Source organism: Muntiacus reevesi, chromosome X (assembly GCF_963930625.1).
Source record: "Muntiacus reevesi chromosome X, mMunRee1.1, whole genome shotgun sequence".
Lineage (NCBI taxonomy): Eukaryota > Metazoa > Chordata > Mammalia > Artiodactyla > Cervidae > Muntiacus > Muntiacus reevesi.
Window position 1 is genome coordinate 34,643,029 of NC_089271.1, and position 1,153,433 is coordinate 35,796,461.

At 38.3% G+C, this 1,153,433-nt stretch overlaps 6 protein-coding genes, 2 non-coding genes and 3 pseudogenes across 8 annotated transcripts; 6 read left to right on the forward strand and 5 right to left on the reverse strand.

Annotated features, from left to right (window-relative positions):
• Positions 1-56,376: 56,376 nt before the first annotated feature.
• On the forward strand, positions 56,377-57,420 carry LOC136154412 (melanoma-associated antigen B16-like). Its single transcript, XM_065916699.1, has one exon. It carries the CDS (start codon positions 56,377-56,379, stop codon positions 57,418-57,420), a length of 1,044 nt encoding a protein of 347 aa, XP_065772771.1.
• Positions 57,421-61,797: 4,377 nt separating this feature from the next.
• On the reverse strand, positions 61,798-62,761 carry LOC136154234 (protein farnesyltransferase/geranylgeranyltransferase type-1 subunit alpha pseudogene; annotated as a pseudogene).
• Positions 62,762-91,995: 29,234 nt separating this feature from the next.
• LOC136154413 (melanoma-associated antigen B16-like) lies at positions 91,996-92,973 on the forward strand. Its single transcript, XM_065916700.1, has one exon. It carries the CDS (start codon positions 91,996-91,998, stop codon positions 92,971-92,973), a length of 978 nt encoding a protein of 325 aa, XP_065772772.1.
• An 82,418-nt stretch (positions 92,974-175,391) lies between these two features.
• CFAP47 (cilia and flagella associated protein 47) lies at positions 175,392-665,897 on the forward strand. The gene is made up of 64 exons (XM_065916701.1): positions 175,392-175,772; positions 187,719-187,870; positions 191,276-191,391; positions 197,549-197,687; positions 199,881-200,109; positions 200,551-200,711; positions 202,356-202,477; positions 204,667-204,902; positions 217,961-218,150; positions 218,848-219,061; positions 223,058-223,210; positions 223,854-224,040; positions 224,141-224,237; positions 230,515-230,731; positions 231,026-231,267; positions 238,159-238,289; positions 242,637-242,759; positions 244,074-244,205; positions 247,952-248,029; positions 252,119-252,263; positions 257,561-257,655; positions 278,590-278,731; positions 290,895-290,989; positions 295,183-295,342; positions 307,036-307,231; positions 314,775-314,984; positions 339,719-339,819; positions 343,725-343,850; positions 345,424-345,652; positions 351,260-351,481; positions 365,167-365,248; positions 366,325-366,453; positions 373,086-373,278; positions 390,093-390,193; positions 390,724-390,840; positions 397,420-397,554; positions 402,545-402,660; positions 413,886-414,036; positions 417,213-417,301; positions 430,452-430,538; positions 441,348-441,418; positions 442,768-442,913; positions 452,524-452,635; positions 453,979-454,205; positions 458,735-458,909; positions 493,312-493,508; positions 494,393-494,536; positions 495,115-495,288; positions 503,801-503,912; positions 530,908-531,048; positions 537,672-537,769; positions 550,410-550,585; positions 552,148-552,255; positions 553,398-553,506; positions 557,957-558,061; positions 563,911-564,067; positions 567,548-567,646; positions 604,965-605,124; positions 607,066-607,160; positions 610,650-610,802; positions 623,624-623,795; positions 631,714-631,875; positions 657,821-657,980; positions 665,685-665,897. The coding sequence occupies exons 1-64, from the start codon at positions 175,392-175,394 to the stop codon at positions 665,895-665,897; spliced, it is 9,687 nt and encodes a 3,228-aa protein (XP_065772773.1).
• Positions 355,121-357,029, forward strand: LOC136153798 (ras-related protein Rab-11A pseudogene; annotated as a pseudogene).
• Positions 665,898-875,031: 209,134 nt separating the features above from the next.
• LOC136154930 (U6 spliceosomal RNA) lies at positions 875,032-875,139 on the reverse strand. Its single transcript, XR_010660628.1, has one exon. It is a non-coding gene; the product is annotated as a U6 spliceosomal RNA (small nuclear RNA).
• An 83,848-nt stretch (positions 875,140-958,987) lies between these two features.
• LOC136154416 (melanoma-associated antigen B10-like) lies at positions 958,988-963,312 on the reverse strand. Its single transcript, XM_065916702.1, has 2 exons — positions 962,412-963,312; positions 958,988-959,097 (listed from the first exon to the last, which is right to left on the reverse strand). Exons 1-2 carry the CDS (start codon positions 963,310-963,312, stop codon positions 958,988-958,990), a joined length of 1,011 nt encoding a protein of 336 aa, XP_065772774.1.
• Positions 963,313-1,010,677: 47,365 nt separating this feature from the next.
• On the reverse strand, positions 1,010,678-1,011,028 carry LOC136154417 (histone H2A-Bbd type 1-like). Its single transcript, XM_065916703.1, has one exon. The coding sequence runs from the start codon at positions 1,011,026-1,011,028 to the stop codon at positions 1,010,678-1,010,680; it is 351 nt and encodes a 116-aa protein (XP_065772775.1).
• Positions 1,011,029-1,013,080: 2,052 nt separating this feature from the next.
• On the forward strand, positions 1,013,081-1,013,395 carry LOC136153263 (histone H2A-Bbd type 1-like). Its single transcript, XM_065914907.1, has one exon. It carries the CDS (start codon positions 1,013,081-1,013,083, stop codon positions 1,013,393-1,013,395), a length of 315 nt encoding a protein of 104 aa, XP_065770979.1.
• An 82,581-nt stretch (positions 1,013,396-1,095,976) lies between these two features.
• On the reverse strand, positions 1,095,977-1,096,048 carry TRNAC-ACA (transfer RNA cysteine (anticodon ACA)). Its single transcript has one exon. It is a non-coding gene; the product is annotated as a tRNA-Cys (tRNA).
• A 51,175-nt stretch (positions 1,096,049-1,147,223) lies between these two features.
• Positions 1,147,224-1,147,795, forward strand: LOC136154418 (transmembrane protein 126A pseudogene; annotated as a pseudogene).
• Positions 1,147,796-1,153,433: the final 5,638 nt, after the last annotated feature.

The window sequence follows — 1,153,433 nt, forward strand, 5'->3', positions numbered from 1 at the left end:
CGACTTCACTTTCACTTTCATACATGACATTACTTACATTTTGCTGGGTTTTTTTGCAAAAAACATAATGACCAAGTGAAAGTTGCTCAGTTGTGTCCGACTCCTTACGACATGGACTGTATAGTCCATGGAGTTTTCCAGGTCAGAATACTGGAGTGGGTAGCTGTTCCCTTCTCCAGGGGATCTTCCCAACCCAGGAATCAAACCCAGGTCTCCCACAGTGCAGGTGGATTCTTTACCAGCTGAGCCACCAGGGAAGCCCAAGTTATTCTAAATTCAGCAACTCTTTAAAGTAAAAGTTTCACTTGATTACTAATAACTATGAAAGCATACATTATGTTTAAGATCATATTTAAAAACGTGTTAGGCAAATTATTTGTCAGACTGTGTATAAGGCAATACAGAAGTAAAACTGTTTGCTGTGATTCCACTGCCCCTCAGGTTTGTGCAGCCCAGGGATCAGAAACTGTTTTCAAAGATGATAGAAATCTGTTAATAATTTTGCCACTGCAAGTCTGTAATTGATGTTGAGCTGAGATATTTTGGATCCATTTCACTGACCTCTTATTGGAAAGCAACAAAGCAGTGCAATACAAACATAGTTTGTCTATTTTCCTATCATTGGACTTAAAACCAGTGGGAATAGTCTAGGAAAGATTATCTATCTTGAAAAAATTAAATGAGATAAGGCTGCCTTATTCTATACTTGGCACATCATAGTTCCTGTTGATTTTTTTTTTTTTAAATATGTCCCTTCTAAGCCACTCCTATGTGGTCAGGAATCCCTGAGTAATCATGCCATCTACAATCCTAATCCCTCTGAAACTGATGCCAGACCATCTCCTGGCTTCCCAAGCTGCTGGAGTCATTTATTATGACCTAATTGATCTTTAATAACCCTTTCCTCACTTAGATATCAATATTTAACCTTGAAGCTATAAATTTATAATCAAAAAAATCTTTTTTAGCATCACTCTAGTCAATGAGAACACACATTTCATGGTGGGATTTCAGGGGCATTTGACTGAATGGGAAATATATTTTGAATAAATGTTTCTATCTGCAGAAGCTCTATTATGACACAGAATCAGTGACCTCCTTTAATGACTCGTGGGCTTCGCTCGTGGCTCAGCTGGTAAAAATCCATCTGCAATGTGGGAGGCCTGGGTTCAATCCCTGGGTTGGGAAGATCCCCTGGAGGAGGGCATAGCAACCCACTCCAGTATTCTTGCCTGGACAACTCCATGGACAGAGGAGCCTGGTGGGCTACAGTTCATGGAGTTGCAAAGAGTCAGACACAACTGAGGGATTAAGCACACACCATAACTTGTAAGGCCAGTGCTGACCTTAGCCTGTGCCACTATTTGTTTATAAAAGCTTCTTCAATAGAATAACTTGATTCCAGGTATTTTGAGTGTAACTATGATTTCCTTTGTTATGTTCATTAAAAAAAAATCCTAAAATCCAACAAATACAATGGGGATATTCTATAAATATTGGGCTTCCCGGGTGTCATAGTAGTAAAGAATCCACTTGCCAATGTAGGAGATGCAAGAGACGTGGATTCAATCTCTGGGTAGGGAAGATCCCCTGGAGTAGGAAACGGCAACCCACTCCAGTATTCTTGCCTGAATTCCATGAACAGAGAGGCCTGGCTGGCTACCGTCCATGGGGTCACAAAGAGTTGGATATGACTGAACACACACACACACACACACACACACACACACACACACACACACACACACACACACACACACACAATAAATATTACCTAGTCTGTGTTTTAGCTAGATAATAGCTGCCTTAAAATGCATTTAAATATATGAAGGAATGGTATAATGAAAATGAGCTTACTGTGTTCATGAGTTTATGTCATCACGGTGGGAGTTTTAGCCTTTGGTTACCAGCAGGATACTGATAGATTCACATAATATATTTAATGGCTGTTGCCTCTGCTCAGAATTCTTTGGGATTAACCATTAAAGATGTAAGGATGCAAACAGAAGAAAAGCTATTGGATCATATAATTTACAAATAATTCTCAGACAGCTTTATTAGATATCATAAGGCTGATCGTGTTACGAGAGCAATCTACCATACATCACATTTCTACTCTTTGGGCATGAAGGCAATACTATTTAGTACTATGTTAAAGTACTCTGCATAGCTTTCTGAATACTTTAAGTTTTGTCTTTATATCTGTTTGTAATGATAATTATTTAGAGACAAAGAAAAAAGTGTGTAAATTTAAAGTATACATATAAGCTTACATAAAATACATACACATGCATATGAGGTTTTGCCCAAACTTAAATGTTTGTGTGCATGTGTGCATGCTAAGTCACTTCAGTCATGTCCGACTCTTTCCAACCCTAGAGACTGTAGCTTGCCAGGCTCCTCTGTCTGTGGGATTCTCTAGGCAAGAATACTGGAATGCATTGTCATGCCCTCCTCTAGGGGATCTTCCTGACCCAGGGATCAAAAGATTGGCAATTTCTCCTTTTTGTCTCATTTCTTTCCTAGAAACCCTATTTTGAACTTTATACTATATATAATAGTGTTTATGATATTATTATATATAATGTATATAGTATTTTTCTCCAGGAACACTCTCTTTAAAAAAAAGTAGTAGTAGATATTAATCCAAGGTAATGTTTTTAAATACTTAAAATAAGCTCTAAGATATCCAGGTTTCTCAAATGTTTTATAAAATTGCAGTTTATATTTATCTTACTAGATTATTGAGTGACCAGCAACTTAACATGATTCATGTGAAAAATAGCATATAAATTTAAGTTATTGCTAAATGGGTATATATATTTCTATACTTAATGAATATCTATGAAAAAATAGTTCTTTGCCTTTATTCTGCTGTGATACAAATCAATGGAAGACTTTCACATATGCAACATACTTCCGTGGATTTAGGAAATTTTAGGGTAAACCAAAAAGTCTGTGTTGGGACATTGTGTTAGTTAATGTGTTAGCTAGAAGTAGTATTTTTCTTAAATAACGATGACTTTATGGCCTGTAAATATTAATAACATATATTCTGAGCTATTGCAGTACCTAGAAAAGTAGCTATAACTCTACTCTTTCTCCCCTACCCTCCACCAATGTAGGTATATTGAAAGATAAAGTGAAAGTCACATTCTCATCAGGAATATTCAAGCCTGTTTTTATTATTGAAAATAAATGAAAGAAATTAAAACTATGGAACTTCATTCCTCATTAATAACATGACTTGTGATTGAGACATTCTTATGTTTTACAACACTGTGGATGAATGTCATTATAAATATGCATTATTGTAGCAGAAATAAAATTTACTCGTCCCATCAATTGTCCAAACCTAAATATCCTATCTATAGTAAGCATTATGTATTTAAATAAGCAGACTTCTCTGGTAGCTCAGCTGGTAAAGAATCCACCTGCAATACAGGAGACCCCGGTTCGATTCCTGGGTTGGGAAGATCTGCTGGAGAAAGGATAGGCTACCCACTCCAGTATTCTTGGGCTTCCCTGGTGACTCAGTTGGTAAATAATTCACCTGCAATGAGGGAGACCTGGATTCGATCCCTGGGTTGGGAAGAGTCCCTGGAAGAGGACATAGCAACCCCCTCTAGTACTCTTGCCTGGAAAATCCCCATGAACAGAGGAGGCTAATGGGCTACAGTCCATGGGGTTGCAAAGAGATGGACACGACTGAGCGACTAAACACACACACACACACACATTTAAATAAGGATTAATTAACACCTTTTTGTGAAAGTAATTTTGCATTGAATATTTGCTGTGAAGTGAAGTGAAAGTCACTCAGTTGTATCTGACTCTTTGCGACCCCATGGACTGTACAGCCGGTGAAATTCTCCAGGCCAGAATACTGGAGTGGGTAGCCTTTCCCTTCTCCAGGGGATCTTCCCAACCCAGGGATTGAACTGGGGTCTCCTGCATTGCAGGAGGATTCTTTCCCAGCTGAGCTATCAGGGAAGCCCTAGTTATTAAATTGAGAAATATTTTACATAAATGTGAATAGTGCAATCTGCTTTAGAAAGTTTTCTGGAACTTCCCTGGTAGCGTAGTGGATAAGAATCCACCTGCCAGTGCAGGGGACATGGATTCCTGGTCCAGGAAGATTCCACATGCTGAGGGGCAACTAAGTCAGTGTGCCACAACTACTGAGACCGTGCTCCACAACAAGAGAAGCCACCACAATGAGAACCCATGCGGTGCAAAGAAGAGTAGCTCTCGCTCACCACAACTAGAGAAAGCCTACTCACAGCAGCAAGAACCCAGCATAGCCAAAAAAAAAAAAGTTTCTGAAAACAATTTGTTTTCTGTAATAACTTTCTTTGAAGCATGGACAGTCAATCAAAATCATTCCACTAATTGTGCGTTTTTTACTTATATACTAAACAGTAATAAGCATTTGTTTTGGATTGTGATGCTGGTGGTAGTAAATTTCATAATATAAATTTCATTTTCAAAGGACTGACCCAGCATAGTTTCTTTTCCTTCTCCTATTTATATTTTATTTAGCCATATAAAATGATTTCTCTATCAGTGAAGCAGTGTTAGCAGTGAACGCTCTGGTAACCATTCATTGCCACTGCCAGTTTTTAGGCCCTATAATTTTGGTTGAATTGCCTTGCAGAGAAACTTTAGACACACAGTCATTTTGAGACGAGAGATTTGCTCTTCAAAACCACATCCTGGAGCCTTGCCCCTTCTTCTCACTCTGACCTTATTTCTCTGAATTAAAGCCATGTTCAGTTCAATTTCTTTTTGAACACAAACATAAATATGTTTAGGGATGGGGAATATCTCCTTTTTGTCACATTAATATATATGGGAACAGAACATTAGTTAAGAGAAAAAAGAAAAAAAAAGGGCAGAAAGACATAAAGAATATCACAATCTTATGACACATATTTTTGGTAGGATATTACAGTACTTTCTATGCTATTATAAAGCAATAAAATACAGTAACTGCAAAACACTTTAACACAAATATTTACTATAAAGCTTCAAAATCTCAAACATAGCAAACACCCTCTTGCAACAACACAAGAGAAGACTCTACACATGGACATTACAGATGGTCAATACTGAAATCAGATTGATTATATTCTTTGTAGCCAAAGATGGAGAAGCTCTATACAGTCAGCAAAAACAAAGCGAGGAGCTGACTGTGACTGAGATCATAAGCTCCTTATTGCCAAATTCAGACTGAAATTGAGAAAAGTAGGGAAAACCACTAGACCATTCAGATATGATCTAAATGAAATCCCTTACAGTGGAAGTGGCAAATAGATTCAATGGATTAGATCTGATAGAGTGCCTGAAGAACTATGGACAGAGGGTCATGACATAGTACAGAAGGCAGTGTTCAAGACCATCCACAAAAAAAAAAAAGAAATGCAAAATGGTATTCTGAGGAGGCCTTACAAATAGCTGAGAAATGAAGAGAAGCTAAAGGCAAAGGAGAAAACGAAAGATATACCCATTTGAATGCAGAGTTGCAAAGAATACCAAGGAGAGATAAGAAAGCCTTCCTCAGTGATCAATGCAAAGAAATAGAGAAAAACAATAGAATGGAAGAGAAATAGAGATCTCTTCAAGAAAATTAGAGATAGCAAGGGAACATTTCATGCAAAGATGGGCATAATAAAGGACAGAATTGATATGGACCTAATAGAAGCAGATGATATTAAGAAGAGGTGGCAAGAATACACAGAAGAACTATACAAAAAAAGATCTTTGTGACCCAGATTACCATGATGGTGTGATCATTCACCATCCCAGGATGCAAAATCAAGTGGGCCTTAGGAAGCATCACTATGAACAAAGCTAGTGGAGGTGATGGAATTCCAGTGGAGCTATTTCAAATCCTGAAAGATGATACTGTGAAAGTGGTGCACTCAATGTGCCAGCAAATTTGGAAAACTTAGCAGTGACACCAGAACTGGAAAAGGTCAGTTTTCATTCCAATCCCAAAGAAAGGCAATGCCAAAGAATGTTCAAACTGCCACACAATTGCACTCATCTCACACGCTAACAAAGTAATGCTCAAAATTCTCCAAACCAGGCTTCAACAGTATATGAACCGTGAACTTCCAGATGTTCAAGCTGGATTTAGAAAAGGCAGAGGAACCAAAGATCAAATTGCCAACATCCTTTGAATCATCGAAAAAGAATGAGAGTTCCAGAAAAATATCTACTGCTTTATTGACTACGCCAAAGCCTTTGACTGTGTGTATCACAACAAACTGTAGGAAATGTTCTTCAAGAGATGGGAATACCAGACCACCTGACCTGCCTTCTGAGAAATCTATATGCAGATCAAGAAGCAACAGTAAAAACTGGACATGGAACAACAGACTGGTTCCAAATCAGGAAAGGAGTACATCATGACTGTATATTGTCACCCTGCTTATTTAACTTATATTCAGGGTATATCATGTGAAATGCCAGGCTGGATGAAGCACAAGCTGGAATCAAGATTGCCGGGAGAAATATCAATAACCTCAGATAGGCACATGACACCACCCTTATGGCAGAAAGTGAAGAAGAACTAAAGAGCCTCTTGTTGAAAGTGAAAGAGGAGAGTGAGATAGTTGGCCTGAAACTCACCATTCAGAAAACTAAGATCATGGCATCTGGTCCCATCACTTCATAGCAAATAGATGGGGAAATAATGGAAACAGTGAGAGACTTTATTTTCTTGGGCTCCAAAATCATTACAGATGGTGACTGCAGCCATGAAATTAAAAGACGCTTGCTCTTTGAAAGAAAAGCTATGACCAACCTAGATAGCATATTAAAAAGCAGAGACATTACTTTGCCAACAAAAGTCCATCTAGTCAAAGCTTTTCCAGTAGTCATGTATGGATGTGAGAGTTGGACCATAAAGAAAGCTGAGCGTCAATGAATTGATGCTTTTGAACTGTGGTGTTGGAGAAGACTCTTGAGAGTCCCTTGGACTGCACGGAGATCAAATCAGTCCATCCTAAAGGAAATCAGTCTTAAATATTCATTGGAAGGACTGATGCTGAAACTGAAACTCCAGTACTTTGGCCAACTGATATGAAGAACTGACTCATTTGAAAAGACCCTGATGCTGAGAAAGATTGAAGGTGAGAGGAGAAGGGGACAACAGAGTATGAGATGGTTGGATGGCATCACTGATTGATGGATATGAGTTTGAGTAAGCTCTGGGAGTTGGTGATGGACAGGGAAGCCTGGCATTCTACAGTCCGTGGGGTTGCAGAGTCAGTCATGACTGAGCGACTGAACTGAACTGAACATAATTTGGAAAGACAAGGATAAGGGTAGGGTTTCTTCATTAATGATGGGGAAAGACTTACAGATGTAAAATTTGAGTTTTGTTATTTCCCAGTTAATGACTGAGATGATGAATGATGAGACTTTACATGCCTTCTCTTATGTGTTACATATACTCATCATATCTTTCAGCTTTGAAGTCATAATGCTTAAAATCATTATTTGCATTGTATTGATTATTCTCTACTTTGGACCTAATTTTTTTGAGTGATTTGTTTGTTTTTTGCCTGTAAAAGATGTTTTTGTTCGTTTGCTTTTTTTTCATAGATAAGATAGGGCCTTCTTTCCTATAATTTGTTAATGAGGAGAAATGGAAAGTAGAATTAACACAGTAATGTGTGCCTGGACCTGGGGAGAGGGATGTGGTATTTATGTATGCATGCAAGTCTCTGTGTGTGTGTGTGCATTATAATGGGAAGACAAATGTATTAATTGAATCAAATTAAACTGCTATTTATATAATTGGCAATTTTGTATGCTTCAACCCAATATTTAAACATTCGTTTGATGCAAGCAACCTTAGCACTGATGTAATAGTGCCAGTGCAGTTTCAGGGATATTTCATAATTGTAGAGTCCAGGAGTGTCATTTTTTTAGTATGAGGAAATAGAAGCCCCAAATAACATCATGAGGATATTAAAATACGAGTGAGTGCGAGTTACACTATATTGTCAGGAAACTTTTGAGTCTGCTTCAGTTCAATAAAATGAAATACATATTTCAAAACCTCTGATACTTTATTATTGACTAAAAAGAATTTTGATAAAATCACAAAGAATTTGAGATGTGCTTGAATATTATAACAATCAGAAACTACTTATTTGGGATTAAACTGATAACCTCATTGAAAGAAAATTTTAATATCTTTATATATTTTGTTTAAAAATTATACAGACACTGGAACAATATGTTAAATAAAGTATTTACAAATAAAATTGAAGTAATTGTTTCCATAATAGCATTTTAAAATATTTACTAATTTATATAGCTCTTAAATTTCATTCAGAAACTGTTCTAATGAAAGTGTTCTGATCTGAAACAGATCTGAATTGTCATTCTTTAATTGCTTCCTTGATTATTTATATAAAAGAAACAACAAAACACTCTAAGGCAGGGGTCATTAACCACTGGGCTGTAGACCAGTACCTCCTGTCAGATCAGCAGTGACATTAGATTAGAAATAAAGTGCACAATAAATGTAATTTACTTGAATCATCCCAAAACTATCCCCCCTACCCCTGGTCCATGGAAATATCATCCACCACAAAATTGGTTCCTGGTGTCAAAAAGGTTGGGAACTGCTGCTCTAAGTCACGGGAATTACAAAGGCAGTGTCCCATAATCCTAGTTTTCTGTGTTTAGTAGGAGATTGAAAGCATCTATGCTGTGAAAGCGTAGTCATATATTTTACTATCATGATATTTGAACTGTCATTCCAACTATAAATCAATGACATCTATTGTGTACTGATCTATAAACATGATTTTTATCATAGAATCTTTAGCAGAAGTAGCCTCATGATTTTGTTGAATAAACTAACTTAACTCCTATGAAATGAGAACCAACAAGAGATTAATACATTTAGAAATGAAGTTATACAAAAAGGATACATCATATTAAAAATATTAACATAAGAATAATTGGTTTGTACTGAATAAGATGAGTTGTCTTCATAATTCTCAGTTTCATGTGACTCTGAAAGACTGCTGTTCATAATCCCTTGTGTGTGTGTGTACTAAATCACTTCAGATGTGTCCAACTCTTTGCAACCATATGGACTAACCCACCAGCTTCCTCTGTCCATGGGATTCTCTAGGCGAGAATACTGGAGTGGGTTGCCATGCTCTCCTCCAGGGGATCTTCCCAACCCAGGAATCGAACCTGTATCTCTTATGTCTTCTGCATTGGCAAGCAGGTTCTTAACCACTAGCACCACCTGGGAAGCCCCTTGGAGGAGTTGATTTCCAATAGTTCTCAACCAGAGAATTATGTGTGTGACCTGAAATTGTAGAAAAAGGCAATTTCTGGCTGTGTTACTTAAAATCAGATATACTGGTTCTATAAATTTGTATTTATAGGATAGAGAGCAAATTTATACACTCACTTCCTCTTACTGCTGTAAAAAGCATCTAGGTTCTTTTCCATCTTATGATGCTACTGTCCTGCACTGCACTTTTCAGTTTGAGGATATGGTTCAATAGTTTTTAGTCCTGAAAACCACTAAACTGTTTGGAGGAGCCCTTCCAAAGGGCTTTATACAACCCAAACACAGAGTGTATACTTCATATGCAGACCATTAAGGGAGAGGCTGATAAGAAAATGGATATTCACACAATCTCAAAGTCTAATCTACAGGTTAGTTATTAACTACCAAGGGAGAAAGTTAGCTTTAACATGAAGATATCTGGTGGACACCACCATAACAGGTGACCAAATTTAGCATCACAGGTAATTTGGCACTCTGATCTGCTGTGCTGCTGGTACACACTAGAACTATACCACAGTACATATTCACTTTTCTTGCAAAAAAAATTTAAACTCATCTAATCATAAAGAGACAACCAGAGATTTCAGACAACTGGCGTCAGTTCTTTAAAAATGTCATTGCCATGAAGGACCAAACAAGGCTAGGGAGGACTGTCCTAGATTAAAGGAGCCTAAATTCAGTGGGTGGTCCCAGCTGGAACACTGACATTACTGGGACTCTTGAACATGAACTACAATTTAGATAATGTTGTTATATAATTGTTAAATGTGTTGGTTGAAGTGATGTAATAGCTATCATATAGGAGATTTTTTTTCCTTAAAAGATGCATGCTGAATAATTAGGGATGTATATGCCTATGTGTATGTGAGTACATGCACATGCACACAGGCAAATACCTTAATAAAATAAATCGTAAATGAAAGAAGACAAAAGAGAGGAAGGGAGAAAGCAGATATGCCAACATGTTAATTGGTGAGCTAATGGAGGATGTATATGTGTTTCCTGTTCTAGTCTTCCACTCTTACACAAATATGGAATATTTTAAAGTACAAAGTTGGGGTGGGATAGGGAGAATAAATCATTGATAAGATTGGATGGGTCTGAACATGAAAACGATAAATGCTAAATAGTACATTACAGATATGTCTTTCCATGTATTTTGGTATTTGTCATTTGATTTATTAGACTGAAATACCGAGTTTATATAAGAATCATATGTGAATCAGCATCAGACATAAATTAGCCAGAATATCTTTTATATTGTCATATTTTATATATAACATTTGTTAGGATCCAAGAGTACCTTTTTTCTATATAAAACTTCAGACTTTCTGTCTTCGTAAGAATTTATCATCTGCCCTGTAGAAGTACTTGGTCAAGTCAGATTTGAACATGTTGGTTTTTCTTTCCTCTGGGGAACATTTAAATAAAATGTGTTTATTCCTGGGAACCAGAGGAATATTTATAGCTTCCAAAAAGGCTGCTATTTAAACTACTTTTTACTATGAACATATAGAATTACACATGTCTTAGAATAGCTAGAAATTATTTGCTTGGGCTCCAAAATCACTGCAGAATTTGACTGCAGCCATGAAATTAAAAGACAATTGCCCCTTGGAAGAAAAGCTAAGACAAATCTAGATAGCGTATTAAAAAGCAGAGACATTACTTTGCCGACAAAAGTCTATCTAGTCAAGGCTCTGATGTGAGAGTTAGACCATAAAGAAGGCTGAGCACTGAAAAATTGATGCTTTTGAACTGTGGTGTTGGACAAGACTCTTGAGAGTCCCTTGGATTGCAAGGAGATCCAACCAGTCCATCATAAAGGAAATCACTCCTGCATATTCACTGGAAGGACTGATGTTGAAGCTGAAGCTCCAATACTTTGGCCACCTGATGCGAAGAGCTGACTCTTTAGAAAAGATCCTGATACCAGGGAAGATTGAGGGAGGGAGGAGAAGGGGATGACAGAGATGAGATGGTTGAATGGCATCACTGACTCAATGGACATGAGTTTGAGTAAGCTCCAGGAGTTGGTGATGGACAGGGAAGCCTGGCATGCTGCAGTCCATGGGGTCGCAAAGAGTCAGACATGACTGAGCGACTGAACATCAACAAATAAACTAAAATGCATGTTAGTTAATGATAAAATTGAGAAAATAAATTAGTCAAAAAGAGTTATAAGTGTTTCAGTTTATCATTGTCTGTATGGTTTTGTTCAGACTTCCTAAGTTTAAACATCTGTGTAGCCACAGGTCTGAAAACTAACCATTCCCCTGCAGTGACTAAGAGCATACTTTATTTCAGGCAGGTTCAACTCAAACCTGGCCCCACTATTTTTCTAATTGTGGAATTTTAAACAATTAATGACCTTTTCAAAGCCATATTATCATAAACAAAGTCCATGGAAGATATTAACATCTGCCCTCTAAGATTGTTAAAAGAATTGATAGAAATGAGATAATGTACAGTAGGTACTCAATATCTGGCACAAATAGTACAAGCCCATTATCACCACTTTTATCTACATCCACACCAGCTTGCCCCCTCATTGTCACCAGGATTGTCTATCCTGATTTATCCCCAGTGGAAGGAAACATTCTAAATCATTCATGCTAGAAGTATGTTATTTAAATCCCAGAATGGTGTTGAAATTCATGGTGTCATGTATATTTTCATTTTAATGTCATTCTAATATTGAGTAATTTTAAATAATTTTCTCCCTACTAATTGTTTTTATCTTCTACATGGCATATGGAATCCATAAATATTACTATTTGTTCCTGGTGAGGTACCATAAATTGTCCAATATACCAGAAAATATTTTTATTTAAATATTTTGCTTAAATTTAGAGTGTTTTTAATTTAATAGTATTTATTATAATTTATAATGGTATTATTGTGGTATAATATGTAAAATATAAATTTAGTTTTCTTTCAGTCAGTCAGTTCAGTCACTTAGTCGTGTCTGACTCTTTGCAAACCCATGGACTGCTGCACGCCAGGCTTCCCTGTCCATCACCAACTCCCAGAGCTTATTCAAACTTACGTCCATTGAGTTGATGATGCCATACAACCATCTCATCCTCTGTTGTCCCTTCTCTTCCTGCCTTCAATCTTTCCCAGCATCAGGGTCTTTTCTAATGAGTCAGTTCTTCACATCAGGTGGCCAAAGTATTAGAGCTTCAGCATCAGTCCTTCCAGTGAATATTCAGGACTGATTTCCTTTAGGATGCACTGGTTTGATCTCCTTGCAGTTCAAGGGACTCTCAAGAGTCTTGTCCAACACCACAGTTCAAAAGCATCAATTCTTGGCACTCAGCCTTCTTTATGGTCCAACTCTTACATCCATACATGACTACTGGAAAAACCAGAATTTTGACTAGACGGGCCTTTGTCTGCAAAGTAATGTCTCTGCTTTTTAATACGCTGTCTAGGTTTGTTATAGCTTTTCTTCCAAGGGGCAATCATCTTTTAATTTCATGGCTGCAGTCACTATCTGCAGTGATTTTGGAGCCCAAGAAAATAAAGTCTATCACTGTTTCCATTATTTCCCCATCTATTTGACATGAAGTGATGGGACTGAATGCCATGATCTTCGTTTTTTGAATGTTGAGTTTTAATCCAGTTTTTTCCACTCTTCTCTTTCACTTTCATCAAGAGGCTCTTTAATTCCTCTTCACTTTCTGCCATAAGGGTGGTGTCATCTGCATATCTGAGGTTCTTGATATTTCTCCTGGCAGTCTTGATTCCAGCTTGTGCTTTATCCAGTCTAGCCTGGCATTCCGCATGATGTGCTCTGCATATAAGTTAGGTAAGCAGGGTGACAGTATACAACCTTGACGTACTCTTTTCCCAACTTGGAACCAGTCCATTGTTCCATGCCCAGTTCTAACTGTTGCTTCTTGACCTGCATACAGATTTCTCAGGAGGCAGGTAAGGTGGTCTGGTATTCCCATCTCTTTAAGAATTTTCTAGTCTGTTTTGATCCACACAGTCAAAGGCTTTAGTGTAGTCAATAAAGCAGAAATAGATTTTTTTCTGGAACTCTCTTGTTTTTTCTATGATGTTGGCAATTTGATCTTTGGTTCCTCTGCCTTTTCTAAATCCAGCTTGAACATCTGGAAGTTTTTGGTTCATGGACTGTTGAAGCCTCACTTGGCGAATTTTGAGCATTACTTTGCTAGCGTGTGAGATGAGTGCAATTGTGTGGCAGTTTTGAACATTCTTTGGTATTGACTTTCTTTTCGGTTGGAATGAAAACAGACCTTTTGCAGTCCTGTGGCCACTGCTGAGTTTTCCAAATTTTCTGGCATATTGAGTGCAGCACTTTCACAGCATCATCTTTTAGGATTTGAAATAGTCAGCTAGATTTCCATCACCTCCACTAGCTTTGTTAGTAGTGATGCTTCAAAGGCCCACTTGACTTGGCATTCCAGGATGTCTGGCTCTAGGTGAGTGATCACACCAAAGCTGAGCACTGAAGAATTGATGCTTTTGAACTGGGGTGTTGGAGAAGACTCTTGCGATTCCTTGGACTGCAAGGAGATCAAACCAGTCAGTCCTCAAGGAAATCAGTCCTGAATTTTCATTGGACAGAGTGATGCTGAAGCTGAAACTCCAATACTTTGGCCACCTGATGCAAAGAGCTGACTCATTGGAAAAGACCCTGATGCTGGGAAAGATTGAAGGTGGGAGGAGAAGGGGACGACAGAGTATGAGATGGTTGGATGGCATCACTGACTCAATGGATATGAGTCTGAGTAAGCTCTGGGAGTTGGTGATGGACAGGGAGGCCTGGTGTGCTATAGTCCATAGGGTTGCAAAGAATCGGACACGATTTAGTGACTGAACTGAACATCTTTTTTTGTCCAGTTCTTCTGTGTATTCTTGCCACCTCTTCTTAATATCTTCTGCTTATTAGGTCCATACCGTTTGTGTCCTTTATTGTGCCCGTCTTTTCCTGAAATATTGTCTTGTTATCTCTGATTTTCTTGAAGAGATCTCTAGTCTTTCCCATCCTATTGTTTTCTTCTGTTTCTTTGCCTTGATCACTGAGGAAGGCTTTCTTATCTCTCCTTGATATTCTTTGGAACTCTGCATTCAGATGGGTATATCTTTCCTTTTCTCCCTTGTCTTTAGTTTTGTTTAACATAAACTAAAACGCATTTAAAATTAAAATATAATATTAAAACATAGAGTTTTAGTATTACCGTCTGCATGTCCCTTTTATAGCATTTCTTAAATAGTAATCTTACCAATGTATAAAGTGCCCATATGACCATGCAATATAACTTGTTAGATTTCTGTATCATGTGCTCCATGAAAGAATGTCGTCAAGTCAGTTTTGTATATGTTGGTTATGAAACCAAGCAGGATCCTGTGGGGCTTCTGGGCACAGAAACCTTTCTGTGTTCTCCATTCCTTGTTTGTAGGGAACAAACTCCAGCCCCTGTGACCTTTCCAGAGTTCCAAAAGGCAGATTTGAATAACAGCTAATCAGGGAAGGGAAGTAATGCAGAGACAAGGGAGGAGACCCCCTGAGGCCAGATTAAAGGAGTGCAGGTCCTTCTCACACCCTGATCTTTATCAGCAACCTTATCCTTGTACCATTGCTATAAAAGTCCTCACCAAATCCCCCTCGATGGGGACACATTTTTTTCAGGGCTGATCCTGTTGTGTCCTCCTTTGCCTGGCAAAGGAATAAAACTATTCTTTTCTGCTTCACCCAAAATTCAGTCTCTGAAATTTGATTTGGCACTAGTTCACAGAGGCTGAGTTTTCAGCATCAGTTTTTATTACTTTGAGGAACATTTGAAATCATATGCTATCTTAATAAACTGATTTTTTATTCCCATTTTTTCCCTTTAGTCCTTTACCATTTTACATCCATTCAGCAGTGCTTCTTCCATTTGTTCACTTGGTAGTTGTCCTTGGTAGCTGCTTATAGATTGTTCCTAAGTGTTGGCAGACTTATGGGTATGTGGTTTATTAAGGGGGCTTCCCAGGTGGCACTAGGGTAAAGAACCTGCCTGCCAGTACAGTAGATATAAGAGCTGTGAGTTTAATTCCTGGATCAGGAAGATCCCCTGGAGGAGGAAATAGCAGCCCACTCCAGTATTCTTGCCTCAAGAATCCCATGGACAGAGAAGCTTGGCAGGCTGCAGTCCATGGAGTCCCAGAGTCGGACACGAGTGTCCCAAGGGAAAAAACAACAAACAATGGAGTAAGGGAAACAGAGAATCAGTCACCTTAAATAAAAGTGACATTTCAAAGTTCAAGCCTCAACCTTATACTATGGATTCCTAGGAACTGAAATTGCACAGTTTAATTTTTAGACTATCTGAGGCAAGGGAGCTGGACTTTTAAACTCCCATACTACACGGATATCGGCTTTGCCTTGCTGAAGGGCACAAAAACTCCCAGGCACTTCAGGCTTTGAACAGCTACAGAACAAGGGACGTTCTCTGAAGAAGTTTACAGGCATCAGTTTAGGACTGTCGACAAAAATTAACTAGTCAATCTGAGAAAGAAATGAAAATTTTATTAAAGTCAAATTGAGGATTATAAGCCAAGAACAGCCTCTCAGAAAGCCCCAAGAACTGTTCCATTGGTTAAAAGTCAAAGCATTCTTAATATTAGTTTTTTGAGACAGGAGCTGCACATTAAATTACTTACTATTGACAGTTTTTACACAATCTAGGGAGTAGTGGGTCATGTATCATCCTGGCCCCTTTCAAGATTCAAAAGGAATGCTATCTTTTAAGGAGTTGTCTTGTTGATGTTAGGAGAGTGTTGTTTTTTATGGTTGAGCAGGTATTTTTGCTGATGGAGGAGGTTTGGTCAATGCATAATGCAGAACACAATGCACAGTAGAGGGGAGAGTGGCCAGAGGGCAGTGAAATTTTTTTTGTGTTTAAATTTTTCATGTCTTGCCATAAAATATTAATTTTATGTCATGGAACTAAGCTTGTGGAAGCTGGAGGTTAGGAGTATGTCACAGGTGATCTGGGTTGAATATTGATACCATTTGCTAGAGTGGTCTTTTTTTCTTTCTGAAGTTGTTAGAACAAAAAATAATTTTTTTTTTGATTCAGTGACAGCATTGGTGATGATACCATAAATAAAATATTTTATTTGATCTAGATAATTATTGGTTAAAAACAGATGCTTAGGTAGTGGAATATTTGGTCATTATGTTTAACATAAATATACTGTAAGCAATAGTACTAATTTGTGATGTCAAGGAATTTTAAGCTTTATTTGTAAGGAGAAGAACACAGAAAATAATCACACATATTTGTTTTCTATTGCTGCCATACCAAATAAGCATAAGCTCAATGGCTTAAAACAGTATCCACTTACTGCCTCACAGTTATGTATGTCAGAAGTTCAATATAGCATGACTGGGTTTTCTACTCAGGTCTCACAGGTTGAAGTCAAGGGTTTAACCAAAACTACAGTGCTTATCTGAGGCTTGGATAGGTCCTTTTCTAAACACAATGATGGTTGTTAGAATTTGTTTTCTTTTGGTCAGGGGAGTGTAATTTCCTCGGTTCTGTCTCATCACAACAAAGATTTGAAGGGAGGGACATTAAAGCCTTCGGCACGTCACAGTTCTTGGACAGTCCATGTTATAGTTCTCAGATCATTTTTATTTAGAAAATACAGGAAAATACATCCTCGAGGTGTGAGGTCATGCCAACCCAAAAGATGTGAAGAGGAGAGAGAGAGAGAGAGAGAGAGAGCGCGCGCATGCATGCACGTGGGAGAAAGAGAGACCCCTGGCCCTTTGGATCCTCTTTTTATATGTTTTTTCCTCCCCCTGGACCTGCCCTACATTAATTGGGCTAGCCAGGAGTGCTGTTTGTCCCACCTGAAGTCCTCACAATGGACCTCAGAATTTCCTTTGTTCTATTTTTGTGGGCTTTTCCCTTCCTTGTCTTTTAGCCACTGCCATTCTGGACTCCTGTTTCCTATTCTAACTATCTAACATTCCTCCCTCAAGAGATGGGAGGCCCAATTCTTTGGGAATAGGGGCATCAAGGTCTTTCTGGCTACTTCCTGCTGAACTGGGACAGCGAGGGGTATTGGGGCTCCCCATCTTGCTGGTCTCAGGCCTCAGAGTCCTTATAGTGGTGTCCATCTAAGGGTGAGTGATATTTTCCATGGTTGGCTATAGTTTTATATATCCTTGTTGAACTGGCACTGCATGTTGTAACTTGTTGACCTGGACAGAGACAAAACAGGTTAGTCAATTGATAATACATGGACCAATCATAAGCAGCATCAATATAGCATAAAAAGGACTAGTAGGGGCATTAGCCAACTCTAAATTTCCATCACCAGGATGGCTTAAGTCCCTCCTTGTTCAGGGATCAGAAGATCCATCTCCTGTCTGTTTTGTACTACAACCTCTGGCAAGCTGTGTTGGCTCTTTAGGGCTGTCCTGAGAAATCTTATTCCCTGAAACCAGATTTTGGGGGTGTTCATTAGAATGGCACTCATTTGTAGTTCTGAATAGGTATCTGAGATCTCCCAGGGGCTCACAGGTGTATTGAGTGTCCTCTTCTGTTTTCTTCCATGACTTGACTCATGAGTAGTGAATCCAGGAGTCATGTCCTGGTACCTTGACTGCTGTGGGGGTAGAAAATATTACAGGGTAAGGGCCCCTCCATGTGGGCTGGAGTTGAGCCTTTGGGGACCCATCTTTCCAGACTTTAATTAGGGCTTGAGTCCCTGAAGCATTTAGTGGTGACTCCTTAGAATCTTTTGGGTCCTGGTTCACACCCCACAAGTGTATATCCTGTTGGAATTGCCCAATGACCATGGCATAAGACTGGAGGGTCTGGGCCTTTGGATCTAGGAAGAGGTCACTGACATAAACAAAAGATCTCTCAAATAGCCTCTCATAAGGACTAAGACTAACCTGTTCCTTAGGGGCAATACGGGTGTGGAGGAGAGCTACTGGTAAAGCCTCCTTCCATCCCAGGGAGGTCTCCTGGGTAATCTTTTTTATTGCTGAATTTAAGAATTGATTGGCTCTTTCTACTTTACCTGAAGACTGAGGCCTCCAGGCACAATGGAGATAATAAGTAATGCCCAATGCTATAGAGACCCGTTGGGTGACTTTAGAAGTAAATTATGTCCCATTGTCACTTTGTAATGACCTGGGCAGACCAAATGTCGGAATGATTTCATGGAGCAGTTTTTTTACCATCTCCTCAGCCTTCTCAGTCCGAGTGGGAAAGCCTTCACTCTTAAAGAGTGGATAGAAGGAATGTATTCACAGGATACATTCCTATGAATGTATATATTGTGACTACTAGGTATTTATACCATTGAGAAACTGGCATCTGGGTGAAGTCCATCCGCCAGTCCTCTCCTGGGTAGGCTCCATGTCATTAGATGGGCTGGGCCAGCTAGGGTCTTGGAGCTCCTTGGGGGTTGCTTAACTGGCAAGTGGGACAGGAGGAGACCACTTGCCTTATAGGTGTTTGGAGGCCTCTTCCTCTGAAGGACCATTATAGTAATCTTTGGAGGGCTTTTTCCCCTAAATGAGTGGTGGCATGTAAGGAGTTAACCAGCTTCCATTGGTGGTTCCCAGGCAGAGAAAGGAGTCTCTCCTTTTGGAACCACCCCATATGATCTTCTTGAAAGCCCTCACTCTTAGTTCTAAGAACTCCTTCAGTATATGAAAGAGTTTCTGGCAAATTAGTCTGTGGAACTAAGGTGGCAACCCCTGTTAGGTCATTGTTCTGTACTGCTGCTCTCTTAGTGTGCCTGATCAGCTGCTTGGTTCCCTCGTGCCACTTCCGTGCTCCCTTTTTGGTGTCATTACAGTGGGAGACTGAAACCTCGGTGGGCAGATGGACTGCCTCCAAGAGTCTAAGAATTTGATCACCATATTTGATTGGGGACTCTCAGGTGGTCAAGTGGCCCCTTTCTTGCCAAATAGCCACATAGGCATGTAGCACCAGAAAGGCATACTTGGAGTCAGTGTAAATGGCTATTCTTTTTCCTTTTCCCAGCTCTAAAGCTCAAGTCAGGGCTATGAGCTCAGCTAATTGGGCTGAAGTACCTGGTGGCAGAGGTTTAGCCTCTGTGATCTCAAAATTGGAGACTACTGCATATCCGGCTTTTCTTTTTCCACCCATGACAAAGCTGCTTCCATCAGTGTACCAGATTTCCTCAGGATTGGTCAGAGGATCTTCTGACAATCCCTCTCAAGGTTTTGTCCAGTGGCCCAAGGTTTCTAGACAGGAATGAAAGGCGAGAGAGCCCTCAGGGGTAGGCAGGAGGGTGACTGGGTTAAGAACCTCACAAGGGGATATAGTGAGGCCTGGATTTTCCATCAGCACTGCTTGATATCTGAGGATTTGATCAGACATCCATAAATGGCCTCTCCCATTTAGGAGTTGTTTTACTTGGTGGCTGGTAAAAAATAGTTTGTCCCCAAAGAAGAGTTTTAAAGCATCTTCTATCAGGATTGCAATAGCTGCAAGATTTTGAAGGCTGGGGGGCCAGCCTCAGGCGGTTGGGTCGAGCCTCTTGGATAAGTAAGCTACAGGCTGGGGCTCAGATCCCAACCTTTGAGTTAACACTCCCAAGGCTATTCCCTCTCTTTCATGGACATAAAGTTGGAATGTTTTTTCTGGGTCTGGCAACCTCAAGTCAGGTGCCTGAGTTAAGGCTTGTTTTAGTGTAGCCTCTGCCTTCTTTTGAGGAGTTCCCCATATCTGTGGGATTGAATCATCCCGTCCCTTTAAGCTTTCATATAAGGGCTGGGCAATTAGACCATAGTTAGGTATCCAGATTTTACAATACTGAGTTAGCCCCAGGAAAGCGCACACTTGTCTTTGAGTCGTGGAGGAGGGTAACTGGAGGATTCCTTGTACCTGACCAGAGGACAACCTCCTGGACCCATGTGTAATCTGAACTCCCAGGTCAGTGACCTTTGTCTTGACCATCTGTGCCTTAGCACGGAAGACTTTATATCCCCTCTCTGCCAAAAAGTTTAGAACCTGAATTGCATGTTGTTGGGCACTTTTCTCATCTGGAGAGCAGATTAGTAGGTCACCTATGTATTGTAATATTTCCCCATTAGGTCCCAGGTCCAGATCTAGGAGATCCCGGGTAAGGGCCTGTCCAAACAGATGGGGGCTGTCTCTGAACCCCTGAAGTAATACTGTCCAAGTCATCTGTTGGCGTTTTTCTCCTGGGGCCTCCCACTCAAAGGCAAAAAGATATTGGGATTCTTTAGCCAGTGATATGCAAAAAAATGCATCTTTGAGATCTAAGACTGTAAACCACTTGGCACTGGGTGGGATTTCTCCCAAGATTACATAGGGATTGGGTACTATGGGATGGAGGGGGACTACAGCTTCATTTATTATCCAGAGATCTTGAACCATTTGCCAGATTCTGTCCTTTTTCTTCACTGAGAGGATCCAGGAGAGGACTGGCAGATGGACTTCACCCAGATGCCAGTTTCTCAAGGGTATAATACCTATTAGTCATGATATATACATTCACAGCAAATTGGTGGGGACCAATAACTCACAAGCAAGGAATTTATTTACTAAATAAATTTATTTACTAAAGGCTGTAGTCCCTCTTGAGCCTCTCTTCTGAGGGGATATTGTTTCCGGTTAGGAAACCAAGTGGGATCTCAGAGGAAAATGATGACCATTTCAGCTTGGTGGGTTTGTCCAGGAGTCCCCTGGTCCCACATCTGGGGGTTAATTTTGTCCTCCCATAGTTATTGGTCCCTGTTTATTGGAGAGGGTGTAATGGGTTCTTCAGTAGTAACCAGAAGCTATAGGGCTCTGGGGGCTGAAAAGCTTCCCATCACAAGAGTGGTCCCCAGTTTAGTGAGTATATCTCTTCCCAATAAGGGAGTGGGGCACTCAGGGACCACCAGAAATTGGTGGGAAAATACTTGTCCATCCCAAAAACAATGAAGTGCTTGGGTGAATCTTTTAATAGTTGTTTTTCCTGTAGCACTCAAAATGGTACAGGTTTGGGGGGAGAAGGCTCCAGAGTAGAAGATCAAGACAGAGTAGGTAGCCCCTGTGTCAACCAAGAAATTCTCGGACCTACCTGCCACATCCAGTTGCACCCTTATCTCCAACCCTGTGATGGTTATCTGTGACAGGTGGGCTGGCTAGAGCGGGCAGCTTCAGTCTTCTTGAACCATTGTGAGGGAAGGCTTGGCGCTTGACCTTGAGGCTCTTGGGTCCCGAGGGTAGAGTGCTGCCCAGTGTCCCAGTTGATGGCATTTGTGGCAAGCCATTCTAGGAGACTTGTCATGGTTTGGACACTCTTTGGCCCAATGCCCCGCTTGTCTACAGATTAGGCATTTGCTTCGTGCCTTGTCCTTCAAGGACTCGGGGTTTGCCATAGGGCTTCCCTGGAGAGCGGCCAGCATCTGTGCATGCCTTGTCTCTTTCTTTCTCTCCCTCTCCTGGGCCTTGGCCTCCTTCTCCTGTTCTCTGTTATAAAAGATATTGGTGGCTGGCTGGACCGTCTCATCTAAAGAGGTAGCAGTGTCTTGCTGCTGTAGCTGTTATAACTTTATCCTGATATCTGATGCACACTGGGACAGGAATTTGCCCTTTAAAATCACCTGTCCCTCGTAAGAGTCTAAGTCCAGATTGGTAAGCTTTTGGAGGGCCTCTTTTAGCCTTTCCAGAAAGGCAGTGGGGTTCTTGTTGGGCTTCTGAGTTATTGCTGACACTGGGCACAGTCCCACAAGTAATAGGCTTCCTTCTATTTTCATGGGTGGACTTCCTTAGGGATAAGTCTTTTTGAAGCTTATCTTACCCAGTACAGTGGCAACCAGAGAGCCAGGCGTCCCCGGGTCAGGGTGCAGATCCCAGGCAGGCTAAGGCATGACAGCCTCCTGGAGATCAAATCCCCAGGCAGGTCTAGGCATGATGGCCTCCCGAGAATTGGGTCCCTGAGCGGGTCGAGGCATGACAACCTGCTGGGACCCCTAGACTGGTAGATCCCCGAGCAGGTTGAGGTGTGACAACCTTTCGAGGAGCAGATCCCTAGGCCGGTCAAGGAAGGTTGACCTCCTGGGACCCCTGGACTGGAGTTGGGTGTCCCCAAGGTCTCCAGCGTGACCAGTGCTGGGTAGGATTAAGGGGTTGTAATTTTAACTCATTGCTGGTTTGTTCACCACAGATGGGAATAGATCTGGGAAACAGTGAAACAGTCATAAACCTTATCCTCTTATTGCTCTAAGGGATTGTAAGTCACTGATTTCTTCCCCTAGTCCTCCATAAGAGCAGCTTAGGGTGTCTCCACAGGTAAACATTTCATTGTCATAGACCCACTTTAGGTAATAACAACAGAAGTAATGACAAAGGAGTGGGTTATCTGGCCCTGTTAGGAGCATTAAGGTATTTTAATAATAGACTGGGTGGAGCAACACTGCCTACAAGGGGGCAGGGTCCTGATTGTAGGAGTTAGTAATTGGCTTAAGAACAAATTTGTTAAGAGGCAACAGACCAGATGGTCCATAAAAGTGGAGTGGAGATTTGATCCGGGGGTATGTTTGTAACTTTAGGAGAAGGGTGGTAAGGGTTTGGGCCCAAACGGCCTGCAGGGCTAACTCCCAAAGTGGCAAACATTATCCCTGGAAGCCCAATTGCCTTTAAAGGGATGCCAACAGATGGACTTCTAGCAGGCATTGTGTGCCTGGCACCCGCCCTAGCAGGTTCACTGAGAGATGCTGATATTACACATTTTGTAGGAAACATGGAAGATGAAGGCCTGAATATCTAGAGGGATTGGATATTATACAGTATTTCCCTCCCAAGGGCCAGCTATTTTCTAGTTGTCCCTCCAGAAGATTGTAGAGGCAACATTGTGGGCCTGGACGGGGTTCAGGAAAAGAGCATGAGACAGGAAGGAAGGGGACAAGGCACAACCTTTGAAAGAATGACATAGCGCAAGGGCATAAAGTAAACCAGTTAAAATCAATTGGGCCCAAGATGACAAGTCAAATTCAGGTAAACCTTAATCCCCAATCTGTAAGCTAATGGACAAACCCAGAGGTGGCAGGACAGCTCCAAGCCACTGTCCAAAGACAGAGGAGTGAGTGGTTCCCCAATCCTTGGGATGATCCCCCCACTTTATTAGCATATGAATTCACCCAGCTCACAAAACCTGGCCAGGCCACATTCCATGGCCAGAGTCCTTGACCTCTGCAATGGCCCACACCCTACAGAGTGCAATTCTCTCTTGAATCCTAACAAATCCACCTCTTACCTATCACTTTGTCTCTCACTGAATTTTTGCAATGAGACATCAGAGCCTGAGCTTCATTAGGTCCTGAAGTCAGGCATCATGGGTTTTGGCCAGGCTCAAGTCCCGGGGGAGAGAGCCAAAGGACAGGAGGAAAAAGCAGTGGGAAAAATGTGCCAAGGAACCCCCTTCATAGCCTGCCGGAAATCTGCTAAATACCTGACCTGTGTTCACAGTTTTCTTTGACCTGATCCTTGACATAAAGAAGATTAAGGACAGAAGAACCCGCACCAGCTTGGGTAACAGCTACTGGGGCTTAGCAGATACTGCCTTTGGACATACCAAAGAGTAGCCTCTGCAGAGTCCATCAATTGCACCTGCTGCCATTCTCCTGTTCGCGGGGGCTTCGAGGAAACAAGAAATAAGAGATTGTAAAGGAATTAAGATTTTGTTACGCATATATCCCCCTAGCCATAGGAGCAAGGAACTCCTACCTTAACTGGAGGTCTTCTGAAATCTGAGATTGAGCTGCGTGAGCTTTCTGCTCAGTTCGTTTTTCGCTGTCCTGGTTTCCAGCACGATGGACTTCTTGTCACTTTCCCTGCACTGGGTTTTCTTAGCTTTCTGCTTCTACCGAAGGAGCTTGGCTCCTGCTTCTGCTGTGCTTGGCCTCCTCCTTGCAGTGACCTGGCCAAGGTTGTTTCAGCCAGGTTAAATCCAAGTCATGGCACCATAGATGTCAGTTCAGTTCATTTCAGTTGCTCAGTTGTATCCGACTTCGCAACCCCATGGACTGCAGCACTCCAGGCCTCCCTGTCCATCACCAACTCCCAGAGTTTACCCAAACTCATGACCATTGAGTCGGTGATCCTCATCCTCTGTCGTCCCCTTCTCCTCCTGCCCTCAATCTTTCCCAGCATCAGGGTCTTTTCCAATGAGTCAGCTCTTCATATCCGGTGGCCAAAGTATTGGAGTTTCAGCTTCAACGTCAGTCCTTCCAATGAACACCCAGGACTGATTTCCTTTAGGATGGACTGGTTGGATCTCCTTGCAGTCCAAGGGACTCTCAAGAGTCTTCTCCAACACCACAGTTCAAAAGCATCTATTCTTCTACACTCAGCTTTCTTTACAGTCCAACTCTCACATTCATACATGACCACTGGAAAAAACCATACCTTTGACTAGACTGACCTTTGTTGGCAAAGTAATGTCTTTGCTTTTTCATATGCTGTCTAGGTTGGTCATCACTTTCCTTCCAAGGAGTAAGCATCTTTTAATTTCATGGCTGCAGTCAACATCTGTAGTGATTTTGGAGCCCAAAAAAATAAAGTCAGCCACTGTTTCCACTGTTTCCCCATCTATTTGCCTTGAAGTGATGGGACCAGATGTCATGATCTTAGTCTTCTGAATGTTGAGGTTTAAGCCAACTTTTTCACTCTCCTCTTTCACTTTCATCAAGAGGCTTTCTGGTTCTAGTTCTCTTTCTGCCATAAGGGTGATGTCATCTACATATCTGAGATTACTAATATTTCTCCCAGCAATCTTGATTCCAGCTTGTGCTTCATCCAGCCCAGCATTTATCATGATGTACCATGCATATAAGTTAAATAAGGAGGGTGACAATATACAGCCTTCACGTACTCCTTTTCCTATTTGGAACCAGTCTGTTGTTCCATGTCCAGTTTTCACTGTTGCTTCCTAACCTGAATACAGATTTCTCAAGAGGCAAGTCAGCTGGTCTGGTATTCCCATCTCTTTCAGAATTTTCCACAGTTTATTGTGATCCACACAGTCAAAGGCTTTGGCATACTCAATAAAGCAGAAATAGATGTGTTTCTGGAACTCTCTTGCTTTTTCAGTGATCCAAGCGGATGTTGGCAATTTAATCTCTGGTTCCTCTGCCTTTTCTAAAACCAGCTTGAACATCTGGAAGTTCACGGTTCACATACTGCTGAAGCCTGTCTTGGAGAATTTTGAGCGTTACTTTGCTAGCGTGTGAGATGACTGGAATTGTGTAGTAGTTTGAGCATTCTTTGGCATTGCCTTTCTTTGAGATTGGAATGAAAACTGACCTTTTCCAGTCCTGTGGTCACTGCTGAGTTTTCCAAATTTGCTGGCATATTGAGTGCAGCACTTTTGCAGCAGCTTCTTTTAGCATTTGAAATAGCTCAACTGGAATTCCATCACATCCACTAGCTTTGTTCGTAGCGATGCTTTCTGAGGCCCACTTGACTTCACATTCCAGGATGTCTGGCTCTATGTGAGTGATCACACTATTGTGATTATCTGGGTCATGAAGATGTTTTTTCTACAGTTCTTCTGTGTATTCTTGCCACCTCTTCTTAATATCTTTTGCTTCTGTTAGCCCCTACCATTTCTGTCCTTTATTGAGGCTATCTTTGCATGAAATGTTCCCTTGGTATCTCTTAATTTTCTTGAAGAGATCTCTAGTCTTTCCCATTCTGTTGTTTTCCTCTATTTCTTTGCACTGATCGCTGAGGAAGGCTTTCTTATCTCTTCTTGCTATTCTTCGGAATTCTACATTCAAATGGTATATCTTTCTTTTTCTCCTTTGCTTTTCGCTTCTCTTCTTTTCATAGCTATTTGTAAGGCCTCCTCAGACAGCCATTTTGCTTTTTTGCATTTCCTTTTCATGGGGATGGTCTTGATCCCTGTCTCCTGTACAATGTCATGAACCTCTCTCCATGATTGATCAGGTACTCTGTCTATCAGATATAGTCCCTTAAATCTGTTTGTCACTTCCACTGTATAATCATAAGGGATTTGATTTAGGTCATACCTGAATGGTCTGGTGGTTTTCCGCACTTTCTTCAATTTAAGTCTGAATTTGATAATAGATATCAGGGGAGTGTAATCTCCTCAGTTCTGTCTTGTCACAACAAAGATTTGAAGCAAGGGACGTTTAAGCCCTCAGTGCATCACAGCTCTTGTACAGTCCGTGTTATGGTTCTCGGACAGATCATTTCTATTTAGAAAATAAAGGAAAATACATCCTCGAGGCGTGAGGGCATGCTGACCAAAAAGATGTGAAGAGAAGAGAGAGAGAGACAGAGAGCGTGCACACGTGGGGGAGAGAGAGAGAGAGACCCCCGGCCCTTTGGCTCCTCTTTTTATATGTTTTTTCCTCCCTGGGGCCTGCCTTATGTAAATTGGGCTAGCCAGGAGTGCTGTTTTTCCCACCTGAGGTCCTCACTCCGGGCCTCAAATCTTTCTTTGTTCTATTTTCACGGGCTTTTCCCTTCCTTGTCCTTTAGCCACCACCATTCTGGACTCCTGTTTCCTATTCTAACTACCTAACATTTTGTTTGTGGAACTGAGGCCTGTTTTCTTGTTGACAGTCAGGCAGGGGTGGCTGTCTCTTGTTAAAGGCCTCCTACTCACAAGCCATCTTACAAGATGACATTTTATTCCTTCTTCCTTCAGGTTAGCAGGAGCACATCTGTTTCTGACTGTCACACATCCAGAGAAACTCTACTGTTTAGCTTCTCTCCTGATTGAGTTAGGCCCACATAGATAGTCTCCATATCTTAAGATAAACTGACTTGGGACTTCAATTACTTCTGTAAAAATCTTTCCCTAGGGGGACATAAATTACTGTTTGATTGAACAACCAGGGGTCTAAAATCTTGGGGCACCATATTTAGAATGCTCCCTGTCACAGTATACAAATACAAATTAATACTCATAGAAATTTGATGTATGTGCTTAGGATGTAGAGAATAGAATGACTGGTTTGATAAAGGGTTTTAAAAAACTTTTTTCAGTGTGTAAATTTTGCACAAAATTTTGAAGAATGCACTCTGTAAGGAGGAAATAGCATATATAGGAACATTAAAGAAGTAACAGTTTAGTTATATGTAACAAATGTGTAGATTTAATATCCCTGATAACTCCTTGTATTAGAGAAAAGATATTTGTCTTAGTTTTGCGATGAGTGAGTTAAAGTAGTGGTAGGAAGTTGGTGAGATAAATTTAGTTTTTAAATTAATTGATAAAGCAAGTTTACATCACTGTTTCTGCAATATGTATACTGACTTCCTCTTTTCTTTCCTACATATAACAATCATATGTGCATGTGCACACAAATGTGGACAGATGCATACATCTGAACACACATACACATTCACTGGTGTAGTGTAGTGTAGTGTAGTGCATGCTTTGTCTTGTCTGACTCTTTGAAACCCCATGGACTGTAGCCTGCCAGGCTCCTCTGTCCATGGGATTCTCCAGGCAAGAATACTGGAGTGGGTTGCCATTTCCTCCTCCAGGGGATCTTACAAACCCCCAAAGAAGTTTCTTAGTCCATTTATTATACATGAATCACAAGGTATCCAGTTGCACAGTCATTCAGTAAACTATTCCAATAAATAAATTGACTCTTTGCTCAGAAAATTTGTCACTCAGTGGCTGGACTAATCCACAACTGAAAAAATAGATTATGCTCTTGTGAGGAAAAAGAAGAATGATAGGAATCAAAAGACTGTTCTAAAGGAGTAATGTAAACAGAATTTGAAATTTTTATCATGGCAGCAACATTGGAAATATTTGAAACTTGAATTAAGTTTCTGAAGAGTACCAGAATATGCCACCGCAAAATACACCTTTTTGACTTAAGAGTTGTTTTGAGCTGATTGCTTTGAGAAACTGCAGATACAGGAAAAACCCTGAAAACAGAGTAGAATTTACTCTGTAGTGGGAATCTACATTTATAAAGAAATTTGCGTTATAAAGGAGGCCTTACTGGAAAGACAGTTCTTATCAGAGATAGCTTTTTCACCTGAGAGACTTACCTGCCCTGCCAGCAGGGCATCTTTTGCTGACCACACATTTTCTTCTTTTACCTTTTCATGAATTGTCCACCCCCAACAACATTTTTCTTTTGTTTTTAGCTGAAAATGGGATTTAAGGTGGTACCTTGGGCAATTTGAGGTAGCAACTCAGTTTTCCTGATATCTTCTAGGTATACAAGAGGTATAAACATTAATAAACTTTTTTCTCTTGTTAATCCATGTTTTATTACAGGGAGTCTTAGCCAAGAATTCACAAGGATAGGGAGAAAACGATTCAGCATATGTTTCACTCAGCAAAGAATTTATTAGTTGTTGTCCAAGGATTATGAGGACTGGAATAAAGTCTGGCCCCAAATTAAGAACAAGAGAATGGCAGGGGAAGCAACCATCGGTTAATTGGAAGAGGGCAATGAAATCACTAAAATCTCAGTGAATTTGAAACAGGAGGGAAGGGGCCAGGGCACAACTTTTAAAAGAATAGCATAGCCATAGGACATGACAAAAGCTGGTTAGAACCAACTAGATCCAAGATGGGCTTCCCTTGTAGCTCAGTCAGTAAAGAGTCTGCCTGCAGTGCAGGAGACCCAGGTTTGATCCCTGGGTTGGGAAGATCCCCTGGAGAAGGTAATGGTGACCCAGTCTAGTATCCTTGCCTGGAAAATCTCATGGGCAGAGAAGACTGGTGTGCTGCAGTCCGTGGGGGTGCAAAGAGTCGGGCACGTCTGAGTGACTAACACTTAGATCCAAGATGGTGGAAGAATCGACTTCTAGTGGACCTTGAGCTTCATTATATCCTCATTGTTATACATCGACATACCCACAGGTGACATTACAGTTTCATGGATGACCATAAAAGATCAAAAAGTGGGCAGTGGCCTAATTCCTAGAAATCCCCACCCCTTCCCCCACTCATTAGTCTATGAAATTGGTCACCCCTATAAAAACTGATAACCCTCAAACCCTGGGGCCTCTTGCCTTCTGAGATGGCCACACTCTGTGGAGTATGTTTCTATCTAAATAAATCCACTTCTTACCTATCATGTTGTCTCTCACTGAATTCTTTATACTGTGAGACATCAGGAACCTGAGTTTCATTAAGTCCTGAGACCAGATGTGTGTTTTCAATTAAAAGACCATGGGTTAGAGTTTCAATTTGGACTGCAGAGTTTCAAAGTGTTTCAGTCTGGCTAATGTATCTTAGGTCTTAATGTAAATTAGTTAATAGACCAATTACTGTAAAGTTCAATGGACTGATTTGAGGCTATTGGAGGACAATGGTAAATCAAGGATTGTTTTTGCATCCAGGTCCCTGTGCCTGACACACAGTGAGGCCAAAAAGACATAAATGTCTGAGGTTTGAGCAAAGAAAGTATTGCAGGAAGAGAGATCCCTTCCAGGACCCAGAAGTGGGCTCTTGTCTAACACTTGAAAATGAATTGTTCGAGGAGACACATATGCTAACAAAGCAAGAGACTTTATTGGGAAGAGGCTCCTGGGAGGAGGGTAAGAGGATAACAAAACCCAGGAGAACCACTCTGCCATGTGGCTCACAGTTTTGAGTTTTATGGTAATGGGATTAGTTTCTGGGTTGTCTCTGACCAATCATTCTGATTCAGGGTCCTTCCTGGTGGCACATGTATCACTCAGCCAAGATGGATTCCAGACATAAGGATTCTGGGAGGTTGGTAGGACATATGGACTGGTATCTCCTCTCTCTTTTTGCTCTTTCCTGAATTCTTCTGGTTGGTGGTAGCTATTTGTCCTGCATTCCTTACCAGGACCTCCTGTTGTAAGATAACCCATGCAAGTGATTATTATCACATCTGGCCAGGGTGGGTAGTTTTGGTCAGTGGTTCACCTAACAAAAGGTTTGTTGCATGGGGCCAAGCAAGGAGAATGGGCAGCTTGTTCTCAAAAGACCCAAAATCCTTGATGGTTTTCAGGGAAGAGTTTTTAAAGGCAGTATTTGGAGTTGTCACCAAACATAAGTTTTTGTGTGCCCGATGCATGTTGAAGCCAAACAACCCGAAACGTCAAGAGTTTGGAGCAGAGAAAGGTTTATTGCAGGGCCATGCAAGGAGAATGGGTGGCTCAAATCCCCTAAAGCCCAAAACTCCCCAGGGGGTTTCAGGGAGTTGCTTTTAAATGCAATGTGAGAGAGAGGCATTCCCAGGTTTGTGATCAACTAATGCACAATTCTCTGATTAATTGATAGTGAGTTCACAGGATTGTGCCACAGGGTTAACATTATCAATCCTTAGACTCCAGAAGGTCTGAGGAGCTTTGTGCATATGATCATCAAGTAGTTAATTTCTTCTATTTGGTGGTGATTTTTAGTATCTGAAAAACTCAGGAAATATGCATAAAATACTATCTGGGTACTTCAGTGAGGAGCTACAGCAGAGGATGTGGATAGAGGTCTGTCTGTCTAGGGAATGCCTCATAGGGTCCTGCTCAGTTATACCTGCTACAGGGTATATGACTTTTTTCTTACTGGCTGATGGTGAGGTAACAGGGTGATAGTCCAGAAACCTCAATCATCAGTCTTCTGGTTCTGGGGTTTCATCATGTAGTTAACGTTCTCCACCTGGGTGGGGGCCTTCGTTCCTGCAGAACCCAAAGATACACATCCATCTGTTATGTATATCCCTTGAGAAGGCACTAGGATTCTGTTTTATCTCTGAATTATTGTTTCTGGATTGCTTTTCCTTTGTGTCTGCATTCCCTCACATCCCCTAATTAGTAACTGCTTGAATCTGCTCTTTGAAACTCTGGGAAGGTCTAGGAGACTAAAGCTCATTTCTCCAAACAGCAAATGGAGAAACACAGAAAGACTTCCTTACCCAGAAGAGCTGTGCAGTGTCCTGCTTGGTTTCAGGATGTAAGAAAAACTGTTAAAAGTCAGTAAAGCCATAGAAGAGACTTAGAATTGGTTGTTTAAAAAGGAGGTCCCAGAAAAGAAATGACTGATTTTATCTGTTATAATAGAATTGGTTGTTTAAAAAGGAGGTCCCAGAAAAGAAATGACTGATTTTATCTGTTATAATAAGTCTGTTTCTGTGACCATCATATTAGTTACATATTTCTAACTAAATCATATTATCTCATAAAGTAGGCATACATTGTAGCTTCCTTAAGAAATCTGAAGTAAAGGTAAAGCAAGAGCAAATAAATTTTGTTGACTAAAAATAAGCAAAAAAAAGTAGATGTCAGGCATAAGAAAAAAATAGACACTGTGTGATGCAGTTGCATGCAGATGTTATGACAGTAAAGGTCAGGAATAACAAGTTTTCAATTTCTTGGCTAATTCTGTAATAAGTAATGTTGACAAGCACTCAATATCCTGAAGATTATTAAAGCACCGAGATTGAGTTTAAATGAGTAGTTTTCAATGATTAGGCTGTCCCCATATCCATCCCAATGATCATTAAGAAAGAAAAATGTTTTTATGAAGTACCTGAGTTGACTGGTCATGTTTATTATATGATGGATTACTTAGAATATTTAAGTCATCCGAGTCTTTGGAAACTGTAAGTACGCAAAGAAAAATCAATTAGGTTAACCAAAAGATGCAGATAGCTTGTGATTTATTTTGTAATTATAAATGCAAAATGCAATCCAATCCCTATATAATTTAAAAGCTCATATAGACATTGTCCACTTGGATGACATTTATCATATAACTCTACATGGCTAACATTTGTTATGCTCATGGATTCCTTTTGTTACAAGTCCCCGTTGCATGTCCCCAGCTCAGGGCTTCATTCTCAGCTGTGGATACCTTTCCCTCTATATCTATGACACGCCTGTTTGGTTCGTGTAAGTGATCTATTCTCAAAAAACAGCTCTGCAAAGAATGTAAGTTTTGTTTCCATAAATTACTTATCAGGGACCATGGATCTTTAGGAATTCCTGTTTAGTCACTCAGTCATGTCCAACTCTTTGTGACCCCAAGGACTGTAGCCCACCAAGCTTCCCTCTGTCCATGGGATTTTCCAGGCAAGAATACTGGAGTGGCTTACCATTTCCTTCTTCAGGGGTTCTTCCCGACCTAAGGATCAAACCCACATCTCCTGCATTGGCAGGCAGATTCTTTACCACTGAGCCACCAGGGAAAGCCTTAGGAGCTGCTGCTGCTGCTAAGTCGCTTCAGTCGTGTCCGATTCTGTGCGACCCCATAGACGGCAGCCCACCGGGCTCCACCGTCCCTGGGATTCTCCAGGCAAGAACACTGGAGTGGGTTGCCATTTCCTTCTCCAGTGCATGAAAGTGAAAAGTGAAGTCTCTCAGTTGTGTCCAACTCTGCCACCCCATGGACTGCAGCCCACCAGGCTCCTCCACCCATGGGATTTTCCAGGCAAGAGTACTGGAGTGGGTTGCCATTACAGATAGTCAAATCAACAATTTGTTAGATTAATTAGTGCCAAGGTTTTTCTGATCTATTTGTGTGTATATCTGTATGTGTGTGTATTTATATGGTTGTTATATGTCTATTGTATGGTGAACAGGCTAATAAGAACGCCAATCTGAATCTCTACTCCAACACATAATAACTTAATAGCTGTGGGATACCAGGGAAATTTTTAAATGTTTCCGTGCTTCAGTTTTCTTTTAAAATATGTGGATACAAATACGTTTATAATGAGAGTTAATATGCAAGTGTACATAAAGTGCATATTCTTAATATTTGGCATACTGTAAATGTTAAATAATAGATTTTCAGTTCAGTTCAGTCGCTCAGTCGTGTCCGACTCTTTGCGACCCCATGGACCACAGCACACCAGGCTTCCCTGTCCATCACCAACTCCCGGAGTTTACCCAAACTCATGTCCATCGAGTCGGTGATGCCGTCCTACCATCTCATCCTCTGTCATCCCCTTCTTCTGCCCTCAATCTTTCCCAGCATCAGGGTCTTTTCAAATGAGTCAGCTCTTTCCATCAGGTGGCTAAAGTATTGGAGTTTCAGCTTCAACATCAGTCCTTCCAGTGAATACCCAGGACTGACCTCCTTGAGGATGGACTGGTTGAATCTTCTTGCAGTCCAAGGGATTCTCAAGAGTTTTCTCCAACACCATAGTTCAAAAGCATCAGTTCTTTGGTGCTCAGATTTCTTTATAGTCCAACTCTCACATTCATACATGACTACTGGAAAAACCATAGCCTTGACTAGACGGACCTTTGTTGACCTTTGTTTGACTGCAAAAAATATAATCAATCTGATTTCAGTGTTGACCATCCGGTGATGTCCATGTGTAGAGTCTTCTCTTGTGTTGCTGGAAGAGGGTGTTTGCTGTAATCAATGTGTTCTCTTGGCAAAACTCTATTTGCCTTTGCCCTGCTTCATTCTGTACTCCAAGGCCAAATTTGCCTGTTACTCTAGGTGTATTAATGTGTATATAAATATAACATGTTTGTCATGTGTATATATACATACACATGTATGTAATAAACACAAATGTACATATATAAGAGCCAGAAAGGAATTAATATGTTAGTACGACTCTTTATCTCATGGGAATTTTTTTTCTTCTTTATACTTTGCTACAAATTTCAAATTTCCAACAGTGTGCATATATCACATTTATTAAAATTTGATAAATATTTTTTAGATGATAGATATTTACTCACTTGGAAAAAGTAGTCTTAATCTGACACATCAAAAAGTGTGGTTATCAAAATTAATTCTTCATAATGAGACCTTTGAAATACTGAAATAAGCTGCTAGGTTTATGGAATTTTGCTTTTTGGAAACCTTAACACTCTACTTTTTTAATCCTAATTGAAGGAGGAAGAGTACACCTCAGGTTTTCAAAGCCCTGACATCATGACAAATAGTTCTGTGATTACATACAAGTTAACTTCTCTTACAAAAGTTAGGCTTTATCAATCAACACATAAGAAAGCAGAACTACTAAAGTACCTGGGAAGTTGATGTTCTTTCCTTTTTTTTCCCCAAGGAGTTTTACTTAGAATTGATTTTTAATGAGGAAGCAGGAGAGCCTTTTTTTCTTCAGCCTCATATTTAACTCAGAATGGATATACTTATAACTATGAATATTCAGATTTGATCAAATATATGCTCTTTAGCAGGGAGCATTTACAGAAGAAAACAACCACAGTCTAAAGACACAAACAAAAAGACAAATTCAATTGGATTCTGGGTATTTCAAATATAATTTAAACTTGATCCAATCCAATAATTTCTGCACATGATATACTAATAAGTAATAAAGATTGCAGTTTAAAAATAAATACAACTTAATATATACAGACCAAAGAGATAACTAGGAAAAATACTTTTTTCCCATTTGTTCTTTCTGAACTGGTAAAAATGCAAATAAATTCTAAATTTGAATTTTGAATACGAATAAATTCTAAAAATTACAACTTGTTAAAGATCATTAGTGGTTATGAAATTTGTCAACTCTTCTGGTACTGATACTGCTTGTATTATTTAAGAAGAGTATTTGTTATCTTTAGCATCCATTGGTACATCATTTGGGATTTATTGATCCTGAAAGCATCAGATATTTTGCTCATATTTATATAAATATGACTTCTCTGGGATTCTTATACACTTTGTTTTTTAATATATTTTATTTTTATTAGTTGTATGCATTTTGCTTTATTGTTAATTTTCTCTTTTGTTTCAACTTACTATGAAATATTTTAAGACACAAACATTTGGAGAATATTTAATAAGCACCTGTGTAACCAGCACTAAAATAAAATGTAACATTGACAGTACTATTTAAGTACCTTCCATGCCTCTCCCCAGTAATACCCCTCCCCTGGCCACCTGGTCAAAGGAAGATATTTTCCTGAATTTTGTGTTAAATACTCCCATTGTACATTTATACTTTTACTATATATGGAAATGTCCATAAATTTTACATAGTATTTGAATCTTTCTACACTCTATTTTTCTGGGGTTTGATTTCTCCATTGATGTTATGCTACAGCCATTATCTATGTTGTCTGTGGGTGCTCCATGAATTAATTTTTTCTGTATTTAATATCCCATTATATAATTGTAGCACATTCTCCATATAAAAGATATTTACTTTGTTTCCAGTTTTTTTTAACATCACAAAGAGTGCTGCTAGGAACATTCTAATACATTTTTCTATTTGTGCATATGCAATAATTAGCATACATACCTCAAAATGGATTTAATGTGCCATGTGAAATTTGCATTTTCAACAGAACATATTTTTGGCAAGTGTTTATATCAATTTAATCACCATCAACAATATTTTTTACTAATACCTCTAATTATCAGACTTATTAACCACTCAGATTTCTTCGGTAAATGATTCTTCATGTTTTTAGCCTATTTTTTGCTGTGGCTTTTGTTTATCTTTTTCTAAATTTATTTTTAGATCTTTGTATATTCTGGACATCAACCCATTATTAGTTATATGAATTAAAAATAGTTTTTGTTGACCTATGAGTTATCTTTTCACATCATTCATAGTTTTTTTAAATCATTAAAAAAAACACTCAACCTGAAACTACCACAACATTATTAATCGGCTATACCCTAGTACAAAATAAAAAGTTTAAAGTTTGGGGGAAAAGAAAAAGTACAGAGTTGAAGATGGAGGAGAGAAATTAAATCCTGAGAAATCAGAAAAGGAAATGTAGGAAAAGGCATTGTCATACATGACACTAGAGAGTTTTTCTAGCTTTTATTTTATGTAAAATAACATGTAAAAAATAAAATAATCCAATAAATACTTAAAATCACTTGAATGTTAAAAAAAATAAAAACCTCAAGAGATGGTGCAAAAACTTCAAGGAGTATTGCAATCACCAAACTTCATCCATCTTCTAGCCTCCCTCAATGGTGTACAATCACCCAGTTTTCCTAACAGTAACATATTATACAACTTTAGAGCATTAACCTAACCTGGAAATGGACACTACTGTGAGGAAATTAGCTACACTAGAAACAATACACACACTTTGCCAGTTTTTTTGCTTGTAACTCTTGTCTTGGGGATATCTTTTTGTGCAATTCTGCAACATATTCATAGCTTTGCATATGTACACACACACACACACACACACACACATGTGTGTGTGTATTAATTCATGTAGTAATTCCCACCATATTCAAAATACAGAACTGGTCCACTGGTAAAAAAAGCTGCCTCGTATTATCACTTTATAGTCACACACTCCTTCCTACTTTACTAACCCATGGCAACACTGATTTTTTTCATCTCAAACATGTTATATAAATAGAATCATTATTTCTACATATTTATACTGATTCATCATATAGAATTTCTATATAAATAGAAAATTACATATTCACAGGAAACTGCAAATATAGTATAGAGTTTTCATGTAATCTTTCCCAGTTTCCACCAATGGTATTATCTTATATAACTATAGTACTTTGATAAAACGTCCTTTTATCATGTGAGTACATTTATGTGACTACCAGTGCAATCACCATTCAGTACCATTACCTAGTGTTACCCCTTAATAGTGGCACCAACCCCAAATCATGCTTAATACATAGCAACAACTCATTTGCTCTCCATTGCTATAATTTTATCATTTGGGGAATGCTGTGTAAATGGATCATATAGTATGTGACCTTCCTTTTGAGCTTGATTTTATTTTTTCACTCAACAAGTATGGCCTTTAGATCCATTTAAATTGTTGCATGGATCAATAGTTGTTGTTGTTTTTTTTTTCTTGCTCCTTTTCATTCCATTACATAAGTGTCCCACACTTTTATTTTAGAACATTTACCTACTACAGGACATTTTGGTTGTTTCCAGTTTTCAACTATTACAAACAAAGCTGCTGTGAACAATTGTGTGCAGGTTTCTTTGTGAACATAAGATTTCACTTTCTAGGATAAATATCCAATTGTGCTATTTCTGGTTCACATAGTAAGTGTTTGTTTAGTTATTTTCTTTTAACTTTCCAACTATTTTTCAAAGTCACTGTACCTGTTGACAGAAATAATCAATGAACCAATCTATCATGGAATTAAAAAGAGTTTTATCTGAGCCAAACTGAAGCCTAGATAGCCCAGGAGACACGGATTCAAGAAGCACTTAAATTGTGTTCCAATGGAATACAAAATGGGGGAGGTTTATAAAGGCAAAACCCACAAAATTACATAAGTTGTTTGTCATGAGTTATAGTTGGAGCTGCCAAGCAGTAAGAGTGCTTGTTAAGCAAGAATTGTTTGGGGATATGGAATGGTTGTAGAGTAACATGGTTGTAGAGTTACACGAGGAAGCCTTGAGACCATGATGTTGAAGCTAGCAGCTGCAAACATGCAGTATTTTGAGAATAGCTGGTGGTGTCCTTGACTCCAATACAATCCAGAAAATTCAAGTTTTTAGTGATGCAGGAATGTGTCGGAAAGCACGTTCAAAATGGCCACTCAGCTCCATTTTGGATGCCTGAACCACAGTTGCTCCATTTTGATTTTTAAATGCGTTCTTCAAAACAGGCTATTCTAATTAGCTTAATTTAAGTTAAAATCATGTATAAACTAGAACAAGTTCCCCATACCTCAATATATGAACATATGTTCCATCAGTTCCCACCAGCAATGTTGAATGATCCAGTTTCTCTACCATATTGCCAAAATTTGATACTGTTACTTCTTTTTTTATTGATAGCTGTTCTAATAAGTATGTAGTGATATCTCATCATCATCCTTAATTCACATTTACCTGAAACCTAGTGGAGTTGAACTTTTTGTAATGTGCTTATTAACTATCTGTATTTTTCAGTGAAATCATTCTTTAGGTCTATATTAGAAAAAACTCAAAATTTTTCATATTCTTGTGTAAGGAAAACCCCAGTTCATCCCTATTTTGTGTTTCTTTACTAATCACATAGAACATTCACACTTCTGACATTTCTGGTCAGCAAATGTTTGAAGGGTTGGGTTTTTTTTTTCCCCTCAGAAAACAATTCTCTGGGACATCAGCTGGGTGTCCTATAATTTAACTAGGACAGTACCTGGATAGAGCATCATATCTCACAGATTAAAGTCTCAGTCCTACAAGAGTGCCTGCCCCTCAACTTCAGATGCCAGTGGCAAGCCCAGGCTGTCACTTGTGCTTCTGACTAACTGGCTGTAGTTCAGAAGTTCCCAAGATCCCTTCCTTGGATTTGATTAATTTGCTAAAAGAGCTCACAGAACTCAAGGAACCACTTATTTACACTTACTGGAGTATTAAAGGATATAAAGGGTGCAGATAAATAGCCAGGTGAAAAGATACATAGGGCATGGTCTGGAAGGGTCCTGAGTATAGGCACTTCTGTTCCCATGGAGTTGGGACCAATGTGGATGTGCTGTGCAGTCTAGAAGCTCCCTGAACCCTGTACTATTGGGAATTTATGAATTCTTACTCATGGAATCAGGATTATTAACTCTATTTACAGCCCTCCTCCCCTCTCTGGAGGATAAGGGGTGGGACTGAAACTTCCAAGCTTCTAATCATGGTTTAATCTTTCTGGTGGCCAGCCACCATCCAGGAGCCCACCCAGACTCACCCCAATAGAAAAAAAGATGTCTCCAGTACTTTTATTACTTTGAAATTTACAAGAGTTTTAGCAGAAATGTTCTTAATATACTTACCACTTAGGAAATTATATCCGTTTTAGGAACTCTGTGCCAGGAACTGGGGGCAGAGGCCAGTTTATATATTACTTGATAATGCCTTTTGCCCATTTTCTAATTGTTTCCTTTTAAAAATGTTTTTAGATGTCTTTAGATATTCTCCATATGAATCCTTTGTACATATTTGATTTGGCAAATATTTCCATTGGCTTCTATTTTCATTCTCTCTCTTGAGAATATTTTTTATGGATAATGTTTTTTTTTATTTGATGAAGTAAATTTTTAAAATTTTTTGAATTTGACTTTCACTTTCACTTTTAATATGTCCAATAGCCACATAATCAATTCAGTTCAGTAGTTCAGTCATGTCTGACTCTTTGCCACCCCATGAATCGCAGCACACCAGGCCTCCCTGTCCATCACCAACTCCCAAAGTCTACCCAAACCCATGTCCATAGAGTCGATGATGCCATCCACCCATCTTATCCTCTGTTGTCCCCTTCTCCTCCTGCCCTCAGTCTTTCCCAGCATCAGGGTCTTTTCAAATGAGTCAGCTCTTCGCATCAGGTGACCAAAGTATTGGAGTTTCAGCTTCAACATCATTCCTTCCAAAGAACTCCCAGAACATCCTTTAGGATGGACTGGTTGGATCTCCTTGCAGTCCAAGGGACTCTCAAGAGTCTTCTCCAACACCACAGTTCAAAAGCATCAATTCTTTGGCACTCAGCATTCTTTATAGTCCAACTCTCACATCCATACATGACCACTGGAAAAACCATAGCATTGACTAGCGGACCTTTGTTGGCAAAGTAATGTCTCTGCTTTTTAAAATGCTGTCTAGGTTGGTCATAACTTTCCTTCCAAGGAGTAAGTGTCTTTTAATTTCATGGCTGCAGTAACCATCTGAAGTGATTTTGGAGCCCCAAAAAATAAAGCCAACCACTGTGTCCACTGTTTCCCCATCTATTTGCCATGAAGTGATAGGACCGGATGCCATGATTTTAGTTTTCTGAATGTTGAGCTTTAAGCCAACTTTTTCACTCTCCTCTTTCACTTTCATCAAGAGGCTCTTTAGTTCTTCTTTATTTCTGCCATAAGGGTGGTATCATCTGCATATCTGATGTTATTGATATTTGTCCTGGCAATCTTGATTCCAGCTTGTGCTTCATCCAGCCCAGCGTTTCTCATGATGTACTCTGCATATAAATTAAATAAGCAGGGTGACAATATACAGCCTTGATGTACTCCTTTTCCTATTTGGAACCAGTCTGTTGTTCCATGTCCAATTGTAACTGTTGCTTCCTGACCTGCATGCTGGTTTCTCAAGAGGCAGGTCAGGTGGTCTGGTATTCCCATCTCTTTCAGAATTTTCCACAGTTTATTGTGATCCACACAGTCGAAGGCTTTGGCATAGTCAAGAAAGCAGAAATAGATGTTTTTCTGGAACTCTCTTGCTTTTTCGATGATCCAGGGGATGTTGGCAATTTGGTCTCTGGTTCCTCTGCCTTTTCTAAAACCAGCTTGAACAACTGGAAGTTCACAGTTTGTGTACAGTTGAAGCCTGGCTTGGAGAATTTTAATCATTACTTTACTAGCGTGTGAGATGAGTGCAGTTGTGCGATAGTTTGAGCATTCTTTGGCATTGCCTTTCTTTGGGATTGGAATGAAAACTGACCTTTTCCAGTCCTGTGGTCACTGCTGAGTTTTCCAAATTTACTGGCATATTGAGTGCAGCATTTTCACAGCATCATCTTTTAGCATTTGAAGTAGCTCAACTGGAATTCCATCACCTCCACTAGCTTTGTTCATAGTGATGCTCCCTAAGGCCCACTTGACTTCATATTCCAGGATGTCTCGCTCTAGGTGAGTGATCACACCATTGTGATTATCTGGTTCGTGAAGATCTTTTTGGTCAATTCAAAACAAAAGTGTAAAGTTATGTGGGGTCTCATCTAAGGTGTATAGAAGGGGGTGGCCCTGGGAGGCAGAGGAGACTGTTGATGACAAAGTCTATTGCAGAAGTCATATCAGGAATTTAATTTGCTTGTGGCTCTGTGGGATGCTGTCTAGAGTATGCACTTGCCCAAGGGGCTAGAATCAGTTTAAGGTCTCTGCAGGCTACTTGGCTGAAGAAAATGGATGCTGAGGCAGTAATACCATGGAGTAGCTTAGCTAACCTTTAACAACTCCAAACATAATTATAGATTTATCTATTTTTCTTTTCAGTTCTGTTGGTTCTGTTTCACATACTTTTCAGCTCTGTGCTTTGGTGAATCCACAATGAGCATTGCAGTAGCTTATTGGTAGATTGACCCTAAAACTTACAGAAAGTAATGTGGTCCTGTCAACACATAGATTTTTGCCTCATAAGATGTATGTCAGACTTTAGAACTACAGAACCATAAAATAATACACTTGCGTTGTTTTTAACTGCTAAATTTGTGGATATTTGTTAAAGCAGTAAAGTCAAACTAATATGCTAGTATAAGCAATTAGTGCTATAAATTCCTCTAATCACTGTCTTACCTGAATCCCATAGGTTCTGATACATTACATTTTAGTTTTCATTGATTCATTTGAACATACTTAAAAAATTAACCTTACGAAATCCTCTTTGACCTATATATTCTTTATGGGTATGTTGTTTAATTTCCAATAATTTGAAGATTTTCCTGATAAGTTTGTTATTGATTTATATAATAGGTTCATTCCATTACATTCAGAGAACACATTCTGTGTGATTTCATTCTTTTACCTTTTTAATGTTTCTTCCTTTTTTTTTTTTTCACACAGGATATAGTTTAGCTTGTAAATATTCTATGTGTGTCTGAAAGCAAGGTGTGTTCTGTTGTGTTAGATCATGTTCTATAAACATTAATTGGATCTCATTAGATTATAATGCTGTTTAGTTCTATATCCTTTATACTATATTTGTTGTTATTGTTCAGTCACTAAATCATGTCTGACTGTTTGCAACTCCATGGACTGCAGCATGCCAGGCTCCTCTGTCCTCCACAGTCTCCTGGAGTTTGCTCAAACTCAGTCATGCCCATTGAGTCTGTGATGCTATCTAATCCTCTCATCCTCTGTGCTCCCCCCACCTCTTCTCCTTTTGCCTCCAATCTTTCTAAGCATCAGGGTCTTTTCCACTGAGTTGACTCTTTGCAATAGGTGACCAAAGAATTGGAGTTTCAGCTTCAGCATCAGTCCTTCCAATGAATATTCAGGGTTGAATTCCTTTAGGACTGACTGGTTTGATATCCATGCTGTACAAGGGACTCTCAAGAGTCTTCTCCAGCACCACAGTACGAAAGCATCAGTTCTTCAGCACTCAGCCTTCTCTATGGTCCAACTCTCACATCTGTACATAGCTACTGGAAAAACCACAGCTTTGATTATACAGACCTTTGTTGGTAAAGTGATGTCTCTGCTTTTTAATATACTGTCTAGGTTTGTCATAGCTTTTCTTCCAAGGAGCAAGAGTCTAATTTCATGGCTGCAGTCACCATCTGGAGTGATTTTGGAGCCCAAAACCATTAGAGTGGTATCATCTGCATATCTGAGGTTATTGATATTTTTCTTGCCAATCTTGATTCCAGCTTGTGAATCATCGAGCCTGGCATTTCACATGATGTACTCTGCATATAACTTTAATAAGCAGGGTGACAATACACAGCCTTATAACTCCTTTCCCAATTTTGACCCAGTCAGTTGTTTCATGTTCAGATCTAACTGTTGCTTCTTGACTCACATTCAGGTTTCTCAGGAGACAGGTAAGGTGGTCTGGTATTCCCATCTCTTTAAGAATTTTCCACAGTGTGTTCTGATCCACACAGTCAAAGTCTTTAGCGTAGTCAATGAAGCAGAAGTAGATGTTTTTCTGTAATTCCTTTGCTTCCTCTATGATCCAGTGAATGTTGGCAATTTGATCTCTGGTTCCTCTGTCTTTTCTAAACCCTTTGCCTTTCACTTCTTTAGCTTGTACATATGGAATTTCTTGAGTCACATACTGCTGAAGCATAGCTTGAAGGATTTTGAGCATAACTTTACTAACATGTGAAATAGGTGCAAATGTATGGTAGTTTGAACATTCTTTGGCATAGCCCTTCTTTGGGATTGGAATGATATCTGACCTTTGCCAGTCCTGTGGCCACTACTGAGTTTCCCAAATTAGCTGGCATATTGAGTGCAGCACTTTAACAGCATCATCCTTTAGGATTTGAAATAGCTCAGCTGGAATTCCATCATGTCTACCACCTTTCTTTATAGTAATGCTTTCTAAGGCCCACTTGACTTCACATTCCAGGATGTCTGGCTCTAGGTGACTGACCACACCATTGTGGTTACCCAGGTCATTAAAACATTTCTTGTATAGTTCTGTGTATTTTTGCCACCTTTTCTTAATATCTTCTGCCTCTGTTAGGTCCTTACCATTTCTGTCCTTTTTTGTGTCCATGCCTGCATGAAATGTTACCTTGGTATCTCCAGTTTTCTTGAAGATATCTCTAGTCTTTCCCATTCTATTCTTTTCCTCTGTTTCTTTGCATTGTTCATTTAAGAAGCCTTTCTTATCTCTCCTTGCTATTCTTTGGAACTCTGCATTCAGTTAGGTATATCTTTCCCTTTCTCCTTTGCCTTTCACTTCTTTTCTTTCCTCAGCTATTTGTAAAGCTTCCTCAGACAACCACTTTGACTTCTTGCATTTCTTTTTCTTTGGGATGGTTTTGGTCACTGTCTCCTGTACAGTGTTATGAACCTCCATCCATAGTTCTAGCACTCTGTCTACTAGATCTAATCCCTTGAATCTATTAATTACCTCCACTGTATAATCATAAGGGATTTTATTTAGGTCATACCTGAATGGCCTGGTGGTTTTCCATACTTTCTTCAATTTAACCCTGAATTTTGCAACAAGGAGTTCATGATCTGAGCTACAGTCAGCTCCAGGTCTTGTTATTGCTGACCTTATAGAGCTTCTCCATCTTTGGCTGCAAAGAATATAATCGATCTGATTGTGATATTGACCATCTGGTGATGTCCATGTGTAGAGTTGTCTCTTGTGTTGTTGGAAAAGGGTGTTTGCTTTGACCAATTTGTTGTCTTGAGAAAACTCTGTTAGCTTTTGCCCTGCTTCATTCTGTACTCCAAGGCCAAACTTATCAGTTATTCCAGGTATCTCTGAACTTCCTCCTTTTGCATTCCAATCCCCTATGATGAAAAGGACATCTTTTTTGGTGTTAGTTCTAGAAGGTCTTGTAGATCTTCATAGAACTGGTCAACTTCAGCTTCTTCAGCATTTCTTCAGCATCAGTGGTTGGGACATAGACTTGAATTACTGTGATCTTGAATGGTTTGCCCTGGAACAAATCTAGATCAGTCTTTGTTTTTGAGATTGCACCCAAGTACTGCATTTCAGACACTCATGTTGACTCTGAGGGCTACTCCATTTCCTCTAAAGGATTTCTTTCCCACAGTAGTAGATAAAATGGTCATGTGAATTAAATTTGTCCATTCCTGTTCGTTTTAGTTCACTAATGCCTAAGATGTTGATGTTCACTCTCGCCATCTCCTGCTTAACCATGTCCAGTTTACCTTGATTCATGGACCTAACATTCCAGGTTCTTAAGCAATAATGTTCTTTACAGTATGGGACCTTACTTTCACAACTAGCCACATCCGCAACTGAGTGTTGTTTCTGCTTTGGCCCATTGGCTTCATTCTTTCTGGAGCCATTAGTAATTGCCATCTACTCTTCCCCATTAGCATATTGGGCACCTGCCAACTTGGGAGGGCTCATCTTCCAGTGTCATACTTTTCTGGCTTTCATTCTGTTCATGGGGTTCTTGTGTCAAGGATACTGGAGTGGTTTGCCATTCCCTTCTCCAGTGGACAACGTTTTGTCAAAACTCTTCACTATCACCAGTCTGTCTTGGGTGGTTCTACACATCATGGCTCATAGCTTCATTAAGTTACACAAGCCCCTTTGCCACAACAAGGTTATGATCCATGAAAGGTATACTATATTTATATCTTCTAAATCCTTGATGAGTTCCTTTCTGTGGTTGCTGTTGATTCCTTAGAGAAAGGTGTTTTAAAACCGTGACTATCGTGTGAATTTGTCTACAAGTATGTTCGGTTCCCTGAGTTTTTGTTTTATGTTTTTGAAACTCTTCTTTGAGGGCCTACATATTAGGATTGTTGTGTCTTTATAATTTCTGTGGTCAGCCCTTGAAGACCCTGGGCCAGACTGTCACTTCTTTACATCAGGTCTAAGGGGATGATGGTATAGCCATTGGTTACTAAAGGGTACAGCTGCAGGCCCTGCGAGGAGCCAAGGTGAGGACACTTCTTCAATAATTGGCAACCAGGCATATCAGGACTGAGAAAGACCGACAGATTAGTCAATACTAGATATCCCATTGTAGGGTTTGTGGCTGACACACCCCTTCACTTTTTTATTTTCCTGGTGTTCCAGGGAAGCAAGTGCCTTGAACTGGCAACTTCACAGCAAGGGAGGGGGCCAAAGCCTAGTTAATAGTTAAAATGATGATCTTGAATGTGTCCTAAGAGTATGACTCACTCCAGAGCACAGGGAGCCTGAATGCCAGCCCCTTCTGTCAGTCCAGTATACCTTAGGCAGGGATAAAAGGCCTCATCCTAAAACTCCCTGTGACTTCTGCCCTAGGTATATTAGCTTCTAGGACTGCCATAACAAGTACCACAACTTTGGTGGCTATAATAGCTATAAATTTATTCAGTCACAGTTCTGGAGGCCAGAGGTTTGAAATCAAGTTGTTAGCAGTGTTGGTTCCTTCTGGAAGCTCTGAGACAGAACTTATTCTATGCTTTTCTCCTGGCTTCTGGTGGTTTGCCTCTGATGTCAGATGGCCTTTTCCCCCTCTGTGTCTCTTCTGTGTCTCTATGTCCAAATCTCTTTCTCTTTTCTGTTACAAAGATACCAGTCATTGCATTTAAGGCTCACCATATTCCTGGATGACCTCACCTTAATTTGATCACATTTGGAAGGATCCTGTTTCCAGATATGGTCACATTCACAGCTAGTGGAGAATAAGATTTGAACACATCTTTTGGGGGCACACAATTGAGTTTACTATATCAGAGGTCTTAGGGGGCAGAAGGAAGAACAGCCCTGTGGGTACCTAGAATAGTGCCCTCAAGGAAACCTGCAAAGACTGTCTTTATTACAACTAAGGAAGTATCTCCCTACTGAAGATGAGCACACCCTCTATACTTCTTCCAAGTGGATTGGCATTACCTACTCTCCTGCCCACACTTCTGCCTCATGTCCCTGGCCAGTGTCACCATACCTTGGGAGTAGAGGAGTAAGAAGTTTGGTGAGAAACACCATAAATCCCAAAGTCAGACACCTCCCCTCCTATTTGGGGGGATATTCTCCAGGGCCCCCGTGCTGCTGGCATTCCTAGGAACTTCAGAGAGCCACACCCACTACCATAGTTTCTGCAAGTGCTTCAGCATGAGATCAGATGAAGGTGCCAGGAGCCAAGATGAGAAAAGGATAAGCACCTCTCACTTAAGCACTGACCCAGAGACCTTCTAATGAGGAAGCATAGTACAGTTGACAGTGCAGTTCCTGCTGCCCAAGTATAAAATAAGAGACTCACTACAAAAGCAAACATGTTAAAGATTGTCAACAAAAAGCACAAGTCCTACTTCCCTGAAATCTTCACAAGCACTTCAAGCTGATTTTTGGCATGCATGTAGGAAAACCAACCCCAGAAGCCATTCCTATGCCTTTGTCAGCAAGTTGGACATAACCCACAAAGGGACTTTGACTAGTGGCAGGGAAATGCAAAGACTGGACTCCTGATGCCTCTCCTGGGTTCGGTCTCCATGAACGACAGTTATGCCACTGAGGAGGAGATCCTTGGATTCCTGAATAGTATAGGGGAATACATTGGGAGAAGGCATTTAATTTGGGGGGAGCCCAAGAAACTCCCCACCAGAGATTTGATGCAGGGAAAATACCTGGAGTAGGGGCAGATGACCAGAAGTGATCCTCTATGCTGTGATCTTTGGGGTCCAAGAGCCTGATTGAAACCTGCAAGATGAAAATCCTGGAAGTTTTGGCCAAGGTCAACATTGCTGTCCCAGTGCCTTCCAGTCCTGGTATGAAGAGGCTAGGAGAGATGAGAAAGAGAGCTTGAGCAAGAGTTGCAGCTAGGACTGGCACTACTGCCATGGTCAGTTCAAATTCCAGGGCTGTCAGTAGCTTTTCCTGCCTCTGGTGAAGTCTGAGGCAGATTCTTCATGTTGTGGATGAAGAATGAATCTTCTTAGTAAAGGAGGGCCAAAGTGGGGCTGTAGGTATCTCTGTGTTCCTGTTCTGTGTGGAGAACTTTGTGATTTACCTTTTATCTTTGTTTGTTTGTTTTTTAATGCTGTCTTTTTTTATATAAGTTTTATTTAGCATCAGAATCTAAGTTTATGAATGACATAGATCACAGGTTTGTTGCTGTTTATCAGGCTTAAGAGTCTTGGTATTTTCTTGGAAATAAGAAAGAAATCACTTAGTGAAATAATTAGGGTCACAAAATAGAAGGGAAATAAAATAGTTAATTATTGGTTTTTTATATTTTAGTATTTCGTTTAGTAAAAGTAAAGACACAGATGTGCTTAGCTTATTCAAGAATATAGGAGAAATAAAACCATAGTTAATTAACCTTTAGGTCATAAGCCCTTTCATCCTTCAGACATTATTAGGCATCTGTTCTTTGGAAGCCTCCTTATTAGTACAAGGAATGCTAAAATAAAGTTGGTCCAACCCTTGCCCATGGTACTTTAGAGTCTAGGAACAGCTTTCACATGATGAAGATGGTGAAACACTGCACAAATCAAATAGAACAAACAAAAGGAAGGAGTTAAGCAGGATGGGCTGCAGATGAGAAGAGTCAAATATAAATCTGAGAAAGGAAGAATGTTTGAGGTTTTGAACCTGACTGTTTCTTCAGTGGGAGGTATTTTTTAAGTTAAGTTGGATAGTGGGCTAGATGAGGCTGTCAGTGTTGTGAGTAGAAGCCAGACACTCATATGTATCTTAGAGTTGAGAGACTAAGCCTGAAATGAAAAACTGTTCATAACAGTTATTTTGATATTTTAGGTAAGCCAGAGAGAACTTTTACTTGTGACAGTAATGGAAGGTGGCCTGTACTTCGTCCCAGTGCAGCTGAATCTAGTATAAAAACTAGGTGTTTTATGTATATTGTGTATAGAGAGTTTCTGTGGGAAAAAGTCTGTGACTTGATTGAGGTACGATGTGAAAAAGATGCTGGACCTGCAGTCTTTGTGTTTAGGCTGAGAACTAGAGCCTACTCCATTAAAAAGGGTCTTTGAATTGTTATCTTGAATATAATTTGTAAGTCTACAAATTTTCTGCTTGTGGTGGAATGAATGAAAATAGGTGTGGTTTGGATGGAATGGCAGCTGGGAGGAGTAGAAGAAGATGGCCCTTTACACAAATTTTAGGAGCTGTGAATTGTATCCAAATGGAGAAGACTCTTCAGCACTCAAATAATATTTTACTGAATGAAAGTCTATGTGCCCAACAAACAGTGAGGCCAAACAACACCAAAAGGTTGGAGTCTGGAGCAGAGAAAGGCTTATTGCAGGGCCTTGCAAGGAAATGGGTGGCTCATGCCTTAAAAATCCAGAACTCATGGTCTGTCAGATCACACAATCTTCCTGTAAATTCCAACTGCACAAATGTTATTTTCTGGTTAGGTCATGGTCAGGTTATCCTGTATATTTCAAGCTATAGGCAATATTCTTTTAAAGATGGTGCAGAGCCAGCATGACTAAGCACAGGCACCAGAGCACAAAGGTTACAGTAAGGTTAAAGTAAAAGGAACACATCTAATATGGAGTCAGATTTGTTCTTCCCTACTACATTATGTCTTCAAATGGGGGAAGTTGATGATGTTTTACTTGCAAATCAGCATTTTGGTTGATTTACTATTCCAGGTCCTATAGCAATTCATGCTCTCTGAGACATGTATTCACAAACTGTTAATCATCTCAGATATGCCAGGCACTATGATATATGCGTTAGATGTATTACCTATATTCCAGCAATCCAAGAAGACAGGGCTTAGCAAACCCATTTAACAGATGAACAGCCTCAGGCTCATAGAGTTTGGTAATATGCCCATGTTGACAGGGTTAGAATATAACAGAGCTGGGACTAGAAATGTGATCTGAATTCTTCTAGAACCAACTGTTCTGCTGTCATTTCTTCATAAAAATAGTGCTTTTTTCCCCACTTCTCTGCAGAGGCTTTTTTTTTTTTTTTTTTAATAAATCAAGCAACATATACAAGTGGTCTGTTTGGAGACACTCTATTTGGTTACTTTGATCTGTTTGCCCATGCCTGCGCTTATGCCACAAACTCTAAAATATTAAAAATCTAAGTTTCTAATCCACTTGGAATTGGAATTTGTGTTAATCCATTTGGAAATGAAATCTGTGTTGTGTGAGGGGCAGTTTTAGTCACATTTTGTGTTTAATGTGAATATCAAGTTATTGCATTGTAATTTTTTATTAAAACACTGTTCTTCTCCCCTACTTCTCAATAGTAGCTAACTTTCAATAAATCAGGATACATACAATGAGTCTGTTTTGGAACATGCCTGTATCTATACCACAAGCTCTCATTACTGTGATATTTTCACAATTCTTAATGTTGTATCTTTCTTTTTTGCAACTGTATTGGCTATTCATAGACATTTGCAAGTCAGTTTAAATTTTAGAATTACCTTGTCAAGGTTCACACATACACACACACACATACATAAACGTTCACACACAAATTATGTGACTTTATTGAGAAACAGACATTATAGTTACTAGTAGATTAAATTTGGGGAAAATGAACATGTTTATGTTTACCTGGTGGCTCAGATGGTAAAGAACCTGCCTGCAATGCAGGAGACCTGGCTTTGATCCCTGGGTTGGGAAAATCCCCTGGAGAAGGGAATGGCTACCTACTCTAATATTCTTGCCTGGAGAATTCCATGGACAGAGGAGCCTGATGGGCTACAGTCCATGGAGTCACAAAGAGTTGGACACAATTGAGTGACTAACACTAAATAACATGCTTATAATGTTGAATCTTCCATAGAAACACATATATTATTTTTCCATTTAATTAGGATGTAAGCAATTTCAAGAAATATCTGTATAATTTTTCTATGGAGTCCTTATACTTTTTATTATATTTATTTTTAAGAATGAGGTATTTATCATTATAGTTTAAAAGTTATTTTTATTTGAATTCACCTTAATATTGTTTGTTACAGAAAAAGGTGCATTTTTATATATTTATCTTATATCTAGCAATTTTGTTTAAAACCGTTTTATTACTTTAACAGTTTTTCATTAGTAGATTTACCTCCTAGATGCTTTATTGATGTTTAAATATATTAGCATTGTTTTTGTTTTCTGATGCTTATCTCTTTGGTTAGCTCTGTTTCACATTACCTTCCTATATAGTATCTTTGTTAAACAGTAGGCTACCCACTCGTGTTCTTGGGCTTCCCTTGTGACTCAGCTGGTAAAGAATCCGCCTACAATGTGGGAGACCTGGGTTCGATCCCTGGGTTGGGAAGATCCCCTGGAGAAGGGAATGGCTACCTACTCCAGTATTCTGGTCTGGAGAATTTCATGGATTGTATAAGTCCATGGGGTCTATACACCCCATGGTGTATATACGCTATATACGCTCAGTCCGACACCACTGAGCGACATTCACTTTCAGAATAAAAATGATGATAGTGGCTGGTTCATGTCAATGTATGACAAAACCCACTGCAATGTTGTGAAGTGATTGGCCTCCAACTAATAAAAATAAACGAAAAAAAAAAAAATGATGATAGATATTTTTGCCTACTCAATATTAAAAGATTTCAAGGTTCCCACAGCCAAGCAAAAGCTGTTATAAGAACTTCGAGCAAGACGAGCAGTCACGTCTGCTGAAACTGAGGGCATGCGTACAATGCCCAATCCTGCTGGGTGACCCCGGAAGTTCTTGGCTGGAGTCACCGGATGTCACGCCCCCTGACATTCCGTCGTAGACGGCAAGACTGTGAGAGCTTGGATCGGAAGCGCGAAGTCCAGTAGCAGAGCCGCAGGTGCCATTAAGTGTTAGGTGAGTCTGTAAATGAGTACCGAGGGGACCCCCCTGCCCCAGAATGGAGGGTGTCCACCTAATGAGAACACCACCCGAACCCTGCTGGGGTTCCTGCCCAGGCAGGTTCAGGGCCTACCTATCACGCACTTCCTGTTTGGCCGTCTGATCGAGGTGGTGTCTTTTTGTGTGCAGGGCTCAGAGTCCCTGACCTACGGGTCCAAAAGCAAACGCCCCTTAGTAAGTCTAGAGGTGACCCGCCCCCCGCAGAATAGCAGTGACGCACTGATTCTCTGCAGGGCAATAGGCCCGAGGAGCCTCTTACCCCACCCCGCCCCCACCCCCGACGCCCCACCCCCACCCCCGACTCCTCACCCGCCCACCTCATTCCTACCACCCTACCCTCACGTGCCCACCACGACCCCCGACACCCCACCCGCCAATACTACCATATACCATATTCCATTTTATGGAATACTGGAAAAAGTGTAACTGACTATATGGACCTTTGTCAGCAAACTGATGTCTCTGCTTTTTAATATGCTATCTAGGTTTATTACAACTTTCCTTCCAAGGAGCAAACATCTTTTAATTTCATGGCTGCAGTCACTGTCCACAGTGATTTTGGAGCACATGTATAATCAAAGCTATGGTTTTCCCAGTAGTCATGTAGAGATATGAGAGTTGTACCATAAAGAAGGCTGAGTGCTGAAGAATTGATGCTTTAGAACTGCAGTGCTGGAGAACTCTTGAGAGTCCTTTGCACTGCTAGAAGATCAAACCAGCCAGTCCTAAAGGAATTCAACCCTGAATATTCATTGAAAGGACTGATGCTGAAGCTGAAATGCAATACTTTGACCACCTGATGCAAAGAGCTGCCTCCTTGGGAAAGACCCTGATTCTGGGAAAGATTGAGGGCAGGGGGAGAATGGGTATGCAGAGGATGAAATGGTTGGATGGCTCAAGGGACATAAGTTTGAGCAAACTGCAGGAGATAGTGAAGGACAGGGTAGCCTGGTGTGCTGCAGTTCATGGGGTCACAAAGAGTTGGACACAACTGAGTGACTGAACAGCAGCAACAATTCCAGAACAGCCCGTTAACATCAAGCTTGTCTAATGCCCTGTGGCTAAGCATGTGAGATCTCTAGAAAGGTTGAGCATGTATCAGATAACTTCATCAGTTTTAGGAATTTGTGAGCCTTGGTCTAAAGAAGTGAAGTTGGTTCCATGTCCTGGCTATTATAAACAGTGCTGCAATGAACATTGGGGTACACATGTCTCTTTCAGTTTTGGTTCCCTTGGTGTGTATGCCCAGGAGTGGGATTGCTGGGTCATATGGCAGTTCTGTTTCCATTTTTTTTAAGGAATCTCCACACTGTTCTCCATAGTGGCTGTACTAGTTTGCATTCCCACCAACAGTGTAAGAGGGTTCCCTTTTCTCCACACCCTCTCCAGCATTTATTTTTTTTTCTTTTTTTAGCCATTTTATTTTATTTTATTTTTTATTAGTTGGAGGCTAATTACTTCACAACAGACTTTTGGATAGCAGCCATTCTGACTGGCGTGAAATGGTACCTCATTGTGGTTTTGATTTGCATTTCTCTGATAATGAGTGATGTTGAGGATCTTTTCATGTATTTGTTAGCCATCTGTATGTCTTCTTTGGAGAAATGTCTGTTTAGTTCTTTGGCCCATTTTTTGATTGGGTCATTTATTTTTCTGGAGTTGAGCTGCAGGAGTTGCTTGTATATTTTTGAGATTAATTCTTTGTTGCTTCGTTTGCTATTATTTTCACCCATTCACCTTGCTTATAGTTTCCTTTGTTGTACAAAAGCTTTTAAGTTTCATTAGGTCCCATTTGTTTACTTTTGCTTTTATTTCCAATATTCTGGGAGGTGTGTCATAGAGGATCTTGCTGTGATTTATGTCAGAGAGTGTTTTGCCTATGTTCTCCTCTAGGAATTTTATAGTTTCTGGTCTTACATTTAGATCTTTAATCTGGAAGGAGGATTCCCAAGTACTTAAAGTATTCACAGTAAGAGCCCAGAGTTATCAGTGAGGAAACATTCACTCTCAGACACATGTGATCCCACAGTGTCCACAGATACTGTCATCCTAGGAGGTTGTGGACAGGGATATCCAGAGGAAATATTCCCTTGCTTCCTCTTTGGAAGTCATAAAAGAATGGGCATCTGGTCAGAAGAGGAGTCTTATACAGTGCCAAGAGCAATGTAGGAATTGAATGAGGACTAATGGGACACACCATTCCAGTGTAGGTGTGATCTCCATGAACTTCACTCTGCCTCTGCATTTAGCCCTTGTAAGCCTGAGGAAAGAGTGGTCGGAATTCCTACATAACTACTTTAGTCTTCAGAGGGCTCAGGGAAGTGATTTGTGTCTATCTGAGTGGGGTCCTTGGGATTACCAAGGACAGAGTAGAAGGGGTTCCAGAAACTTAAGACACAGAATTAGAACAGAGAGCCTAAGTTACCCTAGGACGGGGTAGAGGAGGGTGGTAACAAGGATACACTCTTAACCATCAGTCCAGGGAAGCAGACAGGATGGCATGCTACTCCTCTTCCTTCTTGGGCTTTCAGTGAGGAGAGTGTTGGGATATACAGGACTTAGCACATGAAGTGAGCAAAGGATGAGTCCCAAGGCCTGTTAAGACCAAGGTAAGGTCCCTAAACGAGGTTTGAGGGGCCTGCCAACCCCGGAACAGAGGGGTCCAAATTATCTTACCCATACTCTCAACACTGGTAACCCTGCTGTGGTGACTGGGTAAGATTCCCCATCCTTTCTTTCTCAGTTGTCTCAGTGAATAGATCTCACTTTTTTGGGGAGGCGGGCAGAGATGGCCTTTGTTATCAGAAGGTGATGACTAAGGCCCTACTAGTTGCCAAAGTAAAGCCCCCGAGAAAGGACTGAGAGAACCTCCCGTCCCAGATGATAGGAGCCAAACATAAGTCATTTTAGATCTGCTGTCAGCTTTGCGAGGCCCCATGCAGGGCTATCAAACTGAAACATCACCACATTTACTGCTTGGTGAATTCAGGGTTATGAAGATTGGTTTGTGAACACAATGTGGGATCCCATTACCTGTTATAAGTCAAGGAAAGTGTCCTAATTGAGGCTTATGGGGATAGCAACTCTAGAACCTTATGATCTGAACAAAGCTGTATTCGTCTGTCATGTTTGGGAACTCTGCATGTCAGATCCTCTTAATACTTCCTCAGAGGTTGCAGGGGCATGACTCTCTAGTGTGAGGAGCAACTTCTGGTCATCAGAGGGAAGGATTCTCATACACTGTCAAGATTCAAAGTAAAGACATTTTTTTGAGCCAAGAGCTGACTATCTACTCGAACATAGATGGGACACTCTCATATACCTGTTGTGATTCTGTACTCATTCCCTGGGATGTCCTAGACAAGGCTAGCCAGAAGTCTCACCAGCTCACTTCTAGGGAGGTGGCAGTCATGGTCTTGTCACGTGAGTGTATGCTCCTCGGTTTTTGTCTTGTCTCAACAAAGATTTGGAGTGATGGACATTAAAGCCCCCTTGGCGTGTCACAGCTCTCAGGTCTTCGACAGACCGTGTTATAGCTCTCAGGTCTCGCATGGACTGTGTTATAGCTCTTAGACAAATCAGTGTTACAGCTCAGTGTTACAGCTCTATTTTATTGAGAAGATAGCAGGAAAATCCATTTTCGAGGTGTGAGGGCACGTCAATCCAAAGACTTGAAGAGAAGAGCGCCCCAGCACGCTGGAGAGAGAGAGAGTGAACTTTGTCTCCTCTTTTTATATGTCCCCCCCCCGCCCCGGGCCTGTCCTATATAAATTGGGCCATGAGTGCTGTTTGTTCTACCCAAGGTCCTTCTTTTGTTCTATTTTCACGGGCTTTTCTCTTCCTTGTCTTTTAACCACTGCCATTCTGGACTCCTTTTCCCTATTCTAACTACCTAACAGTGTGAAGGAGGTGGCTCAAATCAGGAGGCAGTACAATAGTCTGTGTGGAGACACAAGAGAAAGACACAGTGAAATCCAGCCCAGAACATAGGGTTGTCAAAGAGCCCCAGAACTTTACCAGCTTAGGGAACCTGGTCAAAGATCTCATGACAACTTCCCTGCTTTCTTCCTTCTTGAATGTTACAGACAGCTGATGTCCTTGGTCTATGTCCTATATCATATGAGGTCAGCAAAGGAAGGCAGCCAGGGTCTGTCACAGTAAGGATGAAGAATAAGGTCTGAGGAGTCAATCCACCCAAGAAAAGAGGGAGCTCCACATTGTCTAGTTCTTATTATTGGCCTAAGGAAGACCTAGTAGAGGTAGTTAGAAGGTGTACTTCCTCAGTTCATCCTGGGCTGACTCTGAAAGATAGGGAACTCTTGTATGCAGACAGATTGGCACCCGTTTGCAGAGTGATCAAGTCTGAGGCCCTGCCAGTAGTCAAGGCAAAGACTCTGAATACTGAGGGAATACTGACCCTAGTAGAACAGGGATGACAAAGAGTTCAGCCCTGCACTGTTGTCAGTGCTGAGAGTCTGTGGGCAAGGATGTCAAATGGCTGTGTCCTCTAATTACCCTAATTAGATCTCAGTAGGTCAGGGCTTTGTTCTGAGTGGCAGTGTTATGGCAGCAGGCAGAGATCCCCAGACTTATGTAGATTCAAAGTAACATAACCAAGTGAAACTAGGGGGACCACAACACCAACAGAGATAGCATCTACAGTTTTAACTTTGTTGTCATCCCTGGGAAATCACAGAGATTCTGGAGAAGGTAGCTCAGCACATCCTCCTCAGTCATTTTAGGAGATGTGACATTAATTGGTCTTAGGAGAATAGCCTCATATTTAAGCATGGGAGAAGAGATCCTGGCACAGGCCAATGTAATGCAACTGAGTGAGGACCGATGGAACCACCCTTTTCAGAAGGGTAATGGTGCTACAGAGACACGATACACCTGCCTATGTGATCCCTGAGAATTTTTAGCCTGCGTTGACTGCCTGGTCCCTGAGGAACACTGAGATTCCTCCTTCGTGAGGGACACAGCAGCCAGGAGACCTGTGAGACCCTTACAGCCCTGTTAGCAAAAGTCCATTGAAGGCAACTTTTATCTGAGCCACCGCAGTTGAGTATACCAGCTAAGTCCACTCATATCTGCCCATTCTTTCCCTTAGGTGGTGATTTTCCACTGCCCACACTGCTGCCAAATGCCACCCGTAAGAATCAAACTATCTAAGCGTTTTAAGAGTGCACGACGTGCACAGAATCGATCCCTTCAAGCCTTCACTCAGTCCCAGGACCTGGAGATTGCACAGCTCTCGAGGGCTCTAGAGGAGACCCATCTCTTCTCCTACCTTCAAATGCCTGGAAATTTGAAGGAGGCTCCTGGTGGTGATAAACCCAATACTCCTGAGGGTCCTCAGAGTTTCTCCACATCTTCCATTGGCATCACAGCCGCTGCATCCAGCGAGTCAAGTGACGTCTCCATGAGTCAAGGTGAGGAGAATAGTCCAAGCACCTCACAGGCTGTGCCAGGCACCTCAGAGGCTGTGCCAGATTTCATGGATGTGCCTGTGGATGATCTCGATAGTAAAATAGCTATGTTGGTGAATGTCCTGCTGTTCAAGTATCGAATGAAAGAGCCAGTAACAAAAGCAGATATGCTCAAGGTTGTCGTCAGCGATTGTGAAGTCCACTTCCCTGAGATCCTCCTGAGAGCCTCTGAGCGCCTGGAGATGCTCTTTGGCCTTGATCTGAAGGAAGTGGATCCCTTCAACCACCGCTATGGCTTTTTCATTAAATCAGGCCTCACCTATGATGGCATGATGCACGGTGAAGCAGGCGTGCCCAAGACCGGCATCCTGATACTTATCCTGGGTGTGATCTTCATGAAGGGCAACCGTGCCACCGAAGAAGAAGTTTGGGAAGTTCTGAATGTGACCGGGCTATATTCTGGGAAGAAGCACTTCATCTTTGGGGAGCCCAGGCAGCTCATCACCGAAGATTTCGTGAAGGAAGGATACCTAGAGTTCCGTCAAGTGGCCAGCGCTGGTCCTGTGCAGTCTGAGTTCCTGTGGGGCCCCAGAGCTCATGCCGAAACCACCAAGATGAAGGTCCTAAAGTTTATTGCCAAGGTTAATGGGACTGACCCAAGTTCTTTCCCATCTCAGTATGAGGAGGCTTTGCAAGATGAAAAAGAGAATGCTCAGGCCAGAATTTCAGCCAAGGGTCTCCGCCACTGCAAGTTCTAATGTAGAGACTAGCAGCTGCTTCCTCAACTAGGGGAGTCAGGGATAGTTTCTTCATGCATTGTTCAAAATGGCAGTTAGTGTTCGTATAATTTACATTTGAGGTGGGGCTGAAAGGAGAATAGTATATATGACCATGTGTCTCTATTTTGTATGTGTATCTTTATTCTTTTTTGATATATGCATTGTTCAAATGATTGTTTTAATATAGGTTTAATTGCTTTCAAAACTTTATGATTATTGATGATGCATTTCATGCTATAATAAGATTTAATTAAGAGCTCTGTTGTTTTAGAAATTGTGAGTCTATCCATTTTGTCATCTGGAACGAGATAACATGATACTGCTGTAGGCGTGCGTGTATGTGTGCTAAGTCACTTCAGTTGTGTCTGACTATTCGAGACCCTATGGGCTGTAGCCCACTAGGCTTCTTTGTCCATGGAATTCTCCAGATAAGATTACTGGAATGGGTTGCTGTGCCCTCCTCCAGGGGATCTTCCAGACCAAGGATCAAAGCCAAGTCTCCTGCATCTCCTGCATTCCAGATAGATTCTTTATCTGCTGAGCCACCAGGGAAGCCCACTGCTATAGGCATTTCCTTGCAACTGTGAAAGAAATCGACTTTAAGATAGATGAAATCCAAAGAAAAAAAGTTACTGAAATATTAGTTCTCTTATTATCTTTTCAATGTTTATTTCATAAAATTAAATGATAAATACAATGAATTTGCCTCGTTCTTTCAAGAATGTGTATGAAATGTTCTTGTTTAGTTGCTAACTTGTGTCTGACCCTTTTGCAACCCAATGAACAGTAGCCCGCCAGGCTAACTCTGTCCATGGAATTTCCCAGGCAAGAATACTAGAGTGGGTTGTCGTTTCTTTCTCCAGGGAATCTTCCTGACCCAGGGATTGAACCTACTTCTCCTGTGTTGAAGGTGGATTTTTTTATTGCTGAGCCACTGGGGAAGCCCAGTTACCAGTGTTAGGGGGGGTGCAATTAGGGGTGGAGAATTAAGAGACACAAAGTGTTGGCTGTAAGATAGGATCAAGGATGAATTGTACAACATGGGGAATACAGCCAGTACTTTGTAATAACTGAAAATGGAAAGTAGCCTTTAAAATTGTATAAAATTTTTTTCAATTGAAATACAATCTTCCTAAAAAGTTTAAAAATAATAAGACAGTATAATTTTAAAATATACATAAATAAAAAATAAATAATATTGAAGGACAGGGGAAAAAGAAATTTTTAAGTCATTCCGTGGTAATTAATTTTACATGTAACTGAATGGTGGGTCAGATGAAGCTGATGGCTTCATGAGCAGGAACAAAACCCTCAGATGATGTGTTTCAAGTGTTAAAACGACAATGTCAAGAGATGTAATACAAGTGCTGTTAGCTGTTACTTTTTGATCTCAGGTAAACCAGAGAGAAATTCTCACTTGGAACAGGAATGGAATGTGATCTGCATTCTTGTCCCAGTGCATCTGAACTCATGTACAAACTTAAGTTTTTTCTTTGGCTGTTTGTTTCTTTTGTATATGTCACCTCTAAGGAGTTTCTGAGAAATACAGAAGATACTCCCTTGAGATTAGACACAGAAGCCACAGGGCTAACAATAGCCCGCCAGTGGCCATCACCTAGGAGAGCCAGCACTCACTCCATTCAAGGAAGAATTTAATCAAGCTGTCTTCAGTGTAATTTGGCAAGGGATTTGAGAACTAAAGTTTTGGTCAGGTTGAAATTAATGTTAAAGTGGGGGAAGGGTTGCATGGGAGGTATAGAGGAGACAAAAATAACTTTCCCTGTCCCCTTTTAAGTTCTTGGCTGAAACTTCCTTGTAATAAAAGGAGAGATTAATAGGGGGAAAGCAAATTAATTTTATATGTATGGGAACACCACAAAAAATGAGACTCAAAGAAGTGACTCAAGCAGGAAGCTTTTAGACAAATTTGTGAAGCATTGACGTGACAAAGGCGTTTGGACTAAGTGTAGTAAATGGCCAAGTAGTAACAATGTTTGTTTATACAGTCTTTTTGGCTCTCAGTTCTCTGTCTCTACTGATACAGATATCTTCTATTGTCCTGGTACAGGGAGAGTACATTTCATATTGGAGATTTATCTCCTGCTTTCAGGGGGACAAAAGAGGGCCAACTATTTCTCAAGTACCTTCAATTCAAAATAACCAATATGCCAAAGTGGAATTTTGAGGGTGAAATTTGGTAGTGCCCCGTTATCCTGGTTGGTTTTTAAATTTTATTTGTGCCAGATCTTAGTTGCAGCATGTGGGATCTTTAGATTGTGGCATACGGGATCTTTAATTGCAACATGGGAACTCTTCACTGCAGTATGCACAATCTAATTTCATGACCAGGGATCAGACCCAGATTCTCTGCCCTGGGATCGCGGAATCTTAGCCACTGGACCACTAGGGAAGGCCCCTGGTTGTGCTTTTTAATATTTCACTTACCCACAGTCAACTGTGGTCCTAACTATTAAAATATAAATGAAAAATTTCAGAAATACATGATTCACAAAATTTAAATTGCTCACAGTTCTGAGTATTGTGATTAAATCTCATTCTGTCCTGCTCCGTCCTCCTGGGACAGGATCCCCTTTGTGCAGCATATTACTCCTGTTAGTCACATAGTAGACTCGTAGACTCTGTTATCACATTGACTACTGAAGTTTCAGAGAGCTCGTGTTCAATAACCCTTATTTTATTTAGTAGCCCAAAGTACAAGATTAGTGATGCTGGCTGGTTTGTGCCTGGTTTGTGAGTTGAACTTTATTATGGGCATGAATGGGAAGAAACATTATATATATATATATATATATATATATATATATATAGTTTCAGTCATCCACTGTAGGTAACACATAGAGAAGGAAGGACTAATATATTATGAAGCCCTACAAATGGTGACTGGGGGAGAGGGAAGAGGTTCATCCTTGACACAAATTCTAGGAAATTTCAATTACATCTAGCTGGGAAGACAGTCCGACTGATTTGGTCTGATTTGACATACTATATCCCATAGCACTTTATGTTTTCTGAGGAAGCCTATACCTAGACAATGCACACTCATACACACACATGCACAAAGACAGGTAGGGGGTTAGGATTTACAGTCAACTTAGTCACAGCAATAACTCATTCATCAAAGCCCTGTGATACACCAGGCGCTGTGCCATGTGTTTTGTATACTTCATACACATTACAAAAGTCTTATAAAATGGAATTATAAAGCCAAATCCACATATGAAGATTCTCAGGCTCAAAGAGCCTGTGATTTTTTTTCTGACTTCATGTGTCTAGTCTGTGACAGAGCTGCCACTAGACCTCTTATCTGAATTCATCCAGAGCAGACTCTGCTCCACTCTCCCCAGCCTGAAGCAGACCTTCTGCCTCTTACCTCTCTCCTCACTACCCCTTAGTGCCTCTCAGAATAAAGAAAGAAGAATGTAGTAGCCAGAAACTTAAAGCAAATTTAAAGAATAAAGATGGAAACAAGAAACAAAATTTGAGGATTGTCTGCGCGCTTCGTCTACCTAGGATCTTCTATCCCAGCCCTTCAGAGGGTTCCTTGAGAGCTCACTCTGCCCAGAGGCTAGCATTTTATCAGCTCCGGTTCTCTCTGCAATACAGTGTCTGACCCCTGAGTCTTCTCCAGTGCACTTTGTTGTCCAAGCTGAAATCTGACCTGCTGGCCAGTTTTTCAGTCCTCCTCTGTAAGCTATACCTGTTTCCAGTGGAACAAACAGGGCAAAATTCACCAGAACAAATAAAATACAGTTATAATGACTGTTCTGTTCTTGTCTACTCATTCTATCATCCATATCATTTCCAGGTCAGTTTTTCTGTTTGTTTCAGAATACATCTATAATTTTATTACAAAACTGTTCTTTTGGCATTAGTTGGTTACAGTGAGAGCAAGATGCTGTGACTGTGACAGAGAAGCTCTAATGTAACAACTGCATTCTCTGCTTTCTGAACCAGAAGTTAAGTTACTTATATCCTTTACACACCCGCAAACATTAACGCTGCACATCCTGACACATAAACCATTTAGGGAGGAGTTGATGCTAAGCGGTTAGAGTAAATGTTGATAAGACTACAAAAGTTCCTTTATGGGACTTTCTGCTTCCTCTTCCTCCCTAAAATTCTCTGCTTAAGAAAAAAAAAAATGAAGTTACTTGGAACTAGTCTGAATAGCAGCAGCATCCAAGGAGCACACACACAGTTCCTGTTAAAAAGCTGTACCTGTGTACTGTATGTTTTACACCACAGGCAAAAGAAATGATCGCTCTAGTTTTTAACTCCTTCATTAGAGTCTCTTAAAAAAAAAAAAAGCATCCCATCAAGCTGGTCACGATGGTGTTATTGCTGTGCATTTGTAGGTGGGTCACTTTCTGTGCTGTTTGCTTTGAGGGGATCTTCTGAATGTATCTCCAATATTCCTTTCTTACAGTGTCCTTTTCTTTAGCTAGGATTTCACATAACTCTAATGCATTATTAAGAATGTCCTCCTTGTTGTCACATTGGTTTTCTAGCATGTCTTCATAGATACCCACGAGAAAGGCAATTAGGTAGGGGGAGCTGTGACTTGGTTGTAAGTCAAGTAATTGATTTAACAGATTGGGATATTTGAAAAGACCACGATCCTGCAAAATCCTTTTCAAATAATTCCACACACTTTCATTATGTGGGACTAGTTTGATCATTTTTCCAAAGTGTACTGAACTTCTCTCTCCAATATAGCATGATCATTGTGTTAGAAATTACAAAGTATCTTTGGTTCCAGACAGAGTTATTTGAGAAGTTGGTCTACATACTGCAGCTCATTATCCCAAAGTTTAAATTCCTGAATAACCCACTGTCTGGTGTTGCCAGGTGTGGTAATTCTTTGCATGCTCAGTAAGAATACCAGCAATAAATTCAAGCTCCTGTGATGGGTCTCTCAGCCATTCCACCAGCACTCCCCTATGATGCCAAACTTGATAGTTTTGGGGCTGCTTCTCAATTATTGTCGAGAGGTAGTTCATTTCCTCATGTAGATCCTTCTGGAGTGACTTTAAGAGAACTCTCCAGAGGCTGAATTTAACTCAGTAGCATCTCTGGTTAATTTAAAAGCCCATTCACTTCTCTCGTCGCGCTGCAGAACAGCCCGGAAATAATCACTGATGTCCTGAAATTTCTCACTCTAAATGATCTGGACCACTGGATTCGGGCCATCATTCTGCGGCACTGGATCTATATCAGCCCATTCTGCCCTGCCCCTGTGCAGGACATAGGTGGGTGAGTCCAGGCTCAGAAAACCATAGTCCATAGGGGACGCCGCCGCCTCTTCCTGCGGCAGCTGGGAGGCGGAGGATGCGGCTGGGGCAGCGGCAGCTCCGGCGACCCGGCTCCCCCGCCCTGCGCGGCCTCCCCGACCCGTGGGCAGACGCCATTTCTGCTCTGCCCGGAGCGGAGTCCAGGTCAGTTTTGATTGATTAATTTTCTCCTAATATTATATTCTTCCTTCTCCCCAGTCCTAGTAATATTTGATTGAATGCCAGATGTTATGAACTGCAATTTTACCTAATTTACACTTTCCTGTAAGAAATGCAACTTTTAAAAATTTATTTTCTATTGATGTATGGTTGATGTAATATTAGTTTCAGGTTAACTACATACTGATTCAACCTTCACATGCATTATAAAATGATCACCACAGTAAGTCTAGTAACTCTGTCATCCCATAAAAATTTACTATAATAGTGTGAACCAAATTCCTTATGCTATATAATACATCACCAGGGCTTACTTATTTTGTAACTGGGAGTTTGTCTCTCTTAACCCTCTTCACTTATTTTGCCTAACACCCCACCACCTCCACTTTGGCAACCACCCTTTTGTTCTCTGTATTTATGAGTCTATTTTCATTTTGTTTTTTTAGATTACACATATAAGTGGAATCCTATATTTGTCTTTCTCTGTCTCACAATTTCACTTAGCGTTAATACTTTTTAGATCCATCCATGTTGTCCTAAATGGCAAGATTTCATTTTTTAATGGTTGAATAATATTCTCTTGTGTATGCCACTTCATTTTTATCCATTTATCAATTAATGAGCACTTAGGTTGCTCCCATATCTTGGCTATTGTAGATAATTCTGCAGTAAACATTGATGTGACTGTATCTTTTAGAATTACTGGTTTTGTTTTCTTCAGGTAGATAACCAGAAGTGAAATTGTTGAATGATACAATATTTCTGTTTTCAATTTTGGGGGAAATCTTCATACTTTTTCCCATAGTGGTTGTATCAATTTACACTTCCAACAAATGTCTGAAGTTTTCCTTTATTTCACAGACTCAGCAAGATTTGTTGTCTGTTGTCTTTTTGATGATAGGCACTTTGACAGATGGGAGGTGGTTTCTTATTGTGGTTTTTAGTTGCATTTCTCTGATGAATAGCGATATTGAGTGTTTTTCATATGCCTGTTAGCCATCTGCATGTCTTCTTTAGAAAACTGTCTATTTGGATCCACTGCCCGTTTTTTACTTAGATGTTGAGTTGCGTGAGTTCTTTCTCAATCCTGGATAATAACTCCTTATCAGATATATTATTTGCAAACATCTTCTACCATTTAGTAGGTTGCCTTTTCATTTTGTTGATGGTTTCCTTTTTCTATGCAGATGCTTTTTACTTTAGTAGAGGAAAAGAATAGAATGGGAAAGACTAGAGATCTCTTCAAGAAAATTAGAGATACCAAGGGAATATTTCATGCAAAGATGGGCACAATAAAGGACAGAAATGGTATGGACCTAACAGAAGCAGAAGATATTGAGAAGAGGTGGCAAGAATACACAGAAGAACTATACAAAAAAGATCTTCATGACCCAGATAACCAGGATGGTGTGATCACTCACACAGAGCAAGAAATCCTGGAATGTGAAGTCAAGTGGGCCTTAGGAAGCATCACTACAAACAAAGCTAATGGAGGTGATGCAATTCCAGTTGAGCTATTTCAAATCCTAAAAGATGATGATGTGAAAGTGCTGCACTCAGTATGCCAGCAAATTTGGAAAACTCAGCAGTGGCCACGGGACTGGAAAAGGTCAGTTTTCATTCCAATTCCAAAGAATGCTCAAACTACTGCACAATTGCACTCATCTCACACGCTAACAATGTAATATTCAAAATTCTCCAAGCCAGGCTTCAACGGTACATGAACCGTGAACTTCCAGATGTTCAAACTGGATTAGAAAAGGCAGAGGAACCAGAGATCAAATTGCCAACATCCGTTGGATCATCGAAAAAGCAAGAGAGTTCCAGAAAAACATCTGCTTTATTGACTATGCCAAAGCCTTTGACTGTGTGGATCACAACAAACTATGGAAAATTCTGAAAGAGATGGGAATACCAGACCACCTGACCTGCCTCCTAAGAAATCTGTATGCAGATCAAGAAGCAACAGTTAGAACTGGACATGGAACAACAGACTGGTTCCAAATCAGGAAAGGAGTACGTCAAAGCTGTATAATGTCACCCTGCTTATTTAACTTATATGCAGAGTACATCATGTTAAATGCCAAGCTGGATGAAGCACAAGCTGGAATCAAGATTGCTGGGAGAAATATGAATAACCTCAGATATGCAGATGAAACCACCCTTATGGCAGAAAGTGAAGGAGAACTAAAGAGCCTCTTGATAAAAGTGAAAGAGAAGAGTGAAAGAGATGGCTTAAAACTCAACATTCATAAAACTAAGATCTTGGCATCTGGTCCCATCACTTCCTGCCAAATAGATGGAGGAATAATGGAAACTGAGAGACTGTATTTTGGGGGGCTCCAAAATCACTGCAGATGGTGATTGCAGCTATGAAATTAAAAGACACTTGTTCCTTGGAAGAAAAGCTATGACCAACTTAGACAGCATATTAAAAAGCAGAGACATTACTTTGCCAACAAAGGTCCATCTAGCCAAAGCTATGGTTTTTCCAGTAGTCACGTATGGATGTGAGAATTGGACTATAAAGAAAGCTGAGCGCTGAAGAATTGATGCTTTTGAACCGTGGTGTTGGAGAAGACTCTTGAGAGTCCCTTGGACTGCAAGGAGATCCAACCAGTCCATTCTAAAAGAAATCAGTCCTGAATATTCATTGGAAGGACTGATGTTGAAGCTGAAACTCCAATACTTTGGCCACCTGATGTGAAGAACTGACTCATTTGAAAAGACCCTGATGCCGGGAAAGAATGAAGGCAGGAGGAGAAGGAGATGTCAGAGGATGAGATGGTTGGATGGCATTACCAGATCAATGGACATGAGTTTGAGTAAACTCCGGGAGTTGGTGATTGACAGGAAAGCCTGGCGTGCTATAGTCCATGGGGTTGCAAAGAATCAGACATGACTGAGCAACTGAACTGAGTCCCATTTGGGTTTTTTGTTTTTGTTTGTTTTTCTTTTTTTTTCCCCCTTGACTTAAGAGACAGGTCCTAAAAAATATTGGTAAGACTGATGTTGAAGAATATACTATTTCCTTCTAGGAAGTTTATGATTTCAGGTCTTATGTTTAAGTCTTTGGTCCATTTTTTGCTTTTGTCTATGGTATGAGAAAGTTATCCAGTTTCATCCTTTTTCATGTAGCTGTTCATTTTTCCCAACAGCATTCATTGAAGATGCTGTCTTTTCTCCATTGTATACTCTTTCTTCCTTTGCATTGATTAATTGGGCCTAAAAGTTTGGGTTTATTTCTGGGGTCTCTATTTTGTTCTAGTGAACTATGTATCTTGTTTTTTTTGCAATGCTATTCTATTTAGGTTACTGGAACTTTGTAGTTTAGTTTGAAATAGGGCAGCATGATATTCCAGCATTGTCCTTATTTTTGAAGATGATTTTTTAACTATTCAGTGTAATATAGATTTATTTTAAATTTCAATACATCAGTATACTCAAGATTTGTTTTGTAATGCTGTGAAGTCGCTTAGAAACAAAATAATCTTTTTTTTAATTTTAATTAATTTATTTTCGTTAAACAGGCTTTCTCTAGTTGTAGCGAGTGGGGACTATTCTTTGTTATGGTGTACAGCTTTCATTGTGGTGGCTTCTCTTGCTGCAGAGCACAGGTTCTAGGCTCACGGGCTTTAGGAGTTGCAGCATGTAGCCTCAGTCATTGTGTCTCACAAGCTCAGTTGCTCTGTGGCATGTGGAATCTTCCCAGACCAGGGATTGAACCTGTGTCCTCTGCATTGGCAGGCTGGTTTTTATCTTCTATACCACCAGGGAAGTCCCCTTTCTGTTCTTGCTTTCAACTTTTGTTAGTTGGGACCAGAGCAGAATTAGCTATGGCTTAACTCACCACACTACTGAGATAAAACAATTTTCAGTACTCTTGGTGATGCCCCATGAATCCTATTGTTTATCACTCTGAGAGGAAGTACTCCCTGCCCTGTGTGGGCACCACGGTCCTTTCTCTGTGCAGCACTGTCCTCTCTGGTACTCTCTCTTAGGAACTCTACCTGAGTAGTCCTTCCCAGACACTTAGCTTCATCTCATCAACTCATAGAGAACCCAGGTTTCACCTGGGTTCCACCTGGTCCAGGCAGTAAGCTTGGGAAATTACAGGGTCACATCCTTTGTTTTCCTCTCTCAGTGATCACTGCCTTTTATGGGATGATGTCCAATATATATTGACTATTGTTCTCATATATTTTATCTATTTTTCCGTTGTTTCAGACAAGTTCGTAAATCTAGTCACAGTTACTCCATCTTCACCACAAGTTGTATAAGTCATAAGTAATATCTAAATAATTACAGCATGCTAATGTCTTAAAAGAGCAAACCAAACTTTCAAATGCATTAAAATAAAATTAAGATTCAAAGACTGAGTAAACCTGCAAAGGCACATGCCTATGTAATTTTGTCCTTTTGAGAATTGTAAAGAAAATTAGAGAATATAAGTTTTCTTATCTTAGAGAAGGTAAGATACCTTTAAGATTGGCGCTTTTTTTCACTCATCACTATAAGCTCCAGATTGATCCCATTTGTAACATGTACACTTGTCTCTTCTTTCTTATTGTGAGATAATATTCCATGATATGTATCACAGTCTTATCCATTCCTAATAAAAGGGAATTTGATTTGCTTCTAGTATTTGGCTATTACAAATTAAGCAGCTATAAAAATTAGGATGCAGATTTTTTGTGTGTGAGTATAGATTTTTATTTCTCTATGAATATATACAGTTTTGTACCTGTTCAAACATAAGTTTACTGTATTACAAACTTCCGAAAGATTTTCCGGAGAATGTGGACTATTTCACGTTTCCACCAGTCCCTCCACATCCTCACCAGGACAGGGTAGTTTTAGTATTTTTAAAGCCATTTTCATAGATACGTAATGTTATCTCAGTGGTTTAAGTTTACATTTCCTTAAAGGATATGTAATGTGTTTTCAGGTTTTCATCTGCTTATCTGGTATCCACATGTCCTCTTTGGTAAAGCATATATTTAGGTCTTGCGCCAATTTTTAAATTAGACTCTGTTTATTACCATTGGATTTAGAGAGTTCTTTTTTTTTATTTAGGGAACAAGCCCTTTTGCAGATATGTGATTTGCAAATATTATCTCCCACTCTGCGTATTGCAATTTTCTTTTCTTAATGCTGTTCACAGAGCAAAAATATTTCAGGGTTCATTAAGTCTAATACAGAGATACTTGATTTGATGGATTGAAGTCAAGTATGAGTACTTTTCACAATGGAGAGGAGGGGCATGCCATGAAGTTGTAGTGAGACTGAAGTCTACAGTACAAGACAGATGACAAGATAGTTCGGAGCATACATTTTAAGTTCCTCTTCAGCTGTTGCAACTTATCTTAGTACAGTGAATTTCTATTTTTTCACTGCAGGAATATGAGGTGGCAACAGAAATCACAGCTGCCATCAAGTATCAATAGCATCATATGAGGAGATTATAAAATTTGAACTGCTGGAGGAAGTATGAGTGACCCCAGAGGATGCAATAACTACCTGAAGTCTCTTTAATGGGCGAGAACTGACCTTTAATTATTATTATTTCAATAGAATATGAAAGAATGATCTTGAATATAAAGACTAGAATAGGACGGAGAATATCAGAAAGAATCATATATAATAAGCCTAGGTATTTTTATTATTTATATATTCTTATGGATAATGGTAATTTAAAATATTTTTATTTATTTATTTTGACTGCACTGGTTCTTGGTTGCGACATGTGGGATCTTCATTGTTGTGGCATGTGGGTTCTTTAGTTTGCAGCTTGCAGGATCTTTGGTTGTGTCATGTGAACTCTTAGCTGAACAATGCAGGATCTAGTTCCCCGACCAGGGATTGAACCCAAGTCCCCTGCATTGGGAGCACGAAGCCTTAGCCCCTGGACTACCAGTGATGGTAGTCCAGTAATGGTAATTTTAAGTCACTACACTAGACAGTGCAATGCTGTAGAATGCATGTGAAGTCACTTCAATTGTGTCCAGCTCTTTGCAACCCCATGAACTGTAGTCCACCAGGCTTCTCTGTCCATAGGATCTCCTAGGCAGGAATACTGGAGTGGATTGCCATGGCCTTCTCTAGGATATCTTCCCACCCAGGGATCAAAACCAGGTCTCCCGCATCACAGGCGGATTCTTTACCATCTGAGCCACCAGGGAAGCCCATAATATCATATATTAATGCATATATATGGAATCTAGAAAAATGGTAAAGATGAACCAACCTGCAGGGCAGGAATAGAGATGCAGATGTAGAGAACAGACATATGGACACAGGTAGAGAAAGGGAAAGTGAGACGAATTGGAGACTAGGATTGACATACATACACGACCACCAGTGAAATAGCTAGCTAGTGGGAAGCTGCTGTGTAGCACAGGGATCTCAGTTCGGTGCTCTGTGATGCCCTAGAGGGGTAGAGTGGGCAGGAGGCTCACAAGGGAGGGTTTATACACATATGTGTATAGGTATAGTTGTTGCTCTAGAGTCAGCAAGTTGTGTCCAACTCTGCAAACCCATGGACCACAGCGTGCCTGGCTTCCCTGTCCTTTACTGTCTCCCAGAGTTTGCTCACACTCATGTCCATTGAGTCAGTGATGCCATCCAACCATCTCATCCTCTGTCGCCCCCTTCTCTTCCTGCCCTCAATCGTACATACATATAGTTGATTCATGTTGTTGTATAGCAGAAACTAACACGACATTGTAAAGCAATTACACTCCAATGAAAATAAAATAAATTTTACATTAAAAAAATGTACAGCCTCACAAAATCCTGTGTATCTGCCTTTTCTATGTAGCAAATACATCATTGGGTTTCTCAGGTGGTGCAGTAGTAAAGAATCCGCCTGCCAATGCAGAGACAGGGCTCTGATACCTGGGTTGGGAAGATCCCCTGGAGAAGGAAATGGCAACCCACTCCAGTATTCTTGCCTGGGAAATCCCATGGACAGAGGAACTTGGCAGGCTATATAGTCCATGGGGTCACAAAAGAGTTGGACATGACTTGAGGACTAAACAACAACAACAAATACATCTTTAAGAAAGAAGGTCTTTAGGATAGTAATTCTACAGGATAAAAGGAAGGATTAGATCAACATGTTTTTTTCTCTGACAGCCCATCCTTAATCTTAGGGCTTCTGCCTTGTGCTTCAGCTTCTCTACTGTGCTTGGGACCCTGACTCATGCTGTGTAAGAGTTGGGCAAAAATCTCAGCCCATACAGGGAAGGTTATACTATCCACAGAGCTTATCAGCAGTCAGAACTCCAAGTACAGAGATCTGAGTGGACCACATGCTCTAGAACTTGAGTCATGAGGAGCAAAGATCTGCCCATGCTGGTAGTCTGGAGAGGCTGTAGGCTGCTGTGGCTACATACATCTGAGGTGAGAGGCAAGATCTGGGTGGTCTGACGTGCCTTCACAGCTGGAGAAGAGTCCTACTCCTCCTTCTTACTTCTTTACAAGAGTATTCCTCAGACTTGCCTGTTTTAAGGACAGTTAGCACTCGCCAGGGATCTTGGAGGGTCACATCCACCATGACTGCTCCTGCAGCTGTATCATGTACAATAAGTGATTAAGGCACCAACAGAGCCAGGAAGGGAAAACAAGCACTTTATAAGCTCTCTTGTACAAAGTGAAAGTGTTGGTCGCTCAGTTGTGTCCAACTCTTTGCCACCCCATGAACTGTACCCCATCAGGCTCCGCTATCCAGGGGATTTCCCAGACAAGAATACTGGAGTGGGTTGCCATTTCCTTTTCCAGGGGATCTACCTGACCCAGGGATCAAACCCATGTCTCCTGCAGTACAGGCACATTCTTTACTGCCTGAGCCGCCAAGGAAGCCCATTCTTGTAGAGGCACCCTGTAATTAAGAAAGTCTCTTCTTTAGTACCATTTCTATAGCTGAAGTATAAAATGAAAGAGCCTATTATGGAAGTACAGATGCTTTTGAATGTCAACAAAAAGAGCAAGCCAGAATTTCAGGCAGAGCTATCTGTCCTTCCATGGCCACTGCAAGTTCTATGCCAAGGCTAGGAGCTTCTTCCAGAGCTAGGGAAGTCCAAGGGTAGTTTTTTCATGCATTTTTAGAAGAGGAACTTAGTGTTTAATAGAATTTAAGTCTGAGGGGAGAGTGAAAGGAAGACAGTCTTCCTATATTATATGTGTTACTTCAAAATGTATTCTTTTTTTGATGTATATATCATTTAAATATTGTTTATTAAATATATATTACCATCAACATCTTCAAGTTTATAAATTACATTGGTCACACATTTCATGCTATAATGACATTTACAAATAAGAGATTTATTGTTTTGTAAAACAGACTGTGAAACCATCCATCTTATTTTGTTATCTGGAGTAAGATAACATGGCATTGCTATAGGCATTTCCTTGTAAATGTGAAAGAAGTTTAAGATAGTTGAGATGAATAGAGAAAAATAGAGAAGAAAATCTAAAAGATATTGAAATCTTGGCTTTCTTATTCCTTTTAGCTCTTGTTCTCTAAAATTAAATGACATGTACATGAATTTGCTTGGCTGTTTCAAGAATGTAAAAAAAAAACAAATATTAATAAATTATACCTTAAGCTCACTGGGTCATTCATTTCTGAAAGCTTTATTGAATACCTGCTCTTTGGACAGAACAGCCCTAGTAGTGAGAATTTTAGGATTAATGACTCAGGACCTGCCCACAGTGTTTTGATATATAAGAGCGATATTTCGTTAAGGACGATGGCAGGGTCTTCTAATGCCTGAAGGACAAGTAAAATGAAGGAGTGAGTAGGTCCAGGTGGACAGGCCTATGAGACTGCCAAAGTGTTGATGCAGTTAGGTGTGGCAGTTTGGATCTTGAAGAAACTTCAGGTCCTTCAGGAGTTAATTTCACACTAAACTGCATGATGGGCCAGATGAGGCTGAGGGCATCATAAGCAGTGAGCAGACCCTCAGACGATATATCTCCAACTTGAAATCCAGATTTCTAAAGTGGTCAACTCCTGTTAACTGTTACTTTTGAATCATAGTTAACAAGAGAGAGATTCTCACCTGGAACAGGAATGGAAAATGATCTGCACTCTTGTCCACTGCACTTGAACACATGTACAAACTAAGTCTTTTATATATATATTATCATCTCTAAAGAGCTTGTGAAAATATAGATGGTAATCTCTTGAGATAGAATTTGGAATTGACATAATTATAGCAGTAACCGTTAAAAATATTTTTATTTGGCTGCGCCAGGTTTTAGTTTTGACATGCGGGATTTTCAATCTTCATTGCAGCATGTGGGATCTTTAGTGGTGGCTTGTGAATTCTTAGTTGTGGCATGAGGGATCTAGTTCCCTGATCAGGGATGGAACTCAGGCTCCTGCGTTGGGGGTACGGAGTCTTAGCCACTGGCCCATCAGGGACATCCCCATAGCAGTAACTCTTATTCATTAAAGCGTTAAGAAATGTGAGGCACTGTGCCATGTGCTTTATATACTACATGCACATTCTAACAGTCCTAGAAGACAGGACTTATAAAACCAAATTTATATAAAAGAAGAGCCTCAGGCTCAAAGAGCTTGTGATTTTTTCTGATTTCACATGTCTAGTCTGTGACAGAGCTACCGCTAGACCTCTTCTCTTAACTCATCTGAAATCCACTAGGTTCCACTCTTTCCGGCCTGAGGCAGACCTTCTGCCTCTTACGTCTCTTCTCACTGCTCCTTAATGCCTCTCAGGATATATTATAGAAAGAATGTAGCAGCCAATGTCTTAAAGTAGGTTTAAAGCATAAAGCTCAAAACAAGAAACAGAATTGGGAGATTGTGGGTTTTATTAATCTAGGGTCTTCTACCTCGGCCCCAGGGCTTCTTGAGAACTGAGCCTGCCTAGAGGCTGGCATTTTTATCACCTCCTGTTCTCTCTGCAATACAGTGTCCTTCCCCTGGGTCTTCTCCATTGCACCCTCTTGTCCAAACTGAAAGCTGCCCTACTGGCCAGTTCTTCAGTCCTTCTCTTGAAAGTTGCACCTGCTCCCAGTGAAACAAACAGGGCAAAATTCACCTGCCTCCCCCTGACTTGGAGCATTCCAGCTCCCTGGTGGTCCCCTCCCTCACCTGTACCTCTATGACAGTAGCATCCTATATCACATAAAAGGCAGGTTTGACATTGAAGTTTAGACCTGACCACCCACTGGGCATCTCCTCCACATTCTCAAAATGTTTTCCCAAAGAGCTGGTGGATATAGTCTAATTTGTCATAGAATTTATCAATTTGGGGCATAAAACCTTGAAGTTGCAGAAGAGATTTTGAAATCCCCTTGATATTTGCAAGATAGAATAGAATTTTAATTTTTTATTTGTTTTTGACACTGGCCACTGCACACACACACGTATGAGCTTACCTATGTGGTCCATAAGAAAAACTCCCCTCATATGTGATAGTAGAAACAGATTGTTCTGGGACAGAGTAGGCTGCCCCCAATTATACCTCAATGGCATATTGATTATTTTGAATTACAGTTACTTAAGAAATGATCAAACCTTGAGGGACATTCTGACCCTCCTCTCTGAAAGCAGGAAATAAATCTCTCATGTGAAAGATACACTCCTTTTATCTTTTATATAAAGATAAAAGAGCATCCTCATTGCCAGAGATAGGGAATTCTAGGCAGAGGCCTGTGTAAACAACCCTTGTTACTTCTTTAATTTACAACCCATAGCCCCAGTTCTTCACTAATGAAGCACCCAAAGCCTAAAATTCTTGGTCCTGACAGTTACTCACATGTGTATTGTTATGGGTCTAAAAAGTATAAAAGTTGCCTGGCCACTACTTAGGTCTCCATGCACATAAATTAGACTTGCTTCTTTTCTTCCTGTTAATCTGCTTTTGACCAGCCATAAGAACTCAAGAGTCATGGGAGGTGGGAGGGTGAATGGGGTGGTAATTTCCTCTTCCTGGAAGAGATCAAAGACCATGGAAATCATTGCAAAGCAAGCATCTACTGAGGATTAACTTCCTTAAAGCCCTCAGGTCCTTTCAGGAGGTGAAAGATTATTGACAGACACACTGTCTTTGGTTACAGAAATAAAAAATCCTGGTTTTTCTTTGTGCCTCAGGACACCAGTTCAAGTCTTCAGAATTTGATCCGGCACAAACAACAAGAAGAAAATTCACACCCTATTAAGATTTTTAAAGGTTATGGTTTAGGTCAGTGCAGGAAGGTACTACTGAGTGAAGAAGACAAAATCTTCCATCTGATATTTTGCAGGATCCTTTTGAAAAGTTGATGCAAGCTCGTGATTGGAAACAACTGTCACATAGTAGGACCTCAAAAAATTGAGCAATTACAGGGAAATTTGGCCCCTTCAGAAACTCTGCCAGGAAATAAAGAAGGTGTCATTATAAATTCTACTAGTTGTAGTCTGTTGAGGACCTACAATGTAACAGGTCATAGGGGAGAAAGAGTGTTCATCCATTTCTTGTTTTCCTCAACTTCCTAGGCTCAGGGGAAACTGTATGACCAAGGGCACTTATAGTTAGAAAGATCATGACTAGCCCTTGCCATTGATCTATGAACAGAAGCAATATTTATCATTTTGAGGCCAAAGCATTGGCTATCCAGTTTACCATGTATAGTCTATTGTTTTTGCATTCATCTGTAAACATGGAAGTTGTGTGTTTATTTGTGGACCTACAGAAAGCAAACAACCTGGACTCCAGTATCTCGTGTTAGCACAGAATGTCTGCCAGTCCACATGGAAACATAAACTTTTGTTGTATCATGCTATTCATATTTCAGGTTGTGTCTGTTATATCATTTAGCAGTCACTTTTTCTGGCTAAAACATAGCTATTCATTCTTATGTTAGGCTTATTTAAATATTTTAATCATTTAAATATTTTAAGGTAATTGTGCATATATTCTTTTTGTAAGAAATTCTAACAGTACTGGGGAATCCCAAGTGGTACAGTGATAAAGAATCTGCCTGCCAATGCAGGAGATGCAAGAGACATGGGTTCCATCCCTTGGTCAGGAAAATCCACTGGAGAAGGGAATGGTGACCCACTGCAGTATTCTTTCCTGAAAAATTCCATGGACAGAGGAGTCTAGCTAGTTACAGTCCATGGGGTTACAAAGAGTCAGACATGACTGAATGACTTGAGCACACACACAGGCTAACAGTACTGATAAACTATAATTATCTCCCTTTAAAACTCAAAAATTCTTCCACTCCCTCAAAGGTGAATACAAGAAACATCTGGTATATAGAATTGTAAAGCTGATTGTAGTTTTTTTCCTCCCATAATAGATGTACTATAAAAATGTGTTCAGATATTTTTTAATGCATGGGTTCACTAAAGTTTTCACTCTTTCATTATTCCTAACCAATGTATATTTTTATTGCAGATATTGTATTTTTCATCTCTTCAGTTGCATTTTGAATCTTTTTATATCTTCTGTATCACTAACGAGTTTAATCTGTCTTCTTCTTTCTTAAAATACAGTTATAATGAATTTTGTGATGTCCTTATCTACTCTTTCTGTCATCTATATCATTTCCAGGTCAATTTTGACTGATGAAATTTCTCCTAGTTATTGGTTATATATTTCTATTTCTTTCCATGCCTGGTAGTATTAGATTGGATGTCAGACATTGTAAAATTGTGATTTTACCTTCTTCCACCTGTGCAGAGCAAAAAATACATCTTTTCATTTCAGTAAGTCAGTATTCTCAAGCTCTGTTCTGTAATGCTATTAAGTTGATTTAGAAACAAAATAATCTTTTCAGTTCTTGCTTTTAAGCTTTATTAGTTGGGACCAGAGCAGCATGAACTATAGCTTATTTCACCACAGTACTTAGACAGATCTCCCCTTGTAGCTCAGTTGGTAAAGAATCTGCCTGCAAAGGGGGAGACCTGGGTTCGATCCCTGGGTTGGGAAGATCCCCTGGAGAAGGGAAAGGTTTCCCACTCCAGTATTCTGGCCTGGAGAATTCCATGGACTCTATAGTCCATGGGGTCACAAAGAGTCAGACACAACTGAGCTGCTTTCACTTTCACTTCACTTTCACTTAGACAAAACACTTCTGAGTACTCTTGCTAATGCCCAATGAATTATATGGTTTATCACTCTGACAGGAAGTACTGCCAGTCCTGCATGGGCTCCATAGTTCTTTGTGCAGTTCTCTTTTGTCCAGTACTCTCTCTTAGGAACTCTAACTGCTCAATCTACCCCAGATCCTCAGCTTCATCCCATCAACTCAGAGTCTCCATGCTCCACCTATGTCCATGCAGTAAGTTGGAGAACTTACAGGCTCACATCATTTGTTTCTGTCTTTCAGTGATCACTTGTTTTTCTGGTCTAATGTACATTATCATAATTTATCTGATTTTTAAATTGTTTCAGTTATGTGGATAAATCTGATCTCAGCTACTACATCTTCACCAGAATCAGAAATTTCATGAGTCATAAGTAACATCTAGATTTTTGGACAATGCAAATACCTTAAAATAACAAAACAACATTTCAAATGCATTAAAATAACAATTAGGATTGAGAGAGTGAGGCAAACCCACAAACACATATGCCTATATAATTTTGTCCTTTGGAGAAGTTTATACAAATGAAATTATACAGTAGATAAGGCTGACTTTTAACATTGGCTTTTTTTTCCCCCCACTCAGCAATATTTCGTGAGATTGATCCCAGTTGTAATATGTACACTTGTCTCTCTTTTATTGTGATGTAGTATCCCATGGTGTGGATAACTGTCTTTTATTCCTCACTGAAGAACATTTACTTTGTTTCAGGATTTTGGCTATTCACATAAAGCTTCTACAAACATTCGGATGAATTTTTGTGTGTGCTTGAATGTGGGTGGCACTAGTGGTAAAGAACCCGCCTGCCAATGCAGAATACATGAGATGCACATTCGATCCCTGGGTTGGGAAGATCCCCTGGAGAAGGGAACAGCTACACACTCCAGTATTCCGGCCTGGAGAATCCATAGATAGAAGGGCCTGGCAGACTGAAGTCCATAGAGTCACAAAGAGTCAGGCCTGACTGAAGCAACTTAGCATGCATACGCACACAAGTCTAAGCTTTCATTTCTCAATTAAAATACATAGCAGGAGCCTATTCAACATAAGTGCAAGTTAACTTTCTAAGAAACTTCTGATTGATTATTCAGAGATGTTGCTGACCCTTTCAAGTCGGGCCCCCACAAAGGGTCCTCCAGCCTGGTGTCACTTGAGCCAATAGAAGGAAAAATGTTTGGTTCAGAAGCAAAGCTGACAGTCCAGGCCATGGGCAGGGTTGCTTTATGGAGATCAGCAGGGAGGGGTCGGAGTTCTTCCTGGGAGAGGCAGAGTTCTCCTGTGGTGGGCAAATGTGTTCCTCATGCTCCAGATCGAAGTGTAGGTGCAGCGTCTCTGCACACGGCCCTCTGCCGCCACCTTGAATCGAGGCATCAGGTTCAGACTTCTTGCAGTTGGAACTCTGGCCTCAAATGCCAGGTGCAAGGACTCTCCATGAGGCACCATATGAGCCAGGCTGAGTGCAAAGTCTATTTTATGCCAAGGGCACTCATTATCCCCTTTGTCACTTGAGACACAAATACTGGACCATTGTTGCTTTGTAGGGATACTGGGAGCCCAAACATGGGGATTATTTCTTGTGGTAATATCTTAGCCACTGCAGCCACCATTTCAGTTCTAGCAGGGAATGCTTCCCTCCACCCAGAAAACATATCTACTCATACTAGCACCAAGAGATAGCTGAAATTGCCTGGTCCTCTCTGCCTGACTGTGAAATCAACCTTCCAATTATCTCCAGGATATGTCTCTTCAGTTTCAGTGGGCTTTATCTGGGGGCTCCAGGGAGTCTGGGGTTGGAGTTGGTTCTTGTGCAGATGAGGAACATCTCAATTCTCCAACTGAGTATACTTATCATGCGAAGAGTTACCATGACTTCAACTAACGAATTATATAGGGCTTCCCTCCCATAGTGAGTTCCTTGATGGGCCTCCCTGATGGCTTGACAAGTTCCAGCTGGGGAAAGAGGTCTTGCCCATGCTTGTTAACGAGCCGTCCATGACCTCCTATATCTCTAATGAAGCTCCATTTTCAGACTTTGTCTAATTCTCTCTATGTGTGATTTGGGGAATAATTGGATGGATCTGGCCTTCAGAGTATGAGGGGTAATTGTTAAGTTAGTAGTTCTAGAGCCACCCTTGTGGCAACTGCACCTGCCTCGTTTCCCTTTACTACTTCTGCATCCCCCTTTTGGTGAGCTCTACAATGAACCACTGCCATATTTTTTGAAAGCTATACTACTTCTCAGAGCTTCAGTATGCTTAAGCCATGTTTCACCTGTTTATTCTCTGCAGTAAGCAAACTTCTTTCCTTTCAAACAGCCTCATGTGCCTGTAGGAGGGCATGTGCATACTGGAAATCTGCGTAAACATTTAAGATGTCCCTTGTCTTGAGCTCTAAGGCTCAGATGAGGACTCTCTCATAAGACTGCTCCCTTCTGTGAATCATTCCTCTTCAGCATTGAGGAGAGGCTTACTTCCTAGGTCTGGGTGACTGGAATAGATCACGTCTATGGTCTCTATACAGCCATGCACCTGAGCCCCCGTTTCTGTGGGTAGCACTGTGGAAGGATTTAGCATGTAACAGGTTTCTGTGGTAGCCATTGATTTGTCTGAAAGCAGAGTCTGAACTCAAATCAACCTTCCAGGGGATAGCCATTCTGTTCCCTAATAACTTACTAAAGCCTGAAACTGATGTGGAATCCATATAGTGATTGGCTGACTGAACATTAACTTTTCAGCTTCAAGAGGGTTGTAGTAGCTGCTGGTAGGCAAGGAGGCCATCCTTTAGGGTTCGATCTAATTATTTAAAGAAAAAAGCTACCACCAAGTAAAGGGTCCGGAGTTTGAGCTAATGCCCCGAGGGTGATTCCTCTTCTCTCAAGAATGTGAAGGTCAAAGGCTTTAGCTAAATCTGGGAGGGCCGGGGCAGAGCCTGAAGTAAATACATTTTCAGTTCTTGAAAGGCCCCTTCATATTATGACTTCCACTCAAAAGGATCATCATTCTTTCCTTTCAACTTTTCACGTAGAGTCCCAGCTATTAGACCATACCAGATGTACCAAAACCCAGCCATCTCCAGGAAACCCTTAAGTTGTCTTGTAATTTTAGAAGTGAGGCTGCAAATGGCTCCTTTCCTTTCCTGGGGTGGGCTTCTCTGACTTTCTGTGAGAATGAAGTCTAGGTACTTCACCCTAGTTTGTGATATTTGAGTCTTTATCTTGAATACCTTATATTCTTTATCAGCTAGGTGATTCAGGGTGGTTACAGTATTTTTGTCAGAGGACTCCTAAGTAGGGCTGGTGGTCAGAATGTTGTTGACATACTGGAGGAGAGTTCTCTTCTCTAGATGTAAGTCTTTTAGATGTTTAGCTTAATTTTCCCCAAAGATGGTGGGGGATTTCTGAGCTCTTGGAGCAGGACTGTCCAGCAGAATTATTTTCATTGCCTATTTGAATCCTACCACTCAAAAGCAAACATTTCTTGTGAGTTTGACGCTAATGGAATACAGAAGAAGCCATCTTTTAAATCTAATAAAAAATACCAGATCCAGGTGGATAAAAGAGTGGCCAGCAGGGTGCAGGGACTGGGAACTACTAGAGGCATATTCTCAGTGACTTTATTGACTGCTCTGAGGTCCCATACCATCTTACATTCTCCTTTGGATTTTTTTTATGGGAAGAATGGGGTATTACAGGCTGATTGACACACTCTAATAAGGCTCTGGTCAATTAGACCTGTATAACAGGGGCAAAGCCCAATAAGACTTCTCGACAGAGAAGATACTGGTTTTTAATTGGGCCATGTATATTGGGATTTTAGATAGACTATCACAGAACTGGCTCCTACAGTTTATCCCCTGGTCCCTGGGCCCGGACCTTGGGATTTACTCCAGGTAAGTCAACTTGCTGTCAACATTATCATCTTGTACCCTTTGTTTAAGGGGACAACAATCTCCAATTTGTCTTCCATTAGGTGGATAGCAGCCCCCAGTTTATGCAAGATCTCTCTTCCTAGCAGAGGTATAGGGCATTCAGAGACATATAGGAAGGAATGGGTATGTGTGTGTTCATCAAATTTACATTCTAATGGTTCTATGAATGCCTGTTCTTGGGCCTTCCATAATGCCCACATAATTTTACGACTCTTGTGACCTAGTATGCCTGATGTGGTGTTCAGAACTGAGTAAGTGGCATGGATCTCAACTAAGAATTTGACAGACTTTCTCCCCATGTCCACTGTCAGCTGGGGCTCCTCAAGGATCAGTTGGAGTGTCAGCTTAGGAGCTTCCTGGCCCCATCATTCATCTATTCGGATTCATCTACCTTTGAGGGTAGTGGCCAAGATCTGCCATTTCTGTCTCCCCTCGGGGCAGTGAGGGTGGTCTGTCTTCCAGTGTTCCTTGATATATGGTGCACTGATTGGTCCTAGTTTCCTTGGCTTTTGCTATCTTTCAGTGGGGTTCAGGGATCACTAACCAAAGTTAAGAGTCTCTGTGGGTGGTTAGTCCAGATTCTCATGCTGACCAATTGACATTGGAGGGCAACAGCCAGTAGGTGGGCTTCCCTCCAGGCCTTTTTATCCTCTAACATTTTATCCTCTATGTCTCAGTTATTGAATACCCAGTAGGCAACCTCAACCAGGCAAAGTGAAGTGTCCAAGAAATAAAATATCATATGATATCACTTATATGCAGAATCTAAAGAAATTATACAAGTGAACTTATTTACAAAACAGAAATAGACTCACAGACAAAAAACAAACTTCATTGGTAGCTCAAATGGTAAAGAATTCACCTGTAATGCAGGAGTCCCGGGTTCGATCCCTGGGTCAGGAAGATCCCCTGGAGAAGGCAATGGCAACCCATTCTAGTATTCTTGTCTAGAGAATTCCATGGACACAGGAGCCTGGTGGGCTACAGTTCATGGGGTTGCATAGAGTTGGACATGACTGAGTGACTACCACTTTCACTTTCATGGTTACCAAAGGGGATGGGGAAGGGGGATAATTGGGAATATGTGTTTAACAGATACACACTGCTATATATAAAGTGACGTCACTCAGTCGTGTCCGACTCTGCGACCCCATGAACTGGGGCCTACCAGGCTCCTCGGTCCATGGGATTTTCCAGACAAGAGTACTGGAGTGGGTTGCCATTTCCTTCTCCAGGGGATCTTCCTGACCCAGGGATCAAACCCGGGTCTCCTGCATTGTAGGCAGACACTTTACCATCTGAGCCCCCAGGGAAGTCCAACTCTTTTGTGACCCCTTGGACTGTCGCCTACCGGGCTCCTCTTGTCCATGGGATTGCCTAGCCAAGAATACTGGAGTGGGTAGCCACTCCCTTCTCCAGGGGATCTTCCTGACCCATGGATCGAACTTGCATCTTATGCATTGGCAGGTGGCTTCTTTACCACTAGCACCACCTGGGAATTCCTGCTATATATAAAGGGTTAAAATAAATAAGGACCTGCTGTATACCACAGGGAACTGTAGTTAATATCTTATAATAACCCATGATGAAAAAGATTCTGAAAAAGAATATCTTTGCATAACTTAGTTACTTTGCTGTGAAACACAAGACATCAACTATATTTCATTTCTTTAAAAAAAAAAAAGTGGTAAATGGAAAGTATACCTGGATGAGTCCTCCTCTACTGGGGAGCTGCCTCAAAGGGAGTACTTTTCCTGGCAGGCTGTTGGGCCCTGGCTTGTAATTAGTCTCTGTGTACTTGCTGGATTGGGTTCTGGAGAATGGGGCTGGTATGATGGGGGCCCCTCAGGCCTGTGGCCTAAATTGGGATTTATGAGGGAAAGGAGTAGGGAGGGAGCAGTAGGAGGAGTGTTAGGGAAGAGATAAAATGGTCCTCAGGGAAGGACTGGTACTACTTCAGTGGACTATCTACACATCCCTTTCAAAGGCCTTCATTCTGATAAAAGATCATAAAAACCCAGGCATTGGGAAATGCATCTCATTTCTTTTTGTCTTTGACATAGCAGATTCAATTGTAAAATGGTGTTCTAACTAAAAGACCCATTGACAGGCCAACTTTCCCTGTCTCCCAGCTAGTATTGGGGTCAGGTTGTATTTCATAGTAAGATAAAGTGTTTTTGAGTCAGGGAGTGATACCCAGAAAACTTCCAATGATGTGGGATACACCTTAACAGGCTATCCTTATGATGGACATTTGGTTCCCTATACCTTAGATGTTCTATATTTATTTGTTTCTAACTACTGAGGGGACAATTGGAATGATTTGTTGGCATGTAGATGCCACAAGATTTGACCCAAATAAGATTTCATGTTCAGGAAATATGGAACTAGCATCAAACTGTTAGTGGATTCCTCAAAAGACCAAACTAGGAGGCACCCAAAAGTCATAGTCTATGATGTGTTAATAACTGGGGGTTCCACTAAAATCTGTGATGGGCTGTGCTTGATAGTCCCTTCTTGGTCAGAATATCCCAGCGGAGGTCGGACAGGGCTGCCTCCAGGCTCCAGCAGCTTAGCCACCTTAGTTCCTGACCAACTTGGCCCTTAGGGAGTTGCACTGCTGTTGAAAGCGGATGTCTTCTCTCTCCTTTCAGCTAACAAGGAAGAGATTTTGAAATTCCCACCAGTTGGGATCTAAAAGCATGAGAGATTCCCATGGGGTACTCACCAGATCATTGGAGTCGCTGGTATTCTGTGCTGATACCCAGCAGGACAGCCTAGGGAACCTCAGTCAGTAAAGAATCACTCAAGGTTCCCCTCACAAGCAGAGGCAGGGAGGAGAAGTCAGGTGTCGGGTGTCTCCTGCTCTTGCCATCAGCTCACAGGGCTCTCTAGCCCAGTTCAGAGAAACTAGCACTGATTGGAAGAGGTCAAGTCCCTGGTTGCTTATCTACCTTGGGACCATTCATATTTGGGCATCCCTGGTGCCTTTTCCTAAACTCAGATTAAGCATCCTCATTCCCTTTAGTAAAATACTTTTTATTACCTGGGCCTTTTCCCAGTCTCACCCCTTGGCATGAGACTGGCCACTTGCCTTTACCAAACTGAGAGTGACTATAGAGAGTGCTACTTTTGACCCCTGGGGGTTGGCAAGGAGGGCAGAAAGCCTAAGTGTGGTCCCTACTGCCTTCTACTGGGCTCAAGAGGACAGTTACTGGCAGACAGTGGGCAAGACTGCTGTAGCTTCTTGTCCACAGGTCTCCACCATCCCTGGGTGTCCAGTACCGCAGGAAGACCAGCCAGGCAGATATGTATTTTAGTTTCTGATCCCCAGTGATGCAATGGTATGATTTCTTCAAAGGGATCACAGTTCACATTAACCTGGGGACTAGAGTATGTGCACCCCACACCTGGGTATCGAGTTGCTGGGCACAGTTGCTCTGAATTCAACCAAAGGTTGCTGCCATCCTACCCCATCAGAGTGTAGGAAAAGAGCAGAATCAGTCATCTTCATGTGAACCTCCAAAGCCTCCATCGTCCTCCCACTGGAGCCAAGGGGAGCCCAGAGCCTAGTGAACAGGTGTAGGCAAAAAGGCCATGGTCCATCACATCTTGGTTTCCAAAATTTGTTAGCAACGATTTTGAGTCAGGCCCCAGTAAGGGTCCTCCTGCCCAGTGTTCCTCATTCCAATAGAAGGGGTCTACATCTGATTGAGAAGCAAAGGAAAGCCTTATATTGTGATTTAAAGAATGGAGAGGTGTGAGCTCTTGCTCCAGAGTACATGCTCTCCTGAAAGATCATCAGCAGGGCTGCTTTATAGGGTTCTTGTCAGCAGGATAAATTCAGGCCGATTATTTTTAAGACACACAAAAAATCACAAAATATTTCTTTTTATCCCCCTCTTTGCTGCCTAAAGGGTCTTCCCTGGTGGCTCAGAGGTTAAAGCGTCTGCCTGCAATGCAGGAGACCTGGGTTCGATCCCTGGGTCAGGAAGATCCCCTGGAGAAGGAAATGGCAACCCACTCCAGTATTCTTGCCTGGAGAATCCCATGGACGGAGGATCCTGGTGGGCTACAGTCCACGGGGTTGCAAAGAGTCGGACAGGACTGAGCGACTTCACTTTCACTTTCACTTTGCTGCCTAAAGAACTTAGATAAAGAGCCTGTTTCTGGAATAGAGCTATTGCCAAAAGTATCTGCAAAGACTATGGGCTAGATGTAAAGGGAGAAATTCGACAGGGCCTGGAGATCAGCATCGACTGTGTATTGCATTGTTTCTGCATGGTCCATCAAACGTTTATTTATCAAATATATGTTTTCCATCTCCATGTGAATTGCATTCCTTTTCTTTGAAGTTCCCAACCACTGCCCTGAAAATTCTCTTTTGTCTTGAGCTGAAGATGGCACTTAATGTGAGAGTTTCAATCATTTCAGGAAGTTATTCTATTGTCCTGTGTCTATTCCATGTATACATATTCTTGAAATTTGATTTTCTTTTATTAATCTGTCTCATGTCTATTTAATTCTTAGACCAGACTGAAAAACCTTCAAGAGTAGAGGGAAAATTTTTTTCTGCTTAACATAAGGCAGTAGTTCAAGGGAGAACAGTCACCTATGAATGTCCCAAGCCATAATGTTTTGTGGATTCAGTAAGCACCTTGCTCTTCAGTGAGAATGAAGTTTGAATTTAGCTTTGGGGTGGACAAATCATATGTATTTAAGTGTTCAACAGAGAACAGATCCCTCAGATATTATCTCACAGTTGTGAGACTAAAGTCTGAGGTGCAAAATGGGACCTGGCATTCACTCTTGAATCCTAAATAAACTAGAGAGGACCTGTTAACGGACAGAAATAAAGTAGATATTTTGGGCCCTTGTCTTGTTACATTTGATTGCAGTTCGCAAAGTTATTGTTTTGCATACTCAGTTGTAAACACATGCTGCCTTTCATAATAAAGGAAAGGTGACTCCAAAAGAGAAACAAGAACCCCGAGAGTGGCCTTTGAAAAATTATATGAAGGCTGTCAGAGAGGGAGAAACTTTCTTTTACCTTTCTAGGTTCTCTGGCTGATCTAAGAATGAAACTGGTGTAAGACAGATTAAAAAGGGGAACGTTTAATAACATGTTCCAAAATAGACAAAAGAGAACTAAGCAGCTCCCCAATATGGCTGAAACACATACCTTAAATTCCATCTTCAACTAAAGACAAGAAAGGATGTTAGAGGTAGCAGTTAGTCTCTGAAAAGGAAGAAGGCAATTCATATGGATATGCAATAGCAAATATTTGTTAAGCAAATGTTTGCTGGTCCATGAAGAGGCATTTGGATAGAGTCGACTCTGATCTCTAGGGTCTGCTGGGTTTAACCCATCACATCTAGCCCATAGTCTTTATGGATACTCTAGTGATAGCTGTATTTTGGGAGCAAGTCCTTTAGCTGAATTTTAGGCAGCTAAGGGGGAGACAAAAAGGAACACTTCCTGAGTCTTCTGCCTCTTAAAAATAATCTACCTAGATTAATTCTCATGCCAAAAAGAAACATTTTAGGGTGGCAAATTTTGCTCCCCTACAATGCCTGAAAATCTAGTCAAATAATTCATATTTGTCAAATAGGATTTCACAATATTATGGGACAGGGAATGTTTTACACTTGCCATTTTTCCTATTTTTGAACAGAAATGCTTATAGCCATTGTCCTATGCCTTTCCCAGTATTATATATCGGGTGTCTCAGGGCCACATAATTTGTTCCTTTTATTTCAGGGGTCCACAAAGACAGAAGTATTTGCCCCATTTGGTATACTTAACTATGTACTTTCTAAGAGTCTCATCTGCACATGAGTCTTATTTTGATGATACGATTTAGATTTTTAATTACTGTGATAGTGGATTCAGATTTGGGAGGATCTTGGGAAAGGGTGAATGTATTTGGCACGAGGAAGAGATTTGGGTATTTGAGTTCAGAGCATAAGATGTGGTAGACAGTGTAAAGGAGTCACAATGATCCTGATTGTTTGGTGTTCCTACCTCTGTATATTACTTCTCTTGAGTGTGGGTAAGGCCTGTGACTTGCTTCTAACTGATAGAATATGGCACTAATAGATATATCATACCCATGATTACATTTGATGTCCAAGAAGCTGGAATGTTATTCATTTGATTACAGACAACCTGACTTCATTTTGCTGAAAGACTTGCTTACACTCTCCTGCTGGCACTGAAAAAGAAATGTACTATGTCAAAAATAAAGCTATGAAAAGGGTCACATGACCTGGAAATGCAGGTTACCTTTAGAAACCATTAAAACTGATCTATAGAATTAGAAAAAATAAAACAAGCTCTTAGCTGTACAGGTAAAAAGAAATTAATTGTGACACCAAACTGAATGAGTTTGGCAGTTGCTTTTTCTCTAGTCAAGCCTTCCTATTAGAACACAGCTCTGTAAACATCATAATTTCAGCCAGGAAACAACCTGAAGCAAAGAAGGCCGTTTGAGCTATGCTTGGACTACTGATGCACAAAAACTATGAGATAATAAATTTGCATTGTTTTTTTACTGTTATGTTTGCAGTAATTTGTCACATAACAAAACTAAAGCATGATAAATAGTTTACAATATTTTCCCAGAAATTAACTCTTCATTTTTCTCTTTCTTCATTCCTATATTTCGTTTCTAATCTAAAGTGGTTACCTTGTGACAAGCAGTAATAGGTTCATATAACTTTAAAACAAAATTTATGTATTTATTTGGCTTGGTTGGGTCTTAGTTGCTGCATGCGGGCTCTTTTATTATGGCAGGCCAGCTCTATAGTGCATGCTCAGTAGTTGCAGAGTGCTAGCTTAGTTGTCCCACGGGATATGAAATCTTCCCAGACCAGGATCAAACCTGTGTCCCTTGCACTGGAAGTTAGATTCCTAATCACTGGACCACCAGAGAAGTCCCAGGTTCATATAACTTTAGAGTAAGTAGTTGTTGTTCCTTGACTATAAAGGATGAGTGCAGCTGGAATGAAGTATGTGAAGCAGACAGGGGTGGATGCATGACTTGCTCTGGGCTAGTAAATATCTGTGACTGACATGGTGACCAACGTTGTACTGATTCTCTTCAAGTTCTTCCTCAGCTTAGGGCTGTGTGAACCTATTTCTTGGTCGTCTTCTTGCAGTTATTGTTGTTCAGTCCCTCAGTCTGGTCTGATTACTTGCAACCCCATGGACTGTGTCACACCAGGCATCCTTGTCCTTCACTATCTCCTGGAGTTTGCTCACACTCATGTCCATTGAGTCAATGATGCCATCAAACCATCTCATCCTCTGTCACCCCCTTCTCCTCCTGCCCTCAATCTTTCCCAGCATCAGGGTCTTTTCCAATGAGTCAGCTCTTCAATATCAGGGGATCAAAGTAGTGGAGCTTCAGGTTCAGCATCAGGCCTTCCAATGAATATTTGGGTTGATTTCCTTTAGGATGAACTGGTTGGATCTCCTTGCAGCCCAAGGGACTCTCAAGAGTCTTCTCCAGCACCACAGTTCGAAAGCATTGATTCTTCAGTGCTCAGCCTTCTTTATGGTCCACCTCTCACATCCATACAAGACTACTGGAAAAACCATATATTTGACAGTATGGACCTTTGTCAGCAGGGTGATATCTGTGTTTTTAATTTGCTGTCTAGGTTTGTCATAGCTTTTCTTCCAAGGACCAAACATCTTTTAATTTCATGGCTGCAGTCACCATCCACAGTGCCTTTGGAGCCCAAGAAAATAATGTCTGTCACTGTTTACATTGTTTCTCCATCTGTTTGCCATGAAGTGATGGGCCTGGATGCCATGATCTCAGTTTTCTGAATGTTAAGTTTTAAGCCAGCTTTTCCACTCTCCTCTTTCACCTTCAGCAAGAGGCCCTTTCGTTCCTTTTTGCTTTCTGACATTAGGGTGGTGTTATATGAGGTTATTGATATTTCTCCCAGCAATCTTGATTCCAGCTTGTGCTTCATCCAGCCTGGCATTTCGCATGATATACTCTGCATAGAAGTTAAATAAGCAGAGTGACAATATACAGCCTTGACATACACCTTTTCCTATTTGGAACCAGTCTGTTGATCCATGTCCAGTTCTAACTGTTGCTTCCTGACCTGCATACAGGTTTCTCAAGAGGCAGGTCAGGTGGTCTGGTATGCCCATCTCTTTCAGAATTTTCCACAGTTTATTGTGATCCACACAGTCGAAGGCTTTGGCATAGTCAGTAAAGCAGAAATAGATGTTTTTCTGGAACTCTCTTGTTTTCTCAATGATCCAGTGGATGTTGGCAATTTTATCTCTGGTTCCTCTGCCTTTTCTAAAACCAGCTTGAACATCTGGAAGTTCACAGTTCTGAAGCCTGGCTTGGAGAATTTTGAGCATTACTTTACTAGCGTGTGAGATGAGTGCAATTGTGCAGTAGTTTGAGCATTCTTTGGCATTGCCTTTCTTTGGAATTGGAATGAAAACTGACCTTTTCCAGTCCTGTGACCACTGCCGAGTTTTCCAAATTTGCTGGCATATTGAGTGCAGCACTTTCACAGCATCATCTTTTAGGATTTGAAATAGCTCAACTGGAATTCCATCACCTCCACTAGCTTGGTTCATAGTGATGCCTCCTAAGGCCCACTTGACTTCACATTCCAGGATGTCTGGTTCCCTTGCTCATATCACCTCAGTTCTTTCTGTTACTGACCAAATGTGTGTCTCTAGACTTTTCCTTCTTTCTCCACCAGATTTACTGATGCCCTTGATGAATGTTGCTTGCTCTCTAGCTGATAGAATATGTTGTTTCTTTATGCTGTTTCTTCTGTTACATAAGATCTGTATGGCAGATAATTTTACAGGTATTATCAATTACAAAAGAAAAAATAGAAATAAGTAATAATAGTTATATAATATTATGTAAAATATCAGTGCAGAAATTTAGATATTACAAGAGAACACTAGAAATATGTTATAACAATATGTCAGGATAAACTAATGGCAGATAAGGAAAGAGTTCCATCTATAGAAAAATTAATAAAATAAAAACTGAGAGGACAAAAGAATTTTCATTCTACAGCCCATAATGAAGAATGGAAAAATTATCGTTATTATCAGAGTGTGAAGATGACCAAACAGGAGCACACAGACATTGGGTATTTTCTAATAAACATTTGAATCATCACCTCTGGAGTAATCTTGCTAAAGAACAAACATATTGGTCAAAAAAGTACTAATCTGATCAGGCTTCTGCTTTCAACTATTGATGACTGTTATGCTGAATGTTCAGTGAACAGGGTTCCTTGTACTCATTTGTGTACTATAGTATAAGAATTTCCACGAGAAATCATTTATTATAAATGTGGGTGTGTGCTAAGTCATGTCCAACTCTTTGCAACCCCTTGGACTGTAGCCCACTAGGCTGTCCATGGGATTCTCCAGGCAAGAATACTGGAGTGGGTTGCCATTTCCTCCTCCAAGGGATCTTCCCAACCCAGGGATTGAACCTGTGTATCCTGTGTCTCCTTCATTGTAGATAGATTCCTTACCTGTTGAGCTGTCAGTATCGTACCTTTAATTTTGAATATTCAGATGAGATTCTGTTTTTAAGCAAAATATATATTGCAAAGGAGGACGATCAGAAAGAGATAATTGTAATCAATAGAAACTGAAACTCTAGGCCTAGACAACTAGATCAGATTAGATTTAGAGGCCAACTATACCATATAATCAGGGCTTCCCTGGTGGCTCAGACGGTAAAGCATCTGCCTACAATGCGGGAGACTTGGGTTTGATCCCTGGGTGGGGAAGATCCCTTGGAGAAGGAAATGGCAACCCACTCCAGTATACTTGCCTGGAAAATCCCATGGACCGAGGAGCCTAGTATGCTACGGTCTATGGAGTCACAAAGAGTCGGACACGACTGAGTAACTAACACTTACACTTATACCATATAATCAGGGCTTCCCTAGTAGCACAGACAGTAAAGCATCTGCCTGCAATGCAGGAGACCTGGGTTCGATCCCTGGGTCAGGAAGATCCCTTGGAGAAGGAAATGGCAACCCACTGAAGTGATCTTGCCTGGAGAATCCCATGCACAGTAGAGCCTGGTGGGCCACAATCCATGAGGTCTCAAAGAGTCGGACATGACTGAGCGACTAACACACACACACACATACATACATACCATAGAATCAGAGAAAAACTAGTCAGCATGTTATGTAAACTTTTTTTAATCACACACAAAAAAACCTGAAATTCCTCCACATATTATAGCAAACAGGCTCTCTCTGATACAAAAACAAGATATATAAGGAGACCACCCCAAAAGAGTATTTTAGACAAGTCCACTCCATTGTTCCAGAGTTCACTGGAAAACATAAGCAGAGCAATAGCAAAATAAATGAGAAGTAAGAAAAATGCAAAAAGAAAGATAATATTTATCATCTGCATATGATTTCTGATATGCAATGTCCAGTAACCTCAAAAAATCAGGGACTTTCCAAATCATTCATTTCAGTCCCTTCCTAAGAAAGTAAACTTTGTAGAACAGAATGTGTATGGGAGGCTAAGTCAGCCTGGTGAAGAGAAGGAAGACTGTGATTTGTCTCCGATAGCCCACCCCCTGACCTGGTCCCTACCTGCCTCATGCTCCAACTTCCCCATTTCCCATTGAGGATGGAACATGACTCATTCCAAGCACTGCAGGATTGTGGTAAGTGAACTCATCAAGATTTTGCTGGCATTTCTCAGGAGGTCTTAAGTCATGGAAAAAAAAAAAAAAAAAAGCCAAAAAAGAGAATCCCATGAATGGGAACACAGGAGAACAACAACAGAGAATAAAGTGGGATCATACGCAAACGGGCTCGTGGCTGCTTTTCACCCTAAAAGCTCCAGGCAAGGTTGTCTGGCTGAGACACGCCCTCAGTTACTCTATAGAGTTCTCGCGTAGGACGACCTTGGTATGAGGGTCAAGATGTCAGCTCAACAGAGAGAGGCATCCGGGGCTTGGCAGAACCGAATGTGAGGACTGCATACAAGACCCGCAGCCACCTCCGCTCGGAAACTGAGCGCCGCATGAGTGCCCACCCCTGCTGGTTGCCCCAGGTGACCTCAGGGCAGGGGTCACCGGAAGTCACGCCCCCTGACTTCCGCCTGCGGAGGGCAAGGCTGCGAACGCTTCCATCTGAGGTGCGGACTCCACTTAGCAGCCAGAGGAGCCCCAGGTGCCATTCGGTATCAGGTAAGCCTCTAAGTGAGGACTTAGGGGACGCCCCCGTCCCAGAAAGGAGGGCACCCACCTAATGAGACCTTCATCCCAACCCCAGGAAGCACAGGCAAGTTCAGACTGAGCTACCACCACTTCCTGTTTAGCGGTCTGATTAAGATGGCGCATTTTCTGCATCGGCTCAGCGTCTCCACGAGTGTGGAGTGTTGAGGGGATCCACCCCCCACAGAATAGCAGCAACTAAATGAACCTCAGCCAGGCAATCAGCCCTGGGAGGCCCTGGACAGGGGCGGCCAGAAGTACTGCTGATTTGTCTGAGGGAGTAGAAGCCTTAGTCTGGGGCAGGCAGTGTCATGTCGCCACACGAAGGCATCACAGGCCACGCAAGAATTCTGATGAGAACCCCAAGTGAGTTCTTAAGAGATTCCTCTGACCCCAAGGCAAAGGGCATGCACAGTGTCTGCTCCTCTTGTCAGCACTCCATGTCTTGTCATGAAGTTCTCACTTCCATTTTGGAGTCTCACAGACGCCTTGTTTGGAGGCCTCAAGCGGTAGATAGAGCAGGCACATTACCAACCAGAATTCAATTTGAGGAGCAGATGTGAGGATTGTTGGAGCCCTTGCCCTATTGTCAGCCCTGAGAGGCCCAGGGAATTAGGCAGGCAGCCCCTTTACCCCCTCCCAGCCCCCGTGTCTCAGGAAGTAAAAAGCCACCACAGTTAAGTTTAGAAGCTGAGGCCACTCATATACGCCCTGTTTATCTTAGGTGGTGAATCTCATTGCCCATCTTCCTGTCTGCCTACTGCCATCCACAAGAGTCGTCATGCCTTGGCATCAGAAGCGTCCGCAATACTCACGTGGTAAACGCCGCAAGACCTATAAGTCCTCCGGTTGGGAGGTTGCACGGGTCCCTAAGGCACTGAAAGAGACCAACACACCTTCCCAATGTATAATGCCTGGTGATTTTCCTGGTGCTCCTGAGAGTTATCAGAATTTCTACTCATCTTTTGCCACCACTGCCACCTTTTTGATACAGTCAGATGAGTTTTTCACTAGCCAAGATGTCGGTTATAGTCTAACCACCTCACAGGTTATGTCATACCCCGTGAGTATGCCCATAGATCCTCTAAATGAAGAAGTGGCTTTGTTGGTGAATTTCTTGCTGCTCAAGTATCAAATGAAACAGCCAGTAACAAAAACTGATATGATGAATGTTGCCATCTACAAGTGTGAAGTCCATTTCCCTGAGATCCTCCAGAGAGCCTCTGAGTGCATGGGAATGCTCTTTGGCCTTGATCTGAAGGAAGTGGATCCCTTCAACCACTGCTATGCCCTTTTCATTAAATTGGGCCTCACCTATGATGGCATGATGCACGGTGAAGCAGGCGTGCCCAAGACCGGCATCCTGATACTTATCCTGAGTGTGATCTTCATGAAGGGCAACCGTGCCACCGAAGATGAAGTCTGGGAGGTTCTGAATGTGACCAGGATGTGTTCTGGAAGGAAGTACTTCTTCTTTGGGGAGCTCAAGCAACTCATCACCAAAGATTTCGTGAAGGAAGGATACCTAGAGTTCCAGCAGGTGGCCAGCGCAGGTCCTGTGCAGTCTGTGTTCCTGTGGGGCCCTAGAGCTCATGCTGAAACCACCAAGATGAAGATTCTGGAGTTTCTGGCCAAGGTTAATGGGACTGACCCAAGATATTTCCCATTTAAGTATGAGGAGGCTTTGCAAGATGAAAACGCAAAAGCTCAGGCCAGAATTTCAGCCAATTGTGTCTGCTACTGCAAGTTCTTTTATTGAGACTAGCAGCTGCTTCCTCAGCTAGGGGAGTCAGGGATAGTTTCTTCATGCATTGTTCAAAAAAGCAGTTAGTGTTCATAGAATTTAGGTCTGAAGTGGGACTGAAAAGAAGATAGTGTGTATGCCTATGTGTCACCATTTTGTATATGTAACTCAAGAATTGTTTCTGTGTATTATTCAAATGTTGTTTCTTTTAATATATATTTAATTGCCTTCAAAACCTTCAAGTTTATGAATAATGTTGGTTATAGACTTAATCTTGCAATGAGATTTAATAGTAAGAATTTTATAAAACAGATTGTAAAACCATCTTTGTCATCTGGAACAATATAACATGGCATTACTATAGGCATTTACTGGAAATGTGAAGGAAATCAGTATTAAAATAGTTGAGTTCAAGAAACAGAGAACATGTAAAAGAATTTCAGTCCATGGCCCTCATATCTTTTATTAAATTAAATGAAAGATACTTGAATTTGCTAATGTGCTTATGAACATATAAGAAATAAAGTTCAATCAGTTAGATCCCATTCTCACTGTTTGTTTTTATATCTTAACTTTTATTGAATATTTGCTCTTTGAAAATCACCATGTTAGTACTGGAGATTGTAGGATACTAATAAAATAATATTAAAAAAAAAAAAGAGATTGTAGGATAAATAAGATTTAAAACTTGCTCTTATAATTTTGCTTCTAGGATTGACAGTCCAATAATAATAATGGTGGAATGTCTCATAATATCTAACAGGCGAGCAAAAGGAGTTAGCAGGAGTGTGTGGTATTCCATGTGAAGCTGTCAAGTGTAAATGCTTTGGGGCAAGGAAATTTAGGGTTTGGGGAAGATGGGATTCATTCTATGAGAGTTCATTTTAAGTTAAAATTGGATATATAGCAAGATGGACTGATAGAGTGGTAATCAGTGATCAGACCTTCAGATGGTGTGTCTCAGAGTTGAGACTCAAAAGGCAGGAGTGGAAAACTTCCTTGCAGTTACTTTGGGGTTATGGTTTAGAAAGAGAAATCTTTACTGGGGTAGGAATGGAAGGTTTTTTGTAATCTTGTCTTTGTGCCAGTTAACATAATTCACAAAGTAAGTCTTACGCATATTGTCTTTAAGGGAGTTTTAAGAGAGAACAATGAAACTTTCTCTAGGTGAGAAACCAGTGGGTTGGCAAATGTTGCCCTGGACTGGGAGAGCCAGAGGCTACTCTGTTTAAGGGAAATGTAAATAGATTATTTTCAGTGTAAGTTTGCATAGTCTGAGAAATGGTTATGTTTTGATAGATGTGAAATTAATGAAAATAAGGGTGATTTGAATGGGGAAAAAAAAAATAAGGAGATCCACCATCTGTCTCTTGATTCATTTCTGTTCTCACTACTTCCTAATGCCTCTTGGGAGAAAAAGGACCTGGAATGCAAAGCACTAAAAGCACATATAAAGAAGAAAGGTGAAAATGATAATGAAATACAATTTGGAGATTGTCTAAAGGGCATCATTTACCTATGGAGATTGTCTAAAGGGCATCATTTACCTAGAATCTAGCTATCATTAACCCTGGGGTTCCTTGAGAGCTGACTTTACCCAGGGGATAGTATTTCCATCTTTTGTGTGTAGGGGTTCAGAATATATCACCCCAGAATATGCCACTTTGTAATATTGATTATTTTGAATTAAAGGTACTTGAGAAACTGTGCAGGAGGGACACTGTGACCCTCCTTTGTCCCCCTGAAAGTAGGAGATAAGTCTCCACTGTGAAAGGTGCTCTCCCTGTACGAGGAAGGTAGAAGACATTTTTATAAGAAGAGAAAAGGAATTGAGAGCCAAGGAGATGATGTAAAGAAATCTTGTTACTCCTTTACCACTTACTGCCTCTAGCTCAAACCCTTCTGCCTTGTCAGTTCTTTACAAATTTATTGTTTGTGTAAAAGTTACCAAAGTTTCCTGATTTGATCACTCCTTTGAGTCTCATGTCTTTGTGGGGCTCCTGTAACTACATAGATATGTAATTAGATTTGTTTTCTCCTTATTAATCTGTCTTTTTTTTTTTTAAGTTTGAATCTAGTTTTTTTTTTTTAAGTTTGAATCTAGTTTATTTATTTATTTATTTTTTTACTGTCTTTTTATTACAAGGGATTCTCAGCCAAGAAGCTAGAAGGGTAGACGGAAGATTATTTTTATTCCCCTACATGTGCATTATAGCACCCTTCCCCTGGGTCTACTGTAGTGTGCTCTCATGTCCAAATTGGAGCCTCAACCTGCTTACCAGCTCTTCTCTGTATCCTCCTCTGTAGCCTGCACCTTCTCCCAGTGCAACAGCCCAGAATCACCTGCCCTTCCTTTGACTTAAAAGTATTCCAATTCCCTGGCAGTCCCATTCCTCACCATGGAATCCCTGTTAGCAATATACTATTCCATGTGTAAGGTCATTTTGACAGGAACTTTAGACCTGATCATCACCACTGGGCATCTTCATCACATTCTCAAAATGATTTCCAGATAATCTGGTGAGTAAAAACTGATTTGTGGGCTTCTCTGGTGGCTCAGTGTCAAAAAATCTGCCTGCCAACGCAGGAGACACAAGGTTGGATTCGTGTGTCAGGAAGATCCCCTGGAGAGGGAAATGGCAACCCACTCCAGTATTCTTGGCTGGGGAGTCCCATGGACAGAGAAGCCTGATGGGCTACAGTTCATGGGGTTGCAAAGGGCCGGACATGACTTAGCGACTAAACAAACAATAGAGTCTAATTTGGCAAAGAATCCACTAGTTTTGGTACTATGTCTCCAAGGGACGAGATTTTGGTACTTTCAGTAGAATTTGAATGGTTTCTCTTATTTGAGATTAGGGGGAAAAACATTTCTTTGACGAGAGTTAATTTTAAGTTAAATTTGGGTATAAGACAAAATGGGGCTAAGGGAGTGAGGGTTATAAGGCTATTGGACATATAAATTGATAAATGAGCTTACCTTGGTGGTTGAAAACCAAAACCTCTCCTATAAGTGATAAATGGGGAAAGACTCTGAAATAAGTAAGCAAACATCTATAGTAACTAAATTTCTGTAAACTCTGGACTCCTCCTGGGAGGTAGAATATGGTTCCTTAGTATTACATTTGGATGATAGATAAATACGTATATTATGTATTTCTATTACATAGAAAGAAGATGGATAGATAATGTAGAGAGCAAAAGAAAATCTTGGTTTTCAATATGTATAACTGCATCTGTGCAGTTGTCCAGGTATTTTCAGTCACATAGCAAATTGTAGAGAATCACAAGTTTTGTCAATGCACCAGTAGGAAGGAGAAAATTCTCAATATACTATAATCATAGTGGTTATTGAAAAAAACAGTGTAGAATAATACTTTTGAGTGAAGTATAGCAAGCCCTTCCTGCAGAGATTTACAAAGTCTTTTTGAAACGTGTATGTGACCCTTTACTGGAAAACACCTGTTACATAGAAAGATCTCATATAATTGGAGAACTGCAATGGACATTTGGCTTCCCCAGAAACTCCATCAGCAAATGAAGAGGATCATTGACATAAATTCTAGTAGTTGCTCTCTACTACTGCTACTGGGCACCTACTATGTAACAGCGTATGAAATAGACAAGCCGCTCATCCACAACTTGACTTCCTTCCTGGCTTCATGGGAAGGCTGCATTGCCCAGTTTCTTGTTCTTAGAAAGGATCATGTGACTAGCCCCTCTAGCTGAGATATGAGCAAAAGCAATGTTTGTCACTTACAGGGCAAAACACTTGAGAACCAGTATGCCACTAAAATGATTTCTCTTCCATCCACTAGCAAACATGGGGACCTTATATTAAGATGTGGAGGTACAAGATGGAGGCAACCTAAATCTCTGGGTTACCTGGTATCGAAAATTCCTTACCAAACCAATCAGGTATTATGTGCACAAGAAACAAACTCATTATATTAAGACATTCAGATTTCAACTGTTGTCTGTTCCCATCAGCTAGCAGAAATTTTATCTGATTCATGTACAACTACTATTTCTGTTGTTAGACTTATTTAAATATTTTCATAATAAGGCTAGTCATGTATTCTTGGTGCAAAAATTCAAAATATAGACAATCATAATCTCCATCTTTATAATATTCCTTCATAATGCAGCCATATTCTTAGAGGTAGCTACAATTAATAATCTGGTATATTATTTCAAAGCTAGTTCTAAGCTTTCTAATATATAAATGTATTGTAAAAATGTTACTATTTTAAAACATAATGGATAGTGATACACATAATCTGCTATATATCTTTTCCATTTAACATGAATACAGAATTTCTCCATGACAACACATATAGATTGTCTTAATTTTTATAACTGTCCCCATAGCATGTAATTTTTATAACTTTCCCCATAGCATGTATTGAGGAGGGCATGGCAACCCACTCCAGTATTCTTGCCTGGAGAATTCCATGGACAGAGGAGCCTGGTGGGCTATAATCCATAGGGTCGCACAGAGTCGGACACGACTGAGCAACTAAACACAAGCACCATAGCATGTATTGGCATATTTAACCATCTCCCCAGACAGACATATTTCTTTCCTATTTGTTGCTGTGACTTACAGAACTGAAATATTTCGAACATGACTTCTTGTGCTAAAGTCTACTGTTCTGATTAGCAAGGTGGAAATTGGGTTACAGTGGATAGTGTGTGGAGATTGCAAATTTTTATAAATATTGCAGAAATTTCTTCCTCCAAATAATCTAGCAATTCGTAGTCCACCAAATTAATGCATGTGATTATCATGAACACTATACTTAAATAACTTTATAAGTCAAAAGTGCTTAATTTGAAAAACAAAGATTGGATCAAAATAACCAGTTGACAGGGGATAGGGACAGTCAGGACATTTACACTTAGTGAAGGATAAGGATTCAGGGAAAGAGCAATGTCAAGGGTCCATGAAAGAGACAGCATATAGATCCAAGTCCAGAGAGCCCAGAGCAGGCTGATAGTCAAAGTTCTCAATACAGGTGTAGACTAGAGAAAGAACCAGAAGGAGAGGAAGTTGTGAATCTGGGTGAAGAGTCCAGGACAACTCACGTGAATAGACTGGAAAAAATCTCTGAATCATCACTAGCGGCTGGAAATTGTACGACTGAGTGGGGAGTTCTACTGATGAAAGTATCAGAATTATCTACCATCCGGTGGAATTCCCCCACCTTCTGTTATGTCAAACATAGCTGTCTTTCCTGCATCATCCCAGTAGATTCTGGGAAAGCTACCTGTGTTGACTGCTCTGGTGATCCACTGAACCTTTGCCAGTGTATCAAGCTGAGATCTGTCTTGATTCCTGCTGGCAATAGGTATTTTGTTTTCTGTGTACAGTGGACCCTCTCCACTGAGGTTGGGGCTACATAAATGTTAATGAGTGATGACAGACAGTTGAGATAGGCCAGAAGTACCAGTGAGCAGTGGAAGGTACCGTGCAACTGCAAGGAGGAGGAAATTTGAAGGGAGACATCCTAGTACTCGTTTCCTCAATTTCTTTTCAGATAAAGCACAGGTGTGGACATGTCTCCTGAAATAATCTAGATGGTGTCCCTAACACAGACTGCTTCTTATTTCTCTGAGTTTGAGGCACACCAGAGAGTGGGTATCTTCTGACTATAATCAGTGGTCATATTACCAACAGGTGCTGACTGCCTAGGGGACAGGGTTAACCTGAAGTTCAGAGATTTGCAGATTGGATTCAGAGCCTGTGGAAATTGTATTCTTCTATTTTGAACTGACTGTGGGTGATGGGAATGTGAAGAGTCTCATACAAGAAGCATCATACATACTGTTGTAAGCATTCCCGACTCCAAGACAGCATTTGAGCCTCCAGCCATAATAGACTGTTCAAATAACTATAAATATCACTTGTAATGGGAGAATTTTTTTTAGTTAATTTCTAATGTTCATTTTAGATAGCAGATAATTTTAATATTTATCTGCAACATGATTTAAGTTGCTAATTTCCATTTTTAGGAAGAAAATCTTAAAAATCACAGTAGACTCAGAGTGAACTATTATTAGTTGATAGACTTGGAAAAACCATAACCAGCCCTGAGAACTTAAGGAAGCCACCCAGTCTAATTATGTCTAATGGCACAATGGCATGAAGACATGAAACACATCTGTTCCATCAAGTTTAGTATTTCATGCAGTGATAGAGGTGGATGAGAAAAAGGGAAACGATTCATGAGAAGGAGAAAACAATTTAGAGCCCCAATTTCTCTTTGACAATGAAAGATGTTTTTAACTACTGGGCTTCTGTGTAAATTTTGATTTAAAGAGAAAAAAAAATTATAATTGCTCAGTGTTTAGAAAAACAGTATCAGAAAACCACTGAACAATATAATCGCTATTTTTTTAGGGGGCAGCATTTTGTATTTCCGTCACTGGCATATACTTCCTGAAATACTTTTTCATTTATAATAACTGTTTTTTGATGTGTCTCTATATTCTAGAGGGTTGAATGAGTTGGTAAGAATGACATTCTGTGACTTAGGCACTATCATTTCATGGTGTTGGTTCACAGGGACAAACTGTGCCAAACATTTCAGTTGGCAATTTCCAATTAAGCTATTTTTAATAGAATTTGAAATAAATTGATGTTTTATATCAAATTTATTTTTATTTAATTTTGAAAAAAATTTATTGTTGGTTTACAATGTTGTATTAATGTCTTCTGTATATCAAAGTGACTCAGTTTTAAATATATATTCTTTTCCATTATGGGTTGTCACAAGATATTGAATATAGTTCCTTGTTCTATACAGTAGAACCTTGTTGTTTATCCATCCTATATATAATAGTTGGCCTCTGCTAATCCCAAACTCCCAGTCCTTTCTTCCATTAACCCCCCTACCCTGACTCCTTGGGAATCAGCAGTCTGTTCTCTATGTCTGCGAGCCTGTTTTGTAGACATGTTGATTTGTGTCATATTTTAGTTCCATGTATAAGTGAAATCCAAAGAAGGCAATGGCACCCCACCCCAGTACCCTTGCCTGGAAAACCCCATGGACGAAGGAGCCTGGTGGGCTGCAATCCATGGCGTTGCTAAGAGTCGGACACGACTGAGCAACTTCACTTTCACTTTTCACTTTCATGCACTGGAGAAGGAACTGGCAACCCACTCAAGTGTTCTTGCCTGGAGAATCCCAGGGACGGGGGAGCCTGGTGGGCTGCTGTCTAAGGGGTCGCACAGGGTCGGACATGATGGAAGCGACTTAGCAGCAGCAGCGTAAGTGAAATCATATGGTATTTATCTTTCTCTTTCTGACTGACTTTACTTAGTATGATAATCTCTAGGTCTATCCATGTCTCTGCCAATAGAATTATTTCAGTTTTTGATGGATGAGTAATATCCTATTGTATGTATATACCACATCTTCTTTACCTGTTCATCTGTCAGTGGACATTTAGGTTGCTTTCATGTCTTGGCTATTGTAAATAATGCTGCTATGAATTTATGGGTGCATGTATCTTTTCAAATTGGAGTTTTGTCTCTGTATATGACCAGCAGTGGGGTTGCTAGATCATATAGTAACTGTTTTTAGTTTTTTGAGGATTATCCATAATGTTCTCCATAGTGGTTGTACCAATTTACATTCCTACCAACAGTGAAGGAGGGTTCTCTTTTCTCCACATCCTCTCCAGCACTTATTGTTTGTAGATTTTTTGATGATCGGAGGAGGCAATGGCACCCCACTCCAGTACTCTTGCCTGGGAAATCCCATGGACGGAGGAGCCTGGTAGGCTGCAGTCCATGGGGTTGCTAAGAGTCGGACATGACTGAGCGACTTCACTTTGACTTTTCACTTTCATTCATTGGAGAAAGAACTGGCAACCCACTCCAGTGTTCTTGCCTGGAGAATCCCAGGGATGGGGGAGCCTGGTGGGCTGCTGTCTATGGGATTGCACAGAGTCAGACACGACTGAAGCGACTTAGCAGCAGCAGCAGCAGCAGCAGATTTTTTGATGATAGCCATTCTGACTGGTATGAGATAAAACCTAATTGTAGTTTTGATCTGCATGTCTCTATCTGTATGTCTTCTTTGGAGACATGTCTATCTATTAAATTTATTTTAAAATTTTAATTTTTCCTTCAAAGAAACCCTATATTTGTGAAAAATAAAAGCCGTATCTGTCTAATTTCATCTATAATGTCTAAACATTATTTCTAATAAAAAGGTAAATGGGGAAAGAAAGCATGTTTCCATTTAAATATGCTTTAATTTTATTTTAATATCACAGTTGATGTTTAAACATTAGCATTATATTACTTTTTAAATGATAAAAATTAAGTATTAAGAAATACAAATGTGTAGATAGCAATAGAGAAGTTATAATATATAACTTAACTGTAATAATACTTAACAGTTTTCTCTAGTCACCCATAAATTTGAACAGAATACTTCTAAATCTTCAGAAGAATTATCTTGAAGTCAAAGCTTTCTGCAATGTAATTGCAGCTTTAGGTCAGTTACCCTAAGGACGTGAAGTCTTTAAATGGGATTGAATTTAAAGAATTATCCTAGGAAATGCTGCTGAAAAAAATTTCTAGTAAAGTTTACATGTTTTATTCTAATTAAAATGAAAAAACTCAGGATAAGAAAATACATCTTAACATTTGCTAGCAAAAAATCAGATGGTTGCTTTCTTCTCTTAAACAGATGTTTGCATATGTCAAAACTCATCAAAATTTCTTTCACTGGTCTAAACTTTTCACCTAGAAGTGGCAACATATAAGTACTTGTAGTGAATTTGGGCTTATGAAAAAAATCTAAAACCCTACTTAAAAATCTAAAACCCTCCCCCTTCTTGGAGAGATATATGGGCAAACTTTTATATATGGAGACATAAGCATGAGCATCAGGATTGGATTTTGGTTACAGATACCAAGATCCTAGTTTCAAAGATGAAAAATATAAACTAAAAGGATATACAAATGAATTAAAATATATTTCAAGAGTTAAACATAATATAGCAATCACTATATTACTTTTAAAATGTCACTAATTGACCGTGACTGAAATGTAGACACAGCAAACAGTATATTGAGATGAATCACAAGATCTAAGCTTAAGTGTTACAGAGTAAATCAGAAGAGTTAAAACATGAATTAGAGTATTCTAAAATAACACTAACCTCAGAGTCTCCAAGACCCCATAAAAGTCAGTCAGATATCAGAGTGACTTAGACACCATCCCTTGCTTTAAAGAAATATGTAATTAAGAAAAAGAGCAATGACAAGTAGACAGACTATTGTATTACTAAGTTAAAAATGACGAAGTATTCAAGCAGAATCCCAGAGGAGGAATTGGCATTTGAGATGGGCAATGGAGAATGCTAAAATTTTGAATATCTTGTGTTTGGGGCAAGGCAGAAGATACATTCTTTTTTTTTTTTTTCCATTTATTTTTATTAGTTGGAGGCTAATTACTTTACAGTATTGTAGTGGTTTTTGCCATACATTGACATGAATCAACCATGGATTTACATGTGTTCCCCATCCCGATCCCCCTTTCCACCTCCCTCCCCATCCCATCCCTCTGAGTCTTCCCAGGGCACCAGCCCTGAGCACTTGTCTCATGCGTCTAGCCTGGGCTGGTGATCTGTTTCACCCTTGATAGTATACTTGTTTCAGTGCTATTCTCTCAGAACATCCCATTCTTTCAGAATGGAAACCTAGTATAAGGTGAGAGGTAAGCATAGCGTTTGTTCAGGAAAGAAGTACCATTTGGATCATGCATAGGAAAAGAGGAGACAAGAAGTCAGTGATGAAACTAAGGGATGCAGTGGTCCACAAGGGAAGCCCAAGAACACTGGAGTGGGTAGCCTATCCCTTCTCCAGCGGATCTTCCCGACCCAGGAATTGAACCAAGGTCTCCTGCATTGCAGATGGATTCTTTACCAACTGAGCTATCAGGGAAGCCCTGTAAATAGTGCTGCAATGAACATTAGGGTACATGTATCTTTTCAAATTATGGTTTTCTCCAAATATATGCCTAATTAGGAATCAGATTGCTAGATCATATGGTAGCTCTATTTTTAGTTTTTTAAGTAACCTCCATACTGTTCTCCATAGTGGCTGTACCAATTTATATTCCTACCAACAGTGTCAGAGGGTTCCCTTTTCTCCATACTTTCTCCAGCATTTATTGTTTGTAGACATTTTGATGATGGCCATTCTGATCAGTGTGACATGATACGTCACTGTAGTTTTGATTTGCATGTTTCTAATAATTAGTGATGTTGAACATGTTTTTATATGCTTTTTGGTCATCTGTCTACTTCTTGAGAGAAATGTCTATTTAGATCTGCTCATTTTTTGATTGGGTTGTTTTCTTTCTTGATATGGACTACATGAACTATTTCTATATTTTGGAGATTAATCCCTTGTTGGTCATTTCATTTGCAAATATGTTCTCCCATTCTGTGGGCTGTCTTTTCATGTTGTTTATGGTTTCCTTTGCTGTGTAAAAATGTTTATGTTTAATTAGGTCCAATTTTTAAATTTTTTAAAAAATTTTCATTTCTGTAGAAGGTGGATCCAGAAAGACACTGCTGTAATTTATGTCAAAGTATGTTCTGCCTCTTTTCCTCTAATAATTTTATAATTTCCAGCAGTTTATTTTTGTATATGGGATTAAAGAATGTTATAATTTCATTCTTTTTACACATACCTACCCAGTTTTTCCAGCACTGCTGATTGAAGAGATTCTCTTTTCTCTATTGTCAAAGGCTTTAGCATAGTCAGTGAAGCAGAAGTAGATGTTTTTCTGGAATTTTCTTGCTTTTTCTATGATCCAGCTGATGTTGGCAATTTGATCTCTGGTTCCTTTGCCTTTTCTGAATCCAGCTTGTGCATCTGGAAGTTCTTGGTTCACATACTATTGAAGCCTAGCTTGAAGGATTTTGCGCATTACCTTGCTAGCATGTGAAATGAGTGCAATTGTGAAGTAGTTTGAATATTCTTTGGCATTGCTTTTCTTTGGTATTGGAATGAAAACTGACTTCTCCGGTGGCCATTGCCAAGTTTTTCAAATGTCGTCGCATATTGAGAGCACACTTTAACAGTATTGTCTTTTAGGATTTGAAATAGTTCAGCTGGAATTCCATCACTTCCACTAGCTTTGTTCCTACTAATGCTCTCAAAGTCCCACTTGGCTTCACACCCCAGGATGTCTGGCTCTAAGTGAGTGATCACACCATCGTGGTTATCTGGGTCATTAAGATCTTTTTTGTATAGGTCCTCTGTGTATGCTTGCCACCTCTTCTTGTTATCTTTTGCTTCTGTTAGGTCCGTACCGTTTCTGTCTTTTATTTTGCCCATCTTTGCATGAAATGTTCCCTTGGTATCTCTAATTTCCTTGAAGAGATCTCTATTTTTTCCCATTCTGTTGTTTTCCTCTATTTTTTGCATTGATTACTGAGGAAGGCTTACTTATTTCTCCTTGCTACTCTTTAGAACTCTGCATTCAAATGGGTATATCTTTCCTTTTCTCCTTTGCCTTTCACTTCTCTTCTCATCTCAGGTATTTGTAAGGCCTCCTCAGACAACCACTTTGCCTTTTTGCCTTTCTTTTTCTTGGGGATGATCTTGATCACTGCCTCCTTTACAATGTCACAAACCTCCGTCCGTAGTTCTTCAGGAACCCTGTCTATCAGATCTAATCCCTTGAATCTATTTGTCACTTCTACTGTATAATCATAAGGAGGTCATACCTGAATTGCCTAGTAGTTTTCCCTACTTTTTGCAAACATTTGTTTAGCAAATATTTATTTTTCCATCTCCATGTGATTCGCCTGACTCCCTTTTGAAAGGACCCCTACTTCTCCTTCCATCAGATGGCACATAAAGCCTCAATTGCCTAACTTGTGTTGGGTCTCACTTTTCTGATGGGGTCCCTATATATATGTGATTAAATTTTACTTTCTCCTGTTAATCTGTCCCATGTCGATTTAATTCTTAAACTAGCCAAAATAGCTAGTGGACTTTCCTGGTGGCTCAGATGGCAAAGAATCTGCCTGCAATTCAGGAGACCCAAGTTTGATCCCTGGGTCAGGAAAGTCCCCTGGAGAAGGGCATGGCAACCCACTGTAGTATTCTTGCCTGGGAGAATTTTATAGACAGAGGAGCCTGGCCGGCTACAGTCCATGTTTGCAAAGAGTTGGACATGACTGAGCAACTAACACAAACAACCAAAATAACCTAGAAAAGGTAGAGGGACATTTGTTCCTCCCCTAATACTTTTTCAGGCAGTTCTCTTGGGAGGGATCCAAACAGTATCACACTAGCTTCCTTTTGCATTTCCCATATCTAAAGAATACTCGGGTATCCTGGCCTTATCATTAGTGAAATGTTGTTGGCTCTCCAAGTAACCCTTTTTCTCTCTGTTTATTATATCCTTTCAGACCCTGATAACTCAGTTGATAAAGAATCTGCCTGCAATGCAGGAGACCCTGGTTCGATTCCTGGGTTGGGAAGATCCACTGGAGAAGGGATAGGCTACTCACTCCAGTATTCTTGGGCTTCCCTTGTGGCTCAGCTACTAGAGAATCCACCTGCAATGTGGGAGACCTGGGTTCGATCTCTGGGTTGGGAAGATCACCTGGAGAAGGGAACAGCTACCCACTCTAGTATTCTGGCCTGGAGAATTCCATGGACTGTATAGTCCATGGGATCACAAAGAGTCAGAGATGACTGAACGACTTTCACTTTCAGACCTTCTAGCCGTTGTTTCTAATATCAGGATTTATGACCCCCGGATTCTGGGGAATGTCATATGTAGAGTTCCCTAAATAGTTTATTAAAGCTCCTTCTCTCACTTGGCTTCATGAGAGATGGGCATAGACAGCAGCACACAAATAACTCTCTAAACTAGTACCTTTGTATACCTTTGAATTATATGGTACAATTGCTTGGTTCTTGACTTTTGAGCCCTTAAACAAAACTGATTCAGAAAGCATCTCATTTCAATGCCTGGCTATGTTATCATTATATTATTATTCCTATCCCCCACACTGTCCATGGAGAAAGAGTTAAGATACAAGTATAATTATTGGCAAAATTTAATGTGGCTCATTTAATCTTAATAAATAATGCTCATAATGGTTTTTAACAGTAACAGAAGCTCTCATCTATTTGTTTTTTTCCAGACAGTTCAAGATTCACAGAAAAATTAAGAGGAAGATACAGAGATTTCCCATAAAAATTTTGCCATCTCATTTATTTAAAACATTTTAGTATTTATTGATGCAGTTCCTTGTTATTGTTTACACATCCCAATGATTCAGACAAATATAGTCATAGTTCAGATAGAGTCCTTGATTCATTCTATTTGGTGATTATAGGCAGTGTGAATATTAGATAATAGAGTCTGAGAGTTGGTCTGCTTTTACATCCTCCATTTTCCAGGACCCATGATTATTGCCTTGTTAATCAAGACTTATTGAACCATGCTACTAGTCCACTGGAGGTAGTTGGCCCTTTTGTTCTCACATTCATTTTGCCCCTTTGGCACTTCTCTGAATTTAGTGCTGAGTTTTCTACTAGTCACACCATCCAGCTATTAACTAATGGTCACACTACTGAAATAAAAGTATAAACATAATGTAACAATGTCAGATTACCCTATTTCTATTGTCTATGTGCCTTCAAATCTTGCAACATCAATGATAAATATTGAATGCTGAAATTTAAAGAAATTATAATATCTGGAAAAATTATAAACTTATTTGTAAGTAATGATTACTTTTTGGTTCAATGAAATTGAAATTAGACACATTGAAAGAACATGATGCATACAGATTTAAGACTTCAGCACCACCTTAATTTTAAGAATATATAAAATAACTGAAAGACTAGTATCACAAACATTGATTGAATATTCTTTGCTTGAGTAAACTGTTTAAAAATGAACACATATTTCATTCAGAAAGTGGGGGGGACATCTTCAGATAGTACATAAAATTAAACATTGTTTTTTGTTGTTCAGTCTCTAAGTCGTGTCCGAGTCTTTCTGACCCTATGGACTGCTACACACTTCCCCATCCTTCACTACCTCCTGGAGCTTGCTCAAACTCATGTCCATCGAGTCGATGATGCCATCCAACCATCTCATACTCTGTCATACCCTCTCCTCCTGCCCTCAATCTTTCCCAGCATCAGGGTCTCTCCAATGAGTTATTACCAAATATACCTAAAGCTCTGCTCCTCTAAAGAAAATAGCAAAGCAACAGTAGTGTTCATTCATGAGAACTACAGCTATTCAGTTCAGTTCAGTTCAGTCGCTCAGTTGTGTCCGACTCATTGCAACCCCATGAATTGCAGCACGCCAGGTCTCCTTGTCCATCACCAACTCCCAGAGTTTACTCAAACTCATGTCCATCGAGTCAGTGATGTCATCCAGCCATCTCATCCTCTGTTGTCCCCCTCTCCTCCTGCCCCCAATCCCTCCTAGCATCAGGGTCTTTTCCAATGAGTCAACTCTTAGGTTGATGCAAATGTTATTTCAGTTTCAGACTGTGAATTTTAAATCATTATAACTAGGTTCAAACACATCTTTATTAATCAAAACAGGAACCATTGCCACCAACACATTTTTGTCAATGAGAAGTAAGTTTGTTTATTCCTGTAGTGTAAAAATCTGTGCTTTGGGATTCGATGAACTCTTGGAAAGAATTTTCTGCCCCCTGCTAGTTGTGGAAGTTTTTTCCTGCAGAAAGTTGTCAGATGCTTGAAGACGTGGTAGTCAGTTGGCGAGAGGTCAGGTGAATATAATGGATGAGACAAAACTTCATAGCCCAATTCATTCAACTTTTGGAGCGTTGGTTGTATGACATGTGGTCGCATGATGTTGTGGGGAAAAATTGGGCCCTTTCTGTTGACCACTTCTGGCTGCAGGTGTTGCAGTTTTTGGTGCATCCCATCAATTTGCTGAGCTTACTTCTCAGATGTAATGGTTTCGCTGAAATTCAGAAATCTGTAGAGGGTCAGATGGGCAGAGGACCACCAAACAGTGACCATGATTGCTTTTTGGTGCAATTTTGGCTTTGGGAGGTACTTTGGAGCTGCCTCTTCATCCAGCCACTGAGTTGGTCAATGCTGGTTGTCATATAAAACCCACTTTTTGTTGCACATCACAATCTGATCAAGAAACAGTTCATTGTTGTTGCATAGAATAAGAGAAGATGACTCTTCAAAATGACGATTTTTCTTTTGATTTTCGGTCAGCTCATGAGGCACCCACTTATTGAACTTTTTCACCTCTTCAATTTGCTTCAAGTGTTGGATGACCATAGAATGGTAGACACTGAGTTCTTTGGCAACTTCTCATGTAGTTGTAAGGGATCCACTTCCATGAGCCTCTCAGTTGGTTGTTGTCAACTTCTGATGGCTGGCCACTGTGCTTCTCACCTTCAAGGGTCTCATCTCCTTTGCAAAACTTCTTGAACCACCACTGCACTGTATGTTCATTAGCAGTTGTTGCTGTTGTGAGTTGTCTCTGCTTCTTTACAACACATTTTGAAGTGCAGTAAGAAAATCACTTGAATTTGCTTTTTGTCTAACATCATTTCCCTAGTCCAAAGTAAATATAAACTAAACAGCAAGTAATGTTATTAGCAGAAAAACAAAGTGAGAAATGTACATTAAAGTGATGTGTAAAATAACCACATTTATTTATGAATGTATTCCAATATCAAATGGCAAATTTCAGCAATGCAAAACTACAGTTACTTTTGCACTAACCCAATATTATTTCATTAAAAATATTGAAGTAGCATAAGGTAAATAATAATATTTTCTTTTCTTTTGGAACAGTAGTTCTTTGAAAAAACAGTTCAAAATGCCAGATTTTGCTAGGACTGTAGTCAAATGAAAGTACTTAGTCTTGTTAGAAATTCCACTTAATGTTACAAAATGATCCATTGTTGCTTTCAGAACCACTACAAGATTACAGGGTGAAAATATTTCCATTAGCAACCCAATGTAGTAACTGAAGCAAAGGGTCCCAAGAGGACATTATCATAGCCATGATCTATTGAAGAAGAGTCTGTTACTAAGGTGTGAGAAAATGTTAATCAGTGAAAAATGTTAATTATAGTGTTAAAAGGCTTTATGCATATACACAAAAATGAGCTACTGGGAACAGAAGGATTAGGATGTAAGCAAGGACTGGCAAGCATTCCAAAGGCCCCTTATTCACATAAGAAGAGGTCTCTTTATTAAATAGAACATTTTATTTTTTTTTGCCACAGTTAAAACACCACGTTATGAATTTTCAAACACAGACTAGATCTTTGGTGTTTTTTTTTCTTATTGTTATTTTTAATGTGGCTTCTGACAACCATCTTTGTTAGGAATGGAAATTTCTCCAAACAGTAATTGGCTGTCTGGCACCTTATGTTTTTGGGCAAGTCCACAGAAGTCTCAGGCCTAAGACATTTGGGTTGGTTTTCAGTTCTGCAACTCTGATTTTATCACAGTCACCAACTCACTCATCCTCTGTGACCTTTCAGTGCTGGTATTTTGAGAATTGGTTTTCTTTGTTTACAAGAAAATGGTCTGCTTAAACTAACTGTAGGTCTATGAGTTATTCTTTTGACATAGGAACACAACAGTAAGTTTGTTAAAAAGGAGATTGTTGTTGCTGTCTAGTCACTTAGTCATGTCTGACTCTGAGACTCCATGGACTGTAGCCCGCCAGGCTCCTCTGTCTATGGAATTTTCCAAGCAAGAGTACTGAAGTGGGTAGCCATTCAGAAGGATCTTCCCAACCAAAGGATTGAACCCAGGTCTCCCACATTGCAGAGTCTTTACTGTCTGAGCTATCAGGAAGCCACCAGGGAAGCCCCCAAAAGGAGGTTATCAGATGATAAACCCTGAATTTCTAATTTAAGCCATCTTGGGTGAAGCCTCAGCATTGCATCTTAATAAGCATTCTCAAATAATTCTATGCCTGAAGTCCGTGGTGTATATTTTAAGTTAAGTTGTTAAATTACTTTAGGTTCCAGCCCTGCACTAATTCTCACATCAGCACCTCCTAAGTTCTAGAGGCATAGTTCAATAACAGAAACCATTTCATTTACATGAAGATATATCATAGGTTTAATTTTTTAACCTGGACTCCACTGAATATAGTGACAAATTTATTAAAAAGTTCCTCTATTTGTGTGCTGTAAATCTCCTTCAGTAATTTTACTCTAAAATGAGCAAGAGGTACAGCTGGTGTTGGCCACAGACCTGATTTGGGACTTTTCTGTTTATGACATAGGAACTATATTTGGTTTTTGGCCATGGAGAAACATTCAGAAAGAACCAATTTTAATATCATTCCATAACATTTTAAAATGTCCAGTGAACAAAAATTCTGAATCATCTAATATTTTATTTTGTAATGCAGTCCATGATATCTACACTGGCATTTATCCAACACACCTGGGCTCTTTAATTAGTACATAGTTAAATGTATTTTAATGGCATGTATATTGAAACTGTTATTATAAAATGTAACTGCAATAGTTCTGTTATGAACAAATTTTCCCTAATATATACCACGTGGCCTATGTCAAAATAAAGTGACAATGAAGAAGAGAAAAGAGAGACGAAAGAGAGGTTGACTGAGATTTGTTCTGATTCTAGAGAAGAAGTCAGAGAGTTATTTGATCTTGGTTTCCAGATGGGAAACTCCAGATTTATCTCCTATTACTTGCACTTATTTTTCTGCAGAATCTGTGATGAATGAATCTTTGTGAGGGCAGTCACATTTTAAGTGCATAAGAATGCTATCAGTGGCTTCAGTAAAGATAATAATTATACCAATTTTATATCCGTTATCCCTTTTATATATAAATCCACATTTTAACCATCAACTTTTTTTATAGCTAAACTTATTTGTAACTTTATTCTCTATTTCCTGCCATTTGTAGATATTCTTGACAATGATAAGCCATCATTTGACCATAACAGTGCCACCTTCCAAATTTGCCTGTCTGTATATAACATGTCAAATTTTACCCCAGTATCCCCTCATCAAAGATACTGTGCTGTTGCCATACTTCACCAAATAAGATTGACTTATTTAATGTTTATTATCCTCATAGTATTTTTTTTGAAAGGAGGGACACCCAGAAGATATATAATTCTTTGACATTTTTGATCATTTAACTGAGCTAAAATTCACCTCACCTACAGTTCACTATTTTAACTGTTTTAAAGTACACACAGTCCAGTGGCTTTGGGTACATTCAAAATATTGTGTAACCATCACCACCATCCAATTCAAGAATATTTTCATCAGCCTGAAAAGACAACCAACTCAGACAGTAAAGAATCTTCCTGCAATGCAGGAGACCTGGGTTTGATCCCTGGGACAGGAAGACTCCTGGAGAGGGAAATGGCCACCTGCTCCAGTATTCTTGCCTGGAAAATTCCACGGACAGAAGAACCTGGAGGGCTGCAGTCCATGGGATCATGAAGAGTCAGACACGACTGAGTGATTCACACTTTCACTTTCACACTCAATAAATGGTCACTCACTGTTCTTCCCCTCCCCTCAGCTAATTGTGACCAGTAATCTGTATTCTGCATCTGTGAATTTGCCACTTAGGGACATTTCATATAAGCAGAAATATAAATTATGTGTCATTTGGTGTTCTGGATTCTTTTACTTAGCACACTATTTGCAAAGTTGACCCATGCTATAACATGTATCTGTACTTCTTTCCTTGTTATGATTGAATAATATTCCACTGTGGGAATATACCACATTTTGTTTATTCATTTACCAGTTGAGTTGTTTTTACTTTCTGGCTGTTATACATAATGCTGCTATGAACGTTTTTGTTTGAGCTTCTGTTCTTGATTCTCTTGGGTATATACCTAGGAGTGGAGTTTCTGAGTCATATGGAAATTCTCCAGTTAACTTTTTTGAGGAAATTCCAAAATTTGCCAAGCACTTAACCATTTTACATTCCCATCAGCAACGTATTAGTTTTGCAGTTTATCTGCATCCTCACCAACACCCATTATTTTCATTTTGTGTTTTTAATTATTGTAGCCACTCAAATGGGTGTGGAGTGGGATCTCATTGTGCTTTCTCCTCAATGACAAGTACTATTGAGCATTTTTTATGTGTTTTGGGAGGCAATTCGTTCATCTTCTTTGGAGAAATATCTCTTCAAGTCCTTTGTTCATGTTTAATTAGCATTTTTGTCTCTTAAAAAATATTTTATTGGAGTATAGTTGATTTACAATGTTATGTTAGTTTCTGCTAACATAAAATTCACATTATACAGCAACATGAATCAGTTATACATATGCATATACCCACTGTTTTTTTAGATTCTTTTCCCATATAGGTCATTACAGAGTATTGAGAAGAGTTTTATGTGCTATACAGTAGGTCCTTATTAGTTATCTATTTTGTATATAGTACTGTGTATACATCGATCCTGGTCTCCCAATTTATCCCTCTCCTTGTCTTATCCCCTGGTAACCATAAGATTGCTTTCTGCATCTGTAACTCTGTCTTTTTAAAAAATAAATGAAATTTAATTGATATTTTTGTCATTTTAAAATTTGAGGTATAACTAATATACAAAAAACTGCACGTATTTAATGTATACAATTTTATGAGTTTGGATATATGCATACACTTGTGAAACCACCACCACAATCAAAGTAATAGACATACATATCACCTCTAAAAGTTTCCTTGTGTCTCTTTGAATTGTTTTTTATCATAAGAGTATTTAACATGAAATCTACCATTTTAACAGAATGTTAAGTGCACAATACAGTACTGTTGACTATCGCACTATGCCATAAAGAGGATTTCTAGAACAAATTTAACTTAACTGAAATTTTATATAAATTGAAAAACAGCTCCCCATTTCCCTCTTAACAAGTTTAGATACCTCACAGAAGTGGAACCAAGCAATATAGCAATATTTGTCTTTCTGTGACTGGATTTTGTTGAATTGGGAGTGTTTTTTTTTTTTTTTTAATATATCCTGGATGCTAGATCATTATAAAATATATGATTTGCAAATATTTTCTCCCATCCCATGGATTGTTTTTTCACTCTCTTGATAGTATCCCTTAATGCACAAAAATGTGTTATTTTGACTAAATCAGTAGATCCTTTTTTATGTAGTTTTCTTTAAGCAGCTTGTGCTTTTTTTTTTTTTTTTAGTTCTACCAGTTTATTTTTACCAACCCATTTCCCTCCACCCTCATGCACGCATGCTCAGTCATGTAGCGCCGTGGACTACAGCCTGCCAGGCTCCTCTGTCCACAGACTTTTCCACGCAAGAATACTGGAGTGGGTTGCCATTTCCATCTTCAAATAGCTTGTGCTTTTAATGTCATATCTAAGAATCCATTGTCAAATCCATTGGCTTAAGTGTTAACTTTTTTTCTAAGAATTTTATAGTTTTAGCTATTACCTTATTTTATCTATTTTGAGTTAATTTTTATATGTGTAATGAAGGAAGAGTCCAGCTTCATTCTTTTCCATTGGTTAAAAAGATTATTCTTTCCCCATTGAATTGTCTTGTCACTCTTGTGGAAGATCAACCAGCCATAGATGTGTGGCTTTATTTGTGGACTCCTAATTCTATTCCATTGATCTACATGTTTACTGTTTGCCAATAATACATAGTTTTGAACTTGAGAAATATATGTCATCTAATATCATCTTCTTTTCAAGATTATTTTAGCTATTTGGGGTCCCTGGTAATTCCACATAAATTTTAAGACCAGCTTGGCCATTTCTGATAAAGAGGCAGTTGAATTTTTGGCACAGATTATATAGAATCTACAGATCAGTTTTGGAGCATATTACTATTTTAACAATATTAGTCGATGAATATGAGATGTCTTTCTGTTCATTTAGTTCTTTCATTTTTTTCAACACAGTTTGGTAACCAAACTGTACAATCTGTACACCAAGACTGGGTGTACCAGTCTTGCACATTCATTGTAAATTTATTCTCAAGTATCTTGTGATTTTCTTATAAATGGAATAATTTTCTTCTGTTTCATTTCAGATGGTCAATTATTATAGAAATAAAATTTATTTTTGTATGTTCATCTTACATGCTGCAACTATGTTGAATTCATCTATCATCTTTGACAATTTTTTGGTAAACTCTTTCGGTTCAGTTCAGTCACTCAGTCATGTCTGACTCTTTGTGACCCCATGAACTGCAGCACGCCAAGCCTCCCTGTCCATCACCAACTCCCAGAGTTCACCAAACCTATGTCCATTGAGTCAGTGATGCCATCCAACCATCTTATCCCCTGTCGTCCCCTTCTCCTCCTGCCCTCAATCTTTCCCAGCAACAGGGTCTTTTCCAGTGAGTCAGCTCTTCCCATCAGGTGGCCAAATTACTGGAGTTTCAGCTTCAACATCAGTCCTACCAATGAACACCCAGGACTGATCTTTAGGATGGACTGGTTGGATCTCCTTGCAGTCCAAGGGACCCTCAAGAGTCTTCTCCAACACCACAGTTCAAAAGCATCAATTCTTCGGTGCTCAGCTTTCTTTATAGTCCAACTCTCACATCCATACATGGCCACTGGAAAAACTATAGCCTTGACTAGACGGACCTCTGTTTACAAAGTAATGTCTCTGCTTTTTAATATGCTATCTAGGTTGGTCATAACTTTCCTTCCAAGGAGTAAGCGTCTTTTAATTTCATGGCTGCAGTCACCATCGGCAGTGATTTTGGAGCCTAGAAAAGTAAAGTCAGCCACTGTTTCCACTGTTTCCCCATCTATTTGCCATGAAGTGATGGGACCGGATGCCATGATCTTAGTTTTCTGAATGTTGAGCTTTAAGCCAACTTTTTCATCTCCTCTTTCACTTTCATCAAGAGGTTCTTTAGTTTTTCTTCACTTTCTGCCATAAGGGTGGTATCATCTACATATCTGAGGTTATAGATATTTCTCCTGGCAATCTTGATTCCAGCTTGTGCTTCCTCCAGTCCAGCATTTCTCATGATGTATTAAACTCTTTAAGATTCCTCTATATGATATTATGGTCTTCCCTGGTGACTCAGATGGTAAAGAATCTGCCTGCAATGAAGGAGACCTGAGTTCAATCCCTGACTTGCTTAGGAAGATCTCCTGGAGAAAGGAATGATTACCCACTCCAATATCCTTGCCTGAAGAATTCCATGAACAGAGGAGCCTAGTGGGCTACATCAAGTCATTTGCATATAGAAACAGTTTCACTTACTACTTTCCAGTTTGCTAATGACTTCCTTTTGATTGCCTCATTTACCTGCCTGAAATTTCCAGTGTAGTGTTGAATAGAAATAACAAGATGAGCATCCTTATTTTCATTGTGATATGGTGGGGGTGGAGGGATGGAACTTCCCATCTTTCTCCATTTAATATATTGTTAGCTGTGGATTCTTCAGAGATGCCTTTTACCGATCGAGGACGTTGCATTATATTCCTATTTTATTGAGTTATCAATAAAGGGTGTTGGACTTTGTCAAATGTTTCTTCTGCAGCAATTGAAATGCCTTTTTTCTCTTTCATTTTTATTAATAAGGTGTATTAAATTGCTTTTCTTATTAAACCCACCCTTGTATTCCAGGGATAAATTCTACTTGATCATGGTGTATAATCCTTTCAATATGCTGTTAGATTCAGTTTACTAGTATTATGTTGAGGATTTTTGTATCATATACTTAGGGGACATTGGTTTGTAGTTGTTTGTTTCTAATAATATCTTTGTCTGATTTTTGTACCAGAGTAGTGCTGATCTCATAAAATGAGTTAAAAATAATCACTCCACTATTTTGGGGGAGAATTTAAGAAGCACTGATGTTATTTCATCTATTTTGTCCTGGGATTTTCTTTGTTGGAAGTTATTTGAATGCTGATTTAATCTCTTTACTTGTTATAGGTTTATTTATGTTCAATTAATTTATATCTGTTTTGTGAATGGGCAACTGATGGGTTTCAGGGCAGGCTGCCCTAGAATATGGTACTTTGGCATGTAGATTATTTCAAGCTGAAGACTATCAAGGCCCAATAGACTTAAGAAAACCTTTTTAACCTCTCCCTTAACTGCCTAAAAAGAACTCAGAAAAGGAGCTAATACCAGGAAAAAATCTATAACCAGAGGTAATTTTTTACTTTACAAAGACTTATCTGCATTTGCTCTTCTGATCTTCCTGTAAATTGCATTCCTCCCTTTTGAAGTTCTAGATCATTACCCACTTCTCCTTAGCTCAGCATGGTATATACGCCTCAAGTGCCTGTCAGGGAGTTTTATATTTTGGGGGCTCCTTTACATACAAAATTTATTTTGTTTCTCTCCCTTTAATCTGTCTTATGTTGATTTAATTATTAGGCCAGCCAAAAAACCTAGAAGGAAAGAAGAGGAAAGTTTTCCTCCCCTACCCAAAGAAAAAATATGATGATTTTAATCTTTGAATTGTCAATAAAAACCTCTACTTTTACTTAGACTATTTAAATAGTTGACTTGACTTTAGAGCTTTATCTTGAATAGTCTTACTCTGACCAGAAGGAAATGACTAATAGCCAGTTTGTGACCTTTCTTTTAGATTTGGGAATGCCTGAGGGCTTAACCTTTAGTTGGCATCTCTTTATACCATTAACTCCAGGAACTTAGAGGAGTATGCCAGATCTAAGTTATTGAAAACTCATTTGAGGATTGTGTACTGGGCCAACCACCCATACCTCACTGTCAAGATTGTTTATTGAGTAGTGGATAATTATTTTTTTTCTCCAAGGGTGATGCTTGACTATAAAGAATAAAAACTGAAAGGATCACAGACTTGAAGGCATTCCTGAGTTGAAATGCTCCATGCCCCATCTCTTGTGATCATTTGTGACTTGAGAGTGGAATGAATAAGACACTGGAAGCTATGCCTTGAGTCAAGCACACTCCACTTTTCAGTTGTGCATTTTGCGTGATTTCCAAATAGTATCACCAAAGGTCACTTAATAGAGCTCCCCAGTTGGCGCTAGTGGTAAAGAACCTGCCTGCCAATGCAGCAGACCTTAGAGATGTGGGTTCGATCCCTAGGTCAGGAAGATCCCCTAGAGGAGGGTGTGGCAACCCACTCCAGTATTTTTGCCTGGAGATTCCCATGGACAGAGGAGCCTGGCAGGTTACAGTCCATAGTTTTGCAAAGAGTCAGACACAACTGAAGTGACTTAGTGCAGCACAGGACAGGTCACTTAATATGTATTCATCAACCACAAAGACTGTTGATTTCAGTAAAACAGGATTCAATATAATTTTAGATAGTAGGAAAAAGCATTATTACAAAAGTAGTGTTAACAATAATAATGGCTTCATATCAGTGAGAGGAGTGATATTGTTAGAGTCTCCAAAAAAAAGAAAAGCATATTTATTCACCTCAGTGGTGGATGCACTGAGCTTGTAGATCATTCTACATATTCTGTGTTTGCTTTTCCATGCTCTATTTCTGCTAAGTGTGAAAAAATATTGTCTCACAATTATGGGTTAATAAGAATGGTGGTTCTGGAAGATAGTTCTGAATACTTAAATGAAACATGAAGTGAGGCATTCTATAGAAGTATCTCATGGAAATCTACTATCCAGATTCCATTAGATGCTGAGCTGTGATGATAAGCTCAATAACAGAAGGTAAAATAGATCAGGATAGATAAAATAGAGATAGAGTGGCAAAGATAAGAATAATTTTCAGTATTATTCAAAGTCTATTCAGATTCTGTTACCAGAACTTTATTAACCTGTACAAAACCTTTGTGTAAAATTTTGAAATGCAGCCCAGTCCTCTCAGAAAAGACATAGTCCTATATTTACAGTTGAAGCTTGAATAACACAAGTTTGAACTGATGGTTCCATTTATATGTGGATTTTTTTCAATGAATACATACTGTGGTACAGGATTCACTGTTGGTTGAATCTGCAGATGTGGAACCAGGGTTATAAAGGGCTGACGGTAAAGTAATGTGCAGATTTTCCATTGTGCAGAGGGACAGTGTTGCTCAAGGGTCTATTATGCATAGTTTGACCTAGTGGTATCTCTGTGGATGCTTTTGAACAGTAGTGTTAGAGAACACTCTTGAGTCCCTTGGACAGCAAGGAGATCAAACCAGTCAATCCTAAAGGAAATCAGTCCTGAATATTCATTGGAAGGACTGACGCTGAAGCTCCATTTCTTTGGCCACATGATGCGAAGAACTGACTCATTGGAAAAGACCCTGATGCTGGGAAAGATTGAAGGCAGGAGGAGAAGGGGATGACAGAGGATGAGATGGTTGGATGGCATCACCAACTCGATGGACATGAGTTTGGGTAGGCTCCGGGAGTTGGTGATGGACAGGAAAGCCTGGCGTGCTGCAGTCCATGGGGTCACAAAGAATCAGACACGACTGAGTGATTGAACTAAGCTGAACTGATCTTTGTGCAAAGAAAGCTTCATCTCTTCTTCTAAGTCAGGCACATTTTTAAATATGTTTATTGACTTAGCAAGTAGTATGTGGGTTAGATATCAACATTTATCACCTTAGTTGTGACTGAATGACATACTGATCAATAAGTTATGCCCAGTAAGTACTTAGAGTTTATAACCTATGTTTTCACAGAGCAGATGAAAATATATAACTCTATTCACAACTTCACCATTTCATTAACACTGAATAGAGAGAATAAAACTGGTTGCCAACTTTTCCCTGTGAATAAGGTTTCAATTGCAGCCTTATTCACATAAACACCATTTTCCTTTCTATCCTCATGGCTCATGCTCTAGCATACTTATCCCAAAGTCTCTTTTCTGTATTGTGAGTTCATTTTTAACTTAATGACAAAAATTCCTCCTCCTTTATCATGAACTTTCAATAAGAAATAAAACAAAATGTCATCAAATAATTCTCTCACATATGTGTACCACACACATACAAATAGGTGTCAATATATTTCCACTGGCTTCATCCAGTGAAATGACTGGTAGCATATGTGAGTAGTTGTTCTTCTACATTGTATGTTAATAATATTGTGGGGCATCTTACAGAGACATTTAAGAAAATGCTTTAACCAATTTCATCTTCTCTAGAATCATATTTTGGAATTGATATTGCAATATGAGGTCTATATGTTATCATCTTTATTTTATTTTTGCTGCATTTTTATAAACTTCATTATGCCTCTGTGGTTTTTGTCTCATCTCCCTATATTCAGCAACAGAATGCTTCAATTTAACTCTATAAGGCACAATTTAATACAGGTTCTGAGGAAACTTCATTGATTTACCAGAGGAATCCCTTTCCTTTGTTTGAAAGTATCTAACTTTATGATGGAACAATGCCACTATTTGACAAAACTTTGTAACAGACAATACTTGGAAAAAATCAATCAACAATCTACTTAAACCTGCCTTTCAGATATTTATTGCTATATTCCCTGTCACATTTTTCTTTTCTAACTACTTCTGTAAAATCATCATATGTACAGACGCTCTTCTTTAATCACATGCAGATTTCCCTTTCTTTTCATGTTGTAGGTCTATTTAGATTTATATTCTGAATTAGAGTATTTCTATTATCCTTTTTTCATATCTCTTTTGCTTCAGTGAACAATTTTTCAGTTATTAGTGTGTGATTTTTTCTTTTTTTTTTTTTTTTTTGGTGAATGTTAGAATATAATGCAAGACAATAGCTGCAGTTGAACAAGCAAATTTAATAAGCAAAAACAGCCAAATAACACAAAATGAAATTGGGTGAGACAAGCTATATCCTGTTATCTAAACTATTAGTCAAGGAGAACTGCAAAGGCAGTCTTAAAGGGCATGCATGGCCACTAGGAAAGGGACAATTAGAAGCCAAAATGATTTGTGTGAAAATCATAGCATTTCATAGCTTTTTCTTAAAATTACTTATGCAAAAACTTGGATATATTTAATGTATACAGCTTGATCCATGAAATTGTCATTGCAATCTATGCCATAAGCATATCCAACATCTCTAAGAGTTTTCTCCCATCGTCTTTATTTGTAAGTATTTTTGTGTGTGATAAGAAAACATGAGTTCTACCTTCTAGCATAATTTTAAGTATGCAATACTTAAATATACTTATATATATACATATATAATATAGTTAACTACAGGCATTATGTTGTACACAGAATAAGTTTGGTAGAACTTATTCCTCTTGTGTAGCAAATTTTGTACTCTTTGACTAATACCTCCCCATTTTCCCTTTCTCCCAGGCTCTAGTAACCACCATACTCTCTGCTTCTATGAGTTTGACTCTTTTAGATTCCTCCTATAAGTTCCTCATGTGGTATTTATTTGTCCTTCTGTATCTGGCTTATTTTGCTTAGTATAATATCTTCAGGATTCATCCATGTTGCCACAAATGTCAGGATATTCTTTTTTATGACTGAATAGTATTCTTGCATGTGTGTAGCACATCCTTTATCCATTTGTCTGTTGATGGACACTGGGTTGTTTCTGTGTCTTGGCTATTGTAAATAGTGCTACAATGAACATGGGGTACAGATATCTTTTCAAAATAGTGATTTAATTTCCCTTGGATAAATACCTGTAAGTGAGATTGCTTGATCATATGGTAGTTCAATTTTTAGTTTTTTGAGAAACCAACATATTATTTTTCATAATTACTGTACTACTTCACATTCCCACCAATAGTGCCTAAGAGTTCCTTTTTTTCTACATCTTTACCAACACTTAGTATCTCTTATCTTTTTGATAATACTCATTTTAACAGATGTGGAGTGATGTCTTATGGTTCTAATTGAGTATTTTATATGATTCATTTTTTCCCTCCTTTCTTAGTATATCAGCTATACTTCTTTTTTTTCTTTAACTTTTTTACTGTTTGCCTTGAATTTACAATATACGTTTATAATTAATCCAGGTCGACTTTCACATAACACTGTACCACTTCACAGGTAGTGCAGATATATTATAATAATAAAATATTTCTAATTCTTCCCTCTCATCCCCTGTGTTAGGTGAAGAAAAAACAATGTAAAAGTGATTTTTTTTAAATAAGACTATATGTTACAACTGTTGGATAATGAATTCTGACTGCCCAATGAATGATTTCCCCTAAAATGAAAGTATGTTAAAATCTACTTAAAATAGGTAAAAATTTCAATAAATCAAATAGAAAATTGAAGTTAGAATTAATTCTTGGAAAAAAATTCCCAGATTAAGATAATTTTATGATCAAGTCTTCAAATTTTCAAGGTACTTGCTGATTAAATTTCCCACTCCACAGAAGCTTAAAATATTTGCTAATTAAATCTATAGAACTAGATTTGCCTTATTATTAAAAAATAGAAAAGAATAATATATAAGAAACATATGGAACTGGTTTATTAAACTTACTGTTGAATATAGATGTAGAAATTCTAAATATAGCCCTTCTATTTACAGTAATCAAAATTTACCTCTAATGTGTCAGCAGATTACCTTGGTGGTGAAAATTATGGTAGAGACTCTCTGACAACTCATCCCATCAGCCATGATGTAACTATCAATGGAACCTAAATTGTTATTTAACTTAGCAATGTATGTACATGACTTGATGTAACCAATGAACTGTAACTCTTTTTGACATGCTAAATAATAAAAAACACATTAATTCATTATTTAGCTGAGCTAAATATAGTGTCAAAAAGGAGATACTGTCCCCCAAAAGTGACTGGTCCCTATTCATTGATACTTTGACCATATGATAGATTTAAGATTGGTATTTTACTTATATAGAAATGTGTAGCTTCTAAAATTTGTAGGTTTAAATGGACTTTACTTGCTCTAATCCAACTTTCTCTTTTACAAATGAGAAAACTGAAACTCAGTTTTTCATTGCTTGCCTAAGTCACAAGATGTTCAGAAAAAATGAAATGTACATGAGTATTAAGCAATTTATATTTGCAATTTTTTGCTTCCCTTAACAACTCCTTCATAATTTATAGTTTAGCACAGAATAAATATAGAATAATAAAAATTTTAAAAATGTTTAATATATGTAAAAGATGATTCCAAATGATGCACTATATTTTATTATATGACACAAAATAAGGTTTCTTGAATATTGTAAAATATTCTGAGTCGTTACTACTTGAATGTGAGAAATAAACCCCATTATACTTATTTTATTTTCTCTAAGAAGCAATTCTAATTCAATTAACTGTCTCTTAAAAAGAATGTGTCTCTTTTCAAAGATCTAACAGAAATGTCCAGTAAACAGGTTAATTTTAACAAGCCATTTATTTTTTCTTATCATCAAAATAGTATATAGAAACATCTCCTTCAAAATGCTCTACTTTCAATTCAACTAAATTCAACTACTTTCAAAATATCTTGAAACTTTGTAGCATTCCTAATTAGCCCAAATAAGACTTTGACTGCAGACATGATAGAGGAAAAAGCAGCTTCAGTTTCAAAATAACTTTGTGCATGCATGCTAAGTCATTTCAGTCATGTCCAACACTTTGCGACCCTATGGACTGTAGCCCTCCAGGCTCCTCTGTCCATGGGATTCTCCAGGCAAGAATACTGGAGTGGGTTGCCATGCCCTCCTCCTGGGGATCTTCCCGACCCAGGGATCAAACCCGAGTCTCTTATGTGTCCTGCACTGGCAGCGGGTTCTTTACCACTAGCGCCTCCTTTATATCCAAATAAAATAATTGAAACAGAATATTTCTCAGTTAACATTATTTTCTAGCCAAAATATGGTTTAATCACAATGTACACACACACACACACACACACACACACACACGTCCATCTCTTCATAAGACAAACAGTCGCCTATTTAGCTAAATCATAGTCACTATAAACATAAGCTTCTCAACCTCTCTAGGATGCAGTTTCTTAGTCTGTAAAATGGAATCAATAAGGTTATCTAATTTAAAGTTGTTAGGATGGTTAAGTGAACCAATGAATGTAAGGCATATAGCAGAGTACCTCATGCAAGGAAAACACTAAATATATTAATATATTAGTGATTACTATTACATGTATTTCTAAAGTTCTTCTAAAATATTTAAGATTCATGATATCCATCTTCAGAAGTATTTCTCCAAACAGATGCATTATTTAGAGAATTTTTTCCCAGTAATCAAAGGAAAACAAAGATTTTATTCATATAAGAATGTTATTTATTGTATAGTAACTCCTCATTGGTTTTTGTGGAAGAATTTTATAAAAAATTAAAATAATATTAATAATAACAGTTATAACAGCAATAATAATAAAATTATAGTAATAAAACTTTCCAACATTTTACAGTCTATGATTCCTCACAAAAGCCTTCAAATATATAAAACAAACATTACAAATAACCTGTTACCCTCCCTACCAATGCACACATTTTGTTTTAATAACAGATGAGAAATTTGAGGCTCTAAGAGATAAAGATGAAATTACATGGCAAATTGGTAAGGTTAGCACAGAAAATAGAATTTCCATCCAGATTCTGTAACAGTGCTCTTTCACTGTTATCTGAAATCTTCCTTCTAATATATTAGAATACAACATTAGGATTAGTCAGAAAATCCTTTTAATTTTGACAATGTTTATAAAATTGTGATATGTATAGATATATAGATACAGATGAAGGTCCCAACCTGCTAGCAGGATTATTCAATAAATTACTTCAAAATCAATTTCTTATCACTCATAGCACACTATTCCACATAAAATCCACTCCCTGATGAAATTGCATTGCTAATATATGTCTTCCTGGTAGTCCATAATTCAGACTATCCATTCTATAGTATTGATTGAATACCTTTTATATGCTGGACACTGTGCTAAGTACTAGGGATGCAAGGATGAAAGGGGGAGATATGGTTTCTGTCCTCATTATTTAGAATGGATATGGATAATAGGATGGTTAAGTCAGAGTGTGGTCACGGGCCATGACAGAAGAACTGTAGAACTATGAAACATGGTATTACAGAGCTACAGCAGGGAAACATAAAATCCCTACAGGCAAAGGCATGAATCTTCTGTATATGTATAGATTGTGGTAGGGGAAAATACCTCAGTTATAAGAAAGGCCATCAGCAAAAATATAGATGCTAGCAGAACTCAGTGAAGTATAATGTGGCCTCAGCACAGAGGGAAAGAGAACCAGAAACGAGAATGAAGCCATGACACGGGGGCCTTGTAGACTTCATCCTATTAGCAGTGGGGTTCTGCAGACAGATTTTAGGCCTGGTAATGACAAGACTGGAGTTCATTTTAGAAATGCCACTGTGTCCAGAATGTGAAGGATGGTGTGGGAAATGTGAGGAACATTGTAGATGGCTTAAAAAAAACAAAAACAAAAACAGTTTGGAGACTTAGCAGTAATCCTGGAAAGATATCATGGCTGCCTGAATATGGGGAGTTGCAGTGGAGAGGGAGAGAAATGAATGCACCTGATAGAGATTTAGGAGACAGAAGGGATGGGAATTGTGGACTGGAAGCAGAGAGTAAGCGAGAAGACCCTGTTTAGGATAGCACTCAGGTTTCTGGACTGAATACCAGGATGGATAGTACATAGAAACACAGAGTTGGAGTGTTTGAAAGGGGAAGATCATTTTGGAATGGGGAGTTCAGTTTGCACCATGTTGTTGAAATGCCTATGGGAATCCAAGGAAAGACATCCAGACTATAGATTCCTGAATCTCTGGACTGGGGTCTAGGTTGGAGATATAGCCCAGAAATTATAGCTGAAATCATGGAAGGGAGAAGAGAAAAGGAGCTAGGAGACAATACACATTGACACAAAGAATTTAACAGGACAGGTAGAGGACGTGCATCCCATGAGGGATGCTCAGAAAGAATAGTCAGAGGGATGAGAGGAGACCCAAGGAAATAAGATATGTGGAAGCCCAGAGAGCTTTTGAAGCAAGAATAGTCACAGTATCAAATGCTGCTTAGAAGTCCAATTACTAAAGCAGATACTCTAACTGCCTCTTTCCTGTGCTAGTTTCCTCTTTCTTCCTGGGAAATAGAGTGGTTTGTTTGATAAATTTGGAAAGAGTAAATTGGGCATATATGGCCTGAATCGGCCCCCTTTCCTGTCTGGGAATGAGTCTGTCTACTGAAAGAATTTAACGTCTCTCCTTCCTGCTGCCCTATCTGGACACTCTCCCGAAGAAGCCTAGACAGAGGCAGAAGTTGAAGGTTGAGAGTAAGCAAGGATTATTGAAATGAGGCCTTTGGGTAAAGTGATTCATTTTATTAGGGGAAGGATTGGCCTAAGGCAACAGACAGTTCAGCTCCCTGCTTTGTGACAGGAGCCAAAGGGCAGACCATTGGTTTCTATTAGTATTTGGTAGTTAGAAATTCAGAGTATTCCTGCCTAGTATTTTTTTTTTCCCATTTATTTTTATTAGTTGGAGGCCAATCACTTTACAACATTTCAGTGGGTTTAAAGTGAAAGTGAAGTCGCTCAGTTGTGTCCGACTCTTTGCCACCCCATGGACTGTAGCCTGCCAGGCTCCTCCGTCCATGGGATTTTCCAGGCAAGAACACTGGAGTGGGTTGCCATCTCCTTCAGTGGTCTTTAGTTGTTCTAAAATTTAGAGAAAAGGGCATCCTGAGATTGAGGCAGAAGGGTGAAATAAATTTCATAAGAGTGTTAAACATTTGAAGAAACAAGTATAGACAATCAGAGAAAACTGGAAAGCATACAGAGACCTTCTAATCAACAGTGAACATTAAGGCCTAGACAATCTACATTCTCAGCAGCTGGGAGACAGTCTGGATTTTCAAAGATCCATGGGTGGAGTTTTACCAGAAAACTGTGAATACAAACTGAATCAAAGAGATTCAGGTCCATCAAGAGAAATGATAAAGTCATAGTGGCATCTAACTTGACATGAATAGGATTAGAAGCAAGGGATTCATAGGTAAGAGAGCTGGCAAAATAGGAATTGCTCAATGAGTGAGAGGACAAGAGTTGGAGTTACAGGTGTGAAGTATCCATGTATGATGTCAGAAGTAGAGCGGTTCTAGGGAGAGATGTGGTCTATGAAATAGCCATGGAGTTGGTGATGAAGTAGAACATATATAAGAGACATTGACAGTTAAAAAACTGAGGAAATGTGTTTAGTCCTGAACGTTGCAGTCATTCGGAGCACGGCAGAAATCAGCATGAAGACACGGAGAACAAATGTGCAGTTAGTCCTTCCATGAATGGAGTGAAGAGACTGAGTTGAATCCATGAATGAAATTTGTAGAGGCCAGTAGAATCAGATGGCTTAAGAGAAAATGTAATAGGAGACTTTAGATAACAGAGGTATGATAGTCTGAAAGTGGCAATGGAGTTTAAAGGGGAAGCTATAACGACTTCGTGACATAAGGTATCTGAAGTTTGGGAGAAAAACTGCTCACCTCATGAGGAGATGGCATGTGTCTTTGAGGAGCAGGGGAAGGGAGGTGAAAGGGGCTTTCTGTAAAAATTTGAGGAATGAGATGGTTTGCACACACATGTGTATTTATAAGTTGAATAGCTGTGTGTGCCCATAGGCACTGTATAGATAGGTAAGTGTGTATAGATAGGCAGAGATAATCCAAAATACTAAAATATTAACCATGGGTATCTTAGAAAGGTAGTGTTATGGTAACTTTACCTCTATAATTTTCTGTAACTTCCAAATTGTTTACAAGGAATATATACTACTTTTATACCCAGAAAAGAAATGCCAGTTTGTTTGTTTATTTGTTTTCCAGTTTTTTGGTTTTTTTTTTTGAGTTTCTATAGTGATATCATGAACAAGACTGGTTACTTTACCTTCATTCTAACTAAATCAAAAGTATTTGATTCAGCTGTGGTTTATAAGAGTGAAGTGAAAGTGAACGTTGCTCAGTCATGTCTGACTCTGCAACTCCATGGACTGTAGTCCATGGGATTCTCCAGCCCAGAATACTGGAGTGGGTAGCCTTTCCCTTCTCCAGGGGATCTTCCCAACCCAGGGATCAAACCCAGGTCTCCCACATTACAGGCAGATTCTTTACCAGCTGAGCCACAGGGGAAGATTTTGGTTTACAAGAGGGTATATATGATAAAGGGCTTCCCTGATGGCTCAGATGGTAAAAAATCTGTCTGTAATGTGGAAGACCTGGGTTCGATTCCTGTGTTGGGAAGATCCGCTGGAGAAGGGAATGGCAACCCACTCTAGTATTCTTGCCTGAAGAATTCCATGGACAGAGTAGCCTGGCGGGCTATAGTCCTTGGGACTGCAAAGAGTCAGACACAATTGAACGACTAACACTTCAAAAAAGAAAAAAGATAAATGCCATCCAAATAGTACAAATCTATATGTACTTGTAAATTACTTAGGGTATATATTACATTTAGTATTTATAATTGCAAAATAGCTCAAATTATTTATATTTTTTGGTTAACCTATTCTTTCTCTTTGTATACTTCTGGTTTCCAAAGCCCTTAATGATTTAAATATGCTAAGCCATCCATCAGACATAAACATGACCAGTACACTTCAGGTAAAAATTATAAAACTAAATATTTTTAACACTAGAATGAAGATGCAGATGCTCTCTAATTAATGAAAACCATTCATTTAAACTCAACCTAGTTGCTATAATTAACTATCTGTAGAGTATTGAGTGCTAATGAACAACAACAGCAACAAGTGTGCCTAAGTCCCTGCAAGTGAATATCTTCCACTGACTTCATTATAACAGAATAAAATCTTAGAACATATCTTTAGGCCATCTATGATTTCCCATAAATATTCACCATGTATAGAAATATATGTCTACTTATCAAAAACATATATTTACATAAATTATTGTCACATCTATCATCTTACATGTTGTGTGTGCTAAGTTGCTTCAGTCGTGTCTGACTCTTTGTGACCCTATGGACTGTAGCCTGCCAGGCTCCTCTGTCCATAGGATTCTCCAGGCAAGAATACTGGAGTGAGTTGCCATTTCCTCCTCCAGGGGATCTTTCTGACCCAGGGATTGAACCCAGGTCTCCTAAATCTCCTACACTGGCAGGTGGGTTCTTTACCACTGGTGCCACCTGGGATGCCCCAAAGTGAAAGTGAAAGTCGCTCAGTCGTGTCCGACTCTTTGCAACTCCATGGACTGTAGTCCATGGAATTCTCCAGGCCAGAATACTGGAGTGGGTAGCCTTTCCCTTCTTCAGGGTATCTTCCCAACCCAGGGATCAAACCCAGCTCTCCCGCATTGTAAGCACATTTTTTACCAGCTGAGCCACCAGGGGTTGGATACCCAATAATCTGGTAAGTAAGAAAAGACTACAATTTCTTCAACACATTTGAGAAATTGGAAAAATCTCTGTTAGGACCTACTTTCACTATTTCAAACTAATTACCTACAATTAACACCTATCAGTATATATTTTCTTTTTTTTTTTCTTTCTTTTTTTTTTCTTTTTGGCATGGCGGGGGCCATCGCGTCCGTTGGAGCATCCCCCACCTCAGCCCGCCGCCACCGAGCGCCCGCCGCCTAGCCCAACACCTATCAGTATATATTTTCTTTCCAAGGGACTATATCTATGGAAAAATTTTGTAATCTAGTGTTAACACGGTTTAAAATGTTGTTTCCAGAAATGAACTGAGGCAAAAATAATATAAAAAATTTATCATTTCTTAAACATACTTAAGTTTGAGCCAAATCTTGTACATGTGTGTATGTACATGTATACTCTAAATTTATAACACTTTTGGCTTAATATATATAAATAAATATGATTACAAAAAATATACAAGGGCAAAACATAAATATTCGGAAAGAAACACAGATTACTTCAAACAGTAAATAGCATTGCCTTAGCTCCCAAAGAGTAGAACTTCTGTATATGGTAGACTGCTCTGATAATGCAATCAGCCTTATAATACCCAATAAAACTGAGTTGAAAAGTTATTTGTAAACCATAGGAAACCATTAGCTGTTCTTCTGTTTGTATCTTTAATGGTTATTTCCAAAGAATTCTGAGCAGAGGCAACAGCCTTTAAACATATTATGTGAATCAACATCCATACCCTGCTGATAACCAAAAGCTGAAACTTCCACTGTTATGGCATGTATCCACATAAACACAGCAAGCTCATTTTCATTAAGCTATTTTTTAGAAATATGTAACACACTTATTTTAGAAGACAGCCTTGAACTAGCTAAAACATAGACTATCTAGACTTTTTATAGGTTATTTTCATCTTATCTCTTAGAAAGTTTCAGAATGTCTTCAATGAGCACAAAAGATAGTCAATGTATTCTAATGTAGGATTTTTTAGAAACAGATAGTAACACAGACTAATGTCAGAGCTGGCCTTATCAGGAGGCCATCAGCAAGATGTTAAGATGGAATTCTCTCTGATAGAATCCCTTGTTAAGATATATTTCCTCAATCATCTGCACAAATATCTGAAATCTCATCATGAAATGTGTGTTCTCATTAGTTAGAGCAATGCTAAAGATGGATTTTTAGTTGACTATAAATTAATAGCTTGAAGGTTAAATGTGAATATCTAAGCAAGGGAAAAAATGGACCATGATTAGATAAGCACCTGGACTTGAGAAACCAGAAAATTGGCCACTTTCATAATGAGTATGGTTGCAAAGGATTAAGTAGCTCAAAAGGAAAGGGAAAAAGTAAATTAAGCATAAGCTATGATATACCAAGACATTGACATAAGACACAAGCATAAGACATTCTTAGCATATTTAATGCTTAAAGTTGCATGATCTCTTTCAGAATATGCCCATCGTATATAAGTCTAATGTTAGGAAACTAGACAAAGTAATTTGCTTTGTATTGTTTTGTATATATCTAATAAGATGTCAGTGAAATCCATACAAAACATCTCTACTCAATATCAGTAAGTCTTGAAATGGCAAAATTACCAATAGGTTTCCATCATCAATGAGTATGGAGTCCTATCTATAGGCTGCAGACAAAGGAGAGGCAACAGAAACATAGGTACCAGTTGAGGATCTCTACATCCTAAGATAGGCACAACAAACAGAAAAATAGTTTGTCAAATACATGTTTTTAAATACAATGTTACAAAATGTCAATGCCTGCTCTAATAGTTAACACAATGAAAATTTAAAGTGCTGATGAATTTAGAGTAACTTTTGGTCCACGTTTTTTCAAACAGCGCAATAAAATGAAAGCATTCTAATATAGTGAAAGTCACTCAGTTGAGTCTGACTCTTTGTGACCCCATGGACATAGTCCATGGAATTCTCCAGGCCAGAATACTAGAGTGGAAATTCCCTTCTCTAGGGGATCTTCCCAATCCAGGCATCAAACCTAGGTCTCCCGGATTGCAGGCAGATTCTTTACCAGCTGAGCCACAAGGGAAGCCCAAGAATACTGGAGTGGGTAGCCTCTCCCTTCTCCAGCAGACCTTCCCAACCTAGGAATCAAACCAGGGTCTCCTGCATTGCAGGCAGATTCTTTACCAACTGAGCTGTTAGAGAAGCCCATCCTAATTTAGAGGGTCTAGTAAGTGGTTTGAAGTTAAAAGTTCTTATAGAACTTGAAAAACAGGGAACTACTGCTCTTCAATTTGAATAAATAGTCTAAAATAAAGCACAGTAGGATCCCAGTACTTTACGGAAGACAGAGATAAAGATCATTTAGAGTAGAATGAAGACAAATGTCATCAGAAGTATTAACGCATTCCTGAAATACCTTTTGCTTTTTAGTAGGAGAGAGGTGAATTCAGCTTCTTTCCATTGAGGTTTCTTTCTGTAGACATATCTAGTAGTAACATGAAAGCAGTGCTATGTCTAGCAAGGTATTGGGAAAAGTCAGGTTCCAGTATCTCTAAACAACTGTGTGCTTACAGTTGGATACTGATTCCCACAGGTACAAGGGATAAGTTTTTTAAGGTCAGGGATCTAACATTTCCTGAACTTGGATACTGGAGAATAAAACCCTTACAATAAACTCTGAGGTCAACTACCACCACTGTAATTCTATACCTTCTTCTTCCATCATCAATTTTGTTTATTTGCTTCAACCTGGTTTATTCATTTACAGATAGCTGTACTTTCTGTACCCTTTTTCCTTTCTTAGTCAACTTGCACTAAATATCTTATCTCTTCCATCTGCCTGAAAGCTCGTTAAAATCAAAGACCAGCTCAAGATAAATATATTTGCAAACATGTCTCAAAGATAGATGAATGGATAGATAGATGATTGGTTGGAGTCTGACATTGTCATTGAAGATAAATTTAAACTACCAGAAAAGACTGCTTTGTAACCATCCGTGGGTGCATGTGTGTGTGCATGCTCCGTCATGTATGACTCTTGCGACCTCAAGGACTGCAGGCTCCTCTGTCCATGGAAATTCCCAGGCAAGAATACTGGAGTGGGTTGCCATTTCCTACTCCAGGGATCTTCCTAGCCCAGGGATTGAACCTGCGTCCCTTACATCTCTTGCATTGGCAGGCAAATTCTTTACCACTGTGCCACCTGAGAAGCCCTGTAACCATCAGTAAGGACCCCAAAAGTATAACATTTAATTCCTAGTTGTCATTAATTGAGTTTAGTACAAGCAGAGAGAGTCTGGGGTATAAGAGGTTTATTAGAGATCAATATCTGTGTAAAGAATGGAGAGGAAGGAGATTGGGGCAGATGAAGTAATAAAAAACACACAGACCTCATAAGGCCTTGGCCAATATGACAGGGAGCTCTGGATTGCCATGCAGAATATTTGGCACCGATCTGAACTGTCTGAGCTTCTAAACTCTGACTCAATCAGGCAGAGGATGCAGGCTTGTGTGGTGGGGTGTATCCTAGGGCCAGGTGGCTGAGACACCCACTCTTGACAAATGGAGGCAGTCACCTGAAGACATTCCACATGGGCAGCATGTCCTACCTTGGAGGAGCACTAGGAGGTATAGCTCCATGTCTTCCATACTAATAAGCCGATTTTTATCTTGATTTCCAAATCAGAAAAATGGTGAGATGACCATCTACTGTATTATTTTTCCTCTACGTAAGTCAACCCCAGTGATTATGTCCCACATCACTCAGCTGTGCTATGCTTAGTCACTGAGTCATGTCCAACTCTTTGTGGCCCCATGGACTGTAGGCTCCCCATGGACCCCAGGCTCCTCTGTCAGTGGGGATTCTCCAGGCAAGAATATAGGAGTGGGTTGCCATGCCCTCCTCCAAGGGATCTTCCCAACCCAGGGATCAAACCTATGTCTCCTGCATTGCAGACAGATTCTTTCCCATCTAAGTCACAAGGGAAGCCCAAGAATGCTGGAGTGAGTAGCCTCTCCCTTCTCCAGAGGGACTTTGCGACCATCTGAGCGACCCAGGAAGCCCTATCGCTCAGCTACTACAGTATTATTTGAATGCTTAGTGACTGAGATGGTGTAGCATGATATTTTAAACACATAGTTTAAGAGGAGAAAAAAAAATAATGCAAATAGAGAATACTTTTATTCTGAAAGTAAGGGCATGAAGTCCTCTGAGTTTCTTCAAATTGACATTCATCTTTGAGTAAAATCCAAGAATTTAAATAATGAAATTTAAGTAGTCTGCTGGAATTCTGAAACATTTATTGAAGCATTTTTGTATTGATCTCTCTTTGATTTGAATGCTGAAAATGTTCACACGATAGATAAAGGTCAAACTAAATTAAAATATTGCTATTAAATAAAATTAAAGATATTAAAATAAGATAGTTCAATATCCTTAATAAAAGTAATTACATGAAAAATACATTTAGATTTATATTGAATACTTATAAATAGAGTCAGATATTTCTTTCAGTTATATCATATTCTACTTTTATTTTTAATCTGAGAGAAGTAGAAAAATTTTTATTTCCTATAACACACTTAAAAAAAAACCTGAAGTATTGTTGATTTACAATATTGTGTTACTTTTGTGTACTTCGAAGTGATTCAGTTAGGTTGGTGCAAAAGTAATTGTGATTTCAGGCCATGACTTTTAAATCATTATAATTAGGTTCAGACACATCTTTGTTAATGAAAATAGTAACCATTACAATTAGCACATCTTTTCCAAGGAGAAGTTAATTCCTGTAGTGTAAAAAATCTGTGCTTTGGGATTCCACAAATTCCTGGAAAGTGTTTTCTGCCTCCTGCTGGTTGTAGAAGTGTTTTCCCTGCAAAAAGTTGTTGAGATGCTTGAAGAAGTGGACATTGGTTGGCGAGAGGTCAGGCGAATTTGGCAGACGAGGCAAAACTTCATAGCCCACTTTGTTTAACATTTGAAGCACTGGTTACATGATGTACACTCTCAGAAAAGAATTGGGTCCTTTCTGTTGACTAATGCTGGCTGCAGATGTTGCAGTTTTTAGTGGATCTCATCAATTTGCTGAGCATACTTCTCAGATGTGATAGTTTCACTGAATTTCAGAAAGCTGTAGTGGATCACATGGGCAGCAGACCACCAAACAGTGATCATGGTCTTTTTTGGTGCAAATTTGGCTTTGGAAAGTGCTTTGGAGTTTCTTCTTGGTCCAGCCACTGAGCTGGTCATCACTAGTTGTCATATATAATCCACTTTTTGTCGCACATCACAATCCAGTTGAGAAAGGTTCACTGTTGCATAGAATAAGAGAATATGACTCTTCAAAATGCCAATTTTTTTTTTTTTTTAATTTCCAGTCAGCTCATGAGGCACCCACTTACCGAGTTTTTTCACCTTTCCAATTTGCTTCAAATGACAAACAACCATAGAATAGTTGACACTGAGTTCTTGGGCAATTTCTTATGTAGTTGTAAGAGGATCAGCTTCAGTGATTGCTCTCCATTGGTTGTTGTCACCTTCTGATGGCCAGCCACTATGCTCATCTTCATGGCTCTCATCTCCTTTGCAAAACTTCTTGAACCACCACTGCCCTGTACTTTCATTAGCAGTTCCTGGGCCAAATGTGTTGTTGATATTGTGAGTTGTCTCTACTGTTTTACAACCCATTTTGAACTCAAATAAGAAAATTGCTCAAATTAGCTTTTTGTCTAACAGCATTTCCATGGCCTAAAATACATGTAAAATAAGCAGCAAATAATAAGTCATTAACAAAAGATGTAAAGCAAGAGATGTACTTTAAAATGATGTATAACTAAGCCACATTGGTTTAAGAATGTATTCCAACATCAAATGGTGAATTTCAACAATGTAAAACCATAGTTACTTTTGTACCAACCTAAAATATATTTTTTCAGTTTCTTTTCCATTATAGGTTACTGCAAAAGATTGAATATAGTTCCCTGTGCTGTATAGCAGGTCCTTGTTGGTTATCAATTTTATATATAGTAGTGTGAGTCTGTTCCTGCTTTGTAAATAAATTCATTTGTCTTATTTTTTAGATTCCACATATAAGTAATATCATATGTTTGTCTTATTTCACTCAGTATGACAATCTTTAGGTCTATCCATGTTGCTGCAAATGACATTATTTCATTTTCTTTATGACCAAGTGATATTTTATTGTGTGTGTGTACACACATATATTTCACATCTTCTTTATCTCTTCATCTGTTGATAGACACTTAAGTTGCTTCCATGTCTTGGCTATTGAAAGCAGTGCTGCTGTGAAAATTGAGGTGCATATATATTTTTTAATTAGAGTTTTTATATTTTCCAGATATATGTCCAGGGGTGGGAGTGCTAGGTCATATTTCTTTTCCATAGTCTCTGCTCCAATTTACATTCCCATCAAGAGTGTAGAGAATTCTTTTCTCTACACATCTTCTCCAGCATTTATTATTTGCAGACTTTTTGATGATGGCCCTTCTGATGGGTGTGAAATGATACTTCATTGTAGTTTTTATTTGCATTTCTCTAATAATTAATGTTGAGCATGTTTCTTGTACCTATTGACCATCTTTATGTCTCTTCTGGAGAAATGTCTGTTGAGGTCTTCTGTCCATTTTTTGATTGGGTTGTTTTGTTTTTTGGTATTGAGTTGTATGAGTTGTTTGTATATTTTAGAAATTAATCCCTTCTTGGTTGCATTATTTGCAAATATTTTCTCCCAGTTCGTAAGTTATCTTTTTGTTTTGTTTATGGTTTCCTTTGCCTTGCAGAAGTTTATATGCTTGATTAGATCATGTTTGTTTATTTTTGCTTTTATTTCTTTTGCACTGTGAAACTCACTTAAGAAAATATTGCTGCGATTTATGTTTAAGAATGTTCTGCCTAAACTGAACCAGGAAGAAATAGAAGATCTTAACAGAACCATCACAAGCAAGGAAATCGAAACCGTAATCAAAAATCTTCCAGCAAACAAAAGCCCAGGACCAGATGGCTTCACAGCTGAATTCTACCAAAAATTCAGAGAAGAGCTAACACCTATATTACTCAAACTCTTCCAGAAAATTGCAGAAGAAGGTAAACTTCCAAACTCATTCTATGAGGCCACCATCACCCTAATTCCAAAACCAGACAAAGATGCCACAAAAAAAGAAAACTACAGGCCAATATCACTGATGAACATAGATGCAAAAATCCTTAACAAAATTCTAGCAAACAGAATCCAACAACATATTAAAAAAATCATACACCATGACCAAGTGGGCTTTATCCCAGGAATGCAAGGATTCTTTAATATCCGCAAGTCAATCAATGTAATACACCACATTAACAAATTGAAAGATAAAAACCATATGATTATCTCAATAAATGCAGAGAAAGCCTTTGACAAAATTTAACACTCATTTATGATTAAAACTCTCCAGAAAGCAGGAATAGAGGGAACATACCTCAACATAATAAAAGCTATATATGACAAACCCACAGCAAGCATCACCCTCAATGGTGAAACATTGAAAGCATTTCCTCTGAAATCAGGAACAAGACAAGGGTGCCCACTCTCACCACTACTATTCAACATAGTGTTGGAAGTTTTGGCCACAGCAATCAGGGCAGAAAAAGAAGTAAAAGGAATCCAGATAGGAAAAGAAGAAGTGAAACTCTCGCTGTTTGCAGATGACATGATCCTCTACATAGAAAACCCTAAAGACTCTTCCAGAAAATTACTAGAGCTAATCAATGAATATAGTAAAGTTGCAGGATATAAAATTAACACACAGAAATCCCTTGCATTCCTATATACTAACAATGAAAAAACAGAAAGAGAAATTAAGGAAACAATACCATTCACCATTGCAACAAAAAGAATAAAATACTTAGGAGTATATCTACCTAAAGAAACAAAAGACCTATACATAGAAAACTATAAAACACTGATGAAAGAAATCAAAGAGGACACAAACAGATGGAGAAACATACCGTGTTCATGGATTGGAAGAATCAATATTGTCAAAATGGCTATTCTACCCAAAGCAATCTATAGATTCAATGCAATCCCTATCAAGCTACCAACGGTATTTTTCACAGAACTAGAACAAATAATTTCACAATTTGTATGGAAATACAAAAAACCTCGAATAGCCAAAGTAATCTTGAGAAAGAAGAATGGAACTGGAGGAATCAACCTGCCTGACTTCAGACTCTACTACAAAGCCACAGTCATCAAGACAGTATGGTACTGGCACAAAGACAGAAATATAGATCAATGGAACAGAATAGAAAGCCCAGAGATAAATCCACGAACCTATGGACATCTTATCTTTGACAAAGGAGGCAAGGATATACAATGGAAAAAAGACAACCTCTTTAACAAGTGGTGGTGGGAAAACTGGTCAACCACTTGTAAAAGAATGAAACTAGAACACTTTCTAACACCACACACAAAAATAAACTCAAAATGGATTAAAGATCTAAATGTAAGACCAGAAACTATAAAACTCCTAGAAGAGAACATAGGCAAAACACTCTCCGACATAAATCTCAGCGGGGTCCTCTATGACCCAGCTCCCAGAATATTGGAAATAAAAGCAAAACTAAACAAATGGGACCTAATGAAACTTAAAAGCTTCTGCACTACAAAGGAAACTATAAGTAAGGTGAAAAGACAGCCATCAGATTGGGAGAAGATAATAGCAAATGAAGAAACAGACAAAGGATTCATCTCAAAAATATATAAGCAACTCCTGAAGCTCAATTCCAGAAAAATAAATGACCCAATCAAAAAATGGGCCAAAGAACTAAACAGACATTTCTCCAAAGAAGACATACAGATGGCTAACAAACACATGAAAAGATGCTCAACATCACTTATTATTAGAGAAATGCAAATCAAAACCACAATGAGGTACCATTACACGCCAGTCAGGATGGCTGCTATCCAAAAGTCTACAAGCAATAAATGCTGGAGAGGGTGTGGAGTAAAGGGAACCCTCTTACACTGTTGGTGGGAATGCAAACTAGTACAGCCACTATGGAAAACAGTGTGGAGATTTCTTAAAAAACTGGAAATAGAACTGCCATATGACCCAGTAATACCACTTCTGGGCATACACACTGAGGAAACCAGATCTGAAAGAGACACGTGCACCCCAATGTTCATCGCAGCACTGTTTATAATAGCCAGGACATGGAAGCAGCCTAGATGTCCATCAGCAGATGAATGGATAAGGAAGCTGTGGTACATATACACCATGGAATATTACTCAGCCGTTAAAAAGAATTCATTTGAATCAGTTCTAATGAGATGGATGAAACTGGAGCCCATTATACAGAGTGAAGTAAGCCAGAAAGATAAAGAACATTACAGCATACTAACACATATATATGGAATTTAGAAAGATGGTAATGATAACCCTATATGCAAAACAGAAAAAGAGACACAGAAGTACAGAACAGACTTTTGAACTCTGTGGGAGAAGGTGAGGGTGGGATGTTTCAAAAGAATAGCATGTATATTATCTATGGTGAAATAGATCACTAGCCCAGGTGAAATGCATGAGACGAGTGCTCAGGCCTGGTGCACTGGGAGGACCCAGAGGAATCGGGTGGAGAGGGAGGTGGGAGGGGGGATCGGGATGGGGAATACGTGTAACTCTATGGCTGATTCATGTCAATGTATGACAAAACCCACTGAAATGTTGTGAAGTAATTGGCCTCCAACTAATAAAATAAAATTAAAAAAAAATAATAATAAAATAAAATCTAACCCGACCCAGGGGAGTTGGGTGGAGAGGGAGGTGGGAGGGGGGATCGGAATGGGGAATACATGTAAATCCATGGCTGATTCATGTCAATGTATGACAAAACCCACTGAAATGTTGTGAAGTAATTAGCCTCCAACTAATAAAAAAAAATAAATAAATAAATTTTAAATAAAAAGAATGTTTTGCCTATGTTTTCTAGGAGTCTTATGGTGTCATATCTTATATTTAAGTCTTCAAACTGTTTTGAGTTTATTTTTTTTAATAAGCATAAAACTTTAGGGGGGATGATTTTTCCTTTACCCTTCTAGGTTCTTGGCTGAGCACCCCCCACCCAAGACATATTAACAGGAGAAAGACAAGCAGAATTTTAATAACATGTCTGCCTCCTGTATACATGGGAGATACCCAGAAAAGTTGAGTCACTCCCTGAACAACCCAATTCACTGCCTTAAATACCATTTCCAGCTAAAGACAAAGGAAAATGGAAGGAGACAGGGAGACCAGTTATGGGAGGTTACCAAGCAATGCACAGTAAACTAGGGTAAGGTTGTTGTGCAGATCTAAGTTGGTACTTTTTCCACTGATAAGACTTTCTAGAGATAGACTTACCCTCTTCCTGGTGTAGAGCAGGAGTCACCCTTACAAATGGAGATTTGCCTTGAAAATGTAAATGTCCCTTACAAAAGGGTAGCTCCTACTTGGTTTTCAGAGCTCCTCCTTTATCTGCTGTTTCTCAAAGCAATCAGCTCAAGATAATCCTGTGCCAAAGCGAGATATTTGGGGTGGCATAGTCTACCATTCGTCAGATTTTAAAAGACCAATAATGGAAGCATGATGGGTTCAAAGAGTATATGCAAGATATGGTGTTCCAAATATTGCATCATAAGTAAGTCCAACTATGAAGAATAACAAGTTATCATATGACTCTTTCATATAGAAAAAATAGTTTGAAAATGACATTTAATATCCTTATTCTGGTATGGGCTATAAACTGTTAAGGGACTAAGGAAGATGCTTTAAATAAAAGATACATATCAGTATAAACTTCCTTAAAAAGAGAAAGAAAAAAAGCTTAGTGCTTTTCTTAGCTATTTCCTGCTGTCTTACTAGAGCAAAAGAGCAGGAGGAAATAGCTGGGAAAAGCATTGAGGTGAGTTTTTTTAGTAGCCTGGCAGGCTACAGTCCATGAGGTTGTAAGAGTTAGACTCCAGTGAGTGACTACAGCAACAACAAAAAATAGCTAGTTGTCAATGTTCTCAGTGTCTGAGGCTTATTACAGGAGACATTTTGTTTCTTTATGTAGCAGGGTTTCTTAGCTTGAGAATTTTCCAAGCTATATACACCCTAGGTGCTTGGCTTCTGAAGCATTGTAGCTATTTAAAAGAGAAATAAGAAGTTCTGAGAACAAGCTTTCCAAGGGGAGTGAAAGTCTGTCCACACAAATGTGATTCAAGAACAGTATCTCAGCAATGGAAGAGGTTGAAGTTTTGGAAAAAACTAGAGACAGATCATGTAGGGGCTCATAACAAGCCTGCCCGAAATGTGCTATTTTTGCACGGGGGCTATTTTGAGCTAAGGGCTTCCCTGGTGGCTAAGATGATAAAGAATCTGCCTCCAATGCAGGACACCCAGGTTAGATCCCTGGGTCAGGAAGATCCCCTGGAGAAGGGAATGGCAACCCACTCCAGTATTCTTGTCTGGAGAATCCCATGGACAGAGGAGCCTGGTGGGCTACAGTCCCTGGGGGGGTTGCAAAGAGACACGTTTTGAGCTAAAGGCAATTGAGACCTTGTGGGTTCATAAGAAACTACTACCCCTCCCTTGATTACCTAGAATTTAAATTGCTAATATTTTCCAGAAAAGAGTTTTGAACCTGAGATTAATTTCATCTAAGTGACCTCATCTATATGGCAGGACAGACGTCTTATTACCAAACATCTGGTCCGCTTCTTATCACCCTGTGAATGACCCTCCTGTCCTTGGAAGCCCCAGACCCCTACCCCTTTTCTTAGCTCAGAGTGGTGTGTATACCTTATTTTAGCTTTCTGTCTCTGAGCTTCTGTGTATGTGGAATTCCCATACTGCGAGATTAAATTTGACTTTCTCTTGTGACTCGTTGTCATGTCAACTTGATTCTTGGACCAGCCAGAAGAACACAGAAGGGGAGAGTAAAGCTTTTTCCTTCCCGACACTCATAGCATTCTAGCCCCTGTGGGAATCCAATGAAGGGCAAGAAAGAAGGGGTGAAAAATAAAACCTACCATGGTTAAACTCCTCAAAGCCCTGCTTGCTGGCCAGTATAACAGTTTAGTCAAAGTGTAGATGAAATATATCAGACCCCTTTTAAGGTAGTATTAATAGCAAAATTTGTATCTATTAATACAATGAAAAGAAAATAGAGCATTTCCATTTAAAGGGACATCAAGGCTTTGATCATGGCATGAGACAGGAGGTTCACATCACAGCCAGATTAGGAGAGGAGATAATGGCAGAACAGAAGTGTAATCAGTCATCAGTGCATGCCAGAGGGAAATGGCATATGCTATGTGATAGCTTGAAGAAAAAGGATAAGACTCCATCCACCACGTGTAATTGGAAGGAATTTTAGATCAGTTAGAGATTCACAGTTCTCCATCACAAGGGGAAGGAAGAAAACAAACTCTTTTCTGTGCTATTTATAACATTGTTTTTACCTCCAGGCTCTTATGATCTGGGAGTGAAAAGACAAGGTTCTATTCATAATATTGTTGAAATCATGGTTTGAACACAGGTGGGATGTCATGTAAAAGGATTGGGAATGGATATGATTTAGAGGAACTAGAAAACTGGATTTTAATTATCAGAAGCAAGATGGTGCTATTGAATGTTGTTAGGTAGAGAATTGATCTAGTATAAGAATTTTGGTTCTATTTCCCAAAACAAGCATTTGAAACAATTATGCTTCATCTAAAGTGTGCAGATACACAGAAATATTTCTGGCTTCTATGCTTTTTAGAGGAAAATGAATGCTGCAATTTGTAACATGAAAGATAAGGATCCATTTTTCAAACTCCTAAAGTGAGTAATAGTTATATATTAAATAAAAAAGAAATAATGTTCAGGATGTTCATCTATGGCAACAGAACAGAGTTTGGTGAGAAAAGGCAACATACGGGTCACTCTATCCTGAATCTAAGTATGTATCCTTGCCTTGCCATCACCATGGTAACCAAGATAATTCATTGTAACAGCTTCTCCCAGTGCCTCTGCTATCCTATTCTTTGTCCTATTTCTCTAGTACTTCAGCTACCAGACTACTTTTCTGGAAACATACCATAAATCTTTCCGTCTCTTGCTCAAGAACATGAAATGGTTCCTTAGTGCTTACTAACCAATTTTGGCAAATAAATGACTCAATAATTCCTAATTAATTGTATTCCTTATTTCCTAGCCCCTTCCTTATCTTTATTTCCACCAAATCCATTGCAAAGTTGCTTCCACCTATTCCACTTTTAGGGCTGTTTAAAAACTTGTGCAACCTTTTCCCTCTGCCTTCCAAATCTTGTCCATACCTCCCATTTTCATCAAGCCACCTCTGATAAGCGGTGCTCTTGATACTGTACGGAAGTAGTTTGCTATCCCCAAATATGTCTCTTAGGCATACAGATTATTTTGAGCTGAAAAGAAATCAAGGCCCAAAAGATGCAGGAAGAGCCTTTGACCATCCCCCTACTTGCCTAAGAGAATTTATATAGGGGCCTGTTCCCAGAAAAGAGCTATCATCGGAGTATCTGAAAGAACGTGAGTTAAGTGTGGTGGGGAAAGTCAACAGGGCCTAGAGATCAGGGTCCACTCTGTGTCCCATGGTCTCTTCTTGGCCCAGCGAAGATTTGTTTACCAAATATTTGCTTTTCCATCCCCATGTGAATGCCTTTCTCCTCTTTGAATCCCCAAACCACTACTCTCCAACAGCTGCTTAGTTAAAGATGATCTTTAAAGTGAGGATTTCAGCAGTTTTGGTGATTGACTCAGTTTCCCTGGGTCTCTCCTACAAAAAAGCAGATATACATGCTATTCAACTTGTTTATTTTTCTTCTTTTAACTCGTCTTTTACTGCAAGGTGGTCTCAACCAAAAACCTAGAAGGGTAGAGGGAAAATTATTTTCTTCTCTGGTACAAGATGCACGTAGGAAATAATCATTTTTCTGGGCTTTCAGTCCTCACAAGTCTGGCACTTGACTTTTAGCTTCTTCTGTTTTAGTGGTATTGTGTCTCCAAGGTACAGTTTCCTCATAATTAAAATGAGCATAAGAGCTATTCTTATCTGAGGACATAATGTGACACTGTATGCCTGACAAATAATGAGTGGTCAATAAATGTGCTATTAGTAGCCTATAAATACACAGTTGAAAGCATAGTTTTTAAAAGCCTGTTCCAGTAAGTAAGTAAGTCAAGTTGCTCAGTTGTGTCCGACTCTTTGTGACCACATGGACTGTAGCCTACCAGGCTTCTCCCATGGGATTTTCCAGGCAAGAGTACAAGAGTGGGTTGCCATTTCCTTCTTCAGAGGATCTTCCCCACCCAGGGATCAAACCTGGGTCTCCCGCATTGTAGGCAGACGCGTTGCAGTAGTTCGGGTCATTGTTAAGGACTCATGGTCAGATAGTGGTAGCACTAGGATTCAAACCCTGTCAGATTATCACTAAACCTGTACTCTAATACATAGGACAAAAAAAAATTATCTTGTCAGTATTTTATTTTCTTTTTTTGTGGTTTTTAAAATTGAATTTTGCCTTGTTAATTTCAGTCCATTAAAAATCTATCAAGATTTGAATCTTGATTCTCTCATTCATCTATTATGTTAGGTAACCTGCCAAGTTCTCCAGCACCTGCAATGTGAGGTTTAAATTGCAGTTTTTTCCCTTAGCTTTATTGAGATATAACTGACAATTAAAAAGTGTATATATTTAACATATACAACATGATATTTTAAAATACATGTCCTGTATTGTGAAGTACTACCACAATCAGGCAATTGGACACATCCATCACCTCGCATAGTTACCATTTGTTTCTGTGTGTGAATTTAGTAAGAACACTTAAGATTTATTCTGTTAGCAAATTTCAGTTATACAATATAGCACAGTTAGGTATAGTCATCATAGAACCCTAGAACTCATTCATCTTATCACTAAAGGTTTGTACCTTTGACCAACATCTCCCCATTTCCCCTACCCCACTGGCAGCCACGATTCTTGTCTCTGGTTCTATGAGTTTAACTTCTTTCGATTCTACATAGAAGTGAAATCATGCAATATTTGCCCTTCTGTGACTGGCTTTCTTTATAGTCCAACTCTCACATCCATACATGACCACTGGAAAAAACCATAGCTTTGACTAGATGGACCTTTGTCGGCAAAGTAATGTCTCTGCTTTTTAATATGCTGTCTAGGTTAGTCATAGCTTTTCTTCCAAGGAACTGGTGTCATTTGCCATGAGGTGATGGGACCAGATGCCATGAACTTAGTTTTTTGAATGTTGAGTTTAAAGCCAGCTTTTTCACTCTCCTCTTTCACTTTCATCAAGAGGCTCCTCAGTCCCTCTTCACTTTCTGTCATAAGGGTGATGGCATCTGTGTATCTGAGGTTATTGATATTTCTCCCAGCAATCTTGATTCCAGCTTGTGTTTCATCCAGCCTGGCATTTTGTGTGATGTACTCTGCATATAAGTTGAATAAACAGGGTGACAATATACAGCCTTGATGTACTCCTTTCCCAATTTGGAACCAGTCTGTTGTTCCAAGTCCAGTTTTAACTATTGCCTCTTGACCTGAATACAGATCTCTCAGGAGGCAGGTAAGGTGGTCTGGTATCCCCATCTCGAAGAATTTTCCACAGTTTGTTGTGATCCATATAGTCAAAGGCTTTGGCGTAGTCAATAAAGCAGAAATAGATGTTTTTTCTGGAACTCTCTTGCTTTTTCTATTATCCAATGGATGTTGCTAATTGGATCTCTGGTTTCTCTGCCTTTTCTAAATTTAGCTTGAATATCTGGAAGTTATCAGTTCACAATTTTGAGCATTACTTTGCTAGCATGTGAGAGGAGTGCAATTGTTGGACTATATAGTTGGACTATAAGGAAAGCTGAGTGCTGAAGAATTGATGCTTATGAACTGTGGTGTTGGAGAAGACTCTTGAGAGTCCCTTGGACTGCAAGGAGATCAAACCAATCCATCCTAAAGCAGATCAGTCCTGAATATTCATTGGAAGGACTGATGCTGAAGCTGAAGCTCCAATACTTTGGCCACCTGATGCGAAGAACTGACTCATTTGAAAAGAGCCTGATGCCGGGAAAGATTGAGGGCAGGAGGAGAAGGGGACGACAAAGGATGAGATGGTTGAATGGCATCACTGACTCAATGGACATGAGTTTGAGCAGGCTCCGGGAGTTGGTGATGGACAGGGAAGCCTGGCGTGCTACAGTCCATGGGGTTGCAAAGAGTCAGACACGACTGAGTGACTGAACTGAACTGAACTGAACTGAACTGGCTTATTTCAGTTACCATAATGTCTTCCAGGTTCATCCATATTGTCACAATGGCAGGATTTCTTTCTTTTTATGGCTGAATAATATTCCATCATATATCACATTTTCTTTATTCATTCACTCATCGATAGACACTTAGCTTGAATTGCATTTACTCTACTTAGCAGCAGAATTAAACTATGAACATTAATAAACCTCAAATAGAATTCTCTTTTTCTCTCTCTCCAAACACACAGAGACCCCATACTTAGGCACTCATACACATGCATACAGTTAACTAATCACTGAACAATATTTGGTATAAGTGACTAAAATCTTGGGTAATTTATCATTTACAATAATCACAAATTAATTTTATTCTATATTTATGTCTGACAAAATTCTGTTTTAGAATCTAACAGATTGAGTTGCTAATAAGTTCCAAATTATTCAGATATAAAGCTACCACAGCATCTCATTTCCTAAGACTAAGAACATATACTTTATACTTGACTTTTCAGACTTAATGTTTCTTCATTGCATTTCCATATATATCCTTAGGTTATTTGTAACATCTCTGTGATTTAGGCATTTGTTTGAATATCTTAAGATATATGATAGTGTTTACTTTTGAACATACGGTGATGTTCAAGTGACAATTGCTATGGCCTGAATACATGAACAAGCAATACACTTTCATTTTTTAAATTTTTATTTTGAAATAATTATAGACATATAAGAAGTTGCAAGAATACTACAGAGACCTGTGTACCCTTCCTCTCTCCAGCTTCCCATAATGATACTATCTTACATAATTATAACACAGTATCAAAACCACAAAATTGACATTTGTACAATGCAATTAATGACATGACAGGTTTGTTGTTCAGATTTCACTAATTTTTCCATGAGTAGATTTGTGGTGTGTGTATGCATGTATGTATGTATATTTGCAGTGCTATGCATCTTTTCAAATGTGTAGATTCAGGTAACTACTATTACATTCACTGTACAGAAAAACCCATCATGACAAAGAAATTCCCTTTTACCACCCCATTATAGTTATATTCTTGCCTATATCACTACCCTCTGGCAACCGCTAATCAAGTCTTCATCTGTAAAATTTTATCATTTGAAGAATGTTATATAACTGTAATCACAAGCAGTATTTAACTTTTTCTCTGTACCTGTCAGCTTTCCTGGGCTGTGAACTTCTCCAGTCTGCTGTCTAGGGCATACAGGAGGTAAATTGAAAATGAAAACCCAGGAGCTCACTGCCGTACTGTTCTTCAAGTCCCAAGGACTCTAACAAATTTGCCTCAGTTTCCCCAACATTTTGGAAGGTCTTTCTGTGTTTGTTGTATGTATTATGCATAGAGGTTTTAGCTATAGGAAGAACAGAAAGAAGTAAGTCCAGACTTTGAAGTCCAAACATGCTTTTAAAAACAAAATTATATGCTGTTTGATTATAGCTCACACACACACAGGATGGACAAAAGCAGAGCTGTTAACAGTGGTTGTACTAAGATTATTCCTCTTTTGCCAATATTTTACTATGGCACTTATATTACTTCAAAGAAGACAGAATTAAGTTCCTTTTTAAAAAAGCACTTTATTGAAGTATAATTGATGTATAGAAAGTTGCACATATTTTAGTGTATATAGTTTGACGAGTTTGGACATGTTTATAATATGTTTCAAAAATGTGTTTTATGATTTATACTCTTTAGTTAGATTCAGTTTTGCTTACTGTCCTTACCACCTGTGTCAACTTCCCTATTTAGCAGCTCATAGCTGATTTTTCTTTTGAAAATGTAGATATATTTAAAGAAGTAAAATATTCCATCTTTTCTGGAATGTATCAGTCAAGGTCAGATCAGAGAGGCAGGACCAAGAGGAATTAATGTTAAGAGATTTATTGCAAGGAGTTTGCTTACACAGTTGTGGGAGTTGGCTTGGCAAGTTTGAGATCTAAAGGGCTGGCTGTTAGGAAAGGAAGACTGAAACCCTGGAGCCTGAACTGAAGCTGTTGTATGCAGGCAGAATCTATTCTTCTTCAAGGAAGCACCAGCTGTCCGTTCAGATGATTGAATGAGTCTCATCCCAATTATCTTTGACAATCTACCTTATTTACAAGTCATCTGATTATGGACTTAAATCATATCTACAAACTACCTTTATAACAATACCTAGATTAATGTTTAGATAAATGGGGACATTAGCCTAGCCAACTTGATGCATCCAAAAGACAACACACTAAATAATCTAATACAAAATTTGCTAATAAATATTTTATTTAAAATATTTCAAAGCCAAGTATCAAAACTATATCAGAGAACAGATCACGTTGAAAAGGTTAGTTTAAAATGAAGAATGTTATTTAATCATTATGAGTGTACAAGATGGAGCAGAAATTGAATTCTTGGATAGCATTTTCTGGTTTCGAGATTTAAAATAAAACTGGAAAATGATATTGTGAAAAGCGCCTGCAAAATTTTCTTTGTAATCAGTAATATTATCTTAGCTATCTTTTTATCAAAATTAGTTAATGCAGTATATTATGCAATCTGTGAAATTTATTATTTTTTAAATTTAATTTTAAAACAACTAAATGGACCATGATACATTTAGGAAAATTTTTAAATAATAACATGGTTTTCAGTTAAAAATATAGGATGCAAAATTTTATGCATATGTTATAAACTCAATGATAATAATGTTGACTATTACTAAAAATCAGCAATATATTCAAAATTGTATTTTATTTATGCACAATATATCTAATCCTCATAACAACCCTATTAGGTATTATCATCTCCGTATTGGAGATGAGAATTTAAATTCCAGGAGCTTTCTGGGATTAAATCTAATCCTTTCCATGTTATATGTTCTGGTACTGTTTATCAGTTTATTATTCCAAACCCATCATGTTTGGAAAATGAATGTGGTCTCTTTAAGTATTTTTCCTTTGCTGATACAGAATCTTTGTCAACAAAGGGTGCTAGAGATACACTGCCGAGGAACGTTTTGCTTCTGGATCCTAGCGTGCTGAATCCTCTGGGTCCTACAACTGACATGGTGTTCTCCATCATCAGGCTCCTATAGCACAAACACTTTCTCCAGCACCCAGCTCTTGCGGTAGGAGGTGGGCAGCAGCAGCAGCCACCAGTAACTTCCCCAGAACCCTCCTTCAAGCAGTTTTGTACCAAGTGTTTCTCATGAGACACTTAACTCTGAGCTACTTTTCTCCTCAAGAGGGAAGATTTCCAATAAGTGTCTGCTAGTGTCCTACCACAGCAAATTCTCTGCCATTCAGTGACCCATGCCTGCGCCCTCTGGATCCCAGCCCTACAAGGAGTGGCAACTTCCTGGTGTCTTAGCATTGTGGCTGCTCCTTGTACCTGCTCTTTGAATATTCTTTAGTTATCTTTCCTTCTTGCCACTGTATCAACACGCCAATCCCATTATAGTAAATGATTCTTTATATTAATCTTTCCCTGTTCAAATTAGTCTCTTGTTTCCTTCTCTGGATTGAATCTAGACTGATACACATTTGGTACTTGGTAGGGTTTCCCTTGTGGCTCAGATGGTAAAGAGTCTGCCTGCAATGTGGGAGACCCAGGTTTGATCCCTGGGTCAGGAAGATCCCTGAAGAAGGAAATGGCAACACAGTCCAGTATTCTTGCCTGAGCACCGAAGAATTGATGCTTTTGAACTGTGGTGTTGGAGAAGACTCTTGAGGGTCTCTTGGACAGCAAGGATGTTCAACCAGTCAATCCCAAAGGAAATCAGTCCTGAATATTCATTGGAAGGACTGATGCTGAAGCTGAAACTCTGATACTTTGGCCACCTGATGTGAAGAACTGACTCACTGTAAAAGACCCTGATGCTGGGAAAGATTGAAGGTGAGAGAAGGAGACGACAGAGGATGAAATGGTTGGATGGCATCACCGACTCGATAGACATGAGTTTGAATAAGCTCCAGGAGTTGCTGATGGACAGGGAAGCCTGGCATGCTACAGTCCATGGGGTCACAAAGAGTCAGACACGACTGAGTGACTGAACTGACTGATTCTTGCCTGGAGAATTCCATGCAAAGAGGAGCCTGGAGGGCTACAGTCCAAAGGGTTACAAAGAGTCAGACACGACTGAGTGACTAACACACACAGTGATCCCAGGAGGTAGATGTTCAAAGATAGTTTAGTTTGATCATGCCTTTGGCCTTGGGTACAGTGCTGAGCTCCTTGCCAGTGGGAAACAGGATACTAGCAAAATAGCAAGTGTTGACTTCACAGTTTGTCCAGCTTTCACTTGTGTTTGATTGTGATGAAATGCCAAATGAAACTTGTCCTTTCAGGGCCAAAGTAGCTGCTGTATTTGATTATAATGGCAATAATGACAACTGAAGAGGCAGTGATATGAGATAGATTCCTTTGAGTTCACTTGAGTGCTCACAAAGAGAAAATGATTAGAGTTTCCTTGTTAGTCTTAGAAGAAGCTTTTACTTCTGTGATCACAGGGCTGATACTGCTGAAAATCAAGTGCACAATTTCACTGTGTGGGCTACTGAATCACACTGACCATTAAAGTCAGAGGTTTACAAAGTTTCTCATGTGAAAGTTTGGGCACTGATTGACAAAAACTGAGATCCTGAAACTTGGAGTGAGAACAGTTGGCTGGATCTACTTGAAAATGACCCAGCCTTGGACTTTTTCTAAAGCATTCATCACAAAACCTTGGAAGAAAAGCTATGACAAACCTAGACAGCATGTTAAAAAGCAGAGAGATTACTTTGCCAACAAAGGTCCATCTAGTCAAGGCTGTGGTTTTTCCAGTAGTCATATGTGGATGTGAGAGTTGGACCATAAAGAAAACTGAGCACTGAAGACTTGATGCTTTTGACCTGTGGTGTTGGAGAAGACTCTTGAGAGGTCCTTGGACTGCAAGGAGATCAAACCAGTCAATCCTAAAGGAAATCAGTCCTGAATATTCATTGGAAGGACTGATGCTGAAGCTCCATTTCTTTGGCCACCTGATGTGAAGAACTGACTCCTTGGAAAAGACCCTGATGCTGGGAAAGATTGAAGGCAGGAGGTGAAGGGGACGATAGAGGATGAGATGGTTGGATGGCATCACCGACTCGATGGACATGAGTTTGAGCAAGCTCTGGGAGTTGGTTATGGACAGGGAAGCCTGGCATGCTGCAGTCCATGGGGTTGCAAAGAGTCAGACATGACTGAGTGACAAGCTGAACTGATGGGCAGGAGCCAACACGCCAGGCTTGGGGTGTGTGTGATTAAAGGGACCACAGGCTACAGACTTTACCTGTAGTGCTCCTGAGCATCTTCAGAGATGGAAGGTATCACCTATAGGATCAATTCCAGAAATTTGTCCATGGACTGGAAAAGTCTGAGAGAGCCTCTCTCATGAAGAGAAAAGAGATCTGTCCTCTATAGGACATTTGGAGGAAGAGCCCTGAGGTGAGCAGAGAAATAGAATTAATTAGGAAAAAGGGGTCTTGAGGAAGCCCAGGTAGGAGGGTATTTAAAAATCATAGAAGAGATCAGTGGTATCAAATACCACAGTATATTCATTAGCAAAGCAGACTGAAAATGATCCCATGGATTTGCCCTTGGTGACTTTTGCAAGAGTAGTTTGAGAAGAGTGCAGTAGAGGGCAGAATGAGAGATGAGGAGATAGGGATCCAGACTGTAGTGAATTAACCCGCTGTGATAAATTACTCCCTTTGAGTTTGCCACATGTTTATTAAACTGGCATAATAATTCTGAAACACTATTAAGTATTCCCTTTCAGGAAGAAACAAGGTCAGGATGCCTAACATTAACACAAAAATTTGATATAATTCTAAATATTCTAACCATAAAGAAGAAGAAGGGAAAAAAGAAGAAGAAACAGAAGAGGCAGAATGAGAAGAAGCATAACTTCCTACTATATGAGAGCAGTAAACTGTTTACTTAAAAAATCTTGAAGAATAACTGAAAATATGCTAGAACTAATCACTGAAATTCAGTAAGAGAACCAGATGCAAGATGAAATAGAAATAAATCAAGCTGTCTTTGGACTAGGAACAACTAATTAAGAAGAATAATGGAAAAATATTTTCATAACACTTACGGATATAATGTGCATGCTTAATCACTCAGTTGTGTCTTTGCGACCCTTTGGACTGTAGCCTGCCAGTCTCCTCTGTCCATGGGATTTTTCAGGCAAGAATACTGGAGTGGGTTGCCATTTTCTCCTCCAAGGGATCTTTCCAACACAGGAATTATCTCCTGTGTCTCCTGCATTGCAGGTGGATTCTTTACCCTCTGAGCCATAAAGATAAATTTAATGGATGAACATGCTTTCTTGAATGGAAAACTCACTATTTTAATTGTATGTTTCCCAAACTTACACATACATAAGGTTATCCCAATTCAATATCTTAAAGAGCCTTTTTTTCTTGAAATAAGAAAAAAAAATTCTATTGTTTATGTTTCATCCAGACAAGTAAATAGGTGAGAAGAGTCAATAAATCTGTATAATGGATGTCTTTGAGGTAAGAATTTTTGTACCAAGGAGCAAAGAAGAGTCTATAATTGCTGTAATTCAAGACAAAAAAAATAAAATGCCAGAATTTAAATGGACTGATAGATCAAAAGCATATAATTAATTCATATTCTATAAACAGATCTAAGTATATAAAATAATTTAGTATATCATAAAGGAGTCATCTTAAATCATTGTAAACACTGAATGTCATTTAATAAATAGTGCTGGGACATCAGACAAAATTTAAGGAACAAATATTAGTAGATACCCACCCTCACAGCCTCTGTAAGACTAGATTTCAATATTTCTCACCATTATAAATGTGTATGCATATGGGTTTCCTCTAAGGAATTAATCATAAGAAAAACATATGAATAAGTATGAAAACAAACATCAATAAAAAGCAACAGATTATAGTAATAGTATAACACTAAAGAGATGGAAACAGCTTAAATGTCCAAAGAAAGAATCCGTAAAATATATTAGGGTATATCTATAAAATTGAGTACTATAGCACCATTAAAGCGATTAGTTAGTTATGTATGTGTAGTCCAAAGATAACCACTATATAGGTAAAGAAAAAAAAAAGCAGTATTAGAGTATATACTTATTTTTATAAAAGTGTATATATTAGTGTATGTTTGGAAAAAATTCAGAATGCTGATAATGATTACACTTGGGTATGATATATAGTGCCTGTGATATTTGTGCAATTTCTCCCTTATATTTTTTGACATAGATTCCCTGGTAGCTCAGAGGGTAAAGCATCTGCCTGCAATGCGAGAGACCCAGATTTGATCCCTGGGTTGGGAATATCCCTTGGAGAAGGAAATGACAACCTACTCCAGTACTCTTGCCTAAAAAATTCCATGGATGGAGGAGCCTGGTGGGCTACAATCCATGGGGTCACAAAGAGTCGGACACGACTGAGCAACTTCACTTGTTCACTTTCATTTATATGAAGTAACAAATTTATTTTATAAATGACAGTAATATTTATATAGAAACCATTTTTGTCCATTAACAGAAACTGCATTTCAGATTATCTGTAATTAAAATATTTGTATTAGTTAGATACTGCTGCATAGCAAATTATACCAAAATAGACAATTCTATCAATCATAATTACTATGGCTCAGAGATTTGGGAGCAGCCTAGAGTATCACTTATGGGTTTGGGTTCCCTATGTGGTCTCTATCAGGACTCAGATTGCAGAGCTTCAGTCGTGTGAAGGCTTGACCTGAACTGAAAGACTAGATTCCAAGGTGACTCATTCACATGGCTGGGAAGAAGGTGCTGGCTCCTGGGCAAAGACTTTAGTTTCTCTCCTCATGGGGTTTTCCACAGGGCTGCTTGTGTGTCCTCAGTATATACCTGCCAGATTTTCCCACAATGAGTGATCCAAGAGCACAAGGAAGAAGATGCAATGGCTTTTATGATCTAGCTTGGAAGTTACAGCATTGTATCCACAGTATCCCCTAGGTCACAGGTTTGCCCTAGTCAATATTGGAGGGGATTGCATAAAGGTATGAATATTAGGAAAACAGGATCATTGGGGGCCATCTTTGAAGCTAACATAATTATATTAAGAAAAATAAAAATAAAGTACATTTCTAAAAATCATGAGATATAGAATATTTATGTTTTACTAGCATAGCAAACTGATGGACCTTGTGCATCAACTGAAATATTAAAAGTGATAATTATAGAGAAAATTTTGAAAAATTAGTATTAGGTAAATAAACATACTTACAAATAAATAGTCTGTTAACTACTATTTCGAGTGATCTGTAGGCAAAGATTAGGTAATATGAAGAAATTCAAATGATTATAGTAGAGGATAGGATTGTTGTTCAGTCACCCATTTGTGTCCAACTCTTTGCGACCCCATGGACTGCAGAACTCCAGGCCTCTCTGTCCCTCACCATCTCCTGAAGTTTGCCCAAATGCATGTTCATTGCATCAGTGATGCCATCCAGCCATCTCATCTTCTGATGCCCTCTTCTCCTTCTGCCCTCATTCTTTCCCAGCATCAGGGACTTTTCCATTGAGTCAGTTGTTTGCATTGGGTGACCAAAATACTGGAGCTTCAGCTTCATCATCAGTCCTTCCGCTGAGTATTCAGGGTTGATTTCCTTCGAGATTGACTGGTTTGATCTCCTTGCAGTCCAAGGAACTCTCAGGAGTATTCTCTAGCACCACAGTTGCTAGAAGACATCAAGTTTTTGGTGCTTTGCCTTCTTAATGGCCCAGTTCTCACAACTGTACGTGATCACTGGGAAGACCATAGCCTTGACTATACAGACCTTTATCGCAAGAGTAATGTCTCTGCTTTTCAACACACTGTCTAGGTTTGTCACAGCTTTCCTGCCAAGAAGCAAATGCCTTCTGATTTCATGGCTGCAGTCACTATCTGCAGTGATTTTAGAGCCCAAGAAGAGGAACTCTGTCACTACTTCCATCTTTTCCCCTTCTATTTGCCATGAAGTAAAGGGGCCAGATGCCATGATCTTAGTTTTTTTAATATTTGTTTTAAGCCAGCTTTTTCACTTTCCTCCTTCACCCTCATCAAGAGGCTCTTTAGTTCCTCTTCACTTTCTGCCATAAGAGTGGTATCATCTGCATATCTGAGGTTGTTGATGTTTCTCCCTCCTATCTTGATTCCAGCTTGTAACTCATCCAGCCCAGAATTTCTCACAATGTGCTCAGCATATAAGTTAAATAAACAGGGTGACAATAGACAGCCCTGTCATATTCCTTTCTCAGTCCTGAACCAATCAGTTGTTCCATACAGAGTTCTAATTGTTACTTTTTCTCCCACATACAGCTTTTTCAGCAGACAGGTAAGCTGGTCTGGGATTCCCATCTCCTTAAGAGCTTTTCACAGTTTATTATGATCTACACAGTCAAAGGCTTTAGCATAGTCAGTGAAACAGAGGTAGATGTTTTTCTGGAATTCCCTTGTTTTCTCTATAATCCAGTGAGCGATGGCAATTTGATCTGTGGTTTCTCTGCCTAAGGGTAGAATTATGGGTAGATGAAAATTTTTCTAATTTTTTTTAATGGTACACTACGTTTTTGTAGTAAGACATTTAAAACAAAGAAAACTAGTATTACATTAGAGTTTTAAGTCATTGAAAATTAATTCTGTTACTCTATAGTTGAAGTAATGAATTAGTAATTTAAAAACTGCATTAAAATATTTTAAAATGCAAAATCCTAAAAATCAATGACATATATAGTTTAAAAGAAAATCTTACAAACATCAAAGAGCAAACATAACCCAAAGAATGATACATATAAAAAAACCAATATTGAATATGCTTCTACAAAATTTAAGGATTCATTTCTAACAGACTCATAGCTCTTTAAAATATAAGTTGGTCTCAATCCCCAAATTCTCGCTGGAAATTGCCTCCCTCACTCCAGGCTCCTTAGAGGAGAATTAATAATTGAGGAATTAGGCAGTCAGAGGAACAAAGAACTATTAGTCTGCCTTGATGCTGGGGGGAGCATGAAGGTGATTATTCTTTCTCTTTCTGTTTCTCTGTGTGAGGACTAGAGAGGAATTTCATCCCCAAATCTCAACTTTGGAAAGTTATTATCATTTACTAGACCAACTGTTCTAGTGACTGACTTAATTTTCTTATGCATGTGCTAATTTTATTTAAACCTAACACAGATTATGTTAAAATTAAGTTTAAAAAAGTCAACTCTATAACTCTTCCTTTATGGTTTCTCGGTCAGAGTCTAAAAGTAGGAGGAGGAAAATGAGAAAGAATGACACATATTTCAAAAGTGGGAGAAAGAATACAGCCGACACACCTAAGCCTTAAATTTCATAACAAGCTTTTATGGTTTCAGAGATACATATACCTAATGTTGTGCTATACTCATAAATCCCATGCTAACAGCCTAAAAAGTTTTTCTTTTTTTTCCTAATAAAATGAAGAGCTAAATAATATAAAGGGAATATTTTCAGCTCTAGTCAAATGTATTGCCTACTGGGCAAAACACTTGAGTTTTCATTTTTGTTTTTATTTAACATGAACTGGTCAATTTCTTCTCTTGTCATATAATTTTTTGGAAATAGTTTTTTCTCATAACAACTATAGAAACAAAATATCAGAACACTTATTACTAGTTACACAGCTCTTAAAATATGGCTGTTGCAATGGAGGAACTACATTTTTATTTCACTCAGTTGTAATTAATTTAAGCTTTCATTTAAATCATCACATATGACTAGTGGCTACCATATAAGGAAACACAACTCTATACACTGGCCCAGAAGACACGTGAGTGGCCCACAGGGAAAGGCGGGGCTTGAGTGACAAGTCAGTCCAGGCAAGATACCAAATACAACTGCAGTTGTCCACCGCTCCTACCCAAACGTGATGCAGCATAGGAAAGGAAAAGTTACAGCGAGAAATAAATCAAGTCCTTTATTGCTGATTTCACATTTTTCTGCTATTCAGGTCAACAGAGAGAGCACCTACTGGCTATTTACATTTCCACAAGAAAACAACAGACAACTTACAGCTATCTATAAATATAGTGAAGGACATCTGAAATGACTAGAAACCAGGTAATCAATCTGCCTCACTGGCACAAATTTAGTGAGCAAATTCTCACAGGGTGTGCTGTCTCTGCAGGATTTTATATGTTCTTCTCACTGTCTGGCTGAATTACACTCCTATACAAGAAGTAAATCTCCCTTTAAATGCACAACAAAAATCAAATGATTTAGAATTTTGAGTAAAAGTGTGACACTTGCCATACAAAGTAGTGTGAACAAACACATTGAGTTTATTTTGTTTTTAGATTTCATATATACTGTATCCAGATAGCCCAACATTTTGATGTGGGCTAGGGAATTCCATAAAACTTACTTATTTGCATCTATTTAAAATTCTCTTTTATTTAAATTTTCTTTAAAATTTAAATTTTGTATTAAGATAATTGTAGTGTCACATGCAATTGTGAGAAATAATACGGAGATGTCTCCTGTCATATTGTCCTAGTTTTCATCAGTGGTAACATTTTGCAAAACTATATCATAATCAGGATTTTGACATTGATATTATTCAGATTGCCAGTTTTATCCATATTCGTGTGTGTGTGTATTCAGTTCTATATAATTCTCTTACCTGTTTAGGTTCATGTATCTACCACTACAGTAAAGATATTGAACTGTTCCAACATCACAAGGATCCCTTCTCTTGCTTTTTTAGAGCTACCTTCAGCTCTCTCCTGCTTTACCTCATATCTAACCACTGATATGCCCTCCATTTTTAAAATGTTATCACTTTGTTGTTGTTCAGTCACTAAGTCATGTCCAGCTCTTTGCAACCCCATGGACACAGGCACCCCAAGCACGTCCATCACCAACTCCTGGAGCTTACTGAAACTCACGTCCATTTACTCGGTTATGCTATCCAACCATCTCATCCTCTGTCTCCCTCTTTTCCTTTTGTCTTCAATCTTTCCCAGCATTAGGGTCTTTTCCAGTGAGTTGGCTTTTCGCATCAGGTGGCCAAAGTATTGTAGCTTCAGCTTCAGCATCAGTCCTTCCAGTGAGTATTCAGGGTTGATCTCCTTTATGATTGACTGGTTTGATCTTGCTGTTCAAGGGACTCTCAAGACTCCTCCAGCAACACAATTCGAAAGCATCAATTCTTTGGCACTCAGACTTCCTTATGGTCCAGCTCTCACATCCGTACATAACTATTGGAAAGACCATAGTTTTGCCTATATGGACCTTTGTCAGCAAAGTGATGTCTTTGCTTTTTAGTATGCTGTCTAGGTTTGTCATAGCTTTCCTTCCAAGAAACAATCATCTTCTAATTTCATGGCTGCAGTCACCATCTGCAGTGATTTTGGAGCCCAAGAAGAGAAAATCTGTCACTGCTTCTTCTTTTCCCCCTTCTATTTGCCATGAAGTGATGGGACTGGATGCCATGATCTTAGTTTTTTGAATGTTGAGTTTCAAGTCAACTTTTTCACTCTCCTCTTTCACCCTCATCAAGAGGTTCTTTAGTTCCTCTTCGCTTTCTGCCATTAGAGTAGTATCATCTGTGTATCTGAGGTTGTTGATATTTCTCCTGGCAATCTTGATTCCTGCTTGTAACTCATCACTTTAAAACATATTATAAAAAGGAATCATATGCTATGTAACCTTTAGGGATGGACTTATTTCACTCACTGCAAACGTCTGAAGATTTTTCCCAAGTTTGTTGTGTATATCAATAGTTTGTTTTTCCCCCCACTACTGAGTAGCATTCCACTATATGGATATACCAGAGTTTATTTGCCTGTTGAAGGCGTATAGACTGGTTTTAGTTTTTAACTATTATGAATAATGCTAGTATGAGTACTCAGTTATTGTGTAGCATAGTTTGCATTTCTCTAGGACGGATGCCTATGAGTACAATTGGTTGGTCATATTCGGACATGACTGAAGTGACTTAGCGTGCATGCATGCGTGGTAGTTACATATTGAGTTAGTAAGAAAGTGCCAAACTGCTCTCCAGAGTATTTGTACTATTTTTCATTCCCACCAGAAATCTATAATTCAGATGATTCATTTGAATGATTCATTTGATTCAAATGATACAATGATTCATTTGCTCTACATTTTCACCAGCATTTTTGTGTTGCTGTTATTTTTATTTTAGAAGGTAATCTCTTATCAACCAGCCCACCAGCATATACATATAACATCTTCCTGATACAGTTATATTATAATTTTATTTGGATCACTATTCTGCTTTTATTATTATTATATCTCAATAAATAATAATCGCATTTAAGCCAAGTAACATTTTGATTTTCATGCAAAGCTTTACATTTTTACAAGTAATTGAACTTTTAATGTTTTTATTTTGCTTCTATTTGTTCTTCACTAATAATGTATCCTCCCACACCTCCTTCAGTTGTTTAAATAATTTCTCAGCACATTCAAATTCGTCAAACACTCCATTTATTCAGTCTTTTTGGAGACATCTGTTGTCTTCTGGCCTTCAATCTTCATTGGTTGCTTACTAGGTCTGTTGCATAGCTATCATCTCCCTGAGGTGTTCCATCACCACTCTCTTAAGTTGGATGCTCTGTTTCCTGAACACTGTTTTGTTTTTTTTTTTCCCCCTTGGCTTCATTTGAGTAGAACATAATTTCTCAGTTTCCTGGGAAAATGGCCTATGAGGTAAAGTTTTAAGGCCTCAATTTTCAGAAAATACTATCAATTTACCCACACATTTAATCAGTAGTTTAATTTCAGATATAATATCCCTTGTATCTTGAAGCTATTGCTGCAGCATTTTCTAGGAGCCAGTATTCTGCTGAAGAAGACCAAAGCCATTTTGATTTCTTGTTCTTTGCATGCGTACCTCCCCTTCCTCCACACCTTTAGAAACTCTTGGAATTTTCTCCTTAATCCTTTTCTTTGAAATTTCCACATCTTTACCTTGTCATAGATGTATTTGGATCCATGGTAGTGAGAAATAATGAGACCTTTCAATCAGGAAAATCATATCTTTAAATTCCAGAAAACTGTGTTGACTATGCTTTTGATTACAGACTTTTTTTATTTTGCTTTTCCTTTTTTGGAACACCTATTATGTGGCTATTGGACATATTAAAAGTGAAAGTGAAAGTCACTCAGTCGTGTCTGACTCTTTGTGACCTGATGACCTATACAGTCCATAGAATTCTCCAGGCCAGAATACTGGAATGGGTAGCCTATCCCTTCTCCAGGGAATGTTCCTGACCCAGGAATCAACCAGGAAACCAGGGTCTCCTGCATTGCAGGTGGATTCTTTACCAACTGAGCTATCAGGGATGTCTTCTAATCTTTTTTGTGTTTTTTTTTCCTTCCTTTTTTCTCATCCCTTAGGCTTCTAAAAGTATCTTCTAGATTAAGATTAATTAATTAAAGATTAGCAAACTGTGGCCCATAAGATAGCCTCCCATTTTTCTACTTAAAGTTTTATGGGAACCAAGCCACATTGATGGGATTCCCTTGTAGCTCAGTTGGTAAAGAATTTACCTGCAATATAGGTAGACCTGGGTTCAGTTCCTGGGTCAGGAAGATCCCCTGGAGAAGAAAATGGCAACCCACTCCAGTATTCTTGCCTGGGAAATCCCATGGACAGAGGAGCCTGGTGGGCTACAGTCCATAGGGTCGCAAAGAGTTGGACACGACTTAGCGACTAAACCTCCAGCCACATCCATTCTGTTATAACTGCATAGTTGAGTTGCAACAGAGGTAATACACCTCACAGGCCTAAAATATGTAATATCTGATCATTTAATGCAAAGTTTATTGACATCTTTTTTTTTTTTTTTTTTTTTTTAATTTTTTTATTTTTTTAATTTTTTTATTTTTCAGTGGGTTTTGTTATACATTGATGTGAATCAGCCATAGAGTTACATGAATTCCCCATCCCGGTCTCCCATCCCACCTCCCTCTCCACCCGATTCCTCTGGATCTTCCCAGCCCAACAGGCCCGAGCACTTGACTCATGCCTCCCACCTGGGCTGGTGGTCTGTTTCACCACAGAAAATATACATGCTGTTCTTTCGAAACATCCCACCCTCCCCTTCTCCCACAGAGTTCAAAAGTCTGTTCTGTACTTCTGCGTCTCTTCTTCTGCCCTGCATATAGGGCCATTGTTACCATCTTTCTAAATTCCGTATATATGTGTTAGTATACTGTAATGTTCTTTATCTTTCTGGCTCACCTCACTCTGTATAATGGGCTCCAGTTTCATCCATCTCATTAGAACTGATTCAAATGAATTCTTTTTAATGGCTGAGTAATATTCCATGGTGTATATGTACCATAGCTTACTACAAAGCCACAGTCATCAAGACAGTATGGTACTGGCACAAAGACAGAAATATAGATCAATGGAACAGAATAGAAAGCCCAGAGATAAATCCACGAACCTATGGACACCTTATCTTTGACAAAGGAGGCAAGGATATACAATGGAAAAAAGACAATCTCTTTAACAAGTGGTGCTGGGAAAACTGGTCAGCCACTTGTAAAAGAATGAAACTAGAACACTTTCTAACACCATACACAAAAATAAACTCAAAATGGATTAAAGATCTAAACGTAAGACCAGAAACTATAAAACTCCTAGAGGAGAACATAGGCAAAACACTCTCTGACATAAATCACAGCAAGATCTTCTATGACCCACCTCCCAGAATATTGGAAATAAAAGCAAAAATAAACAAATGGGACCTAATGAAATTTAAAAGCTTTTGCACAACAAAGGAAACTATAAGTAAGGTGAAAAGACAGCCCTCAGATTGGGAGAAAATAATAGCAAATGAGGAAACAGACAAAGGATTAATCTCAGAAATATACAAGCAACTCCTGAGGCTCAATTCCAGAAAAATAAATGACCCAATCAAAAAATGGGCCAAAGAACTAAACAGACATTTCTCCAAAGAAGACATACAGATGGCTAACAAACACATGAAAAGATGCTCAACATCACTCATCATCAGAGAAATGCAAATCAAAACCACAATGAGGTACCATTACACGCCAGTCAGGATGGCTGCTATCCAAAAGTCTACAAGCAATAAATGCTGGAGAGGGTGTGGAGAAAAGGGAACCCTCTTACACTGTTGGTGGGAATGCAAACTAGTACAGCCACTATGGAGAACAGTGTGGAGATTTCTTAAAAAACTGGAAATAGAACTGCCATATGACCCAGCAATACCACTTCTGGGCATACACACTGAGGAATCTAGATCTGAAAGAGACACGTGCACCCCAATGTTCATCGCAGCACTGTTTATAATAGCCAGGACATGGAAACAACCTAGATGCCCATCAGCAGATGAATGGATAAGGAAGCTATGGTACATATTGACATCTTTTATAAGAGATTTATTTTTTCAATTTTGTCTTCCACATTTTCTATTGAATTTCTCATATATATGTTCATATTTTCAACTTCCATTAATTCTATTTATAATATCCTGTTATTAATTCATGGCTATAATATTTTCTGTTATCTTTCTAAAGATATTAATATTCTTTTTTCTGTTCTTAAGATTTTATCATCCAGTATGGCCTCTCTTTCCTTTAAGTTGTTTATGCCTTATGTCTTTGGTGTTTGTAACGTCAGCATTTTAAAAATTATGATAGGACAGACTTGACCACTTGCTCATATTTAAGAGTGAGACATTAAAATGCAATTTCTGTACACACAGATGAATTTTGTAAATTGTGGGCTTTCCAGAACCACAAGCTAGTAAGATTATTTTCTTAGGGAAATGCTGTATGCAAAGGCAATGCACAATGGCAGTATTTTCCTTTGGAGTAGTCAGATTCTTTCCATCTTTTATAAGCTTGCTGATACTATATCCAAATGAAGTAAGAGGGCTGAGAGGTTATAACAGTCATTTTAGTACAGTACTCTGCCCTCAACAGTGTCTGGTGTCTCTCAATTGGAAAGTCTCTGTTATATACTCCTCTGGAAATAAATATGCAATCTTATGCCTGAATAGGGGTTATGGTCAATAGATCTAAGTCTTGTAAATCCCTAGATTTAGACAAGTTCATAGATAATATTTTGTTGACCTGTTTTATTTTACCAAAATTTTGTTAAATAATTTTTCTACAATGTTAACATTTTTCAAAGTATGTTATCCAGGTTTTAAAATTATAGTTTGTTAAATTTGAGTGGTGCTACTACCATTACCCTTTTAAACCAGGACACATTCAATTCTAAGTATCAGAAAATTCAATGCAAGCAAAATTCAACTAGTGACATTATTGACTAAAGTCACTAAAAGTCCAGCTACAACGTAGATCTAATTTTTATTTGATTCAGTTGATCATAGATTGCAATAAATATGTGTAACTTATTTCAGTCCCAACTTCATGATGCCAAATGCATCTTTAGAATGCCTTTCTTCTTGGTGGCAAAATAGCTAGAGCAGTCATCACATCCACCCACCACACCATCCAAAAGGGAAGAACAGTGATCCCTTCCGGTAATCCTTTCAAAAAATAGCATAGACATTTTATTTTAAGAGGCCTTCAGCAAACCACTGATTGAAACATAATAAATCAAATAGAGTGCTGAATCAATCTTTTCAACTAGGAGAATATCACAGATTAATTGACTTTCCTTATTAACTATCTTTAACTATCCTTAAATAACTATTTAACTTATTTAACTATTAATTTGGCTTTCCTAATTAACTATTCTTTCCTTTGAAAGGATACCTGAATCAGTCACTTTGGCACGAAAGTGGGATAATCCTGACCGACTTTCACCCGTCACTGCTTGCTCCTAGAGCTTTGGATATGTTCAATCCCTTCCAAACCATGTGATTTTTACACAATGGTACAGTGGGGTAGTAGGAAATGTGCATTTTGGAGAGACAGTATTCAGTTCCCTCCCCATCTTTCTCCAAATCAACAATTATAGGTGAACATTTTAATACCTCTTAGGCAATAATTGATAGGCTAAGTAGTTAGAAAGTTGGTAGGAATAAAGAAGCCCTGAGGAATGCTATCAGCCAATTTGTACTAATTGACATTTATAGAACTCTCTACCCAACAACAGCAAACTGCTCATTTTTTTTCATGTGCACATGATATGTTTACCAAGATATGTCATAGCATGGGTCATAAAACACGTTTTATTCAATTTAAAGGATTCTATTCATACAGAGTATGTCCTCTGATCACAATGAAATTAAATTAGAAATCAAAAACAAAAGTATGAAAAATCTCAAAATATTTGAAAACTAATATACATAATCCATGTATCAAATGAGAAATTAGAAAGTATTTTGACCTTTATGGAAATTAAAAAAAAAATAATGTATTATACTTGTGTGATGCAGTTAAAGTCACGTTTAGTGAGAAAATTATATAAAACATTAAATTCCTATATTAGAAAATGTCTCAAAGCAATGTCTTCAGTTTCTTTTTTAAAAAAAACTAGATAAAGAAAAGCTAATAATCATAAAGTAAGCAGAAGAAAGGAAATAATATCAGAACAGAAAGCAATGATGCTTAAAACAACAAAAAAAAAGAGAAAATCAGTAAAACTAAAAGCTGGTTATTTGAGATGCTCAATAAAAATAATAAATTTGTATTCAGACTGATCACAAAAATAGAAAAGACACAAATTTCCAGTGTCAAGAATGAGAGAGGTAGCACCACTACAAACTTTTCAGATATTAAATTGATAAGGAGTTATGATAAATAACTTTATGTTAATAAACTCAATAACTTATATGAGTCTGTAAGTTGCTGAAAGACAGAAACTACCAAAGTTCACATAAGAAGAACATAGCCTGAATAACCCTATATCTAGTAAATTAATGGAATTTATAAAGTTTTCCACAATGAAAACTGCAGGCTAACTTTACTTTCCTGGTGAATTCTGAAACATTTAAAGAAGAAATAAAATCAATATCAATAATACCAATTATGCAAAATCTTTTTCTACAAATTGAAAAGGAGGGAATATTTCTCAATTCACTGTACATGGTCAGCATTAATCTGATACCACATATTAGAGAAAGGTACCATAAGAAAGAAATTTATAGGCCAGTATCTCTTATGAACTTACTTATTCATTCTTTAACTTTCAGGAAAACATTAATTATCTCTTCAGGGCAGCCTTTGTGATTTCTTTGACTAGTTAAATCTCAATTTATAGTCTTGTAGCAACATATATCTCTTCTTCATTAGACTTATATCAAATATATTTATTTTATGATAACATGTAATTAGAATCTTTCTCCCACACTAGACTGTAAAATTTTGTTAGGATGAGAATGTTCCTAGCAGACATTTTTTTCCACAACTGTTGAGCAGAATATCAGGCACATAGAAAGTGTTCAGTAACATTAAACATTTATTTTTTTAATTAATGAATGACACGTTGTTAATGAGATACTGTCACACTCTATTATGCATAGTGGTGATCTTGGGATGTGTGTAGAAAGGGATGAAGATAGTGAATAAACTAGGGACATAGCTGGTTGATTACCATTTTATTAGTTGGGTAATTAAATTCAGTATATTAAGTGCCTGGGATCTCCTTGGTGATATTGATTGGATATGTTTTCTGACACAAGTAACAGAAATCCATTCCAACAGGGACTTAAACAAGTATGAGTTTTCTCACATAGCATGAACTCTGGAGGTAGTTCATCTGCTATTTCTATTTATGCAATTTCTTTCTGCTCTCCATACTTAGTGTATTTATCTTTTTTCTTTATACTTGCTGATTCAATGGCTGAAACATGACTATTCCATCTTCAGTCACTGTACCCCATCTTAAGGCAAGAAGGATGAGGAAGGGTGACACCACTCAAATTTGGCCCTATCATAAGCAGAACTTTCCCAGAGGCCTCTATTCTTCTTCCAGACTTTTTCTTAAATGGTATTAACACAAAGTGGTCTCATTAGTGAAGCCTAGATACAAGGTAGACTGGAAAATTGATGATCTAAAGAATATGTTTGTCATAGTTACATAGTCTATGACCAATCATCATTTATCTACTAGGGAACTTTATCCAAGCAACTCTTCATCTAATTTTTTTTTCTTTCTTTCAGCAAAAATTTAGCAATGAAGAAGTTTGTTATTAATTAGTAACTATTGGGTAAGCAAATAACAATGTTGGCTACTTTTGCTCAGGTACTGAGTGGGATTAAATTCCAAAAGGTTTCATGACTTTCACATGGTGGGGTCATGGTAAGGGCAGACAAAATTTTATTCAAAAGTGTTGAGAAAAGGGAAGATGAATTCTTAACCAGATCTGTGTGTATAAAATAAATGACTTAGGTTACTCATGTTAAAAAAATCATTTAGTAAGTATATGGTACATGCATACCTTTACTACAATATATTATCTTAGCCAGCATCAAGTAAGCCTATTGTACATCATGAACATTGGTCAAAAATTGCTTGTATTGCATTTTATGACCTCTATCCGACACAATAAGACATGACATATGTAACATGTAGTTCAAGACAGGAAAATGTAGAAAAAGGTCAATGAGATTTGAGCACTATTTCTGACCATAGTTTGGTGAGCCTGAGCTGTAATATATTAAGACCTTAAAATATCTAAGTAGGAACAAAAGCTATTACAATCATATTGTGTGTGAGTGCACGCAGTCAAGTCCAATTCCTTGTGACCCCATGGACCATAACCCACCAGGCTCCTCTGTCCATGGGATTCTCCAGGCAAGAATACTGGGTGGGTTGCCATTCCCTACTATAGGGAATCTTCCCAACCCAGGGATCGAACGCACATCTCCTATATCTTCTGCATTGCAGGCAGATTCTTTACCTGCTGAGCCATGGTGTTAAGTGATTGAATAGTATAATATATATTTTAATGCATAAGAATGTGTATTAAGACTATATGTTGACATGTGTATTAATAATATACTTCCCTGGTGGCTCAGCTGGTAAAGAATCCGCCTGCAATGTGGGAGACCTGGGTTCGATCCCTGGGTTGGGAAGGTCCCCTAGAGAAGGGAAGGGCTACCTACTCCAGTATTCTGGCCTTGAGAATTCCATAGACTGTATAGTCCATGGGGTCAAAGAGTCAGACACAACTGAGCGACTTTCACCTCACTTCACTTAAGAACATATAATATATGCATATCATAGTGTAGTTATTTATAATGTATACGAATATATTGATCTCTCCAACTGGTTTTATTCATAGGCTAAGTGGCTAGCTGCCTACATAGCATGATTTATGAGATTTTAATAGAATGCTCCTTTTCTACTCTGGCATAGTGGTTATCCTGTAGCAAGCAGCATAATGTAATGATTATGGAGAACAAACTCTAGAGCCATACTATCCAGCTACAAATCCTGGCTTTGCTACTTACTAGCATTGTGACCTGGAGCAATGTGTTTAACCCTTTTGTGCCTCAGTTTCTTTTACTGTAATGTAGGGAAAATAACAGTACTTCCATGGGGTTTTATGGGAGAATAAAATAATTATTTTTCATAAAGCCCTTAAATAAATGCCTGATACCCAGTACCATAGAAGTATTTCTTGAATAAAATTTAAAATATCATTAAATAAGTGATAGCAATTATTAAGGTATACAGTCAGTTATTTGGACCTCTTGGTTGAGTGCTTATTCCATTACCTACAAATTGGGGCCAAATTCCAATTGAAAGAGCTGGCTTTCATAGGGTGCTAGCATTAGAAAGAGATATTCTTTCTTTCCCATTTATGTAGATTGCATCTGGAATATATTTATAAGTGACTTCTCAAGAACACTAATTTCCTGAACTGATTGCATCCATCTGCATCATCTCATTAAATAAGAATTAAAAGAATGTAGTGAACTCTTGTCTATGCCCTCCCAGTACAACGGACATTTAAGTGGAATAACTCTTTCAGTCCACTGAAATCAAACTTACTAAACGTTGTATATAATCATCCTACTTATTCCCTAGATGTGAATTTAGGGTCTGAGAAGACCCCATATCTGTAGACCTTTAAGTTTATGTCTATGGCTGAAAAATTCCGTAATGGGACAGAGGAGGTGAAAGGAGGGACATCTGGGAATCTCAACAGAATTATAAGCCAAAGACATATGACATGACATACATACTGTTTTTAAAGAATAATGGAACCAATGAAATCAATGAAAATTTATACCTAAATTATTTTAGCGCATGTGCATACACACACACACACACACACACACACACACACACACACACACACACGAACCCAACTCCCAGAACACAACTATATGTTGCATATGGAGTGGAAACTTAAGCTAGGACAGTTTCCCATAAAAATATCTCTTCTCCAGCTATTTTTCAGAATTGACAAGTATACTGCCTCCTGTGCTCCCAGACAATATCTTAAGTTTCTTTTTCTAAGGTCTTGCTTCCATTCTTTTTGTCATGCTTGAGGATACTCTTCAAGACAGAACAGCTGCTGTGTCCTGTACCTACTCTGAAGACCTTAAGGAGGAACACTGCCATAGGTGATATTGAAAATATTAACTCCTGATACAGAAAGGTTACCGATCAATCAGAATGGATACAAGTTAAAGTGAACTCCCTATGGGTCCATGAAGACTGAAATTTAGTTCCAAATAAATGAATTCCTAACAGCACAAAGGAGATCCAGGCTGTGTTTTTAAACTAGACATATAATAACTAGGCTTATTATTAGGGAAGATTGCTTTCCTATTTTCTTCCTAAAAGAAGCCACTTTTAGGGCCCCAGGAGTCTGACCTGTTCTTTTCTTCCCCCCACATGTTGTTCTTGCACTTTATTAATTTTATTCCCAAGGAATTCTGAGCATAAGAATGGAGCCACTTTTTATGAAAAGTGACTTTTCATAAAAAAGCCACTTTTTTATGTATAGTGATTCCATCAGGCTTTCACATAGGGTGCTGGCTCAGTTTTCACATATGGAATTCTCTAGTCAGCCTTACCCATATGAGAGTCGAAGTCTATCTGTTCTTTGGCCCTACAGAAAGGTGTAAACTTCCCTCTTTGCTATCAGAACTTACCTCTTCCTCTGTATTAAGATTATAAATGTTTAAGGACATCGCACTCTTCCAAGGGATATGGTCTCACCCATTTATAAGTTGACCAGTTGAGTCACACTGATCAAAAACTCATTTCCAAAAATCTGGCTTGTACAGTTTTAAATGAAACCACATGTGGAATATCAGCAGTTCAGAACATAATGTCCTGTGGCAAATGCAGTGAAATAACTTGTCAGAAGATTTCCTTCATCATGAGGAGAGAGAACATAAGGTCTGACAATATCAAATTGCTATTAGTGTGCCTAAACTCTCCCTTTCAATTTCTGTACTCATCATGGACCAGAAACAAAATGTTCTTTGACTGAGGCCCTTCCATGGACCATGCTTTAAAACGTACTAGTCAAATATCTTTAATCAGACACTTGGCTAAGAGCGTACACACACAAACAATTCCCAAGAATGAGCACAATATTTTAGGTAAAGGACTGACTATAGGTGAAAAATTCCATTTTAGGAAGAGGCAGATCCATCTAGTTCCCATCACTAAGTACATAAATTAACATCTCATCTTAAAAAAGGACTATTTCACTGGTTCAGAAATTCCCTGAAAAGAGGCTCTCTAATCTGTTTTCGTAGGGCTTCCCGTGTGGCTCAGACGGTAAAGCATCTGTCTGCAATGCAAAAGACCCCAGTTCGATCCCTGGGTCAGGAAGATCCCCTGGAGAAGGAAAATGGCAGCCCGCTCCAGTATTCTTGCCTGGAAAATCCCATGGACTCAGGAGCCTGGTGGGCTACAGTCCATGAGGTCACAAAGAGTTGGACACGGCTGAGCGACTTCACTTCACTTCAATCTGTTTTCATATTGTGGCACACATAGAAATTACTATTTGTAAGTTACTTGAAGATGTGATAAACATATATTTCTATTGAGCACTGGAGATTGAGTGAGAACTAGATTTTAAAGCTTCTGAACTCTGAAACATTTTCTCTTTTTCCAGCAACTTTTCTCTTTCTTATCAGAAATTTTTAAATTATTCTACTTAACATGTATCATAGCATCCCTTCATATTACATCAAGAAAGTCTTGGTATCCTAATTTCCTTTTTATTGTATTAATATAAAAGAAATGTCTGTCATGTGTGAAAATTGTGTGCAAATTTGGTTGCAAGAGAGATTATTGAAGGTTAAGCTTGAAAACAAATAAGAATAAGGAGGAGAAGGGAGAGTGGGATGGTTGGGGAAATGGGGAAGAAGAGACAAAGTAAGAAAATTTAGAAAAGCTCCTTCATGGAGGGGGGCAGAGGAGAGTTTCTGCTATATGTTTAAAAGGTTGAAAAAGAGAGTTTATCCAACATTTATCCATATGATGGAATTGGATACACTACAAGTTATATTTTTTCCAACTCTTTAACAGGAACAAAACTTTCTTTTCTCATCGCCGTCATCCCATGCCTGTCCCAAAGTTGTAATTGCTGGAATTCCTGGTATACTTTAGTCTCAAAAGTATCCTTTTAAAGACTCGCTCTTTATTATGAAAAATCAGCTATTTATAAATTTATGATAGCTTATGGTGAACGGTGTCAGATCTGTCATCTCTGAAGAAGAGAATTTAGCTTTAGGACCAAAGACAAGGCTTGATCATTCAGAGCTTTTGTGTAGCAGAGTTTTATAAAACTTTGTATAAAAATAAAGTATAAAAAGGGACAGAGAAAGCTTCTGACATAGACATCAGAAGGGGGCAGAGAGTGCCCCACTGGTTAGTCTGATGAAGGCCTTATATACTTTTTCAGCTGGTTACTAACAATAGAAAGGTCTTACCACACTCACTCCCACAACATAACAAGATAACAAGATTAGTTAGAAGATTAGTTCTAACTAGATTGTTCTAATTAGTTTTTACGAATCTAGTTAGCTTCTAACTAGATTAGTTCTAAGATTCTAGTTAGAACTAGTTAGATTCTAGTTAGAACTAGATTAGAAGATTAGTTCTTCCTGTTAAGAAGGAGAAACATGTCCTGGAGCAAGATACATTGTTATTATATAATCATTAGTACAGAGTTTAGGGAAAAACATACCCTTGAGCAAGATGAGTTGTTTTGTTGTGTAATCATTAACTCTGGGCTTAAAGAAAATTTGTCTTAAAGATTGTCCTCTTACAAACTCAGAGTTTAAGACAAAATGTCTTAACTAAGAGAAGGAACGTAGACAAAACAAAAACGTTTCTCCCTTTCTCCTCCTCAAGAGCCCCAGACTCCTTTTCAACCTATCTAAGAATAAGCTCTCTGATTTATAGATAAGGAAATCATACTGAAAATGAATATATCAAATTATATATACATTGACACATATTTCTTGTTGAACCAGTAATTGAAAAGATTTTTTTCATTACCTGTTTTACAGGTTTTTCCTCCCCTTTGGTTACAGAATGGATTTTTAAATTGTCTCATTCATTTCACCAGTCTCATAAGCCCTTTGGAAACAGATTTTTAAATTGTATTTGAAATAAGTAATACCAAAGGGGTTTTGGGATTCACTGGGGTCAAACAGGAAATAAAGTATATATAGAGATATAAATGAGTTGAGGAATGAAGGTATCTTAAATCATTTGATGAACAATACCTTTCATAATTACCACTTGGAGACTTTTTTTCACATTGATTTCAGTCATCAACTAGTCACATTTTTCAGGTCCTGATTGGATGGTGGTTGCATTTTATAGTTCAATAAACATCAGTTTCTTATAGCCCAATAAAATTTGATACAAAGCCTATACTATGAGACTAGCCCTGTCTAAAACCCTGGTGTTATGTGGTTCACCAATCAAATACTGAACTCAAATAAAAGGACAGAAAGAAATGGCAATTTTTACTTCAGCAAAAGCATAAACTTAAAGGAAGAAATGAGGAAAATGGAATTGAAAATGTAGGACAAAGGGAAAGGGCAAAAATGCAAGGTATGTTGAAACTGTGAAAAAGAGTGAAAGATAATTAAAATAATTATTATTAATAAAAATTTCAAGCAGTTTCCTAGATATATTAAGCAATAACAGAAATGCAATTATGAATTACAAATGGAAGAGAAAAATAGGTAAGTCAGTGTATGAAAGTGATAATGTCTTTGACAGAAGTATTGAATTTCAACAAGAAATTCCCAGGGAAAAAAATAAGGGAAAGTGCTATTGAGAGAATTTATGTCCAATTACTAAGTGCAGCTAACGCAGCACTAAATATAACTTTTGAGGGGCCATATTTTGTAATTATTATTAGTAATTATTCATTAAATGATGTTGAGGTTTTCTGGATCAATATATCACTTTTATACCAGGATACATTTCAGCATCAGGACTGATGCTGAAGCTGAAGCTCCAATACTTTGGGCAGCTGATGTGAATAACTGACTCTTTGGAAAAGACCCTGATGCTGGGAAAGATTGAAGGCAAAAGGAGAAGGGGGCAGCAAAAGATGAGATGGTTGGATAGCATCACTGATTCAATGGACATGAACTTGGGTGAATTCTGGGAGACGGTGAGGGCCAGGGAGGCATGGTGTGCTACAGTCCATGGGGTTGCAGAGTCGGATACAACTTAGCAACTGAACAACAACAACAACAATGAACAATGTTATATATCTTTCAGTGTGTGTATTTGTCATTATATCTTCTATAAGGAAGGAAGCACACTACTTGTTGTTCAGTTGTCCGACTTCCCTGTCTTTCACTATTTTCTGGAGTTTGCTCAAATTCATGTCCATTGAGTCAGTGATGCTATCTAACCATCTCATCCTCTGCTATCCATTTTCTCCTTTTGCCTTCAATCTTTCCCAGCATCAGAGTCTTTTCCAATGAGTCAGCACTTTACATTAGGTGGCCAAAGTATTGGAGCTTCAGCATCAGTCCTTCCAATGAATATTCAGGGTTGATTCTGTAAGGTTTGACTGCTTTGGTCTCCTTGCAGTCCAAGGGACTCTCAAGAGCCTTCTCCAGCACCACAGTTTTAAAGCATCAATTCTTTAGCACTCAGCCTTCTTTATGATTCAACTCACATCCGTACATGACTACTAGAAAAACCATACAGATCTTTGATTTCACAGACATTTGTTAGCCAAATAATGTCTCTGCTTTTTAATATACTGTCTAGGTTTATCATAGCTTTCTTTCCAAGGAACAAGCATCTTTTAATTTCAGGCTGCAGTCACCATCTGCAGTGATTTTGGAACCTAAGGAAATACTGTCACTGTTTCCACATTTTCCCCATCTATTTGCCATGAAGTGATGGGACCAGATGTCATGATCTTAATTTTTTAATGTTGAGTTTTAAGCCAGCTTTTTCACTTTCCTCTTTCACCCTCATTAAGAGGCTCTTTAGTTCCTCTTCACTTTCTGTCATTAGAGTGGTATCATCTGCATATCTGAGGTTGTTATTTCTCCCAGCTATATTGATTCCAGCTTGTGATTCATCCAGCCCAGCATTTTGCATGATATACTCTGCATATAAGTTAAATAAGCAGGGTGACAATATACAGCCTTGTCATATTCTTTTCCCAATTTGGAACCAGTCCATTGTATCATGTCCAGTTATAACTACTGCTTCTTGACCTGCATACAGGTTTCTCAGGAGACAGGTAAGGTGGTCTGGCATTCCCATCTCTTTAAGAATTTTCCACAGTAAATGGAAAATTTATGTAAACGGAAAATGTATATAAATGGATACTGAGGCACAATTAGCAATCTCTGCAATGACATTTGGGTGTAGTAAGACACACTTGCTTTTAGCGATAGAGAAACTTGTATCCTTTGACCTGGGTTGGTTAGTGGCTTTCTGTCATTCACTATATGCCCTGTGAAAATGGTAATTTTTCTGTTTATGTTTCTGCCAAGTAATTAATGCTATTCTACTCTATCCAGACATTAGTCTTGTCAATCTATTCTTATTGGCATAGCTTTTCATTATCTTGAAGAACATTTTATATGTTCTTTATATGTAACTTTATATCTTTTATATGTTTTTTTATATGTAACTTTAGTGAATTTCATTGTATACTATTGACTTTTAAATTATTTTATAAACATGATTGTTACCACACTTTTAATACTCTTGTACTTAGTTCTTTTTGCCCTTTCTCAATAACTCCTGTTTTTTAATCAGTATTCTAACCACTGTAATATATTTTCCTGGATTTCAGTCAGACTCTTTTCAAAAAATGATTTGAAACTTTTGAAGATTTTAAATTATCAGTAATATCCAGTGTTTTCCCTTTTTCCCTTTGTCATAAACTTTTTTCAGTCCCTTAAAGGTATATAGAGGCAAACATCCAAAAATTTTACTAGGGATCATTTCACTTACTTCCTCTTGTTATCCCTTCCTTGGTGTTCAGAGCTTCTACCCACCATTAGGAGCTTCCCTGGTGGCTCAGATGGTAAAGAATCCATCTGCAATGCAGGAGACCCTAGTTTGATTGCTGGGTCAGGAAAATCTCCTGGAGGAAGGCATGACAACCCACTCCAGTATTCTTGCCTGGAAAATCCCATGGACAGAGGAATCTGGTGGGCTACAGTCCATGGGGTCACAAAGAGGCAGACACAACTGAGAGACTAACACACACTAATACACACATTTACATTAGAGTTTCCACTAGTTACATATGAAGTAGGACTTCTGATATCTGTTTCACATGGCAAAATTTATAGTTAATTGATAGTTAAATTTATTCTCTTAAACTAATTCAGAGTAGAAGAATGGCAAGTCTGCAGTGGACATTTAGCATGTCCACTTAATCTTCAAGTCCTCATTTTAGTTAGTTCATCATTTATTATAATGAGGAATAAAGTTTAACCTTATTTATAATATATAAAGTGTTCCAGTCAGAGTGCCTACTTTGATTTTTATATAAAAGTCCTGCCAACCATGCTGCCTTGGAAATCTGGCAAAGATGAACACACACATTTCATCCATGATATATAATGAAAATTATTCTCCATGAAGCCTCCATATTAGAAAATTATACACACACACACACATATAGAAAAGGTACTGTTTATCTTTCTTATCACTGTTATGTAAAAATCTCTTGTTATGTTATTTGTCCAGCCTTAAAGTAACTACATAATCATGAATAGTTTAAAATTTTGACTAAAAACAGCCTACAATTCACCCTTCATATGTCTACTATTTGATAATAGAATTTGGAGAAGATACTTTGGAGTTAAACACATGATGCAAGTGTTAAGAGTACTTTATTTAAAGTTTACATTTAGGGTAGGTTAAAAAAAAGGTAAAAAATCAAGAAGGTTTAATTATAGTTACTAAGGGCAACAGATTGAGCTCTAGGCTTGGGGAAGTTGGAGACAGCTATGTGCCATCGTTGATGAGAGTTTGAACAGAATAGGGAAGCATTGTTCTCCATTTGATTTGCATCACCGTATCTTTAGGACCTATACAGAAGTCTAGACTTGAGACAGTCTGCTTGAGAATGGGCAGTAGGCAATTTTGAGACCTGTTTGGAATTTCCGGTTTTGGCAGAAGTTGATGAGAGGGCTTTGTATGGACTGTGGTCTTGATTCTGTCAAGTTCCTTGGGTCACTGTTGTCTTCTCTGTGCTGTGTCCTGCATAGGGGCTACAAGATACACACTGGATTTATACTATGATACCATAGCAGTGATTAGCACAAAAATCCAGGTGTGACTCACATCTCCCACTTGTGAAGTCATAATATAGAGAAATTTGAAAAAATTATGCAGGTGCTTTTACTCAGTTCACAAGAATCTGTAAATCACAATGTTCACCACCACTACTTCCACTATTTTCAACTATTGACAATTCCAAGAAATTTAAAATATTGTCTTTATAGTTTATAGTTAAGTAATAACTTACTGATCATCTTAGAACTGTGAGAATCTTGTAAAAACAATTGTGGGAAAGTTTTCTGCAAGGATATTTAGGTCTTGAAGGATGATGGAAAGGCTAGTCCATTCAGAGTGAAAATCATGTGCCATGGCAGTGAGGAAATGAAAGCACCTAATTATAAATAAATTTTTATGTGAGTGGGAAATTCTATATAGTTTTTAAAACAAGGGGGTGGAGGGGGGAGCCATTTCTACACTGCTTGGCTGCAAATTAATAAAGGTCTGTGGAAGAAACTGTTGTGAAGTTATCAGAGGCAATTGAGGCAGGGAAATAGCATTCACCTAATGTTTTGAAACCAAGGACTACCACAGCAGATGCAAGATGAAGAGAGATTATGGATTGGGCAGTGTGAATTTAGACCTGTTGGAAAGGTGCTTATCTAACATGAAGATGTTTGATCTGAATTTTCTGAGCAGCGCCTTCTTTCACAAATGAAGAAACTTACACCTAGAGGACCTAAAGTTTTTATAGCCTCTCTTCATTGTGTGGTCCTTGAACCTGCACCATTGGAATCACCTGGGACTGTCAGGCCCTGTCCCAGATCTACTGAAAACTGATTATGAATTTTAACAAAAACCCAGAGGATTGCTAGTAGATTTTTAGAAACACTAGCCTAAAGGCAACTGAGCCGGAGTCAGGGGGATCTGGCTGTGTTTCCATTACATTCCTCCGTTTCTGTTACATCTTGCTGCGTACTTGGGCACATACTTTCACTGCTCTTTAAGCTTAACCTTCAGAGAGGTCTAGGAAAATGCCCACCCCGCCAGCGGCCTCTTAAAATCCTGCCAGGCTGGGATTTGGGTGACCAAAGCACGTTTTACAGTTACTCTGATGACACCTGGGATACCGAGTACTTTCTCCAGAATCTGCGAGGTTGCCAGCTCGCGCAGCTTGGGCGGCGCCAAAGCCCGCTGGGCTGGAGGCGAGCGCGTGGCGTCGGGCGGTTGCCTAGCGACGGCGTCCACGCTGGTCCGTGGTCAAGTCCGCGACGGTTTGCGGGCTACAGAGAGCACGGCCATGGAGGCCGAGAAGAGCTCCCCCGTGGTCCGAGACTTGGAGACCCCAAAGAAAGACATACAGATGCGAGTGACCCCGTCGGAAGTGAAATTTCTGGACGCGCTGGCAGGGAGGGTCTACCGCCTCCCAGTTACCGTACACAATCTCGGCCGAAGCAATCAGAAAATCCGTTTTCAGGAGCCTGTCAAGCCACAGGTAACACACCCAGGGGTGTTCAGAGCAGGGCCTGGGGAGTAGTCGGGTGCGGGCAGAATTGAGCTTCCTGTGAAGCGGTGATTTGGTGGGCTGGCCTTTTTGTTTGTTTGTTTCTTTTTTTTTTTTTTCCTTTTTGCTTGGGGCTGGGAGACAGGAGAGAAAAGTTGATCTGGAATCTCCCAGTTCCTTCATTTGGAGTTTGGGGGGAAAAGAGAAGAGGATTTTATGTGTCTCTCCTCTTAACAGCCAAGAAGCTATGCTCCATAATGTAGAATTATGACAACTTATTCTCTATTAACTCCCGTTTGGGTCATAAAGTGCCTGATTACTCCAGCTACTGTAGGATAGCAGGAAGGTTTATTATTTCATACTGTAACAAACATTTGTTTAGCACCTGCTGCAAAATAGAAAGTAGGTGTGAGCCATGTAAAATGGAGACAGTTCTGCCCTCAAAAAACTTAGAAACTAATGAGGGAGGGGACTTCGCTGATGGTCCAATAGTTAAGACTCCATGCTTCTACTGCAGGGGTCACAGGTTTGATCCCTGATGAGACGGCAGCGACCAAAACAAAACTAATGAGGGAGTTAGTACAAGTTGAATAATCAGCAAAATTAATGTTCTAAGAGGCTATCCCTATCTTTTCACCTTTCTTTTGATTTAAAAGTTGACAGAACTTCATCTCTGTCACTGTTATTTTAGACTTTCTGTGTGAACGAATGGATATTAGTTTATTATGATCACATGTTCTCAGGGAGACTTTATATAGGACAGGTGAAAATAATTTTTGATGTGGAAGTGATGCATAACTGCATTTTCTCGTGAAATAGTCCTAATAATGATACTGAATTCAGCTGGACTTCTCTATGCAGATACGGAAAGGTTCACTTAAGATTACATATGTTTCTAACTACTGTAGGTTGCTGTTAGAAAATGAATCCACAGTCCTGTCTTCAGTGTTTTGTTGACTCGTGTGGCCTATGGTTCAGTCAGGCCAGTCTTGTGCTCTACTTTTTACACTTAAAAAACTGATGTACTGTTCACCTACCCTAAAGTGCACAGAAACTTGAAGTAAAGCTTGATGGATTTTTAATATGCATTTATCTCCATGTAGCTACCACTTATATCAAATCATAGAATATTTCCAACACTACAGAAGTTTCTCTGTAGTACCTGGAGTAATTACCCCATGGAGGTAGGTGACCACTATACTGACTTGTAATGAACCAGATTAATAGTCAGTTCTTGGGTTTCATATAAATGGAATCATTCCTTATGGATTTTTGTATTTACATGTTTTGACAGTAGTAATGTGTTTATTTTGTAATGAAATCATACAGAGCCTAACCCTTTAAATCAGGAAGTACCTGATTGCTACAAACACTGTAAAATTAGAGAAATCATTTATTATTTCACTAGTTCACTACAGATGTATTAAACAATTGAATGTACATCTGAATATATTTTCTTTTAAAAGTCAAGTTGGCAGTAAATCCCAGATGTGGGCAAACACTGTTTTATGGATGTCTAGGAGACATTTGTATGAGTGGTTCTTATGCAGTCAGAAGGAAAATAATATATTTCATTTTAGTGTGATTTTTGTGTAGAACACAGGTCTTGACATTAGCAGGAGAATGGCCAGACAGGTTTACTAGTTAGAGGTCAAAGCTATGAGCTCGATATCAGTGTGAACTTACATTTGTTGCAAGATCATGATGTGTACTCCTGGTCCTTCATAGGTGTAAAGGGAATTAAGGAAGGGATAGATTAGTAAAAAATATATTAACTGTCTTGGAGGAAACAAGAAAAAAGCAGAGTGCTATGTAAAGAGCATTGCTGTCGTCACTATTGTAGTTACTTAGGAAACAATTCTCTTAACACACGTCAGTGCTTCTTTTCCCCCTTGTTTTCCAAGGTCCTGCATTCCCTACTATTTGCCATATGCAGTGATGTATGCCACCTACTGTGGGTTGTTGTTAGAAAACTAAGACCCAGTCCTGTCTTCAGTGTTCTGTTGACTCATGTGGCCTCTGGTTCTGTCAGGCCAGTCTTTCTTGCCGTTGTCCTCTTACCCATGTTGGTTCAGGCTTCCTTTTCTTTTGACCCATGTTTTCATTCTCCCCTCCTGTAAGAATCACTGCCTTCCAAATCCTGTCCATCTCGAAACATCAAAAGTGAGTTTTCATTTTTCTCAAACAAATCTTCTCTTATCTCCAAATTCTTTCTCCCCGCTGCTGCTGCTAAGTCGCTTCAGTCGTGTCCAACTCTGTGCGACCCCATAGACGGCAGCCCACCAGGCTCCTCCGTCCCTGGGATTCTCCAGGCAGGAACACTGGAGTGGCCTGCCATTTCCTTCTGCAATGCATGCATGCATGCTAAGTTGCTTCAGTCATGTCTCTTTCTCCTCTACTGGATAGTAATTGCATATACAGACATTCATTAGAGTTGGACTTGTGTCTGGTAAATGTTACTTTCACCTCAGTGGTCACATCATAAGTTCCTAAGAGTAGGGTTGGTGCCTTTGACACCTTTGCAGACCACCAAGAGTGCTAAGAAACTTGTAGTCTGGGTATGTGCTGCTGAATTACTCCTTGCCCTTCTTTTTTAAAGGAAGATGATCAAACCTGCTATGTGGACTTTTGGCACCCAAAGACCTATATTTATCCGTTGTTCTTTTTTTAGTAATTGATGAGAGTTGAAAGTTGGGCTGTGGTAGCTATGAGGTTTAAGAGTCATTTTTTGCTGGAAGGATGACACTTTCAGACCAATTGTATCAACACATCTTTCCAGTACTCTCTTAACCTCATTGCTGGAAAGCACTGCTTGTACTCAGTCTGCCATTAAAAACCCTGAAAAGTTAATTTCAACTTGACCTCCATTGTTACTCATTGAAGCTCTTTGCCCAGCGAGACTAGCTTACTAGCTGCCTGCTGAAAGTTTATTTTGCTTATTCTTTTCTCTGCATGTGCCTGAGATATTCCTGCCTCCACAGGGAGCATCTTTCTTGCTTCTTCTCTACCCTGTACATCCATCCTCTAAACCTGTGTTGAGTGTGCTCATTCCTAGCCCACAGTTATCATGTTTTCTCTTGAATTTTCTTTTCTTTTCTTTTTTTTAAATTTTTTTTATTAGTTGGAGGCTAATTACTTCACAACATTTCAGTGGGTTTTGTCATACATTGACATGAATCAGCCATAGAGTTACACGTATTCCCCATCCCGATCCCCCCTCCCACCTCCCTCTCCACCCGACTCCTCTGGGTCCTCCCAGTGCACCAGGCCCGAGCACTTGTCTCATGCATCCCACCTGGGCTGGTGATCTGTTTCACTATAGATAATATACTTGCTGTTCTTTCGAAACATCCCACCCTCACCTTCTCCCACAGAGTTCAGAAGTCTGTTCTGTACTTCTGTGTCTCTTTTTCTGTTTTTCATATGGGATAATCGTTACCATCTTTCTAAATTCCATATATATGTGTTAGTATGCTGTAATGTTCTTTATCTTTCTGGCTTACTTCACTCTGTATAATGGGCTCCAGTTTCATCCATCTCATTAGAACTGATTCAAATGAATTCTTTTTAACGGCTGAGTAATATTCCATGGTGTATATGTACCACAGCTTCCTTATCCATTCATCTGCTGATGGGCACCTAGGTTGCTTCCATGTCCTAGCTATTATAAACAGTGCTGCGATGAACATTGGGGTGCACGTGTCTCTTTCAGATCTGGTTTCCTCAGTGTGTATGCCCAGAAGTGGTATTGCTTGGTCGTATGGCAGTTCTATTTCCAGTTTTTTAAGAAATCTCCACACTGTTCTCCATAGTGGCTGTACTAGTTTGCATTCCCACCAACAGTGTAAGAGGGTTCCCTTTTCTCCACACCCTCTCCAGCATTTATTGCTTGTAGACTTTTGGATAGCAGCCATCCTGACTGGCGTGTAATGGTACCTCATTGTGGTTTTGATTTGCATTTCTCTGATAATGAGTGATGTTGAGCATCTTTTCATGTGTTTGTTAGCCATCTGTGTGTCTTCTTTGGAGAAATGTCTGTTTAGTTCTTTGGCCCATTTTCTGATTGAGTCATTTATTTTTCTGGAATTGAGCTTCAGGAGTTGCTTGTATATTTTTGAGATTAATCCTTTGTCTGTTTGTTCATTTGCTATTATTTTCTCCCAATCTGAGGGCTGTCTTTTCACCTTACTTATAGTTTCCTTTGTAGTGCAGAAGCTTTTAAGTTTCATTAGGTCCCATTTGTTTAGTTTTGCTTTTATTTCCAATATTCTGGGAGGTGGGTCATAGAAGATCTTGCTGAGATTTATGTCAGAGAGTGTTTTGCCTATGTTCTCCTCTAGGAGTTTTATAGTTTCTGGTCTTACATTTAGATCTTTAATCCACTTTGCGTTTATTTTTGTGTGTGGTGTTAGAAAGTGTTCTAGTTTCATTCTTTTACAAGTGGTTGACCAGTTTTCCCAGCACCACTTGTTAAAGAGGTTGTCTTTTTTCCATTGTATATCCTTGCCTCCTTTGTCAAAGATAAGGTGTCCATAGGTTCGTGGATTTATCTCTGGGCTTTCTATTCTGTTCCATTGATCTATATTTCTGTCTTTGTGCCAGTACCATACTGTCTTGATGACTGTGGCTTTGTAGTAGAGTCTGAAGTCAGGCAGGTTGATTCCTCCAGTTCCATTCTTCTTTCTCAAGATTACTTTGGCTATTCGAGGTTTTTTGTATTTCCATATAAATTGTGAAATTATTTGTTCTAGTTCTGTGAAAAATACCGTTGGTAGCTTGATAGGGATTGCATCGAATCTATAGATTGCTTTGGGTAGAATAGCCATTTTGACAATATTGATTCTTCCAATCCATGAACACGGTATGTTTCTCCATCTGTTTGTGTCCTCTTTGATTTCTTTCATCAGTGTTTTAAAGTTTTCTATGTATAGGTCTTTTGTTTCTTTAGGTAGATGTACTCCTAAGTATTTTATTCTTTTTGTTGCAATGGTGAATGGTATTGTTTCCTTAATTTCTCTTTCTGTTTTTTCATTGTTAGTATATAGGAATGCAAGGGATTTCTGTGTGTTAATTTTATATCCTGCAACTTTACTATATTCATTGATTAGCTCTAGTAATTTTCTGGAAGAGTCTTTAGGGTTTTCTATGTAGAGGATCATGTCATCTGCAAACAGCGAGAGTTTCACTTCTTCTTTTCCTATCTGGATTCCTTTTACGTCTTTTTCTGCTCTGATTGCTGTGGCCAAAACTTCCAACACTATGTTGAATAGTAGTGGTGAGAGTGGGCACCCTTGTCTTGTTCCTGATTTCAGGGGAAATGCTTTCAATTTTTCACCATTGAGGGTGATGCTTGCTGTGGGTTTGTCATATATAGCTTTTATTATGTTGAGGTATGTTCCTTCTATTCCTGCTTTTTGGAGAGTTTTAATCATAAATGAGTGTTGAATTTTGTCAAAGGCTTTCTCTGCATCTATTGAGATAATCATATGGTTTTTATCTTTCAGTTTGTTAATGTGGTGTATTACACTGATTGATTTGAGGATATTAAAGAATCCTTGCATTCCTGGGATAAAGCCCACTTGGTCATGGTGTATGATTTTTTTAATATGTTGTTGGATTCTGTTTGCTAGAATTTTGTTAAGGATTTTTGCATCTATGTTCATCAGTGATATTGGCCTGTAGTTTTCTTTTTTTGTGGCATCTTTGTCTGGTTTTGGAATTAGAGTGATGGTGGCCTCATAGAATGAGTTTGGAAGTTTACCTTCATCTTCAATTTTCTGGAAGAGTTTGAGTAAGATAGGTGTTAGCTCTTCTCTAAATATTTGGTAGAATTCAGCTGTGAAGCCGTCTGGTCCTGGGCTTTTGTTTGCTGGAAGATTTCTGATTACAGTTTCGATTTCCTTGCTTGTGATGGGTCTGTTAAGATCTTCTATTTCTCCCTGGTTCAGTTTTGGAAAGTTATACTTTTCTAAGAATTTGTCCATTTCATCCAAGTTGTCCATTTTATTGGCATAGAGCTGCTGGTAGTAGTCTCTTATGATCCTTTGTGTTTCAGTGTTGTCTGTTGTGATCTCACCCTTTTCGTTTCTAATTTTGTTAATTTGGTTCTTCTCTCTTTGTTTCTTGATGAGTCTTGCTAATGGTTTGTCAATTTTGTTTATTTTTTCAAAAAACCAGCTTTTAGCTTTGTTGATTTTTGCTGTGGTCTCTTTAGTTCCTTTTGCATTTATTTCTGCCCTAATTTTTAAGATTTCTTTCCTTCTGTTAACCCTGGGGTTCTTCATTTCTTCCTTCTCTAATTGCTTTAGGTGTAGAGTTAGGTTATTTATTTGGCTTTTTTCTTGTTTCTTGATGTAAGCCTGTAATGCTATGAACCTTCCCCTTCGCACTGCTTTTACATTGTCCCATATGTTTTGGGTTGTTGTGTTTTCATTTTCATTCATTTCTATACATATTTTGATTTCTTTTTTGATTTCTTCTATGATTTGTTGGTTATTCAGAAATGTGTTATTTAGCCTCCATATGTTTGAATTTTTAACAATTTTTTTGCTGCAATTGAGATCTAATCTTACTTCACTGTGGTCAGAAAAGATGACTGGAATGATTTCAATTTTTTTGAATTTTCCAAGACCAGATTTATGGCCCAGGATGTGATCTATTCTGGAGAAGGTTCCGTGTGCACTTGAGAAAAAGGTGAAGTTGATTGTTTTGGGGTGAAATGTCCTATAGATATCAATTAGGTCTAGCTGGTCCATTGTGTCACTTAAGGTTTGTGTTTCCTTGTTAATTTTCTGTTTAGTTGATCTATCCATAGTTGTGAGTGGGGTATTAAAGTATCCCACTATTATTGTGTTACTATTAATTTCCTCTTTCATACTCGTTAGCGTTTGCCATACATATTGCGGTGCTCCTATGTTGGGTGCATATATATTTATAATTGTTATATCTTCTTCTTGGATTGATCCTTTGATCATTATGTAGTGTCCTTCTTTGTCTCTTTTCACATCCTTTATTTGAAAGTCTATTTTATCTGATATGAGTATTGTGACTCCTGCTTTCTTTTGGTCTCCGTTTGCGTGAAATATTTTTTTCCAGTCCTTCACTATTAGTCTGTATGTGTCTCTTGTTTTGAGGTGGGTCTCTTGTAGACAGCATATATAGGGGTCTTGTTTTTGTATCCATTCAGCCAATCTTTGTCTTTTGGTTGGGGCATTCAACCCATTTACATTTAAGGTAATTATTGATAGGTGTGGACCCGTTGCCATTTACTTTGTTGTTTTGGGTTCACGTTTATACACCCTTTCTGCATTTCCTGTCTAGAGAAGATCCTTTAGCATTTGTTGAAGAGCTGGTTTGGTGGTGCTGAATTCTCTCAGCTTTTGCTTGTCTGTAAAGCTTTTGAATTCTCCTTCATATCTGAATGAGATCCTTGCTGGGTACAGTAATCTAGGTTGTAGGTTGTTCTCTTTCATTACTTTCAGTATGTCCTGCCATTCCCTTCTGGCCTGGAGGGTTTCTATTGATAGATCAGTTGTTATCCTTATGGGAATCCCTTTGTGTGTTATTTGTTGTTTCTCCCTTGCTGCTTTTAGTATTTGTTCTTTGTGTTTGATCTTTGTTAATTTGATTATGTGTCTTGGGGTGTTTCGCCTTGGGTTTATCCTGTTTGGGACTCTCTGGGTTTCTTGGACTTGGGTGGCTATTTCCTTCCCCATTTTAAGGAAGTTTTCAGCTATTATCTCCTTGAGTATTTTCTCATGGCCTTTCTTTTTGTCTTCTTCTTCTGGGTCTCCTATGATTCGAATGTTGGGGCGTTTCACATTGTCCCAGAGGTCCCTGAGGTTGTCCTCATTTCTTTTGATCATTTTTTCTTTTTTCCTCTCTGCTTCATTTATTTCCACCATTTTGTCTTCTACCTCACTTATCCTATCTTCTGTCTCCGTTATTCTACTCCTGGTTCCCTCCAAAGTGTTTTTGATCTCATTCGTTGCGTTATTCATTTTTAATTGACTCTTTTTTATTTCTTCTAGGTCTTTATTAAACATTTTTTGCATCTTTTCAATCTTTGTCTCCAGGCTATTTATCTGTAACTCCATTTTGTTTTCAAGATTTTGGATCATTTTTATTATCATTATTCTAAATTCTTTTTCAGGTAGATTCCCTATCTGCTCCTCTTTTGTTTGACTTGGTGGGCATTTTTCATGTTCCTTTATCTGTTGGGTATTTCTCTGCCTTTTCATCTTGTTTAGATTGCTGTGTCTGGAATGGGCTTTCTGTATTCTGGAGGTCTGTGGTTCCTTTTTATTGTGGAGGTTTTACCCAGTGGGTGGGGTTAGACGATTGGCTTGTCAAGGTTTCCTGGTTAGGGAAGCTTGTGTCGGTGTTCTGGTGAGTGGAACTTGATTTCTTCTCTTTGGAGAGCAATGGAGTGCCCAGTAATGAGTTTTGAGATGGGTCTATGTGTTAAGTGTGACCTTGGGCAGTCTGTATGTTGACATTCAGGGCTATGTTCCTGCGTTGCTGGAGAATTTGCGTGGTATGTCTTGCTCTAAAACTTATTGGCTCTTGGGTGGTGGTTGGTTTCAGTGTAGGTATGGAGGCTTTTGAACGGTCTCTTATTACTTAAAGTTCCATGTAGTCAGGAGTTTTCTGGTGTTCTCAGGTTTGGGGCTTACGTCTCCTGCCTCTGGATTTCAGTTTTATTCTTCCCGTAGTCTCAGGACTTCTCCAACTATACAGCACTGATAATAAAACTTCTAGGTTAATGGTAAAAAGATTCTCCCCCGTTAGGGACTCCCAGAGAGGTTCACAGAGTTACATGAAGAAGAGGAGAGGGAGGAGGGAGATAGAGATGAGCAGGAGGAGAAAAAGGGGGACTCAAGAGGAGAGAGACAGATCTACGCAATTGTCTGTTCCCAGAGTCTTCTCCGTAGCCCAGACATCCACAAAGATTCACAGAATTGGATTGGGAAGAGAAGGGGAAAGGAGGAAATAGAGGTGTTCTGAGGTAGAAAACAGAGAGTCAAGATTGGGAGAGAATAATCAACACACTCCTGAATAAAAATGGGAACTGAATATTAGATTCTTAAATGTTCACAATTTATATCATATACTGGAAAACAAAAATTAAAAATCCAGAATAGAGGTTAGACTCTTAAAAATACTATATTAAAAACAAAAACCAAAACACACACAAAAAAATTTTAGAAATATACATGAAGTTCGGTTTAAAAATAGGGCTTCTCTTGTTTTTTTCTTTTTTTTGTAAGGTTATAGTGTATTGAAAATGAAAATTAAGGAGTAGTAGAGGAGTACTAGAGAACTTTAAAAGAAATCAGAGAGAAAGAAAAATAGAAAATAGAGGAGAACAAGAAAAAAAAAGAAAAAAGAGAAAAAAAATTTTTTTCCCCTAATTAAAAAAATCGTAAAAATCTATGAAAATGAAAGTTAAGGAATAATGGGGGAGTAATAGGGAATTTTAGCGGAATATAAAAGAGAAAAAATAACAAAAAAAATAAAAAAAATTTTTTTTTTCTTACTTAAAAAAAAAAAAAGTAAAAATATATCTAGGAGTTTCTCTGAAACTGTTGCGGTCAGTGTGGGTTCGGCTTTGTTTCAGATAGCTCCTCGTTCCAGCTTAGCACTTCTCGATATCTACAGGCCCCTTTCGGTATAGTCGGTGTTTTCCTCAGGGATTTTAATCTGTTGCACCGGTCCCTTCTGAAGCGGTTCCCTTTGTTTATTTGGCTTCTGTTTGCTGGTCTCTTCAGTGCCTCATTTCCGCCCTGACACAGGGGGGCGGAGGTGGACTCTTATTCAGGTAGCTATTTCCGTCGCGCTGCGTAGAGGGGCCGGCGCTGCGGGGAGGGGCCGGCACTGCGGGGAGGGACTGGCGCTGTTTTCTCCCTCTGCGCTGCTCAGGCTCCGGCTGCTCTATATGGAGCACGCACTGCGCGCGGTTCCAGCCCTCGGGTGTTCCGCAAAAGGTCGGAACAGAAAGCTGCGCCTGCTCTTTGTGCCTTCCCTGTCAGAGCGGTCCAGGCAGCCAGGGGCTTGACGCTTGACGGGCGCACTCTCCCCGGGTGCGCGCGCCCACTCCCTTCCGCGGTCCCAGTCTCAGATTCCGCCGGCGCCAGTCCGGTGCGTGCGCCTTCTGCCCTCCGCGTCCCAGCACCAGTCCCCGCCCGCGCCGGTCGGGGGCCTGCGCCCTGTGTCTCGCGGCGACCCTCCCGGCGGATGCCGAGCATCCAGAATCTCGGTCCCTTTGTTCTGCGAAAGGGCGGCAGTATGTTCCGGCCGATTAATTTTCTCTCTCTTTTGCTCTCCCACAGTTCAAGCTGGGAACTCACAAAAGCGCCCTCCGATTGTCCTCAGGGCACTCAGGCCCGGACCCTGCCCCAAGTAATGCCGCCCGCTCCTCTCCGTTCCGCCCCCACTTGCTGGTGGCGGATGTGGGTGTCTGGGGTACTTTTCTGCTGGGAGTTGCTTTTAGGCTCGTAATCTGTGGGTTTTATTTATTGTTTCTCTCCCAGTCAGGTTGCCCTCCGAGATTCAAACACTTCCCCCAGGCCCGCTAGGGCGAGGGTTTCCCGGTGTCTGGAAAAGTCCTCTATTAAGACTCCCTTCCCGGGAGGGATCTCCGTCCTTAGCGCTTTTGTCTCACTTTTTATCTTTTATATTTTGTCCTACCTCCTTTCGAAGACAATGGACTGCTTTTCTGGGCGCCTGATGACCTCAGCTAGCGATCAGAAGTTGTTTTGTGAAGTTTGCTCTGCCTACAGTTATTCTTTTGATGAATTTGTGGGAGAGAAAGTGGTCTCCCCGTCCTGCTCCTCCCCTCTCTTGAATTTTCATGATACTTAGGTCTGTATCACTCATATGACAACTGATTAATCCCTGACTTAAACATTATGTAATTTTCAAGGGATATATAAAATGCTTCTTTTAAGAGATTTTATATTCAGGAGTTTCTAGTTGTGGGGAGAGAGCTTAAGTTTTAGAGTCAGAGAGATGTATGTTTTAAGTCCTCATTGACACTCTTGAACCTACAGGCACTCTTGAAACCTACAGTTTTTCATCTCTACACTGGGAGCCTTAATGTCGGCCTTACAGGGCTGTAGAGGTATATTAAGTGAGCTAATAGTTGTCGAATGCTTGACCTACCAGAATTACTTAATACATAGAAGTTCTTCTCTTTCCCTCTTCAGGTCTTCCTGGAGTCTAGCAAATGTTTTTCAAGAACAAAAGTTCTTTTTCCTTGGTCTATTCCTTTTTATATTTCCTCCACTTTCTGAAGTCCAAGTCCTCATGCAGAAAGTATATAAAATGCTATATGTATTTATGAATGATGTGTGCTTATACATGTATATTATATATGTATTTAATTGAATAATATTTTTATTAGATTACTATTCCCTTTTCCTGTATTTTAGTACCTCATATTTCTAAAGGTGTATGTTGAGTGGCTCAGATGGTAAAGAATCTGCCTGCAATGTGGGAGACCTGGGTTAGATCCCTGGGTTGCAAAGATACCATGGAGAAGGGCATGGCAAACCACTCCAGTATTCTTGCCTGGAGAATCCCCATGAACAGAAGAGCCTGGCAGGCTGCAGTGCATGGGGTCACAGAGAATCAGACATGACTGAGCAACTCAGCACAGCTCTCTTCCCCCCCACCTTTTTTTTTTTCCTGTTTTTTAGTACCTCATACTTCTAAAGGAGCCCTTGAATATTTACATATTTCTCGACTGACTGCATTTTCAGTTTCAGTTCATTTACCATTAAAACTATATCTGAAGCATGTAGAATCATTAGGGCAGGAATATTGCCTGTATATTAATATATCTCTTGAAATAATGTGCACTCCTTACTACAGCTGCTTATATTATTTTCTTATTAGGAGTTAAGATGTGTAAATTTTTTTTTTCTTCCATTGAAGTTCAAACTGATTTTGACCAATCTGGATAAAACACTTGCTTCTGGCCTTCAGACAACAGCTATGGTGGAATATCATCCTGATAAGAATGAAGACATGTGTGACCAACTTCTTATTTCAGTAGGAAATAAAACAATAGAGATCCCTCTAATTGGGTATGTATTAATTAAGGTTAGCATTTTGAGGATCTTTCAGATGTAAATAAGAGTCATAGTAATACTTTCTATTTTCTCTAATAGGGCTTTTCGTATCTACAGTATCCTTAAACTGAACTTCAAGAACAGATTTTTTTAGCAAATTGTAGTGTTCAAAACAAATGAAAGACTAGCTTTCTGTTTTTTATTAAAATCACTTAGAGATATTCGACAATTGCTTGTATTCTTTTATTTCCCTTGAACTCACATCCTATTTTATTTCTGCCATGTTTTCTGTACCTTTTGATAGCAAGCTTTATTTTTAAAATGCTGTTTTTACTGTCTCCACAATCATAGTTTTCATTCTCATTCCAACAAAATCCATCTGGCTATCGTCCCCAGCTTTCCAGTGAAGTAGCTCTTGCATATTGCCAGTCTGTTGGTACCTCCTTTGTCTTTTACTTGATTTCTCAGCAGCATTAGACACAGTTAATCATTATTGCTTCTGTGGGCTACTTTATTCTCTTGACTTACTCGCTACTATACTTCTTAAATGATTATTCCTTCTAATCCTATTTTACTTAAAAAAAATTGAAATGCAATTGACATAGTAATATAGCACTGTATAAGTTGATGGTGTACATGTTGATATGATATCATCATAGGGTTGACTGACACTTGTATTACATTTACTTGGTCATCATTTCTTTTCTGTGGTGGCAACAATTAAGATCTTGTCTGTCAGCAGCATTGAAGTTTATAATATATTATTGTTGCCTGTGATCACTATATTGTATGTTAGCTCTCTGGAACATATTTTTCTACTAGTTCCCAAATTGTACCCTTAAACAAAATCTCCCTAATTCTCCTACTTTCCAGCCTCTGATAACCAGCACTCTACTTTCTATTCTTATGTTGTATATATTCCTAAATGGATTATTGTTACCTCATAGTCACACTTTAATTTAATTTTAAATTATTGCTGTATTCCTTCACAGATTTTTAAATAATGCAGACGTTTGGTTTCAAGAAAATCAAAACGGTGCTCTTCTGAGATTGGCTAAAGAATATGGACTAGTGTAATGAATATAATATAGAATTAAATAACTGATTTGGAGATTAATTTTAATACAAATAATTTATTTGACCAAGACATTGTGCTTTTCATTTTACATTGAAAAAAGTATTGTTCTGTTCATTATAAAATTACCTGTTAAAGCTATTATAAAATTTTTAGATATTTTTAATATATTTACTTGCACAATCCTTCTTTTTACAGCAAAATATGATTCTATAGGTATTATTTTTTTGTTTCTATTTGCCCACCACCAGCAGAATTAATATTGAAATATTAACATTAGTATTAGATATAAGCCTTTTAATAGTTTCCCTTGTGTTTTCTTTTTTTTTTTTTTTTCATTTTCATGAACTAAATTTAGATGTGCAATTATTTGGGTTCTCCATGTTGAGAAATTCTGCTTTAGCACAGCATCCCATTTTGCATAGGAATCAAACAGTTGACACATTTTAGGCAAGGAATAAGCTATTCCTTTGCACCATTGGAAGGTATTTTTTTTTAAAAAAAAAAAAAAGGAAGGTATTTATTCAGCTTTGAGAGCATTTCCAAGTTTGGAGATAACTGGTACTTGGTATTAATGTGTTGGTCATTTATTCCCTTCTCCAGAATTTCCTTCAAGTGTGACCCTTAGACAAGGTTCAACTGGTAACTCGTTTTGCAGAGAGAATTTGGAGTCAAGAGGCACTTCTGATAGATGGCTTGATTCTTTTCATCCTCAGAGGTCAAATGTCTTGACATGTTGTGGTGCATATGGACCAGAGAATTTTTTTTATACAAGAGGAAGACAAACCAGTAGGAAAGCCAGAGAAACTACTAAATATTACCATATCACCACACCCTTACTCCTTAAACCATATATATGTGTATGCATGTATGTACATTTATATGTATGTATATGTGTGAAAGATTTTCCAGAAATTATTAAGATTCTTTTCCACACCTAGCTAGAGAAAAAGCTTGAAAAAATGTTCAGCTTTTCATCTTATATTGTTTGCATTATTATTCTTCTTTTAGATCTTATAAACTCTTTATTGGCACAATTGTGTATATACATATAAGCATACTGTAAAGAGATGTACAAGGTCATTGATCTTTTTCTGTCACAAAATTTACAGTCTCTTTATGAGAAGAATATGGGTGTTTCTTAGAATATGCAGCATAAACAGGACAGTCCTGGCTGATCTCTGGAATGTCTGTACCTATCCAATAATACAAAAACATGTATAAACACAGATCCCAGAAAGAAGGCCCAGACATCAATGAGTAACACAGTATTTGTGAATGTTTTCTTCAGGTATTTTTATTTGTGAATTTTGGTATGTTTGTATGTATATATGATTGTATGCAGGCATGTATGTATTTATATTTTGGAGGTTATATCCTAAGTGGAGTGAATTAATTCATGTGTCTGGCATATAACCTAAAGATTCAGTAAAGATCTGTTATTACTACATTTATTATTGATGTTGTCATCATTGTTAGGTTTCTAAGGTAAGGTACATGAAATCTAGCAAAATGGATTCAAGGTTAAGTTCCTCAATGTTATATCTAGATAATTCCTTGGATAAATAATTTAGGCTGTTTAAGTCTTTTGTTTTTCATCTGTAGCATAGGAGCCATAGTATTTACCTATCTTTCAGAAAATTTGTTAGTATCAAACAGGATAATATTCTTAACGATGCCTTATAAACTAAATTAGTATCCAGATTAAAAACATATATGTATATATATATCCTTATGAGACATGTATATAGGATTAGAATGGATTTTTTAAATGCTTATGAAAACATGTGCTACAGATATGCACATGAAAAATCAATTGTATCCTTTTGTTCTTAGACCTTTTCTTAGTCTCCAAGTGATATTCTATAGTATCCCCCTTCTTTTATTTCATCAGAAATGGCATATCCAAACGACTTACTTTGTTAAGATAACTGGTACCCTTTTGAGGGAGGGGGCAAAAGAACATATGGTGTATTGTATGCCCCCGCCCCTTCTGTCGGGGTGGGCAAAAGAATATATGGTTTAGGTGGAGATTTCAGAACAGAGTTCCAAGTATGTTTTGAGCTGCAAAAAAAATTGAGATACACGGGTAACCTTTCAAGGTGAGTACTTGGGAGGGTATTCCATGTATTTATGCACAAAATCTAATTTTTTAATTTAAAATGTCTCTCATTATCTTTTTTTGTGTCTTCATTTCACAATTTTGTTTCCTGACAAATGTCCCACCAGCAGACCTGTAAGGAAACTGAAACCTCTTTTAAGGAGTTAAGATAAAAGTCCCTGTGGATTTAACTATGAGGTTATAGTTGTTAAAATTCATCATATGGTCCTCTTTTCTCTTCTAGGTTGATTCCATCATGTCAATTGGAAATTGAGCCCGAAGTTAATTTTGGGACTTTGGTTGCCGGTAGTAAAGTGTATTGTAAAGAGATTAGTATCATTAACCATGGCAGTGTGCCAGGTAAATACTTTCTCTTCTATAAATTAACTTACACTTTTGGAAGAAAATCGGTAATGTTTGAAATATATTATTGTTGTTCTTTCACTCAGTAATGTCTGACTCTTTGTGACCCCATGGACTGCAGCACGCCAGGCTTCCCTGTCCGCTGTCTCCTGGAGTTTGCTCAAACTCATGTCCATTGAGTTGGTGATGCCATCCAACCATCTCATGCTGTGTCATCCCCTTATCCTCCTGCCTTCAATCTTTCTTGTGCAATTAATATATTCTCTGGTTCACCCTGCCCCTCAAAAATTAGGTCTGTCATTTGAAAAAGTTCAAAACTGAAGGTCCTTAAGTAGGATTACTGTTTTAGAAACTGATAGGCAATATCAGGAAAGATGAATCTACATCCTTATGATTCTTATTAATATAACTTGACTCAGATGACTGATGACCTCCTTGAGGATAGACATAGAGTGGTGTCATAGAAGTGACACAGTCCTTAGAGCTTTCCAGAAATAGAATCAGGGCACAGTGCCTTCCAAGCTGTGTGATCTGGGATGAGTATCTTTAAGAACACTGAATTTCAGATTCCTCATTTATAAACTGACTAATAAAATATATTGTGGTTAATTATGTATGTACCGAAGGCTGTAATATGGTACTTGACTTATCACAAGTACTCAGCAAAGATTTGTTCTTTTTCTCTATCATATGCAACTTTGAATTCACATACTGATCCCTTACTTACAGGCTCTTACAAACATTTTGTTGAAAGAAAAAGTGCTTCTCTCTTCTCCATGAGATTATTTCTAGAGATTCTTACTGGGACCTAACAGGTTGCATAAAGGCCTAGGTGTGTGTGTGTGCATGCACACATGTGCCTGTGTCTTCATTGATATATAGTAGGTATACAATCACTTAGCCTTTCATTCTCTTGATTGAATGGTCAGCATCTGGGATGATAAGGCTAACATTTTTCTCAAGCTGAGATGAGGACAAGCTCCAGACAGGCAGGACATTTCTCTCTTGAGATTGCTTGTTGGGTACATGAAACAGGTCTTATATCTAAACCTGTCTTACACTAAGTGAGGGCATTCTCTGGGGCTGCTTGAATGAACAGTGGAAATTATTAAGACAAAGGAAGTCTGATACTTTACTGATTTCTTCCTGGGATATAAACAGGTAAAACGGATAATTGTTCCTCACTGAATGTTACTTATTTCACTTTCCATACTTCGTTTTTTAAATGTTTGAATTTCTGAATTCTGTGAGATTGTGGAATATTAGGCCCATTTGTACCTGACTCCAGTGTTAAGGCTGAACTCTTTTATGGTGAGTTACTCTGGTCTAAATAGTCCTTTAGATCTGATGATGGAGCAGTGATATGTAATTGATAGAATTTTATTTGTATTATTTTACTTTCCAAAATTTCTCATAACTGTTGTCCATTACAAATTCTTTAATGCTTTGATCATATCCTCTCTTTATTTTAAATTTATTCTAAATTGATTCTAAATTCTAGAGTTTATTCTAAAATCTTACCAAATTGTACATTTTATTACATATAAAAACTCTCTATAAGTAAAAAACATACATTTGAATTTTAATTGAATGTTTAATATTACTTTATTTAATAAAAGTACACATATGGACCTGAGTCCATACATTTTAGGAAGAGTAATTCACGTTAACTTTTAGTATGTGTGCATGGTATTGTACTTAATACTATTATTTGTAAATTATAATTGAATATTATGAAATGTTAATTGCCATTACCTTGCAAGCTGAAACAAATCGTTATCAGTGAAACACATTTTCTTTCTGCTGCCTTTGTCCCTCATTTTTGGAGTTGAATATTTTTTTCTACCCTTATCAAAACTGATAGTATGTTTTATATTCACAGTAGCAAGTGCCCATAAAGTGTCATAAAGTCCTCATTACCCATAAGCACAATATATAAATATTCATGAGAATTATGTATTTTCATGAAGAAAAACACTTAAGCAGAAAATAGATTCAGCAACCAAAGATGATTTTAATAAAATTTTCCAAAAGGATTTTATGTGACAAATACTTTATAGTTTTAGAATCAAAGATTAAGTGTTTACAAATACTCAGTGAAAGCGTTAGTTGCTCAGTCATGTCCTACTCTTTGTGACCCCTTGGACTATAGCCAGCCAGGCTCCTCTGTCCATGGAATTCTTCAGGTAAGAATACTGGAGTGGGTTGTCATTCCCTTCTCCAGAGGATCTTCCTGACCCAGGCATTGAACCTGGGTGTCCTGCATTGCAGGCAGATTCTTTACTATTTGAACCATCAGCAAAGCCCTTATGTATACTTAAGAGAACATTAAAAAGCCACACTCGGCAAGTTCATGATTTGTGTAGCTGTGTTTTCTCTCTGTGGTACTCTCACTGACATAGATGCTAGAGTTTATCTGTGTAACAACTTCATGATGTTTTATTTTAATAATCTATTGCTGCTGCTGCTGCTAAGTCACTTCAGTCGTGTCCGACTCTGTGTGACCCCATAGACGGCAGCCCACCAGGCTCCCCCATCCCTGGGATTCTCCCAGCAAGAACACTTGAGTGGGGTTGCCATTTCCTTCTCCAATGCATGAAAGTGAAAAGTGAGTGAAGTCGCTCAGTCATATTGGACTCTTAGCGACCTCTTGGACTGCAGCCTACCAGGCTCCTCTGCCCATGGGATTTTCCAGGCAAGAGTACTGGAGTGGGGTGCCATTGCCTCTCCTTAATAATCTATTATGGAGTAACTATCCATGGATTTAGCTGAATGTTGTCAAATACATTTTGTTGTATTGCCCCTTGTAAGAATGTTTGCCTAACTTACCAAGTAGTGCTTATCTTTTCACTTTGAAAAAAGCATGGTTTAGTCTTTAAGATGTTTCTAATATTAGTGTTTTGTGCTCTGGTAAACTCCATTTCCTCTTTTATGTTTTTATTGTTTCTTAGTTTTTAATCATTGAAGATTGAAAAAAAAAACTTAGCATTTTTTGAATTGCAAACATTTCCCTCTTCCCCTCTTGAATCTTTAGGTACTTCTTCTACTAACGTATTATTATGTGGGATAGTCTTAAAAGTCCATAGAGTGATCTTTACACACCATTTCTGAATTTCAACGGCTACCTTAGGACTCCTTTAGGTTTATTTTACTCCAAATATATGACCTTTCTCTTGCTCTTAATGCCCGCTGCCTCTCTTCCCCTGATCATCGGCATCATCTCTCGACATCACTGTCTAGAAAAGCCTATCATCATCTCTAAAGCAGGAAATTTGCTAAATTGAATCAGGCCCAGAAGTGGTCCTAAGAATCCTTTCTTAGCCAGAGAAGCACACACTACTTATTCTCAGTGTATTTTTTGTTTGCTTGTTTTCTTGGAAATCAATGCCATGAAATCTCAACATACTTTTCATGTGTGACACAGTGTTGGGCATATACTAGGCATTTAGTGAGCATTCATTTATTTGATTTGACCTGGAGTGAGGTCTTCCAGAGTCCAAATCTTGGTTACAGTATTAACTGGCTGGGAGGCCCTGGGCAAACAATTTATACTTCTCAAATATTCATTGCCTCACTTATACATTAGGGATAAACATAATACCATCCTTGTATAATTGTGGTGATGATTAATAAAATGCTTAACATACTCTCTGACATATATTGCATGTTCAATAAATACTGTTGATGTTAGAATTATTCTTTTTTTCCATCTTCCTTAATTTTCTTGTGGACTGCTGTTCCTTTTCTCAGTACATTAGGAGTGTTCCTTAGCATTTGTCACGAACTCTCCTGTTTTCTCAGTCACTCTGCTCTCCCTGGGCAATTACTTCCATTCCTGTTACTTAACTGACATCTACACACAACTTTGCATTTATTTCAGGTTTTTCAGACTTAACACGTCTAAAACTAAACTACTCAACTTCTTCCCCAAAGTTCTCCTTTTCTGTTTTTCATTGAATGTCATCACCATGTAGATGGCCAAGTCAAAAATTTGGCAAAATCCTTGACACCTCCCTCCTTTTCACCCTCTACCCCCTTATTGAGTCAATTATTAAATCATGTCTATCCATATCCTTATCATGTCAGTAACCCTATTTTTCTTTTGTCCCATTGTCACTTTTTTTCTTTTTTTTTTTTTACAACAGGTCATCATCTTTTTTGGCCTTATAGTTATAACAACCTAAATTATTTCTCTGGAGTCTCTTCTTATCTGCTTGTAGTTCATTCTCCACACATTGGCCAATTTCATATCTTTAAAAAATGAAAATTTGATGACAAAAATTATATCTGTAACATCTTTCCTTCAATGACATCCTTCTCCTAGGATGATGTCCTTGCTCCTGTGTTAACATTAAAAAAAAAAAAAAGTCAAATATTTCATTATTACTGATGGCATTAAAGTTACATAAGACAGAGTAATGTTTGTGTACTCACTATTCTAATATATTTAAAAGATTCAACAATGTTCTTTTCTTAGGGGTTGTTCCTGGATAAGCTTTTGCACCATTGACTTTAGGGTCAGCTTAAGCCGAACTTAGTTTTATTTTCTTGGAGAACTGAGTCAGTAATACTTGTTTATTTGTAATGGATATAATTTTACAGATTTTTGCTTTATATTATGACAGAAAAAAATAAATATGTCATTACCATGTCTCTAAAAATGATTGGATTAACACATTTTGTTACTGTGAGTTTGTTGACCTTTTTTCATCAGGTCGTTTCTGGATTTAAAGTTTTATTATCTTTTTATATTTTCAGTACTTTTATTATGCTAATATTTTCATTCTCCTAAGTTAAATGAATAATTTTGGAGAATGTCATCAAATGTGATTTGAAACTGGTAAATTAGGAATCTTCAAAGTTGTTTTTGTGGACAGCATGCTCATTTGTGTTAATATTGTATAGTGATATCAAAGACACTCATGACTGGTTGCTTCCCATTTGTTGGACATTTTGAGCCCTGCTTGGCGCTAGGCACTGTGTGGGGTGCCAGGACTACAGAGATGGAAAGGAGATAGTATCTGATATAGACTGCATGCTCTAATATAGGCACCTGACATTACCATAAACTATGGACCATTTCTGCTTTCAGAATAAGAAATTTTTGTGGCCGCCGCCTCATATGCTTTTTTATTCTAGAAAGTCACACCTTTCACCCTTTTCCTCTGTGAACTACATTAACTCCATAATGAGTAGTAGTGGTGGTTATAAGCCCTGTGGTCAGAAACATCCAGGTGAAAATCCCAGCTCTATTAGTTAATAGCTGTAGTAATCAACTATTGATGTGGAAGGAACCATGCCATGATTCTGTAGCTTAAGAAAGCAATATTCTTGCCTAGAGAACTCCGTGGACAGGGGACCCTGGCAGTCTATAGGCCATGGGGTTGCAAAGAGTTTGACTAACGCTTTTATGCAGATTAGCAGGAACTTGACTAAACTGGGTGACTCTGCTTCAGGTTGAGGCAGCCAGGCTGGTCAGTTATTCACAGCAGGTCTATGAGTCAGTTGGGTGGCTCTCTCTGCTCCACATTTGCTCCTTATGGGGCATAGGCCAAAGGGGCAACAGTTTCTCAAAAGAAACACTTTCAATGGTAGGAGAGCAGGAGAACATCTGGACTTGGAGCTGACATGTAACTTCTAGCTCCATGCTATTGGCCAAAGTGAATCACATGATCAGACCCAGTTAAGAGGTAGGAAAACATACTTAATCCATGGAAGCGTGACAGTAAGCATGTAGAGAATATTGAAGAATTGGAGTTGATCATCTAATCTATCATAATAATTGTGTATTTTTGGACAAGCGACTTGACCTATCTAAGTATGTATTTCCTTATTTATAAAATGGAGGTAATGCTTGAACCTGTATCATAGACTTCATTTTGAGGACTAAGTAGAATAACATATGCATAGCTCTTAGCATGAGTGTCTGAGCACAGTAAGCAGACAGTATATTTTAGCTATTGGTGAGGGTTGAGACTTAACACTAGGCTCAAATTTATTGGATGACCCTAGAGACTGGACTTACAATCAAAGCTATGATTCTTGGTCCACAGTAGACCATATACTCTGTAATGTGTGTCTGACCCCTACTAAGTGAGTGAATGTTAACATTATAAGGATCCAAATGTAAACCATCTGCTCTCATTCTCCTTAGGTATCTTTAAAATAGAATACCAGAGCCAACTACCCATTGTCATTTTTCCAACCAGTGGTGTTGTGCAGCCCAAGTCATCAATGGTTATTAAAGTGGATTTTTGTGCAGACCAGCCCATAGTTGTAAACGAATATGCAAAGTGAGTATATACTATGGTTCTTAATTCTAGTGCAGTGCTTGATAGTTTCCTGTTTCTCTTTTCATATATGCCTCTTGTCTTTGAATGTATGTTAGCTTCTTTGTTCTTGGAGTCAGCATTGATTCATTGAGTATCTACTGTTTGCCAAGTACTAGAGACTGAAAAAATGGGAAGAACTGGAAAATGGCATATGGGCACACCTAATAGGAGCTCCTAGTTTGAATTTTGTGGGCATGAGGGAATGGATCAAGAAAGAGCTCCATTAAGGAGGTAGTAGTTGAATGAAACACCTGTTGTTGAGTAGAAATTGGCCAGCAAAGAGCAGTGGTGTGATTTGGGCTCAGTGTGAGTGTATGTGTGTGTGTGTGTGTAGGAGAGGTGGATATTGGTGATGGGAGTAGGTTAGAGGAATGATTTCAGACAGAGCAAGTAGAAGATAACTTCCTAGAGGTTAATAGACTGTGTTACGCATCTTGAGATCTGAGGCAAAGAGATGGAGGTGAGGAGTGATGAAACCAGAAAAACAGAATGGTGCAGGGTCCAGTTAAGGACCTTACAGGAAAGCTTTTTTTTTTTTTTTTTTTTTTTTGCTATACTTCTCAGTTCATTAGCAGGATATGCAGTCAGTATAATGAGTCACCACTAGTATTAAAACAATGAAATAGAAAACATCAGAATGCATCTCACATACTAAGTTCAAATGGCATTTTGTAAAACTTGTTTCATGTGTGTGTGTGTGTGTGTGTGTGTGTGTGTATTTTGCATTGCAGTGTAAAATGCATTTCTCACTGAAGGCCACAGTTAAAAAAAAAAGTTTGAGAAACAGTTGTGAGCCCTGATTCAAGCTTAGGTTTTATTGTAAAGGCTGTGGAATCTCGGGAAAGTTTTAGGATGGGGTGTCTTAATTACTTTTCATTTTAAAAAGCTCACATTAATACCAGTGTACAAAATCAAGAAGTATAGATGTGGAGTGGATAGCCTGACTAGAAACTATAATAGTAAGGCAGAAGAGAAATAATGAAGGCTTCAGCTAAGGTACAGATTAGAAGTATGGAGAGAAATGTGCAGAATGGAGGTATGTTATGGAGGTAGATTTGACTAGATTTAGTAACTGGTTATAGAAAGACAAAGTAAGAGGAGGTTCAGGTCTGTGGGAGAAGATCTGGACTCCAGTTTTGTAACGTTGGAATTGATTTGCTTTGCAGAATCCTTTGGAGCCTATTAGATTTACTTATATTGAGTCCCATAAAAAATTTCGGTCTAGATGTATTGCTTTGAGAGTTGTCAGTTCATAAGTTGTAGATGAAGCATGAAGTGTTAAAAATAACTTTGAGAAAGAGAGTAGAGTATAAAAGAGTAGGAGAGAAACAGCATTATTCATGGAATTTACAAAATACCCAAGTCTTAGGAGAATAAGAAGGTAGAGTCTAAATAAGTTGAAGGAAAATCGTGAAAGTATGGTGTCAAGAAAGCTAAGTGAGGGGAGATATGTAAAGAGATGGTATCAACCATGCCCAATGTGACAGAGATAGAGTGTAAGTTAAGGACTCTGGTGATGACTGTGGTTTGGTCATTGATTTGTGCTATCTGATGGGGCAAGATTCAAAAGGATTGCATTTATGCCAGAGAGGGATAAATGTAAGGTAAAGGAAGCTTCAACAGTAAATTCAGATTAGTCTAAAAATGAAGTTTTTTGAGGGGGGATAGTCATTTCAGCAAGTAAGTGGAGTTTTGCCTAGATACTTTGCTTCATAGAGAATTGGGTTATTAGGATGAAGATGAAGTTGTTGAGTGGACTTGGGCAAATGGGATGATTAGAAAAGAATCTCAGAATTCTAGAACTAGAGGTGGCCATATATATCTTCCTATCTAACTCTAGTATTTACAGAATAATTGGTGATTTGGAAATATCAATAATTTTTTTCTAGGTCAATTAATGCAGTTATTTTCCATCTTTGTTGTTTCCCAGAGACAATAAATTAGATTGTACATATGCCATTCTACTATGCAGGTTCAGACAGACAGAAGGACATAACAGTCTCTGTCACATAACGTGAAAGGAACTTCTCTTAGGTCTTCAGATTTTAATTATAATGTGATTTTATAAAATTTCTGCTTATATAATAAATATTTAGGAGAAAAAGTGTATAGAATTCTAATTAAAATATATATGTATAATTCATTATCTTGTAGAGTGAGTTTGCAAGATCGTCCAGACATATTCTTGAATATCAGAGCCCATGTGGTTGAGCAGATTATTGAATTGTTAAACATAAATAATGATGAAAAGTTGGAATGCATAAGCTTTGGTTCTGTTTTCTTTGGAACATCAAAGATTGAACGTGCACTTCTGTACAATAATAGCCCAGAACCTATAAATTGGGTAGCCATAATGCAAGATGATTCCGTTGGAGAAGAATTGGTAAGTAAATAATGGAACAGAGGAAGATCAGGTATTATGTTTTGAAACAGATTGTTTTGAACTTACTAATAACCAACAAGCTGTTTAATTACTCTAAAAATGTTTTAACATGAAGATATGATTTCATTTCACATGTTTCCAAGGGTGACCTCAAAAAGTTAGTAAATCAAGCTGACCTTGATAGTAATCTATATCTGAAATAAACTAGATGGGTATTAATATGTCTTAGTGGCTAATTATGGGAGTTTATGTTCTCATCAATTTTTCAATAGTTAAAAGTTTTATGAGGTCCCTTGATCAAATTTATGTATGTTACTTTAAAGACATACATTTTCTCTATATCTAGCCTCTGGAATTTCAATAATTATTTTATGATTGCATTTTAAAATACTTTTTGTATATTTGCCTTAATATTCTTTTATTTCTGATTTTATATTACAGGGTACAAATATTAAACAAAGAACAGATGTTGCTTTAAATAATCTCGCCTACTTAAGGAAAATAAAGAGCATAGATATTACCACAATTATCTCCTGTGTTCCTAATGAAGGGAGGTTACTACCTTATCAAAAGATTTTAATTACATTTTGTTTCAGCCCAAAGTAAGCAAAAATTAATTTCATTATGGTGTTACTGATCAATGGAAAGTATATTAATGATACATTCATCAGATTGATTTTAATAGTGCAACTTGGCAGAAGGCACAAATTGGATTTTTCTTATTATGGTTCTAAATACTTCTAACACGGTTAACATTATTTCCAATATTTAAAAATGTTTCTAAACACTTTATTTTAAATTAAAATTCTCTCCAGACCTTGTGGAAATGAGATGGTGAAAGTTTGGGGTTGCTTTGAATTGTGGCCACAGACCAGTCTGTTCGACCAAGACCTTACTGTCCTTCCAGAAATAGTCACGCAGTGGCTAGGGGCATGGAGTTTGTTATAGATGCCTTCAAAGAGGATGCAGTGCTCCTGCCAGAGCCAGATACTTAGACTGAATATCAGAAATATTAGGCCTTTAGTAGCTGCTGGGGTCAACCACACTTTGTTATGGAAATTCATATAAATGTTTAGAGCTTTTGCCAATGTGTAGTTTTCCCTGTGCTTGGTTTGGTTATTTAGTTTGAAAATATAATTGGTAATGCTATTTTAAATATGCAGTAGCAATTTCAGGTACACTTGAGAGGTTGTAGTGTATGACAATAACTGATCCAGTTGTCAGTGTGTTGACCTTTTAAGAAAGCAGTGTTTAATGTATTTCTCTCTGTGGCAACCGGGTCACTTGGTGATACCAATTGTCTGATGAAGACTGAGTTGTGGTTTAATTTAAGGAGGGTAATAAATCAAGTAATTGTTCTATTTGTACAGTTTGTAATTACCTTATTAATCATCCCTTCATGGAGGAAATTTCTTTGGTGAATCTGTAAGATTCTGTTTAATACACAATCTTTGAAATTCTAAATGTTCTTTGCATGGCAGTATGTTCATTTTATTTGAGAGTCTAGCATGAACTCAGAAATAAATATGACTTGTAGTCTTAAAGGTGTTCTCGATATGCTATTTGAATTCCTATGTAATATTTCACACCAACCTTTTGTGTATATATTTGAGTATCCATTGCTAAAAAGCTGAGCTCTAGGTAAGGCAAGTAAAGTTTGTGAGGGCACGAGCCTGTGATATAACCCATTTGTGTCTTTGGTCCTACTTCCTTTCTTCTCCTCTTTCCTTTGCTTTTCTCCTTTGCCAAGATTTGGCTGTTACCAAATCCTATTCTCCAAATTGCCTTTTCTCCTCTAACAAGAATGTGGCTAGAAATATATGCTTAGTCCATGGGAGGACATAAATATGTACCAGAGATTTGCAGTTACAGCTGGGTGTAGGAAGGACTACTACAGAGAATTGAACAGAGACCTTAGCTAGCAATAAAGTTTGCCTGGAAAGAAAATCCTTTACACAGAACATGGCATTGGAGGCAAGAGTTTGACAGCTTAGTATATTTAAATCCCACTTATCTTGCAAATATCATCATGAATGCAGCTGTTTTGATTTCACGTCTATGAGTGTGGCCTTCTTTTGCAAGTCTCAGTATTGTGTGGTAATTTTGGAAAATGGATCACAGTTATCTTTTTATTGCTGAATTTCATCTGTGTAGATTTAGGTATTGGGGTTGATATTCCCTTTTGAGAGATTGATAAAGTGTGTCATCTTTGCTTTAGAAATAATTGATTGTTAATTTTTTCACAGGTTAATCACTGATGGTCAAAAGAATGATCCTACACATAGGCAAGACTATGCTATTTTCTTGAGATTTGAGTCTGCAGGAACTAAAGATGGATTTTTGAGAAATGATAATCAAATCATCACAAGTAAGTGTGAAATGAATATTATCATCAAGTATGTAGCTGTTTAAATTCTGTGAAAGTTTGATCAGCAATATATGTAGAGGCAATTTAATGAAATGTATAATTATTGATTAGAATGAAAATGGAAACATTCAAGAGACCTTAACATGTCTTCTGTGGAACATTGAGAAAAGTCAACCTCAGAATCATTTATATAATAATTTTCCAATTTAAGTTAAATGACTTAGTTATTTTAAGATGACAGTAGATAAACACGGTGATGTAGAGTTAAAAGAATAAAATAAAAACAGAAAACAACCTTGTTTCTTTTTTTTGTAAGTCTAGATTTTCTCTTAGAGATTAATATGGAAACAAATGATCTATTTCATCTTTACCAAACCTTTAGCTCTCTTAGGATCTACATAAAGTAACAGTCAAAGAATAAGACCTAGAGTTCTAGTATCAATAAATAGGATGCTGTATTTTGTTATAGGAGATTCATAAGTGCATGTGCTTTGTAGGTCACATGTAAAAATGCAGTGAACTCTGTACATTTCAGGTAATGTTGGATGAGTTGGAGTGAGTAAAATGGAATTGAAGTTCAGTTTAGCAAGAAATATCAAAGAGAAAATAAAAATATAGGCAGAGCAGAGATGAAATCCAGAAAGATGACCATGGCAAGATAAGAGTCTAGATTTGAGTGTTGGTATGAGTGATGTCATTGAGCAGAGATGAACAGTGTTCCTAGGGCAGAAATTGATTGCTCTGTTACTATTTATGCCATTGTTGGTGATACTGAGCTCTGTCTGCTGATTGTAGACAGAACATTTATTCTAGGCTTTCAAGTTAATCTAATTTTCGGTGGCTAGAGATAGAGATGCTAGGTTTGCCTTAGAATCTTGGATCGGCTAGTAACAGCATGAGTGAAGAAATATAAACCCTATTTTAGGGATTCTAGTTGTAATATTTTCTCTGCAAAACTATTCTTTCACTCAATCAGAGCCCTCATTTCATACTGACTACCTTCTTTTCTAGTACTGTATCTCCAAAACTTCATATTTACATTATTTCTCAGCTTATATTCCATTGTTCATGATTTTAATCACTTTCCCCCAAGTATATGTAAATCTCTTGGCTCAGCTCCCACTGTGACTGAGTGGAAAACCTCTAATCTGATTCAGTTCAACTCTCAGCCTACTCCAGGGCTGCACCTCAGAAGCTAATTGGGCCAGTGAAGAACACAAAACCATTAATCCCAACTGAGTCCTGGCATTTGCCATCCCTGCTACATTCCTCCACTCATTCACTTTCTCCTGATCTGAGATTAGTATTCTCCCAGCTTCTCTTCTCCCCTGAAAACCCCAATCCTTCCTCCTTTACCTTCACTCTAAGGTGACAAACACAATAAGTGACCTAATAAGACATTTCCACTTGGATTTCTACTAGATGTCTCACACTTAACGTGTCCAAAAAGAGCTATTGGTTTCCCCATAGCCTGTCCCTCCTGAAGTCTTTCCTGCCTCAAGAAATGACTTCATTTCTTCCATCACTTCATTCCATCACTTCAGTTGCTTATGCCAAAAACCTTAGCATCATCACTTATTGTGTTCAATCTCTGATTCTACTGCAGTCAGTTAGCAAATTTTGTTATCTCTACTGTCGAAAGTATATCTTATATTGGATCATTTCTTACCATTCTTCTACTACTCTTCTGCAGCCATACTTCATTCCTGAGGGTTGTTTCTTTTGAGCATGCCAAGTCATTCCTATGTTAGAGTCTCTGTATTTGCTGTTTTCTGTATTTAGAATACACTTAAAATTTTTTTTTCCCATGATTTTCTTCCAGAGTCCTTTATATCTTAGCTCACGTTTTCCTATCGGTTCTTTTTGGAGTTCCCCATATAAATGAGCAGCCCCAAGACATTGTACTCTGTTTCACCTTACTTTACCTATTTATTTTGTTGTCAGTGTCACCTCACTAGAATGTAAAATCCATGAGAGCAAGGACATCGCCTGTTTTATTCACTATTGTACCCCAAAGGCCTAGAAAAATACCGACACAGAGAAGGCATTCAGAAACTTTGTTGAATGAAAGATTGAATTAGATACCCATGTCTCATCAAGTCTTTCAGACGACACTATTTGGACTGAGCAAATATATTCTGGGTTCCCAAAACACTTTTAATATTAACAAACTATTACTGCTTTTACAGGTGACTCATTTCAGAAAGTGGAATTAGCCCTGACAGGCTCAGGACTTCCAGTCTTACTTCAGTTTGATCCTGGAAGGGTTCTTACTTTTGCACCTTGTTTCATGGGTGGACATTCAGAGATTCATTGTGTTATGCAAAATCGATCCAAATCCCTTCCTCTGATGTACCACTTTAAAAAAACTGCACATTTTAAAGTTGATCCTCAAAAGGGCAAGATTGATGAAGGATGTATGCAGGTAAGATTATCATTCTATGCTTTCACATACTTTAAATATTTTAAGGTTGACTAAAAAGCCATGCAGAGGATAAAAGCCTACATTTGTTGCACCAATGTTTAGAAATTTAATCTCTTTTGTGGCCTAGTTATGAACACTTTTGTATCAGTACCTGTACAATATTCGTAATTATTTCTTACGTGCCTTTCATGTGCCAAAATAAAAAACCAACACTGTAGAGAAAGTAAAGAAGTGCAAAACATAGTTACTGCTCCTATGGATTTTTTCTTTTTTCCTGAGAGAGTATTTATCTATGTGCCCAGGAGGTTTACCCCTAAACTTAAATATCCAGCACGGAGCTTTGACCCTCTCTCACAAGGGTGGATCCAGGAATGATCCTGGAGCCCGCGTCTAGGGCAGTGGAACCCCAGGGACCAGAGGCGGGAAGCCTCTGAGCCAGCGGCTGCTGGTAGCAGCAAATGGTGAAACGGCGGTGGGAACCAGGCCTTCTTCCCGATCCCAAGAGCTGAGGATGGTTGGCCAAGCTTGGGCGCACACATGTGGGGGCAGTGGAAGTCCAGTGCCATGTGCAGAAGCTGCAGCCTGGTTCCGACCCAGTGCCAGGAGAGAGGTGGTGGCGGCAGTTTTGCCACCAAGAGGCCCAGGTCTTGCACTCCTGTGAGGCGAGGCGGTAGGGGGAAAGCAGGCCCTAAAGTCTGAGGACTAGCCGAGGGATGCATCCTCCCAGGCCCGCTCTTGAGAGGCTGGTGTGGAAGGCGCCCTGCAACTGCCGGTCAGGGGCACCGTGCATCGGGGGCACAGTGAGGCGTGGGGGGTCGAGGCTGGCGTCAGGAGGCTCGCCGTCACCCGCTCAGTGCAAGAGAAGTCTCGGCACAGGTGCTGGTAGCTCGGGATGGACTCGCACGCGCCTCCTGCTGGACGCGTGCGGCCACCGCAGCCAGGTCGCCACCTGGGGCCGCGCTGCCTGCCGGCGGGGTCCATCCGGGTGGGCGGTGTACCGGGGCCGCTCCCGGACCTCGGCGGCTTGGGTCCCGCTGGCCTCGGCTGCGTGGGCAGTGGATGCGCCCCAGCTCTGGCCATGAGCCCCGGGCGGTGAGCGGACCCAGCCCGCGCCGCCCGGCCCGGTACACCCTGGCCTGGAGCAGCCCCGGGGGATGAACCTGGGACGCCGCCTCCTCCTCTCCAACCCTCTGCTGGGTAAGAAATTTTTTAATGCATTACGGAAGCGTCAGACATACACACAAACAGATAGGGTTCAAGAAGAATGCCAAATGTCTTAAAACAAGATCTGTAGCAAGGTGATATAGAACCTCCAGAAAAAGAGACACAGATGTATAGAACAGACTTTTGGACTCTGTGGGAGAAGGCGAGGGTGGGATGATCTGAGAGAATAGCACTGAAACATGTATATTATCAATTGTGAAGCAGATCGCCAGTCCAGGTTTGACGCATGAGACATGTGCTCAGGGCTGGTGCACTAGGATGACCCAGGGGGCTGGGATGGGGAGGGAGGTGGGAGGGGGGATCGGGATGGGGAACATATGTAAATCCATGGCTGATTCATGTCAATGTATGGCAAAAACCACTACAGTATTGTAAAGCAATTAGCCTCCAACTAATATAAATAAATGGGAAAAAAATAAAAGAACCTCTAGCCAAATAGAAAGGTGTGCCAAGATGGCAACATAAGAGCCAGACCTTGAAGGCTGAGTTGAATTTTCAAATTGGAAACAATGCTTAATTGGCGGAGGCCTTGGAGAGCTTCCCATGCAGAGCACAGAGGTTGAACGCCAAGACATACCTGTGAGCGCTAAGGACACTTTCTAGATGTCCGGTTTGCTTTTCCTCACTACTCAGTTCTTTCCCAGATCGTCTGCCACTTGTTTTGTGTTTGTTTTAAGTAAACTTTTATTGGAATGTAGCCGCTCTTATTTGTTGCCTATTGTCTATAGCTGCTTTCATGCTACAAGGGCAGGTTAAATAGTTGTGAGTTGCATGGTTCATAAAGCCTAAATAGTTACTGTCTGGTAATTAACGGAAAAAGTTTGCTGACTCTTGCTCTAAACACCATTAGACAGGAGTGGTTTATTTCACCTGGGGTTCTTACCTTATCATCTTTCCTCCGATGCGTAGTGGTTTGGTTCAAGAGCTATTGTATACATGTTTAAATGCATGCAGTTAATATGTATAACTCTTCCTGCTTCATTAGAATGACACTCCCTCCCCCCATTTTCAATGGAGCTAATTAGTCTTCAGAGAATAACACATGCTAACCATTATGCAAAACATTTTCTTTTTAATGGCTTCTTAGACTAAGCACAGCACAGCACATAGACTTCCTTTAGTCTGTCTCTTAATCTTACCAGCGTAAGTCATATTCTCCAGTAACCTGCATATCTTTCAAAACATAGCTGATTTTCTCTGATCAGAGAAGCTCGCAAGGATCACAGGAATCTGGTCAATTTCTCTTAGCAGCCAGCTCCACGTGTTAAAGAGTTTGAAGCTGAAAAACCGAGTATCAATTTTCTACAGAAGCGCTTTACACGAGGAAGAGAGAGTGGAGAGGAAGTTGAGAAAGAATGTAGTGAGCGGAACAAAATGAGTGAAAGATTTTAAAATAGTAGTGTTTTAGAAAAGATGAAAAATAATAGCCCAAAGAAAATAAAAGCTCTGATGAATTTATAATGTGGAAGGATATGTCCTACATCCTTTGTGATACTTTACTTTTGCTAGTTGAAATAAGATGTTTCAGAACTTATCGCAGCATCCAACTTCAATTTTGATTAACATTATCTTAAGAATGTGCCAAGTACCCAGGAAACAAGAGAAATATTAAAGGATGAAATATATAGAGGGAAATGATAGTAATAGGCTATTTTTAAATTTGTGGGTGTGTGAGTCACTTCAGTTGTGTCCGACTCTTTGCGACCCTATGGACTGTAGCCCACCAGGCTCCTCTGTCCATGAAATTCTCCAGGCAAGAATGCTGGAGTGGGTTGCCAAGACCTTATCTAGGGGATCTTCCCTACCCAAGTGTTGAACCTGCATCTCTTATGTCTCCTGAATTGGCAGTCATGTTCCTTACCACGAGCACCACCTGTTCAGTTCAGTTCAATCACTCAGTTGTGTCTGACTCTCTGTGACCCCATGGACTGCAGGACACCAGGCCTTCCTGTCCATCACCAACTCCTGGAGTTTACTCAAACTCATGTCCATTGAGTCAGTGATGCCATCCAACCATTAAATCCTGTGCCGTATCCTCCTCCTGCCCTCAATCTCTCCCAGCTTCAGGGTCTTTTCAAATGAGTTAGCTCTTCACATCAGGTGGCCAAAGTATTGGAGTTTCAGCTTTAACATCAGTCCTTCCAATGAATATTCAGGATTGATTTCCTTTAGGATGGACTGGTTGGATCTCCTTGCAGTTCAAGGGACTCTCAAGACTCTTCTCCAACACCACAGCTCAAAAGCATCAATTCTTCCACACTCAGCATTCTTTATAGTCCAGCTCTCACATCCATACATGACTACTGGAAAAACCATAGCCTTGACTGGACGGACCTTTGTTGGCAAAGTAATGTCTCTGCCTTGTAATATGCTGTCTAGGTTGGTCATCACTGTTCTTCCAAGGAGTAAGCATCTTTTAATTTCATGACTGCAGTTACCATCTGCAGTGATTTTGGAGCCCCCCAAAATAAAGTCTGCCACTGTTTCCCCTTCTGTTTGCCATGAAGTGATGGGACCAGATGCCATGATCTTAGTTTTCTGAATATTGAGCTTTAAGTGAACTTTTTCACTCTCCTCTTTCACTTGCATCAAGAGTCTCTTTAGTTCTTCTTCACTTTTTGCCATAAGGGTGGTGTCATCTGCATATATGAGGTTATTGATATTTCTCCTGGCAATCTTGATTCCAGCTTGTACTTCGTATAGCCAAGCATTTCTCATGATGTACTCTACATATAAGTTAAATAAGCAGGGTGACAATATACAGCCTTGACATACTCTTTTTTCCTATTTGGAACCAGTCTGTTGTTCCATGTCCAGTTCTTTTTTTTTTTTTTTTCAATTATTTTTATTAGTTGGAGGCTAATTACTTCACAACATTGCAGTGAGTTTTGTCATACATTGACATGAATCAGCCATGGAGTTACATGTATTCCCCATCCTGATCCCCCCACCCCCCCCCCCCAATTCCCCTGGGTCCTCCCAGTGCACCTGGCCCGAGCACCTGTCTCATGCATCCCACCTGGGCCGGTGATCTGTTTCACCATAGATAATATACATCCTGTTCTCTCAAAACATCCCACCCTCATCTTCTCCCACAGAGTCCAAAAGTCCTTTCTGTACATCTGTGTCTCTTTTTCTGTTTTGCATATAGGGTTATCATTACCATCTTTCTAAATTCCATATATATGTGTTAGTATGCTGTAATGATCTTTATCTTTCTGGCTTACTTCACTCTGTATAATGGGCTCCAGTTTCATCCATCTCATTAAAACGGATTCAAATGAATTCTTTTTAATGGCTGAGTAATATTCCATGGTGTATATGTACCACAGCTTCCTTATCCATTCATCTGCTGATGGGCATCTAGGTTGCTTCCATGTCCTGGCTATTATAAACAATGCTGCGATGAACATTGGGGTGCACCATGTCCAGTTCTAACTGTTGCTTCCTGACCTGCATACAGATTTCTCAAGAGGCAGGTCAGGTGGTCTGGTATTCCATCACTTTCAGAATTTTCCACAGTTTGTGGTGATCCACACAGTCAAAGGCTTTGGCATAGTCAATAAAGCAGAAATAGATGTTTTTATGGAACTCTCTTGCTTTTTTGGTGATCCAACAGAGGTTGGCAATTTGATCTCTGGTTCCTCTGCTTTTTTGAAAACCAGCTTGAACATCCGGAAGTTCACAATTCGCATATTGCTGAAGCCTGGCTTGGAGAATTTTGAGCATTACTTTACTAGCGTGTGAGATGAATGCATTTGTGCGATAGTTTGAGCATTCTTTGGCATTTCCTTTCTTTGGAATTGGAATGAAAACTGACCTTTTTCAGTCCTGTGGCCACTGCTACATTTTCCAGCTTTGCTGGCATATTGAGTGCAGCACTTTCACAGCATCATCTTTTAGGATTTGAAATAGCTCAACTGGAATTCCATCACCTCTACTAGCTTTGTTCATAGTGATGCTTCCTAAGGCCCATTTGACTTCACATTCCAGGATGTCTGGCTCATCGTGATTATCTGGGTTGTGAAGATCTTTTTTGGATAGTTTCTCTCTGTATTCTTGCCATCTCTCAATATCTTCTGGTTCTGTTAGGTCCCTACCATTTCTGTTCTTTATTGAGCCCATCTTTGCATGAAATTTTCACTTGGTATCTCTAATTTTCCTGAAGAAATCTTTACTCTTTCCCATTCTATTGTTTTCTTGTATTTCTTTGCATTGATTGCTGAGGAAGGCTTGCTTATCTCTCCTTGCTATTCTTTGGATCTCTGCATTCAAATGGGCATACCTTGCCTTTTCTCCTTTGCTTTTGGCTTCTCTTCTTTTCACAGCTATTTGTAAAGCCTCCTCAGACAGCCATTTTACTTTTTTGCATTTCTTTTTCTTGGGGATGCTCTTGATCCCTGTCTCCTGTACAGTGTCATGAATCTCTGTCCATAGTTCATCAGGCACTCTATCAGATTTAGTCCCTTAAATCTATTTCTGACTTCCACTGTATAATCATAAGGGATTTGATTTAGGTCATACTTGAATGGTCTAGTAGTTTTCCCTACTTTCTTCAATTTAAGTCTGATTTTGACAATAAGGAGTTCATGATCTGAGCCACAATCAGCTCCCAGTCTTGTTTTTGCTGACTATATAGAGCTTCTCCATCTTTGGCTGCAAAGAATATAATCAGTCTGATTTCAGTATTGACCATCTGGTGGTGTCCATGTGTAGAGTCTTCTCCTGTGTCGTTGGAAGAGGGTGTTTGCTGTGACCAGTGCGTTCTCTTGGCAAAACTCTATTAGCCTTTGTCCTGCTTCATTCTGTACTCCAAGGCCAAATTTGCCTGTTACTCTAGGTGTTTCTTGACTTCCTACTTTTGCATTCCAGTCCCCTATAATGAAAAGGACATCTTTTATGGGTGTTAGTTCTAGAAGGTCTTGTAGGTCTTCATAGAACCATTCAACTTCAACTTCTTCAGCATTAGTGATCAAGGTATAGACTTGGATTACCTTGATATTGAATGGTTTGCCTTGGAGACGAACAGAGATCATTATGTCATTTTGGGGATTGCATCCAAGTACTGCATTTCAGAGTCTTTTGTTGACTATGATGGCTACTCCATTCTTCTAAGGGATTCCTGCCCACAGTAGTAGATATAATGGTCATCTGAATTAAATTCACCCATTCCAGTACATTTTAGTTCACTGTTTTCTAAAATGTCAACATTCACTCTTGCCATCTCCTGTTTGACCACTTCCAATTTGCCTTGAGTCATGGACCTAACATTCCAGGTTCCTATGCAATATTACTCTTTACAGCTTCAGACCTTGCTTCTATCACCAGTCACATCCACAACTGGGTGTTGTTTTTGCTTTGGCTTGGTCTCTTCATTCTTTTTGGAGTTATTTCTCCACTGATCTCCAGTAGCATATTTGGCACCTACTGACCTGCGGAGTTCCTCTTTCAGTGTCCTATCTTTCTGCCTTTTCATACTGCTCATGGGGTTCTCAAGGGAAGAATACTGACGTGGTTTGCCATTCCCTTCTCCAGTGGACCACATTTTCTCAGAACTTCCACCATGACCTGTCCGTCTTGGGTGGCCCTACACGGCATGGCTCATAGTTTCATTAAGTTAGACAAGGCTGTGGTCCATGTGATTAGATTGGCTAGTTGTCTGCGATTGTGGTTTTCAGTCTGTCTGCCCACTGATGGAGAAGGATAAGAGGTTTATGGAAGCTTCCTGATGGGAGAGACTGACTGAGGGGGAAACTGGGTCTTGTTCTGATGGGTGGGGCTATGCTCAGTAAATCTTTAATCCAATTTTCTGTTGTTGGGCGGGGCTGTGTTTCCTCCCTGCTATTTACCTGGGACCAAACTGTGGTGGAGGTAATGAAGATACTGGCGACCTCCTTCAAAAGATCCCATGCATACACGTCTACACTCAGTGCCCCCAACCCTGCAGCAGGCCACCACTGACCCACGCCTCCACTGGAGACTCGTGGACACTCACAGACAAGTCTGGGTCAGTCTCTTGCGGGGTCACTGCTCCTTTCTCTGGGTCCTGGTGCACATAAGCTTCTGTTTGTGCCCTCCAGGTGTCTGTTTCCCAGTCCTCTGTAAGTGCTGGCAGCTCTATGGTGGGGTTAATGGCGACCTCCTCGAAGAGGGCTCATGCCATAGCCAGGTCTGCTGCACCCAGAGCCCCCGCTCTGCGGCAGTCCACTGCTGACCCGCACCCCCACAGGAGACGCCCGACAGAGTTCCGTCTCAGTCTCTGTGGGCTCCCCGGGTCCTGGTGTGCACAGGTTTGCTTGAGCCCTCTGAGGGTCTCTGGCAGGAATGGGGTTTGATTCTAAATGCAGATTCGTCCATCCTGCCATCTTGCTGGGGCTTCTCCTCTGCCCTTACACATGGGCTATCTCCTCACAGCTGCTCCAGCAAAGCACAGCCACCTGGGAAGACGTTTAATTTATGGTAGGAATAAAATTAGTTACAGTTGATTAGGGATGGGCTGTCCCTAATGGTTATATTGAGAAAATATGTAGGATGGCCAACAATTTAAGTGGATGCCATATGAAAATGTTAATTCAGTTTGAGTGAAGAGGGCATATCTGAGTGTTTAGAGAAGATACATGGGTGACAGTTGATAAATATGTGAGTGAAGAGATAATGAATCACTGTTGAGAAAGGAACATTTAAAGAGGGTGTAATAAAGGGTCTTTTCTTTCATATTACATGAATTTTTTTCTGTTCACATAGGTTTTTAATTTCTGTAATGCAAGACAGACCTGAAGTATATTTGCCACTTAAATTTTTGGTCAGCATATAATCTTCTGGGCATAAAAAGGAATATATACTTTTGTACACCTCTGAAATCAATTTGGAAATTTCACATTGAGTGGGGCTCCTGGGAACTCCCAATGCTATATAAAATTTTCAAACTCAAAAAATCCCATACCTGATAGGTAATTTCCTAACATAATTTTTAGCCCTCTACATTTCTAGATTTCTTGAGCAGTTATAAGTTTCAAATTAATAAAAAATGAATGTAAGAAATGTAGAGGACACTAGAGAACTATAACTTCCACAGGCTGGTCAAATAGCCTCTAAGTATTTGGAAGTATGGTAAGATTATTATTTTCCTTTAATACCAACTTTATTGAAGCATCATTCACATACCATAAAATTTACACACTTAAGTATACGATTCAGTGGTAATTAGTGTAGTCACAGAATTGCGTGACTATTAGCACTGTCTAATTTCACAATGTTAGCATCACCCCAAAGAGAAACACCATGTCCTTTAGTGATCACTCCCCCTGCTTCCCACTCCTCAGCCCCTGGTAACCACGAATCTCTTCTATCCGTATAAATTTCCCCTGTTCTTTGCATGTCATATAAATATAGTCATATCGTATGTAGACTTGTTTCTGGTTTCTTTGATTTAGCATATCTTCAAGATTCATCAATGTCGAAGTATCAGTACCCCATTGCTTTTTACGGCCAAATCATATCCCATGGTATGGCTATACTACCTTTTGTTTATCCATTCATCAGTTGATGGCCATTTGAATTGTTTCTACCTTTTGGCGGTTGTGAAGAATGCTGCTATAAACATTCATATGGAAGTTTTTATATGGATATGTTTTCTTATGTATGTAGTTTTCACTATAGAAACAAAGTGTAATAAAACGAAGGGGGAACTTTAAAACTTTGAATACAGATCAAGGTGCTCTGAGGGATATAGCGGTAAATATACAGTTTATAATTGCCCCACACATCCCCAGTTTTATGCTCAATGTTCTTTATTTGTCCTCAGCTTTATTGAGGTATAATTGACAAATAGGACTAAGGTGCACATGAGTTGGAAAGATCCCCTGGAGGAGGGCATGGCAACCCGCTCCAGTATTCTTGCCTGCAGAATCCCCATGGACAGAGGAGCCTGGTGGGCTATAGTCCATAGAGTCACAGAGACAACTGAAGTGACTTAGCATGCATAAGGAAGAAGGCAATGGCACCCCACTCCAGTACTCTTGCCTGGAAAATCCCATGGACAGAGGAGCCTGGTAGGCTGCGGTCCATGAGGTCGCTGGGGGTCAGACATGACTGAGCGACTTCACTTTGACTTTTCACTTTCATGCATTGGAGAAGGAAATGGCAACCCACTCCAGTGTTCTTGCCTGGAGAATCCCAGGGACATGGGAGCCTGGTGGGCTGCTGTCTGTGGGGTCACACAGAGTTGGACACGACTGAAGCGACTTAGCAGCAGCAACATGCATACATGCAAGGTGCACAATTGTTTTGATAAATGTGTACATTGTGAAATGATCAGCACAGTTAATCTAATTAACATATTCATCACCTCACATTTTTACATCTTGTTTTTATGGTGAGAATATATAAGATTTACCCTCTTCGTAAGCTGTAGGTATACAATATAGTATTGTTCACTATAGTCATCATGCTGTACATTAGATCTCCAGAATTTACTCATCTTAAACAACTGAAACTTTGTACTCTTTTGACCAACATCTCCCTATTTCCACCCCCACCCCTCTCCCCTGCCCCAGGTAGCCACCATTCTACTCTGTCCTTCCAAGAATTTGACTATTTTTAACTCACATATATTTCACATGTAAAATTCATGTAATATTTGTCTTTCTGTGTGTGGCTCGCTTCATTCAGAATAATGTTCTTCGAGTTCATCCATGTTGTCAGGAATGGCAGTATTTCCTTCTTTTTTAAGGCTGAACAACATTCCATTGTGTGTGTACTATATCTTCTTTATTCATTCGTTGATGAATTGAGGTTGTTTTTGATTCTTGACTATTGCAAATAATGCTGCAATGAACATGGGAATGCAGATTTTTCTTGGAGATACTGATTTCATTTCCTTTGGATATATACTTAAAAGGGGGGTTCCTGGATCATATGGTAGTTCTATTTCTAATTTTTTTGACATGTCCTCATACTATTTTCCCTGATTGCTGCCTAATTGCTATATCAGTTTACATCCCCACCAACAGCAAACACCAAAAAAGGTTCCTTTTTCTTCATAACCTCAGCAACCTTTGTTATCTGATTTTTTTTGATAAATGACCATTTCAACAGGTGGAATGTAATATAGCTCATTGAGGTTTTGATTTGCATTTCCCTGATGATTTCCCTGATGTTGAGCACCTCATATACCTTTTGCCATTCATATGTCTTCTTTGGAGAAATGTGTATTCAAGTGCTCTGCCCGTTTTTTAACCAGGTTATTGATTTGCTTTTGATTTGTAAGTGTTCCTTATATGTTTTCCATATTAACCCTTTATCACATATATGGTTCACAAGTACTTTTTTCCCTCTACAGGATGTCTCTTTACTATGTGGACTGTTTCTTTTGCTGTGCAAAAGCTTTTTAGTTTGATGCAGTCTTGTCTATTTTTTACTTTTGTTTCCTGTGCTTTGGGAGTCTTATTCAAAAAATTGTTCTCAAGACCAAATATGTGATGTTTTATGGCAAAGGAGTTGTACATAGTTGGACATAGTGATTGAGCCTTTGTGTGTGTTACTGAATTCAATTTGATAGTATTTGGTAGAGTTTTGCACATATATTCATAAAGGACATTAGTCTGTAGTTTTCTTGAATGCCTTTTTACATTAGAGTGAAATTGGTATCATGGAAAGAGAAAGTGTTATCTTTAATTTTTGGAATACTTTGTGAAGAATTGGTGCTCATTCTTCTTTAAATGTCCAGTAAAACTCACCATCAAATCCATCTGATTCTGGACTTCTCTTTGTCAGAAGTTTTCAGATTTCTGTTTCAATCTCTAGTTATCCTGTGGTTATTCAGATATTCTGCTTCTTCTAGAACCATGTTCAGAAGTTTGTGTCTTAGGATTTGTCCCTGTCATCTAGGTTATCTAATTGGTTGGCATGTGATTATTTATTGTTTTATTGTTCTGTCATACTCATTTTTATTGATATAGAGTGGTAGTGATATACCCTCTTTTATTCCTGATCTTAAGAAATTGAGTTTTTGCTGCTGTTGATTTTGACTTGGTGAGTCTAGCTCAAGTTTTTTTCAATATCATTAATAATTAAAAGACATAGTTTCAGGTTTGTTGATTTTCTCTATTGCTTTCTGTTCTCTATTTCATGGTTATTCCTTTCCTTTTGTTTGCTTTGTTTACTTCCTTTTGTTCTTCTTTTTTCTATTTCCTAAGATGGAAGTTAGGTTACTGATGAAAGGCCTTTATCTTTTTTTAATATTGGTGCTTATTGCTATAAATTTACTTCTAATCACTGCTTTTGCTGCATCCCATAAGCTTTGGTATGTTGAGTTTTAGTTTTTTTTATCTCAAAGTTTTCTCTAATTTCTCTTGAAATTTCTTCTTTGACCTATTGAGGTGTATTATTTAATTTCCGCATATTTATGAGTTTCCTGCATTCTCTTGTCTTTATTTGTTCTTTTAAACAATTTCTATATTTATATGCTCTATTTTGTGAGATGTTCTCATACTGCCTTTAAGTTTTTAGACATGCTTTTCTTCAGTCTTTTGAACATATTTATGATAGTTGACTTACTGTCTTTGTTTAATAACTCTAACAGTTGAGTTTCCTCAGGGACAGTTTCTATTTATTAGGTTGGTACAAAAGTAACTGTGGTTTCAGACCATGAATTTTAAATCATTATAACTAGGCAGAAATACATCTTTATAAATCAAAATAGAAACCATTATGATCAACACATTTTGCCAATGAGAAATAAGTTTGTTTATTCCTGTAGCATAAAAATCCATGCTGTGAAATTTGACGAACTCTTGGAAAGCATTTTCTGCCGCCTGCTGGTTGTGGAAGTGTTTTCCCTGCAAAAAGTTTTCAAGATGCTTGAAGAAGTGGTAGTAGATTGGCAATAGATCAAGTGAATGTGGCGAATGAGGCTAAACTTTGTAGCCTGATTCATTGAACTTTTGAAGTGTTCGTTGTGCAATATTTTAGGTAATTTTCAAATCGCTGAGAAGTTAATTTTGACAATTTTCCCAGTGTTCTCTTTCTGTTTGTGAAGGAGTAACTTTTTGGAGGCCCTTATTCTGCCATTCTGGAAGTATTTCAGTACCATTAATCTTAATTTTTTTCTTAGATAGTTTTCTAATAATGTGTATCTTAAAGATTTGTCAGAGCTGTGTATGATGTTTCTAAAGACTTTAATTTCACCATCAATAAGCTAGCTTGCCTTAAAATTTTGTAAGCAACATTTTTTATTTTCTTTTTATTTAATCCTAACAGTTTTCTGTTTTCTTAATCCATTTCAGCTGCTATAAGAATATACCATAGACTGCACAGTTTACAAGCAACTGAAACTTATTTCTAACTGTTCTGGAGGTTGGAAATCCCAGATTGGAGTGCTTGCATGGTCAGGTGTGGGCCCTCTTCCTGGGCACAGACTTCTTCTGATATCCTCACATGGTGGAAGGCTTCAGGAGCTCTGTGGACCCTCTTTTATAAAGGCACTAATCCTATTCAGGCTTCGATCGCCTAATTCTATCTTCTAAAGCATTAGAATTTGACAGAAGAGTTTCAGAACTTCCCTGGTGGTTCAGTGGTTAAGACTCCTTACTTCCACTTCAGGACATGAGTTCAGTCCCTGGTTGTGGGACTAAGATCATGTATGTTGTATGAAATGGCACAAAAAAGAAAAAAAAAACCACAACCCAAAACATGAGTTTTAGGGGTTCACAAATATTACCCAGGGATCGAACCCAAGTCTCCTGCATTGCAGGCAGGTTCTTTACCTGCTGAGTCACAAGGGAAGCCCAAAATATTCAGCCTATAGCAACTGATCACTTTTCTTCTATTTTCAGAATGTGACATGTTCATTCATTCCACATCAAGTTGGAGTCTTTAAAGTGAAGCAGTTTATAGAGATTATTGGCTCAGTGGCAGATGAAAATTTGCAGTCTTCATCACTGAAGCCTTTCCATCAGATATATTTATATTTTAATAGTGTCTGCAAGCCTTCCACCAAGAAAGTTGTGATGAAAATTAATCCTGGTATGCTATTAGGGGCGCTTATCAATTATTTATTTTTGGTTACTCTAGGATTATCTTAACACATTAATGTTTAACTGTGTATATCAAATGTGATCTAATCTAATGCTTCTAAACTTTTGCATGCATCTGGGCCTGTAAAAATACGTCACTGTCTTATATCCCATCATTGATTATTAAGCAGATCTTTGTTGAAGCCCAAATATTTGAATTTCCAGCAGATGCTGATGCTGCCATTTTGAAGATCTCACTTTGACTAGCACTGGTTTGGTGGTATATAAAATTTATTAAATATGTTAATATTTTATTCTTTTACTTTTTTGAGTCTATAATATAAACCATTTTGACCATTCCATAGATTTTCTGATTGCTACTGTTTCAACTAATTCTCAGTTATCTCTTATACATTGAACCATGTGAAATTGCTGATATTCAGTTCTCTTTATAAAAATTTCAGTTTCATGTGGGACAACCCAGTCCTTCAAGTTATCAGGTTTTAGTTTTTTGGCATGCATTTTTATTACTTATGCATACATTATTTTGCTAAATTGTTTTATGTAGATCCATTGATTAATTATTTGTATTTTCTGAATTCGCTTAGGGATTTAGTTTTAAGTTGGAAGCAGCTCTCTAGTGTAATTGTTAATTCATGAAAGTTCAAAAAAAACATGTTTAAACTTAATATTCAATTCTCTAACAGGTCTATCCCCTTTGGTCAGTAATCCTACGGGACAGTTTGTGGTGAAAGACTTGGTGCAGTACAAGGACCATGCACCTGTTGCGATGCTTCAGTCTACCATGACACACATTCACAATCATAAGATAAAGAAGGAGTTAAAAAAGGGTGCACTGATAGCCTTTCCCAACGACCGAGCTGCAAGTATCCGGTCTGGAGAAGACGATAAAAATTTCAGGTAATGTGCTATATTAAAAACCTGAAATTTCATAAGACACAATAACCAGCATGACATGCAGAGATCTTATCAGATCCTGCTGTAATAAATTAATGATGGTAATAATAATAGTAGTAAATTTTTTATTTTCAATTTTTTTTTTTTTTTTTACTTTGGAGGAGTTGTTGTGGAATGCTACTGTATTTCCTTCATCTAACTTTTCATCTCTAATGTGTACTTGCCAGGATTTGTGAATGGTTTACCCAATAGTTCTTAAAATATGCTGTTGACAAGTAGAGAAGAATAATAGAAATAATCATGTTTGGAAATGTATACAGTCCTCAGAATAGTCAAGTTCATTAATTATGGCTGAGAGCTTGAATTTATCTAAGATTAAAAAATATAAATTGTGATAAATCAGTTGTTCTAGTCTTCATTGTCATTATTGTCTTCATCCTTAGCATCATCTTTGTTCAATCTCCTCAAAGTCACATTTCCAACAGCTTTTCCCAAAATGAACTAAAATCTCACTGGTTATAAGAATTATAAGTGATAGTAAACCTTAACTTAAATTTATTGAAACTTGAAAGGAATTACTATCTTGTCAATGCTTAGTGAGAATAAACTCAGTCATCCTGACATCTTTATTTTAGCCATTAGCTCAGGAATGGTTTTTATACATTTGAGACGAACTGGATTTCTTTTTCTGCATGCTTGTATGTTACCAAACAACTGTCTAAACTTGATCATGCCCCATAACATTCTTTACTTGTTTCCTTACCTTTGGTGAATCTTTAAACTCACTTACTTTTACAGTTATTTTCTTAAAATACAATTTGATTTTTTATGCCATGATTGTTTTATTATCCACAATTGGAAAGTTTTAAGGTTTTATTAATATGTAGTCTATTTTAAGATTTTATTTTACAAATTCCATCCATATCAGTTTTTATCTCTCTTTTTGTAGTTGGCAAGTACTATAAAACACACAAGCATGATTTTACAGACTCCACTTTAAATAATTATACAGTATAAGAAAAAGAAAACACTGCACAGATAGCTGTGGAAATAATTTTTAAATGTATTATTTTCAATTATTTCCAATGCTTATATAAATATATCTATATACAGATATAGTGTGTCAATTTAACATTAATATTTTATTGGTAAGGCAATATTAATCAGATGATCTAAAATGCCAGGAATTTTTTTTTTTTTGAGGAAGGCTAACGTAAACATTTTATATTTATCCCATGGCCATAATTATATTTTTTCTCTCAATTTACTCATTTCCATACTAACAGAAATACAAGGTTTAGTTATTTTCTGGCTAGCAATTAGTAGTGAAAATTCAAATAATGACATTTTACAGTGTATTAACTTGGTAATTATAATTGCTATTTTATTTTTAATGCATTTTACCTTTTCAATTTTTGAGAAGAAAATAAGGTAATAATTTTGCCTAGTTTTATTTAATGCAGTATATATCTTATATTTAGAATAGTGTGTTATAATAGGCACTCGGTAAATATTTCTTTAATGAATGAGGGAAAATGTCTTATTTACATAGTAATTTTTTTTTTGCCTGTACTTTGCACACTTTAAAAAAATCACCTACTCAAAGATTCAGAGGTATTTCTTAAAGTTTGTTCTTTAAGGATCTCATAAGCATTTAGATATGTTAGTCACCAGCATTTGTCACTTCAGGCACCTACTCTACTCCTTACTTCTAAGTCCTGCCTTTTCTTCTTGCTACAGACATGGGGACTTCAGATATAGGAATTATTTCTAGATTCTAAAGGTAAAGAATCTACCTGCAATGCAGGAGACCTGAGTTTGATCCCTGAGTTAGGAAGACCCCCTGGAGAATGGCATGGCAACCCACTCCAGTATTCTTGCCTGGAGAATTCCATGGACAGAGGAGCCTGGAAGTCTGCAGTCTGTGGGTTTGCAAAGAGTTGGATATGACTAAGTGACTAACATGTACAAAGGTAGTTCAAGATCCCAGAGCCTGAAGAAAGACTTAAATATATCAACAACTATCCTTGGAGAAATATCAACAACCTCAGATATGAAGATGGTACCACTCCAATGGCAGAAAACAAAGAGGAACTAAAGAGCCTCTTGATGAGGGTGAAGCAGGAGAGTAAAAAAGTTGGCTTGAAACTCAACATTCAAAACACAAAGATCATGGCATCCAGTTCTATCACTTCATGGCAAATAGATGGGGAAACAATGGAAACAGTGATAGCCTTTATTTTCTTGGGCTCCAGCATCACTGAAGACGGTGACTGCAGCCATGAAATTAAAAGATATTTGCTCCTTGGCAGGAAAGCTATGACAAATCTAGACAGTGTATTAAAAATCAGAGATATCACTTTGCCAACAAAGGTCCATATAGTCAAAGCTGTGGTTTTTCCAGTAGTCATGTATGACTGTGAGAGCTGGACCATAAAGAAAGCTGAGCACCAAAGAATTGATGCTTTGAAATTGTGGTGCTGGAGAAGACTCTTAAGAGTCCCTTGGACTGCAAGGAGATCAAACCAGTCAATCCTAAAGGAAATCAACCCTGAGTATTCAATGGGAGGACTGATGCTGAAGCTGAAGCTCCAATACTGTAGCCACCTGATATGACGAGTCAGCTCATTGGAAAAAAACCCTGATGCTGGGGAAAATTGAGGACAGGAGGAGAAGGGGGCAGCAGAGAATGAGATGGTTGGATGTCATCACCAATTCAGTGAGCATGAATTTGAGCAAACTCCAGGAGATAGTGGGCTTCCTTGGTGACTCAGCTGGTAAAGAATCCACCTGCAAAGTGGGAGGCCTGGGTTTGATCCCTGGGTTGGGAAGATCCACTGGAGAAGAGAAAGGCTACCAACTCCAGTATTATTGGGCTTCCCTGGTGACTCAGACGGTAAAAAATGTGCCCACGATTCAGCAGACCTGGGTTCGATTCCTAGATTGGAAAGATCCCCTGGAGAAGGGAACAGCTACCCACTCCAGTATTCTGGCTTGGAGAATTCCATGAACTGTATAGTCCAGGTCACCGAGTCAGACACCACTGAGCAACTTTCACTTTCCAGGAGATAGTGAAGGGCAGGGAAGCTTGGCATGCTGCAGTTCATGGGGTTGCAAAGAGTCAGACAGAACTTAGTGACTGAACAGCAACAGTCCTTGAGTAGGAAAGCATTTGTTTCTCTCTTTTGCTTCACTCTCTTAAAGAGTTTAACTCAGTTAAAAAAGTCTTACTGTAACCACTGAGGAATTATTGAAAACAGGAAGAAATATTAGATTAAATTTCATTTGACTGTGTAAGACTACTAGGTTTATACTTATGATTTAATTACTGAGAGTGAGAATCTCAATAATTAATAATATTTGCTGAAGACTGAGGTAGCCTAAGGCCAAAGGATATGAATAATTGTACTTCTTGTTTTTATGGAAAATGCGTGGTAGGCCAAAGTAAAAGTGTGAACACAGTTGAGTGAATATGAGACATTGAGTAGTTTGTAGTTTTTTTTGGATTTTTTCTTTCTATAGGTTTGTTGCTGATGGTTACTTTATAAACTGAGATATTAAGAAAACAGCATAATTTTAAATAGGATTCCTTATTCTTTCTATATAATTTTTTTCTGGTTTTGAATACAGTGATCTAAAAGTAATTAACTATTAGGAAACACTAATAAGATTCAGATCTAATTCCATCTGTAACCTGGAGCTGCCCAAATTATTACCTCCTTGACTAATACCCCAAGAATAGGTGGTGTTACATCCCAATGACCTTAGAGATTTTCTGTCGTTAGTTTATGAAGAAAATTAGACATCAGTCTAATCCTACATGTAATAAATAATGTCTCCATATATAATAGGATATGAGGACAATATCAGGACAGGACAGTCCTGTTCACCAATCTGTGCCCGACTCCTGGTATAGGAGGCACTCAATAAAAATACTGATTGAATAAATGCACGTGTATCAATATACATAAATATTAACATGACTTCCTCATATTGTAGGACGATTTTCACCAAGATTCCAAGATATAACTATGTGGATCCTGATTTTGCATATACGAAATTTGAAAAGATAGAAAAGAAATCTCATGAAAAATATTACGCAGGATACATTAAATATTTAAGAAATGTGCGCCTGCAGAAAGAAGCACACAGGTAAAGTTCACTTTCTCAAACAATATGAAACAAACAGATCATGGTACCTGTAAAGCCAGAATTTTTTTCTTTAGGTTCTTTTTCGTGATTTAAAGGATGTTTTCATGTATGAAAACAACAAAACATTGAACTACTTAAACTGCACTTATTTCCTTTTTTACTTTTGATTTGGGAATGTCTTAGATGGACTTCCCTAGAAGCAGATTCTGAGACAGGAATTCCAGCACATGTGATTTTTGGAGGATGTTCTTTTGGGAGGAACGTGTACAATGTGAGGAAGCAGGATAGGGCAGGAGAGGGAGCTCAGAAATAATGTGTTTCAAATAAAGTTTACTCTCAGACTGATGCCTGGGGTCTCTTGAGTGTAAATTATACCTTGAGTCAAAGGAACTTTTGTGCTCCATATCAGTCATTGCTTGTGAATTGTCATTGGGTATGGTAGGGTGGGTGTAACTTTCTTGGGGAGGTATTTGAGAATGGGGTCCCCTTAACAGAGGGCAGTTTTATGTGGAAAGTGCTTTTGCCTGCTTCAGTGGATCTCAGTGGGTCAGTAACAGCATCTACTATGGGGAATATTTTAATTTACTGATGTATATATTTTCTAAAAGACAGCCTCAATTAGTTATTATTATGATTTCCCTAGGAAGTGCATATACTCATATAATGACATAGACATAGGATTACATCCTGCATCTGGTCTAAAATCACCCACTGTCTCAGAAGTGGAAATGGAAGAGGAGTTATCTCCAGCACAGTGTTGGATCAAACACAACCAATTGCTATGTACCAGAAATATAGCATTCAAGGAGACAAAGTCTCTGAGAAGAAAGGCATGTGCAATATTTCACATTTGATTATACCATGATAATTCTTAAAATATCTTTTGCTAGTATTGAGCAATTAATTTTAGAATAATGTGATTTCTCACAGGTTCTTAAAGGACTTAAATCACACCCATCCACACCCCATGAAAAACATGATTGCAGCTTAATTTTGACACCAAAGCAAATTTATCAAGTAATTGTTGGTAAGTGTATATAAAAACTTACTGAAATCTTTTTAAAAAATAGATTTATTGGAGTATAGTTCATATTTCATAAAATTCACCAGGTCAAAGCATGCAAATCAGTGAACTTCAGTGAATTTACAGGTTTATTCAGCCATCATCACAATTCAGTTTTTACAATGATGCCATCACCCTCATCACTGCTATGCTGTTACTTCCAGTTCCCACCCCTAGCCCCAGGCAACCATTAATTAGCTTTCTATCGCTATAGATTTGCCTATTCTGAATATTTCATGTAAAAGGAATCACATAATATGTGGTCTTTCTTACATTACTTCTTTTACGTAGCATAATGTTCATAAGCTCCATCCCTGTGGTATTAGGTATGAATATTTTGTTTGTTGTTATGCTTAAATAGTATCTCATTTTATTAGGAATGGGCTTCCCTGGTGGCTCAGCTGGTAAAGAATCTGCCTGCAATGCAGGAGACCTAGATTTAATCCCTGGGTTGGGAATATTCCCTGGAGCAGGGCATGGCAACCCACTCGAGTATTCTTGCCTGGACAATCCCCATGGACAGAGGAGCCTGCAGGCCAAAGAGATGGATACGACTGAGCAACTAAGCACACACACATTTTGTTTACCCATTTACAGTTGATGGACACTGAGCTGTTTCCAGTTTGAGGCTATTGTGAATAATGCTGCTATAAATAGTCACATATAATTCTTTGAGTGAACATATGTTTTTATTTCTTTTGGTTAGATTCCTATGAGTAGAATTGCTGAGTGGTATGGTAAGTGGCTCCAAATTGGGAAAGGAGTACTTCAAGGCTGTATATTGTCACCCTGCTTATTTAAATTATATGTAGAGTACATCATGTGAAATGCTGGGCTGCATGAAGCACAAGCTGGAATCAAGATTGCTGGGAGAAATATCAATAATTTGGGATATGCAGGTGACACCACCCTTATGGCAGAAAGTGAAGAACAACTAAAGAGCTTCTTGATGAAAGTGAAAGAGGAGATGAAAAAGTTGGCTTAAAGCTCAACATTCAGAAAACTAAGATGATGGCATCCAGTCTCATTACTTCATGGCAAAGAGACTGGGAAACAATGGAAACAGTGAGAGACTTTATTTTGGGGGGCTCCAAAATCACTGCAGATGGTGACTCTAGCCATGAAATTAAAAGATGCTTGCTACTTGGAAGAAAAGCTATAATCAACCTAGACCACATATTGAAAAGCAGAGACGTTACTTTGCCAGCTAAGGTTCATCTAGTCAAAGTTATGGTTTTTCCAGTAGTCATATATGAACTGTAAGAGTTGGACTATAATGAGTGCTGAAGAATTGATGCTTTCGAACTGTGGTGTTGGAGAAGATTCTTGAGAATCCCTTGGACTGCAAGGAGATCAAACCAGTCACTCCTAAAGGAAATCAGTCCTGAATATTCATTGGCAGGACTGATGTTGAGGCTGAAACTCCAATACTTTGGCCAGCTGTTGTGAACAACTGACTGATTGGAAAAGACCCTGAGGCTGGGCAAAATTGAGGGCAGGAGGAGAAGAGGACGACAGAGGATGAGATGGTTGGATGGCATCACCGACTTGATGGACATGAGTTTGAGTAGACTCTGGGAGTTGGAGATGGACAGGGAAGTCTGGAGTGCTGCAGTCCATGGGGTCGCAAAAAGTCAGATACAACTGAGAGACTGAACTGAACTGATGGTAACTTTGTGTGTACCTTTTAATGAAATTGCCAAAAATTTTCTGTAGTGACTGCACTAGATTGCAATCCCTCCAACAGTTGTTGTTCAGTCACTAAGTTGTGTCATACTCTAGACTGCAACAAACCAGACTTTTCTGTCATCCACTATCTCACAGTTTGCTCAAATTCATGTCCACCGAATTGGTGATGCTATCTAACCATCTCATCCTCAGCTGTCCCCTTCTCCTGCTTCATTCTTTACCAGCATCAGGGTCTTTTCCAATGAGTTGGTTCTTCCTATCAGGTGCCCAAAGTATTGGCGCTTCAGTAACCATCTTTCTAATGAATGTTCAGGGTTGATTTCCTTTAGGATTCACTGGTTTGATGTCCTTGCAATGCAAGGGACTCTCAAGAGTGTTCTCTAGAACCACAATTCAAAAGCGTCAATTCTTCACCTCTCAGCCTTCCTTATGATCCAACTCTCACATCCGTACATGACTACTGGACGCACCATAGCTTTGACTACATGGACCTTTGTCAACAAAGTGAAATCTCTGATTTTTAATACACTGTCTAGGTTTGTCATAAGTTTTCTTTCAAGGAGCAAGTGTCTTTTAATTTCATGGGTGCAGTGTTTTGGAGCCCAAGAAAATAAAGTTTGTCACTGTTTCCATTGTTTCCCCATCTATTTTCCATGAAGTAATGGGACTGAATGTCATCCATGATCTTAGTTTTTTGAATGTTGAGTTTCAAGCCAGCTTTTTCACTCTCTTCTTTCACTCTCATCAAGAGCCTCTTAGTTCCTCTTCACTTTCTGCCATTAGAGTGGTATCATCGGCATACCAGAGGTTGTTGATATATACATGAGGGTTGCAGTTTCTCCAGGTTTTCACCAACAATTGTTATTTTCTGTCTTTTTGATTACAGTCATGCTAGTGGGTGCAAAATGTTCTCTCATTGTGGTATTGATTTGCATTTTCTTTTTGACAAAGTGTTGAATATATATTGATGTATTTACTTAGAGATACAGCTATTTAAATTGTATATCTTATTTGGAGAAATGTCTTTCTCCGATTTTTAATTTGAATATTTGCCTCCTCATTAGAGAGTTTAAGAATTGTTTATGTATTTTGAATACACATCTTTTTTCAGATATGATTTCCAAATATTTTCCCTAAATCTGTGGCTTGTTTTTTTTTTTTTTTTTTTGGTTTGTTTTCTTAATAATGTTACTTAAAGCACAGCAATTATTTAAACAAAATTGAATTAGCTAAATTTTTTCATTTTATTAATCATGCTTTTGGTTTTTTTAATCATGCTTTTAATATCATGCCCAACAATCTTTAGCTAGCTCAGTTCACAAATATTTTCTCCTAAACATTTTGTATTTTTAGATCTTATGTTTAGGACTACAATTCCTTTTAATGTTTTTTAAATTTTTGTTTATGGTAAGAGTTAAGAGTCTAAATTCATATTGTTATATGTGGATATTCAGTTGTCCCAGCACCATTTGTTGAAAATACTATCATTTCTCATTGAATTGCCTTGGCACCTTTGTCAAAAATCAAATGACCAAATATGTCAAGGCTTGTTTCTGGAGTCTTAATTCTGTTCCATTGATCTGTACATCTATTCTAATGACAGTTCTACACTGTCAGTAAGTAGCTTTCTGATAAGTTTTAAAATCATTAAGTGTAAGTCTTCCAAATTAGCTCATCCTTTGCAGGATTGCTTTGGCAATCCTAAGTATAAATTGAATCTTATTAGACACACTTTGTCTTTCTTGTTCTTGGATCTCTGTCTTAATATTTCTAGCACACCTCTGTATTGTTTGCCTCAACGAGTACTTAAACCTCATGATTCATGGGATGTTGAGGCAGAGTACTAAGGAAGTTCTTGCCTCAGTAGTGGAGGATAATTATTACTAGTTAGAGCAATACTCTGGGCCCAGGTAACATTCATAAAAGAAAGATCTGGAAGCACCAGTCTGTTTTAAGGTAACTTCCCTCCAGAGTAGAGCTTGAGAAAATTACAAGAATATGAAAAATTTTCTAGTACTGAATGAGGTAAAATTTACTATATCTGACATCCAAGTAAATATTACAACACATAAAAAGAAGCAGGGAAATATAAACCATAATAAATAGATTTATTAGCCAGTTAAATCATTAATACTGATACTTATGTTAAAATTATCAGACAATGACACTGAAGCTGTTATTGTAACTGTATTCTGTTTATTCAAAAAGTTATGCAGAGACATAAAGGATATGCAAAAACAATCCAAAGAAGATACAGATTCACCACAATTCCAACCAAAATCCCATCAGGATCTTTTGTAGAAATTGACAGGCTCATTTTAAAATTAACATAGGAATGCAAAGTAGTTAGAATAGTCAAAAATTTTTTGGAAAAGGAAAATGTGTTGAAGATAATACACTGCTTGATTTCTAGATTTATTAATAAGCAAAGCAGTATGTTATTGGCATAAATATAGACCAATAACTGATATGTAAGGTTCAAAAATAGATCTGTGTATATTGGACAACTGAATTTTGACAAAGATGCAAATGCAGTATGGTGCAGAAAACCTAGTCTTTGCAATAAATAGTGCTGGGATGTAGAAGTCACAAGCCAAAAACAACAACAACAACAACAACACCCTGAATTTGTAGCCATACCTAACATGATATGGCAAAAGTAAATCAAACTAGATAGATCATTAAGTCATGTTCTTCCTTCCTTATAGAAGATATAACAACAGATATGCACATGGAAATATATATACCATTATTCATTGCTGCTATTGTTGTTCAGTTGCTAAATCATGTCCAGCTCTTTGTGACCCCATGAACTACAGCATGCCAGGCCTCCCTGTCCCTCACCATCTCCTGTAATTCACCCAAGTTCGTGAATTAGTGATGCCATCCAACCATCTCATCCTCTGCTGCCCTCTTCTCCTTTTGCCTTCAATTTTTCCCAGCATCAGGGTCTTTTCCAATGAGTCAGCTGTTTGCATCTCTGGCCAAAGTATTGGAGCTTCAGCTTTAGCAATAGTCCTTCCAATGAGTATTCAGGGTTAATTTCCCTTATGATTGACTGACTTGATCTCCTTGCAGTCCAAGGGACTCTCAAGCATCTTCTCCAGCACCACAATTCGAAAGCATCTGTTCTTTGGCATTCAGCCTTCTTTATGGTCCAACTCTCACATCCGTATATGACTACTGGAAAACTATGGCTTTGCCTGTATGGACCTTTGTTGGCAAAGTGATGTGTTTGCTTTTTAATACACTGTTTAGGCTTGACATGGCCTTCCTTCCAAGAAGCAAGCATCTTCTAATTTTGTGGCTGAAGTCACCATCCACAGTGATTTTGGAGCCCAGGAATAGAAAATTTGTCACTGCTTCCACTTTTCCCCCTTCTATATTTGTCATGAAGTGATAGGACTGGATGCCATGATCTTTGTTTTTTTAACATTCATTGTTAGGGAAACACAAAATAAAACCAAAATGAGATACTGCTATATAAATCTATTAGAAAGGCTAAAAAACTTACCACTTCAATTGTTGCTGAAGATTTGGGGGAACTGAGACTCTTGTATACTGCTAGTGGGAATGTGAAATTAAATTGGGTTGACAAAAAGTTCTTTTGGGTTTTTCCATAAGATATAGAAAAGTCAGAACAAACTTTTTGGCCAACTCGATACAACCATTTTGAAGAAGTTTAGCAGTTTCTTATACATTTAAACACACATCTACCATATTATCCATTCATTATACTCTTAAATATCTAAAGGAAATGAAGGTATATTTTAAATAAAATGCTTGTTTGCAAATATTTTAGCATCCTTAATTTTAATAGGCCATACCTGGGAAGAATCCAAGGGGTATCAGATGATGTGTAAACATTCACCTATAATGGACTGCTACTTAGTAATATAAAGGAATAGACTATTGACACATGAAGCATCTTAAATAGATCTCCAGAGAACTTGCTAAATGAAAGAAACCAAAGAAAAAAACACATATTCTGTATTATTCCACTCATATTAAAGTCTGGAAAATGCAGCCTGATCTATAGTGACATAAAGCAAATGAGTGGTTGTCTGGAAAGGGGGAATACAGAGGATGGAGGTAGGGAGAAACTATGAAAGGGCACAAGAATGCTTTTTGGAGTTATGTAAAAACTTTGGGCATTTAAAGAGAAAAACAAAATTTAAATAATGAGTCATGGGAAAGTTGCCAATTTCTGTAAATTCTGGATAAGTGAACATAGAGGCCTTCATGAGAGTGGAGAGGGTGTTGGAGTATGCAAATTTGTGTACTGAGAGGAGTTATAATTAGTGCTAGTAATTTTGCCATGTACTTTTCCATATAATCAGAATCTATTTGAATTTTGGCCAATAACCTCTAACCATCAAGTTATGAACATCTTTATGAAACACTCTGTTAATGATTTCTGATATTATAGTAAATATTGTAAGTGCTATTTTTAATGAATTAATTGATCAAAATATAGTGTGAATACTTACAAAAATAAGTCAATGAATACATTTGTCAGCAATTAAACTTAGTAACTTTTTGTTTTTTTCAGGGCCCTCTGTCCTTAACTTTGGTGATGTTTGTGTGAACTCAACAAATACTCATCTACTACATATTATTAATATGCTACCAATTCACATTCTGATCCAATTAGATGTCAGTTTGGAAGAACTTCAGAAAACTAACCAATTTTCATATGTGATCCCACCTACCACTAGTACTTCTATTTCAATGATATTTGAATCTCCCACCATTGGAAAATTTTGGAAGTAGGATTTATTTTCAAATTTCTGTTTGCTAGAATGAAAAATGTCCTTTTGTATATTTGCCCCAATTATTTTTGTATATGTCATATTTGGTTCTAAAAGGTAGAAACTATATGTGCAGCAATTTGTGGATTCATATTTCAGTCTAATTACCTTTCATAATTATTTTGATTTTTTTTTTTTACCAAGAATTGTGGATATCAATCCATAATATATGCATTTTTACATGTACCTGAAGTCCGTCATTCAGTTAAGAGCTGTTATCTATTCAATTTGGATGCTTTTGCTGTGTTACAGGTCTTTCGCGTTCACAGTGAACAATATGCCTGGTGGACACATCCTAGTGATGGCAGTTGTCCTGCCAGTAAGACTTGAGCTATCTTCTAATGAGCTGATACTGAGACCACAAGGCTTCTTGGAGAAATCATGTTTTAGGGGGACGGTGAGGATGTATAATCATCAGAATTACTTTGTCAAGTTTAAATGGCAACCGATAAATACAGGAAAGGGGATGGCATTTTCCATTCGCCCAGCTAAAGGTAATAGTTTATTCTGTTTGTTTGATTTAGACATTCTTTTATTCGTGTGCCCAGGCCTTAGTCATATCTTAAGTGTATACTGTATAAAGGTGCTAAGAATGTATAAGTACATCACATACGATCTTGTGACAATGGGATATTCCTGCCCTCTTGGCTTCCTTGTGTCCTTTCCTCCCCCTCCCTCTCCCTCCCTCTTGATCTCTAATTTAGGAATAGTCTTCATTTGAGATCTAAGTAGACTATACTTCAGATCACAAAGGAGGCCTGGTGTGTAGAATTCTTGTCTTAGGTGATTTTCCTGGGAATATCAGTCGTTTCCAAATCATGACTTTTGTATAACTCTACTGGCACAGTGCTAAAGAATTTGCCTGCAATACAGGAGATACAGGAGACGTGGATTTGATCCCTGGGTTGGGAAGATCCCCTGGAGGAGGAAATGGCAACTCACTCCATTATTCTTGTCTGAAAAATCCCATGGACAGAGGAGCCTGGCAGGCTACAGTTCACAGGGTCACAAAGACTCAGACATGACTGAGTGTGCACCAGTGTTGTGAATGGGGAGTGTTATAAACAAGCTTAAGTGTTAATTTAGGGGCTTCGTTGGTGGCTCAGATGGTAAAGAATCTGCCGGTAATGCAGGAGACCCAGGTTCAATCCCTGGGTTGGGAAGATCCCCCAGAGAAAGAAATGGCAACCCACTCCAGTATTCTTGCCTGTAGAATTCCATGGACAGAGGAGCCTGGCAGGCTACAGTCCATGGGATCACAAAGAGTTGGACACTGAGCAACTGAACACATTAATACTTCACTTAATTTTAGTGCAGATATATGCAGAGATGTTAACAAATTTAACAAATGGAGGAGGAGGACTATTCTTTTATTATGACTGGAGATCATTGATATAACTGTATTTAATCTTTTTATTAATCTGGATAGATTTAGCACAATCCCAGATTATAATTTATTAAGGATTTGAGAAATACTTCCTCTGAATCTTCAGCAGATTCATATGACCAAGCTCTTTTGTTGTTGTTGTTGTTACTAATACTGGAAATATTGGGTCCTGCCCCAATCTAGAGAAAAGCTGAGTAAATGACCAGAGAAGAAAAAGAAATTGTTTCTGTAGATTTCAGAGATTGTAGATAAACCTTCTCCAGTTTTTTTCAGCAGGTGTCAGATGTAGTTATATTATCTGCATTCCAGATATAGGTTTTGATCAAGCATGTGATATGGCACTAAAGGTATCTGAAAAGCCACTGTGCATAGGCACTTTTCCTTGTATTTCTCCATCCTAGCCAGGGTTGAGTTGCTGGGCTTCCCCCCTTACGGCTACCATGAAAATGCTGTGACAAAGATTCGGTTGTCAAAAGTGGAATTACAGTGCAGTTGTAAAAGAATCTGCTTGCCCATGCACAGGTTATAAGAGACACTATTATAGAATTAACAAGTTTTTAACTTAGAGGCTTCCCTGTTGGCTCGGGGTAAAAATTCCACGTGCCAAAGCAAGAGATGCAGGTTTGATCACTGAGTCAGGAAGATTTCCTGGAGGAGGAAATGGCAGCCCATTCCAGTATTCTTGCCTGGAGCCTGGTGGACTATAGTCTGTGGGGTCATGGAGAAGCAGACACGACTGAGCACACACATACACAAACTTCTCGTGGTTTTTAGTACTATGTTTTTACAGAAAAAATTTAATGTTTGCTTTTCTTTGGGTTGCTCATAGCATGTCTTACTTTTTTCTTTTTAAATAGAAGCAAAAACAAAGACATTTAATTCCAAATACAGTATGAGTTGGCCACAATTGAGAATGCAAAGAACAAAAATAACAGACAGTGTTTATGTGAATGATATCATTAGCCTTTAAGTAGTTTTAGTTTTTTTAGAACACAAATGCTACAATACTTAAATGTATTTCATATATTATTGAGGAAAGTATGCATGATTTATACACATAGATTTCTCTTATATCATTTTCTGTTTGATGCTCAGAATTTTCATAAAATAATCAACTTTATTTTTGCCTGTTTGTATAGATCATTTTATTGAGTCACATGTTTCTTGTGTCCCTTTTGTTATATTGTGTTGGGGAAGAAGACATTTTCTTCTACCCTTCAGTCATGTCTGATTCTTCGCAACCCCATGGCCTCCCTGACCATCACCAACTCCCGGAGTCTACTCAAACTCATCTCCATTGAGTTGGTGGTGCCATCCAACCATCTCATCCTCTGTCATCCCCTTCTCCTCCTGCCTTCAAACTTTCCCAGCATCAGGGTCTTTTCCAATGAGTCAGCTCTTCACATCAGGTGGCCAAAGTATTGGAGTTTCAGATTCAGCATCACTCCTTCCAATGAATATTCAGGACTGATCTCCTTTAGGATGGATTGGTTGGATCTCCTTGCAGTCGAATGGACTCTCAAGAGTCTGCTCCAGCACCACAGTTCAAAAGCATCAATTCTCAGCACTCAGCTTTCTTTATAGTCCAAAAGTCACACCCATACATGACCACTGGAAAAACCATAGCCTTGACGAGTTGGACCTTTGTTGGTAATGTGTCTGCTTTTTAATATGGTGTCTAAGTTGGTTATAACTTTCCTTCCAAGGAGTAAGCGTCTTTTAATTTCATGGCTGCAATCACCATCTGCAGTGATTTTGGAGTCCCCAAAATAAAGTCAGCCACTGTTTCCACTGTTTCCCCATCTATTTGCCATAAAGTGATGGGACCAGATGCCATGATCTTAGTTTTTTGAATGTTGAGCTTTAAGCCAACTTTTTCATCTCCTCTTTCACTTTCGTCAAGAGGCTCTTTAGTTCTTCTTCACTTTCTGCCATAAGGGTGGTGTCATCTGCATATCTGAGGTTACTGATATTTTTCCCGGCAATCTTGATTCCAGCCTGAGCTTCCTCCAGCCCAGCGTTTCTCATGATGTACTCTGCATATAAGTTAAATAAGCAGGGTGACAATATACAGCCTTGATGTACTCCTTTCCTGACTTGGAACCAGTCTGTTGTTCCATGTCCAGTTGTAACTGTTGCTTTCTGACCTGCATACAGGTTTCTCAAGAGGCAGGTCAGGTGGTGTGGCATTCCCATCTCTTTCAGAATTTTCCGCAGTTTATTGTGATCCACACAGTCAAAGGCTTTGGCATAGTCAATAAAGCAGAATTAGATGTTTTTCTGGAACTCTCTTGTTTTTTCAATGATCCAGCGGATGTTGGTAATTTGATCTCTGGTTCCTCTGCCTTTTCTAAAACCAGCTTGAACATCTGGAAGTTCAAGGTTCACATACTGTTGAAGCTGGGCTTGGAGAATTTTGAGCATTACTTTACTAGAATGTGAGATGAGTGCAATTAAGAATTAAATTGACAGATTAACATGAGAAAAGCAGAAGTTTAATAACATATATTGATGAAAGAGACCCAGGAAAACCCAATAACTTGACAGAGTGGCCAAAATCCTCACCTTAAATATCATCTTCACCTAAAGGCAAAAGTGGATGTTTGGGATAGTGGCTTGGGGCTTCAAAGGAGAGAAAACGAATTCACATGGAGGTGGGATAGCAAGTGTTTGGGAAACAAATATTTTCTGGGTCATGCAGAGACCATGGTACCCATAGTGGACTTTATCTCCAGGCCCAGCTGAGACTCCTCTATCACATCTAGCCCATATTCTTTGCAGGTATCTCTGGTGGTAGCTCTGTTCTTGGAACTAGCCCTTTATCTAAATTTTTCAGGCACTTAAGGAGGAGGTAACAAGAAAAAAGTTCCCAAGGCTTCTGTTAAAAATAATCAGCTTAAACTAATCCTCACGCCAAAGAGACACATTTTTGAGTGGAAAATTTTGCTCTCCTAGAATTGCTTTTACATTCTACATAATGCATTTAATCATATCTGTCTCTATATTTTTGTAAACTAAAGTGAAGTGTTATAAGTTAAGTTTTGTGTTGTGACTGTCCTTTCTTCCTGAAGCATGACAGTTTGGATTTATTTTATAAGTGGAGAATTTAAGGGTGGATTGATGGTTTCTAAGAATTGGTTTCTAATTTGACTTTTTCATTAAATAGTGTTTATGTTTCTGCTTGTTATGTGTTCATCCTTGTTGTCTTTAACTGTACTGAACCCCTGAGTCCACTCAGTCCTCAAACGTGTCTTTATTCAATTCATTCTCACTGTCTTTCTTTTTTTTTTTTTTAAATATTATTTTATTAGTTGGAGGCCAATCACTTCACAACATTTCAGTGGGTTTTGTCATACATTGACATGAATCAGCCATAGAGTTACACGTATTCCCCATCCCGATCCCCCCTCCCACCTCCCTCTCCACCCGACTCCTCAGGGTCCTCCCAGTGCACCAGGCCCGAGCACTTGACTCATGCATCCCACCTGGGCTGGTGGTCTGTTTCACCATAGATAATATACATGCTGTTCTTTCAAAACATCCCACCCTCACGTTCTCCCCCAGAGTTCAAAAGTCTGTTCTGTACTTCTGTGTCTCTTTTTCTGTTTTGCATATAGGGTTATCGCTACCATCTATCTAAATTCCGTATATATGTGTTAGTATACTGTAATGTTCTTTATCTTTCTGGCTTACTTCACTCTGTATAATGGGCTCCAGTTTCATCCATCTCATTAGAACTGATTCAAATGAATTCTTTTTAATGGCTGAGTAATATTCCATGGTGTATATGTACCACAGCTTCCTTATCCATTCATCTGCTGATGGGCATCTAGGTTGCTTCCATGTCCTGGCTATTATAAACAGTGCTGCAATGAACATTGGGGTGCATGTGTCTCTTTCAGATCTGGATTCCTCAGTGTGTATGCCCAGAAGTGGTATTGCTGGGTCATATGGCAGTTCTATTTCCAGTTTTTTAAGAAATCTCCTCACTGTCTTTCTTAATTCTCTCACTCCTTGGCCATTTGCAGTACCTGCCTTGCCAATATCAGCCTTTCTTAATTCAGTCATCCAGTTTATTTCCCCTGTCCTGCAATGCACATAGTACTCTTGGAGAAATATCTATAGCCATGCTGGTTGAAGGGAGAATATTGACCTCAAGCTAACACTCTTGACATGAATCTGTAATCCCTGTGCTGCTCTCAGTTATTCTCTGAAAGCTCAGGTGTCTTTATAAATAGCACTGACTCTTCTTTGTCAAAGTTTCTTCTCATCACAGTCTTCTTACATCTCTCTCTCCCAGTACCATCACTTAACATCTATTATTCCCCCAGACTTTGTTCTACTGCAGAATTCCTACTCTTCCATGAGTCACAACATAAATGCCATCTCCTTATGAGTTTCTTCCACTTTCTTGGGCTAATTTAGAATTCCCCCACCACCCCTTTCCCACTCCCATTGTGTATTTGTTATGTCATCTACAACTTTTTTGTTTCTGTCCATCTCCTGTTGTGATAGGTGTTACTAAGCCCATATCTGTTAACCATTCCCCTTCCTTACAGGGTCCTCATTTTGTTTGTGGAAGCAGTGTTTTTATTTAGATACCTCTTTTCCCCATCCTTTTTTGCCAATGAGATTTGAACAGAAATTTCTTTTAGTTCCACCCTACTGTTTGAAGTCCTTCTGCTTATATTAGCTTGTTTAATCCCTATAGTGATTCTCTAAGTTAGGTGTAGTTCTCATTTATGCATGAGGACTCCGTGTTAGGTAGGTTAAGTAAATTGTCCAAAGTGTCAGCTTGTAAGCATCAGAGCTGAAATTTGAACCAGGGAGTTTGACCTTAGAATTTGTGCTCTTTTAACCACTATGCTTTGATACCTTTCTACACTGAGGAAGGTCGCATGATAAGGAATGGTAGTGTGGGAAGCTAGGAACATTGCTCCTTGAAAGCACTGTCAAGCTGTTAAGGCAGCCCTGGAACATCTGTCTTGGGACTTCTGATTGCCTGAGATAAATAAACTTGTATCTATGTAATCCATTGGACTAAGGGGAATGGACTTTTTATTACTTGTAGACAAATATAATTCTTATGGATCCCAACTAGACCGTTAGCATGAGCAGTCTCTCTTCTTTTTATGAATTATTGTGCCAACTGTAGTATTAGCATTCAAGGGTAATAATAATAACATTTGACACTGGGTGCTTTCTTGGCATCACATACTATATTAGACCCTTTGTGTGTGTTGTTACCTCCCTATATATGGCCACTGCAAAACTCGGAGGTAGGCACTATATCTTTTTCAGAATTGAGGAAACTACTATCATATATGAGTCAACCTGACTCAAGGCAAAGTTTGCTGTGATTGTCACTCATCTCTCTGTTCAGTGTCCTGTGCCTTTGAATTTCCGATGATCCTACGTTTCTGAGGGAACAGCTTCTAAGTCATTCTTTTCATCAAGTATTTTCCTAGTCCAAAGGAGATGATAATTTAAACAGGTAAAGCAACTCACAGCAAATGTGCCTGATCCTTCCTGGGTTCTAAATCTATTTGAGTTACAGAAATGTGTTAGTAAAAACTACATCAGAAGTTACATCTCTAGGTATGTGAACATTAAAACAAATGAACAAAAGAAGCCTCTTGTTAATGATAATTCCTTCCTCGAAAAAACTGGATGAATGGTGTATTTCAGAGTGTTGAGAAATGTGGAGGGGATGTTTGAATAGGGATCACAAATAATTTTCTACCATATAGATATAAAGTAATTTCTAATCCTAGAGTGTCACTTCATTGATAAATTTTAATTTTTTCTAAATATTAACATATTTTTATCAAATATTGTGATATGCTTGTTAGAGTATAAGGTGTTCCCTGTATTTTGTTTAATTCAAATAGTTTTTAAATATCATTATATTTATATGCCAGTTCTTATTTTAGGTATTAAAAATTAAATATAATATAAATGTGGTATAACTTTCTTATTCTCTCTAAATTCTCTGTAGGCACTGTTGAACCATACTCCTCATTGGAATGTGAAGTAACATGGCAGCCGGGTTTTGATTCTCCAGAAAGGGGAGAATTTATTCTTCATGTCACTGAAGGAAACACGCTGACTCTGAAATGTCTTGCACATGTAATGACTTCCTTTGAATATGATTTTTATTTTGAGGGCTCTAAATTGGTTGGTATGCATATGTGTGTATGAAAGTGAAAGTGTTAGTCGCTCAGTCTTGTCTGACTCTGTGCATCTCCATGGGCTGTAGCCCTCAAGGCTCTGCTGTCCGTGGAATTCTCCAGGCAAGAATAATGTAGTGGGTTGCCATGTCCTTCTCCAGGGAATCTTCCCAACCCAGGGATCGAACCCAGGTCTCCTGCATTGGAGGCAGATTCTTTACTGTTTGAGCTACCCGGGAAGCCAAGCAACTATGTATATATAGTTGGGTATATATACTGTGCTAGTAAAATCTGATGTTGCTTGCAGCACTTAGTTAACTAAATTGTCTTAGTATCTTCTTGGAGCCACTTCTCCACCATAAATGAAGACTCTGCTTTTAAAAAAAAAAGTGTCATCTTATCTAGAATTAACTCAGAAATCCATGGCTTTTATTCCAGTAATACTAGATTCTTATTAGAGACTTGATATGTATTAGAGAGTCTGTAAATATACCATAACACCATGGGAGCTGCTTAAAATTAAATTGTTTCATTAATAAATGCCAATAATAGAGAAAATTATTTTTTTGCCCTATTGTATTGCATTTTTAGTATTCTCAATTCAGTTCAGTCACTTAGTCATGTCCGACTGTTTGTGACCCTGTCCATCCCCGTCCATCACCAACTCCCAGAGCTTTTTCAAACTCATATCCATCAAGTCAGTGATACCATCCAACCCTCTCATCCTCTGTCGTTCACTTCTCCTCCTGCCTTCAGTCTTTCCCAGCATCAGTGTCTTTTCAAATGAGTCACTCCTTCACATCAGGTGGCCAAAGTATTGGAGCTTCAGCTTCAGTATCAGTCCTTCCAATGAATATTCAGGACTGATTTCCTTTAGGATTGACTGGTTTGATCTCCTTGCAGTCCAAGGGACTCTCAAGAGTCTTCTCCATCACCACAGTTCAAAAGCACCAATTCTTTGGCACTCAGGTTTCTTTCAGGTCCATCTCTCACATTCATACATGACTTCTGGAAAAACCATAGCTTTGACTATGCAGACCTTTGTCAGCAAAGTAATGCCTCTGCTTTCCAATATGCTGTCTAGGTTTGTCATAGCTTTTCTTCCAAGAAGCAAGTGTCTTTTAATTTCATGGCTTCAGTCACCATCTGCAGTGATTTTGGAGCCCCCTCAAAATAAAGTCTGTCACTGTTTCCATTGTTTCCCCATCTATTTGCCATGAAGTGATGGGACCGGATGCCATGATCTTAGTTTTCTGAGTGTTGAGTTTTAAGTCAGTTTTTTCATTCTCCTCTTTCACTTTCATTAAGAGGTTCTTTAGTTCCTCTTCACTTTCTGCCATAAGGGTGGTGTCATCTGCATATCTGAGGTTATTGATATTTCTCCTGGCAATCTTGATTCCAGTTTGTGCTTCATCCAGCCCAGCATTTTGCGTGATATACTCTGCATATAAGTTAAATAAGCAGGGTGACAATATACAGCCTTGACATGCTCCTTTTCCAATTTGGAACCATTCTGTTGTTCCATGTCCGGTTCTAACTGTTGTTTCTTGACCTGCATATAAATTTCTTAGGAGGCAGGTCAGGTGGTCTGGTATTCCCATCTCTCGAAGAATTTTCCACAGTTCATTGTGACCCACACAGTCAAAAGCTTTGGCATAGTCAATAAAGCAGAATTAGATGTTTTTCTGGAACTCTCTTGCTTTTTCTAATATCCAGTGGATGTTGTCAATTTGATCTCTGGTTCCTCTGCCTTTTCTAAGTCCAACTTGAGCATCTAGAAGTTCTTTGTTCATGTGCTGTTGAAGCCTGGCTTGGAGAATTTTGAGCATTACTTTTCTAGTGTGAGATGAGGGCAATTGTATGGTAGTGTGAACATTCTTTGGCATTGCCTTTCTTTGGCATTGGAATGAAAACTGACCTTTTCTAGTCCTGTGGCCACTGCTGAATTTTCCAAATTTGCTGGCATATTGAGTGCAGCAGTTAAACAGCATCATCTTTTAGGATTTGAAATAGCTTAGCTGGAATTCCGTCACCTCTACTAGCTTTGTTTGTAGTGATGCTTCCTAAGGCCCACTTCACTTCACATTCCAGCATGTCTGACTCAAGGTGAGTGATCACACCATCGTGGTTATCTGGGTCACAGCAAAGTGAATCAGTTAGACCTATGTATATATCCACTCTTTTTTTGTTTGTTTTACATTCTTTTCCCATATAGGTCATTACAGAGTATTGTGTAGAGTTCCTGGTGCCAGGTGGCGCTAGTGGTAAAGAACATGCCTGCCAATGCAGGTGGTATAAGAGACGTGAGTTCCATCCCTGAGTTGGAAAGATCCCCTGGAGGAAAGCATGGCAACCCACTCCTGTATTCTTGCCTGGAGAAAACCATTGTCAGAGGAGCCTGGCGAATTACAATCCATAGCATTGCAAAGAGTCAGACGTGACTGAAGTGACTTAGCATGCACGCACCCATTTTGGTCATTGCAGAGTGTTGAGTAGAGTTCCTTGTGCTGTACCGTAGGCCCTTATTAGTTATCTATATTATATATTACTAATGTGTATATGGGGCTCCCCTGGTGGCTCAGATGGTGAAGAATCTACCCACAATGTGCGAGACTCAGGTTCGATCCCTGGGTCGGGAAGATCCCCTGGAGAAGGGAATAGCTACCCCCTCCAGTATTCTTGCCTGGGAAATTCCATGAATGGAGAAACCTGGTGGGCTGCAGTCCATGGGGTTGCAAAGAATTGGACATGACTGAGTGGCACAGACACTCACATATAATGTTTATATGTCAATCTCATAATTTATCCCCTTCCTCCCCCCGACCCCCACCAGTAGTCGTAAAGTATCATTTATTAATTATTGTGTCTCAGATGCAATGCACAATGATGTTAATGTATTATTTAATTTAATCCTTGTAACAACTCTATAAGGCATATATTAATTACTCAGTTGCTGGGTGTAGAAATGGAGCAGTAGAATGGTTAACTATCTAGTACAAGTTCACATGTGCAGTAAATGCCCTACTTGAATTTATATCCAAAGTGATCTGCCTACACAGTGTTTGCCTTTACCCTCTTGTAAAATTTGATTTCCACTTTCCCTACAATGGATTGATTAAAAATTAAGCTCTGAGATATCAGAATACTGAATTAAATTATTTTGGCAAATTTTTGAAGCGCTTGAAGTTAAGTGAACTGTGAAGTGTTACTCTTAAGAAAATAAAGATGGAGGAACACCAAATGATTAAATAAAATGTTCATTTAAGGTTTGTCATTGACTGTGAAGGACTTACTTAACCACTTGATCTTTTGTTAGCTTTGTTTAAAATGTTGTTATTCCAGTTACCCAAATCATGTTCTTTAACTATAAGAATATATTAAAATCTCCTTATATAATAAGAAATAATATGTATTACTTACATTAGCATCTAGAGGAATTGGGTTTCCCTGGTGGCTCAGACAATAAAGAATCTGCCTGCAATGCAGGAGACCAGAGGTCAATCCCTGGGTTGGGAAGATCCCCTGCAGAAGGAAATGGCAACCCATTCCAGTATTCTTGCCTAAAAAATCCCAAGGACAGAGGAACCTGGTAGACTACAGTCCATGGGGTCACAAAAGAGTCAGACATGACTTGAGTAACTAACACTTTCACTTTTCACTTTCTAGAGGAGTTAGAAGTTTTGAGTTTTAGTTTGGGTTGGTTATTGTTTGTTTTCCTTTAAAATGGGAGAGGTGGATAATATCAGCATTTCCAAAAAAAACATTTTATGTTCCAGTAGTTCTGTGAAGTGGTTTGTGTAGGACCACATGAGGGACTCCTGTGCTTAAATAATTCTGTGCGTCACAGTGAACTACCTCCCCACTGCCAGATAAGCGAAGTAGGCATTATCAGTATATCAAGCTCTTTGAGAAGACTTCTAGTAGAAACTTGCCTGGATAATATTTTGACACACACATTATATCCCATATTTACATGATTCTTGAGCTTTTTCCTTTTGCATAGCACATAGTAAACTTTGTGCATAGTGGGGTAGGTGATCTCTAATATCCCCTACAGTGACTGTTCTACATGATTCTCAGTCATGGATTTACTTCCTCCTTAGAGTTTTCTTGCTCTCCCTGCCTTCTTCAGTTTAGGATTACATTATAAATATTCAGTTCTTTTCTCTTAAACACACCATAAAATCTGATAACACTTCATATTTTAGAAATTTCTATGAAGCTGAAAAAGCTTAAGTTATCTGATGGGGGATAAAAAACCATGTTTACAATTATTTCAATTTCACATTCTCTTTCTTTTTATTAGCTTGGACACTCCAAGGTAACATTTTTAGAGCCACGGATACTCTTTAGCAATAGCCCTCAAGGGCTAACAACTTGGAGGAAAGCCATTCTTCACAATGTAGGACAAAACCATGCTTATTTCAAGGTAATGTAGAATCTTGGAATCTTACTTGAATCAGATCATATTATAACTTGAAATATGTGTTTACTATGAGTTCTGTGCCATTAATACTTTAGCCTTTTTACATTGGCTAATGTTAATATTTTGGTTTTTCATATGAGATTTATCTGTATACATTTCATCTATTGTAAGACTTTGTCCTTTTAATTTCCCATAAAATTTGCCTCTTTGTCTGTCTCTTCCTTAGTCTCTCCTTTTTTTCTGCTCTTACCCCTCTTTTTTCTTTCTTTCTGTTGTTTTATTGAAAAAAAAAAGATGACGTAGAAAAAAATTGAAAAAATGTACATTTTTTGTTATATTCAGTATATGCTTTTCCTTTTTTCCCCTCATTTTCACTCTGTCATTAAGACTGTTATGGTAGTAAGTGGGACCTAGATCAAGACCATTCTAAAGATACTCTGTTTATAGTTATTACTTCTGATTTAATTTGTGCAGTGTGTGATATTTAAATTGAGCTTCCCTGGTGGCTCAGATAGTTAAGAATCTGACTGCAATGCAGGAGACCTAGGTTCGATCCCTGGGTGGCTCTTGTTGTTGTTGTTTTTTAAACCAACATTAAAATCTCCTAATAGTGACAGTAGAAGTTAGTATTTGAGAGCTTTCTTTCAAGCTTTATATTTACATGTCTTCTGCCCCAACAAGCAAAGGAGAATACCCTTTCTACTCTGTTGCTTCAGAATTAGTTCTGAGATCTTAGGGGATGTTCCATCATCCTAAAAATATCTTAACCAGTTTCCCTTCAAATTATTCTGACTTAAGAAATGATAAATAAACCTAAATTGGCTTCTGACAAACCATACCTTAACTCTTTTGGTAAGTTACTTTTTTGAAGGTTGAAATGATATCTTAGGCACTAGGCTATGAAGTAAATAATAAAGAAGAGGAGGTTACTTTATCATCTTGCCTTCCCACTAACTTTACTTTCAGTTTTTTAGGATCAGGGCAAAGGCAGCTGTCAAAATAGTATCTAGAATTTTGGCATCTCTTCAACAGATACATCTCATTCTTTTGTAAGTTTTTCAAAATCTCGAAGCCACTTCATTATTCTATTTGGATTGGAAGATGTCCCTGGCTGAAAGTTCTGTTTGTGGGTTAGGAGTGCAAATCCTTGTTGAAATTCTAAATGTTTGTCTGCTGTTTGAAAATCTATTTCACATCATCTCATGCCCTGTACCTGCAGGTCATCTCTCTGTGTAGTAGTGTAGAAGTAGCCTATGAAAATTTTGGAATGATAACTTTAAAGGGTAATGTCATATTTCTGCAAATTTTTGATTATAGATTTGTGACCAGAACCTTTTGTCTATGATTAAAATTGTTCCATCACAAGGAATCATCCCACTGGGGGGACTAACTGTTCTCAATATCTCCTGTACTCCTACCGTTAAAGAAAAATTTGACACAAGAGCAAAGGTATGTGTATGCATATGTGTTCTCACTCCTTATATATGTCTCTATGGATTTGTTTGGTTATGATATTTAGAATAGTAGGTATAATTTGTAGAAAATATTTTGGATGAAAGTTGCTAATGGAAGTTTCTACTAAGTTGAAATGGATACCTTTCATCAATTTGAGGCCTTTTTCACATGAACTTGGAATATTTGATATCTCTAACTTGTGACAAGGCCTCACTACTCACAAAGCAAAGGATTGTTTTCTCCATGGTATTAAAAGATGCCTTAGGAAAAAATAATCAATTTTTGGATGCTAATTCTAAATAGCTTTAATAACTATAGGAATTATAGATAAATTGTATATGAGGTTAACATCTCTATTTTATAGCACACATAAAATTTCTTACTATTTTATGTTCTGGGAATTATATGAATACAAAGATACTACCTTGATTTTAAGGACTTCTCCAAGAGTTCATTAAACAGAAAAAAAAATGTAAGATGAGTCTGTAATAAATTTTATTTATTAAATAAACTCATGGAATACTCTTAATTTTCAGTCTGATGATCAACTGTGTGCATTAACACACATTTAAAAAAATAACATGTATGCTATCATCAGATCAAAATGAATGGCCTAAGATGTATCCCCCATTTTATCCTTCAATTTCTCATAACTGTTAATTCTTAAATAACATGTAGCTTAATATAATAAATACCAATTTGCTTGGCCCTGAAATAAATAACCTAATAATTATATCCTACCTTTATAAAGAATTATGTACTGAAAGATGTTTATAAATTATATATTATGATATATGGTCTGATATTTGGACAGAATTTTTTATATACTATTCTGGAAAAAGTAAAAAATATAGTCACTAAAATATAGGTTTTACTGAGAGATTAATTGCCACTGTATTTCAGAGAACTATACTGCTTTTATAAAGTTTATCTTTTTAACATTATAATATAATGAGATTCATTTATTCATCTATTCCCTGGGTATTTATTGGGCATACATTATGTGTTAGGCTCTTCTGTACATGCTAGGAATGTAAAATTGAACAAGATAACTAGAGTCCTTGTTCTCTGAGAGTGTACAATCTGATGGAGGATGCAAACAACTCAAAATTAAAAGATAGTATAGTAAGTATAATGATGGAGAAATGTTGTAGGCTGAGGGAGTACACAGGAGAGGTTTGCAGCCAGGCTTAACATGGTCAAGGGCAGTTTCCTAGGGGAAGATGCATCTAAAAGACACTGAAGTTAAAAATCATCCAGAGAAAAGGGATAGTAGTGGTGTGAAGGAGGAGAAGAGGAAAAAGTACTTAAGGAACCATGATCAGATATAGGAGGAGAGACCGAGCTACAAGGCAGATATGAAAAAACTTAGTTTAACATAGCTTTATAGATTGAATGGATGATAGTGGAGAAAGATGTAAATATTTAGAGACCTATATAAATTTTAGGTCATACAGGTCCTTATCAACAACTTAGAAACTCAAAATTTTTTCTTATGAACTAGGAGTCTTTAAGCATGGAATTTCACAATCAGATTTGCATTTTTCAGACATCACTTGGGTTATAGAGTAGCGTGAAACTGGGACCAGTGCAGTTACTAGTCTGGTAATGATGTCCAGGCAGGAGAAGATTGTGTTCTTTGTTAGGAGACAGGATTCTAGACAAATTCATGTCAAATTTAAGAGATGAACATTTAGGGTTTGATGATTAGAAGGGGTCACATATAAGTAAAATAAGTTAGTCAAGAGTTAGACAGATGAACTACATTCAATGAGAAAGAGATTAGAGGATGAGTAGCAGATTTTAGAGGGAAATCATGAGTTTGAAGCACCTTTTGCATCCCTATGTAGAGATGTCTAATATGTCTAATAGAGAGGCCATTGCTTATGCATATTGGTCTGAAGACTAAGGATTAATTTTAGAGATAATAGAGATTATTTCTGTTACCCATATAAAGACCAAGAATGAGTGTAAGTGGGCTGAATATATTGATGAGAAGTTGAAATGATAAACTTTGTAAGAAGTTAAATAAAAAAGGAAATAGAGACAGGTAAATTGGGGCTGATCTGGAAAGAAATCACACATCACAGACTTAGATGTCCCTGTGACATGTGACATCCTAGAATTCGTGTCTCTGAAAATGGACAAGAAAGCAGGGATGATAGAGGATTGTGAGAAATAGAGGCACAGATGAGTATATGGTTTCTGGGGTCCTGAATTTGTGAGGAGTGGTATCGGTTAGGGTACAGATGAAGTCTTGGGAGATAGAAAGGTCAGCGAGCAATGAGTGAGGGTAGTGAATGTGTTATGGTAGCCTGGAATTTTTCATGACCAACGAATGTAGAGGTAAGTAAAGGCAGCCATAGGGGGTTGAGATTTATATGCAGCATTCATCAGTGAAGCACATACTGATTTGTAATTACTTCTGAAGCATTGACTTATGCTTCTTATGATTTTAGTCAAGTATTTTGTTTATGTACTATATATTCTATAAATAAAATATAGAAATCATGTAGTATTATGAATTAAGCAGTTCAGTTAATAAGACTGTCTAGATGGCACTCTGAAACAATGGTATTTTATGGTTTGTCTATAAACAATGTCACTGATGCTGTTGAAAGAGTGAAATTCATCCATAACTCTTTCGTAATTAGAGTATACATTTAGATTTAAATCTTGAAGTTGATTGCTGCCAATCTCATGTAGATAGGGCTTTCAAGGAATGATATTTTCATGCTTCTGAGATTTTGATTAGACAATTATGTGTTCATGTAATTTTCAGGCCTTGATTTTTGGGAGTTATATGCCTAAATTTTTATTTCACTATATTAATTTTCTTGAAAGAGATTGTTCAGGCAGTTCTTGGTCCACGGTTAGCCACTGCAACTTTCAACTTTTGTGACCTCAAGCCTCAGTTTTCCTCACTTGGAAACTAGGGTATTAAGAAAATACTGAAGATTAAAAAAAAAAAAGATAATGCATTTAGCAGTGTGCTTGGCCTGTATACTCAGCAATTTTTAGCTGCTCTCATTAGAATTATGGTTGTTTTGGATGTTAGTGTCTTTCTATGGAAAGAAGCATGTTGTACTTAGTTTTCTTGTTTTAATTTTGAATGTCCTGTTGAAGTTAGGTCAATACAATAAACTTACATGGAGTTTGAGGCAGTAATGTTAAGGCAAATGGGTAGAACTCTTCAATCAAATTCACAAGCTGTCAGTCCCATTTGTGGTGGAAGCTTTTAAGAGTTTAAAATTCACTTCTCTTTTTTTTTAATTTTAATTTTTAAAATTTTTTTTTCAATTATTTTTATTAGTTGGAGGCTAATTACTTCACAGCATTGCAGTGAGTTTTGTCATACATTGACATGAATCAGTCTTGGAGTTACATGTATTCCCCATCCCGATCCCCCCTCCCACCTTCCCCCCACCCGATTCCCCTGGGTCTTCCCAGTGCACCTGGCCCAAGCACCTGTCCCATGCATCCCACCTGGGCCGGTGATCTGTTTCACCATAGATAATATACATGCTGTTCTCTTGAAACATCCCACCCTCTCTTAGTTTCAAGTCTACATCCTGAGAAATAGGATGACAACTGCCAGAATAAATCTTGTGACATTTATAGTATGTTATGATTATATAAATCATAAAATGTTATATAAATATCAGGTAATATTGTACCTGAGAAGTATATGAGTATATTTTAGTGTGGTTTCTGCAGAATTTTATGTTTCTCCTAAACAGGTTGCTATTCGCCGTGCAAATGACATAGACCTTAGGATTGGTGGATCTGTTGAGGTTGCTGATATTGAAATCCACCCAGTAAGTATGTTGCCTATTGGTAGAATCAGTTTATGAGTGCAGTGATTTTTATTGATGTGTCCCTAGTCAGCCCATGTAAGTAAAAATTTTTTTATTATATAGTAGTGTGATATAGAAATTAATATATGTTATATAGATGTAAGTAATGAAGCAGAGTACTGAGCAGATTAAATGAAGGTTTAAGAATTCACCACTGAATTTAAGTATCAGAATGGTACCAAAACCATTAAATTATCTATAGGCTTCATCCTGATCCTACCCGTCTTAAGAGATAACTACATTCCTGAATTTTGTCATTATTATCTCTTTATTTTTTCTAATTGGGTTGCCACATATATATGAATTCCTTAACTGTTTATTATTTAGTTTAGTTTGTTGATTTCTCAGCTTTATAACAAAGATATATTATCTTTGGTTGGTTACTTTTAATTGAATGTTTTTAAACTTCATCTTGATTATGTGTAGCTGTATGTTATTCATTATCCCTGGTGCTTAATAATCTATTATGTAGACATACTGTAATTTGTAGACTCATTCCATTGTCCATTTAATTAGTATATCTGTTTTTTGTGTGTTTTTTTTTTAATATTACAAATACTATAGCTATGAACTTCCCTCGTAGCTCAGTCGGTAAAGAATGTGTCTGTAATGCAGGAGACCCAGGTTCAATTCCTGAGTTGGGAAAATCCCCTGGAGAAGGAAATGCTAACCCACTCCAGTATTCTTGCCTGGAAAATTGCATGGGGAGAGGAGCCTGGCAGGCTACAGTCCATGGGATCACAAGAGTCAAACACAACTTAGTGACTAAATCACCACCACCACCACAGCTATGAAATTCATGTACATATCTTCTAAGGTACTTATGTAAGAGTTTCTCTAGAGGTAGAGTTTCTGAGATTATATATATATTTGACTGCACAAGATAATTTCCATGTTTTTTCTCAAGTTTCCATTGCTCCATGTTCAGTTGCTCCATAATTTCTTTGTAAGACTTAATGTTTGCCAGTCTATTGAGTGTAAAATGGTACCTCACTGTGGTCTTGATTTGCATTTTTTTAAATTTATTTATTTTAAAATTTTTTGTTGCTCTGGGTCTTTGTTGCTTTGTGCAGGCTTTCTCTAGTTGCTGCAAATGGGGGGCCACTCTAGTTATGGTGCTTGGGCTTCTTGTTGCAGTGGCTTCTCTTGTTGTGAAGTATGGGTTCTAGGGCATTCAGGCTTCAGTAGTTAAAGCTTATGGACTCAATAGTTGTGGCTTGGAGGCTCAGTAGTTGTGACACATGGCCTTAGTTGCTCTGTGACATGTGGAATCTTCCCAGACCAGGGATCAGATCGAACCCGTGTCTCCTGCATTGACAGGTGGATTCTTATTCACTGTGCCACCAGAAAGTCCTGTATTTTCTGAACTATAATCAAATTAATTTTTTGAACTATTGTTCTGTACCCTGTATTGTTCTACAATTGGTAGAGTGCACATGCATGCTATTTTTCTTTCAGGCCAGGCCTTCAGATCTGTTCTCATCTATCCAAAGAAACTTTCCCTGATCCTTCAAAAAGCCCATATGTCCCTCCCTTGTGACATTTATAAGATGTTACAAACATCTTAATTTCTGGGAACATGTCCATTGTAGCCATAGTCATATTATTTTCAGCTTATTTGCCCTTTTATTTTTCTCTCCCCCATGACTGGTACCATTCAGGTTCTGAATTAAATTAAGTAGAAATTGATGAGGCTGCTGGTTGCCTCAGGTAGGACCTTACCACAAGTCTGCACTTTAGCAACATCACCACAATTTTAGGCTTTAAGTTACAATTTTCTAACCTTTCTTTTATTCAGCATTGAAGGCATGGTAAATCCAGACAGACTGACAGATACTAAGCTAGCTTGACTATGATAATGGTGATTTCTGGAGTATCCAGATGGTTTTTGTTTTTTTTTTAATTGCTATGGTGTCCTCCTTTGTACAACATTAGACAAATATGGAGACTTTTAGTACCATATTTCTTTGTGGCAGGCTTTGCATGTTATGGTACAACTGAGGAATTCATAGGACTTTACATTAATGTATATTTATCAATATTCCCTATTTATTTTGGATTTTTAAACATTGCTGCCTAGTTATCATTTAAAACCAGTATTCTAGTGTTTCCAGATACTGTTAGCAATACATCTAATAATTATGAGGAGAAGGAAATGGCAACCCATTCCAGTATTCTTGCCTGGAGAATCCCATGGACGGAGAAGCCTGGCGGGCTGTGGTCCATGGGGTCACAAAGAGTCAGACATGACTGAGTGAGTGGAGAGAGAGAGAGAGAATGTGTGTCTTAATATCAATTAGGGAATTTTATCCAAATGAGCCTATGGGAAAGACCAGAGTGGGATAAGAGGAATGATTTGTTGCATATATGAAGCATCAAACTTTTACTACCTGTTTTGGATTTTACAAATTTCACTTGTAGAACTGAGTTGATATTTTGCATGCTAAGTTGTTTCAGTCATATCTGACTCTTTGTGACCCTATGAACTGTAACCTGCCAGGCTCCTCTCTCCATGGGATTTCCCAGGCAAAAACACTGGAGTGGGTTGCCATGCCCTCCTCCGGAGGATCTTCCTGACCCAGGAATCGAAACTGTGTCTCTTACATCTCCTGCATTGGCAGACAGGTTCTTTACCACTAGCACCAACAACTAAAACAAATAGTGGACAGTTGACTTTAATGCCATGTTTTTCTCAACATCAGGATACTGTTGTCTCTTTCTCTTTTAATGCTGTATATGATTCTTTTACTAAGGAACTATAGGGTATCTATAGTTACTCTACCAGAAGAGGAATCCTACAGAGTTTTTTGGTATAGGCACATGCCTGTCATAAAAGTTAAAGCTAAGATACATTCAGTTAACATTCCTTATATATTTAAGCTAGATGTCAGATAGATATGATGCAAAAATGATTGAGACGTAAGATCCACTAGGAGACATAGATAAATATGCAAATCAACGGACTTGTGATGTCATAATGTAAGTAAACATAAGGAACAGTAGTCTTGAGCAGACTGTAATTAACTGTGGCTTATCCAGCTGGTGTTTTAAGGATGCATAGTATTTTATCAGGCAATTGCAAGTTAGAGTAGGGTCTTCCTAACAGAAGAGATACCTTGATAAAGACACAGAGGGTAGAAATGTCAGTATTGGTTGGAAATGACAGGTCATACAGCTTGCTGAACTATGAAGTGGTAGGGGTAAGAGTCGAGGCTGGAATATGCGGCAGGGGAAGGTCATAGTGTACTTTATGAGCCCTCCTAATGAACTTGACATTGTCCTGTAGATGGAAAAAAATCATCACATTTTAAGACAAGAAATCATGTGGTCAGATTTTCAATTAGTTTACTTGTGACTTAGTTGTAGAACAGAGAATTGGAGAAAGTCAAAATCTAGAAATGAAATGAAAGTTGCTAACTTTATATAATTGCAACAAAGATAAGAGGTGAAGGAGGCAGAATTAATGGGATTTGATAACTGATTACGTGCAGGAGAGAGAAAGAAGAAAAACATAATGAATGTGTATAGAGTTCTCATTTAATTGCTAAATCATGTCAGATTCTTTTGCGACCCCATAGACTCTAGTCTCCCAGGCTCCTCTGTCCATGGAATTTCCCAGGCAAGAATACTGGAATGGGTTGCCATTTCCTGCTCCAGGGGATCTTCCCAACCCAGGGATTGAACCTGTGTCTCCTGCATTGACAGGTAGTTTCTTTACCACTGATCCTCCTGGGAAGCCCAGTTTGTAGAGTGTGCCACCGTTAATGATGTCCTTGAAAAACATTAGAGTGTAATTTTTTATTGAGGTATAATTGAAATATAACATTATGTTAGTTTCAGGTGTACAATATGATTCAATATTTGTATATATTGTGAAATATTCACCATGGTAGGTCTAATTATCATCCGTCACCAAGCATTATCTTTTTCTTTCTAGTGATAAGGGCTTTTAAGATCTTGTGTCTTACAGTATAATTTTTAGTTTACATTGTTTTTATTAACTGTTACTCTCCCTTCTATTTATTATTTCTTTTTTTGTTTGTTTTTTAGAATAGATTTAACTTCTCTGGCACCTATATTGGTGCTACTCACATTATGCCATTTTTAGTAAAAAACAAAGGTATAACACGTGCCAGAGTAGAGTTTAATATGGAAGATGCTGATGACTTTTCACTGGATTTTGAAGGCAAAACAGGTACATATTTTATGCTATGATGATATTATTATAAAAGTAGAAGAATTTTAAGTTGCTCAAAGAAGTAATGTTGAGTACTGTGAAGGGCCATTATTCTTGATATTTTTAATGACTCAGTGCATGTTTTTCTTATATCATGTAACCCATCTTGGTTCTATTTTTATAAATACACCTGTATTAATACCAGAAGACTGGTAATACATGGCAATTAACTGTGCTTACTAATAGATATAATAGGTTAAGTATGTTATATATAAGTATATACTACAAATGAAAAGAAAATTATTAATTGCTAGTTTTAATTGCTCAAGAATTTTAGGTAAATATTTTAGATAGTTCTGTGTGTTTAACTATATATTAGGTATCTTTATGTTAAATTGTTTGAAAAAATATATTTCAGTTGTTTATCTCAGGTGTTGTCAAAGTAAGATCTATGGGCTAAATCTGGCCTGGCCCCTCTTTTTATAAATAAAAATGGGCATACTTATTTGTTTGTATATTATTTATGGATACTTTTATAATGGCAGAGTTGAATAGTTGTGACAGAAACCATATGGCTTGCAAAACCTAAAATATTTACTGTCGAAACCCTTATCGAAAACTGTTTGCCAACCATTGCTTTAGTCATTTTTTATTCAGCATATATTTGTTGAATACCAATTATAGATCAGATACTAGCTTATGAGTCTATAAAGACAATAATACATCTTACTTATTCTCCAACAGTGAATAGTAAGTTTATCAGTCAAGGTCTTAGTAGTGAATAAATGACTGACTTCAAGCATTTAACTGAAGATTATTTAATGAAAGGAATTAGGTATGGACCTGGGAGCCAGGTTTAAAGGAACTGACATGGATAGAAGTTGTTTCTACCTCTACCTAAAGGACCAAGGTGAGGCAGGATGTCGGAGCCCTATGAGTGGTGAAACTGTAAAAGAGAGGCCATCTGATAAAAGCTGTAATTATTTCTAAAAATATTATTTAAATTATTAAAAGTTATTTTTAAAAAATCCTTGGCAGAATTGTAGGGAAAATGTGAGGGCATAAATACCTTCTATCCTCTGATACCTTGCTGGCATCTCCCTGTGGTTGAACCAAATCAGAGGCAGAAGAGCTAGGAGCCTCAATAAATCAGTCTGTAGAAGTTAGGACAGAGGAGAGCAGAGAAAGATGGCTATTGGATCTAAGTAACAAATGGTTACCACCTATATAACACCAGGAGAGAGAGAAATGAAGTATTGGGTAATTACCATATAGTATGGTGGATGCTTCAAGACAAGTCAGTTAATGGCGCTAAGTAACATATGTTAAGGGGAACTAGCTGAAAATCAGCACTAGGAAAAATTTCTTGGAGAAACTGATGCTTCATCTGGATTTAGAAGAATGAGGAGCGATACAGAGAAGGGGATAGAAAAGAATGAAAGTAAAGGTGTAGAAACAAGTCAGTATGACAAGTAGTTGGAAATATCTAGAATATAGGAGTACAGGACTAGAGGAGCAATTGAAACCCAGGTAACTAACATTCTTTTCTGGACATTTATTCTAGGGGCTGTTGTTGTTTAGTCCCTAAGTTGTTTCCCCTTTTGTGACCCATGGACTATAGCTGGCCAGTCTCCTCTGTCCATGAGATTTCCCAGGCAAGAATACTGGAGTGGGTTGCTCTTTCCTTCTCCAGGGGATCTTCCTGACCCAGGGGTCAAACCCACATATCTTGCATTGGCAGGCAAATTCTTTACCACTGAGCCACCAAGGAATCCATTCTAGAGGTTAGGCAGTTTGGTTATAGGATTGATATCTAGGCAATGGTGTGAGTTGGCTTGCCCTTCACTAATTTTCCTTTTGGACTGAAGTTGAAAATAGCCTGGGGGAAAATGTGGGGATGGAAAGGGTAAGACCAGAGACAGGGAGATCAGTTAGGTGTAGTGGCCATACAGGTGGGAAATGATGAGAGCCTGGGCTCAGACTTTGATGTTGGGGAAGGAAAGGAGGAGATTGCCAAAGGTGCTTAGAAATTAGAAATGCTCCGATGTGGTCATCAAGTGGACGTGTGTATTAGGGAAGAGGAAGAAATTTTGGATCATTCCCAGTTTTTGACTGTAAGTGACAGGTGCCTAGATGAACAATTCATAGTTGATATAATGTGGGAGCATTAAAAAAGCAAGAGACATTACTTTGCCAGCAAAAGTCCGTATAGTCAAGGCTATGGTTTTTCCATTAGTCTTGTATGAATGTGAGAGTTGGACTATAAAGAAGGCTGAGTGCCAAAGAATTGATGCTTTCGAACTATGGTGTTGGAGAATACTCTTGAGAGTCCCTTGGACTGGAGGGAGATCAAACCCGCCAATCCTAAAGGAAATCAGTCCTGAATATTCATTGGAAGGACTGATGTTGAAGCTGAAGCTCCAATACTGTGGCCACCTGATGTGAAGAACTGACTCATTGGAAAAGACCCTGATGCTGGGAAAGATTGAAGACAGGAGGAGAAGGGGATGAAAGAGGATTAGATGGTTGTATGTTGTCACCGATTCAATGGACATGAGTTTGAGCAAGCTCTGGGATTTAGTGATGGACAGGGAAGCCTGGCGTGCTGCAGTCCATGGGGTTGCAAAGAGTCAGACAGGACCAAGCAACTGAACTGAATAATATGGGAAAAGGAATAGGTCTAGGCGAGCATGCTGTGTTTGCAGGGACTGTGGAATAGCCCAAGAATGATGACAGTAAACATTAGGAAATCTATATGAATTTTATATTCATTTTTGAAAAATTTGGATGTGAAACTTTAATTGCCTTAACATTTTTGCTCTGATTGCCTCATATGCTTTCATGCATCTTGCTAATGGTTCACAGACTCTTCCTGTTTATTCTGTAGAGCTACTCAACAAGGTGCATTTCTTTCCACAGTTCTGCCTTAGCCCTAGCTCAAATTTCCCTTCTAGGCCACTGCATCTTCTTTTAAAATGCTTTCCCAGCCTCCAAGCCTTTTTCCCTCACACCTATACCAGAGAGTGATCTCTTTCACATAAAGATCTTATCCCATCTGAAAAGCTTTGTTGGTTTCCTATTTCCAGTAGCATTGGGTCTCAACAGCAAACTGTTGACACAGTCTTAGGATGTACATAAGTCGATCTTAATAATAATTATTAATAAAGTTTATAATTGCAATAAAGTTTATACTTAAAATGTCCAGAAAATACATTTTATTAATATGAGTATATTAACACATAAACATCCTTCTGTGACAAAAATTGTAGCTTGTATTAAAAAGAGCCTTGTACTTGTTTGTCGTCTTTACTGTGAGCTCATGAGCTCAATGACTACAGTTCCAAATTTTGCTTTCTGCTAGAGTTGTCTGATGTAACTCTCTGCATGTTGTAGGCACTCAGGAAGTATTTATTAATGCTATGTTGGATTACTGCATTTCACAGTTTATATGTTTATATATACTACAGATATATTTAAGAATATCTGTTTTATTATATTTTATATATTTGAGATATATAGTCATTCTAGGTGGGTATTCTTTGCTGTATAATATGTATTTTTTTCCACACCACAAACATGTTTGTCTTAATTAACACTTAATGGATTTTTTTGGTCCATTAGTCTAATGGTTTTTATATCATACATCAAGTTGAGTGAGATTTTACCTGGATGGAGAAGGGTGGAATGAATTATTTAAGTTTATTTCCAGACAGGAGTAATTGAAATTATCATTCCTTGGATTAATCTGAAAACTTCAGGGAGAAAAAGCGATTTTAGAATTGTTTAGATGAAGATAGATATTCCATTGTAGCTAGCATTCAGTCTTTAAGAACTTATTTTAGAGGTTTATTTAAATGGTTATAATTTTTTACCCTGAAGTTTGTGTTGCTTTTTGACAGTTGTGTGTATTTTCACCCAATGCCTTTGTTTTTGAAGTTATGCCGTTACATTGAAATTTTTCCTTGTACAAAATTGTGTCTATCTTCTTTGTGAATTCTATAAGGCATCAGAGGAGGTCTGGTTCTTCCCCTCTCCATCTTTGCTGGAGAGGGAGTCTCAATTCCTCAGACCTAAGATTCAGTCAGTTATTTGACCTTGACCTTTACAACTTTTTACACTCATCTGAATAAGACTGTGATAGCCTTCTTAAGCTTTGGAAATTTTTAAAATAGGTTTACCCTCTCTTTTTGCTGATTGAGTATATGTCCAACTCTTTGCAACTCCATGGACTGCAGCATGCCAGGCTTCCCTGAACATCACCATCTCCTGGAGTTTGCCCAAGTTTATGTCCATTGAGTCAGTGATGCCATTCAGCCATCTCATCTTCTGTCATCCCCTTCTCCTCCTGCCTTCACTCTTTCCCAGCATCAGGGTTTTTTCCAGTGAGTCAGCTGTTCTCATCAGGTGGCTAAAGTATTGGAGCTTCAGCTTCAACATCAGTCCTTCCAATGAGTATTCAGGGTTGATTTCCTTTAAGATTGACTGGTTTGATCTCCTTTCAGTCCAAGGGACTCAAGAGTCTTCTTCAGCACCACAGTTTGGAATCAATTCTTTGGCACTCAGCCTTCTTTATGGTTCAGCTCTCACATCTGTACATGACTACTGGAAAGACCATAGCCTTGACTATATGGACCTTTGTTGACAACGTGATGTCTTTGCTTTTTAATACACTGTCTAGGTTTGTCATAGCTTTCCTGCCAAGAAGCAATCATCTTCTAATTGCATGGCTGCAATCACCATCTGCAGTGATTTTAGAGTCTAAGAAGAGGAAATCTCTCACTGCTTCTACCTTTTCCCTTTCTATTTGTTGTAAAGTGATGGAACCAGATGCTATGATCTTAGGGTTTTTTTTAATATTGAGTTTTAAGTCATCGTTTTCACTCTCTTCTTTCACCCTTATCAAGAGTCTTTTGTTCCTCTTTGTTTTCTGCCATTAAAGTGGTATCATTTGCATTTCTGAGGTTGCTGATTTCTCTCCCAGAAATCTTGATTCCAGCTTGTAACTCATCCAGCCTGGCATTTTGCATGATGTGTTCTGTGTATATGTGATCTGTTAAATAAATAGAGTGGCAATAAACAGCCTTGTACTCCTTTCTCAATTTTGAACCAGTCAGTTGTTCCATATAAGGTCCTAACTGTTGAGATAGTAACGAAGCAGCCTTATGCGGCCCTACACAGATGATTCAGCAACTACTTTTTAATTGTTATGAATGTTTTGCTGAGGTTTCTCAAAGTTTCATCTCCACATTTAGCAGTAATACTTAGATATATATCTGGCATTTTTTAAAAGTGTCTTTTTTTTTCTGGTCTTACAGGAATATTCACAAACCCTGCATCTCCTAACATATTTTTCTTGGACTTAGAGAAAGAGACATCTGTGGAGTGTGACATAGCATTTTCTCCCAAAGAAGTAAGTTCAGCATTCTATTACTCATATTACTGGAGAGCAGTGGAGTTAAAATAATCCTAACTAAGAAGCTATCAAAGGTGGTTAAGCTCTTTTTGTAGTGGATCATTTTCTACTTGTGAGCATGCCTGCGTTCAGTAAAATGGTTGCCAGTGGAGTCTGGCTTCATGCTTGCAATGTATCTCAGGAGGTACAGAGGACACACATAAGGATTCTATATGGGTTTCTGGTCTCAATTATGCTTTCTGGAAAATTTAAGATATGACATGTTGTGAAGGAGAGCAAAGTTGAGGCTAACCCCCAAATCACTGATATTCGAGCAAGCATGTGCTTTGTGCTTGTCTTTGAGTAGGGTGTGCCTGAGGCTGTTGGAACCATCACCTGAAATCACCAAAGACATGCAGTGAAGATTTAAGAGGGGTAAGGCAATGGCAACCAACTCCAGTACTCTTGCCTGGAGAATCCCATGGGCAGAGGAGCCTGGTGGGCTGCAGTCTATGGGGTCGCACATAGTCACACGACTGAAGCGACTTAGCAGCAGTAGCAGCAGCATCAGCTATGCCACTGGTTATTGGATAGCATTCCTTGATGTTCAGTGATTTAAAAACATCAACAAAAATAACAAAGGAAGAAAATCAAAGGGAAAAAAAAAAAACCTTTCCTAGAATGTCCCATGAGGAAAGGATACCACTGGAAACATTTCAGGGACAATCTGTGATATGCTTTTTCTTTGAAGGCAATAGAAGTGCCAAAGAGAGAACTTCTTGCTACCATTATATGGAAAGGCATGTTGCCGTATCCTTCCAAACAAGAATCAGACTGTTTATATGGCAATTAGAGTACAAGACTCTTATGTCAAAACATTTTTTTATGTCCCAGCATAACTGGCATGATGCCTTGTATAGATAGAATAAGTGAAAGGAATTAATAACACAATAAGAAGATGTAGTGAATGCTAACAAAGTATATCTTTAGTAACACATTTCTAAGTAATGTTACTTAACTACAGAATTTACTGAGATTAAAATCTTATTTTTGAAGCAATAATAGCTGTTATTTAGCTTTCAGGAGGAAAAATGTTAAGAAAATATATTGATACATTAAGATTTGAGAAGATGCTAAAGATTAATTTTGCCTTCTTAGTTGCAATACTTAAATTGGGATATATGCTATGGGTGCACATATGGTTCACATGGAATTATACTGTCTACAGAGTTCACTATGGTCTGTTCTATTTTTTATCAAGATAATTGCTTTACAAAATTTTATTGTTTTCTGTCAAACCTCAACATGTATCAGCTGTAGGTGTGTGTGTATATATATATATATATATATATATATATATATATATATATATAAATCCCCTCCCTTTTGAACCTCCCTCCCATTTCCCGCCCCATGCCACACCTCTAGATTGATACAGAGCCCCTGTTTGAGTTTCCTGAGCCATACAGCAAATTCCCATTGGCTATCTATTTTATATATGGTAATGTAAGTTTCCATGTTACTCTTTCCACACATCTCACCCTCTCCTCCCCTCGCCCCATGTCCATAAGTCTGTTCTACGTGTCTGTTTCTCCACTGCTGCCCTGTAAATAAATTCTTCAGTACGACTTTTCTAGATTCTATATATATGTATTAGAATACGATATTTATCTTTCTCCTTCTGACTCACTTCACTCTGTGTAATAGGTTCTGGGTTCATCCACCTCATCAGAACTGACTCAAATGCATTCCTTTTTATGGCTGAGTAATATTCCCTTGTGTATATGTACCACAACTTCTTTTGCCATTCATCTGTCGATAGACATCTATGTTGCTTCCATGTTCTGGCTATTGTAAATAGTGCTGCAATGAACAATGGGATACATGTGTCTCTTTCAGTTTTGGTTTCCTCAGAACATATGCCAAGGAGTGGGATTGCTGGGTCATGTGGTTTTATTCCTAGTTTTTTAAGGACTCTCCATACGGTCTTCCTTAGAGGTTGTATCAATTTACCTTCCCACCAACAGTGCAAGAGCATTCCCTTTTCTCTACATCCTCTCCAGTATTTATTGTTTGTAGACTTATTGATGATGACCATTCTGACTGGTCTGAGGTGATATCTCATTGTAGTTTTGATTTGTATTTCTCTCATAATGAGCAGTGTTGAGCATCTTTTCATATGTTTGTTAGACATCTGTCTTCTTTGGAGAAATGTCTGTTTAGGTCTTTTTCCCACTTTTTGATTGGGTTGTTTATTTTTTGGCATTGAGTTGTATGAGCTGCTTATATATTTTGGAAATTAATCCTTTATCAATTGTTTCATTTGCTATTATTTTCTCCCATTGTGAGGGTTGTCTTTTCACCTTGCTTATAGTTTCCTTTGTGGTGCAAAAGCTTTTAAGTTTAATCAGGTCCCACTTGTTTACTTTTGTTATTTCTATTACTCTAGGAGGTGGGTCACAGAGGATCTAGCTTTAATTTATGTCATTGAGTGTTCTGCCTATGTTTTCCTCTAAGAGTTTTATAGTTTCTGTCTTACATTTAGGTCTTTAATCCATTTTGAGTTTATGTTTGTGTATGGTGTTAGGAAGTGTTCTAATTTCATTCTTTTACATGTAGCTGTCCAGTTTTCTCATCATCATTTATTGAAGAGACTGTCTTTGCCCCATTGTATATTCTTCCCTCCTTTGTCAAAAATAAGGTACCCATAGGAGCATGGGTTTATTTCTGGCCTTTCTATCTTGTTCCATTGGTCTAGATTTCTGTTTTCATGCCAGTACCATCCTGTCTTGATGACTGTAGCTTTGTAGTCAGGAAGGTTGATTCCTCCAGCTCCATTCTTCTTTCTCAAGACTGCTTTGCCTATTTGGGGTCTTTTGTGTTTCTATATGAATTGTGAAATTTTTGTTCTAGTTCAGTGAAAAATGCCATTGGTAATTTGATAGGGATCACATTGAATCTGTAGATTGCATTTGGTAATATAGTCATTTTCACAATATTGATTGTTCCTACCCAGAAACATGGAATATCTCTCCATCTGTTTATGTCATCTTTGATTTCTTTCATCAGTGTTTTATAATTTTCTGTGTACAGTATTTTTGTCTCCTAAGGTAAGTTTATTCCTTGATATTTAATTCTTTTTGTTGCAGTGGTGTATGGGATTGATTCCTTAATTTCTCTTTCTGATTTTTCATTGTTAGTATATAGAAATGCAAGTGATTTCTGTGTATTGATTTTGTATCCTCCAACTTTGCTAAATTTACTGATTAGCTCAAGTAATTTTCTGATACTATCTTTAGGGCTTTCTATGTACAGTATCGTGTCATCTGCAAACAGTGAGAGATTTGCTTCTTTTCTGACCTGGATTCTTTTTATTTATTTTTCTTCTCTGATTGCTATGGCTGGGACTTCCAGAACTATGTTGAATAGCAGTGATGAAAGTGCATACCTTTGTCTTATTTCTGATCTTAGGGAGAATGCTTTTAATTTTTCACCATTGAGGATAGTCTTTACTGTAGGCTTATCATATATGGCCTTTACTATGTTGAGATAGGTTCCTTCTGTGCCCATTATTTGAAGAGTTTTAATCATAAATGGGTGCTGAATTTTGTCAAAGGTTTTTTCTGCATCTATTGAGATTATCATATGGTTTTTATCTTTCAGTTTGTTAATATGGTGTATCACATTGATTGATTTGCATATATTGAAGAATCCTTGCATCCCTGCAATAAACCCAACTTGATCATGGTGTATGAGCTTTTTTATGTGTTCCTGAATTCTGATTGCTAAAATTTTGTTGAGGATTTTTGCACCTATGTTCATCAGTGATATTGACCTGTAGTTTTCTTTTCTTGTGTTGCCTTTGTCTGGTTTTGGTATCAGGGTGATGGTGGCCTTGTACAATGAGTTTGGAAGTATTCCTTCCTCTGAAATTTTTTGAAAGAGTTTTAGAAGGATAGGTATTGCCTCTTTTCTAAATATTTAATAAAATTCTCCTGTGAAGCCATCTGGTCCTGAGCATTTGTTTTCTGGGAAATTTTTGATCACAGCTTCAATTTCAGTACTTGTAATTGGGTTGTTCATAATTTCTATTTCTTCCTGGTTCAGTCTTGGAAGATTGAACTTTTCTAAGAATCTGTCCATGTCTTCCAGGTTATCCATTTTATTGCCATACAGTTGTTCATAATAGTCTCTTATAATCCTTTGTATTTCTGCATTGTCTGTTGTAACCTCTCCTTTTTCATTTGTAATTTTGTTGATTTGATTCTTCTCCCTTTTTTTCTTGATGAGTCTGGCTAAAGATTTGTCAATTAATCTTCTCAAAGAACCAGCTTTTAGTTTTATTAATCTTCACTACTGTTTCTTTCATTTCTTTTTCATTTATTTCTGCTTGGATCATTATGGTTTCCTTCCTTCTACTAATTTTGGGATGTTTTGTTCTTTTTCCAATTGCTTTAGATGTAAAGTTAGGCTGTCTATTTGATGTTTTTCTTGTTTCTTGAGGTAGGATTGTATTGCTATAAAATTTCCTCTTAGAACTGCTTTTGCTGCATCCCATAAGTTTTGAGTTGTCATGTTTTCATTATCATTTGTTTCTAGAAATATTTTGATTTACCTTTTGATTTCTTCAGTAACCTGTTGGTTATTTAGAAATGTATTGTTTAATCTCCACGTGTTTGTGTTTTTAGTTTTTTTTCTTGTAATTGATATCTAGTCTCATAGCATTTTGGTCAGAGAAGATGCATGATATGATTTCAATTTTCTTAAATTTCCTAAGGTTTGATTTGTGACTCAAGATGTGGTCTATCCTGGAGAATGTTCCATGTGCACTTGAGAAGGTTGCATTTGGATGGAAGGTCCTGAAGATTTCAAGGAGATCCTTCTCATCTAATGTATCATTTAAGACTTGGGTTTCCTTATTAATTTTCTGTTTTTTTCATCTGTCCATTGGTGTGAGTAGGGTGTTAAAGTCTCCTGCTATTATTGTGTTACTGTCAATTACTCTTTTTATGTCTGTTAGTGTTTGTCTTATGTATTGAGGTGCTCCTATGTTGGGTACATAGATATTTACAATTGTTATGTCTTCCTCTTGGATTGATCCCTTGACCATTATGTAGTGTCCTTCCTTTTCTCTTGTATTCTTCTTTACTTTAAGGTCTATTTCATCTGATATGAGGTTTGCTCCTCCAGCTTTCTTTTGCTTCCCATTTACATGGAATATATTTTTCCATCCTCTCACTTTCAGTCTATATGTGTCTTTAGGTCTGAAGTGGGTTTCTTGTAGACAGCATGTATATGGGTCTTGTTTGTGTATCCATTCAACCAGTATTTTTCTTTTGGTTGGAGCATTTAATCTGATTACATTTAAAGTAATTATTGATATACATGTTCCCATTGCCATTTTCTTAATTGTTTTTGGTTAATTGTGTAGATCTTTTCCTTCTCTTCTGTTTCTTGACCATCAGTTCAGTTCAGTCGCTCAGTTGTGTCTGACTTTGTGACCCCATGGAGTGCAGCACACCAGGCTTCCCTGACCATCATCAACTCCCAGAGTTTACTCAAACTCATGTCCATTGAGTCAGTGATGCCGTTTAATCATCTCATCCTCTGTCGTCCCCTTCTCCTCCTACCTTCACTCTTTCCCAGTATCAGGGTATTTTCAAATAAGTCAGTTCTTCGCATCAGGTGGCGAACGAATTGGAGTTTCAGCTTCAGTATCAGTCCTCCCAATGAATATTCAGGACTGACTTCCTCTAGGATGGACTGGTTGGATCTCCTTGCAGTCAAAGGGACTCTCAAGAGTCTTCTCCAACACCACAGTTCAAAAGCATCAATTCTTTGGCACTCAGCTTTCTTCATAGTCCAACTCTCACATCCATATATGACTACTGGGAAAACCATAGCTTTGACTAGACAGACCTTTGTTGACAAAGTAATGTCTCTGTTTTTTAATATGCTGTCTAGTTTGGTCATAGTTTTTCTTCCAAGGAGCAAGCATCTTTTCATTTCATGGCTGCATTCACCATCTGCAGTGACTTTGGTTTCCAAAAAGAATAGTCTGTCATAAAACCTTTTAACATTTGTTGTAAAGCTGGTTTGGTGGTACTGAATTCTTTTAACTTTTGCTTGTCTGAAAAGCTTTTTTTTCCTCCATCAATTTTGAATGAGAACCTTGCTGGGTACAGTAATCTTGGTTGTAGATTTTTCCTTTTCAGTACTTTACATATATCCTGCCATTTCCTTCTGGCCTGAAGTTTCTGCTGAAAGATCAGCTGTTAAATGTGTGGGGTTTCCCTTTTATGTTACTTGTTGCTTTTCCTTTGCTGCTTTTAATATTCTTTCTTTGTGTTCAGTCTTTGTTAGTTTGATTAGTATGTGTCTTGGCATGTTTCTCCTTGGGTTTATCCTGTATGGAACTCTTTGCAGCTCTTGGACTTGATTGACTATTTCCTTTTCCATGTTGGGGAAATTTTCAACTATAATCTCTTCAAAAATTTTGTCATACCCTTTATTTTTCTCTTCTTCTTCTGGGATCTCTATAATTTGAATGTTGGTGCATTTGATATTGTCCCTGAGACCTGTGCAATTATCCTCAGTGGTTTTTATTCTTTTTACTTTATTCTGCCCTTCAGAAATTATTTCCACCATTTTATCTTCCAGCTCACTGATTCATTCTCCTATTTCAGATATTCTGCTATTGATTCCTTCTAGAGTATTTTTAATTTCAGTAACTGTGTTGTTTGTTTGTTTATTCTTTAATTCTTCTAGGTCTTTGTTAATTGATTCTTGCATTTTCTCCATTTTGTTTTCAAGCTTTTTGATCATTATTTTTTACTTTACTATCATTATTCTGAATTATTTTTCCAGTAGTTTGCCTATTTCCTCTTCAGTTATTTGGACTTCTGTATTTCTAGTTTGTTCCTTCATTTGTGTAGTATTTGTCTGTCTTTTCCTTCTTTCTTTTTTTTTTTTTTGAACTTATTGTGTTTGAAGTCTCCTTTTCCCAGGCTTCAGGGTTGAATGCCTTCTTCCTTTTGGTTTCTGCCCTCCTAAGGTTAGTCCAGTGGTTTGTGTAAGCTTCTTATAGGGTGAGATTTGTGCTGAGTTGATGTTCATTTGTTTGTTTTTCCTCTGATGGGCAAGGCTGAGTGAGGTGGTAATCCTGTGCTGATGATTTGGTTTGTATTTTTGTTTTGTTTGTTGTTTAGATGAGGCATCCTGCACAGGGTGCTACTGGTGGTTGGGTGATGCCAAGTGTTGTATTACAGTGGTTTCCTTTGTGTGAGTTCTCACTATTTGATACTCCCTAGGTTTAGTTCTCTGGTAGTCTAGGGTCTTAGAGTCAGTGCTCCCACTCCAAAGGATCAGGGCTGGATCTCTTGTATTAAAAAGTGAATCCATATGTTTCTGACTCCAAGTCACTGGACTGGCAGGAAAGCCACCTGATTTGACAGCAGAACTCTCCCCAGGCAGGAAGCATCAGGTACCTGATCCTGAAGAGGAATATCCTGATGATGGTGAAAGTTTGTTGCTGAACCATGGAAGACACCAGGATTCTTGGCCTCCTGAGGAAAAGAATTCAATCCAGGGCCAGAGACAAGGCTTGATCGCTCAGAGTTTTGGTGTAATAAAATTTTATTAAAGTATAAAAGAGATAGAGAAAGTTCTGACATAGACATCAGAAGGGGGCAGAAAGAGTGCCCCCTCACTAGTGTTAGCAATGGAGTTATATACTTTTAATTAGTTACTACAGTGAATCAAAAGGATGTCTGGAGGTTGTAAAGACCTCACTAGACCCACTCCCTTAATTTGCACCTTAAGATAACAGGATGAGCCAGAAGGGTTTTTCCAGAGACTGTCCTCAAGCAGGATACATTACTGTTATATAATCCTAAGGAATGTAGAGGGACAAAAAAAGTTTGTCCTTTCCTCCTCCTTGAGAATTCCAGACCCCTCTCTCCATGGGGACCCCTGGACTTCTTATCAACCTGCCTAGGAATTGACTCTCTCAATGGGATTTAAGGTGCTAATGCAGGGGAAAAAGCAGCAGCAGCTCACATGGAGTAGGTGCTCTGGTGCAGTCATCACTTGCTTCTTTCCTCCTTCTGGTTCCAGGTATGTGTTTTATTCTGGAACATGATGCCACATCACTGCTCTGTGTTCCCAGCTTCCATTCTAGCTTCGCAAGGTGTCACTGACGTTCTTAAGAGGAAGAATTGATTAGCCTGTCCCTTCTTCATGTTTCATCACAAAGATGGTCCTGGGTAGCCATGAGATGAGTAGCTCTCCATTCCTGCCTGCCAAAATCTTAGAAGTTTCTATAGAGGACTTAACTGGATTCAGTCAGATATACTGTCCAGATGGTCTTAAAAACACCTACTCTCCCAAGACTAGGTGTGAGGCAGCGTCCAGCTCTGGAAAAGACAGAGGAACTCCCATCACAAAGACAGAGGACAGGGTCAGACCCTCGGGTTACGCTGTGGAGCTCTGGTGTCAGCCAGCAGTCCTGTTCTAGTTTTGACTAGTGTAGGCTACTTTTCTGATATTAAAGAAGATGAAAAATTTTGCTTTTATATACATTGTTGCATTATACAACATTATGATGTATACCATGCTATGTTTGGTTTTCACAGGTTTAGTATATAATATTCATCTATTCAATACATCCATGGACCAATGACATTTAGATAGATACTGTTTAGCAAGGTTAACCAGAAGAAAGAGAACATCTTTGCTTTTTTTGAAAAAATCACTTTAGGAATAATTTCCTTTGGCCTAATTTAGGCTGTCAGATAATATCAGAATACTAATGTTATTTAGATTTTCCTTTTATCTTTTCAGCAGAGGATTTTGAAGTGCATGGCATATTGTCAAATTGTTACAATTATTTGTTGAATAACACAATCTGTGACTTTCTTATTTTAAACAAAAGCATAATCAACAAGTTATTTAAAGAGATGCAGAGGATGTTTATCTTCTTAATTTTTGCAGTATTTTAATATCTTTCAAAGCCTGCTCAACTCTCACATTTCCTAACCATTTGCAAATTTTCTCAGCATCAACTTATATTTCAATCTTGCATGTCAATAATATTCTCCTGATTATTTAAGTCTTTTGTCAAAATTAAATGGAAATTTTAGAAGGCAGAAAGAAAACATAAACAATAAATAAATCCTGATAAATAACAATAACCATTGCTTGTATTTTGGAGTGTCTTTGTTTCTTCTATCTCTAATTATAATGAAATAATACTTTATGAGCATTTTTAACCTGTACTTTTTTTAGTGAATGTATTAACTGAAATGTTATGAGTTGCTTTTTGTATCATCAAATATTCTAAATGTAATTTAATTTTTAAGGATGATATTTTATGGCTATACTATGTCAGCATTATTAAGCTAAGAGTTTTTTGCAAACTAAGTTATTATATTTAAGATTTTTCCATTTTTTGACTTTATAAATGAGTCTGTAAGAAATGTCGTTGTAGATAACTTTTCATGTTATATGCTTTCGTTATATTTTCATAGAAGTAAAAAAATTGGATCAAACTCTACGTACATATTTTAGACTGCTGATATATGTTGTCAAATTGCTCTTCAGAAAGGTTATACCAATAGTATTCGCCACTTGTAACAGTAAATGTTGCTTACTTTCTTCTTTCATTGTGCAACTGGGATGCATCAATTATATATATAATTGGTGTATAGTATATATATATATACAATATATATGTAGTGTAGTATATACATCATCAGTGTATATAGTATTCTGCCAGCCCCATAGATGAAAGGTGAATTTTTAAATTGCATTTAATATTCTTTGATTCTTCTTGCATAATAAGACACCATACAATAGTAATGATTTATTTGCTAACAATTTGACCTGCTTGCTGCTATTAATAATGGTAACATTATATTGATTGATTTTTTTATGTTATGGAGTATAATCCTTTTTATCTATTTCTGGATAGCTTCCTAGTATTATCTTGAATTTTGCATCCCTATTCATAAGGAGTATTGATATATAGTTTCCTTTCCTTCAGCTGTCTTTGTCTGGTTTTAGTATCAGGGTAATAGTGACTTCTTAGAATGAGTTGAGAGGAGTTTTCTCCTCTTCTATTTTTGAAACAATTATGAAGGATTATTCAGTTCAGTTGCTCAGTCATGTCCGACTCTGCGACCCCATGAACCGCAGCACGCCAGGCCTCCCTGTCCATCACCAACTCCCAGAGTCCACCCAAACCCATGTCCATTGAGTCGGTGATGCCATCCAACCAGCTCATCCTCTGTCATCCCCTTCTCCTCCTGCCCTCAATCTTTCCCAGTATCAGGGTCTTTTCCAATGAGTCAGCTCTTCATATCAGCTGGCCAAAGTATTGGAGTTTCAGCTTCAACATCAGTCCTTCCAATGAACACCCAGGACTGATTTCCCTTAGGATAGACTGGTTGGATCTCCTTGCAGTCCAAGGGACTCTGAAGAGTCTTGTCCAACACCACAGTTCAGAAGGAAAAACCATAACCTTAACTAGACGGACCTTTATTGACAAAGTAATGCCTCTGCTTTTTAATATGCTGTCTAGGTTGTTCATAACTTTCCTTCCTTTCCTTTTAATTTCATGGCTGTAATCACCATCTGCAGTGATTTTGGAGTCCCCAAAATAAAGTCAGCCACTGTTTCCCCATCTATTTCCCATGAAGTGATGGGACCGGATGCCATGATCTTAATTTTCTGAATGTTGAGCTTTAAGCCAACTTTCCTTTTCTCCTCTTTCACTTTCATCAAGAGGCTCTTTAGTTCTTCTTCACTTTGTGCCATAAGGGTGGTGTCATCTGCATATCTGAGGTTATTGATATTTCTCCTGGCAATCTTGATTCCAGCTTGTGGTTCTTCCAGCCCAGTGTTTCTCATGGTGTACTCTGCATATTAGTTAAATAAGCAGGGAGACAATATACAGCCTTGACATACTCCTTTTCCTATTGGAACCAGTCTGTTGTTCCATGTCCAGTTCTAACTGTTGCTTCTTGACCTGCATTCTCAAGAGGCAGGTTTCTCAAGAGGCAGGTCAAGTGGTCTGATATTCCCATCTCCTTCAGAATTTTCCACAGTTTATTGTGATCCACACAAAGTCTGAAAGGATGTATTCTTCTTTATATTAGTGATATATTTCATCATTGAAGTCATCTGATATTGGACTTTATCTGTCATCAATTCAGTCCTATTCAGTAGCTCAGTTGTGTCTGACTCTTTGCAACTCCATAGACTGCATCGTGTCAGGCCTCCCTGTCTATCACCTATTCCTGGAGCTTACTAAAGCTCATGTCCATTGAGTCGGTGATGCCATCCAACCATCTCATCCTCTGTTGTCCCCTTCTCCTCCTGCCTTCAATCTTTCCTAGCATCAGGGTCTTTTCCAGTGAGTCAGTTCTTCACATCAGGTGGCCAAAGTATTGGAGCCTCAGCTTCAGCATCAGTCCTTCCAATGAACAGTCAGGACTGGTTTCCTTTAGGATGGACTGGTTGGATATCCTTGCAGTCCAAGGGACTCTCGAATCTTCTCCAACACCACATTTCAAAAGCATCAGTTCTTTGACTCTCAGCTTTCTTTATGGTCCAATCCATACATGACTACTGGAAAAACCATGTTTTGTCATATGTTCACTAAATAATTCAATCTATTAGCTATATTAAGGTTTTGTATTTTTTTAATTATAATAATCCTTTAATTGATAATTATATAATACTTAGAGTTTATAAAGTACCCTCCTATCTGATATCAATTTCCATTTGAATCCAATAAGACAAGCATTGAGACCTTAGATTTTTCTCCTTTTTCCCGTTGTAGAAGCTGATGCACAGTGAGGCTAAGGGACTTGTCAAGACTAGGTGTTGGTGAGGTATAGAGCTTAGATGTAAATGTTATATTCTCAGCCTCCTGGCCTGTCATGATACCATGTTAGGAATCCAAATATGATGAAGAATACTATATATTTCTCTAGCCTATAGAAAAAAACTTTTCATATACTTTTCTGAGGCTTATTACTTTCCTCCTAGTTATTAGCATTCAGAATCTTCAATTTCATAAAGTTGCCATCATCAAAATGTCAGTGACTATTTTTATATAATCTCTTTTCTGTTCCATTTTGCATATTCATAGGGAGAAATTTGCAGTCATAGTTTGTTTCTTCGGCTTCCCTGATGGCTCAGACAGTAAAGTGTCTGCCTGCAATGCAGGAGAACTGGGTTCGATCCCTGGGTCAGGAAGATCCCCTGGAGAAGGAAATGGCAACCCACTCCAGTACTCTTGCCTGGAAAATTTCCATAGACTGAGGAGACTGGTTGGCTACAGTCCATGGGGTCGCAAAGAGTCGGACACGACTGAGCAACTTCACTTTGTTTCTTCTGTTATTAAGTGTGGTTGGTGGATAATTATCCTATGCTTAAGCCTTTAATTGTATATACAAGAGTATTTGTAGAAATTAATAAAACCTATAATACAGTGGAAAGAAAGAAAAGTAATTGACAGAAATTATCAGGATTTTGTAGAATATTAGGAAATACTATTGTGAATTAAAAAGATACAAATCTGAACAAGACAACTCAGAAAACCAAATATATGTCATTGAACATGTCATGATTTTGTTAGGCAATACAGTGTATTTGCCATCCCAGGCCTTAAATTGGAATACCATTTCTGTGTCAGATCAAATCATAGATAATCTTTTGCTTTTAACTTTTGCATATATTTCTCTTAGTAAAAATTTATAACATCCACAACAAAAAGAGAGTTCCTCTTCTTTCTCATTTTTCAATTCTTTGTCGGTATTGCCTCTTAGATTTTAGATAGATTTTACATGATTTTCCTCTGTCTAATGCCCTGCTTAGGATGGGGGCCATTGAATGTTGGTTTAATTTGCTATCACTCATTCTGATATGGACGGATGTTCCTTTAGTATTTATATTTTCTCTTTTGAGAACTTTCTGTTCTGCTGAAAATACTCTGACTTCCCTTGATAAACTAAGGCCAATAGTTCTTCCCTACTTTCCCCTGCCCCCAGCTTCATCTTTATTTTAAAAGTTTTCTCTTCTTCTGGGTGAGTTTCCATGTTTGTTTATTGAGATACAATTAACATACAACATGCATTAATTTTCAAGGTATGACATGGTATTTTGATATATGTATATATTATGGAATGATTACCACAATAAGTTTAGCTAACATCCAACACCACAAGTAGTTACAATTTTTTTTTTGTGATGAGAACTTTTTTAAAAATTAGTTAATTTACTTTAATTGGAGGCTAATTACTTTACAATATTGTAGTGATTTTTGTCATACATTGACATGAATCAGCCATAGGTGTACATGTGTCCCCCATCCTGAACCCCCCTCCTACCTCCCTCCCCATCCCATCACTCAGGGTTGTCCTAGTGTACCGGCCCTGAGCACCCTGCCTCATGCATTGAACCTGGACTGGCAATCTATCTCACATATGGTAATATACGTGTTTCAATGCTATTCTCTCAAATCATCCCACCCTCGCCTTCTCCCACAGAGTCCAAATGTCTGTTCTTTACATCTGCGTCTCTTTTGCTGTTTCACATATAGGATCATCTTTCTAAATTCCATATATATGTGTTAATATACTGTATTGGTATTTTTCTTTCTGACTTACTTCACTCTGTATAATAAGCTCCAGTTTCATCCTCCTCATTAGAACTGATTCAAATGCATTCTTTTTAATAGCTGAGTAATATTCCACTGTGTATATATAAACCACAGCTTTCTTATCCATTCTTCTGCTGATGGACATCTAGGTTGCTTCCATGTCCTGGCTATTATAAACAGTGCTGAGACTAACATTGGGGTGCATGTGTCTCTTTCAGATCTGGTTTTCTCGGTGTGTATGCCCAGGAGTGGGATTGCTGGGTCATATGGCAGTTCTATTTCCAGTTTTCTAAGGAATCTACACACTGTTTTCCATAGTGGCTGTACTAGTTTGCATTCCCACCAACAGTGTAAGAGGGTTCCCTTTTCTCCGCACCCTCTCCAGCATTTATTGCTTGTAGACTTTTGGATAGCAGCCATTCTGACCGGCGTGTAATGGTACCTCATTGTGGTTTTGATTTGCATTTCTCTGATAATGAGTGATGTTGAGCATCTTTTCATGTGTTTGTTAGTCATCTGTATGTCTTCTTTGGAGAAATGTCTGTGTAGTTCTTTGGCTCATTTTTTGATTGGGTCGCTTATTTTTCTGGAATTGAGCTGCTTGTATATTTTTGAGATTAATTCTTTGTCAGTTGCTTTGTTTGCTATTATTTTCTCCCATTCTGAAGGCTGTCTTTTCACCTTGCTTATCGTTTCCTTTGTTGTGAAAAAGCTTTTAAGTTTAGTTAGGTCCCATTTGTTTATTTTTGCTTTTATTTTCGTTACTCTGGGAGGTGGGTCATAGAGGATCCTGCTGTGATTTATATCAGAGAGTGTTTTGCCTATGTTTTCCTCTAGGAGTTTTATAGTTTCTGGTCTTACATTTAGATCTTTAGTGATGAGAACTTTTAAGATGTTCTCTATTAGCCAATTTCAAGTATACAATACAGTACCAATAACTATAGTCATGTACTATATGTTATATCCCCAGGACTCATTTATCTTGTAACTGAAAGTTTGTGCCTTTTGACCATCTTCACCCCACTTCAAGGATGAAGGTGATCAAATTTTCTATGTCTTCCTGAGGAATTTTGCCTAAGTTATCTAATTTGGCAGCATGCAGTTATTCATGGTGTTCTCTTGGTATTTTTATTTCAGTAAGGCAAGTAGCAATTTCCCCTATTTCATTTCTGATTTTAATAAATTATCTCACCTTTTGTCTTAGCCTATGTAACGGTTTGTCCATTTTGTCTATATTTTTAAGATTCAGCTTTTGGTTGATTTTCTATACTTTTTTTTATTGTTTATTTTATTTTCACTTTAGCTTTTATTATTTACTTCCTTCTGCTTTGAGTTTAGTTTACTTTTCTTTTTTCTTGTTTTTTTTAAAATTTTTATTGTAGTGTAGTTGATTTACAATGTTGTTAATTATACAGCAAAGTGAATCTGTTATACATATACATGTATCCTCTTTTTTTCAGATTCTTTTCCCATATAGGCTATTACAGAGTATTGAGTAGAGTTCCCTGTGCTTGCTAGTGGTCTGTTAGTTATGTATTTTATGTATAGTAGTGTGTATGTGTTAATTCCAATATTCCAATTAATCCCTTACCCTCTGGTAACCACAAGTTTCTTTTCTACATTCATAACTCTATTTCTGTTTTTGTACATAAGTTTATCTGTTGCCTTTTTTTAGATTCCACATATAAGCAGTATCATATGATACTTGTTTTTCTCTGTCTGACTTGCTTTATTCAGTATGACAGTCTTATTTCTCAAGGTAGAAGGTCAGGGTATTGATTTGAGATTTTTAATTTTTACATAGGTTTTATAGGCTTTAGTTTTCCCTCTAAGCATTGCTTTACCTGTATCTTAAAAGATTTGGTATTTTGTGTTTTCCATTCATCAGAGTTTGTATTTTCTCATATAATTTCTTCATGAACCTGTAGTTATTTAGGATGTTATAAATTTCTACATATTTGTGCATTTACCAAACTTCATTGTGTTACTGATTTTTAACATAATTCCAAGTGATTAGAGAATATCCTTTGTATTATTTAATTAGATGTAAATTTACTGAAGCTTTATTTATTGTTTTATAACACTCTATGTAGGTTATTTAGCTGTGTTGAGGTAAATCCAAAAGAAATAACTCTAAGAGTTGAAAATGATTACATCTGTGTATGTGTGTGTGTGGCGTGAGCATACAATGGTGGAGAGAAGGGAATGCTGATTTTCAAAATAAGCTTTGTAGGATTATTTTTGTTTTATTTTTGCAAGTATCTACCCTTATAATTTTGATAAAAACAGAAATTCAACATTAAAAGAAAATAATCCTATTGTGACAAGTTATTATTTTAAAGTATTCAATTGTATCATTCTCTTACCCAGTTCCTGCATCTGTATCTTTCATGTGTACTGGTGGATGCAGACAGACGTACACATACACACACACACATTGTTCAGTAAAGAAAAGAAATGTAAGTTTGACAGTAATTTACAGGTTTTTAAGTATACTGAGATCGAGTTACATCTTTCTTAATAAGTCAATGTTGTGATTTTATATTTTTATACAGTGGGTGTATATACTATGCTTTTAATGATATCCTTCATCCACAAAAGCATGTAACGTAGTGGTTACTAAAGATTAGAAAAAATGTATAATCTGATTTAAGTCTGTTACATGACTTTTTGGGAGGATGCATATGCTTGTCAAGTGGCTCATTGGTAAAGAATCTGCTTGCCAGTGCAGGAGATGTGGGTTTGATCCTTGGGTCGACAAGATTCCCCTGGAGAAGGAAATGGCAGCCCACTCCAGTATTCTTGCCTGGGAAATCCCATGAACAGAGGAGCCTGGTGGGCTACAGTCCATGGGGGTCACAAAAGAGTCAGACACGACTTAGTGACTAAACAGCAACAATAAAATATGCAATTTGACATTTTTTTAGTCCCATTTACTGTTTAACACATTCAACAATTAAAAACTCAGAAATCTTTCTTAATGTCTGGACCATGACTCTTCAAGGATTTCTAAATTCAGTACGAAATTATACATATTTATAATTTTCTGCAGTGCCACACATTGCTTCACATTTTTAATTGTTCTATGTTTGCTAGGTAGTTTAAAGGAGATTTACCTAGTGTATCGCAGTGTAATTCAGTACAATGAGAAAAATGCTGCAGAGACAGCACACCCTGTGAGATTTTGCTCACTAAATTTGTGCCAGAGGCAGATTGATTAGCTGGTTTCCCAGCATTTCAGATGTCCTTCACTGTATTTATAGCTACTTGTAAGTTATCCGTCTTCATATGTGTGTGTGCAGATATAAATAGCCAATGGTACTTTCTTGGTTGACCTAAGGCAGCAGGAAAATGTGAAATCAGCAGTAAAGGACTTGATTTATTTCTAGTTGTAACCCTTCCTTTCCTACATTGCACCAGGTTTGGATGCAATCAAAACTGCTGATAGACAATTTCTGTTTTATTTGGCATCCTTGATGGACTTTGTTTACACTAAGTCACTCAAGCCCTTCCTTTCCTTATGGGCCACTTATATGTCTTCTGGGCCAGAGTATAGAGTTGTGCTTCCTTACGTGGTAGTCACTAGTCATATATATTTACATGAAAGCTGAAATTAATTAAGATTAATTATTTTCTCAGTTAACATAGCCACATTTCAAGTTCTCAGTATCCATGTGTGGCTGCTGGACAGTACAGAACATTTTCATCATCACAGAAAGTTGTATTTGACTGTGCTGGTATAGATCTTTCCTTCTTTTTTATCCTTCCTGTTCCTGCTCTATATTTTCCTGCTTTATATTTTCCCTAAAGTTCTTGGAAATGAGTGAACATTGTTCACTATTTCCACCAACCGTTTTTTTTTTTTTAAATCCACCATCCTTTTCCTGCCTTTCAAGGATATGTAACCTTTGGGTAAACATTTCATAGTAGTTATTCTGGATTTACAGCCATTTTTACAGGAAGAAAAAAAAATAAACAACCAGAAGTGATAAAATAGAAATGAGACAAAATATAACTGGTTGTTGATAATTAATAGTGAGAAATTCCAGGAGAAATAAGATCAAATGATGTTTTAAGAACTGAAATATGGAAGGGGGTAGTATTTGTACATGAACTCTATCTTTATTCAGTTTAACCCTTGACATCTGTGTGCTGGTATCACTACAGAAATAGATTATCATGGGAGTGAGTTGCATGCTCAAAATAAATGAAATATCCATGAACATAATACATTTTACAGTATTTTTATGCTTTTATAATTCTGTTATAAGAACAGATTATTTACAAAAGATGATGTGATGTGAGATGGTATTGGTAATGAGGTGGTCAGTGTCTTAGTCTGTTCAGACTGCTGTAACACAGTACCACAGACTGGGTGATTTATAAGTGACAAAAATTTATTTCTTACGTTCGGGAGGCTGGATATCTTAAGATTATGGCACCAGCCTATTAGGGTGAGGGCTCCCTTCTGAGTTGCAAACTTCTTGATGTGCCCTCATGGGATGGAAGAGGCTAGGAATCTCTCTGGAGTGTCTTTTATAAGGCACTAATTATAGTTACACGACTCTAATCCCCAGTCATGAGGCCTCATGGCTTAAGCACATCCCAAAGCCCCACCTCCTCATTTTATCATTTTTGGGGCTTAGAATTTCAACATATGAATTTGGGGGAGACATTTTCAGACCATAGCAGCCAGGTAGTGTTAAATAAAAACAAAATGAAAGCCCAAGAGTTTGCCTAGTTGGGTAATATGCATGGCAAGCTCTAAGTATACCCTTTTTATTATTAATATTTAGTTCTTATATTAAAAACATTGTTTTACTTCTCTAGGGTCTTGAGATCATCACGTGATGACTATCTGGGTAATTCCTGGAAGCCACTGATTGATTTGTCCTTCACATATTTTTAAAAATCATAATTTGTTGAGTGGCAATTTCTGTAACGTAAAATTAACCATTTGGAATTAACGCAGTGCCTTCACAGTATGGTATAACCACGCCCTCTATCTCATTTCAAAGCATTTCCATCACTCCAGAGTAAAACCTTTTACCCATTAAGTGGTTTCTCACCATGTCTCTTCCCACCAGCCACTCGCAGCCACCAATCTGCAATCAGTCTCTATGGATTTATCTCTTCTGGATATTTCATGGAAAATCACCTTTCCAAAATTTCCTAAATTTTTCTTGTGTTTATTTGTAGTCACCCTCTCCTCCACTTTCAGTTTAGGGCAAACACTGATCTCATTTTGTTTGTGTAATTTTGTCTTTTCACTTGTATGAATGAAATTATAAAGTACGTTGCCTTATCATTCTGGCTTCTCTCACTTAGAATAATACATTTGAAATCCATCCATATTTTTCTGTTTAACAGCAGTTCATTCCAGTTTATTGTTGAAATGTATTTTATTATATGTCTTTACCAAAATTTGTTACCTATTCAGTATTTGGAAGGGATTTGGCTTGGTTTCAGGTTTTCACAATTATAAATAAGGTTGCGAAAACATTTCCATGCAGTCTTTTGTATGAAAAAAAATTTTGTTTTTCTTTGGTATGCATCTAGGGTTGGGCATCTCTGAGCCTTATGTTAAGCATGTATTTAATTTTCTAAGAATCTGGAAAACTGTCCCCAAATGACGAGAAAATTTTACATTCCTATCAGCTATTCATAAATGTATTAGGTGCTTGCATCTTTATCAGCTCTTGGTGGTATCATTTTTATTTAAGCATTTTGATAGGTGTGAAGTGTTAATCTTCTGTGATTTTAAATTGCATTTTTCTCATGTCTGATGATGTTAAGCATCTTTTTATATGGTAACATGTATGTACATTTTCTTTTCTGAACTCTCTTTTCAAATCTTTTTCATAGTTTATCATTGGTTACTTATTTTTTCTATTAATCTTTGTGTGTTATTTATATATTTAGGATGCAAATTGAATTTTTTCAGAAATAATGTTTTTGACTAGTAATTTTATTTTTTAACATTATCATTAACAGAACAAATATTTAAAATTTAATAAAGTACACTTTAATTATTTTTATAGATGATTATTTTGATATTGCACTTAAGAAATATTTTTCTCCTACATTTTCTTCTGCTAAGTTTATAGTTTTAGGCTTTATATTTAGATCTTTGGTCCATTTTGAATTAATAAGAATTATTTCTAATGTCATTTTTTTTTATTTTTAAGAATTCTATTTGGACTCATGAAAAATAAGCCAAGTCTTATGTTGAAAAAAAATGTACTTTCAGTGTCACAAGACAATTTTTTTTGAAACTGTCTTTTTTAAAAAACTGCTATTTTGCTAAATCCATAATATCTCATCAGATCTCCTAAACTTATTCATCTGGCATAACTAAAACTTTGTACCCTTTGATCAACGTCTCCCCATATCTTCCTTCCCCCAACCCTTGGCAACCACCATTTACTCTCCGCTTCTGAGTTGACTGTCTTAGATTCCACGTGTAAGTTAGATCATAAATTATTAGTGCTTTTATGTGTGGTTTGTTTCATCTAGTATAATGTCCTTCAGCCCCATCCATGTTGTTGCAAATGGCAGGATTTCCTGCTGCTTTTAAAGCTGAGAAATATTCCACTGTATGTGTATATCACCTTTATTTTTTTATCCATTCATCCTTTCATGAATATGTGGGCTATTTCCACATCATGACTATTGTGAATAATGTTGCAGTGAACGTAGGAGTGCAGGTAATTCTCTGAGACCCTGATTCCAGCTCCTTTGGGTAAATACCCAAAAGTGATATTGCTGGATGATATGTTAGTTCTGCTAACAGTATTGTACTTTATACTTGAAATTTGCTTAGAGGGTGGATCCTAAGTGTTCTTTCTCTCTCTTTCATATACACACACACACACACACACACACACAGAGTAACTACGTGAGGTGATGGATATATTAATAGCCTGATTGTGTTATTTCATTATGTATATCAAATTATCAAGTTGTAAACTTTAAATATATACAATAAAAATTGTATAAAATGAAATAGGTAAAGGGAATAAAGAGATACATACCTCCAATTATAAATAAACCACAGGAATGTAATATTCTACGTGAGGAAAATGGTCAATGACATTGTAATAATTTTGTACGGGGACAGTTGATTACTAGACTTATCATGGTGATCATCTCATAATATATGCAAATATCAAATCACTATGTAGTACACCTGAAACAACATAATAATGTACCCTGTTTTTAAATTCTAAAATATCACGATTTTTATACCAAAAATAGGCAGTTATAATGTATTTTTTGTCTAACAGGTGGCAACGTACAACTTTACCATGCAAGTTCGAGTTAATTTCTTTGCAGCTTCAGAACTTGACTCTCAGTGTCGTTTGTCAGACTCTAATGTGATTCCAAATAGACGACCAGATATTCAACTATGTTATATCCAAGCTACTGGTATGTAATGTGAAACATTCAACTGATATGCATATCAACATTCATTCTTACATAGCTGAAAGTTTAAAAAGTTATAGCATGATATTCATTTTTTAAAAATAGAAATGCTAGAAAGTAAATTTATTATATGGTTCTTGTGTATGTTTGTGAGTCTGTGAGACTGAATTTTGATAAATAGCATGGATATACTGTCACATGATTTACCTTTGCTTAAAAAATAGGATGTAATTAAAAACAGAGGTCAGGTTAGTACTTTATTTTTTGTGTGGGCAATTTAAATGATTATTTCAAAATAGAAATTGTTAAAAGAAAATGCATTGGTTATAAAATAAAATGATGAAAATTTTATTTAAGGGAATGTTTTCTCCCAAAGGGATGAGTTACTAAAGAACTAAGTGCAAGTAAAGAAGGATAATTATTTTAAAATTTTGAATTATTTATTGATTATTTATTTATTCATTTTCTTCAGATATTCAAGTGTAAAACTGATGCCCTCTGCAGACTATCTTTTGACTGGCTTAGGCTTGCATTGTATTTTGTGTTTAAGTATTTTTCTTGAAAATCTAAGTCTAGTTTATATTAGGCTGTATTTTTTTTTATTGTTCTGACATTAGTTGTCTTTAATAATAAAATAGTGATCAGTTAATAATTGTACTTGGCACGAAGTTAGAGAAGCCTCATTAAAGCAGCATATACACTATAGGGTTTTATTTCACTCCCATTTAAAATACAGATAGTAATTCCACAACTGGTAGAGAAGTTCCATGAAATTAAAAATTTATCCCTTGTTTTAAGATATCTTTTTAGATTAGGCAAATTACTTTAATGAAAAAGAAAATATAATTCACTTATTTTATAGTTAAAAATTAATGTATCATCATTAAGGAAAATTGGAAAATGTAGAATCACAGAAAGCATCATCTGGAATGTGACTATTTATAATATACCATTATTAATAATTTGGTGTCTCACTCTTCTTTTGTTCCATATTTAGCTTTTATTAGTTTATTTATAGCATATTGGAGATCTTACTGCCTATGTTAGATGAAATCTGATCACCCGATATAAACTTTACCATTGCCCTTAGTTCTTGTGGGTTTTTTCACTCCAGAAAGTAATTGTCTTGAATTTTATAATGTTTCCCTAAATTGCTTCCTCAAAAAACACTTTGCCATTATTTTCCATATTTCTTTTTCTGACTCCTATTGGTTAGATTTTGTACCTCTTTGATTATATTGTATATTTTAATTATCTTATATATTCTCCCTTAGTGTCCTTTTCCTCATCTTTTCATTTTATTTCCCAGGACTTTTTTTTTCTGAATTGACTATTTTATGTCTTAAAAAATTATCTTGGTGATTATAAACTAACAGGATTTTCAAACTTTTTTTCTTATTGTTTCTTTACTTATGGAGTTTTTAAAAATGAAAGCAACACTTTTTGTCTGTAATTATATTATAAATTATTTGAGCTTTTCTTCAGTTGAGTACATTGTCTCAATTTTTGCTGAAGCATTTTTCTTTTATATCTGCCTCCCTCATGTTGAGGAGTTCCTTAAATGTCGATCGAGTCTTGCCTGTTCTCTTATGTTTCTTAGTGAGTCTCACAGTGTTGGCTTCAGCACCAACTATTATATCTTTTTTTTGTGACAAACTGGATGCCAGTGAATGTTTTAATCTAGGGGGGAACCAAAATATTAGTATGTGAGACCTTAATCTTGAGGAACAGTTTCTCCAGAAAATATTTCTCTAATAATCTGTATTGGGTAGAATATAGCTTTGTAAAAGCAAAATTTGTTGTTCAGTCACTCAATCGTGTCCAACATTTTGTGACCCCACGGACTGCAGCATGCCAGACTTCCCTGTCCTTCACCATCTCCTGGAGCTTGCTCAAACTCATGTTTGTTAAGTCGGTGATGCCATCCAACAATCTCGTCCTCTGTAGTCCCCTTCTCTTCCCGCCTTCAATCTTTCCCAGCATCAGGGCCTTTTCTAATGAGTTAGTTCTTTGCATCAAGTGGCCAAAGTATTGAAGTTTAAGCTTCAGCATCAGTCCTTCCAATGAATATCAGGACTGATTTCCTTTAGGATGTGCTTGCATTCCAAGGGACTCTCAAGAGCCTTCTCCGACACCACAGTTCAAAAGCATCAATTCTTTATCTAATTGATAAAATAGAGATAAAATTCTCTTATATCAATTTATCAAATTGATAAGTGAAATAGAGATCACTAAATGGTGTCATAATATGGCCAAAGAATGATTTGTTTTAAAAGATACAACCAGTCTATTATTTTCACTGTTAATCCCCAATTGCCAATTTGAAAATAGGCAGAATATCTTAGCCATTTCTTGTATATGGGCCATAACATTGTCTTTTCCTAAGATTTCTCATGACAAGAGTTTGGGGTAACACAGTGATGGAAATTATCTGTGCCTTTCTCTTATTCTACATATCCTAACTTCCTGCCAAGGCATCTATTAATTCCACTGGTAAAATAAAATTGCTTGTAAGATATGTGAGTTTTTGCATCAGAAATTGGTTTCTTTCCAGGGAATTATATTGACATAAACATGTAAGATTCTTTAGTTTTCATTAAGGATTATAAACATCCTCAAGGTAAGTTTCAAAAAGTATAGATTTTTCAGCTCTGGTTTCTGGTTCAGCGTATAAGAAACTTAGAAGTCACCGCTCCATCCTTACAGCAAGTTAAAAAGCTAAGCAAACTGAAAAATCAACAGATCTTCTTAGATCTGTAAGAAAAGTGAGGTCACAGGGCAAACTCATGCCTCTGAAAATGGAGAGACTCATGGGCAAATACAGAGAATCACAACTTATTGAATGGAACAGAAACTCCAAAGTAGAAGTTCCTTTGGGAATCAATGCCTGGATAAGGAAGCCTGTACTGTAACTGTGAATTGCTGGAAGTTCAGCATGATCAAGTCTGATAGCAACAGTCTCTATGGGGCCCCAGTCATACTCCATGGGGCCCCTTTCATACTTTTGTGAATTTTACCTCTAGGAGCTTGACTTGATTCTCTTAAGTGATTATGAGAGAAAAATACTCGCATATTTCTGGCAAGGGTGAGGAAAAGGAATTTTGAAATATGCCAAAGCATTCTGTTCTGCTTAACAAGGTCTGCCCTCTGGAGAAACTCATTGACCAGATCTTTCTGGGGTTTTATCAGAAACTCCCTGATCTCAGGGAAGGGAAATATCCAACTGCAGTCTCCTCTAACCTTCTCTGTGCGAGAGAAGAAATATTAATAAGCAACTCAGCCCACTCTAACCATTTAGTCCCAAACTGGTAGTAGTGGCGTGCAGATTGAGAAAGACATGTAAAGTTCATATTCTAGAGACATGGACTCACCAAAAGACTGAGATCTAATCATAGGATTGTAGAATGTTTCTGCCCGCCACAACTTACTACTACATTACTAAAGGTCTGTTTACAGCAGTTCCTTTACCCAGTGCATCATATCTAAGCATCAAGGAAAAATGTATCAGACATACTAAAAAGTGAAAAACACAGTTTTCAGAGACAGAACAAGAGTTGAAAACCAGATGCAGTTATGGCATAGATGTTAGAATTATCATATTGGGAATTTAAAGTAACTGATTAATATGCTTGGGCCTCTAATGGATAAAGTAGACACCATGCAGGAACAGATGGGCAATATAAGCAAAGAGATTAAAATTCTCAGAAAGATCCAGAATGGATGCTATGGAGCAAAAACAGTGGAACAAAAATGAAGACTCTCATGAGTAGAATTATTAGTGGACTGGATGTGCCTGGGGAAAGACTGTCTGAGCTTGAGAATATCTCAATAGATATCTCCAAAGGAAAGCAAATGTTAAAAAAAAAAAAAGACTGAAAAAAGGAGAAAAAAGAACAGACTGAGTACTGTGGGACAACTACAAAATATTAATATGTGCATACTTGAAATACCAGAGGGAGAAGAAAAAGAAAGTAACAAGAAATATTTGAAACATAATAACTGAGAATTTCCTCCAAATTAATGTCAGACACCACGCCATAATCCAAGAAGCTCAGAGAATACCATATATGATGAATGGCAAAAAAAAAAAAAAAACACAAAAAACACTTAGGCATATTACTTTCAAACTGCAAAAAAATCAAAGATTGAAAAAATCCTCAGGATGCATGTACCTCAGTGTTCATTGCAGCACTGTTTACAATAGCCAGGACATGGAAGCAACCTCAGTGTTCATCAGCAGAGGAAGGGATATAAAAGATGTGCTATATATATATATATATATATACACACACACAATATGGTATATTACTCAGCCCTAAAAGGAGCAAAAGAATGCCATTTGTAGTGACATGGATGGACCTAGAGATTTTCATACAGAGTGAAGTGAGTCAGAAAGAGAAAGACATATTGTATAATTTTTTTTATATGTAGAGTCTAGAAAAATGGTACAGATGAACTTACTTGTAAAGCAGAAATGAATAGAGTCACAGATGTAGAAAAGAAACTCACAGTTACAAAGGTGGGAAAAGGGGCTAAGATGAATTGGAAGACTGAAATTGACTAAATAGACTAAAATAGACAACTATTGAGAACCTGCTGTGTAGCACAGGGAACCCTGTTCTCTGTTGTATCCGGGATGGGAAGGGAATCTAAAACAGAATGGATATATGTATATAACTCTTTCACTTTGCTGAATAGCAGAAGCTAACACAATACTGTAAAGTAACTATACTCCATAAAAATTAATTTTATAAAATTCGAAAGTAATTCAGAGGAAAAGACACCTTTATATACAGAGGAGCAAAGATAAAAGTCACATGTAACTTCTCCTGAGAAACTATGCAAACAAAAAGAGAATGGAGGGAAATGTATAAAGTGTTGAGAGACAGAAAAATACCAACCTAGAATTCTGTACCTTGAGAAATTATCATTCAAAAGTAAAGGAGAAATAAAGCCTTTTACAAACAAACAACACTTGAGGGGATCTGTTGCCAAAAGACTGGTCTTGAAAGACATTTTTTAAAATTAATAAATTTAGTTTAATTAGAGGCTAGTTACTTTGCAATATTGTGGTTTTTGCCATACATTGACATGAATCAGCCACAGGTGTTAAAAAATTCTTTAGTGGGAAGAAATATGATACAGGTGAAAAACTTGAATCTATAAAAGAAAAGAGCACTGGAAACAAAGGTAAAATAAGAGCTTTTGTTTTTCATATTCTTAATCTAACGTTTAAGTTTATTCAGTATAATAATAGCAGCAGTGTATTATTTCTATATATGCTTCTGTATACTTATACATAAGTGAAATTAATGACAGTAATGAAACACGCGGTGGTAGAGAGGGGTTAGAATTATTTTGTTATTAAAATGTCCTTGTAGATAAAGACAAATGCTCTGATACCACTTGCATATGGAATATAAAAATAAATAAATACATATTTAGAAAAATAGAAACAGACTCACATATAGAGAACGAACTAGTGATTACCAGTGGGGAGGGGCGAGGTAGAGATATAGGGGTATCTCATGTATGCAAGTCTGGTTCACATTCAAAAGTCAATTAACCAGTTTTCTTATCAGTAAAAAAGGACAATTGGTAGCTTCATTATGTACTTGGCAAAGTGGAAACCACTAGTGAAGTAGAAGGTATATTTTAAATTAGCAAACTGTAACTTAAACCAAGGAAATTATAAATATTATAGATACAGCCCCCAACTATCAGTTTTCTCTGTTAGGAATATTCCCTAGGAATTTATTCTAGGAAAGCAAACAAAGGAATATATAAAGGCATTCATCAGAACATTACCAATGATGGTGAAATACTGGGAGTAGCCTAAATGTCCAGCAATAGGGGATTGGTTAATTAGGTTATTCTTTGACTATGTTAAGGAATGTTATACCTCTATGAAAATTCATGGTATCTTGTTAAGTAAGAAAAAAGTGCAGATTAGAAAACCTATGGTTGTATGGCCCTACTTTTGGGTTATGTTAAAATATATATAAGAAAAATTATATGTAGACAAAACATGAACAGTAATGGTTACTGAGTGGATATAGTATAGGTAATTTGGGGGGGGTGATTTTTTATGTTCCTACAGTTTTCTTTATAAAGAACATGCAATTAAGTTATTAGAAAAAAACTCAATGTAATCCATGACATTAATGGATTTCCCCAGTTGCTCAGTGGTAAAGAACAGTTCTATGAAGTCAAATCCCTGTGAAGTCAAATCCCTTATGACTATACAGTGGAAGTGAGAAATAGATTTAAGGGACTAGATCTGATAGACAGAGTGCCTAATGAACTATGGATGCAGATTCATGACATTGTACAGGAGACAGGAAAAGAAATGCAAAAAAGTAAAATGGCTGTCTGAGGAGGCCTTACAAATAGCTGTGAAAGGAAGGGAAGTGAAAAGCAAAGGAGAAAAGGAAAGATATTCTCATTTGAATGCAGAGTTCCAAAGAATAGCAAGGAGAGATAAGAAAGCCTTCCTCAGTGATCAATGCAAAGAAATAGAATAAAACAATAGAAAGGGAAAGACAAGAGACCTCTTCAAGAAAATGAGAGATACCAAGGGAACATTTCATGCAAAGATGGGCTCAATAAAGGACAGAAATGGTAGGGATCTAACAGAAACAGAAGATATTAAGAAGAGGTGGCAAGAATACACAAAAGAACTGTACAAAAAAGATCTTCATGACCCAGATAATAACAATGGTGTGATCACTCACCTAGAGCCAGACATCCTGGAATGTGAAGTTAAATGGGCCTTAGGAAGCATCACTATGAACAAAGCTAGTGGAGGTGATGGAATTCCAGTTGAGCTATTTCAAATCCTAAAAGATGATGCTGTGAAAGTGCTACACTCAATATGTCAGCAAATTTGGAAAACTCAGCAGTGGCCACAGGACTGGAAAAGGTCAGTTTTCATTCCAATCCCAAAGAAAGGCAATGCCAAAGAATGCTCAAAACTGCACAATTGCACTCATCTCACACGCTAGTAAAGTAATGCTTAAAATTCTCCAAGCCAGGCTTCAACGGTACATGAACCGTGAACTTCCAGATGTTCAAGCTGGATTTAGAAAAGGCAGAGGAACCAGAGATCAAATTGCCTACATTTGATGGATCATCAGAAGAGCGAGAGAGTTCCAGAAAAACATCTATTTCTGCTTTATTGACTATGCCAAAGCCGTTGACTGTGTGGATCACAATAAACTGTGGAAAATTCTGAAAGAGATGGAAATACCAGACCATCTGACCTGTCTCTTGAGAAATATATATGCAGGTCAAGAAGCAAGAGTTAGAACTGGACATGGAACAACAGACTGATTCCAAATAGGAAAAGGAGTACATCAAGGCTGTATATTGTCACCCAGCTTATTTAACTTATATGCAGAGTACATCATGAGAAACGCTGGGCTGGAGGAAGCACAGGCTGGGATCAAGATTGCAGGGAGAAATATCAATAACCTCAGATATGCAGATGACATCAACCTTATGGAAGAAAGTGAAGAAGAACTAAAAGAGCCTCTTGATGAAGGTGAAAGAGGAGAATAAAAAGTTGACTTAAAGCTCAACATTCAGAAAACTGAGATCATGGCATCTGGTCCCATCATTCATGGCAAATAGATGGGGAAACAGTGGAAACAGCGGCTAACTTTCTTTTTCTGGGCTCCAAAATCACTGCAGATGGTGACTGCAGCCATGAAATTAAAAGACGCTTACTCCTTGGAAGGCAAGTTATGACCAACCTAGACAGCATATTGAAAAGCAGAGACATTACTTTGTCAACAAAGGTCCATTTAGTCAAGGCTATGGTTTTTCCAGTGGTCATGTATGGATGTGAGAGTTGGACTATAAGAAAGCTGAGTGCTGAATAATTGATGCTTTTGCACTGTGATGTTGGAGAAGACTCTTGAGAGTCCCTTGGACTGCAAGGAGATCCTACCAGTCCATCTTAAGGGAAATCAGTCCTGAATATTCATTGGAAGGACTGATGCTGAAGCTGAAGCTCCAATACTTTGGCCACCTGATGCAAAGAGCTGACTCACTGGAAAAGATCCTGATGCTCGGAAAGATTGAGGGCAGAAGGAGAAGGGGACGACAGAGGATGAGATGGTTGGATGGCATCACTGACTCAATGGACATGGGTTTGGGTGAACTCCAGGAGTTGGTGATGGACAGGGAGGCCTGGCATGCTGTGGTTCATGGGGTCGCAAAGAGTCAGACACGACTGAGTGACTGAACTAAACAGTTTTCTTTATAAAGAACTTACAACTAAGTTATTAGAAAACAACTCAATGTAATCCATCACATTAATGGGTTTTCCTAGTTTCTCAGTGGTAAAGAATCCACCTGCAATGCTGGAGACACAGGAGATGCAGATTTCATCCCTGCGTCAGGAATATCCCCTAGAGGAGAGCATGGTAACCCACTTCAGTATTCTTGCCTGGGAAATCCCATGGACAGAGGAGCCTGGCGGGCTACAGTCCATAGGTTCACAAAGAATCGAATACAGCTGAAGTGACTAAGCATGCATGCATGCATTCACATTAAAAGCCTAAAGAAGAAAACGCCATATGTTCATAACAATAGATGCAGGGAAAAATGCATTTTACAAAATCCATTACCCATATAAAAAGAAAAAAAAGTAAATGAGTGATGGAAGGGAGCTTTCTCAAGTTGATAAAAAATGTCTGCACAAACAACCTCACAAATAACATTCTTTTTTTTAATATTGAAGTATAGTTGGTCAACAGTTGTGTCTTAGCTGCATGTGTATAGCAAAGTGACTCAATTATACATAGACATGTATCTATATTCTTTTTCAAATTCTTTTCCCAATTAGGTTGTTACAGAATATTGAGCAGAGTTCCCTGTACTATACAGTAGGTCCTTGTTTGTTATCTATTTTAAATGTAGCTTGAAGCTTTCTCATTAAGATTGGAAACCAGGCTAGGCTATCCCCTCTCACCCCTCTTTCTCAACATTGTATAAGAAGACCTAGGTAATGTAATAAGACAGAAAAAGGAGTTGAAAGCTATACAGATTGGGAAGGAAGAACTAAAAGTGCCTTTTAGTTCACAGATGACATGATTGTCTGTAGAAAATCTGAGTCAATTAAAAAAAAACCTCATGAAACTAGTAAGCTATTATAATAAGGTTTCAGGATACAGGTTACTAAACAAAAGTAAGTTGCTTTTCTCTATGCATCCCCAGTCACTCAGTCATGTCTAAGTCTTTGCAACCCCATGGACTGTAGCCCACCAGAGTCCTCTGTTCATTTGATTTTTCAGGCAAGAATACTCGAGTGGGTTGTCATTTCCTCCTCCAAGGGATCTTCCTGACTCAGGGATCAAACTGACGTCTCTTGGGTCTCCTGCATGGCAGCCAGATTCTTTACCATTGAGCTACCTGGGAATATAAGTAGTGAGAAATGGAATTTAAAATTAAATACAAAATGCAATTTACATTAGCACCCAACAAAAATGAAGTACTTAGGTATAAATCAAACAATATAGTTACAGATCTATAAGAGAACTGCAAAACTCTGTTGAAAGATATCAAAGGAGAATTAAATGGAGCAATGATTGTGTGTTAATGCATGGGAAGACTCAATATTGTCATGTTGACAGTTCTTCCCAACTTGATCTAGAGATTCAATGCATTCCCAGTCAAAATCTCAGCAAGTTATTTTGTGGATATTGACAGACATATTGATTCAAAGTTTATATGAAAAGAGAAAAGACGCATAATGACCAGTGTGGTATTGAAGGAACAGAACAAAGAAGACAGACACTACCCGACTTCAAGACTTACTACAATGGTGCAATAATCAAGAGAGTTTATTGACAAAGCTAGACAAATAGATCAATGGAACAGGAAAGAGAGCCCAGAAACAGCCCCACATAAATATAGTAAGCTCATCTTTGACAAAGGAATAGAGGCAATACAACTCAGAATAAATAGTCTTTTTTAAAGAATGTAACTGAAAAATTGGACATCCACAAATTAAAAAAAAAAATGAATCTAGATACAGATTTTATATACTTCACAAAAATTAACTCAAAATGATTACAGACCTAAATGTAAAAGGCAAAACTATAAAACTCATAGAAGATAACATAGGAAAACATCCCTAAAGTGACCTTGGGTTTGGCAGTGACCTTTTAGTTACAAGAAAAAAGATATGATCTGTAAAAGAAAGAATTAATAAGCTAGACCTCATAATGATAAAAATGTCTGCTCTGCAAAATATGCTATCAAGATACCAAAATGAAAAGCCACTGACTAGAAGAAAATATTTGCAAAAGACATATCTAATAAAGAACTATTACCCAGAATAAAGAACTCTTTAAATTCAACAGTAAGGAAAACAAACCATTTGAAACCTGGGCCAATGATATGAGCATACAACTTACCAATGGCAATACACTGAAGGTAGATAAGCATGTGAAAAAATGCTCCACATCATATGTTATCAAGGAAATTAAAATTAAAACAACAGTAAGATAGCACTATGCATCTATTAGAATGGCCAAAATCCAGAGCATTGACAATGCTAAATGCTGATGAAGATGTGGACAATAGGAACTGGTGTGAATGCAGTTGCTAGTGAGATTGCATTGCTGATGGAATTGAAAGATGGTACTACTACTTTGGAAAACAGTTGGTCATTTGATGGTCTTTTTTCCAACGCTAAACATTTTCTTACCATACAGTGTGGCAGATGGCTGTCCGTATTTACCCAAATGAGTTGAAAACTCATATTTACACAAAAATGTGCATGTAAGTTTTTATGGCAACTTTGTTCATCATTCCCAAAACTTGGAAGCAACCAAGGTGTTCTTCAGTAGCTGAATGGGTAAACTGTGATATTGAGTTGGCCAAAAAGTTGTTAGAATTTTTCCAGACAATGGAATATTATTTAGCACTAAAAAGAAATGAGCTATATCAGGTCATGAAAAGACATGGACGAACCTTAGATGTATAGTACTGAGTGAAATAATCTAATCTCATAAGACTATATGCTGTATCATTCCAACTATATGACATTCTGGAAAATGTAAAACCATGGAGGCAATAAAAAGATCAGTGGCTTCCAAGGGTTGTGAGTAGAAAGAGACAAATAGGTAGACCGCAGAGGATTTGGGGGGCAGTGAATATCTTCTGTATGAAACAGTAATGCTGGATGTCATTATACATTTGTTCAAACCTATAGAATGTACAACACTATGAATGACCGCTAATGTAAACAGTGAACATTAGGTTATGATAACGTATCATTACAGGTTCCTGTATAATGAATGTACCACTGTGGTAGAGGATGTTGATAATGTAAGAGGCTGTGTGTGTGTGGCAGTGGGGAGGGGGATATAAGGGATATCTCTGTATTTTCTGCACAATTCTGTGAACTAAAATTACTCTAACAATCTATTTAAAAATATAAGATTTTCCAGCAGATAATAATTCCTTCTCTAACGTATTTTTATAGATAATTGTATTTCTGATCTTCCATAGAAGAACCATTTTCTCCCTAAAGCTTTGTGTTTCATGTATAAAATGCTTCATGATATGCCAGATATATATTTTCCCTTTATTACAATAATTTGTATTTCTATATTTCTTTTCACTTCTCTACTTCTGCATTGGTCAAACTTTACTATGGAGATCATTTTAATTTTGTCTACCTTTTACCCTGAGATCAATATTTAGTATATTTTATGTTCTTTTATTGTCTCAAGGGTACATTTTATATTTACTTATAATTAACTACCATTACAAAATTGGAACTTATGATAATCCAAGTTATTCCTGAAATGTCTTTAAAAATAATTTTGTTTCCTGGCTGGAAATATAGCAATAGGTAGAAAATTTAAGGTAAAGTAAGAATTATCTGTGAGCTTATGTCATTAATATTTTAACAGTATGTTCCCTGGTGACTCAGATGGTAAAGCATATGCCTGCCAATGCAGGAGGTGTGGGTTTGATCCCTGAGTCGGGAAGATCCCCTGGAGAAGGGAATGGCTACCTACCCCATTTTTCTTCCCTGGAGAATTCCATGGACAGAGGATCCTGGCAGGATCCAGTCCTTGAGGTTGCAAAGAGTCAGACACGACTGAGCGACTAACACTTTCACTTTACTTTTACTTTCCTTTTGCAGTGTTGCGAGCACCACTGACATTATCCAGCACTTATTTTATCTTTGAAATCCCATTACATACTCTGGATCCTAATGGCGGGGTCACAAAAACTCAGGTATGTATAGAGAATTGATGCCGTTTACAATTTTTTTTTCTGATTATGGTTTTTCGCTTAAGATGATTATTCTGAAGCCTGTGTTGTAAGAATATGTATGTGTGTGTGTGTGTGTATATAGCATATTTCTCATAAGTAATAAACTATATAAACACATATAAAGCCATTTATATATTTATATTTTAATATAAAGCTAAAATATAAATTAAATTGATTGGTTATCTATCTTATACAAATGGAAGCTATGGTTAAAATTCACATGAAATACGTTTCATACAGGTGAGGAAATTAACTGAGAGGCAATAATATAAATTGAAAAAGTCCAGATATATAATACAGTCACTTCTATGATAATCTGCTCTTTTTTTTCTTATTAGATATTTCTGCCTTTCTTCTAATTATGAATCCATCTGAAAAGATAAAGACATGCATAAGAAAGAAGCTCAGGATACATTGTAGAAATTTGTATTTGTAGTGTTCCTTTTTTGTCTTCTCTATCACTTTTCCTGCATTTGTGAATAGAATCCTTTATATTGTAAAAGACACTTTGCCGATGTATAATGTAATTAAGTTGAATGATCCTGAGTATGAGGGGTTATCTGAGATTATGCAGGTGGCCCCAGTCTTATCACATGAGAAGTTATAAACAGAGAACTTCTTGACTGTGGTCAGAAGTTGTGATGACAGAAGAGAAGTCAGAGAGATGTCATGTTGCTGGTGCAAGGAGGCCACCAGCCAAAGAATACATCTGAACTGAGAATGGCAGGAAAACAGATTCTTCTCTAGAGCCTCTGGAAAGTATCATAGTTCCTCCATGATTTTAGTCTTGTGATTTTAGTCTTCTTGATTTTAGTCCAGTGATATTTGCATTGACCTTCTAATCAATAAGACTCTAATGTGAAACATTTGTGTTGTTTTAAACCACTGTGGTAATTTGTTGTGGAAGCAATAAAAAACCTAAAGTAAGCTATATTAGCATCACACAGAATTAGCTATAACTATTAGAGAAAATTGAAATAAGAATTGGTTAAAATTGGTTGCTTCTGGGAAACAGGACTGTTGATGAGGAAGAGTTGAGTGGGCCAACTTTTTGATAAGTATATTTTTGCTGTTTGTATAAACTATGTACATGTATCATTATGATGACTTTATAAAGAAAAATAACACAATACTACATATACTTGGAGAAGGAAATGACAGCCTACTCCGGTGTTCTTGTCTGGTATATCTCATGGACAGAGGAGCCTGGGGGCGTGCAGTCCATGAGAGTCGGACATGACTTAGCGACTAAACCACCACATATACTAAATTATTTAACCAATGTTTCTCCCTTGATGAATGGATCAGTTGTATTATTAGGATAGGATATAGAAAGAAGTGGATCGTATTTTGGAGACACCATTTCCTCAAATTCAGAATGAGAAAAATGAGGCATTCACATAACTAGTATGATACCATGCCCACCTTCTGTGTTAAGAAAAAAAAAAAAAAAAAAAAGACGTTTTCTTTACAAGGTGCAAAGGAACTTCCTTACAGAGTACACAAATATTAGAACTAAATAGATGTCTCAGTATATACAGACATCTGGGAATAAAATTGACTCATTTTAAAAATCCTGATTATTTTAAATCAATCACGCTTTGAAAGAAACAAAGTATGCCATTCTATTGTGGTGATGATTACATGGATCATTCTACACTCTTCAAATTTTGAAGAACAGGGTTTTTAAAACCTGGTTGAAGGTTTTATTTTCATAATGACTAGCACTGGAAAGATGAGTCTGCATACAAGTCATGTACATAGCTCCCAGATTCACAGGAACTTCACAAAGACAGTGCAGAGAGGTTTGGCATACACTTTACACAACTTTCCCTAGTGTTAGCACCTTATACAACCAGAAGACATTTTTTTTAACACTAACAAATTAGCATTAGTAAAATATTACTAGCTAAACAACAGACTCTATTCAAATTTCACCAGTTACTCACTAAGGGTCTTTTACTGCCCAGGGTCCAATCCAGCATACCATGTGGCATTAAGTCTCTTCTATTACATGATGGGTTCTCAGTGTTGCTAATATTTTATGACCTTGTTAATTTTAAAGAATACTGATCTGGTAGTTTTTTTCAGAATGTTCTTTAATTTTGCTTTGTCTTATATTTTTCATCTGACTGGTCTCCGTTCTTATTTTCTAAGGACTTTGGGGAAGAATGTCACATAGGTGAAATGTTCATTTTGTCACATAATGTGAAAGGAGTACATATTATCAGTAAACACACCGTGTTTATTGTAAAGCTGGAGAAGCTATTTTTCCCCTTTGCACACTCTATACTGTGGAAGTGAGTCATCAATTTCAGCCCACACTCAAGGGGTGGGGGTCAAGCTCCACCTTCTGGAGGGGACATTTACATATATTATTTGGAATTTATTTATTTGTCAGTATGAACCCACATATATGTATTTCCTATTCTCAGTTTTAATCCAGTGTTCATTTTTGTTTATGCTGCTAAAATTGTTCCAGCTTTGGCTATTAGGACATCTTTTAGATTGACCCTTTGACCTACTCTTGTTTTTATGATTTTTAAACATTTCTCTTACTTTCTATGACTACAGAATGGTCCAGGGTCACTTTTATTTTAGTTGTTCTAGCTCCTGAGTCAACATTTTCTCCAAGAAACCTCAGTACCTTTTATGGGAGAACAGTATTTAGAAAACAAGGTCTATATACAAGGTGTGCTAGCTGCTTCTGTGGTGTCACATGTTCTAGGTCCTTTTGGCAGATAGTGCCAGGAAATATTTGTATGTGTAAAAATCCATGAATACACATATATCGGTAGCTTTTCTATCTACCTGCCTATCATCTATTTATATATACCTTTTCCTGTCTACCTGTCTATCTAAACATGAGTTTTAACTGATAGCTCTTACTCTAATCCTACACCACAAGGTTCATCCCATCTTTATCCCTTGTTCATTTTTAACTCTTCTCTGACAATGAGAAGTCTAACTCTCTTATTTGTAATATATTTACTTATTTTTTAACCCTGGTGTACTTAGTAAAGAAGTTTCAGGATTTTTAACCTGTACTCTGTTAGAATTATTAACATATTTTCCAACTAGAGTGTTTATAAAGAGTATCTTTTTGTCTTTAGCTTTATATAGTTTCCAGTCAAAACACAGTTTTCCAGAATTACATAAGCCATTCTTTACCCAGTACCTTCAGTGAGGTTATTTCATATGTTTGCGATATAATTTGTCACAGTCTACAATCCATTCTGGGATCCCTAACATCTTGGTTTATTGCTTTTATTTTTCATATCTTTAAGTTCACTCCTTGCAGTATATAATTGCTTGGGTCTTGGAAATGGTATAGAAGGGTTTACCACTTCAGTGCCATATAGAACAGTTTTATTACACTGAAAAATCTCTCTATAACCCCTTGGCAATTAACTACTTCTCCTTCCACCAACATTTGGCAGCAATTGATTTTATTTTTCATCCACAAGATTTTGCATTTCCAGACTGACAGGTAATTTAATTATACAATGTGTACAGATTTGCATTCAGCATCTTTCACTTAAAATTAAGTAAATATGTAATACTCACTTATGTTTTTACTTTAATTAATATTTTGCTTATTTTATCACTGAATTTTATCCTATTTTATGGCTGTACTACAGTTTGTTTATGCATTCATTTGTTGATAGAAATCATGTTTGTTTCGACTTCCAGGAGTTGGTGATTATGAACAAAGCTATTGTAAACATTCACATACAGATTTTTGTATAAACATAAATTTTCAATTTACTTAGGAAAAATAATTAAGACTAGGTTTACTGGATCATTTGATAAGTGTATATTTAACATTATAAGAAGCTGTCAAACTGTCTTCCAACATGACTGTACCAATTTGCATTCTACCATCATGAATGAAGGTTCTTGTTACTCTTCATCTTTTCTAACTAGCATAGCTCCTTAGAGTACTTTCATAGTTGTTAACAGGCTCTGAACATATTCATGTACCTCTTTGTTTGCCTAACGTTCACTTTTAAAACATTTTTTCTGTGACTACCACTCTTAATTGCTTACTTTGTGTGTAGGACCATCAAGTTGCTATGGCAATACAAACTAAATTTTATATTGCATATTGTAATCTTTATAAATTTCTTCTTTTATTTTTTATGTGTGAACAGAATCTGGTCTTACATAATACTTCAAGAAAAGATGTAGAGTGGAAGTTGGATATTAGAAATACTGATAAACTTTTCAAAGATGGTATATTCAAATTTAGCACACTCAGTGGAGCTCTGCAACCAAATGAAGAGTGTAATGTTGCTGTAAATTTCTGTCCAAGTAAGTACTTTTTTCCTGTATTTGTTGTTATTTCTCTATCAGTTTATCATTCATGTATTTTATTTTACTATGTATATGAAACTTTATATTATTATATGTACTTAAAACAGTTTTAAGAAATTTCTTACTAAAATTTTGTAGTAACTCTCATTATAAATGACTCCCTGTGATCCTTTCCTCCTGGTGTTCGTGCTGTTATATACTCCCTTCCTACATCAAATAAGGTTAATATATGGCTTGTGGGATATTATGGATGTGATGGTGTCTGACCTCTAAGGGTTTATCAGAAAAGGCATTGCAACCCCTGACTTACATGGATTGCTCGCTTTGGGGAAAGCTGGCCAGAATGTCTGTTCATCTATATTTCTACTTTCCTGGTTTATTTTTTTAATTGCAAAAATATACTGTACCTTTTAATAATTGGTATGACAATTTTCTCTCATTAAATATATATTTGAAAAAGTTTTGGAAGCTTTACACATTTTAATTTTTAATGAACTACAGATTATTTTTTCTAGTTTCTAGAAAAAGGCATATAATTGAGTTTTTCCCTTCAAAGAATAATATGCTTTTCCAGCAATCAAGGTATTATTTCATATGCATCACTATAGAAAGAACAAAAATATCTTTACCCCCTGAATTATCTTGGTGCCTTGTTGAAAATCAACTAACCATAAACATGATTCTTTATTTCTCTTGGTCTTAGAGAATGGCTTGTGAAGTATTTTATTCCCTTCATTTCTGTTTTTATGAAGATTGATATTAATTATTCATGAAATGTTTGGTAAATTTCACCAATGAAGTTGTTTGGGCTTTGGCTGTTCCATGTGGGAAGTGTTTTGATTCCTACTTCACTCCCTTTAAGTCTATTCATATTTTATATTTCTTCTTTCATCAATTTAGGTAGTTTGTATCTTCCTTGAGATTTATCCATTTCTTCTAGGTTATCTAACTTGTATATAGTTGTACATTGCGTTCATAGTTGTACATAGTTCATTTATTAAATTTCTATAAAGTGAGCATTTTCTCTTTTTTATTCATGATTTTTGAATCTTTTCTTTCTTTTTTCTTGGTCATTCTTGCTAATGATTTTTAAAATTTGTTATTTTCAAATACCAACTTTTGATTGCCTAATTTTTTTCCTGTGCTTAAATTCAAATAATTTCTGTTCTAATATTTAGTATTTTCTCTATTCTGCTTTGTTTGACTGTAATTTTTTTTTCTTATCTCGTAGGGTACAAGGTGTTAGGTATTGATTTGAAACATCTTTTTATATGTAGACATTTACAGCTATAAATTTCACTCTGAGCACTGGTTTAGGTGTATCACATAAATTTTGGCATGTTTTGTTTTCCTTTTAATCTCAAAGTATTTTTTAAAATTGTACCCTACCATTTCTTAACAATTAGTTTTTTTGTGGAGTGTGTTTAATTTTCATGTATTTGAGAATTTCCCATATTTCACTTTATTATTGAGTTGTATTTTTATTACATTCTTGTTGCAGAACATACTTTGTATGGTTTTAGTCTTTTTTTAATGCAGTGAAAGTCGCTCAGTCATATTCAAGTCTTTGTGACTCCACAGACTATACAGTCCATGGAATTCTCCAGGCCAGAATACTGGAGTGGGTAGCCGTTCCCTTCTCCAGGGGATCTTCCCGACCCAGGGATCGAACAGGGGTCTCCTGCATTGCAGGCGGATTCTTTAACAGATCACCTTATACCCTAAAATATGGTCTACCCAAGAGAATGTTCCACATGCACTTGAGAAGTTTATGTATTTGGCTCTTGTTAGGTGAAAAGTTCTATAGATGTGTGTTAGGTCTACTTCATTTATAATGTTGTTTAAGTCTTTTTATTTCTTTAGTGATCTACCCACTTGACTTTCCCACAATTGAGAGTGGTGTATTGAAGTTTTATAGGGTTGTTATTTATTTATTTATTTCTCCTTTCAATTCTATCAGATTTTCCTCATGTTGTTTGTCGCTCTGTTAAGTATGTATATGTTTATAATTGTTTTATATTCTTTATAGGCATTCCTGATAGCTCAGTTGGTAAAAAATCCCCCTGCAATGCAGGAGACCCTGGTTCAATTCCTGGATTGGGAAAATCTGCTGGAGAAGGGATAGGCTACCCACTCCAGTGTTCTTGGGCTTCCCTTATGGCTCAACTGGTAAAGAATCTGCCTGCAATGTGGGAGACCTGGGTTCAATCACAGAGTTGGGAAGATCCCCTGGAGAAGGCAAAGGCTAGCCACTCCAGTATTCTGGCCTGGAGAATTCAGGAGTATACAGTCCATGGGGTCACAAAGAGTTGGGCACAACTGAGCATCTTTCACTTCACTTCACTACTTCACATTTCTTCTTGATAGCTTGTCCTGTTATTAGTACATGTAGCACCCTTATTTATCTATAGTAGCAATTCTTTTCTTAATATTTATTTTCTCTGTTATTGTTATAGTCACTACAGTTCTGTTTTAGTTACTATTTGCATGTATATTATTTCTCTGTCCTTCTACTTTGAACTGAATTGTTTTTTGAATCTAAAAGTGTCTCCTGTAGATGACATGAATTTGGATTGTATTTTTATAATTTATTTATTTATTGGCTATGCTGGGTCTTTGTTGCTCTGTGAGCTTTCTGTAGTTTTGGAGTGAGAGATACTCTCTAGTTGCAGTTACATGGGCTTCTCATTGAGGTGGTTTCAGTAGCTGAGGTGTGAGGGCTCAGTAGTTGTGGTTCCTGGGCTCTAGAGCATAGGCTCAATAGTTGTCAGGGAAACCCTGGATTTTTTTTTAATCTAAATTTTACTTATCTCAGCCTTTTCATTGCTGTATTGAATTACTTTACTTTTACTGATTAATTACTAATGAAGTGAAGGAAAGACTTACATCATTTTGTTATTTGTTTTCTGTATGTCTTTTAGTTTAACATTTAACTTCTCTTGTTTCTTTCACAAATTTCGAGGTATTTTCATGGTGATTTTCCTGAAAAATACAACTAACATCTTAGTTTTTTAAATGTAATTGAAATTAATACCAAATTTTTGTCAATAGTATGCAAAAATTTGCTCCAATATAGTATCCCCACTTAAAGCTCCACATTCAGAAAACTAAGATCATGGCATCTGGTCCCATCACTTCATGGCAAATAGATGGGGAAACAGTGGACACAGTGGCTGTTATTTTGGGGGGCTCTTAAATCACCGCAGATGGTGACTGCAGCCATGAAATTAAAAGACACTTACTCCTTGGAAGGAAAGCTATGACCAACCTAGACAGCATATTAAAAAGCAGAGACATTACTTTGCCAACAAAGGTCCATCTAGTCAAGGCTATGGTTTTTCCAGTGGTCATGTATGGATGTGAGAGTTGGACTATAAAGAAAGCTGAGTGCAGAAGAATTGATGCTTTTGAACTGTGGTGTTGGAGAAGACTCTTGAGAGTCCCTTGGATTGCAAGGAGATCCAACCAGTCCATCCTAAGGAAATCAGTCCTGAATATTCATTGGAAGGACTGATGTTGAAACTGAAACTCCAATACTTTGACCACCTGATGTGAAGAACTGACTCATTGGAAAAGACCCTAATTCTGGAAAAGATTGAAGGCGGGAGGAGAAGGGGATAACAGAGGATGAAATGGTCGGATGGCATCACTGACTCAATGGACATGAGTTTGAGTAAACTTCGGGAGTTGGCGATGGACAGGGAGGCCTGGCGTGCGCAGTCAGTCCATGGGGTCGCAAAGAGTCAGACACGACTGAGCAACTGAACTGAATTGTCATACAAATTATATCTCTGCACAATATAATTCCATCAACACTGATTGATGCTACTTTCTTATATATTTTTATCTGTGTGAGTTTGGGTTTTTTTTTTCCTTTTATTGAAGTATAGTTGTACATTATTATATAAGTTTCAGGCATATAATATTGTGATTCACAATTTTTAAAGGTGTACTTCATTTATAGTTACTCTAAAATATTGGCCATATTCCCCATGTTGTATAGTATATCCTTGTAGCTTATTTTATACCTAATATTTTGAACTTTTTAATTCCCTACTTCTGTATTACACCTCCCCCCTCTCAGTGCTGGTAACCACTAGTTTGTTCTGTATATTCACTACTTTTTTTCATTTATTGTAAATTCCACATGAGAGCGATATCATACAGTATTTATCTTTCTCTGTCTGACTTACTTAACTTAGCATAATGCTCTCCAAGTGCATCCATGTCGTGGCTGTCACTGTGGAAAACAGCATGGAGGTTTGTCAAAAAACTAAAAACAGAACTATCATATGAGCCAGCAATTCTATTCCTGGGTATATATGTAAAAGAAAACAAAACACTAATTCAAAAAGATATATGCACCTGAGTTTTCATAGCAGCATCATTTGTAATCATAAAGATATGGAAGCAACCTAAGTGTTCATCACCAGATGAACAAAGATATATTATATACACATGATTCAATACTACTACTCAGGCGTAAAAAGGAATGAAATTTTGTCATTTGCGGCAACATATATGGACTTGGAGGGTATTATGCTAAGTGAAATAAGTATAAGTTTTAAAAAACAAGATAGTTAAGGAAAATAAAACTATTTTCATATTATCATTTACATTTACTCATGTATTTACTTTTACGTCTTTATTTCTTTCTGATTCAACTTTCTGTCTAGTGTTCTTTTATTTCAGTTTCAAGGGCTTCTTTTAGTATTTCTTCTAGAAAAGTTATGGTAAGGATGAAGTCTGTCAGTTTTTGTTTATCTGGGAATCTCTTAATTTCTTCTTCCTTTTTGAATAAGAATTTAGTTAGATATAGAATTCTTTGTTAACAGTCTTTTTCTTCCAATACTTTAAATATGTCTGTGATGCATTCTGACGTTCATGGTTTTTGATGAGAAGTCAGATGTTCACATTATTGAAGATCCCTTTTATATAGTGAGTCACTTTTCTTTTTCTGGTTTCAATATACACTTTCCTTTGATTTTTGGCCATTTGACAAATGCACCTAAGAGTAGTTCTCTTTGAATTTTTGTTACATGGAGTTCATTGAAAATTCTTACATGTTTGGATTAATAGTTTTCATCAAATTTTGTATGATTTTGGCCATTATTTCTTCAGATAGTCTTTCTTTCCTCTCTTGCTCTGGGATTCTCATTTTGTATATATTGATTCAGTTCATATTCTGTAGATCACTGAGGCTCTGTTCAGTTTTCTGCATTCTGTTTTCTTCTGTTCCTTGGACTGGATACACTCAACTGACTTTTTTTTTGTTTTAATATCAGCTGATCCTTTTTTAGTCAGTTCAGATCTACTGTTGAATCCATGTTAAATGAAATTTTCATTTTAGTTATTATACATTTCAACTCCACCATTTATTTATAATAGATATTTATATATAAATGTATGTGTGTTATGTCCCATGTTTGAATTTTCTCAAGGATAGTTTCTACTGCCAATCTTTTTTGCTGTGTATATATCATTTACTGTTGGTATTTTGTGTGTCTCAAAATTTTATTTTTGAAAATAGGACTTAATAAGTAATATAAAAAAAAAGTAATATAGCATGGCTACCATGGAAATGAGAGATTCACCTCCACTCAGCACTTGTTGTTACTAATTTTTGTTTTATTATTATTACTGTTTGTTTAGTGACATTACAGAACTAATTCTGTGAGATCTGTACTCTTTTTCTTATGTATTCACTGAAGTCTCAATTTAGTGCTATCTAATGGTTAAACAGCAATTCCCTTAGTACTTTAAATCAGTAAGTTGCCCGTACTTTGCTGAGGGATTCTGCACATGCTGGGATATTTCATTAATGGTTAAATGGACAAAGAAGATACGGTATACCCTTACAGTGGTATATTATTAATACTTAGAAAAGAAGGAAATCCTGCAATATATGGCATGATTGTATCTTGAGAACATTTTGCTAAGTCATTATTTGACTTAGCCAGTCACAGAAAGACAAATACTGCACAATTCCACGTATGTGAGATATCTAGAATAGTCAAACTCATAAAAGCAAGGAGTAGAATAGTGGTTTCCAGGGGCTAGGGAAGGGGAAAATGGAGATTTGCTAATCAGTGAGTATAAAATTTGTTATGGAAGGTGAATAAGCTCTAGAGATCGTCTTACAACATTGTGTCTACATATAAAAACATTAATACTGAAACCCTTTACTTCAGATTGGGACTTGAACCCATGTGCTGGGACTCAAATCCACCAAAAACCTCTCTTGGGACTTGAATCCACATGGTTGGGACTCAAACCCAGCCAAAATGCACAGTACCTGGTTTCAGGACCTAGTGGAGCTCAGGTTCTTGATGTTTCATTGCAGAAAGAATTCAGTGAGAGTCAAAGTAATAGGTAAAAAGCGAATTTATTCAGATTCAGAAAGAAGCACATGCCACAGACAGAGTGTGGGCCATCACAGAGGGCAAGTCTGGTGGCCGTGAAATGTGCCATGGTTAGTTTTTATGGGCTGGGTAATTTTGTATGCTAATGAGTGGGAGGATTCAGTTCAGTTCAGTAACTCAGTCATGTCTGACTCTTTGCAGTCCCGTGGACCGCAGCTTGCCAGGCCTCCCAGTCCTTCACTAACTCCCAGAGTTTACTCAAACTCATGCCCATTGAGTCAGTGATGCCATCCAACCATCTCATCCTCTGTCATCCCCTTCTCCTCCTGCCTTCCATCTTTCCCAGCATCAGGTCTTTTCTGATGAGTCAGTTCTTCACATCAGGTGGCCAAAGTATTGGAGTTTCAGCTTTAACATCAGTCCTTCCAATGAATATTCAGGACTGATTTCCTTTAGGATGGACTGGTTGGATCTCCTTGCAATCCAAGGGACTCTCAAGAGTCTTTTCCAACACCAGAATTCAAAAGCATCAATTCTTTGGCACTCAGCTTTCTTTGTAGTCCAACTCTCACATCCATACATGACTACTGGAAAAACCATAGCCTTGACTAGACGGGCCTTTGTTGGCAAAGTAATGTCTCTACTTTTTAATATGCTGTCTAGGTTGGTCATAGCTTCCCTTCCAAGGAGTAAGCATCTTTTAATTTCATGGCTGCAGTCACCATCTGCAGTGATTTTGGAGCCCCCAAAAATAAAGTCTGTCACTGTTTCCGCTGTTTCCCCATCGATTTGCCATGAAGTGATGGGATCAGATGCCATGATCTTAGTTTTCTGAATGTTGAGCTTTAAGCCAACTTTTTCACTCTCCTTTTTCACTTGCATCAAGAGTCTCTCTAGTTCTTCTTCACTTTTTGCCATAAGGGTGGTGTCATCTGCATATATGAGGTTATTGATATTTCTCCTGGCAGTCTTAATTCCAGCTTTTGTTTCATCCAGCCTGGCATTTGGCATGATGTACTCTGCACGTAAGTTAAATAAGCAGGGTGACGATATACAGTCTTGACGTACTCCTTTCCTGATTTGTAACCAGTGTGTTGCTCCATATCCAGTTCTCACTGTTGCTTCCTGACCTTCGTACAGATTTCTCCAGAGGCAGGCCAGGTGGTCTGGTATTCCCATCTCTTTCAGAATTTTCCACAGTTTATTGTGATCCACACAATCAAAGCCTTTGGCATAGTTAACGCAGAAATAAATTTTTTCTGGAACTCTCTTGCTTTTTTGATTATCCAACGGATGTTGGCAGTTTGATCTCTGGTTCCTCTGCCTTTTCTAAAACCAACTTGAACATCTGGAAGTTCACAGTTCACATACTGTTGAAGTCTGGCTTGGGGAATTTTGAGCATTGCTTTTCTAGCGTGTGAGATGAGTGCAGTTATGCGCTAATTTAACGTTCTTTGGCATTGCCTTTCTTTGGGAAGATTATTCTAGTTATTTTGGGGAAGGGGTGGATATTTCCAGGAATTGGGCCACTACCCACTCCTTGGTCTTTGACAGTTCCTTGGAAATATCATAGAGCTTCTGGGTGTGTTACTTAGCTTGCTGATTGAGGATCAAGGTCTAGTCTTGTCTGCCATCTTGGTCCCATTTGATTTTAATCCATTTACGTTGTATCCTTGAGCTATGTCACTCTTTCAGAAGTTGTGCCCTGCCCCTTTGCCTTCTGTTACAATACTATAGTGTATCTTCAAACATCTGCTAAAATGGTAGCTCTCATATTAACCATTCTTACTTTTTTTTTTTAATGTGGGAACAAGAGGTATCTCTCTGCATCCATGTATTTCAAATAATTCAATATTAGTCTAGTCTTTTTTTTCAATTGGAACCAAAATTGTTAGAAGAAAATGGTTTCCTTTTGGACAAGTTACAATAGTATTGATACCATTTCACTTTTTGACTCAAAATCTGTTTTTCTATCCACCTTTGCCCCAGACTGAATCCATTTGTCCTAAATCAGATCCATTCTCTATCTTTTTAACATCACCCCCTTCTTATGTGCAAGCCAAAATTCCAATCATTTTATTAAAGTAACTTCTCACCCCCAGGTCACAGGGCTTTGGGCGGAGGGATTAATAAGCAGCAAAGAAAGCAACTTGTTTGCTTTTCCCGGCCTCTTGAAGGTTGTGAGTCTTTAACTGACTTAGTATTTCTTCTAATTATACCTGGTGACATCTTGTCTTTGTTCTTTGTGCTATCCTATAGTATCTGCTGTTTTATTCTAGTAGGCATTGGTGATTGATTATACTTTTGTTTGGCCATTTTTTCTTTTGTAATCTGACTGTGGTATAAGCCTTTTATTTCAAACCATAATCAGTGCTGTTATGTCTCCTTTAATTTCCTTTGCCTTGTAGATTCAAGCTTTGCCCTTTGCCATCAATATCACTTAAAGAAGGGCAATTATACTTTATCTCTACCTTGGCTAGACTCTGTTATACTGGTCACCAAGCAGGGGGGGTTGCCTTATACTCTCAGGGTTTTCAAGAGTTTGACTGAGGTGATTTTGTTTTTCACTCCCCCTGTATTATTCTTCCTTGGACTTCCACAAAAAATAAAGGTAGAGCTGTGTTGGTATCTCTTGGTGGTTTAATCACTAAGTCGTGTCCAGTTCTTACAACCCCATGGTCTATAGTCCACCAGGCTCCTCAGTCCATGGAATTTTCCAGGCAGAAATACTGGAGTGGGTTGCCATTTCCTTCTCCAGGGGATCTTCCCAACCCAGAGATTGAACATGGGTCTCCTGCATTGCAGGCAGATTCTTTACCATCTGAACCACGGGGAAGCCCTATGATAGTATCTGTTATCCACACTGATATCTAGGCAAATCACCAATCCCTTCTGAGTCTGAACCAATGTTCTTGAATCTAATTTGTATGGCTAGACTCTCACTCCCTATGGATAAGGTTGTTCTTAGTTCTCCTGTAAATACCCTCAATGTTTAGTGAGCCTGACACCCAGGATGCACACATCTTAGAAAATTCTCAACAGGAGAATCCCTGTTACATTACCACCGAATTTTTCAGATAATGAGCTTTAGGAACTGAGGGTATTGACATCTAATTTTTTTTAGCAGACAGGAGCACAGAACAGAAGGAAGGTGTTTGAAAAATATCTATAATGGTTTCTTTCCTCTTTTGCAAGAAGTCTATACTAGTATTTGTCCCTAGTTGGCAGCATCTGCTTAAATACCTTTATAGTTTATATACCACAGTCTGAAGCATACCACATGTTATTTCCATACTATTTTTCTAAGTAAGGGAGTGTTATAGTAACCTATGTTTTTCTTCCTAATCATTCTTACTTATGAAGCAGTGTTAGGATTATAGGCTCTTGTATATGCTGTCTGGGTCTATCCAGATTCCCATTGATGGGCTTTTCCATCCCTCTCTCAGTTGTGAGTGTTTGTCCCCTTCTCCAGGGTATTGCCCTTGGCTAGAGGAAGATGCCTCATGCACAGATACCTAGGAAATTAAGTCTAACCAATACACTAGTGTTGGTTACTATCAGCTTACCCAACCCACTCCCTCCTCCCTGCACCCCATCTGACCCCATGAGATCAGGTTGAGTCTGTATTCTAAAACTACCCCTTCTCATAGCTTCTTGCCCTTCCCTATTCTGCTTCTCTCCATTACCCACAGGTTCCTCCAGAGAGCTCTCCGTCAGTAAATCACTTGCATTGGGATCTCTCAGACACTACCATATTTTACACTACTGGCAGTCTAATACCCATTATTAGCTATGTTAACAGTAGAAAAGGCAGTCTAAGAACCTGTTACCACTTTTAAGGTCTTGAGAATTCATTAAGCTGTGTGTTCGCTCTCAGTAATATTCTGTAAGACAGTGTTGCAGTAAATCTACATCCAACATACCTTTTATCCTGGCCTTGTATATTCAGTGTGGATTTATAGGTGAGAGAGAATACATCAGATACTGTGATTAGTAGACTTTAACGGTCTTTTTATTTTTTATTCCTTCTGCTTAGAATTCTGAAAATATGATAGAAAGCATCAAATATTTCCTGCAATCTAAAGTTTACTTTGTAAAACTTATTAGGTCTTGTTGGATATTTCTGTGAATTTCTTCTTAGTTTCTAATGTGTCTTGATACTAAAAGAAATAGCGTAAAAACTAGTCCAGCCAAAGCTACCATCTGTATTTCTATTCAGAGCTTTTCCTTTATGTCCCTAATGAGCATTTATATCCAGATGAAGTGGTCTGGATCATTTAGATGGAAACAAGAAAAATTGCCATTTGACTTTTTTTTCAGTGTGGGACTGAGTCCATGCAGTCAAACCTGTTGGTTCCCTCCATAAGATACAATCCTAACTCTTAAAAAATTTAAGCATGCCTATAACACTTTTAAATAACTTACCTCTCAAATGAGAGAGAAGGTATACCTGGGCTTAAAAACATGTATTATTGAAGCCACAGTAGTCTTAGATTATATAAGGAGCCTCATTCTCCATTATCCCAGAAACCTTTCAATTTTCTGAAACCCAGAGGTAAGCTCAAAGCAGCTCATTCCAAATTCAGAATTCAGTAAGTTTTGGAATTCTAAAATAGAACATTGAGTTCACACTCACAAGATCATACTTTTCTGCCTATGAGATTTATGTTTGGAGATTTGAATCTTGAAAGACACTGGCACCTTGCAGTGGCGGCACCTGTTGTCTGAGCCCAGCCCGCTGCCTCTGTGCTGAGCCCTCTTCTCCAGCACAAACTGCCTTTCCTCCTGTGAGTTGCCACGTGGTAATTTCCTATCTTTTCCTACCAGATGAGATTAGCCAGTCAACCCTAACAGCCTTTCATAAACCTAAAAATCTGAGAGAAAGCTTGTTCGTTTCCTCTCAGCATATCCTTTTCTCAGTAGTCCTCTAAGATCCTTATGGCAGTTATCTGACCTCATCTTCATACTGCGTTTACTAAGGTGATGGGTAGGTCCTGTTAAGGCACAGAAAGCAATTAAAAAATAGAAGTCCTGTTGTGCTGTGTCCCCAAGGTATATGTATTTTTCCATAATAATGAAAATCTGTTTTAAGGGAACATGCTCTATTTCTACACAGAGTGTTCTTTAAAAAAGTTAAATTTCCGTGATACCTCATTACATGTCTTAAGTTCCTTAGCAGGATAAATTCAGTTTCCAGGCAATCTATTCGGCTCCACTAAACCGTAACTTCATAGTACATCTTAATATTTAGTAAGATTTAAATTATATAAAATTTTTACTGTGTGTGCACTAATCTAAAATACTTTAAAAACATTTTTCTTTCATTAGAACAGCCTGGAGAATACACAGCTGATATCCCTATGCGTTTAAATGATAATCCAATTTGCTATCGAATGTTACATCTGCTTGGAGAGATAAAATCACCTAAGTTATTATTTGTTCCTCCTTTCATATTTTTTAATCCTGTTCCTTTGGATGTACCAGCTGTGATGGATGTCAACATTTTACCTCAGAACTATTTCAGGTAAACACCTAATGTGAATTTACCACATCTTCTTCAAGTACTTTTGTGTTTCTGTCTGTGTTATATGTCATGAGCAATGTCTAACTGTTTCTATAGATGGAGTGAACTTTTAAAATATTTAACTGTACATTTAAATTAAAAATACCCCCAAGAGCTCATTTAGTTATCTCAGTTTTTAAATTTTCTTGCCCACTCTCACCACTACTATTCAACATAGTGTTGGAAGTTTTGGCCACAGCAATCAGAGCAGAAAAAGACATAAAAGGAATCCAGATAGGAAAAGAAGAAGTGAAACTCTCGCTGTTTGCAGATGACATGATCCTCTACATAGAAAACCCTAAAGACTCTTCCAGAAAATTACTAGAGCTAATCAATGAATATAGTAAAGTTGCAGGATATAAAATTAACACACAGAAATCCCTTGCATTCCTATACACTAACAATGAAAAAACAGAAAGAGAAATTAAGGAAACAATACCATTCACCATTGCAACAAAAAGAATAAAATACTTAGGAGTATATCTACCTAAAGAAACAAAAGACCTATACATAGAAAACTATAAAACACTGATGAAAGAAATCAAAGAGGACACAAACAGATGGAGAAACATACCGTGTTCATGGATTGGAAGAATCAATATTGTCAAAATGGCTATTCTACCCAAAGCAATCTATAGATTCAATGCAATCCCTATCAAGCTACCAACGGTATTTTTCACAGAACTAGAACAAATAATTTCACAATTTGTATGGAAATACAAAAAACCTCGAATAGCCAAAGTAATCTTGAGAAAGAAGAAAGGAACTGGAGGAATCAACCTGCCTGACTTCAGACTCTATTATAAAAATTTTTGATATGTCTAATTTTGTGATTTAAGAAGCAAGCTTAAAACTTCAGTGTATTACTTTTCTTTTATTCCATGAAATTACCGATCTAGTGCCTTTTAAAACATGAACTTGTTCTCAAGTTTCATTGGTGGTCCGTAGTCCAGGTTAGTGAAGTGTTCACTGCTCAAGATCTCAGTAGGCAGAAATCAGGATGTGGACTATAGCAGCACATCATCTGTGACTCAGTACTCCTCCAAATTGGCAGAATTAATCCTTGTAGTTGTAGGACTCAGGCATCATTTTTTTTGCTGGCTGTTTGCTTGGGCAACTCTCAGCTCTTATGGGCCACCCTCAAGTCCTAGACATGTGGTTCCCTTCTTACAATGTGGTATTTAACTCATTCAAAGCCAGAAGTACACCATCTCTTTGACTTTTGTCTCTCACGTGATTAAATTTGATTCACCCATGATTGCATCCCTTTTGCTTACTCAAATTCCATTAACTAGGGATCTTCATTACATATGGAAGGTCCCTTTACTATTGCCATATAGCATAAGTTAATCATCAAAGTAGTGTCTCATCATATTTATAGGTTCTGCCACCCAAGGAATGGGAATTATGCAGTTTGTACACCAAGGAACAGGACTCTTGGTGGCCATCACAGAATTCTACCTATCATAGTGCACATGCTATAAAGAAATGTTACCTGTTTGCATTTTTAAAAAATTGATAAGCAGCTCAAGCCCCATTACTCTATTGGACTAGATACATTATGAGTCCTCACATTACAAAACAGATAGAGCCTGTATGTGTGTGTGTATAAAACTGTTGGAATACTGAGAAGCGTGAGAGGTCTCTAAAGGACTGAGAACAAACCAAAACATACATACTTATAAGCTGAAACCAGAGTAGGAGTGGTGAACTGGATCAACATACCAAATACAGGCTTGTTTCTAAATCTTAAGACAATTTCAAGATAGGAAAACTTAATCTCAGATCCCTGGATTAATCCAGGGACACTGGAAGAGGCTAAAATGATTCCATGTCAGTAAGTCCTTCTATCTTTCAGTAGGAACAAGCAAATCTTCTCTAGATCAGTGGTTCTTAAACTTTGAGATGTGTGTGTGTGTGTGTGTGTGTGTGTGTATAAAACCTCTGCTTTTGAAAAATCCATCCGAAAATTCTGAGATATTTATTTTCTAATGGATTTTTCAAAAGCAGAGGTTATTAGATCCTATGTCTAGAATTTATGATTCAGTAAGCCTGGAATGGGATATAATAATTCATATTCTTAATAAGTTTCCAAATGATATTGATACTCCTGTTCATAAAATGAACAGGAATTTCTACTCAAAATGAAGTCATCCTCAATTTTGGCCTATATTTCAGTTTTCATAGATTGCTAACAGCCAGACAGGAGCACAGTGTCACGCATGACAAAACTCACCAGGAGGGAAGACACCATAACTTAGAGTCAGCACAAACAGTCTTAAGATTTAGACTCTTAAATAATTCAAATATTGGATTTATCAGATATAAAGTATAAGTATTTTGTTAAAAAAAGATGACATTATAGAAATTAGTAATTAACATGGGATTGTATAATGTAGATTGGAAAATGAACCAAATATATCTTTTAGAAATTTTAAAATAAAGCATGTAAGGTTAAATTTTAAGGGCATCCATTAAACCTAAACATAGAAACAAACAAAACTTCAGTTAACTTTACAAGAGAAGCACACTTTTTAAATGAAGGGGAAACCAAAACAAAAATGATGGCAAAAACTCAAAATAGTTGAGAATGCAGTGGAATGTAAATAAACTGACCATTTAAAAGACAGAGGCTCTTAGAGTAAAGAAGAAAAAATTCCAACTTCCTATTTTAAAAAGTATGTATGAAATGTAAGGACAAAAAAGATTAAAATAAAGTGGGTCATCTCAACTTCACAGCTGTTGATATTTTGAGGATAATAGTTCCTTTTTTAAATTAAAGTCTATCCTATACTTTGTAGGATATTAAGTAGCCTCCCCCTCTAACCCCGCAGTAGTGAAAGAAAAAAATAATAATAATAAAATGTCTTCACACATTGCTACATTTCTCCTTGGGAGCAAAACCATTCCTAGTTGAGAACTATCAAGTTAAAATATTGATTTACATTACATTAAAATAGTTATTATGATCATTTCCATAGATGCAGAAAAAAAAGCATTTGACAAAATTTAAAAATAGTTTATCATAAAACTCTTAAACAGTAATAAAAGAGAAGTTATTTAAGTTGGCAAAGTTTTCTGTCATAAACCTAGAGGAGACATTATTATGGATACTGGAATATAAATAAATTGCCTTTAAATAAAAAAGGCAAGGATGCCTATTATCACTGTCTCTCTAACATGTTTTACTAGAGAACCTAGTCCATGCCAGAAGTTAAGAGAAATAAAATATGTGAGGATAGAAAAATAAGCTTCAGAACCAGCATTAGCTGTTGATTAGGAGATTTCCATATAGGAAATGAAAAGAATGTATACACAGTTATTTAAAGCTATGAAGATCATTTATCAAGATAAACAAATGTAAATCCAATATTTAAAGTTCAGTAGTATTTCAGCACACAACATTTAGAACATGCAACTGTAAAACTACTATCCTTAAAAACATTAACAATTGAAGTAATAGGAAGAATTGTATGTGACTATATGGAGAAAATTATAAATCTTAAATTGAAGAACTCATAAATAAATGAAGATTTAATATTCAGGATTGTAAAAAGCACAGTTCTCCACAAATCAACTTAGATTTTTCATGCAACTGCAATAAAAATTCAAATAAAAATTTTCATCAAGATTGACAAATTCTAAATCTTATATGGAAAAATCAAGGGTCAGGAATAGCCACACCACCCCTGAAGAAGAAGAAGAAGGTGAGAAAGGTTTGCCTGCCCAAATACCAAGAGTGAATCGATGTGACAGTGGTGCAGTGATAGATTAAATGAGCGAAGGAATCAGTAGACTTGAAAACAGCCCACACATGGACAGATACTGAATATATGACAAAGGCAGTATAGATCTTTGGAGAAAAAAGATTACTATTCAATAAATGGTGCTGAGATAATTAACTGTATGAAATAGTTCAAACTGGATTCCTGTCTACCTAATACATGAAAAGTCACTACACATCAATTAAAAGGCAAAATGTAAAAAAAGAGAAAACACTTTTAATGTCAGTGGGTAGAAAAAGATTTCTTAAACATGACTTAAAATTATGCTAACAGTAAAATAAATAATTGATAAGAATTCATCAGAAAAACATCAAATAGCAGAAATGTTGACAAAAAGTTTCAATAGATATTTCACAGATAAAATAGAAAACACATGAAAAAATATACAGTAATTGACCTCTTTGTAAACTTGAAAGTGAGAATTAGTGACTACAGCAAGATATCATTTTGTTTGTCTTAGATAGGCAATCATTAGGAAGTCAGGCTACCAGTTAAAGTATCAGTGAGTAAGAACACAGTAGATAATACTATGAAAGGTGTAATATCTGCATATTTCACAGCCCAACATTTCCACTTCACAGTATATACAAGAAAAATACATCAGGGAAATGCAAATCAAAACCACAATGAGGTGTCACCTCACACTTATCAGAATGGCTGTTCTCACAAAGGCAATGAATAATCAATGTTGCCAAGGATATATGGAGAAAAGGGAACTCTAGTTCACTGTTGGTGGGAGTGGACATTGCTGCAGCCACTATGGCACACAGCATGGCGGGTCCTCAAAAAATTAAAAATAGAGCTATCATACGATCCAGTAATTCCACATCTGGGTGTATATCCAAAGAAAACAAAAATGCTACACCCCAGTGTTCATAGCAACATTATTTATAATAGCCAAGGTATGGGAGCAACCTGAGTGCCCATCGATAGACTAATGGATAAAGAAGATGTGTATATATTCGACATATTCAATGGAATATTGTTTGGCCCTAAAAAAAAATTAAGTTTTACCATTCACAGCAAACATGGATGGGCCTGGAAGGTATTATGCTTAGTGAAGTAAGTCAGATAAAGACAGGTACTGTGTGTTTTCACTTATGTGTAAAATCTAAAAGATAAAACAAATGAGTATAACAAAAGAGAAACAGATTTATAGATACAGAGGAAAAAATAGTAATGGGGAAGGGACAAGATAAGGGAAGCGGATTAAAAGGTACAAACCACTATGTATAAAATAAATAAGCTACAAAGATATATTTTACAACACAGGGAATATAACTAATATTTTATAATAACATAAGTGTTGAATCAGTATGCTGTACATCTGAAAATAATATAACATTGAAAATCAACTATACTTAAAAACTCTTGCACATGTGTACTACAAGGTATGTTTGAAATTATTCATAGTTGCATTATTCAGAATAGTGAAATCTGGGAACTACACAAATGTCCAGTGACATATGAGGGTATAATTAATTTGTGATATATATGCACGTGAATGAATATTCTATATCTGTGATGTGGAGGAATTTTAATAAGACAATTGTATTAGGAATCTTAGGAAACAAAATACTGAAATTCATTAAAAGAAAGTCAAAAGAAGGCTGCATATATTGATACCCTGTATATAAAATGACAAAAAATGACAATGAAACAAATTTATATTTAAAAATATATGCCTGTCCATAGATAGAAAGAAATAGATGTAAAGAGTGGTCAGTTGACATGTTAAAAATGTATAAATTGTGGGAATTTGTGTACCATTATTTTCGTAAACTACCAAATCTTAGACCCACCTCAGAGCTTCTCTAGTTCAATACTTTATTTTGCAGTTAATCATTCTGAGATCCAAAGAAAACAAGCGAGTGTGACAAAAATTAATGAAAATCATCGAAGTTGAAAAGCATAGAATGGCCATTAGCTTCTAACATTTGGCTTACAAGATATGATGAGTGCTTACTTGTGCCTCAGGGAATTGCTCTAAATACAATTTTGTGAGAGAGTGTAGTTCTTGAACATTAACTTGGCAACTCTGGGATTCACAATTTTTTCAAGATTCGATCTTATAAGTAGATATTAAACTCTGTTGCTTGAATAGGAAATAGAAATGACTTGAATTATATTGTGCTAGAAATTACTTTTTTTGGTCAACAAACATTGTCTCATATATGAATTAATCTTTGCTCTTTCAGCTTTTGAATTAATGTATAATGGTATCAACTTTAAAACTACTTCAAGTTAAAATCAGAATCTTAACATGATATAATGAAATGAACATGTAAAAGGAACTGTAGAAATGATGTAACCTTTTCTTATTATATATGCAATAAAACTAATAGTGTTAATGACTTATCCAAAGACATTTAGTTAATTAGCAACAGAATTGGACTCAAACCTGATTTATAAACTGCTTTCTCATGCTTTATCCCGTGAACCATATGAGTTTAAACTAGTTGAAGTTGAGAACTTGTTTTACTTTTTGTAGTTAATTAGCTGAATAATCCTTCTGATTAAAATACTAGAGAAATAGGATTCACATTTGATAACATGTCTTATTTGCTATAGGAACCTGCATATATAATAAAGCAAAGTAATACGGTGAAATATTTATTGACAGCTAAAAGTTATCAGGTATTAATTAAAATTAGAAGTGAATAATAGGGCTTCCTTGGTGGTCCAGTGGTTAAGAATTCGCCTTGCAATATACAGGACACAGGTTTGATCCCTGGTGCCGGAAGATCCCACATGCCGCAGAGCAGTTAAGCCCATGTGCCACAACTGCTGAGCCAGTGCACTAGAGCCCATGGCTGCAGCTACCGAAGCCTGTACACCCAGAACACATGCTGTGTGCAACAAGAGAAGCCACCACAATGAGAAGCTCACACACCTCATCTGGAGAGGGACTCACACTCTTCACACCTAGAGAAAGCCCACACAGCAACCAAGACCGAGCCTAGCTAAAAATAAATAAATAAATCAACCGTAAAAAAAGAAGTGGATACTATATACTATGCTATTAAAAACCACAAACACTTTTAGACTGGCTAAATTATAGTATATAATGAAATATAGTGTATAGTATACTATATAGTTTATTAGTATATATAGTTTAGTACATATTAGTATCATTAGGATTAGTATATAGTCTTAGTATGGTATATAATACATATAGTATTAATGAAGTGTATATAGTATATCATGAAATATGTGAACATTAAGTATTAATAGAATATTTAAATGGCAATGATTGAAAAATATTCATGTTATATATGTACAGTGCTTAACTGTATGCAGATTAAAAATAGGTTATGTGTATTTGTTATTAGTACTTAGTCTACATCCAATAAAGCTTTAGCTATTAAAGGGATGATTTTTAGTAAATTTTTTTTAGGACATATTTAAGACAATACTGTTTTTATCATGGTTGTGATTAAAAACACATTGTACTTGATCAGGCATTTAAACTCTGTTTTTTAATCCCGAGAGGACAAAAGGAATTTTTCATCATCTCATGCAGATTATCATATTATCAATTTTACTTATATTGTGACCAGAAAATGAGGAATGATATAAAAATATATTTAGGAGTTTGGCATGTTATTGTAAATATTTGTTTTAATTTTTCTGATGATTCAAAAAACAGAGGAAAGCACATTTAAACCCAATTACTTGCACATACTTTGAGCTAATTTTTTTTTTTTAATTTTAAACAGGAATTCAACTTTAAGTGTCCGCATATCCCCAGCAAAGCTTCTTGATGGTAATGAGATTCAGCCTCTTTCTGTGAGTTTTCCAAAAGGCAGAGTCATTGTGGGCTCTTCCTTTGGAATTAATGCTTCACTCCCCTGCCGTCTCAGCTTCAAGTCATCTAAATCTGTATCACTTTTCACTCATGTTCTTTTCTGCGATAGCAGAAATAACTGGTAAGACATTTAAATGTTGATTCCTTTGTATCTGACAGTGAAGAATAATAGGTTTATATTCTACACTATTATAAAATGTTAAAAAGAAAGATATCTAAACTAATGACTTTGGACATAACATTTTTTTTAAGTTCCAAATGCGATGTTGCTTTCATGAGAAACAGTGTGATAGTGGCTGCCAGCATATACTCTGGGGCTAGGCTGCCTGGATTTGAGTACTGGCTCTGTTAACTTTGGTGAAGTTAAGTAATCTTCTGAGTCTCTCGGTTCTCTCATCTCTAAAATGGGGGTCATAGCAGAACCTGTCTATTCTCTGATAATGGGAAACTTGTTGAGTTGATTATTATTGTGTTATTGTACAGGAACTGGCACAAAGGAAATGCCAGGTTAGTATTTAATGAAAATGAGAAACATCAGCGTAACAAGTTTCCAGACAAAGGAACATGTTACATGTTCCTTTGACAGGTTCAAGGAAATTAAAATACATCTAGGTTAAGCCATGTTTCTGGATTTCTTAAGATGTAGGACCAGAAATTTCACTTTTACATTTTACCTTGAGATGATTTGACTTGTCAGATGGCGAACAGTGAATGTATAGAGCAATGAAGTGTGTTTTGAAAAAAAAAAAAAGTTCATGGTGTAGAGTGAATTGTATACTAAAAATGAGTATGTACTCCATGTGATAATTTATTAACTCTTAGTGAGGTGATTATATAGTATATTCATAGTCAAAGGATTGATTCATGCATTAAAAATTAGAAGAGTGAGATACAGATGTACTGAAATGTTGCATCCAAGGAAAAGTGTGGTGGATCCAGGACCCAGCTTGTGGAGTTCTGAGCTCCAGCTTCCATGTCCCTTTCTCACATATGTTGATGGATAAAATTACCTAAAGTATACCTCTCAGACTATTTTTCTCTTTTAATGCTAGCAGTCCATCTTTTGTTGACATTTAAAAAACAACAGCAGCTTCTTTTAATGGCATTGCTTTAGACTTCTATCAAGAACTGAACTCTATGCCTCCATCCTGGGATACTTCTATCTTTTTGTACATTACTGACCTTGTTTATAGAAGTTTAACTTTACTTTGCTCTAGTCCACAAATTTGGATTTTGCCAAAAGCATTAAGTAAGGTGTACCTTTGAGCTCACAAATAAAAATCATGAATAACTTCTCCATGAATGCCTTAAAGGTAATGAAGGCTCAGACCACATTCACAGGGTGAGGAAGGAAAGAGGTTCAGTAAATGCTGTGCGAACTGGATGGCTTCTTGGATGGTGGCGCAGTTGCCTCTAAGAGAGGTATGAATAGGTTTCGCTGTTACACTGTGTTATGTCTAGTCAGCAAACAAGATGTTAGGAGACCTGAAAACAGCCTCTAGAAAGAGGAGAGTCATATATTTGATGATGATGGTTTTCTTGTCTTTTTGTTGTTGTATGTTTCCTTTCAGCCTTGAGACTCATTTATTCTCAACTAGTTTTCCCCACGCTTCTTCCCTTACCTTAAACTCCATTTCAACCTTAAGCGGGTTTGAGATAAGGTAGAGCTTTGAAACTAATTTAGAAACTTCAAAAATTATAAATGGGCTATAAAAGCGTTGTCCACATACAAAGAAATATTCCCTGGAACCTTAATACTGGCAAATCTTTTTACTAATGCCTTGTTAACTCCTTATCTGGTTTCCCATAGTGCATATGATCACCTCTTCTGTAAGAGGGCTAACATGAGTCACTGAAAATGAATAAAAGAAATCTAAGTGACTTATTTATCAAAAAGATATGTGAATGTGCTATTCAGGTATCAGCTGTTTTCTTCTAGAAAGTGGTTCTTTTGTCTGAACACTAGAATCACCTCAGGAGTTTTAAAAACTGCATATGTGTGCATTCTCAGTTGTGTCCAACTCTTCATGACCCCATGGACTGAAGCCTGCCAGGCTCTTCTGTCCATGGGATTCTCCAGGCAGGAATACTGAAGTGGGTTGTCATTTCCTTCTCCAAGGAATCTTCCCCACCCAGAGATGGAACCTGTGTCTTCTGCATTGCAGGCAGATTCTTTACTGCTGAGCCTTTAGCCTCCTTCTAACTCAGAGATAATACAATTTTTCTGGAAGGTGACCTAGGCATTGCAAGTTTTAAAAACTCCTGATAGCTTATGGTGAACCCTGTTGGATTTGTGATCTCTGAAGAAGAAGATTTAGCTTTGGGACAAGGGACCAGGCTTGGTTATTCATAGCTTTCATGTGGCAGAAGTTTTATTATAGTGAAAAAGGACAAAGAAAGCTTCTGAGAAAGAAGAGTGCCCCCCTTGCTAGTCTGATCAAGGCATTATAAACTTTCACCAGACCCACTCCTACAACGTGAGATAACAAGATTAGTCAGAAGGTTTTTGTTAATAAGGAGAAACATGTCCTTCAGCAAGATACATTGTCGTTATATAATCATTAATACAGAGCCTAAGGAAAAACATACCCTTGAGCAAGATGAGTTTTGTTGTGTGATCATTAGCTCTGGGTTTAGAGAAAATAATGTCTGATGTGACTAGGACAAAGCAATGTAGGAAAAAAAGTTTTTCCTTTTCTCCTCCTTGAGAGCCCCAGACCCATTTTTCCTCCTCAGATACCCTGGACTTCTTATCAGCCTTACCTAAGAATTAATTCTCTCACCCCCATGTGGTTCTAATTGGAAGCCAAAATTGAGAACCCTTGCTCTAGGTTGCAGAGAAGGCAATGACAACCCACTCCAGTACTCTTGCCTGGAGAATCCCAGGGACGGGGGAGCCTGGTGGGCTGCCGTCTATGGGGTCGCACAGAGTCGGACACGACTGAAGCGACTTAGCAGCAGCAGCTCTAGATTGTCAAACGTTACCCTGTATTTGACTCACTTGGAGGACTTGTTAAAACAGCTTCTGAATCTCATCCCCAGAGTTACTGATTATTTTCAGTCTCGAATGGGGCTTGCAAGTGGCATGTGTACCAGTTTCCCATTTGATGCTGAGGTTGCTGGTCTGAGGACAGAAACTGAAGTTGTTTGACATCCGGAATTTCAGGTCCACCCTAGATCTAAGAAATCAGTGTGTGTGTGTGTGTGTGTGTGTGTGTGTGTGTGTGTGTGTGTGTGTGTGTGTGTGTGTGTGTGTGTGTGTGTGTGTGTGTGTGTGTGTGTGTGTGTGTGTGTGTGTGTGTGTGTGTGTGTGTGTGTGTGAAAGTTTGTGGAGCACTGGATCTAAAAAGAATGAATAAAGGAAAAACCTATTTAGAAAGATTAAACAGTGGAACACTTAAACATTTGTTAGGAAATAAAATTACCACTAGAAAATGGTATTGCTGTGAGATCTTTAGACAAAATACCCATCTTTCTTTTAGAGTAAGTTTGGTTTAGTTTACTAATACATTATTTAACTTTATCTATTTAAGATACCTATATTGTAAAGTATAATGCGAAATTCATAGTGGAGGAAATTGAAGTGCTACTATGTTTATCTTTTAGACCGTCACCCATTTGTAGAGTGAGAGAACCAACATTTTGAGATCAAGTCTTGTTATCGCTGTCACACAACTTTTCTTCCCTTTAACTTTTCAAGTTCTAGGATTTTATTGCTGTAACATGGTCAGTTTAGTAAGAAATCTGAATAAAATTGAGTTATGATACATCACATAGTGATGTATAATTGATTACATGAATAGGAAGATTTTGATGTTTTAATACAAGTTAGACCACAGGTTTTGTTTTAAATGAGAGGCCATTTAGGAATATTCAATAAGAATGACACAGGGATATTTGGTAGATGAGGTTGAACTGAAATGAAGACTACTAGTCAGCTTGTATATCCTCACCAGTGTATAAAATCTTGAAACAATTTTTGGCTGGTTGGTAACCAGGCACTGTCCTAAGTACTCATGCAGTATACCTGGCCTGCCCTGATAATTCCTACTGGACCTTGGAGCCCGTCAGGACCTAATAACTAAAGAACTAAATGCTGTCGTAGTCAGAGTTCTAAGCATCTGGTAGTATTTTGTTTTGGGTCCGTCTCAGCGTGTCAATGATGATACTATTGGCTAGGAATGCTGGAGGCACTCAACCTGGTCCCTTAGTACTTATGGTAGCCCCCACAGACATTTCCTCTTTCAGAACCAATATTGTGGCTGGACCTGCCTTTTTGGTTCCTATTGTGGTCATAAGATATACCTCAGCAACAGCCATCAGGGAACTTTGAAAAAACAAGGTCTTTTACTCATAGAGTGTACCTGGCTTGCCTAGGGCCGTGCATTGAGGTGGGGGGTGGGTGGAGATGGGGAGCAATTGAGCAAAGGTCTGAGTTCTGCCTTTATTAGGATCTCGGGTGGGATACCTAGGGTTTTGTACATTCACTCTTCATTGGTGACTTTATTTTTTATTTTTTTTTTAAATTTTATTTTATTAGTTGGAGGCTAATTACTTCACAACATTGCAGTGGGTTTTGTCATACATTGACACGAATCAGCCATAGAGTTACACGTATTCCCCATCCCAATCCCCCCTCCCACCTCCCTCTCCACCCGACTCCTCTGGGTCCTCCCAGTGCACCAGGCCCGAGCACTTGACTCATGCATCTCACCTGGGCTAGTGATCTGTTTCACCATAGATAATATACATGCTGTTCTTTCAAAACATCCCACCCTCACCTTCTCCCACAGAGTTCAAAAGTCTGTTCTGTACTTCTGTGTCTCTTTTTCTGTTTTGCATATAGGGTTATCATTACCGTCTTTCTAAATTCCATATATATGTGTTAGTATGCTGTAATGTTCTTTATCTTTCTGGCTTACTTCACTCTGTATAATGGACTCCGGTTTCATCCATCTCATTAGAACTGATTCAAATGAATTCTTTTTAACGGCTGAGTAATATTCCATTGGTGACTTTAAAATGTAAGTGAGTGAATTAAAGCTCAGGAGAGGAAAAGCTAGTGGTCTATCTGGTCGGTTATCTAGGTCAACCAGAACTTTCTAAGAAGAAGAATTCCATGGGTGCAACAGCCTGGCTCTGCATCTCTTGGGAGGCTGGCAGTTTATTTATTTCAAATGGATGTCTTCGAAGGGAATGTCTCAACAATCAACAGTTTAATGTGAGGCATTTACATTACAATCAGGCAAGCTCATTGTCAGTCCCTTAAACAACATATTAACATACATCTCCCTTTTAGAGTGTATGGTTCATTGATATTGAAAAATGAACATTTTGAATATCATCGCCATTTTCATATGAAATGTGATTGTCTTTCCAAAAAACATAGTTAATGTGGTTCTAAGGACAATAAGTGGAGAAGGCAATGGCACCCCACTCCAGTGTTCTTGCCTGGAAAATCCCATGGATGGGGGAGCCTGGTGGGCTGCCGTCTATGGGGTCACACAGAGTCGGACACGACTGAAGCGACTTAGGAGCAGCAGCAGCAACGACAATAGGAGCTGGGTTCCAGCAGACTCCCTGTTGCCTGGTGTTCAGAAGGTTCAGTGGCCTTGGCTCTGAAGCTGCCACAGAAGTGTCTGCTCTATGTATTTCTTGGCAGACAAACTTCTGAGTAGTGCCTGATTTAGTTGCTCACTTGAAACCACCACAAATTTGTTGTTTTCTTAATCATGAACAAGATATGATTTAGCAAAATTCTTGGCCTTTTCTTAAAAAAAGTTAGTCACAATCATTTGTTTCATGATACAGATTTTAAGGTACTGGGTTATATGTATCTTTGACATTAAAACAAGTGAATAAGGATTTGCATATATAGATAAATTAATGCATTAATAAGAGTTTAAATGCTAAACTGGAATTTCTGCCTTATTCATTGATATATGTTAGTCATTTCAGTCTAACTGTAGAGATGAACCACGTAGTGTTAATTCCAAATGTAGTTTACATTTTGCTGGTGAAGAAATATATCTTAAAATGTGCAGACATGTTGTTTAAAACTGAGAGCATACAGTTCTTAATTATATCAACTCTCTCTATGTACAGTAGAATTTCATCAATCTTGTTATGAGTTAAAAAATATTTTTGATGCATAATAAAATTAGTTATGCTTACCTCATTAAAGTAATATGGCATTGACAGTAACTTAAATTGAAATTATGTATTTTTGAAAGCATTCAGTATAATAAAAAGGAAATGAGGAATAATGAGAGTTGATTCTAATTATTGTTTACTCAGTGCATAATTTGGTATTTGTGTAAGATGTATTTGGCAACTTTGGGTTGGTTGCTAGTATTTTTAAAAGTATTATTATCATACCTCTTCCAGAGACATTTCTCTTTTTGAAAGAGTAGGAACCTGCATCACAGAGAGGAGACCAGCAGAGAATGAGTCAGACACAGGAGCATTAAGGCATTCAGGTTGGCAAGGCCACCTTAGTAACCATAGTGTGAATTCATATCTACTATTTCTCTGCTTTTCTGGGATATTTGGATATTTAAAATAAGGATGTAGATGCATATTTAAAATACATATAGAAAGTGATTCACGAACCTTTAAGAGACACTACCAATTAAGTAGAAGCAGCTTTTGAGGTATTCAGTGCTCCCCTTATGGATTAACAAGAGCAGTATTTAGAATGTGTGTGTTCACCTTTTGGAGACTCTATTCTTACCATAAACCTGCTGCCCATGGTCAGTGAACCACCTAGAGTTTTAGCGTTGTGTCTGCTAAAAGGCAGGTAGTTGGAAATTTCAAGAGGATTTCAGTAATCATCTAATAGATGAAGCTGAAGGCAGTGTTGAAATATTGCCCTAAACTTTATTTGTTGTGTTTTTGGGGCTAGGTTATGCATGACACCATGTATTTGTCCACCTTTCTTCATGGTGTGTGTGTAAATAGAATAGGCAAGAAGCAGGGTTGGGGGAGTAAAAATTTATAAGGAGCTATGCTTTATCCTGAGATAATCATCTGTTCCTTATTGCTTGACCTAGTCTTAAGGAAGGCTGTTTGTAATGGCACCTAAATTCTATGAAGAATGTTATTTTCATGATAGATCTATTAAACCAAATCATAGGATTATAACAGAGTCTCAGTGGTAAAGTAGAATGTTTGCTTATATTTAGCCAAAACATAGGTATTAATAGATGGGAAAACAGTGGAAACAGTGGCTAACTTTATTTTTCTGGGCTCCAAAATCACTGCAGATGGTGGTTGCAGACATGAAATTAAAAGACGCTTACTCCTTGGAAGGAAAGTTATGACCTACCTAGACAGAATATTAAAAAGCAGGGACATTACTTTGCCAGCAAAGGTCTGTCTAGTCAAGGCTATGGTTTTTCCAGTGGTCATGTATGGATGTGAGAGTTGGATTATAAAGAAAGCTGAGAGCTGAAGAATTGATGCTTTTGAACTATGGTGTTGGAGAAGACTCTTGAGGGTCCCTTGGACTGCAAGGCTATCCAACCAGTCCATCCTAAAGGAGATCAGTCCTGGGTATTCATTGGAAGGACTGATATTGAAGCTGAAACTCCAATACTTTGGCTACCTGATGCAAAGAGATGACTCATTTGAAAAGACCTTGATACTGGGAAAGATTGAGGGCAGGAGGAGAAGGGGACGACAGAGGAGGAGATGGTTGGATGGCATCACGGACTCAATGGACATGGGTTTGGGTGGACTCTGGGAGTTGGTAATGGACAGGGGGGCCTGGCATGCTGCGGTTCATGGGGTCACAAAGAGTTGGACACAACTTAGCGACTGAATTGATTGATTGATAAATAAACCAGGGTATTATAAATAATACCAGGGTATTATTTATATTTATTATAAAATAAACCAGGGTATTATAATAAACTATAAACACGCTGGGAAATATTGAAGGCAGGAGAAGAAGGGGACGACAGAGGATGAGAGGTTGGATAGCATCACCAACTCGATGGACATGAGTTTGGGTAAACTCCAGGAGTTGGTGATGGACAGGGAAGCCTGGTGTGCTGCAGTCCGTGGGGTCGCAAATACTTGGACAGGACTGAGCGACTGAACTGAACTGATAAACAGGAAAATATTCTTAATTATGATTTGTTTGTCATCCATTTGTGGCAAATGGTGGTATTTAAAATTTGTATAGAAATTGCAAAAGCCCCAAACTTCCCAGGTAATACTTACCATGTTGTCGCAGCTTATTAAAATCATATTGCTTTTAACACTGGGTTGCAGAATAAAAGTTAACCATAGATGATGTGATTTTGCTCTTTTCTTTCTTTTGCTTCTCCACCTCCCCCCTCCCTTCTCTTTGGAGTCAGTTATGGTTGGAGAACCTCTGCCCTGCTTAGAGATTTTTAATTTTGGAAGAAGTTCCAGCATTTGCCCTTTGTCTCTCCCTTAGTGACTGTGAGCACTTACCCAATTGCTGATCTTTTCAGGACTTCTGGAAGTTGGATGCAGTTGACAGAGTCCTCTCCATCTTTTCTTCCTCATACCCTGTCTGACTACTCAGTTCTTCAACTATTTGTAAATATGAATTGATTAATCATGGAACTACCTTAACAAGATTGTAATATTTGATTGCAACATTTAATTTATTCATAGAATATCAGGCATTTAAATAACAAAATGGAATGCCTGCTCATTATAACAATTCACAATACAAAAGTTAAAAATACCATTAATAGGTTAAATTCTCCACCTTTCAATTTTACACAGTCACATCATGTGTTATAATTGTGATTTCTTTTCATGTATTACCTTTGGCTATACAAATATATGCAACTCTTGTCTATGTATATGTGTATGCACAAATATACATATATAGATTACTTTTAAGATAACATAATATTATACATATTAATTGTGGGGTTTTCCCCTGTATATGTCACACAATAGAATGGAGTCAGAAGGCGACCTGGGGCTTATGGACCAACTCTCTCTTTTGACTCTTCATTTCTGAGGTGGCTTTCTGCTGTAGTCATTTCAAGCCTAATGGAGTAGAATGAAGAGAGTATAAGACAAAAACTTCTAAGGAGATGAACCAGAGCTCGTTACCTTTGCTAATCTGTCACTGACACAAGCTTAGTCCCCTGGGCTTGGGTAGGTGCATATGCAGGGACCTGTGTGGCAGTGGGTCCTGCTGACACTTGGGGAGGGGACTCCATTTCTTTGAAGAAGAGGATGGCCTCTGGGTGATAGCAGACTCTACTCCAAGTCATAATGACACTTTCTCCTTTTCAGTACTTTGACTATTTTATTAAATTTTAACTTTTTATGTTTTATAAACCCTTCTTGGTGTTCTAATTGCATTTCATACAGTCAGGCCTTTCAGGCAATCGCATATTTGGCCTTCTTTACCAGAAGTTTCACAAGACCCACAGGACTCTGACTCTGGTGCCCTGTGGAATGGGTAGTTGTTTTAGTAGGGTCTGTGTGGAAGGTGGTGGCAAGAATGCATGTAGGACCCAACTTTCCTGAATTTTCCTTTTGCTTCCCAGATATGTTCATCCTTTTGTGTTGGTATTAAATCCTTGGATTTGTTTTTAAACATACCCTAACTTCTAGGTTTGTCCATTCAACACTTCAGATTCTTTCAAAGAATTATACCAATAATTGTATACTGATCTGTTACTAATAAAAAGAAGTTTGTTCAGATACTTCATGGTATGGCAGTTGGGGAGTTTGTCTCTTGACAGCTAAAGGTTGCTTCTTACTGTCTTTGCCCATTACAATCATATCTTGGGGATAGCGTAGGGAGATATTTGTGCTAACATTCCCAATTCTTAACTGCCAGCATTGATTCTGCATTTGCAAGGAAATTTCCAATCTCTTCAAAATTTGTACTCAGTGGAGGTGATAATTTCTCAGTGATAACTTTCAACTACCCCAGCCGTATCAATTTGAGGGCATTTGGTTTACAAATTGCTTTTTCAATTAATTGACCTGTTTTGAAGTTTGTTTTTTATTTTTTCTTACCTAAATAATACAGATAAAAGTATGTAAAACTAATATTTTAAAAAATCGTTGCAAAGTAAACCTTCTTGTATTTACCACTCCGGTCAGAAATCACATCACTGGTGCCTCAGAGATCTCTTGTATCTGTATCCTTCCAGGTCATGGCAAAGCAAATGTTAGTCCCTCAGCTGTGTCTGACTCTGTGACCACAGGGACTGTAACGTGCCAGGCTCCTCTGTTCATGGAATTCTCCAGGCAAGAACACCAAAGTGGCTTGCCATTCCCTTCTCCAGGGGATCTTTCTGACCCAGGTTTAAAACTTGGGTCTCCTGCATTGCAAGCAGACTCTTTACCATCTGAACCACCAGGGAAAACCATAGCTTTAAATACCATACTGTATCCCCTTGCTTATTAGATATTTGAATAATAGCTATTGCTGAAGTTTTGTGATATGTGATATATACAGAGAGTTCATACCAACAAATAAATGCTAGACATGAGGAAAATTGAATGAGAAGTGCATTTCCCATCTTGGTCAATACAATTCCAATGAAAACCTCAAAGTTCTGTGCTCTCCAGAGGGCTTTAGAGATTGAGGGGATATGAAGTCCTTGACTGATCACTCAGTCTTTCCTTACTTACACAGGGCTGCTTAAATTATGTGTTGACCTACGTGGATCTGTTCTGTCATAAAATACACCAAGAGTTTTAGGTTAGCAATTTGTGCAGCTTGGTATACCTGGTGATTGTCTCACTTGTTGGAGTTTTCTGATTTAGAAATCAAGATCAAACTGCAATGGGAATTCCCTGGTGGTCCAGTAGTTAAGACACTGAGCTTCCAATGCCAGGGGCCTGGGTTCAATGCCTAGTTTAGGAACTAAGATCCTGCAAGCTGCATGGCCAAAAGAAAAGGGAAAAAAAGGGGGGAGCAGGGGGGAAACATGGAACTACACCTCCTAGTGCCCCTTTAAGGAGTCAAGTGAGATTAGCCGGCAGCCTCCATTTGTCAGCTTCTGCAGGATCTGTCTTAAATGCTTGGTACCACTTGGCCTGGGTAGCACCCCACCAGCTGGCATCTACTTACTGATTGATTGAGATGGGTTTAGAGGGCCAGGCATTTCAGCCCAAAATGAGAAACTGTGAAGGGCAGTCCAGAACTCCCTGCCCAGCTGACCAATGCCTCATCAAGCCTGCATAGCTGTTCTACATCACCCTGTTCTCCACACCCTGCAGCCCTGCCACTTCTTACTCTCGTCTCCAGCCTGCCTCCTTCCCCTTTGTTATACATATGCTGATCCTAATAAACCTCTTAAAGCCCAAACTGTCTTCTTCCAGTAACCCCAACCTATGATAATTAGAGATTGGATATTATGCTTGTGGGGTCTTTTAGTTCAGCTAGATCTTAAATACAGATGTCAGTCACTCCATCCATCCATCTGCCCATGTATGCAGGCAAAACTCAAAAGCAAAACTCCCGAGTATTTATGTCCTGTGTGGTGGTCTTTGCCTTTAAGGAGCTTTGATTAGATTAAAGAGATAAGTGTTAGGTGACTATGAAACACATTTAAACCATTTACTGAACTCTCTACATGAGAGTACTTATATTTTACTCTATTTTTGAGAAGGTATAATGCCAAAAGTTACTCTAAATTCAGTAACATTTTGAAGTAAAATTTATTTTCATTTACTATTAGAGCACGTACAGAAATCCCTTGGTTCATTTTTTAAAAACAGATTTGTGAGCATTTGCAGCATAAAAATTGGGAACCATTTTCATCGATTATGGACACCTCTTAATAGTTTTAGTGTTCCAAGTCTGTTAATGAAATTGAAGAGATAACCTTTGGATGAATTTTAGTTACATTTTTGGAAAGGAATAAAGCAGTACAGTTAATATATATTTTCTGTTTTCCTATTATTGGAATTGCATTCAGTCGGTGGGAGTATTGTGAAAGAGATCATACAACTTTAGAATATTAATGAGAGAAGAGTGTTTTATGCTATACTTAGTGGATTGCAGTTCCTCATTACTTTTCCCCTTCCCTCTGGATCACTTCTATAAATGCCAGGAGTCCTTAGCTAATACTACTATCTGTAACCGCATTTCTTTGAAATCAATGTCAGGTCACCTCCTGGTTTCCCAAGCCCTTGTGATCTTTCATCATACCCTAGTTGATCACTAGTGAGTGTTCCCTTGCCTAGGTGTTAATATTTAACCTCCAAGCTACTAATTGATAATCAACAAATATTCTTCTACATTACTTTTATCTAAACAATGAAAAACACATATATCATGGTGGAAATTCAAACCTTTGGCCAGATGGTTGGTAAAAGGAGTTTTCACAAGGAATTCTATGTATCATTTTTTTTTTAATTTTTTTTATTAGTTGGAGGCTAATTACTTCACAACATTTCAGTGGGTTTTGTCATACATTGACATGAATCAGCCATAGAGTTACACATATTCCCCATCCCGATCCCCCCTCCCACCTCCCTCTCCACCCGATTCCTCTGGGTCCTCCCAGTGCACCAGGCCCGAGCCCTTGTCTCATGCATCCCACCTGGGCTGGTGATCTGTTTCACCATAGGTAATATACATGCTGTTCTTTTGAAACATCCCACCCTCACCTTCTCCCACAGAGTTCAAAAGTCTGTTCTGTACTTCTGAGTCTCTTTTTCTGTTTTGCATATAGGGTTATCGTTACCATCTTTCTAAATTCCGTATATATGTGTTAGTATGCTGTAATGTTCTTTATCTTTCTGGCTTACTTCACTCTGTATAATGGGCTCCAGTTTCATCCATCTCATTAGAACTGATTCTTCTAATGAGATGGATGAAACAAGGAATTCTGTTAAAGTTCCATCATGATAGAGATGGCCTTCAATTCTGACCAACTCTGATCTTGGTCTGTGTTACTATTTGTTTATAAAAATACCTTCCTTAAATAAATTAATTCCAGATGTTTCAAATCACAAATATCCATTCTTCTCTGTTCAGTTCAGGCACTCAGTCATCTCCAACTGTCTGCGACCCAATGGACCGTAGCACGCCAGACCTCCCTGTCCATCACGGACTCAAGGAGTTTACCCAAACTCATGTCCATTGAGTCGGTGATGCCATCCAACCATCTCATCCTCTGTCGTCCCCTTCTCCTCCTGCCCTCTATCTTTCCCAACATCAGGGTCTTTTCCAATGAGTCATCTCTTTGCATTAGGTGACCAAAGTATTGGAGTTTCAGCTTCAATATCAGTCCTTCCAATGAACACCCAGGACTGATCTCCTTTAGAATGGACTGGTTGGATCTTCTTGCAGTCCAAGGGACTCTCAAGAGTCTTCTCCCACACCACAGTTCAAAAGCATCAATTCTTGGGCGCTCAGCTTTCTTTATAGTTCAACTCTCATATCCATACATGATTACTGGAAAAACCATAGCTTTGACTAGATGAACCTTTGTTGACAAAGTAATGTCTCTGCTTTTTAATATGCTGTCTAGGTTGGTCATAACTTTCCTTCCAAGGAGTAAGAGTCTTTTAATTTTATGGCTGCAATCACCATCTGCAGTGATTTTGGAGTCCCCAAAAATAAAGCCAGCCACTGTCTCTACTGTTTCCCCATCTATTTCCCATGAAGTGATGGGACCAGATGCCATGATCTTAGTTTTCTGAATGTTGAGCTTTAAGCCAACTTTTGTACTCTCCTCTTTCACTTTAATCAACAGGCTCTTTAGTTCTTCTTCACTTTCTGTCATAAGGGTGGTGTCATCTGCATATCTGAGGTTATTGGTATTTCTCCCAGCAATCTTGATTCCAGCTTGTGCTTCCTCCAGTCCAGCATTTCTCATGATGTACTCCGCATGTAAGTTAAATAAGCAGGGTGACCATATACAGCCTTGACGTACTCCTTTTCTATTTCCATGTCCAGTTCTAGCTGTTGCTTCCTGACCTGCATACAGATTTCTCAAGAGGCAGGTCAGGTGGTCTGGTGTTCCCATCTCTATTAGAATTTTCCACAGTTTATTGTGATCCACATAGTCAACAGCTTTGGCATAGTCAATGAAGCAGAAATAGATGTTTTTCTGTAACTCTCTTGTTTTTTCGATGATCCAGCAGATGTTGGCAATTTAATCTCTGGTTCCTCTGCCTTTTCTAAAACCAGTCTGAACATCTGGAAGTTCACGATTCATGTACTGTTGAAGCCTGGCTTGGAGAATTTTGAGCATTACTTTGCTAGCATATGAAATGAATGCAATTGTGTGGTAGCTTTAACATTCTTTGGCATTGCCTTTCTTTGGGATTGGAATGAAAACGGACCTTTTCCAGTCCTGTGGCCACTGAGTTTTCTAAATTTGCTGGTATATTGAGTGCAGCACTTTCACAGCACCATTTTTTGGATTTGAAATAGCTCAATTGGAATTCCATCACCTCCACTAGCTTTGTTCATAGTGATGCTTCCTAAGGCCCACTTGACTTCACATTCCAGGATATCTGGCTCTAGGTGAGTGATCACACCATCATGATTATCTGGATTGTGAAGATCTTTTTTTGTACAGTTCTTCTGTGTATTCTTGCCACCTCTTCTTAATATCTTCTGCTTCTGTTAGGCCCCTACCGTTTCTGTCCATTATTGAGGCCATCTTTGCATGAAATGTTCCCTTGGTATCTCTAATTTTCTTGAAGAGATCTCTATTCTTTCCCTTTCTATTGTTTTCCTCTATTTCTTTGCCCTGATCCCTGAACAGTAATATCTTTGCACTGATATCTTTTCTGTTAGGTTCATTAAAAAAAAAAACTGTATATACAATATGTGCATATATGTGTGTGTGTATATATGTGTGTACGTGTATATATATATATATATATATGTATTTATATATCCTGAAATATTCTAAGAGCTACAGTGAAAAAAACCTGAAAAATTACCTACTCTATTTTTTAGCCAGGTCATGGCTATCTCCTAAAGTAAAGTGCACTATAGTAGTTTAGGAATTACTTAATGAAAATGAGCTTATTTTTTTATATGAGTTCATGTCATCATGGAGGGAGTTTGCATCAGGTTGCAAGTGTTGACCTATATAACATATCTAATAGCTGGAGCTTCAGCTCTAAGTTTTTTGGAATTAACCATTAATTGTATAAGCATGTAAGCAGAAAAATACCAAATGGTTCACCCAACTTAGAAATAATTTCTCAACTCAGTTTTATTAGGTATTATTGCAGTAATCACATTATAGAGCAGCCACCTTTTTAGCAGTTGTGTTTTTGAGGGGTTACAATACTCGGTTAAAGTAATCTGTATTTCTTTCTGGTTAAAGTTTAAAATGTTTCCTGTGTATTTTTAGAATGTAGTAAATTTACACACTTTTGTGAATGCAGACATGGTTTATACATTAATAGTATATATGTATAACTGAAATATGTCCATATGTGAATATATTTCTTTAATTTTTTCAAACGTATTTCAGTGCTGACGAATTTTGCTTTTTGCCATAATTCTTTCCTGGAAACCCCATTTTAAATTGTATTAACAACTATAGTATTTTCCCATAAGAACCCTGGATTAAAAATTAAACATAATATATATATATTAACCAAAGTTAATGGTCTTGAATTGTAAAAATAGGCCCTAAAGAGAGATTTAAGATTTCCAAAATGGTTTATATCAATTATGAGATTATTTCCACATTATTGGATAGACTAAAAATGAGATGACTCTTGTAAAAAGAATTGATATATATTTAAAATTTTGCTGAATGGACATATATTTCTAGACTTGATGAATATTTATAGAGCTCTTATGTGTCTAAAGAAGAATTTTCTGCCCTTGTCTCATTCTAATGTGATACAAATCAATGGAATACTTTTATATGTGAAACATACCTCGGTGGATTTATGCACATTTAGGTCAAACCTAAAATCTCTTTTAATTCAATAAATTTGTTTATAGCACATATTTGCTAGAATCATTAATACTTATAAATAGCAGTGAATTGATGGACTGCAGATAACATATATTGTGGATTATTGCAATGCCCAGAAGAGTAGCTATAACTTTACTATTTTCCCCTTCCCTTAAGAAAGGATATGGAAAAACAAATAATTGAGAATCACATCACATTATCATCAGGAATCTTTTCAGTATATTTTGATTGATTAAAAATAAATAATTCAAAACTCTGTAAATTTATCACTGATTAACAAAATGGCATATGATGTCATCAGTTGTGGTAGATTCTTCTGTCTGCCAACATCATGAATGACCTAGACAGTTATAAATATACATTACAGCAACAGATGAAGTCCAGTTGACCTAACATAAAAGCACTACCTGTAGTAAGCATTAGATATTTAAATAATTTATCAACCTTTTCTTTGTGTGTTAAGTGAGGTTACATGTGAATTATTTTTCTAGCAATTATGGATTTGAGAAACATTGTGAATAGGTATGGATAAGCTGTTTTGGAAAGGTTGTTCAAGGATCTTTCTTTTGTGTAACCATTTCTGCTAAAGCAAACATGATCATCCAAAGTGAGTCCATCCTTTGAAAGTCTTCATTTAAATATTGTATAAGTAGCAATAAGGACGCGTTTTTGATGATGATGTTGGCAGTAGTGAGTTTTTAAAATGACAAGAATTTTCAAAGGGCTCACCCAGATATTTTCTTCTCCTTCTTCTATTTCTCAGTTTATTCAGTCCCATAAATAGGAATCTAGATCACTGTCCCAAAGCAGCATTAACTGTAAACTCTCCTTTTAACCCTTCATAGCCATTGCTAGTTTTTTCAACATGTTATTTTATAGTTTTCTAGCTGCCTTGTAGAGAAAGATTTGGACAGACAACCAAGACTGAAAATATGTGCTTCCAAAACCCACACCCTGCCACCCTGTCCCTTCTTGCTCTGCTCATCTCTTTGTGAATTAAAACCATGTTCAGTAGGGCTGCTTTTAGAGTGTAAGATCTGCCTATAAATAGTGTGTATATAGGAGCAGATCCTTAGTTAAGATGAGAAATATATAAATTATATCATAATATTTCTCATGGTGTTTGACATATTGTTGACAGACCATCACAGTACTTCATATGCTGTTGGAAAGTGATAAAGTACTATAATTACTAGGAAATTTATCATAGAGATTTAACATGGAACTTCAGTGTTTCATTTCTAGAATGATTTGGGATGACAAGCATAAGAGTCTCTTATCTTCACTGTTGATTGGGACAGATTTAGAGATGTGTAATTAGAGTTTTAATTATCCACCAGCTAACAACCGGAGAGATGAATGATCCAACTTTCCACACCTTATTTAATGAATTAACGTGGTCACCATTCAATTCAATATAAAAATTGTAATTTGTAAAAATATAATCTCTGTCTTACTTTTGTTGTTGTTGTTGGTTTTACGTTTTTTAGCTTGCAGTGACTTCCTTCCTAGAATCCAGTAGTGTAGAAAATAATCAAATGGGACTAAGACAATAATGACTGTTTGAGTATGAGGAAAGGTATATAGTATGTGATGTGTGTATATGCTTGTGTGTATGCATGTACACATGCACTGTATATGTAGATTAGATTAAAGGAGACTGATGTATTAGGCTGATTTTATAAAGATGCCAGTATCATAGATGAAAAATTATGAATAGTGGCACTTTCATTTCAGTCAGTGTAATGTTTAAGGACATTTTTATGATTAGATTTAGTCAAAATCAAATGAATCCAGTGACACTATAGGAATCTCTTATTCTTAAACTTTTAGTATCCAGAGGCATCCTTTTTGTAGTAACAGAAAATAAAGATAAGTCCAAAACAGCATCATAGGAATATTGAAATGAAAGTAAATGAGAATTCCTTTATGATCCTGAAACTTGAGTCAGTTGATATTCCAAAAAAATATATCAATCACAACTCTGGAACTTTATGACTATACTGCAATATATTTATTCTCTTAATTGATTCTTAAAAACACTTGTACAAAACAATATAATGTGGTATAGTGGAACTAATAGTAATTTAGAGATATTTTGTAAGTAGCATTACCAAAGCAGGGCAGTAGAAATAAAGCTATATTGGAAAAAAATATGATACTGTATAGTAAATTGAGTCCACAAGAAGAAAAGATGAGAACAAGAAATCTAATGTTAATGAAATCTAATATAAAAAACTATATAAATCAATTTTTCCTTTTTTCTCTTAACATCTTTAGAAGACATAAGATTATATAAAACAATAATTATAGCACTAGATTGTTGGATTTGTAGCACATAAAGATGTAATTCTATGTGACAATAAAGCAAAGGAATGGAGCTATATTGCAGCAATAGTTCATAACATAGTGAAATTGAGTTAGTTTAAATCTGGAGTAGATGCTAAGTTAAGATGTGTATTATAATCCTGAAAGCAATCAATAAGAAAATAACTTAAAATGCAGTTAAATATGTTTGAGGAATTAACATGGTATACTAGAAAGAATCCACTTAATGTAGAATGAGGCAATAAAGAAGACACAAAAGAAAACACGTATAAATCATACAGAAAACAAAATAGGAGATATAAACCCCAAAATATTGATAATAACTCTACATGTGAATATATTAAACAATCTAATCAAAAGACAGAAATTGTCAGGTTTGATTTAGGGGAAAAAAACTACAACTCTATAGATTCAAAGATATGATAAGGTTGAAATTAAAAGGATGGAAAAAGTTATACCCTGCAATTCACAACTATTAGAGAATTGGAATGGTTATACTAATATTATTAAAAATAGACTGAAAAAGGTTGCTAAAGAAAAAGATGAGTATTTTATAATGATAATTATAGATTCTCAATCCATCAAGGCCATATAAAAACTATAAACATATAAATACCTAACAAGTGATCCTTGAAGTCTATGAAACAAATAGATTTGAAAGGAGAAATAAATAATTTGGAAATAATTGTTGGAGATTTCAAGACCCCAATGTCAATAATGGAGAAAACATCTAGACAAAAAGTCTATAAGGGTATTAAAGACTTGAAAAGCACTGTCAACCTAGTGGTCTTAATAGACATCTTTAGAGCATTACCAAATAACAGCAGCAGAAAACACACTTTATTTCAAGTGCATATGTAACATTCTCTAGGATAGATTAAATGCTAGACTATAAAACAAGTCTCAAGATTTTTTTTTTAATTTTAATTTGTTTTATTTAGTTTTGACTGCATTGGGTCTTTGTTGCTTTTGCATGGGCTTTCTCTAGTTGCGGCAAGCGGGGGCTACTCTCTAGTTGTGGTGCACAGGGCTTCTTACTGTGGTGGCTTCTTTTGTTACGGAGCACAGGCTCTAAGATGTTTGGCCTTCAATAATTCCAGCTCATGGGCTCAGTAGTTGCAGCTCGAGGTTTCTAGAGTGTGGGCTCAGTGGTATGGTACACTGGCTTGATTGTCCTGCGGCATGTGGGATCTTCCTGGACCAGAGATCGAACCCATGTCCTCTGCACTGGCAGGCAGATTCTTAACCACTAGACCACCAGGGAAGTCCACAGTCTCAATATTTTTAAACATGACTGAAGTCATACAAAATATGAACTCCATCACAGTGAAATGAAATTAAAAACACAACAGAAGGAGATGTGGAAATTTCACAAATGTGAGGGAACTAAACTACATACTCCTGAATAAACCAGAGTCAAAGAACAAATCCGAAGGAAACTTAAGAAGTATTCTGAGATAAGAGAAAATGAAAACATATATCAAAATTTATGGGATACAGCTAAAGCAATGTTTAGAGGGAAATTTATAGTTTTAAATACCTATATTAAATACTATGAACGATTTCGTATAATAGTCTCACCTTCTGCCTTGCACAACTCAAAGAAACTAGAAAAAGAGGAGCAAGTTAAATTCAATTAAGTAGAAAGAAAGGAATACTTAATCTATATTCTCACAGATTAGATGATTTAGATGAAACTGACAATTTCCTAGAAAGATGAAGACTATCCATACTGTAGAAGAAATAGAAAATCAGAACATTTTGTAATTCTTATCAAAAGTTGAATAGTTATTTAAAAATCTTCCCACAAAGAAAAATCTAGTCCCAGATGGTTTCATTGCAGAATTCTACTGAACATTTAAAAAATCAAGACTAATTCTTCACAAACTCTCAGGCACTGTGCAGTTTCGAATCCTGGCTCAGTGGTTGTCAACCTTTCGAGCCACTGACCTATCTCCTTGGAGGAGCTCTTCCAGAAGGCTTTATGCAACCCAGACAGAGCATATATACTTTGGATGAAAGGTTGATGAGGATGAGATGTCCACATTGTCTCAACATTTCACCACCAATTACTACTTTTAACTACAAGTAATAATTCTAATTAATTATTTAATATTCAGAATGGGCAAATCCATGGAGACAGAAAGTAGATTAGTGACTTCTAGGGTCTAAGAGAAGGGGCAAATGGGGAATGAATGCCAATGTTTATGGGTTTTATTCACGGATGATGAAAATATTTAAAAATTAGGTAGTGGTGATATTATACAACTCTGTAAATATATTAAAAACTACTGTGTTACACATCTTAAAACTCTAGATTTTATTATATGTAAATTATACATATAATTATATGTAAATTATATTTTTAGAAATACTGCTATAAAAAATGAAGACATCTGATGGGCAACAACATATTAAATGACCATATTCAGCATCACAAATAATGAGGAACACTAACCTTCTGTGCTTCCTGATGCAGTTAAGCTGGAAGCATACCACAACACATAAGGATTTCTTGCTACAAATGTTTAAATCTTTTCCAGTCAGGAGAGGACAGTCAGAGCAATTCAGACAGCTTGTCTTTAAAATGCCAGTGCCGTGAAGGATCAAACAAGGCTCAGGAATTGTCCTAGAATAAAAGAGACAAAATTCAATGACTGATCCCAATTTGGACCCTGGCATTATTGGGACTCTTGAATAAGGACTATAAAGTAGATAGTATTCTTGTACTAATGTCAAACTTAATGGTAATAATGACAGAATTGTGGTTATATGAAAGAACGCTCTTGTTCTTAGGGGTTATATGCCAATATTTAAAGGTAAATTTGTGTACACATACCTTTTAAGAAAATTAATTGCAAATAAAAAGGAAAGAGAGAGATAAATGTAGCAAAATGGTAATTGATGAACTAAGTACAGGGTATATACATGTGTAAGTTCTGTAAGTTTAGAAGAATTTAAAGTACATAATTGGAAACAGAGGAAATAAATAATTAATGAGAATTATTACATGAACCTGAAATAACAGAGAAAAAAAAGTGTACTCCATACATGACTTTCCACATATTATGGTATTTATTGTTTGATTTATCACAGTAAAATATCAGTAGTTTGTTCATAAAAATTCTGTTTAAAAGAGTGACTCAAGTTTTTCCTAACGTATTTTGCATTGTCCCTTAGGGTGCAGAAGCACCTTTTGTTTCTGTATACAACTACAGAATTTCCACCTCTAGAATTTGCATGTGTCCAACAGGAGAATTTGTTTACATCAGTTTTGTAAATGCTGGTTATGGTTTACTTAGAAGCACATCTGAAGTCAAATATTTCTTCCTGAGAACCCAGGAAAATATTTATAGCTTTTAAAAAAGTCTTTTATTTAAACCAATTTTTAATAAGGACTTATGTAATTTAGCATTATTAGACTAGCTAGAAGTATTATAGTGTGTGGTTTTTAATGAAATAATTGATAAAAAAAAACTATTGAAAAACATTTATGTTTATGTTCATCATCACCTATGTGATTTTATGCTGACTTCCCAGCTTTGAACATCTCTGCAAGACAGGTCTGGAAGCTCACCATTCCTATGCAGTGGCTAATATCAGAGCTTTGTTTCAGGCAGATTGAATTTGAACTTGGACCCTCTCTTTTCTCATTGGGTGAACTTAAACAATTATTGACTTTTTCTGGACTTTGCTATTTTAACCAAAAGCTGAGAAAATTAATAATAGCTATCCTCTCGGACTGTTAGAGGATTTAGGTAAATTAAATGTTAGATGTTAGATGCTCAGCACAGTAGCTGCCACATTTCCACCATGTTTGTCAACATCTGCATCATATCAACTCTGTTGTTACCAGGAATGTCCATCCCAATTTTGGTCTAGTGGAACTGTTCTATTTCACTTATACCTGATTTTTCTATTTAAATCCCAGAATGGAATTGAAATCCATAATGTCAGAGTGCCTTTTCATTTCACTGTTACTGTAATATTGAGTATTTTTAGAGTAAATCCTTTACCATACATAGTTCCTGTTTGTGTGGATTGGCATAGAGAATCCATAAATAACACCATTATTCTTTGATAAAATACCATGAAGCACCCAATTTTCTCAGAAATATTTTTATTATAATGTGTTAGTATTACCGACTGAAAGTCCTTTTTCTGTTTAAATGAATTTTTAATAATATCAATGTATAAAGTGTCCATATTCCCATACTGTATAAGTTGTCCAGTTTCTGTATTGCATGTTCCCAAGAAGAATGTGGTCAAATGAATTTTGTGTATGTTGGTTATTCTTTAAGGAGCATCTGAAATCATATCTTATCATCTGACAGACTAGTTTTATAAGAGAAAAATAATTGATATTTATTCCCATTTTATTCTTATAGTGAAATTTTATTTCAAAACATATTTTCCTTAGTTTTGTACCATTTCATAAATATTTCAAGTGATAGTGCTTCTTTCGTTTGTTCATTTGGTTAGTTGTCTTGGGTAGTGTTGTCCGCAAGCTAACTTTTAGATGAGACCTCATGGATACCTTATTTATTAGGGAAGAACACCCAGAGGGAAAAAAAAAAAAGTAAGGAGGTAAGGGAAGCAGAACCAGGAATCAGTCATCCCAAATACATATGAAAATTGAGTCCCAACCTCACTTTGTTCCCTGGAGTTCTTTGCAGATGAGGTTACCATTGTACAGTTTTTGTGCTATTGGAAGCAAGATTGTCAGACTATCAAACTCCCACAGCATACAGGCATGGGCTGCAGGATTACTCTGAGGACCATAAGCTCCTAAGGCAGTTGGAACTTTCAGTAGCTCCAGTAACCCAGTAGTAATTCTCTGAAGAAGGTAACCATTACCCCACCATGCCCACCCAGAGGATGGGAGTCCAGCACAAAGACTACTTCCGGGGATAAGAACTTAAGGACAGAGCACCCACAGGATTTTCTAGAGCTGTCTTTTTTTCTTTCCTTTTTTTTTTTCTCCTTCTATAATCACTGTTAAAACAAAATTAACATTTTTGGTTCTAAGATAGCAATGATGATGGTGTCTGTTGATAAACTATATTATTTAATCTGAAAAATATCCTTAAACATAGTTGGTCAGTTAATGGAGTTTTGATTGGTCGCTACACTTGGCATAAATGCATAGTATGTAGAAGTAATGATTCATGCTATCAAGGAATTTTAAGTTTCATTTTAAGAGGGAAATCATGTGGAAAAAATTACATATAAAAACACAACCTAATCCTGAAGAGGACAATCTAATGCATGTGTTTAGGATGAGGCAAGGGAATGACTAGGGTTGGTTAAACAAGACAATGTTGAATCTGTATATTTTGCATAATATTTTAATACACACTAATTAGTAAAGGTAAAAACAATGCATTTCTTATGGGAAAATATCTTATGCAGAGCTGAGGTGAAAATCAGTTCATTTACATATAGCATGTTTATTTTAATGTCCCTTGACAACTCATTATATTCAGCTACAGATTTTTATTAGTCTCATTCTATTCTGTATTTTACTTGCAGTCTATATTTTACTTGTGTTCTATATTTTACTTGTGTTCTGTATTTAACTTGGATTATAAAATGAGATTTTATCATTCTACCTTGGCCAGTGACCATAATAAGCTAGATAGAAGAGGTAGTTTGATAGCTGGTTCAAGAGTAAAATTATCTTGATATGCTATAATGCAGAACTGAAACCAATAAGGTGATATTACAGTGATATAGATATAAAATATAGTATTTATATTAAAAAATCAGTTGCACAAGGATAGAGTTGTCACCTAAGTTAGGTCCAGTATCATCTAAGAGTGTTTTGTGACTGGTGAAAATGACAATTTCACAATGCTTTCATAAAATAGAGTATGCAGCCTGTGGAAGGTAATATTACTTTGTACTGGTTGAACAGCTTTTACAATATTACTTTCAATCCTCAGACACATTTAAAGGATAAACACAAAACAAAAGATCATCTAAAGAAGTTAGGCGGTATGTGAAATATTTAAAGGCCTTGAAGTTGAAAGAACCCTTGAGCATTCTAAATGTTTTTAATATGGAAAAGAGAGCTTAGAGAAGATATAGTGAACTGTATTTAAATATTTGAAGGAATGTAATGGAGATTCTAGGTTGTAGATATGATTTTGTGTTGCCCTGAAATAGAATTTGTGAGGTTACAGTTCTCTAGATATGAAATGGCTTGTTTCTGAGTCATGAGTGTCATGCTGGTCCTCTGAAGCTAGATACCATTTGTCACAGATTCTATGGAAGAAGGTGAGTGGATTAACTCTGAGGCTCCTTCAACTCTAAAATTTCCTGAATCTGTTTGCGAACCTGCATAATTACAAGCTGTGTTTTAGAGCACACTTGAAAGTGAAATTTACCATCTCTGCTAAAAGCTTTAAAAGTAAATATTTTTACACCATTAAGCTAGATACAATAGGTAGTTAAGAAAACCAAAGTATTGATAGAAGGAAAGAAAAATGATGACTAATTCATGTCTTGATTATTATAGACATCCAGGATAGCTAAAATTTTTTTTCATTGTGTTTACTGCATCTAAAGATTTTAATTTATTGAAATGCAATATTTTCACTTTTAGGTTTTCACTTCCAGTTACTGCAACAGCAGAAAACTGCATGCTTACTATTTATTCATATATGGCAATTCATCTTGATGAGCAAAAAATTATTGTAAAATATGGTAAGTTGTTATAAATTGGATTTTTCATTCCCATTCCATAATAGAATGACTATTATTTCTTTTTTAATTGAAGTATAGTTGATTTACAGTGTTGTGCCAATCTCTGCTGTATAGCAAAGTAACTAATACACATATGTATATATTTTTTATATTCTTTTCCACTCAGACACTCATGACTCAGGCTTATCAGAGGATATTGAATATAGTTCCATGTGCTGTACATTGTTATTTATCCATTCTGAATGTAATAGTTTGCATCACAACCTCAAACTCCTAGTCTGACCCTCTCCCTCCCTGCTTCCTCTCTGAAAATACAGGTCTGATCTCCATGTTTCTTTTTTATAGATATGTTCATTTGTGCCATATTTTAGGTTCCACATATAAGTGATATCATATGGTATTTGTCTTTCTCTGTCTCACTTACTTCACTTAGTATGATAATCTCTAGGTCCATCCATGTTGCTGGAAATGGTATCATTTCATTTTTGATGGCTGAGTAGTATTCCGTTGTCTATGTGTATATATATGCCATATCTTCTTTATCCATTCATCTGTTGATGAACATTTAGGTTATTTCTATGTCTTGGCTATTGTGAGTAATGCCGCTATGAACGTAGGGGTGCATATATCTTTTTGAATTACAGCTTCATCTGGATATATGCCCAGAAGTGGGATTGCTAGATCATATGGTAATCCTATTTTAGATTTTTTAAGAACCTCCACACTGTTTTCCATAGTGATTGTACCAACTTACACTCCTACTGACAGTGTAGAAGGTCTCATTTTCTACACACCCCCTCCAGCACTTTCAACTGTTAAATTGAGAACAATGGATAGTGCAAAAATTTTTTCCTGTGTAGATTGTTAAAGGCTTAAGTTTCAGCGCTGAATTGCAGGTCTTGTCTGTTTTCAAGTTTTCTCATCTTCTCCACTTGCTTCAAAAGTTTACCACTCCTGTGAAACCTATTCAATCCTGTTCTGCCTCATTCTTGGGGGGCTGAGACTTTTCAGAAGAACTGGAGGCCATCTGGCAGGAACACACTGACTTTTCAAGTTCCAAACATGCCTTACCCATCATCTGTCCCATCACAAAGCCAAGGAAAGAAGAGTCTTTCCTGCCTTAGGCTGTCCTTTATCTTAGTCTCATTGTCCAGGGACCTTCCTTAATAAACTAACCTTGCTCACTCTTGCCCTTCAACTTCTGCTTCCCTCTTAGCTACTTTGGGTGAGTGTGCAGGATGACAGTAGGGAGTTAAGAGGAGACTGTATCCCTTCATTGAACAGGCTTGTTCCCAAAGAGGAAAAAGAGTGAATACAAGCTATGCTTGCCTATTTACCAATCCAATAAACCACTCTATTTTCCACAGAGAGGGAGACAAATAGCAGAGGAAATTAGGCAGTTAGAGCCTTTAAACTGTTGTCTCTGCACTACTGAAGAGCAGTTTATACTGTTGACCCACCCCACTCCCCTCATCAAGCTCTAAAGTGAAAGTGAAGTCGCTCAGTCGTGTCCGACTCTTTGCGACCCCATGGACAGTAGCCTGCACCAGGCTTCTCCATCCATGGGATTTTCTAGGCAGGAGTACTGGAATGGGCTGCTATTTCCTTCTCCAGCATCAAGCTCTAGGCTTCCACATACCCTGGGGTCTCTCCTTATTATTGCTGTGATTGTTCCTTCTCTGCACGTGTGTATTATAAATTTTGCACACATTTTCAAAATTTTAAAGATTTTTCTGACAAATTTTGCTGCTATATTCTTCTAATATACTGGACGGATGGGATGTGAGATATCAAATAAGACAATGTAATAGAAAGAGCAGAGGATGAAAAGTTGCAGTACCTGGGTGGAAATTCTATTTTGTGTTCTCACCTCACCATTTTACCATAAGCTTTTATCTTTAGTACTCAGATCCTTAAGCATCTGTTATTAAACAAAATGTGCTTTATGGGGGAGCAGCATGATACTAGCGGTGTGTTTATAAAAAAGAAAGGCTTTTGTGAAGATTCTTAGACTATAAATAACTGGAATGTGTTATTATTGTCATTTTATTATTATTGGTATTAGAACTTATTACTTTACCACTTTTTTCTATTTTTCATAATGCCCCCTCCCCAAAAAATGAGGAATTATTGAACAAAATACTGCTATCTCTTTAGAAGGAAAAAAAAAATGGAGTCTTTGTATTTGTATGATAATTGTTTAAAATAATATATCCATTTGGGTAAGCATTACTATAGAAAGATACCATGATTCTTAAATAAGATATCTTCAGAAATATGCAGGCAATGATTTATAACATATATTTAGTGCCTTCCAGGCATATGATATTTTGTGCTGAGTGCCTTATATTTGTTATTTCATTTAGTCTTCCCAACAACCATGGTTCAATACTCTTATTAATCTCACTTTGCAGATTAAGAAACAGTCATAAATGACCAAAATTTGATAATGTTCATATCCAATAAATTTATTTTCTTAATTAAAAAAATGAGTCATAGGGAGGATGAGCACATTGCTCAGGGAATTCTAACCAAATTTATGAGACCTCAGAGCCTCCATATGTAGTTTCTGTGCTCTAGAGAATGATACGTTCAGTAAAGGTGAAATCTTAAAACATACTAAGTATATCCAAAAGTAAAGAAGTATGACTTATATGTAATAAAAATCATTAAGTTGTTAAACTTAATATGTCAAATAAAAAAGTATCATATGAATCCCTGAGTTTAGTTGAAGTGTACAGATGTGGGTTTGTACCCCACTAGGAACCTTTTGTCATTTGATGTTGACTTGAAAAGGTACTATCTAATGCAGTATCATTCTGGCAAAATGACTCATTCTGTCATTGAATTTTGTAAGGCTTCCTTCTATGGAGTCTGCAGTGACTTAGCATTGTGGAGATGTGCATACCTACTGGGCAAAGGTTCTCTGGCAGATTCTGAATGGCTTTGTACTGAAAGGGTGGAAGAAACTTAGTATATACCAAATTACTTATATGTGTTGCTGCCTATAAAGTAATCCTCAAAACAAACACATGAGTTCAGAGCCCTTGATTTCATTTTATGGATAAAAAACAGATGTTTCAGAGAACTTGTATAATGTACACATGATTTACTAGCTCGGGAGTTGTGGTGCAAAACTTTCATGTTAGATCTTTTTAATTGCACAGGCCATGCTTCTCTGATGGAATAACATTCTGTATATATGTGTTGTATTAAACATTTTATTGTTATATAATATATATTGTATTCTTATATAATATACATACACATATATATGTGCATGCATATGTAGATAGATAAGTAGATATGTAGGTAGATATCTGGCGGTAGGTTATATCTGCTTCCTTTTCTTGTTCAGCATTGCCTGTGGTTGTTTGAATTACCATCGTGGCCAAGTCACAGCAGCTCTAACTGGAATAGAGATCAAAAGCTGGACAAAATGGAATCATAACCAAGCAATGCTTTCATTTCAGAAAATTAACTAGAAAGAAATTACTTTGTTAGTGACAGTCTTTTTATGTATGATTTTGAGCACTATATATAGTAATTCTAAAAATTTGGGTGTAGAAACGTTTAAAAGACTGTATGTACTTGTTTATGCTAAAGTTGAACATTGTTCATTCTCCAGTAACTTTGATATATCATAATAATTGCCTTATAAAGTTCATTCAGTTCAGCTCATGTCACTCTTTATTTTCTTCTTATTATACATCTTATTCATGAGTAAGGGGAACTTAGATTTTTTATTTTGTACTATATGTATGTGTGTATGTATATATATATATATACATATTTACTGTAATGTTTATATATATATATATAATTATGAAATTCAGGTTCAGTAATTTGATAGTGAATTCACAAATGCTTGTTTGACCTACTCTGATCCAATATGTCATTTGTAGAAAAGGATGCCAGTTCTGTGAAGGCTGAAAGCAAGAGTCTGCTTGCCAGTCGAGAAACTGGCTTACCCTCTACTGCTCCTGGTAAATGTAGTGGTGCTGAGCCTGCAAAGAGAAAATTGTTTGTTGGTACGTGGCAAATACATAGTGTACTTCTCCAAGCCAGTCCAAAACATTATCTGTTTAATATTATTTGATTCAAAACTTAGACTTTTTTCAAATAATAAGAAATTCATGAAGAAAGCTGAATTTGTCACTAGTTTTGAGAGGGTCATCTGCTTTGAAGGGCTTCCCTGATGGCCCAGACAGTAAGGAATCTTCCTGCAATGCAGGAAACCTGGGTTCAATGCCTGAGTTGGGAAGATCCTCTGAAGGAGGACATACTCACTCCAGTATTCTTTCCAGGAGAATTCCATGGACAGAGGAGCCTGGCAGATTACAGTTCATGGGATAGCAAAGAGTCAGACACAACTGAGCGACTAACACTTTCACTTTCTGCTTTGGTGCTCTTTCCAATGATTTAGAGTAGAAATTCTCTGTTTTTGGCTCATGATAGGCTTAATATCTTAATATTTTTCTCTTAAGCCAAAAGCTGTACCAAGCAGTTCCATTCATTAGTTTGGTAGAAAAACCTAGAGTAGTAGTATATATGATATGAAGCAGATGGTATAGTGGTATTTAACTAAAATGTTAAATATCTGGTAGAGCCCCTGTGAATTTGCTGAGACTCTCTGTACAGGTACTCTTTGTACATAATTTGCAAACTGCTGAACTCGGGGATCATTTCCTAATTAGCTGGGTCCAATGTTGCTTATCTTAGAAATAGATGTACGTGCTAAGTCGCTTCAGTCGTGTCTGACTCTTTATGACCCTATGACTGTAGCCCTCCAGGCTCCTCTGTCCATGGGATTTTCCAGGCAAGAATACTGGAGTGGGTTGCCATGCCCTCCTCCAGGGGATCTTCCCGGCCCAAGGATTGAACTCACAGCTCCTGTGGCTCCTGCATTGCAAGTAGGTTCCCATTGAGCCACCCGGGAAAAACATGTTGCACACAGATAAATATGTGAACTTGATATTGTTACTTGCAATTAACTTTTCAAATATTCCTTTCTCTGGGTGTGGATAATATTGAAAATTTTCCCTTAATTGAGTGGACCAAGTCAAATTAAATGCTGAGAGGTTTTGAAATGAGTGTGTGCTTGTACAATTACATCGGCAGATATTTTTGAAAACCAAAGGATGATAAAATCATTTTATATTCTTGAAAATTTCTTTGGCTTGAACATGTTTTTTATCGAAGTGCTTCACTTGGACAGAAAGTCATTTTGAATCCAAAACCAATTTTTTGTTTTTATAAGTTATTCAGCTAAAGTTTAATTCTGTCTAATAAGTAAAACTGAAGAATTGTCTAAATATTTTACATATGTAATATAAAATGAAAGCTTCCATTTCGGGGAATGTTACGACATGAAGAAAATTTAATAGTTTTCTTTATTGAAACATATCTTTTTAAAGTATTTCTGTTGGCCATTTGAAAATAAGGTTTAATTTTAAGCTACAGTAAATTGATCAGAGTTTCTTTGAGAACATAGAATAATTTGCAGAATGAGTTCCATTTGTCTGCATACAGATAGAACTAGCTGACAGATTATTTTACCTTATTGTCAAATAATCCTTTTTTATAAACAAATGTGAATTTTAGGAATGGAAATAATACCTGAAAGATTAAAGTCAAGCAAATATGAAATGCCAAACAAAGGCAATAGATTTATGAAAAAGGAGGCAAAAGACAAGGAATTCTTTTCTCCTAAAGAAGGAACAAGGACATATGACTTCTTTCTGAAGACTATAAATGCAGTTCAGACCTGGTTCAGTCTTTTCGGTTGGCCCGAAGGACCTCATTCTCTTCATATTCCAGAGACTGTAAGAAGGTAACAGCTATGTTGCTCTAACATTTCTCTATGTTTGCCTTGTATCATATATCTATTTAGTGAGATTGTTTGAAGTGAAACTCAATGTTAATTTATTCTAAACTGATCAATTATGAGGAGACTATTAGAAAAGCGAAAGGATGCAAATAGAAATTTTTGAGTATGCATGTACTTTTAAATCTCTTCTAAACATCCAATGATTTGGAGCAAGCCCTGAAAGTCTCTGAACCTCAGTTTCCTCATCTGTGAAATGAGAATGGTTGATATGGGCAAGATATCCTTTTAAACTTGAAAAAATTAGAAACTGTATAGAACAGGATTATTTTATTTCTGTATAAATGAAATTCAGCTGTCTATCAAGAGTATCATCAGGGTGATGGATAGTAAATAGTGTTAGTGAAGAGGGAAGACACAATTTCTTTGATACTATCTCCTGTTTGACAGTATCTTTACCTCTTTGTGTTGTTTTATTACTCAGAATGTTTAAAACAGATAACTGCATTGGTCATATCAAGTCACTTAATTATATTGTTAATTTTGACAGGAATTTAGGCACCTCTGTTGTTAATACTGGTGTAGTGGTTCTTAGAGTTTTCCTACCTCCTTTTTCATCACTGGGGTAACTTGCTGACACCATAGGGGCAAGTACTAATCTGTGTAACTAGACAAGCTGTATTAGAAGTTTTGCTTCTATACACAGGTGTGAGCTTGGTTACTCTGTTTAGTTTTCCTGTATCTTTTTCAGTTTTTTAATAAATATTATCAGCGTCATAGACTGAATGACTAATTTATAGACTCAATCATAAACCATCTGACTCTAGGGAATTTTTTAGAGAAATTATTCCCTTTTAATTTTTCAGTTTTCTGTTTTGTTGTTTTTTCCTACTGAAAAGTGTATCTAGTTTTAGTGTATTCTAATTATTTTTTTTTAATTTTCAGAGAAATCATCGAGCATTTACAATTCATTATGTAACACTTGTAACTAGTAGTAGTATGGTTTGTATGTTTAAGATCGCTATAATTTTAATTTTATATTTTCTTGATTTAGATATTTTACTTTTATGTCTCATAATGAATAAGCTGTTAGATTGATTTATTCATCTCTACATTTTCTAAATACTGCTGATTGGTTTTCTTGTGATTTACTTTTCCTTTAAACTTGAATGGTATGCTTAATTATTTTCAGGCCTATAAATTTATTTCTATTCCACATTGAATGCATCCCAGAATTTTTGCTATTAAGCATTCTCATTTTTTGTTGCTTTTGATAGAGCTTATGATTTTAATTTTCAGTTTCTAATATTTTACTATAATATTGATTGCTAATTTGTTGTATGTTATTGCATTCTTGTGTCATTATTTACTTGCCGATTCTCACTAATTGTTGGGCATTTACTTCTGTTACTTTGTTTGGTTATTTTCTTAAAAACAATGCTAAGATTGAATGTGTCTGTTTACAGGTGGTAGCAAACATTTCTAGATGTTATATAGGAAGGTTCTCAGAGGCAGGATCACTTTATCAAATAATAAAAGGTTTGAAAAGCTCTTACAGTTTGGGATGATTTCCTAGTAACTGTTCTGTTTTTTATCCCTACCGGTGACTTTGTGGGTCTCCTTGTTTCCTGATGGAACTGAGAAGTTTGATTTTTTTGATAAATGAGAAGTAGCTCATGCATACAGCCTGGGCAAAGGCAGTTCTAGAGGAGTAGGAGGGCCTCTAGCTCTGGGAAAGAAGCTATTCACAACCAAAAGACTTTGAATTGTTACATTGTCCAAGTAGCAGTGTTACTGAGTGGTAAATCTTTGGAATTTTTGGATCATGGACTCTCAGGCTAAGAAGATAGTTTTACACGGTCATGTAATGTTGCCAATAGTTGACCCCCTCCTCCTACATTATCCCATACAGCTAGAATCATTCAGTATTTCTGATGAGAAATTTGATGTAATATTTTATGAGTGTGTATGTTCAATCGCTCAGTCATGTCCGACTCTTTACGCCCCCATCTTTGCGCTCCCAGGGGTTGTAGAACGCCAGGCTTCCCTGACCTTTACCATCTCCCGGAGCTTGCTCAAACTCATATCCATTGAGTCAGTGATGCCACTGAACCATCCCATTCTCTGTCGTCCCCTTTTCCTCCTGCCTTCAATCTTTCCCAGCACCAGGGTCTTTTCTAATGAGTTGGCTCTTTGCATCAGATGGCCTGATTTTGTGAGTACCACGTTCATTCTCTCAAAGTTATTTTATGGTTTCCATTATTTCTGCTAATCTATTCTGCAAGTTATTGAAGTAAAATCTGAGTGTGGGAACATTTTATATGATATTGATATATTGATATTTATATATATATTGATACATTGATATATCAATCTACTTGGCTTTCAGTAGACCCTCTCACTTAGAAAACTCATTTTTAACTGTTTTTCTCTGCCTCATGTTCTGCTGTTTCCTTCCCTTTGTTGTCTCTATTTTCTCCATTCTCTCTTTCTTAATCTCCTCTTAGAATGATGGTGAACTTCCATGACTGATTCAAATATGCAGCTGTAATATACGTTTGTGGTGCATTGCCAGTGGAATGTCTTTCTTTATACTTAGTAATGCTTTGTGCCTTAAATTCTAAGTTGTATTTTATTAATATAGGCATTTTACTTCTGGTTAATATTTACATAACATTTTGAAGCTTTTACATAGATCTTAATGGTTATGTTCTCTTTGTATACCCTATATTTAGCTTGTTTCATATTCTTTTTCCTTTAATTCAAGTTTTCAGTTTGTATAAATTTAATGCAAATACTATGAATTTAGATTTAGATCTGTGATGTTTTTAAGTTCTTCTGTTTTTCTGTCTACCCTCTCTCTCCTTTTTTGCCTTCTTTTGCACTGATTAACTGTTCTCTTATTTCATGATTTATCCTCTACAAGCTTAGAAGTACACTTCTATAATTCTTTTAATGATTACACATAATGGCATACATATATTATTGAAGTCTTATCATAATTAATAAATTTATTCTCTTCCCTGATGTTACAGGGAATTATATGTTAACTTTATCTTCTTCCTTCCAACATACACTATTGTTGTAGAATTATATACTTTATATATATATATATATATATATATATATATATATATATATATGTAAAATATCTGGAGTGTATGTATACCCTGGATATTGATGCTATTATTATAATCAGTCAACATTTGCTCATATATTTACTGAGTTAATTTTTCTTCATTCTTTTTATATCTTTAATTTCTCACTCAAGATGATTTTCTTCCTCTCAAATAATTATCTTTAGATCTTTGCATTAAAGTCATCAGTAACAAATTCTGTGTTTTGTTTCTGAAAATAGCTGTATTTTTTCCACCTTTATTCTAATTGTATAATTTGGTATAGGATTTAAGGTTGGCAACTATTTTCTTTAAGCTTATTTAAAATATGTTATTTTCTTCTGTATTCCATTTCTGTTAAGTCATCTGAAATTTTAATTTTTACTGCTTTGAAGATATTTTCTTTTTGTGGGTAAGCAGAGCACTTTAAAGAGTTTCTTTTTATATTTGGTTTCAACAGCTTTACTCTGAAGTGCCTAGGTAAGTTTTCTTTGTAGTTATTCTTATTGGGATTCATAGTGATTCTTTCATCTGTAGTTTGATTTTTTTGTTGTTGTTGTCAATTTTGAAAGTTTTCACCCTGTGTCCTTTCAAGTTATGTGACTGCCGCATTCTTTTGGGCTCCTCTTCTTTGCTCAATCTCCTATATTTCCATCCTTTTGTTGTTCTGTATTGCAGTATGGTACTTTACTATAGCCTGTATTTCAGTTCATTAGTTTGCTTTTCACTTGACTTAACCTGCTGTTAAACTCATCCATTGCTCTCTTAATTTTACTTACTGGATTTGCTTATCTGTAAATTTTCCATTTGGTCTTTTTTTTCATATAATTTATAGTTCAGTGACAAGATTCTCAATTTTAAACATCGTATATGCACTGAATTTAAAATCTGTGTCTTATAACTATTATAAATGGGACCTCTGTGAGCTCACTTATTATTTATTATTTCTTTCACTTGCACTTATTTTTCCCCCGTTTCTATTTGTTCATTGATTTGTTTTAATTCTATTTTGGTCTATCATTTATCTTTTTCATAATTTTTTCATAGAAATATTTTAAGGCCCATGATGGTGCTAATTTTGTCCATAAAGTATTTGATTTGTTGGTGATTTCAGGATATACTAGGTTTATTATTTTCAGAAGGTTGAGGAGAGAAAAGTCAAATAACTTTCATAAAGTCACAGAATAAGTGTCAGAGCAAGGCTTTGAGGAACGATACTGAAACCCTTAAAACTTATAGTTTCTTTTGAATTTGCTGTATATCCCTACTAGCTACTAAACTAGAGAACTGCCATTTAAAATGGCCCCTTGGGGACTTTTTATTTGTTAGTCTAAGCTAATGATGCATTTGTGATTTTTATTGCTAGCAACCAAATACGCAGAATAGTATTAGATCTTTCATAAACTGTAGGTAGCAAGAGTTGGTTGGACTTTTTTTTTTTTTTTTTACTCCATTTGAAAATTAACATGCATCACAACTTGGTATGTGAAGTATCAGGAAATAGAGATTGTATCATCTTACATAAGTAGCAGAAAAATCACAACTTGGTATGGGAGGTATCAGGAAATAGAGATTGTATCATCTTACTTAAAGTGCAGAAAAATATATGGAAACAATAGCTCTCTGGACTTTATCTTTAAGGTGAGGATCCCCACTCATGTGGCCAATGTGGAGGATGTGCCCTTCTAAGTATTAAAGTATCAATATTGAGCAAATGTATATAAATGTGTCTTTGTGTGTGTGTGTGTATGTGTGTGTGTTTGATGAATGTTTGAAATGTCTTATAAATTATTGTAGGCATTATTGTCTCCAATTTATACTGTACAAAATTGAGTTGAAAGTGAAAGTCACTCAGTCGTGTCCAATTCTTTGTGACCCCATGGACTGTATCCATGGAATTCTCCAGGCCAAAATACTGGAGTGGTAGCCTTTCCCTTCTCCAGGGGATCTTCCCAACCCAGGGATCGAACCCAGGTCTCCCTCATTGCAGGTGGATTCTTTACCAGCTGAGCCACAAGGGAAGCCCAAGAATACTGGAGGAGGTAGCCTATCCCTTCTCCAGGGAATCTTCCTGACCCAGGAATCAAACCGGCGTTTCCTGCATTGCAGGCGAATTCTTTACCAACTGAGCTATGAGGGAAGCCCACAAAATTGAGTTAAATAAGTTTAAATAACTCATTATACTCACACAATTGTAGGTAGTGGGTCTAGAATTTAACCTTTATTCTGTTTTTCCAAAGCCCTTAACATTTTCTAATCACAGTCCAATCTTTCAAACTTAACAGCAGCACCATTAGATAATGATGTGTGCTTAAAGCAAGTTACTGGAAACCTCTGGGGTTATTAAGAAAATCAAATTTTTACTCACAAAAAATAGGTAAATGAAGTGAATTGTATAATTTCTCATTTGATTTTAAATAGAACTGTATTTAGTCATTGAGAATGGTTTTTTATAACATCTTAAGATGTTTTTAATTTTAATATTATTTTCCAATAGGGATGTGTATAAAATACAAGTGTACTCATCAGCACTATCGGCCAAAAAATTTTCCAGACAGAGTGACTTTTCCAAATATAATAAGACCATTTACGATGTGCTGGTCCACCTGTGTGGAAAAATGCCACCTGGAATTAATTCAAGTCAGTCTTTACCTGTGGATTACCCTGAAAGGGTGATTCAGCTTCACTGCCAACATTCTTTACTTCTTGAGTTTCTCAGGTGAGAGAATGGTTATACTAATTTAAAAATGTAATTATGGCGTGGATGAATAGATAAGTAAGTAGATGGGTGGGTAAATAGATAAACAGACTTTGATATTATTTGTCTTTTTGTAAAATATTTCCTAAATTTCTATAATATATATATATATATTTGTATGAAACCCAGTAATATATACCTTAGAGAAGTCATAGAAAATAAGCATTTTATGACCTATTGAATTTATAATCTAAGGCAATCATTCTCAAACTTTATCATGCATCCAAATCATTGACATAGTGTGTTAAGCAGGTTACTGACTCTTCCTCACAGAGTTTATGATACTAATTTGCATTTATAACAAGTTTCCAAATGATATTAATACTTCTGATCTATGACCTCATCTTGAGAATCTTCATGTAAGGCAACTACAGAAATCTGTTGAACTAAAAATAAAAAAAGGATGAAATCAATAAATGTGTTCCTCCGATTACTGTTATTATAATCTCAAATTCTGGATACTGTTAACTTTTAGTCTGCATGTTAAAGTGTTTTAATATTTAAAAAAGTAAGCATATGAAAGGTTCCATAAATGGTTGATAGAAAATACCAGAAAAATACTTGTCAGCATAATGTCTATGTTCCTCTGCAAAGATTAAATGGCAAGTGGCTTTCATTAAAAGTCTCAGGGGAATGTTGGTGGATTTATAACACTTCCTCTGCCTATATTTGCACTATCTTTGTCCACTGGAACTCTCCCCATCCATAGGCAGTGTTACTACTCCAATTACTATGCTCCTGTAACCACAAAGTTACTAACTACCACTTAGTAACCATTTGTTACTTATAACTACTTATGGGCTTTATGAAATAAATATTTTGAAATAAAATATTGTGTTTATATATGTTGCTACTTTGTATATAGAATCTACTCCAGAGTTGGCCGGAGATATTCATTCACCTTCTTTAGCAGAGATGGGGGTGGAGGGTAAGAAGAGGAAACTTACAATAGGAATGCAAATGAAAGATTTGGTGTTGTTTTTTTTTTTACTTTCCAGATCACAATTTTTCAGTCCCTAGCAATACTATAGTCTTAAAAATTAGATGGTACCATACACAATATTTTTTCTTTGTGTCTTAGGCTCTCACTGTCATGTCAGTAACCAAAACTGGCTTAAGTTTCTTGTCGCTTGAAAGGGATATAGGAGTTTCAAAGTCACTGAAGGTGACTGAGTTAAAAACCCAGGCAATCTGTTATGGAGGCTGACTGAATCAGAGGGACTCACTGAACAGGCAGAAGAGTAGGAGATGGCTGTTTCTGCAGCCACAATATTAATGAAAAACATGTGACCACTGGGAAGTAACTGCGGCAGTTATGAGAGACCCTCTCGGTTCTGGGTGGGACTAAGAGGAGAGGTTCAAGATCCCCATCTCAGGCCTCAGCAGCAGATGGCCACATGTCAACTGGGCTCCAGGTGGAGAGGGAGAGGTCACTGCCAAAGAGACTGAGGATCCAGAAAAGTAATGCCACGTGCATGCAGGTACAAGAGTCCCTCTCCCCTGCCTCATGGAAGCCCACTTCAGGGCTGACCCACATTATGAGAGGCCTTACACAATGTGGGGAAGAAAATAATATCAAATTCAAATTACAAAAATTATATACATAGCTTTAGAAGAAACTCACAAAAGTGAGGCAACCTGAAATTGAAGCTCTATTTGCTCTTCCCAGATGCCATCTTGCTAGGGGGATGGGAAGGTCTGAAATTTTGACTACTTATCCCAAAGAACAGAGTTGCTGTAATGAAACTGTTCAGGGTAGAAGAGACTAAGATATGTGAAGATCCAAGACTACATTCCACCCTGTTCCTCTGCATCCACTCTGGGTGGGAGAATGAGAAAGATGCTGTCAGTTAAGGAAAACAGCACATTTGTGTTTAACTATATAAATTACTTTGAGCACCACTGACTTACTCATGAATCTGTGTATCCCATTAATATGTAAGCATGCTGAGGACAGGAAGCATCTCTGTTTCATCTGGCATCTCTAACACCCAGGGTCATTGATAACATGGAATGGAGCCAAAGTTCCTTAAATATTTATTTATTAATATTGTCTCTCACAGAGATTTGCTTTTTGAACTTATGTAGTGAAAGGAATAAAACCTTGAAATTGGATCTCAGGACAGTCCTATAATGGTATGGAAACTTTTGTAAAATATAAAAATTAGGACTAAAAGGAGAAAAGGTAATGAGTTTGCATTCTAAAAGAAGTATAACCAGTAAGAAAGGGTCAAGTTGGAGAAAGGTAGGGTATATAATACTGTGACTGCCGTACATTGAACATTATGTATAATGTTAAACCATAAAGTCTTAAAAATAACTTTTAAGGCTTTTATTCTGTAATATCTGTTAGTTTGCTAGAGAAACCATAACAAAATACCACAGACTAGAAGCCTTAAACAATAGATATTTGTTTTCTCACAGTTTTGGAACCTTGAAGTACAAGATCAAGATGTCTGCAAATTGATTCTCTTCTGAGGCCTCTGGCTTGGCTTGCAGACAGACGCCTCCTCTCTCTATCCACATGACCTTTTCTCTGTGCAGAAATCTCTGGTGTCTCTCTGTGTGTCTAAACTCCATATTCTTGTAAGGACACCAGTCAGATTGTATTAGGGCCCAGTCTGAGGGCTTCCTTTTACCTTAATTACCTCTTTAAAGGCCTTAACTCCCAATGTAGTCAACATTCTGAAATACTGAGGGTTAGGGTTTTAACATATGACTTTTGGAAGCACATACATTAGACCACAATAATACAGTATGTCTTCTATTTTTTTTAAATATCATGTAAGTGAGTGTTATATTTTACAATAAATTTATATTTCTACATTTGAAATAATATGCTTACGGTTTTCTGTCTTTTGTGTCTGTTATGGAATGAATTATGTCTCCCCAAAGTTCACACTTGTGGAAACCCTAACCCCCAATGTAACTGTGTTTGGAGATAGGGCCTTTTAGATGTAATTATGGTTAATGGTGTCATAAAGGACTCGAAGCTGTCTCCTAAGGAAGAGAGGTCTCACCAGAAACAGAATTGGTTGGCACCTTGCTTATTCTTGGAAATCTTGCCTCTAGAATTGTGAGAAAATAAATTTCTATTGTGCAGGAGACCCAGCCTGTGGTATTCTCTTATGATAGCCTGAGTTGACTAATACAGTGCCTAATATCCTTTGATATAATTTCATTTGTTTATATTCAGTAATCATTTTTATAATGTGATTTTCATTGGAAAAAAAGACTTTTTTATTTGTAATTTCTATAATATAAAAATATAAAAGCAAAATATAAACATCAGGTATCCTACATTGAAACTGTAAAGTAGGATATCACATAAATAAAACTACTATAGCTGTTACTTTCTAACTTCAGTGACTATTTTTTAACTTTGCTTAACATTTTACTGTATTTCCTTCAAGTCAAGTTTATGGTATTTATTTCTTAGTTGAAATTTCCTTCCAAACGTATTTTTTTTTAATTTTTATTTATTTATTTTATTTTTTACTGTATTGGGTCTTCATTGCTGCATGGGCTTTTCTGTAGAGGACTTCTCTCTAGTTGCAGTGTGTGGACTTCTTGTTGAGGTAGCTTCTCTTGTTGCGGAGTATGAGCTTTAGAGCTCATGGGCTTCAGTGGTTGCAGTGCATGGGCTGGGTAGTTGTGGTTCCCAAGCTCTGGAGCATAGACTCAATAGTTGTGACACATGGGCTTAGTTGCTCCGAGGTATGTGGAATATTCCCAGACCAGGGATCGAACCTGTGTCTCCTGCATTGGCAGGTGGATTTGTTAACACTGAGCCACCAAGGAAGCACCCCCCGACCCCCGCCGAACCTTCCAAACATATTGTAATCCTGCTTTTTCTAAACTTAAACCTTTCCCCATGTTGTTAAAAACTCTTCATAAACCTCACTTACAATGAGATACAATTGTTTTCAGAACCATTCCCAGTCTGTTGGACTCATTGATTTTTAAAATAAATTGTTCATATACTAAAAAAATATACTTAGAAAAACTAACCCTCTTCCCTTCATAAGTAAATTAATTTCATTCGTGATTTCACTTCTTTTCTCTTTAAAAATTTATATCAGTATTTCGGAGCAACATCATAAAGAAGTGAGTGATTCTGGAATAGTATACTGAAATAGATTAAAAACATATGACTTTTGAATCAGACAGATGAAGGCTTAAATTGTACCTTTTTTGTACTTTTGTCTACATGTTTAAGATCAAATTTCAGTATCTGTAAAATTGATGCTGATAATTACTAAACTTCTTTGGTTGATAAAAAGTATTAGAAATAGAGACTTCCCTGGTGGTTCAATGCTAAGACTCCATGCTCCCAATGCAGGGGGCCAGGGTTCGATTCCTGGTCATGAAACTAGATCCTACATACTGCAACTAAGAGTTCACATGCCAGAACTAAGACCTGGTAGAGCCAAATAAATAATTGTTTTAAAGTATTAGAAGTAATAAGATGTATATTAGATGACCCATAGTAGATTTTTATTATTAATTTGAATAAATTATGATATATGGCTTTGATATGCTAAAATGTTTTCTTAAATTATTCCAGTATGGTAACCATCCGTGACATACCAAAAACTGACTCTTGTGATATTTCAGGAAATAGAATATTTTAAAAATCTCTTCATCTATTAGAAATAAATGTTTTGTTGATATAAGAATGCCAGAAGGGACTTCCCTGGCTGTCCAGTGGTTAAGACTTCGCTTTCTAGTGCAGAGGTGTGCTGGCTCAGTCCCTGGTTGGGGACCTAAGAACCAAAAGACAAAGCAGAAGCAATATTGTAACAGATTCAGTAAGGACTTGGTGCACAAATGCACATCAAAAAAATGGTGCACATCAAAAAAAGAAATCTTTGAGGGGTTCTTTACTGGGGCCGGCAGCTGAAGCTTGGCGCTCGGGTTACCCCTGCAGCGACGCCCCCTGATCCCACCGGTACCACTGCTGCTCCTACCCCTTCACTTCTAGGCCACACAGTGGGCACCCATGACGACGAGTACAACTACCTCTTCAAAGTTGTCCTTACTGGAGGTTCTGGTGTTGAAAAGAGTAATCTCCTGTCTCGATTTCCTTGAACTGAGTTTAATCTTGAAAGCAAAAGCACCATTGGAGTAGAGTTTGCAACAAGAAGCATCCAGGTTGATGGGAAAACAGAGCAAGAGCAATACCACGGTACAACATCTGCATACTATTGTGGAGCTGTAGTTGCCTTATTGGTTTATGACATTGCTAAACATCTCACATATGAAAATGTAGAGCGATGGCTAAAAGAACTGAGAGATCACGCTGATAGTAGTATCATCATCATGCTTGTGGGCAATAAGAGTGATTTGCGCCATCTCAGGGCAGTTCCTGCAGATGAAGCAAAAGCTTTTGCAGAAGAAAATGGTATGTCATTCATTGAGACCCTACAAATGTGGAAGTTGGTTTTCAGACAATCTTGACAGAGTTACACTGCGTTGTTTCTTAGAAGCGAATGTCAGACAGACGTGACAATGACATGTCTCCAGGCAACAGTGTGGTTCCTATTCATGTTCCACCAACCACTGAAAACAAGCCAAAGGTGCGCTGCTGTCGGAACATATAAGGCGCTTCTCTCCTCTCCTAGAAGGCTGTGTATGGTCCAATTCCCAGGTCTGAGATTTAAATATATTTGTAATTCTTGTGGTCATTTTTGTGCTTATTACTTCCTCATACTTATGAATTTTTCCATGTCTTAAGTCTTTTGATTTTAGCTTTATAAAAACATCCATTTGTTTCGAATGACTGCAGCTTTTTTTCATGCTTTGGCTTCACTAGCCTTAGTTTAATAAGCTGAATGTTTGGATTCCTCAATTATTGTTTACTTTTCATCATGGAAGCTGTCACTGTAGGACATAATAGAACCTGATCACTTGAAGTTCAGACCTATTGGTCTTGATTAAATCAAATTAAGAAGACTGTAGAAATAAGCTATCATTTTGCCACAGAGCAGCTTATAATTAACATACTCTCCTCTCAGTGCAGAGTATATTTCCATAAATCTAAGAATTGCCCTCTAAACATAGCAGAATTTTGAGAGCGTATAAATTTTCCATAATTCTGGAAGTCATTTTCTAAAATGCCTTCATAGGGTTATGTAGTTTAGTAAATTTTGTTCTTTAATTTTTGTAAACATCAACGTTGATTGCAGCGGGGCAAACACTTTTTTCTGGAGAAGAATTATCTTAATAAACACAAAAGACTGTGATGATTTCATTAGTAGCTGGAAACTGGAGAGACTGGTGGAATTCCACCTGAGGTGCCTATGTTACAGTAATCAGGCAGCCCAAGTCATTTAACTTATCTAATTTCCCAGCAGTATATAATGTGGCATTTTATTGCTCAGGCAGTAACTGGTTTAATGCTCTTAGCATCCGAAGGCAAAGTGTTAATTTTGTCTTAAAACCTTCCAGTAAATGCAACCTAGTTTTACCACCATAGCCACCAGCAGGCATGGACAATTATTTTAACAATGCTGATTTTTGAGTTTTGTAGTATATTATGGAATATAGTCCAGTTAAATATCTGGTTTCAGTATGTCTAAAGAATATAAGAGAGGTTAATTTCTTTTAGTACGTAAGATGAAATAGTACCTTGAGTTTAAATAGAATGCATTTAGGCATTGTACAAACCTGAAAGTTTTCTTCCACTACATTATTGAAATCAATGGAGCAGCTCATTCTCATTCCAAAACGTGCACACTAATATTTAGTTTTATTTTTTTGTGGATAATATTAAGCACTTAACTCTGAAGTGTCTGAAAGTTGTAGCAACTAAATGAATACTATTCAGGATGGTGGAATATCCCCAAAATATACATGTGTGTGGGCTTGCCTAGATTGCTATGTTTCATAGTTAATCTTCTGTCTTTTGCGGTGCTCATGACGTGAGGGCTGCACGAAAGGCATTGCTGTCAGTTTTCCTCTGTAGCCGTTTTATTATTTTGGTATATTGGTTATGAAGATACTACTATCTCCTTATAAATCGCTGCTTTGTATTTTATGCATGCTCTGTAACTTGATTTTTTTCTTAAGTTACTGATTTGGAATATATTCACATTCTAATAAACAGTTATAGGGGGACAATTAAAAAATCTTTAAAAAAATAATGCCAGAAAACAAGTATTTGTCAATGATGTCTGCCTTTTTTTTAATTTTGATTTTTTAAAAATGTTATTGAAGTGTAGTTGATTTACAGTGCTGTGTTAATTTCTCCTGTAAAGCAAAGTGACTCATATATATATATGCATATATATGTATATTCCATATTCTTTTCCACTATGGTTTATCACAGGATATTGAATATAGTTCCCTGTGATATATAGTAGAACCTTGTTGCTTATCCATTGTTTATTTAATAGTGTTTATCTACTAATATCAAACTCCCAATCCTTCCCTCCATATCCCTGCTTTGGAAAACACATGTTTATTCTCTATGAGTCTGTTTCTCTTTCATAGATATGTTCATTGTTTTTGTCTTTCTCTTTCTCACTTACTTCACTTAGGATGATAATCTCTATTTCCATTCATGTATGCTGCAAAGGGCATTATTTCGTTCTTTTTAGGGCTTCCCTCATAGCTCAGTTGGTAGAGAATCTGCCTGTGATGCAGGAGACCCTGGTTCGATTCCTGGGTTGAGAAGATCTGCTGGAGAAGGGATAGGCTACCTATTCCCTGGTGGCTCAGATGGTAAAGAGTCTACCTGCAATGCGGGAGACCTGGGTTCAATCCCTGGGTTGGGAAGATCCCCTGGAAAAGGGAAAGGCTACCCACTCCAGTATTCTGGCCTGGAGAATCCCGTCAGGCATGACTGAGCGACTTTCACTTTCATTCTTTTTATGCCTGACTAATATTCCATTGTGTAAATATATACATATATATATATATTCCATGTTTTGTTTATTCATCTTTTAATGGACATTTAGGTTGTTTCCATGTTTTGACTATTGTAAGTAGTGCTACAATAAACACTGGGGCCCATGTACTTTTTTAAATTTAGTTTTGTCTAGATATAGGCTTCCCTCATAGCTCAGTTGGTAACGAATCTGCCTACAATTCAAAAGACCTGGATTCGATTCCTGGATCAGGGAGATCCCCTGGGGAAAGGATAGGCTACCTACTCCAGTATTCTTGGGCTTCCCTTGTGGCTCAGCTGGTAAAGAATCCGCCTGCAATGTGGGAGACCTGGGTTCGATCCCTGGGTTGGGTTGATCCCCTGGAGAAGGAAAAGGCTACCCACTCCAGTATTCTGGCCTGGAGAATTCCATGGACTGTACAGTTCATGGGGTCACAAAGAGTCTGACATAACTGAGTGGCTTTCACTTTCACTTTCAGGTATAGGCCTAGGACTAGGATTGCTGGATCATATGGCAACTTTAGTTTTACTTTTTTAAAAGAGCTGTTTTCCATAGTGGGGCTACCAATTTACATTCCCACCATGAATGTAGGAGGGTTCCCTATTCTCCACTCCCTCTCCAGCATTTATTATTTATAGACTTTTTAGTGATGTCCATTCTGACTGGTATGAGGTGATATCCCATTGTAGTTTTGATTTCCATTTCTCTAATTCTCTAATAATTACTGATGATGAGCATCTTTTCAGGTGTCTGTTGGCCATCTGTATGTCTTCTTTGAAGAATTGTCTATTTAGGTCTTCTACCCATTTTTCAATTGAGTTTTTTTCTTTTTTTTTTAGTGTTGTTGTTGTTATTGAGTTGTAGGAGTCATTTGTATATTTTGGAAATTAAGTTTTTGTTTGCCGCAGCATTTGCACATATTTTCTTCCAGTCTGTAAGATTGTTCAAGTGTGTCTTTATTAGATAAAATGGGAACTTTATTTAAATTTTTATGAGTTTAAAACAGAAAATACATGACTTCTCTTTTAATTTTACCACTTCCTACACTTGGTCCTTGATGATTCATTAAATAAAAATGCTCTAATTCAATAAGGCAAAAATCATAATGCCATTATTTTGGAAATTTAGTTTTGCTTTTAAAATCTAATGGAATGTTAAATATGAACAAAAATGGAAGTCTGGTTATTTAAATAAATCCTTACTGTTTGTGCATTATAAAAATCGAAGTTTTCTGATAGCATCATTAAACTCTATGCACTTGTGATCATCGTGTTATTCTTGGAGCATTGTTATTGGCACAGCTCCCAGTAGGGTTAACATTAACATGAGTGGTTTCTGTTTTGACATTTTATGGTATGAGGATGCAGGTATGGAAGAATAATTTTGGCATTAAAGCCAAGGTATTCAAATTTATTGCTCTTTTATCAGCAAATACATGCCTATCAGTATATGTTTTCTGTGATAAAATTCTGCAACATTTAGAGAGTGACAGTATGAGTAATAAAATTGGGCCATTAATACAAGATATGTGTATATGTTTCATTATGGAAATAAATGTATTAAAGTTCAGAATAATCATAAATGTTATTAGCTTCCCCATGTAAATTGATGTCAGCGAATGAGAACTTTTGTACAAGTAAAATTTTATGTTTTATGTGGTAAATGAGAAAGTATAATTTTGCAGGTTAAGTTTAAATTTTAGTAAATCATTTCAATTAATTTTGTTTTGTTCTACTCAGTGTAAACCCAGACAAAGAGTCACATAGAAAACTGCATAAATGTAATCAAATGTAAAATGTAATCAAATCAATGGAGAGTCAATCCTATAAAAGTACTGACCACACATAAAATCTATTGGCAAAAGATAATTGTAAATATTGTCTTATCAATTGATGAAATTAGGCCTTGAGATATATTAAAAATGAAAAGAATGAAATGAGACTCATACAGAGGAGGAAAACTAATTATCCCTTTACCCCTGTAAATTTTGGGCTGAACTTCAAGAATAAAAGACAGATTAACATGAGGGAAAAAACCCAGGTTTAATTACGTATGTAGGTAGTATGGTAGCCTCACAAAGATATGACTCAGAAGGCAGCCATAATATTGAAGTTTGTATGCAGTCCTGACCTAAGGTGTTTAAGGGTCTAGGGCTTAAAAGGGTAAGGCAGAGGGGTGGGGGTGGGTGGGATTTACTGGAAGATGAGAGGAGGCAATATTTGATAAAGAAAGCTTACTCTGCCATGCATATGGGTCTCATGGGTGAGAAAGTTATCCCTGGTAATAGCTCTCTTCCTGGTACAGTCCCCCTTTCTAATGTAAATTTTGTTTATAAATGTAGATTTCCCTTACAAATGGAGAACATTTCTCTGTTTTCAGATTTTCTCCTGTCTGCAGTTTTTCCAAATAATCAGTATGCAGAGGAGGTATATTTTAGCGTGGCTTATTCTATTACCCCTCACTTCATAACAGCCTTTATAAAGTGCCATTAAAGAGCAAAGTAACCAGTGGGAATTTGCTGCATGGCACAGGGAACCCAAAATCAGTGCCCTGTCGCAACCTAGAGGGGTGGGATGGGGAGGGAGGAGGCAGGGAGGTTTAAGAGAGAGGGGGGCATGTGTACACCTATGGCTGATTCCTGTTGATGTATGGCAGAAACCATTACAATACTGTAAAGTAATTATCCTCCAATTAAAAATAAAGTGAAATTAAAAAAAAGAACAATGTATGGATCATACTTTACTAAATAAATATTTCTATGTTTAAAAAATAAAGCAACAACACAATTCAGCTGAGTAAATTTGAAAGTTCTTACCGCTATGCTAAGTCACGTCAATCTTGTCTGACTCTTTGTGACCTGTGAACCATAGCCCAGCAGGCTCCTGTGTCCATGACCTTCTCCAGGTAAAGAATATTGGAGTGGGTTATCATGCCCTCCTCCAGGGGATCATCCCAACCCAGGGATCAAAGTTGTGTCTCCTGTGTTGGCAGGCATGTTCCTTACCGCTAGTGCCACCTGGGAAGATCTTACTGGCTTTCAGCAATTCATCAGTTAGCATTCGGTCTAGCACAGAGAAAGGAGCTCTGAAGAGGTATATAGGGCGAGAGATGTTTTTAGGCAGAAGGGGGCAAGAACAGGAAGTTGAACTGACGCAATGAGTGGGAACATAATAAGTCACCCCCAAAGTCCCACTTTGGTATGGGAATTGTTTTCAGCAGATGGCAGTTGAGAACCAGCAGACTCATGAACAGCACTCTACCTCTCCCTTAACTGCCTAAAAGAATTTAGGTGGGGGGCCTGTACCGGGAAGGGAGCTATTACCAGCAACCACTTTTTACATCAGAAAGACTGATTTGCATGCCATGGCATGGCACACGTTTGTTTACCAATATTTGTACTTCCTATCTTCCTGTGCATTTTTTTTCCTCCTGCTTGAAGCCCCAGATCCCTACCTCCTTCTCCTTAGCTCAGGATAGTATGTAAGCCTCAACTGCCTGGCTACCTTTGAGTCTTCGTGTCTTTGTGGGATTCCCATAAGGGTTTCCCTTGTGGCTCAGCTGGTAAAGAATCTACCTGCAATGCTGGAGACCTGGGTTCAATCCCTGGGTTGGGAAGATCCCCTGGAGAAGGGAAAGGCTACCCACTCCAGTATTCTGGCCTGGAGAATTCCATGGACCCTATAGCCATCCCAACCCAGGGATGAAAGCTGTGTCTCCTGCATTGGCAGGCGTGTTCTTTACCACTAGTGCCAGCTGGGAAGATCTTGGCTTTGAGCAATTCATCAGCTAGTCAGCATTCAGTCCAGCACAGAGAAAGGAGCTCTGAAGAGGTATACAGGGCATGAGATGTCACAGAGTCAGACACGACTGAGCGACTTTCACTTCACTTCACAGTTATGTAGTTAAATTTGTTTTGTTCCCTGTTAATCTGTCCTGTGTCAGTTTGATTATTAGACAAGCCGACAAATTTAGAAGGGAAGAAAGAAAAAATTGCCTGCCCTTACAGCAAAAAAAAAAAAAAAAAAGGTTAGTTATTCCAAGTTTACTTTCCTTTAGGGGATGGCAGGTCTGTCAGGCAAGTGACCTAACTAGTGCTGATCAGGTGATTCCTGATTGACTGGTTTACGGTTCCATTTCTGGGGGAGCCGAAACTAATTCAGTCTTGATTTGGTGGCATTGGGGTTCAGTATAAGCAGCTCCATTTGGGGCTTGTTGCCTTGCCTTTAACAATGCAAAAATGCATTCTTCAGCCTCAATTTGTTACTGAGGGCCTACTCTCTGATGAGCAGTGTGGAATATTCAAATGAATACCCTTGTGGTCTCCCTCTTCAAGCAACTCTCAGTTTAGTGGTTCCCTGATAGTTTTCCTTAGGCTCTCAGTTGCATTTGATGGAAGTGACTATTTTCTCCTCAGATCCCGTCTTGGCTTTGCATGCAAGGAAATACTACAGTTTCTTCATAAGTCTCTTGAGTTGTTGTCTTTGTTTTACCTCTAGGATTTCAAGTTACTGGGGCATCATCTCACTGAGTTCTTACATAGGCTTTAGTGTGGCTACTTCTGCTTAGTAGTGGGATACCATTAAAATTAGATTTTATTTTAACCTACAGTAATTCCAGTGTAATGAAGATTCACAGGAATAATGTAAATGCAGATGGAAAATGAGAAGAGAAGAAATGACATTTATTTTCCAAACAAAGGAGCTTTATGTTTGTAGCATGATTTCTTCCAATAGCTTTTTCTAGCCCTGGGCCACAGCAAACTTGACAACTCTGGAACCATGCTCTCTGCCTCACCTCCCACAAACAGGCCCTACCTCTTTTCATTCATCTGTGTTATCTTCAAGGTTTGAGCTTTCAGCGTAATCTTTCTGCTTTTTCTTTTTCCCACTTGTCACTAGTTACAGGACTGCAACCTGCCGAGGGTGTTTATAGAGTTAAGTACTAGATCTGGCATTCTCTGTAAAATGCTAATGGTAAATTCTCTGTTAAATGCTTATAGTAAGCAGTGTTCTCTGCTCACTAAATGAGTTAGTGACACCCAAAATCCCACTGAGGAACACTCCTGCTAAAATTATATTAGAGGTCTGTAAAGTGGTTCTTGCAATACTGTACATGCATATAAAGACTTTTGATAAAAGTATTTCAAGAAATGTGACAGTGAAAAAAACATACTATAAAATATGATAAAGTATATACATGTATATGCTTTTAAATGTATAAAATAAGTAGATATTTGCCATTTCAGATACTACAAGTTTATATAATCAAAGAGGCTGCAATTTTTGGATATACTCTGGAAAAATAGGCAGTGGTTTATGTTATTCTAATATATTCAGGTATATGTGGTGATAGGCATTCAATGAACATAGGGTAACTAATGATCTATCTAATAGATGTTTTATAGTGTTCAAACTTTTTGCAAGTATTTTTCAATTTTATAATATTATAAAAACAATAAAATGGTCTTGACAATAGAGTCCAAGTCATATAACTCTCTATGTCCCATTATCATGTAAATGTGTGTGCATATGGTTATAGACACTTAGTAAGTTATTTCTCATTATTAATTCTCTGAAGGAGACATCATATGCACATTTCATTGGTAAGACAAGTTTTAAACTTATATAAATTTTAAAATTAGAATTCAGTACATGTATAAACTATATGACATTGAAATAATTTCATTAAAGTTCAAATGCTAGTGATAGATGGATTGTGAGTATTCTATAATAATTGTTTTTTTTTTAATTTTAGTGCTCAAGGAGCTTGTATTTCTCATGTACTGCCAGAATTTCTGCTTGAACCAGAAGATTATAAGAAATGGATTGAAATTGCAGTAAGGGAACTTAATTTCTGAGAAATTATTGAATTCACTATTATTGAATTTACTGGTTTTTGGTTTAGAATCCTTGATTTTTATTTATGAAATATATGAAATATCCTAAGGATTATGCCTCTCCAGACAGTATGTGTGTGTGCGTACACACACACACACACACACATACATATTTTTATTTGTCTAAAAATCTTTGTGGAGTTCCCACACAAAATAGATTACATGGCTTTCTTAAATATACAGGTGATTGCTTCTTTTAAGGGACTTAGAGAAATGAAGAATGTTCTGTACTTATGTAAATTTTTTCTTAAAATACATGTTTAGAATATATATCTTTCAAAGAAAATATTGGTTTATTTTCCCTGACAATTGCTACTTCCCTTCTTCAGTTTTAGTGGAGAATAGGGAGAAATTAAGCAGTTTTTTTCAAATTATGCAGTTCATCTTCTGGAGACCTATTGAGAAGAGGAATTATCATGAGAAGTCTGTAGGCTTTGAGGAAACTCTGTTAGTTGTAGCACTGTTACTATAGTCACCACATGACGTTAGTGCAAGAGCCAGAGGCCTGTTCTGCTGAGTTCCTGTGACTTCATCCAAAGGGTGTGGCTCTTTGGGGGGGTTCAGAATTCAGAATAATTTCACATCTCATTTGGCATCACTGACTTGATAGACATGAGTTTGAGCAAGCTTCAGGAGTTGGTGATGGACAGGGAAGCCTGGCATGCTGCAGTCCATGGGATTGCAAAGAGTCAGACCTGACTGAGCGACTGAACTGACTGAACTGCCACTTTTGCCACAAAATGGTCTAGCAGGTACAATAAATGAGTAACCCTATGACCTCAAATAGAGGCTGTGAGTTCCAGAAAGTTATCTATATTGATAGTTTCCGTTACTGGCACATGGAGAGTTGGAATTCTGGATGAATGGGTATAAAGGACATGTAAATGTTTTATGAAAAGAATATATATATATATATATATATATATATATATATATATATATGCTAAGTAATTAAAACTTTGGATTTACATTTCCCTTGCATTGTAATTAATATTTTAATATATTATTTCTTATAGTCTTCCACTAGTGCCTCAGCCAAGTTGTCCCACATACCTAAGGGAAAGCACTCTGTTGTTATAGATATGATACACTTTGAAGCCTGGAGTAAACGCTCATGGACTGATGTATTCCTTCAGATATACAAGGTAACTGTTCGGGGGTTTTTTTGGTTGATTTATATGAGTGGTGCATTAGTTAAGGTACAGGTAATGCTACTGTAAAAAAAAAACACAGTGACCCAAATAAGATGGAATAATTATTTTTCTTTCTCATGAAATTGTAGAGAAGTGGTTTAGAAATGGTTTAGAAGTGGTTTAGGAGTGGTTTAGAATGACTCTTCCATCCTCAGTACTGGACTTTCATTTCTGGATCCATTTCTCAGAACAGGGAAGTGCAGATAAAAGAGTAGAAGACAAGTAAATACCTTTTAAGGCTATCATCTGAAAAGTGCCTCATTTCCATTTCATGTTCCACTGGGGATAATTTGGTCATATGGCTGCACCTAACTTCAAGGGAAGTTGAAAAACATAGTCTCAAATTTGATGTGAAGTGAAGTGAAAGTCGCTCAGTTGTTTCCGACTCTTTTCGACCCCATGGACTGTAAAGTCCATGGAATTCTCCGGGCCAGAATATTGGAGTGGGTAGCCTTTCCCTTCTCCAAGGGATCTTTCCAACCCAGGGATCGAACCCAGGTCTCCCGCATTGCAGGCAGATTCTTTTACCAGTTGAGCCACAGTGGAATCCCAAGAATACTGGAGTTGGTAACCTATCCCTTCTCCAGGGGATCTTCCTGACCTAGGAATCGAACCAGGGTCTCCTGCATTGCAGGTGGATTCTTTACCAACTGAGCTATCAGGGAAGCCCCCCTAAATTTGATAAGTACAGGCATTTTCTAGTACCTAAAAAAGGAAAGATTAAAGAATATATATTGATTAAAATTATGGTATCTGCCTCTAATGCTTAGTAGACTATTGCTATTCTGGAGAGAGATTTACTAAGAATCACACAACTGTAGGTGAGACCAGGTAGTATCAATATTCTCCAATTTGCTTCAAATTAAGTTGCATGTGTGGGTAGATTCAGTTTAGTTCAGTTCAGTCGCTTAGTCGTGTCCTACTCTTTGCAATCCTATGGACTACAACACACCAGGCCTCCCTGTCCATCACCAACTCCCGGAGTTTACTCAAACTCATGTCCATTGAGTCGGTGATGCCATCCAACCATCTCATCCTCTGCTGTCCCCTTCTCCTCCCCGCTTCAATCTTTCCCAGCATCAGGGTCTTTTCAAATGAATCAGTTCTTTGCATCAGGTAGCCAAAGTATTGGAGTTTCAACTTCAGCATCAGTCCTCCCAATGAATATTCAGGACTGATTTCCTTTAAGATGGACTGGTTGGATCTCCTTGCCGTCCAAGGGACTCTGAAGAGTTTTCTCCAACACTACAGTTCAAGTGGGTAGATTAACATAGCATAGCATAAATATCGCACCTTCATAAAAACATAGTATAAATATCGCACCTTCACACCCTATGTCTTTATTACTTCAACAAGTACTGGTTTCAGTCTTTGGAATGATTTCCTAGGGTTTGAAATATGGTTCTGTGAATCTTGCCCACTAAGAACAATGGAGACTTTTGCTCTGTCCTCATAGATTGCAACCACAGATAGGGTGAGCTGTAGGGTAGGGAGTTTAAATGAGGAAGAAGTCAAATAGAAGCAGCAGTCACTCAAAGGAAAAGATGCAGTTAAAATCCAAATAATGAGTAGTATATGTAAGACTCTTGTCACAAATGCTTTTTAAATGTTATGATCTTGTTTACTCTTTACAACCAGTAATCCCCAGTTTAGAAATAAGGAAACATCAACATGCATACATACTTTCTTCCAAGATTATCTGATGTAGGTAAAGCTGCTTTCTTCCTTATTGTTCTCTACTGGGGGGCAATAGCCCAGGCCCAAGAGCCCAGGCCCCCCTTGTTGCCCTCTGGCACTCTGAATCCCTCCACTGCAGCCAGCCCCCTAGGCCTACCCTCTGCAGAGTTCGTTGTGCTCTTTGATTCCCAGTTAGTCCCCCATCTCTACCTTTTCTTCCCCCAGCAACCTGCCCTGTCTATCTTGCTGGAGGTCAAGAGGAGAAATCCTGTATTTTTTTTTAGTAATTCCCACAAGAATGTATGGGGGTATTAGTGATTCTCACCCAAAGTTAGATTTGGAGGGAAAAAAGAAAAAAGCTATCTTCTTTACTTTCTTAACTCCAGGCCGCATCATTTGTAATTTTGTCTACTGATAAAAAGGAGCAACTCCAAAACAGAAGAGCCGCATATGTCCTAGTTTATGGACAAACTAGTCCTACTCTTGGTCGTAGGCTTCATTCACTCACCCATTCATTTATTCACTCCCGCATGCATTCCTGTATATGTCTAGTTCATTTAACCCATCTTCCCCAACTAAAAGTCTGTGAATTCAGATACCACGTATCACTTGTGAACTCAAAACTTAATAGTGTGCCTGCTACATAGTAGATGCTCAGCAAATATTTGTTGAATGAATTTATTCAACAGCTATTATGATCCAGGTACTATACTAGACCCTGGGGGTATAAAAGTAAACTTGATATAGTCTGTCTTTTCAAGGATTTTGTGTCCTGGAATGTGTAATCGATTAAATAGATACAATTACAAGAAAGTATGACAAATGTTATGACAAGGTAAACGCAAAGAACTAAGGATGAGTACACAGAGAGGAGCTTAACTTACCTGTGCCTCGGAGAAGGTTTCTAGGAAAAAGATGAATTTAAACTGAGCCCTGAACAATGAGGAGGAGTTGGCAGGCAAGATGAGGCATAGGTTAGAGAGAAAGATAATACAGTTTGTGTGACCGAGGTAATAGATGAGTTTTATTGGAGGATGGGGCAATAACATTTTTCAAGATAACGGAAATTCAAAGTGGAAATGCCTGGGGCTTGATAGAGCTTTGTATAGTCTGAAGAATAAACACAGTATGGCTGGGACTAAGAGGAGTAGACTATGAGCACGGTCAGAAAATAGATTGCGGTTGACTTCATAACTCAAACTAAGGCATCTGAACTTCATGGATTTTAGCACAAGGTCAGAAAAATCTTGAAGGATTTTAAACACAAGATTGACATACTCAGTTGCATTCTATAGAAATCACTCTGGTACAGTATGGAAACTGGGATTTTTTTTTTTAATTATTGAAGTACAGTTGATTGACAATGTTGTGTTAGTTTCAGGTAAACAGCAAAGTGAAATATATATATATATATATATATACACACACACACACACACACACAATTTTCTTTTTCAGGTTCTTTTCCCTTCTAGGTTAGTATAAAATATTGAGTATAGTTTCCTGTGCTATACTATACTTGTTGGTTATCTACCTTATGTATAGTTGCGTGTAAATGTTAATCCTGTCCTCCTAGTTTATCCTTCCCCTCCCTCCCCTTTCCCTCTTGGTAACCATAAGCTTGTTTTCTATGTCTGTGGGTCTATTTCTATTCTGAATATAAGTTCATTTATATTATTTGTTTCTTAGATTCCACATATAAACAATATTATATAATATTCATCTTTCTCTGTCTGACTTCATTGAGCATTATACTCTCTAGATCCATCCATGTTGCTGCAAATAGCATTATTTTGTTCTTTTTCATGCCTGAGTAATATTCCATTATATTCCATATAATATTCCACATCTTCTTTATCTATTCATCTGTTGATGGACATATATGTTTCCATGTTTTGACTATTGTGACTAGTGGTGGTACTGAGAATGCTTGTGGTAGTAGGAAAGATGAGAAAAGAGCAGCTTTCATAAATATTAGGCATAGAAATCAGGAATTGGTGAAGGATAGTATCTTATGGAAGTGAAGGAGTCAGAGGAATCAAAGACCACAGTGAACTTCTGACTTGGATGACTGACTGAGTGGAATTTGTTCCCAGTCACTGAAAAAGAAGACAAGGGCTGTTAACAGGATTTTGTTCAGGGCAGACAGAGGGACATAGCAAGAGGGCATGATAAATTAATTTTGGTCCTGCTATATCTTGGTGTTGTGTGTAATTACCAAATGGGTTGATCCTTTTGTCTGGAAACTGATCTGAATGGCGGCATGTAGTTGAGATTCTTCACTGATTCAGTGATAGACTCATAGGCATGAGTGATTGCCTTATAGACCATCTGCAGAGCAGCGTTTCCCCATAGATTGTGTCTGAAGCATGGGTAGCTCTCAGCACTCTGTTAAATCAGTAGTGGATTGACAGTTTCACTTTAAAAAATCAAGCAGTGTTGTTGAGATGTTTCACAAGTTAGAAATAGAAGACTGATTTTTCACACAAATCCCTTTAGTTTCTAATTGTCTCTTTCCTATAGGTCATATGTGCACTTCAAGAATGCCTTTGTCATTTCTTCTTTGCTAATAGTTTAGATAACAGGATATAGCTTGTCTTAACCAATTTGATTTTATGTCATTTGGTTATTTTTGCTTGTTAAACTTGCATGTTTAGTTGTTGCTATTTCCTTGCATTATATTCCCAATTACAAAAATGTGTTGATAGCTAAAAAATGGGTCACTGAAGCATAAGAGAGTTGAAAACAATAAGAGAAACACTTAAACTCAGAATGCTCTTCTAAATATAAACTATATTACATAAAGAGGGCTTTCATGTAATATAAAGGATGAATCTGTATGTGCTATAAGAATTGAATGTCATATTTCTACAAAAGAACCTGGAAAATAAAAAGGTGATCAGATGTATAACTGAATAATAAGTTTAATTATACTGTTTATTCATTTGTTTCCAGTGTATTACCTGTCAGAAAGGTTTTTTTTTTTAATAGTACACAGTTCTGTCAAATATATTGATATTTTTAAACTAAGAGCATTGATCTTTCTGGTTAATTAAACACATTTTCCCCAAACCAATTTAAAATCTCCCTATAATAAAATAGGAATATTTGTTAGTAAAGGAGGCAAGATACCATTTATACCGAAACATTATTCAGAATTATATACCTCTGTAGAAAACAAACAAAAATGGTACGAGAGATCATATTGCTGAAGAATATTTTAAATGAGCTTCAATAAAATATGATTGGCGTGAAAGCAAAATTGGTGAAATTCTTTCATTAAATAGATTTGCAGGATGGTCCATAATGTCACTGGAATGCAATGTGGAATCACAGTTATTCTCACATGAGGTAACAGATATTGCAGTTTGTTTGGATATAGCCATGTATAGGGAATATATGAATAACTCTCCACATCTGTAATAAGTATATAGTCACCCCTGGATATTGAAGGGTGATTGATTTTAAATCCCCCACAGAAACCAAAATGTGAACATGCTCAAGTCTTCTTTATACAATGGCATGGTATTTGCATAAAACCGAGGCACAGTCTCCCATATACTTTAAATCTCCCATATACCTAAAACTATCTCTAGATTACTTATCATATCTAACACAATATAAATGCTCTATAAATTCTTGTGAATACAGTTTAAATGTTATATAAATAGTTGTCAGCATGGGACAAATTGAATTTTTTGCTTTTTGTATTAAGAATTCTGAATATTTTCTATCTGTGCTTGGTTGAATTTAAGGATGTGGAACCCACAATGGGAAACCAGTGGATATAGAGGGTCGACTATATGTGAAAGAAGTATATGTTGACATTTTCTTCTCTTTTTCAGAGAAAGTCCATGCTTTATGTAGAGTGATCCTTTGTTATTTAAAGATTAATTTGTAAGATTCCTAGAGAAAATCCATCAGTGGTGTATATTAATAGAGAATGAGTCATTGGTCACCAGAAGAAAAGGTGTTGCAAATGAATTCTTATTCATAGGGAAATGTGGGATTAAAAATATGCCTCTGTCATGAATACAGTGTAAAAGGAAATAGAAAAAAAGTTATAAACACTGTCAAAATAGCACTACTGAATTAAATATTTTTATCGTGACCTCTGTGAATTTAACATTCTTCTTTCCAATGTTGAGATGTACTAGTTTTGCAGGGAAGGTCACTCTCATGCATTTTTCCAATAAGAGTGAGATTACAAATAATATTTTCATAGCACTGATGTTTTTCTGTATCTCCATTTCCATTATTTATTTTTTTTTTGTCTTTTATTTTTATTTTTTATTTTTTTTTAAATATTATTTTATTAGTTGGAGGCCAATCACTTTACAACATTTCCATTATTTTTAAATGGCTCAAATGACACATCAAGTTATGCGTTCCATGTCCTGGATACACTATACATATATCTATAGGATTTGAGTTTCATGGTTTTTAATGTGGTACAAATTACTAGGAATTAAGAGTTTGTTTCCAAAGATTTATTTATATATCTCCTCATCTGACTGTTAATTCCTATCTCTTAATATCCTTTGTAGTAAATCAGTTCTGAGTTCTTTGAGCTGCCCTCACAAATTAATTGAACCCAAAGAAGGGGTTGTTGGAACCTCCAACAGATAGCCCATTAGTCAGAAGCATAGGTAGTGACCTGGACTTGTGATTGACATCTGAAGTGGAGGACAGTCTTGTGAGACAGCTCTCTTAACCTGTGGGCTCTGATACACCCTTTGCATAGATGGTGTCAGTATTCAGTTGAACCGTAGGACATCCAGTTGATGCCAGAGAATTGTTGGTGTTGTCTGTTTACTCTCTGCTTGGTAGTATTTACTGTCTAAATACTAATTTTTATTTTGCCATTCCAGTAGTAAAAATTATCTCTCTCTTTTATCCAAATTTCAGGTTCTGGTACTATCCCGAGTTGTACCATATAGCATCAATAATCTCCCCCCTATACATGTGCAAAATTCACCGAAAGTCAATGCTTATTTTGCATCCAGCAACATATATTCTACTCCTGAAAGGATTCTGCTTAGCTGGATGAACACAATTTATGAAAACTACCGGCATGTTATTTGGAAAAACTGTCAAAAAGGTGAGAATTTTTTTCCTTTATTTATCACAGGTTGTAGTCTGAGGATATGGAAGGAGCCATAAAACTGAACCCAGAACCCATGGGTTCTAGACCCGCGCGCAGCATGTATTCTGTTGTACAAGTAGGATGTCCTATTAACATTTTCAAGACCAGTTTCCTTACATGTGTCAGGGAGGGGAAAGTTCTTCTCTACTTGTCTTGAATTCCTATGACTGGACTAATAATAAAATTAACACAAGACAGATTTAACAGGAGAATAACAAAATTTAATCATGTGCATGAAGGTCTCGTAGAAATGGGACTTAAAAAGTGGTCAAACCACAAACCTTTTATACTTTTTAGACAAAGAAACAATAAATTTGTGAGGAATTGACAGGACAAAGAAACTTAGGCTTTGGGTCCTTATTTAGTGAGGAATCTAAACAGAGTATGGATTTGAGGTAGTCAGTTAAAAGAAGTAACGGGGTTTGTCCAAACAGGCTTCCCTACCCAAATTCCCCGTCTCTGGTGATAAGGGTGTCCTGCCTCCAGAGGCAGGGAGAGCACCTTACACGTGAAAGATTTACCTTCTGCTTTCAGGAAGACAAGCGGTGGGGGGATCAAAGTGTCCCTCTTTCACTGGCCATTTCTTAAGTAATTTGAATTCAAAATAATCAGTATGCCTTGAGGCACATTTTGGAACAGCCTGCCCTGGGCCCCAACACATTTAAAATGGAAATAATAAAAGATGTATCTTTAATTTATTTTGAAGAATAAATGATAAAAATTATGTAGAAATGAAAGAGCACTTTAATAATGCTGATGGTATTTTCAGCTCTATAAAGTATTAAATTTACTTGACACTACTGAAACTTTGTATGTTATTAGTTGAGATCAAGTGAAAATTGACTAGGCAGTGTCTTACATCTCATTGTGATGGTCATGTTTGAAATCACTAACTGTGAATTTTGAGGAGGTGTAGGTAATATTAGGTCCATATACCAAGACCAAGGCAAGTAGGTGATCATAGATAGACCTGTTTCAGTGTTCAGGTGGACACTCTCTGGTTCTGCTCTTGAATAATAAGACTTTGTACATTTCTACCCCAAGAGCCTTACATTCTTTGCAATATTTCCAATTGGCTAGTATAGCTGTGCATTCTTTTCTTCATCATAAGCATTGCTTGTCTTGAGAAGACGACATGTGCGCGTTGGTTGTTTCTTTGACTTCCATTCAGCCCCCCTCTTCCAAGTACATACAAACCTGTCATGTTCAGAATGGGTTTTGTTTTATTTTTTATACAGAGCCTTCAGAGTTTAATCTAAACTTTAGATAGGAAAGATTAAAAGTGTGATTTAAATGAGACTTTGAATTACAGTTGCTCCTAACTTAAAGGCATTACTTTGTAAACATAGTGACATCAAGATAGAAAAAAGATATATTGATACATTAGTACTAGAGAACAGTAAACATTAATATTTTATTACCTTCCAATTGATATGCTGATAATATCAAGCAATTTCACTTGAAACTGCAATTCAATAAGATTCACATCTTATAAACATGTATTTGACCTGTTCAAAAATGTAAAAAAAAAAACAAAACAAGGTGTAAATAAATAGTTTGAATACTGAGGAGTAACACTTTAACCATAGTGTTATAAAATATGTACATATATTAGAAATGAATATGTTCTTTTGTTATAAAATTATTATGGTTCTATTTTTACCAACAGAATGGTATACACAAGTTGTTTTCAAGGAGTTTGCTGCATTTTTTAGAATAATGCATTATGGGCACTGGCCTAGTTCCTGCTTTTTAAAACACTGAGTCTCATGCCTTTGCAAAGCCCTTGCGCTTCCTGTTCCCTCTGCTTGGAGCTTTATTTTCTTGGATATCTTCATGATTCCTTTGCCCGCTTCACTCAAGATCCTGCGCAAATATCATGTTATCTGAGAAGCTTTCCCAGTACCCTCTGTAAATTAGTCCCTCCTTCAGTCCTTCTCTTTCTTGCTTCATTCTTCTCAGTGGTGTTGGTCCCCAGTAGTATTTATACCCTGCCTCCTCCTGTAGAATGTGAGCTTCTTAACAGAAACAGTCTCTTCTATTTTGATATTCACTGCTGCTTTCTCTGGAAATTGCATGGAAAATAAAAGATATCAAATACTGTTTGAGAAATTAAATAAATGAATGGAAGAATGAGAGCATAAAGGGACACACTCGGGTTTTATATATTTCTCTGTCCTATTCCAGACAGCTGAGTGTATATTAAGCTACTCGTGTGTACCTTCTAGAACCAATGCAGGGAACAGATTGAATGGTTGAGTTAGAAGGGAACACTTTCCGTGTCCAGTGTGTGCCTGAGTACAGGTCTGCCTGGTTAATAACTGTGGAGGTCCATGAGGAGGATCTCTGTGAAGGACTCCACTTAGGTTAACTTGGACTGAGAAAAAGTCGTATTCAGTATCCCAGATTTTAAATTTTCAACATTGACACCACTCATCCCCACTCCATTGATAAATTCTCACCATGGTTGCAATTTGGTGCAGTGGTATTGTGGCGGGTAGATGGATCAGGCTGCACCTCACACCTTTTGATTAAGAAACTCTGAGGGCAGGACCTAGCAATCTGTGTTTTAAAAAACCTTCCATGTGATTCTGATGCACTCTAAGGGATGAAACAATTAGGCCATAGTAACACAAAAAGGAATTGATGCTTTTAAATTGTTCATAGAACAGTATTTATTTACCAATTATATTTGAAAAATAAATCCCTTCTATAAGCAGCAATTCCTTTGAAGTAAATAATGACTCATTGGAAAAGACCCTATGCTGGGAAAGATTAAAAGCAGGAGGAGAAGGGGATGACAGAGGATGAGATGGTTGGATGGCATCACCAACGCTCTGGACATGAGTTTGAGTAAGCTCCGGGAGTTGGTGATGGATTGGGAAGCCTAGTGTGCTGCAGTCCATGAGGTCGCAAAGAGTCGGACATGACTGAGTGACTGAACTGAACTGAAATAATGACTGAAAGAAAAAAAAGTGAAAGTCTTCTCAGTCATGTCCAACTCTGACTCTTTGTGACCCTGTGGCCTGTAGCTTGCCAGGATCTTCTGTCCATGGAATTCTCTAGGCAAGAATACTGGAATGGATTGCCATTCCCTTCTCCAGGGAATCTTTCCAACCCAGGGAACAAATGCAGGTCTCCTGCATTGTAGGCAGATTCTTTACTTTCTGAGTCACCAGGGAGGCCCCAAAATAATGACTAAAAACTTCCCCATATTAGTGTCAGACATCACACCACAGATCCAGGAAGCTCAGGGTAAATGCCCCAAAACCTTTATACCTAGGCATAGTATATTCAAATTGCAGAAAAATTAAAGAAAAAGTCTTGAAAAGAGCCAAAGGAAAAACACCTTACCTGTAGACAGACAAAGATAGGAATTATATCCAACTTATCAGAAATCATCCTTTCAGGGACAATATGGAGTGAAATATTTAAACTGGAAAGGAGAAACCTTGCAGAGAATAGATAGTGGGCCTTGCTTACACACTTTTTGGGTAAACTGATCAGCTGGCAGCTTGTCGAGTCAACCTTAAGGACAATGTGTCCTTGATCAACCTGATGAGGCAACAAATAAAGAGTATTTTAGTTGATTATGGATTTCTCAGAAACTCTTGAGAGTTTAGCATTGGAACTGACATGACCGGTTGTATGCTTATTATATATCTACTGTGGTCTTTCTTTCAGTATCTTCACCTCAGGACAGGTCTGCTACATTTCTGTCATTAGTATTTAAAAAAAAATTCTGTTTATTTAAACAAAACACAAATCAGTCATTTATTTTATTTCCGTATCCCTCTCTTGTAATCACGTCTGTTTTCTGTGTCCATGAGTTTGTTTTTGTTATTGTTGTTTTAGATTCTACATATAAGGGAGATCATATGGTATTTTTCTTACTCTGACTTATTTTACTTATCATAATGTCCTCAAAGCCCATCTGTGTTGTGACAAATGGAAAGCTTTCTCTCTCTTTTTTTTAGTGGCTGAATAACATTCCAATGTATGTGTATATGTGTGTGTGTATGCCACAGTTTCTTTATTCATTTATCCATTAATGGACACCTAGGTTGTTTCCATGTTTTGGATATGATAAATAATGCTGCAATGAACAGAGGAGTGCATATATCTTTTTAAAGTAGTGTTTTCATTTTTCTAGATAAAAATACCCAGAAGTGAACTTGCTGGACTATATGATAGTTCTATTTTTAGCTTTTTTTGAGGGCCCTCCCCTCTATATGTTTTACATAGAGGTTGCATCAATGTACATTCCTACTAACAGTGCACTATGATTCCCTTTTCTCTACATTCTCACCAACACTTATTTCCTGCCTTTTTGATAGTAGCCATTCTAACAGGTGTGAGGACATATCTCACTGTAATTTTGATTTGCATTTCCCTGATGGTTAGTGATGTTGAGCACATGTACCTGTTGGCCATCTGTATGCCTTCTTTGGAAAAATATCTATTTAGGTCTTCTACCCATTTTTCAGTGGAATTGTTTGTTTTTTGCCAATGACTTATATGGATTTTTTAAAAATATATACATATATACTTTGGATATAAGCCCCTTATCAGATATATGATTTGCAATTATTTTCTCCAATTCAGTAGGTTGTCTTTTCATTTTGTTGATGATTTCCTTTGCTGCACTCTCCCATTAAAATTTCTTTGCCATGATGAAATGGAGAGGGACAAGACAAATAAGGGAATCTTCCTCTTGCTAGAGGAAGGCATGTTGGAGAATAGTGAGTAGTAAAGTTGGAATCAGATGACCTAGAGCCCCAGCCACCTGATAAGCTATGAATATCAGAACAGTGTTTTAGGACTTCATTCTTTTCGCCTTGGAGAGTCATGCGAGATGGCTGAGCTGGTGACTCCTATGATAAAATAGGCATCTGGTCTGGCAGCAGCAACTCCATGGATTGAAGTGCACCATAGTCACATGCTTTTGACCAGCACACCTGAATTCAACACTGAGGGAACACTGAGATATCTTAACCCTGGACTTGCTATGAACTTGTCCAAGAGTACATGGTACCAGGCAGTCAGTTGGAGTTTCGAAAAGTTCATTCTCTAATTACACATGGTTTCTGGGAGCCACTATTTTTAAAAAGGAATAAAAAAAAGTGCCCATTCTGTGTTTGAAAATCCCTAACACATGAGGATTTGTTCTAAGTGTTGTGAAAGTCAAAAAGCATTTTTCGAGTGATAGGTGGACACCTGTCTCATGTATATCAGGGTCCTTTTAGTGCTTGCCAGGAGGAAGTAAATTTGCTTTTATACACTCATCCTTCTGCCTTCTGTTCCCAGTAATGCTTTGTATTATATGTTCTTAAGCCCTTTTATCATTAACACTTTAGTTGAGGTTCTTTCACGGATGAACCATATTTTACACCTTAACGACAGTATCTTCTTTAGTAGATCATGCCTATGATCAAGTATGCCCTAAGTCATCCCTTTGGACCCTTTGCTTCAACTGCTACGATTGATTGCTAATGGGAATTTTATCATCCCGTAATCACCTGGTGATTTTGAGAGCAGCAATGGACCATTTTGTAGCATAAAGTGTAATTTCTAACAGGACTAAGTACTTTCATTTTGCTACAGTTTCAACAAAATCCACAAATTGGAGCATTTTGAATTGTCTCTTCAAAGGAGCTTTGTTCTACAGAATGATGTCTTATTATTTAAGCCATGCTTATTTCAACATTTTTTTTGATGAAGTAACAATTGTAGTTCTTATGAATGAAAAATACAGTTTTTTATTCTATTTACTTTAGTGGAACAGAGTTATAAGTGTGTTTGGCAATAATTATATTTTATGTACTATCTAAAGGTGCCCCTGATCTCTTTATTTTGTACTAGTTAAGTAAACAATGCGTGCATATATGCTAAGTTGCTTCAGTTGTGGCCAACTCTGTGCAACCCTTTGGACTATAGCCCACAAGGCTCCTCTGCCAATGGGATTTTTCCAGACAAGAAAACTGGAGTGAGTTGCCATTTCCTACTCCAGGAGATCTTCCCAACCCAGGGGTTGAACCCACATCTCTTATGTCTCCTGAATTGGCAGGCGGGTTCTTTACCACTAGCACCACCTGGGAAGCCCAAAGTAAACAATATTCAGTACATATTTGAGAGATTGTATTGGTCTTATAATAATGCTCCCTATTCTTAAAGCTAACGTGGTGTTGAGATCTTAAATTTGTATGTATTGATTGTTTCAAATGTGCCAAATGTTCAACTTCGTTAAACCAGAAAACAGTTATTCTTTACAAAGAAGTTTACATTTTCCCCAGACATTTCAAATTAGCCCTTTAATATTTAGCATTAAATATTTATCATCAATGTTGCTAGAATGCACACAGACAATAGAAATGGTATCATATGACATTTTAATGTTTTATCTTGGGAATGTGGCAGTGTATATAAATCATGATTAGTGTAAAGCTCAGCACGAAATTCAGAGAAATATCAAGCAGTCAAAGAGATGTGAGAACAAATAGTTAAACCATTTCCAATGGATTAACAGTGTGATTCAATACATCAGTACAGACTAAGACAATAACCATGTGTCTAGGAAAATGGAGGGTGTAAAAGTTGCCCAATACCTAGACCACATTCTTTCTCTCTTTTTCATATTCATACCTACTCAGGGTGGTTGCCTTTCAGTCAGAGACCACTAGTTGAACAAATCCCTTTTAATGCTCATTGCAATCAGGGAGACCACACGTTATGGAGAATCACGGACTGTCTCACGGTAAAGAATATTATGAAAGAAATTGCAGGATTTGTGCATTAGCTAGGTAAACTGGAAAAGGTTCGAGGGATGCATATGTGCTCAGTTGCTCAGTCGTGTCTGACTCTGCAACCCCATGGACTGTTGACCGTCATGCTCCTCTGTCCATGGAATTTTCCAGGCAAGAATACTGGAGTGGGTTGCCATTTTGTTCCTAAGGGGATCTTCCTAACCCAGGGATTGAACCTGCGTGGCCTGTATCTCCTGCACTGGCAGTTATATTCTTTACTACTGCACCACCCGGAAAGCCAAAATGTGCCTCTTTGGAATATTATTTTATTTTTGAATATTATTTTAAAAGAGTTATCCATTTGTGAGAAACATTTACCTTTGTAAGGGAAATCGGCATTTGTAAGATTGTCTCCATTTCTGTACCAGGAGGTACAGAAGGTGAGGAGGAAGGTGACCAAATCTCTGGAAACCTATCAGTGGAAAAGACTTGTTGTTCAGTCACTCAATCGTGTCCGACTCTTTGCAACCCCATGGGTTGCAGCATGCCAAGTTTCCCTGTCCTTCACTGTTTCCCTGAATTTGCTCAAACTCACCTCCATCGAATTGGTGTTGCCATCCAACCATCTCATCCTCTGTCACCCCCTTCTCCTCCTGCCCTCAGTTTTTCCCAGCATCAGAGTCTTTTCCAGTGAGTGGGCTCTTCACATCAGGTGGCCAAAGTATTGGAGCTTCAGCTTCAGCAGCAGTCCTTCCAGTGAATATTCAGGACCGATTTCCTTTAGGATTGACTGGTTTGATCTCCTTGCTGTCCATGGGACTCTCAAGAGTCTTCTCCAACACCACAGTTCAAAAACATCAATTCTTTGGCACTCAGCCTTCTTTATGGTCCAACTCTCACATCTGTACATGACTACTGGGAAAACCATAGCTCTGCATTAAAACCTTACCCTTGTTTACTGTGGTTTTCCATGTCACCTCCCATAACTGACTCTCGCGCCATCCTCTTTTGTCTTTAGCTGAGGATGCTATTTAAGATGAGGGCTTCAGCCATTCTGGTGAGTTTTTTGGGGGGTCTTTCCCATGTATATATGTAATTTAACTTTTGTTTGATTTTCTGCTATTAATCTGTCATGTCAAATTAATTCTTAACTGAGCCAGGATAATCTATAAGAACAGACAGAAATTTCTACCCCTCCAACAAAAGAAACAGGAATTTGCTTTGACTGTATGTTTTCAGGAACAGTGGAAATCTTATGAATGAGTTACAGTAAATCTCATCCAATTGAAGAAGACTACAGTGGGGGTAATTCTTTAATTGGTAAAGAAGCAGTGTTCGCTCATATTAACCAGGAGAGGGGGATATTGATGTTTCATGGTTTATACCATGAGCTTGTTTTTGTTCTGGGCTTAGGCAGGATTGGAGAAGGAAATGGCAACCCACTCCAGTATTCTTGCCTGGAAAATCCCATGGACGAAGAAGCCTGGTGGGCTACGGTCCATGGAGTCACAAAGAGTCAGACACAACTGAGCGACTTCACTAGGCAGGATTATGAAATGCTTTTGTTTTGTCTCACTTCATCACAGAAGCAGAGTGACCTTGTATGTCAGTGGTGTTAGATTGTTTGTGTCCAATAAGAGGATAACATAACCCAGCTGTGAGTGTCAGCTCTACTCCTACCATTATCAAAGCCCAGCTGATACTGGGCCAGGTCTCATATTTCAGGGACTGTTTTTCATCAAAATCACCAAATAAAATAGATTAAGAACTATGCTTGAAAGATGATTTCATTTGAAATGAACCATTAGGAGTTGTAAGAAATGAAAAGTTATTGCAATAACTGCTACTAATATTTTGTGATATTGTGAATTATAGTAAGAATTATGTTTGGTCTTCCTGCTGGTTTCTAGCACAGAGCTTCTAAAATGCTTGGAATTTCCTAAGTGGAGGGACACAGAAGGGTATCTTTTGTTATGTTAGTGAAGTAACTTCTGGAATGCCCCCTAGATCACCTAAGGGTGGTGCCGGTTGCTTGGGGAACCAGCCTTGTGATTGGAGGGTTGGAACCTTCAGTCCCACCCCCTGCTTTCTAGGACGGGGAGAGGACCTGGAGACTGAATTGATCACCAGAGGCTAAGGATTTAATTAAGCATGCCTATGTAATGAAGCCACCATAAAAACTCATAAGGACAGGGTTCAGAAAGTTTCTGGGTTTCTGCATCAAGAGATGGAGAAAGTAGTGCACTTGGAGAGGGCATGGAAACTCTATCCCTCTTCCCACTTACCTTGCCCTGTGCATCTCTTCCATCTGGATGTTCATACATATTCCTTATCATATCCTTTTGTAATAAACTGATAAACATGAGTAAATGTTTCCCTGATATCTGTGATTGCTCTAGCTAATACATTGAATCCGATGGGGGAAAGGGTCATGAGAACCTCTGATTTATAGCTAGTTGGTTAGAAGTACCGGTAGCAACCTGGTCATGTGACTGGCATCTGAAGTGAAGGGCAGCCCTGTGAGTCTGAGCATTTTATCCATCTCTGAGTAGATAGTGTAGGAATTGAGTTGAATTATAGAACACCCAGCTGGACTCCTGAGCATTGCTTGGTGGTGTGGGAACCCTCCTCCCTAACACACATACACATTCATGTTGGAATTGATCTGAGAACCATGTTACAGTTGTAAATAGCGAAAGCATATATTTTTAAGAGCAGTACTTAACAAGCATCCACCAGGGAAGCCCCATGAATACTGGAGTGGGTTGCCATTCCCTTCTCCAGGGGATCTTCCTGACCCAGGTATCGTTACCATCTGAGCCACCAGGGAAGCCCTCCCTGACATTTACTTAGTTTAAATAATCAATATTAAAATGTATCTGCTAATAATTTACAGCTTAACTCTTTATTGTGGTGGTAGAAACTGTAATCCTGTAATTGAGTACTGACTTGACTGACTCAGTATTGAGTCAATATAGTATCAACTGAGGTCTTAAATATCCAGAACCATGAAATTAGTGTCAAGTTCCTTGAATATGTAAAAGGATTGATAAATGACAGCATAGAGATAGAATTTTTCTTCTTTCTGGAGAGAGGAGAGTTGTTAGTCTTGAATTTGTTGACTTCAGTGAGTGTTCTCTAACTTATTACATAATATATATATTATAATTTCTTTATTCCGTAGCTGAATGATAGACATATGAATTATTTCCATTTTGGCTATTATGCATAAAGCCTCTATGGACATTCATATACTAGTCTTTTACAGACATATGTTTCCATTTCTCTGAAGTAAATATCAGAATTGGAGTTTCTGAATCATATATTGAGTTCATTTTTAATAATTTATTGAGATATAATTCTAATACCATAAAATTCATCCGTTTACAGTGTATGATTCAACAGTTTTCAGTATGTTTATAGATATGTGCAATTGTTGTCACAATCTAATTATAGAACATCTTCATCATCCCCCAGTGCATATGGAATGTTCCTATTAGCAGTCACTTCTCACTCCCCCAGCACCAGGAAAATACCAGGCTACCTCTTATTTCTATGGATTTACCTTTTCTGGATATTCCCTATAGATGGAATCATATGACAAATATCTTTGAAGCTGATTTTTTTTTAACTTATTCCAGGTTCAGACATTTACAGATAATATTCCTATACCACATTTTGTTTATCCAGTTTTCATTTGATGACTAGTTGGACTATCTCCATTTTGGGGGCAGTTATTAATAATGCTGCCATGAACATTCATGGAAAGATTTTTATGGACATACATTTTTATTTTACTTGAGTATGACATAGGAGTGGAATCTCTGGATGATATGATAACTGAATGTTTGCCATTTGAGAAATTTCTAAAGTGCTGGTACCATGTTACTTTCCCACTATCAATATGTGAAGGCTATAGTTTGTACACATCCTCATCAATACTTGTGACTGTCTTTTGGACTATAATCATTAGGTATGTGTGAAGTGGTATTTTATTTGGGGTGTGAATTGCATATCTTAGTGATTAATGGTGTTGTGAAGTCAGTATTTTCAATTTGTAATCTTTTTTCTTTAACTTTTTATTTTACTTTAATATGTGATAAGATCCTCTTACCCCTAGCCCCACAACTATGTTCTACTAAAATTAGATTGTTTATTTGCTTGCTAGCTTTCCAGTATTGACATTGTAATAATAAAATTTGGAAAGAATAATATAGAGAAAAAATTAAGGAAAACATTTGATAAGACATGTGACAAAAATAAATATTCAGTGATTGATATTAATATTAAAATATTTTAAAAGAATCGTGAATATTCATAATTGTATAGCATAATAGCGGACTCAGAACAATGAGAGTATATAATAGAATTTAATATAGATATGACATTCCAAAATCTATAATAAATACATTAATTCATTTGGTAAATAGTGCTGGATCAATTGACTGACGTTTTGTAATTAAGGTAAAGTTAACTTTGTACTATATGCTATATAACATAAATGAATTCCAAATGTATTAAAAGGCATTAAGTGTAAAATCAAAGATTATAAAGTAACTTGAAAAAAATTTATCCAAGTTTGGTATAATCATTTTTTAAAACTGTAACAAGAACAGAAGCATCTAAAAATATTATTTGTTTAGCACATATTTAATAAACACAAATTTATATGCCCAGGACTGTTATGAGGATTAAAAATGCAACAGAGAACAAAAAAGCCCAAATTCCTTCTAACATGTAAGTTATATTCTAGTAAAAATAAGTCAACTGCCTGGGCCTTGAAAATAAATCTAGTCTCTTAGACGGCAGGTGAGAATTTTTTTTCACTCCCAACATCTTCACAAGTTGATTAATTAAAACCCTATTGTCTTTGTGGTTGGAGCTCTTGGTTGCTCACTGAACTAAAAAAGATAGTTTAAGAAATAGAATCGTAAGCAGTATATATATATATACACACAAATATGTTTGTGTGTATATGTATATATAATATATACACATATAATTTAGCATTTTTAAAATGCAGAACAAGTTTGTAAGTAGATATACATCAATTTATCAACTGTTTTTTTACCAGTAGTTCTACTTCAGTGATTTCCCATTCAGTCATCTTTTGTTCCTAGCCCCATGATCAGGACAAACTGTCAGTTACCATATCTGATGGTCCAAGAAGAATCAGTGCTTGTGATATCACTGTAACAAGAAGTTAAGGAATGAGGCAGACAGCCATCCATCCTTTTCTGTAATGCTCAGAGTTATTGTGTAGACAATTCATTTGGGGGAAGTTCTTAATCTTTTTTCTATATTTCATAATTTTGGCTGTAACATTATAGGGGACTTCAGACAGTTCCAGACATTAGGTATCTGATATGAATTCTTCTAATGTTTAGCTTTTTTCAAAATGCTCTAAAAAATTTCACAATTATTATTCATCTCTTTGAAGGAAGGGGGACTCAAGACTATTTATAAAACAGCTAGTAAGGGATTTTCAGCTTTTTGGAAGGAAAACATGTTTAAAATAGGACAAAATGAAAAATTCAGCTATCATCTTCTCCTCAATGTAGTGAGCCACAGTTCTAATTGAATATTTGACAAAGCCATGATTAATAATAATAATAGCCAACATTTGTGGTATGCCAATTAAAGGCCTACATTTATTTGTTCATTTAAACTTCAAAGCAAACACCTTGATCAGGTCACTCTTACTACTATTATTAAAAAACAAAGCAGAGAGATTAGCATGTTTTCCTAGAAGAGGGTGTGGTTGGGATTTGAATCTAAGTGGTTTGACTCCAAGACTCAATCAAGTTAATTGGTAATGCTGTTTCTTCAAAATATTAATTCTTTAGTAACTTAGATCTGTGTAGTTCTTGCTAATTCTTTTCAGCTATTCAGAGAGAGAGATCTTGTTTTCTTTTTCATCCACAGTTTGGATTTTCAAATCTGGATATCCATTGGAATCACCTAGGGAACTGAAAATAAAATAAACTTTAAAAAAACCTGATGTCCCCACCTCTGGCCAGTTGACTTGGAATTTTTGAATTGTTGCCTGCGCATGTGTAGCTTTGCAAAACTCTTAAAGTGGTTCTATTGCACAGCAAAGGTTAAAAACTCTAATGTGTACAAATACAGAAACAGGAAATAAGATTAAATAATACAGAAGTGCCATATAAAATACTTGTCCACCACAAGAAATAATATTTCCCAATATATAGCTCCACTTTAAAAAAAGAAATTTATGAATGAGCTCTGAGGTTTCTCAGTTTTGTTTGGTTGCTACCTGTTTTTATTTTACATAATATTAATAGTCATTGCTCTGACAAGAGAGATCATTATCACTCTCTTTCCTCTCACCTTCCTGCCTTAGTATCATCATTGTGTTAGACTTATTATGCCTACATAGTCAGTGCTTATAACACTCATATCCATTCTGTCAGTGTTAGACTGTGTGTCATTTTAACTGGGTTCTCCATTTTTATTTTTGACTCAGCTGTTGGATGGTTGGATTTCATAATTATTGTGTTTTCTCTAATTATCACTTCAGGGACTCTGATCTCTGAGTTCTTTTGTAAACACTTTCCTTTTCTTTACCTATGGATTGCATCTTGACTGAAAATCAAACATGGGAATCACTGTGTTTCTCTGAACTCAAATTGTGTTATGCCAGCAAAATAGGTTTGGAAAAACTAAGATCAGCTTGCAACTCCTCCCCTATAAGTGAATTGCTTTCTTTGGCTTTAAATTTTTTTTATATTCTCAAAGTGAGTGAGATATTCAAGAGTGTGAAACCTGTTGTACAACATTTCCCTAGTAAATTTGGCATATGATGTATTTTTTGTACTCCTTTTGCTGTGTAAGCTATTGGTTGAAACTGAGACATGAAGTGACTTTTTCTAGCCTTCTATTAGCATAGAGAATCTTACATTATGCCTGATCTTTTTCATATTTAATCTTAGAGTATATTCCACATTTCTTCATTAACTGTGATATTTACTGTAGGATTATTTTTCCAATTATGTTCATTGTGTTCTGGAGTTTACATTCTCTCCTTAGTTTTATAGAATTTTTATGATGAATACTGCAGAACTATTTAGATATGTAGATAGATAAATATATATCTGTGTATTTTAATATGGTAAGTTAAATTGATCGTTAACTGTAAACTACACTTGCAGTCCTGGCTCAAATTCAATTTTGCCATGATAGCTAATATTTTTTTAATACCTTTTCAGAATTAGCTTACTAATATTTTAATTTTTGCTTCAGTTTGCATGAGTGATAATTTGTAAATATTTTCTGTACATTTTAGGATTTTTTTGTTATAATTTTATGCAAATCTCAGTGATTGCTTGAGAAGTCCCACTTTTTTAAGAGTTTCTATGTTAGTGAAATTGCTTAGTTCTTAAATTTTGCAGAATTTACTGGTAAAACCATGTAGGCCTATTAATTCTAAAAGAAATGATTAAAGAACTTGTAATAAGATTATTCTTATTTTCTATCTTCCACTGAATGAGATTTTATAACTCATTTAATGAAATTACTATCTAAAATTTTTAAATGTATTAACATTATTATTTGTGTCTTTTCTCTTATATGTAGCTGCTATAATTACTTTTTCTTACAGTTGATATTGTTTTCTTAGGCCTTCTTTTATTTTTAATCAATCTTCTCCATAGTAAAGAGCCTTCACTTTCTTTCTAGTTTAATGATGCACGTATATGGAGGTTCTCCCAAGTATTGTATTTATTATCTCAACCTCAAATTTCTGATCTGATAATTATTATATGCAACTGATCTTATAATTAGTGAATATCATATTGTTGAGAGGTCAACATGATCTATAGATTCAATGTAACCCCAGTGAAAAATCCTGGCACACTTTTTTTTGGTATATTATCAATAAGTTGACTCTAAAATGCCCATATGAATTTTGGGAGTGATAAAACTTTTCTGTATGGAATGTGGTGGTGAATACATGATAATGTATCTTTCAAAATCCTAAGAGTCTATCTGTCAAAATCCACAAAGAGTGAATGTGTGTGTGTGTATACATATATATATATATATATTTTTTTAATCAACCAAGAGATAAATTAGTAATCCAGGATGGAATGCAGACTGTGAGCAATGAATCTAACTGCCTTACAGATGTTTGACAACCTCACTGAATGTAATGGAGGAGAAAGGAGCTGACTTTACCGTACCATGATTGCATAGTGTAGAATTAAAAGACCAATAGACCTATACATATGCATGTAACTCTGGTTTCTTACAGGGGACAGGTTTGCAATTCTGAAAGTACTTTTTTTCTGTTTACTGTGGCTGAACAAATAAGTGAATTTCTTTTAAATAGTGAGAGATGGGTTTTTCACTGTTGAAAAAAGAAGTTAGAAATAAGCAAAGGGGGATGGTCATAATGAATCCTGTGGTGCTGCATTGTAGTTGGTGGAATTGGAAGGAACAATATAATGCTTAGGTTCTGTTCATTAACTTCTAGTTAGGAAATTTTTAATTAGTTGTTTTCCTCTTGGGGGTGTAATCTTGCATGATAAGATGTTAAGCTCTCTCAGGGAAATTTCTATCCCTTCTCTGATAAGAATGGGATGTTTAGAGGACACAGCCTATATCCATTGCCAACTGACTGTTTCACCATAAGCTAATACATCGTGTTTTTCAGATTAAAGTTAGAATTGTTGTTTTGAGTTTGTAGAAAAATGAATTTTGGCTACAAAAGTGAGACCCTTTGCTTTTGTTAAAAGCTGTGAGTGGCAGATAGAAATGGAGAAGTAGAGTTAGGTTATAATTACTCAGCCAACTAGAGAAGTACATTTACAAATAATTACTTTGGTTGTGTCACATCTTATATCAGACATACAACTATTTATAGCTTTCTGTCAGGAAAAAAAATCATTTGAAAAATACAGTGCAAAATATTGTTTGCTGTATGTTAGTTGAAAATTCCTGGTGACCTTTGTTTGCTAGACTGATTTTGTAATAATATGCTGTAGAAATCCTGAAGAGATGTTCAGTGTTGTATCATCTCAGATGAAAAAGCACTGGGCACTGTTTCTGTGAAGTATCCAGGACACGTGTGGTTCCAGAGAAAGCTAAGTCTTTCAGTTTCAGACGTAAAACAGTCCTACTTTGTGAAGTTATATACATGTCATGAACATATCCCATCATGGTTTATTCTTCACAGAAAATGAGAATCAAGGGATTAGAGGAGATTTATGAAGATCACCAGGTTTTCCCCTAGTTTTCAGTTAATAAATCATCTCAAACCATTAAGAGATGGTTCTACTAGACCGTTTTGGAAACATTTTGCAAAAGGAAATGTCACATTCATCATATCAGTAATTTCTGATGTTTAAATCACCTTTCATTCCTCCCTAGTATAGGGCAGGTTTGGTTGTTGTTGCTTGTTTTTTCTTACTAAATATCCAGATACTTTCACTTCTTTTCCCTTATGTCTGCGTAGTAGTCATCTCTGTAACTGAAAATTCCTTTTATTATTCCTCCATCTTGTATTATCTTTTATAGATTATTTCTAGTTTCTTCAAGCCTTAAATTCCAAAACCCTTTCACATACTTACCCTACATGTGGAGGAATTTCTGCAACAAATAGTCAAACGGGCACTAAAACTTTAGAGTTACTGGAAACCTCATGCCTTCTGAGCCTCTTTACCCAAGTTGATGATCAAACATTTGAACTGCACAGTACTCAACAGAATGAGCAATTTTGAAATGTCATATTTTTCTTCCATTACTTCATGGTAGTACATTATTCAAAGTGATTCCAGTGGAAATAAAGGACAGTCTACAGTTGCCTGTAATACCTTATCAATACATTTCATATTACTAAGCTTCTAAGGTTTAGTTTTGTTTTTTTTTTCTTTTTCCAAAATATGATGCTTTTTCTTTTCTAAGCAAAGGCAGATCTTTCTTTGACTCTTGCTCAAATTTCCATAAGAGGTATTTTTTAAAAAGTAAAACTGTCATTATATTTACTCTCTCTCTTTTTTGGAACAGGTGTTATTATTCCCCCTGAGAAATGGATAGTAAATTTTGACAAAGACCTTTTAGATGGCCTTGTTTTTGCAACAGTGTTGGGAGCCTATTGCCCATTTTTGGTAAGAGTCCTTTTTATGCAGAGTGGTCTTCTTTTATTTAAATAACTTAGAAATTAAAATTTGAAATATTTTCTGCAAACTGATTCTGTTAAATCTTTTAATTTTAAATCGTACAATACTTTGGCCACCTGATGCGAGGAACTGACTCATTTGAACACACCCTGGTGCTGGGAAAGATTGAAGGTGGGAGGAGAAGGGGACAACAGAGGATGAAATGGTTGGATGGTATCACCGACTCAATGGACATGAGTTTGAGTAAACTCCAGGAGTTGGTGATGGACAGCAAAGCCTGGCGTGCTGCAGTCCGTGGAGTCACAAAGAGTTGGACACAACTTAGCGATTGAACTGAACTGAACTGAACCTACATCTGAATGGCTAGCATTCCCTTTTTATTTATTCATTTATTTTGATTATAATAATCTACTGATAAATGTTAGTATTGAAATGATTGTTTACTGAACTACAGAGAACAGTTAAAAAGCAGTTATTTTTATTCTGTTAATGAAAGATTTGATTGTTATCTTTTCCAGATTGAGTCTCATTTCATACACATGTACACACAACCAAAAAGTTCTGAACAGTATCTGCACAATTGCTTGATAGTTGTGAATGTTCTTCGTGAAATTGGCTTTGACATGGCCATACAGGTGGGTGCCTTAAAATTACATATTCTATAAATATTTTATTAATTCCTTATTTTTTCCAACTTTTTAAGGTATAATTGGCAAATAAAACTTGTGTATACTTAACTTGTACAATGTGATTTTTTAGGTTGTACAGGGTGATAATTTAATATATGCTTACAATGTGAAATGATTATCATGATCAAGTGAATTAACACATTAATATCAACCACCTCACATGTGTTGTGTGCTAAATTGCTTCAGTTGTGTCCAACTCTTTGCAACCCTGTAGACTGTAGCCCACCAGGCATAGTTACCTGTTTTTTCTGTGAGGAGAATGCTTAAGATCTACTCTCTTAGCAAATTTCAAGTACACAGTCCAATGTATCACTAACTATAATGACTATACTTTACAGTACATCCCCAGAACTCAGTCATCGTATAAATAATCATTTGTTTGACTGGCATCTCCCCATTTCCCCTATCTCAATCCCCTGGCTACTACCATTTAACTCTGGTTCTTTGAGTATGCCTTTTTTAATTCTACATATAGTTGAAATCATACAATATTTATCTTTCTGTGTCTGGCTTGCTTCAGGTATCATAATGTCCTCCAGGTTCATTCATATTGTCACAAGTGGCAGGATTTCCTTCTTTTTTATGATTAAATACTATTCCATTGTAAGAATATACCACACTTTCTTTATCCATTCATCCATCGACAGATGCTTATGTTGATTGTATTTTTTGGCTTTTGTGGATAATAGTGCAGTTGAATGTAGAATTAGAGATAGCTGTGATGTAACTGATTTTATTGCCTTTGGATATATACCCAGAAGTGGGATTGCCAGACCACATAGTAGTTATATTTTTAATTTTTGGGGGGGGAACCAACATACTATTTTCCGTAGTGGCTGCACCAGTTCACATTCCCTCCAACAGTGTGCACGTGATCCGTTTTCCCCACACTCTTACCAACCTTTGACATCTCTTGTCTTTTCAATAATAGCCATTCTAACAGGTGTGAGGTGATGTCTCCTTGTGATTTTGATTTACATTTCCCTAGTGGTTAGTGATGTTAAACAGGTTTTTACATACCTGTTGACCATTATACATCTTCTTTGGAAAAATGTTAATTGACTCCTTTATAATATTCCTTTGTTCATATATTTTAAATCTAAATTGAAACAGTCTTTTCATGGGATATTGCTAAAATGTGAAAATTGAACTATGACTTCATAGAAATCTACTGGATATTTTTTAATGGGTATAATTATGTACATCTGACTGCATAATAAGTAAGTAGTTCTAGTTTTCAAGTCACAGCAGTGCTTTCTTAATATTATCTGAGCCCTAAGAATTAAAGAACAGATTATTTGAATATGAATATAGATGTTATATTATTTTCCTATTTAGTAGCAAAAGGAAGAATTTTCACCTTAGTCTTAAAATAAATATTAATGTAGAAGTCACAGTGTCAATGTAGCCTTTTATTATGTTTAGACCTCCAAGTTACAATTCCATCTGGCATTTCTCATTGTTCTCTATAGAGACAATAAAAAACATTATCTGCTTATCATTTTCTGAGCCCTTTGTTACTTCAGAGTAATGAAGCAATATAATAAATGATTTGTGACTTCTAAGAATATACAAACTCATTGAATTGTCAAGATATATGCAAGTTCAATCATAAATGACATTCCACTAATTTAACTGACAATATAAGAACATAATAGAATGAGAACTCAGATAAAAGAAGAGATCAGTGTGATCCAGATTAATCCACCAAAGACTGTGAAGAAGGCAAGACTTATTTTGGGTCTTGAGTGGATTTGGGTTGGTAGTGGTAAGAGAGAAAGGTGTTTATTCAGAGGCATAAGCAGACTATACAATGTAGACAAATGACAGACATTAAGGAAATTATGTAAATAGTCTGACTTAGTTGAAGTTTGGGATTGAAAAAATAGATATAGGCATATATTGGGATCTTGGATATCAGCATAACAATTTAGGAGTTTACTGTGTTGGTGTCATGGGAATAAATGTGATTACTCTTACAGCAATGGTGAGGATGAACTGAAAGGAAAGGAACTGGAGACAGAGAACACAGAACCAAAAAAATGCCATTTACCTTGGTCAAGTAGAAAAATATTTTCTCTACTCAGTTCATTTTAATGGAGGCTTAAAATGATAAACTGATAGAGGAGACATTGTGAGGTTTGCCAGACCTGGTGACCAGCCACAAGAGGACCATTACAACAAACTCTGAGTTTTCCATTCTATGACTCAGAGAGATTGATGATAGCAGTGCCCACACGTGGCTTGGTACAAAGCGCTTCCTTGCACCTGCCAGAGAAATTATGCTTCATAATGGCTTGCTTTTTCCTTGTATTAAAGTCATTTACATGTTAAAATCCCTTTGTACCAGGTCTGACATTTATCTTTTATATTGGTAGAGCTATAAGGAGATACTGTAATCAGGCATTTTGGTCAGAGAGTTCTTTTATAAGACTTTTAAGGATTAACTCTAATTAAATGCTTTAGTGTGAAAAAATAAAAATATTATAGTCCCTGTCAGTTTGACTGACTGAATCTCCTCCATTAAATATGCTGGATATACCCTGAAAGTGATACAGATGTGGTAAAACCACACTCTTGCCTTCAAATATATTAATGACTAATAGTGAATTGTATATGAAAAGATCCAGTACAAAGCAGTCAGTACATGCCAGGAAGACATAGAAACTGTGTACTGTGGGAATCAAAGGGAAGAGAAATCATTCTGAAAAGGGAACCAGGAAGAGTTGCATGGGGCATGTGGTGTTTAAGGTGACCTTTGAGAGGTTGATAAGGGTTTACAGGAAACTTAAAATATCTTTGTTTAGAAAATATAATTCATCTTGCATTGTGATTCTCTCCTTTGCTTTTTGACTTCCTCAGATAAATTGACTCAAAATGTTTATTTTATTGTGTAGCAAAAAATAGATCCTAAGATTTGAGTATCTACTACATAAAAATGTAGAGACGATGTCTAAGATTTGATGAATGGAGAAATTAGCAATTAACTTAGCTGATAATTACCAAGATTTTACCAGTCAGTTTCAATTCTCTAATTTTTTGTCAGCCCGAATTTACCTACTGCATCAAATGTCAAAGTTCAAAAAAAATCACCCTTAAATTAACTTAACCATAGTGAATTAATACTAATGATTAGTACTTGTCCACATTTAAATACTGTGAAACTTACCACTGGACTTATTTGTTAATGTTTGGGTTTCCTATTTATTTTTTCATTCTTTCCAACTGTTGAGTCAGTTCAATAAGTTTCTATGCCAATGTTGTATCATGTAGAATCCTAGCATCTGGAATGTAACTATTATTATATATCCTCCCTTTTAAAGCAAAGCTATTGTGCAATTTATTTGAACTCAGCATAAAATGTATTTTTATTCCCTCATGTAGAGACATGGAGATATTTAAATATAGATAGATAGGTATAGCTAATACTTAGATTCTACTACATATAAACTGAGTAATGATAGAAGCTAAGGGTGAATAGATATCTAACTTCTCTGAAAAATTTTGTTTCTTTATGTCAACTTGGATGCTTTCAGTCTTAATAACAATTCATGAATAAAAGTATTTTAAAAATAAATTCTATATTTTATATAAGATGAATCAGGTAGTAAAATATTATAGGGATATTTATTCATTTAATCAACAAAATTATCAAAGATTCATTTTTGCGCAGTTCTTCTCAGCCTATTGGCTTTGTTTTAAGCATGTGCACTAATAACTACAAAGTTGCTACTGAAATTCTTACAGAACACCATTATACAGCTATTCTTGGGTCTGGTTGAATAGTACCACTTCTTGTGCTTCTCATTTTCCTTTGGGTAAACTTTCTCAGTGGTCCCACAGCATACATCCCATGGCATATCACTGACCATAATTGCATCTCATGCTTGTAGTTAAACCAGTGTTTGATAAAGGTAATGGAAGAGCCACAAAAATTGGGATTCTTGGTAAAGAAGGGAGGAAAATGCTGTTGGGAATGCAGTCAGTAGTGTTCTCTGTCAGATTATGGTATGTCTTTGAGTACTACTAGTTTTGATTGGTATATAGTTTGGAAGCTGGAATATCTTAATGTCATAGCAAATTAAACCCACCATGAAGCTCCAGGACCATCTTCTCATCTCTTCTTGTTAATGATGCAGACACTGAAACCTAGGGAAACCAATTGATTTGGTAAAGATCACGGTACTTTGTGGTAGCAGAATGTGAGTTTAGTTTACTAGATTTTTACTGCACCATTTTCCTCTATTATGGCATTAAAAAAATTCCCTGTCTTTTGTTAGTTCAGTAGGAAAATATTATCAGGAGAAAAATGGATGAATAAAAGTAAAGTTCTTCTAGGTTAGAACTGTGTAGCGAAAGTAATGGTTATATCTTTGAAATATATTTCACATGAAAATCTTGTTCTAAACAAACATAACTTTTTTTGACATTTGGCTTTTTAAGCCTAGAATTGACTAAAATGCAATTTCTTTAGATTATTTTCATTGAACTTTATCATAAAGCTAAGAGTGATCTTTTCTCTAGTTTTTCACTCTAATACTCTAATTATCAAATTTTTTCAATTAAGATAAACATTTTTTTTTCATTTCATGTAATACTACCCTATTACATATTTTTTTCAAAGATGGACTTTTGGAATAGTTTTATATTGCTACCTATATATTTTATGCTATAGTCACTAAAATAGTGTTCAGAGGAGTTTTACGGACCTCAAACTTGGGGCCCGGAGTATCCTGCCACTAGTTCTACCCTTTCCCCAATGAATACATTTTCCATCACCATCGAGAGCTCTCTTTGGATCACACCCAGAGGCTGGCCCATCATGCAGGGCTATATCCTTCACTTTGTGGAAATTAAACTCTGTATTCCATTTTTTAGTTTGTTTTTAAGTTGAATAATGATCCTGTATATGTTGACTAACATTGTCGTCAGTGAAGACATGTGAGATGTCACAATATTGATGAGAAACTTTGGGGTCCTGATACATGTCTCAGTTTTCCTCACATCATGCTCACTAGCAGTTTTCTACTCTGCCAAGACTGGCAATTTCTTCCACTTTTTTCCCCTAATAATCCCCTTCCCAGGCACCTTTATTGGTTAGCCTTACTGCTTATTGACAAAACAAGAAAGAATAAACCTTTCTGTTCTTCCAAAGAAAGGAAAGAATATATTTGGGAATGTGTACTAGCAGATGGTCAACGGGGTCTCAGTAGTTTCTTATAACTGCTGCCAGATTTCAGAGTTGGGTGCTTTAGTTCCAGATAGCCATTGGTATCCTGAGTTCTGGCACTATTTGCATTTCCAGGCCAGGCCCAGATCGTTTTCAGTTGCTAACTTGGATGTGCGCCATTAAATCATGGTAGATCTCCAGTTTATGAAAGTGCAGAGAGGTTCCTGTTGACTGACAATGACAGAGACGCTTGTGTGTCAGTTGTGTCTTATATGTCTTTGAGTCTTTGCCTCAGACCAACCCCAATACTTCATTGCTAGGAATAATTCTTCCCCACTACCTCTACCTTTTTCTAGGAGATCACAGGCACAACATATACTGATAGAAATAAGCCTTCCTCCTCTGTTCCTGACTTGACATTTTGGGCTCAGTGCCCATTCTGGCTATGTTGATTGTCCCTGCTGTTATTCCTCTATAATTCTGGATGTTATCTCAAATATATGCCAACAACCATCACTAACTTATCTTGTTTATCAGTGTAATTATGTTTTCTGCCATACTGTGATTTGTTCTAGGATAAGTACTTCTCCAACCACCTCCCCCTGACCCACCTGATCTGCATGAATTGTTGCTCTTGGGTTATTTCTTGTTCCAAAATCAAGTCCCTCTTCCTGGTATCCACACCTTCCTCTATGTGACTGTTGCACTCCTTCGTTTTCTCTTCTACCACTTGTCCCTTCTGATCTTATGCGTGGTTCACATTGTACTTTTTCTTTTCCAAATGAATACTATACTCCCTATATCCTTGTCCGAGATTTCTTTTCTGATAGGATATACCTTTTCCTCACTCCAGACACCAACCTATTTAAAACCCTTCAAGTATTCTTCAAGGCCATCTCATGTGTTACCTCCTCCTCTGGGTTTTTGCTAAAACAAACAAACAAACAAACAAAAAACCTCTTGCCATCTTTTACTTCAGTAGTTTGTCTGCTTCTATAATCTTTTACTGCATTATACACTTTAAGTCATGGATGATATTGTAATCGCATTTGTCTGTATTTCTAGCGCATAGTAGCTATGCGTTCTGACCTCTGACTAGCTTTTATGGAGTCTTTGAGGCTGTGAGGTCATTCTTATATTTATGATACATCTAGTTCATCCTCTAGCACATAGGTCAAGCTATTCTGATTCACAGCAATATTTTGTTTGCTCATAGCAACATTTCAGTGTCATTGTCAATCAATAGCATTTTAAGATGTTTTAAGTAATTCAGCGGTTGATGTACTGGGCTTTAGCTCTTTTAATATATTTTATTTATATATCCTGTAATTTATAATTCTCTTCTTTGGAACCAGGCTGCTGACATCTGTGATCCCAATCCAATCCTGATGCTCATGTTTTGTGTCTACATGTATGAAAGACTTCCTACATATCTCCCCAAGAAAGTGGTGCCCTTTCATTGTACTCTACATGACACAGTGTTTAGAGAGGTAAGGGTATCTTTGAAGTCAAAATATATGTGGAATTAAACACTTAGGAGGGTTTTAGATATTTCTCTCCCAATCCAAAATGAACAAATGTATCAGTATGATAAAATAAGCCTTAACAAATGTTTTTCCTTCTAAACCAAAGGTATAGCAGAGTGAAAGGGAGAATTTTTTCTTAATAGTAATCACTACTTGCAATGAAATAATGATTCTTTTATTCATCTGAAGAATGGGATGGGGAGATAGAAAATGAAAGTTAAGCACTTTGAAGGGCAAATCTTTCAGGAAAGTCGAGATCCATTTCATGTATGAGAGAACTTGATGCTACAAGTAGAAACGTGATCAGAGTATGCTTGGCATTCCTTTAGGGAACTTTCCACATCCAGATGGATTTTGTTCAAGTAAGGATGGGTTTTCTAGGTGGCACAGTAGTAATGAATCCACCTACCAATGCAGGAGACATAAGAGACACAGGGGATCTCCAAGATCCCCTGCAGAAGGAAATGGCAACCCAGTCCAGTATTCTTGCTTGGGAAATCCCATGGACAGAGGAGCCTGGCAGACTATACAGTCCATGGGGTCATAAAGAGTCGGACATAGCTGAGCAACTGAGAACAGCATGCACGTATCCAGATGGATTTTGTTCAAAATGAGGATATGGAAAGGGAAGTAACAATGAAAGCACTCCTGATCAGGGTCACCATTAATGCCCATTAAAAGATTATATATATGCCGGAGCTGCTAAATGCATAACAGTGATTTTTTTAATATGTAGGAAAAGTGGAAAATGAAATTTTGAGTCCTATGACCATAACAAATCTATATAAATGTGTCCATGTTTTGCAAGTGCTTTCTTTGATTGAGAAATATATTGCCAGGGATCATCAACCTAACTTTGGTTTTCAAACAATATGTTTCATATGAATACTTGTGAAATATCTTCTAGCATATAGCTTTATTTCTTATATTTGTCCAAGACTTTTCCTTCTACTAGTTTTATGGTTGAAGATTTCATGAAATCTTCTTTCTCTGGACAGTATAGGCTGTAGACTCTTACTGTGTACAAAAGTTAATTTATCTCTTTAGTCAGATTATTTTTATTCCTTTTTCTCAGGCTGTTTTATGTATTCCTCTTCATATTAAGTTTTTGTTGTTTAGTCACTCAGTCATGTCTGACTGTTGTGACCCCATGGACTATAGCCCTCCAGGCTCCTCTCTCCATAGAATTTTCCAGGCAAGAATACTGGAGTGGATTTCCATTTCTTCCCCCAGGAGATCTTCCTAGTTTGTTGGGGGGGGGTCTTAATTTTATACTTTCAATGCAAAACATGTCCATGTGTGGTCTTCAGAAGTTATGTCCTGGTGATATGTAGATGTATCCTTTTTGAGAAAATAACAATGTGCCTTCTGACTGTATGAGTGATGGTTAATAAGGATTCAGTTAAAAAGCAGAAAAAACTCACAAACTTGTCTCAGTGTAAAGGGCTGAATTTAGGGAAAGGAAAGCCATTCCTCCTGATTTTCTGTTAGCAAACATTGATATATGATATTCTTTTAAAAAAATTACTCCTGCTTTTGTTGGAAAAAGAAATAGAAAACTCTTCAGAGAACTTTTTCAGCACTATTCACTACAGTAATTCACTAAGTGCAATGATATTTAAGGGCCTTGGATACTAACTGGCCTAGAGCTATAATTACAGTGGGCTGGACTTTTGATTTCAGATTCAAATTTCTAAAAAGTTAGAAATGCTTTGCTTAAGCCTGCAGAAGATAGAAGGGGTCTAAAGTAGATTTAAACAGTGATTTAATTCATTTGAGTATTATCACTGGTTTTCTAATTCTGTATACATGTTTGAATTTCTTTATGCCATTTGATTATGTTGAAACAGCTAATTTTTAAACATATATTTTACTTGTGATGTTAAAAATCAGATTAAATCATTAGAATGGAAACAATTTCTTTTCATATTTAACTCCTTATTGGGAATAATATTCTCACTTTAAGCTTATAGGTGAGATTGTACATAGAGCTTGTATTTTTCAGAAATGTAAGGAACATCTTTTGAAGGAAGCAATAAAAATTGAATACAAATGCAAAATAGAACATCAGTTACAACAAGCTTTGATTCTAAATTTCATTCAAGAAAATCACTGATTTGGAAATTACTGAGAATCTATGGCGTAGTTTGCCCATTTGCATCAACACTATAAATGGCAGTGCCTAAGTACTAGAATGTCATTGTTGTCAACTTTTTTGACCCCCCAGTTTAAAGAAAAATCTCAAGAAATGGCTACTATAATTGAAAAATTATATTTTGTAGCTATATGTCACAAATAGAAACAGAATACTGGGACCATGAAACAATACAATGATCAGTGAAAAAATGTTAAGTTCAGTGATTTTCTGAGATACTTTTAAAAGTAATTGAAATTTTTTTTTCCCTTTCTGAAACAAAATTTACACAGGAACACAGTAGTTAAATAATGGCTATCATTGCAAAAGGAGAATTGAGGGTCCAAAGCTTGGTTTCTTCCCTTGACTGTCAGGAAGCATTTAACAAGAGGCTTCCTGTGTGCTGTTTTGGATCTGTCAGGAACCCTCTGGCGCTTATTAATTCCTGAATATTCAAGAATTAAGAGGAGAGGCACGCCTTTCCCGGGGCTGAGGGGTCCAGGCACTTCTCATTACCGTGATAAGTACCCTCTTCCTTTTTATGAGCCATACGCTAAAAGGTGATTGTTTGCAACTCTCTCTTTGATAGGGATCCTCTTATGTTTTCTAAGTCTGGAATTTTAATCTTTATTTTTACTGAGAATAACCACCTTGTAAGACAGTATATATGTCCACGCCATGTTGATTAAACACCTTTGCTCCTTCAGAGCTTGGGTCCCCGTGTCTCTCTCTCTCTCTCTCTCTCTCTCTCTCTCTCTCTCTCTCTCTCTCTCTCTCTCTCTCTCTCACCCACTCGAGAGGGCACCTGGTGCCTACGTGCAGCAGCGCGAGCCCTAAGAATAGGACTCTATTGGCTTTCCGGGTAAACCAGGGGGTATCAGCCTCTTTCTCTCTTTTACTTTCTTATCGTCGACTCCGGACCACCAGGTTCCAGTCCATTAAAGGACCAACACCTGACCAGCTTTTTCTTCTCCCTGCCACTCACATTACCCCTACATGAAATTCTGGAGTTGGGTGGAATAATCTGACCACAGATGGGCCCAATGTTTTTGCATCATTTATTTACTTATTTATTTTTATATAAATGTATTTATACATACATGTTGGTATGTGTATATATGTGTGTGTATGTCATATATGTGATATATATATATATATGTGATTATTATATATATGTTGTATCAGTTCACTTCAGTTACTCAGCTGTGTCCGACTCTTTGCAACCCCAGGGACTACAGCACGCCAGGCCTCCCTGTCCATCACAAACTCCCAGAGCTTACTCAAACTCATGTCCATTGAGTCGGTGATGCCATCTAACCATCTCATCCTCTGCCATCCCCTTCTCCTCCCACCTTCAATCATTCCCAGCTTTAGGGTCTTTTCAGATGAGTCAATCCTTCCCATCAGGTGACCAAAGTATTGGAGTTTCAGCTTCAGCATCAGTCCTTCCAATACATATTCAGGACTGATTTCCTTTAGGATGGACTGGTCTGATCTCCTTGCAGTCCAAGGGAACCTCAAGAGTCTTCTCCAACACCACAGTTCAAAAGCATCAATTCTTGGGCGCTCAGCTTTCTTTGTAGTCCAACTCTCTCATCCATGCATGACCACTGGGAAAACCAAAGCTTTGACTAGACGGACCTTTGTTGGCAAAGTAATGTCTCTGCTTTTTAATACGTTGTCTAGGTTGGTCATAACTTTTCTTCCAAGGAGCTAGTGTCTTTTAATTTCATGGTTGCAAGTCTCTATCTGCAGTGATTTTGGAGCCCCAAAATAATAAAGTCTGACACTGTTTCCATTGTTTCCTCATCTATTTTCCATAAAGTGATGGGACCAGGTGCCGTGATCTTAGTTTTCTGAATGTTGAGCCTTAAGCCAACTTTTCACTTTCCGATCTTTCAGTTTCATCAAGAGGCTTTTTAGTTCTTCTTCACTTTTTGCCATAAGAGTGGTGTCATTTGCATATCTGAGGTTATTAATATTTCTCTCGGCAATCTTGATTCCAGCTCGTGCTGGAATATCTTGACATTAGGAAGGAAGGGGGAGCCAACCCCTAACTCTACTACCACTTCTAGATGAGGCCACCATTGTTTTCAGCCTGGACTTCTGATTCCATTCTTTATAACACTTTCTACACTAACCTTTTTGTAAATTGGAATCTGTTTAAAATTCTTTAAAGGTTTCCCTTTGCAGTGAGATTAAAATCCAAGTTGCTAACTTTGGATTTCAAATCTTTGGTGATCAGGTGTTTTTACATCTGTCATTTCCTTGTCTGATAGTGTCTTTTCTTTGCCTACTTCTGAAGAAAAGAAGACACACACACACACACACACACACTGTCATTTCCTTGTCTGATAGTGTCTTTTCTTTGCCTACTTCTGAAGAAAAGAAGACACACACACACACACACACACACACACACACACACACACACACACACACACACACACACACACACACTGTCATTTCCTTGTCTGATAGTGTCTTTTCTTTGCCTACTTCTGAAGAAAAGAAGACACACACACACACACACACACACACACACACACACACACACACACACACACACACACACACACACACACACACACACTGTCATTTCCTTGTCTGATAGTGTCTTTTCTTTGCCTACTTCTGAAGAAAAGAACACACACACACACACACAGAGTCTTTAAATACAAACTGCTTTCTTCCAGCTACTACACTAGGGTAAGTATTTTCATGCTAAAAATATATGATTCTCTTTGATAAAAATAAGAAATGTTAAGTTGTGTATCTTTAAAATTCATGATCTCATTTATACTCTCTTCCTCAACATAGATTCAACTGAAAAATCCAAGCTTGAAAAGCTTAGTTTATACTGCTACAATTGTCGGAAGAGATGCCTCTGACTTCTCCCTCTCCCAAGCAGGGAACACTGTGACAATTTCTGCAAAGTAAGTGTTTTTCTTTTTTTTTCTTTTAATTTTGCTTCATTGAATACATCAACCCTAGAGATTTAATGTGCATTATAATTACAAAAGAATGGCTTGGATTTATTTTTAATAGCTATGTATATGTAATGAAAAGATCACCATTGCTGGTATAGATAACTTATTTATATGTTAGTGAGATTTCTCAACAATTTTATGAAAACAGTTCTAACAATATAAAGGATCTGCTTTTTATGTATGTGTTTATTTTAGTTTATTTTGCATGCATATGGTCCACAGAAAATAACCCTTTTAAGTTCTTTATGTACTACAATTCTGTTTCCTATAGGAAATTGGAACCAGTGTGTGCTAAATATATATTTAATTGTTTCTAATTATAGAAGCACTATATGCTCACTGTGAAAAATTTAGAAACTATGAAAATATGAAGAAAAATAAAAGTAAAAGCTAGTAATTTTACCTCAAAGATACCCCCAGTGTTGTCATTTTTCTCTATCCCTTTATAATCATTGTATATCAATGTATGTTTTATACATACATACATCCACTCTCCCGCATTGTGGTGACAGTCTGAAAAGTCTCATTTTTACTTGATTCTATTCACGTGATGCTTGTTCAATGTTTCTACTACTAGTCCATTCCCAAAAATAAGGAACAAATGAAACCCTCAGAATAGTCTTAAGAAATTAAATGAGCATAATATATGACTCCTCTTGGATCAACAAATCCTAATTCAATAAGTGTTAATGATGGCAGATACTCTTATTATATTAATATAATACTAGGATGATGTGAGAATAGCTGTATCAGTACCACAGGGGTTGGCAAATATAATGACCACTAATGGACTTTAACCAGTCTTGAATTTTAGTCATTGCCTTTGTAGTCAATTATTTTTTCCTTGTGCAAAGCCACAGATTATAACTACTAATTATCCTTTTGGTTATCTTTTTGCTTTTTGAATATATATTAACCTGAATAATTTTCCCATTATAGTTGTTACTCTAGTGTGTTAAACACAGAAATAATTGGAAGTGGGAGCCAGTTATAATTGTATTAAAATGCAAAGAAATCCAGTTGCTATACTCTTGGCTGATGTCATTAGCCACTGTTAGTTTTCTTCAGTTGTTGCTCCATGCTAAAAGAGTATATAATTTATAAAATATGACTATTCATCATTGGGACACTATAAATCTAATCCCAGAATAAAGCCCCTTGTAAAAACATCCCACTCATCTTCCAAATTATACTTCTTATATATTTGTTATAAAATACAGTGTTAGTAATAGTAGTTCTTTTGGCCAATGTCAGAGTACAATTTGTCTTCCCTCAGTACTTTGATCGTTGAGATCTATTCTCTGCCCTTCAAACAGGATGCTAATAAGGGAACAGTGGTGGTGGTCTAGTCGCTAAGTCATGTCCGACTCTTGCAACCCCGTGGACTGTAGCCTGCCAGGCTCCTCTGTCCATGGGATTCTCCAGGCAAGAATAATGGAGTGGGTTGTCATACCCTTCTTCAAATAAGTGAATAATAAGTGATAATAAGTGGAAAGATTTAAGGTACCCACTCCACTCCACCCTTTGTTCTTTCATAAACCTAATAGCCTGTTCCAGTGTTTCAAAGCTCCCATTATGTGAAAATTCTTCCTAACAACCACACTAGACCTATGATGTTTTAGCTTAAGACCATATTTCTTTCTTTTTTTTTTTTTTGGCTGTGCTGTACAACTTATAGTATCCTCATTCCCTGACCAGGGATCAAACTTAGGTCACAGCAGTGAAATCACCACTGAACTGCTATGGAATTCCCAAGACTATATGTCTTGTTAGCTTAATTAGCTTTTATAGTTTTCATATAAATATGAATATAAATATGAAGCCTGTATGCTTCCATTGCTGAACATTTGTTACAGAAAACTATTAAAAAAAACAAAAATTACCTGGAATTCCATCTGATAAATGCATTTATTAGTTGATTTCTTTCTAGTATTTTTATATGAATATTATAGCATATGCATAATTAAATATTTACAAAATAAATCCATTGTAAATGTAAATGTTGAAGTACTTAATATCTGTTAAATATTTGCTATGTGCAAAACCTATATAATATACACTTTTAGTACCTTTTCATGTCTAATCATCCTGGCAACCATATTAGTATCCTCCTTTTACAAAAGAAGACATTGGGCATAGAGACATTAAATTATTTACCCAATTTTCCCTGTTATTAAATTGTGATTTAGAGATTCAAAACCAGCCAATCTAAACCCAGAGTTGGAAGTGAAGTGAAAGTGAAAGTCGCTCAGTCGTGTCCGACTCTTTGCGACCCCATGGACTATAGAGTCCATGGAATTCTCCAGGCCAGAATACTAGAGTGGGTAGCCTTTCCCTTCTCCAGGGGATCTTCCCAACCCAGGGACTGAATCCAGGTCTCCCGCATTGCAGGTGGATTCTTTACCAGCTAAGTCACAAGGGAAGACCAGAGTTGAGACTTTTTAACCAACACCTGTACATACTGTGTGTGTGTTTGTGTATAGCATATTCACACAAAGCCCTTGGCATTCAAAGAAAATATAACTTTATCTGTTTGTAAGAAATCCTACAGATCCATAACATATAATTGCATCAATATTTTAACCATATTTGACATGTACATATATTCTTGTTGTCAATTTCTTTTATCTTTTTAAATCAAAATTTAACTTGCACCTGCTTTAACAATTCAACTATGCAGGGAAGTTTAACGTGCAAAGAAGTCCTTCTCCCCTGATATTCCCATCTCTAGAGATGCACTTCTTGAGTGCCTACTTTTAAGTCTTTCAACTATGTCTAATTTTAATTCTTCCAATGGTTACCTCCATAAACATAAATAATATATATATTCTGCCAATATTTTTGTTTTATCAACCTCAGAAATAGTGTCTTGACATATGGCATAATATTGACATAATATTTGCTGATGTTGCTTACTTACCCCTCTAGATGTATCACCCTCCCACTAAACATCACTAGTTTTATCTTTTATTCATTACTGTTCCAAGAATAAAAATGTGTTTTGTAACTATTTCCTTTGTATACCATCAGTAGATACAAAGTATCTTTTGACTCCCTTTTAAGTTGAGGAAAATTAATAAATTCTAAAGAAATATGTAAAACCTTTCCATTAAGTGTATCACATTCTAGAACATGTTGCCTTTAGTTCTTATATGGGCTGATTGCTTTCCAGACCTACTGAAAAGTTTTCAGTATTGGACACTCTATATTTCTCTTTGGATATAAGCTAATATATTTCTCTTTCTTAGTGTACTCACTTCTTTACTTCCTTTATGAAACCATCTAAGAGAAAGTATAGGAGAGGTAAATTTGCCAAAATTTTGATTTTTAAGCATGTTTTTTGACTACCCTTACACTTGATTTATATTTTGCATCGTATGTTTTTCTAAGATGAAATCATTTTTCCTTATAGCTTGAGATAATTGTTCCACTTGCCTCATAGTATTCAGTTTTTGTGATACTGTAATTTCTACTATAATTCTGCTTTCCCACACCCCTGGACATTTTTAGGATCTTCCACTGTGTTCTGATATTGTTCCAGAATGAATCAAAAAGGGTCTTTTATTCACTTACTGGGAGCACAGTGAGTCCTTTAATTATGAGGGTTTTTTTTTTTTTAATAAACTTTGGTAAATTCTCTTCAGTTACTTTTCATCATTTTCTCTTCTCCATTTTCTCTGTTCTCATTTTCCAGCCTTTGGTTGTTGGATGCTGTTAACTGGATTCTCTGTATATCCTATCTCACCACTCATTTTTCAGCTCACTGTTATTTTCTCTCTTGATCAACATGCCTTCATTTCTAACTGTTTCCTTTAGGAGATAGATAAATAGGTAGGTAGATAGATAATTCCATATATATATACATATATAATAGATACCCAATGAAAAACAAAGTATTCTTACATATATATATATATATATATATATATAGCATCCCATTGTTAAATTGGAGTTACAATATCTTCATAAATGTCTCTGACTTTTACATTCTGACTTTTATGTTCTCATCTTTTGCCTATATTATTTTTATTTTCTTTGAGATCAGTAGGTATGTTTTTTTTTATCTTGGTCTCAGTGTTTCATGTTGAAGGATTTACTATAATGACTTGTGATACTTGTTTATTCATTTATATATAATAATATAGCAATAGAAAAGTAGATTGTGATTCTGTATATGGACAGGTTTGTCAATTGGCCAACTTCCTTTTAGGGTAAAAACAATTTTGCTTTCATGTCCAGTTGCCTGACATCATACACTGACCTTTGGAAGAATAGGGTTGTCTGAAACTCATTTTGCCCTCCATTTACATAGGTATTTCTGGAAATGGCTTCTCCATGAGTCTATAGGTAGCTTTGTTTCTTTTATTAGCCTCTATGCAGATTCTCATTTATGGTTTACTTCAACTAGTAGCTTAAAAAAAACTTTATTATAATCTTAATGAGATTTATCTTAGCGAGAGAGACACTGAATCTGAGTTTTGGATGCCAGTGTGGCCTAGAACCCTTTTATCATGTCATTTAACAATTAAATACTGGGCTTAAATAGTGACACATACAGATTTTATATCAAGCTTCATTTTTCTTATTTGGAAAATGAAGATCAGAATATTTGCCTATAGTGTTCAGTAATAAATGTAATTATATAAGGACAACACCTAGTACTGTAACTGGGACTTATAGGAAGCAGTCAGTAAGTATTTGCATCCCTCCTCTAAATTTGAAGTACTGTGATTCATAGATGAAAATGTATCAAAACTACTCACAGAGGCTTATAATCTGGCAGAGTGTCCCACAAGCAAATACATAATAAGGATGCAATTTGATAGTTGTTTTATTTGTCATGTATGTATAAAACTAGAGGAAAATGGGGGAAAATGAAGCACCTCCATGTTCTTAGGAAGGATTCCCAGAAAATGTAATGCTCAATTCTCAATGTATGTGAAAAACAGATATTCACTTCTGCAGATGCATTTCAGTTTGTAGGTTTCAATGCCATTTTTAGGTGTTTCTAAAAATAACTATTTAGCTAGATTAATTTCAAAGCTTTGGTTTTTACACAGTGGGTTCAGAAAATATTTTATTTAAAAAATCTGTAGGTTTATCATTATCATATATTACATAATTATCTATGTTGCACCACATCCTATCTTAGAATCTGTCTAAATCATGATTAATAATAGTTTTTTCTGCCAGTTGTGGATTTAAATTCTCTGAGATATGATTTATATAGAAAAGATTAAATGGCTATACCAGCATAGAAGCAAACATTTCTGCATCTAACTTGATGACTTTATTTAGCTATAATCAGAGTGACTGTCATAAAAGTGAAAGTATACTTTTAGAAAACCATTCTGTTTCTTTTTTTCCTCATTATTCTCATTGAGCCATCTGGGCACTGACATTGATGTGTCATATATTTATTCCCCATCTCTTCCAAAAGCCAAGTTGAAGTAGTTGATGAGGTACACGTAATATCAAGGAAATTTTTTTAAATGAGGGGGAGGCAATTGAAGGAAAAAGAAAATAAATGGTAAAACAATTAAGATAAAGTCCATAATTATGATACACATGTCTAGAGACCTAAGACGTATACCTGAAATGGACAACCAACTTGATTCTGAACTTTCTAACACACTTACAAAGGCTCTGGTTATTTACATTCTTAAATATGTCTACAGACTTTATAAAAGGAATATCTATACTCAAGAGAAGCTCAAAATCTTGATGGTTCTAAAACCAGCCATGGGCTTTGCAAAAAGTATACTATATTTTTAAATGTTTCATAAAACTTAAGTATAGTTCCATAAATTTATTTACTAAGTACATGTTATTTTGATTATGATTATTCTTTTATTTATTTATTTATTTTTGACTGTGCTGGGTCTTTGTTCTGGTGCATGAATTTTCTCTACTTATGGCAAGAAGGAGTTATGCTCTAAGTTGTGGTGCATAAACTTCTCATTGTGGTGGCTTCTTTTATTGAGGAGCACAAGCTCTAGGGTACATGGGCTTAGTAGTTGCAGCATGCAGACAGAGTTGCCCTGTGACATGTAGAATCTTAGTTCCCTGACCAGGGATTGAGCCTGCATTCCCTGTATTGCAAGGCGGATTGTTAACCACTGGACCACCATGGAAATCCCATAGATTATGGTCATTCTTGAACTCCTTTTTTTATCGTCTTCCATGGAGAGCCAATCCATTACCTAGTCTTACTGATTTTACACAATATATCTTAAATTTGGAATCCTTCCCTTTACCTACCTCTTTCAAGCTAATCTAATGTATTATCACCTTTAAAGAGTTGAACAGTTGAACAGTTCTATGAAGACCTATAAGACCTTTTAGAACTAACACCCAAAAAAGATGTCCTTTTCATTAGAGGGGACTGGAATGCAAAAGTAGGAAGTCAAGAAACACCTGAAGTAACAGGCAAATTTGGCCTTGGAGTACAGAATGAAGCAGGGCAAAGGCTAATAGAGTTTTGCCAAGAGAATGCACTGGTCACAGCAAACACCCTCTTCCAACAACACAAGAGAAGACTCTACACATGGACATAACTAGATGGCGAACACCAAAATCAGGTTGATTATATTCTTTGCAGCCAAAGATGGAGAAGGTCTATACACAGCAAAAACAAGACTGGGACCTGATTGTGGCTCGGATCATGAACTCCTTATTGCCAAAATCAGACTTAAATTGAAGAAAGTAGGGAAAACCACTAGACCATTCAGGTATGATCTTAATCAAATCCTTTATGATTATACAGTGGAAGTAAGAAATAGATTTAAGGGACTGGATCTCATAGACAAGAGTGCCTGATGAACTACAGACGGAAGTTCGTTACATTATACAGGAGACAGGGAGACAGACCATCCCCAAGAGAAAGAAATGCAAAAAAGTAAAATGGCTGTCTGAGGAGGCCTTGCAAATAGCTGTGAAAGAAATAGAAGCAAAAAGCAAAGGAGAAAAGGAAAGACATACTCATTTGAATGCAGAGTTCCAAAGAATAGCAAGGAGAGATAAGAAAGCTTTCCTCAGCGATCAATACAAAGAAATGGAGGAAAACAATAGAATTGGAAAGACTTGAGATCTCTTTAAGAAAATTAAAGATCCAGGGGAACATTTCATGCAAAGATGGGCTCAATAAAAAAAAAAAAAAAGATGGGCTCAATAAAGGACAGAAATAGTATGGACCTAAAAGAAGCAGAAGATATTAAGAAGAGGTGGCAAGAATGGCTGATTCATGTCAATGTATGACAAAAACCACTACAATATTGTAAAGTAATTAGCCTCCAACTAATAAAAATAAATGGAAAAAAAAGAATACACAGAAAAACTGTACAAAAAAGATCTTCATGACCCAGATGATCACGATGGTGTGATCACTCACCTAGAGCCAGACATTCTGGAATGTGAAGCCTTAGGAAGCATCAAGTGGACCTTAGGAAGCATCACTATGAACAAAGCTAGTGGAGGTGATGGAATTCCAGTTGAGCTATTTCAAATCCTAAAAGATGATGCTGTGAAAATACTGCACTCAATATGTCAGCAAATTTGGAAAACTCAGCAGTGCCCACAGGACTGGAAAAGGTCAGTTTTCATTCCAATCCCAAAGAAAAGCAATGCCAAAGAATGCTCAAACTACCGCACAATTGCACTCATCTCACACACTAGTAAAGTAATGCTCAAAATTCTCCAAGTCAGGCTTCAGCAATACGTGAACTTGAACTTCCAGATGTTCAAGCTAGTTTTAGAAAAGGCAGGGAACCAGAGATCAAATTGCCAACATCTGCTGGATCATTGAAAAAACAAGAGAGTTCCAGAGAAACATCTATTTCTGCTTTATTGATTATGCCAAAGCCTTTGACTGTGTGGCTCACAATAAACTGTGGAAAATTCTTCAAGAGATAGGAATACCAGACCACCTGACCTGCCTCTTGAGAAGCCTGTATGCAGGTCAGGAAGCAACCGTTAGAACTGGACATGGAACAACAGACTGGTTCCAAATAGGAAAAGGAGTATGTCAATGCTGTATATTGTCACCCTGCTTGTTTAACTTATATGCAGAGTACATCATGAGAAATGCTGGGCTGGAAGAAGCACAAGCTGGAATCAAGATTGCCGGGAGAAATATTAATAACCTCAGATATGCAGATAGCACCACCCTTATGGCACAAAGTGAAGAAGAACTAAAGAGCCTCTTGATGAAAGTGAAAGAGGAGAGTGAAAAAGTTGGCTTAAAGCTCAACATTCAGAAAACTAAGATCATGGCATCTGGTCCCATCACTTCATGGCAAATAGATGGGGAAACAGTGGAAACAATGGCTGACTCTGTTTTTGGGGACTCCAAAATCACTGCAGATGGTGATTCAGCCATGAAATTAAAAGGCGCTTACTTCTTGGAAGGAAAGTTATGACCAACCTAGATAGCATATTAAAAAGCAGAGATATTACTTTGCCAACAAAGCTCTGTCAAAGATAGACAGTCAAGGCTATCGTTTTTCCAGTGGTCATGTATGGATGTGAGAGTTGAACTATGAAGAAAGCTGAGCACTGAAGAATTGATGCTTTTGAACTGTGATGTTGGAGAAGACTCTTGAGAGTCCCTTGGATTGCAAGGAGATCCAACCAGTCCACCCTGAAGGAGATTGGTCCTGGGTGTTCATTGGAAGGACTGATGTTGAAGCTGAAACTCTTACTTTGGCCTAACACTTTGAAACTCTAATACTGATGCGAAGTGCTGACTCATTTGAAAAGACTCTGATGCTGGGAAAGATTGAGGGCAGGAGGAGAAGGGGATGACAGAGGATGAGATGGTTGCATGACATCACTGACTCAATGGACATGAGTTTGGGTAAACTCTGGGTGTTGGTGATGGACAGGGAGACCTGGCATGCTGCGGTTCTTGGGGTCGCAAAGAATCATACACGATTGAACAACTGAACTGAAATGATCACCTTTAAACTGGGCTACTACAATCGATTCCTAAAAGGATTATCTGCAGTCCATCCTTTATATTAGACTAGCAATAATGTTTTTAATGTAAGGTTAGTCGTGTTACTCTTTGGCTTAAAATATTCTAATAGCTTCCCGTCACCATAGGATATAGACTGAATATCTCAACATAGCCCATGTGGCCTTTCATGGCTGGCTCTTAACCACATCTTGTATCACTGACACCCTTGCTTTCTAAGCTTCAATACCACTGGTCTTTGATAAATTATTTAAAATCATTAAGAATTCATCATACTAGAGTGCTTGGGTGCCTTCTTTTGTCCCACGCAAATCCTACCTAACTCATTCTCATCCTCCATAGCCTACCTAACATATCACTTCCTCTAACCCTTCAGACTGTATCACACTCTCCATTATATGCCCTTATATCACCTAATAGCACATATATAGTTTGTTTTCACATTTATTTTATGATGATGTAATTAATGTCTGCCATGTTGTATAAAACAAAAGATCCAGGAGTTCAGGAATAGTGTGTTTTTTTTCCTAATTATCCCCCAAATCTAAAACAAAGTCTGGAACATCATATATTTTAATTGAATGTATGACTCTATCTAGTAATGAATTTTTGAATATCTAGAAAACTCCTAAATCACAGGTATCCTAATACAGAGTTTGAAAAACACCCAAAAAAAGATGTCAAGGTCAAGTATTCTTTCTTTTCAGTTAAATTTAAGTACATGAGCTTTTTATAATAGTGAGGAAAATGTCCTTTTCAGTAGTTGAGATTAGTTGTATTATATCTGAATAAAATTCTCCCATTCCTGCTAGTTCTGAGTTGTAATTTTCCCTAAAAATCAATTTTGAGAATATTTCAATTGATTTTGAAAGTCCTCCATTCACTTTACTCTATGCTGCACCCTCAGCTCCCCTATTCGACAAAGACTGGGGAAGTTAAGCCATAGTTTAATGCTGAGAGAAGCTATTGCCATTTCTGTTCCCAACTGTGTGTATCCTAAGGGAAAATGACAGCTGATAGTTTGTGCAAAGAATAACTGTGATATGATGTATAGTGCTAACTATGCTAAAAGTCAGAGAAAAAGCAAAGATAAAAGTCTCCAAGGTTTACCACCTACAGCTGTGGAAAGGTAAGGCGGAAAGATTCAGCCAGTAAAGATACATTGAGCCCATTTTTCATTCAGAGAGCTCATTACTTACATAGACAGTAAAAGCAAAAGTTACTAGAGGCACAGATCTCCATGCCCCTTATGCAGAGTGACGCCAAAACAAAGGGGGCCAGAAGACTGCATCATGCATGGGAGGACACCTGTTGCTGACAGTTTCATGCTGCAATTAAGCAGTTTTCTAGCCTGTAACTCTATGCTGTAGGGGGCTAGGCGGAGTCGATGGGAAACTGTCTGCTGACAGCCTCTCATGGAAGATAGGCAAATAAATGTTCTTGTCGCAGTTTTTCCTGAAACTCCATGCTCTCATGTTATGGGAGGATCACAGAACTTTCTGGCAACACTTATAGCCACTGCAGTTAAACTTTGCATCTGTGTGGCCTGTGTGGTCAATGCAAGATTGCCAGGGCGCCATGGCTTAGTCATTCCCCTAAAAGCTGGGAAATAAAGTTTCCAAGTCCACAGATTCTTCAACTGTTTTGCTATGGTTTAGACTAGAAAGTTGAAGATTAAAGGAGATAGGCATGTTTTCTTTATTCTTCCCTTTAATTAAGCTTGTCTTTCAAATAAAAGTCATGCTACTTATATGCTGTTATTTTGATTTGAGGTTTGAATTTTATTTTCAACCACAGTTTTAAGTATTTTTTTGAATGTCTTTCTCATTTTTTCCTCCATGTAATCAAAAGTCATTGATGTAACTAAAAACGTGCCTAACCAGTAGCCCAGAATGTCTTATAAAATTCACACAAAAAATGCATACATGATTTCCTGTGGCTAACTCTTAGAAAATCAAATACTCGGTAGATTATATATGCATTTGGAAGTTAACTTTAGGTTTTACAGACTGAATCAATATGTTTTGACTGACAGCAATAACTAGATTATAGGCTTTCTAAAATCCGCAACAATCTTTAATTTTACTGTAGAAGTGAGTATTTTGCTGGGTGTGTGTACTAGGTATATGATCTTCACTGAATAGATGCTTGTTGTCTTTTTTCATTACAATATTTTCTTTTATCTTTTGTTAAATAGAAACCAAATTACTATCACTCTGAAATTTACCAGTCGCTTCCTCCATCCTGCTGAAGCTTCACTGCTATTAATTTCAAGACCTAAGAAGGGAATAGGAGGTACTACGATGACTTTTGCTCTCAAGGGTGAAGTCCTCAACTTTAAAGCCATCGTAAGTAAATCTTACCTCTTTTATGATATATTTTTTGCTTCTCTTCTCAAGCCAAAAAGTGTTCCAAGTACAGCTGTTCTTCCAAGTTTTATCTCCTGGCAGCTCTTGTTCTTTGAGATCATGTGCATATGCAGACGCAGATGTGTACTTACTTATATTTGTGTAGTTTTTGGTTTCTGTATCTCTGATATTTTTGCTTTGATACTCTTTCTTTGGAAATAAGTCTCAATTTTATAATAGAAGTTGAAAGGACTTGTACTTTTAAAATTTTGGTTTTGTTTATTAATTTTGTATGCAATGTTTAAACATTGCTTTCCATTTATAGTTATTACAAATATTGGTTATATCCCCTTTATTGTACAATGCATCCCTGGACCCATCTTACACTCAAGAGTTTGTACCCCACCCCTACATTGCCCCTCTCCACTCTCATCACTGGTAACCATTAATTTGTTCTCTGTGAGGCTGTTTCTTTTTTTATTATATTCACTAGTTTGTTGCATTTTTTAGTTCTCACATATAAGTGATATCATGCAGTATTTGTCTCTTTCTGACTTAGTTCACTTAGCATAATGCCCTTAATGCCTTACCATAATACATCCTGCCGCTGCTAAGTTGCTTCAGTTGTGTCCAACTCTTTGCAACCGTATGAACCGTAGCCTGCCAGGTCCTCTTTCCATGGTATTCTCCAGGCAGGAATATTGGAGCGGTTGCCATGCCCTCCTCCATGGGATCTTCCCTACCCAAGGATCAAACTTGCATCTCTTGTATCTTCTGCATTGGCAATTGGGTTCATTACCACTAGCACCACCTGCAAAGCCCAAGTACATCCATGTTGCTGCAAATGGCAAAATATATATATATATATATATATATATGTGGCTTCACAGGTGGTGCTAGTAATAAAGAATCTACCTGCCAATGCAGGAGACACAAGAGACGTGGGTTCGATCTCTGGGTTGGGAAAATCATCTGGAGAAGGAAGTGGCCAGCCACTCCAGTATTTTTGCTTGAAAAATCCCATGGACAGAGGAACCTGCTATGCTACAGTCCATGGGGTCTCAAAGACTTGAACATGACTAAGCAACTGAGCACACATACACTGGCACAGATATAAATAAATAAATGTATATATATATATATATATATATATATATATATATATATATATATGTATACACACACACACACATACACACACACACGGCTATACCCCACGTCTTCATTATCCATTCATCTGTTGATGGACACTTAGGTTGCTTCCATATCTTGGCAATTATAAATAATGCTTCTATGAAAGTTGGGGTGCATGTATTTATTCAAATTAGTATCTTCATTTTCTTTGTATATATACCCAGAGTGGAACAGCTGGATCACATGGTAGTTCTATTTTTAGTTTTTGAGAAACCTCCATACTGTTTTCCACAGTGACTGTGGTAATTTACCTTCCCACCAATAGTAAAAGGGTTCCCTTTCCTCCACATCCTCGCCAGCATTTGTTATTTGTGTTCTTTTTGATAATGGCCATTCTGACAGATGCTAGATGATATCTCATTGTGGTTTTGATATGCGTTTCTCTTATGATTAGCATCTTCTCATGTGCCTGTTGGTCATCTGCATTTTGAAAAGACTTGTATTGAGTACTGTTTTAAGGTTGTCTTTTTAGGATTATATTTGTGCTTTATATTAAGGAGTCATTCACTATGTGTATAGCAATTTACATGACCTTCTGCCATGGAGACTTGTGATTTAAGTTAAAGCACTCCCAGGGCCTATGTCTGTTTTTTGTTTGAATTAAGGTTTGGTGATTTACACAGCAGAGAAAATGTTTCTGTTTCTGATAGGAACATTTATCAATTTATCTTTAGGGTGCTCTGGAGAAAATCCATTACAAAGATAGTGCTAAGACCAACATTTAGTGAGAGGTGATGATGTTCCAGTCTGAGCTCTAAAGTGTTGCTACCTCAAAGGATGGGGGAGAAGGATTTTTAAATCTCTGTGAAATAGTTGTGATATTATGATGATTGACTTGTGTAGCCATTAGTTTGTCTAAATATTATTTTCTACCATGGCTGTATGGCAAAGAAGTAAATTTATGTTGCCAGATTTTCATATGGATTATGAAGAACCATAGGTGTGCAGTGGCTTGAGTGGGAGGTAAAGAGAATGACTCTAGAAGGCCACTTTGTGTGAGGAGAGCATTAAGACGCTCACCTGGACAGAATGTCAATAAGGACACCCGGGACAGAAAGCACATGTTTGACTGTCACTGAGATGCTATTGTGATCTTCTGATTTCCTCCTGAATTCTTACATTTCCCAACCCTCTCACACAAATTCTCTGGAAAAAAAAAAACAAAAACATTGCTTTGCCACGTGTGTTTAAGAGACGTGGATGGATGGTGTTAGCCTGTCGTTATCATGGCTCTGGGGCAGAAAAGCTGACACTTGGACCTTATATGATCTCTGTTTACTTCTCCATTTGGCCACTCATGGTCTTAGACATCAGGAAATAATTGGATAATAATGGAGGAATAAGGTAAGATCCTGATTAGTCTAGAAGTGTGGAATTCCTGAAAACTTTTCTTTCATGGAAGTCTTGAGTAATTTGAGTTTAAGTTTTATATTTGTGCTTTTATTACAGTAAAAATATATCAGTACAGCCACTGCATTAGAAACATAGGCATGCCACAGTCACACACATTCCAACACAGATAACACAGATACTCTTGCACTCACACACCAGTGTGCACATGTGCACACACACCTGCCTCTTCTTTATGTCATGTGTATTCAGTGTGTGTGTGTGTGTGTGTGTGTATATATATATATATGTGTGTATATATATATATATATATATATATATATATGATGGGTTAATTTGCAAATGTAAAATCATGCTCAGTCATGAACAAAATGAATTTTAAGGAAATAAATTTGGGAGACAGTATTGTGACAAATCATTCAGTTGTTAGCATAGTACTATGGATTGGTGATGAGGTAAAAATCTGTTTTTTTTTTCCCACTCAGATTTTGGCAGTATAATGTTTATATAAATTAATATCTCTGAAATGTTTAAATGGACAGATTTTTAGATGCTTTAAGCCTATATTTTATAGTTGAGGATATTCTTTTTTGTTATTATCATATAGTATGTTTTATTTCTTTTTCCCTTAGGCAGCTATAAAATGCAAATCCCCATGTTATACATGGCAAGAAATTACTGTGAAAGTTAAAAATCCCTTCCAAGCTTCTGGGGACTTCAAGTAAGTTATTGTTTTGATGTAAATTTATTGCAATTAGCCATATCCAGTCTTAAGGGAAGTTATGTAGTTGTCTTAAATGTGAACTGTTTTGAGGAGAAATTTTGCATATTTATATTACTGTAAATTTATAAGCATCAGCAGATAAAATAGAACAAATAATGAAGGTAAATCAGTTTTCCTTGAAATGCTGTTTCATCTCTACAATGCTAATGCTGATTGTGTCAAATTTATTAAATTTGCCAATAAGCTTTATCTTCATTGAAATGTATAGTTCTTTCAGTTTCTTAAAATTTATAATTAATAGACTTTTAAACTTATAATTTCTTCCTATCTGTTAATTTCCAAAAGTGAAATGTTGATTCAAGCAGAAAATTTATTTTCACCTAAAGCATCATGATTAATTAAAACTGCACAGCAAATGTTCATTTGTACATCTTTAGATTTAACAACAACAATAACAACAAAATATATTTGGAACAAAAAGACAATAAAATGCTTAAGTTTTATTTAAGGTCCCAAATAGAAAATATCTTTCTATAGATTTACATGTTGAGGGAGGAGACGGATAATTGTACCTTATTGTTGTTCAGTTGCTAATTCATGTCCCACTCTTCTGTGACCCCATAGACTGTAGCCAGCCAGGCTCCCCTGACCATGGGATTTCCCAGGCAAGAATACTGGAATGGGTTGCCATTTCCTTCATCAGGGAATCTTCCCGTCCCAGGGATTAAACCAGTGTTTCATGCATTGGCCGGTGGATTCTTTATCACTGAGCTATCTGGAAAGCCCTTAATGAAACCTTGTGCTGCGCTTGGTCACTCAGTCGTGGTCGACTCTTTGTGACCCCATGGACTGTAGCCCGCCAGGCTCCTCTGTCCATGGGGATTCTCCAGGCAAGAATACTGGAGTGGGTTGCTGTGCCCTCCTCCATACCTTACATACTGCTTAAATTATGAACTCTCTTTCTACCAACTTTAAAAGTCAGATTCTTACAACAATACTTGTGTTGCTTGGAAATTGTATGTATGCTTCTCATATTAGTATTTGGTAATTTTCAGTTTTTAAATTACTATATGTCTGGGCTTTTGGTAATTTCTTATTAGCAATATCATTTATTGTCGACAAAACAAAAATTCTTTTGTTAAAACAGTTATTGGTGAATTTATGATTCCCATATTCAGTGAGGGAGAATTTTATTTACTGTAATTTTATTAAAGTGTTATATCAGAATGTAAGGAACAAAAAATATCAGAATATATGGCATTAATCCAGTATTAAAATATACTCTTAAATGAACCAAATGACTGACTGCAGTTCTTCAGAGAAAATCAAGATCAATATGTTAACTTTTATTCTATTGGTAGAATTGAAAGAAAATCTCAAAGTTCCTGGCATTGGTAGAATATTATAATTGTATGTTTCTCTAAAAATAATAATATGTCATTGTTATTTTATGATTTGCGTGCGTGCATGTGTGCTACATCACTTCAGTCATGTCCTACTCTTTGGGACCCCATGGACTGTAGCCTGCCAGGCTCCTCTGTCCATGTGATTCTCTAGGCAAAACTACTAGGAGTGGGTAGCCATGCCCTCCTCCACGGAATTTTCCTCTCCCAGGGATCAAACCTGTGGCTCCTACATTGTAGGCAGAATGTTTACCACTGAGCCATCAGGGAAGCCAATTTTATGATTTATCTCAGATGTAATTAAAATTGTTACTTCTTGTGAGGAATACATGGTTTGGTAGAGGACAAGATTATTTGTTGGAGACTTTTGACTCCTTCATCTCTTATGTGAATGTGGCCCTCAAACTTAGGTAATAGGCATATAATCATGAAAATTTAAAGCCACTCACGAAATCTGTAAAATCAATATTTTATGGTAAACATATATTACTTTTAAAGATAAAATGCAATAAAAGGGAATGAGAGGAAATTTAATGTCAGATAATTGACATAAACTACTTTAATGTTATAAACAATAAAACAAGTGACAGAGTTTTTCATATTGCTTATAAAAATGATCCGAATTTTATTATGAATACTCTCATATTAAATGTATTTTCAAATAAAATTTAAAATTTCAGAAAATTTTCCAAAAAATTGTATGCAGCACAGTGACCAGATTTGATCCTACTTTATCAAATTTAGCAACACTTTTAACAAAAAAGGTGACCCAGTCTAAATTTAAACATTTATTTTTTATTGACATATGCTTGATATACAATATTATATATTCAGAAATGCAGTATACTGATTCACAATTTTTAAAGGTAATTCTCCATTCATAGTTATTATAAAATATTGGCTCTATTCTCTGTGCTGTAAAACATATACTTATAGCTTACTTATACATGCTAGTTTACATTTCTTAATCCCCTATCCAGTGTAGATTTAACAGAGATAGAATTAGCTCTCACACCTCTGTGTACCAGATTTCAAATTCCTCTTTGGCAGAATACAAGTATTTCACACTGTATAATGCTTTTTTTACATGTTGTAAAGTTTGGTTTACTAGTATTTGGTTAAAGATCTTGCATGTATAACCACAAGATTTACTTTCTTTTCTTGTGATGTGTTTATCTGTTTTTTATATCACCAATAATAGCTTTAGAGAAAGATTTGGGAAGTGGTCCTTTCCATTCTATTTTTGGGGAGAATTTGTGAAGGATTGGTAAATGTTTGCTAGAATTCACAACTGAAGCCATCTGTCTCTGAGCTTTGCTTTGTGGGAACTTCAGTTTATTACTAATTCCATCTCTTTAATTGTTATGGCTTAATCAGATTTTCTGTTTCTTCTTGAATCGGTTTGGTCGTTCGTGCCACTCTAGGAGTTTGTACATTTCTTCTAAATTATCTAAGTTGTTGGCATGGAATTTTACATAGTATTCCCTTATAATCCTTGTTTTTTCTTTTTTTTTTTCTGCAAAAGCAGTTGTGATGGCCCTTCTTCCATACCTTATTTTAGTAATTTGATTTTTCTCTCCTTTATTCTTGATCAGTGTAGGTAAAGATTTGTTCATTTTCTTGATATTTTCAAAGACGCTTCTCTTAGTTTCTTTGATATTTTCTATTATTTTTCTTTATTTGAAGTATTTGTGGTATAATTGATATGCAGAAAACTGCACATTTAAAGTATATAATTTGATGAGTTTGGATGTATGCATGTACCGTGTTGCTACCACAACAATTAAAGCAATAAGCATACCCCTCACTTCCAAAAGTTTCCTTGTATTCCTTTTTTCTTTTCTATGTTAAGAATTCTTAACATGAGAATTGCAGTCTTAACAAATGTTTTAGATAGAGCACAATACCACGTTGTTAGGTCTTCCCTGGTGGCTCAGTGGTAAAGAATCCACCACCTGCCAGTGTAGGAGATGCAGGTTTGGGAAGATCCCCTGGAGGAGGAAATGGCTATTCACTCTAGTATTCTAGCCTGGAAAATCCCATGGACAGAGGAGCCTGGTGGGCTACAGTCCATAGGGTCACAAAGAGCTGGACACAACTGAAGTGACTTAGCACACAGGCATGTGTGATTAATGATGTTAAGCATCTTTTCATGTGCCTTTGGCCATCTGTATGTCTTCTTTGGAAAGTGTGTATCAGGTCTTCTGCCCAGTTTTTAATCAGATTGTTTCTTTGCTACAGAGTTGTGTGAGATTGTTATATTTTGGATATTAGCTCCTTATCAGATAATTGATTTGCAAATATTTTCTCCCATTCAGAAGGTTGCCTTTATATTTTGTTGATGGTTTCCTTTGCTGTGCAGAAGCTTTATATTTTAATGTAGTCCCACTTCTTTATTTTTGCTTTTGTTGCTTTTACTTTTGGTGTCAAGACTCAAAATAGCACTAAGACCTATATCAAGGAGTTTACATAAGCATGTGTTTTCTTCTAGGAGTTCTATGGTTTTAGGTCTTATGTTCTGATATTTAATCTATTTTTGAGTAATTTTTGTGTATGGTATAAAATAGTGGTCTAGTTTCATTCTTTCACATGTGGTTGATTAGTTTTCCAAGCACCACATACTAAAACTGTCCTTACCCTCTTGTATATTTTTGGCTGCTTTGTTGTAAATTAATTCACCATGTATGTGTGGATTTATTTCTCAGCTCTCTATTCTGTTCCATTGATCTAAGTGTCTGTTTTTGTGCAAATATCATACTGTTTTAATTGCTATAGCTTGATATTATTTGAGATCAGAAAGTGTGACACTTCCAGCTGTGTTCACTCATCTCATTTTTCTGATGTTTTTTCTTTTCTTTTTTCCTCACTTTCAGCTTATTTCATTAAACATTTATTGGTGCATTTAATTGTGTACCATATATGTATCTGATTGTTTATTTTTCTTTATTCATTTTTCTCTGTTTTTCAGACTGCATAATCTCTGTCAGTCTTGAAATTTGTTAATTCTTCTTTTTCCTACCAATTCAAATCTCCTGAGCCCCTCTAGTGATTTTTTAAATCTATTATTGTAGTTTAAAAATCCAGAATTTCCGTTTGGTTCTTTTTTATTAATTTCATCATCATGCTTTCCTTTACTTCTTTAGTCATAGTTTCCTTAGCTTTTTAAGACATTTACAATGGGTATTTTGAGTTAGTTTTCTGTTAAATATGATAGCTGATCACTCTATTAAGCAGCTTTTCTTTCATACCTCTTTTATTGTTTCTTTGCTTGTTTCATAATTGTTATGTTGGAAACTGGACATTTTTGAAAATACATTGAATTCTGGTCTCATCTCCCACATGGTTTTTAATGTTGTTTGCTTGTTTAATTTTTTACTACCTGGCTGGCTTATTTTAGAGATGTTTACTCCTCCTTCCACTCAAAAAAATGCCCCACATACATAGTGTGAACCTTCTAATATTGTTTCTAGGGGATACAGTCTTGAATATGGCCACAATCACTCTTGGATAAAGGTGGTTTTGGCATAGCTTTCTTTGACTGTGTCTTTCTGTGTCCACACTTAGCTATTAAGTTTACCTGATTTGCATTCTGTGGAAGGCATAAATTGCTCCTCAGACTAATTCAATCAAAGCCAGCTCCTTTGCAATAATAGTCCCTTAGGTCAGTGTTTGAGATTTATTCTGTCTCCACAAGGGCTCCTCTCGGTTGTCTCTTTCCCCAGTTTTCTCCAACATACTAGCAGGGTTCCTCCTAATTGCCTTTCACCACAACTGTACTAGTTTTAAGAGCACCCTTGGGTTAATCTTCACTTGTTTTCGAAAATGAAATCAGGTCCTTTGTGAAGAGATTAAGAGCTATATGTCTTAAGGTCAGCTTCTCCCTCTAGGTAAAATTTCTGAGCCATGACTGTGTTGGTAGAAAGGGGGGCAATGGTAAACTTTCTTGAAGTAACACCCCCATATTAGGACCTGAATGCTAGGTAGGGTGGGGGAAAGTAGTTTCGGGTCTTACTGGTTTGCTTCTCCCAGCATGGAACCACCACTTTGTAAGCTAGGGCAATGGTGATTTCACACCCATTCACACCCATGCCGAGCTTGTGGTCCATGATTGGGTACTGGGTGGAAGAAGGAAGCCCCTCAGCTCCTCTCAGCTGCATTTGCCTGAACATAGCCTCAGCAACATGTACGTGGGGCAGGATGAGAAATGTTGATGTCATACATCTCTCAGAAAGATGGTTCTCCCCCTGGGAGCTAGGAAACTAATGTGTCCTCTGTTCCTAGTTGTACTAGTCTGGAGTAGTTTCTTTCTTAATTGGGTGGGGAAGAAGCAAGAAGTGAGTAGTCTTGGTTCAAATGCCACAGACTACATCTTCTCTTTTTTGTTGATTGATTTATTAATTTTGGCTGTGCTGGGTCTTCGCTGCTTCGTTGTGTGGGCTTTCTCTAGTTGCGGTGAGTGGGGGCTGCTGTCTTGTTGTGGTATGTGGGCGTCTTATCGTCTTATTGCAGTGGCTTCTCTTGTTGCAGAGCATGGGCTCTAGGGCATGTCAGCTTCAGTAGTTGTGATGCAGGGCCTTAGTTGCCCAGAGGCATGTGGAATCTTCCTGGACAAGGGATTGAACTCTTGTCCCCTGCATTAGTAGGTAGATTCTTTACCACCGGACCACTGGACTTCTTTACCATGTAGGGAAGTCCTACATCTTCTCTTCCTGAATTTAGTAATTACTATTGAATAGATTGTTGGTTTTTTTTTAATTGGCTGTATGCCTTTAAGATCATTTCCAGAGAGTTTAAATAGTTGGTTTTTATATTTGAACTCATTTTGCTGCGAAGTGATCCTTGGAGCTCTCATGCTGTCATGCTGAGAGCAGTGTTTGCTCTAAGTTTGGTTTTGTCTGTTAATAATATAGCCACTCCAATTCTCTTTTTGTTACTGTTTACATAGTATTTTATTCTTCTTCTTTTGTTCCCAATCTGGTTGTGACTTTGAACCAATGTTTGTCTTTTCTCTAGTCTATTTTTTTTCCCATTTTGTCTATCTCTGCCTTTTGATTAGAGTGTTAATCCCATTACATTTAATATAATCTCTGACACAGTACAGTTTAGTGTGCCTTTAAAAATTTCATTTCTCTTACTATATGTTTTCTAAAATTTTTCTCCATAGTCATCCTGAAGATTATAATTAGCATCTTAATTTAAACAGTCTAGTTCATATTGACACCAACTTAATTTTACTGTAACTTAGAAATTTTGCTTCAGTGTAATCTCCTTTTCCTAGCCTCTTGTTAGTGCTATTATTGTTATACTCATTACATCTTTACAGGTCATAAGCCCATAAAACAGTTTTATATTTTTTGTCTGATACTGTTTTATTTTAAATCAGAAAGGACAACAAAAAGGGTACATTGCAAGTGAAGTACATTTAGAATTGGTTTTATAGAGTTGCCTGTGCAGTTAACTTAATGTATGCTTTTTATTTCATCATGTGGTTTAAGTTCATTTCTAGTATCCTTTTACTTTAGCCTAAGGGAATTCTGGTAGTATTTTTTGTAGGGTAGGTCTGTTAGCAATGAATTCTTTCATTTTTTAATTTGGTAATATTTTAATTTCTCCTTAATTTCTGAAGGATAGCTTTTCTGTATATAGTATACCTTATTGATAATCGTTCAGCATGCTGTATACATCATCCCATTGCATTTTGTTCTTTAAGTTTTAAATGGGAATTTAATTCTTAATCTTATTGAGGAGCAGCATAGGTGTCGAGTCAGTTGTCTTCTGCTCCTTATTGTGTCTTGGCCTCTCAATGACTTGACTCTTATTGTCTAGTTATGGATCACCTTGAATTTATCCTGCACAGAATATTTTGTACTTCTTAGATGTCTAAATTAATATTTTCATCAAATTTTGAAAGTTTTCATCATTTACTTCTTCACATTTTCTGTCTGCCTCTTTTTTTTTCTCTTGTCTTTTGGGATTCTGATTAGGCTTAAGTTTGGCTGTGTGATGGTGTCCCATGGTTCTCTGAGGATCTGTTAATTTTCCTTCATTCTTTTTTCTTTCTATTGTTTAAAAGTAATCATTTTACTTGACCTGTCTTCAAGTGTACTGGTTCTTTTGTCACCTCAAACCTGCAGCTGAGTCCCTCTACTGATTTTTTACTTCAGATATTGTACTTTCTAAGTCCAGAATTTATAATTAGTTCTTTTGTATAATTTCTCTGTACTGATATTTTTTACTTGGGGAGACGTAATTATCTCTGTCACTAGAGAAGAGAATGGCAAAAGAACAAACTCTGGAGAATTCTTAAAGAGATGGGAATACCAGACCACCTTACCTGGCTCCTGAGAGATCTGTATGCAAGTCAAGAAGCAAGAGTTAGAACCGGACATGGAACAATGGACTGGTTCCAAATTGGGAAAGGAGTACGTCAAGGCTGTTTAGTGTCACCTTGTTTATTTCACTTACATGCCAGGCTGGATGAATCAGTTGCAATCAAGATTGCGGGGAGTAACATCATCAACTTCAGATATGCAGATAATATCTCTCTGAGGGCAAAAAGTGAAGAAGAACTAAAGAGCCTCTTGATGAGGGTGAAAATGGAAAGTCAAAAAGCTGGCTTAAAACTCAACATTAAAAAAACTAAGATCATGGCATCCAGTCCCATAACTTCATGGCAAATAGATGGGGGAAAATTGAAAACAGTGACAGATTTTATTTTCTTGGGCTCTGAAATCACTGTAGAGAATGACTGCAGCCACAAAATTAAAAGATGCTTGCTCCTTAGAAGGAACGCTATGACAGAACTAGACAGCATAGTAAAAAGCAGAGACATCACTTTGCCAACAAAGGTCTGAATAGTCAAAGCCACAGTTTTTCCAGTAGTCATGTATAGATGTGAGAGTTGAACCATAAAGAAGGCTGAGTGCTGAAGGATTAATGCTTTTGAGTTGTGGTGCCAGAGAAGACTCTTGAGAGTCCCTTGGACAGCAAGCAGATCAAACCTGTGCATCCTAAATGAAATCAACCCTGAATATTCATTGGAAGGAATGATGCTGAAGCTGAAGCTCCAGTACTTTGGCCATCTGATGAGAAGAGGTGACTCATTGGAAAAGACCATGATGCTAGGAAAGATTGAGGGCAAGAGGACAAGGGGGTAGCAAGTTGAGATGGCATCACCAACTCAGTGGATATAATTTTGAGCAAACTCCCAGAGACAGTGAAGGACAGGGAAGCCTGACGTATTGCAGTCTGTGGAGTCGCAAAGAGTGGACATGACTTAGTGACTGAACCACAGGTATCTCTGTAGGTGGGATTGAAGGCCCTTGACATATTTGGGACTCTACTGAGCGACTGCAATTTCTCCTATGGGCATCTTGTCTCCAGATCTTCCTTTTATGTTTTCTCAGGCTCTTACTTGATCCAATCGCTTATGGTATCCGCGGGCATAATTGTTACTGATTGTTTTCAACAAACATCCTAGGGATAGTTATTTTCCTTTGAGTCAGTTGCTTAGATTAAAGCAACACCGTGCATATTGAGTTCTTCTAGGGAGCTTTGAGACAGGTTGCACAGTAACAATGATCAGGGATGGGACTTCTTTTTGAAGAGCTCCAACCTCAGTCTATTCCTACCTGTGGCAGCAAGCCTGAACATTTTGTACGGCTACCTTGGTTGCAAGGCAGTTAGTTTTCAAGGCTACTGCAGAGCTATGGAGAAGAGGAGGGGAGTTAAAACATAAAAATTACAAGGCTGCAAACTCTACTGTTCTTACCAATGTTTGGAAGCTTTTTTTTTTTTTTTTGCTTTGTCTTCATTACTGCATGTGTGTGATGTGTGTGCTTTCTACTTGCAGCAAGTGGAGGCTACTCTCTAGTTGTGGTGCACAGGCTGCTCATTGTGATGGCTTCTCTTGTTGGGGAGCACAGGCTCTAGGCACACAGGCTTCAGTAGTTGAAGCATGTAGGCTCAGTAGTTGTGGCTCTCAGGCTTACTTGTTCCCTGGCATGTGGGATCTTTAAGGACCACGGATTGAATCTGTGTCCTTTGCATTAGCAGGTAGATTCTTACGCACTGGACCACCAGGGAAGTCCCTGGAATCTTTTCTTGTGTAAACACCATTCAGATTACTGCAAGCTTTTCTTTCAGTTCAGTTCAGTTCAGTCGCTCAGTCATGTCCGACTCTTTGCGACCCCATGAACCGCAGCACACCAGGCCTCCCTGTCCATCACCAACTCCCAGAGTTTATTCAAACTCATGTCCATCGAGTCGGTGATGCCATCCAGCCATCTCATCCTCTGTCGTCCCCTTCTCCTCCTGCCCCCAATCCCTCCCAGCATCAGGGTCTTTTCCAATGAGTCAGTTCTTCGCATCAGGTGGCCAAAGTATTGGAGTTTCAGCTTCAGCATCAGTCCTTCCAATGAACACCCAGGACTGATCTTTAGGGTGGACTGTTTGGATCTCCTTACAGTCCAAGGGACTCTCAAGTGTCTTCTCCAACACCACAGTTCAAAAGCATCAATTTTTCGGCACTCAGCTTTCTTCACAGTCCAACTCTCACATCCATACATGACATCCATAAAACTTTTCTTTAGTTAGCTGCAATTCTGAGAAAGTTAATTTGGACAACTTTTCCCAGTGTTTTTATTGGTTTTATATAGGTGTGAAAATGGTTATTCTAAACTATTCCTTGCTTTTGTTTTCCTAGTGGCCTGTTTTTATTATTTAAGATATGTTTTTTGTTTTAATTGATCTTGTCCTTCTCACAATGTGGTCTCTGAGTCAGCAAAATCACCATCACCTGGGAACTTATTAGAAAACCAGAATCTCAGGCCCACTCTAATGCAGTTGAATCAGAATCTGCATTGAACAACATCTCCAGAGTATTTACTTGTACATTAATGTTAAAGCAGTGCTGGTATAATTCAAGAGTGATCAGAGTTTAACCCATAGACGGGCTATTTAAAAAACATCTGAAGAACTCAATGGAGCCCATGCCAGACTTACTAACTTAGAATTCATACAAATAGAAGCTTGGGAATCTGCATTTTGAACAAGCACTCCAGATGATAATAATGCATGTTGAATTGTTAGGACCACTGATTTAGAAACTGCAGTAATCAAACAGGATCTTTTTCTGTGTTAATGGGAGTTTATATTTCATTTTTAAAGTTAATATATCTATTTTGAGGAAAGTATGTTCATTGTAATTAAGCAGGGGCTTTTTAAACAGAAGCATACAGAATGCTATTTTATCTCAAAATGGGACATGTATAGCATGTGAAAAATCTAATATTTCTTATGTGGGTTTAGTATTTTTATTTGTGTGTCAAATACCATTATGCTTGTGATTGTTTTTTAGCCAGAACAAATTATTCCCAAAATAAATTGCCCAATGATTCACCATGGATTTATAGAAATATAAAGAAATGTTATAAATGTTCTCTGCCTCATAATTTTATGAAATTTAAATGAGAATTTAGTGCATGACTTTAAATATAAATTGCTCTCTGGAGAGGATTTATTCCTACATTTGCTTAACTGTAAATTTATATAAGCAGTTCTTCCAGTTTGATACATAACTTTCATCATTCATAGTTTACATTTTTTTACAGTTAATTTTGTCTTATTTAAAACTTTTTGGTATTTAATATTTATAAAATCCTTTACAACCCTTATATGAAGGCATCAGAAATAACAAGTTAAACCAAAAAGACAAAAACTGATACCAACATTCAAACATTAAGATATATAAATGTATTGCATTTTAGTTTGTGTATGCATGTTCATGAATGTGTGTGTATTTTTAGACTAAAACATTTGATTGATTTTATTACTGATCTATTTTCCACTATCAAGCTAGCATTGTGAGATCTTAATAACTGTTACATAATAAAAAAGATTTCTGTTAACAAATTAAGTTTAGATAAATCTGTTCTTAACAATATTGTACAGATTCAGTTCAACTCTGCAAGAGGAATTAGGCATTCCTGACATGACTCTTCATGAAATCTTTACCCTGCCACTAGGGTGTCATTTCCACACTATCCTCCACTACATTGTGGGCAACCTAAGGCTTCAGTCAGCTCAGTCACTTAGTCGTGTCTGACTCTTTGCGACCCCATGGATTGCAGCACGCCAGGTCTCCGTGTCCATCACCAGCTCCCAGAGCCTACTCAAACTCACGTCCATTGCATTCATGATGCCATCCAGCCATCTCATCCTCTGTCGTCCCCTTCTCCTCCTGCCTTCAGTCTTTCCCCATCAGGGTCTTTTCAGTTGAGTCAGTTCTTCACATCAGGTGGCCAAAGTATTGGAGTTTCAGATTCAGCATCAGCCATTCCAATGAATATTCAGGACTGATTTCCTTTAAAATTGACTGGTTTGATCTCCTTGCAGTCCAAGGGACTCTCAAGAGTCTTCTCCAACACCACAGTTCAAAAGCATGTATATTATCTATGGTGAAACAGATCACCAGCCCAGGTGGGATGCATGAGACAAGTGCTCGGGCCTGGGCACTGGGAGGACCCAGAGGAATCGGGTGGAGAGGGAGGTGGGAGGGGGGATCAGGATGGGGAATACGTGTAACTCCATGGCTGATTCATGTCAATGTATGACAAAACGCACTGAAATGTTGTGAAGTAATTAGCCTCCAACTAATAAAAAAAAAAAAAGAAGAAAAAAAAAGCATTAAGTCTTCTGCACTTAGCTTTCTTTGTAGTCTAACTCTCACATCCATACATGACTACTGGAAAAACCATAGCCTTGACTAAACCGACCTTTTTTGGCAAAGTAATATCTCTGCTTTCTAATATGCTGTCTAAGTTGGTCATAGCTTTTCTTCCAAAGAACAAGAGTCTTTTAATTTCATGGCTGCAGTCACCATCTGCAGTAATTTTGGAGCCCCCAAAAATAAAGTCTCTCACTGTTTCCATTGTTTCCCCATCTATTTAACCTAAGGCTTGGAATATAGCATATTCATGTTTGTACTTTCCAGTACTTAGTCCTGCACCTAACATGTAATGGGGTCTCCATAACTGTTTCTTGAAGGAATGACCTTTTTTATATAGGAAGGATTGAATTTCTGCTTGATTCCAGATGATGGCATAATTATCAACGCATTGATTTTACTAAGTACCCAAATTTTGTGTCTGCTTCTAAGAGAAATATTTCTATTTTCTAGACATAAGATTTTTGTTTTTGTTTAGTTGCTAAGTTGTGTTCAACTCTTTTGTGACCATGGACTATAGCCCACCAGGCTCCTCTGTCCAAGGGATTTCCCAGGCAAGAATACCAGAGTGGGTTGCCATTCCCTACTTTAGGGCATCTTCCTGACCCTGGGATCAAACCCACATCTCCTGCATTGACAGGCAGATTCTTTACCGTTGAGTCACGTGGGAAGTCCAGATTAGAAATTATTAAATATGTATAACTCTGACAGTGTATTATGGTCAATGAATAATTTCCTCTTTCTTTTTGGAATATAATTTGGTTGGTCATTTTTGCTCTAAGTTTCCTTGTTATAAGAATTCAGTGTTGACTTTACATATAAAAATATCATTTTTTTACCTATTTCCATTCAACATCTTTTATTTCTAACATGTTTTGAGTTACTAAATGAGAGTACATGAACTGTTTGAACTGTAATTTATTCTAATTCTAATTATATTTTATGATAGATGGAAATGATTTAAAGGAAGAATGTTTTGTGGTCATCTGAGTCATAATCCTTTTTTCATGTATTTTAGTGTCATTCTGGTGGAATCTTCAACATTTATCTCTTTGCCATCCCAATTAACTGAAGTTGAAGAATCTGTTGACTTCTTGAACCGCGGGTAAATTTCTGTATATGAGCTCGATTATCTCAGGAAAAAAATTTGAGAAATTAGCATTCAAGTAAATTTGTTACATAATTACATAGTAGTTTCCATTTACTTGAAATATTTATATTATATTACATATATTATTTATGTTATTCACACTGTTATTCTCTTTATGTATTACTAGGTGTATGGACATGAAAATTGAATACATGTGCACTTCACTTTGTTAAATACAATAGATTCCCATTATTCATGGTATTTATGGTATATAAAATTGCCACAAACAGTTACTGAGTATTGCACTGTTCCTCTGAGGAGAAATATATATAACCATATACATTGTAATTATAAATCCTAAAAACAACCCAACCTGGTAGATTCTACTTTCTTTATTTTACACGGAGAAAATAAAGTTCAGAAATGTTAAATGACTTGCCTGAGGCAGTCCCACTGGCAGGTGCCAGAGAGGGTTTTAAACCCTGTCCTCCTACCTCAGAGCTAGAGCAGCTTGCTCTTCTGTACTTCTGTACTGGCCCCCACTGTCTCCATCCTCTGCTCATCTAAGCTGGAGAGCAGAAACAAAAAAGCCCAGTGTCACCTTGTCTGACCTCAACTGGGAACTTGTGTGATCAGCTACTGGAATTTTCCACCACTCTGCACATGCCCACGAACAGTTGGAAAAGTACCAGGAGTATTGACTTTGGGGTTCCAAATCAGTTTCAGTGAGAAGATGAATTTGCAAATTTGGGATTGGTGGCTCATGAAGATTGACTGTATTTAAGCTTATTTGATTCATGTTATAAAGTCTGTATTTAGTTTAGAAAGGAACTTTGACTTCTCAGTAGAGAAGCAGATATTTTTAAAGTTAGATTGCCTTATACGTCTCATCAGCTTTAAACTATAGGATAACTATTTAAAGTGAAGTAGAATAAAACAATGTTATAAAGGTTGAAGAAACCCAGACAGAAAAAAAAAAATGCAGGTTTCTATTATAGAAGTGCATGTATATATTGACCTTTACTATGGTGTTGTTAGTTTATTTTATACCATTGTCTCTGTGTAGTGCTTAGCAGCATCAGTGTCATCTTTTTAGATGCAAAAACATTCCAACTGGCAAGGATTTGGCAATGTTGATATCATAGGAATTCCAGTGATAAAGTCATCAGAACCATTAAAATGATTGTGCAGATCTTACTCAGATTAAATGAATAGTGTGTTTTCCAAAGTGAATTGTATTACAGCCAATCGTTTTGGAAGATCATAAGCATTGCATTCATTATAAGATATTTGATTTTTTTTTTCCCATTGGTTTATATTCTGTGAGAAAAATTGATAAGGAGAAAACATTTTTGTCTGACAATTTGTTTTTTTGGATGTTAATTTCATAACTTAACTAAGGCATTCAAAGTCATCCTTTCTCATTTTGCTTTGTTGTTGTTTTAGTTGCTCAGTTCTATACAACTCTTTGTGACCCCATGTACTGTAGCTTGCCAGACTTCTCTGCCTATGGGATTTCCCAGGCAAGAACATTGGAATGGGTTGTCATTTCCTTCTCCAGGGGAAATTTTGCTTTAGTGAACAATAAAATATGAATTAATGCATTGATCTCTAAGGCAGCATTATAAATATCATAGGAATGTATTGTAGGCATTTATGTTAATTTCTTTGTAGTATGAGATGCTACTTTTAAATGCTTAAAAAACTTCAGTAAACAGTTCTCCTCCTGAAATTTTTTTCAATCCATTGTTTCTTGATCAAGAAGTTGCTTTATGGTCACAGATTTTGCCTGAATGGCTTTGAAACAATTTCTTCACATTAATTGTGAATAATATCAGTTCAGTTCACTTCAGTTGCTCAGTCGTGTCCAACTCTTTGTGACCCGATGGACTGCAGCACGCCAGGCTTCCCTATCTTTCACCAGCTCCCAGAGCTTGCTCAAACTCATGTCTGTAGAGTTAATGATGCCATCCAACCATCTTATCCTCTGTCGTCCCCTTCTCCTCCGCCTTCAATCTTTCCCAGCATCAGGATCTTTTCAAATGAGTCAGTTCTTTGCATCAGGTGGCCAAAGTATTGAATGTTCAGCTTCAGCATCAGTTCTTCCAGTGAATATTCAGGACTGATTTCCTTTAGGATGGACTGGTTGTATCTCCTTGCAGTCCAAGGGACTCTCAAGAGTCTTTTCCAATGCCACAGTTCAAAAGCATCAATTCTTTGGCACTCAGCTTTCTTTATGGTCCAACTCTCACGTCCATACATGACTACTGGAAAAGCCATAGCTTTGACTACATAGACCTTTGTTGGCAAAGTAATGTCTCTGCTTTTTAATATGCTGTCTAAGTTTGTCATAACTTTTCTTCCAAGGAGCAAGTGTCTTAATTTCATGGCTGCAGTCACCTTCTGCAGTGATTTTGGAGCCCAGGACACTAAAAACAGGACACTGTTTCCATTGTTTCCACATCTATTTGCCATGAAGTGATGGACTGGATGCCATGATCTTCATTTTTTGAAGTATTTATAGTATTCTAATTAAACTAGAGCCAGTTCTCAAAGAAATGCTATAGATATCTGTGAGCAGAAGTAATTCAAAGTTAGATCCTTTTAATGAAAAGCAAAAGTGAGTCCACCTTCATAATTTGGAACACAGTTTGGAAATTCTGTATCCCAATTTTACCATGATTTTTTCATACAATGTTCTGAAATGGTTTTAGTTAGACCTAACATTCCAGAATTATTGAAGTCATAGATTCTCAAGCTTCAGGTAAAGATATCTTTTTTTTTTTAATGTTATGCTTCTCAAATCAAAAGCAAAATTGAACAAGTATGAAAGCATTTATAATTTAATTTTGAAAAGGAAGGAAACTTTGGAAATACTCATCCAAAACAATTCCAGCTCAGCCTGAAATATCACTTAAGAAGTGTGTCTACCACAGTCTCAAACTTTATTGATCATTGTTTCCCATATAGGCTCTTCCATTTGTATTTATAACACTGTACTGTCTTAATTCATCTTTCAAAGCTTCCTGTGAGAAAAGAAACATAAAGATGCCGTGACATTGAGCACTGGATCAGGGAGAGCATAGTCAGGCTTTGGCAGATTAGCTCTCAAAGAAGAAATTAGAGCTGCTAGTTTAGAATACTGCCTATTTACTCCTGTGCATCTCTGTAAAGACTGTCTCCCAGACCAAAAGCAAGGGTGAGACTTACAAAGGCTAAAGACACACAGTTTCTTAAGGAAAAGGGCTGGCCGTTGGTATGTCATTTCAGCACTGATATGGACAGCTGAGCTGCTAATTCATACATTGAGTTGTGATCAAATCGTCTCAAGTTCACCAAAGAGGCTGCTCCTCTGACAATTCAGAACAGATTTATTAGAAGCATTGGTGTAGCTTCTTCTGGGGTCCTGATGGCTTGCTCTGTGGCCTGGTCCCTAGGTCTAATCATCCAATTAGCTTATGGAGATTTTTAAAAACACTTTATTTGTTTTCTTATGTTACTATATGTTACATACGTTAAGAGAACAAAAAAAATGTATTTTAAAATTCTCCATAAGCTAACTGGATTTTTTTTCTTAGAGCTCCTTACAAATATTCTTGTTTTTCCTATTTTAGTGCACACACGGCACTTCCCCACTAATGTTAAAATTCTGCATGAACACATAAATGGCATATGAGAAGTGCTGACTGTTTTTTCAAGTGGTAGCTTTAAGACCCAGTGAGTAATTTTTCCTGTCCCCATTCCCTGCTACAATTATTAGAGAGGCACATTTAGGAATGGAGGCCTCCTTCACCAAGGAACTCTGAGTGTATCCTCTCCACCTAGAATGGACATGTATTGTGAGAAAGAAGTAAACTATTGTGTTAATCCACTGAGATGTGGGGTTGTTAACTATAGCATGACCTAGCACATACTAATGGATGCTTCTCTTCAGAGTCACTTCAGTTAATGTCTCCCCACATGATAAATAATCTCTTCTCAAGTGACACATGAAGTACTGAAATTATCTTTCAGGTGGTGTTAAAAAATGATTTCCTATTAAAAATTTTTAAAAAATGTTTCCATAAACTGCTCTTCTCAAGCAATGTATACAATATAAAACAATACATTTGAAAGCACATGCATGAGGAAACTATATTCATCACATTTTTGCTTTATATTTTACATGATCCATGAGCACAAGTAAGAGCAGTTAAGAAATTTTTATTCTAATTAAATCCCAAGAATTATCAGAAAGAATCAGGACAGGAGACTGATTTTAGTCACACTAAAACTGAGTGATAGATCAGCAGTGCTCAGAAAGGAGCACTTTGTAAATAATTTCCTTCAGTGATATGACTTGCTATTTTTTCCAGCTGCGTTGAATTATTTATCACTCAATAGATTTTTACTAAGTGGCACCTCAAGCATTTTTCTTCGTACTGGAGAAGTATTGGGATAAATAAGTCACAGATCTGGCCCTAAGGTTGCCAGCCATCAAGCAGAGAAGAAGAAAAAAAAAATCTACCCAAATGGAGACAGTTGTATAGGGCAGAGTGCATTCAGTTGTATGTGTTATACTGAGAAAATAATACACACACACACACACACACGTGTGTGTGTGCATGTGTTCTATGAGCTGATTGGCAAGGAATATCACTATGTAGATATTTTTGTGATTTATATGGAAGAGAAGACACTGTTGGAGAAAAATGAGGTCCTGGTAACTTTTTTTCCATGCATACACCATGTTCTCCTTTATCATGTACAGACTGGGATCTGAAATAATAGTACTATCTGATGGCCAGAATCTGGAACGAGGGGAGAACTCTCCTACAAGTGTAGAAGGATCATGGGAAGAGGGAATGGCAGAAGTTTTGGGGGAGTAGGGGACAGTCAGGTGAGAGGAAACCACCAGAGAAGCCCAGAATTACAAGGCATTTGGTTATAAATATGGACTACAGGGTTAGCATAGGAAAGTGTGAGCTCAAGTTGAAGAGGTGTTGAAGTATTTACCATTCTACTTTGTACTCATTTCTTATAGAGTTACTTTGCATGGCAGACCACGCACGTACTCTGTGAACTTAGGGGTTTCATCATTCATCCTTGTTCCTAGAAGAGTTGGGCCCAGAATAGCCAACCCAAATGAAAGTAGGTCCCAGTAGAGATATCTTTCTGAGTCCTGATTCTGGCCTAAAAATCCCCCCCAAAAGCTGGGTTTTGGAGAGCCATGATTTTTTAAATATTTCATTCTACTACACTGAATAATTAGTAACAGACTTCGCCAAGTCTGAAGGAAAGTAGGGTGACTCAAAACCAGATGTATATACTAAGAGTAACAGCCTGCTGTGATCCTCTTGCTCTACATTAGGATTTCATACCTGGTTTTAATGTTTTCATGCTCTTTAGCAGTCTGATGAAGCCTATTCTATTTCAAAAAATAGTGTTTTTACAAACACATAAAATAGATAACAAGGATTACAGAATGCCTTAATCTCCCTGGGCTACCATAACAAAATACCACAGAATGGGTGGCTTAAACAACAGAAATTTATTTCTCACCGTCCTGGAGACTGGAAAGTCCAAGGTGCCAGCAAGTTAAGTTTCACTCTGAGGCCTCTTCTTTTGGTTTATCTCACTGTGTGCTCACATGACCTCTTCTCCGTGCACACATGGAGAGAGAGGGTGAGCTCACTGGTCTCTCTTCTAATAAGGATGCTAGCTCTTTCTTATTAGAGCCCCATCGTTATGGCCTCATTTAACCTTATTTACCTTACAATATGCCCTATCTGGGGCTTCCCTGGTAGCTCAGTGCTTAAGAATCCACCTGCAATGCAGGAGACACAGGAAACATGGGTTTGATCCCTGGGTCAGGAATGTCCCCTGGAGGAGGGCATGGCAACCCACTCTACTCTTCTTGCCTGGAGAATCCCATGGACAGAGGAGCCTGGCGGGCTACAGTCCATAAGGTCGCAAAGAGTTGAACACACCTGAGGTGACTGAGCAGGCACGCATGCCCTATCTCCAAACACAATCATTTTGAAAGTTAAGACTTCAACATAGAATTTAAGGGTGATACAGTTCAGTCCATAGCACAGAGGAAAGTAATAGTCTAGTAGAGTACTGTATCACAATATTTGAAACTTGTAGTATATTAAAATATATACTTCATTAACACAATGCGTAGTAACATCTACTGGTAGAGATAACTACCACACTTTAAAAGTAGCAGTGAAAATAAATAATAGCTAAATATATGTGCAAGAAGTGAAATGTGATGTAAAGATACTTATGTACAGCTAATACTACTGTGATTTGATTTCAATTGCTATTAAGAGTCAGTGGGCGTAATGGTGGAAATCTTTTCCCCATTTAAATTCACAGATCACTCTCTCTTTGTACAACAGGTTAGCACCCCTCATTTTAGAGACTTCTCAGCTATTCAGGAGCCAAAGTTGTACAAAAAGCATCAACCATTCTATTTTAAATGCCCCCCACATGGCCATGGGATCTGATTTTGATCAACTCCAGGACGCATGGAGGATGGGATGAATCTAAAAACTGATTCTCTTATATTCCTTCCTGTGAGTCATAAAAACTAGACTTTAACCAAAGAATTTGCTGCTTGATTTGGATGTAGCCCTGAATGCCAGCCCAGAAGTATGAAAGCTTATAAGAAAGATCTTCCTTCCCTGATGGAGAGACGAGAAGGAAGTCATTCTTGGAGCTGATTTATTCATGCTTTGACTCCCTTGTAGATCAGCTGGTAAAGAATCCGCCTGCAATGTGGGAGACCTGGGTTTGACCTCTGGGTTGGGAATATCCCCTGGAGAAGAGAAAGGCTACCCACTCCAATATTCTGGCCTAGAGAATTCCATGGACTGTTTAATCCATGGAGTCGCAAAGAGTCGGACATGACTGAGTGACTTTCACTGACTAGAAGCAGTTCAATATCATTTTGATTATTTGAGCTTGAAAAGAGCTATATACCACTATTGCAGAGGAAAATAGTGTGCCATCCCTTTCCATCTGATAAATATTAATAGGTTACACACCCTGATTTAACCCATTACTAAATTAGCAGAAAATATCCCATTATTTGACTGACAGTTTCATATGATGTACCCTGTATATAAGTTAAATAAGCAGGGTAATAATGTACAGCCTGACATACTCCTTTCCTGATTTGGAACCAGTCTCTTGTTCCATGTCCAGTTATAACTGTTGCTTCCTGACATGCATACAAATTTCTCAAGAGGCAGGTCAGGTGATCTGATATTCCCATCGGTTTCAGAATTTTCCACAGTTTATTGTGATCCATACTATCATTGATCAGGTAAAATAGAATTTTCCTTAGCCAGATTATTTTATTAAATTGTTTTCTTATGTCTCTGAATTAATCATGATAATTATCAGCTTTACAAGCAAGTCCATCAGATTCTTAGGTCTGTAAAATGTTTTATGTATTTTTATCGTTAAGAAATACAGGTAGCTCAATTTTTCTGGTTTTGAGACTCTTTGTGGATAAGGCAGCTCTTTGATTTGTTCAAAAGGCACCATCATTAGCTATTCTCCAACAAAATAGGTAAAGAAAAGAAAAAGGAGATGAAGCCCAAATTGCTCTGCTTTTCTATTCACAATGGAAAAAAAAAACATGACTGAAGGGCTAGTGATTGCATTTATTGAACAAAATGAGGTTTGTAGATTATCTAAGGATTTTAATCAGACATTCTACCCAGAACTCCATTAGCAAAGAGATGGCATTGTAGTGGTACATTGAGAAATAACCTTTTTTTTTAATTGTTCTTTCCACTCTTTGTATAGTCTCTGTTATAAATGCTGAAATATCTATCTACTATGTCTATCATAGCCTTCAGGTATCTATCAAGTGCTCAACTTACATAAAAGTATTCAATGTTCATGACATTGTACAGGAAACAGGAATCAAGACCATCCCTAAGAAAAAGAAATGCAAAAAAGGAAAATGACTGTCTGAGGAGGCCTTACAAATAGCTCTGAAAAGAAGGGAAGCAAAAAGCAAAGGAGAAAAGGAAAGATATACCCATTTGAATGCAGAGTTCCAAAGAATAGCAAGGAGAGATAAGAAAGCCTTCCTCAGTGATCAGTGCAAAGAAATAGAGGAAAACATTAGAATGGGAAAGACTAGAGATCTCTTCAAGAAAATTAGAGATACCAAGGGAACATTTCATGCAAAATGGGCTGGATAAAGGACAGACATGGTAGGGACCTAACAGAAGCAGAAGATATTAAGAAGAGGTGGCAAGAATACACAGAAGAACTGTACAAAAAAAGATCTTCATGATCCAGATAATCACGATGGTGTGATCACTCACCTAAAGCCAGACATCCTGGAATGTGAAGTCAAGTGGCCTTAGGAAGCATCACTACAAACAAAGCTAGTGGAGGTGATGGAATTCCAGTGGAGCTATTTCAAATCCTGAAAGTTGATGCTGTGAAAGTGCTGCACTCAATATGCCAGCAAATTTAGAAAACTTAGCAGTGGCCACAGGACTGGAAAAGGTCAGTTTTCATTCCAATCCCTAAGAAAGGCAATGCCAAAGAATGCTCAAACTACTGCACAATTGTACTCATCTCACACACTAGTAAAGTAATGCTCAAAATTCTCCAAGCCAGGCTTCAGCAATATGTGAGCTGTGAACTTCCAGATGTTCAAATTGGTTTTAGAAAAGGCAGAGGAGCCAGAGATCAAATTGCCAACATCCACTGGATCATCGAAAAAGCAAGAGAGTTACGGAAAAATATCTATTTCTGCTTTCTTGACTATGCCAAAGCCTTCGACTGTGTGGATCACAATAAACTGTAGAAAATTCTGAAAGAGATGGGAATACCAGACCACCAGACTTGCCTCTTGAGAAACCTGTATGCAGGTCAGGAAGCAACAGTTAGAACTGGACATGGAACAACAGACTGGTTCCAAGTTGGGAAAGGAGTACATCAAGGCTGTATATTGTCACCGTGCTTATTTAACTTATATGCAGAATACATCATCAGAAACGCTGGGCTGGAGTAAGCACAACCTGGAATCAAGATTGCCAGGAGAAATATCAGTAACCTCAGATATCCAGATGACACCACCCTTATGGCAGAAAGTGAAGAAGAACTAAAGAGCCTCTTGATGAAAGTGAAAGAGGAGAGTGAAAAAGTTGGCTTAAAGCTCAACATTCAGAAAACTAAGATCATGGCATCTGGTCCCATCACTTCATGGCAAATAGATGGGGAAACAGTGACTGACTTTATTTTTCTGGGCTCCATAATCACTGCAGATGGTGATTGCAGCCATGAAATTAAAAGACGCTTACTCCCTGGAAGGAAAGTTATGACCAACCTAGACAGCATATTGAAAAACAGAGACATTACTTTGTCAACAGAGGCCTATCTGGTCAAGGCTATGGTTTTTCCAATGGTCATGTATGGATGTGAGAGTTGGACTATAAAGAAAGATGAGCACCAAAAAATTGATGCTTTTGAACTGTGGTGTTGGAGAAGACTCTTGTGGGTCCCTTGGACTGCAAGGAGATCCAACCAGTCCATCCTAATGGAGATTGGTCCTGGGTGTTCATTGGAGGGACTGATGTTGAAGCTGAAACTCCAGTACTTTGGCCACCTGATGCGAAGAGCTGACTCATTTGAGAAGACCCTGATGCTGGGAAAGGTTGAGGGCAGGAGGAGAAGGGGACGACAGAGGATGAGATGGTTGGATGGCATCACCGACTCAATGGACGTGGGTTTGGCTGAACTCTGGGTGTTGGTGATGGACAAGGAGGCCTGGCATGCTGTGGTTTATGGGGTCACAAAGAGTCAGACAAGACTCAGTGACTGAACTGAACTGATTAAATGTTCTTTTAAAAAAAAAAAAAGCATATTGCTAAAACTGCTAGTCAGAATGCCTGTGAGTAGAACAAAGCACAGAATAATGACTAGATGTGGTAAATAACCTTATTAAGAGTCTGGTGTAAAGAAAGAAAATGTTTGTAGAAAAGGAATGGATATGGTTGGAAGAACATTCCTTAAAAATAGTATATTTTTACAGCTTCAAATTCATAGAAATCACCTGGCAAGGTGAGAAAATATAAGATTTTTATATTCTCAGGAAAAAATCAAGCAAGCAATATCTTAGAGCCCAGATACTAATTGACAGCAAAATAATCGTGGATACTAAGAGGAGCAAATCAGAGGAAATTGATGGGTCATGGAAGACATGGAGATTTGCAAGGGAGGCACTTGCTTCAGGCTGTGATTTGCTAATTAATTTGCAGAAATACAACACGAGATTAAACAGCTGTCCAGGTCTCCTCCTACCTGTATGAGAAAGAAGCAAATGTGCAATTAGCTTAGAGAAGATAATTTTTTCAAGTTCTAGAACCATTTTTGGAGAAACTACCTATGTAGTCCTTAGTTGAGACCACCTACTTTGAAGTATCAGGATTTGAGTTTTTATTATTATTATATGTTTACTTCTCTACAGTATTTGTAAGCAAAAAAAAATTTGTTTTTACCTTTTTAAAAAAAAAAAAACAACAGTGGTGAGCTACAATATTGTAATTAGCCTCCAATTAAAATAAATAAATAAATAAATTTTTAAAAGCAGTGGTGAAAATATGGATGATTATTAGTTTCCTTTTCATGTTTTTCTTATTTTTAAAATTTCTAAAACTATATAAACATAAAAATGATCCATGAAGTACATTTGTGATTTTCACCTATCATGTTGTAGGTGGCCATGATTCTTAAGGAAGTTTAAGATTGAATTAAGATATAGAGTATTATTTCCAAGTGTCATTGATGGTATTTTCCTTATGACAGTGTTGCTGTGAATAGCAGTGGATGTGATATTCCTGAGGGCCATCCCCAGGATTCAAATGCCTTAAAAACCTGTGAGTGCTACAATTACAAATATTTGTTTTTGTGTCTTATTTTCATAGAGTGAGCATAATATGAAATGAAATATTCAATAAGTAGTGGTCACAACTATAGACAGAGCAGCAAGCCCTGGGGCTTACTGACCACATGGGAGCTCGAGGTGTTGGTCCTCAGCCTTTTCTGCTCATGACCCTTTGGGAAACTGTTCACGTCTTGCATTTTACTGCTGAGTCTTAGTTTCCTCACCTGTACATTAAATGTATTTCAATAAATGACATTTATGTTTCTTTTGGCTTATTCTGAACTGTTTAAACCAATTGGGGTGACAGGTATCACCATGTTTAAAATGTTTAGGAGATGACAGATTTACTGTGTTTTATGAAATTACTAACCATACATTTAGAAAATGTGGATAGAATAATGGATAGAAAAATGGATATGGGGCTGTTGTGGTGCTCTCTAGCTACAGAACAAACCACCCCAAATGTAGTGATATTAAACAGCAAGAATGCCTTATATTATTATCTCTCACACTTCGGGGGTCACTGGCCTCATCTAGGTGACTCTTGCTTGGGGGTCTCTCAGGCAGTTGTAGTCAGATCAAGAGTGGGACTATTGTTCTGGACGTTGTTCTGATGTGGCCTCTCTATGTGGCCTAAGTTTCTTCACAGAATGACAGCTTGGTTCTGAAAGCAAGTGAACCAGGAAAGAGAGATGATTAAGAAGAAGTTGTATTACATTTTCTGACCTAGCTTGATTTTGCAGCAATCTAGTATACTCTGCGTTGGGATCAAGTCACTAAGACTGGGCCACTATGTCTCCACATTCATAGCAATATTGAGGGCTTTGTGGATATGTTTTAAAAACTAACAACTAATAGATATAAATATATACACATACAGGCCTTTATTTCCAGTTTAAGCTGTTTGTTACACCCTATAATTTGAATCATTACATAGTAGTAATTATTACTACATATATCATTACATAGTCATATACTACATATATCATTACATACATAAAAATCATTACATAGTCCACAAAAAAAGTTGCAGATTCTGGAATGTCCTCTTTGCTGTTTATGTTTCTGTGTATAGCCAGGCTGATTTTAAACACTAGTCAAGTTCCCTTTGTTTTTTAAGGAATCTTTAATAGAAGGTCATAATTACACATTTGTATTACGTTATGCTTGAACTGGGGTCCCCCATACTTACATTAACAAATGTGTCATCTAATTTTGCGTGCTAATGCTTTGAACACTTTTAAAATTCATCCCCAAACTCTAATCACTAGTTGAAACAGCTGCTTTATTTGAACAGCACTTGCAAAATATGTAAACAAGCCCTATTTCATGTTTTGGCAGCAATTAAGTCCAATTTCATCAAAGAGTTCTTTTGCTCTACACATACTCTTCACCTGGCAGCGAGAGGGACTTCAAGCCTGGAGCTCATCTTCCTCCCGTTTGGCATGCACACGCGCTACTGTGTCATCATCCTCAGTAACAGAGAGGTGAGAATGAAGTGGGCTGGGTGCTTTCCTTAAGGGCTGGCACTTTAATGGGATAACCAGTACAGGCAACTTGAGGGCAGCTGAAGACTCTAGGAATGTAGATAACAATGTTAACCCTCTGGTTGCTAAACAAAGAGCTTATCCTCAAGAATAAGCAAAGAGTTTAAACTAGTTGTCTGTAAATTTTGTAAGGGCTGGATCAGGAGGTCCTGTGGGAAGAGAGTGGAGGCACACCTAAGCTGCTGGGCCTTCTCTCTCAGCTGTGTATAACTGCATAACAAGTGACCAGACACTGCTAGGCTTAAAACAACCTGTGTTTGTTGTATCGCATTTTCCAGGGATCAGAGATCCAGATGTAACCTAGATGGGTCCTCTGTTTTAGGTCTGTCAAGTCTTCGATCACGGATCAGCCAGTGCTGTGTTCTCCTTGAAAGCTCAACTGAGGAAGGAGCTGCTTCTAAGCTCTCTCAAATTTTTGGCAGAGTTAATTTCATGGTTCTAGGAACCATGCATCTTGCTTCTCTAAAGCCAAGGAAGGAGAGAGACAGAGGGAGAGGAAGGTGGGAGAAAGGGTGGAAGAAAGGCTTTAGAGGAAAAGTTATATGGCATTATCCCCTTCTGGAAGGATGCTACCATGTGTTGATCTGAGAAGGGAATTGATAACCCAGGAGATAGCCCCAAATGTGGACGGTAAAGAATCTGTCTGCAGTGTGGGAGACCTGGGTTCCATCCCTGGGTCCAGAAGATCCCCTGGAGATGGGAGTGGCAACCCACTCCAGTTCTTGCCTAGAGAATTCCATGGACAGAGGAGTCTGACAGGCTACAGTCCATGGGGTCGCAAAGAGTCAGACACAACTGAGTGACTAACACACACACACACATGCGCTATATTGAATTTATAGGCAATGAAATAATGGTAACTGGAAAGAGGTGTTATATTGACCTGTTCTTTGTAGTATCATTTATACCTGAAAAATAGCATAACCTCTTAAATATGTAAAGAATAGTTTAATTTTACACTGAAAATTACCATTTAGGAAGAAAAAATGCTATTTAATAGTAATGCTAAATTTTGTTTTTCATTTCCTTTAAAGTTTGATTTAACTGAATTCTATATAAAAATTTATTAATAATAAGAACTCTAGTTTAATCAAATATTTCACAATCCCTTTTCAATATCAGTTTATAAAATAGCCCTAGAAAAATGCTAGGTTTGATTCTCAATAGCCTGGTAAGAGTTTGATTTTATTTGTTTTTCTGTTTGTTTTTTTCTTTTTTGACCATACTGTGCAGCTTGTGGGATCTTAGTTCCCTGACCAGGAGTTGAACCTGGGCCTGTTTCCCTGGACTGGTGGGGACCTCCCATTATTCTTTGAATTGGAGTATTTGAATATTAGTATTTGCTTCCATAAATTTTATCTAAATTAATCAAAATATAATTATACCAAACTTGACATCTGTTTAAAACAGTCCTTTGATTATATATATTTTGTTCTTATCAGAAAGAATATTAAGAAAAACAATAATAATAAAGGTATATTGCTATCAGTTGAGAAATAATGCCCCAATGTAAAGTATTGCATTGAATTACAATTGCTTAAGTAGAGAAATACATCTATTAATTTACATGTTCAATTTTATTGCTAATTATATTGAAAAATGTAATTACATGCTTAAATAGATCATCAAACACCCAAGTCCACCTAGTTAGCTCCTTTTCTTATTAAATGTGTGATAACTGCCTTGCCATTAAGAACTACCTGTTGAAAACTATGACATAATTAGGCCCCAATGTGATAGCTTTCCGTGTGTAAAACAGAAATGTTTCTACTAAAACTGCTACCGAGTGTCAGCCATTCGTTCCATTTTGGCTGTTCCTTTTGAACTTTAAAATAAAATGGAATGACTTGTGTAATAGTTTTTTGAACGGAAAAGCAGTTTTACAAAAGTTCCATCAGTGTTCATAGAAATCCCTCAATTAGGAGAAAACCTACAGAAGCCTAAAAATTCATGCTCTTAAGTGCTAGAAATCCAAAGAGACTTCTCTCATGTGTGGACAGGGACAGACTGAATGAGGAAGCTGGAGCAGAATCATGACCCAGTCCCTGAGGAAATGTAGTTTCTGGGAGGAGAGGTGGACAGACCCCCACACAGAGCACACAGAGACTGCACAGAATAAAGCCACGTGCTGCTACACCCATGGCACTCTGCCTGCTGGGTTCCAGCAGTGGAACTGGGTTCCACAGTTGGAAACCACCCAGCATTGCTGGGATCATCCTTATGAGAGAGGCAGGGGAATCAGCCAGGGATCCTTGACACAGTGCCTGGGTTAAAAATGCATTCCTTCTGTAGCTACTTTCTGTGACCTGACCAGCCCTTTTGCACCAACACATGAGCCTTTTTTGTTGAACCACGCCAGAATCCTCCTCCCTCTGGGTATTTATCTCCTAGCCCTTCACTGTCCTTTTTCTATCTGTAAAATTTGGTCAAAACAATCAAAACCAAAATCCTTGCCTTGCTGACTTGAGGAAGTAGCAGTCAGCATCCCTGAACAACTTATGCTGCAGATTGGTCCTGTCCTGCACCAGGGTCCCCACACCCAAGAGAGCATCAGCCCTGCCACATCAGATCAGAAGTTGAGAGGGCAAGGGTGCCTGCTGCCAGGTAGAAGACCCCACAGGGCCTTCTTGTTGACGTGTGGTTTACAGCAGCTTCGTCTCAGGCTGTGCCACACCAGTTGTTAAATGTATTGTATGTCACTCTGGCCATCTCCCTTAGATTTGCATAAATAAGTGGAACCCCTCACATGACTTTTTGCACTGTCACTCGTTTCATTTTTCCTCAGCCTCTCTGTCTCTACTAATGCAGAAATTAAGCTGGCAGTCTCTACTATGTATATGTAATTATTCCAGTGTACAACTTTTTCAATCATAATTAATGCGCAGACTTAAATAATACTGATAATAATATTGATTTTGCTTATTTTGCCTTTGCTAGCAAGGCAAAAACGTTATATTATGCTAAAATCTTTATGTAATTTTACATTTAGGCAAACTAACTTCAGTTTTATGAAAGTTATTTTTATAGCTGGAGGGACTAAGTATCGTTTGCTAATGGTTTTTTCTATTTTCCATGATTTTTAATAGCAAGCTACAATTCATTTGCCCTTTGATTTTTCATTTGATTTGTTACAACCGCATTTTTGTTTTTTCTTTTGGTAACTACACTCCTCCCCACAGGCCAAACCCCTGATTTGTTCCCTGGGAAACAGAGAGAAAGTAAAATCCCAGTTGGCCCATCAACACTTTGAAACATTTATTAACCACAGGATCCCTACTGGCCATATAGGGTCAGGTTAGGTGAACTTTGAAGTCTCCACCAAAGTGGTGAAAATGAAAGTTGCTCAGTCGTGTCTGACTCTTTGCGACCCCATGGACTATACATTCCATGGAATTCTCCAGGCCAGAATACTGGAGTAGGTAGCCTTTCCCTTCTCCAGGGGATCTTCCCAACCCAGGGATTGAACCCAGGTCTCCCGCATTCCAGGTGGATTCTTTACCAGCTGATCCACCAGTGAAGCCCAAGAATACTGGAGTGGGCAGCCTATCCCTTCGCCAGGGCATCTTCCCAACCCAGGAATTGAATTGGGTCTCCTGCATTGCAGGTGGATTCTTCACCAACTGAGCTACCAGGGGAGCCCACCAAAGTGGTAAATGTTCACAAAGATGGACAGAGCTTGAGCCCCTCCATACTACAGGACTTCCTCTGACCTCACCTTATCCTACTTCCCCTGTTACTGTGAAACCATCAGCATACATTAAGCACTGCAACTTTTTTAGAAAAAAATATAAGAAGAAAATCTGAAAATGAGAATTTTGTGCCCAATGGTATTTATTTATTTAGGGGGATTTCCTCTAGGTTCCTTATCAATGATACAACCAGTTATTCTGTAAAGATTCCACATACCTCTGGGGTACCAAAATGTTAGCTCCAGGGGATTGTACTTCAAGTGACATGTAGAATATGAAGAAACAGTAATTCCTGTTTTCCCAAATCCATGTTAATTTTGTAAACCCTCTCATCCTTTTTTTGAGATACTTATTGAGATATAATTGATAGATAATACTGTATAATTTTGAGATGTATACTCTGTTGGTTTGATACACTTGTATGTGGCAATATGATTACTGCTGTCATGTTCTGGTAAAGGACCAATTGTGTCCAATTCTTTGTGACCAGAGGACCCCCCAGACTCCTCTGTCCATGGAATTCTCCAGGAAAGAGCACTGGAGTGGGTTGCCATTTCTTTCTCCAGGGGATCTTCCTGACCCAGGGATTGAACCCAGATCTCCTGCATTGCAAGCAGACTTTTTACCATCTGAACCACCAGGGAAGCCCTGTTACAATCATGTTAGCTAATGCATTTATCAGGTCGTATCGTTTCTTTTTTTCTTGAAAACAATTAAGATCTATTATCTTAGCAACTTGGAAGTTTATCATATACTATTGTTGACTATAATTACTCTGCTGTGCCTTAGATCTCCAGAATTTATCTGCTAGTTACAAATTTCAAACCCTCTCCTTCTTAAAGAAAACCATAGAATATGGAGTATGGCTTATTGTAAATTTAAAAATTTGACACCCTCAAGCCGTATTCTCATTAATCTCATTTTACTATTCAGTTCACTCCTCCCAACAGAGTTTAATTCACCAACTGTATAAAACCAGTTTTCTAGGCATGGAGAGAGTAAATACACAGAAAGAATAGGAATACTGAATCCAAGGGAATCACATTTCAGTGGACAAGACAACTTGCATAAGTCTGGCCCAGCTCACACAAAAACTTGGTGTTAGTTTGAAGTAGGTGCTCCTTCCTGGTTTATGAAAAATGCTTGCTGAACATATGGCACAGCCATGAGAATTAGAAAAATGTATTTCTTCCTTCAATGGATGCAGCCTTATGCTGGGATGACCTTGCCCTCAGTAAGATGCCCCTTGCAAGATGTACTCTTTCCTTGTATGCACGGTGTCCTAGACATGTACACTTGTTTCTATAACACAGATTGTGACCATTTCTGGAGTAGTGGGAAGAATGCATAGCAGAGTCTGGTTTAATTGATTGATATAGGAGTTTGGTTAAGAAGGATGAGTAGAAATTTGCTAGTAAACAGAGTTTGGGCAGAGAAGTATGCTCAGGAGAAGATTCTAAGAACGTGAGGTTGAACTAAGCATGAAACTTCATGAATACTTGGATTGCCAGTTCTGAGAATAGAATGTTGGAAATGACAAACAATGGCTTCAATGGATAAGTCAGACTAAAAATGAAGAGGGCCCTGAATTTTAACTTGAATAAGAAAGCTGAGTGCCGAAGAATTGATGCTGTTGAACTGTGGTGTTGGAGAAGACTCTTGAGAGTCCCTTGGACTGCAAGGATATCAAACCAGTCCATCCTCAAGGAAATTAGTCCTGAATATTCATTGGAAGGATTGATGCTGAAGCTCTGATACTTTGGCCACCTGATGTGAAGAGCTGACTCTTTAGAAAAGACCCTGATGCTGGGAAAGATTGAAGGCAGGAAGAGAAGTGGACAACAGAAGATGAGATAGAAGATGACAATAGAAGATGAGATGGCATTACCGACTCGATGGACATGAGTTTGAGCAAGCCTCAGGAGTTGGTGATAGACAGGGAAGTGAAGTCTGGCGTGCTGCAGTCCGTGGGGTCACAAAGAGTTGGGACACGACTGAGCAACTGAACTGAACTCAATTTATTTTTATTATTGAAAGCAGGAGTTCAATAAAAGATACTGAGCATAGGCATGATCTGATTTTATTTTACTTTGGAAAGCATCTCTGGAGCCAAAACAGAAAGTAGACTAAGAGTTAAAGGCAAACTGGGAGACCAAGAGACTGGCTGGAAGACTTGCAGTCTATTACACTCCTCCACACACATCCATCCTCTACAGCCCTCTGTTTTCCCTTACTATTAATAGCAGTCAAACAGAAGAATGTGAGAAGCAATGGTGAAAGAAGAAGAGATGATGTTGAATCTGGGGAAAAGAAGGGGATGGGAGCACTGTGTATGAAGATCAACCTTACTGGCAGTTTCAGTGATGTTCACATCTGCAGAGAAAGCAAATTTTCATTTACTTGCAGAGCAAATTGGAAAAAAAATGTGAATAGAAACTTCTGAAAAATATGGTGATAAAGGCAAAGAGAGATTGTTAAACTTATTGTCACAGTAGCTTCTGGAGCCCAGCCTAATGTTTATTTGAGAGATGTTTTCTTATAGTATATCATGCGTTTTTATTAAACAATCAATTCATATGTTGTGCCATTTAAATATATGTTGCCTTCTCAAAATGTCTGTGGAATAATCTCTCAGGCATGTAATTAACGTTGTGTTAAAATTATGTTTAAAAAGCTGAACTTTTTAGCGCAAGCATTTAATCTTTTTTTATGCCTTCTCACCTTCACTGAATCTCTTAGCTCAGTCATTCTATGAAAAATAGTACTTTAAAAGAATGGCAATTATTCTTACTGGTCAGTTTCATGTTATAATTATTACAAAGTCAAATAAATAGTCACAGTCAATGCTTGATGATCTCTGTCTAGTGTATGGAATTTAACATTTTAAAATTTTAACTTAGATCTCACCTGCCTGTTGAGTTATCAAAATAATATAGTATTGTACAGCCAATGCAAATACACAAATTAGAAAAATAGTAAGATCTGGGTCGAGTATGAAAGCGTAAGTAGAATTTAAGACCTATAAAACCACATAGGGATTTGACTTTCTGTCTAGAAATGTGTTTTTTCTTTTCATTTTTGATTTTTTTTTAGGGTTGAGGTTATCTGTATCTGGAGGGCATCCATGACTTGGCCAGGGTTATCCAGCTAATTAGTTGCAGAGCTGGAATTAAAACTTTCCTGCCAATTTAGTGTTGTGTTCTTTCCTTCTGGGTCATTAACCACTGGTCTTCTTGTAAAATTGCATGAACTGCATTGTTTGAGAACTGCATTTAACTAGATACACAGGAAGAACAAAATATTTTTTTGAGGGTTTCTTACAATTGACAATGGGCGTTGGCATCTTTCTGGAAAATGCAAATTCAAGTAAATATGCAGACTGGAAAATATGTAATAAGAGCAGAAAGGAAGTTTAACAGATGACTTTTAAGATAGCTTACATTGACAAGTGCCTGTATTTGTTAGATAATTTCATTTCCCTTGTCACTGCCTCTAGATTTGGAATGTGAAGGGCTTCTCTACTTTAAATAGTTCCTTATTGAATTTGTATTATTTGCTGGTCTGATTTTATTTCTAGAAAAGTGGAGGGAAATAATTAAATGATACTATAAATGATTTTTATGAATAATTTGCTGGAACAGGCATCATTTTCAATTACATTGTTTCTTTTTAATAAAAAAGAACTTTGAAAGTGAACAAGTTAGATGAAATATTTTTTTGAGAAGTGATATATTGTCTAAGACCGTAGAGTTAAGTGAAATTGAATGGAGTCATAGTTATTGATATTTCAAGTGGCTAATAATGACTAGGAAGATGTTTATCATTTATATTTTATAAAAATATATTTTCTAAATAATATATTTCTAAATTCTGGGAAATAGCAGTTTACTTCTTTTGTATTAAATCTCGTGAGTTGGTATTCATTTTCAGGAGTAGACAAGCTATATAGATCTGGTTTCATTCAGGTCCACATTGAAAAAAAAAACATACAATTATTATAACTCTATATTCACCAAGTCTAATTTCTTATGAAGACTATGTTGACACAAATCATCAATAAACAGTCTATAACAGGAATAGAAAAAAATTTTGCTTGAGTCTAATTGAGGACTATAGCCTGGGACACAGATTCAAGAGGCACTTGAATGGTGTTCCCTCAGACTATAAAATGTAGGAGGCTAAAATAGGCATAAATCAAAAAGGTACATAAGTTGTTTGTCAAGAATTAGTATTGAATCTGGCAGGAAGTAAGGATCTTGTTAAGCAAGGGTTGGTTTGGGGCCCCAAGTTTTTGCACACTTATGAACTCTATAAGAGAAGACCTTTATTTATTTATTTTTTTCATTTATTTTTATTAGTTGGAGGCTAATTACTTTACAATATTGTAGTGGGTTTTGTCATACATTGACATGAATCAGCCATGGAGTTACATGTATTCCCCATCCCGATCCCCCCTCCCCCTCCCTCTCCACCCGATTCCTCTGGGTCTTCCCAGTGCACCAGGCCCGAGCACTTGATTCATGCATCCAGCCTGGGCTGGTGATCTGTTTCACTATAGATAATATACATGCTGTTCTCTCGAAACATCCCACCCTCGCCTTCTCCCACAGAGTCCAAAAGTCTGTTCTGTACATCTGTGTCTGTCTGTCTATTTTGCATATAGAGAAGACCTTTAAGTCATAAGGTTGCAGCTGTTTTGAGAATGGCTAGTGGTGTTCTTGAGTTTGAAAAGGTTCAGAAGATTCAAGTTCTCAGTGATGCAGGACTGTCTGAAACTATATCAACAGTAGCCACCCACCTGCATTTTGAATGCCTGGACCACAATTACTCCATTTTGATTTTTATTCTTTCTTTAATTATTAAAGCAGATATAAAATTCATGTTTCACAGGCCGTAAGACAGGCTATTCTAGTTAGCATAAAGCTTGAACCAAATCGTATATAAGCCCAAATGACTTCCCCATAACTCAGCACATGAGAATTTCTTCCATTAACTACACTTTAGGTAAAATAACTGATTTTTAGATAAAAATAAACATGAGAAAAAAGTTAAAAGTAAAATATTAATTTTTTTTTTTCCTTTGGTGAACTGATGTGTTTGCACTCCAGTTACTGGAAAAAAATTCTTTGACTGTAAACTGTGGCTTGTGAGATCTCAAAATTTTATATCATTAATATTGATCACTCAGCTGTATGTACTAACACACATACAAAAGAAATTCAGGTTGCTAGCTTGGATTTATGTTTGAAAAGTACATGTCTGCTTAGTAAAAATTACTAGATCTTCTGCATTTACTAAGATCTTCAGGTTATTTACATGCAAATGAAATTTGGCAAGCCTGCTCTCACTCCATTTAAATGGATCTCTTAAGTGCTTGCTAAGTGCCAGGCAAAGGGTTAGAGATTATTCTAAAGATGTGTTTGAGCAAACAACATATACATAAATGATATGCAAGTATATTGATCACATAATAAAAATATACCAAAAATTATAATATCTTAGATAACAAGTGAAATGACAAAAATTGTTGTTACCTCATGTAATCCTCACCACATTCTTTACTGTCATTCTCATTTGCTTGAATTGTTTAATTGTTTTAAGCTAGCAGTCTTCCAAGAATATTTATAACTGTAAGGATCAACTTCTGTCAATGTCGCCTTGGAACCTTCTTAATCCATCTCTGTGTTCTGGTTGCATGCAAAATTTCTCTCATATTATGGTGGGGCTGTATTTAATCCTTACTTTCTCCACCCGTTTAGGGTGTGTGTTGCTTAGTAATACACTGTGCATGTTTTTAAAGATTTATCCTAATTTTTTCATGAGTTTTTAATACTTAATATTATCATGTGGTTGTGTTATAGATTGGAGAATTAATATATATTTTGGAAGGAAGAGGCATTATCCCTTTGCCTTCCAGATTCATTCCAATGGATTCTTCAACTCCGCTTGAGTTTGGCAGTTCTCCAGAAGAAGGTAGAGTATTCATGCATTTTATATAACTTCTAATGTTGAAGGATGGTATTGTTCTTCATAGGGTCGCCTAAGCACTCTCACAGCACATTTTTCTGATATATAATTACAGTTTCAAAAGCTCCCTTTTAACTTGAATATGTCAGCATCCATGGAATAGAGCACCATTTTAACACTTAAGAAAATGTGAAGGGTGCTTCTTTTTAAATCTTTATTTTAGTCTTCAGATAAATATTGAAATTTGGCATTCAAAATATTTACTTAGCAAAGTTTTCCATTTTCCAAATATTTTGGAAGTAGCTACAGTGCCAAATTCTATATATTATAATTTGTTTGTTGTCGTTTTAGTTGCTAAGTCGTGTTTGACTCTAGAGCCTCATGGATAATAGTGCAAAGAATCTACCTGCCAATTCAGGAGATGCAAAGGATGAGGGTTCGATCCCTGGATTGGGAAGATTCCCTGGAGTAGGACATGGCAACTCACGCCAGTATTCTTGCATGGGAAATCCCATGAACAGAGGAACCTGGCGAGCCACAGTCTATGGGATCGTGACCTCCAGGAATCAAACCTGTGTCTCCTGCATTGGCAAGTGGGTTCTTTACCACTGAGCCACCTGGGAAGCCCTATATGATATTAATGATACAACCTGTACTTTCACGCAGTGTTCTAGTTTAAAGTGTAAAGTTGTTACTGAAAGAAAATTGCAGTTCTTGCCAGTCCTTGAGAGATGTCTTTCTTTACATTTTTTTCTGCTTGTATTAATTCCCATCACTGATAGGAGAACAATGGCCAATGACTAGAACTTTTTGGAGAGAAAATTATCTTTAATTCCTGAAAACTTACTCTTAAATTACTGAATTAGAACTACTAGAAATGTGTTCCTGTTGTTGCTTAGTCATTCAGTCGTGCCCAACTTTTGTGACCCCATGGACGGCAGCACACCAGGTTTCCCTGTCCTTCACCATCTCCTGGAGCTTGCTCAAACTCATGTCCATTGAGTCAGTGATGCCATTCAACCATCTCATCCTCTGTCATCCCCTTCTCTTCTTGCCTTCAACCTTTCCCAGCATCAGGGTCTTTTCTAATGAGTCAGCTCTTCACATCAAGTGGCCCAAGTATTGGAGCTTCAGCATCAGTCCTTCCAATGAATATTCAACTGATTTCCTTTAGTGTTGACTTGTTTGATCTCCTTGCAGTCCAGAAATGTGTTACCTGTTTATTTTTACTCTGGTTAATAAAGGCCCCAACTGCAGTGTGATATTTCAGACCTCCCAAGTCCACCCTGGATAACAACATCAAGGGCATATATGATCATTGCAGTCATGATTGTTTTTGCTTCCCCTAGTGCTTACTAAGGATGATCCAGTTCTGTATTTGAAATGTAAGCTCCAACAAATCTTGGATGTGGACCTTAAATTGCCACTGACTAATGAAGCCAAGGAGAAGGCCTTGGCTTTTGCAGCACAGCAACAGATGTCGAAGATAGAGTATGAGAGAAGATTGCTCACAGGCACTCTGGAGAGCAGTAGCATCCGAGTGGCCATTGCCCTCCTGGGACTGACCAAGATCGAGGTAGGAATGGACAAAAGAGGACGTGCTGAAATTAGTCTATCTTTAAAAATGTACAGAGATGTTACACTCAATCATAACGTTTTTACAAAAAAAAAATGATGAAAGCTGATTTTCCCCACAAAGACAGCTCTGTAACTTTTTTTCTTTTTTACCTCAATAAATAATAAATCTGAAACAAACTGTTGTACTAGGTAATTTTAGACATTACACTGTGGTGGTTATTTCACAGGAATTTTCAGTTCTGGCTATACATTAGGGGACCCTGGAGAATTAATGCCAGTGCCCAGACCCCATTCTAGAATATCAAATTGTTCTAGAGAAAGGGGTGAGTGGGAATGTGTTCTAAAAGTTTCCTCGGTCATTCTGTTGTTCATCCAGAGAGGATCAATTCTGGGATCAGATACCAGACTCTAGCACTGTCCAGCTGTGTGACTGTGAGCTGGTAACTTAAAATTCCCAGTTTTGATTCTGGAAAACAAAATTCTAGCTTTGATTTTTTTATATTTGTAATAAGGAAATAATGGTCATTAATAAAAACTGAGATAATTATGTAAAATGCTTAGCATAGTGCCTGGTCTATAGTGCTTTCTAGATGTATGTCTTTGTTGTTGTTGTTACTATTATTGTAGATTCTTATTATCTTAGTTTTACCTTTATTTTATAATTAAAGTAAGGTACAGTCAAATCTCCATAGAGCCACCAAAGCAAATCTTCTGAAATATAAACCTCTACACTTTGCTCCTTTTCTGCCCTGGCTTTTCCAACTCGTGTCAGAATGAAAAGCACCACCCTTACAATAGTTTTCATGACCCTCCTGGTCAGCCCCAGCATCTCCACTGAACCATCCTCTTCCCTGACCTCAGCGTCTGCACTCGAGCCCATTCACTCCCATCCCTCCCTGGGCACAGGCCTCCCTGCTGTTCTTCACGCGCCCAAGGAAGGCTTGCTCCCTGTGGCCCGTGCACATCCATCCTTTGTAACTTTTCACTGGACCTGAGAGACTGTGTCCCTCTTCAGATCTGCTGGAATGCTACCCTGAGGTTCTGCTTTACCCACTTGCATTTTTAATAGAATCCTTTACTTCCACCAGCCACTCTCCAAACCCAAAACTCCCTTCACTTTTCTCTTAGCAATAACTGTCTAAATACAGGAAATAACTAGAGAAGAGCTGAATGTGCAAGTTTAAGAAAATCAGCTACATCAAATCAGAACATATAGACACATCTTTCTCTGCCATTATACGGGTAGTCATAGTTTTCTTTTCAAGCGTAATTATCACTGTACTCTTGAAAGGTGATAATGCTAATGCTTTTTGCAGTAGAACGATAAACAAGATTGATTTTAAAAGTACCATCTCCTTATGTAGTACTTGACACATTTTTTCCCAAATGCTTTTATGTGCACTTTTCAAATTATTTCATTGAATCCATGGAGAAATGGAGAGAAGATAGAATTACACTTGTAATACTCAAAACAGGAAATGACTAAGGCCTAAAAAGATCTAAGTTGTCCTCACTGACAGGACAGAGATTACAGCCTAGATCAGGGCAGAGACAAATTTTAAAGCTGGAAAATAAATAAAGCTGAACACTCAGAGACACATTGTACATAGTAAACATCTTACTTTTACAGACCTGTAAACCAAGAGTCCAAAATAGTAAGATAGTAGCCCAAGGTGACACCACTGATTTGTGACAGATCAGAAATAGGCCTAGGTTTTTACCTCCCAGTCCATGGCTTGTTTTGTTGCCCTGTATAGCCTCCAGATCATATGTTCATTTCTTAGTTTACTGCCATGAAAATGTATAATGGAATAAATGAAAGTCTACAATTCTCTGTGATAGCATAAAATAACTATATAACAAATAAAATCTAAAATTATCCTTGAAATCTGTTTAGAACTAAATCTAAGTGAATAAAGGTAACTACTTTTCTGCCAAAGAAAATGACATGTCTAATTTTTTATGATACAGCCATGTGCAATTTGAATTGTTGAAATATTTATAAGGTAATAGCGTTATGATGTATCTACTTTATAAACTGCGGGAGACAGGATCTTTTGTCAGGAACTTGAATATCTGGCACTTTACATGTAGAACTCATATTGGATTCATATCCTCCTGGCCATTAATAAACCAACTCTAATGATATACTCAGTGGTACTAGAAAGATTCAGAGCTTGCAAAGGAGTTACCTAGTGTTTTCTATTACCTTCCTCAGTTTTGCATTTTAAAACTCATACTTTGTACTCTGGGATAAATGGCAAAGAGATTCATTGAAATTTTGAAATTTTGACATTTTTAAAAAGGAAATCTAAAAGATCCCCTTGGTGAGGATTCAGTAGGGTAAAGAAGAGGTTTTTGTATTTGTCAAATGTAAGTGCACTTCAAATCTTCAAATCGCGAAGTAAGTACCTGTAAGATACTATCAAAGAGAAACAAAGACAGATACTAGGTAAAGCAAGGATGAATTTATTCAGTAACTGTTGCATCAGGGAGAAGGACCCAGCATGAACTGAACTCAGGAGAGAGAGTGTGCTGGAGCCTGAGAAGTGTCAGGGATATACAGAAGTTTACAAGAAGTAGGAAGGAGTTGGTCACAGTGATCTGAACTTGTTAACTGATGCTTATAAAGAGAAACAAACTTCTGGAATCTTTATAACCAGAGATAGGTAGTGATTCAAGTTAGAACTAAGTACCCACCTGGCTGGGTGCATTAGCTCCTTGAATTTTTGTATTTCAAAGAGAGGGTTCTGAGGTCCTGGAGAGGACAGTTCTGGGTGGTAGATTTACGTCTCAAAAGAAGGGATTTATAATTGCCAGCTTTTTTAAGTAACTGTTCTGGGGGGTGAGGGGGGAGCCTATTTTGGCTGGAACAAACAGTAAACTCTCCTGGCCGCATGGCAGCACTGAACTTTCCTAGATAGGCACTTTAAGGGAGACTGGCGTCATCCTTGGGCTATGACTTAAGCTGTTAGAGACGTTATTAGCACTTGTTCTAGTCTCTTTGTGTGTGTGTATGAGGGAGAGGGGTGGACAAAATCTTTTGTGCTCAGAATCTGCATTTTCTATAGGCTAAAGTTGAGGCCTAATTGAGAAGAGGGCTTGGAGGAACCTAACTAGAGTCTGATCAAGAAGAGAGTCTGTATCCGTACATATTATTTTGAATGACTTGCAGATATAGAAGGCAGATGGTACACTTTGGGTTAAAGAACTAGCTACTGATATGAATAGAAAAGTTGTTCATAATGACTAGAAAAATAAACCAAATCAAAATAATAAAAATATAAATGAATTAATTTACCTTTCTGCATATACATTATTTTAATTGTCAAAATAAAGTAGGTAGAAAATGTGGCTTTATGAGAAATAAGCATTTGTGAATTTTATAGATAAAAACTCAGTGAATGAGATAACTGCCAGAGGCACTAAAACTAATTTTTGTTGAGTAATGGTAGCATGATCACAATCATGATGATGGCAAGGACAACAGTGGCAATGATAATGACAGGCAATATTTATTGAATACTTAAAATATGTGTCAAGGACCTGGAATTTGTTTATACTTTAAATATACCAGGGATAGGCAATATGTAATATTATTGTATTAATAATACAATATTACAATATTAATTGTATTACAATACAGTAATACAAATTAATTGTAATTAATACAAATTACCTGTATTACAATATTAATAATATTGTAATAATAATAAAATAATATTATTATTTTGCAAATAAAGACTTTATGGCTTTGATTAATAACCTGGCCAAACTTACTTAGAATCGGGTTATAAATGCATGCAGTCTGGCTTCAAGAAGAGTTAGTCTAACCATTAGACTGTACTACGTGTTTAGCAGTAGAGGGACCAGATAAAAATAAATATTGCTTGGTTCATACTCAGGGAGCTGGATTTTTCTTTGTTGTCCCATTTCAGTAAGGACAATATTGAATGAAATTGTATCTAGAAGAGCATGTTTATAGGGGCAAGTTCTAACCCACATTGTATAAGTAAAGTTTGAATGGACTAAAGATATCAAACCTATTTGAAAGGAATACCGGGAGGTTTGTGGAGGGGTAGGACCTAGTTTTTTATAAGCATATTTTTTTTTCTCCAAACTGTCATTAGCAAAGAGAGGGGACTAACTGTACTGCTAATAAGAACTAGAACTGACAGGTAGATGTTAAGTAACAGAAGGTTCAACTCAAGGATGGAAGTACTTTTTCTAGTGGAATGTTCACTAATGGAATGATCTCTTCCTGAGACAATGAAATCCTCAACACTGAGAAGATTAGAGCAGGGGACATTGAGTATCTCTCAATAAAGGGTGACTCTCTTGAGTCTATGAAACATGTTACTGTTGTCTCATGCCAATTAAACAGTAGTATGTCTAAAGAAATGAACAAATTCAATCACTTGAGGGATTTTTTTCCCCATATTTGGAGTCTAAGTCTAACACTGCTTTTTCGTTTTGGAGGCAACGGGAAAGATAATTACAGTCTAATTTTACTCTGTTTATTTGCAGATGTGTATGCTCCTTAATGTTTCAAAGTTGAAGAAGCCAAAGTCCATTTTATACAAAGCAGAACTGAGCCTTCCGGAACATTTTGATATCCCCAAGACAGTCTGCATTCCTCAGATTCCAGAAACTCAAGTTGATTTGGCTCAGTATCAAGGAAATAAACCTGCAGGAAGAACAGGTAACCAGTAATGTTAATGTGTAGACTGCAATATCTAGCACTGGCTTGGATATTGTGCAATTTTAAAATACAAAGAAGAGATTATCTTAATAGGTTTTTCATAATGTAATTGAAAAGAAGGTGCAGCTACATAAATACAAATTGTTGAATGATACTTTACATTGTAAATAACTGATATACTACATCACAGTAATTTAAATTATGTACTGAATTCAGGTGCCAAATACTGGTACTGAAATTTACTGAAATTTGCCAGCCTGTCTTTATTAAAGAGTGGCTGTCTGATTAAGACCTTAAGTTCTTTTTGAGGAAGGTAATTTCTTGCTGTCACAGTGAACTTGGGTGCAGAAATTGCACTGGAGTTGAGGCTTAGATTGGCTCTAAAGGATAGAAAGGATATTGGTAGCAAGAACATTTCAGAGGAGAAAAGTTTCATTTATGAGTAATTTATCTTTCATCTGGATAAGGTCCTTTTTTAGCATCCATGTTGCTGCAGATGGCATTATGTCATTATTTTTTATGGCTGAGTAGTATTTCATTTTATATATATATCCTCTTTATCACGTTCCTCTGTCGATGGACAATGTTCCCATGTCTTGGCTATTGTGAGCAATGCTGCTATGAACATAGCAGGGCATGTATCTTTTGGAATTATAGTTTTGTCTGGATATATACCCAGTAGTCGGATCACTGGATCATATGGTAATTCTAATTTTAGTTTTTTTTTAAGAACCTGCACACTGTTCTTCATAGTGGCTATACCGACTTACATTCCTACCAGCAGTGTAGGAGAGTTCCCTTTCTCCACACTCTATCCAGCATTTACTGTTTGTAGATTGTTTGATGATGGCCATTCTGACTAGTTTGAGGTGGTACCTCATTGAAGTTTTGATTTGCATTTCTCTAATAATTATTGATGTTGATCATCTTTTCATGTGCCTATTGACTGACTGTATGTCTTCTTTGGAGAAATGCCTGTTAAGGTCTCTTGCCCATTTTTCAATTGGGTTGTTAGGGTTTTTTTTGTTATTGAGTTGTTTGAGTTGTTTATATATTTTGGAGATTAAGCCCTTGCCTGTCACATCATTTATAAATTCTTTCTTTCATTCTGTTGTCTTTTTTTTTTTAATTTTTTTTTATTAGTTGGAGGCTAATTACTTCACAATATTGCAGTGGGTTTTGTCATACATTGACATGAATCAGCCATAGAGTTACACGTATTTTTTATTTTGTTTATAGTTTCTTTGCTGTGCAAAAGTTTGTAAGTTTGATTAGGTCCCATGTGTTTAATTTTCTTTTTATTTCTGTTGTCTTGGGAGACTGATTGTAGGCAAACTGGAGCAGTTTATGTCAAAGGATATTTTGCCTATTCTCTTCTAGGAATTTGATTGTGTCATGTCTTCTACTTAAATCTTTAAACCATTTTGACTTTATTTTTGTGTATACAGAAAGGGTGTGTTCTAACCTCATTGATTTACATGTAACTGTCCAGCTTTCCCAACACTACTTGCTGAAGAGCTGTCTTTTCCTATTGTATATTCTTGCCTACTTTGTCAGAAATTAATTGAATGTAAGTGTGTGGGTTTATTTCTGGGCTCTCTATTCTCTTCCATTGACCCCATGTCTGACCCCATATCATGCTACCTTTGTAGTATTGTCTGAAGTCTGAAAGGGTTGTGCTTCCTGGTTTGTTCTTTTTCCTCAAGATTCCTTTGGCAATTTTGTGGTTCCGTGTAAATTTTAAGATGATTTGTTCTAGCTTTGTGGAAAGGGTTATGAGTAAGTTGACAGGGATCACATTAAATATGTTTATTGTTTTGAGTAGTATGGCCATTTAAAAGTATTTTATTCTTCCAACCCAAGAGCATGGGTTATTTTCCCATTTTTTCGAGTCATTTTCAATTTCCTTTATTAATGTTTTATAGTTCTTAACATATAAATCTTTCACCTGCTTGATCTGGTTTATTCCCAAATATTTTATTTTTGGTGGTGTGATTTTAAAAGGTATTTTTTTTTAACATTCCATTTCTGGAACTTCATTGTTCGTGTAAAAAAATGCAACCAATTTTTGTATGTTAATCTTTGTATCCTGCTACCTTGCTGAATCAGTTTCAGTAGTTTATGGTGTGGAGTCTTCAGGTTTTTTATATTTAGTATCATATCATCTGTATGTAATGATGATTTTACCTTTTCCCCTCCAATTTGGATACCTTATATTTCTTTTTTTCTTTTCCAATTGCTGTGGCTAGGACTTGCAATACTATTTTGAAGAGAAGTGGTCAGAGTGGGCAGGCTTGTCTTATTTCATATTATAGCAGGAACACTTTCATCTTTTCATCATTGAGTATTATCTTGGCTGTGGGTTTGTTATAAATAGCCTTTATTATAATGGTATATGTTCCCTCTATACCCACTTTGGTAAGAGTTTTTTATCATGAGTCAGTATTGAATTTTATCAATTTTTTTTTTCCAATTGAGATGATCATGTGTTTTTTTTTTCTTCTTTCTTTTGTTGATGTGGTATATTACATTGTAATTTGTGTATGTTGAACCATTCATATGTACTTGGGATACATACCATTTGGTCATGGAGTATGATACTTTTTATGTGTTGTTTGCTAATATTTTGTTGAGAGTTTTCACATCTATATCCATGAAAGATATTGACCTGTGATTTTCTTTTTTGATTGTGTCTTTGACTGGTTTTAGTATCAGGGTGATGGTGGCTTTGTAGAATACTTTTGGGAGTGTTCCTTCCTCTTCAGGTTTTTGGAAGAGTTTGAGAAGGATCAGTGTAAGTGTTTCTTTGTATGTTTAGTATAATTTGCCTGTGAAGCCATTTTGTCATGGACTTTGGTTTGTAAGGAGTTTTTTAATTACAAATTCTTTTTCACTTTTAGTGATTGGTCTGTTCAAATGATCTAATTCTTCTTGATTCAATTTTGTTGGCCTAAAGTATTCAAAATTAATTTACATAATTCTTCCACTTTTTTTCCAAGTTAGTGGATAATAATAGAAATATAATTTCTTTACTTGGGCTTTTTATTTTTATTTTCCTATGGTTTTGTTTTAGCTATAAATTTTTTTCTAAATCTGAAACGATGATTACAAATGACGAGGGACAGAGTAATCTGTTCACTTTGCCATCCTAGGAGATCTGAGATCCCAGTTTCAAATGCCAAGTGGTCAGGCAGGTAGCAAGTATTTATGAATTGGGTCTGGTCTGTGGCAATAGGGATGATGAAACCTATGACAAACTGAAGAATAGATGCCCTGTTTACATACTCAAATTTCAAAAGTAAAGATAAGATTCTGAGCTAGACAAAGAAATGTGAGTTCATGTTTGACTGGCCAGCTCTCAGTTTGAGACCTTTCATGTTATGCTGTTGTCTTTTTTCTTAATCTTTAATATGTTCAACTTTTCTATGTGCTATTACATTTTTAAGTGAAGAATTTATTTTCATAAACATTTTATTCCCTTTTGAGATAACTGGATAAAGCTGTGTGCATGATAAACTTGGCTAGTATTGTCTGTTCAGGCTATTCACTTATTCAGCTATTTTTTTAACAACACTATTGAGCATGAATTCCTTTGGGCAAAATAATGAAAGTTGCCATTTTCGTCCCTTTGAAGAACTAACAGATGAGTAGCCCTTGTAATACAATGGGATAAGTATTGATAGAGAGGTACTTACATAGAGTATGCCCACCAATATAGCCAGAATTAATACAGTTGATTATAGAGGATAATTAAAATTTAAAAACAGAATTCATTTTGAGAAAATAAATAACTAGGATACATAGTATAGACTTGCATGAAACTCACAGTATAGTCTTAGGAATACTTTGGCATATTGATTCTGTCTAATTATAAATAAGTATGACTGATTTATATTTAAAAGTCTTTCACTCACATTTTTCTAAAACTAATATTTATCTTTCATATAAACTGTTAACTGTCCATTTTAGTAAGAAGATTTTTGTGAAAATTAAGAAAAAATAGAACTGCAAGCAATTTTAAATAATTGTGCGTAAAACTTTTACAATGTAATTAACCAGTCATGGTTCATGTCTAACTTATTTCTCTATGTGGTTGAGTTTTTAGATGAAGCTTTCAATCCTAGTTTCTGTTTTCATTTCCTTCAGTACACAGTTAAGTAACGTATGTTTACAAAAACAGTATTCTAGCTCAGGATAGTGGCAGGTCAAGTAACATATGTACCCTTAACAATGTACATTCTATTTTGAAGCAGTGGACTTGATTAATGAAAAGGAAAAGAATGTAAGCATTTTCACTTTAATAAATAAGCTTCTATTGGAATTTGAAACAAGGAATATTAGATTTGAGGGTTTAGAAAACTTATTTTTTTCAATAGAACAAACCAGATAATTCTGTTTTTTTTTTTTTTTTTCATTTCTCTTCATTTGAATTTGAAGAGAACAAACCAGAGAATTCCTAGGAATAAATAAATTCAAAAACAAAAGTGTTTTATGGATGGATTAGAGAAAGAAAGTAATGAGACGTGTTTATGTGAAGAGTAGAAATAGCCTAGTGTTCCTGCTAATTTCAGGAAATGGGTGAAAGTAATCTCTTGAAGTTTTACTTTTGATGTATTAAAAATCTCTATCTTCTGCCATCTCATATTAATGTTGCCTGTTACTCTTTACCTTTTTGAAATTTGTAATGAAAATTCCACAGTTCTGATTACATAGCTATCACCAAAATTATTAAAAATTATCTACTTAAATTCATATTATTTCAGCCCCATCATTTAGAGAAGAATTATGTTTTTCCACTCTACCGTATAACATTGTAATACTTTCATCAGAAAGAAATGAAGCTGTAAGGAAAGCGCATGTGCTTATAGTAGGTGCATTAATCTCTGTAGATGTAATAGATATGTATAGATGACAGTAATTTCCCTTGAAAAGAAACATCATTTGTCCCATTTCACAGATCTCAGAGATTCTGTGACTCCTTTATGATAGTGGACTGGGGTAGATCTAAATATTTAGTGAGCACTGACAATATATAAAGCATTGTGAGGGTTGGTTTGTGTACATTTTCTCATTTAATCCTACTGATATATATTTATGTCTCAGACCCTTTTTAGGCATTAATTCTTTTATTTGCTAATCTTTATACTCTTGCATTTCTCACAGCAATCTTTACACACTGTTATTAGTCTTTATAAACACCCTCTTCACTCCAGTCTTTTCTCCATCTCCAGCCTCCACTGGACAAATGACTGCATCTCCTCTCTCGTGGAGAAATAGGAACTACTTACTCTTCCTTAACCCTCTTATTGCTTTCACCCCAGCCTCTGAATAATAGGAATCTATTCTATCAACCTTGCTACAGGTATCTGTTATCACAGAACCTGTTCTTGGGCTCTTTCTTCTCCATCATTTATCATAGCTCTGTCTTCTCTGAGAGTAGCAGTCCCTTCACTTTTGGCTCTCAAGTGTTCTCAAACTTCAAAACCTAGAGAAATGCATGCCTTTCCTTTGGTAAACATACTTCCCAGTAGAGGGATATGCATTTGCAGTTTCTTTTCGTGTGTAACATTCTCAGCTTCTCAGATCTGGCTTGTGCTACCACTGGAGCAAAACAGCTGGTTGCTTTCAATGAACCATTCTCAGTCTACAACTCACAGGATATCTATAGTGTTTAACCTGGATGATTAAGCATCTGTTCTTAGAATTCTAGACACTTGAGATCAAGGTTTTATCCTTGTTTCTTGCATTTCTTCTCCATCCCCTTGACAAGATTTCTTCTTAGTCTCTGTAGATTCTTCTGTTTACGTCATCAATATGGGACGCTTCAAGACTCTTTTTGCCCTAATGGGGCTATTACTGCTTTTTACCCCTCCCCTAGGGGATTTTGTATACACCCATGGTTATAATTACCATTAACATCACCAATATTTATCTATTCCTACCCTTTTCCTTCTGTTTCCAACTTACATATTTTTTCCATTTTTAATTTATTTTTAATTGAAGGATAATTGCTTGATAGTATTGTTCAATTTATAAGTTCAGAGGCAGGCTAGACATGCATACCTAGATATACATGCAAATATATATCCAAGTAGATAGATAAATCTAGAGCTATATTCCCCCAAATTCAAAATGAGTGCATTATTATTTCCATTTGTTTGTTCCTCATTATGTAATTTTTTTCATGTCAGATGGTGGGATTTGATGTGTTTCTTATATTAGAAATCTGGGCACACTACTTGCAGCTTCTTTCTTCTGAGCCCATATATTAAATTCATCTTGTAGTCCTAAAGTTTGTTATTTCCTTTTCTTTACTCCCACTTAACATGCAGGTGTTCATCATCACTTCACAAATAGAGATAATAATCACATGTCTCTCTTCTCTCTTTGGTTCAAATTTAATTAAATAACATGTTAAGAATTTATATGTTTTATGATATACCTAATAAATATTGGCTATTAGTAATATAATATTCTAAGCTCATCACCCTTAAAGCACTTCACCTCTAGGCATACAAATTATTAAATCTGACCATAAAATATTACTGAAACATTTAGTGATGTTAGCTGGTCAGACTTACTCTAACACTAAAAGAGCATAAACCTTATGAGTCTTAACTTTTTCACCCTCCCAGACCCTGTACCTACTTTCATCTTTGTAATTTTGCATTATTTCTCTTGATGAAACCCCCCACCCTGAATTGTGAAAACCTCAGGCTGCAAAAAACCTGAACTTTTCCATGGGTGTAAATATTGACTTAAAATCTCATCTACTTGTGGTTCTGAGGATGTTGAAATTTATGAACACAAAGAATAAAAATGAATCATAAATAGACATAAGGAAGGGGCTTCCCTGGTGGCTCAGTGGTAAAGAATTTACTTGCCAGTGAAGGAGATACAGGTTCAATTGCTGGGTCAAGAAGATCTCCTGGAGAAGGAAATGACAACCCACCCCAGTATTCTTGCCTGGGAAATCCAATGGATGGAGGAGCCTGGTGGGCTAAGTCCGTGAGGTCGCAAAAGAGTCAGACATGACTTAGCAACTAAACAACGCCAATAAGCAGGAAGACACCAGTGGATCTAGGAGCACTAAGTCACCTCCACAATGATGAAGGTCCTATATGTTTTGTGCCACCCGTAAAAACTATGTGCAAGGGCACTCAAACAAAGTGCTCTCAACTGGTTTTGCTGATTGACTTAGAACACAACCCTCATTCCTAAAGGTGATCACTTCAGTTTCTAGCACTTTGTATTGACCCAATTTCTTCTTCTTTCCCAAGGGGTACATGGCAGACATGTTGGAAGTGCATATTGTAGGAACACTGTTTTACTTCTCTCCTTCCCCCATCTAATTCCAGTTTTCCTAATTTTGTAATATTTACCCATTAACAGTCAAGTAGTTGACAAGCATCCACTAAATACTTCCATGGCAGTGATCATATAAAGTGATTGTAAACATATAGTAAACATTTACTAGTAATAACTAACACTATACTATGTAGTTCTACCCATTTTTACAAAGATTAAATGCATTATTGTAATGCCTAAATTATCCTTCAGTATGAGAAAAACTGTAAAATTGTTGCAATAAAAATGGACCTAAAATCCTTCTTAAAATTTATTAAATATACTTTGAAAAATAAACCCTGTATCCATGCATTATATCAAATAACCACAAATATATGTCAGATAGAATAAAAAATAAATTTCAGGGAAGAACAGGATGGCAGAGGAGTAGGTGGATGTGGAGTACATCAGTACATCTCTCTCCACGGATACATCAGGAATACACTTTCAGACAGAAGTGCATGCAGAACACCTGCTGAGAGCAGACAGGAGTACCTGACCAGAGGAAAAGAATATATAGAACCACAGAACTCGGTAGGATGAAGGAACTTGGGGGGATAGCAGGAGTGTTAGTAGGACTGGATCTCCCCTTGGCAGGTGGGAGAACTGAAGCAGGGGTCCGATCCCCACATCAGGGCAATTGTCTGAGTCAGAGGAGAAACATTTAAGGCTTAGAGTGAAACAGCTGATCTGTGACAGTCTAAATGGAATGAGAATCAGACAGTCCTTGCTGAAGCCATACATACCCTGGATAGGGATGAGGGCCCCCTGGAAGGCGCAGCAGCTGGGAGCTAGAGTTTGGGGAGTGTGGAGTGATCCCAGGGCAAGGGCTGCTGTTGAACATGGAGAGATGGATGGAGGGGATATGAGGGAGGAGATTGTGGTGGGAACAGTGGAGGAAAGCTGGGCAGCCATGGAAGCAAGGCGATACTGCTGAGTCATGCATAGGGGGATGGAGCCATCTCCATAGCCTCTCTCTCCCCACAGGGCCAGCAGCCACAGCTGAACAATAGCGAGGCTGGCCCATCAAATGCCTGATGCAGTGAACTACAGAGCCGGGCCCCACCCAGGGTGCTCCTTTAAATGCCCAATGCACTGATCTACAGAGTAGGACCCCAGCCAGGGGGACCCCTCTATGTGCCTGACATGCTGAACAACAGAGAGGGACCCCAGGCAAGGGAGCCTTCTAAGTGCCTGAACGAGTGGAACTACAGAGAAAGACTGGCCAAAGAGGCCTCCTGATCGCCAGCTATAAGAGACTCAAAAAAGACACTGATAGGGCCATAACTTCTACGGCAGAGGCAGTCCTTGTCCCTGCACACTTGGCACCACCAGGGTCCCTGCAAGCCAACCAACTGCACCACCTTCACGCTCAACCTCACTGGGGTAGAGCTGCCACAGGCAAAAAAAGTCTTGCATCTATGCATGAAGGGTCACTTCGGTTGAGTCCTACTCTTTGCGACCCCCCAGAGGGGGATTCTCCAGGCAAGAATACTGGAGTGTATTGGTCAGTACTGCTTGCCATACCCTTCTAGAGCACTATATGTCCTGCTGCGCTAGCCGTCAACTCCCCTGAGTACCTGGTGCTGCCAGAACCCCTGCAACCCAAGCAGCTGCACCACCTCCACATCTGGCCCTCAGAGGGGCAAACCCAAGTTCTCCAGGGCAACCTCAGGAGCAAACCCCAGTGGATGACCCACATGCAGAGGTGGAAATAAAACCACAGTTGAAACCCAGGGGCAGTGTGGCTAAGGAAGAAGACCACAAACCTTCACACCAGCTGTACAAGCTGCAGACTCAATTCACACAATCGACTAGGCAGACTCTGTGTCTATGGAATATATAAAAGGACAATGAGAGCTCCCACAAAAGAAAACACACTAGTTCTGATAGCTGTGGACATTGGAGGCAAGAACACACAGGAGTAAGACCAGATTAGTATCTGAGCTTCCTCTACAGCAAGTCCAGAGATCAGCACAGTGTTGGAGGGGATCCTAAGGAGGTGAAGTGGACTGTGACTCCCAGCAAGGGAAAGGTCTCTGAGAGCAGTGACTCAAGAAAAACATTTATTATTCTTATATTTTGACTTGCTATGTAGATTTTTTTGTATTTTTTTTCTTTTTTCCCTGCCTCTGTTTTAGTTGTCAATTTTATTGGCACTATGAAATCTAATTAAGCTTTTGAGCTTTTTTTCCTTCAGTCACATATTTTATCGCTGTTACAAACCTCTGCCGCTATATTGGGCTTTTGCAGGTCTATGGATGTTTTCCTTTTTTTTTTTCTGTTTTTCTAACTTTAATTTTTTTAAACCTATTATGTTTTTTACATTTATTCCTTTGTTTGCTTTTCCCACTGTTCTTTTTCCCTTGCAGTTGATCTTTAATGTATATAAATCTTCTTTATCTACCTCTGTTTAACTTTGTGTATCTATTCTTTCTTTTCTTTCTTTCCTTTCCTGTCAACATATTTGTTAGTTTTATTTTCATTGCTTTATTCCCCAACTGGCACCTTACTCTAGTTCTGTTTTCCAGTTTGTACTTTAGTTAATTTTGTTCTGGTAGATAAAATTTTTGGTTTCCTTTGTTCCCCAGGTCAGTCTATTGTACTTTATTTTTGTTGGACTGTTTTGATTTTGCTTATGGATGTATATGTATATGTGTATATTCAGTCACACTTTTTATTGTCATTATGAACGTCTGCCTCTACTTTGGGCTTCCGCAGTTCTGTGGAATTTTCCTTCCCACCCACCGCCCCCGCCATTTTCTTTCTTCTTCCATTTTTTTCTTTTCTCTTTTTTATAATTTTAATTTTTAATTTTTTTAAACCTATTACGTTTTTTCTATATTTACTCCTTTGTTTACCTTTCCTACTGTTCTTTTCCCCTTGCAGTTAATCTTAATGTATATAAATCTTCTTCAGCTACCTCTATTTTACTTTGCATGTCTATTTTTTCTTTCTTTTCCTTCCTCTCAACATATTTGTTAGTTTTGTTTTCAATGCTTTGTTCACCACTTGGCACCTTGCTTTAGATTTGTTTTTCAGTTTGTGCTTTACTTAGTTTTGTTCTTCACTGGAAAATATAATTTTTGATTTACTTTGCTTGCCAGGTCAACCTACTGTACTTTATTTTGTTGGACTCTTTTCACTTTGCTCATGGGTGTATATGTGTATATTCTATTATTTTAATTGTTGTTTGCCTGTTTTTGTAATTGCTATTTGTCTGGGGCTCATCTTTGATTTCTCATTTTTGGATATTTGTTTTAATCTCACTTAATGCCATAACAGACAACTTGTGGAATTTTCGTTCCTAACCAGAGATCAAGCCCTGAGCCTTTGGAGTGGGAACACTGACTCCCAACACCCAAGCCTACCAGAGAACTAACTCTAGGGAGTATCAAATAGTGAGAACTCAAGCAAAGGAAACCACTTGAATACAAGACCCTGTATCACCCAACCACCAGTAGCACCCTGTGCAGGATGCCTCTACTAAACAAGAAACAAAAACACAAACCCAATCATCAGCAGACAGGATTACCATCTCACTCAGCCTTGCCCATCAGAGGCAAAACAAACAAACAAACAAAAACTCAGCACAAATTTCACCCTATAGAAAGCTTACACAAACCACTGGACTAACCTTAGGAGGGTAGAAACCAAAAGGAAGAAAGAATTCAACCTTGAAGCCTGGAAAAAAGAGACCTCAAACACAGTAAGTTAAAAAAAATAAATAATGCAGAGGCAGAGAAATACTACACAAATAAAGGAACAAACTAGAAACACAGAAGTCCAAATAAATGAGGAAATAGGCAAACTACCTGAAAAAGAATTCAGAATAACAATAGTAAAGATGATCAAAAACCTTGAAAACAAAATGTAGAAAATGCAAGAATCAATTATCAAAAACCTAGAATTAAAGAATAAACATGCAGAGACAAGCAACACAATTACTGAAATTAAAAATACTCCAGAAGGAATCAAGAGCAGAATATCTGAAGCAGAGGAATGAATCAGTGATCTGGAAGATAAAATGGTGGAAATAACTTCTGAAGACCAGAATAAAGTAAAAAGAATGAAAAGAGCTGAGGGTAGTCTCAGAGACCACTGGGACCATATCAGATGCACCAACATTCAAATTATAGGGGTCCCAGAAGAAGAAGAGAAAAAGAAAGGGTATGAGAAAATTTTTGAAAAGATTAACTTGAAGATTTCCCCAATATGGAAAAGGAAATAGTCAATCAAGTCCAAGAGGCAAAAAGAGTCCCATACAGGATAAACCCAAGGAGAAACACGCCAAGACACATACTAATCAAGCTACTAAAGACTAATCACAAAGAAAGAATTTTAAAATCAGCAAGTAACATAAAAGGGAAACCCCATACGCTTAACAGCTGATCTTTCAGCAGAAACTTCAGGCCAGAAGGGAATGGCAGGATATATTTAAAGTACTGAAAGGGAAAAATCTACAACCAAGATTACTGTATCCAGCAAGGATCTCATTCAAAATTCATGGAGAAATAAAGAGTTTTTCAGACAAGCAAAAGTTAAGAGAATTCAGTACCACCAAACCAGCTTTACAACAAATGTTAAAAGGCTTTATGACAGACTATTTTTTTTGGAAACCAAAGTCACTGCAGATGGTGACTACAGCCATGAAATAAAAAGATACTTGCTCCTTGGAAGAAAAACTATGACCAAACTAGACAGCATATTAAAAAACAGAGACATTGCTTTGTCAACAAAGGTCTGTCTAGTCAAAGCTATGGTTTTTCCAGTAGTCATACATGGGTGTGAGAGTTGGACTATGAAGAAAGCTGAGTGCCGAAGAATTGATGCTTTTGAACTGTGGTGTTGGAGAAGACTCTTGAGAGTCCCTTGAACTGCAAGGAGATCCAACCAGTCCATCCTAGAGGAAGTCAGTTCTGAATATTCATTGGAAGGACTGATACTGAAGCTGAAACTCCAATTCGTTCGCCACCTGATGAAAAGATGACTCATTTGAAAAGATCCTGATACTAGGAAAGAGTGAAGGTAGGAGGAGAAGGGGACGACAGAGGATGAGATGATTAAACGGCATCACCGACTCAATGGACATGAGTTTGAGTAAACTCTGGGAGTTGATGATGGTCAGGGAAGCCTGATGTGCTGCACTCCATGGGGTCACAAAGTCAGACACAACTGAGCGACTGAACTGAACTGATGGTCAAGAAACAGAAGAGAAGGAAAAGATCTACACAATTAACCAAAAACAATTAAGAAAATGGCAATGGGAACATGTATATCAATAATTACTTTAAATGTAATCAGATTAAATGCTCCAACCAAAAGACACAGACTGGCTGAATGGATATACAAACAAGACCCATATACATGTTGTCTACAAGAAACCCACTTCAGACCTAAAGACACATATAGACTGAAAGTGAGAAAATGGAAAAATAGATTCCATGCAAATGGGAAGCAAAAAAAAAAGCTGGAGGAGCAATCCTCATATCAGACAAAATAGACCTTAAAATAAAGAAGATTACAAGAGATAAGGAAGGACATTACATAATGATCAAGGGATCAATCCAAGAGGAAGACATAACAATTTTAAATATCTATGCACCCAACATAGGAACACCTCAATACATAAGACAAAGACTAACAGGTATAAATGGAGAAATTGACAGTAGCACAATAATAGTAGGAGACTTTAACACCCCACTCACACCAATGGACAGATCAACAAAACAGAAAATTAATAAGGAAACCCAAGTCTTAAATGATATATTAGTTGAGATGGATCTCCTTGATATCTTCAGGATATTCCATCCAAATGCAGAATACACCTTCTTCTCAAGTACACATGGAACATTCTCCAGGATAGACCACATCTTGGGTCACAAATCAAACCTCAGGAAATTTAAGAAAATTGAAATCATATCAAGCACCTTCTCTGACCACAACGCTATGAGACTAGATATCAACTACAAAAAAAAAAATTGTAAGAAGCAAAACCACATGGAGATTAAAAAACACATTTCTAAATAACAAACAGGTCACTGAAGAAATCAAAAGGGAAATCAAAAAATTACCAGAAACAAATAACAATGAAAACATGACAGCTCAAAACCTATGGGATACTACAAAAGCAGTTCTAAGAGGGAAGTTTATAGCAATACAATCCTACCTCAAACGACAATAAAAACATCAAGTAGACAACCTAACTTTACACCTAAAACTGGAAAAAGAACACCCCAAAATTAGTAGAAGGAAAGAAATCATAAAGATCCGAGCAGAAATAAATGAGAAAGAAATGAAAGAAATAATAGTAATGATTAATAAAACTAATCTGGTTCTTTGAAAACATAAACAAAATTGACAAGCCTTTAGCCAGACTCATCAAGAAAAAAAAAAAAGAAGAATCAAATCAACAAAATTAGAAATGAAAAAGGAGAGGTTACAACAGACAATGCAGAAATACAAAGGATTTTAAGAGATTATTATGAACAACTATGTGGCAATAAAATGGGTAACCTGGAAGACATGGACAGATTCTTAGAAAAGTTCAACCTTCCAAGACTGAACCAGGAAGAAATAGAAATTATGAACACTCCAATTACAAGTACTGAATTTGAAGCTGTGATCAAAAATCTCCCAAAAAACAAAAGCCCAGGACCAGATGGCTTCACAGGAAAATTCTATCAAACATTTAGAGAAGAGCTGATGCCTATCCTTCTAAAACTCTTTGAAAAAATTGCAGAGGAAGGAACACTTCCAAACTCATTCTACAAGGCCACCATCACCCTGATATCAAAAGCAGACAAAGACAACACACAAAAAGAAGACTATAGGTCAGTATCATGGATGAACATAGATGCAAAAATCCTCAACATAATTTTAGCAAACAGAAATCAGCAACACATCAAAAATTTCATACACCATGATCAATTGGGTTTATTCCAGGAATGCGAGAATGTTTCAATATACACAAATCAATCAATGTGATACACCATATTAACAAATTGAAAGATTGAAACCATATGATCATCGCAATAGATGCAGAAAAAGCCTTTGACAAAATTCGCTACCCATTTATGATTAAAGCTCTTCAAAAAATGGGCATAGAAGGAACCTGCCTCAACATAGTAAAGGCCATATATAATAAGCCCACAGTATACATTATTCTCAGTGGTGAAAAACTGAAAGCATTCCCCTTAAGATCAGGGACAAGACAAGGGTATCCACTTTCACCACTGCTATTCAACATATTTCTGGAAGTCCTAGCTGTAGCAATCAGAGAAGAAAAATAAATAAAGGGAATCCAGATTGGAAAAGAAGTAAAGTTCTCAGTGTTTGCAGATGACATGATACTGTACATAGAAAACCCTAAAGATAGTATCAGAAAATTACTTGAGCTAATCAGTGAATTTAGCAAAGTTGCAGGATACAAAATTAATACACAGAAATCACTTGCATTTCTATGTACTAACAATGAAAAATCAAAAAGAGAAATTAAGGAATCAGTTGCATTCACTATTGCAACAAAAACAATTAAATATCTAGGAATAAACTTACCTAAGGAGACAAAAGAACTGTACTCAGAAAGTTATAAGACCCTGATGAAAGAAATCAAAAACAAGATAAACAGATGGAGAGATACTCCATGTTCCTGGGTAGGAAGAATCAATATTGTGAAAATAACTTTACTACCAAACACAATCTGCAGATTCAGTGCAATCCCTATCAAATTACCAATAGCATTTTTCACAGAGCTAGAACAAAAAATTTCAGAATTCATATGGAAACACAAAAGAGCCCAAATAGCCAAAGCAGTCTTGAGAAAGAAGAATGGAGCTAGTAGAATCAACCTTCCTGACTTCAGATTATACTACAAAGCTACAGTCATCAAGACAGGATGGTCCCAGCACAAAAACAGAAATCTAGACCAAGAAACAAGATAGGAACAAGACAGAAAGCCCAGAAATAAACCCATGCACCTATGGGTACCTTATTTTTGACAAAGGAGGCAAGAATATACAATGGGGCAAAGACAACCTCTTCATTAAATAGTGATGGGAAAACTGGACGGCTACATGTAAAAGAATGAAATTAGAACACTTCCTAACACCATACACAAAGATAAACTCAAAATGGATTAAAGACCTAAATGTAAGACCAGAAACTATAAAACTCTTAGAAGAAAACATAGGCAGAACTCTCGATGACATAAATTAAAGCCAGATCCTCTATGACCCACCTCCTAGAGTAATGGAAATAAAAACAAAAGTAAACAAGAGGGATCTGATTAAACTTAAAAGCTTCTGCACAGCAAAGGAAACTATAAGCAAGGTGAAAAGACAACCCTCAGAATGGGAGAAAATAATAGCAAATGAAGCAACTGGCAAAGGATTAATTTCCAAAATATACAAGCAGCTCATACAACTCAATGCCAGAAAAACAAACAACCCAGTCAAAAAGTGGGAAGCAGATTTAAACAGACATTTCTCCAAAGACATACAAATGGCTAACAAACACATGAAAAGATGCTCAACATCACTCATTATCAGAGAAATGCAAATCAAAACTACAATGAGATATCACCTCACACTAGTCAGAATGGTCATCATCAAAAGTCTACAAACAATAAATACTGGAGAGGATGTGGAGAAAAGGGAATGCTCTTGCGCTGCTGGTGGGAATGTAAATTGATAGAGCCACTATGGAAGATCGTATGGAAATTCCTTAAACTAGGAATAAAACTACCATATGACCCAACAATTCCACTCCTAGACATATACCCTGAAGAAACCAAAATTGAAAAGACACATGTATCCCACTGTTCATTGCAACACTATTTACAATAGCTAGAACATGGAAGCAACCTAGATGTCCATCAACAGGTGAATGGATAAAGTTGTGGTACATAAACATAATAACATATTACTCACCCATAAAGAGGAACACATTTGAATCAATACTAATGAGGTGGATGAACCTCAGAACCTATTATACAGAGTGAAGTGAGTCAGAAAGAGAAAGATAAATATCGTATTTTAATGCATATATATGGAATGTAGAAAAATGGCACTGAAGAATTTATTTACAGGACAGCAGTGGAGAAACAGAGAAAGAAAATAGGCTTATGGAAATGGGGAGAGGGGAGGAGAGGGTGAGATGTATGGAAAAAGTAACATGTAAACATATATTACTATATGTAAAATAGATTGTCAGTGGGAATTTGCTATATGGCTCAGAAAACTCAAACAGGTGCTCTGTATCAATCTGGAGGGGTGGGATAGGGCTGGAGATGGGAGGAAGGTTTGAAAGGGAGGGCATATATGTATACCTATGGCTGATTCATGTTGAGGTTTGACAGAAAACAGCAAAATTCCATAAAGCAATTATCCTTCAAAAAATTTTTTTTAAATAAATTTCATTTAACAGTGTCATTTAGAATGTTAGTTTTAGTGATTAAGCTTAATTGAAACAATCTAATGTATTATCAACGTTGCCAGTGGTCACCTAACTTTAAATGTGTGCTTTAATTAATTTTTATCAAACTGTTTTAAGTTAAACTTGTATTATTATTATTATAGAATATTTGTTTTTTTCAAGAACTTTCTGAAATTTACAAAAGCTTTTTTAAATAAAATTTATTTAATTCACTTAGAAATATAATACAAATCCTATGCATATTTCACATAGGATTACTACAGTTGTAAGTCACAAGTACAATTACAGTCTATAAAAGAATGGGAATACATTTTGGAAGGAGATTAGTAATCCATATACTACATCAAAATCTCTCAGAAAAGGCAAGAGACACAACTCTGTTTGATCTTTAAACGTATCAGTTCAGTTCAGTCACTCAGTCATGTCCAACTCTTTGCGACCCCATAGGCTGCAGCATGCCAGGCCTCCCTGTCCATCACCAACTCCCGGAGTTTACTCAAACTCATGTTCATCGAGTCAGTGATTCCATCCAACTATCTCATCATCTGTTGTCCCCTTCTCCTCCTGCCCTCAGTCTTTCCCAGCATCAGGGTCTTTTCCAATGAGTCAGTTCTTTGCATCAGGTGGCCTAACTACTGGAATTTCAGTTTCAACATCAGTTCTTCCAATGAATATTCAGGACTGATTTCCTTTAGGATGGACTGGTTGGATCTTCTTGGAGTCTAAGGGACTCTCGAGAGTCTTCTCCAACACCACAGTTCAAAAACATCAGTTCTTCAGCACTCAGTTTTCTTTACAGTCCAGTATATTTTCTTTATATGCCAGTACAGCACTTTTCTTAATATTATTTACTTCGCAGTAAGTTTTGAAATCAGAAACTTTGAGTTCTGCTGTATTGTTTTTTTTAAATACCATATTGTTTTGGTTTTTCTGGGATCCTCACAATTCCATACGGATTTTAGAATCAACTTGTCAGTTTCTAGAAACAAGCTGCTGCCATTATGATAGGTATTGCATTGACTCTGTAGATCAATTTAGGAAGGATTGTCATCTTAATAATATTAAATCTCCTGATCCATGGCCATGCAACGTGTTTTCATTTCATTAGATATTCCTTAGTCTTAAGAATGGAAGTTTTGTACTTCTTTTGTTAAACATATCCCTAAGTATTTAATTCTTTTTGATGAAATTGTAAATTGTTTTCTTAATTTCATTTTTGGATTATGTATTGCAAAAGTATAGAAATACAATTGGTTTTTAGATATTGAAATTATGTCATGTGACCTTGTTGAACTGAATTTTTATTCTAATATTTTACTGGATTCCTTAGGATTTTCTGTATGTTGTTAAGATAATGTCATATGCATACAGAGATTGTCTTACATCTCCCCTTCTAAAATGAATTCTTTTTATTTCCTTTCCTTGCCCAATTGGTCTGGTTAATATGTCTAGTGTGTTAAATGTAAGTGATAAGATGGGACGTCCTTGTCTTATCTGAGCTTAGGGAGAAATAATCTAGTCTTTAAAGTCTCACGATAGTGATAGGTTTTTCATAGATGCCCTTTATGAGGCAGAGGAAGTTCCCATCAATTCCTAATTTATATCATTTAAGTTATCTAATTTTTGGCATGCGGTTGTTTTTAGCATTCTCTTACATTCCTTTTTTTTTATAAACCAAAATCAATGCCCCACTTTCATTTCTGATTCTAATAATTTTAATATTTTCTCTTTTTTCCTTGATCCATATAACTAAAGGTTTGTCGATTTTCTTTATCTTTTCAAAGAACTAATGTATGTTTTCAGTGATTTTATTCTGTTTTATCTTTTCTACTTCATTAAGTTCTCCATTAATTTTTACTTTTTCATTCTACTTTTTTAAAGCTTAGGTTGCTCTTCCTTTTCCAATATCCTAAGGTAAATGGTTAGGGTTAGATTTTAGATCTTTCTTTGGATACCTGACGCGAAGAGCTGACTCGTTGGAAAAGACACTGATGCTGGGAAAGATTGAAGGCAGGAGAAGGGGGTGACAGAGGGTGAGATGGTTGAATGACATCACTGACTCAGTGAACATGAATTTGAGCAAACTCTAGGAGATAGTGGAAGACAGAGAAGCCTGGCATGTTGGAACTCATTTTATATTTTCATGAATGGTGATTGGACACATGTACACGCATGGCTGATTCATGTCAATGTATGGCAAAAACCACTACAATATTGTAAAGTAATTAGCTTCCATTTAAAATAAATTAATTAATTTTTAAAAAGGGATTTTAATTAAAATATATTAGATTTCATACATAAGACTTTAGTATAGTGAAATCAGAAAAGTAGTTAAGTAAGTTAACCATATTAACATAGTTTATAAAATCTGATTTTTTTCTTGTCAATGCTATTGTATTATTTTTTGGTGAACAGAGTATAAATTTTTAAAATTTTTTAAAAAATAAAAGTCAGTAGAAAAATAGTGGCTGCAAAGAACTAACATGCTAAAAAGACATATTAATATTTTAAGGTGGCAAAATTCTGCTGCCCTACAGTGCAGACTCAAGACAGTGAGTGCAAGAAAAAAGAGAAGGAAGGGAATAATGGAAAACAAATCAATGAATGATATATGAGCTGCTACCTTAATGTCTACTACTTACCTCTAGGACAAGATGCAACAGGTCACTCAGCAGATGTCAATTTTGAAGAGCTATGTAAAAAGAAAGTGCCTTTGAGCTGTCACTGTGAGAGAGGAAGGGAAGGAATATGTCCTCCCGTTTGCTCCCTTTTGCCACATTTTACTCCATGGGCATTAATGGTCCTAGACTTCAAGCTGACATTCCCTGGCCTCATGGAATGCCAGCTTCTAAGCCTTAGCATGACCAGAGGAGCCCCAAATTCCAAAATTGAGACTGATCTACCTGTGTGTAGAGCAGCAGCTAAGGAGTTGACTCCATTAGTTCTAGTAGTTACAGGTCATCCTCAGGCAAAGGAACATGGAGACAGGACAAGTGGTTGAAGTTGCTGGAGGTGGTGGAACCAAGGGAATCTCAGGAAGCACGTAAAATGTATCCCTTACAGCAATGCTGTCTTATTGTACATATTTTTGATAATTCTACTAGTTACACTGTGTCCAGCTTTCAAGGAAGACACTGTCTAATTTCCTTTCCTTTTCCCTACCATCTCTGTAGACATGCTTCAATTGCAGGCCCAGAGCCAAATCTCATCTCTGACCCAGCATCACAGGACCCATCTATGCTGAACTCCTCCCCTCCAGCTTCCACTGTCATCCATGCTGTCTCATGAGCACTATTCCTATTACTGAACTCAACTTGAGTTTACTCGCCTGTGGCAGTAAAGCCAATCTACTGACACCTGGTTATGGTGAAGGAAGTACAGCATTTATTGCAGGTGCCAAGCAAGGAGTCCGTGGAGCTCCTACTCAAAAGATTCAAACTACTCAATGAGTTTCAGGGAAGGAGTTTTAAAAGCAAAGTGAAGGAGAGGGTCACGTGGTGGATGATCAGCTCATACACAACCCCCTGATTGGTTGATGGTGACATAACACAGCAGTCACAGGGGTTAACATCTTCACTCCTCAGGCTCTAGCTGGTCTGGGGCCTATGTGCTCACGGTCATCATGCAGTTAACCTCTGTCTGCTGGAGGTTTTAGTATCTGCAAAACCACTCAGGAATATGCATCAGACTGTTATCTTTGTCCTTTAGGGAGGAACTAAAGATTTTGTGACTACTCTCTGACTGATTTTTCGTTTAAATTGTTACCAGTTCTCCTAGGCTAAATGCTCTTTTTTTGTTGTTAATATATATTCACATACTTTCAATCACTAATTCTTGAGCTAGCCTTTTGTGACTTGGGGCAGGCTGGGACTAAAGCTTTTGTACAAACAAGAAGCAGGTGGAGGATGTGGTGGGGGTGTGGGGGTCTGTCCTGGGAAGGCCCCATATGGTCTGCTTCGTTCTGTTCTAACATTAGTTCTGGCCTCCCTGGCTCCTCATTATTGTGATACATCTCTCTCTTTCACACCTGTTCCACTCCCCAGGCATAGGTTTCTATTCTATTTCTTGACACCCAGGTATGTCATTGCCCGGAGAAGGCAACGGCACCCCACTCCAGTACTCTTGCCTGGAAAATCCCATGGATGGAGGAGCCTGGTAGGCTGCAGTCCATGGGGTCGCGAAGAGTTGGACATGACTGAGCGACTTCACCTTCACTTTTCACTTTTATGCTTTGGAGGAGGAAATGGCAACCCACTCCAGTGTTCTTGCCTGGAGAATCCCAGGGATGGGGTCGCATAGAGTCGGACACGACTGAAGTGACTTAGCAGCAGCAGCAGCATGTCATTGCCAGACTCCTTCCCTGGGCACTGGTATAATCTTCACGTCATCCACCCTTGTTCTGACTGCCCAAGGCCCCTCAAACCAGAATCTTGCCCCTGAACTTGAGATCGAGGGTCTTTCTTGACTGTGGACTGACGTCTGACATGATCCTGTGCTAGTTCCCGTTTTCCCTGGACCGCTTCAGTTCAGTTCAGTCACTCAGTTGTGTCTGACTCTCTGCGACCCCATGAACCACAGCACACCAGACCTCCCTGTCCATCACCAACTCCCGGAGTCCATGCAAACCCATGTCCATTGTGTCGGTGATGCCATCCAACCATCTCATCCTCTGTTGTCCCCTTCTCCTCCTGCCTTCAATCTTTCCCAGCATCAGGGTCTTTTCAAATGAGTCAGCTGTCCATATCAGGTGGCCAAAGTATAGGAGTTTCAACTTCAACATCAGTCCCTCCAATGAACACCCAGGATTGATCTCCTTTAGGATGGACTGGTTGGATCTCCTTGTTGTCCAAGGAACTCTCAAAGAGTCTTCTCCAACACCACAGTTCAAAAGCATCAATTCTTCAGCACTCAGCTTTCTTTGTAGTCCAACTCTCACATTCATACATGATTACTGGAAAAACCATAGCCTTGACTAGACGGACCTTTGTTGGCAAAGTAATGTCTCTGCTTTGTAACATGCTGTCTAGGTTGGTCATAACTTTCCTTCCAAGGAGCAAGCGTCTTTTAATTTCTTGGCTATAGTCACCATCTGCAGTGATTTTGGAACCCAGAAAAATAAAGTCAGCCACTGTTTCCACTGTTTCCCCATCTATTTCCCATGAAGTGATGGGACCAGATTCCATGATCTTAGTTTTCTGAATATTGAGCTTTAAGCCAACTTTTTCACTCTCCTCTTTCACTTTCATCAAGAGGCTCTTTAGTTCTTCACTTTCTGCCATAAGGGTGGTACTATCTGCATATCTGAGGTTATTGATATTTCTCCTGGCAATCTTGATTCCAGCTCGTGCTTGGTCCAGCCCAGCATTTCTCATGATGAACTCTGCATATAAGTTAAATAAGCATGGTGACGATATACAGCCTTGACGTACTCCTTTTCCTATTTGGAACCAGTCTGTTGTTCCATGTCCAGTTCTAACTGTTGCTTCCTGACCTGCATACAGGTTTCTCAAGAGGCAGGTCAGGTGGTCTGGTATTCCCATCTCTTTCAGAATTTTCCACAATTTATTGTGATCCACACAGTCAAAGGCTTTGGCATAGTCAATAAAGCAGAAATAGATGTTTTTCTGGAACTCTCTTGCTTTTTCGATGATCCAGCGGATATTGGCAATTTGATCTGTGGTTCCTCTGCCTTTTCTAAAACCAGCTTGAACATCTGGAAGTTCACTGGACCACTTACCTGATTATAATTTAGTTTCCCATTTTTGAAAATCTCAGTCATAACTATGGTTTGACTAAAATGCCTTTCTTATCTGGCTGCCTTCCCATACTTGTCCTCGACAGTCAGGCTTTACAGCTTGTTCAGTTATCTGTATGTGTCCTGTCCTAATACTTGAATTTTTGCCAGCTCTAGCTGCTTTCTTTCTACTACGCACCATGCAGTAATGAGATGTGATTGTACCCTATATTATCCAAGAAAATACAGTCTAAGTTAAATAATTTGCATAACCAGTTCAAAATAATTATAATATCCACAACTGTGTATACTTTTTTATTCTTATAATTTTAATATAAGATAGTTTCAGTTTGATAAATGTCCTACAATTTTGCCTTTTACTGTTTTATAGCTGTGGAGGACATAAAGCCTGCAAGTAATGAAAAATGTGAACTTTAAACCATGTCTTATTCTTCCTATTAGCTGTTCAGTAGTGGACATACACTATATGCTATGCAGCAGTACACTTAGGAAAGCATTTAATAAAAAATAGTATAAAACTTTTCCCCTGATCTAAGTCTTAGAAAATGTACTTTGTATTGACTTGCTAACAGTTCATTGAGACTAATTTATACACTTAGTAAATCAATCTATGAGAATTTAAAACTCAACTCTGTTCAAAACATTTTGTTTTAGTACAAGACAATTAAAGAAAGTTTATGGTATTCAGAGTTGAAAATGCAAAACACACAGTTAATTTGCTGCCTGCAATCCCTTACTTCTTTCCCAAAGGAGGGGTTAATTAGAATGTGAAATCTTATTTTAGTTCTTTTCTTTTGGAAATTTTGCCTTCTGAAAAAGTTATATGAAAAAGACTTCCTGGCAAGCTACAATTCCATGATAGGGTCTCTTCTAATTTTCCATTAAATGATCTGTAAAGACATACAGAAATTTAGAAATTCAATATCAATGGAAAGGAAAGATAAGAGCCATCCATTTGCATAAATCATATGAGGAATTCCCAGTAATTACTGAGCTGATGTGGCCTGACTGAGAAACACATTTAATACCTTCCACAGGCTCATGCTCAATTAAAACATAATTTAAGTATAAAGAGGAAACATTTTAGTCCCATGATCTCCCTTTTCCTCAGAAGTTGATTGTCTGCAACCTACCAGAAAACTAGGAAGCTGCCTCCTAATTGCATTCCTCCTGGTACATAGTAGGTGTTTTAAAATATCTTTCTATTGAATGAATATATGTGAAATGCTTTCCAGGGTGATCCTTTATTAACACTTCTTTGTTTGCACTTGTCTTAAGAAAACAAAACCTCTGAACCTAAAATGACTGTAACTGTAGAGGAAAATGTAGAACATCATTATATCATAAGCATGTATAGACCTTAGCATGTAGATATGGTGGTGGTGACAGAGATGGGAAAAGTCCAAGTGATTTTTGGTGCATGTTGTTGGTAGGATTAGAGTTTATTCAATAATAGGAACATTTGTAAACTTTTCTAAGATGTAAATTTTCTCCTAAGTGGTTTGAAAATTGCCAGTGGATATAGGAAAATATTCCTCCCTACATCTAACACACTGATGCTTGTTTAATACAGAAAATTGACCCAAAGGTATGGATTGAGCTACTTCCACATTTAGATGTAAGAGATTGCTATAAAATGAAAGGGGAGTGAGACCCTGTAAGAGTACTTAGACCCTCTCCTATTTATAGAAGCAAACGAAAGAAGAAAAACCACAGTTGTTTTTTAAATGCTAGAAGGTAAAAGAGTGACACCTAAATTCACACTTAAATAGGTTGTCGTGAAACAGTAGAATGGCAAAGACAAGAGAAATTCTGAAAAGTGAAGAGAAAAAGACATATTATTTTCAAAGTAACAAAAATTATACTGAAGGCAAAATTACCAACAGAAACAAGAGAAGATGGAAGACAGTGGTATTGTAGTACTGAAGCAAATTAACTGTCAACCTAGCATTTTAAATCCCAGTAAACTATCACTCAAGAGTAAGAATGAAAAATATTTTCAATTCAACAGTAAAATTGGGATAATTTAAAACTCACAGATAGTTGCTAAAAGAACAAAAGAGGATCTACTTATGAATAAAGGAAATTGAATTCAGAAGAAAAACTTCGAATCAAAGAGCAGTGCTTAATAAAATAATCACAAAATAAGATATTAAAATAAATATATCATTAATCACAATCAATGTAAAAGTTGATATTTTCACAGAGGAAAACAAAATACAGCTTTATGCTCTTTACAAAATTGCCTTATAAAATATCTAAAAATTTATGCCAGATATTTACTAATCACAAAGTAGCTGGCATAAATATAAAATAAGTAGACTTTAGGGAATTCTGTGGTGGTCCAGTGGTTAGGACTCATTGCTTTCCCTGTGGAGATCCAGGTTCCATCCTTGGTAGGTAACTAAGAGCCCACAAGCCACATGGGGCTACCAAAAAAAAGAAGAAAGAAGTTGACTTTAAGAGAAATCATTAATTTAAAAGGGAATACTCCCATGTAGAGAGGGTGTGAAGAAAAGGGAATCCTCTTACACTGTTGGTGGGAATGCAAACTGGTACAGCCGCTATGGAGAACAGTGTGGAGATTTCTTAAAAAACTGGAAATAGAACTGCCATATGACCCAGCAATCCCACTCCTGGGCATGCACACCAAGGAAACCAGATCTGAAAGAGACACGTGCACCCCAATGTTCATCGCAGCACTGTTTATAATAGCCAGGACATGGAAGCAACCTACATGCCCATCCGCAGACGAATGGATAAGGAAGCTGTGGTTCATATACACCATGGAATATTATTCAGCCATTAAAAAGAATTCATTTGAATCAGTTCTAATGAGATGGATGAAACTGGAGCCCATTATACAGAGTGAAGTAAGCCAGAAAGATAAAGACCAATACAGTATACTAACACATATACATGGAATTTAGAAAGATGGTAATGATAACCCTATATGCAAAACAGAAAAAGAGACACAGATGTATAGAACAGACTTTTGGACTCTGTGGGAGAAGGCGAAGGTGGGATGTTTTGAGAGAACAGCATCGAAACATGTATATTATCTAGGGTGAAACAGACCACCAGCCCAGGCTGGATGCATGAGACAAGTGCTCGGGCCTGGTGCACTGGGAAGACCCAGAGGGATCGGGTGGAGAGGGAGGTGGGAGGGGTGATCAGGATGGTGAATACATGTAAATCCGTGACTGATTCATGTCAATGTATGACAAAAATCACTACAATATTATAAAGTAATTAGCCTCCAACTAATAAAAATAAATGGAAAAATAAATAAATAAATAAATAAATTGTTTTTCCCATGTAGGAAAAAAAAATTGAAGTTATTTCCACCTAATCACATAATCTGAAAGTTTACAAAGCAAAAATTAGCTAATATGGACAAAAAAAATGAACAAATCCACATTTAGAGTAGAAAATTTTATTGTACATCTGTCAATAATTGATAGATCAAGCCAACAGACATTAGTAAGCCCCTTCTCGGCTTGACCAACACAATAAGATTAGGTATTCCTCTACCTATTAAACCTATTAATAGCTTGACTGTGCTGGAAATAATGGCCATTCTTGTCATTTACTCATTATAGCAGTTTGATATCCCTCTCTGGTCTTTTTCCTGTGCTTTAGGGCACCTGGGGAAATGGGTACATATTGCCTTTCAGTAAAATCTGACAGAGAACTGCATACCAGTCTTTTCTGCTAACAGATACTTAGAAACTTCATGGGGAGACAAGTCCGACCCTCTCAGCCATTTGTAGTTGACTAGGAAGGAAGATCACATGTCATTCTCTTAGCATCACCCCAAATTTTCCTTCCTCAATTCCAACTTTCTATCCACCTTCCTTTCTTTTTTCCCTTTTTCCCTTTCCTGCTTTCTTCCTATCTCTTTTCTCTCACACTTAAATATTATATTATTTTAGATCTTCCTGGTGATAAAAAAGCAAAAGTAATTCAGCTAGTCTCTTTTGAAGTCATAAAATCCATTTCAATCAATATTTCAAAAATTGAATTTGTCAGTAATTCGTGTGGGTCTGTATCGATTTCCAAGACCCACCATTCACAATTGCCTTGTTCATTTCCAAGGCAAACCATTCGCTATCATGGTAATCCAAGTCTATGTCCTGACCAGTAATGCTAAAGAAGCTGAAGTTGAATGGTTCTATGAAGACCTACAAGACCTTCTAGAACTAACACCCCCCAAAAATATCCTTTTCATTATAGGGGACTGGAATGCAAAAGTAGGAAGTCAAGAAACACCTGGAGTAACAGGCAAATTTGGGCTTGGAGCACAGAATGAAGCAGGGCAAAGGCTAATAGAGTTCTGCCAAGAGAATGCACTGGTCACAGCAAACACCCTCTTCCAACAACACAAGAGAAGACTCTGCACACGAACCTCACCAGATGGTCAACACCGAAATCAGATTGTTTATATTCTTTGCAGCCAAAGATGGAGAAGCTCTATACAGTCAGCAAAAATAAGACCAGGAGCTGACTGTGGCTCAGATCATGAACTCCTTGTTTTCAAATTCAGCCTTAAATTGAAGAAAGTAGGGAAAACCACTAGACCATTCAAGTATGACCTAAATCAAATCCCTTGTGGTTGTACAGTGCAAGTGAGAAATAGTTTTAAGGGACTGGATCTGATAGACAGAGTGCCTGGTGAACTATGGACAGAGGTTCGTGACATTGCATAGGAGAAAGGGATCAAGAACATCCTCAAGAAAACGAAATGCAAAAAAGCAAAATAGCTGTCTGCGGAGGCCTTACAAATAGCTGTGAAAAGAAGAGAAGCCAAAAGGAAAGAGGTTACCCATTTGAATGCAGTGTTCCAATGACTAGCAAGGAGAGATAAGAAAGCCTTCCTCAGTGATCAGTGCAAAGAAATAGAAGAAAAGAATAAAATGGGAAAAACTAGAGATCTCTTCAAGAAAATTAGAGATACCAAAGGAATATCTCATGCAAAGATGGGCTCAATAAAGGACAGAAATGGTATGGACCTAAAAGAAGCAGAAGATACTAAGAAGAGGCAGCAAGAATACACAGAAGAACTGTACAAAAAGGATCTTAACAACCCAGCTAATCATGATGGTGTGATCACTCACCTAGAGCCTGACATCCTGGAATGCGAAGTCAAGTGGGCCTTGGGAAGCATCACTACGAACAAAGCTAGTGGAGGTGATGGAATTCCAGTGGAGCTATTTCAAATCCTGAAAGATGATACTGTGAAAGTGCTGAGCTGTTTCAAATCCTAAAAGATGATGCTGTGAAAGTGCTCCGACACGACTGAGTGACTAAGCATGCATAATTACTCATATATTAATTTGCAACAAATATCTGTTTATTAGAAGTTCATCTTACAAATGAATTCATATCATAAATTTAGTCATTCTCTTGATACCCCATTTTCTGAATTAAGAATTTCTGACTATTGTTTCTTAATAATATACATATATAATTAACTATGTAAATTAATGACCAATTTAGTATATTTTTAGTCTCTTCCACTTTTCTGATGTACTTTCAAATAATCATGGAATATTAAAGCAAAAAGAAACCCAAGAGATCAGCTAATCAAATTATATTCTTTAGAGCCTTAACATTCTTCTAAAGTTCTTTGTTTTGTCTATTTGGAGGTTGTGGAAGTGAATGGGAGCTTCTAGCATCTTATTTCAACCAGATTGACTCTAGGTTAATTTGTCTTACATATTGAGATTCTGTTTTAGGTATTATTCAGACACACTCCCCTCCACCCCACCCAGCCCCAAGCCAAGAAATGAAATGTTTGAAAGCTACTAATTAAATATCATTTTTTAATTTAAATTAGATGAAGAACTTGACTTCAAAAAGATAAATAAATAAATAAAAAATAAAAAAAAGAACTTGACTTCAAAAATACATGTATATAAAGTATATATATATAAAGTATATATATATATTTATAGTGTTGTATGATATTTGTCTTTCTCTGTCTGACTTATTTCACTTGGTATGATAATCTCTAGGTCCATCTATGTTGTTACAAATGGCGTTATTTCATTCTTTGTTATGGCTGAGTAGTATTCCATTGTGTGTGTGTGCGTGTGTGTGTGTGTATACACCACATCTTCTTTATCCATTCAACTGTTGATGGGCACTTAGGTTGCTTCCCTGTCTTGACTACTGTAAGTAGCATGGCTTTCACTGAGGTGCATGTATCTTTTCAAATTAGAGTTTTCTCCAGATACATGCCCACGAGTGGGATTGCTAGATCATATGTGCTAGATGCCCATTTTTATGGGTTATTCTAAAAACTGTAGATTACAATGACTTCTTCAGTACCTCAAGTTATATAAAATTAGATATTTTTTCATTAGAGAGATTCACTCTTTATGTTCCTTTATTTTCTTCAGTAACTATAATCTGATAAATTTAGATACATTTGGTTATGTTTAATTACAGAACCCTGGCAAATCCCGTAGTTACTGGGATCACCTGTAAAGAAAAAGCCCCAGGTGAGCTACATTTAGTAGACTAAGGATGGAAGGGACAGGTCTAGATTGCCCCTGACATTTGTATGCCCAGGTCAAAAGTTCAAATGGAAGCACATGTACCAGATATCAAGATTTTAAAATTGGTAAATCAGGATAACAAAGTTTTAAGTAGAATATAATCTACTATTCCACCTTGAGAAATTAAGCTTTTTACCAAGCTAGAAGACCAAGTTTGATTTTAGAATTCTTGGTCTCCTTAGAGTTTTTTTTTTTTTCCCCATTAGTATGTAGCTTTTATTTATTTTTTTTATTTTTTTTTATTTTTTATTTATTTTTTTAATTTTATTTTATTAGTTGGAGGCCAATTACTTCACAACATTTCAGTGGGTTTTGTCATACATTGACACGAATCAGCCATAGAGTTACACGTATTCCCCATCCCGATCCCCCCTCCCACCTCCCTCTCCACCCGACTCCTCTGGGTCCTCCCAGTGCACCAGGCCCGAGCACTTGTCTCATGCATCCCACCTGGGCTAGTGATCTGTTTCACCATAGATAATATACATGCTGTTCTTTTGAAACATCCCACCCTCACCTTCTCCCACAGAGTTCAAAAGTCTGTTCTGTACTTCTGTGTCTCTTTTTCTGTTTTGCATATAGGGTTATCATTACCATCTTTCTAAATTCCATATATATGTGTTAGTATGCTGTAATGTTCTTTATCTTTCTGGCTTACTTCACTCTGTCTAATGGGCTCCAGTTTCGTCCATCTCATTAGAACTGATTCAAATGCATTCTTTTTAACGGCTGAGTAATATTCCATGGTGTATATGTACCACAGCTTCCTTATCCATTCATCTGCGGATGGGCATCTAGGCTGCTTCCATGTCCTGGCTATTATAAACAGTGCTGCGATGAACATTGGGGTGCACGTGTCTCTTTCAGATCTGGTTTCCTCAGTGTGTATGCCCAGAAGTGGTATTGCTGGGTCATATGGCAGTTCTATTTCCAGTTTTTTAAGAAATCTCCACACTGTTCTCCATAGTGGCTGTACTAGTTTGCATTCCCACCAACAGTGTAAGAGGGTTCCCTCTTCTCCACACCCTCTCCAGCATTTATTGCTTGTAGACTTTTGGATAGCAGCCATCCTGACTGGCGTGTAATGGTACCTCATTGTGGTTTTGATTTGCATTTCTCTAATAATGAGTGATGTTGAGCATCTTTTCATGTGTTTGTTAGCCATCTGTATGTCTTCTTTGGAGAAATGTCTATTTAGTTCTTTGGCCCATTTTTTGAATGGGTCATTTATTTTTCTGGAATTGAGCTTCAGGAGTTGCTTGTATATTTTTGAGATTAATCCTTTGTCTGTTTCTTCATTTGCTATTATTTTCTCCCAATCTGAGGGCTGTCTTTTCACCTTACTTATAGTTTCCTTTGTAGTGCAGAAGCTTTTAAGTTTCATTAGGTCCCATTTGTTTATTTTTGCTTTTATTTCCAATATTCTGGGAGGTGGGTCATAGAGGACCCTGCTGAGATTTATGTCAGAGAGTGTTTTGCCTATGTTCTCCTCTAGGAGTTTTATAGTTTCTGGTCTTACATTTAGATCTTTAATCCATTTTGAGTTTATTTTTGTGTATGGTGTTAGAAAGTGATCTAGTTTCATTCTTTTACAAGTGGTTGACCAGTTTTCCCAGCACCACTTGTTAAAGAGGTTGTCTTTTTTCCATTGTATATCCTTGCCTCCTTTGTCAAAGATAAGGTGTCCATAGGTTCGTGGATTTATCTCTGGGCTTTCTATTCGGTTCCATTGATCTATATTTCTGTCTTTGTTCCTTAGAGTTTTGAGCTAGACATGACAACACAGGATAGCTGGGCCCTGGGCATGTGCCCACCCCATTCTCTTTCTTCAACTCTTACATGTATCATAAGAGGCCTTGTGTACAAATTTGTGGGTACTTTAACCCACATAATTAATCTTGGTCAATATCTTCCCCTTAGTGGCCACCTCTTAGTTATTCTTTAATTCTAGGAGTCTTCCAACAGGAGGATCAACATAGGGAGGAGTCCTGTGTAGGCACTGGAAATGGGATCAAAGCACTTTGAATGGTAAATTGTGACATGCCCTAAACCCAGACCATGGATGGGTCTGGGCTGCACCTAGGCCTGTCCCAGCAGGCCCATGTACTCCATGCACACCCAGAGAGACAGTGCCAGAGGATATTCAGTGTAAGGCCCTAGAAAGCATGAGGCCATGGACAGCAAGCTCTCTTTCCTTGATCTAAGGGTATGTGTTGGGTTGGGGATCCCTAATAGCAGACACCAAGACCAGGTCTTGAGATCTGTAGTTTGAGAAGTGATCCCAGGAACCATAGGTAGGAGTGTGAAAGAGTGAGAGACAGCAGTGAGGAGGAGCCAGTTCAGGGAATGTTCATGAGCAGTTGCCACGGAGAGCAATTTGAGTTTGGTTGTCCCGGGTCTGTCTGAGTTTGTGTAGAATTCCCCTCAGAGTTATTCCAACCAAAGGATAAAGAAGCTGGGTTATGTTGCCACCAGTTTGATACATTATTTGTTGAGGACCACAACTGCAGTCTTGTTAACAGTCACTTCTGGCCTGATGGATGCAAGGATTAAGCATCTTCCTGTGACTAGAGAAAGCCCTCAAGGAGAAAGATCTGTTTTCCATAAAACCATTGGCCTACAGCAACAATTTAAATGCCAAGGAGACATGGCAGGACATGGATGACATCTGCTACAGAGAAGAATTGGAAAGGACTTTGAGAAAACATGTCACTAAAAGAGAATGATGTTGAGATGGCACAGTGTAGCCAGTAAAATTTCCAAATTTCTAAATATGAGAAGTCTCTACCTCTGCTGTTTCACATCTAAGGAGATGTGGATACTGCCTGATAAATACCTTAATCCATAAGTAGCTTCTTTTTGATAATATATGATAATATTCCTACTCTTTTCCTAGCATGAATTAATTAAATTATTTCAGATGTTTAAGGAAAAGAAATATTATTTTATCAATATATCTTCAACAATAAAACCATCATTTCCATAAATTCTTTTATGAATTTCTTTTTGGACTTGTAAGGGAGAGGGGGTTGCATGGCATATTCCTTAGGGTCTTTGTTTATGAACATTTCATGAGTTGGGAAATGTACACTTAAGGATGTCCTTGACTTTCACTTTCTCACTCAGTATCAATAGAAAATGCATATTTTTAGGGAAAAGGAAATAATGTATAGCATAAAGCTTTTGATAGCAGCTTTGTACTTGAACTTGTGCATTGCAATTGTTGTTTACCATGAAAATGGCTAGTTATTCTTTATATTTGATGAAAATAATAATTACTGCTGATTAAATTTCATATTCTAAGCAGTTTAATTTTTTTTTAATTACATAATCTAAATATTTTAATTTCAATCTGTTCATGCAAGAGAAAAGTATGGTTTCTTCCTTTCTGATAATAAAGCAACAAATTTTAATCAAATAATTATCTCACCTAGTTTGTTCTAATGATGTTGCCATAGTTCAAATACTTCTCTCAAAATGAAAGTAATCAGTGAACAACAGATGATATGATGTGCCTGGAGTCCTTTTTGACAAGAAAAAAATTATTCTAAAACTATATTTGTACTTGAATAGGACAGAATAAAAATAGCAACATTCTGACAGCCTTTGTATCCTCCTTAGGCCTGCTGAGTCTCTTGAACTTTGCTTAGATATGATATATATTTCAAGAGTAATCCATTATCAGTTTTTCTTAATATACAACATAAAACTATGACATTTATACATAATATAATATATACCACCAGTCTACTCTGTCCATGGAATTCTCTAGGCAAGAATACTGGGGTGGGTAGCCATTCGTTTGTCCTGGGGATCTTCCCAACCCAGGGATTGAACCTGGGTCTCCTGCATTGCAGGCAGATTCTTGACTATCTGAGCCACTAGGCATATATTGTATATTGCTATATATAACACCTGTAATATATTACATACACACAATGTATTCGATATATACATATATAATGTATTATATACACACAATGTATTCGATATAATATATGATGAGTGCTCATGCTCAGTCACTCAGTTGTGTTCAACTCTTTGTGACCCCATAAACTGTAGCCTACCAGGCTCCTCTGTCCAGGGGGTTTTCCAGGCAAGAATACTGAAGTGGATTGCCATTTCCTACTCCAATATGATGAATATATTTTATAATATGTATAACACATTCATACACATCCTCAATATGTTTTAAAATGATTTAAAGCAACTAATGTTCTTATAGCAGTGACTGGTTTTCTTGGCATATAGACTTCAGTGTATTTGAAAACAAGTTTGCCACTTTTAACATTTGAGGTGTTAAATGTGAGTGAATTAACATTATAGCCAATTAATATAATACGTGACCAGTCCATTGGTTAATAAGTTTGATTTGTTTTCTTGATTTCAGAGAATTTCCTTTCACAGGATTAGGCTTCTAAGCTCTTTTATCACTTGTTTCTTATCTATAAGTTAAATAATTTGAGTTTAGCAGTGAAACTTGTATTATAGGATGCATTTAGTGAATGCAGTAGTATAAATAGAATAAAGTAGTGCATCCTACTTTAGGGTTAAGAGATTTTTATAACTATTTTCTCACTTCATGGAGAATAAGAAAATGGTGACTTTCAGAGAAATAGTAGTGTTGCTTGGAAGAAAAGAACCAGCGTAGATAGCCTGCCCACCAAAAGAAATTATATTAGCTATTCTAGTATATGGTATAACAAGGTGATGTGAGAAGTATTCATTGGTTTTGCCTCTTTTGGCTTCTCTTGGTTATTAAAAATTATTTCTATCTGCTGGTTAAGTTGTAACTAGTTTTGATTGCTGTGGGATAGAGCACTCCTGTGTCATAGAAATGTAGCAGATAATAATGCTTACCAAATGTCCCATATATCTCTCAAGTCTCAGCCCCTGTTGACTGAGATAGAATCATGTGTTTGGTTCTGACCACTCAACTATAATGTGTGTTTAACTTTGGGCTGAACACCAAAAAGCCCTTGAGCAAACTTTCAGTTCCTTTTCACCTGACCTGTACCCAAAGGATGAGCAGTGTACATGGGTCCCTCAGTATCTTTATGGAGCAGACTTTCCTCTGACCTATGCAGGATATATTCTCTCATTAATAAAAAAAGTAAATAAGTAAACTTGCTTGTAATGCCCAGGAGACTGAGGAGTAGTGTGCTACCTTGTTAGGACCTAGTCTCATCTGGATTATGTAATACAATTAAATAGAATACAATAAAACATTCCTTTATCCTAAAATGAATTTTAGGATTTATACCATCAAAATGATTAAACCATTTTTAAATTATTTTGATAGCTGCAGCTAGATCTGTTCCAGTCCCTTTGCGATTTGTTCCTCTCAGTCCTGGACGCTACCCTTGCAAAATTTTGTTGACATCAAGGTACGATGTGCGTCTCTATTGCATTGAAGGTGTGGTGAATGAAGAACGTCCAGAGGCCAGATTTTATTTTGAAACACCAGCATTTGAACCCCTTACCCAGAATATTCCAGTTGTAAGTACATGCTTTCTTTTTTCTCTTTTTAGTACTTTCTCTATTCCCACTGCCACTGTCTCAAAGTTTTCTTCACACCTCTCATCTAAACTGATTCCTGATTGCATTATGTGTGGCCATTTGTTACTCCAATTTGATGTCACAGTTTTATTCCTGAATATAAATGTTATCACGTTGCTCACCTGATTAATCACTTCTGCTGCATCTCTTTGCTTAAAAAGTTAACTCAATGTATGACAAAACCCACTGCAGTGTTGTGAAGTAATTAGCCTCCAACTAATAAAAATTAAAAAAAAAAAAAAAAGTTAACTCCAATATCCTTAACCTATCATCAGACTAAGCAGACTCATGGTCTCTCAGATCCCTCTGCCCCAAATTCAGCTGTGACCTTAACATATGATTAAGATGCGCTCATAAGCGCTAAGACCAGTGATTGGCTATTGTTGTTGCTCTTCAGTCTCTCAGTCCTGTCCGACTCTTAGTGACGCCGTAGACTGCAGCACACCAGGCTTCCCTGTCCTCACCATCTCCTGGAGTTTGCTCACATTCGTGTCCATTGAGTCGGTGATGCCATCCAACCAACCATCTCATCCTCTATTGTCCCCTTCTCCTCCTGCCCTCAATCTTTTCCAGCATCAGGGTCTTTTCTGATGAGTTGGCTCTTCTCATCAGGTGGCCAAAGTATTGGAGCTTCAGCTTCAGCATCAGTCCTTCAATGAATATTCAGAGTTGATTTCCTTTAGGTTGACTGGTTTGATCTCCTTGAAGTCCAGGAGACTGGCTATTACTTGGCTCTAAGTGAGTGATGATAGCATAGACAAAGGTAATTTGTAAGAATTTTTTTTTTACACTGATATGTTTCTATCTTTATTTTCATGCTTTAGAATAATGAAACAATGAATGAATGGAAATGTCAAGCTACTATAGAAGGAGAATGGTTTCATGGACCTCCTATTTTATATGTTGGACCAGGTGAAACTGTGGATTATCCTCTCACATTCAAACCTATTTTGGAATGTGAGATTATGGTATGAACTCATTGATTTTTTTCCCCTAGCACTAACATGTCAATAAACCAATGTGTGATGTTTACCTCTACAATTTATGATAAATTTTCTTGCAGAAAAGTTATATTTTCCATTAATTTGATCATTGGTGTTCACTCTGCTTGAAACTTTAATAAATGTTTTGAGATATAAATATCCTGAACGTCACATTGTCATAGGCTTCAATATTTATATCTAGGTTATTTTTACATAATATGTTTAACATAGGAAAACCATTGTTTTGTTTTTATTCAGTAACGAAGTTTATACTTCAGAAAATATTTCTTAAGTCATATTTCTTTGACAAGTATGTAAACAGCCTGAGAAGGCCTATTAAACTCTGTCACTTAGTGAAAGTGAAAAGAAATAAAGAGCTTTTCACAGGAAATCCGTCTTCATTCATTCAGTAGAAGTATTTATATGTAAACTGGATAAGTCAGTGACTAACACTTTCTAGAAAGCTCACTTCATTAATCAGATTCAAAATTCCTAAGACAGAAGAAATTGTTGACTTCTAACTGTCACTCCTATAGAGCTGAAATTTGGCTGATTTGTCACAGGGCAGGCTTATTCTACAAAATGAAGTAGATGGTATGGAGCATGTCTTTGACATAAAAGGAATCGGAAAAAGACCCCTGGCTTTGGAATACATCACTGTAGACTGTCAAGTGGGGGAAGTAACAAATAAACACATAATAGTGCCCAATTATACACCAAGCGTCCTAACATTTAAGGTAAGTTGTTTTTGTTTTTTTAAATATGAAAGTGTTTTCAGAAAGAGTACATTGAATAGTATGAAATTTAAAAACATTTAATTTTACTTAACTAGGTAAAGCAGTGTGACACAAGGAGATGGTTAGAATTCCTTCTATTAGTCCAACAGGTTTTAAAATGCCATTTCATATAAAGTTGAATTAGTACCAAACGAGTTTTATATCTAAGTATTAATATATAATCATAAAACACATTAAAATTTACTTATTTGAGTCATGTGTATTTTTACTTGAAGATATTGTGTATGATAATGAAAGATCTTTTCAAAAAAACTTTTAAACAGCTTTTGAAATTGTAATGTGATATCTTCAAGCATGAAATTTCAAAAGTGTATCCTGTCACTTACCAGTATGAATAATAGTGGGAATATGAAGAAAGACATAATTATTTATATCTTTATTTATTATGAGGTTTTATTCTTGACCTTCCTCACTTGATATATTTAAGCAAATCTGAAAATTTTTTTTTTACTCCCTACTCCCATATTTATCTACAAATTATGTGTTCAATAGAATCCTCAAAGAAGCTTCAAGTATCTATCCATCATAGATGCCTGTATCTATTTTTAGAGGGTGCTTCAGAAGTTTAGAAATTCACTGGCTTTGTTCTCTGCTATTTTTGGTAATCTTGAAAATGATGCACTTTGATTTTCTTCTTCTTTCCTTACTGGATTACAAATGAAGTGAATATTATGAAGGAAAATTTTATTTTCTTACTCCTCTGCTAAAACTCTTCACTGTCATCTCTTGCCATCAGATCTAGTCCATTCTCCCTGACATGGCCCATGTGCTTCATAAGTGTGTTTGCTCAGCTTCATCTCTAACCACTCCTGCCTCCAGCCACACTTAGGCCACTGTATACAGTATTTCCTTTTGCTACTATCTAGAAATCTTTATCCAACTCCCTATCTTCCACTACTCTGTGCTTAACTCCATTTCATTCTTTAGGGCAAATATTTATTAGATGCCACTTTTCTGAGAAACTTTCTAGATCCCCATAAACCTGGATTATAGATGCCTTTCTTGTGCTTTCACAACATTTTTTTTCTTACCTTTCCCACAATCATGTACATTATATCTTATTGCTATTACCTATTTATTGTTCTCCACCAGATTATTTACTGTGAGGAAAGGTGCATACCCCCTCATATCCACACTTTTATACTCAACACAAATCATAGTGCGTGGGTGCTCAGTCACTCATTCATGTCTGACTCTTTTTGACCCCATGGACTGTAGCCTGCCAGGCTCTCTCTCCATGGAATTTTCTCCACAAGAGTACTGGAGTGAGTTGCCATGCCCTCCTCCAGAGGATCTTCCCCATCCAGAGACTGAACCCAAGTCTCCTTTGTCTCCTGCATTGCAGGTAGATTCTTTACTGCTGAGCTACCTGGGAAGGCCGTAAATCATAGTATCAAGCATGTAATAGTTTTTCCAGGAAGATTTGTTTAATAAACAGATACAAACATAATGGGTGGCATTTCAAATGGAAAGAAAGAAGGAAGGAGATAAAAAAAAAAGAATAAGAAAATCATGACTAGTTAGATTTGCTATAAATAAGGAAAGTCATTTTCCCCCACTCCCTTTCCCTTTCCAGAATTTGCTGATGAGCAAGGATTTCATTTTAAGAGTTTGATGAAAACAGGTTAAAGGAAATATCCTTTAATATCTTACCATTGGTTATTTCATTTTGTTGTTATGGCAGAGGTGATGTCTGTAGGTTTTAAAAATTTCATCCTTCAGAATCAATGCATTTTTTTTTTACTGTAGACTTTTAAAAATAATAAGTATGCTATGTTAACTATGAAAGGTGAATGTATTTTTCTAATTAAATGTAGAAGTGGGATTTTATATAACAATATTATTCTCACAAGAAATAATAATTAAAGTCTATATTTCTGTTGTTTCAATATACAAATAAAACTGAAGAATCTAGTTGCTTTTACCTTTAGAATGTAAATTTTCCCTGAGACCTTTTTCTGTAATTAAAGATGTTACATATTAAATTTTTTAAATATAATTTCACTCAAGTACTAATAATACTGAACATGTATTCTAGTTCTTTTATATTTCTACATTTAAATAACACCAAGAATTACAAAATAGCAGAAACATATTTAAAACCTAAAACACATGTTCTTAGAGATATTAGAATAAAGTATCACCTTTCTTAATTTGAAAATCACCATTATTTTTAACCAGCATGTACTAATGAGCATAAGGGTGGTGTCATCTGCATATCTGAGGTTATTGATATTTCTCCCAGCAATCATGAGTCCAGCTTGTGCTTCTTCCAGCCCAGCGTTTCTCATGATGTACTCTGCATAGAAGTTAAATAAGCAGGGTGACAATATACAGCCTTGACATACTCCTTTTCCTATTTGGAACCAGTCTGTTGTTCCATGCCCAGTTCTAACTTTTGCTTCCAGACCTGCATACAGGTTTCTCAAGAGGCAGGTCAGGTGGTCTGGTATTCCCATCTCTTTCAGAATTTTCCACAATTTATTGTGATCCACACAGTCAAAGGCTTTGGCATAGTCAATAAAGCAGAAATAGATGTTTTTCTGGAACTCTCTTGCTTTTTCGATGATCCAGTGGATGTTGGCAATTTGATCTCTGCTTCCTCTACCTTTTCTAAAACCAGCTTGAACATCTGGAAGTTCATGATTCACGTATTGCTGAAGCCTAGCTTAGAGAATTTTGAGCATTACTTTACTAGCGTGTGAGATGAATGCAATTGTGTGGTAGTTAGAGCATTCTTTGGCATTGCCTTTCTTTGGGATTGGAATGAAAACTGACCTTTTCCAGTCCTGTGGCCACTGGTGAGTTTTCCAAATTTAATGGCATATTGAGTGCAGCACTTTCACAGCATCAACTTTCAGAATTTGAAATAACTCAACTGGAATTCCATCACCTCCACTAGCTTTGTTTATAGTGATGCTTTCTAAGGCCCACTTGACTTCACATTCCAGGGTGCCTGGCTCTAGGTGAGTGATCACACCATCATGATTATCTGGGTCGTGAAGAGGAACTAAAAAGCCTCTTGATAAAAGTGAAAGAGGAGGGTGAAAAAGTTGGCTTAAACCTCAACATTCGGAAAACTAAGATCATGGCATCTGTTCCCATCACTTCATGGGAAATAGATGAGGAAACAGTGGAAACAGTGTCAGACTTTATTTTGGGGGGCTCCAAAATCACTGCGGTTGGTGATTGCAGCCATGAAATTAAAAGATGCTTACTCCTTGGAAGGAAAGTTATGATCAACCTAGATAGCATATTAAAAAGAAGAGACATTACTTTGCCAACAAAGGTCCATCTAGTCAAGACTATGGTTTTTCCAATGGTCATGTATGGATGTGAGAGTTGGACTCACATCCAACTCACATCCAGAAAGAAGAAAGCTGAGTGCTAAAGAATTGATGCTTTTGAACTATGGTGTTGGAAAAGACTCACGAGAGTCCCTTGGACTGCAAGGAGATCCAACCAGTCCATCCTAAAGGAGATCAGTCCTGGGTGTTCTTTGGAAGGACTGATGCTGAAGCTGAAACTCCAGTACTTTGGCCACCTCATGCGAAGAGTTGACCCATTGGAAAAGACCCTGATGCTGGGAGGGATTGGGGGCAGGAGGAGAAGGGGACAACAGAGGATGAGATGGCTGGATGGCATCACCGACTCAGTGGACATGAGTTTGGGTAAACTCCGAGAGTTGGTGATGGACAGGGAGGCCTGGTGTGCTGTGATTCATGGGGTCGCGAAGAGTCAGACACAACTGAGCAACTGAACTGAACTGAACTAATGAGCATTACCAATTTGCCATTTCTATTCATTTATTATATTTGAATCATTGCTGGTATTTCAGTGGAAATTCTATTGAGAAACCATTGAGGTGCTGGTAAGGAGAAAGGCTAGACTGGAAACTTTGATCTATAGTGTCAGGCTTCATCTTGCACTTGCTTTGAAACCAGTGAAATGCTTCTGATTCTCTACACTCAGGGTTGACTCGCACTCTCCCCCTAATCCTTCAATACCTTCCTCACTGTTGGACTATTTTTCTTAATCTATAAGTATTCCCAAAGGTTTTCCATTACAAGACAAAACTTGCCTCTAGCAACACCCCTTCAGCTATTACCTTCTATATTTTTTTGTGATTGCTCAACTTCTTGAAAAAGCATTATTGACATGATGACTTCTTACTTCATGGTGGTCCATTTGTAGCTTCTCTACTCTGTTGAAACTGCTGCCACAAAGGTCACCTGTAACTTTTCTTCAGTTATTTTCCCAAATTATCTGCCCTAAACCTCCTTTAATGTTTGGCATTGTCTGCCTTCTTAACTTCCGAGGTGGTGCTTAGTGGTAAAGGACCCGCCTGCCAATGCAGGAGACGTGAGAGGTGGGGGTTCAATCCCTGGGTCAAGAAGATCCCTGGAGGTGAGTGTGGCAACTCACTTCCAGTATTCCTGCCTCAAGTATCCCATGGACAGAGGAGCCTGGCGGGTTGCAGTCCATAGGGTCACAGAGTCAGACGCAACTGAAGCAACTTAGCAAGCATGCAGCACACTGTCTTAACACTCTTCACCCTTTATTTTATATCTTTCTGTATTCCTCATTTCCATGCTGTTTCTTGATTGTTACTTATCTGGTCCTTTTATTCCTCTAACCTTCTCATTTCTTTTTAAAGTTCTGCCTTCTAAAGCATCCTCATATCTGTACCACACCACACTTGGCAGTTTCTTGGTTTCAGACCACCATTTAGGTACAAGTGGCAAATTCATACTTTTACTCTAGATGTATTAGCTTTAGCCTCTCATTTTTGACTGCTTACTTTATACCTCCACTTTGACAGTCTGCTAACAACTCAAACTCAGTATATTCTTTTAATATCTTTTCCTTTTTCTATTTCTCATCACTGTTAGTATTCTTTTTTATGATGGTTTGATTTTTTTTTTAAAGCCTTTTTACGTATATTTAATCTCATTGCTATAAGAATAGTTTGCAATAGAATGTTGAGACTTCCCCAATAGGAAAAATAGTATAAAAAAATAATGGAATATAATAAGTGATACAGGTAAAATGCTATGGCATTTTATCAAAATGACCAGGTAGTAGGAGATAGTTGTGCAATAAGGAAAATAGGAGACCTGGGACTTCCAGAATAGTGGAGTTTCATAAATCTGTTCCTCCTTAAAAGCAATAAAAACACTGACAAAAACTGTCAAAATGAAATTTTAAATCTTGAAATTAAAGATTTCAAGCAATCTGAGGAGTATTTACTCCAGAAAAACTGAATCCTGGTAACAGTGGAGTAATTTGTCGCATTTTGACTTGACCTATTTCTGTCCCCCTCTCCGCTGCTCTGCAGTCTTACAACCACAGTGACTGTGAAAACTGCAACCTTGCAAACAAAGGAAGAGGCAGATTGAGTATGACTCTGCTCACAATTCCCACTCCAGTACATTGTCACAATTTGACCTTTCTCATAGGTCTCTAGCAACACCCCTCCCCACGAGTGAGGGGTTGTCATCTTTTGACTTGTATCATATCTTGCTCTGATGGAAAGGACCTATTCTTAGGACACTTGCCAAAAATATTCAATAGTTTGGCATTGCAGTTGTCTGAGGCTACAAAACCAGTTGTGACCAACTAGAGTTTGACTAAAAACTTGAAGATTTGGGGATTAAGATATCTGAGGCGAATTTCACAATTCTGACTTGTCCCTGGGTAACATACAGGCCACATGCATATACAGAGTGGTGTGATTTCCCAGGGAAGGCCTGAGAGGGTGCCTGTTTTTTCATCTCTGGCTGATGGAGAGATGCTGTGTGAGCTGGAAGTTAAGGCTAAGGTAGAGTTGTAAACTACCTAAATGCTGAAGGTGTGCAGTGCTCCTTGACAAAGGGTAAAAGGTTTATTATTTCAGGCATGTAAAAAACTTGTGACAAACTATATGCATACCTTGGAGATATTTGGTTTGGATTCCAGACCACCACCACAATAAAGCAAAATAACAATAAAGTAAGTCACACAGACTTTCCTTTCCCACTGCATGTAGAAGTTATGCTTTATGCTGCACTGCATGCAATAGAATTGTCTTAAAAGGATGTACATACCTTCATTAAAAAATACTTTATTGCTGAAAAATGCCAAGACAATTACAATAGTAACATTGAAGATCATTGATAACCATAATAAATATAAAAACAATGAAAATGTTTGAAATATTCCAAAAATTATCAAAGTGTGACAAAGTGAGCAAATATTATTGAAAAAAATGGCACTTACAGACTTGCTCATTACAGAGTTGCCATTTTGCTTCAAGTGATATCTTGAAGAAAGTGAAAAAACAGTCCACGGAATGAGAGAAAATATCCACATGACCAATATCTGATAAGGGCCTTATTTCTAGAATATATAAGCATCTATTACAATTTAATAATGAAACAAGTAGCACAGTTTTTTAAATGTGTAAAGAGTCTTAACAGTTCCCCCAAAAGTACATGCAAATGAACAATAAACACGTGAAAAGATATTGAACATCATCAATCCTTCAGGTCAGTGGCTCAGTCGTGTCCAACTCTTTGCGACCCCATGAACCGCAGCACGCCAGGCCTCCCTGTCCATCACCGACTCCTAGAGTTTACTCAAACCCATGTCCATTGAGTCAGTGATGCCCTCCAACCATCTCATCCTCTGTCATCCCCTTCTCCTCCCACCTGCAATCTTTCCCAGCATAAGGGTCTTTTCTAACAAGTCAGTTCTTCGCATCAGGTGGCCAAAGTATTGGAGTTTCAGCTTTAGCATCAGTCCTTCCAATGAATATTCAGGACTGATTTCCTTTAGGATGGACTGGTTGGATCTCCTTGCAGTCCAAGGAATTCTCAAAGAGTCTTCTCCAACACCACAGTTCAAAAGCATCAATTCTTTGGCACTCAGTTTTCTTTATAGTCCAACTCTCACATCCATACATGATTACTGAAAAAACCACAGCCTTGACTAGATGGACCTTTGTTGGCAAAGTAATGTCTCTGCTTTTTAATATGCTGTCTAGGTTGGTCATAACTTTTCTTCCAAGGAGTAAACATCTTTTAATTTCATGGCTGCAGTCACCATCTTCAGTGATTTTGGAGCCCAAAACAATAAAGTCTGTCACTGTTTCCCCATCTATTTCCCATGCAGTGATGGGATCAGATGCCATGATCTTAGTTTTCCGAATGTTGAGCTTTAAGCCAACGTTTTCATTCTCCTCCTTCACTTTTATCAAGAGAGTCTAGTTCTTCTTCACTTTCTGCCATAGGGTGGTGTCATCAGTATATCTGAGGTTATTGATATTTCTCCCAGCAATCTTGATTCCAGCTTGTGCTTCCTCCAGCACAGTGTTTCTAATGATGTCCTCTGCATATAAGTTAAATAAGCAGAGTGACAATATACAACCTTGACATCCTCCTTAATCACAATGAGAAACCACTTCACACTCACTAGGATGACTATTATAAAAATGATATACAAGAACCTTTGAGAGAAGCTGTAGAGAAAATAGGAACCATCATGCATTGTTGGTGGGAAAGGAAAATTGTGTAGCCATTTTGGAGAAGACTTTTGGAATGCAATAATTTAAAAAATTGGGCATCCTATGTCCCAGCAGTTCCCCTCTAAGATATATGTCCATAAGAAATTAAAATCTGTGTGTACTCAAACACTTCTACATGGTTTCATAGCTGCATTATCCGTAGTAGACAAGAACAGAAGCACCCTACGTTTTCATCAACTTATGAATGGATATATAAAATGTCTTTTTTATATTGATTTAATGCCATTCATCAGTAAAAAGGAAATGATGTGCTGATAAACACCACAACATAGGTGAACCTTGAAAACATTATGCTAAGTGAAAAGGAGCTAGTTACAAAAGACCGTATACTGTATGATTTATTTTTTATAAATTGTTCAGGATAGGCAAATCTATAGAGGGACAAAGTAGATTAGTGTTTGCCTATACAGAATGGTGGAGGGGGGCAAGATGAAAGTACTCACTAAGGTGAAACTTGAATCTAGCCAACAACAGTTGTAGTCAGATGCTGCTTAAATATTATATGCCATATTAATATTGATTATATTAATATTTATATACTGTATTAATATTGATGTAGAAATTCATTGAAGTGGTTTATCTTTTGTATATCAAATTGCATAAATAAACTTCTGCATGGCCTATAAAAGCTACTCTGATTGTATAAACATCAGTGATCTTGCTACCAGTAGCAAAAGAAAATAAACATTTTTATTGTGTTATATGTTTCCATAAGTCTCCGATTTTTCTTCTATTATATGTCTATATTTTATAGCTTGCTTTTCACTTAAAAGTGTACAGTTTCAATGAAAATGTTTAAGTTAAATTTCAGCTTTTTCTATGCTGTTATACTAATTTCATGGAAGTGTCGACATTATGTGATTCCTGTTTTTGTATTCTCTTTTCTAGGTATCTTCAGATCTTCCAATAGTATGGGGAAACCCAGACATCACCATAGACCCTGGTAACACAGTTCCGTATATTCTACATGTGTGCCCTTGGAAGCGTGGTATATTCAAAGGTAAGAAAATAGTTAATAAAATATTATTAACTACCATACTGGAAAACATGCATGATGAAAAGAAATTAAAAAGTAATTTACATTTCTTGTTTCTAATAAATGATCCAGAGGGAAATTTAGTTTTCTATTTAAGTCATTAGCTTTCTAAATAATCAGTGCTTTGGGGCATACATTTCATCTATAGTGCTGTGCTTTCTTGTCCATTTATTTGAATTTGTAGGGCAAATTCCTGGAAGTAGAAATATTTAGTTAAGGCATTAACATTTAAAATTAGGGTGTATTAGTTGCTCAGCCGTGTCTGACTCTTCGCAAACCCGTGGACTGTAGCCCACCAGGCTCCTCTGTCCACGGAATTCTCCAGGCAAGAATACTGGAGTGGGTAGCTATTTCCTTCTCCAGGGGATTTTCTCAACCCAGGGATCGAACCTGTGTCTCCTTCATTGCAGGCAGATTCTTTACCATCTGAGCCATCAGAGAAGCCCCAAAATTGGAATAAATACTTTCAAATAGTTATACCAATTTATGAGCCAGACAGTGTCCTATGAGAATATTTCTTCATAAGACTAGGTATTTTTAAAACATGTACATATAATATACTTAATTGATACATGAAAAATAGGTTAAAGGCTTTGGTAGATGTGAAGTTTTCTTCCTTTTTTTTTTCTAACAAAGCATCCATTTATACGAATTGCCTGATGGTCCCTGAAAAGAGTTGCTTGCTTGGGAATAGAAGTGAGGGATATTTCTACAAAGCTTTTGATGGAAGAGGGGTTGGAGGTATAGAAGAGTAACAGGGAATAACTGAGGAACTGTAATTCATCAAAGGAATAACTGTTCTATTTGGAAGACAATTCGGTGTCCCATGGTAGTTTGATCCTGTTGAGGAAATTAATTAATGTTCGTAAATGGATACAGTTTAAAAGTGTAGAAAGCACATAGAGAGTAGGCTGAATGCCAGTGCTTTTAACAAGCAGAGGGAAATTTCAGAATGGCAACCACTGTGATCCTGTTACTACTGCTGTCATAGAATATTCTGTGAGTGAAGAAGCCAACTCACCCACCCCTCACTCTCTACTTCTAATTGGCTTGACCCCACATGTCACCATCGTCATAGCTGTTAGCATCTTATGAAATCTTTCCATCACTTTTCAGACACTTGACTTTGCAAAACCCGTTATTATTCTCCATGTAATACGTAGATTTTGAGCTAGAGGAGCCTATTTCAAGCATTTCAATAAAATAGCATTTTTTTGCCATTTTTATGATAATTCAGAAGATTTTAATTGATTTTAAGAAATATAAATTTGAGCTTTTATTCTCATCATCAAATGACAGTCTTAATAATAGCTTTTCCTTAGTTTTAGAATTTTGATTAATCTTTCATAAAGGATAAGAGGTCATTCAGAATTGCCATTATTATTTTGGTTATAAGTAATAAATTTGAGTTTCCTGTCCTATAAAAGGCAGTAAGGTCTGCTATGTGTGAGAAGAAACGTAAGAGGAACTTTAAATGGTAGAATGTTGTTGAATTAGGAGTGTTTATGACTCCATTAAGCAAAATAGAGCCACTGATCCATGAATCAGACTCTTAAGTTATAGAAATGGAGCTAAGAAAAATTAAATAATCAGATTTAATATGTCTTTATATAGTCATTTTTGTTGATTTTGGCAGCATTTCAGAAATGCTAAAAATTTTAAAACATATTTTCAAATTTCAAAACATCTTCACTCATCGGATAAGGACTCAGCATGCTGATTTGAAGGACTTTAGAAGAAATTTAGAAACATTAAAGGCAACTCAGGGCATATTGTTAGGTGAGGTGAATTAGTAAATATTGCTGGCTACACAAGAGCCTTTGCAGGCTTCATAATTTTGAAAAATATTTGCAAGACATTTTCATGATTGTGCTTCCCAGGGCAGTCTGTTAGATTTGAATTAATGTTACCATTATGATTTGGACAGGCTGAGCCTGTAAAGAAGGCAAGCTCCATTTTTATTGATATTACTGTTGGAAGGCTTCTACAACATTTTAAGCAGTGGAGATGTAATTGCTTCGGAACAGTTGTTAATCTGTTGTAATATAAAGAAAACTGGACTAAAATTTTCATGCATATATGAGAATGTTCCTATTTTTACTGGTTAAAGAAGTACGTCAGTGTCTGTGTGTATCACTGGTCTTGAAAACTTTGTGCATGTTTTTAGTTCTATACTTAACTATATAAACAGTTGTTTACAAAAGGCCTATAATTTGGAAAGTCTTGATGAGTATAGTAGTTATAAACAAAGCTGACCTTCAACCATTAAAATATTCAGCTGACCTGTTCATTAAAATATTTTCACAGATGCTTTTCCTCATATGTTGGCAATCCTTAATTGTTTGAACTCCACTGTAATGTAACTTTTGAACTCTAGCCACCACAGCCTATCCCTTTGGCCCCTGGCCTCCCTAGTAATTCAGCAAGATATAAAGGGTTAGCACAAGCCTCAGAATTTGGATCCAGCATCCTTTCTGATTGACCCGGGCTGGAATATAGGTTTGTTAATTATTTCAAATATTACTGCTGGATACAAAGATAAATACTGTGTGGCTCCTGCCTCCTGGGAATTCGTATCTGGTGGTGGAACTATATATCCATAAATCATCTAGTACAAGGTACACTTTGATATACCACAAGTTTAAACATGGCACTGATAATGGAAAACATTAACCCTAACAGTGGGAGTCGGAGAGGATTTCTTAGGGGATAATAGTTTTGATCTGGACCTTAAAGCTGGACCTTTGAGCTGGGACTTATCAGCCAATATGGTGAGCAGAGCAGAGGAAACAACCTTATTGGAAGCACAGAAAAGATATTTTCTGTAAATAATGAATAGCAGGGGTATGTCTGGAGTGTGTATCTGTGGCAGCCAATGGCAAGTGACATATGGTTAGAAATATAGGCAGACTTTGTTGTATGGAATTTTTGTTTTACTTCTTATTGCAGTTGCAGCCATTGAAGATTTCTGAGGGGCATGAGTCAACTGAGTTTTAGAAAGAAAAGTCTAGAGATAATATACAAAACAGATAGGGAGTACAAGACAGGGTGGATAGATCTGAGATCATTTGTGGACTTTAGTAATATTCTGGTTGATCAGTTCTCAATATTCGTTTGTGCCTCTTATACTGAAAGGAGACCCTGAGAGAAGAGTTTAATTGCAAGTAGTTTATTTGAGAGGTGATCACAGAAAGCACACTGACTGAATAGAGAAGTAAGATGCTGAAGGGAAAAAGTCAGTAAAAAGTAAGGTATATTTCAAATTACTGCTGAGACCTAGGGAAACTTATTGGTAACTTTCTGAGAGAATTGTCAGGCTGAAGGGCAAGCAAACTGAGGTAAACATCCTCTAACTCCTCTCCATCAATCATTAATGTTTGTTCTTGGGGAAGATGACACAGCAGTGAATCCCCACTGGAAAAAAGTCATAGGAAACCATTGGTGTGTATGGGAGCTGTCTGCAGAGGGGATTTTCATGGGTCACTGAGTTATATGTGACATATACTATACTGGGTGTCATGGCATACTGATTGATAGGCAAGAATTTTGAAAAATGGATGGATTTGAAATTATCACAGCAGCCTGAAGTGAGCTACAATCATGTTTCATATGTGCCCACATGGAGGTTTTAATTCAAATGCCTCTTTCGCCATGGAACAAAAAGATAATATTGACCATTTAAATGAAGATTGAAAGCAGACCAAACAAGTTCAATGATAGTGAGTTAAAAAACAGAAGGAAAATTTCAGGAAAAGTGACATTGGAAAATGATGCTTTTACAGTTTAGGTTTCAAGGGAATCAGATTCTAGGATGGGAGATGAGCATATAGGACATGTATCAGGGAATGTGTTGTCATCAACACTTGTGAAGGCAAAGGTAAGAAAGGATAATACTGAGCAGAGGAAAGAGCTGGGTTTCCGGACAGACCAAGTAAAGGCGTTCAGTCAACTCACTGGGTTCCCTGAAGCTGGGATGGTCCTTTGGAATTGTCCCAAGTTAGGACAAGGGAACTGGGCCTTTATGCTGCTGTGTTGATTAGTCACTGAAAAGTGGACTACATGTGGAAGGAGGTTTGACCTTGGAGGAGGCTTGCTTTTTCCACTCAAGTCAATGTCTGAAGAGGGTTTGACCAGACGGTCATTTACCAGTGTCATTCCTAGTAGCAACAGAAATAAGTCCTTCATTCCTGAACAGGACTATGGTTGATGCAGCATAGCATTTACACACAGTTGTTTTTGAGAAAGAATGAATATGGAGAGAGAAGGGAGAAAAGAGAGTCAAGTGTACTGCTGCTGCTGCTAAGTCACTTCAGTCGTGTCTGACTCTGTGCAACCCCATAGACGGCAGCCCCCCAGGCTCCCCCGTCCCTGGGACTCTCCAGGCAAGAACACTGGAGTGGGTTGCCATTTCCTTCTCCAATGCATGAAAGTGAAAAGTGAAAGTGAAGTTGCTCAGTCATGTCTGACTCTTCGCGACCCCATGGACTGCAGCCTGCCAGGCTCCTCCGGCCATGGGCTTTTCCAGGCAAGAGTACTGGAGTGGGGTGCCGTTGCCTTCTCTGGTACTTTTGATAGTAAGCAACTATAAGGAAAGGTGATAACATTAACTGTGAGAGAGAAGCCATCAGCAGGATGGATCTCCTAGTTAGGGAGGGAAAGCCCAGTTCTATCTTGATTTGAAGGCTATCTTTTTGTGTCAATAAATTTCAGGAAAATGGAAACATATTCAATCAGTCAACTCTAGATATGAAAACATAGACCCTTAAAGGGAAACAAAAGCACAAAATCAAGCAAACAAAACCACCATGTGTAAAGGCAGAAATGTGTTAATGACTAAACACATTAAAATGTAATGGCTTAATTCTCTCCTTAACAACCACAAAATGACCTCTCTGGGCATTAGAATGGGAAAAGCTAATATTACTCTCCATTATTACAGTATTAGAATGTAACAAAATATAGAAATATAGTAATAGACTGTGGCTTATTTGTAGTAGTGAAATATGCAACTAAATTTCCACTTGTCTCAGGTAGAAACTTGATTTTTTTTGTACAAGATCAATATTTACGTGGAGATGATTAGACCTTAGTGATTAGCATATACTTTAGTAGCAGTAATCCTTATATTTATTTTCATTGTAATAGCATAATATGATTCACAAATAAGATTTAAAGATGGCTATAAACATGCATGTTCACAATGTATATGCTCCTAATATAGCAGAAAGAAAATGAACTTGTAAGAATTAAGGTTATACAGTTTTTTTTTTTTTTTATGGTCGCTCTGCTTATTTTTTTTCCATTTATTTTTATTAGTTGGAGGCTAATTACTATACAGTTTGATACATATCAATTTTTCTAAGAGTTCATTCCATTTGCTCTTTACTAATCTACATATAGCATGTATGTCTCTGGCATAACTTTCTGAGTTTGTTATGAGGATGTCACACTAATCAGCTCAGTGCACTCCAGCGTGCAAATATCAGGGTCATAATATAACTTTAGAAAGCAGATTTTACTAACAGACAGGTGACTATCTAAACTTGTAGGGATGCCTCTAGGGCCCCCTTTCTGTGAAGAGAAATGAAGAGTTATAAAGTTAAATAATTAATTTGGGGCTTTTGAAATCTGGGCCCCAAACCATGCAAGCATGAGCTGTGTGGCAATTTGGTTTTCACATTCCCAGTTATCACCCCAAAAGACAAGACTCCAGGCTACCACAGAGTAGTCCATATTCCAGAACAGATAGCATCTTCATTGATGACTCAGTGCAGTGGATTGCTGCTTTCTTAGCTTGTATGTGTGTTTAACTTAAAAATTTCATTTGAGAGATTTTCTCTGGACATCTCTTCCAACATATTATAGAAATGGCAATCCCTGTTTATCTTTAAGCTGCTTTTATCTTATTAATTTGTGCAGTTGATTTATTTAATGTAAGTATAAGACTTCACAGTGATCCCTTATGAATGCCTACTTGTGAGCGACATGCTTTCATTTCCAGGGAAGAAGTCTTTAGAAATCATTACCATAGTTAATGACATTTGTGGTGGTAGTTTAGTTGCTAAGACATGTCCGACTCTTGTGACCCCATGCACTGTAGCCCACCAGGCTCCTCTGTCCATGGGATATCCCAGACAAGAATACTGGAGTGGGTTGCCATTTCCTTCTTTAGGGGATTTTCCCAACCCAGGGATAGAACCTGTGTCTCCTGCCTTATAGGTGGATTCTTTACCCACTGAGCCACCAGGGAAAGCCATTTGTTTGTGACCAAAAAGGAAAAGGGTGAGATGGGGGAAAAATCTGGATACTGAATATCTTCTCTTTGTCTACAGAGTTGTAGAAGTTCACCAGGATTAGTCATTTAAATTTATGAACAAATATTAGGTTGAAATAATTTAGTATGTGAATCATGGCATGGTGACCCAAAATGACCTCTAAATGTTGAACAAGAAGATTTTTACACCTAAAACTAATTTAATATTATATGTAGATTTTATCTCAATTAAAAATACACATTAAAAAAAGACATTTCATAAACCATTCACTTATAGTGTCAAGTATTTAATTGTTTAGCATACTACATGGACACAGTTCAATACTATTCTTTTTTTATTCTACAGTAGAAATACTAAATGCTGAGAATCCACATTTTAAGATGGTTTCCAGTCATGTTAGTAAATTTAGTCTCTACCCTGAGCATTCGTGATAAAGTGGTCTTTGTCTCTCTTATATCCGTGACCCTTGACAGGCCGATTGCTCCAGAAAGTAGGTAATGATAATTTTGAGGTAGCCCACAATTACCCTGTATTTTTTTCAATGGCAGCTGAAGGTGCTTTTTCCCTTGCTGAAAAGTGATTGTATTTATTCAGTTCAACACAACTGTGAATTATAGCTAAGATTTATTTCTGCAAATTTGCAATTCGAAAGTTCTTATGCTGGAATGAGATCTATTATGACATTGGCACAAGAAAGCCTCCTCCAAATGATTGCAAAGAGGTTTTAGCCAGCTTTGCTAAAGACTTTTAAAAATTTCTGTTCAGTGAACTTCTGCTTAATGTCAAAACAAAGTGTTTAATGTGTGCATAACAAAGTTCTTATGTTAGGCCTATGTTTAAACAAGATAGGATTAGTTTTTATAGCTGGCACCCCACTACTCTCTGACTTAATACACTATCTAGAGAGAGATGTATTACCAGTTTGAAATACAAATTCAGCTCAAAATTTGATTTCTAATATTGTATGTGAGAATGTGCTTGTCATGTATTCAGAATGTGACTCTGAGCAAGAGCAGTGCTATTTAAATTTGCATTTTTTATTTAAAGTCTGGGCAGTGTATTCTAGCTAACTGCCACATTGCAATGGCAGAATTGCACATCTTTTACTTTGCTATCTCTTATCTTACTGTTACCGGTCACAAAGGAACATGTTCAAAACGTGCATGTGACTTCAATCTCCAACTTCATCGTTCTCTGGTTGGGCAACCTTGGCAGTATACTTAGCATCTCTGATTATCAGATCTTTTTACACGTAAAATATAGATAATACTTAAACTTTCAGGGTAGTTATGGGCATGAAATGGAGATATATGAAAAGTGCTCACCTGGTAGGTCTTAAACTAATATTTATCACCCTTATTTAATATGCTAACTCCATTTTTGAAAATTCTCTAACATGATATGGATATGTGGGAGGGTTTAGGGCTTCTTTTGTTTCCACTCTCTCCTAGTTGATCTCATTGAAAATGCCAGAGGCGGTTCTATCAAAAGCTTGGCTGAAATAGAATTTGGATCTTGCTGGCTTATTCCCACCAGTGCTGTAGACTGTATACAGTTATAGGAGCATAAAAACCAGTTAGATGCCACTGGTATTTCAAAACAAATGCTGGCTGTTGTAACTGCCATAAAGCATTTTCATGCTCTTTTAGGTGAAGGAAATGGTTTGCAAAAACAGGGCCTTGAGGCAGTGCAGAGAGGATGAATTGAGTTTGTTTGGATCCACTCATGGTCCTCTGGGCTCTCCTCTTAGTTTTCCCTATCTCTGCTTTCCCAGACAGCCTCTGCTCTGATAGTTGATAAAAGCTCTACCTGCCTGAGTGGGATTAACCTGGGTGAGGCTTGTGAACACTAGATGTATCTTCCTGCCCCAACCCCAAAGTCAAAATCAGCATTAACTCTAGTCTCAAGGTCTACTCGTATAATTGGCTCGAGATAAATTCATACATGTTAATAGATCAAAGAAGGAGGCAAATTTAGCATTTTCTGCCTTTGCACAGGATGTTCTGTCCTCTGAGTGCCAGGCTAACACTGGCCTGCAGACCAACACCTGACATGTAGCAGCAGGTATTCGGTTAGTATCAAAGGGAAAAAGTAATACAGTTCAAAATTTATTTCTGAAATTTTAAAAAAATTGCTTAGTAGTACAATAAGAAGAGTGCAGTAAAATATGAGTACAAGGAAGATTTACAAACTTGGAGAAAAGCATAAATTTGGAAACTGCATCTATTCTGTCAAACTAAGACACTCCTGAGATTCCAGTGTTTGCCTGGGAACCCACATTTAATTGGTATAACATTCACTCATAATTGATGATCATGTATCAGAGACATAGTTCTCCCTGGGAATGCAAGGCAGGCTGTAGATGCTTTCTTGAATATAAGTTCAGGTTGGTCTTAGAAGAAGGCTGTAGTGGCTACTGAATCTACCCCATGATATTCTGGTTAAAAATGTCATATTTGAATTTTGAACTTAATACACCTATATATAGTATATATGCATATACATAGACACATATATGCCATTGTTATTAAGAAGATAAAACTTTCTCCCTCTTTTCCCCACCTCTCTCCCTCTTATCCTTTCTCCTGTGTGTGTATGTGTTACGTATGTGTATGTCCTGCTTTACTAGTCAAAAGAATTTGTGTATTTTGTAAGGAGTTATTTACAGTAGAATGAAAATATGATTTAGCAAGTCATGGGCTTTTCTCATGTTAAACTTTTACTGAAGAATCTCAGAGAGGGGTTTATTGTAAATAATTTATTCATACATTTATATGAAAATTTTCAAATTCAAAGCATCCTTCAAAGAGGCTTTCTAGTATATGAGAAATTAAACATAACCTATTGAAATTAAAAGGGTTAAAGTTTCAGAAATTCCAAAACTTTAAGAACATTTTTTGTCTTTTAATTTTTTTTCTCTCTTTTATTGAAGTATACTTGAGATAGATACACACATATTCTTTTTTAATATTATTTTCCATTATGGTTTATCATAGAATATTGACTATAGTTCCATGTGCTATGCAATAGAACCTTGTTTATCCAGTCCATATATAAGAGCTTATATCTGCTAACCACAAATTCCCATTCTATTCTTCCCCCACCCCACCTCCCCACTGGCAACCATGAGTCTGTTCTCTATGTACGTGAGTTTGTTTCTGTTTCACAGGTAGGTTCATTTGTGCCATACTTTGGACTCACATGTAAGTGATATGATATGGGATTTGTCTTTCTCTTTCTGACGTACTTCACTTAATATGATAATCTCTAGTTCTATCCATGTTGCTGCAAATGGCATTGTTCTGCTCTTTTTATGACTGAGTAGTATTCCATTGTGATATACCACAACTTTTTTTATCCATTCATCTGTCAGTGAACTTTTAGGTTCTTTTCATATTTTGGCTATTGTAAATAGTGCTGCAACAAATATTGGGGTGCATGTATCTTGTTGAATTATAGTTTTATCTGGGTATATGCCCAGGAGTGGGATTGCTGGATCATATGGCAACTCTAGTTATTTGAGGAGCCTCCATACTGTTTTTCATAGTGACTGTGCCAACTTATATTCCCACCAACAGAGTAGGAGGGTTCCCTTTTCTCCACACCCTCTCCAGCATTTATTATTTGTAGACTTTTTAATGGTGGCCATTCTAATTGGTGTGAGGTGGTACCTCACTGTAGTTTTGATTTGTAATTCTCTAATTAATGATGTTGAACATTTTTTTCATGTGCCTGTTGGCTATCTGTATTTAAATATTTTTTTCTTAACATGAAACTACTACAAAAAGTTTTGCAAATTGTGTTGAACACTTGCCTATTGACATTTTGCAGTTTTATAAATTGTGACTGCTCTCTTTTTACCCTGTGGATGGGGCCTAAGGATACTTTTAATGCTATAATTCATTTTTATCTCATGTAGGAATTAATCATAGAAATAAAGTGAAAATAAAATAAAAAATAAATGAGGACTTTTCATGGAGGCTTAAGAAGCCACCTTCACAATGCAGTGAATCCACACAAATGAGCAAACATTATATTTGATATCAGTGAAATATACATGACTTTATGGAACAAGAGGAGATGTACATAGAGATTTTAGTTAGATAGATAGGCAGATATATAAAAGTCTTCTAGCTATTTAAATAGGATGCCTTCATTAATTATCCTGTATTAATTACTTTGCACATGACATTGCCTAGTGCTAGAAAGATACTCATTGGGGCTGTGAATTTAACACATCCTGCTTATACAATACTTCGAATTTGGGGTGACAGTTCTCAGTTTCTGTCGATATCCTGCTTAGAAGTGGTGGGTATAATATCTGAAACACGCAGTGTATTTTTAACACCTTTGTTGCAGAATGATTGATATACTATAAGTTGTACATATTCAAAGTACAATTTGAGAAGACAATGTATGTATATGGGCTGCTCTGGTGGCTCAGATGGTAAAGAATCTGCCTGCAGTGTGGGAGACCTGGGTTTGATCCCTGGGTTGGGAAGATCCCCTGGAGGAGGGCATGGCAACCCATTCCAGTATTCTGGCCTGGAGAATCCCCATGGACAGAGAAGACTGGTGCGCTACAGTTCATGGGGTCACAAAGAGTTGGATGCAACTGAGTGACTAAGCACAGCACAGCAACATATATATATATATACACCCATGAATCCATTGATTCAATTCAAATAGTGAATATATTTCACCCCTTAAAGTTTCCTTGTGTCCATTTTTAACCTTTTTTTTTTCCATTTTTAATCTTTTTGCCTCTGCTTTCCTTCTGCCCAATGTCACCCTTGCCCTGGACAACCATTTATCTGTTTTCTGTCGCTTTATATGCATCTTAACAGCACTGTGTGTGCGTGTGTGTGTGTATAAAATCACACATTGAGCACCCTTTTTTGAATTTTTTCTTTTGTGCATCATAATTATTTTGAGATCCATCTATACAGTGTATGTTTCAATAGTTTATTCCTTTTATTGCTGAGTAACAGTTCCTAGAATGGATATATCATAGTTTGTTCATCTGTTTACCTATGGATGGACATTTGGGTTTTGGCATGTTGTGCTAATTACAAGAAAAGCTAATTTGAGCATTCATGTTTATGTCTTTCTATGGGCATATACTTTCATTCCACTTGGGTAAATCACTTATGTATAGAATGACTGGATAACACAGTTACTGAATTTATAACATTTTAAGAAACTGCTAGACAGTTTTTCAAAAACATTGTTCCTTTTTCCATTCCCACCAGCAGTGTATAAATGTACCACTTTGTCTACATACTAAAATAGGGATAATGATTTCAATATTTTCCATTTTAACTTGTGTGTAATGCTATTTTATAGTGTGGCTTTAATCTATATTTTCACAATGAATAATAAATAATTTTGAGCATATCTTCTTGTGCTTGTTTTGTCTTCCATGTGAAAAGTGAAAACAAAAGCAAAAGTGTTAGTCGCTCAGTTGTGTCCAACTCTTTGTGACCCCATGGACTGTAGACTGCCAGGCTCCTCTGTCTATGGAATTTTCCAGGCAAGAATACTGGACTGGATTTCTATTCCCTTCTCCAGGGTTTCTTCCTGCCCCAGGGATTGAACCCAGATCTCCTGCATTGCAGGCAAATTCTTTACCATCTTAACCACCTTGTTATCCATATGCCTTCTTCATTGAAATGCTTTTTCAAGTCTTTTGTTCATGCCCCTATTGAATTGTGTTTTCTTATTGTTGAATCTTTAGACTTTTTAAAAGTGTATTCTAGATATATTCCCTTTATTATATACATGCTTTACAAATTTTTCTCCCAATATGTAGTTTTCCTCTTAATTTGATTAACAGTGTCTATAGAATAGCAGAAGTTTTTATTTTTCCCAGCTATATTGAGATTTCATTGACAAATTAAAATTGTATGTTCTTAAGATGCAAAATGTGACAATTTGATATACATATATTTTATGAAGTGATTATAGAAGTTTTTAATTTTAATGAAATATAATCTATCAGTTTTTTTTTTCTTTTACATTCAGGAAGAAGCATGTGGTTTTAATTGCAGTCTAGACTATCACTGCTTGCTTCAGTAATGAAGTCATAGATTCTTGCTAAAGTTAAAATATAATCCACCATTCTCTACAACAGAAATCTGAATTCTGTAGATTTTGATAATCCTTTATAATCCTTTCCTGTTGTCTTTAGTTTCTTGATATACTCATGTCAAAATGTATTATGGAAAGAGCAAACAGTATAATTCCATGCACAAAGAAGTGGAGCCTATAAGACTACCATCTGGAGCTTAACTATCATAGGTTTAAATTAAGAGTTTAGAAAGAGTGGGAGACAAGAGTTCTTATGGCAGTGCGGCTGCAGCCCTGGGTTTCTTTATCTCTGTTCTTCATCAACCACATGATTTTGTTTTTCCACCTTGCCTCTTGGCTCCCTAAGGAGAAATAAAAGAAAGTGAATCAGAAATAAGGATAAAACAAAGAAAGGAAAAATTGACAGAGAAGGAGGAAGAGGGCGAGTAGAGAATTCCTTAGGCTTTCATCTTTAGTCTCCTTACTCAAATTTTAAAGGGTAGTATTTCCCTGGTGGCTCAGAGGTTAAAGCGTCTGCCTGCAGTGCAGGAGACCTGGGGTCAATCCCTGAGTTGGGAAGATCCCCTGGAGAAGGAAATAGCAACCCACTCCAGTATTCTTGCCTGGAGAATCCCATGGAGGGAGGAGCCTGGTAGGCTACAGTCCATGGAGTCGCAAAGAGTCGGACACGACTGAGTGGATTTCATTTCATTCATGATGTTGGATGGTTTTACCAGTGGTCATGTATGGATGTGAGAATCGGACGGTGAAGAAAGCTGAGCGCTGAAGAATTGATGCTTTTGAACTGTGGTGTTGGAGAAGATTCTTGAGAGTCCCTTGGACTGCAAGGAGATCCAATCAGTCCATCCTACAGGAGATCAGTCCTGGGTGTTCATTGGAAGGACTGATGCTGAAGCTGAAACTCCAGTACTTTGGCCACCTCATGCGAAGAGTTGACTCATTGGAAAAGACCTTGATGCTGGGAGGGATTGGGGGCAGGAGGAGAAGGGGACGACAGAGGATGAGATGGCTGGATGGCATCACCGAATTGATGGACATGAGTTTGAGTAAACTCTGGGAGTTGGTGATGGACAGGGAGGCCTGGCATGCTGTGGTTCATGGGGTCACAAAGAGTCGGACACAAGTGAGGGACTGAACTGAACAGAACTGACTGATGACATTAGAGACCCACTCCAGTATTCTTGCCTGGGAAATCCCATGGACAGAGGAGCCTGGTGGCCTACAGTCCATGGGGTTGCAAGAGTTGGATACAACATAGCAACTAAATAACAGTGATATTTGAGAAACAGCAATTATGATTAATTTGATCATATATAGTATAATGTGCATAGAAAAAATACTTATGAAAAAAACTTCATGACAGTTAATGTACCTGCAAGAAATTCTCAAGTGGATAAAATTCAGACCGTACAGTGATTTTTCCATAACAGTTCTCCTCATTCGTGAGAGGGAGTGGTAAAGGTCCATTGGAAGGAGCGGGAAGTACGTGAGGGAACCAAGTTTAAAGAGTCAACGACCTTGTCAAGTTTAACTGTTGCCATGGAATCTTGCTTTTGCAGGTTTTTTAAGGGATGATATATTTTAAGCGATCAGTGAGCAGTATCTGAGAGTTATCACGTTAGGTCAGAATAAGTGTTTTCGAGGTATGTGAGTGATTTTTCTGTTTTTCTGATCAAATGCCCATTTATTCCGTGATATTTGCACATGGTTTAATGTGCCATATCCCATATTCTATGTTAGGAAAATATATGTGCCTTTGTCACTTACTAACTCTATGACCTGGAGTAAGTTACCCAATCTTCTCTATACCCTCAGTTGCTCAGCTTTAAAATAAATTCAGTGAGTAATTAACTCATATATTTATGAAAGTAGTTAAAGAGATAATGAATGTGAAGCATTTTGCACTTGCCTAATGCAGAATAATCATTCAGTAAATATTTTTTCATTATTTTCAAAAGAAATTAATGTGAAATTACATTCTTCAGTCTATAAATTTGAGTTTGATATTTACATTTTACAAGAGTATGAAATTAGAAAAAAATAATTCCTAATTTTTAAAAATGACTTATATACTAGGGGATTTGTTTTACTTGCTATTCAAACATTTAGACTGTTTACAAAGGGCAAATAATCCATTTCTCAAAATACAAGTTTGTGCTATTAAAAAACGTAATAGCTATATTTATGATTCCTATTAGAATTTTTGTAACACTCATTCAAACTGAAAATCTCCATTAAATGAACGATGTTGTATTTTAGAGAGTTGCTTTTGTTCACTACTATTATTTCTTTTACACCTATAGTTTTTCCAAAGTAGTCTAATAATTTTCCTATCACTCTGATAAACTCAAGCACCAATAATCAAGGCTTTATTTTTGTTCCATTTTGAATTAGTTGGCTTTTGCCAGAAAAGAGGAATACAGGGAGCGAATTAATCACATGTACATATATATTGTGGCAAAATATCATTGTCATTTGAAATACATATTCTTCTTGTAATTATTTACTGCATTTTGTTTGAAGGTTCATTACTACCAGTCATGTTGCTGAGTCAATAGTTATTCTTCGTAATAAAAGTTTATAAGAAGTTGACCACATATCTCTTCTACCATAGTTAATTAATAACTGAAAATAAAATGCCATTTAAAAATGTGATTGTTTAAAAATAAAACCTATATTGCCAATGAAAAAGTTTTTCACTGGAGAAAATGTATATAAATCAGTGGTGTAATTCCAAGATACATTTTTAAAATGTTATTTCAATTAAAACATAAGCTACTAAATAGACCTTTAATTTCTCTTACAGTTCTCTTCATCCATTTCTGTTTTTTTAGTTGAATGTGTAATTTCTCATTTTGGTATATAACATATGGTCTTATACTCATATAGGACTTTTGAGCTGTTTTTCAAACAGTTGTCAAATTTCTATCTGCTATAGGGTAATAAAAATATAATAATGTTTAAATGGGTATGTTAGAGGAAGAAAAAATGTGTCAAATATATAAATAACTGAAATGAGAAAGAATAGAAGAAGTGTACTTTTAATTCTTGAAATTATTTCATAGTATTTGAAGTAGTGATTAGTGAAAAGTGAAAGTGAAGTCACTCAGTCGTGTCCAACTCTTTGCGACCCCATGGACTGTAGCCTGCACCAGGCTCCTCCATCCATGGGATTTTCTAGGTGAGAGTACTGGAGTGGGTTGCCATTTCCTTCTCTAGGGAATCTTCCCGACCCAGGGATTGAACCCAGGTCTCCTGCATTCTAGACAGACACTTTACTGTCTGAGCCACCAGGAAAGTCCGAAGTAGTGATTAGCGTCCCTTATTATTTAGTACACATATTAACATATGTAAGTTTATCCAAATAATGGTTTTATCTAACTGAATTGTTATATTAGTTTTCTTTTCTAATTGTTCATTGCTGGTGTATATAAATTTACCCTTCATTCATTCATTCCTGAAATGAGTCTCATTTGATTCTGATATAAAATTCTTTTGATATGCTGCTGATTTTCTAGTATTTTATTGAAAATTTTTGAATCAATGTTCATTGGGATATTTAATTTTAGTTTTCTTGTACTGTCTTTGTCTAGTTTTTGTATCACGGCAATGCCGGCCTCCTAGAATGAGTTAGAAATTTTTCCCTCCTCCTCACTATTTTGGAAATGCTAATTCTTCTTTAAATGTTTGGTAGAATTAAACAGTGAAGCCATCTTGTGCTGGGCTTTTCTCTGCAGGGAGTTTTTGATTACTGATTTAACTTTCTTCCTAATTTTGTGTCTGTTCAAGTTTTCTATTATTCATACATCAGTGAGTGTTTTAGGAAATTATCCATTTCATTTAAGTTTATCCAATTTTTGGCACATAATTGTTTATAATATTCTCATATATATGCATATATAATGTTTTTTATTTTGGTAAAAATAATAGTAATGTCCTACTTTATTTCCGATTTTATTCATTTGAGTCTTCACTCTTTTTTCCTAGTCCATCTAGCTAATGATCTACCACTTCTGTTGATTTTTTCAAAGAACAAACTTTTGGGGTTTTTTTTTTTGTTTCCTTTATTTTTCTGTTCTGTATATTATTTCCCTCCATTCTAATTCTTTTTTTCTTACTGCTAATTTTGGGTTTAATTTGCTCTTCTTTTTGTAGTTCATATAGTGTACAGTTAGGTTGTTGATTTGAGATTATTCTTTCTTTTAATGAGATCATTTACTGCTATACATTGCCCTCAGCACTGCTCTTATTGCATCCTTTGTTTTATATGCTATGTTTTCATTTTCAATTTTCTCAAGATATTTTCTAATTATTATTGTGATTTCTTCTTTGAAATATTGTTTGAGTATGTTGTTTAATTTCTAAATTTATATACTTCCTTCTGTTATTTATAATTTCATTCCATTGTGATGAGGAAAAATGCTTTGTGCAATTTCAGTATTTTAAAATTTATTAAGATTCACTTCGTGGTTTCACATGTGATCTACCCTAAACATTGTTCCTTATTCATTTGAGAAGAATGTGTCTTCTGCTGCTGTTTTGTGGGACTTTCTATGTAGTCAGTTAGGTTTAGTTGTTTTATAGTTTTATTCACATCCTCTATTTCCATATTTGTCTCTGTCTAGTTGTTCTATCCATTAATGAATGTGGGATATTGAGGTCTCTAGCTATTATTGTAGGATTATCTATTTCTCCTTCTGGTTTTATCAATTTTTTCTTCATTTATTTTGGGCCTCTGTTTTTAGGTGTGTATAGGTCTATAGGCTTTAATCTAATATTGCTAAATTGAATCTTTTTTATTTAATAATTGTTACTATTGCAGAATGATCATGTTAAATCTAAATATCAATCAGTGCACACTTAGAATTTTTTTCTTGTATTGAGAACTTTTAAGATTTACTCTCTTAGCAACTTTCTAATATGCAATACAGTATTATTAGCTGTAGTCATCATGCTGTAAATTACATTCCCATGACTTATTTTATAACAAGAAATTTGTACCTTTTGACTCCCTTCACCCTTTTCGCTAACCCCACCCCCACTCTTTGCCTCTGGCAACCACCAATCTGTACTCTGTATATATAAGCTCATTTTTGTTTGCTTACTGGTTTTTTAGTTAACTGAATCTTTTATTAATGTATAGTGCCTTTTTGTTTCTTGTATATTTTTTTGATATCTAATAAATGAATGGTTTCCAAAATACAGTTTAAAATACTAATAAGAGCAGTAAAATAACCCAATTTTAAAAACTGTCAAAAAATCTGGAGAGACGCCTCACCAAAGAAAATATTCTGATAGGATATAAGCATATGGAATGGTTTCCAACATCATATGTCTTTTTAGGGAACTGCAAAATAAAACAACAATGAGATAACACTACATACCTATTAGGATGACTAAATCCAGAAGCTCTGACAATACCAAATGCTGGTAAAGATGTAGAACAGTTGGAACTCTCACTCATTATGGTGAGAATACAAAATGGTACAGTGGTACAGGTGCTTTCGAAGACAATTTAACAGTCCTTTACAAAACAAAACATACTCATAACATAATCCAGCAATCATCAGCTCGTTTTGTATTTACCCAAATGAGCTCATACTTTAGGTCCACACACAAAAATTTACACATGGATGTTTATAACAACTTTATTCATGATTACCAAAATGTGGAGGCAACCCTGGTGTCCTACAGCAGGTGAATGGATACATAGTGTTATAGCCATACAATTGGATATTTTTCAGTAATATAAACAAATGACGAAAAGACTGAACAAAGCTTAAATGTATGTTGCTTAGTGAAAGAAGCCAATCTGAAAAGGCCATCTATACAACATTCTGAAAAGACCAGTGGTTGCCAGTTCTGGGAAGGAGAGTTTGGGGAAGAGGGATGAATGAGTGGGATACAGGGGATTTGTGGGGGGATATGAAACTATTCTCTGATACTATAATGGTAGATAGATGAAGGGCTTCCCTTGTGGTTCAGCTGGTAAAGAATCGGCCTGCAATGTGGGAGACCTGGGTTCAATCCCTGGCTTAGAAAGATCCCCTGGAGAAGGAAAAGGCTACGCACTCCATTATTCTGGCCTGGAGAATTCCATGGACTGTATATAGTCCATGGGATCACAAAGAGTTGGACATGACTGAGCGACTTTCACTTTCAGGTAGATGAAATTATACATTTGCCAAAGTCATAGGATGTACAACACAAAGAGTGAACCAGAATGTCAGCTATGGACTTTAGTTAATAATGATACATTATTATCAGCTCATCACTTATAAGTAATGTACTATCTAATGTAGGATGTTTATAATGGGGAAACTACCAAAGGTATATGGGAACTATCTGTACTTTACACTCATTTTTTGTAAACATTAAACTCTTTAAAAAAAATCTACTAATTTAAAAAAAGTGTGGACTTTACATCACAGTGCTCATGTTCAAATTCCAGCTGTGTTATTAAACGCTGATTGACCTTGAGCAAGCTACTGAACTTTCTTGTGTCACAGTTTCACTTCTTTAAAATGGGGGTAGTAATAGGACTTATTTCATAGGTATGTTTTGGAAAAAGTTGTCAGCTTTTGTAAATCCCTGGAACAATGCCTGGCATATAGTAAGTCCTACATAAGCATAAACTATGTAGTCATTTAATTCCCCAAACAACTAGCACCATTTTACAAATGAGGCGAGTGACATGTTCAGGGCTAAATTTGCAGTAGTAGAGTCAAGAGTTCGAATCCATATTCTATCAAAAGTCTGATGTTCTTTCTACTGTATACCCTGTCTTTCCACAATCTGCTTGTGAACGTATACCAAGCTCCTATGTAAAATAAGAAAGCCATGTTTCTAATAGGACATGAAGTTTAACTTGTAACTTATGTGCCTTTGTGAAATTTCAAAACAAGGGAATTGAAAGTAATAAGATAGGAGTCATATCAGCAAGATGGCAGAGTAGAAGATCCACCAATTGTATCCCTCTTCAGCACAATCATTTGAAAACCTTCCAAGGACAAAAGTGACATTGTGGGATCCAGGTAGGAGACCACGAAAGCCTGGTGGAGTCCAAAACCAAGGAGGACCATTTTGAAAAGGCAGGCTTATGCTCAGATGACAGTATTGCCACCTGTGATCCTGGCTACAGACCAGAAAACACCCCTGTGGATTGTTACAGTCCCATTTGACTTTGGCCCTGCCATTGGCACTATCTGCCAAGGAGTTTAGCAGGAGTCATGCCTGCCCCTGCCCTGTATAGCAGACCCACAGAATTCAGTCCCATGTGTGGACCCTGCAGTGGTCCATGACACAGCTTCATCCCTCTTAGCTGCCACTTCTGGAGAAGGCAATGGCACACCACTCCGGTACTCTTGCCTGGAAAATCCCATGGACGGAGGAGCCCGATAGGCTGCGGTCCATGGGGCTGTGAAGAGTCAGACACGACTGAGCGACTTCACTTTCACTTTTCACTTTCATGCACTGGAGAAGGAAATGGCAGCCCACTCCAGTGTTCTTGCCTGGAGAATCCCAGGGACGGGGGAGCCTGGTGGGCTGCTGTCTATGGGGTCGCACAGAGTCAGACACGACTGAAGCGACTTAGCAGCAGCAGCAGCTACCTACCTGAGGACCATCTGGGAGACATGCCTGCCTGTGCCCCTGTGGCAGGCCCTCCAACTTTGGTTCACCTGAAGATCCTCAAAAGACCCTGTGACTTGACAACACTGAAATACAAAGGATCATAAGAGACTACTATCAGCAGCTCTATGCCAATAAAATGGACAACTTGGATGAAATGGACAAATTCTTAGAAAAGTATAACTTTCCAAAACTGAACCAGGAAGAAATAGAAGATCTTAACAGAACCATCACAAGCAAGGAAATCGAAACTGTAATCAAAAATCTTCCAGGAAACAAAAGCCCAGGACCAGATGGCTTCACAGCTGAATTCTACCAAAAATTTAGAGAAGAGCTAACACCTATCTTACTCAAACTCTTCCAGGAAATTGCAGAAGAAGGTAAGCTTCCAAACTCATTCTATGAGGCCACCATCACCCTAATTCCAAAACCAGACAAAGATGCCACAAAAAAAGAAAACTACAGGCCAATATCACTGATGAACATAGATGCAAAAATCCTTAACAAAATTCTAGAAAACAGAATCCAACAACATATTACAAAAATCATACACCATGACCAAGTGGGCTTTATCCCAGGAATGCAAGGATTCTTTAATATCCGCAAGTCAATCAATGTAATACACCACATTAAAAAATTGAAAGATAAAAACCATATGATTATCTCAATAGATGCAGAGAAAGCCTTTGACAAAATTCAACACCCATTTATGATCAAAACTCTCCAGAAAGCAGGAATAGAGGGAACATACCTCAACATAATAAAAGCTATATATGACAAACCCACAGCAAGCATCACCCTCAATGGTGAAAAATTGAAAGCATTTCCCCTGAAATCAGGAACAAGACAGGGGTGCCCACTCTCACCACTACTATTCAACATAGTCTTGGAAGTTTGGGCCACAGCAATCAGAGCAGAAAAAGAAGTAAAAGGAATCCAGATAGGAAAAGAAGAAGTGAAACTCTTGCTGTTTGCAGATGACATGATCCTCTACATAGCAAACCCTAAAGACTCTACCAGAAAATTACTAGAGCTAATCAACGAATATAGTAAAGTTGCAGGATATAAAATTAATACACAGAAATCCCTTGCATTTCTATACACTAACAATGAGAAAACAGAAAGAGAAATTAAGGAAACAATACCATTCACCATTGCAACAAAAAGAATAAAATACTTAGGAGTATATCTACCTAAAGAAACAAAAGACCTGTACATAGAAAACTATAAAACACTGATAAAAGAAATCAAAGAGGACACAAACAGATGGAGAAACATACCGTGTTCATGGATTGGAAGAATCAATATTGTCAAAATGGCTATTCTACCCAAAGCAATCTATAGATTCAATGCAATCCCTATCAAGCTACCAACGGTATTTTTCACAGAACTAGAACAAATAATTTCACAATTTGTATGGAAATACAGAAAACCACGAATAGCCAAAGTAATCTTGAGAAAGAAGAATGGAACTGGAGGAATCACCCTCCCTGACTTCAGACTCTACTACAAAGCCACAGTCATCAAGACAGTATGGTACTGGCACAAAGACAGAAATATAGATCAATGGAACAGAATAGAAAGCCCAGAGATAAATCCACGAACCTATGGACACCTTATCTTTGACAAAGGAGGCAAGGATATACAATGGAAAAAAGACAACCTCTTTAACAAGTGGTGCTGGGAAAACTGGTCAACCACTTGTAAAAGAATGAAACTAGAACACTTTCTAACACCATACACAAAAATAAACTCAAAATGGATTAAAGATCTAAATGTAAGACCAGAAACTATAAAACTCCTAGAGGAGAACATAGGCAAAACACTCTCTGACATAAATCTCAGCAGGGTCCTCTATGACCCACCTCCCAGAATATTGGAAATAAAAGCAAAAATAAACAAATGGGACCTAATGAAACTTAAAAGCTTTTGCACTACAAAGGAAACTATAAGTAAGGTGAAAAGACAGCCCTCAGATTGGGAGAAAATAATAGCAAATGAGGAAACAGACAAAGGATTAATCTCAAAAATATACAAGCAACTCCTGAAGCTCAATTCCAGAAAAATAAATGACCCAATCAAAAAATGGGCCAAAGAACTAAACAGACATTTCTCCAAAGAAGACATACAGATGGCTAACAAACACATGAAAAGATGCTCAACATCACTCATTATTAGAGAAATGCAAATCAAAACCACAATGAGATACCATTACACGCCAGTCAGGATGGCTGCTATCCAAAAGTCTACAAGCAATAAATGCTGGAGAGGGTGTGGAGAAAAGGGAACCCTCTTACACTGTTGGTGGGAATGCAAACTAGTACAGCCACTATGGAAAACAGTGTGGAGATTTCTTAAAAAACTGGAAATAGAACTGCCATATGACCCAGCAATACCACTTCTGGGCATACACACTGAGGAAACCAGATCTGAAAGAGACACGTGCACCCCAATGTTCATCGCAGCACTGTTTATAATAGCCAGGACATGGAAGCAGCCTAGATGCCCATCCGCAGATGAATGGATAAGGAAGCTGTGGTACATATACACCATGGAATATTACTCAGCCGTTAAAAAGAATTCATTTGAATCAGTTCTAATGAGATGGACGAAACTGGAGCCCATTATACAGAGTGAAGTAAGCCAGAAAGATAAAGAACATTACAGCATACTAACACATATATACGGAATTTAGAAAGATGGTAACGATAACCCTATATGCAAAACAGAAAAAGAAACACAGAAGTACAGAACAAACTTTTGAACTCCGTGGGAGAAGGTGAGGGTGGGATGTTTCAAAAGAACAGCATGTATATTATCTATGGTGAATCAGATCACTAGCCCAGGTGGGATGCATGAGACGAGTGCTCGGGCCTGGTGCACTGGGAGGACCCAGAGGAGTCGGGTGGAGAGGGAGGTGGGAGGGGGGATCGGGATGGGGAATACGTGTAACTCAATGGCTGATTCGTGTCAATGTATGACAAAACCCACTGAAATGCTGTGAAGTAATTGGCCTCCAACTAATTAAAAAAAAAAAAAAAAAAGATAAAAAAAAAAAAAAAAAAAAACCCTGTGACTCAGCTCCAACTACTCTTAGCCATGATCTGGGAACACTCCTACAAGGAGACATGCTTGTCTATATTCAGAGGTATGTCCCCATACAGTGTTCTGTCTGTGCCGTCAGAACTGCTTGCCCAAGTACCTAGCGTTTTAACCACAGATACCTGTTAAAGTGATCCTATTTAGAATAGGGTCTTTGAAGATATAATCAAATTAAAATGAAGTCATGCTGAATTCGGGTGAGCCCTGACCCAATATGACTGCTGTCCTTATAAGAAGAGGAAAGTAGACACAAGTAGGTACAGGAGAGAACACCATGCAAAGATGAAGGCAGACTGGAATGATACATCTACAAACCGAGGAATGCCAAAAATTGCTGGTAAACAGCAGAAACTAGGAGGGGGGCATGGAACAGACCCTCCTCAGAATCTCCGGAAGGACCCAACCCTGCCGGTACCTGAATTTCAAACATGTAGCCTCCAGAACTGTGAGAAAATAAATATCTGTTCAAATACCAATTCATATCCATATATATCTTTTAAACACAAATACACGCATACAGACCCACCACACATAGCAGGTCATATGAGACATAAAGCTCTGTAAATGGCTGCTTTCACTCAGAGTATCATGGATGTGTTTTCAATTCAGATTTCATAGATTTTTTTCTTTTGATTAGATGAACAATCATCCAAATAAATGTTTATCTTAATTCATGTAACTAGTCATGCATAGATGGAAATTGAGTTCCTCATTTTTTGTAATGACAGATAGTATTGCAGCAGCATCTTTGTAAATAACTCTGCTAGTTTTCTGATGGGGATAATATTTAAGATATAAGCTATTTAGAGGATAAAAATTAAACTTACATATCAAAGGGAATGTACAACAATTTGGTGAATGTTGCAAAATTACCCTCCAAAATATGTAGTACCAATTTTTACTCTTACCAATAGTATCTGAGACAGGTGTTACTCAACACTTATCAATAATTGATATTATCAAAGGTTTTAAAAATTATCAATCTGAAAGAGTAAAGTATTTTTTATTTTTAATTATTGGACTTGTTTTGGGGAACATACAGTTTTTGAATCTATATTCCTATGGATTATCTATAATTTTGATACATGTTATTTTAGCTTTAAATATTAAATTATAGCTTTATCTCCTATTTGCTTTATCTTTAATTCTTTCTAAAGGTTTAAGTACCATGACAATATTTTATTATTTGCCAATTTGAAAGAAGACACTTACTAAACTTGCTTAGAGCAGTGCCAAGATATTGCTTTGATTTTTTCTTAAAAAAATGTATTTATTTTATGCCTTTCATTTTTGTGATTTATATAGTGCATTTCATCCAGATTCTAGTGCTGAGCCTAACATGATATTAGAGCTTATATGTATGTATGTATGTGTGTGTATGTACACATGCATGTGTGCTAAGTCGCTTCAGTCATGTCCAACTCTTTGAGACACCATGTACTATAACCTGCCAGGCTCCTCTGTCCATGGGATTCTCCAGGCAAGAATACTGAAGTGGGTTGCCATGCCCTCCTCCAGGGAGTGTATATGAAAATAAATATTAGAAAGTGCATGCATTTACACACACACATGCACTAGATGGAGAGAAGGCTTTTTGGAAATTGGATGCTATTACAGAATGTTTCAAAGAGGGAGAATTGAAGATGTAGACGAGAGTAGGGATGATTACAGCAGCCAGATCCTGGGGTAGACCAGAGTAGATGGAATCTAGTACACATAGCCAGGAGCTGTCCAGATAGGAATGTATCAGTCATTCTTACTAGAGGAAAGCCAGAGGATAAGGTCACCATTGTGGAAGGGTTTGTCAGTGATGGGGTGGGATTGTGAAGAAATTCTTTATAGAAAGTGTGTATTTTCTTAGTGAAATAGAAATAAGATGATCAGCAAGGAATGAGGAGGGAGATGGAAGTGTGGGAAATTGAAGGGAAAAGAATATTTGAATCATCCTCTAAAGATGAATAAAAAGATATGAATATAGCAAGCTGGTGTTAAGATATCAGGGTCAATTTCTGAATTATTTCCTTATATATTAGCTTCAGTTTAAAAGTTAATACCAGATTAATCCCAGTTAATCCCAGTGGGATTGCTGGGTCATATGGCAGTTCTGTTTCCAGTTTTTTAAGAAATCTCCACACTCTTCTCCATAGTGGCTGTACTAGTTTGCATTCCCACCAACAGTGTAAGAGGGTTCCCTCTTCTCCACACCCTCTCCAGCATTTATTGCTTGTAGACTTTTGGATAGCACCCATCCTGACTGGCGTGTAATGGTACCTCATTGTGGTTTTGATTTGCATTTCTCTGATAATGAGTGATGTTGAGCATCTTTTCATGTATTTGTTAGCCATCTGTGTGTCTTCTTTGGAGAAATGTCTGTTTAGTTCTTTGGCCCATTTTTTGATTGGGTCATTTATTTTTCTGGAGTTGAGCTGCAGGAGTTGCTTGTATATTTTTGAGATTAATCCTTTGTCTGTCGCTTCGTTTGCTATTATTTTCTCCCAATCTGAGGGCTGTCTTTTCACCTTGCTTATAGTTTCCTTTGTTGTGCAAAAGCTTTGAAGTTTCATTACGTCCCGTTTGTTTATTTTTGCTTTTATTTCCAATATTCTGGGAGGTGTGTCATAGAGGATCCTGCTGTGATTTATGGGTGTGGAGAAAAGGGAACCCTCTTACACTGTTGGTGGGAATGCAAACTAGTACAGCCGCTATGGAGAACAGTGTGGAGATTTCTTTAAAAACTGGAAATAGAACTGCCATATGACCCAGCAATCCCACTTCTGGGCATACACACTGAGGAAACCAGATCTGAAAGAGACATGTGCACTCCAATGTTCATCGCAGCACTGTTTATAATAGCCAGGACATGGAAGCAACCTAGATGCCCATCAGCAGACGAATGGATAAGGAAGCTATGGTACATATCCACAATGGAATATTACTCAGCCATTAAAAAGAATTCATTTGAATCAGTTCTAATGAGATGGATGAAACTGGAGCCCATTATACAGAGTGAAGTAAGCCAGAAAGATAAAGACCAATACAGTATACTAACACATATATATGGAATTTAGAAAGATGGTAATGATAACCCTATATGCAAAACAGAAAAAGAGACACAGATGTACAGAACAGACTTTTGGACTCTGTGGGAGAAGGCGAGGGTGGGATGTTTCGAGAGAACAGCATCAAATCATGTATATTATCTAGGGTGAAACAGATCACCAGCCCAGGCTGGATGCATGAGACAAGTGCTCGGGCCTGGTGCACTGGGAAGACCCAGAGGGATCAGGTGGAGAGGGAGGTGGGAGGGGGGATCGGGATGGGGAATACATGTAAATCCATGGCTGATTCATGTCAATGTATGACAAAAACCACTGCAATACTGTAAAGTAATTAGCCTCCAACTAATAAAAATAAATGAAAAAAATAAATACATAAAAGTTAACACCAGTCTTTTATAAGTCAATTTTATTATAAGAAAATTTTCAGGTAAAGAGTATGAATTTTTGACACCATGTTTTTTGAACAAAATTTAGTACTTTGCATATGAAATACTTAAAGGAAAGTTCATGCTTAGGATATTGTATTAAGCAAAATAAACATTTTAATGAGGTAATAAATGAGTGTTACAAATGACTTTAGAAAATATGTAAGAACACTCACTCAAGACCAATATGTTTTCTGAAGGCTGATGCAGTTCTATTATTTACTACATTTCCTTAATTACTATGAGAAAGCTGTTTAAAAATTACCATTTTAATGAATATTTAAAATATTTCCTTGAACTTTCTATTAAGTTCTGTCTAATTGTTAGTTTTGAAAACTAAACCCTGGTTAATCTGACATCTTGCATCTATGTGTTGTAGGTACAATTACATTTTCTGTTAAAAGCAAGCATGATGGTGATTCTCAGGAAGACTCCGATGAAGATCAAGATGGAGATCAAATACCCTTCTATAAGAAATCATTATCAGAACTATCTGACAAGTTTGATGAGGAAAAACCAGGTAAATTTATTATTATGGAGAGTTTCATGATCATCATCCATTTATAAGTCAATAGCTACTTTACACTCAAAATATATATACAGTGTGTATTTCATATATCTGTAAGGATTGTATTATTTCAGGATTAATAGCATGTTGTTAATTTCTGAATTTGTACTACTATTAAAATGAGTAGATTATAATACTTCAGGTTGAAGGCTGCCTACTCTTTCATAAGTGAAGAACTTTACACATATTTCTGTTACTGAACATAAAATTTCAGTCAAATTCTGATAAAATGTTAATGAATATATTATTTTAACGATTTAATGTGTTTCTTTTTTAAATATAGGAAATGATAGCAGTCTTCCTCATATGCAAAAGAAAGTAAATGCTTTTGTTTCCCCTTCCCATATTATAAAGCTTCCTTTGAATGTTGTTAAACATCATATCTTTTCAGTAGAAATTTGAAGGAAAATGGGTTTATGAAGAGTTGGAATAGACAGGGCAGGTTTCTGTGAGACTGGGTGAATGAGTTCTCTTATGGGTGAGTAGCAGGGACGGAAGAGGGAAATAGAGAAAAGTGGGTCGACAAGGGCAAAGTTCTACCAGAGGCATACCAAAATAGAAATCTTTATTAAATGAGTTTGTGTTTAATCAGGATTCTTCAAAGAAAGAGACATATAATATAACATAATATAATACAACATGCAATCCAATATAGTATAGTTAAATATAATATAATAATCTATATCTTTATAGAGAGAGACATTTTAAGGAATTGGCTAACATAACTAAGGAGATTGGCAAGTCCAAAATCTATAGGGCAAGCACATCCTTGCGTGCTAAGTCGCTTCAGTCGTTTCCGACTGTTTGTGACCCCATGGACTGTAGCCCGCCAGGCTCCTCTATCCATGGGATTTTCCTGGCAAAAATACTGGAATGGTTGGCCATGCCCTCCTCCAGGGGATCTTCCCGACCCAGGGATTGAACCCATGTCTCTTACATCTCCTACATTGTAAGTGGATTCTTTGCCACTGAGCCACCAGGGAAGCAGGGTGGAAAATTAGTAAAAGTTGCTGTTGCAGTCTTGAGTCCACAAATTGCTCAGGAAAGACCAGGCAGGCTACAAGCTCTGAGAGGGTTTCCATGTTTCAGGCTTGGCTAAGAATTGCTTCTCTTTCAGGTCACTTCAGTCTTTGCTCTTACGGCCTCCAACTGATTGGAGTTGGCACACTCACAGAAGCAGAGTATTCTGCTTTACTAGAAGTCTACTGATTAAAGTATTCATGTATCTTCCTACCAACATTTAGACTGGTGTGTAATCAAACAACTGGACACCATAGTCCAGCCCAGTTGATATATAAAATCAACCATCACAGAATACATGGATTAAAAGGGATATCCAGGCACTTACTCAGAACAGTTTAGGAAGAGAAGAGCTAGGCCACTGCAACAGTTGACTGGGTTTGAAGTGAAGAGAACAGTGTTTTTTAGGGTGGTGATGGGGATAGAGAAATATCCCTAAAGATGGAAAACATTTCAGAAACTAGCATTAGATGCTTCTCTTGAGAGAATAGATAGTGTTAGTCACTCAGTTGTGTCTGACTCTTTGTGATCCCATGGTCTATAGCACACCAGGCTTCTCTGTCCAAGGAATTCTCCAGGCAAGAAGAGAGCAGATAGGAAGTGAGAATTGATTCCAAAATTTAACAAGGTTTTCTTGTATCTTGTTTGTATCTTGGAGGTCCTATCTAAGGGATGCCCAAGGGAGAGTGTTTATCAAAGTCTATTGTGGGGGATCCTGAGGGAGTCATGTTAGGAAATTACATTTACTTGTGACTGTGTGGGCTATTTAAAAATTTTTAAATTAAGTTTCAATTATTCAACATAAATTATATAAGAAACATTCTTACATTAAAGTATTTGTGCATATCATTCAATTATTTTATTTCAAAAAATATCTTAAAATGAAATCATTGGATCAAAGGGAAAAACAATTCTTAAACATTTTAAACATGTTAAAGCACTCTTCCAATTTTTATCAATTCAAATTTCCATTATAACATATAAGATTGTCTCTTTCAACCTGACCCTCGTTAAAACTGGATGTTACCATTATTTTTCCTATTTCCCTATTTGGAAGCCTAAAAATTTCTTATCTAATTGTTTTCATTTCTTCTTTGTCCCAGCTTTACTGGAGTATAGCTGGCTATTAAAAATTGTACATATTTAAAGTGAACAAATAGATTTGATATACATATACATTGTGAAATGTTTACCAGAATCATCCTAATTAACATATTTATCATCTCACATGAAGTGAAGTGAAGTGAAGTTGCTCAGTCGTGTCTGACTCTTTGCAACCCCATGGACTGTAGCCTACCAGGTTCCTCCATCCATGGGATTTTACAGGTACAAATACTGGAGTGGGTTGCCATTTCCTTCTCCAGGAGATCTTCCCATCCCGGGTCTCCCGCATTGTAGGCAGACGCTTTACCGTCTGAGCCACCAGGGAAGAACATAGTTACCACTTTTTTGCAGAAGAAGGTAAAAACACAATCTACCTTCTAACTGAATACTGTCAAAATATGCATACAATTTAAAGTGATCTATATTCAATATAATAACCTATCAAATCTGAGTGGCATATTTTAGAAATATCTAATATTTAGATAAATTTTAGGTTCACAGCAAAACTGAGAGGAAGATTCAGAGTTTTCCCATATACCTCCTGCCCTCACACATGGATTGTCTACCCCATCATTAACATACCCCACCAAAATAGTACATGTCACAATTAACAAGCCTATACACACACACACACACACACACACACACACACAAGATCTACCTTCTAGCAAATTTAGAGTATACGCTCTACCCTGTTAACTATAATTACCTTGTTGTACATTTTATCTCCAGAACTTACTCACTTTGCATAACTGAAGCTTCTCTAATTGAAAAGAAATGTACTGCTGAGCAATCAGTAAGAAAAAGACCATAGTTATTACAGGGGATGGAAAGGTTAATTCTGTTTGAGTAGGAATATGGAAAGGCCTGTCTGAAGAATTGGGAATAACTGTGCATATATTTTTCCTGGTTCTTAATCTATTTTGCAACCTGTCATCACACAGCTTAGATTTTTAAAATAAAATAATCAATGATATGCACAGATATTTTAATATAAGAATGTTTCCCATATGATTTATTATGTTAAATAAATAAAACTTAATTTTTAATTTGATTTAAAGTGTTTTTGAATAGATATCATCTGCATATATTTTTTTTCCCATTTTTGATGAAAAATAATTGTCATACATCACTGTAGAAGTTCAAGGCCATACAGCTTGATGGTTTGATTTACACGTCTTGTGAAATGATTACCACAGTATGTTCAGCTAACATCCATCTTCTCATACAGATACAATAAAAAGAAGAAAAAGATAAAAGGAAAAACAATTTTCTCCTTTTGAAGAAAACTCTTAGAATTTACTCTCTTATTTTTTATGTATATCATACAGCAGTGTTAATTGTAGTCATCATGCTGTACATGACCTCCCTAGTACTTAATTATTTTGTCTTTTGACCACCATCCTTCATTTCTCCCTACTCCCGTCTTCTGCCTCTGGTAACCACAAGTCTGATTTCTTTTTCTATGAGTTTTGGTTTTTTGTTATTGTTTTGGTTGTTTATTTTAGACTACACATATAACTGAAATCATGAGTATTTTTTCTTCTTTACCTGACTTATTTCGCTTATCATAATGCCTTCATAGTCTGTCCTTGTTGTCACAAATGGTAGGGTTTCCTTGTTCTTTATGGCTGAGTAAGATTCCACTGAACATATATATTACAACTTTTTTATGCATTCATTCATCAATGATACTTAGGTTGCTTCCATGTGTTGGCTGTTATAAATAATATTGCTATGAACATGAAGGTACAGATATCTTTTTGAGTTCATATTTTCATTTTCTTTGGATATATTCCCAGAAGTGAAATTGCTGGATCATATGGCACTTCTGTTTTTAGTCTTATAAGGATCCTCTGTACTACTTTGCCTAGTGGCTATACCAATTTATAATCCCATCAGCAGTGCAGAAGTGTTCCCTTTTCTCCACATCCACAAAAGCATTTGTTATCTCTTGTCTCTTTGATTATGGTCATTCTAACAGGTGTGATATCTCATTGTGGTTTTAATTTGCATTTCCCTATTGACTAGTATTAAATTTAATAGTGAGTATTCTCTGAATGCTATCAAGTGTGTATATACAAAGGCACACATATGTATGGATTTATCAATTATATACAATGTGTATATATATATATATATATATATGCCTATATATGTCTTTATCGATATGTTAAACTTGAAATTTTATACAAAAAATAAATACTTTTGGTCATGGGATTATAAATAATTTTTATTTTCTAAAGTGTTTCAGTAATTTCTTAAATTGCTATAGTGAATGTTGTTCATTTCATAATTAGAAAAGTTTTAATATGTTTAAAGCCTGTAAACATTGTTTAATAATTACTATTTTTGTTGTTCAGTTCATTAATAAATTATCCCTAATCTCACTGTCACTAACAAATTCATATTCATTGTATGTTTTGAGCTCTGTAGAAGTTAAATTAGCTTCATCACAATACTATCTTATATGATAGTCAAAGTAATTACAAATAGTAGGTGTTCTCATCCCCATGATAGTTAATTTTATGTGTCAACTTGGCTGGGTCATGGTGCCCAGATATTAGGTTAAACAGTGTTCTGCATGTTTCTATAAAGGTGATTTTGGATGAGAATTGTATTTACATCTTTATACTTTCAAAAAAGATTTCCCTCCATAATGTGGGTGGGCCTTACCTAACCAGTTGAAGGTCTTCATAACACAAAGACTGACTTCCACAGAGTAAAAAAGGAATTCTACCCTTTGGACTTGAACTCCAACTCTTCCCTGGGTCAACAGTCTGCTGGCCTAACCTGCAGATTTTGGATTTACTGAGCCAATTATTTGAGCCATGCAATACAGTTCAATACATTCAATATAATACAGTGCAATGCATTGCAATGCAATGCAAAATGAAACAGTTTTTCATAAGAAAGAGACTGAGAACTGTACAAATCTTGGCCCCTTATTTCATAGATGAGGAAATTGAGACCCAAAGAGACTTAGTGATTTACCTAAGTTAATCAAACATTGCAGTTCTTGGAATATTTGCAACTTGACAATACAGATGTGATATGCAAACAGTTAACTGAAACTGGAGGTTCTTTTAAACTGTAATCTAGCTCAGCATTGAAGCATAAAGAATATCAAAGTGAGAAGCTGAACAGTTGAGAACGAATAGAAAGAGCCTGGGTTTGATGCCAGTACAAACCCTGCTACACAGGGCTCATGTGGCAGACCGGGGTTTTGGTTTCAGGATTTGGAGGTGTGACTTTGGACATCACTGGCAGCAGAAAGACCTGTATTAATATATATAGGGAACCCAGATGTAACCATTACTCTCTCATCAGTTAATCCTGTTAAAAAACAAAATTCAGCTGAGTAAATTTGAGGATATGATTGATTTTATTCATTTATTAATTAATCAGATGGCATCCCATGTAGCAAATAGAAAGCTGCTCTCAAGTTTTATAGAAGTGTGGAGGGGGAGGGCATGGACAGGGGAGTGAATTAGCAGAAGAAAAGAAAGGATTGTTTCGGGCAAGATTGCCTTGCTAGTGGGCTTCCGTGGTGGGTCCGATGGTTAAGAGTCCACCTGCAGTGTGGGAGACCTGGGTTTGATCCCTGGGTTGGGAAGATCCCCTGGAGAAGGGCATGGCAACCCACTCCAGTATTCTTGCCTGGAGAATCCCATGGACAGAGGAGCCTGGCTGGCTCACTAGCGCTGACCAGAAAATTGTGAAAAGTCCGTTCCTGGGAGAGGTTGAAACTGCAATTAAGTCTTAGTTTACTCTCCCCGAGGCAAGTGGCTCCACCTTGGGCCTGTTATTTCTTTCTTCTAGTTCTTCTTTTTCCTTTTCCCCTCCCCCCTTCACTTCCCCTCACCTTTCGTTTCCCCCTTCTCTTCCTCCTCCTCTCTTTTGTTATTTTTTTTTTAAACCATCCATACCCCATTTCAGCTTTCTTTGAGCTAAATTGCTAGGATCCTGTTTAACACTCCTAAGAAACCAGACGTTTCATGAAGTCTTCCTCATTTTTTCCCCTTAGGCTAGATTTTTATGGTACTAGAAATGTACCTTTGTATATTATAATACCATATTTAGATATGTCTATGTATATTATGTGAATGCTTTGGGAATTAGGGGTTAAAGGGTTAGTTATTTCTTTTGGAATATTAATCCTTAAAAGTAAAACATTCTTATTTTTGTGAAGAACTCAGTGAGTTTACCGGAGCACACATGAGGCAGGAAGCTTTCATAGCCCATTCTCATGGCCATGCAGCCTGGGGCTTCTCTTACTGCTCACAAACTGTGTTGAAATCGACTTTTCACCTTCCCCTCAGCTCTTGACAAGTGAGTCCATCAGAAAGAATTTGAAAATGGTATCTATTTATGTTTCTCAAAAAATATGTAAAATATGGTGTTCTAAAATGCACATATTAAAATGTGCCATGTTTTTTTCTTTTTTTCAGATAATGCTATTAACAATTTGCGAGTCTGGTATCATCTTGAGATCCATAGTGCTCCTGGACCACCCTTAAAGATTATTGACATGCAATGTGTTGCTATGGTAAGAGCCCATTAACTGCTCATAGATTCTTCCTTTTTGTAAACAGTTGGAGCTTTTGTTGTACACCTAAATTGCTATTCCTAAAATAATAGTCATATTAAGTGAGCATATTGGGATAAATTATTCAAATAATATCAATTTTATTTTAAATCCATTAAGATGCAAATTACATGCTTATAGAAAAGATTTCTTTAAATCAAGTATTTAAGCTTTTGATAAATAATGGTTATTTTAAATATGCAGGTGAATTTCTTTATAAAATTGTCACACGAGTGTATGCTCCTCGGTTCTTTGTCTCGTCACACCAAAAATTTGGAGTGACGGACATTAAAGCCCCTTGGCGGGTCACAGCTCTCGGAGGACAGACCGTGTTATAGCTCTCAGGTCTCGAACGGACCGTGTTATAGCTCTTAAATAAATCAGTGTCACAGCTCAGTGTTACAGCTCTATTTATTTAGATAATAGCAGGAAAATCCATCTTCCAGGTGTGAGGGCGCGTCGATCCAAAGACGCGAAGAGAAGATCACCCCATCATGCAGGGGAGAGAGAGAGAGAGGAGAGAAGAGGGCTTTGGCTCCTCTTTTTCTATGTTTCTCCGTCCCTGGGCCTGCCTTATGTAAATTGGGCCGGCCAGGAGTGTTGTTTGTTTTGCGTGAGGTTCTCACTCCGGTCCTCGGACCTTCCTTTGTTCTATTTTCGCGGGCTTTCCCTTCCAGGTCTTTTAGCCACCGCCATTTTGAACTCTTTTTCCCTATTCTAACTACCTAACAAAATGATTATTTAGGGTCTTCAACTTTTGCTCCAACATAGAAAATAAGAAAATACCTAAAATACTTGGTCTATAAATCAGTTATTTGTTCACCTGATCTCTGGGTAAATCTCCATGGAGACCTAGAAAACAGATAGTTAGACTATTGAAACGCACTCAAGTATCACTTGCAAAAGCTTTGGGGAAAAGTATTTGATGCGCTAGAGTGTTCTCTTTGCCCCAAAGGTAGATGTGCTGTTCTAATTAAATGTTCAATTTCAGCTGAAGTTGGTGAAGGAAGGGGAGTCATTTTCAAGTAACTCTACCCAAATAGGCTATCAATGACAGTGATGTGGCCAAATTACTAAGTTTTCTTTCCTTTCTAGTAATAGTAATTTGTTGTTGTTATTTAGTCACTAAGTTGTGTCCAACCCTATTGTGACCCCGTGGACTGTAGCCTGCCAGGCTCCTCTGTCCGTGGGATTTACCAAGCAAGAATACTGCAGTGGGTTGCCATTTCCTTCACCAGGGGGTCTTCCCTACCCAGGGACTGAACCCACATCTCCTGCACTTACAGGCACATTCTTTACCTCTGAGCCACCACGAAAGCCCCTGAGGTAAAAACTTGCTAGCTATATAACTTTTGAACATGAAGATTTAGTCAGCAGAGACCATATGAGTTCTTTTAAATAATCCCATCAAACAAACCTTTGTGAACTTCTTGAAGAACATGCCTGCTGAATACTTTCAAAGTACACTAAAATGACTGTCAATGCCTATAGAGTTTCCTAACATTTTTTACTGCATTTGCTGTTTTTGCTAAACTTTTGAGAAATACTTTACTTAGATCAGCTAGAGATGCCCTCATATACATACATTTAGTGAGTATTTAATAAATGGCATAGCAAAATCTTTTTTTTTTCACACTTACCATATGCAGCTTTAATCAACCAAAAGAAAAAGCCCCAACTGTACAAGTGAAAAAAAAATCCAAAATGTTGACACAGGCTTAACTAATACCAGCTACTTTTATGTACAGCTGTATAATTTCAAAAAAAGCTATCCCTATATGTATGTACAAAAGTTGTTTATACACAGGTCTGTACATAAGGGTCTATACATTTATTCCTCAGAACCCTTAAGGTGCCACCTCTTGGTGAAGGCATCAACACTTCATTCACATATCTTACAAAAAAAGACTTTCTTACAGCATGGAAAAGTAGCTCATCAGTTGTGGCAATGAAGCTCTCAAGACACTCAGCTGCCTCTGATTTTCCATCTGCATTTCATTTTTTTGTTACATTCAACCCAATCTTAACACCTTCCCTGCTGCTGCTGCTAAGTCGCTTCAGTCATGTCCGACTCTGTGCGACCCCATAGATGGCAGCCCACCAGCCTCCGCCGTCCCTAGGATTCTCCAGGCAAGAACACTGGAGTGGGTTGCCATTAACTTCTCTGTAACACCTTCCCTAGAGATGAGTGAATGGTTAGAATTTCTTTCAATAGGGTTTTTGTAAGAAATATTTACAGCCTTCAGGTGCATAAATTTGGTTACTTCTTATAGGAAGTTCCAAAAATCAGGTTATATTTTCAGTCAACAATAATTGGTTGTTAGTAGTCCATTCTCTTTTGTATAAAGTAAATAAATAGGATTTGTTTCTCTTTAAATCTTTTTTTCTTCCAGTTTTACTCAGATGTAATTGACACATAGCACTGATACATTTAAGGTGTAGTATTAATGCATATTGGTTTGACTTACATGCATCAGGAAAATTTAGTGAACATCCATCATCTTATATAGCTATAAAAAAAAAAGAAAACGTCTGTTCTGTACTTCTGCGTCTCTTCTTCTGCCCTGCATATAGGGCCATTGTTACCATCTTTCTAAATTCCGTATATATGTGTTAGTATACTGTAATGTTCTTTATCTTTCTGGCTCACCTCACTCTGTATAATGGGCTCCAGTTTCATCCATCTCATTAGAACTGATTCAAATGAATTCTTTTTAACGGCTGAGTAATATTCCATGGTGTATATGTACCACAGCTTCCTTATCCATTCATCTGCGGATGGGCATCTAGGTTGCTTCCATGTCCTGGCTATTATAAACAGTGCTGCGATGAACATTGGGGTGCACGTGTCTCTTTCAGATCTGGTTTCCTCAGTGTGTATGCCCAGAAGTGGTATTGCTGGATCATATGGTAGTTCTATTTCCAGTTTTTTAAGAAATCTCCACACTGTTCTCCATAGCGGCTGTACTAGTTTGCATTCCCACCAACAGTGTAAGAGGGTTCCCTTTTCTCCACACCCTCTCCAGCATTTATTGCTTGTAGACTTTTGGATAGCAGCCATCCTGACTGGCGTGTAATGGTACCTCATTGTGGTTTTGATTTGCATTTCTCTGATAATGAGTGATGTTGAGCATCTTTTCATGTGTTTGTTAGCCATCTGTATGTCTTCTTTGGAGAAATGTCTGTTTAGTTCTTTGGCCCATTTTTTGATTGGGTCATTTATTTTTCTGGAATTGAGCTTCAGGAGTTGCTTGTATATTTTTGAGATTAATCCTTTGTCTGTTTCCTCATTTGCTATTATTTTCTCCCAATCTGAGGGCTGTCTTTTCACCTTACTTCTAGTTTCCTTTGTTGTGCGGAAGCTTTTTAGTTTCATTAGGTCCCATTTGTTTATTTTTGCTTTTATTTCCAATATTCTTGGAGGTGGGTCATAGAAGATCTTGCTGTGATTTATGTCAGAGAGTGTTTTGCCTATGTTCTCCTCTAGGAGTTTTATAGTTTCTGGTCTTACATTTAGATCTTTAATCCATTTTGAGTTTATTTTTGTGTATGGTGTTAGAAAGTGTTCTAGTTTCATTCTTTTACAAGTGGTTGACCAGTTTTCCCAGCACCACTTGTTAAAGAGATTGTCTTTTTTCCATTGTATATCCTTGCCTCCTTTGTCAAAGATAAGGTGTCCATAGGTTCGTGGATTTATCTCTGGGCTTTCTATTCTGTTCCATTGATCTATATTTCTGTCTTTGTGCCAGTACCATACTGTCTTGATGACTGTGGCTTTGTAGTAGAGTCTGAAGTCAGGCAGGTTGATTCCTCCAGTTCCATTCTTCTTTCTCAAGATTACTTTGGCTATTCGAGGTTTTTTGTATTTCCATACAAATTGTGAAATTATTTGTTCTAGTTCTGTGAAAAATACCGTTGGTAGCTTGATAGGGATTGCATTGAATCTATAGATTGCTTTGGGTAGAATAGCCATTTTGACAATATTGATTCTTCCAATCCATGAACACGGTATGTTTCTCCATCTGTTTGTGTCCTCTTTGATTTCTTTCATCAATGTTTTATAGTTTTCTGTGTATAGGTCTTTTGTTTCTTTAGGTAGATGTACTCCTAAGTATTTTATTCTTTTTGTTGCAATGGTGAATGGTATTGTTTCCTTAATTTCTCTTTCTGTTTTTTCATTGTTAGTATATAGGAATGCAAGGGATTTCTGTGTGTTAATTTTATATCCTGCAACTTTACTATATTCGTTGATTAGCTCTAGTAATTTTCTGGAAGAGTCTTTAGGGTTTGCTATGTAGAGGATCATGTCATCTGCAAACAGCGAGAGTTTCACTTCTTCTTTTCCTATCTGGATTCCTTTTACTTCTTTTTCTGCTCTGATTGCTGTGGCCAAAACTTCCAACACTATGTTGAATAGTAGTGGTGAGAGTGGGCATCCTTGTCTTGTTCCTGATTTCAGAGGAAATGCTTTCAATTTTTCACCATTGAGGGTGATGCTTGCTGTGGGTTTGTCATATATAGCTTTTATTATGTTGAGGTATGTTCCTTCTATTTCTGCTTTCTGGAGAGTTTTAATCATAAATGAGTGTTGAATTTTGTCAAAGGCTTTCTCTGCATCTATTGAGATAATCATATGGTTTTTATCTTCCAATTTGTTAATGTGGTGTATTACGTTGATTGATTTGCGGATATTAAAGAGTCCTTGCATTCCTGGGATAAAGCCCACTTGGTCATGGTGTATGATTTTTTTAATATGTTGTTGGATTCTGTTTGCTAGAATTTTGTTAAGGATTTTTGCATCTATGTTCATCAGTGATATTGGCCTGTAGTTTTCTTTTTTTGTGGCATCTTTGTCTGGTTTTGGAATTAGGGTGATGTTGGCCTCATAGAATGAGTTTGGAAGTTTACCTTCTTCTGCAATTTTCTGGAAGAGTTTGAGTAAGATAGGTGTTAGCTCTTCTCTAAATTTTTGGTAGAATTCAGCTGTGAAGCCATCTGGTCCTGGGCTTTTGTTTCCTGGAAGATTTTTGATTACAGTTTCGATTTCCTTGCTTGTGATGGTTCTGTTAAGATCTTCTATTTCTTCCTGGTTCAGTTTTGGAAAGTTATACTTTTCTAAGAATTTGTCCATTTCATCCAAGTTGTCCATTTTATTGGCATAGAGCTGCTGGTAGTAGTCTCTTATGATCCTTTGGATTTCAGTGTTGTCTGTTGTGATCTCACCCTTTTCATTTCTTATTTTGTTAATTTGGTTCTTCTCTCTTTGTTTCTTAATGAGTCTTGCTAATGGTTTGTCAATTTTGTTTATTTTTTCAAAAAACCAGCTTTTAGCTTTGTTGATTTTTGCTATGGTCTCTTTAGTTTCTTTTGCATTTATTTCTGCCCTAATTTTTAAGATTTCTTTCCTTCTGCTAACCCTGGGGTTCTTCATTTCTTCCTTCTCTAATTGCTTTAGGTGTAGAGTTAGGTTATTTATTTGGCTTTTTTCTTGTTTCTTGATGTAAGCCTCTAATGCTATGAACCTTCCCCTTAGCACTGCTTTTACAGTGTCCCATAGGTTTTGGGTTGTTGTGCTTTCATTTTCATTCGTTTCTATACATATTTTGATTTCTTTTTTGATTTCTTCTATGATTTGTTGGTTATTCAGAAGCGTGTTATTTATTTAGCCTCCATATGTTTGAATTTTTAACAATTTTTTTCCTGTAATTGAGATCTAATCTTACTTCACTGTGGTCAGAAAAGATGACTGGAATGATTTCAATTTTTTTGAATTTTCCAAGACCAGATTTATGGCCCAGGATGTGATCTATTCTGGAGAAGGTTCCGTGTGCGCTTGAGAAAAAGGTGAAGTTGATTGTTTTGGGGTGAAATGTCCTATAGATATCAACTAGGTCTAGCTGGTCCATTGTATCATTTCAGGTTTGTGTTTCCTTGTTTATTTTCTGTTTAGTTGATCTATCCATAGTTGTGAGTGGGGTATTAAAGTCTCCCACTATTATTGTGTTACTATTAATTTCCTCTTTCATACTTGTTAGCGTTTGCCGTACATATTGCGGTGCTCCTATGTTGGGTGCATATATATTTATAATTGTTATATCTTCTTCTTGGATTGATCCTTTGATCATTATGTAGTGTCCTTCTTTGTCTCTTTTCACATCCTTTATTTGAAAGTCTATTTTATCTGATATGAGTATTGCGACTCCTGCTTTCTTTTGGTCTCCGTTTGCGTGAAATATTTTTTTCCAGCCCTTCACTTTTAGTCTGTATGTGTCTCTGGTTTTGAGGTGGGTCTCTTGTAGACAGCATATATAGGGGTCTTGTTTTTGTATCCATTCAGCCAATCTTTGTCTTTTGGTTGGGGCATTCAACCCATTTACATTTAAGGTAATTATTGATAGGTGTGGACCCGTTGCCATTTACTTTGTTGTTTTGGGTTCACGTTTATTCAACCTTTCTGCATTTCCTGTCTAGAGAAGATCCTTTAGCATTTGTTGAAGAGCTGGTTTGGTGGTGAAGGGGAGGGTGGGATGTTTCGAAAGAACAGCATGTATATTATCTGTGGTGAAACAGACCACCAGCCCAGGTGGGAGGCATGAGTCAAGTGCTCGGGCCTGTTGGGCTGGGAAGATCCAGAGGAATCGGGTGGAGAACGAGGTGGGATGGGAGACCGGGATGGGGAATTCGTGTAACTCTATGGCTGATTCACATCAATGTATGACAAAACCCACTGAAAAATAAAAAAAATAAAAATTAAAAAAAAAAAAAAAGAAAACTTTTTTTCCCTTGTGCTGAGAACTCTTAGGATGTACTCTCTTTAATGGTTTGTATATATAACATACAGTAGTGTTAATTATCTTTGTCAGATAGTACATTACAACCCTAATGCTTATTTGTCTTATAACTGAAGTTTGAACCTTTTGATCACCTCCATCCAGTTTCCCTTCCCACTACTTTCTGTCTCTGGTAAACACAAATCTGATCTCTTTTTCTGTGATCCTAGGAAAAGTGATGAACAATACAAACAAAGTCCCTGTTTACATGGCACTAACATTTTAGTGGAGTTAGATAGGAAACAAAACAGAATCGAAATGGGATAATCTATGTGAAGTTTTTCTGTTGTCTTAGATTTTCAAGTGAAATACAAACCTGAAAACTATAGATACTTTTCCATGCTGTAAAAGATTTTGCTATGCCATTTATTAAAGACTCACTAAATGTATGTATATGAGGTCATCTCTAGGTGATATAACAAATTCCATAATTTCAGTGGTTTAACACGATCAAAGTTTTTAGTAATTTAACAGTCTGGTGCCTTTGCTCTGGGTCAGTGTCTAGCATCCTCCATGTTGAGATCCCAAGAGTCAGAGTCAGGTTCCCCCCGTATGGCAAGTCTATCATCCTTTAGAGACTCAAAGATTTCTGTATATAGGTGGAGAAAGAGAAAAGAGAGGAGGGAATTTCCACTAGTGACATCGAAGTCACATGCGTCACTTCCACTCACATAACATTGGAGTGAACTAGTCATACAGCTATGCCTGGGTACAAGAGGATCTAGGAAATGCAACCTCTGGTTGGACAGGCACTCCCAATGATATCTTTATACTATGAAGCACAGCACTTTATACTTTACACTTTATACTCTCCAGCACAGAATTTTGCTGGAGAAATTATATTTCTGCCTTGTCTAAGTAGATGAGAAATATTTAGCCTATAGCCCACATTCTAGACCTTGTATGCCATGGCCAGAACACAAAGGGAGTGGGAGTATTTTCTTTAAGGAGTGGAAACTGACAGTTTAATGGCCATTGGATTTTGGTGAGTTCCTGTCCACAGATTGGACCATATATAAAGGGAAAATGGCTAGAGTGAAAGCAGCTACATTTCCACTGATACATGGTTAAGACCTTGTGGGTCTAAATGGATTTTCCTCTGTGGAAGGAGACTGGGCTTGGGCTGTTTTAAAAGATTCAAGGTATTTTCTGCTTGAGTGAGAAGAACCCAGAAGAGCCTACATGGTGGTAATGTTAGAAAGAGTGAAAGAAAGGGACCTAGAAGTCAACTGGAGAAGTGCAACCAGCATCAGTTAATTTGTTCTTTTACCTCTCATTCCCATCTATATGCTGTGACCTGATGGAGTCATATTAGCGCAGTGATTACAGGAGGAGAGGAAGTCAGAGCAGGCAATTGAAAAAACACATCATGTGTACCTTTTTCTTCACAAGCAGTCTGAAAAATCACCAGAAAGCCCCAGGAGTAGGGACGAGGTGCCAGGTAGAGAAATCAGGAAAAATATTCATTGGATATGGAATGTAAGTGTTGATTGATTTTGTACTTCTTTACATATCTAACAATGAAACTCTCCAGCATTGGGGGCCATCCTAAGATAACAACAAGGATCGGGAAAGGGAACTCCCGCCTGATTTGGAGAGCAGTAACAGGAGAGAGAAACTGTTTTCCAATTATACTCCACTAAGTTTAGCTCATCAGGTGAACCCATTACCATGACAATAAATGAACAAGATGAATTTAGATGGACAAGATGAATTTAGACAGTGATAATTCTCCAAACAAAAATAGCCCAGGGTTTCATTGAGGATGGCACGAAGACTGAAGCAGTGCAACCAGGTAGAGAGATTAACAAATATATAAGCCCTCGGGACAGAATGAGCTTGGTGGAAAGGGGTCTACCAAGGAGGAGCTGAGGCACTCTAGGAACAGGAAAGAGGCTTATAAGGCTGGAGCTTGGACAGAAATGGTGAAGGGATGATTTGTGATTAGAAGCATCTTAAGAAATGTCATTGGGAAATTTGTTGTTGTTCAGTCACTAAGTCGGGTCCGACTCTTTGCGACCCAACTGCAGCACAGCAGGCTTCACTGTCCTTCACCATCTCCCAGAGTCTGCTCAAACCCATGTCCACTAAGTCAGTGATTCCATCCAACCATCTCATCTCCTGTCACTGCTTTCTCCTCCTGCCCTCAATCTTTCCCAGCATCAGGGTCTTTTCCAGTGAGTTGACTCTTCACACCAGGTGGCCAAAGTATTAGAGCTTCATCTTCAGCATCAGTCTTTCCAATGAATATTCAGGTTTATTTTCCTTTAGGATTAACTGGTTTGATCTCCTTGCTGTTCAGGGGGCTTTCAAGACTCTTCTCCAGCACCACAATTTGAAAGCTTCAAGGCTTTAGTGATCAACCTTCTTTATGGTTCAACTCTCCCATCTGTACATGACTACTGGAAAAACCATAGCTTTGACTAGACAGACTTTTGTCAGCAAAGTGATGTCTCTGCTTTTGAATATGCTGTCTAGGTTTATCATAGCTTTTCTTCTAAGGAGCAAGCGCCTTTGAATTTCATGGCTGCAGTCACCATCCACAGTGATTTTGAAGCCCAAGAAAGTAAAATTTGCCACTGTTTCCACTTTTTTCTCATCTATTTGCCATGAAGTGATGGGCCCACATGCCATGATCTTAGTTTTTTGAATGTTGAATTTTAAACCAGCCTTTTCACTCTCCTCTTTCACCTTCCAGATTAATGTTGACAGTATTTTGGCAGATGGATATTTAATAGAAATTATTTATATGATACCATGTATGAAATGTATCATTTGTGCCTCTTTATCTGTTTAAACTTTGAAGAAAATAATATTCAAATCGTAATGAAAATTAGGAAAATTTTTTTTATAGTATTGTTGAATTTGACATATTTTACCTTTACCGTACTTGCAGTAGAGAACAATTACTTGGAAACTTCTGTCGTCTTTTTTTTTTTTTCTTACTATAATGACCTATCTTTTTCTATTGAGTTTGTTGCTGTTTTCAAAACAACAAAGAGTTTGGTTGTGGGGTTCTCCAGAGATTGCAGCGCTACTCAGTGCTGGTGGCTCTAAGCAATTGGTGACTGCTTTCTGCAAGACTCCTCTGTGAAGGATTTTGAGGGGTATCCAGACCTACTGGATAAGAGTGAAATGGTCAAGTGGTGATACTTGCCATGAATGTGTCAAGGAAGAACTGTGACAGACGTGCCACTTAACTGCCATCCATAGCTCAGTTGGTAAAGAATCTGCCTGCAATGCAGGAGACCCCAGTTCAATTCCTGGGTCGGGAAGATCCCCTGGAGAATGGATAGGCTACCCATTCTAATATTCTTGGGCTTCCATTGTGGCTCAGCTGGTAAAGAATCTACCTATAATGCTGGAGACCCGGGTTCGATCCCTGAGTTGGGAAGATCCCCTGGAGAAGTGAAAGGCTACCCATTCCATTATTCTGACCTGCAGAATTCCATGGACTGATAGTCCATAGGATCGCAAAAAGTTGGACACAACAAAGTGACTTTCATTTCACATTTCCTAAGAAGTTTGGCCAACTGTGTAGAATGTCATAACAGATTTCTAACACAAAGTTTCTGTTATATGGCTTGCAATTCAGAGAGACAACAGTAGATTTAAACTGATTTTGCTTTATTTTGTGTTCATAGTTTACATCTGATAAGACATAAAGCAATCACACATCCCAGTACTATATTTTCCTCTTTAGACTGGAGTTTTTCAATGTACAGGTCTCAAAATGTGACTCGGTTAAAATGAGCATTATTAATTTTTTTTAAAAAAAGAAATGACTAGGATAGGATAAGATAAAGTAGGATAGGAAAGAATATATCATAGAAGTCACAAGTAGTAAGAGTAGGGACTGTTTTGTGAAACTTTTTTTTCCCAATGGCATGTGTATACGAGCCAATAGTAATATGAAATGGAGTTCGATCTTAGCATTTTTACTTCTTTGAAGAAGCTGTATCATTGTCTTACAATGACACTTTCTCTGAAAAAGATCTGAGTTAATAGGCCAGGACAAATATCTAGTCCAAAATGCCTTATTTCAATTTTCTGTCTAAAGACCTTAGCAGAGTGTCTAGGCTGTTATATGGTGGTTAGGATTTGTTATCATGACATATTACTTTGGGTTAGTTGTTGATTTGCTTGACCCTCAGAATTTTCTAGGAGGCTGTGTTTTGTAACAGTCTTACAAGTATGTCAGGTTGCCTAGGAAATAGTAAAATTTGTGACATAATGCCATTGTTGAGTTTTTTGCATATTATACTTTATTTCTTCCTTGTTTATAGTTATGAGTATGGATATTTTACTGTAGGAGTTTAATGGCCATTTATTTTAGGAATCCATGATTCTAATATCTCCAGTAACTGTTGTAGATGACCGTTTTCCCTTGCATTTATGATTAAGTCTGATTTCTAGTAAATGATATCTACTCTCATCGAGTAATTATAAACATATATATATATCCTTGATTTCCATCTTTCCTCGACAGATCATGTTTACCACACTAAATGCTACTTCTATTCCCTAAAATATAATATTTATCCACTCATTTATTTATACAGAAATAATCAAGCAAATGCTGTTCCATGGACAAAGCAGTAATGTCTATCTTGAAGATATGTTGTGTGAATAACTCTCTCCCCATCACCACCTGTCCCCACCAGGTTCTATAATGTGACTTGATAAATTTCAAAATAGTTCCATGTCCCAAAGAACACCCATTATTGAGCTTTAAATTATGACTAAAATGTCCAACATTCTCCATTTAATTAGGTTAAATCATTATAGACAATTGGCTTTTTGTTAACATTGAGATATGCCCTGCGTGTTTAATCACCTTTGACACATTTACTTCAATTAATGGCTTTTACTGTAGTGGAGATCACAGCTGTAATGGGATAAGATAAAAGTCCTTACAGAGAGAGCAGACTTGTGGTTGCCAAGTCAGGGGGAGGGGAGACTTGGCAACTATTATATTATATATAGGATGGATAAACAACGAAGTCCTACTGTATAGCACAGGGAACTATATTCAATATCTTGTGTTAAACTATATGGAAAAGAATATGAAGAAGAATATATGTATAACTGACTCACTTTGCCATATAGCAAAAATTAACACAGCATTGTAAATCAACTACGCTTAAATAAAATTTTTAGACAAAGATACGTCATTAGCCAAAATGGATCAGAATGAGAATCAGGAAATGTCTTTGAGAGTAAAGTGTGCCTTCCAGGCATACTTGGGAGCCAGAACCAGAAAAACTAGACAGAAGGAAGGGATCTAAATGGGAAGGTAGTCATGTCATCAGCATAATTTGACTTTTTTTAGCCCCATCCCAGATCTACTGAATTAGGATCTTTGAGGAAGGGGGCCAGTAATCCATATTTCAGCAACTTCTACAGATGATTCTTATGCATGCTAAAGCCTGGTACCACAGCTGGAGGAAACATTGACATACAGACCTCATAGTAATAATTGTACCGATGAAAAATATATTTTAAACGTATATAATTTCGAAGTTTCCTAAGTATTTAGCTAGGTGGATCTCTTTGACTATTTATTTTTGAAAACAATAATTTTACAATTTACCAAGGCTAGGCAAAGAAAATACATAAGAGATTAAAAGAGAGTGAGGTACATTCATTAGTGGACTAAGGAGAAAAAAATAAAACAATGGTCTAATGTAGAAAAATTTCTTGGTTTTTCATAGGACAAAGACTCTGTGCTGAAGCTTAGAGCTAATTACATATTTCTTTTGTAATTCTAGGAGAGTGTTTGTATTGAAGTACCTCTCATTAATCCAAAAGAGAAAATTATTCACTTCGATGTGCTTTTCTCAAGTGCTGCCTTTAGTGGACTCGATGAACTTGAACTATTTCCACGAGGTTCTGTCAACTATATCGTACGGTATTCTCCAGCATGTGCAGGCTTTACAGAAGAAAGGTATGGTTTGAATGTGGCATTATACTTATTGTTTATCCCTTGAAATTAACCTTTCAAATTATTTCTTCGTGTAGTATAATCATTCAGATTACACTTGCTCATAGTTTTAATTTTGTTTAATATCATTCATTGGTAAAATATACTAATTTATAGTGACCATTGTTTTCTTTAGTGCAAGGATATTATTTATTGGCATATCAAGTTTAATAATGCCTAAATTGCCCCCTATATACACTCTTTCACCTCACTTTTTGTTAACCGTATTTTTCTGGGTGTAAAAACTGAGCCAAATGAACATGATTCCATAAGGACTAGGGGTTAAACTTTCAGTATTCTTAATAAAAATTCATTTATATCTTATATTCTCAATTAAATGCAAATCACAAACATACACACACATATTAACAGTGCCATGGCAAGTGTTCTTATGGCATAATTATGAGAAACTTTCTTTGCACTGTTTTCACACACACAAACATGTAGCCTCTATACTCATGATTAACTCAGCTTATGGTAAAATTTCTTTGTTTCAACAGTAACATCCAATTGTTACAGTTTTTTTTTTCCAATTGTTACAGTTTTAAAGATTGTACTTAACTTACTATTGTTGTGTACAATGCATTCCATTACTAGCTCTTTGCTAGTTTATATACTCTTTCAAAAGAGTTAGAATAATTCTTATTTTAATGAATGATGAAGAAATAAATATATTTGCAAAATTGTAAAGAATGAGCATTTTTATAATGTAAAGCATGTAAATTAAAGTTATAATGTATATGGAAGACACTATTTTGCTAGATTATCATTAGAAATGTAGGCCTGTCTCCCCTCCCCATTGTGACTGTAGAGACTTTATGAGCACAGCCTGAATCTTGGAGTTGGTCAGCTAAACTGTCAGTTAAAAGGCATACTTTGGTCTGGTACTTACTGCCTGCTCTCTCTGTTATCATTGCTAGAGCTTATATTTTACATACTGCACACCTAAAATTCTCAGAGTAACCATAAGAGGTAGGAATGAGTGTTCCCATTTTATAAATGGTGAAATTGAAGTTCAGCAAGTTAGGTGACTTGTTCAAGGCTGTACAGATAAAAGATGACAGAGCTGGAATACCAGCCCAGTTTTATTTTTGGACTGTCATATGCTCTTTGTCTCCCCAAAGGAGAGCACATGCTGATGATAAAGGCATCTTTCCAGAGCTGCATGTCACTTGATAGTCTTCATGTGAAAATCAACTACATCTTATTTAATCACAGTTCAAACACAGGACTCTACTTGTTCTAGCTACTGTAAGATAATCAAATCACCTATGTTAAAGCAGTTTTCATTGATTCAACAGGCATTTATTAGACAGATATTCATGATAATACTTTTTCTTGAATAAGAAGTTATTTTTTCACTGAAAATGAAAAAAAATACATCTAAAACAAGAGTAGAATGTCTCACAGAATGATTGTCAGATGTTATATTTGGAACCACCTATTTGGAATTTATTTTCTCTGCCAAATTTGTTTTGCATACAAACTAGATCTGCTGACAAGATTTTTATTTTTCTCTCCACCAGCATTGTTTTTCAGCCTGATTCGGGTCTAGAGTTTTGGTATTTACTGAAAATAACTACCGACCTTCCAGAACCAACCATAATGAAAGAAATATATTGTGACCTTGGAAAGTAAGTTCTTTTTAATAGATATTGTTATACTGCAGTTACTCTTTTTAAATAGGACAAACATATATTTTGTTTTAGTAATTTTTTTTCTTCTCTTGGGAAGTTTGCCACTTAAACTATCCTTGTGGAAAACTTGTGTGAAAAGAAAAGCATGTCAGGACTCAGGAAGGAGAGGCTTTTGTTCAAAGTGATTATTGCAAGGAAGGAAAAGGAATTGTTAAAATAGTTGTCAGGGGACTATTGGAATTCAGAGAATACTTCCCTCTCAGAAATCTACAAGATACTCAGTATCAAACAGAACAAGCTTTTTCTTTTACAGGCTAAAGGAGGAGCAAGCAAAGACAACCAGAATCTTTGGAGAGAAAGCTAGACAAGGAAGGGGAAATGACCAGTAGGGACTGATAGGAAAAAGGGTTTCTCTGTGGTCAGTTAATTCCCAGGAGAAGCTCAGAAGGGAGACAGATTCCACTTTTTTGGTGCTTGCTCAGGCTTGGGGACAAGCAGAGTTCAGTGGCCTATCAAAAAGACAGAAGGCTGACTAGAGTTTGCTCAAGGCAAAGCAAGAGAGTAAACAGTGGGCAACTGAGAACACTCGATCATTGACATATGACCATTGAAATAAGACCAATACTCGTCCTTGAAATATGACCATTTATATTCAGGGGACTGAGTTCCTATTACATGTCTGACGTCAAGTTTAGCGCTGATACATAAGGGTGATCAAGTCACAATTCCTGCTTTTAAAGAGTGTATACCTGTGGGCAAATCAGTACCTTCTAGCTAATGTCGCTCCGCAAGCACACCTAAAGAGCGTTCAATTCTCTCAGTGCCGTGAGTTGAGCCAAAACATCACTGCAAGCGACTTATTAAGGAGGTGTGTTCCCAGTAAGAAAAATTAGTTAGAGAATAGGGGAAACAGAATAAGCAAAGAGAAGAAGCTAAGCAAGGCAGTGATTACAGGTGAAATCCCAGACGCTGTCTGATCCTTTGGAGAGCTTTGGAGTATAAATCACATCTCAGAGTTTGGGTGTTAGAACTTGGATCTTTTTGAGGGATGCACTTCAACCCATAGTAGTCATCGAGTGTGTGAAATTATCATTGAATGAGTTTATGAACAAGTTCACTAGCTTCGTTTTTCCTTCCAGGGCTGCCACTGAGATGATTTCTTTAGATAATCCTACATGTGAAACCTTAGAATTGCATGCAACAAACAGTAATACTGAAAATTTTGTCCTGGAGATTAAGAGATTGCCAGTAAGTATATTCAGAAAGCTGAGTAACCTACCACTACCTGGAACATTTTGCAGTTCTGATTTTGGCACACCATGGGGCATTAGCAATTGAATTGCAGATGCTAGTTTTTAATATAACATTGGTGATATATATATATATATATATATCACCAATTTTAATTTATCAAGAAAATCAGTATCATGTTCATATAAATTTTTGAAATTATAGTGTATAGGCTAGATTCATGCTCATTTTCACTGATCTGTAAATAAATTGGTTGTGCTTTATTTCTGACCATTTTGGTAACCAGTTTTTGTGATAGTTACCTAGTAATATGACTTTCTTTTCCCCTGATTTTAATTAGAGTGCTCTTTTATTCTCTCTCTTTTTTCTTTCTTTTTTTTTAAAGAAACTTAATTTTTTAGAGAAGGTTAGGTCCACAGCAAAATTAGACAGAAGGTACAGAGATTTCCCATACACATCCTGCCTCCACTCATGGTACTCATCATGCATTTTCTCCCCTGCTATTAGCATCCCCACGAAAATTGTGCATTTTACTGATATGATTTTGACTAATATGATTAGTCTATATAAATCCTAGGGGGGCAGTTCTTTTTAGCTTTTCCTTAGTTTCTACCCACCGCCCCCTCCCCACAGACAGTGCTGACAGCTTTGCTCCCCTCTCCTTTCTCTGCCTCATTTTCTCATTCCTTGGTTCATGATAGAGACTGGAGCCATTCATTGGGTCTCCATCCCTCTATCTTCCTCCAAGTAACAAAACAAGAGCTGAAGAATCAGCAGCCCTGTCTGTATTTCCAAAGCATACCATACCAAATATATATAGTGAAAGACAAAACCATGCTTTCAAGTAAATTTCAAAATGATAATTAGGAAGCCCTATTAAGTAGATATGGTATTTAGATAAAGGATTTTATTGTTTGCTGTTTGATAATTATTTAACAAATCTACAATTGTGATTTCTTTGTTTATACTTTAGTACTTGTCTCTTGTCACTCACTGGTTGCTAGCTAATATCACGATATGAAATGAGTTCTTAATTGCCATGGTGTGTCAAATCAGATATTGCTAAGTATTACATTGCTGAAATTGGTGTATATGGTGTGATTTTAGGGAAATTATTTTAAAATGTATGTGTGTGTTTGTATTACTTAACACCATATTGTCCATAAATTAAGCAGAATATGATGGTCAGGCTATATAGTTTACACAGAACTGAAAATACTTATTAGACAGTGTTGCATTCATATCCTTTGTATAACTACTTTTACAGAGAGTGTAAACTATGTTTCAAAGGAAAACAAATGTGTTATATTACAAATACCCCCTTACATTGCATAATGAAAAAGATCATCTCAACTTTAACATGTTCAACTATGGCTTTTTAGTCCATTCATTCTTTCATACAGTTATCAAATATTATTGAGCACTGAATATGCAATTAATCTTAATATTAGGAAATAATTGAAAAATCTACAGATGATTAAAATATTATATGTTATAGAATCAATAGAAGCACACATTAATGGTAATGATAATAAATGGAAAGTATATTATATATCTATATAGTTTTTAATGTATATATAACTTTATATATATATATAGATATGTATATATGATTTTATTCCTGTTTTTGTTGTATAATATTCATAGGTGAGGATTTTTAAATATTGATGATTATCCATAAATGCTTCCATAAGTAAACATAGATTATCAAGTGAAATAATTATATTAAAAACTTACTTTCCTCCATCCACATATTATGAAAAATAGCAAAAAGATGCAGAAGTAGAATAATACAGTGCACAGACTTACACCTTCTATCTTGGTTCTTATATTAACAATTTGTTTAATTTTTTTCCTTTCTTTTCTCTCTTACATTTCTTGCTATTCAATTTAAAAGTAAATTGTAGATACTATTTTAACAGTAAATACTTCAGATTATATTTCTTAAGAGCATTTTAGTCTCCATCATCTAGTATCTGGTCCAAATTTCATTTTACCTAACTGTTGGAAGAATATATTTCCCTCTTGAACTAAGATCTAGTGTAAACTCAAAGATTGGAATTGGTTCTCCTAATGACACTTGTAATAAAATGTTTTTGCTTGTAAGGAAATGTTTTTAAGAGTCAGAAAGCTGCTATATTTAGCATATTATGTATATATGTATCCCATTACACTAAACAAGTAGGTTTGCTACAGTTAAATTCCATCCAACAGTGCTTATCTTTTCTTTGAAACCAGGGGAGATGAATTTTTCAATAAATTTTCTGTGGAAATAAAGGAATTGAGTTATTGGTTTGTTGTATACACAACCTCAATTTTCACCACTTGCCTCTGACATATACAAATGGAATTTGAGGCCAGAGAGGTCAAAGTATTTAAACTACATGATTAGTAAGTAGTAGAACTAGAGTTTAAAATCTCAATTAATGTAGTATTATATACTTTTACAATGAAATTGATGATTTCTTTTATGTATATATAGGGAGGAGGGAGAGAAATCCTTTTGTCACATTTACTAAATTGAAAGAACATGTGAAATGCAACTTTTCTAATATTTTTGCTCAAGTCGATTCTGAAATTAAACTCCTTAAATGTGCATTAACTGATAGCATCAACACATTTGAAATATCAGAGGAAGATCCAGCCTGAAATTAAAAAAATATATATTTGCTGTAAATAAACCACACATATATATAATAAGGAAGTAATTAGCTCTGTTAATTCATGCAGCCATGAAATTAAAAGATGCTTGCTCCTTGGAAGGAGAGCTATGACAAATCAGAAAAGTGAAAGTGAAAGTCACTCAGTCATGTCCGACTCTTTGCAACCCAATGGAATTCTCCAGGCCAGAATACTGGAGTGGGTAGCTGTTCCCTCCTCCAGGGGATCTTCCCAACCCAGGAATCAAACCCAGGTCTCCCATGTTGCAGGCAGATTCTTTACCAGCTGAGTCACAGGGAAGCCCAAGAATACTGGAATGAGTAGCCTATCCCTTCTCCAGTGGATCTTCCCCACCTAGGAATCAAACCAGGGTTTTCCGCATTGCAGGCAGATTCTTTACCAGCTGAGCTACCAGGGTAGCCCTTAATATTGTATTAAAAAACAAAGACATCACTTTTCTCACAAGGGTCTGTCTAGTCAAAGCTGTGGTTTTTCCAGTAGTCATGTGTAGATGTGAGAGTTGGCCTATAAAGAAGGCTAAGTGCCAAAGAATTGGTGCTTTTGAATTGTGGTGCTGGAAAAGACTCTTGAGGGTCCACTGGATAGTAAGGAGATCAAACCAGTCCATCCTAAAGGAAATCAACCCTGAATATTCATTGGAAGGACTCATGCTGAATCTGAAGCTGCAATACTTTGGTCACTTGATGTGAAGAACCAACTCATGGGAAAAGACCCTGAGGCTGGGAAAGATGGAGGGCAAAAGGAGAAGAGGGTGGCAGAGAATGAGATGGTTAGATAGCATCACCACCTCAGTGTGCATGAATTTGAGCAAACTCTGGGAGAAGTGAAGAACAGGGAAGTCTGGCATGCTGCAGTTCATGGAGTTGCAAAGAATCTGACATGACTTAACAACTGAACAACAGCAACAAATTAACTCTGTTCTAAAAGTAAGTTTGTATGTTTGTTCATGGTTATTCTCAGAGTTATTAAACAGTAAATGCTGTATCCTATGAGGATTGAAAGACATTGATAAACTGCAAGTTTCCTTTTTCAAAAGTTATCTGGCAAACTATAATAGTGAAAAAATAAGTTACTTACTTTTCAAACATGTAACATTCATTCCGTCATTCTATAAGTGTTGATAGTAAATGTTACATTATTCACAGTGTAGTTTTTTGATTACTTAAGATCTTCAAGTCCTCATTCTATTAAGATAGAATTTTTAGCTTCTTTTACAATCTCTGAAGCAGTAACTCATACTAATACAATTCAGATTCAAGTTATTCCAGTAGATCACCCCTTGAAGGTCTATGTGATAGGACCAAAAAAAACCTTATTGTGCACTAAAGAAGAATATCTTATCTCTGCATTTAGACTGAGTTCATTTCTTTTGACCTCACCAAGGCTGCAAGTTAGATTCCCAGTGGTTCGACATGGTTCTTGCAATGGACAATAAGCTATGGGTTCTTAAATAAAATGCACATTTCCATTATTGGGAATTCCAACTCAGCTTAAAAGCATAATCTTGATTTCCTTTTACAGATCAATGTAGTCATTGTCTTGGGGAAGAACATGGTGTATGCATTACTGAACACTGTTTAGTATCTTGGGCTGTTTGACCAATATTTGCCAAGCAACCATGCTGAAAATGGTTAATGTGTACAAGGCAACAACATGTTAATCACACAAACACCTACCTGGCATATATCTAGCACATATATCTAGATGCCAACTCAAGCAAAAGTATTCATTTTTGTTTCCCTTTCTTGTTTCTTAATTCACACAGCTGATCATACCACCTAACTCATCCAGAGACATACCTATTCACTTTCGTCCTTCTGCTCTTGGAAGAGCTAGTCATCAGACTTCTGTCACCTTCCACTGTGCTCAGGTATGATAGAGTATTCTTAGACCAAGACAGGTTAATTAAATTTTAAAGTTAATAAACATGTAAATCTAATTTATCCATTTGACATCTTTGCAAGCAAAACAACTTTATTGTAAATTATTATTTAAATGAACTTTGGAAAATATAATATACATTATGTATGCACAGGCATTTGAGAAGGCATCTTTAAATTCTTAGATCACTTGAATGAAAGAGAATATAAACCCAGATTTAAAATGTAGGTACTTTAATGTAAATGCCAAATTGCTAGCATTTATGTTAATTTTCTGACTTGGATTTTATTACTCAAGTTTTCATGAACTTAAATATAAAATTGTATGAAATCTAATCTTGCAAGTAGTGTTTTTTCCCACTCTATTTTCATCTGAATAATAATTTTTAAAAATAGTAGTTTATTTTTTAACCATTTCTAAGCTTGCTACATACCATTCTAAGAATTATTTCAATTCATTGTCACCAGAGTCCTTATGGTAAAAGTATGGTCAACCCCATTTTATGGATCAGTAGGTGGTTGAACCTAGGACATCTTGCTTCAGCCCATCTTCATAACTATTTTTAGAACTACAGGCACACTACCAAGTCATAACTGTTACTGCCAGTAAGAATTTTACATTATTTGTATGTTCATTATTATTTTTTACTTCTTCAGGTGTTGATGGGGGAGTAAAGTAAGTGGAAGAGTTTGCTTTATATCCAAGGAGCTTAGAAAATCCTGTAATCTGGGAGGGAGTGAAATCAAATAGAACACAGAGGTCCCCATGTCAGTGAAAGGCCAGTATGTAACTCAAAAGAAAGTGAAAGGGAAAGTCACTCAGTCGTGTCCAACTCTTTGCGATCCCATGGACTATACAGTCCATAGAATTCTCCAGGCCAGAATACTGGAGTGGGTAGCCTTTCCCTTCTCCACGGGATCTTCCCAACCCAGGGAAACCCAGGTCTCCCGCATTGCAGGTGGATTCTTTACCAGCTGAGCCACAAGTGCCTTCTTTCCCCCCCAAAATGTGTAATTTAGAAAAAAGTTTTTGAGGCTATTAAATTGTTTATATGATTACTGACTAATACATGGCCTGAAGCAATACAGTGGATTATACTTGACTCTCAAAAAATATATATATATGTATATATATATTTTTCATATATATATATATATATTTTTCCTGGGCACCATATGGAATCTTAGTTCCCCAACCAGGGATCAAACCCATGCTCTCTGCATTGGGACCATGGAGTCTTAACCACTGGATTGCCAGGGAAGTCCTATTGAGTCGAAAGTATTAAAGAAAATAAACAGTAATCCTTCTTATACGGAATGGAAGGTATAGTAGAGATATTTTATTTCACAAAGATAATTTGAACATGACTTATCTTTTAGCTCATTGCTTCATAGCAGCGTCAGCCCTTTCATCTTCATTCTTGGAGATAACTTAGTTTCTTGCATTTCTGGTGGAACTTATATCTACTCAAGGTAGTCTGGCACATCAGCAGGGCAATGATGAGTTCCTCATCTTGATAACTTTAGAAAATCCTAGCCTAGAGGTCAAACTCACAATTCTTTATCAAACACAAACGAACTCAAACAAGTTAGTAATCAACTCAAAACTTTTTGTCAGTCACTTTAACACTGGGCCTTGCTTTCAGTTATTCTAAGCCTCTCCTTCCAAACTATCGCAAATCTCCAAGGTTTTATCTCTGGTTAGACTTAAATCTAACTGACTCATTTGAAAAGACCCTGATGCTGGGAGAGATTGAAGGGAAGGAGAAGGGGGCGACAGAGGATGACATGGTTGGATGGCGTCACTGACTCAATGGACATGAGTTAGAGTAAAGTCAAACTTGTTGATGATGGACAGGGAGGCCTGGCGTGCTGCAGTCCATGGGGTCACAGAGTCTGACACGACTGAGCGACTGAACTGAACTGAGACTTAAATCAATGTCATGCTTTTACCTAGCATCCAGATCACATCAACCTTTTCAATGTATTACCCTAACCCTCGTGATTTTTCCTGCCTTTTCTTTTTATTTTTTTGCCTTTATTTATTTATTTATTTTTGGTCCTTTTTCATCTCTGAATCATTGAGGGCTTCCTCTTAATTCATCTAGTTGACATTTTGGGGCTTCCCTGTTGGCTCAGATGGTAAAGAATCTGCCTGCAATACAGGAGACCCAGGTTCAATCCTTGGGTCAGGAAGATCCCCTGGAGGAGGAAATGGCAACCCACTCCAATATTCTTATCTGGAGAATTCCATGGACAAAGGAGCCTGGCAGACTACAGTCCGTGGGGTTGCAAAGAGTCAGACATGACTGAGCAACTAACACTCACTGACAATTGTTTCAGGCTAAACTGTTTCATCCTAAAGTATTGATTGAACAAACTTTCTGAAAATGCAGTATGTATCATGAATGTGTAGACATAGAAATAAAATGTTTTAAAAATAAAATTTGAGGGTTACTTTTCTAAGTCTGTGAGTTTGCAATTACATTAACCACTAGGGAAAAACTCACATAGATTTTTGTTCCTCTCTTGATTTCACTGATGAATATATCTGAACTAACACACACAACTAAATAGCTGATTAATCAAAAAGTCTATTCTGTTAGTACTTGTAACTATTTCTGAAAATGGTTCTTTGCTGAACTTAAGGAAATGGCCATGGATTATAATTTATTTCATTTGCTTCCAGTTTGGATCCATGTGAAGAACTCTGGATTATAAAAAAAAAACAAAAGAAAGAAATCTAACTTTAGGCTAAAGTTGTTTGTGTAGATTTTGAACCCTGAGATTAATTTGGTTAGGGCATCACAACTGTGAATATCATAAACTCAAAATATGCTTCAAAGAGATTGTGTTACTGCATGACAAGATAAGAGGAACAATAGTAAGCAGCAGATATGACAAACAGGCTTTCTCTTTGATATCAAACATTATGTTCTGAGATTTTTCTCTTGGTTTTCAGTCATTTCATTTTTATTTTCAAATAGTTTCCATTACTTATTTATACTTGATTGTGTGACTTTGTGCATCTAAAGGTCAGAATAGTGGAAATGAAGGAAAAAAAGATCAAATCAAAGTGATTTTATTACCCAGCATGAGTCTGTGGTCCTTGCAGCCTGTGTCTATGGAAAACTCTCTTGATTCTTAGCAAGCTCAGATGCCCTTGAGCTCTGCCCAGTGTGTGAGCCAGATCTACTGTCTTTTACCTACACTTGTTTCATTTTTCAGAAACATTGGAATTGAATCTTTGCTTTACTGTGTCTCCTTTCAATGAAGTTTTAGATAAAAGATGAACTAAAAATGTTACACTTTTTAATGCACACATTTGCTAGGGTACTTTTTAATTTCTGTCTGTGAACCTAGGTTGATGATTTAAGCAATGCTAGGGTGATTGTTGGAGAAGGCAATGGCACCCAACTCCAGTACTCTTGCCTGGAAAATCCCATGGACGGGGGAGCCTGGTGGGCTGCAGTCCATGAGGTCGCTAAGAGTCGGACACGACTGAGCGACTTCACTTTCACTTTTCACTTTGATGCATTGGAGAAGGAAATGGCAACCCACTCCAGTGTTCTTGCCTGGAGAATCCCAGGGACCGGGGAGCCTAGTGGGCTGCTGTCTATGGGGTCGCACAGAGTCAGACACGGCTGAAGTGACTTAGCAGCAGGGTGATTGTTGGTTATTAAATGTCCAAGAATGGTGGGACATGGTTTAACTTAAAAGCTCCAGTATTCCAGACTACTTGGTGAAAAATGAAAACATGATCTTCTGTTTTTGTAGTTTAGCTTGTTTCCAGTTGTTTAAAGTAAGCCAATTTCTGTCATCCATGATGTCTTTTATAAAATAGCCAAGAAATAATTTACAAAAAACAGTTGTTAATGTAATTGAACCCTGATATTTGATTCCACTCAATCAATTGTGTATGATCAAGCTCAGGCATCATAAGTGAAAATACAGTGAACCTATGCTCATAGAATCTCTAAATAAAAGTAATGCAGTCATTTGAAGACATATGCAGATAAAACTTGCTTTTAATACTCACTACTAAGACAGCATTTTATGGATTTGCTGTCACCACCCATCCTACTTAGAAAGAATCATAAAGTAAGTTTCCCTTTTTTTATTGGAACTTAAGCTTGAAAACATCTCTGTAGTTTTAGAGGTGATAAACTAGGACATTGTCAGTCAGTTTCAGTTCAGTCACTCAGTCGTGTCCGAGTCTTTGTGACCCCATGAACTGCAGAACGCCAGGCCTCCCTGTCCATCACCAACTCCCAGAGTCCACCCAAACCCATGTCCATCGAGTCAGTGATGCCATTCAACCATCTCATCATCTGTTGTCCCCATCTCCTCCTGCCCTCAATCTTTCCCAGCATCAGGGTCTTTTCAAGTAAGTCAGCTCTTCACATCAGGAGGCCAAAGTATTGGAGTTTCAGCTTCAACATCAGTCCTTCCAATGAACACCCAGGACTGATCTCCTTTAGGATGGACTGGTTGGATCTCCTTGCAGTCAAGGGACTCTCAAGAGTCTTCTCCAGCATCACAGTTCAAAAACATCAATTCTTTGGTGCTCAGCTTTCTTTATAGTCCAACTCTCACGTCCATACATGACCACTGGAAAAACCATAGCCTTGACTAGATGAACCTTTGTTGGCAAAGTAATGTGTCTGCTTTTTAATATGCTGTCTAGGTTGGTCATAACTTTCCTTCCAAGGAGTAAGCATCTTAATTTCATGGCTGCAATCACCATCTGCAGTGATTTTGGAGCCCAGAATAATAAAGCCAGCCACTGTCTCCACTGTTTCCCCATCTATTTGCCATGAAGTGATGGAACCGGATGCCATGATCTTAGTTTTCTGAATGTTGAGCTTTAAGCCAACTTTTTCACTCTCCTCTTTTACTTTCATCAAGAGGCTCTTGAATTCTTCTTGTTAGTCAGTTTTTGTTTAATGACCTCTTCACTCGTCAGTAACATTAGTAAAGTGTTCAGTGCAGAACAGAGTCTTAAGGGACTTTTATTCTAAATGAATACAAGGGTAACATTTTCAAACAGAGTTTTATGAAATGCGCATGAGAACAGTGGCCACATTCAGTCTCCTTCGCATAATTTTTGAGTCATTCTTTCATTTCATGTGATAAGAGAACATAGCCTGTACTAGATAATGGGAATAAATAATATGACAATCGCAGTCATAAAGAATCCACCTGCCAATGCAGGAGATGCAGGTTTGATCCCTAGAGGAGGAAATGGCAACCCACTCCAGTATTCTTGTCTGGAAAATTCCATGAACAGACGAGTTTGGCAGGCTCACAAAGAGTTGGACACGACTGACCAACTGAGAACACAAACACACACACAAGTTGTACACACTTCTTTTTAATGAGACTTCAGTCTATGCCTCACCTGCTTTTCTTTAATGTGATAACTGTTTAAAATTCATTTGAAATTCTAATGTTTTGGAAGGTTCATACAATGTTTAGTACCCAGTTTGTTAGACAAATTGATTTTTTAAAAAGCCTTGAACAGAAATGCATGGCTTTCATTAAGATTTCTCTTATATGTTGTTATCAATAACCTATATGCATTGAAATATGTTTAATACTGGTCTTTGGCCTTTTTTCAGTGTAAAAACATTGATTTTTCAGTAAAATCAAAAGGAATTTGGAACAGGCAGGAAAGATAAAATATTAACATGTTAATAATAAATATTAACATTAAAATGTTAAATATTAACACAATACTTTTTTATCTGCCAAAATTTTTATGTGTTCTATATTAAGTGTCTCAAATGAAAAATAGGTAATTAGGACGTCTCTGTTATGTATTTCTATCTTTAACCAGTTTAAAGAATGGATATTCCTCCTCTCCGGAATAGGACTGTTCCCCCAGCCTCATGAAATACAAAAAGTAACTGCGTCCCTTCATCTTCAGACATCTGTTCCTATACCTTTCCAAAATCCCACCAAAGAAGAGGTTTTCATTGATATCATACTAACTGGTAAGTTGTTTTTCTTTTACCTTACATATGTTATTTTGTAATTATTATTCTATCATAGAATCCAAGCATTTTAGAGGTAGTAGACACGTTGTAGAGATCCATTAGCTCAACAGCATCATTTTTTAAAGAGAAAACATAAATAAGGTGTAAGAAATGAAATATCATGGCCAGAATCACAGCTCTAAAATGATGGAGCCAGAATCAGAAATTAGGAATCTGTGTACCAAGTCAAATTCTCCTAATTTTATCTGGAAACCCAAATATGCAAATTATTCATAGTAAATTTTTATAATTTTTTTGATATTACTCAAATATATCAATGCTTCTTATTCAAAACTTTATAAAAATTCTAGTGTTATAATTTTATTTCCTTTGCCTTTTTTCCATTTAAATAGCATAATCAGATTAAATTTTGGCTCAAATCCAAGCTTGTTCCTCTTTTTATATCATTTTGAAGATGTATTTTTTAATTCAGTTTTGTGAAGTGCTTGATCACTTTGTATTAAATGACCAAATAATATGAGTCTGAAATAAAGATCAACTATTATACTATACGTTTTATGAAACACATTTTAAATCTAATAATGGACATTAATAATTTTAACTTTTCAACTATTATTGCCATGTCTGCTAAAGCTACTACTATTACTATGATCCATTTTTATAAAGTTCAATTTCAGGGCTAATAGAACACAAATGTTAGGGCTTATGATATAAAAACCAGTTTACTCTACAGAATGGTTACACTGTTGGAATTCATGCTGTCATCACAAGTATATTACAGTATATTTTCTTGAACCTTGTAAGCCCTGAGTATCAGCATTCTCCTTAACTTCTGTCAATCTGATTGTGGGAAAACTGTATCTTATCCTCATTGTATATTTACTATTTTTTTTTGTTTTTACAAGTTTACTATTTTTTTTTAAATTCATGCTGAACACTGTCAATTACCTGTTAGAATTCTCATCTTTCCTGATCATCTCTTCCTGCTCTTGGTGTGAAATAATTAAGAAAAATTAAGAACATAATGTCATTTCATGTAAAATGCCCTTATTGATACTTCAACTATAATGAGAGGAGACATGCTGCTTAATAAAACTTGATTGCAGGCTCAAGGAAGTCAGCATTTTAATGCAGAAGAGATGTAAGCATATGTATAAGCCAAAGGAAGAAGCCAGGGTTGAGCAAAAGTTAAAAGATAAAGCCGGTAGGGTTTAACTGATGGGCCAAAGCTCAGAGGGAACTGGGATCAGGGTTGAGGTAGAAGGAAGAGTCTTGAACAGGAAGGGTGTTTCTACCTTTGAACAGATGATGGTACCTTAAAACAAATGTGAATGTAGATAAAATGTAGGTAGTAGAAACACTTTGGGATTAAGAGCAATTAGGTTTATATTTTCATCTGCTGAGGAAAAGAGATAAGAGATTTGAAGAGTGGCACAGTGGGTTGAAATAAATGCCTGGAGGGAAAAGAAGATAGAGCTGACAAAATTCAAATTAAAAAAGGTATTATATTTGGCTGGGATTGGAAACCATAAATTAAGGTAGGCACCAAGAAAATATGTGTTTGTGAACTTTGTACCAGTTGTCAGGCTTACAGTTCCTGGTGTGGGAATACACAAGGCTGATTAATGGAACTTTCCAGGGAATGGAATTTTGAGGGCAGTTGTATCACTATGAGTGTTATAAAAACATATTGGATCAAAATTTTAGCATTAAAATAAAATTAATTTGTTAATTTTATTTCATTGTTCTAAAATTTTTTTCTCCTATATGACAAGAAAAAATAGTAAACTTGATCATAAAAAATGTTTTCTCTTTTTAAAAATTAATTTAAAAGTCTTTAATGTAAACTCACCGTGTCCTGGGAGAATGTTTAGACTTAAAAGGTTCTCCCCCTTCTTCTTTCAACCTGAAGAGACTGGAGACCAAGGAAGATGCTGACCTCTGATATCTTCCTCTCTTCCACTTTCTTCATTACTTTATGAAGAGATTCTTCCTTTGCTTTTCTTAATGATGGGATCTCTCTGTCCTAACTTCCTCACCCTTTCTTTTGTGGACTCTTTTTTTTTTTCTAGCTGCCATGTGCATATCTTCTTGTACTCATATTCCTTGGTGACTTGGCATCATAATATGGCCTGAATTATTGAAGGACCATAAGGAAACATGACTGACAGGAAGAATAAAAATAGTTAACTTATATGACAAAGATCATAAGAGATTTACTACAAGCAACTATATGCCAATGAAATGGCCACAGTATTTAATTCTTTATTCTGTATAGTTGTGTTGTCAATTTATGTAAAGATGAGTCTCTTAATTTCTAATTAGGATATCTTAAATTCTAATTTTAATTCAATTTTAGGTTTGCTTTTTCAAACTTTCTAAATTTATTACTGAATTTGTGAAACATATATTATTCAAAACTCATCTATATAAAAAGTTCTACTTAAAGAAATACCATTCCTGTAATTCAGCCATCTACCAATTTCTCAATCAACCATATAGATGGCCATCATCATTTGATTCTAATTTATCCATACTATGTTTATGTCTGCAAAAATGAGATATTTGGATAAGTGCATATATACACACATGGTTCTGTTTCATCCTCTTACACAAGGGTAGAATACTGTATGATTTCTTTTACACCTTGCTAACTTTACCCATGTCTGAAATCCTAATAAAATGGTTAATGGACATCTTTCTCATAGATTTTTATGACTTTTAGTACTCAGTTTTTTTTTTTGTTATTACACTATTGATTATATACAACTAGTCTCTAGTACATAAATATTTTCATTATTTCAAATAATTTGCTATACAAATGTGCCCCATGCATTTTGCTATACAAATAATGTCTTTGTATATTTAAGATGTATTTCTACAAGTAGTATTGATGGGCAAAATGGTAAATATGTATACAATTTTACTGTATGTCACAAAAATCCCCTTCTTATCAGCTGACATCTAGTTCAATATGTTTATGATTATAAATGTAAGTGCTGACAGAGACTTTTACTTTTTATACATGGTAGCACTAAAAGCAAGTACTTATTATATAACCCATAAGCACATTTTGAATAATTGATTGATTTTTGTAGTGGTTAGTTTAAATTATTAACATTGGAAAAGTGTGTATTTATGCATGTATAGTTATTAACTAACTACTATAATCTGTTTTTAGATGGTGAACTCAAACATGATCTCTTTAGTATCTTTTAATTTTAATAGTTTAAATGAAAATTCTAAGAATTTATGAGTTGATTTTATAAGTTGATTTTTTAATATTATAGAGAAAACCATTAATAGTGATGAATATCTGCTTCAGAAATGTCATTTAAATCTAATCTTAAATATACCTTGAAAAATGATCTGAAGATTTCCCATTAAAAGGAAATTTTGCTTCTATTTCAGTCTCCACTGGTTTTTGTCCTCTTTAATGTGACATTGAAGTCTATTATCTCTTTATATTTTGATTAGGTGAGGAAAAGCCCAAGCGTCTTGTCATGGCTCAAATCTGGGACAGCTTCCTCGAGGAGACTTCTGCCTTCAAGATTAGTGGTGTGACTCACACAAAAGGTACGGGATTTCTGCCTTTATGTTCTGTCATTCTGTATGCTGTCACATTTCAGAGATGATAAATATATGTCTTATTGTCTTAGTAAATATTTAATGAAAATGAAATATACAAGTTAAAAATTTTCACAGATTTTTTTTAGTACGTTGACAGAAAAATATGGATAATATAACCTCTGTGTATAGTCATCACATCTTCACTTTTTCATTCCATGATGCATGAATACAACTTGTAAAAAAATGTTATCTCTGAGATTTTGAATAATTGAATGTCACATCACTTAATACATAAGTGTGTGAGTCAAAGAAGATTTTGGAAAATTAAAAATACCTAGTGTGCTAAAGTTGCTTACACTTATGAAAAATAATTCCATCTTTGCAAAGCTGACAATTCAGTGAAAATGTATTTTAGGGTGTGTATCTTTTAGTCATCCCATTTGCATATTGATGAATAGGAAAAAATTATAAGGCATAAGAAATAATGAAGTTGCTTAAAAATCTAAAGCTCACAAACTATGACTTTGCTTAAAATATCTTTAATTGCAAAAAATAATCTTAATAATTATTGTAAATATAAAATATAGATTATCTTAATTAATTTAAAAATAATGGCTAAAATCAGTAACTACTACTGACATTTAAATATAAGTGGGTTCATGACTTATTTTTACTCTAGTCATTATATCAGCATTCTGAACCTTATTAATTTAGTAATACAATAACTCCATGTTTTAGGTGTTATTCTTATTGAATCAAGGAGATTGCAGTTCAGAAAAATTAACTTACACAACATCAAAACAGTTGTTTGCTAACAAAGCCAGACTACCGTATGTCTGATTTCAACATCTTTGTTTTCTGTTTCTTTGCAATATATTGAAAGAAGTATGAACTGCAGTTCACAAAAGAGAAAGTACAGATGGCCAAACAGTGACTAAAAATAAGTTCAGTCACTAATATTCAAATAGATATTAATTTAAATGGTAGCTAAGTTTTCTTTTCCTTTCTTTTATAAAAAATTTTTCTGTTTCATTGAAATAGGAACAAATACGGATTGTGTGTGTGTGTGTGTGTGTGTGTGTAGTCACTCAGTCATGTCTGACTCTTTGCAACCCGTGGGACAGTAGCCTGCCAGGTTCCTCTCTCCATGAGATTTCCCCTGGCAAGAATGCTGGAATGGGTTACCATTTCCTTCTCCACAAATACTGATTAGGGAAGTATAGAGACACAAGAGATGCGAGTTTGATCCCTGGCTTGAGGAGATCCCCTGGAGCAGGAAATGGCAACCCACTCCAGTGTTTCTTGCCTGGGGAATGCCATGGACAGAGGAGCCTGACGGGCTACAGTCCTTGGGGTCACAAAGCGTTGGACGCAACTGAGCACGGATCACCAAATCATTACATAGTTGTTATAGCTTACAGTGATTGATGTCGGATTCGTGATCTCTTGAAGAGAGTTTAGCTTCAGGATCAGGGACAGGCTTGATCACTCAAGTTTTATTACAGTGGAAAAGGAACAGAGAAAGCTTCTGACATAGACATCAGAAGGGGGACGGAAAGTGCCCCCCTCGCTAGTCTCAGCAAGGGAGCTATATACTTTTTCAGTTGGTTATTACAGTAAATCAAAAGATTGTCTCAAGGTTGTAAAGGGCTTACCAGACCCACCCTCACAACATACAGTTTAAGATGACAAGAAACATGTCCTTGAACAGGATATGTTGTTGTTATATAATCATTGGCGCAGAGATTAAGGCAAAACATATCCTTGAGCAAAATGGGTTGTTTTGTTGTATAATCATTAGCTCTGGGCTTAAAGAAAAAAAAAATTACATGATTAAGATGAGGGAATGTTAAAAAGAAAAAAGTGTGTCCTTTTCTCCTCCCCCTCCCCCTCCTCCCCCTCCCCCTCCTCCTATACAAGAGTATAGGTGAATTGTGATCTCAGAAGACATCCTTCTATAACGCTGAGACATGTATAAGAGTTGCAGTATTTTTTTTTCTCTTTTACTAGTAAGTATTCAAATGTCACTGAAGGAAAATCAAGATTAAACTCTTGAGAAAAAATAAATCTTAGCTGGAACATTTTCATGGATCCTCTGGCTGTGTTAGTTAAGAGAAAGGGAGGGGGGCATAGATTAGCATTATTATATATCATAGTGTAGCACTAGGGAGTAGGCACTGCTTTACAAATCTATATATGTGTAAAGTTAGACCTAGGACTTTAGGAAGGGAGCCACACTACAGGAATAGGATATTAGACTTGCAGTGTGAGAATCTGTGTTCTGTTTTTTTGTTTGTCTTTTTTTTATTTTCCCCCCTTGATCTTTTTTTTTTTTTTAATTGTAATGTGGAAAAGCTGTGTTAGCTTGAGCTGGTTTCTGTACTCTCTAGACCCTGTTTTGGAAATCAGAAAAAGTAGAAATCAATTTTACCTAATAGGATATTTTTTTCCTGAAAAGGTATTTTTTGAACAAATGCAGTTGTGCATGTGATGAAATGTCTAAACATTAAAATTATGTACAGGTATTGGTTATTAATATTATTTGCATAGGTGAAAATAGGTAAATGCAAAGATGAATTCTTGATTTTCTCAGTTTTAGATGAAACAGGATCTAGCACACTGCCAATGCATGCCAGGAAATATATTTCTGAAAAATGAATAAAGCAATAAATAGCAGTTATTTTTCTTCTGAAAACTGCTTTTTAGGTGAAACGGTTAGGAGAGAAATGATTTTAATTTTCATCAACTACTCATTGATGAAAGTCTTGTTGCCTTGGTCAATACCTTTTCTAGAAGAGGATATATTACAGAACAGTAGATATCTATTTTTATATTCATATTTATGTTTTAAGAGTATCCAACTTTATAGATATCTATATTTATATCTAGCTATATTAAAAAATGACTCACCCTTGTATCTCCTTTTGCTATTCCTAATCCTTTATATATTCTGTTCATTCAGCATTTTAATTTAAAAACTCAGCAAATTTCTATTATTCATACCACTTTCACAAACTTTGGCATTTCCTAGTATCCCCTATATAATTTACCTAATAGTATTTTAGTAGAAAGCAGTGTCACTTGTCATGAGCAGTAACAATATACTCTGTTCCAGAAACTAAACACTTTATAAATATCAATTTATTTAGTCTTCACAACAACCCTAGGAGACAGATTCCATTAATAGTGCTGTGTGAGATGAGTATACTGAGATGTGTAACTTATGCTGATAAGTTATATCCAGGATCACACTCACAGTATGTGCTGGAACTTAGGTTCGAATGTAGGGCTTGGACTCTTACCCAATTATGCAATTTTGTTTTAAACAGAAGATCGCTATAAACGTCAGTAAAAATAAAATGAAAACTTTAAATATCTGTCCAAGTTTCACTCAGAAGTATCATAAATGCCACTCTTGCAAAAAAAAAAAAGAAGTCTTCCTGGAAAGCAGTCTCTGAGAAGGAGGTTGGTGTGCAGCAAGTGTCCTCGTGGGCAATATATGAGGGTCTGCAGCGCTGAGAAAGAGAGGCTGAAACAAAACTGAACAGAGGGAGGTGAGGACAGAAGTGTCAGCTCACACCCTGGCAAGCACTGAAACAAGGATAGCGCTTCAGAGTTTCCCCAGTTGGAGATGAGGAGGCCAGGATTTTGCATCTCATTTACTCACGCCCATCCCTCCCACCCCAACCCCATCAATTCATCATGAAATGTAGTCTAATCCTAGAAAGGAGTTTAACTGGGTCAGATGACTCTCTTCTGCTGAAGGCAATTCTCCCAAAAAGTTGGTACCTAGGTACTGTATATTGGCAATAATCTTGATAGCTTGGGGCATAAAGTCATAAAGATAAATCTTCTTTTTAGTAGAAGCATTATTGTTCACTTTTCCTGATACTTAATAATCTTAAATATGATAAGATGTCAGAATCAAGGTTCATTTTATTCATTGTTTTGTTATTATTCAGTCACTAAGTCGTGTCCTGACTCTTTGTGACCCCATGGAGTGCAGCGCGCCAGGCTCCTCCGTCCTTCACTATCTCCTGGAGTTTGCTCAAATTCATGTCCATTAATCAGTGATGCTGTCCAACCATCTCATCCTCTGTTACCCCCTTCTCTTCCTGTCCTCAATCTTTCCCAGCATCGGTGTCTTTTTCAGTGAGTCAGCTCTTCACACCAGGTGGCCAAAGTATTAGAGCTTCAGCTTCAACATCAGTCCTTTCAATGAGTATTCAGTGTTGATTTCCTTTAGGATTGACTGGTTTGATCTCTTTACAGTCCAAGGGATTCTCAAGAGTCTTTGCCAGCACTACAATTTGAAAGCAGTTTTGTTCATTATGTATACATAGTTGTCCTATCACCATCTATAGAAAAAGCCATCCTTTCCTTACTTAAATTGCAATTACACTTTTCTCTTAAATCCATTGACAGAATATGTATGAGTTTTTTTTCTAGATTCTGTTCCTTTCTAGTTGTCTATTCATAGGTTTTTGCACCAATACCGTGTATCTCAACTACCATATGGCAAGTCTTAATATGTACTAACATAAACCCTTCAAATTTTTCCTCTTCTTCAAGATTGTCTTAGTTATTCTAGATGCTTTGAACTTTCATAATAATTTCAGAATCAACTAGTAATTACCAAACACACAGGAGCACAGATATACACATGTTCCCTTGTGAGGACTTTAATTTAAATGTATTGAAACTATATGTTAATTTGTGAGCAACTGGCATCTTAGAAATACTAAGTTATTGAGTTTTTCAATCCAAGAATATGGTGTTTCTCTTCCTCTAATTTATCCAAATGATTGTCTACTGTATTTCTTCAAGATTTATTTAAAAGCCCATCTTATCCCTACTGATTTGACATGCCAACATTATCATAGACTAAACTGCCATATGTACTTCAGTTCTTTCTGAATTATCTCTACTATTCCACTGATCTGTCTTTTAGAGCCCAAATTACATTTTCAATTAGAGAGGCTTTATAATGTGCTTTAGCTTCCCTGGTGGCTCAGAGGATAAAGTGTCTGCCTGCAATGCGGGAGACCCGGGTTCAATCCCTGGGTTGGGAAGATCCCCTGGAGAAGGAAATGGCAACCCACTCCAGTATTCTTGCCTGGAGAATCCCATGGACAGAGGAGCCTGGCGGGCTACAGTCCACGGGGTCGCAAAGAGTTGGACATGACTGAGCGACTTCACTTTCTTTCTTTCTTTAGTATGTATTGAAGATAGCGCTGTCATATTGCTTTTCCTTTCTAAGATTTTTATTGGCTGTTATTCGCTGTTTATTTATCTGTATGAACCTTATAATAAACTTGACTACCTCTAGAGAAAACCTGAGAAAATATTTACTGGGATTATTTTAAAGTTATAATTTAAATTGCAACTTTATATTTGTAGAAAGAAATGACATTTCTGTGAAATTAAATCTTGGTATCAGTGTCATTTTATGTATTTTCACTAGTTCATCAGCTTTGTGCCTTCAAAAACATTTACATTTTATTTTTAAAATATTTTTACAAGTGTTCTAATAGGCAAATCATGCTTAAAACTACTTTTGATCACCTTCTGAAAATAGTGATAGTATTGGCAACATATCTCATTCTTTTTGACAAGTACAATAGAAAATATACAGTTTGTTTTCACATAGTACAAAATACCTTTTGATTATTTATACTTAATAATGTCTTCCTTATTTTAAGCATAAAAGCTCACTATTATATTTTATCTTATTGCTTCTTAGATAACAAAAAGGCTTTACTGAAAGTAACACTTTTCTCTGCTCAAGAATAAAAAACCTTGAATCATTTTAATAAGATGAATATAATTAAAAGTGCTCATATAAGGACTATCATATCACTTTATTACTCATGATATTCCATGATGCAGTGGTAAAAGGATTAGCACACTATTCAAAACATTTTACACAATGTAAATAATTTCTGTAAGGGCTACTTAAATTTTATCTTCGATTTAAAAGAAAAGATTTAGAGCCTCAATTTAGATTGTTGTCTGCAGAGCAATCTCAATGTTAGGGAATCCTACTTCTGGTTAAAGATTCCTGGCAGAAAAGAACATAGAGAAGATACATTTAACCATGTTGCTCTATTTATATCTTTCTTTAAAACATCAGGCCTTTCTTTTTCCACATAATTATGTATATCTAACTGAAACTAATCAAATATAATTTTAGTCATTTTCGTGTAACTTAAATATTCTAATTTAGCTTTATTTAAATGTAGATGTGTAGGTAGACAGATAAATGTTAGGGAGCATCCCCTTTCTTTGAAAATTAATGTCTCTGTTGTCAACATGATACCATTCAGTTGGCCATTGTAAGAAACCTATTGGGTTCCAGGAAGCAGAAGTTTCAGACCTAACATTAGTGTTTACATTTGGCTTCATGTAAATTGTATTTTCACAACTTTTGCCCATTTTAAATGATATTAGGTTGTTTTACATCTGCCATTAATTTGCAACACTTTTTCATGTCATCAGTTGAAAACCTTTTTTTAATTGAAGTACAGTTGATTTACAATATTGTTTCAGTTGGACCTGCAAAGTGATAGTTTATCATAATAATATAGTTCCCTATATAGTATAGTAAATCCTTGTTGCTTATCTATTTTATGTATAATAGTTTGTATCCATTAATCACATACTTCTAATTTATCCCTCCTCTCTTCCCTTTCTTCTTTGGTAACCCAAAATTTGTTTTCTATGTCTATGCGCTTATTTCTGTTCTATATATAGATTCATTTGTATTATTTTTAGATTCCACATGTGATGTCCTTAATATTTTTTTTCTGTCTGACTTACTTCACTAAGTATAATATTCTCTATGTTTATCTATATTGCTACAAATGACAATATTTCTTCTTATGGCTGAGCAGCACTCCATTGTGTGTGTGTGTGCACGTGCGTGTGCATATATGTCACATCTTCTTAAGCCAATCATCTGTTGTTGGACACTTGGGTTGTTTCCATATCCTGGTTATTGTAAATAGTGTTCTGTGAACACTGGGGTGCATATATCTTTTTGAATTCGAGTTTCTATCTTTTCTGGCTATATGCCCAGCAATGGGATTACTAGGTCATATGGAAACTCTATTTTTAGTTTTTTTTTTAAGGAAATTCTATACTGTTTTCCATAGTGGCCATACCAGTTTACGTTCCCACCAGCAGTGTAGGAGAGTTCTCTTTTCTTTACATTCTCTTCAGCATTTATTATTTGTAGGCTTTTGGATGATGGCTATTCTGACCAGTGTGAGGTGATACCTCGCCGTGGTTTTGATTTGCGTTTCTCTAGTAATTAGTGACCTGAACATCTTTACGTGTGCTTGTTGGCCATCTGTCTATCTTCTTTGGAGATACGTCTATTTTCTGCCTCATTTTTGGTAGGGTTTTTTGTTTCTTCAGTATTGAGTTGTTTGTATATTTTAGGGATTAATCCCTTGTCAGTCACATCATTTGCAAATCTTTTCTCCCATTTCATAGGTTGTCCTTTCATTTTGTTAACAGTTTCCCTTGCAGTACAAGTGCTTTTGAGTTTGATCATGTCTCATTAGTTTATTTTGCTTTTATTTCTTTTGCCTTGGGAGACTGACTTAAGAAAATATTGCTGTAATTTATGTCAGAGAATGTTTTGCTTATGTTCTCTTCTAGGAATTTTATGGTGTCACGTCTTATATTTAGGTTTTTAAACCATTTTGGGTTTATTTGTATGTGTGATGCAACTGTGTGTGCTCATTCACAGTTGCTCAGTCGTGTCCAACTCTTTGTGACCCCAGGGGCTACCGGGCTCCTCTGACTATGGAGTTTTCCAGGCAGGAATACTGAAGTGGGTCACTATGGCCTCCTCCAGTGGATCTTCTCAATGCAGGGATTGAACCTGCATCTCTTGTATTTCCTGCAATAGCAGGAAGATTCTTTACCATTGAGCTGCCTGAGAAGCCCATAAAATGTAAGGAGGTATTCTAATTTCATTGATGTATGTGTAGCTTTCCCAATACCACTTGTTGAAGAGACTGTCTTTCCTCCATTATATTTTCTTGCCTCCTTTGTTGTGGATTAATTGATTATAGATGTGTGGATTGGAATTATTTGGGGGCTATCTGCTCTGTTACATTGATCTACATGTCTGTTTTGTGTTGAAACCACATTGTGTTGATTACTGTAGCTTTGTAGTATAGTCTGAAGGACTGTGCTTCCAATTTTGTTCCTTTTCCTCAGAATTGTTTTGGCAATTCTGGGTCTTTTATTGTTCTGTATGAATTTTAGGATTATCTGTTCTACTAGTTCTGTGAAAAATGTCATGGGTGTTTTTATAGGGATTACATTAAATCTATAGATTGTTTTGGGTAGTATGGGCATGTTAATAATACAAAAAGTATGAACATTGTCAACCAGTTTTTTGTCATCTATTGAGATAATCATGTAGTTTTGTTGTTTCTTTTGCTGATATGATATGTAACTTTGATTGATTTGCATATGTCAGACCATCCTTGCAACTCTGAATGAATCCAACTTGATCATGGTGTATGGTCCTTTTATATGTATTGTTGAATTGATTTTGCTAATGTTTTATTGAGTATTTTTATATCTATATTCTTGAAAGATATTGGCCTGTAATTTTTTTCTTCTTTATCTTTATCTGGTTTTGGTATCAGGGTACTGGTGGCTTCATAGAATGGATTTGGAAGTGTTGCTTCCTATTAATCTAGAAAACATTTTTGATATGTCCCTGGGAGATAACTTCTTTCAATCTGTTATTTGTTTATTGTGTTTAATTATAGAATTTCCCCATAGGTTTATTCTTTTTTTTTTTTTTTTTTGCAGTTTTATCATTGGATAGCCCTTTCTTTTCTATTCCCTGAGTCACCTGTCTTGGTTAGAAAGATTTTCTCCTTCAAACATTGTGAAAATAGACTACTAAATTATTTTCTAACCTCTTGTAGAGTTTTTTAAAAATATATTTAAATATGTAATTCATCTAGAACTTATCTTTATATTTAGTGTGCAGGTTTTCCTATTTGTTTTTCCTTTAGCTAGATATCTGTTGTGATTGTGTCACTTACAAAATAATCCAGTGCTTTCCCAATGAATGGAAACAACATTAATATATAAATTGTATATTATATATTAGTTAAATTAATTTAAATCAATAATAATGTGTAAGTTAATTTATATGAAGAAATGTTATCATGATTATAATATACTGATGCATGAGTATATTAACTCTTTAATATATTTAATATTATATAGTATTTAGTTAATAGATGCATGTGTTAATAAGATAACATATTCATAAATACATACTTCAAGATTTCTTTATGGTCATTCTGTATGTTGTTTCAGTAATTTGATTATCACTAGCCAGTACTTTTTTTTAAATTTGTGATATTTATGGTATGTATTTATATCTAATATGACTAGTCACTTTCTCTATTCTCAATATGATATAGAAGAAACCAGAAATTTAGATGTTGCTTAAAAAATAGCCCATCATCAGTGTATTTGGGAAGTAAGAACAAAATTATATCATTGACTTTATTAATCCATCTTAAAACAGTAATTCTTATAATTTATTATGTGCTTATTGATAAGTACTTTATTTTTTCTTCTTATATTACCTGTCTATAACCTTTAAATACTGACACATCATTTACCTTAAATGCTTATTTTCACAAAATGGTTTAACAAAATTCTCAAGAGAATTTCATAGTTCCAACTCAATTATATTGCTGCCAGTGAATGAAAGCCAAAATCCTTCTCCAGAATAAAAATATATGGTTTTCCTTCTTTTTATATTGTTATAGGTTTATATAAAGCATTATGCATAATCCTCAAAATGAGAAAGTTTATCTTTAAGCAATGTGAATTATACCAGTGATGATTTGACAAGACAGTATTCTAATTCAATATTAATCTAGATAATAAATGTAAAGCCAAAACTCTGTCTCAAAGCATTTTATACATGTAGAGGGATATACAGATTTATAGGATAATAATTTTGTTTTCTTGTTGTTGCTCCTACTTTCATTATTAGTATTGATGTTATTCTAATTTGGAAATCCTTGCTATGATCAATAGAAGTTACATACTCAAAGAATTTGTATTTTAGAATGTAATAGTTGTAAAGATAACAACCATGTTTTCTCAATTAACACTCCCTGGATATTTAATGAAGTATAAAGCACCAGTATCTTAAAAGAATATATAAATAATTCATTTCCAGTTAAAATCCATTTTACCTAGAAATAAAACTGCTACATTTAAAACAGATTTTTACTAATGTGACTTTAGAAAATAAAATAAAGATCTCCAGAAGACAAATAGGCCAAAATGGATTAAAAATGAGCTCTTCTTTAGGTGTCACTGTATAAACAAAATTCCATTATCATAAATACTATTAAGAGAAATATGTTTCAGAGAAAGTTTCTTTGTACTAAAATATTTTAATGACCCAGTAAATGGTTCATAGAAATAGTGTTTAGCTGATAACGGTTACAATGAACTCAACTCTGCCACCAATTAATATAACCTTAGGCAAGAAACTTCTCGACCTTTTAAGTTTTCTAATTTTAAAAATCTATCACACGGCATTTCCATGTTCTGCTCAGCGATGTTTAAATGTTTAGCTTTGGGAAAAAAAGCACTGTTCACAGTCAAAAACAACAAAAAGATGAGAAAACTGAAAGGTCATAATTTTTATCCCAAGGGCTTAAGATAGATTGACAGTGACATCCTCTTAGTAGCTTAACCCCCTAATATCCCACTGGCACTCCAGACAAAACTGGAGAAACTTTGAAAAATTATCCTTTGTGGTACAGACTTAGAGGAGGGGCCTGTAGCTTCTCTGAGAAAGATATGAAAATTTTTCCTGGACCCTCTTTCTTATATTGCTATGGAACAAAAACCTTACCCTTCGTGGTGAAGAACAACAAATATTGTTCTTGGAGCATAGGTAAAAGCCATTTCAGCTAGAGTAAGGTCAGAGGGGGGAAAAAAATGAACTTCTAATCTTGGGGGAGAGCAGGGATTTATGTAAGACATAGGGCAACAGCTAGCAGAACAATAAAAGTAAGAAAATCACATCCCTCAAACCAGAGGATATGGTGACTGCATGACAATCAAGTTTAATTAGAACCACAGAGAACACTGGCCTTACCACACTGAACAGTTGCAGGAGGAAAACCCTATGTGAGGTACAGTGTGAAGTGAAGACCGAAAGCTGAGGCTGGAGCAGACATTAAGAAAAACTCTTTGCCAAACTATCCCCACATGAACAAACGTGTATCACTCCCAGCTAAAAAATATATGATACAGACGCATATCCCCTTGTCAAATGACAAGAGGAAAATAACACACGTCTCAAGAAACAAATCAATTATTAGACCTAAAGCGTGACATCATACAGATGGTCAAACTACCTAAGAAGACTTTCAGATTACTATGGCTGAATATGTTTAAGCTTTGAATGGAAAAGATGGACAGGATGACAGATTGAATTAATTTCAGCATCAGAGTGGAAGTTATTTTTAAAAAATAACAAAAATGCTAGAAACTACAGAAGAAGTCATAAACAATGCCTTGATGGATTCATCAGCAGATTTGACACATCCAAAGAGAGAATCTGTGCTTTTCAAGTTAGGTTAACAGAAATTACAGTAACTTAGAGACAAAGGGGAAATATTAATAAAACAGGAAAAAATAAAACATTGAAAAGTTGTAGAGCAATAACTGACAGCCTAACATACTTATAATTGCAATTCAAGAAAGCAGAGAGATTGTAAGAATACCACAAATGAAACGAAGAAATATTTGAAATGAAAATAACATTTTTTCCTACCTTCGCAAATCATATTTAAGCTGCTAAAAACAAGCAACAAAAAGAAAACCTTGAAGGTAGCCAGATTTTCTTTTTTATAAATTTATTTATTTATTTTTGGCTGTGCTGGATCTTCGCTGCTGCACAGGCTTTTCTCTTGTTGCGGTGAGCGGAGGCTACTGTGGTTGCCATGTGCCGGCTTCTCACTGGAGAGGCCTTTCTTGTTGTGGAGCATGGGCTCTAGGCATGCGGGCTTCAATAGCTGCAGTACATGGGCTCAGCAGTTGTGGCTTCCGGGCTCCAGAGCACAGACTCTGTAGCTGTGATTCACGGGCTTAGTTGCTTCATGGCATGTGACATCTTCCCGGACCAAGGCGGAATCGAACACATGTCTCCTGCACTGAATGGCAAATTCTTTACCACTGAGCTACAAGGGAAACCTCAGAATTTCTTTTTTTAAAAAAGACATATTACATAAATTAGAGTAAGGACTTCTGTTCTTAAACCATGCAATCTAGATGATAATGGTATGACATCTTTAGTGATTAAAGAAAAAAAATACTGTCAATCTATAATTTCATATCCAGGAAAATACTTTCTTAAAATGTAGAGTTTATGGCTTCTTCAAGTCAAATATACAAAAGCCAGTTGTATTTTTATATATTAGCAATGGACAATTGGAATTTGACATTAAAAATGTCATTTATAATAACAAAAAGCCCTTACAAGTATTAGATAAAAATATAACAAATTATGTATAAGAACTGTATACTGAATACTGGGAAAATTTGACAAAACAAATCTAATAAAGCTAAAAAATAGGCATGTTCACTGATTGAAGACCAGATATTGTTAAAATATTACTGTTCTCCAGTTTGATATATAGATCCAGTGTATTTCCAATCTATTACTTATCAGAATTTTTTGTAGATATTGACAGGCTCATTGTAAAATGTATATGAAAAGGTAAAAGAACTAGAATTTCCAAAATCATTTAGAAGGAAGAACAAAATTATATACAAACTGATAGATTTTAAGATACACCTAAAAACTAAATTAATTTATATTGACTAAACATAGGCATAGAAGTCAAATGAACAGAAGACAAAGCTCATATTTAGATTCAAGCAAATATAATCAAATGAATGTTTTGGGGTCTGGTCTGAAGAATTACTGAATATATAAATGGTACAAGCCAGGTCCACTGATGGATGAACAGAAGGTTAAAATTCAAAGAGAAAGGGAGTATTTGTACCTTCTTAAAGTAGTTCCACAAAGTATTTATTAAATACAAAAGGGAGATACTAACTCTACATTGGAAAATCTGGAGGATATCACCTTAACTGATTAATAAAGATTAATCTGACCAGTAAAAAAATATATCAACATCATGTATCCCCTGATAATTGGACACTGAGAGGGAAAAATAATTTCTCTGATATTATTCCCCAAAATATATTTCCTTAGTCTCATCACTAGAAAATATCAGAGAAACTCAAGCTGAGGAGTATTTTATAAAATAACTTATCAATACTCTTCAAAATGTCAAGGCCATAAAAGACAAGGAAAGGCTGAGTCACTAACTGAAGGAGACTCAGGGAACACAAGATCTAAATGTAATGTTTTTGTATATTTCACCTACACCCACATGCCATTGTTCAAATTAGCTTATATTTAATATCAGTGGAGGTGGGAGATATAATTTCCCTACCTTAATACAGGAAATATAAAAGTATGACCATGATTATATCATTATAATGAAAAGGAGTGAAGTACCAGGAAAAGTGATCTTTGATCTGTTGACCTCTGTGGCTGCCAACCCATTGTTCTTTTCATATTTGAAGAAGAATTCCTAGGAAGAGCTATTTATACTCATTGCCTCTACTTCCTTGTTTAAGTTGAGGTATAACTGACATATAACATTATATAAGTTTCAGGTGTAACACCATAATAGGTTGATATTTGTATACATTGTGAAAAAACCACCACAATAAGTCTAGTTAACATCTATCATCACACAGTATAATGTTACAAATAAATATTTTCTTGTGATGAGAGCCTCTAAGATATACTCTGTTTGTTTTTGTTCAGTCGCTCAGTTGTGTTCGACTGCAGCTCCATGGACTGCAGCACGACATGCTTCCCTGTCCTTCACTAGCTCCCAAGAGTTTGCTCAAACTCATGTCCATTGAGTCAGTGATGCCATCCAACCATCTCATCCTCTGTTGTCCCCTTCTCCTCCTGCCTTCAATCTTTCCCAGCATCAGGGTCTTTTGCAATGAGTCAGCTCTTTGCATCAGGTGACTCTTAACAACTTTCAAATATACTGTCAGTTATTTTTAACTATAGTCACCATGATGTATGTTACATCCCCATAACTTATTCATTATTGATATTTAGCTGGAAGTTTGTGCCTTTTGACCGCCATCCTCAATTTGCTCCCCCATGTGCCTCCAACAGCCACCAGTCTGTTCTCTGTATCTATGAGCTTGTTTTTGTTTTTGACCTCACGTATGAGATCATATGGAGAAGGAAATGGCAACCCACTCCAGTATTCTCGCCTAGAGAATCCTGTGGACAGAGGAGCCTGGTGGGCTGCTGTCTATAGGGTCGCACAGAGTTGGACACAACTGAAGTGACTTAGCATGCATGCATGCATTGGAGAAGGAAATGGCAACCCACTCCAGTATTCTTGCCTGGAGAATCCCAGGGACGGAGGAGCCTGGTGGGCTACTGTCTATGGGGTCACACAGAGTCAGACACAACTGAAGCGGCTTAGCAGCAGCAGCATAAGATCATATAATATTATCTTTCTCTGTCTCACTTATTTTACCTAGTGTAATACACTTGAGATTACTGCATATTGTCAAATGGCAAGAATTCAGTCCTTATTATGGCCACTCCACATGTCCCACATTTTCTTTATCCACTCATCAATGGGCACTTAGGGCATTGTGCAGGGTTCCCTTTTGTCTGCATTCTCACCAACACTTCTTATCTCTTGTCATTTTTATAATAACCATTCTAACAGGCGTGAGGTTATATCTCATTGTGTTCTTGATTTGCATTTCCCTGATGATTAATGATGTTGAACATCTTTCTATGTACTTGGCTTCTGTATGTATTCTTTGCAAAAATATTTATTCAGATATTCTGACCATTTTGTGATCAGATTGTTTTGGGTTTTGTTTTTTGTAGGTTTTTTGTTTTTTGGGTATTTTTTTGCCAGAGTGTATGGATTCTTTATGTATTTTGGATATTAATCCCTTATCAGATATATGATTTTCAAATATTTTCTCCCGTTCCTTAGGTTGCCATTTCATTTTGTTGATGGTTTCCCTTCCTGTACAGAATATCTCAACTTGTTTTTTCTCCAGTTCTCAAACTCATTTCAGTGAGGATTTAATCATGACAATTTGACTAAAATTGCTTTTATCTCGGAAATCACAACTTGCGTGTTTCTTTATCTGTAGGTCAGTGCTATGTCAGTTTATCTCTCAGTAGCATTTGGCATAGTTGACTTTTTTCTCCTTGAAATATTGCATTCACTTGGCTTTAGTTTCCCTTCCATGTCATTGCTCGGTCTTTCTGAATCTTCTTTTTTGTCTCTGGTCTCCTCCTAGAATTCTAGATGTTGGCTTCATTTAGGGCTTTGTCCAGTCTCTTCCCCAGTTATAGTATCTTCCGGACTTTTTTTTTCAGGCTTGTGTATACCATCTACACATGACCTCTTAATTTATATCTCTAACTCTGTTTCCTCCTGAGTTTCAGCTACCTGTTTTCATCTTCATATGGATCTTTTAAGTATCTCTTACGAAATATTGTTCTTAAATACTTGTCTCATCACCTATGCTAATCTATTCCCCCAATAATTTTTTTTGGCTTAGTCAATGGCACCATTATTTATCCAGTTTATCTTTCCAAAAATCTGGGTATCATCAGTTCAGTTCAGTCACTCAGTCGTGTCTGACTCTTTGCGACCCCATGGACTGCAGCATGCCAGGCTTCCCTGTCCATCACCAACGCCCGGAGCTTGCTCAAATTCATGCCCATCGAGTCGGAGATAACATCCAACCATCTCATCCTCCTTTGTCCCTTTCTCCTCCTGCCTTCAATCTTTCCCAGCATCAGAGTCTTTTCCAGTGAGTCGGTTCTTCACATCAGGTGGCCAAAGTGTTGGAACTTTAGCTTCAACATCAGTCCTTCTAACGCATATTCAGGACTGATTTCCTTTAGGATTGACTGATTGGATCTACTTGCAGTCCAAGGGACTCTCAAGAGTCTTCTCCAACAGCACAGTTCAAAACACCAATTCTTTGGTGCTCAACTTTCTTTATAACCCAGCTCTCACATCCATACATGACTACTGGAAAAACCATAGCTTTGACTGGATGGACCTTTGTCAGCAAAGTAACGTCTCTGCTTTTTAATATGAATATGCTGCCTAGGTTTGTTATAGATGTTCTTCCAAAGAGCAAGTGTCTTTTAATTTCATGGCTGTAGTCACCATCTGCAGTGATTTTGGAACCCCAAAAAATAAAGTCTCTCACTGTTTCCCCATCTATTTTCCATGAACTGATGGGACCGAATACCATGATCTTAGTTTTCTGAATGTTGACTTTTAAGCTAACTTTTTAACTCTCCTCTTTCACTTGCATCAAGAGGCTCTTTAGTTCTTCACTCTGTGCCATAAGGATGGTGTCTTCTATGTATCTGAGGTTACTAACACTTCTCCCAGCAATCTTGATTCCAGCTTGTGCTTCACAAGTTAGGTATCATACTTTATTCCTTTTATTTTCTCATTGCAAATTTCCAGCCCATGAGTAAATACTGATAGCAAAGCCATAAAAATATATCCTATTTCTGATCATGTTTTACCACCTCCACCACTTTCACCCTAGACTACACTACATGGACTATTGCAACTGCTTCCTGTATTTCAGTCTTATACCCTATTCTCTGACCTCCAAAGAGAAGTCAGAGTGATTTCTTATAAAACATAAATTAGGTCATATCACTATGCTATTTAATCCTTCCCATGTTTTCCAGTTCACTATTAGGAAATGAGGTCAGAAACCGCCCCCGCCCCTGCGGCCGCCATTATGCGATCCATGCTTTTCCTTCTGACCTCACCATCTCTACTCTTCCCCACCCTTCACTGAGCTAATGACTGCATCAATGTTCTGAGCCAATTCCTATTTAAGCTTTTACATTGCTCACCGTTCTGCTTGGAACACTCTCACCCAAATTCTTATTTAACTTTCTGTAAATCCTTAAAGCCTCCATTAAATGTCACTCCTTTAGAGACATTTTCTCTGAAAGCACTCTCTGCTAATTCTTTCTCCCTAAATAATTAACTTGAAATGCATTATGTAACAGTTACCTATTTATTCCTCTTCTTTTTCTCCACTAGAATTGAAGTACCATGATGTGAGGGATACTTTCTGTCTCATTTCCTACAGTAACCCCAGCAACCAGAATGGTTCCTTGCTCAGTCCACTTATTTGCTAATATATATTAAGAACTACCATATGCTAAATCCTGTTCTAAGTTCTGTGGCTATTGCAGGGAGCCAAACTGGCAAAACTCTCTGTGTTCCTGGAATTTACATGCTCATGGAGAGAGACAGATAGTGATAAAGTAGGACTGGGAGAGAAAATATGCAGAGGAAGGCAATAAGGACAGTCATAGTGTTGGAAGTGCAAGTTTGAATAGGGTAACTAGAAAAGTCCTTACCAAAGGGATAAAGTGAATGCACAAATTAACCTGCATTAATGGCTATAGTAAATTACTGATAGAGTACTAGTCAAGTCCATATCATCTGTGTCTTATGTAAAACCATAGAATATTTAACAGATTTGTGTATTATGATTAACAGGAAGATAAAGCCAGTATGCTAGAATACCAACTGTATAATTAATCTCAGTATTCTACAATGTTTGTCTGTGGTCTTTAAGACACAGTATTGAGGACATTAGAATGTCTCACGTGGGGTTCAAAGCATCAGCATAAATTGAATAAGGTGCTGTGTGACTTGGAAGCACATTTTTGGGTTTGGCCTACTTCATTCTTGATAACATGTTTTGTAGCAAGATATCTACAAATGCAAACTGATTTTCAGCCATAATAGTAAAGTGCTTTTCTCAAGTATAAGAATATAGGTAGTTGCTGTGAACTATTGTGCAATAATTAAATCATACCTGGATAGTTTGAGTGTATTAAACATGCTGTCTAGTAAGATATTAGAATATAGATTACTTCTTTGTATGAATATTTCTTGATGAAGGATCTTTTGTCATAGCTCAGGGAATGGGTAATAAGTATCTGATAAATAACTAGACAACTTTACTTAAAGCTGAAACCTCTATCTAAACCTAACTGATTGAATTTATACTGGTTCCTCACCATCTTTCTAAATTCCATATATATGTGTTAGTATACTGTATTGATCTTTATCTTTCTGGCTTACTTCACTCTGTATAATGGGCTCCAGTTTTGTCCATCTCATTAGAACTGATTCAAATGTATTCTTTTTAATGGCTGAGTAATATTCCATGGTGTATATGTACCACAGCTTTCTTATCTGTTCGTCTGCTGATGGGCATCTAGGTTGCTTCCATGTCCTGGCTGTTATAAACAGTGCTGCAGAAACCAGACATAGTTATAGCTGTTAGGAAAGAGTGGAATGGGAAATCTGAAATATCTTACATTAAGGAAAAAGCAACAGACAACATGTTATAATCTGGGTATAAATGGTGATGTCCCAAAGAGCAGGTAGTCCATAGAGACAGAAATTTTAAGTAGTATTTAGAAGTCCAGAAAATCCTTTATCATAGGTCAGATATAACACGTAGCTGGCTCTACTGGTTTGGGACTGCCTAGTAAATAACCCAGCAGAGACATGATAGTCAAAATGTTAAGTCCTTGGAAATCTGGCTCTCTAGTAAGACACTGATAAACATATAGAACTGGGTCTAGTGCTTGAGGGGATAAATTATAGTGAACACAGAGTTTAATTTTCTGTTTTATTGCTGAGAGCAGAGCTTCAACCAGAGACGGGTAGTTCTAAGCAGTGGAACAAGGGGCTCACACAAGGAAAAATGATCTAATTTTGTTTCATGAAGGAACTGAGTGCCACAAGAAATAGGAACGCCTCATCAAATAGGGACTCCTCATCAGATGATGGGCTTCCCTGGTAGCTCAGATGGTAAAGCATCTGCCTACAATGCAGGAGATCTGGGTTCAATCCCCGAGTCAGGAAGATGCCCTGGAGAAGGAAATGGCAACCCACCCCAGTACTCTTGCCTGGAAAATTCCATGGATGGAGGAGCCTGGTAGGCTACAGTCCATGGGATCACAAAGAGTTGGACACGACTGAGCAACTTCACTGGCACTTCATCGGCATTAGATGATGGGTCCAAATGATTGGTGAGAGGCCGTCTCCCATAGACTTCTCACATAATGTTGCTACATTCACCAGGAGGTTATAGATGAGAGCCATTGAATTAGAATTCAAAGATTCTATCACTCTGTGTTGGTGACATTAGTAAAAAATGATCTATGTAAGTTTGCTTTTGGAACAATTATGCTAAATTTTATGCTAAGTTTAAAATATCTTCTCTTAAAAAAAAAAAGAACCCTTCTTATCTTACGTGCTAGGAAAGGCGTAGTAAGGGCTTCCCTCATAACTCAATTGGTAAAGGATCTGCCTGCAATGCAGGAGACCTGGGTTTGATTCCTGAGTCGGGGAGATCCCCTGGAGAAGGAAATGGCAACCCACTCTAATATTCTTGCCTGGAGAATCCCATGGACAGAGAGCCTGGCAGTCTACAGTCCATGGGGTCAAAAGAGTAGGACACGACTTAGCGACTAAACAAGAAAAGGCATAAAAAGAAAAATTTAGAGTAAAAGTGCTCAGAAGTAAAACGAAAGTAAAATGAAAATATACATTTCTACTACTTTTGGAAGACAACAGTATATAAGTTAGTGAACTTTTGTAACTGAAATATACTCTTTCACGTTTTAGTAATCTTATAATGCTTTTATTATGTTGGAATCAAGTATCAAGTGCCTGTCTTCGGGGAAACATAATAAAACATGCTTAAAATTGGACACTTATTCACATGCACGAGATAGAGAAGAAATCAAGGTAAGAATATTGAAGATCAGTGGCACAGAATCCATGGGTATGTAAAAACATAGATACGTTAGCTTCTATGCAAGAGCCTCAAGAGATGGAAACTATAAAGAAAGTGTGAAGAGATAGTAACAGTGGTGACAACTTCAGCACATTTGTGTCACTTTTGAGAAGCTATGCAGTTTTGTAGACTTTGTATTTTTTTTTTAATTCTTAGACTCTGATATGTGAGAACATGTCTTAAGCCATATGACCTGTTTATGTGTGCTCAGACATGTCCAACTCTTTGCAACACCATGGACTATAGCCCACCAGGCTTCTCTGTCCATGGGATTCTCCAGGCAAGAGTACTGGAGTGGGTTGCCATGCCCTTCTCCAGGGGATATTCCCGACCCAGGGATTGAACCCGCATCTCTTGAGTCTCCTGCATTGGCAGGTGGATTCTTTATCACTAGAGCCACTGGGGAAGCCATTATAAAAAATAAAATTCCTGCTTTATGCTCCATAAATATGAAATCACACATTATAGTTGTTTGTTTTATATGAAATATAAAATATTTGAAAGATAATATCAGACTCCAGTTGCAGGGTAGACATTACATTGTCAGTGAAGTTAATTAAAATCTTCTATCACTTCAAACCTTAATTTAATTTAAAGCAAAAAATTCCAGAAATAACTAAGTATGTTGAATAAGAAGAGTTTAAAATGAAAATCAATATGCATCTGTCAAACGTAATCAGGACTCTATCTTGATATGTCAAAAATCCAATTACACATGAACTGATATTGTTATCATTTTTTCTTCTTCTTTTAGCTGACACCCCTATTTATCTTTAAGTATAAAAGTAAAATCAAATGGATGTAAGTTGTGATGGTCTCCATGAGTAGGAAAGAAGTACACAATCAAATATCTACTGTCACCAGCTCTGTGGGCAAGTCAAAATTTAATCTTACAAAAGGATTAGATTTCTGTTTTTTCAGTTATCTCATAAAAGGGATATGATGAATACATTTTTAGGAAAACATCCCTTCTAGGATTTCCCCATTTCGACTAGGCACAGCTATTCATTACCTTTTGCCACTTGGATTCTTCCTGAATTCTATAGCTCTAATGGATTGCCTTTCCTGTAGCAAGTGGCATGTTCTAAAATCCCTAACCCCTCAATAACAACAAAGGATGCCATCTTTGGCTTTTATCTTATTATCAAATATAAATGTTTCTGGGATCTTTATCACAACTTCTTATCAGGAAGAAACTGATAGGAGGAAAATACAGATGCTAAGACACTTGTCTTACAGACAAGTGCTTAATTCCTGAGTACATTAACAAACTCAGCATTGGGCATTAGATTATTTGTGAGAGCTGAATTTTGAGAATGCTAAGCATGTATATAGCAAAGTATATGTTTATATACTTCAGTCTAGATATTTAGAGAATGTTGAATAATTAGTGACTTATTTTCAAGCCATTATGAAATCCTTACATGTAATGTGTATTTGCTAAGTTATCCATTCTTTTCTACCTCTAAAGCCTCATCCCCGTAGTCTGAGTATGAGATCTTACCACAACCAACTATCTTTTCTTAATCAGGAAGTATATAAGTATATATTTATCCTTCTTAATATCTGTTACCCTGTGAACACCTGTTCTTCTGGGTCATCCCTCATTCTCAACATTCATAGCTCCAATGACAGTGTATATCTCCCCCCCGCCCTTTTTTTAAACACAACTGTGATTCCTTTCCAAATCCTAAAACTTGGCCACATCATCTTCTAGAATTTGTGGTCTATTGTGAGGAAAATTCTATCCTAAACCTGCTTACCCTGTTTACCCTCCTTGCTCTTTACTCCCTATGATAGCCACAATAAAGACTCTTGGTCATTCCCTCACCCATGACTTATTCTGATGATTCCCCATGTGGCCCTGCCTGGCATGCCATGCTTCCTGTTCCTAGGGATAGGTGACTTTAAGACTCCTTCCTTCATGACAGACATTTCTGTGTCTGCATGTCTCATCATGCCGCTACTGCTGTTCACTCGCTGTCATGTCCGACTCTTTGCAACCCCATGGACTGTAGCCCACCAGGCTTCTCTGTCCATGGGATTTCCCAGGCAAGAGAACTGGAGTGGGTTGCCATTTCCTCCTCCAGGGGATCTTCCCAACTCAGGGATCAAACCTGCATCTTCTGCATTAGCAGGTGGATTCTTTACTACTATGCCACGTTGGAAGCCTGTATGTTTCACCATACCTGAATAAAACAAATCCTGAGTACATTTTAAATATAAGTTATATACATTTCCTTCAAATTAAACATTGATTCCTGTGGAAACTAAGAAGTTGCATATATATATTGAATTGTCATTTTAAACACCTAAGAAAATTATGTGAAGTGATAGACTCAAAAACACTATAAATTAATTAGAATCTAAACTATGTTCAAGTAACCCATGGCAACATCACTACTGATAAGGTATTAGAAAAATAAGGCACCATTGTAAACAACTATAAACACATAAATTCATCAACTTAGGAGAAATCGATCCATTTCTAGTAAATTCCAAACTACCAAATCTACCAAAGATGAAATGGAGTTTCCAAGCTGGTGATAGTAGTAAAGAACCCGCCTGTCAATGCAGGAGACATGAGAGATGCAGGTTCAATCCCTGGGTCAGGAAGATCCCCTGGAGAAGCAAATGATAACCCACTCCAGTATTCTTGCCTGGAGAATCCCATGGAGAGAAGAGCCTGGAAGGCTACAGTCCATGGGATCACAAAGAGTCGGACACAACTGAAGCGGCTTAGCACAGACACACACCAAAAATGAAATAGATAGTATGAGTAGTACTCTATTAAAGAAATTGAATTAATAATTGAGAGACTTCCAGGGTGAAATCTTTAGGCCAGTGGCATCACTGGCAAATTCTACCAAACATTTTACGAGCAATTAACACCCATCTTCCTCAAATTCTTCTAAGATAGAGAAGAGGAAAAAACCACTTTCCAACTTATTCTATGAGGACAGCATTACTCTGATACAAAAACCAGAAACACATCACAGTTAAATAAAGCTACAGACTAATAGTATTCATGAAATTAAACACAAAAATCTTCTACAAAATATTAATAAATTGAACCCATCATTATATAACAAAAATATATCCATGGGCAGATGTCATTTATTCCAAATGTAAAGACTAAAGAGCCTCTTGATGAAAGTGAAAGTGAAAGAGAAGAGTGAAAAGGTTGGTTTAAAGCTCAACATTCAGAAAACTAAGATCATGGCATCAGGTCCCGTCACTTCATGGCAGATAGATGGGGAAAGAGTGGAAACAGTGGCTGACTTTATTTTTGGGGACTCCAAAATCACTCCAGATGGCGATTGCAGCCATGAAATTAAGATGCTTACTCCTTGGAAGGAAAGTTATGACCAACCTAGACAGCATATTAAAAAGCAGAGACATTAATTTGCCAACAAAGGTCCGTCTAGTCAAGGCTACGGTTTTTCCAGTGGTCTTGTATGGATGTGAGAGTTGGACTATAAAGAAAGCTGAGCACAGAAGAATTGATGCTTACAAATGGTGTCGTTGGAGAAGACTCTTGAGAGTCCCTTGAACTGCAAGGAGATCCAACTAGTCCATCGCAAAGGAGATCAGTCCTGAGTGTTCATTGAAAGGACTGTTGTTGAAGCTGAAACTCCAGTGCTTTGGCCACCTGATGCAAAGAGCTGACTCATTTGAAAAGACCCTGATGCTGGGAAAGATTTAAGGCAGGTTGAAAAGGGGACAACAGAGGATGAGATGGTTGGATGCCATCACTGACTCAATGGACATGGGTTTGGGTAAACTCCGGGAGTTGGTGATGGACAGAGAGGCCTGGCGTGCTGCAGTTCATGGAGTCACAAAGAGTCAGACATGACTGAGTGACTGAACTGAACTGAACTGAAAGGCTGGTTCAGCATTTGAAATTTCCCTGCTAAAAAGACTAAAGGAAAAAAGAAATCTCCAGTCTATCAATACAGAAAAAGCTTTAAAGTAAAAATAATATCAATTTCTTATAAAACTCTTTACAACCTAGGATTAAAAGGGAACTTTCTCTACCTGATGAAGAGCTTACATGCTAAAACTACAGCTAATGTCACCCTCAGTTGTGAAACACTGAATAGTTTCTCTCTAGAACAAGCAGCAACACAAAGATGTTACGCTCAGCACTTATTTATTGTGCTGTTGGAAGTCCCAGCCAGTGCAATAAGACAAGCAAAGAAAATGAAAGACAAATAGAATGGAAGAAAGAAATTGAAATGTCCTTATTTTCATACCACATGATTACCAGAAAATCCCAAAGAATCTTTAAAAAAAAAAAACCTTGTTAGAAGTATTAAGTAAATTCAGCAAGGTCATGATAAATAAGAAAAACACAAAAAATCAATCAGTCACTGAAAATATAGAAACTGAAATTTAAATCTAATTTTATTTATAATCTCTCCAAATAAGTAAACTACTTAGAAGTAAATCTAACAAAGTGCATATAGGATTTGTATACTTGAAATGACAAAATCAAGTGACATGTATATAAATGGAGAGATATGCTCTGTTCAGGAATTGGAAGACTCATTATGGTAAAGATGTCAGTTCTGTCCTATGTAATTTATAGGTTTCATGCAATTCCTATCAAGATGCTTACACTTTATGCAAAAATTTACACAGTGCTAAGTAGCTCTTACTTTTACCAATAACAAATTCCATAAGAGGAAAAATTAATAAGTTGAACATCAACCCAATATATTTTGCTCATAAAAGACCATGAGAAGATGATAATCTGGAAAGCTATAAGCTGAAAGAAAATGTTTGTAAACTTCATATGTGACAAAAAGTTAATATCTAGAATATATAAAACATACTGAAAACTCACTAATAAAAACACAATTTTTAGAAAATGAACAGAGAATATGAATAGGCATTACACCAGAGAAAATATATTAATGGTTGTAAGCACATGAAAAGGTGTTCAACATCATTAGTCTTTAGAGAAATGCCAAATCAAAACACAAAGAGATTTCACTACAGACTTATCAGAATGGCTAAAATAAAAAATAAGGACAGCATCAAATGCTAGGAAGGATATCAAGAAACTGGATCACTCGTACATTACTGAGGGGAATGTGAAAGGGTAAGCCATTCTGGAAAATTGTTCGGGTGTTTCTTATCAAAGTAAACATGCAACTACCCTACCATCCAACAGTTATACTCATGAGTATTTATTCCAGAAAAGTCTAAATTTATGTCACACAAAAATATGGGCATGAATGTTTATAGCAGATCTCTTTGTAATACCCCAAATCTTAAAATAACTTAGATGCCCTTCTACAGGTAAATAGTTAAACAAGTGGTGTTTTATCTGTGTGCTCAGTTGCTCGGTCATGTCTGACTCTTTGTGACCCTATGGACTGTGACCCGCCAGGCTCCTCTGTCCATGGGTTTCTCCAGACAAGAATACTAGACTGGGTTGCCATGACCTCCTCCAGGGGATCTTCCCAACTCAGAGATCAAACCCATGTCTCTTATGTCTCCTGCATTGGTGAGTGGGTTCTTTAGCACTTGCGCCACCTGGGACCACCAAGTAGTATTCAGCACCAGAATGGAACAAAGCATTGGTAAGTGCAACAACTTGATTGAATATCCAGGGAATTATTCTGGGTGAAAAAGCCAACCCCTAAATTTATATACTATATGATTTTATTTATCAAATATTCTCAATGTCACAAAATTTTAAAAATGGAGAATAGTGCTATAATGATTCAGGGTTAGAGTAGGAGATGAGGTGGGGGTGTGTATAAAAGGCCAACCAGAAGGATCCTTGTGGTAATTAAACCTCTGTATCTTCACTGTTTCAATGTTAATGTTTTAGATTTTGGATTGTGTTACAGTTTGTTACAAAGTGTTACCATGGTGGTTGGGCTTCCCTAGTAGCTCACACGATAAAGCATCTGCATACAATGCAGGAGACCCGAGTTCGATCCCTGGGTCGGGAAGATCCCCTGGAGAAGGAAATGGCAACCCACTCCAGTATTCATGCTTGGAAAATCCCATGGACCAACGACCCTGGTGGGCTACAGTCCATGGGGTCACAAAGAGTCGGACAGGACTGAGCGACTTCACTCACCATGGTGATAACTGAGTAAAGGATACTTTCATTTCTTACAACCTCATGTTTATAATTATCTCAAATATTTTTGTAATGAATAAGGATTATATCATATTATGAGAGAATAATCAGAAAGATAATGATATACACCGTGCTTGATATCTATAATATCTACTTTTTAAAAGATAAAATATGGATCATTTATGTTTATGTGATTGCTAATAATCAGAGCTAAATAAGCATTTAGAAACAAATACATGTATGTTTGTTTCCTCACAAGAGACAATTGCTATGCCTCATGTTGATTTTAGTTAATATATATCATGTAGTCTTGATAGATGAAAACTTACACTTTGTCTTGGGATCCCAGACAAGCCCCAGGATGATAGCTAACAGTGAAGAGTGCCACCAGATCTGTGGTCTTTGAAGGAGATTAAACTCTGGGACCAAAGACAGCCTCAGTTACTCAAGAACTTTGTGTAGATTTTATTTAAAGTAGAAGTGACAGAAAAAGCTCTGACATAGACATCAAAAGGGGGCAGGAGAGGACCCACCTCACTAGTTTAAGTGAGGCCTTATATACTTCTCAACTAGCTGCTGAGAAGAGATACAAAAATACCTCAAAGCTGTGAGAATTTTGCCCAAGCCGTTTCCCATAACATACATCCTGGGATGACATCAGCACGAGATTAGCCAGAGAGAACAGGTTAACCCAGAGCTCAAGGCTGTGGACGTTTTTACCCAGACCTTCTCCCATAATATACATCCAAAGCTAAAAAGAAAAAAAAAATGCATGTCCTTGAACAAGAGATACTGCTGCCAACAAGGCCTAATTGTCTAAGGCAAAAGAATGTTTAAAAGAAAGAATGTTTACCTCCTCCTTAAACAGGTCTTAGGCTTGGACTCCTTATCAACCTGCCTAAGTCAACTCTCTCAGTTTGGCAGTCAATACTAAAAATGCTATTTGCAGAAATAATATGTATTCAAAATTAATGTTGCTATTTGTGAATTGGAAAATGTCTTTAAGAACTCAGTGTTTAACGGCATTTAATGTGTGCTGCTGCCTGACATAAAGCATGGCCAGGTCTCTGGATAATTGTCATGAATTTTTATTAAATTATGTTAGCAACTGAGAATAATTTTACATTTTTTGTAAAATTTCCCTTCCTATTATGTCAAATGACCAATTTTCCACACAGATGAACTCAGGTTCCAATCACAGAGAATTGTCATTGTGATTTTTAGCATAAAGCAGGTGGATCTCTAAGCTAGTTAATGAAGCTACTGATTTGATTGTAAAACACAAAGGTATAGATTTTGTTATGCAAAGATACCTGGGTGCCTGCCCTTCAGAAAAAAAAAAAAGATCTCTATAACCTGACATTTAGACCTACTTCTACCACTAAAATATTTCTATGAAGAGCATGAAAATTGAACTTATTAAAATACTTTGTAAGTTCTGGTCTTGTAAATGGAGCCCGAGGTATACAGTATCATCCCTTTCTGTCATTTTATATAATTTTCTGGCTTCAGAAATAAAGATAAACATTCTAACAGAGAGAGAACTAATTTCTTCTTAGAATTTATAGAATTTGATGATATAGAGATGGATAGATAGAAATAGAGACAAATAAATCAGTAAATTGTAAGTGAATGATGAACTTTTGATGAGACATTCTTTTCCTTTAGTAAAATTTCCTACAGTGAATCGAAACCTGGTGACTACTACTGACATTCAACATTTCCTTTCCTTTTCTCATCTGATATTCTTTCTATTTCAGTAAGAATATAGAGTCAAATCAGAGTCTAACTGTCTGTTTTTTCCATTACATCGATCAGCCTAATGTTATATTTATCCATGTGCCTTACCTCTCTTACCATTACATTAGAAAAGCTCTTTCTGTTCTTATGGTCAACCTTCTACTTGTTCACTGAATCCCACATCTGGTCAACTATGAAGAGCTCTCCAGCTCTTTCCTTTTTCTTCTCTGTAACACTGCTTGTGGGCTTGTGCCTATCAGCATAGTTCACATGCCACTGGACTCTGCTTGATATTATATGCTAGCCTGGATGGGAGGGAAGTTTGTGGGAGAATACATGTGCATGCATGCTCAGTCGTGTCTGACTCTTTGCGACCCCATGGACTGTAGCCCGCCAGGCTCCTCTGTCCATGGAATTTTCCAGGCAAGAGTACTGGAATGGGTTGCCATTTCCTTCTCCAGCAAATCTCCCTGACCCAGGGATCAAACCCACATCTCCAGCTACTCCTGCATTGGCAGGTGGATTCTCTACCACTGTGCCACCTGGGAAGCCCTTTGAGGGAGAATGCTGCTGCTGCTAAGTCACTTCAGTCGTGTCCGACTCTGTGCGACCCCATAGACGGCAGCCCACCAGGCTCCCCCGTCCCTGGGATTCTCCAGGCAAGAACACTGGAGTGGGTTGCCATTGCCTTCTCCATGAGGGAGAATGGATACGTCTATATGGATGACTGATTTCTTTTGATGTTTCCCTGAAACTTGCACAATGCTGCTTATCAGCTATTCCCCCATACAAAATAAAAGGTTAAAAAAAAAAAGAATGCATAAAATAATCTCTCTTAATATTGAAAGACATGCCTCTCTTTACCCCTTATCCCTGCCAGCTACCATCCCATTTCTCTGATCCTTCTTTATGGCAAAATGACCTGAAAGGTTCTCAGTACTTATGCCCCTCGCTTCTTCTTATCTTTTTAATTGAAGTATAATTGATTTGGTGGCACTAGTGGTAAAATCCCACCTGCCAATGCAAGAGACACAGGAGACATGGGTTCGATCCCTGGGTCAGGAAGATCCCCTGGAGGAGAGCATGGCAATCCACTCCAGTTTTCTTGCCTAGAGAATACCTTGGCCAGAGGAGCTTGGTGAACTGCAGCCCATAGGACAGCAAAGTGATTCAGTTTTATATATATACACACATACATACACATGTATATATATTGTATATTAGCTTCCTTTTTCATATAAAGGAAATCTCACTTAGAAATTTAAATAACTTTCCCTGTTTCACAGAACTATTGAATATCACATCATAGATTTAAACTTGTAAATCTCAAATGCTTTACATTATATCATAGAGTATTCCTGCAGGTGAAGAGAGAGATTTCACACACACACACACACACACACACACACAACTTAACAGTACAGAGAACAAGAAAGGCATGGTAATTGATCAATGAGGGATATTGTTTTAATTGAAATTACTTTCTAAGAAACTATTCAGTTTCCTGATTTTTTTTACAAAAACCTTAGTTATGTTTTCTATTTATAAGGAAAAATGTTATCATAGAACATTAAGACTAGAAGGAGCATTAAGATATTCTAAATACTAATGTAAAGCTCAAAACCCTTCTGTCATCACTTTCAATAGTTATTCAGCATGTTGAAGGCCTCCAATAACAGAAAACTCTTTTTTGCTAATATATTCTTAGATTTTTAAAAAAGAAAACATAAAACTTTAACTTACAGGTGCTTACTTCGTGGTGTAAAACTTACCTTAGCCATCATATTTGTGTTGAATAGCCCCAAAAATCTACTTTAAAAACACTCTATGTTTCATATTGAACATTTTTCTAAGAAGCATGGGTTTGTGTCTATCGTGGCCTATACACATGAATGTAACCTTCTCCTTAGTGTACTTTTGTACACTAGCCCTTTGTAGTGGTGACTTCTTTGGACAAGTTCTTTATTAACTCTCAGATATTAGCTAGCTCTGTAAAAGATGGAGGCGTAAAGCTGCAATATATGGGCTTCCCTGGTGGCGCAGTGGTATAGAACCCACCTCCCTATGCAGGTGATGTGGGCTCGTTCTCTGGGTTGGGAAGATCCCCTGGAGAAAGAAATGGCAACCTACTCCAGTACGCTTGCCTGGGAAATCCCATGGACAGAGGAGCCCGGTGGGCTACAGTCCACAGGGTCACAAAGAGTCAGACACAACAACTAAACAACCACAAAGCTTCAGTATTCCCTAATATCTCAGGAAGAAAGTTCCATTCCTGAAAGGCCCTTCTTGCTGTTCAATACATGTCCCCATCCAATACATGCACCTCAGTCAAAGAGGTACAGGTAGAAAGGGGAGAATGCTTTGTCCCTAGCTTTTTCATGATCATAGCAGTCAGAGTCAGTTTTCTCTTATCTGCCCTATGTTTTGAGAGTCTGGAATTAGAAATTCTCCAAGGAAGTTCAGAGGCATTCTATGCCTCAGCCTCTGAGATAACATAGAAGGAAATGTAATTTCGTGTATTAGTTTGCTAGGGCTATAACAACAAAATCCCATTCTGGGAGGATTAAGCAAAATAAAATCGTTTTTTCACATTTCTGGAGGCTGGGAGTTCAAAATCAAGGGATCAGGATATTTTATCCCTTCTGAGGTATCTCTACCTGGCTTCTCATTGTGTCCTTACACGGTCTTCCCTGTGTGTGTGGAGCATCCATGTTGTGCGTCTGTTTGTCAAAATTCCCTTTTTTTTTTAAAGACACCAGTCAGATTTCATTAGAGCCCACCTTAACAGTCTTATTTTAACTTAACCATCTTTTTAAAGGCCTCATCTTTTAATACAATCACATTTGAGATACTGGCAATTGGGCATTCAAGATATGAGTTGAGGAGGAGGACATAATTCAACCTATACTAACTAAAGAATGAATGAAAGAACTCTTCTCCACATTTATCATTCTCTTCTGTTTTTTAGTGATAATTTTAAGGTTATTCATAAATCAGTTCTTGAAAATATATTCAAGTAAAAAGTACACAGATTTCATGTGTGAAAGTGGTTAATGAAAAGCCATGTTCTTGATGACTTGATATTATAAAAATGAAAAATTACATTCTTCTTTAAAATACATCACTAATAGTAGCAACATGAGTGGGCCTAGAGATTCTCATACTGAGTGAAGTAAATTAGACAAAGATAAATATCATATGATATCACTTACATGTGGAATCTAAAAATACATAGTACAGATGAACTTATTTACAAAACAAAAACAGACTCACAGACATAGAACACAGACTTACGGTTTCCAAAGTGGAAGATGTTGTTGTTGTTGTTGTTGTTGTTGTTGTTGTTTAGTCCCTCAGTTGTGTCTGTCTCTTTGCGACCCCATGGACTGCAGCATGCCAGGCTTCCCTGTCCTTCACTGTCTCCCAGAGCTTGCTCACACTCATGTCCATTGAGTCAGTGATACTATCTCACCATCTCATCCTCTGTCGTCCCCTTCTCCTCCTGTCTTCAGTCTTACCCTGTATCAGGGTCTTTTCTAATGAGTTGACTCTTTGCATCAGGTGACCAAAGTATTGGAGCTTCAGCTTCAGCATCAGTCCTTCCAATGAATATTCAGGATTGATTTCCTTTAGGATTGACTGGTTTGAGCTCCTTGCAGTTCAAGGGATTCTCAAGAGTCTTCTCCAAGACTACAGTTCAAAAGCATCAATTTTCTTCAACACTCAACCTTCTTTATGATTCAACTCTCATATCCATACTTGACTACTGGAAAAACCACAGCCTTGACTAGACAGACCATTGTTGACAAATGTCTCTGCTTTTTAATATGCTGTCTAGGTTGGTTATAGCTTTTCTTCCAAGGGGCAAGAATCTTTTAATTTCATGGCTACAGTCACCATCTGCGGTGATTTTGGAGCCCAAGAAGATAAAGTCTGTCACTGTTTCCATTGTTTCTCCATCTATTTGCCATGAAATGATGGGAACAGATGCCATGATCTTAGTTTTTTGAATGTTGAGTTTTAAGCCCACTTTTTCACTCTTCTCTTTAACTTTCATTAAGAAGCTCTTCATTTCCTCTTCACGTTCTACCATAAGGATGGTGTCATCTGCACATCTGAGGTTATTGATATTTCTCCAGGCAATCTTGATTCCAGCTTATGCTTCATCCAGCCCAGCATTTCACGTGATGTACTTTGCACACAAGTTAAATAAGCAAGGTGACATCTTCCTTGATGTGGAAGATGAAAGTGGAAGATGAGGAAGGGATAAATTCAGTTTAGTTAAGTCGCTCAGTCATGTCTGACTCTTTGCAACCCCAGGGACTGCAGCACACCAGACCTCCCTGTCCATCCTATCTTTTTGCCTTTTCATACTGTTCATGGAGTTCTCAAGACAAGAATACAGAAGTGGTTTGCCATTCCCTTCTCCAGAAGGGATAAATTAGGAGTATAGAATTAACAAACACACACTGCCACATATAAAAGAAACAACAAGATCCTTCTGTATAGCACAGGGAGCTCTATTCAATATCTTGTAATAAACTAGTGGAATAGAACTGGAAAAAAAAGAACATAGATATATATGTGTGTGCTAAGTCACCTCAGTCGTGTCTGACTCTTTGTGACCCTATGACTATAGCCCACCAGCTTCCTCTGTCCATAGGATTCTCTCGGCAAGAATACTAGAGTAGATTGCCATGCCCTCTTCCAGGGGATCTTCACAACCTGGGGATGGAACCTGCATCTCTTACATCATCTGCATTGGCAGGCAGGTTCTTTACCACCAGTGCCACCTGGGAAGTCCCATAGATAGATAAATAGATAGATATACATTTATACATATAACTGAATCACTTTACTGTATACTTGAAATTAACACGATATTGGTTTTTTTCCATTTATTTTTATTAGTTGGAGGTTAATTACTTTACAGTATTGTAGTGGTTTTTGTCATACATTGACATGAATCAACCATGGATTTACATGTATTCCCCATCCCGATCCCCCCTCCCTCCTCCCTCTCCACCCGATTCCTCTGGGTCTTCCCAGTGCACCAGGCCCGAGCACTTGTCTCATGCATCCAGCCTGGGCTGGTGATTAACATGATATTGTAAATCAACTGTACTTCAGTTTAAAAAACTAAATAGGGGACTTCCCTGATGGCCCTGTGGTTAAGACTCTGAGCTCCCAATGCAGGGGGCCCAGGTTCGATACCTGGTCAGGGAACTAGATCCCACATGCTGCAACTGAGACCTGGTGCAGCCAAACAAATGAATAAATAAAAAATAAATAAGATAATAATAATAAAAAAAAAAAAAATAAAAAAAATAAAAAAAAAAAAAATAAAAAACTAAATAGACATTTGACAAAAGTATAAATAAATAAATAAAATAAACCACTGTAACAAAAGTAATAGCTATCATTTAGGATGCTAGTATGTTTAAATACAAACTTCCTTGGTAGCTCAGTGGTCAAGAACCCGCCTGCCAGTGTAGGAGACCCAGGTTCAATCCCTGGATCACGAAGATTCCGTGGAGAAGGAAATGGCAACCCACTCAGTAGTCTTGCCTGGGAAATCCCTTGGACAGAGGAGCCTGGCAGGCTACAGTCCATGGGGTCAGACATGACTTTAGTAACTAAACAACAACATGTTTAAGTGTCTCTGATTTACTGACATGGGCTATTTCTAATTCCATGCTAAATATTAGAAATTATGTTGTAGAGAGTAATAGTGTAATACCACTAAAGTGATTAAAAATTAATCTCCCAAGATGAAATACTTTCATTACTAAAATGAGGATTATGTTCACTTTACACTCTTGAGAAGATTTTCTTCTAAGAAGGCAGGAAACCTCATAGCCATTAAAGCATTATACAGCTTCTATATTTCAAATTGGAGATCAGTGCATAAATATTTCTATTACCTTTAATCTAAAGAGCAGTCAAAATAGCGGTATTAAAATACACTGAATAAAATTTGAATGCTAATTGCAACTAGGCCATAGCAGATTTCAAAAGCAAAACAGTAATAGTGATAATATAATGAATGCCACTCTTTTCAATATTTCTCAGATGCTAAGCATAATATATTATCAGGGTTTCAAAAATTCTATAAATAATATATGCCTCTCTCATAAAGCACATAAAATAAATTGTGTGTAATGAAATGCGAATATTTTCCCCAAAATGATTATTAGGGTTTTGAACCTCTAGAATGGTAACTGTAATAGAAAAAGGTAAATACATCTGTAGTTAGTTTGTGTAGTTACTGTATGGAAATAAAGTAAAACACCAAAAGATCAGCTTAGAAAATGTTTTGAGTGCAGAATACATTTTATTAGATTGTGCAGTCTAATGAATGTAGTGATCATCATGCTAACTAGATTTCCCAGTCAGATGATAGAAACAACTGATGTGGTTTCTCCCAGTTTCCTGCTAAACACATATGTAGATATTGAAATTAGCCTCTAGCAACACCGAAAACTAAGACTGGCTAAAAACCTATTCCAAGAACTTAGAAGCACCTAATATAATGCTCAAATGAAAAAAAATAAAGGCCCTATCATTGATCTTGAATTGATCATGAATGGACAAAAATGGCTATTATCTGTAAAGTGTAAATGTAGGATGATCCTGTTAAAAGTACTGCTTGCCAGGCCATTTCCTTCTTGGAGTTAACTATTCCTTTGAAATTTGAAACAAAAAAATTTTTTTAATGAGCTGAAGGAAGAGACAGTCCTAGCAGAAAATAAAGCATCTATAATTAAAACAACATGGTACTTACACATGATGAGAAATCTAGGGACTGCAGAAAAAGACCAAAATATATATGAAAAGGCCATGACGGTGGCATTTCCAATCATTGAACTTTTTGTTTTAGTTTTTATTGAGATATAGTGGCTTTACAATGTTGTATTAGTTTTGGGTGTACAGCAAAGTGAATCAACTTTACATATATCCCCTCTTTTTTAGATTTCTTTTCTATAAGGTCACCACAGAACATCGAGTAGAATTCCCTGTGCTATACAGTCAGTTCTCCTTAGTTATCTATCTTATACATATTATTGTATATAAGTCACTCCCAGTTTCCCAATTTACCCCAACCCTGTTCTCCTTGATATTCATAAGTTTGTTCTCTACATTTGTGTTTTTATTTCTGCTTTGCAAGTAAGTTCATCCATACCATTTTTCTGGATTCCACCTATAAGAAATAGTATCCAATATTTGGACAACTAGTCTCATATAGAAAATCAACAACCTTGAATGCATTCTTCATTCCTTACACATGGATAAATTACAAATGGATTGACTATTTAACTATAAGGATGAAAACATATAGATATTAGAAGTAAAGATGAGTCAGATTCTTTATAAGATAGAAATGTGGACAGCTTTCCTGTCTCTGCTCCAAGTATTGCAAAAGACAATGGGAAAACCAAAGGAAATAAAAATTATTTATGAGACACGGAATGAATCTGATAAATCCTCAAAGTTCTTACCAATGCTGAGCTTCAGTCATTTCTTGGAAGTTTATTAACATGATAGTGATTCTTACTATTCAAACATGTAATAATAAAGAAATGTATGGTTAATTCAATAAGAAACTGTGGTTCTACCTGTAGACTGGTATTGGTTTTACCTGTAGACTGGTATTAGTTCTTCTTGTAGACTGATGCTCTACTTGTAGACTGGTGGAAAGTTGCAGCCACAAATAGCCTACTAGATTTTTAATTAAATGGGCTTATTATAGGATTATCTTTCATTTCAAATATTTTAAGAAAGCATGATGTTAGCAACCAAGTATCCTTTGTATCGTTGTCTTGACTCCTTACACTCTGTGAATGTCTGAGTTTATTTTTATTTATTTCTGGTTTATTTCTGATGGATAATATACTTTTGTAAGAGTAAATGATCATTTTGAAACTTTTCCTTGGAGTTTCGTGTATGGTTTATTTGACTCAGCTCTGCTGTTTTTATCATATTCCAACTTTTTATCCTAGCCTATTCTGGCTCTTGCTGTTTTTATTTATTTGAATGCAATGATTCATTGAAAATATAGAACTCATAAAGACAAAGTTGACTAGATATTTTTCATATATCTTGTTTACACCATGGTCTTTCATTGGAACTTTGGGCAAGTTGTTTAACCAAATTGTCTCAATATCTCCATCTTAAATGAGAAACATAATACACTTATTTATGGTGATTTTGGAGAATGAAATGTCATGTGAAAAATACTTAGCACAGAGCCTGACATATAGTCAACAATGAATAAATACTAACTAGTAATCATATTGATTACTGGTTATTGTTAAGTGTGATTATACACCTTAGAAAATTTTTATTTCCTGAAGGAATAAAAATAAAAATTTTTAATTTATAAGAATTTTGAGTTGAAATATTTTGTAGAGGAGCCATTTTCCATTTTCTTTTTTGATATTCTTTATAGTTTAGTACACTATTCACAAAATGGCCTTGAATATCTTCAATCTAATAACAAAGAATTAAAAAATATATAGTCAGTAATCCCTCATTTTCTTGTAAAGAAAGAATGCTACTCTTCAGAATAAAAGAAGACACCAATCACTTGGAAACCTTCAGTGTTACAAATGGCCAGAAGCTCACTAGTCTTCTAACCTCTCAATACTTGTCCATTGGTAAAGGGTTTTTTTCTAAGTCTCATGACCATCTGCTTCTGGATCTCTTGAGCTACTACTTAAATATGCAGCTTTGAGACCTCAGGTCAGACTAAACAAATCAGCATCTCTCTAGTTGGGGCTTAGCAAACTCCATGTCTAACAATTTTTTTTGCAGGTAGTACTTATGCAAGGCAAAGGCTAAATTTTTTAAATTCATTATAATGTAAGAAAAGGTTGTCAGTTTTTCTGTCTTCTGATTTTTACAACCTGAGGTGGATGCCCCTTTCTTTCATGAATAAGCTTTAGCTTCCTTCATGGATCAGTTAGAGAAATAAACAGCTTAGTGGTAGCCATTTTGGGGCTCCAGACAGAAACATGGAACTATTATGGTCTAGGAAAAAAAATACACAAAAAATTGAAAGGACAGAATTGCTGTACTATATCTTATGTAAAATACAGTAAGACTTGTAAAGGCTAATAGGTTTTATGGTTCTTTTATCACTCTGGGAAACTTAAGCTAAAACTATCAACAGTTCTTCAGTTCTTCTGTCCTCTTCAGAAGAATCTTCTTGCCTCAGGATAAAATGTTTGTTAAAAAATTGATGACATTTGAGGAAATTTAGTGAAGTAGGAATTAATTCCTACTTAGGAATTTAGGAAATTAGTGAAGTAAAGTACACATATAATTTATCATATTTTTTTGTTCAGAAGTGATTTTGAAAAATTTAGATAATCAGTAAGGAGAGATTACTTTCATTGTTAAAATTATATTCTAAAATGCTTACCACATTTGAACTTTTTTATTTTTTAACAGGAATTGCAGTGCCTCCTAAAGGGACTCTGGATATCCAGGTGTTATTTATGCCCCAGGTTATGAAATTACAAAAAACAATGGTCCTTATTCAAATGAGGAAGGCCAGTGGAAAAAGATGGCTTATTGACAATTTTACGGAATTGCACCCAGAGGTGAAAAGGTAACGTTTAAATAGGACATTGAAGGAATATGATTTCATTTTGACTGGCACTGATTGATCCAGTTTCTTTTATATGTTATGCAATGTAAAGTTCATGAGTTTATTTTCTCTGAAGTATTGATATGTATATAGTTAGAGGAGGAAAATATATTTGTTATAGGGGGGTTGTATATATCATTGCTGATTTGAAGTTCTGAGTGAGGAACAAGTCAATCTTAAGTATCGTATCAATGAATCACAGTCAGATACAGTCAAATGCAAAGACTCCTTTTTGAGTCTATATCTACAGAGCAACCTGGACCAGCCTCTCTGGGCAAAGTATAGGATTTATGCTGATGTACACCCAAGTGATGATACGGTGCCGGGTGTATGACGTCCTAATGAAATACTGCCACGACTAGGGTGTGCGGTGTCTTTGCCAGATTGCATGTTACTTGTCCCCTCTTTGCTTAGCTGAAATGTAAGCAGACTCCAGTACTGATGCAAAATTTAAATGTTTTCTCTTCTTTTATAATTTAATTAAATAATGATCTAGAAGCCTTAATTCAAAGGAAATTCTTACTTTGTCTTATGTGTACATATTTCTTCTTCACATTCAAAACCTTCTTTCCTGTAGGCTCATTAATGTCCATTCTGCCAGGATTTCACCACTCCTGCAGTCAAGACTGCAGACGTGATCTGGGTAAAATGAAAATGAGCAGGCCGTTGTTCAAAAAGTATTAAGAATTTCAAGACAGTAAACAAACATGAGCGATTCCAAGTGTGGAGTTCTTGTGCTGTTGAATGAGTCATCTGCTGGTGAAGCTGGTCCTGCCTGTTGTGTCTTGTGCTCCATCTTTAATAAGAAAAATCTGTTTTCAACAACAGTCAAAACCATGTTCTAGTATCACTGTCCTCCTGATGGTGTCTGATGGACTTTGAATAATTTTACAAATGCCCCTTTTGTTTTAACTGGTAGCCTCCAAAAGTACATTCCCCATTCCTTTCTGAAGTCCTGTACTTAACGGCATTTTTTGTTTTGTGCTTTTCCTATCCAGTTTAGAAACTGCATTACCTCTTATTAATCACAGTTTAGTCACATCAGTAAATATTAATACCAATAGAGTCATCCCTCAGTATCCTTGGGGAATGGATTCCAAGACCCCCATGGATACCAAAATCCTTTGCTGCTCAAGTCCATTACATAAAACGGCATCGAATTTGCATATAAGCTATACACATCCTCCCACATACTTTAAATCACCTCAGATGCCGTGTTGTGCTCAGTCATGTCACTTGTGTGACCCTATGGGCTATAGCCCGCCAGGCTACTCTGTTCATGGAATTTCCCAGGCAAGGATACTGGAGTGGGTTGCCATTTCCTCCTCCAGGGGATTTTCCAGACCCAGGGATCGAACCTGTGTCTCCTGCATCTCCTAAATGGGCAGACGGATTCTTTACCACTAACACCACCTGGGAAGCCCTTAAATCACCTCTGTGTTATTATAATGCCTAATACAATGTAAATGCTATGTAAATAGAAGTTTTGTTTTTGTTGAAACTTTCCAAAATGTCTTTCTTTTCTATTTTTTTTTTTATATATAATACTTTCAGTTCATGGTTGGTTGAATCTGTGGATTCAGAACCCACAGATATGGAGGGCCAGCTGCTGTACCAACCTTTGAATGTAGGGAAAAGAGTTCTTCAGTTGTAACTTGGATCTGGCAGTGATTGTACTACAGTTTTCTTTGTGATGATTTCCCAGGGTTTGGTTTGAAATGTTTATAAAAATCAGCATTTGCAGAAAATGTTTTTTATTTCATACTTATTTCTCTCCACCGAAGTTTAAATTTATGAGCTTTGTTTAAAGTATCATTAGGTCACTAAAAATGTGTTATTTTATACTAATACTTGAAAGTGTTTATGCTTTTGTTCACTCTTAATAATTTGATTTCTAATCAGGGGTTTGGGACTAGACAGTGAAGAAATTCTAGAAATACGCTGGATATACCCTATTATTGGACTCCCACAGGCACCACCTCCTGAAAACTCAGAAAGTAAGTATATCTTACAGTCAGAGAACACTAGGATTTTAAGGGATCTTAGAGACCGTCTAATCACATGTCTTCTTTGTACAAGCAAGAAAATCCAAGTTCAGAGAAAGTAGGTATAAAGTCACCCAGCTCTGCTGGTGGGAACGCTAGGGCTGAATCTGTTCTCTTAACAGTAAGTTCAATGATCTTTTCACAAAACTACCATTTCCTGTTGTTCTTGCTGTTGGTGAAACCTACCAATCAGCTAAGATTAATATAACATCAACTTCAGACCCCTTTATTTCACAGTCTTTGATGCACTCTGAGCCCTGTACTAGATTTGTAAGATTCCTAGGTACTTGGCTTTTTGGATCACATTTAATCACCGTATTCTGGCTTCTGTGTAACTCATGGGGACAATGATTCCTCTGTTAGTTTTCCTAATACAAATCTTTGATTTTGTTCTCCAAAAACTAGTCAGAATATACTACGGAGGTTTCAGGGAGGTTTGCTTTGCTACCACACATGCAACATCAAATCTCTACTTTTAAAATGCCTTTCTTTTTCTCAATGACTCCTTTTTTCCTCCACCTAATCCAGACTTATCTCAAGTTTCTGTATGTTCTCTTTCCTTAACACTCTTCTCACTTCTTCTGCATACTTTGATGTTCCCATTTTCTTCCCAGGGTCAGTGTAAGAATTCCTCTTAGATAACCAGCACAATTCCTCTTAGATAACCATAGGGTGAAATTTAGTATCCCAACCTCTTACCAGGCTCTAGGCATAGTTCTTCATAAGTAAGAATCACTGAATTGGACAACAAAGGGCTATCTGTTTTCAATCTCCACCTTGAACAACACAAATAAGCTGTAAGAAGTCTTGAAATTTTGAATTTTCCTTCTTCCTCCAGTACCAGTCTTTGCTAGTGAAAAAGGGCTTGTCTTTACTGGCATAAATTATGTCACCACACTTAGAAGAGAAAATAGCAAGTTTTGCTTGTGAATAATAGCATTTCCCCAGATACACTGGTTATAAAGGAAGAACAAGATTATATATTTCCTTATGTAGTTTAATTTTAAGTGGAGTGAAAATCCACATACCTAACAATACCTTTGACAATAAATGTCATTTGTTTTACTTGAAGAATTTTTATTTTTGTGCTAAAAAAAACTATCAACACATAAATATTTCACATACACTAAATTATCTACAGAATGCTTCACAAACATGTCAAAATATTTTTTTTATTTCTGTCTAGGACATAGTTGTTTGTATACTTTCCATAGAGCTGAGCAGTGTAAAATTTATAATAGTCTTCTGATCAAAGTGAGGCAATACAGCCTAGACATTACTCTGTTGGAATTCTAACAGCAGTATTGCTCGTGTCTACTCCAGATACAGTTTTTTTTCCCCCTAGATTAAAGATTTAAAGCAGATTTTTAGAAGTCTAAAATAAAGCCTATGAGAAAATAAAAACATAAATTTCTTGCACCGTTGCCTTCAATAAAGATTAAATATGCTTCCAAAACATAGACATTTTCTATCAAGTCACTTCTCTTGGTAATTATTATTTTTTTAAAGTAAATGTGAGTTCTGTAAATAGCCTATGTTATATTAGCACAACCAAGTGAACATCTGTGTTCTGAGCAGATTGTATAGTAGTTATTAAATCATTTTACCAAAAGTCTAAAACCTATTCTAGTAATTCTTTTTCTCTACAAATGCCCTTGAGAAACAAATGGGTACGATTTTATAAATAAATATTATTTATTCTCTGTACAGTCCATTCTTCATTCCTAAGAACACGTCGGAAATAGCCCATTGCTTTCCCTGCTCAGCTGTGTCACCATCAGTGTTTGTTGTTTCTTTTTCTTTTTTTCTATGTTTATCTATAACCCAGGTTATTCTCAAGCCCAGGGTACTTTTGTTGCACTGTGAGCCATCTTTTCTCTTTGTGCATTCTAATCTGCTCCTGTCCATTGAGGTAGATAATTGGAAAAGAGCTGCACTGCCTATCACAGTGTAAAGACAATGGAATGTGAATCCATTGTGATTTAGTAATCCTGGTATTGCTAGGACACTAATTTCCTAAGGACTTTATAGGACAAGACCAGTGACATGATGCTAATTGTAACTTTGATCACACTAATTTCCAATTTAATGCTCTTAAGACTGAAGCTAATTATAACCAGAAAAGCTTGTACATTTTCTTCAGCCATTTCAACCCACTTAATTTACATCTAACTTTGTACCCTGTTGTACTTTTCACATAATTAATTCTAAGTCCAAAATGTTCAGTATCAACCTATAAGTTTAAGAATTAAAATAAAATTTATTTTAATTATTTCTTTACTGTAGATGTGGTACAGATTGCAAAAATACGTAAATCTGCTGAACATTATCCAGTTTTGCAGTTCCGGTGAACATATTATTCTTTTTTTTTCTGTACAGCAGGAGCTAGTACAACATTGTAAAGCAGTATATTCTAATAAAATTATTTTAAAATATGTTATTAGTGATGCCATAAAAGCATAGAGTAATATATTTCAAAAGTTTTTTTTAATATTGTGATTCATTTTTTTATCTCATATTCAGTTTATGTCTTGTGTGCATCTGAACTGATAAAATATAACATTTGATATATTTCGGAGAAATATGGACTCTAGTATACATGGCCTCATAATATTATAGAGATGGTGCCAGCATAGTAATATTCCTTTATAAAATTATTAGCTATATATAGATATAATATTTTGGTTACTCACAAGATCACTAACACGTCTGAAATTTATATAAGAAAATGGTGGAGTTTAATATTGAGAGAGAAATATATAGTTACATTAATTTAATGTTTAATGCTATAAATTAAATTAATATGTAATAATTGTTAATATTATTTTTAAATAAATAATTACAGTTTTATTTTTAACTGCTAAATAGTGTATTTTATAAATTTGAAAGCAATTCACACATGGAAATTAAAATATTTTACTTAAATAATTTAATTTCAAAGTACATGTAATATTATTTTTAGTTAAATTAAATATTAATTAAATTAATATTTTTAGTTTAGGAGATAATAAGACATATTCTAAAAGTATTATAAAATAAATACTATAGGACTTTTAAAAAATTATTTGAAAGTATTTGCTGTAGTATTTTTATTTAAGTAAAATTTGGTATTTACCACAATAAGCTTACAGATAGCTGAAAAATCTAGTCCCTGAATCACATTTCTGCATCTTAATGTAATCTTCTGTACTTTGCTGTGTATCTTCTAGATTTATCTCTTGTCATGCTGTTTTTACATATTATTTAATATTCATGTTGCTTCCAAAATGTCAGTGTATATAGATACTGAATGAATGTATGTGTGTTAATACCAGATGCAATGACATGCCAAAGTCTGCCAAAGGGACTTCTATTTTTCATAGCATAATTCATTTTTTTCTATCTCAAGAACAATCAAATAGCCCATTAGTCAAATTAACTGAAAGTATTTTTCTCCTGTAGTTGTCATAAAGTGTCAGGCCAGGAAGCGGCTAGAAGAGGAAGTGGAAGTCACACTGGATGGAGATTTTGGGGGAAAAAATCCTATCTTATACCTGTCAGACTTTATAGTGATTCCAAAAAGAAAATCATATTCATATTATGAAGATATAGACGGTAAGAGAACAGAGTCATGGGTATAAAAAATTATAATAAATAAAAACGCAATTTCCTTAAATTTCAGGTTGCTGACTACTCAGTTACATGAAAATTCATGCCCATCTATTTCTCATTTACCGTTAGTGCCCAATGAGTGTTCAGTTATTTTTGTCCTCTTCACATAGAAGTTTTTTGCAAATGACAGTAGTTTTGGTTATTGATGGATTTATAAGAATAGATTCAGGTTATGTCATCAGTGAGGAAAGAAAAAATTGTAGTAACTGTAATTTTCATGTCCTTCAATTTTAATTTCTTACTTTATTCTCTTTTTCTGATTTATGGAATGTGACTAAAGCCATGGCTTGTAGCTTTAAATTTTAAAGAATGACCTTGAATAAAATGTTTCTTATTTAAAGAGATAGAAAAATTGACATAAATTAGATGCAATACCCAAATATATTTTGTATAATAATCCCTCTGACATTTGGAGTCTTAAACAAGACATTTCAAAAAGTTAATATGATGGTCTGGCAAAATCAACTCTCAATGATACAAACTTTAGTTTTCAGCCATCTTCCACATGAAATAATGTAGAAAGCTCCTATTCCCATTGAAAGGGAAATTCCCTTAATTTTTTTATTAGTATCAAGGGGAGAAATCTTTATGTATTATTAATAAAGCAATTAACCACAAAATTAAGTATGAAATGCCTTGCAGAATCAAAATATCTTCTCTAGTTTTCTTATTTTGGTCTATTGTTTTTTACTTTGATCTCACTACTACCATCTCTGTGTCTAATCTAATTATTTCAGTGATGAGAGAATGTAAATGAGGTATAACAGAAGGAAGCGTATACAAGAGTGTAGAGAGGATATACAAGCGATAGTAAAATAATTTTTACTTTTTTATAATAACTATTTCTACTAAGTAATAAATGCTCATTTTAAATGATTAAAGACATTTCTGATGAATATGAATATCAGTCCCTCAGCTCAACTTAGTCCCACTCAGATGGTGTTAGAATATAATAAATTTGAAATATACCCTCTCATACCTCCAACCATACTTGAGTGATGGAAGCCTGTTAAGAATGTAACCAGCTTTTTAAGAAATCTCCACACTGTTCTCCATAGTGGCTGTACTAGTTTGCATTCCCACCAACAGTGTTAGAGGGTTCCCTTTTCTCCACACGAACATTACAGCATACTAACACATATATATGGAATTTAGAAAGATAGTAACGATAACCCTATATGCAAAATAGAAAAAGAGACACAGAAGTACAGAACAGACTTTTGAACCCTGTGGGAGAAGGTGAGGGTGGGATGTTTCGAAAGAACACCATGTATACTATCTATAGTGAAACAGATCACCAGCCCAGGTGGGATGCATGAGTCAAGTGCTCGGGCCTGGTGCACTGGGAGGACCCAAAGGAATCCGGTGGAGAGGGAGGTGGGAGGGGGGATCGGGATGGGGAATATGTGTAACTCTATGGCTGATTCATGTCAGTGTATGACAAAACCCACTGAAATATTGTGAAGTAATTAGCCTCCAACTAATAAAAAAAATTTTTTTTAATAAATAAAATAAAATCTTACCAATAGACAAAAAAAAAAAAAGAATGTAACCAGCTTTTAACCAAGACCAGTTAACAGTGACAAATAAGACAGGCATCTTTCTCTTTCACTTGTAAGCCTGAACTTGGGCGTGGTTTAGGGAGTGCAATGCCTGTGCCCCCTGCGATTATCAGGGATTCAGGTCCTTTTGGGACTTCCCTTGTGGCTCAGCTGGTAAGCAATCCACCTGCAATGTGGGAGACCTGGGTTCAGTCCCTGGGTTGGGAAGATCCCCTGGAGAAGGGAAAGGCTACCCACTCCAGTATTCTGGCCTGGAGAATTCCATGGGCTCTATAGTCCGTGGGGTCGCAAAGAGTCAGACACGACTGAGCGACTTTCACTTTCAGGTCCTTTTCTCTTGTTGCTCCACCATCCACCAAGTTGTCCTCATCTGCATCATCAATTCTGCAGTCACATCCTCAGTAAATAACAAGCTGGTTCCTTTTAAAACCATGACCTGAAGATGCATATGTCATTTCTACTTTTATCCCATCAGTGAGATCTCAGTTATATATAGGCACACATAGATGTCCTTGAGACTGGGAAATGTCTCTTGACAGACTGCCAGATAAAATTGGGAGACATTCTAGAACAAAGAGAAGCAAAAAGGGAGAAAGTAAATATTGGGGAGACAATTAGCAGTTTCTGCCATATTTTATTTGCTGTGAACTGATAAAATCTATCATCTTTCCATCCAAAAATACTTAATGAGAACCTATTACACATGGAGTATTTTTCTGGGCCTGGAAATTTACCTACATCCCATCCCTCTCCTACCATCAGACTGGTATCCCCACTCTTTAGGATAGCATTCCAGTTAGATCTCTGGTCAACATCTCAAATCCCCTACTGAGATGAGCATCCAAGTTTAACTGGACCTGCACTGGCCCTGTTGCTGGGGCCTGAGTACCATTTCCCTTTCTCCAGTTCCCTCTGCCATCTATGTGATATCAAGTATTGTCATTCTGTCTCTACCTCCTGCTGCTGCTGCTAAGTCGCTTCAGTCGTGTCCGACTCTGTGCGACCCCATAGACGGCAGCCCACCAGGCTTTCCCGTCCCCGGGATTCTCCAGGCAAGAACACTGGAGTGGGTTGCCATTGCCTTCTCCATCCTACCTCCCCAAACCCAGATTAGAACCTTATTGCTGTCCATGCCAGTTGAGCATTTAGTCTTCCAAGAACTATGCTGTTTTATGTTTTGTATTCATTACATTATTGTAGAACATCAAAGAAACCCTATGAAACACATAGTATCTCTATATCTTTATTTTACAAGTGAGGAAATCTCAGGAAAAAGAAGTTTAATGACTTGTCCAGGGTCCTACAGTGCAGCAGAGGAAGGGATGATACATGAATCCAAGATCAACTGTGTTTTAAAGCTTTTTAAAAAATAATAATAATTTAGATTTAAAACGTAGATATGAAATTGTAGGTTCTGAGCAATTCATATTGAGTTCAGCCCTAACCTAATTGCTTTTTCTTTAAAGCCCTGTAGAAATCAAAAACTTTTATAAGGGCAAAGCTTTCTGAGAGATTCCCTAACTTAAGGTATAATGCCCAGTACAAAGTGGTCAAACAGTATACAAAAAATTGCTTCCACGTTCCCTTTATCATACCCTCTTCTATTATACTTCCTACCCTGTGTTTACCCACTGCTTGCTGAATAAAATATTACTCTGCAACATAGAAAATTAACACTATTCATCCATTTTTCAGCCATAAAACATATAATTCATATGAATGACAGTTGATCATTTTTTACCGACTAAAATATTATTCAATCTATGTAAAATAATCCAGAGTTACATTCACCATTTGTCCCCTACTGTCATTCCAGTCTCTTATTTCTCTAGGACATTAACTTGTTATTAACCTGGGTGGGATCACCTGCCACTTCTCTACACTTACCATCCACTTTCCCAGCATGATCAGCATCTATGAGACAGTCTGCTCTGCCCGGCCTGCCAACCCCCACTCCTTTTTTATGGAAACTACCTCCCAAGCTTGCCACAAGATTCTTATCATAGTTCAGTCATATGCTGTCCTCCTGGCCAGAGTGGGCATATCAGGGAGGTTGGGCTCCCCCTCATCTTCTGTAGTCAGAATGCAGGAAGTCTGTTTATCTTCATTTATTGAAGCTGTAATATGTAGTTCTGCTGCTGCTGCTAAGTCACTTCAGTCGTGTCCGACTGTGCGACCCCATAGACGGCAGCCCACCAGGCTCCCCCGTCCCTGGGATTCTCCAGGCAAGAACACTGGAGTGGGCTGCCATTTCCTTCTCCAATGCATGAGAGTGAAAAGTGAAAGTGAAGTCGCTCAGTCGTGTCCATCTCTTTGCAACCCCCTGGACTGCAGCCTACCAGGCTCCTCCGTCCATGGGATTTTCCAGGCAAGAGTACTGGAGTGGGGTGCCGCTGTCTTCTCCGAATATGTAGTTCTAGGGAGTATTTATTTCTCTACTTTTCTCTAAAGGCCTGCTTTCTTGTCTCTTTGTGGGTCTCCTTTCTCTGTCTACCCATCGATAGACACATGGCTCTGTCATGCTTAATCAACTCTTCCTTTAGTTCATGAAACACTTGGTGTCTTCCAAAAAAGATTATTCAATCGGGGGTTCTGTTATTTGCAAATAGGCATTCTAAGAGTAAATGTAGAAGAGACTCTAGAAATAATAAATATTTCTTAAACGGATTGTAAAAATATCAGAATCATCTTCCCCACATACTCTCATTATAAAATTTGGCAGGCACTATTTTAAAAGCTGGAGATGGAATTATGAAATGAGTATCTATGTTAAAAAAGATTCAAAAAGAATTAGTTCACATTAACTTCTTTTTGGTTTACTGGGCAGTTACTGATAGTATGAAGTATATGAGAGTAAGAGGTAGTAATGCTGTCACTAGGTTGCACAATGAGATATTTAATTTTTAATTATACTAATTTACTGCTTTTTTCTCCTTGGTTGAATTTTCATTTTTAATTGAAAAATGCTAACATAATCACAGCCTGCTTAAATTTATAAAAAGTAAAATAAATTTGTATGAGGACAGGGGAATTTTCCACTGCAACACCTATCCAGTTACTCTCTATTTCAAAGAACTATGTATTAATAATGAAATCAGACTGATGCAAACCATTTCCATTTATATCCCAAAATTATTATGAGTTGGGTACAGATTTTACCTTAGAGAATCATGTAGTAGCATTGGACAAATGTAGAAAAAGTAATTGTTAAGTAAATGCAATTCTATTGGCTTTCTTTTCTTTAACCAGTAGCCAATATAAAAAAAAAAAATTCTGATTGTTTATGCATGTCAGGGATAAAAATATTAGTGTAGATTAACCACAGAATTCAAATGTGTAATACAGTTTCCAATTTCCAGTGATAAATAAATGTGAGTACTTTCTTACTAAAATAGAAAACAATTTTATTATGTAGGCAACCTATAATAAGTGTTCCCCAGTGAATGTCCAGTTTCTGAAGTGAAACCATTGTTTTCTGTGTCATCCTGTAATGCTTCAGTGAAGTTTAATAGTTTAGTCTTCAAGCTTGATTTTTTTTGAAATCTATCCTGTTGAAGGCAAAATGTTGATGCTTCTATGACATGAAGTAAGGAAGGTAAAGAAATGCTTACATTCAGGACTTATTTTAATATGTTCTTGCTACTTAAATTGCTTAAATCGTACCCTTGTCAGGTTGCAAGCTAAAATATATATATATATATATATATATATATATATAATTCTGATAATAGAAATTGATTAGATCTTATTACCTGAAAAAAAAATCCACTCCCTTCTAGATAAGAATGGTCTATAAGGAGGTTGACAACATCATTCTGGGAGATTCGAAAAGCATATGCGGAAAAGAGTCTCTCTCTTAAATAGCTCTTGAAAATACACCTTTTGATATGGCTCATATTTCACTATTTCATTATTTTTCACGATGAAAAATAATGCTTACTACTGAAAGTAACTATTTGGAAGGTTTGCAGTCTTATTGCTTTCCATCATTCTCTAGTAGCTTTTTCTCTGCTCAATACCACCAAACTCAAGAAGATCATCTTTTTTATTTTTATTTTTTTTTTGCAAAAGACATTTTAATTTGTAAACATATGTTTCTGTTCTGAAGCATGTCTTGCTATACAGAAGTAGGTTTCTTCAGTCACTTCCCTGGTGGCTCAGACGGTAAAGAGTTCTCCTGCAATGTGGGAGATCTGGGTTCGATCCCTGGGTTGGGAAGATCCCCTGGAGGAGTAAATGGCAACCTACTCCAGTAGTCTTGCCTGGAGAATCCCATGGATAAAGGAGCCTGGCGGGCTACAGTGCCTGGGGTCGCAAAGAGTCAGACACGACTGAGCGACTAAGCACAGACACTCAATTTTAATGTTTTTAAACATTAAAAATAGTAATGTCTTAATGTCTTTTCTCTGAATATTTGATAAATCAGTTGACCTCTCTCTAGTCTGAGTTCCTTAAAAGCATCTGGTAATTGCTGGATTCCTTTTACTGCCCAATTCCAAAGATGTAACCAACTTGCATGCAGTCTCTGAAAGTCCCCCTGCTTGCTGTTTCCTTCTCATCTATTTCTTTATGAAGGGATGGGGCTGGTCACAAACCTGAATACTATTTTAGCCTTTATATAAAGGCAAACCAGCTCTTTTCACCTATGTGTGTCATTTGGTTATAGTTTACTCAACACATTAAATAGAATCCAAAAGTCATGTTGTTCATGCCATGTTGTACTTCCTATAGTCTCTTAAATCCCTTATGGTGGAAATTAAAGCACTTCACTCTGTGGCTTGAGCTGTGATGGGATTTTAGGTGTGATCATTAATTAACAGCCTGTATTCCTTCATCCAAATTTATAGTCATCTGAAAAGTAGATGTAGAAATAAGGCAGATGGAGGTCAAAAGGTACCTGTATTATAAAGGTGAACTGGAAAATGACTTGGTACTATGGATTCATTTGGGCTTGTCAATACCTTCCACCACAATCGAGCACGTTTACCCCAAACTAGCCAGTTGTACAGGAATAAATAATCGATACACAAAGAAGGAAGAGAAAGTGCGCATGCTGATTGATGATATCAGAAAAGAAAGAAAAGGGTCTGCTTATCTGCTCCGGCTTCACTTCTTTACCCGAATTCACTGATCAGATATGTTGTTTTCTCTCAGAGGGCAGATCATGATGAAGGATTGATTGATGCTGAGATATTTTTCCCTCCTATACCTTTCCCTTCTAGCAAGTGAAAAAGCCTCTCTATGTAAACATGATCAATAGGAAATAAGGATCCCCCACCACTGCCTTCCCATTATTTTCTCTTACTTTTCACCATCTTCTTTCCCTGAGAGTCCAATAAAACCATCAAACCTCATTTAAATGAAAACACTAGGACCTCTCTATTCTCTTTCCACCCTGACTCCTCACATACACCATTGAGTTAATGAGGATTGATCACTTTCATATCTTTTTTATTCAACAACAATCTCGGGAACATCTTTGTTGCCAGGTATTATGCTGAGTCCCAGAGAAGCCAAAATTAACAAAGCACAGACTGTTGTCAAGGAATTCAAGAAATCGTCTATCCAACATGTTAGATTTATGCACCTGTACTACTTAAATCAATTGGTGTTGCCCTACTGGGAGATTATACTGCTTTTATTTTTAGACAGTATTTTGAAATGTGACTTCTATAAGACTACAAATTATACCCTGTGGGCAGTATTTCCCCTATAATTGTATTTATTCTTCCTAAGTAACTGGTCTCTGCCTTCTCTATGCCTCTCTGGAGATTAGTTCAGTGACTTTCTCTCTGTGGGACTTTTTCTGTGAGTAGTTTTGCCATTTAACTGCATAACAAATTCATGCCACTTCCTTTTATATCCCAGGTGTACTGTAGCTTGAGGCTGTCTTTCTTTGATTAATCCATTGTCTTGTGTGTGCCTGATTTGCTGATGTGTTTGTCACACTGGTCTCATTTTACCCAAAGGCCAGTCATCTTGTTGCATGTTGTTTACATGGCGATGCCCATGTTGGATTTGGTCTGTAATCACAACTAGCTCCAGAGAAGCCTGTCATTGGCCCTCCCATGACCCCACATTGGCCTCTAGACTTGATCCTTCCCTCTGCTTCTCTTCATTTTGCTTTCTCTGCTCAACTCACTCCATTAAGTCTTCTGTCCTAACTACTCTAATGAGAATACCCTTGACAAGATTATCAACCCTATCCAGTATGTCTAATCCAGTGGTCAGATTTGTGCTCTGAGCTTGCATCTCCCTGGTTATCCCTTCTCCATCTTTATTGTTGGCTTCTCTTCCTCTGACCAGAATCTCAATGTTTGAGTGCCCCAGGCCTCTACCCTGAGGGCCAGAACACTCCCTTGCACAGATAATGGCCTGCATACTTCCAGAAGCTGCTGCCGATGGCATCTTCTCAGGCCTGCCACTTGCCAGGCCTGGTATCCTCAGCTGTGACATCTGGACTCAGACAACTTGGGTTCTTCCATTTAATTTCTATACAGCCTTGACAAAATTATTTTACTTCTCTATAAACTCTGTTTCTTCAACTGTAGTATGGAGATAGTATCTATTTCATAGGATTTTTTTTAAGATTAAGTGTAAATGCATAGAATTCTTAAAAGTGCCTGGTTCTCAGTAACTGTCTCATAAGTGTTAGATATTACCATTATTATCATTTAAAGCTCTAGTTGGGCATTTTGTGACAGTGATGTACTAGAGGACCCATCTTCAGTCACTGGCAAATGACAGTTTGAGATGGAAACATGATTCTTTCAACGTTGTTTGGTGGGTTTTCTCATTAATACATGAAATAATATTGTATCAGAAAGTACAATAATATTGTACCTAATCTTAAATAGATTCTGAAATTTGGTGCTAAATTGCTAAATGGCTGGATAAAATATTTATGTTACAAAAATTTCCTTTATCTTTTATTTCTGGATTCTTGTTTAAAATGAAATGCGTAAGACAAGCATTAGCTATGTTGCCACTTTCTTCCTTTAATTTTCATTCTGTAGTATACAGTACTTGCAGTTGTAGCAGAAGAATATGCAGTTATTTTAAGTTAATCAAAATGTTTGGTCTATTAAATGACCTTATGAAAGTGAAGTAAAACATGTAAATTAAATAACCCTTCAAAAAGATACTCAATTTTGTAAAAATAATAAGAGTGTGCAGATGGCACATTCTTCATTATCTGTTCAAAGAAAATAGCTTTAGGTGGTTTATCCAGTATCCTCTATTTTCTTTGAATACCTTGTTTTCATTATCCTCTTTCAAATTTGTGTTCAGTACTCCATTCCTTCCTTCTATGATTATTACATCCTGTCAAGCAAATGTAAATGCCTATTATTAATGAAGAGACAACTGTAGAAATTTATGAAAGAACATGAATAACAGTGTTCATTATACTTTGATGTTCACTTCTCATTGAGACATTTTGGTTGGGTTTGCTATGAAGTGTATTTCTTACAGATTAGAATGGTATAAAACACACAGTTTCACAATATAGTTTCCAAATAAATCTGTTACAATTCAGCACTTTTTGACTGTCATGTTTTGTCAAGGGTTTTTTAAAATTACTAATATTCTTCCACATTGAATAAAAGTCAGTTATTGTCCTGAGAAAATTCACCTATGTATCTGGCACCCTTGACCACAATAGTGCCCATTGTATGATTTATTGGCATGATGATACAAGCATTAGGTTGCATAATTACACAAGGATGGAAGCATACCCTTCTTATTCAATATAGTGACCACTTGCCATACCCAAGTGATTATTACCATTATTGTTTTATAAGACAGTAGATGATAAGTAGATTGAGAAATATATCATACTCTATAATTCTCTTAAATATGTTTGATTAAATATTTTGTATGTATGTTAAGGATATGAATACAGCACTGAAATGATAAGCTCATGATTTTGGTTACCAGTCAGGACTGCTGCCATGGTCCCCACTTCATTCTTCACAAGGCATTGCTTGAGGTTAATCTCCATCTTCCTCTCACCCTTGTGCAAGTCACCACCTGCCCTGAACTACTGCAGAAACATCATTACCTTCTCTACTAACCCCCTTTTGCTCACTTTACCATTAAACAGCCACATCACTTCCGTATTTAAAACATTCCATAGGTTCTTGCTATTCTTAGAAGTCCCAAATCGTCACCATAGCCTGCATGGTCTTGCCCATTATGCCCATTTCATCTCTTGGAAATTTCATCCCACTCCCTTTTGCTCCACCTGCTTAAGTTCTTTCCCAAAGAGGCTGAGGAAAATTCCCTCATGCTGCTCTGATGCCTAAGAGGCCTTTTCTTTGTCTACATGCAGGAGGCCCTTATCAACTTTCTTTTTAACTTTGGTATGTTGGTCTCCTCCTCAGGACCTTAGCAGTTAAGTTCCCAGGACCTGAGCAGTCATAGCCTCTTCTGCTTCTCCATAGTAGCCATTCTCACAGTCATCACTGAAAACGTTGCAGTATCATTGGTAGTTTATTGGCAATTCTTTCCTCCCAGTTATAAGTTCCAAAGGGACAAGAACCTTACTTGTCATTTCAAGGAAAGTTTTCAGTTATTATTCACCAAATGAAAAAAGAAATGTAAATATAAATGATAAGAAAAATGTTTTTAAAGTGTGTTTAGATATTTGATAAGTAAACAAAATTATCTGCCTCATATTTATGAATTTTGCCATAGCTAGGAAGTTTAACTGGGGCAAAATCTACAGGTCTTAGTGAGCAGTTCATGAAAACTTTCGCAGAATGGGAAACCATTGAAAATGGGAAGTGCTTTTAAACAAGCATGTGATAGCCATTATATAAGATAGAAAAAAAGAGGTTAGTAAATATTTCAATTTCTATTAAAACACAATTGAAATTAAATATATATTTATCCTGACCCTTAATTTCGTGAGTTCAAATGTCTTTTTAAGGGTTTGTGTTTAAAACAAACAAAAAACAGAATCTTCCATCTGTGTCAAAAAATTTATTACAGTAGTCCTAAGGAGTATGAACTTATAACTTGAAATAGTAATCTATATTAAGATAAACTGCTGCTGCTGCTAAGTCGCTTCAGTCGTGTCCAACTCTGTGCGACCCCATAGACGGCAGCCCACCAGGCTCCCCCGTCCCTGGGATTCTCCAGAACACTGGAGTGGGTTGCCATTTCCTTCTCCAGTGCATGAAAGTGAAAAGTGAAAGTGAAGTCGCTTAGTCGGGTCCGACTCTTAGCGACCCCATGGACTGCAGCCTACCAGGCTCCTCCATCCATGCGATTTTCCAGGCAAGAGTACTGGAGTGGGGTGCCATTGCCTTCTCCGTAAGATAAACTACATTTATTTAAATGTTTTTTAGAAGTGTGCATTTGTTCTCTCAAAGTCACGAGCTGTATTTGTCATGAGTAATTAATGTTATACAACAATCAGATGATAACTAATTTACACTGGTCTCACTGACTTAGCTCTGATCAACCCAATACACATACTATACAGATTCTCTCCAAGTTGGGAACGTTGCAGAAGGTTTGCTTTTACTTGATAATATGACTTTTCAAATAAAATGCAGAGACTCTACTTTGTTAGCTTGAAGACACAATGCAGAATGTCAGTTTGTTAGGATTTTGTACCACCTGATTCTGTTTCTCTTCCTTATGTGTTCATATACTGTTTTCTAGTTAAAACAAGGGAAATATGTAAAGTGTAAAAAGTACTAATATGGTTCCTACTTGCGTGACCCCTGTCCCCTTGCGGATAATCAGGTCTGTGTTTTGTACCAATGGATCTTCTTAGGATTGGAATTATGACATCTATAGTAACAGATTCCCCACAGGGGGTTCAATGGTTCTGAAACTAAATTTAGCTTCTCATTTCCTGTCTTGATTCTGACACAGCCATTCCCATAAAGGCTTCAATAATTAAGCAGAAACAGATGCAGATCTCAATAGTATTTGCTTTGAAAAATATGTTATTTGAATGCAGTGGAAATTTCATCTCCCATTAAACACTCTAAAACTCTTAAATGCTGCTTCTCAGTATGGAGCATGGCTTCCAATGGAACATTTCCATATCCCATCCCCAGAACAAATCAACATATTAAATGTAGACATATTGATTTTGCTACAACAAAGAATGGTTATCGATAGGAACAATTGCCAATTTGGTCAGCAGGATGAAAGCTAGCAATTCAGAAGGTCTGAGATTTATTCTTACACATGAAAAAAAGAAAAAGATCTTGTAAGGTTATAGGTCAGTCCATTATTTTACATTAATAAGATTTACTGAGTAATTATTAAATGTGATTTGGGATTGTTACAGCCAAGCTGTTTTTCAGAGTTCTATGGCAGAAATTATGACCAGCCACTTCTGAAAAGTGGTCTGAATTCTGCTAGGATTAGTGAGAGAGAGGTGGCCATCAGTTGTGTGAATCAAAGGATCACTTTTACCTTTGTACATTAGAGACAGACTTTAGAAGTTATCTCCGCAGTGATGGTTCTCTGGACCTCTCTTTCATGATCTATATGCCACAAACTTCTTGATTTGCAGTCTGGGCTCCTTATATGGACATGGAGCATAAATATTATTGATGATTATGCTTCTGTTATACATGCCAGTCTTGAATATTTTTCACATATACCTAACAAAACCCTGCTATAACTGACTTTCTTCTGGTAAACTACTGGTTAAGAAAACATGGTTAATTAACCATATTGTCTATAATACCTCAAGACTAAAAAATGAAGAATTCTCTCTTTTGTTAAAATATCCCAGAGCTTGAAAGTCCTGCCTTAATAGACTGGGATACTATTTTAATATTGTTTTGTCTTAATTCAAATCTTTCTTTATCAATTATAAGTCTATAAGCTTTTAATATATTTTATATACAGCATATCATATTATTTGCATTTATAGTAAATATTAATTTTTAATTTCCACTTGTCTATTTCTTATTATTCTGAATTTTAAGGATGGTGGGATTAAGGATAGTAGGTGCATTTATTTTTTATATCCATTCATTTATTTAACTCTTAAAAGCATACTGAATACTATTATATACCTGGTAACACACTAGGTATTATGAACACAAAGCTAAATAACATATACCCTCACTCTAAATACCTGTGCATGATTATTGCTGACGTATAATTGATTTTCAACCTATACATATTTAGTTGAATTAAAATGCATTTAAATCTTGATTTTCTTAGATGTACCTATGAAACATGAATTTGAATATGACATTGAATTTGAATCTGAAGTTGAAGACGCTAGTTTGGAATCCTGCGTGGCTATATATTTGATCAAAAAATCTTATAATGCCAAGAATGAACAGATAACATTGGTCTTCAATCTGATATTTACACCAAAGAAACCAGTGAGGTAAACCTGCTTTTACAAACCCTAATTTCTTTAAACAATATTATTACTCTTTTAGACTAAATAATGTGGTCTTTTTCTTTCCATCTTTCTATTTGTCAGTTGCATTACTTCTTTTTTTTTGTGGTCTTCACTTTTTTTTTTTTTTTTCATTTATTTTTATTAGTTGGAGGCTAATTACTTCACAACATTGCAGTGGGTTTTGTCATGCATTGACATGAATCAGCCATGGAGTTACATGTATTCCCCATCCCGATCCCCCTCCCACCTCCCTTTTCACCCGACTCCTCTGGGTCTTCCCAGTGCACCAGGCCCGAGCACTTGTCTCATGCATCCCACCTGGGCTGGTGATCTGTTTCACTATAGATAATATACATGCTGTTCTCTCGAAATATCCCACCCTCGCCTTCTCCCACAGAGTCCAAAAGTCTTTGATGCCATTTAGGTAAATAGATTATTTCTAGCTATTCAGCTGTGAAAAGTATTCTGATGAAAAAGATTAGTCCAAATTATTATAAATCTGAGATATCCTTCAGGAATTGTGACCTCCCCAAGGTCATTAGGATACGCTATTAGCAAAACAGGGCTATCTACTTTGAAAAAAATTTTTAATTGCAGGCTTGGCACTATACATTGGCAACATGGTATTTCTCCATATTGCTTCTCAGAACCAGTTCAAATGATGCAAATGCTGAGTGCCCTCCTTTGCAATTGCTGTCATTACCATTTTACCATTCAAAACCATAGCATTGTACTAAAGGTAAAGTATAAGAGGGTCATACTAGAGTCTGTGAGAATAGTAAGCTTTGAATATCTGTCCTTTGAAAAACCTCATCCAGTGTCTTTATATTTACTTTTTAGGCATCTGATACTTAGCACCTACACATGCTGTATGCTAGGTCACATCTGAAACAGGATTTTATGTCTTGATGCAGAGACACTGATTAGAACCGCAAATAAGCACAAAATACTGCCTGACCATGAAAAAACAATTGACAGTATTACTTGTGCTTTTTACCATTTCTATAATTTAACTATGCATTCAGTGTACCCATGTGTGTATTTAAAGTGGCTTTGAAAATGTAGTCTAATAACTAAAAGATAGCAGGGTCCCCTTCAGGAAACAGTAATAAAATCAGATTGTAAGAAGAAAGTACACATTAAATATTATTTTCATAGTTTTCTATGGGCTTTTTTAAAATTTTCATAGTTTTCTATGGGATTCCTTGGTGGCTCAGTGGTAAAGAATCTGCCTGCCAGTGCAAGAGGCACTGGTTTGATCCCTGCATCAGGAAGATCCCCTGGAGAAGGAAATGGCAACCTACTCTAGTATTCTTGCCTGGAGAATCCCATGGTCAGAGGAGCCTGGCAAGCTACTGTCCATGGAATCACAAAGAGTCAGATACAACTTAGCAATTAAACATTTATTTGTTAGTATTTTTTCACATTTAGCTTAGTATGATGTTGATTCAGTGACAGGGAAATTACCAACAAAAACATTGAAACAAGTATACTATCAAGGGTGAAACAGATCACCAGCCCAGGCTGGATGCATGAGACAAGTGCTCGGGCCTGGTGCACTGGGAAGACCCAGAGGGATGGGATGGGGAGGGAGGTGGGAGGGGGGATCGGGATGGGGAACACATGTAAATCCATGGCTGATTCATGTCAATGTATGGCAAAAACCACTACAATATTGTAAAGCAATTAGCCTCCAACTAATAAAAATAAATGAAAAAAAAAAACAGAAGGGGAAAATGTTATCATTAGTGAGTGTGAACAGAACCAATGTGAATTTATATTTGTTCCACATTTGGTGGGTTTAGAGCTTGTTGGTGAATATTTGAGAAACTGATTTAGGACAACTTATATTCATGATTTATAAATTTGTGTGAGTGTCTTGTGGTGTTCTGATGTAGTTTAATAATTCTGTTTTATGCACACATACTCATTTGTTTTTGTCATTCCTTCCTCCATATGTATTTGGGATGGTTCATTGCAAGACATACCATTAAATGATAAAAAAAACAAAAATAAATAAAACCAATAGCTTTAAATTTTGAAAAAAGAACAAGAAAATAATTATACCCAAATCATACTTTACCTAGATAATCTAAATAAGCATCAAATTTAATTCTTCTCTTCCTGATTGACAAGGTAAAAAAAGACAACAAAATTTTCATGGGTTTGTTAAGGAAAATATAACACTGTTGCACAACAGTAAAAACAAGGTAATTTTTCATGTTTATCCTTTCATAGAAGAGTGCTGAAATAATAAGAGTAATGGTCAGAGCCTTAAATGTGTTTTTACAAAAAATAAAATATAGTGAAAACAAGAATATTATTCCTTAAGACCTTGACCTTTTTTTTCTTTATTTTTTCAATTTTTTTGGAGTATAGTTGATTTAAAATGTTATGTTACTTTCTGCTGTGCAGCAAAGTGAATCAATTATATATACATATATCCACTAATTTTTAGGGCTTCCCTGGTAGCTCAGTCAGTAAAGGATCTGCCTATAATGCAGGAGAGTAAGGTTTGATCCCTGGGTTGAGAAGATCCCCTGGAGAAGAAAATGGCAACCCACTCCAGTATTCTTGCCTGGAAAATCCCATGGACAGAGCAGCCTGGCAGGCTACAGTCCATGGGGTCACAAGAGTCAGACATGACTGAGCAACTAAACCACTACAACCACTCATTTTTAGATAAAAATCAAGGGTCTAATACTAAAACTTAAAGAGATTAGCAGTTGATATTGTCATGAATCAGTCTGATGATTATAAGTTAACACAAGTCTGAACTTTTTTTAATAGAGAAATTACAGATGTCATTTGTCTTAAGGAATGTTTAGAAATAATAATCATATCAGCTCAACATTTTCCTGGAACTTTTTATCTGCTCAAGAGATGAACAGAATGAGAACCCAAAGTTCTCTTTCATAGGATTTGAGACAGACAATTTGACACAGGGAATAGCTTATATGTACATTGTTAGGAACCCACAGTATTGACTATAAAATGATTCACTGTGCCATCCTTGTAACTGAGTGGTCTTCCTCACTGTGGGCCAAAAAGGTTGACTTAGTGGCTTCCTACATGCTCAAAGAATTGGCTGATGAATGAAATCACTCAGTGTTGTCATTTGGCCATGTTTACTCATTTATTTAAAAATTGTTTAGCATCTTCAAAAGAGACAAAATTCCTGCACTTTTAGAATATTTAGTCTAGTGAGAGTGAGAAATAAAAGAGAATTAAGTATATAGGAAACAAGAACATTTCAGATTGTCCTGATAAAGAAATACATAAAGGGAAATATAGATCTAGGAAGGATGTACACTAGGTAAGGTAGACAGGTTTCCAGGAAGAGGTGATGTCTGAAGAAAGACCTTAGAGATGAGAAGAGCTTGGACGGGTATTTGCTGCTGCTTCTGCTGCTAAGTCACTTCAGTCATGTCCAACTCTGTGCAACCCCATGGACTATAGCCCACCAGGCTCCTCCATCCATGGGATTTTCCAGGCAAGAGTACTGGAGTGGGTTGCCATTGCCTTCTCTGGGAAGGGTATTTGAGACAGAGGCATTAGTCGCTCAGTCATGTCTGACTCTTTGCAACCCCATGGACTGTAGCTAGGCTCCTCTGTACGTGGAATTCTCCAAGCGAGAATACTAGAGTGGTAGCCATTCCCTTGCTCCAGGGCATCTTCCTGACCCAAGGATCAAACCCAGGTCTCCTACATTGCTAACAGATTCTTTAGCGTCTACCACCAGGGCAGCCATTTGAGAAAGAGGCAGTAATAAATGCCAAAGTAGTAGGACAGGAAATATTTGGCATGAACAATGAGTTGTAAGGAGGGCAGTGTTTCTCTAACAGTAAGCAAAGGAGAAAGTAACCAACTGGAGGAGAGTTTGACCAGGATCTGATCACAGAAGATCATGAGGCTATGAATTTATCTTTTATGCTGAAAGCAATTGGAAATGACCAAAGGGTACATATTTTAGAGACTGATTTATGACAACTTGTGTATGTGATTCATAAAATTCTATAAGTATTGTATGATAATCTGACATAGTTTAGCAATTCTCTTTTGTGTATAGTTGTACATACTCATTTACTTCTGTGATTATTTATTCCACGTGAATTTGAAGTGGTTACAATGTAGTTAAATAAGAAAAACTAAAATAAACCAACAGCTCAAAGTTGTGCAGTGGCGAGAATAGAAGCGGGTAGACCAGCTATTGAAATAATGCTCTTTAAATAGTGCTAATAGGGGAATATAGTTTCATTCACTAAGACAGGAGAGTGTGAGAGAGGTGTAGCTTTAGGTTTTATATTTTGGACATAAATTTAAGATGATATATCCATTATCATGGGCTTCATTATGTTGAATAATATTTCACTATTTCAGTGTAATACAACTTTATTATTGTTGGTTAGTCGCTCAGTCATGTCTGACTCTGCAACCCCGTTGACTGCAGCACACCAGTCTTCCCTGTCCTTCACCATCTCTCGGAGTTTGCTCAAACTTATGTCCATTGAATTGGTGATGCCATCCAACTACATTGTCCTCTTTCGTCCCCTTTTCCTCCTGCCTTCAATCTTTCCCCGCATCAGAGACTTTACCAGTGAGTCGTCTATTTACATCAGGTGACCAAAATACTGGAGCTTCAGCTTCAACATCAGTTCTTCCAGTGAGTATTCAGGGTTGATTTCCTTTAGGATGGACTGATTTGATCTCCTTGCAGTCTAAGGGACTCTCAAGAGTCTTCTCCAGCACCACAGTTCCAAGGCATCAATTTTTTGACGCTCTGCCGTCTTTACAGTCCAGCTCTCACAACCGTTATGTGACCATTGGGAAAGACTATAGCCTTAACTATACATACTTTGTTGGTAGAGTGATGTCTCTGCTTTTCAACACACTATCTAGGTTTGTCATAGCTTTTCTGCCAAGAAGCAATCGTCTTCTGATTTCATGGCTGTAGTCACCCTCTGCAGTGATCTTAGAACCCAAGAAGAGGAAATCTGTTTCCACCTTTTCCCCTTCTATTTGCCATGAAGTAATGGGGTTGGATGCCATGATCTTAGTTTTTTTTTTTTTTAATATTATTTTTAAATCGACTTTTTCACTCTTCTCGTTCACCCTCATCAAGAGGTTCTTTAGTTCCTCTTCACTTCTGCCATTAGAGTGGTATCATTCACATATCTGAGGTTGTTCATGTTTCTCCCGCCTATCTTGTTTCCAGCCTAGCATTTCTCATAATGTGCTCAGCGCATAAGTTAAATAAACAGAATGACAACAGACAGCCCTATTATACTCCTTTATCAATCCTGAACCAATCAGTTATTCCATACAGGGTTCTAACTGTTGCTTCTTGACCTCCATACAGGTTTCTCAGGAGACAGGTAAGATGGTCTGGTTTTCCCATCTCTTTAAGTGCTTTCCAGTTTGTTAATGATCCACACAGTCAAAGGCTTTAGTGTAGTTGATGAAACAGAGGTAGATGGTTTTCTGGAATTCCCTTGCTTTCTCTGTGATCCAGCGAATGTTGGCAATTTGATCTCTGGTTCCTGTGCCTTTTCTAAACCCTGCTTGAATGTCTGGAAGTTTGTTCACATAATGCTGAAGCCTAGCATGCAAGATTTTAAGTATGACCTTACTAGCATGGGAGATGAGTACAATTGTCCAGTGGTTTAAGCATTCTTTAGTATTACCCTTCTTGGGAATTGGGATGAGGATTGACCTTTTCCAGTCCTGAAGCCACTACTGGGACTTTCAGAATTGCTGACATACTGAGTGCACCACTTTGATAGCATCATTTTTTAGAGTTTTGAATAGCTCTACTGGAATTGCATTGCATCCACAAACTTGACTGACAGCACTCCTTCCTAAGACCCACTTGACTTCACACTCCAGAATGTCTGGCTCTGGGTGACTTACCACACCTTCGTGGCTATCTAGTTCATTGAGATCTTTTTTCTGCAGTTCTTCCATGTTTTCTTTCCATTTCTTCTTGATCTCTTCTACTTCTATTAGGTCTCTACTGTTTTTGTCCATTGTTGTGCACATCTTTGGATGAAGTGTTCCCTTGATATTTCCAATTTTCCTGAAGAGATCTATAGTCTTTCCCCTGCTGTTGTTTGCCTCTATTTTTATGCATTGTTCATCAAAGAAGTCCTTCTTATCTCTCCTTGCTGTGATTTGGAACTCTGCTTTTAGTTGGAACTCTGCTTTTAGTTGGGTGTACCTTTCCCTTTCTCCCTTGCTTTTTACTTCTCTTCTTTCTTCAGCCTCCTCAGATAGCCACTTTGCCTTCTTGCTTTTCTTTTTCTTTGGGGTGGTTTTGCTTCCTCCTGTATAGTATTACTGACCTCCACCCATAGTTCTTCAGGCACACTGTTCACTAAATCTAATGCCTTCAATCTATTTGTCACTCTACTGCATATTCATAGGGGATTTGAAGTTTTACCTGGCTGGCCTAGTGGTTTTCCCTGCTTTCTTTAGCTTAAGCCTGAATTTTGCTATGAGAAGCTGATTATCTGAGCCACAGTCAGCTCCAGGTTTTGTTTTTGCTGACTGTATACAGCTTCTCCATCTTTGGCTACAAAGAATATAATCAGTTTGATTTCGATATTGACCATTTGGTGATGTCTATGTGTAAAATCTTGTGTTGTTGAAAAAAGGTATTTGCTCTGACCAGTGGATTCTCTTGGCAGAATTCAGTTAGCCTTTGCCCTGCTTCATTTTGAACTCCAAGGCCAAATTTGCCTGTTACTCCAGGTATCAATCTGTCATTTATGAGAATTGCACCCAAGTACTGCATTTTGGACTCTTTTGTTGTTTATGAGGGCTACTCCATTTTATTGTTACTAGCACTGTATTGAAGGGATATTTTTTAAATTTTGGTACCAGTTTTTTTATAGTATAAGTAATGCAGCATTGAACATCCTTATACATATTGCTTCTTGAAATCTTTGAAGTATATCTGAGGGAAATTACTAATAGTGAATTAACTGGTTTAGTGTCTCCACCTTTCAAATTTGATAATATATTATCTAACTGTTCCCCAAATTGTTGAATAATTTCACAGTCCAATTTAAAGAGGCTAAGAGTTTGCAGAACTGTTCTGAAAGATTTATGTAAGAAGATTGTGATTTCTTGGTCCATTGTGACATATGATATGGCTTGCAACTACTGAGCTATGTGTTTGAGCTATTTCCACCTGATGCAAGCAAACACATGAGTAACTATTCTTCACCGTCAGCTACTGACCTATGTCTCCACTCTTCTTCAGAGCCAACTGCTTAGAAGGCTATATTTACTGTCTTCATTAATTCAATTGCCATTCAATTACATGTTATTGTAAAGTGTTTGTGATATTTATCAGTTGCAATTTAATTTTTTAAAGCTTCAGTTTAAGTCAGTTTGGGGGGCTTTGTAAGTTTTCACAGAAAATCTAATTTTTCTGTGTGAAGCAAGAGTTCAAAGAACTTTTTCATGTTTCAGTTTGAACAGAAAATCCCCTTATGGAATACCTTTTAGTGTAACACTTGGGTCCATTTGTCAACCTCTCCTCAGATTATTAAGTAATATGATATTCTATGCTGGGTACAGAACATTTGCAGAGTGAATTCTACATATGTTACTAATTCTTAGTAAATAACTAGAGAGTAAATAAGATACCCTATGAAACAATTACCTCAAAGGTAGGATAATAATAGGGACTCTGACCTACAGAATGATTCCTGAGATATAAACAGCCCATCCACATCTTTTCCATCTACATTTTTTAAAGAATTAAAAGTTTCAGTTTTTTTTACTGAAACCACAGGTTTACTTCCATTTTCGTCTTAGACGTTGATCTGCTATACTATATTCCCTTTGCTTGTTTTCCTGCAATATCCTTTATAAATCTCTTTTTCTATTCAAGGTCTCAAGTTACACTGAAAGTAGAGTGCACGACAGATGGGATCTGGACGTTTCCCATTATGTTGATTGCTACTGAGCCTGATGTGGATGAGGTCATCGATATTGAAGGGGTTGGTTTATTTAAGGAATCTACTGTTAACTTCAGGCTGACAAGTCAGGCAAGGTAATACATCAAGCATATGTGTGTAACTGGTTTTGTGAATGTAATTTATGCTGAACTGGGAAACAGAATTTAAGATGGAAAATTCTATTATGTCATCTTTTTCTGGTTAAGTCTGAGCAGTATTGCTTCTAGGAATCAAAGCTTCATATATTTCATATTTGTTATTTAAAACTTGGAAACTAGAATCTACAAAGTGAATACCAAAGAACAATAAGAACAAGTAAATAGATATTGAAATTTAGAATAATATTTCTATTTGTTTTTCAAAGGGTGTTTTAACGTATTTTTTCAAAGATAGATGGGAGGTTTCTCAGTAAATTTTAATGCTTTTGGGCTATTAAGTGATTTAACTAGGTAGAGGTGATTAGTTAACCTACATTGAGGTTCCATTTTCTGTTTTATTCTGCTTAGTCACAGCTATCTTTGTTATACTTGTGATAACATAAGCAGCATGGCAGTAATACTTTTACCTTTCTCAGATGTAAAAAATATTTTTACAGCTTTTCTGAGGTATAACATACCATAAAATTCGTCTCTTGTCAGTGCACATTTCAATATTTTTAAAAAATGTGCAGAATTTGCAATCATAGCCACATTCTAGGTTTCAAACTCAACCTTCAGTTCAGTTCACTTCAGTCACTCAGTCATGTCCAGACTCTTTGCAACCCAATGAACTGCAGCACGCCAGGCCTCCCTGTCCATTAGCAACTCCCAGAATTTACTCAAACTCATGCCCATTGAGTTGGTGATGCCACCCAACCATCGCATCCTCTGTCGTCCCTTTCTTCTCCCGCCTTCAATCTTTTCCAGCATCAGGGTCTTTTCAAATGAGTCAGTTCTTCGCATCAGGTGGCCAAAGTATTGGAGTTTCAGCTTCAACATCAGTCCTTCCAATGAATATTCAGGACTGATTTCTTTTAGGATGGACTGGTTGGAACTCCTTGCAGTCCAGGGGACTCTCAAGAGTCTTCTCCAACACCACGGTTCAAAAGCATCAATTCTTTGGCACTCAGCTTTCTTTATAGTCCAACTTTCACATCCATACATGCCTACTGGAAAAACCATAGCCTTGACTAAATGGGCATTTGTTGGCAAAGTAATGTCTCTGCTTTTTAATATGCTTTCTAGGTTGATCATAACATTTCTTCCAAGGGGGTAAGCGCCTTTTGATTTCATGGCTGCAGTCAACATCTGCAGTGATTTTGGAGCCCAAAAAATTAAAGTCGGTCATAGTTTCCACTGTTTCCCCATCTGCCATGAAATGATGGGACCAGATGCCATGATCTTAGTTTTCTGAATGTTGAGTTTTAAGCCAACTTTTTCACTATCCTCTTTCACTTTCATCAAGAGGCTCTTTAGTTCTTCATTTTCTGCCATAAGGGTGTTGTCATCTGCATGTCTGAGGTTATTGGTATTTCTCCCAGCAGTTTTGATTCCAGCTTGTGCTTCTTCCGGCCTGGCATTTCGCATGATGTGCTCTGCATATAAGCTAAATAAGCAGGGTGACAATATACAGCCTTGACATACTACTTTTCCTATCTGGAACCAGTCTGTTGTTCCATGTCCAGTTGTAACTTGACCTGCATACTGATTTCTCAAGAAGCAGGTTAGGTGGTCTGGTATTCCCATCTCTTGAAGAATTTTCCAGTTTGTTGTGATCCACATAGTCCAAGGCTTTGGCATAGTCAATAAAGCAGAAATATATGTATTACTGGAGCTCTTGCTTTTTCGATGATCCAATGGATGTTGGCAATTTGATCTCTGGTTCCACTGCCTTTTCTAAAACTAGCTTGAGCATCTGGAAGTTCACGGTTCACATACGGTTGAAGCCTATCTTGGAGAATTTTGAGCATTACTTTACTAGTGTGTGAGATGAGTGCAATTGTGCGGTAGTTTGAGCATTCTTTGGCATTACCTTTCTTAGGGACTGGAATGAAAACTGACCTTTTCCAGTCCTGTGGCCACTGCTGAGTTTTCCAAATTTGCTGGCATACTGAGTGCAGCACTTTCGCAGCATCATCTTTCAGGATTTGAAATAGCTCAACTGGAATTCCATCACCTCCACTAACTTTGTTCATAGTGATGCTTCCTAAGGCCCACATAACTTCACATTCCAGGATGTCTGGCTCTAGGTGAGTGATCACACCATCATGATTATCTGGTTCGTGAAGATCTCTTTTGTATAGTTCTTCTTTGTATTCTTGCAACCTCTTCTTAATATCTTCTGCTTCTGTTAGGTCCATACCATTTCTGTCCTTTATTGAGCCCATCTTTGCTTGAAATGTTCCCTTGGTATCTCTCATTTTCTTGAAGAGATCTCTAGTCTTTCCCATTCTATTGCTTTCCTCTATTTCTTTGCACTGATCACTGAGGAAGGCTTTCTTATCTCTCTTTGCTATTCTTTGAAACTCTGCATTCACTTGGGTATATCTTTCCTTTTCTCCTTTGCTTTCTGCTTCTCTTCTTTTCACAGCTATTTGTAAGGCCTCCTCAGACAGCCATTTTGCTTCTTTGCATTTCTTTTTCTTGGGGATGGTCTTGATCCCTGTCTCCTGTAAATGTCACAAACCTCTGTTCATAGTTCATCAGGCACTGTCTATCAGAGCTAATCCCTTGAATCTATTTGTCACTTCCACTGTGTAATCGTAAGGGATTTGATTTAGGTTATACCTGAATGGTCTAGTGGTTTTCCCTACTTTCTTCAGTTTAGGTCTGAATCTGGCAGTAAGGAGTTCATGATCAAAGAGTTGGACAGTACTGAAGCAACTTGCTTCAGTACTGTCCAACTCTTTGTGGCCCTATGGACTGTAGCCCACCAGGCTCCTCTGTCCATGGGATTCTCCAGGCAAGAATACTGGAGTGGGTTGCTATGCCCTCCTCCAGGGGATCTTCCCAACCCAAGGATTGAACCTACATCTCTTATGTCTGCTGCATTGGCAGGTGGGTTCTTTACCACTAGTACTTCCATCTCCCCCCAAATTTCCCTCAAACCCCTTTTCAGTCAACCCCTACTCCCACCCCTCATCTCTGGAAACCACTGATATGCCTTCTTTCTCTGTGACCTTGCCTTTTCTGGATATTTTATATAAATAGAATCATTCATTATGTACTGGATTTTTTAAATGGTTTTTATGCAGTTTTAGGTTTCCAAGAAAAGTGAGAGGAAGGCACAGAGATTTCTCAACCACCCCCTCCCCTCACACATGTGTAACCTCCCCCATTATCAACATCACTCACATAAATGGTACATTTTTTAATAAAGCTAGACCTACATTGACACATCATAACCATCCAAAGTTTGTAGTTTCCAATAAGACTAACTTTTGGTGTTGTACATCCTATGAGTTTGGTCAAAAGTATGATGATATATGGGCTTCTCTAATGGCACAGTGGTAAAGAATCCACCTGCCAATGCAGGAGACTCAGGTTCAGTCCCTGGTTCAGGAAGATCCCTTGGAGAAGGGCATGGCACCCCATTCCAGTATTCTTGCCCAGAAAATTTTGTGGGCATAGGAGCCTGACAGGTTAAGATTCATGGGGTCACAGTGAGTTGGACATGATTGAGTGATAGAGCACACACATGATGATATATATATGTCATTATAGTATCATGCAGAGAATTATCACTGCCCTCAAAATCCTCTTTGCTCTCCCTATTTATCTTTCTTACCCCACCCTTGAAAACCACAGATCTTTCTATTGTCTCCATAGCTTTTTCACATAGTATTTTACAAAATATCGTGTTATTGGAATCATGTAGTATGCCAGTTCAGTTCAGTTCAGTCACTCAGTCGTGTCCGACTCTTTGCTCAACTCCATGGACCGCAGCACACCAGGCTACCCTGTCCATCACCAACTCCCAGAGCTTGCTTAAACTCATGTCTATTGAGTCGGTGATGCCATCCAACCATCTTGTCCTCTGTCATCCCCTTCTCCTCCTGCCTTCAATCTTTCTCAATCAGGGTCTTTTCCAGTGAGTCGGCTCTTCCCATCAGGTGGCCAAAGTATTGGAGTTTCAGCTTCAGTATCAGTCCTTCCAATGAATATTCAGGACTGATTGCCTTTAGGATTGACTGGTTTGATTCCCTGGTCCCTGGACTGAGACTCCAAGGGACTTGCAGTCTGAGAGTCTCAGATTAGCATATAGTATGCAGCCGTTTCAAATTGACTTCTTTTACTTATCAATATGCATTTGAGATTCATCCATGTCTTTTTAAGCCTTGATAGCTCATTTCTTTTGAGCATTGAATAATATTCCGCTATCTGGATGTATCAGTACATTTATCCATTCACCTACTGAAGGACATCTTGATTGCTCCTGAGTTTTGGCAATTATGAATAAAGCTGGTATAAACATCTGAGTGAAGATTTTCTCGTAGATGTAATTTTTCAGTTCTTTCAAGTAAATACCAAGGAGCATGATTGCTGGATCCTATGGTAAGGGTGGGCTTCCCTGAGAGCTCAGTTCTTAAAGAATCTGCCTGCAATGCAAGAGACCTGGGTTCAATCCCTGGGTTGGGAAGATCCCCTGGAGAAGGGAAAGGCTACCCACTTCATTATTCTGACCTGGGGAATTCCATGGACTGTATAGTCCATGGGGTCACAAAGAGTATATTTGGTTTTATCAGAAATGACCAAACTGCCTTCTAAAGTAGTTGTACTATTTTGCATCCCCACCAGTAATAAATGAGAGTTCCTGTTGCTCCACATTCTTCCTGGCACTCAGTGGTATTGGTGTTCTTGATTTCAGCCATTCTAATGAAAGTATAGTGGTACCTCACTGTAGGTAGTTTTACTTTGCATTTCCCTGATGACATATGGTGTGATGCATCTTTTCAAATGCTTACTTGCCATATGTATATCTTCTTTGGTAAGGTGTCTGATAAGATATTTTGCCCATTTTTAATTGGATTATTTGTTTTCTTCTGAGTTTTTAGAGTTCTTTGTATATTTTGTATAATAATTCTTTTTGTGTTATATCTTTTGCAAGTATGTTCCCCCAGTCTGTGCTTGTCTTCTAATTCTGTTGATATTGTTCTTTTAATGAAGTCTAGCTTATTATTTCAGAGAAGGCAATGGGAACCCACTCCAGTATTCTTGCCTGGAAAATCCCATGGACGGAGGAGCTTGGTAGGCTGCAGTCCATGGGGTCGCTAAGAGTCAGACATGACTGAGCAACTTCACTTTCACTTTTCACTTTCATGCATTGGAGAAGGAAATGGCAACCCACTCCAGTGTTCTTGCCTGGAGAATCCCAGGGACAGGGGAGCCTGCCTGGTGGGCTGCCGTCTATGGGGTCGCACAGAGTCGGACACGACTCAAGTGACTTAGCAGCAGCAGCAGCTTATTATTTATTTCATGGAGACTGTGTCTGCTATTATATCCAATAAGGCACCACCATACCCAGGTCGTATAAGTTTTCTCTTATGTTATCTTCTTGGAGTTTTATAGTGTTTTGTTTGTTTTGTTTTACATTTAGGTTTATGGTCCATTTTAAATTAATATTTGTGAGACTTGTAAAGTATGTGTCTTGATTATTATATTTTTTGCATGTGGATGTTGTTATTCCAGCACCATTTCTTGAAAATACTGTCTTTGTTCCATTGTATTGCCTTTGATCCTTCATCAAAGATCAGTTGACTATATTTTTATGAGTTTCTTTCTGGGCTTTCTATTGTGATCTATTGATCTGTGTGTCTATTCTTTAATAAATACCATATTATGTTAATTATGGTAGCTTTATTGTAAGTCTTCAAGTCAGGTAGTATTAGTACTCCAACTTGGTTCTTGTTCTTCAATACTGAGCTGGCTATTCTGAGTCTTTTGCGTCTCTATATAATCCATTTGTTGATATTCATAAGTTAACTTCCTGGGATTTTGTTTGGGATTGCATAGAATCTACAGGTCAAAATGAGAAGGACTGCCATCTTGACAATATTGAATCTTCTTATTCATGAATATAACATATTTCCCCATTTATTTAGTTTTACTTACTTTCATTCATCAGAGTTTTGTAGTTTTTCTCATATACGTCGTGTATTTACTAATAGTAAATTTATACCTAAGTATTTCATTTTGAGAGATGCTAATATAAATGATCTTAGTATTCAATTCCAAATTTCACTTGTTAATGTACAGAAAGCAATTGTATTTTGTACATTAATCTTATATCCTTCAACCTTGCTATAATTGCCAGGGATTTTATTGTAGAGTCTTTGGTAATTTCTACATAGATGATCTATCAACTGCAAATAAAGACAGATTTATGTCTTTCTTCCCAACCTAAATATCTTTTATTTCCTTTTCTGGCTTTACTGCATTAACAAGGATTTGCATATGAGATTGAAAATGAGTGATGGGAGGAGACATATTTGCTTTTATGTGATCTTTGTGGCAAAGTTAGGTTTCTTACCATTAAATATGATGTTGACAGTGGGGTTTTTGTAGCAGTTTTTAGCAACTTGAGGAAGTACACCTCTATTCCTAATTAACTGATAGTTTTTATCACTAATGGCTGTTGGATTTTATCAAATGCTTTTTCTGTATCTATAGATATAATTATGTACTTTTTTTTCTTTTTAAGTCTGTTGACATGATGAATTTCATTAATTGATTTTCAAATGTTGAACCAACCCTGCATATCTGGGATAAATCATGTTTGATCATGGTATATAACTCTTTTTATACTTTTTTGATGCTATTATAATGAAATTGTTTTATTTCTTTTTTCAGATAGTTCACTATTTTCTTATTGTATGGAAGGCCAACTGATTTTTGTATGTGGATTTTGTGTCCTTCAATTTTATTGAATTCAGTTATTCTAACAGTTTTTTGGTGGAGTCTTTCAGATTTTCTATGTATAGTGTTAGTCGCTCAGTCATGTCCAATTCTTTGTGACCCCATGAACTGTAGCCCATCAGGCTCCTCTGTCCATGGGAATCTCCAGGCAAGAATACTGGAGTGGGTTGCCATTTCTTTCTCCAGGGGATCTTCCCAACCCAGGGGTCGAACCCAGGTCTCCTGCGTTGCAGGCAGTTTCTATACTGTTTGAGCTACCTGGGATTATGTCATTAGCAAACAGTTTTACTTCTTCCTTTCTGATTTGGATATCTTTTATTTATTTTTCTTGCTTAATTACTCTGGCTCAGACTTCCAGTACTATGTTGAATAGGAGTGATGAGAATGGGCACCCTTGTCTTGTTCCTGATCTTAGAGGAAAAGTTTTCAGCTTTTCAACATTAAGTATAATGTTAGTTGTGGGCTTGTCAGATATGGCCTTTATTATGTTGAGTCACATTCCTTCTAAGTCAGTTTTGTTGTGAGTTTTTATCATGAAAGGATTTTAAATTTTGCCAAATGGTTTTTCTGTAGCTATTGAAAGTATCATGTGATTTTTATCTTTCACTCTATTAATGTGGTGTATCGCATTTACTAATTTGTATATGTTGAAGTATCTTTGTATCCCAGGGATAAATCCCACTTCATTTTGGTGTGTGAGACTTCTAATGTACTATTGAATTGAGTTTCCTAGTATTTTATCGAGAATTTTCACACCTATATTCATTAGGTCCCTGGAGGAGGAAATGGCAGCCCTCTCCAGTGTTCTTGCCTGGAGAATCCCATGGACAGAAGTGCCTGATGGGCTACAGTCCATAGGGTCACAAAGAGTCAGACACGACTGAAGTAACTTAGCATGCACACACGCACACACTCATCAGGTATATTGGCTTGCGTGTTTCTTTTCTTGAAATGTCTTCATCTGCCTGTGGCATGTGGGTATTGCTGACCTCATAAAATGAGCTTAGGAGTGTCCGCTCCTCTCCAATTTTTTTGAAAAGTTTAAGAAAGATTAGCATTCATTCTTTTAAAAATACTTGGTAGAGTTCACCGATGAAACCATCTTGTCCTGGGGTTTTTTTGTTGGGAGCTAGTTGATTAATGATCCAATCTCCTTACTTATTGTGTTGCTGTCTTCTCATTTGAAGTAGTAGTCACCTCCTCCAGTTTTTGCTGACTGTCTTCAGAAGATAAATACCTTCTTTCTGTCCTACTTGAGATTCCAAGGATTTTTCAGACCTTTTCTCTGTGTATCCCTGTTCCACACCTCTTCCTCTGTCTCATGGCAGAATACAAAAGCTTGTATACCTTCTCTTGATCCTGTCAAGCCAGTTCTAATGCTGACAAGCCTCCCTTTTGCTTTTCCTAGAGCAATGCTAAATGTTCAACTTTGTGGTTTCTTACAACCCCTCAGAGTTGGGCCTGCTTTCTACGGATGCTCACTAGCCATCTCAGCATTGCTGCTCTTGGGAGCTCAGACCAGCCACAGGATGAGGGTGTGTGGGAGCAAGGCACCCAGAGAGCTGGGGATACTTATAGACAAGCTGGGGGAGGTGTAGTAAAGAAGTTTCCATTGTCTCATGGGTGGGCCTTCTTGAGAAGAGTATGTGATATAGTTCGTAGGTGCCATGTCCATTTAGTGACCTCTAAGAGCCCTGTTCTTTGCTCTTCCAGCCACTCCCCAGCGAGGTGCTCATTTACATGTTCTCACTTTCCTCCATGGGAGAAGTCACAAGCTGAGTTCTCTCTGGGCGCTGCGCTGTGGCACTCTGGGGGAGGGCTCACACTCCTAAAGTGAAATCGTTTTGCTTACGCTATGCGGTGTGTCCAGTTTGAATTATTTTGTTTTGTTCCAATGGTGTGCTGGGACCTCTCCCCTGGACTTCTGGACTTCTACAAAGACTCTCTGTCTGTCCACTGGTAATTGTCTAAACCAGTGCTCTCAGGATCATGGCCAAGAAGGGCTGGAATAGGTTCACAGGCTACTTTAGGGTCTACAGCCAGAATTGAGTTCCATATGCCTGTCATCCTACACAGGGATGTGTGACTCCTCCCAGGTCCTTGAGCATATGGCACTGATGACATAATCAAAGCCAAATTGAGCCGTGACTAAGTCCTTCGGGGTGTGGAGCTGTTTGCCATAGCCACAGTTAGCAAGTCAGCCACCTGGTTGTGGGCCTGCTTTATCAAAAGTGCTCCCCTCATTCTTAGACTGCACCAGTTTCACAATCTCCTACCTAGGTACTTTTGTCCATGGATGGATGTGAAATTATTCTTGTTGTGGAGGATATGGGTGAGGAACATCTTAGAATTCAATCATCTTGCTGATTTCACTCCTGTTTTGATCTTTATTTTCTAGTTTCTTGAAGTGGGAGCTTAGATTACTAATTGGAGATTTTCTTTATTCTGTTGTAAATATTTTTTTTGTGATAAATTTCCCTGTGGGTACTGCTTTAGCTGCATTTCACAAACTTTGATCTGTTGTATGTTCATATTCATTTGGTTCTAAATGTTTATTTTTTTTTCCTTTGAGAGTTCTCATTTGACCTCTGGGTTATTTGGTAGAGTACTGTTTTATTTACAACTGTTTTAGAGGATTTCTATTGTCTTTCCATTATTGACTTCTAGTGTGATTCTATTTTGGTCACAGAACATACTCCATAAATTCATTTTATATTTATTGAAAAGAATGGATATTATTCTTTTGTTGGCTGGAGTGTTCTACACATATCTGTTAGAGCCTGTTGGTTGATCATATTTTTTTAATTCCTTTGTTTTCTCACTGATTTTCTGTCCCATTGTTCTCTAAATTGATGAGAGGAGTATTCAAATCCCAGGACATAATTGTGCATTTATTTATTTCTCTTTTAAATTATGTCTTTGCTACATATACTTATGAAGTTCTGATATTTAGTACATGAAAATGTAGGATTCTTATGTCATTTTGTCATATTTACTCTTTGTCATTATATAATATCTCTTTTGTCTGGCACATAAATAAGCTTTGAAGTCTACTTAATCTGATATTTATATAGGCACTCCTGCTTTACTCTTACTTTTTAAAAAAATAAATATTTGTATGGTATAATGCTTTTCATACTTTTGTTTTCAGTCTACCTACATCACTAAAGGTGAAGTGTATTTTTTACAGACAGCATATAATTTGATCATCCTTTTAAATTAACTTGACTTCCATTGGTGTACATTTACATCACTAACATCTAAAGTAATGATTAGTATATTAGTTTTATTTCTACAATTTCATTGTTCATTTTGTTTGTGCATTTTGTTTCTTTCATCTGTTTTCCTTTTCTTGCCTTTGTATTGGTGAACTGAACTGATTTTAAAATCCATTATTATTTATCTATAGTATTTTTAAATACATATCACTGTATAGCTTGTTTTTAATAATTATCTTATTATAATATTCATATGCAACATATCACAGTCTACTGCTATAGACATTTTGCTACAATAAGGGTAGAAACTTCATTTCCATAGGTTCCTTTATTCCTCTCAATTTTTAAATGTAAAGTCATGACATAAATTGAGTACCGTGAATAATGATGTTATAATCTTTGCTTCAGTTGTAAGATATTATAAAAACTCATCAAAAGAAGGATAGTCCATTATGTGCTGTGCTGTGCTTAGTAATTCAGTTGCATCCAACTCTTTGCAACCCCATGGAATTGTAGCCCGCCAGGCTCCTCTGTCCATGGGGATTCTCCAGACAAGAATATTGGAGTGGATTGCCATGCTCTCCTCCAGGGGATCTTCCCAACCCAGGGATCAAACCCAGGTCTCCAGCACTGCAGGCGGATTCTTTACTGTCTGAGCCACTAGGGAAGTCCATACCTACCCCTATTTTTATCCATTCCTTTGTTTTTCTTTCCTCCTGAAGTCTCATCCTCTTCTTGTTCTAATTTCTTTTTTGTTAAGTAACTTCCTTGAGCTCTTTTTAAAGATTAGCTCTGCTGCTGCTGCTGCTGCTAAGTCGCTAGTGACACATTATTTTAGCTTTCCTTATTCTGAGATTATTCATTTATTGTGGAAGAGTACTGATATAGAATTCATGATTCAGAGTTCTTTTCCTTCATCTCTTGAAAAAATGTACCACTTCCTTATGACTTGCTTGGTTTCCAAGGGAAAATGTGCTGTCATTTGAACTTTTGCTCTCCTATAGGTAACATTTTATTTCTTCCTAGTTTCTTTCAGGATGTTTTACTTAATTTTAGTCTTCAGAAGTTTAATTATGATGAGTTTTGTCATGTAATATCTACTGTCATTATTAGTCTGAGTTCAATGAAGAAAGGGACTCAGACTACCGTGGTCAGTCCCAGATATATAAGGGATGCTTGATAAAATGCCCTGAAAGAATGAATATCCCCAGGCACTTTGGTTATTACTGAATGTAAATTTGCTTTGATGTATACTTGGAGATGAAACAGAAGCTTGGTGTATTTCTTAGGTTTCTGGGATTTAACGGCACATAGGTTATATCCTATTTCTTTTGGGTTACCTTTTAAAACTCTTTAAGAACATTTTTAAAAATTCATTCAGAGTTATTTAAAGTTATTTGTACCCTTATGTACTACATAAAACTATCATATCAATATATTTGGCATCTTTTCATAGTAAGTTGTTCATTGTAGTCAAAAATTTTTAATAAGTTGATCAGCTCCAAATAAACACAGTTATGGGCATCATTGGAGCTCTGCTCTTTTAATAACTTATTAATTATCCTTAACTAATTGGCCTATAAAACTTTCTGACTTGGTCAATTTTAAAATATTCCCTGTGCAATCAGAAGTGCAAAAGTGATTATCTGTTTATTGGCAGGCAAGAAATTTTAATATCATACCTGTTTACTTTGAGAAAGCTGCTCTTGAGCAGGAAATCAATATTCGTTCATCCAGGTTTTTTTTTTTTTCTTTTGATATTTGCTTGGCATTTGTCTTTGGTACCTGTGACTCTGATAAAGTTTTAAGTTTAAAGTCAGAATTCCTCCATTCAGTTTTGCATGTGTATTTGCCTACACCTTTGGGCTTTGTCCATGGTCTTTGCTACTACAAATCTGTTTGACATAATCTGAAACACATTTCCCAAATAGGTGAAAATTAAAGGGAGGCAAGGTAGATGCTACCAAAAACATGAGAAAGTGAGCAGATTTCATAACCTGTATGAACCTTTAATGAGTGGAATTATCTTTCTTCTTTCGTGTTTGTTGTTGTCATTGTTGTTCAGTCACTCAGATGTGTCCATCTTTTTGCAACTCCCATGGATGGCAGCACCCGTCTTTCCTGCCTGTCACCATCTCCTGGAGTTTGCTCAGATTCACACCCCTTGAGTCAATGTTGCCATCCAACCATCTCATCTTCTGTCATCACCATCTCCTCCTGCCTTCAATCTTTCCCAGCATCAGGGTCTTTTCCAATGGAGTCAGCTCTTCTCATCAGGTGGCCAAAGTATTGGAGCTTCATCTTCAGCATCAGTCCTTCCAATGAGCATTCAGGGTTGATTTCCTTTAGGATTGACTGGTTTAATCTCCTTGCTGTCCAAGGGATTCTCAAGAATCTTCTCCAGCACCACAGTTCGAAAGCATCAGCTCTTCAACACTTAGCGTTCTTTCTGATCCAACTCTCACATCCACACATGACTACTGGAAAAACCATAGCTTTGACTATACAGACCTTTGTAGTCAAAGTGATGTCTCTTCTTTTTAAAGACAGTCTAGGTTTGTCATAGCTTTGCTTCCAAGGAGCAAGCTTCTTTTAATTTTATTGCTGCAGTCACCATCTGCAGTGATTTCAGAGCCCTAGAAAAGAAAGTCTATCAGTGTTTTTATTTTTTCCCCATCTATTTGCCTTGAAGTGATGGGACCAGATGCCATGGTCTTTGTTTTTTGAATATTAAGGTTTTTTTTTTTTTCAAGATGTTATTTATTTTTTTTCATTTATTTTTATTAGTTGGAGGCTAATTACTTTACAATATTGTAGTGGTTTTTGCCATACATTGACATGAATCAGCCATGGCTTTAGAATATGGAGTTGTAAGCCAGCTTTTTCACTCTCCTCTTTCCCCTTCATCAAGAGGCTCTTTAGTTTCTCTTCACTTTCTACCATCGGTGTGTTGTCTTCTGCATCTCTGAGGTTATTGATATTTCTCCCGGCAGTCTTGATTCCAGCTTGTGCTTCATCCATCCTGGCAATTTGCATGATTTACTCTGCATATGAGTTAAATAAGCAGGGTAACAGTATACACCTTGACATACTCCTTTCCTAATTTTGAACCAGTCCATTTTTCCATGTCTGGTTCTAACTGTTGACCTGAATACAGGTTTCTCAAGAGACAAGTAAGGTGGTCTGGTATTCCCATCTCTTTCAGAATTTTCCAAGTTTGTTTTGATCCACACAGTCAAAGGCTTTTGGATAGTCAGTGAAGCAAAAGTAGATGTTTTTCTGGAATTCCCTTGCTTTTTCTATGATCCAATGGATGTTGGTAATTTGATCTCTGATTCCTCTGCCTTTTCTAAATCCAGCTTGTACATCTGGAAGTTCTCAGTTCACATACTGTTAAAGCCTAGCTTGAAGGATTTTGAGCGATACCTTGCTAGCATGTGAAATGAGTTCAATTGTGTAGTAGTCTGAACATTCTTTGGCATTGCCCTTCTTTGGATTGGAATGAAAACTAACCTTTTCCAGTCCTGTGGCCACTGCTGAGTCTTCCACATTTGCTGGCATATTGAGTGTGACACTTTAACAGCATCATCTTTGAAATAGCTCAGCTGGAATTCCATCACCTCCACTAGCTGTGTTTATAGTAATGCTTCCTAAGGCTCAGTTGACTTCACACTCCTGGATATCTGGCTTTAGGTGAGTTGGTCACACCATCGTGGTTATCTGGGTCATAAAGACCTTTTTGTACAGTTCTTTTGTGTATTCTTGCCACCTCTTCTTAACCTCTTCTGCTTCTGTTAGGTCCTTGCTACTTGAGATCTCTAGTCTTTCCCATTCTGTTGTTTTCCTCTATTTCTTTGCATTGTTCACTTAAGAAGGTTTTCTTATCTCTCCTTGCTATTCTTTGGAACTCTGCATTCAGATGGGTATATCTTTCCTTTTCTCCTTTGTTTTTTGCTTCTCTTCTTTTCCCAGCCATGTGTAAGACCTCCTCAGACAACCATTTTTCCTTGTTGCATTTCTTTTTCTTGGGGAACGTTTTGTTCACCACTTCCTATACAATGTTATGAAACTCTCTCCATAGTTCTTCAGGTATTCTGTCTGTCAGATCTAATCCCTTGACTGTATTTGTCATTTCCACTGTATATCATATCAGATTTGATTTAGGTCATACCTGAGTGGTCTAGTGGTTTTTCCTACTTTCTTCCATTTAAGTCTGAATTTGGTAATAAGGAATTCATGATCTGAGCCACAGTCAGTTCCCAGTCTTGTTTTTGCTGACTATATAGAATTTCTCCATCATTGGCTGCAAAGACTATAATCATATTTTGGTATGGACCATCTGGTGATGTCCTTGTGTAGAGTCTTCTCTTGTGTTATTGGAAGAGGGTGTTTGCTATGACCAGCGTGTTCTCTTGGCAAAACTCTGTTAGCCTTTGCTATGCTTCATTTTGTACTCCAAGGTCAAACTTGCCTGTTACTCTAGGTATCTCTTGACTTCTTACTTTTGCATTCCAGTCCCCTATGATGAAAAGAACATCTTTTGGGGGGCCTTTAAAGAGTAAAATTATGTTTCTTCTTTCTTGTTTGAGGAAAATATATAATCCATAGAGTTCGTAGTATCTGAACCATTATATTGTGTCCTTGTTGATTTTTTATAATATTATCTTGCATTTAATTTAATGAAAGTGTAGAAACTATAGCATTTGAATTCAAGATAACATAAATTCCATCCTTCATTGCCTCATGTGATTACTCTGGACAGATACAATTATATAATTTAGTCATTAGTTATAAGATATTATAATTTAAAAATCAGAAAATTTTGGATGATACTCATAAAGGAAAATACTCAATAAAGATATAAAATGAAATGTGTGAGTTTTCTAAAAGAATTTCATCATGACTATTACTATCTAAATTGAAAGGTAAATCATTTTCATAAATGTAATTTGTCTCTAAATCTAATCAGAAGCTCTGCCTTCATTTAGATAGTTGGAGACATAGGCCAAGGCCCTTCAGAAGAAGGAAGGAAGAACAGGAACATGTTATATCCTATTGAATATCCACTTTAATTCAGAAACCAGTATGATTCATTCTTCCACTGTCTTGGGTAATGTCATCCTAGGTTGTGTATACTATGACCATAATAATGTTAATATTTTACACTTACTTATCTTAGCCTGATATTTTTCCACGATAAAAGGTCAGGGTTATATCTATGTCTCACTTAGCCTTTTCAAAAAAAAATTATGAGGTTAGTTCTTACTTTCTTGGTTCCCCTACATTTATTTAATTCTTCTCCATCCATTTGCAATAGATTTAGATCATTTCCTTATACCCTGACCTGGCCTTTGGAAAATATAAGATAATTGCAAAATCAATTTCTTCAGACTACTTTTCAGTTTATTTTTGTGTCTTTACTGGGTATCTTGATTTCTAAAGGTCTTTGACATAATTTTTTATGAATATAACCAGAAAATATATGACATATGTTTCACTCCCTAACACAATAAAATTTGTTCTCTAATGCCCTTGTATTTTTCTATAAGAAAAAAAGGCAATTATGGCAGTATATTTGTGTAGAAGAAGCAAAAGAGAAACAACCATTCTGCTTCATTACAGTTATCTGCATTCATTTTTAATTAACATTACAAATGTTCTCTTAGATACTTTTTTAAAATTAGAAGTATCCAGTATCTTTCATTCTGATACATTTCTGCAAGCATTAAGTTGTAAGAGAGTCTCAACAGAAATGTGAAATAGACCTGCTTGTTTAGGTTTCAGTATATTTTCCTGGTAGATGAATGCATTTATCATAAGTAATTGTATTTGTCAAGTGCACTCACAATATGAAATAAATTTTGATTCTTATGTCCTGAGGTCTGACAATGTTCTTATATTGAGTAAATGACTTAAAGTTACTGAGAAACCTGAAAATGTCAAAATAATATTTTTTAACGTATAGCTTTTGATTTTGTTCGATTTTGGTTCTGAGGATATAATAATGCACACCTTATAGTATGAACACAGGAGGTTTTCTTTTTTCGAGATTTAACAGAAAAGTCTATAGGTTTAGGGTACATTTCAGTTATAGCTTAATGATTGAGGTTCCCTTAGGAGGCTGCAGTCACATGTTTGCAATATCCACAGCCATCTTAAGGTTTGATTGAGCTAGCTCATCAAGATGGTTAACATGACTAGAAGTTAATGCTAGTTATTATCTAATAATGCAGCTGTTATTGACTAATGATGCCAATGTGTAATGTGTGTCTCAAGTAGTTGAATTTTATACACAGTGACTGGTTTCCCACAATGTGTAGTCCAAAAGAACTGCACAGCATTTTCTGATATAGAACTAGAATTTATGCAGCTTTATTTAGCTACATTCTATTGGCTACAGGAGAATCACTGTGTTGATTTGGATATGTGGAAGGGACTACCAGTCAATCAGTTAAGTCGCTCAGTCGCGTCCGACTCTTTTTGACCTCATGGACTGCAGCACGCCAGGCTTCCCTGTTCATCACCAACTCCCGGAGCTTGCTCATACTCATGTCCATCAAGTCAGTGATGCCATCTAACCATCTCATCCTCTGTTGTCCCCTTCTCCTCCTGCCTTCAATCTTTCCCAGCATTTTGGGGGACAATTGAAAACTAGCCCATGCCAGTTCTGTCTTTAAATTCATTTTAGTTGTCCCAATGCTCTACTATACTCCTGAATATATCCACTCTGTGTTCCATCCCTGGGGCACTATACCTAAGTAGGTATTAGAAATCTCAGGTCATCCAGATGACCCTTGAAACTTGGGGGAGTGTTGTGAGATAGACTGACCTAATCATATTTAGTACTTGACCAGCTTCCCCACAAACCAACTCAATACTCAACATCTCCCTTTTCTCTCTCATCAAGTGTAAACTAAGTTCTGAAGAGAAATGACTCTGTGCCCTAGTGACTACACATTTTTCTTATTTGCTGGGCATGAGGAGAAGGGAAAAGAGAAGAACAAAAAGCATGACAAACAATGAGATGGTAGCTATTCTATCTTCTAAATTAAATGCTCTCTAAAACGTAAGGCCCACAGGAGAGGAGGAAAGAGAAAAAGGCTCAAGGAAGACTATTTTAAGGAGTACATGTCACTTTGTGTTTTCCTTGTTTAAAGGGCCAGAGTTTGTCTAGGATAATTTTAGGTATGATGATTCATACCTAAAATTTGCATTTTAAATACTTTGCATCCTCTAAAGAGTTAGGAGAGACACATGATAGAGTTCAAAGTATCAGAACAGCTTATCTATTATTCTTAATGATATTGTTATCTTAAAAACTAAAAATAATGTGTTTCTAGTAAAAAGCTGTGTTTAGTCTGGGACAGTAATAAGCCCACTTGGGTGATTATTCATGATCATCATATTTTTCTTATTGCTTTGTTTGCCTTGCCAAAGAACAACACAGTAAACACAACAGTAAATACACAATAATAAATATTTGCTTCATTCCTACTAAATGTTTAGCAGAGTAACATTATTTAATTTTTCATACAACTACTTAGATATCACTGTCTCCAATTTACCAAAGACACACACACTGTGTGTGTTTCCAGTTTACCAAAGACACACACACACACACACATCTTTACACAATCACATCAAAGAATGGGTAGTGTGTAGTGGGCACAGTGTCCATTTAGATAAGATACCCCAGCTCCTGTCTTCCCATCTCTGATCCCAACTCAACAGAAAATCTTTGGTCACATACCTGTCCCAGATTGGAGTCCTGTAAACCTCAGATTCAGGCCATTCTGAATGGTGGTAGGCTAAAGAATATGTCAGACCCCTGAGTTATATTTTCAATATTAATAGCCCTGGGAAAGCCGATTAAAATTTTCTATTGCTTTATTTATTATGTATTTATTTTGTGACACTGCATGGCATATGGGATCTTAGTTCCCCAACCAGGGATCAAACCCATGCCTCCTGCATTGGAAGCACAGAGTCTTAACTACTGGACCACCAGGAAGTTCCCCCAAATCTCTGTTCTTTTAGAAGGTTAAACCTAGCATTAACTTTGGTACATATAAGCAGAATAGGTTCCCTACTGGATAGTATAATGTAAGAAATGCCACATACAGAAAGGAATAATTACTGTAATTATCTGTCAACAACGTGATTTGAAATTTTCTGATCAGAGGCTTACCTTTTTGTATATTTAAATTTTTTCCAACTTCACTAAGGTATGATTGACGAATAAATGTTGTATATATTTAAGGTGAGCAATGTGGTGATTAAATACAATATATACTGTGAAATGATTCTTCCAATCAAGTTAACCTGTTCAGCATGTCACATAGTTATCTTTTGGTGTGTGTGGTAAGAACACTAAAGAGCTATCTTAGCAGATTTCAACCGTACAATGCATTATTAGCAACTATAGGCTCCATGCTATACATTTGATGTCTGGGATCTATTTATCTTATTAATATAGCTGAAAATTTGTACCCTTTAACCAATATTCCCTATTTCTTCTAACCCCTAGCCCCTGACAACCATTGTTCTACTCTCTGTTTCTGTGAGTTCAACCTTTTTAGATTCTGTATTTAAGTGATCGTGTAAAATTTATTTTTCTGTATCTGGCTTATTTTACTTAGTGTAATCTCCTCAGGCTTCATCTGTGTTGTCCCAAATAGCAAGAGTTCCATACTTTTTATGGCTAAATATTACTCTATTTTGTATATACACCACATTTTCTTTATTCATCTTTAGGCGGATACTTGGGCTATTTCCATATCTTGGCTATAGTGACTAATGCTATAATAACATGGGGGTGTAAATACATCTTTGAGATACTAATTTCACTTCCTTTAGATATATGCCTGTAAGTAGGATTGCTGGATCATATGGTAATTCAATTTTAGTTTTTTGAGGAAACTGCATCAAGTTTTCCATAATGTCTATACCAAATTTTAAATCCCACCAGCAGTGTTAAGTGGTTTTCTTTATCCACGTTCATGCTAACACTTATTTTTTGACTCTGTGATAGTAACAATCCTAACAGATATAAGGTGATATCCCATTGTGATTTGGATTTGCATTTCCCTGATGAATAGTGATATTGAGCACTTTTCATATACTTGTTGGCCATTTGTGTGTCTTCCTTGGAAAAAGTATCTCTTGAGGTCCTCTGCCATTTTTAATAGGGTTATTTGTGGGTTTTCTTGCTATTGAGTTCTGTGAGTTCCTTATATATTTTAGATAATATCCCCCATTAGATACATGATTTGCAAATATTTTCTCCCTATCCAAAGGTCACCTTTTCATTTGGTTGATTTCTTTTCCTTTGCTGTGCAGAAATTTTTTAGTGTGATATTGAAAGGTTGTTGCTGAACGATAAGATGCCGAGATTCTTGGCCTCCGGAGGAGACAAATTCAATCTGGGGTCAGAGACAAGGCTGGATCGCTCAGAGCTTTTGTGTAATAAAGTTTTATTAAAGTATAAAGGAGATAGAGAAAGCTTCTGATACAGGCATCAGAAGGGGGCAGAAAGAGTAACCCCCGCCCCACACTAGTATTCAGTTGGATGTTATATAGTCACTAGCAGTCTGTTAATGAAAAGAAAGGAATGTCTTAAAACTCAGAATGGCACCAGGCCCCTCATCCATAAACTGCATTTTGTGATAATCCTGGCACCAGGTGATTTATCCCAGGCCAGAAAACAATTGACTTGAATCTTATAGAAGGGCAGATTACCATACAAATAGTTTCATTTACATAGATTAGGGGAACAATATCTGAGTATTACATACTGGTTTGTCAAGTAGGTTCTGAGCCATTTGGTGGAACTGACTTGAAGACAGAGTCTGGGGTAAATGCATAGCACATTAACATAGCTTAAGACAAACATTTCCATAAGAAAAATGTATTGGTTAACTCAAGGTTTGAGACCAGTTAGCTTCAGGTGAAACCAGGTGTCATGGCAACACAGTATTTTAAGAGAAACCTCCTTTTAAATTTGTATAGAGAAGGAAAAAAATATCGAATTTGTTTCCTCCTGCCGCTGAAGAGAGATAAAAATATCTGACACTTGCAGCCCACTTCCTCCATCTGGAGACCCCTGGTCTTCCTGCCTGTCACCCTCTCAATATAGTCCTATTGCTTATTTTTGCTCATGATTCCAGTGCTTTTGCTGTCATATTCGAAAAGTCTTTTTCATGCTATTTTAAATAGGATTGTTTTCTTAATCTCTTTTTCAAATAGTTCATCATTAGTGTATAGTAATGCAACTCATTTTTGTATGTTGATTTTATATCCTGCAACTTTCCTGAATTCACTTATTATAAAGTTTTTTTTCTGGAATCATTGTACAAATAAAATCAAAGATAATGATCTTAGAGGAAAAGCTTTTAGTTTTTCAATGTTGAATATATTAGCTGTGGGCTTTTCATATGTGACCTTTTTTATGTTGAAGCAATTTTTTTCTGTTCCTAGATTGTTGAGTGTTTTTATAACAAAGTGGTGTTGAATTTTGTCAGTTTTTTTCTTGCATATCTTGAGATGATCATGTGTTATTTTATCCTTCACTCTGTTAAAGTGGTTTATCATATTAATTAATTTTCTTATATGGAACTTTCTTCACATCCTATAGTTAAATCCTATTTATACATGGTGTATGATCCTATTAACATGCCATTGAATTCCATTTGATAGCATTTGTTGAGGATTTTTGCATCTATATTCATCAGGGATATTTGCCAGTAGTTTTCTTTTCTTGTAGTGTCTTTTTCAGGCTTTGACATCAGGATAAATTAAGTTTGGAAGTATTTGGAAGAATTCCCTCCTCTTTAATATTTTGGAAGAGTTTGAGATGGATTGATGTTAATTCTTCTTTACATATTTGGTAGAATTCATCATTTGTTTCTGGGCGTTTCTTTGTTGGGAGGATTTTGATTACTGGTTCAATGTTCTTAATATTTATATGTTCAAATTTTCTGTTTATTCATGATTTTGTCTTGGTAAATTCCTTTTTTTCTGGGGATTTATCCATTTCCTCTCGGTTATACAGATTTTATGTATAATTGTTTATACCAGTCTCTTCTGGTCATTTTTTTTTCTGGGGCATCAATTATAATGTGTCCTTGTTTGTATGTGATTTTATACACTTAAGTCTTATGTTTTTTCTTAGTCTAGCTAATTTTATTGATTTTGTTATTTTCAAAAAACTCTGACTCAGTTGATTTTTTTTCTATTTTTCTTCTTTTGTCTCTTTGATTTCTGCTCTACTCTTTATTTCCTTCTTTCTGCTAACTTTGGGTTGGGTTTTTCTTCATTTTCTTGTTTCTTGAGAAATAGATTGCTTGACTTCCTTCTTCTTTCTTCTTAATGTAGGCGTTTATCAGTATAAATTTCCATCTTAGTAGTACTTTTGCTGCATTCCATAAGCAATGTTGTGTTTTCATTTTGTCTCAAGATATTTTATAACATCTTCTTGGTTCACTGGTTCAAGATTTCACTGTTTTTTTAAATTAAAATTTAGTTGTTTAATTTCCATATATTTGTGTATTTTCCAGTTTTCCATCTGCTATTGATATCTAGTTTCATTCCACTATGGAGGAAAAAGACAACTAGTAAAACTTCAATCTTCTTAAATTTGTTCGGACTTGATTTGTGACCTAACATGAAGTCTGTCCTTGAGAATGTTCTATGTGTGCCTGAGAGGAATATGAATGCTGTTGCTATTGAGTGAAATGTTCTGTATATATTCGTTAGAATCATTTGTCTGTAGTGTTGCTCCTGTCTTCTTTTCTCTTATTGATCTTCTGTCTAGGTTTTCATTCCATTCAATATTCCATTATTGAAAATGGGGTATTGAAATCTCCTATTATTATTGTATTGCTGTCTATTCCTCCCTTAAGTTCTGTCAATCTTTGGTCTATATATTCAGGTATTCTATTGTTGGGCATATATATAGCTATAATATGTATAATTGGTTTTTTGTTCTGGCAAGCTGATTGGATATAAAATCCTTCTTTGTCTTCTTGACAGTTTTTTATTAAGTCTACTTTGCCTCATAGAAGTAAGGTTAGGTGTGCTCTTTTGTTTATCATTTTCATGGAATATTCTTTCTTCCTTTTAACTTTCAGACTATGTGTATCTTTAAACCCAAATTTAGTCTCTTGTAGACAGCACATACTTGGATCTTGTTTATTTATCCTATCAGCCACTGTCTCTTTTGAAGAGAGTTTAATTTATTAATATTTAAAGTAGTTAGTGATGCGGAGGAACTTACCATTTTGTCTTTTTCTGTATGTCTTATAGCTCTTTTGTGCATCTTTTATTATCTTGCTATCTTCCTTTGTGTTGTATTGCTTTGTTTATAGTAATATACTTTGGTTCTTTTCTCATTTTCTTTCGGGTATCTTCTGTAAGTGTTTTCTTTGTGGTTACCATGGGACTTACATAAAATATCTTATAAGATTAACAATCAATTTTAAGTTGATAACAACTTCAGTTGCATACACAATCTCTATACTTCTTTAGTGATGAACAAGTTACATGTTTTATATTGTGTTTGTTTTAATATTTTTTATAAATTGTTTTTTAACTTTTATGGCACAACTAAGTGATTTATGCACCACTGCTACAATATTTAGTTTTGTGTATTTTCTTTATATTTATTTTTGCGAGTGAACTTTATACTTTCAAATGCTTTTGTATTTCTATTTACTCTTTTCATTTCAACTTAAAGGACTCCCTTTAGCATGTCTTGTAAAGCAGATCTAATGGCAATTAACTCCCTCAGCTTTTCTTTGTCAGGGAAAGTATCTATTTCATTTTTGAAGGACTTTTTTTGCTAGTTATAGTGTTTTTGGTTGGCAGTTTGTTTTTCACCACTTTAAATATATCATTCCTCTCACTTCAGGCTTGCATGGTTTCTGCTGAGAAATCTGTTGGAAGTCTTAGAAGAATTCCCTTGTATGTGATAAGTTCATTTTCTCTTGCTGTTTTCCAATCCTATTTTTGTCTGTAACTGTTGACATTTTAATTATGTATCTCATTGTAGAGTTCTTTGATTTCATCCTATTTAGAGCCTTTTGTACTTCATTAATCTGATGTTCATTTTCTTCCCCAGATTTGGGAAGTTTGTGACCACTATTTCTAAAAATAAGCTTTCTGCTTCTATTTCTCTCTATTCCTTCTGAGATTCATAATGTGTATATTAGTCCTCTTGATATTATTGTGTAAGTCCCTTAAATTTTCTTCACTCTACTTCATTTACTTTTCTTTTTGCTCCTCTTCACATGACTTTTCTTCCAGTTCTCTCATTATTTCTGCTGGATCAAATTGACCTCAACCCTTAGTAAATTTTTCAATTCAGTTTCTGCATTCTTCAGCTCCAAAATTTGTTTGGTCTTTTTAATATTTTCTGTCTTTTTGTTGAAATTCTCTTTTTGTTTATGCATTGTTTTCCTGATGTTGTTGAACATCTTCATGACAATTATTTTGAATAATTTGCCAAGTAATTTCTATACCTCCACTTCTTTATGGTACATTTCTGGAGATCTATTTTCTTTCTTTAACAGCATATTTTTTGTTTGTTTCTTCATTTTCTTTTTAACTTTGTGTTGGTATCGACACATTTGGAAAGATAGCTGCCTCTTCCATTCTTTACAAACTGGCTTAATGCAGGGAAAGATCTTCACCAATCAGTGCAACTAGAGACTTTGGGAGCCTTTCAAATCTTTTCTGTTGAATATGTCTTTCTTAGCTCAGTTGGTAAAGAATCCACCTGCAATGTAGGAGACCCTGGTTCGATTCTTGCGTCAGGAAGATCCGCTAAAACAGGGATAGGCCACCCACTCCAGTATTCTTGGGCTTCCCCTGTGGCTCAGCTGGTAAACAATCTGCCGTCAGTTTGGGAGACCTGGGTTCGATCCCTGGGTTGGGAAGATCCCCTGGAGAAGGGAACAGTTACCCACTCCAGTATTCTGGCCTGAAGAATTCCATGGACTAGCAGTTGTCCCCGACTGAGTGACTTTCACTTTCACATGTCTTTCTGAACTTGTGTATGAAGATTACTAATTAGAGGAGCTTGCCAGTTTCTTTTTTCAGAAGTTTGTAATCTCTCGCTTCCTCTGGTGTCTGTCTTCTGTACTCTGAGTGCTCTGAAGCAGCAGCACATTACCCAGATTTTTTTTTTCCTCAGCAGCCTCTAGACATGTAGTTTGTCAGGTTCTCTCAATTCCATGAGACAAGCAAAACAAAAAGCAGAACCTTAAGCAGCCCACTAAAAAGCTAGAAATTTGAGTACATGTTCCACTCTCCTTTTTCTGCACTTAGGGAGAGCCTTCTGAGTTATATCAGCTTCTGTCTGCCCTACCATAGGACTTCTGCAGCATCAGTACCCTGCCCAGTACTTTTGTGTTCTCAGAAACTACCATGCATCTAGTGTGTGTGAGGTCTCATCAGTACTTCAAGATAGGCAAGACAGAAGTCAGTCCCCCAGTAGCTCCATTCCCCCAATATCCAAATGTTGGGTGTCTAGTCTACTCTCCTCTTTTCCTTACCTGGGAGAAGTGGGACCTGAGAATCTCCTCCTAATCCTGTGGTACTGTGCTCAGGAGGGAGAAACTGTGGTGACAGCCTGCCACAAATTTTCCTAATAGCTTCAGAGTAGCTGACTTTACACTCATCTGGAGGGCAGAAGCTCTTAATTGGTTTCAGAATTTCTCACAGTGGAAATTGGTCTGCGTCTTTTTGAATCATTGTCTCCATGGAACTGATCCGGGGCTTTCTATTCTGCCATCTTGGTGACATCACCCCTCTGTATAATCTGTTTTATACGTTTCTTATTTGTTGGATCATGCATCATTGCCTAGCATTGGTAATAAAATGTTTCAAAACAGTTACAATCACATTGATCAATATGTTAATATTAATTAGTCCTTATCAGGTACTTTCCATATGCCAGGAAAGATAATAATCTTTATGGGGATTATCAGTTTAATAGAATGAAAACTGAGGTTCCAAAACACTAAATTGGCTGAAGTCATGCTCCTACATACAGCTAGGATTTCGGTCTAGGTCATCTCTGTCTATAATCCACTTTCTCATACCACCTGCTGTAATACTCAATACACATTTACTGAAAGGATCCCGGAGTCCCAACCTGAATCTCCCATGTCCTCTTTGATGTTTCACTGTTGGATCTATTCTAGGAAATTGTTCTTTACCTTCTGCCTGCATCTCCACTGTCAATTTGGATTTTCAGTTCTTCACAGCCTCCCATGTACTTTGTCTCCCTCCTGCTTTCCTCTACCAAGAAGTTCTTCAACTTCTTTCACAGTCTTTATCTCAAATGTAATCTACATTGACTTCAAGATGGTAACTTGAATCTTAAATGTCACTCAGTTCTTTTCAGATCATAGCACCCCATTTCCAGGTCCAAGAATTTTTAATGAACTTATAAAGTACTTACATCTCACTTAGCAAGTAGAAAACTGAAGAGAAGTAAGCAAATATCACATTAGAATAATAGTAAAAACAAGACTTCATGATAGCTGTTGTGGTCAGGCATTTTAGATATTGAGTTATTTACAAATAATTGAATTTCCATTTGGGACATTGAGTTCTTCCAGTTTTTATAGTAATAGCATTCTATTCGTTGTACACTATAGAAATAAGATATGATTTTAAAAATCTTTAAGATTCCATTTTTGTCACCCTGGGAAGAATGACACTCCAGTAATTTTTTAAATGCCCAATCACTGTTATTCTAAGCATTCCATATTGTGACAAGTATCAGACCCATAGCTGCATAGCACCATTAATGTTTAACTGTAGTCCTATGCAGCAGGATATAAGCTAAGCCCTATCCCCAATTTTCATACAGAGAACAGGGTAATGATGAAGTTTTAAATACTGATAATATATTTTCATTCCAGAAATCCTGAGTCATTCACGGCAAACTTCCTACCTGGCAGTGATCCTGAATTTTTTGTAAAACCTCAGATTGGAGAACTTCTTCCTGAAGGAACTCTCATCACTGTGGGTTTTATACCCACAATGTACAGCAGGGAATACAAAGCAACATTAGCAATACAGGTGAGTTCTAGAAAGGTAATAGTCAAGGATATTTGATGTCACAAAAGTCATTAAATGACTTTGAGAAAAAAGTTTCACTCAATGATCAAAGGTAAAGAACAGCAACATTATCTTGCAAAAGTCAACATATTTCAACTCTTGCTTGTTTTAATTTCCTTTTGGTCAAAAAAGAAATTTTAAATGTGAAATATAACCCAAATGTTGTTATCATCAATGGAAATAGGAAATTGTTTCTTTTCCACACCGAGGAATTGTGGAAGAGATAAATAATGACTGTAAAGTGATTTGTATAGACATATTATTTCCTATAATAACCTATTCAAAGGCTTTGGGTTTCCCAAGTGGCTCAGAAGTAAAGAATCTGCCTGCAATGCAGGAGATACAAAAGTTGCAGGTTAAATCCCTGGGTTGGGAAGATCCCGGGAGTAGGAAATGGCAACCCGCTCCAGTATTCTTGCCTGGAAAATTCCCTGGACAAAGAACCTGGCAGGCTACAGTCCATGGAGTTGCAAAGAGTTGGACACGAGTGAGCACAACACCCATTTATTCAAAGACTTTAAGTGATTTCCAATAGAGATTTTGAAACCTTTGATTTCAAAGGATAAAGGATAAGGTGTTAGGAAAATGTTAAGTTCTAAAATGAAGAAAATTAAACAGAAAATAAAATTTATTTTGAATTGAAACAAAATAGTGTGAAATGGGCCATTAATATAAAATAATGTTAAAGTGATCATTTTGTTAAAAGTTAAGGTAAATACAATTCTGAAAATTTATTCAGTAAGTAGAATTTCTCCATAAAATTCCCCATATCTGTCCTACTATGAACTTTTGGCTAAAGGTAACATTCAAGTTATTTTGGAAAAGATGTCTGTTACCACTGTCTTTTTTCAGTAGCATAGGCACAAGGGAATTGTAGTCATATTTCAACAACTACTGATGCCAAAGTGACTACTAGACTTCTGAATCAGACACTAATTAGGCAGCCCCACTGGCAGAAAAATGTGTTGTTACTGTTTTAATGAATAGAGAAAAATATTGAATACTGCTTGAGAAGAGCGTTTATTTTTCATCTTTTTGAGACCCCTTACAACCCAGGTAATAAAAATATAAAGCATCTGGAGCCTTGCTGCACATAACTATTTCCTGAATTAATATTTGATTACAATTATCATGTTAATGTGCTTACTTCTTAAAATGATATTTTAAAGAGAGATTTGTGAATAAAATTATATTCAGTTTATAACATATGGTGGATATTTCTGAAATTAACTATTAACACTTAGGAAGTTTTACCAACAAAATTCTGTTTCTGATTTCCCTGTGCAGACTAGACAATTAAATCACTAGCAGCAGAATTGAAGGGTTTCTGTGAAAGAATAAGTTTATATGGAATCAACTGAGAATATAACATTTTGATTTAGTGTAAGCAGTATGGTTTGATAAAGTATATATGAGGAAAATTGAGAAATCACTGTTTTGATTTAAGAAATCATTGTTGATCCTATTTCTATTATGGAGAATTTAAAATATGTGCCGAAATGGAGAGAATACTTACACTCTGTGCACTCCTCATCCCACATGAACTCTTATCAACTCAAGGCCAGTCCTGTTTCAAGTATGTTTCCACCCACTTCCTCACTTCCCGTATTATTTTGAAGAAAATCCAAGACTTCCTATTACCTACAAATATTCTCTATCGATCTCTAAAAGATAAAAATCTTAACCATGATACCATTATCATAATAATTCCTTAATACCAGTGCATACTAAATATCCATTTGAAAGTGAAAGTCAGTCATGTCTGGCTCTTTGCGATCCCATAGACTATGCAATCTATGGAATTTTCCAGGCCAGAATACTGAAGTGGGTAGCTTTTCCCTTCTCTTTCCAACCCAGGGATCGAACCAGGGTCTCCCACATTGCAAGTAGATTCTTTACCAGCTGAGCCACAAGGGAAGCCCAAAAATACTGATATGGGTAGCCTATCCCTTTTCCAGCAGATCTGCCCAACCCAGGAATTGAACCAGGGTCTCTTGCATTGCAGGCGGATTCTTTACCAACTGAGCTATCAGGGAAGCCCCTAAGTATCCATTTAGTGTTCAAATTTTCCGTTGACTCATACATCTCATATTTTTTCATTTAAATAAATATGTAAAGACATAAAAATCGTAGGTAGAGTCCTATGAATCCTTCTCCCAGCTCTCCCAGTGGTGACATCTTATATAGTTATAGTAAAATATCAAAACAAAGATATTAACAAAATAGTGTTAACTAGAAGAGACACTACTCCATGTTTTGTGCTTTTCACATCCATTTGTGTGTCTGTGTGTGTATCTTTGTATATGTCTGGTTCTAGAAAATTTGAACCCATTTATAGATGTATATACCTATAACCACAAGTGAGGTGGAAACTCTTCCATCACAGCAGAGGAACTATGTCTTGCTAACTCTTTCTAGTCAAGTCCAACACTGTAATTCCCTCTCTACCCCTGGCAACTAGTAATCTTTTCTCCATCCCTATGATTTTGTGATTTCTAAAATAGTATATAAATGGAATCATGTACAAGCTTTTGAGACTGGCATTTTATGCCCAGTATAATGCCCTTGGTGTTCATAAATTTTATTACATGTATCAAATCAATGATTTTGAAATCATGGTTCAAACACTGTCTGACTCCAAAACCCTGCTGTTAATGATAACAACATGATGTCTCACATGATAAATGTGAAGAATTTTAGAAGTTAACTCACTGTCTAAATGAAAATTATTGTTTACATTATTATCATATTTTTAAAACTGTTGTAAACACTAAGTCAATTAATACTTGTAACATATGAAACATATAGTTTTCATTGTGTTTAATTGGAAATTAAAAGTATTTTTAAGAACAGTTTAGCTAAATATTACCCTATACAAACTTCAACAACCATGTTAGCAAGCTTCATAAGTTCCCTTTCAATTAAACCGTATTTAGAATGAGTAAAAAGAATCTTTTCTTCACTATTATACAGAGCATATAGCACTAGCTTTGAGAGACTGAAGTTAACTTAATCAAAGTGTTACAAAAAGCACTGTAACTCAGAGTGGACAGTCCATTCAGCTTCCATGGTGGAGATGATGAATCTTAAATAGTTTATACAAACTTGTGAGAACTCTCAGAATTACCCAAGATAAAACATATAAGGATTGTACAAAAGAAATATGTATATGTAGAGAGGCCTAGGCATAGGCATAAATTACATATATTAGTTTTAAGGGAATTGGCCATTATCATGAAACTGTGGGAAATGGTATTATATACATGTATCTTCGTTTGTATTTTCTCATAAGCAGATCCTAAAATAAGGATTCAAGTCCAAGTAGCATATTTACCATGTGATCACAGGAAACAGATGTAGAGAAGCTAGGATATGAGACTCAGAAGGAATAGAAATCAATAAAGGGTGCATTTACCAAGGCAATTAGCAGAGAGGGCCCTGGGGATTTAACACCGTGGGAGTTCTCTGGGAAATCATGTGGAACCCATACCTTAGAATATTCACACTTGAGGGGGCCAGGAAGTTTGGAATGTTTATATACCACCTGTCACTGTTCAATCATTGATTGAGGAATGTTCCCAAGAATTGTTAACTCCCTGACAGCAGAGAAGCCTTCTGAAGTTTCTAAAAAACTTCAAAGAGAAAAAAAAAAATTTTAATTAAAAAAAATAACAGTAAAAATATATCTAGGAATTTCTCTGGAGCTGTTGTGGGCAGTGTGAGGTCAATTCAGTTTCAGATAGCTTCTTGTTCCAGCTTACACTTCTTAATATCTATAGGCCGCTTCTGGTGTAGTCGGTGTTAACTACAGGGATTTTAATCTGTTACACCTGTCACTTCTAAAATGGTTCCCTTTATTTATTTGGCTTCTGTTTGCAGGTCTCTTCAGTGTCTAATTTTCGCCCCGACACAAGGTGGCGGAGGTGGTCTCTTGTTTAGGTTGGCTTGTTCAGTCGTGCGGTGTGGAGGGAGGGGCACTGCAGACAAATGTCACTGGCGTGTGTGGGGAGTGCTCGCAGTGTTCCAGCCACACTGGGTTTGCCCCCACATAATTGTCAATTTGGCATTCTTATGTAAGAGCACAGTGATTCTTTGACATATTAGTGACACGAAGGTATTCATTTACTTTCATATTATTTTCACTGTCATGCTCAGTCGTGTCCAACTCTTTGTGACCCCATGGACTGTAGCCCTCCAGGTTCCTCTGTCCATGGAATTATCCAGGCAAGAATACTCGAGTGGGTTGCTATTTCCTTCTCCAGGGGATCTTCCCAACCCTGGGATCAAATCTGGGTCACCTACATTGACAGGCAGATTCTTTACCAACTGTGACCCTTGGGGAAACCTAGGTAGAGGAATACCTTATCTATTTTATATATAGCAGTGTGTATATGCCAATCCCAACCTCCCAATTTATCCCTCCTTCCTGCCTTATCCCCTGGTAACCATAAGTTCATTCTGTACATTTGTCACTCTATTTCTGTTTTCTAAAGTTCAGTTGTACCATTTTTTAGATTTCCACATATCATATATTTGTCTTTCTCTTTCTGACTCACTTCACTATGCATGATAGTCTATAGCTGTATCCAGGTTGCTGCAGGTGGCATTATTTCATTCCATTTAATGCTAATCTACCATTGTATATATGTACCATGTCTTCTTTATCTGTTCATCTATTGATGAACATTTACATTGCTTCCATGTTCTGGCTATTGTAAATAGTGCTGCAATGAACATTGGAATGCATGTATCTTTTCAAATTATGGTGTCCTTTGTGCATATGCCCAGGAATGAGATTGCTGGATCATATGATAGCTCTTCTTTTAGTTTTTTAAGAAACCTCCACACTGTTCTCCACAGTGCATGTACCAATTTACATTTCCACCAACAGTATAGAAGGGTTCCCTTGCCTCCACACCCTCTCCAGTATTTATGTTTGTAGATATTTTAACAATGGCCATCCTGACCAGTGTATGGGCTTCCCAGTGGTGCTCATGGTAAAGAACCTGCCTTCCAATGCAGGAGACATAAGAGACTAGGGTTCAATCCCTGGTCTCGGAAAGATCCCTGGAAGAGGAAATGGCAACCCACTCCAGTGTTCCTGCCTGGGAAATTCAGTGGACAGAGGAACCTGGCAGGCTGTAGTCCATGGGGCCACAAAGTGTCAGACACAACTGAAGACTTAGCATTCTGATCAGTGTAAGGTGATACCTCACTGTAGTTTTGATTGGCCTTTCTCTAATTATTAGCAATGTTGAGCATCTTTTCATGTGCTTTTTTCTTCTTTGGAAAAATGTTTATTTAGATCTTCTGCATATTTTTTGATTGGGTTGTTTGGTTTTTGACAGTGAGCTGCGTGAGCTGTTTGTATATTTTGGAGATTAATCCCTTGTGGATTGCTTTGTTTGCAAATATTTTCTCCCATTCTGTGAGTTGTCTTTCATTTTGTTTACAGTTTCCTTTGCTAGGCAAAAGCTTGTAGATTTGATTAGGCCCCATTTGTTTATTTTTGTTTTTATTTTCATTACTCTAGGAGATCAATAAAGATCTTGTTTTGATTTATGTAAAAGTGTTCTGCCTATGTTTTGCTCTAAGAGTTTTATAGTATCTGACCTTACATCTAGATCTGTAATTCATTTTGAGTGTATTTTTGTGTATCATGTTAAAGAATGTTTTATTTCCTTTCTTTTACATCAAGCTATCCAGTTTTCCCAGCACCACTTATTGAAGAGACTATCTTTTCTCCAATGTATACTCTTGCCTCCTTTGTCATAGATTAATTGACCAGAGGTGTGTGGATTTATTTCTGGACTTCCTATTCTGTTCTATTGATCTATATTCCTGTTTTTTGTGCTACTACTGTACTGTTTTGATGACTGTAGCTTTGTTGTATAGTCTGAATTCAGAGAGCATGACTTCTTCAGCTCCATTTTTCTTTCTCAAGATTACTTTTGCTATTTGGAGTCTTTTGTGTGTCTATACAAATTATAAATTTTTTTGTTCTAATTCTGTGAAAAAATGCCCTTGGTAGTTTGATAGGGATTGCATTGAATCTGTAAATTGCTTTGGACAGTATAGTCATTTTCACAATATTGACTCTTCCAATCCAAGAACATGGTATATCTCTCCATCTGTTTGTATCATTTTTTTATTTCTTTCATCAGTATCATATAGTTTTCTGAGTACAGGTCTTTTGCTTCCTTAGGTCGGTTTATTCCTAGGTAGTTTATTCTTTTTGATGTGACGGTAAGTGGGATTTTTTTCCTTAATTTATCTTTCTGATCTTTGGTTGTCAGTGTATAGGAATGCAAGAGATTTTTGTGTATCACTTACTGCAGAATTACTTGAATCTTAATTGAAATGTATACAGTAACATTTAGGATTTAAAAGTGTATTTATAGGTAATTATTTTCAGATGGTCTTGTAGACATATTGGGCAGAAGAACAGATCCTTACCTGTAGTTACCATGTGTATCACTAGGTTCTGAATGGGAGAGTACATCCCTTCACATAGCTCACTCCTGTGTACCCACTAAGCTCGGGCATGGATGCAGGTTCCTTCATGTAGCTTATACATTTGTACCCATAAGTGAGTCTCTTATGAACATTCATAAGTGTTTATAAGTTTATAAGTGAGTCACTTATAAACATTTACAACCACTTATGCACAATCACCAAAATGTAGCTATGTTTTTCAAATTGAACATCCTTATATGAAGTAAAATGTTATTTAACCCAGTTGTAGTATGGTTCTTGGTTCTGCTCAACAACAAAGCCAGACTCATTGATTCTGAATACTTAATTACTATGAACCTGGATAGAAGGGCCAGTTACAATTAAAAATGACTGTTCCAGGTGTGCAAGAAATTCCTGGATTTAACATTCATTGACAGATATCACATTACATCTTAAACCCTGATATGACTACAGTATTTTCTTGACCTGAACTTCTCTTGAGTGAGTTTTCTGAACATACATGATACAATTCTTATGTGAGGCAAAAGTCCTGGATAAACACAGGTAGCATCAGGAAACTCTGTAAGAGCAATGAGATTTAAGTATGAACATAAATGTGCAAAAACTGCTAGACAACCTAATTCAGTATTGTCATTCTGTACAAAAATGCAGAAGAAATGAAGGATTTTTAAGTAAATTCCTGTGTAAGCTGTACTGACTTGGATTTAGATTTAGATTTTCATTAATCAGTTTGCACAATGCTCAGTAATTATAAGTAGTTATATTAATGATGTACTTTCACAATCTTAAAAACAGAAGCTTGACATAATACCAGTTGGTTCTATAGCCATATTGAAACTCCCTTAGATAAATCTTGCAAGGTATTATTTCCATTATATATAGTTCATGTTAAGTGATAGTCTCATGCAAACCAAATAGATGGCTTCACCCACAGGGCAGACCTCTAAGTGTGACTTTTTAGTGAATGTTTTTTAATTCATAAAGCCAAATGCATTCCTGAATTTATTTTCCACACTAATCATTTATTATCAGATTTGTGTCCTTAATGCACAAATGAAGTTTCAGTTTTGTGCCCTTCCCATACCTTACATGGAGAAAAGAGAAGGTGTTAATTTGATAAGTATTTTCTCACATTTTTCTGAGTCCCTGGATATTGCATAAAAAGTCTCTTCCTCTCTTTGTTTCTAGACAGCGGATATGTACTGGTTGTATGAGATCAATGGGTTACCTCAAGTTTCAGTACTGCCAGTGAATGTAAAAGCCAAGGTTGATGCTCATAACAAGGTGTTTGACAAAAAGTCAGCTCATCGGCGTAATTTTCTCTATGAAAATGCTCAACTCACAAGAACAGGGGTATCCTCTACGATCAAGGGGGCTCCTTTGGTGTTGAAGAATAAATAAAAAATTGTTTTTCCCAAAATATCTCTTGGTCTTTAGTAGAGTTAAATATTTTTTAATGATGGTTATTTCATTTTTCGAATATTTCTGAGGAATACTATTTCAAGTATCAATATAATAGGGCTTCTGCATTTTATTTTAAAACTGACTAAATCTATTCTAAATGTTCTATTCTGTTTAACAAAGGATGTTCAAACTATCACATGATTACACTCATCCCACACACTAGTAAAGTAATACTTAAAATTCTCCAAGCCAGGCTAGAACAGTAGTGAACTGTGAACTTCCAGATGTTCAAGCTGGTTTTAGAAAAGGCAGAGGAACCAGAGATCAAATTGCCAGCATCTGCTGGATCATCAAAAAAGCAAGAGAATTCCAGAAAAACATCTACTTCTGCTTAATTGAATACACCAAAGCCTTTGACTGTGTGGATCACAATAAACTGTGGAAAATTCTTAAACAGATGGGATTACCAGGCCACCTGACCTGCCTCTTGAGAAATCTGTATGCAGGTCAAGAAGCAACAGTTAGAACTGGACATGGAACAACAGACTGGTTCTAAATTGGGAAAGGAGTACATCAAGACTGTATATTGTCACCCTGCTTATTTAACTTATATGCAGAGTACATCATGAGAAATGCTGGGCTGGAGGAAGCACAAGCTGGAGTCAGGATTGCTGGGAGAAATATCAATAACCTCAGATATGCAGATGACACCACCCTTATAGCAGAAAGCGAAGAAGAACTAAAGAGCCTCTTGTTGAAAGTGAAAGAGGACAGTGAAAAAGTTGACTTAAAACTCAACATTCAGAAAACTAAGATCACGGCATCTGGTCCCATCACTTCATGGCAAATAGATGGGGAAACAATGGAAATAGTGACAGATTTTATTTTGGGGGGGCTCCAAAATCACTGCAGATTGTGACTGCAGTCATGAAATTAAATGACGCTTGCTCCTTGGAAGAAAAGCTATGACCAACCTAGACAGCATATTAAAAAGCAGAGACATTACTTTGCCAACAAAGGTCCATCTAGTCAAAGCTATGGTTTTTCCAGTGGTCATGTATGGATGTTAAAGTTGAAATATAAAGAAAGCTGAGCACTGAAAAATTGATGCTTTTGAACTGTGGTGTTGGAGGAAACTCTTGAGAGTCCCTTGGAATGCAAGGAGATCAAAACAGTCAATCCTAAGAGAAATCAGTCATGAATATTCATTGGAAGTGCTGATCCTGAAGCTGAAACTCCAATACTTTGACCACCTGATGCAAAGAACTGACTAATTTGAAAAGACCCTGATGCTGGGAAAGATTGAAGGCAGGAAGAGAAGGAGACAACAGAGGATGAGATGGTTGGATGGCCTCAGCAACTCAATATACATGAGTTTTAGCAAGCTCCAGGAGTTTGTGATGGACAGGGAAGCCTGGCATGCTGCAGTCCATGGGGTCGCAAAGAGTCAGACACGACTGAGTGACTGAACTGAACTGAAATCTATTCTCTGGATATTTTATACTTAATTTTTAAGTTATATATGTGTTATAAAATGAACTGGTTGCAAATATTGGAATTAGTTTAAAGTACAGGAGTACATTTGTAGTAAAATTGAAAAATGATTTCACCTTATAAATCCATGCACATAAGCATATGTACTCCATATGATCCTATATTGAGTCTTAAAGTAATAAAGATATATTTCAAAATGATCCAGAGAAAAGGTTATTTTCTTAAAGGAGAATGTGTTGTTTGATTGTTATCACTGAGGGGAAATATAATAATAAAGAACCAACATGGACCATTGTTGGGCTTCCCAGGTGGTTATAGTGGTAAAAAAAAAAAAAAAAAAAACCTGCCTGCCAATGCAGGAGACATAAGAGACATGGTTTCCATCCGTGAGTTGGGAAGATCGCCTGGAGGAGGGCATGGCAGCTCATTCCAGTATTCTTGCCTGGAGAATCTCATGGACAGAGGAGTCTGGCAGGCTACAGTTCATAGAGTCCCAAGGAGTCGGACACGACTGAAGCAACTTAGCACACACACATGCTTGCATGGACCATCTTTAAGACAACTTGACACAAAATGACTGCCTCTACCACAAGTCATTCATGTGATTTTAAACAAGTCACCTTTGTGTGTCCTATTTCCTTTTGTGCAAAATAAAATAATTGTACTAGGAACAAGAGTTGGCACAGTATAGCTAAATCAAGTCTACCACCTGTTTTATGCAAATAATTCTTTTTACATTTTTGATTGGTTGAAAAGATCAATAGAGGAATATTGAATAATACAAGAAGATAACATCAAATTTAAATTTCATTGTCTATAAATAAAATTTGGGGGGAGCCACATTCTTTTTTTTATTTCTTGGCTGCCCTAAGTCTTAATTGCACACATGGGATCTTAGATCTTCTTTGTAGCATGCAAGACCTTTAGTTGTGGCATGTGAGATCTAGTTCCTGACCAGGGATTGAGCCTGGGGCCCCTGCATTGGCAACATGGAGTCTTAGCCATTGAACAATTAGTTAAGTCCCTCGTTTTTTATATATTGTCTGTAACTGCTTTTGTACTATAACAGTGAAGTTAAGGGGAAAGAAGCCATATGCTGCAAAGTTTAAAATACTTACTCTCTGATACTGTAAATAAAAATTTTGGCAATCTCTGTATTCTGCCAGGAATGACCTCCAGGTATCACTGTCAGTGGATTGATCATAATTTCTTTGGATGGTATTAAGTAGAATTCTGGGGACACATCTATGAGATCAGTTAATCTTGTCTGCAGTTATTGAAGTAGAGGAGAGTGGAGGCTCATATACCCAGATTTGCCATCCTGGAAAGGACAAGAACTAAAATTCAATAAATTTCTAAAAGTCCTTCTTGTTCTCTAGCCCTTGGAAGATGTCTCTTTGAGTATAGAGTCATAGATCATTTGTCTGTCCTTACCTCTGCTGTACTGTTGGATTATTTACATACTTAAATGCAGCGAAGGGAGTGCGAATGAGAACCTGGAAGACATGTTATTATTTCATGCTGTGAATATTTAAAAAATGCTTAAAATTGCAATGCTACATTAAATGTTTCAGATTTAATCCTGGATGTTATCTTCTTCAGAAAAGGTATCTGTAGCTGGAAATGTTAGTGCAGACTATTATTTGTCCAAATGAAAATGTGGCAGAAGCAACTCAAGTAGACAAAACTGAATAGTGAATGAAATTCTAAAAATCCAAAGGTGTTAGGGGGATTTATGGGGAGGAAACTGTTGCTTTGTATATTTTAGATCATTTCTTAGTCCAGCGGTTGTAAATACCAGTGGCTTTTAAAATTCAAATGGATTACCCACTCTCACTTCTACTCAACAGTGTTGGAAGTTCTTGCCATGCAATCATACAAGAAAAGAAAAAATAGATATTCAAATTGAAAGAGAAGAGGTCAAGTTGTCACTGTTTGCAAATGGCATGATTATAGAGAATCCTAAAATCTCCACACAAAAACTATTACAACTAACTAATAAATGAATTCAAGAAGGTAGCAGGATACAAGATTAGCCATCTGCTTCTCTAGTTGTTTATTCTTCATTTCATAGGCAATATTCTTCATTTGAAATGAATAGTTCAAATCTTTCAAATAATAAGAAATATTTCAAATATTTCATTTGAAATGAAATATACTTCATTTCTTTCTTTTTTTTAATTTTTTTATTAGTTGGAGGCTAATTACTTCACAATATTTCAGTGGGCCTTGTTCTAATGAGTTCTAATGAGATGGATGAAACTGGAGCCCATTATACAGAGTGAAGTAAGTCAGAAAGTAAGTCAGAAAGATAAAGATCATTACAGCATACTAACACATATATATGGAATTTAGAAAGATGGTAATGATAACCCTATATGCAAAACAGAAAAAGAGACACAGATGTACAGAACAGACTTTTGGACTCTGTGGGAGAAGGCGAGGGTGGGATGTTTCGAGAGAACAGCATCGAAACATGTATATTATCTAGGGTGAAACAGATCACCAGCCCAGGATGGATGCCTGAGACAAGTGCTCGGGCCTGGTGCACTGGGAAGACCCAGAGGAATCGGGTGGAGAGGGAGGTGGGAGTGGGGATCGGGATGGGGAATACATGTAACTCCATGGCTGATTCATGTCAATGTATGACAAAACCCACTACAATATTGTAAAGTAATTAGCCTCCAACTAATAAAAATAAATGAAAAAAAAAAGAATATACAGTGGAGAAAAGACAGTCTCTTCAGCAAGTGATGTTGGGAAAGCTGAACAGCTACTTGTAAATCATTGAAATTAGAACACTTTCTCACACTATACACAAAAACTCAAAATGGTTTAAAGTCCTAAATACAAGACATGTGTGCATTCTCAGTTGTGTCCAACCTTTTGCAACTCCCATGGACTATAGCCTGCCAGGCTCCTCTGTCCATGGAATTTTCCAGGCAAGAATACTGGAGTGGAGTGCCATTTTCTTCTCCTGGGGATCTTCCCAACCCAGGAATCGAACCCATGTCTCCTGCATATCCTGCATTGGTAGGCAGATTCTTTACCACAGAGCCACCTGGGAAGCCCAAATGTAAGACTTGACACCATAGAACTCCTAGAGAGGAACATAGGTCAAACATAAGCAAAATTTTCTCCAAAATAAATTATAGCAGTATTTTCTTAGATCACTCTCCCAAGGCAAATGCAGTAAAAGCAAAAATAAACAAATGAGAAGTATTCAAATTTTAAAGGTTTTAGGCAGCAAAGGAAACCATCAACAAAAGGAAAAGACAAACCATCAACAAAAGGAGAAGTGGACATCAGAGGATGAGATGACTGGATGGCATCACTGATGCAATGGACATGAACTTGGGTGAACTCCGGGAGATGGTGAGGGACAGGGAAGCCTGGCGTGCTGCAGTCCATGGGGTTGCAAAGACTGAACAACAGCAACTATATATGCACATATATGTATATATATATATATACACACACACACACAATGAAATATTACCCAGCCATAAGAATGAATTACATATTGCTATTTGCAGCAACACGGATGTTCCTAGAGAATGTTTTCCTTTGTGAAGTAAGTCAGAGAAAGACATACTATATGATATCACTTATATGTGGAATCTAAAAAAAATAGTACATACAAAGCGGAAACAGACTCATAGACATAGAACACAAACTCAGATGTAGAACACAAATTATGCTCACCAAAGGGGAGAGGGAGGGTGGAAAAATGAGAAGTGTGAAATTAAAGAAAACAAACTACTTTACATAAAATAGATAAGCAACAAGGACCTACCTTGTAGCTCAGAGAACTATATTCAATACTTATAATTACCTATGATGGAATATAATCAGAAAAAAATAATTGAATCACTATGCTGTACACCTAAAACTATCACAGTATTATAAATCAACTATGCTTCAATTTAAAAAAAATCAAAGGGCACCAAATCAATTCAGAGACTAGAACAGTTACATGCGATTTAGGGGGAGTAACCGGATATAGAGCCAACAATGTCCACACATTTCTTTCTTATCTCTAGAGGACACAAAACATGCTGCTGATATTTGTAGCTTCATATTTAAAAATAAATCTTAAAGAAAATTAAAAGGTTTTACTTGGAAGCCTCTTGATCACAGTTTGCTCATTAGTATGTGAATTTTCTGAGGAACAGAATGTAAGAGTTTTCTGAGATTCTGAAAGTTCCATATGAAGTTGACAGTGTACATTTTAAAATATACATATGCTGATTTGAAATTTGTAGGTTCTGTGAACGTTGTCCAAGTTGCTCAGTCACTCAGTCATGTCTAACTCTTTGTGACCCCATGGACTGTAGCCTACAAGGCTCCTCCATCCATGGGATTTTCCAGGCAAGAGTACTGGAGTGGGTGGCCATTTCCTTCTCCAGGGGATCTTCCCAACACAGGGGTCGAACCCCGGTCTCCCGCATTCCAGGCAGACGCCTTACCCTCTGAGCCACCAGGGAAGCCCAAGTATCTACCAGTTCCCTTGTGTGTTTATGCCCTACTTAAGAAACACATGCTCCAAGCTAGATCCTGTACTGAATTCTGAGATATGAAAACAAATGAGCGCTGATCAGAACTTTCTGCACGTTCTCCCTGACTGGTGAGGAAGACAGGTGTAAGCAGGTAGTTTCCAGACCACATGGAAAATGCTGTGATTGAGACCTTGGTATAGAAACAGAGGTGGGGACCTGGCTGGGAAGTAAGAAAAGACTTCACAGAAGACATTGCATTTGACCAGGATATTAATAGAGTTGGAGTCTCCAGATATAGGAGTGTGACCTCTCAGACTAGGAGGAGGGACAAGTGCCAAAGTATAAAAACTGTGACAGTACATAACATGTCCAGGAGTAAGCACTGGTTGGAACTCAGGATTAGTGGGTTGGGGATTGATAGAAAATGTGTGAACAAATGTGAGTGAGAATACATTTGCAGCGCAGGACTACATGGAGTCAAGGGGTAGGAAGGTGGGTTCAAATCTGAATAGACTAGGTAAATAAAGGAGATTTATTTTGAAATGGCCAGGTAGCAGGTAAATATATTTGTATGGAACTTATAACATGGGTTTGATTCTGATATAAATTTTGTGACTTATTGGTATAAGTAAAAAGCAAAGCATGATTATGCTTATAGAAAGCTTATAAAAGCTTTCTGGTGGTTCTTAGTCAATTGTCTCAGTTGATTGCCAAAAATGCAGTTGCAGGGTTCACTCTCCTTAATTTTCTGGGTCATTATTTGAGGCAAAATGCAAGATTCTACACTTTAAGTGTGCTTAGGTGTTTCTGATGTTCACACGTTAAGACAAAATATTCAGTAAGAGAAGAGTGCCATGGATTTGACTCTAAAAAGCAAACATTTAAAGAGTAGCAAGCAGAGAGAAAAGGCAGTGTTATAAACTGAGAAGTTGGTTAAAGAGAGAAATGTCTAGATCTTACTTCTGACGTTGGGGTATACAAGCCATGGATCTTGTCCCCACTGACCCAACCAATCATACAACAAGGACTAGTTCCTGGAGAACAGACTGGACAATATAGGGCATTTATCCTGGGAAGGAAAGGCTTAAGCAGGCATTGTGAGGAACTTGGGGAAGTTTTGAGTCCTATCCAACCATCTTGTAAACAAAACACATCATTGAAACATACAAACAAGGAGAAAAAACAATGTCATTCATTTAGGGTCTTTCTTCTAATCAAAATCAAGGACTGTAAGGGTTAAAGTGAAGTCGCTCAGTGGTGTCCGACTCTTTGCGACCCCATGGACTTGGGCCTACCAGGCTTCTCTGTCCATGGGGTTTTTCCAGGCAACAGTACTGGAGTGGGTTGATATTTCCTTCTCCAGGGGATCTTCCCAACCCAGGGATTGACCCCTGCATTGCAAGCAGACACTTTACCCTCTGAGCCACCAGGGAAGCCCCTCTGTAGGGGTTAGTTTGGTTAGTTGGTGGCAATTTCTTTTAGTCTTTTGATTTCTAGAAATGTCTACATTTTGCCTTAACTTTGGAATTATACTTTCTTTGGGCATAGAATTCTAAGTTCAAAATTATTTTCCCCGCAGCACTTTGAAGCTATTATCCCATGTTTTATGGGCCTTTCTTGTTGATGAAAAATCTGTTGTATGTCAAGTTTACCTAAAAGATAAGCTGACATTTAGATTCTAAAGTTTTTTCCCTTTCGTTCTTTATTTCCCAAAAATTTCCTTATTACATATCTAGCAATGGGTATGTTATTTTATTCTTATTATTCTGCTTGGTACTCAAAGTGTGCTATCATTTTGAATACTTATATCTCTCTTCAATGTTAGAAAATTCTCAACTAATATCAGATATTCCTTCTCTTCCTTGCCTGCATTCTCTATTTTGGAAAGAGATCCTGAGAGCGTAGGGCCTGAAGCATGAATGTAAAGGATCTCAGTAGATCTTGTGGGGATATTTACAGCTTGTGCATTGATTTTACCTCTTTTCATCTCTACTGTGTGGTAGATGAAGTGTTCAGTGCTATCTTCCAAGTCAGTAATAGTCTTTTCAATGGTGTTCTATTTAGAGTTTATCCTGTCTTTTGATTTTATTGTTTATTTTGATGATATTTTGTATTTCCCATATTTCAGTTTTTCTTATATTCACCTTTTAAATACATGTAACTTCTGGTTTAATGTCTTCTTGTTCATTCTTTAATAAGACTTTATCTCTGAGTATCCTAGCCATGCATACTGTATAGCATTTGTCAACATAGTCAATAAAATTAACATCATGAGTATATAGTTCCTGTTCTAGTGTTTGTCTTGTTAGTTGTCTTTCTCAGCATTAGGTCTCTTCAAGAATTTTTATTTTTTTTTAAGTTTTTGGCCATGCCGCATGGCCATGTGAGATCTTAGTTCCCTGACCAGGGATCAAACCTGTGCTCCCTGCATTGGAAGTGCAGATTCTAAACTGGACCACCAGGGAAGCCCCTCTTCATGCATTTTAGAATGGTAGATCACAGACTTATCTAAAGGGAATATATATTTTTTGACTTACTTTGCACTGTTTTCTCTTTCTTTCACTCTCTCAGCTCTTTCCTCGCTGACAAGACCTTATGAGGCTACTTCCAGGAATGGCCTAGGTCTCTCAGTTGACAAGTAGCTCTCATAATGAAGGCTTGGGCCTTCTCCCTGGTGGGATATGAAAGAAATACAGAACTGATTAGTGAGCCTCAGGCAGCTCTGGTTACACTGCCTGCTGCTCTGTGTAAATTGCAGCCTCAGGCAGCAGTTTCCAGCATTTTTTCACCCTAACTTTAGAAATCATAGCCCCTGGATTTAAGCAGTGAAGCCAACTCCTTTTCTCCATTTCACATGAAAAATCTCTAGTCCTTCATATCCTAAAGAGGTAAACTGCCTGATTTGGAATATAGACCATCAGCTCCATTAACTACTCCACCTTTCTATATTGTCTTTTGTATATGAAAACGTCTATCTTGTCTTGTTGTTTAGTAGCTGGTTCCAACTCTTTGCAACCCCGTGGACTGTAACCTGGCAGGCTCCTCTGTCCTTAGAATTTCCCAGGCAATAATACTAGAGTGGGTAGCCATTCCCTTCTCCAGGGGAAGTCTCTTTGATTCTTAATTGTATTTTATATCCATGATTGTGAAATTTTTAGAGCCAAAGTGTATACATCAAAAAAGGAACATAGAGTACCTTTTTCCTAGTGTCTCTGAGTTATTTTTAACTGCACATTTTATTAGAGTGTTGGAAATAGAGTTAATAAAGGAAATCCAATCACTTTAAGTAGAAATAGCTATGGAATTTCTAGACATTTAATTATATAGATTATAATCTGTTACTAAAGTTTTATGTTTTTTTTCCTCTATTTCAGGAAATACTTAGCTTTATAAAGAGTTATGTAAAACTTTGCAATTCAATCAACTAGTGAAGGATATTGGAACTGGTTCTTTCTCATCAGCTATCAGCTGAAAAGAGCCTTGGTCTCTACATTTTAGGATTAGATAAGTAATTTTTATGCTTTTTCTCTGCCAGAGTTAGCATATTCTCAGTGAATACATATCAGATTGTTGGATCTTTATATCTTTACTTATTAATTAACATGTTCCTGAGTAAAACTCTGAAGTACTCTCTGTTGTTAAGCTTTAACACACTGTGTTTTACCCAGTTTTTAAATGAAGGCCATATCTTTTTAAAATTATATCTGCAAGGAAATATTTCTTTCCTCTTACAAGAAACACTTTACTAAAGTGAAACATTAGCCAGTGGTTTCATCTGTCAGGCAGCATTCACTATATTGACAGGTTAACAATTAATTATTCAAGTGAACTAAGATTATATTAGGGGCTTCCCAGGTGGTTCAGTGGATAAAGAATCTGCCTGCAATGCAGGAGTCACAGGAACCATTCAATCCCTAGGTCAGGAAGATCCCCTGCAGGGGGGGTTGGCAACCCACAACAGTGTTCTTGCCTGGAGAACCCCGTGGACAGGGGAGCCTGGCAGGCTACAGTACATGGGGTCCCAAAGGGTCAGACATGACTAAAGCAACTGAGCACGCATGCACACAAGACTATATTAATGAATTGTTAATTCACTCTTCTGGATCGCAGCTGAGAAGCTTCCCTAATACACCTCAGGTCACTGACCACATGAACCCCAAGTCTCCAGGCAGCCAGCAGGGTCCTGCTCCCTTTGTGTTTCCATCTGCTTAGAATCCAAGGGGGGTGAGTCTGAATCAGTCTGTCTGTTGCTGACCTTCCTCCATGATCTGGCTGAGGATATTGCACCATCTTTTCCTATGCTGCTTTTTCTCTTCTCGGCATAAATCAGATCTCCCTCAGTGTTCCAGCCATATTCACACTCTGCAGCCTGACTCAGCCAGGTCCACATCAGACCTGAAGCTTTCTCATGGCTCCTTGTCTCTCTGTCTCTTATTTTTGCCAAACTTTGCCAGCTACTGAGCTCTCCTGAGCTCATCATGCCAGCCCTGAAGATGGGCATTTGCAATTTATGTCCTATGCTTCTGTCTTATGTTGCATCCCCGAGAAGAAAAAATGTATATGGTATTTTAGGACAGGAAGTCTATTTGGGAGTTAGCACCATTAGAGGAGTGAGAAAGTGAGTGAGACCAAATGTGAAAGTGGAGGAAGCAAAAAAAAAGAGAAATGATGAATTACTAGCAGATTTGTTCTGTGTTCAGATGGGGTTCCCTGCAGTCCAGGATCGAAGAATATGCCTCAGAGGTATCCTCCTGATTTCTCAGAGGGTAGTTGGGTCCACGGTTTTCTCCCCAGTTCTCATTTGTCATTGCTAAGGGCTACTCTATGGGCTTCCCAGGTGGCTCAGTGGTTAAAAAAAAAAAAATCCACCTGCCAATTCAAGAAACACAGGATGGTTGATTCAGTCCCTGATTGGGAAGATCTCCTAGAGAAGAAAATGGCAATCCACTCCAGTATTCTTACCTAGGAAATTCCATGGACAGATGAACCTGGTGGATTACAGTCCATGGGGTTGCAAAGAGTCAGACATGACTGAGCAACTGAGTATGCACACACAAGGGCTGCTCCAGAGGAAAATTTACTAAGGGCATTAATTCACATGTGTTTGAAAGAAAGCCCTCAGGCAGAAATTTGCAGTGGATCAGGGCTGTTGTACTAGCCAGTGAGTGCTGGAAGAATATAGGAGAGGTACTACAGGAACCGATGAATCACTCCCGTCCTCTAATACTTATGTAGTAGCTGTTGATATATGTATCACAGAGAGGTGAGGGCATCCCCACTATAGGCAAATGCTGTCCAGTCAGTGGTATTTGTGAGACCCCACCCAAGAAGGGGCTCATCCAAAGTTACCTGCTTCACTCGTGCCTATGGTTCTCTCTTACCAATAGCTTCATCTCTTTCAAAAGACAAATATCACTGGTATCTAGATTTAGGTCCCCAGTATCCATATTCATCCTCCCACATCACCCCACAATCTATTGCAAAAATAGCATGGAATTCACCTGGGAAAAGCCATCAGATTCTTTCCCTAGGAATTTGGCATCGGGACGGGAGAAACTCTTTTGATCTTGATCTTTCAGTTAGGTAAATTTGGGAGCCAAGTATAACAGTGTCTATAGCAGACAAAACATCAGTAAGGCCCAACTTCAGGTAGAAAAATAAAATAAATGTGCAGAGAGAAACAAACTGGAGCTGCTATGATGTATCTTGCTTACTAATACCATTCACTGACTTGTTCATACCACTGGGGAAGTCCGTCTATAAGATTTATCCTTGGGTTATACCTAAATCCTGATGGGGGAAGGCAATGGCACCCCACTCCAGTATTCTTTTGCCTGGAGAGCCCCATGGACAGAGGAGCCTAGTAGGCCTCAGTCCATGGGGTCGCTAGGAGTCGGACACGACCGAGCAACTTCACTTTCTCTTTTCACTTGCATGCACTGGAGAAGGAAATAGCAACCCACTCCAGTGTTCTTGCCTGGAGAATCCCAGGGATGGGGGAGCCTGGTGGGCTGCCGTCTATGGGGTTGCACAGAGTCGGACACAACTGACACGACTTGGCAGCATACCTAAATCCTGATAGATTTCTCCTTTATACTTAAACTTCAGGTGCTAATTCTTTACTCTGAGTGTGTTTGCCAAATGGATTTCCTTCTGGATCTATGAAAAGAGAAAGCACAAGAACAGTGACGTATGGAATAAGGGATATAGAAGGTTGATGTCCTCCACAATTTACCAAGGTCAGACTAAGGTGGGATAAGGGAGATGAGGTATATAACCAGATATAGAGATTAAATAAATCTATGTGAAAGTGTGTTAGTTGTTCAGTTGTGTCCGACTCTTTGTGACCCCATGGACTGTAGCCTGCCAGGCTCCTCTGTTCATGGAATTCTCCAGGCAAGAGTACTGGAGTAGGCAGCCATTCCCTCCTCCAGGGGCTCTTCCCAACCCGGGGATTGAACCTGGGTCTCCTGCATTGCAGACAGACTCTTTACCAACTGACCCATAATTTATTTGCTTATCTGAGTCAAGTACATTTTTTTTTTCATTTTAACATTTTTGTGTAGTAAAAGACACACGGTTTACTATTTTAACCATTAAGTTTACAGTTTAGTGGCATAAACTATATTGACATTGTTCAACTATTAACTCTATCTAGTCCAGAACACTTTTCATCTTTCCAAACTGAAACTATTGAGTGGGCCAAAAAGTTCAATCAGATTCCCAGTACACACCCGTTAAACAATAACTCCCTATTCTCCCCTCCCTTCAGCCCCTGGCAACCATCATTATACTTTCTATCTCTATGAATTTGACTACTTTAGAGACCTCAGATAAGCAGAGTCATACAATATTTGTCCTTTTATGACTAGCTTATTTCACTTAGCCTAGTATCCTCAATGTTCATCCTTATTGTAGCATATGACACAATTTCCTTCTTTTTATAGCTGAATAATATTCCACTGTGTGTGTATGTGTGTATACATATGCCCCATCTCATTTATCCCTTTATCCACTAATGAACACTTGGGTTGCTTCCACCTTTTGACTGTTGTGAATAATGCTGCCATGAAAATGGGTATACACAGTCAGAATGGCCATCATTAAAAGGTCTACAAATAACAAATAAAATGTTGGAGAGGGTGTGGAGAAAAGGGAATCCTCCTACACTGTTGGTGGGAATGTAAATTGGTAGTCAATATAAATGTAAATTGGGCTTCCTAGATGGCTCAGCTGGTAAAGAAACTGCCTGAGATGCAGGAGACATGGGTTCAATCCCTGGGTCAGGAAGATCCCCTGGAGGAGGAAATGGCAACTCACTCCAGTATTCTCACCACAGAAATCCTATGGACAGAGGAGCCTAGTGGGCTACAGTCCATGGGGCTGCGAAGAGTCAGACATGAATGAGCATACATGCATAATCAACACATAGCCAATATGGGAAACAGTATGGAGGATCCTTAAAAAGTTAAAAATAGAGTTGCCATATAATCCAGCAATCCCACTCCTGGGCATATATCCAGACAAAACTATAATTTGAAGCAACCTTACTTTGTCCATCAACAGAGGAATGGATAAAGAATATGTGGTGTATACAATGGAATGCTACTCAACCATAAAAAGAATGAATGATGCCATTTGCAGCAACACGGATGGACCTAGATATTATCATACTAAGTGAACTAAGTCTGACAGAGAAAGACAAGTATCATATGACATCACATATATGGAATCTAAAATACGACACAAATGAACATACCTATGAAAGAGAAACAGACTCATATACATAGGGAATATACCTATAGTTACCCAAGGGAAAAGGGGTGAGGTAAGGATAAATTAGGAGTTTGGGATTAACAAATACACACTACTATATATAAAAATAGATTAACAACAAGGTACTACTGTGTAACACAAGAAACTATATTCAACATTTTGTAATAAACCTTAATGGAAAAAATTCACATGTAACTGAATCACTTTGCTATATACAAGAAACTAATACAACATGGTAAATCAGCTACACTTCAATTTAAAAAAAAAAGAAAAGAAAATGGGTGTACAGATATGTGTTTGAGTCCTTAATTTCCGTTAATGGGTGCATACTTGGCCACAGGAATGGAAAAGGTCAGTTTTCATTCCAGTCCCAAAGAAAGGCAATGCCAAAGAATGCTTAAACTACTGCACAATTACACTCATCTCACACACTAGTAAAGTAATGCTCAAATTTCTCCAAGCCAGGCTTCAACTGTATGTGAACTGTGAACTTCCAGATGTTCAAACTGGTTTTAGAAAGGCAGAGGAACCAGATATTAAATTGCCAACATCCCCTGGATCATTGAAAAAGCAAGTGAGTTCCAGAAAAACATCTATTTCTGCTTTATTGACTATGCCAAAGCCTTTGACTGTGTGGATCAAAATAACTGTGGAAAATTCTTCAAGAGATGGGAATATCAGACCACCTGACCTGCCTCTTGAGAAACCTGTATGCAGGTCAGGAAACAACAGTTAGGACTAGACATGGAACAACAGACTGGTTCCAAATAGGAAAAGGAGTACGTCAAGGCTGTATATTGTCACCCTGCTTATTTAACTTATATTCAGAGTACATCATGAGAAACGCTGGGCTGGATGAAGCACAAGCTGGAATCAAGATTGCTGGGAGAAATATCAATAACCTCAGATATGCAGATGACACCACCCTTATGGCAGAAAGTGAAAAAGAACTAAAGAGCCTCTTGTTGAAAGTGAAAGAGGAGAGCGAAAAAGTTGGCTTAAATCTCAACATTCAGAGAACTAAGATCATGGCATCCGGTCCCATCACTTCATGGCAAATAGATGGGGAAACAGTGGAAACAGTGGCAGGCTTTATTTTTCTGGGCTCCAAAATCACTGCAGATGGTGATTGCAGCCATGAAATTAAAAGACGCTTACTCCTTGGAAGGAAAGTTATGACCAACCTAGACAGCATATTGAAAAGTAGAGACATTACTTTGTCAACAAAGGTCTGTCTAGTCAAGGCTATGGTTTTTTCAGTGGCCATGTATGGATGTGAGAGTTGGACTGTGAAGAAAGCTGAGCACCAAAGAATTGAGGCTTTTGAACTGTGGTGTTGGAGAAGACTCTTGAGAGTCCTTTGGACTGCAAGGAGATCCAACCAGTCCATCCTAAAAGACATCAGTCCTGGGTGTTCATTGGAAGGACTGGTGTTGAAGCTGAAACTCCAATGCTTTGGCCACCTGATGTGAAGAGCTGACTCATTGGAAAAGACCCTGATGCTGGAAAAGATTGAGGGCAGGAGGAGAAGGGGATGACAGAGGATGAGCTGGTTGGATGGCATCACCGACTCAATGGACATGGGTTTGGGTGGACTCTGGGAGGTGGTGATGGACAGGGAGGCCTGGCGTGCTGTGGTTCATGGGGTCGCAAAGAGTCGGACACGACTGAGCGACTGAACTGAACTGAACCTGGAAGTGGAATAGCTGACACATATGGTAATCCTATTTTTAATTTTTTGAGAAACCGCTACACTATTTTCCACAGTGTCTGTACCATTTTACAATTGCAACAGAATTCATAAAGGTTACAGTTTCTGCACATCCTTGCTAATTGAGTTGACAAATGTATGTATGTAGATATCTTTGTTTTATTCCCTTGCTAGCCTTCTGATGCCTACACTGTCTGTAATGATACATGTTTCTCAAAAGAAAAATGCTAATCTTCCTATTTTTCAATTTTATTTTTTTCAATTCATCTTTGTTCAATTCATTTTATGTTCCTCTGTTTATAACCTTGTTTTGCTATGAGTTACTTGTACATTTTTAAGGTGCCATTCTGATTCATCTAAAGGGTTTTTAAGAGTACCTCTTCATGTAATATTTTTATGGTCGCTTTCTTAGTATATTCTCAAAAATTGTTAGTCTACTGGTATCATTTTATCAGTTTAAATGAAATATAGCATGCATACCTCCCTTTACCCTCCCTTGTTTATTATATAGTTAAAAAAAATCTCCTCTACATGTCACATTAGAACCACATCAAAGTTTGTTATAATTTTTTTTCTTCCAACATCAATCATAATTTAGAAAACACCAGAAGAAGAAAAGTCTGTGGCATTTACCCATATGTTTGTTCACTGTATTCTTTCTTCCTTTCTTATGTTCCAACATTCCTGTTTTTATAATGTTTTTTCTGTTTAGAGAAATGTTTCTCATCTTTGGAATTGGTCTCTAGATGACAAATTCCAGTAATTTTCCTTTGTCTAAGAATATCTGTGCTTCCTTTCTGAACAATATTTCCACTGGACATAGGATTCTAGGTTGACATTTCTTTTCTCTCAGCACTAAAAAAAAAGTGTCACTTCCTTTTTGCCTCCATGTTTTCTAATAAGAAATTTGTTGATATTTTATTTGTCGTTTCTCTGAGCTGCTTTCATGATTTTTTACTCTGTGTTCACTTTTCAGAAGCTCGAGTCTCAAGTGTGTTGTTATGCATTTCTTTAGATTTATCCTATTTAGAATTTTATCAGCTTTTAAAAACTGTTGATGTATGTCTTTTGCCAAATTTTGGAAGTTTTCCTCCGTTATTTCTTCAGGTACTTTTTCGGATGTATCCTTTTTCACTTCCCTTTCTGGGTCACTGATGACAGGAATATTAGATTTTTGTTATAATCTCACAGATCCCTAAGGCTCTCTTCATTTTTTTAAATTCCCCATTTCTCTGTTAGGCAGATTAGAATTAGAATTGTTCTTTCAGTTCACTAACCCTTCCATTGTGCTGCTAGTATCCTGATGAGCCAGAGGTGGTGAAGGTCCTATCTCTCCACCACCCTTGTTGCTGCAGGGTGTGGTTAGATATCCAGACTTTCCACTGGCCTCCCCTGAACAGTGTTGAAGGCAGAGCCTTATTACCACCAAGCAGAGATGAGCAAGAAAGTCCTGCCCCCTATTCAGCCTTCTCTGATACCAATCCAGTGGGGGTTTGTGGCACTTTCTTACAGCCTGGCAAATGTGAGTCTGAATATCTAGGCTCCCATCTGGACTGTTAACTGCAAACTGGCACTTTCCAAGAGCGTTGCCAACAACCTAACAACACGGGTATTTGCCGTCTGCTTCTGTGGAGATGGACCCCATGCTGCTGCAGCTGTTGACCTCCTTGCAGTTGAACACCTGAGGGAGTTCAGGGTGGAATGAGACACTCTGTGCTCCAGGGAATCTGGTGGGACCGGTCTTTAGATAGTTGCATATTTTTTAGGAACAGATTTTATGATCCCAAATCCCTGCATCTCCTCATATCTAGAAAAGCACTAAATCCCTTCATGGTAACATCAGATCCTTGTGACTAGGAGAAAACCTCTCGTGAAGTAAATGTTTGTTTGCATTGAACTCCCCCTTCACCAAAACCTGTATATATTGACCTTCCCCCACTACCTCTTTGGAGCAGTCTCTCAGAGTTATCTGGGGTGCTACCTCCTGGGCTGCAGTCCTCATTTTGCCCCAAATAAAACTTAACTCGTAACTCTCAAGTTGTGCATCTGTTTTAGTCAACAGGACTTTACTGGTGAGGGTGAGTTTGAGGTGACAGATTTTTTCCATAGTATTTGGCTGGAGTAGAGAAGCTATTAAGTTTCCTGTCTACTAAGCTGAACTTTTCTGAGTCCTTTCTCTAAAGAGAGCAAACTTTGGGAACCCACACCCATGTTGTGCCTTGAGTTCCAAGGTTATTCTTAGCCCATCTGCCTTCTCTCCATCTTTCACAGTAATATACACATTTATACACATATACATATGGATGTGTTTTAGTTGCACTTACTTGGAGGAAAAGGGGTAAATACATTTACACTATCTTCCCAGAAGAGATCTAACTTCATATTCATGTAAATAGCTCAGAGAAAAAAATAACATGACTACCTCTATTTCTCCAGCATTGTTGTCATTCATTTATTTCAAAAGGGGTTCAGGGCTTTCTATGAGAAGCCAACTTTCAACATGATTCATACACCTCTTTAGGATTTTTCAACTACCTGCTTCCATCTGGTTAATACCAAAAGAGATTCTAAAGTGTAGAAGCTTGAGCTTAGACCCTGTGCTGTCAAGGTAAGGCATGAATAAGCCTCTGAACGCTGGCCTCTCCACAGTTTCCCAGCACTTCAGGCCAGGCATCTCTTCCTGTTTGGAAATGCCCCTGTCCTACAACCCAGGCTTGGGAAACCCCAAATAGCATCTCTCATCCCTTCAAGCAGTAGTTCCAACCATTTGTTCCTGAAACCATTGCTATGAGCTGTGTGAAAATATGTCAACCTTACTGTTCTTTAAGAGAAAATCATTTTATCTTTCCTGATGACAAACTTACAAAAATAGAATAAATGCTTTGATTAAATGAAGCAAAGAGTCAACCATAATATTCGTAGTTCTATAAGAAAAATGACCTAGTTTCGCCTCAGTATTTATTTATTTATTTATTTGCCTTTTAGAGATTCAATAATTGCACTCTTTTTTTTTTTTTCTGAAGTGACTTCTTGTGCTAAAATAAATGACTGAAGAGTGTCTTATTTCTGACACAGATCACAGTTTGTTGCTAATGGAATGTTAACTGCTTTTTAAGTAACTCTGAATAAATCTGCTGATCCATAAAAGATTCATCTAAAAGGAATCCAATTCATTTTCTGGCTCTACCACTTCCACTGATGTGAAAAATCTTCTTCCATATTCCACTTTATTTCAGCCATTGCAATGCTGAGAGCAGCACCTGGCTTATAAAAGGATATTTTAATTGGGAGAGGTGACACATTTAATAATATGTCAAGGTTACCATTTAAGAAACAGTCATTCCCCAAAAGAAAAATGATATTTAAGCGTGTCCTCTGGTGTAAAAATTGTCTGCAGAGTATGAAGGTTTGCTCCATTTCAGAGATCAGAAAGGCAGTACTGAAAAAGAATTCTGAGATTTCCAAAGACAAACAAAACCTGTAACTTCAGCTTCATTCCTGAGATTTAAATCCATTTGATTTTGTATCTGGGGCAACAGAGGATGGTGCAAAACTTCAGCAAAAGCAAAATGTAACATCTCAGCATATGTCTTCGTGGCCTGAATTTTTTCAGTGTCCAGAGCACCTTCCGGCCTTGTGTGCCTTTGTAGAATAGTCCAGTTTGGGTAGAAAATAGTTCCACCCAGAGTATGGTTTGGAAATCAGGGCTGTACCTTTCTTCCAGATCTGCATATTATTTATCATTCTTTGAAACAATCATGTGTCTAAACATAAGGCATATATTTTTTAAAATTATGAAATTAGATATTTATTAGACATTTATTTTTGTAAATTTCAAAAAAAAAAAAAACAAAAAACTTATTAAGCAAAGCTCTCTCTTAGAGTTATACTACCATCTTCCAAGAATAGATACATTTTTGCAGTTACTTAAACAATAGCTTACAAGGAGTTGTCTAAATTGTGCTGACTACATAGATGTATGAAGTCAAAGTGTTAGTCACTCAGTCGTGTCTGACTCTTTGCAACCTCATGGACTGTAGCCCGCCAGGTTCCTCTGTCTGTGGGCATCTCCAGGCAAGACACTGGAGTGGGTAGCATTCCCTTCTCCAAGGGATCTTCCTGACCCAGGGATCGAACCCGGGCCACGTGCACTACAGGCAGATTCTTTACCATCTGATTCTTTACCATCAGGGAAGCCTACATAGATGAATATAGGCTATAAATTGTTTCAAGTTGTTACCTCTGAGTTTAAGAAAAAAGATAATGAGCTCTATGACTGAGTGACATTTCACAATAAAAAGAGATGATACTAAATCTACATTTCAACATTACTTGTTCTAGGCCACTATGAGTTCAAATGCTGTCCTTATGGAAGAACTGTGGTTCTTTTGTACCTCATATAAATAGAATCATATAGTTTGTCCACTTTTCTGTTTGGCTTTCTTTGACATAATATTTTGTCTGTGAGATTCATCCACAGTTTTGCATCTATCAGTAGCTTATTCATTTCTTTGTGAGTCGTATCCTATTATATGACTCACATATATATATATCACATTGTATGAATATATCATTTTCCTTTCACTTGTGGTTGGACATTTGTGTTGTTCCCAAGTTTTAGTCTTAATGTACAAAACTGCCAGGAACATTCCTGTCCATGTTATTTGGTGCACAGGTGTAAACATTTCTATTGTGTATTCAGCTAAATAAGCTACCTGGACCCAATTCCAATGTGTGTGTGTATATGCTTCCCCATACCAACAATTCTCATAATCTATCTAGCAGGGTGTCCAAGAATTCAACTCAATTCTGACACTACCTACCCAGCAATAGAATGTGATTCCATAGATAAAGGACTCAGTCCTACAAGACCACCCTCCAGACACACACACAAGCCCAAGTTTGTTACCTGTACTTCTGACATATCAACTAAAAACTGGAGGACTCAACAACCCTCCAACTGAGAATGCCAATCAGAAGTCCAGGTTGTCATCTGTTACTTCTGACCACCTGGCTACAAATCAGAGGTTCCTATGACCCCCTCCTTGAGTTCAATTAACTTGCTAAAACAGCTCAAAGAACTCAGAGAAACATTTTACTTACTGAATTACTGGTTTATTATAAAATAATAATCTAAAGAAACTGAACTTAAAAAAACAGAGTAGAATAATAGTTACCAAGTGCTGGAGGAAGGGGGAAAATTGGAGAGATACTGTATAAGGGCACAAGCTTGTAAGTACTAGATGCATAAGTCCCGGGGATTGAACCTGTAGCTGCAGCACGCCAGGTTTCCCTGCCCGTCACCATCTCCTGGAGCTTGCTCAAACTCATCTCCATTGAGTCGGTGATGCCATTCAACCATCTCATTCTCTGTCGTCCCCTCTCCTCCTGCCTTCAGTCTTTCCCAACATCAGGGTCTTTTCCAATGAGTCAGTTCTTCACATCTTTGGCCAAAGTACTGAAGTTTCAGCTTCAGCGTCAGTCCTTCCAATGAATATTCAGGACTGATTTCCTTTAGAATTCACTGGTTGGATCTCCTTGCTGTCCAAGGGACTCTCAAGAGTCTTCTCTAACACCACAGTCTAACACTCAGTTATCTTTGTGGTCCAGCTCTCACATCCACACATGACTACTGGAAAGACCATAGCTTTGACTAGATGGACATTTGTCAGCAAAGTAATGTCTCTTCTTCTTAGTATGCTGTCTAGGTTGGTCATAACTTTTCTTCCAAGGAGCAAGTGTCTTAATTTCATGGCTACAGTCATCATCTGCAGTGATTTTAGAGTCCAAGAAAATAAAGTCTCTCACTGTTTCCATTGTTTCCCCATCTATTTGCCATGAAGTGATGGGACTGCATGCCATGATCTTAGTTTTCTGAATGTTGACTTTTAAGCCAGCTTTGTCACTCTCCTCTTTCACTTTCATCAAGAGGTGCTTTAGTTCCTCTTTGCTTTCTGCCATAAGGGTGGTGTTATCTGCATATCTGAGGTTATTGATATTTGTCCCAGCAATCTTGATCCCAGCTTCTGCTTCATCCAGTCCAGCATTTCGCATGATGTACTCTGCATATAAGTTAAATATACAGGGTGCATATAAGTTAACGTACAGAGAATTATCTCAAGACACATGTTACTAATACTATAAATAAGCATTCATATAAAAAGTTCCTTTTTTATATGACAATATACAGCCTTGACATATTCCTTTCCCAATTTGGAACCAGTCCATTGTTCCATTTCAGGTTCTAACTGTTGCTTCTTGACCTGCATACAGATTTCTCAGGAGACAGGTAAGGTGGTCTGGTATTCCCATCTCTTGAAGAATTTTCCACATTTTGTTCTGATCCACACAGTCAAAGGCTTTGGCAGAGTCAATGAAACAGAAATAGATGTATTTCTGGAATTCTCTTGCTTTTTAGATGATCCCACGGATGTTGGCAATTTGATCTCTGGTTCCTCTGCCTTTTCTAAAACCAGCTTGAACATCTGGAAGTTCACGGTTCATGTATTGCTGAAGCCTGGCCTGGAGAATTTTGAGCATTACTTTACTAGTGTGTGAGATGAGTGCAATTGTGCGGTAGTTTGAACATTCTTTGGCATTGCCTTTCTTTGGGACTAGAATGAAAACTGACCTTTTCCAGTCCTGTGGCCACTGCTGAGTTTTCCAATTTTGCTTCCATATTGAGTGCAGCACTTTCACAGCAGCATCTTTTAGCATTTTAAATAGCTCAGCTGGAATTCGATCACCTCCACTAGCTTTGCTGGTAGTGATGCTTCCTAAGGCCCACTTGACTTCACATTCCAGGATGTCTGGCTCTAGGTGAGTGATCACACCATTGTGGTTATCTGGATCATTAAGATCTTTTTTTGTATAGTTTTTCTGTGTATTCTTGCCACCTCTTCTTAATATCTTCTGCTTCTATTAGGTCCATACCGTTTCTGTCCTTTATTGTGCCCATCTTTTCATGAAATGTTCCCTTGGTATTTCTAATTTTCTTGAAGAGATCTCTAGTCCTTCCCATTCTATTGTTTTCCTCTATTTCTTTGCATTGATCACTGAGGATGGCTTTCTTATCTCTCCTTGCTATTCCTTGGAACTCGGCATTCAGATGAATACATCTTTCCTTTTCTTCTTTGCCTTTCACTTCTTGTCTTTTCTCAGCTATTTGTAAGGCCTCCTCAGATAACCATTTTGCCTTTTTGCATTTCTTCTTCTTGGGGATGGATTTGATCACCGCCCCCTGTACAGTGTTACAAACCTCCATCCATAGTTCTTCAGGCACTCTATCAGATCTAATCCCTTGAATCTATTTGTCACTTCCACTGTATAATTGCAAGGGATTTGATTTAGGTCATACCTGAATGACCTGGTGGTTTTCCCTGTTTTCTTCCATTTAATTCTGAATTTGTCAATAAGGAGTTCATGATCTGAGCCACAGTCAGCTCCTGGTCTTGTTTTTGCTGACTGTATAGAGCTTCTCCATCTTCAGCTACAGAGAATATAATCAGTCTGATTTTGGTGCTTCCCTGGTGACTCAGACGGTAAAGAATTCCCCTGCAATGAAGGAGACCTGGGTTTGATCCCTGGGTTGGGAAGATCCCCTAGAGGAGGGCATGGCAACCCACTCCTGTATTCTTGTCTGCAGAATAATAATACAAAACATAACTTTTGTTACAGTTTGGTAATTATGAGAATGTCTATCCCCAGGAGAAAGTGCAGGAAAAAATAAAGTGGTGTGTTAAGAAGTCCTTTGCTTAAAAAAAAAAATGTCCTTTGCGTGCTCAGTCGCTTCAGTCGTGTCTCTTTGTGACCCTATGGACTGTAGCCCACCAGGATCCTCTGTCCACGGAATTCTCCAGGTAAGAATATTGCAGTGAGCTGCCATGCCCTTCTCCAGGGATCTTCCCCACCCAGGGATCGAACCCATGTCTCTTGAGTTTCCTCCATTGGCAGGGGAGTTCTTTACCAGTAGTGCCACCTGGGAAGCCCCCAAAAAATCCTTTAGATGGCCTGTTATCAGATGATTGTCCATACAGGATAAATTTGTGAGAATTCCTCATACATTTTTTTGTCCGTTTTGGTGTCTTTTTAAAATTCTCCAAAATAAGAAGTGTTTAAAAGTCCTTTAAAATTAAAATACTTTGTAAATAGGAAAGGAGACCGCTGTAGAGCTGTGGCTCTCAGAATGGCCCCTGGGACCAGCAGCATCAGCAGCTGTCTGGGATCTTATTTGAAATGCATAGTCTCGGTCCCAACTCTGATAATCTGAGTCAACAACTCTGAGGGGGGGGGGGACCCGACTGCCTGGGGTTTCGCATGCCCCCCAGGTGGTTCTGATACACCACTAAAAGGTGAAAATCATCCATGTCATGTTGGTCGGTGTTGGTGGTGGGTCCCTGATGGAGGCTGGACGCGGGCAATCAGAGCCTCTTTACAAACCCCACCCACTTGGGACGCAGCCTCAGAGCCTACTGTGTTATTGAAGCCCTCTACTTCAATAACGCGAGACGCGAAGGCCCCTCGCTAAAGACTCTTAAGATGGCGGGCGGATGAGGAGACCATCTTGCAGCTGCAGGAGAGAAATTTTACATGTAAGTTCCCTTCTTTTTTTCTTTTTTAAACCTGCCACCTACCTATCAGAAGTGGTCATTTTCTCTCTATGGTTTCTCCTTGCCCTCCCTGTATTTGGACCAGTTTCAAATCTTACCCAGGGAACGCCCAAGCTTTGAAACCGACAGTCCAGGAGTTAAGAAATGGGCATTTGAGTCCAGGATCAACTGGTTTTATAACTGCGGACAAGCCACTTACCTAGAGCATCAGTTTCCTTATCTCCCACTGACGTCTGAGTTTTATGGTATCCTGAGTCCTTTCTAGTTTGGCTTTTAAGGATGACTGGAACACAGAACTTAGGTGAGAAGATGCGGTTTCTGGGAAACTGCTCTCTGGAGCTTGGAACATTATGAACCTTGGTTAACTATGCAAACTGCTAATAATTAAACGGTCGTCTTTAATTAACAAGTTCTTTGTATATAGCTGGGGGAATTCGTTTTCATCTCCAAATACAGTTTGAAAGTGTAAATATTGTTTCACAAGTAGAAAATATTTCATGTTTTTCATTGCAGTAGTCACTAATATTTAGGTATTATTAAGATATATTATAGATGACTTGGGGTAATTTACTTATGCGTTTATAGCTTGTCATTCTGTTTGCAGAGGAGGGGTTTAGACTTCCTAGAACACATTTAAGAAATTAACATGTATGCTCTTAATTATAACTATTTATAGATAAGAACTCATTGTGAATCTAAGAAGTGTTTTGTTAAAGGAATTTTAAGCACCAAACCTTTTCACCTGTTCATCCAATGCAACTATCCTCCTCTGGTGCACGAAAAAAAAAAAAAAAAGATGTTAAATATTCCAAGTCATGAAACTTTTGGCCACTCTGAATTATCTTTAGGAAGGGCAGAGATTACATGAATTGTGGGGTCAGAGGTTAAGAATTATGTCTATGAAGCTCCACAGTTAATTGCCAGGATATTCTTGAAGCTGAGCATTTAAAAATAGCAAAGTAATGAGGGGAATAAGGCATATTGGACTTGAAATTACATAACTAACAGAGGGGTCACCTTGGAAAGCAGGAGAAGCCAGAAGTCCATTTTCTCAGATACCATTGAGCTAAGAGAAAGAAAGCCAGATCTTCCTTTGTTATCCTATCCTGCAACCCCACAGATGATGGTAACATGTCTGGGATCCTTGAGGCACCAGGGCAGCTATTAGTGTTACTGCCTACTCCTTTAAGTCAATGTTAAAGAACAATTTAATGGGAGACCAGGAGACCAGGAAAGCATCAAGGTGCTGGAACCTCCCAGTTCGGAGAATACAGTATCCAGGCCTGACAAAAAGATCCATCTTGCTCCTTAAAAATCCACAGGAAGCAGCTTCCATCCCATCGTGGTCAGTTCTTTATAGATTTAAAGTGTCTTGTGGATGAAGGAGATACTTAAAAAAAAGTGTGTGTGTGTGTGTGTGTGTGTGTGTGTGTGTATATTACTCCTTGCAGATACTGATATCTATAGGCTGAAATTAAACTTCACAGGGGGCAAATGTAAGGCTTGCAGTGTGTCCACTATGGAGGTTTATAACAAAGGCACAGATGAGTGTTGATGTGCCTTAAAGCTGCTTAAATCCTTATGGATACACGAACTAGGAAAGAAGCAAGTCTAGGTGTTTGAACTGGTCGGGGTCTGTAGGTGAGTATTCTTGGAAATTAAAGCAAAAGAGGACAGTGATATAGGGACTTAATCTGATGCATACTTTATTCCCATTCATGCTGAGCATATATCATTAGCAACAGGAGAGTCACAAGAGAAACAGCTAGTCCTGACACATAGCTGACATAGGCCTGTTTCATTTGCTCCCTTACAAATTGGAAACAGTTTACAATCATCCTATAATTCTGCCTGATGACTTCTGTTTTCAGCCACGAGAGAGATGCCCGCTTTCTTCTAGGTCTTCAGTCGTAAAATGAAAAGTCATAAACCTGACACAGTAAAATAGCATAAGAACACTCTGAAAGGCAGAAAGGCGATGAATTGACTAGGAACCCTGGGACTTGAGGAACAACATGGCAATGATTTCCTTGGTGTATTAGTCTATTCAGGCTACCCTAACAAAGGACCAGACCAGGTGGCTTAACCAACAAATTCATTTTCACAGAATTTTGGAGGCTAGCCATCCAAGATTAAGGTGCCTGCAAGATGGTTTCTTTTTATTGCTAGTTTTATTGTAGTTAGAACACTTAACATTTAACATAAGAATTCAAGAACACTTAAAAATTTTATTGTGAAATATAGTATCATTATCCATAGGTACAATATTTTTCAGCAGATCTCTACAAATTATCCATCTTGCAAAACTGATATTTTATAAGTGTTGATTATCAACATTCCATTTACCCCTCTACCTAACCTCTGGAAACCACAATTCTATGGTTTACTTATTTGGGTTTGGCTATTTTCCATATCTCATATAAGTGAAATCATGTAGTATTTGTCCTTCTGTGACTGCCTTATTTTACTTAGCATAATTACCGTCTGGGTTCATGCATGTTGTCGCATATTACAGAATTTCCTCCTTTTTAAAGGCTAAATGGTAGCCTATTGTATATATATACCACGTATATACAATATATGTATGTATATATTGTATGTATACCACATATATATACCACATATATATGGTGTGTGGTATGTGGTATGTATACCACATATATACAATATGTGTATGTATATATTGTATGTATATTGTATGTATGCAATATATTGTATATATATTGCTTTATTCATTAATCTCTCTATGGACATTTAGGTTACTTTTACATATTGGCTATTGTAAATAGGCTAAACATGGGCATGCTAATACCTCTTTAAGACCCTGGTTTCAATTTACTATGGATAAATACCCAGAAATAGGATGGCTGGTTAATATGATTTTTCCAATTTGAACTTTTTGAGGAACCTCCATATTGTTTTCAAAACTCACTGCACCATTTTGCATTCCCATTATCAGTGTAAAAGTGTTCCAATTGATCCATAACCTCACCAACAATTGTGTTTTGTTCTTTTGATAACATCCATACTAAGAGGTGTGGGGTGATATCCACTGTGGTTTTGATTTGCATTTTCCTGATTAGCGAGGTCAAGCATCTTTTCATATACATGATGGCCATTTGTATGTTTCTTTGGAAAAATGTCTATTCAGGTTCTTGCTCCATTATAAAAGTAGGTTAATAGTTTTTTTTTTTTTTTGCTACTGAGTTACAGGAGTTCTTTATATGTTTGGGAAATTAACCCTTTATCAGATACATGGTTTGCAAAAATTTTTTTCCCATTCCTTAAGTTGACTTGTCATTCTCTTGATTGTTTCATTTGTTATACAAAAGCTTTTAGTTTGATGTAGCCTGTCTTGTCTATTTCTGCTTTTGCTGACTGTGCTTCTAGTGTTAGATTTATGATATCGTTAGATTGATCTCATGAATCTTTTCCCCTGTGTTTTCCTTTAAGAGTCTTATAGCTTCACATATTATATTTAAATGTTTAATCCATTTTGAGTTGATTTTACGGTGTAAATGAAGGTCCCAATTTTCCTCATTTGCATGCAGATAGCCACTTTTACCATCACCGTTGGTTAAAGAGACTAGACTTTCCCTGCTGTGTATTTTTGGCACAGATGTCAAAAGATCTGTTGAGCATATATGCGTGGGGTTATTTCTGGGTTCTCTGTATTGTTCCATTCATCGGTATGTCTTTATGCCAGTTCAGTTCAGTCACTCAGTGGTGTCTGACTCTTTGTGACCCCATGAACTGTAGCACGCCAGGCCTCCCTGTCCATCACCAAATCCCGGAGTCCACCAAACCCATGTCCACCGAGTTGATGATGCCATCCAACCATCTCATCCTCTGTCATCCCCTTCTCCTCCTGCCCTCAATCTTTCCCAGCATCAGGGTTTTTCCAATGAATCAGCACTTCCCATGAGGTGGCCAAAGTATTGGAGTTTCAGCTTCAACATCAGTCCTTCCAATGAACACCCAGGACTGATCTCCTTTAGGATGGACTGGTTGGATCTCCTTGCAGTCCAAGGGACTCTCAAGAGTCTACTGCAACACCACAGTTCAAAAGCATCAATTCTTTGGCACTCAGCTTTCTTTATAGTCCAACTCTCACATCCATACATGACCACTGGAAAAACCATAGCCTTGACTAGATGGACCTTTGTTGGCAAAGTAATGTCTCTGCTTTTTAATATGCTATCTAGGTTGGTCATAACTTTCCTTCCAAGGAGCAAGCGTCTTTTAATTTCATGGCTGCAATCACAATCTGCAGTGATTTTGGAGCCCAGAAAAATAAAGTCAGCCACTGTTTCCACCATTTCCCCATCTATCTGCCATGAAGTGATGAGACCGGATGCCATGATCTTGGTTTTCTGAATGTTGAACTTTAAGCCAATTTTTTCACTCTCCTCTTTCACTTTCATCAAGAGGCTCTTTAGTTCCTCTTCACTTTCTGCCATAAGAGTGGTGTCATCTGCATATCTGAGGTTATTGATATTTCTCCCAGCAATCTTGATTCGAGCTTGTGCTTCCTCCAGCCCAGCATTTCTCATGATGTACTCTGCATATAAGTTAAATAAGCAGGGTGACAATAAACAGCTTTGACGTACTCCTTTTCCTATTTGGAACTAGTTTGTTGTTCCATGTCCAGTTGTAACTGTTGCTTCCTAACCTGCATACAGGTTTCTCAAGAGGCAGATCAGGTGGTCTGGTATTCCCATCTCTCAGAATTTTCCACAGTTTATTGTGATCCACACAGTCAAAGGCTTTGGCAGAGTCAATAAAGCAGAAATAGATGTTTTTCTGGAACTCCAGAACTTGCTGTTTCGATGATCCAGCAGATGTTGGCAATTTGATCTCTGGTTCCTCTGCCTTTTCTAAAACCAGCTTGAACATCTGGAAGTTCACAGTTCACGTATTGCTGAATCTGGTTTGGAGAAATTTGAGCATTACTTTACTAGCATGTGAGATGAGTGCAGTTGTGCAGTAGTTTGAGCGTTCTTTGGCATTGCCTTTCTTTGAGATTGGAATGAAAACTGACCTTTTCCAGTCCTGTGGCCACTGCTGAGTTTTCCATATTTGCTGGCATATTGAGTGCAGCACTTTCAGAACATCATTTTTCAGGATTTGAAATAGTTCAACTGGAATTCCGTCACCTCCACTAGCTTTGTTCATAGTGATGCTTCCTAAGGCCCACTTGACTTCACATTCCAGGATGTCTGGCTCTAGGTGAGTGATCACACCATCGTGATTATCTGGGTCGTGAAGATCTTTTTTGTATAGTTCTCTGTGTGTTCTTGCCACCTCTTCTTAATATCTTCTGCTTCTATTAGGTCCCTACCATTTCTGTCCTTTTTTGAGCCCATCTTTGATTGCATGCAGACTAAGTTGCTTCAGTGGTGTCCAACTCTGTGCGACCCTATGGACTGTAGCCCACCAGGCTCCTCTGTGCATGGGATTCTCCAGGCAAAATAATGGAGTGGGTTACCATGTCCTTCCCAACCCAAGGATCGAACCTGGGTCTCATGTCTCCTGCACTGGCAGGTGGGTTCTTTACTACTAGCACCACCTGGGAAGCTTAGAGTATTATAACATATATAGAAATCAGTAATGTAATCCCTCCAGGTTGAGTCATATTTTTCAAGATCTGTTTTGGCTATTCGAGATCTTTTGTGGTTCTGTATGAATTTTTTTTTTCCTGTTTCTGGGGAAAAATGCCATCAAGGATATTGCTAGGAGTTGCATTAAATCTCTAAATCACATTGGATAGTACAGATATTTTAAAATTATTAAGTCATTAAACCCATGAACACAGGATGTATTCATTTCTGTCATTTTAAATTTCTTTTATCAATGTTTTTTGTTTTCAGTGTACAAGCCCTTCCTTAATTTTATTATGAAGTATTGTAATATTGTTATAAATAAGACTGTTTTTCTATCTGCCTTTTCAGACAGTTTATTAGTGTGTTGAAACAAAATTGGCTTTTGTGTTTTTGATTTTTGTATTCTAAAACTTTTCTGAATTCAGTCTTCAGTTCTAACATCTTTTGTATAGTCTTTGGGGTTTTCTTTATCAATCATCTGAAAACAGGAACAGTCTTACTTCTTTCTTTGTAATTTGAATGCCATTTATTTCTCTCCTTACCTAGTTTCTCTGGCTAGGACTTGAAACACTGTGTTGAATAGAAATGACTGAAGTGGGCATCCTTGCCTTGTTTCAGATCTTAGAGGAAAAGCTTTCAGTTTTTCACCACTGAGAATAATGTTGGCTGTGGGCTTTTCACTTAAGGCCTTTGTTATGTTGAGGTAGTATCTTTCTATACCTAATTTGTTATTTTTATCATAAAAAATGTTGAATTTTATTATACGCTTTTTCTGTATCTATTGAGATTATCATGTGAATTTCATCCTTCATTTTGTTAATGTGGTGTATCACATTTACTGATTTTAATATGTTGAATCATATTTTCATTCCAGGGATAAATCCCCCTTGGTTATGGTGTGTAATCCTTTTAATATGCTGTTGAATTCAGTTTGCTGGCATTTTGTTGATAAATTTTGCATCAGTATTCATCAGGGATATTGGCTTATCATTATTTTCTTATGGTTTATTTGTCTAGTTTTGGTGTCAGGGTAATTCTGGCTTCATAAAATGAGTTTGGAAATGTTCCCTCTTCAGTTTTTGGGAAAGTTTGAGAAGGATCAGCATTAATTCTTTATCCAGCTTTATTGAAGTATAATTGGCAAATCATATAAATTGTATATATTTAAGGTGTACAAGAGAATACTTTTATATGTATGTATGTTGTGAAACTTTCCACAATCAAGTTAACTAACACATGCATAGACTCACATAGTTGTTATTTTTCTTATTATTTTTCTTTTTTGGTTTAGTTAGAACACTTAAGACCTACTTTCTTAGCTAATTTCAAGTATACAATACAGTTTTATTAACTGTAGTCATTAATTATTTAAATGTTAAGCAAGCTTTGCCAATGAAACTCATCTGGTCCTGGGTTTTTTTGGTTGGGAAATTTTTAATTTCATTAATTTGAGTCTTCTTTCTTAATCTAGCTAAAAAGTTTTTGTGTTTTTTTTCTCTTTGGGAAATGATGGCAGACATCACTTGGTCCATCCCTTCATGTTTTACAGTGGAGATATGTCAGGGGAGGTTGACTTATTGGATGCCAAACAGAGCAGGGCATAAATTTACATATCTTTACGTGGTGCTGGCTCTGCTACAACAAATTATATCTTTTTTAAATTGAAGTATAGTTGATTTACAATGTTATGCCAGTCTCTGCTGTACAACAAAGTGACTTAGTTATACACCTATATACATTTTTAGTATTTTCCTCCATTATGGTTTCTCACAGGATATTTAATATAGTTCCCTGTGCTATACATTAGGACCATGTTGTTTATCCATTCTAAATATGATAGTTTGCATCTGCCAACCCCAAATTCCCAGTCCATCCCCCTGCCCCCTTGGCAACCACAAGTCTATTCTCTATGTCTGAGTCTATTTCTTTTTTTAAGATAGGTTCATTTGTGCCATATTTTATATTCCACATACAAATGATGTCATATGGCATTTGTCTATTTCTGACTTACTTCACTTAGTATGATAATCTCTAGTTGCATTCATGTTGTTGCAAATGGCATTATTCCATTCTTTTTTATGACCAAGTAGTATTCCATTATACCACATTTTCATTATCCATTCATCTGTCAGTGGACATTTAGATTGTTTCCATGTTTTGGCTGTTGTGAACAATGCTACTGTGAACATAGGGGTTCATGTTCAATCTTTCTGAATTATAGTTTTGTCCAGGTACATGCCCAGGTGTACGGTTGCTAGATCACATGATAATTCTATTTCTAGTTTCCTGAGGAACCTCCATACTGTTTTCCATGTTGGTTTTACCAACTTAGAGCCCCACCAACAGTGTAGAAGGGTTCCCTTTCTCCACATTCATATGATGGCCATTCTGATTGAAGTGGTACCACTTTGCACTTTTGATTTGCACTTCTCTGGTAATTAGTGATGTCAAGCATCTTTTCATGTGCCTATAGACTGTCTGTATGTCTTATTTGGAGAATGTCTGTTAAGGTCTTCTGCCCATTTTTCAATTGGGTTGTTTGGTTTTTTGTTACTGAGTTGTTCGTGTATTTTGTAGATGAAGCCCTTGCCTATTGCATCACTTACTAATACTTTCTTCCATTCTGTGGTGTTTTCATTTGTTTATGATTTTCTTTGCTGAACAAAAGCTTTTAAGTTTGATTAGGTCCCATTCATTTATTTTTGTTTTTATTTCTATTGCCTTGGGAGACCTAAGAAAACATTGGTATAATTTATGTCAGAGAATGTTCTGCCTATGTTCTCTTCTAGGAGTTTTATGGTGCTTGTCTTGTGTTTAAGTCTTTAAGCCACCAAAATTGATATTCTGGAAACAGCTCTGATATCATCAGCAGAGGCTAACAGTCACAGCTCTCCTTGTATTATTTACCCCAGAATCTTTGCATGAAAGTTAATCTGTGGCAGTGTGAAAGGGGATGGAATTCTTCATATGTTTTATGTCAGTTAAATATGACCATGTGTTAGTCCTTAGTCTTGAGATTGACACATAATGGGTGCTCAGTATGTTTTTCTTCTCTGTCATGTATGTTCAGATTTTGCCATTGAATACTCAGCTTGAGGCTGTGCATAATTATTGTTCACACAGATGATGACTGATAAAAGCAAATGCCTTTCGGGTGTTCTCAAGATAGAGTGCCATTTAGCCCTATTTCTCTTGTTTGAACTCCCCCATCCATCTTCATGTCCCTTTTGCTGTCTTAAGTATCAAGCTACTCTTCGTTCTTTCAAACTTTCATGCCATCATATACCACCATGCTTTTGCAAATCCAATTACCAGTGCCAGAAATGTCTTTTATCCTTGTCCTGCTAATGAGTTGCAATTCTAGACTCAACTCGAACTTTACCTTCTCAATGAAAAATTTTCTGATTGTCCTTCTCCAAAGGATTGTCCTGCTCTGTGCCCCTATTTACCTCAACTGTCCCTGTCTCCCTCTGCATTGTAAGATCGCTAGGCCAAAATGTAACATCATTCATCTGTCCCTATCTCTTATCTCCTGTGTCACTGATCATCCTCCATACTCAGCAGATGTATTTAAAAACTTTACATTGACTATATTAATCTGATTCATTAAGAGTCAGCTCTGTCTGGGTGGCTGGAAGAATTGTGATACACATATTTATGATAGAAAAAGTATACATTATATGAAGAATTCATGGATTTCACTGGTACCTCAATGGCTAGGTACTAGTGAAATTTTACTTCTATTTTACCTCAAAAGAAGTAAAATAATCTGAGTGATTCTATATGCAATGCAGTTCAAAGAGAGGTGGGGGAGGTGAATATATCAGTTAGAGTTAAAGTAATACCTGATCATAGCCACCTTTTAATTGTCAGGAGAAGCATAGAGGGAGATACCATTTATCTCCTTTTAGGTAAAGGAAGATGAGGCCCAAAGCTACACTGCTGGAATATGATAGAACCAAGATTTTAATCAAGATCTCTCGACTCTGGAATAACATGCTAAAATAATATACTCGTTTGTCCAATTGGACTTCTGAAACAAAAATACCATGGACTATATGACTTAAGCAATAAACAATTATTTTTCACAGTTCTGAAGACTGGGAAGTCCAAGATTAAATCGCTGACAACTTGGGTATCTGGTAACGTCCTCTTCCTGGTTCATAAACAACCATTTTTTTGTGTTGTCTTCACGTGGTAGATTTTGTGGGGATACATATTCTATCCACAGCACATGCTAACTCCTGAAAAAAAGTGTTCTAAAAAATATTAAAGCAGCATTACAGAAGACAAAGAAGCTAAGTTTGGTCAGAAAAAATCTTTGATAAATTGAAAGTTATTCTAATTACTCACTTAGCTAAACACTTGATTCTTCTTGGGGATAAAATCTAATACTAATTGTATGAATCATTGATAATTTCCCCAAACAAGTGTAAGCTGTCCAGAAAAACTGCTGAGTTCTGGGTGTTCTTCCTGGCACGATTTTCAGTGTCAAGACCTGGACTGAGCTGAGAACTCCAGGGGTCTGGCCTCTCTCTGGTCAGCGTACCTCTCAGGCCTACATTCACTCTGTCACAGTGCAGTGAGGCCAGGCATGATGAGCGAGTCTCACTGCTGTCAGCAGTGATAAATGTAACACCTATTGTCCAAACTCGCCAACCTGAAAATAGAAACTGGCTGGAGGATCCAATTGAAATCCCAATCCCGACTTAACTATGTTGCCAGGAACTTGCTAAAGTTGTTTTGTTTCTTGGTACAGGCAGGCCTTGGTGATAGTGCAGGCTTGACCACAACAATAAAGCAACTAACACAACATTTTTGGGGGGGTGGGGGGAAGTGGTTTCCCGGTGTATATAAAAGTTATGTTTACCCTACACAGTAGTCTATTCATTTGCAAAAGAGCCATGTCTTAAAAATGTACATACCTGAATTTAAAACGTACTTTATTGCTAACCAATGCTAACCATCAATCTGATAATGCAGGGTTGTAACAAACCTTCAGAATGTAGAAAACACGGTGTCTGTGTTGAAGTGCAGTAAAGCAAAGCTCAATGAAATGAGTAATCCTTGTCCAGCTTTAAGCCACTCACCTGTTTAATGTTGGCTTAATATTTAATATTATGATGAAAACCAGGAAGCATAACCAACATATGACTCCAGCGTTAATTCCATCTACTTGAAGTCACACTTTTCAGGGTGTCATCTTTATGGAATGTTCTCCAACAGGGTTTTGGGGAACCTCAGCAGCTATTGTGTTAATGAAGAGCATTGGATGAACCCCATTCATTGCATGGAAATTGCTAAAAAGCTCTTAATGCCCATTTGCCATGTGGATTTGATATCACTGTTTTTGTTTGTTTGTTTTTGTTTTTTTGTCTTGTTTTGTAGTAGTATATGTGTGTGTTGCTGTCTTTTAGCCGAAGAGCCTATATAGGCAGGGAACATCACTCCTTTCCATACTAGGGATGCATGGTATAGAATTAGAGCCTTCCTTTACAGATAGGACTGTGTATTAGTGAAGGAAATAAGTCAGTGTGGCAGCGGCATGACCCCATGTTATCCAGCCCTACCCTTGTCATTTGGCAGTAAGAGTGGGTCACTTTTGTTTGGACATATTAAGTGGTTTTCTATGAAATCTGGTATCTAAGCTAACATTAAAGAGAAGGTGAGGGTGGGATGTTTTGAAAGAACAGCATGTATATTACCTATGGTGAAACAGATCACCAGCCCAGGTGAGATGCATGAGACGAGTGCTCAGGCCTGGTGCACTGGGAGGACCCAGAGGAGTCGGGTGGAGAGGGAGGTGGGAGGGGGGATCAGGATGGGGAATACGTGTAACTCTATGGCTGATTCATGTCAATGTATGACAAAACCCACTGAAATGTTGTGAAGTAATTAGCCTCCAACTAATAAAACAAAAAAAAAAAAAAAAAAAATTAATGAGATATACAAAATTGAATAATTGATTAAATTATTAATTAAAATGGAAAAAAAAAAATAAAGAGAATGAATGGTAGTCTTGCAAACTCTTAAAGCAATGATACAATCAACTAAGGGAGTTAGATCACGTTACAAGTCCTGGGAAAGACACAAGCAGGACAGAGTTCAGTTCAGTCACACACTCGTGTCTGACTCTTTGCATCCGCATGGACTGCAGCACGCCAGGCTTCCCTGTCCATCACCAACACCTGGAGCTTGCTCAGACTCATGTCCATTGAGTCAGTGAGGCCATGCAACCATCTCATCCTCTGTTGTCCCCTTCTCCTCCTGTCTTCAATCTTTCCCAGCATCAAGGTCTTTTCCAGTGAGTTAGTTCTTCACATCAGGTGACCAAAGCATTGGAGCTTCAGCATCAGTCCTTCCAATGAATATTCAGGACTGATTTCCTTTAGGATTGACTGGTTGGATCTCCTTGCTGTCCAAGGGACTGTCAAGAGTCTTCTCCAACACCACAGTTCACAAGCATCAATTCTTCAGTGCTCAGCCTTCTTTATGGTCGAACTCTCACATGCATACATGACTAGTGGAAAAACCATAGCTTTGACTAGATGGACCTTTGTTGGCAAAGTAATGTCTCTGCTTTTTAACATGCTGTCTAATTTTGTCATAGCATTTCTAGCAAAGAGCAAGCATCTCTTAATTTCATGGCTGCAGTCACCATCTGCAGTGATTTTGGAGCCCAAGAAAATAAATTCTGTCACTCTTTCCATTGTTCCCCCAACAATTTGCCATGAAGTGATGGGACCAGATGCCATGATCTTAGTTTTTTGAATGTTGAGTTTTAAGTCAGCTTTTTCACTCTCCTCTTTCACTTTCATCAACAGTCTCTTTAGTTCCTCTTCACTTTCTGCCATAAGGGTCCTGTCATCTGCACATCTAAGGTTATTGATATTTCTCCCTGCAAACTTGATTTCAGCTTGTGTTTCATCCAGCCTGGCATTTTGCATGATGTACTATGCATATAAGTTATAAGCAAGGTGACAATATACGGCCTTGACATACTCCTTTCCCAGTTTGGAACCAATCATTTGTTCCATGTCCGGTTCTAACTGTTGCTTCTAGACCTGCATACAGATTTCTCAGGAGGCAGGTCAGGTGGTCTGGTATTCCCCTCTCTCTAAGAATTTTCCACAGTTTGTTGTGATCCACACAGTCAAAGGCTTTAGCGTAGTCAGTGAAGCAGAAGTAGATATTTTTGAAATTCTCTTGCTTTTTCAATGATCCAACGGTTGTTGGCAATTTGATCTCTGGTTCTTCTGCCTTTCCTAAATCCAGCTTGAGCATCTGGAAGTTCTTAGTTCACATACAGTTGAAGCCTAGCTTGGAGAATTTTGAGCATTACTTTGCTAGCATGGGAAATGAGTGCAATTGTGTGGTAGTTTGAACATGCTTTGGCATTGCCTTTCTTTGGGATTGGAATGAAAACTGACCTTTTCCAGTCCTGTGGCCACTGAGTTTTTCAAATTTGCTGGCATATTGAGTGCAGTACTTTCACAGCATCATTTTTTAGGATTTGAAATAGCTCAGCTGGAATTCCATCACCTCCACTAGCTTTGTTCATAGTGATGCTTCCTAAGGCCCACTTGACTTCGCATTCCAGGACATCTGGCTCTAGGTGAGTAATCACACCATTGTGGTTATCTAAGTCATGAAGATCTTTTTTGTATAGTTCTTCAGTGTATTCTTGCCACCTCTTCTTAATATCTTCTGCTTCTATTAGGTTCATACCATTTCTGTCTTTTATTGTGCCCATCTCTTCATGATAGGTCCCCTTGGTATCTCTAATTGTCTTGAAGAGATCTCTAGTCTTTCCCATTCTATTGTTTACCTGTATTTCTTTGCATTGATCACTTAGGAAGGTTTTCTTATCTCTCCTTGCTATTCTCTGGAACTCAGCATTCAGATAAATATATCTTTCCTTTTCTCCTTTGCCTTTCACTTCTCGTCTTTTCTCAGCTATTCGTAAGGCCTCCTCAGACAACCATTTTGCCTTTTTGCATTTCTTCTTGGGGATGGTTTTGATCACCCAAGAAGAAGCAAAACAGAGGGCTAACTTAATTGATATTTATCACAAATCTTAGGAAAATCACTTGATCATCCATTTACAGCTTCTCCATCAGAAAATAGTTTTCCAAAATAGATTTTGTAAGCAATTATTTGCTTGATTAGGCTGTAACATGTCAAATTTGCTGATGCTATGTCCTTTGATTATGCAGTTGAAATCTTAGAAAATAAATGATTTAAACCTAATATAAGCCATCATCTTAGATTGTAATATCTGCTTTCGTCTTAAGTATGCAGGGTTCATCAATTTCATATTTTACTAGGTATGTGTACCTTGTCGCAGAGTGTGTGTAGCACCATCTTAAACTCACTGCACTGTTTCTTGCATATGTATCTTTTCTCATCCTGCACTTGCCCCTGATGTCCGCCTGTCACTTAAAAGTTGATGAATCCTCAGTGTTACCTGTCGGAGAAGGCAATGGCAACCCCCTCCAGTACCCGTGCCTTGAAAATCCCATGGACGGAGGAGCCTGGTAGGCTGCGGTCCATGGGGTCGCTAAGAGTCGGACACGACTGAGCGACTTCACTTTCACTTTTCACTTTCTTGCATTGGAGAAGGAAATAGCAACCCACTCCAGTGTTCTTGCCCGGAGAATCCCAGGGACGGGGAGCCTGGTGGGCTGCCGTCTATGGGGTCGCACAGAGTTGGACACGACTGAAGCGACTTAGCAGCAGCAGCTGCGTTACCTGTAGCTAATATCTCTCTTCTGATTTTGAAACTCATGTATCCAGTTCTTTAGTTTTACCTCTACCCAGATGTCTACACAGAAACCTGAAATTTCTCATGTTCAAAATTAAAAAGATAGTGTTCATGGACACACACACACTAATACTTTTTTTTCATTTATTTTTATTAGTTGGAGGCTAATTACTTTACAATATTGTAGTGGTTTTTGCCATACATTGACATGAATCAGCCATGGAGTTGCATGTGTTCCTCATCCCGATCCCCCCTCCCGCCTCCCTCCCCAACACTAATACTTAAAAATGCATATGTGTGTGTGTGTGTGTGTGTGTGTGTGTGTGTGTGTGTGTGTGTATACACTAAATGGTTTAACAGAGTCCATGTGTTTTGTAATAGGTCATATGTATTAGAGCAGGCAAGCTACAGAGAACAGAATGGGAGCCCAAATGGGGAAAAGGTAAAAATTAAATACACAGGAGGGATTCCTTTCACAAATGGGGAAAATAAGTGCTTTTTATGACGAGACGTCTAATGAGCTAATCAATTTTCCATACCTGAGATTTGGCCTAGTGGAAAGAGTTGGCGAATACTCTCAGTAAAATGATTAGATGTCTGACTTTGCTTAAGACAACATGCATGTCCACAGGGCTGTCTTATGGGTGCATAACTGATAATGAAATTAAACTGATGATCCAGTAAGTTCTGCAAGGACATCTTGTCTTTGATACAGTAACAGCTAGGGGCTCCCAGTTACTCTCTTGGTCTAGGTCCAGTCAAACCCAAGACTGTACAGTTATATTGTTACAGAGAAATATAGTTACAATTTTGATGTGAACTGTCATCAAGTCTTTGCTATTGGGGTGAATTGAATAGTGATACTTAGTGATACTGGTGTAGGGGCTGGGGCTGTGTGCTCACTCATTGCGGAATATGGTGTCCATGCTGTCCACATTCTCCCAGCTCAGAAGGTGCCTATCTAAATCTTGAACTGGTAGGAATCTTAACCTGGCCTGTTCTCAGTTTTGTTAGCAGAGGGTGGGGGAACTCAAGCAGCTTACTGCCTGTTCTCCACTAAGAATAAACCCAGAACTCTCAAAACATTAAAAAGTATCTTCTTTACATCACATATAATTTACCTTTTTTTTGTTTTACTTTTTTAATATTTATTTTTAATTGATTGATGATTGGTTTACAATATTGGTTTGATTATCTTAGTTTCTTTTTATTAGTTTCTCCCCATATCTCCAAATATGAATGTAAGATGTCTCAAGTACTTTTAGGATCAAATCATGGCAGTTATGCCCAGAGAGCCTTACTATTTGATGTTTTCTGTCTCAGTTGCTACTTTCCTGTCAAACTTGGCTATTCTTTGGTCTGTGTGGAAATAATATTATGAATAAAAGACAGTTAATTTAAATTGATTTTGTTAAGGAAATTTGATACCTCATTTATAGGATCTGAAATTTTAGACTGAGTGAACAAATTGTCCATCAGTTGATGTGCTCTGTCTGAAATCAAATGTTTCTTTCGTGCTCCTCACACCTAGAGACATTTGGGTCAACTTCTTTCATTCAGTAAGCCTAGTGATACAGACTATCTCTGCATGATAAAAGAACTTCCAGCTGTCCTCTGAAGCAGTTATCTATTGTTCCGTGTGAAGTCGTGATGAATGAAGAAAAGGACTTAGAAAACTGAATCCATCCCTGTGGTACAGTTAGCTTACCATTCAAGAAATTTGTGATTGTACCAGCACAAAAATAACAAAATAATAGTGTTGTGGTACCTGTTTATTCACAGAATTATACTTCTAGAAACAATTATACATACATCATATGCATGAATATTTATGCCTATATATAGATATGTGTGTAAATATTAACCTGGGTTTATTCTTTTAACTACAGAACTTAGTATTTGATAATATTCTGAATTATAATTGGGAATATGATTTATGAAAGCTGAATATGATTTATAAAAGAACAACACTGCTCTGATTTATAGATATAGCATCATTTTTCACTCATTTTGGATTGGAGTGTGTCCCCTTTAAGTCCTAACTCTCAGTTCCTCAGACTGTGACCTTATTTGGAAGGAGGACTGTTATTAAAGTAGGATGGGTCCCTAATTTAATGTAGTGAGCATGCTCAGCCATGTCTGACTCTTTGAGACCATTTAGACTGTAGCCTGCCAGGCTCCTCTGTCCAAGGGATTTCCCAGGCAAGAATACTGGAGTGGATTGCCATTTCCTCCTCCAGAGGATCTTCCCAAGCCAAGGATCAAACCCACATCTCCTGCATTGGCAGGCAGATTCTTTACCACTGAGTCACCTGTGAAGCCCAGGTGTCTTTATAAAAGGAAAACCATGTGAACACAGACATGCATACACAGAGAGAGTGCATCGTGGGAAGATTGGAGCTAACCTGCCACAAGCTGAGAAGTGCTAGAAGCCAGGGCGGGGTTAGAGGGAGCATAGCCCTGCTGGTACCTTGATCTCAGACTTACAGCTTCCAGAACCATGAGGCAAGATATTTCTATTATTTAAGTGATTGCATTCTTGACACTTTGTTACAGCAGCCCTAACAAAGTAATCCAACTCATCTCTATTTTCCCATTTTCTTTGCTTTTGAAAGGAATGTTGAAATGAATAATATTGTGCCTAAATGGACATTTTCTTCCAACTATTACACCAAACTTACTAAAGTTCACATACAGTATATGCACCTGTTTTAAGGGTACAATGTAAGAAATTTCCAAAAAAAGTTTATACCATATTGACTAGCACTTTAATCAAAATATAGAACTTTTCCATTCCCCTAGAAAGTTTACCCATCTTCCATACTCAACCCTTCCTATCTCCTGACTCAGTTAATACCTACTGTGATTTCTTTACCTGTAGATTATTTTTGCCCTTTCTAAAGGCATACGAGAAACTAGATAGTCTGCAATTTTGTTTGGGGAGTGTATGTGTGTGCATGTGCACATATACTTACCTTCCTTCAGTAAACCTGTTTTAGAAATCTGTGTTGCTGTGTGTATCAGTAGTTCATTCCTTTTTATTGTTGTGTAATTTTTCATTATGTGGATATATCATAGTGTATATGTATCTGTTGATTGACATGGACTCTTTCCAGATTTGGGATATTAGGAATAGGAATGCTAAGAATATTTATGTTAAAGACTTTATGTGGAAACATGCTTTCCTTTTTCTTGGATGAATAACTAGGAGTGGAATGGCTAGGTTATGTGATAGTGTATTTTTAATGTTATGAGAAACTACCAAATTGTTACTGAAAAGTGGTTGTCTCTAGCAAAGTATGAAAGTTCCAGTTGCTCCACATCCACACCAATGCTTGATCTTCTGGTAGACTGTAATGGTAACACATGTTGGTTTTTATTTGTATTTCTCTAGTGACTGATATTGAGTATTTTCGCATGGCTTACTGGTCTTTCCTATATGTCCTTTTCTGAAGTCTCTTCAAATTTTTCTCCAATTTTGGTTTGTCATCTGCCTTATTGTTTAACTGTAAAATACACAGATGTTTGTTATGTTTATATTATTGAATAATATAAATGATAAGCATATTTCTCTTTAGGATACTAGTCCTTTGTCACGTGAGTGGTTAGGAAATAATTTCCTCTAGGTTGCAGCTTTGTCTATTAATTTTCTCAACACTTTTCATGAATGAACAGAAGTTTGCAATTTTGAAGCAGTTACATTTTTATGCTTTTTGTATCCTATGTAAGTAAGATGTCTTGAAGTTACAAAGCTGTCAGAGATCAGTTTTCCCAGTTTTTTGTTTTTTTTAATGCTGTAGTTATTTTTAGGTCTGATCTTTTATTGATTGCTTTCATTGTTATGAATAATGAGTTAAAATTTTCCCCTTCTATGTATCTAACTCTTCTAGCACCATGGTACCATTTATGAAGAGCATTATCAGGAACCACATTTTGAATAATTCACAAGTCAGTCACAGGAACCACACATTGAATAATCCTGTTTACATAAACTGTCCAGAATAGGCAAACCCATAGGGATAGGAGATTACCATATGATGGGTGGAAAGGGTAATAGTGTATGATTGTTACAAGATTCAGAGAAGGTAATGGCACCCCACTCCAGTACTCTTGCCTGGAAAATCCCATGGATAGAGGAGCCTGGTAGGCTGCAGTCCATGGGGTCGCTAAGAGTTGGACATGACTGAGCGACTTCACTTTCACTTTTCACTTTCATACACTGGAGAAGGAAATGGCAACCGAGTCCAGTGTTCTTGCCTGGAGAATCCCAGGGACGGGGGAGCCTTGGTGGGCTGCCATCTATGGAGTTGCACAAGTCAGACGTGACTGAAGTGACTTCGCAGCAGCAGCAGCAACTACAAGACTTCTTTCTAGGATGAAGAGACTATTCTAAAATTAATTATTCTGATGAGTGACTGAAATAATAATGATGTCCATTCTCACTGAAAAGGAAAGAGAAACCTTTACAAAAGAGAAAGTCTTTTTCCTTTGGAATGGGAAAAAATAAAGGAGACCATATGCCTCTCCAGACAAAATATACAGTAATAAAAAATGTTTAGTGTGATAAGAAAATGAGGGAGTCTGCAGGAGAAAAATAATCAGTATTAGAAACATGTTTATCATCAGGCAATTAGCAGTGTTTGGTAGAGATAGAATTGAATGCTTAAGAATTGAAGTTAGAAATCTGATATAACTTATGAAAGGAACACAAAAAAATCAATAATTAGAAAATGGTAAATATGTTTTAAAATATATATACAATAATAATGAGGGCCTGATTAGGTTCTTGGCCTTGCTTTGATTTGGAGCCAGTTCACTTCTGTGTCTTTATTCATTAATGAGTGATATGAAAGCAGTAGTAGAAGAAATATGTTATGGAGATGAGATAAATTTAGAGGTTTGTCAGCAGAAATTCTAGTGAGTGAGGAATTCCTGGGTCATAGCCACACTGAGATGGATGAACTCAGTGTCTTAAGTTAGTTTTTGTGGTCATTTACTAGATTTGGGCTTCCCTCGTAGCTCAGTCCGGGGAAGGCAATGGCACCCCACTCCAGTACTCTTACCTGGAAAATCCCATGGACAGAGGAGCTTGGTAGGCTGCAGTCCCTGGGGTCTCGAAGAGTCGGACATAACTGAGCGACTTCACTTTCACTTTCCACTTTCATGCACTGGAGAAGGAAATGGCAACCCACTCCAGGGTTCTTGCCTGGATAATCCCAGGGACTGGGAGCCTGGTGGGCTGCCATCTACGGGGTCACACAGAGTCGGACACGACTGAAGTGACTTAGCAGCAGCAGCAACACAGCTCAGTCAGTAAAGAATTCTGCCTGCAGTGCAGGAGACCCGGGTTCAATTACTTGATCGGGAAGATCCCCTGGAGAAGGAAATGACAATACACTCTATTACTCTTGCCTGGAAAGTCCCATTAACAGAGGAGCCTGGTGGGCTACAGTCCATGGGTCACAAGAGTCGGACACGACTGAGTGACTGAACCACCCCTAGATTTGGTGACCAAGGAAAGGAAGGAGAATAAGTTAATAGATGCTGTGTTAGTTTTCTTAGAGTTGCCGTAATGAAATACCACAAGTTGGATGACTTAAGCAATAGAAATTTGTCTTCTCATAGTTGTGGGGCCTAGAATTCCAAAACCAAGACATTGGCACAGCTATGCCCTAGGAAAGAATCCTCTCTTGACTTTTCCTACCTTCTGGTTGTTGGTTGGCAATCCTTGGTGTTCCTTGGCTTGTGGATGTGTGACTATAATCTCAGCCTCTCTCATCAGATGGTCTTCCTCCTGCCTGTGTCTCTGACTCTTAAAAGGGCACCAGGATGCGGAAATAAGGATTTAAGGCCCACCCTCATCCAGTATCCCTATTGGCTTAGTGGTAAAGAATCCATCTGCTAAGCAGGAGACACGTATTTGATTCCTTGATCAGGAAGATCCCCTGGAGAAGGAGATGACAACCCATTCCAGTATTCTTGCCTGGGAAATCCCATAGACGAAGGAGCCTGGCGGGCTACAGTCCATAGGGTCACAAAGAGTCAGATATGAATGTGCGACTAAACAACTCACCAAGTATAAACTCTTCTTCCCTGGATTACAATTGGGAAGATCTCATTCCCAAAAAAGGATCAAGTTCTCAGGTAGTGGAAGTTAGGATTTGAATATATCTTTTTAGAAGACGTAAATCAATCTAGAGTAGGTGCAAGGAAAGTGGGAAATTAAGTTTCTGCTCCTAGACAGAAGAGCAGAAAACAAAGATGAAGAAAGAAATAGGCAAACGAGAGAAGAGGTAGTTGTGTTTTCTGTAGATAAAGGGAACAACCCAGATCAAGTAAGTATCCCACATGAACATTTCATTTTGCCTGATGAGGACGACTTGCATACCACCTCTCCAGCTTGTACTATCTGTCCTTGTGAATGTTTTCTGACTGCAGTGATGATATTTCTTCCTTCTATATGTTGGTCACATTTCCTTCTTTCTTAGTAATAATTTTTAAAATGTCATTGTTAAGTGTGACTATCCCCATGATTAAATGCCAGTGTTCTTCCTTTGAATATTAAGTGTGTGTAGGTGGCTTCTTGGCTGTGGCCATTTAGTTCCATTACGGTTCTTTGTGCTAATTGCGTGGATATTTAAAGAGCTAGTGCATCTGTGTTCACCAGAGATGTACAACGCCTTTGCTTGACTAACAGAAGAGAAGGGCTTGGTCTGTGGTTATGGAATTAAAACAAAATCACCCCAGGATAATTTAGTCCCATGCCTAATTAAAGAATCGTTTAGATTTTGCCCTTAAAATATGGATCCAACTCCATTCCCAGTACTGTTTCCTTCAGACTGTATGGATGCAGGATACTATAAGCAATTTTTAACTAATGGTCTCACTTAATATTGTTAGTGTGGTCTTTACGTTGTAAGTATCTGTAGGCAGGAGTGGAAAATACTGATAAAAATGGGGATGTATTTCTCATGTCTGTTTTTCCTGGTCCTGTGTATTCCATTGAAAGGCTAAGTAACTTCAGAGTAGCAGTCAGGAGGCCGATAGCTACCCCTTGTATTGGGCAAGCATGTGTTTGGCCTCTGTTAATTTTCCCTCCAATTTAATATATCAGGTTGACCCAACACTTGGTATCAAGTGACATATTAACCAGACTATGCTCATATGATGGGTATGGTTGCAAAGCTTTTATTCCATCTTCACCAATTTTCTCAAACCTGATTAGATACACAGGCTCAGATATGAGTCAAAAAATATTTTTTTAAAAAACTCTAATAATGATCAAAACACTAAGCTTATCAATGCCTAAATTCAAAATTTTTGTTAAGATTTAAATTAGGATAAAGATAGAAAATATTATTTCATTCAGCATCTTTTAAACATGAGTTTATAGACTATGTGCTGATATTTTTTTCTCCTAGAGAAATCCAATAGCAAACTACAAGGTAGGTTAATGATGAAAATAATACAAAATGAGGTTACTGAAAAGTGCCAATGTGGGCTGAGTATGAGACACATAACTAAGAGGATAGAACAATGTACTTGGATACCAAAGTGCTTGCTTCTGAACCCCCACTCCTCCAGATTACAGCTTTGTGACTTTTGACAAATACCTTAAACATCTTGCCTTAGTTTTCACATCTGTAAAATGGGTGTAACTTATGCCCCATATCCTAAAGGTGTTATAAGGATTAAATGAGTCATTACATGTAAAGAGTTGACAGTGATTTAAGTGCCTTGGAATTGCTTACTATTATTAAGTTCTTGTGGCAATAACAATATTGTACCCACTAAACTGCAAATATTTTGAAACAAGTTTCTATTTTTTTAACCTTAAGGCAAGTTTTAAGTTTTCTTTATGAAAAAGGTATGTGATCTGGACACTTGAGATGGTATAGAATAATCTGGCTATGCAACTTTAAAGAGGATTTTTGTCTTCAAATTCCATGGGCACAAATGAAGTATAAAATAGGAAAGAAAATGCACACATTTGTTAAGCTTTTTAAAAAAATCCAATGGGGACAGATCTGTATATGAATGATATGAATAGTAATCTAGTTTTGAGAATACCTGAGTATGAGAAAAAGGGCTTGCCCTGATTTTCCTTTTCCTTAGGTGAATCACTGTTTCTTAGTTTTCCAATTGATTCTCCACTTCCATTGCTGAATAACCAGTTTACCAATGCAAAGACAAATGCTGAGCACTCAACATGGTGCCATTGTGAGGGAGAGGGCAATGGCAGGCGGTAGTTTGATTACAGTTAATCCCTTACATAATTGAGAGTTCTGCTGGCTTAGAGTATTAGCTCCCCCAGAGCCACAGTTCTCCTGGTAATGTGAAAACTGAAATTGCCAAATGACCCATTCAGAATTCAGCATACCAGTTAATTAACAGGCAAAATATTACTCTATTTCCTCTACTAATTGATCCTGATTATTAAGAGAAAGTAAGATTGTTACTTCACAGTGAGTTCAAGGTAGCTATGTCTTGAGCATGAAATTCAAGCAATTCTCTGAAGAACTTCTTTGTACTTCCATGTAAGGTGTTCAAAATTGATAATATGTAGCAATCCAGTGTAGACAGGATCTTTAAGGACTCACATCTTTTAGGAATAAAGGTAAACAACCATGATCAGCTGTGAGCAACATAAAAGTTGAGTAGTGAAAGATGTTATGAACACCTACACTGTGACCAAGTTTAGAAATCAAAGCATTAGGTTGTAAGCAGTTTTTCTGCTTGCTTATCATGTATTCATGTACATGAACCAATTTATGTTATCTACCTTCTCATCACATGCCATTTTTACTTCTCTGACTGTTACTTCTGACATTCTCACTTTCCTATTACTTCCCTAGCACTTTTAATGGTTGCTTAATATTCACATTTCTTATATTTTATTTCTTTCTACTTGAGGTGCTGATGGACATAATCATGAATTCATATCTTATGTTGAGAAACAAATAATTTGGATAGTGTTGACTGAAAAAGAAAAAAAAACACAGCCTAAAAGTTGAGAGTTATGTTGTATTTGATGATCTTACTGAGGACTGTAGCCTGGGATTTAGCCTTTCAGACAGCTCTGAGAAACTGCTCCAAAGAGAAAAGGGATGATCGAGGATATAGAGGAATTTTTGTTGGGGATAAATGCATCACACGATTGAACATTAAAAGATTACTGCTAATCACTAGTAAACATTTCAAGTTAATTATTTTAGTCCTTTTGTATGTATGAGAAGAGGCATGAGTCTAGACTCATTAAAATTATTCCTTTGACTTGCATCCTAACTATCTAAAGTCAGTATCCAATTTTTCTCTGTCCTGAATGCTCAGGTAGCAACATTGGGGCAGGTGCAGTGGCTGATGATGTTATGGCTGTGATATCCTTTGTTTACTGAAGTAGCAGGTGACATCCTCTGTGTATAAGAGTTAGGAACAAAAGTCATTACATTAAGTCAAAATGACACTTGAACATTCCTTAGGAAGGCGACACATTAGGGGCTAAAAAACTACCTAAAAAATCCAACCCATGATTTTTTTTCTCAGCATGGCAGTAAGTTTCTGTTTCTTGAGCACCAAATGAAGTGCTGACTGGCTTTTAGATGGTATGTTGTATGAAAATACACATCTTTTAAAGTATTTATTTGTTTTTGGTTGTTCTGGGTCTGTGTTGCTACCTGCAGGCTTTCCCTAGTTGCAGTAAGTGGGGGTTACTCTTTATTGCCGTGTGGGTTTCTCATTGTGGCGGCTTCTGTTGTTGTGGAGCATGGGCCCCAGGGCACATGGGCTTCAGTAGCTGTAGTGTATGGGCTCGGTAGTTGTGACTCGTGAGCTCTAGAGAGCGGGCTCAGTCATTGTGGTGCTCGGGCTTGGTTGCTCCGCAGCATGTGGGTTCTTCCTGGACCAGGGATCGAACCCATGTCCCCTGCATTGGTGGGCAGATTCTTACCTTTGGACCACCAGGGAAGCCCTGAAAACGATACATCTTTAAATACTAAAATCACACTCAAAACTTTATGAAATGAAGGCCTGAACTAGGACTAGCCAGTGTATCAGCATATTCATGCTCCTTACCTTATGCTTCCTCTAAGATATATGTTTACTGGAATGATAGACTAAATTGCCCACATTGTTTGAACTTCTAGTTTCCTTCTCTGCTTTCTCAATCTTTGTCACTCTCTATGACTCTCTCTCCTATAAACATAAAAGTTAGATTGTTGTCGATTTCTCCCTTTGGATCTGGTGTGCGTGTGTGTGTGCGCACAAGCATGCATGCACACACTGTTTCTCAGATGTGTCTGACTCTTTGCAGCCCCATGGATCTGTTACTACTTGCTTAATGTATTTAGCTGTTTCAGTGTCGGTACATTTTTCTGTGATTATTGTGTCTTCTTGTTGAATTAACCCCATTATCAGGATAGAATGATGTAAGTATAGCTACCTCTGCCCTCTTGTGGTATCTGCTTTGATGGAATACCTTTTGCCATCCCTTCAATTTGAGCCTGTATGTGTGCTTAAAGCTGAAATGAGTATAATGAAGGCAACGTAGAGATGAGTCTTAAATTATTTGTTTGTCCATCCAGCAACTCTGTGCCTTTTGATTGGAGAATTCAGTCAATTAAAATTTAGAGTATTGGTTAATAAGTCTTGCTAATGCCATCTTATTGTTTCTTGAATGTTTTTATAGTTCTGGTTTTCTTTTCTTCCTTTCCTGTTGGCTTCCTTTGTAAATTGATGATTATTCTGTAGTGGTATGCTTTGATTCCCTTCTCTGTACATTTTGGGGATCTATTTTAGCTCTCTGCTATTTGTCAATAGTTCCTATGAGGCTTACATAAAACTTACATAGAATAATCTGTTTTATGCTGATAACAATTTAACTTCAAATGCAGACAAAACTCTATCCTTTTGCTCCACCTTTTAAATTTTACTGTCACTGTTTACATTATTTTATGCTATAGCTCTGATAATATTATTGTAGCTGTAGGTAAAGGATAAAGTATTATAAATGACCTTTATACTACAGTTAATTAGTACTTCACCATATTACCGTATTATGGTATTCATTATCTGAGTATCTTCTTAATTTTACCAGTGTATGGCACATTTTCATATGTTTTCATGTTCTAAATAACATTCCTTTGCTTCAACTCCAACTACTTTAACACTTCTTATAAGGCATATTTAGTGTTGAGGAATTCTCAGCTTCTTTCTGTTTATTTGCAAGAGTCTTTATTTGGACTTAAGTCTTGAAGGACAACTTTGCTGAATAAAGTATTATTGGTTGGCATTTTTTTCCTTTCAGAGGTTTGAACATACCATCCCATTCTCTTTTGGTCTTCAAGGTCTCTGTTAGGGAAATCCTCTAATAGCCTATTTGGGGTTCCCTTCTATGAGATTTTTTTCCCCTCCGGCTGCTTTTTAAATTCTTTGTCTTTCAACAGTTTTATTATTGTGTCTTGGAAAAGATCATTTCATATAAAAAATTTGAGGTCACAGGTTCATGAAGTTGGTTGTTCAGATCTCTCTGTGGGTTTGGGAATTTCCTAGCCATTATTTTTTTAAAAGAAACTTTCTACTCCCTTTCCTCCTGCTTCTCCTTTTGGGACTACAATATTCCTTGCAGTTTGTTTTGTTGGTATCTCATAGGTTGTGTAGGCTTTCATCATTCCCTCTCATTGTTTTTCCTTTTTGTACCTCTGATTGGGTAATTTTAATTTCTGTCTTATTCCTCACTAATACTATGTTTTGCTTGTCCAGCTCTACTGTTGAAGCTCTGTATTGGACTTTTCAGTTCAGTCATTGTATTAAGCTCCAAACTTCCTATTTCATTCTTCTTATGTTTTCTATCTCTTTGTGGAACTTTTCTTTTTTTTATTGTATAATTTTCTGAGATCATTAAATTGTTTATCCATATTCTCTTGTCTCTCTCTGAGCATCTGGAGAATAATTACCTTGAACTCTCTGCTGGATTATTCCCAAATGGCCATTTCTTTGGGACCAGTTACTAGAGGTTTACTGTATTCTTTTGGAACACATTTTTAACACATTTCCCTGATTCCTTGTAATCTCTGTAGTCTGTATGGATGTCTGTACATTTGAAGAAGCAGTCACTTCCTCTAGACTTTATAGATTGAATTCAGTAAGAGAAGACTTTCAGCTGTGGCTCACGCTGTCACCTGAGGTCTAATGATGCAGGTCGCCAAGTGGTGACTGACAGCGGTCTGAAGTGGGCCTGAAGTCTCTGTGGCTCAGGCTGCCATAGTCCACAGCATCAACAACTACATGGATCTAGGTGAGCACTGTGGGTGGATTGCAGTTGCTACAAGTGACATTAGGGTCTTAATATGTGCCTCCAGGTCTGGTAGTTAGGGACCAGGGCAAGTAGCAGTGGTGACTTGAGCCAGTGGTTTTCACACACACAGCTGTGGAGGTCATCTGTAGGTAGTTATATTGTGACAGGGGCCAGTTCCAGACACATGAATAGCGATGGTTTGGGAGCAAGGGCCCGGGTCCGCTATCGGCTCACTAGCTGTTGCCGTGCTCTCCGATGAATGCACACCATCACCCTGGGGCTTCCCTGGTAGCTCAGGCGGTAAAGAATCTGCCTGTGATGCAGGAGACCCAGGTTCAATACCTGGGTTGGGAAGATCCTCTGGAGAAGGAAATGGCAACCCACTCCAGCATTCTTGCCTGGGAAATCCCATGGACAGAACAGCCTGGTGGGCTGCAGTCCATGGGGTTGCAAAGGGTCTGACACAACTGAGCAATGAATCTTTTACCACCCTGGGGGTGCACATGGTAGAAGATTGGCTCAGTGGCATGCAAGTGTACCACTGGGCAGGCTAGCTACAGATGGGCATATTGGTGCCAGTCAATGAAAGAATACAGGGCCTGATCTAAACTGAAAAGCAGCTGCCAGGGCCCTGCTTGTCAATGTGTTCCCATATGCTTGTACACTCTCCCTCCAGGCATACACACGAAGTGGAAACCCGTGACTAGCGTCAGGCCATAGTGTGCCAGTGCGTGGCTGACAGTGTTAGCACTGGGGGCAGGCCCAATGGTAGGGTTCAGCCAGGGACCCCAAGGCTGGTGCCTTCACTCTCACAGCTGCTGAAGCCAGATCTGGCTGCCAGTGTGGCTCCTGAGCTCCAATAGGTGTGGGGAGGAATTCAGGCAGTTAACATCTTACACTGGCATGGCCGCAGAGACTCTGAATTTCTGCCAGCAGTTTCTGGTCTCCACTTGGAGGGGGGTGGTGTGGGAAAGGAGCCAGGAGGGACTTGGCACCTGGCATCCACAAACGTGGAAGCCTGTGGAGCAAGAGCTGGAGAGATTTTCAGGCATCTCTGGTGGTTGTGCTGGCCTTCAGCTTTATAAGTGGTGAAATCTGAGACATCCCTGGAGGTCCAGGGTTAAGATTTCGCCTTCCAAGGCAGGGGGTGTGAGTTCGATCCCTGGTCGGGGAGCTAAGATCTCACATGCTTCGCAGTCAAACAAACAAACAAACAAAAAAACAAAACATAAAACAGATGTAGTAGTGTAACAAATTCAATAAAAACTTTTAAAAATTAGTCTACTTTTCTTAAAAAATAAGTGGTGATATCTGAGTTTGTCTGAAGAACAGGTATCTGCAAGTCAGGATCACGCCTGTTGCATGTCAGCTAATGGTGGCTGGCCTCTACTTTTCCTGCTTGTTTTTCGCAGGCTCAGCACCGTCTCAGCAATGCCAGCCTGGGTTGAATGAAACCAGAGCAGGATGTTCATACAGTGTCCTGAGAGGCTGAGCAGTCACCCTGTTCTTCCTGTCCTGGCCGGAGGAACATTTTCTAGCTGGGAAGTTCCTTCCTGACTCTGAACGGTGCCGGCTTGGGGGATGGGATGATACAGGCAAGGTGAAATTGTCCTCTTTTCCTTCTTGGGCAATTCGTCTCAGTTTTTTGGTTCTACTTCGTTGCTCAGACTTCCTAAGTGGACTCTAGAGGTCTCTGAGAGTTGTTTTGGTTTGTGCTTAGCTGTCTGGCCGTTGACACAGGAGGGGAGGTGGAGGGAGCTGGGTTCTCCCATGCTGCCATTTTTTCCCTTGCAATCCTGGAACCACCAAAATTCACACAGCATGAAGTAGAGCTTCTTTCTTTAATCACAGTGTTGGCTAGCAATTGGCATTGATCACTTCATTATTCCTTAAATGTGTTATATGTGGTATATATGCTAGTTTTTAATGTACGATGATGATGATAAAAGAGAACAGTCTTTAAAAAAATAGTCTTATTTTGTAGCAGCTGAATTTTCCATGTTCCTGCCTCAATGCATAGAATGGGAGGCACTGTAAGCTGACCACCATAAGAAATCAATCAGGGTCAATAGCTATGCAATCAAAAAGAGTAGAGAAATACTCTGTTGTCATGTGCTAATCCCTACCAAGCATGAAACAAGCATGAAAGGCTATCACTGATCCACACATGATATGGTCTTGGAGACACAGATTTTACTCGTAATGAATATATATTTCACTTAAATACCAGTTTGAATATAATACAGTTTTAAACATAGAACAGTAGCTCTTTCACTGATGTTCCAAATCAAATCTGTAGCCCTAATTTACATAAACTTTCACTGATTGATGAAAAATAAATCGTTGGGGAATATTTACCTTTCTTCCATAAATTAGAATTGGGCAGACCAACAAAAATTAAATGGGATGGGCAGGATGGAGAAGGGGTTTGAGAACAAATGATACAAATTAATGCAAAAACCAAGAGGTCAATTGCAAGTTTGGGTCTAGATTTTGTGGGATCTGAAGTTTATGCAATTTGGGGGTGCTTCTATAAGGATAATGATACAAGACTATGAATACAAAATTAGGCAGAATGTTGAATCATTATTTATAATGAGGAAAAAAATAACAGCACATGTTGGTTTTCTTGGAAATTCAGATTGCTCTCTCTGAGAAAAAATAGGAAATTTGCCAGCAATGCTTCAAAAGACTGGTTTCCTGTTGGAAAGCTGGCTTCCTCTCCCCATCTAGAACATTCTACAACTTCCCCAAAATGACCAGCACTCCCTAGAGTCAGTGCAGTTGAGAGGCCCTGATAATACTGAAGCCTCATTTGCTTCCTGGGGAATCTACCTCTCGTCAGTAATATATCTTATGTCTGATTATATATTTGCTGCACGACCCCCACCCCAGTGCTTCCCCTCAGGGATCTGTACCCAAGGATCCGGCTTCTAACTCATCTGTCTCTAGGTGATGACAGCGCTGGCATAGGCTACTCCCTGGGAGAACAAAGCAATAGTTTCAAAAGAGCAGGCAGGCTCCTCCCACAGCTCCTCCCCTGACTCAGCACAGAGAGCAGCCAATAAAGCCCAGCTACCGAGTTCTCCTTGAAAGGATTCTGCCTGCACGTTTAGCACCCCAGCATTTCTTTCTGCTACCCCAGAATCTGACTTCTAGCTTGCCTGTCCCTGAGAACAAGAGGGCCTGACAGATGCCAGGCCCTGGAGGCCACTGGCAGCAAAGCAGCAGTTGCAAGGATCTTGAGGGCACACGCTCCTTGCCCAGTGCAGCGCAGAGCAAACAGTGACAAACTCCAGATCCAAGCTTTTCCCCTGAGGATCAAAGGAGTTGGACTGCACTGCCAGAACCATAGCATTCGCTGCTGCTGTTCAAGGGACCGATTTCTGTCTTGCCTGTCTCAGAGCGCTAATGAGACCTCTCAGACTCAAGAGACCAGGGGGCTGCTAAGAACAAGACACTGCTTTGGGAGTAGCACAAAGATTTGAGAAATAGCCCACATCTCTGGCTGAGAGGATTGAGTGTCTTCTCCTGCACAAGACCCATCTGTGAAGACTGGGAGAGATGACTCTTGTCTAATGTGCAGAACTCAACACAGTGAAGGCAAAGAAAGAGGGAAATGTGTTACAAATAAAAGTAAAAGATAGGACTTCCCTGGTGGTACAGTGGATGAAAAGAGTCCACCTGCCAATGCAGGAGACACAGATTTGATCCCTGGTCTGGGAGGATCCCACATGCCATAGAGCAACTAAGCCCATGTGCCACAACTACTGCGTCCACATGCCCTAGAGCCCATGCTCCACAACAAGAGAAACCACTACAATGAGAAGCCCTGCACACCTCAACTAGAGAGTAGCCCCAGCATGCTGCAAGTATAAAGCCTGTGAGAAACAATGAAGAGCCAGTGCAACTAAAATTTAATTAATTTTAAAAAAAAAAGAAAAAGATAGACTTCCAGAAACCAATCCTAATGAAACAGACACATGTAAAACATCTGACTGAGAATTCAAAGTAACATAAAGATGCTCCCTGAAGTCAGGAGACCAATGCCAATGTGTGAACCTCGTGTGTGTGTGCCTGTATATGTATGTTGTGTGTGTAACTCCTACCATGGAATGATTTTTTGTTTGTTTTAGTTGTTTAAACCAAATCCTACATTAGTGCTTTTACAGCTTCCAGAGAGTGAGATACTCAGTAATAAGGAGGACAAACATTGATATTGTCATAATTAGGTGCCAAGCCAAGTTCTTTGTATTTACTTTTGTGATGCTTACAAGAACCTGATAAGGAAAATTCTATCCCCATTTTACACAGGCACAGAGAGCTTTATTAACTTTATGAATATCACAGAGCTAATAAGATAGGGGGTGGTGCTCTGAATACTGTGGGCTTAATTTCAACATTCTACCACCTCACCAGATTGTATCATACATTAATGGGTATGTAATGTTTGTGACATGGGAGTCCTCAGCTGTAAATGGTTGTTCTTTCACCCCCTGTGGAAGACCATTTATTTCACATCTTATCACAATAGATGTAAGAGAATGTGGCTGGAAGTATATTTGCATTTTGATCTCTTGCTAATACATTTTCTTAGGGTTTTTAATTCTTATTTTATATTGGAGTATAGTTGTGTTAGTTTCAGGTGTACAGCTGAGTGATTGAGTTATATGTATATCTATTATTCTTCAAATTCTTTTCCCATTTAGGTTATTACAGAATAGTGAGCAGAGTTCTCTGTGCTATACAGTAGGACCTTGTTGGTTATCTGTTTTAAATATAGCAGTGTGTGTATGTCCATCCCAAACTCTGAATCCACCCACCCCCACCCTTCTCCCTGGGTAACCATCAGTTCATTCTCTAAGTCTGAGTCTATTTCTATAGTATAAATAAGTTCATTTGTAGCAGTCCTTTTTTAGAGTCTGCATATGAGTGATATCATATAGTATTTATCTTTCTCTGTCTGACTTACTTCACTTAGTATGATCATCTCCAGGTCCATCCATGTTGCTACAAATGGCGTTATTTCATTCTTTTTAATGGCTGAGGAGTATTCCATTGTGTGTGTGTGTGTATGTATATAGATATATTTAGATGTCTCTATATATAGATATATAAATGTATATACATACACATAACATACATCCATCTGTTGTATACATATATTTTTTATCCATCCATCTGTTGTTTGATATTTCGGTTGCTTCCTTGTCTTTGCTGTTATAAATAGTGCTGCAATGAATATTGGAGTATATCTATCCTTTTGAACCATGCTTTCCACCAGATATATGCCCAGGAGTGGGATTGCTGGATCATATGGTAGCTCTATGTGCAGTTTTTTAAGGAACCTTCATGGTGTTCTCCATAGTGGCTGTACCAACTTACATTCCAACCTATAGTAGAGGAGGGTTCCCTTTTCTCCACACCCTCTCCAGCATTTATCGTTTGTAGACTGTTGGTTGATTGCCATTCTGCCTGGTGTGAGGTGATATCTTACTATAGTTTTCATTTACATTTATCTAATAATTAGCCATGTTGAGCACCTTTTCATGTGCATGTTGGCAATCTGTATGTTTTCTTTGGAGAAGTGTTTAGTTAGATCCCTCACCCCATTTTTTGATTGGATGGTTGTTGTTGTTGAGTTGTGTGAGCAGTTTGTAAATTTTAGAGATTAATGCGTCGTAGGTCCCATCATTTGCAAATATTTTCTCCCATTCTATAGGTTGTCTTTTTGTCTTATTTATGGTTTCCTTTGCTGTGCAAAAGCTTTTGAGTTTAATTGGGTCCCACTTGCTTATTTTTGTTTTTATTTACATTTCTCTAAGAAAGTTTGAGACATTGCAATGATTTATGTCAAAGTGCTCTGCTTATCCTTTCCTGCAAGAGTTTTTTAGTATCCAGCCTTACACTTAGGTATTTAATCCATTTTGAGTTTTATGTGTGTATGGTGTTAGAGAATGTTCTAATTTTATTTTTTTTGCATATAGCTGTCCAGTTTTTCCAGCATCATTTTTTGAAGAAAGCGTCTGTTTTCCATCATATAGTCTTGCCTCCTTTGTTGTAGATTAGTTGACCATAAGTGCGTGAGTTTATCTCTAGACTTGCTGTTGTATTCCATTGATCTTTATTTCTGTCTTTGTGCCAGTACCATACTGTTTTGATGATTGTAGCTTTGTAGTATAGTCTTAAGTCAGGGGACCTGATTCCTCCAGCTTGAGTTTTCTTTTCAAGATTGCTTGGGCTACTTGAGGTCTTTTGTGTCTCCATACACATTTTAAAATTATTTTGTTCTAGTTCTGTGAAAAATAGCATTAGTAATTTGATAGGGATTGCATTGAATCTGTAGATTGCCTTGGGTAGTATAGTCATTTTGACAATATTGAGTCTTCTAATTCAAGAATGTAATATATCTTTCTGTTTGTGTACTCTTCAGTTTCTTTCATCAGTGTCTTACAGTTTTCTTGCTAATATGTTTTTTAAGAAATTTCTCCAGTTTGTGTGCCAAGACACAGCCCTGTCTTCCTTAGTTTCATTTTTCCTAGTTGCTTTGTGTTTCATGAGGTCAGGAACCACGTCTTCCATTCCCCATCAATGTTCCAGAATCATGGCATGGGCTAGGTTCATAAGAAAGGAATAACAAACATTGGTTGTTTCACTGCTACTTTTTTATCCACAAGCCACTACTGAAGGTTACCTGTAATTTGCATTCCTTCAGACAAGATTTATTGATAGACCATTATGTGATAGAGATACAACAAGAATAAAACAATTCTGCTGCCATTGTGGAATTTACAGTGTAATAGAAGGAAACATATGTGAACAAGTTATGTAGTGATTTGATATATCAACACATACATGATGAGTCACTATATTTAGTATCAGAGGGAATGGAGTGACCTAATACTGATTTGACAAGAGAGGTCTGACTCAGTCGTGGAAGTGAAAGAAACTCTTAGGGATTATTTTTCTGGTCACTCATTTTGTAGATAGCAAATTGGAGTAATGGAGTGTTGAATAGGATTTTGCCTATTAGTCTAGGCTTGGCTATGAAGAAAAATAGTTGGTTAAAAATAAAAAGCTTTGAATAAGCTTAACCTCAAGAGAGGCTTTTTCTAAAACACCATCTTCTTCAAAGGATTTAAGGGCAACAGAATCAGGTCTACTTGTTTCATGTATCCTGTCATCACAGAATTGGCCAAGACCTAGAGACAGGAGGAAAGAGAGTCATGCTGAACCGTTTTTGGAGTATGCAGGGTGTCCAAAGAAAGGCTCCTTCTTTCTCCTTGTCTTTTTGACTCTCCTCCTAAATCTAAATGATGACAGTGATAGTTCTGTTCTAAGAGATTTGCTCGAATTTTGATTGAGTCTACAAGAAGGGGAGGCTGTGCTCTCTTCATATTTTCTCATCCAGATGTCCTGGTACCACAGCCTAAGGGTAGTCATTACAGTCTTTGGAAGTGTAGTTAGATGGGTGTTCTCTGGAGGTTCATGGCTTAGTGAGGAGAAAGATTGATGTTACTTTCTGATCTAGAGATTTCTGAAGATGGAGTCTCACTGTAGTGGTCAAGGTCAGCAAAATTTAAAGAGATCATGGTATAAGGAGGACTTGGGTAAAAATACAGAAGTATCTTCACCCCATCTCAGTTCTCCATAGTCTTTGGAGAAGGAGACAGTATCAGTTCCTGTAGCTCTGAGAAGAGCTCCAGGGTTTCCCAAGTCACTGACTGGCTAAGCATTGGGATATTCAACCCAAAGAAGGGATTCAGAGTATGGTGTATGGGCAGGAGGCCAGCAGGAGATAATGGACTACTGCTCTCTAGGGGCACTTGGTTCTGGAGCCTTCCTGGGTAAATCTGATATCCACCCTGAGTGTTAACCATACCACCTTCATACCCATAACCACAGACAGAATCAGACCAAACTTGAATGAGACACGTGGCTTCAGTTGACAACAGCTGCGTATGAGCTTTTCTGTGCCCTTATTTTTCCTCCCTGTTCCCAGACCTGTAGGAGCTACACATGTAAGAGGAAGGTAGAAGGAAAATTCCAGACCCAGGCCCCACAACACATATACACATACATAAAGTGCTGCACTGATGGAAGGAGGAGTGAGAAGGGGAATAGACCTCAATCTATTTCATCCCATCCCCTGGACACATAAACCCAGTGTTAACTGTAAGAGCATCAAAATAATGTGATATTAGAGTTTTATATAGAATAAAAATTTAATATCCAAAAATAACAGATTTTTGAGGGAGTGGCCCTCACAGTCAACAAAAGAATCTGAAATGCAGATACGTGGGTGCAGTCTCAAAAATGACAGAATGATCTCTGTTCATCTCCAAGGCAAACCATTCAATATCACAGTAATCCAAGTCTATGTCCCATCCAGTATTGCTGAAGAAGCTGAAGTTGAACGGTTCTATGAAGACCTACAAGACCTTCTAGAACTAACACCCAAGAAAGATGTCCTTTTAAATATAGGAGACTGGAATGCAAAAGTAGGAAGTCAGGAGATACCTGGAGTAACAGGCAAATTTGGCCTTGCAGTACAAATTGAAGTAAGGCAAAGGCTAACAGTTTTGCCAAGAGAATGCACTGGTCATAGCAAACACCCTCTTCCAAGAACACAAGAGATGACTCTACACATGGACCTCACCAGATGGTCAATACTGAAATCAAATTGATTATATTCCTTGCAGCCAAAGATGGAGAAGCTCTATACAGTCAGCAAAAACAAGACTGGGAGCTGACTGTGGCTCAGATCACGAACTCCTTATAGTCAAATTCAGACTGAAATTGAAGAAAGTAGGGAAAACCACTAGACCATTCAGGTATGACTTAAATCAAATTCCATACAATTATACAGTGGAAGTGACAAATTGATTCAAGGGATTAGATCTGATAGAGTACAGGAAGAACTATGGACAGAGGTTTCTGACATTGTACAGGGGGCAGTGATCAAGACCATCCCCAAGAATAACAAATGCAAAAAGGGCAAAATGATTATCTGAGGAGGCTTTACAAATAGCTGAGAAAAGAAGAGGAGGAAAAGGAAAGATATATCCCGCTGAATGCAGAGTTCCAAAGAATAGCAAGGAGAGATAAGAAAGCGTTCCTCAATGATCATTGCAAAGAATTAGAAGAAAACAATAGAATGGGAAAGACTAGAGATCTCTTCAAGAAAATTAGAGATACCAAGGGAACGCTTCATGAAAAGATGGGAACAATAAAGAACAGAAATGATATGGACCTAACAGAAGCAGAAGATATTAAGAAGAGGTGGCAAGAATACACTGAAGAACTATACAAAAAAGATCTTCATGACCTAGATAACCACGATGGTGTGATCACTCACCCAGAGTCAGACGTCCTGGAATGCGACATCAAGCGGACCTTAGGAAGCTTCACTATGAACAAAGCTAGTGGAGGTGATGGAATTCCAGTTGAGCTATTTCAAATCCTAAAAGATGATGCTGTGAAAGTGCTGCGCACAATATGGAAGCAAAATTGGAAAACTCAGCAGTGGCCACAGGACTGGAAAAGGTCCATTTTCATTCCAATCCCAAAGAAAGTCAATGCCAAAAAATGTTTAAGCTACCACACAATTTTACTCATCTCACACTCTAGCAAAGTAATGCTCAAAATTCTCCAAGACAGGCTTCAACAGTATGTGAACCATGAAATTCCAGATGTTCAAGCTGGCTTTAGAAAAGCCAGAGGAACCAGAGATCAAATTGCCAACATCAATTGGATCATCGAAAAAGCAAGAGAGTTACAAAAAAACACCTACTTCTGCTTTATTGACTCTGCCAAAGCCTTTGACTGTGTGGATCACAACAAACTGTAGAAAATTCTTAAAGAGGTGGGAATACCAAACCACCTGACCTGCCTCCTGAGAAATCTATGTGCAGATCAAGAAGCAACAGTTAGAACTGGACATGGAACAACAGACTGGTTCCAAATAGGAAAAGGAGTACGTCAAGGCTGTATATTGTCACCCTGCTTATTTAACTTATATGCAGAGTACATCATGCAAAATGCCGGGCTGGCTGAAGCACAAGCTGAAATCAAGATTGCTGGGAGAAGTATCAATAACTTCAGATACGCAGATGACCACCCTTTTGGCAGAAAGTGAAGAACTAAAGAGCCTCTTGTTGAAAATGAAAGAGGAGAGTGAAAAGGTTGGCTTAAAACTCAACATTCAGAAAACTAAGATCATGGCATCCAGTCCCATCCCTTCATAGTAAATAAATGGAGAAACAATGGAAACAGTGACAGACTTCATTTTTTGTGGCTCCAAAATCACTGCAGATGGTGATTGCAGCCATGAAATTAAAAGACGCTTACTCCTTGGAAGAAAAGTTATGACCAACCTAGACAGCATATTAAAAAGCAGAGACATCACTCTGCCGACAAAAGTCTGTCTAGTCAAAGCTATGATTTTTCCAGTAGTCATGTATGGGTGTGAGAGTTGGACTGTAAAGAAAGTTGAGCACCAAAGAATTGATGCTTTGGAAGTGTGGTGTTGGAGAATAGAATACTCTTGAGAGTCCTTTGAACTGCAAGGCGAGCAAACCAGACAATTCTGAAGGAAACCAGTCCTGAATGTTGTTCACTGGAAGGACTGATGCTGAAGCTGAAACTCCAATACTTTGGCCACCTGATACGAACAACTGACTCATTTGAAAAGACCCTGATGCTGGGCAAGATTGAAAGCAGGAGGAAAAGGGAACAACAAAGGATGAGATGGTTGGATGGCATCACCAATTCAATGGACATGAGTTTGAGCAGGCTCAGTGAGTTGGTGACGGACAGGGAAGCCTGGCGTGCTGCAGTCCATTGGGTCACAAAGAGTCGGACACGACTGAGCGACTGAACTGACCTGAACAGGTTTGCCTGTTTTACAATAAGAAACTGAAAAAGGGAGAATTTGAGTTTTCATACTTGAAGGTAATTAAAAGAGAGACTATTTCACTTTTTAGAGTTCACAGTGATATACCATGGTGGGAGGTGGGTGGCATGGAAGCCTTCCACCATGACAGGGAAAACTATTTTATCACTTATATTGTAAAAGAAAAAAAATTCTTGGCATATGCTGATGATAAAAACAAACTTTTAGATTTTATAATTTTTATAATAGTGACTCCAGTGACAATGCACTCCCTGCCCTTAGAACAGTCTCTACCAAACCTCCCTTATGTTACACAGTTGCCAATTGAGACTCCTCAAAAATACATTATGTGGCCTTGGTGATTTGCCCAGAGAAACATGCCTTCTTTTCCTAGGGAAGATAATTTATTTAGGGGTAGATAATTTTGTAGACCTTTTATTAATAGAATCCTTGGCTTTGATTTTTAAGTCTTTTACATTTTTCTTTAAATTAGTTACAGATTTAGGCAGATACAGTGGATCATTGTGGTCCTTTGGGAAGCAGACGTGGAGAGACATCTGTGAGCACAAGAAGATTATTGTGGAATAATGCTGGAGAGATCTATTTAAATAGAGGGAGCAGGATTGGATAGAGAGAGTCTTAGTCCATCGTAGAGATCTGACAGCATCTCAGCCAACCCAGTAGCGAGCTGGACTTGTTAGGAGACCCTTGTAATGGGAGGGAATGATCAGGCTTTGGTAATCCCACTCTGTACAGCCTTTGACTGGGGGCTGCTCAGGAGCACGGCATCAGCTGGAAAGATGTCATAGTCAGTTCAGGCTGCTATAAAAAATATAACCCAGACTGAGTGGCTTAAACACGGACATTTATTTCTCACAACTCTGGAGACTGTTGGAGTCCAAGATCAAGGTTCTGGCAGATCTGTTGTGTGTTGAGGGCCCACTTCCTCACTGTGTTCTCACATGATGGAGAACAGAAAGAGAGGAAATCATCTCTGTGTATTATGTATAACATGGTATATGAGGGCACTATTCCCATTCCCTAACACCTTAATTTGCCACCGGAGGCTGTCGGTCAGGTGTGTCCCTTGTACCTGAACAGCAAGTTCTTTGTTGAAAGGAGATCTAAGGGGTGCGTATCCCTGGCTCCCACACCTCATCACCACGTTAAATTTCTGCATCCCCAGCTTTTGTATTAATTTCATAAGTGTAATAAGTTCCTTGTGATTCCTTATTAAACATTCATCAGTCACATCTATACAGTCAGGTACCATTTGGACACCCAGCATGTGCAAATGTTAAGAGTAAATCTGGTCAACATGGAACTGGAGGCTTTGTGTGACTTGAGTCACTTCTGTGTTTAATTTCAGCTTCTATTTGAGCAAATAAAGGGTGAATTCCCTAACAAAACAGTGTCTTTTTCATCTTCCTACGTTCCCATTCCCTTCTCACCCCACACAAAAAAATTACAGAGCCTGGCAGGGGGTACCTGCAGGGTCATGGTGAACGTTGTATTTAATAGAATGATCGCTTTGAGAATGTTTTGTCTTCTTCCCTTCCCTTACATTTCATTGTGAGTGCAAACCGCCTCTGTGTCACTTGCTGCTGCTAGTACTTCTGACTCTGATTTTGAAATCAATTCGCTTTTTCTGTTTTCTTATTTATGAAAGAGGAAATAAAACCCCCAATAGCACTGGGTAATAAATACTGAGAAGAAGAAATGTATTATTACCAATAATTGAACTGCTTTTTTCTGGACCTGCCACTCCAGAAAGGTAATGTTATTTCCAGCACCACATGGAAATGGCTGGGAGCAAGACATGCTACAGATTGAGGGAGTCAGACACTCAAAACTGTGAACACAAATTTAGGGAGGGAAGAACGGAAAGGAGGGAGGTTAGAGAAAAGAATTGTATACTGAAATTTGAAGCTTGGGAGGCTCCTCAGAGTAACTTTAATGACAGCTTTCACTTTGTCAGCGGACCGAGGATAATTTTATGACTGTGGGATGCTTACAGACAAGATCAGGACATCTAAATACAACAGGGAGGGCCAAGTGGTAGCTGGGATGCAATGTAAATCCCAGGAATCCTTAGTAGCTGCCAAGGAAGGACCTGTCCTTTTCAGGCTTGGAAAAAGGAGCAAATCATCACCATCAGCTTCAAGCAAACCCTGGTGGTCGTCTGCAGGGTAAGTCTGACAAGTATTGAGGCTGCCATTAAACCTAAATGAGTGACTAAGAACCAGTAGCTTCAGGGGATGTGGTTTCATTTGCAAAGGTGTCCATGATGGATGCCTTTCTATGCTAGGAGACAGTCCTTGAGTCCTGACTTCCTGAGAGGACCCAGGGAGAGCTGCAAACAGGGAAGCTGAAACCGAGCCACATGGGGGCTTCCTGGAAGTCTCTTTGATGCAACTGATTATGATGTTCTGCGGGATAATTTACTTGTTTCAAGTGCATGATTAATGGGATTATTATTCATAATTAGGAAATGCCCAGGGAGCAAAGAACACAAACAGTGTTCTGACTAACTGTCAGTAATTGTCAGGCACACACTAATAATGCCCAGGAAATGAAAAGGCTCTGGCATTTAAAAACAAGTTTATTAAGAATGCCATTTTCTAATAGCAGTTGAGTGCTATGGGCAGTGTTATGTCCTGCCAGTTATGTCACCTCAAAGCGCCATTCCTCACGGCACCCCTTGCAGAGTGCACAGAGGAGGCCCGTCAGATAGCATTGCTTAATTATGGCCTTTGTAGTAGGCGCCTTTGTAAACAACATCCCTGTCTCTCTTCTCCTTCCTCATCTTTTGCTAAAATTGCGTGTACTGCGGGTCCCTTAAGGAAACACACCATATTAGAGGCACAGAATCTGTTAGCTACCAGCTTAGCCTCTAATGAGAAAGCTTTATAAGGCAAATGAGCTCAGTTTTAAGGAAATGGCTTCTCTTCTTGTGTGGGTGGGGGAAATTGTAGAGCCGTTTCTATAGCAGAAAGCTATTATCTCTCTCTCTCTCTCTCTTTTTTCCTGTCCTCTTTGCCACAACTGATCAAAACACCGCCATAGTCACCATTGCAAATTACTGCCAACTGCAGTGAGCTGGAGAAAGACTCGGGCCAGAGCAAAGGATCATTTGTAGAAACAGTTAACCAACTTCTCCAGTGGAATGTCTTTAGGACTACAGCAATCAGAAAAATCTGGGCATCCCGTTTGGATGTCCAAAGAAATTAGACAATGGTGAGAGATAGGAGATAACAGGCCTCAAACACATATCACAACTTGCTTCTTCTTGTGAGTGTACTCTGTGGGATTTTCAAAAGAATATATAGGTGCAGTGCTGCATGCACATATTTGAGATTTTGCAGGTCTGGGAGGGAACAAGAAAGGAAGGAGGCAGAGAGTGCGTTGGTGTTGACTAATCCAAAGTAAGCTAAATGCAGAAAGCTAAATGTGGCAATTCAGACTGTAGGAAGAAAGCCCAAATTTTGTGCAAAGTTCGCAAAAAAGGATTATACTTGATTCTACCTCAGAGTATCTAAAACTATAGTTATACTTCATAATTTTATCCCCAAGTGGATCGGTTTTGCTCATGCCATGCTCATGCCAAGCTAAAACAGAAAATTAAGTGGAATAAAAGTGAAGGTAGCTGAGTCCTGCTAGGGCTTCGGGCAGAACAGGTGTCCCTTCAGCATGGCTAGATGGTTGCTGCTCAAAGTATGGGACATGGTCCAGCATCACCTGGAAGCTTGTTAGAAACCCAGAATCAGCCTCCCCTTGGAACCACTAAATCAGAATCTGCATGTTACTAGGGCACTTGCTGAAGTTACCACTGCAGGTTTTTTTTTCTTTGTTTTTTAGCTTTATTTTTTTCTTTGTTTTTTTTTTAATTGAAGGATAATTGCTTTACAATATTGTGTTGGTTTCAGCCATATATCAACATTATATATGCATGTACACACATGTCCCCTTCCTCTTAAACCTCTCTCCCACCTCCCACCCCATCCCATCCCTCTAGGTTGTCACAGAACACTGGCTTTGGGTTCCCTGTGTCATACACCAAAGTCCCACTGGCTGTCTGTTTGACATATTGTACTGTATATGTTTCAGTATTACTCTTCCAATCTATCCCTCCTTCTCCTCCCCAACTGTGTCCACAAGTTGGTTCTCTATGTCTGCATCTCCACTGCTGCCCTGCAAATAGGTTCGTCAGTACCATCTTTCTAGATTCCATATGTATGTGTTAATATACAATATTTGTTTTTCTCTTTTTTACTTACTTCCCTCTATATAATAGACTCTACGTTCATCCACCTTATCATAACTGACTCAAATGCTTTCCTTTTTATGGCTGAGTAATATTCCACAACTTCTTTATGCATTCATCTGTCAGTGGACATCTAGATTGCTTCCAGGTACTATCTATTGTAAATACTGCTGCTTTTTCAATTATGGTTTCCTCAGGCTATATGACCAGTAGTGAGATTATTGGGTCATTTGGGAGTTTTATGCCTTGTTTTTTAAGGAATCTCCATAATGTTCTCCACAGTGGCTGTATCAATTTACATTTCCACCAACAGTGCAAGAGTGTTCCCTTTTCTCCACACCTTCTTGAACATTTACCATTTGTAGATTTTTTGATGATGGCCATTCTGACTGGTGTGAAGTGATACCTCATTATAGTTTTGCTTTGCATTTCTCTCATAATGAGCAATGTCAAGCATCTTTTCATGTGTTTGTTAGCCATCTATATGTCTTCTTTGGAGAAATGTCTGTTTAGGTCTTCTGCCCACTCTGATTGGGTTGTTCGTTTTTCTGGTATTAAGCTGTATGAGCTGCTTGTATATTTTGGAGACTAATCCTTTATCAGTTGTTTCATTTGCTATTAATTTCTCCCATTCTGAGGGGTTGTCTTTACACCTTTTTTCACAGGGATCTGAAAATTACTTTGATCACATTATGGAGAAATGGTTATTAACACACAGCAGGTTTTCTTTAAAACTGAAGATTTGTTGTGAAGGGAAATATAAACATCCTCCAGGAGCCAAATATTAAAGAACATTCTATCCAATAGCAGCAGAATACCCAGTCTTCTCAAACACACAGAGAACATTCTCCAGGATACAACATACGTTAGTCTTCACAAATTTAAGAAGCCTGAAAATCATACCACTTATCTTTTCCAACCACAGTATACTAAACTAAATGTCAATAATAGGAGGAAAACTGGAAAATTCCACAAATATGTGGAAATTAAATAATATACACCTGAATGACCAATGGATCAAAGAAGAAATCAAAAGGGAAATTAAAAAAAAATACCTTGAGAAAAACAAAAATGAAAATAACAGCATACCAAAACTTAAGGGATGTTGCAAAAGCAGTTCTTGAGGCAGGTTTATAGTGATAAATGCCTATATGAAGAAAAAATAAAGATCTCAAATAACCTAAATCTACAACTCAAAGAATTAGAAGGAAAAAAAACCCAAGCTAAAATTTATTAGAAAGAAAGAAATAACAAAGATTAGATCAGAAACAGAGAATAGAAGAATAATAGAAAAGATCAATGCAACTAAGGGCTGTTTTTTGAAAAGGGTAAATAAAATTGATGAACCTTTATTGAGAAAAAAAATTTTAAGTCACAGTCATAAACAGACATTACAACTGATCCTGTAAAGTACAAAGAATCATAAGAGCACTATGGACAATTTTACACTAACAAATTACATAACCTAGAAGAAATTCCTGAAAACATACAACCTACTAACAGTGAATCTTGAAGAAAGAGATAATTTGAGTAGTCTGATAACTAATAAGGAGATCACTTTGTTGGAAGATTTCTGATTACTAATTCAAAATGTAAAATTCAAAATTGTGAATTATGCCAAACATTTGAAGAATTAGCAACAGTCTTCTAAAACTTATCCAAGAATCTGAAGAGAAAAGAACTCTTCAAACCTCATTTTAAAAGGCCAGCATTTCCCTGATACCAAAATCAGACAAAGACACTACAAGAAAAGAAAATTATAGACCAAAATCCCTGACAAGCAGAGATATCAAAATCCTCAACAGAATACACTGGCAAGTATAATTCAACAATATGTTAAGAGGATCATACACCATGATCAAGTAGGATTTATCACTAAGGTATAAGGTTGTTTCAACAAATGGAAATCAATAAATGTGATACACTACAGTAACAGAATACAGGATAAAATTGTATCACCACAATAGATGCAGAGAAGGGATTTGGCAAAACACAACATTCTTTCATGATTAAAAACAGTCAACAAGTTAGGTCTAGAAGGAATGTACCTAAACAAAATAAAAGTCATGTGTAACAAGTTCTCAGATAACAACATTCTCAAGAATGAAAAAAATAAAAACTTTTTCTCTAAGGTCAGGAACAAGACAAGAATGCCTACTCTCACTTCTGTTCAACATTGTACCAGAAGTCCTAGCCAGAGCAATTAGTCAAGCAAATAAAATAAATGTCAGTCAAATAAAAAATGAAGTAAAATTGTCTCTGGCAGATGATGTAATCTATTACATGCAACAAACCCTAAAGACTCCACCAAAAATATTGTTAAAACTGATAAGAAATTGAGTAAACTTAAAGGGTACCAAATCAACATACATACAAAAATCAGTTGCAGGGATTTCCCTGGTGGTGCAGTGGTTAAGACTCCACACTTCCAATGCAGGGGGCGCAGGTTAGATCCCTGATCAGGGAACTAAGATCCCAAACACCCCATAGGTGAAAGAAAGGAGAAAGGATTATTCGCTCAGCTGTCTCTGACTCTTTGCGACCCCATGGACTGTAACCCACCAGGCTCCTCTGCCCAGGGAATTTTCCAGACGAGAATACTGGAGTGGGTAACCATTTCCTTCTCCAGGGTATCTTCCTAACCCAGAAATAGAACCCGGGTCTCCTGTATTGCAGGCAGATTACCATTTGAGCCACCAGGGAAGCCCATGGAATGGCCAAAAATTTTTTTAAAAGATTGAAAACAAAAATCAGTTGCATTTCTATACACTAACAACAAACTATCTGAAAGGGAAATTAAGGAAGCAATTCCATTTACAAGAACATCAAATATAATCAAATATTTAGGGATAAATTTAACCTAGTTGTTGTACAAGATCTGTATGCTATAAGACGCTGATTTAAAAAAAATGAAAAGCACAAACAAATGGAAAGATAGTCTATGTTCTTAGATTAGAAGAATTAATGTTAAAATGACCATACTTTGTAAAGTGAACTAGAGTCAATGCAATCCTTGTCAAAATCCCAATGGCATTTTTCGCAGAAACAGAAAAGAACAATCCTTTAAAAAATATGATTTACATCTATTTTTTTCTAACAGGAATAAATCCTGGACACACTGACACTATTTCTCATTTTTAAGAGCTTTATCTTTAAGTATTAAGACAGCAGCTAGGTGCAGTAAATAATACACCCATGACTAGCATTATTTGAAAAATAGTATGTTCTCATAATCTCATATGTAAGAAAGAATTTCAAGTAACAACCATACAAGCTACAGAATCTCAAAAAAAAAATCTTATTTCTATCTTCTACTTCAGCCTCCAAATTTTTATTTTCAATTGAGTTGAAATTAACTTACCATCAGGCCTCATAAGGTAGAGATGGAGTCAATGCAGCTTTCTCTATTTTCAGTAGAATGGTGTGAGATAGGCATGTGTTACCAGGTTTTCCTATATGCGTTCTCTGAAAACCTACTGGTCCCATTCTGTCCTCTCCCCAAGGGGTCAGGATGCCTTTACACTTGTGATGCTTTTTACTCTTCAGAAAAGCAACATTTGAACCCTCAAATAAAAATGAATTTTAAAAAACAAGAAACAGATGGAAAAAATTAAAGAAATTGTTATCCCTGCAACACTTTTCATTCCCAGTGGTTCATGTAGTCAGATAATAGCAATTGTTTGAACTAAACTTGCAGGTGCAATGGTTTTACTTAAGGTTTATGAAAAAGATAAATTCTATGGAGAAACTGCTGTGGGAAATTCTAGGAATGGTTGGTAAAGCAGCAATTATGAGTTCATCCTTTCTAAGATTCCCCATTCCTATATCCATTAGTCACTTCCTTATATCCAAAATATCATGAATGAGATAGAAAACTTTCTATTAAATGATTAAGGAGAATTCAGATACTCTTAGGAGAGCTTATGCAACTGCTTTATTAATAATTGAAGCCAGACTATCTCCTGACAGTGGGTTTAAGTAAGGGTAAAGTAGAACAGACTGTAGTTGAATGAGAGGATCATGAATTGTCGAAGAGAGGTCATGAATTCCAGCACATACTTTTTGTTTCACAATTTTACCTGGAACTGCCTGGCCACCAAGAAGTACTGAAGACATTTTTGTCAGGGTTATAAAGGCATCATTGTGAAGTAAGCACCGACCCAAATTTACAAGACTTGAAACTCACCAATGGCAATGATATTGAGTGGAGTGGAAGAGAAATGACAGCAAGGCCTGAGGAATTCAAACATTGGGTATGCTGCTCTCTGTAACACATATCTGTATTCATTCCTTTCCTCTTAGCTCATTCATTCTTTTTTCTTGAATATGCTACTCCCAACTTGTGAAGGGAAACCATTCAAAGGTTGTCTCAAGATTTAAGAAATGTCGATTTGTAAATATCTTGCTTTTATCTGTGTCTATATTGATGAATCAGGTGAAGACATGACTCAGGGAATGCAGAGGCAAAGGCCAAGAAAATGGAGGGGGGGGAATTGCTCCTACAAATGATACTTAAGATGCCTAGGTTCAACTATAGAAATATATATTACGTCTAATATGATGTGAAGTTCACACTGCCAGTAGGCCAAAGCAGGTGGAACTTCTTCCTTTCAAATATCTTTTAAGCTGCACATACATCATGTGAGATCTTTTATTCTTAAGTGACAAAATTCACATTTACTCAAAAAAATTAATATGATTTTGTTCTTCAGTCACAAAGTTGTGTCCAATTCTTTGTGACTCCATGGACTATAGCACACCAGGCTTCCCTGTCTTTCACTATCTTCCAGAGTTTGCTCAGATTCATGTCCATTGATTTGGTGATACTATCTAACCGTTACGATTTACTCTGGCCTAATGTCCTAGAAGTATCTTCACATCTAACAGGCTTTAAAAAGTCCACAGTGCAAGACTGTTTTCATGGGGTTTGCTCAAAGCAGAACCTGAGACAAGTTTTTTATTTGAAAAGTGTTCCTTGGAAACCCTTTTGGGATAGTGAAATGAGACAAGAAAGAGGAAGCCACAAATGATATATTGTTAAGATAGTCAGTGGTGCAAACAGTCGGAGCTTAGTCCCACAAGTGACCTCTGGCTTGCCCATCACTCCTGCAAGCTGCTTCTTGGGGGGTACCAACACTGCTGGGCATTTTGGTCAGCCCACTATGGAGGCTGGGCCAGCTCCAGACAGAGTCCTCATGAACCCAGGAGGTGCATGCAGTAAGCAGCCTTTTGCATGCTGAGGTGAATACCAAGGGTAGAGGGTTAGGGACCTAATGGCATCCATTGAGGGGCCCAAAACAAATCATTAACCACCCAAAACAATCCAGACTGCCTTGACAGAAATCACTGAAAGCGTCTCTTGTGCAAGGTCATTGTGCTAGTCGAGTTTCCCTGTGACAAGTATCACATAAAATGGAGGCCAGATACAATCTCATGCAGAAAGTGTTGGCATTTCAACACTCTTTGACACAGACACACCCATTTAGGAAATCCTCTGCTCAATAAGTATCCCATTGACGTCTCAGGGGCTCACTGGGAATTGTCAGTGCGTGACAGTTCTTATCGGCACACTTAGCGCACCGTAGAAGGTTATTGTTCTGTATCGTGGTCCCCTGCTTAACGCAATCTGTCAACAGCCAGAAGGATGATTTTCTCCCCCAGTGAATCTCTCAGACACTTGCCCAACATTATTGTGATTGTCTCTGTAAGTTGATTTTCCCTCAGAATGAAAACAGTGGGGGAAAATAGGTTCTAGCTTTTTCCCTTGAAATAAATCTTACTGGTGATATCAACACATTCTACTCAGATAAAAAATCACTTCGTTCTTATTGCTGCAAATATGAGCCATTTTGCAATATCGACAGACTTATTTTCTCTGCAACATAAAAATTCTTTTTGGAATATTAACAGGTTTGGTAGTATTTCAGTTGCAAAAAATGTGAGTTTTATTTCAGTATTGTTATATGAAGGGAGAAGAGTTAATTTATTTCACCACAGGAGTGGCATGGGTTTTCCTTTATTCATGAATCTTATGAAAGGCTAAACTTTTATGATTTTTGTTGATTTGTGATAATTTCATAACTTTTGAATTGTGACACTCTATATGGCTCATAAAAACAAAATCTCCACTATTGACTTCCTGCCTAAATTTCTTAAGAATAAGGACATTTTATTCTATAAGTATAAAGCAGTTAGCAACTTTATACAAGAACGCCGAGACATACAGATTTTTTTCAAGGTTACAAAGTTTAATCTATAAAAAGAGGATAATGGAACTCTATAAGCTTGTTATGAATTTAAGTTGGGTAATGTTTATGAAGAACTAATAGAGTAAGCTCTGTATAATCTTTATTTTTTTAATTTTTATTTTATGTTTTTGAATGTAGTTGATTAATACTGTTCATGGGGTTCTTGTGGCAAGAATACTGGAGTGGTTTGCCATTCTCTCTTGCAGTAGACCACGTTTTGTCAGAACTCTCTATGACCCGTCTGTCTTGGGTGGTCCTGCATGGCATGACTCATAGCTTCATTGAGTGACATAAGCCCCTTCACCTTGACAAGCCTATAATCCGTGAAGGGGTTGTTGACTAAACTAAAGCCTTTGACTGTGTGGATCACAACAAACTGTGGAAAATTCTTCAAGAGGTGGGAATGCCAGACCACCTTACCTGCCTCCTGTGAACCTGTATGCCGGTTAAGAAGCCACAGTAAGAACCAGACATGGAACAGTGGACTGGTTCCAAATTGGGAAAGGAATATGACAAGGCTGTATACTGTCACCCTGGTTATTTAACTTCTATGCAAAGTACATCATGCAAAATGCCACCCTTGATGAATCATAAGCTGAAATCAACATTGATGGGAGAAATATCAACAATCTCAGATATGCAGATGATACCACTCTAATGGCAGAAAGTGAAGAGAAACTCAAGAACCTCTTGATGCAGGTGAAAGAGGAGAGTGAAAAAGCTGGCTTACAACTCAACATTCAAACAGCTAAGATCATGGCATCCTGTTGCATAACTTCATGGCAAATAGAAGGGGGAAAAGTGGAAACGGTGAGAGATTTCATTTTCTTGGGCTCCAAAATCACTGCGGATGCTGACTGCAGTCATGAAATTAAAAGACGCTTTCTTCTTGAAAGATATGACAGACCTTCAAGTGTGTGTGCTCAGTCATGTCCAACTCTTTGTGACTCCATAGATTGTACCCTGCTAGGCTTCTCTGCCCGTGGAATTTTCTGGACAAGAATACTGGAGTGGTCTGCCGTTTCCTACTCCAGGGCATCTTCCTGACCCATGGATCAAACCTGCGTCTCCTGCACTGGTAGGCGGATTCTTTACCACTGCAACATCTGGGAAGCCCATGGCAAACCTAGACAGCATATTAAAAATCAGAGACATCAGTTTGCCAACAGAGGTCCATATAGTCAAAGCTATGGTTTTTCCAGTAGTCATGTATAGATGTGTGAGTTGGACCATAAAGAAGGCTGAGCACTGAAGAGTTGATGCTTTTGAATTGTGGTGTTGGAGAAGACTCTCAAGAGCCCCTTGGACAAACAAGGAGATCCAACCAGTCAGTCCTAAATGAAATCAGTCCTGAATGTTCATTGGAAGGATTGATGCTGAAGCTCTAATACTTTGGCCACCTAATATGAAGAGCTGACTCCTTGGGAAAGACTGATACTGGGAAATATTGAAGGCAAAAGGAGCAGGGGGTGGCAGAAGATGAGATGGTTAGATAACATCCCCATCTCAGTGGGCATGAATTTGAGCAACCACCACGAGATAGTGAAAGACAGGGAAGCCTGGTGTGCTGCAGTCCACAGGGTCACAGAGTCAGACATGACTTACTGAACAAGTAGTTGATTAACAGTGCTCTGTTAGTCTCAGTGTACAGCAGAGTGATTCAGTTTACATGTATCTATTTTTCAAGGTCTTTTCCCATTTAAGTTGTTACAGAATATTGATCAGAGTTCCCTGTGCTATACAGTAGGTCCTCATTAGTTATCTGTTTTAAATATAGCAGTGTGTACTACATGTCCATCTCAAACTCCCATTCTATCCCTCCTCCCCACCCTCCCCCCAGGTAACTCTAAGTTTATTCTATAAGTCTTCTGCGTCTGTTTCTGTTTTGTAAATGAGTTCATTTGTATCACATTTTTAGATCCTGCAAATTAGCAATATCATGTATTTGGCTGTGTGTCTGACTTACTTTGCATAGTATGGTAATTGCCATCCTATGTTCCATCTATGTTGCTGAAAAGGGCATTATTTCATTCTTTTTAATGGCTGAGTAATATTCCATGATATATATGTACCACATCTTCTTTATCTATTCATTTGTTGATGGACTTTTAGGATGCTTCCATGTCTTAGTTTTTGTAGACAGTGCTACAGTGAACATATATAAGCCAGTTTTCTAACAAATATCATATAGTAATGTAGATATATGTGGAATCTAGAAAGATGGTACTGATGAACCTCTTTGCAGGGCAGCAAAAGAGACACAGACATAAAGAACAGACTTGTGGACACAGTGAGGGAAGGAGAGGGTGGGACAATTTGAGAGGGTAAGTGGAAGCATATATATTACCATATGTTAAAATAGAGAACCAATGGGAATTTTCTGTATGACACAGGCAGCTCAAATCCAGTGCTCTGTGACAACCTAGAGGGGTGGGAGGTAGGAGGGAGGTTCAAGAGGGGAGGGGACATATATATATATATGTATACACATACATACATACATACACCTATAGCTGATTCATGTTGATGTATGGCAGAAGCAAACACAATATTGTAATTATCCTCTAATTAAAAATTTTTAAAATGACATAAAGCAAAACCTAAAAAAAATGAATAGAACTAAAAATAAATCAGTTTTCTTTTTCTTTTTTCTTCTCGTTTTTATTTATGTTTCCCATTAATATTAAATGCAAAAAGGACCTTTGATCTATGTATGAATTAAACAACATTTATTTTTACATAAGTTGTACAGTTTACAACATTGTTAGAACCAGTCCTGAGGTACTAGATGGTATTTAAAATTGACTTTTGAATATTGCCCTTACCTCAATAGCTGGTTTTGTGGAGTGTTCCAGATTGTGATTCACATTATCCATCTTTGTTTTTTTTTTCTTTTTTTAACATTGAAGTATAGTTGATTTACATGTGTTTCGTGTAATACAGTGAAGTGATTTGGTAGTATATTTTCTCAGGTTATATATTCTATTTTAGGTTATTACAAGCTATTAAATATAATCTCCTGTGTTATACAGTAAATCTTGTTGCATATCTATTATGTATAGTGGTTTGTATCTACTAACACCATCCGCATTTGACCCTCCCAGAACGTTCCCTTTGGGATACATAAGTTTATTTTCTATGTCTGTGAGTCTGTTTCTATTTGGTATGTCGATTCATTTGTATTATTTGTTTAGTTGCACATGTAAGTGATATCATATGCTATTCATCTTTGACTTAACAGAGTATAATATTCTCTCTGTCCATCCATGTTACTGCAAATGCTGATATTTCATTCTGCTTGGCAGAGTAATATTCCATTATGAAAGCCTGGCTTGCTATAGTCCATGGGGTCACAAAGAGTAGGCACAACTTCTTGACTGAACAACAACAACAAAAATATACATATACCATATCTTCTTAATCCAGTCTTCTGTTGATCAGTACTTGACTGGTTTCCATGTCTTGACTACTATGAAAAGTGCTACTATGAACATTAGGATGCATCTATCTTGGAGTTTTTGTTTTTTTCCAGTATAAGTTTAAGAGTGAGATTGTATGATCATATGGTAGGTCTCTTTTTAGTTTTTTTAAGGAGCCTCCATCCTGTTCTCCATAGTGACTGCACCAATTGTTCGCACCCACAATATTGGAGTGTTCTCTTTTCTGCATACCCTTTCCAGAATTTATTAATTGTAAACTTTTTGTGATAGACCTTCTGAACTATGTGAGGAGATATCTTACTGTACTTTCAATTTGCATTTCTCTAATAATTGGTGATATTGAATATCTTTTCATATGCTTGTGTCCATCTGTTTGTCTTCATTGGATAAGTGTCTTTTTAGATCTTCTGCCCATTTTTTGATTGAGTTTGTTTTTCATTGAGTCTTATGCACTGTTGTATATTTTTGGATATTAAACTTCCATCAGTCTCATTATTTGCAACTATTTTCTCCTGTTCTGTAGGTTGTGTTTTTGTTTTGTGGATGATTTCCTTTGCTGTGCAAAAGCTTTTAAGTTTGATTTGGTCCCATTTGGTTATTTTTTGCTTTTGCTTCTCTTGCCTTGGGAGAATGATCTAAGAAAATATTGCTACAATTTATGTCAAGGAATATTTTGCTTATGTTCTCTTCTAGGAGTTTTATGATGTCATGTCATATATTTAAGTCTTTATGTCATTTTGAATTTATTTTTGTCCATCATGTCAGGGAGTGTTCTAATTTCATTGATTTATGTGTAGCTGTCCATCTTTCTCAACACTTTGTGAAGAGACTGTCTTTTCTCCCTTCTATATTCTTGCCTCCTTTGTCATAGATTAATTGACCATAGCTGTGTGGATTTATTTCTGGGCTGTCTATTAAGTTCCATTGATCTATACGTCTATTTTTGTGCCAATATCATGCTGTATTGATTACTGTAGCTTTGCAATATAGTCTGAAGTTTGGAAGGGTATGTCTCCAGCTTTTTTACTTTGGCAATTCTGGGTCTTCTTGTGGTTCCATGTAAATTTTAAGATTGTTCTACTACTTCTGTGAAAAACGTCATGGGTATTTTGATAGGGGTTGCATTGAATCTGTAGATTGCTTGGGTTTTATGACCATTTTAAGAATATTAATTCTTCCAATCAAAAAGCACTTTCAAGTGCTTTGATTTATCTTCAGTTTCCTTTATCAATGTTTTATATTGATCATTTTCAACATATAGGTCTTTCACTTCTTTGGTTAAGTTTATTCTTTAAGCATTTTATTTTTTGATGCAATTTTAAATGGAATTTTTTTTTTTGCTTTCTCCAGTATTTTATGATTAGTGTAAAGAAATACAACAGATTTATGTATATTTATCTTGTATCCTGCTACCCTGCAGAATTGATTTATTCTAATAGGCTTTGTGTGGAGACTTTAGGGTTCTCTATATAGCTTGTCATCTGCAAATTATGACATTTTTTTCTTCTTCCCTTCCAATTTGCTTCCAATTTACTTTTTCCTATTTTGTTAATACAACTAGGACTTCAACTACTATACCAAATAGAAATGGTGTGGTGAGTGGGCATCCTTGTTTTACTTCTGAATTTAGTGAGAAGTCTTTCAGCTTTTCACCATCAAGTGTTATGTGGACTGTGGGTTTGTTGTAAATTGCTTTAACTGTTTTGAGATATGTTCCCACTGTGGTGAATTTTTAATCATTAATGGGCATTGAATATTTTCGAATGTTTTTCTGAATATGCTGAAATGATCATGTGGTTTTGTTTTTCCTTTGTTAATGTGGTATATCACATTGATTTTGCTTGTGTTGAGCCATCCTTGTGACCCTGGAATGAATCCAACTTGATCATGGTGTACAACCCTTTTCATGTATTCATGACTTTGGTTTACCAAGGGTTTTGGGTGTAGGCCAGGAAGCAACAGTTAGAACTGGACATGGAACAACAGACTGGTTCCAAATAGGAAAAGGAGTACGTCAAGGCTGTACATTGTCACCTGTTTATTTAACTTATATGCAGACTACATCATGCAAAATGCCAGGCTGGATGAAGCACAAGCTGAAATCAAGATTGTTGGGAGAAATATCAATAACCTCAGATATGCAGATGACACCACCCTTATGACAGAAAGTGAAGAACTAAAGAGCCTCTTAATGAAAGTGAAAGAGGAGAGTGAAAAAGTTGGCTTAAAACTCAGTATTCAGAAAATTAAGATCATGGCATCTGGTCCCATTACTTCATGGGAAATAGATGGGGAAACAGTGAAAACAGTGGCAGACTTTATTTTGGGGGTCTCTGAAATCACTGCAGATGATGACTGCAGCCATGAAATTAAAAGACGCTTGCTCCTTGAAAGGAAAGTTATGACCAACCTAGAAAGCATATTAAAAAGCAGAGACATTACTTGGCCAAAAAAGGTCCGTGTAGTCAAGGCTATGGTTTTTCCAGTAGTCTTGAATGGATGTGAGAGTTGGACTATAAAGAAAGCTGAGCACCGAAGAATTGATGCTTTTGAACTGTGGTGTTGCAGAAGACTCTTGAGAGTCCCTTGGACTGCAAGGAGATCCAACCAGTCCATCCTAAAGGAAATCAGTCCTGAATATTCATTGGAAGGACTGATGCTGAAGCTGAAACTTCAGTACTTTGACCACCTGATGCAAAGAACTGACTCATTGGAAAAGACCCTGATGCTGGGAAAGTTTGAGGGCAGGAGGAGAAGGGGACAACAGAGGATGAGATAGTTGGATGGCATCACCAACTCAATGGTCATGAGTTTGAGTAAACTCCAGGAGTTGGTGATGGACAGGGAGGCCTGGCATGCTGCAGTCCATGGGTTCGCAAAGAATCGGACATGAATGAGTGACTGAACTGAACTGGACTTCGATGTATATACATCAAGGATGTGCATGTGTGCATGCTCAATTGCTTCAGTAGCATCTGACTTTGTGATCCTATGGACTGTAGTCCGCCAGACTCCTCTGTCTATGAGATTCTCCAGGTAAGAGTTGCCATGCCCTCCTGCAGAAGATCTTCCCAACCCAGGGATCAAACCTGCATCTGTCATGTCTCCTGCACTAGAAGGCAGATTCTTTACCACTAGCACCACCTGGGAAGTCCATATATCAAGGATTTTGGCCTGTAATTTTTCCTTTTTTTTTCTACAGTATCCTTGTCTGCTTTTGGTGTCAAGGTGACAGTGGTTTCATAGAGTAATTTTTGGAGTGTTCACTCCTCCAATTTTTGGAATAGTTTGAGAAGGTCACACAGTACTTCTATGTATGTTTGGTAGAATCCTCCAGTGAAGCCATCTGGTGCTGTACTTTGGTTTGCAGGGAGGTTTATATTACAGACTTTATGTCACTTATAGTAACTGGTCTTTTCAAATTATCTGCTACTTGACTCGGTTTTGGGAGCCTCTATGTTTCTAGGAACTTGACTTTTTCTTCTGAGTTATGCATTTTGTTAATATGTAACTGTTTATAATATTCTCATGATTCTTTTGTATTTTTGTGGTGTCAGTATTTTGCCTTTCATTTCTTACTATGTTTATGTGGGTCCTCCTTCTTGTCTATGACCCTGACTAGAGGTTTTTAAATTTTGGTGTGTTTTTTTTTTTTTTTTTCAAGAACCAGCTCTTGGTTTTATTGATCTTTTCTTTTTTCTATCTCTACTTCTTGTCTGATCTTTCTTTCCTTCCTTCTGCTGATTTTGGATTTTGTTTGTTATTTTTCTAATACTCTTAAGTGGTATGTTAAGTTGTTTATTTGAGATTTTTCTTGTCTCTTGAGGAAGGCCTGTATCACTATAACCTTTCCTCTTAGGACTGATTTTGCTGCATCCCATAGATTTTGTAAGGTTGTGCTTTCATTTTCATGTGTCTCATGGTATTTTATGATTTATTCTTTGATTTCATTATTGACTTGTCATTTTGTTTTGTTCTTTTAGTGTCGTGTTGTTTACTCTCCATGTGTTGGTTCTTTTCCTGTTTTTCTTTCTGTGGTTGATTTCTAGTTTCATTCTGTTGTGGTCAGAAAAGATGGTTGAAATCATTTCTGTCCTCTTAAACTTGTTAAGGTTTGTTTTGTGACCCAGTGTGTGGCCTGTCCTGGAGAACATTACACACATGCTTGAAAAGAATGTATGCTCTGTTTTTTTGTTATTTAATATTTTGGAGGTAGTGTACTATAGATATCAATTAAATCCAACTGGCTTATTGTGTCTTTTAGAACCTCTGTGCCTTATTGATTGTCTGGATGGTTTGCCCACTGATAGAAGTGAGGTGTTACTCTTCTATTATTATTGTACTATTGTCAAGTTCTTTCTTTATGTCTGTTAGTATTTATTTTATGTATTTAGGTGCTTCTATATTGGCTGTATATATGTTAATGAGTATAATATCCTCTTACTGTATTGATCCCCTTATCATTATATAATGCACTTTTTTGTCTTTTTTATGACTTTGTTTTTGTTTTAAAGTCTGTTTTGTCTGATATAACTATTGCTATCCCCACTTTATTGTAATTTCCATTTGTATGAAATATCTATCTCCTCACTTTCAGTCTGAGTATATTTTTTGCCCTGAAGTGAGTGTCTCGTAGACAGTATCTTATAGGTTCTTTTTATTTTTTAATCCAGTCTGACACACTGTGCCTTTTGGTCAGAGCATTTAGTCCATTGACAATTAAAGGAATTATTGATAGGTATGTACTTACTGCCATTTAAGTCTTGTTTTCTAGTTGGTTTTGTAGTTCTTGTACATTTCTTTTTGGTTTTTGTAACTTGATTTTCTTTTGTTGTGTGCATGAGTTCCTTTCTTTTTTGTTTTTTGTGAATGTGTTTTATGTTTTGATTTGTCATTATCATGGAGTTCAAGTATGCTGACTGATGACAATATCTACTTGCTTTAAACTGATAGTCATAAAAAATAAAAAATAAAATAAAATAAACTGATAGTCATGCAAGTTTAAACACATTCTAAAAGATCTATATTTTAATACTCCCCTCCCCCACATTTTGTGGTTTTGACATCCTATTTTACATCTTCACACTTATCCCTTTGCTGTTACTTGTAGTTAAAATTGCTTTTACAGTGTCTTAAGTTTTTTAATCTCTGTAATGGCTTATTAAAGTGATCTTCAGTGTTTTTATCGGAGACGGCAATGGCACCCCACTCCACTACTCTTGCCTGGAAAATCCCATGGACAGAGGAGCCTGGTAGGCTGCGGTCCATGGGGCCGCTGAGAGTTGGACACGACTGAGCGACTTCACTTTCACTTTTCACTTTCATGCATTGAAGAAGGAAATGGCAACCCACTCCAGTGTTCTTGCCTGGAGAATCCCAGGGACAGGGGAGCCTGGTGGGCTGCCGTCTGTGGGGTCGCAGAGTCAGACACGACTGAAGCGACTTAACAGCAGCAATGTTTTTATATAGTTTCCTTTCTTACTGTGATTTTTTTTCCATTTTCTTTAGACTCTTGCTTCTTTTCTAGAAGATTCTTCAATATTTCTTTTAGAGTAGGTTTAGTATTGATGAATTCTTTTAATTTTTGCTTGTCTAAGAAATTATCTATCTCTCTTCTATTCTAAATTATAAACTGGCTGAGTGGAATATCTTAGGTTGCAGTTTTCCTTTTTGACACTTTGAATATATCTTACCACTCCCTTCTAGACTGCAAGGATTCTACAGAGAAATCATTTGATAACCTTAGTGGAGTTTCCCTTGTAACTGGCTCTTGGTTTTCCTTTTCTTGCTACCTTTAGAATCCTCTCTTTCACTTTTGTCATTTTAACTATATGTCCTGGTGTGGGTCTCTTTCAGTTCACTTTGTTTGGGACTCTCTCTGCTTCCTGTTCCTCGATTCATTTCCTTCTTTAGTTTAAGAAGTTTTCAGCCATAATTTCTTTAAATACATTTTCAGTCCTCTCTGTGTCTCTTCTTCTGGAACCCCAATAGTGCATAGGTTGGCATGTTTTGTATTATCTCCGTAGGTCTCACATGTTGCTTTCATATTTTAAAATTTGTCTTTCCATGTGCTTTTCTGATTGGGTGATTTCTGTTCTTCTATCTTCCAGATCATTTATTCATTCTTCTGTGTCATTTAATCTGATGTTCATTGCTTCTAGATGCTTCTAGATTGTTTTTTATCTTGAGAGTTAAATTGTCTATTTTTGATTGGTTCTTTATCATTTTGAGTTCCTTGTTACAGTGATCTGCATTTCTATTGATAATCTTTCTGAATACTTTTAACATTTTTTTACTTCCTTTTTGAACCTATTGTCTAGACTGGTGAGGTCTGTTTCTGTTCCTTCTCTTGTTCTTTTAATTGGGAGTAGTCCTTTTCATTTTACTTAACTTGCTCTATCTCTATGACTTGAGGAGAAACAATTATCTACCATGGTCTTGAACAGGTGTTTTTTATGTTGAGGCATCCCTGTGTAGACTGCATGTCCATTTTTTTTGGTGCAAGGGCAGTTTTGATATGGATGCCAGCCATGTCTTTCCTCAGAATGTGCTGGCAGTTATCCCTTTCATAAGGTATGGTTGATGTGTAGTATCCAGAGCCTGTGCTGGATGTTAGGCAGGACTTCCTCTTTGCTCAGTGACCATCACCACCCTGTCAGGAACAGGTTGTGTTGCCCAGTTGTTGGAGTAGAAACCCTTGGGACCAGGTTTTATCAGGCTCCATTGCCCCTGAGTGTGTGTCCTGCCCCAGTGGAGTTGATTGCTGAAGAAAGTGAGGTTTAAGCACTCAGAGAGGAAGTATGTGCCACCTGTACAGGCATTTGCACTTCCTTTCAGAAGCAGCCCAGAGTCACATCCTATTCTCTGGTCTCTTCAGCCCACATATAGTGCAAGGCTGGGAGTATGGAATAGGCTGGGGGTTAAGGCATTGTGTCTGCAGGAATTGAGATGGAAATCCTGCTGCCTGAAATCTGGGCTTGTTCTGTAGCAGACTTCTCCCAGGACCTTTCTGCCCCAATGCTAGTGCTAAGCTGCAATGTAGAGTGGGCAGAGCCAGAATGCATTGCTGCGAAAGCTGTATGCTCTTGCCCGTGGTGTGTCTGCCTGAGATTCAGTGCTTAGCCACTGTGTGTTCTTGTGGTCCTGCCCTGTGCACATGCTTACAATGGCCTCAGGTCACACCTGAAGTGTCCTGATCTGTTTCTCCATAGCTAGACCAAATCTTTGCCCTGATCTCACACCAGGCTATGGAGTACAGTGAGCAACCCCGGGACATTCACTCCTTTGTATTGGGAAGTGCAGTGAGGCACAGTGGCCAATGCAAGGCTGTCTACACTTTGATTGTTAGCAAGCCAGCACACATGCACTCCTTGTAAGTTGAGTCTAGGCTTCTTCAGGCCTTCAGTATATCTCAACAGATTTCCCAGCAGGCAGAGGTACTAGACTCCTCCATGCAGGATCCCAGGATTGGGATGCCCAGACTATGGCTCAACATGCTTACTCCCCATGGCCAGGGTCCTCCCCTGTGGACCTCCTCTTTCTTATACATTCCACTCAAGAGTGTAGGTCCTGACCTGATGCCTTTTTCCGTCCCCTCATCCTACCATCTTTGTTGCACCTTTGCTTTTATAAGTTTGTCAGTTTCCATTTTTCCATCATAATTGTTCCACATGTAGACACATTTTTCATGTGCATGTGCTACCTCATCCTCCAGTTTTGCATCTTGATTCTCTCACACACATACACACAGTCTGTCTTTAAATTGCACTTTAATGGAAAGAATACTAAAATATGACCTTGGTTGAGTCCCATTCAGTCATTAGTTGGCTATGGGAAGTTAGGAATTCTCTCTTTCTCTTATGATCTTGGGTAAATCTGCAAGTTTCCTGTAAAATGATAAATTTACAAAGATCGCTTCTGCTTCTACCATTCTATGTTTTTGTACATGTAAGCTTTTGTATTTTGTTTTGGTCTATTAATCATCTTGGTTTGCCATAATAGACTGAGTTGCTTAAACAGCAGATATTTATTTCTCATGGTTCTGGAGGCTGAAAATTCCAAGGTCAGGGTACCAGCAAGATAGCTTTCAATTTAAGACTTCTCTTGGTTTATAGGTGGCCATTATCTCACTGTGTGCTCACATGATCTATTTTATATTCACACACTGAAAGAGCAAGGTCTGTGGTGTTTCTTCTTAAAAGGGCACTAATCAGGTCATGGGAGCCCCATCATCTTACCTTAATTACCTCCCAAAGGCCCCATTTCAAGCTCCTAATACATTTTGAATTAGGGCTTCAACATGTGAGTTTTTGAGGGGATATAAAGTTTCTGTCCATCACAGTTTCTCACATGATTTATTCTGGATCCAGTTCCTAAGCTGCCTCATTTTCTTACTCTGCTTCAATTTACAACTCAATGAATTTGTAACACCCAGTTTATGATAAGCAGCTCTGATCTCTTAGCCACTTGGTATCAAAGTGCTCAGTCTTTACATGGGTCTGGCAGCATACCAGGAGCGGATTTGAGTTTTTTTTTTTAAAGATGAACAGTTCTTTGTGGTATAAAATATGGCTTATTGTCAGAACTCCAGGGGTCTGTTCTGCAACTCATCTTTTCACAAGTATCATTAACCATATTGAATATCTCTAGTATCATCAGATCTAAGTCGTGTGACCCAAGTGTTAATGCAAATTGTACCTCACACTGGACTTGCTGAAGAACTTTATCTCAAAATACTCCCCACTCAGAACAGTTATGAGTTACCAGATACATGGATAGCAGCAACATCCCTACATGCAGTATGTACACTGAAACAACGAACAATGTATGGTGCTTTGTCCCTAATAGCTTAATATACAGAATGTAGTATTGGTCCATTTCATCATCACTCTCATGGACCTACTCTGAAGTCTTTAGGCCTGCCAGGTAAGAATGCATAGTTCCCAGAGGAGAATAAACTGATGGGGACAGATGAAGAATTCCACTGAATTGGAAGGTGCAATTACCACCTTTCACTTCGGATCTCTAGATATCAGAGGGAAAGCAAGCTAAGGGTTCCTTACCTGGGTGATGGAATATACCTTGATTACTGTAAAGAGCAAAGATGCTACTGCATTATAAGGGCACAGGCAAGTGTACATTGAATCCAGGGGCATCTCTTGATACTTCCATCCCAATAAATTAGTATAAAGGGGCAATTTCAGCAAAACCAGCTCAATAAGCGAAAAGTCAATAATGGCACATACCACTTGGAAATGAAACTCTGGTTCACCCTACTGTTGCAGGAAAGGGGACCCCTGACAGGGCCTGAAAGTGGGTTCTTGTCTAACACTCGGAAATGAATTGTCTGAGGAGACATGTGCTGACAAAGCAAGAGATTTTAATGGGAAGAGGCGTCCAGGCAGAGAGCAGTAGGGTAAGGGAACCCAGGAGAACTGCTCTGCCACATGGCTCACAGTCTCAGGTTTTATGGTGATGGGATTAGTTTCCAGGATGTCTTTAGCCAATCACTCTGACTCAGAGTCCTTCCTGGTGGTGCACACCTTGTTCAGCCAAGATGGATGCCAGTGAGGATTCTGAGAGGTGGTCAGACATGCGGTGTCTCCTTTTGGCCTTTCCTGAACTCTTCCTGGTTGGTGGTGGCTTATTAGTTCTGTGTTCCTTATCAGGACCTCCTGTCATAAAACAACTTATACACATGGTTACTATGGTACCTGGCCAGGGTGGGCAGTTTCAGTCAGTGTGCTTCCCCTAACACTACCAGGCAAGCAACCCAGATGAGACTAAGAACTGGCAGATGATGATGGAAATCTGGAGTAAGGATAGAAGACGATGAATATCTATTGCAGCTTCAAAGCCAGGTGGAGCAGCAGTCATAAAAGTATTTACATTTTCAGGAAATCATAGCTGATAAGGATTGGATTTTCATCTTCACTCTCAGAGTGCCAGTAGATTAGAGGAGTACAATTGGACAACCAGTTTTTGCACTTGGCCAGATTCTCCTGGACCTATATGACCCCACAACCACTACTTAAAGATTCTTCCCACTTGCTTACTGGAGAGCCTCATCTATCACTTTCATGGATACATCTCCTAACACTGCCAGCTGTCTCAGCCTCTCAGGGTGATACTACTAGGCTTCTCCATGGTCTCAGAGCAGGAGCCACCACAGCTAAAACACCCCAAGGCTACAACCCAGAAAAGCTATTGTGCCTCCCACCCCTACTTGGTTTATATACTGTCTTGAATCATGGATGAGCAAATCTCACTTTTCCAGTGGTTACCAGGAGGAGCTCAGTAACACACTTGGAGGCTTGGAAAAATAATATTCTGTTAAACTTGAACCAGTGTGGTACGGTAAACAAGATTTTGTTGGGTAATTTCGACTCATTTTCTTCTTCCCACATATTCTTCATGTAACCTCTTAGAGGATGGTCCATGAGATCAAGAAAACAACTACATTTTCTTATGAAGCTGTGGCCAGCTTGGTGATACAATCTTTTACTTTCATTTTCCTTTCTTTGTATGTGTTTTCTTTTTTTTCCTCAGTTCTTCCCCTGTCTCATCCTTTGCTTCCCTGGGATTTTATTCTCCTCTCACCCCATCCTTAATGAAATGTTAGTCTTTGAGTTTTATAAAAAGCTCCATAATCTAAGTAATATGGATACTTAATGAATCTGTGTATGCATGCAGAGGGTCATATATAAGAGTGAATCCTGGAAAGATGAAAGATTCTTGTTGTGATCAAGAATATGGGGGTAAAATATTTTTTAAAAATCACAAAGAGAAATCAGGGTGATGGGAATTGCATGAAATAGAAAAAAACAGGAACATGAACATCAGGAAGAAGGAAAATTACTCATCAGATTTAAGCATTAAGCGTCCCTTGATGTTTTTCTTAATGGGCAAGGAAGGGTAATGAATCTGGAATATGAAATGAAGCATGATGTTGACAGAGAACAAATACGTACTCCCAGAAGAGACCAGGCTGTCAGGAGTGTCTTCCTTCTTGCTTTTGGCTTTTTAAAAAAAGAATTCCATGCAGATACTAAAACAAAAACAAGGGTGTGGTCTTGGTTATTTACTTGTAAAGTGAGTAAGAAGTAAACAGAATAAAGGAAGTTAAAAATATTTACCATACAATGGTCTTGTGATCTTGGCCCCTTTAAGGTGTTTCTTGTTTATGTGTTTGTTTTTTTAATAAGTCTGTAGGATCCTGGTTTGGGACAATCATAAACTAATTCCCAAAGTTTTCTTTGGCCGAATCAAGTTTAAAAGTTCTCTGGAGTAGAAGTGCAAATATATCAGTGATTTTCCAATTTTAGTGTGTATATCAGTGAAGTTTCAACTTTAGTATGTATCTAAATCATGGGTTTATTAAAACATAGTTGGCTGGGTGCCACATGCCAAGTTTCTAACTCAGTTGTTCTGAGGTTGTAGGAGATACAGATATTTCCAAACTGGGGACCAAATATTGGAGGAATGATATTATACATGAGTCTTAAATATGATCTAAGACATTTTTATGATGTATGACTTCAAGGAAAAATGTAAGGGATTCTCTTCCTTAATATCTGTGAGAGACTATCCGAAGAACACATGTGAAGTTTAGAATCAAGACTTGGTGGAGAGATTGACATTGGAATATTAGAAGTATTTCCCACTTAGCTTCTTTGAACATTTGAAAAAATTTTAAATAGGCATTTCATAAATAGTAGCATTGTAAAGAGTCTCTTGGACTGCAAGGAGATCCAACCAGTCCATCCTAAAGGAGATCAGTCCTGTGTGTTCATTGGAGGGACTGTTGTTGAAGCTGAAACTCCAATACTTTGGTCACCTGATGCAGACAGAGCACTGACTTATTTCAGAAGACCCTGATGCTGGGAAAGATTGAGGGCAGAAGGAGAAGGGGACGACAGAGGATGAGATGGTTGGATGGCATCACCTACACAATGGACATGGGTTTGGGTGGACTCTGGGAGCTGGTGATGGACAGGGAGGCCTGGCGTGCTGCGGTTCATGGGGTTGCAGAGTCAGACACGACTGAGCGACTGAACTGAACTGAATTCTGTATGTAAAATGTCCATCCTACAGCCATTTTTTTCTTGCTACATAGGCATAAAGTAAATCATTCTGGAGAACTCTCTTGGTGCATAAGCTGAGATACATTTTTTAAAAACAGCTTTGAGTATAATTGGTACACAAAACTGCAGATATTTAATGTATACAATTTTAGTTTGGAGACAGGTTGTACTGTGAAATCATCACCAGAAGGTAATAGACTTATCTATCTTTTGACTTCGTTCTGTTCCATGGAGGTGAAGAAATGCTGAAGCTTTTTTTTTTTTTTCCTTAAGGCAAATCTGATGCCCTCAAGCATTTCTCTGAATATCTGTTGTAAGAAATCAAAGAGGCATTGAAAAATTGCTGTTCGGAATTATCGAATCAAAGCAATAACAGCTGTATCATAGGGTAGAATTTGTCTTATAATACAGGCTACATAGGTTACGAGACAGAGGGCTTTTTCATGATTCAAAGGAGTCAGATAAAAATGGAGTAGACCTATGGTATATATCTTGGCTGCATACTCGAGCTTTTAAAAGCCGAAACCCTGGCCTTATTCCAGATCAATTATATCAGTCTGGAGAAGAGACTCAGACATCAGTGTTTTCTAAGATTCCCAGGTGATTCCTATGAGCAGACAGGTTGAGAACCAGTTGTCTAAAAAGAAAACAGGTTGTTATCTCATGGAAAATGTTATACAGTCTGTCTCTAGCAGCACCAGAGTGCCACATTGCATGAAGCAAAACAATCTCTGACTCTTTCTGAAAAGACAAGTTATATTTTCTTAAATTAAAAAAGAACTTCATTAAATTTATTGAGACACTTGATAAATGCCGAGAGTGTATTTTCATTTTCATAATGACCCCTAGTTAGTAAAATGATCTGTCTGGGGGATTAGGACTGGGAAATGGTGAGGCTTCCTGCTTCAGGTTTTAGGAGTTCCTAGGAATTGAGGGATACAAGAAGTTATGGAGGAAAATTCATGAGAAATGAGAGGAGCTTTGGAGGAAGAGATAGGTCCTTAAACAAATTGTCTAGGTGGAGTGAATGATAGTACAGCAAATGGTCAGAACATTGCACAGGAACCCTGTTGAAATTGGTCATCAGCACCCACTGTCAAGCCCCTAATTTCAAGGCACCTTATATTGCCTGGGCTCTGGGGCCCAAGAAGCACCTCTGAGAAGGACTCAGCAGAGCAGCTTTCATTTTACCTGAAGACCTCCAAACAACAGTAATGCTGCCTTTAGCTTTCTTGTGATTCACATCCAAAATCCTTGCTATGGATGCTCCCATCAAAAACTTCAGATTCTATTTCCTAGAATGGGAAAACAGGTCTTTGACTTAACTGAGGACTTGTAATGATGGACGAGAGAGACCCACACCTATACTTCAAGCCATCTGTGATGGATGAGGGCAGCATGAGAATCATGAAATCAGGCAAAATCAAAGCACAGTCATTCTCATTTTCCCTTTGTCACCCCTTTCCCTTCCAAAGAAGAAAGCTCTCATGTAAATGGTTGGTGATAGGGGAGAGTTCCTGAGGGAAAGGATAGAAAATCAATTATCTTAATTTAAGCCAGAAATTAGACTCCAAAAACAATGCCCCCCAAATGGAAGGGGAACAGGAAAACTAGTGCTGGGAGATCCACGATGAGGACATGGCTAGAGCCTGTGTGACTAGTGAGGCTGCCTAGAGGAACTGTGTGGCCCTAGGGTTGGTTGATGTGATGTGGTTGGCTTCCAAAAAGAAATATTGTATGAGAAGAAAGATGTCTACAGGTATAAAAGACACTATTTCCTGGGTGTCCTACGTTTGAGGCAGTGTTGAGTTCTCCCATCTTTTTATTCATAGTGTAACCTGGTACGATAAAGGACTTTTTCAGTCATTATTACAGTAGTCCCCTACATATAAATGAGTTCCTGTTCCACAAGTGCATTTGTAAGTCCAATTTTTTCATAAGTCCAACAAAGTTAGCCTATGAACCCAGCTAAACCAATCATCTATAAAGTACAGTACTTAATAGGTTTATAATACTTCTCACACAGTTCAGTTCAGTCACTCAGTCGTGTCTGACTCTTTGTGACCCCATGGACTGCAGCACGCCAGGCCTCCCTGTCCATCGCTAACTCCCAGAGTTTACTCAAACTCATGTCCATTGAGTCGGTGATGCCTTGTTCCCTCCTCCTCCTGCCTTCAAATCTTTCCCAGCATCAGGGTCTTTTCCAATGAGTCAGTTCTTCACATCAGGTGGCCAAAGTATTGGAGTTTCAGCTTCAGCATCAGTCCTTCCAATGAATATTCAGGACTGATTTCCTTTAGGATGGACTGGTTGAATCTCCTTGCAGTCCAAGGGACTCTCAAGAGTCTTCTGCAGCACCACAGTTCAAAAGCATCAATTCTTTGGCACTCAGCTTTCTTTATAGTCCCACTCTCTCATTCATACATGGCTACTGGAAAAAACATTGCTTTGACTAGACGGACTTGGTTGGCAAAGTAATGTCTCTGCTTTTTAATATGCTGTCTAGGTTGGTTGTAACTTTTCTTCCAAGGAGCAAGCTTCTTTTAATTTCATGGCTATAGTCACCATCTGCAGTGATTTTGGAGCCCCAAAAATAAAGTCTGTCATTGTTTCCACTGTTTCCCCATCTATTTGCCATGAAGTGATGGGACCAGATGCCATGATCTTAGTTTTCTGAATATTGAGTTTTAAACCAACTTTTTCACTCTCCTCTTTCACTTTCATCAAGAGGATCTTTAGTTCTTCTTTGCTTTCTGCCGTAAGGGTGGTGTCATCTGCATATCTGAGGTTATTGATATTTCTCCCAGCAGTCTTGATTCCAGCTTGTGCTTTCTCCAGCCCAGCGTTTCTCATGATGTACTCTGCATATAAGTTAAATAAGCCAGGTGACAATATACAGCCTTTACATACTCCTTTTCCTATTTGGAACCAGTCTGTTGTTCCATGTCCAGTTCTAACTGTTGCTTCTTGACCTTCATACAGATGTCTCAGGAGGCAGGTCAGGCGGTCTGGTATTCCCATCTCTTTAAGAATTTTCCGGGGTTTGTTGTGGTCCACACAGTCAAAGGCTTTGGTATAGTCAATAAAGCAGAAGTAGATGTTTTTCTGGAACTCTCTTGCTTTTTTGATGGTCCAACAGATGTTGGCAATTTAATATCTGGTTCCTCTGCCTTTTCTAAATCCAGCTTGAACATCTGGAAATTCATGATTCATGTACTGTTGAAGCCTGGCTTGGAGAATTTTGAGCACTACTTTACTAGCGTGTGAGATGAGTGCAATTGTGCGGTAGTTTGAGCATTCTATGGCATTCTCTCACACAAATATAATACATAAAAAATGAACACAAAAAAATAAAACATTTTTAATCTTACAGTATAGTACCTTGAAAGGTAGAGTAGTACAGTACAGCAGCTGACATACAGGGGTTGATATCAAGTAGACAAACAAGAAGAGTTACTGAGTGGAGGAGGGAGAGGAGTGGGAAATGGTAGAGCTGGAAGGATCATTGGCAATGGGAGACAGAATGCAGGCTGCAGTGTTACACAGGCCTGACATTAATGGCACAGGTTCTGGTTCCTTGCTGGATTCAATTCTATCTACCCTCTTGTAAAAATGATCCAATGATATCTAGGTAGTAGCTCTTTTTATCTCGTTCATCTTCTCATCCTAGAAAGTTCGCAACTTTCAAAGGTTTGTATGTGCTTACTGTACTCAGTGGGTGTTTCATCTCAAAATGTTGGCTCTTTAAAGATTATATGAATTTCCATGCCTATCCTAAAATTATAGAAGGAAAGCTTCATCTGTTTTAAAGCAATTCTAGCTGCCAAATGTGTTATAAATGAATTTTAAGAGGAAGGAAAGCGTTTCCCAAATGCTTCTTACTACATCACTTAGGAAGTTGTAGCTGTTGATTTTTTTTTAAAGAAACATTATTGTTGTATATAAAGAAGATTCATAGCCTCAAGATTATATGTAGAAAATATAATAGAGCAAATAAAAAGGAGTGAAACCATAAGAAAAGCCTCACGTCAGTTTAAATCTATAGGAAATGGAGGCTTGAGAAAGAAATCTGAAGTCTAAGAATAAATCACTTCTGAATTATATTTGCAGTAAGTAGAATAAGAAAAGAGATGGCTGATGTTATGATAATATATCACAGAATAAAAAAAAATTAAAATACCTCATCTCAGGTTACTTGAGGCTTTATTTTTGCCCACCATGTAGAATGATTTGTAAAACAAAAATTGATGAACAAACATATGAATTAAAGAAAAATTCCAGACCATGAGTTGGTAAAGTGTTTCAAGGAGAATAGTTCCCAGTTAAGGAGGATTATGTTTTTAGAGGACTCGCTGGTTCTTTCCAGATACAGTTTCCTTTTTCTCTCTCATTATTTTATTATTTTTGGCTGTGCTGGTTCTTCGTTGTTGGGCAAGCTTTTCTCTAGTCGGGGTGAGCTAGGGCTACTCTTCGTTGCAGTACGCAGGCTTCTCATTGCAGTGGCTTCTCTTGTTGTGGAGCACAGACTCTAGGCACTCGGGCTTCAGTAGTTGTGGACCCCGGGCTCTCGATCTCAGGCTCAGTAGTTGCGGCACACAGGCTTACTTGCTCCACAGCATGTGGGATCTTCCCCTGATCAAACCTGAATCTCCTGCTTTGGCAGGCAGATCCTTCACCACTGAGCCATAGATGGTAAAGCCTGGGTGGTCAGCCTGCCCTTTCCTCTCCCAGTGTTCTGCACCAACCCATCAGATTAAAGATTAAAAATGCCCCTAAGAACTAAGTGTGAGAATTACTCCAAAAATCAAATTTATCTATAAAAAATTTTGCTTCATAGAGTAATATGTAATGACATTATGAAAAGAGTTTTAAAGTTCTCTGGAGAATTAGAAAGATGTGGAAATTTGCCGAAAGACTAGATATGTATATATACATTTGCAATTTTCATTTTGGGAAAGAGAAGAAATTAAAAATTTCTATAGACCTGTTAGAGTAATGCCAGTAGACAGACAGGCATTATTGTGGATAAATAATAGGATTTTAAATTACTGGGCTTTTAAAAGTGAATCCTAATCACGAGAATCTTGTATTGGTTTACTAAGAATAAATTATGAAAAGTCAAAAGTTTTTGAAAGACTAAGTAGCCAATAAAATGCAGAATATATACTATATTTGGACTTCAAGAAAGTATTAGAATATTTTCTCCTCCTAGGGGAAAAAAGAATAGGAAAACTATAGCTAAATTATGATATATTTAGGTGACTCTATAACTGGCTGGTTTATTGTGGCTAAGACATTGCTAAAAAATGATTTGACCCAGCTGAAACAGAAAAACACCCTGGAGGCATTTCCACAGGCCACCACTGGTGTTCAGTACTTTCCTCTTCATTTATGTCAGTGCTTTGGATAAAATCTTAAAAGGTTTGTTATTTTTGTGTACATGTGACGGTACTTAATGTGAAGCAGGCTTTTATTCCAAGGCAGCATGCGCGTGTGCTAAGTCGCTTTAGTTGTGTCTGATTCTGTGCAGCACAGAAACAAACAAACAAACAAAAAACTTTGAAATCTGAAAAGGTGAAATGGACCCACATATGGTCCTATTTGTATTTATTTATTTGTAATGCCTCAGAGAGGTTACACACATGCTGAGAGCTGTTTAAGGGTGGAATCGATCACTTTGAGAAGCAGAGCTTTCCTCTCACATTTGATGGAGTATTATTGGGCTAAAGTCAGCGAGTGGTTGATAATGAGAAAAATCAAGGGCCAACGACACGGCTTAACTAGAGAGAGGGCTTTAAGGAATCTTCCAACTCTGAGAATATTCAATATTTTTGAAGTGCCTGCCATGAGTGGGTCATTATTTCCAAGCTTGTAGTGGGTTCAGATGAGCATAGAGCCTTGGCCTTTAACCGTCTGTCACTCAGGCTGTTCCATCAGGAAGCCCTGTCAGCTCTGCCTTCACCAAGCACCCTGCACCAGACCACTGCTCAGCATCTCCACTGTCACCAACCTGGTCTGAGCTCATTTCTGATCTGAACTCCTGAGTCTTGTCCCTGAAAGGAGCCCCCCAACTCTTCCCTACCCTCTTCAGTCTGATGTCAACAAGGCAGCTTCCTCGTTTGTCCTCTGACATTCCAGGCAAGCTCCTAAACTCAGGACCTTGGCTTTTGCTTTACCTGAAATGCTCTTCTGCCAGATGCCTGCCTGGCTCCTTGATTCCTTTCTTCCTGTCTCTATTCCAAAGCCCCATCTCATGAGGCCTTCCCTGGCCACCCTAACTACAAAGTCAACTACAAAGCCACACTGTCAAGGCTCCCTCTTTGCTATTTTTTCTTTTTAGTGCTAATTACTACCCCTTAGGGCTTCCCTGACAGCTCAGTTGGTAAAGAATCCTCCTGCAATGCGGGAGACCTGGATTCAATTCCTGGGTTGGGAAGATCCCCTGGAGAAGGGAAAGGCTACCCACTCCAGTATTCTGGCCTGGAAAATGCCATGGACTGTATAGTCTATGGGGTCGCAAAGAGTCGGACACAACTGAGCGCCTTTCACTTTCATACCACCTATATTATTTTAAAATCGTGTTTTTGTGTGTATTCCTACTAAGAAGTGCTGTGATTCTTATGTTCTGTTTCTACTGTATTCCCAGTACCCTGCACAGAGTTGGTAATCAATACATCATTGTCAAAGGAATGGAAGAAATGGTGAAAGCCCATAATGGCCATCATCAAGAAGTCTACAAATAGTAAATGCTGGAAAGGGTGTGGAGAAAAGGAAACCCTCCTACATTGATAAGAATGTAAATTGGTGCCACCACTATGGAAAACAGTTTGGAGGTTCCTTAGAGAAGTTAAAAATAGAGCTACCACATGATCCAGCAATCTCACTCCTAGCCGTATTTTCAGAGAAAAACATGGCTCAAAAGGGTATATGCACCCCAGTGTTCACTGAAGCACTCTTTACAATAGCCAAGACATGGAAGCAACCTAAATGTCCATTGATAGAGGAATGGATAAAGAAGATGTGGGATGTATATTACACAGTGGAATATTACTCAGCCATAAAAATTGAGGTAATGACATTTGCAGCAGCATGGATGGACCTAGAGATTATCATACTAAGTAAAGTAAGTCATACTAAGAAGGACAAATATCATATGATATGATTTATATGTAGAATCAAAAATGATACAAATGAGTTTGTTTATAAAAGAGACAGACTCACAGACATAGAAAACAAACTTATGGTTACCAAAGGGAAAAAGATGGGAGGGATCAATTTGAGCTTAACAGACACACACTCCTATATACAAAGTAGATAAACAAGGATCTACTGTATAGCACAAAGAACTGTAATGGAACCTATGATGGAAAAGAATCTGAAAAAGAACATATTATATACATTTAACTGAATCACTTTGCTATATACCAGAAACTAACACAGCAATATAAGTCAACCATACAAAAAAAAAAAAAAAGTCCATGATGGAACCATTCATATTCATTAAGCACTGGTTTGGGGCCTGGCACAGTGCTAAGCACTTGGCATGCTAATATATTCCTGAGTCCTTGTGACAACTGAGCCCCAGGTAACAGGTGAGCAAATAGAGGTTCAGAGAAGTCAGGTAAGTTGTCCAAGTTCCCCATGCTAGTCAATGCTGGGCCATATGATATTCAAGGGTCCACAGCCCCACCGTCACTCAACTCACCAAGTCAAAAGCATATCCCACCTTACTCTTCTCATTGCCCTCAGCTTGATCAGAGGGTGAGGCACGTGTCTTCAACTGTGATTCTGTTACAAGGGCATGTGAGGGACTGAAGACATTTTCTCAGCATGGATTTGGGAGGTTTTATTGGGTGCTGCATCTCAGGAAAGTCAGGACCTGCAGGTTGCTGTAATAATGAGAACAGCTGCAGGTTGCCATAATAATGAGAACAGCTGCTCACAAACTCATTTCCTGTCTAATAATGATCCCTTCTTTAGTTTGTTGGAAACAAATCTGGTAATTTATGATATGGCTGTTATTAATGCTGCTGATTCTTTTTAGACCTACATCTGATTATTTTTTTCTCTTTTTAATTTTGAGAGTTAGTTAACCACATTAGAGAAAATTTGGAAACAATAAAATTTAGAATCATCAACCCAACACAACCTCATTGTCATTTTTATTCTTGAGATACAATTCATAAGGTATCAAAATTCATCATTTTAAAGTAGACAGTTGAACAATTTCTTGTATGTTCAAAGTATATCTGCAAGGTTCTGCAGTCATCAGAATTATCTAATTCCAGAACATCTTTACCACCTCAATGAGAAACTGTGGTCATTAGCAGTCACTCCACATTCTCCACTTCTCATAGCCCCTGACAGCCACAAGTCTACTTTCTGTATCTATTGATTTGTCTGTTCTGGACATTTGATTGAATGCACTGGCTTCTTTCACTTAGCATAATATTTTAAAGGTTCATTCATATTTTACCATATGTCAGTACTTCATTCCTTTTAATTGTCAAATAATATTCCATTATGTGGATATAACACATATTGTTTATCCATTCATCAGTTGGTAGAAATTTTGGTTCTGTCATTCATTCTGATGTTTGTTTAACATCAGATCTTGTTAACATCAGATGTTAACATCAGATGTTGTTCTGTCTAACATTCTGATGTTAGAGAGCAATTCTAACTCCATCATCTGTTAGCACGTTAGCATTGGAAAAATGTCATAATATTTATGGGATAAAATAAACCTCTTAAACACCCAGGGATGCTAATTATCCTTATTTCATAAGGTTTTCTTTTTAACTTTCTCTTTTTTTGTTTTTATTTTTGAGGATTAAATGAAATAAAGTATGCATATAATCCGGCACATAGGGGCTTCCTCGGAATATTTGTATTTTCCCATAAACTGCATTTTTTTTTAATTATGTTGTTCCTTGCCCTGCTCTCCCACAAGGTAGCACTAATTCCAATAAGGCACTCGGAGAGGTTCATTTGGGGCTTCCCAGGTGGTGCCAGTGGTAAAAAATCCACCTGCCAATGCAGGAGACGCAAGAGATGTAAGTTCAATCCCTGGGTCAGGAAGATCCCCTGGAGTAGGAAGTGGCAACCCACTCCAGTATTCTTACCTGGAGAATCCGATGGACGAAGGAGCCTGGCAGGCTACATTCCATGGGGACACAAAGAGTCAGTCAGACCCGACTGAGCACAGGGGTACATTTAAAATTTTACTTTTTGGAAAATAATGCATAACCAGTAGAAAGATAACACTGGTTACTAACCCAAATGGCAATCTATTATAAACTCTCTGCATTGTTAGGGTTGACACAGGGGGTCTATGTCTCAGTGCCAAAACACCATCTGAATTCACGAGCCAGTCTCCCCCACCTACCCTCCACTCAAGAATCGCCATTCTCAGAACTTACTTATATATACATGTATGTTTTCTACTCTGTGTTCAGTTTCCTCAAAAGCTCTGACAGTTCTGTCCCTTATTAGCTGTGTGAACTTTGATGTCTTTGTTTCCTTAGCTGTCAAATACAGATGATAACAGATGTACGTTCAGAATTGTTAGGATTAATTGAACTAATGCCTGAAGCACTCCACAACACAGCCAGCAGACTGACTATTCCAGGAATGAGCTCCTCAGGCATTAGGATAAACTAGAAATATTTGACCGATTCTTTTTTTTTTAATTGAAGTATAGTTGATTTACGATATTGTGATAGTTTCAGGTGTACACCATAGTGATTCTTCAGTTATTTTTTTAAATTATATTCCATCATAGGTTATTACGAGGTATTAAAAATAGTTCCCTGTGCTATAAGAATGTCCTTGTTGTTTATCTATGCTATGTACAGTAGTTTGTATCTATTAACTGCATACTCCTGACTTATTCCTCCCCCACCTTTCCCCTTTGTTAGCTATTAATTTGTTTTTTGTGTCTGTGAGTCTGTTCTGCTTTGTATATAAATTCAGCTGTATCATTTTTTTTAGATTACACATATAAATGATAGCATACGACATTTGTCTTTCTCTGTCTTACTTCTCTAGGTCCATCCATGTTGCTGCACACAGCATTATTTCATTTTTTTCATGTCTGAGTACTGTTCCATTGTGTGTACACACAGACACACACACATATATACATGTTATATCTTCTTAAGCCAATAATCTGTTGGTGGGCACTTGGCTTATTTCCATGTCTTGGCTATTGTAAATAGTGCTGCTACGAACATTGGATTGCATCTATCTTTTCAAATTAGAGTTTTCATCTTTTCTGGATATATGCCAGGATGGATGGCAGGATCATATGATGGCTCATCTAGTTTTTAGGTTTTTGGGGAACCTCCTACTGTTTGCCACAGTGACTGTACCAATTTACATTCCTATCAACAGCGGTGTACCCTTTTCTGCGCATCATCTCCAGCATTTATTATTTGTAGACCTTTGATGGTAGACGTTCTGACTTGTGTGAGGTGATATCTGATTGTCGTGTTGATTTGCATTTCTGTAATAATTATGTGAGGAGTTGACTCATTGGAAAAGACCTTGATGCTGGGAGGGATTGGGGGCAGGAGGAGAAGGGGATTACAGAGGATGAGATGGTTGGATGGCATCACCAACTCGATGGGCATGAGTTTGAATAAACTCCGGGAGTTGGTGATGGACAGGTCGGCCTGGAGTGCTGTGGTTCATGGGGTCCCAAAGAGTCGGACACGACTGAGCGACTGAACTGAACTGAATAACTACTGATGTTGAGCATGTTTCCATGTGCCTTTTGGCCATCTTTATGTCTTTGGATAAATGTCTGTTTAGGTCTTCTGCCCATTTTTTGATGGGTTTTTTTTTTCAGTATTGAATTGTGTGAGCTCTTTGTACCTTTTGGATATTAATCTTTTATTGGTCATATCATTTGCAGATATTTTCTCTCATTCTGTAGGTTGTCTTTCCATGTTGTTGATAACATATCTATTCTTATTTGTCTTAACAAAAAGGAAATAATTTCCTGCCAAGCCTTTGGACTACTCTCCAATTTTAAATCTCTGTAATAATTTTCCATATTGCCCATCACTACCACTGCACACACACACTATTTGCATTGTATTTGATACTTCTTGATATTTTTCTGTAATACAAGCTAGATTTTTACATTAAGAAAAATGTATTCCTATTTATTCTTATATAGCCTGCTATTTTTAATATTTAATTTATGATGGTTTTAATTTAATAAATGTTATTACAATGAACAAACTTGTAGCTAAAGTTTGTGCGTGTTAATTATTATCCTCTTAAGACTAAATAGCCAGATTTTAAATTTCTTAAAGGGTACATATATTATTTTTTTCAAAGGGAGCATACATTTTTTAGTCTTTTGATAACATATTGTTGAATTCCTTTTGGAGAGTTTGTATCAATGATCAGCAAATGAGACATTTCATCATCTTTCTCATTCATCATCTACCACAGGAGCCATAAAATATTTGCTAATTATATAGGCAAAATAATCTAATCATTATATTATTTTGTCATGCTTTATAATTAAGAGGTAATGTAACTTTATATGCTGATTGAACTTCTTTTGTATTGATTCTGTCAGGAATTGCCTATGTATTTTGAATTTTACTTTTCAACTGGGACATTTTCTTTTTTTTTTTTTTTCTAGTGGATATTAAAGATACTGAATATTGAACTCTTTGTAGGATATCATTCTGACTTTTCTAGAAGCATCGAAGAATAAGCTGGAAACTGATTGGCTGTCTTCTTTCTAGGGATTGTCAATAAACTCTTTTCGGGACAGAGTAGAGCATGTGTAAAGCACTAGTTGGTCAACAATTCTAGATCTGAAAAGAAGATACTTGTTAACAACACAAAGCAAGATAACTTCGATTTCTGGCAAAGTTTTCTGATTGAAGTTGGCCTTTACTCTCTTACACTAAAAATACTAAATGCTTTGTTGGTTGCCATATAGTGTTCTTGGCACTAGTTATCTGTGAGACAGTCAGCCAAGTTGCCTCCCTTTTTTAAGCTTAATTCTGGTAGATGCTCTACTTTCTCTTCCACATGCTTCCCTGCTTTATGACATCCCTCTTCCTTGGGTCCTATCCTTACAGGATATTTCTTTAGAATTTTGAGGTCAACACCTAATCCAAACTAGTAAGCTTAAGAGTATTACCATTTCAAAAACACTCCATTCAGCAAACATTTATTGGACTCCTATTGTATGGCAGTTTCTATATTATCCCCTCTATGTACTAAATATTCATTTTCATATGGCCATCAAGAAAATAGTGCTTTAAGCTCAAAAGATATCAGTTGAATAATTAAGGCAGGCTAGTAAAAGAAACATTCAAATCAGGCAAGGAGACGGGTAGAGGAGGATTGTTGTTTAGTCACTCAGTCATGCGGAACTCTTTGCAACCCCGTCGACTGTAGCATGCCAGGCTTCTCTGTCATTCATTTTCTCCCAGAGTTTGCTCAAAATCATGACCGTTGAGTCAGTGATGCTATCTAACTACCTCATCCTCTGCTGTCCCCTGCTCCTTTTGCCTTCCATCTTTCCAAGCATCAGTGGCTTTCCCGATGAGTCAGCTCTTTGCATTAGGTGGCCAAAGTATTAAAGCTTCAGCTTCAACATCAGTCTTTCCAATGAATATTCAGGGTTGATTTCCTTTAGGATTGATTGGTTTCATCTCCTTGTTGAGGACAAGCTTCTTAAATTATTTTTTAAGTCTCGTTATTTGGCATTACTCTATTTCACAATGGCTTTGAGAGCCCCTGATGCCATATCTTTTTGAACTGTGAGGCATAATGGCTGTGATCAGTAACAGAAAATGGGATGATTGTTTCTAAAGTCACAATCATGTCTTTCCAAAACAAATAGGAGATTCAAGGACTTACCTGGCAGTCCATTGATTAAGACTTAAAACTCCTCATGTCCACTGCAGGGAGTGTGGGTCCTGGTCAGAGAACTAAGATCCTGCATATTGCTCAGTGCAGTCAAAAAAATAAAAGAGAGAGAGAGAAAGACCTCCAAAACAAACAGGAGATCCAAAACATTCAAATGGCATTTGCTTAAACTGTAATGCTTGCCCAGTATACAAAACAGACAGTTGTTGCCATTGGGATTATTAATCCTGCTTGCTTGAGATATTAACTTGTGGAAGCATACTGTTACCAATCAAGTATCTGTCTTGAAAATGTCTCCCCTGTGTTGAAATTGGTTGCATATAACTCTGCAGGCTAAACTAATTCTCTTTCCATTTGAGGTTCTAAAATTTACCATACGTTAAGGATTCTATCCCAGCTTCCAGCCTCATACAAGAGTTGATGAGCCAGGAGCTTTGCTATTAGAGAACAGTACATAAATTGAGTGTTCACTCCGTTAATTTCCAATGTTAATAGGATAAAATCTGTCTCGATAAATAAAAGTAATTGTACTCTCTTATAATTGATGCTCATGAGCTACCAACTTCTTTCATATGGTGAGACTATAATAAGTGTTGCTTTCAACTTGTGTGCGACGCTCTCCTATTTGACATTCAAAGGGTTTTTGTTTGTTTGTTTTGCCATTTAACCTCTATTATTTTCTGTCTAACTAGTTCCATAAGAGAATCAAGCCAGAAGTATTGGTATGCAGTTATCAAACTTAAATCCCATTAATGCTAAAGAAGAATCCCTGGGTTCCTGACTGGTCTCACATACTCATCTCCACTGTGGTGTTTGTATCACAGACATTTATTTTTTTTTTTTGTTTTTCAGTGGATTTTGTCATACATTGACATGAATCAGCCATAGAGTTACACGTATTCCCCATCCCGGTCCCCCATCCCACCTCCCTCTCCACCCGATTCCTCTGGGTCTTCCCAGCCCACCAGGCCCAAGCACTTGACTCATGCATCCCACCTGGGCTGGTGATCTGTTTCACCACAGATAATATACATGCTGTTCTTTCGAAACATCCCACCCTCACCTTCTCCCACAGAGTTCAAAAGTCTGTTCTGTACTTCTGCGTCTCTTCTTCTGCCCTGCATATAGGGCCATCATTACTATCTTTCTAGATTCCATATATATGTGTTAGTATACTGTATTGGTCTTTATCTTTTGGGCCTACTTCACTCTGTATAATGGGCTCCAGTTTCATCCATCTCATTAGAACTGATTCAAATGAATTCTTTTTAACGGCTGAGTAATATTCCATGGTGTATATGTACCACAGCTTCCTTGTCCATTCATCTGCTGATGGGCATCTAGGCTGCTTCCATGTCCTGGCTATTATAAACAGTGCTGCAATGAACATTGGAGTGCACGTGTCTCTTTCAGATCTGGATTCCTCAGTGTGTATGCCCAGAAGTGGTATTGCTGGGTCATATGGCAGTTCTATTTCCAGTTTTTTAAGAAATCACCACACTGTTCTCCATAGTGGCTATACTAGTTTGCATTCCCACCAACAGTGGAAGAGGGTTCCCTTTTCTCCACACCCTCTCCAGCATTTATTGCTTGTAGACTTTTGGATAGCAGCCATCCCGACTGGCGTGTAATGGTACCTCATTGTGGTTTTGATTTGCATTTCTCTGATGATGAGTGATGTTGAGCATCTTTTCATGTGTTTGTTAGCCATCTGTATGTCTTCTTTGGAGAAATGTCTGTTTAGTTCTTTGGCCCATTTTTTGATTGGGTCATTTATTTTTCTGGAATTGAGCTTCAGGAGTTGCTTGTATATTTTTGAGATTAATCCTTTGTCTGTTTCCTCATAAATCACAGCAAGATCTTCTATGACCCACCTCCCAGAATATTGGAAATAAAAGCAAAAGTAAACAAATGGGACCTAATGAAAATTAAAAGCTTTTGCATAACAAAGGAAACTATAAGTAAGGTGAAAAGACAGCCCTCCGATTGGGAGAAAATAATAGCAACTGAGGAAACAGACAAAGGATTATCACAGACATTTAAAAATAGTGCTTTGGAACCTCTTACTGGAGATGAACAGTTGTTAATATTATTAATGATTGATTGAATTTTTAAATTTGATGTGAGCCTATTCAAACTGTTGATTTCATCTTATGTAAGTTTTGGCAGATTGTGTGGGTTCCCCAGGTAGCATTCGTGGTAATGAACCTGCCTGCCAATGCAGGAGACTGAAGAGACATGGGTTCGATCCCTGAGTCAGGAAGATCCCCTGGAGGAGGGTATGGCAGCCCACTGCAGTATTCTTGCCTGAAGAATCCCATGGTCAGAGGAGCCTGGCGGGCTACAATCCATGAGGTCGCAAAGAGTAGAACACAAAATGACTTAGCATCACACACTTGTCTTTCAGTGGATTGGTGCAGTTCATCTATGTTATCATATTCATGGGCATGGTGTGGTTCATTGTATTCTTTCATTGCTCTTTTAAGAGTCATAAGTTCTGTGGTAATGTCCTTTATTTGATCTTTGCTACAGTAATTTGTTTCCTCTCTTGGCAGAGTAACTATCAATTTTATCAATCCTTTAAATGATCAGATTTTCGTTTAGTGAATTTTATATTCTCTTGACTTCTTCTTTAATTGCCATTGATTTCTGCTCTAGGTTTTATTATCTCTTTTCTTCTTACTTTGGGTTTAATTTGCTATTCTTTTCCTAGTGTCTTAAAATGGAAACATAATGATTGCTTTGTTACGTATCTTCTTTCTAACATATGAAGCCAATGCTATAAATTTCCTTCCTGGCATCCCACATAGTTTGATAAGTTGTTTTTTCTTTTAGCTCAAAATATCTTTTATTTCTATTGAGATTTCTTATTCGACCCATGTGCTATTTAGAAATGTATTGGTTAACCCCTAAGTGTTTGGAAATTTTCTTGTTGTCTTTCTGTTTGCTTTCTAGTTTTACTCCTTTGTGGTTTGAGAGTAAACTTTGTTTGATTTCTATTCCTTTGTATGATTCCCATTCCCTCCAGTCACTTGTATAATTGCCGTCAATCAATTTTACTTACACATAAGCATATATAACTATATATACATATATTTAGTGATATATATACATATATAATTGCATCACATATATTGTTGCTATTAACTATTTTTAACAAATCATTTTCTGTTAGATAAATAAAATCTTTAAAAGTTAAATTATCTTGGGGAACTTCCAAACTGTTTTCTATAGTGGTTGCATCATCTTACATTTCTACCATCAACACTTAAGAATTCTAGTTTCTCTACAACCTTACCAATATTTGCAATTTTCATTTTTTGATAATAGGCATCACAATGGGTGTGAGGTGGTACTTCATTGTAGTTTTGATTTGCGTTTCCTTAATGATTATTGATGTTTAACACCTTTTCATGTGCTTATTAAACCTTCATATATATTCTTTGGAGAAATGACTTGTGAAATCCTTTGTCCAGTTGTTAGTTGGTCCTTTTTTGTTGCTGTTGGCGAGTTGTAGGAATTCTTTATATATTCTGGATATTAGTTTCTTATCAGGTATATATAGACTTGCAAGCATTTTATCCCATTCTGTGAGTTATCTTTTCACTCTCTTGATACTATCCTTTGCTTCACAATAGTTGTTAACCGTGACTGAGTCCAATTTACTTCTTTTCTTTTAAGCTTGCTCTGAGTGTCATATTCAAGTTAATCTTTACCAAACCCAATGTCATAAAGATTTCCTCTTGTTTTCTCCTAGGAGTTTTATGACTTTAGCTCTTATATTTACTACTTAGATCCATTTTGAGTTGATTTCTGCATGTCATATGAGTCCCACTTTGTTGTGTTTTTTTTTTTTTTTGCATGTGAATATCCTGTTTTCCCAGCACCATTTGGTTAAAAAGACTGTCTTTTCCCTACTTAATGGTCTTAACAGCCTTATCAAAAATCATTTAATGATATGTGAGAGAATTTATTTCTCAATTTTCTTTTATATTCCGTTAACACACATGTCTGTCTTTATGGCAGTATCATACTATTTTGAATATATAGACTTTTTGTAAGTTTTGAAATTAAGAATTATTGAGTAATCCAAGTTTGTTCTTTCCCAACATTATTTTAGTCTCTTAAGATTTCATATGAATTTTAGTAGGAGTTTTCCTGTTTCTACCAAAAATCATTAGTATTTTGATAATTATGTTAAATCTGTAGATCTCTTTGGGTCATATTGTCATCTTAACAATATTTAGTCTTCCAGTCATAAACAAAAAGTGTCTTTATATACATTTATGTCTTCCTCAGTTTCTTTCAGAAATATTCTGTAGCTTTCAGCAAATAAGTCTTCAGTTTACTAGATTGTTTATTCCCAAGTGTTTCATTATTTTTGATGCTACTGTAAATGGAATTATTTTTCTAATTTTTTCCAAACTAATTGTTGTTAGTATATAGAAACACTACTCATTTTTGTTTCTTCATTTTGTATTTTACAACTTTACTGAACTTATTTATTAGCTTCCATGCCTTTTTATGACATATGTAAGATTTTCTACATATAAGATTATGTCACTTGAAAACGGATAATTTTAGTTCTTTCTTCACACCTTACATGTCTTTTATCATTTCTTGCCCTACTGCTGTTGATAGAACTTCCAACTCTATGTTGAATACAAGTGGCAAAAGTTGGCATATTTGTCTTATTCCTAATCTTAAGTGAAAGTTTTTCAGTGTCTCACCATTAAGTATAATGTTAGCTGTCAATTTTTTGTTTCATATATAACCTTTATCATATTTAAGAAGTTTTTTCTTCTATTGCTAGTCTGGGTGTTTTTTTCTTTTTTAATCATGAAATGATGTTGAATTGCATTGTGTTTTTTTCTCAAACTATTGAGATTACCATGTGATTTTTTTTTTAACTTGTATTACATTGATTGAATTTTGTATGGTGAGCCATCCTTGCATTCTCAGAACAAATACTAATTATTCATGCTTATAATCTTTTTGATAGTACTTGGTTAACTATTTTTGCATCATTATTCTTAAAGGGATGTTGGTCTGTAGTTTTATTTATTATTTTAAATTAATTAATTCATTTATTTGGTTGTCTTTGTTGTTGTGCATGGGCTTTCTCTAGCTGTGATGAGCAGGGAGCTACCCTTCGTTGTGGTACATGGTTTTCTCATTGTGGTGGTTTCTCTTGTTGAAGAGCACGGGCTCTAGGTACACAGGCTCCAGTAGTTGTGGTTCTTAGGTTACAGTTGCTCAGTGGTATGTGGAATCTTCTTGGACCAGGGATCGAACCTATGTCCCCTGCACTGGCAGGCATATTCTTGTCCATTGTACCGCCAGGGAAGTCCTGTAGCTTTATTTTCTTATCTTATCTTTGATTGGCTTTGTTATCAGGGTAATGTTATCTTAATAGAATTAATTAGAAGTATTCCCTCTTCTCCAGTTTTCGGGAGAGTTTGAAAAGAATTGGTGTTGATTCTTCTTTAAATATTTGATAGAACTCATATTGAAGCCTTCTGTTCCATGACTTTTATTTATTGTAAGGTTTTCATTACTGATTCATCCTTTTTTTACTAGCTATTGGTCTGTTCAAATTTTTCTGTTCTTTACGGTTCAACCATGGTAAGTATGTTCCTCAGAATTTTTCCATTTAATCTAGATTATCAGTCTTTGTAAAAAAAAAAAAAGTCTTATAGTGTTGTTTTACAAATATTTTTATCCTGTAAGGGCTTCCCTTGTGGCTCATCTGGTGAAGAATCTGCCTGCAATGCAGGAGACCTGACTTTGATCCCTGGTTTGCGAAGATCCCCTGGAGAAGGATACAGCTACCCACTCCAGTGTCCTGGCCTAGAGAATTCCATGAACTGTATAATCCATGGGGTCGCGAAGAGTCAGACAGGACTGAGTGACTTTCACTTTCACTTTATTCTGTAAAATCAGTGTATCTGCAGTCTCATTTTTGATTTTAGTAATTTGTGTCTTCTCTACCTTTTTGTTACTAAGTCTAGCTAAAATTTTGTTAATTTTGTTGATCTTTTCAAAGAATTAGTTTTTACTTTTATTGATTTTCTCTTTTTTTAAATAATTCATTTTATTTATCATCCTACTAATATTTAATGTTTCTTTTCTGTTGTTACTTTTGGGTTTAGTTTGCTCTGCTTTTTCTAGTTCTTTAAAATATAAGTCTAATTATGGATTTGAGACCTTTCTTCTGTTTACAGCTAGAAATTTCTCTTTTAGCACCACTTTCACTGCATTCCGTAAGTTTTTGTCTATTCAGGTACTTTCCTGTCTCTCATGTTATTTCTTTTTGTCTAATTGATTTTTAAGAGTGCGCTGCTTAATTTCCACTTATGAGTGAATTTTCCAATTTTCCTTCTGTTACTAATTTCTTGTTTAACTTAATTGTGATCAGAAAAGATGTTTTGTATGATTTCAGCATTTTAAAATGTTAGTTTTGTGACCAAACATATTGTGCGTACTAGAGAATGCCCCATGTGTACTTGAGAAAAATATATATTTTGCTGCTGTTGGGTGGCCTGTATATGTCAAAAATAGTATTTTAAACATTCAAACTTCAAAATTTTAGCTCTATTTTTGTCTTGGGGACTGTCCTCTGCTGCCTCTTTATGCTAAATTATTACTTCATGGTTATTCTGAGCCATATTAAACATTTAGGAAATATCTTAATTTAATACTAGAGCATATTTGCTATTACCAAACTAATAACATGATATTTGTGCTGTACAATTTCATGATATCTTGTGGGACCACTTCACAGCAGACGTACATTTTCACTGAGAATTTTCATCAGGGCTGAGTCAATCTGTGTCTGATATGCTGCTTATTTCTTAACAGCCAGATCCTAAAGATTGTAACCTGCAGCATCTGAGCATCATCATTGACAACATAAGCTTTCAGAGAAGCTAGAAATGAGAATTCTCTCTCCCCTGATGGTGTATAAGATCTTGGGGGAAGAATGAGCCTCAGTTTGAGGTGCAGTTAAAGGGAGACAACAAGGATTTTTCAGCTCAGTAGCTCGAGTAGGAAGCTTGATATTCCCAGATCAGGAGCTGGCATCACTGGGTGAACCATGGCATGGTGTTTTCAAGGAGCATCACTGATGTGGTTAGCAGTGCCCTGGCATTTGAGGAATGGGAGAATTCAATGACAAAAGGCCATATCATGACCCTCTGACTTGGAGAAGTAAATATGATTCATACTTCATATTATAAATATGAACCCACTAAGTTACATGTCATCAAATTCAGGTTCAAGTTACTTCAGCCTTTGTAAACAAAGGAACTGTGCTATTCCTATCAAGAGTCAATGCCTAGCTGACAAAGTATCATGATGAATAGATTTTTCAGATGGTTCTCTTTATCCTCTTTCCGGTGACTTCTTAGTGTTGTACTTTTGACTTAGAATGACCAACCACGTCTATTTTTCCAAGAACACAGCTGTTCTTTTCGGGTAGCCAATATATTTCTCAGCCTTAATACAGTCAAGCTACTGTTATTTGACTTAGACTGATGTGCAAAAGGTTCTAGAAGGATGAAAACTAACAAGCACACAAAGGGCTTGAAACAAGTAGGGGAAATCACATGTTTAAAATCAATCATAACTTTGTCAGACCTTGGCAAATTCTTCAGTCTTGCTGAATTTTCAGTATTTTCTAAAAATTCCAGTTGTAGAATGGACCACATACAATTGCCATAAATTTTAAATTAAAGTCAGTAAAAAGTACTTGTTTAACACATTATGGGCTGGGGGATTTTTGCAGAAACTAACACCCATAACCTGAGATTTGTTAAGTAAGTGAATATTAAAAAACTCTGGTCAATAATATTCATGGAAGAAAAGACATATTGATATGTTTCTGGTCAATAATGTGTTAATATTCACTTAGAAAATCTGTTAAAAATTGCAGTTCCTTGTCCTTACCCTGTTATGGGTTGAATGTTTGTGTCTGCACAAGTTCACAAAGATGGGGGTCTTTGAGAGATAATTAGGGTTAGATTACATCATGAGAGTGGGATCCTCATCGTGGAAATAGTGCCCTAATAAGAAAAGGACGAGTGAGATTCAGAGTTACTCTACATGCCAGGAAAAGGCCATGTGAGCACACAGTTAGAGAAGGCGTTTTTCTAAAAGCTAGAAAGCAGGTTTTCACCAAACACCAACTTAGCCAAGAACTTGATCCCCTGGACTTGACAGCGTCCAGAACTATGAAAAATAAACTTCTGTTGTTTAAGCCAACCGGCCTTTGCTAAGTTGTTATAGCAGCTGGAGCTGACTAAAAACCCCCCACCCTTGGTATGTCTGGAACATGATTCCTGGGAAACTTTAGTCTTAAAAAATTAGCACATGTTACTAGTGTGGATAAACATAAATAACAATGATAATTTTTTTAATCATAGAAAAAACAAACATGAGCAGATATTATTTCAGCAGCTTGAAAAAACATAAGAGCTCTAATACATAGCTCTGAATTAGTGTGACTACCACTGGACTTGCTAATGTGCTTTTTCTTGATAATCTATAGATGCCTAACAAAAAAACCTAAAATGTATAAATTGTGCTTTTCTAGACGTAAACTCTGTCCTAAGATTCTCTTAGAGAATCCAAATTATTTAGGATGAGCCATATAAAACCACATATGTTCGAATGATTTTGACTTGGCAAATGCAAATTTCTTATGGATGAATCAAACAGCATTTCATGTGTCTGAAAAACTTTTAAAATATTTCCAACTCTACTGTCTTCATGATTCTTCAGAATTCTTACTGTTTTAAAAAGTATCAAAATGGACTATGCAGGAAATGTGAGACCCCAGGTTGGAAACCAATGAATTAAAGCATTTTGTAGGCATGTGTGTGTTGGAGGTGTGGATCATTTAGTAACACAGGATACTTTTAAAATAAATTTTCCAAATGCTACTTGGTCAATGTTTTATTGCTTTGAGTCATGTGGTACTCAAACATTATCTAAACAGGTACATTTTTATAGTTAGAAAAGGAGTGAGAATCAATTCAGAACAACTTAACTAAAGGGCAGTTTTCAAACTAGGCAGTGGTTAGGCATGGATTTCGTATACCTCTATAAAATATGACATAGTTCTCATCTATACCTTTTCTAACATACAAGTGGATTCCATAAGATAATTTCTTCCTTTTTTTTTTCCTACACAGGAACAGGAAAGCAATCTATCCTCATATGAGTGCCACTTTGAATGTCTGTGGAAGTAATTGAGAACTGATTCCATATGGACTCAGGTAACCACAGCTCCCTCCTGGGAGCTCTTTCTCAACTCCATCTTGTTGAACCCAATAGCACTTTCCTTGCTGACAGAGTTTTGTGAATCCCCGTCCCTGGTGCCAGCTATTGATGTTAAGATCAGCCTCTTTTCAGGTAGAGACATCAGTGTCCTTGATGTACCACCTCCCTTCCAGCCTCTCACATGTGCTCAGCTGTCAGCCAGCACTAGGGCTTCTATCTGTAGTTACCACTACCTGGATAGTTCAAAATGCCCGACTCTCTCCTCTCCCCAAGTAGCTCAGCAGACCTCTTATAGAGCTTACTTGGGAATCTCTATTTCTGGTTATAAGCATGAGAAAAGATTTGACTTACTGAGGGAAAAGAATGGAAAGCCAAAAAGTGTAGAATCAGTCAGAACTTGACAATTCATGAATATTCCCTAAATCAAAGTGGGGGTAAGGATCTAACAGCCATGAAATTAAAAGACACTTACTCCTTGGAAGAAAAGTTATGACCAACCTAGACAGCATATTAAAAAACAGAGACATTGTTTCCTCGGTGTGTATGCCCAGGAGTGGGATTGCTGGGTCATATGGCAGTTCTATTTCCAATTTTTTAAGGAATCTCCACACTGTTCTCCATAGTGGCTGTACTAGTTTGCATTCCCACCAACAGTGTAAGAGGGCTCCCTTTTCTCCACACCCTCTCCAGCATTTATTGCTTGTAGACTTTGGATAGCAGCCATCCTGACTGGTGTGTAGTGGTACCTCATTGTTGGTTTGATTTGCATTTCTCTGATAATGAGTGAACTTGAACATCTTTTCATGTGTTCGTTAGCCATCTGTATGTCTTCTTTGGGGAAATGTCTGTTTAGTTCTTTGGCCCATTTTTTGATTGGGTCATTTATTTTTCTGGAATTGAGCTTCAGGAGTTGCTTGTATATTTTTGAGATTAATCCTTTGTCTGTTTCTTTGTTTGCTATTATTTTCTTTCATTCTGAAGGCTGTCTTTTCATCTTGCTTATAGTTTCCTTTGTTGTGCAAAAGCTTTTAAGTTTAATTAGGTCCCATTTGTTTATTTTTGCTTTTATTTTTTTATTTATTTATTTTTTATTTTTATTTTTCAGTGGGTTTTGTCATACATTGATATGAATCAGCCATAGAGTTACACGTATTCCCCATCCCGGTCCCCCATCCCACCTCCCTCTCCACCCGATTCCTCTGGGTCTTCCCAGCCCACCAGGCCCGAGCACTTGACTCATGCATCCCACCTGGGCTGGTGGTCTGTTTCACCACAGATTTTTATTTCTGATATTCTGGGAGGTGGGTCATAGAGGATCTTGCTGTGATTTATGTCAGAGAGTGTTTTGCCTATGTTCTCCTCTAGGAGTTTTATAGTTTCTGGTCTTACATTTAGATCTTTAGTCCATTTTGAGTTTATTTTTGTGTATGGTGTTAGAAAGTGTTCTAGTTTCATTCTTTTACAAGTGGTTGACCAGTTTTCCCAGCACCACTTGTTAAAGAGGTTGTCTTTTTTCCATTGTATATTCTTGCCTCCTTTGTCGAAGTCAAGGAAACCAGATCTGAAAGAGACACATTTACCCCAATGTTCATCGCAGCACTGTTTATAATAGCCAGGACATGGAAGCAACCTAGATGCCCATCAACAGACGAATGGATAAGAAACTATGGTACATATACACAATGGAATATTAGCCATTAAAAAGAATACATTTGAATCATTTCTGAGATGGATGAAACTGGAGCCCATTATGCAGAGTGAAGTAAGCCAGAAAGATAAACACCAATACAGTGTACTAACGCATATATATGGAATTTTAAAAGATGGTAATGATAACCCTATATGCCAAACAGAAAAAGAGACACAGATGTACAGAACAGACTTTTGAACTCTGTGGGAGAAGGTGAGGGTGGGATGATCTGAGAGAATAACATTGAAACATATATATTATCAAGTGTGTAACAGATCACCAGCCCAGGTTGGATGCATGAAACAAGTGCTCGGGCCTGGTGCACTGGGAAGACCCAGAGGGATGGGATGGGGAGGGAGGCGGGAGGGGGGATCGGGATGAGGAACACATGTAAATCCATGGCTGATTCATGTCAATGTATGGCAAAAACCACTACAATATTGTAAAGTAATTGGCCTCCAACTAATAAAAAGAGATGAAAAAAAAAAGAGAGAGAGACATTACTTGGCCAACAAAGGTCCATCTAGTCAAGGCTATGGTTTTTCCAGTGGTCATGTATGGATGTGAGAGTTGGACTATAAAGAAAGCTGAGCACCAAAGAATGGATGCTTTTGGACTGTGGTGTTGGAGAAGACTCTTGAGAGTCCCTTGGACTGCAAGGAGATCCATCCAGTCCATCCTAAAGGAAATCAGTCCTGAATATTCATTGAAAGGACTGACATTGAAGCTGAAACTACAATACTTTGGCCACCTGATGCGAAGAACTGACTTATTAGAAAAGACCCTGATGCTGGGAAAGGTTGAAGGCAGGAGGAGAAGGGGAGGACAGAGGATGAAATGGTTGGATGGCATCACTGACTCAATGGACATGAACCTGAGCAAACTCTGGGAGTTGGTGATGGACAGGGAAGCCTGGCCTGCTGCAGTCCATGAGGTCGCAAAGACTCAGACGTGACTGAGCAACTGAACAAGAGGATATTAGGACCTCCTCCAGATGTGTAAACCAACTTCAGGAGAAAATGAAGCCCAAACTATGCTGTTTGGATTTCAAGTTGCCAGGTAGATCTGCAGTGTCACTTGTTAGTGGGGTAGAGATGTTGGCAGCCTTGGCCCATTCACCCCCAGGAAGATCTCTTCTCAAAGAGAAGATTCTCCACCACAGCCACAGATCACCTAGTATGGAGGAAGCTGTGAGTCCAAGGAGACTGGGATGACTGTTGACCTTGGAAGAGGGAGAAATAGTGCAATCTCAAAACTGCTGAGCGGTGATCTCTGTTGGGGCTCAGGGTGTAAATATCCCATCACAGTTGTAACCCCTGTCACGTGTGGAGGGTAGTAAATGCTCAATAATTAATTTGAAATAAATGATGTAATGGATCTCCAACTCAAAAAAATTAAATCCTAGTGGCTATTTTGCCATTAGATTTATGTGCAAAAGTACAACACTGTAGATACAGTACTATTTTTATTTTGGGAAAAGTAGAGATGAGTATCTAAAATAAAGTATGAAAATGATCTAAAGATTTCTGTTACCTATGCTTCCCTTCTGAGCTGAAATCATATCATTTACATTATAATGAACTTTTTTCTGCAACTGCTTTTTGCAGTTAACCTCTGGGTTTCACTAGGAACAGGCTGATCAGTATTAACAAAATAACATCACATTAGCGTTTAGCTTGTTCTGCTTGTTTTCCTACAAAATTCAGCTCACCATTTGATATTGTTGTTCAGTGGCCAAGTCATGTCCGACTCTTTGTGACCCCGTGGGCTGCAGAATAGGCCTCCTTCTCTGCCATCATCTCCCGGAGTTTGCCCAAGTTCATGTCCATTTGAATCGGTGATGCTGTCCAGCCATCTCATTCTCTGTCATGCTCTTCTTTTTCTGCCTTCAATCTTTCCCAGCATCAAGGTCTTTTCCAATGAGTCAGTTGTTCTCTCAGGTAGCCAGAGTATTGGAGTTTCAGCTTCAGCATCAGTCCTTCCAATGCATATTTAGGACTGATTTCCTTTAGGATTGACTGGTTGGATCTCCTTGCTGTCCAAGGCACTCTCAAGAGTCTCCTCCAACACCACAGTTCAAAAGCATCAATTCTTCAGCACTCAGCTTTCTTTATATTCTAATTCTCACATTCATACATGACTACTGGAAAGACCATAGCCTTGACTATATGGACCTTTGTCAGCATAGTGATGCCTTTGCTTTTTAATACACTGTCTAGGTTTGTCATAGATTTCTTTCCAAAAAGCAATCATCTTCTAATTTCCTGGTTGCAGTCACCATTCATGGTGATTTTAGAGCCCAAGAAGAGGAAATATGTCACTGCTTCCACCTTTTGCCCTTCTATTTGCCATGAAGTGATGGGACTGGATGCCATGATCTTAGTTTTTTAATGTTGCTTTTTAAGCTGGCGTTTTCACACTCCTCTTTCACCCTTATCAAGAAGCCCTTTAGTTCTTCATTTTCTGCCGTTAGAGTGCCATCTGCATATCTGAGGCTGTTGATATTTCTCCCAGCAATCTTGATTCAAGCTTGTAACTCATCCAGCCCGGCATTTTGCATAATGTGCTTGCTCTGCATATAAGTTTAAATAAACAGGGTGACAATATACAGCCTTGAAGTACTCCTTTCTCAATGTTGAATCAGTCAGTTGTTCCATGTAAGGTCCTTAGTGTTGATGACCATAACTTCTCTAAAGAAACGACACTTCCATTTCTGTAAATGTTCATAATTATATTTCCCTATTTATTATGGGATCACTGAAGTCTTAGTCTAGCTGCATTTCACATTATAGGACAGAAGTCAAGTCAAGCATTAGGTATGTGTACCAGAATAATTTTAAAAATTGTAAAAAAAATTTTTCTACTATCCCATTTTAAAACAGTTTAAATTAAGAGGGCTCATTTTATTCCTTAATAATGGAGACTTGCAGAAATTGAAATGCTACTGAAAACTTGGCAATTAGCCTAAGGTTTCTCCTTGTCAGTTTTGCAGGTCACACCATGTTCGTGGGATGGATAATATGAATTCACTGCATTGGGGGGTCTGAGGCTGTTAGCTTTCAAAACCTCTCTTTAGTAGACAAGTTCAATCAGCATAAACAACACGGTGAGGCACGAAATCGTTATGTTGCATCCAGCAGCAAATTAATTTATTCCTTGACATACCTGAAAATGAACAGTGCATTTCTGAGGCATGAGAACATGTATTCTACATTGTAGGCTAAGATTCATTTAGCCTGACTGATAAAGTTTCAAAGTCACACTGGGAAGAATGCTTGTTTAGATGGCTTGGGTGTAAAGCTTATGATAATAGAAGGGAATAGAGGATCCTAGGCAGAAGGTAGCCACAATGGGACAAAAATCAGGGATTTCACAGTAAAGAAACCATTGCTATGAAATTATCAAGACCCTTTTCTCTTCTGTCCATGCTGGGGAAATTTTGCCATTCCATGAGTTTTTTTGTCTCAAAATGTGCTTTTGATTCTTAAAGAAAAAAAAATAATTGCATTGTAAAAATCCTTCAAATTACCTCTAAAAGTCCTTTGAAGAAAGGCTTAAACTGTTTCCTTTGTGTATTCTCTCTGTTGAAAATGAACAATACTAGGCTTCTTTATTTTTCTCCTTTGCCATTTTCCTGCAGTGAGATTCTTTCCAATTTAATCCTCTCTCATCTGTAATTAGTAGTGGATAACAGCAGTTTGATTTTCTTTCTCTCTCTCTCTTTTCCATAAACAAAATGATGTGATTAGCAATATGCATTTAGTAATCCATTTAGGAAAATGTGGAATGTGGAAGAATTTGGTTTATTGTCCTGCCTGGCTGCCCTCTACTAATCCTCCTAGCCTTTACCAATGGGGGAAGATTAAGGCAAAGATAATTCACTTTTGATACTGCAGGGGCCAGAAGGTGTGCTGAGGAATGCAGTTTTCACCTTAAGTAGATCATATTTGTGTGGACAAGGCCATCACAGTGAGAAGGAAGGGGGGAAAGGCAAGGCAATGGGGAAAAGCCATTTTCCCAGTGTTTAAAGTGATGCCCCGGGAGCTGGGGTCCCAAGGTGCCGCTGGACGATGTGGCGTGGGAAGTGGATTTGCACTGCAGGTGATGCGGCTTAGAGACTAAACTAGCAAAGAGGTAATTACAGCCCAGGATGACAAGTTGACAAGCACAACTGAGAATGTGCAAATGCACAGACAGCAGCCAGTGTTGGCGCTTCCACAAGTTGTGGCCAGAGACTCCGAGGCCGGTCCCAGCACGAGCTTCTCCAGGCTCGTCCTATAGCGTCATCTTAGATCCTAACAACTTGCCACAGCTCCCTCTTTCCCTCTGAAATTCCTGCCACCACACTTAAAAAAAAAAATCACACTTGATAAAGGCTGAGATGAAGCCAGCATCGAGCCTGTCCCTGGACAGCTGACTTGACCTCTCACACACCCCTCTCAGTTGGCAGGTCCAACCAGCCACCAAGTTAAAGACACCTGCCTGTGACACTCACGAGGGAGCCTCGGGGGCTCTGCCCTTTCAGCATCCCAGCACATCACACCTGTCTAGGCTGGTGAGCGCCACAGAAAACTGTGTGTCTGCCGGGTGTGAAGAAATAATGAGGAAAACTCCAGTTAGAGTGAAATGAGCCCTGTTTGTGGCATCAGACGAGTGAGAGGAGAAATCTGTATCCTGCCCCAGGGAGAACTTCCCACACTTACATCACATCACCATCCTCTCTGACACCCTCATTTTACCCACGTCCCCAGGAGGAGGGCTCTGCTGCACACCGCAGTCCTCTCTTATGCTCCCACCCGTGATTTTCACAACATTTGAATATTAGCACTTCTAATAATGTGTTTAAGTTTGCACACAGCTTAGAAATTCATAGCATCGTTAATATTTAAGAGTCTTAACACAGGTCTTTTCAAGATTCCAAATGTTTTCATTTGTCTTTCATTTCCTAGGGCAAAAAATTGTCTGTTAAAAAAGAATCACATCAAGTATAAAAATAATTTAAGATATGTGAACTATAATATATGTATACATTTCTTACATGGTACACAAGATGCACATATGTAAGGTGTATATTACAAAATGCAAAACACATAAATATGATATATTAAGTATGTATGCATGATATAGAGTAAATATATAGTAGATACATGTGACAGATTTAGTATATGTGGGTAATATATGCAAATATTAAAGAGATACATAATATGTATATACATATTATATTACCCAAATTTTGTCTGGCTGTATGAAAATACCTAAGTAGAGAATTATGTGGCGGGGCAGTGTGAATGATAACAATAACTGTTGATTAGAATAATACACATTTTTCTTTATAAATCACCTCTGCTTGCTTATTCACATATACATTGAAATATTGCCAACAGACTACCCTATTCTTAAGATGAATATTTTGCAAATTAATTCTCACTCTATTTAGTAAGAACAAAAAATAAAATAGTCATCTTCTGTCCCTTGGAAATTGGTGTAAAACCTCCTCAGTAGGCCCATCATTCCAGTAAACACAGACAATCTGGTCCTTTAGAGCGGTCCTAACTACTGTCATAAGTTCCAGTCTTCATTTTGAAATGTCAGAACAAATGAAAGACCCTAAAAAGAGAGGGTCTTACATCTTTGTGGGATGATGTAGTGTGTAGATTCCCACAGATTCCTATAAGAAGGTAGTGAGAATAAGGAGAGAGAGGAAACATTCCTCATTGTAGTCATGACAGCCTAGGAAAAGCCCAGAAGCCAAATGACTGGGACCCAGGGCTTAGAAGGAAGGGCCCATCAGAGAGGGGCCAAATCACAGAGAGGGTTCTTACTCAGGTGGCCCTGAGATTGTGCGTCCAACTCGGCTGTCAGAGGAGGGGCAACTTGCTCATGAATCAGGACCCTGATCTGTGGTGCATTAACTCAGGGAAGCTGACATGGAGCCACAAGAGAGACTGCTGCAGCCCTCGTGTGCCTCATCCTCACAGATGGCAGATTAGGCTTCCCAAAGGAAAAGACGATATTGAAACAGAAGGGAATGGATGCAAGGAGTGAGAATGAAAGAGAATGAGAGAATGATACTCCTAAATATATATATACATATATATATATATATATATACACACACATATGTGTATATATATAGATATATGTGTGTGTTTATATATATGTATACATATAGTGCAAAACATGTTTAGGAAGTCTTTTTTTTTTTTCTTCAAATGAAGAGTTATTGTAAGAGCCATTAAACTTATAAAACCAGGGCCTTCACAGGCTTTCTAGAATAAAACCTACTTTTCACTTCAGTAAAGGAGAAAAGTGAGCTCTAAGTGGGGAAGAGATAATGGCCAGGCATAACCTGAAAGGGCATCAAGGGAGAGGAAGGCCGAGTTGACACTGTCCTGAGTCAGCTCGTGGTGACCAAGGCCAAGGACCAGCTGGTGGGAAATGGGGGTGGTTGTGGTCACGTCTCCTAGAGCAACCTTGTCTGCTTTAAAGAGTGACCAAGTTGCCATAAGTAACCATTAGAAGTATGTATTATAGAGGGAGTTTAAGCTACAGGAAAAAAAAAAAGTCCTATTCTTATGTTACTCCAGGTAACCCATTTATGTTTGATATTTAATGAAGATTAGCAGGGCTTCCCAGGTGGCACAGTGGTAGAGAACCTGCCTGCCAATGCAGGAGACATAAGAGGCATAGGTTCGATCCCTGCATTTGGAAGATCCCCTGGAGAAGGGAATGGCTACCCACTCCAGTCTTCTTGCCTAGAGAATCCCATGGACAGAGGAGCCTGACAGGCTACAGTCCATGGGGTCACAGAGAGTCGGACACGACTGAGCAACTGAGCACACATAGAGATTAGTAAGGAATGTTGATCATATTGACACACACACACAAAATTAAGAATTTTAACCATAATACTTATCTTTCTGATAAAATCTGCACATCTGTCCAGTTATTCATAATAGTGCATCAATAGCAAGTTATCCATCCAATATTCTATCATTTAGAATCTCCTTGGTTAAAGAAAACTTGCTGGGTGCAGACTTAATAGACCATAAATTTAGACCTTATGTAACCAAACATAGCTTTTCTTTCTTTCCACAAATTAATTTCTGTCACAGCATATTCTGTATCAGGATTTGGTTCTCTCTGATGCAGTAACAATGACACTGTTGTTTTTATTACTACTATTACTATTATTATTGCTACTATGATCTTCTCAGTTCCAGATAAGCCTAGTTACTTTGGTGTTTTTTCTCAGTCATTTCAACTTTAACTCAGAAAAATTCTGTACTTGGACTCTTTTTTTTTTTTTTCCTTTTGGAAATGATGTTAAATCCTACTCGTTACCAGTGTCACCGGTGAGAAGACAGCATTTTTTTCCATCTTGCTCTATATTCGTCCCATGCTGGCATCTAAAGTGATATAACTCATGCAGTCCAGCCTTTGGATTTGTCTCTGCTCACCCTGCCATCAGCAGAAATTCACAAAATTGGCTGAGCCCCAAAGCCAGTGCAGCATTCCCTTGAACTAGCTTTAAGACATGTATGGATCTGCCAGCAGCTTCTCTCTAAACTAGTATTCTCTTGAGATATCATTGAGCTTTTGGATGGTCTGCTATTTGTTTGAAATCATAGGACCCTTAGGAGGGTAAATGGAAGCTTGTAGGCCATCATCCCTTCCACCTAGAACATGCCGCCCCCCTTTTCTAATCTTGTACTGTATCTCCATGGTCCTTCAGGAGACCTTGTAGACTTCCCGTCTCTCTGATCTGTCAAGGAGACAATTCATATGCTGAAGTCCTAATCCTCAGGGGTTTTATTTGGAAATAGGGCCTTTGTAGATATGATTAGTGAAGATGGAGACATTAAGATGGGCGGTAATCCAATGTGACTGGCATCCTTATAAAAAGGGGGTTTTGGAGACAGACACCTATACAGTAAGAATGCCATGTGAAGATGAAGGCAGAGATCAGGCTGATGCTTTTTAATAAGCTATAATTGCCAGATTGCCCCCATACTACCTGAAGCTAGAGGAGAGGCTGAGAATAGATGGTCCCCTTCCCTGGTGGCTCAGATGGTCAAGAATCTGCCTGCATTGCAGGGAGACCCACGTTCAAACTCGTGAGTCCGAAGGATCCCCTGGAGAAGGGAATGGCAACCCACACCAGTATTCTTGCCTGGAGAATCCCATGCACAAAGGAGCCTGGCGGGCTGCAGTCCATGGGGTCGCAGAGTTGGACACAACTGAACGACTGGAACACACACACAGCCCCTAGAAGGAACTAACCCTGCTGATACCGTGATCTTGGACTTCTAGTTTCTAGAACTGAGACAATACAGCTCTGTTGTTTACGCTACTCAGTTTATGGCACTTAGTTACAGTAGCCCTAGCAGACTTATACAGAGGCCTATACTCCGTCTACCTTTGTAATTCCTAACTAAAAATATCTGTTCCAGTTTCTCACTCATCAAACTCAAAAATGGAGAGAAGGTGGGTTTCATCCAAGGTGTTTTACATGTTTTTTTCCTTTCTAGAACCTCTTGGAGACCAGAGTATTCCTTGTTCAAGAAATATTGAGTGCTTCCTAATGCCAGGCACTCTTTTAGGCAATGTTACAGTGGTAATACAACAGGCAATGTTCATGCTTTGGAGCTCACAGAATATTAGGAGATTATAGTAAGTGAGTGAACAAATAGTAAAAACTGCATTAGAGGAAAGGGAGTGAAAGGGTAAAAGAGTAAAAGGGATGGGAGTTATTTTTATAGGTGATAAAGACAAAGTCTTTCTGATAAACTGTCACTTGAGAATCTGAGTGAAACAAGAAACAAGCTATGCTGTCATCTAGGTGATAAGCAGAGGAGATAGTACATAACCACATCTGGCGCCTGTTCAGTGTATCCTGGGGTGGAGTGTGTGATGGAGTGGCAGATGAGGAATATTGAAAGTACAGTTGCGTAAATACTTGTTGAAATGAATGAGCACACCCAGGAATTGTTTCATTCACTTGTTTGTAACATGTCAGAGTGTTTGTATTTTTTTTTTTTTTTTTTTTTAATATTATTTTATTAGTTGGAGGCCAATCACTTCACAACATTTCAGTGGGTTTTGTCATACATTGACATGAATCAGCCATACAGTTACATGTATTCCCCATCCCGATCCCCCCTCCCACCTCCCTCCCCACCCGACTCCTCAGGGTCCTCCCAGTGCACCAGGCCCGAGCACCTGACTCATTTATCACGTGTAACCACAAAACTTAAAACATAAATTCTGTGAATTAAGAGAAAGAAAACGGCATCAGAGACAACTGGTATTAGTCACTGTCAATATAATATAAAGTATTGGATTTCATCAGTGTTTAGACAAGATGGCAGACATTAACTGGTAGGAGTGGAAGAAATGTGCAAAAATCCACAAAGGTAAAAAGGGAGTAAAGCAGCTGCGATATGGATGAGATGGTGGCATGTCCAATGTATTTTATACATGGAAAAGATAATTTTAACACCCCAGTAATCAAAACAGAAAATATTGTCAGTAATAATTACAAAACAGAAAAAAATATGTAATAGAAAAACAGAGAATGACATGTTTATTATTGAAATTTTTATATATCAGATCATATCCAGAAACATGAGATCAGTTCAGTTAGGGAAGTGATTTTTTTGTTGTTTCAAATCTAAAGAACAAGCCATTTTAGAAGCCTAAATTTGAATAGTAAAGATTCAAGTTCATCAAAATAGTTCCTGTGTAAACCAAAACATTTACTTAACAGAAGAAAACCATTATACTTTGCAGTTCGCACTATTTTTCACTGTTTAAAATAATGAAATACTCGTGAAAATTCAAGCTAGTGGCTTAAAATGACAGGACTGAAGTAACTCAAGTTGTTTCTTTGCTTGGTTACTCACTGTGCCTGCAGTGTTCAGTTTTAATCTCCTGTTCAAATGCAAGAAAAGGCAGTAACACAGAGATGAGTGACATGAGCTCTGAATAAAGCAAGCTCACAGAGCTCAGAACATTAGGAACTCTCTCGAACAACACATGTAGTTGAGTCCCTGTTTGTTGAGGGCTGCATTTGAGGAGCTATGCCTCCATCTTTGAAAACTATATAAAAACCAGTTGACAATATGTATGTATTTTTTTTCTTCATCTGGTAAAAATTTTATAGTCAACTTGGCTTAAATAGTGTCTTGTCTGAAAATCTCTGAGTAGAAGTATAAGGAAGTAATAGCCCATTCTCTCTCTCAGCTTGTGTTTTCGGTGCTGAATATTTCACAGACTCCTTTATCCATCAGCAGCTTTATAGTGACTGTTCGATATCAGGTTCTTCACTACTTTCCTATCTTTCTCTTGAGTGTAGACAGATAAGAGGGAAGATGGAGTGACAGCCTTGTTGAAAGGTGACCCCCTCCAGAGCCCCAGCGTGCCTCTCTAACTTACCTCCTCTCCTACCAAGTTGTTCTTTGTTTTCCCAAACAGAAGTCATATCATTAATGGACTAGCTGTTAACCAGACACTAAATAGAATTTCCTTTTCTTAGGCAGGTATCTTTGATTAGGCTAGTGTTACTGATAGCTCAGTTGATAAAGAATCTGGCTGCAATGCAGGAGACCGTGGTTCGATTGCTGCATTGTGAAGATCCTCTGGAAAAGGAATTGGCTACCCAGTCCATTATTCTTGGGCTTCCCTTGTGGCTCAGCTGGTAAAGAATCCTCCTGCAGTGCGGGAAACCTGGGTTCGATATCTGGGTTGGAAAGATCCCCTGGAGAAGGAAAAGGCTACCCACTCCAGTATTCTTTCCTGGAGAATTCCATGAACTGTATACTCCATGGGGTTGCAAAGAGTTGGACACAACTGGGTGTCTTTCACTTTCACTATTAGATATAATGTCCCTAGACTTTTTGGATTTTTGCCCAGGAAACTTGGCTGATAGAGGTCAATGTTTCTATTTTACTGATGACATCCTCTTTTTAACTTTTAAAAGTCATACACTGTTTATGGAGGTTGATGAAATGTTTAGCATCTCAAAATTATTGAATATTGTATGTAAATGATACTTCATGCTGCCATTTTGGAAAATGACTATATGTGACTAGATAAAGATAGAAATATTACAAAGGAGATCCATTTAGAAATTCAGTGAACTTTAGTAAAATTAAATATAAAGAAAGATATGACAGACCAATGAAGTTCAAGACTGAGGCCTACTACTCACAGAATGACTATTAAATAAAAAGTAATTGTGAGGTATGTAATATAGGAGTAAATAAAGAAAAAAGAAAGAACCAGCTCTGTGAAATCAGTAAAGACATGTTCAGCTGGGGAAAATTTCCCAGAAAACTTTTTTTTTAAACCCCCAGCAGACAGTCTTGTTCATTTTGTCACTAGATGAGTTTTAGATTCATAATAGTATACAAGCTAGTCATTTCTGATATCAAGAGATGTGATTCAAAACGAACTTGCCAACAACTTTACTGACACTTGTTTTTTCCAGCAGAACATATCAAGGGAAAATATCAGAAGTCATGCATCTTCTTTTTTAGAATTTTTTTAAACCATCTTTATTGAGATACAATGACATCCAACGTTGTGTAAGTATAAGATGTACAGTGTGATGCTTTGATAAATGTATATATTGTGAAATAATTGCCACAATAAGGTTGTTTAATACCTCCATCACCTCACATAATTACCACCATTTTGTGGTAAGAATGTTTAAAATGCATTTGCTCAGCATTTCAAGTGTATAATGTAGTAACCTTACTGTGCATCAGATCTCCAGAACTTATTCATCTTACAGCTGCATGTTTGTACCTTTGACCAACATATTCTCATTTCCTACATCCATCAGCCCCCTGTCAACTATATTTTACTCTGTTTCTAAGAGTTCAGCTATTTTAGATTCCTACATGTAAGCGAGATCATAAAGTATTTGTCTTTTTTGTTCTGACTTATTTTATTTAGCATAATGCTCTCCAGGCCCGTACATGTCAGCACAAATGCCAGGGTTTCCTTCATTTTCGTGGCTGCATAATATTGCATGTAATATATAAATATGTGTGTGTGTTGTTTTCTTTATTCATTCATCCATCAGTGGACAGTTAGTGGTCATTTAGGTTATTATCACATCTGGAATATTGTGAGTAATGCTGCACCAAGGCTGGGAGTGCAGCTGTCTCTTCTAGTAGCGATTTCATTTTTTCGGGTGTATGCCCAGATTGTTGGATCAAATGGAAAGGCTATTTTTAGCTTTTTGAGGAATCTCCATACTGTATTCCATAGTGTCTGTTCCAATTAACATTCCTACCAGCTGTTTCTAAAGCTATGAAGACTAGTAAGGAAGGTCACAAAGTTGAAGGAGGAGTTGAAATCCCCAGGACCCCATTTCAGAGAGCAAGAACGAGTATATGCCAGGACATTCCTGCACTTCATCTATCATTTCTCTCTGCTTGTTTTACTTGACCTCTCTTCAAATAGATTTCCTCTCAGAGAGGAAAATGCAAACCCCAGCAGCTGCCGATGTCCACCTTGTCTGCTTTAGGAACTCCAGAGATAAAAGAGCATTTCTTCCCCTATCCTCCTAGCATCTCTCTATCAAACCAGAAAATGTCTTGGATTGACCTGCTTAGGTCATGAAAACACCCCGTGACTAAGTACTGTTTTCGAGAGAGTGTGGTAGAATAGTGAGTCAAGGCAAGGAGGCTAGATGATTTTAAAAAGAAAATGTGTAAAGCATGTATCTACTGTGAGTTAGACAATTGTATTCTGGCACATGTACCACATTACATATTAAAAAATGTTTAAAATAGATTCACTATAGTGATGCTGTAGTGATGTGGTTAAATAAATTCTGTATTACCTGAATACAGTAAAAAAAAAAATGCAACCATTAAAATCCCTTTTACAGAATATTTAAGGATGTGCAAAAAGCTCATGATATTATAATGAAAGCAAAAAGATAAAAAATATTTCTAGAAAACACACCAAAATGATAAAAGTTATCTTTAGAATATAGAACTGTAGTTATTTTATTTTCTTCTTTCCAATTTCAAATTTTCCAAATTTTCTACACTGATCTTTAATTTTATAATAAAAATAATTTTTAAATACATGATAAATATCAGGAAGTAGGACATACTGGCGGATCTTAGGGCTGTCAGATGAGTTTATAGGCCTGGTAGAAAAGCTGTGTGGAAGTACAGTAGTATTGATTTTACTACCATCCTTACTTCTGGGTCCAAAGGAGTGATTGAAACTTGGGGTTATAGGAGTGATATGTTTGTGTTTCTTAATAGAACCTGTTATAGGAGTGTATGGGTGTTGCCAGAGTCTCTTCTGGAATTACCTGTGAGCTAAACCATCTAAGAATTAGTATCCTGTTTGTCACATGTTCAAAAATAAAACCAAATTATCCATGTTTATTGATAATGCATGTTCAAGAAAAATTTTATATTCAAATACATTGCATATCTAGTGACAGTGCAATCCCGGATCTCATTGCCAAATGGGAACATTACAAAGCAATGAACCTGTGTTTTGTTTTATTTTATTCCAGTTTTATTGTGATATATTTGACAAATTAAAATGGTATATATCTAAGGTATACAGCATTGCAATTTGATACATACATACATGTGAAATGATTACCAAAGGAGAGGTAATTAACACATCTATCACCTCACATAGTTGTCACTTTTTGTGTGTGGTGAAAATATTTAAGATCTACTCTTTTAGAGAATTTCAAATACGCAATATAGTGTTATTAACTATAGTCACTATGCTCTAGGTTAGATGCCCAGAACTCATTTATCTCCCAACTGAAAGTTCATACCCTTTGATTGACATCTCTCCATTTCTGTCACCCTCTAGCCTCTGGCAACTCACTTATCTACTCTCTCTTTCCATGAGTTTGACTTTTTTTTTCAGACTCCATATATAAGTGAGATTATTATAGTATTTGCTTTGTCATATGCACCAAGAATATACAATGGGAAGTTTATAACTGGAAGTTTATACATTTGACCACCTTTATCCATTTCTATCTTCACCCATTTTACCCAATTATAATAAATAAATCCTGGAGAAGTAATTGCAGCACAGTGACTGTAGTTAATAATACTGTATAGTATGCTTGTAAGTTGCTAAGAGAGTAATTTTGAAAGTTCTCATTGCAAGAAAAAAATTTTGTAGCTGTATAGTGACAGATGCTAAATAGATTTATTGTAGTGGTCATTTCACAATATGTACAAATATTGAATCATTCTGATGTACACCTAAAATGAATATGATGTATTATGTCAGTTATATCTCAATTTTAATAAAGAACATACAATGGGGAAAGGATAGTCTCTCTAACAAATGTTGTATGGAAAATACATATCAGTATTTCTGATATATACATATCAGAAAATACATAACAATCAGTTCAGTTCAGTCATTCAGTCATGTCAGACTATTTGTGACCCATGGACTGCAGCACACCAGGCTTCCCTGTCCATCACCAACTCCTGGAACTTGCTCAAACTCATGTCCATCAAGTAGGTGATGCCATCCAACCATCTCATCCTCTGTTGTCTCCTTCTCCTCCTGCCTTCAACCTTTCCCAGCATCAGGGTCTTTTCCAGTGAGTCAGTTCTTCCCATCAGGTGGCCAAAGTATTGGAGTTTCAGCTTCAGCATCAGTCCTTCCAAGGAATATTCAGGACTGATTTCCTTTAGGATTGACTGGTTTGATCTCCTTTCAGCCCAAGGGACTCTCAAGAGTCTTCCGCAGCACCACAGTTCAACAGCATCAATTTTTCAGAACTCAGCTTTTTTTATCGTCCAACTCTCACATCAATACATGATTACTGGAAAAACCATGGCTTTGACTAGACAGACCTTTGTTGGCAAAATAATGTCTCTGATTTTTAATATGCTAAGTTTGTCATAGCTTTTCTTCCAAGGAGCAAGTCTCTTAATTTCATGGCTACAGTCAACATCTGCAGAGATCTTGGAGTCCTAGAAAATAAATTCTCTCACTGTTTCCATTGTTTCCCCATCTATTTGCCATAAAGTGATGGGACCAGATGCCAGGATCTTCATTTTCTGAATGTTGACTTTTAAGCCAGCTTTTCAGTCTCCTCTTTCAATTTCATCAAGAGGTTCTTCAGTTCCTCTTTGCTTTCTTCCGTAAGGGTGGTGTCATCTGCATATCTGAGGTTATTGATATTTCTCCTGGAAATCTTGATTCCAACTTGTGCTTCATCCAGTCCAGCATTTAGCATGATATAATCTGCATATAATTTAAATAACCAGGGTGATGATATGCAAGCTTGACATAGTCCTTTCCCAATTTGGAACCAGTCCATATTTCCATGTTGGGTTCTAACTGTTGCTTCTTGACCTGCATACAGATTTCTCAGGAGGCAGGTAAAGTGGTCTGGTATTCCCATCTCTAGGAATTTTCCACAGTTTGTTGTGATCCACACAGTCAAAGGCTTTAGCATAGTCAATGAAGCAGAAGTAAATGTTTTTCTGGAACTCTCTTGCTTTTTCTATGATCCAACGTATGTTGGCAATTTGATCTCTGGTTCCTCTGCCTTTTCGAAATCCAGCTTGAACATCTGGAAGTTCTTGGTTCATGTACTGTTGAAGCCTAGCTTGAAGAATTTTCAGCATTCCTTTGCTAGCATGTGAGATGAGTGCAATTGAGCATTCTTTGGCATTGCCTTTCTTTCGGATTGGAAAACTGGAGAAGTGACCTTTTCCAGTCCTGTGACCACTGCTGAGTTTTCCAAATTTGCTGGCGTATTGAGTGCAGCACTTTCACAGCATCATCTTTTAGCATTTGAAATAGCTCAGCTGGAATTCCATCACCTCCACTAGCTTTGTTCACAGTGATGCTTCCCTCAGGCCCACTTGACTTCACACTCCAAGATGTCTGGCTCTAGATGAATGATCACACCAATGTGGTTATCTGGGTCATTAAGATCTTTTTTGTATTGTTCTTCTTTGTATTCTTGCCACCTCTTAATATTTTCTGCTTCTGTTAAGTCCATACCATTTCTGTTCTTTATTGTGCCCATCTTTTCATGAAGTGTTCCCTTGATATCTCTAATATTCTTGAAGAGATCTCTAGTCTTTCTCATTCTGTCATTCTCCTCTATTTCTTTGCGTTGATCACTGAGGAAAACTTTCTTACCTCTCCCTGCTATTCTTTAGAACTCTGCATTCAGATGGATACATCTTTCCTTTTCTCCTTTGCCTTTTGCTTCTCTTCTTTTCTCAGCTATTTGTAAAGTCTCCTCAGACAACCCAAAATGCAAAAGAATGCAATTGTACCCTTACCATACATCATATAGGCTTCCCCGGGTGGCACTAGTGGTAAAGAACCCGCCTGCTAATGCAGGAAACATAGGAGATGCAGGTTCCATCCCTGGGTCAGGAAGATCCCCTGGGGGAGGGATCCTCCACCCAGTACTGGCAACCCACTCCAGTACTCTTGCCTGGATAATCCCATGGACAGAGGAGGCTGGTGGGCTATAGTCCACAGGGTCACAAAGAGTTGTGCACAACTGAAGCAACTTAGCCCACATGCATACCTAATACACAAAAATCAACTGAAAGTGGATAAAAGACTTTAAGACTCAAAATCATCAAACTCCTAGAAGAAAATGTAGGGGGAAAGCTCTTCGACATTGGTCTTATCAATGAATTTTTGAATAGGACACCAAAAATATAGATAGCAGGAGCAAAAATAAGCAAGTGAGACTCTATTAAGCTCAAAAGCTTCTGCACAGCAAAAGGAACAGCCGATGAAATGAAAAGTCAACCTGCAGAATGGGAGAAAATATTTGCAAATTGTATACCTAATAAGCAATAAACATTTTAGATATCAAGGCCTCATTTATGGAAGTCTTATATTTTCCATTGGGAGAACTAATATAAAACCCCAGGAGCTAATACCATAAGGGGAAAGGTACAAAAGCAGGTCAAAGAAATCAAGTTACTCTTCTATCAACCTCAAGAGAGAATTAAAGATGTTCTTAATCCACTAACTATAAAGTACTGATTGTAAATTTGGCAACAACAAGAAATTCAAATTTGTTCAACATTGTTATATGCATGAATTATAGTGACTTTAGAGGGGGAAGATATTGTTTCTCAGCTATCTAGTTGAAATTTTTTGAAACTGTGAAAGTCTTAGTCATAAATATGTCCTGTTTCACTAGAAGCTTGGCAGAAATCACAGCTATATATGAGCAAATGAATGTCATAAAGATGAGAGAACGTTTAGTGGGAAGGAGTGTGTGTGTGTTTATACTAAAACTGAAGGAGTTTTCTTTTTTATTTTGTGAATATTGAAATAATGTTAATAGCTTGTGAATTTATTTTTACTTAGGTCACTAGTAATAATAAGAGAATGTTCCAAACACAGAAAAATGAGAATTATTTCTTAGAAATCTGTTTTTCACACCTATTACGTCAAAATTGAAGACATATGAGGATTCAAGCTGAGTTATTTACTACCTCAACTTGGTAGACAATTGCCACTCCTTCACAACAGTTTAGGTTTTAAAGATCTAGTTTAAGATAAAAATGAAATACATCTCAACAACTCTGTAGGGAAAATTGGTCTGTTGTGGAACTCGTTTGATTTGATCTCTTGGAGGAGAACTATCCCCTTTAAAGTACAGCTGCCCACCAGTCAATATGATTTTTAATTCATTTATCGTGGTCCTGATTTATTGAACTTTGGCCACAAATTGCAGTGTTTAGGGCCTCGCTATCTCACCTTTAAACTTGGAGCATGTGTCTTGTGTTGTGTTCTGTGTTCAGTCATGTCTGATTCTTTGTAACTCCATGGACTGTAGCCTTCCAGGCTCCTCTGCACATGGAATTTTCCAGGCAAAAATACTGTAGAGGGTTGCCATTTCCTACTCCAGGGATTGGACTCATGTCTCTTATGTCTCATGCATTGCCAGGCAGATTATTTCCCACTGTGTCACCTGGGAAGCCCAGAGTATATGTCTAGAAAAGAACAAAAATGAAACAAGCAAAAAATCAGAGTGACATAAAACCTCAGACTAAAACATTACCCTGCATCTGTTTTTACAGTCTTAATGTCTCTGAATGCTTCCTTACTTTTCTGGTACATGACCTGTCCCACCTCCCAATGTTTGATATATGTTGCCACTTTTTAATCATATTTACCCCATAAATCTTTGATAATTAGGTTGACCAATTTGTTTTCCAAATCTCAGCAATCCCTGTCTTTGATTGAATGGTCCATTGAGAACTAGTTCTTCATATATTTTGGCCATTTTTTTCTACATTTGTTTTATGTGAAAGGGTAAATCTAGTCCTTAATAATATACTTTGACTGGAAATATAAGTGTGTTAGTCACTCAGTCGCGCCTGACTCTTTGCGACCCCATGGACTGCAGCCCACCAGGCTCCTCTGTCCATGAGATTTCCCAGGCAAGGATACTGAAGTGGGTTGCCATTTCCTTCTCCAGGGGATCTTCCCAACCCAGGGATCGAACCCCGGTCTCCTGCACTGCAGGCAGATTCTTTACTGACTGAGCTACAAGGGAACCACATGATCTTTTATGCCTCATATCATTGAAAGACTGGTCAGTTCTCTTTAATGTTCTCTGAGGCTCATCCCTCCTTTCTGAAGCTCTCAATTATTTCTGAGTTCAAACCACCTACAGGACAACAGCATCCTTCTCACCAACTGTTGCACCCTTTACATCTCTCTTTGCCAATCTGCGTTAAAACAGCATGGCCCGGATCAACAATCCTAGCTATCACAAGGAGACAGCAGTGAGTGGTGGCTTGAAGTGAGATTTTAGTTCCCTACCTGGGAAATGAACCTGAGTAGCCTGAGTGAAAACCAGGAATCCTAGCCACCAGTCCACCAGGGGCTAGAGACTAGAAGCAAAGTGGCCCTGGTTCTTGCTTCCATTGTAAAATGAATTTCTCAAGGAAGCAAAAACCGTCAAAACAAGTACAAAGTTTATTATTAGAGATACAACACAAAAAGTGGGAGAGCTCACAGAGAAATGGTTTGTTTATTTTAAGACAATGACACAAAGATCCATGACACAGAGATACATACCGGGAGAGAAAGAGTGTAGGTGTCCTCCCCAGGAGGAGGAGTACACCGGAGAAGGAATTCAAATCACTATTTAGGGCAGTTCTTCCAGGTCTTTCTTTGCCTGGGGCCAATGATCTCACTTCTTTCTCCACACCTCACCTGTCCAAGCTCCCCTTCCCACATGCCAAGGTGGAATCCAGCACAGAGGCCCAGTGTCCTTGGAGGACATGCTTTGGAACATGCATTTTTGGTTGGGTCTGTTGATGCAAAATCAGGTGGAAAAGTGAAAAAAATCCTTTGAATAATTAAGCCAAGAAAACACCATAGCCTCCTTTCGTTGGATGTTTCAGAGCTTGATAAGTGTGGAATTGCTTAAATGCTCCATGCTATAGCTCACTTGTGGTACTATATCAGGCCCTTAAGTTTCCCTGATGTGTGTTTCTTACTGAATGTGGTGTCTTTACTTATTTTTCTTCTTCAGATTTAAATAACATAAGCTTAAGAATGTGGAATGGGGTGGGGAAGAGCCAAACACATAATTTTATGAATAAAAACACTTGAAATTAAACCATCCTGGGGAATTAATTTGCATAGAAAGCTGACATCTACAACTTGATGTGACAAATATATGCCAGTTTTTGATTGACTATGCATTTCTTAAGCATATACATATGCATATGTATTCTTTTTTATATATATAAAAGAAGGTGTTTATAGTATTTGTATTTCTGATATCTAGGGCATTGGGTATCATATTTTAGATGATCAGTGGATGCTAAATGAAAGAAATAAGTGGATCATTGTGGTCCTCTCATTTTTGTGGCCTCCAGAAGACTAAAGGGATTTTTGAGCAGTTTATATACCAATGATCCATGAATTCATTAGTTTATTCTCACAGGAAAATATTAGAACAACCCAGTGAACATTTGATAGATTCAGCCTCTGTTTTTGTTTTTGTCTCATGTGTTCTGTCTTCCACAAACTGTTTAATAACGAAATTACTCAGGTAGAGACCACACATTCTCAGGCTTTAAGTTAATGTTGATTCCTAAGCTTCCTTCAAATCAACTTCGGGTATGTCCTGGAAGATCGAGAGAGCATATGTAGATGCAGATACTGGCAACTCTGATCTCCATGGAAGAGGAGTGAGTTCACTGCAGAGTTTGGTCCATTCTGAACTCCACCAGGAAAAATGAAGGGTTTCTGCCACCCTGCCTGAGAACTGGCCCTCATTCCTTAGTGGAAGAACAGATCATACGGTTAATGCATTTTATACGTGGTGATGTGACAAGGCATAAAGCACTAGAACGACAGGGTTTTCATTTTCAAGGTTACTAAGCCAGTCCCTTTAATAAAGGAAGAGAGAGATAGGTCTCTTTGAAACTTGACAGGTTAAGATTTGTTTTCTCATCTTTAACTGTGTCCAGTGTGCTAATGGATGGAGGGACTGAGCTCAGAGCTGACAGCCTTGAACATAGCCTCTCACAGAGGCTAGCGTCAGGCCCTGTTGTAGCTACACTGGCTGGCCAGGGCTTGCGAGGCAAAGCCAAGGGCTCACCTTGGGAGCCATTCAGGTTTCATGTTGGAGGATTTAGAAAGGGAAAAGCCAGAGGTACGTAGACATTTTAAAGGAAACTTCAGATTTTGAACGTATAGAAGGGAATACAGTGTGCTGAGAACTATAAGTTTTGGTCCTCTCAAATTCTCCACAGCTTTCCTGAGAGGGCCATAAGAAAGGAGGGCAGGAAAGGAACACCACTCACTAGGCTTTGGCATGAACACCGAGTCCAGAACACCACGGCTAGTCTCTGAGCTCTTGTCAGTCATCCACTTGGGTGCATATTTCTGGTCCATGTCTTTGATCTGGCAAAAAAAAAAAAAAAACAAAAAACAAAGGGTGGTCCCTGAAAGATGAAAACTAAGATGTTGTGACTCCAGTTTAAATTATGAAAGCACTTAACAGTATGACCTTTCAAGCTCTAGTCTTCCTTAGCCTTGTAGAGAGTATAAAAATCGAGAGGCACTACTGTTATCAAGAAAAATCAGTATTCCTGGTGTGGTTTGTAAATGAGGCACATGTTGTCTGTGAGGTGAGGGTGTGAGAAAAGGAAAATAAAAATAATAATAGGGAAAAATGACAGTTTTATTAAGTGAGCTGAGAGCTATCTCAGAGTTGTAGCATTTTTATAAACAAGAGGACTATATGTGTTGTCAAAATGCAAAGACACACATACCATTCCATGCTTAGATCTGGAGGACAGTATAAAAGCAAAAGGAAATAAGTGAGTATAACCTTTGACCGCAAATTAAAAATATTTTAAAGAATAATGCAGAGGTCTTCTTCCTTGGGACCGTGGAACCTGCTGACTTAATCAATGCAAATCACAGACGGTTGCTAGGCAATGCCTGTCCTGATGGCAGTCAGGTGATTCTCTTATTCTTTGTAGAAGTCTCTGTTTTCTGAGACTGTGTATCACTTTTTGTTCTTCAAGAATGCAAAAATACTGCTTTTTAAAAAATCATTTAACACTCTGAAACCTCAAATATATATAGTTTTCTAGAGAATTAAATATGTGTATTCCTGTCAAAACCAGATCATACGGTTTTTAGAAAAGAAGATAAAGTAGAGAAATGTCAATATTGGAGATGTCTTTCCATAAGCTGATTAGGGAAATGGGGATTAACACGGATGCTAATGCAATTTGTGTGCAGAACTCCTTTCAACATATGTCCCTGGCACCCTGCAAAGTCTCATGGTCTCTAGGGGACAAGCCCCATTACCCAGTGCATTTTGGAGTGCTGAAAACAGAAATCTAAATGACTATATGAAAACTAATTCTGAAATTGTACTTTCATGTTGAGGATTACCTCATTCTTCCCATAACACCATGCTCATATTTTTTTTATAACATGTCACATTCTTTATTCACTGGTCTATCTCCGACTGAATGTCAGCTCCCTGAGTTTGATAGTTTTATCCTTGTGCTTCCTGTATTGGTGGAGCCCAGCATCATTTCACACACAGTCTGGGGTATATAAATGTTTGCTAGAAACCAAATTCACCCAGATGCAATTATACTAGCATAAATTTAGTGCAAGCTTAGTTTTATCTCAGCTCTGCCATGTATGTTCTCTTTGGATATAAAATGTTCTTCCTAAAAATATTTTAACTTTGAATTTTAATTTTGTGAATAAACTAGAATAAATTATATATTTTATATCTGACTTTGTAGATACAAATAGCCTAATCTATACATAGAAATGTTTGCATTTCTAGTTTTAGCACAAACACATAAAGAGCTTGAAAGTCATCATCCCCGTACTTAGAAGAAGCTGGACAGACTGGAATGCCTTTTCTTGGACCCATCAAAGAACTAAGGTCACAGGCCATCTTGCTACCCCCAAATCTGAAGAGACAAGTACATCTACAGAAAGAGAGCCAAGATTTATTTACCTGGAGAAGCTGATTTTTTAAGAAAAAGGAAGCAGCAGCCACACATCGGCAATATAAGAAAAGGAAGAGAGGTCATCACTACTGATCCAAGATTACAAGTGTACCTTGGAGATATCGCAGGTTTGGTTCCAGATCACTGCCATAATGCAAATATCACAAACTGGGTTGCACAAATTAACTTCTTTTTATTTCCTAGTGCATATAAAAGTTATTCTTACATTATACTGTGGTTCATTAAGTGTGCAATTGCATTATATCTTTTTTAAAAAAGTACATACCTTAATGTACAAATGCTTTATTGTTTAAAAATGTTAATCATCATCTAACAACACAGGGGTGCTTGGGATAGTCAAAGTTCTACACCCTTTTCAGAGAAAAAAAAAAAAAAAGGCTTGATGACACAAGTAAAAGCATAAGTTGAGAGAACTGATGGGCCCTGGTTCAATTTTATTCCCCAGGACCAGAGTATTACATTTCATTGTAAGGAAAGCGACAGGAAGCCTTATCTGTTGGTCATACTTATTGATAGGTTATTTGCAGGGATGTTCTTATGACTTATTATTCATCAACTGCTTCTTAGGAACAAGCAGTTTCCACCCTAACCAGGCACCAGCAGCCTGGAAGTTGGCAGCTGGGTAGCATCACATCTCCTAGACCGAGAAGGCAGCGGGTTTTCTCTGCTTCCCGGTAAGGACCCACAGACATCTGCTGCCGTGGGGGCCGCTGTGGTTGGAGTGCAGTGATCAGTAAGCCAGGCACTGAAGTCTCGAGTTTTAGTCCCCTCACTGCAGCCACAGATGATTCATCTTGTCACGGCCATCTGTAACAAATCAAGAATAAAGTAACAGAACCTCACTGCTAAAACCACTTGTGATTACCAGGGAGCAAATGGGGATTTCTCCTCCACCACAGGAGATCATACTTAGAGAGACGTGAAAACTGTGAGGCATTTGCAGATTCAGCCTATATGCCCTCGTTTCCTTAGCACAAGCTCCTTGAGGATGTTTCTATGATGCAAAAGTCAATCTCTCACCTCCAACTCAGCCCTTTATGACCTGTTCAGACACCTGTCATGTGCAGAGTCGCTCTTTCTGGGTGCAGTATCGTCATCCAAATGCCTCAGCACACTGCTGCTCACCCTTTCGGATTATCCCCCTTTGGTCACGCAAGCCAAAATGCTATTTCTAGGGTTCTTTTCTTCCCACCATCTAGATTTGTTCCTCATTCTGCTACATCTTCCATGGAATTTTTTTTTAATTGCTTTAGAGTTCATGGATAATATTTCTTTTGAAAAGACGCCTGTAAAGCTTCACATTTCACTTTAGCACCAAACTGACATTATACAAGAAGAGAGAGATCTGCAGTCCGTCACATGAAGGAAAATGTAAATGAATGCCATATAAAACATTCTAGAACATGAGATAAAAACCCTCCCACATGCTAGGGTGGGACATGGTTTTTTTTTTCTTCCTTTGGGGAAGTCAGTTAACAGAATTGACCCAAAGAGATGCCCAGACATAAAACATGACAAGCAAAATGTAGCCGTGGATTTGGGAAGAGAAAACTGCAAGATGCCAACAGTAATTTTAAACCAAGAATATACAGATGATTATGTCCAGAAGGAAAAGCAGTTACTTACTCCAAACAGGGCTGCTTTAAACTTTCTCTTTGAAAGGGAATAATAGGTGGGTGAATAATAATTGTGAGAAATGCCTCCCAGGATTTTATTTGGATCCATCCATACCTTTTTGTCTTGCTCAACTAACCTAGGCCAGGGGGAGGAGATTCTCTTCCAAATTGATTTTTGATCTCACAAAATACTTATTAACATTCAGAGCAGACACACAGCTTAGTCATTTGTGCTCTCACCGCAACAAAGGAACCTGGTGGGGGCTGCCAGTCACAAGTGAACATCTTCCTAGACACAGCGACAGGGGCGGACTAGGTACCAGGGAGTCTGGGCGCTTCTCTGGGGTGTGGGCCCCGCTCAGCCCCTCTCTGATGATGGAGCTGTGAGAGCCGGGCTGAAGAACTTGTGGAAGATGGATTACAGAAGATGAAGGAGACCACCACGGAGAAGCAGAGCCTGGCAGAGAGAACACCATGGTGCCCCCTGTCTCAGAGGCCTGGCCGCACCACTGGCTGCTAGAGGAACATTGGTTACCAAAGTGGATCAAGCCCCTTTGTGCCTAAGTTTGTTCAAGTGGAGTTCCGAAGATAATCCCTGACTAGGAACTTTAAGATAAAACTGTGGACTGTATTTTTTTGTTTTGCCTTGTTTTAATCTTTTACTTCTAGTATAGTATTTGGTGTGGAGAGGCAACTCAAGAATAAAAACATAAAAAATGAAATCAATTGCAAAGTGGCCTCAGATATTGACCCGTGCCTGCTCTTTCTTTAACAAGTCATTGTAAAGTGATATGCTAAATACACTGATAAGCCCAGCAAAGTGGAGAGGGAGGTGGGATGGGGAACCGGGATGGGGAATACGTGTAACTCTATGGCTGATTCATATCAATGTATGACAAAACTCACTGAAAAATAAAAAATAAATAAAAATAAATAAAGCTGATTTCTTATAAAAGCAAAAAAAAAAAATGGAAATGGGAAATTCCACTTTACAAAAACAAGGTCAGATTTACATTCTTTGCTGTTTTAGCAACTTTGTACAAAGGATAAGGGAAATCTATAAGACAGGTTTCAACAAGACAGGAGAGACAATTGGCAAAAAGATAAACCATCCAGATGGGAAAATGATGTTAGGGTGTGGACATTCAGTTCATGGTTTGGTTTGATTTTTGTTTTGTGTGATACAGCTTTGCCTTTACTAACTATGTTGTTGATCAATCGCTAAGTCAGGTCTGACTCTTTGCAACCCCATGACCCGCAGCAGGCCAGGATTCCCTTTCCTTCACAATTTCCCTTAGTTTGCTCAAATTCACGTCCACTGAGTATGTGATGCTATCTAACCATCTCATCCTCTGTCACCCCCTTCTCCTCTTGTCCTCAATTTTTCCCAGCATTGGGGTCTTTTCCCATAAGTTGACTCTTTGCATCAGATGGCCAAACTATTGGAGTTTCAGCTTCAGCATCAGTCCTTCCAATGAACATTCAGGACTGATTGCCTTTAGGATGGACTGGTTGGATCTCCTTGCAGTCCAAGGGACTCTCAAGAGTCTTCTCCAACACCACAGTTCAAAAGCATCAACTCTTTGGTGCTCAGCTTTCTTTATGGTCCAGCTCTCGCATCCATACATGATAAATGGAAAAAACCATAGCTTTAACTATACAGACCTTTGCCAGCCAAGTAATGTCTCTGCTTTTTAATATGCTGTCTAGGTTTGTCATAGGTTTTCTTCCAAGGAGCAAGCGTCTTTTAATTTCATGGCTGCAGTCACCATCCACAGTGATTTGGGAGCCCAAGAAAATAAAATCTGTCTCTGTTCCTACATTTTCCCCATCTATTTGCCATGAAGTGATGGGACCGGATGCCATGATTTTAGTTTTTTGAATGTTGTGTTTTAAGCCAGCCTTTTCACTCTCTTCTTTCATCTTCATCAAGAGGCTCTTTAGTCCCTCTTCATTTTCTGCCATAAGGGGGTATCATCTGCATATCTGAGGTTATTGGTATTTCTCCTGGCAATCTTGATTTCAGCTTGTGCTTCATCCAGCCCACCATTTCACATAATATACTCTGTGTGGAAATTAAATAAGCCAGGTAACAGTATACAGCCTTGACATACTCCTTTCCCAATTTGGAACCAGTTCATTGTTCCATGTCTGGTTCTAACTGTTCCTTCTTGTCCTTCATACAGGTTTCTTAGGAGACAGGTAAGGTGATCTGATATTCGCTTCTCTTGAAGAATTTTCCACAGTTTGCTGTGATCCATACAGTCAAAGGCTTTAGCATAGTCAATGAAGCAGGAGTAGATTTTTTTTTTTTACATTCCCTTGTTTTTTTCTATGATCCAGTGGATATTGGCAATTTGATCTCTGGTTTGCCTGCCTTTTCTAAATCCAGGTTGTACATCTTGAAGTTCTCAATTCGGATACTATTGAAACATAGCTTGAAGGATTTTGAGCATTACCTTGCTAGCATGCGAAATGAGCATAGTTGTATGGTAGTTTAAACATTCTTTGGCAATGGAATAAAAACTGACATTTTCCAGTCCTGTGGCCACTGCTGAGTTTTCCAAATTTGCTGGCATATTGAGTGCAGCACTTTAACAGCATCATCTTTTAGGATTTTAAATAGCTCAGCTGAAATTCCATTACCCCACTAGTTTTGTTCCTAGTAATGCTTCCTAAGGCCCACTTAACTTCACACTCCAGGATGTCTTGCTCTAAGTAAGTGACCACACCATCGTGGTTTTCTGGGTCCTTAAGACCTTTATTCTATAGTTCTTCTGTGTATTCATGCCACCTCTTCTTAATCCCTTCTGCTTTTGTTAGGTCCTTTCCATTTCTGTCCTTTATTATGCCCATCTTTGAATGAAATATTCCCTTGGTATCTCCCAGTTTTCTTGAAGAGATTGCTAGTCTTTTCCATTCTTTTGTTTTTCCTCTATTTCTTTGCAATGTTCACTTAAGAAGGCTTTCTTATCTCTCCTTCTGTTCTCTGGAACTCTGCATTCACATGGGTGTATCTTCCATTTCTCCTTTGCCTTTCATTTCTCTTCTTTTCTAAGCCATTTGTAAGGCCTCCTCAGACAACTACTTTGCCTTCTTGCGTTTCCTTTTCTTGGAGATGGTTTTGATAACTGCCTGCTATACAGTGTTAACAAACTTCCATCCATAGTTCTTCAGGCACTCTGTCTACCAGACCTAATCCCTTGAATCCATCCATCACCTCTACTACATAATCAGAAGGAATTTGATTTAGGTCATACGTTAATGGTCTAGTGGTTTTCTTTACTTTTTTCCCCTACATTTACTAACTGTGGATGTACATTTTACTATACCCTCCCTAGTTTTAGAATTGGTTTATACTGAAAGGTAGCAGAGTATCAGTCAGTTCAGTCATGTCCATCTCTTTGTGACCCCATGCACGCCAGGCCTCCCTGTTCATCACCAACTCCCAGAGTTTAGTCAAACTCATGTCCATTGAATCGGTGATACCATCCAACCATCTCATCCTCTGTCGTCCCCTTCTCCTCCCGCCTTCAATCTTTCCCTGCATCAGGGTCTTTTCAAATGAGTCAGTTCTTCGCATCAGGTGGTCAAAGTATTGGAGTTTCAGCTTCAGCATCAGTCCTTCCAATGAACATTCAGGACTGATTGCCTTTAGGATGGACTGATTGGATCTCCTTGCAGTTCAAGGGACTCTCAAGAGTCTTCTCCAACACTGCAGATCAAAAGCATCAATTCTTCGGCACTCAGCTTTCTTTATAGTCCAACTCTCACATCCATACATGACTACTGGAAAAACCATAGCTTTGACTAGATGGACCTTTGTTGGCAAAGTAATGTCTCTGCTTTTTAATATGCTGTCTATGTTGATCATAACTTTTCTTCCAAGGAGTAAGTGTCTTTTAATTTTATGACTGCAGTCACTATCTGCAGTGATTTTGGAGCCTGAGAAAATAAAGTCTGTCACTGTTTCCATTGTTTCCCCATCTATTTGCCATGAAGTTATGAGACCAGATGCCATGATCTTAGTTTTCTGAATGTTGAGCTTTAAGCCAACTTTTTCACTCTCCTCTTTCACTTTCATCAAGAGGCTCTTTAGTTCTTCTTCACTTTCTGCCACAAGGGCGGTGTTATCTGTGTATCTGAGGTTATTGGCAGAGTATGCCACCCCAAATTATGCCTCTTTGGCATGAGGATTATTTTGAGCTGCTTATTTTTGAGGAATAGACACAAGAGAAGCTCTGACATGTGAGTAGAAGTTACCCTCTTGTAAGATAAACTTAAATTTATAAAGCAAATCTCCATTTGCAAGAGTCTCTCTCTCTCTGTACCAGTAAGAGGAGAATGACAAAAACTCTAGACACTCTTATTGATGCAGAAGGCGGTGACTTGAATCTGCAGCATAAACATACCCTGGTTAATGTACTTTGCCTGATATGCTTCTATAACTGGCTCCCCCACCCCCACCATGTTTTGCCTTTAGCTGAAAGTGATATTTAAGGTGGTGGCTTGGGCCATTTCAGGAAGTTACTCAGTTTTTTTGGGTCTTTCCCATGTGTGTGCTCAGTCACGTGTGACTCTTTGCAATGATTTGTACTGTAAGTCCATGGGATTTTTCAGGCAAGAATACTGGAGTGGGTTGCCATTTCCTTCTCCAGGGGATCTTCCCAACCCAGGGATCGAAACTGCATCTCCTGGTCTCCTGCACTGCTGGCAGATTCTTTACTGCTGAGCCATCAGGGAAACACTTTCCCATGTATACAGCAGGTATACGTGTTTTTAAATTTCTGTCTGTTTTTCTCCTATTCATCTTTTATTATAGAAAAGGAACTAGAAAGGAAGAGAGAAAATTATTTTTCCTTCCAAACAATAGATTACTCAGAGCTAATTATCACTCTGGGTTGGTGTAGCATGAAGAAACAGTTGTGGTTTAGACAAACATCTGTTGATTGAATCTTCAGAGTTGTGTAGTTTTCTTATAAATATTTCTTAAAGAAATTTGAAATCTATTATTCTCAATCATTTGGCAGTGAATGAAAAATTCAGACGACAAAGGAAATGGAAGTAGTGGTAAGTTCAAGGAGAAGAGACAATAAGAGAAATTGTGACACTATTCTGGCATAGGAATAAAAGGAAATAGATGAAGTATAAATTTTTTAGAGCTCACTCTAATATGAAAATTTTTTGTTAAGACATAACTAAATTTAAAATATTAGCCATTTTTAAGTGTATAGTGCAGGTGCAACAGTGTTAACTCTAAGCACATTGTGCAACAGATCTGTAGAAAATTTTCACTTTGTAAAACTGAAACCACCCATGGAAAGTATTAAAAAGTGAAGTTCAACAGAGTAAAATTTAAAGATCTTACTGGTTCCATTCAATGATTTGCAAGTCAGGCAGCCTTCAGTCTAGCAGATAGGAAGGAGCTCTGAGAAGCTGTACAAAATGAAAGACTTTTTAGGCAGAAAGGAGTGGGATCAAGGAAGTTATACTAGACCAGGAAAGAAAAAATGGGCTCATTATCCCAAGGTCACTTTCCTTTAGACAATGGCAGGGGTCTATTAGGCACATTATCTAACAAGTACTGATTAGGTGATTCATGAGTGACTGGTTTAAGATTCCTTTTTTGGGAGAGCTGAAACAGCAATTCAGTTAAGTCTTGGTTTGGTAACATGGGGCTTGTGATGAACAACTCCATTTGGGACACGTTGTCTTGATTTTAATGGAAGACAACTCCCTTTTCCCCCATACCCTTAGCTCCTGACAACTGTGATTCTATTGTTTAAGAATTTGACTAATTTGGATATCACATGTAAGTAGAATCATACGGTAATTGTCCTCTTGTGACTGACTTATTTATCTTAGCATAGTATCCACAAGGTTCATCCATATGGTGGCGTAGGATGGGATTTTCACCTTTAAAAAAAAAAATTACTTATTTATGTTTGGCTGTGCTGGATCTTCATTGCTACACAAGGGCTTTCGCTAGTTTTGGAGGGCGGGGGTTATTCTCTAGTTGCAGTGTGCAGGCTTCTCATTGCGTTGGCTTCTCTTGTTGTGGAGCACAGGTTCTAAAGTTCATGGGCTCCCAAAATTGTTTCCTACATTATCACATACCTCAACTTACTAGATCTTACCACTGTCCTTATTTTCTTATTTTTTCTATTCTTTATTCTTTTTGCCAATAAAATTTCAATAAATGGTAAAAAAATAAAAATAAAAAGAAAGTGCATGGGCTCAGTAGTTGTGGCACATGGGCTTAGTTGCTCCACAGCATGTGGGATCTTCCAGGATCAGGAATGAACCCGTGTCCCCTGCATCAGTAGGCAAATTCTTTACTACTGAGCCACCTGAGAAGCCCAATCTTCACCTTTTTTAAGGGAGAACAATGTTTCATTGCATGTATATGCCACATTTTCCTATCTCTTATGGATATCCACCTCTTGGCTATTGAGAATATGCTATAATGAATATGAGTGTGCAGATATCTATTTAAGAACTTGTTTCCAATTCTTTGGCCTGCCAAAAAGTGGGATTTTTACCTAGAAGTGGGATTCCTGGATCACATGATAATTCTGTTGCTAGTTTTTTCAGGAACCTCCATGTTGTTTTCCATACCAACTGCACCATTTTACATTCCAACCAACAGTATACAAGGGCTCTGATTTCTCTACATCCTCACCAACACGTTATTTTCTGTGTTTTTGTTTTTGACAGAAGTTCATTGCGCTTCCAAAATATAATTATTTTGAATTCTTTGTTGATTAATTCATAGATGTCTGTTTCTTTGGAGTCAGTTTCTGGAGATTGATTGATTTACTTATTTTATTTATTTATTTTAGTTGAGCCATGTTTCCCTGTGTCTTCAAATGCCTTGTTGATTTTTGCTGGAGTTTGGGTATTTGAAACAAAAAAACATCAACTTTTCTAGTCTTTATGGACTGGCTTTGTATAAAAAACCTTCACCAGTCAACTTGGCTAGAGATTCTAGGGCCCTCCTCAGCATTTTCTGACATTGTGTCTTCTCTTCTACTTGTTCATGCAATTTCCCAACTATACAGATTTTCCAGTTTGTTTTTTAGGGTCTTATAATGTCATGTTCTCTCCATTGTCTGTTGTGGATCTCTGGGTGCTTTGGTCCTGTAATAAGCCACCAGGCTCTATTTTCTTCTCAGCAGTGCCCAGGCTTCAAAAGTAAGCTAACTCCCCATCAGCACTCCTAGTCAGGGGAGACAGAAGCCAGTCCCTCAGGCAGCCCCTTGAGTGGCTGGAATACTGGCCATACATTCCACTCTTCTCTTACCCTCCAAAGAAGCATTGAATTCAGTGTTTTCTTCCAGTCACCCCAAGCCATTCTGGCTTTGGGGAAGGGCTAGCATGGGTAAAATGCAACAATTTTTCTTACCCATTTCCATGTGACTCTTCTTGGCTTTGCCCTTTCCTGAAGTATTCAGTCATCTTCACTGGTTTCTGGATTTCTCATAAAGGCTTTCTGGACCATATATTGTTGGTAAGTCAGTTGGAACAAGGTCTGAGAGTTCCTATCCTGCCAACTCACTGACATCAGTCCTACATATCCATTTGCGTTTTATGATAAGAATCAAGTCACTCAGAGAAGAGAAATTAGTTTTATATACTGAGTAGTTATTATAATAGTTGACCTTTATTGCTTACTATGAGCTTGACACCTTGAGTACAGACAGTTCCAGTTTATGGTGGTTCAACTTAGGATCTTTTGACTTTATGATGGTGCAAAAGCTATATGCATTTGATAGAAACTATACTTTGAATTTTGAATGTATATATTTTCTCAGACTAGGAATGTGTTGTTGGCATCACATTCTTGTGATGCCAAACAGTGGGAGCAAGCCAGAGCTCCCAGTTAGCCATGCCATCATGAAGGTGAGTCACCAATGCACTCATAATCTTTCTGTACGCATACATCCATTTTCTTTTTTACTTCCAGTATATTATTCAAGAAATTACATGAGTTAGTAACACTTTCTTATGAAATAGGCTTTCTGTTAGATGATTTTGCCTAACTATAGGCTAATGTAAGTGTTCTGGGCATGTTTAAGGTAGGCTAGGGTAAACTCTGATGTTTGGTAGATGAGGCACATTCAATGCATTTTCAGCTTGAGATATTTTCTGCTTTTGATGGGTTTATAGGAGCATAACTCCACTGAATCAAGGAAGATTTGTATGATAAAATTCTCACAACTCTATCAGTGAGGAGTCCACATACTACTTCCCTCTCCCAATTTACCAAATAAGAAAACTGAAAAAGATGGTGGCCTAATGGTGCCTTTAGGTGTAGTAGGTGCCTTAGTCAGTAGTAGGAATGGGGTGTGCATCAAGGCCATCTAAATCCATGGTCTATGGGTTTAACAAGTTGCTGCAAAGTCTTTAGCATTTAAAACTGTAGGATTATATAAAAGCCAAAAACAAACAAAAAAGAAAAAAACAGGAAGTTATTGAGTTAAGATGAGTTTTATTGTTTCGTATCATAGGAAACCCAAAAAGTTACAAGTTAATGAAGCATTAAATACACATACAATGCATGTAACATGCACACACTGCTGTATATAAAATAGATAACTAGTAAGGAACTATTAGGTAGCACAGGGAACTCTACTCAATTCTCTGCAACAACCTATATGGGAATAGAATCTAAAAAAGAGTGGACATATATCCATGTATGTGTATGTGTGTGTGTGTGTATATATATATATATATATATATATATCACTTTGCTATACAGCAGAAAGTAGGACAACATGGTAAATCAACTATACTCCAATAAAAATTAATTTATAAAAGAAAGGCTGCAAACTCATGTTGGGTAAAGAAAAAACAACAACAATAACAAGAAAATGCATTTTCAGAAGTTCTTAGACTTTGGGAGAGGAAGAATGTTTAACCTAAAGTTCATTTAAATCTGATAAGTTTACCGTTCAAAGAGAAGTTGATTTCCATCTATGGAATCATAGTTCAATCTCTGAAGTAATCCCAGATGTCCATTAGAAAAGCCTTAACTGAAATGTATTAACAAGCCCTAAATCTGTTTAGTCAAAGGAAACCTCCATGTATGCTCAGTGGTAATTTTCCAAATCCAATCAGGTACAGGGATTTATGGCACATTAGCTTCCCTCAGGACAACTTTATGTTCAACCCTGGCAAAACCCAGCAAAACCTTACAAGCTGATTCCATTCACCCTCTCACCAATGAAAGTTGAAAGTCTCATTCAACTTTCCCATGGTGCACAGTGGTTTGTGGATTTTTCTCTCTTCCAATGCTCGAGATTCAGCTTTGCTTTGTTCTCTTTATTTCAGGTAATAATTTGTAAGGCAGATGATGTCAGCAAATTGTTTTCAACTACTTACTTTTTCTATAATACTCGTTTTGTTTTCTCTCTCTCTCTTTTTTTTTTTTTTTTTTTTTTTTTGGTTTAGCAGTTTTAGCACTTCCTATCAGATGAGGGAGAAAAGTGGAGGATATTGGGCAGATATTTTCTTTGATAAAGCTTATTCTAAAGTTCCAGTACTTAGAAAAAAATAACCTCATTTATCCTTTTTTTAATGTATTTATTTATTTGTTCTTGGCTGCACTGGGTCTTCATTACAGCACACAGGGTCTTTCATTGCTGCTCATGGGCTTCCCTCTAGTAGTGGCACACAGGCTTAGCTTCCCCACAGCATGTGTGATCTTATTTCCCTGAATAAGGGAAATAAGGGATCGAATAAGGGAATAAGGGATCGAATCCACATCCCCCGCATAGGAAGGTGGATTCTTAACCACTGGACCACCAGGGAAGTCTCCCATATTTTTAAATAGTCAATAAAAATTAAGATAATTCTGTGTCATAACAGTACTGTGTTTCTTGTTTTATTAGTCATGGCTTTCTTGGTTATTACTGTGTTTCTTGTTTATTAGTCATGGCTTTCTTGGTTATTACTCACCAAGGACTTAACTGATTCATGGGCTAGTGGCCCCAAATTAACCCTACCTGTCCATGCCTTTTTCCCTTGCAATCCTTGAAATTAAACTGCATCAAGTAATAATCATTGCTAAAGGTAAAAGAATAAAAAAGCCATTCCCCTGAAACAGAATTTCTAATAAGCAAAGCATAGATGAGAAAGTAAATTTAAATAGAAGATGCAAATAAAATAAAATAGAGTGAAAACTTAAAAAAAATTAATAATAAATAGAAGATGCAAAGGCAAGAGAAAAAAAAATCAACACTAGAGCAGAATCTCAGTAGAACTTCAGGTGCAGTGGGCTCATTAGTTCTGGGGAAAAGTAAGAATATGCATGAGGGCAAGTAAAGTTGATTGATACCTCATAGTACTTCTATGCTCTCGGCAACTATCACCATTTCACTCCCCTTAAAAAATAAAATGAGTGATGTTTTTTGCTGACCCTTGGAAAACTTCCTCTATGCATTGAATGCCATTTAATGTGTTCTCTTACTCCTCCATGAAATAGTGGAAGGGTGTCTATTTTATGGCTAAGTTACTGTTGTTTCCAGGTTATTGAGAGGCTAAGAGAATTCAAGTCTTCTGCCCCCTGAAATATTCAGAGGCAATACAAAAATAAAATTTGAATTGTGGCTATGTCTACACAATACCAAAATAACAGATGGATTTAGCTAGAAAAACAACATGCACATTTATGGAATAGTATACTCAAACAAATATGAACTGGCAGATTTTTCATATTTTCATTTAATTTGGGTGTTGTGAGGATACAGCTGAAGTGTGACAAAGCTCATGATAGTAATTGAAATTCAGAGCAGTCAATTTTAGAAAACATTTATTGTGTAGATCATCTACACGTATTGTACTTTTTGACACATACTTATTAACAAAATTTGTTTCCTATCACTCATGTCTGTCCTCTTAATGGCCATCACTGCCAAACATTTCCTATGCCTGAAATACAGCAGAGTATGAAGTGCCACTAATTTCTGTAGATGTCATAATTTCAGAGTAATGCAGAGAGAGTAATTAGGAGCTTCATTCAGTGTCGTAGTGACAGCTTGGCTCTCTTCAATTGTACATAAATCTAAACTAGAGGGAGTGTATGTGATGTGGAGACAAGAGACCTGGCTTGGGCGATGAGAGGAATTATCTTTGTCCCAGCTCTATCGTCACCTTCATGGAGGAAATTGGAAATGACAACTAGCCCTTTTTAGCCTCAGTTCGCTCAATTTCAGGAGGGAGGAAGGAGGGAAGGAAAGGAAGGAAAGAAATGAAGGAGCAGGGACAGAAAGAAATGTGGAAAGGGAAGGGAATAAATGATAAGGGACAGAAGAAAGAAACAATAAGGGAACAAAGGGATGCAATTTCTAAAATATGAGTGTTATTACTTGTGCCCATAGAATTCATATCTTATCTCCTGCTGTCCTCCACCCTTCCACTTAAACAGAAACATTTTCACTGTGTTCATTCATTCAACAAACACCTACCATTTGTAAACATTACGCCTTGTGCCAGAAATTTCCACAATAAGTACCACATGCTGCCTCCATTCATAGCTTGCAGAGTGCAGTGAGGGGTAAATATGTAAACATGTCACTTCTGTGAATAAAACCTGTCACAAAGGGGATGACATTTTTTCCATTAGAAAGTATTTTTTGTTTTGTTTTGTTTGTTTTTCATGCTTTTTAGCTTTCACTTCTTTTGTGTTTTCGGACTTCTCCATTTTCTTTAGGCTTCTCTGGATCTCGAGCAGACAGCAAAGTGAATCAGGAGGTAGGCTGTTCCTGGCCAAAGTAGAATTCCCTTAGTGTCTTGCCAGGATCACCTTTAATTTTACAGTTTCATCTTCCAGTTCTTTTTCTGCTTTATTTCTCTGACTGTTCCTCCCATCCCCACCCCGGCCCATTCTCTCATGTTTTCCTTTGGCTGGATATCAATCTATTGGAGAGCAGCCTGCCCTAATAATTATCCTGACAGGGCTGTTTCTCCTAGTGGTTCTCACCAGCCTCGTCTGGCAGTGCAGGCTGCAGACCTCACCAACACAGATTTCTGGAATCTTATCTCCATGTTCCCAGGGATTCATGCAAGGAGCCAAGGAAGGATGATTTGAGCCAATACCTAGGCTCATCCTGTGGGTGGACCTAGTGTGCTACATCTGTCCTCTGTTTTACCTGCAAAGTAATTAAACTACAAACAAATTTTCTCAGTCATCAGAGCTGTAAAGGTCCAAATACTCCTGCCATCTGTGTTCCCTGAAAATTATTGAGTGGCAGATTGTGCTTGGCAGGTATGTTCTATTCTCCAAACAGGCAATTATCAATCAGCAAATTCAGCGCCTTCAAACTCAGCACTTAGTAAGTACGCATCACAGCTTAGTTTGTAGATGTGGAAGTGTTGGTTTTTCTCTGAGCAGGCTCAGAAATTCTTCGGGCATTGTTTTTACATGCCATCCTGCCAAAACCCCAACAGATGAGTAATGCTCACTTCCTACTCACTGCCAGACTGTATTCCAAAGCCAGGACCAGAAAACAGACTGTGTGCTGCCTCCAGAGGAAGGCTGTTTCAAGTACTGGAAACAAACACTTGGGTAAGAGCTTACCTAAACCTGACCAACTTGGTCATCAACATCTATTGATTCTTTTTTGATAGATACACAAGAGCAGCTGAAAGATTTGAAATGGGTAAGAGTTGACTAGCCCCCAAAGCCTTACTTCCAGATTATAATAAAAGCAGTCTTCAGATCAGATTCTAGCATATACTTGTTTATTAATTACCCATTATCAAGTGTCCATAAAACAATTCAGTCAACTTGGAAGTGGCACCTGCTAAGTGCATTTTTAACAGGCATCTTAGATGATCCTGAAGCACACAAAACTGTTAAAACCACTGCCTCAAGCTGTGCTTACATCAGATCTGATGTCTACCTAAGTTGCCTCCCATTCGATCTTCCTTTTTTCTTTTTTAAAATTGAAGTGTAGTTAATGTACTACGTTGTGTTAATTTCGAGTGTACAGCAAAGTGATTTGGTTATATGTATATATATTTATATATGTATTAATATTCACATACATGTATTTTTTTTCAGATTCTTTTCCATTATAGGCTATTACAAGATTTTAAGTATAGTTCTCTGTGCTGTGTGGTACTTCCCTGATAGCTCAGTTGGTAAAGAATCTGCCTGAAATGCAGGAGACCCTGGTTCAATTCCTGGATGGGAAAGATCGGCTGGAGAGGGGATAGGCTACCCACGCCAGTATTCTTGGGCTTGCCTTATGGCTCAGCTGGTAAAGAATCCGCCTGCAATGCAGGAGACCTGGGTTTGATCCCTGGGTTGAGAAGATCCCCTGGAGAAGGGAAAGGCTACCCACTCCAGTATTCTGGCCCAGAGAATTCCATGGACTATAGAGTCCATGAGGTCACAAAAAGTTGGACACAACTGAACATCTTTCACTTTCTGTACTGTACAGTGGGTCCTTGTTGTTTACCTACTTTATGTGTGGCAGTGTATATATGTTAATCCCAAACTCCTAATGCATCTCCCTGCCCCTTCCCCCACCTCACCCCATTCCCCTTTTGTAACCATAAGTTTGTTTTCTAAATCTATGAGTCCGCTTCTGTTTTGGAAAAAAGTTCATTTGTATCATTTAGTAACATCTCACATATAAGTGGTATATAATGCGGTATATACCATCGTATAATATGTCTTTATATGGCTTACTTCACTTGGTATAATAATCTCTAGGTTTATCCATGTTGATGCACGTGGCATTATTTCATTCTTATGGCTGAGTAATATTCCATTATGTATGCATGTGTGTGTGTGTGTGTATAGATATAGATATCTGCTTAATCCATTCATCTGACAGTGGACATTTAGGTTGCTCCCATGTCTTGGCTGTTATAAATACTGCTGCTGTAGACATCAAAGTATCTGTATCTTTTTGAATTAGTTTCCTCTGGAGATATGCCTGGGAATGGGACTGCAGGATCATATGGCAACTCTGCTTTTACTTTTCTAAGAAACCTCCCTACTACTCTCCATAGTGGCTGCGCCGATTTACATTCCCACCAGCAGTTGTAGGAGGGTTCCCTTTTCTCCACACCCTCTCCAGCATTTATTATTTGTAGACTTTTTAATGATGGCCATTCTGACTGGTGTGAAGTGATACCTCATTGTAGTTTTCATCTGTATTTCTCCAATAATCAGAAATATATAGCATCATTTGATGTGCCTGTTGGCTATCTGTATGTCTTCTTTGGAGATATGTCTGTATAGGTCTTCTGCCTATTTTTTGATTGGCTTGTTTGTTTTTTGATATTAACCTGTATGAGCTGTTTGCGTATTTTAGAAAGTAATCCCTTGTTGGTAGCATCATTTACAAATATTTTTTCCTAGTCTGTAGACTGTCTTTTCGTTTTGGTTTCCTTTGCTGTGCAAAAGCTTTTAGGTTTAATTAGGTTCCATTTGTTTATTTTTATTTCCATTGCACTAAGAAATGGATCCAAAAATATATTGCTGCAATTTATGTCAAAGAGTGTTTTGCCTATGTTTTCCTCTGAAAGTTTTAGAGTATCTGGTTTTACATTTAGGTCCTTAATCCATTTTGAGTTTCTTTTTGTGTATGGTGTTAGAGAGTGTTCTAATTTCATTCTTTTACATGTAGCTTTAGGAGCTGGAAGAGACCAGGAAAAAGCTCCTGGAAGGAATGTCTGGGGAAGGCAATATTTGAGGCTGATTAGATGCGTATTACACATGCTCTTCAGTTGTGTTTCTTTTACAAAGCATAGAAATTATCTGTGGAGTTTGTTTTTAAATACAGAGGCAGAGAACCTAACCCAGGCCTGGTAAACCTACATGCTTGCTCTGGAAGAGTCATATGTATTTTGCCAAAGCTCTGTGGTTGATTCTAGTGCAAGCCGTGTTTGTGAATCATTGATACTGAGCTAGCTGCATGGACCTAAGGCAAATAGATGGTCAAATCTTTCTCCAGTGAAGATGAATTTATTCAGGATCAGCACAGAATTGCAATTTGGGACCTGCACCCATAGTGAGCCTTGTTCAAGTGCCCACCCAGCAAGGAAAGGTGATGCTTTTATAGAGGGAGAAAGGAAGTTGAGGGAACCACAGTCAACAAATACCCAGGGCTTTTCATTGGCTGAGTCCTTGCCAAGAAAAAACATATCTTTTTCTTTCTACCTCTCAGACTGTATAATTCTCGTAGGGCATGAGAGTTTCCTTTTGGTCTCCTATTTAATTGAAGTATCTGTTTTGTTTTGGTGGTTTTTTTGTTTGTTTGTTTGTTTGTTTTACAGCTAGAAGCCACTTTCTATTTCTCCTGTCCAAGTTTAGAGCTTCCAGCAACAGGAAAACACTGCACATTTCTGTTCCCAGTGTTGCTATTAATTAGCACTGTGATCTCAGACTTGTCACTTAATATATCAGAGCTTTGGTTTTCTTATTAGAAGTCACTTTAAACACAAGCTAATACAGATATTCTGATAAATTGTTACTGATTTCTATCCCAGTCATTCCAAGGTACAAATCTTTGTCACGGGTATGGCAGGAGGCAATATTTTGACAATAACCAAGGTTTTTCTATTTTCTATTATTTTTAACAATCTTCAGCATGCCACCCAGTTGGGTTGCCAGTATTCCAACAGTCAGGAAAAGGTTAGCTTCTCTGGGAATTGAAGAAGTCGAGTAAGTTTCTGAGTAGATTTTATAAACTCATAGAACCCACAGGTTTTGAAAACCTGACATTTTGGAATGCCAGGAAATTCAGCCTTGAAGTAAGCAGACCTAAAGTTTGTGCTATATGCATTTAACTCAAAAGACTGTATGAGGATGTGAGAACAATTTCCTGCCTATGGGCAGATAAAGAACCTATGCATTTGTCAGAGCTGATCAAGGGAGTTAAATTGTGGATTAAATATTCCAGGGTTATGTATCAGGGTTTGGTGCATTTGAGAAAACTAGACAAAGTTAATGGGACCCAAACATAAAGAGGGGTTAGTGAAAGGCCCCTGGAGAAGTCACAAAGCCACTCCACCATCTGAAATCTAGAGTAGCAAGTTGGAAGTGCATGTCCCTCAATGTAGTAGATCAGAGAGCATCTGAAATAGTATCTTCCCTTCAGAGGGATATAAAAACAAATAAGAGTGGCCTGGAGACTTTGAACCCTCAAAATGATAGGAAAATGAAGGCACATATTAGCTTGCAGTAAAATGGGCATTTGAGCCACAGAGGTAATTGATAGATGTCAGTCATTAAAAATTGATTAAGATTATAAATCTCAGCCAAAACCAGCATGGGTTCTTAGTTCTAATATTAAGTTATACATTATCTATCTGCCGATCTACCCATCCATCTATCCATCCATCTATTCATCCATCCCAAATGCCAACTTTTTGATAAATCCCCTTGGAATACAGATCACTTCAGAACAAATAGAAGGAAAGGGGAAACAAGAAATTAACTGAATATATCTTGAATTTGAAAGATTAAATTTTCTACCACTGAGTTGAAATGAAAGATCAAGTTCAAAATTTTGTTCAGTTACAGAGACAAAAAGATAGGGACATGTTTGCCCTCCTGTGGTTGGTGACTATATCCAATAAATATTTCTTTACCCTAGGACAGTATTGCTTTCCTGATTAGAGATAAATTATTTATCTAATATATCTACCCTTTGATGAATATGGTAATTAAGTCTTTGTCCAGAATTTCATATCCTAAAATAGTGACTATCTATATGAACAGCAACAAACAGCTTGTGGTTGGGTGGGTAACAGATTACATCCCCAGCACCCACTGCAATCTGACTTAGACCAATTTGGTTTTTGCCCAGCCCTTAGTTTATTTTTGACAGAGAGTGCCGCCCAAAAGTTGGATAAGAATAATTGCTTCCTCTTAAACTTTTCTGTCAGGATAACTTAAGTCTTAGAACAAATGCTGTTATATAAACAGACATAGAGTAATCAAACCTTCATTATCAAGCAGACATAAACAGTTCATACAGCCTATTATATAGGTTCCGTTAAGTCTAGAATTCTGTTCCTCTAGGTACTTCAGCTACTTCCTAGCATGAAAGTGTCACCCTAGACTGATCCAAAACCATTACAGAGGCTGCAGTCTATAAACATTATAGTAATCATCACTATATATCCTCTCAGACTTGTGGTTCTCAAACTTGGGTGTGCATGGCAATCACCTAGGACTCTTTAAAACCCTGAATGCCTAGACTGCTCCCCCAAGGATTCTGATTTAATTGTTCTGAGGTGTGGCTTGAGCATTTGCAGCTTTTTAAAAGCATTCCAAGTACATCTAATGTGCAGCCAAGTTTATGTTCTTAAATGAGTAGCAAGAGAAATGTTCTTGGGCTCGATTCCAAAGCATAAAGTCTACCAACCTCATTAGATTCTTCAAAACTCTTTGTGCAGAGGTGTACAGTATCTTCCACACTAGATTCAGCCAATCCATAAACCTTAATTACTTTTTATTTCACCTATGCAAGTCCATTTACGAAAACACATCATTCTAGACAGTGTGCTGATTTCACCAATAAAATTCCATTTCTGGCATTTAATATGTTACTTTGCGAAGTCTAGTTTGTTGAGTGAAAAACAGGGAACAAAGGCAGTTTTAGTAGCTGCCTCTTGTGTCTGAATCTCCTCCCTGAGTGCTAGCTGACCACGCTCAAGACTGTGCATTGATATCTGAACCTGAGTTAGTGTTGGAACTAACATTTTAATAATGCATGTAAAATACGTGTGTGTGTTCATCTATATATGTATATAGAATTCTTTTAAGTAAAATTAGTATATTAAATTATGTAATTTTCAGGTATACATTATAATTAGACATCTGTATACTCTATTAAGGGGATGGACACCAAAGGTCTAATTACCATCCATCCAGGATGGGGAACACATGTACACCCGTAGCGGATTCATGTCAGTGTATGGCAAAACCACTACAATATTGTAAAGTAATTAGCCTCCAATTAAAATAAATAAATTTATATTTAAAAAATGATAAAATAAACCATAAAAAAATAAATAATTACCATTCGCCACCACACATTTGATGCCCTTTATCCATTTTGTCACTTCTCAGCTCCCTCCCCTACTAGTAACCAGTCTGTTCTCTGTATCTATGAGTTTGTTCTCTGTGTCTATGAGTTTAAGTGAGTTATATCACTTAACACACAAAAAAATTCATTTATTTTGTATTTTTTTTTGCATTCTGCTTATGAATGGAATCATATGGTATCTCTCTGCATTTGACTTATGTTGCTTAACACAGTATTGTTAAGGTCCACCTGTGTTGTCACAAATGGCAAGATTTCATTCTTTTTTATGGCTGAGTAGTATTCCATTCTCTCTATATATAGCACATCTTCTTTATCCATTCATACATTGATGGGCATTTAGGCCGTTTCCATATCTTGGCTATTGTAAATAAAACTGCAGTGAACATGGGGAGTGGTGCATATATCTATATCTACTTGAATTAGTATTTTCTTATTCTTCATGTAAATATCCAGATGTGAAATATCTGGATCATGTGGTAGTTCTAGTCTTAATTTTTTGAAGATTCTCCATACTGTTTTGCACAATGGCTATACTAATTTACAGTCCCACCAACAATGTACTAGAGTTCCTTTTTTTACATCCTTTCCAACACTTGTTATTTCTTGTCTCTTTTGATGATTACCAGTCTAACAGGAATGAGGTGCTATATCTCATTGTGGCTTTGATTTGCATTTCCCTGGTAGTGATGTTGAACATCTTTTCATGTGCCTGTTGGCCATTTGGATATCTTTTTTGGAAAAATGTCTACTTAGATCCTCAACCCATTTTTTACTCAGGTTGTTTGTCTTTTTGTTGTTGAGTTGTATTAGTTCTTTATATATTTTGAATATTAACTTATAGTCTCACTTGTTTATTTTTGCTTTTGCTTCCCTTGTCTTCGGAGTCAGATCCACAAAAACATTGCTAAGACCAGTGTCACGGCGTTCACTGCCTGTGTTTTCATCCCCAAATTTTATGGTTTCAAATGTTACATTCAAGTTATTTTTTGTGTGTATGATGTAATGTAGTGGTCTAGTTTCATTCTTTGTGTAGCTGTCCAGTTTTCCTAACACTACTTATTAAAGAGGCTATCCTTTCTCCATTATATATCCTTGTCTCCTTTGTCATAAATTAATTGTCCACATATGTTTGAGCTTATTTCTGGGCTCCCCAGTCTGTTCCACTGATCTCTGTGTCTGTTTTTATGCCGATACCGTACTTTTTAATTACTGTCACTTTATATTAAAGTTAGAAATTAGGGAGCGTGATACCTCCAGCTTTGTTCTTTCTCAAGGTTGCTTTGGCTATTCAGGATCTATTGTGATGCCATACAAATTTTAGAATTATTCTAGTTCTGGGAATAATGCCATTGGAATTTTGATAGGAATTGTGCTGAATTTGTAGATGACTTTGGATAATATGAGTATTTTAGGATATTAATTTTTTCAATCCATGATCATGGAATAGCTTTCCTTTTTTTTTTTATCTTCCTCATTTTCTTGTATAAAATTTTAAATAGCCTCTGGATAGTATAACTCAACTAGAGCCAGACATCCTGGAATGTGAAGTCAAGTGGTCCTTAGGAAGCATCACTACAAACAAAGCTAATGGAGGTGATGGAATTCCAGTTGAGCTATTTCAGATCCTAAAAGATGATGCTCTGAAAGTGCTGCACGCAGTATACCAACAAATTTGGAAAACTCAGCAGTGGCCACAGGACTGGAAAAGGTCAGTTTTCATTCCAATCCCAAAGAAAGGCAATGCCAAAGAATGCTCAAACTACTGCCCAATTGTACTCATCTTACACACTAGCAAAGTAATGCTCAAAATTCTCCAAGCCAGGCTTCAATAATATGTGAACCATAGACTTCCAGATATTTAAACTGGTTTTAGAAAAGGCAGAGGAACCAGAGATCAAATTGCCAACATCCACTGGATCATCAAAAAAACAAGAGAGTTCCAGAAAGACATCTGTTTCTGCTTTATTGACTATGCCAAAGCCTTTGACTGTGTGGCTCACAATAAGCTGTGGAAAATTCTTCAAGAAATGGGAACACCAGACCACCTGACCTGAGAAATCTGTATGCAGGTCAGAAAGCAACAGTTAGAACTGGACATGGAACAACAGACTGGTTCCAAATAGGAAAAGGAGTGCATCAAGGCTGTATATTGTCACTCTGCTTATTTAACTTATATGCAGAGTACATCATGAGAAACGCTGGGCTGGATGAAGCACAAGCTGGAATCAAGATTGCCGGGAGAAATATCAATAACCTCAGATATGCAGATGACACCACCCTTATGGCAGAAAGCGAAGAAGAACTAAAGAGCCTGTTGATGAAAGTGAAAGAGGAGAGTGAAAAAGTTGGCTTAAAGCTCATCATTCAGACAGCTAAGATTATGGCATCCGATCCCATTGTTATAGCCACGCGTTCCAGGAAACAAACTCACTCAGAAGGACAGTGCAGATAGTGGAGTGCAGTTTATTACATGGGCGGGCCCAAGTCAGAGTCTCCTCTTAGCCAAGGACCCAGACCAGCATTTGTGAAAATCTTTTATACCCTATGTGTACGTGTCCGAACCCACCACCCCAAATTCCTTGAGACTTACAAAGGAAGGGTAAATACAATCACAATAACCCCATCAGTCATGTGTTATGTGTTCAAACAGTTAATAATCAATAAGCCCACAGTTACATTCCAACCAGTTAATAACTGATAAGCCTGTGGTTACATTCTGATAGATACTGTCCAGAGGCAGGGGTGATTAGAGTATGTTTTCTCTTAGGCAATGAGTAACCTGGATACGATCTTCAAGGTTCCCCTGTCCAGAGGGGGTCTCATCCTTCCATTGTCGTTCCCACAGGCACTAAGGAGAGAGCTCAGAGTCCACTGGAGAGGTGGCTGAGCATGATCACCACAGACAGGCCTAAGATGGAGTCCATGCCCTATGAATTCCTTCTTCACCATCACTTCATGGCAAATAGATGGGAAAACAGTGGAAACCGTGGCAGACTTTCTTTTTGGGGGGCCCAAAATCACTGCAGATGGTGATTGCAGCCATGAAATTAAAAGACGCTTACTCCTTGGAAGAAAAGTTCTGATCAACCTAGACAGCATATTAGAAAGCAGAGACATTACTTTGCCAACAAAGGTCCACTTAGTCAAAGCTCTGGTTTTTCCAGTCATCATGTATGGATGTGAGTTGGACTATAAAGAAAGCTGAGTGCCGAAGAATTGATGCTTTTGAACTGTGATATTGGAGAAGACTCTTGAGAGTCCCTTGGACAGAAAGGAGATCCAACCAGTCCATCCTAAAGGAATTCAGTCCTGACTATTCATTGGAAGGACTGATACTTAAGCTGAAACTCCAATACTTTGGCCTTCTAATGCAAAGAGCTGACTCATTTGAAAAAACCCCGATGCTGGGAAAGATTGAAGGTGAGAGGAGAAGGGGATGACAGAGGATGAGATGGTTGGATGGCATCACCAACTCGATGGACATGAGTTTGAGTAAGCTCTGGGAGTTGGTGATGGACAGGGAGGCCTGGTATGCTGCGATTCATGGGGTTGCAAAGAGTCGGACACGACTGAGCGACTGAACTGACTGACTGAGATAGTATAACACTCTTGCCCACTGTAATCATCTAGGCCACCTAGATCCTGGGTACCATTTACAACTCCTCCTACTGAGAGGAAATATTCTCAACTTCTTCCATTGTAAGTCAACATTTGTTTCTCCCAGAAGACTACACCTTTCAGCGCTTCATCTTCCTCTCACCTCAACAAAGAAATTTTAATTCTGGTAATAGTAATGTTCAATCTTTCTTTTTCTGTTGAAAGATTTTATTTCTACAGTAGTGTTCAATCTTAAATAGGCTTGAGAAAACTGCATAGAGTGTTGTCTTTGGAAAGGTCACTTACAATAGTCTGATTTCAAAACACAAATCACTGGTCATGCTCTCCTCTATGCAAGAGTTGTGGTCTCTCTTGGTGTTAACTGTCTGGCTCAAAAGAAACATAGATAAGGACAATACTCAGACTGTCTCAGTACTATGTTGACCCTATTCCTGAAGTCTCTTAGGGCCTCAGTGACCTCCTAATCCTCACTTTCCATATCACTGACCATGTTTTCTTAATAGTTATAGGTTATTACATAATTTTTGGTTTTTTTCCTTTTTTTAAAGGAATACAGAGAGTAGGATGTTATGGTATTGATAAAATGAGAGCTTCAGCTGTCATGGAAATGCTCTACCATTTCTGTGCTATTGTGATTTATAATAAAAAATGTGTGGTAGTTGTCTCTGTCTGGTACAAGCTCCTAAAACCCTTAGAATTTCCTAAGTGATGAAAGCACTAAAGGTGTCTTCTGTTACATTAATAAGGTAACCTTTGAACTACTTCCCTTGTGGCTCAGCTGGTAAAGATTTTGCCTTCGACATGGGAGACCTGGGTTCAATCCCTGGGTTGGGAAGATCCCCTGGAGAAGGGAAATGCTATACCCACTCCAGTATTCTGGCCTGGAGAATTCCATGGACTATATAGTCCATAGGGCACAAAGAGTTGGACACAACTGAGCAACTTTCACTTTCATTTTGAACTACACCTAAAGATGGGGGCTGGTTGCCAGGGGATCCAGTCATGTGATTAGAACATTGGAACTTGTAGTCTCACCACCCTGACATCTGCCGTGGGAAGAGGGACCAGAGGTTGAATCAATCACCAATGGCTAAGGATTTAATTAATCCTGCCTGTGCAATAAAGCCTCCATAAAACCCCAAAAGGATGGAGTTCAGAGAGCTTCTGGGTTGAAGAAGTCATGGAGGTGCAGGAGAGTGCTGCTTCTGGAGACGGCTTGGAATCTCCCCACCCTTTCTCCATACTTTGCCCTGTGCATCTCTTCCATCTGGCTGTCCTGAGTTACATCCTTTTATAATAAACTAGTGATACAGTAAATGTTTCTCTGAGTTCTATGACCTGCTCTAATAAATTAATGGAGCCCAAAAGGGGGTCGTTGGAACCTCCAATGTATAGCCAGTCAGTCAGAACCACAGATGGTAACCTAGACTTAGCACTGGCATGATTACCAGAAAACTGGTTCACTTCTTAGTGGGTGTCAATCCAAAAGACAAAACCCAGTCAAAGAGCAGGAAAAGGAAGGACTTATTTCTTACAGCAAGTAAAGAGAATACTGTGGATCTTTCCCCAAGCAGTGTCTCCTCCCCCACCAGCAAAATTGGGGAATTTTTAAGGTAAGGTTACGTGCATATTCATGAAGGGGTTTAGGTGGTGCATATGTATTCATGCAGCGGCTTGAGCAGAGAAGAATTTGGCATAGAACCTGGGCAAAGGTTGAAAGGGCCCAAGCTTTTAGGTGATTGAAGTCACAAGGGTCAGTAAGGGTCAATATCATCAGTCTTCAAGTTCTGCCTAGTCCAGACTCTCAGTATGTAGTTAACATCCTCCAAAATCACTGTGGACAGTGACTGCAGCCATGAAATTAAAAGACGCTTGCTCCTTGGAAAGAAAGCTATGACAAAGCTAGACAGTGTGTTAAAAACCAGAGACATCACTTTGCCGACAAAGGTCCATGTAGTCAAAGCTGGCTGAGCACTGAAAAATTAATGCTTTCGAGCTGCGGTGCTGGAAAAGATTCTTGAGAGTCCCTTGGACAGCAAGGAAATCAAACCAGTCTATCCTAAAAGAAATCAACTCTGAATATTCATTGAAAGGAGTAATGCTAAAGTTGAAGCTCCAATACTTTGGCCACCTCATGCAAAGAGCCAACTCTTTGGAAAAGACCCTGATGCTGGGAAAGACTGAAGGCAAGAGAAAGGGACAACACAGGACGAGATGGTTGGATGACATCACCGACTCAATGAACATGATTTTGAACAAACTCCGAGAAATAATGAAGGACAGGGAAGCCTGGCGTGCTGCAATCCATGAGGTTGCAGAGAGTCCGACAGGACTTAGTGAATGAACAACAGCAACTTGGATGGGAGCCTTCCTTCCTGCAGAACTCAAATGTATGTATCAGATTGTTACGTGCATCCCTTGAGAAACTAGAGCTCTGTTTTATCACTGAGCTATGTTTCTTAATTACTTTTCCTTTGTTCCCTTAAGATCTTTAATTATGGGACCTGTTCAAGGGTGAGTACTGTGCCCAAGCTTAGATCACAAAATGACTTAGACCAAAGTGTGTTAGTCCCTCAGTCGTGTCCAACTCTGTGACCCTAAGGACTGTACTTTCCATGGAATTCTCCATGCAAGAATACTGGAGTGGGTAGCCATTTCCTTCTCCAGAGGATCTTCCTGACCCAGGGTTTGAACCTGGGTCTCCTACACTGCAGGCAGATTATTTACTGTCTGAGCCACCAGAGAAGACAGACCAAAAATGACTTCTCTTAGGTCAGGAAAGCCATGCCTGCTTCTCTTTCTCTGGGGACTCGCAACCCTATCTGTGTACAGCATCTGCAGGAGGGCAGGGTGGTGGGGAGGAGTTTTCTAGGACTGACCCCTTAACCTGTGGGTTCTGATACTATCTCCACTTAATGTCAGAGTTGAGTTAAACTATAGGGCACCCAGCTGGTGTTGGAGAATTGCTTATTGGTGTGAGGAATTAGTGACCAGAACCTTTAACTCTTCACCCAGGGATCTACTGGGCTTTTTAGCTCAGATCCACATCTGAAAGTCTGGAAAACCCAGACTTTCAGGTAACACACTTATCCCTTAAGCTGGAACTGTCTTTTCCTTTCTGAGAAGCCGTTTGATACTTGCAGGAGCAACTCAGAGGTCACATAGAGGCGTTCTGGCTATGTTCCCATAGCCATCCTTAGTGTTCTTCCTTAGGCTGAGTTGCTGTGTCAGCCCTGGGGATGTGATGGATTAAGCAGTGCTCTTCCACTCAGCCTCATTACAACCCATTGTTTGCAAGTCAGGAAAGACGTCTGGGGGTCTCCTTGTCTCTCAGAAGGTCCAAGTTTGGCCTCGAGCTAACTCACACCCCTTCCCATCCATTAGTATTAGTCCTTAAGGCAGGCGTATATTGCACAAAAATTCTTTGGAAATGCAAACCAGGCCTCCCTTAGGGCACTACAAATAATAAAATCATCAAGTCTGGTGCATTTTGGCACACTTTATTTTCCATTTCCCGATTTGCAAAGAAAAGAAAACAAGCCTGAACATTTATGATAAACTCGGCTACTTCTTTCTGTCAGTAGTATTTAGAGAGGAAATTATGGATTTTAATCCTCATCGTCTTTTTTCCTCTGGTATACTTATGCTGTGGATGATGGTATAGCGGAGCAGAATTTGCCACCCCCAATATATGTCTCTTTGGTATAAGGACATTTTAAGCTGGTTATTTTCAAGGAAGCAGACACTGGAAAAGTTGGGAAATTTAAGTGTAAGTTATCACTTTTGTAAGAAACATTGACATTTATAAAGAAAGTCTCCATTTGTAAAGATATCTCACTCTGCACCAGAAAGAGATGACTCTAAATCCCTAGAAACTCTTATCAGCGGAGAAGACAATGACTTCCATCTGCAGAACAAGCTTACCCTTCTTCTCTGTGCTTTTCCTGAAAACCTCTCATAAAAGGTTCCCCCAACACTCCTCCACGATGTCTTTCGTTGCCTTTTGCTAGAGATGATATGTAAGGTGCTAGCTTGAAGCTTTTGAGGGAGGTACTATTGCTGGCCAAAATCTTGGCCTTCTCTGGCCACCAAAGCTGAATCAAAGAATATTTAGACAGAGTATGGAGGAACTAGAAAGGTGACTTTAATTCTCAGCCAGCAGAGAGGGGAACACAGTAGGCTCATGCCCCAAGTACGGTGACCCTGCCCTCCCCCACCATGAGCCGTCTAGGGGCTTATATAAGGCAAAGGCTTGCAGTCAGGAATCAGTGATGAGCAACAAAGTTGACGGAATCTTGATTTCTTCCTCCTACATTGTTTCAAATACAGTCATAAACTGGCATCCCTAAGGCAATAATTGAGTCTGGCAGTTGCATGGCTCTTCAGCCTTCTTTCTGATATGTAACTACAAGGGGAACGGTTGTTGTAAGGGTAAACACCAGATAAGGGATGTATTTAGCAGAGTCAAAGGAAAGAATGTGAATTGTAGCTCCTGCACAGTTAGAGGGCAGAAAAGCAAACTTAGTTTCAGACATGCAGTGTTGGGAGCAGTTAAAGTAAAAAAACTAGGAATGTTCAGGCCTGCTCACTGTTCTCTTTACTTCTTCATTCTCAGGAAAGGGAAAGAGAGGAAATCATTCCTCTTTTTTTCCTTTTCACTGCAACAGCATCCAGCTTTCCTGTGCATCTCCCATGTAAAGAAGGTATACATGTCATTAAACTTCTGTTTGTTTTTCTCCTGTTAATCTGTCCTTTATTATAGGGGAGTCTCAGCCAAGAACCTAGAATAGAAGGAAACAATTTTTTTTTCTCTCCTATGATAGGATCCTTTATATCATCATATTAGGTTTTATATTTTGTCCCCATCATTTCCTGCACACTATAACCTCTGCCAAGATGCTTTTGAATTTGTCATCAGTCCCTAAAGACATGTCGATATCTGTTGTCCGATACCAGAGCTACAAGGAGCATACATTATCTTCCTCTTCTAAAACACTGAGTCCCTTCACATCCACTGTGTGTTCCTCAGACTTTTCCATATATCTTTTAGGTTTACCAGAAATCTTTTGTGGTTTAAAACCTTCGACACTCTCAGATAACCATCCTAGACTGCAAGAAGCTTGGGAATGCAAGCACCTTGGGACAGTCTCAGAATTTCTCCAGTTACACATGCTCTATGGCCATTTCTACTCTGAGGCTATAGATGCTGGCATGTTGCACTCTTGGAGTTCTAAGTACCAAACGGAGATCAATCCTGTCTGAGATCCTATTTCATCTCAAATTGGGAACTCTGGCTCCATCTAGTGGCATCCCCTTTTGGACCTACAGCGGTGACACTCCTTTCCCAGTGGTCTGGTCTTCCAAGGAGTTAAATTCCTAGGATAGGAAAGACCAACGCTTTCAACATTATGGATTCTTCCAAACCTACTGTTCAGTGCTTTGGGGTTTACCTGTCTGTGCTCAAAGCAGATATTTTAGAAACCAGGGAAAAAATTCTTTTTTCAAATGTTACAGTAGACACAAACCCAAAATAAGGAAATAATTAATTTTCCATGATATGAAAAAGGAAAGAAACTTTCCAATGCCTTTTCTTAGAATATATCCTTTAGAAAACTTATACATAGATATATATATGTATATATATATATTTTTTCTGCTCTTCAAGATGTATATAAGGTTTTTGAAAGGCTCAATAATCCTCCTGCCCATTTTACAGCCCAGAAAGATATTTTTTAAAAGCCTACAGACATTTCATTGAAATAGAAATGTTGTAGGAAGGGGGACCCCCTTCCAGGGCCCGAAGTTGGGCTCTTGTCTAACACTCGGAAAAGAATTGTCCGAGGAGACACGTGCTGACAAAGCAAGAGATTTTATTGGGAAGGGTACCCGGGTAAGGGAACCCAGGAGAACTGCTCTGCCGCATGGCTCACAGTCTCGGGTTTTATGGTGATGGGATTAGTTTCTGGGTGGTCTTTGGCCAATCATTCTAATTCAGAGTCTTTCCTGGTGGCTCACGCATCACTCAGCCAAGATGGATGCTAGCGAGAGGGATTCTGGGAGGTGGACAGACACACAGTGTCTCCTCTCGACCTTTCCCGAACTCTTCCGGCTGGTGGTGGCTTATTAGTTCCGTATTCCTTATCAGGATCTCCTGTCATAAAACAACTCATGCAAATGGTTACTATGATGCCTGGCCAGGGTGGGCGGTTTCAATCTGTGTGCTTCCCCTAACAGAAACATTAAGAAAGATATCACCCCATCTTCTAGTCTGCCTGAGAGTTTGACCTAGGCGTTTGATACCAAGTTATAACAATACTTACCTGTTACATAGATATGAGTTCTATTATTTCTTTGGATAAAAGCAATCAGTTAACACAGATGGCCACCTCAATTACCAAGTAAATTAAGGATAAATTTTATGTATAACCTGGCACTACATGTCCTATTTCTTGCGGATTAGTTATCATTTGCCCTAAGGACATTTATGTAATGCCTGTATCTGCTGGGCTATATAAAATGGTCAGATTTCTGTCTTTATAATCACTTGAGCTAATCTGTGATGCACAGTACCGTCTGATTTATTGCTTATTTAATAATGAAACTGTTCTCTTTCTCTTGTAGTTTTGTAGAGAGGTTATCTGAGTTGACATGAAATTTTGTTTCTAATTATTTCCTCAGTACAAAGAGCCCACCTCTTATAATCAAAATCTTTGAATGTCTAGAACATTTTTTCTGAGTTCTTAAAATTCCACAGAAAAGCAGGCATTTTTGTTTGTTCCTTGCATGCTGAAATGCTATATCTGTTGAATTTTGGTTTCTGGTAATGGTAGGCAAAATTATTTAGATGAATTCTTCCACTGGAAACAGCTCAAAACTTTGGATAAAAGTCTTCAAATAACACTTTTAAAGCATCAGAGAGCAAGTAAGACTATGGAAGAGGCCCAGGTCAAACTTTTATGCTAAAATGAGAACCCAAATAGCTTAGCAGAAAAAAGAACACACAATCTCACCTCCCCCTCCCTCTCATCCAAAGACTTTGAGCTTCCTCTGTTTGGGGAGTTAGATTCTCTGGCTTGAGTAGGGATGAGGGATTACAACTTGATTGTTTTTTCCTTCTTCCCTTCCAGTTTTGTTGAGTGGTCTAATAATTAAATTGACATAAAACAGTTAAACAGGAGAGAAAACCACACTTAATTGCATGCATGCAGGAGCCTCACAAAGACATGAAGACTCAAATTGCAGTCAGGTCATTGAGGCCTATATGCCATCCTAAACTTAGGAGGGGGCTTCCCTTGTGGCTCAGCTGGTAAAGAATCAGCCTGCAATGTGGGAAACCTGGTTTCGATCACTGTGTTGGGAAGATCCTCTGGAGAAAGGAAAGGCTACCCACTCCAGTATTCTGGCCTGGAGAATTCCATGGACGGTATAGTCTGGCGGGGTGGGGGTGGGGTGTCCCAAAGAGTCAGACATGACTGAGTGATTTTCACTTTCACTTCTTTTCAAGCTTAGGAGAGGAGGGTAGGGGTCTAGAGCTTCAGAGGGGAGGAAAACACTTCATAGGAAAGTGGGAAGAGCAAGTATTTGTTAAACAAATGTTTGCCCTGCCTTGTAGAAAAGCCTTTCTTATGTAAAAAGTTGTTGCTGGTAATGGCTCTCTTCCTGGTTGTTGTTCAGTTGCTCAGTCCTGTCTGACTCTTTGTGACCCCATGGACTGCAGCATGCCAGGCTTCCCTGTCCATCACCATCTCCTGGAGCTTGCTCAAACTCACGTCCATGGAGTTGGTGATACCATCTAACCATCTCATCCTCTGTCGGCCCCTTCTCCTCTTGCCTTCAATCTTTCTCAGCATCAGGGTCTTTTCTAATGAGTCAGCTCTTCGTATCAGATGACCAAAATATTGGAGCTTCAACATCAGTCCTTTCAATGAATATTCAGGATTGATTTTCTTTAGGATTGACTGGTTTGATCTCCTTGCAGTCCAAGGAACTCTCAAGAATCTTCAACACCACAGTTCAAAAGCATCAATTCTTCAGCACTCAGCCTTCTTTATGGTCCAGCTCTTGCATCCATACATGACTACTGGAAAAACCATAGCCTTGACTAGACGGACCTTTGTTGGCAAAGTAATGCCTCTGCTTTTTAATATGCTATCTAGGTTTGTCATAGCTTTTATTCCAAGGAGCAAGCGTCTTTTAATTTCACGGCTATAGTCACCAGCTGCAGTGATTTTGGAGCCCAAGAAAATAAAGTCAGCCACTGTTTCCACTGTTTCCCCATCTATTTGCCATGAAGTGATGGGACCGAATGCCATGATCTTAGTTGTCTGAATGGTGATCTTTAAGCCAACTGTTTCACTCTCCTCTTTCACTTTCATCAAGATGCTCTTTAGTTCTTCGCTTTCTGTCATAAGGGTGGTGTCATCTGCATATCTGAGGTTGTTGATATTTCTCCCAGCAATCTTGATTCCAGTTTGTGCTTCATCCAGCCCAGCGTTTCTCATGATGTATTCTGCATATTAGTTAAATAAGCAAGGTGACAATATACAGCCTTGACATACTCCTTTTCCTATTTGGAACCAGTCTGTTGTTCCATGTCCAGTTCTAACTGTTGCTTCCTGACCTGCATACAGATTTCTCAAGAGGCAGGTCAGGTAGTCTGGTATTCCCATCTCTTTCAGAATGTTCCACAGCTTATTGTGATCCACACAGTCAAAGGCTTTGGCATAGTCAATAAAGCAGAAATAGATGTTTTTCTGGAACTCTCTTGCTTTTTCGATGATCCAGCAGATGTTGGCAATTTGATCTCTGGTTCCTCTGCCTTTTCCAAAACCAGCTTGAACATCTGGAAGTTCACAGTTCACGTATTGCTGAAGCCTGGCTTGGAGAATTTTGAGCATTACTTTGCTAGTGTGTGAGATGAGTGCAATTGGGGGTAGTTTGAGCATTCTTTGGCATCATTACCATATGTAAAATAGATACCAAGAGGGAATTTGCTATGTGACACAGGGAGTTCAACCCAGTGTTCTGTGATGACGTAGAGCTGTGGGATGGGGTAGGAGATGGGAGTGGGTTCAGGAGGGAGGGGATATATGTATACCTATAGATTATTCATGTTGATGTATGGCAGAAACCACAATATTGTAAATCAATTATCCTTCAATTAAAAAAAAATTTAAAGAGTACATTTTAAAACATGACAATAGTTTTACCATCTTCCCAGGTAATACAGGTCTAGATGCTGCCATTTTAGGTGCTCTTTCCCTTTAGAAAAGTTCCTTTTTCAATTTGAATTTCAAATAACTAATCTATAATGGAGAAAATAATACGATTTGGTCTATTTCCCTGAGCTGGTAAGAAATGCTAGTGAAACAGAGTTTGTGGATAGTCTTCCTAAAATGCTTAAGTAACACATAGCTTTCAACTACTAGTATTAATGTAGATATGGAGAAGGAGAAAAGAAAGAAAAATTAGATCTTTTGTGTAACCTGAAGATGAGAATATATTTAGATATATGGTGAAGCATTATGGTATAACAGAAAGAGAAGGATGTTTTGAGTCAGATATAATTACCTGGAAGATTAAGTTTCTGCTCCATTGCCTTCTAGCTCCAGAATCTCCTGCAATTAACTTTTCTGAGTCTCAGTTTCCTCATCGGTAAAAGGAAGTAATCATGCCTCCCTGATGCTTCATTTACTGTGAAGATTGAATAGGACACACGTGTAGTTCCTAGGGCACTGACCGTGCACTGTCAAAGTCAAGTCTTTACAATGGGAACATAGTCAAAGGAATGAGGAGAATAGAATTTGATTATAGTGTTGATAGAAAATGGTCTATTCAGATAAGATTCTCCCTGGCAAGTGAAAAGGAACAGATAAAACTAAATTTCAAAATAGTACTGCTATAAATTCCAAGAGTCACTGGAATTTTTTTTTTTAAAAAGCAGTCCTTAGGTACACCTCTGACCTTTGCTGAAATTTCCTTCATCAGCTTCTTCTAAGATTCATTTCCTTTTCTCTCCTCTGGCTACTGCTGATTTGATAGGAAATATTTTTGCCCAGCAAGTCAGTCTGGAGAAGATTTACACTTGGGCTCTCCAGGGAAGGAATGATGAGAAGGGGGTGTTTTTGCAGGCAGCCCCTACTTCCAGGGGTGCGATTGCCCTGACAGTCACAGATCTGAGTGCAGAACCCCATCTGTAACTAAGAGATTCACAGCCAGCTTCTACCTCAACCTCTGGAATACCTTCTTTTGACTCTGCTCTCTCTCCACCTCTCATTCCCATAAGTGGAGAACTGTCTACGAAAACACACACACAAAACCTGCAAATTTCCCCCATTGCTTCTGTCTTCCATTAGTTTTCCAACCATGCCCCATGCACCCTTCATGCCCACCTCCCCTTCCAAAAGGCAAACCAATAATGAGTCAAATGAAAAAAACATACTAAGGTAATTTCTTAATCTGGAATACAGTTGAATAAAGAAAGGGATCATGCAAGAGGGAATAGACTGTTGCAATAGGGAGAATGCGTTCATCGTGAGCTCTGAAAGCCTCTCAAGGCTTAGGCACATAGGGTTTTTCTTTTATGGCAATGAATAACCAAGGGCTTCCCAGGTGGCATTCTTGGTAAAGAACCTGCTTGCCAATGCAGGAGATGTAAGAGACTCAGGTTCGATCCCTGGGTCAGGAAGATCCCCTGCAGGAGGAAATGGCAATCCACTCCAGTATTCTTGCCTGGGAAGTTCCGTGGACAGAGGAGGCTGGCAGACTAGAGTCCATAGGGTCGCAAAGAGTCAGCCACAACTGAAGGAACTTAGCATGCACACAAACAAGGCTAGAAATAACGGGGTGTGGGGAAGTTTCATGAAAAGGAAATTGTGCGTTGGACCAGAGAATTTTTTACCTTGAAGCTATTCTGTACACAGGAGGGCGTTATATGTTAGCTCAAGCTGAGGATGGGTTAAAGTTCAGGGACCTGGGGAAGTAGAGAAGCTTAACCCAAGTCTCGTTAACAAGCATTTTGTTCTAATTAGTAAGAAAAATCAGTCTAGCTCATCGTTTTTTTTTTTTCTTTTTCTTTAATGTTTATATATTTGGCTGCACTGGGTCTTAGTTGCAGCATATGGGATCTAGTTCCCTGATCAGGGATCAAACCCAGGCCCCCTGCATTAGGAGTGCAGAGTCTTAGCCACTGAACCACCAAGGAAGTCCCAGTTTAGTTCATCTTTTAGGAGATGAAGAATGGGAATTTGGAAAGTCTGAGTCTGTGCTTGTCTTAGAGAAATAAAGGGAATGTCAGGGAATGTTGTGAGTCTTTTCTAAGTCATTTGGGGATGTGTATTTCTCTGTTGTGAGCTATTTCCTTGAATACAAATGGGAGAGATTTCTTTAACCATCAGTGTTTTCCAGGAGCACAAGTTTCAGATAAAGTTGAACATTGTTAAAAACAGAGAGTGTAGAAATTTCTTCTCCACTTGAAATTCTCTTTACCTTTCTGTTCCCAGGGCTCACCAGTTACTAACCTGACAGCCTCTGTCTTGATGCCATTACCTAGGATAAGCCTTAGACTCAAAGGGAAAAGCCACACCAGATCCCTAATTCAAACTGCAGGATTTTACATTTACTATTATTCACTGTGGGATGTGATCAAGGCACAGTCTAACAATAACTGGTGTTTGTTTGTCATTTCTTCGATAGGCAAGTGCCCAGGGAGTCTTGGGGAAAATCTTGTTTAGAGATGCAGACAGCCTCGCAGACATTGGAACTCGGGGAACTCTCAGCAGGCGCCAGACACCAGCCATGAGCTTGGGTTTCTGGTCAGGACACCAGCACTCAGTAAGGAAGTAGCAAGAGTATATATGGCCCCAAAGTCTAAGTGGGGTGGGAGACTCAATATTTATAGGAAGGTAAGAGACAAGGATTAACATAACACCCAGGTTCCTGCAGGAATGTTAACTCAGTTCTGAGCCCTGGTGACAACTCGGCTCTTGTTATTCCATCAGCCGTAGAGCAGGTGTCAAATGGTAGGAGAAAGAGCAAGTAAAGTAACTATAATTGGGCCACAGTCAACGTTGGCTTTGTACTTACCTTTCATGGTAGAAAAAAGAATCTCTGTTTTGTGTTGAGATGAATGTGTTAGTGTCATAGATGTCTTTCTGCAAACAGGCTCCCAAGGGAGAAATTTTGAAACCTTTGAAAGCTCTCTCATGGACAAATAAATTTACATCGCATATGTAGTAGATGTGTTACCACATTTACCAAGGACACACATAGATACTGAACTGAACATCAGAGGGCTAGTGTGTACTTTACAATTTTGTTGAGTAAATTCAGTTTTCTGTCATACATACTCTAACAGATGACATTTTCTATAGAAAGCAGGAATGAAAAGCCCCTTGTAATTAAAGCCTTGAGGTTAAAGCTTATATTATACTAAGGATAAAAATAAAAACTCTGCAAAAGAAAACAGAATATTACAAGACAGATTCTTCTATTTGCAAGAAACTTGGCCAAAAGTCAATTTTATAATGACAAGATAAAGAACATGTATATTGAATTGGCACATGTCTAATGCTGTTTATACCTTGTGCCTTAATGATAATTGTTTTGCAAATGCTTGCCAGCCTTCTCTATTATCTTTTCAGTAAGTATTAACAGAGGACCCTGTATTCTGCATCCCCAGAAGCACTTGTATCAAAACCAATTATTTCCTCTAACATTTTCTTATTAAATATTATCAAAATCATTAGTTAATGGTTTTGTTCTAACAAACTAAATCAATATTTGGTGCTTAAACATTTCCAATTCCACATCATATACTCTGAACAGTTTTCTTAAGTATTTTTCAAGTATTATTTTATTTGACCTTCTTTAAAGCTTTATGAACTAGGGATTCTTATTCCTGTCTTACAGATAAGGAAACTGAGAATTAGAAGTTGCCCAGCTAGCATGTGACAGAGCAGGGATTGGGACCCAGGCACTCTGTCCATAAAAACCCCTCAAAGATGTAAGGGAGGGTGGTCCAAGACAGCATGATAGTAGAGTGCAAGGCCCAGTTTGCAAAAGTACTTTGTTATACAGTATTCCATATGGAGTTACTCTTGGTAGATCCTTGAATAGTGTGGCAATGCCACCTATGTACAATGGACCAAATTTAATTCCAGTGGACCTTGGGGTTGCCTGGTGAATGACTGATTTTGTAGGCAAAATTGCTTCTGGCGCTTTTAGCAGCTATGCATGCTGTGTGCTCTTTGCAAGCGTGTGGGCTGTAGCCCGCCAGGCTCTTCTGTCCTTGGGATTTCCCAGGCAAGAATACTGAAGTGGGTTGCTATTTCCTCCTCCAAGGAATCTCTCCAACCCAGTGATTGAATCCATGTCTTCTGCATTGGGAGGTGGATTCTTTACTGCTGAGCTACCGGGGAAGCCTGATATTTGTTAGTTGACTTACAGAATATTGGCAACTGATGGCACCAGATCACTGAGTAGCCAGTTTCTTTTATTTTCTTTTTTTTTGCAGAACTATATCTAGGCTGATTTTCACAGCAAAAATCCCAGGGAGGGGGAAAAAAAAAAAGAAAACTTGTACCACATAATGACTCAGTAGGATTAAGTGAATCCTTGGCAACTGAGACAATTCATAAGCATCTTTTAATGAGACTGCTCTTTCAAAGACAGTAATGAGGGTTTTCTTTTTTCTTTTAAATTTTAGAATGGATATGTTGCTGACAAATTATATCCCATTTTCCATTGCATTTTTCTGTAATATAAAAGAATGTTTGTGCCAAGATACAATAATATCCCACTTAGGAATGAAACTCACTTTCATTTATTTAAAGAGAAAGATGAGAATTTGAGGATGACATTTGAAGAATACTCTAATTTACCATATGTCAGTTTCTCCAGAAATTAATAGCTTAAAATCTGGGCAGAACACAATAGTTCCAACCACCCAGAGAACAAAGGCACTGAGTGATCCTTGAGGGTCCCTCAAAGCCTCTAATTTTATGATTATATTTAATGAAAAGGTAGGCATATAGGAGTATCCACAGTACAGCAAAGGAAGGAACACAGTGCTGGAAATCAGGAAACCAATATTCTAATTCTAGGATATTTGTATTAACTGAGGAATCAGGAGCAAGCCATGGACTCACCTGACTTAAGCCTCCTATATTCAATATGAGGAAACTGAAGTAACTCATCTCTAAGATGTCTTTACGCTATAAAATTCTACAGCTTCAATGCATTTGAATCTCATCACATGAAGGTGATTTGGGATCAAGTCATTTCTAAATTACAGTTTTCAAGTTTCAGATCAATAATGTAAATAAAATATAGAAATTCATTTTCTTTACAATTTACATACCTCTACACCTGTTCTGTGAATAGAATCACAGCCTGTATTTATAGAGAAATACAGCTTAGACAACCAAAAGGATATAAAAATGGATTTATACAGCAGATAAACTCAAGTACATGCACCCTGGGAATTATATTCCCATAGGGATGCCAATAATCTAGGGAAAAGAAAACATCTAATACAAATACAAGCACTATCTCTTCCTTAATCCCCAAAGAAAACTCCAGAAATGGTTAAGAGTTTTCATCAATATTGTTAGATGTACAGAGAAATATTTGAATGCCTCAAATAGTGTCGCACACACGCTTTTGGATATTCTGAGAGCAAGCCATTTCAGATTCTTGAGAAATCTCCCAAATTAGAACACATACATTTATGAATGCCTGTTTTCAGGATGCTTCCCCAACATCTTGTCATTACAATCCACTAACATTTTCAGCGCCTTCCTTGATCACATTGAGGGCGTCTAGCCACCTTGGCATCAACAGCCCCCTGTGGACGACTTTATAAGATAGATGATCAACAGCACTTTCGTGTCCTTTTAGGCCAAGGCTGGCATTATTTGAATGTGCTCTCAACATGAACTCACTTCATGCCAGCAGGGCCAAAGTAGGATTAGACTCTGGCTTTAGAAATTCACATCAAGAAATATTTCCTAAAAGAAAAAAAAGTCAAAATCAAGTAATCTGTTGCTATTGACTGGATTAACCATATTTCTTCTTACTCCCTTCTGTATGAAATGCCCTGCCTCACCATCTTGTGTGTCTGGCAAATTCCTATTTACTGTCATTTGCAAGATCAAACATTACTTCTTAGAGGAAGTCTCCCAAATTCCCCCATATGCAGTCAATTGCCTCCTTTTTTATCATCCCATAGCATGCTACACATGGCCTCATTAGAGCACTCATGTGCTGCATAGGTATATACTTCTCCTATTCAAAATTTGGTCGAGGACTGGTCCATCAAGACACATTCCTAGAGGGTGTCAGGGTATCCAGGCTTGATAAAACACCACTGAAATGAATTGGAACTGGACTGGTGGTTAATTCAGGATTGCCAAAAACAACTTGCACAAATCATGGTGTACAAACTAGCCTAGCTTGTACTTCAGAGTGGGAATGTAAAAGAGAAAGAAGAAAAGGGGGAAAAAATAAAGGAAGGAGGAAGAGAAGGAAAAAAGGGGGAAAACCATTATCAGTTTTTTATTATTATATTTGGTGTCACTCAGATGTGATTTCATAGTATAGCCACATGCCACTTCTACAACCCTGATATAGTAAGCTCATTGCAATAGTGAACAGATTATTTTTGCTGAAGATCAAATTTTGTTATGTGAATATAGTTACAAGCTCTTGACCCAAGATGCTTAAAACTTTGTTGTCCTGATTTTCTATTTGCCAGTATGCTTTTTAATTCACCATAGATTTTCTAATCTCAAGTTCTCCATTTTTCTTTCTATTCTTAAGTTTTATTTCTTTTCTTTTTCTAAACTAAATAATCTGAAACCATATTGCAAGATTTTAGATAAGGTAGTCAAATTGCCAACATTTGTTGGATCTTTGAAAAAGCAAGCGAGTTTCAGAAAAACATCTACTTCTGCTTTATTGATTGCGCCAAAGCCTTTGACTGTGTGGATCACAACAAACTGGAAAATTCTTAAAGAGATGGGAATAACAGACCACCTGACCTGCCTCCTGAGAAATCTGTATGCAAGTCAAGAAGCAACAGTTAGAACTGGACATGGAACAACAGACTGGTTTCCAAATCGGAAAAGGAGTACATCAAGGCTGTATGTTGTCACCCTGTTTATTTAACTTATATGCAGAGTACATCTTGCCAAATGCCGGGCTGGCTGAAGCACAAGCTGGAATCAAGATTGCAGGGAGAAATATCAATAACCTCAGATGTGCAGATGGTGCCACCCTTATGGTAGAAAGCGAAGAAGAACTAAGCACCCTCTTGTGGAAAGTGAAAGAGGAGAGTGAAAAAGTTAGCTTAAAACTCAGCATTCAGAAAACTAAGATGGCGTCCAGTTCCATCTCTTCATGGCAAATAGATGGGGAAACAATGGAAGCAGTGACAGACCTTATTTTTTGGGGCTCCAAAATCACTGCAGATGGTGACTGCAGCCATGAGATTAAGAGATGCTTGCTCCTTGAAAGAAAAACTATGACCAAACTAGACAGCATATTAAAAAGCAGGGACATTACTTTGCCAACAAAGGTCCATCTAGCCAAAGCTCTGGTTTTTCAGTAGTCATGTATGTATGTGAGACTTGGACTATAAAGAAAGCTGGGTGCCAAAGAATTGATGCTTTTGAACTGTGGTGTTGGAGAAGACTCTTGAGAGTCCCTTGGGCTGAAAGGAGCTCAAACTAGTCAATCCTAAAGGCAATCAGTCCTGAATATTCCTCGGAAGAACTGATACTGAAGCTGAAACTCTAATACTTTGGCCACCTGATGCAAAGAACTGACTTATTAGAAAAGACCCTGATGCTGGGAAAGGTTGAGGGCAGGAGGAGAAGGGGAGGACAGCGGATGAGATGGTTGGATGGCATCACCGACTCAAGGGACATGAGTTTGGGTAAACTCTGGGAGTTGGTGATAGACAGAGAAGCCTGGCGTGCTGCAGTCCATGGGCTCACAAAGAGTCAGACATGACTGAGCGACTGAACTGAACTGAATGCAGCCATAAAAAGGAATGAAATTGAGTCAGTTGCAGTAAGTTATAGTTTCTGAGAAAGACTTTGTTCATTCTTTTCAGTAATATTTTCTTCTGTGAATGTGCAGTCATTTACAGTCAGTCCCTTATTTATGAACTTTTATTACCAGATTGGGCTTCCCTGGTAGCTCAGCTGGTAAAGAGTCTACCTATAATACAGGAGACTCCGATTCGATTCCTTGATTGCTCAGCTGATAAAGAATCTGCTTGCAATGTAGGAGACCTTGGTTCAATCCCGTGGTTGGAAAGATCCCCTGGAGAAGGGAATTGGCTACCCACTCCAGTATTCTGACCCGGAGAATTCCATGGACTGTATAGTCCATGGGGTTGCAAAGAATTGGACATGACTGAGTTTCACTTTCACTTTCATTTACAGATTGCTTTTATAAGCTATGCTGTAGGAATAATCTTGTACATGTATCATTTCCCATGAATGCATGCAAGTATATCTTCAGAATAAATTTCTAAATGTGAAATTGCTGATTCGAGGATATGTGCATTTGCAATTTTGAGAGTTTTGTCAAATTTGCATTTCCTCCAGTAATTATGGAAATGCTTTACCCCTACTACCTACTTACAAAAACATCCATTGATATATTCTTAACCAATGTAGTCCATTTTATTTCCATTTCAAATGTGTACAGAGTTTGAACTGGTTCTTGTTGCTAGCAAGAATGTAAACAGTCTGTATTCCTTTCTTGCCCGCTTGGGGGTATTATTGTTTAGTCAACTAGAAGAAAATATTTTGTTTAAATTAAAAGTGTTAAAACAGAATAAAGGAAGACATCTAAGAAACTCATCTGATAGATACTGTTCCTCCCTGAATCAATTGTCTGAGTCAAAGGTCATTTCAGTTTCCCTATAATATTAAAGTAGCTGAAATGTTTTTTGTAGAATCTGAAATATTTGCTTGATAAAATGTTACTAAGTTATTAAAGGGCTATTAAATCAATCCTTTATTTCCTGTGATTGCTTTCATTCTTCAAATATATGCAATCAACATTTTATATGCAATAAATATATCACAAATATTTGCCTTTAACAATCTGAATTTGAATCATATTTGTTGGAAAAATTTGACAATTAAATCACTAATTGAACAGTTATTTAAACTTAAAAAAAAATCAGTGTCTGCATACCTTTCTTCTTTGGGAAGTAGAGGCAGGAGATATGAGAGTACTCAGGACTGATGAAATCCATTTATAAGGGCCTGATGACTCCCGAGGTAGTAATAATGGGTACTTAGTAGCAACACAGTCTGTACCAGCCTCAGCATTTTAAGATTATTATTGCTATGATATGATCTTACCTATTCCAACTAGTTCCTACCCAGTTTCTGAACCTGATTCTTTACCCTTCTTGCTGAGTCTGTGCTTTCTAAAACTTCTTTTCCTGCCTAAGTGACTCAAAGTTGGTTTTAGCTTTTTCAAACCAAAAATCTTGACTGAAATCAATAGTAAACAGGCATTTATTTAATTCCTGATTTATCCCGGTTTGAGTTGGTCAAATTAAAAATGGTTTATGTGCAGGTATGAACTACCAAACTGTTATAAATAAAACGCATAGAGATGATGAAATATAGATCAAAACTTGAATGTTCAAGAATAGGTATGATTGTACTTCATATTGAGCCCTATTACATACCAATTTACATTGGGAAAGCCTTTCAAATCACCAGGCTAAGTGATTGCAAGACTAGGGCTCCTGAGTGACCTGGTCAGGAGCTGGAGATAAGCCTGGCTAGAGTTCAGGGGCCCCGTGGGCTGGTGCCGGTTTGCTGATGAGTGGGCTAGGTCCCGACACAGTCAGCTGTGAGGTTGTGGTCATCTTGGGGCTGGTGCCTGCATGCTAGTGGGTGAGGTCAATTCTGGGATTCCTGCTGGCCCATTAGTGAGTGCAGCCAGGTCCTGGGGTCTCTGGCCACAGGGCCCTGGGTGTCCCAGAGTCAATGTGTCTGCTGTCGGGTGGGCATGGCCAAGGCTCTGGAGGGTCCTGAGGTTGGTGCTGGTGCACGGATATGTGGGGCTGAGTCCTGGGTCCTCTGATTGACAAGGCCGTGTCCTCAGGTGCCTGAGGGCTCAGGGGGTTCTTAATGTAGCCAACCTGCTGGTGGACGGGGCTCTGTCCCCCCAGTTAGTTGCTTGGCCTGACACGTCCCAGTACTGGTGCCAAAGGCTGGTGGGTGCGTCTGGTGCCAGTACTAATAAGCTAGAGAGAAATTTCCAAAATGAAGCTTGCCAGTGTCCTGGTGGTATAGCAAGCTTCCCCAAATGGCTGCCCACTGTGTCTGAGTCCCTAGGTACTGAGCTCCAGTCGCTTCCTTCTCTCCAGGAGGGTCTGCAGTTGGGTATGACCCAGACTCCTTTCAAATGACTGTTTCTGCTCTGAATCCTGGAGCAGATTCTGTGTGTGCCATTTAAGAGTGGAGTTTCTATTTCCCACAACCCTCTGGCTCTCCCAAAACTAAGCCCCACTGGCCTTCGAAGCCAAACATTCTGGAGGCTCATCTTCCTGGTTCAGGACCCCCAGACTGGGGAGCCCAGATGGGGCTCAGACCCCTTCCTTCTTGGGGAGAACCTAGGCATTTGTAATTATCCTCCTGTTTGTGGTTTGCCCACCCAGAAATATGGGTCTTGACTGTATCATGTCTCCACCCCTCCTACCCAGATATCTCATTGTGGTTCCTTCTTTGTGTCTTAAGTTGTAGAAGATCTTTTGGGTTTCTGATCTTTCTCATTAACAATTGTGAAAAGAGATACAATTTTGGTATGCCCATGGCAAGAAGTGAGCTCAGGGTCTTCTTATTCTTTGATCTTGGCCACCCTCTTCCTTTCATATCTTTCAGTGCATTTAAATTGTGGTTTTGTCAGCTTGTAAGGGAATTTAATTCCCTTCCATCCATCAGTCAAGTTTCCCCTAGGTGAAAGTACCAAGAGGGAATAGAAAAAGTCTTTTGGTAATTTAAATACTTGAGAGTGGGTATTATCTCCTATGGGATACATTTGAGGGAAAATGTGATTTCCGTAATTTGCATTTAGATGTATTGACTTGTTTTTTTTTCCTTCCTGGAGGAGCTAAATCAGAACTAAAAAGCATCAGCATCATTTTTCTGCACTAAGAATTATTGGGGCTTTTTCCCTCATAACCCAAAGTCTAAAAGCATTATTACGAACAGCCAGATTTCCTGTGGAATCTATTTATTTTTTATCCTATTTCTGGGAAATTCATTATGCATATGCATTCTCTAAGAATATAATTGTCTTTTAAAAAAAAATCTGGAAACAGTGGTTTAAACACATAAAAGGACAGGAAGGAAAATGAAGTCACTCAGTCGTGTTCAACTCTGCGACCCCATAGACTGTAGCCCGCCAGACTCCTCCATCCATGGGATTTTCCAGGTGAGAATACTGGAGTGGTTTGCCATTTCCTTCTCCAGGGGATCTTCCCGACTCAGGGATCGAACCCAGGTCTTCCGCACTGCAGGCAGACTCTTTACCGTCTGAACCACCAGGGAAGCTTTAAACACATAGGAGTGGACTTTTATTAACTAACCTGTCATAGGGTAAACTGTGCAATAGGGTATCTTCAGGGAATCTTGGCTCCTTCCATTTTCCCACTCCGTTATGTATTTGATCACCTTACAGGCGTGAAGCAAGAAGAGCCAGAAAGTTTCTCCTCTTATAGTACTACCCCCACCCCCCACCGCCCCGCATCAGCTTTTTATTTATTTGTTTATTTTTGGCTGTGCTGGATCTTTGTTGCTGTGCACAGGCTTTCTCTAGTTATGTACAGTAGGGTCTACTCTCTAGTTGCCTTTCTTGGGCTTCTCATTGAGGTGGCTTCTCTTGTTGCAGAGCACAGGCTCTAGAGCGCAGTCTTCAGTAATTGTGGGCTCAGCCCCCATGGTGTGTGGGGTAGGTATTCCTGGACCAAGGATCGAACCTGTGTCCCCTGCATTGGCAGTTGAACTCTCATCCACTGGACCACCAGAAAAGTCCTCCTTTCCTCCCTTTTCTGAAGGACTTTACATACGTCTTGCTAATCACTAGAACTATGTCTCATCTGGCCACTTTGGTTACAAGGGTGTCTGAACCAGTGACTTACTGAGCTTACCGCTCTCTTTAATAGAGGAAGGCAAGGGAGAGGAATTATAAAGAGCTTTTGAGTAGCCAGTCTACAGTATCTGCAGCCAAGTATTCACCTATTAGAGCAAGTTCAAAGCACTTTGAAAAACTTGATGCCATTAATCAGACTTGCTGGGTTTGTTTTCCCATTTGATAGTAGATTTATCTGAATGGATCAAGTCAATTGTTTTGACATCTGGAGAAATACTTTGAGAAGGACTAATGCCTTTGAAAAAATAACACAGTAGCCAAAATTTTTAATGTACTCAGTTATCTTGGTAATGAAAAGATTTTCATATAATTTTGCTGCCCTTCTGGATAGGTGATAAAATTCTCTGGCTCAGATTGCAATTTCTGTCAGGCTTTATATTAAGGTAATTTGTACCAAAAGAAAATGTTTAGTTTTGTTTTTTTTAAAACAAACCGAGGGTAAATATCAAGTCCCATAATGCTACTCTTTTTAACGAAGCAAAGGTAATTCATTTGAAATTTGGAGGTCACTTAAGACTCCCTGGCGTAGATGATTAGAGTATGATTCTGTGAAATGAATTCATACTTTGGGAATATGGGTACTTTTGGAAGAAAAGCCTAGATCAAATGTCATTCATTACTTTGGAGATGAAATTAAAGTGATATCAGAGAATAATTTTTTTGAGAACCCATAGTTTACTTTATTCCATGTTATTTTGTTTTTTATTTATTACTTTATATATTTATTTTATTTATTGTATTATTTATTATTTTTGCTATTTTTTCCCAAAAAAGCTGTTTCTTTGTTTTTATTTTTATTATTTTTTTTTAGTTTTTCCTGCTGACTGTGTTGGGATGAGATATGCTGGGCTTGTTTCTCTCACTGTGTTGTGTGATGTCACGTAACAGGAGGTCTACATTGCTGTGCTGTACTCCCCTTGGATATGTCAAACCTGTGGCATGAATTTCTTCTGTCAACCATGACCAAGGAAACAAATAGGTCTTTGTGCATAAGGCACATGTATATGCCACATATCCCCCCAACACATACACACACACATACTGTCACTGCGTTGAAATCAAAGAGAGTGAGTTATTACAAAACACTTGATATAGAAAGACCAGTTTGTAAAAATACTAATATTTTGATGCCATTCAATTTTTCACCCTTTTACAAAATGAACCGTGTCTGGTAAACAGGGGAGAGGGGAAGCTCTTCCATGTATATTTTCAGTTAATAAATCAAATGACGGAAATTAAAAATCTCAAGTAGACAAACACCAGGGAATTATCTATCACAGGATACTAAAATTAGGAGACAAAAGTACAACCAGAAATGGGCTCTTTGCCTAGTCTCAAAGTATCTCCATGCAAGATACATATTAATAAAAAGGGAAATGGTACCTTCACAGTAAAGGGACTGACAGACACCACCTGAAGTAATGGATCAAGGATACCATTGCCAGTCATGAGACACCCTGTCTTCCTGCTCTTCCTCATGGTCTGATGCAGAGAAGGGCCTGCGTCCCCTCTGACATCCTGATGGCTCTCTCTGCTACCTTCCGTGTGCTCTGGGCTCTCTCACTTCTGCTAAGATGACTCCAACTCCTCAACCTTATAGGTCTAGTCTCGGGGTCATTTCTCTAGAAAATTTCCAGGTGCATCCTTCCTTCAGAAGGCTGAGTTAGTGTAATGGAGAAAAAGAAAGAATAAGACACACTGTTGAGCCTCCACAACTTCAGAACTTGACCAAGACTACATAAATATGAGCACATAAATATATGACAAATGTAACTAAGTTCTATGATGTAGGTAGAAACAGTGTCACCAGCCCTGGTGAGCTGGGCCTGGCCAAAATGATCACTGGCTAGTACATTTAGAATCTTGTACCTGTCACATTCTCATGGAGGACATGCATCCCCAGATAAGAAGTATTAAGATTAAAACATATCATAATTAATAGACTGTTTTTTTGAGATCCTATCAATTACATTGTACGGACTGTATTACAAAATCAAGAACCGAAGAAAGTCATTCAGATGTCTAGACAATGAGTTACAGAAGTCAGGTACTGTTTCCACAAGGGTGGAGGAAATATCTAAAAGAGTATGAGTTAAAGAATGTGAGCAAAGAGAGTGAATATAGTACATGGAGAAGGTTACTAATTTGTCTTTGAGGATGGGAAATGGTGATATAAAAGTTACAAAAGAAGCACTTACGCTCCCGGTTAGCCACTCAGTCATGTCCAGCTCTCTGTGACCCCATGGATGTAGCCCGCCAGACTCCTCTGTGCATGGGATTTCCCAGGTAAGAATACTGGAATGGATTACTGTTTCCTCCTCCAGTGGATCTTCCCAACCCAGGGATTGATCATGCATCTTCCACCGTTCCTGTATTGCAGGGGATACTTTCACACTGAGTCACCACAGAAGCACCAAATAAACACTATTACTGTCTAAATGCAATTCCTCATTTTTTTCTGGAAACCTTAGGTCTGTGTCCTGGTCAAATCTTTGTCCTGCTTTATAGCAATTTTAAAATAAATTTTAATGAGTATCTGGTGCTTTACCTTGTACAGATGCTTTTCTTTCATATTATTTTGTGGATTTCTCCATAGTTCTGTGAGATAGGTATGGGAAACACTCTCACTTTATAGACAAGAAGCCTGTCTCAGCAAGGGCTGGTATTTTGTCCCAGTTAACCAGGTCTAGTACACTGGGGACAGAGTTATTGAACCATATCTCCTGCTCCAAGAAACCAAGGTTTTCCTACAACACAGCTCAACTAGCTGGGGAAACAAGCTTTCAACAGCTGTTGTCTGAAGGCCTTTGATCTAGCCTCTGTGTTTAAAATTCTTGACTCTCAAGCAAACCCAAAATGAATGATAGAAATTTTCTAGTAAACTAAAATACTACTAAAATACAACCTTGAAGGTGATCTCCTAGAATAATGTTAAGGATCAGTTGGGGTGGTTGCCAAAGAGGGGTGGGGGTGGGCAAAATGAGTGAAGTAAGTAAAAAGGTACAAATTTCCAGTTATAAATAAGTCGTTAAGATGTAACATACAGTATGGTAACTATAGTTAATAATAATGTATTGCATATTTGAAAGTTGCTAAGATAACATAATCATTATGTTGTTATACCTGAAACCAATATTAATGTTATATGTCAATTATACCTCAATTTAAAAAAAAAAAGAAAGAAATGGAGTTTCTGCTAAATATAAAATAATTCAAACAGCCAAAAAATATAAATTACTACTCAACAAGATATTCTTTACACCTTTATTTAATCAAATAAAAATAATGTTGCCGAGGGTGAGATGAAAGCACCCAATCATACAGTGGCAGCCTGAAACAACTTATAACAAGTTTATGAATTGTAACTTTGCTATTTAAATCAAAAGCCTTAAAATGTTTTGTAATCTTGAACCCTTAAACCTCAAAGATATTTGTCCCCAGGAAATAAATGTTCACTAATATGTACATGTCTTCTCTTATGTTGTTGGAAGAGGGTGTTTGCTGTGACCAGTGCGTTCTCTTGGCAAAACTCTATTAGCCTTTGCCCTGCTTCATTCCGTACTCCAAGGCCAAATTTGCCTGTTACTCCAGGTGTTTCTTGACTTCCTACTTTTGCATTCTGGTCCCCTATAATGAAAAGGACATCTTTTTTGGGTGTTAGTTCTAAAAGGTCTTGTAGGTCTTCATAGAACCGTTCAACTTCAGCTTCTTCAGCGTTACTGGTTGGGGCATAGGCTTGGATTACCGTGATATTGAATGGTTTGCCTTAGAAACGAACAGAGATCATTCTGTCGTTTTTAAGATTGCATCCAAGTACTGAATTTCGGACTCTTTTGTTGACTATGATGGCTACTCCATTTCTTGTAAGGGATTCCTGCCACAGTATGGTCATCTGAGTTAAATTCACCCATTCCAGTCCATTTTAGTTCGCTGATTCCTAGAATGTCGACATTCACTCTTGCTATCTCCTGTTTGCCCACTTCCAATTTGTCTTGATTCATGGACCTAACATTCCAGGTTCCTATGCAATATTGCTCTTTACAGCATCGGACCTTGCTTCTATCACCAGTCACATCAACAACTTGGTATTGTTTTTGCTTTGGCTCCATCCCTTCATTCTTTCTGGAAATGCTGAACTGAATATGTACATGTCAGGAGTTCAAGATGGCAGTATTTTTTAAGAACAAAATATTCAGGGACAACCTACACTTCTTAATAATTAGGATTGGTTAAATAACTTGTGTACATAATTATAAAAAACATTTTAGAGGTGTTAAAAATTGTGTTCTTTAATCACATGGATGAAAATGTTCATCTTATAATATTAAGCAAGAAAAGTTGAAGCAAACATTTTTCTCAAAGAAAAAGTTATGAATGTACCTATGAAGAGATTAAAGACTAAAAGAGACTAAAGATTTAAAAAATAATTAATTGGGAGGATGTCTTGCCAAGCCAAAGTCCTCTTCTCTATCCTGAGGACTTCAGGGAGAATAACCATCTCTCCCTCCACCCACTCCCCTCACCTTCCTGTTCAGCACCAATTCTGGATACCATTGACATTCTGCAGAACCAAGGAGGCTGACAAATGTGCTATTCTTCCCTCAAGCTGCTCATTACTTTATCAAATCTAATTTATATAGTGCATGTCTCCTGCAAATGGTTCTTAGCTATCTGTTCCTTTTCTCATATTCTCTAGCAAAGACAGGACGCGATTCAGACAGTTCACTAGATTGTTTTCAGGAAGCTGCCACATCTTCAAAGAATGACAAAATGTGCTGCAGCCTGAGAGAGAGGAGAGAGAACTGTACAGAACAGTGACAATGGAACCATACAAATGCCCTTTCAGAGGCTTTCACTCATCAGTCAATACCCACTTCCAGATAGAATTCAGTTCATAGCTTTGAAACATGTAATTAACCTATATGGCATGTGGTTGGTGAAAACATTTCTCAAAGTGGTTTGGCATCATTTTACTTTTTAATATGGTATTTCTTTACCTTCTTCTTTTGAGAAAACTGTTGATGTCAGATTTTATTTTTTTCAGTTGAAGTATAGTAGCTATACAATATTATGTAAGTTAGAGGTATACAATATAGTGATTCACAAAATTTAAAGGTTATACCCCACTCCAGTACTCTTGCCTGGAAAATCCCATGGATGGAGGAGCCTGGTAGGCTGCAGTCCATGGGGTCGCTGAGTTGGACACGACTGAGCAACTTCACTTTCACTTTTCACTTTCATGCACTGGAGAAGGAAATGGCAACCCACTCTAGTATTCTTGCCTGGAGAATCCCAGGGATGGGGGAGCCTGGTGGGCTGCCATCTATGGGGTCACGCAGAGTCGGACACAACTGAAGCTACTCAGCAGCAGCATAGTCCATTTATAATATTGAGTATATTGGCTATATTCCCTGCTCTCTACTATATATCCTTATAGCCTATTTATATCTAATAATTTGTACTTCTTCATTCCCTACCTCTATATTCCCCCTCCCCCTCCCCACTGGTAACCACTAGTTTGTTCTCTGTATAGGAGTTTGCTTCTTTTTTGTTATATTCACTAGCTTTTTAGATTCAACATATAAGTGATATCATACAGTATTTGTCTTTCTCTGATTTATTTCACTTAGTGTAATGCCATTCAAGTTCATCCATGTTTCTGCAAATGGCAAATTTTCATTCCTTTTTCATTCTTTATCCCTTCATCTGTTCACAAACTCTTAGGTTGCTTCTGTATTGTGACAATTGTTAAATAATGCTTCTGTGAACATTGGGGTATGTGGATCTTTTCAAAATAGTGTTTGGTTTTTATATATATATATACACCCAGGAGTGAAATTGTTGAGTCACATGATAGTTCTATTTTTAGCTTTTTGAGAAACCTCCACACTGTTTTCCACAGTGAATGCACCAATTTATATTCCCACCAACAGTATAAGAGTTCCTTTTCTCTCCAACATTTGTTATTTGCTTTCTGATGATAGCGATTCTGACAAGTGTGAGGCAATATTTCATTGTGGCTTTGATTTGCATTTCCCTGATGATTAATGATGTTGTGCATCTTTTCATGTGCCTGTTGGCCATCTGCATTTCCTCTGAGGAAAATGTCTATTCGATTCTTCTTTCTGTTTTTAATCAGGTTGTTTGTTTTTTCCATGTTGAGCTGGATGAGCTGTTTATATATGTTGGATGTTAACCCCTTATTGATCATATCATTTGCAAGTATTTTCTCCCATTAGGTAGATTGTCTTTTCATTTTGCTGATGGTTTCCTTTGCTGTGCAAAAACTTTGAAGCTTAATTAGGTCCCATTTGTTTATTTTTGCTTTTATCTCCTTTATTTTTGCTTTTATCTCCTTTGCTTATTAGTAGAAACAAGAAGAAGCAACAGTAGTGAGTGGGTATTTCGACTATAAGTGTCAATGTTTGTGAGGACAATCAGAGAGTTTCAGTCTGGGCAAAGCTACCCTTCGCTAATCTAGTTCTCTGAAAGTGTTGGAACATTAGTTTCTGTGATGGTAAAGATGACTCTTCTACTGACAGTGATGAAAGCCATGCAGTGGCCCCTGGAAAGAATCATCTTGCCTGCCAACAGCCAACACCAGTGTCTCCATTTCCCAGCAACATGCTCTAATATTAGGGTTTTTTTGTTCTTCAACTAGCTGCTGGAAATCAGCTCTTGGTTGGTGAAGCTGTCTCTCTCCAGTACCAACTCATATAGAGGTACACCTCCAACTAAATTTGAACTTTATTCCTTTCATCTCTCCTTTTGTGGGACAATTGTGTGATTAATCTGTCATTGGGTTAGAGTACTATGTATTTTTCATATTCTTTTCCATTATGATTTGTCACAGGATATTGAACATAGTCCACTGTGCTATGCAATAGGACCTTGTTTATCCATGCTAATAGTAGTTCACATCTGCTAACCCCAAACTCCCAATCCTTCCTTCCCTGCCTCTCTCCCCCTTAGCAACCGCAAGTCTATTCTCTGTATCTGTGAGTCTCTTTTTGTTTTGTAGATATGTTGATTTGTGCCGTATTTTAGTTTACACATATAAGTAATATCATGTGGTATTTGTCTTTTTCTGACTGATTTAATATGATCATCTCTGGGTCCATACATGTACTGCAAATGGCATTATTTCATTGTTTTTATGGCTGAATAATATTCTATTTATATAATATATATATGCCACATCTTCTTCATCCATCGTCGATGGACATCTAGGTTGTTTCTTTGTCATGATTATTGTGAATGGTGCTGCTATGAACATAAGGGTTTATGTATCTTTTCAAATTGTAGTTTTGTCTGGGTATATGCTCAGGAGTGGAATTGCTGGATCATATAACAACTCTAGTTTTAGTTTTTTGAGTAATCTCTATACTGTTTTCCATAGTACCTACACCAACTTACATTCCCACCAACAGTGTTGGAGGGTTCCCTTTTTGGAGTTTTATTTCTTTATTGACTTATTAACAGACTTTGTCATACATGCCATTGGCTTGTGAAATTATTATGATTCCCATAGTGAACCTGTGTTAAATAAAGTGTCAGTAAAGACAATCTCTATCTCTGAGCATAATTTGCCACAAAGCAAAACAGTTGATGTGTTTGATTCCTTGCTGGCAGAATTACCTAAAATATGCACTGTCCACTTGTTTTTCTGAAATCTGAAATGTTTTGATTTTTAAGTTATATCTGACCAAAAGGGTTTCAGGTAAGAGACTGTGGGCCTTATACACATGCACGCATATGTATGAATTTTATGGGATGTAAGTTTATAAATTTCTAAGTGAAATAGAGATAAACAGGTCTCTTTATTTCTTAGGTCTTTTAATTTTCTCATTTTTTTTTTTCAGTACTCTCTCAAGTGAGATGCAATATGCAGCGTTTCCAGACATATTTGAATGAATAACCTCCTCGTCAAGGAGCTTATTCTCTGCCAAGTTATCAACAAAACTTCAAAGAAAAAACACATAAAGAGACCAATTATCTTATCCTAACAAGACCAAATGAGACAGTTCTCTCATTTCCAGCACTCACAAAACTATACTTGCAAGGTTATCTGTTATGTCCACATTACCAAATCCAATGACCATTATTCAGTTGCCATCTTCCCTCTTGTAATATTTGACATTGCTCATCACCACCTCCTTGAAACTTTATTTGGTAGCCAGTACACCACACCGTTGTGTTTTATTCTACTACTTCATTTGCTGCTGCTTTTGTCTCACTCATTGGAAGAAAATCCTCATCTTAATTTCTAAATGTTGGGATGACTCAGAGTTCACCTCTCAGATTTCTACTTTCTCTGTATTTACCCTCTATCTGATCTAACTCCCAGATCCCTAACTTTAAATGCCTATCTATATCTGAAAACTCCCAAATGTGTATATCTACCCTAAACCTCTGTACTGATATCCATCTTCATCTACTTTGAGGTTTATTAGGCATCTCAAATTGACCATGTTGAGAAATTCAACTCCCAAATGCCCAGCCTTCATTTTGAGTACCCATTCACCATGAAGGCAAAAAATTTAATTCAGTAATGACCATTATAGAATATTCTTAGTCCAATCAAATTTAACTCAAACAACTAAAGGTTTTTGCATAGCCTTCCTTTCTCTTGAGGTGACAAATAGGTTCAAGGGCTTATATAAAGTAGTGGCATTAAAAAAAAAAAAACCCCACATGTGGATTGCCAGAAGATCTACATGTAGATTTCCTCCAGGGGTGGAGGTGGGGGGTGGGGCTTGACTCATCTTTGGTCCCTGGCAGTCCTGCCATGGTCTCCAGGCTTCATCCACCAACTCTGTGTCCTCTTTGCCTCAGTCACAAGGTCCATTACAAACCACTGCCACGTCTCAGTCCTTCTACAGCCCCTTACTGGGAAACTCACAGATGCTACCCCATGAGGAAGATTCTGGGTGAGGTAGGATCTCAGTTCAGATCCTTTCTGTTGCCATTTCTCCTCTGAGTGCTGTCTACTTTCTGAATCTTTTAAGCCAGTCTGTCTTTTCTAACCATACCATCTCTCTCCTGCAAAGGCAGAAGGAAAATCTCAACCCCTACCTCCCAACTAAGAGATCCACATGGTCTAACACTACTGTACTCTTCTCTGATTCTCTCTTATGCAGACTGAGTTAACGTTGTTTAATGTCCAGGAAAATTTGTCTTCTTATGCTTTCTATTCATGTTCAGATATATGCTGCAAACTATTTCAGGCAAATAAGATTATAGACAACCAATGTACCTCTGTCCAGCTTAGCTGTAAAGCAGCATAGGTTGAACTGAAAACACCTGATCAATTTGGATAAATTAGAAACAAACAACCCCTGAATCTCAGACTCAAAGTAGCAAAAGTTGATTTCTCATTCACACGTAATGCTCGGTATGGACTGGCAGGGATGCCGTCTCAGTTAGGTCACTCAGGATTTCAGGATTTCATCTCAGCGTACTGCCTATCGGATCTTATGCAGAAAAGTCAATTTTCTTTCTTCCTTTCCACCCTTATGCTTCTTTTTTCTCTCTACATTCCCCAGAACTGAAAATAGGATATTGAAATATAGTAGTGATCAAGGACGTGGTTTTCTATTCCTTACTTTAAAAAGAATGGTTTAAAAAAATAATAATAATAAAAAGAATGGTTTTAGCTAGTCACCATTAGGTGTTAAATTTCTGTTTTGGTTGATAATATTTTAGATAACTTTCTTCTTCTTTTTCCAAACTATTGTTTAAGAGTAAATGTACTTTTTGATTCTTGTAGAGATTTGTTTTGATATTCAAAACCTAATTGATGGTAGTAAAACAATTGTAATCTTGCCTCAGCATTTGGCTCTCTTGCTATTCCTCCGGGGCAAGGAACATGGAATGTCTCAGCCTCCTAGTCTTGTTTTAATGAGGAAGGATGGTGCAGTTCAAATAAAAGGAATTGTCAGAAATGACAGATAAATCAGTTATTATACCAAACTATTATCTTGCAACATGACATTTATGGCATTAGTTTTTTTATTCAAAATTATATTGCTAACATTCATCCTTATTGCATGCAGCTGCTATTCAATGATTTCTATGTTACTATTTATTCATTTTCCTACTGATAGGTGTTTTCAGATTTTTACAACTATGAGAGCTTCAGTGGGCATTCCTGTTTATATCTCATGATGGAGGTGGTATATGTGTGCTGAAGTTTCCTTGGGATATATGATTAGCAGGGAAATTGCTAGTCCATAGAATATATGAATATTCATCTTTGCAAGATATTGTCACCGTCTTCCAAAGTGGTTGTAATACTCAATACTTCTTCCAGCAATGTCCAAAAAGAATAAATTCTTTGGGGAAAAAAACTCATTCTAAATTAGTTTGGAATTAATCTGTAAACCACAGACCAGTATAGTATCGCTTGGCCATCAACTACTGAAGGTGAAGAAGCTATTTATTCTCTGAAACTGAGATTTTTATTTGACCTTAAGAGCTTTCCTTTTTCTTTAAAGTGTCTTTGACTCTTTCAGTGTAAATTTTTCTTATATGAAGCAAAAGATAAATAACCCAATGGAATTTCTAAAGACATGAACAGGTACTTCACAGAGGAAGAAGCACATAGGAGGAAAGTTGTGTAAAAGTGGTCAGCCATGAGTGTGAACAAGGAATCACAAATCAGTACTAAAATGAGATGCCATTTCATATCCATTTTATTGGTGAAAGTAAGAAACCAGGTAATTCAAAGTATTGAAGAAGATCTGGATTATTTACAAAAACTAAGAGGAAACCAATTATGAATTGTCTTTTACATTAGCATTCTACGGATTGGAAGATTTCTAAGTATTTTTTTTTTTATAATTGCTAGAAACCTGCCTTATTGAGACATAAATATACTTGTTAAGATACCCAAATATCTTTAATTCATCTGTAAAATGAAGCAAAAAGTAGATAAATAAACCTATGTTCAGTGATTAATGTTTCAGTATTTTATCTCATTTGGAAATGATGTACCTATTCAATGACTTTGTTGTTTAATTGATAAGTCATGTCCGACTCTTTGCAACCTCATGGACTAACTCCCCAGGCTCCTCTGTCTATGGGATTTCCCAGGCAAGAACACTGGAGTGGATTGCCATCTCCTTCTCCAGGGGTCTACCTGACCCAGAGATCAAACCCACATCTCTTGCATCTTCTGCCTTGGTAGGTGGATTCTTTACCACTCCACCACCTGGGAAGCCCATTCAATGACTATCCATCATTTAATTTAACTTAGCAACATTTTAATATTCAAGTTTCCAAAAAGATACTTGAAAGCTATTTTAAAAGTTCACATAGAAACTTTAATTTCACATCCATTTAATTTACTTATTTTCAGCAATTAGGTTTACACCACTAACAAAAACTTCATGAGACATTAGACAAAAATCAATCATCATCCTAGGGTATTTTTTCAGACCAACAAATTCTGTAAGTGGTAATATGAACTCATTTGACTAATAATCCCAGGTCAAACAAAAAGTTATATACTTGCATAGTATTCAATATTGGTAATTCTAAAGACAGGCTTATTTTAATGAAACCAAGAAATTCAAAGTAGCTTTTATTTACTGAAGATTATCCCAGATCGTGTGAACTTGGAAAGTATTTGGGTTAGTTTGAAAAATAAGTTTATAAAAAATGATTGTTTCTTCAAATCAGTTAAATAGAACTCTTTTACAAATTATTTTTACCAGTACCATTCAGTGGTAGGTAAATACATCTACAGCACATGCACACACACACACACACACACACACACACACACATATACAGACATACATAAGCATATAGACCAAAAAAAAAAAAAAAATAAGCATATAGACAAACATAAACAGAGATCTTACAGTTTTCATTTACAAATTTTGCTTAAACTAGAACTAGATTTTGGGACAAGGGTGCTTCTATAGCAGTTAATATTTAAAAAATCCTCTCCCTCCTTTTCTTTTTCCTGCAGTCCTCTAGAGCTATATTTTCAGTTTTGCAAAAATTTCTAAGAGAAGGGCAGTTGCTCTCAATTCATCAAACATTGGGTTGTAGCCTGGAGGTTAAAGGACTGACACATCCATCCGCCTGTGTTGAAATGCTTTCCTCTGGTTACATTTAGCTTAGAGGAGTTGGCCTAAAAGTTGTCTTTTGCTATCAGACCATGAATATCAGCTTCCAGTTTGGCTAAATTTCTGGTTATAAAGTTATTAAATCCTTTTAAATACTGTTAGGTTTCAGTCTAGATAAGCAATGACTATTTCTGGCAACATTCAAAAACTTCTTGAACTTAAGTGGCGTCCCCAAGGCAGGTGCAAAAGCTTTTACCTTCCCAAGATCTACAGTCACTCCTGAAGATAACCCAAAGGAGGAACCACAGCCTGCATGCATCTCCCTGGCGAGCAGAAAGCCAAGCCAGGTACTAAGGATGTAAAGCAAGAAGACACTAGGCATCCTTGTGAAAGCAAGGTTCAGTAAGCAACAGCTCTGGATTTGAAAAGGAGACGTTGTGAAATTTTATTTTCTTTTCTAAACAGGCACCACAGACAGAGATGAGGGAGAGCTGACTCTGGTAAAAATTCTCACCTTTCTCTGGTTTCTGCCAGTTACCCAGGATTCCCTCTGCAAATACAGGGTTTTTGTTGATTATAATTTAACCTTCCTCAGCATCACTAAACTTGAGGAAGGACCCAGACATGGACCCTCCTTGAGAGGTAGATACAGGGGTGTTGGTAAGGCCATTAACTTGCCATGTGATTGAATGGGGGTCCCACTGTCTGCAACTTACAGAATCTATACTCACAGATGGTAGAAAGGAACGGTGCCTCTGATCAGAATTCTGGGAAGATGGTGAACTCAGCATCCCCTCAAAACCACCTCCGAAGATTCTGCTTGGCCATGAAACTTTTAAAAGGAAGTTGGAAGAGTAATCTCAGTTAATCATTGAGGGCAAGGGCCAAAGACGTCTCCATCCCCCACTGTGTGCAGGCTTGTCAACTCCTCATGATCTTTCTTTAGATGTTACCTTTTTCACACAGTTTGTTTGTAAGATTACTGAAGGGAAAGTCTAGGGAAAAGATCCAGTCATCTGTTAATTACTATTCTTCATTTCTACTTCTTTGATCTATGGAAAGAACCGACAAGTTAGGCAAGGTATTGTGTGATTAAAACATCTGAAAGGTGTGCTAGGAGTGGAGATGAGTAGAGCATGGGGTGCCGGTTTGAAAGTTAAAATATTGCTTTGCTAAATGACAAAAGGGGGCTTCCTGCTGAGAATGGTTTCCTGTAAAGAGCTGCTTACAAATCCCCACTTGTCAGACATCATTCCATTTCTATGGGATTAGGGGTGAAGGTCTAGCCTCTGTAACTTCCTCATGCTGACATGGGGCACTGTATTCTTACAGTGGAATATGTTAACATGAGTCTATAGCATCTCTTTGCTGACAATTTTAGTTATCCACTTCCAAACACAGGCAATTATTTTTTTGTCCATAAAGATGCAGATTATTATGTGTAATTATGTTAATCCCATTCTCTTGAGGCCAGTTCTTAGAATCGTGCTAGCCATAGATTCAGTATAGCTCAAGATGAAGCATCTTATGTCATAGCTGCAGTCTGGTCATTATGCAATTTGTGTTTTTTTTTCCTCTGGTGGCAGTTATAGTATCTGTAAAACAGCTCAGGAGTGTGCATCAGACACTGGGTCCATGATTCTGTTGTCCTAATTATTAACTGCTTGGTTTTGTACTTGGATGGGATGAGGGGGGATGCAGGGTTTTGTTCGGTTCCAGGAAAATTCTTGTTTATAGTCTTGTAGTCTCTTCAGAATGGAAAGATGATTAAAACAGAGGAAGACTAGAACAAGTACTCAAATAAAGGAGAAGAAGGGGACTAGTAGGGACTGGGTCCATCTCACAGTCTTTTGTTTTAGGTACTTTTATCTTCAGGCTTTCCTGGTGGCTCAATGGTAAAGAATCTCCCTGCCAATGCAGGACACTCAGGTTTGATCCGTGGGTAGGAAAGATCCCTTGGAGGAGGAAAATGCAACCCACTCCAGTATTCTTACCTGGGAAGTCCCATGGTCAGAGGAGCCTGGTGGGCTACAGTCCATGGGGTCACAAAGAGTCAGACGTGACTTAGCAACTAAAACAACAACAATGTCTTTACCTTTAATTTTTTTGAATAGCCTTTGGTAATGAAACTTTCAGTGAAGCTATTTTGGAATTTTGAAGCCTTCTGGAGGCTCCTGCAGGTCAATTAAAATAGATATTTCATCTTGTTTGTTTACTTTTAGAACCCTTATTTCCAAGTATACTTGTGAAATGAACTTGTCTAATTGGAACATTCTCCATCATGACCATTGTAATTCTCGGTTTTTGTCAGTCATATTTTGTTATTTTTGTAGATATTTACAGCTTCTGAGACTGTAGTTCTTAGATATAAAATAAGCAAGCATGCCCTAAGGTAGTGCACTTGACTCTTTAGAAATGAAAGATCCCATCTTTTTTGCTTAGTCACTCAGTCGTGTCTGACTCTTTGTAACTCCATGGACTGTAGCCCACCAGGCTCCTCTGTCCATGGGATTCTCCAGGCAAGAATACTGGAGTGGGTTGCCATGCCCTCCTCCGGGGGATCTTCCTAACCCAGGGATCGAACCTAGATCTCCCACACTGCAGGCAGATACGTTTACCATCTGAGCCACCAAGAAATCTTTTTTAGGTAGCCTTTATCTACACAAAGCAAGACAAATAAGTATGTGCACCTTAACACACCAGCAGTAATTAAGGAAATGTTCCTGCGTTCTGAACAGTAGAAGGTTGTACATGCTACCAGCAATTCCTAACATGGACAAAACCAGCAGACCCCAGTAAATAGGGGCTACAGACTGGAAGTGGGGAAAGAGATTCCAGTGGGGAAAGTGGGTAATTAACTGCAGACTGAATGAAGGCCAAGGGACCTGGCTTCCAGGTGGAACCTTGAGTCAGCTCAAGCTGACTCACCAAGTCCTAGACTGGAAGCTAATTTAGATTGGGGGCTCAATGCAAAGAGAGCAAAGCTTAGAATCAAGATAAACTTACCTACAGCCCTTAGAAACAGCAAGAAAAACAGGGAACTCAGAAGGGGTTCTCAGGTACCATGCCTGTTTCTCGTTGTTCCTGAATGCCATCAGAAGTTCACTTAGGATCCTGGTGCTGCCACCAAAAATGTTTGGAAAAAAATACACATATTGAACTGAATAAATTTAAAAGATTTATGAACAGAGGATGAGATGATTGTATGGCATCACCAACTTGATGGACATGAGTTTGAGTAAGCTCTGGGAGTTGGTGATGGACAGGGTAGCCTGGCATGCTGCAGTCCATGGGGTTGCAAAGAGTCGGACACGACTGAGCAACTGAACTGAACTGAATTTACTGAACACTTCATGAATTGGGCAGCATCTCCTCTAGCTGGTAGCAGAAAGCTCCAAAGGGCTGCTAAAAGGGAGAGGTATTTAAAGGCACGTCATAAGCAACAACAACAAAATTATTTCTGATTAGCTCATTTTCCATTGGGGACAAAGGGGTTTTATTAAGTGGGTTACCTCATTGGTGCTGATCGGGAAATTCCCGATTGTCCACTTACTATCACATTCCTGGGGAAGGTTGTGATTGCAATTAGCTTAGGTGTTGTCTTGATTTTAAAACACCAGGTGACTCTCTGGGTCCTGTCATTTCTTTTCTAATGGTTCCTATCTGACTAAAATCTAAAACCTTTGGCTGATGTTAAGAGGACAAAAGTGGCTGCAAGGTTATTTTGCTAGTAAGGTGGAGAGAAAGGGCCATGACAGGGCAGAATTGAGAGGCAGGCTACATGCTAGATGATGTCCTTTGGTTAGCACCCCCAGGAAAATTAATAAAGGACTGTTGACATGATGTGGACAAAATTAGCAATAATGTGAAGGTGAGTTGTATTGGAGAAAAATTGATCAACCTGAGAAAGAAATGGACACTTTTTTCTAGCCAAATTGAGGATTATAACCCAGGAACAGCATCTCAGAAAGCTCTGAGAACTATTCCACTTGTCAGAACTCCAGGCACAGTTATATACTTTTGTTTTTGGAGACACGGGGTTGTACATTAAATGACAGATTACATAATCCAGATCTAAGCCGCACTGTGGCCCCTACAAGATCACAGAGGAATGAATGTCATCTTTTAAGTTGTCTTGCTGTTACTAGGAGAATATTGCTTTTTATAATCGAGTGAGTATTTCTGCTGATGAGAGAAGTTTGGTCAACACATATTGCAGAACACAGTGCACAGTAGAGGGGAGAGAGGAGGCTCTTGACTGAAAAAGAAATTAACAACTTGAGAATCATGAGTTAAGTTTTACTGGGGGTAAAATGATGACTGTACCCTGGGAGACAGCATTTTAGATAGCACTGAGAAACTGCTCCAAAGAGGTAGGGGGAAGGTCAGTATATATGTGATATTAGTGAAGGGGGAATACATGCAATCAAGCACATACTTTTCCAGAAGATTTCTGTAAGTCATGAAGAGTAAGTATTACCATAAAGGATTTTAGTGCTTCCCTAGATAAGAGGAGATACAAGAATTGGGTTCATCAAATCTTCTCTTGAAAATATCTTAACTCTCTGAGCACTGTTCTGCTAGTTTTTCCCAGAGCACAGAGTGCCACATTCGTGGTCTCTGCCCTGAACTCCTTTCAGGGGTTTTAAAGGTTAGCAGGTACAGCAACTCATGACTTAATCCTTGTAGAGATAAATGGCAAGTGCCAATTTGTAGTTGACAAGTCCAAAAGGCAGAGAAAAGTTTTTTATGTTTAAATTTTTCTTGTCTTGCCATAAAATGTGATTTTTATTTCACAGTTGTTTATTAAATATCTTTATAGGAATCTGTTTGAATGCTTTGACTCCTGAATTACTATAGAATGCAATATAGAAACATCATAATTTCTGGTTTGTTTCTTCCTTGGCTTGTTTTACTAGATTTATATGCATCCTGCTTCAGAGTTTTACTGTGTAATTTTTGTGGGGAAAGAAAAATAATTTTCCCTTTACTCTTCATAGTTCTTGGTTGAGATCCACCTCCCAAATAATAAAACATTAACAGGAGAAGGACAAACAAACTTAATAGTATGTTTACATCTTGTATGGGCTTCCTTGGTGGCTCAGATGGTAAAGAATCTGCCTGCAATGCAGGAGACCTGGGTTTGATCCCTGGGTGGGGAAGATCCTCTGGAGAAGGGCATGGCGACCCACTCTAGTATTCTTGCCTGGAGAATTCTGTGGACAGAGGAGCCTGGTGGGTGGGCTACAGTCCATGGGATCACAAGAGTCAAACATGACTGACCGACTAACACAACTGAGGAACTAACACTTTCACTTATACATCCTGTATACATAGGAGATACCCAAGAAAATGTAGTAATTCTCCCATATGGGCTAAGCTGCTGTTTAAATAAAACCACCCTCAAGAACATCCCCAGCTATAGAAAAAAAAAAAATGCTGGGGTAGGGGAGGTGGGAATAAGGCAAGTTATGGGACATTAGTAACAAAGGCACAGTAAACAAGGGTAAGATGTTTTTGCAGATTTAATCTGTAGCCTTCTCCATTGATAAGTATTTACAGAGATTTGTACTCCCCCTTCTCTACCCCGGTAAGGAGAGGGAGACACCCTTACAAATGGAGATTTCCCTTATAAATGTAAATATCCCTTAAAAAGGATAACTTCTATTCAGTTTCCAGAGCTTTCCTTATGCCTGCTGTTTCTTAAAAACAACATAAAATAATTCTTATGACAAAGAGACATATTTTGCGGTGACAAATGCTGTCCCCCTTTTTTATCAATTTTCATTATTATAAGTCACAGTGAGAATGTAGATGAAAATAAGTGCTTAGGTAATAAGTAAATCTGATTTTGAAGATTTTACTCTGAACAAAAAAAAGAGTGTTGCTCTTATTAAAAAAAAAAAAGTAACACTGTTTACGAAAGTGTGTGGTTGAGGCCCAGGAGAAGTCTAAAACAGTGTGTTGTATGTATTTGAAGAAAGTGAAACAGCATCCTCCAGAAGGAAAAGAAAAGGATAGATATAGAACATAGAACTATCCCTTATGTGGCTATTTCATCTATTTGAATTTTACAAATTTAATAATATTCAGTGGATAAAAAGAGGATAGAAAAGAAATTGGAGTTTCAGGAAGAAAGAAAATACCTCTTTGCAAAATATGATAAAACTGATACTTATTAAGCAGAAAAGGTCACAAGAACTTACATGATTTCCTTTTCTACTTAATTAGAAAAGGGCATACTGATATTTGCTTTAGATAGTAGAAGTGTCAGGGGAGTGTGTAATTTCCTCGGTTCTATCTCGCAACAACAAAAATTTGAAGTGACAGACCAGCTCTCGGATGGACCATTGTTATAGCTCAGTTGTATTTAGAAAATAAAGGAAAATACATCCTTGAAGTGTGAGGGCATAGAAGAGAGAGAGAAGAGGAGAGTGCGAGACCGGGAGAGTGGCCCCCGGCCCTTTGGCTCCTCTTTTTATATGTTTTTTCTCCTCCCCCTGGGCCTGCCCTATGTAAATTGGGCTAGCCAGGAGTGCTGTTTGTTCTACCTGAGGTCCTCACTCCGGTCCTCGGACCTTCCTTTGTTATCTTTTTGTGGGCTCTTCCCTTCCTTGTCTTTTAGACACTGCCATTCTGGACTCCTTTTTCCTATTCTAACTACCTAACAAAAGGAAAATAAAGTTGATATTATGGTAGGGAAAACACTTGATTTTTCATCAGCTAGTGGAATATTTCTAAAAGCAAGAGAGGGCAAGCCAAAGTGTTTTGTTTGGGGCAGCAAATTGTTGACTGAAAACACACACAACATGTAAAATCAGTGAGTTTCAGTTATATTGAGGGACCATTTGTTTTTCAATCTCTAAGTCATGTCCAATGTTTTGAGACCCAATAGATTGTAACACACCAGGCTCATCTGTCCTCCACTATATTCTGAAGTTTGCTCAAATTCATGTCCATTGAGTCAGTGATTATATCTAACTATCTCATCCTCTGCTCCCCCCTTCTCCTTTTGCCTGCAATCTTTCTCAGCATCAGGATCTTTTCCAGTCAGTTGGCTCTTCACGTCAGGTGGCCAAAGTATTGGAGCTTCAGCATCAGCATCAGTCGTTCCAATGAGTATTCAGGGTTGATTTCCTTTAGGAAATTGGATTGACTGGTTTGCTCTCCTTGCAGTCCAAGGGACTCTCAACAGTGTTCTCCAGCAGCACCATTCAAAAGCATCAATTCTTGAACATTCAGCCTTCTTTATGGTCTGACTCTCACATCTGTTCATGACTATTGGAAAAACCAGAGCTTTGACTATATGGACTTTTGTCAGCAAAGTGACATCTCTGCTTTTTAATACACTATCTAAGTTTGTCATGGGCTTCCCAGGTGGCACAGTGGTAAGGAATCTACCTACCAGTGCAGGAGACGTGAGTTTTATCCATGGGTCAGGAAGATCTCCTGGAGTAGGAAATGACAACCCACTCTAGTGTTCTTGCCTGGAAAATTCCATGGACAGAGGAACCTGGCTGGCTATATAGTGCATGGAGTTGCAAAATGTCAGACACGACAATACTCCTGTAGGTTTCTCATAGCTTTCCTTCCAAGGAACACGTGTCTTTTAATTTCATGGCTGCAGTTACCATCTGCAGTGATTTGGAGTCCAAAAAAAGAAAATCTGTCACTACTTCCACTTTTTCTCCTTCTATATGCCATGAAATGATGGAAGCGAATGTCATGGTATTAGTTTTTTGAATGTTGAGTTTCAGGAGAACTTTTTTACTCTCCTCTTTCACCCTCATCAAGAGACTCATTAGTTCCTCTTCGCTTTCTACCTTTTGAGTGATACCATCTGCAAATCTGAGGTTGATATCTCTCCCAGCAATTTTTATTCCAGTTTGCCGGGATTCATCCAGCCGGCACTTTACATGATGTACTCTGCATATAAGTTAAATAAGCAGGGTGACAGTATACAGCCTTGTCATACTCCTTTTCCAATTTTGAACTAGTCCATTGTTCCTTGTCTGGTTCTGTTGCTTCTTGACCCACATACAGGTTTCTCAAGAAATAGGTAAGGTGGTCTGGTGCTCCCATCTCTTTAAGAATTTTCCATTTTGTTGTTATTCACATAGTCAAAGGCTTTACTGTAGTCAATGAAGCAGAATTAGATGTTTTTCTTGAACTCCCTTGCTTTCTCCATGATCCACTGGACCATCAGGGAAGTCCTGTGATGGTTCTGTTTTTAGTTTTCTTGAAAAACCTCAATACTGTTTTCTACAGTGGCTACATCAATTTACATTCTTATCAGCATCTCTCATATGTTTTTAATGCTTTTAAGGTTTATATTGCTGTCTTTTTTTTCCCTGATGTTTGTGATTTTACCTTCTCTTTTTTTTATCATGACAAAAAAATGTTTAGTGTTTATTAATTTATATCAAATATCTGAAAAGACTATTTTTTTCCTTTTAGTCTCCACCAGATGATTGTTTTCTATGTAATTAGATTCTCTTTTTAGTAACTGAAATAATATGTTTTCCTTATCTTCTAATGATTGTTAAACAATATAGTTTTGAGATAGAGTCCTCCCGAGTTTGTAGTATATTTCAAGCAATGATAACCTCATATGCATTAACTCAAAGTTCATGTGTCTGTCAAGATGTTTTCTAAGTAGCTTTATATACATATGCAGTAAGCGTCTATCATACGGTCAGAAAGGCTTCAGTTTGGTCTCTAGATGGAGCTCTTAATGACTATTAATATGGATAAATTAACATGTTGTAACCTCAGTTTTCTTATCTGAAAAATAGAGATACAATGTATTCCTATTGAGATTATTGAGAGAATTAAATGAGAGAATATATCTAAAACTCAGCCTCTTCTAGGTTCATTGTAAATGTTGTCTCATCCTACTTTGTTTTGTTTTTTAAATGCGGAAATTGAAGTGATGAAATTAATAGCCATTACAGGGTAATATGTAAATCAGTAATTAAATGAGACTAGGCTTCAGATTTCCTAACTCACTGTTGAGCTAAAATTTTTCCACTGGAAAATTGTTTATGAAAGAAGAAAAAAGCAATTGGTCATTTTTAGTATTTGCTCTGAAGTTATCATATAGAGGCTAGTTTTCACCTTTAAGTATTTCTTATAAAGCTACTATGCATTTTCCTATTTACATATCGTTGTTTTTCCAACACTTTTCTTTTTCTTTAACATTGCAGTGGTCTTTAATTCATTTGCCCCTTGATTTCATCTACAAAATTATCTGGGTTCTGTCAGTCCCTACCATTAAGCAAAACACAGCTGCTGTGCAAAAAATGAAACAAACTCTGATTTATAAATGTTACCCAGATCAGATTGCAGTTCTCTTTGGCAAAATTGCATTTTCAGTTGACCATATCAGTATGCCCCTCGCTTGGCTGCAAGGCGTTGTTTTAGGAAGGAACCATTTTTATTCTGAAACACATTAGAAGGGCAGGAAAAGAGTAATATCAGTGCTGTGCTGCCTGGATTCTGCATTTTGTGTTGAGAATTCTATAAAAACTTGATTGAATTCTATATTTAATGCAATATTAAAATATTTTAAAATGGTAATAAAAGCAGAACATTAATTCAAATGTATACAAATTGTAGTAGGTTGAATTCTATCAGAAATTATACTGACAAAAAAAATTATACTGACATACTAACTCATTTTGGGTTCAGCCCTTAGAAACCCTTCTTTTTGTAACTGTGTATTCATTATAGTTTATAGATTGGAAGTTCTTTTTAATAAGAAGAGAGGAAAGGAAGGAGAACAAAATAAAGCAAGATAGCCTGATTATATACAATGGAGTACAGATTAGCCCCTTATCAGAAAATAGAAAACCTCTAACCAAAGGTGGTGGAAATGAGTGCTAACCATGAACAGAAAACAGTGACTTGGGGCCATCAGCACAGCTTCACAGACAATAATTTTGATTGTCAGTGATCTAGGACACGAAGAACTATTGGGAAGGGTAGTACATTTTGAATTGTAGGAAAAGGCACAGATGCATTCAAAGTAAGAGGTGCTGTCGGTGCTGGGCTTGTGGCACAGATCAAATAATTGGGGAGTTTGGAGCATCACAGAGGATTGGTACCAGAGACAGACACTGAAACAAAACCTAGACAGATCTGCCTTTACTCTGTCTGGAATAATTTTTCATTAATCATTAAAAAAGCTGAATGAGACCTATCTATAAAATTATTTAACGTCTATTGTAACTTTATAAAGTTACTGTCTGTTTTAATCAATGATAGAGAAGTTAATAGTGTTTACTTTTTAAGGGACATGAACTTGGGCAAACTTCAGGAGATGGTAAGGGACAAGGAGGCCTGGCATGCTGTAGTCCATGGGGTCACAAAGTGTCGGACTCAACGGTGTGACAGAACAACAACTCCTTAAGGAAGTATCTCATCATCAAATAAGTAACTTACATCACCTATTAGAGGTAATAGGGCACTTCAAGAAACTACTTAAAAATCAGAATCTAATAGCCATGAAGAAGCTAGGGATCTTTTATCATGATTGAGTTTATGGCCACTTGTCAAAATCTTTTGTTTTATGTTATCTTCATTATAGATTGATTGCCAATGGAAAGATTATGAATATCAGAATTTAATCTAAAACACTCTTTCTGAAAGAATTGTCAATATATTAATGTTGATATTATATTAATATATCATATATCATATATAATAATATATATTATATATCATAATATATTATAATATATAATATATATTATATATTATATATATAGCAACAAAAATGGTATAATTTCATAAGACTTTAGAGTTATTCTTAAAATAGTTTAATCCATCCCCTTCAAATAAACAGATATGCCTGAAAGATTAATTAACTTGACCATGGTCATTGAAATGTTACCAAACTCAGATTCAGCTGCCACTTGAAAGCCAGTACTTGAGAGACAAATGTTGGTTGGAAAAGGAAAAGTTACTTTATCTATAGGAGGTGGGCCACCTGGGGAGATGGCAGACTCATGTCCTGGAACCAACTCTTAAGATTCTACTTGGTCATAAAAATATCAATGTATGACAAAACCCACTGAAAAATAAAAAATTAAAAATTAAAAAAAAATTTTTTTAAGGGAAGCTAGTTGCAGTTAGCTATTGAAGTAGGAGTTTATATTCTTTGCCATCTTCCATTGTGCACATACTTGTTGACTTCTTGTGATCTTTCTTCGTGTGCTATCTTGTTCACATAGTCTGCTCATGGGGTTACCGAGGGGGAAGCTGGGGAAAAGATCTACTCATCCAATAAGTACTTATTCTTCATTCCTACTTCTTCAGTCTAAGACAGAGAGACAACACGTTAGACAAAGCATCGTGTGATCAAAAGATTTGAGAGGTATGCTTGAACTGGACCAGTGAAGCGTGGGGGTACCTGGTGTAGAGGTTAAGTTAAAATATAGCTTGATGGAGTCTATTACTGTTAGCTTTTAGGAGCTGCTTACAGATCCCCACTGTCAGACATCATTCTATTTCTATGGGATCAGGGGCAAAGGCTGATCTGTAGCTGCTTTAGGCTGAGAAAGGTCATCAAGAACTTTGAGTGGAAGATGTCAACATGGGTCCATAGCATCTCCTTGCTGACAATTTAAGTTGCCCGCAGAATAAGCCACAATTATTTTGATGCCTACGAAGATACAGATTATTATGAGCACTAATGTTAATCCCATTCCTTTGAGGCCAGTTTTGGGAATTGTGCTAGCCATTGATTTAGTACAGCTCAAGATGAAGCAGCTTATGTCATGGCTACAGTCTGGTCATCATGCAGTTAGTTTTTTCCCTCTGGTGGCAGTTATGCATGTTTGTAAAACAACTCAGCAATATTCATCAGACACTGTTGCCTGTGTCCTTTAGGAAGGAACCTAAGATTCTGTGACTCTATTGTCCTAATAACTGACTGCTTGAATTTGGAATAACCCCTCAGGTTTCTGCTCAGTTTGAGAAACAACCTACATTGAAATTAGAGGGAAACTGTTTCTCAATTTCATGTCTGTGGTACATTTGTTTCCTACCTAAACCGTTTCAGTGTCAAGTTGTTTTTCACACATTCACACATCAGGAACCAAGGAACTAGGAAGACAAAGACATGTCTATATCATTTAAACCACCTACTGAAAGCGGTACATTACAATTATTCCTGTGCATGTGTATGACCATGGGCAAATTAAGGTCAGGTACACTTGGAGCTATGAAAGCAGACAGTGCTAATGGGATTACATTGCATTAGATTACAAGATATTGATATAATCACCCCCAAAACCTTATGGTTAGTTTTAAGGACTAACAAATCAGAGAAAATGTATAGACAGTGTACCTTACTTTCATAAAAAAATCTATATGAAATTCAATGATTACATCAGAGAATGTGAGAAAGATGCTGGCAGGAAGAAAACACATATAGGCAAACTAAAGATTGTCTAAACAGCCAGATCCCTCAGTCACTGGATCTATTTCAAGGTGGAAGATTGGGAAATGTTTGCTCTGGCACGTTCACTGGGGCTGCATACCTTTCAAATAATTTTTCGAGGACAGATTGCACCATAGTTTTAAGAGCAACCACTGGGGAGATATTTGTCAATAGCTATCACTAGTTTGAGATTCTACCCTGCTTGCAAGCTAAGGAGTTAGTCTGTCACATTTTAATGGATGCTGGCAGGAGACACAGTACTCCAAGGTCAGAGACAAAGGTCTTTATTACTCAGAACACAGCAGGCAGCATGAGCTTTATATTTGCATCTGTTCGCCTTGTCCCTCAAGTCTCACAGGTTTGGTGTGGGGCATTCCCACAGAGAGTATGCATACAGAGGGTTTGTGTCACAACTGAGGAACCCTGAGTGTAAGGAACCTAAGTCCTTTACAGGAGCTTGCTGACAGACCTGCCCTTTATCTTTATGGTCCCGAAGAGTTGACAAATCTGTCTTGTGACCAAGGGAATTATGAGACACTATCTCTCTCATCTTAGGCTGTTTGCTTATACAAACATCCTTGAAAAGAGAGTCTAGAGCAAAATCTCTCAGTGCCTCTACTCAAAAGACATGCAGAAATGTAAGTGGTCCGTGGAAAATTGCTTCCCAACAGGATTCCTGCCATCAGTCACTCATGAATGTGCCCAGATTGCTCCAGATGAACTTTCCCTCTAATCAGACACCTTTTCAACTTTGCTGGACCAGAGGACAGGAAGTGACAGCTGGCACCTGCCTTTAGAAGCACCGATATAAAAACAATAAGCCTTGAATCCTACATGCTGCCTCACATGCTATAACACTCTGAATGCCCAGGCCCTTCATTTTTATAAATTCCTCATTCAGCACTGACTGATGGGAACAAGAAAGGAAGAAAGAGGAAAGAAGTTAGGATGTAATTATTTTACTGTCCAGTGGCTTTATGAATTTCCTCCCAGGATATTTTTCTGGCTTCCAAGGTGAAGCTGGGGTGTACCACGTGTAGTCACACATCAGCCACTTTCCAGAGGAAGGGAGGGAAATTAACCCACTTCTCTGTCTGAGGGGTCTGGGGCGACAGGGTCGGAGACCACGAGGTCAAATAACCACCGAGTCACATTCTGTCATTTTTTCTGAATTGAGTTTAGGGTTTACCCAGTTCGTTAGTGCCTTTAACAGGTTCATCATCTGTGCAAGGAGGTAGTAGAGGCAGCAACATAATGAACACAGAGCCTCCCCACACAGATAGGGAACCGGCCCCACCACCGTCAACAGCAGCCAGATTTGGAGTTGGAGGAAAATCAGAGTTGGAAATAAGTATACCATCCTTAAGACTGTAGTTTGTTTGCAGTCTATGGGGTTGCAAAGAGTCAGACACATCTGAGCAACTGAACTGAACTGATCCCACCTGTTTGGGCTTCCCTGGTGACTCAGCAGTAAGTAATCTGCCTAACAATGCAGGAGAGGGTTGGATCCCTGGGTTGGTAAGACCCCCTGGAGAAGGAAATGTTAACCCACTTCAGTATTCTTGTCTGGAAAATCTCATGGACAGAGGAGCCTGGCAGGCTATAGTCCCTGGGGTTGCAAAAGCATCAGACACGACTGAAACAGTAACACAACACCAATCCTACTTATTACCTGATTTCTGGTTCAGGATTAAAATTCCTGTTTTCCCATACCTAGTCATTTTTCTACTTAATTATAGAGAAAGTGAAAGAAAATGAAAGTGATAGTAGCTCAGACTCTTTGCGATCCCATGGACTCTGGGTCCATGGGATTTCCCAGACAGTTGCAAGGTTGCCATTTCCTTTTCCAGGAGATCTTTACTATCCAAGAATTGAACCCGGGTCTCCTGCATTGGCAAGCAAATTCTTTACCGATGAACTAGCAGGGAAGCCCTAATTATAGAGAATTTACATGAAAATAAGGCCACTAAGTCCCTGATGGTGGCATGGAATGCCAGTCCATCCCAGATATCGAACAGGTGCCCCCTGCAGGGGAAGTGAGAAGTCTCAACCACTGGACTACCAGGGAAGTCCCCTCGGAAAACTCCGCACTTATCATTATAAAGCATTAACAAGCAAGAAAATATTTTCTTGTATTTTTACCTTTCAGTGGACAAAGGTTTAGCTGAAATCTTCTCTCCTTTGACAGTATCCTCATCCAGGGCATGCTTAAATTTTCCTTGTAGCATAAAGGGCAGACAGGGATATTGATACTGAAAAAGAGTAACTGTCGCACCAGATGTTGCCAGTCTTTCATTTAAATTAGCTCTGACATTTCAGGCACAAGCTTGGTGATTTCTGATTTGCCTTATTTCTGTAAGATTTTATTTTAAACAACAAACAGGACCTTTTGAGATTTTTTTTTTTTGAATCCTGTGATCTGGGAGAAATGCATAGTTGGTCTTCACCTTCGTTCCTGACTCAGAGCTCCTAAACCCCTTGGGATTGCCTGAACAATGAGAGTAATGGGAGTGTCTTTTGTGGTAATAGTTGGTCTTCTGTCCTCAGTGTCTGAAACCACTTCAGAATCATAAAGGTGAAATGGGTGCCTTGTTATTCAAAATGAGCTTCTTTCCACAGGCTACTAGGTTAATGGTAATGCTATAAAAGCACCTTTAGGATGGGGGCTGGTTGCCAGAGGAACCAACTGTGAATAGAGGGTTGGAACTTTCAGTCCCATTCCTTGACTTCTGACTGGGCTGAATCGATCACCATGGCCCGTGACTTAATCATTGCTGCCTCTGTACTGAAGCCTCTATCAAACCCAAAAAGGACAGCATTAGGAGAGCTTCTAGCTTGGTGAACACTTGGAGATGTGGGGAGAGTGAGCAGCGCACCTGAAAAAAGCCTGGAAGCTTTGTGTCCCATCCCATACACCTTTCTCTCTTCATCTCGCCCATCTGGCTGTTCCTGAGTTACATCCTCGTATAATAAACCAGTGATCTAGTAAGTAAGCTATTTCTCTAAGTTCTGTGAGCCATTCTAGCAAATTAATTGGACCCAAGGAAGGAGGGAGTCATTGGAACCTCGGATTTATAGCCAGACAGTCAGAAGCACAGGCGATAACCTGGGTTTGCAACTGGCTTCTGCATTAGGGGTGGGAGGGTAGCAGTCTTATAGTACTGACCCCATAACCCAGGAATCTGATGCTATTTTAAGGTAGGTAGTGTCAGAAGTGAGTTGAATTGTGGGACACCCAGCTGGTGTCACAGAGAATTGCTTATTGGTGTGAGGAAACCCTCCACAGACACCCCGCTCTCCCTGTCCCAGAATGGGCATTGGTGACCAGAATACTTTTTACCTGTATAGATGAATACTTTGACTTCATATTTGTGTATAGAGTGTTCAGAATGATACTGACCTATTTAGCAAAGATGAATGTTCTTCTTAATCTGTTAATCTTACTTACAATCTGTTTTACATGTGAAGGTGGAATATATATCACAGTTACCAAGACAGACTAAAGCTAAGCATTCATTCAATTTCCAGTTATGAACTCTGAATTCTGTGAATTCTTTGAAACCTGTGTCCCAACTCATTTTAAATTATTCACCTTTACAAATAAGCCTTCCCCTTTGTGCTTCATATTGCCAGTGCTTTGGATGAAACAAATGGAGAAAGTTGGGTAGAACTGTTATGTCAGATTTTCGTCAAATGATAGCATTCAGGAATGCGTGATTGAGCTAAAGCAGATTTCCTGTGTGGTCTGAGCAATTCCTTTGTCTGTTAATTGCTCCAGCTACCTGCCGAAAGCAAACTATTAAATTGAATGTGGGGGATGGGACTGGGTTCTACCAATGTTTGTTGGTAACCTTACATCTTGATAGATTGCCCACTATTGACGACTTTTTGCATGAGAAAGGTAGGGAAGTCTCTACCCAAGGGCACAGAGTCCTTTAGGGTATAGATTAATAAACTTCTCAGAGTCTCTGTAAGAAATTCTGCTTCAAGGCTACTCAAAATTTATTGAAATATCAGTCTGTTTTCCGAAAGGCTTAATCATGAGATAAATGCAAATTACATTCAAATTCCAAATGCAATGACAAACAAACAGTCTGTTTAGAAATCTCTTTTGCGATAGAGACTTGCGGGTGGAGTTTTTTGTTTTAATTTTTTGCTTGTTTCTTCTATTCTGTTTTTTGATGTGATGATGATAACTTGAATAGCTGAATGAATTTCAGCTAGAGTAGAGATTGGTTTACTCTGATTAGCTGAAATCATTGCTAATGACTGACATTGACTGTATTTTCTGTGCTAACAGACCAGTGATGGGGTTCAGGGCAGGCCACCCCCAGATGTGTCACTCTGGCATGTGAATTATTTTCAGTTGAAAATAAACAAGGCCTAGAAGACTTAAGAACCATTTACTTCCTTCTTACAGCCTAAAAAACTATTTTAAATAGGAGACCTGTCCCCGGAAGGAGCTATATCACCTATAATTAGTGCGTGTGTATGCTCACGTGTGTCCAACTCTTTGTGACCCCCTGGACTGTAGCCCACCAGGCTCCTCTGTCCATGGGATTTCCCAGGCAAGAATACTGGAGTGGGTGGCTGTTCCTCCTCCAAGGGATCTTCCTAACTCAGAGATCAAATTTGCATTTGCCACTAAGCCACCTGGGAAGCCCACAGTTATAGAAAACTCTAATAAAGTGATAGACAGTGAGAAACCTGGTAAAGCCTATTTGATTGGTGTCCTCTCTGTGTCCTGTTGTGTTTGGATGCCCAGTAAACATTTGTTTATGAAACATAAGCTCATTCCATCTCCCTGTGAATTAGCTTCCTTCCCTTTGAGATCTCAGACCTCTACCTCCTTCTCTTTAGTCTAGAAAAAGGACTAAGATTAAGGGACATTCATGCTAAGAATGTTAAAATTACTACACCCCACCCTCTAGAGTTTAACGGAGTGGCTCTAATGTGAAGCCCAATAATCTTTATTTGGACAAGCATGTTAAGAGATTCTGATGGAGGTTTCCTGTAAGGTACTTCAAGAAAGATGGATTTAATTATAATTTATTCTTTTTGAGAATAAGCACATTTCACTTTTTGGTGTAAAATAAGGATTTGGGGATTGAGTTCAAGTCCAGATTATAAATCCACTAGAATATAAACTCTTGTGAGGACAGGGATTTTTTTTTTTTTCCCTGTTCAGTGATACATGCCCAGCACCTGGAAGAATGGCTTTTAAATAGTAGATGCACGCAAGCCATTTGTTAACTTAATGCATGAACTCACAGGATAAAGACTGCATTCCCTGAATATCTTCTAACATGTGTTAGAACCAGAAAGAGTTTGCAAATGGATTTTTGAACAGCAGAAGGGTGCTGTCAAATTGACAGCAGACGGGTTAGCTCTGAAACATTGGCATCTCAAACAGGAAATAGGGCTGATAAAGAAAGGCCAGGATGAATAGAGTTACTCGACAATTCTGCTGATATCTAGGCCAATCCTAGTCTCTTTTATTTTTAATTGTAGGATAATGCTTTTCGGTGCTGTGTTAGTTTCTGCAGTAAACTATGTAAGTATATAGTATGTAATATGTATGTAATGAATGTAGTATATGTAAGTATACATATGTATATGTAAATATGTGTGTGTAATTAATGTGTATGTAAAATATATGTAAGTATACATATGTATATGTAAATATGTGTGTGTAATTAATGCGTATGTAAAATATATGTAAGTATACATGTGTATATGTAAATATGTGTGTGTAATTAATGTGTATGTAAAATATATGTAAGTATACATATGTATATGTAAATATATGTATGTAATTAATGTGTATGTAAAATATATGTAAGTATACATATATCCCTCCCTCTTGAACCTCCCTCCCCTCCTCTCCCCCTCCCCTCTTGGTCATCACAGAGCACTGAGCTGAGCAACCTGAGCTACTCCACAGGTTCCTACTATCTATTTTACACATGGTAGTGTATGGATATCAAACCTAATCATCCAGTTCATTCTCCAAAATATAGAACACTCCCTGAATTTGTGTGTCATCCTTGCTTGGGGGCCATGGTAATCTTGTCTGCATCATTCCAGTGTTAGTGATCAAGGCTGACCAAGGGAGCCTGGGCAATCCTAGTTGTGATCATTGTATTCCTTTCTTATACCTGCTGTAACAAAGTATCAAACTGTGTGGCTTAAACAACAAATATTTATTTTCTCCCAATTCTAGAAGCTTTAAGCCCAAGATCAAGGTTCCTTCTGGGGGCTATGAGGACAAAGCCATCTTAATGCCTGTCTTCTTGCTTCTGTTGCTTTGCTGACAGTCTTTGTCATTCTTTAACTGGTAGATCCATCACCCTAACCTCTGCCTTCATGTTTACATGATGTTCTTCCTTTTTCCTGTGTCTGTCTCTGTTCAATTATGTGTGTTTTTGTTTGTTTGTTTTTGTTTTTAAGGACACAGTCATATTGGATTAGGGCCCACTTTGATGACCCACCTTAACTTGAGTGTCTGCAAAGACCCTTTTTCCAAATATGGTCATATTCTCAAGTGCCTTGATCGATTGTCCTTGGTGGCTTTGGGTTGTCCCCCTCTGATGAGAGATATTCTTGGAGCTGTAGCATGGGAATCCCAGAAGTCAAGATGAAGTTCTGATGAGGAGATATGTAAGTGAAATTGTAGCTTTCTCCTCCCCTTCCTCCCGTATTTTCTGAGCTTTCCCTATGCCTGTTGGAGATACCAGGCCCTTTCCAGATTCTTCTTGGACAGTAATACCATGGAAATGATTATCGCTTGTACATGACCCTTAGTCAAGCAAAGCTTTTTATTAGAAGAGACAGCTTGTGCACAAGGGAGAAGGAAAAGAGCCAGCTCCCCGAGTAGAAGGGACAAGTTGCTTTTATGACAAAAGGGAGAGCTTGTCTCTTGATCACTGATAGTTTCCAGAGATTGTCAAGCTTCTTTGATCAGCAATAGGTGACTCCATAGGGAGTGCTTCTGTGAGGGGAAAGAAATGCATGAGAATTTTCTGCAAGATAACCCGGAAACTGATACGGTTAAAATTTATAGTTGAGCTTCTTGTCTTCTTGCAGCAAGGTATACTCCTTAGTATAACAGAGATAAAATTATTTTTTTCTTCCTGCCAGCCGGGTTTTTGTTTCTGGGACTATTCCAGGGCCTTTGTTCTTTAGCTTACACAACCTGTTTTGCCCAAGGCCCTTCCCTGGTCCTTTTCCAAAATGGCTCTACTCTTGTCTTTTTATTTCTTTTCGTTGTTCAGTCACTCAGTACGACTCTTTGTTACCCCATGGACTGCAGCATGCTAGGCTTCCCGGTCCTTTACCATCTCCCGGAGATTGCTCAAACTCGTGTCTGTTGAGTCAGTGATTCCATCCAACCATCTCATCCTCTGTCATCCCCTTCTCCTGCCTTCAATCTTTCCCAGCATCAGAGTCTTTTCCAGTGAGTCAGCTCTTCGCATCAGTTGGCCATAGCATTGGAGCTTCAGCTTCAGCATCAGGCCTTCCTGTGAATATTCAGGGTTGATTTCCTTTAGGATTGACTGGTTGGATCTCCTTGCAGTCCAAGGGACTCTCAGGAGTCTTCTCCAGCCTCACAGTTTGTCTTAGTTTGTCTCACAGTTTGTCTCTTTAGGACCTACAATCTCATTTGTTATGTCAACAGGTGGGTAGGGCCATGGCATCACATGATTTGAGTTCACTACCATACCTCAGTTCTTTTCAGCTCTGTATGGGATCTTATGTCCCTTTATTCATTACCTGAGTGTTCACTAGCTCCTATGTTAGGGTAAGAAAAATCTTGAGTGTTAGGGACCTCACCAGATGAGGGGAAAAAAAGGCATCTCTTCATGTGCAACTCTACTTTCTACAAGGGTTGCTTCCAGCAAGAACTGCTTCCAAGGGGTTGAAATTGTCCTTTGCAGAGACACCACTTGTTTCTGCCTTAACTCTAGCTAAGGCAGCATGAGTCCTCAGTCATGTCCGACTCCTTGCAACCCCATGTACTGTAGCCCACCAGGATCCTCTGCTCATGCAATTTTCCAGGCAAGAATACTGGGGTGCATTGCCATTTCTTCCTCTAGGGGATCTTCCTGACCCAGGGATTGGACCTGACCCTCCTGCATCGGCAGGTGGATTCTTTAACACTGAGCCACCTGAGAAGCCCTTAGCTCTAGCATTAGAGAATTATTAGGGGGACATATGATGGCTCCTCTCAGATGGTCCAGGATCTGGAGCTGTATCCCTTGAAAGCTGCCTATTTTCAGGAGTTAGTGGTATAGGAACTATAAGCCTGGGATTTGGAGTCTAACAAATGGAATGCATAGCAGTGTGTGCTATCATCACAGGGAATTCTCTCCCTCTTCCTCAATTATTTATTTATTTTTCAGGAACAAACTTAGAGTGTTCTTTTAATAATTCAGTTAAACTTTGCAATAATGGGATGTAGCAACACGGTGCTACTGGGAAATGAGTCTTGGGCAATTAGTATAGACCTCAATTAACAAAATGAGAATTCAAATGTCCACTGAAACAGTCTTTAAGTGCCATATGAGGGATGAGGGGAAGAAATGGAATGGCATACGTTCAGTGACTTATGTTCACGCATCTCTGTTCTGATTCTTTCTGAACACATTGACACTAATAAAGATTGTACAGGTGTTCTTACAGATTTTCCATGACAGGGACTAGGGCTCCTCTTGGAATATGTAGGATGTCAGAGAGTTTCTCTCTGTTTTACAAAGATCTGTGCTGTGCATGAGGCTCCCCTGGGCATCAAAAGCCTCCTGTCAAAGCTTAGTACAGTGTTTCTTGTACACTTAAGAAAGAAAAGAGTTTGTGAAAGACACAGGGAGCACAAGTAGCTCTAATTTTCAGAAAACAGGGCTTGAACCTTTGTCATTTCATTCTTTTTTTTGCCTGTGCAGGGTCTTGGTTGTGGCACTTGGATCTTTAGCTGCAACATATAAACTCTTACTTGAGGCATGTGGGATAGTCCTTGACCAGGGATCGAACCCCAGCCCCCTGCATTGGGGGTGCAGAGTCCACACACAGAGTCCACAGAGTCCACAGGACCACCTGGGAAGTCCCTGTCATTTCATTCTTGATAGCTACTTGGGGCAACCACTTACTTTTGGACCATTGTAATCATCCCTTAGTATCTGCTAAAACTGGTTTCAGGACCCCTGCAGATCCTGAAATGCATACATGCTCAAGTACCATATGTATGCTCATGTTCATGGGAAGGACTGATGCTGAAGCTGAAGCTCCAATACTTTGGCCACCTCATGCGAAGAGTTGACTCATTGGAAAAGACCCTGATGCTGGGAGGGATTGGGGGCAGGCGGAGAAGGGGATGACAGAGGATGAGATGGCTGGATGGCATCACCGACTCGATGGACATGAGTTTGAGTAAACTCCGGGAGTTGGTGATGGACAGGGAGGCCTGGCTTGCTGCGATTCATGGGGTCACAAAGAGTTGGACACGACTGAATGATTGAACTGAACTGATAGGTATATCACCTCCCTCTTGAGCCCCACTCACCCCCCAGGTTAATTTAAAGTAGTGGTTCTCAACGTGTGCTCACTGGATCAGCGGCATCTGCCTCATCTCGGGGCTTGTTGGAAATGTGGATTCTCTCAACCTGACCCAGACCTACTACTGTATCAGAGGGTCTGGGAGTACGACCCAGGAATCTGCTGTAAAGCAGGCGATTTTGATGCATGCTATTTGAGAAATTCCGACTTAAAGGATATAATCTCACAAAGTCCCTCCCCTCTCTCTCCTTATCCCAAAATGTGGCTTTTAGTTTAAAAGCTTTTTCTGATATGTAATAAGCACTTTCTTGTCATTTAGTACATTGTGCTCAGTCGTGTCTGACTCTTTGCGACCCCGTGGACTGTATAGTCCATGGAATTCTCCAGGCCAGAATACTGGAGTGGATAGCCTTTCCCTTCTCCGGGGCATCTTCCCAACCCAGGGATCGAACCCAAGTCTCCCTCATTGCAGGAGGATTCTTTACCAGCTGAGCCACCAGGGAAGCCCAAGAATACTGAAGTGGGTAGCTTATCCCTTCTCCAGTGGATCTTCCCGACCCAGGAATGGAACCGGGTTCTCCTGCATTGCAGACGGAATCTATACCAGCTGAGCCTCCAGGGAAGCCCTTTAGTACATCAGGAAGGGTTTTTTTTTTTGTTTTGTTTTGTTTTTTCTCAGTTAGTGAGAAGTAGTCACAAATTCAACAAGGGTATGGATAAGTGAAGAGAGCGAAGGGAAAAACTATGAGTTCAGAGCATAAATTATTCTGGGGCGGTGTTGGGAACCTCAAATCTTGAAACCTCAGAGTTGAGAAAGCAATGAAAAGGAAATACAGGAAGGACTGAATTCTAAATTGACATTGGCCAATTTTGTTCAAGATTAATTCTATGACAGTCAGTTGCTTTCCTGAAATGCTATTGTCTTTTTAAATAGATAATTCCAGCCTGTTGGTTCAACCAGTCTATTGATCCAATCTGCTAATTTTTTTAAATTATTTTATTTTGTTTTGTTTATTTATGGATGTGCTGGACCTTCATTTTTGCATGGGCTTTTCTCTAGTTGCAGTGCGCATGATGTTCATGGCCGTGGCTTCTCTTGTTGCAGAGTACAGGCTCGAGGGCATGTGAGCTTCAGTAGCTGCTGTTCCCAGGCTCCAGAGCAGAGGCTGAGCAGTTGTGGTGCCCTGGCTTAGTTGCTCCATGGCATGTGGGATCTTCCTGGACCAGGAACCGAACCTGTGTCTCCTGCTCTGGCAGGTAGGTTCTTTTACCACTGAGCCACTAGGGAAGCTCCCAGTCTACTAAGTCTAAAAAGTAAAGCAAAAATAGTGAGTGGCTCTCACAGTAGAAATAATTTCTTAAGGAACTAAATCCTCCTTTAACTCTGATTGGGACCTGACTAAGGGGAAGTAAGAAATGCCTGTCTGTTGGATCTGCTGAATGTGTCCAGGCCAGCCGGCAAAGTCTACAGATGTAGCTCAAGGAGATTCTGTGGCTTTGGGGGAACTAATATTGGGGTACAAAGCAACAACCAAGAGTTGATTATATCTTATAAAGCTCAACTTGCACAAAGGTTGCACGGAGTGAGCCCTCTGCATGGGTGTTTTCCAGTCCTCAACTGTTTCGTGAGTATTTGCCAGACAATTTAATGGCAGCAACCAAAAGTTTTATGAGATAAAAATCACTTGCATGATGTTTTCTGTACATTGAAAAAAAAATAAAATTAGAGAAGTGCCATGTTTCTACATAGCAGTAAAAACCCTTATGCTATTTCCTTTGGTCCCTATTTAGGACGGGATTAGAGTCTCGCTGGCAGGGTACTTTTGACTACTTAAGAAGGTAGCCCTGATTCTGAATCTTCGAAGACATCACTTGCTAAACTTTTGGTGTCTCTAAAGCTGAATGGGAATTATTTAATAAGTAAATTATGTCCAATAATATACTTTTTTCATTTTATATGTCTAAGAGAAAACTGAAGCCTTTGTGCTCTATTTCTACCCTTAGCAGATGTACTGCAATGCAGTTCTAATACTAGCTACCTGGAGTTACCATTAGACTCCACAGACTTAAGAGTTCAGTCCTCCACAAGATTATTCTTAATTCAAGCACCAGCAAGCAATTCTCACGGGCCACCCCATTTCTAAACAATGAGCTGTAAATTTGAGGATTCCCCTGACCTGCTCAGGTTCAATAATTGACCAGAACAACTCAGAGCTCTCTGAAAGATCTGTTTTAATGGTCATATTTTTATTATAAAGAGTATATATAGGACGTGGTTTGGAAGAGTCTAGAATGCACAATTTCCATCCTCTCTACCTGTGGGGTAAGGGCTCATGACCCTCCACCCCACACCCTGCATATCAGTGTGTTCACCAGCCAAGAAATTCCTCTTAGCTTTTACCTCCAAAGTTTTTATTGGGGTTTCATTACCTCAGTCAGACTGATTAAATCATTAGCTACAAGACTGAACTCAATCCGCAACCCACTACGTTCCCCAGAGGTTGAATTAGCCCAAAGTTCCAACAGTCTAATCACCTGGTGGTTGGTCTTTCTGGTGACCAGCCCCCATCCTGAAGCTAGGGGCCCACCATGAGTCACCTCATTAAGATAACAAAGACAATCCTATAACTATGGAAATTTCAAGGATTTTTGAAGTTCTATTCCAGGACCGGCAAGGGGGAGTTGTAGAGGCTGTATTCTTTATTATGCCACACCTTGCTTTAACAAATTTATTTATTTTTCAAAGATGTAGACAAAATTAGAATACTTTTGCTCTAGTCAAACACCGTTAGTTTCACAAGCAGGCTGCATTACTTTCTAGCACAAAGATCTTAACTCATGACACTGTCATTTGGCAAACCTTTTCATGGCACCTGGGGCTTCCCTCATAGCCCAGTTGGTAAAGAATCTGCCTGTAATGCAGGAGACCCCAGTTTGATTCCTGGGTGGGGAAGATCTCCTGGAGAAGGGAAAGGCTACCCACTCCAGTATTCTGGCCTGGAGAATTCCATGGACTATAGTTTTATAGTTCATGCAGTCACAGAGTCGGACACAGCTGAGTGACTTTCACTTCACTTCACTTCATGGCACCTATTGATGGCAAATGGAAAGATAAAAGTTATCAGCAGGTTCTCTCTCTGTCTTTTCCCTTTTCTGTACTCTCCATTTCTTACTGTTTTCTAGGTCTTCTCATTGTTTCTTATGAATGTAGACTCATGTATCATTTTTCTTCCTTTTCCCAATTTGAGATTTAGCTAACACATTTTGAGATATGAGAAGTAAGAAAAATAATCATTAGATCAGCAGAATAATGGAAAGAGATTTTTTTTAACCAAACATAAATTAGTTTTAGACTTAAGTGGGAATCATTCGCCATTTAAGTCTACATAATTCATTTATTCATCAAGTTGCTATGATATCCATGTGCTGAGAACAAAATAGTGATAGAGACAAAGGCCCTTAGATCATGGAGTTAATATTCTAGTGGAAAATGGTAGAAAAGAAACAAGTAAGCAAAGGAATGGGCAAGCTCATTCCGGAGAATGATGGCATGCTTAAAAAAAGGATCATGTAAAAACAACGCCTACCTGGGATGGGACAGGATAATCTATATTGAACAGGCAAGAAAACTCTTATTGAAACAAAGTAGTGGTCTTTGAGTAGAAATTTGACAGGAATGAGGGGCCATGGAGAAATCATGGGACAAGCTGTCCTTTTAAAAGGGAATTGAAGTGCAAATAATCTCAGGTAGAAAGAAATCTGTGGTGCAGCTCAAGTGATAGGGAATAAGGAAGGGAGACAGTAAGAGGCCAGATCATGTAAAACTAGTCAGATGTTTGGATTTTATTCTGAGTGTGAAAAGAAGCCATTGGATGACTTTAAGTATTATCTGATTCATGCATTAAAAAGCGCACACTGGCTGCTGTGCAAATTGGCAAGAATGGAACTAGGGAAACCAGTTAGGAGGCTTTTATATCAATTCAGACAACAGATTATAGTAACTTGGATTAGGGTCTCATGGTAGAAAGGGAGAGAGTTTGTGGATTAATGGTAACATACTGGTTAAGGAGGTGCCAATTTTTAAAAAATATATATTGATTTATTAAAGGGCACAGTGTCTACTAAATGGAAATGTCTCTATGGTATTTGCTAGACTAGGGGATAAGCCCTTCAAAATGACAGAGACAAAAGTTTTAGAATATTACATACTATGTGCATATTTACACAGTTGACATTATTAAACTATTTCTCAAGCACAGATTTTTAAAAATAATTTAGGTGCCACTTTTGGAGGAAAAATTTATACACATTAAAAAAAAAACTGCTTTTTTTGAGCCTCATAGCAGTCCTCTGTAACATTGTATACAGCTCCCATCATCTGCTCTCCTGCTCACCCTGCTCAATCTCTGAGACTCCCCTCCCCCACCCCAGCCTTTTTTCCCATCCCATCTCTTCCATAATCCTGATGATACCAACGTCCTTGTTAGTAACTGTTCCAACCTCCTACTTCCTTCACAGGGTGGGGAAGGCAAAGACTAACCATTGCCCCTAAAGGGGTTCAATAGGGACCAAACTCCAACATAAAGAGGGAGTAATGCTTGTGAAAACACAGCCTAAAGTCACATGAGCTGCTTGCTTATTTGATTTATTTTGGAGTGGCCCTGTCTCCTGGTTAATGCATACTGAAAATATGTTTTCTCAGTCAGTGAGATTCTAGAAACTCAATTGCTTGTTATTCTGGACCACATTGTTTCTGTTGTTTTCCAACGAATTGGACTATGCTGTGAATCACTAGCACAGGATCAAGAATGTTGCATCCAGGTTTTCTAGTTCTATTCCAGCTAGGATCTACATCATCATTTCTTCAGAAAAGTAATTGAGAATTTTTAATAATTAGTTGCATTACAGGGGACAACCCTGAAAAAGATCTGTCTTCCTTATGGTTTGGGTTTTACAGATTGTTATTACAAAGCTTGTCCGTGCTGTTGAACATGAACAGAAATTAGCACAAGAGTGCTGAGACAGCAGAATGGAGGAAGAAATGCATTTAGAGTTCCCTGGCAGGAAAGTGATGCCCAGTCTGGTCCAAGTATCCTTGTTGACTTTTATGGCTATTAATAGGCACTTATAGGTGGCAGGCATAAATTATATATTTTCAAAACTTTATCTGTGAAGTAAATATTCTTATTTATTTGTCAGTGGCTTAAACTAGAAGGAAATGGCAACCCACTCCAGTATTCTTGCCTGGGAAATCCCATGAACAGAGAAGCTTGGTGGGCTTCAGTCCATGGGGTCGCAGAGTCAGACATGACTAAGTGACTAAACAGTAACAACAAAACTAGACAGGAAGAGGATAAATAGCTTGCCTGAAATGGTGGGGCTGAGACACAAATCTCGGATTACTTGAGCCCCCAAACTGATGGTTTTAAAACCTCCACTGTATTCCTGTACTTGATGCTACTCCCACGCAAAGCTCCCAGCATCAACCCCAAACCCTCAAGATCATTGAGAAAGAATGTACATCTGAACCATCTTTGCATTTCTCATACTGCTTCACTTGATGTTCTGTATATAGTAGGTGCTCTGTATTTAATTGTCAAATGAATGAATAATTAACATTTTTGTAGACAAGAATCTGAATCAGGTCCTGAGAGGTGCCGCAGGCTTGTTTGTATGTAAAATGGAAAACAGTACCAAAAATTTAAAATTCTCTTTACTTTTTTGTCAGGGATGTTTTAGTAGTTGTAAAGGGGGAATCATTAATTCAGTGAAAGGCAGGGGTATGTTTTGGTTTGTGGAGAGACTATGACAGCTGAAGGGCAGACTCAAAACGTTGCAGCCCTCCTTACCTACAGCCTGACAGTGGCCTCATTGTGGGCAGAGTGGCCCTCCCTGGCCCTTGACTTTCAGCTTGACCTGCTGACTTGCTTTGTCCTACCATGTGTAGACAAGTCCTACCATGTGTAGACAGATATGAATGAGAGCCATTTCCAAATCTAGACCCTAGAAGGCCTCATGTGTTTCTGCTTGCCCTCTCACACTTAAGGCTTGAGAAAGCTACTCCCAACCTGGGACCCAAATGAGACACATGGAATAGAGCTGAGTCTCAGGACCCACCCTCGTTTGCCCAACTCCCAGTTGTATGAGCTTTACCATCCAATTGCAGATCCAGTAAAATAACAATTTCTGTAAAAGTCACTGAGCGTTGTGGCACAGCTAATGAATATCGAAAATATTCCCACTGTTTTCAGAATTAAATGCCAGGGGCTCTAGGTCAGCAATATGCTGTACTAACAGATAACAATTTGCTGTCGGTCTCTCACCTTTTGAATCTTTCAAGATAAACTTCAGAGATGACCCAGGGCTGAGAAGCTAGGACCTGATTAGCCAAATGAACAACTACAGGCACCCTCGATCTTTCAAGAAGAGCAGCCTCCCTGGGCTAACCCCTTAATGTAGAGATTAGTTCTCTTTTAGTGGTTTGGACTTGGATGCAATAAGAAAATTTCTTGTATGGTCTATAATTTATTTTAAAATATGTCTTGTGTAATATGTGTTTTGTATGTGTGTGTTTTTGTGTGTTAGTTTTCGGCCTACACCGTGGAGATCACTAATGAGCATTTGAGGCCTCAATTCAAGAGTATTTACTACTGGGCCTTGTTACTTAGCATTTCAGAGTCAATATTCAGCAATTTCAGGCTCTGCCATACCCTTCAACTATCTTCATCTCTGATCAGCACCAGATGGCTTGTTAATTAGTATAATATAAGGAATGATCATAATTGCTGGCTTGAGTGGTTTTAATATGTGTAGAAATAATATCTGTATTTCTGCCTTTGCATGAATTGGGATAAGAGGTCTAGAGAAGCCAGGATCCTGTATCTTTTAGACTGACCCCCAGGTCTGTGATTATGTCTGGTTCTTGAGTGCAGCCGCTTTCAGAGGAGTTGTTTCTATCTTACGTAGAAACTTGAAGCAAAGTGTTTACTGAATAAAAAAGAAAAAAAGGATCAAGTTATGCTTACTTTCTCATAAATGTTGTTTGTATAACAGAATATTATTTATGATTTTTACCATAGCAATCTAGTGGTGAGGTCTTAGGAGAGGAGACCTAGAGAAACTGTCCTATCTCTCACTATTGGAGTTCACCAATGTCTACCCAAACAATATAATAATCAGGTATAAATGAGTTGTCTTTGCTCAGTTTACAATGGCTTCTTAGAGACTGAGTTGAAAGCCATTGATCTGTTAGGTTCAGTCACTTAATAGTGTCTGACTCTTTGCAACCCCATGGACTGCAGCACACCAGGCCTCCCTGTCCATCACCAACTCCTGGAGTTTACTCAAACTCTTGTTCATTGAATCTGTGATGTCATCCAACCGTTTCATCCTCTGTTGTCCCCTTCTCCTCCTGCCTTCAATCTTTCCCAACACCAGGGTCTTTTCAAATGAGTCATTTCTTCACATCAGGTGGCCAAAGTGTTGGAGTTTCAGCTTCTGTATCAGTCCTTCCAATGAATATTCAGGACTGATTTTCTTTAGGATGGACTGGTTGGATCTCCTTGCTGTCCAAGGGATTCTCAAGAGTCTTCTCCAACACTGCAGTTCAAAAGCATCAATTCTTCAGTGCTCAGCTCTCTTTATAGTCCAACTCTTACATCCATACATGACTACTGGAAAAACCATAGCTTTGACTAGACGGACCTTTGTTGTCAAAGTAATGTCTCTGCTTTTTAATATGCTGTCTAGGTTGGTCATAACTTTTCTTCCATGGAGTAAGTGTCTTTTAATTTCATGGCTGCAGTCATCATCTGCAGTGATTTTGGAAGCCCCCAAAATATAGTCTGCCACTGTTTCCACTGTTTCCCCATCTATTTGCAGTGAAGTGATGGGATCAGATGCCATGATCTTTATTTTCTGAATGTTGAGTTTTAAGCCAGCTTTTTCACTCTCCTCTTTCACTTTCATCAAGAGTCTCTTGAGTTCTTCGCTTTTTGCCATAAGTGTGGTGTCATCTGCATATCTGAGGTTATTGATATTTCTCCCGGCAATTTTTATTCCAGCTTGTGAGTAAATTAATGAGTGGCATATTCTTCTAATGAAATTCATTTAACAACATAAATATTATATAATGTGAAAGATGAACAAAGCCAGATACTAGTTTAGGCAGTAAAGATAGATTTTATGCAGTAATAACTATTGTAATAGGAGAGAAAACAGTGTCACCTGAACTCAACTCCACCAAAACAGAAGACAGGAGACTATAAAGGCTTGGGTGTGCTAAAGAAAAGGTACTGAGAGCGTTAAGGGGGAATTTGGTCCATAGGACTAGGCCATTTGGCTTTAGCAATTGGTGCTCATCCAGAGGAAAAACAAACTTCTCGCGTTGGTGATATAGTGGTGAGCAGAGCTGCCTCTCAGAGGAGAGACAAGCTTCTCATACCTTTATGAAGAGCCAATGGTACAAGTTGGAGTAAGGTACTCACTAAAATTAGGACCTTACCCTCCTTGTCAACAGAGACCAAAATTAAAATTCATCTCCTTGAATGTGTACATTTCAAAGAAATGGCTCTCAGGACATTGAGGAGATCGTTCTGGGTACTGGAAGATTTATATCTCAAAGGGGCAAGGAAAGGATTTATAATTGCACACTTTCTAAAGCAATTGTGAAGGAGGAAAGGAACAGGCCGAGCTGACTCCATCTTGAAAAAGAAGTAAACTCCATTTTACATTCCCAGTGAACTCTGGGCTATAAGCCTGCTTGCATTTTCAGTGAACTTTGGACTCTGTGCCTGGTAGCCATGGAGATAACATACTTATGGCCTAACAGGCCTCTCAGACCAGTAAACACCAGATTCCATACCAAGATTTCCCGTCCCCAGAAAGAATGTAATAATCCGCTATGTAGTCAATCACCTTTGTAGTCTTTATGGCCCCCATTGGTGTAGGCTACAATGTGTAACCAGCTGACCCTTCTGATTATGAATCATGACTGTAAACCTGATTGTATCTCCCTTTAACATTTTCCAGGCTAGGTTTAAGGAATTTGGGGATGTGGGCTTGAGCAGATATACTTAAAGTATATAAGGTTTTCACAAAAGTCGGTAGGGGTCCCTGGCTAAAGAGGAAACTCTGCCTCAGACCTGCCAGTGTAATAAACTGCAGCCCACTATCCACGCTGTCCTGAGTGAGTTTGCTTCCTGGAGCATTTGGCTGTAACATTTGGTGCATTGGTCGGGAAGCTCCTCACTTTGAGGAGACAAGTCCCGCTTAGGGCTCCTCTGAGGCCTTGTGGCTCAGATCTTCTGGAGGGGAGAAAGGCACCTCGCCTCTCCGGAAAGATCCATTCCTCAACGCCCAGACCTTTCATGTTGGTGGATAGTGGATGGCAGCAGGGGAATTGAGCACTCCGGTAAGGGACTTTCCACCCAGCAGGGTTGAAAAAGGGGTCTGATCAACCCCGTGGGAGGGAATAGGAAGCACGAGACCGCGACTGTCACAAAGAGGTGGTATCCACATTGTTCTGGGATAGATTGCTACTGGACAAATGCGAGAAAGTTTTGGGGAAGCAGCACTATGAATGTCACGGAGGAGGTGGTGTCTGCGTCATCTAAGGGTAAACTATTACTGGGCAGTTGCGAAGGGGCTTCTGGGGAAGAAACTTGGTCTTTGTGCGCTTGTATTTTGCCCTCCCCAAGGAGGTGTCCTACCTGCTGTGAAATTCTTGATCCCCTGAGAATTGCCAGGCTAGAAGGAGGGGAATGCATAATTGGCTTTTCCGGAGACGGCATGGGACTTGGGATATTTAACCCATCTGTGTTTTCATCCGCACACGATCAAGCCCACCAAGGCAGAATGGACTTTAAAAGTCAAGGGAGAAACAGTCCTGGACCATGTGGTGTTCTGGTTTAGTTGTGCTGACCAGTAGGTGAAGACACGCCGATCCCCGTTTCCCCTCTGGGATCTGGCAGGTAAGGCTCGTCTCACCCCAGTTAGGAAGGAGACAGAATGGCAATTTAAGTGTTTCATTGAGTGGAAATATCAGAAGTACATAGGGTACCGAGAACTTTGTAGACAGAACGAAAAGGAAAGAAAGAAGAAGATCTGAGAAGATAAGCAAGATGGGGGGAAGTGAATCTAAGGCAGCTGTATTGGAGTGCATGATTAAAAATTTTAAGAAAGGATTTGGAGGAGATTATGGGGTGAAGAAGATGATGCCTAGTCCCCTCTGCATACTCTGTGAGGTCAAATGGCCCTCTATGGGATTAGGATGGCAACCAGAGGGCACCGTGGACTTAAACGCATTAAAAGTAGTTTCTGCCATAGTCATCTGAAAGCCTGGACATCCAGATCAATTTCCATATATTGACTCATGGCTAGGGTTAGCTCAAGAACCCCCTCCTTGGACGAGATTCTATATCAAGAAAGGGAAAGGAACAATATTAATGGCACAGAAATTGACTAATGATAAAAAAGAAATTCTGCAGGATTTGGATGGGGATGACCTGCCCCCTCCCCCATACTGGATGATGACGCGCCCGCCCCCCAGTGCTCCACCAGGACCAGAGGGCGCCTTAATGCCCGATCCAGGGCCAGCTGAAGTTCCTGCAGCAGCCGATGCTCCTCTGCCAACTTTCCTCGGAGATCATAGAGCCACCATTCTGGCAGGCTCCGGTCCCAGTGGTAGGAGCCTCTGGTCAACGCCCCAGGATTCCTTCTCAGCCAGACCTCCCAAGCTGTTCCCGCCCCTCCTGGTGAGTACAGACGAAAAGGGGGCAGGAAATATAAGAATTAGACAGAGACTGTGTTCCGCTAAGGAACAGGGGGGAAAAACCCCACTGCAGATGCCCGTCAGAGAGGTACAACAAACAGCCCTCGGTTCAGGACGCAGATGGACACTCCCACCAGCCTCCTGTAGCCTATTATTACTCAACCATTTTCTTCTACTGGCAGAGACACACTCCACCATACCTAGGGGAGCCACAAGGTATGATTAGACTAATGGAAACTATTTTTCAAACCTATGGCCCTACATGGGATGACATAAACCCACTACTAGTCTCCCTTTTCAGCACCGAAGAAAGACCCAGGATCCTAACTGAGGCTAGACAGTAGCTAGGAGAAGTGGCACCTGAGGGTACCGTGAACCCACAGCGGTGGGCACAACTAGCCACCCCTGATGAGAGGCCCAACTGGGACTATAACACAGGAAGGAAGGGGCCACCTGGAGAGATTTCGGGCAGCTATTTTACAAGGTCACAAGAGGGGGGCCCGAAAACCTATGAATATGACAAAACCCTCTGAAGTGATTCAGAGGGAGACTGAATCACCCTCTGAGTTCTACGAAAGACGGTGCGAGGCCTATAGACCTTATATGCCAATAGATCCAGAGGCCGCTGGATCTCAGATGGTGATAAATGTAGTCTTTGTGTCTCAAGCCTACCCCAGTATCAGACACAAGCTACAAAAGGTGGACGGGGTATTGGCCATGACTAGCTCACAAATAATTGAGATCGCTGATAGGGTATTCAGGAGTAGAGACATGGAGACAAAAAGGGAAGTTGAGAAAAGGCAGAGAGAAGATAATAAGAAGGCAGACCAGAGGGTTGCAGTACTGGCCGCAGCCCTGGGAAGGTCCCTCCCTAGACCTCCCCATCCCCCTCTGAACTGGAACCAGCCTCACAGCAAGCCCGTCTACAAGAAGGCCTAGGGTTGCCCTACAACCAAATCAATGTGCCCGATGCTGGGGCTTCAGCCACTGTATACTGAATGCCCCCAAAATAGCGGGGAAAAGGATTTAGCATCGGCTGTTATAGGGCTGGCTGGACTAGAGACTGAATAGGGGTGCTGGGGCTCAAAGATGCAGGTCCCCGAGAGCCCATGGTAAAGTGAAAAGTGGGGGACCAAATTATTGACCTTATGGTAGACACTGGAGTGGAAATGTTAGCGGTGATCAAACCGGTGGCACCCCTCTCAAAAAATGTCACATGGGGGATACCAAGTGACTCATGAATTTCTATACATCCCTGAATCCCCAGTATCTTTGTTGAGAAGAGACTTGCTGTCTAAATTTGGGGCACAAGTGGTCTTTTCCCCCCACAAAAGACCCACTCTTTGAGTGGGCTAAGCCACCTATTTACTCTCCCTCTCGGGAACCCCACAAGATGAATGGAGGTTGCATGATCTCCCGGAAGGGAAGCCGGATCAGCTAAATGGTCAAGAGAGAGAAAGTTAACTCAACAATTCCCTGAGGTCTAGGTGGAAGACAACCCCTCCAGGCTTGCAAAACAACAAACCCCAGTGGTAAAAGAACTCAAACCAGATGCCACCCCAGTCAGAAAACGTCAGTACCCGTTGCCACTAAAGGCTCGAGTTTGCATTTTGCCATAACATAAACAGACTGAAAGAGGCGGGCATCCTGATTGAATGCCAGTCAGCCTGGAACACACCAATCCTACCAGTCAAGAAAGAAGGGGGACAGGACAGGACCTGTGCAGGACCTCAGACTGGTCAATCAGGCCATCGTGACTCTACATCCACTGTTCCTAACCCCTATACTTTGCTAAGATCTGTACTTATTTAGATCTCAAGGATGCCTTCTTCTGTATACACCTCACCCTGGTATCTCAACCCATTTTTGCTTTTGAATGGGAAGACCTAACAGGGGACAACAACAGTTCACCTGGACTTGCCTCCCACAAGGATTTAAGAATTTCCCAACCATCTTCGGGGAACTTTTGGCTTCCGACCTGGACTCATTCCAACCAGAGAGGTTCAGATGCTGCTTGCTACAATACGTGGACGAGTTGCTTTTGGCTGCCGAGAACGGAGAAGACTGCTGGGAAGGGACCGAGGCTTTACTAGAGCTGTTGATGGAGTCTGACTAACGAGTCTTGAAAGAGAAGGCACAGATCTGCAAAGAGGAGGTAAGATATTTGGGATTTGTTCTGAGAGGAGGCACAAGGCGGTTAGACCAATCCAGAAAAGAGGTCAGTTTGAGAATCCCACAACCAAGAACCAGATGACAGGTCTGAGAGTTCTTGGGAGCCACTGGGTTTTGTAGGATTTGGATTCTGGGCTATTCCCAGATGGCCCAGCCATTATATGAACTCCTAACTGGACCAGAAGGAGATTCACTAAATTGGAATGAGAGACAGCCACAGGCTTTTGAGGAACTAAAGCTGGCAATTACGTCAGCACCTGCTTTGGGCCTGCCAGACTTTGCTAAGCCGTTTACTCTTTACGTGACTGGAAAGGACAAGGTGGCTATGGGAGTGTTGACTCAGACCATGGGGACCTGGGACAGACCTATGGCTTCTCGAAATGGCTGGACAGTGTTGCCACTGGGTGGCCAGGATGCTTATGGACAGTTGCTGTGGTTGCCTTGCTGGTCCAGGAGGCAACCAAGCTGACTTTGGGCCAAGACTGGATCATGAAAGTTCCCCATGAGGTCAACACTCTCCTGTGAAGGGACCCCCATAAATGGTTGTCAACATCCCAGATTACTTAACACCGGGGACTGTTATGTGAGAATCCCCATGTTACTATCGAGCCTTGTCAGGCCCTGAATCCAGCCACTCTCCTTCCAGTGGGAGAAAGTGGGCCCTCACATGATTGCAAGGAAATCCTAGAAGTTTATGCTAGCAGACCTGACTTGAGAGACCAGCCGATCCTGGACCCAGATTGGGTCCTATACACTGATGCAGTAGTCACGGAAGAAACCATCGTTGAGGCTAACTCTGCCATCACACTGGTCTGTTCAGTGGGCCGAACTAGATGCTCTAATCCGGGCCCTCCAGCTGTCAAAAGGTAAGAAGACAAAGGTTTACACAGACTCTAGTTATGCTTTTGCTACTTTGCATGTACATGGGGCTTTATATAAAGAGAGAGATCTTCTGACAGCCAACAGAAACGACGTTAAAAACAAGGAGGAAATCTTGATTCTATTAGATGCTGTGTGGGAACCTGAAAAGGTAGCAGTGATACACTGTCAGGGTCACCAAAAGGAAGACACCCCACAAGCATGGGGAAACCGACTAGCAGATAAAGCTGCAAAATATGTGGCTGAGAAATTTGGGGCTGCTGGTGGGGGATCTATCAGAACCTTTGTACTGTCAAAAATGTCTGAGTTAACTTTGACTCTCCCACAGTATACCCTGGCTCAAGACCAGCTGGCTGAAGCAGAAAGGGACACCCAGAATGAAAAAGGTTGGTGGGAACTGCTGGATGGCAGGTTACTGATTCCTGAGGCATTAGCCCCCACACTAGTGTCTCAGGTTCACCAGGCAACTCACTTGGGACATGACAGAATGGAAGAATTAATTCGAAAATATTTCTTAATTCCATGACTTTCCTCCTTATGTAGAATGGAATTCCAGAACAGTTCTGCTTGCGCACAGGTCAGTGCCGCCCCTGGACATAAACAAAAACCTCTAGGAATACAGTCAAAAGGCACTCTACCCTTTGAACATTTAGAAGTGACCTTTACTGTGATGAAACCCTGCTGACACTATCATTATTTACTGGTTATGGTATGTACCTTCTCAGGATGGGTGGAGGCCTTCGCCACCTGAACTAAAAAAGCAAATGAAGTAGCTCACTGTCTGCTTCAAGAAATACCAGATTCGGGTTCCCAACCAGTATAGGATCAGACAACGGCCCTGCCTTTGTAGCCGACTTAATTCATCAGATATGTAAAGCTCTAGATATCAAGTGGATATGGCATATAGGCTCCAGAGTTCCAGAATGGTGGAAAGAACCAACTGAACTCTTAAAGAGACACTTTCAAAATGGATCATAGAGACTGACTGTTCAAGGATGGACTTGCTTCTGGCAGCCTTATTCAAATTAAGGGAAACCCCACCTTCCCACGGTTATTCTCCTTATGAAATTGTCTATGGGAGACCCCCCTCATATAGTAAGATGATGTCGGCAAATTTGCCACAGGTAAAGTGGATGGGATTTCACAGCAGATGGAACAACTGGGTAAGGTAATAAATCAGGTAACTAAAGTTTGTACAAGAAAGGGTGCCGTTCCCCCTTGGGGAACAGATTCACGAGTTCGTGTCTGGTGATCAGGTGTGGGTCAAGGACTGGAAACACGACTCCTTGGCCCCACATTGGAAGGATCCATATACTGTTATTCTAACCACACATACGGTAGCTAAAGTTGCATGTGTCACTCCCTGGATCCCACACAAGGGTGAAAAGGGCACGCCACGCAGACCCAGAGGATGCCGAGTGGACTACACAAAAGGACCCCACTGATCCCCGTGAAACCAAAATCTTCATAAAGAAGAAGGAGAGATTAAGCTCTATAATCAACTGCTGCTTCAAGGACTGGCCGATATTCTCTTGAGACTAGCTATAGTTTCAGCAGAAGACAACGTTTTCCTTTCCTGTGCTGAATTTCATAAAAAATCCAACTGCTGGGTGTGTGGAGCTCTGCCCATGTCTGTCATGGATGGACTCCCATGGTGGGTATCACCTCTACAGAGGGGTGATATGCCTAGCTTATGTGATTTTCTGCATCAGGCTAAACAACAAAATTCTTGTATAGAAACTGTAATCACAGCTGCCACTACCCATTGGTGCGATAAAAAGGCTGACGATCTAACAAACAGCCATGGGATACATTTTAATTATACTCTTAGCTCAGAAAATGCTTCTCGGTATTACGTGACAGCCAGTAAGTCCAAACATTAGAAATTAACCAATATTTTGACCAATTTTACCAGATATGGGATGAATACATGTGGATTACTCCAGAAAAGGGCCAACTTGTTATGATAGCTGAAATTTGCTGGGAACAAGATGTACACGCTATTGGATATAATAACCAAATAATAGATAAAAAGAATTTAAAACCAATAGGCTTTCGACAGACAGAACAGTGCTGTAAAACCTATAAAGTTACTTATGATTCCAGTCAATCCACCCAATGGCCTGGGACAGACTGGGGATTCAATCTCAGAACCAGATGGATTGCTCCTAATGGCACCCATTGGTTATGTGGGACTAACTTATGGCCTTGGCTGCCCCCAGGATGGATAGGGAGGTGTACTTTAGTTCTGGCCTTTGCCCATGGAAACATCAGGTCAACAATACAAGAGCCTTTAAATTTACCCTCCCTATAGGCCAGATGGTCATGATCCGTTTTCCACTGGTATGTTTATTTGGCTGCTCTATTTGTTCCCTCATTGGGCATTATGGACATAATGATTAGAGTTGACACTCTAACTAATTTCACCCAAAGAACCGTAAATGACAGCCTAAAAGCTATTCAAGCACTAAATACTGAACAAATACAAATGAGAAAAGTGGTAATTCAAAATAGAATGGCTTTAGACATACTTACAGCTGCTGAAGGAGGGACCTGTGCTATAATCAAAGCTGAATGTTGTGTATATATTCCTGATTTATCTGGCAATATATCAGCCACTCTAGATGACATGAAAGATCAAGTAAAAACTATGTCTGATGACCTTCCTTTTTGGACTTCTATTCTATCATGGGTAAAGGGTGATTGGTGGAAAACTATCAACCATTGTTATAGTTGTTCTGCTGATTCTGTTATGTGGACCTTGTATTCTCCAATGTGTTGTTAACTTTGTATCACAGAGGCTGACTTCATTTACCCAAATATGTACCAGGAAACCTAAAATGCAGTACATCCTGATGAGTGATGCTCACACTGGAAGTTGAGAGCATCAAGAGGGGTGAATGAAGGAGGGAAGGAACAGGCTGAGCTGACTCCATCTTGAAAAAGAAGGAAACTCCATCTTAAATTCCCAGTGAACTTTGGACTACACAGCTGCTTGCATTTTCAGTGAACTTTGGACTATGTGCCTGGTAGCCATGGAGATAACATACTTAAGGTCAAACAGGCCTCCCGGACCAGAAAACGCCAGATTCCATACCAGGATTTCCCATCGCCAGAAAGAATGTAATAATCCCCTATGTAGTCAATCACCTTTGTAATCTTTATGGCCCCCATTGATGTAGGCTACAATGTATAATCTGCTGACCTTTCTGATTATGAATCATGGCTGTAAACCTGATTGTATCTCCCTTTAACATTTTCCAGGCTAGGTTTAAGGAGTTTGGGGATGTGGGCTTGAACAGGTACACTTGAGGTATATAAGGTTTTCACAAAAGTCGGTGGGAGTCCCTGGCTAAAGAGTAAACTCTGCCTCGGAGAGCTGGTGTAGTAAACTGTACCCCACTATCCACACTGTCCTTCTGAGTGAGTTTGCTTCCTGGAGCATTTGGCTGTAACATTTGGTGCATTGGCCGGGAAGCTCCTCACTTTGGCTATAACAGGTGCTCTAAGAGAGGAGTTTACAAGATTGTCTGCCTACTACCAGGTTTTTGCTGAAACAGTCAGTTTCGCTTAACAGTCTAGAGCTTCCTCAGGCAGGCATTTTAAGGGGAACTGGAGTCATCCTAGGGACATGGCCTTAAGCTCTGTGATGCCATGCTAGAGTTTTCTCAAGTTTTTTAGTGCAGGAATTTAAATTGAGTTGTTATGTGTCAAGAGAGTTTTTTGTTTGTTTGTTTTTGCAGTTCTCAGTATCAATAAGAATGAATTTCAAAAACATGTTGAGCTATTTATTTTGTATTATGATATTTTACTGTATATGTGGTTTGACCCAGTTTTGAAAAATGACTAGTTAGAAAGAAAGATATCAAGATAATGGGCAGGGAGACCTACGGCATGCTGGGAATCATTCTTTCTTTCTCTTTAGAATTGTAATTCTTGTCCAGAAATGCTCTTTCTTTTCAACCAAATTCTTGAATTCAGTCACATTCTCATTTTTTAGCTCCTGATTTCTTTTTTGAAGTCCCCAGGACCTTGATTTCTTCTTTTATGTGGGAATGTTTTTGCACTACAGGCAGCATCATTCTCATGGATTGGGAAGGAAAGGACTCCTGCTGAAGATTTGCAATAACAACTGGTACCTCCCCCCATAACCAAGCCTGGAGCTGGTACAGATTTGACTCAAGTCACATGTATCCCTAAGCAAGCATATGACTTGTAGCTAGAACTCTTTTTGCTTACAATAAATGTAGTATAAAATTTCCACATATTTTTGGATATTGGGTTAAGATAAACAGATTTCTCCATTATCTTGTAATATAAAGTCTTATACTGAGAAATTTATTCTACTTTTCAAGTAAATGAAAATTCAAATAAGTAAACTCTTAGGCATTTTAAATCATCTTATTTCTGGTTTCAATTTTGAAATACTCAAGGTATGAAGAATTGACTTAACTTCCATGCTTTTAACAGCTTGGCCAACTCTCTGGAGACTTAACTTTTATTTTTGCTACAACCTTTCCATTATAATATATGCTTATTTGAACTTTAGAATTCTAAGTTTTCCTCCTTCAACATTTAGTGTTAAGTGTTAGGACAGCCTGAGCCTAGGCCATAGTGAACTGAATATTGATGTTTAATCATGTGAGTTTTCTGAGTCAGATTGGGTTGTATAATACCTGAATCAATATGGAATATCCAGAAGTGGGATATTTGGTAAGAGGAATCAGATGCTTAGTAAGATTATGCTTGAGAGAAGTTAGATCTTCTCCTACTTTAATTTTCAGGTTCTCACAAAACAGCAACTAATTAAGATACATTTCTTTTTTGAAATATGTGAAAATATATGAAATATTATCCTCTATACCATGCACTACATTCAGAGCTTTTCTTCTCACAGTCAGATTGGGTTGTATAATACCTGAATCAATATGGAATATCCAGAAGTGGGATATTTGGTAAGAGGAATCAGATGCTTAGTAAGATTATGCTTGAGAGAAGTTAGATCTTCTCCTACTTTAATTTTCAGGTTCTCACAAAACAGCAACTAATTAAGATACATTTCTTTTTTGAAATATGTGAAAATATATGAAATATTATCCTCTATACCATGCACTACATTCAGAGCTTTTCTTCTATCTGTCCTGTTCACATTTGCTTCTTAGGCAACCAGAGTTATTCGGATGCAAATAATCATCTCTATAGTTTCTTGCTGTTTTCTTCTCAGTTTCATGTTGGGAGGGAGTCCTTGAATAAAACAGAAGAGGGAGTAGATGAAAGAAGGAAGAGGACTATGATTCATTCATGGTTTGGTTCTCTTATGGGGGAAAGAAGAGTCATGCTCTTCTGGACACTGCAGCCTGGAATTAGGTTCATACCATCTTTGGGAACATCTGCCTTATTCTAGTTCAGAGATTGCACTTCTCATCTCATCCTCCTAGGTGATATTATTAGTGAAAATTGAAACTTGAGCTTATTTCAGTGTTTTCTCTCGTCTTTACCTCATAGCCACTATTGCCTTGCCTTCCCAGGTGGTGCTAGTGGTAAAGAACCCGCCTGCCGATGCGGGAGATGCAGGAGACGTGGGTTCAGTCCCTGGATCAGGAAGAACCCCCCCTGGAGGAGAGCATGGCAGCCCACTCTGGTATTGTATTCTTGCCTGGAAAATCCCATGGACAGAGGAGCCTGATGGGCTACAGTCCATGGGGTCACAGAGTTTGACCGACTGAAGTGACTTAACATGCATGCACACACACTATTGCCTTACAGGGTACTGCCCTAGATATCAGAAGAGGGAGAGGCCATTTTCCCCAAGACCACACCGTCTCTGCCTCAGTGAAGATACTTAACTAGAAATCTATTTTAATGAGAAGAGCAAGCTGCAGGAGGAACTAAAAGACTGAAATAGTTTAATCCAAATGAGGCATGGAGTAATACCTGAAATGACTGTATAAATTATTGAAATCAAACATAAGTTTAAATCAAATTATATATTAAACACACACATACATATATATCTATGTATATACACTGTAAATATGTGTGGTTGTATATATATGTATAGTATATGTGTGTTTGTGTGTGTGTGTGTATATGTATATGTGTATATACTGCCATCAGCTAAGGAGCAGGTGCAGCTTGGAGAAAGACAAGAGCAGTTACAAAATAAAAAGTCAAAGATGCTCCATTCCTCTATTCATTAAACATATTAGGTACTTGAATTAATTCATAATTGCCATCTAGTGCCTTTAATTATATGCCCCCCCCAAACAGAAATCTCACTGAAAGTTTTAGTTTCTAGAAAGATCAAACTTATATAGTGTGCATTCAGTAATTAATTCCTGAGTGAATTAACAATTAAGATTAATTCTCTTGATTTCTCAAACACAGGAGAACTAAGTTTGAACCACAAGGTCACTGTCGCATGAAGTGAAACGTGGTAGAAATACCTTTATATTCTTCGTTTTATATAATGAATGATGGAAGTCTAGAAGGAAGAGGAAGTCTCTACTCTTCTGCATGGCTCCGTTACTAAAGGAACACTGCCCCAAGGTGAAGGATGTTTCCTCAGCACAGGAAAGATGTGAACACCTCAAAGAAGATAAAGCATGCAAACCCAGTAGTCAGACAGTCTTGATTTCAAACTCAGAGAGCCTCTCGGAGCCCTGAGGGTGAGCTACCATGCAGCGTTTTCATCTTTTAATTTTTTACTTTGTTTTATTTTCCAAGTGTTTTGTTAAGGTATAATTGACATATACAACATAATGATTTGATATTTGTATATATTGCAAAATAATCACTACACTGAGTCACACATACTCAGAACTTTTTTTTCTTGTAGGACTTTTAAGATCTACTCTTTTAGTAACCTTCACATATTCAATACAGTGTTACTAACTATAATCACCATGCTTATATTACATCCTCAAGATTTATTTATTTTATAACTTGGAGTTTGCACCTTTTGACCCCCTTTACTCAATATCCCACCCCCACTTCATCACCTGTTTTCTGTATCTTTGAGCTTGAGTTATATTTGTTGGTCTTAGGTTCCCGGTATGAGTGAGATCATATGCTATTTGTCTTTCTCACTTACTTTTTTGAGCATAATGCCCTCAAGGTCTATTCATGTTATCGCAGATGGTCAGATTTCCTTCTTTTTTGATGGTTGAGTAGTATTTGGGATTCTCATCTTCAGTGAGGAAAGTGAACAGCGACATCCAGCAGGACACGAAGTGCTCATGTTGGCTGCAGGCCCGTGAATGAATTAGGCTTAGGAGCCTTTGCCTGAGACATCTTTCAAGGAAATACTGATAAGAAAGAAGTGTAATCACACCCCTCTTCCCTCACCCAATTAGCAGAAGGAAAATCGAGTTTTAGCAAGAACATGACAGCTGTAAGTTTTATTATTTATTAAACATGCAATCAATCATCCAAGGATTTTCATGGAGAGAACACAAGAGCATGTCTGGAAATTTCATTAATTGAAATGAATCTTGATGTATCTTTGTAAGAGATTAGAAAGCAGGGATTGTATTTTATTGCAGCAGGAAAATGTATGATTTATAAGTTAGCTGAGCTCTTGAAGCAAGTCCCTTTCTTCTTGTAGGAAGCTAAAGGCCCTTTGATAGTTTTCAAAGAGAATGGACCTTCCACCTAGATTTTATACTGTGTGTGCGTGCTGAGTCGCTTCAGTCATGTCCAACTCTGTGACCCCATGGACTGTAGCCTGCCAGGCTCCTCTGTCCACTGGATTTCCCAGGCAAGAATACTGGAGTGGATTACCATTTCCTTCTCCAGGGGATCTTCCTGACCCGGGGATCGAACTTGTATCTCTTGCGTCTCCTGCATTGGCAGACAGGTTCTTTACCACTATCACCACCTGGGAAACCCAGATTCTATACTATAGCTGATTGTTATCGCTTTTGAGTGATCAGTCATTTCACTATTAGATTCTAATTTGTTCCCTTATAAATCACTTTAAGGTGGACGTGCTGAATAGGAAAACCTAGTAATCCTTTCAAATGTCTGTCAGGAATCTACTACCGGAGACATATGGCCTCCAGCTAATTGAGCATCACTACATTATCAAGGACAGCATCATTAAGGGAGAAGGAGAGACTCGGTGTCTAGGGCAACGTGCTGATCAGCTACAAGCTTCCTGGTTTGATGTTTTCAGTAGGCTATATCAAGAGAAACTTATGGACCTATTCAATTGCACTTCATTAAACAAATCAGGAGGCTTTTTATCAATTTTGAAGAACACTTACATATTTTCCCAGAAATGAAAGCAGAGTTGTAGCAAAAAGTATGCTCCGCTACTGGTAATGCTTTCAAAACAGATTCTGATGACATTCATATTTTTAAGCTTCTCTGTGGCAAAACATGATTTGTGGGAGGTGAAAGTGTGCATATCATCCTAAGAGTTTTGAAAAATAAATAATTTCTCTATTTGACAAACAAATATTTTGAAGGTGCCATTGCATTTTTTAGAAACTTTAATTTTGCAAAGAATGTCTTCGAAGAGTGTGTAAAAAAATTGCTCCATGTCTTTATAGACTGGAAAGATCATAAAAGTCCATGTAATCTCTGCATTTTTAAAGTTGAAAAAAAGGAATTAGAACTTAAATTCTATTTTGGTGGTAGAATCAGAAGCAACAGCTGAGAAGGGTGCAGTCATAGAGTACTTACTATGTGCTGGTTGCTCTTCTGTGTGTTTTACATGTATTAACTTCTGCAGATGACAAAACCCTATATGGCAGGCAGTTATCATCATCCTCTTGGGAGAAATGAGAAAAGGGAAGCAGAAAGAATGTCTGTAATTTGCCCAAGGTCACACAACAGTGAGTTGCAAAACCAAAATTCACACCTACACAGTTTGGTTCCAGATTTTATGTTCTAAAAAATTACATTATCCAATCAATTCATTTCTCTTTTTTTGAGGGAAAGCACATGAAAGTTTCAGTTGTTCCATATTCTCACCAACATTTGTATCTTATTTTTTTCTTCCAGTTTTATTCAGATAAAATTGACATAAAATTGACAGCACTGTATATGTTTAAGGTCTGCAGCATAATGATTTGGCTTACATACATCATGAAATGATTACCACCATAAGTTTATGGAACATCCCTCATCTCAGATAGTTACAGAATTAAAGAAACAAAAAATATTTTTCCTTGTGATGAGAGCTCTTCAGATTTATTCTCTTAACAACTATCCTGTATACTATAAAGCCATGGTAGCTATAGTTATCATGTTGTACATTACATCCTTAGCACTTACTTATCTTTTAACTGCAAGTTTGTACCTTTCGACCACCTTCATCAAACCCCCTCTCACTCCCCACCCCCTGCCTCTGGTAATCACAAAACTGACCTCTTTTTCTCTGTGTTAATGGTTGTATTTTAATTTTAGCCATTCTGATAGATGTATAACAGCATCTGCTATGGTATAAATGTATATTTCCTTGATTATTAATGAGATTGACCATCTTTTCATTTACTTAATGGTGTTGTTGTTTTGTGTGTTTTAATTATTGAGTTGTTCTGAAAAACAAGTCTTTATCAGGAAAAGTTTTTTCATATGGTTTTCTCTGACTGTATTTTCAGTAGATATCCGTTATCAGTCCCTTCTATTCTTACTTTGCTGAGAAATTTTTTATCCTGAATTGGTGTTAGAATTCTATTTTTTTTCCTATATCTATTTTGAGGATCATACAAAATTTTATTTATATCTTGTTAGTATGGTGAAATACTTTGATTTTCAAATGTTAAACCAACATTGAATTCCTAATATACTCCCAAATTGTTCGTGATTTATTACTTTTGTATCTTCCTGGATTCTCTGGATTTTTGCGTCAGTGTTCTTTAGACAACTTAATTTTAATGTTTATTTTTTAACACCTTTTTTTCTGGTTTTGGCTTAAGAGAAATGCTGAATTCTTAAATGAGTTAATAAGTATTTGCTCATTTTCTATTTTATAGAATTTTGTATTACATTTTCCTTAAATATTTGGTTGAATTTATGAGTGAAATCATCTGGGCCTGAAGTGTGCTTTAGGAAATTTATGAATTCAATGCTTTAATATGTAAAGTCCTATTCAGGTTACCTATTTCTTCTTAAGTGAGCTTTGATAAATATCTCTCAAAGAATTTGTCCATTTCATCCAAGTTTATAAGTTTATTCATGTAAAATTGTTTATAATATCTCCTAATTCTCCTTTATTCCTTTATTTTAATGGCTATAGGATTTGTATTGACAGCCCCTCTGCATTGAAAACACTGTTATCTATATATATATATAGTTAACTATATATACATGTACTATATTATTTCATTTTTTGATCACTTTAGAGATTTATTGATTTACAGATATTTTCAAATGTCATCTTTTGTTTAATTAATTATTCTGTACCACTCTTCTACCTCTTTTATTTTAGCAGTTACTTTATCATTCTTTCCTTCTCCTTATTTTGGTTTTATATTTCTCTACTTTTCCTAGTTTCTTAAGGTGGAAACTTAGGTCTTTGACTGAAGGCTTTTGTTTTTTTCCAGTATGTAAAATTTTAATACCATAATTTCCCTCTAAACATGGTTTTCTCTATATCACACAGATTTTGATACTGGTGTATTCACTCTGATTTACTTCAAAGTATTCTCATTTCCTTTGTGATTTATTATTTGATACATGGGTTATTTAGAATGGTGGTGTTTGATAGCTGAGTTTCCCTGGTGGCTCAGTGGTAAAGAACCTGTCTGCCAATGCAGGAGACACGAATTTGATCCCTGCATCAGGAAGATCCTCTGGAGAAGGAAATGGCAACATACTCCAGTATTCTTGCGTGGAAAATTCTATGGACAGAGGAGCCTGGTGGGCTACAGTCCATGGCATCGCAGAGTCAGACATGACTGAGCAATGAGCATGCCCTGCATGCATAAGGAGGGGACAGTGCTGAGGCTGTCATGAGCACTTACCATTTGTCCAGGGGGCTACGATTAGGGATGTAGTTTATCACACAGTCATCCGGGATGAGCCACTTTTCTGTCACCATGTTTTCGAATTTATCCACATTAAAGTTAGTAAATCCTCACTTCTTGGAGATGTGGATCTTCTGGTGACCTGGCAACTTGAACTTGGCCCTGCATAGGGCCTCAGTCATAAGTTCCTTGTTCTACAGCTTGGTGCAGATGGACACGACTTGGCAAATGTGGACCCTGGCCACTGCCTGGGGCTTTCCATAAGCATCACACATACCTGTCTGGAGTCTTATCAGCTCCAGTACAGGACAACATCTTGATGATGTGGATAACGTGAAAGGGGTGGGGCTGCACTCGGAAGATAATTTTCTGAGGATTCCACTCTATGTGCCTTGTATTATGAGTTTCTGTATTGACTGATGGGAATACAAAATGTCCTTACCTTCTGTGAGCTCTGGAAATCGTTTGGCTTATTGCTTTCCAGTGGTTCTTCCCTTATTCTTGTGGAGATTTTTTCCGCGTATGCACAAATCAGTTCAGTTCAGTGGCTCAGTCATATCCGACTGTTTGTGACCCCATGGACCGCAGCACGCCAGGCCTCCCTGTCCATCACCAATAAAAGACAAATTAACAGAAAAATGAGCGGAACTTTCATAATATGCATACCTCACTACACATAGGAGATATGCAGTAAAACTGAGTACTCCCCAGAATGGCCCAAAGCATCACCTTAAATACCATCTCCAACTAAAGACAAAGGAGGATGTTTGGGGGTGAGGAACCAGTTATGGGAAGTTTTCAGGCAAAGCACAGTAAACAAGGGTAAAATTGTTCTACAGATTCGAGTCTTCTCCACTGATATGAGTCTAGAGATTTAGAGTCATCTTTCTCTTCTTGGTACAGAGAGGGAGGTAATTTTACAAAAGGAAGCTTTCCTTATATATGTTAAGTATCTCTTGGCGGGGAGGGGCTGTCAATGAGAAATTAATCATTCAATCTAAGAGAGAAGTGGAAAATTTTATTTGAGCCAAATTTGAGGATTTTGACCCAAGAAGAGCATCTTAGAAAGCTGTGAGAACTGTTCTGCCCATTAGAGATCAAAACACGGTTGGATGAAAGGTTTTTGAGACAGAGGTCTGTATATCAAATGATGTATTATTGACAGTTCACATAGTCCAAGTCTAAGTGTCATTGCAGTGGGTCATGTGACCCCTTACAAGATCAAGAGGGAACGTTATCTTTTAAGGAATTATGTTGACGCTAGGTAAGGTAGGTATTCCTGCTGATGGGGGCAATTTGGTCAATCCATCATGCAGAACACAGTGCAGTCAGGTGAGAGAGAAGACCAGAAGGCAGATAAGAATTTTTTATGTTTAAATTTTTCTTGCTATAAAGTATGAATTTTTATTTCACAAGGCAGTATTACAGGGGTAGAGGATTAAGAGGTGCAAACTATTAGGTATAAAATAAGTACAGGGATATATTGTACAACATGGAGAATATAGCCAATATTTTGTAATAACTATAAATGGAGGATAACCTTTAAAATTTTTGAATCACTATATTGTACACCTATAACCTATATAATATGGTACATCAACTATACTTCAATAAAAATAAAATAAATAAATGTAAATATCTCTTAAAAAAGATAACTTCTACTGGGTTTTCAGAGCTTCTATGTCTGCTGTATTTTTATTTAATCATCAAGGTAAAATAATTCTTATACCAAAGATATACTTTGGGGTGGCGTGTTCTATCCCCATTCATCTGAAAACAGTTGTTTGATGTGTTTTGTCTAGTTTTCTAGTTGCTTGAGATGGGAGGGTAATTTCCATAGTAATTAATCCTTTTACCAGGTAATTTTATGTTAATGTCCCCACATTTTATGTTATAATCAAAATTTATTTCAATCTCTTACTTGCTGTGTGACCTTGAATAAATTGCTGAACTTTAATAATCTATTTATGGGACCAGCAGTATGAATACTAGAGAAATCCATCCTTATTACATTATATAGAATTTTTGTTAATATATGATGGTCCTGATAATATACTGAGTTTAAATTCTGGGTTTTTGTCAAATTAATATTTTAATCTTTAGTTCCTCATCTTTGAAGTAGGTATAAAAATAGTACCTACTTTATAGAACCATTTAAAAAATAAATAAGGTAATATATGCAGAGAACTTAGTTCAGTGCCTGGCATTATCTTGATGCTCAATAAATGGTAGCTTAAATTTTTATTAATTTAATTTTAATGGAGTGGATATATTATAAATGGCTTAGTTTGCATTCAGAATGGTACAAGATATTAGAGTTTATTATACTGCCTCAATTTTTCAGCATAATTTATTTCTTATAGTAGCAAGATAATTTTTTATTTTATTTCCATAAGGATGTTCAATAAATACTTATTGAAAATGTACCATATATAAAACATTAAACTGGGCACATGGAAAAAGCTAATACTAACCATATATAGTCCATGTCATCAAATATCTTACAACAGTCAATTCTACATTGAAAGAACTCCTCTATTCACAGAAGCACATAACTACCTTCAGCTAGTCTGGAGTAAGATCTTTAATATCATTCTTTACAGTATTTCAAAATTTCATACTGTTTTTATTTTCCCTGCCCCTCATCTGTTATCTGTGGATTCACTTTTTTCATGACTATTATAACTTTCAGGAAAGTGAGATCTCTCATTCCTGCCTTAAGCATCTTTGTCTTGACCCAAACTGCCCTTGGCCTTAGAGTACTGTTTGTTTCTCCCCAGCACAAAGTCAGTATGTATGTTATCATTTAAACTCTCTTTATTCTTTTCATTCCAAACCCTAGACCAAGCATATAGTTATTTTTTTCCTAAATTTCATTAAAGAAAATTATGTAAGAAACTCTTTGACAGTCCAAATAGCATATGGTGGAGTGACCAAGCTTTGATAATAACCCATCCTTCTAAACTGGTACCTAAAACCTCTGATCAAGGGTGAAGAGCTAAAACAGACATCATATTTCTATAGAGTGGAAGGGAGATCCTCCTAATACTAAAGCTGAAATAGAAACAAACCAGATTGAAAACAAACACTGTGCTTCTAGCTAACCTGAAACCACTTCCCTAGAGAAACTTCATAGGAAAGTCTGAGCATATTTTGTCCATGTTTTGATCACCAGTGTCATGCTTTTAAGTGTCATTCACACCCACTCCCAGTTCCCTTAGATTTGCAATTTGTTACAGAGGCATTCTGATAATGCATAATAGCATGGTTACTTTTGTGTGAAATATACTTTGGGGTTTCCTATGCTTTGAAAGGCTCAGTTAACCATACCATAACACATTTGATAAAATAATATGGTGGTTCTGTGGATGAAGAAAGTCACCTGCCTTATCACTAAAGAAAGAATGTTGCAACCATCAAGCCATCAGCCACCATAGCTGCCTCCACTGAGGGGATGCAGGATCGGGAGTGAGGAAAGGATACTGGCCCTAGGTAGTTAAGGTGCACATCAAAGGAATGATTTCAATGAGTCCAGACTCTTGCATCTTTCCATACACAGAGAAGTCCTAGATTCATTAAATGGAGATGTCTAGTCTTTCTTTAACAGTGACTACCTGGTGTTTGTTGTCAAGATGCCTATATATCCTGGCTCCTCACTTACCTCTTTGGAACAGTGTCTCAGAGTTGTCTGAGAGGCTGCCTCCTGGACTTAAGTCCTCGGTATGTCCCTTAACCTCACTTTTTACTTTGTGCATTTTTTTTTCAGTCGGCATTTCCTATGTTTAACTGCACTTTGTTTGAAATTGTTTGTTACTATTGTTTTATGAACTTTCTCGTGTCTCTTACTTTGTCATGCTCTCCTGTACCTCCTCATGGGTCATGATTTGACTCTTTTTATCCCTTATCACCCAGTGTTCATATAATACTGAAAATTCTCATCTCTGTCACTGTTCTTGCAATGCTTTGCCTTCTTCTTACACAGACTCTCTGAATACTGCTACTGCCTTACATATATATATATATATATACACACACCTTTTACTTTTATGAATCTTGTTGTGGGGCAAGACGTCCTCCTGTGTCCTTCTAGGTTCTTCTGGCTGTTCTAAGTTTTTTTTTTAATTTTTTTTTTAAATTTTCATTCTGAGTTAATTTAACATTTCATCCAGTTGAAATGAAATAATACACAGGCTCCAACACTGGCCAGACACTTGCTAATACTGAAATAAAAGCTGCCAGTCAGTTCATACTTACAATCATAATTCATTATGTTACCCAAAATATTAATAACTATTTACCTTTACAAGCTTATTGCACTTCATGTGAACTTTTCTCCAGAAAAGGTATTTCTACGAGATCAGCAGACTGCCAATCTTGGTTCATTTTGTTTCTTTTGATAAACCATGATTCAACTCTACAGTTCATATTTCTCTATAAAAGCATCAAAAATCAGAAGTTTCAACAGATAACGTTTAAAAAGACACATCTTGAGGCTCATTATCCCTTTTGTCATGAGGCTCTTGTCATCTCATTCCAGTATGCATTAAACTTGTGGTTAGTCAGTCTTCCAACCAGTCACTCATTTTTCAATGAAGGTTAGGACTAACATGGAGCTGCCAATTATCCAGGGCTAAGAATTCTGAAGTTAGCTGGGGGTGAGGAGGCTGGGGGCAGGGGGGGGCAGTGTGGCTTCAAGGTCTTGAAAGTGACAGTGTTAGTTGCTCAGTCGTGTCTGACTCTTCGCGACCCCATGCACTGTAGCCCGCCAGGTTCCTCCATCCATGGGATTTTCCAGGCAAGAATACTGGAGTGGGTTGCCATTTCCTTCTCCAGGTGTTCTGAGATTTAAATTGACATGATTAACAGAAGAAAATGAAACACAAGTTTCATAACATATGTTCATTAGAGAGAGCCAGGAAAACTGAGTAACTTGCCAAAATGACCAAAGCCATCTCCTGGAGGAGGGCATGGCCACCCACTCCAGTGTTCTTGCCTGGAGAATCCCCATGGACAGAGGAGCCTGGCGGGCTACAGTCTATGGGGTCGCAAAGAGCTGGACGTGGCTGAGTGACTAAGCACAGTACATCACCTGAAATAGCATCTTTAGCCCAAGACAAAAGAGGAGATTGTGGGTGGTGGTTTGGAACTTCAGAGGGAAGGAAGGCAATTCACACAGGTATTAAAAGACAAATATTTGGTAAACAAATGTTTGCTGGGCCGATGGGACACAGAGTGGACTCTGATCTCTAGGCCCTGCTGTCTCCCCCACCACAACTAGCCCATGTTCTTCTCAGATATCTCTGGTGATAGCTTTATTCCGGAAACAGACCTGCTAAATATTTTAGACGCCTGGGGGAAAGTCAAAAGGTTCTTCCTGAGTCTTCTGAATCTTGTTTTCAGCTCAAAATAATCTGCAGGCTAAAGAGGCATTTTGGGGTGGTAACTTTTGTCCTTTGAGAATATGCAGTTATCCAGTTGCTGTCCCGCTAGGAGTAACCTCCTCTCTGAGTTGCTGTACTTCCAAGCTTGCCCATGTGATCGTGGCTTGCAAGATCCTGCATGCCACCTACATCCCTCGTGGGACTGTTCTGTCATTACACATTGCACCAAGAAGACTTGTCTGGGATTGAGGCTCATCTGTCACTTTAATAAAAATCCAGACACCCAGAGCAGTACACTGCTGGATTTCTTTCTAGCTTTAGCTTCTTGCCTCCAACAATCACTGTAAAGAGAGCACTATATCTCTTAAGTTACAGCGTGCCCCAAACTGGATCATTATATCGAACGTATCTCTGGGCTGCCTCTTCTCCAATTTCCCTCTGCTTCAAATATCCAACCAAGTCATCTCCTCAATAACTAAAATCAGCTTCATTTATTTTAGTTTCTGTTTTTTTCCCTATTCTGGTCCAGAGCACCCTGTGATTTCTTAAAAATCTTAAATGCATACACATTTCAGGAAATTAATGGATACACTGAAATAAAGGATTTATGACTGTCCTTTATTTCGTTCTTAGGCACAGTGCCTAAAGACACCCAGATATTTCCCACAGCATGTGCCATCTTTTACCTAAAGGAGGGTGTCTTCTGTTGTCCAGACAGTCCTGAATCCCTAACGTTTCCCTACCCAGTCACTTAGCAGTGGCAAGGTATAGAGTGAGTAATACTATGTTACAGGAGGCACTGTTCCTACAAAGACATGTTTTAAGGGGTAACCACTGTATTTCTTTGCCTGGAACAAAAATTGTGGGCCAATCTATGAACCAACAGGACAGATCTTTTCCAAATCTATGTATGGAGATGCACAAATCAAAAGAACAACCCAACAGAATTCCTAAACAAAGGAGTTTCTAAATGAGCAGATTCATTGTCATTATTTGTTTTCCCTCCAAGAAGATAAGCAGCATATCTTTGAGGAAGAAGCTATGTGATTTGCCCTACTTAGCTTAACAAAAAGAACGTATTTTCAGGAGAAGGGAAAAATTAACATAGTATTGCCCACAGGCTTTATGATTTATTTGATACTTTTGGATTTCTTATAACACCATTCAGATCATGCTTAAATACCATGTTCTCCCTGAAGCTATTCTGTTACTTAATAGAGAAGTGATAGCATCCTCATTTCATCTTATATCAAAGAGATTCTTATAGTACCTGCCATTCTTAATATGCACCCCTAGAAAACAAGATGTTGCTTCCTTCATTGTAACTCCAAAGTGAGCATCAACAATGATTTAAACATATAAACAACTAAAAGCTGTGACTTTTGAGCCACAAAATCCTATGAAACCTGACTGTATTGTTTAGTGTCTGGCTACTTGTTACCAAGGTCCCCAGGTTGCACCATACAATATGATGTCATACAGTGTACCATTGGAAGGATAAAATGAAATAGTATAAGTAGCTCATTATCTGGTACATAGTATATGTCCATCAAAAGTCAGTTCCTTTCTTTCTTAGTAAATATTTATTGAAAAAGTAGGTGAGGTGGCTATTCACAAATTATTTCAAGAGGAGCACTGAACTAATTTTTGTTCCTTTGATGAAAAGTAAAGAAAATATTCTTCCCTTTGTCTTGCTTAAAGGGAGATATGCTTTTAGCTTCAGTCAACATTTACATAAGGTCATTGAGATATTTCATACTTAAAAAGAAGTTCCAGATATTTTCATCAGCTAACATCTACATTGAAAAGAAAGATCTCAAATTATAACCTACTTTTACATCTTAAGAATATAGGAAAAGAAGAGCAAGCTATTGATAATTTATAGGATTATGAGAGTCTGACTGGTATGAATGGAAACTCATGTCTTCAGTTCTGATGTGCTCGAGCTGGGTACCAGCCTCTAAGAACTCAAGAGAACTCACAGTCTTAGAACATTCTCCCCTTTCTTCCTGCTGGGTTTTTCGTCACCCTTCAGTTCTTTGGTAAGAAGTTACTTCTTCCTAGAAGGCTTCTCTGCTGATTATTCCTTTTTCCGCCTTCTAATTCCTACCCATGCCCCATCTACCCCCTTTGTCTATTGTTCAGTTTTTCTCTGAGTTCTAGTAAGCTGGCCCATAGAGACTGAAATACATGGGCTCTTGAGCCTCACCTCCTTTGTCCAGAGTAACATAGAGGAAAGAGGGTAGAATGTTTCTTTTCAGCTCTCTCCCTGTTCTGGGTGACATTTTCAGTAAGAGTCTGTGTCCTTCCACTGACTATAGCTTCTATTGGGGGGTCCCTTTTTGACTCCGTGGGCTTCCCTGGTGGCTCAGAGGGTAAAGTGGCAGCCTGCAGTTTGGGAGACCTGGGTTCGATACCCGGGTCAGGAAGATCTTTTGGAGAAGGAAATGGCAACCCACTCCAGTACTCTTGCCTGGAAAATCCAATGGACGGAGAAGCCTGGTAGGCTATAGTCCACGACTGAGCGACTTCACTTTCACTTTCTGACTCCAGCTTTTATTAGGATGAATAACATTATTTTCTCTGTTTTCCTCTTCAGGCATAGAGGTAGCAATTGTCTCCTGCTCTTAATAGTCTCTGGGGTATTTGTTGATTCTCTCAACTCCATTAACATATCTATAAGCTTTTTCCTCTCAACTCTATTAACATATCTATAAGCTTTTTCTGTCAACTCTGTTAACATATCTATAAGCTATCCTTTCTTTCAAGTGTTTCTGTACCACTTGAATTTTATTCTATTTCTTGTCAGGATCCTATTTTTTTTTAAATATGTATTTATTTGGTTGTGCTGGATCTTAGTTGCAGCACACGGGGTCTTTGATCTTCATTGCGACATGCAGGATCTAGTTCTCTGACCAAGGATGGAACCCAAGTCTCCTCGAGAGCACAGAGTCTTAGTCACTGGACCACCAGGTAAGTCCCTCAGGATCCTAATTATATATCTTTTCTAACTCTCTAGACTGTGTTAGTTGCTCCTACTGTCAGCTCACATCTCACCCTGCACTTCCTTATTACATCATTTATCACATATTTTTGCAATGATTCCTTTAAACTCTTGGTCTCCTCTTTCAGACTTCGTGAAGGGAGGTCCATGATCTTTATTATCCACTATTTTATTACCAGTACTTATCACAAAATGTGGTATCAGTAAGTAATCATTTAATGAGTTAATTAATGAGTGAATGATTAGTGAGTATGAGGTTTATTTCTCCTCAGAACAGGTCAGGCTGAAGGTAAACTCTGGAAGGGTAATAAATTGTCATAAAGAGTAGCTGTGTGACAGAACATCAAGGAAAGACTGTGGCTCATTTCTTTATACACAGTGCCAAAGCATCAGTTTCCTCCTATCTAAGTTCAAACTCTGGACTACAGGATTTCTAAGGTCCCCTGGAGTTTTCAAAATGTTTATCAGCCAAAAAAGCATTCTCTTTTTACTGAATCTGCCTTTCCAGGCCTATCACAGTCGGAGAATTGACATTCATGGACTCCTGGTCAGTTTAATGAACTGAGTATTATAATTACATGTCCACCAATGTGCAGCTCTGCATAAGGCATATGGTCTGATGCAGTCTACACTACTAATGTTGTCATTCATCTTTGTCTCATGTGCTGCTGTAAACCTATCTTAGGAATGACCACTTCTTCCGGAAGCCTTCTTTAAGAGCCCTCTCCTGCATTTCCACTGCCTCTTTTTATATATAGGTGTTCATTTTATTATTATTCTTTATGCAATACATATTTCACATACTCTTCTGTATGATTCTACCTACCACTATTCTCAATTGTAAAATGAGATGTGTATACAAAAAAGAATGTAGCATTTATATAAGAATGATTCATAATTAACATTTATTAAAGAGCCTGTATTTGGTCTTAGTTTTTCCACTGTCTCTTAATTTAGATGGGGAAACAGGACCTTTTTGGAACCACCTCTATAGGTCTGGAATATTCTGCCTTATGTAATGAAATATTCTATTTACCTTCTGTAATAAAACTTATTTGTCCTCCAGAGCATGGGGTGGTGTTTGACACCATAGTAAAATAAGATAAATGTAAAAGATAAATGAAATAAAGAAACAGGTAAGCAGTAAAAACCTGAACTTGTTAACGTAGTCCCAGAGGCATGCACTTCTTTGTAGGGAGAGAAAGTAAATGCACATTAAGAAAAGGGCATTTGAATGATGGAGCATATTCCCCAGGAGGTAATATGTATCTTTCTAAAATACAGAGGCATGTGCAAGCCCTTAGACTGCAAATACCTGATCTTCAACATTATGCATTGCATAGATTTGAACAACCATACTTAAAAATGAATGCAGAAATAGTTAGAGCAGTAAAACAAACAAACAAAAATAGTCCTAAATTTTAGGAAGCAGATTATCTGGACAGTAAAGACTATAAACATTCTGTGATGACTGTTCATTATGAAAGCTGGAAGGGACTAGTCTTGTACAAAGTAGTGTGAGATGTATTATTTGAGAAATTCTGTAGCCAAATGGGAAATGCAGAATCAGGACAATGAAAGAAGAGAGTCCAGAGGAAATTTGAGATGGAGGGATCACTTTAGTCATGCCCAGTAACCAATGTTGGTACCACCACCATGATTTGTTTCTGTAGAAACTATTAGTGTCCTGTAAATCTGTAAGGGTATTAATGAGCTGTTGGTTAACAGAGTATAGCTCAGTTTATTTCTTTGTTTTCAAACATTTATTCTGTCCCCTTTCTCGTCTTTTGTCTTTATAAAATCCTAACTAAGAATTCATTGGGGGATTATTAAGGAGAAAGACATGAAATGGGTGTATAAAAACTAAATCATTTCCTGATTCCCCAAATCTGGCAACTTTAAGTTATGAAATTAGTGTCCTCAGGGAGAGAGGCCCCATTTGGATGATTATTCTCTTTCAGAATAGCCTCTGAATTGGGACAAGCTGGGGGTAAGGATGACTCTAGGTCAAGTCCCTTTTTTTCACATGTCATGCTTTGTGAAACTGAAATACATTCTCCCTCAACCCCTGCAAAAAAAAAAAAAAAAAAGCTTTACTCAGTGCCTTTTTCCTTGATCCAAATATCTCCTAAATATTTATAAATCCAGGTACAAACATTCCTCATTACTTCACTGACTTCACAGAAGGAAGTGCTTTATTCACAACTCTGTAAAGCAGTAATAATAATAAGTACTACATCCCATTGGTGAAATTTGTTTATTGATGAATGGAGGTCCTGATGTTGACTTTTCAATTTTTTTTTTCAGCTCTCCATCTCATCATAAGCAACTTTCCTATGCATTTTATTAAGCAACCGTCTGTATCCACATTTAACTCAATAGTACAGCATACATGTCTTATATAAACCTGGCTAGTTGAGGGGTAGCAGTATTTTATGGGAGTCATGACTTAAGTTGAGATAGTAATTTCATCCTTTAAGGGTACAAAGCCTCTCTACTGTCCAGGTAAAACCATGGAAAGATGAACAGAAAGACAAAGGTGAAAGAGGTTGTCAGAGGTTCAGCAGGATCTTAAAGACATCCCAACTGGAAATATCAGAGGAGAAGAAGGAAAGCTGAAGCACAGGGAAAAGGAGTCATAGAGGGTAAGCCTGGAAATCCACTAGAAGATCTGGAGTGACCAATGAAATGAGTTTGGTTTTGGTGTCTTAGTCAGTGGGGGAAAGAGATGAAATCTGATTTATAGGAAATCGCCTGAAAATCAGATTTCGTGATTGACTGGAAATTGCAGAATCAGACCCTTGAGAAGTAAAAGGACAAGACTTAAGTTTCCCCAAAATGATTCTGGAAGTGCTGTTTGATGGAGGATCCACTAGAAGCAAGGAGGCTAAGTTGGAAGCACTTCCCAGGGTTAAGGAAAAAATGTTATCATGAGCCAAAGATTCATATATGGCCAAGACCCAGAGAGTCTATCCAAGAAGGAAGGGGCCAGTGATTGTCAGAGACCCTGGAGTTCAGCTCTGGAGGAGGGAATTTCACTGAGCAGGTGATCAGCAGTAGGTATTTAAGGACAGCAATTTCAAGCAGGCAACAGAGGACCTGAAAGTCTTAGAGTAAAAAGAGATGACTGAGTTATAATACATCCAGTCAAGAATCCATGTCTGTGGTTTTACATCATTGGTTCCTGAGACTCAGAATCATACTGCCTACAAAAATGACAGCCAATAAATGCTTGTCGTGAGAAAGACAAACTTGAACTTGAAAAGCTGCTGTTTTTTGCTTGAAGGTATCAAAGACCAGGATGATTTGAGAAGTGGAAAAAAAAAAAAAGGAAATCATGAATTTGCATATGGTAGAAAGGAATAAATGTCAGTGGAAAAAAATAAGTGTTATGTTTCAGAATTTTCACACTGACAGAATAAAATCTTACTGTTTGTGACAACTTGGATGGGCCTCGTGGGCATTGTGCTAAGTAACATAAGTCAGACAAAGAAAGACAAATGCCAAATGATTTCACTTATATATGGAATCTTTAAGAAAAAGTACAGGCTCCTAGGTACAGAGAACAGATTGGTGGTTGCCAGAGGCAGAGGGTGGAAGGTGGGTGAAATGGGTGAAGAGGCTCAAAAGGTCCAAACTTCCAGTTATAGAATAAATAAGTCATGCGGACACAATATACAGCAAGGTACTAGAGTTAATAATACTGTATTGCATATTTGAAAGTTGCCAAGAGTACATCTCTTTTTGACATTTATTTATTTATGGTTGTGCTGGGTTTTTGTTGCTGTGCATGGGCTTTCTCTAGCTGCGGCAAGCTTTGCTTCTCTGTTGCGATACGCGGGTTTCGCATTGTGCTGGCTGCTTCCGTTCCAGAGCACAGGCTCCAGGGCATGCAGGCTTCAGTAGTCGCAGAATATAGGCTCAGTAGTCGGAGTTCCCAGGCTCACTGCTTGTGGCACATCGGCTTAGTTGCTTCACGGCACGTGGGATCTTCCTGGACAAAGGATCAGACTTGGGTCTCTTGCGCTGTAAGGCAGATCCTTAACCACAGAACCACCAGGGGAGCCCCAAGAGTAGATCTTAAAGGTACTTATCACAAGAAAAAAAAAATTCTGTAACTGTGTATGGTGCCAGATGTTAACTAAACATTGTGGTCATCATTTCACAATATATACAAATATCGAATCATATGTTGTACAGCTGAAACTAATGTTGTATGTCAGTTATACCTAAAAAAAGAAAAAAGAAAAAAAGAAATTCCCCCTGCCAAAAAACAAGTGACAGAGTCTGTTATAGAGATGATTCTCCTTCATCTTTCAAAGGATCTTGATTGAACAGATCTGGTTGAGAAAAGTAAGACTTCTAGCGAATTCTGAGTTGAGCCATAGAAAGTTGATTGTTATTATTCTCAGTTACACAGTGAAAGAATTCTATTTCAAGCAGCAAAGGAGAGAGGAGGGGGTGATGATGGCAATGTAAAGGGTTTATTATTGTAAAAGAAGAAGGTGTTAATCCAAGTCCTAAGAGAAAACTCGAACAGTAACATTTCTTAGAGTTTTACTAATGATTTTTAGAAAAAATATTTCCAGTATTAACTGTGCCTCTTAGTATTCTGTAATCTTCCTTTACTACCCCAAACTTTTAATAAAAGTCTGCTACAAAGTATAACTTCTAAGAAAAATAGTACTTTGGGAAAATGAAGGATAATTTGTAAACTACAGCATGGCATAAGGTAGGTTAGGAAGAGAGTAGCAGTCAGGAAAAACAGTTGAAAATGCTGCAGAAACAAGAAATAGAATCAAAAGAGATAAAAGAAAGTGCAGCTCTCCAAATCCAATCCCCACAAAGGAACCCTTGGACATAATTAGGGCCTCATGGAACTTCCATCTGTATCTGCAATGAAGACTTGAGCCATTGTACTTAGCTGTTTAAGAAAGCGTAATGGTGACTTTAGTAAGCTTGAGACCTTGGAGGTTACAGCGGACACTTGGGGTGCATTTAATGTGTCTGACATAAAGTATCTGACAGAAAATAAGTCAAGATTTTCTTTTAATTAAAGTTAAAATTGACACAGATTAGTCAAAAGACTTTTCTGAATTCACAAAGCCTGCTCCAGAATCAGGTCTCCAAATGCCTACTCTAACTGAGGTCTTTCTTTACTACAAAATTCTCATTCCAGGCCTAAAGGAAAATTTAGAAAACATACAGTCATTTTAAGATCACTTACAAAACAGGCAAACACTGATCATTATTATAATGTATTTTAATATCTTTTAATATTGGCTATTCTGACTCTTAGTATCTTTTTTCCCATGTGATAAGGTTTAAACAAAACAAGCAAATGAAATAAATTATGATCTAGCAATAAAAACTTAGAGAAACTTGAAATCTATTAATTAAAAATATGGTCTTTGCTCTTATGAAATATATACATTAAACTATAAGACAGGTATATTCTCAAAGAAAAGAGAAAAATATATCTCGCTGCCCTTAAGTGATGCAACTTCAGTGCAAAGATAATATATAAAAATAAATAATCTTGTGATTAAATATCATCAAGTGATAGGTAGAATAATTCATCTGATTATGCGTTCCCATCTGACATACTTCAACTCATCTTAGAGGGATATAATTGCAAGATGTAAAATTTTACATGCCAATCAATGATACTCATTCTTCTTTTTTAAAGTAAATTAATTTCAACTTAGTAAATATTCTGTGTCTGCTACATACAGGTCACCATGACAAGTACCTGGGGAGATATAAAGTTGAATAATATCTGATTCTTGGCCTAAAGAATAAAGGACCAAATATTGTAAGATGAAGCAGAATGTGATAAAGCTCCATTAGAAAAATATTACTTTCTGTGGAAGATCAAAAGAGGCAGAGACATTGTCTAGGTTGATCATCAAAAATGACTCAATGAAAGAAGAAGTGTTTGATCTGTGATTTGATAGCCAAAGGTGGATAACCAAAGTCTGCCTGTAGAGAGAACAGCATAACTACAGACACACAGGCAGAATTTACAGTCAGTTTGGCTAAGGCTTGTTACATGGTAACATGGTAGCTAAGCTGCAAAAAAGAGACTATATGCAGAGAGAATGGAAAGAACCTAAGTGTCCATGAATAGCTAAAAAAGTTGTGATATATATGTGTATGTACACACACACACAATGGAGTACTACTCAGCCAGAAAAAGAATGAAATCCTGCCATTTGCAACGAAATGGATGGAACTTGAAAGTATTATGCTAAGTGAGATAAATCAGACAGAGAAATATAAATGCTGTACGATTTTGCTGATATGTGGAAGTTAAAAAATCAAACAGGAAAAATACTCATAGGTACAGAGAACATATTAGTAATTAACAGAGAGGAAGGCAGTTGGGGGGTCAGACATGAGTGAAGGGGTCAGCTGTATGGTGATGGATGGTAACTAGGCTTGTGGTGATGATCACTTTGTAGCATATATAGATCTTGAAATATAACGCTTTACACCTGAAACTTATATAAATTTTAAAAGTTGAAGTTTATGATACTTTAAATATCAAGGGCCTTTAAGGGCCTTTAAATATCAAGATAAAGAAATTGGAGTCAATTTTGGAAATGACCGGACAACTTTTTAAAGCTTTTGATCAGGGAAATGAAATGGTGAGAACTGTAATTTCAACACATTGCCTTTTTTTTTTTTTTTCTGTATATTACATCCCCAGGACTTACATATTTTATAAGTGAAAGTTTGTACCTTTTGACTTTATTTTGCATTATCAGCCCATTTTCTTGACAGTTTTGTGGAGCACTTCCACTGAAATGCAAATGTGATAGTATAAGTGAGAGATAATGACCTTCTGAGCCAAGGCTCTAATGACAGGTATGGAAAAGGGGATGATGTGCTCTGTGAAGATCGACTTTCTAATATTTGGCAGCTGATTAGAAGATGATAAAGGGTATATGTAACTGATACCACCAAAACTCAAGTGATGTAAAAAAACAATAAATCTTACCTCTTACTTTTCCAGAGGATCAAGAATTTGAGAGTGACTTGTCTTGGTGATTCTGCCTTGGGATATCTCACAGGATTGTAGACAGTTATCAGCCAAGTCTGCAGTTATCTGAAGACTTGAACTGGGTTGGACCATCCACCCCCGAGGCTTATTTAACATAGATGGCAGGTTGGTACTGACTGTTGGCAGGAGCTTCAGTTCTTCTCCATCTAGACCTCTCTATAGGGCTTAAGACTCAACATTCAGAACTAAGATCATGGCATCTGGTCCCATCACTTCATGGCAAATATGGGGAAACAATGGAAACAGAGACAGACTTTATTTTGGGGCGCTCCAAAATCACTGCAGATGGTGACTGCAGCCATGAAATTAAAAGATGCTTGCTCCTTGGAATAAAACTTATGATCAACTTTTAGACAGCTTATTAAAAAGCAGAGACGTTAACTTTGCCAATGAAGTTCTGTCTAGTCAAAGTTATGATTTTTCCAGTAGTCATGTATGGATGGGAAAGTTGGACTGTAAAGAAAGCTGAGTGCTGAAGAATTGATGCTTTTGAACTGTGGTGTTGGAGAAGACTCTTGAGAGTCCCTTGGACTGCAAGGAGATCCAACCAGTCCATCCTAAAGGAGATCAGTCCTGAATATTCATTGGAAGGACTGATGCTGAAGCTGAAACTCCAATACTGATGCAAAGAATTGACTCATTGACAAAGACCCTGATGCTGGGAAAGATTGAAGGTGGGAGGAGAAGGGGATGACAGAGGATGAAATGGTTGGATGGCGTCACTGACTCAATGGACATGAGTTTGAGTAAGCTCCAGGAATTGGTGATGGACAGGGAAGCCTGGCGTGCTTCATCCCATGGGGTCACAAAGAGTCGGACACAACTGAGCCACTGAACTGAACTGATAGGGCTATTTGAGTATCCTCACAACATGGTAGCTAGCTTCCCCTGGAGGGAGTGGTTAAGGAGGCTGAGGCAAACACTGTAGTACTTTTTATAACTAGCTTTAGAAGCCTCACACCATCACTTCTGCAGAATCCTATTGTTCGTGTCTATCAGCCCTAATTCACAGTGGGAAGGCAGTATGCAAAGGTATGGATATTGAAAGAAGATCCTTGGGGAACATCTTGGTGGCTGTCAATCAAAGGGTGTCTTTGGGAGAAGGACTTCTCTAGTTTATCTCCTAAGATCCTATCTCAGTTTATGACTTATCTCAAAAATGAAAGATGTCTTTGAGCTTTTGAGTTTGTGTAATTGGGAGAATTTTAGTTCTGCCTTTTAATAGAAGAAGAAGGCTAAGAGGAAAGATATATATCTTTGATTTATTTTTACATCTTTTCTTTGAGCAGTGAAATACAGAGAAGAATGTATTTAATTTTAACCCCTCAAATCTCAAAGGTTAATTGAAAGATACAAAATTCGACACGTACTCTTCTGTAGTCAGTTTCTTTCAAGGACATGAATTGTATCGGAATAAGATATGTCATGAATCATTGCTTCATTTTTGATGGAACCTAAAAAGGAAGCCCTTCCTTTTCACTGTACTTAGATATCCAATTAAATGTGTCCTTTTTAGAAGAGGAGAATTTTTAATAAGACTCACTTTGGATCTGTGGAATTGAGAAAGAAGGGCTTCTATCAGCATACAGTAGTTAATAGTGACAAGAAATTATCCAAAGTGTATAAAGATTTGCCAGTAGATGCTGCAATATTGAAGATAATTGGAAAAATTTCAGATGAGCTTCTTAACAACTGTAGTCCTCATGGAGATATAAAGGGGCAAAAGAGATGATTTCAATTGTTGTACTCTATAAAAGCTGACAAATTCCAGAAGAAATCATAACAGACTTGCAGTTGATATAGATGCCTTTTTCTTTGCCGTAAACCCGAGTCCTTGCTCTCTGACGTCATTTTATTATTATAACAGGTAGTAGTGTGACTGCCTGTGTGTAATCACAGAGCCAGATCCATTTCAGAATGCACAGCCTCAGGGGTGTCTTCGGCTCTGCTGAATGCCTATGGCTGCTATTATTATGCTCTGGATTTAAAGCTTCATTATTCCTTTCATTACTTATTAAAACTGCACATACCACCCAAATGGAGATTGTTAAATGCAGGTGTGAGTGTGCCTGTGCGGGAGGATATTACAGCTATTTCATTCCCTTGAAAAGCATCATGTCTTTGTGTTGTTGTAGCATGTATATAACCTGTTCATTAATACATCATTTTTGAGATTTAGAGGATAGTTTGCTCTATCATCCAACCATCAACAGTAAAATAAAACTGCCTGAGGGTCCCATTTCTTACCACTCTGTATCCTGGATTAAATGACATAAAAGATTGATTATACTGTAATATCCTATCTGTGAGGGCGGTTTCTTTTATTCATATTAAAATGAGCTAAATATTTTAGAACCTAACTGAAGAATTGTCTGGTTTCCTCTTTTTACTATAATGTGGTTAGAAAAGTATTTCTTGAAAGATCGAATTAAGCATAGAATGGCTTTCATTTTTTTCTCTCCCAATGATCCGAGCATAAGTGTATGCTTCCTGACCAATCTGTCAGTGGCTACCATGGGGGAAAGTTTTGGAGATCCCAATGAATCTTCCGAATGCAGAGGAGTTGAACTAGGATACAGCCAAGTGGTGAAGCACCTGGGAAATGGTTTACACAGGTCACTGGTCTGTCTGAGAGGAAAAGACAAAAGCATTGCTACCTGCATTAAACATAGGGGTTACTGGATTTTTTGAAACCCTACCTTTTCACTGTACTTAAATATCCAACTTCACGTGTCCTCTTTTAGGAGAAGAAATTTTTTACTAACACGTTGGATTCATGGAATTGAGAAAGAAGGCTTACTATCAGTAGACAGTAGTTAATAGTGATAAGATATTATCAACATGTGTAAATTTGCCAGATGAAATATGGGAATCTTTCAGTAGTAACTGTAATCCTTCTGGAGACAGAGAAGGAAGTGTTTTGGACAACATTTGACTCCACCGTGCTTCTCAAACGGTTAAGTTGCATTAAGGATTACTTCTGTGGCTCCTTTCTATCATTCACTTCCCTCCAAATGTGTTCGTAGTTCAGAGAGGGAAATATGGGCCACAACTTGGGAAAAGTGATTCAGCTGTTATCCTTTTGATTATTGTGGTGATTGTTATGACATGTATACTATCAGGGGAGTCAAATTTTACATTCATTTCCTTGGTACATTATGCTTATTTTGCCTTGATTAAGAACTGCTTCCCTAACTTAAAGTCTCAAATATGTGTCCAGTACTTCTTTAGATTTTTAAAAAATTCATGTTTTAACCTACTTGGAATTGTTTTATGGGTAAGGTGTAATGTTTCCAATTTAGTTTTTGGTTTTTTTTTTTCTACGGCATGCAGGATCTTAGTTTCCTAATTTGGGATCGAAGCTGTGCCCTCCACAATGGAAGCATTAAGTCTTAACCACTGGCCCCCAGGGAAGTCCTGATTCCAATTTAATTTTATTATTTCATTTGGATAATTTCATATAGATAAATAAGCAACCCATATTACACTGATTAATCTATCTCTGTCACATGTATAGATCCTATTTATTTCTATGTATCTTTTTGTACTCTGTATTCTTTGTTGTCTGCATTTCTATTCCTTTGCCAAAACCTTACTTTTCATCCACAATGAATTTTTGTGATATATTTTGATAACTGAAAGCACAGGTCTCTGTCATTATTCTTTTTTCCCTAAAGTTGTCTTCATTATTTATTATTAGTCTCTTGCTTTTTCAAATAAGTTTTGAATGATTTTCATTAAGCTTTGTGGAAAAAAGAAGCTAATGGGATTTTTACTGGAACTGTCTTAAAATTATAGATTAATTGAGAGGTAGGTGATATTACATATCATAATATTGTGTCTTCTCATTCTAGAATGTGATGCATAATTTATTAAACTCTTCTCAGAACCTTAAAAATGTTTGGTAGTTTTATCTATTCAATTCTTGTGCACCATTTGTTGAAGTTATTTATACCTTGTATATTTTTCTGATTTAAGGGTTGAATCTTTGCTTCAACTTTATCAGTAATGAAACTATTACTTTGATTTTGCTCTCCTCTTTCATACTCCTTTGCCTGTCACTAATTTCTAACTTGGGTGAAAGGAATAAGTGTGCTATCCATCACCAATCTAATACTCTAACATCTTGGACCATTGGTTGGAAACCTTGAACTGATACTTGGGGAAGAAAAGATCCATGCTGCTGACACAGATTTGACAAGGGGCATCAGATTTCAATGTTTTCATAAGTCATGTGATTTTTTCACCTTGGTGGGGTTTTTTAACGAATTGTTTTTATAGAAGTATAGTTGATTTACAATGCTGTGTTAGTTTCAGGTTATAGTAAAGTGAATCAGTTATGCATATACATATATCCACTCTTTTTTTTTTTTTAATTTTCAAATCTTGGGTTTTTTAATGACTCAGGCTGGACAAGCCTCAGTAAGCATAGACAACGGAGCTTCACATTGACCTCACCCTGAACCATATCAGCATAGCTTATAGCCAAGCAGTCCATATTAACACGAGAATTAAATGACCAAAGAAGAAAGCCATTTAGTCCTAGTTAATGCTTGTATCAAAACAAGCTTTGCATATAGGGTAAGAGACACAGATGTACAGAACAGACTTTTGGACTCTGTGGGAGAAGGTGAGGGTGGGATGTTTTGAAAGAACAGCATGTATATTATCTATAGTGAAACATCACCAGCCCAGGTGGGATGCATGAGACAAGTGCTCGGGCCTGGTGCACTGGGAGGACCCAGAGGAATCGGGTGGAGAGGGAGGTGGGAGGGGGGATCGGGATGGGGAATACATGTAACTCCATGACTGATTCATGTCAATGTATGACAAAACCCACTGCAATGTTGTGAAGTAATTAGCCTCCAACTAATAAAAATAAATGAAAAAACAAAACAAAACAAGCTCAGGTTTCCAGGTTTTTGAACTTCCCAAGTATTTGTGCATAGAGCCAAAGGAGTAAGAAAGAGAAAGATTGACAGAGGGAACTTTTGTTATTTTCCCACCCAGATTTTTTTGCTAAAATTTTTAAATTTCCAATAGCAGAATCATGAAAGATACAGACCAACAGTATGTGTGTTTCTCGCCAGACACAGGTAGGTAATGTTTGTTCAGAAGCTCCATATTTTCAGTTCCTCTTAATGTAACTTTGAGCTATATTCATGGCTCATTGTTCATTTCAGTAGAATGAAATAAATATCAGAAAATGTTAGAGAGCAAGGTCATGCCTTAGATTTGTCCAGTTGGACCCTCTCTTGATATATTGATTGTTCAGTGAATCATCAAGGATGCGGAGGACTATTCATCATAGCTATTCACGTAATGTACCATTACTGTTTTCTGTTCTGTTCTGTTCCATTCCATTCTCTTTAAAATTCTGGTCAGGACTTGCAAGTTGACTTCCTATCTTACTATAAGCCCTTACCTGAAGCATGAAAAACACTGGACTAGACTCTTAGTGATCCAGGATTTCTAGTGCAGGTTTTTCAGCCAGTTCCTTAGGAGTTACCTAGATTTTTATTTCTTTTCCAATACTGGTAGTCAATTTTGTGAGCTCTACATGGGATTCCACTAAATTACTTTTCAGTCTCAGCCTAACTCAGTTTCTGCCTGTGGCTCAGACCTCAAGAGGCTTCATATCTTTAAATAGAATAATGCTGATGAGATTGGAAATACAGTTGGTACTTGAATGACTGTTTCTCCTAAAACAAATCCTTAATAAGGACATAAATTTTTATTACATTTGCTAGCATACAACTTTGAGAGAGGGGCAAGTGATAGGATCTGGCAGTCTGATTCAGGCCGTGAAATTCAAGAAGTGAAAGAGACATTTGTTAATCCATGAAGTTATTACTACAATGATAATAAAGCAAAATTATTATGAAAAACTCCTCAGAGAATAGATTACAGAGAAAGTTGTTTAAATAACAACCTTATAATTCTGCCTTAAATATGAATATCTGTAAATCTTTAATTTTTCTTAAATGCCTACTGTATCAATTACATGTGTGTTATATACCTAACATACATACATACATATATATATATATATAGATTGCTTAGTGATAGTAATTACATGATTATTGTGATTCATTTAGTATCACTTATGTAATACACACAATATTAGAACAGATCCTAACACATGCAAATATTAAAACAAATCCTAACAACAAACTGGATATCTTTCTCTACATTCATACTTGCTGCAATGGTCTCATCAGAGAAGTTATAATCTCATAGCAAGTAAGTATCAGAACCAGGATTTGCTTTGAGGTCTATTTAAAGCCTGAAGTTTTTCTATCAATTTAGTGGCAATACAAATAGGAGATTGAAGATGAAAAGAAAAAAGTTGACTATTGCCAAGTGCTTCCAAGATTCCCTTTGCATTTAAATATTATTTTTCACAATAAGTAATACAAAATTGCATGTCATTCTCTCCATCTGTGCTTCTCAAACTTCAGCTCCCTCTCCTTTCAAGGAAAAGTTCCATTGCCTATCTAGTTCAGAATCCCGTCTAGCTCTGATTTTATTCATAGGCAGATTTACATTAAGAACTAAATCTCTGAGAGATTCTGACCAGTCCACGGCTACTTCTTTGCAGAAGTTATTGTTTAGTCTCTCAGTCATGCCCAACTCTGCGACCCCTTGGATTGCAGCACGCCAGGCTTCCCTGTCCTTCACTATCTCCTGGAGTTTGCTCTAACTCAAGTTCATAGAGTCAGTGATGCCATCTAACTGTCTCATCCTCTGTCATCCCCTTCTCCTGCTGCCTTCAGTCTTTCCTAACATCAGGATCTTTTCTAATGAGTCGGCTCTGTGCATCAGGTGGCCAAAGTACTAGCACTTTAGCTTCAGCATCAATTCTTCCAGTGAATATTCAGGGTTGATTTCCTTTAGGATTGACTGGTTTGATCTTCTTGCTGATCAGGGGACTCTCAAGAGTCTTCTATAGCACCAAAGTTTGAAAACATCAATTCTTTGGCACTCAGCCTTCTTTATGGTCCAACTCACACTTCCATACATGACTACTGAAAAAACCATAGCTTTGACTAGATGAACCTTTGTCGGCAAAGTGATGTCCCTGCTTCTTAATATGCTGCCTAGGTTTGTCATAACTTTTCTTCCAAGGAGCAAGGGTCTTTTGATTTCATGGCTGCAGTCACCATCTGTAGTGGTTTTGGAGCCCAAGAAAATAAAGTCTGTCACTGTTTCCATTGTTACCCCATCTATTTGCCATGAAGTGATGGGACCAGATGGCATGATCTTAGTTCTTTGAATGTTGAGTTTTAAGCCAGGTTTTTCACTCTCCTTTTTCACCTTCATCAAGAAGCTCTTTAGTTCCTCTTCGCTTTCTGCCATAAGGGTGATGTCATCTACATATCTGAAGTTATTGATATTTCTTCTGGCAATCTTGATTCCACCTTCAGCTTCATCCAGCCCGGCACTTCACATGATGTACTCTGCATATAAGTTAAATAAGCAGGGTGACAATATAGCCTCAATGTACTCTTCCCAATTTTGAACCGGTCTGTTGTTCCATGTCCAGTTCTAACTGTTGCTTCTTTACCTGCGTACTGGTTGTAGCACTGCTTCGTAATAAGTAAAACTGCAATACTGAATAAATGTAGCAGAAACTCTTAATATGGCCTCCAGTTGTGGCTCAGACAGTTAAGAATCTATCTGCAATGTAGGAGACCTGGGTTCGATCCCTGGGTTGGAAAGATCCCCTGGAGAAGGGAATGGCTACTTACTCCAGAATTCTTGCCTGGAGAATTCCATGGACAGAGGAGTCTGGCAGGCTACAGTCCATGGAATCGCAGAGTCAGACACGACTGAGCAACTAACACACACACAGTGAATATATAATAACAAATCAGTGTAAAGGAAGAACAGATCTGGGATGGACTATCTGTGATAAGCAGATTTACCATTAAAGTAATGAAGGTCAATCTTTAGGGCCCATAACTTGAGCAGGCTACTTCCAAGACTCTACTGGTTATGATGATGTTACATCCTTTTTTTAAGAAGTCCTCCATGCCAAATTATAATAGCCTCATGTTCCACAATATCTAGATTCTCTCCTAGGCAATTTGGACACGATATGGTTATTCCTGCCTCAAATATAGGATCAAGATTTAAAAAGGAGTAAGAATTGCAAGGGAATTAATATAGAAAAAATAAAAGAGGAGCAATAAAGGGCAAAATGACAGAGTTGTTAAGAAAAGGAAAGTTTGGGAGTCATTGAGAAATTTCTTGGTACTATTAAGTGAAGCCCAAAGAACATAGAATTACAGACTAAAGAAATATGTGTCTTCTCTTTTCACTTGGGAGTATTCTCTGACAGAAAACTCCCACATGAATCCCCAACACAATGAGCTTCAAATGAACTTAGTGTGTTATTAGGAAGACTGTGTAAAACCCTTAAGGAAATAGAAATGCATGATGCTGTAATTGATAATATTTCCCCTACGTGTCAGTTTCTGAACTGAAAATTTTCATTAGTCACAAGTTGTGCTGTGCTTAGTCACTCAGCCATGTCCGACTTTGCTACCCTTTTGGACTGTAGCCCACCAGGCTCCTCTGTCCATAGAATTCTCTAGGCAAGTGTACTGGAGTGGGTTGCCATGCTCTCCTCCAGGGGATCTTCCTGATCCTGGGATCGAAACTGCATCTCCTGTGTCTCCTGCATCCCAGGGGGATTCTCTATCTTCTGAGCCATCAGGGAAGCCCTAAGACACTAGACTCTTGGATATTTCAAGAAGCACCTTTCAAAACAGGAGAAAGATTGAATTGGAGAGGAGAGAAGTTCATACATTAGAAGTTTATCAGAATAGAAAGGAAAGTTAATCACAGAGAATCTCCATATCTTTAACAGATATTTAAGATTTGGAAGAGTAGGGAGAATTTATGAGCATTTCAAAGGAAAGGTTAATTTCACTCAAAATTGCAAGAAAGTGCAAATGAATGGAGCTAGAGGAGCCTTGAGATATCTCCCTGAAAGGGAAGAGTGTGGGGAAGTAGTGAAAGAGAGAGATGGCTACCAGAAGTATAGATGGGTAAAAACTGACTGGATACTCACCAAAAACTAGGCACCCTCTTCTTAGGCACCCTGTTGCAACTATATTCCCTAACTTCCCCGAATCTATTTGGAACCATATAAGAAGTTCTTGTAAATGAAAAGCAGGTGGCAGTAGTATGCTATTTCTGGATAGAGGCATTTAAAAGTGGGTGTGATTCATGTTCAGTCGCCACACTTTCTGCCAACTGGGTGGTGTAATGGCAATCTTGACATCATTTGTTGAGGATATAGTTACACAGCGTGGAAGGTGATTGGAGACTTACATCACCTTTGCAGAAGAAACATGTGACCAGACTTCGTATGAATGAGAATTAAACTACTATTGTGTTCAACCCCTCAGATTTGTTTGTGACAAGAATGAGTGTTAACTCTCCAGAGTGGGCCACAGTGCATACAGTGTTGTACCCACAATACATGAATGCGTTATGTTTTTCCTCGACTGGCTCGGTCTCCCATTTTCACACATTTGTCTTCTGTCATTGTACATATTATAATTTTCTTCAGAATAGGAGCTAAGTACCATATTTCCTCTGGTTCCTAGTAAGTTGTATGGCACATGGAAATATCTAGCAATGTTTGTTCCATGAATGAATGAACACATATTTTCCAGTACTTTTCACTTTTTTTTTTTTTGGTCTAATCTGTTTATTTTCCTTTTTTAATCCATGAAAACAACAGATTTATTGGTAGTGGCAGAATCTGGGAGTTAACTCTAGCTCTTGTCACAGACAACTTCTAAAGTACTAAAGAAGTATCAGAATGCAGTAATTTGAAAATGTGAAACTAACAGGGAAGACCATAGGCTTAATAGTGATAATTTCTTATTTAATGTGTAAGTCACATTTCATTGGAGGCTCTTCAACAAGAATACTCAGCCCTGGATACCTCATGTGTGACTGAAGATAAAGGTAGTTAGGACATTTTGTACCCAGCACAAATATAGTTGACTTACAATGTTGTGTTACAATGTGTTCTAGAATAGAATATATATTTAGATTATTTTCCATTATAGTTTATGTAGTAGTTAATGTATAGTTTACGTAATAACCTATAATGGAAAATAATCTAAATATAGATGTATATGAGTATATTGAGAATATATATTGAGAATCTAAATTATATATATATATTTATATATATATATTTATATATCTATACACATAGAGATTGAGTATAGTTCTGTGTTCTATATAGTAGGTCCTTGTTGATTATCTATTTCATTTATACTAGTGTGTATCCCATACTCCTAATTTATCTTCCCCCTTCCCTTTGTAAGTTTGTTTTTCAAGTCTGTGAGTCTATTTCTGTTTTGTAAATTTTGAGTTCATTTGTATTATGTTTTAGATTCCACATATAAGTGATATCATATGATATTTGTCTTTATCTGATGTACTTTACTTAGTATGATAATTTATAGGTTAATCCATGTTGCTGTGAATGGCATTATTTCATTCTTTTTTTTATGGCTGAGTAATACCCATCATGTATGTATACCACTCTATCCATTCATTGGTCAATGGACAGTTAGGTTGCTTCACCATCTTGGCTGTTGTAAATAGTGCTGTGAGCATTAGGGTGCATGTATCTTTTTGAATTAGGGTTTTCTCCAGATATATGCTCAGAAGTGGGATCACTGAATCATATGGTAACTCTGTTTTTAGTTTTTTAAGTACTCTCAATACTATTTTTCATAGTGGGTGCACCAATTTGCATTCTCACCAGCAGTGTAGGAAGGTTTCTTTTTCTCCACATCCTTTCTAGCATTTATTATTTGTAGACTTTTTAATGATGACCATTCTGACCAGTGTGAAATGATACCTCATTGTAGCTTAGATTTGCATTTATCCAGTAATAAGCAGTGTTGGGGATCTTTTCACATACCTATTGGTTATCTGCATGGCTTCTTTGGAGAAATGTCTATTTTGATATTCTACCGCTTTTTTTGATTGTATGAGTTGTTTGTATATTTTGGAAATTAGTCCCTTGTTGGTCACATCATTTGCAAATATTTTCTCCCATTCTATTGGTTGTCTTTTAAACTCTTTTTCATTAAACAAAAGCTATATTTTTTCCTCTTGTCATCTTTCTCTAATCTGTACTAAATATCTGGTGTTAAATAGAGTGACTGACCTGGAGCTCCTAAAAATGACCATGTTTGATGTTTGGACTGATAGCAATGACATATTGAGGAATTTTTTTTTCTTTTATAAAAGGAAGAACAACAACAGTATTCACACTAAAGTTCTCACCAGTATAAGTGATTCCTATATTTAAACACCATTAAATACCATGATCCATCATTTACTTTTTTAACACTTGCAGGAAAAGTTTAACCTCTCCTAAAAGCTGAAACAAACAAGCAAAGTATGTGTGTGTATGTATACACATACCCATATTTATATATATATATATATATATATGGACGCATACATTTTGTACATATTTAAGCAGCAGACGCCATAGGAAGCACAGAGGTTGCAGGGGGTGTAACCAGGGGGTGTACACTGTGTAACCAGCTAATCAGTGTATTGGGAATTAATTAATGTTCACCCTCCAAGCTAGGAGGTAAGGTGGAAAGTTATGATTAGCCATTCCTGTCTAGTTTGGGTAAAACATTCCTGTAACTCTCAGATGAGAAATAAAAGAAAAAGGAAGGAAAGGAAAACATATAAAGACAGGAATGTGGAGGCAATCCAGTGTAATGCTTTTTTCCTGTTAACGGTTCTTGCTCATTCATTTCAGTCTGCTATTGCTTTCATGCTTGCTCAGCCCTTCTCTCCCTGACGAAGGCTGCTTGTCTGGTATTGATGACCGTGTAGTAATTCTGACTAATAGTCTCTAGATCTGTCTCCTTCAAGTCAGGGGTGACAAGAAACAGCAGGGAGATGTATCGAGACTGGAGTAGAGGGAGTAAGAAAGATGGCTTTGAGCACAGAGCAGAGAAAGGGGAGAGCATTATGAAAAAGGATGTTCACAATGTTAAGGATTGATGGATGTTACAGATCACTGGATTCTAGCCCTGCATCTCCATCTGAGGAAACTGAGACCCACAGGTAATAAAGGAATTGCTGAAGGCCACAAGAGTTTCCTAGATTTGATATATATTTCATTACTCTAAATTACCAGTAAAACTGTGGTGGAGAACCATGGTGGTGATCCCATGATAGTTTCCATATAGACAGTGATTCTACCCCTAAGAAAGAGTTTCATCCTTCAGAATATTCTTTTCCAGTATTCACTCAAATGTCCTTTTTCTTTCCAACTCTCAATGATCAATTTTGAATAATCCTGCTTAATGGAGCCATCATTCTAAAGGGCTCCTTTTGCTTAAGGCACCAGAATGCTACAAAACTGCCTCATTTCTTAACTTTATGTTAGTCTTCTAGACTTGAGAAAAAGTGATTTGAAACAAAAAATATGTGTGACTATGGTGATTTTTGGTTGCTTTTGGCTCTCAGAGTCACATTAAAAATGTTGTTTTTCAAATACCGCTGGAAAACGATGTCTGTGTGAATTAGGTCGGATCCCACCTCTGGCTTCTGTACTGCCACACTCCTTTCTCTACAATGAGGGACCCAAAACTGGACACGGGTGAAAATTGGGACTCCAGGCAAACCCCATAGTGCCTGGCTTCCTTCTCTATGTCTGCCTAATCTGATGAGCACAGTTAAGCCTGTTTATTTCCCTTCTTTCAAAATCCAGTGGTTCCAGGATCTGACATCTGAACATTTTGACCCTTCTTAAGAAGCGATTACAATCCAATATTTTTTCTATGCCCACTGGCTGTGGAATTCTAGGCAAACTCTTAGCTACTGTTCAGACTCCAGTTCTAAGAGAGATTTTGATTCTGACACTTGTTTCCCTCGCCCTTGATTTTGGCCTTTGTTTACCTCTCTGACTGACAGGATTCTGTGCAAAGGTTACTACATTTCCTTTTATCAGGATACGTTACATAGTACATAAACACTTTTTAAACTAGGCTGATGATATTTTTCACCTCAAGATATGGTCCTGCTATTCTCTAATTGGAAAGTAGACAGCTGCCCTAGTTGCACTATAATTCCTGACACTACATTCTCAAGAGATTTGTTAAATCATTGAGTTTAATTGAAATAGTTGAGTCCTGGTCTAATAATCATGAATTATTTAAAGTGTTCTAAGACCTCACATTCATTAGCTATAAAGGGAAAACAGAGAAACATTCCTGCAATACCAGGATGAAATATGATCTTAAATCAAATAGTGCTAAAATATTCACTAACTTTTATATTTTCATGCTTTATTTCACTGAGTAATTGTTTTAAGAGAATCAACTATTGAAAGTTCCTAGAGCATGGAGCATCTTAGACCTTTTTTTTCCTCTGACAAATGGATTAGCTAAAGTGTAAATATTGTTATATGCAGAATAACACACTATATATTTACCATGGTTATAAGTAAAACAAAGATGAGAGGCAAGATTTATTCTTTTTAAAACATATTTATTTTTATTAATTTATATATTTGGCTGTGCCAGGTCTTAGTTGTGGCATGCAGGATTTTTACTTGTGGCATGTGAGATCTAGTTCCCCGACCAGGAATTGAACCCAAGCCCCCTGCATTGGGAGTGTGGAGTCTTAGCCACTGGACCACCAGGGAAGTCCCAAGATTTTTCCTTTTTGAAAAAAGCATTTATTTGTTTATTTTTTGGCTGTGGTGGGTCTCTGTTGTTGCCCGGCTTTCTGTAGTTGGGGGAAGCGGCAGATACTCTCTAGTTGTGTGCAGGCTTCTCAATGCAGTGACTTGCTTCTCTTGTTGCGGAGCACACTCTAGGCGCTTGGACTCCAGTAGGTGTGGTGTGTGGCCTTGACTGTTCCACGGCATGTGGGATCTTCCTGCACCAGGGATTGAACCAGTGTCCTTTACATTGCAAGGTGGATTCTTAACCACTGGACCACCAGGGAAACCCTCAAGATTTATTCTTAGTATGTTTAGTTTCTGTGAGGATAAGATGAGAATATATTATTTTCAAGCTTTTTTGCATTCATAAAATTTTTTGCATTAGTTTTTTTTTGCATTTTGATGAAAGTTAATTGCTTGAAAAATTTTGTAAGGTGTAAACTTTTAGGTAATCTTCCACCATGAAGCCAGAATTTGTAATATTGTATTACAACTTCCGGTATCTCAATCTCACAGCATCTGAAGAGAAACCTTCAGTGCCCGTGACTGAACTTTTATAAAATATTCATGAAATGTTGCTGATGCTATGAAAAGTGACATTTTTATTATCTAAAACTGAATTGTGATTCCCCTTAAAGACAACTAAAAAAACCCAAATATGAAACAAACAAACAAAAAAAACCAAATATAAAACAAACAAACAAAAAAAGACAGCTTAACTTTGTAAAATAAAGAGGCATTTTGGAAAGCCACTTTTTAAAATCATCAAAAAAAAAACTGAGTATGGAAAGCATTGGGTCAGGAGTGAGAGCACCCACCCACCCACCCACCCACACACACACAAACACTCTAATATCTTTACAGTAGTGAGAAACCTGTAACTGACAGCTTATTTTTCACTTTGAATCACTGTATTCATTGTTCTAGTCCAATGTTTTTCCAAATGATGACTTTGATGATTACATATTCATTCTATTATCTATTAATTTTAAAGTTGTTGAAACTTATAATAGGTCAGGTCCCATGATAACCAATGTTTATATTGACTGTGTCCTGGTTCGTGTTTACGAGGGGTTTATAGTTCAAAGGAAGCGGCGACTGTGAATTTACAGCACATGGTAAGTGCTATGGGAGGGCTTCTGTAGCAAACACTATGCCTGCTTATCCAACAGATTTCTCTTTCTCTCTGTATCTCTTCTTTGTGAATGAACTCTGAGCAGGCAATGGGTAGAGATGCCTTGATCTCAGTTAAGGGTCAAATCTAGGATCCAGGCATGGTGCATATTTTATGTTCTTATTGCAGCTGTAACATATTACTATCAATTTGTTGTTCAGTCTCTAAGCCCTGTCTGACTCTTTGCAACCCAATGGATTGCAACACTCCAGGCTTCCCTGTCCTTCACTGTCTCCCAGAGTTTGCTCTAACTCATGTTCATTGAATCGATGGTGCTATCTGTCTCATCCTCTGTTCCCTTCTCTCCTAACCTCAATCTTTCCCAACATCAGGGTCTTTTCCAATGAGTTGGCTGTTTATATCAGGTGGTCAAGGTATTGGAGCTTCAGCATCAGTCCTTCCAATGAACATTCAGGATTGATTTCCCTTAGGATTGACTGGTTTGATCTCCTTGCTCTCCAAGGGACTCTCAAGAGCCTTCTCCAACACCACAATTTGAAAACATCATTTCTTTGGTGCTCAGCCTTATTTATGGTCCAACTCTCACATCTCCACATGACTACAGGAAAAACTATAGCTTTCACTATCCACACCTTTGTTGGCAAAGTCATGTCTCTGCTTTTTAATATGGTGTCTAGGTTTGTCATAGCATTTCTTCTAAGGAGCAAGTGTCTTTTAGTTTCATGGCTGCAGTCACCATCCACAGTGATTTTGGAGCCCAAGAAAATAGTCTGTCACTGTTTTCACTATTTTCCCCATCCATTTGCCATGAAGTGATGGGACCAGATGCTATTACCTTAGTTTTTTGAATGTTGAGTTTTAAGCCAGACTTTTCACTCTCCTCTTGAACATTCATCAAGAGGCTCTTTAGTTCCTCTTCCCTTTCTGCCATAAGGGTGGTATCACCTGCATATCTGAGGTTATTGATATTTCTCCTGGCAATCTTGATTCCAGCTTATGCTTCATCCAGCCTGATATTTCACATGATGTAGTCTGCATGTAAGTTAAATAAGCAGTGTGACAATATACAGCCTTGACGTATTCCTTTCCCAATTTGGAACCAGTCTGTTGTTCCATATCTAGTTCTAACTGTTGCTTCTTGACCTGCATACACGTTTCTCAGGAGGTAGGTAAGGTGGTCTGGTATTCCCATCTCTTTAAGAATTTTCCCCAGTTTGTTGTGATCCACACATTTAAAGGCTTTAGCATAGTCAATGAAGCAGAAGTAGATTTTTTTTCCTGGAATTCCCTTGCTTTTTCTTTAATCCAATGGATGTTGGCATTTTGATATCTGGTTCCTGTGCCTTTCCTCAATCCAGTTTGTACATATGGAAGTTCTTGGTTAACGTACTGCTGAAGCCTAGCTTAGAGGATTTTGGGCATTACCTTGCTAGCGTGTGAAATGAGTGTTATTGTGTGGTAGTTAGAATATTCTTCAGCATTGCCCTTCTTTGAGAGTAGAATGAAAACTAACCTTTTCTGGTCCTGTGGCCATTGCTGAGTTTTCCAGATTTGCTGCCATACTGAGTGCAGCACTTTAACAACATCATCTTTCAGTATTTGAAACAGCTCAGCTGGAATTCTATTACCTCCACTAGCTTTGTTTGTAGTGATGCTTCCTAAAGCCCACTTGACTTCATACTCCAGGATATCTGGTGTGTGAGATAGTTTTAATTCTTCCTTTCCAATTTGGGTTGGCTTTACACTTCTTTTCCTTTTTTAATTGTTCTGGCTAGGACTTCTAGTACTGTGTTGACTTGATATCGTAAAGAGTGTCCATTCTTGCCTTGTCCAGATAATAAGGGGAAACCTTTCAGTTGTTCTACACTGATTATGATGTTAGATGTGGGTTTTTCATGTGTGGCTTTTATTCTTTTATAAGTGCCTTTTGTACTTCCTTTGTTGAGAGTTTTAATCATGAATTTTTTTTTTTTTTTTGGTTTTTTTGTCAAATGGTTTGTCAAGTGGTTTTTTGTCAAATGCTTCTTATGCATCTATTGAGATGATCAAGTGTTTTTTTCTTTCATTTTGTTAATGTGGTGTATCACATTGATTGATTTTCATTTAAATGATGAGAAGGGATTTAGTTTGGAAGAAAAATAAGTTCAAACTCATTTGGTTCAAACATGGTTCCCCAAGTTGAATTGATACATGATATATTTAGAGTCTGACTCATGCCCTGAAACATAGGTCTAAAATGAAGCCTATAATCCTTAAAACTGAGCAATGTAAGAGTTTGAGATGTTTATAAATCCTAGATATATGGGGAGCTTCCATGGTGCCTCAGATGGTAGAGAATCTGACTACAATGCAGGTGACCCAGGTATGATCCCTGGGTCAGGAAGATTCCCTGGAGAATGGAATTGCTACCCACTCCAGTATTCTTGTCTGAAGAATCCCATGGACAGAGGGTTCTGACAAGCTACTGTCCATGGAGTTACAAAAGAGTTGGACATTACTGAGTGACCAACACACACACACACACACACACACACCCACCCACCCACCCACCCACACACACACACACACACACACGAGGCACTGATTAAATTCTAACTCTACCAGTGTTTTATGTGCAAAATCAAGTTTTATATAGTGAGTGTTCAAGAGAATTGTCAATAAGAAGAATGCTCGGATGTCTCCCTCCCCCACTTTGTTTTCTGTATTTCCTAACACTGAGTTAAAGAAATGAAAAGTAAGGGATAAAAAGCAAAGAGGAGTGGGAAGTTGCTTTGGCACAGTAAGCACCTGGGATGATTCAGTGCTTCATCTTGAGTTATGCAAATTTCAGAACTGTATAAATTTGGGAAATAAAGATTTGGAAGAAGTGCTCAGGTTATTGAAGAGTAGAACTGAACTCTTGCTTAATATTCCAGGAATAAGTGGCATATGTAACCCCATCAGAATTTGAGAATATAAGACTAAGATCAGTTAACAACACTAAATACTAGAATAGCATGAAGACCACAGTGATGGACTTGTGAGAGCTCTTTCAAGGACTCCTCATCACCTTACTGTGGAATGCAAATCAACAGAAAATGGCATTTCAGCATGCACTCTAGTGAATACTAAATAGCAAACACTTCCCAGTGCTGGCAGTGAGTGGGCCGCATTGATTTTTTTTCCCCCTGACTCCACTGGCATCCTGCTAGTGATGTCTGCCTCTGTGGAATTTCACTGTACGTGCTAATGTGCACCCCAGGAAGGATGAATGATATCAGAACCCTAACTCTGAGAATAGCTTGTAGATAAAGGACATGTGCTCTTAGAAACACAGCCCCTAGTAAAAAATCTGACTTAGGAAGATACTGCACCTGCTACAAACTTATATGATATCAAAGTGATTTTGCATTTCTGGAAGCCTGTGTTAGGTCAGATCTAGGTTCATTATAGAAACACAAGCTGGGACTTTCCAGGCAGTCCAGTGATTAAGACTCCATGCTTCCAATGCAGGGAGGCAAGAGTTCAATCCCTGGTGGGGGAACGAATACCCCACATGTTGTATGGTGTGGTTAAAAAAAAAGAAAAGAAAAAAACACAAGTGTTCATTGCTTAGTTGTGTCCAACTCTTTTCTATCCCATGTTCTATACCCTGCTAGGCTCCTCTGTCCTTGGAATTCTCCAGGCAAGAATACTGGAGTGGGTTGCCATTTCCTTCTCTAGGGAATCTTTCTGACCCAGGGATCAAACCTTGGTCTCCTGCGTTGCAGGCAGATTCTTTACCAACTGAGCCACTTGGGAAGCCCTAAACTACTGTTTAGATGATTATGAAGGGATTGTCCTTAACGAGGCTTTTCTAGTTGCAAACTAGTATCTAAAGCAGTGACTCTCAACCTTGGCAGTACATTGGAACTACCTGCAGAGCTTCTAAAACTTTGGTGCCTGGGCTCAACCACCAGGATTGTGATTTAATGGCATGGATTGTGGCCTTAGCATCCAGATTTTTGACTATTTTCCAAGTGATTCTAATGGGCAGTCAAGGGTCAACACCAGTAGTGTAAAGAATATGTGCAATAGCTCAAGTCTAGAGAAGGCATCCTTCCATCTGGTTAGTCACTGTTTATATTTGTAGCCTGGCTCTCTCACACTCACATTCACATGCTTGATGTGCGTACCCAGCTTCTAGTACTGATAGTTTTTGTGTGTTTAGGGGAGGCGGGGTGTGTAACACCAGAATTTGGGAAGGAGGTAGTCATTTAGAGTATTTTGTTTTGTCAATACAAAACTTGCTTATCTTTTTCTGGAAACCTAAAATGAGCATAGACTATTTCAGAGAATGCTGGCAACAGATGGTCATTTCTTTAGACTATTTATTGGTATAAAACTGAAATTGATTGTCAGGTTGAATAATGAGTAGACTCCCTATTTAAAATACATGATTTGTGATAACATGAAGTTCTTGATCTACTTCCCGGAATTCACAATCTGGATGCTCAACAGACTACAGAGGAAGATGGCCTAGAAGGGCAGAGAAATGCCCCCTACCTCTTTGCACTACTGTCTGGCCTGCTTTTCCCAGAATAAAAAATTTGTGCTTCTTTCCCAGGATCTAATGAAGCCATAAGAGGGTCACAAGTGAGTGAGATGATTGTTCCAAAACCAAGCAGACTCCAGTGTGTGGGTGGGGAAGGAACACGGCACACAGAAACACGTCATACGGTCTGGGTCATTGTGAGCCATATGCGAGGGATGGAAGTGGAGGCTCCTCCAGGGACATTCCATAGGCCTCCTCAAGCATATATGTGTTCTTTCTTAATGCTCCTCACTGGCTCCTTCCAGCTCCTTTCCCCATCTTCTCTCATTCAGCAGTTGAATTTTTGTGCTTTCACTTGTCCCAAAGCTAAAAGTACTACACTCAATGAGTAGTCATCCATGGGCTTCCCAGGTAGCACTGGTGATAGGCAGGAAATGCAAGAGACACAGGTTTGATTCCAGGGTCGGGAAGATCCTCTGGAGAAGGGAATGGCAAACCACTCCAGTATTCTTGCCTGGAGAAGTCCATGGACAGGGAAGCCTGGTGGGCTACAGTTCATGAGGTTGCAAAGAGTTGGACGTAACTGAAGCGACTTAGCATCCATGGACATTAACATTTGAGGACATTCCTGACCCACCTCTATTTAATTAGATCACTAATAAGTTACTTGTCATCATATATGTTTAAACTGGTAAAAAGTGAAGAAGATACCATATAAGACCCAGGGATCCCTGAATGGGGAAGATCCCGGAGAAGTAAATGGAAACCGACTCCAGTATTGTTTGGAGAATCCCATGGACAGAGGAGCCTGGTGAACTACAGTTCATAGGTTTGTGAAGAGTCAGACACCACCGAGCGACTTAGCATGGATACACAGACATATATACTGTAGCCCCCTTTATCGCAAAAGAAATGAATGCAAGAATGTTACTGATAAATTACTGATTAGTTCCAGAAAATACTAGAAACATAGGTAACATACCAAATTACCTGTATTTACTTGGTACTGACCAAGAAGCCTGAATTTATGACTCAGTCTTAAAGGAACGATCGGTTTGACTGAAAGGCCTGTATCTCAGAATAACTTAGAGAACGTGTAGTTCTGTATCAAATATCTGTTGTTATAATCCTTCCCTTATATTGGTTATTTACAACACATAGCCAGATACAACCATTTCTGAAAAAGTGCCTGAGTTTACCTCCCCTGAGATTAAGGAAATTGTCAACAGGAAATTTGTCTGATTTGTGATTGCTGCAATTCATATTAATATAAAACATCACTCTCACACATGTACAGGATTTGGGCTGAAATATAACATCAAAAATATTAAAGATGCCCTGACATTGATTGTTGACCATTAATGTTTGCTGATTTATAATTTCATGTTCTACTCTGTGAATCAGTTCCAATAAATGACACTGAGTCTCAAAGATGGCCTCAATCATATATAGTCTTAGCTTTAGTCGAGAAACTATATAATTATAAAAAGTGAATTTTGTGAAAATCTTAACTGACCTCCTTCTGTAACTTAAACAATAGGAATTAAATCTTCTCTAGGAATTATGAAGCTAGGTAAAGTTGCTCGCGATACTTTAAATGTTGAGAAAGAATAGCCTTTAGTAAACTTGCAGAAAGGAGTATATTTGGGACCTGGCCAGTGTGAAATTAACTAGCAGTGCTATGAATGTGTCAAACACTAATGGAAAGATGAAAGTAAACATGGAGAGGAATTGATGTGATATCCAGGAAATTTGGGAGCATATATGGCAGGAGAAACTAATAAAAATAAATGATGATATAATGAAACATAATGAGTTGTTTAGGCAAAAGAAGTAAAGCAATGTGGAGTGAGGAGTGAGGTAGGAACAGATAAGAAAATAGTTTATTTATTCTTCGAACTACTGCTCTGTGTCAAGCCTTGTGTTAGGTATCCAGCAAAGCTAAAAAACAAGGAAGTGATGGTCTGTCCCCAAATCCTTGGGTGGATCTTTTGTTTAGGCTCCTGCTTAGAGCATCTCTCAAGAGCCAACCTGGTCAATCAAAAAAGCCTGTTTCTCTAAAGGGACAAACTGCCCGTGGGTCACCATGCAAGAATTTCTCTAAAGGTGAATTGGTGAAAGCAGTCCCATTGGTGACACCCCTTCTGGAGTCATTATACTTCTTTTGTGCTGTGATTGTTGCTATTGTTTTTATACCCTCAAGAACTCATCAGATAAGACAGTAGAGGAGACAGTTTTTCTTTACTATACTACAACATCCAAGGGGAACTCCCCTGATAAAATTGAGACAACTTTATAAAAGGAATCTCCTTAGTTTGAAAAATAAATTATAAGAAAAGAGGATACTACATATATTCAAGGTTATAGTGTTCAAACCTTCCTAGAACCTTTGATCCTCATGAGGTCCCTCTGTTGTTAATTTGAACAATTTTAGGAAGCTGAAAGATGAGTATGAGATATATGATAATAATAAAATATTGCATCTTTAAGTCATAGTCTTGCATCCATTCCTTTTTTTTTCCTTCTTTCAAGCAAATTGGAATAGTACTCTGCTTGAAAATAAATTCCCATGATGAACTGAAGCTCTTGGAAAAACTCAGTAAATCTGGAGAATTGGTGGAGCTATCTAGGCAGTTTGCCAGTCCCTCTTATGGTATTTAGACTTACACTGCATGCAGAGATAACACCAGATGGTCCAATTTCCCATTTGGCTAAAAAGCCATTCAAATTCTTTCCAAAGATAAGGACTTGGTATCCTCAAGCTTGACATGCATTAAGACAAAATATGAGATAAGTGTGGAGAAGAAAAAAAAAAAAAGATTGAGAAGTTCCCTTAAGGGTGTATTTCTTATGGTACCAAAAATTTGAGAGTTTGCATTGTGATTAAATTTCTAGTATTCATTTGGGTTACCAATGAATATTGACCGATAATCATTCCATTCACCATGTGCTTCTCAATTTAATAGTGAATATCCATGCCTGTCTTTTCCAATGAGTTGGCTCTTCGTGTCAGGTGGCCAAATTATTAGAGCTTCACCTTTAGCATCAGTCTTTCCATGAATATTCAGGGTTGATTTCCTTTAGGACTGACTGGTTTGATGACCCTGATGCTGGGAAAGATTGAGGGCAGAACAGGGTGACAGAGGATGAGATGGTTGGATGACATCACCATTCAGTGAACATGAGCTTGAGCAAACTCTGGGAGATAGTGAAGGACAGGGAAGCCTAGTCTCCATGGAATCGCAAGGAGTCAGACATGACTTAGCAACTGAACAACAAATCCCTGTCTTACCTCAGCTTCACTTGGCTGCATTGACTAGAGCACTCAAATCGTAGGTTCAAGTCACATCTGACTTCCAATCTTAATTAGATCTTGGCCAAGCCTGGTAACGTATTATCTTCATACTGAGATCTCATCATCATACACCTCAAAGCCTTGCAAGGGTTTACCAGGCCCTACTTTTGAGTTTTGTAGACAAGAGATGGCTTCTACTCTGGTTTCCTGTTTTATATGCTAGTTGGGCTTCTCTGGTGGCACACATGGTAAAAAATTTGCCGGCAATGCAGGAGACCTGTGTTTGATCCTTGGGTTGGAAAGATCCCTGGAGAAGGGAATGGCAACCCACTCCAGTATTCTTGCTTGGAGAATCCCATGGACAGCGGAGCCTGACAGGCTCCTGAAGAAGTTTGATTTTAATAAGAAATGATCTTTATAGATATATTCATCAGAAATCTTTTCCATAAATACATTGTTAAGAAAATCTATCTGGACCGCTTCCTGTTTTTTTTTTTTCTCTTTCTTTAAATTGAAGTATATTTGATTTGCAATATTGTGTTAGTTTCAGGTGTTCAGAAAAGTGATTCAATTCTACATGTATATGTATGTACCCATATTTTTTCAATTCTTTTCCATTATAGTTTATTACAAGATAATGAATATAGTTCCCTGTGCTATATAGTAAATCCTTGTTGTTTACCTGTTTTATATATGATAGCGTACATCTTTTAATCTTATACTCCCAATTCATCCCTTCCCCTCTTCCACTGATAGCTCAGCTGGTAAAGAATCTGTCTGCAATGCAGGAGAAGCCTTGCTTTAATTCCTGGATTGAGAAGGTCCCCTGGAAAAGGGAATGGCTATCTACTCCAATATTCTGCCCTGAAGAATTCCATGGACTGTATAGTCTTTGGGGTTGCAGAGAATCAGACACGACTGAGCAAATTTCACTTTTACTCTTTCCCTTTGGTATTCATAAGTTTGTTTTCTATGTCTGTGAGTTTGTTTCTATTTTGTAAATAAGTGCCTCTGTCCTATTTTTTAAACATAGACATTAATTCTAATCTCTGCTCCTCTTCACAACCTGCCTAACCTCAGTCATTAGTGAAGGGATGCTCAGGCCATTCTGGACTCCTGAGGTCTTCTGCGATGTCTCATGGAGGCATGACCTATAGATACCCGTCAGAAGCCTTTGGAGGGGCATATCTGATAAACCACTGATGCAGAAGCACCTCACAAAAGAGCCAATCACCCCTTTCCAGCCCCACCATCAGTCTGTGAAGCTCACAGGGGCAGTATATAGGACTAAAGTGTTTTTTTTTTTTTTTTTTTTTTTTACGCTGTGCATAATTTACTTTAGGCTTCCTTGGTGGCTCAGGTGGTAAAGAATCTGCCTACAATGTGGGAGACCCAAGTTCGATCCCTGGGTTGGGAAGATCCCCTGGAGTACTAAATGGCAACCACTCCAGTATTCTTGGCCAGAGAAGCCTGGTGGGCTACAGTCTAAGAGTCAGACCTGACTGAGTGATTAACGTTTCACTTTCATCATTTGCTTTAGTTCTTCATTGCTTAGTTTTTCCCTGTTCCTTTTCCCTTCTTCTGTTTAATTCATTCAAGATGTATTCTTGATTTCTTTTTGTCCTTCCAAATTTCTGTTCTATTCTCCTGATTCCTCAATTTTGGCTCATTTCTTTCTTCTGGGACAGCACTTCAGGTATTAGAGCTAATAGTAGTAACACACTGTTTGGCCATCTGATACGAAGAACTGACTCATTTTAAAAGACCCTGATGCTGGGAAAGATTGAAAGCAGGAAGAGAAGGGGAAGACAGAGGATGAGATGGTTGGATGGCATCACCGACTCGATGGACATGAGTTTGAGTAAGCTCCAGGATTTGGTGATGGACAGGGAAGCCTGGCATGCTACAGTCCATGGGCAAAGAGTCGGACGCGACTGAGCGACTGAATTGAACTGAACCCATAAATTTGGGGTGATAATTAAAAATTGAGAACACATATGTAATTAACACTGAATTTTGGGTAGACATGTTGAAGATTAGTCAGAAACTTATATCCAACCCTGGAGTGCTCCTGAATTGCTCTGAGCCAGCACAATTTATCTGAAATGGAAAATGACTTCAAGATCAAGGCTTGCTATGCTTTGATTTAGAGAAAGTCAGAGTCAAGACTTAGACAAGAGACTGGTCGTGAAATAAATGTTAAAGAAATATGACTAAATATGGCAGTTGCCTGTTCATGTGGATGGGAAGAAATTAGAATGTAAAGATGGCTTGAGAATTTAGGCTATCAGGTTGTGGGTGATTGCTTGAAGACTGTGGGAAGTATATAGATAGGAGATTCTGAATATGCTCCTTTTGTTAGAAAATTTTCCCTCTGAATACATTGAATGTGTTCTCTGTGGCAGTCACTGCTGATTATCTTAAAATCTGCATTCTACGAGTGATATTACAGTTTAAATAGTTGATATTGTCTGTTCACATATAAATACTTTTGGATTAATGGTAGTGTCAGATAGCTGCCAGAAGGAGAGAGAGCCTCCCTCAAAAGATTAAACTGACTTCAATGAGATATCACCTCATTCCCCTTAGAATGGCTACTATCAAAGTTTAAAAACTATGTAAACAGCAAATAACAGGTTTGGGGGAGAATGTGGATGAATGTGAACCCTTGTGCACTGTTGGTGGGAATGTAATGGTATAGCAACTTTGGAAAGCTATATGCCAGCTCCTCAAAAAAGTATAAAATCGCAATGTGATCCAGCAATTTCATTTCTGGATATATGTCGAGAAAAACTGATAGCAGGATCTTGAAGAGATACACACTCATGTTAATAGCAGAGCTATTTACAAATTGAAGAGATGGAGCAACTGATATATGAATAAACAAAATATTCATCCAGTGACAAAGAAAGATTACCCCCACTCACCCTCTTAATTGGGTTTTTATTTTTTTTTAATTTTTATTGAAGTATAGTTGATTTATAATATCATGTAAGTTTCAGATATGCAGCGCTGAAATTTATATATTTACATTCTTGGAGAATATATGTATTCTTTTTCAGATTATTTTCTCCCATAAGTTATTATCAAATATTGAATATTGTTCCCTGTGCTATACAGTAGGTCCATGTTGGTTATCTATTTTATTCATAATCATGTCTGTGTGTTAATCCCAAACTCCTAATTTGTCTCTCCTCCATGCTCCCTTGGATTTTGAAACAGCTGTGAGCCACATGCCTCAAGTTGTGTTTTGATCACATGTGTATGTCAAATGTCCAGCACACATGCACACACACACATCCACAATTGAGGCAGCTTAGAGTGGTTAAACTCTGGCTGTCTCTCTAACTACGGAACCTTAGCCCTGTCACCTAATCATTTAAAGTTTCTATTTCCCCACTTGCAAAATGATGATAATGATATGTCTACACAAGGAGTTGGGGGAAGGGTAAATTAATTAATACATCTAAGAGTTAAAACTGATCTGGCGCAAAGAAAGCCCTTAACCATTATGATCATCATCATCATCATCATCATCATCATCAGTAGTAGCAGTAGTATTTGTGAAGCTAAAAGATTAAAATACATAAAATAAGAAGTAGCTCTGGGTAATGAAGTGATGAGGTTATAGGTACATCTTTTGAATCCTGTTTTTAGGCTTTTAGCTTATTTAAGTTCCATAATAATATTGTCTATATAATCATAAAGAAATCAGTGTGGTAATTTTTTGTTTGTTTTTTGTTAACTGTATTTATTTATTTGTATTGGTTGTGCTGGGTCTTTGTTGCTGCATGTGAGCCTTTTCTGGTTTCAGAGAGCAGAGGCTACTCTCGTTGTGATGCACAGGCTTCTCATTGTGGTGTCTTCTCTTGTGGAGCATGGGCTCTACATGTTATAGGTTTGGGGGAATTATAGGTTTGGGGGAGAATGTGGATGAATGTGAACCCTTGTGCTCTGTTGGTGGGAATGTAATGGTATAGCAACTTTGGAAAGCCGTATGCCAGCTCCTCAAAAAAGTCTAAAATCGCAATGTGATCCAGCAATTTTGTTTCTGGATATATGTCGAGAAAAACTGATAGCAGGATCTCCCCCAAACCTATACGAGCATGTGGCGCGCGGGCTTCAGTAGTTGCAGCATGTGAGGTCGGTAGTTGGCCCCCAGGCTCTGGAGCACAGGCTCAGTTGCTCAGCAGCATGTGGGGTCTTTCCCGGACCAAGGATTGAACCCGTGTCTCCTACATTGGCAGGTGGATTCTTCACCACTGAGCCAGCCACCAGGGAAGCTCCAGTGTGTTATTTTTTAAGGTGCTAACAATTCTGAGGGGTAAGTCATTAAATGAGGAGGTCTTCTTATACCCAAACAGAGTTGGATCTATGATAATACCAAGAGTCTGAATGATCATTTTAAAAGTATTTAATATGTAAATAGTTTCTGCATTGTGGAATGTGTAGAAAGCACAAAGAAAACGGTAAAAATCTCAAAATCTAAAGACAAACCCCACTACATTTTTGTTGTAATATAAATCTAGGAGGCTCTTGTGAACCATATGCATCTGGGTTAAGTGTAGCTGGGCTACCATATCAGAACTTTCCCAGCCTCCCATCTCCTCAGAAATCTCTCATCCAAGACACTATGATAGATTCTTCAGTCCAAAGAGGAAAATTATTTCATGCTACCCCCCCTTTCTCAGACATCTTTTTTTTTTAAGTCACTTTCTCCTAATTCCACTTTCCCTCCCTACCTCTGTCTCCCCAACCTTGATACTTCTCTCTATCACTTTAATTTCTTACTTTTTTCTCCTTTCAAGCTAAAGGAATAAGAACCTATTATTAAGCAATTTAAATTTTCTCTTCCAGGCATTAAGTTAAATTTGAAACATTTTACTGTGACACAGTATCTACAGGTGTGTGTGTGTGAGAGAGAGAGAGAATTCATTTTAGAGAATTTGGGGAAAACTACATTTTGGTGGTTGGAAAAACTGTCAGATAAATCAAAAAGATTGGTGCTGCTCAAGTGTGGATTTTATAGGTCAGGTCCTTTGAAAAATCTGTCCTCTATTGTAGTGAAATAGAATCTTATCCTAGAAGTATCAGCCTACAGAACCACAGAATATTGGAAGGTGGAACTAAATTGCAGTAGATCAGGTTAAAGGAGGAGCAGGACCCTGCCGTACTTCTAATGAACTTCGGAGAGTGTGCTGCTCACTCTGAAGCGAGAGTGATAGCTTCTCTTTACCAACAATAAAATGTGTGTAAGAAGAATTCACATTTATGAAGAGGAAGAAGAGAAAATGCATTAGCACTGTACCATTTCAAAAGGGAGAAAAGGCATTTGATCAGATGATTGATCTCGTCTGTCATGAAAAACATTCTTATAAAGGAAAAAAAAAAATCTCACTCTGTTTCTAATATCAGAATGGCCAATTTTTCTCATTTCCTGCCTAATGAATTATTTACAGACTCCCTGGAGGCCATTTACACTCCATCTGCACTTGGGCAATGCTCCTGAGGAGGGTGCGCTCATTTATGAGACTCTTCCCTGAATTCAGTTATGTTCTCTTCATTTACTCTGTGAAAGCGACCATGTGCTCCACCTCAGAGAGGAATGGAGATCCAGTCCCCATACATCTGCTCCTCTGTGATCACAGAGCAACGGGTAGAGTGAATTTTTGCAAGGATGCCATTATTTGATCCATGAAAATAGAAAAGATAATTCAGGACCAAGAAGAAAGAGCTCTTGTAACTGGCAGGTGTGGCTCAGTCTCTTGTGCAATGTATCTGCAGTCCTGTTGCCATTTCCTGACTCCCACCCACCCACGATGCCTCCTCCCTAACCTGCTTCTCCAGGCACCAGCACTCTGACCTAGTGAACTTCAGGAGAGATCAGAGGAGATGGTGGCCTTGAAACTGAGGATACCGCTTTAACATTTTGAGAAATCTTCCAGATGACAAGTCAGTTATTTTTAGGCTTCCTTCTTCCTGAGGGCTTGTACTGAAAACAATTAGTTCATTCACATATGGAGTAGCGGGTTTTCCCCTTCCAGAAAAGGGCTCTTCTTGCTCTCTGTGGTGGGTAGGAGGAAATATGTTATCTTGGAAGCACAGAAGGCTCCTCCAATCCTCCACCCTCAGTACAGAGATGGACGGGGGGCCTGAAAGTAACAGGAGAGCTGGCAGACTGGGCCCCAGTCAGAGATCCCAGTGCAACAAGGGTGACATGGAGATCAGCTGCCTCTCAAAATGGATTGTGTTTCTTATTTCATTTTGCTGGCAGAGTTAATTTCCCCATTAACACATCAGCTGTGAAAATGTATTTTTAGCTACTTGAGCAACTGCTTGTGGATAGCTTTCTTCATTTTAGTCATATCACTTCCAGTTATCAATTCGATATAGGCATTGAAGTAAAATGTATTTCTGTGGAGTAAAGATGTGATGATGAAACTAAAAGAGAAATATGGCAGCAACATAGTACTTAGCTGGATTAGCACATTGCAATAATGAGTTATAGTTCATTATAATTTTCTGAAAACCAAGACCTCCATGGAGGTAAAGCTAGGAACATTGTAATGTGTCTAGGAATGCTAGCTATCTCTTTAGGATTTTATTTTAGAATTGAACATTTCAGTGTAAAAGCATTCTTTGTTAATCCCATAGCTTCATATCAGTCACTAGTTTCCTTTTTAAAAATGTTTGTTTATTTGACTGTGCTGGATCTTAGTTGTGGCATGTGGGATCTAATTCCCAGACCAGGGATCAAACTTGAACCCCCCTGCATTGGGAGCACGGAACCCCAGCCACTGAATCACCTGGGAAGTCCCTCAGTGAGTGGTTTCTGAATGATAATTAGCCAAGTTTTGAGATACTGTCTACAAAGTTTTGTATTTTATGGTGAACAATAAGTTGAATAATTTTCTAAAGTTGCATTTTTAGACTTACTGAAGTTTATGAGATAACTATAATTACTTTAAAAATATGTATTGATATGCATAGTTTAAATAATGTTTAAAAATAGAAAAGATTGTGAAACTCATATGTGTAAGAAAAGAGACCGCCAACATATTAGATGTCCCGTGTGAATTCATTGCTTACCATATCCCCTTCTCTTTCTACTAGTTATCTTCTGACTCTTGAATTGTCTCCTTGCTTTTCCTTTTGGTTTTATCATATATATATGAAACCATAAAGAATATACTATTTAATTTAGCCTGAGTGTTATATAATCAGAAGAGAACTAGATTGCCTTTTTTTTTTTTTTTTTTTTTTGTATGTGGGATCTTATTTCCCTGACCAGGGATGGAACCTGTGCCCCCTGCAGTGGAAGTGTGGAGCCTTAACCACTGGGCCACCAGGGAAGTCCCTGGATGTACCCTTTTGTGTCTTCTTTCTTTCAAAATTGAGTAGTTTTTAATTGCCTATGTGTATATATGTACATTGAGATAAAAGAAAAACATTGCATGGAAGATACTTAAAAAAACTGCCAGTTTATCTGAAAAAACAAAAGAACATGTAAATGATATAGATATTTCTTTAGTTATATTTTTCTGATTATTTGCCTCTAATAATTCCTTGTTTTGCAAATTTTGCTTATAAAATTCTTTGCAGTTACAGTCTATTTCTTTTATAGCATAGTTTCTACACTGGTAACTGCCAACTTATTTCATTGTTTTTTCCATTGTAGAGTCATTAACGAGAGTATAATTTCAGTGTTAGCATTATCAGCCAGGATACTTATTGACTGAATAAAAGTACACAGCCTAAGAGTTGAGAGTGATGTTTTATATGGCAGGCGAAACTGAAGACTTAAGCCCGGACGCAGCATCTCAGATTAACTCTGAGAGACTGCTCCAAAGAGACAAATAGGAGAGCCAAAATGTATAGGAGTGTTTGCAACAGAGACCAGAGAGTTGGAACATCAAAAGATTACTGTTAATGAAAGAAAACCACACATCTCAAATTATTTAGCTCTTTTCTGTGTATGAGAAGATACAAGAATCTGAAAGTGTTAGGCGCTCAGTCGTGTCTGACTCTTTGCAACTCCATGGACGGTAGCCCACCAGGTTCCTCTGCCCATGGAATTCTCCAGGCAAGAATACTGGAGTGGGTTGCCATTTCCTTCGCTGGGGATCTTTCCAACCAAGGGATCAAACTGTGATCTCCTACATTGCAGGCAGATTCTTTACCTTCTGAGCCACCAGGGAAGCCCATACGAGTCTAGTCTCACTGAAATCATTATTTTGACATGTACCTCCACTACCTAGGGCTGGTATCCTGTGTTTTCTCATCCTGAGTCCCCTCAGGGTGCACTGTGGTGGAGGTTGTGGTGGCTGCAATATGTCTGATGATCTGATGACAGGCCCACTGTTTTCATCCTGTGTTCCCTCAGGGCTCACCGTTGTGGGCAGCTGTAGTGGCTGATGACTTCAGTATCCTTTGTTTACTGACATGGCAGGCAGCATTTTTAGTTCACATATTGAACATGTACTGGCATAAAGTTCACCATTTTGAGAATTTTTCTTCAAACTTGATATAGGCATAATAGAACTTGTTTTTCCATTCTTTCAAATTGTATTGTACCTATTGATCCACAAATGTTTGTTATTGTTGTCCACTGACAGAACAGAACATTGTTATCACTTTTAATCCCCTTTTTCTTTAGTGCTTCATATGTTGATTTCACTTGTTCCCATGCTGGAAGAGTATCTAGTAATATCCATGTAAAAGAATCAGGTTCTTTAAGCAATGAAATCCATTTTGAAAGATGCTCATGGCAAGTGTTATGATTATCCACTTCAAGTCAGAATTTCTTTCCCCTTAGTAGGTAATGTTGTCCCTTTTATGGAAGTCCTTGACACTTAAAGGGATAAACTTTCTCATCAGTTATATTAACGTATTCAACAAGTTCCTTTAAGCAGTAGAGTCCTTCAGTAACTCTGCTCTTCTTTCACTTTGTAAAATCCTTTTGCAAATGAAATTGGGAGCAAGAAATCAATAGACTTCCTTCAATAGATAATTTTAAAAATCAAAAAGAATTTTTTTCATAATTAAAGTTTGAATTCAGTGTTAAAAAAGAAAGAAAAAACAACTTGAAGAGCCTTCAATTCTACTTATCAAAGAGGGCCAGTGGATTTTTGAATGAGAAAGAAGAATACTGGTTGCTAGTAAAAGCACTAAAATGACTTAATCATTACATTCAGTTAATTATTTATTTATTTTGGGTGTGCCTCACAGCTTGTGGGATCTTAGTTCCCTGACCAGGTAACCAGGGATCAAACCTGCCCCCCTGGCAGTGAAAGCACAGAGTCCTAACCACTGGACCTCCAGGGAATTCCCAAGTTCAAATTGTATAAATGCTGAAATAAGAGAACAATTATTTCAGTGTCAAAAGAAAGAATATCATACTATTTGAGTAAAATGATGTGGAATATGAGAATTACAGTCAACACTTTTCATAGAATCATTCATGTTCTGCTTCCATTTTGAATAAACTTTGTTTGCACCTGTATACAAGTATATGGGGCTTCCCTCGTGGCTCAGCGGTAAAGAATCTGCCTGCCAAAGCATGAGACATGGGTTCCATCCCTGGGTCAGGAAGATCCCCTGGAAGAGGAAATGGCAACCCACTCCAGTATTCTTGCCTGGGAAATCCCATGGACAGAGGAGCCTGGTGGGTTACAGTCCACAGAGTTACAAAAGAGTCAGAAACACCTTAGCAACTGAGCATGAGCATGAGCACAAAATTCATATTATCTCTACAAAAAACAGTACATTTTTCTCATTCACTACAAACTCAAAAATAGTGTCTGTAAAAATCATCTGTTTCCGAAATTACATCTGGAAGAATTGAACTCAGAATAGCAAGCCTTTTTCAAAAGAAAACTATCGCACAAGCCGGGAAAAAACATTTCCTACATTGTCGTCACATGCATCTGCAGCCATACTGTAAAAAGGTTTAGATATTTTAGTGTGGATGATTTAGACTTACCATTTTGATCTTTGATCATCTTTGTAATAGTAAATGGAGCTCTTACATTTTTTATGATTTCACCCTGGCATTCAAAACTTGTTGCAATTTTGAAATCAGGAAATATTTCTGGTGGTAGTACATTCAGTCATTTGAGCTGAAAGATTGATACCTTCCATATATATTGTAGAAAGTCATCCAACTTCCACTGTGACTATTCTATCTTCTTCATGTGAATTTCTTTTAATCAGTAAAAGTATTCTTTGTTTTACTCTTTGACACTGTTTAAAGAATCATACAGCTCTCGTGCTGAGCTGTAGTATTTGTTGGTCTGTAACCGACTTTCCACCATTTTCTATATTGAATGGTGAAGGGTATCTTTGAAAGGACTTGTTTCTTATTTAATAAAGGTGCTTTGTTCATAAAACTCATCACAGCTTTTACACTTGTGTCTGTGCGTTTCAAGGTTCAAACACACAAAAATAAATTAATGCAAACAATGCACGATTTGTAAAGGCTGAATTTGAAAATCTCAAGGCAAAGTTAGTTGATGTGCCTGTCACTCAAAAGTAAACAAGGGTTGAATGGTTGACAGGGTTGTGAACATAGAAAGTATAAATGGACTGAACTCGGTGTTTAATGCAAAAAGTTGAACTTCCTGTTTGCCTAAAGGGAAAAGTGTCCTTTAGAGGCTCAGTCTTCCAGAACAAAGCCAGGGTCCATCCTATGTAAGGTTTTGGTTAGCTTAGGGATTCAAGGATGGGTGATCATTCAGAAGTGAAAGTGTGATTTTGTTGTCACTAGAGTAAGGCTGCTAAAGACCCACTGATTAGAAGGGTGATTGACTGATTTTCCGAAGCCTAGCTCTGTCATTGATTTGCTGTCTTTCAGAAATCGATTACTAGAGAGAGGCTGTATTTATGGGCTGATTCTAATGAATGGTGGTTGCCTGTTCACAACTTGGGACTGTCGCCAAAACACAGGTTTTTTCTTTCATGAAAATTTCTTTTCTTTTTTTTTTTTTAGACTTTTTATTTTGCATTGGGGTATAGTTGATTAACAAACAACACTGTGATAGTTTCAGGTGAAGGACTAAGGCATACATATACGTGTATCCATTCTCTCCCAAACTCCCTTCCCATCCAGGCTGCCACATAACATTGAGCAGAGTTCCCTGTGCTGTATAGTAGGTCCTCGTTGGTTATCCATTTTAGCAGTGTGTATATGTCATCCCAAACTCCCTAACTTTATCCCTTCCCCCGGGGAGGAAGGATGAGGGGGGAAACTTCCTTTCTTAATTCTAAATACCTCCCACCACCCCTTTTGCTCTTCGCTCAGCCAAACTGGAGGTATGCTTTTCAGCTCGTGTTGCCTATTTAATCACCAATGACTGTGGTTGAAAAACATCTCTAACTGCTGAATTTTTGTAGCTTATTGGAAAAAATGGAATATAGGACATTTAGGGTGTTCTGATAAAGTCAATGTAGAATGCAAGACTTAATCACATAGAGGATATGTCCTGTGTATTCAGAATAGCTGACAGCCCTAGATGAAGTCCACGACTAAGGCAGGGTCTTCTAGCATCAAGCTTCTACAGTAGTGTTCAGGGGGCACACGAGATTTCTGTGGGCATTAGGGTCCACAGTCCCAAGGGGAAGAAAGGACTACTGGCTTGCAGCCCCACTTGACCCAGACTGCTCAGCCTTCCTTATGCGCATGAATTGGATTTCTGGAGAAAGCTTCAGCCGGAATAAGTGGTCTCATGTCAAAAATGCTCATGTCCACTGTCTGGCAGTTAGATTGAACATTCATCATGGAGTGTCAACCTTCAGAGATCTGTGCTCAAAGCTGACTTCAGCACCCTGTTCTGTATGTGGAGAGAAACTTGAGTTACTGGAGAGCTACTAGCAGACTGAAACAGTCATGACAGCAGATAAGTAGGTGTCTGGGGACTGGTGGGGAGTATCAGGTTAAACCTGGACAAGGGTTATCAAGAGAAGAGTAGAGTCTTAAAGGGGACCCAAGATAGAAGAGGTGAAATTGAGCAATTGGGGTATTTAACTTTATATGCTGCTGTTGCTAAGTCACTTCAGTTGTGTCCAACTCTTTGCGATCTCACGGACTGTAGCCTGCCAGGCTCCTCTGTCCATGGGATTCTCCAGGCAAGAATACTGGGGTGGGTTGCCATGCCCTCCTCATTTAACTTTATATATAAGGCACAAATACACAGGTATATACAAAGGCATAGATATATGCTTAGAAAAGTAAGCTTAAGGACACATAGGAAAAGTTTCTCTGATTGGTGGATTTCTGGGTACTTTCCCCTTTGAAGTTCTTCCTGGATTTCTTAAGCTTTTGATGTTTAATAAGCTATGTAATTTGGATTTCCAACTGTGTTTTTGGAAGTGAGGATGACATACTATAGCATGTGAGCTACTATATTCGCAACACTTGATTTTATCTAAATTTGTGACCTTAAATGACCTCTACTAAATGCAGCCAAAATGAATCTGCAGCCTGGGCCCCTCCCCAGATAGCCAGGCCCACATTTTCTGCTGCACATCTCTACCTGGACAGTCCGCAGAACCTTAAGTGGCCCACACTGACCTCAACCATCACACCCTTCCTCATCTCTCCTTCTCACTCAAATCGCCACCAACTCTCCCTCCTCCTCTATTTCCAATTTCCTCTAGTCTCTATTCTCCAGTGTAAGTTAGAAGGAATAGCTTCAATTTAGTCAGGCAAAATTCTCATTATAAATAGCCCCTCCCCACACTGTTTCAACATTCACTGACTACCTCAAACTCTCAACTCTGTCTCCTCCTCCCCATCCTCACTCAGACAGCTTGAGTTAAGCTGTCTAACACTGGTCTCCTGTTCATGCCACTGTCATTCTCTATCAGACTATAATTAGCTTATGTTCCAGCAGGGAACATAAGGGTGAGTGTAAGATGAGAGGCTTTCCTCCCAGCAGTTCTCAACTCCTTCTTATTTCCTTTTGCTTGGTTGATGAAGTGTTTTCTTCAAGGCAGAAGTTGGTATTTAACCAGAGAAGTAGAAATAATAGAGTGATGCCATATACCCTTTACCCAGTTCCTCTGAAGAGAAGCATCTTACAAACCCCTAACACAGCAGGATATTGACACTGATACAGTCAAGGAGCAGAACTTGATCATCACCACCAAGATGCCTCATGTTGTTCTTTTTATATCCGCAACCAACCCCCTGCCACCCACATTCCCTTCTTAATGTCCGACCACCATTAATATGCTTTCCATCTCTGTAACTTTATCATTTGAAAAATTAATATAAATGGAATCATACTCAGCATAATTCTTTGGATATTCATTTGGGTTGTTGCATGTATCAATAGTTCATTCCTATTTATTGCTTGCACTCAGTCGTGTCTGACTCTTTGTGACCCCATGGATAGCAGCTCGACAGGCTCATCTGTCCATGGGAATTCTCCAAGTAAGAATATTGGAGATGGTTGCCATGCTCTCCCCCAGGGGATCTTCCCAACCCAGGGATTGAACCCAGGTCTCCTGCATTGCAAACAGATTCTTTACTCTCTGAGCCACCAGGGAAGCCCATGTATTGCTTAGTAGTGTTCAGTAGAAAGGATATACCATAGTTGGTTTAAACTTTCATCCATTGAAGGACACCTGGGGTTTTTCTAGTCTTTGGTTATCATGACTAAATCTCCTATAAATAATTATACATGATTTTTGTGTGAAAATACATTTCCATTTCCCAGGAATAGGTGCTCAAGAGTATAATTGCGAGGTTGTATGATATTTGTATTAGTATATTTAGTTTTATAAAAAACTGCCAAATTCTTTCTGAAAGCAGCCATACCGTTTACTTCCCCACTACCAACATATGAATGATCCAGTTTCTCTGCATCCTCACCAGCATTTGGTCACTCTATTTTAGTCATTCCAATAGTTGTGTAGTGATAGCTCATTGTGGTTTGAATTTGCCTTTCTCTGATGGCTACTGACTTTGAACATCTTTTCAAAGATCTGCATCTCCTTGGCATCTTACTTGACATCTGCACGTCCTTTTCAGTAAAATGTCTGCTAATGCCTCTGGCCTATTTTCTTATTGCATTGTTTCTCTCGTTGCATTTGGAGAGTTGTCATGTAGTCAAGATGTTAGTTCTTTTTTGGATAATATGGTTTGCAAATATTTTCTTATAGTATATAGATTGTGTTTTCATCTTCTCAAAAGAGCCCTTTACAGGACAGAATATTTTAATTTTGGTGTGAGCCAATTTATGAATTTTTACTTCTATGATTGTGCTTTATAGGTCAACACTGTCAGTCTAACCCTATATCCTAAAATGCTTCTTCTTTTATTTCCCCCTAAATGTTGTATCATTTTAAGTTTCAAATTTAAGTCCGTGATGTATTTTGAGTTAATTTTATGTTATAAAATGTGTTTATGTGTATAATGTTAGGCTTAAGTCAAGGTTACTTTTTTTTTTTTTTTTTGCCTATGAATGTCCACATGCTCCAGCACTGTTTGTTGAAAAGGCTGTACAATGTACTTGTACTTGTACAATGTACTTCCTACATTGAAGTGCTTTTGCAGTTGAGAAAAATAAGTTGGGCATTTCCTTAGGTTAGTTTATTTCTTGGTTCTCTATTCTCTTCTGTTGATCTGTTAGTCTATCCTTTTGCCAATACCACACATCCTTGATTACTGTGGCTATATAATGTCTTAAATTCTGATTAACAGATTCCTCCCATGTTATTCTTTATCAAAATTGTTTTAGCTACTCTAGTTCCTTTATCTTGCTGTGTAACTTTTACAATAAACTTATTTGGATTTTTATAGGAATTGCAATAAGTATTTCAGTTGGTGAAGAGTTGTCATCTTTACTATGTTGAATCTTCTATTTCTTGGGTATTTTATGTCTCTCCATTTATTTAGATCTTCCTTGATTTCTTTCAGAATTTTAGCCTCATGAGTTATAACCATTCAAGTCCTGTACATGTTTTTGTAAAGGTACATCTAAGTACATGATGTTTTTTCTCATTTTCTAAGTGATTGCAAATAGCATTAAATTTGTAATAGTGGTATCCACAAATGCAGTTGTTTTATATATGTTTACCTTCTGTCTTGTGACTTTGCTGAACACACTTCTCGGCCCAAGGAAGTATTTTACTTTTTTTTGGTAGATTCCCTGGGATTTTGTATGTAGAAAATCATGTCATCTGCCAACAGCGATGGTTTTATTTCTTCTTTCTGGTCTGTCAGCCTTTTATTGCCCTTTCTTTCCTTATTCATTGGGTAGTATTTCCAGCATTATGTTGAACAAGAATGTTGAGAGCAGACATCCCTACCTTGTTCTCAGTGTTAGGGCAAAAGCATTCTTTCACTGTTTAGTATAATGTTGGCTGTAGATTATTTATTTATTTATTTTTGGTAGAAGCTATCGACTTGAAGAAGTTATACTCTAATCCTGTTTTTTTCTGACAGTTTTTATCATGATGGGTGTTGAATTTTTTCAAATGCTTTTCCTTTATCAATTGTTAGGATCATGTGATTTTTCTTCTTTAGTTGGTTAATATAGTAGGTTTAGCCTGATTGATTTCAAAAGTTTAATCAGTCATGGACCCCTGCAACCCTGCTTTTATGGTCTTTCAACTGACTGAATCAGGCCCGCTCAGATTATCCAGGATAATTTTTCTTAAAGTCAACTAATTAGGGTTTAAATTACATCTATAAGTGGTTAAGACTCTCAGCTCCCAACGCAGGGGGCCCAGGTTCGATACCTGGTCAGGGAACTAGATCCCACATGCTGCAACTGAGACCTGGTGCAGCCAAACAAATGAATAAATAAAAAATAAATAAATAAGATAATAATAATTAAAAAAAAAAAAGTTATAATTGATGAGTTCTCCAGAAAAGCAGAACCACTGGGAGATTATAGATAGATAGATGGAAAGACCAGAGACAGAGAAGAGAGGGGAAGGGAAGGGAATGGAAAGAAGAAAAAGAGACTTTAAGGAATGGTTCTTGGGATTATGAAAGGTAGGAAGTTTAAATATTCAAGGTGTACCAATACCAAGGAAAGAGCTGATATGTCAGTTCCAGTCCAAAAACTGTCTGCTGGCAGATTTCCCTCTTGCTCAGGGGAAGTCATTTTTTTTGTTTGTTTTTTTCAAGCTGATTGGATGCGGGCCATACACATTGTGGATGGCAATATGCTTTGCTCAAAATCCATCAATTTACATGTTACTCTAAAGCATACACTCATAGAAACATTCAGAATAAGGTTTGACCATGTATCTGAACACCATGGCCCAGCCAAGCTGACACATACAATTGAAACCATAAATTTAACTATCATCAGTAGTGTCACTGTAACACCTACATTAAGCGCTTGATTGAATACATAGGGACTTTGGCCGGGCTATGTTAAGTTTCTGCTCAACCTAATTAGGAAACAGGATATGCAAATTAAAATAACTATGACAAATGGCAAAACATAATGTCTGTGAGAATGCATTCACATAGATAATTGGTGCGAACATGAATTGGTATGGCATTTTTAGAATGAAATTTTAGCAATATTTATAAAAATTGAAAATAATAACACTTTCTACTTAAATATGGTGACACACAGCTATTTCTTTTAAAAAGTGCATATTTTCCAAAGAATTCATGTTCCAAAATGCTTATTTCAGTTCTATTGGTCATAGCATAAAGTGGGAAGCAATTATGTGTCTATCGGTGGAATAATGGTTAAGTTAGGGCACACATTCATGGCAAGTCTAGGCAGAAGTTACAAAAGTGAAGTAGATACATATGTCCTGCTATGGAAGGGTCCTTCATTTTATTAGTTGATCATTTATTAATTGACAGAGACAAGTGGGAGAAGAATATATACATCACTACCCATGTATTAAAAAAATCACCAAATACATTTATATGTGAAAAAGCCTAGAATCAGCTTTAGCATATCAGATTGTTCATAGTGGTTAACTCTGGAGAAGGGCTGAATTTTTGAGAAATATTCTAAAGAGTGGAATTGTGATTTATTTGTCTTGTTAGAATGTTTTTTCTTTGCAAGTAAGCTCTTTGTACTGTTACCTTAGTAATTGGAATATTTAAATAAGTCTGACAACAGAACTGTGCTACCCTGGAGGTTCAGATGGTAAGTAATCTATCTGCAATGCAGGAGACCCAGGTTCGATCCCAGGGTCAGGAAGATCCTCTGGAGAAGGGAATGACTATCCACTCCAGTATTCTTGCCTGAAAAATCTCATGGAGAGAGGAGCCTGGCGGGCTACAGTTCATGGGGTCGAAAATGGTCGAACACGATTGAGTGACTAACAGACAATAGCAGAACTAGTAGCTGTGATTCAGTGAGATAAAATTCTCTTAATCTGAAACGTGAATGGCTTAATACAAGAAGCATTTACACTGCACATAAAGTGGATGAGGTTGGCAGGGACTCCCTGCTGTCAATTGAAGTAGAGTTCCAGGCTTCCAACTCTTGTAAGTTCACCATCTCAAGACAAGTTCTCCATGTTTGCTGCCAAACAGATGAAAAAGCATGCAAGTGTCAAACTGGTTCTCATGTGCCTTAGCCTGGAACTGACAAATGTCATTACTTTAGCTTCTATTTCAGTGGCAAGGGCCACTCGCACAATCCTTTCTAGCTTTGCATGTACTTTCCAGTGTAGTATTTCCAGGAATGTAGGAAGTAGAGGAAGCCAGGATATGGGTGAACATTTGCAGTCTCTCCCACAAACTGTTAGATAATCTGTGTTCAATACAGAGCAACTATTACATAATTCGTTATGACAGCAACCCTCTTTGTTTCTTGGAGAGTTTTCTGAGAAGTGCAAATTAATCTTGCAATTAACCAGCTTTTTCAAGAACCTAAGATGTGATAGGTGCTTTCCAATACAGGATGCCATTTCATTTTCAAAAGGAGCCTGAAAATTATCAGTAGGAAAGGCTCACCCTTCTTTACTCAGTAGTACCTCTCTACACTACTCTTTGAAAGAACCTCTATCATCTGAGTAGCCTGAGCATTTTCTGCTTTCTTTTTGGTGCTTGTTCAATATCTTAACTTGGGAGCCCCTCCTACATGTCACCTGACTGAAAGTAATGGAACATTTTCATCTGTGAAATGAAAATGTACAGGTGCCATTAGACACCCTGAAAACTAGCATTTTCTTCTGGGCTGTGTTCACAGATAAAAGGCAATGGAAGGATGGTGAATTATTTTTCTTTCTTTTAAAATCGAAGCTAACATGACTGCCAAGGAACCATTTTCAACCTACTGCAGAATTTGTAGGAATTCAGCTTCTCTAGATGTTTGCTTATACAGTGATTTCCATGATGTTTCCTTATCTACTATTTGTGGAAGAGGATTTGATTTTGACCATGTAAGTATTCTCCTGTATAGATACATATGTCCAGTTTCAAAAAAGACACTAGTAAAATCCTAATTCACATATCAAGTATTTGTTGCTCAGTCGTATATCCTGCCAGGGTCCTCTATCTATGGAATTCTCCAGGTGAGAATACTGGAGTGGGTAGTCATTCCCTTCTCCAGGGGATCTTCATGAGCCAGGGATTAAATTTGGGTCTCCTGCATTGCAGGCAGATTCTTTACCATCTGAGTCATAAGGCTGATTTCAAAAACCCCTTTCTAACTTCAGAGTTACATGCTGGAAACCAGTAGGTTCTGTGCCCACTCATATTCCCCTAACTAGTGTATTTGGAAAATGCCTTGAGTGTGATAAAGATGCCGATGGAGGACTATCACATTTCTAAAATTCACTGTCCAATGCGAACTCTACAGAGTGAAGACTGTTGCTCTCAGAGGGATCCCATGATGAGGATCCGTCAAGAGATGACTACAGGGAGTTGGAATATTTCATCAGGAAGAGGGCAGATGATTCTGGGCTGTCTATTCCACTGGGAGCAGGACTCAGTGTCCAGAGGAATTAAGAAACAAAAGGTCTACAGCTGGGAGGTGTGGGTCTCATGTGGGCAACAGACACTCTCCAGTCAGGGGTCTTGTCCCAATTCTGCCACATACAACTCTGCCATACGAACTTGGGCATATTACCAAGCTCTGTGAGCCTTAGTTTCTTCATCTGTGAGATGGGACTGATAAGCCCTGTGTTGTAGGACTGTTGAAATCCATGTGCTGAATGTAAAACAACTAATGTACTGTCTTTAGTACATTGGGTCTTTAATGATTAACAGTTACTACTATTATCTTGACCTCAGACCCCAACACCCTCTTTATTGGGATTTATTTATTGAGAAGATGTTAGACAAAATGCAGTACTCTAGGACATGGTATACCAAGTCCGTTAAAAATGGTTATTAGCAAGAAAACCTAAATTAGTTTTCTCTTTTATAGCATATATTATTTCTGTTTTGGAGTTTTGTTAAAATGAATGCACCTCAAGGCTCCTAGAATTGTGGAGAGGAGCACTCCTTCTATTCCCACTCAGCTGCCCTTCTTCCCAAACCACCCTTATTTTCATTTATTTTGCCCCTACCAGAAATCTAGGTCTCACATTTCTGTTGTTCACTTAGTCAGTTGTGTCCAACTCTGCGACCCCATGGACTGCAGCATGCCAGGCTTCCCTGTCCTTCACTATCTCCTGGAGTTCGCTCAAACTCATGTCCATTGAGTCGGTGATGCCATCCAACCATTTTATCCTCTGTTGTCCCCTTCTCCTCCTGCCTTCAATCTTTCCCAGCATCAGAGTCTTGAACCCCATAAACAGTATGAAAAGGCAAAAGATCTCACATAGAGGATGATAAATTACACTCAAGATAATCTCATTAAAATGTCCCTTGAATGGAGTTGGTTCTGGCTCTGTAAAAGCAGCAAAAACAGCGCCAGCCCAGTAGCTAGTGGCACTTTAAAGGAATATCACTCTGTTTCTCAGAAACTCCTTGACGACAGCGTACATAAAACAACTAGTTTGTGTACTGTATTCAGGTGCAGTGCGACAAGAGCACAGAACAAGTTCCATTCTTGCCCGAAATAGATTTCTTTGGCTTACCATAATACTATGTTCAGTGCAATAACTTTCAGGTTGTTAGCTTCAGACTCAGATACACTGGAGGGTCTGGCTCCTGCTCACCATTTCCATGCCTCACCTTGCCCACCGCTCAGCTTCACTGAACCTTCCACTGAAGGACTTATGGTTTCTCAAGGCCCCAATATGCCTCATCTCAGGGCATTTAAACTTGATTTCTGTCATATGGATCCTCCATCTTCTCACTCATTTTTCCTTGTCCTTTAGGTCTTAGAGGATACCCACCATCATCTTTATGTAACTGCTGCTCCTATATGCTAAAATACTATGGATGGGGCTTGGGTCTTACTTATCCTAATGTCCTCAGGACTAGTGTGGTCCCTTCTGAAGAGTAGCTGCCCAATTAATGTTTGGAGTTAATGTTCCTTCTACACCTTGAATGAGCTAAGCAAATCCAAATATATGTATTTAATTTTTTTGCAGAACACATTAACAGGGAAAAAACAAGCCAGGAACTGACCATTTTTTACTTTTTATTGCTGTTTATTGACTCTAACTATCTTACTGCTGCATTCTTAGAAATTTTCAAGGAAATTCCTAGTTTCCATTTATTACAGAATAACAAATCTCTTACTCTTAAATCTGAGGAAGAGTAATAGATGTGTAAACAATGTCATTCATAAACTTATATTCTTACGCTAATAAATCCTCTTGTTAAAAGAAAAAAAACTTGAAAAATGCCAAAAAGAGGTAAATTTCCAACACAGTGAAATATAAGAATACACAGAATACACAGATGTTATATACTTTTTCCCCCTAATCCCACTCCAGCCTTCCAGTTTCAAACATTGACATCCCTTTTTAAGAACAAAGTGCAGAGTCTGCCTCAGTCTTCAGTAAGGGTGGGAGAAATCAGAACTTGCACTGGCCATGGCACTTGTGCCGGCCGTAGCTTCAATTCTGGCTTGGGCTCGCTCTTCTTCATCTCTCAAAGCCTCCTCATACTGAGACGGGAAGCTCTTGGGGTTGGTCCCATGGATCTTAGCCAAAAACTCCAGCAACTTCATCTTGTTGACTTCAGCATGGGCTCTTGGACCCCACAGGAATTCATAGCGAGGGGGATCACTAGTGGGCACCTGCTGGTACTCCAGATACTTTTCCTTCACCAAATCACTGGTGATGAGCCTCCCAGGTTCCCCAAAGATGAAATGCTTCCTCCCAGAATATATATTCATCATATTCAACACTTTCCAGACTTCCTCCTCAGTGGCGCAGTTCCCCTCCATGAAAATCACTCCCAAGATAATTATCAGGAGGCCAGTCTTGGGCATGCCCTGTTGATCACTCATCATTCCATTGTAGGTGAGATCCAGCTTGTTAGCAAGGGTATAGCTATGGCTGATGGGATCCACTTCCTTCACATCAAGGCCAAAGACCAGCTCCATGCGCTCAGAGGCACTCCTGAGAATCTCAACGAAGTCATCCTTGTACTCTTTGACAACATTACCAATCATGTCTGCCTTTGTGACTGGTTCTCTCATTTGATACTTTTGCAGCAGGAAACTGATTAGCAGTTCCACCTTTTCATCTAGAAGGTCTATGTGCAAGTTCTCAAGGTCTGGCAGGGATTGCAGAGTGCTTGATTGTTCCATCTCTTCTTGGCTACTGGAACCCCCACCTGATTTTTCCATCTCTTCTTGGCTGCTGGAACCCTCAGTTGATCTGTTTAATGAGGTGCCTGTGGTGACAGTGGAAGAAAAGGAGGCATTCTGAGGACCCTGGGGAGAACTGGGTGTCCCAGAAATAGAAACGTCCTCCATGGGGCGGGGGAGCAGGGTAGAGGAGGAGAAAGAGGAAGCCTCATTCTCAGCTTGTGTTACCCTTTCTCCTGCCAGGCCCTGGGTCTCCCTGTGTGCCTAAAAGTATTGCTCATGTAGGAAGCATGGACTCTCCTTATTATCAGTCATATGTGGCAGGTGACAGGAGTGTCAAGAGAGTGGGCTAAGAGGGCCCTCAGTTTAAGGGAGAGGGGGAGGGTGTAACTGGTCTCAGCTGGTAAACTTTGCCATCACAGTTCTCATGGAGGCTACCTCCACAGGTCTTCCCCAAGGACAGTGCTCTAGGGGCCTCATAGGACTTCTGTCCTACACCACCTGTTCCATAATAACCTGAAGGAGGAATGGAAAGATTCCTCAGGATACAGCTGGCCCACTCAGACTAAAAGCAGGGCAAGGTTGAAGCATGTGGGGTCCCTTGTGTTCAAAGGTGTGTATCCGCTCAGCCTTTCATTAAGGGTCTTCACCTTGACTCAATGCATTGATTGGAACATTTCCTCCTTCTGAACTAGGGCCACCCATCCTCCCTCCTCAGAGTAGGGCACTTACTTCCCTGAGAACCCTGAGTAGGAAGTCTGAGGATGCCTGAGTGTAATAGATTTATTGACAGCTGCCCGGGTGTAACAACCGGGGTGGTGGGGGGGAGGACGCCGTCTATTCTGGGGTGGGTAGTTCCCTCAGTTCTCACTGAGGGCCCTCACCTTGATCCCTAGAAGGCCCTCGGTCACTTCCCCTCTGTTTTCCTGAGGCCAGGCTCCCTTGGGGGCACGCCTCACCTCCCTATATCAATAAGAGTGAAAGTCAAAGGGCACCTCAGTCTAAAAGGTATTCTGGGGTTTCTTAGGGATGAGAGCAGGGACTGGGCTCTCATGGATCCTGGCCGTTTTTGTAGAGTGGTCCCATAATTTCTCAATGAAGAGTCTCACCGGGACACCTACAGAGCCCAGGAATCTTCCCTCTGCTGACGTATGGACAGGTCTCTACAAGCCTGAGGCTCCCAAAGAGGACTCAGGGGCACCACTTCTATCTCCTTCCGTAGGACTTTCCAATGCTGACAGCTAGGGTGTGGCTGTTTCTCTTTTCTGAGATGGGCGATACCCTCAGTTCTTAATCACATGTCCTCACCTACATTTCTTGCAGGCCTAGGACTCCGCCCTAGAGCAAAGTCCGCTTTTCGCTGAGACCACCCCCATACCCACCCCCAGAACAAATGAGTGGGTGCCTCATTCGGACAGTTATTCCAGAGCTCTCCAGGCTGGGGGTAGGGGCAGGGCTTTGTGGGGGGGCCCTTCCTCTCTGAGTGGACGGCTCCTCAGTCCCTGTTCAGAATCTTTACCTGGACTCTTTGCAGAACCGTAATTTGTCTCTCTTGATTTTTGACCTCTATCCTCAGATGGTGTCGCACCGCTCTCACTTCCGGAGGGGGAAGTTAAGGGGCGTGACTTCCGGCCACGCACATGTGGCGGATCCCTGAGCAGATAGAATGAGCGGGGCTACGTGAGACCCCACCCCCACGTGTCTATTCTCACTTAATGTCCTCACCTGGCCTACGGAATGGAGAAGGCAATGGCACCCCACTCCAGTACTCTTGCCTGGAAAACCCCATGGACGGAGGAGCCTGGTGGGCTGCAGTCCATGGGGTCGCTAGGAGTCGGACACAACTGAGCGACTTCACTTTCACTTTTCACTCTCATGCATTGGAGAAGGAAATGGCAGCCCACTCCAGTGTTCCTGCCTGGAGAATCCCAGGGCCAGAGGAGCCTGGTGGGCTGCTGTCTGTGGGGTCGCACAGGGTTGGATACGACTGAAGCGACTTAGCAGCAGCAGCAGCAACAGCCCTACAGGAACTGGGAATCCTCCCTCCCCTTGCCTGAGACCACACCCTTCAGACCAACGCACTAACCTGGATAACCCCCCCCCACCAGGAGAAGGTCAGGGGTGGTACCATCTGGCCACCCCTACTGGGAGCTTCCCAGGGCTAACAGTTGGGACTTGGCTCGGTGAAGCCCTCTCTTTTCTGGGGTGAGCGGCCACGTTTAGCGCTCACTCAGGATCCTTCTCTCGGCCACAGTCCTTTTGATTAATTAACTGATCCTTGATTAATATTTCTTACTAATTAAGGGGATTATCAATCCGTGCACATCTGTCAAACTGCAACTCTCATAGAGATTGAAATCTGAGTCCCAGGCTAAATTTTAGTTGGGGAGGCTGCAGCACAAGGTACGTGTGTGTCTAGAGGAGCTGCTGGACTGTTAGAGAAGCCACACACCCCTTCCCAGCAGAGATATCTTCTCCAGCCAGACTTAAACACTTGGGAATCTTCTGTTCCAAAAGATTTACAGGGTGGAGACTCATGTAGACACATTTTTAAGGTAATTTTGGCCATATCCCTTCGAAACATTGTGTCACTTCATTTAAAAATGAAATGAACAGTTGTAAGAACCAGCATAGGCCCACTAGGTGGATATATGTTCTTATTTGACCTCTAATCATTGGATAAATAATTGAAATAGTAAAGCAGGAAAGAACCTTACAAATTGTCATTCTCTGGATGTAGAGCCTGGAGCACTGGGTTAGTGGGGGGCGGGGAGGTGATTTGTCAAGGATCATACAGTTTGTGCCACAAGGAGGAATCACAGTGACATCCGCTGTTTCCATCCTTGTACTCAAAATGACTTGGGGCTTCAGAGTGGGGAGTGGAGTGTTTTGCAAGTGATTTGTTCAGATATGTTGAAAACACTGAAATGCTCTATGACTATTTTCTCACTGTAAGAATTCCAAAGTGCAGTCATAACAAAACACTCCCTTGAGAATCCCCTCCCTCATCCCCACCACCATATAACCTTATTATGAGTTTATTCTGAATGGATGGAAACGTGCTCATGACTTATAAAAATGTAGCAATAAGGTACATATTATGTTTCAACTCTTCCTCAATTAGTAATGCATCTTGAAGCATATATAATATCAATCTTCAGCGTGGCCCTAAAGTCAGGAAATTCAGATAATTTTATTACTATTTTGCAGATTGACAATGTTCTTGATGACATTTTATATATTTGTCTATATTTTCAGACTGTACAAGACCTTTATATAGATTTAGCATTTTTCTTTATTAAGAAGACTAAAATGACTAAGCCTGTAATTAAAACTCTAATGCATTTTTGTCTGAAAATATTGTCTTGAGGTGGCATGCATATTGAGATATATAATTGGTGTTCTAAGTATTGCTCATGAGAATTAGTAGACTTTCCTTGGGCCATGAGAAAGGAGAAACAATAAAATTAAAAGGTTAACTATTTCTATACTCTACCTCTCTGTCTTTTATAGACTTAACCTCTGTATTTCCTGTTCTTGATCTATGAGGTCAGCTACATGAAGCCCTGTCAATCACAGTGATTAAATGCCAACCAGCGTACTGTGACGCTTAGGCAAAAGCTTAAAGTCTCAAGCACAAAGTCCAAGGACAGGTTTTCTATTTGCTCTTTGAGAGATTATTCTGTGAAGCAGTTTCATCACCTAGTCCATCTTGCCTTGGAATCATTTTAGAGCTCTTTGGATGTATTTTGTTTACTTGCATACCTTTTTTTGAGGCTGGGCTATCAGAGTAAGACAGAATAAAGTTTTTAAAGAAAGCATTTTATTTATTTATTTGGCTGTGTTGGGTCTTAGCTGCAATTTTGTTGCGGGATCCTTCATTTCAGGACATGGATTCAGTAGTTGTGGTACCCAGGGCATATGGGATCTTAGTTCCTGACCAAGTATCAAACCCACATCCCCTGCATTACAAGGCAGAATTCTAATCACTGGATGGCCAGGGAAGTCCCAGAATCAACTTCTTATGTCTTCATTTTATCCTTTTTGTCAACTCTCATGTACTATATCACTAATATAAAATGTTTTCTGTTCTTCTGTTTCCTGTATATTTGGGGGTTTTAGAGAGAGATTAGTGGTTGAGAATGTAGAACTAATGTCATCTGGAATTGTAAAGATTCCATCTTTATTTCATGCAGTATTTGCATCTATACTTTGTCTCATCTTAAAGCAAAAGTATTCTAAACTGGGTAAAATTCTGAATTACACTAATGTGGAGTATTTTAATGGTATAGTAAGCATAACTGTCAATGCACATGATATATGTTAAGTCAAAAAGTTGAAATAGAAGCATTTTCTATAAATGTAACAAGTGGACTTGGAATAATAACTACTGTTTTAGTCTTTTATTTCTGTAATATTTTTGTGTGTGAAAGCTTTAGATCTACAGAAAAGTTGTGATGATAGTGTAGAGATTTTCCATATACATATACTACATCCACTTCCTCTATTGTTAATATCTTCCATTAGTAGGCTATGTTTGTCACAATTAAAGAGCCAGAATTAATACATTATTTTCTATAGTCCATACATTTTCCAGATTTCCCTAGTTTTTATCTAATGTTCTTTGATAAACTCCTGGGTCCCCTCCAGGAGAGCAGTGTTAGATCATGTCTCCTCAGGGTCTTCATTGGCTGTGATAGTTTCTCAGACTTTGCTTATTTTTGACAAACCTGACAGTTTTGAGGAGTACCTTGTCAAGTATTTTTATAATGTCCCTCAATTGAGATTTGTCCATTTTCTTATCAATTTTATTGATTTTTAAAAAAGAATCAGCCTTCTGTTTCATTGATATTTTTTTCTCTACTGTTTTCCTTTTTTGAATTTTGCTGATTTCTGTCCTAAATTTTATTACTCAATTCTTCTCCTTGCTTTAAGTTTAACTTACTTTACGCCTGAAACTAACAGAAAATGTTAATTAACTATACCCTAAAACAAAATAAATTTTTTTTTTAATTTTAATTTGTTCTTTTTTTCTCCTGTTTCCTAAGGTGGAAGCCTTAATTTAGGTCTTTCTTCTGTGCTTATGTATGCATTTTAAGTTATAAATTCCCCTGTGCATTGTTTAGTTGTAGCCCACAGATTTTGCTAAGGTGTGTTTTCATTTTTATTTAATTCATAATCCTTTAAATACTCTTGAGAGTCTCTTAGACAGCAAGGAGATCAAACCAGTCCATCCTAAAGGAAATCAGTTCTGAAGATTCGTTGGAGGGAATGATGCTGAAGCTGAAACTCTAGTACTTTGACCACCTGATGCAAAGAACTGACTCATTGGAAAAGACCCTGATGCTGGGAAAGATTGAAGGCAGGAGGAGAAGGGGACAACAGAGGATGAGATGGTTGGATGGCATCACCGACTCGATGGACATGAGTTTGAGTAAACTCCGGGAGTTGATGGACGGGGAGGCCTGGCATGCTGTAGACCATGGGATTGCAAAGAGTCAGACATGACTGAGTGACTGAACTGAACTGAACTGATGACTTATTATAAAGGATGTGAAGTGAAGTGATGGACAGGGAAGCCTGGCGTGCTGCAGTCCATGGGGTCAACAAACAGTCAGATGTGACTGAGCGATTGAACTGAACTGACTGAATACTTTAACATTTTTCTTGAGATTTCTTTGACTCATGATTTATTTAGAAGTATACTGTTTAATTTTCAAATATTTGGGGATTTTCCCAACTATCTTTCTGCTATTTATTTCTAATATAGCTTTATTGTGATCTGAATCAGATTTTATATGATTTCTATCATTATAAATTTATTAAGGTGTGTTTCATAACCTGAAAAATATGGTCTATCATGGTCAGTATCCCATGTGAACTTGAGGAGAAATTATATTCTGCTATTGTGGGATGAAGTGTGCCATAACTGACAACTAGATCAAGTTGATTAATAGTGTGGTTCAGGTTATCAATATACTTAATTATATTCTGCCTGAATTATCTATAAATTACTGACAGAGAAATGTTGAGGTTTACAAGGATAGCAGTGGTTTTGTCTATTTCTCCTTTCATTTCTATCAATTTTTGCCTTGTGAATTTTGATAGTTTATTGTTAGTTATGTATATGTTAAGGATTGCTGTGTGTTCTTGATTAACTGACTCCTTTATCATTATATAATGCTCCATTTTATCCCTGGTGATTTTTCTTGTTGTGAAATTTGCTTTATTTGACATTGATATAGTACTCCAGCTTTCTTTTGATTAATGTTAGCATCATATCTTTCTCTGTCTCTTTATATTTAATATCCTTGAGTCTTAATATTTAAATTGAGTTTCCTCTAGACAATATATAGTTGGTGTGGTATTCTTTTTATAATTCCATTTGTTACACAATTTATGATCTTAAATTACATAGGGCTGATCTCAATTATTTATGGAATATCAAATATGACAGAAGATAAACCTGAGAGAAATGTTTACAGTACATTAAGCATAACTTACTAAATTCCTCATCAGCATTCTCTGAAAAAGACTTCTCCAACCTATCTTTATTTTTGCAACGGGTAGTGGAAAATGTGTGCTTTTTCTCTTGACATGAAAATATTTCAGTGCACAGTATCTTGCCTGACAGGTTTAGTCTTTTATTCATAAGTGATACAGGAATTTCTATACAACTCTGTTCTACCCTGTTGTGAATATCAGAAAAAAGCTGCAAACTGGGAGGGAAATAGCTTATCGCCAGAATAGTAATGTCCGAAGCAACAGTAATGTCTGAAGGAATAGTAATGTCAGAAGGTTTTCAAACTATGCTGGTTTTTCCCTCCTTCCAACTATCTCCATTTTCTTCTTATAGCTCACAAAATATAGGGGTTTTGTTATGTTAACAGGTATTCTTTGTAGGTGTTTTTTTTTCTTTCTCCAGATTACAGTCCTATCTCTCTTTAGTTTTTTGCTCTGTGTGGTATTTGACTTGTTCAGTTCCTGCCTGTTTGAATCAATGCGCTCTCCTTTTAGCTTAGTTAATTCTTTTCTCATTTCATCTACAATGTCCTGGACTTCCCCGGTGGTCCCTCTGTGCTCCCAGTGCAGGGGCCAGGGGTTCAATCCTTGGTTGGGGAGCTAAGATCCCACATGCTGCATCCAGTTCAGTTCAGTCACACCGTCGTGTCCAGCTCTTTGTGACCTCATGGACTGCAGCACACCAGGCCTCCCTGTCCATCACCAACTCCCAGAGTTTTCCCAAACTCAAGTCCATCGAGTCGGGGATGCCATCCAACCATCTCATCCTCTATTGTCCCCTGCTCCTCCCGCCTTCAATCTTTCCCAGCATCAGGGTCTTTTCTAATGAGTCAGTTCTTCATATCAGTTGGCCAAAGTATTGGAGTTTCAGCATTAGTCCTTCCAGTGAATATTCAGGACTGATTTCCTTTAGGATTGATTGGTTTGATCTCCTTGTAGTCCAAGAGACTCTCAGGAATCTTCTCCAACACCACAGTTCAAAAGCATCAATTCTTCTGTGCTCAGCTTTCTTTATGGTCCAGCTCTCACATCCATACATGGCTATTGGAAAATCCATAGCTTTGACTAGACGGGCATTTGTTGGCAAATAATGTCTCTGCTTTTTAGTATGCTGTCAAGGTTGGTTACAGCTTTTCTTCCAAGGAGCAAGTGTCTTTTAAAAAATTTTATGACTGCAGTCACCATCTGCAGTGATTTTGGAGCCCGAGAAAATAAAGTCTGTCATTGTTTCCATTGTTTCCCCGTCTATTTGCCATGAAGTGATGGGACCAGATGTCATGATCTTAGTTTTTTGAATGTTGAATTTTAAGCCAGCTTTTTCACTCTCCTCTTTCATTTTCATCAGGAGGCTCTTCAATTCCTCTTCGCTTTCTGCTATAAGCGTGGTGTTATCTGTGTATCTGAAGTTATTGATATTTCTCCCATCAATCTTGATTCCAGCTTGTGGTTCATCCAGCCCAGCATTTCGCATAATGTACTCTGCATGTAAGTTAAATAAGCAGGTACTCTGCATATAAATTAAACATGCTGTGTGGTGTGACCTAAAGAAAGAAAAAAGTCCTGCTTCAGGCTGTCAGAGTCTAGTCCCTCTGTCTGCACTCTGTTGTCACTGGGCTGTGACGAGGGCACAGATTTTGGTCTGGAAATAACAGGTAACTTGCTGCCATTCACTGTATTTGTTCTTTCCCAAGGTTTTCTTCTCAGACCAGGTGTACTTGTTGAAGAGGCTTAGAAGTTATAGGCTCTGAATCTTCATTTCTGTCCTCTTTTTGTTCTGATTCTATTGTTGATCCCTTTTCCGCAATTCTCCTCTTGTGCAGCAAGACACTCATTTCTTCCCTTAAAGTACTACCTTCTAAAGGAAGTTGGTCTAGTTTTTTCTATCCACTCTGACAATCTCTATATTTTAGTTGGGATGGTTAGATCATTCACATGTAAAGTGTTTATTTATATAACTAGATTAATATTTACCACCCATGTAACTGATTTGTATGTGTTATATTTCCTATTTGTTTCTTTCTGCCTCATCATTTTCTGCCTTCTCTGATTTTAACTGAGCCTTTTATTTGGTTCTATTTTATATCCTGTCTCAGCCTATTATTTATATTTATTTTAAAAGTTTTTCAGTTCTTGCTCTAGGGTTTAAAATACACATGTTTTTAATTAGTCTAAGTTCACCTTCAGATAACTGTAGGGTATAGTTCGGGCGAGGCAGAAAAGGAAAGACAACCTCAACAGAAGTAGGTTACCTTTATTCAGGCAAGGAGGGGCGACAGTCAGCCTAATGTCCAGGTTCAGTGCCAAGAGGGATCAGGGAGGCTTCATACTTATAGGGAGGTTTGTGGAAGAGATAAGGGATACATTAATCAGGCGGGATATTTTGAGTATTCTTTTGTTGAGATGACATTTGTAGTTGGACAGGGGGTGATAAGTCTTCTGGGCAGGTGTAGGGGGTGCAAAGTTCCCGGACAGGGGGTGATAAGTCCTCTGGGCAGGTGTAGGGGGTAGAAGGTTTCTGGACAGGGTTAATAAGTCGCAGATAGATGCAACCGGCCTGGAGCATCAGGGTGGAACTAAAATTCTGTTTTGTTTTCTCCGAAGTTAGATGATTCAGCAAGGAGCCTTTGAGACTGTTGTTCTCTTTTCTAGGCCCCAAAGACTCCTTCAATAACACTATATTGTTTTACATGTAGCACAGGTACCTTATAACAGAATATTCTCAAATCCTGCCTGCTTTCTCTGTGACCTTGCATGTGACCTTGTTTCACTTACCTATATGATATAGCCACTCCATACATTTTTTTAAGTGGTCATTTATTCATTTGTTTTTTTAAGTAGTTATTCATTTTTTTTTTTAATATTAAAAAAATTTTTTTAAAGTTTTTGGCTGCACTGGGTCAGCTTTTGTGCGGACTTTCTCTAGTCGCAGTGAGCAGGGGCTACTCTTGTGATGTGGGTGCTTCTCAATGCAGTGGTTTCTCTTGTCCTGGAGCACAGACTCTAGAGCGCAGGCTTCAGTATTTGTAGCTTGCAGGCTCTAGATCACAGGCTCAGTAGTTGTGTGGCTCACAGGCTTAGTTGCTCTGTGGCATGTGGGATCTTCCCAGACCATGGATAGAACCTGCATTGACTGCATTGGCAGGCAGATTCTTATCCAGTCTGCTACCAGGGAAGCCTCCCCCCACACACATTGTTATTATTAATGCTTTAAAGAAAGGTGTATTTTAGGTTAAGAAAAGGAAATTAAATTAAGAAAAGGAAAATATTTTATCTTCATTTATTTCTTCTCAGATGCTTTTTTCAATGAAAATCAAGTCTTCTGATAAATATACAGGTATATAGCAGATATACTTTTTCTTATACATAAAGATCTTCTCTGAATATTATTGACTGGGCAGGTCTACCTACTGGTAATGATTTGCCACATTTTTTCTCTCTGAGAAAGTTTTATTTTTCCTTTACTTTTGAAGGATACATTCATCTTTTCATCACTTTTAAATATTTCACACCCCTCTTCTTGCTTACATGTTTTCTGACAAGAAGTCCAGTGTAATTCTTGTCTTTATTCCTTTATAAATACGGTACTTTATTTTCCTGACTTTTTTCAAATTCATTCTTTTTTTATGTGCAGATTGAATATGATATGTCTAAGTGTAGCTTTTTTTTCTTGTATTTATCTTGCTTAGTGCTCTCTGAGATTCCCAGATCTATAATTTATCCATCATTATCTGTCATTCATTTTGAGAAATTCTTAGTAATTATTACTTCTAATATTTCTTTTGCTCCATTTTCTCTTTCTACTCCTTCTGGTACTCTACACATATATTACTTTCTTATATTGCCCCACAGTTCTTAGTTATTCTTTTTTGTTTTTTTAATTTTTTACTTTAGTTTTAAAAAGTAAATTGAAATATAGTTGATTTACAGGGTTTTGCCAACCTGTGCCGTATAGCACAGAGACTCAGTTATACACGTGTATACATTTAAAAAAAAATATTTATTTTCTTTGCATTTTACTTTGAGAACTTCCTATTGACCCATCTTCAATTTTTTTCCTCAAACATGTGGAATCTCCTAATGAGGTAGTTGACAGCATTTTTATTTTCTGTTTCTGTGTTTTTGATTTGTGGAATTTGTTTTTCTTAGAGTTTCTATCTTTCTGCTTATATTACAGATCTGTTCTTGTATGTTATTTACTTTTTCCATTAAACACCTTAGCATAATACTCAGAGTTATATTAAATTCATTGATAATTCTAATACCTGTGCTGTATCTGAGTATGGTTCTGATGTTTGTTTTGTTTTTTCAGACTATGGGTTTGTGTTTTTTTTGCATTTTGATATGCTTTGTCCTTTTTTGTTGTTGAAAGGTAGATGTTTGGGTAATAAAATTGTGGTATAGAGCCTGTTATTGTGAAGATTTTTGTTAATCTGGAGGGTTGTGTTAAATGTTCATGGTGACTGTAGGTGCTAGAAGCGTCAAATTCCTCTAGTGCCCTTATTTTAGTTCCCCATCTTGGCTTTGAGGTTTCTCTGTGCACTGTTCCCCAAAGCAAGTCTGTTTCCTTTTCCAGCTGTTACCCAGAGTTACTATTTTTGCTGAAACTTGGCCTCTGTTCACTGGTGCCAAATTGAAACACGGAGGCAGTTTTGGATGAAGTTGAAAGGAGTAGATTTTATTGCATTGACAGGCAAAGGGGGCCACAGCAGGCTAATGCCCTCAAGACTGTGCTACTCACCCTGGAGGGGGCAGTAAGGAATTTTATAGTGTTCAAGGAGCAAGGCGTAATCAGCTCGTGGAAAATTCTGCCATCAGCCGGCATCAAGGTGAAGTTTCAAGTATCATCAGTCTTCTGGTTTCAACCAGTCTAGGTTCTATGTACTTAGGGTCAGCAGTTTTCATCTGGAGGGGGGGAGGGTCTGCTTCCTTTAAAAACAAGTTAAGAATGTGTCATCTTTCAGAGAATTGGGAGTTTGGTAATGTTGCTACATGGCAAATATATAGTCTAAATTGTTACCAGTTCCCCAGCCCAGGAGCCATTCGATGTTACTACATCTTCACCTTTCCCAATCATTAATTCCCTGAGTCAACATTTTACTTTAAAGACAAGGACACAGGGACTGGTACACAGTATCACTATATTGGAGCCTTGTTGATTCCGTGGTAGGGTTTGGAGGACAGGAAGCATTCCATAACCTTCTGATTGTCAGTCTTTTAGAGGGCCTGTGTTTCAGTGCTATGACCTTCACAATGGTTTCTGTCCCTCCTCCAGTGATATATCATTTTTGCCTTTTTTCTACTATTTGGACTTCTTAGACTACAACATTCCCAATTCATTTCCTTAAAGCTCCCACACACACCCCCCCCACCCGCCCCCACCAAGTGAGGCCAGGGAAACCATAGGGGATGGAGTGGGGAGGGATTCCCTTTTCCAGCCAGGATAAAATCTCAGAATTATGCTCTTTTGAAGTATCTTATCCTGGAAAGTAGGCTTTTGTTATGGGAAGGTTATGGGGGTATTTACAAACAGTTACTCTCCCCTCCCTCTGCCTAAGCCAAAAGGGGTATTTCTTTGCTCGTCAGACAAAACTTAGTGGCTGAACAACAAGGTGAGGACATCTTGGCTCCTATACCTCTTTCCAGATTTCAGGGTGGCATTTTTCAAAGGTAAAACTAGCACACACACTCAGGCAACCTGAAAGTCAGAGACTCTGCTTCACTAGCCAAAATTTTTAAAAAAGAAGATGGAAAAAAACCAAAAGCCTTGAAATTATAGAGCAGAGCTTAAGGTTCTCTTTGTAGAGCCCAATCTGAAGACAGGAAGGATGAAATGCCAAGAGGAAGTCCTGTTTCCCCAAATTAGTATCACTTGTATCCTTCAGTCAGATAAGTCAAATATGTTATTCTCCACAGTTGTTTCAAGATTTCCCACTGACCTATTTTTTCCTCCTAAACACCAAAGATCCAGCTGTTGATTAGATAAATATCACAGGGATTTACATGGTGAAATATAGGAATGCCCTACTTGGATGCTTTAGGCATAAAAGAAGAATAAACTTAATCTGAATGAATTGTTGGAGGATTGAGGTTCTTATAGCAAAGAAAAAGGGCTTTCATAAAAGCTTTTGTATCCTTTCAGAAAGATATAGGGATTACCAAATATCTGCAATCTGTAGTGCTCTGCCTAGGTATTCTACTTGCATTACTTTTCCCATCCTTAATGTTTTACACAACCTAGTTCCAGTTCTGCTTGTGAATTGTAACATTTCCAAATTTGTTCCACAGTGCCTTCCAATAGAGGTTGTACATGGATTTTTTTCTCTAATGGCAAAAAGGAAATTTTAAGACCCCAGACTTCACTCCTTCTTGATACAGCTTTCAGGTTTGACTCTGCATAGCCTCAAGGGATTTTATAAAAGCACTATAAACCCCCAGTTCTGTGTTTAATCTTGCTCTTGCTCTCTGGCAGATTTTACTTTTCATTTATGTTTGATTTCATGTGGGTAACAGTTCTGCTTTAATGAAGGCTGCCTGACTAACCTGTAGTTAAAAGTGAACGAGACCCACAGCACACCTATTAGAATGGTGAAAATCCAATTCCCATATGCAGCCTGATCCAGGAAGTCTTTGTTCCTGTGGGCCACAGACTTTTCTTCCTGCCCAGAGACCCGGGGGCCTTTGGGGGGTGGGGAGGGTGGCAGGAGAAGAACAAGGTAAAGGGGACCCAGTCAGGGAAGTAACTTGGTCCCAGGTGCCTCTATCTGCATGAGACTCTTCTCACACCAAGACACCAAGGTGGTCGGCATCAGCACAATGGACCTAGTCAGAGCAAGCAGCCTACCGTAGGAGTCTCAGTCTCCTTGGGGGTGAGACACTCTGCCTCAGGGATGGGGCTTCCTTGGTGCCTCAGTGGTAAAGAATCCACCTGTGATGCAGGAGATGTGGGTTCGATCCCTGGGTCAGGAAGATCCTTTGGAGGAGGAAATGTAACCCACTCCAGTATATTTATATACGTATGTGTTAAGTCACTTCTGTCATATCTGACTCTGTGCGACACTATGGACGGTACCCCCCCCCCCCAGGCTCCCCTGTCCATGGAATTCTCCAGGCAAGGATACTGGAGTGGGTTTCCATGTCCTCCTCCAGGAGATCTTTCTGACTGAGGGATCAAACCTGCGTCTCTTACGTCTTTTGCATTGGCAGGTGGGTTCTTGACCACTAGTGCTACCTATACCATATCTTGGATGTGGTATATGGACCTTGGATGACATCGCCCACTCAATGGACATGAGTCTGAGCAAGCTCTGGAGTTGGTGATGGACAGGGAAGCCTGGCATGCTACAGTCCATGGGGTCGCAAAGAGTCGGACACACCCGAGCGACTGAACAACAAATACCACATCTTCTTTATTCACTCATCTGTTGGACATTTAGGTTGCTTCCATATCTGCACTATTGTAAATAATGCTGCAATGAATTGGGGTGCATGAATCCTTCCAAATTAGAGTTTTTGTCTTTTCTGAGTATATGCCCTGGAATAGAATTGCTAGATCATATGGTAGTTCTAGTTTCTTGAAGGAACCTCCATACTGTTTTCTGTAGTGGCTGTGTCAGTTAACATTCTTACCACCAGTGCACGAAGGTTCTCTTTTCCACATGGTCACCAACACTGATTTGTTTGCCTTTTCTTTTTTTTTTTTTTCATTTATTTTTATTAGTTGGAGGCTAATTACTTTACAATATTGTAGTGGTTTTTGTCATACATTGACATGAATCTTATAAGCATTCTTACAGGTGTAAGGATTATACAGACATGTCTCAGATGGTGAAGAATCTGCCTGCAATGCAGGAGACCCGTGTTCGATCCCTGGGTTGGGAAGATCCCCTGGAAAAGGAAATGGCAACCCACTCCAGTATTCCTGCCTGGAAAATTCCATGGACAGAGGAGCCTGCTGGACTCCAATCCATGGGGTCACAAAGAGTCAGACACGACTGAGCAGCTACAGGGATGAGGAGAGCTCCCTGTGGTTTGATTTGCATTTCCCTGACAATTAGTGATGTTGAGCAGCTTTTTATGTGCCTTTTTGTCTTTTTGTGTGTCTTCCTTGGAAAAACTTCTCTCCCAGTCTTCCGCCCAATTTTTAGGTTTGTTTGTTTTTTAGATATTGAGTTGTGTGAGAGGTAGTATTTGCTTTGAAATGGTTTCAACAAATGCTCACCTGGGAGGCTTCTCCAGCCCCGACAGTTCTGAGGTAGGTGAAGCAAAGGCAAATCTCTGAGCTGATTCCTCAGGGAGCCACAAAACAGGTCAAAATGCACAACCACAACTCTGAGGAAAATGTCTATATTTCTCCCTCTGGCACCAGCAAGCTGAATCAGGAATTTAGGCTGCCATCCACAGAGCTACTGCCTAACTGAGGAATGGGGATGGTAGGCAGATAACGAAAAAAGCCTTTCATTCATTAAGCACTCTTTGGTTCTAAGTTTTTAAACTAAATTCTAGAGTTTAAAACCAAGTTGAAACTGAGTTGTTTTTTTGGCCAACGTTTGCTTGTAGAGGGATGGATTTTTAGATTTCTCTCCTCTGTCATCTTCCCAGGACTTCACTCTGATGACATATCAAATGTTTAACAATAGTTATCAATCACTGGAGGGATTGCTCGGGATTTAAATTTTGTTATCAACTTTTCTGAATTGTCTAACTTTTCTTCAGCAGGGTTTGTCAACCTTGACACTGTTGACATTGTGGTTCTGATAGATAATTCCTTATAGGATGTTATCTTGTGAATTGAGGGGGTTTAGCAGCAGCTCTCTCCTTTACATGCTAGATGCCCATAGCACTTCCACCATTACCAATTGGGACAACCAAAAATATCTCCAGGGATTTTATTAATATCACATGTCTCCTCAGGGAAAAAAATGTACCTGGTGGAGAACTACTGCTCCTTAGGGGATGAGATCCTAATCTATGTAAGAAAGCTCTGTAGGTATAAAGATAGGTAGGTTGAGAGATTGATGGATAGTGTGGTTGGTTCAATAATGACCCACCAAAAGAAAGACACATCCTAATCAATGGAAGCTGTTAACATTACCTTATATGGTAAAGAAAAAAAAAAAAAAGGACATTGCAGATGTGATTAAGTTACAGATCTTGAAGTCTTGAGGTGGGGAGATAATTCTCTATTATCTGGGTGAGGTCTAAATGCAATCACATGTTCTTATAAGAGAGAGGCAAAGATGTAGAAAGATGTAAGACAGATGTACAAATACACAGAAAAAGCCATGGGAAGACAGTGTGGAAATTGGGGTGATGATGGCAATCAGCCAAGGAAGGTGGGAAGCTACTAGAATTTGGAGGAGTCAAGAGCAGGTTCTCCTCTAGTGTCTCGGGAGGGACTGCAGGCCTGCCCATACCTTGACTGTGGCCCAGTGATACTGAATCTGTATGTCTTGTCTCCAGGGTTTTGAAAGAATACATTTCTGTTACATTAAGTCATCAAACTTGTGGTAATTTTTTTTACAGTAGCCAAAAGAAATCATAGATGGATGAATAGATTGGTAGGCAGGTACATAGATAAATTGTTGTTTAGTTGCTCAGTTGTATCCAATGCTTTTGTGACCCCATGGGCTGTAGCCTGCCAAGCTCCCTTGTCCATGGGATTTCCCAGGTAAGAATACTGGAGTGGGTTGCCATTTCCTTCTCCAGGGGATCTTCCTGCCCCAGGGATCACACTTATGTCTCCTGCACTGCCAGGTGGCCATCAGGGAAACCCATATAAAAGTATATATTTAATGTAATATATAAATATGTAAGTCTATATTTAATGAAATTATACATATATAATTTCTCTCTATATAAAAATATATAGAAATGTCTAGATATGTAATATATTTTTATTTAAAAATAATATCTTTATATGTGAATAAAATTTTTTAATTTTTATATAAAAATATATTTATGTATAGATATATACATACATATAAGACACATACACCAAAAAATATATACACTTTTCTCTCCATTAATAGTTCTCCTTATATGTATTTATATATAGAAATAGATATATCTTTAAATGAGAGCAAGGACAAATGGAGGCATCTTAGATATTATTAAGTCAAGGATCATCACTCAGTTCCAGAAAGACTACAGAAAGGAGTAAAGGAAGGGACGGATATCAGAGAGTAATCTGAAATGATACCCCAGAGGAATACAGGACCCATGAAACTGGTGAAAGTTGCCCTCTAGAGTACATGGAGTGTTATGAGGTAAGTTGGGTTTGTTCCTCTAAATGAGCAGCACAACCACACAGGTTGTAGTGGTCAACATGGTCAGAACAGAATCACCAGCTTCGATTCTCTTCCCAATCTGCTCCTCTACTGAGCGAGTTTTCCCTCTTTCAGCAAGTTTTCCCTGTTTCATCCACCCAGATTCTCTGGCCAAATTCTAGGAATCATCACTGATTGTTCTTCCCTCATGACCTAGTAGCCATTCAATTTTTTCCAGCTGAGGGCCCAGATACAGTGGAATAGAGACAAACCCTGTCTGAACTGCAGATGTGCAGAATCTATAATTGTTGTTTCACAGCATCAAGTTATGGAGCAGTAACTGATTTAAACACATTCTTTTAATGTATTCTTCATTTTAGTGCATCCTCTCATTCATCAGTAATTTCATTTTCCATCTTCCATTTCATTTTTATTCAATTTCTATCCCACCCTTTAAGACATTGTATTTTATATTTCATTCCAAGTCCCATTTCACCTTTTCCATTTCATCTAGTTTTAAATAGTGAATATTTCATAGTCCATTTATTTCCTGCCACTGCATTTTCAGTTCCATTCTGTATTCCTTCCTATTTAATTTCAGTTTTGTTCTTTTTCCTAAAAATTTTATTTTATTCTATATTCCATTCCTTTTCTCATATGAGATATTTTTTATTCTGTATGCCATTAAATATTTATTTCCATCCTCCTTTCCATTCCATTTTCCCATTATATTCCCTTCAATTTTCAGTTTTCCTTTCCATACCCTCTTCAGGTCCATATTCTATTCCTCATCTCATTCTAGTTTGCTCTGCAGTCTCATTTCATTCCATTCAGTATTACATTTCAAATCCACCTTACATCCCATATTATTAACATTCCAACTATCATTCCATTCTGTTTTGTATTGTATTTCCAGTTGTTCATCCACTCCACTAAGCATCCCATTCCATTCTGCCAAAATTGTAATAAAAATGACTTTCAGGAGATCAGATTGCTGATACTTTTATCAAAGAATTACATATGTCATACCAACAATTTCCACCTCTGGGAATTCATCCATAACAATGACAATCTAGATTATGAACAAAGTTTATTTAGTAGGAAGGATGTGTGCCTTGCAGTGATGTCTTAGAGGGTTAAAAGTTGAAAACAACACAAATGTTTGCAATATAGGAATGATTGAAGATGTAGGTTTCTTCTCTAAGTGGAATATTCTCTAGTTACCAAATGGCCTTGTATAAATTTATTTATTGACATGGAAAGTGTGTTTTCTGGGTCCAAATCACGGGTTACAAAATAATTTTTATACATAATTCTACTTTTATAAAACAATAATGAATGGTTGTTCTGCCAACATATACTTGAGCATTTGCAGTAGTTACCTATGGGTGTGTGAAAATTTAGGTGCAAGTTTTTCTTACCTTTGCCTCTTTTTTGGATTGTAATAATGACTAAAAATAAATGTCCAAATGTTAAACTTGAAGTCCGTGCAACACATTTACTAGACATCTGTGGCCAAGAATGAATATTAGGTAAAATAAATTAGTATATACTCATCACTAGATTACTATGTAGCCTGTACATACGTTGATGTATACTTAAGGGCAGTACCACTCTTTATTTCAGGCAACCCTTTGCCTCAAGGAGCCAGGTAGGCCGAAGCAGTCTTCCAGGAAGATGTTCAAAACGCCTTCTGGTGCCAGGTGACTAGGGAGGCAGCAGGGCTGAACATTTCAAGAACAACGTGGGTCCTATCCTGTTTCTACCCTTTCAGAAAGCACGCTCCAACTCTTTAACCCACACCAGTTCAGTGTGGGGTAATCCAGATGCCAGGAGGAGTCCCAGGACTCTCCCTTTGGTGGACTCAGAGTGTTCTGGCCAGACTCCATGAGGATGACCCAGTGAGGGAATTATTTCTTTCTGACCAGTGGGTATGTCTTTCAAGTGATTTCTTGAGGTTGAGCTACCCAAAGGATGTTGACACGCTAATGTGAGGTCATTCAAATTGTTTATCTCGAGAGCCCCACCTACCTACACACAAACGCACTTTTAGGGGCTATGTTTAAAGACTGAGGAAATCCATGTTACTGAGCATTCCAGGGCAGACCCCAATGCGGGGATGCACACTCACCTGTTTGCTGCCAGAAAGATGTGAGTTGGGCTCTAGGGAAATGAGAAGGGTCATGTGATATCCAGCTCACCAATCAGAAACTAAGGTTCCACCAGGGTCCGCCCATCTTCTTCCATCGGCAAACCCCGGCTCTACCAGAGATGGCATTTGCAATGGAGGACCTCTCTGAGAACCTGGCATTGTGACTATCTAATGAGGCTAGGGGGAAGAGGAGAGCAGCAATAGCAGTTTAAATTCCTGCAGGGTGAGGTGGCCAGTAGCCCTCAGAAGGAGGTCACCCCTGCCGCTACCCTTACCAGCAGGACTGGCAACCCAGGTCTTGATGCCCGGATTCCCCCGTTCTCAAGTGACCGTCCTGATGCTGAAGCTGACGCTCCAATACTTTTGGCCACCTTATGCGACGAGCCAACTCGTTGGAAAAGACCCTGATGCTGGGAAATATTGAAGGCAGGATGCGAAGGGGAGGACAGAGGATGAGATGGTTGGATGGCCTCACCGACTCAATGGACATGAGTTTAAGCAAGTTCCGGGAGATGGTGAAGGACAAGAAAGTCTGGCGCGCTGCAGTCCGTGGGGTTGCAAGGAGCGTGGCACGACTGAACAAGTGACCCTTCACCACTGAGCTCCGCGCCGGAAAGCTTCCTCCATCGCAGCCTCCATTTCCATTATCACTGACGGCCCACACCTGCTCTCTTTAAACTCTGCGCAGGTGAAGAAGGCCTGGTCTTCGCAGCTGCACTGAGTTCTCGCCCAGACCTCAGAGGTACGGAGGCGCAGAAGGGCCAGAATTCTTCCCGTGAACCTGGGCGCGAAGCCGCTACATCGCCCAAGCGGCACTGGCTCGGTCAGCGGACAGGTGCTGACCCTGGTTTAGGGAGAAAACGTGCCAAAAAGCGGCCCCCCGGAGAAGACACTGCCCAGACCCGGGATCCCCCAGCGTGCTCTCCGTTTCTTTGAGCTTCTGGGACTCAGAGGCTTGACTCTTGCTGCCTTTTATTCCAAAACCTCAGCCCAGCTGGCGCACTTCTTTCTCAGGCTTCTGTCTGGAGTCCTGCATCCCGGCCAGGCCCTGCTCTCCACGTCTACGACCCCACGCCAGGCCCAGTCCTCCTGAGCCAACACACAGGTTAGAACGGCACTTCGCTGCCGCCCTGGTCCATCTTGATTCCTGCCTCTCCGTCTAGATTGACCTTAGGAAGGCTCATCTCCCCCTAGGCACTGGTGGTAATGCCATCTGCTTTAGTCCCGCTTCATCCGGGTCTCTCGGCACATTCTCCTTTCATTTTGCTGGGCGGTGAGTGGAGAGCGGCTCCTCCTTGGGGTCTTTTGGCCTGAGCCCCCTTCTCCTTTACTGGGTTTTCTGTCCGGAAGTGCTCTCCTGCCATGACGACGATGATTTGGTTCACCTGAGCTTCAACTCCAAGCCTAGTCCTCCCTAGAGTTCGGCCAGCCTTGCTGCCTCGACTGGATGCCCCCCGAGCCCTGCCTCTCCAAGGGGAGCAGGCCACAAGAGAGAGCACCCACCCCACCCCCTGCTTACTGAGCTGTGACCTCTGTAAGCCGCCTCCAAGAAGCCAACTTGGAACAGACACCCATCCACCCACTGCAGTGGTCTGGCTGCCTGCTGGTGCTCACCTGTGAGGTTTCCAAGAGTTCTGCTATAGCCACTACATTCCGAGCAATTTAAAAGCCTCTCCTCCCCGTGACTCTAGCAGTCAGCTCTTAATCTGATGTTAACCCTAGATTCCAGCCCCCCACCCGCTGAAAAGGGCCTGCCTTTGTTCTTGAGTTGAAATGTCCCTTTTCCAAGTTGCCTTTTTAGAGAATGAAATTTTCTTTAAGGGTGTCACCCTTAAAGACTCTCTCATTCCAACGTTTTCATAATTACAAGTAAAAGTAAACACTTCTTTTGTTCATGTCTTTGGGCATTTATGTTTCTGTGAAGTGCCTATTTATACTCATTGTTTTAAAAATATGCATTATGAATAACCCTTTTTCTGGCTAATGTGGGGCAAATACTTCCAGTTTGTTGTCTAAGTTTTAAAATTTTTATAGAGCTGAATTTTACTATCTTTTACAGTTTGTGCTTTTTATATTTTAAGAAATCTTTTACTGATCCTAAAGTATATAAGATAGTCTTATTTTTTCTCCCTATGCTCTAAGTCCTACTTTTCACAGAATGTAACCTACCTGAAATTTGCTTCCATGTGATTCCCATTTTATTCCTTGTTTCCATGTGGGTAATCAATTGCCAGGAAGCATTTAAAAATTACCCCCTTTTCCCATAATTTAGCACTGTAGCCCTGAAATGGAATAGGTTTAATTGTGGATCTAAGTTTAGACTCTTCCATACAGCTGGGTCATTTGTCTCTATGTGCACTTACACCACACTGTTATAAAGAACTTTGATGTTGTAGGTCAAGTATCTCACTTCATTCTTTTTCAAGAGTGTTTTCATACTATTCACATTTCATAACCCTTTCCTTTTTCATATACATCCTAATATGTCAAATTGCATGAAATATCCCATTGGGGTTTTGTCTGAAATTGCTTTGAAATTACAAGTTATTTTGCAAAGTCTATATTATTGTAATAGTGAATGTTGTTGTCTGTGAAAATAGTGTATTTTATCAAGTGCTTTTTGTGTCTTATTGATTATTTTAATACTTTTCCCAGTAGTTTTATTCTGATGTTTCTAGGTGTGGTTTTCTTTTCATCTGTCTTGCTTGGAAGTCTGTAAGGGTTCTTTTTTTTTTTTCTGTAGGGGTTCTTAATCATGTAGCTTGATATGTTCAGTCGGTTTTGAAAAATTATAGGCAATTATCTCTCCATAGAGTGATTTGCTTTTAATATATTTAAGTGTTGGTTTCCTTTTTTAATGTAATTTTTTAATTCTCTCTGAAATTGTTTTGTGTTATATTTGGAGGATTAAAAAAAATGCTACTTAACTCTTTATAAAGGGACGAAAAGTCATCATTTATGGCTTTTATTTGAAATGGAGTTATGACCATAAAGTTTCTATTTGGACAATTCATACCCTATTAGCATAGGTGATTTACAGCTGGGACGAGAGAAGTAGAGTTTAACTCAAGGTCTCTAGAGAAGTGGAAGGGTGATGGAGGTGCCCAGGGTCAGGAAGAAGCAGTGCATTATCAAATGTGTGAAGGAGGATAACAGAGAGAGAATACGGAGAGCTAGGGGGAAGACTCAGAATCAAGAAGGAAGAAACAGCAGAGGTCAGAACCCTGAGAGGGGAAGGTCTTGGTTTTTAGAGGAGGAAAAAGTTTGTGTGTTGAGAACATGGGCTTCTGAAGATGAGGGTTGAAGGGAGCTGGGCAATTATTTAAAGTTAATGATTGGCATGATAAAATGGTCAAATACTAAGTGAAAAAAAATGTTAATAGATAATTGCATTTAAAAAAACAGTTGTGACTGAGTTGTGAGCAGATATGTGAGGGTGTGTATTTGTGCATGTGCATGGACAGTTGTATAGAATTAAATGGGGATACACCATGCCGTGAACAGAATATGTGTTCACTTGTGTTTTTACTTTGACCATATCATCATTTCTGTGATGAGACTAAACTATACCTGCTTTTCAGAAATTTAAGTTCTGAAAGGATGGTAGGAAACCACATTCAGGTGAGTAAAGAAAAAACAAAAACAAAAAACAAAACAAAGCCCAAACACTAAAATGAACTCTTCCCATATTTCCCCTCTCCTCTGTTTTTTGTCCAGTTTTACATATACTCTGAGTAGATGTCTTTTTTATTATTGAAGTATAGTTGATTTACAGTGTTGGCATAGTTCCTGGTGTACAGCAAAGTGATTCAGTTATACACATATTCAATATATACATTCTTTTTCATATTCTTCACCATCATGGCTTATTACAAGATATTGAATATAGTTCCTGTGCTATACACTAGGTCCTTATTGCTTATCCATTTTAGATATAGTTATTTGGACCTGCCAATGCCAAACCCATGATTTGTCCCTTCCCCCACCCCCTTTCCACTTTGGTAACCATAAGTTCGTTTTCTGTGTCTGAAGCTATTTCTGTTTCGTAAATAAGTTCATTTATGTCATATTTTAGGTTCTACATATAAATAATATCATATGTTTGTCTTTCTCTGACTTCATTTAGTAATAGCATGGTGATCTCTAGGTTCTCCTCTCTTTTCTTCTGCTTTTCTGGTATATGCCAAGTACTGGTATTTGACTGGGTCAAGAAGGGCCATAGTGCTGAGCCCTGTATTTTTGAGGGCCCTACTTGGGGACTCCTCATCTAAATTTCATACCAGAGCTGAGTCCATGGGGACAAGGGGATGAGGCCCCTAATCTTCTATTATTTTTGTATAAAATATTGTTTTAGCCAAAAATTTCATTTGGGTTTTTCTGTTACATCTTATGGAAAAACTCAAATGACCTTATTGGCCAAGGTACCCTGATTTCCTAAGGACACTTTCAGAGCCAGCAAGGTCTTATTCTCAGTTATTCCTAAGGATAGAAGAGCTGGGCCTGTGATATGCTTGATCTTGGGTGCAAAAAGTGGCCAGGTGGTCACTGTTTTGGGGAGCAAGGGGTAGACAGAATACCCCCGCATATCCCAGAGAGTGAAGAAAGCAATATTTCAAGTCTTGGTCTGGCTCCTTCCTTCACTGAGCCAGCATTGTAGGTGGAATCAAAGATCCAACTATCCTAGTTCATCTCCTGGGCATTTGATTTGCCTAATTGTGGATCCTAACCAAACATCCTTAACTCTGGCCCACCACACTGAAAATTACACAGCCCCAGTGGGCCACAGGCTCTTCTACCTTCCTTTTGACATTGAGTCCTTCTTACACACTCTTCTTAAGGAAGTACCAAATACCATCATATGGCAGACCTCCACACTGTAGAATCCAGTGGAAATATATTGGACATCATCTTGCTTGACCTTTGGGCAGCATTTAATACAATTGGTCACTTCTTTTCCTCTATGCATGTCCTTTCTTGATCTTTAGAGACTTCCCTCTTAGGTTCACTTCATATTCTCCTGGACCTTCTTCATCTTCCATACTTCTGTGTGTTAGAATTCCCAAGGTTTTAGTTTTAGGTCATTTTTGTCCTAGACATTTTCACTTTGTAGGGAATCCTATCTAATCTCATTTTTTAAAATGTCACTTCAAGTTGGTGAATTGCAAATATGTATGTTCATTTTTACTCATTCCCTTGTGCTCCATTCATACAGCTGCATAATTGTTTTTTTCACTCGAGGTATGTAATAGGCATCTCAGATGTCAATAATTCCGAGAGCTGCCCATTGGCAATATAACACTAGCCACACAATGTAATTAACAATTATCTTGTAGTCAAAATTTTTTTTCTAAGAAGAAATGTAAAATTCACTTTAATAATGTTTTAAATTCCATCTATTCAAAATATATTTTCCATATGAAAGTAATATAAAAATTACTGATGAGTTATTTTCCATTCCTTTCTACTGAATCATTGCAGTCTGGTACCTATTTTACTCTTCCATCGTATCTCAGTTCTGACTAGCCTCATGTCAAGTGCTCAGTGGCCACATGTGTGGACAGCACAATTTTGGATCTTCTTTCTTTCATCTTTCTTTGTCAGTTTCCTCCTGAATTACTTCCAACCCCAGAGTTACTGCTATTCGTGGAGTCCTGTCCTAGAAGGCACCACCGAGGTACCAGTTCTGAGCGTTCACAGTGGTATTCTGCCCTAGTACCTTTGGTCCTTCTTGAGATGTGCTCCTTGCATCTACCTGCTGTGGAAAAGCCAAAACCCTCCCAATTTTAGTTGCTGTTTCCAGTGAGTACCTAGTGACTAGTTTGCTGTTCTCTGTTATTTTAAAGTTAGATGCTATGCCATTACTTCTTTTTTTCCTTCACACACAGACACTGATATTATGTAGGTAATATGTTTCTCAGTGGTTTGTCCTCATCCTCTTGAATTTGGAGATTTGAGCATGTTTGTACATTTCCAATGCTGTGAGAACATCAGCTCTGTGTATTATCAGAGCATTTTCATTACTGCAAAATGAAATCCATGCCAGTTAAGTTAATCCTCATTCTTCTCTCTTCCAGGTCCTGGTAAGCACTAATCTGATTTCTGTCTCTCTGAGTTTGCTCATTCTGGATAGTCCATGTAAATGGCATCGTATGCCCTTTTGTGTCTAGCTCCTTTCACTTAGCACAGGGTTTTCAGGTTCATCTAAGTTGTTGCATGAATCAGTGTTTCATCCCTTTTTAATGGCTGAATAACATTGCATTGAGTGTCTTAATTTTATTTATCCATTCATCGGTGGACAGACATTTGGATTGTTTGGACATTTGAACCTTTTAGACATTTGGAGCAGACATGTACAAGTTTTTATTTGAACACCTGTTTCCGGTTCTTTGGGATATATATCCAGGAGTACAAATTGTAGGTCATATGTTAATTCTATCTTTAACTGCTTGAGGAACCACCAAACTGTTTCCAGAGTGCTGCACCATTTTATATTACCCCAAGAAATGCTATTAGATTTCTATATTCTCTCCATACATGTTAAAGTTTATTACTTCTCTCTCTCTCTTTTTTTTTTTTATCTTATAGCCATCCCAATGGATGTGAGATGATGTCTTAATTTTGATTTGTATTTCCCAAATGACTAAGGAATTTGAGTATTTTTCATGTGCTCATCGGTCATTTGAATATCTTGTTTGGAGAAATGCCTGTTTAAATCCTGTGCCAGTTTTTAAATTGGATCTTTGTCATTTTGTTGTTGTGTTGTGAGCATTCATTATATAGTTGGGATACAGAGACATTAGTGAATATATGATTTGCGAATAATTTCTCCTCTTCTGTGGGTTATCTTTTAAATCTGTTAGCAACACCCTTGGTGGACAAAAGGTTTTAATTTTGATGAAGTCCAATTTAATTGCTTTTTCTTTTGTTGCTTGTGCTTGGTTGTCATGACTAAGAAACCATTAACCAAATCCAAGGTCATGAATATTTACTGTTATATTTTCTTTCAGGGTTTAAAAAAAAATCAATTGTGCTAAGAACATTTAAGATTACATATTTAGCAGATTTTTAAGTATGCAATATAGTATTATCTATAAACATAATACTGTACAGCATATCTTTAGAATGTATTCACCTTGTGTAGCAACAATTTTATACCTGTTGATAAGAAACTCCTTTTTCTGTTCCCCCTCCCAAGCGCCTGGCAGTGAACATTCTGTTCTTTGCTTTTTTGTGTTTGACTATTGTAAATTGCATATTTAAGTGGAAGCATGCAGTTTTTGTCCTTCTGTGACTGGGTTAGTTAATTTTGTATAATGTCCTCGGAGTTCATCCATATTGTTGCACTGCAGAGTTTTGTTCTTTTTTAATCTGAATTATGTTCCATTGTCTGTACATACCACATTTTTTCTCCATTCATCCATCAATGGACGTTTAAGTTATTTCTACATCTTAGCTATTGTGAATAGTCTTCTAATGAGCATTGGAGTGCTAATATCTCTTCTGGTTCCTAATTTTAATTCTTTACAATAAATATCCAAAGGTAAGATTGCTGGATCATGTGGTAGTTTTAATTTTATGTTTTATAGGAGACTCCATACAGTTTCCCATGGAGGCTGCCCCACTTTAATTCCCACCAACAGTTTGCTTCACATCCTCAACAACATTTACTGTTCCTTAAAAAAAAAAAGACATCCTAATAGATGTAAATGATGATTTTCTTTTTTCTGACGATTATTGATACCGAGCATCTTTCCACATACTCTTGGCTCTTTGTACCTCTTCTTTGGAGAAATGTCTATTCAAGCCCATTTTAAAATCAGGTTATTAGTTTTTTTTTTGTTTTTGTTTTTTTTTGGCTATAGAGTTGTGAGAGTTCCTTATATATTTTGGAAATTGACCCCTTATCAGAAAAATGGTTTGTAAATATTTTCTTCAGTTCTCTAGCCTGCTTTTTCATTCTACTGATAATTTCTTTTGTTGAACAGAAGCTTTAGTTTGATGTAGTCTCACCTGTTTTTGCTTTTGTTGACATATCTATGAAATTACGGTTAAGACCAGTGTCATGAAGCTTTCCCCCCATGTTTTCTTCTAGGAGTTTAGAGTTTCAGATCTTCTTACTTTTAAGTTTTAATCCATTTTGATTGATTTTTGTGGATGGTGTAAGATGAGAATCTAATTTCATTGTAAGAGTTTTCTGGTTTTAGTTTTTATATTTGGGTCTTTGATCCAATTAATATTTTAATGTGTGAGTTAAGAATTTAACTTCATTCTTGACAGAAATATAGATCAATGGAACAGAATAGAAAGCCCAGAGATAAATCCACGAACCTATGGACACCTTATCTTTGACAAAGGAGGCAAGGATATACAATGGAAAAAAGACAACCTCTTTAACAAGTGGTGCTGGGAAAACTGGTCAACCACTTGTAAAAGAATGAAGCTAGAACACTTTCTAACACCATACACAAAAATAAACTCAAAATGGATTAAAGATCTAAATGTAAGACCAGAAACTATAAAACTCCTAGAGGAGAACATAGGCAAAACACTCTCCGACATAAATCTCAGCGGGGTCCTCTATGACCCACCTCCCAGAATATTGGAAATAAAAGCAAAACTAAACAAATGGGACCTAATGAAACTTAAAAGCTTCTGCACTACAAAGGAAACTATAAGTAAGGTGAAAAGACAGCCCTCAGATTGGGAGAAAATAATAGCAAATGAAGAAACAGACAAAGGATTAATCTCAAAAATATACAAGCAACTCCTGAAGCTCAATTCCAGAAAAATAAATGACCCATTCAAAAAATGGGCCAAAGAACTAAACAGACATTTTTCCAAAGAAGACATACAGGTGGCTAACAAACACATGAAAAGATGCTCAACATCACTCATTATTAGAGAAATGCAAATCAAAACCACAATGAGGTACCATTACACGCCAGTCAGGATGGCTGCTATCCAAAAGTCTACAAGCAATAAATGCTGGAGAGGGTGTGGAGAAAAGGGAACCCTCTTACACTGTTGGTGGGAATGCAAACTAGTACAGCCACTATGGAAAACAGTGTGGAGATTTCTTAAAAAACTGGAAAGAGAACTGCCATATGACCCAGCAATACCACTTCTGGGCATACACACTGAGGAAACCAGATCTGAAAGAGACACGTGCACCCCAATGTTCATTGCAGCACTGTTTATAATAGCCAGGACATGGAAGCAACCTAGATGCCCATCAGCAGATGAATGGATAAGGAAGCTGTGGTACATATACACCATGGAATATTACTCAGCCGTTAAAAAGAATTCATTTGAATCAGTTCTAATGAGATGGACGAAACTGGAGCCCATTAGACAGAGTGAAGTAAGCCAGAAAGATAAAGAACATTACAGCATACTAACACATATATATGGAATTTAGAAAGATGGTAATGATAACCCTATATGCAAAACAGAAAAAGAGACACAGAAGTACAGAACAGACTTTTGAACTCTGTGGGAGAAGGTGAGGGTGGGATGTTTCAAAAGAACAGCATGTTTATTATATGTGGTGAAACAGATCACTAGCCCAGGTGAGATGCATGAGACGAGTGCTCAGGCCTGGTGCACTGGGAGGACCCAGAGGAGTCGGGTGGAGAGGGAGGTGGGAGGGTGGATTGGGATGGGGAATACGTGTAACTCAATGGCTGATTCGTGTCAATGTATGACAAAACCCACTGAAATGTTGTGAAGTAATTGGCCTCCAACTAATAAAATAAAAAAAAAAAAAAGAATTTAACTTCATTCTTTAATGTATGTCTATCCAGTTGTCCTTTTGCCATTTGTTCAAGAGAGTATTCTTTCTCCATTGAATGGTCTTGGTACCATAGTCAAAAATCACTTAACTGAAGATGAATAGGTTTATTTCTGGCCTATTAATTAGGCTCAAGTCAGTTCTGTCCTTTTCCTTCCTATCTTAATCCTACTCTATTTATATACCTATTCTTGTGTCAGTGTCACATTGCTTTATTACTGTAGCTTTGTAGTAAGTTTTTAAATTGGGAAATGGGAGTACTCCAACTTTATTCTTCTTTTTCAAAATATTTTTGGCTATATGGGGCCCCTCAGAATTCCATATTTTAGGGCTAGCTTTTCAGTTTCTCATACATAGTCACTGGGATTTTAATAAAACTTATATTGAATCTGTAGATTGCTTTGGGAGTACTGCCTAAGTGTTGTTGTTTTTTTTTCTTTTTGATGCTATTATAAATGAAAGTATTTTCTTAGTTTCTTTTGCTATTGTTCAGTGATGGTGCATAAACATGCAAATGATTTTTATGTGTTGACTGTCTATGCTGCAACTTTATTGAGTCTGTTTATTAGGTCTAATCATCTTTTTTTTTTTTTTAAAGGAGTGGATTCTTCAAGATTTTCTTTATGTTAGATCATGTTATTTGCAAACACAAGTAATCATTTCTTTTCTTCTAATTTGTATAGCTTTTATTTATTTACTTTTCTTCATTATTCTGGCACAGACTTCTAGTAAAGTATTGAAATAGCAAAAGCGGACGTGGTAGTCTTGATCCTGATCTCATGGGGAAAGTTTTCAGGCTTTTGCCATTGAGTATGCTGTTAACTGTGGGTTTTCCATAAATGCTCTTTACCATGTGGAGAAGGTTCTTTTCTGTTCCTAGTTTGTTGAGTGGCTGTGGTATTGGAAGATGTAGCCATCATAGGGAGGACCTTTGCAAAAAATGTGTGACCAGGGCCTGCAGCCAGGTTAAGGTAGGATGAAACTGTAGCTGTATAGGTAGAGGTTACAGGCAGCCTAGGAGAGAAGTTGGTAGAAAGTGCATGATTAGAGCATATGGAAAGTCAAGGGGGAAATCCAACAGGAAATGCATAGGTTGAAAGTGCAAGAAGACTTGGAGGGAACGTGTCTGAGTATGCTTCAATGCACGGTGAAGCCAGCTTAAGTGGCTGCATAGGTGAAGCTTGGGTCCAGCCTAGTCGAAGTCAATGGAGGGAGGTGTGTGATGGGGGGGATTGTAGCCTGCTTTGGGGAAGATCCGACAGGAAGTGTAGGGGGAGCCATCCAGCTCAAGAGTGGTTTTAGCAGAAGGTGTATCTGTTGAGGGTAAAGTCAGCTTGGGGGATGGGGATGTGGAAGGCGATGTACGGGTGCATGGTGCATTCATTCTTGGACCTGGCAGAAATGCAGAGATTGGGAGAATATACAACCTAGGGGAGGATATGACAGGAAGTATGTGTGTGTGTTGAATACAACCAGCCCAGAGGAGGTTCTGCAGAAAACATGTGAATGGAGGCTACAGCTAGCCTAGTTGTGTAATGGCAGCAAGGGAATTGGTCGAAGGAGCATCCAGTCTGGGGAGGGCCTCCACAGACCTTGGATGGGGGAATTGTGTGATTACCTGGAGGAGGATCTTACAGGAAGTGAATGGATGAAGGGAACATTCAGCCCAAGGGAGGACCTGGCAGAAGATGCATGGTTGGAGAAAACACTTTGTTTAGTGGAAGTGTACTCAGGTGATGCTTGGGAGAGAGCATCCAGTCTTAGGGAGGACATGGCTGGAGAAGAACCAGCATGAGTAGCTTGGGTGCACAATGTAATCAGTCTTTGGGAGGACCTATTAGAGACTGCATGGGTGAATGTTGCAGCCAGCTTTGGGATACATGGCAGGAAGAACATGGGTGGAGAGTGTAGCCAGCCAAGGAAAGAACATGAGAGAAGATGCAAAGGTAGATGACGTATCCAACCTAGGTGAGCACCCTAAAGGAGGTGCATGCGGGCAAGATGCAGCCAGCCCAGGGGCCAAGGTAACCATTTGGTGCATGAATGTAGGGTGAAGCTATCCTAAGTTAGGACTCCAGAAGAAGAAGTATTTATCCTGTGGGAAATCATGGCACGATGTCCGTTCATGGTAAGAGACATCCATTCTAGAAGGACGTGCTAAAGAGGCACGGGTGCATGTTGCAGCCAGCTCATGTGAGGAAATGGCAAGGAGTGCATAAATGCAGAAGGCAGCTAGCCTCGAGGAGGACCCTGCTGCAGGTTCATTAGTGGATAGTGCATCCAGTCTAGGAGAGGATTCAGCAGGACATACATGGGTGAAAGGCACATTCTTTCAGAGGAAGATGCAGCAGGTTGTGTATGTGGGGAGCATCCAGCCTAAGATGGTTTTGACAAGAGGTGAATGGATGGATGGTCCAGGCAGCCTAGCAGACAGCCTGGCTGAAAGTGCACAGGTAGAGGATACAGACAGATTAGAAGAAGACCCAATGGGAAGGACATGTGTAGAGGGCGTACCCCAACCAGGGGAGGACTTGGTAGGTGGTGGATGGATGGAGTGTGCAGTGGTCATTCTGGATGTCTACTATGTTTTCAAGTTGAGAGCTGTAAATCCAGTGTTCACTACCTTGAAGTTAGGCTGTGGTATTAGTTGTCAAAAGGACTGTATAAGATTCTGTCCATCTAAGTTTGAGATGAATCTTTTGATAATGTCATTTCCAAAAGAGTTTATCCTCTAATTGAAGACTAAAAGAAGTGAGAAGGCAGACTTAGCCTGTTGGTGATAAGTATGAGTATACCTAGTTAGTTCTTTAAGTACTTAAGGATGTTTCACCATATTAAGTTTGAGGTATCCCGGTAGAGTAAGACATTCTCATGGGCCTTCTGGTTATTATTTCATGTGTGTGCTTAGTCACTTCAGTCATGTCCCACACTTTGCAACCCCGTGTACTACAGCCCTCCAGACTCCTCTGTCCATGGGATTTCCCAGGCAAGAATACTGGAGTGGGTTGTCATTCCCGCCTCCAGGGGATCTTCCCGAACCAGGGATCGAACCTGCGTCTCTTGGGTCTCCTGTGTTGCAGGAGGATTCTTTACCACTGAGCCACCTGGGAAATCCTATTATTTCTTAAGGAACTGGATTAATTTCCTGTGGCTATTGTAAAAAATGGCCACAGATTTGGTGGCTTCAAAGAACAAAAGTTTATTCTCTCACAACTCCGAAGTCAGAATCCAAGTGTCAGTGTCAGGAGGGCGGTGGGTGTTCTCTCCAGAGGCTATAGAGAGAAATAGGTCAGACAGAGAATGTTAATTACTGGATAATTAAAAAAAGAATTTTTTTTTTTTTTGCCTTTTCAGCTACATTGACTTTTTCTAGTCGCAGCGAGTGGGAGCTGCTCTTTGCTGTGGCTTCTCTTGTTGCAGAGCACACTCTCTAGGCCCACAGGCTTCGATAGTTGCAGCACGCAGGCTTCAGTAGTTGTGGATCACAGGCTTAGTTGCTCTGCGGCATGTCCCCTGCGTTGGCAGGCAGATTCTTATCCACTGCCCCACCAGGGAAGTCCTGGATGATGTTAGTTATATGTGTAATCTTTAAAAAGCAAACAAAATGGTGGGCTCATAGGGAACAGATTGGCAGTTGCCTGAGATGGGGGGTGGGAGGGGGTAAGGGGTGGGTGAAATGGGTGAAGGGGATCACAAAGTATGTATTTCTAGTTATAAAGTGAACTAACAGATCATGGGAATATAATGTACAGCATGGTGAATATAGTTAATAATACTGTATTCATGTTTGAAACTAGCTAGGAGGGTAGATGTTGAAAGTTCTTCATCATGAGAAAAAAAGTTGTAACTATGTGTGGTGATTGACCTTAACCAGATTTATTGTGGTGATCATTGTACAATATATACAAATCTGAAATCACTACATTGTACACCTGAAACTAATATAATGTTTGCTGAATTATTTGGTAGTGAAAGAAAAGTAGTTTTAAAGCAGAATGAAATAGATGAGTTGATCAGTTTGTCATGGAAGGTGACATAGTGGGAGGACCCATGGGTTTCTGGCCTCCATCTACTCTGTGGACATGAATAGACTTTGGGGGCAGAGAAACTGACTTCATAATTTTGTTGGATTCATTTATCTAAAATAACTTCACCCCAGTTTGTCTATTGTGTTTGTTTAAACTGTTTATTCAGCAAGTTTTTAAAATACCAAACATATATCTGCACTATTCTAAGCACCAACTCATATGTAAGAGACAGAATCACAAGGATACAAAGTATTGAGAATTCACTGTTAGTGTTTCACAAAAAAATTTAGCCTTTTTCTTTCAGTTCCTAGGTATATGGAAGGAAACAGTCCTGTGTTAAGTTAAATCCCAGAGGAGTATTTATGAGTTATTGATGTGGTGAGGAGAGGGAAGAGGGCAGAAGACCCATCTAGTGAGAAGTAATAATGATTATTTTAATCTTGTATTAAGAGCCTACAATACCCATCTACTTCTTACAGCAACTCTATATTTATTGACTATATTTATACATATGAAGAGGAGAAGGCAATGGCACCCCACTCCAGTACTCTTGCCTGGAAAATCCCATGGACGGAGGAGCCTGGTAGGCTGCAGTCCATGGGGTCGCGAGGAGTCAGACATGACTGAGTGACTTCACTTTCACTTTTCACATTTATGCATTGGCAAAGGAAATGGCAACCCACTCCAGTGTTCTTGCCTGGAGAATCCCAGGGATGGGGTCGCACAGAGTCGGACACAACTGAAGTGACTTAGCAGCAGCATACATATGAAGAAATGGATCCTCACAGAAAATGAATAATGCATCCTGAAGTGCATAGCTGATAGGCAAACATCTTAAAATTCAAACTGAACCACATGTCTCATTGCAGCCCAAAATTTAGGGAGATAAATTCCCTCATTTGTTTATGGATAAACTGAAGCTGTGAGTGGTTTCTTTTCTGGCCCAAGATTGAATAGTAAACAAATGGCAAAGCCCAGCTGAGTTGATATAGGCCTTTGGAGGGGAGGAAAAAGGTATATTAGGAAGGAATAGGTGATTTATTTTCTTTTTTTTAAAAAATTGTTTAGTTTGTATTGGAGTATAGCCAATTAATAATGTTGTGGTAGTTTTAGGTGCACAGCAGAGCAACTCATATACATGTATCACACATGTATACGTATCACACACATACATGTATCCATTTTCCCAGAATAGAGGATTTCTAAAGTGAGTTATTTGGAAGAAGCATTTATGTGAATGATTCAGATGGAGAAAGTCTCTCTGCAAGAAGCTGAGTTAAGCAGAAAGCCGTGTTGTGAGTATAGACACCCAAATGAGTTGGTTAGTGGTTGGAATAGTGGCAAGGTGTGGTCTAATTCCATCCCAGAAGCTTTTTGTGTATTCTGAGGGAGGGGAGTTAAAAAATCTGAGACATTGATAATAGAGTAAGTAGCCTTTGTGTCCACTAGGAAGGTGATTGAAGATCCATTAACATATTATGATTTCTCAATGTTTGAGAGTGTTCATGAACAGAGGGGCTTAATCCTTCAGAAGGATATCACTGGGGAAAAGATCTAGTCTCTTGTTTTTTCTTTTGCTTTAAACTGGACAGTTCCTGATTTAATGATTATTTTCTTTAAAATATTTTCAAATATATGTGTCAACAGAGGGTTTCCAAAAGGAATTAGACCATATATATTAGATCCCTTTCTTTGTAATTGTCTAAGTTGATGAACCAGAAGCTTATGTTCTGTGGATTCAGATTTTTCAAGCATGACATTCTCATGATGTTGAGCCAGAGCCTAAATCCAGAGAGGAGATCTGCCTGCTGGTTTCTGTTATGCTTGTATGGTTTCTCCATTAGGGACTTTAGTCTGTTAAGAAAACTGGTGACTAAAGCTAGAATTGTATGTTCACTTGGGAGGAGACTGAAAACTGTCCTTCCAAAATTGTTAACCTAAGTTTAAAGTTGGAAACAGATTTGTGCCATTGTCTGCATTCTTGTATTTGTGACCAATCAATTTTGAAAATAAAAGCCAACGTGATAGACAAAGGAAGCTTGTCACCATTTTTAATGGATTTGTGGAAAGAAATGATACTATATTGACCCGTGAGAATGTCTTCATTTGTGTCTCATCTAGCCAAATCAGAGGGTTCCATCTCCTGGATCCAGGAGATTGACCACTTGGTAAAGGTCAGGAGGCTTGGTGAGCAGGCTCTGAGAAATAGTCTGAAGTGAGTTGAACATCCCTTGTGGATTGTCCACTGATCCGGAAGATATTTAACAATGCCATGAATATCAGAGCAAGATCAGGGTTTGAAAATTGCCTTCTCACTTGGTTAATCTTGCAGCTCTTGAGTGTCTAAAGAGCCCCCAGTAGGAGAAGGGGAGCTTAATACTCAAGTGACTGGAGGGAATTGGGAGACAGAGAGGAAAGAGAAAGGTCTGACAGGGGTGGAGGAGGTTGAATAGTTGAAGGACAACAGAATAAAGGATTCAAGGGCATTTAAGTTTAGATCAAAATGGTTAAGAAAGAGGGCAAGGAGAAAAGAGGGGTGTGATGGGAAGAGAGGTGTCTTAGGAGGCTTGGTGTAATGAAGACAGTCTTTGAAGGAAATAATGACTTCTAACGTTTTTTTAAATTATTTAATTTATGACTGCACTGGATCTTCATTGCTGCTCACGGGCTTTCTCTAGTTGCAGCAAGCGGGGACTACTGTTTAGTTGCAGTGTATGGGCTGCTTCTTTGTGGCAGCTCCTCTTGCGGTGCATGGGCTCCAGAGTAGACAGGCTTCAGTAGTTGTGTCGCACAGGCTTAGTTGCTCCACCGGGTGGGATCTTCCTGGATTGGGGATTGAACCCATGTCCCATGAATTGGCAGGTGGACCACCACCAAACCACTAGACCACCAGGGAAATCCTGAAGAGATTTCTGAAAATATTTATTTATTTGACTGCATTGGGTCTTAGTTGTGGCATGCAGACTCGTAATTGTGGCATGTGGCTTCTAGTTCCCTGACCAGGGAATGAACCCTGGGCCCTCTGCTTTGGGAGTTCAGAGTCTTCGCCACTGGACCACAAGGGAAGTTCCTTACGAAGAGATTTTATAGGAGATGAGTTTTTCCAGCTCTTTATACTAGACGAAATAAGCAGGACACTGCTTGGGTGAGGTTTTAATGTGGAACCCCCAGCAATTGAACTGGTTTGGAGAGAACCCAAGATCGCCAAAAAGGCTGTTCGGATCTTACATTGTTGGTCAGCAAATATTTGCCTTTTTAAGAGAAATTAGATGGAATTGAAAGTGGAAATATCGAGCATGTATCCTGTATGAGAGGCACCTGGGGGTTATTCGTGAGTTGGAGGGTAATAAAATCGACACCTGCCAGTGTTAAAGGGCTTGGTCTTAAACTCAAGATGTGGTTTACAGAGACTCGCAGGGGGAGGGCGGGGAGGGCTTGTGTGTATGTGTGTGTGTTCAGGTGTCTAGATTCAGCATCCCTGAAGGTTCAGGGAGTGTGTGTATGTGTGTGTTGGTCGTTCAGTCGTGTCCGACTCTTTGCAACCTCACAGAATATAGGCCGCCAGACTTCTCTGTCCATGGAATTCTCCAGGCAAGAAGACTGGAGTGGATTGCCATTCCCTTCCCCAGAGGAACTTCCCAACCCAGGGATCCAACCCTGGTCTCCTGCATTGCAGGCAGATTCTTTACTGTTTGAGCTACAGGGAAGTCCTCAGGGACATTAATCCTGTTCAAAAAAATCAGTGGCAGGAGTGGAGCTTTAGCACATTATGTTAAGCGAGATAAGCCAGAGAAAGACCAGTACTATATGATACCACTTTTATGTAAAATCTAAAAGAAAAAAAAAATCAAACATTTTTAAAAAGAGTGAAATGGTAATTACTGGAGGGTGGGGGGGCAGTCAGAGAAAAAGATGGATGGTGCTTAAAGATACAGATTTGTAATGAGTACTAAAATAACCACAGAGATTTAATGTATGGTTCATTGAACACAGACAATAATATTGTACTATAAGTATATAATATGATAAGTATCATTGCAATGGAAATCATATTATAAATGTATCAAAGTAGCAACCTTAAATTTACACAAAGCTACATGTCCCATTTATCCAATTAAAAAAAAATCATTCGAACTTTAGTCAAAAGTATGATTTCCCATGAAAGATTCGAGGTCATTTACCCCCACTCAGTAACACAGACATGGAAGACAGAAAACCATAGAAGTTTGAAAGTCGGGGAAATAAGGTCAAGTCCTTACTGTATTAAGAAAGACAGATGTCTGGAAGAAGGGATAATGAGTTGTGACTCCCCACCAGGAATCCTGATTACTCCGGTCATGAAAAGGTTGCAGAGAGTCCTGGAGGCCAGCATTATTAACTAGCTGAAAACAATAGGTTTGAGGTTACAAGCACCACTCCATTTGAGTCATGTCACCATATTGACCCTGGTGGCTCAGATGGTTAAGAATCCGCCTGCAGTGCTGGAGACTGGTTTGATCCCTGGGTTAGAAAGATCCCCTGGAGAAGGGAATGGCTACCTACTCCAGTATTCTTGCCTTGAATACCCCATGGACAGAGGAACCTGGTGGGCTGCAGTGCGTGGGGTCACAAAGAGGTGGACACGACTGAGTGACTAACCCCATATTGTCAATGTTAAAAAAAACAGTAAGTCTAGAGATTAGTAAGGAAAGATTTTATTAAGAAGTATTGTAATAAAAATATGCTCAAAATCCAATATGCTCAGAAACCTCTCATTGAAGGTATGAATAAGCCGAGTTATTATATGTAGAGACCATGGGAGACCCGGCTGTGGAAAGAGGCAAAGCATGCTGAAAACTCCTTGGGTGGTTTGTGAGCCTTTATAAACTGTCAGACGTTGTAAAAATAGAAAATGTTTATTTCTGGGCCTGTGAAGCAGAGATTTGGGTCTGAGATGGAGCAAATTTGAGGGAAATTTGTGTAAAGTTTAGGGCCCAGCTCTTGTAGTCAGACCAGCCTAAACTTATATTAGGGACAACGTTTGATCAGCCTTGTCCTGAGGGACCTTGAGGGAGGTGCTTGGTTGCAAGCTTTGGCAACAGACTGGCCAAAAGTGCATGTTCAAGGAGCTTCCAACTTAGGTGAAGACCAGAGAGATGTGCAGGAATGTAGGTTGCAGGCATTCTTGGGCAGAATCTAGCAGGAAGCAAATTGGCATAGGGACTGTCCAGAGTAGGAGATGACTCTGCCCCAGGTGCATGAATAGTAGATGCAGACAGCCTAGGGGAGGAGATGGTAGACTTTGCCTAAGTAAAATTTCCAACCTATGTAAGATATGGCAGAGGGTGTATGACTTGACAAGATGTGAGGGGTTGGAGGAAGTATATGCCCTAGAGGACCACTTTGCAGTAGCTGCCTATGTGAAAGGTGGTGGTGGTTTAGTTGCTGAGTTGTATTTGACTCTTTGAGACCCTATGAACTATAGCGCCACCCCCCACCCCCAAAGCGCCTTTATCCATGGAATTTCCCTTGCAGGAATACTGGAGTGGGCTGCCATTACCTACTCCAGAGGATCTTTCCAACCCAGGGATAGAACCTGGATTTCCTGCATTGCAGGTGGATTCTTTACCTCTGAGCCACCTGGGAAGGCCATGCAAAAGGTACAGCTGGCCTTATGTCACCTCCCGTAGGAAGTCCATGAGTGAGAGGAGCATGCAACCCTGGGTGAGGCATGGCAGGTGGTACGTGAATGGAGGGTGCAGCCATCATAGGGAAGCATATGGTGGAAGTGTGTGGGTGCAGGGTGCAGCCTGTCTTGGGAACACCTGGGAGGAAGTGCTGTAGAATGTCAGCAGCCTGGGCAAAGGCATAGCAGGAGGTGAATCAGTGTAGTGTGTAGCCAGGTTAAGGTAAGACCCAGCCAGAAGTACATGAGAAGGGGGAGTGCAAGCAACTTATTCATAGGATATGGAAGAAGGTGCATAGCTGATGTACCCAGCTGGGGATATGTCCAGACAGGAGAACATTGATGGAGGAGGGAGTACGCAAATTGTAGAAGAAACATCGATAGAGACCTTCGACGAGGGACCTCAGAGAAGAACCAGCAGGAGGTACCTGGCTGTAGAGTGCACCTAGACGAGGGGAGGATGTTACAGTCTGAAGGTTTGTGTCCCTGAAAATTCATATCCTAATGCCTGATGTGATGGCATTAGTAAGTGGGACTGTTAGGAGGTGTTTTATGTGTTTTTTTTTTTTTTTAATACTTATTTGGCTGCGTCAGATCTTCATTGTAGCATGTGGGATCTTCATTGCAGTATGTGGAATTCAGTAGTTCTTGTGCCCAGGCTTAGTTATCCCGCAGTTTGTGGGATCTTAGTTCCCCTGACCAGGGATCAAACCTGCGTTCCATGCATTGGAAGGTGGATTCTTAACCACTGGACCACCAGGGAAGTCCATTTCAGGAGGTGTTCAAGCCCTGAGGGGTGGAACCTCATGAGTGTTAATTTAGTGCCTTACAGAAGAGGCTCCAGAGAGAGCCTTTGCCCTTTGGCCGTGTGAATATACCATGAGGAGCCTGGGACCTAGGAGAAGGCCTTCACTTGACCATCCCCGTGCTGTGCTATTAAACTTTCTGCCTCCAGAACTGTGGGCAAAACATGCCTGTTGTTTAAAGGCTACTCAAGTCTGTGGTATTTTGTTATAGCATCCCCAAGAGACTGAGGACTTGGCAGGACATGCCTGGGTGGAGATTCAACTGGGCTGGTTGGAGTATGACAGTAGGTGTATCGGTGAAGAAAGTCTAGGGCGAGATTGCAGAATGTGCATAGACAGAGACTGCAGCCAGCCTAGTGTATGTTCTGACAGGAAATACATGGATGGGGGAGGTATTCAGCCTAAAGGAGGATTCAGCTGAAATGCATAAATTAATCGTGCAGTCAGCTTAAGAGAGTTCTAACACGAAGTAACTGGATGAAGGATGCGTCCATCCTCGGTGAGGCCTCACAGGATGTATATGTATAGAGGATACAGGAAACCTAGAGGACATGATGAGAGCTGCTGGAGTAGAAAGAACATCCAGGCTAGGAAAGTATTCTGGAGGATGTTCAGATCAGACTACAAACTATAAAGGGAAGGACAGGGTAGGAGGTGCATTGGTATAGAATGCAGCCAGCATTGTGGAGGACTTGGCAAGATGTTGGGCTCACAGTTAAGCTAGCCTAAGACAACCAGGCAGGAAGTACATAGTTATAGGGAGCTTCATGCCTAGGGAAGCTTCAAGGGTTTCCCTTATAGCTCAGATGGTAAAGAATCTGCCTGCAATGCAGGGGACCTGGGTTTGATCCCTGGGTCAGGAAGATCCCGTGGAGAAGGGCATGGCAACCCACGCCAGTATTCTTGCCTGGAGAATTCCATGGGCAGAGGAGCCTGGTGGGCCACAGTCCATGGGGTCACAAAGAGCTGAACACGACTGAGTGACTAACACAGACACAGTGCCTAGGGAGAGCATTGATCAACAGTGGGGACAGCCATTGAAGCAGAAATCTGGCGGAAAGTGCATGGATGAAGGGAGACTCTAGGCTAGGGGAAAATGATACACGAGGTACCTTATTGGAAGGAATTATAAACTTGGAGGAGGATAAGGAAGAATACGTATGCATGAAGGCGTCCCATCTAGGGGAAGATTTGGGACGAGATACATTTGTGGAGAACGGAGCCAACCTAGAGGAAGATTGGGAAGAAGTGAACAGTGAATGGATCATTGAAAATACAGAAAGAGATCGCAGGTGGAGCGTGGGTGTAGAATGCCTCTAGTAGGAGATTCATGGATGAAGTTTTTGGTTAGTATAGGGAACATGAGGCCAGAAGATGCATGGGTTATAAGTGTAGCCAGGTTATGGTAAGACTGGGTTGCATATGCATCATTAGAGGTTGCAGGCAGCCTCTGTCAGAAACCAGAGAGATTAGAGAAAAGGGAGTATTCAGGCTAAGTGAGATCTTGGCGGCGGGGGGTGGGCGGTGAACGGAATATTAATCCTATGGCAGATCAGGTAGGTCGTTTATGGGCAAAGCGAGTATCCAGCCAAGTGGTAGACCAGAGTGTAGAGCTCATGGGAGAGGGGAGCAACTAGCCTGGTGGAGAACCTGGGCTCCCTGTCAATCAGGAAGTTTATATCTAGCCAACTAGCTTGGTGGAGAACCTGGGATCCCTGTCAATCAGGAAGTTTATATCTAGCTCAGGGAGAGCCACCAGAAGTGCATGACTGAATCATTTAGCTAAGCTAGGAAGGGCATGGAGGTGAATAGGTGGGGAAAGGATGCAGGCTAGAAGAGTATTCTGGTGAAGGTGCATCCAAGGATGCAGCCAGAATGCGTAGGACATGGTCAGTGGTGCATGAGTTCTGTATGGAGGTGAAAGATCTGGAAAGACACGATGTGTAAAGGCAGCCTGAGGGATGAGTAGGTAAAAGGAGCATGGATGAGACAAACTTTAATGCCTAGGGAGGGACTCAGACAGCATTCATGCTTGGTGGGAGTGGGGGAACACCATTCAAAGGAGGTTGGGCTGTTAAGTGTGTAGGTGGAAATCATCCAGTCTGGGAAAGGTTTTGGGAGTTCATTAAAGGTGTTTACAGACACCTTAAAGGAGGCCATGGTAAGATCTGCATGGGTGGAGAAGGCATGAGTCTTGGGCTAAGAATGTGGAGGAAGTCCATCACTGTGCATTGCTGCCAGCCTAGGGCAAGCACATTGCAATAGTGGTTTGTGTGCACAGTACAGCCAGCCTAAGGAAGGATCATCCGCCATATAGAAGGGTGTAGGTATAGAATGAAGCTAGCTTATAGGATGCCACCAAGAGATGCATGGTGAAAGGTGTAGCCAGGCTGTTGTAGGATCAGGTAGGATGTGTGTGACTGGGGGATGCAGCCAGCCTGGGTAAAAATGCACCAAGGTGTGTATGGAAAGAGGAAGCATTCAGACTAAGTAACGTCTCAGCAAGAGATGCAAGGGAAGAGGGAACATAGAGCCCGTGGTAGGACTATGTGGGCAGATAATGGGTGGAGGGAGCATAGAGCCAAAGGGAAGACCAAAAGTTCATGAGTGGAGATGAAGCCAGCCTAGGATAGGGCATGTCAGGGTACACAGATATGTACACTGCAACCACCCACGGGGAGGTCCTGGAAGATGATCCATGGATGGTGATGACAGCCATCCAAGGGGCCGAGATATATGGAAGTGAAAGGTTGTTGCTGAACCACGCAAAGATGCCGGGATTCTTGGCCTCCAGAGGAGAAGAATTCAATTTGGTGCCAGAGATGAGACTTGATTGCTCAGAGCTTTTGTGTAATAAATTTTATTAAAGTATAAAGGAGATAGAGAAAGCTTCTGACATAGGCATCAGAAGGGGGCAGAAAGAGTACCCCCTTGCTAGTGTTAGCCATGGAGTTATATCCTCTCTAATTAGTTATTACAGTGAATCAAAAGAATGCCTGGAGGTTGTAAAGACCTCACTGGACCCACTCCCATAATTTGCACCTTAAGATAACAGGATTCGCCAGAAGGTTTTTTCCAGAGACTGTCCTCAAGCAGGATACATTATTGTTATATAATCCTAAGGGATGTAGAGGGACAAAAGTTTGTCCTTTCCTCCTCCTTGAGAATTCCAGACCCCTCTCTCCATGGGGACCCCTAGACTTCTTATCAACCTGCCTAGGAATTGACTGTCTCAGAAGTACATGAGAAGAGGGAATATCCAGCAGAAGGAAGGAAATTGCAAAAAATACATGTGTTGAGAAAACACCCAGCTTATAGGATCAGGTGGGCTATTCATTGGTCGAGGGGGAATCTAGTGGAAGAAATGGCAATAGTTATAGGATAGGAAGGCTCAGCCAGCTTAGGGGGAAGGCCTGTAGGCAGTGCATGAGTGAAACATGCAGTGAGCCTATGAGAGCCAGCAGGAAGCCCATGAGTGCTTGTGGGGCAGTCATCAGCAGGTGTGTGTATGGAGAGTTTGGAAAGACTAGTCAAGAGGTGCAGTGGGTGAAGGGAGCATGCAGCCTAAGGGTGGCAGGGCAGGAAGAAGAAGGCTTGAGGGAGTATTCGAGTCCTTTTAAAGAACCAACAGCATATGAATCAGTGGACAGAGCAGAGGTTCATGGGAAGAGGTGTAGTATTCAGCCTCAGATAGGATTGGCATTATCATTAGGGCTTCCCAGGTGGCACTAGTGGTAAAGAACCTGCCTGCCAATGCAGGAGACACAAGAGACATAGGTTCCATCCCTGGGTGGGGAAGATCGCTGGAGGAGGGGCATGGCAATCCACTCCAGTATTCTTGCCTGGAGAATCCCATGAACAGAGGAGCCTGGTGGGCTATGATCCATAGGGTCGCAAAGAGTCGGACACGACTGAAGTGACTTAGCAGGCAGGACTGGCAGGAAGTTCATGTGTGAAGGAAGCAACGATTCCATGTGAGAGTCTAGCAGGCACTATATACGTGGAAGATGCAGGCAAATTATTGGAGGGATCAAAAGGATCTGCAAGCATGGAGGGTGCAGCCAGAGGATTGGGCTGGAAGTGCATGGCTGGAGGAATCTTTAGGAGATTTGTAGATACAGGGCACAGCAAGAAGGAGTGAGCAGAAGGTGAAATGGTGGAGGGTGCACACAGTCTACAAGAGGAATTGTCAGGTGGTGCCTGCACTAGGGGCGGGCAGTCTGTCTAGGGGAGGAACAGACCAGAAGTGCATAGATGGAAGGAACACGTAGTCCAGGAAAGCACATGGCAGGAAGTGCATGGCTGGAGAGAGTATCTACTCTAGAGGAGGTCTTGGCAGGAGTTGCAAAGGTGGAATGTGCAGTGAGTATGGCGGCCCATCTGGCTGTCAAGTCATGGGTAGTAGGAGCAGCCAGTATAAGGAGGACCCAGCAGGAAATGCATGAGTCAGGGTGTCACCCAGGTTTGGCGAAGATGATGCAGCATGCAAGTAGGTGAAGGGAGCCTAAGGGGTGACATTTTAAAAAGCATATAAGAGGAGGGTGCAGACAGCCTCTAGGAAGAGTCAGCAAAGATGTGCGTGGGTCCAGGGAGCGTCCATCCTAGGGTTGGACACAGTCAACATTAGTTGGGTGCAGCCAGAGCTGGCAGAGATATGGATCGAAGGCAGCCATGTAAGAGAGGACCTACATGTCTAGAGGACTCAGTCAGCCTGGGGCAGAAAGAGCTTGGGCAGGAGGAGTGGACAGCAGACGGGAGGACATTTTAAGAAATGCATAAGTGAAGAAGGCACCAGTCTAGGGAGGCTCAAGAGGGAAGGGATGTTTGTATACTTATGGCTGATTAACAGTTGTATGGCAGAAACCATTACAACGTTGAAAAGCAGTTATCCTCTGCTTGAAAATAAAAAAAGTATTCAGTCTAGGATGAGACTCACTCACCCTGGTGAGGACTGAGCAGGAAGCTCATGGGTGAGGGGTGTCACCAGACTCATGGAGGACACAGCAGAAGGTACAGAGTTTTAGTGACTTTCTCACCTAGGAGTGGAATAGGAAAGCATACACAAATGGACAAAGGTGAAGCCATCCTAAGGTAGAATCCTGCAGGAGGTGTGTGGGTGGAGGGACCGTCTAGCTGAGAGGAGGATATGGCAGGATGTGTGTGGTTGAGGATGTGTAGCATGTGTTATGTGGTACAGGGTGGAGCCAACCTAGGCTCAAGTCAGAGAGAAAAAGCAAGCCTAGACAAGGATTTAGCAGGAGGTGCTTGAAAAGAGGGAGCAGTGAGGTTAAAGGAAGACTTGATAGAAAGTGCATTAGTGGACGGTTACAGTAGCCCAAGGGGTCCATGGCTAGTGCTTCCGAGTCGAAGAACACAGTCAGCCTAGGTGAGGAAATGGCGGGAGGTGCAGGGGTAGAGGCAGCATCCATCCCAAGAGAAGCAGAAGCTGGGTGAGCAGTGGGGCTGCCTCCTAGAGGATCAACTGACAATACATGCAGCCAGAGAGGTTATGTCCAGCCTGCGAGAGAAGTAAGGAGGAGGAGCATCATCAGTGCAGAAAGGAGCCCTTGTAAGGAAGGATGTGGCCAGAAGTGCAGAAGAGTTGATTTCAACTAGTCTACAGGAAGATTCAGAAGGAGATGCAAAGATGGAGGTTGCAGCCAGTCCAGAGGAGGAATAGGCTGGAAGTGTATGATGGAGGCAGCATTCTGTGGAGGGGCAGGCTGACAGCAGGTACCTGGATGGAGGCTGTGACCAACTGCTGGTCATACTTGTTAGGTGAGGCCCGGGCAGAGGTTACAGCCAGTCCAGGGTAGGACTCAGCAGGAGGTGCCTGGGAGGGTGGGCATCCGCTTAGGGGACAGGGCACCTGGAGGTGTGTGGCTGGAAGGTGCAGCTAGGGGAGGACTTGGTTCTAAGTGTTTCATCGTAGGGCAGGATCCAGCAGGTACTCCATGAGTTCAGAGAGCAAGTGAACCTGAAGAAGGTAAGTGCAGAGGATGGGGATACTGCTGCCTAGAGGAGGACGTGGAAGGAAGTGGACGGTGGAGTCTGCATCTGTCCTAGAGGAAAGTATGGTGAGAAATGCAGGTGTGAAAGGTGCCACTGGCCTCAGGGAGGCCATGGCAGGAGGGACAATCCATCAGCCTAGGGAGGAATCTGCCAGGAGGGTCAGGAGTGGACACAGTGTCCCACCTAAGGCAGAGTTGAGCAGGAAGTACATGGATAGAGGGGAAGCCAGCCTCAAGGATTCACTAGTAGGCACCCATGTAAATGTGAATGGTAGTAGTAAGGCTATCTGTTAAGAAAAGGGACAATACAGTATTTCATAAACTCAATTTTAAATAAACACAAATCCTTAGGACTTACAGAAATGTAGGGCGTTTGTTTATTTCAAGGAGGTAACCAAGGGCATGTAAATTAGAAACAAAATATACCATGTCATTTGGGTGAGATACAGAATCTTTATTTGCACATGTTACCATGAAAGATGAGGAGCAAATTTTCACAACCACTTAGTAAAAGGAGAACAGTACTCCAAAGACACTTTATTTTCAGAGAGGGAATCAAGTTCTAGGTTTGCATCACTGTAGTACCTGATTCTAAAGGAACCCCAAACTCTGCTGTACAATCTTATGAATAAGTCCATCAGAACTGAGCCAAATTTGGCAAAATTTTTAACACAGAGTCTTGAACTTTATGCAAGCCACAAAGCCTTATTACTGTGGAAATAAAAGATAGCTTGAGTGATGGTTCAATTAAATTTGATCTTCATAATATTAAATAACTAGAAGTAATGCTGCTAACCTGTGTAAGTTTAGGAAAAACATTGCCAAGTAGAAAAAATGTGTCTATATTATAGCTGACACTGGTAAATCAGAGAGAACAAAGTTCTTTTAACACTAAATATTAAATTAATCCTTGTCACCGTTATAAATTTGTTATATGAGTTCAAGTTCTTAAAATGAATCTGAGTTATGGAAGAATATATATATAAAGAATGTATATATTTGTGTGTGTGTGTGTTAGGTGCTCAGTTGTATGCGATTCTTTGCAACCCCCTCGATGGTAGCCCGCCAGGCTCCTCTGTCTATGGGATTTTCCAGGCAAGAAGCCCGGATGTAGCCCCGGCTTCCTCGTCTGCACAGCACTCGACCCCCACAAGGTGCAGCAGGCGAGGCCGGGTTCTCACAGCCCGAGGCCCGAGCATCCAGCGATCACATGAGAACCAGGCCTGGCCGCCCCTTGGGGGACCTGTCTCAGCAGCTGGGGAGGGAGACACGGGCAGCCATCTGTTAGGGGCGTGGCCTGAGCCAGGCTCTGTGTTAAGTCACATGGTGACGTCATCGCTGGGAAAACCCCAAGATGGAGGAACTCTGATTATCCCTGTTTTACAGGTGAGGAAGCTGCTCCTCGCAGGACACAGATGGATGTCCAAGATCACACAGCCAGAAAGTGGTGAACTGGGATGGGGAACCCAGGTCCACTGACCCCACTGTTGAAGCCAGCTGGGCAGCCTCTGACCAGTCCCGTATGACAGGCCAGGAGCAGCAGAGGGGGGCCCCTCGGCATCTGATGAACGTCCACAGAGAGTGTCACAGCACTGCCCAATAAGCCCTGTCTCAAGTCTCTTTTTTGGAATGAGACAGGGTAAAATACATAATACATGAACTCAACAGGGCCATAATTCCTTTTATGTGTATTTCTTTATGGTTTCCCCATCACTCCTCAATCTTCATGTGAAAGTCCTGCCCCCATTAAGTTCACGCTGACTGCTCCGCCATCCTCTTCAATCACCCCCTTGGCTTCACCTCCCACTTGTAGGTGGTCCCCACCAGGAATAAAGCCTTAGGCTCCTCCCTCACGGGTTTTAGCCCCTCCCCCATTACCACCATCCTTCTGGAATCCAATAGGCCCTCTCCACGCCGACCTCCCAACCTCCCTGGTCTGGACTCCTTCAGAGCCAGTGAGGAAGTCCTGCCCCGCAACCTCAGCTAGCGACGGCTCCCAGGACCACACACCATCCTGTCACCATCGGAAACCGCTCCCCAATTTCAGGATTCCAGCATCCCTCCCTGACCACCCACTCCACCCCTCCATCCCTCATGAGAGGACCCCACTGCCACCCCATGTCGCCCAGGCGCCTCAAGGACAAATGACAGAAAGCGAGCAGTTACAAGCACAGCCATGAAAACTTTAATAGCAGTGCTGATGGCAAAAGGCCAGGCCTCCCTCATCTGTGGGCGGTTTGGGGCAAGATGAAGCTACTGATGAGGTGTGGCTGGACTTGGGGGCCTGGGCATCCCTACTTCCTCCTGCGAGGGGTTGGTGCAGATGCGGGCTGAGCGAAGGCGTTGGGCTCGAAGAGGCGGCGGAGAATCTCATTGTTGGTCAGCGCCCTCTGCACGTGTTCCGGGCTGATGCGTATCCTGTGGTTGGCGCTGGCCTCCTTCCCCGCCAGGTCCAGGATGTTGGCCGTCAGGTACTCAAGGATGCGAGTCAGGAACACGGGTGTGGCTGAGCTCAGGCGGTTGGCAAACCGACCCTCTCGCAGGAGGCGGTCCACATGGCTCACGGGGAACTGCAGCTCGGCCCTAGTGGAACGAGAATGCCTCTTACTGCGATGACAGTTCCCGAGGCGTCTTCCCCGAGACATGGTGTCGGCTGGATGTTGCCTTGATCAGCCCAGGCTGTCGATCCCGCTGGCTGGGGCCTCCCTAGATGCCAGTGCCTTTCTGCTGGCTGTGCCCCCTTGCTCAGCTCTCTTATTGCTCAGGAGCTGCCTTTGTGACAGCTCAGGCTTTGTGACGTCATCGGTGGCCAGTTGGCCCTGACCAGGACTGGCCTAGAAATGGCTGATAGGAAATCTGGTCTCTCTGTTTGAAAAGACCATCTCTTGAAGGGGAGTTTTAACTTTCTGTCAGAGTACAACATTCTAGCTAAAAATGTGTTTCAATGGAAAACTAATCTCTGTCTATAGGACACAACTCTGGGTTATTTCATTCCAGTTTTAAATCATCATTGAGCCCTTTTACATCCTTTTGGAAGCCTGTAGGTCACTGATACAACCTCTGCTGAAGGCTCAATTTCATTTTCATACAGCAGTCAAACAATCCCCATGGTCAGAGGAGCCTGGCGGGCAGCAGTCTATGGGGTGGCAAAGAGTTAGACATCATTGAGTGACTAGGCACAGCATATATATAAATAAATATATATATATATATATATATATATATCATATTTTTTGGTTCTTCCATCCACCAACTGATAGACATGTTAGTTACTTTTGGCTGTTAAAAATAATGCCCTATAAACATTTATGTAAAAGCTTTTCTGTTAACACAGAACTTCAATTTTTTCTTTTTTTTTAAATGCAGATTTTTAAGTTTTGGTTTTTTTTTTTATTTTAAAATCTTTATTGAATTTGTTACAATACTGCTTCTGTTTTTTATTTGTTTTGTTTTTTTTTTTTTGGCCACAAGGCATGTGGGATCTTAGCTTCCTGACCAGGTATCAAACCCATACCCCCTGCAGCCCGCCAGGTTCCTCTGTCCATGGGGTTTTCCAGGCAAGAAGACTGGAGTGGGTTGTCATTTTCTTCTCCAGTATATTTTTAATGGAGTGTATTTAAAAGGTCAGAAATTCGGTACCTGGAGTGCCAGAGAAGTCTCTGGCTTCAATCTTATGTATATACCTAAAAGTACAACTGTTTGGTCATGTGGTGAAACTTTTTATTTATGATCTGACCATTTGAAGCTCTCTCTAGATTGATGGTTTGTAGAGATCTAGTTCCCATTGGGTGAGAAACAACATAGAATCTGGTTCATCCGTCTTTTTTGTCTATTTTTGAGCTCAAATTAATGAAGAAGTTCATGTCCTCTGGGAGGCTGTTTCTATGTTTATACTTGACCTATGGCTAAAACTGTAGAATTGAAGCTGTAAACTCTATTTCTCTGTGCCTGTAATTCAGAAATGCTTTCACAAACTCTGTGTACATAAAGCTTTCTTACTTCTACATAGTATTAACATAGATTATAAATTATCTGAAATTAATGGGGCTCAGTTCTGATTGGCATATCTAGATGAACACTTGCTTACATAGATTGAGCATTCCTAAAATTTCCTAAAATAAGGAAACTGAATTTCCTTTAGGAAATGGGCAGATGTTATAACTAGTTGACGAGAGAAACCAAAGAATGGAAAAGTAATATTGATCACAAATAGTAGGATAAATATGTTAATAGAGGCTGGATTGTTTGACTGCTGTATGAAAATGAAATTGAGCCTTCAGCAGAGGTTGTATCAGTGACCTACAGGCTTCCAAAAGGATGTAAAAGGGCTCAATGATGATTTAAAACTGGAATGAAATAACCCAGAGTTGTGTCCTATAGACAGAGATTAGTTTTCCATTGAAACACATTTTTAGCTAGAATGTTGTACTCTGACAGAAAGTTAAAACTCCCCTTCAAGAGATGGTCTTTTCAACAGAGAGACCAGATTTCCTATCAGCCATTTCTAGGCCAGTCCTGGTCAGGACCAACTGGCCACCGATGACGTCACAAAGCCTGAGCTGTCACAAAGGCAGCTCCTGAGCAATAAGAGAGCTGAGCAAGGGGGCACAGCCAGCAGAAAGGCACTGGCATCTAGGGAGGCCCCAGCCAGCGGGATCGACAGCCTGGGCTGATCAAGGCAACATCCAGCCGACACCATGTCTCGGGGAAGACGCCTCGGGAACTGCCATCGCAGTAAGAGGCATTCTCGTTCCACCAGGGCCGAGCTGCAGTTCCCCGTGAGCCGCGTGGACCGCCTCCTGCGAGAGCGTCAGTTTGCCAGCCGCCTGAACTCAGCCACACCCGTGTTCCTGACCGCAGTCCTTGAGTACCTGACGGCCAACATCCTGGACCTGGCGGGGAAGGAGGCCAGCGCCAACCACAGGATACGCATCAGCCCGGAACACGTGCAGAGGGCGCTGACCAACAATGAGAATCTCTGCAACCTTTTCGAGCCCAACGCCTTCTCTTAGCCCATGGCTGCACCAACCCCTCCCAAGAAGTAGTAGGGATGCCCAGGCCCCCAAGTCCAGCCACACCTCATCAGTAGCTTCATCTTGCCCCAAACCGCCCACAGATGAGGGAGGCCTGACCTTTTGCCATCAGCACTGCTATTAAAGTTTTCATGGCTGTGCTTGTAACTACTCGCTTTCTGTCATTTGTCCTTGAGGCGTCTGGGTGACATGGGGTGGCAGCGGGGGTCCTCTCATGAGGGATGGAGGGGTGGAGTGGGTGGTCAGGGAGGGATGCTGGAATCCTGAAATCGGGGAGCGGTTTCCGATGGTGACAGGATGGTGTGTGGTCCTGGGGGGCGTCGCTGGCTGAGGTTGTGGGGCAGGACTTCCTCACTGGCTCTGAAGGAGTCCAGACCAGGGAGGCTGGGAGGTCGGCGTGGAGAGGGCCTGTCAGATTCCCAGAAGGATGGTGGTAATGGGGGAGGGGTTGAAACCCGTGAGGGAGGAGCCTAAGGCTTTATTCCTGGTGGGGACCACCTACAAGTGGGAGGTGAAGCCAAGGGGGTGATTGAAGAGGATGGCGGAGCAGTCAGCGTGAACTTAATGGGGGCAGGACTTTCACATGAAGATTGAGGAGTGATGGGGAAACCATAAAGAAATACACATAAAAGGAATTATGGCCCTGTTGAGTTCATGTATTATGTATTTTACCCTGTCTCATTCCAAAAAAGAGACTTGAGACAGGGCTTATTGGGCAGTGCTGTGACACTCTCTGTGGACGTTCATCAGATGCCGAGGGGCCCCCCTCTGCTGCTCCTGGCCTGTCATACGGGACTGGTCAGAGGCTGCCCAGCTGGCTTCAACAGTGGGGTCAGTGGACCTGGGTTCCCCATCCCAGTTCACCACTTTCTGGCTGTGTGATCTTGGACATCCATCTGTGTCCTGCGAGGAGCAGCTTCCTCACCTGTAAAACAGGGATAATCAGAGTTCCTCCATCTTGGGGTTTTCCCAGCGATGACGTCACCATGTGACTTAACACAGAGCCTGGCTCAGGCCACGCCCCTAACAGATGGCTGCCCGTGTCTCCCTCCCCAGCTGCTGAGACAGGTCCCCCAAGAGGCGGCCAGGCCTGGTTCTCATGTGATCGCTGGATGCTCGGGCCTCGGGCTGTGAGAACCCGGCCTCGCCTGCTGCACCTTGTGGGGGTCGAGTGCTGTGCAGACGAGGAAGCCGGGGCTACATCCGGGAACCACACAGTCCTCAGCTTGGTTCCCTCTCTGCCCCCCTCTGTCTAGTGACACCCTCTATTTTCTTCCTTCCACCACTGACAGAAGCTTGGCACGGGTTTGGACTTTGCCAGCTTCTCAGGAGTATCTGAGTGTAACTGTCTGGTGTGCGTAGAGCTTGGTGAAGTCGGTGCTTGTTTAATCCAAGAAACCTTTCTTGACGCCTGGTGCTCCTTCCACAAATAGTCACAGATGCCTCACTGTCCAGATGTTCACCGCACATATTTGTGAATGGTTACAAGAGCCATGAAGCCCTCCTGGCCTTAACCAAGCCCCTCTCACTCTCTTCTTTTTCATCGCTGAGTAATATTCCATTGTATATATGTACCATGTCTTTATCTATTACTCTCAGTGGACATTTAGGTTGCTTCCATGACCTTGGTGTTTTAAATAATGCAACAATGAACAGTGAGGTGCAAGTATCTTTTTTTTTTTTTGTAGCCACAGATTCTTTTTATTTATTTATTCCTATTTCATTTAAATTTATTTATTTTTATTTTTTTATTTTATTTGGAGGCTAATTACTTTACAATTGAATTACTGTTATCTCCGATTATATGCCCAACAGTAGGATTGTTGGATTATAGGACAGTTCTGTTTTTAGTTTTAAAGAACCTCTGTACTGTTCTCCATAATGATTGTACCATTTCACATTCTTACCAACAGTGTGGGAGGGTTCCCTTTTCTTTACACCTTCCGTAGCATTTATTTCTTGTAAATTCTTTGATAATGTCCATTTTGACCTTCTGACTGACTGGTGTGAGGTGATACCTCATTGTAGTTTTGATTTGCATTTCTCTAGTAATTACTGGTATTGAGCATGTTTTCATGTGCTTTTTGGCCACCTGTATGTCTTCTTTGAGCAAAAGTCTATTTAGATCTTCTGCCCACTTTGATTGTTTTTTGTTTGTTTGTTTTGACAATGAGCTACATGAACTGTTTGTATAGTTTAGAAATTAATCTCCTGTCGGTTGCTTCATTTGCAGATATTTCCCCTTATTCTTTATGTTGTACTTTGGTTTATGGTTTCCTTTGCTGTGCAGAGCTTTGAAGTTAAATTAGATCCCATTTGTTAATTTTTGTTTTTAATTTTCATTATTCTAGGAGGTGAATTGAAAAAGATTGCTTCAACTTATGTCAGAGTGTCCTGCCTGTTTTCCTCTAAGAGTTTTATAGTATCTGGCCTTACATTTAGGTCTCTAATCCATTTTGAGTTTAATTTTGTGTATTAGAGAGTATTCTAATTTTATTCTCTTACATGTACATGTCTACTTTCCCGGCATCACTTAATAAAGAGCTGTCTTTTCTCCATTGTGTATTGCCTCTTTTTCATAGATTAATTGACTGTAGGTACAAATCTTCATGTTTTAATCTTCTAGTATCTACAGACTTCCCTGGTTCTTGAGTTAGACAGGCCCTGCCGTCCTATGGCTATGACTCTTTAGAATGGGCCTTTGTGGTACCAAATTAGAATTTTTAAATGTGGGACCATGAAGTAACCTCTAACCTCTAATACATTAGTAACCTCTAATACATTCTTTCCTAGAGCGTAAATTGCAGGGTGAAAGCTCACAGATCTAATCTGGAGAACAGATGAGTTTGCTAGTCCTACACAGGCATTTTTTTTTTTAAAGAAAATGATCTGCTAGCATTTGAAACCTAATGACTTTTTACGTGAATAAAGGTCTTGGCAGAGGGTGCATTGGTGGAGATGCTATAAGCTAGTTGAGAATCTAGCAGGAGTTGCACAGGTGCTCGAAGCAGGCAGCCTAGGTAAGGCCTCACCAGGAAGTTCCTGAGTGGAGGATGCAGCCTGTCTAGGGGAGCCATCCACGGATGGCACATACATAGAAGGTACATCCGTTCTGGAGGCTGATGGATTAGAAAGTGAATGAGAAACCTGCCAAGAGGAGTATTTGGCAGGAGTTTCACGGTGAAGGAATATCCATTGTGTGGTAAGACCTGGAAGGCTATGCATGAATGGAGGGAGCACCTAATCTATAGAAAACTGCTTTCAGGGGAGAGCAGCATGATGATGCAGTCAACACAAAGTGTAGTAGTGGTGGATGTAGTTAACCTTTGGCTTCAGTAGTTGTGGTGCATGGGCTTAGTTGCCCTGTGGCACGTGGAATCTTTCCGGACCAGGGAGTGAACCTGTGTCTTCTGCATTGGCAGGTGGATTCTTAACCACTGGACCACCAGGGAAGCCCTTGCACGAGGTTCTTGAGTGGAAGGTGTAGATACCCTTCAGTAAGGTCCTCCAGGAAATGCCGGGGAGGAAGGACTATTCAGAGGAGGAAGACTCAGTAGGATGTAAACAGTGGTTGGAACATCAACCCAAGGGGAAGATGCAAAAGGAAGTGTGTGGAAAGGCATAGCACTTAGTTGATGGGAGGAGTGGACAGGAGGGTGCATGGATGAAATAGCCTTCCTAGACAAGGATCCTGTAAGATTGTGTAAGTCAAGGATTCAGACAGTCTGAGGGAAGAGTCAGCAAGAGAGGTGTAAGCAGGGAAGGTACGGAAAAGCTGGGGGCTCTGATAGGGAATGTGTGGTCTGTAGGGCCATGCAGCTCAGGGGTGTACTCAGAAGGAGGTTCCTGAGTAGCAGACTGTAATAACTTAATTATTTTTTATATTTTCCAATTGCTGGTTGACATCTTGGAATCCTTGGGCTGTGCCAGTGGCGTAAGGTAGTTTACATCTCACCTCCCCAGGGATTTTGTGAGCATGAATCTTATTACAAATCTTCAACCACAAGCTGCAGCCTGTTTCACTTCCTGCCCAGTAGGAGTGCCCTCCTCTAGTTACTTCTCACTTTTGAAGTGATAACAGTCCCAGGTCCTCTCTTACTCTCTCTCAACTTCTCTTTGAAAATGACATTGTGTGGCCCTGTGTGGTGTTGGGTCTCCTGTTCACTGGGGAACTCTGAGTATAAGTCTCTTTCAAAAGGCAGTTGTCTCCATGTCCGTTCCCTTACCAAAATGTGATCAAAACATACCTGGAGTGTATTTTAAAACAGATGGTACAGTGAGCAGGTTGATTTGGTGACAGGGGTAATGTGGTGTCTGGGTTTGCTAACTGAATTCATCAGACAGCAGATACTGTGTGGGAAGGCACTGCTGGCTGATGGCCAGCTTCTGCTTCAGTGGCTTTGTGTCGTGTTGTGTTGGTCTGGTATCTCTGTGGTTCTCCAGTCTGTGTTGTAGCAGAGCTTGGAAAGCTGAGTCATCCCCGAGCAGCTCCCTAGCTCAGGATGCTGTGGTTTGGGCAGAGTGGTCTTCATGTGGCTACTCAACTCTCTTTTCTTAGTTTATTTTTTATTGACGTCAAAGGCAAAGAAGAACTTAGCCTCCTGATGAAAGTGAAAGAGGAGAGTGAACAAGTTGGCTTAAAGCTCAACACTCAGAAAACTAAGATCATGGCATCCAGTCCCATCACTTCATGGCAAATAGATGGGGAAACAGTGGAAACAGTGACAGACTTTATTTTGCAGACAAAATCACTGCAGATCGTGATTGCAGCCATGAAATTAAAAGACACTTCCTCCTTGGAAGAAAAGCTGTGACCAACCTAGACAGCATATTGAAAAGCAGAGACATCACTTTGCCAACAAATGGCCGTCTAGTCAAGGCTATGGTTTTTCCAGTGGTCATGTATGGATGTGAGGGTTGGATTATAAAGAAGGCTGAGAGCCGAGGAATTGATGCTTTTGAACCGTGGTGTTGGAGAAGACTCTTGAGAGTCCCTTGGACTGCAAGGAGATCCAACCAGTCTATCCTAAAGGAAATCAGTCCTGATTATTCATTGGAAGGACTGATGTTGAAGCTGAAACTCCAATTCTTTTGCCACCTGAAGTGAAGAATTGACTCATTGGAAAAGACCCTGATGCTGGGAAAGATTTGAAGGCAGGAGGAGAAGGGGATGACAGAGGATGAGATGGTTGGATGGCATCACGAATTCAAGGGACATGAGTTTGAGAAAACTCCGGGATTTGGGAGTGGACAGGGTGCAGGGTGCATGGACAGAGTGCATGGTGCAGTCTGTGGGATCGCATAGAGTCGGACACGACTGAACTGAACTGAGAGTGGTTTTACAATGTTGTGTTAATTTCGGCTGTACAATAGAGTGATTCAGTTGACCCAGAGAAACATCCTTTTTTATATATTATTTTTCATTATAGTTTTTCATAGGATAGTGAATATAGTTCCCTGTGCTGAACAATAGGACCTTATTGCTATCCATTCTATAAGTAGTAGTTTGCATCTGCTAATCCCACCCTCCTAATCCATCCATTCCCCATGCCCCACTCCACCGGTCTATTCTATGTCTGGGAGTCCATTTTTGTTCCATAGATAAGTTCATTTGTGTTATATTTTCCCCTGGACTTTGCGGACCCTAAAAGTTTGTATACTTAATGGTCTTTAGCACGGTGTTGAATGAACAAAATGGAAGACTAAGGAGCATTTGGTCCTGGTACCTCCGAGAGCTCTTGCTGCTGTTCTCAATTTAACTGATATTTGTGAAGTACCACAGGAACACTCTGGAGTCCTCTCAGTGCCGCAGTGGCTCAGCATTCTGAGAGCCTGATTTGATGAACACAGCAGAGGAATCAATCAGGCAGTGCCAGGATTGCCTTCTTGCAGGTGGACTCCAACCCCATGGAGGTCAACTGGGATGCCTTAGAAAGGGAGGTCGAACCAAGCCACTGCTTCAGGTATTTCCAGTAAACACCCAACTTGTAGAAACTGTCAGGAGTGAACGAGAAATTGAGATAGAGATTTGAAGTTTTCTAAGGGTAGAAATGGGCTTCTCTGGTGGCTCTGGTAAAGATTCTGCCTGCAATGCAGGAGACCCGGGTTCGATCCCTGGCTCAGGAGAGATCCCCTGGAGAAGGAAATGGCAACCCACTCCAGTATTCATGCCTGGAGAATTTCATGAACAGAGGAGCTAGAAATACAAACCATCTTGTACAGAGCCTTCAGGAAAAGGGCACATACTGGCTTAGTAAGAGTCTTTACTACAGGCCCCACACTCTGGCTCATGGTCTAAGAATTGAGGCAGTCAGTGGGAATAACTAGGGGTCCTCAGGTTCTCTGAGATAAGTTTTGACATCAAGTTGGACTCCTCCCTGTCCTCTCTAGATAGATTCACATCTGTACTCAGCATACCTGTCAAATAGATAAAAATGCCACTGGTCAGCCAGATCAGGAGAGCTCTTAGAAAATGACTATGTGAAATGAACCCCTTCTATTACTACAGTGGACTTTTATGGGTTGGGAATGGGCTCACCCTAGCATAGCCACAGTCCCTGATGACCAATGACAAATGGCAAACAGCAGAAGAAGGCAAAGCATTATTACTCAAAATTGGCATGGTTGGGTGGCTTTACCGTTTTGTCAGAAACCCTGACCCTGCAGATCATAAAGCCATTTCAAACCCAGAGTCTGCCCTCCTTGACCCACAATCCAAGGAACTTTTCCAAGGGGACCACCCCCCCCCCCCCCCCCCGCCGCCTTGGAAAGCTGCCTTTCTTTCTCTCATGGCTCAGCCCATACAGTTCACGAAGCCTGGGAGGGAATAGCTGTCCCAGCTGACTTGAGAGCAACTCACCCACCAACAAGCAAGTTTTAGTTGATCAGAGCCAGGAACGGCTTGACCCACCGTGCCGTTTTTTCCTCTGGGCAACATCCTCTGCTTCCTATCTCCCTTAGGGACCCCCATCTGAATCTCTCTTTGGGTTTCAGTTAGTAATGATAGTTCACCAAGATCTCATAGCTGGACGGCCAGTTCAAAAACTGAAACTCCAGAAAGGAAGCATTTCTTTTCTTTTTTAAGAAAAATTACTTTATTGAAGTACAGTTGATTTCCACTGTTGTGTTAATTTCTGCTGTATAGCAGAGTGATTCAGTTATACACATACATACATTCGTTCTCATATTCTTCTCCATTATGGTTTATCACAGGATGTTGAATATAGTTCCCTGTGCTGTACAGTAGGATATTATAGTCTATCCATCCTATATAGTTCACATATGCTAATCCCAAAGTCCCCCTCCATCCTTCTCCCACACCTCTTCCCCGCTTGGCAACCACAAGTCTGTTCTCTGTGAGTCTGCTTTTCAGATAGGTTCACTTGTGTTATATTTCAGATTCCACATATAAGTGGTATCATACAGTATTTGTCTTTCTCTTTCTGAATTATTTCACTTAGTCTGATCATCTCAAAGTTCATCCATGTTATTCCCATTGGTATTATTTCATTCTTTTTATGGCTGAGTAATTTTCCATCATATGTTATGTATCACATCTTCCTTATCCATTCATCTGTTGAGGGACATTTAGATTGTCTTCATGTCTTGGCTATTGTGAATAGTGCTGTTATGAACTTTGGGGTGAATGTATCTTTTTGAATTGTAATTTTTTTCTGTTATATATGCCCAGGAGTGGGATCGCTGGATCATATGGTGACTCTAGTTTCTTGGGGAACCTCCATGCTGTTTTCTACAGTGACTGCACCAATTTCCATGCCCACCAACAGTGTAGGAGGGTTTCCTTTCCTAGGCAAGGAGGCATTTTCTTTTTTTTATTTTTTCCTTTTTGGGCTGTACTGCCCGGCTTATGGGATCTTAGTTCCATGACCAGATATTGAACCCAGGCCCATGGCAGTGAAAGCACTGAGTCTTAACCACTGGACCATCAGGGAATTCTCAAGGATGCATTTCTTAATTTAGGACCTTTTCCTAATTTATAGTTAGCTTCTGCAGAGAAATCTCGAGGCTCTCAAGTATCATCCCCAGACAATCCTATCTATTGGCAACTTGGGGACATAGGCATCCCTCACCTCATGAAAAAAATTGGGACCAATCCTTCTATAAAATTCAACAATTAAAAAAACCTGCTATATATCTTAGGAACTCACACAGGAGTGAGTTCCCTTTGTTGGGTGGATAGAGGAGGCCCCACTCAACCAGAGGGAGACACCATCAGTTCCTAGTTCTAGGGGCCCTAATGCCCCATACCCTGCTCTTACCTCACCTTCTGCAGTAGCAATCACCCAAGTACCTCCCCTAGAATGATGGCAACTCTCTGGAGCTTGTCCCACTGCCTAGGGGTTGTCACACATAAACTGCTCTGAGGGACCACTGGATCCTGCAAAATAACCAACTTTCCTGGCCCTTTCTGATACTGGGGCACAGGTCATAGTTATTCCTCCCGTTTCAAAAACCAGTGATTCAGTTAAAATCGAGGGCATATCAAGTTGCCCCATGTGGGGCACATAGGTCCCACTTGATGTTATGATCAGGTCTATCATATTAACTGCATTTCCAGTGCTAGTTACCGCCTGTGTCTCTGGTCCATCTAGTCATAGGTATGGACACCATTATGGGAAGTCTCTTAAAGTGGAACAAGGAAAAATCAGCAGTACTTCCTTTGGGACTTGGTTGGCGGGAGCCTGTGGACTTTGCACCTCATTAAGATTATCAGAATGTCTCAGGACAAGCTGCAGCAAGGTCCCGCTGGAGATAGGCTGCCGTTACTTCAGGTCTTTTTAAGGCTGACACTGTGGTTCCTACCATCTGCCCTGTTAATAGCCCTGTCTGGCCAGAGTTAATGGCAGACAAATTAAGATGTATGACTCCTCATTCTAGATGACCTGCATCTCAATGCAATTGTTCTGTTCATCAAGACACCTTTTTTTTTTTTTTTTAAATCACTGTTGCAATTATGTATGACATGAAGACTGAACGTAGTGATCCCTTCGCAGGGCAGACAGGAAGTCCAGTTGGAGTGGGCATTGTGAAGGGGGCAAAGAAGAACCTTTCACCCTCAGTGTAGTGGAGTAACGACATGATGTGAACAGGGCCGGGAAGACGACTGGCCATCCATCAGTGCATGGGTTTCTCCTGGCAGTGAATATGAATGAGGGTTTGTGCCCATGAGTGCTGTGGGGTAAGAAAGAAAGCAATATGTATGAACAGGACAAAGAGGCATCGTCGTGTGCAGTTAGTGCCCTGGGGCACGTTGGGAGATGTGATTGGGAGAAATGGAGCTCGCACAATCAGTGTACCGGTTTGTAGTTAGAGAATGTGAATAGAGCAAAGAAAGGAGCTGTGTGTTGCAACAGAGAGGGAACGTGAACAAGGCCAAGAGGGGGTGCCCCCTCCCAGGAGCAAAATGCCAGAACTAGACAAAGGATATAGATGGCGAGAGAGCAGGCCCGTGCTTTCAGTCCCAGTGGAGGAACTAGGAAGGAACACGTGACCAGGCCAATGAGGAGGACCTCCTGCACCATCAGGGCTTTAATGGGGCAGATTGTGAACGAGGCAAAAAGAAATTGAACAGGGAATATGAGCAAGGCAGTGAAGATGGGTCTCCCACATCCCTGCAGTGCACTTGGCCGGGGATGTAGAAAGGGCAGAGGAAAAGGGGCTCCCATTGTCAGTTCATTGGAGCAACCAGACAGAGGCTACGCATGCAGTCCCATAAATGCAGTGAGTCTCCAGCCTGGGCATGTGTGTGAGTGGGGTAGAGAGGAGAAGCCCCAGCCTAGATGCATTGGTGAAGTGAAACCGTGGAGAGGTACTTTGCTGATCATTTGGCGAACTGCAGCTGGGCAGGAGAGATGATCGGGCCAGTCAGTAAGACCCCTGTACTGTCAGTGCAATGGAGTGACTGGTCAGGGGATGTGGACAGGCAAGGAGGAAGAACCTGCTCTGTCAGAGCAGTGGGATGATAGGGAATGGAGGAGGGTCCGCAATTAATCAGTGAAGCGATGTCACATGAGAAACTTTCTGAAAGGGGCAGAGATGAGAAGCCCCAAATATTATGGGCATGGCAAGGGGGACACCTGCACCATCAGTTCCTGGATGGAAGCGTATACAGGAAGTGAGACACATGCTCACACCAGCAGTATGGGGGTGACTCTGAACAGGGAACGTGATCATGGCAAAGAAAACAGGCCCAGCGTCATCCGTGTGGTGGTGTAAATGACGAAGCATGTGAGGGATACAAGGAGAATGAAGCTCCCTCTCCCATCAGTACTGAATACTGTGCAGGGTGTGCTAACGGGGTCATGGGGAAGAACTCTGGATCACTGCATCAGTGCAATGGTGTAAATGGACAGGATATGGGATTGGGGCAAAGCGAATAGGGCCCATAGCTACAGAGGATGATGCACGTTTATAGGCGATGTGAGAGGGACCCAGCATCTCTCACAAGAGGGAAGTGGGAACAGGGCCCAGGGCACAGCAGTGTGAGCTGGGCATAGAGGATGAGCCCCGACCCATAACCAGTGGTGTGACTTGGCCAAGAATATCAATGAGGCAGTAGAGCAACTCCTATCCACTGTGGAGGGTTAGCTGGACTGGGGATGTGACCTGGGGAGGTGATGCATTCCAGCCGCATCAGTACAGTGATGTCACTGAGCAGAGTATTCTCACCGAGCAAAGAAAGAGCCCTGCCCCGTCCACATGCTGGTGTAACTCACCAGAGTTTTCTGTGTAAAGAACAGTAGCACTGTATACCATAACTGTAATAGCATCAGTGGACAGAGGAGGTGAACAGGATAAAGACGATCAGCAAGCACCCGCGAGTACCATGAAGTACCTGGGCAGGAATGTGAACATGGCAAATAGAAAGAGCCCCACACACTCGGTGCAGTGGGACAAATGAAGTACAAAAGTGAACAGGGAAGGAGAATGATCTCTGGTCTGTCGGTGCACAGATGGGACACACGAGGGAGGTGAGAAGGGCAGGGAGGAGAAGAGGAGGTCCTCGCTTCCTCTGTGAGGATGTGAACAGACCACACAGGAGCACCTTCACACCCTTGGTACCGAGGTGGAAGTTGACAGGCTCTGTGAACAGAGCAAACCACCAGTTCACTGATGAGATGGGGCAGGGCTATGTGAACAGGGTCAGGAGGAGGAGCCCTGCAAACCTAGCACACTGGTTCCACTGCAGGGGCTGTAAGTGGTAGAAAACCAGCATGTGCAGAGCAGTGTCTAGTGGTTCCTGGGCTGGTGATGTGAACAGGGTGGAGGAAAGCATGGCCAGTGCCACGGAGTGAGTGCCCAGTTGATCCCATTAAGCAAAGAGCAATCCTCATGGCATCATCAGTTTGGAGTGCTCAGACGGGATGTAGGGAAGGAGGAGGTGCGCCACACTTCAGTGTAAACTGGCTGGGGTGTGAACAGGTAAGAGGAGAACCCAGCACACAGGGACGGGAAAGTGGCCAGGATAAGCATCCCCACATCCGCTACGCAACTGTGTGAATGAATGAGCAAGGAGTGTGAAGAGAGCCAAGGGCAAGAGCCCGCCCCGCCCCCCAACTCAGGCCCTGGGCTTGGTCAGAGGGGAGACCAGGGCAGGACGGGCTCATTCAGACTGATCGTGATGGCAGGTCCAAACCTGGTGTGACCAGGGCATAGAGGATGGGGGGCCTTCAGTCCACAGGGGACCAATCCTGGGGTAGAACCCGCACAACCGCTGCCCTTAAGTACCACCCTGAAGTGTGAATGAGGCTCACGAGAGGAGGCGGACCACTAGGGCTGTGTGTAACTTGGGAGGGGAGGCCACAGTGCAAAGAGGAGGACCCGGAGGCATCAGTGTCGGGGTCTCACATGACAGGGAACACTTACGGGGCAATAGGAGCCCCTCAACGTCAGTACCGCGGGGAGACGGGGCTGGGTATGGAAGCAAGCAGCCAGGAGGAGCCCCGCCTGTCTGTGCATGCGGAGGAGTCACTGGGAGGCGCCTACCCACCTGCTCTGACCGGCCACTCTGGCCGGCCAGGTCCTGTCCTTGGACCCCGGGACCCCTGGGGGGAAGCCGGGATATGACGCTGATGCAGGCAGGGCAATCCCCTCCCGAGTCAGTAAGGGCTGCAGCGCTTCTCTGTGGTTCCCCCCAGGAATTACAAGTTCGCCTTCCAGACGGTGAGATTTATAGTCACACTGTCAGGAAACATTTCATCTGCAGGTGATCTGCTTCCCAGGGCATGAGGTGTTCTGACCTACACCACTGAGATAGTTCATGAAAACCATTCTCCTTCCGCCCTGCTCAGAGCCTGTCATGAATCTCATAACATATAGCACTGAACACTCTAAAAGCTGAACTCTTAAATCTTCAAACCTGGGAACTGTCCAAGATACATACCCTGACACAAACAAGCACCATGGTTACATTCTGGAATACTAGGTAACTAACGTGGGAACCAAGTCGATGACCCACAGTCCAGCCAAAGTGACAAAGCCCCATCCTGGACTTTCTGGCAGCCTTGACAAACTGCACTTCGGCAGAAAAGAGACTGGATCACCAGATAACCCCGGCCACAGCTGGCACCTTACTGACATTTCTGCAGCCTTGGCCAGGAACTCAGTGGGCGGTGAACACGGATTATCCCCTCACCCCGGAAGTGATCCCTGGGGGCCAAGCTGCAGGAAGTTAGCGGAATGATACGCGGAAGGTACCCCATTCCTGGCTGCTGCTCCGTCTGCTCTGGGGCTGGAGGGGCTGCCTTGAGGTCAAGGTGTGGACCTGACCCTGGGGAGAAGCACCGCGTTCGCCATGGAGCCCGCTCTTTGGCCAGCGGTCTGGCCAGCTGCGCTGAGAGGACACGGCTGTGCTACATTAAATGTGCCAAAGTTAAATTGAAGAGGATGAGCCAAATCAACTGCGGTGACCGGAAACGCTAAACTTTAGATATTTCCGGGGCGGGGGAAGTTCCGTGAGGAAAGGAGAATAAGTTTTGGCGTTCGGGCGGGTTCACCCTAAGGGGTGTGGGCAGGGCCCCTGGAACAGTTGTGCAGTTCGTGGGCTTGACAGAGGGCGGGGACACTGGCATCTACCCTCCATTCTCCTCTCGCCTCGTGCAACACCCCCTTTCCCCCTGCCTCTGCCTGAGTGGACACTGCTTTCTGGGTCCTCTTCTCACAAGGGGAAGCGCTGTTGATGAGTGAGGTGGGAGCTTTTCCTGTTCATTCTTCTACAGACAGGATTTTCACTCTAGTAACTGCCTCTGTCTACTTCATCACCCGGAGAGGACTCTCTTGCTTCTTAACATCTCTTCTTGCTGGGAGCCCTCCCCACTTAAGGGGCTGCTCCCCTAGCCTGAGAGCGGAGAGCACTTGCTGGGAATACACGCAGACGTGCTACACGTGGGGCTGGTGAGCGGCGGTGTGTGGCACCAAGGGGATTTCTGATGCAGGCCGACTGGTGTGCACCGTCCTGGGTCACATGGTCAATAAGCTGAGCCGGTTCTGGGTGACCCAAGTGTTCTGCCCTCTGCTGTCCCGGCCACCCTCACCCCCGCCCCAGGATCCAGTGAAAGTCCAGTCAACACCTTGTTGAATATTTCTAGTCACGTTTCTCAGGGGCCCCCTTCAGCTTCTGAGCCCCCTGAGCCCCCACTCCTGCCTCCTGGGGCCCTCTGTGACCTGGCTGACACTAGTCGAGCCCAGTCTTGGAATCCACGGCTGTGTGAATGTTAACAGCTCCTCTGTCTCAGAGCCCCTGAGCCACAGCCTCCCTGAGAGTGAGCACAGGAGTGTCCAGGAGAGGCACAGCCAGGCTTCTTAACAAACCTGCCGAAGCAATGAGCCCCTCCCTGGAGGACTGTGCTTCCTGCCAAGAGCTCAAAAGAATGGCAAGCCTGGCTGGAGGTCAAGACCCTCAGCATTGTCCTGAGCAGACACTCACTCTTTTCAAAAGCTCAACCCACTTTGACCTGCTGATCGTCACTGCCCTGCTGAGTCTCCTGAGGGATTCCTGGGCTTCCTGAGGACCAGATTCCTGCTCTTCACTGCTGACCCCAGGGCAGTTTCTGGATGGTGCTCTGGTCTGAATATCCACCCCCCCCCATCCATACCTTGAAAACCTAGTGCCCCAGGCAACAGTGGGAGGTAGGACCTTTAGGAGGTGATCAGGTCATGAGGACACAGCCCTCATGGGTAGGATCAGTGTCCTATAAAAGAGGCCCAGGGAGACCCCTCGCACCACACGAGGACATAGTGAACAGGCACCATCTAGGAAGTGGATGCCCTCACCAAACACCAGATCTGCCGGCGCCATGATCCTGGGCTTCCCAACCTCCAAAACTGTGAGGAATAAATGTCTGTTGGTTATAAGCCACCCAGTCCCTGACTTTGTTACAGCAGCCCAAATGGTACAGGACAGATGGGTTTTACGGTTTTACAATAATTTGCTAAAACTGGATACATTAAGAATCTGGCGTGTTGTGACCACCCTAGCTACTGGCTTCTGAACACCCCTCCCGTGTTGCAATGTGATTCCTTATAAGTCATATCTGATTTGATGTCCTAAGTACACAATGTTATTTTCCACAAGATTGGCCCCAGGAGCTGAAAGCAGATGCCCACCATGGCTTTAATAGCCAAGGACCATCTGCGGTAGAAAGACAGGGCAGAGACCTCCACCTCTGGCCAGAGATGCTTAGGCACTGAAACAGAGACCAACCTGGCCCTTCAGCTGCCCACTCCAGGCTGTCTTCCCCAGGTCCTCCCAACTTGACTGCCTCTCAGTCTGGCCACAGGGATCCATGCGCACCCCAACCCTCTGAAACAGCGGTCTCTCAACTCCTGGCTTCTGCCCATGCCTGCCCCCACGGGCTCTGTGACTTCACTGGCCGCTGAGGACTTTTCGCAGTAGCAGAGCCCACTATGCTTGGTCAGGCATCTGGAGAGCTGGAGGGATCTGTCCTGGGCCGCGGCCCTCAGCCGTTCCTGGGCAGAGAGACCTCCAAAGTGCCCGTGTCACACTGGCTCCCTGGGGTCCCGGCGGGACGGAGCTCCGTAGCTTCGCGGTTCATCCTGGCATGGCTGGTCACTTCAATCCAAAACTGCAGGAGGTACGCTCCTTCTTCTGTGTGCACAGCCATCCTGGTGGCCCTGGCACCCTGAAGAGCCATACTCAACAACCCCACAAAACTAGGAGCGTTGGCTCCAAAGGTCTTACCAGGGTAGAAGGCTGGTCACCCTCTCAGGGACTTCTTCAAACAACTGCTCTCTGCAGCCCACTGACGTTTGTGTACAAACCCATCATGATCAGACAGAGTTCTCTCTTGTCAGTGCTTTTCAGTCCCATTCTTCAGGCCTGACAGACTTGAGGAACTTAAACAAAAGCCAGACCAGGAAACACTACTTAGAGAGGAGTTGACCTTCACCTGTGTATACTTTGCCTCATGACTTCCCTTTCATCCTTTAAGTAAATTGAGTTGCTTTTTCCCCCAACACTCATCCTATTATCTGTGTAATTACAGGTATGGTCAATTCACACTACAGAACCACTTCCAGAAGACTTTGGATTTCATAAGAGGAATCATCAGTGTGGACTTTTGGGAAACTTCTAATTTCCCAGGTAAGTTCCATTCATTTATAAATCGATAGTACAAACATGTGTGAAGTATTTAATATATACCAGGCACTGTTCAAGGTACCGTGTGTGATTCACAGACACAGTCCCTTTGTGGAGTTTATACTCAGGTAAGAGACCTTAATAAATAACTCTACTTCCATCACAGTGTACATCATAAATTAGAGAAATAAAGTTAAAATCTCAACATGATGAAAGATCCTTGATGTTTCACTGCAAACCACAGTCAGCCTTTTCAAATGTTTGTTCTCAGCATATATTTGGAGGGGAGGGACTGTTGAGTCAAAGTATTTTTTAAAATTATTTTTCAAAAACAAAATAAGTTGAAATTTGAATTGCTAACATTTGCAGTCCTTTTAAACCATATCTACAGTAATTATTCAGATTTACTTATATTTAGTTGATTTCCACATTCACCTTCAGGAATTCTACTGTGTACTTCTATTTCAAAGGTTTTATTTTGATTAATTTTTTGAATGTTGATGAATCCTTTCAGAGAGGGTGGAATCTTCAGAGTATATATATAATTAAATTGATTTCTGTGGCTTTCACATAAGACTTGATACGGAATTATTGAGTCAAACACAACTTTTTCCCTTTACGATATTATGTTCTGTTCTTTTATCTCCTGTTACCCTGACATTCAGGAGAAGCCTGATTTTGTGTCTTTGAGGAAAATACTCTCTTTGCTTCCCTGAAAGTCCATGGCATTCTTAATCTTTGAAATTCACAATGCCAACCATTCATATTCAGATATTGAACAAGTTTTGTTAATTTTGTTTTGATCCTGACAAGACCTTTTCATCTAAAGATTAGCGTTTTTCTTCAGCTTCTGAAAACTTTATTGTCTTCTCTAAATATTGCTGTTATATTTGTTCAGGAATTTTCTTTCAAGCATGCCAATAATCCGTATGTTAGATCTCCATTCTCTGTATTTAACGTCTCATGCTCTACCGACTGAGGTAGCCGTGCGGCTTGTATGTAACATCTTTAATTCTCTACCTTTAATATCTCGTTTTTGTTTTCTGCTACTGCATAGCTTTTAGGATAAAAGTGTGTGTTTATACTTTGAATAGTCATGTGTATGCTATAAAGATAGCTGTGGTGCATCACTGCTCAGTGAAATTTTTTGCCTTTGTTCAAGATTTCTTCAGTTGATAAATGACTTTCTCACAAGTATGACTCTTTCAAGTACAGTGAGTGCCCTGGTAAAAGCAGGAGTATCCAGAACAGTTAACATGATGGGCAGCCATCTTTCCCTCCCTCCTCGTGTGCAATCCCAGAAAAACTAGGGCACCTCAGGAAAAGAGACAGTGTTTCCCAGTTTTCTTACTTCGTATGACTATGGCAGTGCCAACCAAATTTCTTTTGATGTGAAAGTAAGTTGCTTCCAATGGAGATGGCTGATCATAAAGCTGCTGTGGAAACTGAATAAGTTACTGAAAGTAAAATGCTTGGGACAAAGCCTGATGCCTGATTAGCACTCTGTGTTCTCAGAAACCGGGTTCTCCATCCTGTCACAATGGGTAGACTTTGTGGGAAGCGCTTGATGACTGTGAAGCCTGGAAAACCAGAGAACACTTCATTCATGTCATGGCTTGGGCCTGCAGGATGAGGGCCAGACTGCCTGAGCGTCTTCCCCTCTAAGTCATTTTCTGACTGTGTGGTCCTGGGGAGGTTCGTTATCATGTCTGGACTCTGTGTGAACTCAGAGGTTTCATATGCATGGGTCTGCTCTGTAAACCCGGGTTCTCATCCTCAAGTTCCTGTGGTTCCAAATCCCCAGCCATGAGAACTCGCTCCCTTGTAGTCACTACCTTGACCCTGCCCGACAGATGAGCTGTTCTCGGAGGCAGCACTCGAAAGAAGGCCCTTTTGAATTGTGGCCTCGTGGTCATGAACTGCGTGAGTCCTGTAGCGACCAGGTGTCAGGCTTACATGGAGGTGCCTATGCAAGCACGGGAGTAGCGCAGTTCTTATCAGGTGCCGGCTTGTTAGAAGCACTCGGGCCTGGCGGTGGCATGATAACTTAGGGGCCATCTGGTCACTGCAGGGACATAGCAGCAGTACACCCGCCTCATCTACGTTCTTTCAGCCTACTTTTTGTTTTTAAACTAATAGACTTTATTCTTTTGAACAGATTGAGATTTACAGATAAATCGAGCAGAAAGTAGAGTCCCATATACCCTCCTAACACAATCCTCAGTTTCCTTTAACATCATGCATTGATGCGGTACTTTGGTTAAAATTGATAAGCCAGTATTGATGCATTAGTATTAGCTAAATCCATAGTTTACACTAGGGTTGTCTCTTTGTATGTAAAATTCTCTGCATTTTGACAGAAGTATAATGACATATGTCTGCCATTATATTGTCTTACAGAGTAGGTTCATTGCCCTAAAAATCCTCAGCGCTCTGCCTTTATATACCACCCCTGGCTGAACTTTTTTTTTTTTTTTTTTGCTATCTCCATAGTTTTGTGTTTTCTACAATTTAGTTGGAATAATGTATTACATAACCTTTTCAGATTTTCATTATATACAATAATGTATGTTTAAGCTACCTCCATGTCTTTTCATGGCTTGATCACTCATTTCCTTGTATTGCTGAATAATACTCCATCCAAACTGTGGACACACCACAGTTTATTTATACATTTCATTTATTAAAGGACATCTTGATTACTTTGAATTGTACAGAACCGTATTATCTGTAGGCACTATGTGGTAGATAGACTTGATGACTAAGTTCTAGAGATCTATTGTACATCTTAGCAGTGTCTTTTGCAGGGTCCTCAAACTCTGGGGTGGTATTTATCAGGAGCTAAAGGAGGAGGAAAAAGAGAGTTGCTCAATGAGTATAGTGTTTCAGTTTTATAATTTAAAAAATTTCCAGATATCTGTTCCACAACAGTATAAATAGACTTAACAGTATTGAATTGTACACTTAAAACAGGTTAAGATGGTTAACTTCATGACATATTTTACCACAATAAAAGTAAACTTGCCAGAACTGCATTGAATCTGTAAATCAAATTGGAAAGACCTAATATCTTAACAGTATCAAGTGTTCCTTCTCATGTACCTACGTTTTTCCATTTTCTTAGATCTTTATTTTATCACAGAGTTGTAGTTTTCCTCATACAGATCTTGTACACATTTTGTTAAATTTATACTTAAGCATTTATCTTTATTTCATGCTAAAATAAAAATCTTGCATCCTGAAACCTTATTATAATCACTTACTACTTCCAGGAGTGTTTGTTGTTTTTGATTCTCTGGAATTTTTTACACAGAATAGCATGTCATCTACAAATAGTCACAGTTATCTCTTCCCAAATGTACAATTTTATTGTGTTGGCTTCCCTGGTGGCTCAGTGGTAAAGAATCTGCCTGCAGTTCAGGAGATGCAGGATCCGTGGGTTCAATCCCTGGGTGGGGAAGCTTCCCTGGAGGAGGGAATGTCAACCCACTCCAGTATTCTTGCCTGGGAAATCCCTTAGACAGAGGAGCCTGGTGGTCTACAGTCCATGCATGGGGTCACAAAGAGTTGGATATGACTTAGGGACTGAGCAACAACATTCCAACATTAAGAGTGCCTTTTCATGTTTTATTACAGTGTGAGCTATGACTTCTAGTACAATGATGAATAGGAGTAATAAAAGTAGACATCCTTGCCTTGATGCTTGATCTTAGTTGGGAAGCTACTAGTTTCTCATCACTCAGTATCCTGTTAATTGTAGATTTTAATAGATGATATCTTTAAAGCTAGACAACATTAGTTTTCAGATTTTTTTTTTTTTATCAAGAGGGTGTTAGGGTTTTTTCAGATGTTTTTTCTGCATCTATTGATATAATCATATAATTTTTCTTCTTGAGCCTCTTGATTTAATGAATTATGTTAAAACTACTTATTGAGCAGACATGTATTAACATGTCTTTTGTTACCTGAACATTATTGACCAGAGACTTTTCAGTATTAACTTATGTAGCAAATCGCTGGCCACAGGCATTCCTTTCTACAAAAATCTGACAGTCAATAATATGTTACAGATTATCAAATATTGAACCAGCCTTGTATACCAGGAGTAAGTTCTACTTGGTCATGGTGTATAACACTTTTTTACTCATTGTTGGATTTGATTTGCTAGTGTTTTGTAGAGGAACTTTGAATGTACATTCATGAGAGAGATTACATTATAGTTATTCCTTTCTTGTAATATCTTTGCTTTTGTTATTAGGATAATTCTGGCGTCAGAATGAGTTAAGAAGCATTTCCTCTGTTTCTATCTTCTGAAAAGGGCTTTAGAGACTTAGAATCATTTTTTCCGTAAATGTTTGTTAGGATTCATCAGTGAAACCATCTGGCTCTAGTGCTTTCTGTTTGGGAAGGTTATTGATTGATTATTATTGATTTCTTTTCTTATACAAACGTACATACACACGCACACACACATATATAACTATTCAGAATACATGTTTCTCCTTGTGTGAATTTTGGTGAATTGTGTCTTCCATGAAATTTCTGCATATCACCTAGGCTATCAAATTTGTAGGTATAAAATTGTTCATAATATTCTTAACTATCCTTTTAATGTCCATAAGATTAATAATGATGTCCTCTATTTACTTTTTAATAATAGGAATTTGTATCTTATTTTTTTTCTTAGTCATTCAGTCTAAAGTGTTATTAATTTTAGTGATCTTTTCAAATATTAATAGATGGTCATCTTCTTACTGAGTCCTCACAATGGTGGAAGGTCTGACGGAGATCTCTGATCTGTTTTATAAGGGCACTGATCTCATTTATGAGAGATGCATCCTCATGATCTAATCACTCCTAAAGGCCCTTTGTTGTTGTTCATTCACCAAGTCATGTTTGACTCTCTGAGACCTCATGGACTGTAGCCCTCCAGGCTACTGTCCTTCACTATCTCCCAGGGTTTGGTCAAACTCCTGTCCATTGAGTTGAAGGCCCTACGTGCTAATAACTGTCACTTTAGGGATCAGGATCTCAACATATGAATATTGGGATATTATAAGCATTCAGTCTATAATGGGGATTTCCAGCTATCTTTCTGTTATTGATATCTAGCCTAATTCCATTATGATCTGATAGTATACTTCGTATGGTTTTTAGTCTTTAAAATCTGTTCAGGTGTTTATGCAATCTAATGTAGTGTATCTTGGTGAGTGTTCTATGTGATTGAGAGGAATATATAATGGCATACCTCATCTTATTGTGCTTTGCTTTCTTGTACTTCCTATATATTGCATGTATTACAGACTGATGGTTTGTACCAGCCCTGTGTCACGCAAGTCTATCATTTTTCCAATAACATTTGCTCACTTTAGGTCAGTGTCACATACTGGTATTCTCACAAGATGTCTTATGTTTTTGTTACATGTTATGGTAATCTGTGATCTTTGATATTACTGTTGCAAAAAGATTATGACTTAGTGAAAGCTAAGATAATGGTTAGCAATTTTTATCAATAAAGCATTTTAAAATCAGGGTATGTACATTATTTTGACATAATGCTATTGCACACTTATTAATAGGTTACAGTATATTATAAACATAACTTTAATATGTACTGGGAAACCAAAAAATTTATGTGACTCATTTTCTTAAAATGTTCATTTTATTTTGGTGGTTTGATCCTGAATCCACGGTATCTACACGGTATGCTGGAGATCTGCCGTTGATGGATGAAGTATTGTATAAAAATCAGATCCAGTGTATTAATGAAGATGTTCAGTTCAAGTATGTCCTTATTGTGTGTCTTCCTGGTGGACCTGTCCATTTTTGATAGAGTGGTATTGAAGTCTCCAACTATAATTGTGGTTTCATGTATTTCTCCTTGCAGTTCTAGCATTCTTTGGCTCATATTTTTTGATGCTCTATTGTTAGGCAGATATTTATGTACTTTGTAGAATTGAGTCCTTTATCAATGTGTGAAAGTGAAGTTGCCCAGTCATGTCTGACTCTTTGTGACCCTATGGACTGTAGACTGCCAGGCTCCTCCGTCCATGGGATTTTCCAGGCAAGAGTACTGGAGTGCGTTGCCATTTCTTTCTCCAGGGATCTTACGGACCCGGCTCTAATGCCTCTCTTTATCCCTCATAACATCCCTTACTCTTGCGAAGACTAGCAAAGTAATCTTCACCTCTCGGCACCTCCCGGCACCTCCCAGCACCGCACTTAAAGATCACCAGCCCAGGTGGGATGCATGAGACAAGTGCTCGGGCCTGGTGCACTGGGAAGACCCAGAGGGGTCTGGTAGAGAGGGAGGTGGGAGGGGGGATCGGGATGGGGAATACATGTAAATCCATGGCTGATTCATGTCAGTGTATGACAAAAACCACTACAATATTGTAAAGTAATTAGCCTCGAACTAATAAAAATAAATGAAAAAAAAAAAAAAGAAAACTCAAATACTAGACCACTAAGCTAAGGAAACAGGGACCTTAGCAAATACGATAAACTTACAGTCATTACAAACGTAGTTTAGAAAAGTCTTTAGACTAACTATAAACCACTATGCTGCTAAGTCACTTCAGTCGTGTCCAATTCTCTGCGACCCCATAGACGGCAGCCCACCAGGCTCCACCATCCCTGGCACTCTCCAGACAAGAACAATGGAGTGGGTTGCCATTTCCTTCTCCAATGTGTGAAAGTGAAGTCGCTCAGTCGTGTCCGACTCTTCGCGACCCCATGGACTACAGCCTACCAGGTTCCTCCGTCCATGGGATTTTCCAGGCAAGAGTACTGGATCGGGGTGCCATTGCCTTCTCCGATAAACCACTATAAGCAGTAACAAGTCTTAGGGAGAAGGGAGAATCTTATTTTAAAAGTTACCACATTATAATATTCAACATGTCCAATTTTTAACAACAAAAAAATATATTCAGAGAACCAGGAGAGCATGGCTCATTCACAGTAAGAAAAGATATTAACAATTTTCTCTCTCTGAGAAAGCCCAGAGGTTGCAATTTTTAATAAGCATCTATTTTACATGTTGAATAGGTTTAAAGCACTAAAGAATATGATGGTAAAGGAAGTAGATGAGACCAGAATGACAGCGGTACTGGTGTGACAATGAGAATATCAATAGAAGGATAGAAAGCATTAAAAGGAATCAAATGGAAATTTGAAGTTGAAAAGTGAAATAATCGAAATGAAAAATTGCCTAGAGGGTTCCAGCCATAGATTTGATGAAGCAAAGCAAGAATTAGCTGACTTAGAGGTAAGTTGATTGGCATTATTGAGTCTGATGAGCAGAAAGAAGAAAAGAGTGAAGAAGGATGAATGGAGTCTAAGAGGCCTGTAAGACACCAGCAAACACACCAACACAGGCTTAACTGGAGTCCCAGCAGAGAGGAGATACACCAAGGGACAAAAATAATATTTGAAGAAATAATGGCAGAAAGCTTCCTAATTTGATGAAAGGCAAAATTGAACAAATTCCAAATAGCGTGAACTCAAAGAGATCCCCATTGAGACACATTAGAGTCAAATTTTTGAAAACTAAAAAGATGACAAAGAGAATATTGAAGTAGCAGTAGAACAGGCAAAGAATGACTGGTTAACAGTTTTATTTTCTTTCAGCATTTTAAATACTTCATCTCACAACCTACCCCTACCCCCCCTCCACCACCCCCGGCATCCATGGTTTCTGATGAGAAACGGGCTGTTAATTTTATCAAGGATCCCTTTTAAGTGGTTTAAAATCAGTTAAAAACAATATAAGAAAATTCCCCCAAATGACTACGGTAATCTCTTCTTATCCTTGGTAGAGGCATTCCAAAACTACTGTGGATGCCTGAAAGCACAGATAGTACTGAACCCTATATTTTCTCTTACTCATACATAACTATGATAAAGTTTAATAAATAAATTAGGCACAGTAAGAAATTTACAACAATAACTTAGAAAAAAGCAGTTACAACAATATACTGTACGAAAAGTTATGTAAATATTGTTTTTCTCTTTCAAAATGTCTTATTGTGCTGTACTCAAGCTTCTTGTGATGATATGAGGTGATAAAATGCCTCCATAATGAGTCAAATTGAGGTGAATGATACAAGTATTGTAACACTGGGCTACCATGTACCCTTGACAATATGTCATGAGGAGGATCATCTGCCTCAGGTGACCCTGGATCGTTGAGTCATGACTATGTTGATGATTTCGGAATCCCAAGTGGGATGGAGTGGAATGGTGTGGGATTTCATCACGCTACTCAGAAGAGGATGCAGTTTAAAACTTACAAATTGTTTATTCCTGGAGTTTACCATATAATATTTTTAAACCATGGTCAGGGAAATGTCAGAATTGGAAACTCTAGGTTTGAGGGGTGTGGGCTACTGTATATAACTTTCTAGAACGTTAGATCTTCAGTTCAGTCCAGTCACTCAGTCATGTCCGACTCTTTGTGACCCCATGAACCGCAGCACGCCAGGCCTCCCTGTCCATCACCAACTCCCAGAGTCCACCCAAACCCATGTCCATTGTGTCGGTGATGCCATCCAGTCATCTCCTCCTCTGTCGTCCCCTTCTCCTCCTGCCCCCAATCTTTCCCAGCATCAGGGTCTTTTCAAATGAGTCAACTCTTGACATCAGGTGGCCAAAGTATCATAGTTTCAGCTTCAACATCAGTCCATCCAATTAACACCCAGGACTGATCTTTCTTAATATCAAATGCAGTGCACTGAATGGGGACAAGTAGAGCAAAATATCACTACTGTCCCACCACCACCCAGGCAACAACTGTTCTGGCCACTTTATCCAGTTATTCTTTTTTTTTTTTTTTTTAAATGTTGAGTTATATTTGCATATTCAAAGAGGGCCTGTTGTTTTTAATTTTTATTTTGGAGTATAGTTGATTTCCAATGTTGTGTTAGTTTCAGGTGTACAGCAAAATGATTTAGTTATTCATATATCTGTTCTCTTTTGGATTCTTTTCTCATATAGATTATTACAGAGTGTTGGGTATGGTTCCCTGTGGTATACAGTAGGTCCTTTTTGATTATTTTATATGTAGTAGTACATGCATGCTATGTTGCTTCAGTTGTGTCCAACTCTGTGCAACACTGTGGACTGCAGCCCGCCAGGCTCCCCCGTCCATGGAATTCTCCAGGCGAGAATACTGGAGCGGGTTGCCATGCCCTTCTCCAGAGGATCTCCCGACCCAGGCATCCAATTCAGGTCTAGCTTCATTGGCAGGCATTAGCATGTGGGTTCTTTACCACTAACTAGCACCACCGGGGAAGCCCATATACAGTAGTCTGTATATGTTAATCCCGACCTCCTAATTTATCCCTTCCACTCTCCTTTCCCTTTGGTTGCCATAAAGGAAAGCAAAACCACCTGTCCCAACACCACAACGAACACCAGCTGTTTGGGGCAGCTTATGCAGTTACTCTTTTAGGACCTGATTTCCAGTATAGATGCTGTGACACGTGACACAATTGGCTGAGAAATAGTTGGCCTCTTTGCCCTACCCCAGCTCCATTTCTATGAACTCAGTTAACAGAGAAGGGGGAATCAGTGAATGGTCTTCAGTGATATCATAAAGAATTAAGGAGATGTTAGCAAAGAGATGTCTTTAGGTTATAAGATGCTCTTTTCATTCAGCTGTTGTCTGCTTCACTGATTATGTGGTAGACCCTTTCTGACCCTTTGGTATCCTGTTATGAGTGTTGCCTTCATGACTTCCAGGAGCAGCAAAGCAGGCATAGGACCCACTGACAGGCTAGGAGGCACAAGTAGATTACTCCTATGAGCTTCATTTCTACTGTTAGCATAGGCCCCTTGCACTTTTTGCCAGAGTTATCTGAACAATTTTGCTTTACTTAGCCACAGTGAAAAACCTCCTAGTTTTTTTTAAGTATATAATTTTTTAAATTATTTTTAATTGGAGGATAATTGCTTTACAATGTTGGATTGGTTCTTGATGAAAGTGAAAGAGGAGAGTGAAAAAGTTGACTTAAAACTCAGCATTCAGAAAACTAAGATAATGGCATCTGGTCCCATCACTTCATGGCACATAGATGGGGAAAAAATGGAAACAGTGACAGACTTTATTTTGGGGGGCTCCAAAATCACTGCAGATAGTGACTGCAGCCATGAAATCAAAAGACACTTACTCCTTGGAAGAAAAGCTATGACCAACCTAGACAGCACATTAAAAAGCAGAGACATTACTCTGCCAACAAAGGTCCATCTAGTCAAAGCTATGGTTTTTCCAGTAGTCATGTATGGATGTGAGAGTTGGACTATAAAGAAAGCTGAGCACTGAAGAATGGATGCTTTTGAACTGTGGTGTTGGAGAATACTCTTGAGAGTCCCTTGGACTGCAGGGATATCCAACCAGTCAATCATAAAAGGAAATCAGTCCTGGATATTCTTTGAAAGGACTGGTGTTGAAGCTGAAACTCCAATACTTTGGCCACCTCATGCGAAGATTTGACTCATTAGAAAAGACCCTGATGCTGTGAGGGATTGGGGGCAGGAGGAGAAGGCGACGACAGAGGATGAGATGGCTTGATGGCATCACCGACTCAATGGGCATGAGTTTGAGTAAACTCCGGGAGTTGGTGATGGATAGGGAGGCCTGGCATGCTGCGATTCATGGGGTCGCAGAGTCGGACACGACTGAGCAACTGAACTGACTGAACTGAATGCATATGTTTCAATGCTACTCTCTCAATTCGTCCCACTCTCTCCTTCCTCCACTGAGTCTGCAAGTCTCTTCTCTGTCTGCATCTCCATTGCTGTCTTGCAGATAAATTCATCAGTACCATCTTTCTAGATTCCATATATATATATGTTAATATGCAATATTTGTCTTTCTCTTTCTGACTTGCTTCACTCTGTATAATAGGCTCTAGGTTCATCCACCTCATTAGAACTGACTCAGATGCATTTCTTTTTATGACTGAGTAGTATTCCAATGTGTATATGTACCACAACTTCCTTATACATTCATTTGTTCATAGATGTCTATGTTGCTTCCTTGTCCTGGCTATTGTAAATAGTACTGCAGTGAACAGGTGTCTCACTGGTAAAGAACACATATGCTAATACAGGAGGTGCAAGAGACACAGGTTTGATCCCTGAGTCAGCAAGGTCCCCTGGAGGAGGAAATGGCAACCCACCCCAGTATTCTTGCCTGGGGAATGGCATGGACAGAGGAATCTGGTGGGCTATAGTCCATGGGATCACAAAGAATCAGACAGGGCTGAGCACACACGCACGCGCGCACACACACATACAGAACATTGGGGTGCATGTGTCTTTTTTGATTATAGTTTCCTTGGTATATGCTCAGTAGCAGGATTGTTGGGTAGTGTGATAGTTTTATTCCTAGTTTTTTTTTTTTTTTTTGGTTTTTCCAAATTGCTTGCGTTCTTTTTTTTATTTTTTATTTTTTTCAAAGTCGATAGGTCTTTATTATTTTTTTTTAATTTTATTTTATTAGTTGGAGGCCAATTACTTCACAACATTTCAGTGGGTTTTGTCATACATTGACACGAATCAGCCATAGAGTTACACATATTCCCCATCCCAATCCCCCCTCCCACCTCCCTCTCCACCCGACTCCTCTGGGTCCTCCCAGTGCACCAGGCCTGAGCACTCGTCTCATGCAACTCACCTGGGCTAGTGATCTGTTTCACCATAGATAATATACATGCTGTTCTTTTGAAACATCCCACCCTCACCTTCTCCTACAGAGTTCAAAAGTCTGTTCTGTACTTGTGTCTCTTTTTCTGTTTTGCATATAGGGTTATCATTACCATCTTTCTAAATTCCATATATATATGTTAGTATGCTGTAATGTTCTTTATCTTTCTGGCTTACTTCACTCTGTATAATGGGCTCCAGTTTCGTCCATCTCATTAGAACTGATTCAAATGCATTCTTTTTAACGGCTGAGTAATATTCCATGGTGTATATGTACCACAGCTTCCTTATCCATTCATCTGCTGATGGGCATCTAGGCTGCTTCCATGTCCTGGCTATTATAAACAGTGCTGCGATGAACATTGGGGTGCACGTGTCTCTTTCAGATCTGGTTTCCTCGGTGTGTATGCCCAGAAGTGGTATTGCTGGGTCATATGGCAGTTCTATTTCCAGTTTTTTAAGAAATCTCCACACTGTTTTCCATAGTGGCTGTACTAGTTTGCATTCCCACCAACAGTGTAAGAGGGTTCCCTTTTCTCCACACCCTCTCCAGCATTTATTGCTTGTAGACTTTTGGATAGCAGCCATCCTGACTGGCGTGTAATGGTACCTCATTGTGGTTTTGATTTGCATTTCTCTAATAATGAGTGATGTTGAGCATCTTTTCATGTGTTTGTTAGCCACCTGTATGTCTTCTTTGGAAAAATGTCTGTTTAGTTCTTTGGCCCATTTTTTGAATGGGTCATTTATTTTTCTGGAATTGAGCTTCAGGAGTTGCTTGTATATTTTTGAGATTAATCCTTTGTCTGTTTCTTCATTTGCTATTATTTTCTCCCAATCTGAGGGCTGTCTTTTCACCTTACTTATCGTTTCCTTTGTAGTGCAGAAGCTTTTAAGTTTCATTAGGTCCCATTTGTTTACTTTTGCTTTTATTTCCAGTATTCTGGGAGGTGGGTCATAGAGGACCCTGCTGAGATTTATGTCGGAGAGTGTTTTGCCTATGTTCTCCTCTAGGAGTTTTATAGTTTCTGGTCTTACATTTAGATCTTTAATCCATTTTGAGTTTATTTTTGTGTATGGTGTTAGAAAGTGATCTAGTTTCATTCTTTTACAAGTGGTTGACCAGTTTTCCCAGCACCACTTGTTAAAGAGGTTGTCTTTTTTCCATTGTATATCCTTGCCTCCTTTGTCGAAGATAAGGTGTCCATAGGTTCGTGGATTTATCTCTGGGCTTTCTATTCTATTCCATTGATCTATATTTCGGTCTTTGTGCAAGTACCATACTGTCTTGATGACTGTGGCTTTGTAGTAGAGTCTGAAGTCAGGCAGGTTGATTCCTCCAGTTCCATTCTTCTTTCTCAAGATTACTTTGGCTATTCGAGGTTTTTTGTTTTTCCATACAAATTGTGAAATTATTTGTTCTAGTTCTGTGAAAAATACTTTTGGTAGCTTGATAGGGATTGCATTGAATCTATAGATTGCTTTGAGTAGAATAGCCATTTTGACAATATTGATTCTTCCAATCCATGAACACGGTATGTTTCTCCATCTGTTTGTGTCCCCTTTGATTTCTTTCATCAGTGTTTTATAGTTTTCTATGTACAGGTCTTTTGTTTATTTAGGTAGATATACTCCTAAGTATTTTATTCTTTTTGTTGCAATGGTGAATGGTATTGTTTCCTTAATTTCTCTTTCTGTTTTTTCATTGTTAGTATATAGGAATGCAAGGGATTTCTGTGTGTTAATTTTATATCCTGCAACTTTACTATATTCATTGATTAGCTCTAGTAATTTTCTGGAAGAGTCTTTAGGGTTTTCCATGTAGAGGATCATGTCATCTGCAAACAGCGAGAGTTTCACGTCTTCTTTTCCTATCTGGATTCCTTTTACGTCTTTTTCTGCTCTGATTGCTGTGGCCAAAACTTCCAAGACTATGTTGAATAGTAGTGGTGAGAGTGGGCACCCTTGTCTTGTTCCTGATTTCAGGGGAAATGCTTTCAATTTTTCACCATTGAGGGTGATGCTTGCTGTGGGTTTGTCATATATAGCTTTTATTATGTTGAGGTATGTTCCCTCTATTCCTGCTTTCTGGAGAGTTTTAATCATAAATGAGTGTTGAATTTTGTCAAAGGCTTTCTCTGCATCTATTAAGATAATCATATGGTTTTTATCTTTCAATTTGTTAATGTGGTGTATTACATTGATTGACTTGCGGATATTAAAGAATCCTTGCATTCCTGGGATAAAGCCCACTTGGTCATGGTGTATGATTTTTTTAATATGTTGTTGGATTCTGTTTGCTAGAATTTTGTTAAGGATTTTTGCATCTATGTTCATCAGTGATATTGGCCTGTAGTTTTCTTTTTTTGTGGCATCTTTGTCTGGTTTTGGAATTAGGGTGATGGTGGCCTCATAGAATGAGTTTGGAAGTTTACCTTCTTCTGCAATTTTCTGGAAGAGTTTGAGTAAGATAGGTGTTAGCTCTTCTCTGAATTTTTGGTAGAATTCAGCTGTGAAGCCATCTGGTCCTGGGCTTTTGTTTGCTGGAAGATTTTTGATTACAGTTTCGATTTCCTTGCTTGTGATGGTTCTGTTAAGATCTTCTATTTCTTCCTGGTTCAGTTTTGGAAAGTTATACTTTTCTAAGAATTTGTCCATTTCATCCAAGTTGTCCATTTTATTGGCATAGAGCTGCTGGTAGTAGTCTCTTATGATCCTTTGTATTTCAGTGTTGTCTGTTGTGATCTCACCCTTTTCATTTCTTATTTTGTTAATTTGGTTCTTCTCTCTTTGTTTCTTGATGAATCTTGCTAGTGGTTTGTCAATTTTGTTTATTTTTTCAAAAAACCAGCTTTTAGCTTTGTTGATTTTTGCTATGGTCTCTTTAGTTTCTTTTGCATTTATTTCTGCCCTAATTTTTAAGATTTCTTTTCTTCTGCTAACCCTGGGGTTCTTCATTTCTTCCTTCTCTAATTGCTTTAGGTGTAGAGTTAGGTTATTTATTTGGCTTTTTTCTTGTTTCTTGATGTAAGCCTGTAATGCTATGAACCTTCCCCTTCGCACTGCTTTTACAGTGTCCCATAGGTTTTGGGTTGTTGTGTTTTCATTTTCATGCATTTCTATACATATTTTGATTTCTTTTTTGATTTCTTCTATGATTTGTTGGTTATTCAGAAGCGTGTTATTTAGCCTCCACATGTTTGAATTTTTAACAATTTTTTTCCTGTAATTGAGATCTAATCTTACTGCACTGTGGTCAGAAAAGATGACTGGAATGATTTCAATTTTTCTGAATTTTCCCAGACCAGATTTATGGTCCAGGATGTGATCTATTCTGGAGAAGGTTCCGTGTGCACTTGAGAAAAAGGTGAAATTGATTGTTTTGGGGTGAAATGTCCTATAGATATCAATTAGGTCTAGCTGGTCCATTGTATCATTTAAGGTTTGTGTTTCCTTGTTGATTTTCTGTTTAATTGATCTATCCATAGTTGTGAGTGGGGTATTAAAGTCTCCCACTATTATTGTGTTACTATTAATTTCCTCTTTCATACTCATTAGCGTTTGCCATACATATTGCGGTGCTCTTATGTTGGGTGCATATATATTTATAATTGTTATATCTTCTTCTTGGATTGATCCTTTGATCATTATGTAGTGTCCTTCTTTGTCTCTTTTCACATCCTTTATTTGAAAGTCTATTTTATCTGATATGAGTGTTGCGATTCCTGCTTTCTTTTGGTCTCCGTTTGCGTGAAATATTTTTTTCCAGCCCTTCACTTTTAGTCTGTATGTGTCTCTGGTTTTGAGGTGGGTCTCTTGTAGACAGCATATATAGGGGTCTTGTTTTTGTGTCCATTCAGCCAATCTTTGTCTTTTGGTTGGGGCATTCAACCCATTTACATTTAAGGTAATTATTGATAGGTGTGGTCCCGTTGCCATTTACTTTGTTGTTTTGGGTTCATGTTTATACAACCTTTCTGCATTTCCTTTCTAGAGAAGATCCTTTAGCATTTGTTGAAGAGCTGGTTTGGTGGTGCTGAATTCTCTCAGCTTTTGCTTGTCTGTAAAGCTTTTGAATTCTCCTTCATATCTGAATGAGATCCTTGCTGGGTACAGTAATCTAGGTTGTAGATTATTCTCTTTCATTACTTTCATTATGTCCTGCCATTCCCTTCTGGCCTGGAGGGTTTCTATTGATAGATCAGCTGTTATCCTTATGGGAATCCCTTTGTGTGTTATTTGTTGTTTCTCCCTTGCTGCTTTTAGTATTTGTTCTTTGTGTTTGATCTTTGTTAAGTTGATTAATATGTGTCTTGGGGTGTTTCGCCTTGGGTTTATCCTGTTTGGGACTCTCTGGGTTTCTTGGACTTGGGTGGCTATTTCCTTCCCCATTTTAGGGAAGTTTTCAGCTATTATCTCCTCGAGTATTTTCTCATGACCTTTCTTTTTGTCTTCTTCTTCTGGGACTCCTATGATTCGAATGTTGGGGCGTTTCACATTGTCCCAGAGGTCCCTGAGGTTGTCCTCATTTCTTTTGATCCTTTTTTCTTTTTTCCTCTCTGCTTCATTTATTTCCACCATTCTATCTTCTACCTCACTTATCCTATCTTCTGTCTCCGTTATTCTACTCTTGGTTCCCTCCAAAGTGTTTTTGATCTCATTCATTGCATTATTCATTTTTAATTGACTCTCTTTTGTTTCTTCTAGGTCTTTATTAAACATTTCTTGCATCTTTTCAATCTTTGTCTCCAGGCTATTTATCTGTAACTCCATTTTGTTTTCAATATTTTGGATCATTTTTATTATCATTATTCTAAATTCTTTCTCAGATAGATTCCCTATCTCCTCCTCTTTTGTTTGACTTGGTGGGCACTTGTCATGTTCCTTTACCTGTTGGGTGTTTCTCTGCCTTTTCATCTTGTTTAGATTGCTGTGTCTGGAATGGGCTTTCTGTATTCTGGAGGTCTGTGGTTCCTTTTTATTGTGGAGTTTTTACCCGGTGGGTGGGGTTGGACGGTTGGCTTGTCAAGGTTTCCTGGTTAGGGAAGCTTGTGTCAGTGTTCTGGAGCGTGGAACTTGATTTCTTCTCTTTGAAGAGCAATGGAGTATGTAATGAGTCTTGAGATGGGTCTATGTGTTAGGTGTGACTTTGGGCAGTCTGTATGTTGACTTTCAGGGCTATGTTCCTGCGTTGCTGGGGAATTTGCATGGTATGTCTTGCTCTAAAACTTGTTGGCTCTTGGGTGGTGGTTGGTTTCAGTGTAGGTATGGACAGTCTCTTATTACTTAAAGTTCCATGTAGTCAGGAGTTTTCTGGTGTTCTCAGGTTTTGGGCTTAAATCTCCTGCCTCTGGATTTCAGTTTTATTCTTCCTGTAGTCTCAGGACTTCTCCAACTATACAGCACTGATAATAAAACTTCTAGGTTAATGGTGAAAAGATTCTCCCCCGTTAGGGACTCCCAGAGATGTTCACAGAGTTACATGAAGAAGAGGACAGGGAGGAGGGAAATAGAGATGAGCAGGAGGAGAAACAGGGGGACTCAAGAGGAGAGAGACAGATCTACGCAGTCCTCTGTTCCTAGAGTGTTCTCCGTAGCCCAGCCACCCATAAAGATTCACAGAATTGGATTGGGAAGAGAAAGGGAAAGGAGGAAATAGAGGTGTTCTGAGGTAGAAAACAGAGAGTCAAGATTGGGGGAGAATAATCAGCACACTCCTGAATAAAAATGGAAACTGAATATTGGATTCTTAAATGTTCACAGTTTATATCTCATACTGAAGAACAAAAATTAAAAATCTAGAGTAGAGGTTAGACTCTTAAAAATACTATATTAAAAACAAAAACTAAAACACCCCCCCAAAAAATTTTAGAAATATATATGAGGTTCGGTTTAAAAATAGGGGTTCTCTTCTTTTTTTTTCCTTTCCTCTTTGTAAGGTTATGGTGTACTGAAAATGAATAATTAAGGAGTAGTAGAGGAGTACTAGAGGACTTTAAAAGAAATAAGAGAAAAAGAAAAATAGAAAATAGAAGAGAAGAAGGGGGGAAAAAGAAAAAAAAAGGAAGAGGAAAAAAAAAGAGGAAAAAAAAATTTTCCCTAACTAAAAAAATCGTTAAGAATTTATGAAAATGAAAGTTAAGGAGTAATGGGGGAGTAATAGGGAATTTTAAAAGAAAATAAAAGAGAAAGAAAAAAAAATAAAAAAGAAAAATAAAATTAAAAAAAAATTTTTTTTTTCTTTTCTTACTTAAAAAAAAAAAAAAAGTAAAAATATATCTAGGAATTTCTCTGGAGCTGTTGCAGTCAGTGTGGGTTCGGCTCGGTTTCAGATAGCTCCTCGTTCCAGCTTACACTTCTCGATATCTACAGGCCCCTTGTGGTGTGGTCAGTGTTTCCTACAGGGATTTTAATCTGTTGCACCAGTTCCTTCTGAAGCGGTTCCCTTTGTTTAATTGGCTTCTGTTTGCTGGTCTCTTCAGGGCCTCATTTCCGCCCTGACATAGGCTGGCGGAGGTGGACTCTTATTCAGGTAGCTAGTTCCATTGCGCTGCAGGGCGGGGCTCGAGCTGCAGGGCGTGGCCGGCGCTGCTCAGGTTCCGGCTACTCTTTTCTTTTTTTTTTTTTTCTCTGTCATCTTTTTTTTAATTTTTTTAATTTTTTTTTTATTTTTCAGTGGGTTTTGTCATACATTGATATGAATCAGCCATAGAGTTACACGAATTCCCCATCCCGGTCCCCCATCCCACCTCCCTCTCCACCCGATTCCTCTGGGTCTTCCCAGCCCAACAGGCCCGAGCACTTGACTCATGCCTCCCACCTGGGCTGGTGGTCTTTATGGAGTGCACCTGGCGCTGCGCGCGGTTCCAGCCCTCGGGTGTTCCGCCAAAGGTCGGAACAGAAAGCTGCGCCTGCTCCCTGTGCCCTCCCCGTCAGAGCGGTCCAGGCAGCCAGGGGCTTGACAGACGCACTCTCCCCGGGTGCGCGCGCCCACTCCCTTCCGCGGTCCCAGTCTCAGATTCCGCCGGCGCCAGTCCGGTGCGTGCGCCTTCTGCCCTCCGCGTCCCCAGCCCCAGTTCCCGCCCACGCCGGTCGGGGGCCTGCGCCCTGTGTCTCGCCGCGACCCTCCCAGCGGATGTCGGATGTCGACCATCCAGAATCTCGGTCCCTTTGTTCTGCGAACAGCCGGCAGTGTGTTCGGGCCGGTTAATTTTCTCTCTCTCTTTTGCTCTCCCACAGTTCAAGCTGGGAACTCACAGAAGCTCCCTCCGATTGTCCTCAGGGCACTCAGGCCCGGACCCTGCCCCAAGTAATGCCGCCTGCTCCTCTCCGTTCCGCCCCCACTTGCTGGTGGCGGATGCGGGTGTCTGGGGTACTTTTCTGCTGGGAGTTGCTTTTAGGCTGTAATCTGTGGGTTTTATTTATTGTTTCTCTCCCAGTCAGGTTGCCCTCTGAGATTCAAACACTTCCCCCAGGCCCGCCAGTGCGAGGGTTTCCCGGTGTCTGGGAACGTCCTCTATTAAGACCCTTCCCGGGACGGATCTCCGTCCTTAGCTCTTTTGTCTCACTTTTTATCTTTTATATTTTGTCCTACCTCCTTTCGAAGACAATGGGCTGCTTTTCTGGGTGCCTGGTGACCTCAGCTAGCGATCAGAAGTTGTTTTGTGAAGTTTGCTCTGTGTTCAATTATTCTTTTGATGAATTTCTAGGGGAGAAAGTGGTCTCCCCGTCCTACTCCTCCGCCATCTTGGCTCCTCGCCTATTCCTAGTTTTTTAAGGCATCTTCATACTCTTCTCCATAGTGGCCGTGTCAATTTGCATTCCCATCAACAGTTCAAGAGGGTTCCCCTTCCTGCACACCCTTTCCAGCATTTATTGTTTCTGACTGATTTTTTAAAATGTACTATTCAAATTAGGATTAAAGAAAAGGCAGAGTGTATCTTTGCCAAAATCTGCAACAAATGAACGATAGATTATGGACGATGTTTATGAAGTCTGTGTTATATGTGTGAATCTTCACTTGTGCCAATACAGTTTCCACTTTGCACATCCCTTAATTGCCCGTCTTGTGTGGCATAGCAAACCAATAGAAGGTAATAGACTAGTAACATATGTACTTTTAAAAACCTGACAATATTAACTATGCAGACAGTAAGACTATAGAAATTTTGCTTCAGATTAGGACAAACTTCCAATATTTGTGTGATTTCATTTCTTGGAGCCATTTTACTAATAGAGTATGTCTCTAGGACCCGCGGTGCTTTTTCAGAACTCATTAGCCAAAGAAAAATGCATTTCACTCACAGCCGTAGGGAATCCTGTCTGCGTTCTGTGACACTTCAAGTACACTATTGTCCTGTCACCTTGGGTGTCTATTGCCAAATTCCTTAATCTTCATCTGATCAATTGCTGAAGAAAAAAATGTGTTACACAGGCACTTTGGCTGAGGAATGGAGAAACTAGATCAGAGAGAAGCAGTGTGTTTGAAATGTTTTCTTTGTTCAGAAATTTTAAATTCCAATTCCAGAAACAAAATGAAGCAAAGTCAAAGAAAATTAAACCATGATGCTCATGATGTAACTTGGGGCGTTTTGAGCCCATGATTCTGTGATTTGGCCTTGTTTATGATTCCAATAGGATTGATCCTGCCATGCTGCTGCTCTCAAAAACCACTCTTTCTTTTCTTTTATAATTGTAGCATATTGAGACCTAAGATGTGGAGTATACGGGGTTTAAGGTATAATTTTACACAGGTGGTTCTCCTGCTTTTTCCTTTTTGGCCTACTGGTTTGCTCCAGTTTCCTTTTAATTAATTTACAGATTTCAAGATGTGTTTTGTTTATTAGCAATAGATCCAAATTTGTATTGTGTACCCTGCAGGCCAGTAGTGCAGTGCAAACCAGTACAAGGGCCTGTAACTCATTCCACCTGTTATGGTGCTCATGTCCCAGGTGGCCGTGTCTAGAGTCCTTTAGCACCAACATAACTTGTCTACACTGTCCACTAACACAAGTGCACCAGCCTCTTCTCCCTGCTATGGTATCAGCCCCAAGGACAGGTGAATTCTAATTAAGTTGAACACTCCTTCCTAGCATGGGCCTCTAAATACTCCAGCACAGAAGCTGGGGCGTGAAATAGACAGATGGTGATGAAATAGACAGGTGGTTTAGATGCTAAGCTGTATCCAACTCTTGTGACCTCATGGACTGTGGCCCACCAGGCTCCTCAGTCCCATGAGATTTTCCAGGCAAGGATATGGGAGTGGGCTGCCATTTCCTTCTCCAGGGGATCTTCCCCACCCAGGGATCAAACCTGCATCTCCTGCATCACAGGCAGTCTCTAGCATTGCAGATGGATTCTTTACTGCTGAGTCACCTGGGAAGCCCATGATACATATTGTGGACCAAAAATCTGACCTGGAAGATATGGCAGTTATATTGATCCCAAGAACTTGAGTAAGGTGTTCTTACTGATTTGTGACTGTAGGACAGAGAATAAGTGTTAATTGTCAAGTGTTTGCTAAAGTTTTATCTTGAAACAATAACATTAGAGTTGGGGGGGGGCAGTTTACTATTCTGTTCATTGATCTGCATAATAAATAACTCAAATATAAGCAGTTTGAATGGTTTTTGGATAAGTAAATTGAATATTTTGCCTAATCAACTTTTTTGAGGGTTAGTACAGAGCTCTGATTTAGTTTTAAAATTATTCTTCTTGGTGTTTATGTTGAGTGAATCAGGTATTACATTCCCTGGTTACTATCTCTTCCCCAGTCCTAGATTCCATTTGAACCATTTGTCATATCCATGATCTAAGTGACCCATTTTTGCATTTCAAGTGTGAACACTTTCATAGGGTTTTAAGGCTCTACCCTTCCCCTATGAAGAGCTGCAAGACAGTGGCAAATAAGTAAATTGTCTCTGAACATCAAGCGTCCTGAAAACAGGATGCAGTCTTCGTGCAATTCCTGGTAAATGCAGAGTTAGAAAGGCCAAACCGCTTGACCTTAAAGCACTTTCTGTGGCCTTGTGGCTCCAGCTAAGTAGACAGTCTCCATTTCTAAAGCACGAGCTGAGGGTAAAACCTCCGGTCACCGTTTCAATCGCTCAGGCATCAAGCACTGCAGTGTGGGCCAAATTCTCTTCTACTTTAGTAGGTGTCAGCACCAAAGAGACATCTGACACCCTTCCACAGACCCCTGTAGTCACAGCAGAGAATTTAGTTTTTTCTGTATTTAAGTAGAAAACCCATGGAGATCTACAAATCAGGGATAGGAAAACACACTAAGTGGAGCCTACCTTCCTGCATTTTTACCCGAGTCAGGACAGTAGAAGTCATTGAGGCAAACCACACACACTCATTCAGAGTGTTCTCCGGATTTTATAGTTTCAGTGTTTGATGTCAGTCCAGAGATGTGGCTTAACTCAAACCCTATTCGATTAAAAAAGAACATGAAGTTTTAACAATTACAAATCAAAATAAGAGTGATTAGCTTAAGCTGGTCCAAAGATACTGACAGATGACAGTATATAAAAATGGATTTATGACTTCCAGTTCTCTTGGTTGTAGGTCTTTAGGGATTTCTCCTCGATTCAGTTAGTAACACTAAAACCCTCTTTTGTGTACAAGCCAGATGCCATCCTTGTCACTTCCCCACCAGTTGACAAGTTCCCTTTAACTGTGAAGCCTGTCCTTGGTGACATTTCCCAATAATTCCTCATTAAAGCCACCTGACACCTGTCTGTTTTTTCCTTAGATTTGACTGTTGGGTCTCTTTAGAACTATGCTGCATTTGAACTAAGTCTGGTTGGTGGTCCACTTATAATGCAAAGCAATGTTCTTGACTTTCTATGAAGCATGAATATAAAGAGGGAGAGGATGCTGTGAAGAGGCTGAGAGGAAAGAGAGGAAGTAGCTTTCAGGGAAAGAGAAGCTGGGGATCCTGCTTGCCTGAAGTCCTATGGCTCTGAACTTCCTGAAGCAAATGTACAGCGTGTAATGAAATGTGATTTCTCCCGATTATCTCAGAAGTAGTTAGGGAGTAAGTCCTCACCCCAGGCCTCTACTTAATTATAGAAGTGTCTGGTAAGGAGCTATTTGCATTTCTTCAAGTCATATTCTGTCATGAGGACATTTGAGCTGATGAAAACTGACATTTATTAGGAAATAAAAATGCATCACATTGAAACCAGGAGTCATGAGAAACTCACAGCTGCGAGTTTGGGCACCTATTTTAATTGATGAGACACAGCAGCTCTGCCTCCTGAAGTAAATCAGAGCGTGAAGTAGGCATGTAAATAAGCAGAGGTCAGAACATCGCCGTGGAGGCAGAGCTCCTGGCACCGTTTGGTTCAGGTCCCCTGACTGCCGGCTCCAGGTTTTGTCTTCTCTTTTCTCTTCTCTCATCCCTTGGGATTTATGAAGCAGGATTTAGGGGAAAAGACTTCTATCACTATCTGTCTCTCGCTCTCTCGCTCTTCGCTGTTTGACTTTTGCTGTGTCATTTCTGTTATTAGAGAAGTACCACCAAGTGGTTACAGTGGCAATGATTTTTGGACAGAAGGGAGTCACGGAGAAAGAAACCATTGTGCAGTTGATTCTCAGGAACATACTATCATTTCACGTGACTGTGTTTGCCTTCCAGTAATTACTGAGTAGCTGTTACAATTACAGCAATAACCACTGCTCACTGTATACCAAGCATTGTCCTGTGCCCTTCACATGAGTTCATTCATCTGATCCTTACAGAAATGCTCTGAAGTAGGTGCTCTTTTTATGTCCATATTAATGCTTAGGGAACAGGGCCTAAGTGATGGAATAAGTTGTTCAAAATCACCCAGTTTGTAAATCGAATTCAGAGTGTGAAATTAACCAACCTAATTGCAGCGTCTGAGCTCTAAAGAGTGAAGTTTTGTTGTTAGTTGTTCTTTCTCCATTATGTTATTTGTGCACACATGATCATAAATCTATATACCATTGTATGTGTTTCTTTGGTGGTGGTGAATTTAAAGTGTCTCTAGTCAATAAATAAAAGCAACTATAAATTTCTCTGGGATAAAGATGGGTACAGTGAGTACATTAAAATCAAACATCACAAAGACCCTTTCCCTACTGTTTTCTCTATCTTTATTGGTCATATGTAAAGTGTTTTTAAGTGTTCCAATTTAGAGCTCTGGGCTTCCCAGGTGGCACTAGTGGTGAAGAACCTTCCTGCTAATGCAGGTGACAGAGATGTGAGTTCAATCCGTGGCTTGGGAAGACCCCTGGAGAAGGAAATGGCAACCCACTGCAGTATTCTTGCCTGGAAAGTTCTATGAACAGAGGACCCTGCTGGGTTACAGTCCATGGGGTAGCAAAGAGTGAGACATGACTGGACAACTAACAGTTTTCCACTGTCAACTTTAATGTTGGATTCTAACTACTGTATGTCACAGTAGTGTCCAGAACAGGTGCATGAAAGATATGCTTTCCTGCAGTGCTGATGAGAGTCATACAGCCTATCTGGACTGGGGAAGAGCACCCTGCCAGGAAAACACCCACCATTTGCTCCTTCCTCAGCGTTTTCAGATACATGTCCCAGCAGTCACCCTCTTCCTCTGTTGTATTTGCGCATGCAGACATATACATTTTCTCCAGATGTATCCAGCTAATCTGCATGGTGACTTTCCCAAATTGTCTCCTCTGCGTTAACGTTAACTGGTGCAAAGGGTTCTGTAAGAATCCGTCCCAGGTGTGATCAAATTTCTCTTTGGGGAAACATACTGGCGAAGGAAGAATGTGAATAAACCTTGGTCAAACACATTAGTACCTAGTGACACATATGGGTCAAGCATTTGGTAGTTTTAAAAATTTTCAATTTAATGTCAAATTCAAATGTCCAGTTTCTTGCTAATCTTAACTGTGACTCTGAATAAAAAACCTTACCTTTTCTTTAACAATAGACTTTAAAATCAATTTTAGGTTCATAGCAAAATTGAACAGGAGGTAGAGTTTTCCCATATACCCAGATTTCCACAAATGCAGAGTCTCCTTGTTGTCAACATGCCCCAGCAGAGGGGCACATTTGTTATGATTGATGAACTTACGTTGACACATCATCATCCAGAGTCCATAGTTTACATTAGGGTTCGCTCTTTGTGTTGTGCATTCTATAAATTTGCACAAATTAATTATGAATCCACCATTATAACATCATGCTGAGTAGTTTCATGGCCCTAAAAATTCTCAGTGCTCTGTCTTTTCAATATTTTCTCCCTCCTAAACTCTGGCAACCACTGATCATTTTACTGTCTCCCCTTTTGTGTCTTTTCCAGCATGTCAGAGTTGGAATCATACAGTATGTACCCTGTTCAGAGTGACTTCTCTGACTTAGCGATTGGCAGTTAAGGTTCTTTCTTGTCTTCCTGGGTTGATAACTCATTGCTTTGCAGTACTGAATCATATTCCATTATTGGTAATGCAACACAGTATCCATTCACCTGCTGAAGGATATCTTTATTGATTTTCCAAGTTTGGGTAATTATGTATAAAACTGTTATATCCATGTATGTGCAGTCTTTTGTATGAATAAGATTTTTCAACTAATTTGGGTAAATACTAAGGAATGTGATTGCTGGATCCTGTGGTAAGAATATGTTTAATTTTGTAAGAAACTGCCAAACTGTCTTTCAACAGCAATGAATGAGAGCTACTGTTTTGTTCCATATCCTCCCAAGCATCAGTTCAGTTCAGTTTCAATCGTGTCTGACTCTTTGCGACCCCATGGACTGCAGCACGCCAGGCCTCCTTGTCCATCGCCAACTCCCGGAGTTTACTCAAACTCACGTCCGTTGAGTCGGCGATGCCATCCAACCATCTCTTCCTCTGTCGTCCCCTTCTCCTCCTGCCTTCAGTCTTTCCCAGCATCAGGGTCTTTTCAAATGAGTCAGTTCTTTGCATCAGGTGGCCAAAATATTAGAATTTCAGCTTCAGCATCAGTTCTTCCAATGAATATTCTGGACTGATTTCCTTTAGGATGGACTGGTTGGATCTCCTTGCAGTCCAAGGGACTCTCAAGAGTCTTCTCCAACACCATAGTTCAAAAACTTCAATTCTTCGGCGCTCAGCTTTCTTTATAGTCCAACTCTCATATCCATACGTGACTACTGGAAAAACCAGAGCTTTGACTAGACGGACCTTTGTTGGCAAAGTAATGTCTCTGCTTTTTAATATACTGTCTAGTTTGGTCATAACTTTTCTTCCAAGGAGTAAGCGTGTTTTAATTTCATGGCTGCAGTCACCATCTGCAGTGATTTTTGGATCCCGAAAAAATAAAGTCTGTCATAACTATAAATATTTTAGTTATGATAAAATATACATAACATACAATTTACCAACTTAATCATTTAAGTGTGCAGTTCCATGATGTTAAATGTACATTCATTTTGTGAATTAATTAGTTAATGTCCAACACTCTTTCATGTTGTAAAACTAAAAAGTTTGTCTCTTTCTTTCATTGATTCTGGTTTAGTTTCTTTGCGGTTTGACAGCAGACATTGGTTCCTATTTTTAAAACTTTGTTATGGTGTGTCTTGTGGCTGAGAATGTGGTATGTTTTGGTGAATATTTCCTTTGAGCTTGAGAAGGTGAATTCTACTGTTGGTGGATCTGTAGTAATCTGTGGATATCCATGCTGTCCATTTGACTGATGGTGTTTGTTGAGTTAACTATGTCCTCACTGCTTTGCTGTCTATTGGATTGGCCATCTCTAGTGGAGGGGTATAGAAATGTCCAATTAGAACCATAGTGTCATCTATTTCTCCTTGGATTTCTGTCAGTTTTTGCTTTCTGTGTTTTGATGCAGTGCTCTTGTTAGGGCATAGACACCAATGGCTATTATGTCTTTTGGGAGAATAGACCCCTTAATCATTATTAGTGCCCCTCTTTATCCCTGATAACTTACTTTGTTCTGAAGCCCGCTCTTTCTGAAACTAGTACAGCTCTTCCCACTTTGTTTTGATTAGTAGCTGCATGGTATATCTTTCTCCATCAAATTCTTTTTCTGCCCAGCTTTATTAAGATATGACTAGAAAATACAAACATAAAGTTATGTATATTTAAGACATATGGAATGACATCAACAAGATGATGAAATAGGAAGCGCTTTAGTCGTGTTCTCCCACAGCAACAATAATTTGGCCGCCAGAGACAGGCCCACTGACTTCAGCCTGATTGTAGAGTTGTAGCCCTGTGGCTTGGTTGCAGCCCTGCCCAGTTATGTTCTGGAAGCAGTCCTGCCCACCCAGGGACCTGAGGGGAGACATGTCTGTCAGTGCCCCTAGGGGTCGGCTCACTGGCCTCTCGTTACAGCAGTGGAGCCTGAAGCGGCTCTGGGACTTCACTCAGGCCTGTCTCAAGTGCAGTCTGGGGGCAGCCCTGCTGTCCCAGGGTCTGGATGTGAGACAAGCCTCTCCAGGCTTCCGGAGGTAGCGGTCCCTGTTAGGTCTCCCTGCGGACCCTGACGGACCTTGTGTTGTGGCTCTACCTCACTGAACAGTGCGATGGTCCGCCCTGCCCAGCCAGGAACCTAGGAGGAAGCATCTGTGTCTGTGCCACAGGGGGCAGGCTTGCCCATCTGCGTTCCCGCTGTAGACCCTGAAGCAGCCCTGTGACTGGGTTCCAGCCCCCGAAGTCCAGGCTGGTCCTGTCTCCCCAAGGACATGCTCAGTTCCCCGGAGGGAGCCCCTGAGGGCACCAGCGAGAGACAAACAATATTCACACGCCTGGTAACAGGCCTGTCATCTGCAGACCCCACTGTGGATCCTGAACAGGACACTGTCCCAGTGCCAGCTCTTCTGACCAAGTTTCTGGAGGGAGAGCTGCTTGCCTTGGGGCCAGACAAGATCCCCGTAAGCTGAAGTCGCTATTTACAGGTCCACCAGCGGTGGATCCCACTGTAGGCTGAGTGAACCAGCTCCAATCCCATTCGACTGTGATCCTGGAGGCAGGTTCAACACCCCAGGGTCCAACAAGAGAAGGTCTTTACCTACTGGAACCAGTCTGTACATTCTAGAAGAGATGATTGCAACTTCAGATGCACAGATAGCAATGTGAGACTACAGGGATCAAAAAGAAACAGGTAGACATGACTACAGTCAAGCTAATTAACATATCCATCATGTCATATTGTTATCATCTCTTTTCTTTTGTAGTGAGAACACCTGAGATCTACTTTCTTAGGAAATTTTACTTATACAGTACAGTGCTCTTATTTATAGCCATTATGCTCCACAGTAGATCTCCAGAAAGTAGCATCCTTCATAACTGAAACTTTATATCCTTGGCCTGACACCTCCCCATCCCTCCCACTGCCAGACCCTGGCATCCATCCATTTACTTTTATTGAACATATGTCTTTATATTTCAAATGGGTTTCCTGTAGCCCAAATATAGTTGAATCTTGTTTCTTCTTTTGCTCTGACATCTGTCTTTTAATTGATACATTTAGACGTGGATATTCAAAGAGATTGATTTAATTGCACTCTTATCACCTACTTATTTGCTACTGTTTCCTATTTTTGCCTTCTACACTTTTTTTCTGCCCTTTGTGTTTTTAATGGAGCATTTTATGTGATTCCAGTTTCTCCCCTTTGTTAGCATATCAGATTTACTTCTTTTACTTTTTAAAAGTGGGTTTCCTAGAGTTTGAAGTGTACGTTTACAATTAATTTATATCCACTTTCAAACAATATTATACCATTTCATGGTAGTTTGAGTACCTTATAAAAACACAGAAATCCTAATTCCTCCCTCCCATCCTGAGTATCATTGATGTCAATTCAGTTTACTTATGTAGAGACATTGTTGCTCTTGTTATTTTGAACAAATTGTTACTTGTTAGCACAATTAAGGATAAGAAAACGTAAAGTTTTAATTTTATGTTCACTTATTCCTTCTCTCATGTTCTTTCTTTCTTCTGTCAGTCTTAGTTTTTGCCCTATGTTACTGTTATTTTCCTTCTCTCTAAAGAACTTCTTTAATATTTCTTGCAAGGCAGGTATACAGCCAACAGATGCCCTCAGGCTTTGTTTGTTTGAGAAAATCTCTACTTTCTTCACTTTTGAAGGAGGTTTTCTCAGGGTACAACATTATAGGTTGATGAGTTTTTTTTTTTTTCTATAAACACTTTAAATATTTCACCCTACTCTTTTCCTTGTTTGCATGGTTTCTGAGAAGAAGTCAGATATAACTCATATTTTTGCTCCTCTGTACCAAAGGTATTTTCACCACCTCTGGCTTCCTTGAGGTTTTTTTCTTTATTTTTTACTTTCTGTAGTTAAAGATACACATAAAGGTGTTGTGAATTTAGCAGAAAATGTCATCCAGTAAAAATCCCTCATGATGACTATATCATGTCTTTTTACCAGTATCTGCTCTGTAGTCTCTACTTTCATCAAAAAACTAATTTGTGTTTTCTCTGCTAAAAACGCATGCCTTTACCTTTTAAAATTACATTGCTGTCCAGGCATTTTAAATATTCTTTCATTTATTCAATCAGTGTTCTACAGTTTCATATTCCTAGATAAAGGGTAAAGCTTGCCCTTTATTTCCCCCTCTGGGATGTAAAGTCAAGAGATAGTGGATTTTTATACCAAGATATACTCCTTAGAGTTATTTTATAGGGCAGAAGTGCTCAATAAATATTCTCTTAGTGAATAAATATACCAAAATGTATTCTAATCACAGAAAACATTCTATTTTTTCCCCAAATTTATGTAATCCATATCCCCTTTAAGTAGACTTCCTTATATATAATTCATAATTCAAAGAGACTTTCTTACATATAAATAGGTAATTCTAACTGAACTCAGGAAATAACAAATAGAAATGAGAATGAAATGTTGCCAAGATTTTCTTTGAATTGAGATGTCTGAAGAGGTAGACATTAACTTAGTCAGGTGCTGAATACTTTAAAACAGGGAATAAAGTCTCTAAAATGTGTTGGGTTTAATTTGTCCGCTAAAGAATGAAAACTTTATTTTCTCTCTTCCTGTACTTTTCCTGCCATTTGCAGCTTGGTGGTTTCTAACACTGATTAGTGTAGCAGAGAGGACTAAGCATTCATAATAGTTAGAATTCATGATAGTTAGAATGGCCCAGCAGATGTGATTAGTGTGTGGACACAATTTCCTTTGTTAACAGTTTTGCAAAGAGTTTCACTGGCCCCCAGGGTGCTGACACTCCATCTTCCTAATAAACAAGGGTCAGCAGCCTAATGTCTCACATGACAGTAGGAAGGCATGGTGGAATATGCTAGATTTTCTACTAATCAGCATTTTATAAATATAAAATGGTAATAGAGAATGTTTCACCGGTTTATTCTAAAGGTGTATATTAATATTTGTAATAAGATAATCAGACCCTTTGGAAAGATAAAGCCACAATAAACAGTGCTGGCAACTGAAGCCACTTCCAAAACAGTATGATAATCAAGATGCAGTTATGTCTCTTGGGGAAAAGTGCAAGCTTTAAGGAATAATGTGAAATTGTTTTAAAAATTGTATTAAAGGAAAACGATGTCAAGTAGGTAAAGCCGAGATTGTTCAAGAAAAAGAGGTGCAGCCTAAACTGTTGTTCAATCTACCCATTGTGGAAGAGGTCACATCGGACCTCCAGCTCACCTGTGATATATGTGTGTTTCCTCAAATAAAACACCTCTCCAAACAAAAGCTATAAATAAAAAAGCTTTCACGATATGTATTGCAGGAGCATGGCAGTGGAATTTGATCTTTTCTATTTGAAGTGTGTGCACTTTCACATACACGAGCTATTTGAGGAAAGGCATTTTAAACTAGAGCTGTTTAAACTGCCCTTGCCTTCTACAATCCATTAGACCTGAATTACATAGGCCTTCAATCATTTGATGACTGAGTTTTGTATGAGGAAATGGCCGATGTCAAAAGTAGAGTGACAGGGACAGTTTTTATAACCTGTTTTAGAGGAAGAAATGTGGTTAATTTGAAGCTGCAAAAAGACTTCCTCTGACAGAGTGCAAATTGCATCCAATTGAGGTAAATACCCAGTATACACAGTGAAAAAGGAAAGTAAATGGGAAATTATAGCCTAGGCACTTAACTGTATCCAGAAGAAACCACCAGTCTTTAGAAACAGCTATTTAGTCAAGCAATTCTGAAGGCTGTAATTTTCTTCTTGTATTGTTTGCTACCTTTAGCTAAGATCCTCTGGAAAATAAACGAAAGGGAATTTTAGAGAGCACTTCCCTAGGTCTTCCTAGAGAAGAACTACCTTCTCTAAGTTCTCTGTAAATATCATAGAATAAATCATATGTCTCTCCATCCTCTCTGAATGATGTTCGATTTGAATCTTTTCTGTCTTGATTAAAACTGTGTGATATTTGCCATCACTGTGTAGGTCTGGTCATGTGAGATTCACACCTCAGAAATGATTTATTTACTTTCAAATACAGTATCTATGGGGCTTCCCTGGTGGCTCAGATGGTAAAGACTCTGCTCACAATACGGGAGGCTTGGGTTCGATCCCTGGGTCGGGAAAATCTCCTGGAGGAGGAAATGGCAAACCACTCCAGTATTCTTGCCTGGGAAATCCCATGGACAGAGGAGCTTGTTGGACTACAGTCCATGGGGTCGCGAAGAGTCGGACATGACTGAGCAAGTAACATACACACATACAGTATCTGTAATTTAAGGAGCTGAGTGGAATTAGTGCCTCAGTAAACTAAGATTTCTCTATCATCTAGCAGAACCTAATTCAGTCAATCATGCTTTTTAATACTCATTGTAAAAATATTGAATGCATAATGTTAATCTCTCCTGGGCTGCCCTGGGGTCTTTCATCAGTTTGACGCCCTCCTCCCACACATGAGCCACATGTACAGTGGAGCAGTTCCCTCTGAGAGATCTGGAAACTGGCTGAAAAACTCCCACACATAGGCCACTAAGGAAATACCCACAATGAAACGGATAAGAAAGGCTGACATAAACTCTGGCCATAAGCCTCACCTCCTGCATATGCCGTACAATCAGAGGGAACCCCTGACTCCCAGCTTCTACCTGAGAAGCAGAGTTTGGACCCCACATTTGGCCTCCACCTTTTTAGACTGCTGTCCGAAGGATGGGCCCTCAAAACACCCAGTTCTGAAAGTGAATGGAGCTTGTGTCCATGAGACTCCCAAGGCTATAGTCAACAAAGAAGCAGTTCTTAGTTACTGAAAGAACACTCACCATGTTTCTGTCTTCGGGGCACAGTGCAGAGGGAGTGGACAAAAAAATGCCTACCTCCCAGTCTTTGCCTGAAAGAAAGAAAGGCTGCTGCCTGAGTGTCAGACTTCTTATTTAGCACTCATCTAGGAGCTAGCCATGATCTTTCATGGAGACCAGAGAAGCCCTGGACACATCCCCTGCCTTCTCCCTCCAGCTCACTTCAAATCACCAAAGTTTGTACCCTACCTTTTGTAACTACTGCCCAAAGGGTGAGTCCCTGTATCACTTGGCTCTGATCGCCAAGCTGGGTTGCATTTAAGAGTCCCACAGGATGGTAGCAAATAAGCAGTTCTTAGTGGGTAAAGGAGACACCCCCACCCATATCTGTAAACCTAGGCAGAGAACAGAAGGAACAGGCAAAAAAGCCCTTCTCCCAGTGTCTCCCTGGAAGGGGCTGACCTTCACACTTTCCCGGCTACTACTTAAGCGTCTTGCTTCTCATCAGCCTGTATCTAGGTGCTGACTCTGATCCCCTCTGAGGCACTGAAAAGCCTTGGCACACCATCAGCTTCAGGAAATCACCACAACCAAGAAGATGGCTTGTACAGTCACAAAGGTTTGAGAGACAGCTGGGTTCTCGGGCTGAGACTGTTTTATCTAATGCATAGAAACCCACAAAGAATGAAAATGAAGGGATGGGAAAAAAAAATTCATGCAAGTGAAAATCAAAAGAATGCAGAAATAGCTACACTTACATCAAATAATATAGACTTTAAGCCTCAGACTGTAACAAGAGACAGAGGGTCATTATTGTGATAAAGAGATCAGTTTGTCAAGAGGATATAAAATTTAAAAATATTTATGGTATGCGCCAAACAGGTGGCTGAGATGGTAAAGAATCTATCTGCTGTATGGGAGACCTGAGTTGGGAAGGTCCCCTGGAGAAGGGAATGGCAACCCATTCCAATATTCTTGCTTGGAGAATCCCGTGGCCAGAGGAGTCTGGTGGGCTACAGTCCATGGGATTGCAGAGTCGGGTACAACTAAGTGACTAACACAAATATAGAAGCAAATATATTAAGCAAATATTAACAGATCCTAAGGGAAAAATAGACAGTAATATAGTAATAGCAAGAGCATTCAGTACCTCACTTTCAACAATGGATAGATCATCTAAACAAAAGAACAAGATAAATGTACAAAAATAGATTTTAAAAAATTGATATATAGTTGATGTACAATATTATGTAAGTTGTAAGTATACAACATAGTGATTCACAATTTTTGAAGATTACACTCCATTTATGATAATTATAAAATATTGCTATAATCCCTATGTTGTATGGTATTTCCTCGCAGCTTGTTTGTTTTAAACATAATAGTTTGTACCTCTTACTCTCTTACCCCTGTATAGTACCTCCCTCTCTACCCTCTCCCCACTGGTCAGCACTAGTTTGTACTCTATATCTGTGAACCTGTTTCCTTTTTGTTATATTTACTAGTTTGTTTTATTTTTTTATATGCCACATGTTAGTGATATCGTATCTGTCTTTGACTGACTTATTTCACTTAGCATAATGCCCTTCACATCCATCTGTGTTGCTGCAAATGGCAAGCTTTCATTCTTTTTATGGTAGAGTAGTATTCCATTACGGAGAAGGCAACGGCACCCCACTCCAGTACTCTTGCCTAGAAAATCCCATGGACAGAGGAGCCTGGTAGGCTGCAGTCCATGGGGTCGCTAAGAGTTGGACACAGCTGAGTGACTTCACTTCCACTTTTCACTTTCATGCATTGGAGAAGGAAATGGCAACCCACTCCAGTGTTCTTGCCTAGAGAATCCCAGGGACGGGGAGCCTGGTGGGCTGCCGTCTATGGGGTTGCACAGAGTCGGACACGACTGAAGCGACTTAGCAGGAACAGCAGTGTTCCATTATGTGTGAGTCTGTGTGTACTGTGAGACTAGCAATCAGGTGCAAGAAACAAACTGGAAAATTCACAAATATGGGGACATTAAATAACAAACTCCTGAACAGTCAATGAATCAATAAAGAACTACAAAATCAAAACTATCAGACAAATGGAAAAACAAAAGACCAAAATGTGTGCTGTATAGCAATTAGCAGCAGGAAGGAAATTATCGGGATCAGAGCAGAAATAAATGAAATAGAGACTTGTAATGCAATAGAAAAGATTATGAAAACTAAGAGTTTTTATAAATATAAAATTTGACAAACTTTTATCTAGACTTACCAAGAAAAATAGAGAACTCAAGGAAAATTGTAAACGCATTTCATTTTTAATTGAAGTATAGTAGATTTACAGTGTTTCAGGTGTACTGCAAAGTGACCCAGTTATACTGAATTATTTTCCATTTTAGTTTATTACAAAGTATTGAATATAGTTCTCAGTGCTATACAATAGGTTCTTGTTGTTTATCTATTTTATATTAAGTAGTATGTATCTAATAATCTCAAATTCCCAATTTATCCCTTCCTCCCCTTTCTCTGTTGGTTAAGTTTGCTTTCTATGTCTGTGAGTCTATTTCTGTTTTGTTTATAAGTTCATCTTATCAGTTTTTGTTTCCAAATATAAATGATATCATATGATAGTTGTCTTTCTCTGTTTGACCTCACTAGGTATGACAATATCTAGTCCACCCATGTTGCTGCAAATGGCATTATTCCATTCTTTTTAATAGCTGAGTAATATTCCACTGTGTATATTAATATGTACCGTATCTTCTTTATCCATTCCTCTGTTGATGGGCATTTAAGTTGATTTCATGTCTTGGCTATTGTAAATATTATTGCTATGAACAGTAGGTTGCATGTATCCTTTTTTAAGCGTTTAAAATTTATTTTTTAATTGAAGTATAATTGCTTTACAATGTTACGTTAGTCTCTGCAGTACAGCGACGTGAATTGGCTATATGTATACATATTTCCACTCCCTCTTGAACCTCCCTCCCACCCTTTCCCCATCCCACCCCTTGAGGTCGTCACAGAGCACCAAGCTGAGCTCCCTGTGGTTTAGAGCCGCTTCCCACTAGCTGTCTGTTGTACACATGCTAGTGTATATACGTCAGCGCTACTCTCTCAATTCTTCCCACCCTCTCCTTCCCCCACTGTGTCCACTGTCTACGTCTGAGTCTCTATTCTTGCCCTGCAAATTCTCTGGAGGTATGCCCAGGACTGGGGTTGCTGGATCATACAGTAGCTCTAGTTTTAGTTATTTTTAAGGAACCTCCATACTGTTCTCCATCGTGGCTGCACCAATTTACCTTGCCACCAACAATGTAGGAAGGTTCCCTTTTCTCCACGCCCTCTCAACATTTATTATTTGTAGACATTTTGATGATGGCCATTCTGACCAGTGTGATGTGGTATGTAAATATGTTTCTACACACAAATATTGAAGTATCTGAAAGAGAAAAAAATTCCATTTATAATTGCATCCCAAAGAATATAAAATACCAAGTAATAAATTTAACCAAGGAGGTAAAAGACTTAAACAGTTTAAGCTCTAATACATTAATGAAAGAAATTAAAGGAGGCATGAATAAATGCAAGCATATTTCACTTTGGGATTTGGATTTGGATCTGTCTTTACATTCAGTATTGATCTCTTGAACATTTTTTTTTAATCTTAATCAGTCTTGATTCTCTGAATGTAGGTAATTTTACCTACATGAGACCCTCATTTTCCATCTCTTTCCCAAAGATACTTTGGGGGATTTTATAAAGTCTCTTAAAGAGTTTGATAGACTGTCTTTCTTTGTTCCTCTCTTCCTGTCAGTCTAGTAAGACGAATTCCTGTCAAAATGAAAAAGGTGATTTTGCTTTTTCTTATTTTGTAATTCATAGTGGTTGTTGGTGAATACCATTCCATGTATAAATTCTCATTAAAGGCCATTACAGGGATTACTGTATCTTAAGAAATGATTGCCTTTCCCCCCTTTTTTGCAGAAAAGCATGACAGAGAAAATTGCATGGCAGGGGCATTGAGTAGTAAAGATTGGAATACTGATACAGTTGTATGCCTTTAAAGTGAAATTGGATCATGGTAGAGTGGAAAGAATGCTAAATATGTAGCCAGAAGTTCCTATGTTTGAAGCTTGGTGCTTGGCAAAAGCACCAAGTGTTCAACCTGCAGTGCCTTTGTAAGAATTAGAAGCCATGCATGTAGGGCTTTCAACAGGATTTGGCATTTAATAAGTACTCAGCTATTTTATTATTAAATGGTTGGGAAAGTGGAGTGAAAGGGTGAAGGAGAAACACCTAGATTAAAAGAGCATGAGTAACACTTAGATATTTATTAAACAAAATGTACAGACAATAATGGCATCTGAAACAATAGTAATTTTGACCACCAATTGGACATATGGTGACATAAGCTTATTTTAGGTTTGGAAAGAGTGTCATAACTGTTGATTTTTAACGTTTCTTTCAGAGATGCAAACTGAAGAATACACAGATTATAGGGGAAGTTCACAGGGTATATATGGGGCAGGATTTTCCATGAAGTGGAGGTTTTTAGGGCTGTAGAGTATGGATCTCTGTCACTGTATGTGTTTGTGTATTTCAAATTTTTTGTTTATACACAGTTGCATGGTTCTCAAAATAAGGAGATGGGAGAAAGATAGTTACAGGTCATAACTTAAGACATTAAGCTACCCCGGAAGCCAGAATCATAGATAAGAGCACAGGGAATTTGAAGAGTGGCACAAACCATATATAAGTTTGTTAAGGAGAAGCAATAGATTCCAAAGATGGGCCTTATTTGTGCCACAAATGTCCCTGGAGCTAGGTTTGTAAACACACAGTAATCATAATGAATGTCACACCAGTTAATAATGTGGTTGTTTAATGTCAAAATCACAGGTCTCTTTCTGAATTCTGACTCTTCATTAACTCCTTCAGATCTTTGTCTTAGCTCATCTCCGTCATCAACTCATGGGTTTGTTTATGGCTTTCCTTGATGTTGAATATTGACTGTATTCCTCCCTGCTTTTGAACAACCTCTGCTTCATTCAGTGCTTTATTTATGCTTCTGGAATGTGTTTACCAATATGAAATTGCTCTTTTCCCCCTCAGGACATGCACAATGAAGAACATAAACCTTTTGCCTACCTTCTGTTATTTTATCTTAGTCATGTATACTTTAATTTTCTGCAGAATCAAAATTTATTAAAATGATACTGAGGTTTATACAGTATGACAGACTTGACCAGAAACACAGCTGAGGTCATTATTTTACTTACAGAAAGTCTCAGTTGTCAAACTATCAAATAGATGATAACATAATTGATCATAATTGCTTATTAAAATGAAGGCATCAACTGGCAAGATGACACCTTGATTCTGAATCATTTTAATGACTGAATCAGAGCACTGCATGTTTCAAATTTGAGGAATTAGCTGCTACTGAGGCTGAAAAAGAAATGAACCTGCTATTGAAGAATATAGTTTTTAAAAATAGTTTTATTTATTTATATAGATTTAGCTGTGCTAGGTCTTCAGTGCTGGGCAGGCTTTCTCTAGTTGTGATGAGTGAGGGCCACTCTCTAGTTGTGTTGTGCAGGCTTCGCATTGTGGTGGCTTCTCTTGTGGCGCACAGGTTCTAGGGTGTACGGGCTTGAATAGTTGTGGTATGTGGGCTCAGTAGTTGGAGCTCCTGGGCTCTAGAGCCCAGGTTTAATAGTTGTGGCTCATGGGCTTAGTTGGTCTGTGGCATGTGCGAATTTCCCAGATCAGGGATCAAACCATGTCTCCTTCATTGGCAGGCAGATTCTTTACCACTGAACCACAGGGAAACCCTGAAGGATATATCTTTTATATATGACATGTGTCAGAAATAACACAGGGAGATAGTTGAAACAAATATATTCATTTTACTAGATAACTCTTCTACCACACATTGATGTTTATAGAACATTCCAGTTGTGGCCCAGTTTTGTCTCCACAAAATAATACTGAATATGATTCTTACTTTATGTAGAGACACTGTTTCTCAAGTAATTCAATTGAAATGACTTACCCTAAGTCATTTGCCTGATGAGTACTGAAGTTCTGACTCAAGGCTCATCTCTGAATTGAGTGTTTTTTCCCCCTGTTCCTACACTGGCAGCCACAGATAAGAAGTTTTTCCAAAGTTATATTATTCTAAAAATGAACTCATCAAATTCACTTGTATTTTGAAACCTCCATCATAACTTCATAGCTATCCTTGGAAAGGATGACCAATTTTCTGCCATTATAAATTAGTAGAGGTGTACAACCAACTCACAGCTCTATTGGCAGTTTCAGTGGAAAGTGTCCCAAATTATACTTTATGGCCATTTTGAAACCAGTGTAAGGAAGACTGAGTTAGGCTTTATGTCAAAAAATTTTTACCTTATCAGGTGTGACTCCGTTGCCTTCACCCACATTAGGAAACCATAGCTATTCTTGAGACTGTTTCTGGTTGTCAGCTGTCCAGATGATTTCTCCAGATGGTTTTGTTGTAACTTTTCATAGATAATTCTCATAGTTTCTTATCAGTTTGCATGAAAGCCTATGTTTCATTATTTCCTAATTGAACCATTAATACGAAATCAGTTTCACACATGATTACAGTCACTATTTTGATGATTTGATTCCCGAGCTGCTCACAAAATATTCTACTGTATATTTTAAGGATTTGATATTCCTTATGCATGTTCATTATATTTATTTCAGTAACTATATCTTTCTCCGAGGAGGAAACATTAATTTCCCTAACAGTGTATATCAAGCTATTAAATGTTTATGATGGTGACTATATCTTCATGGGAGTGAGAGAGCATATTGAGGGGGTGATGGTTTGGAAGCAGAAATACTACCTTAAGGCCCAGACAACACAGGCCCCTTCCTAGCCTCTGACCAGGCTCCCGGTGGGACCACTAGCAATCCACTTCCCGCCCCGACTCTGGGTACTCAATGGGTACTCAATGTCGCAGGGATTCCCTTCTCTAATGGCCCTCAGTCCCCTTCCAAGGCTGTGTGGGTTTCTTGGGCCCATCATACTGAGTGCAGATCTGCTTCATTTGTGTACAGCCCTGGGCCTAAGGGGTAACCAAGTGGCGGATATCAGTAGTGAGGTGTGAATGAGGTTTTAACCTGTGTTTGGTGGCGTCCACATGAATGCACAGTCCCTGTCAGGGTGGGACGAGGCAGAGCAGGCAGAAGTTAAGGAGAAAGGACCTCTCTAGCCCAGTGATACTTTGTCTGTGCGGTTACCTTCTCACCGGTAAGTCCACAGTGTGAGAGTTTAGAATCAGAACCCTCCCTTCTAGGTGAGCAAGGTACCTTGTCAAGCTAGGAGCATAGAGCACTTTTACTTCCCCTTTTCTGCATGTTATTTTTGACTTCTGAACACACAGATATATGATTCGTGAGCCTTTATTTGTTCTCTTGTCACAAGCCCCACAAATGCTACAGGTGACCTGAGCCAGGGTTGTATTATCAGATAGGGAGTTTGCATCTACTTTGCTAGCATACACCAGCAACCTCGAATGTAATAGCCTAATGTCAGCAGAGAATGCCATGCTGACCATCAGAGCCTTGATTATTTCTCCTGAAATTGAAAAAGCTTTCCAGAATTCCTCTAGTAGATACCCTAAAAGTACCACATTGTGAAGTCCCTATGCAAAATCATGAATTAAGTATTCAGACTCTCCTAAAGTACTCCTGACGTGACAGTTCAGGGCAGTTCCATCTAAAAATTATTCATCCATTCAATAAACATCTATCAGTCATCTACTGTGTAAATGGAAGGCATTTTGAAAGACTATGTTAGGGGGGTGAAAGATTAATTGTGCTCAGTTCTCATTTTCTGGTCTAATAATGAAGATCTCGTAATCTTTTAATAACTATAAGATAGGTCAATAAGTAGTATATTCATGAAAGATTGAGTCATGATTCTTTGGGAGTTTCTAGGCAGGCAGTTGGGCATTTCATGCACTGCTTAAATTACACCATCTGCGTTTGAATCTCTGAAGCTTGCTGCCGCCCCTCCTTCTGCTTACCTCATTCTTTTTTCTAAGTCCTAGTTAGTTTTTGAATGTCAGCTCAAATTACAGCCTCTGCAAGGTGCATTTCCCAACTCTGTTCTCCCTTGCCTGGGGTAGGTGCGTTATCCTTTGAGCTCCCAGCATACCTCACTTCACTGGATCTAAGTTTGCACATCTGTGTGTCCCCGAGAATTGGGCTCCTTTAGGGTACAGTGGTATCTTCCATGTCTGTAAGTCCTCTGCTCCACACAATGTCTAGGATGTGCTGGGAATGCTCTAATGGCCTGCTGAATCGCTGAAGATCACAGGAGTATGATAGCCATGTTGTAGAATACAGAATGTGAAGAGGAAGAAAACGGGGGGTAACTGAAGTAAATGAAAGATAATGAGCAGAGCACAGGTGAGACACTGATACAGGGGAAAAAAGTGAAGAGTGCAGCTGAGCTCTCTTGTGGGTTTTCCTGAACAATGATTTGGGAAGTTATGCAGAATAAGAAGGCTTTTGAATATTAGACTAAGGATTAGTCTTCATCTTACTTGTTAAAAATATAATGCCAATGAGCATTTTTAATCAGTAGAGTTTTGTGAATGGAAGTCTACTTTAAGAATTAACATCATGGTTTCCGAAGATGCCTAGAAGGAGACACAGGGAGCTGCAGATGAACTAAGAAACTCTTCATTTACCAGCCATTTCTGGATAATTTATTAGTTCACAGTCCCTGTCCTGGGATCTGGAGACACTGAGGCACATAAGTCTTTAAAGTCTCACAGTCTGACATGGGAGACTGACCTTTAAAGAAGGAGGAATGATCCTGGAAGATATTTTAGAGCTTCTGTGAAGGGACCTTTCTATATGCCCAGAGGAGCAGAAGGATTCATAGTTGGCTATGACTGGAAACTGACATTTGCCTGGAGGGAAGAATTATTGACTGCTCATGCTGCTGCTGCTGCTAAGTCGCTTCAGTTGTGTTCGACTCTGTGTGACCCCACAGATGGCAGCCCGCCAGGCTCCCCCATCCCTGGGATTCTCCAGGCAAGAACACTGGAGTGGGTTGCCATTTCCTTCTCCAATTGACTACTCATATCAGGATGCAAAAGAAGGGTTTTTGTTTGTTTGTTTGTTTTTTTAAATTGTAGGATAATTGCTTTACGGTGGCTCAGAGGGTAAAGCATCTGCCTTGCAATGCAGGAGACCAAGGTTCAATCCCTGGATCGGGAAGATCCCCTGGAGAAGGAAATGGCAACCCACTCTAGTACACTTGCCTAGAAAATTCCATGGATGGAGGAGCCTGGTGGGCTACAGTCCATGGGGTCACAAAGAGTCAGACACGACTGAGCAACTTCACTTGTTGTGTTGGTTTCTGCCATACAACAACTCGAATCAGCAGTAACGAGATATATATATATATATATATATATATATATATATATATATATATATATATATTGCCTCCCTCTTCAGTCTCCCTTGCACCCCATCCCCCCAGGAGGGGTTTAAGAGGAAATATAATGGTTTAATCATGTTGAGCCTATTGCTTTTTGGGGATTACAAGCAGAAATAACAACCCAAGTACTGAACAAATTGTGCCTCATACCTCTTCCAACTTAATTTCTGCAACTACCCCCACTATGCAGCATAAGGAATCACTAATGTTATACTGGAAGGAAGGCAGCCTCTTCTGTATTGTGTTGCAGAGTATAAGATAGAGGGGCACAGAGTATAAGATAGTGAAAAAGAAACAATGTAACTGTTGAGAAGATAATGTGAAAAGCTAACTCTTATACATGCAGGAGCAGAAGCCAATTTAGACCACACATTGATAAATATCCTCCAAACTGCTGAGCATGAAACAACTTTGGGTTGAGGTAGTCCTCTCTACAAACCCATGCACCTTGCTGTGATGTATTTCTGGAAAGCTATTGTAACAAGGCCTGTTATGTTTCCTTAAAAATAACAACTTTCCACTCCTGATGAGTATACTTTCAGTTGGAGGAAAAAATTTCAAATAGGAAAAGCAGTAGGGCAGGAGTCCTTTCCTTTTAAAGTAGAAAGGACGTTTTTGTCACGTCTTTCTATTCACAAAGGCCAATATCAGCAGAATCATTAAACTCTTGGTGCTTCTAATCCTGGCCCCTATTCCCAGCTGCAAACAAGTCTGCCAATCACTGTCACTTTCGTCAGGAAATTTTGTGACATGAATGCCTGGAATGAGTCTAGTGATGAGGTTCTCATAGACTGTTGAGAATCTGTTGGAGAAATGACTCTATGGGAGTCACCACAGAGACTTGCAGTCTGTCTGTGTCCAAGGCAGTGAACTTGGGAGGGAAGATCAGAATCTTTCCATGTCCTATTAAAGATGGGCCAAATGACCGTGTATGATAATCACACCTATTATACTTTAAGACAGGGAAACAAATAAGCAACAAACCAGGAAGGAATCAACTCAAGAAATCTATGGCCTCAATTAGACTTCCAATACAGCCTACCTTATCTTGAACGCTAGTTTCATTAATACATCTTTTGTACCTGGAAAGTGACTGAATTAGGCTACTCTAGATTGTGCTCCAGGAATAAAACAATCTCAAAATCTCAGGGCCTTAAAACAAAAATAGTTTGTATTGTGGGTTCTGCTGAAGAACAATAGATGCTCCAATCTGGAATTAAAAAAAAAAAAAAAATAGAGGCTGGTTTTTAGGAGGAATTTGGCATAAAAGTGATTATCACAGGTCTGGACATGAGAACATGGGCTTGGAAGAAGGGGGGGATTTCTCCATGCGTACGCCAGAGCCGCTCCGTTCCTTTCACAGACTCTACTTCCTCAGGGCTTGTGATCTGAAGGTTAAGATCTGCGAGGAGGACCTCAGTGATTCCTGATATCACTCCATTCTGCTGTATTTCTCTATGACATTGTCTTTTTCTACTAATGGTTTCAACATAAGGAAAGAAAGGGCTCTGGTTTTGATTACAACAGGTCCTACGTTATTAAATAGAGATAAATTTATATTAAGTAGTATTGAAAATTAAAATTTCAGTGGTTCGCTATGAGGCCAGGTGTAAATAGTAGTTTAAGTATGTGTTTATTTAGGCACCTTGATCCAGTTTTAGAAATTTTCTAACTATATTAAATTTTAGAAAAGACTTAATTCCTTTTCCCATAAGATGGTTTGGAACAAATGATACACTTTTAAATAATAAATGACTGGCATTTGAAATAACATCTAATATATTATAAGCTTAAAGGAGGAGGGGGAATCTAGTTAGCTAAGTGATTATCAACAGCTAATACACTATCTTTGAGAACTCTAGTGGCCTGATAGGACCCAAGCCCATCTGGTGACTTCTCCTGGAATTGCAGAGTGTTGGAGGGATAAACTCAACATAGATGCAACCTTAGAGATGTCGGGATGTCCTGGGAGAAGCCAGGAGTTAACTTTTGATTCGCTTTGTGGGTTTTAAGCCCTTGTATCGGAGCCTCATTACATTATCATCTTAGGTCGGAGCTTTGATAAAAATGCAAGATTTCCTGAAAGTAAGAAATGTTTTTTGTTAAATTTCCCCGACACTAACAAAAGATATTTTGTTTTTCTGTGCATCATGCTCCAAGGGTTCCAAGAAACTCTGCAGCTGTGGTCCTCCAAGTGCAGGCTTGTTCTGTTTCGTTTTCTCCCGCATGCCCTGTCGGGAGCCACTGGGACGTGCCCAGACCCTGACAAGGTCACGGGTCGAGAGAGGACCTGCAAGGCAGCTCTTCCCCTCGGGGTCGCCTCAGGGACCCGGTTTGTCTCCTTTGTCTTTCTGTCTTACTGTCATTGTGCTTTCTACTAAATCTTGGAAATGTAATATGTAGTAATCAGACCTCCCCGGAATAGCCCAAGCCGAGGGTATGGCTATGGGCAGAAATAAGGAAAAGGCCACAGGCGTAGTTTGACTGCTTGCTTAGAAGATTATGTTCTAGATTAGAAAAGAGTAGAGACATTTAGATTCAGAAGTAGATGTACTGCTTCAGTTTACTTGCTCTTTGGTCAAGAGGGTTTTCATTGTTGTTATTTCAGTGCTGCTATTTGTCCACTGTTTCCATTCCCTTAATAAACATAGAATATTAGGGGTATTTTTGTAGAGTTAGGAAATGTGTTACATAGGATTTCAATAGAAGATTTATATTAACCAGCCTCACTGCCATTACCTCACTATTATTAGAGGTGTTTTGCTGCTTCATAGTTAATCATTGTAGACTGAGGTTTTGTGGTTTCAGGTAAAGAAAAATATCAGGGTTTTCGTATGGTACTATTCTCAGAAATGTCAAACATGTTTTTCATAACCCTTCTCGTGTATTGTTTTATTACCCAAGGAATTCATACTATATCTGGAATCTATGGGACATTGTTTTTGTCAGAGTGAAAATGTTAGGCCATTGAGGCATGTATGAAACCAACATCTGATGTAACATGGGGTGATGGTAAGGGGGAGGCACGAAAAACAATTCTATATAATCTGAGCTGTTAAAAAATAAAGAAATGAGTTCTTGCATTGCAACCAGAGTCCGTGCACTTCTTTTTGCCGACGCCACTCATCCCTTGGGTATTCCTGGACCCGCTGGGGCTGGACCCTGGCAATGCTCCTGATCACACTGATTCCTGGCTATTATTGTAACATTCATCCAGTTTTCAGTAAATTAATTGTATTTTTTTGTTTGTAGTTCTGAAGGCGTTTTCAGTGAGGAGTCAGAACCCAGTCCTGAGGTCGCAGGTGCGGGTGTTAAGATGGTTTCTCCTGTGCTCCAGGGCGCTCTCCTCTCCAGACCCCCCACGCCCCCCACCTCCGCCCCAGGTCCTTAGTTGCTGTGTCCTCATCACTTCAGAGTGCTCTGTGATATCCGCTCTGAGACGGCCTCACCTCAGAGTAAACGGGCCGTCTGATCCGGACAACATGCTCCTTTAGGACGAGAGCTGTGACTGCCCGTCTGCTTACAGCCAGCTCTGCTCAGTGCATGAAGAATGAATTCATCAGCTGAAGGAACAACCCACAAGCTTCAGGCTGTCTGGGTCCTGGTCTTGCCTTCACTGCAACCTCCACGTTTATAAGAAGGCAAGGAAAGCCACACTCCTTAGGGGCTGATCATCTTGATCGTTACTCTGTGGAATTAGGGGAATACCCATCTCCAAGGTTCTTTAAGCTCTGAAAGTCTACATCCCTAAAAATGGAGGCTGTGTTCTCGTGTCCACTTTCTGTCTAGCACTGACCCTTCCTATGAGGAGAGTACGGACAGCCTGCTTTCTCCAGCATGTGTCATCCTCCCGGCCTTCCTTGACAACCAAGTTCTGACATCATGTCCCCCCCTCACTCAAACTGGCTGATGTGCAATTTATCCTGTGTTTCATTTGGTCGTTTTTCATTCAAGACAATAATAACAGTAGAATTACCTTTCAAAACATCTAAAATATACCACTGAAATAAGCAATGGAAAAATTATTTCCCTCTGGTAGGAGTGTTTCATGCTCAATATAGAGAAGAGTGATAGCTATTGATGAATAAGTGTTTTAGATACAGAAATTCTAGACGATAAAGTCTCTAGTTACCTCTGGAAATGGTAAAACTAAAAATACCAAAGCAGCATATGAGAACTCGCTGTTAATGTTTTCACTGAAAAATAAAACTGGGGCATTTTAGTTAATAAAAAGTATTTGAACCCATCTGTTATTCTAGCATGTGTTTATACATGACACTGCCTTGAAATTCCATATTTCTGATCAAGACTGGTATAAAACTACTCAAAAAACTTGGTCCATTATTAAGAATCAGGCTGATTTTATATATTCACAAGAATAAACTGCCATGTTTTCTTTAAAAAAAAAAAAAGAAAGCAATGTACATAAATTTTTATGTCCACAGCAGACTGTTATTACAAAGAGTTTTTGAGGTACCACCAGAGACAGGTATCAAGGCGCTGTGCTCAACTAGGGGGTCATTCACAGGAATATGTGGTTTTTGTCATGACAATGATGAAAATTAATGATTAAAGTACTGACTCTTGCAGCTTAAATTTGCAGTGTTCACACCACTCATTGATTTATGAAAATAGTTCACTCATGTGCCAACAAATATATCAGGTGAATGAGGGTAACTCATTTTTTCATCCATCCACAAGGCTATAATCTCGGAGACTTCTGTCTTTCTTGTGGCTGTAACTCCAGTGCCCAGAGCAGTATCTGGCACAGAGTAAGCAAAATAGACATCTACTGACAGAAAGAATGAATTCACTTTCGAAATAGTTCAGTTCCCCCATATTTGAAACCTGTGACAGTCTGTAAGATGAACGGATGTGGTCACTGCACACTGGAGGTTTGGACCAGCCTCTGCAGTTACACCCCGGATTCCAGCCTGAACCTCTCCAGCTGTGTGACCTTGGATGAGTTTCATGAGTTCTGATCTTAAGTCTGTCCTCATGTCCTTTGGGAGTGATCCTCGTCAATCTCCTTCTGGCAGGACAGCGAGAGGTGAAATCGTCTTAGGAGCAATCTGTGCTCACCGTGATGCCTAAGCATGAAAACCGCTGGCCTTGTTTGTGACACTTTTCTCCCCATTGCATAACATTCATCTCATTTGCATGAACTCACATCTTTAAAACCATGTGAAATTACCACAGTAGATGAAAAGTTAAAAGGATATGATGCCAGAACACAGCCAAGCATCTGAGGCTCAGCACGTGCCAAGCTAATCCAGGGCAACAACAGGGGATCTGAGACACCTGCATCCCGGTGTCGGTGGGCCTGCCGCAACTTGCTCCTCATCTCCAGCTCATCGTCTGCTTTCCTAGCACGTGTCCTGCAGTCAGAGCAACAGCAGCCAGCTGCTCTCCTTTCTGAGAAGCACAGTGACACAGAGGGTCGTGAGCCTGTGCCGGGCTTCCATTCACACAGAAATGCGTAATTGAATGTTTGGAGCAGTTTCATTAATGATAGCCCCAAACTGGAAACAACCAGATGTCCTTTGATGGGTTGCTGGATAAACAAACTGTGATATATCTATACCATGAAATAATTCTCTGCAATCAAAAGGAGGAAAGTATTTATTTTCTGCTGTGTTGGGTCTTTGTTGCTTTGTGTGGGATTTTTTAGTTGTTTTGAGCTGGGGCTACTCTACTTGTGCACAGGCTTCTTATTGCCACGGCTTCTCGTGTTGCAGAGCACAAGCTCTAGGCATGCAGGCTTCAGTTTTGCAGCATGCAGACTCAGTAGTTGTGTTGCAGGGACTCAGTTGTTCTGCGGCATGTGGGATCTTCCTGGAACAGGGACCGAACCCGTGTCCCCTGCATTGGCAGGCAGATTCTTTACCAGTGAGTCACCAGGGAAGTCCCAGGAGGACAGTATTGATGCAGCGACCTAGGTGAGTCTCCAGAGAATTATACTGAGCGCAAAAAGCCAATCAGAATTGGTTACATACTTTATACTCCCATTTATATAACATTCTTTAAATGACAGGCTTAAAGAAATGAACAAATTACTGGTTTCCATGGATGAATGAGGGGATCATGAGGGGATCGGGGTGGGATGAAAGTGGTGTGGTGACTGAAATGTCCCTTATCTTAACTTTATCATTGTCAATATCCTGGCTGTGATACTGTACCACACTTTGGCAAGATATTATTGCTGGGGAAAACTTGATAAAATGTACATAGGATTTCTCTATATTATTTCTTCCAACTAAATGTTAATACATAAGTATTTCAAAATTAAAAGTTTAAGAAAAATGAATGACAGCAAACTGTAAACAAATGAAATATGATAATATCAACTTGAGATATCAGTCATGAAGGATCAAGTGGCGTTACTTCTTTGGTAAAAATTGCAAAATACAGTGGAGAAATAATGGTCATGAATGTGTATGTGCCAAATTGCAAACAAAGTATAGGAATTAAATTCTAGGATAAGTAAAGCAGAATATTAAAATAATACAGAATTTGAAAAGTGTTTTGTGTTGGCCTTTACTGTAATGAATAAATTTAAAATTCATTTGTTAGCTGTTACAGACTGCATTGTGTGTGTCCCCCACCCCCCACCAAACAAAGCCTCTGCAGAGGGTGATGAAAGTTAAATGAGTTGATGTGAGTGGGCCCCAATACAAAATAACTGGTTTCTGTAAGAAGAGAAAGATACCAGGGATGTGTATGCTGTGTGAGAACATAGCAGAAATGCAGCCATCTTCAAGCCAAGGAGAGAGGCCTCAGAAGAAACCAAACCTGCAGACGCCTGGATCCTGGACTTCCAGCCTCCAGAATGATGAGAAGACATGTTTCTGTCGTTTAACCACCCATAGTCCCAGATCCCCCGTTGCATGAGTGAGTGTTAATAGCCCAGGACCCGACTGCTTGTGGACCCCGATCTGGTCGTGACTCCTTCACTGGCCTGTACTGCCACATGCACCTACTAGTAGCCACTGCACAGCACTGACCTCAGCTCCCATGGCTCGCCTCTCCTGCTGTGTGCTCCTCTTCTGCTAGCCCCTGCGGCCACATGGGTGCACGCTGACAATCAAGGCCCCACAGATGCTCGTGGACTCAGACCTGGCCATAACATATGTCACTGGCCTGCAAAGCCACCTGTGCTTGAGAGTAGAGCTTCCACATTCTCACCAGCACAACAGCAACAAAATGGTATTTTGTGAGGTGAAGGATGCACTAACCTTATTACAGTGACCATTTTGCAATATACACCTGTAGTAAATTATCACATTGTAGGGCTTAACCTTACCCAATGTGATATGTTAATTATATCAATAAAGCTTGGAAAAAAATAATTTGGTGAACCAGTAATCTACCCAGAGCTCCACATATTTAATGTACAGACAAGATAGCCTTGGGAATCTTTTAGAAACGGAGATATGTTGATTCTGATTTGGGAAGTCTGAAGTGAGGTCTAAGGCTGCTGGTCCTCAGGCTGCAGTGGGCATAGCAGGGCCCCAGCCAGCTTCCCTGTCTCAGGTACTGGATCAGAATTGTGAACTCTCTGAACTGGAAAATTGAAAACAGAACAACAACCAGAGTGCAATCACTCATCCCTGTGCTGTTCAGGCAAGGAGACGAGGAAAAAGAACTTGGGTTAAGTGCTGAGCAGAATATGAGCTCTGGTTAAATTGAAAAGTGATGTTGGTGAAGGGACAGGAAGATTTCTAAGGAGCCTGACTGGAGATGTGAGGCGCAGTAGGCACGAGAGAAGAATGGGTCAGAAGAGCAAATGAGAAGCATGGGAGGAAGAAGAAAGACAAGACCAGTATAAGCATGCTTTTCTGGTCTGTATTTCGCTAGCTGAATACACTGCCAAAGTCCAGCTTTTCTGTGCTCCTGAGCAATGTGAAGTTCTCAAAAAATTTTCTTATAAAAAGAATTTGAGGATGTAAAAGATAGTCTGATAATTGGGAAAACATGGATCCGGTCTGAGCACAACATTCCGATTCTTTTCTGCTTGTGTCCACACCCCCTGTTGCTATGCCACATTGGTAAGTTTTCTTTTGGAGAGTATTCAAACTGGATAAAATAAAACTATAAAAAATTCCAGTCTACACAGAAATATATTTAATGGATTTTGGTTTACTGGAGCTAGAATAATTTCCAATGTTTTCTTTTTCAAAGGCTGCTTACCACTTGTTCTGTTTGTTTAGTTAATACAGATAATTTGGCAAGAGTGTGAGGATTGGTCATTTTAACTATATTCTTAAGGCAAACCTGAAGCACTCATGAGCAGAAGTTGCTACTGCTGGACTTTGTTCTGTGAAGGTCTCATACAGGCAACATTGAAAGTCAGAACATCTCACCCGTATGCTATATTCCCTGGTTATAAATAAGTAGGTTGAGACAAACTGGTAAGTGCGGTACTTTGGAGCTACCACAATCATTAGGTGCTAATGGATCAGTGTTTCTTCTGGTCCCATGACACATTCAACAAATGAAAAAGAGACCAAATGAAAAATAATATATTTTTAGTCTACTAACTTGAATTAGGGGACTTCCCAGGTGACACTAGTGGTAAAGAATGTGCGTGTCAGTACAGGAGACATAAGAGACTTGGGTCCCATCCCTGGGTTGGAAAGATCCCTTGGAGGAGGGCATGGCAACCCACCCCAGTATTCTTGCCTGGAGAATCCCATGGAGCCTGGCGGGCTATGGTCCATAGAGTGGCAAAGAGTTGAACATGACTGAAGCGACTTAGCACAACTGAATTAAAGAAAAAAGAATACTTTTATTCTCATCTTTAAAAATATTTTACAGTGGTTCTGTTTAAAGACTGCAGCTTACTTCAGAGTTCACTTAGCATTTTGAAAGCTGAGAAATAAATTTGACTTAAAGCAACATACTTGATTGTGTTAGCAGATTGGTCATGAGGACCCCTTCCTGGGTCCTAACCCAGCAGAGACTCTCTACCTTAGCAGGGAACGTTCTATTTCCTTTGGGTTCGTGCAGCCAAAAACAAAACAGAAGCTGAAGCTGAGATGGATGTAGTACAAGGTTTATTCAATGGCTAGAGAATGGAGAAGCTCAAACTTAGTTCACAAATCAACTTCTTTCCTAATAGTGGAAGAAGCTTGATTTTTAAGGCATAAAAATAATAAGGGGGGAAGGGCATATGCATTAATTTTCTGGGAAACAGTGGGGGTCTTTTCCTGGAAATGGCATGCTACCCTTTCTCTGTCCTTATTTCGTCTGCAACTTCTGATCATAGCCACTGGTGGACGTGTCATTTAGCATGCTAATGTGGTAAGATTAGCATATAGTGAAACTTAAGTTCTGCAGTTCTGCTGGAGGTTGTCACTATCATGTTTTCAGCTGGTTTCCTCTGATTTCTTGTTTTTCCTCTCTCTTGGCTTCCTTCTTTTGTGCTTAACCCTGTGACCTAAAGGCATAGGTTAGTTCATCTTGCAGGGATGAACTGATCAATGTCTGAGCAAAATTCCGGCTGCGGACCTGGTGTCAATTGCTATAAAATGAAAAACTTTGCAAAAATTCAAACCCCAGCTGTTAAAACCATTTACTGGGTAAATCTATGTCCTGCTTTACTTTTAACAGTAATTTTCCCAGTAGTCATATTTATAATCTGGTATCATCCCTGTTATTTCTTTCTCCTTTGGAGAACAGATTTTGAGTGGTTTTATGATAGTAAAAAATAAATTTCAATGAATCATGAATGTTCTTTAAATGAACCTTAAAATCATTGAGTCAGTTTTGTTTCCCTCCCACAGGGGCAATAAAAATTTCATTTAGTCAAATTATTTTCACTTTTCCTACCAGTTTCTGCTTTGCTTAAAGGTGAAGAAAAACTTGAGAGCATTTCCCTGTAAGGGTCTTAAAAACTGATAGTTTAACCTTGAAATCCTTGAAAGATGGATTTGTCACTGTCTTATATGATGTCTTTAATCACTTTCTACAAAATAGCACATCAAACATTTGGCAGGGGAAAATAAATGGTGAAATAATCAGTAGAATGGCCATCCTTATAATAGTAACTAAAACCTTTAACTTCAATTCTTTCTCACCCTGTTTGTCTGCACTTACCCTGAAGTAAATTCTTGTTAAAATATGCCCACTTTTACCAATTAACTGGAAAAAAAAAAAAATATATATATATATATATATATATATAAAAGATTTGGTACTTGTCAGCATTTTCAAGAATATTCAATCAGACTGATTTGGGGACAACCGTAAAAGGGATCCTTTAAAGATAGATGTGCATCTTCAAGTCATTCTAACCAAGACAATGAAGTTTCCATTCTATGTCCATACAATGGTTAGGGTTATGATAACACTACCTGTTTAGTGCAGTTCCCCTTAGGGGTATATAAGCCTCAGCCATTTAATAATTTTTAAATAGAGAATGTTAGGTCCTTAGCTTCCTCAGAATTGTTAAGTCTTTTAATAAATGTCTTTTATGAATGAATGTATATTCATGCCTTCTCTGTCAGAGATTAAAGGACCCTAACTATACTGGCTGACTTCTGGGCTTTCTGTTCTGTTCCACTGATATGTGTGTCTCTCTCTGTGCCTGTACCATACTGTTTTAATGACTATCGCTCTGTCATAGTGTTTGAAGTCAGGAAGTATGATTCCTCCAGCTCTGTTCTTTCTCGATATGGTTTGGCTATTTGGGGTCTTTAATGTTTCCATACAAATTTAATTTCTTTTGTTCTAGTTCTGTGAAAATTGCTCTTGGTATTTGGTGGAGATTAAATTCAGTCTGTAGATTGTCTTGCATAGTATGGTTATTTTAACAATTCTAATTCTTCCAATCCATGAACATGATATATCTTTCCATCAGTTGTGAATAGTGCTGCAATAAAAATGGTAGTCTAAATATATCTTCAAGGTCTTAATTTCAATTAATTTGGATATATATCAAGAAGTGGGATTATTAGACCATATGTTAATTCCATTTTTAATTTTTTGGGAAATATCCATACTATTTCTGTTCCTGTACTATTATATATTCCTACTAACATGGTAAAATGCTTCCAGTTTCTCCACAACCTTGCCAACACTTAGTATCTTTTTAAAATTACAGTCATCCTAAAAGGTGTTATGTGATATCTCATTGTAGTTTTGATTTACATTTGCCTGATAATTAGTGATATTGAGCATATATTCATGTTGAGTTGTTTGGTTTAAAATGGCTAGCTTGAGTTATGTGAATTCCCATTGAAATTATTTCAAATTAGCCCTTGGAAGCTAATAAGAAAAATATTGGATTAACTTCTGCATGAAATAATAAGGCTTGGCCTTAGATATTGATCTTTAGAAAGATAGTACCACTGTGGAATGTTGTGAAAGCAAAAAGTCGTTAGGATTTAAAGAACTCATCTGGAAGTAAGAGAATTTCATACTATAGTGACTTAGAAGTCAGTGTATTAATAATTATAACATAAAATAGTGAAATTCCAGTGAAGAACTTAGTTGCTTTTCAGTTATTATTTTGGTATTTACAGCATTATATTGGCCTGCAGCCAGGGTAATTCTTGGAGTGTCTGAGACAAAAGAGTGTCAATTATACTTTGATAATTTTTGGTAAACTTTTTGATTTAAAAAATATATAACATAGCATGAGTACTTATTAATTCCTGATAGTAAAAACACAGGTGTTCTGTTTCTCTCTGTAATTTTCTGATTTTTTTTCTTTTTTCAAAAGAAAATAAATGAAGGAAAGGCAAGTAAATGAGTCTGTTAAGAAACTAGAGCACAAGGAAGAATAGGTTAGCTCTTTTCAAGTTAGGGGAATAATGAGACTATATGTCTGTAAGGGGAAATTGCTATAGAGTGTGCATTAATTCTGGCTGCCATAACAAAATACCACAAACTAGGTGGCTTCAACAGTCAAAATTTATTTTCTCAAGTTTTAGAGGTTGGATGTTCAAGATCAGTGTACCCTCGTGGCTGGGTTCTGGTGAGATCTCTCTTCCTTGTTTGCAGATGCCTGCCTTGTCACTGTATCTTAGATGATGGAAAGCAAGCTATCTGGTTTCTCCTCTCCCTCTTGTAAGGACACAAATCCCATCAGATTAGGGCCTTACCTTTATGACTTTATTTTAATTTTAATTACTTCCACAAAAGGCCCTATCTCAAAATAGTCATATTGGAGGTTTGGTTTCAACAGATGAATTTTGGTGGGACAAAAATTTTCAGTATATAACAAGTATACGAAAATAAGATAGTGGACACAGATGAAATCACTTATTAGACAGTGTTCCATGAGCACTTAAATGGCCTAGAATTAGAAGCTCCAGCAGATCTGACAGGAATGTGGGAATTCTTCTTTTATAGAGAGGAAGAAGAACTAAGATATACAGAGGCATTTACAGGCAATGAGGAAGGGAGGTAATTAGAAAGAGGGTTTTCTAATTACATAGTCTTATTCTTTCAACTAGTTTGTAAATGTATTCATTTATCAAGAGTAAAAGATGCTGTGATTAAATTATACCCCAAGGAGTGCATGAAGAGTTTGAAATGGCTTCTATGGTCATTATAATAGAAATTCAGTAAGAAGTGTATTTTTTAATTGTCAGGGAGCAGTGAAGGAGCACTTGGGGTTAGAAAACATTAATTTGTAGTGAATTGTCAAAGCAAATGATCATAATTTTCTTCAGATCAACTCTTGACAGCAAAAGTGTGGTAATTGGCAAGGCCAACTAGTGGTTTAGAGCATAAATGTTTCATTGTGTGAAAGAAAATAAGAGCCCTGAGAGATGATAGCTTGTATTAATAGTTGGTCTAGTTCTTTCTACCTAAACCGTGGTGTTCCTCTGTTGAAGATGAAATCACAGAGTATCATCGTCAGATAAGGATTTCCCATGACCATGATTGAACAGGACAAGAACAAACCCACTCTGTAATCATTCAGGCATACAACACAAGTAACCAAATATCTCCCTCTTTCAGCTAATATCAGTAATTGCTGCTTCTTTCCCAATGACAGCCTTTGCCCCACTCCTTTCCTCCTGCCACCTCGACAATAATTATGATGACCGAAGATCTCAAAGAGTCAGACACAACTGAGCGATTGACACACATACAGTCCTCAAGTTACTCCTGCTTTCTGACCACATGGACTCCAGAATAGACATACACTTTCTTGGAGCCTTCTTAAAATCAGTTAGCATAAACCCAAATTCTCGAATAATCCGCCAACCCCTTATCGGAGTGCCCCACTGTTCACCATGATTTAGCTTCCCTTGTTGCAACAATAAACTTAATACTTCATTGGCAGTAAGGTCCCTGGTGGTCTCTCTCTGGAGGGTGTCAATGTAGGGCATAAAATGTGGCCTCTGTCTTTAACGCAGCTACTCATGGGGTCCAAGCTAGGAAGACACAAGTGAGACTTGAGTGGAGCTGACTGATGGATGTGGTACCCAGAGACAGCACTCACATCAGTGCTGGGGGGTTGGTTTAGTGTGGGAGAGGCTGGACAGGAAACGAAAGGAGGGGACAGACTTCACACTGATAATGACGACCTGTACTGAACACTTCTATTTACAGCCCCAAGCACAGCTTCTTATACTCAGTAGACTGTACTCTGATTAAAAACTAGTTTTTATTTTAAAAGTGGAGCTTAGAGCTCCTTCTCTTTTTCTGTCTCAAGATGAGTAGACATTTGCACATCAACTCAGATTCACAAAGTATGTCAGAAGCACAAGGAACCTATAATATTCTCTCTCTCTCTTACTGACTTGGTAGGGAGGCAAATAGCAGGAACTCTTTCCATAGATGGAAACCCACTCTTGTGGCAGAGTAAAATAGCACACAATAAAGTGTGAATATTTATTTTGTCATTCAAAGACCCCCTTCCCCACCAGCTTCTCAATGGAGAAAAAATATCACTACATATGCAATTGGGTATAAACTTCCTATGATTCAAAAATGTTGAGAATCATTCAGAACTGTAGATGATTGGACATTGAAGAAAATATTTCATCTTTCAGAGAGCTTTCCCTTCCCCTTGCTTCCATCTCTAAGGTGGTGCTGGGGTAGATGGACAGAAGGGTTTCAAGGATCTCCCTGACTTGAAAGAGCCAAGGATCTCAGATACGATGCCCTCTCTTTCTGTGGTCTCTGGGACAAGGTTCCTTGTAAACAGGAATGTGGAAAACCTTGCTAACCATGTGGCTGAAATTTCTGATTGGTTCAGTTAATGGTCTGGTCTCTTTTAACTTGGTCAGAATAATGGAAGTTCAGCTTGGTTTCCGTCAGAGGCAGATTACTGATTGTAACTCGTCTCCCGTCATACCTGCTAGTTTGAGAGCTTCAAAGACCTCCCCCCTCACCCCACTCTTATCAAGCCACTCAGTTCTGTGCCATATGGGAGTAAGGGTTGGCTTATCAAAGGAAAATTTCAGGTGCTTTTATAAGGCCAAGTTCTTAAGAGCTTTGTTCAACGTTGTTGGGAGAAGGTTTGCCTAAGAACTGACGTCTTCCTTGATCTCTCAATGGGGAATAAAAGAAATAGCTTTCTTCTCAGACATTGTTATTCTTGTTAATCAAAAGTATATCCTACTTGGCAGGGGAACCCTTCTATAGTGTTGGTGGGAATGCAAATTTGTGCAGCCACTGTGGAAAACACTATGCTGTTCAGTCTCTAAGTCATGTCTGACTCTCTGCGACACCATGCCAGCATGCCAGGTCCCCTGTCCTTCACCATTGCCTAGAGTTTCCTTAGGTTCATATCCATTGAGTTTGATGCCATCCAACCATCTCATCCTTTGTCACCCCTTTCTCTTCCTGTCCTCCGTTTTCCCCAGCATCAGGGTCTTTTCTAGTGAGTCGGTTCTTCACAGCAGGTGGCCAAAATATTGGAGCTTCAGCATCAGTCCTTCAAATGAATATTCAGGGTTGATTTCCTTTAGGATGAACTGATTTCATCTGCTTGCTATCCAAAGGATTCTTAGTCTTTTTGGTCCAATTCTCACATCCGTATGTGACTACTGGAAAATCCATAGCTTTGACTATATGGACCTTTGTAGGTAAAGTTATGTCTCTGCTTTTTAATATGCTGTCAACATTTCTCAAAGCTTTTCTTCCAAGGAGCAAGTGTCTTTTAATTTTCTGGCTACAGTCACCATCTGCAGTGATTGGGGGCCCAAGAAAATGAAATCTGTCACTGTTTCTACTTTTTCCCCTTCTATTTGCCATGAAGTGATGGGACCAGATGCCATGATCTTAGTTTTTTTTTTTTTTCCCATTTATTTTTATTAGTTGGAGGCTAATTACTTTACAATATTGTAGTGGGTTTTGTCATACATTGACATGAATCAGCCATGGATTTACATGTATTCCCCATCCCGATCCCGCCTCCCACCTCCCTCTCCACCCGATCCCTCTGGGTCTTCCCAGTGCACCAAGCCCGAGCACTTGTCTCAAGCATCCAGCCTGGGCTGGTGGTCTGTTTCACCCTAGATAATATACATGTTTCGATGCTGTTCTCTCAAAACATCCCACCCTCGCCTTCTCCCACAGAGTCCAAAATTCTGTTCTGTACATCTGTGTCTCTTTTTCTGTTTTGCATATAGGGTTATTGTTACCATATTTCTAAATTCCATATATATGCGTTAGTATACTGTATTGGTCTTTATCTTTCTGGCTTACTTCACTCTGTATAATGGGCTCCAGTTTTTTAGTTTTTTGAATGTTGAGTTTTAAGCCAGATTTTTCACTCATCTCTTTCACAGTCATCAAGAGGCTCCTTAGTTTCTCTTTGCTTTCTACCATTAGAGTGGTATCATCTGCATATCTGAAGTTGTTGATATTTCTCTCGGCAGTCCTGAATCCCCATTTGTGCATCATCCAGCCGAGCATTTTGCATGATGTACTCTGCATGTGAAGTGAAATGAAAGTTGCTCAGTCATGTCCAACTCTTTGTGACCCCCATGGTCTATACAGTCCGTGGAATTCTCCAGACCAGAATACTGGAATGGGTAGTCTTTCTCTTCTCTAGGTGAATCTTCCCAACCCAGTGATCAAACGCAGGTCTCCCGCATTGCAGGCGGATTCTTTACCAGCTGAGCCACAAGAGAATACTCTGCATAGAAGTTAAATGAGCACGGTGGCAATATACAGTTTTAATGTACTCTTTTCCCAGTTTTGAACCAGTCCATTGTTCCATGTCCGGTTCTAACTGTTGCTTCTTGTCCTGCATACAGATTTCTCAGGAGGCAGGTAAAGTGGCCTGGTATTCCCATCTCTTTAAGAATTTTCCATGGTTTGAAATGATTCACACAGTTAAAGGCTTTTGTGTTGTCAGTGAAGCAGAAGTAGTTTTTTTTTTTTTTAATTCTCTTACTTTTTCTATGATCCAACAGATATTGGCAGTTTGATCTCTGGTTCCTCTGCCTTTTCTAAATCTAACTTTTACATCTGGAAGTTCTTGGTTTCCATACTGTTGAAGTCTAGCTTGAAGGTTTTTGAGCATTTCTTGCTTTTGTGTTAAATGAGCGCAATTATACAGTAGTTTGAACATTCTTCAGCAAATAGTATAGAGATTCCTTAAAAAACTAGAGTTACCATATGACCTAGCAGTCCTGGACATATATCCAGAAAATATGAAGACTCTAATTTGAAAAGATATATTCACCCCAGTGTTCATAGCAGCACTCTTCACAACAGCCAAGGCATGGAAGCAACTTGAGTGCCCATCACCAGATGAATGGATTAAAAAGATGTGGTACATATGTGTCTCTGTGTATATATAGGTGCTTGCCAGGTGGCACTGTGGTAAAGAATCCACCTGCCAATGCACAGGATGTGTAGGAGACACGGGTTCAATCCCTGGCTTGGGAAGATCCCCTGGAGAAGAAAATGGAAACCCACTTCAGTATTCTTACCTGGAAAATTCCATGGACAGAGGAATCTGGTGGGTTTAAGTCCATGAGGTCGCAAAGGGTTGGGCACAGATGAGTGAATGAGCATGCACACTGGAATACTACTCAGTCATAAAAAAGAATGAAATATCACTGTTTGTGACAACATGCATGGACCTAGAGATTATCATTATAAGTCATATAAGCCAGAGAAAGACAAATATAATATGATATCACTTATATATAGAATCTTAACAAGTAATACAAATCAATTTATTTATGAAACAGAAGCAGTCTTACAGACAGAAAACAAATTTGTGGTTACCAAAGGGGAAAGAGAATGCGAGGGGTAAATTAAGAGAATGGGAATAACATATACACAGTGCTATGTATAAAATAAACAGCAAAGACTTACTGTATAGCACAGAGAACTATCAGTGTCTTGTAATAACATACAATGGAAAAGAATCTGAGGCTCTACACTTGAAACAAACATAATATTATAACCAACTATAGTTAAATTTTTTAAAAAATACCACCTTTCCGTAATCTGCAGTCAGAAGCTGGGAAATTCGTAACTGTTTCCTTCTTTTCCTCTTTTTCTTTTCCTCCTCTATCATTTCTTAGCCAGAAAAGGGCAGCCTTTCCCTAAATTTTGCCTATGCTCTGGTTTCCTTGGATTATTTAGAAGGGTAAGCTTGAGGACCTGAAGTGGGAAAAGGAGTAACTATAAATTGACTTTGTACAGCTGATGCTTCATAGCCTACGATTTGGAGAATACTCCAAGATAAAACCAGTCTTCTAAGGCTGCCACCTAGTGTCATAATCCAATTTAGAAAATGAATGAATATTACCAAGGTCTTTCATAACCAGTTGCATTCACCCCTCAGACTAGTAGATCCTGGGAAATACTGAGTTAATCATAGTTTACAGAGGAAGCCATAAAAAGACTAGCTTGTTAATTCAGGGAGAAGTGATTGATAAAGAAATGGTGATAACGGTGTCAATTTGTGATAGCAAAACACAGCCAGGAAGAATGCTTTGGTTTCTGACATGTTGCGCTGTAACATGTTCTATTGGAACTGAGTGTTTGAGCTGAGGGTGGGGGTCTTCTGATTGTTTTCATTGCTAGAAGAACATTTTGGGACTTCCCTGACAGTCCAGTGGTTAAGATTCTGCACTTCAAATGCAAGGGATGTGGGTTAGATCCCTGGTCAGGAAACTAAGATCCCACAAGCCATGCAGTCCAAAAAAAAAAAAAAAAGAACAACATTTAACTGTTAACTTTGACAGAGAAAGCAGTGTACAATGGCTTTTCATTCCTGGAGACTTAATTTATCTTTTACAGTCAACAAAACAAATGGTGATAATATATGTTGTATATGTATATTTTTGGATTTATTCAAAATTCCTGGTCTGTGGTCATCCTATTGAATAATTCTGTTTTCACAATCAGCAATCTGATTCATTTGCTCTATAATTCTTTGTTGTAACTATTCTAGAACTATGAGGGACATACCAGGTATAAGATGTGAGCATTTCCCTAATCAGAGCAGAGAACTGAAAATTTTAATAAGCCTACTTAAAATGCTCTAGGGTCTTTAATAAAAATGCTAACATAACACAAAGTATACTATTAAACATATTTACATACTAAATATCCCCTGATGTTGTGCAAGTGTTACCAGAAACTGGTTTACATTCCATATTATTAAAATCTTATTTTTCCCACTTCATAAATTATTTCAAAGGCAATTTTCACCACCAAATGACTATAAAGCACTAGTATTTTTTTGAAATTTATTTCAAAGTTTAACACAGTGGGAAGTTTTTTTCTCTGTTAGAAATTATATATAGCTTTGCTAAGCAAATGAATTTGAATTTTGTTTCACATTGAATGCATAAATGTCTCCAGTTTTATTCTGGTATAATTGATAAATAAATTTGTATATATTAAAGATATACAACCTGATATTTTGATGTGCATATACAGTGAAATAACCACTACAATCAAGCTAATTAGCATATCCATTACCTCACATAGTTCCCATTTTCTTTGTGGTAAGATCAGTGAAGATCTGTCCATTCAGAAAATTTCACATAGTCAATACCATATTGTTAATTTTAGTCACATTGATATAAATTAGATCTTCATAACTTGAACATCTTGCATGACTGAAAATTTGTACCCTCCGACCATCACCTCTCCATTTCTCCCTCCCTTCAGCCCCTGTCATTCACCATTTTATTCTGTTTCTATGAGTTTGACTGTTTTTATTTTATATATAAATGAGATCATGCAGTTATGTGTCTTTCTCTGTCTGGTTTATTAAACTTAGCATAATGTCCTCTAGATTCATCTCTTTTCATTTAGGTTTCTTCTGTATCTTGGTATTGTGAATAGAACTACAGTGACCATTGGGCTGCTGATATCTCTTTGAGATACTGATTTCATTTCCTTTAAATATATACTCAGAAGTGGCATTGCTGGATCAGACAGAGGTTTTTTCTTTACTTTTTTGAGGAGCCTCCATAGTATGTTTTATAATGGTTGAACCAAGTTATATTACCACCAACTATGCAAAAGGGTTCCTTCCCTTTTCTCTACATCCTGACCAACACTTACCTTTTCTCTTTTCAATAATAGTCATTCTAATAGGTGTGAGGTGATAGCTCATTGTGGTTTTGATTTGCCTTTCCCTGATTTTACTGGGGTTATTTACTTACTTATTGTTATTGAGTTGTTTGAGTTACTCTTATATTTTGGTTCTTAACCTCTTATCTGATATATAATCTGCTAATATTTTCTCCTGTTCTGGAAATTACTGTTTTACTCGATTGTTGCCTTGGTTATATGGAAGCTTTTTAGTTTAGTGCAATTTGACTTGTTTATTTTTTGTCTGTGTTGCCTGTGCTTTGGTGTCATGTCCAAAAAATAATTGCCTATTCCAGTCAATGTCAAGAAGCTTTCCCCCTAAGTTTTCTTCTAGCAGTATTACGGTTTCAGGCCTTATGTTTCATTAATTCTTTAATGTATTTTAAGTTGATTTTTGCATATGGTATGTGTTAAGGGCCTACCTGCATTCTTCTGTATGTGAATATCTGGTTTTCCCAACACAATTTGTTGAAGAGACTGTCTTTCCCGATTTTGTGTTCATAGCACCCAAAGGTCAGTTGACCATAGACGCATGGATTTATTTCTGGACTTTTTATTATCTATTGGTCCATGTGTCTGCCTTTTTGTTAGTACCATATAGCTTTGTAAAATATTTTGAAATCAGAGAGTGTGATGTCTCCAGCTTTGTTCTTCTTACTCAAGACTGTTTCAGCTCTTTGTCATCTCTTGTGATTCAATATGAATTTTAGGATTGTCTTCTGTTAAGAATTCCACTGGGATTTTAATAGATTTTGTTGGATCTTAGATCACTTCAGGTAGTAAGGATATTTAAAAATTAATTCTAAAGTCTTTGAACATGAGATGTCTTTCCACTTACCTGTGTTTTTAGTTTTATTAATGTTGGCTAAAGCAATTTAAATCCCACAAAGCCAGTTGAATCAGGTAGGCTGTTAACCTGATTTAAAATGTGTAGTTTATTGGTTAAAAAACACTCTTGTTTCAAATAACATATTAAATTAGATTAACAAATAGGATAATCACCTGGTATTGTATTCTTCATTACTTCTCTAACTGTAGAAATATTTAGGGTCTTGCATTTACTAATGACAGATTTGTATTATTGAAAGTTTTCAAAGTTTTGGGACTTCCTGCTGGTCCAGTGGCTAAGATTCTGCACTCAATTCAGGGGGCCCAGGTTCGATCCCTAGAAGCTAGGAACTAGATCCAACATGTTGTAACTAAGACCTGGCACAGCCAAATTAAAAAAAAAAGTTTTCAACGTTTCAAATTTCAAAGAGCAGAGAGTACTGTTCCAGACAGCAACTTCTTGGAAGCCTGGACATAAAGGGACAGTAGTTAGAAAGGTCAGTCTGTTGACTCTCCTGTGATCTCTCATGACTATAGGCACTCAAACCTTTTGATCCTTGGAACCATGCTATGAGTACATTGACATTTGATCAGAAGATCTTCAACCAGACAGATTGACAATTAGATCAAATTTAAAATCAATTTAGTTCACTTAGTATAGCCATACATGGTGTTCCATGGGTCTTCTTGTCTTTAGTCATCAGTTGAGAGTAGCACCTCATGGACTAAAAGCAATAGAATAATGGACAGACTTCCAGAAATTTGCATTTATTCCAGAAACCAATATATCCAGAATCTTTTAGCCCTACCAAAGCCCCGCCATCAGCAACACAGAGTGAAAGCTCTTATTAATCTAGGCCTAGCCTATTGTCCCCTGAAGCACAAGAAAGTCAAGATAGAACCCAGAAGTGTTGTCTTAGGACGAAGCACAATGACACCAGATAGAAAGCTGTAGGTCATTATGCTGTGTGCTGTGTGGTGATGTAGTTAGGAAGGACATAGGCTCTGAAGAAGCATGCCAGAAGCCTAATAAGAAATGGAGGAACCTTAAGCAAGAGAAAGGTAGTCATCCCAAACTGGTACTAATAAGTTTCAGTATCATAGAGGCAAGATGAGTGTCTGGTTTTAAAACATACTGAAAAATATTTGATACTCTTCCCACCAAGAGGTGAAGTCTCACTTCCCACCTCACTCCCTTTTGAATGTGGACTAGCCTTAGTTAATAGTGTCTAATAAAGAGAATCCAGCTAGAGTGATGGTGTATAGCCTCTGAGGCTACTTTAGAAAAGACAATATGGCTTCTGGCTGGCTCTGTTAGGACATTTGCCTATGGAACAAAGCTGACATGGTGCATGGAAGCCCGATCCACATAGAGAGGCCTGGTGTAGGTATTTCTGTTGAAAGTTCCTGCTGAGGTCCCAACCAACATCATCGACCAGACATGTGAGTAAGAAAGGCTCTGAGGTGGTTCCAGCTTCAGCCATTGTCAGAGTGCAACATCATGAGAGACTCATGTGAAATCCAACAAGCTGAGCTCAGTCCACCCCTAACACTGTAAAGATACAAAAACGAAAAAGTGTTCTCATTTTATGCTACTCAATACAGATCAGATTATTAATCAGAAAGATTAAATATATATATATATATTTTTTTTTTTCTTGTTTAGATTCTTTTCTATTACAAGGTATTACAAGATACTAAGTATAGTTCCCTTTGCTATGCAGTAGGTCTTTGTTGGTTATCTACTCCATATATATTAGTGTGTATATTTCAATCCCAAACTACTAATTTATCCCTCCCCTCTCTGCCTTTCTCCTTTGGTAATTATAAGTTCATTTTCAATGTGAGTCTATTTCTATTTTGTAAATAAATTCATTTATGTCATTTTTTAGATTCCACATATAAGTGATATCATATATTTCTCTTTGACTTCACTTAGTATAATCTCTAGGTCTATCCATGTTGCTGCAAATGGAATTATTTCATTCTTTTTAATGGCTAAGTAATATCCCATTGGGTATATATACCACATTTTCTTTATCTGTTCATCTGTTGATGGAATCTTAGGTTGCTTCCGTATCTTGGTTTTTGTAAATAGTGCTTCTGTGAACACTGGGGTACATGTATCTTTAGTTTTCTCCAGAGAAATGTCCATGGGTGGGACTGCAGGATGATATGGTAGCTCTAATTTTAGTCTTTTAAGGAACATCCGTACTCTTCTCCATAGTGGCTGCACCAGTTTACATCCCCACAATGTAGAAGGCTTCCCTTTACTTTGCACTCTCTCCAGCATTCATTTGTAGATTTTTTGATGTTGGCCATTCTGATCTGTATGAGGATACCTCATTGTAGTTTTGACTTGTATTTCTCTAATAATTAGTGATGTTGGACATCTTTTCATGTGCCTGTTGGCCATTTGTATGTCTTCTTTGAAGAAATGTCTACTTAGACCTTCTGCTAGCTTTTTGATTGGATTGTTCTTTGTTTTGTGTTGTTAATATTGAGCTGTATGAACTCTTTGTGTATTTTGGAGATTAATCCCTTGTTGGCTACATCATTTGCAAATATTTTCTCTCACTTTGTGGGTTGTCTTGTTCTGTTTATGGTTTCCTTTGCTGTGCAAAAGCTTTTAAGTTTAATTAGATACCATTTGTTTATTTTTGTTTTGAGTTCTGTTACTCGCGGAGACAGATTAAAAAAAAATATTGCTGCAACTTACATCAAAGAGTGTTTACCAATGCTTTCCTCTAGGAGTTTTATAGTATCCAGTCTCACATTTAGGTCTTTAATACATCTTGAGTTTATTTTTGTATATCGTGTTAGAGTGTTCTAATTTCTTTCTTTCACATGTACCTGTCCAGTTTTCCCAGCACAACTTGTGGAAGAGACTATCTTTTCTCCATTGTATATTCTTGCCTCCTTTGCAGTAGTTTTAATTGACCATAAGTCACTTCAGTTCAGTCGCTCAGTCATGTACAACTCTTTGTGACCCCATGGACTGCAGCATGCCAGGCTTCCGGGTCCATCACTAACTCCCAGAGCTTACTCAAACTCATGTCCATCGAGTCAGTGATGCCATCCAACTATCTCATCCTCTGTCGTCCCCCACTCTTCCCGTCTTCAGTCTTTCCCAGCATCAGGGTCTTTTCCAGTGAGTCAGTTCTTTGCATCAGATGGCCAAAGTCTTGGAGTTTCAGCTTCAGCATCAGTCCTTCCAATGAATATTCAGGACTGATTTCCTTTAGGATTGACTGGTTGGATCTCCTTGCAGTCCAAGGGACTCTCAAGAGTCTTCTCCAACACCACGGTTCAAAGGCATCAATTCTTCAGCGCTCAGCTTTCTTTATGGTCCAACTTTCACATGCATACATGACTACTGGAAAAACCATAGGTTTGACTAGACAGATCTTTATTGACAAAGTAATGTCTCTGCTTTTTAATATGCTGTCTATGTTGGCCATATCTTTTCTTTCAAGGACCAAGCATCTTAATTTCATGGCTGCAGTCACCATCTTCTTGGGATTTTGGAACCCAAGAAAATAAAGTCTGTCACTGTTTCCATTGTTTTCCCATCTATTTGCCATGAAGTGATGGGACTGGATGCCATGATCTTAGTTTTCTGAATGTTAACTTTAAGCCAACTTTTTCACTCTCCTGTTTCACTTTCATCTAGAGGCACTTGACTATAAGTGCCTGTATTTATTTCTGGGCTTTCTGTCCTGTTTCATTGATCTGTATGTCTTTTTTTATACCACTACCGTTCTAAATGTTTTTCTGTCTGTTTATGTAGGAAATTTACAACTTTCCAGCAGATAACCTGAAATACAAAGTTAGCTTAAGAGTATGTGAGAAAATAGTTGAATTGCAGCAGGATGATTTTAAGTACTTCTGCTAATTTTTAACATTTTACTTTTTCTCTTTCTTGTTTTTCCCATAGGAAAAATCAGGGAGAAAGGCTTTCCATGGTGGAAAGGATGATGTTGTTGCCATATCTTGAATAATAGAAGTTATGTCAAATCTAGAAAAATGTCTGAAACATGAATAATGGTGGGGATAGAGTTGGGAAAGTTCATGCAAAAAAAAAAAAAAAAAGATGATAAAGGGTGTCCTAAGCTAAGGCTCCTCTCTCATTTTGCTCATATTAAAGATAAGATGTAAGTAGCCAGGTTTTTGTGACAAAATCCCCTACATTATTGCTATTGGATATGCTTTAGAAGTAGATGAAATTCATGACGTGAATTGTCATTGCAAATCCTGAATTCTTCACCCTTGTCTCTGTCTCAATTCTGCACAGAATCCAACCTACTAAAAACTTTGGCTTACCAGAAATAAAACATTAAAAAGAAGGAAACTATGTTCCTTAAGTGAACTATGTAATAATCACTAACAGCTCTGCCACAAATATGACAATTAGAACACTCTGCATTTTGAGTAATCACATCCATTTCAAGAGGAAACATGAGCAAGTCTCTTCATTTATGAGCCAAACCCATTTCCTGAGGGGCTTATCTATTGACTAATTTTAGGATTTAAAAATAAAACCAAGTTGGTGTCTTTTTATTTTGTGCAAGCGGAAAGTGAACAGAGGAGGGAAATCGGAATAAATGCAAGTTACTGAAAGATCAGTGGCTGTGGTGGGGGCCATTTTGTGCTGGGCATTTATTTCCAAGAGATCCATCATGTTGCAGTGGCATCTCACGTCCGCTTCCTTCCTCACAGCTCTGTGTTCATGTGAGGTGATGCCACAGTCTGGCAAGACCACATCTCTCTTCCACTCGCCGCTGTTCTTTCTGGCTCTTTAGAAATCCGTCCCTGTGCTGTCATGATCTCAAGATGAGTCGGGAATGTTGATTTTTCAGTGTGGGTTCTTCCAAACTGGCCGTTTCTTTGGCAGTCTAATTCAGTGAAGGCAGTAAAAACGAGTCATGTTATCCAGAGAGAAATAAAACCATAGCTGGGCCTCATGTTGGCAGCAGGCGTCTCACAGCGAGCTTTCCGGTACTGTCTGGCCGACTGTTCCCTCAACTGCCTGAAGGTGAGAAGTGAAGTGAAGTTGCTCAGTTGTGTCCGACTCTGCGACCCTGTGGACTGTAACCTACTAGACTCCTCCGTCTGTGGGATTTTCGAAGCAAGGATGCTGGAATGGGTTGCCATTTCCTTCTCCAGGGGATCTTCCCGAGCCAGGGATCGAACCCAGGTCTCCTGCATTGTAGGCAGACGCTTTACCGTCTGAGCCACCAGGGAAATGTGGCTGAAGGTGAGAAACGCGTCTCCAAATATCACCGCTTATAAGATAAGAGGACTTCCTGACCCCAGGGCTCCTCAGAGATGGGTCTCGACTCAGTCCTAGAATGGTCCTTCCCCGGACTTCACTTCACTCAGAGCTGGACTTGGTGACATGTCCACCTGTATCATCCTCCCCGAGGAAATAGCATTCTTTACCCGCCTCCCCTGAGACTCTGGAAACACAGGTGCGTTCCCATCGGCCACACACTCAGGCAGCGTGTTAGCACATAGACGGTTATGTTGCTGTTTTGAAATTGGTTCAGTAATAGAACATCCTGGCCCTGACTGAGGAGCTGAGCTTGACAAGAGCAGTGGAAAGTGAAGGAGAATCTGGGAGTGGGCAGGACAGACAGAAGGGCCACCCCGTCTCACTAGGGCGACAGGCCCACTCATGGAAATGCTACTTTCTTTTCCGTAATGTCTCCACCCTCACTGTGGCATATCTTCCTCCACAGCTTGTGCTCCTGTTCAAAATGTGTGATTTTTGTGGTCTTCTCAAACCAGGAACGTGTTTGTTATTTAGTCGGGCTCACATGACTCATAAGATGTTTAATGGAGGGAAAAACATACCATGATTTTACCAGTTTCACTTTACTCTGTGCAGCTGTCTCACCACATTTCATTCATTTGATTAAAATAAATATTTTTTTGGGCAAAGACTGTTGCCTCTGCCTCTCTCAAAATAATAGAGTTTTGTTGTTGTTACAAAATCATTGCCTGTGAAAGTCTCTGCCACAGAGTTGTGGATTTTGGGGCTGAGAAGAAGACAGGGGTTCCCATGGAAGTAGAGCCCACGGGCCAGTTCAAACTGTCTCCACTTAACCCGCAGAGCTTCTGAACTCCAAAGCTGGCCCACAGCCTGGTTTATGCCCCAGGGCCCATAATGAGAAGGCACACTCAGAACTTCTTTTTTTTTTATTATTATTATTATTATTTTTTTTATTAGTTGGAGGCTAATTACTTCACAACATTTCAGTGGGTTTTGTCATACATTGATATGAATCAGCCATAGAGTTACACGTATTCCCCATCCCGATCCCGCCTCCCACCTCCCCCTCCACCCGTGGATCGATAGAAAGCCCACGCAGCCTATATTACCTGACATTTATTATGCCCTCTCTGGCCTCCCCGCCCTTCAGCCCTCCCATCACGGGGCAAGACAACTGCACCCCAGCCACCCTGTACCTCCCACTCGGAGTGGGTGCCAGTCACTTAGGCACAGCCCGGACTCCCCAGGCTCTTTGAAGTCTCCAAGCCCTAACAGCCTTCACTTACTCGACTCTCTCTCCTGCAGCCCCACACCTTTTACTCATTGCTATTTGTCTCCACTTCCCCCCCGCCACCATTTTAAGCTGTTTTTCAGTTCCAGGCTTTGAACTTTTAGAAACACATCCATATACATTGACCCCTCTAATCATCACATTGTACTCCTTAAGCTGAAGTTTTATAAAGACTGACAATAACTAGAAATTCTCTAGTGCCGGAAATACCATGAGATGAAAAAAACCCCGGCTTGAAATTGGACAAAACCAAATTGAGATGTACTAGCCATTTTGTCCATATAAAAACAAAACTAGCAAGAAGCACCTGTTAAGCACTGTTTATGGGCTAAGAACCGTGCCAGGTGGAGCGATGGATCCATCAGTTTCGTGGCATGAAGCAAATGCCACACTCAGAAAGGGGCGATTGAGGTTGAATGAAAGGCAGAGTTAAGGAAAACTGATTGGGTTTTCTGAAGGATCCCAGTGCTAGCATCGTGGAGCAGAAATAGCTAGGTGTGAAGGGATATGGGGAGTCAGCCACTGGAACCCCAAGAGAACTGATAGATGCAGGTGAGAGTCACCCAGTGAAAACTCAAGTCCTTGGGGAATAAAAGCAGCCAGTAGAAATTCTGGCCCTAGAGACAGGAGGTTGAAAGGATGTGTATCTCCAGTTGCTGTCTTCCTTTTCCTAAATCCAACCAGAAGGAGAGCTCAACAAGACCCAGCTGATAATCTGTTGACTTGAGGTTAGCCTCCCAGAGCACAGAGATGATGGCATGGATAATAAGTGGTGTTCTAAAGGAACTTGCCATCTCCATACCTATTGGGAAAGTTTAATGCTCATGACAGGGGAGGTGAGAGATTCTTTGGGCAATGAGTTAGAAAGCTCAGTGACCTTTCTTTTGAGGTTTATTTGGATATGGCTAATCATGAGAGAGTGAAAAGCCACTTCCGATTTACACTGCAACAACTATGGAGATCCATGTTACTCCAAGGTAGACCATCGTGTCGCAGATGCTGCAGCAGTTTTGGAAAACTACTTGGAAACTTTAGTGAATGTGTCCTCAAGCCATAAAGCTCCAGACCAAGCCCAGAGAACAAGAAAGAAGGTAATAGATGTTGCTTTAAAATAATTTCCCCTTTTCTTTGGTATGAAACTTAGGTAATAAGGAAAGATTATTTTATAATAGCGATCGACTAGAACTGTGTGAAAGGGCACCTCTCATGGCAAGGGAGGCTTGAAAGAAAGTACTTTATCTGAAATACTTTCGCTGAACATGTTGCCTGGACAACACTATGGTTATGTTAGTAAAGAAGAGAGGAAAATAGACCCTAGGTGGGCATCTACCAGATAATGCCCGTCTTTCCATTGTGCATACCAAGAATAAGCCTCAGCCATTTTAAGCTACTTTCCCAAGTCAGATAATAAGTGAAAGAGATGAGATTTTAATGCAGGGCTGATGGGTTGAAAACACTTGCTTTTTTCTTCAAATCAGACCAAAAGAGCAAAAATACACCCCTTCACCTAAAGAGTCACTTCTTGAAAACTGAAGAATTGGTTCCTTATTAAAATCACATAATTAAAAAAAATAAAAGAAAATCACATAATTAGTGGAAAAGCCATACTAACTCATGATTTTCCAGATTTCTCCCTGTGAATTTTTTGTTTTTTACTTAAAAATTACTGCTTAAAATGTATATATTTCAGAAACGACATTGGTGAATGCCTGCAATTGATTCCTTTAATGTATTAGTTACTTGCAGATGTTCTTCTGTAGAATCCTATGATTCTCCTGAGGTTACGGATACCTCAATTAATTTTTTAGCCTAACATCGTGTGTGATTTACAGCTCATATGCATGAGGTCATCTGTAAGCTTATTCTAATTCCTGTCTTTCTCCTCCTTTCTATCTCATTTTTTTTGTTGTTTGTATTGTATATAATTTCAGAGCATAGAGTATTTAAATCTTACTCTGGCATGCTGTTTCAAGCCATTATTTTATCTTAAATGTACAGTTACATATGTTCATCAGCAGTCTTTTTGCCAAAAGTTTTCCTGATCGTTACTAGTTGACTAAAGCTATGTTTAGGTTATTCTCCAGGTTGTTCTTCAGGAAAGGCACATGAAATGATAGCAGGGTGCTTACTGAATGTTTTAAACTCTTAAAGGACAGCTTGCTTGGATATAAGATCATTGACTCAAACTTTTTTTTTCCTCTTAAGAAATTTCCTGCAGTGTCTTCTGTCATTTAATGGTGCTATTGAAAAAGATCTAATACCAACTCAGTTTCTTGTACCTTTGCACTTTTACATGGATGGCCATAGAATTTTTTCTTCCTGTTAAAAATTCAATGATTTTACCAGGATATGTCTTGAGATTTACTATTCCGGATCATTTTCATCAGGTACACAGTGTTGGCATTCAATTGTAGATTCAAATCTTCCTTTATTTCAGGAGCATTTTCTGAAATAATAGATTTGAATATTTGTTTTCTTGGATTCCTTTGAGCTTCTTTGAGCAGTCAAATTATGTGCTTTTATCTGAATGATTTTTTATAGTTTTGAGAGGGTTTTTTTGCATTGGATTCAAATAGAGTTTCAGGAATCTTTACTTTGGAAAATATATAAAAGACATAGACATCTACAAAAATCACATCAGTGGCTTAAAAGAGGAAAAGTAACATCTCTACAAAACCAGAAGATTTTTTACAAAGTTCAGCACAATTTTGTGATTAAAAACATAGAGAGTAAGGGAATTTCCTTAATCTAAAGAAAATTTCTCAAAAATGTCATTCAGGAGCATTCCTTTTATTAGCAAGTCTAGAAATATCTTAATGTTTTATTATTAGAAATCATAAAAATAAGATAGAGAAAAAATAATAGACATCAATATTGTTTCATCGATAAACGTACCCACTTTCTCAACAAACATCCAAACCATTCTCCATCATACCCTTTTGATTATTTTGAAGTAGGTCCCAATCATCATATTACTCCATTTGTAGATATTTCTGAACGTGTCTCTAAATGAAAACGACTCTTTAAAAAATATAAATATCAGTATCACCACTATGTAGTAAATACAGCTTAATAATATCCAGTAGCTGGTTAGTGTTTATATTTCCACAGTTTGTACATATTTTGTTATCATTTGTTTGAATTATCTTCCAAAAACAGCCTAAATGTTGCAATAGATTATATCCCTTGATTCTTTTTATTGGTAAAATGATTCTCTTTCCTTTATTTTTTTGAAAAACATTAAAAAACCAAGTGGAGTGGTTTCTTCTATACTGTTTCACACAATCTGGATTTTGCTAATTGAATCCCTGTAGTTCAGTTTAACATGCTCCCCTGTCTCTTGAATTTTATGTGGAGTGTTGATTCAGTTCAGTTCAGTTGCTCAGTTGTGTCCAACTCTTTGCAACCCCATGGATTGCAGCACGCCAGGCTTCCCTCTCCATCACCAACTCCTGGAGCTTACTGAAACTCATGTCCATTGTGTTGATGATGCCATCCAACCATCTCATCCTCTGTTGTCCCCTTTTCTTCCCACCTTCAATCTTTCCCAGCATCAGGGTCTTTTCCAGTGAGTCAGTTCTTTGCATCAGATGGCCAAAGTATTGGAGTTTCAGCTTCAGCAGTGGTCCTTCCAATGAATATTCAGGACTGATTTCCTTTAGGATTGACTGCTTGGATCTGCTTGGAGTCTAAGGGACTCTCAAGAGTCTTCTCCAACACCACAGTTCAAAAGCATCAATTCTTCGGCACTCAGTTTTCTTTATAGTCCAACTCACATCCGTACATGACTACTGGAAAAATCATAGCTTTGACTAGACGGACCTTTGTTGGCAAAGTAATGTCTCTGCATTTTAATATGCTGTCCAGGTTTGTCATAGCTTTTTTTCCAAGGAGCAAGTGTGTTTTAATTTCATGGCTGAAGTCACTATCTGCAGTGATTTTGGAGCCAGTAATAAAAGTCTGTTACAGTTTTCATTGTTTCCCTATCTATTTGCCATGAAGTGATGGGACTAGATGCCATGATCTTAGTTTTCTGAATGTTGAGCTTTAAGCCAACTTTTTCACTCTCCTCTTTCACTTTCATCAAGGGGCTCTTTAGTTGTTCAGTTTCTGCCATACATGTGGTGTCATCTGCATATCTGACATTGTTGATTAGATCTACAATTTTCATTAGATTCTGATTTGCATTTTTAACGAAGCTGCTTCATAAGTGGCATAGTGTACTTTCATTAGAAGGCACTGTATTACTGATGCTCCCTGTTAGAGTAACAGCCATTGCTAGGCATTGCTTTGCTCCATTATTTCAATAATTGTTGCAAATTGATCATATTACAGTCTTTTTTAAAAATTTATTTATTAGCTAGAATGTTTCTATAAAGAAGTACCTGAAGTTACAGCTAGTTACGTCCTGGAATGGCTAGATAAGTACTTACTTCTTTCCTTTTATTTATTTTCTAAAACCTTTGCATTCCTTAAAGTCAATCAGTGAGTATAATGGGGTGTGTGAGAAAGAGACAAAGAAGGTGGGGTACAAATGGATTTAAAGATGTTAGAAAACTTATTTATGTTTTCCATTCTTTGTACTTATTATCCATACTCTAAATGTCTCATTACTGGCAAGGTATAAGTCTTCTCTCGTTGGTGCTCATGATTCAAATATTATTTAATAATCTCCTGGTTTTCTAGTATGAACAGCTATTCTAGGCTCACTTTCCATGTTTTTATCCTCAGGTGTATAATCAGCCATTTCTGTAAGGAGACTTGCTTTTAATGTTTTAAATCACTTCTTTTTACTTATATTTCCATAAACTTTAAACTTTGCTCTTCATTTATTTCTTCTCTGTCCTTTACTATGCTTTCTGTAGTGGTTATTCTGTATTCCTTGTTCTTTTGCCTTCATTTAAAATATTTTTTTAAATTTGTTTCCTAAATTCTGTTGATTCACATTTCATATCATCCTGTCTTTAGGCCATCACTTCCTGTTTCCTAACCACCTTTTCTTTTAAGTTCTTACATTTGTGTTTCTGTGATATTCCTGCATAACTATAGTTGCTTTCTGAAGCATTTCATTTTGTTTTCTATTTTCTTTTCTCTAAAAACTTTTTTGTTGTTGTTGTAATGTCAAATTATGGGCTTCTCTGGTGTCTCAGATGGTAAAGAATCTGGCTGCAATATAGGAGACCAAGGTTCGAAATCTGAGTCAGGAAGATCCCTGGAGAAAGGAATGACTACCCCCTCTAATATTCTTGGCTAGAGAATTCCATGGACAAAAGAGTTCAATTTTATCTACTTCATCATAACCATTTTTAGATGAGCTTTCCTATCACCTATAGGAATTAATGTTACTGTCATTCCTCCTTTATTCTGTAGTACCCTTCTGTGTGGGCAGAGCTTACTCCTTTCCTGTTGCTTTCATTTAAATGCAATGGATTTTCCTGGACTTCTAGTAGGGACATGGTGTGAGGAATACAAGGATGTTCCAGGATACCATTTCCAGCTCACAGCTCACACCCTCCTCCTCTGTCACTACAGTACGCATCTTAAGTATGACCAACTCTATAGCCAGCCCCGCTCTGACTCTCTGAGTCCAGCCTGAGTCAAGTGAACTTCTCCTGCGAGCCCTGGATTTCCTAGTTCCCTCCTCGGCCCTTTCTTCCACCATCACGCACTCTGAGACACTGTTTCTTGCTGGCATGTTCTGCTCTCTGCCTCCTCTGGGCTCCCGAACTCTTTCTGAACTTGTCTGTCCTTCCCCAGTGCTCTGGAGGTTCTCAGTCTCAGTTATACTCCCGTAGTTCCCGCTCAGCTAGGAGGCCCTCGTTTGAGAAGCAACTGGAGGCTGGAGATGTTAGAGATCCCAGAGCTCTCTGAAGGCCTCTGTCCACCCCCTCAGTTCTCTCATAGTCACCTCCTTCTTGTGCGGCTTTGCCTTTGATGTAGTCTATATGCAACTGAGCCTGTGAGTCTTCTGTCTCCTACTTTCACTGAAAGTACCAAGTTTTTTGTTGTTCATAATCTCCATTTTGTACACATCTGCACAGGATTTCCAGGAGAAAGGAGGTAGCCCAAAATAGATTGCATCACTATAAAACTCTTGATTATAAACTATTTGGTTATGCAGTTTGATTTTCAGGCTTTTCTAAATAGTTAGAAAAGTGTCATTTGCTAAGGATTGCTAAGGCCCAGGTTCAGCACCGTTTACTGTAGATATAATTACTCATTTTGTTACCAAACACAAGTTCATGTGCCCAAATCACTTTGGGTGGTATGTACATGTTAACAAGATCACATGTTTCAATCTATGAACACAGGATGTCATCCTATTTATCTGTATCTTCTTAAATTTCCTTCAACAAAGTTTTATAATTTTCAGTGTTCAAAACTTTTACATTTTTGGTTATTTTTCTGTCTTTTATTTAGCCTTTTTGTTGCTCTTGTGAATGGGATTGTTTTCTCAATTTTCTTTTTAGATAGTCCATTATTACTGTACACAAGCGTGATTGATTTCTTTTTCCTGTAACTTCACTGAATTCATTCATTTTAAAACATTTTTAATTGATTCCTTAGGGTTTTCTGCATGTATGATCATGTCATCAGCAAACAGGTCACTTTACTTTTTCCTTTCTAATTTAGATGCCTTTTATCTCTTCCTGTGTAATTACTCTTGCTAGAATTTCCACTACTTTGTTGAATAAAAGTGGTCAGAGTGGACATCTTTGTCTTCTACTATATATTAGAGGGAGAGCTTTTGAGTTTTCCCTTATTGCTTATGATATTGGCTGGGTGCTTTTCATATAGGCACTTTATTGTGTTGAGGTAAGTTCCTTCTATTTCTGTTTTGTTAAGAGTTTTAATCATGCATGCATGTTGAACTTTATCAAATGCCTTTTCTGTATCTAGGGTAGGGATCACGTGTTTTTTTTTTTTTTCTTTCGTTTTAATCTGGGGTGTTGTTTTGATGGAGGAGGGTAGTATCAAGTCTAAACTGCACTGCCAACCTTCACCTGCAGGGGTCCTCAGTGACAAAAACTGCAGGTGTCTGCAGTGGTGACTGGAGTCCCTGGAGTCCTCTTGTTCTCTTCTACCCATGCGTGGTTGCTGCTAAGGAGATTCCTCTTGATGCTGAGTTTTGATGGAATGGAGCTTTAGCTGATGAAAGAAAAAAAAATGCTTCCTGTGCCTTTTAATGCAATGGATCCTGTTTTTTTGTCTTCTACAAGTTTTTTGCAGCTTTCTTCTTTTACTCTGGAAGTCTCCCAGAGCTAGTTTTATCAGTTGTTTAGTCATTGTTTTTATTGTTCTGATGGGTTGAGATGGGCATTGAGCCCTCTTAGTCTGCTATCTTGCGAACATCACTGACCTCTATTACTTATAATATCATCCGTTAACCTTATGGGGTTCCCTCAAATGAGTTTTTTTTTTCTTGCTTCCTTCAGAGTTCTCTCTTTGGTGTTCAACATTTTGACTATGATATACTCTTTGCATTATAGCTCCTGAAGTTTATTAAACTTCTTGGATTTGTAAATTACTATTTTTTTCCCCAGCTCTTATGTTTCTTTTTTTTTATTATTTTTTTGTCATTTTCTCTTGCTTTTCTTCAAGGTCTCCCATTATGTGTATCTTGGTGTGATTAATGGTTTCCTGTATTTCCCTGGCTCTGTTTTCTTCTTCTTCTTTTTTTCCTCTTTCTTTAGATTACATTATCTCTATCAACCTGTATTTTACTTCATTGATTCTTTCTTCTGCCAGTTCAGCCTACTGTTGGACCCTCTAATGAATTCTTAATTTCAATTATTATATGTTTCAACTTCAGATGTTCCGTTTGTTCTTTTGAAAAAGTCTGTATCTTTAGTTATATTCTTTTTGAATGAAACAGCATCATCATATGTTTCTTTAATTCTTTACATATGGGTTCCTTTAGTTTTTAAACATATTTATAAGCTGCTTTGCAATTTTTATCTAATAAATCCATTATCACAGACCCTTTATAGACAGTTTCTATTGCTAGCTTATTTCCCCTGCGTATGTCACACTTTGCTGTTTCTTTGTATGTTTCATAATTTTTTTTTTGAGCTAGACATTTAGATAGTTTACTGTATCAACTCTGGATTTTGACCTCTCTTCAGAGGTGACTATGGTTGTTTTTCACTTGCTTGTTTAGTGGCTTGACTCAGTTATTTCTGCAAAGTATATTTCCCCCTCAGTGTTAGAGCCTCTAAGTTATTTTTCCCTTTGTTTTTTTATTTTAAATTATTGGCTACCCAGAGTTACCTTATGCTGTCATAAAGCACTTACTGGTCAAAGGCTATGTTTAAGAACCCTTGTGTGCATGCACGCTAAGTCGCAAAGTCTGACTCTTTGCAGCCCTCTGGACTGTAGCCCACCAGGCTTCTCATTCCGTGGGATTCTCCAGGCAGGGACCTTAGCCAGTTAGATTTTTATCTTTACCATGGGATGTTTGTTTGGTTTGAAGGCTACTATCAAAGTTTAGGGAGTTTTCATTTTTGTCCCACATTCAGCTGGGTCCTAGTGGGTTTGAAGTTTTCCTCTGATAACTCTAGACAGAGTGCAACCTTAGGCATGTATACAGTCTTCCAGACTACTCAGATGATTATGATATTATTTTTAAGCCTTTCTTTGGAGTCACACCTAGTTGAAGTAGCTCATTAGGTAGTGCGTGTTTTGTCACAGGTTTGTTGAAGCTGTGCTTGTAAGACTTCTGACTGTATTAATGGGTCTGTGTTGCTCAGTTTCATGTTCTGCTCTAATTGCTTTTGTGGATGCAACATAATGCATATGCACAGCCTTTACAAACTCTAGGACTGGCTGTGATCCTTGGAGGGCTTTTCATCATGTTCTGCTTCCCTGGTCCTCACTATTAAACTTCTGACTGTTCTGACAATTTATATCTGAACTATGTCTCTAGTCCAGTAAGATCCCTGTTGTTGTCAACAACACTCTCTGGCATGAGTTCTCCACTCACTGATTCAGATAATGTCCATCTGTCCTCTCAGGCAGAGCTGAGGGGATTTCGTCCAATAAATCTCACCTTTATTCCTGGAAGAATACCTGTTGCCATTGCACTAGAACTGAGGGTGAGGCCCCACTTTTCCAAAGCAACCACCTTCTTATAACATTGGGCACTGGGAGATGGAAGCATCAGCTCTGGTCTTCTCTGCTTGTCCCTCCAGACCTCCACTCCATCACTGGTCTTGGGCTTGGCTTCTGGGTTTCTAGCACCTGAGATAGAGTTTCCATCTTATGAGGGAAGACTGGATGTGAGAACAGAGACCATTCCTCTCTTCTGCCCATTCAGAATAGAGGTTTTGCACTTTGGGAATGAGAGGAGTGAGAAAAACCAGCAGTCTGACTCTCCTGGGGTGAAAATATAGCCCCAGACTGGAAGCTGGAGTGAGAGAGACTCGCCACAGTCCTTGCTTTACATGCCTGGTAGACAGAACTGGGAACGGGTGACTAATGGACCAGGCTGCAGCTCAGATGCCATAGACTCACACAGTTCTTACCATGATGCAATAGATTTTCTTTAATGAACATCTGTCCTATGCTGTATGGTTTTAGGAAAATTTCCAGAGATTTTAATATATATATATATATTTTATTCTGTAATTTTTACTGGATAAATAGGTTTGCTAGGCAGGGGATTTTCCATGCCCCACACTCCATTATTCCAGAAGTTTCACCTCTAGTAAGTACTTCATATTCTTTGTACTCAGAGTTTCTAGCCCATTATCTTCCTGTTTTTCATCTTCATTGTCTTCCTCTTTGTTGATGCTAAAATAATGAATGAATGAAATTCTCAGGAAGTTGGCTGACCAGCTAGTGGTGGGTCTCTGTCCTGCACACCTGTTTTCCTTTCCCTGCTTTATGTTGGGGAGAGGAGCATTGTTTCTTTATAGAAGAAAGGCTTTATGTCATTTCCCTCTTTCATTCTACATTGTATTTCTAGTATCTGGAGACTTTAAAAATCACCCATAAATTTTACTCAGAAATCCTTGGGTACATTGGGCCGTGATGATCTACCATGCTATCCCAGAGTTAGTAACATAGATAGGAAGTATGTGTGTCACTGGATCATACATCTAGTAAGCTAATTTTTTTTTAAATTATTCAAGTCTAGTTGCTTTACACTGTTGTTCATTTCTACTGTATAGTGAAGTGATTCACTTATACATATATGCACTTTCTTTTTCATATTCTTTTCCATTGTGATTTGTCACAGGATATTGAATATAGTTCCTTGTGCTGCACAGTAGGACCTTGTTGTTTATCCATCCTGTATATAATAGTTGCATCCACTAATGCCAAACTCCTATTCCATTCTTCCCCCACCTCCCCTCCTCCGTGGCAAGCACCAGCCTGTTCTCTGTCTGTGAGTCTCCTTCTGTTTGATTGATAGATTCATTTGTGTCATATTTTAGATTTCACATGTAAGTGATAGCACATGCTATTTGTCTTTCTCTGCCTGACTTGTTTCACTTGTTACAATAATCTCTAGGTCCATCCATGTTTCTGCCAATGGCATTATTTCATTCTGTTTTATGGCTGAGTAATATCCAGCCATATTCAGTTAATATTCAGTAACTCATGTTACTCAGCCATGAGTAATATATATGTTATTGTTGTTTAGTGGCTAAGTTTTGCCCAACTCTTTGCAACCCCATGGACTGTGGCCCGCCAGGCTCCTCTGTCCATGGGATTTCCCAGGCGAGAACACTGGAGTGGGTTGCCATTTCCTTCTCCAGGGGATCTACCAGATGCAGAGATCAAACCCATGTCTCCTGTATTGGCAGACGGATTCTTTAGTGCCGAACCACCAGGGAAACCCATTGTGTGTGTGTGTACACACCATATCTTTATCAGTTCATCTGTCAATGGATATTTAGGGTGCTCCCGTATTTTCGCTATTGTAAATAGTTCTGCAGTGAACATTGAGGTGTGTCATGGTCCAGGCACAGAGTGTTTCAGATAGGAGTTAATTTATTAAGAACACAGAACAGAAATGATGAGGGTGCTGCAAGCTCAGAGGGCCCACCTCCTGACAGACCAGGGAATCCTGATTGTTAGAGCACTGGGCTGGCTCAGAGGTGAGCCAAGGCTGTGTTAGTCACTCCGTCATGTCCAACTCTTTGCGATCCTGTGGAATGTAGCCCGCCAGGCTCCTCTGTCCATTGGATCCTCCAGGATCTCCAGGGAATCTTCCCAAACCAGGGATTGAACCCCGGGTCTGCTGCATTGCTTTACTGTCTGAGCTACCAGGGAATCCCTTTGTGGGCTAGTAGCCAAGTTTTATAGCCTCAAGACAAAGAAAATTCCTACCGGAAGGATAGCATCAGGTGATTGGTTAGCGTGGTATAGGGTGAGTAATAGGGTGGGATATTTTTTCCTAATGTGAGGTCAAGGAGCTGGCTGATTTAGATTGGAGTGGTGGGGAGGAGGGATTGGCTCATTGGCAGTGGTTGCTATGGGGCTTGCTAGATGACCTTGGTACAGCGCGCTGCATCTGTGCCCTTGGTATAGGGTTCCACAGGGGGCTTGTATCATTTTGAATTATAGTTTTGTCCAGATATATGCCCAGGAGTGGGATTGCAGAATCATATGGCACCTCTATTTTTAGTTTTCTGAGGAACCTACATACTGTTCTCCATAGTGGCTGCACCAATTTATATTCCCACCAGCAGTGTAGGAGGGTTCCCTTTTCTGCCTACATTCTCCAGCATTTATTTCTTGAAAATTTTTTGATAATGGTCATTCTGATAGTGTGAGGTGATACCTCATTGTAGTTCTCATTTGCATTTCTCTAATAATTAGTACTGTTCAGCATCTTTTCATGCGCTTGTAGGCCATCTTTAAGTCTTCTTTGAAGAAATGTCTATTTAGCTCTTCTGCGTATATTTTGATTGGGTTGTTTGCTTTTTTGTTGTTGAGTTGTTAAAATGATTTTTAATTTCTGGTAAAACAAAACAATTTACCTCAAATTATTTTCTCCATGAGTTCCAAGAGTCTTTAGAAGAATGTAACTGGTGTTACTGAAATCTTCTTTACACTTGACTAAAAACTGAAATTAAAGAATATTGTCAAATAATTCTTTACATCAATATTATCTATTACTTAACATTTGGGTATACCGAGGATGAATTCAGGGAAGTGGTTTCTGATTAGTAAAGTGGGACTCTTCCTTCCTGTGACCTGGACACTACTTCTTTTAATACAGACCACAATGGAGGCAGATGGTATGTGGTATTAAACATTGCCAGATGTTTTTTAGCTTATATTCTGAGAGTCATCACTGCAACGACTCTAAATGGAAATGTATTTATAAATAGCTGAGATGCAGTTCTAATAATTCACAGTTCCTATGTGCCTTTAGAGTTCTCTATTTTCACCACAAAACATTGCCAATCATGGCAGATGACTCCCTGGTTTATGTCTTGGGTCTAAGAAAATACTTCTGCTTTCTCTCATATGAAACAGTGATCAGCTCTTAGCTTATAACCCCTAAAAGTTTTCTCTTTTCATTTCCCCTTATACAGAGGATCTTGGTTCAATTTTATTTTTATATGAGCCAGTGTGTTTCTTTTTATATCTGTTATCGTTTTCATTCTCTAAAGGATGTCTGAACAGGCTCTTAGGACATAATGCCCTTGGAAAAAAATAGTTAATCATTCCTTAAAACAGTAATTCTCTTAGCTCTAAGCAACGTGAAAACACATATAGAAAACGTACTGATTTCACAGGGTTGTAAATAACACAAATTTAGATACCAGGAAACTGAGTTAGCTGCGGTTAGACCGGCATTTTCTCCTGGAAATGTATTCAAACTGCACTGAACTAGTGGTATCAGAGGCCTTGAAATATTGTTACCAGTTGAGTCCATCTAAACTCACTGGAGGAAGTGATGGAGGCATGGGAGAAGTGGGATGGTAGAGCAAAGTGTGTATTTCTGTAGAATGTTTATTTATCTGTCTCCAGAGGACACATAACTCCGTCATTTAATTATTTCTCACTTTGTTGACCTGAAAACTGCTATTTTTGATACCAGTGTCAAAAAGAACAGCTGTTTATGTGCTCATAATATTTTGCTTCAGAAGCGTCTATGGTCTTTGTATTTCATGTCTAGGTTGAAAATAATATTTATATGAACAATAGGACTACTATATTATTAAGCTAACATGTTTCTAATTCTTGTCTGCTACCTTCCCTATTGGTTCAGATGGTGAAGAATCCACCTACAATGCAGGAGACTGGGGTTCGATCCCTGGATTGGGAAGATCGCCTGGAGAAGGAAGTAGCAACCCACTCCAGTATTCTTGCCTGGATAATCCCATGACAGAGGAGCCTGGCGGGCTATAGTCCATGGGGTCGAAAAGAGTTGGACATGACTGACTGAGTAACGAAAACTTTCACTTCACCAACATGCTTTGGTGGAATTCCAGTGTCTGAATACCTCAGTGCCGTTAAATACAGTGCGGGAACCATCAAAATCTGTTTTTTCTGATGCCCACATTTTCTGATTACAGCTTAAGTATGAGCTAAATTTACATGTTTGAATATTTAAGAATTATAGTCCATCCTGAGGATTAATAGTATACACAGTTTAAAATGAAAAATAAATATCTTCCAGCAGAATAAAACACAAATACAAATGCCATGTTTTTTCATTTAAACAGAATTGTAGATTTAAAAAAAAAATGTTTTTAAAGGATGGTTCTATTTATTTATTTATTTATTTATTTATTTTTGTCTGTGCGGGGTCGTCGTTGCATGTGGCTTTCTGTAGTTACAGGGAGCAGGGGCTCCTCTCTATTTGCGGTGCGTGGACAGAATGGCTTCTGTTGCCGAGCATGAGCTCTAGAGCACATGGACATCAGTAGTTGTAGCTCTGAGACATGTGGGACCCTCCCGGACCAGGAAACAAACTGTGTCCCCTTAATTGGCAAGCGAATTCTTAACCAGTGGACCAAGAGGGGCATCCAAAATCATAATTCTTATTAGTAAAATGGGCCTACAATTTTTTACTATCCCCATCTGTATACATTATTATTTAAGGAATTTTGCATAATCTACAACCACATTTTTATTTATAAATTATTGGAGCTTCTTAGGTGGCTTGGTGGTAAAGAATCCACCAGACAATGCAGCACCAAAGATGCATGTGGGTTAAATCCCTGGGTTGGGAAGTTGTCCTGGAGAAGGAAATGGCAACTGACTCCAGTATTCCTGCCTGGAAATCCCATGGACAGAGGAGCCTGGCGGGCTACAGTCCATGTGGTCACAAAGAGTCGGACATGGCTTAACTACTGAACATGCCAGCATACTTGCATATATAATTATGTTGTATAAATATAATAAGAATATATATAAATAATTGTTCTCAAAATATTTAATTGGAAACACTTTCAAAATCTAAAAGCCAATACTTTGTTAATGTATAAGAATCCAAAATTTGTTTTTCCAAAGTAATCCTAACACTGACAATCTGACTGTGTGTGTGTGTGCATTTGTTTAAATAATTGTTTTACTCTTTGCAAACAATAGCACATTTGGAATTTGTTCAGTCTGGCATTATTTGAAAAGTAATGAATGTTTAGAGACATAATAGTTTCTACAATAGTAATATTTTTATAGAGAGTGAAGTATAATCTTTTCCAACAAAAGCTACAATAAATTGTGTAATATTAGTAAAGCAACTTAAATCATACTTTTTCTTCTACTTGACTATAAATATGAAATTTCAAAGTGAAGTATGAAAATAAGCTACTGAAAATACTGATGGGAGATATGCTTTATTTTATCTAACCACTTTTCATTCCTTTTGTTCTAAGTAAGGATAGTGGTTGTCTTAGGACAGCAAAAAGAATTCAGAATATAGATGTTATATGATTTTAAATTAGCCTAGGTAACTTGTTTGGATAATAGTATATTTGAATCTTTATTAAATTTTACTCAGTACCAAATATGAGACTCATTTTCCTTCAAGGACAATTAAAAAAGTCCAGTAGTGTCTGACTCTTTGCGACCCCATGGACTGTAGCCTGCTAGGCTCCTCTGTCCATGGGATTTCCCAGATAAGAATCCTGGAGTGGGTTGCCATTTCCTTCTTCAGGGGATCTCCCCGACCCAGGGACTGAACCCGGGTCTCCTGTGTCTCCTGCAATGGCAGGCAGGTTCTTTACCACTATCGCTACCTGGGAAGCCCCAATTAACTATATAGTGACAAGTTATTCTTGCATTTTTTTGTCTCATGGGTGTCAGTTCACATTCTCCAGGGTCATTATTTTTCTGTAGATCTTTACAAAATCATATGAAGTTATTTGTGCCAACTGTATGCTGTATAGCTTTAAAATAATGAAAGTTTTATCTTTGCAGTTTCTTTTGTCCAGTAATGAAGTGGTACTTGTTTTATATCTTAATAAAAGCCAAAAAGTGTTTTCATTCTTGAAAGTGCCTGATTTTGCAGGGTGTGGCAGAAGGAAGGAATAATTGGAGAGCAGGTCAAGAAAAAAACAAAACAAAACAGGAGTTCAGTCAGCACCTGGAACACACCAGGATGCTATTTAAGAAGAATTAAATAAATCTATGTGAGTTCCCTGGTGGCTCAGATGGTAAGAATCTACCTGCAATGCAGGACACCTGGGTTTCACGGATAACGTGAAAATAAACACAGTTCTGAGAAATGAGCGAGTCTAAAGAGAAATCAGAAGAAAATTAAAAACAAAACTTTTGAAACAAATGAAAATCAAAACATGGCTACCAAAATGTATAGGAGGTAGCAAAAAGAGTTTTTAAAAATGTTTTATTTATTTATTCATTTATTTTGCTGCCCCAAATCTTAGTTGCAGCATGCAGGATCTTTAGTTGAGGTGTTTGGGATCTAGTTCCCTGACCAGAGATAGAACCCATAGTCTCCTGCCAGGAATATGGCATCTGAGCCACTGGATCACTAGGGAAGTCCACAAAGCAGTTTAAAGAGGGAATTTGATGGCAGTAAATGACTACTTGAAGATAAAGTAAAAATCTCAAACAACCTAACTTTATACTTCAAGGAACTAGAAAGAGAACTTTGAAACTAATCCCACAGTTAGCAGAAGGAGGCAAATAACAAAGATTGGAGAAGAAATAAATAGAGACCAGCAAAGCAATAGAAGGGCTTCCCCGGTGGCGTGGTAAAGAATCCTCCTACAATGTCGGAAACCAGGGTTGGGAAGATCCCCTGGAGGCGGGCATGGCAACCCACTCAACAAGTATTCTTGCCTGGAGAATCCCATGGACAGAGGAGCCTGGCGGGATGCCATCCAAGGAGTGATAAAGAGTTGGGCACGACTGAGCAACTGAGCACACACAAAACAGTAGAAAAGATCAGCAAAACTAAGAGCTGAATAAATTATCAGCAAACCACAATCAGCAGTTTGTTATTAAAATTACATTATAATGAAGGACTAATTTCCACATTGTAGAGTCATAATATATTTGATAATTTATTAAAGTAATTCTGTAAAAGAAATGAGAAAAATATTTCATTAACAGTAATGTCATATTATTGAAATAAAATGTAGTAGCAACTAATGATAACTGTTTTTGGCAAAGTCAACTTTCATATAGCTGTCTACCAGACACCTATAACAAAAATATATATACACACCATAAGATGCAAAGTTCTAGAATACTTAACTTCATGGCAGGAAAAAAAAAACACCTCTTATAAAAACAATATTGTGCTCAAAATCCTACCCATTACAGTAAAACAAGAGAAAAAATACCGATCATAAATGTAAAAGAGACAATTTATAAAAACAATACAACAGATTTCCCTCTCTTATCTGAAAGTAGAGCGTTTCTATGAAATATTTTGTAAACCAAAATGGCATAAAGTCAAGAAGCAGTTACCTTAGGACATTTCTTGCTGACAGATGCACAAAATAAACTGGGATAAAGCAGAAATGCTCACAGACACCATTCAAAGCCAGCATGGCTTAATTCTGAGAAGCTGAGTGTCGTTCCCAGGGAAGGAGCTCTTGGAGAGGATACTTTCTATGTTTGGGGTGTGTACTGACCCTTTAACAGTTCACTGTGAAACAAATGCAGAACACTATTTTCACCATTCACCTTTTTTCCTAAAAGCAAAAGTCCTTTCAGAATTCCTTCAGTTAGCAAAAATAAGTCCTGTTAATAAAATTTTTGTAAAAATGAAGTGGCATGAAAACAAACAAATACAGATAATATAATTTATGAAACAGTTCAGGATAACTGACTAAACTATTTGAGCTAAAGGAAATATTCACCATGGAACGTGAATTTACACTGACCACTATCCATAGAATTACGCTCTTTTACTGCCATTGAGGCCTGGCGTGCTGCGATTCATGGGGTCACAGAGTCAGACACAACTGAGCGACTGAACTGACTGCCATTGTACTTAGTACACCACATGTAAGAATGGAGATGGAAACTTGTTGAATTGGCTTATACGGTTGGTTTGTCAGTTGCATGTGATTAAAAAACGAAGTTTAACGATATTATGGAAACTTATTTGAAGATAGTTGAGAAAGTCATTGAGATCTGAATTTTATTTTTAGCCTTAATGTTTAAACCTGAACCTACTAGATCACTGTCAACTGCATTTCCAACTCTATGCTGTGTAGATGTAGCTTACATGTGATTTTCACAAGAAAGTAAAGTTTAAATGCATAGACATTCTTCTTTGATTTGCTTTTAATATACTCCTCTCAAAGAGTCAGTTGAAAATCTCTTAGAAAAAGCAAGGTTAGTCTCCTTAATGGAACAAAGTATTCTGACTAATCAAAATAATGTGTTTCAGATCTTTTATTCAGATGAATATAGTTTAGTTAAAGGATGATAAGGAGAGATGAAACTATTTTCAATGCAAAGCAAAGCTAGTATTTGGACTTCTCCTACAGGCCAGTGGTTAAGATTCTGGGCTTCCACTGCATGGGGCACAAGGAACTAAGATTTTTCAAGCCAAGTGGTATGGCCCCCAAAAAGCTAGCATCATTAAAGATGCTACTTCAAGAATAATGCGTAACCTTTATTTCCCTGTTCACACATAGTTATAACACATAGACATTGTTTTGAGTTGTTAATAGCATTCTATCAGTTCCAAAATGTATCATGTAGTTTCTTGATTTAATATACACATGAATAAAAAGAGACCAAAGCAAAACTCATTTTTCATATGGAAATGAAAAGGAATGAACAAGCAGAGATAACTATATATGGTTTGCTCAACCCTGCTGCAATGAATTGTACCTCATTGAAAACATTTTTATTAGATTTTAAACCTATTGATTGATGAGCTATTTTTAATATTCTTTCTCTTGGAGATGCACCGGGTATGCACACACAGAAAGCAATTCATTTGTCATACACAAAGCCACTTAAAGTTGAATAAAAACAAACAGCTTTCTAATCTTGTGACATTTGGAAAACAGCACGTGGAAAAGAAATTAGAGTATGGATTTAGCAGTACAATGAAATAACATAATTGGATTCCCTCATCTATTCTTTCCCAGCTTGAGGGAGATCTAAATTAAGAAGGTGGTAAAGAAGGTAAAATGAGCCAATCATAAATAAAGCCATCTATTTGAAAAACATTTCATTTTTAAATGTGCCAATGATATTTTTAAATGTGCCAATGATTTTTTTAATTTATATATTATTCCCACACTTTTCTTTAACTTGTAATTTTTTAAAATTTACCTTTGTGACCAGTTATCAATAGTGATCTAATCTCTTTCAATTTTGGATAATCAAGTCTACTCAAAGTGGCCTACTCAAAATTTCTAACTTTGTCTTTTGAAAGCTAGTGAGCTGTTACCAAAAGTGCAATCCTGTCTCTTCCTTAATATAAGGGTCCCCAGCCTCTGGGATCTAATGCAAATGATCTGAGGTGTATTAATGTAATAATAATTGAAGTAAAATGCACAATAAATGTAATGCACTTGAATCATCCTGAAACCATCCCCCTGCTCACCCGGTCTGTGGAAACATTACCTTCCATTAAACCAGTCCCTGGTGCCAAAAAGTTTGGAGACCACTGCCTTAATAGACCAGAAATCTTCAATGCAGCAGTGCTAATAATCAGATTTTGAAAGCAATTGTAATCCTCAAAGTCAAGCAGTGACCTATAGGAGTGATCCTACTTAAGTGTCAGTCAGTCAGCTCAGTCGTTCAGTCGTGTCCGACTCTTTGCGACCCCATGGACCACAACACACCAGACTCCCCTGTCCATCACCAATTCCTGGAGCTTACTCAAACTCATGTCAGTGAAGCCATCCAATCATCTCATCCTCTGTTGTACCCTTCTCCTCCAGCCATCAGAGTCTTTTCCAGTGAGTCAGTTCTTTGCATCAGGTAGCTAAAGTATTAGAGTTTCAGCTTCAGCAGTGGTCCTTCCAATGAATATTCAGGACTGATTTCCTTTAGGATGGACTTGTTGAATATCTTTGCTGCCCAAGGGACTCTAAAGAGTCTTCTCCAACACCACAGTTCAAAAGCATCAGTTCGTTGGCACTTAAGTTTCTTTATAGTCCAATTCTCACATCCATAAATGACTACTGAAAAAATCATAGCTTTGACTAGATGGACCTTTGTTGGCAAAGTAATGTCTCTGCTTTTTAATATGCTATCTAGGTTGGTCATAGCTTTTCTTCCAAGGAGCAAGTGTGTTTTAATTTCATGGCTGTAGTCACCATCTGCAGTGATTTTGGAACCCAAAAGAATAAAGTCTGTCACTATTTTCATTGTTTCCCTATCTATTTGCCATGAAGTGATGGGACCAGATGCCATGATTTTAGTTTTCTGAATGTTGAGCTTTAAGCCACCTTGTTCCCTCTCCTCTTTCAGTTTCATCAAGAGGTTTGTAAGTTCTTCTTCACTTTTGGCCATAAGGATGTGGTCATCTGCATGAATAGTGAAAGTGAAAGTCGCTCAGTCCTGTCAGACTCTTTGAGATCCCAGGGACTATACAGTCCATGGAATTCTCCCAGCCAGAATCCTGGAGTGGGTAGCCTTCCCCTCCTCTAGGGGATCTTCCCAAACCAAGGATCAAACCCAGGTCTCCTGCATTGGGGGCAGATTCTTTACAAACTGAGCTATCAGGGATGCATATCAGTCATCTGCATATCTGAGGTTATTGATGCTTCTCCCGGCAATCTTGATTCCATCTTGTGATTCATCCAGCCCAGCATTTTGCATGATATACTCTGCATATAAGTTAAATAAGCGGGGTGACAATATACAGCCTTGACATACTCCTTTTCCAATTTGGAACCCGTTGGTTGTTCCATGTCCAGTTTTAGATGTTGCTTCTTGACCTGCATACAGATTTCTCAGGAGGCAGGTCTGGTGGTCTGGTATTTCCATCTCTTGAAGAATTGTCCACAGTTTGTTGTGATCCACACAGTCAAAGGCTTTGGCCTAGTCAATAAAACAGAAGTAGATGCTTTTCTGGAACTCTCTTGCTTTTTTAATGATCCAGCAGATATTGGCAATTTGATCTCTGGTTCCTCTGCCTTTTCTATATCCAGCTTGAACATCTGGAAGTTCATGGTTCACATACTGTTGAAGCCTGGCTTGGAGAATTTTGAGCATTAATCCATCAGTGAGGGTAGATTAATATATCATTTCTTGAGACTTCAGAAATAATAGTTTTATTTCACTATAAACATAAAAGTAGTGAAGTCAACTTTTGTTTTGAATTATTAAATTATTTCATCTCTACATATTTTACAAAGTAATATTTGCAAGGTAAATACAAAGTAATTTACAAAGTAATATTTAGGAGTAGATACTTGGGAACTACTTAAATGTGTCAGGTTAATTCTCTGTAGCTCCTAACTAAGTTCATGTGACCAAATGCATTATTTTAATCAATCATCATTTGAAAGTATTCCTTTTAATAGGATATTTAAATGAGGCCCAGTTTGTAAGCTGAGCCTTCGCTTGTGGCTCAGATGATAAAGGATCTGCCTTCAATGCAGGAGACCCAGGTCCAATCCCTGAGTCCGAAAGATCCCCTGCAGAAGGGAATGGCCATCCCCTCCAGTTTTCTTGCCGAGAGAATTCCATGGACAGTGGAGCCTGGCCAGCTACAGTCCCTGGGGTTGCAGAGAGTCAGCCTGCGCTGAGTGACTACACTTTGACTTTCTTTTGTAAGCTGACATTAAACTAATTTTTAATTAGTTTAATTCTAATTTTTAATTTTTAAGCTAACATTCTGGAAGTAAAAACAGAGATAGATTAGATATTTCTTGCTATACCCAGAAAATAAATGATTTCTGTATTTAGTGTATTAACTTGGAAAGATTAAAAAAAGAAAAAGAGAAAGCACATTTTCAGGTTTTGGCGCCATCTAGTGCTAAGTGCTGAGCATGGGTGAGAATCACAAATACAGAGGAGACAGTAAAGAGCCACCTAGTGATTATTGTAGCGCTTCAAAGCAGACATTTCCAGTAGGGGGGGCCAATTTTGCTTAGATGTTCCATAAATCTAAAATAGTTCCAGTTTTCAAATAGCATCAAATTTTATTTCATCCTATGGCTCTTGATCCTCTAAAACAAAGGTCAGTAAACCATGGCCTATGGGCCAAATTCCGCTTGCCACCTATTTTTTGTACAGCATATGAGTTAACAGTGGTTTTTACATGTTTGCATAGTTGGAAAAAAAAAAAGAGTATTTTGTGACATGAAAATTTTTGTGTCCATAGATAAAGTTTCATGGAAACACGACCATGCCTGTTTGTTTATATGTTGTGTGTGATTGCTTTAGAACTGTGACAAAAGAGCTGAGTAGTCAAAGCTACATGCAGCACACAAAGCCTAAAATATTTATTATTTGGCCCTTTACAGAAAAAAAAAATTGTTGACCCCTTGCTCTAAAATAATGGGCTTCCCTGGTGGCTTAGTAGTAAAGAATCCACTTGCCAATGCCGGAGATGCCAGAGACACTGGTTCGATCCCTAGGTCAGGAATATCCCCTGGAGGAGGAAATGGAAACCTACTCCAGTATTCTTAACTGGAGAATTCCATGGACAGAGGAGCCTGGTGGGCTACAGTCTGTAGGGTCCCAAACATTTGAACACACAACTTAACGAGTAGACATTCTTTGGCATGCATATATTCTAAAATATTTTGGATTTTGGAAAACCACCCAAGAAAAAAGAACGTATTCATGTATTCTATTTAATATGTGCAATATATGTATTTATATGTCTGTGTATATCTATAGGCCTATTTCTAGTTTCTGTAATATATCTACATGTTGTGGTATTTATTCAGTTCCAATAAAACATGACTTTCCATAAATACAGGCTTTGCATAGTTTCACCCTCTGTGAGTCTAGGATACAGGCTTCCAGTTTTAGCTCCGCTATTTTTCTCTTTATCCTTTTCTTCATGGATGGTCCACACCGTGGCCTTCTGGCCCAGTGCCTGCAAAACATTCCTGCTGCCCAGAGCCTTGCATCCTGCGTGGTTCCAGGTGTTTCACACCATCTCCGTGATCCCTTTACCAAGGCCCTGCAGGGGTGAGGAGTTGTAAATCATTGCTTGGCATTTCCAAAGGGTTAACAAAAGGTATTGAAATCCTATTAGCTTTGCCTGAGAACTGGCCAGCCCCCATCTTTCCTGTCTGGAGATTTTGATAGCATGATGTCTTTATAAAATGGAAACAGGCCCAAAAGGAAGATAAAGATGCAATGGTAAAGGTTAGAAACTGCCAATAAAATTAGTCTAAGAAATATGCAGACATTATGGCTGCCTTTGACATGTGAAGAAGGAAGAATGGAAAATTTCAGGAAGGAGATGAATTAATGTAGCATTTGCTGCTCTGAACATTAGGCTCTTATGCTTGCCACAAAATGACTGTGAAACATACTTGAGATTTGTCTGATACTTATCTTCTCAGACTTCCCTGATTTCTAGAATTCATTTGTATTTGGTTTGTAAAGTATTGAGACATAGCAAAATACATTTTAAGAGGCGTTGCTTTTGCTGATAATCATTTAAGCTTTTCTTCTTCCTTTCGTTTTACAACCTTAGTATCGCTGATATCTGTGATTTTTGAAGATAATACAAAAAACCTTTATATACATAGAGTATCTTATAGAAATTTTGTCAGGGCCTCTACTTTAACCTCTCTGGTGCAATGGACAAGAGTCGTCATCAATATTCCTGTCAATATTTCAACTGAAAAAAGAAAAGCTGAATGTGCGAGTTGTGAGTTAAGTTTTAATTGGGGCCTGATGAGGTCTCTGAAGGCAGGAGGAGGAGACAACAGAGGATGAGAGGGTTGGATGGAATCACCGACTCAATGGACATGAGTTTGAGTAAACTCCAGGAGTTGCAGAGGGTCAGGGAGGCATGGCGTGCTGCAGTCCATGGGGTTGCAAAGTGTCAGACAAGACTGAGCGACTGAACTGAACTGAACTGAGGTCTATCACCCGGGAGACAGTGTCGACTAAGAAACGATGTACAACTTGAGAGTTAACTTTTATTTGGGGCAAAATGAATTGCACCTTCTAGGTCCCGTGAGTGGGCTGTTGTCTAACATCGGGTATGAACGACACAAGTGCTAACAAAGCAAGAGACTAGTGGGAAAGGCGCCCAGGCTGAGAGCCGCAGGGCGAGGGAGCCCAGAACTGCTCTGCCAGCTGGCTCACAGTCTCAGGTTTTACCGTAATGATGTTAGCTTTCCGGGTTGTCTCTGGCCAGTCATCTTGCTGGATTCTAATGTGAGGGTTTCTGGGAGGTCAGCAGGACATATCATCTCCTCATTCTTCCTTTTGGCCCCTCTAAAATTCTTCCAGCTTAGTGTTACAAGACAAATTGTGGACTGGTGTCTCCTCCCTCCTTTTGGCTCCTCACACATTCTCCTTGTTAGTTTTCTACATGCTTTATCAGGACCCACTGTTGTGGGACAACTCAGGCAAGTGGTCATTATTTTGCCTGACCAAGAAGGGGAAATTTCAATCAACCGTCTTGGGAATCAAATGATTGGGGTCCTGTTAGGGAGTGGTGTTACTTTGGAGCTGGGCCAGGGATCCAGAATAACTTCAGTCCCACTTTGCCCATCTTCCCCAGAAACATACCTAAGAGATACAGAAATAAACAGGTCCTGTCAAACTGGGAAAAAAAATGAGTTTGCTCAAATTCATGCCCCTTGAGTCTATGATGCCATCCGCCCTTCTCATCCTCTGTTGCCTCTTCTCCTCCTGCCTTCAGTCTTTCCCAGCATCGGGGTCTTTTCCAGTGAGTCAGCTCTTTGCATCAGGTGGTCAAAGTATCAGAACTTCAGCTTCAGCAACAGTTAGTCCTTCCAGTGAAGATTCAGGACTGAGTTCCTTTAAGATGGACTGGTTGGATCTCTTTACAGTCCAAGGGACTCTCAAGAGTCTTCTCCAACAAATCATTCCGAAAGCATCAATTCTTTGGTGCTCAGACTTCATTATGGTCCAACTTCACATTCGTACATGACCACTGGAAAAACCATAGCTTTGACTGTATGGGCCTTTGTTGGCAAAGTAATGTGTCTGCTTTTTAATATACTGTCTAGGTTCATCACAGCTTTTCTTCCAAGGAGCAAGCGCCTTTTAATTTCATGGCTACATTCACCTTCTGCAGTGATTTTGGAGCCCAAGAAAGTAAAATCTGTCACTATTACCCCTCTTTTCCTATCTATTTGCTGTGAAGTGATGGTGTTGCAGAAACTAGAACTCGAGAAACCAAGCCCCACACTCAGAGAATTGGAGAACTCAGGTTTATTATGCCGGCGGGCCCAGAGGAGTTAACACTCCAAGCTCTGAGCCCCAAACAAAGAGGTTATAGAGCTTTTATAGACAGACTGTAGTGGGCACACTAGCTGTTAATAGGCTGGTTTAAACTAAGGGGTTTCGCATGAGTGGGAACAGTGGTCAAGATGGGGAGGGGGATGACTGGCCTGGACAGACATGATTAAGCAGACTTTCAGGGGCTGGGTGATTGCAAAGAACAGGACAAAGGTGAGTGAAATAAACTCCAGTTCCGAGCATTACAAGTCCCCACTTTCTGAGACTACGTGACCTACGTGATCTAGACTTCGCAAGGGGCAAGCTGAGTTACAGAGGCAGAAGGAGAAGGAGGTTATGTAAAATGTTAACTTTTCCTCTTCACCGGGACCACATGCCATGATCTTTGTTTTGTGAATGTTAACTTTTAAGCCAGCTTTTTTATTCTTCTCTTTCACTCTCATTAAGAGACTGTTTAGTTCCTCTTCACTTTCTGCTATTAGAGAGGTATCTGCATATCTGAGGCTGTTGACATTTCTCCTAGAAATCTTGATTCCAGCTGATTCATCCAGCCTGGCATTTTGCATGATGTACTCTGCATATACGTTAAATAAGCAGGGTAACAATATACAGCCTCGGCATAATCCTTTTCCAATTTTGAACCAGTTCATTGTTCCATGTCTGGTTCTATTGCTTCTCGTCCTGCATACAGATTTCTCAGGAGACAGGTAAAGTGGTCTGGTATTCCTACCTCTTTAAGAGTTTTCCACAGTTTGTTGTGATATACACAGTCAAAGCCTTTACCATAGTCAGTGAAACAGAAACAGAGGTTTTTTAATTCCCTTGCTTTCTCTGTGATGCAGCAGATGTTGGCAGTTTGATCTCTGGTTCCTCTGCCTTTTTTAAATCCAGCTTGTACATCTGGAAGTTCTCAGTTCATGTACTGCTAAAGCTTAGCTTGAAGGATTTTGTGCATTACCTTGCTAGCATGTGAAATGAATGCAGTTGTACAGTAGTTTGAACATTTTTTGGCCTTGCTGTTCTTTGGGATTGGAATGAAGACTGACCTTTTCCAGTCCTGTGGCCAGTGCTCAGTTTTCCAAATTTGCTGACATATTGAGTGTAGCACTTTAACAGCATCATCTTTCAAGATTTGAAATAGCTCTGCTGCAGTTCTATCACCGCCACTGGCTTTGTTTGTACTGATACTTCCTAACTTGCACTTGGCTTCACACTCCAGGATGTCTGACTCTAGGTGAGTGAACACACCATCGTGGTTATCCAGGTCATTAAGACCTTTGTTTGTAGAGTTCTTCTGTGTATTCTTGCCATTCCTGGTTAAGGTTTTCTGCTTCTGTTAGGTCCTTGTTGTTTCTGTCCTTTATTGTCTAGATTCCATAGCCCCAAAATCAAAATTTTTGTTTACTATTTCGGTTAGGCAAAAGGCAGCACCCGGTTTTCATGTTAAATCCTGGGCCTTAGACCCTACTTCTGTGAACAAGAACAGACATGTGAATGGAAAAAAAGGATAGAGCTTCCCAATGGGACCCAGCCATATATAGGTAAGGAGTAACAGAGAACACAGGTAAAGGAAAGAAAGATCATATGAGAAGACCTTTTATGCACTCAGAACACTAAATTCAATCAGTAATTGATCCATCAGATGAGGACCCTTGTACTGATACATTGGGTGCACACTTTTTTCTAATTTGCCCTTAGTATAGCTGTTTTTTGAAGAAGGAATAATGAGGAAAGGGAAATTTGGTTCTTTCATAAAGATCAGTAGTGATTTATTAATGGAGAAGCTGGCTACTTATTTGTTATAACATTTCAGAATTTGTCCTTTTATTGATCAAAATTTTTCTCTGTTTCCCTTCTAAAGTTTTCACTAGGATTGCTTTCACTTCTGTCCTCTAGATGTATACAGGTAAAGGCAATGTAATAATTGTTCATGAAGCGGCTGGTATTGCAAGATTTATCCTTTAGTGCCTCAAAAGAAAAAGTTGATTGCTGCTCCCTCTGCCTACACATAAACAGCAACAGGTAGAGTTGAATGCTTGAGGTATCCTGACTTTAGTACATCACAGTGTTTTAAAAAGGACAGCCGAAAAATATCTCCAATCTTTGCCCTAGAAAGAGAACATTCTATATTATCCTGTGCACGCCTGTGTGCTTAGTTGCTTTAATCATTTCCTACTCTTTGCAACTCTATGGACTCGTAGCCTGTCAGATTCCTCTGTCCGTGGGATTCTCCAGGCAAGAATACTAGAGTGGGTTGCCATGTTCTCCTGCAGGGGATCTTCCTGACCCAGGGATCAAGCTCACACCTCTTCTGTCTCCTGTGTTGGAGGTAGATTCTTTTCCACTGCGCCACCTGCTCAGCCCATGTCAAATTTCAACCGATACAAATGCTGGAAGCTGGCTTTTGTTATTAAAAGTTCTAATTATATGTATTTATTGTTATGGTTTATTACAGGATATTGAATATAGTTCCCTGATAAGTGATTTGACTTTTTATTTTATATTGGAGTATTGCAGATTAATAATGTTGTGATAGGTTCAGGTGGACCACGAAAGGACTCAGCCATACATAAACATGTATGCTTTCTCCCCCAAGCTCTCCTCCCATCCAGGCTGCCAAGTATCATTGAGCAGAGTTCCCTGTGTTACACAATAGGTCCTTGTGGTTATCCATTTTAAGTATAGCAGTGTGTACATGTCAGTCCAAAACTCTGTATCTATCCTGTTCCACCATCCTTTCCCCTGCTGACCATAAGTTTGTTCTCTGAGTCATCTATTTATTTACATCAGAGAGTGTTGTGCTTATGTTTTCTTCTAGGAATTTTATAGTGTCCAGTCTCACATTTTGGTCTTTAAATCAATTTTGAACTTATTTTTGTATGTGGTGTTAAAGAATGACCTCATTTCATTTTTTTAGATAAATGAAGTGAGATGTTTCAATTAAATGAGGAACCTGTAGAAAAGAGAGATATAATCAGACTTTCTGGTGTTATTTGGTATATTTTTGTATGTAATGTGCTGGCTTCCCCTGACACAAATAAGATATGTGGAGTCAAGAGGTCATACATCAAAAGGAATGCAAGGACTTCCTACTGAAGCGTTTCTAGAATGTATTTCATCCCCTAAAGGCAACTTTGCTATATAGCTTCATCACATTTTCCAAATGAGTTTCATGGCAGTGGACTTGCAACCAGGGACTTATATTGAACTTGAAGTCAAATAAAACTCCAGAGTTTGTGTTTGTTTGTTTGCTGCTACTGTTGTAATTTTAACATAAATGACCACTTAGTTATGTTTTTCTAACCTGTTTATATATGCAATGGATTTTTTAAAAATCTTGAGTAAGGAAATTCATATGTATTCTTACAGGATGTAAACACATTACCTTAATAATTTTAGCTCACGTATTCACTTGTCAAGATCTTGACACTTGATCCTCTCATCTGTCATATTAGCTGTTTCTTCCACTTCTGCGTCATTCATTCGTTTAACAAACATACATCCTTTCTGTGAATTCATCCAACTAACTTATTAAAATGATGGTACATACCTGTACCATCATGATCTTTTCTGAAGGTGGACTTCATTCTATCTATGTCTAAGGTTACTACCCAAAGTATGTCATATATGACATGACTGTGGCAGGAAAAAATGTAAACAGAAGGGGTGAATCAGCCCCTTTTCGCTCAGATCTATATTTAAACTGGTCTCATGGGAACATTAGTAGAAAAGGGACCATGTATAAATTGAATGAAATTCTTATAAAATGAAATGTCTTTTTTTTCCCCCCTTGAGCATCATTTTAATGAGTAATTTAAAATGGCTTTTCTGTTCTTAGATTTGCAGAAAGCAGTAAATTTTTCAAATTCACTTGACCAGTTTTATTGGCTAATATTGTTCCCGTTTTCAAAGGGGTCATATACCTGCTGAATTGTATTTTTGTAATTTTGGCTGTTATGTTTTTTTTAATTGAGATAATGTTCACATAATATGAAATTGACTATTTTAACCACTTAAAAATGTACAATTCTGTGATTTTTATGGTATTCACAAGGCTATGAAACCATCACCAATAAATAATTCAAGAACATTTTCCTCACCTTGGAAGGAAACGGTGTACCCGTTAAGCAGTCACTCCATTATCCTGTTCCCAGCAACCACTAACTTACGTTCTACCTCTATGGATGTCTCATGGACCTTCCACATGAATAGGGTTATGTAATATGTGGCCTTTTGCATCTGGGTTTTTACTTAGTATAACACTTACAAGGTTGATCCATGTTGTAGAATGTATTGACGCTTTATTCTTTTTATGGCTTAATAATATTTCATTGTGTGTGCGTGTGTGTGTGTGTACACACCTTAGTATAATAGTTTCAATGTTGATCCATGTTGTAGAATGTATTAGTACTTCATTGTTTTTATTGCTTAATAATATTCCTGTGTGTGTGTACACAACACATTTTGTTTTCCCATTCTTCAGTTGGTGGACATTTAGGCTGTTTCCAAATTGGGGCTATTATGAATAATGTTGCTGTTAACATTTATGTTCAAGTTTTTATGTGAACATATGCTTATAGTTTCCTGTGTATATACCTAGAAGTGAAATTACTAGGTAATATGGTAAAACTGTGTCTAAATTATTTTAAGGAACTAACAAAATATTTCCTATAGGGGCTTTACCCTTACAACATATGAGCAGTCCAATTTCTTTACCTCCTCATCAATACTTCTTATCTGTTTTTTAAAAATTGCAGTCATAGGTGTGAGGTGGTACCTCATTGTGGTTTTGACTTATGTTTCCCCAATGATTAATGATGCCAGGCATCTTTGCTTGTGTTTATTAGCCATTTGTGTATCTTCTTTAATGTATTCGTGCCTTTTGCCCATTTTTTTTCAATTGAGTTTTTTATCTTTTTGTCCTTGAGTGGTAGGAGGTCTTTATATATCCTAGATTCTAAGTGCTTATCAGATATATAACTTGCAAATATTTTTACCCACCATGTGGGCCATCTTTTGACTTTTTTTTAGCCTTTTGGTGAATAAAATATTTCATTTAGATGAATTGCAATATGACTATTTTTTCTTTAGTCATTTTTGCTTTTATTATATTTAAGGAACTGTAATCTCCCTGGTGACTCAGATAGTAAAGAATATGCCTGGGTTTGATCTCTCAGTTGGAAAGGTCCCTGGAGAAAGGAATGGCAACCCACTCCAGTATTCTTACCTAGAGAATTCCATGGAAGAGGGTCCTGGTGAGGCTACAGTCCATGGGGTCACAAAGAGTCAGACACAACTGAGCAACTAACAATCTAATATTGTTGCAGAAACCAGTACTCGGGAAATCAAGCACCACACTCAGAGAGTTGGAGAACTCAGGTTTATTACGCTGGCAGGCCCAGAGGAGTTAACACTCCAAGCTCTGAGCCCTGAACAAAGGGGTTACATAGTATGTAGACAAACTGTAGTGGGCAACACTAGCTGTTAATAGGCTGGTTTAAACTAAGGGGTTTCTCATGCATGGGGACAGTGGTCAAGATGGGGAGGGGGATGCCTGGCCTGGACAGGCTTGATTAAGCAGGTTTTCAGGGGCTGGGCGATTGCTAAGAGCAGGACAAGGGTGAGTGAAATAAACTCCAGTTCCTAGTATTGCAAGTCCTCACTTTCTGAGACTTCGTGACCTACATGATCTAGACTTTGCAAAGGGCAAGCTGAGTTACAGGGGCAGAAGGAGAAGGAGGTTATGTAAAATTTTAACTTCTTTATTCCCCCCTCTTGATCCTTCTATTACTTCTTGTAGAAAGCCTCATCTCATGTTTTTGGTAGGACGTTCAGAGCTCCTCATCGTTTAGGGGGCTGTATTGAACTATTACCATTTGTAACTTTATGGATTCAATCCGAGAGGTTATGAACTGGATAATTGTATTGAGAATACAAGAGCTCTGCAGAGAACATGAAGAGAGGACCTGTTAAAGGGAGAAGTCACGATGCCCAGCTCCAGATATTGCTCCATTTACCCCAGGAATTAGCTAGTTTTTCTCTCCTTTTTATGATTTGTTCTCTTAGCCGTTGGACCATGTCCCTGACTATTTCTGATTGGTTTACATAAGAACAGTATTCTTCATTCAAGAAGAGCCAGAGACTTCCCTTTTCATCTGTCAGTAGGTCTAGCCCTCTCCTATTCTGTAAAACCACCTCAGCCGGGGAGTCTAGTTGGTCCTGGAAGGTCACTAAAGATTTGGCTGCTCTCTCAATGTCGTCTGTGAAGTCTTCAGATAGTATATGGTAAAAGTGGTTGATGAGGCAATTCCTCCTACTCCCATACCTATCTCAGCTGTGATTCCCAGACCAACTAGTAGGGTTATAAACTGGATGGCTCTTTTTGACCAGAGGTTTGGTAAGAGTCTGGTGGTTAGGGACAGTACTCATCTGGGGAGTGAGGAAAGCTAAGGTGCAATTACTCATCTAATTGACTGGTAGACATAAGTAAGCATGTGTCCCACAAACAAAGAAAAGGCCTTGATGGGGGCGGCACCATCTGTTACAGCAAGGGACACCAAAAGGCTGCAAAGCGGCCTGCACATAACAGGTAACTGAACATGAGCAAAGGTTTTCTCCCCATCTTCAGGTTGTCACGGCTATAGCAACTGAGCCTATCATAAAGGGGGGTCAGCTATACTGTGAGCGATTTAGTTAGTAGGGAGAATCGATCCTAAGAGACATGTAATAAGAATGAGGCTTCTCACTACAGAGAGATAACAGACAGTTAACCGCAGCTTCTGACCCAAATCCCAGTCCTGGGGTGCAGCTGAAGCTAGTCCTGTAGCGAACAGCACAGCAATAATACCAACCAGGGGTAGAGGCCAGGGTTGACAATGAAAATCATGCACTGGGAGGACCCAGAGGAGTCGGGTGGAGAGGGAGTGGAGAAGGGGGATCGGGATGGGGAATATGTGTAACTCTATGGCTGACTCATGTCAATGTATGACAAAACACACTGAAATGTTGTGAAGTAATTAGCCTCCAACTAATTAAAAAAAAAAGAAATTTTAATAGATCCTCAAGCTTCTGCCGTGCATTGACCAGCCAGCCGGCAGAGTGTGGCTGGGAGCAAGGCTGAAGAATCCTCAAGCTTCTGCTGTGCATTGACTAGTCAGCTTCCAGAATGACTAGAGCAGGGCTCAGCGTCCTTTGTGGGTTAGAGTTGTTATTTTTGGAACCAGACCTTGAGGAGGTTTTTGGGGTCCCAAACTGCTATCCAGGTGTCCTCATCACAGGAAGTCTTCTTGACTCTGGTTGTGGTGGATCCAAGGGATGACACCTATAACTTTATCAGCAGTAGGGGTTACCAGGACGACCGTGTGAGGGCCTGTCCAAACTGGCTGAAGTGGTTTCTTTTTCCAATCTTTAACCCCTACCTCATCTCCTGGCTGATAGGGATGAACCCAATTGCCCAGTGGAATGGCTGTCCTTTCTCGGGCCCTGTGGCAGAAGACTTTTCCCAGGGCCTGGAGGTGTTGGGACATCTCCAGGTCAATAGTTGTTGGTGGTCTCCCTTGAGCTTTTTTTAATTACTGGGAGTGCTCTCCCGTATAAGATCTCAAAGGGAGAATAGCCTGAGGACTTCACGGTGCATTTATGGAGGGAGGTGAGAGTCCACAGAATGATAAGGCAGCTTGTTCCAGCACTGTCTGGGTGTTGCCTGGGGGACATTCTTGCCGTACTACTCTTTGGAGAAACAAACTTAACAAGAAATTTAAAGATGTATGGCCCCAAAATTAATAGAAGTAGGAAAGCTGCTGAGGTGCTAGCTAGGAGAACCAGGTCCAGACATTGTTTCATGACATTGGTGTTTCTCTAGATATGAGAAGATGCAAGAATTTGGACTCATAAAAATCTTTATCTGAAAACATCTGACTATCTGAAGGCCTGATTTTCTTGGTTTTCCCAGAGCACAGAATGCCTTATTTTTTTCTCCACCCTGAATACCTTTCAAGGGGGTGTTGAAGGTCAGCATCTTATAGTGGTCATGATTTAATCTTTGTAGAGGCAGTTGTCAAGGGCCAACCTCCAGTCAGCAGGGCCCCTTCATAGTCATATTTGACCATGTTTTGGGGGCATTTCGTGGTCATTGTGTCTCACGGTGCTGGAAAGACTCATTCCCAGGTCTAACAAAGATTCTATTGACAGGCCATTCAGTGTGTTGTCACTAGACCAGACCTTGAAAGTAGCAAAAGTCTCTGGACCATACCTGCCTTACTAGCCTCTTGGTCCAGGAAAATATTTTCTCTTATTGCTTCTTCCCATATCTAGAGTTACACTATTACAATTGTTGATCTCATATGAAACTGCATATCAGCATTTTATCACAGGCTCAGTCACACATTTAGTAATGTAAGAAATAATCTTCTGAAGCAAGCTTCTGAAGCAAGGTTATGTAACATTTTAACTTTTCCTCTTCAATATAAGACTGCACACATTTATACCTATATTTCTTTCTAAGAGTTTTACAGTTGCAGCTAAATGTCAGTTCAGTTCAGTTCATTTCAGTCACTCAGTCGTGTCTGACTCTTTGCGACCCCATGGATTGCAACACGCCAAGCTTCCCTGTCCATCACCAACTCCCAGAGTTTACTCAAATTCATGTCCATTGAGTCAGTGATGGCATGCAACCATCTTATCCTCTGTTGTCCCCTTCTCCCACCTTCAATCTTTCCCAGCATCAGGGTCTTTTCAAATGAGTCAGTTCTTTGCATCAGGTAGCCAAAGTATTGGAGATTCAGCTTCAGCATCAGTCCTTCCAATGAATAATCAGGACTGATTTCCTTTAGGATGGACTGGTTGAATCTCCTTGCAGTCTAAGGGACTCTTAAGAGCCTCCTCCAACACAACAGTTCAAAAGCATCAATTCTTCAGCACTTAGCCTTCTTTATAACTCAACTATCACATCCATACATGACTAATGCAAAAACCATAGCTTTGACTAGACAGACCTTTGTTGGCAAAGTAGTGTCTCTGCTTTTTAATATGCAGCTAAATGAACATATATATATATGTATATATAGACACACATTTATGTCTTTGACCATTTTGCAATAACTTGTTATACCATGTGAGATAGTTCAGATTTATTATTTTATATGCTGATATTAAGTTGTACTAGAACCATTTGTTTAAAGGACTATTCTTGTCTCAATGACTGGCCTTGACACTTTTGTCAAAAACCAGTTAACCATAGATGTAAGATTCTTTTTTCTAGATCCCCACTTGTGTTCCATTAATCTATCAGTATATGAATATCCTTATGCCAGTACCACACTATTCTGATTACAGTCATTTTGTAGTAAGCTTTGGAATTGGAAGTGTGACTCCTCCAGTTTTGTTTTTCTTCTTCAAGATTGGTTTGGTTATTGCATTTTGATATGAATTTTCAGATCAGTTTGTCCATTTCTGCACAAAACACAGTTGGCATTATGATAGTGATTGCATTGACTCTGTAGATCAATTTAGGCAGTACTGCCATCATAATAAAATTAAATTTTCCAGTACATGAACACAGGATGCCTTTCCATTTGTCTAGGTCTTCCTTATTTTCTTTTAACAATTCTTTGTAAATTTCAGTGTACACATCTTAAATTTTCTTGGTTAAATTTATTCCTTTTTTTTTTACTTGTTGCCTTTAAAAATGAAATTATATTCTTATTTTGATTTTTATTATTCATTGCCAGTATATAGAAATACAGCAGATATTTATATATTGACCTTGAATCCTATGTGAACTCATTTATTAGCTGTAATATTGTTTTGTGGATTATTTAAGGCTTCTATGTATAAGATAGTGTCATCTGAAGTTTTGCTTCTTCCTTTCAAATCTGGATGCATTTTACTTCTTATTAGTACCCAATTACTTGAATAGAGCTTTTATTATAGTGTTAAATAGAATTGGCAATAGAAGACATATTTTTGTTGTTCACAAGTGTGATGTTAGTTGTATATTTTGCAAATACCCTTTGTCAGGTTGAGGAGGTTCCCTTCTCCTACATATTTCTGGAGTGTTTTATCATTAAAGAGTGGTGGATTTTGTTAAATGCTTTTATGTATGCATTGAGGTAATCATGTGGGCATTTCCTTATTTTTTCTATTAGTGCAATGTATAATATTGATAGATTTTCATAGATAGAACTACTCTTACTCTCCTGGGATAAATCTCATTTGAACAGGGTGTAGAGTCCTTTCAATATGTTGCTGGCTTCAGCTTACTTATATTTTGTTGTGTTTTTACATCTGTAGACATAAGGGTTCTATCGTTTCCTTGTGATATCTTTGTCTGGGTTTGGTGTCAAGTAACACTGGCCTTATAGAATTAGTTAAGAAGTGTTCTCTTCTGTTTTTTGGAAGAGTTTGAGAGCCATTAGTTTAAAATCTTCAGTGTCTGGTAGAATTCATCAGTGAAGCCATATGGTACTGGGTTTTTCTTGTCATTGTAAACCTTGTAACCTCGAGTTTAAACCTCTTTACTTGTTACAGATCTTTTCAAATTTTCTGTTGCTCCATAAGTCAGGTTTGGTAGTTTGTATTTATAAGAACTTGTCCTTTCCATTTAGGTTATATAATCTGTTAACATATAATACCTCATAATATTCTGCTTCAGTTTTTTTTTTTATTTCTGTAATGTTGGAAGTAATATCTGACTTTTAACTCCTGGTATTAGAAGTACAGTTTTCCTCTCATTTTTCTAAGGTTCGTCTTTTTTTTTTTTTTTTTTTTTTTTTCATTTGTTCAAAGGACCAACTTTTGATTTTGTTGGTTATCTGTATTATTTTATATTCCTTATTTCATTTATCTCCACCTTAATTTTTGTCATCCTTTCTTATACTTCTTTTGGGCTTAGTTTGGTCTTTTTCTTTTCTTTCTTTTTTTTTTTTTAGTTTCTTAAGGTGGCAAGTTACATTATTGTTTTGAGATCTTTATCCTTTTTTAATGTAGAAACTATACATTGCACTCTGAACCCTACTTTCAGTATATCCCATTACTTTTAGTAAGTTGGTGTTCATTTTTTATCTCAGAGTGTTTTCTAATCTGTTATATCCCTTGTCTCAGGTTGCCTGGTCTAGAATATTTGTATTAAATGCTTTGATATCTGCCTACTGGGAGGTCAGTCCAGCTGTGATAAAAATTCATGTAGGGAAAAACAAAATCAAGGCCTTGAACTAACCCTTCAGAGAGCCATTGTCAGGACAAAATTTGAATTTTTTGAGAATAAATTTTGTATGGCCCCCTCTGGCATCTGCCTTCCCTGGCATCTGCCTTCCCTGGTGGCTCAGATGGTAAAGTGTCTGCTTGCTATGCAGGAGATCCTGGTTCGATCCCTGGGTTGGGAAGATCCCTTGGAGAAGGAAATGGCAACCCAGTCCAGTACTCTTGCCTGGAAAATCCCATGGACAGAGGAGCCTGGCAGGCTACAGTCCATGGGGTCGCAATGAGTCAGACATGACTAAGTGACTTAACTTTCTTTTTCTGGCATCTGCAACCAACACTGAGAACCACTAGTGATCTGTTGTCCATGGTGTGCAGCAAGTTGAAGTGGAATCTCAACTTTTTGACTGGGAATCAAACCTGGGCTGTGATGATGAGACTATCATATCCTAACCACCAGGGACTAGAGGCTAGAAGCAGAGCCCTGGCTCTTGTCTTCTTTGAAGAAAGAATTTTAGCAAAGTGATGGAAATTTGTAAAGCGGATAGAACATTTAGTAGGAGCAAAGTACATGTGGAGAGACACATGGACGCGCTCAGAGGGAGTTGAGCACTTTTGCGGTAGTTGAAATCATTTATATGAGGACAGTTTTCCAGGTTCCCTTTGGCCAGTCATCTTGCTCTCTGACTCTGTGTTCATATTTGGTCTGACTCAGGGCCCTTCCAAATGTGTGTGTGCATCTTTTAGCCAAGATGGAGTCCAGCTCCTGAGGGTCTACATGGCTGCCAGGACATATGGGCTAGCACCCTCTGCCTTCTCTGACCCCTGAGGAACGTTTCTGTGCATTTGTAGTTTGGGAGATCTCCTTGACCTCAAGAGTGAGAAATACGTAGCCGCCTTCTCTTTTTACCCAGTCAGGGCGCAGCTCCTCTCTGTTTTTGCCGTTATTTTTATCCTGAACTCTCCTGTCCTTAAGGGGCAATTCCAACCTGTGGCCTCACTAGTACTATGCAGGTGATAGGGACCTAGAACAATTTTCTTCCTCTTATACAGTATTTGTTCAAATTTGTCTACAATGTATCTTAATCTTGGTAGTTATGAAAATGTTTTCCTCTCAATTCTGTCTTTTTTTTTTTTTTTAATATTATTTTATTAGTTGGAGGCCAATCACTTCACAACATTTCAGTGGGTTTTGTCATACATTGACATGAATCAGCCATATAGTTACACGTATTCCCCATCCCGATCCCCCCTCCCACCTCCCTCTCCACCCGACTCCTCAGGGTCCTCCCAGTGCACCAGGCCCGAGCACTTGACTCATGCATCCCACCTGGGCTGGTGGTCTGTTTCACCATAGATAATATACATGCTGTTCTTTCAAAACATCCCACCCTCACGTTCTCCCCCAGAGTTCAAAAGTCTGTTCTGTACTTCTGTGTCTCTTTTTCTGTTTTGCATATAGGGTTATCGCTACCATCTATCTAAATTCCGTATATATGTGTTAGTATACTGTAATGTTCTTTATCTTTCTGGCTTACTTCACTCTGTATAATGCCCATTCTGTCCTTTTAATTCTGTAAAGTACTGTGGCTTCAGTGATCACCCATTCCCCAGTAGCTTTGACAGTGCTGGCACATAATAGGTGTTCATTGAGTACTTGTCAGTTAAGTCTTTTATATTTAAGATAGAGGAACTAAGATGCCAAAAAACTGATGTGACTTGCAGTGGTTTGGACAATACTTAGCAGGGAAACCTAGTTTAAACCTCACAGTTCCCCATAGGAATCTAGTGTTGTTTATTAACTACTTTGCATTTAAATCCTTCCTTGCACCCTGAGCGACTAACATTTTCACTTTTACATTCAGTTTGCTACTTTGCAGACACAGACCATGTATGGAACTTCCAGAAGATTGTGTTAGTTTCTTTCTGTGACCAACCCCAACCCCAGGGCTTAAGGATAGTCCCAAAAGAGGTCTATAAGAAATATATGGGCTACTTTATTCTAAATATTTTATTGTTAAAAAATTATTTCAGGGAAAGAAATTATTTTATGGGTCAGTCCTAACTGCTATACAGTAAATTGGTCACCTACCATTTCTCAGGTTCCTACGAATCTCAGGGCTATGTAGAGATGACAGGGTAACAGTTTCCCTCTCCCATTTGTCACTTCATCCAAAAGAACATCTGTGCCTTTAATTGCCAATTTAAATAGCTTCCAGCTCTTGGAAATTCAGTAATATAGAAACCTTTGTAGTGAAAGTTACCACGTGACAATGCACCACCCTGGCAGGGAAAAAAGTCCACAGAGTAAAGCACATGAACCTACGAAACAAAGTCAGTGACACGGATTTGCTGGATTTTATAGAATCAAGAGGAAAACTATCCATTTCCTTTATTGTGAATAACACCTTCCAGAATACAATCATTCTAAAATGCTAATTCTTACTCAGTGTCCTCAGGTTTTTCCTTATCCCCTATAGGAGCATGTCTCTCTGACAGTGGGCAGTATTTCAGGTACCAGCAGGCGAGGTGAATAAAACTCAGCCTTTTGCCAGGGAAACAATAAATGACTTCAAGAGATCTGTAGTTACCAGGCCTTCCAGCAAGAATCCTGAGCAAAATCAGGAAATTAAGTCCCAGTGTGCCTCAGTGTGTCCCCAGCAGATGAAAAGCACAGACGAAAAAGGGAGCCAAGATAAAACCATGAAGGCCCCCCGAAATTCAGCAAGACGCCTAGTATACACTGATCATATCAGTCTTCTCAGGTCAAATACTAACATTTCTCTGCCCTTTGACATCTTCTTAGATCCAGCCAACAACTGTAGGTACTTGTTAAAGAAGGAAAGTCTTAATGCAGGAGGTGGGGAGATAATATGGAAAGAAAAGACAAACAATCCTATGGCCAGCACTCTGTGTTTTGTTTCATAGGACGTAAAATTTACTTCTTGCTTCTGAGAATTGTTTTTCAGCTGTAAAGCTTTCAAAAATCCGGTGTACCTAATTCAAAGCCTTTAAAATTTATGTTATAAAATTTATTACTCTGCCTTCATAATTCAGCACTTTGTAGTAACAAATGGTCTGAAAGAGCTGTATGTTAAAAAGACAAAGCAGAATTTAATAGTGAAGATAGAGGTGTTTTCAAATCAGACAGCCAAAGCACTCAGTAATGGAAACATTTGTAAATGGGACACTGATTTACGGCAGGGCTCTTAGTTAGAGTTCCTAAATCCTGTGCAAGGTTTTGCATCCAGCAGCTGTGACTTTTGGTCCATTGCTTATAAATCAAGAAGTTAATGAAGAGTCAGGGATCTGTAAAACCAGGCACTAAATTAGAAATTTGTGGCTTTTGATTTATGTTACTCCAAGAGTTACATATAAAAATAAGCAAAAAAAAAGAAAATGCATTTAAAATCAGGTGAAGGTTAACATTTAGAAATCCAAGCTGAACATGAAAAGATTGGCAATGCCAGCTCAACCAGTTCTGTGCTCTGCATTTCTAAAGACTGTGTCAGGAATGTGTAGAAGCAAAATGCCAGCAACTGAGCAACTTCAGTGAAATAATTACCTAGTTCTTACCTGTTAATTTTGGGCTTCCCTGGTAGCTCAATTGGTAAAGAATTCGCCTGCAATGCAGGAGACCCAGGTTCGATCCCTGGTCGGGAAGATTCGCTGGAGAAGGGATCGGCTACCCATTCCAGTATTCTTGGAGTTTCCTTGTGGCTCAGCTGGTAAAGAATCTGCCTGCACTGCGGGAGACCTGGGTTTGATCCCTGGGTTGGGAAGATCCCTTGGAGAAGGGAAAGGCTACCCACTCCAGTAGTCTGGCCTGGAGAGTTCCATGGACTGTATAGTCCATCGGGTCCCAAAGAGCTGGACATGACTGAGTGACTTTTACTTCACTACCTGTTAATTTTAATAGGTTGATTTTTTAAAAAAATATGATATTGACAGTAAAATACTTTTTAGCTGTACCAAAAGGATCCCCAAAATAGGTATATGGCAAACCCTAACCTGAAAAGAGACTGTCTAGTTAACATACATGGAGTTCAAAGATCTTCCTTTTCCATTCACACACATACACACACGTGATCCCACGTAAGGACACTTCTGTCTCCTCCTTTGCCTCCTGATTCTGCCTCAGGTTCGAATCCTAGACAAGTGCACAGACAGACAGACAGACAGACAGACAGACACACACACACACACACACACACACACAGAGGGACATTTCCCTCTCCTCTTTTGCCTCCTGACTCCAACTCAGGGTTGAATCCTAAACAAGCACAGACCATTTCAGAGGCGAGCTGCTCAAGCCCCATGTGGTCATTTTACACAAGCCACACAGGATGTCAGTGAAGCACGTGAGTTTGGGAGACCCTCACAGACCTCCTGCTTGTTTATCCCCGAATAGCTCCTGAAAGGAGGAAGAAGAACTAAAGTGAAGGAGTGAAGAGGAATCAAGGGACATTGAGGAGCACAGGGGAGATTGACTCAGAGGTGAGGCTGAACTTGGTACGTGTGCCTCGCCCTGGCTCTGCCCCAGAGAGACCCATTGCTGGACTGTCCTCCTGGGCGTTATACCCCCACGGGAGAGCTGTACCCCTTGGAGTTTGGGGACTCTTCCTGTGAAAGCTCCCCTGGGCCCTTTATCTGCACACCCCGTCTCCCTTGAGAGTCAGGTGCCTTGTCCCACTGCTCCGAGGCCGAGGTGAAACACCCTGCCTCCCCGTTCTGCCGGCGGCCTCCCCGCCTTCTGCCCTCTTCCCTCCCAGCCTCACTAGTTGTGTCTCACCATCGATGAAGTCATTCACGCTCCAGATTTGAAGGGTTGCTGATCTGTGGCCCCATGTGGGCTGACACCTTGCCATGTGAATAAGGACCTTCAGGTGCTCTTCCCCTGGGTGGGGGCACAAAAATATGGGACTTTATAGAGGCAGAGGGGAGGGTGTTGAGGGATGGGATTGAGGGACAGTTTCTGTGTCTGAGGGGATCTGGGGACGCGGACATGTACTCTAGAATCACCCAGATGACACCTCTTAAGCCCCTGCTTAGCATCCTGACTCCCGTGGGATTAACTCAGATCTCAGCAGCCCACTGCATGGTGAGCACTCAGGACTCGAATAGAGCAGCCCCCTCTTCCCTCTGTTCTCACTGACTCGGTATCCCTGGATGCGAACCCCCCGGGCTCCCCCATGTGCCTCTCACAAGGTCTGCAATGAAAGCACCTGAGGCAGACACGGTGGAGAAGGAGTAGCCGTAGGAGCCTCGGGTCTCCTGTTCTCCCTGCTCACTGGAGATTGTGTCTGCCTCGAAGTGTCGTTTGTTTTTCTTCGCCTCCCCAAGTTCACCTCTGTGGGCTGTGTGCTTGTGTCGATTACCCACCTTTCAGTTTGGCCGCTCTGTGGCTCTTCAGAGCATGGCACCCCTTGGGGGAAACCACGTGAAATCTGAATGTCGACTGTGTCCTCATCTCCTGCTAGAGAGAGCCGCTAGTCCTGTGATACCACGCAGATCCCTCAGGAGTCACCTAGCATCGTTTGTCAGATTTTTTAAAGCACAAGCTAAGGATACATGCATCTTGATGCTTGATTAAAATGTATTGCATTATAGTATTATAAAGCAAATTCATATTTCAGAAATTGATGGGATGAAATTAAAGGGCACAGATCCTAAAACCTGGAGTTTGAAGGTAAATCTTTCTTCACTTAATATTTACTCTCAGGTTTATTTAACATCAGTCCTCGGGTTAGATCTGATGTGGTACTTCAGACTCATTGTACCCTTCTGCCCTCTGCTGGGAATTTTAGCAAGCTGGGCATGGCAACAGATTATTGGGTTCGTAACAAAGTGGAAAATCAGAGTGAGTGGTGACATAATTTAGATACAGAAAATCCTCCAACATGCTGTTTAAGCAGCTCCATTAGGCCCAAAACAAAGAAAGAAACCCTATGAGACTGTAGAATGTGGTATTTTGCTTCATAAGCATTTGATCATGTTTTGTCTATTGTTTGGAAGAAAAAAAAGAGCCATTAGTCAGGAGACAGATACACACACACACCACACCAGTGTATAAAAATATATTGATTCCTAAAAAGGATAAAATTCGGGATTTCTAGTCCCCATGCTTTCATTTGCTAAACTAATGCTAGTTGTAAAGATCCAAACGCTTCAGTGTATCCCCATTATAAGTTCATCAACATTAAACGTGTGTTATCCAGGTTGTAATTCTTCTATTATCATCTACTTTAGGTGGACTACCAAATCTATATCACTCATAAAACTTTATTTTCTACAAGAAAATATGATGCTAGCTTCTAAACCAGTGTTTGTAAATTTCAGCTAGTCACCCAAGAAAAAACAGTGTTTTTCAGTTATTGTAAAGATACCGGCTGATGTGCAAAGTGGATACTCTGTTGGTGGATTTACCAGAGAACATGTGCAAGCGGAGACAGAAATAACAGCTGTTTAAATATCACACGTATAAATGGCAGCTAGAACCTGTCCCTCTATGAAAAGAAGAGCTAAATCCTGCTTTGGGGTCTGGGGGAGGGGGGCGGGTATGTGCTGTCTGCCCCTAGATCTCCTGAGAGCCACTCTCTGCCCTTCCCTGGGCCCAGGGGACTGCACCCTGCAGTGGGCATCCCCAGGCTCCTCTGCATTCCACCTCTGCCGGGAGGTGTCAGCAGGCGCTTGGAGGGCAGAGGACAGTGAGTTCATGAGTGTATTTCTCTCACCTCTTCCTGACTTGGGCAGTGATGGTGCTCCTCACAGCTACGGCTCTGCCCAGGGACCCTTGCCGCAAAGCTCCAGCCTTCAACCAGCTGTCAGAACACCTTCCGCTCCAGGTGTGGTAAAGGCTTCTGTTTCTGCAGGTACCTGGGTATCTCAGCAGCCCCTGGGCTTCCCTGACCTCGTCTCACTCTGTAAATAGCATCCCAAGAGATCACTGTGTCAACCACTTTCCTTGGTTTTTAACAGGTAAATTAGTCAAACATCATACAATTGTTGTTAAATTAGGATTAGAATTTGCCTCTGGACCCCCAGTCTAGGCATTACCCTACACCCCTCTGCTGTATTTCCATATGGAAAGAGACTCGGGAGCAGGGTAATAGTAGCAAGAGGTACTTGGAGCATCTGTTATGAGAAAGGATGAAGGGGCAGGAAGAGAGGGATGGTCTGAGCACCTGCATGGGGTCAGCAGCAGAGTGTTGAAGGCTGTGCCCCTTAGATGTAGAGAAATGCAGTCTTCCAGGGAAAAGCGCTCATGCAGCTTCCATGCCTCCTCCCACAAGGTCAAAGTCCACCTTCTTTTTGAAGGCTTCCTGGAACTGAAACCACCAAGCAAAATTAAATTCCCATAGACTTTATTGCTCGTAATGTTGTTGTTAGGATCAAATGAGATAATGCATGTTGGGATGCTTTGTAGAAAGTGATAGATTTATGGTATTGTTAATGAGAACCATCAATTACAGATAAGAATGCGCTCGAATGAAGGGGCTTGATGAAGAAGGAGTAAATAAATTGCCTTAGACTGTCATCACAACGTTGGCTTTGGTGTCTGTTTTCATCTTGATTTATATACATCTTGACCACAGTCTGTGGTACAGAATTTTCTTTTATTAAACAAACTGAGGATGAGGTGGTCTCATAAGTCTCCGGGAGGGTCTGTGCAACAGGCTGGGACAGAGTCTTTCTGATTGCTGAATTCCAGAGCATAGCTACAGCCTTTGCTGAGTTGTCAGTGTTGGATGCATTACATCATTGCCAGGAGATTTTCAACAGCCTCCAATAAAACAGCTCCCACAAAAACTCAATGATAATTTTTCAGGGAATCACTTGACTCAGAACTGGCAGAGTCAGCTCTGAGAGAGAGAACAGATCTTCCCTGAGCTGTGCTTCACCCAGAAGCAGCTGGCGAAAACTTTGAAACCCTGCCTCTCAGAGCGCGGCTTCCACAGCCTGTGTGAGATGCCGGGTCCCTCAAACCGGTAACTCCACAGAGTGCCCAGCACTCAGGCAGCGCGTTCCATCTGAGCTGAGGACCCTGAAGCGACTTAGAGAAGCCGCCTGCACAGTGGAGAAGGAAGCCCCAGGTTCGGGGAAGTCCGCTTTCCCGTCTAGAACCTTGAGAAGAAATGCAGGCTGCAGACAGCCCACTCGCTCTCAGGATTTACCCTCAGGAAGTCCTGCCAGTTCTCTGAGCGAGAGTGGATGAGATCATCTGCAAGGTGCTCTCTGGAAACAGATCGGTTACGTGGAAGACAAAGTCCTCTCCGTCAAGCCCCTGCCCCAAGACATGGGCACAGCTCTCAGAGCTCTGCCGGCCGCTCCTGGAGAGAGCGCGCCTGCAGGCCGAGGTGGGCACCGTGTGCTCGGCGGATCCAGCCACTCCCGGCTGCCCGTGGGGACAAGCCTGTGGGTCTGCATCCACCCAGAGCTGCAGCAGCGTCCACGTGTTCGCCAGGAAGCTGTCAGCCTGCTTCTGCCCTAGAAAAGACCCCCAAAGCAAGTGACTTTTATTCAAAGGCCACCAAACTGCAATGCTGACCTAACGCGAATGAGGGAGTGGAGCACTTTAGTTTGGAGGCGGGCTTTTAGGGAAGTCAGTCTTCCTCTAACCAGTGTTGCTGGTATGTGTGAGTGAGCTCTGTGAAGGTGGGCAGCGGGCACCAGTCATTGGGAGGAAGGCCACAGGTTACATGTTAGGGAAACAGTTGCTTTTGGAGCAGCGAAGATGGAGGCTTACAGGCTGTCAGAGGAAGCCTATCAGAGAACATTTGGTCACTTGCCTGCTGACCATATGGTAACCTTGTGTCACTCTTAGAAGGGTTAGGTCAGGGACCTTAGCGTGCGCTCCCCCCCAACCCCCCGCCAGACTGATTGTTCCCAGGAACTCAACACCATCAGGATGTGTCTAACCTCAGGGTCTTAGCTGAAATCACCAGATCTCAAGGTCTTCCTAAAGAGCTTGCCTTGCAGGCTTTCAAGTCAGGATACACCTTGGCCCACACCCCTCGTGTGCCCTCCACTCCTTTCATTGACAGTGAGTCTCTGAAAGGTCTGTTTGCATTCGGGCTGCATCTCTCATCAGCTTGCCATGTGGGTGAATGCCCTCCATATACACGTCTGTGACCATACTGGAACATGACACTGTGACTCTGTTTACGGAGACAGTCCCTGATGCTGGAGAGGATCCTGGAAGGCAGGCCCAGGCATGCTGCCTTAGTTCCTGAATGGATCATATGGTAGCGAGGGGGGATGTCTAGGGCAGTGACAAAGAGGAGGTCTGGGGGCTTAGGGAAGTGGCTGATAATCAGCTGGCACTCTAAAAGCTCAATATAGTGATATACTTTGCCCTTCTCTTGGTCCCTCACAGTCCAAGATCCTCAAGGAAGAGCTTTGATGACAAGTAGCTTAGTCCAGTTGTAGCCATTTGGTCCTTGTAAAGAGCACAGCGTTGTCATTAGAATACACAGTTCTGACCAAGTCACTTGCAGGTTGTGTCTCTGGTGCATTCCTTATTCTCTGAAAGCCCTGGCCCTCCAGTCATGAAATGGGATGGTGACACCTACTTCGCAGGGTGTTGTGAAGATCAAAGGGATGGGAAAATGCTCAACCTAGTGACTTCTACATAGAAACCATGTAATCGTCCCTAGAATACTGTTGCCGTGGACGTGACCTGGATTAGGTCTCAGCCAGTTCCCTGGGACATATGAGAAAGCTGAGGTCCTGGGATGTTGTCACTTCCTTGTGATCACCCAGGAGTTTAATCACAAGCTCAGAAGAGGAATACAGGTTTCCTGGCTCCCAGTGCAATGCTTTTCATTCTACATTACACTGCCTCTTTTATCCTTTAACAAATGATATACCATAGCTTTGCCCCTGTGGTCTGTTAATGTGTTCATGTTAGTAACATTTTGTTGTAGAACAGCAAACAGCAAAAAGTAAACATAAAATGAGATTTTGCTCATAAAGGAGAAAAACCTATAGAGGAATGTTTAATGAAGGGCCTGGGCGTGTGTCATGGGGGATTCATACATATAGGCCATGAACTCATTCTTTCCAGAATGATGAGTCAGTGTAATGCTTGCTGTCTATTGTCCTCACAAAGACTTCCTGGTTATTCTCTAAGCTGACTCTCTGGAAGCTCAGGTAGGGGCTGTCCTCTGACAGAACACAGATGGTCCTCCCCTGGGAACCCTTGCCCGGAAGTCTGCCGAGAATCTGCATTTCTGTCTCTCTGGCAACTTCACGCTGATGTTTAGAAGCAGCAATGTGAACTGAATAGCCACAGAGTGGAGAGTTCTCCCATCAAGTTACCATGACCCCTGACAGCTGGGGACAGCAAACTTGCACTTAAAGAAAACTGTCAAAGGGTCACCCTGCTCCAGCTTTTCTTTAGTTACCCAACACCCGCACATGGGTTCGTGTGTGGAGAGAGCAAAGGCAATAAGCCCCAGGCCCTGCCTTTAGCCGCCTTCCCTTGCCCTGCCTCCTCCCCAGCCTGCAGACCTGTAAGCAAGCAGCTCCGCCGAGGGAAGTTGAGATGTGGTTCTGTGGTTCACTGGTGTGTGTGTGTGTGTGCGTGATTTTTCCAGAGACACAAACTTTCCATAGGCACTAAGGCATCAGAACATGTTCTACCTTCCAAGATGCAGAAGCAGCAGTCACAATCTGTCAGAAAACAACTGTTTGCCAAAGAACTCTCCCAGAAGCACTAACCTCAGTTTAATATGTTATTGATTTTCTATACTGTTAACTATGGTTTATAATAGCATTATGCTACATGATACTACACATTACATCAATTATTACCTAGTTTATTAAAGCATTAATGTTGCCCTCAGCAGTTAGCTGAAAAACTGATAGTATGTGTGAGACTTAAAATAAGGGATTTCCAAATGAACATTTATTAAGTATTTTAATGAATACTTCAGTACTTTCCAGACTCTTTTTGTTCTTCTTTTATCTACCCCTGCCCACAAAAAAAAAGCCTGTACTGTGGAAGTGTGAAGCACCAGTGGGTTTAGTGAGGTAATCCACAGTTAGCCATTGGAAGATACTTACATAGTTAATTAAACATCACTACTGATTGAAAGGTGTGTGTGAGCACATGCGTGCAGGTGGAGAGCTTAGGAATACAGTAAAGGGTTCTAAACTATTTAAAAGCGGTGGATAAAAAAGAGACACAGAAGTATAGAACAGACTTTTGGACTCTATGGGAGAAGGCGAGGGTGGGATGATCTGAGAGAATAGCATCGAAACATGTATATTATCAAGTGTGAAACAGATGGCCAGTCCAGGTTGGATGCATGAGACAAGTGCTCGGGCCTGGTGCACTGGGATGACCCAGAGGGATGGGATGGAGAGGGAAGCGGGAGGGGGGATCGGGATGGGGAACACATGTAAATCCATGGCTGATTCATGTCACTGTATGGCAAAAACCACTACAATATTGTAAAGCAATTAGCCTCCAACTAATAAAAATAATTGGGAAAAAAATAAAGAGGATCCCAAAAGTTGGAAAAAAAAAAAAAAAGGCGGTGGGTATTATTCCATTGTTAATGCAAGGCAAGATTCTTGTCTTTTCTTTTACAGGTAGTGTATTAGTCTGCTAGGGCTGCTATGATAAAATATCACAGACTGGGTGACTTAAACAACATAAGTTTATTTTCTCATAATTCTGGCAGATGACGGTCCAAGATCAAGGTGCCATCAGGGTTTGCTTCTGGTGAGGCCTATATACCTGGCTTATAAATGGCTGCCTTCTCACTGTGTCTTCACACGGTTTTCCCCCTGGATGTGTGTACAGAGAGGGAGGGAATTCTGGTATCCCCTCCCCTTCTCATGAGGGTGCCATGCCTACTGGATTAGGACCCCATGCTCACGACCTCATTTATCCTTAGTTCGCTCCTTAAAGGCACTTTCTCTACACATAGTCATATTGGGGATAGGGCTTCAACATACCAATTTGGTAGGGACACAGTTCAGTCCATAGCAAGAAGGCAGCATGTCAAGTGGAACGTCTTGGACATTGGAATCCATTTGACCTGGTTTGGGGTCCCATTGATTCCAGCTGTGTGGCTTTTGGGCAAATTACTTCATCTTTCTGTGCCTCAGTTTCCTCATCTGCCTACCTTTCAGGTTGCTAGCCTTCAATAGATATAAACTATAGTTATTTTGATTTCTTATTTCAGGCAATTGCTTGTTGAGGACTTTGCCTTATGCTTTGTATAACTTGTTTTAAAAAAACTTATAAGAGGATTCTCTTTCACTCTCTGAATGTGTTTTGTGGTGTTCTTACATGCAGGGGGTGGTGTTTTGCTTCCTTTTTGGGTATAAGTTCTTTGAGGGAAGGGAACATTCCATCTTATATTTCTTTTTATCTGGCACCTCACATAGTGTATTTTACATAGCAGATACTCAAGATAGTCATGATATTTTTATTGGTTAGAAAGCTATTGCACCTGCCTTCTTGATTTTGAGGCCACTTTTTTTTCTCTCTCCCGACCTCTCCTTTACCATGGCCCTGTTAATGAATTTTAGCACATTATATGGGATTGTTGAAGTCCTGAAATTAGTAACTAATTGTTGATGTTTATGCCTTATTTTCCACCTCATTCTAGAAAGTAACTGTCAGTATATGGTAAGTCCTGAAATGAAAGGATCCACTTATGTGGATGTCAGCTATTGAACTAAAGTCAATCCATTTCTGACAAAGTTCCCCCCTAAAGAGCAGAGACAGACTATTAGCAATTAAGTTTAAGTTATTGTTTATGTTAGTTCCTACATGGTAGTATTTTTTCCTGTTTCTATAAAGGGTCTGTGTCATATATTTCAAGCTCCTATTATTAATATTTATAAATTCTCTCTGAAGATTATGATTTTCAGAACAGAAATATGTTGACTCACTGTGAATGATTAATAGTTTGAACAAATAGTCAACTATGTCTGTTTGGGCTAAAATGAAGTAGAAGACATTTTAGTTCAATGAGCTTATGACCCAGTATGAGACATAATCTATGGTGATATAACAAATGAAAATATAATACTCTAATCAAGATTCAGATGAGAATGCTGTTTGAGTTCATCAAGATTATAAGTCACTAGAGAGAAAGATCAACTTATATTTCCTTATATCTTCACCATAACTGTTTTGGTGCCAGATAGAATTAATGTTCATAGACATTCCATGAATAACCAATTTCTTTTTATTGACATATAGTTGATCTATAATCTTGTATTAGTTTAAGGTGTATGGCAGTGTGATTCAGTATTTGTGTAGATTATACTACATTAAAAGTTATTGCAAAATAATAGCTATAATTGCTTGTGCTGAACAATATATCCTTGCTTTTTATTTTATACATAGTATTTTGTTTCTCTTAATCCTCTACCTATATCATGCCCTTTCCTCCTTCCTTCTCCCCACTGGTAACCACTAATTTGTTTTCTGTATCTGTGAATCAGTTTCTCTTTTGCTATATATATTCCTTTGTTGTATTTTTTTAGATTCCTCATTTAAGTGATATCATACATTATTTGTCTTTCTCTATTTCACTCAGCGTAATTCTCTAGACCCACCCTTGAGCTCACAAGTTTTTTGACCTACACTGGAAAGTTTTCTGACAGACCTTCAGTCTCTGTCGTTTTTTCTTCACAATTCTAGATGATAAAGACTGTGAATATAATAAAACAAGAACATATAAATGACTTGCCTTGTGGCAGCCAAAATGTCTTCTTATGGGTGACTTGAGCAAAGGTTGGGGTGAGCCCTCACTTGGCTGAAGATGACCGGAGGAGGCATCGACCGCTGGGAGAAGAATGTAAGGCTCAAGATGGAAAATCATGAATCAGATGGTACTATCAAGGAGAACTTAATTGATATCATAGCCAGAAAAATTAACCAACTCTCAGAAGCAGAAAGGAATCTGCTTGAAAATGGATCAATATATTGGACTTATTGCTGCTCTCTTGGCCTAATAGCAAACAGTCTTTTTCGGTGCATCTTACGTGTGACACAGGCTCGTATAGCTGCTGGCTTACCAATGGCGGTGATCCCATTTTTGAAAGCAAACGTATCTTACAAAGGTTTTTAAGTTTACCTTTGAATACAAGTGATCTGCATTGTGAAACCTGTACCATTACACGAGGTGGGTTTGTTGGTCTTGTTTTCGGTGGCCTGTATCTTGTTTTCTTGGCCATCCCTGTGAATGGTGGCCTAGCAGCTAGGTATAATTCAGCCCTGCTACCAGAGAAAGGAAACATCTTAAATTACTGGATTAGGACTTCTAAGCCTGTCTTTAGAAAGATGTTATTTCCCATTTTGCTCCAGACTGGGTTAGCTGCATACCTTGGGTCTAGACAATATAAACTACTTATAAAGGCTCTTCAGTTACCCAGAAGTTGAGTGATTATAAAGCAAATCTGTACACAAAAATAAAACGAACCTACATCTAAGTATGAATAAACAGAGACATGTACATAAAAAAAATGACTTGACTTTTTAAAGCTAATATGTATTTAGGTATGTTATTTCCATGCATGAATCAACAAGATTCACCTTCTTTATTAATACTGCAATAACAGTGATGTTTTTATGCATAATCAAATTAATTGTTTCGTTGCATTACTCAGTTCCAATCCTCTCTCTAGCCTTCAGCTTAGTGTATCGTCTTAAAATCTGAGTGTAGACTGTTGCATTATGAAGTCCTAGGGTTCTGTCAGGAGCTGATACTGGGTTATTTCACACCAGAACATGCCCCTCCAAGGGCTTTTCTCTGGGTTTCCTCTTTCTTTGAATGATACTGCCAGTGTCCTGTCCCTGTCTCACCTGCACAAGTCACCAATATCATTCATCTTTTATGTCTGCCTTTTCTCTATCCTCATCCCTCAACTGCAAACAGTGATTAGGATATGAGACTTCTAGGAGTTCCAAGTCTGGCCCAATCATTCTTTGTTTCAGTTTCCATTGCTTTTAGTTCAAGTTATCATTATCTCTTGTTTCTCTGGAAGTGATTGTCCAGTCACCAGTTTCTCTTTGCTCCCGTTATTAGTGTGGATCTCTCTGCCACTCAGTGTCTATATAAATATGATTTTGATTCTGCCTCAGCAATAGGCTGCTGTTACCTCCATTCATACCCCACCAATCTATTGCTTCTGTTATCCACGTACTGGCATGCCCTACTTCTCCCCATATCCATACGTCTAAGGTTTTTTCCTTCTTTAATCCTATCAAAACCCTCTATTTCCACAAAGCATTTCTCTTTCCATTAAACCATAATACCTCAACTGTAACCTTTGGCTGACATTTATCACAGACTCCCTATTTCAGTGATTACTGGTATACTTAAAATTCTTTAAGGTTAGAAGCTATAATTAATTTTTATAGTATCTAATCTTAGGCTACATGTCTAAATTTCATCCTCACTGGCTTATACCTAAAGACTATGAAAAGAAGGAAAGTTTAAACCATACTAGGTTTATGGAAGAAATACAATAAATAAACCAATGTAACAGAGTTTGGGAACATGAGAAATTTGGAACACAATCAGGCAAAATCATGTATTGAAATATCAAATTCATGCATTATTTCTTAAATAGAAAGATTCTTAAACTTTCCTTAAAAAGATCACAGTTATTAGAGAAACTCTTAAAGATAGATAGATGATAGGAAGAAAAATGGAGATATATGTATTCATCAAACCATTTTATTGCCCCACACTCTTTGCATTTAAAATATTATTAATTGCTAATAGGGGAATTCAGCAGGGATGGCTTGAAACAATGGCTGCATTGTGAGTTGGACTACATAATCTTCACTTCAAATCCCAAATTAATTGAAATTATAAATATCAGCCCCTAGAAATTACCTGGGAAAAACATTTTGTCATCATGAAAGCATTATATTAAGAAAGTATGCTATTTTTGTTTCTGTTTATCAGGAATACTATCACATACCAATTATGAAAAAATTATAAGTAATTGTCTGTAGCATATGTGATACCAAACAGAAGAACTGGAATTAATTGCTTTCTTTTTAAAAAGAATTTTATTTATTTATTTATTCATTTATTTGCTTGTATTGGTTCTTAGTTGCAGCATACAGGATCTTGTTCCCTCATCAGGGATTGAACACATATGCCCCATATCCAAAGTCTTAGCCAGGGGGCCACCAGGGAGGTCCTCAATTACTCCCTTTAAGCAGCATTTTTAATGACTTACATTGCAAAGCCATGTAGATCATGCAGAATAATGACGATTATGTATTTACACCCATGTACTTTAATAATAAAAAAGTCATGATGGTTAGTAAAGGCTTAAATGTGGTTAGAATGTTTGTCTCCGGTTACACTGTCAGCCCATTCTGGTGGATGTTAACATATTTATAGTGTTATTTCACAAAGTTTGTGTTCCAGGACGCTAGACTCACAAGATGCTCCAAGATTAAAAGAGTTCATGTGAATATAATTGAATTGTAATAGTGAAATAATTCAACTAAGTAATTGAATTAACAAATAAATTGGGGTGAAAGTTTACCGCTTCTTTAATTTAGAGAGCAATTCTAATAAGTGAAGAAGGAATGAAGGTAATAGAAAAATAATTTGGAGCAAACATCCCAGAAAAAACTGGTGCATAAAGAACTGTTGGTTGATGGTAAAACTAGTGGATGAAAGTATGGAAAGCAATGAGATATTTGCATCATCTCAAAAGCTGTGCCCATAGGTGAAAGTGAATTTGAAATCGCTCAGTCGTGTCTGACTCTTTGCAACCCCATGGACTGTAGCCTACTAGGTTCCTCCGTCCATGGAATTTTCCAGACAAGAGTACTGGAATTGGCTGCCATTTCCTTCTCCAGGGGATCTTCCTGACCCAGGGATCAAACCCGGGTCTCCTGCATTGCAGCCAGACGCTTTACCATCTGAGCCACCAGGGAAGTCCCATAAGACATTTGTTAATTACAAAAGGAAAAGCAGTAACTTTATGTTGATGAAATTCAGCAGAGACCACTGTCAACGAGGAAGAAAACTTTCCTCTACCCTTCTAGAGTCTTCTGGCTTGTCTAAGAATTAAATTGACATGAGATAGATTAATAGAAGAAAATCTAATTTAATGTCACACATCCAGAAACCCAACTTACATGAATGGTTCTGAGTCAAAAAGGTGTAATGAGGTATACATGCCATCCTGATTTAAGGAATGGGATTAATGAATGGAATTTCAGAGAGGATGGGAAGGTAAGTCACAGCACAATAAGAAGGACATAATTTTAGTAATTAGATGTTTGTCCTGCCATAGAAATAGGCATAAAAAGTTATTTCTAGTATTATGTTATTTCGGCACTGCCCTCAATTTAAATTATTTAAGGAAAAGGTAAAAATTTATCTTGGGCCCATAGCATCTAGATTGCCTGCGGCTCAAAATAATTTGCATGCCAAAGTGGCATATTTTCAGGAAGCCTATTCTGAACCCCTGCACCACACAAACAAGTGATCAAGTTCAACACCATCTCTAACAAGACGCTTTAGCATCATCAATCCATGATATGATGTACTGAGAGCTAATTAAAGATGCATGAGCTCACTCTAATTGCGGGGAAACACAAAACATCCAAATTGGGGAGCATTCTCCAAGATATCAGATCAGTACTGTTTAAAAGTGTGTGTATCATGAAGTACAAAGAACAACTGAGGAGGGACTTTCCTGGTGGTCCAATGGTTAAGAATCTGCCTTGCGATGCAGGGGACGTGGGTTCAATCCCTGGTCAGAGATCTAAGATCCCACATCCCATGAAGCAACTAAGCCCACGTACTACAACTAGATAGTCTGTGTGCCACAAGGAAAGATCCCATGTGACGCAACAAAGGAGACCCTGCATGCTGCAACTAAGACCCCATACAGCCAAATAAATACATTAAAAAGAGTAACTGAGGGACTGTCATAAAATAATAAGACATAACACCTGAACATAATGTGGGCACCTGTGTTGGCTAGGGGACTAAAAAAAAAAAATGGCATTAGTGCAAAGATTAGCAAAATTCCACTAAGATCTGCAGTTTAGTTAGTTGTATCATTGTTAATGTTCTGATTTTGATCATCTATGTCATAGCTATATAAGGTGTTTCCATTAGGAATGTTCAATGGAAGTTATACACAAACTATCTGTATTAATTTTTATAGCTTTTCTGTAAGTCTAAACTTTATTTAGAAATTATTTCAAAATTTAAAGAAATTAAAACCAAGAACTAGTTTGAAGGGACTCCACATGGCCAAACTTGGGGCAATTCAGACCTCAAAAAGTGTGATGACAGTAATGGATTTTAACACCTTGAATACAGAAATATCCAAAAATTATGTTTAACCATATGCAGCTACATGGAAAAGGGCTGATTATATAATGGTGAAGTGAAGGAATGGGGGCAGAATTTTGCCACCGCCAAAATATACTAGAGAACAACCCCACATGAGAAACTAATGTATTATACTCACAGAGCCTAACACACTTTTTACATTTGCTCATCCTGAAGTTTCACATTTTAGTGAATAGCTTTCGCTGTTTAAACTTTACAAATTGGAATTTATATACTGCCTTCCTAAAAGGGAAATTCAGCCTAGTTAAAATTCAACTTTCTTTTTCTTCTTTCTGTTGTATGTGAAATCATGAACAAGTTAGCTTTCTTGCTCCTGGGATTGTCTGTCTATCACTTTCTTCAAAAATAAAAATGGTCATTTATTTCAACATCATATATTAGTCAAAAGATATTTATGTGAGACTACAAAGAATTATCTAGTAGATGATGGTTTGATATAAGTGAAATTTTCTGTTTTATTAAGTATCCTTGACATACACTATGTAAGTTTCAGGTATACAAGATAGTGATTTGGTATTTTTCAGTTTAGTTAAATCACACAGTCATGTCCGACTCTTTCCGACCCCGTGGACTGCAGCATTCCAGGCCTCCCTGTCCATCACCAACTTGCAGAGTCTACTCAGACTTATGTCCGTTGAGTTGGTGATGCCATCCAACCTTCCCAGCCTCAGGGTCTTTTCCAATGAGTCAGTTCTTCGCATCAGGTGGCCGAAGTATCCCATTGCATGTGTGATACATTTATGTCACATTTGTTAAACCTTTCACCTGTTCAGTGTACATTTGAGTTGTTTCCACCTTTTAGCTCTTGAGAATCTTGCTGCTTTGAACAGTGGCATAGAAATATCTGATAAAATTCTTGATTTTACCTGTTTTGGGTATATAGCTAGAGTGTAATCATTCCATCATATGATAATTCCATTTTTAACATTTTGAAGATTTATGATTGATACATTGCGGCAACAACCACATCATTTTTTCTCTCACACCAGCAATGTACAATGATCCTATTTCTCCATATCCTCACCTACACTTATCATTTTAATTTTTGACCACACCCCAAGGCATATGGGATCTTAGTTCCTGGGCTACGGATCAAACCCCAACCCCCTGCATTGGAAGGCTGAGTCTTAACCACTGGACCACTGAAGAAGTCCCTATTTTGTTTCTGTATCCTAACCATCCTAATGGATGAGGTGTGGTACCTGGTAGTTTCATCTATATCTGTTATGATTAGTGATGTTGAGCATTTTTTTTAATGTTCTTATGGGCCGTTTGTGTTTCTTTGGTGAAATGACTATTCAGGTTCTTTTCCCATTTTTAACTTGGGTATATTTGTTGTTGTTGAGTTTAGGTGTTCTGTATATGTTCTCGATATTAGTAGCTTATTAGATACATGATTTGGAAATATTTATCACATTCAGTAGGTTGCCTTTTCACTCTTTGGATACTGTCTTTTGATGTGCAAAGGCTTTTAATTTTGATGAACTACAATTTATCGACTTTTCCATTTGTTCCTAGAGCTTTTGGTATTGTATTCAAGAAACTATTGCCATGATTGTCATGAAACTTCCCCCTATGTTTTCTTCTGATTCTTACAGATTTGGCTTTTGCATTTAGGTCTTAGAATCATTTTCAGTTAATTTTTTATGTGATGTAGGTTATTGGTCCATCTCCATT

Bases quoted from the DNA above. Each gene is read 5' to 3' on its own strand.
- LOC136154412 (XM_065916699.1), top strand. From the start codon at position 56,377: ATGCCACCCGTAAGAATCAAACTATCTAAGCGTTTTAAGAGTGCACGA.
- LOC136154413 (XM_065916700.1), top strand. From the start codon at position 91,996: ATGCCTTGGCATCAGAAGCGTCCGCAATACTCACGTGGTAAACGCCGC.
- CFAP47 (XM_065916701.1), top strand. From the start codon at position 175,392: ATGACACCTGGGATACCGAGTACTTTCTCCAGAATCTGCGAGGTTGCC. The intron at 200,110-200,550 runs GTAAGTAAATAA...TTTATATTACAG, and splicing joins ATTCCGTTGGAGAAGAATTG to GGTACAAATATTAAACAAAG. The intron at 454,206-458,734 runs GTAGGAATGGAC...GTTTATTTGCAG, and splicing joins TGGGACTGACCAAGATCGAG to ATGTGTATGCTCCTTAATGT.
- LOC136154416 (XM_065916702.1), bottom strand. From the start codon at position 963,312: ATGGAGGACGTTTCTATTTCTGGGACACCCAGTTCTCCCCAGGGTCCT. The intron at 959,098-962,411 runs GTTCTGATTTCT...CCACTGAAATAG, and splicing joins AAGTGCCATGGCCAGTGCAA to AAGCTAAAGTAATGACATTT.
- LOC136154417 (XM_065916703.1), bottom strand. From the start codon at position 1,011,028: ATGTCTCGGGGAAGACGCCTCGGGAACTGTCATCGCAGTAAGAGGCAT.
- LOC136153263 (XM_065914907.1), top strand. From the start codon at position 1,013,081: ATGTCTCGGGGAAGACGCCTCGGGAACTGCCATCGCAGTAAGAGGCAT.